The 1153433-nt window shown below is 37.6% G+C and overlaps 9 protein-coding genes, 4 long non-coding RNA genes, 2 other non-coding genes and 3 pseudogenes across 63 annotated transcripts; 9 read left to right on the forward strand and 9 right to left on the reverse strand.

Moving 5' to 3' along the window:
• Positions 1–28488: 28488 nt before the first annotated feature.
• On the reverse strand, positions 28489–63935 carry LOC140615715 (uncharacterized). 2 transcript variants are annotated; one of them, XR_012016193.1, is made up of 5 exons: positions 62491–63935; positions 62091–62362; positions 39898–40006; positions 29921–30145; positions 28489–28808 (listed from the first exon to the last, which is right to left on the reverse strand). It is a non-coding gene; the product is annotated as an uncharacterized lncRNA (long non-coding RNA). The 2 variants fall into 2 exon arrangements; XR_012016194.1 differs by lacking the exons at positions 39898–40006; positions 62091–62362; positions 62491–63935 and adding an exon at positions 36485–36956.
• Positions 63936–68660: 4725 nt separating this feature from the next.
• On the reverse strand, positions 68661–79467 carry LOC140616567 (uncharacterized). Its single transcript, XM_072797186.1, has 4 exons — positions 79449–79467; positions 73961–74466; positions 70354–70497; positions 68661–69518 (listed from the first exon to the last, which is right to left on the reverse strand). The coding sequence occupies exons 1-4, from the start codon at positions 79465–79467 to the stop codon at positions 69468–69470; spliced, it is 720 nt and encodes a 239-aa protein (XP_072653287.1). The 3' UTR covers positions 68661–69467.
• On the forward strand, positions 73898–74005 carry LOC140616652 (small nucleolar RNA ACA64). The gene has a single exon (XR_012017068.1). It is a non-coding gene; the product is annotated as a small nucleolar RNA ACA64 (small nucleolar RNA).
• A 6148-nt stretch (positions 79468–85615) lies between the features above and the next one.
• Positions 85616–265436, reverse strand: PDS5B (PDS5 cohesin associated factor B). Of its 12 annotated transcripts, none has more exons than XM_072795505.1 (35): positions 265274–265436; positions 204132–204258; positions 200821–201024; positions 197540–197626; positions 197335–197432; positions 196615–196741; positions 190344–190424; positions 186296–186436; positions 183547–183662; positions 180866–180960; positions 172088–172233; positions 169736–169887; positions 168459–168572; positions 161381–161462; positions 158492–158540; positions 155979–156118; positions 154404–154519; positions 149802–149907; positions 147044–147204; positions 135962–136085; positions 133226–133384; positions 119884–119952; positions 118350–118486; positions 116428–116551; positions 110793–110997; positions 108237–108351; positions 105945–106077; positions 102992–103111; positions 101762–101824; positions 101027–101172; positions 98749–98854; positions 93626–94065; positions 93424–93534; positions 90060–90195; positions 85616–88632 (listed from the first exon to the last, which is right to left on the reverse strand). In XM_072795505.1, exons 2-35 carry the CDS (start codon positions 204237–204239, stop codon positions 88597–88599), a joined length of 4347 nt encoding a protein of 1448 aa, XP_072651606.1. In that variant the 5' UTR covers positions 204240–204258; positions 265274–265436; the 3' UTR covers positions 85616–88596. The 12 variants fall into 12 exon arrangements, 9 of the variants coding, with proteins under 9 accessions (XP_072651606.1, XP_072651605.1, XP_072651604.1 ...); XM_072795504.1 differs by lacking the exon at positions 265274–265436 and adding an exon at positions 263797–263819 and having other exon boundaries at positions 93424–93531; positions 98755–98854; XM_072795503.1 differs by lacking the exon at positions 265274–265436 and adding an exon at positions 263797–263819 and having other exon boundaries at positions 98755–98854.
• On the reverse strand, positions 122341–124059 carry LOC140615711 (vimentin-like). The gene is given in 3 exon segments (XM_072795499.1): positions 122341–122984; positions 122987–123443; positions 123446–124059. Coding segments are annotated over 3 exon segments (1395 nt in total). The 5' UTR covers positions 124058–124059; the 3' UTR covers positions 122341–122658.
• Positions 265437–279958: 14522 nt separating the features above from the next.
• Positions 279959–299014, reverse strand: LOC140616410 (uncharacterized). Its single transcript, XR_012016904.1, has 3 exons — positions 298952–299014; positions 293887–293999; positions 279959–280234 (listed from the first exon to the last, which is right to left on the reverse strand). It is a non-coding gene; the product is annotated as an uncharacterized lncRNA (long non-coding RNA).
• Positions 299015–299957: 943 nt separating this feature from the next.
• Positions 299958–372556, forward strand: N4BP2L2 (NEDD4 binding protein 2 like 2). Of its 16 annotated transcripts, XR_012016195.1 has the most exons (11): positions 299964–300152; positions 301620–302860; positions 311385–311509; positions 314822–314910; positions 315304–315380; positions 318547–318693; positions 364469–365777; positions 366026–366228; positions 368923–369008; positions 370252–370295; positions 372382–372556. XR_012016195.1 is itself a non-coding variant. In XM_072795527.1 (10 exons), the coding sequence occupies exons 2-9, from the start codon at positions 301620–301622 to the stop codon at positions 370273–370275; spliced, it is 3549 nt and encodes a 1182-aa protein (XP_072651628.1). In that variant the 5' UTR covers positions 299964–300152; the 3' UTR covers positions 370276–370295; positions 372382–372556. The 16 variants fall into 16 exon arrangements, 13 of the variants coding, with proteins under 13 accessions (XP_072651632.1, XP_072651633.1, XP_072651628.1 ...); XM_072795527.1 differs by having other exon boundaries at positions 364469–366228; XM_072795535.1 differs by lacking the exon at positions 364469–365777.
• On the reverse strand, positions 362680–363265 carry LOC140615722 (aurora kinase C pseudogene; annotated as a pseudogene).
• A 5260-nt stretch (positions 372557–377816) lies between the features above and the next one.
• On the forward strand, positions 377817–411180 carry N4BP2L1 (NEDD4 binding protein 2 like 1). 4 transcript variants are annotated; one of them, XM_072795550.1, is made up of 6 exons: positions 377821–378217; positions 385224–385272; positions 405965–406092; positions 406396–406484; positions 408399–408475; positions 409557–411180. In XM_072795550.1, exons 4-6 carry the CDS (start codon positions 406407–406409, stop codon positions 409813–409815), a joined length of 414 nt encoding a protein of 137 aa, XP_072651651.1. In that variant the 5' UTR covers positions 377821–378217; positions 385224–385272; positions 405965–406092; positions 406396–406406; the 3' UTR covers positions 409816–411180. The 4 variants fall into 4 exon arrangements, with proteins under 4 accessions (XP_072651649.1, XP_072651652.1, XP_072651648.1 ...); XM_072795548.1 differs by lacking the exons at positions 385224–385272; positions 408399–408475 and adding an exon at positions 408525–408593 and having other exon boundaries at positions 377817–378217; XM_072795547.1 differs by lacking the exon at positions 385224–385272 and having other exon boundaries at positions 377819–378217.
• Positions 386156–386284, forward strand: LOC140616694 (small nucleolar RNA SNORA16B/SNORA16A family). The gene has a single exon (XR_012017094.1). It is a non-coding gene; the product is annotated as a small nucleolar RNA SNORA16B/SNORA16A family (small nucleolar RNA).
• A 1728-nt stretch (positions 411181–412908) lies between the features above and the next one.
• BRCA2 (BRCA2 DNA repair associated) lies at positions 412909–476027 on the reverse strand. 7 transcript variants are annotated; one of them, XM_072795513.1, is made up of 28 exons: positions 475807–476003; positions 475189–475436; positions 474988–475093; positions 471952–472182; positions 465870–465978; positions 465205–465251; positions 465071–465111; positions 464782–464893; positions 463985–464034; positions 463625–463736; positions 454909–456015; positions 448745–453760; positions 446808–446903; positions 444835–444904; positions 439024–439457; positions 438376–438557; positions 436862–437049; positions 432585–432755; positions 431720–432074; positions 428422–428577; positions 428174–428318; positions 426869–426990; positions 426104–426302; positions 425726–425889; positions 425500–425638; positions 417055–417299; positions 414987–415133; positions 412909–413873 (listed from the first exon to the last, which is right to left on the reverse strand). In XM_072795513.1, the coding sequence occupies exons 3-28, from the start codon at positions 475052–475054 to the stop codon at positions 413235–413237; spliced, it is 10344 nt and encodes a 3447-aa protein (XP_072651614.1). In that variant the 5' UTR covers positions 475055–475093; positions 475189–475436; positions 475807–476003; the 3' UTR covers positions 412909–413234. The 7 variants fall into 7 exon arrangements, with proteins under 7 accessions (XP_072651614.1, XP_072651612.1, XP_072651613.1 ...); XM_072795511.1 differs by lacking the exon at positions 475189–475436 and having other exon boundaries at positions 475807–476027; XM_072795512.1 differs by lacking the exon at positions 475807–476003 and having other exon boundaries at positions 475189–475763.
• A 516-nt stretch (positions 476028–476543) lies between these two features.
• ZAR1L (zygote arrest 1 like) lies at positions 476544–566017 on the forward strand. 5 transcript variants are annotated; one of them, XM_072795543.1, is made up of 5 exons: positions 476544–476665; positions 477588–478421; positions 478939–479031; positions 480556–480630; positions 485382–485799. In XM_072795543.1, exons 2-5 carry the CDS (start codon positions 477756–477758, stop codon positions 485646–485648), a joined length of 1101 nt encoding a protein of 366 aa, XP_072651644.1. In that variant the 5' UTR covers positions 476544–476665; positions 477588–477755; the 3' UTR covers positions 485649–485799. The 5 variants fall into 5 exon arrangements, with proteins under 5 accessions (XP_072651644.1, XP_072651646.1, XP_072651643.1 ...); XM_072795545.1 differs by lacking the exons at positions 476544–476665; positions 485382–485799 and adding an exon at positions 565894–566017 and having other exon boundaries at positions 477249–478421; XM_072795542.1 differs by lacking the exon at positions 476544–476665 and having other exon boundaries at positions 477249–478421.
• FRY (FRY microtubule binding protein) lies at positions 512455–941848 on the reverse strand. 8 transcript variants are annotated; one of them, XM_072795524.1, is made up of 63 exons: positions 941730–941848; positions 846948–847120; positions 728698–728897; positions 707153–707206; positions 690646–690785; positions 686238–686328; positions 685939–686018; positions 685746–685826; positions 680542–680710; positions 677803–677895; positions 677613–677711; positions 675927–676028; positions 658603–658706; positions 658014–658122; positions 656232–656318; positions 649414–649585; positions 647956–648088; positions 644137–644244; positions 636238–636496; positions 634763–634945; positions 632917–633003; positions 630518–630777; positions 629711–629900; positions 628910–629034; positions 626661–626718; positions 625691–625782; positions 625158–625330; positions 623687–623847; positions 622392–622502; positions 618937–619091; positions 610590–610689; positions 610138–610309; positions 603571–603827; positions 602941–603087; positions 601459–601627; positions 600201–600291; positions 594930–595012; positions 589432–589582; positions 588808–588911; positions 587851–588036; positions 585321–585519; positions 583762–583883; positions 579565–579752; positions 578412–578506; positions 576552–577159; positions 575555–575652; positions 574992–575162; positions 571245–571385; positions 568713–568892; positions 566590–566751; positions 565311–565385; positions 559184–559354; positions 553298–553498; positions 552585–552746; positions 549738–549904; positions 548165–548354; positions 541866–542015; positions 540636–540734; positions 538479–538562; positions 528048–528065; positions 526128–526238; positions 514517–514719; positions 512455–513910 (listed from the first exon to the last, which is right to left on the reverse strand). In XM_072795524.1, the coding sequence occupies exons 3-63, from the start codon at positions 728815–728817 to the stop codon at positions 513652–513654; spliced, it is 8910 nt and encodes a 2969-aa protein (XP_072651625.1). In that variant the 5' UTR covers positions 728818–728897; positions 846948–847120; positions 941730–941848; the 3' UTR covers positions 512455–513651. The 8 variants fall into 8 exon arrangements, with proteins under 8 accessions (XP_072651625.1, XP_072651619.1, XP_072651622.1 ...); XM_072795518.1 differs by lacking the exon at positions 941730–941848 and having other exon boundaries at positions 846948–847267; XM_072795521.1 differs by lacking the exons at positions 846948–847120; positions 941730–941848 and adding an exon at positions 773010–773788.
• Positions 608400–633790, forward strand: LOC140615724 (uncharacterized). Its single transcript, XR_012016200.1, has 4 exons — positions 608400–610018; positions 610513–610581; positions 612566–612665; positions 632859–633790. It is a non-coding gene; the product is annotated as an uncharacterized lncRNA (long non-coding RNA).
• Positions 771070–780726, forward strand: LOC140615723 (uncharacterized). Of its 2 annotated transcripts, XR_012016199.1 has the most exons (4): positions 771070–771188; positions 773021–773165; positions 778700–778866; positions 780494–780726. It is a non-coding gene; the product is annotated as an uncharacterized lncRNA (long non-coding RNA). The 2 variants fall into 2 exon arrangements; XR_012016198.1 differs by lacking the exon at positions 778700–778866.
• A 28762-nt stretch (positions 941849–970610) lies between the features above and the next one.
• Positions 970611–971126, forward strand: LOC140616411 (large ribosomal subunit protein uL23 pseudogene; annotated as a pseudogene).
• Positions 971127–987886: 16760 nt separating this feature from the next.
• Positions 987887–1038314, reverse strand: RXFP2 (relaxin family peptide receptor 2). Its single transcript, XM_072797117.1, has 18 exons — positions 1038237–1038314; positions 1032763–1032909; positions 1030246–1030323; positions 1027262–1027367; positions 1026348–1026419; positions 1020362–1020433; positions 1019650–1019721; positions 1018107–1018178; positions 1016990–1017061; positions 1013487–1013558; positions 1011962–1012033; positions 1009028–1009099; positions 1008848–1008919; positions 1000813–1000884; positions 997935–998164; positions 996651–997061; positions 993408–993626; positions 987887–989075 (listed from the first exon to the last, which is right to left on the reverse strand). The coding sequence occupies exons 1-18, from the start codon at positions 1038247–1038249 to the stop codon at positions 988816–988818; spliced, it is 2184 nt and encodes a 727-aa protein (XP_072653218.1). The 5' UTR covers positions 1038250–1038314; the 3' UTR covers positions 987887–988815.
• A 109464-nt stretch (positions 1038315–1147778) lies between these two features.
• LOC140616413 (dimethyladenosine transferase pseudogene) lies at positions 1147779–1148925 on the forward strand (annotated as a pseudogene).
• Positions 1148926–1153433: the final 4508 nt, after the last annotated feature.

A 1153433-nucleotide genomic window follows, 5' to 3' on the forward strand; every position in this document is an offset into this window, starting at 1 on the left:
CCCACGATTCTACTTGCCAAGTCCTAATAGCCCACCCCATTGTGGTTACATAGAAAAGACTATAGTTTTCTAGTTATTTCCAAATCTTAAAAGTCTTATCATTTTTCATATTCTGTACATTGGTATCTAATCAGGTGAGGCCAGAAATGTTTCCTAATTATTTGGCTCTTTTTTTTTTTTCTATATCTGGAAGTGCAGACATCTCTGTCTTCAAGGCTTCTTTCTTCTAAAGCACCCAGCAGCCTCCTAGAACATAGTAATACTGCATGAATATTTTTATAGCAAATGAACAAATGAAAATGTCATATATGCCTTTCATTCTGCAACATCCAGGATTAGAAATAGTTGCCATGCATTTCTCCACAGTAAATCTTAATGTATAATTATTAGAATCCAGTTGGCAAATCTCCCTCCAAATAGTCTTCCCAATCTGTTGAAATGTACTTTATCCTTTAGCAGGATCCTTCTCACACCCTACCCCACACCCAGTATGAAAAGCCAAAGTTCTGAAAACAACTACTAGATGTGTGATCTTGGTCAAGTTACTTAACTTCTCTGTGCCTCAGTTGAGGAACTATAAAATAATACCTACCTCAAAGAAAACCGAATGAATCAACATGTATAAAGCATTTAAAACAGTGCCTGACAAACACTAAGTCTTTTCTTCAAAAAAAAAAAAAAAGATTTTATTTATTTATTCATGAGAGACATAGAGAGAGGGGCAGAGACACAGGCAGAGGGAGAAGCAGGCTCCCTCTGAGGAGCCTGATGTGGGACTCAATCCCGGGACTCTGGGATCACACCCTGAGCCAAAGGCAGACGCTCAACCACTGATTCACCACTCAACCACTAATTCACCACCGTATCTCAAAACTAAGTCTTCAATAGATGTTGGCACATATTACAGGCATACCTTGTTTTTTTTAATATATTTTTTAAAGATTTTGTTTATTTATTCATGAGAGACACAGAGAGAGAGAGGCAGAGACACAGGCAGAGGGAGAAGCAGGCTCCATGCAGGGAGCCTGACCTGGGACTCGATCGTGGGTCTCCAGGATCAGGCCCTGGGCTGAAGGCGGCGCTAAACCGCTGAGCCACCAGGGCTGCCCGCATACCTTGTTTTTATAGTGCCTCAGATAAAAGTTATTTACAAATCGAAGGTTTGTGACAACCTTGCCTTGAGAAAGTCTACCGATGTCATTTTTCCAACAGCATTTGCTCACTTTGTGTTTCTGTGTCTCGTTTTGGTAATTCTTGCAATATTTCAAACTGGTTCGTGATTATTACATTTGTTATGGTGACCTGTGATCAATGACCTTCAATGTCATTACTTTAATTGTTTCGGCGTGCCATGACCTAAGGCCATCTAAGAGGGCAAACTTATTTGGCAAATGTTGTGTATATGCTGACTGCTCCATCAAAAGCCATCCTCCCATCTTCCTCTCCTGAAGCCTCCTTATCCCCTAAACACAATATTGAAACAAGGCCAATTATTAACCCTACAATGGCCTCTAAGTGTTCAGGTGAAAGGAAGGGTTGATTGATGGGGCAAACTTCAGTACTGTCTTATTTTTAAAAACTGCCAGGGCCACCCCAGCCTTCAGCAACCCTGATCAATAAGCAGATCAGTGTCGAGGCAAGACCCTTCCCCAGCAAAAAGATTGACTCATTGAAAGCTCAGGTGATGGATGGCATTTACCTTAGCAATAAAGTATGTTTTGATTAAGGTATGTATAAGGTTGTTTTTGTTCTTGTTTTTTTTTAAGATTTTATGTATTTAGGGTAGCCCGGGTGGCTCAGCGGTTTAGCGCCGCCTTCAGCTCAGGGCCTGATCCTGGAGACCCGGGATGGAGTTCCACGTCAGGCTCCCTGCATGGAACCTGCTTCTCCCTCTGCCTGTGTCTCTGCCTCTCTTTCTCTCTCTGTGCCTCTCATTAATAAATACATAAAGTCTTAAAAAAAATAAAAAGATTTTATGTATTTATTTGAGAGAGTGAGAGAGAGAACAGGAACAGGGGGGAAGGGTAGAGGGAAAGGGAGAAGCAGATCCCCTCGGAGCAGGGAGCCTAATGTGGGACTCGACCCCAGGACCTAGGATTATGACCTGAGCCGAAGGTAGATGCTTCACTGCCTAAGCTACCCAAGCGCCCTGCATATTGTTTTTTTTTTTTAGGCATAATACTATTGCACACATAAGAGACTACAGCATAGTGTAAACATAACCTTTATATGCACTGGGAAACTAAAAAATTCATTTGACTCCCTTTATTGTGATATTTATGGCAATGCAGTAGTCTGAAATAAAACCTGCAGCATTTCCGATGCATGCCTATATTGTTACTCAGGTCACTAATCTCTTACTGTTTTGACATCTAGTTGTTTTTGTCTTTCACTGACATTGATTCTTTTTTTAATAGCAAAGAGGTGTTGAGGTAATAGGGGACAAAAGACCCAAATCCAGAATATGAATGCAACATTAGTGAATTCCAGGATATGTGCCAACAGACCAGCAGGCAGCACTAGCATTTCATCCCTATTAAAAGACCTGCTAATCTACAAAGTGATTGCTGTGAGCAGTCTCTGGAAGCAGTCATAGGTTGGTCCTCTACATTTAAAGGTTATTTGACTACCAGACACCCTGCCCACTCAGTAGTTGGGAGTCATATAAAGAGAAAATAATTTGGAAGACTAGAAGAAAGCATTTTTTAACTTGTCTAAAGTAAAAAATAAATTAAATTGCCCCTTTTCCTGAATGTTATTTTCCAAGATAAGAAGGCTTGTCTGAAGATGCTGTTATGCCAAAAAACCCAGTGCCAAGAACGAAAAGTTTTGTTACACATGTAAGAAAAATGTGTATAAAGGTTAGCCTTCCAGAAGTGTGGCTGAAAATACTCAAAATCATGGACTAAGACCTGAGACAGACCGTGGAGGTTCTCTCATTCGTTCCCTTCACTGTACAGATGAGGAAACAGTCCCAAAGAGGTCAGCAGTTACCCAGTTTTACCAGATGTACCAGACAGACCCAGGCCATCCCTCTTTCCATGTAGGTCAGCCAGTGATGATACGGTTAGACCAACGCACGTATTCAAGCCACTCAGGCAGCTTCTCAGTAGGAGAGTCAGATACCCTCTTAAACCCTAATGGGCAATACACATCTTTCAGAGCTTTCAGGAATATAATATAAAGATATGAGTCAACTATCAAAACATAATGAAAACATGGAAGTTTCGCCTTGAACATTACCCACTATGAATGCCACGTAACCAAGTAACTCTGAGAATTTTTCATACATATCGCAAATCACATAATTTCCAGTTGGTCCCTATCTTGATTTCTCCAGAATAAACTCAGTGGACTCCAAATTACTGTCATCATTTCCAGGGTTCATTATTGCTTTCAAAATCCTAGACAGAGGTTCTATTCACTGTGGGTGTCCTCTATCGAGTCTGACAGCCAAGAAGGGGCTTGGGAAAAGGGACAAAGTAGATTGAACAGATTTCTTAAAAACATAGTCATTATATATAAGCTGTTTATTCCAAAAGAGACTTAAATTTTTGATGGATGGGTGAGTGGTGTGTAGGTGTGTGTTGGGGGGAGTGTGTGGAGGGCTGGGAGGGTATGGGGGTTGCGGGGTGTGTGTGGGGGGGTGTGTTTAAATTTGCTAAACAGCGCTGTGGTATCCTGCCTAAGAGCTCAGTCTCTGGAGTCAGAGTGTCTGAGTTTAAATCCTGGCCCCACAACCTGCTAGCTGTGTGATCTTCAGCCAGGTACTTAAAGCCTATTATATGCCTCAGTTTCCTCATCTATTTTATAGGCATAATATGAAAACTTAGCTCAAATAGTCTCTGTGAGGATTAAATGAGTTAATGTACATACAGCCTGTAGAACATTCTCTGGCATACAGCAAACATGTAATTAAACATTAACTGTTACTATCCAGAGGTCACTCATCTGGCAACCACAGTTATTTGGAAAAACACCCAAGTAAGCCTTCTACAAAACCTGGGCACTACAGCCTGGCCACTTAAGTCATAGACAAGTCTCTGCTGATTTTACACTAAATCCTAACAAATATATCTTCTTCCTTGTACAGGAAGTCGCAAATCACAGGTACGTGTCTTCCTCTCGATGCCAGCTGCCAGCCCTTGAAGCAGCTCCACAGTCACTGGTGCAAACAATTTTTATGGAGCACCTACTGTCTCCATAGCATAATGGGAAGGCCAGGTAGCTACCCACACCAGGAAGTCATCATATGGTAGGGAAAACGAGCCATACACAAACACTTCAGGGGTAAACACAAGAGTTTGAGAAGTGTGTGCAAGAGAAGCACCAGGCTGGGTGAGATCCAATTTAACCAGCTCCTTCTGGTGTGGAGGAGATCCAGGAGAACACTACAGACAGGAAGGTACAGACGGCTGTTCACATATGGATAGGAGGGACCTTACCCACACCACGATTCATTATCCCTAGGCTGCCAAAAATAAAAACAATGATTTTTAAAGGCAGGCTTAAAAACACAAATCCCCATGTAAAACCCAAATCGTTACATAAACCCACAGACCATAATACCCAGTATCACAGACAAAGCTACATTGATTCACCACTGGGTTCCTTTATGGCTGCTTCTGTGGGCCTCCACGAGCACTGGGATTGCTTCCCACTCTTGGAGCTGCAAGGCCATAGCTCAGTGACTCACCGAGTCACTCTGCCCTGCCCTGCCTCTTCCAGAGCCCGCCAACGCCTGCCGTGAGTGCACATTTGCTAAACTGTCAACTCGTTCCTTTAATAACTCTTAATGTCAATTTATCCAGCACGGTCTGTGCAGCAATTTATGACTGAGTAGGAGGCAGAGCAAAGTTGAGCAAAGCAGGATGAGTCAGCTTTCCCAAGACTCCCTTCTATTAGCTAGGTCTGGATTGGGAGAGGGACTCCAGGAAGGCTTTCAAACTCTCATCAAAAGTGAAGACTTTCACCTAGTTGTCCTCATGTGGTCTAGCCACTTCCTAGTGAGCAGCACATCTCCCCTGGTGTGGTCACTTTCCCCTGGGGTGGTTGGTGAGAGCTATCCAGAGCCAGCCTCTGGGGTGGGGGGGTGCCCTCCGAGGAGTGGCCCTGCCATTCTCACACTCTCACCCATCTTTCTAAGGGGCACTGGGCAACAGTCCCACACTTGCAGACAGAAAGGCCATTTGTTATTAGCCTAGGCCCAGAGGCTAACCTGAAACTGAGCTTTAAAACTGACTATGAGCTGGGATGAGTGTGATGAAAAAGGTCCCGACCCCGTGGCTCTGCTCAGTAAGCATTCATTACTCATGTATGTCCAGGAAAGGCCACAGGACTTCCCACTGTCACCACTAAAGGAGAGACGAGATGTTCCAGTCTCGGGCTGCTTGCAGATACCACTGATGCCTTGAAACTTGGTCTGAAGATCTCTGAAAATATGGCAGGAACAAAGAAAGTCCAGGTGGGGTAGGGCAGGTGCTGTAGAAGAAGTGCTGTCATTTCAAAGGAATTTGGGGTACAACAAGAGGAAGACTTGAATATACCTTCAGAAGAAACTTTGTTCCAGGGGAGCCACTCTAGGGGCCATTTGAGGATGGAAATAGGAAGCTGAGCCCATAATTAGAGAAGAAAGAGGCTTTTGAGGCAGTGCTGTGGGTCTTGGGGCTGAAATACTCTGTGTGATCATGAAAAATATTGTCCATAGGTAAAGTACACTTCTATTCTCTGTATTTAGTTGCCTTTGAAGATATTTTATTTCATTTCACCTTTTAAGAATGGATGGAGGCTTCTTGGTGCAAGAAAACTGCTGTTTATTCTTGGGAGGTGGTGGATGCTTTCATTGGCTTAGGGCTATTGGGGAATTTGGGCACAAGGTGCAGAAGATGGAGGAGAACCTCTCAAGAGAGAGGAAGATGAAAGCCCAGGTACCAACAACGTAGTCCCAGAGACCTAGAAGAGGCTCCGTGCTCAGTATTTCGGGGTGACCATTCCTGTGTCCTGGGCATGGCAGCTCTGAGAGCCTCAGAGATAGCCTCTAGGGGAGGACATGGATATTCTCACTGGGGACATCATCACAATGGCTGGCCGAGAGTCATGGAAGATTCCTGGGCTGTACTCATCAACCAGGGAAGCCAGAGCACTGGGAGACAAGCCCCTAGGCAAAGATGATGGCATTCTCATCAGGAACTCACTGTCCATTTCCAGGGCTGTGGACATTGACCTCAGGGAGCCCAAGAGGGAGAAAAAGAACCCAAGAGATGATTTCTGAGTGAGTTCTGGAATGCCAGCTTGAAGCACTCAGAAATAATTGGCACACTCTTAAAGGGATGTTAAGTTCCTGCTTGGCAAGATCTAGGCCTAAGATTAACATATGTGCTCCCAGGCTGGTGAGACTTACACCAACCCTCTTGTCTGTGATAAGACACAATTTATTTAGCAAATCATTCTATTCCCAGTTCTGCTACTGATACCACATGGCTTTGGTTAAGCGGCCTTTGTTCCTTGAGGCTTATTCTCTTAGTTAACCCCAGATGATGTTTGCCCATTTGCCCTGAAGCCTGAAGGTGACACGAACTGCACTGACTTCCATGAAGGAGGAACTGCAGATGGGCTGCCCCTAGAAACATCTTCCAAATGGAGTGAGAAGTCTAAGTAAGAGATCCATGGGAAAGAAAAATAAAGGTAGAAACGGTAAATGAAGCCACCTTAGCTTGAATTCTCCCAGAAACAGAACCTGCCACAGAACTTGAGTAGAAGTAGTTTATGTAGAAGTCACAAGCAGCAGTCACAGAGAGGTAGGGGAGTGAGACAGAGAAAGCAGCTAATGAAGTGTGCACGTTAAACCACCTCAAACAGTGGGCAGCCAGTCAATCCCGCATGAAAATGCTAAGAAACTATGCAAGATACACATGTCCAAACTGTTCTACCCACCAGATGAGGGAGCTGGAGTATTTGTAGACCAATGTCTGTCTGTCATTGCTGAGGGTAACTCCCCAGGGGGCTCTTAATTCTCCAGGTCTCTTCTGGTTTTCAGGGCAAGCAGGCAGCCTGCATTTGAAAAAGAAAAAAAAAAAAAGGAAGGAAGGAAGGAGGAAAGAAGAAAGAAAGAAAGAGAGAGAGAGAGAGAAAGAAAGAAAGAAAGAAAGAAAGAAAGAAAGAAAGAAAGAAAGAAAGAAAGAAAGGAAGGAAGGAAGGAAGGAAGGAAGGAAGGAAGGAAGGAAGAAAGAAAGGAAAAGGAAAAGGAAAAGGAAGAAAAAGAAAAAGAAAAAGAAAAAGAAAAAGAAAAAGAAAAAAAGAAAAAGAAATCCCTAGTGCAGAGCAGAGACACTGAGAGCTCAAAGTCACCCAGAACACACTGAAATGATAGGGTCCCGGGTACACACAATCTGCTGTGTCACTTGGCCTTGCACCACTGAGATCCACTTGTACCGTGTTTTAAGTTCACTCTGGTCACCGTTTCTTCGAGGTGGTAACTGGTCACAGCTTCCTAAGGAAACAGCGTACAGTAGGAAGCAATAGCCCCTTCTGCTACAGTTGGTTCCAAGGCTACAACTGATACTTATCATCTCTATGTCTAGAATCCATTCTAGATTCTCCTCACCTTCAGGCAACGCACTGATCTAAGTTGCTTGCCCAGCCAGTGTGCCCAGTCACATTGTTTCCCTAACAAGGTAAAACTCAGACCTTCTTCTCTAGTGTGTCTAAGTCCCTGGCCATCATGCTCTTGTCAGACTATGGGTTTTTCAATTGTCCATTTATAGTTATTTTTTGGTGATGAAAGCGCCAAGGAACATTCCGGTAAATTCCAGACATATCTTTCTTGTCTCTGTTATGGATATGGAGCAGCAACTGTCCTCAAGATAACCCGGGTCAATTCGGTATGGGAATTTCCTTCTTTGCCTACTGGTCTGCTTACATGAGGAACCCAAAGTGAACATGTAGCAGCCATAACCTTAGATTTAGTAGAGCTCTTACTGCATCCCCTGACAAAACGTCCCTCCCCTTGGACCAGGAACTCAAATCCAGCTGAGCCTACAGTTACAGGGGCTAGAAGCACAAATTCCCCCAAGTAGGTTACGAAAAAGATGGTAAAAAGAGCCATTTCTACTACAACCACTTGGTTCCTAGACCCATGTTGTCTACTTCTGAGCAAAATGTCACTGTGTAATAGTCACTGGCTTAATGTTTTTAGTCTACCTTGAAGGACAGTGTATCAACCTCTTCGTGTCATCTCTAAGCTAGCAATTGCCCTACACCTTTTAAGAGACCAACCCAGTGTTCTATTAGGCCAGTCACTCAGTCACTTCTGAATGACGCACAGCACAATAGAACCAGTGGATCTTGAGGTCTTATACCCATTTTCATTTTCCTTCCCTGTAAAGTGGGCCTGTTGGTCCGAAGTGATGTAACAAATATCCCACAACAATAACCAGAGAGTGGTGCTGGCAAAAGCACTAAAGGCAGGAAAGGAAAACACATACCTGGAATAAGTAATAATTCCAGCAGGTATGACTCAGTATTCCTTCCAGGATGTTGGCTGGTTGGTCTCCTTGTAGGTGATTCCATATCAGTCTCGGCTGCTTGACAGTTCTGACATTCAGCAGTGACAGCAGGTGGATCAACCTTGTGATGATGTCCATGCCCTTGGGCCTATGCACAGCCTCAGTCTCCACCTCCATGACTACCTTGTTCATAGCCTCATCATGTGAGAACAAGGGTGACCAAGGAGAGGGGCTGGATCATTTCCACTGCATGAATCACTCTATATACCTGGTTGTTCTGGGCAGCCAGTGTGGAGGATGCCTCTTGAACTGGTCATTGAGGTAAACACAAAGATCCTCATATTCCCCTAGATGTACCCATAATTCTTTTCTAGACCTCATAGTCTCCGAGCTTCCAATCTTTCTCCTCCTAAGCCACTGACCAAATAGCGAAGTCATTCACCACTGCCCATTAATCCAAGTATGTCCTTGCCTCAGACTACTTCACCTCCCTACACAAAGTTGAATGCCAGGTATGCTGTTCTAAGCTCTGCTCATGGGGAAGATGTCCCTCATTCCCCTACGACAGTCTTTCAGAGGCATCTCTGAGTAGAGCTGTAATGCAGCGTCATATCAAATGTATCAACATCTCGAGCTGACCCATTTAGGAACAAAACTTAAGTTTTTTCTCTGTTGATCAGCTGGTCATAGGAAAGCATCAATGAGGCCATAGGGGAGGCACCGGTATAAGAGAGATAAGTGCAGAAGATTTCAGACCATTTATTCTTATAACTTATTTGTGTTTTCCAGGTATACTCATGCCCTAAATGTAATATTCCTGTGGTATGATGGATTGCTGCCGCATCTGCGTGATTTGGCGAGTCTGAAAATACCCAGGACATGATGGAAATCTCCAATCACTTGCTGTCTCACATCAAATGCTCGGTGTCTACCAAGGCTCAGTAGCATATCAAGGGCTGCTTCTCAAATAGTGAATAGCTCTCTGCTGCAGATGGCATGGCCTCACTTTAGAACCTGAGGATTCTGTTCTTCAATTCTCCTATCAGAGCTTGCCAGAAATACTGTAGAACATTCTGGTCTACCATAGCAACACTATAAAGCATCTTCTATATCTCCAGACAACTGGAGTTCACAAGTTTTACCACTGTTCCAGGATCTTGGATTTTTTGAGGTTTATTTCCCATCTTCTGATGCATTTATATCCTAACAGAGCATCTAAAGTATTTGTCATCTGCCTTTCCAGATCTAAATCAACAAAGTATTGACAACATAGTATGGACTGACATGGTGGACAGATCTGATGTTCCAAAGAATGTTTAGGTAATCAAGGCACCTTTGGATTATGTTATAATAAAGAATATAAGAGACAACACAGGTCTGAGGCATGACTGTAAATTCCAGGTAAATGCAAACTGCTTCAGCATCTCCTTTTCTTTTAAATATTTATTTATTTATTTGAGAGAGAGAGAGAGCACATAGATGAGCAAGGAGAGGAGCTAAGGAGAGGGAGAGAGGAAATCTTCATGCAAACTTCCCACTCAGCATGGAGCCCACTGGAGGGCTCCATCCCAGGACCCTGAGATCATGACCCGAGCTGAAATCAAGAGTCGGCCGCTTAACCAGCTGAGCCACCCAGGCACCTCTCTTCTTGAAATGAATTGAAAAACATGCATTTTCCATATCACTAGCCACATACAAAGTGTCAGAGGCTGCACTGGTGTTTTCAAGTAGAGATACAACCTATACACAATAGCTATAATTGGAGTTACCACTTGATTAAATTTACTGCAGTCCTGTGTCAGAGAGAAAGAAATTACATAAAGAAATGGTCTGGACAACCATCCCTGCACATCTCTGAGGATGGCACTAGTTTCTGCCAAGTCACCAGGATGAGATTTTGCTTTTGAGTGATTATCTGGGCTGAAGATGGGGGAATTGGGAAGGAGTGGCAATCTCAGAGGCCTACACTTGGTCTTTCCTATGGGTCAGAGAACTACAGGAAAGGGAATCAATCTGAAGGCTCTGTTTGGTAATATAACTATTTCAGGGGACACAGAGACCAGAGAATGACCACAGTTGGGGCAGTAGTCTCTAGACCAACTGGGACATGGACTTGGACCAGGACTCTACTTATCACCAGATCTCCAAATGCCTCAAATCTACCATCTAATAAAATGACATATTGGATCTCCTGGTGTTGTCAGTCTTATTACCTAGAAAACAGAATCTGAGAAAGATACATATGTATAGGAAGCATATCAGGGACTGACTTTGGGGACAGCACCTGTGAGGGAATGAAGACACAGACTTGGGCAGAGAAAGAAGTTGAATGGCAATGCAGTTGCAAGGGACCCCATCTGATGCTGTGGAGGGCTCTGAAGCTGGGCTAGCCTTTCAGAATGTAACACATTAAGGCCAGTGGCCTAGCCTTTCACCCAGCACTTTGGCTGGTCATTAAATGTGGGCTTCCGCCAAGGAGGGGCTCAGCTATAAGCCATCAGCAGCCAACACACCTAGCAGCTGAGAAGATGATCCTTCTTCAGTCCCAAAGGAGGCTCTGAGACACACACTACAGGATCCACTCTAGTCCAACTCTTGCGCTGCTTGGATCCATTTGATTTGTAGTAAGTTTACCCCTCCAGGAATAGCTCCTTCAGGAGTCTGAATGTAATAGGACAAAGTGTAGCCCCAAGGGCTGCCGCTGATCTCAGGCCTCAACTGATACCCATCATTTCCTTCCTCTACCAACCATACTACATTTCCCTCACTGTAGATTAGCACATCTGCTGTCCTAGTGACTTACTTGATGGAGTGAATCAAAACCTGTCTGAGTCCCTGGTCACCAAGCCTTCTCAGGCAATGGCAATTGCCTTTTTTCATTTTCTATCAAAATTGAGCAAGGTCTGCCAAGTTTATGGCCCAGCTTGGACCTGCTATAGAGCCCTCTCTGTTCTGGACCTCCACTCAAAACTTGTAGCTTTCCTTGTTCTTCAGCAAATGAGCCTGACCATTATGTCCAAACATGGAATATGTTGTCTACATAAACCCAAAAGGCAAAGTCAGCATTGTGGTATGTTCTTACTAGGGGAGGGAATAAGAAGAAATCATTTTTTCTTTATTTTGGAAAGAGATCCCAACTTGCCTCAGATCTCTAAAGCTATATTGAGAAGGTAGTCCTCCAACTAGATTTATCTTTCATCAGCTGGAGTGCAGGTATCTTACCAAGGCCTCCAACATACTTGCCACTTCTTGCTCATCAGTTCAATTAGCATGATGCCATCAGCATAGTAGACCAATATAAAGTTTTACAGATTTTCCAGATGGTTGGGGACCCTTCAGACTTTCATATGACAGAGGGCAATGAGTTAACATAAAAGCTAAAGAAAGATTGTAAATGTATACGGTTGTTTGTCCCACATGAATAAAAACTGCTTCTAGCACTCTTTTCTAATAGGAATAGAAGACCACACACTTGCCAGATGCATGGTCATATACCATGAACCAGAGGTCATATTAATCTACTCTAGTAATGATGTCAGCAGGGCAGCTGCAATTTGACTTCCTCCTTAGCTGAATTGGTAGTAATCCACTCCTAGGATCCATCTGGTTTTATAGGAGGCAAACTAGTGAACTAAATGTAAATGAGGGGGACAACCACCTATGCATCCCCTAAATCTTTAAGAGTGTCACTGATCCCTAGGATACAATATGATTTTTGTTTTACTACCTTGGAGGCAAGGATGCAGATTCAGAGGTTTCCACTGAACCTTCCCACTATATTAGCTCCTACCACGTACTCCTAGGCTCAGATATGGGAATTGTTCCAACTACCAAGTATGTCCAGTTCAAATATGCATTCAAGAATGGGAAAGTGACTACAAGGTAGGTCCCTGGGTCTAGTAGAACCACTGTGAAACAAAGCCTAGCCAGGACTCTATTTATACTACTGGGCTCCTTATGTCCCTTCTCCAACTGGGTGGCATGATACTTCAGTCGCTAGATTACAGGATTACAATTACTGGGATCCTGTGTCCAACAGTCCTTGAAATGCCTGTTATTCCCCCGTCCCCAGGGTACAATTACTGAAGAAAATGGACAGAGGTTCCTTTGGGGAAAGACTGGGAAACTCATTACCACATACATTTGCTGTAGTGTTACAAAATTGTTCCTCCTGAGGATCTTCAGTCAATGGGTTCTGGTCCTGAAAACTGGTTCAGATGAGAAAATGGAACAAGGAATTGACTTTTTATTGAGGCAGGTACCTTCAGTCTCCTGATAATCTATCCTTGATTTCTTCCAGTTGCTTCAACTGAACAATACTCTTGCTGGCAACCCATCTATCTTGCTGCAGGACAACATGTTCCATCATTACTCATTCCTGTGGCTCTCTACACACCATGCCCCAAAGGCAGCTATTCCACTCTATTGCTCATAAAGAACATTGCGCCACCTGGAGTCTATTATTCAGGATTTTATCACCTCCATTGCTATCAAAGATCTGTTTTGTTTTGTTTTGTTTTTAATTTTAACAGACTCACCCATCAGTCTGGCTGGCAGCCCTCACCAGTGTGTTCCTTACCTCTTTGGTAAAGCATAGCCCTTCTGTGGACTACGGTGGGCTAGTGGGCTTTCCACCCTTGCATGGTGTCCCAACTTTATCATGCCTGCTATTCTAAGCCTTTTGGTCTTAGGGAGTAGAAGAAGTTCCCAGTCTGCAGTGGAATTCTGGCATTTCTACTTCACTTTGTGTGAGCCATCACTTTTTTCAAGCTTCTAAGAACAGCATGATAGTATACTAAATCCTGTATAAGTTCTCAGAAAATCAGACTGCTACCAATCAATAAATTTTCCATTTCCAAGTTTTGCTCTGCCACCCTTGATCCATTGCCATCAGGATCTAGTCCCAGATGGACTCCCTTGGCTTCCACCTGTGAACTGATTATTTGGCCCCAGGGGTGAGGGGTGAGGGGTGAGAGTGGGGTAGCAACAGATCCTGCGGGAGGTACATGTTGTATTCTAAGGCAGAGGCCCTTTCATTATCTTTAAGTAAAACTGGGGGTGGGTTGATAGTCCTTAACAGGGAGGAGTGGGCTACTTCTATAGGCCCAGTAGGTTCAGAGATATCTAGGGACCGAAGAACCTCAGATGCATCAACTCAGATGTCCTTATTCCAAATTTGAGGGTCCCAGCAATTCCTGACCTGGACCTTGACCTTGCTGTACCAGAACTGCTAAATTCCAAGTTTAACTTTATATGAGATTCCAAAACCCCTATAATTAATACCTGGGCCTGACCCTCAGCTTTTTCTATCTTCCAGCTACTTATCTTCTTTTTTTTTTTAAGATGCAGCTGGGTCTTCCATGAACGCAGCCGTTACAACACATTTTGTGCAAACTCTATCAAAGGCGACTTTCTCTTAAAAAATCCTTTAAACCTTTCCCTCGAAGTATTGCCTGGATTCCCTGTGACATGTTGGAAAGCAGGTGGTGGCCTCCTCCTCTCCAGGTTTGGAGGGCTTTGAGTTCTCTTGCTTGCTGGTTTTCTAAGACACCCCCCACCCAACTCCCGCCAAGTGTGTCCATAACAACTCGATTCCTTCCAGCTGCTCAGGAGGGATGAGACCCCGCAGGTTCTCACAGTCAATGGAACTAAAATAGATTCCTGCTGATGGAGTGATAAGAGATAAAAAAGAAGCAGATGGGATCCCTGGGTGGCACAGCGGTTTGGCGCCTGCCTTTGGCCCAGGGCGCGATCCTGGAGACCTGGGATCGAATCCCACATCGGGCTCCTAATGCATGGAGCCTGCTTCTCTCTCTGCCTGTGTCTCTGCCCCTCTCTCTCTCTCTGTGTGTGACTATCATAAAATAAGTAAAAATTAAAAAAGAAGCAGATAAGAGAAATTTTACATGTTGTAAGAAAGCCTTCTAGCTTTACCACATCACTTTGAATTAGTGATTAGTTACCACCTAGCCTTTGATTGTCTCTCTTTAATTGATAGCATCCAATAAGTTATCCAATTCCATTGTCCTTAGAGTCACTACTTCCCCAGGACCTCTTGAATGCATGAGATTTTGCTCCTGCCAGTGCATTGCCTTCTATCAGCATACCAGTATCCCATCCTAGTTCACCACAAGTGGAAGTTTCAGAAATTGTCCTGCTATAGCCTTACCAGGAATTCTCCAAACCCTTTATCTGCCAGAGATGGACTCCTCACTGCCACCTATCTGATTTGTAATCCAGTTCTAAAGTCCCACTTCTAATTGTCTTGGGTTGAGTTTTTTGGTAAATAGACTCTGAGATGAAGATTTTTGTGCAGGAAGTTTAGTGGGGAATGTGGTAAGAATAACTGAAAGGGCAAGTTGGATGATAAGGAAAGTTGGGTTAAGCACTAGCTAGAATGAAAGCTTCAGCTCTGGCCCTTCAGAGCTGTCTTTAAATGAGTCACAAAGGCTAGGCCTTTGTACCCCACCTCAACTAGTCAGTGGATGTGGGATGCCCAGAGAGAGGTATAACTTTGGGTGAGATGCTTCCTTTAAACTGAAAGAAAGTCCAGAGAGCCTTCAGCAGCTGACACTCCCAGCAGCTGGTGGAATGGGTGTCTTGACCCTGAAGGGGGCATCCTCTACAGACCAGGATAAGGAATAAGAGTAAGCAAGTGTACAAGCCTAAAAGCCAACTGGATAAAAACTGATGATAAACAGTGTTAATGGAAGAAGTCTTGAAAAGTTTTATTTAACTTGTGTTTTTTTAAGCAGTTCAAATTCAATATGAGGGCCTGTTACTTGTGCCAAATCAGAAAGGTCTGCAATGTTCAAAATTGTCTTCCATGCATCACAAAAAAAAAAGGGGGGGGGGGACTATATCTTACAAATATTATTAGAGACCAGGGCTTCAAAATCTCACTCAATAGATTCATGTCTCAATAAATATCATAAACCAATAATTACATAAATTACATAATTTGTTAGAAGAAAAGAAGTCCTATTAAAAAGAAAAAACAAAAAAGAATCATTCAGGAGTTAGAGAAAAAGGAATACAGGGTAGTTTGCAGATTAAATAGGATGGTGATAATAGACCTTATTGTGAAAATGAGTTTGGAAAGAGGACTACGGGTTAAGTCAGAGAGAGAGCAATGATGGTATCTGAGGGAGGAGAATTCCAGGTTGAGAGAGCAGCCATTGCAAAAGCACTGTGGCAGGAAAATGTCTTGGTGATTGAAGAGCAATAAGAATCCCAGTATGGCCAGAGGGGAGAGGTAATTTACAAACAGAGTAGTAGGAGAGAGGCTCAGAGGGGTCATTGGATGGCAGGGGAGGATGGGGGCTGGTAGTCTCTGGCAATAGACCTGAGGCAAGAGACTTGAGTAAGGGCATCCATTGCCATTCAACCAGATTCTATTAATAAATAAATTTTGGGAAGCATTTACCAGTCCACATACACTGATTTTACATGCTCAGTGCTTTGATAGCTTTTTAATATTTTTCCCATTGGATAAACATAATCTCATGCCCTACTTTACTATATTATTTTACAGTCAAAACAAATTGAATATCATGACTGAAAGTAAATCAAAGCAGAGACAAAACACACTTTTGTTTCCAAACTATACAAGCCTCATAGATATTCTGATATGGCTTCTTTCCCACCCCATCCTATAGCTTTCCCCAGAGCAATATTTTTTTCCAATAAGTCCCCTATGGACCATCTGATGAGTCTTAAAGGGATTCAAACATGAAAATCCTATCCTCCATACTTGTAGGCTCACACTGTCACTCAACCACAAATTATGGCTACTCAGTAGTAATCTGCTAAATGAGTTATATATAGAAACCAAAAGACAGAATTAAAAAACAAAATTAACATGTGACAGGAATTTACTGAGGCCACTCATTGGACATTCTCTTAAGAAGTCTGGCAGCCACACAATGTTTGGCAACAAAAGTACATGGGTAAGGATTTGTAATTTCCACAATTTTCTGAAAGAACTTTCTCCCATTGGTCCATGGTAGGTATTGTCTTCAGTTTGTTAGACTTTCCAGTTGCTACTATTCTTGATTTATAACTATAAATTATAGTTAGTCTTCCTTCATCATTATCAGTTTGGCTTGTTGAATTGTTTGGTGTATTTGTGTAAAAAGAAAAGATCTGTAATTTTCCAAAAACTAGATTTGAAAGCATATATACATTGTAATTTGAATTGGGGCCACATCAAACCAAAAAGCTTTTGCACAGCAAGGGAGAAGGTTTTGCAAATTATATATCTGATAAAGGTTAATATCCAAACTATATAAAGAGCTCCTATAACTTAACACCAAAAAGTAAATAGTCCAATTAAAATCTGGGCAGATGGGGATCCCTGGGTGGCTCAGCAGTTTAGCGCCTGCCTTCAGTCGAAGGCATGATCCTGGAGTCCCGGGATCGAGTCCCACATCAGGCTTCTGCATGGAGCCTGCTTCTCCCTCTGCCTGTGTCTCTGCCTCACTCTCTCTCTCTCTGTGTCTCTCATGAATAAATAAATAAAATCTTTAAAAAAAAAAAAAAAAACCTGGGCAGAGGACCTGAACAGATACTTTTCCAAAGAATACTCACAGATGGCCAACAGACACTGAAAAGATGTTCTACATCACTAATCATGAAGAAATTACATATCAAAACCACAATGAGATATCATTTCACTCCTTTTAGAATGGCTACTATCACAAAGACGAGAGTTGACAAGTGTTGAGGAGGATATAGAGAAAAGGGAATCCTTGTGCACTGTAATGGGGTTGTAAACTGGTGCAGCCACTATGGAACACAACATGAAGCTTCCTCAAAAAGTTAAAAATAGAACTACTGTATGGTCCAGCAATCCCACTTTTGGGTATACACCCAAAGGAAATGAACAGAGGATCTCAAAGAAATATCTGCACCTTCATGTTCATTGCAGCATTATTCACAACAGCCAAGGTATGGAAACAACCATTAATCCCCAGTAAATAAGTGGATAAAGAAAATTCTCTCTATATATACAATATATACAATGACCTTTAGTGCATCCAAGCTGTCACAAATGGAAGGGTTGCCTTCATGGCTGACTAATATTTCAAAATGTGTAGAGTAATATTAGCCATGAGAAAGAAGGCAACCTTGCCATTTGTGACAACTTGGATGCACCAGAGGACATTATCCTTAATGAAGCAAGTCAGACAGAGAACGACAAATACTATGTGATATCACCATATATGGAATCTATAAAAGCCAAACCCAGAGAAACAGAGTGGAATGGTGGTCGCCAGGGTTGGAAGGTGGAGGAAATAAGGAGATATTAGTCAAAGGGTATAGACTTTCAGTTACAAAATTAACAAGTTCTGCAGATCTAAAGTACAATATGGGGATTATAGCTAATAATACCATACTATATACTCAAACTTGCTAAGAGTAGATTTTAAATGTTCTCACCAGGGCAGCCCAGGTGGCTCAGCAGTTTAGCACTGCCTTCAGCCCAGGGCGTGCTCCTGGAGACCCATGGGATTGAGTCCCATGTCAGGTTCCCTACTTGGAGCCTGCTTCTCCTTCTGCCTGTGTCTCTGCCCCTCTCTTTCTGTGTTTCTCATGAATAAATAAATAAAATCTTTTAAATAAATAAATAAATAAATAAATAAATAAATAAATAAATATTCTCACCGCAAAAGAGAAATAGTAGTTATGTGAAGTGAGGTGTTAGCTAATGCTAGGGTGGTGATTAATCATTTTGCAGTAATATATGTGTATCAAGTCAACATATTGTGCACCTTAAGCTTACATAATGTTCCATGCCAGTTATAACCTAATAAAGCTGGAAAACAAAACAGAGCAGAAGCAACAAAGGCTTTTCTGCTCCATTCCCTGTGGTGCCAGAGGGACTCTCTGAGAGGCCCTCAGGTTCCAGGGAGAACAGCCTGGCCCATGCCCAAGGGCAGCTGACTCTGCTCCCAAACTGCTCCTGTAAAGAGCCACGGGGCTGGGGAGGATGGCAAACACTCAGATTTCCAGTGTTAGAACCCTGGGTGGGGGCTTCTGGCATGAGTGAGAGGAGAAAGCAGCCTCCCACTTACTCTGCTTCTATGAAAATGGCCTCCTGCCATCAGGGGGGGAAAAAAAACAGGAGAAAGGTGAAAGTCACAGGTGTGTGTGTCCTTTCTAACAAAAGAAGCAAAGAAAAAACTCCTGAGCCTAATACCCCTGTGTAAATAATTCCTTACAGAAATTCTAGCCTCCACCCACACCAGCTCCCACAAAGCCTTCTGCCCCACAGGATGTCCAGTGGGCCCCTCTCCCAGGCCCCTCCTGATCTAGGGGTGGGTTTCACTAAAGAAATCAAATGGACCTCAATTTCATCCCTTTCAGGCAAGTCACCTGGATTTTTTTTATTTGAGGCTATTTATAGGTTGATTAATAAATAATAATAATCCCATCATTTTGTAATTCTCAGCCATGGCTTGTGCCCAAATTTCCATCACAAACTGTTTTCCTAGAGCTTTGGACAATGAGCCATGTGAAGAATAGGTTACTTATTTATGTGAGCACTAGAAAGTGTTCCTTACTGCAGCTCCTGAAGGAGTCTTGATTGCTGGCAGAGGAAAAGGTATATTAAAATCACACGGGGTTGGGGGGCTGAGGAGGCACAGTTGACTTTGACCACCCCTAGTGAGCCTGAGCCAGGTGTCTTCACAGACAGGTGCAGGAGAAGAACGATGCCTCCACAGAAGGAGGCAAGGGCAGCAAAATGAAAGAGAATCTCATTTAGAATTTCCAAGGCCACTGACATGAACAAATATCTTTCAGCTGCCTCCCACTCTTTTCAAAAACTAATCTCGTTTTTCTTAAGCTTTGATGAAAAAGTTGTCTTCCTAGCGGCCCTGCATGACTGATGGGCAAGCCTCATCCTTTATACCTGCAGTGGAATAAAACTGGCTCTCCCCAGACTATTGAGGGCCTGGCAGTTTAGACAGGCTGTCTTGCCTGTCTTCCCTTCCACCTGGAGGAGCTGTGGCAGATCCACCCACCTGGGGTTACTCCACAGGCTAGCATGGGGTTTGCATCCAGAAAGTGCTCAGTCATTGCTGAAGTGAACTCTAAGCTTCCCCATCTTCCTCTAAAGTCACCAAAGATCATTCCATTCAAAGGCAAGCCTCAGGACTCCAGGACACTAAGGTGGTCCAAAGCTTTTCTACTTAGAGTGGTCCTTGGACCTGCTGCTTCTCTTGGGAGCTTGTCAGATGTGCAGACTGCCAGGCCCCATCACAGAACCTGAGAGTCAGAATCTGCATTCTAACAAGAGGCCCAGGTGACATGCACATGTTCCAAGTATCAGAGAAGCACCACTTTAGCAAACTTGCTCTCCATCTCTGGTCAATAGCCTTTGCATTCTGTTACCTACCCAGAAGATACTTATGCAGCACTGTATTAGTTTGTCAGAGCTGCCCCAAAACAAAATACCACAGACTAGGTGACTTAAACAACAAAAAGCTATTTCCTCACAGTTCTGGAGGCCAGACATCCAAGATCAAGGTGTCAACAGCTTTGGTTTCTCCTCAACTTCCAGTTGGCCATCTTCTTGCTGTGTGCTCATGTGGTCTTCCTCTCTGCCTGTAGGCCCTGGTGTCTCTCCCTGTGTCCTAATTCTCTCTTCGCATAAGGATATCAGTCATATTGGATTAGGGCCTGCCCTAACAGCCTCATTTTAACCCAATTACCTCTTTAAAGTTCCTATCACCAAATACAGTTGCAATCTGAGGTGCTGGAGATTAAGGGTTCAACATCTCTATTTGGAGGGAAGAGACAGTTCAGCCCATAAGAAACATTACCATGTCCAGACATTGTGCTAAGCCTAGGTTACCACCATGAAGGGGAGAAAGTTGGTTCTCAAGCAGCTTATAACTCCTCACTGGTCACATCTCCCCTTAAGTTTTGCCTACCCAGACCATGCAGTCTGCCCACCATAGCCTCTTATCCACTGTTAGGTCCTGTGGGTCTGGGCTGCCTGCACTGGCCACTTACCCAGCCCACCAGGAGGAGAAGCTAGTTTCCTCACCCTTTGGCTGGGGAGAGTGGGGACACCCCATGTAGATGTCAGGCAAAAGGAAGACCTCCTCCCATAAAAACAAAACTATTTATAGTCACTAAAATTTCTGGCTAAAGTATGATGAGAAACAGTATATATACATAGTCTAAATGTATCTCCCTATTAGATATTTATTAATCACAAGGGGAAAAAAGTAACCTGATAGTGGGGAAACTTGCAGATACCACCTTAAGCCAAGTGACCAAGTTAACATCACCAGTAAAAGGACATGTCAACAACATGAACCTCCTGATATCATGCATTAAGAAGGCCATAATATAATTTCTGTAGTCTTCTCAAAAATTCATAACCACCATCTAATCATGACTAATCATGAGAAAAACATGAAAATTTCAAAATCAAGGATATTCTAAAAAAATAATTGACCAGTACTCTTCAAAAGAGTCAACTTGGGACCCCTGGGTGGCTCAGTGGTTAGGCATCTGTCTTTGGCTCAGGGTGTGATTCTGGGGTTAGGGGATCGAGTCCCACATCAGGCTCCCTGTGAGGAGCCTGCTTCTCCCTCTGCCTGTCTCTCTGCATCTCTCTGTGTCTCTCATGAATAAATAAATAAAATCTTTAAAACAAACAAAAAAACCCAAAAGAGTCAAGTTCATAGAAGACAAAGGAAGGCTGAGAAATTGTCAAAAATAGAAGACAAGAGATTTCTGGGGAAGATGGAAGAGTAGGAGGACCCTAAACTCCACTCATTCCACAAATACAACTAGATAACACTCACATCAGTGTAAATAACCCAGAAATGAGAAGGCCCCATCAAGGAGAGTAAGAGGGGTGGAGTCATGGTTCAGAGCTAATTGGACTCACAGTCCTGCCCATGGGAGGGAAAGACCTCGGCAGGTGTGGAGAGGGGAGGTGAGTCATCACCTTAGGTATGGGGAACCAACACCAGGAAAATGAATCCTCATAACATCTGGTTTTGAAAACCAAATGAGCCTAACCTCATCAGCAGGACTTAACACCTGCAACTTTTAAAAACCAGTTGGCTCATCTCTGGGAGAATTAAAGGGCAAGAGTAAACTGAGTCCCCAGTCTTAAAGAGATAGCACATCAAACAGCCCTAACATGTGTAAGAAGCCCCAAGAGAGGCCAGCATCACTTCAAAGTGACTCCCCAGGGAAAAGGCAAGATAACCACCCAAGCTGTGGGTTAGGTGCAGACATCTAGTCTGACGTAGGCTCTGCCCACCAACAAAAGCTTCTCAGGGGACAATACAGGGAGAGTACCTTGTGGTTTGATGCTACTGCATCTCTGGCAAATATGTGGTCTGACTCAGCTCAAGCCCAAGGTGGTCTCAGACTCGCCCTCTAACAACACAGGGACCAAATCCTACCCCAACAGCAAAGAGACCCATTGTAGATGACTGGACTGAAAGCAAAAGCAGCTCAGCCACTGTAGAAAAGAGCACACAAAACACACATAGGAGACACCCCTGAATCACCAGGTTCTGGTGAACAGGGGATATTGCAGGCCCCTCAGGATCTCTTCTTCATAAGGCCATTACACAGGAGACATAGCTGACTTTGCTAATACATAGAAACAGTCACAGAGTGTTAGACAAAATGAGGAGACAGATGATCATGCCCCCAATGAAAGAACAGGACAAAATCACAGCAGGAGAGCTAAACAAAATGGAGGCAAGAGCTTAAAGTAATGATAGAGAATTTAAAGTAATGGTCATAAAGATATTCACTGGACTTTAGAAAAGAGTGGGGGACCTCAGCAAGACCCTCAACAAAGAGATAAATACATAAAAAAGAACCAATCAGAGATGAAGAATTACACAAGATGGAATAAGTAGTGGACTAGAGGAAGCAAAAGAATGAATCAGTAACCTATAAGACAGAGTAGAGAAAGTAGTCAAGCTGAACAGGAGAGAGAAAAAAAGAGAATAGACTTAGGGAACTCAGTGACACCATCAAGCATAATAACACTCACATTATAGGGATCTCAGAAAGAGAAAGGACAGAAAAGGGGACAGAAAAGGAGAGATAAAGAGTTTCCCAAACAAAAATTAAGGAATTCATGACCACTAAACCAGCCCTTCAAGAAATGTTTAAGGGTACTCTGAGTAGAAAGGACAGACCATAAGTAGGAGTAAGAAAAGTAGGAAGCACAAAAACAGTAAAATTGGGTGCCTGGGTGGCTCAGTCGGTTAAGCATCTACCTTCAGCTCAGGTCATGATCCCAAGGTCCTGGGATGGAGCTCCACATGGGGCTCCCTACTCAGCAGGGGTCTGCTTCTCCTTCTGACCCTCTCCCCTGTTCATGCTCTCTCTCTCTCTCTCACCCTCTCTCTCTCAAATAAATAAATAAAATCTTTTTTAAAAAAGCAGCAAAATCAAAATTCAATGAAGAGATTCACCAAATAAAAGAATGTCAAGTATGACACTAAAACATGAGGGAGAGAGAAGTAAAAGTAAAAAATGGGTTGGGAATGTGGGTGAATGGGATTCACCACCCATTCAGGATGGGTGAAATATGTGAAGGGAATTAAGAATACACTTTTCACAATGAGCGCCCAGTAACGTATAGTGTTGAAATACTGTATTTATTGTATCCCTGAAACTAGTACAACACTGGATGCTAACCGTACTGGAATTAAAATGTTTTAAAATAGGAAAACACAGCTAAATGCAATCTGGAATTGACTATAAGGCCAAAAAAAAAAGATATTAATGGGAAAATGGGAGAATTTCTTATAAGGTCCACAGATTAGTTAATAGTATTGTATCAGTGTTAATTTCCTAGTTTCTATCATTGTATTACAGATCTGTAAACTTGATAATATTAGGGGAACCTGAGTGAAGGGCGTGTGAAACTTGGTGCTATTATTTACCTTTCTCTGAAAATCTAAAATCATTTTAAAATTTAAAAAGAACATTTGATAGAACTTTGGTTTATTAGGGTAGAATGCTAAAATGTTGTAGCAGACAGTCCAAAGAATACAGTCACTTAAAGAATAAAGCAGTCTTCTCTCACACGGCAGTCCTGAGGTATGGGGCAGACTGACTGAAGGGCTGTCCTCCACACATTCACCCAGCTCCCTAGATCCCCTCCACTGCACACACCATCATCCACTGAGGCTTTGTTTTCTTCAGGATGGGTGAAGCTGAGTTCTCATAGGCTCTTTAATGCTAGGCACACAGAGTTCTATACATGTATGTTATATCGCTCTTGTTAATTACATTGTTAAAATATTGCATCACCTATTTTTAAGATTTTATTTATTTATTTTAGAGAAAGAGAGCCTGAGCCAGGGGTAGGGGCAAAAGGAGAAGGAAAGGTAAAGAATCTCAAGCAGACTCTGGGCTGAGCACAGAGCCCCATGCAGGGCTCAATCTCACAACCCAAGATCATGACCTAAGCCAAAACCAAAAATCAGACATTCAACTGACTGAGCCACCCAGGTGCCCCGAAATATTGCATCATTTTTAAATCTGGGGTCTATTGGATAAGTTGCCAGGAAAAGTTTATTATGATATATTTCACCATAGTTATGGATATCTCCTTGTAATTCTGTCAATTTTTGCTTTCTATATTTTGAGGCCATGTTATTAAATGCTGGTGTAAATGGTACCTTGTGACACCATCTTTTTGTACCAACTTCAGAATTTTTACATCTTCCCACTGAACTGTTCCTTTAGCATTATATTGTGACACATTTGTTATTAACCATTAGGTTTTTGCCATTAGCTTGGTTTCATCTCTTATATGGCCATATATTGTTTTCTCTTTTTTTTATTTTTTTATTTTTTAAAGATTTATTTATTTATTTATGATAGACATAGAGAGAGAGAGAGAGAGAGGCAGAGACACAGGAGGAGGGAGAAGCAGGCTCCATGCAGGGAGCCCGATGTGGGACTTGATCCCAGGTCTCCAGGATCACACTCCAGGTTGCAGGCAGCGCTAAACCACTGCACTACTGGGGCTGCCCAATTAATACTTATTTAAACTTACCTACATGTTACCAGGTTCTGTGCTTACTATTACTTCATGATTTCACTGCTTTCTTCCTGGTTGCATTGCCTTCTTCTTGAAGTACATCCTTTTGCATTTCATTCTCTAAAAGTAGTAAATCCTCCAACTTTTTTTTTTTTTAGATTTTATTTATTTATTCATGAGAGACACAGAGAGAAAGGCAGAGACATAGGCAGAGGGAGAAACAGGCTCCCTGCAAGGAGCCTAATGTGGAACTCGATTCCGGGACTCCAGGATCACACCCTGAGCCGAAGGCAGACGCTCAACCACTGAGTCATCCAGGCGCCCTAATCCTCAAACTTTTGAACTTAAGAGTGTCCCTATTTCACCTTCATGCTTAGATGAGAATTTAATTGGAAATAGAATTCTAGGTTGATACTCTCAGTATTTGAAGATATAATTCCATTATCTTCTGATGTGTATTGTGAAGTCTATGAGAATTCTAATTTTTATTTCTTTTTAGGTATTATATCTTTTTTCCTCTGGCTTCTTTGAACATCTTTTCTTGTCTTTAAAATCCTGAATCTTCAAAAAGATCTGTCCCAAAGTGGCATTATTTGTATTTTCCCTTAGGAGTGATTGTGCTTCTTAAAACTGAGGATTCATAACTTTTGTCATTTCAAGGAACTTCACAGTCATCAGCTCTTCTAATATTGCTTATCCTTTACTCTATTTCTACTGTGACAGGAGTAGGGGCAGAGGGAGAAGCAGACTCCTCACTGAGCGGGGAGCCTGGCCTGGGGCTCAATCCCAGGACCTTAGGATCATGACATGAGCTGAAGGCAGATGCTTAACCAATTGAGCCACCCAGGTGCCCCTCCTGTGACAACTCTTGATAGATATAGTTTGTATGTTCTCATTCTATCTACCAAGTTTCTTAACATCACTTACATATCTTTCTCATCTCTCACTGTGCTGTATTCTTGGAAAGCTCTTCAGGTATATTTTCCACTTGACTGTTCCTCTATACAGTGGTGTCTACTCTATTGTTTAAAACACTCACTAAATTTTTCCAGTGATATTTTTTCTAAAAGTTCTATGTGAGTCTTTCAAATCTGTCAATTATGTTCTCCTATGGTCTTGTCTTTATGACTTTAAATCCTTCCTTTTGCATTTAATCACTTAAATGTATTCATTCTATATTATCCTTAAGATATTGTCATTCAATTATCTAAGGTTTTTAAGGGTCCAACCTGATTTTTGTTGTCTCTGCTGTACAAACTTTTACATCTGTGTGGGAGTACATCTCCCCTTCAGAACACTTTTACATTCATTCCTCCAAAGAGACCTAGCTGTATTCCCTAATCTGGGAACAATTTTTATGAAAAATGTTTGGTTTGGCTGCTGCTGGACCATATGGGTAGTATAAATTTACTGCCCAAAACTCAGATAAAGCACAGCCCTGCAATTATGAATTTGGAGAAAGGGGGGGGGGTGTCTCTTTTTTTCAACCAAAGACGAGCTTTCTGCTATCTTTCTATGCCAGTGCATAAGTTTTCCCAGTCCCCTTTCACTGGAGGTAGAGCCACTTGAGCATGTGGATGGAGGAGGGGATTTGGTTCGGTTCCAATTCTGTCCTTTTCATCAGCTTATGGTAGCATGTCTTGTTGCCATGTGGGCATTAAAATCCAAGTTCTGGGGTGACAGGGGCTGACTACCTGTTCTGTGCTCTCCCCTAACCCAAGGACTACACAGGAGCTTATCGTTCTTGTTTTCAGTTCCTTCTATTCCTAGAACGAGAGGATGTCCTTTCTTTTTCTCACAGCTACTCAGTCACTGAGAAGAATCTTTGCCACAATTTGTCCAGAATTTCTGGGTACTTGCCGAAGGATTGGAGATTAGCCTGTTTTATATATTTCTAGAAACCAGTGTGGTTATTAAATCAAGCTTGTTCCTTCCCCGCTTCCACTTCATCTGGTTCCTTAGTTCCCAGGTTTAACAGTTTGGCTTTTGCTCCCATCTCTCTGGAGCATTCTGTTCTAATAACACCAAACTGTACACGGCAAGCTGATCCCTCTACCTGAAATGCCCCCGTACCCCGCCCTAATCTGTTTACTTAACTCTTAAGCTATCCATTAACCTGCAGGGCCTGTTTCATCTTCTCTGAGAAGACTTTCCTTTGAACCTCTATAGTCCCACAGATCTGGGTGCTTATTTCTGTCTCACTATATTATAATAAACATACATGTTAGCATCTCCCTCACCAGTTAAGATCCTTGAGGTCTGGGATTGTGATTCACTCATTGTGTCCCCAGCCCCTAGCATAGCATCTGACACATAGCAGGGATTAATATATTAGTTAACTGAATACATGAACACAGACAAGTTCCATAATTATTGCCTTTAAAAGGTTTAACAATTCCCCCTCCCAAAACCCAGAAAGTTCCAGTTTCCTGGAAAACATTTTTGCAAGACTATCATTTGAGGAAGAAAAGAAAAGTAGGCAGAGCTCAGAACAATGTACACCAGGGCTAAATGGTACACTGTGGTCCCTCTCTTCAGAGGGGTCAGCCTGAGATAAGAAAGATGTGAAATTCAATTATACCGAATGTTCAGATCCTTCCAATGACTTGCCATAAAATGTAGTACAAAGGCTCAACCTGTCATTCAAGGTCATTGAAGATCTGACACCCAGTCTGCCTTTCCTGTGTTATTTTCTGCCCTACAAAACTTCACTCATTTCCCTAAATGATTATGAATTTCTTATTATCATATTATCACCCCTTGATCCAAGCCCCCTAGTCATGCTATGTCTGAGGGCTCAAAAAGAGATGAGTTTGTTTCAGGTACTCTCATTTTTTTTTTTTTTAACTACTGGCTTCATTTATGCCTTTTAGGTAGATACCAAAGGAAATAGAATGGATGTAATTGTGTTACTCTTGGCTGTAATAAAGTCCTCTGCTCCTTTGCCTGCATTACCATGAACTTTATATAAGAGTTGGCTCACAGTCTGTGAGCAGCCCTCCCACAGTTCAGCTCCAAGGGAGGGGAAAGAGGCTGATATTTTAGGTCTAACACGACTCCGAAATGGCAGTCATCTCTGCCTCTCCCCGCCACCCCTGAAGACAAGGGCACTGGTCTGTTCTGCAATCCGTGGTCCCTTAGAGGAACTCTGTTCCTGAGATGTCACTTTTCCCAGTGAAATCTGCTATCTTGTTGAAAAGGATTTCAACGAACTGATTACTTCAGAATAAGTATGTAATTATTTTTGTGGTCAACTGAGACAACATCACATGGGAAATAAGAACAGATGTTGCCCAAAAAAGAATTCAGCTTGGCAGATGCAGAAACATGGTGGGGAGAGAACATCCTCTGACTGCCTGGCTGAGTAATTGCAAACAGCTGCTGGTCTGCATAAGGCTCCGACTAAGAAAATGTTTCAGCAGGAAGGAACACTGTGCTCCACTGGCCCCACCTCCCCCTCGCGTGGATCAAGAAACTGAGGCCATAGAAAAAGTACAGTCAGAAACCTCACCTGCTTCTTTCACCCAAAGATTTCTTTTTCTGGAAAATGTAGAAAACCCTCAAAATTGTTTTCTTTGGATTTTCTTATACAAAGAGTAGAAGTCCTAATGAAGCGTTGTCAAATATTTGTAGGCTGTTGAGAAGCCAGTGAACTCCACGGAGTGACTGACATTCCAGAGCAGCTTCTGTCCTCAGTGTAGTCCCTGTTCACATGCGGCCGTGTGACTGCAGAGCACTAAGCTCTGAGCAAGCCCGCCTGGGCTCTCTTATTAGCCTCCCTGTGAAAGGAAAGCCATCATTTGATGGATCCTACCCTGCCCCAGCTCTAATGGAACATGTCTCCATGCTGGGAACATTTATGAATTTCATCCTCATTCAGAAAATATTCTGAATATCTTTTCTACTCTCTATTTATAGTTCATGGCAATCTCCAAATACCAATAGTATCCTGAGTTTATTTCGGGCCCCTGGTGCATTCCAAAAGAGTTCTGCTGCTCTTGGCCTCCCCTGACTTCACGCTCAGAGGAGGGAGCAGGCTTGGGTGACCATCTTCTGCAAGAACTTGCCTCCCCGCCTCCTGTGCCTCTTGCTTTTGCTGCTGTTTCTCTTCCTCCACAAAACCTTCCTCCTGGTTCCAGATACTGTTACTTTACCCTTCCTCTGGTCTCCTGGAGCACTTTAGGAAACTTCCATCACAGCACAGCATTCCGTGTGTTCCAAGAGTTGGTGTCCTCACTCCGCTCCCCAGCCAGACTCTGAAATCCAGGTGGGAAGGACTGAGTCAGTGGCACCTTTAAACCTCACGGAGGCTAGCACATCACCCGCGCATTCAACCTGTTCAATCATGAGGTCTGACCATGAAGCTATCGATGAACCCATGAGTCACTGTCTCTCCCTCTCTGTTTCTCCTGAGTCCCAGGCTGCCTCCCTATCCCCACACCTTCCCCCCTTAAACTCTGAAAACAGGAGCTTAATGAGTGCCGTGCTCCTATGAGGTAATCCAAGCCCTCATTCCTACTCATTCCTGTCCAACCTTGGCCGTGACCCTGACCCACAGGAGATTTTAGAAATTATATGCACAGACAATTAACAATACTCTATTATGTGTTGATATTTACTAAGCGAGTAGATCTTAATTGCTCTCACCAAAAAAAGAAAAAAAAAGGTAACTTTGTGAGGTGATGGATGTGTCTGTTTGATTGCGGTACACATGTCACAAGTATGTGAATACCAAAACATCACATGGCACACTTAAAGATATACGATGTTTATTTGTCAATTATGTCTCAATAAAACTCGAAAAAGGAATTATTTGTTCAGGTGATGAGAAAAACTATTCTCCTCAGGCCCTATTCTGTTCTGAGTTTCTACACTTAAAGATATGACTCTGGACTCTTCAGAAAGCTCTTTGAAATTCAAATCCAGGGTCTCTGGAAGGTTCATTAGAAAGCGAACTCTGTGGTGAGTGGGCTCTCACTGCAGAGGACAGCAACTGCTTTGCATAAGGGTTAACTCAAGGAAAACTAAAATACTTAAGGGCTGTATTTTTCTCTCCCTTGGTGCAAAGTGCATATTTCCAGGACTTAGATTTATCGGTTTTATTGATCAGAAGAGTGTCCAGGGAGGAATCGCTACTGTTTTTCTGCTCCACCTACCTACAAATGTTACTATCTGGACTGATTTGAAGAATAACACTATAGACGTAGCTTTTCCACTTTCCTGTCAGTTCCTCCTGAACCCCGAGAGCAGGCAGCTCAGGCCAGGCGTGGGGTACTCAGCCCCGCACAGATGCTGTCCCAGCCCAGCCAACCTCCAGGGGCATCTGAAAACCCACCTCCCTGCGCCCCTCGTTCCACCACTAACTTACTCTTTAGATCCTCGTGGTTAGAGGCTCCAGGATTCTGCTCACAGCAAAATCCTGAAGTCATGTGGCAGTTTTTAAAGATCACAGTGAATTAGGAACTCGTTGTTGAAGAGATGCTCACAGATGGGAAGAGAAGCTGGTACAGCCATTTCGGTTGTGTTCTAAGCTTGCCAGGGTGTGTGTCTCCTTCGTCAGCATCCTCTCATCCTCTGTTGCTGTTGGGCACCGCTAAGAGACAGACAGACAGACAGACAGACAGAGATGGTGGGGCAGCAGGTGGGATGGAGAGGGGGAGGAAACATGATAGATCTTTGCTCTACTTTTGGTTTGCAAAGAAAGAGGCCACTTTTGTGGTGCTTAACCTGACCATTAGTATTAGTGATAATAAAGTTGTAAACATCCCAAAGGACCAACTCAGTGTTCATTTCCCCCTCATGTGTCCTCTCCCTTTCTCTCTCTCTCTCTCTCTCTCTCTCTCACACACACACACACACACACACACACACACACACACAGGGACTAGTCTCTTAACTGGAAGAGAGTTATGACAAGGGATCTTCCCAAGGTCTCTGCTCTTATTTATGTTTCCAGAAACTTTTTTTAAAGGAGGTAGAAGAGGCACTGTTGAGAAGCAAATCATTTGTCAAGGGAGCCCTCTAAGTTAGGCAATGATTACACCGTGCACACATTGCCTAAGGACACATCCCGTGCTGCTGCCCCGGGGCGGAGAGCTCCGGAATTGAGAAAGGCTTGGTGGGGAAGACAAGAGGGAGAGGGGAAAGAAGGAAGGAGGTTGTTCCCTTACTAGAAGGAACAGTCTTTAGTTAAAGCTTCATCTGGCTACTGAGTTGGGATTGTGGGTTCCTGAGTGCTTTTTGCTTAGTGCCTGCTATTCCTCTCTGAGTACTACTTGGCAGTGCTAAGTACCACGCTGATCCTTGACCACTGCCCTCACCTAATAGTCACACTCTTATTTGTGTGATAAAATGTGCAGGAAATGCAACCATTAAAAATGATCAAAATTTTAAGAAAAATAATCTGACATTTTTCTGTTTCCCTGCCTGTTCCATTATTTAGGATTATTTAGAGGGCTTTGATTTTTTTTCTTTTTTAAGAAAAATTTAAATTTTAAATTTTAAAATTTAAAATTTAAGAAAAATTTTATTTTTATTTATTTGAGAGAGCACAAGTAAGGGGAGGTAAAAGCAGACTCCCGTTGAGCAGGGAGCCCAATGCAGGGCTCGATCTCAGCATCCTGGGACCATGACCTGAGCCAAAGGCAGGTGCTTGAACGACTGAACCACCCAGGTGCCCCTAGAAGGCTTTGACTTCTGCTCCTGCCTCCGGCCCTGCTCCCAGAGACCTCGTTGAGCTCTAGTTTGCCCATAAACAGCCAGAAGCACAGAAGACAGCAGGGCTGACCTCGCCCCATCCTGGGGTCAGAAGTTAACAGGTATCTCCTGCTCCCCAGGGACTGCCTGTGAGGCCAGGGAAGTAAGCTGAAAGCCCCTGCCCCTCTTCCCTTCCTTGCAGTTTTTAGCCCTCAGAGCCCCTGTCTGTGGTAAGTGCTCAATAATTATTTCCACCAAGCTGCTGGTAGAGGAGCAGACCTCTTGCTCCATACACGGTCGGGTCCAAAAGATTCTTGAGAGAGAAGATGAATCAAGTTGTTTCCATAGCCTTTCATTAGCCACAAATATGACTAATTAGTTCATGAGTCAGACCCAGGCAAAGGTGACAGCACTTGCATTTGGATCTGAAATGTTCTCACAAATGAGGGGACAAGGATGTGGTCTGCCCACTCTGATGCCATGGCACATAAACCCCCGAGCTGCGAGCTTCCTGTCACTGGGTCAAAGTCACGGACGATCTGAGTTCTATCCAGCAAAAGGCTGCAAGGATACTATGAATCAACAGTTCAACAAAGGAATTACAAAAAGAGTCCGGTTGCCAATAAAATCGCATCCTAAACTCAAAATGACAAAGGAGAATGGGAGGAATCAGCAGGTGTTGGTCAACAAGCAGTTATGTGAACGGGAATAACCCTGCTACACCAGGTCTGATGGGAGCTTGGGAGGAGGGGAGGCATCATCTAAATGTAGATGAGGGTGAAGTGATCAGAAAAAAAGAATATAGCTGTAGATAGATATTGCATAGAGAGTACAGCTATAGCTAGATATAGTGTAGATATAGGTAGATACAGTGTCGATACAGGTATCTATACTGATACATAAGACACGCAAGGCAGGGCCTGGAGATTAGTCACACTGAAAATAAAAACCAGATAAAATAAATAAGTAAAATAAAATAAGAACAGGAATATAAGCAACCTACAAAACAGAGGAAAGGAAAATCAAGGGGATAATTTCACCAAAGCCAAAATCGTCACTTTCTTCAGAAGCTAAGAGAAATGTCATCTCCTCCAGGAAGCCCTCATCCCTTGACTGGTCACTACTTGATCCTCCACTGGCTATTCGCTCAGAAGAGACTGTGAGTCTATCGTGCACAAAGGCTACCAGGTCAAGCAGATCTAACATTCTCCAAGAAGCTTCCAGGTTGGGGAGTTAAGGCAAATGCACAAATAACTTTTTTGTAAGATCCTAAGCAACAGAGGCATTAGAGTGGTCCATAGGAGAGGCAAGAACCCTAGAACCTCAAGGTGGGAGAGGCTGCTCCCCCTGGGAAACTGGACTCCGGTAGGTATCAGGCTAGTCTGTGTCTGCTGGGTCTTGTAAGGCACTTCTTCAGGTTTGGGGCCCAAAACATTTGGTGCACCTCTAGTTTGTCTCCCATGCTGAGTCCTGTTGCTGAGTGAAAGCAGGTGTCCCGTTTGCATGGGGACCCAAATGGTGTCCTGCACTGGCCGGTTCTCTGGAACTGTCTACTAAAAACCAAATTTTCCCCCATATCATCGAACTAGCAGAAACACGAGGCACAGCAGGTTGCCTGAGAATAACGGCGATATTTGCAATATGTTTTCACGATTTTCCCATCGATTAGTTCTCAGCAGACAAAGGCCTTTATGGAAGCAATGATTTCTTTCCCTTAGCAGGCCAAATGATGCTTTTGGTGAATCATTTCTTTATTTCGGTTTCAGATTGCGTCTCACAGAATCACCTGAGGGGCAAATCTCTCCAAATGAAACCATTAATAAGAACTGATAAAACCGTGGCAGCTTTGCACAACTACCCCTGGAGGTCAGCCACATCACAAGCAGGGGCTCTAAGTCCATTTGTAAATCTGCCACGGAAATTCTGGCCGCCCCCCCCCCCCGCACTTCCCATCTGTCTCTGGCTGGCCCCCCGAGTGCCACTAGGGCCTCAAGTCTCGGAGTGTGGCCCCTGGACCAGCGGATCAGCACCACCTGAGGCTTACTAAATATGCAGACCGTCAGGTCCCACCCCAGACATGGAGCATCAGAATCTGCATTTTAAGGAGCACGGGGGGGGGGGGGGGGGGGGGGAGGGGTGCCGCCGCCCGCTCCAGATGATTTGATTGCACCTTGAGAAGCACTCCTCTAAGCTAAGACTTTGTCCTGAGGACACGACGAGAGGCCAGAGCTGGCAGGCCCCGTGTTCACTGCCGCAGCGCTTACGGACACTGACACTGGGAGCAAACCGAGCTTGCACGGCGGCCCTTCCCCGGCGCCTGCTGTGCGACACCGAGGAAAGAGGAGTGACAACACAGGGAAGCCCGAGGGGTGCTCGTGTCATGGGGCGGAGCATCACGCGGCCGCCGAGACGTGCCCTCTGCGAACCAAGGCCTGCTCTCAGAGCCCGCCCGGCCTTCGGGGTTGGCTCGCCCGCTGGGAGTCCCTCCGGCCAGAGTTGGCGAAGCCCGCTAAACTGGGGACGCGTCCCTTTGCTAAACGAATATGCAAACACGGAAGCGTGTGGGCCGCCGGGGCCCTCCCAACTGCGGGCGAAAGGGGTCGAGATCCCCGCGCAGGACTTGGCCGCAGCCCCGCCGTCTGGGTCGCCTCCGCCCCCGCGCGCGGCCCGGGTCCTGCGCCCCCTCCAGCGCCGCGGCCGCCTCCTCCACGCCGCGCTCAGCTCAGCGGACTTACGTGTCCGCAGCCGGGTTGGTTCTTTTTTTTTTTTTTTCTTAAAAGGAAGACAGCTCACTTAAGCAAACATAACTTTATTCGGCTACAGCCGTGAGAAGGCAATAAACTCTGCAGAGGGGGCCCTTCCCCAGAACACGGCAGGGTCGCCCGCCGCTCCAGGGCCGGGCTCCGCGGGTCCTCCCGACCGCTGCCCGTCAATCACGGCTTTACCTGCTACTATGCAAGCACAGCACAGTCAGGCAAGCAACACTTCCTGTGAACTGTCAGCGACCGCCTTTACAAAAGCCCCTGACGGTACAGGCCCCAGCCCCTTGTCTGCATCACAGCCCCCCAGCCCCGCTGGCTGGCTCTGCAGCGCTCGCACCGCTTCTCCTCTCAGGGAAGATCGCTGCTGCAAATCCAAGTCCAGCTGAATTTCTTTTTGTTGGGTCTTAATCTAATCCTCTCTCTGGATCACTCAACTCGTCTGGCCTGCGGCAGCACTCCCGGCCCCTTGATTCTCTCCACAGTCTCTTCCATCCTTATTCGCATCCCGCTCATTGATTAAATCAACACCCAAGCCCCATATTGTGTTGGATGTGATGTCCTCAGGTGAGCCAAGGGATTCACTTCTTATCTGGGAAGAAAGAGACGTGGACAAAGCCAAACTGCCTAAGTGCCCATGATGTCCCCAGTGTTGCTAAGTCACATTTTTTTTTAATATTTAAATAAAAATCACCTTGGTCCCCTCCCTTCTCCAAACTTCTGTTTTGATGAGTACTCTTCTTTGGCTCTGGATTTCAGCACCTGCTGAATTCTTTCCCACTGCTCCGCCTGGTCCTGTCACCTCTATGAGCTGGCCTTTGTCTGCATCCTGTGCCTCACTCTGGGCACGACCTTGCCTCTGTCAGTCCCCAGAGTCCCTCTACCTGGTTTCCCATCTGTGTCTGGCAGAAAAAGTTGATTCTCCCACTTTATCACCAGGAGTCCTTTCCCTGCCTTTATCTCTCTACAGATCTTTCCTTATAAATCTGAAAGCTCATTCAGCTGACTGCTAACCAAGAGCCATCTAGGAGAAGACTCCAGGTTTTGGCGGCACAATTTACAGTCTTTTAATAGGATCAGATTCTCAGGCAGCTCCCTTCCCTATTAGCTTCTCTAAGGTATTACAGTTATATTTCATACTGTATATGTACAACTATATTAAGCAAGAAGAAAAATCTCAAATCAATAACCTGAGCTTCCACCTTAAAAACTGGAAAAAAAGACCACACAAAACCAAAAGCAAGCAAAAGGAAAGAAATAATAAAAATCAGAGCAGAAATCAGTGAACTAGAGAATAGAAAAATAATAAACAAAATCAATGGAACCAAAACTGGTTGTTTGGAAATATCAACAAATCTTTAAACAAGATTTCTGACCAAGAAAATATTGTGAGTCTAAAGTATAAAAAGGGGTATTACTGCTGACCTTATAGAAATAAAGAAAGAATATAAAAGAATACTATGAACATTTGTGTGCCAGTAAGTTAGATAACTTAGATGGAATGAACAAATTCCTAGAAAGACACAAGCTACTGAAATTGATAAAAAACAATAGAGGGATGCCTGAATGGCTCAGTGGTTGAGCGTCTGCCTTTGGCTCAGGTCGTGATCCCAGGGCCCTGCAGGGAGCTTGCTTCTCCCTTTGCCTGTGTCTCTGCCTCTGGAGATGGAGAAGCAGGCTCCATGCAGGGAGCCCGACGTGGGACTTGATCCTGGGACTCCAGGATCAGGCCCTGGGCTGAAGGCAGCACTAAACCACTGAGCCATCTGGGCTGCCCCTTATTTATTTAAAAAATAAATTAAGATAATAGACCATATTAATAGAGTAAAAAACAAATGCTATATGATCACCTCAATAAATGCTTTTGACAAAATCCAACATACTTTCATGATAAAAATAGGCAACACAATAGGAATAGGAAGAATTAAGAACTTCCTCAACCCAATTAAAAAGCATCTACAAAAACCTTACAGCTAGCATTGTGTTTAATGGTGAAAGACTGGGTAATTTCCACCCAAGATCAAGAATAAGACATAGACATTAATTTTTGTCTTTCATCACTTCTATTCAGCATTATATGGGTGATTCTGGCCAGGGAAATTAGGCAAGAAAGAAAAAAAAGAAGGTCCAGATTGGAAAGGAAAAATAAAAGCACTTACTGAGTAGTTACTTAGGGCTCCAAGAAGGAGTAAAAAGGTGATAGCTAAGAGGTACAGGTTTCTTTCTAAAGTTTGCACGTATCTGTGAATAGGCTAAACATGATTGTATTGTGCACATCAAATGGGTAGATTGTATGGTATGTGAATTATATCTCAATAAAGCTATTCCAAAAAGATAATGACCAGAGAAATAAGAACCAGAAGAGAGGATAAAAGCGGAAAATTCAGAGAAGGTAATCAACATTACTTGCCAGAGTCAAAGTCAAGAACAAAGGAGGCAGAGGAGTAAGGTCCCCAAGTCATCTGTCCCCAACTTACCTAGATAACTTTCAAATCATCCTGAAAACCTATGAATTCGACCTGAGATTTAAAGAGAGAACAGCTGGAACGCTACAGAGAGAAGAGTTTGCCCTCTAACAAGGTAGGAAGACGGAAAAAAATAAAAAAGAATCCAGTGGGGGAGGGACCCCTGCGAGGAGCCGAGCTAAGACCCGGCGGGCGGCAAGAGCTTCCAGGACAGGAGAGCCCAGTCCCGGAGCAGCAGAGGCTTTAAAAGTCTTCCCAGATGGAAAGGCGCTCGCAGGGAACTCGGGCAGGATCCCAGGAGGGGGGCAGTGGATCCTCCAATCTCCCAGGGTCACAAACAGAGGGTCACCACACCCCACTGGCCGAGCACGGTAAAGGGCTGGACGCGGCACGTGGGGGCCTCTGGAGCAGCTCGGGCGGCGGCTCCCGCGGAGGGGGCTGCGCGGCCCGGGAGGGCGATTCCAGCAGCAGGCCCCGGAGCCCAGGGCGCCGGGGGACACAGCCCAGGATCCTGCGCTCCCTCGGGACAGGCGGAGGCGGGGAGGATACAGGACAGCGAGGACGCTCCTGCCACCGGGCGCCCCGAGCTGTGCAGGTCAGCCAGGTCAGCGTCCCCCCACCCCCACCCCCCGCCCCCAGGAGTATCCAGGCCAGTGCGGACTGGGAGCTGCAGTAGTTACTGCGGGAGCTGACTCCAGGGCTGGAGAGCTGGCTGCCGCCAGTGATGTTGTTCCTCCTGGTGTCACCCTGTGCCTGGGAGGGTCGGGGCTGCCAGGGGACAGGGACCGCACAGAGTAAACAGCTCCTGCTAAGCCGTGCACCTGGCAGGGGACAGGGCAGCTCCCCCAGGTACACACACCTGAGACTCAGCACAGCAGGTCCCTCCCCCAGAAGACCAGCTGGAGGGCAGCCTGGGTGGCTCAACGGTTTAAACACCGGCCTTCGGCCCAGGGCATGATCCTGGAGTCTCTGGACCGAGTCCCAGGTCACGCTCCCTGCATGGAGCCTGCTTCTCCCTCTGCTTGTGTCTCTGCCTCCCTCTCTCTGTGTCTATCATGAATAAATACATAAAATCTTTAAAAGAAGAAGACCAGCTGGAAGGACAGGGGAAGAGCAATTCTGGACCGAGTAGTGCTGGAAAGCTCCACAGAAGTCAAGGAATTTACAGTGTATAGAACCAAAGAGTACCCTCCTTTTTTTTTTTTTCTTCCTTTTTCCAGTACAACTCGGTTGTAGCCACTATGCACTGAGCAAAATGACTAGAAAGAAGAACTCACCACAAAAGAAAAAAATCAGAAACAGTACTCTCTGACACAGAATTACAGAATTTGGGTTACAATTCGATGTCAGAAAGCCAATTCAGAAGCACAATTATAAAGCTACTGGTGGCTCTGGAAAAAAAGCATAAAGGATTCAAGAGACTTCATGACTGCAGAATTTAGATCTAATCAGGCCGAAATTAAAAATCAATTAAATGAGATGCAGTCCAAACTGGAGGTCCTAACAACTAGGGTTTATGAGGTAGAAGAAAGAGTGAGTGACATAGAAGACAAGTTGATGGCAAGGAAGGAAGCTGAGGAGAAAATAAAAACAATTAAAAGACCATGAGGAAAGTTCAAAGGAAATAAATGACAGCCTCATAAGGAAAAATTTGCATTTAATTGGGGTTCCAGAGGGTGCTGAGAGGGACAGAGGACCAGAAAGCATTTTTGAACAAATCATAGCTGAGAACTTCCCTAATTTGGGGAGGGGGACAGGCATTCAGATCCAGGAGATAGAGAGGTCCCCCCCCTGAAATCAATAAAAACCGTTCAACACCTTGACATTTAATAGTGAAACTCGCAAATTCCAAAGATAAAGAGAAATCTATGGTCAACTAATATTCGACAAAGCAGGAAAGACTATCCACTGGAAAAAAGTCTCTTCAATAAATGGTACTGGGAAGACTGGACAGCCGCGTGCAGAAGAATGAAACTAGACCATTCTCTTACACCAGACACAAAGATACACCCAAAATGGATGAAAGATCTAAATGTGAGACAAGAATCCATCAAAATCCTACAGGAAAACACAGGCATCACCCTTTTTGAACTTGGCCACAGCAACTTCTTGCAAGATACATCTATGAAGGCAAGAGAGACAAAAGCAAAAATGAACTACTGGGACTTAACATAAAAAGCTTCTGCACAGCAAAGGATACAGTCAACAAAACTAAAAGACAACCTACAGAATGGGAGAAGATATTTGCAAATGACATATCAGATAAAGGGCTAGTATCCAAGACCTATAAAGAACTTATTAAACTCAACAGCAAAGAAACAAACAATCCAATCATGAAATGGGCAGAAGACATGAACAGACATTTCACCAAAGAAGACCTAGACATGGCCAACAAGCGCATGAGAAAATGCTCTGCATCACTTGCCATCAGGGAAATACAAATCAAAACCACAATGAGATACCACCTCACACCAGTGAGAATGGGGAAAATTAACAAGACAGGAAACCACAAATGTTGGAGAGGATGTGGAGAAAGGGGAACCCTCTTGCACTGTTGGTGGGAATGTGAACTGTTACAGCCACTCTGGAAAACTGTGTGGAGGTTCCTCAGTTAAAAATGGAACTGCCCTATGACCCAGCAATTGCACTGCTGGGGATTTACCCCAAAGATACAGATGCAGTGAAATGGCAGGACACCTGCACCCCAATGTAGCAATGTCCACAATAGGCAAACTGTGGATGGAGCCTCGGTGTCCATCGAAAGATGAATGGATAAAGAAGCTGTGGCATATGTATACAACGTAATATTACTCAGCCATTAGAAGTGACAAATACCCACCATTTGCTTCAACGTGGATGGAACTGGAGGGTATTATGCTCAGTGAAGTAATTCAATTGGAGAAGGACAAACATTATATGGTCTCATTCATTTGGGGAATATAAAAAATAGTGAAAGGGAATAAAGGGGAAAGGAGATAAAATGAGTGGGAAATATTGATGAGGGTGATAGAACATGAGAGACACCAGACTCTGGGAAACAAACAAGGGGTGGTGGAAAGGGAGGTGGGTGAGGGGTTGGGGTGACTGGGTGATGGGCACTGAGTGGGGAACTTGATGGGATGAGCACTGGGTGTTATGCTATATGTTGGCAAATCAAACTCCAATAAAAAGTATACAAAACAACAACAACAACAACAAAAGAGTTCCTTGGACTTGGTGATTATCAGGATAATTGATGACCTGCTCTCAGAGAAACCTTGTCCTTCTATTTTGCCAAAGCCAGCTACTCACCTTTTGCTCTTAATCATTTTCTTTTTTTCTTTTTCATTGGTGTCATTCCAGAAATATCTCCTCCAGGTCTTGTATCTTTAATCATATCATTCATACTTTTCATTTTTTCACTCAACAAATATTACAGCACCTACCATGTGCCAGGCTCTCCTCTGGGCTCCAGGAGATCTCTGCTAGTGGTTGTTGACAAGGACTATGTTATGTGGCCATTGCTAGCTGGGAAGTATTTTCATTTTCCAGCTTCTTTCATGGTAGGTGAAAGACAAAGGAGTTAAGAGCTCAAATTAATGTTGAATTAATTAACCTACTTTTCTTCCACACATTTACAAATAAAACTTTAAATTAGATTTGAATACAGGTCTGACAGCAAGAATTCTTTTCATGGCTATAGGAGAATTCAGATACCCTCCAGTGGTTCTCTACTATTCCCTTAATTGTTCAGGCCAAAAACTTTAGAGCCATATTTAATTTCTGTCTTTTTAGTCACACCCTACATCCAGTTCATGAGCTGGCCCTGTAAAGCAAGATCTTAAAAATATATCTCTTCATCCTCACTGCTACCCCTCTACTTCATGCACCCACCATCCCTCATCTGGCCTATTACAACAGCCTCTTTCCTGAGCTCCCTGCTTTCATTCCTACCTCCCACCATCTATTTTTTTACAGCACAGCCAGACAGATACTCTTAAAACAGATATGATCATGCTAATCCTTTGTAGAACAGGCTTCAAGAAGCTTCTCACTGAACTCAAAATTAAATCTAGTGAAGAAAAGATGATATTTTCAATAAATGGTGCTCAGTCAAATGGCTAGCCATATGTTTAAAATTGAAGCTTGATCCCTACCTCACATCATATAAGGAAAGGAAGTCCAAATGGACTGTAGATCTAAATGTGATAGATAAAACAATGAAAATGCAAAACAAAAACATAACAGAAGATCTTCATTAGCTTTGAATAGGAAAAGATTCCTTAAAACACAGAAAACACAACAATAGAAGAGCTACATTTAAATTAAAAAATTTTCCCCCCTAAAAGACACCATTAAGAGAATAAAAAGGCAAAACGCAGAGTGAGAGAAGATATTCACAATATAAATATCTGACCAAAGATTTGTGTCCAGAATATATAAAGAACTACAAACTTTTTAAAAAGAGTCAATTAACAGGAAAAGAAATGGGCAAAAGATTTGAATAGTTACCTCTCAAAATAAGATATCTTAATGTCCCACAAACATATGAAAATGAAAATGTGCTTAAGTTCAGGAGTTATCAGGAAAATGCAAATTAAAATTACAATGGCACAGCACTATATACACAACTAAACAGCTAAAACAAACAAGCAAAAAGATAAGCTTTTCCAAGCACTGGCAAGAATATAAAACAACTGGAACTCAAAAAAGCTGGTGGGAGTAAAATATGATGCAAACACTTTGGAAAATTCACACTACTTACTGAAAGTGAACATATATTTATCCCATGAGCCAGCAATTCCATCGCTAGACTTATTCCAACAGAAATACAAGACATTTACACCAAAAGACACCATAAGTGAATGCTCATGACAGCTGGATTTGAAATAGCCCAAACTGGAAACAACCCAAATGGATAGATTAATAAGCTATGGAACAGTCATACAGTGGAATATGATATAGTAACGAGAATGAACAATTACCACATACAGCATGGAAGACTCCCACAAACACAACATTGAAGGGCTGAAACCAGACATTAAGAGTACATACTGGAGCACCTGGGTTGCTCAGTTGTTAAGCGTCTGCCTTCAGCTCAGGTCATGATCTTGGGGACCTGGGATCCCCAGTTGAGCTCCCTGCTCAGTAAGGAGTCTGCTTCCCCCCTCTCTCTGCTGCTCCCTCCTGTTTGAGCTCTGTCTCTTGAGTGCACGCACTCTCTCTCTTTCTCTCTCTCTCTCAAATAAATAAAATCTTTTTTAAAAAAAGAAAAAAGAGCACATACTGTGTGATTTTACTTATATGAAGCTCAAAACTCAGTCTATGATTCTCTGTGGAGAAGAAAGGGTGGCTGGGAGATGGGATGAGGGTAGGATGCTGGTAAAAATCTGTTTCTCAATCTTGAGTGCTGGTTCTGTAGGTATATTCAGTCTGTACACTTGGGATTTTGTGTATGTTTCTGTGTTTTTGTTATACTTCAGTTGGAAGTCTTTTTTTTCCAAAGATTTTATTTATTTACTTATGTGTTTATTTATTTATTTATTTATTTGAGAGAGAGAGAGAGAGAGAGCATGAGCAGGGGAAGAGCAGAGGGAGAGGGAGAAGCAGACTCCCTGCTGAGCAGGGAGCCCAATGTGAGGCTGGATCCCAGGACCCCAGGACTGACCTGAGCCAAAGGCAGACGCTTAACTGACTGAGCCACCCAGGCACCCCAGAAGTCTGTCTTTTTTACAAACCCATATGCTAATAAAAAAAATCAAACTGCAAAAATAAAAATGAAACAGCATAAAATTTAGGTCCAAAAGCGTCCTCCAAGCCTTTGCACAGTCTGACCTGGCCCTCCCTCACTTCCTGCAGCTTCCCCCTGCTCACCAAGCCCAGCCACTGCCTTCTATCTGCCGCTCAGACACACCGGACAAGCTCCCACTTCAGGGCCTCTGCACCAGCTCCTCTCCATCTGGTACCTTCTTTCCACAAGAGAACACACACTCCCTGACTTATTCAGAATTCTACTCAAAGCCATCTCTTCAGAGAGGTCTTTCTGACCACTCATCTAAAATAGACAGATACATGTAGTCTCTGTGGTTACTTGCTTTCTCTTTCTTCCTAAGGCTGTTGTTATATATTATTTGGTTCCCGCCCCTGCTGTAATGTGACCTCCATGAGGGCAGGACCCTTTTGAGTTTTAATTCATCATAGTATCATCAGTGCCCAGAATAAGGTTTTGTTGAATAAATGAGTGAATGAAACTCAAGGGCAAGGATACTTTCTCACTTTGCATCTTTGCATCTCGTCTGCCAAGCGTGACTCTTGGTCCATAATAAATGCTCAATAAATGTTTAATGGCCTTGGAGTTGAATAGAAATTAATTATATTGTCAATCAACCTTTCCATGGAGGACCGCAAGGCCTTTTGCAGACAGTTATCTGTATGCTACTGTTTCCATGCTGTGCTCTGAAAAACAGTCTTAAGATTTGCAGTTAAGCTGTAGATCCCATTCTCACTTAAAAGACACAAAACAAACCATGAAAAGACAGATCAATGCAATGATTCCACACTGCTAAAACCTCACGGAGTAAGCCAGCGACGCTTTTGTTGGGCTGAAAGTTTCCTGCAGAGATGTATCTTGAGTGGCTGCGAGTGAGAACACACTGCAATACCTATTTGCCAAGTAACAAAGGCTCCCTTGCCTTACGTGCGATATTAGAACTCTCGGAGCCTTCAGGAGAAGTGATAGAAAGCCAGTTTTCCTCAGACGTCCCAGTGATTCACCACCTTTCTTTGTGTATTGTATTGCTAGCAGGGCATAAATCAGTCTTTGTGGAGCTTGTGGAAATATGGCAATAATAGTGACCAGGCCAAACCCAGCATTTGCAAGTTGTGTGGCTGTGAAGGCCATGTAGTGAGTGGAGTGTTCAGATCACAAGCAGAGGCTGGCAGTGGCTCACACACCTAGGAACCCCCAGAGAGCAGGTGCTGGAGGTGGATCCCAGCTCCTCCTGGGCCCCCAAGATAGTCCTTGCTAACAGGAAAACCAGAGCAGAACTGTGTCTCTGCCTCTTCTTCTGCAGCAGCCTTAGGAAGGTGGGGGGCCAGAGCCTCCCTGCCCTGCCACTCTTTCCTCCCCCAGCAGCACCCTTACCTACACCCACTGTTCTAAAACCTGCTCGATGGAAATGATCCCAGACTCATTCATACTAAGGTGCACATATTGGTAATAGTTTAGAGGGTTTCTTCAATGTATGGTATGTCAGTGCAGATTTCTTTAGGGGCCTAACTTAATCATTTACTCTCTGAAACTCCTATTTATCTACTAAAAAAAAAAAGATTTTATTAATTTTTTTGAGAGAGAGAAAGATAGCAACAGAGAGCATGAGCAGGGAGAGCAGGGAGAAGGAGAAGCAGGCTCCCCACTGAGCAGGGAGCCTGACTCAGGGCCCAATCCCAATCCCAGCACCCTAAAATCATGACTGGAGCTGAAGGCAGATGCATAACCGACTGAGCCACCAGGTGGCTGATTTATCTACTTTTATTGTAGTCCTTTCCTTCCACTCCTTCAGACTCAAACCTTTGTTGCTTCTCATTGCTTTAACCTAGGATGGAAAATGCCTGGCTCCTTTGGGTACATATTATGGAAGGTCCAGTGCCAGGCATCCATCTGCCATAAGCCATTGGTGTTCGTCCTCTGCCCGGCACACAGCAGCAGCTCTGTGAGTGTGAGCTGGGGGATGCTGAGGGCCCTCAGGGCCGTGCCCTTCTTCCTACATTGAGTAACCGCAATGTCCCGGTCCTCTGTTAAGTTGTGACAGGAAGCATTGTTTACCGCATCCTTCATTTCAAAACTCTCTGAAAGAGCTCCTCCTAGCTAAGTAGAATCAAATCCATGTTTCTACCCGGGCACCTCCCCCCAACCGCCCTAATTTGGGCTCATTACCTATCCTGCTTTCTTCCTCAAGGATTATAAAGGTTAAAGGCTTAGGGATGGGAGAAGGGAGATGAAAAATTCAGAAAGGTTTCTATCTTCCTTGCGTTTTTTTAAATTTGAAAAATATACGAAATTTCTAAAATAAATAATAAAACATTTAGAGTATTTTTTTAAATAAAGTGTTCTTAACTACCCATATTTTCATGTTATTTCTTTGATTCTTACATAGAAAAAATTCACAGAGGGACGCCTGGGTGGCTCAGTGGTTGAGCGTCTGCCTTTGGCTCAGGGTTATATCCTGGGGTCCTGGGATGGAGTCCTGTACTGGGGTCCCACAAGGAGCCTGCTTCTCCCTCTGCCTGTGTCTCTGCCTCTCTCTCTCTCTGTCTCTCTTGAATAAATAAATAAAATCTAAAAAAAATAATGAAAAAGAACATTTTAACATAGAATCAATAACAGATACTATATCTGAATTAGAGTTTCACCAAACATCCCTTACCAAATTGCCCATGGGAAAGCAACTGTTTGAGGATTTAAATATACGTTTTACTTACATATACCAAGCAAAATAAGAATAAGAATTTATTAAGAAAGAAAGATAATTTGCCTAGCAGTTTTCAGAAAGGCCCTAAATGCCCACGAGGAAGCACAAACAGATCTCTATGGAGACTTTAGGGAAGAAAGGGATACTTTCTGGGGGAGACTCATCAGGGAAGTCTCCACATCACGCCTGAGTCTTTGAGCCAGACCGATTTCCACAAGCAGAGCTGGACAAAGCATGGGAGGCTGGAGACAGACCAGGAGTAAGGATGTCCTGGCAAGAATGCGCAGCATGTTTGGGGACCACAGGCTGCTCCCAGCACGCCCTCCAGGACAGAGCTGGCATGAAATGCTGGCAATGACAAGGCTGGAAAGGGAGATGGCTTGGCACAGCCCATCAACTTGCTATGACAGATAACGCATCAGACCTAAGGCAGCAAAGATGGCAAAGTATACCACCGCTCTACGTCCCTGTGCTGCCAATTAGATCATGACAACTCCTGACTATGAGACACAACCTGATTTCAAAGATGTGGAAATACATTCCCCCAAAAACATGTCTTTAGAATTGATAAAATAGAGTAGGGAGTGAGGAGATTGAAGCAGAGCAATAGGAGGCAGGCGGCACAAAGCATTCTCTCAATGGCACAAGCTTGACTGCCTCAGGACAAGAATTTGCTGAGCTGGAGCTGGAGCTGGAGCTGGAGCTGGAGCGGGTCTCTGAGTGCCTCAAGCAGAATGGCTGTCCACCTGACCCCACCTGGCCACCCTGCCCCAGCCTGGCCCTGCAGAGGAGGAGGAGAGGGAGAAGCACATCCTACTGTTTTCTGGCCCAGCACACAGCTGGCCCTGTTGATACACTGAGAGAAAGCACAGAGTGTTCAGCTTCCCTCTTCCACTGTCCACAATTCTGGAAATTGAAGTAGGCAAAGATGTTTTTTAATGATGTGCTTCCTAAGGGAACCAGGAGAGCTTTTTATTCACTTTCATCCTTATGATAAAAAATAAGAATCTTAGAGTTCTGGCTTTGAAGCTCAGAGATATTTGATAATAAAGGGGGAGCTGTGAACTTTAATTTCCGATGATAAAACATCCCTCCCGAGCCACGCCATCCCTCCAACATGGGCACACACTCACACGCTCACACATACATACTCACATGTACACACACACTCATGTGGAGAGATGCTGAGATACTTGCAGAAATAAAAAAATAGATATTATTTCTGATCCTGAGGTATTGGTTGTCATAAGATTTTCAGACATAATGTAGAAATGGCTGGCTTTCAATTTACTTTATGCAAGTTTCTACTAGCTACACATTTGTCTACAGTGACATTAGAAGCAGCAAACCAAGGACTTACATGCATATTTTATTAGTAGATAATTATGTTCCTTATAATTGGTTTCTAAATCAGACTATTTCACACAATTATGGTGTTTTCTTTGCCTATTCCATCAATTGAAAAGATAGTAAGAAAGTTCTTTATTATCAAAAGGCTATATTCTTAACCTCTATTATGGTGTGGAGGAAATAAACTAAAAAATACAGCTATTTTGCATACATAGAATATCCCCTGTTGAAATGCATCATAGATTCAAAAGGACGAAGAAAAAGACTACAAAGATAGATGTTTCTAAATATATCAAGAGAGACAAAATACCAAAAGGGGAATTTGATGATGGGGTAGATTTTAAAAATCAATAATGAAGTCATGGTATTAAAATGCCAAAATCATTTTTCACCCAAATGAAAAAAGAAAACTGGGTCATAATGAAGGCCACAAAATAACTGCTAACAAAAGAGCTACATGAGCCCTGTGCTCAGATACATCTAAGTTTATTCCTTCATTGACAACAAACATTTCCTGAGTGCTGTGTGGGTGGAAAGGACACAGTATTGAGGAAGAGTCTCCATGCTGCTGGAGCTGAACACTAACCCCTGGGCTCGTGGGCTTGCTCGCTTTCTCCCTCTTTTCCTCCTCCTCTGTCTCCCTCCCTCTCTCCCTCTTTATCCCTCTCTCTCTCTCTCTCTCTCTCTCTCTCACACACACACACACACACACACATTGAGTGAGGCTATATGCTGGTGGGGAGCAGCGAATGCTGTAGGGCAAGTTCTCAGCAAGACTGGGTAAGGCAGTAGTTAAAAACACAGACTCTGGGGTGCCTGAGTGGCTCAGTCAGTTCATGGTCCCAGCCCATGTCGGGCTCCCATCTCTCTTTGCCCATGCCCCCCACTCATGTGCTCACTCACTCTGCTCTCTCTCCCTCTCTCTCAAAAAAAAAAAACAAAAAAAAAAACCTCACAGACTCTGCAAAGCCCACCTCTACTATTTAACCTTGGGCAATTAACTCTCTAACTCTCTGTGCTTAGTTTTCCTATCTGTAAAATGGGGATAATCAAAGCACGCCTACCTCATAAGGATAAATTAATATACATAAGGCACTTAAAACATTCATTAATGAATGAATTAATGAACAAAGAAGGCAAGAGGAAACTTCTGGAGGTGATGGATATGTTTATGGCATTGATTATAGTCATTGTTTCATGGGTGTATACTCATCTCCAAACTGAAGTTGTATATGTTAATTACATACAGCTTTTTGTACATCAATTTTATCTCAAAAGTGTCATTTAAAAAAAAAGTGCTGGGCATGGTGTGGGCATTATCATAAATGTTGGCTATTATTATCATTCCAAATTACAGCTTTTCTCCAGGGTAAAAATGCTATCATGGAGCTTCCTAAGGACCCCGTGGCTATTTTTATCCCTCTCCAGTCCTCTGGGCCCACCTGCAATGACTTGTAAAGCTCCTAGCATTCATCCATAGCTCATGTGCAATGTGTGTGATCCCCTCCCCTGTCACTCTTCTCCTTCAAATGCTGCCTCATTCCAAAGCACACTGAGGGGCTCTGCCACCGGAACCTCATAATTCCCAGGTCTTTATTTGGAGGAGGGGAACCATGTTCATGGATGAAGTTTTCTCAATTCATCATTTCCCCCAATATACTTTTCCTATATTGCTAGAATCTCTCTACCTCTAGTCCATACTATAGAGACTAGCATGAGATAGTGTCTGCTTTCACCCAAAATTTGGTATTTAGAGCTTATAAATTAAATAAGTGAAATGCCATCATTTTCCAGACAGGCTTGAGGACCACAGCTTTCAGGTGTGGTAATGGGTATTACTGGTGTGATTCCCACGCCAGCATTCAGTGAGGCAGGGGGAGGGAAGGGGGAGGAGTTAGGACTGACTCTGGAACTATGAAACAGGTTCCTTTGAGGGTTTGCTGGAGGAAATGAGTGAAATTTTAGCAAGCAAATGGGGCAAGGATTTGGAGTGAGGTGATCTCCCAAAGCAAGCTCCTTTACCAGAGCACATCCATGCCTTGCCCTGACCAACCCGGTACGGAGGCAGAGGTCCAAGCGTCTGTGATCAGAGATGGAGAAACCAAGCAGACAGGTGGGACAAGGGAGCGACAGAGATGCTGGGCAGGGACGGATGGGACTAGAGGGTCTCATACCAACTTCCAAATGCCTTTTCCATCCAGGATAGCAGAAAATGCCTCAAAGGCCAAGCATCCCTAACCCATATGGTGGCTGGGGGTGTGGGGCAGGGAGGCTGCTATTTAAGAATGGGAGTGGACAGCCTGCCTCTGTTTGGGACACTCTCGGGGTCCCCAGAGAGACTCTGCCTCAGGTTCTCAGTGGCCTGAATCTGCCATCCAGGAGGACCAGCAGAGAAAACAGCAGGAGCCCCAAGTGAAAGAATGAACAAGTGAAGAATGAAGGCAACTTCATGCTATTTTTCTCCCAGAATCCAATTTAGACCATATTTCAGCTTGTTCAAAGAGAAAGTTTGAAGTCAGAGAAAGACTAAAGGAGTCCAGAGGAAATAGAGACAAGCATGCATTGAAGGCTCATTTCAGAGGGTTCCCCTGGTCAGGACACCAAATGGACTTTGACGAGCATTGGCTCAGGGCAGTCACTTCGTTCTCCACTTTGGCAGAGGCATTCCCAGCCACCCTCTGCCACCAACTGTCCATTACCCCTTTAGATCCCACACAGCTTGCTGCCATCCATAAACCCACAGTCACCACACCGCAGTGCCTTCACTTGGCTTGGCACAGCCTTCTTTACCAACCCCTTCCTGCCTCCCACCTCACCTTGACCCATCATATGCCCGCCTTTATTCATTTCTCAGCTTCTGTTCTAGACAAGAATGATAATCAGACTCTTGTTTTTTTAAAAAATCCACACCAGCCTTTGTACACCCAGATGGGTCCTATCCATCACAACCCTTTCGAGAGTATACCTTTGTTCCAATGATGCTAGCATTGGCCTAATGCAACACCAGCTCTCCTCTGTGGATTAACCTTCAATCATTTATCATCCACAGAAGAACACTTGTCTCACCATGCTGTATTAGAGGCACACTCACCCTGGTTTAATGCAAAAAGCATTGGGCTTGGAATCAAATGTTTTTTTGTCTTCGGTTCCCTCCCCCTTGACTTTGTAAGTTCAGACTTAAACTCACAAGACTTCTGTCTTCATTTCTGAATGGGAATAGTAATACCCATTCAGACTGTCCCAGTTTGTAGAGTTTTGTGAGGGTCAAATAAAGGACTATAGAAGAAAGTACATTTAACCTAGGATAGTAGGTTTTGAAAATTTTTCTCTCCTAATCTCCCAATTTACTCACTAGGTATCTTCCCAACTGTCCTCTCACCTCTACCCTCCAGAGGAAACATCTATTCAGTCATTCAAGAAGGATTTATTGAGGGGCACCTGGGTAGCTCAGTGGTTGTGTGTCTGCCTTTGGCTCAGGGCTTGATCCTAGGGTCCTGGATTCGAGTTCTGCATCGGGCTCCCTGCAGGGAGTCTGCTTCTCTCTCTGCCTATGTCTCTGCCTCTCTCTGTGTCTCTCATAAACAAACAAACAAACAAAAAAGATGTATTGCATCCCCACTATATGCTGCGAACACAAGACAAATGGCCTTCACTGTCTGTTCCACAAGCAGCTCACAGTAGAGAATGAAGCAGATACAACCATGAAGGGATGGATGAATATCAGAGTGAATGGATACAAGCCGTAAGCAAGGTGTCATCATGTGCCAGGAAGTGACTGGCTGTGCAAATGTGTAGATGGGGCAGCGAGTCAATGAAGATTTTTAAAAGAATATAGATGATAGCTGAGCTGGACTTATCTATTCTTTCAGTAAATATTTGTTGAGCCCCAGCTGTGTGTCAGGACTGGGCAAAGCAGTGAACACATAGGAGAAGATGAAATTCTTGGCCTTGTGGAGCATACTGTAAAGAGGTAAAGAAAAAGCTAAGATAATTTCTGACTGTGACAAGAGCTAAGGTGGAAATTAAAGAATGATGTGATAGGCAGTGACTGGACTGGGGGTGCAGGGCCACTTTAAACCGGATGACAAGAATCACCTCGGTCAAGGTTACATCTGAGCTGATATTTGAAGGCTGGGAAAGAGTCAGGTGCATGAGAGCAGAGGTCCTCAGGAGTGGCAGGAGGGTAGGGTGGGGGAGAGCTCCAAGAAAAGAGAATGGCAGGTAAAGAGGCTCTGAGGCAGAACAAGCTTGGTTGTTAGGTCAGGGGCAGAGAGGTAGAAAATGAGATGTGAGCAGAAAGGAAGGCCAGGTCACATAGAGCAGTGGGGCTATGGCAGGAGTTTGGGTTTTATTCCAAGTGCAGTGGGAAGCCACTGAGGCATTAGGGTGGGGATGGAAGTGATATAATCAGATTTACAATTTTTTTTGAACATTAGTTTCTGTGGAAATAATTATTAGAGCAGCAAAACCTGTTAAAAGGCTCTGGTTATGCTTGCTCTGGCAGCACATAAACTAAAACTGGAACAATAGAGAGATTATCATGCCTCTGTCCAAAAGTGATAGGCAAATTTGTAAATCATTTCATACGTCTAAAGAAAAGGTCCAGGTCAAAGCAGGGAGAAAACTGATCCAGGACATATCAGAAAGCAGGACACCAAATTTTGAAGGCTATGCAAAAATGACAGAAGTGGGCACTCTGAGTTAGAAAACATTTTTTAACTCTATCTCATTCTAGGGTTTCAGGAAAGCCAAGTCCACATAAAAACTGACAACCAGAAAATTCTCAAGGTCAAATCCTATACGAACTTATCATAAGGAAAAAAGAAATAAAGAGCAGAATAATATCCCTACAATTAGAGCATGGTAGAAAGACATGCCCACAAAGTAGATCAAAACAATCATTTATGATTTCAATATGATAGATGTTTTTTAAAAGTATATAACACATGAAAGAAACATAAACCAAAATTAGAAAAACTCAGAAATGAGGTTGCAGAACTCAGGAAAGTATCATTAAAAAAATCATTTCAGAATTAAGACCAAATCAGAAGAAACACAAGAATGAACAGACACAAGAAATAATGCCTTTAAGAGACATAAAAGACAAAAAGAGGAAAACTGAAAAAAATCAACAAAAAAATGAAGAGGTAAAAAGGGTTTGAGAGCAAGTAACAAATACTGAAGATTTAAAATGAAGATAATATAAATCTCTGAAGAAAAAGCAAAAGCAAGAGAACAGAATAGTAAGAACTATAATTCAGGAAAACTTTCCTAAAATCAAGAGTTGAAACCACTATTGAAAGATCACAATACTGTTCCTGAGAATATCAATGTAGAGTGATTAAAAGATAGCCTAATACAATTGCTGGAGGGAAAGAAGGAAAGAACGAAAGAGAAATGGAAAGAGGAAGGAAGGAGGGAAGGAGGGAAGGAAGGAGGGAAGGAGGGAGGAGAGGAGGGGAGGAGGGAAGGAAGGAAGGAAGGAAGGAAGGAAGGAAGGAAGGAAGGAAGGAAGGAAGGAAGGAAGGAAGGAAGGAAGGAAGGAAAGATGTTTTGGCATCTAGAAAAAAGAACACATAACTCATAAGAAAAGAAAATTAAATTATCATCAACTACTTAAAGAGAATACTTACTTCAAAAGAAAATGGAATGGCATATTTAAGATCCTTAAGGAGAGAAAGTGTAAGTTATTGGTTTTGTATCTAGCAAAACTGGCTTTCAAGTATAAAAGACACAGACACACTGGTATCAATATATGAGAAGTTGGGGAATGCTGTTTCCCTGAGCCCTCCCTGGGAAATCCACTAGAAAATGAGTTTCAAATCACCAAAATGACCAGAGGGACCGAAGATGGATGGTGAGCAATAAATATAGTAACTGTGGAGTTGAGACGCAGTGAAGGTTCAGAACGAGAGAGTGTCTACAGTCCATGATGGCTATATGCACTGACAGTACAGACATAGCATGACTAGTTTTTTTTTAATGGGGGAAGAATGGAGGAAGCATGTGCAAAAGTTTTTTTCAGCAGGCACATTGGTTTTAGTATTTTTATCCTGACACTGTGATGTGTGATTATGGGATTAAAAAATAATAATTAATCATGGTGTTTACTAATTTTCTTATTCCTTATGTCTTTGGGAACCAGCAAAGTAAAAATTTTATGGTCTCAGATTTGAATTAGAATTATCAATACGAAATCATAAGGTATTTTATTATATATATGTATAATTTTTTTTTTCCTTTAGCCTTTCCTTTAGCCTTTGTTAACATAAAAGGCCTCGACACAAAATGACCATCCGTTCTGTGGTCCTGAAATTACACTTTCTCTCTGCAAGAAGCTAGAGCTTCTTGAGGAAATGACTGATTCCAGGTCTGGTAGCCAGAAAGCCATCAAAGACTATTAGGGTCATGTCAAACAAGCTGTTTACACAGGTACGAGAAGTAGAGAGAAGGGAAATTAGCCAGATGGAGTCCTGGATCGGAGAATAGAATATGTGTAAGCTTCAATCCTAAACACCTTCCATCATGCGTGCGGTGGTGGTGAGAGGAATGGCAGCTTGAATACTCCGTGTGGCTGCTCCTCCTCCTCCTTGCCAGTTTCCCAGAGAAGGTGAGTCTGCACCCTGAGGAGCTGGCCCTGTGAGGAGCCACAATGCATGGCCCATAAACCACATGACACTGCTGCAGATCGAGTACCTAGGTCAGTGACTAGGACCTCACAGCCTGGACTACACAGAACAGCCAAGCGCATGATATAGTATGAAAACCCTAGGTTTCTTTCTTTCTTTTCCCTTCTCTTTACTCATTTATTTACTCAAATATGTTAATTATGGAGTACCCTCAAAGCCCCCAGCTTTGGTACCTATGCCAAAAGCAGCAGAGAAAGACTGGTGTTCCCTGCACACAGAAGTATATGAGGGAGAAGGAGACAAGACCCAAAAACTCAGATTCAAGCAAAGCATTACCACCTAACAGGTGTGGTACAAACTGCATGGGAGTCAGGTTATCTGAAAACCTTCTTGGCCAAGTTGAGCCTCAAAGGAGGAGACAGCCCTGGATTAGCAGGAGGCAAGCGAGAGAACCCTGGAATCTGGAGGTGTTGACGGATGGAAGGAAGGATTAGGGTAGTGAGAGCAGTCTGTGCCCTAACACAGGGTGAGAGACAGGGGAAGGAGCCCAGGCACAGTAGGGCCTCAATGTGCCAGGTGCTATGAAAACCTCCCCATCTCATATAACCTTCCCAGCAATCTTCTAGAATAACCTGTGTAATCTCTAATATGTGGATGAGAAAACTAAAGTGCATGGAGGTTAATTAGCTGGTCCTCATTCTTTATGGATTTTGTATGGGGAATTCACCTACTGGCTAATATTTATTTGTGCCCCCAAATCAGAACCTGTAGCACTTTGCATGGTCACTTGTGGACAGGTGCAGAGCAATGAAAAAGTTGAGTTGCCTGGCATGCTTCTTCCATCCGAGGTCCAACAAGATAATGCTCTGCCTTATTATTTCAACTTAATGGTTCAAAATCCTTTCTGCTATCTATTTAGTGCCACATTTGTTGCATTTTTGTACTTTTTGTTGGTGACTTCACTACTTTTTACATTTTTTTAGGTTTCCCATTGCTTTTTTAAAAAAAAGTTTTATTTAATTAAATTAATTAACATATATTATTGGTTTCAGAGGTAGAGGTGATTCATCAGTTGTATTAACACCCAGCATCCATTACATCACATGCCCTCCTTAATGCTAATCACCCAGTTATCTCCTCTCTCCACCCCCCTGCCCTCCAGCAACCCTCAGTTTGTTTCCTATGATTAAGAGTCTCTCACGGTTTGTCTCCCTCTCTGATTTTGTCTCATTTTATTTTTTCCTCTCTTCCCCTATGATCCTTTGTTTTGTTTCTTAAGTTCTACATATGAGTAAGACCATATGATAATTGTCTTTCTCTGATTGACTTATTTCACTTAGCATAATACCTTCTAGTTCTATCCATGTCATTGCAAATGGCAAGATTTTTATTTTATTTTATTTTGATCATTGAGTAGTATATATATTCTACATCTTTATTCATTCAACTGTTGATGGACATCTGGGCTCTTTCCATAGTTTGGCTATTGTGGACATTGCTGCTATAAACATTGGGTGCAGGTCCACCTCTGATCACTACATTTGTATCTTTGGGGTAAATACTTAGTAGTGCAATCGCTGAGTCATAGGGTAGCTCCATTTTCAACTTTTTTAAAAAAGATTTTATTCATTCATGAGAGACAGAGGATTGAGAAAGAGAGAGAGGAGAAGCAGACTCCCTGCTGAGCAGGGAGTATGATGCGAGGCTCAATCCCAGGACCCTGGGATCACGACCTGAGCCAAAGGCAGACATTTAATTGACTGAGCCATCCAGGCACCCCTATTTTCAACTTTTTGAGGAACCTCCATACTGTTTTCCAGAGTGGCTGCACCAGCTTGCATTCCCAACAGTGTAAGAGGGTTCCCCTTTCTCTGCATCCATGATCTCACTGTTTAAAAAAGCCTCCAAATGTAGTGCTATGGTATTATCTAGTGCTCCTACACACCAGAAGCCTAGAACGTGCTTTACAGAGAAACATGTGTGTTAGATAAGATCTGATTTATAGTACTATTTGCTAGGATTTCGATGTTAATGAATCAACGATATGTATTAAATAAAGTGCTTTTAAACAGAAACACACATAAAACAAGGGTATGTATTGATCGGCTGATGAAAATGATCACCTAACCTTGCATTTTCAGTATTCCCTGATGGAAAAAAAAAAAAAAAAAGGAAAAGAAATGAAATACCCAGAATAGTTTGGGCTAGTCTATGAGTGAAGGATGGGATTTTATAACATAGAACTGCCATGAAAAATGCTCAAGATCACAGAGCTGAAATTAGAAACCTGAAATTAGAAACTTTCCATCTGCTTTGGAAGATGAAGCTCCAAGGGGTGCCTGGGTGGCTCAGTCGGTTAAGTGTCTGCCTTGGGCTCAGGTCCTGATCCCAGAGTCCTGGGATGGAGCCCCATGTGGGCTCCCTGGGATGGAGCCCGCTTCTCCCTCTCCCTCTGCGCTCCCCCTGTTTGTGCTCTAGCTCTCTTTCTCAAATAAATACATACATACATACATAAAATCTTTTTAAAATATTTAAGAAGATGGAGCTCCTAGCAAATATGTTACCATCCATGTAGACATATGTTAGAGAACCATTTTCTACTGATGGCAATTTTCAAACTACTGGCCAAAACAAATATTACTCCTATTAAAATCAAAAGAGTAAAAAAATTGCTACATATGCAGGCGCTTGTTCTTCTTTTCCTCCACCTTTTCACATCATTAGCGAAACTTGCTGAGAAACCGCAGGTCTCAGAAGTGTCTTGGGTTTAGAGATGGTTTACGCTGCTTCACGGAGCGATATTGGCAGGCAGCACCAGATAGTCCATGTGCAAACTAATGGACACTGCAGCTGGGTACAGGTGTCAATGGACATGGTTGTGTGCACGATGTTGGGCCATCTGGCATAGTCCTAATCCTCTGGATGGAGTAGTGTGGATTTCACACAGGTCCAGGAGACCAAAGTAGGTAAGCCCCACAAGTTTGTGGAACTTCATCAGGGAGGGTGAGGGTGGGGGGTGATGTTGATGGTGGTGTTTCCTCAGTCCACAAGAAATGGTTCTGCTACCACTTGGGGCAGAACACAAGAGTGGAATCCCACAGAAAGGCAATCTTTAAAGCATCCTTCACTCATGGACTAGCCCAAACTATTCTGGGTATTCCATTTCTTTTCTTTTCTTTTCTTTTTTTTTTTTTCCAGCAGACAATACAGCTTTGCAATGCAGTTCTCAGTGATACAAAAGCCTATGTGTTGTTGAGTCTATACATATGGAAAAATCTCCAGTATGACGAGAGTATTAATTCATGTACACTCTAAGAAGCAATTTCATGCTTTTATAAGTTTAATGTTTTTACAATTAGGTCCAAGTTTTGCTGTAATTCTTTTCTCAGAAGGGGCATCATAATGTGATATCTAGGAGGCCATTTTCTCCCTTTAGCCATTAGAAGCTCATTTAACTACATTAAGGTCCTGCTGGGAATGTATCTAGGAGTGTAAAAGAAAATCAGACCAGCAGCAGAAAATGTTGTCGTCCACTCTGGATGCAGAAGATACCATTAAGTACATTGCCACCTCCCTCAGTGTGCACACACAGTCACACAAACACACACTGCAAACAACTTTTACCTTTATTTAATAAATAGATTAACTAATTCAATATTTTCAATAAATAGAAAGGTGAGTTATAATGAAGGTGGATATGTGTTCCTGAAAATCTTATCAGTACTAATCCCATTACAATTAATGTTTTTTTAAGATCTACATTAGAAAAAATGTTTAATTTAGTATCTCCCCCTTAATTTAATGAGTTACACCTTTTTTTTAATGAGTTATATCTAATACATTGGAATGAAGAACTCCTAATGTGGTGTTTTGTCACATATGAACTGTCAAAATTCAAGAGAAAAATATCTTCTGAAAAATCTTGTCTCGTAAGATAAAAACTATAAGCTAATATATCAAAACAATTTTAAAATAACAATTTTTTGGATTACGGCAACGTATGGATTGGTCTTGTCAACAACACAATGATAACAAAGATTAAATAATATGGAAAGTAATTTTACTAAGTTCCTTATTTTTGTGACCAAATTTCCTACTTTATAATTTTTTTTAATGTTTATTTATTTATGATAGTCACACACACAGAGAGAGAGAGAGAGAGAGGCAGAGACACAGGCAGAGGGAGAAACAGGCTCCATGGACCTGGAGCCCGATGTGGGATTCGATCCCGGGTCTCCAGGATCGCGCCCTGGGCCAAAGGCAGGCGCCAAACTGCTGCACCACCCAGGGATCCCTTTATAATTTTTTAATCAATTTGATATAGTTTGTCTACCTCTGGAAGGAATTACTGAGGACATGTCTGTTTTTTACCAGAATATAACTGGATATTGCCTATGCCAAAAATTCCTATTCAGTTAGATGTGATAAGCCTATCATGGAAACAAGTACACTTTACATGTGGAAATAACATCTACAAAGTTCTCCTAGGAAAAACTGTTTGTTGTATGAGTTACAACATTCCAGCCTCACTGATAGTAAAGAATTAATCTTAAAGAAAATAATGCTGATAGCAATGGTAAAAATCCTCTCACTCATAAAAGTAATTTATAACTCTAGAGGCTTTACAAAGCCTGCAGACAGAACTTAATTCCAAAACTTTAATATCATGTGGCTCTAACTCTGTTACATACCAAAGGAAGGTTTCTATGTACTATTCAACATCTCTTGTTGTATCTATATAAATCAACTAGTCAAATAAAACAAGATACAAATTAAGTAAGAGTCATGATAGTTTTATTCCTCTTACCAAGTACTTGGTGAGGGCATGGGCATTCATTGATACATTCTGGTCAATGTCATACTAGCAAAAATCTAGGAGGTAGCGGGGAGACAGTATGGAAAAGATACCTTCAGTAACAAAAAGAGACTCACAGAAAATCCCTCTTCTTCTGCTGACATTATCGTAGCTAGATGTGATGACTAGAATTGCTGCAACCATTTTGCAACCATAAGGACAAGCCAGGATGTTAAGCGATATAAACCTGAGTCCATTCTTTACACTGATTTGTGTGCTTGAGCCAGACTTCTTGTTCTATGTGATACATTTTCTTTTTTGTTTAAGTCAGTTGAATTGGGTATTTTCTTTTTCTTGCAGTCCAAACCAGACTTATGATTAAAAGACTCCAGTTAACTCTCCTATTACCATCAAGATGTTGGTGTCAAACCAGATAAATAGTACCAACAATATAAAGTGTCCAGAACATTATACTTGCTTGTGGAGATTTTACAATAGGGGGTATGTATATAAACAGAAGAAGCATTGCAGGACACATATATGGCATTTGTATATAGTGGGGGCCAAGAGGTAGCTGCTGGATCTAGACAGAAAAGATTCCAACATCCCCAGGTAGCAGAAGTGAGGTGAACAAATAAATAATTCCAAGAGTTATGGTTGGAGGAAAAGTTCTTCTGCTGAGAAAAGTCATGATACACAGAGGCATTTTCAGAAATATATATAGTGCTTTAACCTGTGCCAAGATCATGAGCAACATGAAAATGCAACTCTGTAATCTACCATCATAAAGTCCATCATAAAGTAGTCCTTTGAGGTTCCTACAAAGTATAAAAATAGTTGTACTCCTCAAGATGGCTGACTGCCCCTTGGATGCTCAATGGCAAGAATGCAAATTCTAGAAGTGTATAGCAATGCTTGGAGACATTCACACACATTTTTCATGCATTAGATTCAAGTGCAGTGAGTGATGAAGGACAACAGTGGGCATCTGGTTGAGAGCTGCCCTAGAGCTTACGTCTCTTCACACAATCTTGTTTTATAGGATGTGGTACTTCATGTACTATCAGGAAGAGCAATTCTTCTGTGTTTGAATATGATAAACCTTTTCTCATTTTTGTTTCAGAGAAATAATGTTTTATGGAAAGATACATTACTATTAGGTCTAATCAGCAACTTCTCACATAAGGAAACTGAGGCTGAGAATGGTTTCATAACTTTTTCAGGATCTCAAGTCGACACCAGAACTAAGATCTTTTCACTCACCCAAAATATGCTCTTGTTCCCAATAAACATAATTGTACTTATTCTGCCAACAATTTATCTTGTCAATATTATTTTGAATTTGAACTTTATATTCTAAGATGGTTACAATTCTGCTTCACACCCACTGGGAACTGACTTGGTTTCTTCCTGATTCTTTTTGTTTGTTTGTTTGCTTGCTTTACTCAGTAGTGGAGCAAAGACTAAAAACCCTGACAAATAACCACACAAAAAAGCTATCCCCAACAAAAGGTAGAACTATAATGAAAGGTATATTTTCCTTGCTATCCTCTCATAGTGCCAGCATCATTGAAACAGATTTTAGAAGGTTCAAAAAGTTTCAATATTAGAAATATTCACAGCAATTATGCTTATTAACATCAGAGTTGTTCTTACCACACATGTATTATTTATGGTCAGAGCATTAGTTCTCTAGATCCACAGAGATTAGACAGCAATCAATGTTCATATAATGTAGACATAAACCTAATCATATTCTAAGTAGCCCCAAAGAGCTCATGTAATTAACGAAGCTGTTGCTTTCTGCTAAAATCTAAGGATGTCTACAGACTTCCAATGGAAAAAAATCTGACCTTACAAAATGCAAGGTTTATACACCCTGCTATAATTGTTTGAACAGTGACACTGCCATTTCAAGATTTTAATAAATTGATCTGGCACTCTCATTTCAAGTTGATCTAAGAAAAATTAACCGAAAAGCTATGTTGCCTATTGGAGATAGTAAATCCTTACAGTATAAGACAACCCAGTTGCAACAATCTCAGAAATGTTTTAAAAGCTTCGTATTTAGACTATCACTTGACAGAAGCAACTGCTCTTAGGGCTTGACAACCATTAGTTATGAAGAGATTTGCACTGTTGAATGAGATGAGATTGGCATAATTTGAATGGAATGATATACTTAAAATTTTGCCACAAAATCACTTGATATATGCTTGTATCTCTTGGGTTGTGGCATTATATTATATTCCTTTTATGTGTAAATATATTTAGGAGGAAATAAAATGCCACTTCTCAATTTCCAAATAAGCTTACTTGGTTTTTAATTAAATTTCTCAGAGCAGTTTGTCAACCTTGGCATTTACATATAAAACATTGATAATTATGTAAAGATTCTTAAGAGATTTGTTTAGAAGGTTTGGAGTTCAGAAGCACAATGCCAGAGAAAGGGCACAATTAAAACACTAACATCGCCTTATTCTTATCACAGCTCTGGAAACAAAAGAACATGAGGCACAGAAGTGAATCATGCTCCATAGACCAAAGAGGAGGTGAGGGAGCCCCAGGGGATGGAAGTCACGTTCAAACCAAGGCCATGCACATTAGCACTTTTCCTGGGAAACTGTGACCTTTATTTCTGGGAAAATATTTAGGAGCCCCAGTAAGAGCAAATAATAACAACTAGGAATATTCCTATCAGGATCGGAGGAGACAGGAAAGAAGGAAAGCAAAGACAGGAGAAGGAGGGAGACAGAGAGATAGAACATAATTGTATGTTTCAATAAAGAAACAAACAGAAATAGTATTTTAGAAATCCCATTCTCTTAAATAGAAATATCCTTTGGGTTGTGGATACAGATGAGGTCACCAAGGTCACCAAGAATTCTGACTTGTTCTTGTGGACACGTAGATCTACTCTCACACAGTGTTCCCTACGCATCGAGCCTCTACTGGAAAGTTCTGCTGGCACCTGACATGTCCAAGAATCATGACCTCATAGAAGAGGCATGAGGGCCACCTCCCAGGATGTGCGCCCTCCTGTCTTCCATCTCTTCCCCTCCTTAGAAACTTCACAGTGCACTCAGAGGCCTGAAAACAAGGGGAAATGGCTCCCTTTACTTCTTAGGGGATATCCAGTTACAGGTGTTCCAAACCACAGCAGTTTTTTCTCTCAGTGACTTGTAGGGTTTTAGGTAACAGAGCTGTTGCTGTGTCCTCTCAGGAGGAAACACAGACTTTAGCATACAGACTTGTGTCTTCTCAGGAGGAAACACAGACTTTAGCATACAGACTTGGGTCAAGAGCCAGTCAAGTGAGAGAAACTAAAGCCTTACTCAGAATGCCTCCCTCTTCTGAAAACCAGGGCTCTGGTGGATGTGCTGGCTGCCTCTTTCTTGAGTTGATGGGCTGTGTTAGTCCTAGAGCACTGGACTCTTGTATGCCGCCCCCACAAGACACCACACAAAGCCAACAAATACACACAGATACATCTGAATTCAGAATTAGGACAAGCATTTGCCATGACTTTCTTCTCTTTGTCTTATTTTAATGCACTTAAAACATAAACAAGAATTATGTAATGTGTTATGCAACTAATAATAAATAAAATGCCCATTATTAAACCAGCCAGCTTAAGAAATAGAACAGAAACACAATCATATCTGTGTTCCTTTCCTATTCCAACTTTGTGTCTCAGAAGGTGTAACCCGTTTCTCATATGTCAGATTTATCATTCTCCTGTTTTTACACATACATACATACTTTTATCTTGTATCACTAACACTATAGGGCTCAGTTTTGCTTGTTGAATTTCACAAAAATGTCTCATCAGCTGTATAGTCTTCTGAAACCAGCTTTCTCACTCAACATTCTGGTACTGAGATTAATCCATGCTCACTCATTTTCACTGTTTTGTGAGCATGGCTGTATTGAACATTCTGTTACATTTCATGATGACCACATGCAAGAATTTCTTCAGGGTATATATTAGTGGAATTGCTTTGTCATAGGATATGCAAAACATTTCATTTACATTCTTTTTTTAATTTTTTTTTCAATTTTCATTTATTTATGATAGAGAGAGAGAGAGAGAGAGGCAGAGACACAGGCAGAGGGACAAGCAGGCTCCATGCACCGGGATGCCCAATGTGGGACTCGATCCCGGGTCTCCAGGATCGCGCCCTGGGCCAAAGGCAGGCGCCAAACCGCTGCGCCACCCAGGGATCCCCATTTCATTTACATTCTTAATGGCAATATGTTAATGTCCCACATCCTTTCCAAAACTTGGTATTAGCAACATTAAGGTTTTCAATCTAGTGGGTGTGAAATGATTTCTAGCTGAGGTCCTGATTTGCATAGCCTTTATTACTGAGGAGTGAAACATGTTTACTCACCATTTGTTTCCTCTTATGTGAAATGCCTGTTCAAGTTTTTGCACATGCTTCTATTGGGTTGTCTTTTTCTTACTGATAAACAGAAGTTTTTTCTATATTCCAGATGTTAATCTTTTGCCAGTTATATGTATGTAGTTACCATATCCTAGATCATGGCTTGACTCCACTCTTTCTTCATGGTGTCCTTTAATGAATCGAAGTTCTTAACATTAATGTGATCAAACAATCTTTTCCTTTATGAGTAGAGCATACCATGTTTTGATTAAGAAACCCTAAAAAAAAATTTAAAAAAAATAAATAAATAAAAAAGAAACCCTTATCTCTTCCAAGGTCATAAAGATAATGTCCTATATTGTTTTCTACTAGTTTTAAAGCCCTTAGCATGAGGGACTTAGATTACCATAGCTTCATAAGTCTTGCTACCAAAAGCAAAGTTTTCCATCTTCTTCTTCAAGAGTGTTCTTCTGCTTAAGTCTTAGAATTGATTTGTTAAGTTCCCTTAAAAAACAAATGAGATTAGGATCATAGTTGTTTTGAATTTTGTGACAACTCACATTTTTATTGTGTTGATTCTTTCTACCCATTAATATGGCACATTTCTTACATAGCTTATAAATGTCTCTGAATTTGTCTACTTTGGACATCTCGTATAAATGGACTCATATGTGGTTCCTTTGTGACTTTTTCTATTTAGCATAATCGTTTTCAAGGTTCATCCATGTTGTAGCATGTGTCAGTTCTTTTTTACTTGCCAATTAATATTCCATTGCATGGATACAACATATTTTATTTATCCATTCATCGGTTGATGGACATTTGGCTTGTTTCTACTTTTGGGATATTACAAATGCTGCTTTGATCATTCATGTGCAAGTTTCTGTGTGGACATATGTTTTTATTTCCCTTGAGTATATACCTAAAAGTTGGAATTGCTGGATCATATGGTAACTCTATGTTTAACCACTTGAGAAACTGCCAGGCTATTTTCAAAGTGGCTGTACCATTTTACATCCCCACCAGCAATGTCTGAGGGTTCCAATTTTTCCACATCCTCATCAATACTTATTACCGTCTGTCTTTATGATTGCAGCCATCCTACTGAGTGTGAACTGGCATCTCCTTGTGGTTTTGATTAGGGAACCAGGCAGACCTGGATTTAGATCCAGCCTTGCCATTTTTTCATGGCCCTTTCAAATGCATGTGCCCTGGAGTTCTGTCTAAGGCTCTGTGGCAGGATATAACATTCCATGGTACCTGTGCTAAGCAATAGCAAAAAGCACCCTCTCAAGATGCACAGAGACCATGAAACCTGCGTTCCTGTGCCCACTCCTGCCAGTCAGAAAGGGGACACTGCCTTCCACACTGCTCTGAAAGCCAAGCAGAGAGAGAGGAGAGGGGAATCAGGGGTCACGATTTAACTTGGCAGTGTCCTGAAGTTTGAGGCGCCCAGGGACCGGTTCTAGAGGTGAGGACTCTCTGCTTGGTCACCACCCAAAGGGCCCTTGAGGGCAAGGAGTGAAGGCTGGAATCTAGGATGTCAGCTTACCTTCTTCTGTGGCTGGGCCCCCCACCTTCCAGGGTGCCGATGCCAGGGTTTGTTAGAACCAGGCTGTAAATCTGTCATATTTGTTACACAGAACCCCTGAGACTGTAAAATCCAGACAATAACAATAGCAATCCTGTAGGGTTTCTAGGAGGGTCTAAGACACTATAATAAAGTACTAGGCAACCAGAATGCTTTCAGTGTTTCTATTCAGCTTCTTTCCCTTCAAATTGGGATCACACTGTATAAACAGTTTGTATTCTACAATTTTTCCCATTTGTTTCTAGATTAAACCATATTAAAATAATATCCAACCATTTTTGGAGCACAGAAACAGCAATTTTAAGTATTTTGATATAATGTATCAGGGACTTTTTTTTTTCTTAGAGTGTATATGTCGGGGGGGTGGGTGGGCAGAGGGAGAGGAAGAGAGAGAATCTCAAGCAGGCTCCATGCACAGTGCAGAGCACAACTTGGGGCTTGATCTCACAACTCATGACTCTGAAATCAACCGGAGCTGAAACTAAGAGTCAGATGCTTAACCGACTGAGCCACCAAGGCAGGTCTGTATCAGGGACTTTTTTCATATTATCAGATATTCTTTGAAAATGTGATTTTTAATGACTGCATATTATTCTATCATAGGAATAAATTCTGACTTACTCAGTTCTTCTCCTTGTTCTATTTAGGCTGTTTAAAATTCTACATTATTTTCTCTTGGTTTCTAACTGGAATATAAGCCATTTAAAATCTATTAATTAAATTTAAAACAAACTACTGCAATAATAGTTTATGTATCATAAACTTTTCCACAAACACTAAAGAACCCTTTCTTTGTAACCCATGTAACCTCTGACTTGCCTGCCATCTCTGATTCCCCCTTCCCTCTCTGGCCAGCCTGCCACTACACAGACCATTGGATTGGCCCTTCTCTCTGCTTCTTTCCTGCTTTGTTTTTACTAAGAACCACAGTGGAGGAAAAAATCAAGTACTCTGGGTATAGGCATAGAATAATCTTCCCAAAGTGCTTATTACTGACACATTAATCTATTATTAGTGAGGTACATTCAAAATGCAATTTTATGTTTTTGTTTTGTCTCCTACTCTACCTTATGACTTTGACAACGGGTACTGCCCTTGCCTCTGGATGAAAATGAGGGCAAGCCTATGGCCTTTGTGATCACTGCTAAATAGATGAAATGCTGTGGTGACTTTAAGTCATACATCTCATACTCCAACCTGGAATGCTTGGCCCAATATATCAATTAACACTTCAGTCACCTCCCATGCCTTCCCCACTAAGCTAGGGCTGGTCATAGGTGGGGGCCTGGGTTTAAGGAGGGCACGTATTCAGTTTCTTATTTCCTTCCCACTGCTTCCACTGCCTGAAGACTGATGGCTCAATGGTGAATCCTGAAGCTGTGGATAAGGAGCACACAGAGACTGGGGAAAGAAGGCTCTTACTTGTGACACATGGTAGGCAAGGTCTCTAGGCTGGGCAGATGCTTCTAACAGACTCATTCCTGGGAACTTGAGTGGGTTTGTCAGACCCCTGCTGAACTTCCCTACTTCAGGGTGCCTCCCCTCCTCAACACTGGCCTTTGGAGACCTCCACAAATCTTACTGCTGAGCGATCCTGACTCCAGCAGGCCACTTTCTCGGACAAGAGCTCTTTTAAGTGACCCTCAAGTTATTCCCTAAACCAGGTTCCATATCTGGTGTCCAGGATTGCGTGCTGTGGAGCAGGCAGGCCCACAGCAAGGAGGGCATCACTTCTCAGGCTTGCTAGGTGCAGCCTCCCTCCCACTGCCTTGGGCCCCAGGCCAACACCAGATCCGGTGGCCTAGCAAGCCCTGTACTACTTGTGTGTTTAGGGGAAGAGGGGAGGGATGGGTGGTCACAACACAGCTTTTCTCCCAAGAAATCCTCTTTCCCTCTCACATTCAGTTATTTTGTGTCTTCTCTTGTATATAACATCCCTGATACCTTTTCTAATCCATGCCTAAACCGCATGTTCCCAATCCCTGGAATACCATGTTTGGGAGGTCTTTCATTCAGACTTCATATCCCTAAACTCTAAATAGCACTGCCTCTTATTCACTGGTCTCTAAACATGTCAATCAGCAAAGGAAGCTCCATTATTTGAAATAATCCTCTGCCAAAAAACAAACCTCTTCAAATGCGAACTATTTTCTTTTAAATTATTTGCTTTCTGTGTTTGAATATTGTTGCTTTAGGGTTTTGTTTGTTTGTTTGTTTGCAGAAATGTAGGCTGGAGTAGGGGGAAGGAGAAATACAAAGCTTTACAAGCAAAGAGAGATTAATGGCCTATGTTGTACTTGTCTTGTGGATTAGATTACTGTAATTGCAAGCATGATTTCTCCTTCATAAGGTCTGTGGACAAATTAATCAAAGTGTCGATGACATGTGAGCTGAGGGGAGCAGTGAGGGACAAAACAGAAAGCCAAGGGGAAGAAAGCTGTTGCTCGCTTGGGAATGGAGCCTGAGGTCAGGGGTCAGGAAGGTCAACATTTCCAAAGGCTGTAGAGGAGCTCACAGGAAAAATGAAGCTAGGGATCAGGGATCAGGCAAGGAAGGAGGAGCCAGAAACCAAAAGAGGCAAATACACCAGTTTCTAACTCCCTCATTACGGCAGATAGACACCAGTTATGTATCCTTTTCCTCTGTCTGCTTCACTGAAAATTGCCATGGGGGTTGGCATTGTGGACAAGTAACAATCAAGTGTGAACGAAGAACAAATATATTATCAGAAATGCAAGTATTCACCAAGTTTACTCTCCATAACCCCTTCTTAAGAATTTACTGACAGATGAGTTGTGGCAAAATAAGGAAATAATCCAAAAAGAAGACCCGAGAGCTAGGAAATAGATCTCACCCAAGAGAAGGGAAAAGTCGCAGAATGAGCACCACACAGAAAGACACAAGCCTTGGAGAGAGTACAGGGGAGTGAAAGTAGGTGATATTCAGGAGATTATCCTGAATTATTATCCAGGGATATTATCCAGGGCAGCCCCCATGGTTTAGCAGTGTAGCGCCACCTTCAGCCCAGGGCGTGATCCTGGAGACCCAGGATTGAGTCCCATGTCGGGCTCCCTGCATGGAGTCTGCTTCTCCCTCTGCTTGTCTCTCTCTCTAGTAAATAAATAAATAAATAAATAAATAAATAAATAAATAAATCTTAAAAAAAAAAAAAGATATATTATCCTGAGAGTTTGGGATATTTTGTCATAAGCCTTTCCACAGTATTTGACTTTTCCAACCATATCTATATATCACCTGATAAAATTAAAATTACCTTAATATAAATTGATACTGGTATCATCAATAGTCCAGATGCAGCCACCGAGGCAGTTGAGAGAGTTTGTGTTTGGGGACTGAGCTAATGGCTACAGCTCTACAGGTTAGGGTTGGACCAATTAGACTGACAATGCAATGATCTAACTTGGCTATTAAGATAGAAATAACTTTGCTGAGAAGACAGGCTTTAAGATGAAAATTAAACCTGTATTTTAAGCTTTAATTAGCATATATAGTGATATCATTATGACAAAAAAATATTTATGGTCTGGTTATGGTACAAAGAGCTTCGAACCAGGAGGCTGCTTGGGTTCTAATCTAAGCTCTACCAACTCACCGTGCAACATTGAAAAGTCCATAACTTCTCTGTTCTTTGGTTTCAACACTTATAAAATGGGAAGTCTTTCATTCATAGTGTACATATGTATTGACTACCAGAAAGTAGATATTGCAACAGAGGACAAATCTCACCGAGCCATATCCAAATGGAGGAGGACAGACAATAAACAAAATATAAAACTGTACCATATAAGCTAGTATACCAGAAAGTGATGACTGTGGTGGAGAAAAATAAAGTGTAAAAGGGCCATAAGGAATGCTGGGGTGGGAGATGCAATTTTACATAAGGAATTCAAGGAAGGCCTCATTGAGTCAGAAATATTTGAATACTTAAAGGAGATGAGGACAAGACATGCCAATATCTGGAAGAAGAATATTCTAGGCAGAGGAAATACTATATACAAACAGTATAATATGGAAATTTGTCTGGCATGGCAAGAACTGTGAGGAAGCCCCTGGGGCTTGAAGCAGAGTGTGTGAGAACAGAGAGAGCAGAGGGAGATGAAAGCAGAGATGCAGTGGGAGGCACATCACAGGGCCTTGCACATAGGCCATGGTAAGGACCTTGGCTTTCACTCCAATGATGATGCATTAAGGATCTTAAGCAAAAGGAGAAATATGATCTCATTTTCATTTAAAAAAGATAATTCTGGCTACTGTGTGGAGAATGGACTCTAGGGGACAAGAGGAGAAGTAGAGAACCAGGGAAGGACCTTCCACAAGAATCCAGGTGTTATGTGTTGAATTGTGCGCCCCACTCCAATACATTGTAGTCACAATCCCCAGATCTCAGAATAGGGTCTTTCCAAGTACTTAAATTATGGTGAGGTTAGTAGGGTGGGCCTTGATCCAATATGACTGGCACTTTAATAAAAGGGAAATTAGTGGGCATGGAGACATACATGCAGGGAAGATGATGGGCAGAGACACATGGAGAACACGGCCATCCATAAGCAAGAGAGCAAGGCCTGGGCCAAAACCTTCCTTCATAACCCTCAGAAGGAAACAGTCCTGCTAAGTTGTGTTTAATTAGCTTTGTCATAGCAGTTCTGGCACACTTAATACATGGGGTACGATATAATTGTGGCTTAGGACAGCAGTGGAAGTATTTAAATTCTGGATATAAGTCAACAGGGTTTCCTGGCAGATTGGAAGGGATGTAAGAGAGAATCAGAGAGTCAAAGGTGACTAGGGCTTGGGCCTTAATAACTAGAAGCATAAAATTGGTACTGACAAAGGGAGAGCTCAACCTGGAGCAGGCTTAGAGAAGGATGTGGTGGAAAGATCAGGAATTCAGCTTGGGGTATGCTACTAGGGATCCAGTTAGGGATGACAAGGACACAATTACTTTTACATAAGGAATGTGAGAATCAAGAGTTCAATACATATTTATTGTGTGTTTAGGGTGTATAAAGCACCGAGGCATTTTTAAGTAGTAGGTATTTTAAAACTTAAAAAGTTTGTTTTATAGAAGCTTTACAAACATTACATAGATAAGTCCAGTATTTAAAAAGTGAAAACATCAAGTATCAGAGAAGCGGCACAGGCTATGCGCGGTTTATCTATAAAGTAATCAGCATAACTGAAATTGTTAATTTCCTCTACAGTACTTTACAAAACAATAATGATATGTCACCACAGTTAATACACTGAAGTATTCACTTGGATTTAAATAACCTAGTGTGTCTGGTGAGTCAGTCTTATTACTATAAAGATATATGGAGCGTAAAGATCGAGTTCAAATGCTGTTGCTGACACCAGCTCTTTGACCATAGTGAGTTACTCTCCATCTTGGTTCGTTTGTCTACGAGATGGGGGTAACAATACCTCATAGAATTGTTCTGAGGAATAAATTAGGTGGCACATACGTACAAGTGCTTCCTCTAGTGACCAGGTCACATCAGGCACTCCAGAAAGTTGATGTTGGTTTGAGACCATGTTACAGGTATTTAGGGTGAGGTGAACAATCACTGTAGGCTCAGCAAAGACTGAGTAGGGCAGATAGCCCCAAGGCTGGAACCTAAACAGGAGGGAGATTTACAAAGAGAGAGCATAGACCAATGCTTCTCAAATGTTAACATGGATTCCAATTGCCCCGGGTTGTTGGGTTGAAGCAAGAGGTCTGGAGCGGGGCCTGGGTGATGTCCCATCTGTGCTGCAGTGAGGCCACACTTAGACTAGAAGGGACACAGGTCACAGGCAAATAGAATGCAGTGATGAAGGCACATCTAATAATAAAAGTGGAAACAAAAACCGATCAGGTTCTGGCTGTGAAGTTCATATTCTCAACCATAAGGTATACATAAATGGCCTCTGATTTGTGGTATTTTTATTATAGTTACTTCCTAGATATTTACCTCTTTTTTTTCTCCTTGACCTATCAAAAAACAAAAAACCCTCCAAGTTATTAGATTAATAAGTTTTATTAATAGTTTTAATTAACTTTTAATTTTGGAATTTGAGATTCTTTATGGCATGATAGCTAATTTCTGTACATTTACAGAATGTACAGATCCAGGGTTGCTTGAAAAGGTATATTCTATTTCAAGGACAGAGGATTTAACATGTATCTTTAGATTTGCCATATTTGATCCCTGACATACTTTTATCTATAACTATTTGCAGGCTGGTTTTTATGTCCACAATCTCATCACTTCTTTGGGCTCTTTTTCGGAGTTCTTTCATTTCGTTGAGTATGAAGAATGTCTGACATCTGCTTTCCTTGAATATTCTTTTGACATATTCTTGACTGGCTTTTGCTTATTCTGTTCCTTTGGAGGGGGTGGATATGGGGGTAGGAAGGGTGCAGTTGGGTTGTGGGGACTATCCAGTTTTGCTGGTTCCTTTTTACCCATTAGTCACCTTCTGATGATGGCAATTCTATCCAGGCCCTCTATTTACAATATGCAGGACATGGTAAGGGAAATTGGTTATCTGAGCAGCTGACAGCTTTAATTTGGATTTCAGAATACACTCTTACCAAGGGGTGGGTGGGGGAGGGGAGTACATCCACACTCAGTTTTTGCATCATCTCCTGCAGAGCAAGAGATCAGAATGGCTCACAGTAAAGCCTCTGTCATGGATTTTCTGGAGATCCAGCTGGTGTTTCTCTAGGCTGAATTCAGTCACCAACTGCAAGGGGTTGTGCAGCTGTGCTTCCCCTTGGCCATTTCTCACTTTCAGATCAATTCTCTCTCCATCTGGAGGCTGAAATGCAGAAAGGGTAGTGATTCCATGAAATTTCTCATTTCCAGTACTTGTCATGGGTCTAACCAAGCCTCGTGATCATCTTGCCTCTCCTGCCACAGGGTTTTTAAAATGGACTCTGCAGAGAGGTAACTATTTTAGAGCATTCTTTCTTGAGCCCTTCTTTCGTGATGCTCTTGGAATTCACCTTTAGTCCAAAAATATTTGACAGATACTCTTCATAATCTGTGGTATACATTTATGGCTATTTCTTTACCAGACTGAATATGAAATTTTCTATTTATTTCAATCCTTTTGTTTTCAACAGTTGCAGTGGCATAGAAAGAAGATTCTGGTTTTAAAAGGTGGGGTAAGAATCCATCAAGGTCATATCTTAGGTACTCAGAAAAACAATGGCATTTCTACAGTGTTAATCAAGTTGGACCACTTAAAAGGGTAAGCTAAAGTTTAACAGGTCATAAGCAGAAGGTAAAGCAAGAAGGGATAGGGCTTAGTCTTAGATTCAGGTTTGGATAGGATTACAGACCAAGATACAATAAGTAAGAAGCAAAACAGGATGGTAGTGTGGAGAAATTGGAACTCTTTTGTACTGTTGGTAGGAGTGTGGAATGGCACAGCCACTGTGGAAAACAATATGAAGGTTCCTCAAAAATTTTAAAATAGCATTACCTCCTGATCCAGCAATTTCACTTCTGGGTATATACCCAAAAGAATGGAAAGCAGAGTCTCAAATAGATATTTACAACATCCATGTTCAGAAGCATTAGTCACAATAGTAAAACGTAAAGGCAACCCAAGTGTCCACTGACAGATGGACAAGTAAAATGTGGAACATACACACATACATACAGTGGAGCATCATTCAGCCTTAAGGGAAAAAAAGGAAAGTCTGACACATGCTACAACATGGACAAATATTGAAGACATTATACTAAGAGTAAGTTAGTCACAAAAGACAAATATTGTATGACTCCACTTATATGAGGTACTTAGAGGAGTTACATCATACAAAGGAGAATGGCAGTTCCTAGTGCTGGGAGAGAGAGGAATGGGGAATTATTGTTTCATGGGGATAGTTTCACTTTTGCAAGAAGAGTTATGGAGATTGATGGTGGTGATGGTTGTGCACTATAAATGTATTTAATACCACTGAACTGTGCAGTTAAAAATGGTTAAGATGACAAGTTTTATGATGTGTCTTTTAGCACAAAAAACAAAAACAAAAACAAAACCCTGGAAAAAGCCACAACAGGTTCAGTGGGCAAGATGAACTACGATTTGGGCAATGAAGCAGAGTTCAGGGATTTAAGAAACTTCCAAAGGCGGATACTGTAAGAGGATGGCAACATAGTTTGGATACCCCTACCTCTGCCCTAAAGCAGTAAACATAAAATATATACCCTAATACATATATTAACTCTCAGTTCCCCATGTATCTTGCTATTTCAGTTACAAGTATCTTAAGAACCAACTATTACTCTTTTGTCCAAAAGTGAGTAATTATCCTGATAACTGAAATCTTGATAACCAAGGGCTTTATCATTTACAGATTTTTTTTAAAAATACTATTTTATTTGACTACACTTTGAGGCTTTTTCAGATACTGATTAGCACCATTTTCCAGAAGTAAGAACTGAAGCATAGTCTGTAAAATGACTTGCCTAAGATCACACATCTGTTTTATCTACAGAGCCAGGAGCATGATGCTCTATTAGCTATTTCCCTACACTTTCCTTTACATCTGGAGTTAAAACAAGGAATGAATGGATCAACATTTACACAAAGTTTCAAGAACTGTCTTTTCCACATAGGTAGCAATATTCAAATGCATGTGGAGAAGAATAAAAATTTATCGAGTGTGGCAAATCTAAAACTGCCATATAAATTTAGGTATATTTTCAAAAGTACCCTTGAAAATCCTCATGTCTCCCATAGTTTTACATATATAACCCAAAGTAGTGCACACTAAAATTTGAGAATCAATGTTTTAAACCTATGAAAGACACAAAAGGATGTATATTTACATGTCAGGGTATTAAAACAATGCTGCCTTTAAGGTAACTATGAAAACATTGGTGGGGGCACCTGGGTGGCTCAGTTGAGCATCTGCCTTTGGCTCAGGTCATGATCCCGAGGGAATAAATTCTAAAATCAGTACAAGTTAAATATATTTATGATATGGCTCTACTTAACTGCTATGACCATGTATATGTATAAACTTTCTCCATCAGTGAATACTAAAAGTACCATTTCTACTGTGCGTAAGTCAGTAAAACCTTGTCTTAAGAAAGAAGGCAAAATGTTGACAGTTCTCCTATTAAAGTACAATGCCAATTCAGGAGCGGGTGAAGGAAGAAAAACTGTCAGTAAAAATGACATTCAGAAAGATAGGAAGAAAACCCCTACTCTAACACTGTTGAAAAGCAAGTGATATATAGAAATCATGAAAAAGGGAACTGAAAAGAAAGGGTTGGATGTGTCACTGGTGACCTCCAATAACAATTCCATAAAATGAGTTGCTCTGAATTTGGCTGGGTGGAAATTCTGAAAAACTTAAGTGTTGTCAACTTTCATGGATAAGTAACTGTAGCGCAGACATGCTAAGGTTTTTTGTATTTTAAGCAGTTCAGGAAGGCTCAAAAATGATGGATTAACCACAAGTTTATGAAACTGTAGTCTCCCAAACAGAAAGATAAATGAGTAGGAATGTAACATAAGTGCTGAAATCAAGGGATTGCACTGGATCCAGACAGAAAACTGAGTACTTTATGAAATTATTTTATGAAAGCAGATAGTATAAGAACACACACATACACACACACTGCAGATCAATCCACAATAAGGCAAGAAGAAGAAATGTAGAAATTTTGACAAATTCTAGAAAGTAAAAACAAATCTTTAGGGAGAACCATAGCCCAAGACACATGCTAGAGATAAATACTGCAAGGAAAAAGCTGAGATGTGGAAGACAATTTGTAAAGTTCAAGAGATTGAAAAAGAATTCCAGAAATTCCATTCCTCCAGAGAAAATGGAGGAAAAAAAGAAATAATAAAGACAGCTATGCGCTATTTCAAAATCAGATGTAAAACAAAATGATGCAGGAAAGTTGAAAAAAAGGAGTATCAAGTACTAATAAAAAGGGTAGCAAAAAAAAAAGGGTAGCAAGATTAAGATCAAACAGAATTCAAGCAAAGTATTGAAGGGGAAAACATTTTATACTGTTCTAATGGTACAATCCATCAAGACTATATATCAGTCATAGAACTAACATCACAACTTTGACATATATTAAAAACCCATACAAAGAAAAATGGACATATTCAAAATATTTATGGGAGACATCAACAAAACTCTAAAATCAATAGGTTTGCCAGACAATAAATATAAAAGTTTATCAGCGTTGGTTGAAAATCCCCTGCGGCCCTGCCCGTGGCGCCCAGAGCCCCCGGGGCCTCAGCTCACCGCGCCCTGGTCCGTGTGGGGAGGTGACACCCGGGCCCGACAGCTCCCGCCCGGGCCGCAGGTGCTCTGGCCCCTGATCCCTGACCTCGGTCTCCCGAGCCCGTGGCAGGAGGGGCCTCTGCCCCGCACGCCCGCTGGAGCAGTTGGCCTGAGTGGGCGCAGGTGGGTGCGCGCGGCTGGCCCCCGCCCGCCTGGAGCCGTCCGTGCTGCGCCGTGGAGGGCAGACCGGAGGGCACGGCCTCCTGCCGCCCCCCAGCTCCGCCAGACGGTTCCCGCGGGTCGGCCGGCCCAGGTCCCACACCGCACAGCTTCCACAGCAGCAGGTGAGGTACCTTTGGGCTTGAGGGGACTTGGCCGGGGCCACCGAGCCACCGCAGGTGCGAAGGTGAAGCAGGGCGGCCTCCAGGAGGAGCCCCGCGGTTCAACCTCAGTTACCGACCCCGACGGGTAGGGATGTGCGACTTCCTCGGGCAACTCCGCCCCTGAGAAGCCGCCCTCACCCTGAACTCTCGCTCAGAAAAATCCCTCCCGACTTTATTCGCGAAATAAAATTCCTTTCCTTTGTTTACTGGGCTTGCTTACGGTTTTGCCATAGCTTGCATGTCCTGAATTGCGATTGTGTTATTCCCAAATAAACCTATTTTTGCCAGTGGGGAAAAAAAAAGATATAAAAGTTTAAATAATCCAATGAACAAGCGCAATCTAAAACACACATTCATATACAGAATTTGGTACCTAAAATACTGTGGACAAACCTTTTCAGACACTTAAAACACACACAGAAAAATTTCTCAACATAGACCAAGAAGTAAAAGCACACAAATGACGTTCCTAGCCCACATTTAAAATGAAAATTAATCACAAACAGATAGCAAAATAAAAACACCCCTCCCCACCTTCAAACCTATCTGTTCAGAAGTTTTTAAAAGTCCTCTGGGAGAAAATTAAAAAAACACCTAGCTTAAGCATCACAACTAAAATTATAAGCTGTTTAGAATGGAATGATAAGGGGAACACTACAAAAAACAAAACAAAACAAAAATCCCTTGGAATATAATCAAGCAGTACTTAGAAATGTCTACATTAGAAAACAAAAAGACTAAAGGTAAACGAAGAAAGTATAAAAACCAAGAGATGAAAAGAATAAATTCAAGTATAGTTGAAAGAAGAAATGAAGATCATTGTAGAAATTACAAAGGTAACAAGCAACAACAAAAAATGCTCCATCAGCAAAACTGAGAGCTGGTTCTTAGAAAATTTCAAAGAAATCCAGTGACAGAGGAAAAATAAGAGATGCCAAAGATTATTGAGTCAATAAAACAAATATATAGAGCTGCTGCCAAGATTTATAATTTTTATTTATTTATGATAGTCACAGAAAGAGAGAGAGAGAGAGGCAGAGACACAGGCAGAGGGAGAAGCAGGCTCCATGCACCGGGAGCCCGACGTGGGATTCGATCCTGGGTCTCCAGGATGGCGCCCTGGGCCAAAGGAGGCGCCAAACCGCTGCGCCACCCAGGGATCCCGCTGCCAAGACTTATAAAATAAAGTAGCCTGTGTAAAACTTCTACCAATAAATTTTAAAATCCAGACATTCACAATTTCCAAAGAAAATATGTTACTACAACTTCACTTCAGGAACAAGTGAAAAACTTGTATTAAATAACCATAAAAAAAAAAATAACCATAAAGACGCTAAAAAGATAGTAAGAGTTTCATCTCCTAAAAGAGCTTTGTTTTGGACTAGGCCCCAAACGGCTCAGGGTAAAGGAGTAAAGGTAGATTAAACTAGTGTTCTTATCCACCAGCAACAAACCGTTAGAAAAAGCAATTTTAAGGAAAGATACAATTTGTGTGACTATTAAGTACAACTTTACTGACAGAAAAGATAGATAGACATCAATCACCTGACTGTATTTATGGATGGGAAGATTCAGTACCAAAATGATGGTCATTCTCTCCAAAAACATTTTTTTAATTCAATGCAACTTGAATAAAAATCCTAATGACTTTTCCCAGAATTTACCAACCTGATTTTAAAATTTAAAATTCTCACATGTGGACATGTGAGAAGACAAAAGCCAAGAGAATTTTAAAGAGTATTAATAAGAGAAATGCCTTAGTAATATGGAAATACACTGGTTATTGGAGTACATTCATAAACTAATGGGACAAAAAAGGTAGCCTAAAAACATAAATATTTTAAAGATAAATACAGTTTTTAATACACTGTCACTATATAAAGGCACTTGGTATGTGACAGGGCATTTAAGTAAAAGGAGAAAGAATCAACTCTAGTAATAGTGCTGAGGTGAATGGCTATGCATCTGTAAAAAATAAGACCCCTCACAGCATACACAAAGTTAATTTCAAGTGGATACAAGTCTAAAAGTGAAAAGCAAAAGCTCTTATGCATCTCTGCTGGGAATATAAAGTAATACAGCTACTTTGGAACATAATTTGACAATATCTAAAAATAGCATATCTGTATTCATTGAATTCAGCATTTCCATTCAGAATGGTTGTTTTTATGAGACAGGGAAGATGTTTGTTCACTTTGGCACTGGTTTGTAATAGTGAAGGTGCAAAATATTTGATTATCAACAAGATAAATAATTAACTGTGTTTTATAATGATTTTTTTTATAATGGATTAACTGTGGTATATTCAAATAACAGAATGCTTTACAAAAGCAATTAAGAGGAATTAACTACAGGATTTAATCAAATCTTAGATGACATCAATTTTAAGGTACATCATTATTTTGTCATTAAGAAATGCTGCCAATTTTAAGACATTACTGATTTAAGAAGCATACAGAGATTATATTGTGAAAAAATGGAAAGATCAACAGGTATCGATGTGGCTATATAGTGGGTGAAAAATAGCAGGTTTCAAAATTATAGATATGATGGACTTTTTTCCTCGAATATTTAAAAATACATGAAATAGTCTTGTGTATTTTTTTTAAAAAAATATATGCATAAAATGAGGATGAAAACATTGATGGGAAAGATACACACTAATATCAGGATAGTTACCTCTTCATAAAAAAGAAGGTTATAAGCTTTAGCCATACCTTTTAATATCTTATTTCTTATTAAAAGCAAAAGAAGGATGCAGCTTTTGCATAGCACATATACCGAAAGTGAGCATATCCTCCCATGAAGGGACATGTGTAAATTCAATCACTTCACAGCATCTGTGACATAATTATGGAATGTTTATTCTTAAAATACAATAAAGAAACATTGCGACATCAATTGGTAAACATCCCTGAGAGATTTTGCTGCTCACTCACAGGGAGAGGAGAGAGAGAACATGTGTATGTATTGGGGGAGGAAGGAGAGTTCAAAATGAAAAAAAAGTGTTCACATCTTTTAAACTTGGAGAATGAGATCATGAGGGTCTACTGTATTATTTCCTGGATGTCTGAAATATTTTTAACTTGGAAACTTTTAAAAATAAAGTTTAAAAAGGCACCATGTACAATTTAAATGTAAGCTCTATCATAAATAACTCTACATTATATAAATTGTTTCATAGAAAAATACAGTCAGCTTTTCTAATTCTAGAAGGCTAACAAAACCCCTTATCCAATACTCAAATAAGGATAACATAGCAAAGGAAATTATACACCAACCTTGCTGCTCAACATGTACATAAGGATATTAAGTAAAAACGTTAGCACACTTGTAAGCACGACCAAGCCAAGCTGGTTAATCCTACCAAAGCAAGGATGATTGTATACATAATTTATTACATTAATAATTATATTTTTAAAAAACAAACTGTTATGCAAACATGGAATTGAAGACACACTCCAAATTTTATTTTTTAATAACCCCAATTAAACAGAAATAGAAACTTTCTTAAACTGGAAAAAGGCAGGATGCTTTCTATTTAACAATGCTCTAGAGGTGCCAATCAACACAATTAGACCAGAAAAACATGATATGTAAGTATCAGAACGATTTGAAATCATACTGACAAAACTACTTGGAGCGAGTGTTATCTACTAAATCCAAGAGAATTAACTGCAAACTGTTAAAACCAATAGAACTTCAGCAAAGTGGCTGAAAGCAACACAGCAAGCATAACCAGTTAGAAAATAAAAGAACAACAATGTTTGAATGATATTAAAGTTTGAATTTTTTTAAAAGATGCAAAGCGGATTCTTATGAAGAAAATAATAAAATTGTATTGAAGGGATGGCTGTTTAAAACCTATCTCAGTGGGCAGCCTCAGTATTATTATAAAGATGTTGGTATTTTGAGTAAGAGAAAACAAGAACAGCCAGGAATAATAAGGTATGTTAGAAAGAAAACGGGAAATTTTCAGACCAAATATAAAAACATGTTACACAGGTAAAGTAATTACATAGATGTTAGCTAAAGGCATGGACAAAGAGACCCAGGTAGATAAAGAGACTTGGTTCATGCTACTTGTGGCATCCCAAACGAGGAGAGAGGAGAAACTATACAATAAATTAAGAAAAGTAACTATGGGGGATCCCTGGGTGGCTCAGTGGTTTAGCGCCTGCCTTTGGCCCAGGGTGTGATCCTGGAGTCCCAGGGATCAAGTCCCACATCAGGCTCCCTGCATGGAGCCTGCTTCTCCCTCTGCCTGTGTCTCTGTCTCTGCCTCTCTCTCTCTCTCTCTGTGTCTCTCAAGAATAAATAAAATCTCAAAACAAACAAACTATGCACTGAAGAAAAAATTAAGTCACACCATAATCATACACATTATACAAAAATAGTCCCCAGATGGATTAAATGATGTAAAAAAACCCAACAACTATGTATTAGAAGAAAACGGAAATATTTTCAAAATCTTGTAGTAAGCACAAAACCCATAATGAAAAATACCCACAGATTTGAGCTTACAAAGGGGAAACACTTCTATTACAGGACAGAAAATCCCACTCTAAAAAGCTTAAATTGACCCACTAAAGGTATCCTCCACATATTTAATAAGAGAATAATGTGAGAATAAGAAAGATGGTAAGCCCACTTTTAGCACACACAGCAGTCTCTGTGTATCCACAATGGGGTACATCTAAGACCCCCAGAGGATGCCTGATGTGGATAGGACGGAACCCTAGATATACACTATGCTTTCCCCCTAATGCATACATACCTATGGTATAATTTAATTACAGATTAAGCATTTTAAGAGATTAACAACTACTAATGAACAATTGTAACAATGTATTGTAATAAAAATTATGTGAATGTGGTCTCTCTCAAAATATTGAACTGGATTCACTCTTCTTGTTAGGATGATGTGAGATGATAAAATGCCTATTTGAGGAGATGAAGTGATGTGAATGAGGCAGACACTGTGACAACTCAAGGCTACTACTGAGAGTCTGACAGTATGAAGATCACCTGTTCCTAGACTGCGGTTGACCGTGGGTAGCTCAAACTGCAGAAAGTGAAACCCAGATAAGAGGGGACTACTGTCTGTGAACCCAAAACAACAGTACCTTTTTGTCCATAACCCATCCCTATCTCCCTTTTACCTAGAGAGAATGATGAAAAAAAAAGCTAAATAGGAAAATGGGTAAAGAATGTGAACAATTCATAGAACAGAAATAATCAAAATGAAAACGTATTCAACAATGTGGTTTCATTTGTAATTGGAGAAACGAAAATGAAAACAAAATAATTATGTAACCACTGGACTGACAAAAAAAGCATTAATTGCACACATTAATTGCTGAAAAGCACACTTTTCAGAAAGCAATTGGGCAGAATTAATCATTTAAAGGAGCATCGCAATTCTCTACATAGGAACTTATTTCTTACAGGAAACTTGGAACCTTAGCACAAAGACATATACAGAAATGATCATTTACTGCATTGTTTCTAACAGTGAAAAATGCAAATAACCGAAATGCTCAACAGAATACTAATTAAATCACGGCACACCCATATAATGGGTATTATGCAGTTGTCAAAAGGGTGGGATAAACCCTTACATGTGGATAGCCTTATGAGAATGTTAAATAGAAAGTTGTAGGAAAAAAAAAAAGGTTGTAGAAAGGTATAGTATGATCCCACTTACATAAAAAGATAATAGGTATATATGAGTCAGAAAGTGCAACAGACTGAAATCTTGATTTAGTGAACTAAAGAGTGATTTCCATATTTTGCTCTCAATGTCTGTGTTGTTTCTACCTCCTTTCTATAGGAAAGTATTTAGGAAGTCCCTGTGTACATTTTTAAATGGATAAAGACATTTAACTGTTAATTAACGTGAATGTTCTCTGCCTATTTGAATAATGGAACTATAGAACTCAGTTCTAACAATTTCCCATTATGAACGGTTTGAGTCTTGCAGACAAGGTAATTGCCTCTTTAGAGCAAACTAGTAAGCTTATCTTCTTATATTACAATGAACTGGACCCTGTTTATAGTCCCTTAACTGTATGTATTATATACTCTTTGAAAGCTGTCATGTTAAATGTCTTCATAGTTTCATATTTTTATTCTTTTAGAATAAAAGTCATCAGTAGCTCTAAAGTCATCAGTAGTTCCCTCTGTTGGCTTTAGAATTCAAAGCCCTACCCAATGTTTCTCATACTACTTGTGCAAAGTATCTCCTCACTACCCAACCACAACTCAAAGTTCTCCATCTCAGCCAAATGGGTCTCTGGGTTCCCAAATGAACAGATCTACTATGCACCCAACCCCCATTCACACATCATCTGTAAGGTGTTAGACATATGACTAGCTCTCCAGGAATTTTTCACCCAAGATTTTATACAAAACTATAAGCATTCATGAGCTATAATGCAGATTATATACTGAACCCAGTTAAACACATTAGCTGTAATGTGAATGTAAATTGTGGGGGTACCTGGGTGGCTCCGTTGGTTAAGCCTCTTGATTTTGGCTCAGGTCATGATCTCAGGGTTGTGAGATTGAGCCCCACGTTGGGCTCTGTGCTGGGCATGGAGCCTGCTTAAGATTCTCTGCTCCTCCCTCCACCTCTACTCACACTCGCTCTCAAATAAAAAGGAATGTAAATTATGTATACAATAAATGAAATTTTCATTTTGATCCATCACTTTCTAAGATCTCAGCCTGAAGCATTTTATATGCTTTCAATAAATAGCCATTTTGGTTTAAATCAGTTATTTGAATTCTACTCCAAATAAATAGTGTAAGAGTTAAGACCATCAATTCTGAATAGTTCTACTCTGTGACCTATGGACAAGTCTAGGTTTCTTTACTTGTAAAATGTTGATAATACATGTTTCTCCTAATGGGAGACAATGTAGGCAAACAGGTAGCAGAATATCCAGTAAAACATGGCCAATATTACATTCATCTTCTTGACTAGGAAACCCCAATCGAATTGAAGAATTGTATTATCACTACTTCAAAATTTATTAATATTTATTCAATGTTGATTTGATGATTAATATTTGAGGTAGTATAGAAAGAACATGGCTTTAGAGTCAAACAGATGTGATACAATCTTTAGTCACCGCTTTGGAGAGGAGAAATCTCGGGTAAACTATAATCTCTGATTTTCCTCACATGTTAAAGGAATACATACCATCAACTAACACATAGACTTATGGTGAGGACTATGTGAGATGATAATCTGTGAAAAGATTTTAATAAGGTATCCGGCACAATAAATTGTCAGGTTCTTTGATCTTAAATTTTGTTGTAATTTATCTGAATTTTACTAATGTAAAGTTAATATTCAGCAAACATTTTTTGAGACTTACTCTGTGCACTAGGAACTGTGCTGAGTACTAGACACTAACTAGTTAACAAAAACATACATCATCACTGTCTTCAAACAGTTGAGCATTCTGGAGGCAGTAGAACAGGTATTAACCAAATAATACAAATGCCAACTGTGTAAGTGCTATGGAGAGGTAAGCTAAGGGGGACACATTTGCCCTGGGTTCTGAGATGGAGCCCCACATTGGGCACTCCTGCATTGGGCATGGAGCCTGCTTAAGATTCTCTCTCTAGCCTTCTGCCTCTCCCTGCCTCTCTCCCTCTCTCAAAAAGAAACCCAGAAAAATTCTAGGGACAATCAGGAGAAAAATTCAATAGGACTAGATGAAGAGTAAGGAGAAGAAAAGTCAGGGGCAATTTTTAGATTTCTGATTTGTATTATTAGTTGAATGCTAGTTCTATTTTCAGATATACAAAGATGACCAGATTTGGGAAGGAAAGGTTATGTATTCAGTTTTTTTGCACATGTTAGGTTGAAAGAACAGTTGACCCTTGAACAACACAGGTTTCAACTGTGTAGGTTCACTTATACATGGATTTTTTCCCCTATACATTCAGTACAATAAATGTATTTCTTCTTTATGACTTGCTTAATAATATTTTTTTTTCTATTTACTATATTGTAAGAATACAGTGTTGACTATAATCAGTAAGGCTTTCAGTCAACAATAGGCTGCCAATAGTTAAATTTGGGGGAACTAAAAAGTCATATGCAAGTTTTCAACTTTCATGGGGGGAGGTGTCATCAGTGCCTCTAACCTCGCATTGTTCATGGATCAACTGCATTTTTTTAAAAATTAACAATAACAGCGACATGAAGCACACATCTTGCCACTCTTTTACTCAAAGTCCTATAATGGATTCCCATCAAACTCTAAACACAAATCCTGAGAGACATACAGTTATGATCTGGCTCTTAGCAACCTCTTGACTTTCCCTCCTACACCATTATCCCATGGCCACTTTCACTTAAAAACCATGGCCTTCTTGAAATTACTGATACACTCAACATTCATTCTTCCCTAAGAACTTTTGCACTTACTCTTCCTTCAGCTTGTCATACTTTTCTCCCCAGGTGTTCATAGTGCTTTATCCCTCACTTAATGGAAGTCCATGCTCAGATGTCATCTTTTCAAAGAATCTTCTCTGACTATCCTATATAAAACGGCCTTCCTGCTGAGAGGTTGGGATGGAATGGCAGAATGTAATCTCCTGTAGTTTTGGTGTACTAAAGAAAAAGGCCTGTCATACATAATACAAGTCTTACTCTCAAGATTTTAGAAACAAGTGGACTGAATCTAATTAAAGCTGTACCCCAAGATCAACTCCGTGGACTGAGGTGATCAATCACTTTAATGCCTAACAGAAAATAAGGTAAATCTTTTCCTGGGCGGGAGGGGGTAGGGTGGGGGAAGCACATCAACTTCAATCTATCAGTTCTTTTAGACACAGTGTCCTGCATAAAAGAAAAAAATTACAAGCCCTAGATACAGGGAGAAAGAAATATGATCAAGAAGAATGTGACTAATCAAGAAAGAAAAATCAGGTAATAGATTAAGATCCATGATGATTCAGATGTTGGAGTGCCAGCAAGATTAAGAAGAAGAAAAAAAAAAAGGAAAAGAGTAAAGAGATTTTCAAAAAAGAAATGAAATCTATTAAATATAAATAACTGAACACTCTCAAAGTAAAAATATCCACCATTTGAAATTAATTATTTGGATGGGCTAAATGGAAGACTGTACAAATCTGAAGATGCATCAATAGAAAACATCCAAACTGAAGCACAGAGAGAAAACAAGAGTAGACACAAATAGTACAACATATTTCTAATTGGAATTTCAGAGAGAAGCAATAATAGAGGAGAAGTAATATGTGAAGGGATAATGACCAAGAATTTTAAAAAACTGATACATCAATCCACAGATTCCAGAGTTTGGTAAACCTCAAGCAAGATAAATAAAATGAATATTCTAAGTAGGCCTACCATAGTCAAACTGCTGAAACAAAGATGAAAAGGAAATCCTAAAAGCCAGGAAAAAAAAAAAAAAACACATAGTACCTACAAGGAGCAAAAAGGTTTTTTATTGGCTTTGCAACAGAAAATATGAAAACTAGAAGAAAATGGAATGCAAAGTTTCAAACTAACAAAACCGCCAACCTGAATTCTGAATCCAAAGAAAATACTCTTCAAAAATAAAGGTGTGATAAAGACCTTTCAAACAAATGCTGCCACATTTGTTTGAAAAACTGCCACAAGACCTGTACTATAAGCAATATTAAAAGAAGTTCCTCAGGCTGATGGAAAGGAATTAAAATGATACTACAAAACTATCAAAAAAAAAAAAAAAACCAGCAAGGAGATGAGAAAATGTGTATGTAAATAAGAAAGAATACTGACTATTTAAAGTAATGATACTGTGGGATTTATAACCACAAAATATATGAAAACTATAGCACAAAGAGCAGGGAGGCAGCAAATAGAGCTGAATCATTTTAAAGTTCTTGAATTGTTCATAAAAGCACTAATATAATAACCCAAACATAGATGCTATAATCTGTAGGGTAACCACAGAAAAATCATATAATCAAGTATAACTAAAAAGTCAATAGAAGAGATGAAATAGTAGTAAGTACAGATGACCCTTGAACAACAAGAGTTTGATCTGGATTCTTTTTTTGATATAGTACAGTACTGTAAAAGTATTTTCTTTATGATTTTCTTGAATAACAATTTCTCTTCTCTAGCTTACTTTATTTATGAATACAGTAGCTAATATATACAACATACAAAATGTGTTAATCAACTATGTTATTGGTAGGGCTCCTGGTCAACAGTAGACTATCAGTAATTAAGTTTTGGGGAACTCCAAAGTTCTGTCTGGATTTTCGACTGTGTGGGGGTTGGCACTTTAAATCCCCATGTTGCTCAAAGGTCAACAGTACTTTACTGAGGTAGAAGAAGGTAGGAAAAGGAGAAAGTAAAGGAATAAAGAAAAACTTGGCAAAAAAGATAGCAAGATGATAAACTTAAAACCTACTATATTATTAATTACACCAAAAGTAAACAGTCTAAACATGCTAAAGTACAAAGATTCTAAGACTAGATAAAAAGAACAAGTGCAAAGTACAAAATGTTAACACACACTTTAAACATAAGGATATATATAAATAGGTAAATATAAAAAATAAAAGGACAGAAAAAGTTTTGTCATGCAAACAAAACTGGTATGGCTGTATTAATATCAAAGTAGGCATGAATTATTTATACAGATATGAAGTGACATTCTGTAATTATAAAAGTATAACTTCATCATAAAGGCATAATAACCCTACAATTTATGTGCTGAGACATAGCTCCAAAGTATACAAAATTGCTTCTCCTCCATCATTTCTATCTTGCTTTTCCTTTTCTATTCACCACTTTTCACAATCTGACATTATATATTTTTGTTTCCTTATTTCCCTACTCCCCTTGTGGAGATGTAAGATCCACAAGGGAAGGGACTTATTCTATCCAGATGACATTTTATCCTCTGTAACTAGCGTAACACATAGTAAGCACTCAAGAAATATTTGCTGAACAAATGAATAAAAGTACCACTAGTAACTTATATTCTCAGTGCTTACTTTTAAAGTTTATAGGATACATGTTATTTTCTTCAGTTATGTAATCCTTTAACTTAAATAATACTTAGGAATCTCCATTAGCCAAACTTTACATGAGAAGTTTAAACAAAAAGCTTCTAAGAATGTTACTGGGAAATATTTTTTTCTTTTTCATGCAACAAAGGCTCCAAAATAAAAGATCTAAACGTGCCTTTCTTCATTTAAACATATTTAAATATATATATATATATTCACATAAATAAAATAATACAATTACATATTAGCTTTCATGTTTATTCAACTTCACAGAAAATCCAAAAGTGTGTCTGAAATTGGCTATCTATCTAAATACCAATTGTTCATTATGGTGACATAATACTATGTGGTAGGGGAGATATGCCTAAGTTAAACAAATTCTTAAATTCCTGACCATTCTTCAAGTGGGCAAAAGGAAATCTTAAAAATCAAACTTACAAGTTGTAAGAAGATACAGAAAGTAATTTAACCTTTAATACCTGGAACAAGTTTTACAGCCACATTTGTAATTTACATATACAGTGGAGATCACTGAAAAAAAGCTTCCTGTTGCACTGCAGCAAGAAATCTTATTATAATGTAGATTAAATGAACTTGCTACAGAGTGCAGCAAGATAACCTCACTGAAGAATCATAAGATTTTCATAATGGAACTTGTTACAGTGAGTTAAACATTTTCTTAATTTTATACAGCACATATTTTCAAAATGACCATTATCACTGAAGAGTTTGCTAACCATTGTTAGCAATTACTGTTGTATACATACTTAATTTTACTTTAGTTATAGTATGTGGCTCTCCAAATGTTAGCACATGAAGTGTTAAGTTTAAACATAATAATAAAATAATCCCCTAAAATGAAGATTCAGGACATCAAAACTTTGATCATTATTGCACCTATTTTTCTACAGAAAAATGGAAAATTTACATCAGAATCCTCCCAAAAAGTGAACAGACAAGTTGTAAAAAACCACAGACTTATTGGCATTAAACAAAATCTACAATGAACATTTTTTGTGAACTGATGTACAGAATTAATGTGCAATGAAATTTGGTTAACTATGATCATGCAAATAAAAATCCTCCACAATCATTTTTTCATTATGTTTTATAAAATGGTCTTAAAGATATACTTCCATAAACATTTCCGGTGCAATTTAGTCAATGACAAAAATACAAAGCTATCCCTTATTCTTTATTTTATAGATTTAAAAACATGCCTTTGTACTGCTGAGATACAAACAGCGTGTTTGGGAGAACTGAGCTCATGAAACGGTTAAAAACCAATGTATCTTGGTCCAACATTAGCTGCCTTGTATACAGCAGCCTCCCATAATCACTGGTGTCAGTACTGTTGGAAATGAAGAATAGTTAAATATTGAGAGATTAAGACACAATTCAAAAACATTTTTTTTAAAAAAAAAAGGCCATTTCATAAACATGAAGAAATCTTTAAAAGAAAAATAATCACATCAATTGTGATATACATTGGAAAATAGTAAAATGTCATTTTCCAAAATAGTAGTTTCTTTATTATATCCCCTATCTATTATAACCAATTTTGGAAATATACCTTAAACATAATGGCGTATTATATGAAAATGCTCCGTTAGTCAATGTGATAAATTTAATAAGTTAGGATATGATTTTCTTTTCTGATGTTAACTGTGAGAAAACAAAAGAACAGCACCTGAAATACTAAAATGAATTTAGGCAAGCATTAAGTAGTAACTTTTATGTTTGGTTCAAAATACAGTTTATAAAACTGTATAAATGATACTGACTTAAGCAATTTGTTTCTAGATTTTGCAGATTATGATGAAGGAAAGAAAAAGAACTGGTCTAAATCCAAATAAATTTCCACTTCCCCCAAATCTCGACGAAGTAGAATTTCATTCAAAATTTATAAGATTGTGATACCTACAGTAGCTCAGATAGTTGGATATATCACTCCCACCCTGCTTCCCCCCCTCCCACCAAAAAAAACAAGTTTTTGGCTCCAAAATAAAGTACAATAATAAACTCTTGATGAAAAACTATGTTATGGGGCAATCTATCATATACTATACTAAATATGAATTTACAGAAAAGAGCACATCCCATTTTCAGCACTTTTTCATAAACATGCAACTCACTATAAAATACAAAACACTTGCTTTCAAGAACAGCTTTATAAAGACACACTGCATCAATAAAATTTTTTCTTTCTGATTAACTTTACACTGTTATGGAGAACTGGAACTTTTCTATGTGTATATATCAGATTTTATATTATAGTGTAATAATTTGCATTTTCTGAACATAATGTTCAAGAGGAAATATCTATACACAATAACATTCTAGACTATTAAAACTAATTCAAATTACAGAATTTTATTGATACAGTAGATTAATAAAAACTGAAAAGGGATGATGATAAAATGGGATAAAGAATTCAGTACATTATTTTATAACACACTCTTTAAAATTAAAATATTTTAAATCTCTCTTTTCTTAAAATTTTCATTGCCATGAAAGGCCAGAAAATTCTGAGACCAATACTGAGGTGTAAAATAATCAAACTTCAGGACTATTTCACAATTCGCATGGTGCCCTCCCATCGGAGGCATCATTCAGGTGTGATGGCAGACAAGTTAGCACCTCTGAAGATTAAGGGTGCCTAGGAGTAAACACTAGGTAAAATACACAAGGGAAAGAGACCATTTAACTCTCCAACAAACAATGACATCAAGAAAATGACACCATTTGTTGAAAATATTTTTTTCACAGTAAAATTGCAGAGAATACAAATACAAACACTGACAGATTACTGCTTAAGATCTATCCTAACAAACTCTTTCCAAATCAATAGATCCAATAAACAGTTGGGTACTGTCAGTTTAAAGCCGCAGATAAAAGCTATACAAGCACTTTAGAAGTCAGAAACATTAAAAAATAAAAAAAAGAAAAAGAAAGAAAAAGAAAAGATATATTTACAGGTTTCTTCTTTAGTTTATGTCTACATAGCCATCGCACATCACACTTCCACAAGACTCCATAGTCAATGTTATCACCAAGCGTATGGCTAAAGCGCTGTGACCACAAGTACATGAGGTCATCACAGGAAGTTCCAACTGTCCACTTTCTGGCAGTCCCACTTTGTGCATCAAAGGCTTTCCTTAGCCTCAAGCTTGACAAAAAATGCTTCTTCTCAAAGCTTTCACACAAAAAGTTAATTACATTTGTTCATCGCCTTTCCCTTTTAGAACTTCGCCGCCGTACCTTAAAAGAAAAATCACCAGATGCTTAATTAAAATATTAGACATAGCAGTGATTATTTTTTAACCAATCATTATTCTTAGTTGTTCCTGATTTTCTTTGCTTTTCTTCACTGGAAACCTTTCTGCCTCACCATCACGTATTTAGACCTTATACTATCTGAATGTCCACAGACAGCCCTTCCCACAATAGCAAAAGAGAAAACTTTTACTTTTCTATTTTATAATTTTAAAGAAAAAAGAATGGAAATCAATGTCAACAGCAAGAAAAAAACAATTCCAAGTATCTTTTCACTTAATGTTTCTGTGATAAAAGAAAACATTTGATCCTTATGAACTTAGGTTTACAGTTATCATTCTGGGAAAACAGTAATTGAATGTGGATCCTAGCAATTATCAAATACATGGAAATAATTTTTAAATTCAGACATATTACAATTTACTGGCAAGTACTAATAAAAGCATAAAACTTCAGTTCAAAAAAGACCTCTATTAAGAGGAATAGAAACAAAATAGGATTTTATTAATTCAATTAATTTATGGTGCAGTTTTTTGGATGAAGACATTAATCACAATGAATTCTTTAGTCTTATTTCTACATTTAAAACAATTAAAAAAAAAAAAAACGCTTTAAGAAACAAACCCAACAACAAATTGGAGACTACACAGTTGACCTATTTTTCTGTGGTCTTAACCCTTTTACATAAATGAATCCTGATGCAGACAGAAGTGATTATGTTAAATAGCACAGAGGGGCAGGAATCAACTCTGGGACTAGATCTCAGAACAGAGGTTTCTCAAACAAAGATGGCTAACTCTGCTGATCCAAAGACTCACCATTAGTGTAGCATCAATAGTCCCTACTTAAATGTGTTAACTGTATTTCTTGTGTTAACAGACAAAGCCATTCTTTACGTAAAAAAAAAAAAATTATCTCAGGAAGAATCGCATTCCTACTTTTGTAAAAGGAATGTTTGTTATCCATTTTATACATTTCATTTCAAAGGTGTGATTTTTATCCTATATGGTTAATTTCTACTTTCTACTGTGAAACTCAATGACAAAAGTTAAGAAACATAAACCACAGTCTATTTAACATAAAACAGAGCTCTAAAAATCAAGGTATAATTTAAATTCCTGAAGTATCAATATCAGACAGCTACTTGTTCTTCTCTAGATTCAGCCTTCAGCTTGATATTTACCCTTTCACTAGGCTACATCTGTTATTCTTAGTTAGAGTCTCAGGATTCCATAAAGGATGTTCCCTAATTATCCAAGCTGATAGATGAAACACCACCACAAATTAATGGAGAAAAGCAAACAAATACTTAGAAGTAACAGCAAGTGCTACATATCTCTTACCAAATATTTACCAACTCTATTTCTATATTCTATACTATTACACATAGTACTTTAATAATAAACACATACATTTACTGTAGAAACTTCCTCTTCCTCTGTTTCTTCCTGTGGAATATCATCGACAGGAGAGCTACCCTGAAACACATCTACTTCTTCACTTGAATCATTTTCTTTAGTAGCTGCTTGTTTGGAGCGTCCTACACGGCTAGAGTAAAACAGATGAATAAAATGAACATTCTGATCTTTACATAGTAGATTACCTCAAAGAAAATGCTTTAAATACTTCATAAATTCTCATTATCATTTGTATCCTCTATTACCTTATAAAACAAATATTTTTCTTATTCTAAATCCTAAACTAGTGTTTATTCCTAGAGTTTCACCTACAAACATTGACCAAGTAACAAAAACGTGTAACTGAGAGCAATACCAAAAAGGATTTTAAGATATAAACTAAAGTTTGCTCTTCCCTTTATTTTTCCCAACTCAATAAAAGGCATCTGCATCCAGTGAGCTGCCCAAAACAGAAAATTTAGAGTCCTTCTTAATAGTGTACCATTCTTTATCTGGCCCCATAATTCTTACAATGAAATCTCAAATCCTATTCACTTCTCTTCACCTCTACTGCTACTACACATCCAAACCATTCTCATCTCTTTACCTCTTCTCTAAAAATGTAAAAACAGCTGATGTCACTCACTACTCCTTGACAACTCCCTATATACAGAAAAAAATCCCATAAATCTCCTTAACATAGTATATAAGGCCCTGCACACAGTCCTTGGCTACCCATCCATTCCTCTTTCCATTCCCCAATTCCTCACAACAACAATTTGGCAAATTCTTACCTACCTTCAACACTCTTGGCCAACACTGAATTGGCCAAGATTTTTCCTACTTTGGAACTTTCAAATCCAATGTTCCCTCCAATTGTGTTCTTCTTCCTGTTCCCCATCAGCCTAACTTCTACTATCCTCAAGAAATCAACTGTCATTTTCAAAGAGAAAATTTCCCAATTCCCTAGCCCTCCCATTACGTTCTCTTACAGTACCCTGTATTTTTTCCTTAGGGCACATATCACAATTTAGGATTCCAATTTATGTGTGATTAAGTAATGACTACATGCCCATTTAGATGATAAATTCCATGAGGACAAGAATCATGTCTATTCTGTGCAACTATATCTCCCAGCACCTAGTACTCTCCGAAACACAGGAAGCAATCAATTATATGTAATAGATACCATTTAATCAAATGTATCCCTCTCTATATTTTTTATTTGCATGTATATTTTTTTCTTTCTTTTTTTAGATTTATTTGAGAGAGGGAAAGCAAAAGACAAGCACAAGCGGAGATGGAAGGGCAGAAGAACAAACAGATTCCCCGCTGAATCAAGAGCCCAGTGAGGGGCTTGATCCCAGGACTCTAGCATCATGACTTGAGCCAAACATATGCTTAATTGACTGAGCCACCAACGGGCTCCTGAATGTATATTCTTTAATTAAAAACGTTTTTGAGTACAGCTAACACACAATGTTACATTAGTTGCAGCTGTATAACATAGTGATTTGACTTGTTTATACATTATGTTATGCTCCACACAAGTGTAGTTCCCATCTGTCACTGTACAATGCTACTACAATATCATTGACCATATGCTCTATGGTCTGCCTTTCTTTACTCCTGTGACTTATTCCACATCCACATTGGAAGCCCATATCTCCCACTCCCCTTCAACCATTTTGCCCATACTCCCACTACCATATCTCTCTGGCAAGTATCACCTTACTCTCTGTAGGTTAACTTTTTTTTTTTTTAATTAAGAATACAGCTTATCACTTATCTTAGATAATCTAAAGTATGTACTGTTTAAATCCATGCTCAAACCAAGTAATTTTTCTTACTCAATTCAATTTTTCAGAGTTAGCAGAAGAAAACACAGGAATTACATAGAAAATACAATCTTTCTCAAATCCACTAATGTCAAAACAAGAGAGGCAGATCATAACATATGAAGGGATCATTCCCCATGAAGGGAAGATACTTTTAAGACAGAATACAGAGTCTTTTATTGCACTGATTTTTTTTAAATTTTTTAAATTTATGATAGTCACACACACACAGAGAGAGGCAGAGACACAGGCAGAGGAGAAGCAGGCTCCATGCACCGGGAGCCCGACGTGGGATTCGATCCCGGGTCTCCAGGATCGCGCCCTGGGCCAAAGGCAGGCGCCAAACCGCTGCACCACCCAGGGACCCCCTATTGCACTGATTTTTAAAAGACACACTTGTGTGGTTTAGAATATTTGTATGAGGACTTGTGTCATTTTAGGAGACGATAGGATAATCATTTAAGCCCTTGATTTTGATGTCCAAATATAAACAAATTAAAGTTATAAGCCTAAAAGATATTTGTTATTTCCTCAATATAAAATTAATTGCGAGAATTTAATATTCCTTAAGAATTTGTTTAAAAACAGTTATTTTCTGTAACTGAATCCAAACACATTCACAAAGCTACCACAAAAATATACTTACCTTTACTTTTTACTGAGGAAAAAATTAAATGGAAGAGAGCATGAAGTAGCTAGACACTCAGGCACTTTTCCTCTTCCTGTGCAATATACAGGAATAGGAAATACTTCCAAGGTAACTTAAGTATTGAGCAAAGGTGTTCTGGCAAGTCTGAAAATCCAAGGCACTGATGTAATTATGTAATGGGATTACTCTCAGAAAAACTTAAGAATTTCTGACTAATGGAAGACATGCTATTCTAGTTCTACTTAAGTAACTGAGAAAACACAAAGTATACAGATTAGGGACTGATGCTCCTGCTACTTTAACAATCTTAGGCTGTAACTTCTTATAAACATGTTTGTGTGAACTTTCTGAAACTATTTATATGTAGATATGGATGTGTCAATTTGATTAGAAAAGAAAATCAAAGCACCAAAAACTTCAGATCTACATATAATTTCTGTGGATGTAATTTAAAAGAAAATAATGCCTGTTATTTTCCTACAGCAAAGAATAAAAATAAAAATGTAAAAAAAAATTTTTTTTAAGTTGCTGACGAGGAACACTAAGGAAAAACCGTAGTATGGAATGACAAGGCAATCTGGTCAGTATGATGTGATTATTTAAAAATATCTTCTCATTTCTTTAAGTACTATAAACTCTCTATTGGAATAATAAGCTGTTTGGTATTCATTTAAAAAGATTTGCCTAAAACCTGTAAAAATGTACAAATATTGTCAGAGAATTAGTTGGGATATCAATAACCTAGGTAAGTTTATAAAAATTTTATCTTACCTAGTATAATAGGAATAAATATATGGGATTTTAAATACAGCCCTATGTATATTTGAAAATTTGTGAACTTTTGCAAAATAATTGGAAACTGGTTTGAAATTTAATATTATTTACAACTTACACATTTTTTTTTGGTTGTGATGGTGATGGCGTTTTTGATGGTCTTCCTCGTCCTTTCTGTGGTGTGGATTGTGTGGATTCAACTGCACTAGTTTCAGGAGATTCTGCTCTGCTTTGGGGGAAGACCCAAATGTGGATAGCATCAAATTATGATTTAAAACATAGTTACTAAATATATGCAGATTAGAGTTACACGCACTCACCTCTGTTGTGCTCTCCTTGATGTTCGGTGCTGTTTGCTCTTTGACTTCTGTTCTGTGTTTCCACTTTGTCTTTCTTCTTCTTCCTCTTCTTCTGGTGCTGAAGGTCCAGATTTTTTTTTGGCTCCTTTTTTAGAAGTTTTCATTGTTGGCTCTTCCTTTGGTGTACCTCCACCAAGAGGTTTAGGTGGTCGGCCTCTTTTACCTTTTTTTGGTGGACTATTCTGTTCATCCTCATTTTCTAATATATCTTCTTTGAGCCTCTTTTCCTCAGGCCACTGTTGTTCATCTGATTCTGAAGCCGTATGGCCTCTCTTCCGTCCACGCTGACTGCCTTTAGGTTTCTGTTCCTGTACCAACTTAGTGAGGTCATCCATACCTAATTTCTCTTCTGAATCTGTGACAGGTGTTTTTTTCCGGCTTCTAGGTTTGTCCAATTCAGACTAGGAATAAAAACCACAATTTCAAACTTAAAATTGTTAGTATGCATTTTGAAAAATAAAACAAAAACTATGTTACCCACTTATGTCATAAAAATGTGCCTAAATAAAATGTTGAGTTCTTAAGCATATGAGAACCATAACTACTTACTTGTATTTTAACTAAAAAAAACTATCTAGAGTAAGAGGATAAATTTTTATCATTACTTAATTAAGCTAGAGGGCCTTAAATGGAAACATTCTAAGATTAGTATTCTATTAAATTTTAAATTTTAATGAAGAGTTATTTATTAAGTTCCATGCAAGAACAATGGCTAACTTTACTAAAGTATAATGGATCTGCTTTGATAGTCAATTTAAGTAATTCTAATTTTACTACACAGTATATAAGACATAAAATAACTATGTTATGTATCATGCTCAGACATCATAATAGAACTACTTTTATAAATGGAGGTTGCAAGATACAAAAGTTAAACATATTCATTATTAAAAATTTTGAAAACACTTCTGAATCAGATGCTTCTTCTTCCCATGTACAACCAAGAAAACACAAAAACAATTTAAATGATTTAATCAGTAACTCAAGTTTAAAATAAAAGCCTATTCACGTTCAGAGAATTTATTCTTCTCAAAAGAAATCAATTAACAGTATGAACCCTTATAGCTCTCCATACACATACAAGTATAAAACCCATTATTAAGTACATGTAAATTTTATTTCCAAAAGTTTGTGCCAATTTATATTTTTAAAAATCAGTGTAAAGAAAACAACAAAAATTATCTGATTTAATTAGCCATTTTGTTTCCTGTCTGCAAACTTCCTAATAATGTCATTGGTATTATATTCTTTGTCTACTTACATACTGGAGTCTTAATATTTTAATCTACATTCTTCTATATCTTTGCATATACATAAATTTTATTTCCTATTTGTTATGGACTGAATTGTGTCCCCACAAAATTCATATGTTCTGTTTGTGTTCCACATCACCACCAATGTGATGCTACTTGAAGATAAGGCCTTTGAGAGATACTTCAGTTGAGATGAGATCAGGAGGGTGGGTGGGCTCTCATAACAGAATTAGTCCCTTATGGGAAAGACACCAGAGACAGCTCTCTGTCTCTCTCTCCACCATGTGAAGACACAGTGAAAAGGTGGCCATCGCAAACCAGGAAGCAATCAGCCAACTTCGATCTTGGAATTCCCAACCTTCAGAATGGTGAGAAAATTCTGTTTTTTAAGCCACCAGTTTCTGGTATTTTGTTACGGTAGCCTGAGTAGACTTAGACATTATCGTATTTTAACAGGATTTGAGATGAAGGTCTAAACTGTTTTTCCTCTCCATCTCCCCAAAGAGTATTCCAATCATTTCAAAAAAAATCACTCACTTGTAATACTTCATTTATTTTGTATTATGTTTTAAAACTAAAAAATGTTTTTGGGCTATTGTAACAGCAGCATAATATTTTACTAATTATAAATAAATACATTTGTGTCTGGCTGGGCTGATATTATTACTCCTCTTTTTAATATTCATTTGTTTTTCTACATGGACTTAAAATCCCACCGGAATTTTATAAATACATACAGATTCATTTAGAAAGAACAGTCATCTTTTCTTACTCGTTTTTCACATTAAAGAACATGGCATGTCTTCTTTCTCTTCAAGTCTTGTATATTTCTCAATTTGGATATTTTCTCCATTATAGGATCCCCCTACTTCTTCTTTAAGGTTATATTTAGATTGATAGATCTATCTATTTTTGTTGTTGTAGTGGTTATTGTGGTGAAGCAAATCTCCTTTCCCCCAAGTGTATAATTGAGATAAGAAAAAGAACCAGAGGAAAGCTGGTTATACACATAAAAACATCCACATATATGGCTACCATGCTAAATTCTTAGTTTTTCAATTGCTTCTCTTATTTTTCTAAGAGAACAAAAAATAAAAACAAATTTGTCTCTTTTCCATCGTTGTATTTTTGACTATTTCATGTATTCTTAAATTTGTCAAACATTCTAGAATAATCTTAAATAACAGTGATGATGAGAGGTTGCTTGTTTTGCTGATTTTTAATAAAAATGTTTCAAGTGTTTTGCCTTAAGAAGAATAACTTAAGAGGAGTAACTGAATCAATGATTATTGACTTAAACAGATAAAACTTTCAGCATGTTAAAGAAATATCCTGCTGGTATTAGCTTATTAAGAGTTCCTATGTATCAAGAATGGATTTTAAGTTGTATTTATGTCTTCCTTACAAGACTTGAGATTATCTTGTTAGTATTCTTATTTGGTATATTGATCTGCTATATCATACTAAAAGATATCTTGGCATTAAATTTATCCTATGTTCTAGGAAAAACAGACCCATAAGTGATTGGTTTTTAACTTATTTAGAGTTTTGCACATAAATTAATAATTGTCATTACTCAGAGATCCAAAGATAAGGGAAATATTCAATTAAAACTAAATTTAAAATTGTCACCTCCAATGTTAAATGTTACAATTCACTTTGATGTCCAAAAATGTGATAAGGTGGTTCGATTCCTTTATGCCCTGGAAAAGGTTGGTGGTAAACAGGAAATGTAATGTCTGCCTTCTTGAGAATACTATAAAATAATTTAGTTTATTACTAAAGCACTGTATTCTCTAGTTTTTTATTTTGCACTGCATTGTCTTAAGAACAGAGAGAGTACATATAAAACTGAGGTTAGAAGCAGGAATAGGGAAAATATATTATTCATAAAATTAAAAATATTAATATAAATATATATGGAGAATAATTCCTTTGTGGTGAAATTTTCATGTCAAGGTGGTAGCATATGCAAAGACAGTACTCTTTCACTATAATCTACTGGTCTTTATTGTTTTTTTTTTTTAATATTTTACTTATTTATGAGAGACAGAGACAGAGAGGCAAAGACACAGGCAGAGGGAGAAGCTGGCTCCTCACAGGGAGCCTGATGTGGGACTCGATCCAGGGACGGGGATTACGCCCTGAGCCAAAGGCAGACGCTTGACCGCTGAGCTACCCAGGTGTCCCTAATCTACTAGTTTTTAAATTGAACTTTTGTCTCATAATGCTAACTCTTTGAGGCTATTTCAGTTGATATTTAGTAATGCAGTACATATAGTATTTCTGAAAATGGATGCAATATTATACAAAAGGCAGCCAAAGGCCTCCACTGTAATTACACATATCAATCTCAAAAGTTCAGAATTTCAAAACTTTTCTATGAAATATAGACTTTCTTCTTCATTGCTCTAAAAGGTAGAACTAAATATAGAATTTATAGGATAAAAAACATTAAGAGTTCATCACAATCATGTTTTCCAAACTTGGGGGAATGTGGGTGGGATAAGGGAGCAGGACAGTATGTAGGTATGGGTGGCCTAGCTGATGTTTCCAAAAAATGAGAGAAATTACAAGCTCTCCACCTAAGGCATTTTCAAGCATGTGGTAACCAACTCTCATAAATGCTAATGAAGGAATTTCTGCATTAAGTGAGAAGTAGGACTAGAAGACATAAATACCTTTTCCAATTCAAGGTTCTCTTCTATAAATCCAGATAACAGGATTCCTTTCTGGCTAAGCGATCAATTTTTAACTCTGCTTGGGCAAAATTTTTAAACAGCCAATAAAAATCAGAATTTACAGTATAGTTAGGATTTAGTAAGAATTTTAGAATTATAATATTTTAAGTGGAAAGAAAAACAATCTGGCAAAACAAAGTACTGGAGAAACTTGAAAACAACTAAAAATAATTTCAACTTTTTGGGATAGGTAATGTTGGGACAGTGGAAAACAAGAAGGGCAATAAAATTTCAGCGAAACCAAAGTTTTTTATTAATAACATTCCACCTCTACTGAGTAGATTCAAATGCATTTTTTACTTTATAGTAATTATTAATCAAAAATATTGATCTTTATAATAAAATGGCAGCAACACCAATTAACTTAGGCTAATTCATTTATTCTGATAAACCTTACCAGCCAAGTAGCCAAATTTTACAGATAAGAAACTTGATTCAGAGAACCTTAGTGATTATTCAAGAAGTGTTTAAAACTAAACTAGAAGTCAAAATGCGTTCAATTATTAAGGCTATCAGGTTGTTTTGGAATACATAACTGTATTCTGTATCTGCACTAAAACTTAAATCTGTCTTTAAATGACACTTATAAATTGTTTCTATCATAGAAGTTATCATTGTTATTAAAATTTAAAAACTAAGAAGGTAAAACTGTAACATTTCCTACTATTTGCATTTTCTTACTAGAAGTTTGTTTAGTAATGAAAGCTCAAGAAGTCATCTAAAATGGAGGAACCTTTAAGGACCCTCATTCTACTTCCCCTCTCTAATGCTAAGTCTAAACTTACTGTGTTTTAAAAACAACAACAACAACAACAACAACAACAACAACAGACCCCAAGCAGTTCTGAGTATGGGACTGGCATGTTTGATTTACAAGATCTACAGAGATCACTTATTAGAATGATAAGAAATACAAGAGATTCAGTATGCTTAAATTTCTTGGTAGAGGAGAATTATAAAAAATTTGTGATTAAAACCATTAAAAGAAAATCAAATGTCGAATTTGGGAGTAATATTAACTGGTTTCAGTGTAAAAATTATTTTTGTCATTATTATTATAATTATTATAAAATCAAACCAAATATCTCACCCTTACAAGATCAGAGTCGTCTCTCTTGTCACTTTTTTTTCCTGGCAAAGGTGAAGACATTGTATAATCTTCATTTTCACTGTGATCCATTTCAGAGCTATCAAGCCTTTTAATATAGACATTTGTAATTATTATTACAATGAAATAACCTTAAAAGTTTTTTCTGTTCCCTAGTGTAGCTTTACAGTTTTATGAGGAAAAGTTTCATTCTTTCAAAAAAAAGTATCCATTTTATTCTATCATATTTAGCACCTAACCAACAAGCAATGAATCATATTTAATTTAACATAATAGGGAAACCTTAAAAATCACAAACTTAGTTTCTAAGTCTTTTTTAAAAAATTATATTTTGGAGTGGGTACATAAAGTAAATTATAGCTTCTCTTGTTATCAAGTTGGATTGGCCTATATTACTTTAATTTGCACTTTCCCCTATCTCTCCCATATACCCGTTCTACTTTTTCTTCTCTGTACTCTTAACACCTTCACATATAGTAAAGTTATTATGTTTATTCTCTACTAACTTCCCCTGCTAGAATGTAAGCATGAATCTTTTGTCAATTGTACTTAGCAATTTATATGAAGCACTTACACCAGTGCCAGCCATAAAGTAAGCATTCAATAAATACTTAATAAATGAATTAATAGCACATGCTCTCATTTATTGGTATAAAGGATGTCTTCTGTCCTAGATCACATCCTTAATCTGGCTTTAAAAACCATTTAAACATTGTTAAGTCCTAAATCTCAATCTCTGGCTCAGAAGCTACCCTGAGCTCTAGGCTCACATACTCAATTGCCCACCTCACTTGAATTTCTAATAGGCATCTTAACTTTAACACAGCCAAAACAGTCATTTGGACACTTCTACATCTCAGTAAATGGCATCACCACCTATAGAAATATTCCAGCAGAAAACCTAGGATGCATCCTTAACTATTTCCTTTCCATAACCATTCACATCTAATCCATCAAGCAAGCCTATCTGGATCTACCATCAAAGTAAATCCTAAATTTTGACAATCAACCATCTTCCTCTCTCTTTATCCCTTCCCTGAATTACTATTAGCTGACTCCTAATTGTTTTTGTTTTTGTTTTTTTTTTTTTAACCTCAATTCTAGTTCCTCTATTCTGCACCAACAATCAGGGCAATCTAATAAAAGTACAAATTAGATCACTAGGCTCCTCAGCAATATCTTAGCAAAGGGGGAAAAGTCAAAGCCAATTTTGAGGCATTAAGCCTAAATGACTGGGTGAATTAGATCATTTTTTATTATAACCAGGAATTTGACAAGAAAAACCAGTTATTTAGGAGGTGGAAATATTCTGGTCATGTTGAATATGAGGTCGTCCACTAGAAAATATCCAAATGATATAGGTGAAGGGCCACTTAAGTATTAACCACTAATATGTATTAATACAGGAGTCTAAAACAAGACCTATAAATGTAATTTTTGTTCAATTTCTACTATATTATTTATCACCTGACAATTTATTCATTACAAGAAAAGTGATAAGACATTTTAGAATATTTCCTTTCTTTATTGATTGGTTATGAACAATACAAAAGATAGTACAGTTAAGCCCTGTACAGGGTTTTGCTAACAAACGGTGTACTAAGCCCTATGCTAAAATTAGTGAAAGTGTGAATTATTTTCCCTTTCTTTCTTAAAAAGAAAAATCTGTAGAGCATGATTTGAAAGTATAATTTAAAACAATTTTTTTAAGTTTATGCATGTACACAGGAAAAAAATGTCAAACCAGAGTATAAAATGAGCTCCCTCCTATTCTAGAGTACCATAAGATGTTGTATACTCTTCCCCAAACTTTCTATGCATATGAAAGCCAATGTGAATACAAATCCTTTCTAAGAACTTGAAAATACTGTAATATTATTCTATTAATTGTCTTTTTTTATTCAATAATTGGTTGTGAAAACAATTCATATTGGCTCATACCTCATCACTTTAACAATTATGTATTCCAATGTATGGATATATAATATAACGGTTTTACAAGTGCTAAACATTTAGCTTATGTCTACTAACACAGGTTATACCAACAAGCTAAAATATAAAAGGCTAAGATGGAGAGCCTGTCTAAAATAAGAGAGCAAATAAATAGGAACTTGTAAATGGCTACAAATGTTAAATGGGAATGTTCAGGTATGCACTGATTTCCATTCACTGACATTAAATGTTTTGGGTTACACATTTTAGATCTCACTGCCTTGTTGGAATCCTTAAGTGCAAAGTATGACATTTCTTAGGTACTTACCTCCCTTTTATTCTTCCAGGAGAGCTTGGATTTGAGCTGCTGCTTGCATTGCTTACAGTTTCCATTCGTGATGATTTTGTCTGAGATTGCTTGCCTGCCGATGAAAGTGGCTTATTAACAGCTCCTAGAACATTGGTTGTTTTAGGCTGAAATGAAAAATGCATATCTTTCTATTAAAGCCAAAAGAAATTTACATGTAAAAAACCATAAATATCTGTCAAAGTGTTTATGTACAAATCACACACACAAATATGCCCATCCTTAAATAAAGTAAGGATCTTGAATAGACTATTACTTGAAAGAGTGAAAAACCAAATAGATGGCATAACAATTAAGTTTCTTAGGTATCTGAAGGAAGAAGCTTACATAAAAAGTGAGAATAAAATGTGTAGTCAATAATAAAAACAGATAACCACACTCTTCCTTTGGAAAGACATAATTAGATTAAGATGTTTTTAACTTTAAGATTTTTACCTTGATATAACAGGATAAGATACTTAAGGATCAAGCTCTGTAGGGCTTGGCTTTATTATAAGCTACAATTTATGTATCTCAGCTTGCATCTATATAGTAAGCATAATTATTTCTAACTAGTAAGTGGAAGACATCTAATAATTGTGTTTTCTATCTTAAGATACATCAATTTTTAAAGAAATACAGAAATAACATAATTATGTCAATAAACATACTAAAATAAACTATCACATAAAAATCAGAATGACATTCAAAACGTACTTTTCCAGGTGTGAAAAACGATTTCATTTCTGGAGGCAGATAATTTTTGGTGTTACTGAAATTCTACAAGCAAGGGAAAAAGTTGCAGTCAGTGAATACTGAAACACTATACATGAGGTGGTTTGAAGCCAACAAAGCATACATCAGCTTTTGTTTTATAGTACATAATAAAATATATATTTAAATATATATTTAAATAATCAGTTCAAACACAAAATTTTGGGCATTGATTTCAAATATTGTAACAAAGGGCACCTGGGTGGCTCAGTCGGTTACGCATATGACTCTTGATTTCAGCTCAGGTCATTGAGCCCTGCATTGGGCTCTGCACTGGGAATGGAGCCTGCTTAAGATTCTCTTTCCGTCTCCCTCTGTCCCCCCCACCCCCCAAAAATAAATACTATAATAAGCTAAAACTAATTTTATACCAACTCCAGTATTAAAAACATATTCACACTCTAACGTGTTAGAGCTCTAAAAGCACATCTGTAACAATACCTCCAGAGAAGAGACCAATCACATATTCCTATCATCTTAATCACAACAAGGTGAATGCTTAAAAGCAAACAGTCCCTTTTAGCTGAGTGAGCCTACATACAAGGGTTTTATAAATCTCTACACGTTGGTAAGACTTTAATTGGTATTTTGCTTAAAAACAAACACAAAAGCAAAAACAGTAGTGTAGTTTCCATACTCTCAGCCAACAGACTTAGGTGCATTATGAACCTCTAAGAGTAATTCCAGAAAACACCTATTATCTCATGGAATACTTGAGTTTTGTAAAAGTGGTTTGAGAACATTCTTATAATGTTCCCTGGGTCTTAAACCTGTTCCAGTGCTTGTTCTCTGCTTGTTTCTTAATACCAGTTATGAATCTCAATCAAAGGCTTATAACTTCAGACTGTGTCTATCAGCATTCTCTTTCCCATTTTGGATCAATGGCCAATAATGACAGATCTATATGCTCTGACCACATTTTTGCCTCAAATCACACAATAGCATAAAACTCTAATCACAAACTCTCGACCACCTTAACTAATCTCTGACCCTTATTTGTGTCCTCTGGTTTGGCCCATATGCTACTCTTGAACCACATTAGTACGATGCATGGTGAGTTTTCCATAACATTAGTCGTACATTAGCTTTTGATATTGATCCTTCCTAATCTTTCCACAACCTAGTGCTGAGAATACATTTTATTTCAATCTATACAAAATCTAAAATAACTACCTTATCAGGTTGGGTGAAAAAACGAGCTGGTAGTACTGGGTCTTTAGGAGATTCCAAACTGTATGTAGTGCTCTTTGACATGATGATATTCATGGCAACATCACACACAGTGTACAGTTTCTGCAATAGTATTAAAAAAAAATAAGGTACTTAAGTTGGCATCCTTGACTCGGTGAATTAGAAGTAATTCTAGAACATGCATTTTGTACAGGCATACCTCAGAGATACTGCAGATTCAGCTCTAAATTACCACAATAAAACAATGTTGTAACCAAGTGAGTCAAATGAACTTTTTGGTTTCCCAGTGCACACAAAAGTTATGTTTACACCATGCTATAATCTACTGAGTGTGCAACTGCATTATGTCTAAAAACCAACATACAATGTAATTATAAGTAATTTAAAAATATTTTATTGCAGGGGTGCCTGGGTGGCTGAGCATCCAACTCTTTATCTCAAGTCTTAATCTCAGGGTCATGAATTCAAGTACTGCACTGGGCTACATGCTGGGCATGGAGCCTACCTTCATTCATTCATTCATTCATTCATTAAAGAAAATTTCATTGCTGAAAATGCTAACCATCATCTGAGCTTTCAGTGACTTGCGATCTTTTTGCTGGTCCAGAGTCTTGCCTCAGTGTTGATGGCTCATCAACAAATATGATATTTGTTGATGGCTTATCAACAAATAAGACAATAATGAAGTCTGCTGCACTGAATGACTCTTCCTTACATGAACAATTTCTCTGTAGCGTGTGATGCCACTTGATAGCATTTTACCCACAGAAGAATTTTCAAAATTGGAGTCAATCCTTTCAAAATTTGCTGCTGTTTTATCAACTAAATTTGTGTAATATACTAAACCCCCTGTTGTCATTTTAACAATCTTCATAGCATCTTTACAAGGAGTAGTAGTTCCCATCTCAGGAAACCACTTTCTTTGCTCATCTATCACAAGCAACTCCTAATTCATTAAAGTTTTATCATGAAATTACAGCAATTTGGTCACATCTTTAGTCTCTACTTTTAAGAACAGTTCTCTTCCTATTTCTACCACATCTGTAGTTACTGCAGCCATGGAAGTCTTGAACCCCTCAAAGTCACTCACAAGAAGTGTTGGAATCAACTTCTCTCAAATTCCAGTCCATGTTGACAATTTGACTCCTTCCCACGAATCACAACTGATCTTAATGGATGTAGAATGAAGAATCCTTTCCAGGTTTTTAATGACTTTACCCAGATTTATCAGAAGAACCATGATCTATGGCAGCTATACCCTTATAAAATGTATTTCTTAAAAAATTAAGACTTGAAAATCAAAATTATTCCTTGACCCATGGATTACAGAATGGATGTTGTGTTAGGAGGCCTGAAAAAAGCATTAATCTCATTGTATATCTCTGTCAGAGCTTTTGGATGAACAGGTGCATTATCAACGAGGAGTAACATTTTGAAAGGAATCTTTCTGAGCAGATCTCAACTACAGGCTTTAAAAATTCAGTAAACCATGCTTTAAACAGATGTGCTGTTATCCAGGCTTTGTTTTTCTATTAATAGAACACACAATGTAAATTAAGCATAATTAATAAGGGCCCTAGGATTTTCAGAATGGTATAAGAGCACTGGCTTCAGCTTCAAGTCATCAACTGCATGAGCCCCTAACAAGAGAGTCAGTCCGTCCTTTGAAAATCTGAAGCAACGCACAGACTTCTCCTCTCTAGCTATTGAATTCAATGGCATCTTCTTCCAATAGAAGGCTGCTTTATCTACATTGAAAAACTGCTGTTTAGAGTAACCATCTTCATTAATTACCTCAGCTAGATCTTCTGGGCAACTTGCTGAAGCTTCTTTATCCGCACTTGCTGCTTCATCTTGTACTTTGTATATTATGGAACTGGCTTCTTTCCTTAAACCTCGTGAACCAACCTTCTGCCAGCTTCTGCTTTCTTCTACGCTTCTTCACTTCTCAGCCCTCACAGAATTACAGAGTCAGGGCCTTGCCCTGGAGTAGGCTTTGGCTTAAGGGAATGTTATCATTGATTTGATCTCCTATCCAGGCCACTCAAACTTAATCTGTATCAGAAATAAGGCTATTTCACTTTCTTATCATTTGTGCTTTCCATTGGAGCAGCACTTTTAATTTCCTTAAAAACTTTTCCTTCGCATGTACAACTTGACTTACAATTGGGCACAAGAGATCTAGCTTTCAGCCTCTCTCAGCTTCCACATGCCATCCTTACCAACCTTCTTCATTACTAGCTTTTGATTAAAAGTGAAAGATATATGACTCTTCCTTTCACTTGAACACTTAAGAGGTCACTACAGAGTTATTAATTGGCCTAATTTCAATATTGTCTCAGGGAATAGGGAAGCCCGCGAAGAGGTAGAGAGGTGGGGAAACAGCTGGTGGGTAGAGCAGTCAGAGGACACACATCTGTCAATTAAGTTTATTGTCTTGTATGGGTGCAGTTCGTGGCACCCCAAAACAATTATATCAAAGATCATAGTAACATCAAAGATCACTGATCACCATAACATACAACAATTAAAAAGTTTGAAATATTGCAGGAATTACCAAAATGTGATACAGAGACACGAAATTAGCAAATGCTTTTGGAAAATGGTGCCATTAGACTTGCTCAGTGCAGGGTTGCCATAAATCAACTTAAGAAAAACGCAATTATCTGCATAGAACATTACGACAAGGTATGACTGTATGTAGTTTTCAGTACAATAGTGTAAGTTAAACTAATGTTTTCATTATTTCCTAGTAACAGCATTACTACTAATTCCTTATTAGTAATTCTACATCAGTAATTCTAATTACTAATAGTAATTATTAAGTACTAATACAAAAGACTGATAATGTCTATACATACTACAGAAGTAGCATATCCATATTTGAATACTTAAATCAACATGGAATCATAATTATTTAAAAAGAATTACATACTTCATTCATTTTTGCATCATCTGGTCCTTGGGCATCTTTTGTTTGTTTAATATTTTCTACCATCTTCCTGATAAATGCATGACTGTTATTTTCATTTTTAGCCATTAATATTTCAAGAACGAACCAAAGACATCTAAAAAGAGGAAGGGGAGAAAAAGAAATGAAGTGGAAAAAACTGGGTGTTTAATATAGATACAATAATCTAAATATAATAAACTCCACAAATGGAAATAATTAAAAAGGAAAAACCAACTATAAATCAAGAGGAAAAAAGTATGTCATGCATACATATCACAACTTATCAGCAACATAGGTGTGAATTTATAAGACCCCTTCACAAAATCTCACTAATGTTTCCAAAAAGGCACGTTAAACACTTAAATGGTGAAGAGAATGAAATGATCCTAACTCTAGCAATGACAGGGAGAGAAGATCGTCTAAATAACTGGGCCATGGATAAGTGAAGCTTCAAATACTTAATTTAAGACTGAATGCAGTCCTGATTGAAGGTTTTCAAGTGACTATCTCACTCAATAGTTAAGAATCTTTATGAATAAATTAAAGAGGAAAAAGTTATGGCTAACAAATATACATACTGTCTTTGCTTAAAGAGGGAAAAATTAAAAGGATGTTTCATTCATTAGTTGTTACATAAAACTCTATTCAACAGAAAACCAAAAGTACTTTGTCTCTTTACTATATGGACAGAACAGGACAGAGTTTGGCACAAGGGAGACAAGAGTAATGTGGAGCAAGGTATCATTCTAGAAAGGGAAAAATAACCTTAAGGATCTCAGGTATAGGATAAGTTCTCCTGAAGTGGCTCTCTAACAGAATGGGGAGATTACTCATGGCTAGACTGGGGCAATTTAAAAATAAGCCAAGGGATCCCTGGGTGGCGCAGCGCTTTGGCGCCTGCCTTTGGCCCAGGGCGCGATCCTGGAGACCCGGGATCGAATCCCACGTCGGGCTCCCGGTGCATGGAGCCTGCTTCTCCCTCTGCCTATATCTCTGCCTCTCTCTCTCTCTCTCTCTCTATCATAAATAAATAAAAATTTAAAAAAACATTAAAAAAAATAAAAATAAGCCAAAAATGTTTAGTAAATTCTGAAGAAAAAATAAATGTATTTCAAAAGCCAAAGTTCTCTGAGAAAGAGGAGTTGTTAAAGTTTTCATTAGTTATAATCACTAATGCAGAACTCATTTTGGGAGAACTGCTTATTAAAAAACCAAAAACAGGGGTATCCCTAGGTGGCTCTGCGGTTTAATGCCTGCTTTTGGCCCAGGGCCTGATCCTGGAGACCTGGGATCGATTCCCACATCAGGCTCCCTGCATGGAGCCTGCTTCTCCCTCTGCCTGTGTCTCTGCCTCTCTCTCTCTCTGTCTCTCAAGAATAAATAAATAAAATCTTTAAAAAAATAAAAAATTAAAAAAATTAAAAAACAACAAAACCAGAAACTGTGCTAAGAGGGTAACAGCTTTTCCCTTGCCATGAGAAAGTTATCAGTAATTTGATTTTATTCTCTTGAGGCACCTCAAATATTTAACTATAAAATATTTCAATGAACGAAGAAACCATTATTTTCCTTTAATAGGAAGCTTAAGGTATAATAAATTCATTTATTCAAAACCACAAAGATCATCCTTTATTATATAGTACAAAGGGGGCTAAGGGTCTCAAACTTAAAGAACTATTCTAGTGTTACAAAGACTTTTCTAAATACCATTATATTTCCCTGTTCCACACCCAGGCATAGATGGTTTTTTGGCCTCTCAACAACAATCTTTGGAAGAATTACAAGTGTCATAAACTTGCACTAGAAAATCGCCAGTAAAGTAGTAAGTGGGTAGTTCCTGATGATCAGCTTGGTCCATCATTAGATTAGACCATTCTCTCTTCCTCCGGAGGAAGATAGTTACTGCAAGGAAAAAGTGCTATGTGAATAAAATTAATTCACCCACATGAAAATCTAGAATTGCAGAAAAAAGTGGGAAAAGACAAGAACTGGAACAGAAGCTTTTAATGGACTGCATCAACAGAAAAGAAATGCCAGAAAGGTAGAGAAATAGAACAGTAGTACAATAATTATGCTAAATTAAGTTTTGGAAATCACATAGGAAATGAAATATGAAGAGACGGTATGAAAAAAAAATAAGAGAATACAGGAAAGAACCTTAAACTCCTAAGAATTTAGGAAATCTAATAAACTAATTATAATAAAGATTCCATTATCAGCAGCAAAGAGAAAAAACTTTCAGAAAACATTAACATGGGATGAAAAAAGTCTTACTCTTTAACATCTTTAAGTTGTTCAATATCCTGTACTTTAACATAATCTGGGTCATGTGCCAATAGGTGAATTGTATATGGAACAACATATTCTGGTAGAAGAGACAATAATTTTTCTGAAAAAGATAAAACAAAATAAAACATCCAGGTTAGAAAACCAAATCTTACTCTGTCTCTGATGTCATATTTCCTGCACCCCAATAGTTTACCACAACATGGCTAGACGGAAACTATACTGAAATATCCAGTATTGAGGAACATCATAAACAAGTTTATTCATTATTCATCCACCATGTCCAATATTGAGATGTCTACTAAATGCACCATATGCTAAGGCTATAATGACAAACATTTTCATTTTCAAATGCATGTGGTAAAAAGTGACTTGAATGTATTAAACAAGACTCAGAAAGATCTATTTTTCTTGTCATTATGAGCACCCCATATTTAACAGTTTCTTGTTAAGCTGCTAAGAAAAAAAAGATACATCTTTTTATCAATATGGTGCCAAAATAGGATGACTGATACTCTTTGATACCTGTAACAGAACAGATCTAAAGTAATGGACTTCAGAATTTCTAAGACAGATGAAGTAATAAAACAAACACCTTTTAGTTTAAATTCAAATATTTTTATATTTTGACTGCGATCAGCATATTCCCTTAGAGGTCAGAATGATAAACCTACTTAGTTTTAATAAAGATTAGTCAAAAAGACCAGGATTCATATACTGAACAATTTCTTTTGTATTCCTACTTCCAAAATAAAAGGTTAAATCAGATGCTCAACATATAATACTATGTGTCAATAAGGCACAAAGTTTTATTTATGGCTTTACTGCTGAGCTCAAAAAAAATTGTGTTAATATCATTTACTTAAAAGCAGGTATAGAAGAAAAAAAGTAACAAGTTTCAAAATTCAGTGATTTCAAATTAAAGTGTATCAAATATTTATTGAATGCTATTTTCCAGGCTTACTATTTTTATGGGGACATACTATTTTAAATACAAAGATGAGTAAGACTAAAGACCTCACAGTAAAGTGTTAAGTAGAGACAGAAGCTATAGTTCTATATGAAAGGTGCCCTAAAGTAAGTATAGCTAACAACTACCCAGTACTTCTCTGAACCGTGCATTATGCCAGGTGCTTTACATATATTTAACACTTTAATCCTCCAAATAACCACAAGAAATGAGCACAATTACACCAACTTTACAAATAAGGAAACAAAAGCTCAGATTGCTAAAGCAACCTGCAAAAACACAAGCAGTAAAAAGCAGAAGTGGGATATGACTCCAGAGGATTTATTCTGCAAGGTGAGAAAGAAAGGACTGATACAGTAACACCAAAACTATATTTTAGAGGATTCAAAAGGTGCAAACCATGCTCCTTGGTTTTATGTTTGTCTAGAAGGGACACGCAATTTCCAAATAGTGTTGACAACTAAGGAAAAAGATGGATACACAAATTTCAAATAATCCATAGCCCAAGGTGCACAAAATTGATACATAGAGTGAAAGCTTGAAATTCAGGCTAAGAATAAATTATAAAGGGCCATGTTAATGAGTTTCAACTAGATTCATTGAACAATGAAGAACCAACATGGATTTCAAGCAAGGAAGTGCCATGATCCAATGTGTTGTTTTAGAATGGTATTTTTGATAGTGATGTGTGGTATAGTTGGAGGTAAGTCTGAGGCAGAGAAATACAAAAGAGAGGTGTTTGGAATATATACAATTATCCAAGTGAAATACAGTAGAGTAGGAGAGTTAAGGAGGATGTTCAAGACATCTATCTAGAAGAACAACTAAGAGGACTTGGTGATTAGTAAGAGGAAAAATGAAGGTACAAAAAGGGCCTGACTTCTGGCTTGGATAACTAGACGGATTTTAATGATATTAAATAAATCGGGGCAGCCTGAGTGGCTCAGCAGTTTAGTGCCGCCTTCGACCCAGAGCATGATTCTGGGGACCCAGAATCGAGTCCCACATCAGGCTCCCTGCATGGAGCCTGCTTCTCCCTTTGCCTGTGTCTCTGCCTCTCTCTCTCTCTGTGTCTCTCATGAATAAATAAATAAAATATTTTAAAAAATAAAGTAAAATAAATCAAAGAAGTCAGAGAGACACAAAAACTAATAACATAGATAGGATAAAGTGAGAAGATTAAAAACAGGCACACAAGCATTTGATATTAATGTCAGCTCTAGGTGAGAACAATTAAAGACAAAAGACCTATACTTTTTTAAAACTTAAAAAGACAGTACACTTAGGCAATCTATAAACATACATCGGTGTTTAACTATTTTATTTAAAGTACTTCCAGTGTCATTGCTTATTTTCCTTGACCATTTAGTCAGTTATATAGAGATATGGGTTGATATTTAAATACCTATGTATTCATATTTTAAAAATGACCTTTTTAAAGGAAAAGTTACTGAAAAATAGTAACTTGATTTTATTGACTGCCAATTAGATTATAAAAATAACAGTAACATTTTATATTCTATAAAGCTGAAAATAGCTAGAAAGTATACTTTTCATTTTCATAAGATGCTTACCACTAACAGCTGCATGCTGCTTCAGATACTCTCGTCTCACATTTATATTTTTTACCAGACACTGCCTAGCATGAGCTCTTCTCTCTTTTACAGGATCTTTTGCACAAAGTGCACAGATTGCCATATACTCAAGTGGAAGCCGTAATCGGGAAAGGCCTTTGTGAAGTTTCTGAGCAAACACTTGTCTTACTTGATAGCATTCATCCTGTAAAGACATAATTATTCCACAGATTATTCACATGGCAGCAAAAAGTAATAACCCCAAATACGAAATTTGAAGGATAAAGGAGAGTAAATGTATTCACAACCATTGCTTTTGTTCATAAGACTGAGATATTGTGACATGTTAATTTCAAGGCTGGAGTGTTCACCCAAGACCCTAATTAATAACTACCAGTTACATGTGTTAGAAAATACTGAATATAAACAGATAAAACTAACACATATAAATCCATCCTTAATTTAAGGTATTAAAAATAGTTTAAATAGTATTAGTATCTCCTATTTAGCTTCCTAAGATAAAACTCTGCTCAATTTATATATTTTAGTTTTAACACTGAAAAATCTATTCAGATTAAAATGCACAACTCTGAAGGGAAGAGTTACTAATCAATTTCAGAATTACCAAATTACTTTTAGTTCTATAAATGAATCAATTGCTCATTCCTGCTGTGCCTGGTTTTCTCATACTCCCTCTTCCTAAACCACCCACCTCCACTCTTCTAACCAACTCCTTCTCATCTCTAACAACAGCTCCTATATCTTCCAGAAATCACTGTGTAGCCTTTATCAGGAGGCATCCAGCTTTATGCCCTCTTAGCACTCTGTGTATCTCCAGCACAACATTTATTACACAGTATTAAAATGATTGGTTTATATGTCTTACCCATCACTGCTCATTCCTTAAAGACAAGAACTATATCTTTATTCACCTTGGTGCCTCTAAACCTAGCACAAATCTGGTATACAGATCTTCTGTGGAATAAACTATAGAGCAAAGCTCAATGGGATCAGGGGCGCCTGGGTCGCTCAGTTGGTTAAGTGTCTGCCTTCAGCTCAGGTCATGATCTCAGGGTTCTGAGATCCAGCCCCTGGGAGTTGGGCTCCCAGCTCAATGAGGAGCCTGCTTCTCCTTCTCCATCATGCTGGTGCTTTCTCTCTCTCAAAAAAATAAATAAAATCTTTCTAAAAATTCATATAAAAATTATAAACTTCAGTTTATTATACCAAATACCCACTTTTAAAAAGGTTTTCTAGCTTTCATAGAAATATTATCTATTATCTATCCTCACACTCAACAAAATAAAATTAATGTTAACTCATTCCTTCCTCAGCATTAAAATTCCCTTGCAGGAGAGGAATCTTCATTATCTAAGAGTATTAATTACATATTGTGTAAGTCAACATATCACAAATATATTCACAAATAAACCATTCATTAAAAAACTAATCTCCACTCAAACATCCTTCCCCCCTTACTCAGATACATTCCCAACTAAGACCATGTTTTTGTAACTTTCTCAAGATTCAGGATCTAACAATGCAAATCAATTACTGAATCATGGCTAAAGTAGTAGGATTCCAAAGAATCATTAAAGTGAAGTTAGAGAAGAACTGTTAAATCATGTGCAGGGAAACTGATACAATTTAATAAAAGATGAGAAAATTGACAAAAATGATGACAACCAGGTACATCAAGTAGAATCATCTGCATAAAGAGTTAAAAGATGTGTTCCTAGGAACTGAGGAAGTCTTCAAATGTTTTGTTTTTTTTGCAAAGATGATTATCCTTTTAACTATGTTATAAAAGTTAAATGTAAAGTGCAGAATGGAGTAATGTAATTTTTATCACAGAAAAATATACTCTCAAAAAAGCAAACAGTATTTTCATGGTTACGGTTGTAACTAATATTTTGTTCAATATAAAGAAAAAGAAGATGGTGTCTAATACTACAAAACGTTTCCTCCAAGATAAAGTTCCAATTAAAAGCTTTTTTCACTACTAAATGTGAATTTAATTTTAGTTTGCATCTTATGTAAATTCACTTTTAGTGGTCTTTTCTTGTACAAATTATCTAAAGAACTACTGACAGTATCTTGCAAATAATTCAATTACTTTGTGTATCTCACTGTATTATCAACACTTATTTATATTTTCTGTTCTCTAAGAGGTTATGTTCTTGAGGGCAGTAGCTATGACTTAGTCATCTCTGTATTTACAGATCCTAGAACAACGTCAAGCACACAGCAGTACAAATTTTCCATGAATTGCATTCAAATTCTAAAATATGTAGGTGATTATTAAATAGTACTAAGATTTGTATAACTGAATTTCTATTTCTCCAGATTTATTTTCTATTCAAATATACAACAAAGGCCTTTGAGATACAATACTACCTCTAAAGAGTTCAACTCAAATCAGAAAAATAAGCCACAGTTCATAAATAAATAAAGCACAAGGCATGTATGTATCAAAGGACCGCAGATAAAATCTATGGGAAATAAAAATGAAACCAGCTGTAAGAATCTGAGCAAGTCTTGTAGAGAAGGTTGTGTTTATACCTTGATTTGCAAAAAGAGTCAGATTTGGGCATGCAGAAATGGGAGGTGAGAAGAAAGTCAGAGGCAGCAAACTATAGGCACATAAAAAAAAGTTATTCAGCTTCATTGGTATGAGGGTAAAGGTAGTGGGTTAAACAAGATTTTTAAGTATATATTTGGATCCACAAATTAGAAGGGCTTGAATGGCCAAGTTGTAAAATGTATGCAATTTTTTCTCTTTTATGAATATAAGGCCCTAAAGTATTTTTGACTGGGGGAATAATATGACTGCCAACTGTGATAGGGAAATTTAACCCACAGTGGAAGAAAAAAATCTCACAATAGTCCAGGTCAGAGATAATGATGATTAATTACAGTGTTAAGAACAGCTAAGAAGATATGAATGAAAAGACATAATAAATATAGGACAGATTATCTGCACTTTTGCAACAAGGTGCAAGGCCAAGCAAATAGTCAAATATAAATCATGCTTTTCAATCTAAGAATGCCATTTGGATTTATTTAACACTTACTGAGGTGCTACATGTTAATAAAGAATAGATTTGGAAAAGATTATGAATTTAGTCTTCACACTGAAATTTCTGTTTAACCTTAGAAGTGGGACCAGACTCTGCCTTGAAAAAAGTTAATGTTGCTAGTGTGAGAGTTACCTACATAGAACATGAAATGGCCAAAAAAGCATGAGTTAGTGGAAAATTAGGTCATGGGCATATCCACATAGAAAACATACATTTAAAGGAAAAGAGAACAACCAAAAATGTAGTCAGAGAAGTATGACAAAAATCAGGAGATAGAAATCAAGGAGAATTTCAAAAATAAAGGTTCAATGAGTGTGTCAAATAATGCAGAAAGGACATGTATAATGAAGACTAAGATCATTGGATTTGAGGCCTTTAACAAAGCATTTTTGGAAAAACCAGGAAAGCAAAGCCAAAATATGAGTAGTGAGGAGTGAGAGACAAGAAGGTAAGAGAGACAAAGATGTGGATAACTCTTTGAGGTTTAGAGGTTTAAAAAGAAGAGTCATGTGGTTTTACAAGAACAACAGGATTAGGGAAAGGTTTTGTTCATAAGAGGGCAACTGCGCGTATGTAAGTTGTGAGAATACGCTAGTAACTAACTTTTAACATGAACACATGTTCCACAGTCCACATAATTCCAAAGCAATTTTAAAACTTGGGCAATTTGAGCTTCCACCTTGGGAATTTGGTGATTGAGATAGTGACATATAACACATACTGTGCTAGGACATCTCTAGAAGTTCTTAAGTGTGGATACTTTTCCATACAAAGGACATTTCACAATTTGTACATACTCCTTATACACAGTAAGTTTCAAACACAGCCCATTTCTTTCACATATTTCCTGACTTATGTAAAAATTTCCACTTCAATACTGGTAGCACCAATACCCTTAGAAATAGCAGACCAAGAAAATGATAACAGACTGCAAGTATTACCAATTTAAAAAAGTAATTACAAAGGTTGTTTTCTTCTAAGAAATTCAGTATATACTTTTTAAACAACTTTCACTTTCTTGCAAAATACAATTACCTCTAAAATTAAGTGAGGAAAACTAAATATGGAAATTATAGACTCCTCAAATTCTCATTTTCAAATGGATTAGTGTAATAGCTGAATTACACGACTAAGACTAAAAAAAATCATAAACAAGATAGGGAATAGCTATTTTAAACACAAAAACTGACGAAATGATTACAATTAAAGAAAGATGATTGTTTATCTAGGGGTTACACATAAGCACTAATTATTAAATAAGCGGAAGGGTGGAGAAAAAAAATCACAATAATCTCTGAAATGAATGCCAAATTCTTATACATAAGATTAATGGGAAAATTAAGTGTAAAATGACCAAATAATGAATTAAAAAAATCATACAAAGTGATATAATTAAAATACTGTTACTCTAATATGAATTCTGTAAGACTGGATTACAAATCCATTAGTATCACTGCTAATAATTTGAAACTTTAACTGGCCTAAATAATAAGAAATGCTTCTAATCTGAAATTAATCTATATCATATCTTTGTAATAAATTTCTGTATATTTTATCTTCCATTTAAGAACTAAATACATTCAATCCTCATTATTTACACATCCCAAATTTGTGAATTCACCTACTCACTAAAATTTATTTGTAACCCCAAAATCAATTCCTTCAAGCCTTTCATGGTTACTGTTGAGTAAATGAGCAGAGCAACAACCTGAATTGTTTGACATGTCTGAGCTGGAGATGAACAAAGCAATGCTTTGCCTGTTGTGTCAGCTCTCATATTAGAAACAAGTGTCCTTTTGACAGTCTATTTAATGCCATTTTTGTGTTTTTGTGCATTTGTTGGTGATCTTGTTTAAAATAGCTCTCAAGCATACTGCTCTTTAGCATTCTTAAAAGCAAGAAGGTTATGATGTGCTTTAGGGAGAAAATCTGTTAGTGAAGCTTCATTCAGGCACGAATTACAGCTCTGTTGGTCATGAGTTCAATGTTAATGACAACTATATATTAAACAATGTGTCTCTACATTATGTACTGATAGACTGACAAAAATGCTGTGACCAGAGGCTTGGAGAAACCACCCCTGTATTTTCCTTTCAAGCAATGGTTCAGTATTCACTAATTTAGTGATAGGGGTGATAGTAGAAACAGAACTACTACAAATAACAAAAATCAAATGTATTGGGATGCCCGGGTGGCTCAGGGGTTGAGTGTCTGCCTTGGGCCCAGGGCGTGATCCTGGAGACCCGGGATCGAGTCCCACGTCGGGCTCCCTGCATGGAGCCTGCTTCTCCCTCTGCCTGCTTCTCTGCCTCTCTGTGTGTCTCTCATGAATAAATAAACAAAATTAAAAAAAAAATTAAAACAAAAAAATCAAATGTATTGTGTTAGCAACCTAAAATTCAGAATTTAGGAACTCTGAAACATTTCTCATGCATATACTTTCCAAAAGGAGACAATACAAGATTTTTTTTTTATCTCTACATCATGGAAGACTTTTTTCTTCCTAAAAGTCAAAGACCAGATAAAGTCATATCCTGTATGGCCATCTTCCTTACATTGATAGCTAATGCGCAGAGCTGATACTGTTCTAATGTGATGATTTCATGATAACAAGGTTCTTGGGCCAGCTTCACAATAGCACTCCCAGCAGCAAGTCTCAGACGTGACATATCTGGTTTACTAAAAAATAAGCAAGAAAGAATGTAAATTAGATTTCTAAATGTCTACACAAAAACATCCTTATTTGCTTTACCTAATTTTGTAAAAGTTCCTGTGGCCCAAAAAAGGATGGAAGACAATTTAGTGATACTGAACATCCTATTAAAATTTACTTAACTTTGGAAGATGCTGTTTAATACTACAAAATTCTTCTTTTGAGTGTAGTCTATACTAAAATCATTTAATTCTTGCATCCTACACAAAACAGCTTTTAGCCAAGCTTAGAACAAACCTATTTGTATGTCTAGTTACTGGGTCTAAAGTCCTCCATTACGGATTTTTTTTGGATATGTGTTTGCTTACAGATTAAGTACAAAAATATCCTAACTTGTTAATCAGTCAACTAATGTGCTAAATACAAAAGTAGAATGAAAGCAGGTGTAGTGGAAAACATATTTTTTAGTTAGAATTCAACTTTTCAAACCAAGAGGCTCCTTTTAAATTTAAGAAAATTTCTGCTTAATGAGACACACTTCAAAGATTAGTATATTCTTAATAAATACATCAAAACAATCCTTCCTAAGACAGTGATCTATTAGATGAATTACAGGAATTTGGGACTGATGTTAAGGAGGGAAAGTTAGTAACTTCCTAACTGTCCTAACTAGGACCCCTTATGTACTTCCACAGTAAAAGATGATTATTCAATTTATTCATAAAACAAGTATGTGTCTACTGTTATATATAGCACTGAGAGTGACATAAAAGATACATTTTTGGTCTTCTAAAATCAATGATCTAATTGGTTTAAGACCCTCTCCACAATGATCTTTCTAAGGATCATATAGACACTGACTGAATGCATGACAACATTTATAAGGTTCTGAAGTTACATGTCCCAGAGTTGTTCTTCAGTTCATCAACAGCAATACTCCAAGTGCCTACTATGAGGTCATTCAACCACCACTAAAGGGATGCCTGTGTTTCTTATTGGAGTTTATTTAGTAGAAATAAAGATAATTAAATATTTTACAACTAAGTTTTTGAAGACCAAATTTCTATATAAAGATTTTAAAAGCAAATAAATTCACATATATTTCCAGAATTCAAATACACATTTGATTTCATTAAAGAATAACAAGAAAAACAGGTGAGATGAGATCTAAATAGGCACATAAATAATGACTAATTATCATAGTAGTTAGACAAGGTAAGTATAATCTTTATCTCTATTTTATAAATGAAGAAACTGAGACACAAGGTGGTTAAAGTACTTTGCTAAATGTCACCTCGCTGGTAAGTGGTGTCAGAATTTGAATCCAGGCCCTAGTCTATTTTTTTTTCAATCACCACACTAAATTACATCTTCCAGACAAAATAAAGTGCATGTGTTTATGTCATTTAAATCAAGTACAAAGTTTACATATATTTATACTTCTGGAAACAGATTTAGTAAATTCTCTTCTACCCAGTGTGTTCTTTTATACATTTTATACAAGAATGGAAAATATCAGTTACTGATTAATTAGTATACTAACCATTCTCACATTAGATATTCAAAAATATCTATTGTGAGATATTTACAAGCATCTATTGTTTAAAATATTTACAAAATAGTAATACCCTGTCCCTGACATAGGACTGTCATTTTTTTAATGACTGTCATTTTGAAATAACCAGTGTACAAAAGCATATAATAAAAGTATACGCACACATACATAGGAATATTAATTATTTTCTTAGAAAGAAACTGCACCATTAAACAATTACACTAGATACTGAAATACTATGCAAGAATTTTGAAATAATAATTACGTACCTAATTTTTCCCTGTTCTGTCAAGTCTCCATCACTATGCAATATAGTAGTTAGTAATCTTAAGGTAGATGTTCCTGATTTACTGTGATTATTTTTCATTCCAAGGAGCCATCGAACCATCATTTTAATAGCCTGGATCTATTTAAAAGACAAATGGACAAATACAATATTGCTACTTTTTAAAGAAATTCTGTATCAACCTTAAAAAACTGAAATGGTTTTAATGGATGCTTTTTAAGTTAAAAAAAAAAAAAAAGAATCATTCTTTTTGCATATATGAAGACAACTAAATGTCTTAAAGATGTTTTACCCTCTTATCCAGGCAACTGACAAATGAATGATTTAACTAAAGATTAGGGTTTTTTTTTTTTTGCCTTTTTTTTTTTTAATGTTTCCCCACCATAAATTCTATTCTTCAGAATCCAGAGTAAAATCATGGTCACTTCCCTAGTCAGAAAGTTTAAGTTCCCAACTGCAAATTATATTCTTTCTTTTGTGCTATGTTTTATAGTTATGAAGTGCTTATGTACTTTAAAACCTGTTATTGCCTCTAGTGTTTCCAACAACCCTTTCTGAAGGCATGCATATTACCTCTCTTTCACATATCTTAGCTTTTTTATGGTTCTATGGCTCAGGACTAAGTGGGTCAAGAACAGTGGCATGTGGCAGACACTCTTCAGATCCTTTTCCTGGGTCATTTGTTAAGCATGAGCTTAACTACAGGCAGCCTGCCTTCTAGTCTAGTGTTACCAGACTACATAAAACTGCTACTTGACACTAGTGCTAAGAAAACAGATTTATATTGCAAAAGCACCAAGCCGTCATTCCATGAACTACACTATAGGTCTGCAGAAACAGTATTAGAATCTGAAGCTGAAATAACATAACAAAGTTCCTAATATAAAATATAAACCAGTACACACATACATACACAATATAAATGGATTTATATGAAACTACAACTAGAAAAACATATTTAATATATTTGTTCCTGGCCTTCACACCATGTACAGTGGGGATTGAGATGAAGCCTATATTAAGAGACTATAAATCATTTTAGTAAATCAATCCTCTCTACACTAGTGATGAGCAATCTTTTATGTATTACTCCTAACTCAAGGAATAATTGAACTTTCTTTTAAATCAAAATAAAAAGTTTTATCAAATATCATGGAAAAGATGAACAGTATTAAAACCTGTATGACTATCTTTACTGAACAGAAGAATGTACATGAGAAAACCAGCAATGTCTTTTGCCATAAAAAGGTTGATAACCAAGAAGCAGAAACATGGAGACAGTTTCAAACGTTTTTGTTTTCACATTAGATTATGTGCAGTGCCCACAAGGCCTCAGGTTTCTCATTATTGCCCTATACTTTCAGAGCACAGGAGATCATCTCATACAACAAATATTAAAAATTAGATGATTTTAATAGCTATATCTTTACAACAAGAATAGAAATTTTAACACAACTTTAATGATAATACAATCTAGTGAAGGTAATAAAATACATAGATCTGTGTATATCACTCACTTTGACCATTGTCTCAGGAGAAACTTCTTCATCTGGAACCCAAAGCTTAGTTGTCTTTTTTCCTGGGAGCTAAACAAAGATGAAGGACTTTAAAATTTAAAACATAAATAAGAATTTTCATGTTTAATTAAATTTAGTGAATGAATATTTACCTTCTTCAGTGACAGTCATTACAGATGACTAAAATACCTATTTCTCTAAAAGGTTAGAAGAATTATCTTCACTAGCAACCACATAAAGCACTTACACAACCATCAGCAGTTGGTTCCTTCTGTGTATGAGGTAGGACTGCCTTAACCTCTTTTATATACTTCCTTACTTAGCCTTTGAAACTAATTACTCAAGGCAGCTGGCAAAGGGTAAGATTAAAAAAAAAAAAAAAATACAGCCAAAAAGCATAGTTCCTAAGGAAAAAAGTATATATAAAAAGTCTTGAGCAGAAGATAAATTAGAAAGGCTTGCTGTTGACTGTAAGAAAGACCATGCATTAATAATCTTCCTACCTAAATCCCACTAAAATGGCACACATTAACAGCATAGCTGGAAAGCAAAAAGGGCCAAAAGAAGGCAAGAATCTTTAGAAAATTTTTAAAAACACAAAATATGCAGTAAAAATATCAGCAGAGTTAGAAGGTTTTCATCTCCATAAAAGCACAGAAGGAAACATCCTCCAAAAAAGATAGTTTTTTTCAGCACAATCACAGAATAATTCTGAGATGATAAAGTACAGGTATTTCAAGATGTGCATTTACAGTGGCAGCCAGGAAATTAAAGTAAGGTGACAAAAGAGCTGAACCCAATCTAGAACACTGGAGATCCCAGTATACAACCAGCTGACAGGAGTGATTTCCAGAGGCAGCCTAGGAAACAGAAATCAAATAGCAGCTCAGGCAACCCTCTGGCAACAAGAGAGGTAGACCCAGCATCTGGAAGGCAAACTCATCAAACGTATACAGCTTATGAAGCACTTTAATTGAGAAACGCCTTCAAGTAAAAAGTAGAAATAATGAAAAAGCAATTACATTAGAAACAGTCTGATGAAATTTCTGAACTAAAAATTTAAGAAGATCCCAAAAGATTCCATGGGGAAAGCTTCCAGAAAAGAAGAATCAGATTCATTTCAGATTTCTCAGCTGCAAAACTAGATGCCAAAAAACAATGTTCTGAATTTTCTGTAGCCAAGTACCCTAAAAGATAGGATTTTAGTACTCAAGAATAAGAGAAAAAATATTTTTAGCAAGCTAGGACAGAAAGAAAGTTTCCAAATTATGAGCCATATTCAAAGATACTCTACTAAAATATTTAATTCGTAAGAAAAAAGTCAATCAACATATATTATCACAAAATAGAAAAAAGTTATTATAAATAAAACTGACAGATTGTCAGATGGTTCAAAAATAATAAATTAAACCAAATGCAACAAAACCAATGACAGAGAAAATCTAAAAATAACAGGATGAAAAAATACCAGTCAAGATAAAAAACATGAAATGGAATAAGGATTTAGTTGGGGTACTGGCATAAACAGGATATTGAAGTATTTTTAGAATCTTATACCACAATAAGATATAAAATTTATGAACATGTGGAAAACCAGCAGAGTAGTATCAAAAGAAAAAAGTGATTTAAAAAAAAAGGTAAAATAGAAAACTTCACCATCACAAAAGACTTGAATAGATCACTTCCCAAAAAAACCTGATAGATGAAGTTGAGATGAAAAATAGTTAAGTAGAAGCAGCACATATAGAAATATAAGGAAATTAATATAGAGAGAAAATATTCGAGGATTAGAAAATAAAAACTAGCACCCTTTTAAAAAAATTTTATTTATTTTGAGAATGAGAGAGAGAGACAGACAGACAGACAGACAATGAGTGCATTCATATGTCGGGGGGCAGAGGGAGACAGAGTCTCCAGCAGACTCCCAGCCTAGTGCGGAGCCTGACAGGGACTTGATCCCACAACAAACTGAGATTATGAACTAAGCTGAAACCAAAAGTCTGGAGCTCAACCAACTGCATTACCCAGGCGTCCCCAAAACTGGCATTCTTCAGAAATAAAAACAAGAAAATGTTCAGCAAGAAACATGGATGATATAAGATCAAAACTATAAAATAATTCTCCAAATCAATCACAAACATAAAATGTAATTTTAAAAAAATCAAAGTACCTAACAAAGTTAAACAAGAAAAAATTTTAAATTTTCTTTACAAAGAAAATCACAAAACTTTAATGAAAGACATCTTGTAGAAGAGCAAATCAATGGTAAAGAACAGAGGCTATAAACACTAGCAGTGGTTACGATGCAGAGGACTGAAAGAATGAAAGATTACTCAATAACTATTGATATGAAATTTGTCCTAATGGGAAGTAGAAAGAAATGAAATCCTTAAGTCACATCATACAACCAAACAAATCAAATCAATTCCAGATGGATTAAATTTTTCTTTTTTCCTTTTTTTAGTTTTTCAAAGATTTATTGAAGCAGAAACAAGTTGGTCAGATACTTGTTGGAAAAAAGCAGTTTTAATGGTATTCAAAAATACTTTTTAAAAAGTATTCTAGCACAAGTTTTCTTCGTAAACTAGATTGTTGTAAACTTTCTCCTAAATCTTTTAAGAGTGTTGGTTATTGAGAACTAGAGATTACGCCTAATTCCAAATCTATCTTGCGCTCCTGAAAAACTGCAAAAAGGCACTTGAAAGCTGTTTCTTTAAGATACGGATTTCTTTTTTTATTCTTGCTGGTAATAATTGCACCAAATCTGGGCAAGCTTCACTCAAGGTCATCATGATGCTGAGACGTTTTGTTGATAACCTGTCCATCCCTAGTTTCAACCGTCTTAATCAGAAGTGTTCTTTTTGAGTGAGTGTCAACCAGAGGGAGTGAATCCAGGATGGTTTCCCTCAGGTACAGGGAAGAAAAGTTTGGAAGAGGCAGAGCAATCCTGCTTTCCTCTCCTTCCACCAGCTTCCTGTAGGTGGCAATCTCAATGTTGAGAGCCATCTTAACATTCAGCAGGTCCTGGTACTCCCGAAGGTGACGAGCCATTTCTTCCTTCATGTTCTGAATCTCATCCTGCAGGCGGCCAATAGTGTCTTAGCAGCTTTGACGGCACAGTTCTCTTCCATTTCACGCATCTGGTGTTCCAGAGACTCATTAGTCCCTTTGAGTGCATCCACTTCGCAGGTGAGGGACTGCACCTGTCTCCGGTACTCATTTGACTCCTGCTTTGCCTGGCGCAGGGCATCATTGTTCCGGTTAGCAGCCTCAGAGAGGTCGGCTAACTTGGACTTGTACCATTCCTTGGCCACCTGAAGGTTCTTGGCAGCTAAGCTTTCATATTGCTGGCGTACATCACGCAGGGCAGCCGTGAGGTCAGGCTTGGAAACATCCATATCGATTTGGACATGCCGGTCCTGAATCTGAGCCTGCAGCTCCTGGATTTCCTCATCATGTAGTTTCTTCAAAAAGGCAATCTCTTTTTGCAAGGATTCCACTTTCCGCTCAAGGTCAAGATGCGCCAAAGAAGCACTGTCAACATCCTGTCGGAAAGACTGCTTGGCAGGGTGCTCTCGGCTTCCTCTCTCTGAAGCATCTCCTCTTGCTGCTTCTCCAGGAGCCGCATGATGCCCTCGGCCAGGTTGTTGCGCTCCATCTCGACGCAGGCCTTGTCATTGGTGAACTGGTCCACCTGCCAGCGCAGCTCCCGCATCTCCTCCTCATAGAGGTCCCACAGGCACGACTTGCCCTGGCCCTTGAGCTGCTCGAGCTCGGCCAGCAGGATCTTGTTCTGCTGCTCCAGGAAGTGCACCTTGTCGATGTAGTTGGTGAAGAGGTCGTTCAGCTCCTGCAGCTCCACCTTCTCGTTGGTGCGCGTGTTCTTGAACTTGGTGTTGATGGCATCGGCCAGCGAGAAGTCCACCGAGTCCTGCAGCAGACGCATGCCGGGCACACTGCCCCGCAGGCGCATCGCGGAGGAGCGCGTGGTGAACACGCCGCCCGGGGACGAGGCGTAGAGGCTGCGGCTGGTGCTGGGGCGCATCGCGCTGCCCAGGCTGTAGGTGCGGGTGGACGTGGTCACGTACCTCCGCGTGGAGCTCGGCCGGCTCCCGGTGCCCGGGACGCAGAACATCCTGCGGTAGGAGGACAAGGACACAGACTTGGTGGACATGGCTGCTGAGGGCGGCGGTGGGCTGCGCAGCTGCGGCGGCACGGACCGGCTCGGGGAGGACCGGCGAGCGAGGGCGCGGGAGTGCTGCTGCGGCTCTGGCGCAGGGATCCCGGAGTGAGAGTGGCAGAACGGATTAAATTTTTCAAGTGTGAAAAAATCTCAAGACTTTTAGAACATATGGGAGACTTTTTATGACACTAGAGTAGGGAAGGATTTCTTTTTTTAAAAATTTATTTATTAATGAGAGATACAGAGAGAGAGAGAGAGAGGCAGAGACACAGGCAGAGGGAGAAGCAGTCTCCATGCAGGGAGCCCAACGTGGGACTCGATCCCGGGTCCCTAGGATCAGGCCCTGAGCTGAAGGCAGGCGCCAAACCACTGAGCCACAGGGGCTGCCCAGGGAAATTTCTTAAAGATGTAAAAAGCACTAACTACAAAAGAAAGGAATGATAAATTTAGCTACTTTAAAATTAATAACTTTTGTTGAAAGGACACCGTAAAGGAAGTAAAAAGGCACACCAAAAATAAAATTCTTTGCATTTTTATGAAGATACTGCAATATATACCTGAAAAAGTATTAATGTGTATAAAAATTATGAGAAAAAGACAAAAAGCTCAGGAAAAAAAGGCAAAAGATCTCAAAAGAAATTTCAGAAAGAGGCAACATGAATGGTTACTAGACATTAAAAACTTAATTAGTAACCAGAGAAATGCAAATTAAAGCTATGAGGCACTATTTTCTAACATTTAGATGGGCAAAAATGGAAAGATCTGACACTAATGGGTACTATATACTGCTAATAAAAAATAAGGCTTAACAATGCTTTTGACAAATAATTTGGGAATAAAATGAAAAGTTAAATGTGTGTACACACTGTGATTCATCAATTTCACTTGTATAAATATAACCTAGGGATATTTTTACTCATATGTATCATGAAGCCTTTCTAAGAACAGGAACACTGTTCCAACGAGGAAAGAAATGGAAATATTCCAAATGTCCACTAACAGAATAAATGTAAGAAATTTCACACAGTGATATAATACAGAGTAATGAATCAAGTACAGCTAGATGTAAAACAAGGGAGTTATTTTAAGAAACAAATGTGTAATGATAAAAGTCAGCCAAGAATATAATATATACGGTGTAACTCATAAACCTCAAGAATAAGCAAAACTAAGTATTATGTTATTCAGAAACACATATGCAGTAAAGTGTTTTGTTTTAGTTAGAGAATAATAAACCCTAATTCAACATAGTAGCTACCTGAGGCAGACAAGAAACAAAAACAAAAGTTTGGAGAGTAATAAACCAGGAGCTAACAGTTCACAAGTGCTCATTCTGTTATTATAAAATAAATCACACAAATGTTAAATAAATATTCCTTCATATATATCAAATGTAACATTAAAATGTGACAAGTTAATGGGTTAAAAGAGGTAAAAGTTCTGTTCCTGACAAGAGCTAACTAGGTTTTTTTTTTTTTTTTGAACCTATCTTCCACTGGAACAAATGAAAAGGCTGGATAAAAGATCTTTTAAAAAAATCACTATGAAGGTGATAAAAGAGCTACCAGAGCAGTGAGAATTTGTAGGGGAAAGTTTCAAAAGAGGAGAGAAATGAAGATTTGAGTCTGGCCCTAGGCTGCTTTTCTCATACAAACGATAACTGATTCTGAAAGTGAAAGAGACTTACAGGTTAAGCAATATCTCAATCACTGTAACAAAGCTGGAAGGAAAAAAATTGGAATTCTGGGCCCAATAAAGAATAGAGTTCCTGTTAAACACTCTTAGACTTCTGGGTGGCTCTCTAACAGATATAACATACAAATAGAGGTGACCAGAAAAAGAATCAGCCTGTCAAAACCTGAAGCTCAGCTTCGAATTAGTGCATTCTTGACTGGACCAAATTGATCTGACAATAGCTCAACTCCCTGTCAGGAAGAAGTAAGGCCTCCCCAGAAGAAATACAAAATCATTCAGAGCCTCAAATCATCTGTAACATTTTTAATACACAAAGTCTACCATGCAATTAAAAATAACAAAATAACCTTGCAATTAAAAATAACAAAATAACAAAAATTAACAAGATTTGACCAAAAAAAAAAAGAAAAAAAGAAACAGAAGACAAAAAAGCCACAGGAAGTCTAGAAATAGGCTGATACAAACTTTAACATAACTAAAGAAGTTTAACAATTAGATGACAAGATAGAGAATTCTGGCAGGGAACTAAAAGCTGTATCAAAAACTACAAGGAAAATATAAAATTGTAAGATAAAGTAAGTGCAATTAAGAATTCAATGCATGGGCCTACCATAGGATTATACAAATCTGAAGAGTGAATTATGAACTCAAATGCAGATCAGAAGAAAACAAAAAATGATGGATAGAAAAATACACAAAGGTGTGAAACAGCTGGATCACAGCCAAAGAAACTATGTTTTGAGTATATAACTTGAACTGTAGCTGAGAGGAAGAGAGACTATGAAACAAACATTATTCATAATTTATGCAGGATATCAAAGCTATACTATTCAAGAAGAGCTACAAGCCCCAAGTAGAATAAATATAAAGAAAAGCACACCCAGACACATGATCATGAAACTGGAGACTAATGCAAAATAGAAAACATTAAAAGCATTCAAAACAAAAAGAAAACCTTCAAAGGAGCAAGACTGCCAGCCAATTTCAAGAGAATAGGTAAGAAAATGGAAGATAATGGTATAATATTTTCAAATTACTGAGGGGAGGAAACATACCAGTCTAGAATTCTAAGCTGAGAGAAAATATCCTTTAAAAAATGTAGGCAAAATAAAGACATTTTCAGGCAAATAAAAATCAAGAGGCTGCATAAGCAGTAATCCACACTAAAAGAAATACTTCTTTAATTCTTACAGTATAAAGAACATCATCACATACACAAAAAGGAACGAAAAATAAAAGAAGGGTGGAAAGATGTTGGTAAATCTAAATAAACATTAACTGTAGAAAAGTTACGGTCCTGTGTGAACAAGAGCACAAAATCATCAGGAAATAAAGGGAATTAAAGTACGCTAAGGTTCCTAAGAATACTGAACCTGCTGTCCTAAAAGTTTAAAAAAGACCAATGATACTGGCCTTCAGAAGTCAAGGGAGAATGTTGTATTCTCTAGGACAATTACTAAAAGAATAGGAAAATGTAAAAAACAAGTCAGTAAAGGGGAAAATGAAATAAAAAAATTAATCAAAAACAAGGAAAGAGGAGTACAATGAATACAGAACTGATAGAACTAAAAATAAAAATCAGATGGCAAATTAGCCAAAATCACTATTTACATTAAATGTAAACCAACTGTTATAAATAATAGACAAAGTTGAAAAGAATGTATGCCAGAACTAGGTTCAGTGCAGTGGCATATTTAGATGAAGTTTTCAAGTCCTCTATTGGGTACTATTAGTCCATCTTCCCCTCTGAGACTAGAAGAAGATAAAAAAAGTCCCCTATCACCACCTCTATTGTTTTGAAGGTCCTGGCCAGGCATAAGGAAGAAAAAAGAAATAAAAAGCATTACAAACAAAAAAGCTGTCTTTATGAACAAATGACATGACCTGAAAAGAGAAAACCCCCAAAATGTAGAAACTAAGGTTTCTTAGTAAATGAGAAACTGCCTTTAACAAGATCCTAGAATAAAAGTTAATATAAAAATGAAGTCACTTCATATGCCAACAAAATAGTTAGAAAATAAATATTAAAAATCATGTTATCTATAATAGCATCAAACAACATAAAATGCCTAGGAACATACTTAAGAAAGCTAAGACATCTACACAAAAATTTAAATATTATTCAAGAAAATTAGAAACCAAGACATATACCATCTTCATGAAACAGAAAGCTCAGGATTATAATACTATGCTCTTAGAGTGAAAGGCGATATTATAATAATGATGATTAAAATTTATAATTCAATGCCACCCCTATCAAAATTCCCACCAGGTATGTATATATGTTGGGATGGAGTGGTTTAGGGAGAACTGACTAGCTGATTCTAAAATTTAGACAGAAACAAAACAAAATGAAACAATTTAGATAGAAGTATGAAAGGCTGATAGCCAAAATAATTTCAAAAAAGATGATGACGACAATGATGAAGCAGCAGTAGTAGCAGCAGCCATTATTAAAGGCATCTGGAGAGCTTCAGCTACTAGGTATCAAAACCTGTGGAAGCACTCTTAAAGAACAACAAGGCTGGATGTATCATGTTCTCTGATTTCAAACTCTACTACAAAGTCACAGTAGTCAAAACAGTATGGTACCGGCATGAAAACAGATACAGATTTCAACAGAATAGAGAGCCCAGATATAAACCAATGTATATAATCAATTAATCTATGACATGGAGGCAAGTATATACAAAGCGGAAAGGACAGTCTCTTTAATAAAGTGTTGGGAAAGCTGGACAGTTACATGCAAAAGAATGAAACTGGACCACGATCTTACACCACATACAAAAACAAATTCAAAGGGGAAAAAGATTGCATATAAGACCTGAAATCATAAAACTTCTAGAAAAATTACAGGTAGTAATAAGCTCTTTGATGTCAGTCTTAGCAATATTTTTTTGGAACAGTCTCCCAAGACAAAGGCAACAAACACTAAAATAAACACATGGACTATGTCAAATAATATTTAGCAAAGCAAAGCATTAACAAAAAGAAAAGGTAATCTACTGAATGGGAGAAGGTATTTACAAATCATACATCAGATAAGGAGTGTGAATATCCAAAATGTATTAAGAACTTACATAACAACTGCAAAAAACACAACTTGATTAAATAACAGGCAGAGGGCTTGAATAGACAATTTTTCCAAAGACATACAGAGGGCCTACAGGCACATAAGATGTTCTACATAACTAATCATCAATGAAATGCAATTAAACCATAATGAGCTATAACTTCACATCTATCAGACTGGCTAATAGTAAAGATACAGAGAATAGACTGGTAGTTGCCAGAGAAAGGGGTAGCTGGGAAAATGTACAAACTTCCAGTTCTACAATAAATACATCATGGAATGTAAAGTACAGCATGGTGGCTACAGTTAGTAATACTGTATTGCATATTTGATAAGTTGCCAAAAGAGTAGATCTTAGATTTTTCACAGGAAAAAAAAATTGTGACTGTGTGGGGATGGATATGAACTAGGCTTATTGTGGGGATCATTTCACAATATATATTGAATCTTTATGTTGTACACATCAAAATAATATGTTATACATCAATCATATCTCAATAAAAAAATTAAGACAACCTAGAGAATGGGATAAAATATTTGCAAACCACATATCTGACAAGAGACTTGTATTTAAAATATATAAAGAAATATTACCACTCAACAAAAACACAACCCTGAAAAAAAGAGCAAAGGATTTGTAAAGTCTTTACTCCAAGAAAAGATATACAAATGGCTAATAAGTATATCAAAAGATGCTCAACATCATTAGAGAACTGCAAATCAAAACCACAATGAGATACCACTTCACTCACTGGGCTGGCTAAAATCAAATTAACAGAAATTAGTAAGTTGGCAAGGATGTGGAGAAATTGGAACTTTTATAACACATGGTAGGATGATAAAATGGTGTAAGCCTCTGTGGAACACAGTTTGTCAGTCCCTTAAAAAGTTAAACACAAGGGATCCCTGGGTGGCTCAGCGGTTTAGCACACCTTTGGCCCAGGGTGTGATCCTGGAGTCCCGGGATCGAGTCCCACATCAGGCTCCCTGCATGGAGCCTGCTTCTCCCTCTGCCTGTGTCTCTGCTTCTCTCTCTCTCTCTCTCTGTCTCTCATGAATAAATAAATAAAATCTTTAAAAAAAAAAAAAGTTAAGCACAGAATTACCATATAATCCGGTAAAGGTATATACCTAGGAATATACCTAAAGAACTGAACACAGGTACTCAAATACTCAGACACAGAATTCAAGCAGCACTTTTCACAATATTCAAAAGGTGGAAACAACTCAAATGTCCATCAATGAATGAATGGATAAGCAAAAATTGATACATACAACAGAGTATTATTCAGCCATAAAATGGAATGAAGTACTGACACATCCTACAACGTGGATGAACTTCAAAAACATTATACTGACAGAAGAAAGATGCAAAAAGTCACATATTGTATGATTCCATTTATAGAAAATATTCAGAATAGTTAAATCCATTAAGACAGACAGGAGGTTGGTGCTTGCCTAGGGGAGGGGAAAATGAGGTATGACTGCTTAATGAAAATGACCTGGAATAGATAGAGGTGGTGGTCACAAAAACTTGTGAATGTACTAAAATGTGACTGAACTGTATACTTTAAAATGATTAATTTTATGTTATGTGAATTTCACTTCAATTTAAAAAAAAGTACCAGAGAAGACAGTCTTTTCAATAAATGGTGTGGAGTTAGGTGGAGATAAAACAATGAATCTTGACATTTATCTCATACCACATACAAAAATCAATCCCAAGTAGATTATATAGCTTAATGTGAAAGTTAAATAAAGCCTCTAGAGCAACACTGTCTAACAGAACTCTGAGATGGTAGAAATGTTCTGTGCTGTACAACACTAGCAATATGTGGCTAGTGAGCACTTGGAATGTGTGAATACATTTACAATTTTATTTAGTTTAAACTTAAATTTAAATAGCTACATGTGGTTAGAGGCTTGTATATTACCACATTTCTAGAAAATGATATAGGGACTATTTTCACAACCTTGGGGTAGGCAAAAAGACAAGGTAATTAAGTACTAACTAAAAACTCCATTAAGAGAGTGAGAGGACAGTTACAAAATGGGCAAAGGTATCTGCTAAACAGACTGCCAACAGGATACATAAGGAAATCTTAGGAGTGAAGAAAAGAAAGACTGACAATTTAACAGCAACATGTGAAAGAGGCTTGAGCAGGTACTAACAAAAGAGGAAAGCCAAGGGGCACCTAGGTGACTCAGTAGTTGAGCGTCTGCCTTCGGCAAAGGTCTGATCCCCAGTTCCTGAGATCAAGTTCCGCACAGGGCTCCCCACAGGGGGGGCCTGCTTCTCCCTCTGCCTGTGTCTCTGCCCCCCCCGCTCTCATGAATAAATAAAATCTTAAAAAAAAAAAAAAAAGAGAGAACAGCCAATACATGCATGAAAAAGTGTCTAAGGGCATATCATTCATCCATTACACATTCACATAATGGCTAAAATGGCATATTTAATACAGTCAAGGAAATGGTACAACTAGAACTCTCAGCACATATAATAATGTTAATTAGTATAATCATTTTGAAAAACAAATTGGCCAAAAAAAAAAAACAAAAACGGAAAGTTAAGGAAAGAAAAACAATTCGGCAAGATGTACTAAAACAACCTATATAGGGGTGCTTGGTTGGCTCAGTCCATTGAGTGTCTGGCTCTTTTTTTCAGCTCAGGTCATGATCTCAGGGTTGTGAGATCAAGCCCTGTATGGGGCTCCTTGCTCAGGAGGAAGTATGCTTTAGATTCTCTCCTTCTCCTCCTCCTCCTCCCCTGACTTGTACACAGGCATACACTCTCTCTCTCTCTAAAATACATAAATCTTTAAAAAAAAAATAAAACTTCTACATACATTCTAAGATAAAACAATTACACAACAGAAATGCATACATAAGTGCACAAAAGGATATGTAAAAGAGTATTAATAGCAGTATTCATTTAGCACTAGAAATAACCCAAATGTCTAGCAAAAGAACAGATACATGGTATATACAAACAATGGAGTACTATACATCAGTGAAAATGAACCACTGCTATATACAACAGGATGAATTTATCTCACAAATGTAATACTGAGTGAAGGAAGCCAGATATAAAAAATTTACTCTGTATGATTCCATTTATAAAAGTTCAAAAAAGGGTAAAATTAACCTTTGGTGTTAGAAATCAGGATAATGGTTATCTTCAGGGAGAATGCAGGGGATAATAATAATAAGAAAAAGATGCAGAGGCTTTTGGGGGCTGGTAACATTCTGTTTCTTTACCTGGATTGTTGGATGGTCCGGAATGTTAACTTTGTGGTAAGTCAATGAACCATACCCTTAAATAGTGTGCACTTTGTTTAATCTCAACAAAATTTTTCATTAGAGAAAACAAAACACAGTAAGGATATAGAAAACCTAAAACATATGATTAGCATATATGACCTAAAGAACAGATGAAATACTATACTTAGGGGAAGAAAAGTGAGGGACACAGCTAAAGAACACAACCAGAGACAATGGTAATTAACACAGGAGCCACGTATCTCCAAATTACAGGGCTTTAGTCAACTAAAGTTAAATGGCCATGAATCATTAGAGAGCTAATATATACAACTACCTTATTATCCCCACAAACTATTTTTCTATAATAAATTAGTTTAAAAGTATTAATAGTATTAAAGTGTATTAATATAAGAATGATGGACATATAGCAACATAGCTATATACTACAAGAACTATAACTGTATTTTAAGAGGAGAAACTTTATCTATACTTCTTTTAACTCTCCAAAGAACCTAGTACAGTTACTGAGCACATGATAGACATAAAACTGATGGTTACATTATGTGTCTGCACATGCATGTTTTGTGTGTGTGTGTGTGTATGTGTGTGTGTGTACATAAATATACACACACATGCATAAAACTCCATGTGACTATAAGGGGTCAGTTCTCCCAAACCCAAAAGCACTGCCCCAAAGATACACAGAAGAGAGACAAAATCATTATTTCTTTCCTCATGTTTTCTCCCAGTGCTTTTTAATTCTCTACTGTATGCAGGGAAAGAAACAACTATTGTCATGACAACCATACTGTGAAGTAGCTTGTCAGTCTTCACATTTTTTTAAAATAGATGCCATTATAAAAATTAACTCACTGTAAAGACGAATGAGAACCAAGTGATGTTCTGTATTTATCAAGGAATGCATTGCAGGTTACATGCCTCTGCTCAACTAAAGAGATGTTTCAATGTTTTTTTAGTTCTAATGGATATAACAGCATGCTAAGAAGATAAAAAACCTAAAAGAAGGCAGCCAAATGCAAGTGTTCTTTCCATCCTTTCACTTCTCTCTTTGCTGCATAAAATTTCAAAAGATAATGTGATGAACACAGGTGTAAAAAAATATCAATTACCCGATCATTCATGAGAAGATCTTTCACAATGAAAGTAGCTACCAAGGACTTCAAAGGAGCAGCAAATTGATCAGGTGCAAGGAGAGCAATATGTCCAATAGTAACCAACGGTGTTATGAGATGTTCCAGGTTGCTTGGATCTAGGCTCTTATGCAGAGGCTGAAAATGAAGAGAGGAAAATACATTCAACTCTATAAATATGCAAATAAACTATTCACATATTTCATGTACAAATAAAAAAGAAAACTACAAAAGTTTCAAGACATATACATGGTGTAAGTAGCAGCTTAAGCTTACATTTAAATTCCTATAGGTTATGTCTAAAAGGCGTCATGTTTAAATACTGTCAGTTTTGCTAAAGTCATATCTTAGAAGCAGGTAAAAAAAATTCAGCATGGAGAATCATATTAAACGTATTTTATGACCAGTATATGAGTATTTTAGAGACTGCTAGGCTCACCAATATCCACTTCTGTTCTACTTCCTGGGCAAAAAGATGGCTATACATATGCAGCTTCCTCTGCAGTTAGATGAGAATATGTGAATAAGTCCTGGTTAACAGACTGGGGGTAAAAGTGAGGTACACCATGCTCCCACTAAGGCAAGTATGAGAATCGTATCTTCTCCATATTCTTGCTCTTTACTCAGTAGTGGCAGGCTTAATACCAAGGATCCAGTGGGATTTAAAGAGAAGCCACTTGTCAAAAAAAGGTCTATGTGTCTAAACCACTGATTAGAATGCAATCCAAACACACAACTGGACTTTTTCTCAGGAACCAGAAATAAGCTTTTATCATATAGAGTCACATGCATTTTTGTGGATTTCTGTAGCATCAAATATTAAGTACCATAACTAATGAAATTATTTTTATTATTCTTATAGAAAACCCAACCATTAATACACATTTTTCCCTGACAAAAGAATGAGACTCCTCATATACCTATACAGAATACATAAAATGTAATGTTCAATTTTTAAAATAGAGAAATTAGAAGAGTGACTATAGTATACTATCACTGGCGGAAGGGGAAGGGGACTAAATGTATGTGACTGTGTGTATTATGTTACTTGTATGTGACAGAAAAGTATATTAGAAACTGGTAACACTGGTTACCTCTGGGAATGAGAACTGAGTGCCTGGGGATACAGGGCTTAGGTGGAGGAGAAAATTTACTATTTTACTATTTGGATTTGTTTTGTATCTTTTTATTTGGAAGCAAGTAAATACATTATTAAAAATTTTAGTGACATTTTATTTTAATAGAGTTGATGCTGTCCTCCCATACTGAACACCAAAGAGTCTAGGCCTGAAAAACAGTATTAAGCTCTTCTCCAACATATTAGGGCAATGGGCAATATGAGGCTTCATTTAGTCAAAAATATATTTAAATGAGTTTACTTTGTGCTAATCTTGACAACTTCCCTCAATACTTCCATTGTACATCTAAATGCCAGCTTGTTTGTTATAAAAATATGATCATGTAGTTTTTTTCAATAATGAGTGTGATATTTTTACACAATAAGATAATACGGTCATTTCTGGAAAAGCAAAATTAATAGCTGACCGTAAATTAACAGTAATCACATGAAGGCCAGACAGCTCTACAAAACCTTTTCTCAGAAAGCTAACCAACCTATACAACATTATAGCAGAAGGATTACAACTTATGGTAAAGATAAAATAAAATATCAGATATATAATATCAAAATGAAATTAAAAGCATCCTACTAATTCAAGTTATTATCAGCATTATCCTGATCCTTATCACCAATTAAAGGAACTGAAAGGAGATTAATCAAGAAAAACAAAAGATTTCTGTATCAACATGAATTCATTAAAGTTATTCTGATATACGAAAACAGACTAAAGAAAATAGCCCCACCTCAAAACGCACAAAATTTTAAAATAAATTATTTGCTATATACAGAAAAGATGATGTTTGATAAAGACAAATAATTTTCTTCCTTGTTCAGGTCTTTAGCATATAACATGAAATATGAAAAAGTTAGCATAAATGTTTCTAAAACAGAGATAACAAGTCAAAGTTTTTAGGGTAATTTAGCTTTGGCATGATTTCCAAATCACTCTGATTTCATTCAAGGCACCGGAACTAAAATTACAAATTTGGATTTATGTAAAAATGCTAAATATATACAAAGCCCAGATTACAAGAGATTAAAATAAAAATAGAATGCAATGCTTAGAAAGGGTAATAGTAATTTAAAAGGTAGAAAAAATAATATGAAATATATATTTTAAAAACAATTTAATCTGATATAAAATTAGGTCAGTGATTATATATGAACTATAAATTTGTGCTTTATATATTGGCTATACTGTACCGATTAGTATTGACAAAATTCCATATACTTCAGCAGTATCATAAACAGAACTCTAATTTTCAACCCGTAAACTGACAGAAACATCTATTACCTATTATCAATAAGTATGATTTTATATGTAATTACTTATTAACAAAAAAGTTTCCTAATACTAAATGTATAATGTCAAAAAATATTATAAATTGTTTGATTTCTGAATTTAAGTTAGTGCTAAACATCTGAATAATCAGATATTTTCATATTTTAACCATTCATCAATATAGATTATACTGATTCAAATTCTGAAAACATTATAAAATGATCCATCTGCAAATGTGAACATTCTATAAAATCATTATTATGTGTTTTTTAACTATAACATATGAAACAAACAAATTTTTTTTTCTTTTTACCTCAAATATCTGTGCAAACTGGGTCTCTTTACTAGAAAATATCGCATGGATACAATGAATGGCGTATTTGGCTTGGCGGGGGGGTCCTTTTTTAGATTTGTGATGTAAAACAGGAAGCAAAGCTCTAAAAAATAAAAAAAAAAATTTAAACAAAAACGATAAACCAGAAAAATCAGCAAGACTCCACTAAATACTTTACAGTTTGTATTCTTTTAGGTAATGTTTCGTAAGACCAAAAAAACATCTACCTGAACTCATTTTCAACTGTCTCTAATTCTGTTTTATAAACATCTACATTAAAAATGTAATCCAAACACAATTTTTTTTTCTTCTTTTTACTTAACAATTCTGAATAAAAACACAGAAGGTAACCCATTTCTTAATGTCATTCCCTTTAGCCTTTTCTGTTTTATTCTCACTGCTATCACTCCAGCTAAGCTGCTGCCACCTTATATATACGACCACTATAATGGGACCTATACTATTTGTTTTTTAGTCTCTTCCTGCTCTGATTCATCTTTCACTTCATACCAGCACAATCTACATAAAGGGAAATCTGATTATAAAACCTATACAAATTAAGTGTTTACCTTGTTTCAGGCATTATTAGAAGTCCCAAATGCTTGCCTTCATGCTATCAGCATATTATGAACAAGACAAATGACAATACACAAATTAGTAAAATATGTGTTTATGTCAAATTATGATAAGAGCTATGGAGGAAAATAAGGGGAAAAAAAGAGGACAGGATAGAGAGTGGAGAGGGGTGTGTGAGTACTACAATTTTAAAGAGGGTTACAGAAAACCTTTCAAGTAAAGTAACATTTGAGTAGAGTTATAAGGGAAGTAAGGAGTGAGTCATGTAGCTACCTGGAGGAACATTCAGATATGGTATCATTACACTACACAAATACTTAGAATGAGTACTGAATATAGCAGGATCTCTTGGCTTAACTATTTATTTAAACATTTATCTCACAGTGAAACCAACTTCTGAATCTACCTTCTTGCCCAATACAAACCCAGTATTCCAGTACTAAGAAATCATATATACAGAAATTCATCACAATAATACCTGAGTGTCACAAAAGATGCCAACAGCAAAGTATAGTAAAAAGACAAGTGACAAATTGAGGGGAAATTCTCCATTTCGTTTCACAGAGAAAGGGTTAATATCCCTAACGTAAAGACTTTCTACAAGTATAGAATGACCAGCAATATCATGGACAAATGGGATGGACATAAAAAAAACCAGAAAGTTCCTCAAAAGTAAATATACAAATTAACCTGTGATGTATGAAAAGACGCTTACTTTCACAAAAAAAGATATAAATTGAAACTATACTAAGAAGACTTCTGCTTCACATGATGACAGTGTATCTGAGATGGGACATTCTCTCCTACCTTAAGCAGGCAGAAAACAGACATACATGTTAAAGGTTTTAGACACTGGACAACAAGCAGTACATGACTGTAATCCCTAAAAGATGGGAAACAAACTAGAAGAGTCCTACACCTATCCTCACTTACTACATGCAAGGCTCCAGAATGCCATGTTAGCCAGAAGTAACCTTATACTTAGAGCCTGGTGGTCACATGGAGTTAAGGGAGACCGAGATGGAACTTGAGGCAGCTCTAATTTCTAGGGCAGAGTACCACAGGGAAGAGAGCTGCAAAGACAGCAAGAGAGCTTGAATTCTGGAGATCCTCAGAGGGGATTGACTGAATAATGATCAGTGTGCCATGGCATGAGAAAAAAACCCAACAACAAACTACTGGACCCAGGAAAAGAACACTGGAAAGCAGTAAGCCAAAAAGTTCCCTAACACACATAAGGCTGCTAGTGATTCATGGTGGAAGTTTCCACCAGCCAGAGTAGAAAGACCTTGTAATACATAATCAGGAAAAAAATTCATCAACAGAAATAGGCCCAGAAATGGCACAGGTGAAAAACTTAGAAAAGACATTAAAACAGCTATTATAAAAAATAAAATAAAATTAAAAAAAAAAAACAGCTATTATAAACATGTTCCATATGTTCAAGAAGAAAACATGAACATGATGAGGGCAAAAATGAAATACATAAAAAAGACCTAAACTGAACATGAAAAACAGAAAACCCGCAATGAAAAATATACCAATAGGATCAAAAGTAGATTATATGTTACAGAAGAAAACACCAGTGAACTTGAAGACATAGCAATAGAAACTATGCAAAATAAAACAAGAAAAAAAAAAAAAGAACAGAGCATCAGTGACCTGTAAGACAGTTATCAAGTAGTCAAAAATACATGCAACCAGAGTCCTAGAAAATAAAGTGAGGAGAGCAGAAAAGAAAAAGTATTTGAAGACATAGTAGCCACTATTTTTCCACATATGATGGAAATAGATCCATAGTCCTCAAAATCTCAATAAGCCTCAAGCAGAAGAAACATAAAGTAAACCATTCCAAGACATGTCATTATCAATTTGGTAAAAACAGCAATAAAGAAAAATTTTTTTAAAACTATCCAAAAAAAAAAAAATACACTTTACATACAGAGACACAGAACATACAGAGGAACACTTCTCATCATAAACTATGCAATCCAGAAAATAATGGAGTGACATCGGTACTAAGTGAAAGTATCAATCTAGAATTCCATTCTGAGAAAAAATACCTTTCAAGAATGAAGGCAAAATAAAGACTTTTTTTTTTTTTTTCCAAAGAAAAACTGAGATAATCAATTACAAGCAAAACTATACAGGGATGCCTAGGTGGCTCAGTGGTTGAGCATCTGCCTTTGGCTCAGGTCATGATCCTGGGGTCCTGGGATGGAGTTCTGCAACAGGCTCCCCCTGCAGGGAACCTGCTTTTCTCTCTGGCTATGTCTCTGCTTCTCTCTCTGTGTCTCTCATGAATAAATAAAATCTAAAAAAAAGAAACAAAAACAAAAAACAAGCAACAAGCAGAAGTATACAATAAATATTAAAGTTATTCAAGAAGAAAATGATACCAGTTGAAAATAAGGCTATCTAAAAATGGAGACTGACAAAAATGGTAAATGTGTGTATACAAATAAATCTGAGCATAATATTTTAAAGAGACAACAGTTAATTAGTCACATTTGGAAGACGCTAGTAACTAACTCACTATTTTGAACACTGTTCAAGAACACACACACAAAAAAAAACCCAAAGCATTTAATGTGCTTTTCCTAAACAGATGTAACGCTGGGGAACCAGAGAATAGATATTTCTGATTATAAAAGTGTTCAGCTAATAAATGAAGAAAGAATGACAGAATATCACAATTACTAAGTATCCATCAGTTAAACATCATAAAAAGAGAAAAAGAGAAATAACCAGATATCATGTGTCTCCTGGTAGAAGAGCATACCACCATCTATAAAGTGGTCCTGTAATAACAAAAAAGTTGAGCTAGAATCCAACCAGGCCTCTGCATTCAACTATCTCGCTTTACAGAAAATATAAGGAACCCATTAAAATATGCCAAAGGCATACACAGCAAAAATCAATGTATGTGAAACTCTGCAAGAGAGTTTATCAAATACAAAGCGACAAAGAGAATTGGAAGCCTACAAGAAATAAGGCACTTTAAGAGATTTAGCAACAAATAACAATGTGATCTGATTTTTTAAATTACATTTTTGGGAAAACTGGATATTATTAATATTAAGCAATTAATGTTAACTATGTGATATAGGCATTATGTTTATTTTTTAAGAGTTCTTATCTTTTAGAGATACTTAGATGTACAGATGAAATATACAATCTAGCATTTGCTTTCAAATGTAAGTGGAATAGGGAGTAAGGAGAATTACAAATTAAAAGCAACTGTTTAAGTTATTCATATATAAGCTAGTTGTTGGATACATGGGAGTACATTATAATATTCTAGTTACTTCTATATATGTTTGAAAATTCCAATAATAAAATGTATAAAAAATAAGAGTCTCACCAAACTATCCTTATAGTCTGTGGTTTGTAAGCTTCTTTATGAAATGAAAAAATATTATCTTTTGGTAACTTCAGAAACTCCCTGGATAAAACATATCTTCTCCTAGATCAGACTTGCCAATACAAACATCCATAATCCCTTTTCTTAGTCATCAAGAGAAAATTACAGGTCACACACATGTAAAAAGCAATTCTGGGTGGAATTTTTAAAGACAGAATGAGAAATTTTAAGCTTATCCAATGTTTTGCATACCCATTTAAATAAACAGAAACAGACCAAAACAATAAACAAAGAAAAAACACTTTCAAGGATTCTGAAGTATTAGGCAGAGTCTGAGATGTTAATGAAATGTCAATGAAACAACTATCCTCTGATTGCTTTTTCTATTAATAAGTTCCTATTATAAAAAAATACCTTACTTCCCGTTAAAGTGACTTTTCAATTCAAGGTTGTTTTTGTCCAATAATGATACACATACAGAAAATGCAAACAAAACTGAAAAACACATTTAAAAAACCACCAAGGAAAACTCAAAATTCCACTACCCTGAAATAATTACTGCTAACATTTTGGTGACTATAGGTCTAAAATTTCTCTATTCATACATACATATATTAAGTAAATGAGGATACAAAATACATAGTATTTGGAAATTTTTTTTCACCAACAATGCTGGAGGGAACCTCCTATGTCATGTATTGCTAAATGCTAATTTTAAAGGTCATATGGCTCTTTAGTGGATAGCTACATCACAACTAGTCTAATCAATTTCCTACTAATGAGCATTTAAATGTTTTGAATTTTTTGTTTAATCTTAACAAAACCATGAACATCCTTATGCTAGTTATTTACATAATGTTTCTGGGCTTTAAGCCTCCTATAATTTGGTCTGAGATCCTGGCATGGTAAATCTGAAATTATATTTCCTAGACTCCCTCAAGAGCTGGTTTCCCGTTAGGTTCTTCCAATAAGAGACACCAGAGCTTCCTTAGGTATTCTGTGCAGTAGTTACACCACCCCTCCAGCAACAGCTAGGACACTCCTACTGTGTCAGCTGGTTGGGCAATACTGACAGGGCTCTTCCATCCACTGGATAGTCCTTAACATCACTTTTCAGTTGTTGCTCCAGCCCCAAAGGTGGTAGCTGCTTCCAGCAATTCATCATCTCTGGGTTACCAAAGCACCTTGTGGTCTTTCATTCTTCAAACATATGTACTAATTTATTTATTTATGTTTAAAATACCTGGTATGGTTTCTGTTTTTCTGACTGCATCCTGACCCGCATAATCATTAGGTAGGTATCTTCTCTATCTCTAGGATAAGTTCCTGAAAATGAAACTGCAGTGGTGAAGACTGCATTCATTTCAAGTTGGTATATATTACCACATTACCAACCCAGAAAAGCTGAATCAATTTATAATCCAGTCAAGAGAGCATCATTGGAATGGTAGCTAACATTGGTTACAGCATTTAAGTGTTTTTATTTCTACTTGCCTTGATTAGTATTAGTAGGCATAAATGTCTTTTCTTGATTTGAGGGACCAGAGGATTTCCCGTTCATTCCTTTTGCTAGTGTTCTATTCTTAGATCTATTATATATCTGTAAAGAGTCTTTATACATTAGAGATATTAACCTTTTCTAAGTTATACATATTGAAATTACTTCCCCAGCATGCCATTTGCATTTCTAACTTATTTCATGATTTTTGCTTTCGTCTAAATGGTATTTTCCCTCACTAAAATATAAGGGCAGAGTCTGTTCATTTCAAAAGAACCTTTTATACTCTAGTAACTTATATACAGTAGAAGCTCTATGAATGTATTTCAACAAATGGATATTTAATAATACAATCCATCAATATTTCATGATTTGGTACTAGCATCCTTTCACCCACCAAAAAAAATTACAGAAATGTGCTGGTTATTAATACTTTTATTATTTATATATTTAAAATCTTTGATAATCTTGGACTCATCTCAAATATATGAAAAATCAAGATAAATCTACATTGATTCTTGCCTTCAAAATATTTTATCAGTTATTTACTGGGTAATCTAATTTTTTCTTATTTTTTTTGTTAAATATTATCACTCCTCCACTCACTATTATAAAGTTGCAAACTTCTTGAATATTTTACTAGGTCTTCTGGTTTTTACTACTACAATATTTTCAGAATGGTTATTAGTAACATATAAGGAAAGCTCTGGATTTTTACATAGTTTGGCTATCTTGGTTTTGGTAATTTTTCAGTAGATTCTCTTGGATTTTCCATTACATACGGTAATTTTGCTTCCTCCTTTCCAACACTTGTATCTCGTTTTATTTTCTTACATAATTATATTGGCTAATGCTTCTAAAGCAATGTTAAACCATAGCAGAGATAGTGTATTTTCCGCATTTTGTTCCTACTTTAACTGGGAATGCTTCTAGTGTTTACTCTATGATGATGCCTATTGGTTTGAGACAAATTATGTTATAAAGGCATTTATCCCAAATTAACAGGTTTAATTATAAATAGACTCTTTTTTTTTTTTATCAGAAGCCCTTTTTAGCATCTATCACAATGTGTGTCCTTTTTCCTTTACTCAACTATATAGTAAACTAACAGGATTAGGCTTACTAATACCAACCCTCCTTGTTTTTCTGAAATAACCACATTTGACCATAACATGTAACATTTTTTTAAAGATTTTATTCATTTATTTTAGAGAGAGAGAGAGAAGAGAGAGAAACAAACACAAGCCAGTGGGAGTGGCAGAGGGAGAGCAAACACCCCACTGAGGAAGGAGTTCAGTGTAGGACTCACTGGATCATAACCTAAGCTGAAGGCAGCCACTTACCCAAATGAGCCATCCAGGAAGGGCAGAGGCAGAGGAAGAAGCAGATTCCCAGCTGAACGTGGAGCCCTACATGGGGCTGGACACAGGGCTCAATCCCAGGGACCTAAGACCTAAATCAGACTCAACCGACTGAGCCACCCAGGTACCTCAACCATAGTATATTTTTGTTTTACTATAGTAAAACTCTTTTCTTACTGAAGTTTTACTTACAATTTTTACAGCAATATTAGTAAGATCTGTCTTTTCTTTTGAGGGAATATCTGTTATCCACTTTTAACACTCTTGCTATCTTGGCTTTATGAAAGAAGTAACCTGAATGCTTTTTCTTCTGTCTATGCTTTAAACAACTAAAAAGAATCAAAATCCTTGGCTTCTTGTAGATGTGAAATATTTCCTATAATATAACACACACTTTTACTGGCACTTTTTATTAGTTGATACCTATTTCAATATTTTATAATTACAGCCTAATTAGGTTTTCTCCCATTCTTCTTGAGCCAATTTTATTTACATCACCCTGTTAAAAAAATCCAAGTTTTCAAATATTTAAAATATAGACACACTTAAATTTAAATACTTAAAGTAAAATGATGAGAAAAGACAACTCAGATAAGCAAACAAAAAGAAAACAAAAGTTAGATTTAGGGGCCTAAGAAAAACTGAATGTAAAGGGAAAAAGTACATAACTTGGTAGACAGAGTTCACAATATAAAAGGGGTAACTAATACTTTCCCGAGTCTTTACGTCCTAAAGAATGTTCATTTGTCCTTAAGCACAATTTGGCTACTCAGGAAATTCTTCAGTTATATTCTTTTTTCCCATGAAAACTCTCCAGCTGTTGAATCATTAACTTCAGAAATCTTACGTGGTTGAAAGAAGTGAACCTCTTTTTTCCATTGCACATAATACATTTCCTTATTTCCTTTTGCTACTGATGTTTGTGAAATCACTTCTGTAATCCCTGAAAATGCAGTAAATTCCACCAGAATATTTTCCTAAAACGAGTCCTCTTAATCTCCAGATTGACATTTTTATTCATTCTAAAACAACTTTACTATTATCATTTTTTTAAACACTATTTTCCATTCTCCATTTTTCTGTTGTTTTCTCCACAGAAGCCAATTAGGGCTTTTCACTATCTGCAAATGATTTTCTTTCATTGCCTCCATTTCTATGCCCACTATTTCTACATTCTATGCAATTTCGTCATGCTCTATTACAGCTACATTTTCAATATTGTTTACTCTGCTCCTTACTCTGCTTATAATAAACTATACTTTATAATACAAACATGTTCGTTCTTCTTTATCCTTACTCCTGCCACTTCCTTTTTTGTATTTTTTCTTGTTGTTTTTTCTTGTTGTTGTTCTCTTATTTTTCCAGGTATCATTTCTGCTTAACTTCCCTGGCAGTTTAGAATATTTAAAAAATTTTTTTACTAGAAAAATTCAATTCTTTCAAATAAAGATTATCAGCTTTCATTGGAATACTAAAACACCTACTTAGTTTCACATTTTATTAATTTATTTGTACTCTGTTAACTCATTTTTGAATAGGAGAAATTCTCTGGCTTTGCCATTTAAACAAAAAGGCAGATAGCATTTCCCTGATGACTGAATCCTGGATGCCTCTCTTAAAAAATTAACATCACAGCTCTCAACTCAATCAGTTGGCTAAGTAAAAGTAGCATAGAGGAAGGAGCTGGGACTAAAGGCAGCAAGTCCTTTATCTCTGTGTAATTTCTCTCCAAATCTACTGAAACCCTACCAGTGATGAGAATTAACTCCTCCTGGACTATGGCTATATCCTATGCTATAAGAGGATTCTTAGTTTTGGCACATTCAAACTAAGTCTAGGGGTGATCCAGACTCCTGAAAGACAAGAGTCAGAATAGAAACCACAGCATACCCATCATTTTTTTTTTAGTAGGTTTAAGCACACAATTTTTTTTCTGTACCTATAAAGTTGGTAAGACATTTGCTTCACAATTCTACTTTAAGCCTTACCTCAACTCTAAGCTTTGCTCCTCCTAAGGAAAATAGGTCAGCCCAAAGAAAAATGGTGTGACCACGAAGTCTCTCCGTTAGTTCTATGACAGCAGAAATTAGGCTTTCCTTATAGCTCTCAAAGCCTGCCCATACCTCAATCTCCTCTAAATAACAGAACACTTACTATCCATTCTGTTATACCCCTGAGTCAGGAAGATGTGTATTAAGTGTCAATGTTCTCACATTCAATTCAGTCTAGATGACTTATTTAGCACCAATTCTGTCCAGTTGTGGCAGCTTCTACTTAGATACATTTTTCTTTTGGTTCTTCAAAATTATTTTGGTGAATTCAAGGAAACACAATAAACACTCTATTATTTTTCCTCAAAATCGACTCACCCATTTTAATAACTTAAAACATAATCTGCATACATATTTTATCTCCCGGAAGACATAAACTATGAGCCACTTCATCAAGAATAGTGCGTGCACACAGCAGGTATTCATTATCAGTTAATTTTCCTCATGAGAAACATGTGAAATATACTCACTATATAAATCAAATAATTTTAAGTACTTCAAATCTATATTAAAGCAGCATGTTTTAAAATGCCCTCATGTTCTAAAATGTCCACCTTTTAACCTTGCTCTTGTAATTCTCCTATAAATATATCTAACAATATTTCCTTAAGATATAAAAGATACTAGGAAAGACAGTCTAGAATAAAAATAAAAACCTCCAGTGAATAAATCAAATTAAAACTTGCCCCAAACCCTGAAATATGAAAGGAATTGTGCCATTATAGATATGGTACCACAGGCATTCAGACAAACAGGCCTAAATTCAAATCTTCACTTTGCTACTTGCTAGTTATATGATCCAAACCCATTTACCTCAAATGAGTATCACATTTCTCATTTGGAAGATTTGGATAATTTCTACACTTTACTAAACTGTTACAAGGTTTAAATGAGATAGTACAGGAAGTGGGCATTCAATCAGTAATATAGTTATGCTTTGCTTGTGTTAAACTCCAAACTTTGATCTCTGAAGAATCACAGTACATTCAAAAGAAAATTCATGCTCGGCATCCACTTAAAAATTAAGAAGTCATTTTTTTCCTTTTGAAGATGTTATAAATTTATTTGATAGAGAGAAAGAGAACATGAGCAGGGGAAGGGCAGAGGGAGAGGGAGAAGCAAGCTCCCCACTGAGCAGGGAGCCAGACACGGGGCTCAATCTAGGACCCTGGGATCATGACCTGAGCCAAAGGCAGGCACTTAACCAACGGAGCCACACAACTGCTCCAAGAAGTCAGTTCAGTTCTAATCAAGTTTCTTACTCTTGTCAAAGAGAATATGATTAAGAACTTCTGGTATATTTCAATGATCATTTAAATAATGCCTTTGTCCTGTTTATTAATAGTTACTAGAATTAAGTTCATCTGAACAAAAGGAGTAACAAGAAGTATACCTGAGATTTTAAGAGCTATCTTTGTCCAGTCTCTCTCTGAGGAAAAGGACCATAGGCAATTCTTCAACATGAAGCACGCTCCCTAATCACAACTAACTAGACCAGTGGCTAAGCCAGAAATAATGAGATACAAGTAAAACTAATCACCAATGACCATAGCAAGATGAGGACCAACTATCAGATACATTCTACAGGAATAGGGAGGGGAGGTGAATATAGAGAAGTAAAGCAGGGATCCATAGAAAAGACTTCTTGTTTTGAGCTATTCTATCTAGAATCTTGAATAATCAATCAGCATTAGAGATCCCAAGGGTAACAGCACAATTTCCAATTCTTGGAAATACTGAAACACACACAAAAACACACTGCTGTTAGGAGGTTTATTCCAAGCTTCCCTGAGACAAATAAAGCACAGCTTCTTAAAATCTTCAATTCAATACCTCTAATGACAGAGAATAGTGGAGTCCTCTGCAGAGCCCAGTTGAAATTCCTTTGAAATTTCCCACTACTACCTTAAATTCATGTGAACTGTTTATTCTATGCATGATATATCAAGAGAATGTTTCACTATAAAATTGTTTCATTAGAATATTTAGGCAATTAAAAAGAAATGCCATGTTTGTTCCACAGTTTTGTCCATCTTCTAAAATGCCAATCTGTGCTATCCCCCAGGAAATAAGAATCTAAATTGAATGGTATAAACTTAAGATAACCTAGACATGATTTCCTCAAAACTTAAAAGATTCCAACTATTACATAAATCAAGAAGCAGTAAATTATTTTTCTATTTTCTAGAATATTTATCAGAATAAACTTACGATCTGATGTGTGGGAAATCCTCTTCAATTTTGCTTCCTGTGTTTTTAAAAATTTGGAGTGCAGCTTCTGCTACTTTTTCATCATCCATTTTCAGACAAGCCAGAAGAGATTCAAATGTCTCAGCAGAATGAAACGAGATGGGATGTGTAAATGAGAGTACCTTAAAAAAAAAAAAAGAATCATAAAAATGATCTGTAAACCCTTTCCATCTTTATAATATAAATCTAAAATATTACATACTGGAAATATTCAAATCAAAGTAAATACAAAAATAATTATGCTAACAAGTACATGAGAGCACTATAAATAAAGTTCTAAACTTACTCAAATATGTAACAGATAGGTTCTAGTTAGTGTTGGAAGACCACATGATGAAGTCATTTCTTTCAAACGTAAATTACATGTAAAAATAATGTTACCCAAAATTAATTTAATTTGGTTAATGTTTGGGTTTTTTTGGGAGGAGGATGAGAATAGGAGAAAAGCAACAAGAAGACAGAATTTAACAAATTAGCTCTATTCTCCTAAATAAAGATCATTAGAAGAGACTAGCTAATAACATTTTTTAAAAAGTTATCTAGAGGAGAGGGTAAAACAACAGATCAAAAAGCTACCATAATGTTACAATTATCAAATCAACCTGGTACTAACATCAGAAGAAACAAAACAGAGAAAGTAAAGCTTTTTAGTCCTAGCACATATAAGAATTTAGACTATATAGAGTATAATAGATTATAAGGAAGAAACAGAAAATGAAAATGGATGGCATTTTTAATAAACACTCCTGATAAAAATATGTAGCTATTTAGAGAAAATCCAATTAGATCCTCCTATATATATCCTCCCACAGTATATACTTTCAAAATACATTTCAGATGGGTTATATTTCAGTTAAAACACAAAAACAAAAATCTTCTGAACAAGACAGTATTTTTAAGCTTAAAATAAACAACTAGAATCAAACATCCAATGTAAAGACAAGTAAGCATAGAAAAATACATTAAGCATAATGCCGTATTTGTAAGATTCAAAAATAAAGTGATGTTATTTAGAAATACATAGATAGACACAGATGATAAAACTAAAAGGACAGTAAGAGGATAAATAAACTCCAAATTCAGAACAATTATACCTAGGGGATGTGAATCAAGGAAAAAACTACTCAGGGAACTTCACAGTATTGTTAATACTCTTGAGTTAGCATCCTATTTACTTTTCACTGTATTCCCTTACTATATTCTATAACTTCTATATAACAGAATACACTTTATTTTTGATATATCAAGTATGTCTTATAAAAAAGCAAAGAAAATAAACTTACTTAAACTCAGTTAAAAAGTACAGAAAAAAGACAAAAAATTGAGATGTCATTAGAAAATGAACACAGAATAAAAATAATGAGTTCACCAAAGGGAAAATGCTAAAGATTAACATATGGAATTTATACCTCACTGCAGTAATTATAAAAATTAAAACATTATTCTTACTTATCAGGTTAGAGATTACAAATCTCTTTAAAATTTACAATACTCCATATTTGTGAAGATAGGATAGGCACCTTCACTCACTACTGACAGAATTATATACCGGTATAATTTTTCTGTAAAGGAATTTGACTAAATATCCAAAAATTTTGAAAATGATCATCCTCTTTACATTCCAGTATTTTTTTAAAAAGACATTACCATTAGCAAGAGATCTTAGATACACTTATTGTTGTAGTGATTACACGAACAAAATTAGAAAAATCTAACTATCCAGGGAAATAGAACACCAAGGTATCACAAAAGTAGACTAATCACCATTTCAAAAAGTAATGTTTTTTATTTTTTTACTATGAGTCAGAAACTTATGTGCTAGGAAACTTATGTACATGTGCTAGGAAACTTATGTACATGACTTAATTTAGTCCTCTGTTAGATAAGTGCTATTATCTCCATTACAGATGAGGAAGTGGAAGCAATAAACTTGCCCCAAAACATCAATCAGATCTATTTTCTGACACTTTTAAACATACGGTCTTAAAAAACACTAATAAAAATGCTTATAATTTAATAAGGGAAAATAGTCAAGATACAAAATTGTATATATTTAGTCTGATCTCAACTATGTAAAGTGTGATTTTTTTTTTCAAAATTAGAGGATAACAAAATAGACTTATGAATATTTTTTTTAATTTGTATTTTATACTTTCTAAGTTGTCAACAATTAACTGATATTTTTGTAATAAGTAAAAGGCGAATAGTATATTTTAGCTAACAAAATAAAAGATAAAACGGAGTTTTAGGAAGAATTTGGCTCCATGTTTGGTAGGGCTAACACCTTCTTTGCTCACTAATAAAAACTTCAAATTATAATCTGCTATTTTAATATAATAATACTAGGCCCTATTATACGCTTTAAATCTGAAAATATTTAGCTTATGTGTTAGAAGAAATGTACATTTTCTTTTTTTAAGATTTTATTTAAGAGAGAGAGCACAAGAGTGAGCACAACCAGGCAGAAGGGGCAGAGAGAGAGAGAAGAGCGATCTCCCCACTGAGCAGAGAGCCCAACTCGGGGATCAATCATGCTTAACCAACTGAGCCACCCAGGAGCCCCAGCAATGTCCATTTTCTACGTTACCTAAAATGATTGAGAAAATTTTACTTTAGGTTCTATAATTTAAGAAGCAAATCTCAAGAATAAAAAAATATATACTATATATGTTAAATAGTTATCTCATTAGGCACTTAATTTCACCACAAGCATATTTACCTTAAGCAGTTCAAGACCTGCCCTGATGGCTTGATCAGTTGGAACACCCTCATCTTCATCATCTGCTGTTCCATCTATTGATTTATTCACTTGCTTAATAAGAGCACTAAAGCATGACAAAAAAAATTGTCATATTTTCAACTATTCTTTATTAGTAATGTCTAATAAAAATAATCTTTTATATTTTCTATATAGACCATATCCAAACACATAAAAATTTAACAAAGCTATTTCCCAAACATTACTGCAAAACAAGAAATTATAATAGGTATTTTAAGATACTTCTTTTCAAAAATAGTATTTTCCCTTGTCCATTCAAATGAAGTCCAAATGGTATTTGATTTGCTATTTATTAATGCTACCACTATTTTCATTCCTGAATTTTCCATGGAAAATCTATGCCCCAAAACATGAATAGATTTTTTTTAATTATCTGAAAATTAATGCTGCTCCAGTACATAGAACAAATAGTGAAATAAAGGATAAATGGCAACATCAAGCACTTTCAAAATATTTGCCAAATACTACTATGTGCCAGGCACTATTAAAAGAGGTAGAAACATACAGGCCTATTCCTGAAAGGTGTAAAAATACCTGGATAACAGACTTATAATAGAACTTCACTAGAAATTAGAATAGATCAAAAAAGAAACAAAAGACTTTGAAAGTTTCTTCTTAAACCAAGCTTATATTATTGTAAAATAAACATTTATAATACAATACCAATTATCTAAAATAATCATTCACACTTTTAGGTATCCTTTTTATAAAAAACAAGTAGCACACATTAAGGTTAGAGACATAGTATATATATTAAAATGCAGGAAAATTCAACTATTCAATGTTCCTTAAAATGTTTAGCAGCTCCATGTTTCTACAATAATTTCATGAATTCAAATGTCAGATCAAGCTAAGAATAAAATGTATCTGTCTCTCTTGCAAGTTCCTATTAAATTTATCATCCTTAGCAGCTGACATCTTTGAGAATGTTCTCTCCTTTTCTGCTCATTTTTCTTGATTAATCTATTCTCATAGCTCCAACTATCCCAAATAAAAACCTTCAACCTCAATTCTCTTGTGTTTTTAGCAGCTCCAAGGTTTTTAACTCAGATGTCCCACAGAATGAAAAATACCACATATCCAAAATTAAACTTACTATTTTCTTCCATGACAAAAAGCATGAATGAAGCTCTCAGTCTACTAAGGGAAGGCCAAAAATAAGTAAACAAATACACAGAAAATATAATCAGGGAACAACAATGACTAGAAAGAAGGCAAAGAAAAGAAGTGAAGTTCTTCAGCCAGGGTAGTCAGGAAGGGCATGTCTAAAGAGAGACAACTGAGTAACAAAAAAACAAGAGTCAGTCATATAAAAATCTGTGAGAAAAAGTATCAACCTGGAAAAACCAAAGAGAATCAACTGAAAAACTATTAAAAAAATATTAGGAGTTCAGTGAGGTGATACTAACAAAGCACACAAAAAAATCAGTAGTGCTTTTCTATATCAGCCAAAGTCACCTAAAAAAAACAGAGGGGAGAAAATCTACTCACACTGATAAGTTAAAATATATAAAGTAAGTTTTACATGTACAGAATCTGTGCATAAACTCTAAGATTATATGAAGGGGAGCATAGAGATATGAACAATTCCAGACAAGTAATGGCATTTTTCACTAAATCTCTAATTGTACCAGGGGACCACAACTTGGCGTGGCACAAGATTCAGTAGATGCATTCTATGGAGCAACTGAAAAAAAAAAAAAAAAATCTGGGAACAGCCAACTAATTTTAGGTGGGAGGGGGAAAATGAAATAACTTTCTCAACAAGATAAAAATGTTTCATTAACACCTCAAAAGACAAAGGAATCAAGTGAAAATTCAATTAGTCCAAATCATACAAGAATTTATGCTATAATATGAAAATATGAAAACATAACAAATCAATTGGGAAGGAAAGAATTTTTCAATAAATGGAGTTGATACAACTAGCTTTAAAAAAAAAAAAAAGATGGATATCTACTTCTATTTTACACTAAAATGAATTCCAGACCACTTAAAGATTTAAGTGGAAAAAACAAAAATCATAAAGGAAACAGACAGATTTAATTATGTATTTATTGTAAATTACACAAATTTAAAAGGCAAACTAGGTTAATAGCTTCATTTTATAAAGCATTCTTACAATCAATAAAAGACAATTCCTCCAAACCCCTCTTAGAAGTTTTTTAAAAAGCAATTAACTAAGAAATACATGCGAAAAAAAAATGTTCAACTTTATTAGTGACACTGTTTTTAAAAAACACAGTATCACCATTTACCTATGAAATGTCAAGGACTGCAAAGGTTAATGGCCACTATCAGGAAGAATTAGGTGCACTGGACCCTCACGGCCTGCTGGTAGGAACGAAATGTGGAATCCTTCTAGAAACCTATTAGATAGTGTGGTAGTTAACCAAGAGTGCTCTGGAGCCTGACTTCTTGGGTTTCCATGCCATTCACCTCTTCCTAGCAATGGAGAGGATACTCAGCATCTGTGTAAGTCACTGTTTCTTACTGGTAAAGGGGGAATAATAGTATTTGTTTCACATGGTTAAGAAATCAATAAGTAAAACATTTAGAATCATCCCAGGCACTTTACATGGACTAACTGCTGCTACTTGTTATTGTTATACAAACTACTGACTGATAAAGACAAAGACCTGTTTTGGTCCTCAGTTTGACTATCCATACTATATTTTATTTGTGAAAACTTTCTCCATCTTAACTTTCAAAACACTACAGTAAACTGGTGTTCTTATACTCTTATAATTTTTCTATTGTTGAAAAACAAGATTCCAAGGTTCTGTCCCTGATCTTTTCATCTTTTTTCTTCTAGACAATCTCACGCTCAGGGAACAAATCAATTCTCACAGTTTCACATTAAGCTCAATTTGCCTTGATTTTTAAATTGTTTGTCATGTCCAAATAAGAAGCACATTAGCTACCTTTATTCTTTTTAAAATATTACTGTGTGCTTCATCATTTGGATCTGAGCTCTTATACTTCTGGCTTCTCATCAACTTTATTCCCCATTTCCAGTAAGATGACCCATTCTAGTAAAACCTTCCTCAAATATAATCTTCCCTTTCTATCCCACTACCAGGATCCACAGAAAACATGTAACACCTTTACAATCTATCCATTCTACTTCCCTCTTCCTGTCCATCATTAATCATCCACGGTTCTCAACAGACTAAAGAATACAGTAAAAGCTCTAAAGTTAGACCTTAAATACTTTAAAATTTGATCCCAACTACTTTTTTTTAGCATTATCTCATAACACTTTTACACCTCTCTGTACTACAGTTTAAATAGATGGCAATCATTTTCTAAATATCCTGTCCTTTCCTACCCAGTTTGCCTGGTTTATATCACTCTCATGCCTACAATATTCATTCTCCCAATCTGGAAAAACATTCTTCCTCTTAGGTCAAATACTACTCCTTTAGAGAAATCCTTTCAGCCCTCTGAATACTATTTGCATTAACTGTATGAAACTATAATATAATCTCCTGATTAAAACTCTTTATTCCATTACCAGACAGAGGGTTAAAGAAAAGCAAAAAAAGTATGCTTTGCCAATAGCTAACTACATTGTCTTAAATAGAAAAAGCATTGGATTATTTAATAAATGAGTTTCCATCTGATTGTCTTCCTTGTACTAATACAGAGGGTTCTGATTTTTGTTTTATATTTATATTTCAAACCAGAGAGCACTTTCTTCAAATGAAAACTGATGCAATAGGAATCCAAAGTGACTAACTACTGGGTATCCAAACCAGGGTCTCCCTACGCTGCAGGGGAACAAAGGCCAAAAGCTTACACCCTCCATCTTCCCAAACAAAAGAAATCCCCAAAAAGGGTTCACTGGGTACAGGATATAATTTAATTTAGAATCTAATATATCTCTAAAAGATACTGATGACCAGTAAATCAGAATGTTATAAATATATATAACATATATATATATATATTCAGTAAGCACTTTATTTTTTTCGACCAGTTGAAATAGTTTAGAAAATTGTTAAAAAAAAGAAAAAAAAAAAAAGAACATTTTACATAAGGGAATATAGTCATAAAAGGAAAAGTATTTTCCAAGATGTCAAAGTCAGGTGATATCAAAGCTGAAATGATGATTGTTTTAAAAATAACATCTTAGTTTTCAAATACCTGTGAAAATGCACCATATGCTGCTTTACAATATATTCACCTAATTTTCTTCCCCTAAAGGTATAATTACAAATTGTTTGTCTTACTTACATTACACAAGCTAACTAAAAAGAGGAATTCCTAGTACACTGCTAACAGATAGAAACTAGGCTTAAATTGAAATTTTTCTCACCCAAATGAACAAGAAAAATTAAATATACACAGATATATACAGACAAGTACACATATATTTACATATACATATATGTGAACATATATAGATGAATGTGTAGCCATTATACTTATACAAAAATCTATACAGATAAGTGTCTTGTGTATATCAGGTATTTAAAAACGACTGACTGAAGCATAAGTGAATAGTAATGAAACTTTAATATTTTTATATACAAATACCTGATAGATTCAGTATCTATGTGCACAGGTGCTATCCTCTCCAAAAGAAATTTGATCATTTCCAGGAAAGGATTTGTAGGCTGCTTGGGGTTGCCCAACTTCTTAGTTATTTCACGCTGTAAGGCAGATTTTTAAAAAATATTACAAAAATATGTTTAAAAAGTTATATCACATTAAAATGTTAAGAATCTAAAATAATTAAAACCATGTAATACTGGTATTGGCATAAACAAATCAGTAAGTCCAAAAAGCAAACTAAATTAAAATTTTGCATATGAGAAAGGTAACATTTCAACCAATAGGAAAAAAGATAGATTCTTCAATATATTGTACTGAAATAACTAAACAAACATCTTGTTTTACAGACTAAAAACAGATCCCTATACCGTACGTTATGCCAAAAACATTGCAAAAAGATAAAAGCAAATACAAAAGAATAAAACCACAGGCAACAGATTGAGAAATACTGACATTCATAAATATTTTCATTGACTTGCAATAGAATGGGGTTTTGTAAGAAGGACATAAAATGCAAAACCTCAAGAGCCTGCTGTAGACTCAGCTAGATAAAAATAAAACTATGGTATGTAAAGGACATCACAAACAAAATAAAAGGGCAAACTACAAATGACATGAAATTATTTGCAGCTTAATTAACATACATGTCTAACAAATCGATAAAGACAAATGTCATTCCAGAAGATTAAAAACACACAATTTACAACAAAAAAAGTTTTAAATGGCTAATTTGCCCAAGAAGAAAAGATGGTCAGATGACCAGCAACCCAGAATATAAATCCTACCAAAATAATTATATTTTTGTTTTGCTTCTTTCCAACAATGATAGGAGCCAATATTGAATCTATCAAGAAATAATCAAGACTGTGAAAACTTACTTGGCTATAAAGATACTACAGTGTTCTTTAAACAAAAGCTGGGAAAAAATCTGTATGTGTAACACAAATGGACTATTCAATAATTATGGTACATATATTCAATAGTAGTATGCTACAGTGCTATTAATACTATAAAAGGCTAATAAAAATAAGTAAACTACACAATGATGATCTTATCTTGAAAGATATACACCATAATATTAAAAGCAATTATCTCTAAAGGATTGTAGTTTATTGTCTTTTTTTTTGACATTTCACATAATGAATATAAACTTTACATAAATGAATATAAATTATTTTATAAAAGGGGTCAAATTTTGACATAATGAAAATTATATAAAATAACATTTTACATAATGATTATAAATTTGGCATAACAAAGATAAATTATTTTATAAAAGGGATCAAAAAAGGTTTGGGGGTTTCTCCAAATATTAGCTCTTTTTGGTTTTTTAAATAAAGAGAATGAGCTAAAGTAGGGAGGGGGGTGGTAGGGAGGGACAGAGGGAGAGGGGGAGAGAGAATCTTAAGCAGGCTCCACACGTCGCATGAAGCCCAACAAGGGGCTCAATCTCACAACCCTGAGATCATGACATGTGCCAAAAATCAAGTCAGACACATAACCAAATGAGCCACCCAGGTGCCCCAAACATGAGCTCTTTTAAATGTCTGTCCTTACCACACAACCTTCAGCCTGTTTGCAGGAACATGTTGGACTAACAAGTACTTCTAACTGTTTTCTTATTTTCTCATCATCTTCTAACACCTGTGTGAACTTCTTCATGAAATCTTGAGCCTTACCAGGATCTGGCAAATTTCCTTAAATAAATTAAAATTCAATTAAAATACCACTTTAGACAATTTCCAAAATAATAAAAGATCAACATTTTTCATTCTTTTTATTACTTTACCAATCCTAATTTACAAATTCAGTTTAATTAGAAATTGTAGAGCAACTTCAATAGTCAATTTTCACATAATTCTGCCTTCTAGAAATATGAAATAAGAGCACTGTGAAGGAACATCTTTGTAGGAAAAGACTGAACTATTTCTAAATAACACCTTATAATATTTAAGGGCACTTAATGTCAAACTGAATAATACCAGTTTATTACCGTCTGCTTGAGCTTATTGTGTACATTGTTCTCTTGTAATTCACAGCAAGAGATCAGTTAAGTTTTACCTTTAAGAAATTATTTTCCTGTATTGCATTAAATTGTTAAACTATCCAAAGAGAATTCACATACAGATGCTATCAGTCAATAACATATGCTAAGCAACATGCTTCAGGTATTACTATTGGATGTGTCATTATTGCATGAGAAAAGAGGAGTCCTCAAAGAACCAAAGATGATTTTTATACCCCTCTCCTAATATATCCATGTATCAAAACACTTCTGAAAACTAGTAATATGTTGATCTATTTTTTTTTGACTACTCACAACTGTTATAGAGGACCAGACTAGGATACTTCTAATAACAGAAATTATAAATCTATAGACTATAATAAAAGTTATAGAAATTCAACTAAATCTTAAAATATGAGTGCACTAAGTACAGCTTTTCTTTTTTTTATTATTATTTATTTATGATAGTCACAGAGAGAGAGAGAGAGAGAGGCAGGCAGAGACACAGGCAAAGGGAGAAGCAAGCTCCATGCACCGGGAGCCCGACATGGGATTCGATCCCGGGTCTCCAGGATCGCGCCCTGAGCCAAAGGCAGGCGCCAAACCACTGTGCCACCCAGGGATCCCCTAAGTACACCTTTTCAATACAACTTTGAAACTCCACTTTAAGTCCTGGCCAAATCATTGAGGATAATAAGAACAAATTGTCCTTATTATAAATACTTGACTGCATCTTTTCGTGTGTCTATAATATAAAAAAGTCTACTGTACTGTCTTCAAATAATTTTGGAAGATGTCGCTTTATAGTCCCTTTATAATGTATAGACATCATATCAATAAGGTCTACCATTCAAGAAACAAACAGATTGGGGGGGGGGGGGATGAAATGGCGGAAGATAGGAGAGGGAAAAGGGAGGGAGGAAACAAACAAACAAAAGTTTAATTCAGCATTCTACAAACATTCTTGAACATGAAATCCTTTTTTCTAACAACATTATTAACACCTACAGGATACCAGCATCCTCAGAACAGAATTTCGGAAAACAGGGGTAAAAAAAGTAGAAAATATGTGAGATGATCTCCTTTAAGAGACAGTATCCACAGCTAAATAACAAGGAGACAGTTATTAAACAACAGCAGAAAATCACTTGCTTTAAGTCATCTGAAGAAACTGAAAACTAATTTATGTTTAATTGCCCAAAACTAAAAGATATTTTGGTCTTAAAGCCTTATTCATGCCAAACTCCTATCCCTTAGTCTAAAACTCAGTTAATTAGCTTACTGTTCTCTTCAGTAGCTAAGCATTACTTCCAACCACACCTTGGAATATTTGTTAACATCTCAGATCCATCTAAAACAGATCTCTTCACTATTTCCAAACGGAAGTCAGCAGAAGTGCTTCTCCAGGTGTTCCTGATATTCCCCCCTCTGTCCACATGCTATGCTATACAAAGTAATCTCTGGACAGGAGGAAAAGCAAATGCCCTACAAAAACGGCTACTTTTGCCCAATCTCTGTGCTGAACAGAGAGATGTGCTACATAATCCTTTTGTATTTACTGCTGAATGTAATTAAATAACATTTCATTTGAAATCACTGAAAGAAAAAAAGCAAATTGGTATTTTTTTTTCCAAAGAAGCTCTTTTGTAATTATTAGGTATACACTTTAAATTTTGGCTCAGAAAGAAATTAGCTTCAAATAGATTCATTAGAGCAAGCAACACCAAAGTACAGATTCAGTTTTCACAGTAAGCTTATGCAATAATTCGAATGAATTCCCACAAGTAAATTTATACAATATATCCTTTCTCTAGTTCTTGCTCATCCAGCACAAAAAATAAAAAGAAAAACTCTGGGTAGCAAAGTAAATGAAAATTAGAAAAAAAAAAAAAAAAAGTAGAAGCTGAGTTGTCTATTGAAAAAATAAAATCAATCAAAAACACTTTTACTCTTTTCCTTTATTATCAAAGCCTAAAATGAAACTCCATGAAACACATTTAAGTTATCGAAAAGAAATATTTCAATTAAACTTTAAATTTTAAATGTAATATTTGAAATGACTTACTTGTAATAACCATCACTTTTGAAAATATGGCCTTGACACTGGCATCTGTCTGTAAATCACACACACACAAAAATGCAAAATTAAAATTTCCTAACAAAAATCTTCATTATACCCTTCAGAAAATTAAATAAGCATAACCTACTAATGCCCGAGGCCCGCACCCTGACCACAACTGTCAGCTCCGCAAAGTGAATGAAAGGTGAATGCTCCACTGCTGTCATCTCTTCCCCCTCACCGTTTTGTCATCCTCCAAACAAAAAAGGAGATTGCTATACCAACTTTCTGAAATAGGGAGATATTTTGTTTCCTCCAGCAATGAAAGAACAGGGCAACCAAGTTTTAAAAAGGGACAAAATAACCTGGTTTCCAAGTTTTAAGCTTACCTCAAACAAAAAGTTGGCAAGTATGTAATTCTTATTTAAGGTGTACCTAAAATTTTTAAGCCTGAGGATTATAAGGCATAGTCATGAAGCTAATGGGCTTTCCTGGATAAAGAAAATTTAAAAAGATGCAGCTGACAGGTACAAAAGAGTTTTCCAAGAGTGCTACTTACTTGCTGTATCAACACAGTATTTTCGGGAATGAATGTGTTCACTACATTGTACCCCATGTAACAGTCTGTAAAGTCACAGGTATAAAAGATGTTCCTAAGAGTGCCACTTAGTCAAAGCATCAAGTTAGTGTTATTTCTTTAAAAAAGATGTCAATGACCAACTCTGTATAATATATTTAACTAGAAAAACACTGGAGTGAAGGCAACAAATAAACCATCCCTATTCAGGAGCCTGCTAAGACTAAGTGAGAGACAAAAAAAAAGAGTTAATTCCCAAATATTTGGAATTCAAAGAATTTGAACAGATCTGTCTAGAATCATATAATATTTCTGATTAAGAATCTGTTTATAAGACTTGTTTAATTCGAAGGGTAAAAGGTACTGCTGGGCTGTCAAGAAGCTGCTCCTCATGAAAAAGAAACAGTATCAACAAAAGTACAATACTGGAAATTATGTCACCTTCAGTGACACCAAGCAAACGAATTTAGTTAAAGTAGAAGGGCTATAATGCTGACTAATTAAGAATAAAAACTAGCCTTATCAGACTGAATAACGAAAAAGGCAAAAAAAACATATACTGATTGGTAAGTATCTAAGAGTTTTCCTAGTAAAATGGTAAGAAACATGAATACCCAAAAGTTAAACAAAGCTTTGCATTTTTTCTACCTTTAACTCTATAATGTCTACTGTAATTCTTGGTATAAAGTGAATATTGAGTAATAATAGACTATTAATTCTCCTCTCACTAAAACTCCACTTTAGGGTACCATCTTCTTCCATTTGGTTTCTTCAAAATTACATCAATAAGAATTCAACCTCAAGTCACATTAATGAGAATTCCTTCTTAACTTGGCTAACTCAGTAATTATCTTAAGATATTTTAAAGGAAAATCCACAAAGTAGAAAACATTTTAGTTGAATTGAGACTGTATTTTGTTTTTTCACATGAGAATGAAGTCATGAGACCCTCTCATTACCAACAGGCAACAGAAGTTCCCACTAAATAAATTTTAAAGGAACAGTGAGAGTCAAAAACCAACATTCTTTTTTCTTAGTCTCACGCATCATTCTGTTCAATATATGATCTGCATACTTAACATACTACTTAGCTATTATGAGACTTCAATAATTTTATATACATGCATATAAAAACACCTCATATTTTTAATTAACACCTTTGCACCTTTGACCAAAAGGAAGTAAATTAATACATCTCTAGACAGCAAACAGGAACACTTTATCCAGAGCTTATTAACTGAAACACACTAATAAGTGTGTTTAATTAAAACACTAACTGAACCATATATTTACTGGCTGAAGCACACTAACTTAAATGGGGTTTTCCAATTTTGCTCCTTGGCAGAGAAAATATTAAAACAACAAAATCACCAAAATTAGTTTTAAGCCATTATAAGAAAAAAAAATATTCTAGCAGATTCAATATACTCAATAATCACAAGTTAAATTATCATGCTCAATAAACAAAGAGGTTACTGTTAGCCTCCCTTTACATGAAACAATTCCTCTCTATTGATCTCTGTTCTATGAAGATGCAGTGTATGTTTTGTTTTGTGGGGTTTTTTCTTTGGGGGGGGTCCCACGAAGGATTGAAAAGAAATAAAAAAGTGTATTATTAAAGAAATAAAAAAGTGTATTATTATTTTTGTGTGTTATATATTTCCTTGGATGCAATTTAAAATGACCACACATACTGCTTTTTTGATGAATTATAACTTTTACAGGCCTATATACAACATTTCAAACAACATTCCAGGGGGAAAAACACCTAAAATCATTGATATGATTATGATACATATCATATACCAACTGGATGAATACCACCATTAACTTGTAATAATGAAAATCAAGTGGTACATTAAAATTACAGTAATATTAATTATAAGTAAAAATATAAAGATGCTTAATTAAAATTACATGATATTAAATTTTCCTAAAACCACAAGACTATACATAGATGAGTGGCAAGATGGAGTGCAATTTACTCTATTTTCTGTGCTTTTCATTGATACTGAGTTATTATTTGGGTTTTTTTAAAGCTACAAGACAACTTTAATTCTGAGTACAAAGAAGTATATTCTCTTTCCTATTGGGTATTATTTTTTACTGATATAGTGAAGTTAAACTTTATATTTTTCTATGCAGTAAGTTTCTTAAAATTTTCCTTGTTCTAAATTAGAGACCATAGCTTCTCACGTAGAACAATTCCACACAGAAATAGTTGTTCAGCTACACTGTAGCAATGGTAAAGAGTAACTAAAACGTATACGTTTTTACAAAACTTCATCAAAGGAAAACTTCCATTAAATTTTACTTACTTTGGGTTGCTTAATTAAGTCAAGCAAATCCTTCACTTGATGTCGGAGCAGATTTTGACATTTCCACATTTCATTCAATGCTCTGCCAAACACAAACATATAAATTCAAATAACAAAACAGAATACAAATCCTTCCAGAATATTCCACCTATATTTTTTCTTTTAAGTTCAAATTAACAAAGGAGAGGACAGAGATGAGGTAAAACTTCACAGAAGGAAGCAAGTGATGATGTATGGAGAGAAAGGGAAGAGACAAGTATAAGAGGTATGCACATATGAAGGGATATCTGTATCAAAAAAAAAAGCTGTTTTGTGTTTTGTATAAAAATAGGGAAGAATTATCATTAACTGCAACATGTGTGTAAGCTAGGGGATAGGAATTACCTACAGAGATTGTAAACTTGAGAAATAAAGGAATATTTGATGGGGTAAGGACCTACAGTAGACAGGATGAAAAGGAATCAAAGCCACAAACAGAAGAGTTAGTGCTCAGAGAATAGAGGATACTTTTTCCTAAAACAAATATTTATAATGTAATTTTATATTATATATATTACATGTTTGTTATATAAAATGCATATTTATATACTTACAGATAAATATATAGTCATTATAAGATTAAAATATGTATAAATCAAACTAATGTAAGTTAAATATAACAATCTCTCACTTGTTTTATTTAATCTTCAAATTCTTGCTATTTAAAGGTAGAATTTGTGTTTAGATTTTTTTTTTTTTTTTTTTTTTTTTTTTTTTTTTTTTTAAGATTTCATGACCCTGGGACGCCTGGGTGGCTCAGCAGTTGGGCAGCTGCCTTCAGCTCAGGTCATGATCCCAGAATCCAGGATGGAGTCCTGCATCAGGCTCCTGTGAAGAACCTGCTTCTTACTTTGCCTATGTCTCTGCCTCTCTCTCTCTTATTCTCATGAATAAATAAATCTTAAAAAAAAAAAAAATTCATGACCCTGATATCGTGACCTGAGTCAAAACCAAGAGTAGAAAGCCCAACTAACTGAGCCATCCAGGTGCCCCTATGTGTTTAGATTTTTAAGGACTCACTGAGGTCTACAGTCTGAAGTATAGATATCACATAGTTAACTAAATAACACATATTATATAAATTATATATATTATACAAATTAAGTAAAACATTACATGTAATATTTAACTATAACATATTCTATATGTTCCATATATTATATATAAACATATATATACAATCTAAGTTAGACATTTACATGCTATATATATTGGGTTATACAAATATGTGTATTTACATATTATATATGTGATTTTTATATGGCAAAATTTTTTATGTCCTCTTAATACTCTTAAATACTTTTTGTTTTCTAACAGAAATTTAAATCTAAAAAGATTATATACATACTCAAGAAAAAATACATAAATCATGAGAACAGTTAATGTTACTGAAATATTAAGTTACAGAATTCAAAATCATACATATTTTAGTATTTCAGAAGGAAATTTTGCAAACCCAAATACTTTTCATTATTGTTTTCAATTACCTACACTTTGAACCTCCACTATCACACATATGAAGCACTGCCATAAAACAGTAATAGAGTACACAAAAGCATATAAAACCACCTTTTTTTTGATAGAGAATTCATTGTTAAAATTTTTCCTCCTTAATACTGTATTTTAAGAATACCTTTGGATATTTTTATGGAAATAAAATAGTTTAAATTTGGACACTTAAATTCCTTTATAGTGGTCATCTCAAAATGGTACTAGCAAAGCAAAAGCATTTTATCTTAGAAGTTAAATTTAAAAATAATTATACTGTTTTCAAGTTATTAAATTTCCATTAAAAATTTAATTGGTACACTTTAAGAATGTAGACATTAAAAGAAAAATGATCAGAGAGAGGACTGTAAAAATCTAATAGCTAAGTAAGAGTTATGTAATTAAAATAATTTTCAAAGAAACAGAGTAAGTAGTCATCTGTGAAATTACTCCTGAACTCCAAAGTCAATGAATTGTCTCTTGCTTCCTAACACTTCATCATTAATTACAACTCTGACAGACCTGGATTTTGAAACTTGCCTTCACTTCAAAATAAAGCAGAAATTATTATACTTCTAACAGCTATTTATTAGTTTAAAGATAAATCTCAAGCAATTCTAAAGCTCATTATAAACTCTTATGGCTATAGTGTAAGTCAAAAAGTGACCAACACTAAGATTTTGTATTATATTTTTTAGGGAAACCATCTTCAAGTCCTTTAATAAAATTATCTTAAGCATCAAAGACAATTTGTCCTTGTGTTTGTCTTCCTAAATAGTCCTTTAAAAAGAAAAAAAAAATAGTAGAAATAATATCACCACAACAGGAAGACAAATACAATTTGGTATGAGCCGAAACTCCAGTTCTCTGTCACTAAAATAAATGTAAAAAATTTGGTGAGAGCACAGATACTCTAGTTGCTATCTGTCTACTCTTCTCACTAATTCAAAGAAAAAAAGTTACCCTTGGGTAGCATCAGAAACCCATACAAAAAAAAATAAAATAAAATAAAAAGAAACCCATACAAAAGTTGAAAAGAACCTCTCCTCTAACATTCCACTTCCAGCTGGCAAACTACCCACCTGACTCAGCAGTACAAAAATGGTCTAGATGAGAGTCTGCCTGATGAAGGACATTATAACCAGAACACATGAAACTACCACTAACTCTTGTCACTCACTAACAGTTGTTTTAGGCAACTTGGGGGAGGTTTCAACACATACCAGGATCGGAGAGTACTCAAACCTGCCTATGTTTCATTAATCAAGATATTTAGTGGGGCACCTAGGTGGCTCAGTCCGTTAAGCTCAGTCCATTAAACTCTTGGTTTAGGTTTGGTCATGATCTCAGGGTTGTGGGATCAAGCCCTATGCGTAGGCCTCCCCAATCTGCAGGGAGTCTGCTTGAAAATTCTCTCTTGTGCATGCATGTGTGCATTTTCCTCTCTTTCAAATAAATCTAAAAAAAGATATTTAGTTAACTGAGGGGCTGAAGAAACTGTTAACACATCAAAAATTTTAAATAAAGGAAGTATTCCCCCCAAAAAATGGCCAGAGAATAAGATCTTTTAAAAAAAAAAAGAAAGAAAGAAAGAAGAAAGAAAGAAAGAAAGAAAGAAAGAAAGAAAGAAAGAAAGAAAGAAAGAAAGATCTTATCAAACAAATTCTCACCATAAACCTGCCTGCCAAGCAGCCATTTTTAAGTGTCTTTCAAACTAATTCGATATTACAAATTCAAACGGCTTCTGGACTAGAATGGTAATGTAAATAAAGAAAGTAGGTCAGATGTTATAATACAGAGTGGTGAGGACTGTGATAATATTAGAAACATTATGGAAAACATCAAGCTTACTACTATTCACAAAAATGAAAAAAAAGAGGAGACAAAATTTAAGACCCAAAAGATTCACAAAAAGTAAGATGTCTGATAATGTTTATAAAAACACAGAAAACTGCAAACCACTGGAGGGAAAACAAATGAACATAATCATATTGGAAAATATTTTGATACTAGTTTATAATGCCGACAATGTACACACTCAGCAATTCTACTCCTAGCTATGCATCAGTGATTCCAAACCTTGGTTGCCCATTAGAATCCATAGGAACTTTTCTAAAAACCCCATGCCAAAGCAACACTTCAAACAAATTAAATGAGAATCTGTGAAGGTGAGATTCAGGTTGTCAGTATTGTTTAAACCTCTCTAAGTAATTATACAGCCAAATTTGTGAACCATTCATAATCATACCTTAGAGAGACCACTGCGTGTGTACTCTAAATTGAAAACTGCTCATAGTGGCACTACTTTTGTATTAGTTAAAAAAAAAAGGGGGGTGGATACCAATTCTTTCCACTGACTCCAATTTCCAATGACAAGATAACAGGATATAATTGTGACATAATGTATTTCTATACCATAGTGAAAATGAATGACCAACAAGCTATGTATGTTATGTATGAATCTGAAGAACATAACAAAACCGGGCGGGGGAGGAGGCCACAAAAGACTATACCCACAATTACTCCACTCTCATAAAGCTCAAAAATAAGCAAAAACAAATATTATTGAGGGATAATACCTAAGATAAAACCATTTTTTACAGAATTTATTTATTTGAGAGAAAAAAACAGAGCAGGGGGAGGGGCAAAGGGAGAGGGGTACATAGACTCCACACTGAGCTCAGAACTCGACACAGGGCTCGATCCCAGGACCTGGAGATCATGACCTAAGCTGAAATCAGGAGTCAGCCACTTATCTTACTGAGCCACCATGATAAAACTATTTTTTAAGAGGAAATGAAAAATACATAATTAAGGATAATAGTTTCCTCTGTGTGGGGTACAGGAGGATGAAAAGGACAAGAGTTCACAAGATGGGTGTAGATTCACAAATATATTTATTTAATTACTATACTTTGAAACTCATGTGATTTCTTTGTATGCATTAAATATTTCATAACAATAAATGTAAAGACTTTTGGAGAAATAATTCACAAATGTAAATTTAAAGTACTAAAGTAATAAACTGTTAAGTATTAGATTTACAGTTGGTTAGTCAATTCCAAAATATTGATTAAAATTTTAAAAATCGCTTAAAATATTAAAATATTTTAAGTGTTTTAACTTAAAACAGTTAAAAATCTATTGACTCACCAACAAGTTTTGCAAAATCAACTGGTCCACAGATTGGAATTTACTTTAGACTTTTCTATGTCATTATTTTTCAGTGTATTTCTTGCGATTAGCATTTTTACTTTTTAATTCAATCAAACATACTTGTTATTTAACTGATGAATCATATGTTATAGTTTTGTTTAAAGACTTATTTGAGAGAGAGAGAAATAGGAAAAGAGAGCATACGATCAAGTGAGAGTTGGAAGAAGGGGTGGGCAGTCGTAGGGATCCATCTCACAGCCCTGAGATCATGACTGAGCCACCAAGGCGGCCCTGATACATATAGCTTTATAACTGCTATTTAGTATTTTCCATTTACAATTATTTTTTAATTTTCTTTTCCATTTCTCATTTCTCATATTAAAGCTTTCATTAATTCTTTTTTGTTCCTATGGGTTTGGAAGTTATACATCCCAATTCTATTCTCTTAGAGCAATTCAAAATTTTAATTTGCATACTTAATTTACAGCCTAATTTTCAATCACTCTTCTCTTTATGATAGAAGAGGGTCACTCACTCTTCTATGATAAAAGAACCACAGAACATTATAGCTACCATCTTACATGCTGTTATCTGATAGGGTCTACCTAGTATTCAAAATTTTTCACAAAGGCACAGCACCAATCAATCAGAACTGCTGGCAGAAGAACAAGGGCCAGAAGGTCATTTCACTGTGCCCAGGGACAGGGGAGAGTGGGTTGGTGTAAGGAATCAAGGACTCTCAAGAGAACATACATACTGTTCCAGGAAGTAAGTGCTGGCTAAGTATCAGCCTAGATGCTAAGCTACTTTTTAATCTATACCTCCTTTCCTTGTAAAGAAATTTTGTTATTGATTTATTGCACTGATTATTTAGAGCTACAAAAGTCTGAAAATTTTGTCACTTTTTGCATTGTATTCCTTCCTTCTGGATTTAACTTCCTTTTTGCCAAAAGAAATTATTATTCTTTAGTAATTTCAAGTAGGATATATGAGTGAACTCTCCTTTTTTGCTTGAGAGTATCTTCTATTTTATTCATGAATGACGGATGAGCCGAGTCAAGAAGGCTAGATATGATTTCACATAAGCTGTTTCAAATACGACATCTCATTCATTCTGAGAAGCCATCAACTGCACTAAGAAGATGAGGATATATTCTAATTCTAGAGGTGTTAGTATATGACAATCTTATGTTTTAAAATCAACTAAATATGGTAGCAACATATTTTACTGTATGCAGTAGAAAAAGAATGAATTTTGGAACCAGGCAGAATAGAATTCAAATCCTGACTTTGTCTCTTACTAACTTGTGTGATTTTGTGCAAATTAACTGACCTCTGGGATTCAGTTTCTCATGTGAAAAACAAGAAAAATATCACTTACACGAAGGGTTGGCAAGCTTTTCTATAAAAGGCCAGATAATAAATATTTTAAGCTTTGTGGACCATACAATACAGTCTCTGTTGAAACTACTCAATTCTGCTGTTAAAGCACAAAAGCAGCCATTGATAATACATACTCTTCTGCCTGAAATACAGCAGGTAATAAGGAATTTACATTTCTCCTTCTACAACCTTTACTTCAATGTTTCTATGAAAGATATAAATAGCACATATAATTATTTCCATGGAGGGAGGAAAGTCAAAAGTCCCATTAAGCAGATGTAGGAATGAAAATTATATACAGCTCCATAGACGTCCAATTTCTGAACATTTAATCCCCAACACTTGTAACTACATTTACTGGAATGCAAAGATTCTACATTTTCTAAAACCTAGAGGAAATCAATCTCTAGGCCTCAATTTCCTAACCCTCAGTATGATTCAATTAGCAATGTCTCTCCCATGTCCAAATTCCAATTCCTTAAGATACAGGCACTCACAAGTATTTTCTGAATGAAAAATGGTCATACAAATATATCTGTGCTTACCCGAAGGCCAAACTGTAACACTATGTTGATGCTATGTAGCATAAAAATATGTACCCTACTGCCCTACAGCAAATTTCAAATCGGTATCAGGTCAAAATAAAGTGGTAGGATTTTCTCAATATGTACCTTCTTAACACCTTAAGGAAAAGACAATCAAAAGGGTACATCAATACTTCTTGAAACAGTAATATGAATGTCCAGGGGAAAAAAAAAATCAAATCCTGAAAGACTCCATGTCAAGCAGTTATATTTTCTTAATTGCTTAAAAAAATCCCTGTTAATCTCTGAATCCTTGTTAATCTACCTTCTGAAAAAAACAGCCAAGTATTTTATTGTATCTGACCATTTAAACGAAGTTTACATTATGTAAATTGTTAACATTTAAAAATATAGTTGTGTTTTATTCCCCCATAAAATCCAGTACACTGAAAAAGATGAAAGAACAAAACTGGACATTTGAAACATACTTCACAGCATTTAAATCCAGTGTGGCATACAAGTAATATAAGCACTTCATCCGTTCTGTAGTTTCCAAATTGTGAGGAACCATATATTGGGCAAAGATCCGTTCAACAAGCAACCTACAAAAACAGAGAAGGTACTGTAATTATTTTTTTAATGTATTAAATTTGTATAAAAAATTCCAAAACACACAAAAAATGCATATAAAACGAAGTTTCTGCTTTCTGAGTGGAGATGAGATTTCCAAATCAATAATTTCCTTCTGTAAGAAGGGGGGCTGAAAAAAGATTTAATTGGATGCACTGGCAACAGTCTTATATCCAGCTAAGATAACTACCTCTGCATGACCTTGAGTGTATATGAGGGACTCAATTTCCTTATCTGAATAACAAAGTGTTAAAAAAAACTATACCAGGTCCTTCCAAGTGACAAATTCCAAGTATCTCTAAGTTAAAATTATAAAGACATTTTTAAGATTCTTCTGGGTTTTTGTATAAGCATCATGAAAAAAGACTTGGTTAGTCATAATAATAATGCAAATCTCCATGCAATGATGCTGTACACTCAAAAAGTCTAAAAATGTCAATTTTATAAAGATAGTAACTATGAAATTTCTTAGATAATGTTAACCTAAGACATTCATTTTTTAGTTTCTCTAACTCTTAAAATTGTAAGATTCTTAATTTTCTCATTCTGATATATAACAGGCAAGATCATTTGGATCTAACAATTTAAAACAAATTCAATCAAGTGAAATCAATTCAGACTGCAAGCAGGATTCACAGATCTATTAACTACTAAATGGTTAGGATCCATACAAGATCTAACCTTATACTGCAATAGAAAAACACAAAGACTATATTCATATAGTGTATTTCAAATAAAATTATAAACTGGCTTTTTATCCTTTAGTAGAATCTATTTATTTAAAATGTCTATAATCCAAGGTATATATTTTCATTTATTTGAAAATATTTTATTTGAAAAATAATCTCTGAAATAAAATTTAAATTTTTACACACATTTCTACTTTTAAGTACTGCTGTCTAAAAATAGTATACAAAAAGGAACATAAAAGCTGTTATCCCTCCCTAAAGTTATACATACATTACTGCTTCATTTATGGCTTTGGTGGGAAGAAAACTAGTCACTACCTTTGACTTGCAGTAAAAACTGAGAGCCTTTAAAGTAACAAAGAAAACAGTTTGCCTAAAACAACAGATCAACAATAGTTAAATACACCAAAAGCACCATATATTTACATATGGTGTCCTCTACTTACCGATCATCAATACTATTTTGGTAGTATATATGTAGCAATTTGTCTTTGATCCATGAAATCTGTTTTGCAGCATCTTTTCCAGCTGCTGATTGTAAAGCATACTTCTTATAAATTTGGGCAAGTCCCATCATGGCTTCCTTACGAACTCTCCACTTAAAGTAAAAACAAAAGTGCTTTCTTATAATTTAAAAATGCTCACATTATATTTCAGGAAAGTCTGTTTTCTTGTTTTTAAGTTACTTAACACAATATATCTTCATCAATCCTCAGTTATAGGATATCAATTTATAATGACTATGAAAAAAACACAACTATCACTTTAATAGATCTACTATGTAAGGTACAGAGACAGCAACATGAATACAGAACTTTAATGTTTTAATATCTTACACCCATCACCTTCCCCTAAAAAACAAAAGTTAATCAAAATCACATAAAGTCACTTAGAATTGGTGAGGGAAAGTATGCTACCAAATTTTAAAAGGCAAAGAATGAGTTAATTGTGACCTATCCCTTATATGTTTCTTCTAATTGATGGTGTATATTAAACATACTTCAATTAAAGATACATGACATTGGTTTTATCAAATGCTCAGTAAAGACACTCGGTTCATTTTGTGTATTTGAGAATCAAGCTCAAGTGGAAGAGAAATGTATTAAACTATTTTTTAAAATACCTATTTGCAGGTGCCTCAGCACAGTGCATCAGTCTCATAAAACATCTATTTGCTATAGTATATCTAATACTGTTTAATTATCTTGGGATGGGTTTATTCTTTAATTTTACACAAACAGCACCACAATCAGAAGGATGTTAGTAATGTTTAAAACTTCATGAAGGTGCACAGATTTCCTTTTTTTTTTTTTTTTTTCATTTGCAGTCTGTCTTTCATAGTGATATTCTTCCCTTGGTTTTTCTTTCAATTACTTACAGCAGATTAAGAACAGTCCTTACCTCATCCATCCACTGACTGATATATACTGAAATAAAATACTTTAAAAGCCTTACTCATAAAATAAGAATTCAATTTGTTTGCAGAAACTTTCTAATTCTCTATCTTATCTCTAATTCCCCAAACTGCTGCTTTAAGGAGAATTTAAAGATAGAGCATATTCTAATACTGCCAACAACATAAATATGTTCAATTATTTTTGATACACAATTAATATTTATATGAATGAACCAAGCAGCCCTATGATGAATACAACATGATTATCAAAAATTATGTGAATTTTTGAAACCCCAATAATACACAGACACTAGGCTCAAATTCTAAGTGTAACAAAGAAAAAGACTACTTGAACACTTAGAAGGCTGTTATCCTACCACGAGGCCAATCTCCTCTTCCTTCTCTATGCCTTTTGGCCTTTTCATTAATACCCTATGAAATATTCAATAAGGACAAGTCTAAATTTATTAGTTAAAATAAGTTGTTCTGAATACTCAATAGATTTGGAGGGAAAACTATACAATTCCTGCCCATCTATTCTTCACCCACAACCAGCATTATCAAAGAGAGCATTAAATGAAGACAGCACAATCAACCTTATAAGCAACTATTAAAATGTCATAATGTATTTACCTAGTCAAAGCTATCCATAACTACCAACAGGCCTCTCACCTTCTTTGCTAATTAACCCTCAAATACATCAATGATTTTCATTCTTTAAAAAAATTACTCAAGCTTAGTAAGTCCAGTAAAACTCATATCACAAAGGAAAGGCGATGGGGATAAGGAGAGAGGGAACATTTACTTCTACACTTTACTGACTGTTTAATATACTTCAGGCAATATGAATACAAGAATAAGACAACACAGTACCTTTCTTAAGAAGCCAATGATTACTGAGTGCAGCTAGTGGGTGCTCACTCAAGAAGAAAGGTTTAGGGTCACAGACGATAGCCTAAAAGCATGCTGCTCTGATAGGCTTAGCTTTTCCAAGTTGAAAACATGTTATTTTCTACTCCACAGAAATTATAATACAACCAGCTAAAGGACTATCAACTAATACCCATATGGGGAAAAAAAAAAAAAAAAGAAACCAAAAAAACCCAACAACATAAGAAGCTGTGTCAGAAGCCTTTACAAGTAACTTATTAGTGCCCAGGCAAAACATCTATCATTTAGAGCCATCTCATTTTTAAGAAGAGAATAAATAATCTGACTTTTAAATACAAACAAAATTTAATGTAACCAAAAAAATAAAACCTTCTCATTAACATTATTTTAAATATTAAAATGGCCCCCTAAAAAAGGGCTAATTACATCTACAGCTCAGTATTTTCAAATGAAATACTGTTAAGCTTCAAGTATTCAAAGTGAATGCCTATTAATTATTATTCCTACTTACCCGTTTGTCTAACGTTCTCTCTCTCACAAAATTAAGTAAGTGATCATTGACCAGAAGAATATCCTTTTTAGCAGCTGTAACTATAGACACAATAACATCATGTCTAATAGCTTCCTCAGGATCGTGTGACCTCACTTTAAGATACTCTGAAAGACAAAATTTTATTCGATTAAAATGGAACTTTAACAATTAAAATGTTTTAAAAGATTGCATAAGTCCTTTGAAAGTAAACCACAATAAAACAAACCTAAATAGAAGGTTCTTCAAAGTTTCAAGAAAATTAAGAGCAGAGGAGAAATAGAAATGAAGGTCAGTCCTTTAGTCAAATACAGTAGTTTAAATGCAACTGAGTAGTAAAACCCCTCCCTATTGGAGAGCCGAGTAATAGTTATTAAGGAGTTCTTAACCTCATTAACTAAACCATATAAGTGAACTAAGTAGTATATGACTTTAACTAGGGAAACCGTGAGTAAAGTTTCTGAAAGAATAAAATAAATATATCAGCCACCAAGAAATAAGATTACAAGAAAGACCACAAAGCAAGTCCATGTAACTGAACTAAGAAAGGCCAAAGGGAAGATAGAAGAAATTAAAGATTTAATAATTAGGAGTGGCTGGGGGAAGACTTTAAAGTAGAAAACATGGCAGTTTAGATTTGGCACTGAGATAGAAGAAAAAACTAATACTTTTCAGTAATGATATATTAGGCTTAAGGAAGACGTAACACAATTAAACATAAACATAACAAATAAAATATTTTTCAGCTTTGTATTATAAGACCAATATGGTAAAATTTCATTGTTTTGATCTAGAGTAATAGGTATAGCCGTGTCTATACACACCAAAGAGTGCTTATGATTGTAAATGGATTTACCTCCCAATAAATTGACAGGTTTTTTGTTTTTTTTTAAATTGACCGTTTAACAAAACACCCATAAAACTACTGCCCAGGTATTAAGTATTTTCAAGATGAGCATTCTCTCACAGGAACTATTTCCAAAAACGAGAAGGACCATGTACTGCGGAAAAAACCTGAAACGCTATTTTATCTAACTCAGTAAGGAAAGTTACTTTAAGTACTGATTTCAAATGGAATATGTTAAATATATCTGAGGTTCATTTCCCCACCAAGATAAGCATAAGAGTTTTATCTTTCACTTTACTACTTGTTTCAAGTGCAAGAGATATTATTTTAGGTGCCACTAAGACAAAACCAATGTCAACATCATCGATTTTAAGATGCATCCCAATTTCCCTAAAACAAATCATTCATATTAAACAGGTATATACAAGAGCTATTAACTTACAGATCCTAACCCTGCAGAGGAAAACAAAGGAGAAAGAAGAAAGAAATTCTCGATAGTAAGCATGACAGAGCAGCTAATAATACTCTTCACAATATGGCTGTGTGCCTTAAAATGTGGCTGAAGGCACAAGGATGAATCTCACAAACTTTTCTCTGTCAAGAAAAGTAAGACAAAAGTGTGTGTCTAGCATATATTAATATCAGGTCACTCCTGAAACCCTAAGAAAATGTCTTTTAAAAGGGACAAGTATTGGGGATCCCTGGGTGGCTCAGCAGTTTAGTGCCTGCCTTTGGCCCAGGGCATGATCCTGGAGTCCCGGGATCAAGTCCCACATCGGGCTCCCTGCATGGAGCCTGCTTTTCCCTCTGCCTGTGTTTCTGCCTCTCTCTGTATCTCTAATGAATAAATAAATAAAATCTTAAAAAAAAAAAAAAATACAAGGGACAAGTACAAGAGAAGAGATCATACAAAAGAGATTTCTCAACAGAATTGTGGCAGATGTATGACATTCCAAGATAGAATTTCCAATGTCCAAGGTAGAAGAGCCAGGAAAACATTTAGAAATTCAATTTCCAAGGTAGAAAAGCAATTCAAGGCACCAAGCAATGAGAAAGGTACAGATGAAGAATGCAGCTGGAAATATGAGGAATGGTTCAAAGTACATATAAAGTAATTAAACCCCTAGATTCTTCAGAGCTATCTTTTAGCTAACTACAAAAAATATACAGTTTATAGCAATACAGGCCTACCTCAAGAAGCAAGAAAAATCTCAAATAAACAACCTAACTTTAGAGAGCTAGAAAAAGCCCAAACCCAGCAAAAGGAAGGAAATAATAAAGATTGGAACAGAAATAAATGATATAGATACTAAAAAACAATAGAACAGATCAATGAAAACAAGAGTTGGTGGTTCTTTGAAACAATTAACAAAATTGATAAACCTCTAGCATTAAAAAAAAAAAAAGAAGAAGAAGAAAAAAAGAGAGAGAGGACCCAAATAAAATCATTAATGAAAGAGGAGAAATAACAACCAACGCCACAGAAATACAAACAGAATATTATGAAAACCCATATGCCAACAATTTGGACAACTTAGAAGAAATGGATAAACTCCTGGAAACATATAGCCTACCAAAACTGAAGCATGAAGAAATAGAAAATTTGAACTGATCGATTAACAGCAATGAAATTGAATCAGTAATCAAAAAGCTCCCCAAAAAATAAAAGTCCAGGACCAGACAGCTTCATAGGCAAATTCTACCAAAGATTTAAAGAAGAGATAATACCTATTCTTCTTAAACTATCTCAAAAAATAGAAGATGAAGGAAAGCTTCCAAATTCATTCTATGAGGCCAGTGTTACCCTGATACCAACCAGATAAAAACATCACAAAAAAAGAATACTACAGGTCAGTATATCTCATGAGCATAGATGCAAAAAATCCTGAACAAAATACTAACTAACTGAATCCAACAATATATTAAAAAAATCATACATCACAATGAAGTGTGAGTATTTCTGGGATAGAAAGAAGGGTGGTTCAATATTCACAAAATAACATGATAAATCAGATCAATAAAAGAAAGGGTAAAAATCACACCATCGGGGGTGCCTGGGGTCTCAGTTGGTTAAGTGTCTACCTTTGGCTCCTGTCATGATTCCAGGGTCCTGATATTGAGCCCCACAGTGGGCTCCCTATTCAGAAGAAGTCTACTTCCCTCTCCCGTCTCTCTCTCTCTCTCTCTCTCAAATTAATAAAAATCTTTAAAAATAATCATATCTCAACAGATGCAGAAAAATCATGTGACAAAGTACAAGATCCATTCATGATAAAAATCTTCTGCAAAGTAGGTCTAGAGGAACATACCTCAGATAAAGGCCTTATATGAAAAACCCGCAGCCAACATTATACTGGTGATGAAAAATTGAGAGCTTTCCTCCCAAGATCAGGTACAAGACAAGGATATCTACTTCCACTGCTTTTATTCAAAATAGTACTAGAAGTCCTAGCCACAGCAATCAGACAACATACAAAAATAATAGGCATCCAAATGGATAAGGAAGAAGCAAAACTTTCACTATCTGATAAAATGATACTACACATAGAAAACTCTAATGACTCCACCAAAAACCTACAGAACTGATAAATGTAGTCAGTAAAGTCAATAGGAACAAAAATCAATGTATAGAAATCTGTTGCATTCCTATATACTAATAATAAAGCAGTAGAAAGTGAAATTAAGGAAACAATCCCATTTAAAACTGCACCAAAAGCCATAAAATATCTAAGAATAAACTTAAAGAGGTAAAAGACCTATACTCTAAAAACTAAAAACACTGATGAATTCAAGAGGACACAAAGAAATGGAAAGACATTCCATGCTTGTGAGTTGGAAGAACAAATATTGTTAAGATGTTTATACCATCCAAAGCATCTACAGATTTTTTTTAAAAAGATTTATTTATTTATTTTTGATAGAGAGAAGGAGAGAGAGAGAGAGAGGCAGAGACACAACACGGGAGGAGGGAGAAGCAGGCTCCATGCCGGGAGCCCGACGCGGGACTCGATCCCGGGACTCCAGGATCGTGCCCTGGGTCAAAGGCAGGCGCTAAACCGCTGAGCCACCCAGGGATCCCTGCAACTACAGATTTAAAGCAATTCCTTTCAAAATACCAACAGCATTTTTCACAAAACTAAAACAAACAATCCTAAAATTTGTATGAGTCAGAAAAGACCTCAACTAGCCAAAGATATCTTGAAAAAGAAAAAAAAGCAAACCAGGAGGTATTCCAATTCTGGACTTCAAGTTATATTACAAAATGGCAGTAATACCACCATTTGCTTCAACATGGATGGAAATGGAGAGTATTATGCTGAGTAAAGTACATCAATCAGAGAAGGACAAACATTATATGGTTTCATTCATTTGGGGAATACAAAAAATAGTGAAAGGGGATATAGGGGAAAGGAGAGAAAATGAGTGGGAAATATCAGTGAGGGTGACAGAACATGAGAGACTCCTAACTCTGGGAAATGAACAAGGGGTGGTGGAAAGGGAGGTGGGCAGGGGGTTGGGGTGACTGGGTGATGGGCACTGATGGGGCACTTGACGAGATGAGCCCCGGGTGTTATGCTATATGTTGGCAAATTGAACTCCAATAAAAAAAAATTTTTTAAAAACCCAAAAAACCAAAACGGCAGTAATTAAAACAGTATGGTCTGGCCTAAAAATAAACAGAGATCAATGGAACATAAAACTCAGCAATAAACCTACATTTACATGACTGATGTTTGACAAAGGAGAAATGAATATCCATTGGAGAAAAAGATAGTTTCTTCAACAAATCGAGTTGGAAATACTGGACAGCTACATTGCAAAAGAAGGAAGCTAGACCACTTTCTTTCACCAAACACAAAAACTCAAAATGGATTAAAGACTTAAATGTGAGACCTGAAACCACATAAATCCCTGAAGAGAGTACAGTTAGTAATTTCTCTAACATTGGTCATGACAACATTTTTCTAGATGTCTCAACGTAAGGGAAACAAAAGTAAAAATAAACTACTGAGATTACATCAAAATTAAAAGCTTCTCCACAGCAAAGAAAAGAACCAACAAAACTAAAAGACAACCTAGAAAAGGGAAGAAGATAATGGCAAACGACATATCTGATAAAGAGTTAGTACCCAAAATATATAAAGAACTGATACAACTCTACACCAAAAACTCCTCAAATAATCAAATTAAATAATGGACAGGAGACATTAACAGACATTTCTCCAAAGAAGAGAAATGGATAGTCAAATGAACATGAAAAGATGCTCAACATCACACATCATCAGGGAAATGCAAGTCAAAATTATAATGAGGTACCATCTCACACCTGTCAGAATGGCTAAAATCAACAACATAAGAAACCACAAGTGTTGACGAGGATATGGAGAAAGGGAAAACCTCTCGCACTGTTAGCGGGAATGCAAACTGGTGCGGCCACTCTGGAAAACATTACGGAGTTTCCTCAGAGAATTAAAAATAGAACTACCCTTCAAGCCAGTAATTGCACTACTGGGTACTTTACCCAAAGAACAGAAAAACACCAATTCAAAGGGATCACGCACCTCTATTTCAATATTATTTATATACACTAGCCAAACTAAGGAAAAAGCCTAAGTGTCCATCAATAGATGGATAAAGAAGAGCTGATATATATATATATATATATATATAATTATTCTGCCACAAAAAAGAATGAAATCTTGTCATTTGCAACAACATGGATAAAGCCAGAGAATATAATGCTACATGAAATCAGTCAGAAAGACAACCATATGATCTCACTCATGTGTGGAATTTAAGAAAACAAATGAGCAAAGGAAAAAAGAGAGAGAGAGAGAGAGAGAGACAAACCAAGACACAAACTCAAATACAGGGAACAAACTGATGGTTACCAAAGGGAGGTGAGTGAGGGGGTGGGTGAAATAAGTGATGGGGATTAAAGAAAAAATAAATAAAATGTGCCAAGAAGTTGAAAAGTAGGAGATCATACAACATAACAACATAAATGTTTCATAAAAAAAGAGAAACTAGATACTATCATTGGGTAAACATTCAAACATTCCAAACAATGGTAAGGACTAAAAAAGTTATTGATGAAAGTATTCACATCTAAAATATATTTTAGATAGCTATAAAAAATCAAAACATCTATTATTTAGCTAACAGTAAATTTTGCATTAAAGTTCTTCTGACTATGGGAAAATTACTTAAGTTTTTAATACTTTAAAAAAGATTCAGAATGTATATAAAACTACTACAAATCAACAAGTAAAACTAGCCAATTTTTAAAAAGATGGATTTAAATTTAAACACACACTACACAAAAAATATCAATATGCACATAAAAAGATGCTCAATCTCATTAGTCATCAGGAGAATGCAAGGTAAAACCACAACAAAACAGCAAAACCTATGAGAATGACTGTAATCAAAAAGATTTATGATACAAAATGTTGACAAGAATGCTGAAGAACTGGAACTCTCCAACATTTCTAGTACAAGTGGAAAACAGTATAGCTAATATGGAGAACTTAAGTCATTTCTTATAAAATTAAACATGTATCTACCCTATGACCAGCAATTTTACTCTTAAGTAGTTACAAAGAGAAATAAAAGCATAAATCCATAGAAACACTTATAACAATATTCACAATAATCTTAATTGCCCCAAATCAAAAACCCGCATACCCATCAAACAAAAAAGTGGATAAACAAATTATTGTGTATTCATACAACAGAATACCACTCAATAATAAAAAAGAATAAAGTAATAATAATTACTGGAGTCCCAAAGACACCAGCAACTAGACTTCTAAACTCTCGATAGGATACTCCTCAGTGGGGAATCTGACTAGTTGAAGAAAAGTATTTAAGCTAAAGGTTTTCAAACAAACAGCCTACCCTGATGACCCTAAAGTGAAGTTCAGAGTCAACAATCTCATCTATACATTCAGGGCTTTCTAAACAGCTCTTTATTTAGTCCCCCACTCTTAACTATGAGCAGAGAGCTATGGATTGTCAAGCATTTGAGGAAAGCCTCTAACATGGAAAATACAGACAAAAACAAGTAAAAGGTAAGAAAACTAAGTTAGCTAAAATAAACATTTAGTAGGGAAAAAAAACTCTCCAAGATACTAACACTCATTTTCTCAGAGACTAGTGCATCAATTAACACAGGAATAGAATGTTAAGTAAAAGGAACATCCAGGGGAAAAGAGGAGAAGGAAGAGAAAGCAGAAACACACAGAGAGAAGGAAAGGAGAGGGAGGGAAGGCAAAAGAGGGAAGAACAGATCCTCTAAAGATCCATGGTATACAGCAGAAGCTCAAAGAGCATGCAGTTCAAATTCAGATGTGAGTGGGCAGACAGAAGGTTCCAGGCAGGATATCTTACCCCGCAGAAGGATGAAAATGAGAAATACCTGTTTAAACCTGACTGGTAGAAACTTAACAAAACCTGAAAAGCATTACTATGACAATCTATTGTTAAAAATATTATGAAAGAATAGAACTTAATTATTTTATCCAAAGAAACCCGGAAGTATTAAGATTTAAGAAGCAATCATAAGCAAAGACTGCTAAAAAAATCATTTAAGGGATCCCTGGGTGGCGCAGCGGTTTGGCGCCTGCCTTTGGCCCAGGGCGCGATCCTGGAGACCCGGGATCAAATCCCATGTCAGGCTCCCGGTGCATGGAGCCTGCTTCTCCCTCTGCCTGTGTCTCTGCCTCTCTCTCTCTTTCTCTTTGTGACTATCATAAATAAATAAAAATTTTAAAAAAAATTCTAGATCTATTTTAAAAAACAAAATAAAAAATAAATAAAAAATAAAAATTTACAAGTTGGTAAAGTTTTATAAAGAGCAAATAACTAATAACAACATAAAAGAAGGGAAGAGAACATGCAGAGTTAAAACTTTCAAGGTTCCTTGATTGCTCAGAAAGAAGCTAGAATTCTGATTAATTTTATAGATTTCATTAATCAATTTTGCAGTTAAAGTGCGAAAGAGAATATTAACTTCCAAACCCACAGGGGAAAAAGGAAAAATGAGAAGAAAATTAATCAATTACGCAGAAAAGAGGGAATGGCAGGAGGGGGGGTAGGGAGCAAGAAGCATGGAAAATAAAAAACATAAGATAGTAGGAATAAGTTCCACTCTATCAAATTCAAATGATACCATTTCAATAAAATTTTTAAAACACATAACAATATCATATATAATTTATGGACAAAGACACGTGATGTAGAAAGAAAAACAAATTTGGATGCAGACCAAATTTAGTGGAGTGGCTACCCTGTGCAGAAATAAGAATACTTTATGAGAGGCATTTCAACTACATCTACGATTTATTTTGTTTAATCTCTTAAGCAATTATAGCAAAATGCTAACATTTCTGAAGAAGACATAGTGGCTATTATAGTCATCTGTATTTTCTGAATGATTTCCTAATTAAAAATATTAATAGAGGAGCAATATTCAGATACAGAATATCCTTATTTCTACAAATATAAAAAATTCTGAAATGCCTTATAACTTAAACAGATTTCAGAAAAGTTACTTCCTATTTAACATAGTTAGTTTACAAATTAATGACTCTTACCTAAGTTCTCAAAACATGAAAGAATAGTAAAGAACATCAAAGTCAAGACCCGTTCAAATCCAAATGCCTGAAATATCTTCAGAGATGTTCTAAAACTAAAAAACTATTATGATTTCTGGTAAGCTTTTTATAGGTGCTTCTAGACTAAAAGGCATAGGAGTAAAAATTCTAGCTTCACAAAGTAACTTCCAATGATGAATTGAAAGATGACTTTATCCACCACAATAACCAAAAAAGGGGATTTTTTTCCCCATATACATAAAACTGATTTTTTTCATCAAAGAACATCTATTTGTTATTATGGGTATATAATACCTGTTAAGTCCTTTGCTAAATCAGGATGGTTCATGAGACAATGACTAGCAAACTTCACGCATTCCAGACGGATTGGTACATGGATGTCATTAAACCTGATAAAATATAAAGGCACAGAATGATCTTTAAAATTAGAGAAACAGGGTAGGTGTTTAACCTACACTCAATTTATATTTCTCTAGTTAAAAGAAAAAAAAAACAATTTATGTAGAATTCAAAGTGAAGCTAGATTATTTCAACAAACTTCTGATATTTATTTATGAATGCTTTGGAATGTCTATTAAATTAGAGGACAACCTCCTGCAAGAACTATGTACTTTTAAGGAGCATGTAAAAACAATACACATTTGGCTTAAGCACAAAAATTAGAATGACAAGATTTTTCCTATAAATATTATTTCAAATATATCTACTTATACAAGCATATGTGTGTACATAGATGATACATTATATAAATCCCAAGCTGTGCCTGAAAAGAAAACCTTTCCTCAAAGTATTGTTTCTTAAATGTAGGGCATTCACAAAAGTATGCTTTAATCTTGCACTAAATCCCTTATTATTTTACATGAATCTAAAACTGATGCAAATTAAGTCCTATGCAGTTAACTATCAGATTACATTTCCACTAATACCAAAGCCAATTTTTACATGAAGAAGTAAATACCTTAGTATATACCTCTAAAATACTAAAACTCTTTGAAAGATAGGTCATTTAAGTATCTTTTAATCTTCTATTCCTCCTCCATCTTTTTTTCCTTATAATTTATTTAGTAAAGCAATTGTTCTGTGTTTGTGTATGTAGTGCTTTTCCAGTTTAGATTTTGCTAATCTGTATTATCCTGATTTCAATTAATAGGATCCCTTCTCTCCTAAATCTTACAAATTGATAGTCAGTTCTAGACACTTAATCATATCCAGATTCACTGTTTTAGCAAGACTATTTCATAGATGGAAACCTGTTCCTCCATCATTAAAGCACATGACGTATAATATAGTTATCTCTAAACCATTGATGTTGAAAGCCCATATATATATTAGTTCATCCAGGACTACAAAACAGTGATTTTTTTAAAAAATCTTATTAAGTAACAAGAACATCAAAGTGAAGTGAGAGTTTTCCACTCAATATTTTCATGTCTAATTCTGCAATATCAAAAGGCTTCCGAAATCTCCTATCACCCAATACTATAACAAAATTAGTACTATAAATGAGGGGAAAAAAAAGAGGTCTTCAAAGTGAGCACCAAATTATTCACAGAATTAGGGGAAAAAATGCTCTATGAGGTATACTCAAAAAAGAAGTTGTGACATCTAGGCTATTATCTCATATAAAGTTTCCAGAGTGCTTTGAATCTAAGTATTCAAATACTTTGAATCTAAGTATTCCCTATGTACTTTTCCATTTTTCAACTAAACATGAACCATTTAACCATTATAAATAAATTTAAATAAGACCTCTTTAAAAATATTCTAAAGCTCCTTAAATTTGATAATAATCTGAATTTCAGTTTTAGGTTAATTTTAAAAGGAAAGGAAAAATTACTATGTACTAGAAATGTGACATAAATGTTAACCTACAAATTGGATCTAGGTAATCCCATTCCTGATTAAAGGTATAGTTTTTACTTAGACATTTACTATATTTTTGTTTTATCAAAGGAAAGTAGACTTTAAATTGAGAGTATATTAAACATATCAAGTATTCTGTTCTACTACCCAAGAACTTTCCATTGTATTTAAATGAAAAAAATCTAGAAGTCAAACTCAAAATCACAAGGGGCTAAAATCTGTTTATTTGTTTAATGCACCTCGCCAAATATTATTGAGCTACGTAAGAGATAAGAAATCAGATTAAGAATTTAACAATTAGCATTTATAAAAGCTTATACTCCACTTAACAAATTAGAAAAATAAGACCAAAAGAGACTGAATTGAAATAAACATTGACATTTCTAGTATTAAGATGGAAAAAGGTTATAACATACAAATATTTCAATATAAAAAGAAGAGTTAATAAGAGTTTTTAAAATCCTATTTATGTATGACTAACTGCATTATTTGTTTTGAGAAAAATTTAAGCAGAGGAAAAAAATTCCTTATTTTCTGGGTCAAGGTAGGTTTCAGCAAGGGCACTTTAAGTGGTTTTAATATATTCAAAGTCAGGGATACCTTTAGAGATGCAATGAAAGGAACTATTCTCATAGAAAAGAGAAATATACAAACACTCAAACAACACTTGCAAACAAATTCAGGTTTGTGGACATTAAAAGCATATAAAGAATCCAGGTTATCACTTCCTTTAAAAGAGAAACATACAAAAGAGATTAGGAGGAAGAACATATGTATCATTTATTTTATTCATTCTGTGGATACCCCTGTCCTTACAACATCTCACAATGATTTATTTTCAGTTGGGACGAATTACTGCTATGTAATAACACATTTTAATTTCATGATTATACTTTGAGATAGCTTTTTAAACATATCATTTTTCAAAAATTACTAAGAGCAAAATAAGATTAGAAAAAGGGAAATTCTAAATACGGTCAATCAGTACCAACACTCAAAAATTTCAAAATATAAAACATTTCATTTTTATAATTTCAGGAAAATATTATAGGTGGCATTTTTAAATAATATAAACATTTATTACTTTTAAACAGGACACCAAAATCATATACCTGCCCAAGTAACATTGCCAAAGTGGTTTGTTTTGAGAAGCCAATTCTGAATCCTTTGCTCCAAACATTTTTGCCAGTAGTTTAACAACTTGTAGGCGTTCCTCATTATCATTGCTCTAAAACAAAACCAAATAGCTTTAAAACCATCAGGTAGATATATTCGTAATAATTTCCCCATGATTTTCCTCATCTCCCAATTCCACAGAAAAATTTTCATGAACTCCAGATGAAAAAGTATGCATAAAAATGTTCAATATACTATGCAAAAAATAAATGCTCCCTTAAGTGTGCTAATCATCTCATTAAGCAGTACTTCAGACATGATAATACATCCCAAAGTTCAATTAAACTTTAGAGGCCCCTCTTACAATTGAAGCTTATTTTCATTCACAGTCAAATTCAAAAACTAACTACATCAAACCTATGCAGACCCTTGAAAAACTGTGGTTTTTAAAGATAGACATGAAGAGGTCAGGCCTACAGTAAAGAGAAAATTCTGTATTTTTGTATTGTTTATATAATATAGAAATAAATATGTGATGTTGCCCAAAAGGAGAATCCACTCACCTACACATACCAGATTCATAATGGAGTTCAACATGATGAAACCTTGCACACATAAAAACTAATTTCTGTTTTATTTACTCTATTCTGGGTAGCATGGAGACAAGTCAATTTTATTACTGATTTTGGTACCTTCAACAGATGACACAATGGTTAAATGATTGAGCCAGCCACAATACTACACCTGACCATAAAATGTGACCGTATCAAAAAAAACACTAATACTCAAATGACACTGTACACTTTTAATTTTTAAATTTTAAGCCAATGCCTCAGCCTAGCATTAAGAGCTCCCATAATATGACCTAACTCAAAAAAAAAAAAAAAAATATGACCTAACTCATCTCTATCATAATTTCTCTTTTCTCACACTATTCCTCTAAATAATACTTTTCAACCTGGAGGTACATCAGAATGACCTCTAAATGTGCGTGCGCGCGCACACACACGCGCACACACGCGCGCACACAGAGGAATATTACTCAGCCATCAAAAAGAATGAAATTTTGCCATTTGTAATAATGTGAATGGCGCTAGAGTGTGTAATACTAAGTGAAATAAGTCAGATAAAGGCAAATACTATATGATTTCACTCATAAATGGAATTTAGGAAATAAAACAGATGAACATTTGGGAAGAGGGAAACAACCATAAGAAACTCTTAATGATAAGAACAAGCTGAGGGTTAATGGAGGGATAGGCTAGACAGGTGGTGAGTATTAAAGAGGGCACCTGTTAGGATGAGTGCTGGGTATTATATGCAGGTGATGAATCACTAAATTCTACTCCTGAAATCAGTATTACACTATTATGTTAACTAGAATTTAAATAAAAATTTGGAGAAAAAATAAATAACAATTAAAAAAAAAAAACACCCCAAACCTGACAACCTGGACTCTACTGCCAAAAATTCTGATCGAAACAACTCCTCTGGTTTAATGCCTGGACATCTGTTTGTTTACTCCGGCTCCGTAGGTAAAGATTCTAATATACAGCCAGGTATGATTTAAACTTACTTCATGTCACTTCCCAACTAAAATTATTTGTGTTCCATAAATTCACCCAGCACCTTTCTACCTCTATATGCTTCTATAGCTGTTTCCTTTGTTTCACTGTATGCTGTTTATCTTTGAGGACACTTACAATATCTGGTCTCTTATTAAATCTGAATTATTTTCCTCTTCTATACTAGATGTTAAATTTGCTGGAAACAGAGATGATGATTCCTTATTTTTATATTTCTTATGGTATTCAATATTTGTATTAAAGAGTATCAGACCAACAAAAAAAATAAAAGTATGACTGCCTTCTGCCTCATCAAAATTGCTAACTACATGGGAAAACATGGGGCAGGCAGGCCAGTGAATCAAGTGACTCATTTGAGAAATACACCAAAAATACGCCTCAGAATAAAAGGAGAGTAAGCATTTGCTAGTTTTGTTGGGTATCCACACTACAAATATGGATGGTTTATTTTCTTGTTTTGAAAGGGAGAAATCAAAATTTTTACAAATAAGAAATACAACACAGAAATCATTTAAGAATTTCTCTGGGTAGTACATCAAGTTGCATCAAAGATTATTAATTATAACCAGCTTTATTTAATCTTCCTGTAATAATCTGAAAGAGCAAAGAATATTCCCCACCCAAATCTACAAATGAAACTTAATCTTATGGTATAATTTAATGTCAAAGCAATAGGAACACACTACCAAAACATTCCAGAGAACCATGTAAAAAAGCAATGGAGCTTTCAACACAGGCATAAGATAATATGCACATAGGGAAAATACTTCACAATATGTGGATAATAGACCCTAAACTATTTTTATGACTTAATCAAGGAGTCTTGGGAACCATTATAAACTGTACCTTGAAAAGAAGCTTGATGTACCACTAGACCTCAGAAGTTAGTCACAATCTACAATTTAATTATCTGAAGGAAATTAATTATCTGGAAATTATCTGAAGGAAAATATCATCATTAATTAAGTAGCTACTATCAGTTAGGCACCATACCTGGTACTGCAGACAAATAAGTAAGGTACAAACATGTAAATAATTAAAAATAATACACCACCACATCCGTAACATTCAGCTAAAACTACCAGAAAAATTAAAGAGTCACAAATAATGCTCTTTGCTAATCTGGCTGACAGAACCATAACGCTTTTAGAATAGTTACCTTTAGTTTAAATTCAAGTTGGGGTAAAACTGAGAGCAGCAAATGACTATCAATATTATAGAGCTCCAAAATTAAGTCAAAGACATGTTCTGACAAATCGCTGATAGATGTTTTCCCAAGCATCAGAACCTGATTAAAAAACTTTTGAGAAAGAAAACTTATCATTAATAGAAACACCATAGATAAAATAAATTTTCTAAAATCTTATCATTCAATTAAATTATTATTTTATACACAGTTAAACTAAGGTTATCAAAACATTTTCTAACAGTAGGTGGAAAACAACTACAGGCTAATTCACCCTGTACATGAAATTGATCTTATCCATAATAATAGATAATTTGTACCTATATTATCGATTAGCTTATCAATCAACACTCTGCCTACCAAATACACTTTTTTTCCATTATGGTACTTACTATATTTTATCCTGTAATACAGTTATACTTGTGTACATACCTTAATTTCATGACATCAAAGGTTAAATTCTCATTCAGGCTGAAAATAAAATGGCTTTGTTTCCATTCACAAATTTTCTCCTGTTTAAAAACAGTAAATCTAACCTTTCCTTAACAAGACCACAATAATCCTTTCCAATCTGGCCTCCCTGCCATGTGATGTAAAGAGGATGCCATCCTCTTTACCAGTCTGGAGAAACCACATTTGAAAATTTTAAAAATTAAAAAAAAAATTCCCTGGGCTAACTTCTTACAAATTCCATAAATAACAGTTATTTAACACTTCTAAAAAGGCAAGGACCAAGTCAGTCTTCTCCACTGTATAGTAAGAGTCTAGCATAGTTTCTGACATAGCATAGGTGCCCAAAATATATATGCAACTGATACTATAAGTAAAACAATCTATGCTCTCCATAACGGTTTATAACCTAGCAGAAGAGGCAGAGAGTTGATTAAAGTATTTCTTCCAAAAAGCATTAGTCTTTTATTTACAAATGGGGTACCGATTTTCACACTACAAATTTAATTCTTTTATAATAATTGCCTCCTAATGAAAGCAGTATGGGTAACTTAAAAGTCAGCAAGAAATTCTACCTTAGGTTTAAATGGTCAACTTTATTTAAAAATTGTTTTCACATTAAAAAACACATTCGCTACAATCACTCCAAGCATTATTAACTCCAACTTACAGATGCAAAAGCTGAGGCTAGCAAGATTAAGCAATTTAAAACTTGTGATTAAAACATTCTTAGGGGGCACCAGGTGGCTGAGGTGGTTAAGGGTCTGACTCCTCTGATTTTGGCTCAGGCCATGATCTCAGGCTCATGAGATGGAGCCCCACACTGTGGAGCCTGCCTAAGATTCTCTCCCCGCCCCTCCCCACCTGCTTGCTTGCACGTGCGCACACTCTTTGTCTCTTTCTCAAAAAAAAAAAGTTCTGATAAAAAAATTATCAATAAGTGATCCATGCAGATAATTTCTTAAAATATTACTAAATATTTTTTGTTTTTGATAGTTTGACCTTTTTAAAAAAGACATACACATTTTTAACTTGTCAACTGTCAAATTTTATTTTGAAAGAATAACCTATAACACCACAATAATTTAAGTCCTAAATATGTAAGAATTACTATCTATAAAAAACAAACTTGAATGTGTCTATATCATATCCCTAATAGTGAAAAAGACATAAGTACAAAAGAGACAGAAATGTGGTATTACCTCAGTATCCTACCTGTATTTTTGCTTGCTAATTCTCTATTAGAAAGACAAATAAATAATGGCTACTATATGTACAAGTCTCAAAAAGCTGAGATTTTAATATTGTATTCATTTTTATCCTACAAGACAATTAAGTTTACTAGAAAGTAATTTTACATGTGGTTATAGAAGTTTGAGGTAGAGAAGTAAGATGTATAAAGGATCAAAAGAGGGAAAAAAGCAATTCTTAATGATTTCTTAGCTAATCATCAAATAAAGGAACAAGAAAACAAGATAAAACAATGGAAAAAGTACTAGGAATAAACATACAATTGAAAGTGTGCTCAGACCATTCTCCTAATCTTGTGCCTCTCATCCCCCAGCTTCTGATAAAGATACCACAAGAAAGTATGGAGAGAGCAGCTCCACTTCTGCAAGCAAGAACTAAGAACAGGCAATTAATATAAGGTACTAGTGATAGGGAATGTAAACACCTGAGATTGCTAAAAGTATTTCTCTTGTCCTTTTTTTTTTTTTTTAGTTCTTATTAATAATTATTTTCAAACATAACCATATGTTGAGAGAATAGAATAGTAAAATAAACCATCACCTAGCTCCAATAAATACCATAATTCTATTTTGGGACTTTTTATTTTTATTATCTGGTCAAATATTTATTTCCCCAATTCAAAAAAGATACTAAGCAAACAGTGATACTTGCTTTCTTTTTGGCCAGAAAAAAAGGCATCAAAAAAGTGTTCCCCTAAAAAACATGTGGCTTGGTAATGCCAATTTAAATAAATGACCACCAGGAGGAGCTCACCTAGTGTGTCTAATGGGCCATGAAGATGGTCATTCAGATGCACTTGAAGCAAAAGAAAAGGGAAGGCTCATTAATCACACACAGACTGCTTAAGTCTGGGTCTACTCACTTCAAACGCTATTAGGTCAATAATGAAAAAACTCAACCCACTCAATCCAACTAATTTAACTCTGGCTAATACCCAAGACTTACAAAACTTGCAGAAATCATTATTTAGAATTCCCTGCCAGTTTGGAGCTATTAAGATAGATTACATAATTTGATTGCCCAGCTTCTGGAAGTTCACCTTCCAAAACAATTTCCTTACAAATCAAATACACTTTGACACCAAGTCATCTTGTGTTTAGAATTATTTAAGGCCATAAGTCAGAAACAAAACCTGGGATTTACCAAGATCGTGTTCTATAAAGTTTGTTACTTTTTCAAAGCACATCATTTCATGATGTATTTCATATATTGACTTCATTTTTTTATATACTACAGGAAATATGTTTCTTCAATAAATCCTCAGGAAAATTAAATACGTGATTATAAATGAGTTTCTCACTTCTTTTCAAGGGACAGATTTACATCCTTTACATATTTGAAGTTGGGTGAAAGTGGAAAAAGAAAGTAGAGAAAACTGCTAAAAAAAAAATTCCAGGGATCCCTGGGTGGCGCAGCGGTTTGGCGCCTGCCTTTGGCCCAGGGCGCGATCCTGGAGACCCGGGATCGAATCCCACGTCGGGCTCCCGGCATGGAGCCTGCTTCTCCCTCTGCCTGTGTCTCTGCCTCTCTCTCTCTCTCTCTCTGTGACTATCATAAAAAAAAAAAAAAAAAAAAAAATCCAGAGGCCAACATTAACACCATGTTCCATATTTATTCACATGGAATGTATTCACATGAGTGGTGCCCTCTTGAGTTGTGCAACTCAACAGAACTGGAGAGAAAATAAAACCCAAAATAAGCATTTTATCAGTGAATCTATCGGCTAAAATACATTTCTTCTGAAAAACAGCTAAAAGATGGGTCGATCATAAATAAGCAGATTGGGATGATACTGAAAGGGCTCATTTCATCTCAATTCTTCCTCTTTCTCAGAAAAGGTTGATGTATATGAAATCTATCCCCAGGGACAATAAGATAGACAACTGTCACCAAATTGCTGCCATTCATACTTGCCTTCAACTTTACAAAGCCCTGGTATTAGTTCTTATCTATTTCTTGTACAAATCAACTTAATCTCCAAAAAGCTGTACATTCCCTGAATAATGAAAAGTTCCATATATTTTATCTAATTACATTTAGCTCTATTTGTAACATGGAAACAAACAGAAAGATATCTTGCTAATGAAAATAAAAGCTATTTTAGTTCCCAGGCAATGTGAAAGCAGCAAACGAATGAACAAACTGAGTGCTATCCTTCCATAAAATATTAAACAAGAATAATTTTAAGGAGAAAGAAAATATGTTACTTAATGATTAAAACAGAACAAAATTCAAAAGTATGTACTACTTGCTGAAATTTTGCTTCTAGCGATCTTTAAAATTATGGCTAATCCTTCTGACAATTACAAGAAAAACTTACATTGGTAATATATGGTTCAATAGCTTGAGCTGTCCTCTTCAGTAAAGCCTTTGCCAAATCATATGCTTGCTTGTTCAAATTCTGAAAAACATAAACAATATCTGTATATATCTCTAACCATGAAAAACAAAATATTACCTGTATTCAAAAATCTACTCCTGAGTAAATAAATGAGAAAACTAAGACTCAATTATAATAAAAGAAAAAGCAAAGTTATTTTTCTTCTTTTAAGACTAACTGGTCTACTTAGATCATACATCCCTTCCAAGAAAGGATAATTACATTCTCTATCTCATTCATAGCATAGGGTAAATCACATTTAGAAAAGACCAATAAATGTTTATTAGAAGAGGAGAAAGGAAATAGTCATTCGAAACCTAGTCCCCAAGTCAAATCAGTTCAGCTGAGTACAAATACAAGCTGTATTACTCCAGGTCCAGAACCACCAAAACATCATGAGAGAGTGAATGGAGTTCTAATGTGAACAGAAATGGGGGCCCAGATGTGGGGAAAGACAAGAGTTTGGGACAGCTATGGGACAGCAGATTTACTCAAGCACATCTAAGAGCACATATAAGGTCAAAGGTAAAACAAGAAACATCAAACAATAAAATATGAAAAGACAAAGGTACAAGAAAGAAATTCTGATGGGATGCCTGGGTGACACAGCAGTTAAGCGTCTGCCTTCCACTCAGGTCGTGATCCTGGAATCCCGGGATCGAGTCCCACATCCAGCTCCCTGTTTCTCCCTCTGCTTATGTCTCTGCCTCTGTCTCTCATGAATAAATAAATAAAATCTTTAAAAAAAAATTCTGATGACAGAAACAACGCCAAAGATCTAAAAGAGAACAAATAAAGGAATTTATTTAAATTCCGATTTAAATATATTACAGAAAACAGGTACGCTGTTAGATACCTTGAAACTCACATTCTTAGATTTACCTACATTGATGCTTCTATGGAATTATTTCATTTCTATCTGCTCTTTAGTATTTTACTGCATAATACAGCTTATTTACTCCTTCTCCTAACTATGACCATTAAAAATTGTATGTCTTGTACATGCTTCCCTGTGCATATAAAAAATAATTTTCTTATATTCTACCTCTGCCATTTTTCACATGGGCTGTTTTGTTCCTATTTATTTGCAGAGTTTCTCTATAAATTCTACAAACTAAACCTTTGTTCCTTGTAGGTATAACGTCTCTTAGGTCTGTACTTGTTTTTTCACAATGTTTACTGTACCTGAGAGAAGTTTTTAGACGAAAAACTAATGTAATCAAATACATCAATATTTTTCTATTTGACTTGTGCTACCTCTTTTTTTTGTTTGTTTGTTTTTTTGTTTTAAAGAAATTCTCTTCAAGACGCCTGGGTGGCTCAGCAGTTGAGTGTCTGCCTTCGGCTCAGGGTGTGATCCTGGAGTCCCGGGGATCAAGTCCCATATTAGGCCCCCTGTATGCAGCCTGCTTCTCCCTCTGCCTATGTCTCTGCCCCTCTCTGTGGGTCTCTCTTGAATAAATAAGTAAACGTTTAAAAAAAAAAAAAAGAAAAGAAAAGAAAAATTCTCCTCCACAATGAGATTTCAATGTCGCTTTATAATTTCAAATAAAAATTTAAAGATTTGTTTTTCAGATTTAGATCTTTATTCCATCTGTAATTTATATTTATGTATCGTGTAAAATAATTATATTATTTTCCATATGGTTATTTTTTTTTTAAGATTTTATTTATGTATCCATGAGAGAGAGAGAGAGAGAGAGAGAGAGAGAGAGAGAGGCAGAAACACAGGCAGAGGCTCCATGCGGGGAGCCCAACCCGGGTCTCCAGGACCACACTCTGGGCTGAAGGCGGTGCTAAACCGATGCCCACCCGGGCTGCCCTTCCATATGGTTATTAACCGTCCTAAAACCAGTCATTAAATAGTCCATTATTCCCTCGAGTGACCTATAATACCCATACTCTCAAGTTTCTATATAACTCTGCATCCATTTGTAAATTCTCCATTACTTCCATATATCCCTTTGTCTATTAACTGCCTCATTACAAAGAATTATAGAAGCAGTGTCTTAACACCAGGTGGTAGAATAAGTCCCCACTTTCTATTCCTCTTCAAAAATGGTTAGCTATTATTGGCCATTTGCTCTTCAGTGTGAATTTTTTTTTTTTAGGTTTATTTATTTGCTCATGAGAGATACAGAGAAAGAGGCAGAGACACAGGCAGAGGGAAAAACTGGCTCCCCATTGGGAGACTGACAGGGGACTCAATCCCAGGACCCAGGAATCACACCCTGAGCCTAAGGCAGACCCTCAAAACACTGAGGCACCAGGCACCCTTTCAATATGAATTTTAAAATCAGTTTGGGAAATCAACCACAAACATTCAAATCTTCTATTTTGACTGAATTATCTATTAGCATGCAGAAATCTGACATCATGATACTGAGTCTTCCATCCCATAAATATAATAAATCATGCAGTATATTTAAGTCTTTATATTTTTTGGTCAATTATAATGATTTTCACCATAAAGCTGCATATTTTTGTGAAATTCTAAACAGCTCAAGTCTTTGTTAAAGCTACAAATTAATTAAAGTATACCAACAGCTTTTCATATATTGAACTTACATCTAGCAATCTTGCAGACTTTTATTTGTTCTAGAAATTTAACTGTATGTGGCTTTGTGTTTTCTGCAGTTATATGCAAATAAGTTCAGTTTATTTCTTCTTTCTAGTCCTTATATCTTTTATTTATCTCACTTTATTCCACTAACTTAAGACCTTTAATTAATGCTGATTAGGAATGACGGTGTTAAAAAAAAAAAAAAATGACAGTGTTGCCTTTTTGCTGAGTAAAAGCGTTCCTAAACTTCAAAGAAAACACTTCAACATTTCACCATTTAGTATCTCACATAACCTAATCACTTTAAGGAAGTTTCTATTTCAAATCTGCTAAGAAGTTTTATCATAAATTACACTGAAATTTATCAAACTTGTTCTATATAGATATTTTTTCTTTGATCTGTTACATAAATATCTTAGTTTGTTAATATTTTCTCATGTTAACCCACCCTTATATTCCTAAAATAAAGCCAATTTGCTTATTCCCAACATTAGTTTACACTATTCCAAACGTTATTATGTTCAATTTATGTGATTATAATTTCAAGTTAGTCTATTTTTCTTACTTGCTTGGTTTTGTCTAGTTTCCCTATGAAGATTATATTCCACTCATACAGTGAATTGTGGGACATTTTTTCCTTTTCTATAATCTGAAAAAGTTTGCTTGTTATTAGGATTGTGATGCTATTTAAACGATTAGTAGATATCTCCTGATATTCAGGTTAAGTTCTTCTGTAATAGGTTTGTGTTCTACTGTTGTTGCTCTTCTCATGGCTGCTATTGTTGTTTGGGAGGAAGAGATTTTATTCATTGTATGGATAGAGTATTTAAAACCAATTAGAATTCTTTTGCTGGTTAAAGGTTACTCAAGATTTTCTCTGGAGACAAATTTGAAGTTATATTTTCTAGAAATTTCTTTTACCTAATTCCAAGAATATTACCATAAAATATTCTTCATGGAATTATCTTTTTATCTTTTTAATGTCTGCCATTCCCATTTCATTCTAAAAGTATATATTGATACCATCTCCTTTTTCTGATTCAACTTGCCAAGGATTTGCTTAATATTTTTCAAATTGCAAGGTTTGAGTTTTTATGAAATGTCATTATATTTTGTTTTATTGAATTCTGTACTTCATTCTTTTCTTCCTTACATATTCTGTATATTCAGGTATTTTTTTTAACTTCTTGAATTAGACACTTAATAAAATTAGATTTAAAAAATATTTTATGTCATATCCCACGTTTTAATATGTATCAATTATCACTTCTAAATACCTTATAATTGTAAATATGATTTATTCTTTTGATAGATTAATTGTGGTTGCTGTAGGTCTGTTTTTGTTTAAAATCTTCAATATTCTTACAAAATGCTCATCTACTTAATTTACAATCACCGGAAAAAGTGTTAAAATGGCCCATCAAATTGTGAGTTTCTTTCTCCTTAATATTCTTTCAATATATATACATTATATATTTGAGCCTATGTACATGCAAGTTGGAATATCTTCCTGAGATTAAACCCTTTATCCTTCTACAAATACCTTCTTTACCCAGTAAAGACTATTACATCTAATATCAGTACAAGCTGCTTCAGTTTTCTTTCAGTTAGAACATTCCTGGCAATCTTTTTCCCATCCTTTTAAAGCTCTGAATCTTTTGTGACAGTATTTTGTTCTTATCTCTTATTGAACAGCTGGATTATTTTCGATCAAATCTGACAATCTGTTTTAAGTAGTAAACTTAAACCATTTACATTTATTGTAATTCTGAAAAATTTAATATGAATATTTCAAGTTAGAAGTTAATCAGTAGCTCTATAATGCTGCTCACCACCAAGATTAGATCACTCATTAACTCCATTAAGCCACTCCTTTTTTTAATTTTTTTTAACATCTTATTTATTTATTCATGAGAGACACAGAGAGTCAGAGACAAAAGCAGTGTGAGAAGCAGGCTCCCCATGGGGAGCCTAATGCAAGACTCAATCCCAAAACCCCGGGATCACAACCCTAGCCAAAGGCAGACGCTCAACCACTAAGCCATCCCTCCATTAAGCCATTTAATCCTATATGTTATTTGTAACCAGTAGTTCAGGACCATTTTGTTAACATCTCTTTAAATAATTGTTATAATTATTATTGTTACTATTTTCTTATAGATCAATTCTTATTTAAAGCATTTCTTCACCATTATTTCTTCTTCTTTCATTCAATTTCCATTCCAGTAGGAATCTACTGACAAGTGAATATTTAAAGTCAATTTCACTCAAATTGAATATGCAACTACACACACATATACACACAAATGCACAATTATTTTATCTTAGCACTTCAGAAATACAGTTCCATTATCTTCTGGCATCTATCCTTGCTACTGAGAAGTGAACAATCAGTTTAATCACTATTCCTTGGTGAGAGGGGTCTACACCTTTTCCTGCTGGGTGCTTTTAGATTATTTCTGGTTTGGCAATCTATAAATTCTCCAGGATGTTCCTGGACTGAGATTTATTTTTATTTATTCCTTTCATGACACTTTTGCTACCTAACTCATAAATTCAGGCTTTTCATCAGTTCTGGGACATTTTAAGCAAATTTCTATTTAAACATTTCTTCTCCATTTTCTGTTCTGAAATCACTACTAAATATACTGGTCCTTTTCATTCTACTTTTCATGTCTCAGTATATTTTATGTTCTTTATCTCACTTTATCTGTATACTTTCCTCTGCTATGTCTCTCAGATCTCTAAATATCAATAGAGATCTTAATTTCAATGGCCATTTCTCATTTCTACTTTTTCCCTAAACTTCTCCTTTCATGTATCTAGCTATCATGTTTTTAACTCCTGTTTTTATGGGTTTGATCTCTTTAAGCATAGGTGATCTTTCATTCCCTTAAGGGCATTATTTTTATCTAATAAATATATTAACTGAATTTTTAAAGCTATTTGCAGTATCTGGCTTTCTGCACTAATGAACTATTTCCTTTAAGAGTTTGGAAATACTATGAGGTCATGTTCATTGAAGCATTATTTCTGTGAATGTCATGTATCTGTAAACTTAGATTGTATCTTGCCAGAAAGGTGTTCAATTTGCACAAATCTTTATACTGAGTGGCCCCTCTCTCTAAGCTCTCTCTTTTCTCTCTTTGACAGAAACACTCGTTTCCAACTGTTTCCTGGAGAGTCAGAAAGAAAGAAACGCACAAACACACATCTTGAGTAATATCACCCAGGGAAGAAACACTATCATCAACATATTCTTTGATTACAAATTAGGAGAGACTTCTCTTTTAATTTCATCCCACCTCTCCATCTATACTACTGCTGTCTTTCACTTAAGGCTCTAATTGGTTTTAGCATCTCCTGACATAAAGTTATAGGACAGCATCTAAGTAGCTATCACTCCCAAAACATATCCTATACAAAACTGAGTTATTACAGATATTTTATTACATCAACTACACCTATTTAATTAGTAATTGTAAGTGCACCATATTTAACTTAACATTCAACATAACTAATATTAATAAAACAGATTCTCAAAAACTAAGGTTAAAGCAGGAAAAAGTATATTTAGAACATAAGCACAAACTCTTCACCTTAATATTAAAGGACTTTAGACATATTTCAGTATATACTACTACTTACCTTATGGGCAGGTACCAGATTTACCAAAACTGTATCCAAAAGCTCCTGAGATACTGTATCACCTTCACAAATAATAGAACTCATGAGGTCTACCATGTGCATATGAACTTTCTGATTGTGGCCATTGCTAAAATTTAAAACAGGTATTTTATTTACAGTGTACAGGATTTAATCATAACATGGTACTGACAAACACTACACTTCCTAAAACATGATACTAGAATATTAATTAATCAAATTCATGTATTTATTTAAAGTTTCCTTCTCTCCCAAATCTTATAGTATCCAAAATACATTTTTAAACTACATTTCCTGGATTACTATTCCCTAATTTTAGTCTGTTTCACAATCAGAAGTCACTAAATCAAGTATCATCTTTAGTTTTACCTTAAATTCAGAAATCAAATTGCTTTGTATTCTAATAGATAAAATTAAATATACAACAACTATTTACATGAACTAAGGAGTAATATTTAATAAAAAGATAAAAATATAAAATACAAAAATATTTTCATAATGGCTATAGATTGCCTTCTGCCACACTTTTGTATAACTTAGAAAACTGATATACTATTCATTTTTAAGTCTCTTAAAATAATGTTAATAAGTTACAACTCTTAGCCTTCCAAATATTCATCATAACAGTTTATGCATATTCGCCTATAAATTCTAAATTCTTTATATTTAAAAAAAATGACATGCCTTGTAAAATAAACTTACTTTATAACTGAAAATAATGTTCTGTATAATTGCGTAAAAATTTCATTGCTATCTTCCAACTCAAAGCAAATGTTATACGACTTGACCCAAGCAATGTTCTAAAAATAAGCAAAAATAAATAAATAAATAAACACTTTAATTAGTGAAAATATACATACATAAAAACCAATTTAAAATGTCAGTCATTTCATGATATACTGCTTACCTCAAGTAAGTAAAAATACCTATTGAATTGTGGGCTCTTTGTATCTTCTAGCCCCTTCAACTGCCTTGTTATAAACATAAATATATCCTTCAAAAAAGAGAAACAAAGTATTATTTAGATTATGAATGCTAAATGAAAATATTCACTAACCTCCTAAAGCTAATTCAGCACTCATGTGTCTACCATGATAAACTGTAAAGAACCAGGAGGAAAAACTGTATTTGGCTGGAACTTTTTAAAAGCACCTAATCAGGGGCAGCCCAGGTGGCTCAGCGGTTTAGCGCCACCTTCGGTCCAAGGCCTGATCCTAGAGACCTGGGATCGAGTCCCATGTCGGGCTCTGTGCATGGAGCCTGCTTCTCCCTCTGCCTGTGTCTCTGCCTCTCTCTCTCTCTCTCATGAATAAATAAATAAAATCTTTTTAAAAAATAAATAAGTAAATAAATAAATAAAAAATAAAAGCATCCCTCTGCCTGTGTCTCTGCCTCTCTCTCTCTCTCTCATGAATAAATAAATAAAATCTTTTTAAAAAATAAATAAGTAAATAAATAAATAAAAAATAAAAGCATAAATCATATAAAACCTTATTTGAAAACACTAAATACCTTATCACCCTTCACAGGAAAATAGTAAATAATTTACCATGATTTTAGCAAATGAAAAACTTTACCTTAAAGCAGGTTAAAAAACTAGACCCCAAAACTAGTAAATCAAAATTTATCTTATTATTAGTATAAAAGTTACATTAATAATGTCATTAGTATTACACAGCTTTAACAAAGGTTATACTAATAATGTGATGATGCTAATTAGGGTTTGCTGGAACAGCACTATAAAGGTAATTATCCATCAAAAACACAGTTTAGGAAGCTTAAAATTCCAAAATAAATCACCAGGTGAAAAGACAATGAATCACAGAGAATAAGAAATTTTAAAAAGTCTTGTAGACATTAACTTGTCAAGCTTCCTACCTAATCATTATAATTACTTATTTTTTCCCCACCATTTCTCAATCTATCTCCATCTCTTGGCTTTTGATTTTTTACTATGTCTTCCTTTTGTACCTGTAGAGAAAGATTCAATGTCCATTTAGGGGAATTTTTATGAAGATGATGTTTTAAAATTTTTGGAAAAGGGTAAAATTATAAAAGCTAATTGTGCAAAGGAATCATGCTAATCAATCAATAAAATAATAAGGGTTGTATTTATTGAGAGAGAGAGAGAGAGAGCACACGAGTGAGGGGGTGGGGTGCAGAGGAAGAAGTGGACTCCTTGCTGAGCAGGGAGTCCAATGCACAGCTCCATCCCAAGACGCTGGGATCATCACCTGAGCCAAAGGCAGACAAGCTTAACCAACCAATCCACCCAGATGCCCCCAACAAGAATATTTTTAAAAGAGAAAACATACAGTTAATTGCTGAGCTTTAAAAAAAAAAAAATACAAAAAAATAAAAATAAAAATAAAAAATAAAAAAAAATACAATGAAAAGTACATCCTTCAAAATGGTTACTTTGATAGTAGTACTGTACAAAATACATCTTCTGTGAATAAATCCTCCAAATGTGACAAAAAAACAAACAAACCCAAACACACCATGTGCCATAATAACTACCCAGAGACAAATAACAGTCACCCATTTATAACATCTCCAATGATCACTGATCTACATATGAAGACAGGAATATACAAAGGGTTTTCTGATGATAACAATAATTTGACACTGGAAAATGAGGATCAAAAGTGTCAGTTTTCTATGACTGCTACTGCAGACAAAGAAAAACACAAACTTTATACTAATCAATAATGAAAACTACTCCACAAATATTTAGAGAATACCCTGGAAATGAATTATTTTTAAGTACTACCCCAATAAAAGAAAAGAGGCATTTAAAGAAGACCAAAAAATTTGACCAAAGTAAGATACTTTAAATTTTTCAGCTATGGAATAATCCAAAAAGACTCGAATTTAATCTCAGTTCCTCAATATTCTTCTTATAAATTGTCCTATTATAAATAGAACAGATGTGTAACTATTCTTTTGGGAGGGCTTTTCACTACTCCAAAGCCCTGAGATAGGTCACTGATTATGAAAACTGAGAAATCCACAAGAGGTAGAAGAAACCTGTAGCGGCACTCTTCAGTTAGACCTTCCTCTTCATAAGAATGTCAATAAGAAACTGGTAAGGAAGAGCCCACAGCCCATCTCCAAATTAGAGGTTTATAATTAAAAAGCACAATATACATCCTGGTACACAGCTGCATATACCACCTCATGTTACCTACTTAAACCTCTGACCATTCTCAAATTTAACAGTTCAAGTCCACCTTTAAATTACAAATACTGTCTCTATCCTGAGATTCTTTACCAATCAAAATATAAAATAATCATACCCAAGCCAGTTTGGATATTCTACACTAGAATTCTGGCAGACTTGCTCAAATGAGGTTTCTCACTCCCAATTATTAGGGATCATATCAGGACCCTTTTTCACCACACTAAATCCAGTTCCTGACACATAATTAACAACAATACTTGTTAAATAAAGTAAAACTAAATTACCCATAATTTTCTCCACACTGGTATTAATATTAAGGAGATTAATATCTCCTTCTCTAACTCAGTTTCCACAATTATCTTTTATTACTATTGGTTTTTCTAGGCTTCTAACCTGCTTTCATTCAGTATCTTTTTGCACAGCTCTAGTTATTTTACATGTTCTTAACAGTTGGATTAATCATGCTATTCTCCTTTTTTCATTTTTTTAAAGATTTTCCATTCATATAACTTTACTTAGAACTACTTCAACCCAGTAGGTGTCTTTTCTACCTTTATATTAAAATTTTGTTCACTGTATTTTCTTCCAAATAATTCACATCACACCTTCCATTAAACTAATTAGAATTCATATAGTATAAATTCAGACTTATACTACCTACTATGTTTTAAATAATGAACATGGTCTTTAGTATGGGCGTTCAAAAGGGAAAACGAAGTGTATCCCCAAGTGTTACTGAAAGAAAACTAAAAATAACAAAGAAAGTATAGAATACACTGTACTAATCTCCTTCTTATCCTACAGATTCAAAATTGTTTTACAAAAGTACGTACTAAATGGGGGGGCTGGGGGAGTTCTTTAAAAACGGAAGAAGAAAGAAGAAAGAAGAAAAGAGAAGTTGTTGTTTAACAATCCAAAGAAATTATCTAAATACTTTAACTCCCATTTTAGTTAGATAAATGAGAGTACCAGTCAATCTTGGAAATTCTTTAATCAGTACTTGCCTTTAGTTTATCAGGGGATGTATAAGGAGCTTCAGGAGCATAAATCCTGAAAATATCAGCAAGGCAGCAGGCTACCAGTAAGCGAACATCTTTGTCAGGATGCTTGAGAAAAAAATCTGAAGCAAGATGTAAAGCTAGGTTTAAATAAAGCTCCTTTTCTTCTTCAGAGTCCTGGTCCATATCCATGAAAGTTTTCACAACCATCTATACAAAAACAAAATAATAAAATAATGAAATCCTTCATCCAAATAAACAGTCATCTGAAATAACTATTAATTGCAAAGATTAACTTCCATATACATAATATACACTAGTTTCCTTTTTCCTCTGAAAGTCTCTGAGAGAACGAGATCTTTCTGAAACTACATTAAAAATAATTTTTCTGGGCAGCCCCAGTGGCACAGCGGTTTAGCGTCACCTGCAGCCCGGGATGTGATCATGGAGACCTGGGATCGAGTCCCACATCGGGCTCCCTACACGGAGCCTGCTTCTCTCTGCCTGTGTCTCTGCGCCCCTCTCTCTGTGTCTCTCATAAATAAATAAGTAAATAAATAAATAAGTAAATAAATAAATAAAATCTTTAAAATAATAATAATTTTTCTTTAAAGACTGAAATACTTATCATGTACCCATCATACCTGCTAACAAGATAAAAGTTTAGAACTAGCCTTGCATGGCGTTTCTGGTCTCACTTTTACTCCTTCTTAAAAAGAGCACCCCCTTTTTTTTATAATATACCTACTCCTTTTATTATACTTCTAAAGAAAAAAACTAGGAAAAGAAAAAGTTTATTTTTCCATCTAAGCCATAAACCACTCCAGATACATGATTTGTATATTCAGTTAAATAAAAAAGAATAAAGGTTTAAGAAAGGATGATGAAAATATATTCCTGAAGGTTAAAAAGCTACCCCCAAATAACTACAATAGCATTCAACAAAATATTTCTTGTGCCACAGTAAAAGAGACCATGACATGGATAGTTTATTAGTAGGACTCAATAGTATGTATGGAGTAAACAGAAAGAACCTATAGGAAATGTTTTTTTTTTTTCAAAAACATTTACATAAAAGTAGTAGGACAGAAATAAAAATGCCGAGGAGCAGTACCATCTGAATTCTATAAAGAGCTTTTTCTAATTTCAGTATTATTATGAACCCTCAGCCCATATTATTCTTGCCCCAAATGAACTTTAAACTGCCTAACTTGACAGGAACACACATTTAAATAAAACACCAGTGGAAAGGTGACCATTTGGCATCCACTAGATGGTGCTGCAAATACTAATCAACAAGTAGGGCTGGCCATCATCAATATTTATGACTTGGTCCTTGAAAAATACAGAGATTTCTACTCTGCTATAGAGCTAGATTTCTGAGTAATAAATTCTCCAGTGTCTTCCTGGGAAAGAGTGTTCCTCACAGGGCAGATCCTCAGTTCTACTATGCCAGATGCCAGAACCAACAGTAGACTAATCCTTCCCGTCTGGCACTATAATTAGTATAAGGATACAAAGTTCAAGTCTACTAACTTTTTTATTTTATTACTTTAAAATATATCCTTTGATGGCATATGCATATCATGAAAAAAGGCAAAGAAAAAAACCTCACAAAAGGTTCAGTATATTTTGAATAGAATGTTATAGGAAACTCTACAAATTATATAAACAATAACACCTTATATATTAGCAAATTGTTTTAATTTATAAAATTCAGAGCTATACTTGTACATATCAAAAATTACTGTTAGCTTACATTCAAATCTTTTTATATTTCTCTAAGAAGGTTGCTAAAAATAGTGGGTAAGTATAAATTAGGAAAATAAATGAGGAAAAAGTATATTAACTAGATCACTGCTGAGCATAAATGTCCAAAAATAATGCAAACATATTACAAACACTAAATGTGAACACTGGAAACCATTCCACCAAAACTAACAACAAAGTTTACTCAAGGGCTAGATAATGAAAATTTCTCAAAACTGTCTGCAATTCAAATGGTGTTATTAATTTCTTAAAAAACAAAACAAAAAACCCCACTTAATTTCTCATGCATATGTCATCTATTAAGGAAGATAACGGAGAAAATACCTCTAAAAGACAGTTAATCAACTTATAGGTACAGTTTCTAACATTAGTTTCTTAGCAAACGACAGAGATGTTTACCTATCACTGCTGAAATATAAACTAATCCGAAGAAATGTATTCACTTCTCTTAAAAAATCAATAGGTGAAAAGAACATAGATACAGAGAAAAAGGAAAGTGTCACATATAAAGGATTTGTAGCTTCAGTATTTTTAACAAAATATATGTAAGTTCCTAACTAGCACATACTGTTAATTTTAATCTGCTCAAAGACGTCTTTTCCTTTGAATAAAAAAAAAAAAATCTGATATCTGACATTCTAATACTTTATACACAAAGTTGTAAGACTAATGCTTTACGTGAAATTGATGAGTATTCAGGTCCTCTTCTTCTAATAAAAATAAACTATGTAGTAAGAGCTATAAAATAGTACTTTGTTTCAAAGCTCCTGGGTCTTCAATGATTAAATAAGGCAAGTTTTCCAGTCTTGAAATATAGACAAATAATAACATATCAAGCAACATAAATGTCTAGGTAGATACAATCCAGAAGGGAAAAAAATGCTCAAAAATAACAAACAACTAGCTGATAAATCAGCTTAGCATTCTTCTTGGCCATTCTGTTCTTTTAACCATTTTACAATCACATGCACCATCACTGCTCTGAAAAAAGGTAAAATATTGTTCAAACACATATAAGGAGACTAGCTATACAGTGACCACCTCATCTATGGAAATTCACCTTCAATCTTGATTCACTGCTGCATGTCAGAAGCAGAGAGAAGCCGAAAGTAAAACTCTTTAACCTACAGCCAAAATAACTTACAGGTAAGTTAAATACAGCCTAATGCTCAGTACAGAGACTTAAAACTTCCTTTCTTAATTAAAGAAATTATTTTTTGTAAAATGATGACATATAGGGCAAAGGACAACTTTATACAGACAACAATGAATTTAATAAGAGTACTACAGATTTATTCTTTATATCCAAGTTTAGGAGGCCCTAGAAAAATCTAACCTTCACCCTTCCAGTTGCTCTTCCCTTAACAGTAGCTAAGGAAACCCTACATTTCTTTACCTACTTCCACTCTCCTTGATCCTTTCCCTGCCATTTTTAGCTTCCATTTGGTTTTTTAAGGTGTCCTAACAAAATACAGCCCTACATGATTTCCCCAGGTAGCCCCTCCACTCTAAACAGTCCTATAAAACATAACACAAATTTTACTCACCTTTAACCGTCTCACCATCTCCTCTTTAGATATTTTATCTGAGATTTCCTTGACACCAGGAGGATAAGTAATTTTTCCATCATTGGTTCTTGTCTTTGAATGAGCCATGATGGAAATATTTTTACCCCTAAAACAAGAAAACTGTTAGATGCAAACCAAAAAACAGGCAAAAACAAAATTAATACTAAACATGAAAAGTAACCTGTCCCATCACCAAATAATTTATAACTAATTCCTAATTTATAGTAGTTCACTTATTAATGAAAAGCATTTGATTAAGCATTTCCTCAATTTTTTTCAATTATATTTATTGTATTTTCACTTCCATTTTTACTAGTAGCAAACTGGGTTATCTGCACTAACTCTCCAACTCCAAAAAGTATAAATAACAGAAAAAAAATCCAAAATAAACATATTTTTTAAAGCACCACAAATTACTTGTCCCAAATAAAAGAGAATAGAGGAATCCAGTGACATAAATGGAGCACTGGAGCATTATATTCATTTATGTCCTGAGGGCATTGGCAAACCCTGACAAATCTGGAGTTCAGTTTTGGTGTCTTATGAAGCAAAGGGGACAGAATCTCAACCTGTCAACCAAGATGGAACATCAAATAAGAGACCCTCCTGACATCAATGTGCAATACCACCGCATCTCCAAAAAGGTAACACCGAGAGATTAGTCAGAAATCAACGTGTGCCCATAATCCCATCAACAGCCACAGGGGAAAGCAGAGAAAGCTGCCTTGGTACTAAGCAGAGCAACATAATAATAGATACAGCTAATTAGTTTTTGCCATGGTCCTGCCCATTTGCTGTGGTTCACATTACCTAAGTTGTCCAGAGAACCTCAACACATGAATGCAGTGACCCTTGGCTGGCTGTACAATCAAGAACCTAAAGTAAGCAAAATTCTACCCTCAAAGAATACTAATCATGAGGTTTCTAGGACAATGAATTTTACCAAGTCAAAAATAATCAAACACCTAAGGAGACATGATACCATGAGCAAGAATCAGCAGAAATACCAGGCACCAAGACAGGACACACAAAGACTTTAGATATTACAATTCTCAAACAGATTACAAAACTACTATATTTAATGCTTTTAAGAAATAAAAGTCTAACCCAAGGAATAAATAAACCGGAACAAAGAGCAGAACTTCTAAAAATGAAAAATACAAAAACTGAAATTAAAAACTCAATGGACAAGCTTATTAGCAAAATAGAAAAAGCTATTAGAATTAGTTAAGTGCAAGAGAAATTAGAAGAATATAGAGAAGAAAAGTTTACCTTATGACTCATGGGAGTATCAAAAGAAAAATGAAAGCAAAGGCTTCTGAGTAGAACAGCATAAAATATCAATCCATAAATTCAAGAAGCCAAACAGAATTAAACTCAAAATAAGAAGAACTGTAGAAAACAAACAAAACCTTAAAGTAATTGTATTACCTTAGAAGGAACAGTATTTAAACTAATAAGTGGCTTCTCAACAGCACAATATAAGCCAAAAGACAGGAAAAGGTCATCCCCAATGAGGGGAAAAATATATAACTGCAAAGCTAAAGTTTACATCCAATGAATATAATTTTCAAGAATAGGATGAAAATACAAATTAGCCAAGCAAAAATTGGAAACTATAGGTAAACATATATAGCACTTACAACACCACTTAGCACATACTACATACTTTATGCTATACATATATGATATACATGATTGGGTTAAAAAAAACAAGATCTTAAAATTTCAATATAAAGAACTTAAAAATTTTTTTAAAAAGTATGGATATGAGACACTGAAAGCAAAAGGATGGGAAAAAATACTATGCAGACACTAAATCCAATTACAAAATGGGCAAAAAGACAGACATTTGAAGGAAATTCAAATGGCAAATAAGCATACGAAAAAATATTCAACACCATTAATCTTTAGGGAAAGACAAAGCCACAATGAGATATCATTATATACTATTAGACTGGCTAAAACAGACAACAGAAATAATTTCAACTGTTGGCAAGGATGTGAAGAAACTGAATCTAGACACTGCTGGTAGAAATGTAAAACAGTACAATCATATTTGAAAATCATCTGGCAGTTTGTCATAATACTGAATATGTACTTACCATACAAACCAGCCATTGCACCCCTGGGAATTTTTCCCAAGAAATTAGTTTGTGTTCATGCAAAATTGTACAAGAGTATTTGTAAGAGCTTTATTCATATAGGCCAAAACTGGAAGCAATCCAAAGCCCTTCAATGAATGAATGGTTAAACAAACTCTGATAGATCCACACAAGGCACTACTACTCAGCAATAAAAAGGACTGATTGATACATGCAATAACTTATTGTCATTACACTTATTGAAAGAGCCAGTCTCAAAAGATTATGTGTATATAGTTTCATTAATTTAACATTCTCAAAATACAAAACTACAGATATGGAGCAGATGAGTAGTTACCAGGGTACAGATATGAGACTAACAAGTAGCATTACAGAATTCCTTTATAATTCTGTGTCTTGACTATGATAGTAATGATATGAATCTATACTCAGGATCAAACTATACAGAAGATAGACTACATAAAGACAGAATATTGTACAGAAGCTTGAGAAAACAGAGTAAAATCAGTAATCTAATTAACAATATTATACCAATGTCAACTTTGATTTGTTATTGTACTAAAAGTTACATAATATGACACTACTGGCAAAAAATGAGTGAAGAGTTCACAGAATTCTATGTACTAATTTTACAACTTTATGTCTACAATTATTTCAAAATAAAAAGGTTTAAAGGGAAACCAATCAATGTACTCCTATGGATAGCAAATAAATTTAAAAATATAATTTACATAGAAGATAATAAAGTATCTACAAGTTAAACAAAAGATGTACTTTTACAGAAAAAATCATAAAGCTTTACAGATAAAAATTAAAACTTAAATAAATCAAGACATATCCTGGGCTGTATTGGTTTCAAATACTACAAAGATAGCCGACCTTCCCAGTGAATAAATCTCAATTAAGCCCAGGTTTTGATTTTTAAAAGAAACATGGCAAATTTTTCTAAGACTTTATATTAAGTGTAAAAGGGCAAAAATAAGATACTTGAAGAAAAAAAACTGTAAATGGGTTTGTTCTCAAATATTAAAACCCATTATAAAGCTAAAGTAATTTAGACATGTAGTACTGATGCAAAAAAAGAAAACAATCAATGGGAAATATTAGCCTAGAAACATACCCTTCATGAGTTATTATACGTAAAATTTAATATATGAAAACAGTGGCAGGGCACATCAGTAAAAAAAGATCAGAGAGAACAAAATAAAAAGTTCCAAATACTGTCTAATATTTTAACAATATTAAGTCTTCCAATCCATGAACATTGGATATCTTTCCATCTATTTGTGTCTTATTTCTTTCATCAAGGTATTGCAGTTTTCAGTATACAGGCCTTGGTAAAGTATTGTCAAGTAACTTTTTTCTTTTTGATACTATTATGATGGAATTCTTTTAGTAATCTCCTTTTCAGATAGTTCATTGGTGTATTTAAATATGTAACTGATTTTGGCATGCTGATTGTGTATCCTGCAACTTTAATAGAGTATTCTAAAAAAAATTTTGTAGAGTCTTTAAGAGTGTTTTCTACATATAAGATCATGTGATCTGTGAACAGGCAATTATACTTCCTTTCCATTTTGGATTCCTTTTATTTCTTGCCTTTACTTTACTGTCTAATTGCTCGAATTGTCTAACTTCCAGTACCATGGTCAATAAAGTGGCAAGAGTGGGCATCCCTGTCTTGTTCTTGATTTTAAAAGGCAACTTTCCATGTTCACCATTAAGAAATGCAAATCAGAACAAGGTATCACTTCACTCCTATTAGAATGGCCATTATCAAAAAAACAAAAGCAAACAAATGTTGACAAAGATGTGAAGAATAAAGAATTCTTGTACACTGTTGGTGGGAATGTAAAATGATACAGCCCACTATGGAAAGCAGTATGGAAGTTCCTCAAAAAAAAAAAAAAAATAGAACTATCATATAATCCAGTAATCCTGATCCTGGGTATATATCCAAAAAAAACAACAAAAAAAAGGAAATCTGTAATTTAAAGGTACTTGCACACTCATTTTCACTGCAGTATTATTCACAATACCAAGATGTGGAAAGAACCCACATCATCAATAGATGAATGGATAAAGAAAAAGTGGTTTAGGGCGGGGGGTGGGAGTGAATGGGTGACGGGCACTGGGTGTTATTCTGTATGTTAGTAAATTGAACACCAATAAAAATATAAAAAATAAAAAAAATAAAAAAATAAAAAAATAAAAAAAAGAAAAAGTGGTTTATACATACAATAGAACATTATTCCGGGTTAAAAAAGAATATCCTACCATTTGCAGTAACTTGGATGGACCTGGAAGACATTATGCTGAGTGAAAGGTCAGTCACAGAAGGGCAAATACATGATTTGCATGATTCCATTTATAGGAGGTATCTAAAATAGTCAAACTTATAGAAGCAGAACAGTGGTTGCCAGAAGATGAGAGTAGAAAATGGAGAGTTGTTATTCAATGGGCATAAAGTTATAGTTATACAATATGATTAAGTTCTGGAAATGTTCTATACGACAAAGCACCTACAGTTAATACAGTATTGTGCATTTAAGAATGTAAGAGGGTAGATTTCATGTTAAGTGTTCTTACAAAAAGAAAGAAAAGCAAAAGGACAGAAGGAAACTTTTGGAAATAAAGCTATGCTTCCTGGAAATGATGCCTGTATGTTATAGCATCACAGGTGTTGTATATAATATGTATGCAGTTTTTTCTCTGTATCAGTTACAATTCAATAAATCTATTTTAAAAAAAGAAAAGATTTTCAAACACCCTTTGGGAAGGAAAATGCTTTGCCCCACCTGCTGGAAAAAAAGAGGAGGGCAAGGCGGGAAGAGGAAAAATGACGACGATGATGGCAGTGGCCAGTTGTGCACTTAGATTTCCAAAAGGTATCTGAGCTCAGGACAGATTTGGGAATCCTCGGTAATAGTTAAAACCAGGGGCACAGATGAGAGCATTCAGTAAAATCTCGTAAAGTGAGGAGAGGTAAAAGACGACCCATTTTTTAAGGAACAGGCAGGCAAAAAAGATGTTGCAAAGAAATTTGAAAATGATCAAAGAGGTATGGAGAAGATCCAGGTTATCTGGATCAGAAAGTAGGGGGTACACCAATTTTCAAGACAGGGAGTGGTCAACAGTACTAGACTCTGCAAAGAGATCAAGAGGAAAAAACTAAAGAGAATCCATTCAGAGATTAACTGTAAACTAGTCTAAGGGATCTTACTGAGGAAAATGTTCTAAATCTGAACTACAGTGATGAGTACACATCTCAGTAAATTTGCCTAAAAAATCACTGATTTGGTACACTTGAAATAGTTAACTTTTAATAATGTTATATGTAAAGTTCATAAAGTTAGATTTTTTTTTAATTTTTTCAAGTTCTGAGACACTTTAATACCTCTATAGAAGAAAAATGACATCATACCTCTATCTCATACCTTACACAAAATGAATTCCAGGTAAATTAGTGACCTAAAATATAAAAACTTTTAGAATATGACACAGAACAATTACATGACCTCAGGTTAGGAAAAGCAAGAACCAAGGTCATAGCTGTGTTCCTTCGACCAAAGAAGATATTTAATATTTAGCAAAGGCCCAGAACAAATCATTTCAGAAAAAGGTAAATAAATGTGTAATGTAAATGTAAATAAATTCCCAGTTTTCCACAGAATCTGGAATGCAAGAAAGTCTGCCTTGCCCCAACAGAAGTAAAAGCTGATGCTTATCATTCCTAACAACAGATACACAATTGTGACCACAGACTGCAACTAAATAATGTAGACATGGGTGCCTTTGTAGAATAAACTCATCCACATAGTAAAAAAAAAAAAAAAAAAAAAAAATTTGTCAAGTGCCTGTTACTTGCATAACTCTTTAGCAGTGACTACAGGGCAAAATTAAGATGGATCTCAAATCTATTTTTAAAAATCCCCCTAAATAATTAAATCACAATAAATTCTAAAATTATCCTAACAGAAATAACAAGCTTGGAAAATATAAGCTGAAAGAAACCCCACTTCTATAAGTCAACGGGAGTGAAGTGATAATATATAGAACAAAAAAGGACAGAGAAAACAGTTCAAAATATGTTACAAATCAAGAGAATAAAGTTCAGAATTTGTTACTTAGGATCTAGAAGTGTGATTGAAGGAAAAGGTGGAAAGAAGTAAAGGGAGTTAAGGAGGAAAAGATAAGAGCAAAGGGGCAGGTTTACTCAGTATGCACTTCAGTTTTTATAAATAAAAGTACTAGAAGTAGATATGAAATACCTCTGTGAATATATACAAGCTGTCTTCAGAATAGGACATTTACTGTCCCTTGTCTACCAAGCAAACTCCATGTACGTTAAAGTCTCAAGTCTATAAGTCCATGTTTAAACTCACCCTCACTTCTCCAAGTAGAGCAAGGTTCCTTCCCTACAGCTAGAAAAACTCTGAATACATCATAATTAGCATTTATCATATATTTAGTAAACGTCTTATTCTATGTCTGTTTCTCTTACTAGGCTGTAAGCTCTATAAGCCAAGGATAGTATATCATTTTTATGCTAGCATCCATTCCAGAGCCTACTCTGGAAATCCTTGCTGAATGAATGACCAGAACTATTCTGAAATGGTGGCTAAAACAGGCATTACAAACCAGATAGAGGAGAAATCAAGTATAGTAAAACCAGGCAGGAAACCTACAAAAATCCCAGATGAAAAGAAGGAGCCAACTGCAGGCAATCATGGGAAAACAAGAAAATAGATTTGAAGATTTATGAATGATTTTTAAGGAAAAAATCAGAAAAAAAAAAGAGAGAAGTAAAAGGTGATTACAAGATTCAAAGCCTTTGTTCCTTGAAAGTCAATTACTTAAATATTTACTGAGAATTTACTTGGTATAATCTACTATGCTAAACACTAGGAATGCAGTAACAAGCAAATATATAAAATCTCTACCCTCATCATAATGGGACACAGGGAAAAAACAGAGAAAGAGATCAAGTCTTGGGGGAAAAAAATCTCATCTAGAAGGCGACTAAAAATGTAGATCTGAAGTTTTAGAAAAAAAAAAAAAATCAAGGCCAGAAATATTTTAGGACCCTGCACAGCTCATGCTTTATGGGTTTACAAAATCAATTAAGAAAATGTATAGGGTTAGCTGAGACAACAAGACTGAATTTGCAGGAAATATCTATACTGATACATGGAGAGGGATAGGAAGAAAAAGGGAGAGAGTCAAAAAGGTAGAAAAATGTTTAAAAAAACATAGAAAAAAATGTTTGAAGGTGAAGGGGTGGCAGGCATACTGTGCTCATTATTTCAGAAATATGCACTGCTGAAACATACAAAATGACCTCAGCGAATACTCCCTTGGACTTGGCAAGGTGACTTTTAAGAAGGAAGTTTCTAGAGAATAATAGGAATAAACACCAAACTGCAACATAAGAGAAAAAAAAGGTATAAAGGAGAAAGAGAAAAGGAGCAATGCTAAGGAAGAAGGGAAGGGTCTAGGAAATAAATAGGATCTTCAATTGCTATCAGAAATGAAAAGTAAGAGTGATATATAGCTGCTCTTCTTAGGTTTAACAGACTATCAAAGAAATTATCTGACATAATTTATTGCATCTCTGTGGAATTTCAATTATTCACATTTAAGGTAGGGTAGATACACTAAAAGTGAGAAAATAACTATACTTTAAAAAATAATATAAAACTGACTAATGTCAGAATCCATTTTATATACTACATACACTATAGAACAAAGTACTAATTCTATTCTCTATTTAAAATATATTCATTTTTAGTTTCACCAATTTATACTAAAACCATAATCCAGAATTTCCCTTTCAAAGGGTAGTGTGAAACAAATACTTTCAGATAGCAGTTAATTTTACTGTATGCACTATGTATTATATTTACATTTTTATGTCCAGTATGATCAATAACTAAAATACAAGAAAATTTTCTAATAGTAAATAGCTTGTACAATCTCTGAATAAATTCAAATAAAAACAATCATTAAAGGAAATGTATCAGTATTTTTTAAAAATCATACTGATGTGCTAGAAGAAAAAAAAAATCAATGAAATCAGCATTCTTCATTCTGATATTATCAGATGTAAATAAATGTTAAGTTGAAATAAGACTGAAGTAAAAATATTTAAGATCCTTTCAGTGAATGGAAAAGAAGAGCAAGGGTAAGAGCAATAGGAATAATCAAAAAAAAAAAAGGAATAATCACTTTTTGATCGATCCAAGAAGAGATAAAGACAGGCATCTGTCATTTTCATGATGATTTTTCTTAAAAATCCCGTATGTAACACGCTCAGGGTCACATATCAAATCAAACTACTACTAGAATCTCTACTTGGCCATGTTTATTAAAAAATATTTTTCCTCCTGGGATTTGACACAGATAAAGATGGAATTAGAATGAAAAAAGATGTGTGAAGAGCCTGGTAACTGCAAAAGGCAGTCTTCCCACAACACGTACCTCTTATAACCAGCAGATGGTGCCCTCCATAAAGACAACCCTTCCAGTACACAGTCATTAGGGAGAATAAGTCCGGCTTATCTTAGGCCAGAGACAATTAAAAAGCTGTTTTAAGTATTTCCTAAGAGAATAAAAGACTAAATAAATTATGTTAATTTTCCCTAAGTATATAACCTTAAGGCCACGTTTACATATTTTCCATCTATTCAACAAAAAGCTGTTTTCCATATACAGTGTCACCACTAAGCCACCATGCAATTTGAATTCATCTGTTTTAATTCGAATTAAATGTATTTAATAGTTACCTTTCTGAGTTCTGGTAAAACAAAATAATTTTCAATGGTTTAGGAAGTCCTTTTAAAAAGCAAATTCATTCTGTTCATATTTTTGGCAATGTCTATTTATAAAAGGTTAAATGTATTTCTTGCCTAGGTCCTTTTTAAGGACCATCAATCTTACAGAAGGGAGTAAAGTTAAACTTAACTGGTTCAAACAGAGAAAGAGCCCCAGGCCGTAGAACATCTCAACTAGCACCAGTTTCTAACAGTACAGAAAGTACTGTTAAATCTCTTTAAACAGTATTTTTTACATTTATAATGATAGTATCTCTCATTTATTGAATGACTGGTACTTCTCTAGTCAGTTATCAGATCAATGTCCCATTCAGTGGGGGGATAAAATTATGTATTCCTCTATGGATATCAAACCTCATGCACACATTCTTGCACAACCCCCCATTCTTAATAAATTTGCCTCAATTGCAATTGAGAAAACAGAAGCTCTAACAAACAGGAATTTCCCTCAGTCTCCCATCACTAATCTACTGGCCCACCTAGTACATTTATAGCAACTCTCATTCCCTCCTGTTATTATAAAATATGTTAGTCTTATATAAAAAACTAATCCCTTCACAGGTATACAAAATCTCATCATCTACAGATGTATCAAAGACTCACTTCACTAGTTGTCTCCCCTTCCCTCTGCATCAGCATCTTCAGTGTCTAGTAGATCCCTTCTCTAGCACCCAATATACTGTTCTTGAATGGAAGGAATACTATATAGCACACTTGCTTAGACTAGTCTTCTCTCAAATTATCCTCACAGCCAACCTTCTCAAAAAGTGTATTTTCTACCTTCACATCTTCAGTTTCCATTTACTTTTCACACTATAACAATCCTTTTTCCATCACCTGCCAATAAGGCTTTTGCCATAATTATTGTAGTGGACTTCAAAAACAAGAACAGATTTTTCCCTTCTCTATTATCTACACCCTTGCAATGTGACTTTGTTGCTCCTCCAATCAAAAGGAGTGTTTTTCCCATCCTTGAATCTGAAATGATCTTATGACTTGATCCAACAGGGCATCTGGCAAGCTTAGTAAGTGTTTCTGCCTTTGAGGTTACTGACTTGCTGCTCTTGGAACTCTACTGAATATGTGCACAAGCCCAGAAATTATCCCACTGGAAAATCAGAGTCCCCATTTTTCTTGTCATGATCATCATGAGCAAGTCAGCCCCAGGCAAACTAGCAAGTGATCACCATGTAGATTCATGAGGAAGCCCAGGTAAGAGGTCACTAAAGCTGACCCAAATGAGTAGAACTGTCCAGCTACTGCCCAGCTAAACCAAACTCAATTATCAACCTGCAGAATCAGGAGCCACATAAATGGTGGTTGTTTTAAGCTGCTATGTTTTGGGGTGAGTCATCATGCAATGAAAGCTAACCAAAAGTCATCACTGACTTCCACCTTGTTGAATCAAATGAACACTTTTCTAATCCTTACTTAATTACTCAGCAGTATGAAACCCAGTTGATGGAATCCTCCTCCCTTGAAACATTGTTTTCCTTTGGTTTCTATTCCACTTTACCTCTTCCTGATTTTCCTCCCACCTTACTGGTCACTCTGGTCTTTGTTGTTTCCTTCTCTACCCAGTCTCTAAATATTAGTAATTCATGAAAACTCAATTCCAACCCTTTTATTCACTTTTTTTTATTAAGTAGGCTCCATGCCCAGCATGAGCTCAATGCAGGGCTTGAACTGACAACCCTGAAATCAAGACCTGAGCTGAGATCAACAATCGGGTACTTAACCAACTGAGCAACTCAGCCACCTTTATTCACGTTTTAATCTATATTTTTTTCTCCAGAGTTTTGCCTTAATTTTTTAAAAACCTACATTAAAAAAAAAAAAAACCAAGACTTTAAAGTAACACATACCCTACCAATAGATCTCTTATGAACACTAGTCCATCTACACAACTAGTTAACATTTCCACTTGGTTTACTGAGAAAGGCATGCTGAACTTAAAATCCCCAAAACTAAACAACAAACTATCTCCCAACTTCTTCCCCCTCCAAAATAACCTTCTTTCTCCTATCTTCTCTCTGTATATGGTGCAATAGGGTATCCAAATTGTTCCTCCCAGAAAACTGGGGGAGTGGCCCCTTCAACATTTAAAAGTAACCAAGTCCTGTAAATGCTACTTGCTAAATATAAATTAAACCTACCTTCATTTGGCCATCATTTCACCACAACCTTATCTAAGCCACCTCCATTCATTCTTCATATAGCAGCCAGAATGATCTAAGGTACACTAACGTCTTCACATCACTGCCTTACTTAAAATTCTTAAAAGAGGTTTCTAGTGTCCTTAGAGTTAAGTTCTAAATATACTATCCCACCACTTTAATCACTAAACTCCTGTCACACCTCTATTTTTTAAAGGCTCCAAATCAAGATCCATCTGTCTGTAATATTCTTTCCCTTCAAAAACTTTTTCCTACTGTCATCCCTTCTCATGCCTGGCTAACACTGATTTTTCAGTCTCACATGTCAATCCTCAGGTATGCTTTCCTGAGTCTACCCAAACTAAATTAAATCTCTATTACACGCTCTCAACATCATTCCTGTATTTTTCCTTCAAAGAATTTATCATAATTATAGGTGTTCATTCTTTAATGTCTGTATCTCCTTTTAAACTTTTATGAACTATATGGAACAAGAATCCAATTCTGTTCACTGCTGTATACCTAAGTGCATAATACAATGATGGACAAAAAAGCAAGAGCTCAACAAATATTCCTAATTATGAAATGAACTACATAATTAAACACATTTTATAAATGAGGAAACTGAGGATCAAAGAAATTAACTGTTCCGAAGTTTTCCAGCAATTATACTGGAACTAATCCATACCTGATTCCCAAAGCCAATTCCCTTAACTAAATGGTTCCCAATCTTTGGAGCACAACTGAATTCCCTAATACTCAGGCCCAAACACCTGCACTTAAAAAAGGTTCCATGAGGATTTTTATATGAAAAGTTAAGTAACAATGCATCTTAACAGCCAAAAACTTAACCCAAATATCTATTGATGAATGGATAAACAAAATGTGGTACATCCACACAATGGAAAAATAACTAGGAATAGAAAGGAACAAAGTACAGCTATATGATACAACATTGATGAACCTCAAAAACATTCTCCAAATAAGATACACCAGACACAAAAACTACATACTGCATAGATTACATTTACATGAAGCATCCATAAAAAGCAAATAGATGAGTTGTCATCAGGAATTGAGGATGAGGAAGTTGTTCACACAAATGGACACCAATAATCTTTGGACAACAATGGTTATATACTCTAAACTTACTAAAAATCATTGACTTATATACATACAATGAGTATTTTAAAGAAAACACAAAACAATTCGTTTCATCAGATGGTAGAGAAAATTATCACTACTTCTGTGGAAGACAATAAAATGGCAAGGTGTGGATTCTAGGATTCAAGGCAGAGGAAATACTGAGCAATGAGAAGCACAGAAATACGCTAGCTCTAAAACAAAACCCCAAGTACAGGTATCTTTTATATGTGCCTTTTTAGAAAAATCTCACATTCTGTAAAATCACAACTTTCAAAATAATGGATAAAGCAGAATTATTAGTAAAACAACAATCCAAATATCATCCAAGCATAGTCTTCACTGCTATTTGTTCCCAGGATCATAATTTTCAGCCTTAATTACTAGAGTTCAGGCTTTCTCCTTTAAGATGCAAGGCCCTTGGAGACAGTACTGTACTTCTAACAGAAAAAAATTCAGCAAAATTAATAATAGCCGGGATCCCTGGGTGGCGCAGCAGTTTGGCGCCTACCTTTGGCCCAGGGCGCGATCCTGGAGACCTGGGATTGAGTCCCATGTCGGGCTCCCGGTGCATGGAGCCTGCTTCTCCCTCTGCCTGTGTCTCTGCCTCTCTCTCTCTCTCTCTCTCTCTCTCTCTGTGTGTGACTATCATAGATAGATAGATAGACAGATAGATAGATAGATAAAATAAAAATATCTTTAAAAAATTAATAATAGCCTTCAATTTTTTGTTAAACAAAAGGAAGACAGCCTCAGATATTTTATCTGCACTTGAAGCTGTACTAGAGAGCTGAACACAGATTTAGGGATTCTTGACACTTAAATCTTCTGCTTGTACAACACAAAGGCAATTTTGCATCAGGATTTTTAGCCCTTTTTGTTTGGGGTTTTTTTGCTGCATCTACAGATCACCTTTTATAAGATGTTTTGGAATGTATTTTTCTTCAAAACACTATAAATCTAAACAATATTTTTGTCAAACATCTAGATCCAATAAAACTTCAAACACAACATACGGTCCCACATTTTAAGTTTTTTTAAACTTCTACGGGGATAAACTGGACACACAACATTATACTAGTTTCAGGAGTACAACAATGATTTAGTATATGTACATATTGTGAAATTATCACCAAAATAAGTCTAGTGAACAAGTTACAAATTTTCTTTCCTTGTAAAGAGAACTTAAAATGTTTAAGTTTATAATATTGACCTTTAAGCTGAAGTTGTTTATTAAATGTTGGTCATTATAAATACTTTATTAAACTTTTAATTAGGTGTGATTAATAACTCCACTTTATTTTACATACAATATGATCTACTCCTTAAGTATCAATACAAAGGGTACATTTATGTCCATTTTATTGCGGTCTTAAAGACCTACAATGTAGTATTACATAAAATGTACTGGATTTTTAAAGTATAGATCACAAAAAATAAAAGTACAAGTCTTGAGTTACTTACCATGCACCTTGTAACTGAACACAGCAGCTCTCTAAACAGTTTTCTTTTCAATTCCCTGAGTGAAGGGAGAGTTAGGGGAAGTAACAGGGATCCCAAGGAGATAAATAAATGGCCATACCTGATATGGTCTGAGAAAAGGTCAGGATATTTTCCATTCATGGGTAGAGCTTTCTTACTGCTGGCTTAATCTTTTTTTCTCCCACTAAATCATACTTCTCTCCTGTTTTCTATTATATTAACTGTTCTTACCACAATAAAATTTTAAAAAATAATTTATGTACCTTATAGATGGAAATATAATTACTAAATTGGGAGGAGAATGATTGGAAGATAAATTTCAGTATCAAATCCACCAAAAAGTTTCATTCAATAAAGTTCCCAGGAAATTTCCCTATAAGTGGGAAAACATATCAAAGTCAACACAGTACATAAATATTTGAAGATATTCCTTAATATATAAATTTTGAAGGTATGCACAAGTGCTTTAATCTAGTCTCCTTGATGTAACTTTTTTCGGTTATTCTCAATTGCATTATATCTGATAATTTCTTTACCTACTGAGGTATATTTTGTAGCTGCATCACCCTGACTAGGAAACTAGTGCTCAATCCATGAGGGAATTACAAAGTTTTCTCTACGTTTGCAATAGATAATTGCCAACATCTACCATATATTCTTCCTGACTAAAATCAACCCAATTTTGTTCTTTGGCTTTGTTGCCCAAACATAAATGCCTGTTTTTGTTTTCTTAAGCAGGTTTATTGATATATAATTCACATAACAAACAATTTACTCTTTAAAGTATAGAATTCAACAGCTTTTGGTATACATTAATTTATTGTGGTAAGATATATATAAAATGAAATTTGCCATTGCTAACATACAATTCAGTGACACTGTTTATACTCACAATGTTGTACAACCATCACCACTATCTATTTCTGAAACTCTTCATCACCCCAAATGAAACTCTTATAACCATTAAGTAATAACCCCCCATTCTCTCCTCTCCCCAGCCCCTGGTAATCTCTAATCTACTTTCTGTCTATCAATTTGCTTCTTCAAGTAGTTCATATAAATGTAATCATACAGTATTGATCCATTTGTAATCTTGCTTATTTCATTCACAATACTTCCAAGATACATCTTTGCTATATGAAGTATCAAAACTTCATTCTTTTTATGACTGATAACATTCTATTGTACATATATACCACTTTATTTATTCATTCATCTGTTGATGGGTTGTTTCCATTTAGGTTGTTTCCACTTACAGCTTTTATCAATACTGCTGTAAAACGAGGTGTACAAGTATCTCTGCAACACCCCACTTTCAATTCTTTTCAGTATATACTTAGGATTTTATGAATTCTTTGTGGAAAAATGTCTATTTGAGTCCTTTGCCAATTTTTAAGTGGTCTTTGTGCTGCTGAGTTACAGGCATTCTTTATACAGTCTAAACATTAAATCCTTATCTGATATATCATTTACAAATATTTTCTCCCATTCTGTAGGATGTCTTTTCCCTTTCTTAACAATGTCTTTTAATGCAAAAGTTTTTAATTTTTATGAGGGCAAACTTACTCCTTTTCTTTTATGGCTCTTACTGATGGTATCATAGCTAAGAATTTATTGCCAAATCCACGGTCATGAAATTTTACCACTGTGTTATTCTAAAAGCTTATGGCATTAGCTCTTTAGGCTCTTGATCCACTTTGAACTAATTTATGTATATTGTTTGAGATATGGATCCAACCTTCACTCTTTTGCATGTAGAAATAGAGTTCTTCCAGTGTCATCTGTTAAAACTATCCTTTTCCTGTTTATTTTTAATAAAGATGTCCTGGGTTCTCCTCTATAAATTCTGATTCAGCAGGTATGGGGAGAGACTTCAGATTCCCCATTTTTAAGGACTGTCTCAGATATTTCCCATGGTCAAACAAGTTGGAAGAACAGTAAAGAATACAACCTCAAATACTTGATTCATATTCTGAAGCACTCAAAGAACTATTTCTTTTTGATCCTTGCTTAGCCCTCAGATACACTCAGCTTATGCTACATCCAGGTGAGGACTTAGATAAGAGCCCTTAATTTTCACAAAAGGTTCTCAACCTTACCATCTGCACATCTGATCTCTAAAATATAGGCTTTACCAAAATAAGGAACACCAACTTGCCACAATATAAATTCATGCCATTCACGTTTTTAATTAATTAAATGTGAGCATCTATTATACCCCAGCACTGTTTGAGCTATAGGGGATACGGCAGTTAAGACAAAGATTCTTGCTTTCGTGGGACTTAAAAGTTGGTGTGAGAAGACAAGTATATGTGTTTTTGTTAGGTAATGTAAAATGTTAAGAAAATTAAGGGTAAGTGGCGAAAGGAGCGGTTTTAGATTGCAAAGAGACATCTGGATGAAGTGACATTTGAGCAGAAACCTGGAACAGAGTAAGAGAATAAATCAGACAAAAACCAACAGCAGAATATTCAAGCCAGAGTGAGGTCCAAAGATGAACAATAATATACTACCCAACTGTCAGCAATGAAGCCCAGTTAGAGTTCAAGGATTATGAAGAATTTTTAAAATTTTAAAAGAGAAATCCAATTCATCTCTTCTTCCAGATCAGGGCTTCTCAATCCAAAAACATCATTGGTTGATGTTTTTGCTCAGAATTCTTTAATGTGGGTGGGCATCTGAGTGTTCCTTTGCATTCTAAGATAGCAGCATCCCTGGACTTGGCCCACCGACACCAGTACCACACACACACATGAACACCAGTTTTACACAAAACCTAAAATGTCTCCAGGTATTGCCAAATTCTCTCACAGAGCAAAACACACTCTAGAATGAGAACACTGCTCCAGAAGTGCCACGTAGAAAAACCATAAAAATGGGCTTTAAAAAGCCTATGAACCACGTAGTCATCTGAACGAGTACATAAAGTCTGCAAGTGTGAAAAATGTGTTTCTAGAGAGAAGGTGCAGAAATTAGAATATCTAAAAGGCTAATGATGCAGAAATTAGAATATCTAAAAGGCTAATGATTCTGGGGCAGCCCAGCTGGCTCAGTGGTTTAGCTCCATCTTCGACCCAGGGCCTGATCCTGGAGACCTGGGATGGAGTCCCGCATCCAGTTCCCTGCATGGAGCCTGCTTCTCCCTCTGCCTATGTCTCTGCCTCACTCTGTGTCTCTCATGAATAAATAAATAAATCTAAATTAATAAGTACATAAATAAATAGTAAAAGCTAATGCCTCAAAAAATAAAGTTAAAGAATATTTTAATGTTTTAATTGGGTTACTAACTAGTAAGATTCTATCAATGCACAAATTCCTAGAAAACATACCCACTCCCAAGACTGAATCAACAAAAAATACAAAATCTGGGACGCCTGTGTGGATCAGTAGTTGAGCATCTGCCTTCGGCTCAGGTCGTGATCTGGGGGATCTGGGCTCGAGTCCCACATCAGCCTCCCCACAGGAGCCTGCTTCTCCCTCTGCCTGTATCTCTGCCTCTCTGTGTCTCTCATGAATAAATAAAATCTTTAAAAAATTTTTTTAATCAAAAAAATATGAATATATATCTACCTATATCTATATATAAAGACATACACACACACATATTTTTTAAATGGCTTAAATAACATGTGAAAGCTCTAGGTTTGAGTCACATTTGTCCTAGCACCTACATATTTGATTTCAATAGGCTGCACTTTGATTTCTTTTCCCCCTTCATCACAAAACCCATTAAAAGCCTATAAAACCTGCCACTGAATTTACTGAAAGATGTTTTTGAAAAATCATAACCAACTATCATTACCATCCCTATTTAACAAATGAAGAAACCAAGGCCAAGATAAGTTGACAGATTTACCCAGGATCAGAAAGCTCTTGAATGACAGAACTGGAAGTACACCCCAGCTAAATGGTTATATAACAAGAAACAGCCACAAGAGCAAACCTAACTTTGTGTTTTTATTTGAAAAGCAAAATTAGGAACACTGTAATTATGGTACATAACCAATAAATGCCTAAGAAACTATCCTCAAAGAACGTAAGATGAGTATCACACAGAAATACCAGTCTTACGTTAATAAGATTAATGTTGACTAAGACCAAAAAACTTAAAACGTGGTCAGGGGAAGTGAATCTTTTTCTGACACCTGAATCCTCACTGAACTCTCAGTAGGTTGGTGAGTGATATAAAGGATAACCCTACAACATACCCTACAACAGAGAAATGGGTTTTATTTACTTTTTTTAATCCCTCAATGCAATCCAAAGTACAACTCAAACTATTTAAAATATGCTTCAATTCTACAGGAATGGGGAGAGACAATTCTAAGAAATGGGGAGAAAAAAAAAGAAATGGGGAGCAAACACAAGCATCCAGAAAGTGATCTCAATGTCGGTGTTAATCTAAAAGAAATAAATCTAAATACACAAAGCAATGATTCTTCAAACTTATTTTAATAATGAAACTCATTCTTCTAACCCAAATCTTATAACAATGTATACTAAAACAGATTAAAGGAGCTGCTCTTGGTGAACTGGGTGATCCGTACCCCAACTCTTCTTGCCAAGGAAATCCCCAAGGAACAACGTGAAAACCAGTGATCTGTCAGTGTTTTGGGAAACGTGAATTATTACTGCCTTTCTAAAAAGGAATATATCATAATATCTATGAAATTTTATTTTATTTTATTTTTTTTATTGGTGTTCAATATCTATGAAATTTTAATGACATATTCCCTTCAACCTTGTAATCCTTTTCTTCCCATTCTATTTCACAGGAATAAAAACACCAATATAAACTGCACAAGAATATTTATCTTAGCACCATTTATAGTGGGGGGGGGACAAAACATAGAAAAAACTTGACAATGACAAGGAAATAGCTAAATGAAGTGGGGTAAATCTTCCTGTGGAATATTATGCAGCCATTACGATGAGCAACTTCTATCACCTCATCTATGCTAATGTTGAAGAGAAAAGCATTCTCCTCAAGTGTGTGGGCACACACACAACTACAGGTATAATGACATTGTAATATATACCACCACCAACATGTACCAAAAATAAAAGCCCTTCTAGAGAGATGGAAAAATATGTACAGAACTAAATTAATGAGAAATGCAAAACTCAAAATTACTTCCACTGTTAAGTATGTAAAAATGGAATACAACTGATTTGAACCTGGAATAAAACACAGTTTTCTTATAGATGTGTTATTTCAAAGTACTTTTAACAAGCTATTTTTAAAAAGCAATCCTTAAAGAAAACAAGCCAACAACCTACAAATTACTATGGACTGCTGTCCTCTGAGCTTTTGCTTTCCATCATTAATGTTTTTTCCTTAAAACTGAATCTTTATTTTTTTTTTAAAGATTTTATTTATTTATTCATGAGAGACACAGAGACATAGGCAGAGAGAGAAGCAGGCTCCCTGCAGGGAGCCCAATGTAGGACTCAATGCCAGGACCCTGGAATCACGACTGGAGGCAAAGGCAGATGCTCAATCACTAAGCCACCCAGGTGCCTCAAAACTGAATTTTAAAATGAAGACTAGGCAAAATTTATTCAAGATTGTATACCATGGCAGGACCCAAGAGTGCAAATATTCTGAACTGTCAAAGGCATCTCTGCCTTTAATAAGAATAAAACAACAGCATCTCTCTCATCAGTCCCCTTCCTTCCTTCCTTCCATCCATCCATCCATCCATCCATCCATCCATCACCTCCCACTGGAAGATCCTAAGATACAGAAGAATTCAATTATATGACCCAATGAGTTCCATGAGAGGACCCAACCGTCACCTCCATCTTCATCCCTTCTTAGATCTCTTCCAGATCTGAAATATACTTAAGTATATGTACCATATACTTAACAGTTATCGGCAATTCTTAGTATTCAGCTCTCACTGGGTGAGTATGATCTGTTATTCACAAATCCATCGATGCAATTATTCAATTACTCGAAAGTTAATTTTTTATCTCTTTTATATATTTTTCCAGAAAAACAAAGTAACACTAAGAATGTCAATATAAAAAATGGTTTTGCTACCTTTCACTTGAAAGAAGGTATTTCTTTTCAATCCCTGCCAAACCTAAGTTTCCTTCTCCAAAAAAGGGAAGAAACTCACAGAAAATGAAGTTCTTTAAAAAAAAAAAAAAAAAAAAAAGGCTATGGGAAGTAAACTTTAGAACACAGACTGTCTTTTAAGATGCAACTAGACAGCTCAGTGGATCACCTTAATACAAATACCTATAGCTTATCCTACAGAAATGGCTGCATGTTCTCTTCTATAAAATGTAGACAGTAACTATTTGCTTAATTGCTGTAGAAACTGTAAAGCCTGATAACTGCAGTTACCAAACAGTGCTCCAAGACATATGAAAATACTGAGAACACCACAACAAACTCACAGGCATTAAGTTTTTTTGTTTTTTTGGGTTTTTTTTAATTATCAAGGAAAACATGACAATTCTCAAGATCTGTCAGACACAAGTGAACTAGCAGCTCAAGGTCATTCCATTTCAACATTAGATCATTCTGTATTCCCTCTAAAGATATCACATCTTTGAGAAACTGGGCTTGAGTGCAGCTGATGTGCTAAAAAGTACTGCATGAAAAATCAATGAGAAATAGGAAATGAAGTGTCAGTACCCAATATGATTCTAAGACTTGAGAACTTGTACATGAATAACAGGCAAACACACCCCATTAATAACTATCCTTTTTTTAAGAATGAAAAATATTTTTTTCTTCTAGCGTGTGTGTAATTACTGGGCCATAAATACTTCAGAAATTGAAATAGGACTCTTAAGTATTATTTTTTAGATCTAAGAAGTGATGAAACACTAAGGGCACTATAAACCAAACACTTTTGAGAACCTCTCACTGTATATTTATAAGATACTTTCATAGATATTTGTATGTTGCACTAGGGGACTAGAGGGACTAGGGGATCTCTCCCAGATCTTCACTGGTAACCGTTCAAAGAAAATTTAAAAAACTACAAAGGCTGAAAACATTAAAAAAAAAAAAATGAGTAGAATGATAGGGTGTTGACCATCACATTTCATTCTAGAAAAGCAGGAAACAAAACTAAAGGTTGAATACAATAATTAAACAAAAAAATACTCAAATGGTGTATTATGTTTATTTAAAGACAAGGGCTATTTCAGTCTCAAAGCCTTAGTTATCTAACAATCTTTTTCAAACACTCTTTAGCAGTTAAGTCCTTCTTTCAAGCAAAATCTGCCACCAAATTCTAAGTTACAAAATATCTAAGAAGCAGAAGTCTCTGTAGCGGAGGAGGAGCCTAGGACCAGTCTGGACTACCCCCTCCACACCGGTAACATCATTCACTGGAACCCAGAGGTTTCAACAAATAGCTAGCTAGGGCTGCTGCAGGGAAAGGGGCAAAAGTGCCTCAGCCTTTCAATTTAAGCAGCTCAGCTTCCACAGAGGTCCTTTGAAAAACTGATTCTTTGGAGAGGCACAGGTTACAATCCATAGCCTAAGGCCAGGACAATGACTTTCAAACTTTATTTTGAATTGAAATACAACCCAATCCATAAATACATCAAGGGGAAAAAAAAGTCTTACTAAATAACATTCTTTTTTTGTGTAATTCATGAGATCTTCTATTCTAATTGAAACTTGGATTAAAAAAAAAAAAAAAAACCTCTAACCTAAGAAATTACCTCAATGACTTTTCAAGCTATCAAAAAAAAAAAAAAAAAAACCTTTTTCAATGACTGTAAACAGGTGGAGAAAGAAGAAAACAAAGTTGTTATTTGATAATAAAGGAGCAAACAAAAGAGAAAAGAAAAACCTAAAGATTTCCACTCCATTATGTATACCAAAAACCAAATATAAACAATTTTTAAAAAGGGGTGGGGGAAAAAGAAGGAAAACAGTAAGTAAAAAGTGAATATGCATGTTAGAGCTCGATGTAAAAAACAAAATCTTTCCTCTAGGTAAGAAAGAACTTTTCTACCTGAAAACAGGAGGATACATCTTTGAATCTTTTTTCAACACAACTAATTTTATAGCAGTCAACCACATTATAATATTTATCTCTCCTCTTGCCCAAATCCATTAAATGGCCACAGAAAAAGAAACCCTGTTAGAAATCAGAAAGTCACTGACGATGCTGATAGTCAAAAGGAAAACCAAAACTCCAGAAGCCACCCAAATACAGAATGGGGTGAAATGGACCAAATAAAACAAATAGAAAGTTCCCTAACTCTGGCCCACCATAATTAACAAACAAGCAAACAGAATCTTCCAATAACATGCTCTTACCTCTACAGCAACTTATTTCCTAATTCCTATTCATAATCTCAGCTCAGAGAACACTGCAATTACGATTTTGAAACTCCACCAGAAATCAAAACAGAACTAAGATGGGCAAAGAGTTTTCATATGCGTTTTCTTTAGTTGGCATAGACCACAAAATAAATCATTTGGGATTTTGTGACCCAAATGCTCTCTCAGCCATTTATCTTGTTCCAGGGAGACACAAGCCTTACTAGTATGCTGCCAGCCCACATACCCTAAAAATAATCCTACTTTTTAAAAGCCTGTCTCAGTTCATTTACCATACCAGGGATAACCCACACAGAGGATTAGAGCCACCCATCCCTCAGGAGGACGCATCTACAGAAAGTAATCCTAATTGGTACAACGACTAAAGCAGCCCACATGCACTATCAATAACAACTAATTCAGAATCCCACTTATAACTGCATAAAAATAAATCAAAAGGCACCTCAGGAGACTCAGGGGGTCTAAAAGAGGTGCACAAATTGAAAATCAGAGCAAATAGGCCAAGTAAAATAAAAAATACAGAAAGGTACAAAAGAAACTTGAAAGAATTTTTAAGTTAGTACTTTGAACTGTGGGGAAACTCACATACATAATAAAAGTACACTACTTGAAAAGTAGCAACAGTAAAACAAAATTCTGGGGACTTAAAAGTACCACAGTCCCAACTTCAGGAAAGGGTGAGGCAAGAGGTAATTAAATATCAACAGAAGTGGAGAAGAGCCTAACACAACTTTAAAAAATGAGACTATTCATTAGTATACAGACTATGTATCATAAAAAGCTTAGAAAAAAAAAAAAAAAGCTGCGCTCATATTCAATAGTACAGAGACTATATATCATAAAAAGCCCCAAAAATTCAGCAGAAAAGTACTGTCACATTGTTGAGTTCATAAAAAGGAAAATATGTAAGATTTCTACACTTGCCTTCACTTCCACACAAATGTCCGTATCAGCTCTGTGCCAGCTACAAGGAGGCAAGCTGAACCTAAGAGTTATCCTTTAAACATATAAGACCCTAGAAAGTTCCCAAAATATAAACAAGTCCTATTTCTTAGCAGATACAAAAGCAAATCCTCTCGAGTTAAAAATAAAAACTCAATGTGAGCTCTCAAATTTTCCACGTATTAAGTTCTACAATATATAAATCCTGCTTAAGGATCACACACACCTAAGGACACAAACACCACGTGTGAACATGTTATTATTCACCACTGAATTCAGATACTAAAATTTAATTGTAACATTATAAAAGATGAATGAAACATAAAAGATTTTTTTTTTAAATTTTATTTATTTAATCATGAGAGACACACAGAGAGAGAGAGAGAGAGAGAGAGGCAGAGGCACAGGCAGAGGGAGAAGCAGGCTCCATGCCGGGAGCCTGATGCGGGACTTGATCCTGAGTCTTCAATATCACGCCCTGGGCTGAAGGCGGTGCTAAACCGCTGAGCCACCGGGGCTGCCCAAGATCAGAGATTTTTAAAAACTAAAACACAAGATACACTAGCAAAAAGAAGCTTCTGAATATCACCAGAAAAACTAGAAAAAACAAAGATACTAATGGCTGATTTCAAAATCTCAATGAGCTGGTAAAATGGATTACAAATGGGTAGACAGGGATGCCTGGGTGGCTCAGCGGTTAAGCGTCCACCTTCAGCTAAAGGTATGATCCTAGGGTCCTGGGTTTGAGTCCCACACTGGGTTCCCCACAGGGAGCCTATTTCTCTCTCTGCCTATATCTAGAGACGCCTCTGTGTGTCTTTCAAGAATATCCTCAAAATTAAAACAAATAAATAAATAATAAAATAAATACATACATACATACATACATACAGGTAGTCATAAAAATCAGTAATTGGAAAAATTGTAAGATACAGAACCGAGGCAAAAAATTTAAAGGAGAATTAAGATATATCATATGATACCAAACTTCAAAGTCCTAAAAGAAATTTTTTAAGAAATAATTATAAACAAGGAAACAAAATACAAAGTACCATACATAATAACAAGTCTCTTGTTTGGGATAAGAAAGACAAGTAAAATGCTGGACAACATAATCATGAAAATTGTGAGGAAAGCACTGATCAGAGTAAAAGGGATTTTTTTTGTCAATTTTGAAAAGGGCCAAGTTTTTAAACCTTAAAATTAACAATTATAATAGAGAATTTCAAGGGTATCAGCTGTTTTGTTTTTATCAGCTGGTTTTTAAAGAGAAAACACAAACTACAACCACCACACCTAAAAGAAAAAAGACATGTAGAAGGACCTCAACACCATCATGTAGTGACTAGTTCCTTTTTTCTCTCCCCCTCAACTTATAATTAATTACACATCCATAACCCAATAAAAAGCACCTCTGCATAGCACAACAGACACCCAAACGCTCCACCTATCTAGGCACCCAAGAGTAGACGGACAAGGGGCTGCAGAGGGGAGTAGCAGCAGAGGAAGTGGCAGATCCAATAATGAGCCAGCATGGCCTTTCTGGCAGAGGAGGTGGAGAGTGAAGGCAATCAATGGGAGTCTGCTCAGCCATGCATGCAGCAGCTGGAAAAACCCACTGCTTTCTCTTAAGAAGAGACCACAGTGAGTCACGGGAAGGAAGGGTAAAGGAAGAAGGCAGTGAGAACCAAAGAAAAGCATTTCCTACTGTCTACCACAGGATTCTGGCAAAAGGACCCACCATGGGCCCCAACCACCACAGGAGGCCCCCTACTGGACTGTGGCAAAGCCCTAAGTGTTAAACACACACCTCCCTTAAATCTGCCACCACCCTTCCATTCTCTGGCAGTTTTTTGTTTAATGTCAATATTCCCAAAAATAATGGCAAGTCAGCCCTAGTAAGAGAAACCAAAAATCTGGCTTCAGCACTACCTTCTGGAAAACAAAAAGAAGGCTCCTAGTTATAACCTGTTGAACTTTTGGAAAGAAAGGAAATAAAGCTTTACATAAATAAGATGTTTACTACTTAAATGCAAGAAATAGAGGCACTTTTCATCAAACACTATAAAAATCATGGTAGTACAATATCACACACACAAAAAAGACAATTTTCCAGCAATAAAATAAAAAGACACAAAATACTGTCATTGAACTGATAACTCAAAATGGCTATCATGAAGAAATTCAATGAACTCAAAGAAACCTCAGGCAATACAATGGTATCAGGAAAAAAGTTTATGAACACAGGGAGTATCTTACCAAAGAAATTATAAAAAAGAACTAAACAGAATTCCAGAGGTAATTCAATAAATGAGATAAGGATTACATTAGAATTCACTGAAATTAAAGCACATCAGATGGAAGAGAAAATAAGCTAGAGAATAGCAATACAGAAATAATTCAGGTGGAAAACATTCTCTTTTTTTTAAGATTTTATTTGACAGAGAGAGAGAGACTATGCGCACACACACAAGCAGGGGGAGTGGCAGGCAGAGGGGCAAGGAGAAGCAGGCTCCCCAAGGAGCAGGGAGCCCGATGTGGGGCTCGATCCCAAGACCCTGGGATCATGACATGAGCCAAAGGGCAGACGCTTAGCCAACTGATCCACCCAGGGATCTTTGGAAGAGATTCTTATAATGTAAAAAAACTCTATGAAAATTATCAAACACCATTAAGACAGTTAACATAAGATTTCTCCTTCTGGGTATACCAAAAAGGAGAAAAGAGAGAGAAGGAAGCAGTCTATTTAAAGAAATAATTGCTGAGGCCTTACCTCAAGACAAAACACCTTTTCCAAGACACATCATATTAGAACTATCAAAGTTAACAAAAAAGAATTTTAAAGTCAACCAGAGGGAAAAAAAAAAAAAGGGCAGTAACTTATGAAAGAACCCCTATAAGGCTACCAGATTTCTCAACAGACATGCTACAGACTGGGAGAGAGTGGAACAACATATTCAAAATACCAAAAGAGAGGACACCTGGGTGGCTCAGCAATTGAGCGTCTGCCTTCAGCCCAGGGCGTGATCCTGGAGAGTTCCATTGGGCTCCCTGTGAGGAGCCTGCTTCTCCCTCTGCTTATACGTCTCTGCCTTCTTTCTGTTCCTCTTATAAATAAATAAAATCTTAAAAAAAAAAAAATACTGAATGAGAAGCTGCTAACCAAGAACATCTAACCATCAAAATTATTCTTCAGAAATGAAGGCGATATAAAGGCTTTCCCCAACAAATAAAAGCTGAGAGTTCATCACCATTGGACCTGCCTTGTGAGAAATGCTGAAAGGAGCTCTACAAAGTAAAACACAAAGATGTAAATACACAAAAGAGATTACCATGATAAACAGAAAATTGTAACTCTAATGTACAATATTAAACAATTATAGCATGATGGTTAAAGGTAAAGATCATTAAAAATAACTGCAGCTTCCACAACTTTAAAAAAACAATCAACATAAAAAGAAAAGATGTATGACATCAGAAATCTAAAAAAAGAAAGATGGAACACCTTTATAGGTAAATGAAGACAAAATGCTATCAACAGCAAAAAAAAAAAAAAAAAAAAAAAAAAACTATTTTATCTATGAGACATTTTATGTAAATCTCAAGGTTACCACTAGATTTTTCTAGAGCAGAGACACAAAACATAAAAAAGGGAAAGACTAAACAATCATGGAAAAAAACAATCATGGAAAACCACCAACATACAAAGGTAGAAACAGCAGAAAAAAGAAACAGCAGACAGGCAAAATAACCAGAAGACAAAAGATGAAATGGCAGTTGTAAATCCTTACATATCAATAATCAGCCTAAATATAAATGGATTGAACTTACTAATCAAAAGGCACAAAGTGACTGGATGGACTAAAAAAAAACAAGACCCAACTATATCCTGCTTATAAGAGATACATCTCAGCTCTAACACAGACAGCCTCAAACAGAAAGGATGGAAAATGATACTCCAAACAGAAACTAAAAGAAAGCAGGAATAACCATATTTATATCAGACAAAATAGATTTCAAGCCAAAAAGAGACAAAGTCATTATATAACAATAAAAAGGCCAATATATCAAGAATATATAATATGAATATACATCCCCACCAAAACACATTAGGCAAATACTAAAAACATCTTAAGAAACAAATATACAACAATACAGTAAGAGTAAGGGACTTCAATACCTTACTATCAGCAATGGACAGATTTTCCAGACAGAAAATAAAACAAGAAAACAGTGAAAGTGAACACCTTAAGAACAAATGGACTTAATAGACATACATTCAACAGCAGAATACACATTCTTCTCAAGTGCACATGGAATATTCTCCAGGGCAGAACATACAATAGACCACAAAACAAATCTGAGCAAATTTTTTTTAAAAGACCTTATTTGAGAGAGAATGCAAACATGGGTACAAGAATGGGGGATGGGGGGGAGGAGAGGTAGAGGGAGAAGCAGACTCCACACTGAGCACAGTGCCCAAAGTAGGGCTCAATCTCAAGATCCTGAGATCATAACCTGAGTTGAAATCAAGAATTGGACGTTTAGCTGAGTCACCTAGGCACCCCTAAGCAAATTTAAGAAGACTGAAATCATACTATCTTTTCTGACCACAAAGGTATGAAACTAGAAATCAACAAGAGGAAAGTAGGAAGATCTAGAAGTATTGTTGAAACTGAACAACATACTTCTAAACAAACACTGGATCAAAGACATCAAAAGAGAATTAGACACAAGTGAAAATGGAAAAACAGCTAATCAAATTGTACAATGAGATAAAAGCAGCTGTGAGGAAAATTTACAGCCATAAATGCATGTATTAAGAAATTAGACTTCAAGTAAATGACCTCACTTTTCACCTCAAGTAATCATAAAAAGAACAAATTAGGCCCAAAGTTAGTAGAAAAAAAGAAAATAATGATCAGAGTGGAAGTAAATGAAATAGAGACCAAGAAAACCAATGGAAAGGATCAACAAAATCTAAGAGCTGATTCTTCAAGAAAATAAAATTGACAAACCTTTAGCCAGACTAAGAAAAAAGACTACAAATAAAACTAGGAATGAAAAACAATACATCATAGCTGATACTATAAAAACCAAACTGCAAAAGATTACTGTGAACAATTATATGCCAACAAATTACATAACCCAGAAGAAATGGATACATTTCTAGAAATACACAATCTACTCAATCAGGAAGAAAAAGAAAATCTGAACTGACCAAGTAACAAAATTGAATAAGTAATCAAAAAAACTCCCTAAACAGGAAACTCGAGGACCAGAAGGCTTCACTGAAGAATCCTATCATTTAAAGAAGAATTAACACCAGCTCTTCCAATATATCAGGGAGGAGGGAACACTTCCAAACTCATTCTATGAAGGCAGCACTACCCTGACACCAAAGCCAGATAAGGTTACTCCAAGAACACTTTACAGCTTCTGAATATAGATACAAAAATTCTCAACAAGATATCAGCAAACTGAATTCAAGAACACATCAGACAATAAAACATGACCAAATGTAAAGTATCCCTGGGATACAAGGATAGTTCAACATACACATATCAATAAATGTATCACATGGCAATAAAAGACAAAAATCCCATGATCATCTGAATAGACACAGAAAAAGCATTTGACAAAATACAACATCCTTCCATAATAAAACCCCTTAACAGACTGGGTATAGAAAGGACATACTCAACATAATGACAGCCATACAAGCCAAATCCACAGCTAACATAGCCAATGAAGCAAAATTTGAAGTGTTTTCCTTTTCCTCTAAGATCAAGAACAAGACAAGAATGTTCCTCTCTCACTGTTCCTACTCAATAGGACACTGAAAATCCTACCCAGAGCATCTGTGCAAGACAAATATTTGAAGGCAATCAAATCTGAAAGAAGTAAAAAAAACTATCTGCTGATGATATGATCTTATACTGCAGACCCTTAAACGACACAGGTTTGCCCACATCCACTTATTTGTGGCTTTTTATCAACACAGAACAGTGCTATAAATGTGTTTTCTATTGCTTGTGGTTTTATTAATATTTTTTTTTCTACACCTAACCTTACTGTAGTAACAGTATATTACACACGTAAACATACAAACTGTGTTAATTGGTTATGTTATTAAGGCTTCCACTCAACAACAGGCTATTAGTAGTAAAGTTTTGGGGGAGTCAAAATTACACACAAAATTTTGACTACACAGGGGGTTAGTGTCCCTAAACCCTATACTGTTCAAAAAGCAATTACACATGGAAAAATCCTAAAGAATCCACCAAAAAGACTCTTAGAATTAAGCAATGGGGGCACCTTGGAGGCTCAGTTAAGTGTCCAACTCTTGGTTTCAGCTCAGGTCATCATCTCGATCCTATAGGATCAAGTACTGCATCCAGCTCCCACGTTCAGTGGGGAGTCTGCTTCCACTCACCCTCTGCCCATCCCCTAGCTCACACACTCTCTCCAAAATAAGAAGAAAGAAAGAAAGAAAGAAAGAAAGAAAGAAAGAGAGAGAGAGAGAGAGAGAGAGAGAGAGAGAGAGAGAGAGAGAAAGAAAGAAAGAAAGAAAGAAAGAAAGTAAGTAAGTTAAGCTATGATTTCAATAAAATGGTACCATACAAAATCAACACACAGAATTCAGGTGCACTCCCTTATATACCAAGATGAAACATCTACTAAAGAAACAAAATCATCAGCTTTACAATAACATAAAAAAATACTCATTTTAACCAAGGAAATCAAAGACTCATACAATGATAATTACAAGACTCTACTAAAAGACACTGAACAAGACAGGAAAACAATAGGAAGATACCTAAAAATAGGAAGATACCCTGTATTCATAGATTAGAAGAATTAATACTGTTAAAATTGCCATACTCCCCAAAGCCATCTACATATTGAACACAATCCCCATTAAAATACCAAAGGCAAATTTCACAGAAATAGAAGAAACAATCTAAAATTTATATGAAACCACTGAAGATCCCAAATAGCCAAAATATGCTTCAGGGTTTCAAACTATAGTATAAAGACAAAGTAATAATAAACAATATAGTACTGACACAAAAACAGGCACATCAACCAATGAAACAGAATAAAGAGCCCAGAATTATATCCTGGCATATACAGTCAATAAGGGAGCCAAGAATATCCAATTGAGGAAAGGATAGTCCCTTCAACACATGATACTGGGGAAATTAGAGAAATGCATGCAAAACAATAAAATTGGACCCTTATCTCATACCACTCACAAAAATTAACCCAAAATGAATCAAAGACTTAAACAAAAAGCCTGACACCATAAAACACCTAGAAAAAAATGCAGAGAAAAAGCTTACAGATACTGGTCTTGGCAATGAATTTTTGGCCATGAAACCATAAGCACAACAAAAGCAAAAATCAACAAGCGGAATTACATCAAATTCAAAAGCTTCTGCACAGTATGAAAAAGTGGATGCCTATATCCATATCAGACTAAACATATTTTAAAACACAAAGAATTGGGACGCCTGGGTGGCTCAGTGGTTGAGCATTGGCCTTTGGCTCAGGGCACTGTCCCCGAGTCCCAGGATCGAGTCTGACATCAGGCTCCCCTCAAGAGGCCTGCTTCTCCCTCTGCCTATGTCTCTGCCTCTCATGAATAAACTTTTAAAAATCTTTAAAAATATAGGGGATCCCTGGGTGGCTTAGCAGTTTAGCACCTGCCTTTGGCCCAGGGCATGGTCCTGGAGTCCCAGGATCAAGTCCCACATCAGGCTCCCAGCATGGAGTCTGCTTCTCCCTCCTCCTGTGTCTCTGCCTATCATTCATAAATAAATAAATCTATCTTTAAAAAAAAACTTTAAAAATAAATATATAAAACAAAGAATTATAAGACAAAGAAAAGTCATCACAAAATGATTAAAAGATTCAAATCACCAGGAAAGTACTTTAAGTTTACATAAACTATTGAATAAAATAAAAAATATGGTAAAAGTTGATAAAACTACAGAAATAAAATTACTTTCCACCAACACAATACAGGAGTTTTAACATACTTTTTCCACTACTGGTAGATTATACACTACAAAAATTAATAAAGATATGGAAGGCTTAAATAAGAAAACTAATAAGCTTGATAAGTGAAATCACTGAACCTTGCACCCTCACATAATCTTATCAAAAACACATATATTTATAAAACTAAGGACAATCTGATATATAATGAGTCTCTCAAAAAATTCCAAAGAATCCAAATCTTACCCACTATACCTACCTAAAATGTAATTAAATTAGTAGAAAACAGGGGCACCTGGGTGGCTCAGTGGTTGAGTGCCTGCCTTTGGCTCAGGTCATGATCCCCGGGTCCTGGGATGGAGTCCTCCATAGGGCTCCCCACGGGGAGCCTGCTTCTTCCTCTGCCTATGTCCCTGCTTCTTCCTCTGCCTATGTCCCTGCCTCTCTCTGTTTCTTATGATGAATAAAATCTTTAAAAATAATTAGTAGAAAACAAAAAGATAAATATCTCCATCTTAGAAAAAGTACATAAATGACACATAACTGAGTGACACAAAAAAACAACATAAAACTTGATAGAATCTGGGACAATAGTACAGAAAGGAAAACAGAACCTTTAATGTTTACATTGAAAAAAGAAAGGCTTAAAATAAATAAGTACAAAACTAAAAAAGCTAGGAAAAGAGTAACAATGTACCCAATAATAGGCAAAAAAAGAAGAAAAAAGCAGAAATTAGAAGAATACATTAAAACAGCCAAAATACGGTAATCCAGCAAGACTGACCAAAAATACAAAAATTAGTAACACTAGGAATAACAAAAGAGATTTAACTACTGAGATTATAGGAAGTACTGCAAAGGTGATAAAGAATACTTTAAAGCCAAAAATAGGCAAACTTTCTTAAAGAACTAGACAATAAATGTTTTTGCTCATGCCTTCCCTAATTACTCAACTCTGCATTTATTACACTACAGCAACCACAGACAACATGAATGGACATGGCTCCATTATAATAAAACTTATTTATAAAAAGGAAAGGGCAGCCTGAAAGCAATAGTTTGCAGACTCTTGCTTTATGGCAATAAATCTAAACTCAGAGGATATAATTTCCTAAACAAGTACGAATAACAAAAACTTATTCTACAAGAAATAATGAAATCTAAAAAGATAAGCAATCATTGATGAAACTGACTAAAATCTTCCATGAAGAAACATCAGGCATGAGATGTTTTTTAAAAGAAAATTTTTTAAATTTTAAAATCTTTTTTAAAAGAAAATTTGAAACAGAGCTTGAGAGGGAACACAGAGGGAGAGAGAGAAGGAAAAGCTGACTCCCCGCTGAGCAGAGAGCCCAATGCAGGGCTAGATCCCAGGACCCTGAGATCATGACCTAAGCCAAAGGCAGACACACTTAACCGACTGAGTCCAGGCACCCCTGTTTCAAATTTTCTAAGAGGTTTCACCTTATACAAACTCTTCCAGAGAGCAGAAATAAAGATAATACTTTCCATCTCTTTCTAAGGCTAATTTAATTTTGACATAAAACCACACAATATTATAGACTCTTTTTTTTTTTTTTTAAGATTTTATTAATTTATTCATGAGCGACATACAGAAAGAGGCAGAGACACAGAGGGAGAAGCAGACTCCCTGCTCAAGTCCCAGTGCGGGACTTGATCCAGGAGTTCCGGAATCACATCCTCAGCTGAAGGCAGAGGCTCAACTGCTGAGCCACCCAGGCATACCAAAATTACAGACTTACACGCAAACATACATACATGGATTAGCCAAATACCTCCAGCAATGTATTTAAAAAGGCAACTATATCACAGCACTGCCCAAAAAGCCTTCCACAATAACTGAAAATGTATATTTTGCACTGTTCAATAGCCACTGACTACAATTAACATTTGAAATGCTGCTGATTTATCTGGGAAACTGGATTTTATTTAACTTCCATTAATTTAGGGATGCCTGGATGGCTCAGTGGTTGAGACCTGCCTTCGACTCAGGACATGATCCCGTGGTCCTGGGATCGAGTCCTACATCAGGCTCCCTGCATGGAGCCTGCTTCTCCCTCTGCCTATGTCTCTGCCTCTCTGTCTCTCTCATGAATAAATAAAATCTTAAAAAAAAAAAAAAACTCTCTATGATAAATAAATAAATAAATCTTTAAAAAAAAAGGGGGGGGGATCCCTGGGTGGCTCAGCGGTTTAGCGCCTGCCTTTGGCCCAGGGCGCGATCCTGGAGTCCCGGGATCAAGTCCCACGTCAGGCTCCCGACAGGGAGCTTGCTTCTCCCTCCTCCTTTGTCTCTGCCTCTCAATCTCTCTCTCTCTCTCTGATAAATAATCTTTAAAAAAAAAAACACCTTTCATTAATTTAAAGCACCACATGTAGCTAGCGACTACTACTAATTGGACAGTACAGCTATATCATGACCAAGTCTGGGTTATCTTAATGCCAAAGTTCGTTTATAACCAGAAAAATCTATCAGTATCATTCACCACGTTGACAAATTGAAAGAAGAAATCTCAATAGATGCAGAAATCAGTACCCAGGTGCTAAAAACAACACAAAGAAAATGTGCTTACCTGATAAAGATCATCTACGAAAAACCAACAACAAACATTCTTAATGGTGAAAAACATCAAGCATAGATCCCTCTAAAGCCAAAAACAAACAGGATCCCACTATCACTTCCACTTTTTAATATTTACCATAAGATTCTAGCCAATGCACTAAGAAAAAGAAATCAATGGTATAAGGATTTTTTAAAAAAATTAGTCTCATTATTTGCAGGTGATATAGTTGGCTATACTGAAATTCAAGAACAAAATATTAGGAAAGTAAAAGCTTAGCAAGGTAGACAGATTAGTTTAAAAAATATGATTTCCGGGATCCCTGGGTGGCGCAGCGGTTTGGCGCCTGCCTGTGGCCCAGGGCGCGATCCTGGAGACCCGGGATCGAATCCCACGTCAGGCTCCCGGTGCATGGAGCCTGCTTCTCCCTCTGCCTGTGTCTCTGCCTCTCTCTCTCTCTCTCTCTGTGACTATCAAAAAAAAAAAAAAAAAATGATTTCCATATACCAAAGTCGGTAAAAATGTAATTTAAAAATCAAGAAGCAGATTATAAGGAGGCTTTTTAGAATCTAACCATATATCTAAGACATATGTAAAAAAAATTATAACATCTTACTAGTCATACAAAACCTAAATGATTATAAAAATACACTATGTATTATAAATATGTCAATTTTCCTGAAAGGATTTGACAGACACAGAAATTAAACAGAACTACCCAAAGATCTTAGCAATGGATTTTAAAGTTACCTGAACATACATAACGCTGAAATATCCCTGAAAAATAGAGTGGGGGCATTTGCCCTATCAGATAGCAAAACGTATATGAGGCTATCGTCATTAAGCCAATGTGTTATTATTACAGTGAGGAGAAACCACCAAATCATATACTACAGACCTGAGTCTAGAAACAAACCCATACATATGCGGAAGCTTGACTATAACAATCAGTTTTGCCGCAGAAAAGATGGACTCTTTAATAAATGAAGCTCAGAAAATGGATTGAAATTCATTTTTCCCTGGACAATCACTACCCCACTACTGGTGGGGAAGAAAAGCATCCCCAGTGAACTGAAATTAAAGACAAAAAGCTTAAAAGAACACTTTTTTAGTACCCAAATCTAGAAAAATTAAACCAAAATAAATATAAATAAACCCTTAATACATAAACTATTGAAAAAATTGATAAATATTACATCAAAATTAAGGTTTTTTTTCTTTTTTAGTATTTTGCGAAAAACAATCTCAATGTGGGCAAAAATATTTGCTACTCAATTTTTCAAAGAACATTTATTAATAGTGAAGAAAAACAAGGCACTATCAGGTGCATCACAAAAGAACAAGAATACCCAAAAGACATTTGACAAGTTGCCTCCAATCTCCTTAATAATGAGAAAAATACAAATTAAGACCACAGTGAGGAAAGATTTTATACCCACTGAACTAGCAAAAAAATGAAACAGGTAATAAAGGCAATATTAAACCAGATGCTAATAAGAGAAATCAAGTTGCCATGGTTCGTTTAATAACTATTCTTATTAAACCTTGGTATCCAATAGGGACCAGCAGCCCCCTCCCAAGCACATGTAACAAATGAGTTCTATCTGCCATAAAGAAAACAACAGCAGGGATCCCTGGGTGGCGCAGCGGTTTGGCGCCTGCCTTTGGCCCAGGGCGTGATCCTGAAGACCCGGGATCGAATCCCACATCAGGCTCCCAGTGCATGGAGCCTGCTTCTCCCTCTGCCTGTGTCTCTGCCTCTCTCTCTCTCTCTGTGACTATCATAAAATAAATAAACAAATAAATATTAAAAAAAAAAAAAAGAAAGAAAGAAAGAAACCAACAGCAGTAGCGGTGTATGTCACACTGGTCTCTTCCTTTCCAATTTTCGGACTCTTATTTATCTCATATTCCTAAATACCAAGATATCCAAAACAATGTGGATACGCTGCTGCCTCCTCTACAATTACCACATCCTCTCTGATGCAGCCACAACAAATTTGAGGTGGTAGTAACATGTAACTTCATTAAATAACTTCTAACCGGCCAAGATGATACGGATAATTCCATCCCTCAGGAGAGTAAATAAATGGTTTAGGATAAAACCAATTTAAGCTGATGGGGATACAGTACTTCTAGCCAAAGAACCGCAGTTCAGGAATTTGTTTTAGAGGAGAGAAAATGCACATGATTTTCACTGTCACACTAGGGTAAGATCTCTCTTCCTGGAAATGAGTTCTTTCTGCAAAGGACTAGCAATATCAGAAGTTCTATTAATGAGTAAGTTATATTAATAGATAAAGGGGGGGAGCACAAAATTATGTAAATTAAACTATTCACTATTCCTGATTTATTTAAACCACTCAGAGCAAATCACGAAGAGAAGTTCTTAAATATGATAAACTGCTTTTCAGAGTAAAGAGCAAATAATTAAACTTAATTACAAAACACTAGAACATTACCACTTAGACAAACACAAGATAAGGGTAGTCACAATTACCATTTGGATTCTTGAACTGTCAAGGAACAAAATTCCCCCAAAATTACCTTCAAAAACAAAAAGGGTTTATTGTCTTGGAAAATAACCCCAAAGTAGATAAGGTTTTCGGCATAGTTCCATTTCTGCTCTTGGCTCTGTTTTTATTCCAATCACTTGACTCTTCCTTTCTCCACATGCCATGATACCAAGAAATTGCATTCTGGGCTTATAATGCAAAGGCAGGTATAATAACAAAATATCAAGAATTACCTACATGTTCTGCAATAAAAAATTAAGTAATTTTTCGTATAAACATGCAAAACTAGGGATCCCTGGGTGGCGCAGCGGTTTGGCGCCTGCCTTTGGCCCAGGGCGCGATCCTGGAGACCCAGGATCGAATCCCACATCAGGCTCCCGATGCATGGAGCCTGCTTCTCCCTCTGCCTGTGTCTCTGCCTCTCTCTCTCTCTCTGTGACTATCATAAATAAATAAAAAAAAATTTAAAAAAAAACATGCAAAACTAAAATTGATGAGATTAATTTAAAGACTGACCCAGGTCAGGGGCCAAAATTACACTGAAAAGGCAAAACGATGTTTTTAAAATATAAACATTTTTGAGGAGGAGAAAAAGTAATTGCCATTGCTAGCTTAGGATCTTGAGAAACTTCTAGAACCCAATATGCAGTATATTTCACAGAATGAAGCAATTCTTTGCCTGTAGGCAGTTAAGTTATAAAAATACTCTAATATTTTTGAAAACAAGCCTACTTCTTGACTGGCAAATTACTGTATCTACCACATCATAAATCAAAGAATAAAACTAATATTTGCTGAGCACCTATTTTCCAAGAACTATATGTTATTTTTAAGAACTCTGCATTACGGGATGCCTGGGTGGCTCAGTGGATGAGCATCTGCCTTTGGCTCAGGGTGTGGTCCCAGAGTCCCCGGATACAGTCTCACAGAGGGCTCCCTGCATGGAGCCTGCTTCTCCCTCTGCCTGTGTCTCTGCCTGTCTCTCATGAATAAATAAGATCTTAAAAAAAAAAAAAAAAAATTCTGCATTACTCATCTTTCTAGCAATCCTGAGATATGTAACGTTCATAACTAGATATTAACAGGAAAAACATGTCAACAGCCCACAAAGTTGTAACACTTGTAATTGATAATGGTGGAATTCAATTCTAGATTTAATCCCACAGCCCATGCTCTCTTCATTAAACCATGGTAATCAGGTCTATAAATGTCTAAAGGTACAGACTTTCTTATCACATTCTTTACAAAAGTGTCACAAAGAGATAAAAATTACAGAAAAGATCCAAAGTAATAAACTGCAGTCAGTCTCACTAGCAGCTGCCTACTCATGATTCAATACACAAGCATCATATAAAAAAATCATCATGGTAGCCTACTTCACTTCTATATGTCCGGTATCCCTCTAATCATGGTACCAAAATTCTAATCACCAAGAATCTCAGTTCAGCTTTGGACAAAACAATTATGTGATTAACTGATAAGTCAATGAAAATCACATGAAGCAATTCAATAATAAAAGTGCCAGGCTTACCTCTGCTTATTCTACTACACACGACATACTATGTTCATACATAATACAGATGAATCTTAAAATTATGTCGAGTAAAGTGAGTTACACACAAAAAACTACACACAGTATAACTCAATTTATCTGAAATTCAAAAATGGGGAAAACCAATGTATGATGTTACAAGTTTGGGTAACAGCCCCCTGGAGGAGTACCAAAGGTGGCACAAAGAAGGTGTTCTGGGGTGTTGCTAATGTCTGTTTCTTGATCTGAATGTTGGTTACAAGGGAACATTTCATTTGTAAAAACTCATGAATCTATTCACTTATACCTTGTACGTTTACTTTATACATACATGAATAAAAGTCAATAAAAGGGACAAACTCATTCAGCCAAATCACTCTCTACTAATGTTCAACCATAATAGTCTTAAACACTAAACCTCTAACAAAACTTTTAAGAGAAAAAAAGACGAATCATCTGGAAGGTGGAGTGAAAAGCTAACATTTGGAGTCAATAATCAAAATGTTTTGGCTTGACCCACTAATTGTGACCATAAACAACTCACTTAACCATTCTGAATGTTTCTACCTTGGAGAAGTTACTATGGAGAAGTAAATATAATTTCTATTTGGCCTCCTCATATAAGAAATCATTAAATAACTATTTAAAAGCCATATTGAGTATTAAAATTCACTGTGAATGCCAGCTAACAAGGTTCCTGAAACTTACAAGCTCATCCTATCATTTATATAGAAATTCAATGAACCGGGGATCCCTGGGTGGCGCAGCGGTTTGGCGCCTGCCTTTGGCCCAGGGCGCGATCCTGGAGACCCGGGATCGAATCCCACATCGGGCTCCCGGTGCATGGAGCCTGCTTCTCCCTCTGCCTGTGTCTCTGCCTCTCTCTCTCTCTCACTGTGTGCCTATCATAAAAAAAAATAATAATAATAAAAAAATAAAACTTTAAAAAAAAAAAAGAAATTCAATGAACCCAAAATAGACAAAAACTAATCTTAAAAAAGAGTAGCAAAGCTTTTTGGAAAACTGGCATTTCTCTATTTCATAAATTAATACAAAGCTACAGTAACTAAGTGTAATATTAGCATAAGTATACGCAGAATGGAAAAGAACTGGGAGTCCACAAATAAACCCTTATATTTACAATCAATTGACTTGACAAGAAAGCCAAAGCAATGAAATGGGGAAAGAACAGTCTTTTCAACATACGGTACCAGTAGAACAGGTTATCCATATGTAAAAGAATGAATTTGCACATGTATCTCAAATAATATACAAAAAGTTAACTCAAAATTGACCAAAAACCTAAATATAAGACTTAAAACTGTAAAATCTTTAGAAGAAACCACATATTTAAATCTTTGCGATTGTGGATCAGGCAATGGTTTCTTAGACATACCAAAAACTCAAATGGTAACAAAAATAAACTGGGCATGAGTAAAATTTAAAACTCTTGTGCCTCCACACAATACCCTCCACTTCTTGGCATTTATCCAAAGGAAATGAACACAACTCAAAAGACATACACATCGCCATGGTCAATGCAGCATTATTTTCAACAGCCAAGAAATGGAAGTAACATGCCTATTAACGGATAAAGTGTGTGTGTATATATACACACACAGAAATATCATTCAGCCATAAAAAGGAAATCTCACCATTTGCAACATAGATGGACCTTGAACGTATTACACTTAGTAAGTCAGAGAAAGACAAATATTGTACAATCTCACTGAGGGGTAGAATCTTTAACCAAAAAAACCCTTCAAAAAACCTCAATTCATAGACAAAGGAGGGATCCCTGGGTGGCGCAGCGGTTTGGCGCCTGCCTTTGGCCCAGGGCGCGATCCTGTCGACCCAGGATCAAATCCCACGTCGGGCTCCCGTTGCATGGAGCCTGCTTCTCCCTCTGCCTGTGTCTCTGACCACCCCCCCCTCTCTGTGTGACTATCATAAATAAATAAAAATTAAAAAAAAAAAAAACATAGACAAAGGAAACAGACTGGTGGTTGCCAAAGGCAGATAGTGTAAGTGGGTGAAATGGGTAAAGGTAGTCAAAAGTACAAACTTCCAGGTATAAGATAACTAGGTCTTGGGAACGTAATGTCTACAGCATGGTGGTTATAGTTAATAATGCAAAATATGTTTGAATAACTAAGAGAGTAAGTCTTAAAAGTTCTCAGAAAAAAAATTATAACTATATGTGGTAACAGATATTAGATTTACTGTGGCAGTCATTTTGCAATAGATACAAATGTCAAGTCATGTTATATAACATCGCATTAGTTTCAAATGTATGTCAATTATATCTCCATTAAAAACATGTTTTAACTTTACTATCCAGCACTTTGGTTCCATCAGTCCCCCTATTTATAATTTCCCACAATGTGCTACCCTTAGAGAAGCTCCAAGTCTTTTACCTTTGTTTTGTCTCTATCTAAAAAATGTATTGCTCTTTTGTTAAGAAACTGTATAAGCCCAAGTTCCAATGAACCTTTTGAGTTACTCATCAATGAATATTCATTTGTATGTCAAATGCACAAGTTAATGAACTTGTTTTTCTCTTACTATTGTCTTTCATTAATTAAGTTGCATGACCCCAGCTAATAAACCTAGAATAGGTAGAAAAAATGATTTTTCTACGATGCTACAGCAAATTAGCTAGAAAGAAGATAGATTTTTATTCACATGTGTATATGCTGCAGTTCACAGAAAAATGTAACTCAAGGAGGTGTTTAGAATATGGGGCTTATATACCATCTTAATAGGTGAAAGGAGGAAGAGTATTTACAGGAAAACACACAAAAAAATTTTTTTGGGACATGATATATGGGCCCTTAGGAAAAGAGATGGGAAATATATGGTAGTTTTCTGACAATGTCTGTTTTGGGTGTGGTATGGAGACTTCTCATCTCCAGGGATAAAAGTCAATCTTCTCTGGCTGCTACTGGGAAGGAAATTTATGACTGAGTTCTTTGAGGAGGCTCTGCTTTTTGGCAGTTTAAGAGATTTCAGGAACTCAAATACCTTCTTGAAATAATTTTTATGCCACAGTAGCCTATGCTGGAGCCCTTCAAGTACCAAGACTAACAAAACAGAGGAGAGAGAGGTTGAGCTTAATTTCAAATATACTAAGGACAAGTGGGGATTTATATCAAAAAACAAAAAGTTCGTATTTAAAAGGTTAACATCAAGAGAGTGAAGACACAACCAAAAGAATGAGAGGAAATGTAAAAAAATAAATAAAACTCACATATTGGTACAAGACTTGTACTCAAAATACATACAAAAAGCTATTAGACTAGTAATAAAAAGACAACCCAATTTTAAAATGGACATGATATGAACATTTTTTCAAATAAGATATACAAATAGTTAATACACACATAAAAAAATGCTCAACATCACTAACCATCAGAAAATAAAAAACCACAAACACAGTGGGATACCAGATCACATCTACCGCTATACTCAAAAGATAGACAAGTATAGGCAAGGATGTAGAAAAACTGAAACCCTCACACAGTGATGGTGGTAATGTAAAATGGTGCAACATCTTTGGAAAATAGTCTAGCATTTCCCCAAACAGTAGAACAGATTTACTACATGATCAGCAATTCCATCCTCGGTACATACCCAAGAGAAATAACAACATGTCTACACGTAAACTTGTGCCCAAATGTTAATATTGCTCATAATAGCTAAAAAGGGGAAACAACCCAAATGCCCAACTAATGAATAATAATATAGCATACAACGAAATATTTGGCAATTTAAAAAACTAACATACTGTTATATACAACATGGATTAATTTTGAAAACATTTTGTTACATGAAAGCCAATTACAGAGAACCAAATATGAAATGATTCCATTAATATGAAATATACAAAATACACAGATTTATAGAAACAAAAAATAGACTAGTGGTTGTAGGGAGATAGGTATGTTAGGTAGTGCTGGTGAAGAGATGTGGGTTTCCTTTTAGAACAATGAAAATATTCTAAAAGTGACTGGGAATGAATGTACAACGCTGCAAATATACTAAACCACTGAACTGCACATTTCAGTGAAGTCAATGTGAGTCAAACCTAAGCAAAGATGTTTAAAAACAGCTATGTGATAAATGCTATCATAAAAGCATACACCAGACCAGCAAAGAAGTCTGAATTGTGTAGTAAGGATAAGGAAACCTCTGAAAAAAAAAAAAAATCACACTTGGGCTAAATCTTTTTAAAAATGCAGTCTGAAAGTTTGCCAACAAAACAAACCAAGGTACAGGGTTTCAGATGAAATTAAAAGCACATGCAAAGTACAAGAGAATACATGAACGTCCTCAATAACTTCATATATGTTAGGACGCAGAAATTCTATTACAAACTAAAGATTCTATTGGAAAGGGCAGCACAAGCAGATTCATCAAGAACCTTGAATTCTCACATTTATTTTTTCTTGAAAGCAATAGAAGTTTATTTTTTTTTTATTTTTTTTTTTATTATTTATTCATGATAGTCATAGAGAGAGGAGAGAGAGGCAGAGACACAGGCAGAGGGAGAAGCGGGCTCCATGCCAGGAGCCCGACATGGGACTCGATCCCGGTACTCCGGGATCACGCCCTGGGCCAAAGGCAGGCGCCAAACCGCTGAGCCACCCAGGGATCCCCAGCAATGGAAGTTTAAAAAAATTTTAACCAAGGAAGTAAAATTATCAAACATCTGTTACGTAAATTATCTTGACAGTTCCTGGAGGATGGAATGGAAGAAGGGAGTTAAGAAACTGGTTAAGAGGCTACTTATTTAAGTAAAAATGAGGACTTCCCAAAACCAGAAGCCACAAGCATAAAGAGAAGGGGGCCTGGACTAAATGAAAAGTAACAAGCATCAAAGAGAAGAGTGTGAGGAAACTTCAGATGTTGGTGTGGGGGGAACAAAGAACGGAAGACATGGAAATAAATGACATTATGCAAGAAAAGCTTACAAAGGTAAAATAACAAAATACGGGATAGTTTTTCTCCAACTTGAGAGGTCTCTATGTAATGAATTTACATCAGTAAAATCCATAAATATACTGGCAAACTAACCATAAAGATTAACATTGCTTCATTAAAAAATCAGATGGCTCTAAAAAGGAAAGAATGGAATTTCAGCCACAACTAAACTTTTCAGTAACGTTTTAAAAGGTTTGGATTAAAGGCACAACAGTGTAGTACTAAGAGAAGGAGGAAAAGCAACGTTTCAAGTATCCAAACAGTGCTCACAGTTCCTAAACACTTAATATGTATTAGTTCATTTAATCCTTACCAACCTTGCAAAATAAATAACCTCTTTTCCTAAGAGTGAGGCATAAAAAAGCTAAGTAATCTGCCCAAGGCTGAAGAGCTAGGAAGGAGTGGGACAAGTTCCAGAGTCCACATTTTTAAACAAGTTGTACTGGCTCTTAAAGGCAAGTATTTTAAGATTAAGAAAAACAACAGCAACAAAACAAAAAATCCTTTGTATATCAAGACACTACCATAAGCAATTTACATACATTATCCTCAAAATCATCCCAGAAAGTATTTTTCACCTAACCATTTTTATAGGTTAGGAAACAGATTTAGAGAGATGAAGAAATTTGTGCAAGATCACATTGTATGGCAGGATGATTATAAAATGGCCCCAACTCTCTAGTATCCATACTCCCTGTGGCTCTTACCATAAGAAGGCAGTTGATTTCTCACTTTCAATCTTACCTGATCTCTTAATTTGTCTTAGCCAATAAACAGAACAAAAGAAACATGCCAGTTCCACGGGTAGATCTCAAGAAATCTCACAGGTTTCCACTACCTTTCCAAGAATACTGCCATGTGAACAAGCCCAGACTAGCCTGATGAGTAATGAAAGACATGTACCTCAGTCACCCCATAAGAGCCAGTAACCCACCAGAAATGTGAGAAGGCACCCTAGAGCACCACCAACCTTCCAGGTGACCAGAGATATATAAGTGATCCAGATGAAATGAGCCAGATCTAGCCCAGATGATCAGAACCATCCATCTGATCCACAGATTCATGAATAAAATACATTCATTTTAAGCCAACAAAATTTTTTTTTTTTTTTTTTTGCAAGGGGATATGGTGGTTACAGAGCAATAATCTATTGAAATTCACGGTAAGGAGAAGAGCTGGAATTTAAAGCCAGGCCGTCTGGATCCAAGTTCACCCTCCCACTTACTGCTACCTACATTATAGAACTTCTAGCTTCAGAGTAGACAAGACATGCAATACTACCATAGCATTTTCCTTTGTGAAAAAGAGATGTCATTTATGCTATTTCATGTTATTAAAAATTTATAAAGGCTCAAAATACTAAATATAATTCTTGTTTTCTCCTTTAGGTTAAAAAAAAAAATCCAAAAAGCATATTGGACCTAGAATTAGAACTACATTGCTATAACCACCTTTCCACTAACATAAGTTAGATAATAAAAAAAACTACATATATTTTTTTATATTAGGTACAGAGTATCCTGATAAACTGTTTCCTGAAATGTACCTATACTGACTTTTATTAACTCATTCTTACTCTTAAATCATTTACTTTGCTTCCCAATTCACTGATCTGCAACACATCACATCATCTACCCACCTATATGCAACTATGCCCATATAGTTCCCTTGGTAGATCTTTGTTTCCACCAAGAGATACAGCAATGATTCCATTAAACTGGAAGTTGAGATCACCACTCAGCCACTTACTGCTTTTCGTGCCGATGAATCAACAAAGGAGATTACAGAACTAACTGGGGTCGAGGGATCTTACTATCAAGAGGAAGCTGGGTTGCCACTACACAGAGGAGCTTTAAAAAAAAAAAAAAAAAAAAAAAAATGTCTTAAATGCAAGAGTTCCTCTGGGACACCACTTAGTATTTCCATGTAATGTGATTAAAGTCAATCCAGCCAGGACTGCTAATGACCCAGACCCTCAAGGAATAAAGCCTTGAGTCATCCTACCAGGCAAGCAACCACAACCAGCTGAGGTACTTGCCAAGAATAGAGAGTACGTGGAATGACAGCAAGAAAAGGCAATTATAGATCGCAACTTCAACCACATAATTAGTTACAGAAATGAACATTCTACTATTTCTTCCTATTTTGATATAAGAAATTAGTATATATATTAGCCAACTTACTTTTTATCTCCCTTTTTACAACCATCTAACAGTAGCTAATCTCGAATCAGTACTTAAGTTACAGGATATTAACTAGAAAATGTGACTTAAGCAGGAAAAAAATGAACCCGACTGTAGATAAAAGCATTTTCTTTCCTCTCTTAAGAATATTTGTATGTTAACAGTTGGAAAAGGATAGTTGCATTATGTTCATCCAAGATATAGTTTTGAGGGATGCCTGAGTGGCTCCACGGTTAGGCATCTGCCTTCAACCCAAGGCATGATCCTGGAGTCCCGGAATCAAGTTCCACATCAGGCTCCCTGTGGGTCTCTTTCTGCCTCTGCCTATGCCTCTGTGTCTCTCATAAATAAATAAATAAATAAATAAATAAATAATCAATCTTTAAAAAAATATGTAGTTTTACAAATGACCAAGTTAAATATGATGAAAAGAGGTGTATACAGGTGCCATGGGGTCAAAGAATGGACTGTGATGGTTTTTCATTTTCAGCTAGGTTGCAACTACATTTCAGCTAGGTTGCAAATTTCACTCCCTGCATGGTTGCAGTTAGTTAAGATCGGCCTCAGAAGACATTCCCATGAAATTCAGAAGATAAAAGTTAAACAACAGTCATATTCAGAACTTCATCAAAAGGTTAGGTAGTATTGCACTTCCCACACTGTCATGGATCTTTGGGTCCACCTTTGTTGGTATGAGATAGCTACTCCGCCCATAGTTCCCCTACCTCCTACTGGAACTCCTCCTTTGTTTTTCCAAGTTATACTGGGGTAGGTTGTGTGCAGTTCCATGGTCAAGGTATGCCACCCCTACTATAGATTATCTACATCATCAAAGTTGCAGGTTTGGAAGCAGTTGAAAGAACAATGAAGGTAGAACTTCAAGGTTGTAGGTTCTAGCTACTTCTAAGTTCCAAATGTTCTTTCCATGTTTCAGGGGTCTTTTTTCTTAAAGATTTTATTTATTCATGAGAGACAGACAAAGGCAGAGACATAGGCAGAGAGGGAAGCAAGCTCCGTACAGGGAGCCTGATGCAGGACTCAATCCCAGGACCCTGGGATCATGCCCTGAGCCAAAGGCAGACGTTCAACCACTGAGCCACTCAGGTGCCCCTCCACATTTCAGTTTAACCTTCTCCATTAATGTCTATCTTCCCTTCACACACGTCAACACGCCTGACTTCAAGCGTAGCACCACTCTCAGGAGTATATATCCAGTTCTCGCAATTGGTAAAAACCAACCACTACAGTAATTTTACTTCTCTAACCAAACCCTAGATGATAGAAATGAAAATGTTACTTAGGATTAGAATACTGTGCAAAGGCCTGAACGTGCCCACCTTTCTCTTCTCCAACTCATATTACACCCACCCAACTGAAAAGAAAAAGTAAAATATCACATATTAAGACTATCATGAAACTCGCTTTCTTTCCATCAACAAAAACACTTTAGGATTTACCTGAAGAACAGTAAGTGTGAAGTGCATTTACTTTCTAAAGGGACAAGTTCAAATTTTTAAAACTACATTCTTATAAAGTTATAGTAACATTAAAACAAAATAGACTGTCCAAATTCAAGAAAATTAAAAATAAGCACACCTTAATGTATTAGTGTTTTTAGGCTATATTAATGTTGACCTTAGATGCATGTTGAAAATACAAAGCAACAAATCTCTTAAAAGATGTGCCATGTAAAAAAAAAAAAAAAAAAAGATGTGCCATGTAGGGACGCCTGGGTGGCTCAGCGGTTGAATGTCTGCCCTTGGCTCAGGGCGTGATTCCAGAATCCCAGGATCAAGTCCCACATCAGGGACTTCCTGCATTGGAGCCTGCTTCTCGCTCTGCCTGTGTCTCTGCCTCTCTCTCTCTCGGTGTCTCTCATGAATAAATAAATACAATCTTAAAAAAAAAAAAAAATGTGCCATGTCTAAACCAACTCACCTAGTTCCCCCTTTAATACACTTTTTTCTTTTTTATATCTGTATAAAAGGGAGAACCACAAACTCAAGTTTTTATAGAATGATCCTGAAGGGTCCTGTGGACCTGAGCTGGTCCCTAGCTAACCACTTAAAGAAAAACACATGTCTAACACCCCTACCATGGACATAAATTGAGAGCAAAGCAGTTGAAACCCTTGGATTTTAGTACTTTTGCCACAAAGCAGAAATACTAAGGTGGAAGACAGTTGAAAAAAATGACACTTCCCCCCCCCAATACTATCTGGTCCCATATGTCCCAAACTGCTGTCTGTCAAAAGTTCCTGCCAAAAATGGGGTGAAGGAATAGCAGCAAAAACATAGTTGTCCCTTTTACCAGCCTTCATAAACATTCTTTAGCTCCTGGCTCTTCACTACATGAGTACCTACTCAGACTAACTATATGTAACTGAAACAATAGTGAGCTTCTACCTTACTCTAAAAATGTGTAACTCTAAATAAAACAAGGTGTGTGTTAAGAGCAACTATATATATATTTTTTTAAGATTTTACTTATTTATTCATGAGAGAGACAGAAAGAGAAGCAGAGACATAGACAGAGGGAGAAGTAGGCTCCCGGCAGGGAGCCTGATGTGAGACTCAATCCTGGCACTCTGGGATCACATCCTGAGCCAAAGGCAGATGCTCAACCAATGAACCACCCAGGCTTCCCAAGGGCTTCCCAAGGGATTTAAGGCCTAGTTTGAAATGAATGAAAATTAGTCTATGAAGAGTTCTAATAACGGTGGGATAGCTTTTGTCTACTTGTGACACTAACCCTTCCACAGATGTCAATTATAAATTCTAGATAGAATGAATGAATGAATTAATTAATTAATTAATTCTGGATAGAATGCTTTTAAAAATGATTTGAAGGCCAAAAAAAAGGCATCTAAGAACTGGTAGAAACTGGGAGATTTGACCACTGAAAGAACAGAAGTACACCAGGTTCAAATTTATACGGCTTTTACCCTTTTCCCAGCTTTTCCCCCGCTAGTCTGTAGAAACACAAGTCCAGTAGACCATAAGCAGATAGCTGTAGTTTTACTTAAGTTCATGGCCACAGAGTGGCTGGAAACTCAGAGGAAATTCAGTAAAAGAGTGAGCCACAACAGGGGAAGCCTCAAAAACTAATATAAACTCCTTCAAATTCTTCAAGGACCCTTGAACTGTGTATGCTCAAGAAAGAGTCCAAGGAACCCAGTAAAAAACGACTGGGAAGTTTGAATAATTCAGCAGCAATATCAGCTGTTTCCCACTGCAGAGACATAAGCCTGGAGTTTGAATCCAGCCAAGTGACACGGCATTAGAAAACACCTCAGGCTTTCAATAGACCCATCTTAAAGCGTAAGACCAAGCCACCACAAGTTCAAGATGATCAGCCAGCAATTTAATCATACTCACCAAAGAAAATGGAGAATTTAGAAATGATATATTATCCACATTGTTCACTCTATAATTACAACTTTCTAGACATAAAAATAAGCAGGAAAGGGACACCTGGGTGGCTTAGTGGTTGAGTGTCTGCCTTCGGCTCAGGGCATGATCCTGGGGTCCTGGGATTGAGTCCCACATCGGGCTCCCCATTGGGAGCCTGCTTCTCCCTCTATGTCTCTATCTCTGTGTGTCTCTCATGAATAAAAAAATAAAATTCAGAAAAAAAAGGAAAATCTGACATATTATGAAAGGTAGGAAAAAGCAGCTAACAGAAGACCACAAAATAATTCAGATGAGTGAACTAACAAACAAGGATGTTAGAGCTACTACAAATATGTTGAAAGACTTAATGGAGGACAGGGTCACAATGAGAGATCTCCACAGATAAATGGAAATACTTTAAAAAAAAAAAAAAAAAAAAAGAACCAAGATACTAAAACTGAAGGATATGTTATTTTAAAATGGGTGTAAAAACACCAACACCCCCATAATCACTGCAGCATTGTTCACACTAACCAAGACAGAGCAACAATCCAAGTGCCTACCAACTGGTGAATTGATAAAGCTATATTATATACAAGAAAACACATTCAGTCAAGAGAAAGGATATCTTGCCATTTGCAACAACACAGATGCAACTTGAGGGCATTGTGCTGAGTGAAATGAATCAAAATAGATACTGTATGGTCTCACTTATATGTGAAATGTGAAATACATCCCATAGAGAGTAAGTTGGTGGCTTACTTACTTACTTACTTCCAATCTTATTGGAAGATTCACACTATTTGACTCCAAATCTTATGGTAATAGAGACAATATGAAACTGGCATAAAAGAAACAGATAAATAAAACAGAACTGAGTCCAGTTATAGATCTATACAAGTAAGTTCAAAGGACTCTGAACAAAACCACAAAAGTCATTCACTGCAGGAAAGGAAAGGGTTTTTTTCAAGCAATGATTTGGAATTGGATAAATGTATTTTTTTAATATTTTATTTATTTATTCATGAGAGACACAGAGAGAGAGAGAGAGAGAGAGAAAGGCAGAGACACAGGCAGAGGGAGAAGCAGGCTCCATGCAGGGAGCCTGATGTGGGACTCGATCCTGGGACTCCAGGATCAGGCCCTGGGCTGAAGGCAGAGCTAAACTGCTGAGCCACCAGGGCTGCCTGATAAATGTATTTTTAAAAATGAACCTCAACCCCCTATTTCATCATACGTAATAATTCAAGATGGATCATAGCCCTATATGTAAAAGTTTAGACTATGAAACTTCTAACAGAAAACACAGGAAGTTATTTTCATGACTTTTGGAGAGGCAAAGGCTTCTTACGACTAAAAAAGCATTAAGCTATTAAAGAAAAAAGTTGATTAGACTTCATCAAAATACACTATTATGGAAAAGAACTGAGAAACAGAAAAAATATTCAGCACACTAATGTGACAAAAGAACTTGTATCCAAACTATATTAAGAATTCTTGCACATCAATAAAAAGGTAACCAATTTTTTAATGTGCAGATATTTGAAAATGCATTCAGAAAACAAAATACACTATCAATACTAATATGAAAAATTGCCCAACATCATTAGCCACTAAGGAAATCCAAAATAAAACTACAGTGAGAAACCATTTCAAAAAAAAAAAAAAAAAGGGATCCCTGGGTGGCGCAGCGGTTTGGCGCCTGCCTTTGGCCCAGGGCGCGATCCTGGAGACCCGGGATCGAATCCCACATCGGGCTCCAGGTTCATGGAGCCTGCTTCTCCCTCTGCCTGTGTCTCTGCCTCTCTCTCTCTCTCTCTCTCTCTGTGACTATCATAAATTAAAAAAATTTTAAAAAAAAGAAACCATTTCAAATCAAATAAAATGTCTAAAATGAGTAAGACTGATTATCCAAAGGTTGGCAAGAATGTAGAATCTCATACTCACGGTGGAAAATTACTTTTAAAAACTATATGGAAGTTTCTTATATAGTTGAACACACATCTGCCTATAAACTCATAATTCCATTCCTAGGTATTTACTCAAAAAAAAAAAAAAATGAAAGCGACTGTTTGTATGACGATCCATATAGGCCTTATTCTTAATGGTAAAAAACTGGAAATTCAAATGTCCATCAACAGAAGAAAAGATAAACTTTGGTATATTGATCAATGAAATTCACTTCAGCAATAAAAAAAAAAATTTGATACTTTCAACTTCATGAATAAATTGAGATATAGATGTTCAGCCAAAGAAGCTAGGTGCTTCTTTGGACACACTGTATGAAGACAGAACAAAACTCATCTATGGTGTTAGAAATCAGAGTGCTTGGGGGAGAGGGAATTGAATGGAAAAGGAAAATGAAGAAACTTTCTGGGAGGACAAAATGCTCAATATCACCTTTTGGGTAATGGTTACATGGATATAACTGTCACACCTCAAAGTGAGTACCTAAGATCTGTACATTTTATTGTATTTAGTTTACATCCTGACACAAATCAAAAACTGATTTAAAAAAAAAGAATTTGTGAGCTCATTGTATTAATTTTCCTTTTTTTCTCTTAATCTTGAGTGGTCCAGATATATATTTAGAGTGTGTGTACATACACACTAAATACTATCTACTATGTGCTAAAAACTATGCTAGGTTCCAAAATAACTAAAAGTTCATGCGCTCAAAGGTTAACCATCTAGGGCAAGAAACACACTTAAATAACACATAACATGAGGGTTTCCATTACAGAGCTATATAGAGGGTCTTGTGAGAAGGAGAAAAAAACCACCACATATCGCCCAAATGAAGAGTCAGGTATCAGAAAACCCTATTAGGCGGGTGATGAAAAGCAAGAGTCTGGACAGGTGGACAATCAGGAATGGATCATTTCAAGCAGAGAAATATATATGCATACAAAGACTTAGGACAAAGGGTCTAACACAATAGGAAGCAATGAGCAGTTCAATGTTTTTTGGAGGTCAGAGCCCAAGACATAGTGACAGGAAAACCTGGGATGGTAGTAGGTAGGTACCATGCCAATACTAAGGTATTTGGATTACACAGAACTTGAAGAGCCACTGAATAGTTTTTAAGCAAGGAAATGGCACATTCAAATTTGTGATTAAAACTATCACTCCATTAACAGTATAAGAAATAGCCTAGAAGGGAGTGAAAGTGGAAGCAGACAGACCTGTCAGAAGACAAATGCAGACAAATGAGCAAGTCGTGTTTACTTTTAGTAAACCAATGGCACATGGACTGAAGAGAAATTTAAGAATTCCCAAATGAACAGAAAAAGTGAATGAATTTAAGATCAGACAGTTCACAGGAAAAAAAAATAATAATAAAGATGGCCCTTAACAACGTGAAAGACACTCAGCTTTACTTGTAAGAGAAACATTAATTAAAACTACACTGAGATACCATTTTTTCACCTATCACGCTGGCAAAAATCCAAAAAGTTTGATTATATGCTGTGTTGGCCAGGATATAGGGTAACAAGTATTCTCATATACACATTACTGTTATTACCTCTATGAAACACAATTTAACAACATCTATCAAAATTATAACAGCTATATATCTTTGACCAAGCAATTCCACTTCTAGGAATTTATCCTACAGACACACCTGCATAGTACAAAAATGATATATGTACAATGTTGCTTAATGCAGAATTTTTGTAGCAGTAAAAACTGGAAACAATCCAGCTGTCCATCAGTGGGCTTTATAGGAAAATTATTTTACATTACTGTATAATGATAACTAATATTTTAAACTACCAGTTAAACTGTAGTTCATAGGTAAAAATGAACACTCTGCACCTGTCAAGAGAAGGATAGTAGAGAGAATGCACAAGCACTAGCACTTTATACTTAATAAGTTAAGATCTCCAGGGTATATTAAGTGGAAAAAGTAAAAGACAAAGCAGTTAGTTTCCAACATCGATGTAAAACATTTGGGGAGGAAGGGGTAGGTGGGAGGGAGTATGGAGAGGAGAGATAAGATAAACATATTTGTAATGGCTGTATTTTTTAAATCCCCAAAAGGATACAGAAGAAATCAGTACATTAGTAAACTATTTTAAGAATTTGGGAACTCCACAGATGGGAAGAGATGAGAAGGATGAGAAATTTCTGATTGTGTATCTTTTTTCCTCTTTTTGCTGTTTCACTTTTGAAGTACTAATGTACATACAGTATTTAAGAAAAATACTTTGAAGATGCAGTATCAGAATCAACAGGATTTGGATTTTTTTTTTAATTTTTGATTTATTTATGATAGTCACACAGAGAGAGAGAGAGAGGCAGAGACACAGGCAGAGGGAGAAGCAGGCTCCATGCACCGGGAGCCCGATGTCTCCAGGATCGCGCCCTGGGCCAAAGGCAGGCGCTAAAACACTGTGCCACCCCAGGGATCCCAGAATCAACAGGATTTGATAACTCATTTGAGAGGAAAAGTAAAGAAGGAGGGATCAAGTCATCTCTCATCTCTCTGACTTGATAACAAATCTAGTCATCCCTTACAATTTATTGAAAAACAGAGAGAGAGAGAGAGACAGAGAGAGAGAGATCTGTGTTATTAACCAAGATAGGATGTTAAAGGGTAGAGGAAGGCAGCTCAGTTTTTAACACATTTTACTGGAGATAGTGTGTCCTATACAGTACTACACTAGAAAAAGACCGCAGGAAATTTAAGAGAGGGGTCAGGGATATAGTTAGTATTAGCCTTGAAGAAGAAAACATTTATATCAGCCTAACTTATCTACAAATTATTTGTCCTATAAACTCAAACCAGAAAATAAACTAAAAATGAAATTAATTCAAAGAGACAGAATAAGGCCACATAAACATATCCTTTTCTCACGAAGTTCTCACTAAAATCTTATTTAATACATTTAATTTCCCAAATTCACAACAGATTAGAAAATTCAAAAAAGACCATGGGTGTTAACTACCAGAGGCAATTATTTGGCAGCAGCATGAAGCAGCAAAAAAATAATGAGGATACTACCAATATGCCAAAAAGTACAGCATTCTTGAAGTGCTCTTCATAGGAGTCAAAAGTCTCATGTTTTACCATCTAAGACTTGGCCAAAATAATCCCCCTTTCAAGAAGTTTTTCATGCTTCCCTTACTCTCAGCCTAACAGAATTAATCGATTTTCTTTTATCAAATTACCAATTTCAGACATTTTGTTTACACCTCTCTGAAAACTCTGTATTCTGCCATTTTAAATTACTTTGTAATTATAGCTGGTTTTTATACTATCAGTCTTCTTCTTCCTACCTGAATATACATCTCATAATTGACAAAATATTTCACCTATTTCTGAGCACAAATTTCTTGCACAGTATAGTATGCAAATATCCATTTAACAATTAACCATCTTTGCCTTTTCTAAAGTGATGTGAATGGGCTTTGCCACAAATACAGTATCCCTGAACCAACTTAAAATAGTGTTTTGTTGCATACTTAACAACTTAAGCATCCAGGTAAACATTTGGTCTGGCTTATTCCCCCCCCCCCCCCCACCAAAAAAAAAAACAAAAAACAAAAAACAATGAGACAAGTAGTAATAGGGAGTGACAGCTATCTCTTTCAAGGAAGATAAAAGTGTTCTAAAATCAGAGTGTGATGATGGTTGCATAAACCTGTGGATGTACTAGAGAAGAAATAATTGTACACCTTCAATGAATAAATTGTATTGCATGTGAATTATAGCTGAATTAAGCTGTTCAAATGTAAGGTATGTGTATAAGAAACAAAGACTTAACAAAATCAGGTAATTTGCCCATGGTGACATAGCTAGCTAGTGATGGAGAAAGAATAAAAACCTAAACAGTCTTCACTCTAAGTCTGTATCTTTAACCAAGCTCTTCTGCCTTCCTTAGAAAGGGCTTCATTCATCAAGCATTACCTCTAATGCCTACATATGCTCCTACTGCTGCTGAAGTAAAAAATGCTAGAGATCTTCCAAACTCCAACTAGAACTGCAAAGACTTTACCCAGTTAGATTACATCATAAAGGTATAGGAAAAGGAAAGTCAAAAGCTGAAAAGAAAGCTACCAAAGAGATCAAGAAAACAAAAAGGTACTCAAGACTTACATTTCAAAGCTTGCCATTCTGAGCAAAAGACTACATGAAACACATGAAATAGCTTGATGGCTTCTATCAAAGTTGGTGGGCAGGACTAATTTGGCTGAGCTGCGGTGAATTACAGGCTTCCTGGACTGGTTTTACTTAGACCCGGCTTCTCAACCTTGGCACTATTTTGACATATTGGCACAAAAACTATTGTGGAGGGCTGCCCTACACAGTAGGATGCTTAGCATCATTCCTGACCTCTCCCCACTAGATGCCAGTAGCACCACTGCCCCCTCTCCCCTCAGTTATGATAGCCAAAATGTCTCCAGATGTTGCTCAATGTTCTGGTGAGCGGCACTGGGGAGAAAGGCAGTGTCCTAAACCCTACATTTGAGAACCACTGGTCAAGACTGAAGGTAATGATGCAAAAGGGACAGCTATCTGATGTTAACTAGTGAAATGATAACTGGAGACAGACAAGAACCTTTTTTTTAAACAGTTTTGTTGAGATACTCTGACCTACAAAAGTTGTATATATTTAAGGTATACAACCTGATATTTTGATACTATACATATGCATTGTGAAGAAATAGCCACAATCAAGTTAATCGACATCACCTCTACATAGTGAAGGAGCCAGAGGAAGGGGACAGACAACAGCCCTTTAAAACAATCCCCTCCCAAGACTACAAGGAAATATTTCACTTCAGTTAAAAACAAAACAAAAATATGAAGCTGAGGATGAGGGTAATATGTAGAGATTAAATAGGTAACCTATGTAGTCATGTCAAAATCCCCAGATTTCTATACAGTTCAGCCTCTGACACTACAGTAGAAATATTAACTATGGAGAGGTACTACTAAACATCAGATAATAGATGTAAAGGATGTTAGAAATGAGAAGTGCTCCCTTTAATTTGTTTGAGGCAAATTCAGTTTCCCTTATAATTAAAACTAAGCGTCCCTCAGCTCTGGAGGAACTATCGAAATAACAAGGTCAAGGCTACCACCCCTCCCAGGGAAGAGGAGCAAACCAAATGACAGTATAAATAAAAATGAAATGACAGTTGAGGGGCGAAGGGGGGAATAGTGAGACAAGAGAAACATACAGAAGACAGAGATGACCCTATACAAAATTTATTTGTTTAAATAAATGACTCTCAAATCTCCCTTTCTGCCTTTATGTATCTTGCTAACACCAAGTTAAGGGCTTTCAATTCCCCAGTGTTGCACTTGGTAGTTCAAAGTCTAGCACTGTAGTCTCTCTAGTCAAAGCAATGCACCCCTCAAGGTGCCACAGGCTCTAAGATATCATCCCTCTTTAAAAGCTGCACCTCTCTCAGGTCATTTTAGATGGGGGGAGGGGGGGGCGGAGTCAAGCAAATTAAGCTACTTAATCTAAAGTATGTTCCACAAGTAACCTCTGCCAAATAAGCATATCGACGAAAAAAAGTTTACCCTCACTTGTAATCACAGAAATGCAAACCCAAAACAAGATAAAATTTCACATCAAATTGGCAAAAAGCATACAATAAAGTCCAATGTTGGTGAACATGTAACATGCATACTCATATACCACAGGTGAGTGAACTATTACAACCTAATTATCGCTCAAAAGGAGTCAGAAAAAAAATATTAAATATCTATATAACAAAATATTCTAGGGGCACCTGGGTGGCTCTATTAAGTGTCTGCTCAGGTCATGATCCCAGCCAGGGTCCTGGGATGGAGCCCCATGTCCCTGCTAAGCAGGGAGCCTCCTTCTCTCCTTCCTCTCCCTCTGATCCTTCCAGCCCCGTTTGTGCGTGTACAAGCGCACCTTCCAACAAAATCTTATAAAAGATAAATAAAATATTCTAATCATTTTTAATTATTTATTTATTTATTCGTGAAAGACAGAGAGAGAGAGAGAGAGAGAGAGAGAGGGGCAGAGACACAGGCAGAGGGAGAAGCAGGCTCCGTGCAGGGAGCCCGATGTAGGACTCAATCCCGGGTCTCCAGGATCACACCCTGCGCTGAAGGCTGGCGCTAAACTGCTGAGCCACCCAGGGATCCCCTCTAATCATTTTTAATTATGTTACTCTAAATGCGCAAATATGAAAACACCTCTGACAATAACTAGGCAAAATGTAAACTGCAGTTTTAGAAAAGGTAAACAGTACAATACTGTTTGTATAAATTTTTTGAAAAGTAAACTTTCTGCAAACTGTTAACAGTGGATTGCCTGTTGGTGGAAAAGGAAAAATAGCTTTTAATTTTCTGTACCATCAGAATGTTTTTATCATATACATGCATTAACTTCTAACTTAAAACATACAATTACTTAAAGTCCTCTAATCCCCACAACCTTAACCACTATTCTTACCATCAACTGTCCACACATTCCTCCCTCCTTCATCTCAGTATCTAAAAGTTGACTAAAATTAAACTTGCCTGACAGGAATTTCAGCTACTAGAGAATGTATTTTGGAAATATATTTTGGACATATATTTGAGGTTTTTCTTTAAAAAAATCTCTTCACTCTAAAACACCTCTGAGCTGGAAAAAAAAAAAAAAAAAAAAAAAGAGAAAAAGATTTCCTACACTGCCCCGAAAACCAAAAAATCTCATTTCCTATCGGGCCCCTAACCCTCCTCTCCTAGAGAGAGGTAATGCTTATGGTTATAATATCCTCCCCTTCTTCTAATAGTTATATATGTAGTCTTGGCTAATTTCACTCTCCCACATAAAAAAAGAGCAATCTCAATTGTTACTGAAGAGGAGGAAGGCTTGCCCCTTGCAGAATTACTTAACAAGATGGCAAGGATCTTACCATCTGGTTTTCTCAGCTCTCACCACCTTGATGCAGATGGTCAATCACTACTCTAAACTTCTATAGGGCAAGATCTCAGTCCTTTTACAAGATCATCTCTGGTACTCTGTGTATATGGAAACTTAGTATTTGTTCATTTCACCTGAATCAGGTTAGAGCATTCTTTGTCAAAGGGAGAGGGAGGTTAGAAGAGTACTTCCAGGTTACGGCCCTTTAAAGATGCTTCCTGCTTTAATCAGTCTTCCTCCACTCTCCTTAGCCACTTATAAGTTTTACAACTAAACCAAGTACTTCTAATTACTGCTTATTCATGTCTAATTATTAGAACACAATAACTATTATGGATATAATGGCTTAAGATTTACTTTAAACAACTAAATTTTGCTCACCTGAGTTCAGTCTTCATAATTCTCTCACTGTGCATGATCACCACCACCACCCCCATCAACTAAAAACAATTACAGTCTCAAAGCAGCAAACTTACCCTATTTTTGAATTACTGAGAAAGGATTAAAAATCTTTTCCACATAATGGGGTAAATGGTTATAATCACGTTCATAACATTATAATGTGAGGCAGAACTGACTTCCACATAAGGAGGAGTCACAACTGCAAACCATTTGGCAGCTTCTTAAATACACTTAAAAAGTAAATACGTTCTAAGTATTTTTGGAATACTAATTTTTGGAATTAGTTTTTGAGGAATACTCAAACTAAACACAATTTTCTGTAAATATCTATTTGAATTGGAAGTGACAAATGGTTTGTATAGCAAACTGAGTTTAAAAGTTTTAAAAAAAGGTACACACTCATCACACATACATACATAACAAAATCCAATACTAACCTCAAAATTACTCTGGTTTACAAGTTTCAGGAAAATAAATAAATGCCATGTCAAGTAACATTGTTCAATGGGAGATCAAGCAACTCCACAAGAGAAAGACACACAAAAGGTTATCTTCTAAGACAACTTAAGTGGATTGAATCCTGAATAAAATTATTAAAACCAACTCTGAAACAGATGGTTAACCTTGAAACTTTATTTCTTGACTGAATGAATTAAAAGAGAAGAGAAGGTAATGAAGAATAATATACTACCTTGTAGTATTTTAAATATTACTTAAGTACTGAATCAAACAATACAGACCACAACGAAGAAATTCTAAGCTTCCACAAGAAACTAAGAGTTACCCCAATTCCACCACATGAATAGGACTGTGACTTTGGATAAATCAATTAAATAACAATCTGAACCTAATTTCTCATGCACATGGTGAGTTGATGACCAGTTTTAAGTTTCCTAATAGCTAACACTGACAAAGGAAACACAAATGTATTCTTTTCTAACTTAAATTATACACAGTACTTGTCATCCAAGCCAAATCACAGTTGAGTTCTGTTGTCGGCACACAGGATCAAAAAAAAAAAAAAAAAAAAGTAGCAATGAGGAAGCCAAAGGATAATCCTAATTCAAGAGGGAGAAGCAGAAAAACACAGAAATTCCCAAAATATTCCCCCCCCACCCTGCCCACCCACAAATTTCTAGGTGTATTTTACCATTTCATTCTTCATCAGGGCAAGTCTTGTCTGGCAAGGGTATCACATTATTTTAGGCTCAACAAATTACTGATAAAGCCATGTCCTCAAAATGTTAGTTACTCTTATGGTCTGTTAAAACTGCATAACAATTTTTAAATTAAAAAATTAAAGCAACTTTCATTCAACAGCCAACTCAGACTACCTGTCAAATAAGCAACATTTCATGACATCTCATGACAAGAATCACTATCATCACATTATCTCCTGTAATTCCTGGGAAAAGTGAGGGGAAAAACAGACGTACCTAGACAGGAATAAAAGCAACATTAAAAATACAAAAGCTGCTGTGAAAACAAAGCTAATACAAGAATCTCAAAAAAATGAGAAAATAAGAAAGCGTGCAAAAGTTCTTAAAAAAAAAAAAAAAAGGCCAATCCAAACAGTACCGTCATTTAAAATATTCACACCTTAAAGTAACACCCACCAACAAAAATGGTCATTTTCTAAACAACAAAAATTCACTACTTCAGCCACTGCAGTAATCAAAGAATGTCTAAAGTGCATCTTTTCTATATGTAAATTTGTAAATATGTTTCAAAAGAACGTTACTGAATATGCGTTTTTATAGTTAAGTTTTTGAGAATAAATCTATCTTAACATAAGACATCCCACGTTGAAACTTTCACCTACATATTCACCACTATAAATTTTAATTAGGTTTTCTGCTGTCACCAGGTGATACAAGATTAATTGTTCCACAACCCGACCTGCATACACTACAGGAATGCTCCTCTTACTGTCCCTAAAAATGCTAGCATCTGACAAATGTAGTGCATAGATAAGAAGTGCCCTTTCTAGCCTTTATTTTGCTTAATACCACACTTCCATAATTTTAACTATTCTTACTTAAGCACTACGTGAGTTAATATTTTTAAAATGCTCTAACTTGGAACTTTACGTACATGTGTTAGTTGGGAACAATGATTATGTCTATCCATTCAAGTCTTAAATAACCGTCCTTTATTTACAGCTCACCTCATGTCCTAGCACACTTGAATTTTTAAAGTTTACCAGGAAGACGGTAGAAAGACTCCCAACTCACTCAAGACCGCTGACCAGCCTTCGAAATAAAGGCTGTATCCCAAAGTTTAGGAAACTATTTAATAAGGGTAGGGTCGTTCAGGACAGCACTGCCCATCCATCATTTCATAATCAAAGTGTGCAAAGAGCGTTCACAGTACATTCTTCAAAGCAAAATAAAGGGCTCCCTTTTATTGGGTTGGTCAGGATTCTCAAAACGTGTGTTGAGAGAGTCGGGAACTGCCCTTTCGAGCCCTTCCCCGAGTTTCCACCGTCCCCGGGAAGGAAGGCAGCAACATGGCAAGTCTGAAGGCGAGGCACCGCATTTCAGGGCTCAGATTCATTCCTTCAAATAACTGTGCCCCTGCCTGGCGCAGCCTCCACGCCTGTACCAAGCGACAGCAGCGACAGCAGCGACATACAAGATCTTCCTTCTGACCAAAAACTTTTCAAGCGTCAGGAAGAACACAGAGTGCAAATATGTCCCCTATTTACAACTGCACGCCTCTTCCATTGTCATCCCGACTCCGAGGCTGCCTAGAGGAGAGCCGGAGCCCAGGAGTCGCCCGGGAGGAGTCCCTGCAGCCAGGGCCGAGCTCCTCCTCCGCCAGGTCCTCAGGTCCCCCCAGCACCAGCTCCGAGAGCGCGCTGAGCGCGCTTTATCTCCGGCGACAGGCGAGTAACAGTGTAAAAATGTCACTCCGGCAGCGGGTCCGCTGGCCCGGAGCAGAGGCTGGGCGGCGGGGCCCGGCGGGCGGGGCGGGCGGGGCGCGCGGGGACCGGCGGAGCGGCGGGGGCGCCCGAGGCCCCAGGCCGCCGCGGGCTCAGCCCCGACCCGCGCTCCCCACCCGTCGCCCGGAAGGGGGAAAACCCGCCAGCGGGAGGATTCAACAGGAGCACCGCGCCGCCCGCCTGCCGCCCGGGAAACAGCCGCCGGCCGCCGGGACGCGGGGGGAGGGGGAGGGGGAGGGGCGGCGGCGGCGGCGGCGGCGGCGGCGGCGGCCGGGCTGCGGGGCGCGGACCCCCGCCCTCCCTCCCGCCCGCGCGCAAGGTCGCCGCCCGCGCCCCAACGCCGCCGCCGCCGCCGCCGCCGCCGGCGCCCCGACTGGGGCCAGGGCGGCAAGTTTAATTTCCCGAGGCTGTGACGGAGCCCGCGGCGTGGACGGAGCGCGCCGGCCGCGGGCCCTCCCCACCCCCACCCCCACCCCCAGCGCGGCCCCCGCCCCCCGCCCGCGCCCCGCTGCCCCCGGCCCGGGCCGCCGCCAGGCAGCAGCCGCTGCAGCCTCCGATGCCGGGAGGCGAGTCTCGGCTGGCAGACGGGCGGCGCTTGAGCCCCGCCACAGACACCGCCGCGGCGGCGGGCGCCGAAAAATGGAGCGCGGCGAGCAGAGAGGAGAGACATTTTCTTTCCGTTAACTGAATGGTTTCCTACCTCCGGGCTCCCGACTCGCGACTCCTCTCACTCCGCTGCTCTCCGGGCTCCGCCGCCGCCGCCGCATCCAATCGCCTCCTCCCCCCCTCCCCTTCCGCAGCCAGCCCGGCCGTTCCTCCTCCTCTCCGCTTCAAAATGGCGCCAAGCGCTCTTCGGCGGCTGCTCCAATCGAACCGCCGCGGACGGCACCCAGGGGCAGGCGGTGCGCGGCGCGGGGGCGCAGCGCCCCCTGCCGACCAGACGGCCCCCGGCGCGCGCCCGCCGGCCCGCTGGGCTCCCGGCCGGCCCCGCCCCCGCGCGCGCCCGGCTCCGCCCCCCGCGCGCACGCGCAGCCGCCCGGGCGCCGCCGCCGAGGCCGCGGAGGCCGCGGAGGCCGCGGTGGCCGCGGGGCGCGCAGCTGTCGGTGCTTTCTCTGCCTCTGCTTTTCGCGGAAAACCATGTAAATTGTGACATGTCCCTAACTTTGGGGATGAAACTTCGGTATTTTTTAAGACACCGAAGTTGAACACTGATGCCGTGCCATGCAAATGAAATCAGAATTAACTACTTTGCTCTTTATTTGGGGACTCTTACCCAGTCGTCTCAAAATAGCGCAAAATAGGCTTTTTCTACGCCGTATTACGTGTCTACTTAATCCACAGCTTTCCCATTGTGAGGAGTTGGTTAAGCGGCAGGTGGGAAGAGGAGCGCAGTGATTCAACCTGGACCAAAGCATTCCGCTCGCCTCTTACCACAGTTGTCCTTGCTGGAGGAGGGATCCTCTGAGCACCACGACGCCCTGCAGGAGGGAGCTAGGTTTCTAACCCCCTTCACCCCTCCTGCAGCTCTGGGGGAGTGTATTAAGAGTTGATTTGACAATTGCTATTAGGACACAGAGGAAAACACCTCAAAGAGGCTTAGTTTCTAACAAAAGAAACCGTGTTTTATACAACAGCAAATAGATTTACAGAAATTTGTAATGTAAACCTTCCCTTGAAGCACCACTATTTAGAAAACCTGGAATCTAAAACTGGTATTAAAACAAAAAGCTGCAATTCATCAAGAGAAATGTAATTGGATGTGGCATAATTTAAGATAGTTAAGAACATAAACCAAAAATTAGCTGTGACTGCTGCCTACTTCCAAGAAAGAGGAATTATGTGGGAATGATGTAAAAAAAAAAAAAAAATGCTGGGATCCCTGGGTGGCGCAGCGGTTTGGCGCCTGCCTTTGGCCCAGGGCGCGATCCTGGAGACCCGGGATCGAATCCCACATCAGGCTCCCGGTGCATGGAGCCTGCTTCTCCCTCTGTCTATGTCTCTGCCTCTCTATCTCTCTCTCTCTCTGTGACTATCATAAATAAATTTTAAAAAAAAATGCTGATTTTACACAGACTTGGTTAGGAGAATTATCTTTGATTATAAAGCACCACAAATCCAGTCACCAGCTGTACTAGTTTTCCACTACTGCTGTAATAGATTATCACAAAGTGCCTTACAGTTCTGTAGTTCTGAGGACTGGCATCAAGATGTTGGCGTAGCTGTGTCCCTCTCTGGAGAGTCTAGGGAAGAATCCATTTTCTTGCCTTTCCATCTACTAGGGGTTGATCACATTCCTTAGCTCTTGTCCCACTTCCTTCATCTATACAATCAGAACAGCAGCATCCCTCTGACCTTGTTTCCATTGCTACATCTCTTTCTCTGACTGCCTTCTGCCACCTTATTCACTTTTAAGACCCCTGGTGATTATACTGGGCCCACCTGAGTAATCCAGGATAACCCACCTCATTTAAGGTCATATGATCAGCAGCCTCAATTTGATCTGCAACCTTAATTCCCCTCTGCCATGTAAACATATTCACAGGTTCCAAGGAATGTGACAGGAACGTCTTTGGGGACTATTATTCTGCCTATCACATTACTCGTGTTTGGGTTATCTGGACCTTTTGTTTTCTTTTGGTAGGTTATAAAGCTGAAGTTAAGGGAATTAGGAAGTTGGAAGACAGCACGAATACACATGGTTAATGTGAACAACCCTAAAAACACCTACATTGCCCTTAGTGTGTTTTGAATACTCCTCTACTACATCTCTAGACCAACCTCACAACGCTACACTAGATGATGGTTTCTGAAATCTTCAGGTGTTACTCTACACCTGAAGCCAGAAATCATATAGTCTTGACTATCCACCCTACCCTATCTGGGGGACACTTAAACCTTGCAGGATGTGGTAGGAAGTATGCCAGCAGATGTGTGCTGAAAAATTGTCTCTTGAGAATTTAGAATTTCAATGAATGCGATTTGATAGAAAATAATTTCCAGGTTAAAAAGAAAATAGAATGCTGGGCAGCCCCGGTGGCGCAGCAGTTTGGCGCCACCTGCAGCCTGGGGTGTGATCCTGGAGACCCGGATCGAGTCCCACATCAGGCTCCCTGCATGGGGCCTGCTTCTCCCTCTGCCTGTGTCTCTGCCTCTCTCTCTCTTTGTCTATGAATAAATAAATAAATTCTTAAAGAAAAGAAATGTAAATGTTTAAAAAAAGAAAATAAAATGCTATATGAATGTACTCTCCTCTAGAAACATAGTACTTAGTGTTGGCAATTATATTTATTGAAATATGTGAATTGCAAAAATAATGTAAGTCAGAATCACTTTCAAAATGCACTGGAAGTATGCTGAACTATGAGAAACTGTGTGGGTATGTCAAAAGAAAGAACAATTTCTGAAAGGACATGTCTGATCAGAATATTGTTTTACTTTCACGTTTATCATTTCATTCCAAAAGCAATAAAATATTTATCATACATAATCAAGCGTGTTAGCTAATTAGACAAGGAGGAGACTGGGCCCTACTTAGATATAGGCTGTTATTTATTCTGTGTAATTTGAAGTACATCGCAAAGTCCAGTCAAGCTGAAAACATGACCCCCGCCTGCCTTGTATAACAGTGCTGAAATTCCACTAGACTAATTCTTTGAGTTAAGGCATTGGATCTCCAGAAAACATATTGAAACCTGGTTATATTACTTGAAAAAGGTAACCTGCTAGCCTATTAGTATCAATTAGCAGAGACTAAGCCAGGTCGAAATCAACTTTGTGATATTTAGGCATTAGTCAATCAGGCAAATGAAGTAATCTCCAAAACTCTGAGGTCAGACTCTTGTTCATGATGTGGCCATCACGGAAAGATAGCATAGGGGCTCTTCTCCTCTCCCCTCATCCAAAACTCAGCTTCTGGTGCCTAGAATTCCTCCCTTCATGATTAATTCCCTGTATTAAGCACCGTGCCCATTCTGTGACCCTCTTTATTTGTTTTAAGTAAATTCTACCCCCAGTGTGGGGCTCAAACTCACAACCCTGAGATTGAGAGTCACATGTTCTACCAACTAAGCCAGCCAGACACCCCTTAAACTTTGTGCTATTTTTGCCCATTCATTTTTTAAATTTTTCTTTGCTTATTTATTTTTTTAAACGTAAGCTGTATCCCCAATGTGGGGCTTGAACTGAAGACCCTGAGATTATGAGTGTGGTATGCTCTACAAACTGAGCCAGCCAGGTGCCCCTTCTGTGACCCTTTTTAAAATACAAAAATTCCTGAAAGAATGCCACATTGATCTGGTCTCAGGGCAGTGGTTCTCAACTGAAGTGGAGTGGAAGAACCCCAAAATCACCTGGGAAATTTCTGCAAACCTCTGAGCCCACCCTTCTGCCACCTTACATTAACAGATTATTTTCCTTTCTATGGAGAGAGATAGGTAAAAGAGACAGAGCTGAGAAAGATGCTGGGATTTCCAAGCAGGAAGAAGAACTAGAAGATTAAGGATGCCACAAAGGAAATTTAGGGGAAGGTGACCTTTGCCTACCTCGTAACACCAGAGCTAGCAAACATAAGCTAAGGCAGCTCTCTTCTTTCTTTCTTCTTGAAGAAAATGTTTTCTTTTGAACATTGTCTTGGAGATCAATTGTCTTAGAGGTTGTTAAGTACATTTTGTTCCTTAAAGAATTCTAGACCATCTTTTAGCTACCTAATAAGTAATTGTGCTCCTGATCTCCTATACAGGAATCATGCTAAAATTCTTTTTTCCTGGAAAAACTCTCTGGGATTTTTGGAGAAATGTGTGTATGTGTGTGTTATCAAATATCATTTGGGTAAATAAACACACTTGGTAGAGTCATCTTGATTTCCTGGGAGTTGAATAGCGTAGGTCACCATTGTGATTGAGGTCTGAGCTGCTGACTATTTCTGAATGTATAAGGCAGAACAGCCTAAGCAAAGACCATTCACTCTTACCCATAGTCAGCACTCCGCAGTGTGTGCAATCCACGGGCCTGCACTTGATTAATGGGAGGAAATTGCATTTATTTACACTCTAAATCCATGCTTTCCAACTGAAATACAATGTGACCATGTATGCGATTCAAAATCTTCCAATTTTAAAAAGTAAAAAGAAACCAGTGGTATTAATTTTAATAATATTTTATGTAACATATCCAACATACTGTCATTTCTACATGCAGTCAATACAAAAATATTTTACGGGATATTTTACATTCTTTTGTTCACATTGTGAATTTTACATTTAAAGCACATCTCCGGGGGCACCTGGGTGGCTCAGTGGTTGAGTGTCTGCCTTGGGCTCAGGACATAAATCCTGGAGTTCTGGGATCAGGTCCCGTATTGGGCTCCGGTATGGAGCCTGCTTCTCCTCCCTCTGCCTGTGTCTCTACCTCTCTCTGTGTCTTGAATGAATGAATGAATGAATGAATGAATAAAGAAATAAACAGAACGAAAGAAAGAAAGAAGAAAGAAAGAAAGAAAGAAAGAAAGAAAGAAGGAAGGAAGGAAGGAAGGAAGGAAGGAAGGAAGGAAGGAAGGAAGGAAGGAAGGAAGGAAGGAAGAAAACATCTCTGTTCCTGCTAGTGATATTTCAAGTGCTTTGTAAGCACATGTGGCAAGTAGCTTCCTTTGTTGACAGCACAGCCAATAGACCCTGGAATCAAAAATGCTACTTTTAACAACTTGTAATACAGAGCAAACATTGTTTCACTATAGTTCATTGCAACTATTGAAGCTTGTTATAAATTATGTTAATATCAGTTGAAGTGCATGCATATTTATGGTATGTACAAACATATATATAGTTACCTGGTATTACACATATATAGTATATACGTTCATGGCTATATTATGTTCATGTTTTTAATATAGAATAATGACTTACTCTAAATTTCAAGTTTATATCAAGTCTATCATTGGTTTAGTTCTGTAAGAAAGCAAATGAGATTTAAGAAATATTATTAGCGGGACGCCTAGGTGGCTCAGTGGTTGAGTGTCTGCCTTTGGCTCAGGGTGTGATCCCGGAGTTCTGGGATCAAGTCCCGCATTGGACTTCCTGCATGGAGCCTGCTTCTCCCTCTACCTGTGTCTCTGCCCCTCTCTCTGTGTCTCTCATGAATAAATAAATAAAATCTTAAAAAAAAAAAAGAAATATTATTAGCCACTAGAACTAACCATATTCACAGTAAGAGGTTAATATCAGAAGCATACTTCTAGTAACACATGAGCTTCTTTAAACATATTTTTGTTCAAAATAAACTTCTTTACATGCTGTTAGACATAATGAGTAATAGAATAATCTGGCCAGATAACCAAATGGAATAAAAACGAGGACTCTCTCACAAACCTCTTATTTATATTTTGATTTTAATTAATTGTCTTGCATCCAGGGCAGCTCCTGGTAGTGTTGATAAGTCTGAAGCTATATGGGGGCCTACCCTTACTTCAACCAGATTCCTTTACTTAGTCACTTTTATTATTGTTTATTATCTATTATTTATTATACTCTTTACTTTTGTCCCACTTTCCACCCCCATGCTGCTTGGCCCTATGGCTTTTTTTGCCTGTAGGTTTATCTTTCCTGTTAATTTTCTTTTCCTCTCCATAGTCTACTGTCTATGCTGTTTACAACTGTAGAAAATTTTCCCCTCACTTTTTAAAATAAAACATTCCCTAATCTTGTCCATAATTTCCCCAAATAAAGTGTGGATACTATATGAATTCTACAGACGTATGTATATTTAACAAGTGTGTTCTTTATAAGCTTATGTCACTTCCACCCATTGTAGAGAGGAGACCTCTATTTTTATAAGCTTAAACTAGGTGTAATTTCTTGTATAAAAGGCACCTAATAGACCTTTAATTACTTGATGGTGCCTTTTTAACATTTATTACCAGTTTGCTTACAGATATAATTGCTTTAGAGCTGGTTAGGGAAGGGTGTCAGAAAATGTCATGAAAACATTTTGAGAATTTTAGAGTTCATAAAGCATAGAAATGATCACGTCTTTCAATTCATTTCACATAAAGAAGCTGAGACCCAAATAGCTAAATGATTTGTCCAAGGATACATAAATAGGGGGAAATTTTTAGTGAATCTCATCATCCTCCAATTAATTTACAAAGTAATTCAATGCTATTCACTCCATTTCAAAAACATGTTTAAATATCTTTTTAAAATGTAAGTCACAGCAAATGCTATGAATTTATGGATATACTGATTGACTTATAAGAATATAAAAAAATGGAATAAGTGTAGTACATGGCTGCTTCAATATGTTCTTTTGAATTTATTATACATGTATATATTATGTATTATATAACGTGTAACAGTAATATTATATATAAAATAAACCTTTTATTATGGTAAACAGAATACCATAAAATTTACCTCTTACCTATTTTAAAGTGCACTGTTCAGTAGAGTTAAGTATTATTTACATTGTTGTGAAACAGATTTCCAGAACTTTTTCATTTTTCAGAACTAGAACTGTGTACACCCATTAAATAACAACTCCCCTTTTCCTCTTTGCCCCATTCTATTTTCTGTTTCTATGAATTGGACTACTCTAGCTACCTCTTTTCATGACTAGCTGATTTTACATAGCATAATGATAAATCTTATTTTTTAAGAGTTTCAAAGAGATAATTGAGAGATGTTTGATACAAAACATCATATCTCTCACTACCGTCTAAAGAGAGATTTGTGTTAGGAAAACATTTATCATCAATTCAATTTCAGGAAATAATAAAGAGATATGGAACCAAGAGCAATTTCATTTGAAAAGTACTGAGAATGACACAGGAGAGTTCAGACTGCAGCTCTGAATATTTGGGCAAAGGCGAATGAAATAATACAATATGATATATTTCATATAAATACATATTCAATCTCTAATCAATGTCTTTATTTTACTCAATTATCATTTAGCATTCCAGTATAAGATAGCCAAAAAAACCAAACCAATTTTTCAATGTCAAGTTTCTGTTCTAGGCAAACAAGTCTAACTTTTTGTCTGGGTAAGAGCCCACTCTATAGCTACCCAAGTTTGTATCACGTTTTGTTGCAAGTAAATTAATTTGACTCCTAATACTCACTCTTCTAAGATATGTAAGAAGCATCCCATTCTATATCTTCTACAGACTATAGTAAATATAAATACGGTAATATTTGAAAATTAACTTTACTCAACGACCAGCAGATGGAGCTGTTGAAAAATGTTGTTACTTTAATTTTTTTTTTTTTTTTTTTTTTTTTTTTTTTTTTAACTCAGCTGAAATAAAACCAGGTCAGGTATAGTCTCTTTTTGATATGTAAATAATTTGTTTATTGAGGGGAAATCTGGAAATTCAGTTAAGAATAAAAGGGAAAGGGGCGGGACACCTGAGTGGCTCAGCGATTTAAGCAACTGCCTTCCGCCCAGCCCAGGGCGTGATCCTGACTCTAGGGATTGAGTCCCACATCGGGCTCCCTGCATTGGAGCCTGCTTCTCTGTCTATGTCTCTGTCTCTCACTCTCTGTCTCTCATGAATAAATAAATAAAATCTGAATGAAAGAAAGGGAAAGGGGAGACTGAATGGCTCCGTAGGATGAGGGTCCCACTCTTGGTTTCAGCTCAGGTCATGATCTCATGGGTCCTGGGATCCAGGACCAAATTGGGATCTGATCTCAGCGGAGAGTCCACTTGAAAATTTTCTCTCTCTCTGCCCCTCTTCCTGTGTGTGCATGTACACACACACAATCTCTCTCAGATAAATACATAAATCTTTAAGGAAAAAAAAATCTATCATTATCATGCCACTATAGAAAGTTACTTTTAATATTTTGTTGTATGTCAGTCCAGAATACATTTTATCCATATAATTACATTTACATTTTATTAAAAATGTAATGTTTTATATGCTTTTTAATAGAAATATAAAATATGCTAAATATATATTTATAATAGTTTATAATCTCCCTTATCTTCTTAAAAATATAAGATGTATTTGTTTGTATGGAAATCTGCAGGGATGATATTTAAAATATTTGTAACTGTACAGAACAGGCAAAGACAAATCAGAATGGATACTGGCTATAGCTTGAGCAGAATGCTGAATGTTGCCTGGTGTCCAGGCATTCACCCTTTAGTTGGTGGCTGGTGGGCAAGGTCTAGGGGGTGATAGAAAGGGGCTGGAGCGCTCAGGGAGAAAAGAGAGTACTCAAGAGGTCAGGGAAGCAACTATGTAACACCCCTATGGAAGTCCTTCATTATTTTAGTGGTATAACATTTATTCAATGGTGTGACAACTAATACAGTCACACCAATGCATAGCAGATGAACTATCAGCTCTAGACCATCTGAAAACATATATGAGGATACACAGATTCAGTGACCTCCCAGGAGAGGATCTGGGTAGCTTGGGAACAATGATAGAAGAGAAATTTTTCACCTTTGGTAGTATGACGTATTTAACACTGAAAATAATTTTTGAGTAAAATATCATGAATAACTTTCAGGTGAATAAACATATACTTAGATTGTTATTTTTAGTGACTGTATACTACCAATCTATCATCGCTATACATCATAATTTATCTAACAAACCTTCATTTGTTTAATAGTTCAGTGATGAATTATAAAATAAATATTTTAAATATATTTGAATTCATGAGTTCATGATATATTTTTAAAATAAAAGCACTTAGTCACTGTAGGAGATTGCTAACAAACCAATTTATTATTTTGAAATCTGGCAAATAAAGGAAAAGAATCCATCATTTATCTTACCTGTCTATACAAACTATGCCAGTGGATAATCATATAGTTTTCTTTGAGCAGAAGATATCTAGCTAATAAAGAAGGAATGATAGAATTAGAATATCATTTTTTAAAACTTGGATGAAAATAACAGATGCAGACACTGAGCATAAATACCTGCTAACATCACACAGAAAAACAACCAAATCATTGGATGCTCTCTGAAGGAAGAACATGGCAGCACCTATGCAGGAATATTGCCATAATAATCTAGCCTAAATCTGATCAAGCCTCTAGATCCAAGTACCAATTTACAAAAAATATAGAGAAACATATTCGGGTTTCTTTTTTTTTTAATTTTTATTTATTTATGATAGTCACACAGAGAGAGGCAGAGACACAGGCAGAGGGAGAAGCAGGCTCCATGCACTGGGAGCCCGACGTGGGATTTGATCCAGGGTCTCCCGGATCGCGCCCTGGGCCAAAGGCAGGCGCCAAACTGCTGCGCCACTCAGGGATCCCATATTCGGGTTTCTAACTTAAGTTGAAGGTTGACACCAAAAGCAAAGGAAACAAAAGCAAAAATAAGTGGGACTATATCAGACTAAAAAATTTCTGCACAGCAAAGGAAACCATCAACAAAATGAAAAGGCAACACACTAAATGAAGAAAAAGGCAAATCATATCTCTGATAAGGAGTTAATATCTAAAAGAATCTATACAACCCAATAGCAAACAAATAAACAATTTGATTTTAAAAATAGGCAGAGGAGGGGTGCCTGGGTCACTCAATTGATTAAGCGACTGACTCTTGATTTTGGCTCAGGTTGTAATCTCAGGGTCTTGAAATTGAGTCCTGCGACAGGCTTGGTGCTCAGTGAGAGTCTGCCTGAGATTCTTTCCCTCAATCACTGTGCTCTGTCTCTCTTTCAAAATAAGTAAATAAATCTTTTTCAAAAATGGGCAGAGGAGCGGAATAGATATTTTTCCAAAGAAGACATGCAGATGGCCATCAGTACATGAGAAGGTGTTCAACAACCCTAATCATCGGGGAAATTCTAACTCTAATCAAAATCATGATGACATGGTTAGAGTGGATAGTAACAAATACAAGAAGTAACAAGTGTTGGTGAGATGTGGAGGAAAGGAAATCTTTGTGCATTGCTGATGGAAATATAAATTAGTACAACCACCATGAAAAGTAGTATGAAGTTTTCTCAAAAACTCAAAATAGAACTATTATATTATATATTGATTCCACTTCTGGGTATTTATCCTAAAAAAATGGAAATGCTGACTCAAAATGATATCTTCTCCCCCATTTCATTGCAGCATTATTAACAGTAGCCAAGATATGGAAACAACTTAAGTATTTAATGACAGATGAATGGATAAAAAATAATTTGGTATACACAAACACATACATATATATGCACTGGAATATTATTCAGCCACGAAAAAGAAGGAAATAGTGCCATTTACAGCATGGTCGGATTATGCTAAGTGAAATAATAAGTCAGACAGAGAAAAACAAATAACATTTTTTTAAAAAGGCTCACAGATGCAGAGAACAAATTGGCAATTGCCAGAGGCATCGGTTGAGAAATGGGTGAAATGGGACAAACCTCCACTGATTAAAAAAACAATCATGGGGATATAATGTATAGTATTGCAACTATAGTTAATAATTCTCCATTGCAAATTTGGAATTTGTTAAGAAAATAGATCTTAGAAGTTCTCATATAAGAAAAAAATGGCATCACTATGATGACAGATGTTAACTGGGCTTTTAGTGGTGATCATTTCACAATATAAACAAATATCAAATAATTATGTTGTACATCTGAAATCAACATAATGCTGTATGTCAATTATAGCTCAATAAAAATTAAAATTAAAAAAGTAAATTCCAAGGGGGAAATAAATGAGCCATGGAAACATTTTGAGCATTAAAAGAGATTAACTGATTAAATGCAAGCATGTACCTACTTGGATTCTGATTCGAGAAAACAAAATGTGAAAAATAATTATGCATTTATGAGACCATTGGAAATTAGAACACTGGATATTTAATGATAGTAAAGAATTATTGCTTAGTTTTTAGGTGTAATAAAATAATAGCATAAAAAGTAAAGGCTTAATAAATAATAATAGTAATGGTAAAAAAAATTTTAACTGGTATGAAGGATTCTGTTTGTTTTTTTAAGATTTTATTTATTTATTCATGAGAGACAGAGAGAGAGAGAGACATAGGCAGAGGGAGAAGCAGGCTCCATGCAGGAAGCCTGATGTGGGACTCAATCCCGGGACTCTGGAATCACCCCCTGAGTCAAAGGCAGATGCCCAGCCCCTGAGCCACCCAGGCGTCCCATGATTCTGTTTCTTGATCTAGGTACTAGTTGCCCAGTGTGTTCAGTTTGTGAGAATTTGGTGTGTAGCACTGGACTTAAAAATGGACCAAAGACACCCCACCACAGAAGATATACAGATGGAAAATAAGCATATGAATAAATGCTCCACATCATATGTCATCAGGGTGTTTGAGGAGCTCAGTAAGAGGATGTGATGGTCTATTGACTTTTTGGCTGGACCTGGACAATCAGAGCTCCTCACCCTCATCCTTGTCCTTGGAATGTGCATTTTACTTGACTTCCCCATGGTAGAACCTGCCCCAAGGACATAGCCTTAAGAAAGTTATGTGGTGTGTGGTGTTGAGACCATCTAAACAGTATATGACCTCTACATATACTTTTAAGATGGATGTGGAGATCTACTTGCCTTTTGGACACACAGGACAAGACTTGTAAATAGATTTCCCTTGCTTATTAAAACTGCCTCATACCAACCTAAAATGGTCTGCCTCTTCTGTCTCTCTTTGCCCTGCATGTATGGGGGCTAGTTTTGTGAAACAACACAGAGAGACACAAATTAAAACAACAATGAGATTTGCACCTATTAGCATGGCCAAAGATCAGAACACTGACAAGACCAAATGCTAACAAGGAAGTGAAGCAACACACATTGCAGGGGAGAATGCAAAATGGAATAGGTATAGCTACTTTGGAAGACACTTTGGCAGTTTCTTACAAAACTGAATATATTCTTACCATATGATCTAGCAATCACACTCCTTAGTATTTACCAAAAGAAGTTGAAAATTTATGCACATATAAAAAGCAACACAGATATTTATAGCAGCTTTATTCATAATTTCCCTAACCTGAAAGCAACCAAGATATCCTTCAGTAGGTGAATGGATACAGAAACTATGGTACATCCAGACAATGGAATATTATTCAGGACTAAAAAGAAATCATCTATCAAGTCATGAAAAGACATGAAGGAAACTTAAACATACTAGTGAGTGAAAGAAGCCAATCAGAAAAGGCTCTACACTGTATGATTCCAACACTCTGTGAAGGGTAAAACTATGGAGACAATAAAAAAGATAATGGATGTCAGTGGTTAGGGGTGAGGAGGAACAGATGGGGTGCAGATGATTTTTAGGACACTGAAAATATTCTATGATACTCTAAGAATGGTATATGTCATTATGCATTTTTCCAAATCCATAGAATGTACAACACCAAGTGTGAATCCTGATGAAAGCTATAGACTTTGGGTAATTTTAATGTGTCAATGACGGTTCATAATTTTAACCAATGTCTCACTCTGGTAGAGGATGGTAATAAGGAGAGAAGTTCTGCATGTGTAGGGGCAGAGGGTATATGCGAAATCTCTGTAATTGCTTCTCAATTTTGCTGTGAACCTAAAACTTCCCTTAAAAATACAATCTTTATTTTATTTTAAAGATTTTGTTTATTAATTTATGAGAGGCACACAGAGAGAGAAGCAGAGACATAGGCAGAGGGAGATTCAGGCTCCCTGCAGGGAGCCTAATGTGGGACTCAATCCCAGGACCCCGGGATCATGACCTGAGCCAAAGGCAGGCACTCAACCCCTGAGCCACCCAGGTGTCTCCCAATCTTTATTTTTAAAAATTTGGTAAGCAGCACATTTCTCTCTCTTTTTTTTAAATTCCAGTATAGTTAACATACACTGTTATGTTGGTTTCAGGTAAACAATATAGTGATTCAACAATTCTATACATTACTCAGTGCCTGTCAAGATAAGTGTACTCTTAATCCCCTTCACCCCTTCCTCCAGTCCCTCACCCACCTTCTCTCTGGTAACTATCTGTTTGTTCTCTATAGTTAAGGGTCTGTTTCTTGGCTGGTCATCTTATTTTTCCTTTATTCATTTGTTTTGTTTCTTAAATTCCACATGTGAGTAAAATCATCATAGTATTTGTCTTTTTCTGACATATTTTGTTTAGCACTATTCTCGCTAGATCCATCCATGTTGTTGCAAATGACTAGAGCTCATTCTTTTTTATGGCTGAATAATAGTCCATTATATATATGGCTGAGGTACCTGGCTGCCCCTCCATTATATATATTTTTATATATATATCATGTCTTGTCTATTCATCTATTGATGGATACTTGGGTTACTCCCATAATTTGGCTATTGTAAATAATGGATCAGCATATTTCTTTTATTTTTCTCTAAAGATTTTATTTTAAGTAATCTCTACACCCAACATGGGGCTCAAACTTACAACCCCAAGAGTCACATACTCTACTGGCTGAGCCAGCCAGGTGCCCCTGGAATAGCACATTTCTATGTATATATTACACTTCAGTGTAAAGTTAAAATGTAAATTAAAAACAATGACATAAAATGATTTTTTTAGAAAAAAATGATAAGATATCTAGAATTCAACATAATACAGATAGGAGGAAAAACGTGGATTATATATGAATCAAGACTGACTCCTAGTTGATAGTTATTGAAGTTAGGTGATGGACACATGGCAGTATATTATATTCTTCTGTCCACTTTTGTATATATTTGAAATATTTCAGAATGATGAGGGTTTTTTTAAGTGGACAGATTTTAAAGTTTGGGTACATATTATCAAATTACTCTCTATAACATTGTTCTAATTTTTACTCTACCAGCAGTGCAAGTGAATACCCATGCATACCAGAATTCATGCAGTTTTATAGAAACAAAATTAGGGGTAATGACATCACTAGGTATTTTAGTTTATACGCCAATTAGTTTGAGATTTTGCTTGGTACAGTATTATAAAGTATAATAAATATCTCATATGAACATATAATTTGTTTTCATTAAATAATAGTTACTGAAAGGTCTAATGTCTAGAGACAGACTGAAATAAATTATAAAGAAGCTTAATTAAAAATGAGTTAAGTCTTCAAGGTGAAACCTACCTAAAGTATTTAAGTACACACACAACACGTCTGCACAGAAAGGCATTGTAAGTTTGTGTAAAGAGAGTGGATTTCAATCCTAACTACACAATGTCAATCTTGGGCAAGTTATTTAACCTTTCAAGTACTCAAATTGGTGATTTGTAAAATCTAAATAATAATATCAGCCACCTTTCAGAGATGTTGTGATAATTCAAAGTGTTGTATATGAAGCCCCAAATACAATTCTTGGGATATTGTATTCACTTAATAAGTGGAAATTATTATTAAACTCTCTAGGTAAGTAATTTTATGTTCTATAAGAAACCTCTTAAACTAAGGTTGGCATGTTGCTATAATTTTTAATGTATTTTTTATGTATTTTACAAACACGGTAAAGAACAAGAATTGGTAACCTTCCATAGATGGTGTGGCAAATCTTCACCATTCGATTCCTTGGCAGGGACACTGCAATTCTTTTTATGACTTGGAAGCATCACCAGGTTGCTAAAGGCACTGATACCATTTCAAAAGCATTTCCTTAAAAAAACCAAAGTTTGCAGTAGAGGGGATGCTGGCGATGAGGAGGCCATGTTTAAGTCAGCAAATAGCTTAATTGTCAGCTGCTGCCAGTAGAAAGGAGAAATAAGTGAGCCAGAGGCTAGGCATGAGGGGGAAGCTCAAATACACAATTTGCTTTACCCAAGACCCCCACTTCTATGGTTTTACCTCCAACCCTCATCAATGAAAGAGCCTCCTCTTTCTAGCTCTGTCCTCTTTATAACCAAACCCCCACAAAGCTCTATAAAGCAATTCTTTTTTTTTTTATAAAGCAATTCTAATCTTGCCATTGCCCTACTTCCCTTTCCTACGAGTCATAGCCTCAAAATCTTTGTATGCTTTACAGAGCTTTTGGTGACACTTACCCCAACTTATCTTTCTAATAAAATATACACAATGTATGCTCTGGCAGTACACAAATTATTTGGAATGTTCTCTGTCTTGCCTCCTTGACTTTAAATATTCTAAATGTTTTATGCCTTTCTTCTCCAGAAAAATCCCTAGACACTCTTTAAGACTCAACTTTGTCCATCCAGAGAAGCCCATCATAATGCCTGGGTAGACTTGGACAGTCCTTTAACCATCTTCTCCATGACCCTTGCCTAGTATAACTTTATTCTCACTCTACCTTGTATTTTTGTTATTTGTTTATGTCTAAATCCCCCACTACACCATGAGTTCCTTGAAGATAACCATAATTTATGTTTGTTTTCTGAACTGTTTGTTAGGCTAGAGAGGGCTTCCTATATGTTGCATGAATAAATGTAAATGGCTATAGAATATGAAAGATTTCATATAGATGATGAAAGATGGTGATATTTGTGTACTGGAGGAATAATAGGCAGAACAGCATAAGCTAAACAAAACTGAGCTAGCAATCAGACTCCAGACTTAGTAGCTAGCTATGTGATCTTGGAAGATATACTTAACCTTTTTGAACCTCATATTTTCTCACTCATAAAAGTCATTTTTAAAAAGACTTTATTGGGCAGCCCGGGTGGCTCAGTGGTTTAGTGCTGTCTTCAGTCCAGGATGTGCTCCTGGAGACCCGGGATCAAGTCTCATGTCAGGTTCCCTGCATGGAGCCTGCTTCTCCCATTGCCTGTGTCTCTGCCTCTCTTTCTGTGTCTCTCATGAATAAATAAATAAAATCTTTTATTAAAAGACTCAATCCCAGGACCCTGGGATCATACCCTGAGCCAAAGGCAGACACTCAACCACTGAGCCACTCAGGTGCCCCTATTTTCTCACTTATAAAATGTTTTATGACCCTCCATTACAGACCTCTATCATTTCTCTCTACACTGAGTATATTCTAAAATGGAAATCTGACCAAGTGACTTCCTGGATGTAATGGCATCTCACTACCCTGAGAATGGATTCTCACTTAGAATTAGTACAAGATCCTCAACCATCTAGCTCCTGCTAAGTGGCATAGCCTCCTATTTCTCCCTAAACCCGGAGGGGCTTTGAGTCCTTTGAAAGGCCAGGGCACTTGACAGCCACTATCAACTAATTCCAATGGTTGCCTTGAGATGAAATCTTCTTGCCAACCTGGATTGAGATGTTTCTTTCTCTGACCCTTCAAGTCTGAGTTAGGTGTCCCTTGTATAGGCTTCCATTTTTATGGTCTGATTTACTTTACTTTTTAGAAAATAATTTGTCACCTTGTGGGGAATGGGCTATAGAAAAAAAGAATAGATAGCAGCAGCAGTCTGCTTAGGAAGCTATTTCAATAATTCAGGGGAGAAATGATGAAGGTGTGTGGCCACAGTAGCAAAGAAGAGGGAACAGAATTAAGAGCTATTTAAAAGGTGACAGATTAGATGGAGAGAGATGGAAAAAGTCAAGACATTCAGATTTGAGTCTTAGGGAATTAGTTGGACAGTGGTATCATGAAATTGGAATAAAAAAACTTGCAAGAATGGGCCTTGTAATGGGGAACAGGTAACGATGAATTCAAATACAGCACTTTTGATTTGCCTGGAAGATCTCTAAATAGTGATGTTGAAGATATATTTGCTGGATTCAGGAGCAAGGTTAGAGATAAAGATACAGGGAGTTTTCAGTAAGGAAGAACTAGTCGAAGCATTAGGACTTGGATTAATTCATGTAAAGAGAATATGGAAACAAATATTAAAGTAAAAGGCTGAGGTCAAGATCTTCAAGACTGTTGATATTGGACAAGAAGAAAGAAGAGGAGACTAAAAGAAAGGAACACAGAAGTAGGAGGACAAAGTATCAAAAAGAGAGAAACAGTCAACAATGTCAAATGCCACTGGCGGAGAAGAACAAAAGGGAATCCATGGATTTGGAGATTAGGATCTCACAGGAGATATTAAGGCAGGCAGTTTTCATGGCACAGTGAGGGATGAAAGGTTGTGGCAGGGTTTAACTGTGAATAAGAAGTGAGAATACTCTCTTTTTAAAGCATAGCTATGAGATTGTTATGATGCCCGTGAGATACTTTACAGTATTTCCCATAGACAATGTGATAGAAATGTGTGTTCAAGCTACATTCTAGGTGCAGCTAGCATTCTCATCAGTCATTCATGTGGTAAGGGAAGTGAGTCAGCTAGCCTTATATCAGAAAGGCCATGTTCCAGAGGGTATTACCACCACCCCTTTGGCTATTCATATCTCCATCAACACCACTTTGCTATCTAAGGTCAGAAATGAGTTTTCACAATTAATAGACTTGTAAATATCGTGAAGGATGTTAGAAATGAATTTTCATTGGTGAGATGAAAAGTATTCAGACTAAAATATTCTGGGGATGCTGCTCGCTTGTACATGAACAAATGATAAGCATAGAGAGAGACCTGTGGTCTGTACCCTTCGGGATGGTATTCAACCACAAGTGAGGAGGGTTTCTGGTTCTCTAATGCCAACTATGAAGAATAACAGAATTTGTCTTTCTGTTTCAAAAGAAACGTTCATGCAAGGTGGTGGTCAGAGCACTAAAGAAACAAAGAACAAGCTTACGGAAAAGGTTCTGTGAACTCTTTTGTGTTCACGTCTAAATGTGACTGTTAGTAAATATCTGTAAGTGAAACAGAAATTTGCTTTCAAGGTGATGGGGCAAGGGTGGGGAAAGTAACCCGGACTCAATGCTAACTGATGAAGGCAATTATCTATCAAAAAAAAAGAAGCTAAGGACACCTGGGTGGCTCAGCGGTTTAGCGCCTGCCTTCGGCCCAGGGCATGATCCTAAAGTCCCGGGATTGAGTTCCTCATCAGGCTCCCTGCATGCAGCCTGCTTCTCCCTCTGCCTGTGTCTCTGCCTCTCTCTGTGTGTCTTTCATGAATAAATAAATAAAATCTAAATAATAATAATAATAATAATAATAAGGTAAAAGTTGGGTATTACTAAATGGGCTGATGTCAGCTCAAAATAGAAATAAAAAAGAAAGATGAGGGCCTCCAAAGGAGGGATGGAGGACTTTGAGAATATTCTCTATGGTACCAGCTGTTTTGCCTCATCAAAACTGTCATGGCCTTGGTGCATCTGGGGTTCAGTCGGTTGGGCATCCAACTCGATTTCAGCTCAGGTCATGATCTCAGGATCATGATCTCAGGATCATGAGAGTGAGCCCTATGGGTTCCAGGCTCAGTGGGGAATCTGGTTCTCTCTTTCTCCATTCCCCTCTGCCCTCTGCCCTCTGCACCCCGCAACCCTCATCATATGTGCATGCTTTATCTCTCTAAAGACAAAAAAAAAAGCAAAAAACAAAAACAAAAAAACCAAGCCTGCAATGACCTCACCATTCTCAAATGCGTGACCTGTTCTACATGAGATAGATGATTTATCATTGCTTAGATGGCAGACTTAATCAAAATTCTGTGACTTATTCCTCCAAGGAAGAGATCCCAAAAGTTAAAAAATGAGAGTGATAGCTGCATTTTTTACCTACAAATGGTTTAACAATCAATATTATCATTTTATTTTGCCATAATGAAAATCATGATAGTGACAGAGATACCTAGTAGGAGAACAAATAGAGATTTTTAGGCACTTGGATAGAAAGAAAATTCTTTGAAAGAAACTAAGTGGAAAAAATGGCATTAAAATATTATTATGTAAAATACCAGAAAAATATTGCTGCAGAGATGATAGACATATTTCTTGCTTGAAATTTGTCCTGTTCCTCCATTAACTTTTCCAAATAAGGGAATGTAGCTGCCAGATCTGGCAAATCCTGGGATTCCACTTTTTTTTGAGGATATGGTATGGTTTCCTTTCTGATGTTAACTGCACTTGATGCTCACAGGATGTAATCCCTTCTAATCTCTAGCAATGAATAAAACATAATGCTTTGAGAGGGGGCTTTGCCTTGATGCATAAATTACACTGAAGAATAAAAATGTCACACTTTTCCTTAAATGTTATTAGAATAAAAATTTTACAAATCAGCCTTAAGTAAAAAATCTAATGGAAAATGTTTATCACTTGACCAAAAGGCAAGGTAATGAAAGTTTCCTTCCACCCCACTATTGGATACCCTAAGCAGGGTACTGGCTTCATGGACATGGTACCTGGGCAGCAGAACCAGGGACAACACTCAGAAGGGCCAGCATTTGATTTAATGCTCTGCTGTCACTATCCTGAAATTCTTAATAATTCTTTAACAAGAGGCCCCATGATGCATGTCACTGGTCTTGCCCATGAGCTTTCTACAAATTAAACCTCTGACCACTTGGTTGTCCTTTGGCTATCCCAGGCTTCATTTGGGCCCTGCCAAGGACTGATTAATGTTGGCCAGTGCCAACTGATCTGGTCTTGGCATCAAAATGGGAGACACCTCAGCTACCCATTTCTCCCAGACAAATACAGAAATGCCTTTTGTGGGATCCCTGGGTGGCGCAGCGATTTGGCGCCTGCCTTTGGCCCAGGGCGCGATCCTGGAGACGGGGGATTGAATCCCACATCGGGCTCCCGGTGCATGGAGCCTGCTTCTCCCTCTGCCTATGTCTCTGCCTCTCTCTCTCTCTGTGTGACTATCATAAATAAATAAAAATTATAAAAAAATAAAAAGAAATGCCTTTTCTTTTATGGATTTGCCTATTAACAATTATAAGGATAACGCAATTGCCAAAGGAACAATTCCAAAGACTTCTCAGCAACACAGTGTCAGTGGTGTCCTTTCTTGCGAACAGTTACAGTGTCCTTTCTACAATGGCCACAGGATCATCTTAGCCATGTCAGATACCCACTTACAGACCCAGGCTATTAGTTAGACAGGACTCATTTTTCTTCAAAGGCCCTTTTGCCCAACACTTATTGGAAGAGGGAATTTCCAGAGAGCAGCGGAATGCAATACCAAAGTGAAATATTCCCCAGCAAAGGACTGGAAAAAAAGCAAGTGCAAGAACATGTGAAGGGAATGATCCCATTTTGTGAAAAGAAGGAGCAGAAAGAAGGAAGGAAGGAGGAAACCTGATACATATAAAGATTATAAGGTTTTATTTATCCATTTGAGAGAGAGAGAGAGAGAGAGAGCATGCGCAGAGGGAGGGGCAGATGGAGAGGGAGAAGCAGGCTCTGAACAGGGATCCCAACTCGGGGCTGGATCCCAGGATCCTGGGATCATGACCTGAGTTGAAGGCAGACACTTAACTGACTGAATCACCCAGGTGCCCCCATATGTGTGTATGTATTTGTATAAACATTGAGAACGAGGGGCACCTAGGTGGCTCAGTGGTTAAGCAACTGCCTTCGACTCAGGGTATGATCCTGGCATCACCGGATTGACTCTTTCAACCAGCTTCCTTCGGGGAGCCTACTTTTCCCTCTGCCTATGTCTCTGCCTTTCTGTTTCTCTCATGAATAAACAAAATCTTTTTTAAAAAATGGAGAATGAAGTGGAGGGAGATATGCCCTCATGTTAACATTGGTTACCTCCGAGGAGTTGGGTGGAGTGCGGGCTGGTGGGGAGATGATTATCTTTTCCTTAACATACATGTGTTTTTGACTTATTATAATGAGTATATTATGTACATTTTTTACAAGTTCAATTACATTTTATAACACCCTTGAATAGATCAAACTTTTTATAATAATCTTGACATGAACACATTCAAATTCTCCTAAAGTTGAATATATTTACATATTTCCTACAAGACATTTCTGCTTTAAGTTTAGGGTTAGGAGTATGGGCTCAGAGGAGGATTACAAAGTTTTAAATTCTGGTTCTGCCTCTTACTAGTATCATTAACCTTAAGCAAGTTACAGCTATAAAATCCTTCTGAGCCTCAGTTTCTTGGTTTGTAAAATAGGGATCATAATAGCATCTACTTCATAGGACTGTTCAGGAGATTCAATGATTGAAGTATGTAATGCTGTAGAAGAGTGTCTGGCACTATTTGTTAGTTACTTTAAAAAGCTCTCTGGGTTGAGAACACATCATTTATGAATGTAGATTATGGCAGCTGAGGCTTTTGAAATAAAGTATTTTTTATTGCTACTGTATTAGTAAATATTTGTGCAAATATAAATAAAACTGCCACGTACAATGAATTTTAGGTAATATGCTATCTATAACAAGTACACTAAAATGTTCTATTTACTAGGAAGTTTAAATTATATTAAAGAACTTTCTCAGGTTAAACTACATGAATAATGAGCATAGAGTAGAGGAGGCAGCTAGAACACTTTCACATGAAAATCAAATCTATTATGAGAAAACAATAATGGGTGCCTAAGGATTGAAAAATGGCCCAGCGCTGTGGGCTGGGCCGTGGAAGGATCCTGGTGAGTGCAAAGAGGTGGATATACTGAGGAAGCAGTACTAGGCAGGCTTGGTGCTACCTTGTAGGACAGTTCACCAGATTCTTCACAGCAGGAAGGGTGGAGACAGTCTCTGAGCACACCAGGCAAAAGACACTGCCTGTAGATTGTCTTTCCTCCATAAGTGAATGTCTTCTCCCTTTTAGATAATGTCCTTCATCCTTGCCTCTTCACCATGACCTTCTCTCCATTTGCCCCATGCTTGACCTTTCTATGGAATTCATCACTCCCAACAACTGGGTCAATTTCCATCGTCCCCCTCTCTAATGCTCCGTTCTGGGGCACTTCACTACACTTGTACCTCTCTACCTTACACAGTGCAGTAGATCTTTGGATCTTAAGTCTCTAAACAGAGGCACACAGAAGATTATCCTTTTCCAGTACAGAAAAAAAAATTTTTTTTTTACTACACAGCGTTCCATTGTGTGAATGTACCATAATTGTTTAATTAGTCTTCTATTGATGAACATAAAGCTGTTTCCAGTCTTCTTAATGTAAAGATCCAGTTCTGAGTTTCTTGTTTTTCTTATTCTATATTTTTTCCCTTGAAGCAACTTGTTCAATTATGGCTTTACTGATTATTAGGCACTAGGCAGCTGACAACCACATTATTTCCTGCTCTGATTTTGGGTTTTTGTTTTTTGGATATTTTTTAGTGAAATTAAGCCACACATTCTCACCTGCCTACTAGGAATCTCCTTTAGAAGAATCCACTCCCTCAAACTAAGCATATCTAAAATAAAGAATAATCTCCCCCTCCCACCCATCCTGCTGTGTTAATTTTATCTGAGATGCATGGCATTTATTCACAATTCCATTCACTTATCCCCACACATCCATGCTGCTGTTGCCACGTTTGTGGTGTTCTATTATTCAATGCACAACCAACTACTATTACAGAAACAGAAAAACCAGAGTTGTACAGTTGCATAGCTGGATGGAGATATCTAAGAGACCATCAGATTGAAGGTGTGAGTACATGATCTTGAAATGACATTTGAGCTATACCCCCAATCTCATCATTGAGAACCTTTAGAAAGTGTTCTTTTAAGTCTCATTTCAATCAGTTTGTCTTTTATCTCTTTCAATTTTAGAGACGTTTAGCCAATTTGAGGGGAATCAAAATCAACTGGTAACAAAGATGGAGTTCCTGAAACTGAAAGAGCTTTCTAATGTAAGGTAGGAACTGCCTCGTGAGAACAACAGGAAGAAAACTCCTTGTGTTTAGGTCTAAGGCATGACACCTGTGAAGTAACATCTTACCAAGGAGAAAAAACAGAACAGCATAGAATCACTTCCCAGATGGAACAGGGCAGGTAAACTTTGGTGAGGGAGTCACAGGAGAGCAGCAAGGTGTGGGATAGGAGAGAGTACTGGGAGCCTAACGTTTTTTAAGTTTTTAAATTACAGACATGCTTATATTTAGAATTTTCTGTCTCTTCTCTTTTCATCATTTGGTGAGGATTTTAGTTTCTGAAGGCAATCCTGTGTTGGAATATCTATGGCTTAGCTGAATAAAAAAAAAAAAAAGAGTCTAGTTCATTTAAAATGTTTCCAGTCTAAATAGAAACCAGGAAGAATACCACAAATAAACAGGACATTTTAAGGAATCTTTTAGAAGATATAATGTTGATAAGATTAATTAATACAGAATCAAAAAAGCTATACAATAAAATGCACAAATATGAGTGCAATTTTGGTGTTTTGAAATATTCACCTGTGAAAGCAAAAACACAATCAAATTTAAAAACATAGCCACACTCCCAAGTATTGTGCCCCATTGCAATCCTTTCCTCCTATTCTTTCTTCTTCTTCTTTTTTTTTTATAAGGGGCGCTACATTTTCAGATTTCTTTTTTTTTTTAATTTTTATTTATTTATGATAGAGAGAGAGAAAGAGAGGCAGAGACAGGCAGAGGGAGAAGCAGGCTCCATGCACCGGGAGCCCAACGTAGGATTTGATCCCGGGTCTCCAGGATCGCGCCCTGGGCCAAAGGCAGGCGCTAAACCGCTGTGCCACCCAGGGATCTCCCTATTCTTTCTTCAACTCCAAACCCATCTCACCCTCCCCTGATTCCCTATGTTATTTTGCTTTTTGCCACTATAGGTTAGTTTACAATTTCTAGAACTTTGGATGAAGGGAATCATACTTTACTGTCTGTACTCTGTTTTGCCTGGCTTTTTTCACTCCAAGCAAAAAATAATATTAATTCTATTAATTAATCTTATCAACATTATATATTATTATCTTAAGAGTCATCCTTGTTTTGCAATAGTCCTTTTTTTGCTGAGTAGTCTTCTATTGTATGGCATGTCAATTTATTTATCCATTGACCTAGCAATGGGTATTTTCCAATATCCAATATCCATTATTTCCAATTTTGGACCAGATAGAGTTGTGATAAACATTTTTTCATTTGTCTACAAGTATTCATTTGGATATATGTTTTCATTTCTTCTCGGCAATGCCTAAATTGGAATGGCTGGATCATACAGTGATGGATCTTTAACTTTGAAGGAACTACCAAACTGTTTTCCAAGTGTTGGTAGCATTTTATACCACCAGCAATGTATGAGAATTCCAGAGGCTATATATCCTTGCCACTATTAATTTATTATATTTTTATTTGTTAATATTAATTTTTTATTTTTTCTCTTGACTGATAATGTTGAGCATCTTTTCATATGCTTATTTGCCATCCATTTATCTTCCTTAAAGTGTCTATTCAAACTTTTGCCCAATTAAAAAAATTGGGTTTTATTACTTTTGGATTTAGAAAATTATTTATATTCTGGCTACATATCCCTTAGCAGATAAGTGATTTGCAAATATCTTGTGCCAGTCTATGGCTTGTTTTTTTATTCTGTTAATAGGCCTTTCAAAGAACACAAGTTCTTAACTTTCATGACAATCATAATTTGTCAACCGCTAGTTTTCTTTTATGGATTATGCTTTTGATGTTGAATCTAAGAATTCTGCCTAAACCAAGGTAAAAAATAATTTCTCCTATGTTTTCTTTGAGAAGTTTTGTGTTTTGGAGCATTTTTGAAGGCCTATAATAGAGTTTGTGATATGATATAAATCATATGATATAATTTTTAGATATGATATAAATCATGGATCTTAGTTTTTTCTTTTTAAAAGCTATGGATTTCCAATTGTTTCACCACCATCAGTGATACATTTGTTCAGTACTTCTATAACTGAGATTTTGTTTTTGAAATATAGTTTCACTGGGTATAGAATTCTAAATTGACCTTTTAAAAATTAATTTAAAGATGTTACTTCATGGGGTGCCTGGCTGGTTCAGTCCAGTTCAGTCCAGTTATTACAATAACTACATATTGTAATTTGTGCAATAAAAAAACCTAAAGGACATGCTGTGATAGAGAATAACAAAGAAATATAGTATAAATAAAAACGTTAGGAAAGTATGAGGAGGCAACAATTTCAGCATAGACTGGAGAATGAACACTGATGAATAAATCACATATTTGGGGATGTGGGAGAATCAGAGAAATCTGGAATATCTGGCTCCATTTGAGTCAAAATATTTTGAATTTGGTCAGGACTGGCTAATAATTTCAAGTCCCCACGTAAAATGAAAATGCAGATCCCATGTTCAAAATTCAGCAGAAAAGTATCATTAAAGGTACAAAGATATAAAACTTTTTCCTGTCTTGGTGATTTTTATTTGCCATTTAATGTCATGCTCCATTTGATGTGGGAATACTCATGGGGCAAGTGTAGGCCCTCACAGGTGCCAGGTGCACTGCCCATTTGCCTTGAGGATCATGCTGGATTCCTTCTGCTGCCAGTGTCAGAAGGAAGCTCTGTATCCCAGCTCAGGATGAGGGAAGTTAATCTCCCCTTCCCAAGGGCCCATCTCCCTATCCTGCCACAGATAGGAAACTGCAAAGGATTCCGTTTCCTTGCTGGTTCATACTTGGTACCTAGATTAGGGATAAGCAAGAGGCTCATCCCTGTTGGGTTGCCTGCCAAACATACTGTGGTGCTGCCAACCCAGGATGGAGACAGCTACCACCCTGTTTCACCCAGAAATGACACTGGAGGGTCACCAAGCCTCATTTTTTTCTACACCCTCACCTAAGATCCCTCTGAAGTCAGAGGGTTTTAGTGGAATGCAGGCCTTCCCCCTTCAGTGTGACCAGGTCACTACCCGAGGTAGACAGTATTTGTGGAAATAAGGAGACAGAGTTTTCTTTTTTTTTCTTTTCTTTTTTTTTTTTTTTTTTTGAGACAGAGTTTTCTACCGGTGCAGAAGGGTCCTGAGATGGAACCCAAGAACCAACCAAGAACCCAACCTTTAGAGGTAGGGAGCTGGCAGGAAGCTTCTGAAATGTGTACCATATCCCATTTGCCTTACAAAACACAAATTCAAAAATTTAATGTTTAAGAATTTCAAGATGGCAATCACAGAGTACTAAATCCTTCATGGGATGCCATTCTGATCACGGGCCCAGTGCAATCACATTGGTTGCACACTTATGCACTAAATGTCTGTGTCCTCCTATAGTTCATATGTGGAAATTTTAACTTCCAATGCGATGGTATTAAGAGGTGGAGCCTTTAGGAGATAATTAAGGTCACGAGTGTGAAACCCTCAGGAATGAAATTAATGCCTTTATGGAAGGAACACCAGAGAGATTTCTCTATCTGCCATGTGAACATACAATGAGAAGACAGTGGTCAGCAAATCAGGAAGCAGGCCCTCACCAGACACTGGATCTGCCAGTGCCCTAATCTTGGACTTCTCAGCCTCCAGAACCATGAGAAACAAATATTGTTTAAACAACCCAACCTCTAGTAATTTGTTAGAGCATCCTGGATGGACTAAGACACATTCCTATGAAATTGTCCCTGAATCTGGTTCATCTGTCAATGGATAATAAGATCAAAATATTTGGTCTGCTAGTCTTGTTTTATAGAATTATTTTACCCTTAGAAATCTCAATTTCCAACAGTAAGGAAATATTTATTTATTTATTTATTTATTTAGATTTTATTTATTTATTAATGAGACACACACACACACACACAGAGAGAGAGAGAGAGAGAGAGAGAGGCAGAGACACAGGCAGAGGGAGAAGCAGGCTCCCTACAGGGAGCCCGACGTGGGACTGGATCCCGAGTCCCCAGGATCAGGCCCTGGGCTGAAGGTGGTGCTAAACCACTGACTCACCTGGGCTGCACAGGGGAAATATATAAGTACATTACTACACATATGTTGTGGGTAATTATTTGACCATTAGCAATGACTGTAAACATTTTAATCATGTAAAAAAGTGCTTATGCTATGTTGGTAATTAAAAGAAATAGGACTTTTAAAAATTGTATTCTGATTCTGTGATTCAAATTATGTAAAGAGCAGAAAAATGCATTTAAAAAGCCTGAAGGGAGAGGTACTGAAATGTTAACTTTTCTTTGGATTGTAAACTTATGTGTAATACTTTTAATATTTTCCTAAGGGATTATGGTCATTTTTTGGCTGTGTAATATCTGATTCCAACCTTTCCAATGGAATAGCCAGCTACCTGGCAGAGAATACCACATTCTACATAGTCTTGGTGGTAGGTAGAGCTGCAAGGAGAGTTGAAGGGGCCAGGCTTACCATTTCCCCTATTCTGGCATAGTCACTATGTAGGCACATGACCTAGGATTTGGATAATCAAATGTTTCTCCTAGGATTCTGAATCTTAAACTAATGTTTAAAAAGTATAGAGGGGCACCTGGATGGCTCAGTCTGTTAAGCGCCTCTTAATTTTGGCTCAGGTCATGATCTCAGGGTCCTGAGACTGAGCGCTAAGTTAGTGGAGTGTGGCGGGAGGGGGGGGGAATCTGTGCCCAGCGGGGAGTCTGCTTGAGATTCTTTCCCTCTCCCTCCTCCCCTTCCCTTGCTCATGCTCACTCTCTTTCAAATAAAGAAATAAATCTTTTTTTTTTTAAAGGAATATGGCAAGCAATGTTCACTGTAGTGCTGACAAAACTTTTCTGCAGATATAATTACTGCTGCCATAATTCTTCTAGAGAGTCACTCCTGAAAAACCTTGCAGCTATTCATTCATTTCCATGCTGGGTGCCCAGCTGATCCTGGGTTCTTTATCCTCTGATATTTTCCCCTAAATTTCCTTCTGCTTAATCTAGTCAGAGTTGGAACCTATGGCTAGCACCAAATAATATAACTTCTTTATCATTTCTGTATTTCCACATTTTCTGTGATAACAATGCATCAATTTAATAAAATAGAGGACAAAATCCTAAACAGGAAAACCCACTAAATCATCCTTCAATCACTCTCCTCTCAGTAGTCTTTACCAATCATTGAGTTAAAAAATAAATTCAGCTTCTGAATTTGTAGGTTCTAAAAACAATAACTATCATCTTTATATAGTGAAATGTAATTATTTTTAAAAACTAAATTTTAGTGCATGATAACTACAAATATTTATAATGGAAAAATCAATAAATCACATTACTGATGGAAAATTACTGAAACCCTGCAATTCATATATGAGGTTTTATTGAAGCTGCATAGTTTTTTAAAAAGCAAATATATTGACTAGCTGCTCTGAAAAATTGCCTACAAGGTATACTTTCCAATGACCTTGGCACTAAACAGCCAAGAAAGATGTTATTTCTGCAACTACTGATTAGAAACATAAATGGTTTCATGTCCAAATCCAAAAAAAATTTGTGGGAATTAATTATATTCCATGAAGTAAAACTATAAAATATTTTATTGCATAAATTAACTTTTTTTACTCAGCCCCCCGAAATTTCCTATTATAGATATAAAAATTATCAAATGCAGATTTTCTTTATGACTAGGATAAAAATTTATGTGGCAAGATAGTTTTAAGAAGAGCTTCCTTAGGGGATCCCTGGGTGGTGCAGCGGTTTAGCGCCTACCTTTGGCCAAGGGCGCGATTCTGGAGACCCGGGATTGAATCCACGTCAGGCTCCTGGTGCATGGAGCCTGCTTCTTCCTCTGCCTGTGTCTCTGCCTCTCTCTCTGTGTGTGACTATCATAAATAAATAAAAATTAAAAAAAAAAAACAAAAGAAGAGCTTCCTTAGACTTCATTTGAAAAGAATATTTTATTTCTTCTTCCATTTCTTTGTATCATTTTATTTGTGTGAAGTCTGGTACATCATACCCTTTGTAAAGTTTGGCTTTTTTGTGAAGATAGACTGAGAAATGAGTGGGTGTAAATAATGCCTATCACCAGAGAACATACTTGTTAGAAGATAGAATGATGGGCATTGTAAGATCTGGGCCAACTTGAGAAGCTAGCTGGCCCTTGCCTTGGCCTCATTATACCTGTGCTGTTACCACCTTCCTTGCTGTCATCACTGCTAATGAAAAACACTCTCCATAGTTTCTCTGTTTAGGATTTACTCACACTGTCACTTTTAGAGACAGTGCACTGAGCACAATAAGTAAATAAATGTGTTATATTCTTATTTACAAAATGCCTCCTATGGTCATTTTGGGAGCAGGGCAATACAAGTGGGAGAGGCAGGACAAAGGAACTGGGACTTGGTTTATGTCCTGTTGTAAGTTGTGTTTAGTTTATTTTTAAATAATTAAGCATAAACAATGTGGCTACATACAAAAGTTCAAAGATAGTGCACTCCAAGGATAGTCCTTATTCATAAAAATATTAATATAAAAGTTGAAGGCCCACAAGAATCAAATGTGAGGACAGCAAAATGTGGCTTATTAAAGAATGCTTGGAGAAAGATCAAAGGAGACTGGGAAAGTAGAAATCTCAACTATTTGTTTTTAATTTCTCCATCAGTGACTAGTCTTTGATACCTAAACCTAATTATAATATGACCAAAAAATTTACAAACCAACATCATTTATAAATGTCAATACAAAAATCCTAGATAAAATACAGTGAATAACTGCCAGTATTACACTAAGAAAATAATGTATTATGACCAAGTGGGACTTTTATCAAGTATGAAAGAATGCTTTAATATTAGGAAATATTAATGTAATTTGCCATATTAATACATCTAGTTGCTGAAAAACACTAACAAAATTCAACACCCATTCCTAATTTAAAACTCTTGAGAAAATAGAAATGGATGGATACTTTCTAACATGACTATAAATATATATGCATATCTTACTTGATGGAGAAAAATTAAAAATATTTCCACTAAAGCTAGGAATCGGGAAAGATGATCATTATCTTCATTTCTATATTGTGCTGGAAGTATTAGACAATGTAATTAGACAAGAGAAATCAATTAGAGATATAAGAATCAAAAATAAGAGGAAAAACGACTTCTGTTACAAATGACATATCATACCTGTTAAACTCTAAGAGTCAATACTAAACCAACTCAAACAACAAAATAATTCAGTAAAGTAGCAGGATATGAAATTAATATGAAAAATAACAGCCTTAAAAAAAAGAAAAAGAAAAATAACAGCCTTAACTTACACAAATAATAACCAGTTAGAAGATCTCAAGAAAGAAAAAAAGAATGTATCATTTACAATAGTAAGTAAAAAGATAAAATACTTGGGAATAAACTTAATAAATGTTCAAAACCTATGTGAAGGAACTATAAGTATTCCTGATACAAAAATTGATTTAGAGAGATGTCCAATCTTAGGATGTGTCATTATTATCCATATATCATTCTTCTTTAAGCTAATTTATGAATAGAGTGCAATCCCAACTTAAAAATTACCAAAAGGCTTTTTCTTAGAGCTAAGGAAATTCAAAGTTTACATGGAAAAATACACACTTGAGAATAGCTAGGAAATTACTAAAAAGAGCTATTGGGGAGTGGATAAGGCCTACAAAATACTATTAGAAGTATAGTATTGGTACATGGATAGATAGCCTAATAGAATAAAATAGACAATTCAGGCTTATGTGGACATTTAATATATGATAAGAATGGTATCACAAAACACTGAAGTAAATATTACTTGCCTAAATTATGTTAGCGAAAATTAGAAATTCATTTCCTATACCATATATAACTATAAACTCCAAATGGATTGGAGATCTAGCAAAAAGCATAAAATAAATTCCTCTTAACCTACATGTCTGTAAAGGCTTTCTGGCTATGACTTAAAGTACAGATGTAATAAAACCATGATGAGTTTTTCCAAAAAAATAAAATTTTTACGTGGTGGGGAGAACCAAGCACATGTGAACAGACACATAAATTAGGAGAAACTATTGTGAGAAATATACCAGGTTAAGGGCTAACATCCCTAATATGTAAATATATTTTTAAATTGAGTAAAAAAAGACTAAAAAAATCAAATACAACATGAACCAAAGCCAACAATCTGCGAAAAGATACAAAAAGCTCCCTAACTTAGAATAAGAAAAAAGTAAATTAAAACTACACTGACATACCATTTCTCACTCATTATGTTGGCAAAAGCTCAGGTAAACTGGCACTTTCATAAATTGGTGGTGGGCATGCAAAATGATACGATCTCTATGGAAGAGAATTTGACCACATGCAGTACATATTAATTTACCTTTTGATTTAGCAATCCCACTTTTGGGAGCTTACTCCAAAGATAATTCTCTTAAAATATAAACACACAGGGTACCTTATTGCAGCATTATTTAAAATTGCAAAATGTTGGATACTACCTAAATCAGCATTGGATTTTAAGTGAATAACGATAGTATATCTACATTTACACAATGGAGTGTTATACAGCTGTAAAAAAAAAAAAAAAAAAAAAAAAAGAATGAAAACCGTCTCTGCAAATGGATGCAAAGTGATCTCCAGAAGATATGGTTAACTGAAAAAAGCAAAATGCAAAACAGCATATGTGATATGTTCACTTTGGAGTAAAAAACAAGAAAGAAAGAAACATACATTTATCTGCTTATTTTTACAAGAAGAAACACAGGAAGGATACAATTAAATTGTATACATATAAAGGGTGGTAGCAAGATGCTGGATACTACCTAAATCAGCATCGGATTTTAAATGAATAACGATAGTATATCTACATCTACACAATGGAGTGGTTCAGGAAAAACAGAAGAGTGTGATATTTCTCTGATCATACTTTTTTGGATGCTTTAGATTTTTGGAAGCATTCTATCTTATATATTCCAAAAGTAAAATGAAATTACCAATAATGGAAGGAAAAATAAACTAAAACTAGAAATATAAACAAGTGAATTGATGTGTATTTCAAATAACAGAAACCCACCAAAGTAGGATAGATAGTGTAGGGTGAGAGAACTAATTCAAGTTATTTTTTGCACATAGCACTTTGACTTTCAACCTTCAATATAGGGGTAAGAACTACAAACAAGGCATGAGCTCCTTCTAGTAGTTTGCTTTTGTAATTATAGGAATGTAACAATTCTGAAACTATTTTATGTGCAATGCAGGACTAGGTAAATAAGTAAACATTGCTGTTAGGAAACAAGGTTGTCACTGTTAATGAAGACAGATATAAATATGAAATGGAGGCGACAACAGAATGGTAAGAATTGGATTGGATTGTAAGTATCAATATTAATGATTTCTTAAATGGAAATATATATCTATTCCTTTCTCCCTCACCTCTGTCTCCTGAGAGGGCCTAAAAGCAGTAATACCCCAGTATCAAGAAGCACATTTAGTTCTAAGGTCTTAGCTTCTAAATACCATTCTCCAATTAAAAAAAAAAAAAAAAAAAAAAAAAAAGAAGAAGAAGAAACTGTGGACTCCAGGATAGGAGTAACAAATGTACTAGATAAACTTGGAAAATTATTGTGTCACAAAAGTAAGAAAATGTTCAACATGGAGGTCAAAGGGAGCCACTCTGAAGCCAAATCTGATAATTTGAGCATCAAAATAAATAAGGATAGGGAAGAAGAGAACAATATCCCATGTGGAAGAATTCTAAATAAATTGTATACATACTCTAATGGAGGAGATTAATAACCAGAAATGTGCACTGTGCACAGTGACCCCTGGAAAGGGGGAAACAGAGTAACTTTACAATGGAGAAATTTGACAAACACTGCTTTAACCAGGTGATCAAGTTTAACATAAACAATCATAAATTATGTTGGTAGTATGTACCCCTGCTAAGATGTGATGAAAGTTACACTTTATTGCTGCGGTCTTCTCCTCAAAAACCTATAACCTTAATATAATCATGGGAAATCATGAGATAAATTCCAGTAGAAGAGCATCCTACAAGATATCTGACCAATTTTCCTCAAAATTATCAAGGTCATCAAAAACAAGCAGAGTCTGAGAACTATCATAGCCACAAACAACCTAAAGAGAAATGACAACTACATGTAATATGGTATCTTGGAAGGAATATTGGAACAGAAAGGGGATTAGGTAAAAATTAAATCTAAATAACTATGGACTGTAATTCAGGTGACTGTATCAATATTTGGTTCACTAATTGTAACAATGTATCATCATAATAAGATGTTTATAAAGGGGAAACCTGTGTGGTTGGGAAGGCGTAGTCCCTGGGAACCATGTACTCTACCCAATTTTTCTGTGAATCTAAAACTGTCTTCAAAACAGTCTAATATAACTAACTACCTGAATAACAAAAGACAGTAATGGATTTTTTTGATGGACTTTTTGAACAAAAAGGAAAATCTAAATTCATGCTGATAGTAAATAAGGAGAACTCTTCTTTATAGTAGTATCATCACTATTAAATGTGGAGGGCTTGAAGGAATTAGGGTGGGGGAAAGCTAGTTTGTAACCATCATTGAAAGATTGGTTGCAGCAAGGATCATCAGTGGAGGTTGAACCATAATATGGAGCTTGATTAGCAGCAAGATATTTGCGTGCTTTCAAAATACCTCCTCAAAGATTGCTTATTAGTTGCAAGGGATAAAATAAACAGTGGAGAACTTGGAAAACATCTTGATAAGGTGGTAAAGATTAATATCGCCTTATAATGAACAGACATCCTGAACCTCCAAAAAAGACCCAACTTCACTTACATGGTTGTTTCCACTGAGGATACATAACTTGGATCTAACGACGAGGAAACATCAAAGGTTGATGGGGGAATTTGTATTTGACGAAGATTCTTTCTTTGTAAGGGGATGGTCTGCTTTGGTCATAAGCCTAAGCCTTCTCGGTCATAAAGCTGTTAAATAATCAAACGCAAATATTCCAGACTGTGATTTTAACTGTTATATTGATAAACTAAAAACTACCACAATAGAAAGATTTATTTAAAATCGAAGACGTTAGCGGTTTCACTTGCAGTGGCAGGAAAAACTGCAGGGGAAGGAGCGGATTTAGAGGGTGTGGAGGTGGAGAAGTGGGAAGAGAAGGGGCTCTAAGCTGAGGATTGCCAAGTCGTTCGGTTATTTAAAAAAAAAATTCTATTTTAAAAGACACGCAGCACTTATTTATTTACCAGCTGCGATTCTGAGTGCTTGTCACAAATTAACTTTTTAGACGGGAAAGCTCAGTAATTGGTCTTTGTTTCTCAACGAAAAACACAACACGGTGATCCTGCGAAACGACTTTCTCCTAAGTACTTAAGGCTCTGCTGTAGTGATTGTTTCCAGGGACAGAAGAACACGAGCCTGAAATTACTGAGTGGTTTTTCGTAGAAACGCCGGCAGTCCTACTTGGATGATCATCACTGGGGTGATGCCAAATGTCGAGAGCCCTTTGAAAAAGCCTGATTCCTTGTATCCTAGAAAGTCTTAAAAGCATGCACCGAGAGCGGCTTATGTATCTGTTTGGGGTGCCAGGGACTCTCTTTTCTTTTACGGATGAATCGCAGAGTAGGTCGCTGCCTTTTTCAGCTAAAGTTGACAGTTCTAAATAACTTCCCAGCTCCAAATCTGGGAACTAGTTAGGGTTTACTTTGGTTATCGCTACTGCGTCTATCACGCAATGGATTCTGGGAGACCGAGTCTCCGAGCGCTGAGGTTTACCAGGCCCAGGGCGAACGTTGGACTTCAGTTCCCACAATGCCGAGCGCAAACCTGTAATTCCTGCCGGGGTAACCGCGAGGTGGCAGCCATCTTGCGTACGGCGGTGCAGGTCCCCAGATGCCGAGGGCTTGGGCGTTAGTTCCTCTCTGCTTTGGGGTGGTGTTTGCGCGTTGCTTTCGTCTTTTCAGATGTTCGTGTCTTTCTAGACTGCGATTTTATTGGGAAGTCACAGTCAATGTAGTGTAAGGTGAGTAAACACCCCATTTTAAGGGTGGGGTAGTGGTGGTGACGTTTTTCTGGGTTTTTGGCATCTCGTCTGCTCTGGGCTAAGAGCACCCCTTTGATAAGCTTTGTAAACGTGGAAACCCAGAGTGAACCTATGAGTCTAGGAGATCTATTGAATTCCTATACAGAACCTGAGCATGTCTCCGTGGGAGAAAGAAACTGGGTGACGCACTTTTGCCCGGGCCGCCTTCCTTGGAGGTCGGGAGGCCGGCGGACTCGGGTTGTGTATAGGCCATGCTGTTGTCTCACTGTTCCTGGAGACTCTTAATGATATTTCGAATGAGGAAATGAGAACCTGAGAGGTGGTTGGAGGCAGGGAGAGGGGGTTCCGATAGGATGGCGTTCTTTGCAGTTGTATTCTTTTTGTTTCTGTGGGCCTACCTGTATCGCTGTCTAGTTCGTCTTTTTTGCCCTTTTCTTGTTATCTCCTGTTGGAGAATACCAGAGGGCGGGCAGAATGAAGAAATATTGAGTGAAACAGCCTTTGGGATTGCAGTTTTGAAGGCCCTTAAGAAATTTCAAGGGAGGCAGAATTTATCTTCGAGATAGACCAAGCATGTGGAAAACATGAACGCTTTGATTGGGAATTGCCGGATTTCTAAACATAACATGACATATTTGAGTCATACTTAGTGCAACTGAAGTTATTTTTTTTTTCTTTTAAATTAATGGACTATACCCATTTGGAAACCACGTGTACACTACTCATAGGAATAGGGTCTGTCAAATTTGATTACTGAGGAGATGCTGAGGTTTGGGAGCTGGATCCATTTACTCCGAAGCATATAGTGGTTTTAAACAGTTTATGGAAACATTTGTCACAACTGGTTTGGATATGTGGCACTTTGGCTGGCAGATTTAAGATTTACTCTCCATTTTAGTACATAGTTGTGTACCTATATCATCAAAATATATATTATTGATTCAGTTTACCAAACTTAAATTCTTCAAGTTCTTTAAGTTCAGAAATGCATCATTTAGATTAAAGGTGAGATCTGTCTTTTTTTATTTTTTTATTTTTGCAAGATTTTATTTATTTATTCATGATAGACACACAGAGAAAGAGAGGCAGACACACAGGCAGAGGGAGAAGCAGGCTCCACACCCGGAGCCCGACGCGGGACTTGATCCCAGGTCTCCAGGATCACTCCCCGGGCCAAAGGCAGGCGCTAATCCGCTGAGCCACCCAGGGATCCCCGAGATCTTTTTTTAAAAAAGACATTTGTACTTACCTTCCGTGAGGCCCCTCCCCTGAATAAATCATTATAACAATACTTAAATAGTGGTTATAAAATTACAACTTTGTAATTTTTGTATTTTAGGAAAATATTACCATTTAAATGTCTTTTCTATTTTCTTGTTTCTGAAAAACTTTTGTTTAGATATTTAAAATATTAGCTATTAGTTATATGATTTATTTGCTCCTCAGATGCCTTATGGTGAAATTGAAGCGAAATCCTTGGGTCATGGTGAAGAAATAACAGGTGAACCATGCTATAAAAAATTGAAGTCAGCTGAAGAGACTTATGTTTTTTCCCATCGTGGTAGTGCTAATTTTCTCAGAATCCAAGAGAAAACTGGGAGTGATTGGGTCCCTGTGACCACTGTTGATGTCAGAGGACATATTTATGCTCAGAAGGACAAAACCAAAGCTACAGACTCACTGAAACCTGTGCATGAAGAGATGTGTAGTAATAGTAGATCAGATGTTATTGAATCCATTGATCCAGGTCCTGCATTGGTATCCACAGATGATGAGATATATAGCACAAGTAAAGCATTTATAGGACCCATTTACAAACCTCCTGAGAAGAAGAAATGTAACGAAAGGGGAAATCACTCCGTCACCAGCAGTGGTATAGATGGCAAAGGGAGACGAGAACAGAAACAGAAATTCAACTCTAAAGTATCAGAACTTGACAATGAATTATTCCAGTTTTACAAAGAAATTGAAGAGCTTGAAAATGAGAAAGATGATTTGGAAGGCAGTTATAATGAACCTGAACCCTCTGAGGAAAAACTTGTTACATATTGTCAGGATCATAATAATGATTTGTTAAAATCTGAAGAAGGAAAGGAAAGAGATAATAGTAATGTTCTTCAGTCACATTGTGGTTACCAACAGCACGTGGGGAACGAGCCAGGCAAATATCCTTATAATGGACAAGTAATACCTACATTTTGTGATGATTCATTTACTTCCTTCAGGCCTGAATGGCAATCAGTGCATTCTTTTATAGTACCCCACGGTCCTCCTCCTCCCAGTTTTAACTATCATTTAAATATTCAAAGATTCAGTGCTCCACCAAATCCACCATCAAATATTTTCCATGTCCAAGATGGCTTTCAGCATCAAAATGGGTATTATGTAAATAGTTGTCACATTAATTGGAATTGTTTGACTTTTGATCCGAACAATGACTATATTGACTGTAGTGAGAATACCAGTAGAGATCATTCCTCTACAAATGACTACAGTGAGCAAGATGAATATGTGAGTAATGGTTTCTGTGAAACCAGGGAAGGATGCTGGGAAAATCCTATGGACAAGCATAATGGAACAGGCAGGCTTATGAACCAGCATTTTCAAGAGGAAAAGTTAAATAAATTGCAGAAGTTACTTATTCTTTTAAGAGGTTTGCCTGGTTCTGGGAAAACAACGTTGTCTCGGTGAGTAAAGGATACCAAGTGAATGCTTGGTAATTCACTTAAAAATCGTAGATAATAGTAATCAATGACAAATGCATCCATGTTTCTAGTAGAAAATCTTTGTTAACATTTGATAATGACATCTGACAGTGTGAATATTTAAAAATATGTTTTCTGATGGAGGAAAGGAGAACTGGCATATAAAGATTCTGCTGAGAGTTTTAAAAATAGATATACCATGTATAATTATGACAGTGATGTAAGTAAATGCTATTTGAGAACTGTACTGGCCTTCCCTTTTTAGGTCAGCTCTCCAAGAAGAACTGGACTTGGGGTTGGAAGATTTGGGTTTTTGATCCACTTATTTCAAACTTTATGGCCTTGGACAAGTTTTGCTATCTGTTAATAGAATGAGAATTGTTATTTTTCTGGAATAATTGTGAGAAGCAAATGAGATAAACCAAGGAAAGGAGGTGTGAGTTTGTTTTTAGCACTGTGCCGTATTTATACCTTTGATTGGTAGAGGGAACTCTCTTTGTTCTTTAAATTTAAGGAGTGTGAAATAAGTAGTACCTGAGTTATAAATCGAGTTAGAACTGGTTATGTTTTATTGTATAACAAAATGTTTCAAATTTCTGTTTTTGTTTGCATTTTTAAAAAAGAATATTGATGCACTTGAATTCATTTGTGCAGTTGTGAAAAATAATACAAAGAAAAGCAGGACGAATTGTTCACAGTTTTTGTAGGATGACTCAAGATTTATGCCAGATCAGGAGAAAAGGAAAATTGTTTGGTGTCTTCCAGGAAGGATAAAAAAAGTCCAAAGAACCATTTTATGAATTTATATTTACTTGCAAAAACAATCTAAACAGAAGTTTCTCCAGAAGCAATAAATTAAAGATTACACTTAGGATACATTTCAAGCTAAATTGTAAGCTGTGATTTTTGTAAATGAATTTAAATTTAGGTCTTTGCATTTTGATTCTTATTTTTAAAATATTTTTAAAAATTTATTTGAGAGAGCAAGAGCATGGAGGAGGGGAGGCACACATAGAGGGAAGAAGCAGACTCCCTGCTGAGCAGAGAGCCAGACTTCTAGGGACTCTATCCTGAGACCCTGAGATCTTAAACTGAGCCAAGGCAGATGCTAACCTGACTGAGCTGCCCAGGCGACTTGATTCTTCTTATTTTAACGAAGATTTCGTAGAGAAGATGAAACTTCCAACTCTTTAGAAAGGATAGAAATCGAATGAAGTCTCACAAACATGGGTAGTCTCCTAGATTTAGAATATAATGACAGAGGAAAGAAATAGTTGAAATTTGGAAATTATAGGAATCTCCTAGCTAGGGTCACCTGACTAGGTGTGGGTATAAAATAAATTTGAGAAGGAAGGATTAGATTTGGAATGACATTGGGGTATGTTGAAACTGAAGATGAATAAAGTAGTGGTAGTACAATAAAATTTCAAGGAGACATAACAAGTGGAAGGTGATAGATGCGATTATATATAATATGCATATTTGAGGAATCAAATGTATAAGAATGCAAGCTATATTAGTAACTACCATTTGTATCATGATTTACAGTCTAGAGTACTTTCATATATAAAAATCTTGTAAGGTGGGTTGTGTTGTTTTCATTTCATAGAAGGAGCAGAGGCTTAAGAGGATAAGTTCGGGTTAAAGGACTTGGGAGAAGTCCAAAGAACTGGTAGGAGGTCAAACTAGAGGTGTAAATGAAAATGTGTTTTTTCCCTGCGCCTTCACTTTAATATCTGTTGCATCCATGGCCCTATACCTGACTCCTGACTTTCAGGAGCTTGTTTAAAGAAGCAGGAGTACCTGTTTAGGTTCTTCACATTTTGTATGACTTAAGATTGGTTGGTTGGGATTGGATAGAAAGCCATTTATTCTGTGGTGGGGAATAGCTTTATATAGGAGTTAGCTTTCAAAATGAGCTTTGAAGAAAGAAAGGAGTAAGATTTGGTAGATCGGAGTTGGGTTCATTTGGGGCACTAAATTAAAGGTACCATTATTTAGTATTGTGTGGTAATGAGCACAGGAGGTTAATGTTCAAATTCTTTGGGGGGTAGTATTCAAGTCCTCTTCTTCCTTAATTTAGTTTTTACCCACCTCTCCATCTTCATTTCTTTCTGCACTTGGACTAGCACCTACCCTCCACCGCAGAGACTTACTTGTTCGTTCATTGTTTTAGGACCTCACTTATTCAGAGGTTCTCTCAAATGCCTCTGCTTTTTGAGGTTTTGGTTTATCATCTCAGTCCTCTGTAATCCTTCTGAACTCATATAGTATTTGTCATTACCAAGTTTTTACTAAGTTGCTTACCCACAATCTGCTAACAGATTTTAATGAAATCAGTTTTAGGTTAAATTCTAACACAAATACAGACTTTAAATATTTATGAGTAAGCTAGTGCAAAACAGTTTATCCATCTTTGTAGGTATGTGAAAGTCCTCTTTGTCCTTTTACACAAACCGACAGCACTTTGATGAAAGGTTCGTCTCAGGCACAATTCAACAAATTCTAAATGTGGAATTTTGTTACCATTGTAATTGTATCAGCTAAACAGAATCCTCTAAGTCAGTGATTGGACATGGGACCATTTAGGGATCAAGCCTTGGGTGTCATTCCTCAGGGTGTAGGCTATACATTTTGCTAGAATTCCTATACCCTGTTCATATGAGGAGAAAGGGTGAACCTAAAATGTTTTAGCCAATATGCATTTCTTCTACTGTACTGATTTCACCAATGAGAGAATGTATTTTCAGAAACAGACTAATTTAATTACTGTATTAGGAAAATATTGGGAGTTGATGTTGATCAGAGATAAACACAAGTATTTTCAAAGTGGAGAGAAGATGTCACACTGCTGGTTTTGAAGATGGAAGAAGGGACTATAAGCCCAGATATGCAGATAACTTTTAGAAGCTGGAAAATTTGGCAAGGAAACAGGTTCTCCTTTGGAGCTGGCAGGCGGAATGCCAGCCTACCTACACCTTGATTTTTAGCCCAGTGGAATTAATTTCAGATTTCTGACCTTCAGAACTATGCACATTGTCTTAAACCACCAAATTTGTGGTAATTTGTTGTAGCAATCATAAGCAATTACAGTTTAAAAAGAAATCTCTTGGGATCCCTGGGTGGCGCTGCGGTTTAGCGCCTGCCTTTGGCCCAGGGCGCGATCCTGGAGACCCGGGATCGAATCCCACGTCGGGCTCCCGGTGCATGGAGCTTGCTTCTCCCTCTGCCTGTGTCTCTGCCTCTCTCTCTCTCTCTCTCTCTCTCTGTGTGACTATCATAAATAAATAAAAATTAAAAAAAAAAAAAAAATAAATAAAAAGAAATCTCTTTAAAAAGAGATCTTCAAAAAAAAAATAAAAAGAGATCTCCCTGCTTTTGGAGATCTCAGTTTAAACTCTGGAGGAAAGACTGACCTTTTCTTTTGTAGATCTTTTCTTCTGTATTCTTAATTGAAGGAGTGTCAAGAGAGTGAAGTGCCCCTGTAGAGTGATTCTGGGATCGAGGTATGCAGGGTCACTCAGTAATTAAGGAGATAAAGAGTTAATTAAAGTATCAATTCTATTCAGATATTTTTGGGAAAATCACTTCTCTTTGTATATGCACATGGGTGTACTAAAAATAATGTACAGTTCTTAGAAATTTTAAAAACAAAGTATGAAAAAACCTATTAAAGTTAACTTTCATAATAGGCCATGTGAGGAAATAGGGTTCCCAAAACTGGGTTAAAGAACAGGATTCAGGACAGCCCCGATGGCTCAGCGGTTTAGCACCACCTTCAGCCCAGGGCCTGATTCTGGAGACCCTGGATCGAGTCCCATGTCGGGGTCCCTGCATGGAGCCTGCTTCTCCCTCTGCCTGTGTCTCTGCCTCTCTCTCTCTGTGTCTCTCATAAATAAATAAATAAATAAAATCTTTAAAAAATATTTTAAAAAAAGAACAAGATTCACTTGTTCTTAAGTGAATTTTATAAGCATGGACTGCGTTAGTTATCTATGGCTGTGTAACAAATTACCTTATTAAAAACTGAGTTAAAGCAACAAACATTTCACAGTTTCTGAAGGACAGGAGTCTGCAAGCAATTATCTGGGTGCCTCTGGGTCAGAGTCTTTAACAATGCTGTGATTAAGATGTTGCCTAGGGCTGTGTTCTGATCTGAAGGTTTATTTTGGGGTGGATCTGCTTGGAAGATCTCTCTTGAGGTTGTTGTGAAGACTTAGTTCTTGTGAGCTGTTGGGTGAGGGGGCCTCAGTTCGTTTCTGGTTGTGTATAGGCTGGAGACCTCCCTTGGTTTTGTGCTCCTTGTACTGCTCACCACTCACAGCGTGATGAAACAAAGTGAGCCAGCTCTGAGCCCAAGACAGAAGCCACTTTTTTTTTCTGTAATCTAGTCTCAGAAGTGACATTTCTTTTAACTGCCATATTCTATTAGTTGGAAACTAGTCACTGACTTCTACCCACAGTTACGGGGAAGGGATTATATGTGAATACCAGGAGGCAGGGATTGGTTGTAAGCCATTGGTTTTGGCTCCCCCATGCATCTGTGTAAGCCATTGGTTTGTAGGCCATTGGTTTTGGCTCCCCCATGCATCTATGTAACTCTACTCTGGTGGCCTGATTTCTGAAATCATTTTCTTTTCTTTCTTTTTTTTTTTTTTTTGAAATCATTTTCTTTTTCTGGATTTGTAAATGTCAAATAAGCAAGGGTGTTATGAATATTAAATGGGATGTAGATAAAATGCTTGTCATTCAGTAAAGTTTCAAAAAGATAGACATGAAAAAATGTAAATCAAGTAGCCAGTGAGCCCATATCTCATTTTTTTTTTATTAGACACTTGATTTTTCAGAGTTCTAAGTTTTAATGTTTGGAGAGTTCATTTTAATACCTAATTTAACTTGTGAGAGTTTTAATAGAATTGGACTATAAGAATTGTGGAAATACTAATATTCCCAAGTAATTTATTTTTGACTCAAGTGATTAATATGGCATCAGATATATCCAAATTGATTATAAGTATTTTTTTTAATATAAGTCCCCAAAATATAGCTTTATAGTTTGAGATAATTCAGGGAATTTTATTATTTATTTTTTATTTTTTATTTTTTTTAATTCAGGGAATTTTAAAAAGCTGCATGAACAGTCTGAAAGGAAAAAGTCTCTAACCTAAAATTGTTTGCTATAACTATGATTTATATTCTTAAGATATTCTTCATAGAGATTTATTCATGTTTGATGTTTACTTGGTTTAATGATGTAAATTGATTTGCTATCTCCTACCCTCTGTCTCCATGCCTCCCCCACCCCCACCTTTTTTGAGGTTAAAACATTTTTTGGAGAGAAAAGCCTCTATACTCTTGTAGTATTATATTATTAATATTTGAAAAATCACTGGTAATAATGTAATAGAATGGAAAAAATGAAATGGTATTTAAGAAAGATGGTAACAGTTTTATGGTACTGTTAAATATAACTAGGCATCATGAGGTTGATTATGATCAAAATCATTTTAGGTAATTGAGCTTTGGTTTGGAGTGCTAATATTGTAGCTTTTTTTTTTTTTTTTTTTTTCCCCAATGAGAAGCTTGAACTCAGAACCCTGAGATCAAGACCTGAGCTGAGATCAAGAGTTGAATGCTTAACTGACTGAACCATCCAGGCAGCCCATAGTAGCATTTTTATATTCTAGGTTATCTGTATAAACAAGTAAGATGCCAAATATGTTAGATGGCATATTTTGAGAAAATCATGCTGGCTTAAATAAGATATCCAACTCTAGCTTCACAACCAACCAACCATTTAATTTCACTTGCTTTGCTTGAAATAATTTGAACTATAATTCTGTAAGTGGAAATGCATGTTTAAATTTTTAAAATTTTTGTATATGCATTTTCTATAAAATATACAAACATAACTTGTTTAATTGCACATCATAGATACTGCACTTTTTACAAATTGAAGGTTTGTGGTAACCCTGTGTCAAGCAAGCTTTTGGCTCCATTCTTCCAACAGCATTTGCTCACTTAGTGTCCTTATGTCACTTGGATAGTCTTACAATATTTCAGACTTTTTTGTTAATATATTTGTTATGGTGATCTGTGATCAGTCATCTTTGATGTTACTATTGTAGTTGTTTTGGGGTCTCATGCGCTGCACCGGTATAAGATGGCAAGCTTAATTGGTAAGCATTGTATATATTCTGACTGCTCCACCAACCTGCTCTTTTCCCATCTCTCTCCTGTTTTCAGGCCTTTCTCATTCCCTGAGACACAACAATATTGAAATTAGGCCAATAAATTACAATGGCCTCAAAGTGTTCAAGTGAAAGGGGGAGTTGCACATCTCTCACTTTAAAATCACAGGCTGGAAGTGATTAAGTTTAGTTAGGATTAAGCATGTCAGAAGTCTAGATAAGGCTTCTTGAGCCAAACAGATAGCCAAGTTGTGAGTACAAGAAAAGGGTCTTGAAGGAAATCAAAAGTGCTACTCCAGTGAACACACAAATGAAAAGAAAGCGAAATAGTCTGGATAATAGATCAAACCAGCCACAACATTCTCTTAAACCAAAGCCTAATCCAGAGTCCTAACTGTAATTCTGTGAAGGCTGAGAGAGCTGAGGAAGCTATAAAAGAAAAGTTAGAAGCTGGCAGAGGCTGGTTCATGAGGTTTAAGGAAAGAAGCTGTCTCCGTAACATAAAAGTACAAGGTAAAGCAGCAAGTGCTAGTGTAGAAGCTGTAGCAAGATCTAGCTTAGATAATTAGTGAAGATCTAGTTAAGATAAATAAAAGTAGCTACAAAAGTGACAGATTTTCAATGTAGACAAATGGCCTTCTACTGGAATAAGTTGCTGTGTAGGATTTTTATAGCTAGAGAAGTCAGTGCTTTAGCTTCAGAAGAAGCTGACTCTTCTTGGGCTAAGGCAGCTGATGACTCAGTTGAAGGTAGTGTTCGTTTACCATTCTGAAAATCCTAGGGCCCTTAAAAATTATGCTAAATGTACTCTGTCTTTGCTCTATAGATGGAACAACAAGGCCTAAATGATGGCATATTTGTTTACACTGCAGTTTACTGAATATTGGAAGCCCACTGTTGAGACCTTTGGCTCAGAGAAAAAGATTCCTTTCAAAATATTACTGTTCATTAACAATGCACCTGGTCTTAAGAGCTCTGGTGGAGATGTTGAACAAGATTAATGTTGATTTCATGCCTGCTTCCACAACATTCATTCTTCAGCTCATGAATCAAGGAGTAATTTTGATTTTCAAGTCTTATTATTAAGAAATACAGTTTTTAAGGCTGTAGCTGCCATACACACTGATTCTCTGAAGGATCTGGGCAGAGCAAATTGAAAACCTTCTGGAAAGGATTCACCATTTCAGTTGCCCTTAAGAATATTTATGATTCATAGGGTGAGGGCAATATTAATATGAAGAGGAGTTTAGAAGTTGATGCCAAACTTATGGATGACTTTGAAGGGTTCAGGTCTTCAGTGGAGGAGACAACTGTGGATGTGGTGGAAACAGCAAGAGAGCTAGAATTAGAAATGGGGCCTAAAGATGGGACTGCATTGCTGCAATCTCATGGATAGCAAGGAAAGTGGTTTCTTGAGATGAAGTCCACTAGTGAAGATGCTATAAAGATTATTGAAATGACAACAAAAGATTTAGAATACTCCATAAACTTAGTTGCTAAAGCCATGGCAGAGTTTGAGAAGATTAACTCTGATTTTCAAAGAAGTTCTCTTGTGAGTAAAATGTTATCAAACACCATCACATGTTACAGAGAAATTGTTTATGAAAGGAAGAGCCAATGGATGGGGTAAACTTCATTGTCCTATTTTAGAAAATTGCCACAGCCACCCCAGCCTTCAGCAACTACCACCCTGATCAGTCAGCATCTATCAACATTGAGGCAAGACCCTCTACCAGCAAAAAGATTACAACTCGCTAAAAGCTTAGATGATGGTTAGCATTTCTTAGCAATAAAATATTTTTGAATTAAGGTGTATACATTGTTTTTTTAATAATAACTTTTATGTACTGGGAAACCAAAAATTAATTTTGACTCTCTTTATTGTGGTACTCAGTTTATTGTGGTGTGAAACTGAACCTGCAATCTCTCTGAGGTATGCCTGTATACAATTTTATAATAAGCTGAGGAAAGGAGAGAGATGTTTATTTTAATAGTCGAAGTCCTTCTTATTCCTTTGTATTAGGAGGTATGTATTCTTGAATCATCCCAAGACTATACTCTTATATTCTTAATCCCTTCCACCATTTTCCACTAAATACAAATGCCACCTAAAAAAGTACCTGGTTGTAATTGTGTAGATTTAAGTGTGAAGTGATATTTGAAATCTGAAAACTTTTAAGGTTCAGCTCCTGTACTATTATTCTGTTTGCAGTATATTTACAGGTAAGTACCAGAGATTCATTTAATAACCTTTCCTATGTGGCTTATTTTTTTGATGGTTATAAATGGCACTTTGTGATTTCTTTTATTAACAGAATTCTGCTTGGTCAGAGTCGTGATGGCATTGTGTTCAGCACTGATGACTATTTTCACCACCAAGATGGGTACAGGTATAATGTTAATCAACTTGGTGATGCCCATGACTGGAACCAGAACAGAGGTTTGTTTTGGGCCAAGTCTCTGGGATGGTGTATTTGACTAGGAGTCAGAAGACTTGAGTTTTTATTCTTGACTTAACTTTTACCAGCTGAATGACTTTGGCAGGCCATTGAAATAGCTTTGAGACCCAATTTTTTCATCAGAAGTTACACTTGCTTTACTTTATTAGGTTATTGACAAATTAGAGAATTTAAATAGGTATATTTTGTAAACTGTAAATAGTGTACCAATATAAGCTGATAAAATAGAGGTGTAGGATATTTTGATAGCCTTTATTTTATACCTCATGAATAAATTCAAAGAACTCTTCATACTGTTATATATTCCCCAAAGCTATTTCCCTAAGAGTAATAAATGCTGATGTTTTCTAAGGCTTAATATAAGGTCTTTGAATATTAAAGTTTTCCCTATTGACATTACTCTACAAAAAATGTACTTTAATACTTTTTTAGAAGCATATCAGTCAATATTTTCTCATTCTGGAATAGTGATTTGAACATTGACTGCATATCGTGTGTTTCAAAGTAACCTTTTTCTTATTTAACAGCATCTTATTTAACTGCAGTGCCATCATCACACTTAAAAAAGAAAAAAAAAAAGACAATTCCTTGACATCATATAATATCCAGCTTGTAATGAAATTTCCTGTTGTCTTTACACTTGTTCTCTTTGAATCAGGATACAAGCCAGATCCTGGCAGTGCATTTGGTTTTAAGTACAGTAATATCTATCCTTTTTTTAATCCCTTCTTTTTGCCTTTATAACATTAATTTGTTGCAGAAATTGGTTGGTTGTCCTATAGAATGTCCCATATTTTTTAGTTGTCTGTTTGCTTCCTTGTGGTAGCTATTTAACCTGTTCTTCTTTCTCCTCTATTTCCTTAAATAGAACTTAGTTCTAGACAGGAGGATTTGTTAGTTTCAAGTTATTTTTTTTTCATAAGCATATGTCTAGTTGTCCTAGTTTTAATAATACTAAGATTGATTAATAGCTTCAAAGAGACCGCCTACTCTCTCCATTATCAAGTTCCCTATCAAACTTACATGTAATGGTTTTATCCATCAGTGAACTGTTTCCCGAATGAGACGTTTCATTAAACATTGCAAAATGGTGATTTTCTAGGTTTAAGATTCCTTCCATGTTAGAATTCTTCTATAATGAAGAACATTTCACCTAGAAATAGCTTTAGGAAAAAAAAAAAAGAAAGAAATAGCTTTAGGGTTGTCCTAAAGTACAGTATATACAGGAAGAACAGGATGAATGCTTTTCTTTTTAATTGTCAATTTTCACAGTAAGGAATTTCAGGATATCTTTGAGTAAAATCTTTAATGTGAAATAAGTTTGATTTTGAGATTATTTCCTAGTGTTGGTTCTCTGACACTCTAGGATTCTCCACAGAGCATTATGCCACAGAACATTACTGCATAAATCAAGTAATAATGGTATTGCAATTCTGAAAAATATTTGGAGTTATTGGACTAAAGTTAAGGGCACTAGTAGTAGGTGATGAGTGGAATGAATAAGCAGTGACTATACTGTTGGAGAACTGTGAAATGTGTTTGTGTAGGACAATTTTTTTCTCTTTGCAATACCAGTCTAGAATATTACATTGAAATTTCATGCCATGTGAGTTAATACTTGCTAAACAAAAAATGGTGTTTCGATAAACTACTAGTTTTATTATAACAGATTTTTCCAAGGTAATGATAGTAATGATAACTAACAATTGTTATACATTTTGCGAGTTATAAGTATGATACTTAGAACTAAATTTTTCTTTTCAACAGATGTTTATTGAATATTTTTAAATGCCAGCTACTATTCTGGCAATCTCTGCTTCATGTGTGTTATTAGAAGAATCCTAAATTCATGTTAGATCACCTATAAATTAAAAACCTCTCCAGGGTATCATTCTGTCTCTTAGAGTATGTAGTTATTTTGTTTAAGAAATGACTCTCATTATTTGGGTAGTCAAACATTGTTTACTTAGAAACTCTTTCCTCCTAGAGTACACTGGAATGTGGTATTGCATTATGATTTTTCATGAAAAGTAGATCATCATCTCATTCCTGCAAATCAGAGATTTAATCTTATTATTAAGCTGCTCTTCTAGGATATAACACCTTAACAGGTGCCAGCCTAACTATCAGACATTAAGACAATTAGTTTAGCAATTTTTTTTTTAATGAAAGAGTTTATCACTATTTATGATTGAGGATAGAACACTGTAAGATGATAGCATCTTGATATCCTATTTATGACCCAAATTCTAAAGTTCTTTTGGTATTTCAAGACATATTCTCCCAAATATATATTCCACCATAGTCATTATAATTTAACCCTTAGAATTCTCTCTCACCCTTAGACATCCATGTAAGTGTTTTCATTATATAGAACTTAGTGTTTTGATTTTAAGTCCCAACAAAACTCCTATATCATTGCCTTTTGCCTCAGCCTTTTAAATTGTATTGTAGGTTCTTGATTATGTTTCTTGTCTATTTACATTTAGGGGTACACACACCTCTGTCGTTAACAGTGGCTCACTGTGGCAGTGATTCTTATTACCTCTTGGGGAAAGAGAGGGCAAAGGGATAGGAAGATGTAGTTTAGAAAATTTCTATGTGATGCCGGCTCCAATTTGAGAATTGCTAGTCCTAAGAAAGACTTACAAAGTCAGTTGAACTGTGGTCCTTAGCTACTTGGTATGTAAGTTCTTATTTCAGAAACATTATTTGTAATTGTAGAACATTGGAGAATATAGATAAGCATATATTGCTGATACTACCATTACCCTCAGATGACCACTTAGGATATTTAGTTTCTCTTCCCAGATCTCTATATTTTGACCATAATAAGGGTATACTTACATATTGTGTTATAATTTGCAATTTTCAGTTAACAGTCTTCCATCTTTCCATGTCAATAAATGTTTACCTCTTTTCATACTCAGACTGTATTCAGTGTAACTTGCTCTTGTATTTCCTGTAAATCAAAGTTAGCTCTAGACTCAAGGCTTCCTTACCTGTAGCTCAACAAAATGTTTTTCCCCAAATGTCATTGTCAACACCAGCAGCTGGTCCAGAGAATACACATTACCTGTGGTTATGTCTCTTAATTCTCTTTTAATCTAGTAATCTAGTGGAGTCCTCTTTTTTGTTCATGACACTAACTCAAGAGATTGCATAGTTTTGGTTTTAAATACAGAGATATAGGAAATTTCTTAATAATGAATATTTAAGTTTTATTTCATATATTTTATTCTAATAGTTCTCTGGTTTCTGTTTTTGTTTTTTAAATTTATTTTTTATTTCAGCAAAACAAGCTATCAATCAGGGGAGATCTCCAGTTATAATAGACAACACTAATACACAAGCTTGGGAAATGAAACCATATGTGGAAATGGTAAATATGTGATATGGGAGAGTTTTAATATTTTATTCTTACCATTTTTTTCATACTCTGAAATTTTGGTTACTTTGATCTTCATTACATAAACATTTGTCCCTGTTTTCTAAAGAGGTGTGTTTGTTAACTTGGTTTTTAAAAAACTGGGAATGGTACTTACTAAAAAATATGCTCATCTTGTTAGTTTTGCCTGGACTTGAAGACAGTAATTCGAAATTGTCCAGTTATGTGGTCTTAACATTTTTATAAACCATATTATTTAAAAGTAAAATTTCCCTGATCAAACAAATTTAGAAATATTGTCTAAATGAAGCCTCTATTTATCTGACTTCTTTTTTTACTTTAAGAAGTATTCTCTGGGTTTTTGTTTTCTTCCTTTCCTTTGTATAGGCCATAGGAAAAGGATACAGAGTAGAGTTTCATGAACCTGAAACTTGGTGGAAATTTGATCCTGAAGAATTAGAAAAGTAAGGCACTCAAATTTTTTTTGAATCCTTTATCTTTGAAAAAATTTTTTGAATCTTTATCTTTTTTCCTTTCTCTTCTCCTTTTCACAGTTTCTTTACTAGCTTTTGCTTGTCATATGTTTGCTATTTGTGAATAGGGACTGTTTTCACTTTCTGTCAAGAGGAACATTGACTTAAATTCAACGTTTCTTGGGATACCTTGCCTTGATCAATTTTATTAAATTTTCCTTGTTAAGTGTGTGTGTTACTTTCTCTTATGTAAATTCCTACATTGCTTCATAGTTATTGAATGCTAGCAGGGATCTAGAACACTTTGAGGGAAAAGTGAAGTAGGCTACTTACCTGCATCACTTTTCAAACTTTTCTTCCCATTTTAGGTCACATCATCTTTTTACCTGGGTCATCTTCTCTCTCTTTACCATCTTTACTACTATAGATTCATACTCTATAGATTCATAAACCGAGATCCTTGTAATCTGTGTTTTAGAATTCAGGGTCTGTTTTTGTTTGTTTTTTTTAATACAAAGGTAATATAATGCATACACATAATCATAATGCCCGTAGCAGAGTTTGGGGTAGCGTGTCATCATCACATATTCTATTTTTTTTCCTGTGACATATCACTACTAGTCCTCTAAGTAGATAAGAAAGATTCTGCATAATGTACTTTCATTCTGAGTAGATTGTGCTGCCAAATGAGTATAGGTTTGGTTAGATTTTGCTGCCACATGAGTCAACAGAAAACTGAGTTCTTAGGCCATTTTAATTTCAAAATTTGTGGTGAGGGATTATGGACTTTTATTCCTTTCATCCCTGGCCTTCCATTTGTGTTTACCTTTATCTCTTTCCCCTCATGTCACTGGTTTTCCTATGACTCTTTTTCTTTCTTTGTTTTTATTCTCCTTCTCTGCTTTTGGTAACAACTTTGAAAAATAATTCACGTACCATACAATTTATGCATTAAAAGTGTACAATTCATGGTTTTCAGTACAGTTGACTTTTTTTTTATTTTTTTATTTTTTATTTTTTATTTATTTATGATAGTCATACAGAGAGAGAGAGAGAGAGGCAGAGACACAGGCAGAGGGAGAAGCAGGCTCCATGCACCGGGAGCCCGACGTGGGATTCGATCCCGGGTCTCCAGGATCGCGCCCTGGGCCAAAGGCAGGCGCCAAACCGCTGCGCCACCCAGGGATCCCTACAGTTGACTCTTAATGCAGGAGTTAGGGGTGCTGACCCCCTGGGACAGTTAAAAATCCATAAATAATGGATTTTTGAGTCAATTTTTGATGATGACTTTTGATCCCCCCCAATCTTAACTACTAATAGCCTGCTGTTGACCAAAAACCTTACTGATAACATAAACAGTTGATTAACACCTATATTTAGTTACATGTATCATGTACTGTATTCTTACAATCAAGTAAGCTAGAGAAAAGATGTTACTAGGAAAATCAAGGAAGAAAAAGTACATTTACAGTACTGTATTAGGTCCACTTACACGTGGCTTTTTTACTGTACTGTATTTATTGAAAAAGCCACGTGTAAGTGGACCTGGCACAGTTTGAACTTGTGTTCAAGGGTCAACTGTATATTCACAGAAATGTGCAACCATCCCTTCCTTTAAAAAAACAAACAAACATTTTTTTCTTCCACCTCAGCTTGCCCTCTTCCAACTTATAGCTGTTATTCTGTGTATGGTATTCAACTAATTTCTTTTTCCCTTGCCTTTTATTCATTTGGTTACCCTTTTTCCCTTTCTGATTTGCACACTATGTGTTCATACATGAGTAAAATGGATAAATTAATAACTAGTATTATTCATCTGCTTCTGTGTGTGTTTATTACACCTCAGGTAGAAGAGACAAATTTAAAAACTAAAGCTGTTTGGATTAATGCAGAATAAATGAATTGATGAAATACAGTTAGGCTTCATTAACATTTGAGGGACCGTCGAAATGTATTAGTATTCTTAATATTTGACTTTACAAAATAAAGTCAATTTAACATCTTGCGAATTTAGTCATATTTTGCCAATTTCAACCTCAGGTTCCTCTTTTTTTTTTTTTTTTGTCTTCTAGTCCTTTTTGCTTTTCTAATCTTTAACATGAACCTCAGTAATTTTAAAAAGTAAACATTTCCTTTGTGTCCCTTTTCTGGGAAAAATGAATTAGCATTAGTAAATCTAGAACTGTAACAGTAAATATAAAGTATGTTCCTATGTGTTTTGCCTGTCCAAGTCAAGTTATAGAAAACTACAAGGGTAAAATAAATTGTAAAATGTTTTTTGAGGTTCAAGTATAATTTTAAAATCACTTTTTGTTGTCATAATTAAATTCAGAGAAAATTACATATAATATAAATTTACAGCTTAACAAATTTCTTGTAAGGCAAATACTCATTTAACTGGTACCCATGTTACAAGAACATTATCAACACCTCAGAAGTTCTTTGAATTCCTTTCCCAGTAATAATTCCTTGGTGGGAATTATTTTCTTTAATGTGTCTTTTTTTTCTTTAATGTGTCTTTTTTTTCTTTTTTCTTTTTTTATGTTTTTTTATTTTTCTAAAACATATTTTGTCTAACACCATAGTTTAATTTTTTTCAAACTTTATATAAATACAGAATGTGTTCATTGTGTCTAGTTTCTGTCACTCAACATTATGTTTGTGAAATATGCCCAAGTTGTTGTCTCTAACAGTAATTTGGAATTGATAATAAATTTTAAAAATGCAATAGGAAGTGTCCTAAAATAACTTTGAAAAGTGATAAATATTTTATATTGATTTTTATAATTGTAAAAGTCCACTCAGTTCCTGTGTAATTCCCAAAACACTGTCTCATAATCTTCAATTTTGTTTTAAGGGGAAGGGGTTAACTCCATGGTTCAGTGAATTGGTAGTTAGTTTTATGTGAGGAAGAGGGATATTATCAGTTAACATTTTGTTATGATTTATGGTGTCTTTAAGCCTTTTTAAAATATTATTAAACTTTTTGAGAGCCAGTATAACTTTTTTTATCTAAAATGTAGGTAAATGAGATGTATCTTTTAGTATTTATTTGCAAAACATAATTTAGAATCTGTACTCTGTTACTCTAAAACAGTTTAATCTCTAGGCCTGCACATTCTAAAGAATTAAAATCCTTTTATTTTTTTTTTGGTAGGAGGAATAAACATGGTGTATCTCGAAAGAAGATTGCTCAGATGTTGGATCGTTATGAATATGAAATGTCCATCTCTATTGTAATGAATTCGGTGGAACCGCCACACAAAAGCACACAAAGACCTCCTCCTTCACAGGGGAGACAGAGGTGGGGAGGCTCTCTAGGCTCACATAATCAAGTCTCTGTTACAAATAATCATTAAATTGGCTCTTTTCAGCTAACATGTTTGTTGCTTGCCCTTGAAAAGAATTAGTGAGCCTATCTTGAAGTTTAAATAGTTTCAAATTTAAAAAAAGACTATGTTGCCTCACAAAGGATGTTACCAGCAAGCTGTTTAAATCCTAAAGTGTAAATAAAAATTATATAAAATTGTTTTTAAAATGTTCTTATAATTTTTTGTTGTAATTCCCTTGGGTTATTATGAAACACCTTAGAGAGTAGGTAGGACCTAGAATAGTTTTTCTACAACTGAATTTTAAACTAATTGTATCTATTTTATAGGTAATGTTGAATAGTTTTATAGCTCATACCTAAATCTAATTTTTCATAAAACATTAGTATTTTTTTAACTACCTTAAAAATATAAGAAATACTAACTTGATATAGGCACTTCAGTTGATTTTTCTATAATACAGGTAAAATTAGGTTTCTGCAAATTCATCTGACAAAAATATTTCTAAGCTATAATTAACGTATCAGTTAAAACAAATTCTCCATCAAATGCTATACAGCAGTAGGTATATCAATCACCTGGGTGGTTTTCTCCATAATGTACATATCCATAATATATAATAAATACATATTTTCACCCTTCTCAAACCATCTCCTGTCCCTCCACACTCCCCAGTTCTAGAATGAATAAATAAGGAAATCACTGTATATTTAGAAAAAGCTTTCCAGGTTATTTTGATAATATATCACTTTTCTCTATTTAACACTGTATAATTCTAATATAAAAAATAATTTGGACATGTCCTTAGTATTAATTGTCAGAAGATTTGTTGTAGTATATTTTATTTCTCCTGGTTTTAGTTTTTTTGTAGATCAACTATATGTCTCATTGGATAGTTTTCTTTGTTAGATTGTGTTTTGTCACTTAAAATTTAAAAACAGAATTCATTTCAGAGATTTTGTAATTCATCCTCATCTTTGATTTGCTCTTTTTAAGGAAAAAAATCTCAGCTAATTACATGCTATTAAAAAATGTTACCTTCAAAAGTTTTACATGATAATATTTCATGGCCCGTTAACTTTCTCCTAATCCAGCCCATCCTAAATCTAGTAATCTTTCTTCATGTTGTTTAAACCGTTTGCTGTTATTTTCAACTTTACTTTAAAATGTTCTCCTACATCTATATATTACTCTTTAAGTAATACTAAGTGCAAGGCTCAAAACTAAATGCAGTACTCTCAACAGGTCTGTATTACATTGCCTTTAGTGAAATAAGAGTATGATTTCTATTTATTTGTACTTTTCAGTGCTGTTTACATTTGGATGGATACTACTTTGCTTTATTTTGTTTAACACATATGTTTGTATGTATTTGTTCTTAACTAAATATGATATAGTAAGAAAATGCTAACTCATGTTTTGTGTGTAAATGTATATATATTTATACATATACACATTTTCTTCATCCACTATTTTCATGTATTCTTTTGCTTCAGAGTAATACTTCTTGATATTTGGGCTATATTTTTCAGTGTTTTATTATGTACATTAGCACATTTTGAAAGTAGTACAGAAGGATTTAATTTGGGGACAGATGAAACCACTGTTAGATATATACTGTGTGTTCCTTTGTCTTTATAAAACTGTTGGGAGTAATAGTGCTATGAATCTATAGTTTTTTATTAATGCTTCATTAGCCAAATTTATTTTAAGGAGGTAAATGTCTTTGAAAGGTACAAATTATAAAGAAATATGTCATGTTAGACAGTAAGTCTGAAATAAATTTCCAGATTTTATTATGGATCAATTTCATCTTTTAGTACTTCTGAATACTTAAATAATCATGCAGAGATCATTACTAATTCCTGATTTTTTTTTTAGTATAAATCCATAATGAGGCAAGGGAATTAAGATTCTGAAAGTTTTTTTTTTTAATAGGTTTTATTTATTTATTCATGAGAGACACAGAGAGAGAGGCAGAGACATAGGCAGAGGGAGAAGCAGGCTCCTCACAAGGAGCCTGATGTGGTACTCGATCCTGCACCCTAGGATCATGTCCTGAATCAAAGGCAGACAGACACTCAACCACTGAGTCACCCAGGCATCCCAAAAGTTGTTTTTTTAAAGACAGAAAAATTAATAGTTCCTCTAAGCATATTAAATTAATACCTCCTCCATTTAGCTTATTTTAATTCTTTGAATAATAACAATTAGGCATGAATACACAATAAAAGATACCAAAATCACTGTTACAAGTCATTGCTTTGACTTTATTTTTTAATTTTTTCATTGCTTTGACTTTAAAGGTCTATACAAATCTTTAAAAAAATCAGAAATTTACTGATTAGAGAGGTATTTCATCAAATTTTTCTTCTACTCATATTCTTGAGTTTGGTTTATTTTATTTTAATTTATTTTTTTTCCAGTTATATTCCTAATGAAATAGCTTCCTGTTGCTCTGCCCCATTCTGAATTGGTCTCCATCCCAAAGAATAAATGAAGCATTAGTCATATTTAATAAGATAAAATTCATTTAGTTAAGCAGAATATAGCTTAATGTAAGTTGTTTTTTCATAGGCTTGGTATAAAAATCACTTCCTTTTTGATAAGCAAATTTATAGTTTTCTATATGTCCTAATCCTGCTAGCAAAAATACTTACTGTTATTTATTTTTCTTTTTTTACTGTTATTAAGTTGAACTTGATTTTTAAATAGATAATCTTTATTTTTAGTATTCACCTTTTCAGGAGAAAATGTTAACTTTTTAATATTTTATGTCTATTTTAATGTACAATTGTTTACAAAAGATTGGGTTGCCTTTTGTTGGAACAATAGGTGGATTTAAGTACTTGAAGTTTATTTTTTACCTAATTAATATAGATTGTAGAATTTTCTAGTTTTATGTATAGGTAAGTTTTGAAAGAGTGCATTATTTCAGAGGATATGAAATATTTATTTTGACCACATTTGAGTTTTTATTTTGGGAAAATGTCTGATTTTCTGAGCTTGGTTTTTTAAGTATTTATAAAGAAAATTGGTAGTGTTCTCTTTGGGAAATGTTGAAAAAATGTGGTTATTTATATATTAGTGCCTTGAGCGGATAGGTTTGCTAGTCTTTTTTGAAATTTTATGTAATATTCTAATATGAATGTAGTAACTGAGAATTTGTTATTAGGGCTGAAGAGAGAGAGAGAGAGAGTGTGAGTGAGTGAGTGAGTGTGTGTGTGTGTGTGTGTGTGTGTTTTAACATTTGGAACCCATTAGGTCGAGTAACACTAGTCTAGAATCATGACAAAGTATTGTTAAGTTTTTGTTACAATGGCCATTCAGAATAAATATTTGGTGGTAGCCGAAAAAGAAGCTTGAGGTAGTGGTTTTAAAGTTAAATTTTAGGATCCCTGGGTGGCTCAGCGGTTTAGAGCCTGCTTTCGGCCTCCAGGGCGTGATCCTGGAGTCCCGGGATCCAGTCCTGCATCGGGCTCCCCGCATGGAGCCTGCTTCTCCCTCTGCCTGTGTCTCTGCCTCTCTCTCTCTGTGTGTCTCTTGTGAATGAATAAATAAAATATTTAATAAAAAAATAAAAAATAAAGTTAAATTTTACAGGTTTCAATTTATAAATAAAACATTTTTTTCCATTAAAATTGTTAGCTGTAATTCTTGTGAATTTACAGAGGAAGGAGGGAGTATATTAAGAGGTTAATGAATATCTTTGGTGATGGTTTTCTTTCTCTTCACAAAATTAAGATTGGCATACCAATTTTTATTTTTAAGATTAAAATATTGTTAAAATAATTGATCTCCCTATATGTATATCAGATTTCTTCTTAAAATAGGAGGTAAAAGGTACTATTAAGTTTGTTGAATGTAATGGGTTCTGAAAGAGGAGTAATTAGTGGTTTTCTCCTGTGTCTTTTTGATCCCTTTTTTCACATTTAAAATTAATTCAATTGATTTAAATTGCTAAGTATTTTAAGCCTAAAAATTTTCACTTTTTGCATGGTTTTACATTGCAGAGCAAACCCTGAAAATTTTATAATGATGATGTTAGCAACTTGGTTCAGAAAACTTGTAATAGAATGGTTATCATTTACATTCAATATCTTTATTTAGACAACACTAAAAGGCATAATTTTTGTAATAGAATATATATTTGTAAGCTTATTTTTTTATTTTTTTTTAAGATTTATTTATTTATTCATGAGAAACACAGAAAGAGAGGCAGAGATAGGCAGAAGGAGAAGCAGGCTCCATGCATGCAGGAAGCCCGATGTGGGACTTGATCCCGGGACTCTGGGATCATGCCCTGAGCCAAAGGCAGACACTCAACCACTTGCCACCCAGGTGTCCCATAAGCTTAGTTTTTAATATATCTCCTGTGGAAATTCTTAATACATTGTCACTGTAAAATTATGTATAGAAACAAAGGGAAAAAGCATAAATAACTTTTTGAAAAAAGAGCCTCAACCAAAGTGGAAAAGGTGTCTGTTGGAAAATTTTGACTTTTGGGTGCATATAATAGAAGTTTATTATAATCATTTAGATTAGAAATAGTCTTTTCTTTCTCCTTTTTCCTAACAAATCTTGTTCTCTGAATGATAACCCTGTTGGGTTCCAGGTGTGATAATTGTAGTAATCACATATTATAATACACTTCCCACTATAGGCCCTATTAACTTCAAAGCTGTCTTAAATTTAAGTAATATAAAATGGATTATTTTATAGTTAATAGTTTGTCTGCTAATCTTAGAGCAAGACACTATCGCATTAATAAGCATTATCCCTACTTTGGTGAGTAACTGAAGACTTTATCTAGGAATGTATTCCAGTTGTAAAAATATTTCAATTATCTTTAATTGAGCTTTTTGTAAATTAGTGGGAAGACTGAGAGATTTTTAAGATGATCTAGGTGCTTTTGCCTTTAATTTATTAGTAACTAAGAAAAATAATAATCTGTTCATTTATGTTTAAAATTGTGAAGTTGAGTCCATTGAAATATGCTTTATTTGGATTTTCTTGTCCTGCATTTTCAGAGGACATATAAAATCAGTTTTACCCTTGGGTTAGTTCATCTACAGCTGTTATTACAGTTGTACAGCTCTGTAGTGTCTCTTTAATTATAATCCTGAATTCTTCAGTTTTTTTAGCATAACAAAGTGGAATTTGATTTTGGGAAGGGATTGTGGGTTCTTCCTCTGCATTTATTATTTTCTCTTTTTTTTGTCTTAATAGTATTAGAAATCATGTTTCTTGTTTCTTTCTTTTCCTGTACACATTTTCTTTTTCTTCTGTCCATTTTCTGCTCAGCCATCCTTGTGTAACTGCATAACATTTTTAATGAAGATGATGGGATGGTAAGTGGCTGACCAAAATGGAGGTAAATTTTTCCCTCCTGTTTCACTGAACTCATTGTTCCTTATGAACCTTATTTAGTTAACTGCGTTACATTTATAGATTAGAAGCTTTGCAGTTGGTTTCCTGACTGCAGTTTAGTAAGAACTTAGATATGAAATTACTTGGAAAGATTTATAAAATTCTAACAATGTGTTACTCATTGGTTAAGAATCCCATAAACATAAATAGTGTTTGAATGTATGAATTCGAGAAAAATTTATTTTATAATACTTAAGCATCATGATAGACTTGTTGGTAAGTAGTAGTTGGGAATTCAGTAGTGTAGAATTCACTATTACATCATGATTCTCCAATCCACCCTTATTAAAGAACTGAGTAGTTTTTAAGGGAAGCTAATAGCTTGTTTTGACAACCTCTACAAGTGTTTCATATTGTGCAATGCTGCTACAGTGTGCAGTAGGAATTTAATAGCAACGAGCCTTAATATAATAATGTTCATTTAATAGCTGCCATTTATTTAATGCCTGTCAATGCCAGGTTCTGTTGTAACTGTGACTGTTAACAGGCTCCACGTTTTCATAACAGCCCTATAAGGGTTTTAAGAAGAGGAAACAAAAACTTAGGTTAAACAAGTTCTCCAGCATAATTTCTCTGGGGGGAGATGTAACTGGATTCCAAATCTAGTTCAGACATATTCCTCACTATAGCCCATTTTATCCTTTAAACATAGTTATCTTTTTAAACATTATCTTCAATATAGCCTTTTTTTTTTTTAAGGTAGGAAAGAATTTCAGGTGAAGAGTTGAGTGCATCTTTAATGGTACTTTTGAATTTGTAGGGTTGAAGGGATGTTGATTTATCAACGACGTTGAGTGAAGAAACTTGTAAGTGGCCATTTATTTAGAGTCCTGTTTTTAAAAGTCAAGACAAAGTAGAGATACTGTTTAGTATTAAATGTTTTCTGCAAAGTATGCATTGATATAATTGATAATCATATTTCAGCAACATCTTTTCAATTGAATTTTTATATATGCTGTTGTGCTTTAATGTTTCCATTTATTTTAATTTTTAAATTTAATTCATTTTTGAAATGTGTAGTATTCAATAAATGGTTTGTTAAATTATATAAGCTGTTTGTTTTGCTGATTTTGAGGCAGTACTTCCCAGAATAGATCAGCACTGTGTGTAAGTAGTCTTAATTTTTTTCTTTTAATGTTCACATATTTTGTAAGTGTGCTATAATAGATATTGTGGAAATTACCTCAGTTTTCTGAATTTCTGAAGAATTCAGCATTTCTTTCTTTTGTAATAGCATCTTTTTCTTCTGCATTGTTTAATTTTTCAAAATTAAAGAATAAAAGAGCCAGTTACTAAGTTTACTATATAAATAATATATTGAGTTAATTAGATTCTACAAGGAAAACCTTTAAGTACAGAGTGAAGAATTCTTGCTGTTGAATATTTGCCTTATTTTGTTTTAGTTAACCTAAAAAATAGAAGGACTGGATCTTGTTTGGTTTTTCTTAATCCCTAGAGTAGATTATGATTTTTAAAAATTGTAAAATGTGAAATCAGAGGTAGAATTTTTGTTAAATAAAGAAGGCTTCTTAAAAAAATAGCATTAGTTTCATCAATCGATTAAAATAGTTCGGGACCTAGAAAGCAGCATGTTATGGAATTGAGATTATTGGAATCTAGTACAATGTGTAACACTGGCAAAGATGTGGCTAAAACATTTTAATTCAAATATAAGTACATTGAAGTATGTACAGGAAATATGATAGGGTCTGGGCTAGACATTTTGAATTAAGATTAGTGAGGGAAAGACCCTATTTTTAAAAATATTCCAGGGAATGATAGGAAAGAAATTGTTAAAGCTGGAAGGATCCTGGTCAAAAGTAGTATTTCTCCCTGCCTGTTTTATCTTTGCTTTTCAAAATCCAGTAGCCTAAGTTATTTAAAAAGATTATCTTGTATCCTAAGTGCCACAAAACAGGGTGTTTCTTGTCATTCTTGGTCACTACTGGGTCTCTTTGGATCTTTGTTCTTCAAAAAGAGTCAATAAAATATTTGTTGAATTTAGACAGTCTTCTCCCTAAAACAATTAATAACCTTTTTATATTAAGGACACAATTGATCTAAAACTTTATAGGATAGTTTGTAATTAGGAAACATGGAGATGGATTGTGAATTAGTTGGGTTTGATACTTGCTAGAGGTGAGTATACAGTTAAATGCTCATCCATTTAACTTGACATATCTAATATCATCAGAACCTTTTATTTCATGATTTATGGTCAAGAAATTAAATCTTAGAATACGGACAACTAAAGCAACCTTCAGGCTTTTGATTATCCATTTCTTTTACAATTACTTAAAGATTATTCTCCCTGCTTTCTGCTTTAAGATTTTGCAGAATTCCCAAAAAACTGAGAAAAATACTTCACGTATTTATCCTAAAGTGGTCATTTTTCAGAACCCTTCTTCAAAGAACTGTGATCCTAATAAAAAAAAATCAAGTGCTTGATCTCTTTTCATTTTGAATACATTTATCTTTATTCAGCATAAAGAATAGCTGGTACTGATACATATCTTCATATAATTGTTTTTTTATTTGAAAAATAATATATATTGAGTTATTGTTTGCCTTCTTTAGCTTAAGTAATCTCAGTTTAGCTTTTCTTTAGTTTGTTGTCCTACTTAGAACACTTTCCAGCATATTCATGGCATAATTTTAGTGAAAAGAACACGTTATTGTAAGAGTCATACAATATGAGTTCCCCTTCCTTTTTTTTTTTTTTTTTTTAATTTTATTTATTCATGAGAGACAGAGAGAGAGAGAGAGAGAGAGAGAGAGAGGCAGGGACACAGGCAGAGGGAGAAGCAGGCTCCATGCAGGGAGCCCGACATGGGACTCCATCCCAAGGTCTCCAGGATCACACTCTGGGCTGAAGGCGGGGCTAAACCACTGAGCCACCTGGGCTGCCCTTGAGTTCCTCTTCCATTTGTATCCATTTCTTTTCTACTTCAGTAGAGAAGGTAGCCCTCCTCCAATCTAAACTCCTGTGTTCTGGATTGCACCTCATACTACTATCTTAGGAATTTTTATATGTTGTCAGTTATTTCTTCTCTTTGTAACTTAAGTCTTGCCATCTTTGTCCATATTCAGACATGATCAAGTCTCATCTCTTAAAGCCTGCCTTTCTTGACACCTCTCCTTTACAACCAAACTCCTCTAAAGAACTGTGACTATTGTCATTCTCCCCTCAACTGTTTCTGATACTATCAGCCCACTCCATTTTAGTTTATTCCTCTATCATTCTAAGTAGATCTTAAGTAGATCTTGTATTGATTAGCTTTTTTCAGTCCTATAACTACTCAGCATTTGACTCTTGACCACTTTTTTCCTTAGTATGTTTTTCCTGTATAAGGTTTTTGTTCATATCTCTAGGAGTATTTCTCAGTCTCAATTGCTGCCTTCTCTTCCTCTTGGTTTTTGCTTTTTAGAATTACTTAAGTTTTAGTTCTAGACCATCTTCTCTTTTTACTCTTAGCTTTCTCCATAAGATTACATCATTTCTCACACATGGTAGTCTCCTACTTTTTTCTTTGTCACCCTATAATTTTATCCACAGAGCAACTAATCTATAATTAAAAAAAATTTTTTTAATGTAAATTACATCACTTCCCTTCCACTTCTTCCCTGATCCTGACTTACGCAACTCTCCCCTTCCATCTATACTGGTCTTTTTTGTCTGTTCTTCAGACATGCTAAGCTTGATTTTGCTTTAAGCATTAGCTCTTTTCCTAGAATGCTATCCTACTCTTTTCTACCTAGCATTGTTTTCAACATTCAGGTCTCACCTCAGATGTCACCTTTGCCAAGATGCCTTCCCTGATTATTTCAATCTTAATAGACCTGTCACTCTTAACTACGTTGTCGCATTTTGTTTTCATCATAGTACTTACTAGTAGTTGAAGTTACCTTATTTGGTACTGATTTGTTGGGGGTTTTCCTGAAAAAGAATATAAGTCCCATGAGAACTTGTTTATTTTATTCACAGCTGTATCCGCAGAATCTAGACCAGTGTCTATAGGAGCTCATTAAATATTGGCTGAAGGATTTTGTGCTCACAGCTTTTGTAATTAATAGTATTGATCCATAAATGTATTTTCTGCTTAGACCTGGTTTGAGCTGGGCAGCTCAGGTGGCTCAGCGGTTTAGTGCCTGCCTTCAGCCCAGGGCGTGATCCTAGAGACCCGGGATCGAGTCCCACATCAGGCTGCCTGCATGGAGCCTGCTTCTCCCTCTGCCTATGTCTGCCTCTCTCTCTCTCTCTCTGTCTCTCAGGAATGAATAAATAAAAATCTTTAAAAAAAAAAAAAAAAGACCTGGTTTGAGCTTCAGCCTGTTTACTTATCTGCCTACCTAATATTTCTACTTTTAAGTCTGGAAAATTGGACAGGGACCTCTCCTATTTCTGGATTTCTAGGATTTCCTTATATAATACATAGATATACCATCCATTTCTGCAAGCCAGATACTCGGGAGTCTTCTTTGATGCTTCCTTTCCCCCTTCATATTCAATCCGTCAACCAGCGTCTGTGGATTTTGCTACTTAAATATCTCTTGAATCTATCCATTTTTGACTGCCATCTTTCTAGTTTGAATTATCATCTACTTTGAATTATCTCTTACTGAGAATTGAGTCCCCACATTCCCCACATCAATTCTTGCTTTGTTCTAACCCTTTCTTTGCACATTCTAAGCAGACTAAAGTATAATGGACATACGGAAAGGTGCTTAAATTATAGCTCGTATTTTCACAAAGTGATCATATCCATGTAAACAGAACTCAACTCAAGAAATGGAGCATTACCAGCATCCTCCTAGCTGAAGTAGAACCTTTAAAATAAAAATATAATGTGTAAAACTTTTTAGGTGCTTCCCATTGCTGTTAGGCTAAAGACCAAAAACTGTGCAGTGATATTAAGACTCTGGTTGATGTGACCCCTACCTTCCTGCCCAACCTCATGTTTTACTATTATTCTTACTTTTTGTACTACAGCCCTACTGGCCACTTCTCAGTTTCTTGATTGTTCTGTTCAGTTTCCCTTCCTGGAAAGTTCAGTGTGCACACACCCCTTCCATACTCATCCTTCAGATTTGAGCTCTTCAGAGAAGTTTTGGACATAGGTTGGTGCGGACCAAAATACATGGTATATGTTTTCATGTACTTTATTAATTTATATATGATTGTTTCCCCTCCGTATTTTTAAGTCATATTTTGAGTCAGACATTGGATCTGTTTTCCTCACCTTTACATATGTGGTCATCAGCTAGACAGTGGTTAGGAAAGAGTGATATTCCATATTTATACAATAAGTGAATATGAGTAGCTTCAGCTTGTTGTGGGCTGAATTGTGTTGCTTAAAATTCATGTTTTTGAAGTCCAGTACGTAGAATGTGAATATTTTGGGATATAGGGCCTTTAACAGTAACTACATGTGGCTGGGCCTGAATCAAATGTGACTGGTGACCTTATAAGAAGAGATTAAGATAGTCACACACAAATGGGAGACCTTGTGAAGACACTGGAGGAAGACTGCTATCTAAAAGCCAAGGAGAGAGACCTTTCAAGAAATCAACCCTGCTGACACCATCATTTTGGACTTTGAACCTCCAGAATTGTGAGAAAATTAGTTTCTGTTGTTTAAGCCACCCAGTCTGTGGTACTTTGTAGATCTGGCAAACTAACATAGATTTTGGTACTGGGAGGTGGGATGCTGCTCTAATAACTACCTAGAAATATTGAAGTGACTTTGGTGCTAAGTTATGGTAGAGGTTTGAAGAATTTTGAGGTGCATGTTAGAAAAAGCCAGGGTTGCCTTGGGAGATTGTAGGTAGAAATGTGAATGCAGAAATGTGCTAAGTAAGGGCTGTGAAAGAAAAGAGATGGTTTCTGTTGTTTTGGATCACAAACAAAGTCTTGGTAGAAATGAGAAAAATGCTTTAGTGAAGCCTCGGAAATCTTATTGGAGAATGCGTGAAAAGCAATCTTGTTAGAATGTGGCAAAGAATTGGCTAAATTGTATTCCAGTGTTTTGTGGGAAATAGAGCTTGTATAATGAACTTGAATCTTTAGCTGAGAATTCTAAGCAAAGTGTTAAGATCCACAGCCTCGTTTCTCCTTGTTGATAGAAAAATGCAAGAGGAGAGAGAAATTGAGGAAGGAATTGTTGAGCACAAAGGAACCAAACTTGAAGATGTGGAAAATTCTCAGCCTATGGTTATTGTGAAAAGTTAGAAAGTATGTGTTCTGGAGATAACATATAGGTTACTGCTAGACAACCATTTGCTGAAGAGATTACGGTCTTGTGACATAGGCATCCATTAAGTCACCTCAGCAGAAATAGAGATGAGATTATGCTAGCAGAAACTAACAGCTTGGACTAAAAGGGATAAAACAGGCTGAAATGAAGGGAGGCCCTTAGATTTCTGGGATTTCTTGAGACCAGTTGGTAGAGCCAGCTGGCTGTGATCATGTATGTCTTTCAAGAACATAGAAGGATAGCCCTGGAGGCAGTTCAGAAACTGACAGGGCCGCCACTGCTATTGTGGGATCAGAATGCTGTAGGCCCAGAAGGCAGGGCCTTCACCTGGAAGACCAAGCATGGAGCCAAAGAGGGATTCTTTAGCCTTAAAATCTAATGCAACTTGCCTTGTTAGGTTTGAACTGGTTTGTGACCCATTACCCCTTTCCTCTTTCTGATTTTTGCCTTTTGGAATGAGAATGTCTATCCTATGCCTGTCCCACCATTGTATTTTGAAAGCAGATAACTTACCTAGATTCACAGTAAAAGAGGAATTTTGCCTCAGGATGAATCCTAACTCAAGTCCACCCATATCTGATTTAAATGATATTTAGTTGAGGTATTGGACTTAGAGTTGATGTTGGAATGAGTTAAGACTTTAGGAACTGTTGGAATGCAGTGAATATGTTTCACGTATGAGAAGGCCATGAACTGTGGGTGAACTGTGGGGACCGGAAAGCAGAATGTTACAGGACTAAATATATATGCTAAAGTCCTAACTCCTAGTACCTTAGAATGTAGCTATTGGAAGATAGGGCCTTTAAAGAGGTAATTAAGATAAAGTCATGTGGATGGGTTCTAATTTAATATGACTGGTATCCTTATAAAAAGAGTATATTAGGACACAGACACAAAAGGAAGACCATGTTGAAGACATTGGAGGAAAACAGCCATCTGTCAGCCAAGGGGAGAAGAGGCCTTAGAAGAAACCAACACTGGTGACAATTCAGTTTCAGACTTGAAACCTCCAGAATTCTAAGAAAATAAATTTCTGTTGATTAAGCCACCCGGTCTGTAGTACTTTGTCACAGCCTTACCAAACTAATGCACAGCTATTACATTTAGCTAGTTGAGCATTTGTGAGACATTTCCTTCTCTCTTCTGCAATTCCTTCATGTGTATAAAATAAGGATATTTGGATCAGTGGTTCTTAATTTTTAATTCAAAGCTTTCTGAAAATGGCATGTATTTCATTCAGAAATATGAATTGCCTGACACTGGAGATGTTCACAGTATGATAGAGTTCTGTGTTTTAGACTGTTCCTTCAAGGTACCCTAGGGATTGTTGTGAAGAACAGAAACCTCCACTTGTATAGAGCACAGATTTTGAAATTGCGCAATTAGAACATAACAGTAGCAGTTCTGACTACAGCTTAGGTGAGCCACTTAACTTTCTGAAACTTGCCCCCATAATTAAGGATAATACTTTCTCACTACAATATAGGGTTATTGAGTGGAAAAAACGAGATGGGTGTGTTAGAGTTTCAGCTGAAATAGCTCTTTGTTAGCCTTGAAATTCTGTGATTTTATTTTACCTCTTGATGATTTTACCTCCTTTTGATATATACTAGGAATAGGCAGAGAAGGAAATAAACCAATTTTTTAATACTAGTTAGAAATGCTGAGAGATATGTGGAAGAAGGTTATTTATCAAAGATCTTCGTATTTCTCATCAGTATAGGCACTTGAGTTAAGCTGTAAAACAGCTGAAAACAAATTTTGAAGATACATGTGCCTTTCTATTATGTATATCAGCACTATTAATTCATCTGTGTTGTATGGATTGTTGGTATGATCTAATCAATTTAATATTCCCATTTTTACTGATAAATTTGGTATGACCAGTTTCACAGAGTAGTGTCTTGGCAAGACCACACAAACCTATTTCTTTAAAAGAAGAAGGATTTTGTTTTGTTTTAATGTCAAGCATTAGGAAGAAAAAAAAAAAGCATTAGGAAGGTAGTGAGCCTTTTCAACCTCCTCCTTGTCTTCGTGGAGACAATTTTCCCCTTGTTTTTCATACATGAACTTTCAGGTAATGTTCCTGTCATGGTATGGTATCAGCTTACCTGTAGTTGTATGAAACAGTTATTGTAGTCTGAGCTTCTATGAAATGAGTTATTCAAAATGGGAACATCAGTTTGAGTGTCCATTTTCTATTTGTATAATACAATCAGAGAAGTGATAAAGAGTCGCAAGATTTATTAGACAAAGAGGAAGAAGATATAAGTTGGAAGGTAAGAGGCAGGTTGTAATATTTTAAGATGTAATTAGTACCTCATTTTATTTTTAAAGATTTATTTGAGCACACACAAGTGGGTGGGGGTGGGGCGAGGGAAAGAATCTCAAGCAGACTCCCTGCTGAGCATGGAACCATACACAGGATTCATTTCAGGACCCTGAGATTGTGACCTGAGCTGAAATAAAGAGTTGGATGCTTAACTGCACCACCCAGGTGCCCCTGATTGTATTTTTATAAATGATAGCATTCTAAATTATTTATAAACTGCCATTCTTTTGGACTCAGATTATTATGTACTTTTACAGTGAAGTAAAAAAAATTAGTGTATTTAGAAACAATTTGCTTATAGAAAAATGACATTATTCATAAGCAGGACAAATAGCATTGAATGGAGAAGGGAAATTAGAAGAAAAAGCAGTTTTTAATTAATTAATCTTGAGACTTCCCAAGTAGGATGTCAGTAAATTCTGTGGTATGGAAATAATGTGGAATGTTCAAGACGTGTGTTTGGTTATATGATTCCTCCATTTATAGGAGCTACGTTATTGGGTTTGCTGAGAGCACAGAGCCAATAGTAGGTCTCCAGAACTGAAGCTCAGTGGAGCATCTTGCCCACAGCAGGAAAAAAGAGCCATAATGGGTCTTAACTATAAGTCTGAGAAAACACTAACATTATGCTGAGGAAACATAAGTTCAGTAAATAAATATGAAGCAAAGATGCGGTAAACTGAAAGACAAAACCAGAAAGTGAAATAGAACTTAGTAACTAAGGCTGCATACAAGGATATCATGAGTGGTGTTGAAATGCTGGAGGCCTGCTTTATTGATTGTTAGCTGCATCATTCTTGGTAGGAAATGGATTAATTTTAGGTTACAGAATTGAACTAGGAAAACAAGGTTTCCTTGAATTGCCTTGCCTAGTGCATATCAGAGTGCTTCATGTTTCTCCTAAGTACATCAGGTATATCATGACTCTTGGAACAATCTATGCAGATATGCAGCAGAAGTACTCCGTGCAGTAGGGTAATAGGTGGAAGCAGTAGCTACTGAGAATGGAATGGTGTTTTCTGATTGGAGGAATGTGTTTGGGAAATACAAATCAGTAATGAGGCAATAAAATATTTTCTGCTTTTCCACTGCTCAGTTAATGAGTTGGTAGTCCATGAAATGTGAAGACTTAGACTTGGGGAAGTCTTCCTGGAGGAGTTGAGGCCTAAGCCTAATTTAAAAGTGGGATTTTGGCAAGGGCTTGTAGGCAATACCACCTGAGTGGCCAAGGGCTCAGGCAGGAAACAGTAATGCATTTATTCATGCATGTATCTATTCAACTGTATTTCATGCGTGCCTACTATGTGCCAGGAGGCATTGTTCTAGGTGACAGAGATACAGCAGTGAACAAAACAGACAAATCTTGTGCCCCCCCTGGAGTCAGTGTAGAGAAGCAGACCCTATACCAATAAACAAGTATCCAATAGGTCAAGTTTAGATAAGTGCTATGGGAAAAATTAGAAACAGCATAAATGGGACAAGGAGAGTGGGGCATAGGGGAATGCGTGCCACTTAACCTGTAGTCATCAGTAAAGGCCTAACTGAAGAGGTGACATTTGGGTAGAGTGAATTAGCCAAGACAGCAGTGAGGGAAGAACATTCCAGACAGTGGATCCTGCAAAGTGAAGGCCCAGATGAGGTGAGACTGGGCTTAGTGTGGTTCCTGTGGAACTAGCAGGAGATCCATTTGCCTGGAGCCAAGTGATCATAGGGCAAAATAGTAGAAGAGACTCAAAGAAGAAGCAACAATATAACATCGGCCTTATAAATTATTGGAGGAACATAGGTCTTTACTCCCCTTGAGATGGGAAGCTATTTGAGAGTTCTGAGTATAACTCACAACTTGTGTTTTGAGTTACACAAGTCAGTTCTGGCTGCTGCCTTGAGAATCAGTTTTAGGCAAGAAGGGAAGCAGGGCTCTTGTCATAATCCAAGTGAGAGATGACCATGACTTCAACCATGGGGTAAAGGTGTAGGTGAGAGTTGTTGAAGCGGAGTTGGCAGGATTTGCTGAATAGATAAAATAATGGGCATGAGAGAAATATTATATAGTTGCATTTATTTTAGATAGGTACCTTTCAAACTGGTGAAAGATTTGTTTTTAAAAATTTCTAATCTATCACAGTCTGATAGCTCAGTAAAATGAGTTATAGAAAAAAATTAAATATAAATAAAATATTTTATTAATTCAACAGATATAAAAATCCAGATTGCTGTAAAAGTTTTTTTTTTTTTAAAGATTTTATTTATTTATTCATGAGAGACAGAGAGAGAGAGGCAGAGACACAGGCAGAGGGAGAAGCAGGCTCCATGCAGGGAGCCCGACGTGGGACCCGATCCCCGGGCCTCAGGATCACGCCCTGGGCCAAAGGCAGGCGCTAAACCACTGGGCCACTGGGGCTGCCCAGCTGTAAAAGTTTTTAAAACCTTACTCTCAGTTTCTATAGTTGTGGACTAGTAGCACACTGTTTATGGACTGGCATCAGTATGGATAATCCTTTTGAGTAACACTGTTTGGAATGATTATACTTCACAGTGAGAGTGGTAATAGAAGGAAACAAATGTGGACATCTTACCAGTTAGTTGGAAAGCCACCAAACATTTTGTCATGTTTGTTGATTATGTGGAATGACCTAAGGCAGCCTCTTAAGGCAGTGGTTTGACAGAGGCATAAAACTTGCGGTGGGGCTCACTCAATTGGTAAGTACGAGTGGCTATTCTGATAATGTGGTCTCTGCCATTTCTTCTTCAGCATTCTGCTGTTGTGGAGCCACTCCGGGGTGACCTGGAACTTGGTCAGTCTTTTGGTTGGTAAAATCTGATTATTTGTTTTAGTTTCAGTGGTGACCAGAGGGTTACAAAGGATTTGGGTGGAACACGGTAGAATGACCTCTGTTGTTGCCTGGTTTTCCAGATCATGTGACAGAAAATCACCTGGATTATTTTAGCTGTCCGATACATAGGTTATAAAAAAACAAAAAACTTTGGAGCAAGGGGGTCTCTCTGAATTGACTAAAAGATGGTGGAATGATTAGCCTTTTTGTATAGTTAGCGCATGAAGGCTAACCTTGTCTTGGTAGAGCCAGTGTTACTTGTTGTTCCGTTTCTCTTCTCCTACTAAAAGCACCAGCATTTAATAGAAGAAGATGAGATTCTCCTGAATTCATATTATGTTTCTCTCTCTGTATTCTGGAGGACCTGAGCTGCACCCTGGAAGTGAATATAATGACCATCTGCCAGAGATGTGGGATCACCAAGTATGTTATTCAATTGAACTTTTTTTAGTTATTTGAAAAAGGCCTTGTTTGTCTGTGGTAAGCACAGATCTACTTCCATTTGTATGGATTCCTCACCACACCCCTACTTAGCCCTACTCACCCTAACTTGGGCTGATGGCAGTCAAATCTCGGGCAAGAATAGTGAGAAGGTGCTGTCAGGTTAGAACCCATATTCTTGGGACACCTGGGTGGCTCAGTGGTTGAGTCATTTGCCTTTGGTTCAGGGCGTGATCCCAGACTCCCAGGATCAAGTTCCGCAGCAGGCTTCCTGCATGGAGCCCACTTCTCCCTCTTCCTGTGTCTTTGCCGCTCTATGTCTCTCATGAATAAATAAATAAAATCTTAAAAAAAAAAAAAACATTCTTAGGGTAGCTGATAGATTTGAGTGTTCTTTATTGATGAAAATATGCTTTCAGTGAGGGGATCATTACAAGATGGCTCTTGAGTATATAGTCAGATTTTGAAATCTGGTGGCATGTTAACTAAATGACCCATTCCTTGGTACCGTCAATGAGTGTCTTGGTTTTCCCTCACCAGAAGTGAGTCTCAGGTATGTCAAAAGGGTGGTCAAAACCCAGAGGTTTTGCATATGTGTTTTTGCAGAGGTAATGTTCAAATTATTTAATGGTGTGGTCAGTTGACCAGCTTGTGCATCTGCTCTCTTTCTGGCTCTGTCAGTCAAAATTCTGGGGGAAGTTGCAGTTCTCCTAAGTAACCACATGAAGGCAACTCTGAAGAGAATCAATGGTGAGTAGTAACAGCCTTTTGGTCAGGGGGCCAAAAGGGCCTGCTGAGACCAGTGGTACTGCAACTGGTATCTCATGTCCCACTGTCTTCCAGGCCAGCTTTGGCAGAGGGATGAGGATCAGGATCTGGCTGGCTGATTGCTGGTTCCAGATCTGTTCCTTGTCAAGACCCACTTGAGTTTCCCTAGGAATGCGTGGGAAAAGCATGTAAAACAGGCTTGCCTTTGGGAGATGCGGGTGGTCCATCCCTGAAGGGAGGCAGTAGCAATGTTCGGAGGCAAGATTTTTGAGGATTGATTGCACAGGCAATAATGGTCATAATGAGTCTGGTCACTGTGCTAGAGAGGAAACCTATGGGCCCTTTGTGGTGCCAGTCACAAACCTGTTGATGGGTCCATGGGGGTCCTACAGAAGGGGCTGGGCTGCACACTAGAAAGGGCTGAGGATAACTGTATGCTAAGTGGTACAGAAGAATTTAAGTATTTTAACAAGTCATGTTGGCCACATTATTTTAGCCCTTTGAGGTCTGAGAGTCATGGACTCTTGGGTATCCATGGCAGTTTTTACATGTAAAGGAAACTCTACTTTCTCCAGTTTTTTTTCTAATTCTTTTCCTGGAATAGGTGGTGTCTCCCAGAAAGACTTGAGATGAGAGTGTCTGAAATTAGGTGAATAATATCTCCTTCACCTCTGCTATTGGCTGGAATTGATTGGAAGTTAGAATTTGCCTCCTCCCCTCTCTTTTCTGAATCCATGGAGCAGAGTATGCCTCTCACTTGTACATGTTGAATTAACAGTGTCTCTGTGCTTGCTAGTTTTAGGACAAGTCTGAAAACTTGTGAAGGAAGATGGTAGCAAATGGACTTGGTTGAAGTTCTGGTCAGACAGGTGGGCCAGAGTGCTTATGTCTTGGAGACCTCAGATAGGCAAGGATATTTTTAGGGAAGCCCCTAAGCAGAAGGGACATTCAAGCCAAATCTTTGGAATACTCATTTCATAAATTGATTTCCAGGATCAAGAACTTGGGAGTCCTAGAGGGAATGTGAGTGAGAAAGGCCACCAAAAGAGGAAGGTCCCAAACTGTTGAAGCAAATAGTATAAAAAAATCTCTGATGTCCTTTTCAGTCATTTGATATTTACGATGTTCTGGGTCTGTTTAAAGGTACAAACTCCAAGCAGATACTGGTCAATGTAGAGATGGTAGTGACAGATATTTCTGTGTGTGTGGTTGAAATTTATTAGAAAATTAATAGAAATTATGTAGAAAATGATACAAATACTATATTCAGAAGTCTAAGGCATGTCTCTAGGAAATAGGTGATAAAGTATCACTGGTAATTATTCCAATGAAAGTTAAGGGACAAAGAGAATGAAACAGAGACTTCAAGCAGGAATTGAGCAGGGTAGTTTTGAGTACATTAGAGAGCAGATTGGTTGATTGAGGGTGAGAAGGGTTAAAATGTAATCCTTTGTAAATCTAACAAAACAGCAACAAAGATTGTATAGTGAATAGAATACTACAATCAAGAAATTAGAATCATTGTTCTCATTATATTATAGTTTTGTGACCTTTTATAAATTATTGTCCCAGTTCATAACTGAAAATGTTGCATATAAAGATAAAATAACCTTTTTGGGGCACCTGGGTGGCACAATCTTTTGAGCATCCAACTCTTGGTTTCGGCTCAAGTGGTAATCTCGGTTGTGAGATTGAGCCCTGCATCAGGCTCCAAGCTCAGTGCAGAGTCTCAATGAGCTTCTCTCTCCATCTCCCTCTGCCCCTTCCACTTATGCTCTCTCTCTCTCTCTCTAAAATAAATCTTAAAAAAAAAAAGATACCTTTTTGTTTTCTTACAAATACTGCAAATATTAATGAGGTGCTATTTATGGTATACTCTAGATTCTGAAAAAAAATACTGAACATATTGGTGGTTTTACTTGGCAGAGTATTTTAATATGTTAAAAAAAATGGGATGTTTGAGCTGAAAGGGATTTTTAGGACATCTAGCTAAAAACTCATATTTGTAGATGAAGAAATTGAGGCCCAAAGAGGTAAAATAACTTACCACTTAAATTCAGTGAAGGTGCTAGAACTAACCTCTAGGATTCCTAGCTTTCAGTCATTTTGGTATTTATGCTGAGTAATATTAGCTTGTAATATCTTAATAGCTCTTCAGTAAGTCTGAATCCGTGGCAGTTGCCAAGTTGGATACCCAGAGAAATTCATGAAAATTTTTAAGGCACTTACATGAAATTTGATTTCCTTCTTCATTTATGTACTAAAAATAGCATAAAGCATGATTGAAAATAAACCCAGTTTTAGTCACGTTTTTAACTACATTTAACATTTTAATAGAAAACACTGACGAGACTTTGCTATAATTTAGGGGTAGGGTGGGGACACTTACCCAATTCAGCAATGCTCAGCATCTGGGGTTCTTCAGATAGTCATAAGGAAACCAGAAGTTATGTGACACTTTGTAAACTATTTTGTTGAATGATTGTGGGGCTAATGGCTAGTGAGAAAAGCCTAAGGAAGACCAAGCTCATGTACCAACTTAAAGCAAGAAGGTACTATATATAGGTAAGGTTTTCATTACTTTTACACAACTTAAAATTAGCTCTACATGTCACAAAATCACAATTCTATGTGTGCAACACAATAATGTATGGTATAGAGAAGTGAAAACTGAATCCAAGAAGTCAAGCTGTTTGCTGCTTGGATGAGAGCCAGAAAATGTGTTGTGCCCTATCTCTTAGAAAAAGTCTATTTCTTTTTAGAGGTCTGGCTTTTATGGCCATAGACTTAAACAACCTCAGATTGAACTTTTTAGACAGTTTCTCCTTTGGAACGTGAAGGGAAAAGTAAAGTCATTGTTGAGGTCCAGGAAAGCAGCCAGCCCATTACAAAGATTATGTAGTCTGGGTCATAAGTCCACTGGTACTCTATGTCTTAGGATCCACTTAAGTAATAGGTCATGAATCAAAAAGGGAAGAGCTGCAAGCAGGAAAGCAAAAAATCTACCAGTGTACTCTGAAGCATGATTTAAAACCATGCTCTTTAACTGTCACATGAGGGAGGGGAAAAAACTTTGGTTAGCATGCTATGCAGCTTTCACAAGCAGGAGCTGCTCCCTGTGAGCATTTCTTGGGGCAAGAAGAGAGAACTCCAAGTATGACTGGCATGTACACAGTGAAGACAGTCATCCAAAGGACATAGTGTGGAAATGATATGTTGTGCTTGAATTGTCTTTGGATACACAAACCAGGATATAAATTATACATACAGATAATTCAGGCATGACCAAAAAAAATTTACACAGAAAGAGATGAAGCAAAAGTAACAGTCCTTTTTATTCCTAATTCCCTTCACATTCTATATCCTAAACAGAGTTAACAGTTTGGTTTGCATCCTTCAGGCCTTTTTTTGTGTCTGTGTTAAGAAAAATGAAATACACAAGTGCACATGCGTGTGTGCAGGCAATAGGTATAGACATTAATTGACGACCTATTATGTTCCTGATCTTGTTCTAGATCTTGTTTTTTCACTCCAAACACAAATCACAAATACAAGAACAGCTTACTCATTCAGTAGTCATTTCCTTATGAACTTTGGAACATGACTCAAATCTCAAAAGTAAGAAAAGAGTTCTGATTTGCTAAAGTAGATGGCACATGCTCTGTATAGCTACATCCCTATTTTAAAAGCTATCTCTATGAGGCATTTTACATTTTCTATACACAAATCTAATAAGGCTATTTAAATGGTTTCGTTACCACAAACCTAGCAGTAGCAGGTGGTGGTAAAGTTGGAGCAGTCCCTGAGAGAAGAATAAGAAATTTAGATTTGAGGGGATCCCTGGGTGGCTCAGTGGTTTGGCACCTGCCTTCGGCCCAGGGCGTGATCCTGGAGTCCTGGGATCGAGTCCTGAGTCGGGCTCCCTGCATGGAGCCTGCTTCTCCCTCTGCCTGTGTCTCTGCCTCTCTCTCTCTCTCTCTCTCTCTCTGTCTCATAAATAAATAAAATCTTAAAAAAATAAATTTAGATTTGATAACCTGAAAACATTTGATGATATAAAAACACATCAAATGCAGATAGAAGAACTCAAAAAAGCTGAACTATGGCTGTTTGAAAAAACCAGTAAGTCAGTTTCCAATACATTTGAAGTCACTTAAGGTAAAACTACAGCTCAGTGCAGTAACTTATTTGCAGGGACAATGCATGGAAGGCAGTAATTGACATAAACATTTAAAATATCTGGGGGCATCAACCATTTTCCAGTGAATAGAATTATTGATGTCAGTTGACCAAGTCGTATATGATTCTTGCATGTGTTAGAAAATAAGAACTTCAAAAATGCACGCATTTTATTGCTCTCCATCAATTCTATTTGCATAAATGATGGGCTTAAAAGTAACCCCCAATTTTTTGTTCTTATGAACCATCCAGTTTTGGAAATTGTTTATTCTTAGAGGGGATGATATTTTCTTCTTAATTTCATGTTTGGAAAGATTTAGATGTGTAGTTGCTATATTTATTTTAAAACACCAGCTGTGACTTTCAAATGTGTCAAACATGTTAAGAACTTGAGAAGTTGTAGCAAATCAGGACTATCATCTTAAGACTGCTTGCTACTAATGGGATTTATCAAGCAAGAGTAAGTTTGCAATTTGAAAGTATATTAATATTCTTTTCAAACATAGTAAGTTAATAAATTCTCACTTAAGTCATATTAATTTTTTTAAAGATTTTATTTATTTATTTGAGAGAGAGAGAGGCAGAGACAGGCAGAGGGAGAAGCAGGCTCCATGCAGGGAGCCCGACTTAGGGCTCGATTCCGGGTCCCCAGGACCACGCCCTGGGCTGAAGGCAGCGCTAAACCGCTGAGCCACTGGGGCTGCCCAGTCACGCTAATTTCTGATAAGAAAACATGTTGAGCCTAAAAATACTTTCAGGATGCTTGTAGGAAAAATGATTTTAAAAATTTTATTTTGGTGTTTGGGCTGTTTAAAATAAGCATCATTTGAAAGTGCTAAATCCTAGGGCAATAGGGGTGATGTGCATATGAGATCATGCATGGGTATCACATATCTCATTTCAGGCTTAGGATAAGAAATAAATGAGCTTCGTCATATATTTTTCTTCCATGGTTTTCAGAAAGTCATTTAGCTTTAGCGTTTAATTTGTTGCTTTTTCAAATTGTCTGAATTAGGCCTTTTGGGGGGAATCTATAAAAAAGATTTTTTTCACAAAGTAATTATTTTTTCCATATATGCAAATTCCATAATAAATGAGCATTTCAACCAGGAAGAACTTCTGGTAAGTAAAATTCTTTGCTGATAAATTGTTGTGAACTTCTGGGGTTTTTTGCTTGTTTTGTTTCCCTTTTGATTCTTGGCTTCACTACTTTGTGGTCTAAAGTTTCTTTGATATGACTAGTCCATCAAAAGATATTGTTAATAGTTTCAAATTACTAGAACTTTTTACTAGAAAAATATACAGAAATTCTCTGTCTTGGTATTTGGTCTCTGCTTAGTATAACATGAGTAGTTAGGTGATATTAGGGATATTGGAATCTATGAAATTTACATGAATTCATATGACCATGTAAATTTGTCATGTTGAATTGGGGAGCAGAATTGCATAGTGTTTAAGAATGCAAACTTTAAATGCCAGAGACCTCTACCACCTAACGTTTGGGAAAATTACTTAAATTTCAATGTCTTCTATTTGTAAGGTGGGTTTTTTAAATGTCTACTTCATAGGGTTGTTGTGTAGATTAAATATGATAATATGTGTAAAGTATATATAGTAAGTACAATGAGGAAGAATACTGATATGATTAATAACTAAGAAGAGTCATGTGAGACCCAAAGAATATAAAAAAGAAAAGCGGCCCCTTACCCCCTTTCCCTACAAAATCCTATACCTATGAATTTTCTCTGCATGGGTTTGTTTTGTATTTTCAGGTTCCGGGCCACTGTCCTAGGGATATAAGCCTCTCTTCAACTGTGAATGCATTGGTATGTCTCAGTTGAGGCTCCTGGAGAAATTGTTTTCCTGCTCTAAACAGGGTGAAAAATGAGGATTTGCTCTAATTAGAAAATTAAATATTGCATTTCCCATATATTTGGAAAAGTCACCAAATAAGCTCAGACAAGAGCAATAGCTGCTCCTGTGGTTAACCTAGTAGTAAAATCGCATTCATTTACCAGCACCTTTTGATGTCACAGGCACTATCCTAGGTAGTGGGGGTCAGCTGGGAGCAAAACAGACAAAACTTCACAAGTACTCAAAGAAGACAAATTAATCATGTGGTATGTTAAGAGGTGATAAGTGCTAAGGAGAAAAATAAAGCAGGAGAAAGAGGATAAAGAGTGCCTGGCCTAGGGTAAGAGGATGTGTGTTGGGGGTGCGAGGGAGTGGTTGCAATTTTATTTTATTTTTTTAAAGATTTTATTTATTTATCCATGAGAGACAGAGAGAGAGAGAGAGAGAGAGAAGAGAAAGAGAGAGAGAGAGAGAGGCAGGCAGAGATACAGGCTGAGGGAGAAGCAGGCTTAAAGTCAGTGGACAGGATAGGCTTTACCTGAGAAAGTGACATTTAAGTACTTAGTTCTCCTAATCTTGGTTTAAAGTTATTAAGGGAATTTTTGAACAACAATGTCCAAGCCAAGTTTTTTAGTATTTATTTTGTGATCATTTAACAAAATAAATTATAATTAACTGTATATTTTTCTTAGTGAATAGTAGGTATCTGTGAAGCAATACTGTCAGTGTAAATTATTTCTTAGCAGTGAAAATGAACTGCAAGTATCATTTAAAAAGAATTAGAACTGTCCAAATCAAAAAAAAAAAAAAAAAAGAACTGTCCAAATCTTGGCAATTAAACCAGATTTGTAATAGAAGATAGGAAATGTAATTGATAAAACTGGAGTTAATATGTTAGAATATTGAACTCATTTACCTTTTTAATCATGAATTTTATGCATGCAGCAGTGTGATCTTGTCAAAGGAAAGTAAAAAGATTTTTCTATTTGAGGCAATCCCACTGCAGTAATAAGAATTTATTTGAAAAGGTGTTAGAAGATTGGGAAATTAACTAGTTCCCTTGGGGAATTTAACTTCCAGAAAAATGGTGACTTTTATCCAATATATTTTAAAATATATGCTACTTTGTCTTTTCATACATTTTTAAACAATTTGAGGATGGATATAATGAAGTCAATACATTTAAGAATAAGCTAGATGTTATCTTTGAGGACCTGCAGTTTGTCATCATTACTGGCAATAATAACATTTAAAGCAAAGTGAAATCTTCAGAGCTCCCATGATAGAAACAGGAAAAACTGATTCAAAACACTGTGTTAGAGTTCTAATTGGAGTTAGACTTATTCATAACTGATGAGGATATAGAGAGGTCATCAAGTAATAAAGAGCTTTTTTAGAAGATGGGTGTTATTTTTGGGTATTATTAGCTAGAACTTAATTTGCACACAGGCTATTTTTGTGTGTGGGATAAGTTTATATTCAATCAATGCACAAGTATATTTATTATTCTAGGGCAAAGCTTAAATGTTGAAAAAAGTTTAACATATTTATATTTTTTCTTTGCCTAATTTATTTACTGAAGAAGATCCCAGGGATGCACTTATGTATTTTTTTATATTACAAAAGTAGGACATGCTCAACATAGGAAGTTCTGGACACACAGAAAATCACAAAGAAATAAACCCTGTAATTTACCACCACTGACATTTTGTGTATTTCCATGTTTCGGAATATATGTACATGTTTTAAAATACGTAAGTATATATCTTTATTGTAGTTGGGAGATATATAATATTTTTTAAGATTTTATTTATTTATTCATGAGAGACACAGAGAGGCAGAGACATAGGCAGAGGGAGAAGCAGTCTCCCTGTGGGAAGCCTGATGTGGGACTCACTCCCAGGACCCTGGGATCATGCCCTGAGCCAAAGGCAGATGCTCAACCACTGATCCGCCCAGGCGTCCCTGGGATATATAATTTTGACGGCTATGTAGCCTAATGATTGAAAACATAGACCTTGGAATTAGACTTGAGTTTAAGTCTAACTCCCCATTTTTATTAATTATGTGGCCTGGGCAAGTTTCTGAGTCTCAGTTTCTTTATGTGTTAAGTGAGGAAGATGATGATAGTACTTTCCTCACAGGTTGTTTGTAGGTAGGATTAAATGAAAGTCTATGTATATAACAAATTTCTGCCCCATGGGTATATAGGAGATATGATGCATTATTGCTGTTTTATAGTAAATTTTTTTTTTACTTCAATATGTTGTAGGCAGTTTGACAAGCTCAATCTTTATTTTTCTGAAGGGTATTTCCTCCTTTTTTTTCCTACTGTATTAACAAATTTATTATATGAATATTTTATTTTTTCTTTTAAAATTTTAATTAAAATAATGACATATAACTTTAGTTATAACTATAAAAAAGGTTTATGTTCATATTTTGTTACTGCCAGCAAAGTATATAATTCAGCAAGGAGTACATAATTTTCTGAATTCCAGTTTCTCCACACCCATTCTTGTTATTGTTGATCTTTTTTTATTATAGCCATTCTAGTGGATATGAAATGGTATTTCAGTGTCTTATTTGCATTTCTTTGATAGCTAATGAGGTCGAGCATCTTTTCATGTGCTTATTGGCCATTTGTATATCTTTTTTGGAGAAAGATCTGTTCTTTGTCCACTTTTAAATTGGGTTTGTCTTTTTATTATTGCATTCTAAGAGTTCTTTTTATACTCTGGGTACAAATTTCTTATCTGATACATAATTTATAAGTATTTTCTCACATTCTGTGGATTGTCTTCATCATCTTGAGATCCTTTGAAGAACAGACTTTAAATTTCGATGAAATCCAATTTATTTTTTTATTTGGTTGCGTGTATTTTTGTTGTTATCTCAAAAACCATTGTCTAATTCAGGAGGATGGAAATATACATCTACCTTTTCTAATAGGGGTTTTGTGGTTTTAGCTCTTAAATTTAGGTCTTTATTTTGAGTTAAATTTTGCATATGGTATGAGGTAGGGTTCAACTTGATTCTTTATCATATAGATATCCAGTTCTCCAACATTTATGTAAAAGGCTGGTCTTTCTCCATTGAATTACTTGACAAAAGTCAGTTGGCCATAAATACACGAGTTTATATGTGAACCTTTAACTTTCTTCCATTGCTCTGTTTGTTTATCCTTCTACCAGTACCACCCAGCCTTAATTTATATTGCTTTATGGGGCAAGTTTTGAAATTAGGAAGTCTGAATCCTCCAGTTTTGTTCTTTTTTGAGATTGATATGGCAATTCTGGGGGCCTTGAATTTTTGTATAAATTTTAGAATCAGTTTGCCAATTTCTGCAAAAAAGGCAGGTGAGATTTTTGATAGGGATTGCATTGAATCCCTATCCCTAGATCAATTTGTGGAGCATTGCTATCTGAACAATGTTGTATCCTCTGGTTCATGAATATGAGATCCCTTTCCATATACTTAGATCTTCTTTTAAGAAGATCTTTCATGTATAGAAATACTATTGATTTTTCCATATTGATCTCATACCCTGAAACTTTTGCTGAGCTAGTTTATTAGTTTTATTTATTTATTATTATTTTTAAAGATTTTATTTATTTATTCATAGAGACACACACAGAGAGAGAGAGAGAGAGAGAGAGAGAGAGAGAGGCAGAGACACAGGCAGAGGGAGAAGCAGGCTCCATGCAGGGAGCCTGACATGGGACTCAATCCTGAATCTCCGGGATCACGCCCTGGACTGAAGGTGGTGCTAAACTGCTGAGCCACTTGGGCTGCCCTAGTTTATTAGTTTTAATAGTTTTTAGTATATTCCTTAAGATTTTTTCTATATAAGAAAGATCATGTCATCTGTAACAAGAGATAGTTTTACTTCTTTCTTTCCAATCTGGATGATTTTTAATTTCTTTTTATTTCCTATTTGCCCTGACTAGAACCTCTAGTATTATATTGAATAAAAATGATGAGAACAGACATCTTTGTCTTTTCCTTCCTTCCGTCCTTCCTTCCTCCCTCCCTTCCTTCCTTCCTTTGTAAATTTTTTATTTTTATTTTTTCCTTCCTTTTTTTAAAATTAAGTAGGCTCCACACCCAAGGTGGGGCTTGAACTCACAACCCTGAGATCAAGAGTCACTTGCTCTATTGACTGAACTGGCCAGGCACCCATCCTTGTCTTCACCATTAACTATGATGTTAGCCATGGTTTTTCATAGAAATTCATAGAAGTCTAATATCAAGTTCAGGATGTTTCCATCTGTTCCTAGTTTTTAAAGTGTTTCTGTCTTGAAAGAATCTTGGATTTTGTAGAGTTTTATCTGCATCTATTGAAATAATCATGGGGTTTTTGTACTTTATTGATATGGTGTATGATTATAATCGACTTTTGGATGTTAAATCAGCCTTCCTTCCTAGGACACATCTCACTTGATCGTAGCGTATAATTCTTTTTATATGTTGCTGGATTCAGTTTGCTAGTTTTTATTTTTTTGATATTTCTTTTTTAGGTTTTTGCAGACATATCCATAAAAGGTCTGTAGTTTCCTTAGGATGTCGTGTTTGATTTTGGTATTAGAATGATACTGACTTCATAGAATAAATAGAAGTGTTTTTCTTCTTGTTTTATTTTTTTGGAATAGTTATGAAAAGTGGGTATATTATTCTTCTTTAAATACTTGATAGAATTCAACTGTGATGGTGCCTGGGCCTGTGGGAAGTTCTGAACATCTTTTAAAGTGTAAGTTGGTTTCCTTTCCAACTTTTTAACTTACTTCAGGAACTCTTTTTCATTTCTTCTTGAATGGGTAAAAAAGTATGACCCTACTCTTATTTGACAAGAATAATAATTATATTATGCCACTTTCAAACCAAACCAAACAAAAACAAAATAGAAAGAAACAAAGGAGAGTGGGAACAAAGGAAATAAAACAAACCACACATTTTCAATGAAATGTTTTTGTGATTGGCCTGTGGATAATGTCATTTTATAGCATTGTATCAGTTTTTGCTTCACAGTAAAAAAAAAAAAAAAAAAAAAATTCAGCCATTTAGGAAAGTATTCTCTGCATTTTAAGTATTCTCAATTCTTGTTATATTCTCTTTCTCTCTTTTTTTTTTAAGATTTTATTTGTTCTTGAAAGACACAGAGAGAAAGAGACAGAGACATAAGCAGAGAGAGAAGCAGGCTCCCTGCAGGGAGCCTGATGCAGGATTCAATTCCCGGACCCTGGGATCACAACCTGAGCCAAAGGCAGATGCTCAAAAGCTGAGCCACCCAGGCATCCCTATATTCTGTTTCTTATGTTTTAATTTATAGCTAAAGTCTGCGCCACATTATGGTAATAATTTATTATAAGGTTATCTATGTAAAAATGATCCAACATAGTTTAATAGTATTTCATATACTTTAAAGTAATACTAGATTTTCTAGGCATATTTTAATAATTACAATTTTAGATCATAATCATCAAAAGTAACATTTAAGAAAAAATTACTGCGCAGCCCCGGTGGCTCAGCGGTTTAGCGCTGCCTTCAGCCCAGGGCGGGATCCTGGAGATCCAGGATCGAGTCCCACGTCAGGTTTCCTGCATGGAGCCTGTTCTCCCTCTGCTTGTGTCTCTGCCTCTCTCTCTATGTCTCTCATGAATAAATAAATTAAAATCTTTTTTAAAAATTACTAAGAATGGAAAACTTTTGGCTAAATGTTTTAAAATGATATGTGTGAAGTTCAATGCAATTTATAATACTTCAGACTGATTTAACTTAGACCAACTTACACAACTTCTGGTATTGAGCCTGACAGTAACAATTCCACCTTGTAAATGTGTTCTGTAAATGCTAAGGGATGTTAGTAAGAAAAGCTGTGGCATAAAATTATGCAATTATTATTTTATAAATTAAGTTTTAAAAGTAATAATATAAACAAAATAAAAGTAACAAAAATAAACATTTATCATGCAATACCATTACCCATTCCTGCTTTACACCCATTATATATAGGTAAGTATAATAAAGGGTACCCGGTATGTTCTGGTCTTTCACTGTATTGTCAATCTAGATACCAGATGTGTCTGAAATTTAATCATGGGCATCCTCCAAAAATCAATTGTATTATTATGCACTAATGAGTACTACTAATAAGTAGTTATAAGCGAGAAACATAGTTTTAATGAAATTTTAATAAGACATTATAGAGTATCTAGGTTAAAATAAACTGAAGAGAAACAATCTAGTCATCAAATGCCATCTTTGTTCTTCCTTTGAGTTTATTCTTTCAAAGACAAGATGGCACTTCTTCCCATCAATAGCATATGAACTTGACTTATTTTTCTAGTACCTTGATGGATTTGCTTTGCTCATTCCATGCTCTCACAGGACTCATCTTCAGATAAGCACATTTGTAAAAATGCTGGTTATGAAATATGTGTATATAGTCATGGGTAGGAGGAGAGTTTACCAACTTGAAACTTGATTTGGCTTATAAACATTAGTGCTAGGCTATAAGTGATCTAGTAAAGCTAAAATAATGGCTAGTGCATTCAACATCAATGTTTGGGTTTATCACCTTAGTGAAATAACTAGAAAAAATTCATGGAAATTGAAAAAGTAATTGAATGGAGAATACACCAGTATAAACATAAAAGTCCAAATATGTGTGTGTTTGCCAAACAAACTAGTAGTATATAAAATCAAATACCAAAATTCAACATAAAAGGTAATATGGTGACATGGAATTAGTATAAGAGAAATTTAAATTTTGTATTCAAAACAAAATGAAACATTAACTGCTCTTAAGACAAAATAACATGAAAATATATGTAAACTATGTATAGTTTTATAATCTTTACTTTTGTTCTCTAGGATTCAGGGTAGAAGCAGTCTTTTTTTCATCTACCTACCAAGAGGAAACCTATATGAGATATGATGAGAGTAAAGAGTCTAATTATAGGCAATCTATTTATAATCACACTAGATATAAAAAGCCTACTGATCAGTTCTTTGTATATATTCAGATATACCAAAGATCAATGCATTTTTTTGTCATCTAACTTTAATGACAATCTGATATAACAACTAAACCCACTATGAATAAGAGTTCATTTATTCACTAAATTACTTCTCACCACCCATTAAGAATCAGGCAATGGCTGATTCCAGTATTCTAGGATATTGGAGAGTATCATTTGGTTAAGTTTTGTATAACTTTCACTGACATTTTATTTTATTTTTTTTTTTAAATTTTTATTTATTTATGATAGTCACACAGAGAGAAAGAGAGGCAGAGACACAGGCAGAGGGAGAAGCAGGCTCCACGCACCAGGAGCCCGATGTGGGATTTGATCTCGGGTCTCCAGGATCGCGCCCTGGGCCAAAGGCAGGCGCCAAACCGCTGCGCCACCCAGGGATCCCTTCACTGACATTTTAATGCAATATTTAAGAAATTTAAAAAGATGAAAGTAAGCCAAAGTATCTTTGGCCAGCCATAAATATTGTAAATATTGCTGAAGGTCTCTGTATACATACCCTTTACCCTGGAAGATATAAGCAACAGAGCCAATGAGGGTTTAAATTATATGTATTTAAAAAAAATAAATTATATGTATTTGCGTTGACATATATACACACATACACATTTAAGTTTTTTTTTAAGATTTTTTATTTTTTTAATTTATTTATTCATGAGAGACACACAGAGAGAGGCAGAGACACAGGCAGAGGGAGAAGCAGGCTCCATGCAGAGAACCTGACGTGGGACTCGATCCCAGGTCTCCAGGATCACACCCTGGTCTGAAGGCGGCGCTAAACTGCTGGGCCACCCGGGCTGCCCCACATTTAAGTTTTGAACTGTGTTATACTATGAAGTTCATTACACAAAACAAAGACAGTATGGGCCACATTTGGGTTTAGCTCCAGAGGCTGCAGTAATACAGGTCACTGTCTCATTGGGATATAAATTTACAGAAACTGGGCTAGACTGAGTGATGTATTTTTTTTTTTTAAGATTTATTTATTTGAGAAAGGGATGGGCAGAAGAAGAGGGAGAAGGAGGAAGCAGACTTCCTGCTGAGCACAGAGCCAGATGTGGGGCTTGATCTCATGACCCTGAGATCATGACCTGAGCCGAAATCAAGAATCAGATGCTTAACTGACTGAGCCACCCAGCCACCCTCTGAGTGATGTATTTACAGAAGAAATTGAATAATGGTCAAGGAGGAATGCAAAAGAAAAAAACAGGAAAAGTGGTCATGAGTATGAGTTGAGGTGTGAATTAAAACCATGATATGATGAACTGGAAACAGGGTATCAACCTTTTTTGGGTAAGAGACCACTTTAAGAATTCAATGAAAGCTCATAGTTTCTCTTTCTATAAAAATTACATACATGTACATATTTACACTTTACTCCAATTTCAGGGAATTTACAGATCCTCTGAAGTCTTGGATACCTATACATGAATATTGGCATAAATTTGGGGTAGAAAATACAAAATGGGTTAGAGAAAGTGGTTTGGGTCAGAATATGAATGAGTTGGAGGCTTCATAAAATGAGAGAAAACTCATGGCCTCAAAAAGCAATAGGCTTCAGATATCCCACAGAAGACTTATTTTCAATCATACCTGAATAAAAGGTGGTGGGGGCGAGAGTTTAGTTACTGCTACAATTAGGTAGTAGAAATCTGGGAAACTGGGGTTTTGGGGCACAGTCTTCAATCAAATGAGCTTTCTCTACTTTTACTTGTTTATTTGGATTCTTTTAAAAATATTAATAGATGGGTTCTACTCCTTGTAAAGATATTCATGTATCTTTTAAGACACTGCTTTCAATTATTTTGGGTACATACCCAGAAGTTGAATTGTTGGACCTTATGGTAATTTGACTTTTAGTTTTTGAGGAATGACCAACTATTTTCCATAGAGATTGCACAATTTTACATTCTCACCAACAGTAATGCATAGGGGTTCCAATTTCTCCACATCCTCACCAACATTTGTTTTTTCTGTTTTTATTAATAATCATCCTAATGGCTGTGAGGTAGTATTTCATTGTAGCCTTGATTTTCATTTCCCTAATGATTAGTGATATTGATAATATTTTTCATGTATTTATTGGCCCCTTGTATATCTTCTGTGGAGAAATGTCTTTTCATGTCCTTTGTTCATTTTTGAATCAAGTTGTTTGTTTTGTTTTGAGTTTTGGAAGTTCTCCGTATGTTCTGTATATTAATCCCTTATCAGATACATGGTTTACAAATACTTCCTACTGTTCTGTGGGTTTTTTAATTCAGCTCATATGTTTTTTTGACTCTATGAACTATATGTTTGTTTCTATTTTTATAAATACATAACTGGGATTTAGAGAAAGATTGCAGTGAATCTGTTGGACACTTGGGTAGTATTGACATCTGAACAATATTAAGTGTTTCAATTCGTAAACATGGGATGTTTCCATTTATTCATGTCTTCTTTAATTTTTTTTCAACAATGCCTTATAGTTTTCATTGGACAAGCCTTTCACTTCTTTGGTTAGTTCCTAAATATATTACTCTCTTTGATGCTATTGTAAATGGAATTTTTTATAATTTCCTTTTCAGATTTTCCATTGTTAGTGTATAGAAAGGCAACTGATTGTTGTGTATTGACTTTGTTTATGCTGCTACTTTTTTGAATGTATTAGCTCTAACAATTTTTTGTGTAATCTTTAGAATTTCTACGTGTAAGATTATATGATCAGTGAACAGGTAATTTTGCTTTTTCCTTTCCAGTTTAGATGCCTTTTATTTCTTGCTTAATTGCTCAGGCTATAACTTGTAATACTGTATTGAATAGAAGTGATAAAAGTGAGTACCCTTGTCTTGTTTCTAATCTTAGAGGAAAAGCTTTCAGTCTTTCAACAATGACTATGATGCTCATGTGGGTTTTTATATGGCTTTTATTATGTGGAGTTAGTTTCCTTCTATTCTTGTTTGTTTTATTTTTTTTTTATCATGAAAGAATGTTAAATTTTGTCAAATGCTTTTTCTGCATCTATTGAGATGATCAACTGAGTTTCTTTTTCCTTGATGGTATATGACATTGATCAATTTTCATATGTGAACCATCCTGGCATTCCAAGAATCACTCCACTTGGTCATAGTTTATAATCTATCTATCTGTCTGTCTATCTATCTAGTTATTTAATTTATTTTTTAAAAAGATTTTGTTTTTAAGTCATCTCTACACCCATCATAAGGGGTCAAATTTACAACCCAAGATCAAGTGGTACATACTCTACTGACTGAGCCAGCCAGGCAGCTCTATAATCCTTTTAATATGCTTTTGAATTTGATCAAAGATTTTTGCTTTTCATGTTCATATGACCTATTAATTTGCAGTTTTCTTTTTTTGTGTCTTTGTCTTGCTTTGGTGTCAGGATAATACTGGCATCACAGATTAATTACAGTGTCTTCTCCTCTTCAGTTTTTTGGGAACACTTTGAGAAGGGATTCATGTTTTAAAATTATGTGATAAAATTCATCAGTGAAGCCATCAGACCCAGGATTTTTTCTTTGTCCAGAGATTTTTTTCTTTAAGATTTTATTTATTTGAGAGAGAGCAGACAGCACAAAGCAGGAAATGGGGGGAGAGGGAGGCAGAGGGAGAAACCGACTCCCTGCTGAGCAGGGAGCACGATGCGGAGCTCAATACCACAAACTCAGGATCATGAGCTGAGTGAGCCAAAGGCAGACACTTCACTCACTGAGCCACCCAGATGCCCCATGAATTTTTGATTATTGGTTCAATCTCCTTATCAGTTGTAGTTCTATTCAGATTTTCTATTTCTTAGTGATTCAGTCTTGGTAGGTTTTGTGTTTCTAGGAATGTTTCCATTTCATCTAGGTTATCCAATCTGTTGGCATACAGTTTTTCATAGTACTCTTTTATTATCCTTTTTATTTCTGTAGAATTGGTTGTAATGTCCCCATTTTCATTTCTGATTCTGTAATTTGAATCCTTTTTTTCTCTTAGTCCCGCAGGCTAATTATTTGCCAATTTGTTAATCTTTTTGAAGAACTTGTGATTTCATTAATTTTTTTTCTATTGTCTCTCTATTCTCTCTATTTCACTTGTCTGTATTCTGATCTTTATTGTTTCTGTCCTCCTGCTAGCTTTGGATTTAGTTTGTTTTTTCTAATTCCTTAAGTCTTAAAGTTAAGTTGTTGATTTGGAATCTTTGTTTTCTTTTAAAAATGTGTTTATAACTTAAAATTTTCCCCTTACTGCTTTCACTGTGTGCCATACATTTTAGTGTATTGTGATTTTATTTTCATTTTTTCAAAGTATTTTCTAATTTCCCTTGTGATTTTTCTTTGAGTTATGAGTTAAGAGTGTGTTGTTTAATTTCCACAAATTTGTCAGTTTTCCATTTTTACTTTTTTTATTGATTTCTAACTTTATCCCTTTGAGGTAGGAGAATATATTTTGTATGATATCTATCTGTTAAAATTTATTGAAACTTAATTTGTAGCCTAATTTATAATCTGTTCTGGAAAATGTCCCATGTGTGCTTGAGAAGAATGTTTGTGCTTTTGTTGTTAGATACAGTGTTCTATAAATGTTAGGTCCAGTTGGTTTATTTACTATATTAAATCCTCTATTTCCTTATCTTCTATCTGGTTGTTCTACACATTACTGAAAATAGAGTATTGAAATCTCCCAAAATTTGTAGAACTGTTTCTTTCTCCTTTCAGTGTTGTCAATTTTTGCTTCATGTATTTTGATGGTCTGATATTATGTGCATGTTTATAATTGTTATATGTTCTTGTTATCTTGAACCTTTTATTGATATATAATGTTCTTTTTCTCTTGTAATCTTTTTTTTATTTAAAGTCTATTTTGTCTGATATTAATATAGATACCTTTTTCTCTTTTGGTTACTATTTCTGTGGAATATTTTTCCATCTTTTCATTTTCAATCTATTTGTATCTTTGGAGCTAAAGTGAGTCTCTTGTAAACAGTATGTATTTGGATCATATGTTTTTTCCATTCTATCACTATCATTTGGAAAGTTTAAGCCATTTACATTTAAAATAATTACTGATGAGGAGGGACTTCTGTCATTTTGCTATTTGTTTTCTGTATGCCTTAATTGATTTTTGTCCATCTTTTTCTGCCTTACTGCCTTCTTTTGTGTTGATTTTTTGCAGTGAAATGTTTAAGTTCCTTTTTCATTTCCTTTCATGTATATTCTATAGATATTTCTTTGTGGTTATTATGTGTATTTTAACCTCAAAAGTTATAAAACTCTAATTTGAATTTATGTCATCCTACCTTCAATAACATGCAAGAACTCTGCTCCTTTATATTTCCATCCCCAATCCTTTTGGTTGTTGATGTATCAAAATTACATCTTTATACATGGTGTGCCCCAGGACATAGAGTAACAATTCTTTTAAATGCATTAGTCTCATGTAGAAAACAAAATGTGCAGTTACAAACCATAGTTACAATAATACTAGCTTCTAAAGAAATTGTTTTTTAATGTATTAATCTAGTGAATCATATAGAAAACAAAAAGTTGAGTTACAACTTGTTACTACAATAATAATAGTTTTTATAATTGCCCATGTATTTACCTTTGTTGAGATCTTTATTTTCTTCATCTGGCCTCAAGCTTTGTCTAGTGTCCTTTCATTTTACTTTGCAGAACTCCCTTGAGCATTTCTTACAAAGCAAGTGTAGTGGCAACAGAATCCTCAGCTTTTGTTTATCTGGGAATGCCTTAATTTCTCCCTCATATTTTAAAAAGATTTTATTTATTTGAGAGAGAGAGCAAGCAAGCGAGAGAGCATGGATCAGATGGGAGAGGAAGAGGGAGAAGCAGACACCGCACTGAGTAGAGAGCTGAATGCATGGCTCAATCCCAGGTCCCTGGGATCATGACCTGAGCTAAAATAAAGGCAGATGCTTAACTCACTGAGCCACCCAGGCTCCCCTTGCCCTCATTTCTGAAGTCTAATTTAGCCAATATAGGATTCTGAGTCAACCATATTTTTCTATTAGCCCTTTGAACCTATTAGCCCACTGCATTCTGGTCTGTTAAGTTTCTGATGAGAAATCTGCTTATATTCTTATTGAGGATCCCTGCATGTGACAAGTTGCTTCCCTGTTGTTCCCTTTAAGATTCTTGGTCTTTGTCTTTTGAAAGTTTGTGTGTCTTTTTGTGCTCCTCTTTGAGTTCATCTTGGAGTTTATCAAGCTTCTTGGATGTTAATATTCAGGTCTTTCATCAAAGTTGGGAAGTTTTCTGCCATTATTTCTTCAAATATTCTCTCTTCCTCCCCCCCCCCCCTTTCTATGGGACTTCTACAATGTGTATATTTACCCAGTTGATAGTATCCAACAAGTCCCTTAGGCTCTGTCATTTTTCTTTGATCTTTTTTCTTTCTATTCCTCAGACTTGATAATTTCCATTGTCCTATACTCCAGTATAGGGACAGCTGCCTGCCATGGAACTTTTTGTCCACCTTCACCCATTTTATCCATCCTCCACTTTATCCTTCTGCTAACCATCAATACGTCCTTCTATCTATGGGCTTTTTTTTTTTTTTTTTTAGATTTCACATGAGGGAGATTACGCAATATATGTCTTTCTCTGTCTGACTTATTTCACTTAATATAATGCTGTTAAGGTCCATCCATGTTGTCACAAATGTCAAGATTTTCTTTTTTTTATGGCTGAGTAAAATTCCATTACACACACACACACACACACACACACACACACACATACATACACACCAGTTTTCTTTATCCATTCATTCATTGATGAACATGTAGACTGCTTCCATTTCTTGGTTATTATAAATAATGCCACAGTCCTTTTATCTTTTAAGCTCTCTCCTGGAACTGCATTTGCACTTCCCTTTTCTAATTTATTTTATTTTATTTCATTTTATTTTATTGAGTGAGAGAGAGAGAAAGAGAGAGAGAGAGGGTAAGCAGGGGTGCAGAGAAGGGGGAGAGATAATTCCAAACAGGTTCAACACCCAGCATGGAGCCCAATGCAGGGCTCAATCTCATGAGACAATGAGACAATGACTGAGGTGAAAACAAGAGTCAGTTGCTTTAACTGAGCCACCCAGGCATCCCTTGTGCCTCCTTTTTCATCCTTAAGACTAAATTGCTTTTTTCTCCCTTTGATTAATCTTACCAGGGGTTTATGAATTTTATTAATCTTCTCAAATAACCAACTTCTAACTTTGTTGGTCCTGAATATGGTGTGTTTATGTTTCTTTGTTATCTTTTTGATTCTTTATGATTCCTTCCCTTTTACTTTTTGGATTTTTGTTCTGCTCTTTTTTTTCTAACTTCTTCAATTATGTGGTTAACTTTTTAACTTTGCATTTTAGCTTTTTTTTTTTTTTACAAAAGGAAAGGAAATATCCCTTCAAATGCCATTTTTATATGTAGTTATTTTTTACTGTTATTCACTTCTATAGATTTCCATTACAAATTTTTCTATCTATGAATTTTTCAACATTTTAAAATTTCAAAAAAAATTTATTACTAATTTCAAAATTAATTGTATTATAGTCAAAGAATATGGACTGTACATTAATAATGCTTTGAAATTTGTAGAGGCTATCCTGATGGCCTGGTTAATTTCTGTAAATATTCCATATGGTTTGAGAAGAATATGTTTAATTTTTGAATGTAGTGTCAACTTTTCTTTTTTGCATAAATCATGATAGTCTCATTGTCACATTCTAATCTTGAATAGTATACTGAGGGCCTCAGTGAAATGTATAAGATGATTTTGTTGTTGATTTGTGATAAAAATAAGAGCTGTCATTTACGAAATATCCACCAGGTGCCAGAGATTGTGCTAGGTGCTTTATTTACAATAAAAGTCTTTTTATTTAAGATAATTGGAACAAGTAGGTAGTTAGTTCATTGAAAAAATTGGTTGAAGTCAGGAATCATTAAGAAATGATACATACATTAAACATTTTATTTGAACTTAAAATGCATGCTTATATACACAGCCATTCATTAATTTTTATGTACGATTCTGTTTAGTGTGTGATTATGCTTATTTTTTATGTATAAACCATGCTTGCAATGTATTGTCAAGAATTTCTAGTTTTTACTGATGTAATTTGGAGGGAGAACCCAAAGAAATCTTCAAATCTTCATACTGAGTGCAAAATTATAGGTTTTAATGATTTTGAGCCAAACTTCATAGTTATCACACCTCATTTGATAACAACTGTTTAATGCCTCCTCCTTATTGAGTCACTTACTTCAATTTTATTTTTTATAGAAACTTTCTAGTATTCTTAGTCCACTGGCTGATGTAATGTTACAGGGTATTTAATCAAATCACATAGTTAGAGTAACAATTACAATTAGTATAAACAGACTTGGGAACAAACTCATCTGTCTCCTTGTAAATATACAGCCCTAAACAATGGGAGTAGGAGGGTGTAGTTTTACTAGAAGGCAGCCATTTAGTTGGGAACATTTTTTTGTACCATTAGTATCAGCCCATTATGTTGTACAGAGGCAATGGAGATAATTATTAAATCTGCCATGTCAGTTAAGTAGAGGTCATTTAGGAGCATCTATATTAGTATATTTTACAGCTCTGCAAGGAGGTAATGTTATCTCCATTTTAGAAGGGAGATCTGGTTTGCCCAAGATCCCAATACTAGTTATTACTGAACCAGGACTAGGATCTAGGCTGGGATTAGTTCAACTACAGTCATTCCAAAAAGCTGTGAGAGCTCTTTTTTATAATCTGTGTGCTTTAATTGAATTTTACTTCATTTATTGCTCATGCTTTATGAATTAGTATGTTGGCCTCTGCAATGGAAAATACCGGTTTTAGCCCCTTATTCATTATTTTCATGAAATTTAGGCACTTAGGATACTTTTTTTTTTTCTCCCTAGTAGTTAGTTTTGGCTTTATCTGGATATTTTTCTCACCTCTGTCTTCAAGTCACAGCTTACTGGGTCAGGTTAGCTTGTTTCTGAACAAACACTCTTTTTCTCATTCTTAAGAGGTACACTCACTCATTCCTACCCAGGAGCTTGGATTCTCAGCCATCATCTAGAAAACAAAATATTATTAATCAGAGATGTGTTACTATTTGTTCATTTCTTACTCTTTTCTTTTCTAAGCTACAGCCTGTGCCTCCAACTCTCCTGATTTCTTCTCCATGACTAACTTCTATGTAGTCATGTTTCTTTTCTTTTAATGGTGCCATTCATCCCTAAATGAATGAGCACAAATGAGATCAAGCTTAATGAGCCTTGGCACAGGTTTGATGAGCCTCCCACACTTTATAAATACATCTACTATTGAATAGCCACCTTCCATGCCTACACATTCTAACTCAAATTATCATCATCATCCCTTTTCCTCTCTCCCAAGTGCTTCACAAGTCAGTTATTGGTTTGTGTTTCCTTTCTAGAAGGCCTGGTCCAAGTACCAGAACAAGTATGGTAGCTGTAGAGAGCTTCATGGTACAGAACCAGTACAAGTTGCAGGCACACTTCTCTGTGGAGTCAGCCTTTTGATTTTCATACTTCTTGGCATTGTGCTGTATTTTCACTTGAAATTCCAATCCTTAGGGTCTCCTTTGGCTGACTCTTTTAGCAAACTACCTTAATAAATTGCCTGATCTCTCAGACTTTGATAGTTTATTTTTTAAGCTATCTCATTCTTTCATGATCTATGTTAACTTCTCTACAAACATGAATTTTCATCATTAGCAGGTTTCTACTATTCTTTCTCTAGCTATCGGATTGTAATCCATTCAACAAACAAAAGAACGCTTGAGGTGTATTGGCAAAACCCTCATCTTCTCCACTTTCTAACCTCTGCTATAAGGACAGATTAACTTATTGGTTCAAACTCTGAACTGAATTTTGAGCCAACTGATTTGGCAACCCTGTCTCTAAACCTATACCCTTCATAGGCTTCTTTCTATGTCTCAATAAATGGTCATTTTGTCCCTTCAATAGGCCCAAATCCTTTTGCTCATACTTGACCTTTTTCTAATACTCTATATCCAATTTATTTTCAAGACTTGCTTGCTTTTCCTTTAAAATATATCCAGAATGTGATCATTTCTCACTACTTCTACCCTGTGACAAATACCCAGAAGAAGACCCTTATGTCCATTATGCCTATCTGAGTTTTAGGCCATCTGTCTAAAACTCATAGGGACCCTTGACATAAAGGCTGATTAGGGAGATGGGAATGGTTCTGCTCCACACCATTTCCTCTCAATTTCTGTTGCTGTTTATTATTTGCTTTGATTCAGAAGGAGAGAGGACAAGAGAAAAGTCTATATACTAGGTGATAATAGGAGTCAAGGCCCAATTTCCATTGGAAGGATTCAGCCCTTATCAACTGAATATCTCTGTGTTTATGTATATGTGACAATTCAAAGATGAAAGGAAGGAGAGAAGAAAGAGAAGGCAAGTGATTTTATAAAATTCTCTTTTTTTTAAAATCAAGAGGCAGTTTTGCATGATGGTCAGAGTGTGGACTCTCAGAGACAGCTTTAGTCTGAATCCTGCTGGTAGCCATGTGACACTGGGCAAATTTTTTTCTTTTTCCAGTTCTATTGAGAAATAATTGGCATCTATCATCATATAAACTTAAGGTATATAGCATGTATAGTTTGATTTATATATGTTGTTAAATGGTTACCACAATAAGGTTTAGTTAGCATTTTATCATGTTATATAGATGCAATTTAAAAAAAAAGAAAATCCTGTTTGTAATGAGAACTCTTGGGATCTGCTGTCTTCACAACTTCTCTGTATGCCACACAGCAGTGTTAGTAATAGTCATCATGTTGTATATTACATCCCTAGGACTTATTTATCTTATAACTGGAAGTTTGTGCCTTTTGACTACCTTCCTTTAATTCCTCCTCCACCAGGCCCCAACATCTGGTAACTATAACTCTGATCTCCTTATCTGTGACTGGGGGGTTTTGGGTTTTTTTTGTTTTGTTTTGTTTTGTTTTGTTTTTTTTAAGATTTTATTTATTCATGAGAGATACACAGAGAGAAGCAGAGACATAGGCAAAAGGAAAAGCAGGCTTCCTGTGGTGAGCCTGATGTGGGACTTGATCCCAGGATTCTGGGATCACAATGAGAGCAGAAGGCAGATGCTCAACCACAGAGCCACCTAGGTGTCCCTGTTTTGTTTCGTTTTTTAAATGTCACATATAAGTAAGATCATAGAGTATTTGCTTTTCTCTGTCTCACTTATTTCATTTGGCATAATGCCTTCAAGTTCCAACCATGTTGTTGTCAATGATAGGATTTCCTCATTTTTAGTGAGGAAGTAATATTCTGTGTGTGTATGTGTGTGTGTGTGTGTCTGTGTGTGTGTACATACATATATATATATATATATATTTATATTTATATATACCACTTCTCTTTTTTTTAAGATTTTATTTATTTATTCATGATAGACACAGAGAGAGAGAGAGAGAGAGGCAGAGACACAGGCAGAAGGAGAAGCAGGCTCCATGCCGGGAGCCCGACAAGGGACTCAATCCCAGGACTCCAGGATCGCTCCCTGGGCCAAAGGCAGGTGCTAAACCGCTAAGCCACCCAGGGATCCCCTATATACCACTTCTTTATCTCTTCATTTCTCAATGGATACTCAGGTTGTTTCTGTCTTGGCTATTAGGCTGCTATAAACATAGAGGTGCAGATATCTTTCTGAGTTAGTGTTTTTGTATCCTTCAGATACATTCTCAATATTCTCAGCAGTGGAATTACTGGATCATTTGATAGTTCTGTCCTTAATTTTTTGAGGAAACTCCATACTACTGTTTTCCACAGTCGCTGTAGCTGAGCAAACTCTTTAAATTCTTTTTTTCAATTGTCTTTTTGAGATGGGGATAAAACTAGCATTTGCCTTACTGTTGTGAAGTAAGGCAAGTATCATTGCTGTGAAAATTATATGAGTTAATATGTGTAAAGCAACTAGTTTTAATACATAGCAAATATGCAGTAGTTTGTTTTGTTTTGTTTTGTTTTTTTTGAGTCAGTTTTCAAAGTCACATTGTGGGCATTAGGATTCCTGATATCATAGAAAGTTATTAACATTTTGGTCATGAATTGTACATATCAGCATTGCTTAAGTGTCTTAGTTTGGGGCTTTTTTTTTTTTGTTTGTTTATAAACCTATGTGTGTGTAGAGATTTTAGGCATCTTCTGATGTCTTCCCACCCCTATTCACTGGCTAAGAGGTCAGGAGTAGTTCCCTTTTTAAAATTTTCTATTGATACATACATTCTAGCTGTCAGATGCTGTCAGTCATCTTACCATTGATGACCTTTGTTTATGTAGTCCTTGCATCTCCAGAAGTTGAGCTACAGTGGATGTATCTGTTGTTCAATATTCATTAAGTGGCATGCATTTGCAACTTGCAGTTTATTTTCACTTCTAATGTAGTGATAAAAAAATAAATATAATCCTTATGTTGAGAAAAAAACTCCCATTTACATGTGTTAGGGCTCCCTTTTCCTTGTGCCATGGAAAGCTATTTAAAAGTATAAGTTAAGTGCATTTATTTCCATAGAATCACCAGTCCTGACATGAGTTTAAAGTCCTCAGTCTATTACCATTTATTTTAGTAAATAAGGCAACAATAAACTCTACCCATTCTTTTCCTCCTTTACTTGCAACAGGATGCTTCATGTTTGGGCAAAGAGAGTGGTGGGGCCTGGGGGCTGGCTGGCCCTCCCAGCTCTCCTGGGAGCCTGTGGGAGGATGATCAGAGGTTGCTGAAGAGTTTGTGGGTTTTTTTGTTTTTTGTTTTACAAAATGATTCAGCTTTTATTAATTAGCATCTTAGAAGAAACAAAAGATAAGAGAGCCAGCAAAGCTCTGAACAAACACAATGAAACAGGTGCAGACAGCCCTCAAGAAGCCATTTGAACAGATGGAAGCAACACCCTCCTCGAGTGGGCCCTGACCCAGGGGTGCTCCATGATCTGGGCCAAGGGTAGCCTTTCCAAAGGCTGGTATCTGAGAAGCTTGGAGACTAAGTCCTAGGCCCCCAAAGGTAATGATGGGGGAAATCGTAGGTCTACCTTGAGGATGCGTCTGTAGGTCTCATTATGGGAAGGGCTCTCAAAGGGTGGATATCCTACCAACAGCTCATAGCAAAGTACTCCAGTGCACCATAGATCAACCTTCTCATTGTATGTTCTCCTCTCAATCATTTCTGGGGGCAAGTAGTCCGGAGTCCCACACATTGTCTTTCTCCTCAGAGATGGTGTGTGCACAGACCAGCCGAAGTCTGCAATTTTCACCTCACCCTTGAACCCGAGCAGTAGGTTCTCTGGTTTAATATCCCCGTGAATCACCTTTTTCTCATGGCAGTAAGTCAGAGCATCTGCCAATTCCTCCATTATTGTGGCTGTGTTTTTAGAGTAACATCCTAGTCTATAGTATGAGTTTCATTAATTTATTGCACCTTAGGCTTCTGCTAAAGCTTTCACTGAATCAGCTTTTACTGACCATGATGAGTTACTGCCAATGTTGGCATTCTTTACTTGATATCTTTTTTACAGAAGTCCTATCACAACTTCTCCTTAGTAATTTAGCATTCCTTAATGTTCTTTCTATGCTAACATCCAGGAATGTGGAAACAAGGGCAGTAGCAATTAGGTGACAAAGAACAAGGTGTTCAGGGCTCCTGTCTATTGAAAATTGCCTGACAGCATGGGATGAAATAAACCAGGCCAGAAGACAGGGGTAGATTCAACAAGTTCCTTTGTCCAACACCCAGCCAGTCAACTGAATTTTTCCTTCATTATTTCTTTTGGCTTCCATGTTTGTTTGCTTGTTTAATTGTTTGTTGTTTGTTGTTTTGTTTTGTTTCTGTTCTCTATCCTGGATTTTTTTTTTCTCAGCTGTGTCTATTGTCCTTCCCCCCACTGCATTTTACTATGTCTCTATCTGTACCTTATAGAAGATAACTAGATCTTTATGTTCTAAATTAGATAATGTTCTAAATCCTCTTTTTTTTTCTTTTAGAATCAAAAGATTATCTTTAATTAAGGAGAACTGTGAACTTTTAGTGTGGTCAATGGAAATACTATTATAGTAGGAATAAAGAACACTATATTCTTTTAGGTGGGATAATTTTTTACTGTGGTATTGTCCCTGGCATTGCAGGAAGGTAAACACCCCTGGCCTCAGTACCAAGTGCCAGTAACACATCTCCAGTCATTGTGACCACCTACAATGCCTCTACAGACTTACAAACCTCATTAAGTAGTGGTAGAACCTCTGCTTTAGAACCACTGCGAGGTAGGCAATTAGAAGCATCTGCAAACCCTGGATTTTGCTGTTTGTCATCAAATGTGCTTTATAATTTGTAAGTTACTGATTTATGAAACAAGTATGTGAAAATGACTTGTAGCTTCCTTAAAGTGTACTCATTTTTAGTTGAGAGAATTAAAGTTTTTCTCTTTTTAAAATTTTAAAACTATACTACAAAGTACACAATGCTTTAAAATCTCTTGTACTAGTGATTTGCACATTAAGAGTATGTTTTAGTTGCTAGTGTTATACAAATAATTAAGTGATAAATGTTCTTAATTCTTTTATATTTCAGAGAAAGAGATTTGAAGAAAACTGGGCACAGGCTCAGCAAAACCAAACAGAAGAGAAACAGAAAAAGAAATAAAAAGCAGAACAGTCATAGTAAAATCATGGGAGAAAACTCATTTGAAATCTTAAGTTACCATATACCAGGGGATCAGGACCCATCCCAGAGTGAAGAGGAAGACCTGGAAGACACCAAAAGAGAATCGGTGCATGACTTCACTGATGAACTGGGAGATGAACTAAGAGATTTAGTAAATGGCCACAAAGATGAAGTGTGGAAAAGCATAAATCCTGAAGAGAGTTTTCCAAATGTTACATCTGAAATTGAGCTGGACAATGCACCAGAAAATTACCTCTCTAAAGAAAACAATGATTTGTTTCTAAATATGTCACTGATGTCAAATGAAAACTCTGTTACTTGCCTGACAGTGACTCAGGATCTTTCCTGCGTAGCAAGTGATGACTACACGAAGATAGGAAAGCATACTGGAAATGGGCAACCCATGGCATCAGACATCCAGGGTGGATCCACTGACATCTCCTGCTTATCTATGCAGAAGAGAGAGAAGGTAGATAAAAGACTCCCAAATGAAGCAATTCTTTGCCATCAGTATGGGTCCAGAACCTTAGAGAAAGATTTAAGAAAGAAACAAGGAATAAATGCAACTGAAAACAACTATTGGGCTTTTTTTCCAAACAATCTATCTGATGAAGAATTATGGATGGGCTCTGAGAGACAACCCTGTTTAGGGAGCTGGCCTGAGGGACCTCATAAGTTTATATGTGAACAAAGACCAAAGAAAGATAGATGGCAAAAGCTGGTCTCTCCGGACAGCAGGGGACAATTGATTACATTGATCTCTGCTTGTGAAGAAACTTCAGTATCAAGGAGCTGTCCAGAAACATTGATAGAGGAGAAACTATTGATAGAAAATGAAGATTTGTCACCTCCAACTGAGAATACAGATTCATTCATAGAAACTGAAACAAGTATCATTAGAATCTGCTTGCCTAAACTGGATATCCCAAAGAGTGACTTACACTCAACAAAGAATAAGAAAAGGAGAGAGAAAAGGATTTTCAATTTGGCACCAAACTTTAACTTACTGGAACAGAGATATATCAGTGTAAAAGAAAGAGGGTCATGTGGCTTGTCAACAGAAAGCAAAGGACTAGAAATTATTTTGGAAGAAGAAAAAGATAGAATTTCAGAAATAAATCATAAAAAGGAGAATACACGAAAACTTATGACCTTGAATCATTATCATCATCCATCGTGGTTTTACTTTGATATTATCAAAGATCTTCCTCTAAATGTTGGTAGACAATCTTATTCTTATTACCTGCCATTTAATAGACTAAGGCACTCTGTATATTTTTACAAAAACCCTATTCCTTCTCTTGTGCTACAATATACAGCTAGCTTTCAGATGGTATCTTTTACAAGCAAGAAATCATTTTTGACTTTCAAATCTCAGACAAGAGTAGATAACCAACTAAGTGACCGAGGATTTAGTTCTTCAGAAATTTTAAGTAGCCAACCTGATCCTTTCTACTCTTTTAGGGTCACTTCTGATCTTCACTTTTTAAGTGAAAGTTTCGACAAAAGGCTGAAGACGTGGGAAGAACCTAAGCCCTTACAGTTCTTGCAAACTGAGGATGACCAAGATTTAACAAGCACTGGCTTTGATTCCCTTGAGCTGCAATTATCACAAGTGTTTGCCTTTCAACTAGTAAAGCTTTTTGGATCCCCCGGAGTTCCAATGGGTAAATTATATTTATTCCCTCCAAAAAAAAAAAAAAAAAAGTTCATCTTAACATATATGAGTAGTTTTTTGAAGTGTTTCTACCCTGTATTAGTGATTTCATGCAGTTAATTGATCTCCCTTCACTTTTCAGCAGTAGAAGTAGAGGACCCATAGCAAATGGTGCTTGATCTTCAGTCATGTGCTGGCCTCCACCTCAAGGACCAGCAGTCTTAAATGTCTTTGAGCACTTAGAATCCTTGGACTCTCTATATAAATAGACACTGAGGGATCCCTGGGTGGCGCAGCGGTTTGGCACCTGCCTTTGGCCCAGGGCGCGATCCTGGAGACCTGGGATCGAATCCCACGTCGGGCTCCCGGTGCATGGAGCCTGCTTCTCCCTCTGCCTATGTCTCTGCCTCTCTCTCTCTCTCTGTGACTATCATAAATAAATAAAACTTTAAAAAATAAATAAATAAATAGACACTGAGAAGAACAAAGGATGAGGCAGGCAAACAGTAATGAAACAAATAGAGATGGGTTATCCCCTTTTTTTTTTAATCTTCCTATTTTATACATTTTCCTTGTTTGGCAAATGGCCCTTTCCTTTCTCATTCGCAGTATGGTTCATAGATAACAGAATAGTAAAGAGGGTGGAAATGTGAAGGTTAAATGATGAAAAAATATCTGAAATAAGTTGAATTTTTAAAACTATCTGAAAAAGATACAAAGATTCCTTCTGGCTCTTGTTTTTGGAAATGAAAAATCCACCTATTATTAAAACACATTAAAATGTTTTTGTAATATCCTAAGTAAAATTCTAAATAAACTTCTAAATAATATATTTAAGATGCCAAAAGTCTTAGGAAATTGAACACATATTCCAATTTTTCCTTATCTGTAAATCAGTTGCAGTGTTAGTGATTTAATTGAGTTGAATGTGTCCTCTTCCTTGGGGACAGAAACTGTAAGAGCCAAGAAGTCAAAGCTCCATTCCCCACAGTTCTCCTGTATCTTTTTGATATTCTTTCTTTTCTAAACATACCAGAAGTAGAGGACCCATACCAGGGTCTCTGGGTCCTGCTCTTCTCTCAGAGCTTATCTTCCAGAGGTTTTTACATTGCTCCTAAATTTCTGCTGTTCTGGACAAAATTGGGGCCCAGATCCCAGACCCAAGACTGGCTAAGTCTCAGGGTGAGGCATCAAGCAGTTATTAACCTGCTCTTGAGGGTCTAGCATTATGTTTATCATTTTTGTAAACTGTGAATAATCACTCCTTAAACTGTTTGCTACAGTATGCTATCCTAGACACACTGGAGAAATGTACCAATTAAAAAAATTAAAAAGCATTTGCTTTAGGGAATTTTGAAAGATAAGTGAAGTCATTTTAGGTCAGGGGTCCTAGTCCTAGGTCCATATTCTAAATGAATGCAAAAAATTTTTGTGTCATTTTGAACCATTTTTCTGAGAAAGTTAATAGATTTTATCACTTTCTGGGACGGGGGGGGGGGGGGTGTCAGCGCATGACTTGAAAAGATTAACAATCACTGTCTTAAATTAACATCAGAAAACATGAAGGCACTGGTGTGAAAAGATTCTAAACCTCCTCCTCCCTTGAATGCACAATACCATCATAATCAACAGTAATGATCAAGCATCCATTAATTAAGCTTTGGAAAGCTTTCCAGAGGAAATAGACCTCATTCATCAAATTGCTTACCTTCTAAATGGGGAGCAAGACTAACACAAAACAAAATTATTGCACACAGAAAATATAAATGACAAACTTATGAATATTCTATGAGCCAGGTTAGCAGTGCTTAAGGGATTGTTGAAGAGAATATGGGGTTATGGTTTTTTGGGGGATGGCTTTAATGTGAAAATGAATTATAAGCAGTGCTTATACAAATGTAGCTTAAAAAATATATAGGGAAAGAATTTCACATTTGGATATTGTGGGTGCTTAAAAAAGGAGAGGAAAAACTTAAGTGGAAACTGTCAGCTGATTTGTTTGGCCAAGTTGGAGAAGCAAAGCTTTGATGCATGTATGGCTAGTGGCCTTGTAAATGAAGCAGGGAGCTCAAATGAATCCTAGTATTAGGAGGTATTATATAGTAAAACCACACACAGGTCTGAAGAAACCAAACTATTCATATTGCCAGGGACATGTGTGTATAGGAAAAAAATTTTGTGTGATTTGATATGGCTGATATGTATATATCAGTGTTTGGACTTATTTGTGAACATCTTAATTGTCTGTGAGGATTTTTCCCCAGACACTCTTATGTGGAAGGAATAGTTTACAGTAAGACTAAACTTGCTATAGTTGTGCTGTTTCTACCTATCACGGGAAAGGATAACTACCTGAATTTCTATGCCCTGTGACAATGCCACTTGAAGCAAATATATATATATATATATATATATATATGTTATAATATATTTATTATTGATATATATTTTTACTTAATGAAAATTTGAACTATGATACATATCCCTTTACATGTATAAATAAGCATTTCCATTGTGTCAGGATAGTGTTTAATAATAAAGGCCTGAGATAAACTAACTCCTGCTCTAGCCATCAGTGAAATATCTTCCAAACCAGGTTCTTACCATTATATCAGTCTAAATATCATGTTTGCATATCTTCACATTTAGGGTAAAAAATCTGTATGACATTGGAGATGAAATTTGTTCGCTTTTATTTTCACAGAATCTTTGATGCCTGATGACTGTGTGGTTTCCCTTGACTGGAAGACACTGAAGATGATCTATTCGCAATGGAAGACTTCACTAGAGGTATATTTTTATGGCTTTCAAAGAAGAACTTCTCTAACTGATTTCTTAAAACAAAAACAAAAACACAACAAACAATTGGACAAAACCTGATCACCAAATGTAGTATGAAGGGCTACATCTCTTATATTAAATTAGAAAAAGACTGTATGTTGATGGGTGGCTAATATATGCTCTTTCAGTTAGTTCCAAAGAGAAAACTGTGTTTAATTCCCTAACTTTGCTGTAATGTAGGCTGATATAAGGGCCTACTGTGGATTACTGAGGTGCCCATTTTAGGAGAGCCCTTTCTTCATTACATCTTCTGTCCAGCCCTCAATCTTATCCTGGTATGATAGAGTAATAGTTACAAATTAGATTCATATTTACTTGACTTGGAAGCACCTCATTATTGGTATTTTCTGTTGGTCCATAGTGAAAGACATGACCATTCTGATAGGCTGTTAATTTTCCAGGTAGGTGGAGGAAGACTGGTGGGGAAGATTAGAAAGGTAATAGAAATTCTGGAAAAGGCAGCACACCGTATAATGTAATGGGGAGAGAGTTGACATTAGTTGATAGTTATTTGAATATTCCCAGAGGCAATGCTAGGGGTACATTGTGAGATAAATGGTAAAAGCAAGGTTTAGTGAAACATAAAATTATATAGTGCAGGATAGTAGGTATTTCTTAACGGTTCATATAAGCACAGCTGCGGGAAAAGTAGATTTGTTTTATATGCCCAGTTAGTAAAACTAAGTAACATTTTTCTAAACTTCTTATTTCTTTTCAATCCCCATGGAGAATTTATTGCTGCCTAAACACACACACCTACACACACACACATACACACACACACACTCTCTCTCTCTCATACACATTCACACATACACTTACACACTCTTACACCAACCCCAATATTTTATTTTTTAAGATTTTATTTATTCATTAGAGAATGAGCATAAGCTGGTGGGCAGGGGCAGAGGGAGAAGCAGGCTCTCCACTGAGCAGGGAGTGTAACTAGGGGCTTGATTCCAGGACCTCAGAATCATGACCTGATGACCTGAGCTGAAGGCAGATGCTTAACTGACTGAGCCACCCAGGCGCCCCCACAACCCCAATATTTTAAATGTTTAAGTGGACATTTGTGGTTATAAGGTTTATTTTGCCATTTTGAGAATGTTCCTACATGAGTTTAATGATGATAAACTTAACCCCAATGCCAAATATTAATCATTATTTTATGTATTTTAATTATAATTTCTAGAAAAGACAGAAGAAGATTGGTTAAAAATGAGAATATCTAGAACTGTAAGTACAACTTATTCCAGAGACTTCTGTATGATCAGAAGGAAGTGGATGTTGACATTATTTGGTTGTAATAGTTCCATGTACCAAAATCGAAGAGTAAATATAAAAAATGTAGTCTATTACCATAGCAACCCTGTGTGCTATTGCACATGTGATTTTCTATTTCCTTTAAATGTAGATCTTTTTATGAAAAACAACAAAGCTTAGATTGTTGTTACCAAATTTATTTCTCAACTTTATTGGTTAGAACATATTTTAGAGCATTCTGTCAACACACAGTTTATGAGGGATTACCACCCCCGCCCCTCCACCCCAGATTGTTGTGTGATAAAAGCTGGGAGTTAGGGATAGAGGTTATATTTAAATATTAAACAATTCTTTCGGAAAGGAGGTAAAACATGTAGACAGATTTACATTCTATTTTAAACTTGACATCAAGCTGACATTAAAATAAACACATTGCACTTTTTTTTCAAATGCCTAAATTAGGAAATAAACACAGCTGCTATGATTTTGGTATATATGTGCATGGTTTTGATAAGAAGAATTGAATGCACTCTGCATTTACCATATGTTTTCTTTCTTCCTTTTAATTTTATTTCTAAGAGTTTTCTGTGTTTCCATTTTTCAGCTAGAAATATACATATACCCAATAAAAATGTTTTTGTTTCTTTTAAACCTGGTTCTGCTGTGAGAAGGACGAAAGGTTTAGGAGAAGAGTTTGAGATTTGGGGGACTACTAGAAAATGTGGGATTAATGTAGTCTGAGAAGGGATAAGAGGCTAAGAGGAATTCCAGAGAAAGGAGGTGAAGAAATTAATTTATTCGTTTAACAACTATTTATTGAGTAGCCTCAATCCAGACATTGTTTGATACCTGGGGGCTATAGCAGTGAAAACAGTCCTGCCCTCATGGAGTTTATGTTAGGACTGAAGTTAGGAAGAAGTGTTTTCCCTCCCTCCTTCATGAGGCAGCTCCAATGTGACACCAGTACAATACAAGCTGCACGCAGCCAGCATGGACATATTTGGCTGTGGCCATTTCACGAGTCATTTCCATCTGCTAAATTTGGATATATTGTGTCAAGGACACTTTCTGGAATATACTTTTGATTATTATATTCATCTTTCACATTCATGCTACACTGCTTTCTGGTCTTCTCCTACAGACCAGTCACCCCTAATTATTAATCTGTTCTTATGGGGGAACTTTATGAGTGTTGTAGCTATGTACAGGTTTTTTTTTTTTTTTAACAATTATGATGAGAACATGCCTCCCTGTTTTGTGTTTGGCATAATGTACTGATTAGTGGGCCTCAAGGGGTAGATAGAAATGTATAAGGAGGGAAATAGCAGGAGAATGTGGTTGGCTCTAGGAGCCCCAAGTCCCTGCCTATTTCAAGATCCTCTTCCTGCTGCTGGTTGCTAGGGTGTTTTATTGTTGCTTGGGTAAAGAGGTGGGGCAGAGTGCTGGAATGAGGATGTGTTCCCATCTTGTAGCTCTTGCTGTCTGGCTGTGTGATCTTAAACAAGACACCCTCTCAGAGCCTCAATTTCTTCACCTGCAAAAAAGATTTATGATAGCAACCTGTCAAGGGAATATTAAATGAGGATTAGTGACATAACTTGTGCAAAGTACTTAACATAGTGCCTGAAAAATAATAGGCTCTTAGAAGGGTTAATTCCCCTTCTCTAAATACCCCTTGGGTGCCGGCATTGTCTTTGAAATGTCCCAGGCAGAACAGAAATTGTGTTTCTGGCAACAACATTGACTCCACAAACTTGGTAACACATTTGCATGAATTAGTGTATTTATTATGAACTTTCTAGTGTAAATAGCTGGATCCTCAGGGAATGGTACAGAGGACAGGTGTGGATTTAAAGACAGGAGGTCAGGCACTGTCAGGGAGACTGCCTCTGTCTGTCACATGAGGTGGGACCAGGCAGGGTGTGGGGATTGTGGGGGAGAGTGAAGGTCTACATGCAGGGGAGTGGCATAAATAGGGAAATAGCCTGAGACACTGACAGCTGACTCCATGTAAGTCACTGTTTTGTCTGGACTTGTTTGGCCTGTGTTTTGTTTGTAGTTGAATTCTTCAGTCTTCTTGGTGCTGTTGAAGATCCTCACCATCAAGAAAGAGTGCTCAGTGCCCACCCAAAGGATTATTGTCAGCCATATACTCACAGGATACCAAAACTGGTTTGGATAATCTTTTCAACTGTTCTTGATTAGTTATTTGAATAATAAAAAACTCAACAAAAGAGGTAACAACTTGAACTTTTTATTATCTAATTGTGAAGATGTTTGCCCTACTTTAATTTGTTTTATGGAAGTAAATAAGGCACAGAAAACTTGAGTAATTTATTTTAAAAATCACATCAGGTTGGAAGGGTAGGCCTTATATTCAAGTATGGGTCTGTGATTCCATTTCTAAAATTCTGAAATCCAAAAAAGCTCTGAAAATCAAAAAGTTTTTGTTTTGTTTTGTTTCTTAAATGTTTGGCATTAAAGCTAAGTTGTGAGCAAAACTTGACTCAAACAGCAAAACTTAGTTTTACTCTTTATTTATCCTACCTAGTGTGACTGTTCAGTTATAACATTTCATTGCAGAAATATTAATGTGTTTAATTACCACTGGCTACCCAGCCCCCACTCAGAATGTAAGGTGTTATATATACACATACACACATACTGTATACAGACACACACACACACTCATTCTGAATTCTGAAATCTATCTGACTTCAAGGATATGGATTAGCAATTGTGGGACTTCCACCATATGACAGGTAACCATCTTTTTAAATTGTTTTAGTTTAGTTGTATTTAACAAACTTCTGATGTGAAAATTCATCTTCGAAAAACAGAAATTAGGGGTGATTACTCACTATCCAACATGTAGGAGTTTACTTAATCCTTCCATTTTCAGAAAGGGAGCCCTGACTGTCTTATCTTACTCCTACTCCTCCCTATCCAGTCTGATCTCCAGGGAATAAACTTTCCTGGCTTCTCTAGGAGATGGGCAACTGCCTGACTCTGGATATTTGTTTCTTAAACAGACTTCCAACTGACCTTCCTGTTTAGAGCCCCAGTTCCAGCCCCGGATCTTCTAGTTCCTGAAATTTTGGGGTTTTGCAGGGTAAATTCTGTTAACTCATGGCTTTCTATAATTCAGGGTTTTTTAGGGGAGAGGGTTGGGGTTTTGGGTCTGGGCTTTTTGTTTGTTTTTGCTAAATTAATTAACACTTGGTCTTTCCAGTTTTCAAAATTTTGGTGCTATTAATCTTCTCTCTTTTTTATTATGGTTTATGCTTAAAAAGATTAACAAAACAACTGCCCCCCCCAAAAAAAAAATTTAGTGAGGTTTCAAAGAGGGAGTAGAAATTAAATATTTGTGTTCCATCTTCCATCTTTATTGGAAATTGAGGGCTTTATTTAAAATAGCTCTATATTTTTCCTTATACTCATTTCATATAGCTCTAGAAGAAAGCTATCTTTCTCCTAGATGGTGAGTCTGTTCCAGACGGAGACCAGGGTCGTCAGTGTTTGCTTGAACTCCTCAAGAGTCTTGCTTCCTCTTCAGGCTCCTAGAGCCATTGTGAAACTGGCCTTGTTTTTGGTCCAGGATGGGATGATTCCAGGGAAGAACAACAGTATTAGCATCTAAGCACAGACAGCTGTGGAGGAGACTCTGGCATCTGGCAAATCCTTGTTTCCTTAGGGGGCCTTCACTGGCGGTATTTATGGATGTCTAATGAATACATAGAATTCACACTGCCATGCCTTCCCCAAGGGTAATATTGTGAATATTTAACAATTAGTAAGGTATGCGTAGTGACCAGTTCTGAAACACCTCCATGCTGTACTGATGCAAAGCAGGTGACCATCTATCCAGGCTTGTACTTGGGTTCCAGAATGTCTCCAGCTTACTCCAGCCCCTATCTTTATTATCTTGCCCTAATTTCCAAGATGGAACTTTAGAAAAATGGGCTGGGGCCACTTTCTCCTGCTCCCAGGCTTCCTCCTTAAAGCTTATAGTCCTCAAGTGCCCTTGTGGCTAGTGAAATAGGTGCTGTGGAAAAGAAGATATGGTCCTCACCTTGGGGAAGGGGTATGGTACTAAAAAAATAAGGAATGGATTGTGGGAGGTAGAGGCAGGTGGGGTACAGTGAGCAAAATCAGTCTTGTCCAGGGAACGTTCCACATGGCAGACTTCTCCCAGGCCACCAGAGTCCTGTGCATGTCCTGTTAATTCAACCAAGTAGACATATACCTGCTACATTGTTTCTCTTCCCTTGTCCCCCTTCCCCTAACTTCTAGCTTCCTGCAGCTTCCATCTGGCTTCTAAGGGAGGATGAGGGAAGAGCCATGAGGGAGCAGTGTTAGTAGAGAGGGACAAAGTCCTATCTCTGATTGGTCAGATTGTGCAGAATCTGTGGCAGCAGGTGCAAGTGGAGGTGCTAGAGCAATCAGGAGTCCACCACAGAAACAGCTAAGCAGGCAAAGGTAAACTTCTTTCCAGTCCTTTCCATTTATACCAGTTATATATAACAGGAGGAGCATGTATGTGGATAAGACTAATTTATATTTTTGAGTAAAAACATCAGAAAATTTTTGGTAGGGAAAGAAAAGACATAGGATTAAAGAGGATTGGGATAGGTCCTGCCTACATATTTTAAATGGTTCTACTATGTTAAAAGGGCGTTTGGTTAAACTGCTTTGGAAGCTCCATCTTGGTTTCAGACTTCTTGCCATCTTGGCATCTCTGGGGTAGAAACCGGGGGCTGATTTACAAATAAGCATTCTAAATCCTGAGTTATTTGGAACTGTAGGTTTGAGGGTTACATTCCTGGTTTCCACTAGTTCTTGTTGTGTACCTCCTTATTTTCCCATGTTTTTAAAGCAGTCGTAATTAGAGGAATATTTGAAGGTTGCATTTGTCAAAAATTACTTATATAATTTTCCTTACACCTGTCATGCTAATAGTTTCTAGTGCAGCAAAGTCAGATTGTGCTGGTCATCACATGAGGGAGACATGGAATGGAACCCTCAAGCTGAAAAGTTGTTTGGATGAAATGAGGGCACTAAGGAGTGTTATCGCAGGGATCCTCTGACTCCGGTGTAGCCCAGCTCTCTGGAAGCTGCCACCCAGAGAGAAACAGTAAAGATCTGAATGCGGCTAATAGCAAGCTAGATCTCTGATCCGTCAACATGTTTACTTACAGTTTACTCTTTAGCTGACATCACCACGATCTTTGTTTATTTTTAATATTTAGTAAATCCCAAGCTCACACTTATCTATTGAGAAAGTGGCTCAGGTTCACATACACTTACTGAGCACCTCCTGAATCCCAGGTGGTGGTGTTAGATCTTGGGGTGACAGGGGTGACACTGTTCCTACTTATACAGTCTAGTGGGGGGATACAGAAACACAGATAACTTTAAACAGTGTGGTTTAGAGGACTAAATCAGAAAAACAGCCAGAGCTTGTTGACTGGTTAAATGTGGGGCTTGAAAGAAAAGTGTGTAGGGTCACTTCCAGGTGTTACTGACCATCTTCTCCTCCTCGAAGCTCTTTTTCCCTGGGCCTCCATACATCTCTCTCTGTTTCAGAGTTATGTCTGCTTTGCTGATCATTCTCTTATACTCTCCTTTGGCAACTCCACTTCAAAGACACAGTACTTAAATACTGGTGTGTCCAGTGCCCCGTCTTCAGCTGTCTGCTCTATCATCTATCTTCTCACCTGGAAAGGATTCCCAAAGCTGTCTCTAGCTCAGACCTCTCTTCTGAGCAACAGTCCTATTTCTCAGCCTCTACTAGGGTGTTCCATCTGCCACAGACACTGCAGACTCCATATGCCGAAACCTCTAGACCCCCAAATCTCTAGCACCCCCCCATGTCCTTTCCCACATTGCCTGGGGCCGTCTCTGTAGAAGGAAATAGAAATAGGTGGAGGTCTCATGCAGCACTAATAGAAATAAACCATCCACATATGTAATTTAAACTTTTCTAGTAGCTGTATTAAAAAAGCTAAAAGAAACAAGTGAAATTAACTTTAATTCTGTATTAACACACCGACATATTACTATTTCAACAGTCAATATACAAATTACTAAGATATTTTACATTTTTTTCATGTGTGTGTATTTTAATCTCAATTTGCACTAGCCACATTTCAAGCGTTCAAAAGCCTGTATCGTACAGTGCAAGTCTAGAATGAAAAAGGTAGTAATTTGAGGGTGGGCAAAAACTCTTATAAGAAGTATATAGAATACATAGAAGTAGAGGATACCCATATTAAAGCATCACTATTTTTATGAGTCATGCGTGTTATCTGTTCCTTATGGTTTTGCCCTAATATAGAGAGAAGCTTTTGAAATTCTAGTTTTCTCAGCAGTGCCAAGATCCTTCCTCTGATTCTGGGAAGGGATTTTCAAGGGATAGCAGGTCATCTCCCTGCCCCACCTCTCCAGGGGAATCCCAGGGGGGAAGGTGCAATTCTCAGCACAGACCCCTCCCTCCCTACGTGAGTCCTTCTTTCCAAAGTTTATTGTGAAATCTCTGGATTTTGTTTCAGAAGGAAATTGCTTCTCTTCACAATTCCTTTTCAAAATGTTCATACCTTAGCTGCCAGAAACAAAATGTATTTACTTTACAGTTAATTATTACAGCCAAAGCCACATATACGCTGGATTTTTCCAGCATGGTATTTTCAATATTGTCTCTTTCTGTCCATGCATCTTGAATTTTGGTTCAGAAAATAGGATCGCTCTATCACACCCTTGAGTGTGAAATATTGGAGAGTGCTATGGTGATCAACCAACTGGAGCTCATCAGTTCCTGGAACTTAGAACTTAATTCTGGATACTTCTCTATAAATGATTTTAGTAGACTGCTCCTTTCCCTGGGGAGCTGAAAGAGTTCCAGAGAGGCCGTATCTTTTCAGGTGGCAGCAGAGCAAGTACCTGGGCAGTATAGTTCTTCTCAGGAGACCTAGTTTCTGTAGCTGTGGCCAGATCAATCTGAGTTTTAAGGGGTGCATTTTTCTGATGATGAGATTTAAAGTTATGTAGAGGCAACAAAGCTTTCTAAGAATATTTTTGGCAGGCTAAAGAAGGATTAAAAAAAAAAAAAAAAAGAAACGAAACGTTACAGGCCCTGGGACAGCGTGTTGGCCGCCGGGACACTAGCCAGATATTGGTGCTCATAAATGGGGGAGACAATGGACTTTACTGTTACTATTCAGAATGCTGTTCACAGTTGTTTAATCGTCGACCAAAATGATTTCACTTTCAAGGTCTGGGCCAGTCGGGGGTGGGGTGGAGAAGGGCTGTGGCAGAGGGCCTGACTGCCGAGGCCGAGGCCGAGGCCGAGGCCGGAGGCCCAGGGAAGCGTCCCAGGGTCCCACCGGGCAGGGCCTCTCCCGTGTGGGCTCAGGGCGGCCAGAGGCGAGGGAGCGGGTCGCGGGGCGGGGCGGGGGCGGGGCGGGGTGCGGGGCGGGGCGCGGGGCGCGGGGCGGGGCGCGGGGCGCGGGGTGCGGGGCGCGCCCAGGTCTCCCAGCGTCCGCGGCTCTCCAGGTGGGGACGCCCCCTCCCACGCGGCGCGGTTCGGTGGGGCGGGAAGGAGGGGCTGGGCTCCGAGCGCCGCCCCTCCATCTATCACATGGCCGGAGAGCCACAAAAACAACAGCTTTGGCCGAGACCGTGACTTCGGGGAGGGAGCCCGGGGCCCTCGCAGCCAGCCCCCACCCCATGGAGGAGAGTTTCCTTGAATCCTTTGGGAGGCTGAGCCTCCAGCAGCAGCAGCCTCGGCCGCCAGCCCCGCCGCCCCCGCGTGGGACACCTCCGCGCCGCCACAGCTTCAGGAAACACCTCTACCTCCTGCGAGGCCTCCCGGGCTCGGGGAAAACTACGCTGGCCAGGTAATGACAGCGGCCTGGGCGGCGCGCGGACCCCCGCCGAGCGAGCCCGGCCCCGAGCCGCCCCGGCCCGCGCCCCGCGCCCCGCGCCCCGCCACCGCCACCGCCACCGCGTCCGCCCGGCCCCGGTCCCGGCCCCGGCCCCGGCCCCGGCCCCGGCCCGAGCCTGCTGCGGGGGAGCCCGCGCCGCCCCCGGTGCCCGCGCGGCCGCGGCCCGTCCCGTGGGTTCCACGCTGCGCTTTCCCGGGGGGACGGTGTCGGCGCTGCGCCTTGCGCAAGCCCCAGAGGACACGGCCCCTGCCCGGCCGCCGAGCCGGACCCCGGGCCCCGGGCCAGCCGCGGAGGGAGCCGTCGCCGCCCGCAGCGCGCAGCCCCCGCAGCCCCGCAGCCCCCGCAGCCTCCCCGCCGGGGCCCGGAGGCCCGCAGGGAGTCTTCTTCGGGAGCCCGGCGGGGACCGCAGAGAGCGCCGCGGGCCGGCCGCTGGCGCAGCGCCCGCCACGGTGCGTCCACAGGCGTTTTAAAGCAGAGCGGAGAACCGAGGGGCCGGGGCCGGGGCCGGGGTCGGGGCCGGGGCGGGGCGGGGGGCGCGCCCGCGTGGAGAATCGAGCGGAATCAAGCAGCCCCGCGTTTGCTTTGGCAGCTGCGAAGGTGCACAGGTGCACGGGGAGGGGCTGGCGCGGCCTCGGCGGGAGGTCATTAGCGGAGCCTCGCCTCGGGCGCCCAAATTCCCGAGTTGCGTAAGCGGCGCTCCCGGCACGGGGCAGCGGGAGGTGCGCGGGCCCGCCGCCTGCCGCCGCCTGCCGCCTCCCTGTGGCCCACCGCGACAGCCTCATGCCCACAGCCCCCGCTTTGCACTAGATGCTACGTTGAACTGTTTCTCTCCTTGCTTCTGCTGACGCTGGCCCGCCTGCCTGGCTTGCCTCCCGCCTACCTTTGCCCGACTGATTCCACTAGCCCTTTAAGACTCGGATCTGTCACTTTGCCCAGCAGCTACCCCTCCCCGCCGGTAGGTGCTCGCCCTCTGGGCTCCTTGGCTTCCTGTTTACACCTCTGTGACTGCGCTGGGTTTTGCACACGGTTTTGTGTATCCTTCCTCAAGTTCCTTGAAGCGAAGGGCCATAGAAGGAGCCTCTTGCCCTCAAAGAGCTTTCCATCTCCTTAGAGAAGTAAGGCTAGCCATAGAACCGTGGAACTGCTACAGAACAATCGAGGAGGCTACATTCAGGAGCTGATCTGGGTGATACACAAAGATGGTGGGAGCAGGGTCTCAATCCATTGGGGTCAGGGAACTGTGACAGCCCCGGTGATGTGCTGCCAGTTTAATTAGGATTCCTGGCTGATTGGTGGAGTCAAGCCTTTAGCAAAAACAGTATTGCTACATTTTTACAGATTAAAGGGGTGGTGACTTCCAAAGGGTCATTGGCACCCTTTCCTAAAACACATGGATTTCAACAGGCCTCTCTGATTAGGGAGGGAGGGTGGAGAGTGGGGGAGCCTGATTAGAAATCAGCAGAACTTGGGTATTTTGTGACACAGTCCTGGTGGGTACATCTGTTACAAACTGAGTATCTTCTGAATTCAAGTCCCATTTAGTTTCACTTTGATTTTGCTGATCCGTGGCCTGTGGCACGCTGAGTGTCAAAGAAGGAAGTAAAATCTTTGGCCAGATTTTGTTTTTAACTACTTAAAAGGGAAGTGATATGACAAGTGGAAGGAAAAGTGCATAGAATTGAACATCAAATCCGTGGGATGTTGAACCTTAGATTCCTTATCTGTAAAGCGAGTGGGTTGGCCTGGGCGGTCTTTAAGGTCCCTTCTGGCTCTAACATTCTACACTTTTAGGATTTTAATTCCTGGTTGACATTTGGCTAACCAGAAGACACCGGATGAGAGACCAGCTTATTAAAGAACATCTCTCTAGGGACGACTGGAGTGAGCACTGGCCTGGGAGTCTGAAGATTGTGCCTTTAGATCTTCTTCATCACGAAAGCTGGTGACTTTCAGCAATCACCTAGCTTCTCTGGGACTTATTTTCCTTATCTATAGCTACTAAGAAGGGATTAGATTAGGTGATTTATTGAAGATCCCTCTGGCTCTTAATTTCTACTTGCCAGTCTTAAGAATGGTTTGTTAGTAATGGCTAGGTCAGGAGCTCTCTGACGTTGGAGTCAATTTATGGCTTCAAATCCAAGCTCTGCCACTCACTTCCCTTTGGCCTTTTGCTCAGCTCCTCTGCACCTAAGTTTCCTTTTCTGTTACATGGGGATGTCTGCTCTGTCCACTTCAGAAGACTCTCGCAGAGGTTAAATGTGTGTGAGAGAACTTGCTAAACTTTAAATGTTGTATATATTTTACGAGGTATTCGTTGCTGCTTCAGATGTTGATCAGCGGAGATAAATCTTCAAGGTGTTACTGGGGAGAAGCCTGGCTCTGAAATGAAGCAGGCAGCTGGAGGTTGACTTTGTGAGTTCTCCTGTTGGGAGTTCTAGAGGCAGAGGAGCCTTGGCCCTGCTTTGGTGGTGGTGGTGGGGATGGTGGCTTGTGCACTTGTGTAGCAATCTGGGAAGTAAGAAGGGAAACAGGGCACAGCTCAGCAAGAAGGGAAGCCTTCAGCCAGGATGAAGTGGTGCGGCGAACGTCACCCGCCGTGACCCTCAAGGACCTGTCTTCCCCTTTTTTCTGGGGGGTCGGGTGAGGTGAGAAGAAAAATGGCTAATTGTTAAAAAGTACACGTGGAGAAAGTCGTAAAACTGTAAGGCTATCTGAAGTATTGTTGGATTCTGGGAAATTCTATTTTCCTTATTCTCTGTATTTTCCAAATTTTCCATAATGAATATGTATTTTTTGAATCAGAAAAATAAAAAGTTTTTAAAAATTGGAGGAGATCGTTTTTACAAATGTGGGTTCATCTTTCTTCCTGCTTTTCTCATTTTATTAAAGATATAATAAAAATGTTATTGAAATTAGGATATGTTGTGTCTTCCAAATCAATGTTAGATTTCTGTGCTTTTTACCTATATGTTTTTATAGTTTGAAGGGGCTGGGATGTTGAAACCACCTATTTAAATTCTTTGGAAATATTTAAAAAACAGTTTTATCAGGTTTAAGAAAGTTTTGAGTACAACAGAATACTAAAAACTTAGCATGCCCCCTAAATCTGTCTTATCACCTCTATTTCATGAAAAAAAAATTCAAAAATAGTTTATCATTGACCTGTAAGTCCTACTTTTAGGAATTCATCCTGAGGCAATAATTGGACAAGTACATGAAGGGAGAGGAATGTTCATCACAGAGCTTTTTTATATGATAGAAGAAATGTGAGCCAACTTAAACATATAAAAATAGAGGATTAGCTTACAAGTCATGCTGTCATTAATGGGACCATAGATGTATTTGACATACAAATATATCAATTCCCATCATTAAGTTAAAAAGCCTATTAGCAAAGCTATCTATCTCTCTACACAAAAATTCCATTTTCTATTCAAAGAAAGGGGGTCTACATAGACTTAGAGACAAATGTGTGAAAAGATATCTGTTGGTAGTTGTTGACTTTAGATAGTGGGATTATGGACTTTCTCCCCCTGACTTATTTTCTCATTTTTCCATGACAAATATGTATTACTTGTTAACTTTTTAAAGGTGAAAATAACTTTTTAAAGTTGAAAATAGTTTTGTGAAATAAGATGGCTAAATGGACTCAGGTTGTGTGACAAAACATTTATTAAATAACAAAATAAATGTATCATTTTCTGTATAAAAAGTCTTTTTTCCTATGTTTATTCTCAGTTGGACATATATTAGGAAATTTCTTAATACACAAGATTGATTCTAATTGTTATTAAATATAATATTAATTATTAACTTGTTAATTAGCATGTGAACTAACGTGAGCCACTTGATTCTTCAACACCTCAGGTTCTTTTTCACTGAAATGGAGCTAATATTTCATTAATAAGTTTGTTGTGGGGATTTAAGAGGCTGTGGTAAACAATGATCCCATAATTATATGTGTGAAAGTACTGTGGAACGCGTGGGCTACTTAACTACCAACAATTGTTAATTATTCACTAATCAACAATAATAGTATTTGCTGGGTACTTGAAAACTATTAGTACTTGCTTAGTAAATAAGATTAAGAGAAGGAGCCTACAAATGACTAGTAAGTGGAAAACAATAATTAATACACTGCTATGGGTAAGTTCTAACAAGGAAGAACATTTTATATGCTGTTGGTATTCAAGGCCAGCGAAGTCACTGAGAATGATTAGGGGGGTAGGAAAACTATGGAAGAGACAATGCCTTCCATGTGGAAATGGTTCTTGAACTGGCCTTGAAAATGGGAAGGATGTGGCTGAACAATGGAAAGCATTAGCAACATGAATAAGAAGATAGAGATGAGAGACAGCTGGGTGGTCTACTCAGCTGGTGAGGAGAATGGCTTGGCTGAAGTGGATGGTTTGAATTAGTGAATGTGTTGGTTAGATAAACTCAGGGCCAGATCACGGGGAACACCAAAACCTGCACAAAGAAGTACCAAGTTGGTAGAAGAAATAGGATTCCAACCCCAAGACCCTTTCACTCTCAGCAGATGATCCAGGAATATCTGTTTCCACAGCTGAACTGACAAACTCACCTGGATCTGCATCTGTCCTTTCCTCTTACATCAATGAAAGCTACTGTGGATGATCTGTTTACCTCTATGCTTTGCACCGTGTGTGTGTGTGTGAAAATGTCCCCCTTTTGAACCATTATAACCATTTTTTAGGTGTACAATTTAGTGGCATTAATTACATGATGTTGTGCAACCATCACCAGTATCTATTTCAAGAAACTACCCATGAAGCGATAACTCCTCATCCCCTGGTAACCTCTGATTTACTTTCCATCATTACGTATTTGACTACTCTAGATACCTCATGTAAGTGGAATCATACAGTATTTGTCTTTTTGTGTCTGGCTTATTTCACTTGGCCTAATGTTTTCAAAGTTCATCTATGTCATAGCCTATATTAGAACCTCATTACTTTTTATGTCTGAATAATATTCCACTACAGAGATTGTCCATTTGAAATGAAATGACAATAGAAGAGGGTAGTTTTTCCTTTTGTTTTTAAGGCCATATATGAAAAATGTTGTCAACTTTATGTCAGTACCCTGGAATTTGAATTTCTTGGACTCTTTGCACATCAACCAAAGTCTGAGAACCACACTCTAGTACATGTTGCATCCTTTGCAATGTTCCAGTTCCTTTTGGCACCATTGTTATATGTTTTCAGTTAGGCTCAAAGGGTGCTTGCTGACAGCTGTCTTTTCTTTTATTCATGTCTCCACATAACATGAAATTTTCCATCAAGAGAAACAGCTTTCCATTTTTTGGCACTAGAGCTTTCCAAGGAAGTGAGAGGATGCTTTCCTGATGTGATGCAATGATAAGACAGAGGTGAGGATGAAGGTATACTTTACAAGCAAATATAGTGAAATATGGCAAGCAGTTGAGAAGAGGGGATCAGTTAGGTTAGCTAAATGGTGAGTAGTTAGATCCCAAGTCATCCTGTGCTCCACAGCGCCCCTGGTCAGCAGGACTGTCGTAAATCAAAGTAAAGTCAAAATATAAAGTTTGTAGTATTCCAAGTCTCTGTATATGAAAATAATCAGGTAGGTGACATATCAGATCTTTATTCACTTAGGCCTACTTGGAGAAACTACTAGCCTTTTACATTTTTAATGATTTTCCTCACGTGGATTTTAAATCTCCTCTCTTCATTGTGGAGAGTCCTTAACAATACCTCTCTCTGGAGGTTAGGATGAATAAGGACTTATAAATGTTTCACAGAGAGTAAGAATATACAATGCAGTGTGTGTTTATAATTACTTGCTAGAAAGGCTGTCCAACTATCCAGGAGATTCACCATCACCATGGTCCCAGAGCCATTGGGATAGTGGGAGAACACCCTGCTGAATTGGAGCGGTATAGTATTGCAGGTGTGGTTTATGATTAGAGAAGCAATAGAAATAGAGGAAGAAGTGAAAGGGGAAGAATGTTTTCATAGAAGAATCTCAGGACATGCACAAGAAGTTCCGTAGTCCAAGCCCGAGAAACCAAGCTCTGAGAAGTTAGACATCTTGATCAAGGTCACAGGGATGACTTATTTCTATTCCAGAGCCTTTACTTCTACACGGAGTGAAGAGGCTAGTGGGAGTGACTCTGAAAGAGGAAGGTTGGTTTTGATCTGTTTGATGAAAAAAAAAAAAAAAAACCCAAAACACGTACATGGCCTTTATTAAAGGGGCTGAGTTTACCTTGATTTCAAGCCACATTTTATTATTTGTCAGTAATGATGATATGTTTCTTTTGATATATATATATATATATATATATATATATACACACACACACACACACACACACACCATGAGGGAATGTATTTTCTTTATTAATGTGGTACCACTGGGGACAATAGGAGGGGATGACTTAGATTTTTTTTATTTTATTGATTGATTGAAGATTTTATTTATTTATTTGAGACAGAGAGTGAGGGAGACCACAAGCAGGAGGGAGGAGCAGGCTCCCACAGAGCAGGGAGCCCGGTGTGGGACTCAATCCCAGGACCCTGAGATCATGACCTGAGCCAAAGGCAGACACTTAACTGACTGAGCCACCCAGGTACTCAATTAGATTTTTTAGTAAGTATTCATATTTATCCTGATTATGATGTGTTGGAGAGAGATGTCATCAACACCCAACTCTGGAGGGTCTAAAGCCCCTTCTTCACCGGCTATCATGATAGGACATTTGTAATTCAATCTAGTTCCTTCCCTCCCTCATGGCATTTCAATGAACTCTTTTCTATATTATGGCACCATTCTAGGCCCATTCAGACTCTAGAAGAACCCAATAAGAAATTGTCTTCACTCCAAATTGTTTAAAGAGATTAAAAGCTCTATGGATTGAGGAAATAGTACAATAAGGAAAAACTGATCTAATTTCTAATTGTTCTTTTGTAAGGATCTCTGTTGCATCATTATGGCTTGGGGAGAAGGCTGTTTTTATCAAGGTAAGAGCCTGGGAAAGGGGGAGAGAGAAAGGAAAGAAAGCCCACATTTATTAAGTGCTGACTGTATGCCTGGCACTTCTTATATGCTGGCTTATTAGATCTTTACAATAACTCTACGATACAGTCAATTTCATTTTATAAGTGAGGACGTTAGGATCAGAGGATTACACATTTGCTTCAAAGAGTCCAGATTTCATAATACACAAAGTGGTCTTACCTTACTAGGCATGTTCATGAACAAACACACCTACATCCACTTTTCACAGTTAACGAGGGAATCTTGTTGAGGTATGATTATATAGCTAGGAGGTTTCAATGTTCTTTTTCCACACTTCTTAAGGGTATGATGAAGCAGCAGGTCTGAGAGGGGGTTTCTCTGCTTCCTAACATTATGCCTTTCCAACATTCTTTGCTCTGTACTCTGGCTTTTTTTCTCCCTTACATTAGCACCACCTGACAGATGCTTACCTATTATCTATTTATTTTACTAGGAGGTAAGCTCTGTGAGATGAGATGTGTCTTAAGTTCTGATATGGGAAAATGTTTTCAGCTTCTGAGAGAAGTTCTGGCACCTTGTAGGCCTAAATCACTAAATAGTTGCTGGATTTATTAATTCCAGGAGCTTTCTACGAGATGTCTGCTCAGTTGTCCTCTCAGTTGAGTAAGCACAAAAGCAAACAGAAGATTATTCACCTAAAGAGAGTTAGTTGTAAAACAATGAATGGGCTGTAGAAAATAGACAAGAGCAAAAAAGGGGTACAGCCATCCCCTCCAAAGTCCTCTTCCATCAGAGCACAAGAAAACCATTCCTGTGTTTTACACGTGAAGACATGGGATGTGCCATTTCCACCACCCAGTAGTTACACTAAAAAGAGGTTTAAAAATTAGAATCAAAGATGCAGTTGCTTTCACATAGAAGCAGCAGTCAGAAAAGAGCCTAAATGACAGTTTTCCTATTCAACCACTGTTCTGTTGTCTGTAACTGACTTATGACATGTTGGAAAACACAGCTGAAGACAAGTTAGCACAGAGGTAGGTGTGCTTCTGGTTCTTTTTCCCATTCTGAGCACCACAGAATTGACCAACAATAGAAACTGAGGAAACCAGTACTGTGGCTAGATTCTACAGAAGGGAGCTATTCACATGAAAGAGGAAGGAAGTTCTTCCAGATAACGTGGAACGGGACCACACTGGCACTCGAGGGCTGAGTCTGGTTTTGGATCTGATGAACATGCCCTACTTGAGAGGCAGCAAGGGGAACGGCAAGAGGGAGTGGTAGGACAGTCTGGGAACTCTTCGCTGAAGTCTTCTTAGCCGCTGGGGCTTGATAGTGTCCATGGGGCCGGCAGAGGTTGAGCTCCATCTCTGCAAGGGCAAGGCTGAACCTTGGCACGGTGTTTGGCAGCGCCAAGAAGGTCAAGCCACACCAGACTTGGGGGAGAATGTCCCAGGTCATTTGCTGTGGCTCCCACCCCATTCTCTTCAGGCTGTTGAGTCATAGAACTTAACTTATTCCTTACCCACCCCCACCCCCGCCCCCCACCCCAGTTTAAAGTCCTTGAGGAGAATACCAATAACATCAGAGAAAGTGCTGAAATCCAAGAAGAATACTCTCTTTCTGTCTCCTTTGGGAGGTAAATCCAAGGTTTGGGTAAAATTCTCAATGTACAAAGATGAGTAACTAGAAATTCTCCTCACACAGTTTGGGGCTGTATAAAAGGAGTTTGCATAATTAAGGCAACGGAGCCTAATATTCAAGAATCATTCATATATATCCAGCAGATATTTATTGAATATCTCTCATGTGCTTGATATTCTTCTGTTTGCTCAGAATAGAGCAATGAACAGAACAAAAATTCCTGCCTTCATGGAACATATATTCTATCGAAGAAAAAAATTTTCTGCAGGGAAGAAGAAAAACTTTAAATAACATGGGCTCTGCTTTCAAAGAACAAACAAAAAAGAAGTCCATCACTATTCTACTTGATGTATATACTCTCAGGCACTGTTGTATAAATGCAAAGGGAGATAGGCACACTGATGGTCTCCGAAACCTGCTCATGGTAGGGAAATTGCAAACAAACTAAATGTCACTAGAGAAAAGGACAAATAAATGTAGTTTATTTTATAGTCAGCTCTGGGACCGGAAGTCTAGGACTTAATCCAGCTGTGCAACTCATGAGTCTTTGTTTTTTCCAGCTTTAATGAAATGTCATTGACACATAACATGTGTTTTGTTTTTTAGATTCCACATATGAGTGAAGTCATGTTGTGTTTGTCTTTCTCTGTTTGACTTATCTCACTTAGCATAATGCCCTCTGGTCCACCCACGTTGTCAAAATGGCAAGATTTTATTCTTTTTATGGCTAAGTCATATTTCATATATACAACACATCTTTGTTATCCATCTATTGATGCACACTTAGATTGCTTTCATATCTGGGCTATTGTAAATAATGCTGCAGTGAACACAGGGGTGCAGATATCTCTTCAAGTTGGTATTTGTTTTCTTGAGATAAATACCCAGAAGTGGAATGGCTGGATCATATGGTACTTCTATTTTTAATTTTTTGAGGAACCTCCATACTTTTTTTCCATAATAGCTGCACCAATTTACATGCCCACCAGCAGTGTATGAGGGACCCTTTTATCCACATCCTTATCAACTCTTGTTATTTTTTTATCTTTTTGATAATCGCCAGTCTGCCTAGTGTGAGCTGATGTCTCATTGTGGTTTTGATTTGCATTTCCTTGATGATTAGATATGACTGTTGGCCATCTGTATGTCTTCTTTAGAGAAATGTCTGTTCCTATCTTCTGCCCATTTTTAAATTGTATATTTTGGGCAGCCTGGGTGGCTCAGCGGTTTAGCACCACCTTCAGCCCAGGGCCTGATCCTGGAGACCCGGGATCGAGTTCCACGTGTAAGTTCTTAATATACTTTGGATATTAACCCTTTACTGGATGTATGACTTGAAAATAACTTCTCCCATTCAGTAGGTTGCCTTCTTATTTTGTTTCCTTCACTGTGCAAAACCTTTTTAGTTTGATGTAATTATATTTGTTTGTTCTAGCTTTTGTTGCCCTTGCCTTGGGAGACTAGTCCAAAAAAATATTACTAGGAGCAATGTCAAAGAGCTTACTACCTATATTTTCTTTTAGCATTTTTATGGTTTCAGGTGTTACATTCAAGTTTTAAAATGTATTTGAGTTATTTTGATATTTTGAGTTTGTGTATGGTGTAAGAAAGTGGCCCAGTTTCATTCTTTTGCATATGGCTGTCCAGTTTTTCCAGCACCATTTATTGAAGAGGCTGTCTTTTCTCCATTGTATATCTAGCCTCCTTTGTTATAGGTTAATGGACCATATAAATGTGGGTTTATTTCTGGGCTCTCTTTCTATTTTCAAAATAGACCTATGTGTCTATTTTGTGCCAGTACTATACTGTCCTGATAACTATAGCTTGTAGTTTGAAATCAGGGAGCATATTACCTCCACATTGTTTTTCTTTCTCAGGATTGCTTTGGTTATTTGGGGTCTTTTGTTGTTCCATAGAAATTTTAGTATTATTTGTTCTAATTCTGTGAAAAATGTTATTGGTATTTTGATGGGGAATGCATTGAATCTGGGTAGTATGGACATTTTGACAATATTGATTCTTCCAATCTGTGAGTATATGTTTCCATTTATTTGTGTTATCTTCAATTTCTTTCATCAAAAATATTCTTTTTAAAAAATGTTTATTTGGGGCAGCCCTGGTGGTGCAGCAGTTTAGCGCCGCCTGCAGCCCAGGGCATGATCCTGGAGACCCTGGATCGAGTCCCACGTCAGGCTCTCTGTATGATGCCTGCTTCTCCCTCTGCCTGTGTCTCTGCCCGCTCCCCTCTCTCTCTGTCTCTATGAATAAATAAATAAAATCTTTTTAAAAATGTTTATTTATTTGACAGAGAGTGAGAGAGCACAAATGGGGAACAGCAGAGGGAGAGGGAGAAGGGGGCACCCCATTGAGCAGGGAGCCTGATGTAGGGCTTGATCCCAGGACCTGGGATTGTGACCTGAGCCGAAGGCAGATGCTTAACCAACTTAGTCACCCCGGTGCCCCGCCCCAATAAATATTCTTACAGTTTTCAGAGTACTGAAACCTACTTTAACCTACTACGTTAAATTTATCTCCAGTTTTTTTTTTTTTGGGGGGGGGGTGGGGGGGAGGATGCAGTTTAATTAAATAAGTTTTTTTTCTTCCTTTCTCTTTCTGATAGCTCATTAGTATATAGAAATGCAAACCAAGTTCTATATATACTAATTTTCTATTCTGGAACTTTACTGAATTCATTTATTAGTTCTAATAGGTTTTTGGTGGAGTCTTTAGGGTTTTCTGTATATAGTGTCATGTCATCTGCAAATAATGACAGTTTTACTTCTTCCTTACCAATTTGAATCAAGCCTTTTCTTTTACTTGTCTGATTGCTGTAGCTAGGGGTTTCAGTACTATGTTGAATAAAAATGGCAAGAGTGGAGATCCTTACCTTGTTCCTGATCTTAGAGGAAAGGCTTTTAGCTTTTCACCATTTAGCATGATGTTAGCTGTGGATTTGTCATATATAGCCTCTGTTAGGTTGATTGAGGTACATTCCTTTTTTTTTTTTTTTTTTGAGGTACATTCCTTCTATACCCACTTTGTTGGGAGTTTTTAATAAGTGGGTGTTGTACCACCCAGGGCAAGCGCTGGAGTGAGACAAGAGCCACCTACATTTTGGTTCTCCTGCTATAAGCTCCCCCTGCTGCTCCCCTGAACCCCCCTTCCTTCCATGGGTCTGGACAATCCCACAGCATGATCTCCCTCCAGGACCTACATACAGGCCTCCACTTCCAGCTGAGTTCTTGGCCTCATGGCTAGGACCCCAAGGAGGGTTATCTAGACAAATGCCTGAAGGACCTTCCTTGGGCTACACAGGCTAGCTGTCATGGTGCCTAGTGGCCAGGAGGGTAAAAATGGACATTGATTTTTGTCAAGTGCTTTTTCTGCAACTATTTAGATGTTCATATGATTTTCATCCTTTGTTTTGTTAATGTGATATATCACATTGACTGATCTGCAGGTGGTGTGCCATCGTTGCATCCCTGGAATAAATCCCACATGATCATGCAATTTGATCCTTTATGTTGAATTTGGTTTGCTAATATTTTGTCGAGGATCTTTGCATCTATGTCCATCAAGGATATTGGCCTGAAATTTTATTTCTTTTGTGGTGTCTTTATCTGATTTTAGTATGAGGGTAATGCTGGCCTCATAAATTGAGTTTGGAATCGTTACTTCCCCTTCAGTTTTTTTTTTTTCCCCTTCAGTTTTTTTTGGAATAATTTGAGAAGGGTAGGGATTAACTCTTCTTTAAATGTCTAGTAAAATTCACCTGTAAAGCTCTCTAGTCCTGGACTTTTGTTTTTTGGGAGTTCTAAAATTACTGAATCAATTTCATTACGTGTAATTGATCTATTCAGATTTCCTATTTTTTCATATTTCAGTCTTGGAAGGTTGTGTGTTTCTAGGAATTTGTCCGTTTTCTTCTTGTGTGTTTCTAGGATTTTATCCATTTCTTTGTCCAGTGGAAAACTGTTTTTTCAATTTGTTGGCAAATAATTGTTTGTGGTAGTCTCTTATAATTTGTATTTCTGTGATGTCAGTTGTAACTTCTCTTTAGTTTCTTGTTTTATTTATTTGGGTCTTTTTTTTTTTTTCTTGATGAGTCTTTTTTCTTTATAAAGATTATTGATTTTGTCTGTCTTTTCAAAAAACCAGCTATTTCATTGATCTTTTCTATGGTCCTTTTTAAGTCTGTATTTCTTCTCTGATCTTTATTATTTCTTTCCTTCTACTAACTTTAGGCCTTGTTTTTTCTTTTTTTCTAGTCCCTTTAGGTGTAAAGTTAGATTGTTTATTTGGGATTTTTCTTATTTCTTGAAGTAGGTCTGTATCACTATGAACATCCCTCTTAGAACAGCTATTGCTATATCCCATAAATTTGGAAAATTGTGTTTCCGTTTTACTTTGTCTCAGGGTACTTTTTGATTTTCTTATTGGTGTGTCCATTGACACATTGGTTGTTTAGTAGCAGGTTATTTAGTCTCCAAGAGTTTGTGTTTTTTCTACTTCTCTTAACTGATTTCTAGTTTCATACCATTGTTATCAGAAAAGATGCTTGATAGGACTTAAGTCTTATTCTCTGTTGGGTGCATAAATATCTACAAATGTTCTATCCCCTTCTTGGATTGACTCCCTTATTATTATGTATTGTCTTTTCTTACAATCTTTTTCTTTTTTTAAGATTTTATTTATTTATTTATTATTAATTAATTAATTAATTTATTTATTCATGAGACACACAGAGAGAGAGAGAGAGAGAGGCAGAGACACAGGCAGAGGGAGAAGCAGGCTCCATGCACCGGGAGCCCGATGTGGGATTCGATCCCGGGTCTCCAGGATCAAGCCCTGGGCTGAAGGTGGTACTAAACCGCTGAGCCACCCAGGCTGCTCAAAATACCCGATTTAAAAATGGGCAGAAGATAGGAACAGACATTTCTCTAAAGAAGACATACAGGTGACCAACAGTCATATGGAAAGGAGCTCAACAGCACTAATCATCAGGGAAATGCAAATCAAAACCACAATGAGACATCAGCTCACACTAGGCACTTTGGCCATTATCAAAAAGATAAAAAATAACAGGTAGGTCTTGATGTGAGGCTTGATCCCAGGACACTGAGATCATGACCTGAATTGAGATCAAGAGTCAGATGGTCAACCAACTGAGCCATCCAAGTACCTCCAGTCAAACTAGTTTTGTGTGGTATGAGTATTGCTATTCCAACTCTCTTTTCTTTTCCATTGGCATGGAATAACTTTTTCCATCTCTTCACTTTCAGTCTGTGTGTGATTGGATCTGAAGTGAGTCTCTTGTCGACAGCATATAGATTTTTTTAATCCATTCAGCCGCGCTGTTTCTTTTTATTAGAGCATTTAATCCATTTACCTTTAAAGTAATTGTTGATAGGTATGGACTTATTGCCATTTAAAAATTTGTTTTCTGGTTGTTTTTGTGTTCTCTATTTCTTTTTGGTCTCTTGTTGCTGATTGTTTTCTTTAGTGTTATGTTTGGGGGCCTTTCTCTTTATTTTTTATGTTTCTATTGTGGGTTTTTTGTTTAGTTATCAAGAGGTTCATATATATTGGCCTGTATATATAGCAATCTACTTTTTAAAAAAGATTTTATTTGTTTATTCATGAGTGACAGAAGAGGGAGAGGCAAAGACATAGAGGGAGAAGCAGGCTCCCTAAGGGGGGGCCTGATGTGGGACTTGATCCTGGGACCCCGGGATCACACCCTGAGGTGAAGGCAGACACTCAACCACTGAGCCACCCAGGTGTCCTTAATCACTTAAGTTCTGACACAATCTAAAAGCACTACATTTTTGGTCCCCCCACACACATTTTATGTTTTGATGTCATGTTTTCATCTTTTTATTTTATGAATCTCTTAACTCCCTTATTATAGTCATAATTGGTTTTACTATTTTTGGCTTTTAATCTGTAGTATTTTTTCCTTTTAACCTTTAGCTTTTAAAAGTGCCCTTTACCATATATTTACCTTTACCAGTGAGAGGGTTCCCCCTCCCCCCATACCTCTAGTTATTACCTTTTCTTTTTGACTTAAGGAAGAGCCTATGCAATTTCTTGTAAGGCCAGTTTAGTGGTGATAAACACCTTTAGTTTTTGCTGCTGTGGGAACTATTTCTGTTTCAATTCTGAATGGTCACCTTGCCAGGTAGAGTATTCTTGTTTATACATTTTTCCTCGTCAACACTGTTTCCTGCAACTCTCTTCTGGTCTGCAAAATTTGTACTGAGAAATCAGCTGGTAGTCTTATGGCAGCTCCCTCGTATGTGACTGTTTTTCTCTTGCTGCTTTTAAGATGATCTCTTTAGCTTTTGCCATTTTCATTATGTCATGTCATAGTGTGTATCTCTTTGGTTTCATCTTTTTGGGGGTCTTTGCTTCCTGGATCTGGATGTCTGTTTTCTTCCTCAGGCTAGGGAAGTTTTCATCCGTTATTTCTTCAAATCAGTTTTCTGCCCCTTTGTCTCTCTGTTCTCTTTCTGGAACCCTTAGAATGTGAATGTTAGTACACCTGATGTCCCAGATGTCCCTTAAACTATTCTTATTCTAAAATTTCATTTTCCTTTTGCTATTCTGATTGAGTGCTTTCCACTGTTCTTCCAGATCAATGATCCAAAATGCTATTGATGCTCTTTAGTGTGTTTTTCAGTTATTTTATTCTTCAGCTCTGTTCTGCTCTTTCTTATATTTTCTAACCCTCTTAAACTTCTCACTGTGTTCCTCCATTTCTCTTCTGATTTTTGAGTATCCTTATGTGATCATGACTCTGAACTTTTTGTCTGATTTTTGAGTATCCTTATGTGATCATGACTCTGAACTCTGAACTCTGAAGCTCCATTTCATTAGAGCTTTTTTTCTTGGGACTTTTCTTGTTCTTTGGTTTGGAACATATTTTTCTGTCTCCTCATTTTGTTTGACTTTCTGTGTTTGTTCCTATGAATTAGGTGAACACCTACTTCTCACAGTCGTGAAGAAATGGCTTTGTGAAGGAGAGTCCTCTGTGTAGATTATGTGTGCCTGGCAGCTTGGTAGGGCAGGCAGAAGCAGCATGGGCTGGGAAGTCCTGGGGTGTGCTGCACTGGTGTTGCCTTGATGGGATGGCTGGAGCTGAAGTAGGTGCAGGCTGGTGGGCCCTCGGGTACACCTCACAGGGGATGCCCTAACAGGATGTGTGGAGCTGGAGCAAGTGAGCGTGGGCACCCTGGCAGGTTGGCTAGGTCAGTTGTAGGCTGGAGGGACTTGAGGGGCACATTGCACCAGGACTGTCATGGCAGGGTGGCTGGGGCCTGCGGGGACATGAGCCAGAGTGTCCTGGGGCACATCAATGTGGGGCTGCCTTAGTGGGGTGGCTATATTGGCTGTGGTCCATATGAGGGGTCCTGTGTAGTGCTGTGCCAGGGCTGCCTTGTGGGACAGGTAAAGCTGGAGCAGGTGTGGGCCACCCTGGTGGGATGGCTGGAGCTAAAGGAGGCATAGTCCAGTGGGGGCTGGGGGTATGCAGCACCTGGGCCTCCTTGGCAGGACAGCTGGGTTGGGCAGAGGCTGGGTGGGGGTGGGGGGATGCCCAGAACATGCTGTGATGAGGCTGCCTTCATGGGACAGCTGGGGCTGCTGTGGTCAGGGGCCTGGGGTGTACAAGGGCAGCCCTAGCAGTCTGGCTAGAGCTTGTGGACTCTTGACTGCACACTATCATGGTGAAAAGGAAAATTTTAAAAATGGCATTCACTGGTACCTCTGATTGGAGAGAGTTACAGCATTTCCCCACTTGTGTCTCAGATACTTGCATTACTAAATGGACTTCCTCTACATATAGTATAGTTGCCCTTTAAACTGCCGTGTTTTTCACTGTGCTGAGGGCAGGCAAGTCTGCATGCAGGACCCTTAGTGATACCTCTCTTCTGTATTGTCACCATGTGTCTACCTCTCTTCTCCTTCCGGTGTGGTTTCTCATCATTTGTGGTGCAGAAGCTGTTTAGTCAGCCCGCCGTTCTTCAGGAGGAATTGCTCTCTCTGTAAGTGTAGGTTTGGTGTCTATGGGAAGAGGTGAGTTCACGTTCTTCCAATGTAACCCTCTTGAGTGGCCCTCTTTTTTTTTTTTTTTTTTTAATTTATGATAGTCACACACAGAGAGAGAGAGAGGCAGAGACACAGGCAGAGGGAGAGGCAGAGACACAGGCAGAGGGAGAAGCAGGCTCCATGCACCGGGAGCCTGACGTGGGATTCGATCCCGGATCTCCAGGATCGCGCCCTGGGCCAAAGGCAGGCGCTAAACCGCTGCGCCACCCAGGGATCCCTTGAGTGGCCCTCTAACAGAGCTTTGTAGTTTGATGTAGTCTCCCTTATTAATTTTTGCTTTGGTTGCTTGTGCTTCAGGTGGCCTATACCAAAAAATTGTTGCCAAGATCAATGTCAAGGAGCTTTTCCCCTGTGTTTTCTTCTAGGGGTTTTATGGTTTCAGTTTTTACATGTCAGTCTTTAGTCCATTCTGAACTACTTTTCGTGAGTGGTGTAAGATGGCGTCTAGTTTCATCCTTCTCATGGGCTTATCTACTTGTCCTGGCTCCACTTATCAGAGAGACTGTCCTTTCTTTGTCAAGTATTCTTAGTTCCCTAGTCCAATATTAGTTGACTATATATGTATGGGCTTATTTCAGGGCTATCAATTCTGTTCCATCAGTCTCTGCCTGTTTTTGTGCAAGTACCATACTACTTTGATCACTATGTACTATAGTTTGGAATCAGGAAGTATGATGCCTCCAGCTTTGTTCTTTTCTTTTTTTTCTTAAGATTTTATGTATTTATTTGACAGAGAGAGCAAGAGAGCGTGCACACAAGTGGGGGAAGGGGCAGAGGGAGAGGGAGAAGCAGACTCTTCCCTGAGCAGGGAGGCTGATGCAAGACTCCATCCCAGGACCCTGGGATTATGACCTGAGCTGAAGGCAGACACTTCACCAACTGATCTACCCAGGTGCCCTACCAGCTTTCTTCTTCTTTCTCAGGACTGTTTTGGCTTTTGAGGGTGGGGTCTTTTGTGGTTCCACAGAAAATTTAGGATTGTTTTTTCTACTATTTCTGTGAAAAATGTCACTGGAATTTTGATAGAGATTGTATTGAACCTATAGATAACTTTGGATAGTATGGCCATTTTAACAATATTAATTCATTCAATTTATGAACAAGGAATATCTTCCCACTTGTGTCATCAATTTCTTTCATCAAAATCTTATAATTTTCAATATACAGATCTTTCACCAACTTGGTTAAATTTATTCCCAAATACTTTATTATTTTTGGTACTACTTTGAACAGGATTGTTTTCTTTATTTATTCTTTAGACATTTTGTTGTTAGTACATAGAAACGCAACCAAGTCCTGTTTGTTGATTTTGTATCCACTCACTGGTATTAATTTCTTCATCTTTAGCACAGGGGTTACTAACAGTCTTATCTCACAAGTCTATCTGAGCATTATATGAGAAATGTAAAGCCATTTGAATAGTGTTGGAACACAGTAAGCACTTTATAAATGTTAGCTATATTTGCTGATAATGGAGTACAGAAAGCAGTTAAAAGAAATGGACTAATTCTATATATAAGCATGAATAGATACAAAAATATACTTTTCCTTCATTTATTCTTTCAATAAATATTGAGTGCCTACTATATTTAAGGGAGTCTTCTAGGTACTTGAGAAAAATTAGTGAACAAAATAAAGATCCTGACTTCATGAAACTTGTATGCCAGAGGTAGGGAAACAGATGTAAAGTATAAGGAAATTGTATATTATATTAGAAGGTGGTAAGGGTTCTGGAAAAGAGAAAAGAGCAGTATAGTAAAGGTATTGGGAATGCCAGAGTTAAGGAAAGGTTGAATTTTAAGCTAACAAAACAAATATGAAAAAATGTCAACAACTATAGCTCCATCCAGGTGGTAGATCTACAGATATTTGTTATTATTTTTCTTTTTTTCTATATATTTAACTGTTTTTCTTGAAAATTCCTCTCCATGTGATGAGGTAAAAAAATATAGTGAGTCTTAAATATGAAGGGAATTGACTAAGAAGCAGAAAAGAATTTTAAAAGGAGCTAAATGAGATCTATTTTAAAAAAGAATATAAAAAAAATGTTGGACTTTAAAAGCCCATTAGAGATAGAGATGAATAGAATCACAATACAGAAAATCAAAGAGTAATCTAGAAGACAAATGTGATAATAAATATAACCAAATAAAACCATAGTAAATATAACTGAAGAAGTGATTACAGATACAATAGCACATATTTCTGAATTGAAGACTAAATGAAAGTGATAATAAAAAGATAAACTCAGTACTTAGACATATACTGGTAAGACTGGTACAAAAACTGTTAATTAAATACTCCAATTTCCTGAGTTCCTTTTTGTCGGGTGCGGCAATGTGCCAACCATAAAACTACATTTTCAAAGCTCTCTTGCCTCTTCCACCATGTAGAAGCTGGAACTGCAGTGGCATTCTGTGCCCACCAGGAGGCACAGAATGGAGGAATAAAGGAATGGAAGCCTCTTACTAAGAAAGGTGGTAGCTACCTGGATCCCTTGTTGACCTGGGTCCATCATACCTCTGTATTTTTATATGTAATATATAAATTTTTAAAAGACACTGTTACTGGAGTTTTCTGCTAAGTGTAATTAAGCCCATTTATAACTGAAACATATTTGAATTATACACATCTGGGGGAAGGGACTGTAATCCAGTAATTCTCAACCAGCCAAACTGCTAATGTATGCAGACAATAGAAGGTCTTTCTCAGACACACAAGAGCTTGCAAAGTATGTAACACCTATGTAGCATGACTCTGTGTAGATCCGAGGTAAAATTTGGGCAGCACAGCATCCAAGCTGTGTAAATTTGGACCAATTATTTAATTTCTTGAAGGTTTTTCTTTAAGAACTAGAGAAAATATTTACTTCATAAGATTGTTATAAAGGTTAAGGAGAGATAATATATGCCAACCCCATTGTTTAGTGCTTAGCACTCCTGAAAAGAAAATTTATTGGAACAACCAATTTTAGCCCACCAGGGGAAGAATGAAAGACATCTAGAAAAGAATATCCTTGGGGCACCTGCCTGGCTCAGTCCATAGAGCATGTGTGACTCTTGGTGTCGGTGTCATCAGTTCAAGCCTCATGTTGGAGGTGGAGCCTACTTAAAAAAATCCTTTTATGTGGTGTTGTTCAGAAATGTCTCCTCAAACAAATAAGAAAATAAGGTATAAATTGTATAAAGGGAAGATTCACAACTATTGAATATAATTTAAAAAATAAGAAAATACTGGAAAAAAGATAATGAGGAATTTACACATCAAGATTAGTACAACAAAACAAAGTCCAATAACAGGCCTAATTATTTGTTATCATTTAGTATGTAATGAAAAATGTTTTAAAACAATGGGGAATTGACAAAGTATTCAGTTATGTGATTGGGATAACCAGGTTTCTATGTGGAAAAAAATCCAGTTAGATCCTTAACCAATACAAGAATACCAAAATAAAAAAATATTAGATGATTGGGAAGTACAAGGTAATAGGACAAAGATGAATATTTACATAAACTTGGGATGGGAGAGACTATTGTAAATGTATCATCAGAGGCAGAAAGTAGAAAGTAAAAGATGGACGTGTGACTAGAAAAATTTCTAAAAATTTATTAGGCTTTCGTGTTAGACTTTGTCATAAAATTAAAAAGAAATTTACATGTTCAGTAAGGAGATAATATTAACAAGGATACAAAAATATAATTCATAACAAAGTATCTCTAAATGATTAGCACATGCTGGGGGATCTCTGGGTGGCTCAGTGGTTTAGCACCTGCCTTTGGCCCAGGACGTGATCCTGGAGTCCTGGGATCGAGTCCCGCATCGGGCTCCCGGCGGGGAGCCTGCTTCTCCCTCTGCCTGTGTCTCTGCCTCCCTTTCTCTCTGTGTCTCTCATGAATAAATAAATAAAATCTTTAAAAATAATAAATGATCAGCACATGTAAAATCTTGCTGACAAAGAAGTTGGTACAAAGTAAATGCTTAACTATAGTGCATTGGTGAAGTAAATTATGATACATCCAGGTGAATATTTATGTAATAATCTGTAAAAATAATGTCATAGCAAGATATTTCATGAAGTGGGAAATAATTGCTTTGGAAATAAGTTTGATGAAAACTTGGTTTGCTCTATATTATGTTTCTGTTTTTATGTAACAAAACATCAGATTTAAAAAATTCTATTTACCTACCTATATACTCACCTATCTATCTATCTTTCTATCTCCTGGAAAGAAGATCAAGATGTTAATAATTATTTTTAGATATGGAAATATGGGAACCTCCCCTTTTTGAAGTTTTCTGTGTAAAAATATTCCACAGTGAAGTATTTCTTTGCTAATTAGAAAATAAAAACAATATTTTTAAGGTTTGTGTAGATAAAGACATAGGCGCCAACTCGAAGGGCTATCTACTGGCCAAATATGGGACAATTTGGGCATCATAAAGAATAATGATGTTAAAGATTATTAAAAGGGAAGGGGAAAGAAAGCTCCTCTTTACAAGACAATGCACAAAGTAAATAAAGAAGAAATTACATAATGAGAAGAATCAACATTCTGCGATTCCTAATGTAATACTTGATTCAGGGTCAGCAATGAATGTAAAGATCATTGGGGGAAAGGTCGGTGAGTAACAGGATCATTATATGGGGCCTCACAATGTCACATCCCACTTCCCATCCCTGCCCTCCTGCACTGACCTTGTATAACATTACAAGGCAAGCAATGTTCCTTTATGGAGGAGAGATCTGCCTGACACCACCTCTCAGCCAAGTCACCAAACTGAACATGATAGTACAAGCTGTCATTATGTACAGAAGTACACAAACATTACCTCTGTACTTTCCTTCCAAAAATGTGTAACCTGGACCTAATCATGAGGAAATCATCAGAAAAACTCAGAATGTGGGGCATTCTTAAGCCAACTGACCTGGACTCTTCAAAAAACAGAAACCAAAGAGGGCCCGAGGACAGTTCTAGATTAAAAGAAACCAAAGAGACAGAAAATCAAATGCAGTATTTGAACCTATGAAAGACATTATTGGGACCATGAGGGAAATTTAAAAATGTTAAATTTAAAAATTCTGTTAACATTAGTTATTATAAATAAGTGTTCATTTTCTTAATGGGATCATGTTACTGTAGTTATGTAGGAGCATGTTCTTGTCCATAGGAGATACTTGACAAGGAATTTAGGAGCAAAGTGTCATGATGTCTGCAAGTTAATTTTTGAATGATTCGTCAAAAATTCCTATGGGAGAGAGAAAATAAATGAGGCCAAATGTTGACTGGTGACTGGAGATGAAGGGTAAGCAACATTGATTGATTTATTCTTTCAACTCATTTCTAAGGGTTTGAACATCTAAATATAAAAGATTATGGGGGGGGGAGTTTAGGTGAAAATAAAAAGGAGAGAGAAAAGTGGAATACATGACACCTAAGGGATATGGCATCCAGGTACAATCAGGGAAATCTGAACACTGACAGGACACTCGGCAAAATGAAATATGGAACAGATGAAACGAGATTAGCTATGATAATTGTTTTTTTTAGAGAGAGAGCATGTGTACAGGTGGGAGGGGCAGTTAGGAGAGAGAGAATCTTAAGCAGGCTCCATCCCCAGCGAGGAGCCCTATGCAGACCTCGCTCTCACAACCCTGAGATCATGACCTGAGCTGAAATCAAGAGTCAGCTGCATTATTGACTGGGCCGCCCAAGTGCCCTGGCTGTGATCATTGTTGAACCTGGGTCATGAGTCCATAGAGAGTGATTGTATTATTCTGTTTTACATGTTGGGAAATTTCCATAGAAAAGTTGGGGGTACAACTCAAAATTACATAGTAACGTTGGACTTTGTCAGAGAGTGAGTGATTAATAGATATCTAAATATGTTTCTTTTTTTTAAAAAAAGATTTTATTTATTCACAAGAGACACAGAGAGGTAGAGACACAGGCAGAGGGAGAAGCAGGCTCCTTGTGGCAGCCTCACGCGGAACTTGATCCCAGGACCCCAGGATCGCATCCTGAGCCAAAGGCAGATGCTCAACCACTGAGCCACCCAGGTGCCCCTCTAAATATGTTTCCATGGGTATTTGTTATTAAATAAAGAACTACACAGAAGAGTGGTAAGTTGTGAAATCAAGATTAGTACCTGAATTTCTCTCACAGCAGTGATTTTAAATGAATTGGGGGGGGGGAGCTGTGGAAGTGATGGTTACGTGGAAATAATTGTCTATTTTTTTTCTTTTCTCTTATTTTCATCCTCTCAATTTCCCCAATGCATGAGGCTCTTAACCACCATAAAGAAAGCCAGAGCTGATGCATTGTCCTCATCACTTCTGAAGCTGATGGAATGGTATTTATTACTTCCACCTGTTTGAGAATCTCAAGATTTGTTTGTTTAATCGGTTCTCTGTGTAGCTAGGAGAGCTTTTATTGTGCTGCAGATTCCAGATGCTACTGTACCTGCTAGTGATAATTTAACATTCAACTGAAGATAAAACAAGTTTTTAAAAGGGATGATTCAGGAAGATCATACAGACAAACCTCTGACTCTCCCTAGCCTCCCTAATTTCCATGAGAGCTGTAAAGACAAAAGCACTCATATTTTTGTCTGCGTGTTAGGAGTACCAGTTAGGCTATATAGTCAGGTATCTCTTAGGAAACGATAAGCAGGTGGTCTAGCCCCATGGTGGTCCTGAACAATTTAACTTTTATTCTAAGGCAAATTTTTACTATCAAGGAGGGCAGTACTTTCTTTGGGGGGGGGGGTATATGTGTGTTCTGTTTTCTAAAAGGAAATAGGATTGAAATAAAATGTATTTTGGGCACTCATGTCATAAAGATTTTTTTTTTTTTTTTTTTTTGGTAAAGCTTTTTAAAAGGAAACATTAAGGGCCTCCCCAGGTAGCTCAGTCAGTTAAGCATCTGCCTTCAGCTCTGGTCACGATCCCCAGGGTACTGAGATCAAGCCCCACGGTGGGCTCCCTGCTTAGCGGGGAGCCTGCTTCTTCCTTCCCCCCTGCTTGTACTCTCTCTTTCTGTCTCTCAACATCTTAAAAATAAAGGAAACGTTAGAGAGTAGGAATATTAACTTCCAATAGATAATATAAACTATAAAGAGGAAAACAAGAGCAGAGAAGGCTATGTTTATGAGAAGAAAAATTCAACTCTGAAAATGGTAAAAGACCACAACAAAACCCATGAATGGCAGGCTTAATAGGAAAACAAATGAAATCAGATTTAGAAGAGACATCAAATCTGGGACCAAAAAGAAGAAAGTCTTAGAATCACTATCTATAACTTTGCTTAACTTAGTGCATACAAAGGAAATTATAAGTATATATATATGTGTGTGTGTGTGTGTGTATATATATATATATATATATATGTAGTGTATAACTTAGAAATGTTGAAATAATATATAAGGAAAATAAGTTATACACTATTATTTAACCTCTGAATGCAACTTTCATTATCTAGACTAGATAACATTGATAAAAGTGATTTAAACACTGTAAAATATTCACAAATATAAAATACACATTTAGTGCTGCCTTTGAGCAGCACTACTATTTATTGGAGACAGAGAGGTGGGGGCCTGTGGAGGGAGAGGGAGGGAGAATCTCAAGCTGATTCCCTGCTGAGCCTGATCCCTTGACCCTGAGATCATGACTTGAGCTGAAATCAAGAGTCGGTCACTTAACCCACTGCACCCTCCAGGCACCCTTTAGTGCTGCCTTTAGATTTTTTTCTAAGGCGTCATCATAATAGTTGTTTACCTTCGAGGTTAAAGTTTGGACCGATGATTTGGGCTTTCGGGTTTGAGTATCTTTAAAGTTAGATCAAAGACATATATATGGAAACTAGGCAGATTTATTTCATCAAATCTCCTTTATTCTTTTGTGTCACTTCCTGTATCCGTGGTAGAGTGCTAAGTGGCCACATTTCCTTGCCACCTCTCCTGTGTTTATTTTCCTATCCTTACACTGGGGGCTGGCACAGCCACTTGCTTTGACCAGTAGAATGTGGTAGAGGCCTAGCAGTTTGTACTCTTGCCCTCCGAGGCACTGCAGGTTAGCCTCCCAGTTTAGCCACCCAGGCACTGCATGGGTTAGCCTCCCTGAGGATGCGAGACCATGTGGACCAAGAGCCAGCCGACAGCGCCCGCAGCCGCGTGAATGAATGAGGCCTGCGGAGACCATTCAGCCCCTCACTCATCAGATGACTGTGGCTGCAGGAACGGTCCCGGGCAAGACGGGCAGCACTGCCCCGATGAGCCCAACCCAAACTGCTGCTCCGTGAAATCAGTTCATTATCTTTCCGTGCAGTGGACTTCCTGGTATGGGAGAGCGACCATCAATGTCTTCTATCATCTGTTCCCACTCTAAACACACCGCATCCCTTTGATGACCTCTTCTCATCGGACTTGGTTTCCATGGTTTTCAGACCTTACATTGACCTCGTCACTCTTCTCTGGACATAGTCCAGCTTGCTAAATCTCTCTTCCAGTTGTGCAGCACTCAGAATGGAAAACCACTTCGAATGTGATCTGCCACTTTTAACCTGTTCTTGTTTTCCCCTAGAGCTCCTTCCTCCTAACAAGTCCTAACGTGTTAGCTTTACCTCTGGGGCTTTGAACCCCCTCCCTCAGCGGCAGAATTCTCTCCGGTCTCAGGATTGGAGTCAAATGTTATTTTTATACTGCTTCCTTGTCAGAGTTTGCTCTCGACCCCAAGTTTTTTCAAACTTCATCTGCACAGTTCTGTATTTGTTTTAAAGATTTTATTCATTTATTCATGAGACACACACAGAGAGAGGCAGAGACAAAGGCAGAGGGAGAAGCAGGCTCCCTGCAAGGAGCCCGATGTGGGACTCGATTCCGGGTCCCCAGGATCACGCCCTGGGCCGAAGGCAGGCGCTAAACCGCTGAGCCACCCAGGGGTCCCCCTGCACAGCTCTTTTGAGTGGGTGCTAGGTCAGCTGTGTCTGGTTCTTTGGCTAAGCTGCGAATTCCGTGAAAGCAGCTATTTTATTTTTGTACCTTAACACTTCACCCAGTGCTTGGCATATATTAAATACTCAGTAAATGTGTAATGAATTGGATAATTATCTAATATTCTCTGGGCATTAAAATGCATTATCTTCTCATCTACATTTTTCCATGAGGCTATCAAGCAAGAGAGGCCATCAGATTCCTGTTTAAATCAAGATGTAAGATTATGTCCATTGAATTTCCCTGTTTAACAGCTCAGCCCATCAGCTATTATGCTGCTTTGTTTTTAAATGCTATCAAGCCTTCTGAGGAATTTTAACAGAGATGTTTGTTTACTGTTTCTGGAATGTGCTCACTCATTCTTGAAAATCGAGGCATCTGCTTTATTTTGTTTCTTCATCTCTTTCATTCGCTGCCATACTAATCCACTTGCAGTAATTTCAAGATTACATACACACTCCAGTGTATTTTACTACTGTGGCACAGAAACAGTTTGGCAAATTTGATATCATGTGCTATATTTATTAATACAATAATAGTACTTTACACTCATAAAAGTGCCTCACCATTTGCAAAATGTTTTCCCAGATCTTATCTCACCCGAGCCTTACTAGAAGCTCTGTTTCATAGGTAGTGATGATTATCTGTGTTTTTCAGTCAGGGAAACAGCTTAGAGAGATAGGTCACATGACTGGGTAGAGAAGAGTCAAGAATTAAACCCAAACCTTTCAGAGCAATCTAGGAGCTTATTTATGATCTGGGCTCTGGTGCCTTATGCTCATTCTGCTCTTTCCTGATTAAAGACAGCTTTTCTCATGGAGAAGGACAAACAAAAACAGTTGAACAGCTCTGCTTTTCTCTTTACATTTCCTGTTCTTGTCATTCTCCAACCTTTTTCCTTTTTTTATTTTCCCCCCCTTTTATTCTGAGCATATCCATTTGGTCATATATTCTGCTTGCCTATTGAATGTTTTGGTGCTGCATTCTGGGTTCCCCTATGTTATTAGATCAGTGTCATAACCTAGCAAGATAGGTGAAATCATCCTTTATTTTTACAGATGAGGAGAGGAGGCTCAGAGATTTACCCTAACTGGGTACCTACCGTAATATCCATCTTCTCCCCACAAATTGTCTGAATAAGGATTTCAAGTGGAAACATCTTCCCTTTGAAGTTATTTTGTGCAGAGTTTAATATGCTTTTTGTTTGTTTGTTTTGTTTTAAAGGGGGCACTCTGTGACGGTTTTCCTTTTTTCTGTGTATTTCCTGTTTTAAGAATGTGATAGAGGTTTACAAAGGCATGGGGAATGTTGGCTCTACCTCTTTCTTTCTCCTGGTGTGCTTTTTTTCGTTTGGTTTAGGTTACATTTAACATGTAAATATGTTACCTGGATAGGGTGGCATGCGCACACACACGCACACACACACACACACACAGCACTTTTATCCACATTTCATACATCAGCAAGAACTAGTTTCTCAGATGGGTCCATACAGAACCCAGAGCTCCAGAGATGGGACCAGGATAGGTGAAAGGCAGTGGGGGGAAGGGAAGGGCTACAACGTGGGGGGGCACGGCACTGTGGGCAGGTCTGGGAAGGCACTGGTGCTCCACTGTGCAACAGCAGTGAGGCCCCGGTGCCTAGGAGGAGGCTGTCACCACACCTCCTCAGCCTCCAGAATTTCGTCTGGAGTCAGTCTTGGTGCTGCAGAAGTCAATGTGGTGACCACACTTTTGAATTTTAGGAGTTGGGCCACACATGCAGCTCCTCTCAGTTCTCTCCTGCCTCCTACAAAGGACCTTCTAGAGATGATAAGAATTGCTCTCCTTAAATTGAATTTCAACAACACGTGGTATCCTATTATAAACCACTAAATGTTAGAGACGGTAGGAAATAATTTCTATAATAGCTGTGCATAGTCATAAAGCAATCTCTTATTTCCCCACTTTCTAGACAATTGCAACACGACTTTCCCAGGGCCCTGATTTTCAGCACGGATGATTTTTTCTTCAGGGAAGACGGTGCCTATGAGTTCAATCCTGACTTCCTGGAGGAAGCGCATGAATGGAACCAGAAAAGAGGTGACAAATTCCTTTCAAAATTCCCAGGAAATCTATTGTGCACATAGATCGTAGCTGCTGCAGAATGAATACATTTTCTAGGAGTGTAATAGAAAGTTCTGCCATTTCTCCCCAAAACAGAATGTCAGAGCATAACCTCCTTAGATTTCAGGAAAAAGAAAATTATTGATAATGGGTTCTGAAATATGTGGCACTTGAGTTATATAATGAGGACATTTTGTAATAGAAAATAACTAAATATGGAGGACACTCACCCTTCTGATTGTTGCATGTTGTTCACTGTTATATAACATTGTGTTGCAGCCAGAAAAGCAATGAGGAATGGCATATCCCCCATTATTATTGATAATACCAACCTCCACGCCTGGGAAATGAAGCCATATGCAGTCATGGTAGGAAGAAGCATCATTCTGAATTTTCAGTTATGGACATTTTGTGAGAAAGTTGAAACCTTTGTTTTTTCCTCTTCTTCTGATCTGCCATGATCTCATCTTTATTAAATCCTAAATCTCTCAGGGAGCAGGTAAAGAGGTTTTATTTTAGTGTTTCTCTGTTGTTCAATGGCTGAAATTTGCTGAGATGCTCATCATATCACCTAAGGGTACATTTTTCAATAGTCCTTGGTCCGAATTCTTGATAGTTCTGTCTTGATTGTTTTCCCAAGGGGAGCCATACGTGCAGAGGAACATGATCTGAAACATGCAGAGAAATGCTGGGCTGGATGATGATACTAGCTGAATTGTAGATGATAGTAGGACACTTTTGTCTTTGGCAAGCCAGGGATTTCAGTACTGGAGTGTTGCTGGGGGAGAGTTTTGGGGCAACCTTTTTTCTGGGGGTGGGGTGGGGTTAAAAACAGATTAAGGATTAACACTAATTCTATTAGGGTACTAGAATATAAATATAAATATACACACAAAGATAATAACTCAGCTCTCTTATTAGGACAGGAAAGAACAGCAAAATGAATAAAACAATGTGCATATTTTAAATTTTGAAATTTGTCTGATCTTTTTTCAGACATATTTCATCTCTTATGGTAATAAGTTTTTACTTCCTATTGGGTATATAGACAGGAGAAAAGATTCTGAGACACACAGGGCAGGAAAAAGACAGCTGAGTAGTCTAATTTTGTCACATGTAATCTCCACTTGGCTAGCTGAAAAGTGAGTATCTCTGAAACTGGGCTTGTGGCAGTCTATTTCTGGCTTCCTTCCTTTTAATTTGGGGGCAAAATAGCTTATATACCAGTGTGCTTTTCTTTAACTGTGCATCTATCGGGTTTACTTAGGCCTAGTCTGTGGGACTTTGGATGAATGTAGGAAGGAATGAACATCAATCAACACTGTGGTTATTTCAGCTCATGGACCAAGAGTCCACTTGGGAGAGAAATGAACAGGGACAAGAATAGTCTAAGGCACAACTCAAGAGTTAGTGGGAGAGTGGCTTAAGGAAGGGCGTTTTACTTTTTATTTTTTTTTATCTGGAATGTACAGTCTTTTTTAGCTATCCACAGCTATTAATAAGACCCAGAAATTAGATATTCTCCATTTATGATATTTGAATCCTTCTCTAAGTAGAAGGTTTCATCTCAAGAATGGAGAGGACATCTTTTTACTTTGCTCTTTTCATTCTGTATTTTATAACACAATAAACAATAAATGATTAAATAGAGTTCAGATTCTAGGTGAAAAAGTAGTAGCCAACTTATGAATGCAAAGAATATTTGGATGTTTATATGTAAACTAATCATTTTCTAAACTTGAGGAAAATGGAGTATAGTGCATTGGGTCAAACTGTTGCATAGAGGGGAAAGCTCCTTTTGGCAGGAAGAGTTTATAAAGAGTATGAGAAAATCACTTTTATTTCATAATTCTGTTCCTGTGGCACTCTCACTTTCTAACCAAGGCATGAAGAATGAGACAGGGCATTTGACAGAAGAAACTCTATGATAATCCTATAAGGGACTTTGAGAAGCCATTGAATTCATTTCGCATACCTGTGAACAAGATACTTAAAACTAGTTCAGCTATCTATTTTTAAAAAAGTCCCCAAAGAACCTTTATAATTTTCCTACATAGTAGATAAAATTGACCAAAATTTATCATGGGAACTATAATATAACCTGAGAGTGGTTAAGTATGGAAATGAACCAAATGTACTTGCTAAGATAAACTAAAGCCTTCAATTACTGGTGAAACAAAGGAATTTTAGAAAAGATTTGTAGTAAATGTTAAATGGCAGCATAAACATTCCCAAACATACATACCATGTCTTCAATGTTTTATGTACTTTTGAAAAATCAGGCACTTGAAAATAACTATGAAGTTATATTCCGAGAACCTGACACTCGCTGGAAATTCAACGTTCAAGAGTTAGCAAGGTACTTCTTTGTTTTTCTAGCTCCTCATTATGTATCCTGCTATTTTCAGGTATTTCAGACCGAACAAAAGAATCTTTTCAGGCTGGAAATGGACATGGTAGTGTTCAGGCCAGAAATGGTAAATCTTGGAAATTGATAACTTTGGAATTATTAATGTGAAGATGTTAGTTTTGGGTCAGTTTTCTAATATAATGCTAAGTGCTAAACCTTGGCTTGGAGTTGATCCTTTTAAAGGACACATTTAACTTTCTGCTAAAATGCTTCTTCATTAATGAATATTTGAAAGCACTTTTCTCTGCATGGGATTGCATATGTCCGTGGTGTTTTTGCATTTAGGCTAAAGATCTTTATATGTTGAACAGTCTGTGGTTCATTTATGGCCTAAATGCTGCTTCTAATTTACAAAGCAATAAATGTCCAAGTAATACTAACTTGTGGATTGAGTGCATGAGTTCTGATTTTCACTATCTGTGTTACTTGATAACGTCAGTGATTTAAAGTAACCAGTGAGATCAGAATTTATTTTTTAGGAACAAGGCTAGTTCATCCTATGGTTACAAGCAGATAGTGTTTCTGAAGAGGGTCTGTGGCCCACCCCCATCAGGACTGCCTGAGGTGGTTGTTGAAATCCCAGTTCACAGGCCCCATTTCACAGTGGGAATCTCTGGTAATTGCATTTCAAACTATATCCCCAGTGGATTCTCATGCCCACTTGAATTTAAGATTATCTTAATTAGCATCTAGAAGTATCTAGGACTGACAAATTGATTATAAATATATGCATGATTAACAGGCAAATATATAATAAAAAGATCTCATGGTATTCTTTTACATCTTGAGGCACAAAATTGAGATTTCCAGAAACAAAGCATTTCTGAAGCGCTAAACTGCTAGCCTCAGGGCACCATGAAAAACAGGAGTGGAGCCTGAAAGATAGCTCCTTCAGACCTTATGCTTCTGTATGAGTTAAATTCTGAGATGAGGGAGTGCGTCTCTATGTAATAACACAGGACTTGTAAAATACAAGTGACTCCTTTTGATATGATGCCTTAAGTAAATGTTTGCATCTGTTCCCCTGTAGAAGAAACATTCATGGAGTCCCAAGAGAAAAAATACACCGAATGAAAGAGCGGTATGAACACGATGTTACCTTTCACAGTGTGCTTCATGCAGAAAAACCAAGCAGAATGAACAGAAACCAGGACAGGAATAACGCATCACCTTCCAACAGCACACGATACTGGAATCCCTATGCAGAGTTTCCCAACCGGAGGGCTCCTGGTGGCTTCACAAACGAGGGATCCTTTAACAGAAGAGGCGGTTGTCACCATGGATATTAGAGGCCTATCTTAACAGGCATTCAAAATTTTCCTAAATCAGTTTTTACTGCAAATTTTGGTATTTATTTGTTCAGGTTTTGTCAAAGCTCTAATTCCAGTGTAAATAGTTGGACCTGAAAGTTTTTGAGAAGTCATACTCCTCTTCAACAAGCTTTTGTTAAAGTGATCCTATATGCATGGTCTGATGCTGGGAATTCTCTAGGGAAGCCAGAAATTGGAAACTGAAACCTGAGAGTGTACCCAAGTGCATAAGCAGTCACCTAAGTTCAATATATAGAAGCTTCAGTACCACTTTCTTTGAGGTAATCTATTTTTCCAGGAAATTCATCTCCATCAGGAAAGTTGGATAGGTGGGGGAGAAGTGAAGGCAGGAAAAATGTTAGTGCTTTTGCTATTTTGATAATCTGTGTATCCAGAAATGTGAGATGTGTGGCTGTCATGATATGATTTTCCTTTAAAATTCACATGCTGGAGAGCATACATCTAAGGGAATATTGTCCTTCAAAGCAGACACTTTGGGAGATTATGCCTTTATTCTGGTGGTGTGTCGTTAAAAATGTCTGTTGGATCCTTCTTTTCAAAAATTTCTTTTAGAGACAGTGAGAGAGAGTGCGGGGGAGGAGTAGAAGGAATGGGAGAGAGAATTCTAAGCATGCCCCTTGCTCAGCATGGAGCCTGATGTGGGGCTCCACCTCATGACCCTGAGATATGACTTGAGCTGAAATCAAGAATCAGGCACTCAACCCACTGAGCCACCCAGGTGTCCCTGTTGGATCTTTCTTAACAGCTACATAAGCTACTGAGGAAAATCAGTATGATTATTTAAAATCACATCTTGGTTTTTAACTATCAACTTTAATGAATAGGATTTAACCTGATTAACTTTGGCTGTTGTGCTAATAGTGTAAATAAAAGAAGCCTGACTTTATAAAGTACCAATTTTTAAGACAAAGAGTTGAGCAGTTTTTAAAATTATGCATATAAATAGACATGTGTGTAATCAGTTGGCTGCCCAAATGTTTGGGAGTGCAAGGAATTAAGCATCCCAAGATAGAAGTCATAGGGGTATGTAAAAGTCATGCTCATTGTAAGATGAGCAGTGTTGGTGTTTTATATGGCATTAAGACAATAAAGTTCTACACAACTGTGGAATATCCTGCTTATACCAGTACTGAATTTAGGATTCCAAACTAGATCTCAACAGGTTAGAATCCGAATAATTTGGTGCGAGACCATGATAAGACCATGTAGGATGTATGCTTTATTTCTTGTTGGCCAACAGCTTCTTTCTAATGTTCTGTGAAATATTATTTTAAGTGTTCTATATAATGGTGCTTTTATGGTTATTAAAAATTATATATAGTATTGCTTTCTATGGATTTGTCATTGAATCTCAACATTTTTGGTTCAACGATGTAAAAAAATTACCTAAATCCCATAGAAGTCTACCATATTAAGAACCAGTTTTTCTATACCATAAACGTATTCATCAGTCTCCTTTAATAAACAGGAAACATAAAGGTGAAGACAAAAGCAACCTTGTATTTTACATGCTTAAATTATTTGATCTGTGCACAATAGACACACTATTGCTTTAACATTTCATTACCTGACACTATTGAAATCTGCTTTTCGTTTGCCTCCTCTGAGTAACTGCTATGAAGTGGCCCCAGGTTTAGATCTTGAGCTTTTAAAGAGCTCAAAAGAGTAGTTTCCCTGTGTATTTGTCTTCTTTTTCCCCCTATATGATTCCTGAAATAGTTTGGAAGCATAAAAACAATCGATTAAATGCTGCCAGCTTTATCCCGGCTAGAAGTGATCTATTTTTTTCTCTCAATTCCCAAGTTTCCTGATTCATATATGATCTTTTGAACCTTTAGTGTTTTGCATTGTTAACATTTGCATCGTTCATTTAGCTGGTATAGGGCTTTATGTTCAAGATAGACTCTCATTAAGTGATAGTTGAGTATCACAAATTGCTTTTACCTTTTATCCCTTATCATGCAGTGTACATTCTTGACTCTATAATCATTGTCACTTTTTAGGAGATAGTGTCTACATAGACTTAAGCTTCATAGTTTGCTTACATAGCTTTGCTATATTATTTACAATGTACAGAAAAAAGAAGTGTGCATGATATCTCTACATGATCTAAATGGCAATGAAGAATGGAAGAGGTACTAGCAATGTAGGTTTTCTAGGAATGTAAAAAAAAGGTAAAACTCTTAAATTCTTTTTGTTCACCTGAGATTCTAGAGTGGGTCACTTGGAAAATGGCTGGGGTGTGAGGACGAAATTGTTTTATGAATAAGACTTAAATCACACAGTAATAAGACTGGTACATTTGAGTTAAACAGCTACAGAATGGGCTGCTATGTTGATACTTTTTAGAGGAGAGAAAAATCAAGGATCATAGTTATGAGAGAAAAACATTGCTTCTTAATAGATTTATTCTTGGCTTTGAAATGTGTTTATGATTAGATTTGAAAACATGTTATTTTATATAAATTTAAGACATATTAAAAGATCTGATTGAAGAATTTCTCCATGTTATGAACTCCTAGTTAGAACTGCATTCTCTTTTTCTATTAAACATGAGAAGGTAACAAATGAGGATGTCCTCTTATATTGAACTATCGGTGTCTGCCATGGTGGTCAGAGAAAACCAGGTTTAAAGGAAGTACCTGCTGAGTCCTCTAATAAGGCTAAAAAAAGCAGGTAGCATCACTTCAAATTGAAAGAAAGATTTTTTCTTAAGCTGCAGATGATCATTTTGTTAAAAAAAAAAACTATGAAATCTGATTTAAAAGCATTTGAATTTTTAATTGAAATAATTCAGCAATCACACTAGAATCATAAAAAGGAATCACATTGAGGATTCTGTTTTTCTTGCACTTATGCTGACGTAAGGTTAAAGAACTGGTCCAGAGAGAGCACTGCTGTTTGTTCCTTACTCCTCCTGACTTTTGATCAGGATACAACTATAAGAGAACCAACACGTTTATTAAGGAAAACTGGTTCATAGTAGGTTACCTCCGAAAAACAAAACAAAACCAAGTCACCTAAAAAGAACTACAGGAGTCAAAATAACAGTACTTTGAAACCTACTTTCATTTAATTAGGGACACAATTTAAAGAAAAAGTGTGTTTACTTTGTAAAATATACTTGATCATATCCAATCATAAGAGTTTAAAGGAGATTTTTTTTCTTGATTAGCTAATAAATACACAATTTTCAGACACATAACTGAAATAAAGTACACCGACCAGTACAGAGATAGGCCAGGTTTCCTAAGATAGACAAGCACACAGGAGATTTGGGATGTGGTCTTTCTTGTCTCATTATGCACATCTTGACATACAGGTTGAGGCTGTGTTTTCCACACATTGGAAAGGTTGAGTCAGTCACCAATTCATTGTCATTTTTGTGTTTGTTGCCTCTGCAGTCTCAGAGATGTCCTTTTCAGATCACTTGTGTTCTGTACACGGGGCTCCCGCTTCCTGGTGCAGGCCTGGGGGCTCTCGGGTCCTCTGACCCCGGGTGCAGTAGAATGCCTTTTCAGTCCAAGATAATCTTTTGAGCTCGTGGGAGCAGTCCTGGTAGAGTCACTGACAGACACAAGTTGATGTTCTCCTGGTGAACCCAACAAAAGGGCTTGGGTGTTTATCATTGCGAGTTCTTCGTCTGCTATTGAATCACTTTCCAAAAGGGAAAGGTCATTAAATTTACGTGGAGTCATCTGTGGAGAATTCAACTCTTTCTTCTTTATCAGTGTTTCATATTTGGTGCCGCAACTCCGTGGTGGCTGAAATGCCTTCTGTGCAGCTGGAGAAACAAATGTACAAATGGGACTGACAGATGGAGGTAAAGGCACTCTACTCAAAAAGTCCAAGGCTCTTCTCTTTTTGCAGGTTTTTGGGTCATCCATCTCTTTCTCCTCTTTACAATAAGACTTTGAAGTCATTTGGGTTGATCCAGGTATGGGGACAGACTTCTCTTTTGGCTTACAAAGTGATAAAGGACTCTGATAATTCATCTCATTATTGGGAGAAGACATCTAATAAAAAGACAAAAAGCAGCCAAGGTAACTATGCACTAATGTAGAAAACATCAGCAATTTAGCTTTTCGTTAGAATTTTTTTTAAAGATTCATTTCTTTATTTTAGAGAGAGAGGAGAATGGGGGGGGGGAGGGAAGGGGAGAGGGTGAGAGAATCTCAAGCAGAGTGTAGAGCCTGACATGGGGCTCAATCTTAGGACCCTGAGATCATGACCTGAGTTAAAACCAAGCGTCAGATGCTTAACTGAGCCACCCAGGCACCCCTCATTTGAAATATTTAAAGCACACAAATACCACATACAATCTCACTCCCCTCATGACTCATAGGTCAGATGATTCCAAGAGACATTTATATGATTGTGCTTATTTTGTAAAGAAATAGTTTTGCATAAAAGGATACAGAAATGACAGGAAAAGAAAGAATGAAGACTAACTGTACTAAAAGATAAAAAAGGAGGTAGGGGGATATAACTTATGCATTAATCTTTTCTATTAACAGTTTAAAAAAGAAAAGCATTTTTAAACCACTCTAAGAGCATAGACTACCTAGGTTCTAGTAGGTATACTTTTCTGGTTTTGTGACTTTAAGCATTGTTCAACCTGTCTAGGCCATAGTTTCCTCCTCTGTAAAATGGAGATAATTTTCATCCCCTGGATCATTGTGAAAATTAAGTGAGTTAATACAGATACACTTAGCAGCTGTTAGCTACTTAGAATTAGTCATCAGCCAGTATTACAGACCTTATGGCTTGATCTGCATATATTGTGACCTAAAGAGTTAAATCAAACTGAGCTTCGAAACAACCTTGGTTGTATAGGATAGTCCTCTGAGGAAAAAGATACAAAGTATTTCCCATCACATGTACTTGCAATGCTAAAAATGAAAGCACCGGATTGTAAAATTTGCCCCCCAAAGAATGTTACGTTCTGGCTTTGATAAACAAGATACAATTTCCAGATAGCTAATACTTACAGGAGCCACGTAACAATTAACCACACTTTCAAGTCAAGTTTAATTACATTTTATCATGTTTACTAGGTATACAGCAGACTTTATTACTGCCTTCTTATGTAATTTTTATAAAAATCCCTTAAATTTACATTAACTTACCAGAAATTTATTTCCTATGCCAAGGACTATTTGAGCTGTGTGTGGCTCTGAAGCATAGTCTTTAGTCGGGGTGGACAACTTGGGATCATTTGCATTAAGTATATGCACAAGTTTGTTTTCTGCATCATTGTAAAACATACCAATATTCTATGAAAATAAATGGAAAAAGCTGTTTTGTAAAATGATACACACATATTCATGTTTTCAGAAAATAATACTTTTTAAAAAAGAAAAAAAAGGTTCAGACCAGAAAAAAAAGAATGGCACACCCCAAGCTTGATAGCAACTGTCAAAAAAAAAAAAAAGGCCAGTATAAAAATGCAAAGCCAACACAGTTGTTGGAGGGAGAGGAGTGTGTGTATGTCAGGAAAGGAAAGAGATGAGAGAGATCTTTCCAATCATCTACTTTAGTAAGCAAGGTTTCACATGACAATGGTTTCGGAGCTGTAAGATAGGCTCAAGTTCTAGCTCCATTTCCTACCTGACAGCTGTAAATCATCTAACATCTATGGAAGCCTTCAGTTAGTAGTCAAATCGCCTCATGTCTATTCTAAGAATTCACTGAAACAATGTGTAGGTTAAACCATATAAAACTGTTGTTTCAGAAATTACAGTTGGTCGAATACCAGCAATTTTAGAGGATTTAACCTAATTCATGAGAGTGTTTTGTAAAACTTAAAAAATGCTATGTAAATGTCAGTTGTCTCAGAACTGCTCTTGAACAGTCTCAGAGAAAACCTGGATGTACTCTGCATGGGAGCCAAATAATGAATATAACCCCAACTTTACTCCCAATGTAGAAACCAGATAAATCAGAGTGTTATTCTTCACTATGTATATTGAGTCTTAGGTAAAATATTACACAAACTGCCTTCAAGTAGCTGGCTATTCTAATGTTTTTAAAATATAATTTTATTTTTATATATCTTGAATAATGCATATTTCCAATATTAAACAAAGAGGCTTACCTTGAAGAGTCTTTTCTAGTTAGTAATTTATAAAATCCAAAGTTTTATTGGAAGGCAGCATTGTATAGTAGTTAATATTTGGGCTATATATTCAGATGGCTTAAGTATGAATCCTGCTTTTAATAGCTTGGCTGTATGACTTAACCTCTCTATTGGTCATTGATAAAAACGGGAAAAAAGCTTCTACCTCATAGGGTTAGTGGAAGAATTAAATGCGACAGGCTTTGAAGAAAGCCTGACATGCAGTAAGCACTCTAAACTGTAGCTAATATCATTACTTTCTGTATATATAGACTTAAGCATAAAAAACGTACATTATCCAGAGAAATAGTTTCAGTTTTCTATCTGGCAGTATTTCAAAGTTATAAACTATAAAATACTAGATATGAAGTTTATTTTTTAAAGTTTTTATTTATTTATTCATGAGAGACAGAGAGAGAGAGAGAAAGAGAGAGGCAGAGACACAGGCAGAGGGAGAAGCAGGCTCCATGCAGGGAGCCCGATGTGGGACTTGATCCTCAGTCTCCAGGATCACGCCCTGGGGCTGAAGGTGGCACTAAACCGCTGAGCCACCCAGGCTGCCCCAAATTTATGTTTTAAACTTATCTAGGGACGCCTAAGTGGTTCAGCGGTTGAGTGCCTGCCTTCAGCCCCAGCGTGATCCTGGAGACCTGGATGGAGTCCCACGTTGGCTCCCTGCATGGAGCCTGCTTCTCTCTCTGCCTGTGTCTCTGCGTCTCTCTTTCTCGCTCTCTCATGAATAAATAAACAATATCTTTAAGGAAAAACAACAACCCATAAATTTGTAACCTGTGTGTTATTAACTAACTACATTACCAATTGCTATGAACCATGGGTGGCTCATATTATTCTTGTTGTTCACATGGTCTGTAGTCCTGAATATCCTCCTCACAATTTCCCCTCACTCCAGCTGTTGTCCTCTCATCTCTTTAGGGTCGTGAGCAATTTACACATGATGAAACCTCACCTTACGCTGTATCTCAACTACCCAATTTTCACAGAAGCCACCACTTCCTTAATATTTGACCATCAAAATAGGAAAATGCCAAAATGCATGGTAATGCACAAATTAATTTTACCTCAACAGTATTTTTCATTTTGTGGAATGTCTCTTGAAAATGCTCCTCCTTTGGACTGGCAGAAAACCTGGAAAAATCTCCAGCAAATAAAGTAGGAATTCCTGATTTGGCTTCTGGTCGCCACTGGAGGTTGCTTGCAGCAATTAATGTGTAAGGTTTAATAATGTCTTCATTAAAATCAGTCCAGAACTTTATTGCCAATAAATTATGGCATTCATCTGACAAATAGACCACAGGAGCAAGACCTAAGGAAACAAAAAAAAATGAAACACCAAACGTCTATATATATAATATATATATATTTTTTTTATTTTTTATTTTTTATTTTCATAGTTTATGTAAAAATATATTTGACCAAAATGTAGAAAAAGTGATACTGTTATATATGATACAGTTGCATCTAATGAATCTAAATGAAGAGTGTGGGTTTTATTCAATTGCACAATTTGCTAGTGTACCTTCTGGGTAGTGTGATGCTTAATAAATAGGAGTGAGGGGCAGAGGATTTGGATAAGCTAGAAGCAGGGTAATTTTGTCAGAATTGTAAACTTGAGTTGGCCCCCACACTGTTGGGGAATGTGGAATGTTTCAGCTCTGAGATGTTAATCAAGAAAGCAGAAATTACAACAAAGCCAAAGTGTGCAGCCCTGCCTACAAAATACTCCATATCCAGTTTAATCAGGAGTTTCTTGGTCTTTTATTAACTTGGTCCTGAAGAAGGAATTAAAGTCCTACATAAGTAAATCTTCAGTTTGCCATTCCCTGAAGAATAAAGGAGATGAAACTAGGCCAATTACTTTATCTCTACTTTGCTGTCAGAGAGGCCCCTTCTGCCCAATATTTGTTAACAACTCCTCAGTTATTGATGGGTAGTGGTCTTCCTGATAGGACCTCTCTAAATAAGACTGAATACTACCACACTTATTCCTGCTGAGTAGACGGTCTCAGATCAGAGCAGAGCATGGGTCATTATTGGAATATGCTATCTGCTCCCCAGAGACCTATGTTGGATAAATTTTAAAAAATGCAAGGAACTTCTAATATGCTCATTTATTTTGGTATGCTACTGGTAAAAACAGATAAAAATAACTAAATTTAGAGACAGTTCAGGATTTCCAAAATAATCTGTTGCTTATTGTGCTAGAATTTTAGTGCCGATATGATGATAATATATTCTATTACTGAGGCCATGGGGAAGCAGGTATGCTCATATATTGCTGTGAGAATACAAATTTGTACAATCTTTGGGGAAAAAAATTGGTTGAACCTAGCAAAGTGAGACATATTTACCTTTCTACCCAGCAACTTCACTTCTAATACTCTATTCTGAAGATGTACTTCCAATAATAGATACATATGAACGAGACTCATGAAAACATTGTATACAAGGTTATTTGCTGAAGCACTGTTTGTAGGTAGTTATAAATAGTTTAAAGCAGATTATAGGACAGTAGTAGCATGAACCATGGCACATTCATACAATGCTGTACTATGCAGCTGTACAAAAGAATGAGGAAGAGCTCTGAAAACACAACAGTCCAAAATCTTTGGGATGAAGCAAAAGCTGTTCTAACAGGGAAGTTTATAGCAATACAGGCCTACTTCAAGAAACAAGAAAAATCCCTAATAAATAATCTAATTTTACGCATAAGGAAATAGAAAAAGAATAAACAAAACCCAAAGCCAGTAGAAGGAAAGAAATTATAAAGATTAGAACAGAAATAAATGAGAATAAAAACAACACAATGAAACCAGAAGCTAGATCTTTGAAAAGATAAACAAAATTGATAAACCAGAGTAAAGCCAGACTCATCAAGAAAAAAAGAGAAAGGACTCAAAATCACAAATGAAGGAGGACAAGTAATAACTGACACCACAAAAATACAAAGGATTATGAGAAGATTATGAAAAATTATATGCCAACAAACTGGACAACCTAGAAGTAATGCATGTAACCCTCCAAAACCAAATCAGGAAGAAACAGAAAATTTGAACAGACCAATTACCAGCAATGAAGTGGAATCAGTAATTAAAAAATTCCTGATAAACAAAAGTCCAGGACTAGATGGCTTCACAGGTGAGTTCTACCAAACATTTACATAGGAGTGGATAACTCTTCTCAAATGATCCAAAAACATAGAAGAGAAAGGAGAACTTCCAAATTCATTTGGTGAGTACATTATTACCCTGATGAATACAGATGCAAAAATACTCAACAAAATATTGTGAAACTGCATCTAACAATACATTAAAAAAAATCATTCACCACAATCAAGTGGGATTTATTCTCAGGATGCAGAATTGGTTCAATATTCACAGATCAATCACCATGATACATCACATCCATAAGAAAAGGGATAAACCATATGATCATTTCAATAGATGCAGAAAAAGGATCTGAAAAAGTACAATATCCATTCATGATAAAAATCCTCAGCGAAGTAGGGTAAGAGGGAATATACCTCAACATAATACAGGTCATATATGAAAAATGCATATCTAACATCATATTCAATAGTGAAAAACTGAGAGCTTTGCTCCTAAGGTCAGGAACAAGTCAAGGATGCCCACTCTCACCACTTTTATTCAATACTAGAAGTCCTAGCTCACCATTTTTATTCAAGCTACAGCAGACGGAGGGAAAAAAAAAAAAGAAGAAAAAAAAAGGTGAGGAAGAAGTAAAACCTGCACTATTTGCAGATGATATGATACCATAAAGAAAACTTAGACTCCACCAAAAAATTATGTGAACTGATAAATGAATTCAGTTAAGTTGCAGGATACAAAATTAATACACAGAAATCTGTTGTGTTTCTATACACTAATGACCAACTGGCAGAAAGAAAAATTAAGAAAATCTCATTTAAGATTGCACCAAAAAGAACAGAATAAGAATTAAAAAGAAATGAGGGGCGCCTGGGTGGCTTAATAGTTGAGTGTCTCCCTTTGGCTCAGGGCATGATCCCAGAGTCTAGGAACTGAATCCCACATTGGGCTCTCTGCGAGGAGCCTGCTTCTCCCTCCGCCTATGTCTCTCTGACTCTCTCTGTGTCTCTTGTGAATAAATAAAATCTTAAATAATAAAAAGAAGGGAGAAAGCTCCCTATAACCTGATTCTGTTAAGTAAAAAAAGAAAAGCACACCAAAAAAAAAAAAAAAAGATTAAAGTTTGTTACCCTTCAAATAAGAAAGACGTGGCTATAAGAAAACATATACATGATGTATCTTTCCACTTGTAGAGAACAAACACAGGAAGGATAAACCAGAAATTAGAGAGACAGGGTGTGGGTAGAAAGAATCGGAGGAACAGTACTGGGGTAGAAGGGATGACAGAGTGACACTTGTCTGATATGTCCTTCTGCAGCTGACTCTTAGAATCACAATATTTCACACACCCTTCACGTAGCCCACAAACAAACAAACCCAACTAGATAGTAGAAAATCCAAAATAGAATACAAACATACTTCCTTGCTTTATCTATCTGAATGGGCCAAAAGCAATGGCACCTCTGTAGTAATCAGTACATAGTCTAGCAAGCAGATCTTGGCTATAAGCACCATTTTCTCCAAAAACAAACAAACAAACAAACAACCCAGGGTTCTTGGGAGAAGTAGCTGACTTGACTTGACTGGGGCAAGGAATGTACAGCATGAACCTGGAACATCTTGTGATGCCAAAAAGTATATAGGTGTGCAAAAAATTATAGGAGTCAACCTGAAAAAATTCCTGATGGCCAAATTTGAAACAATCTGAGCAACCAAATAATGCAAGTATTGAATTTTAACCCACAGAATAAAATACGTATTCATTAGTCCATACTGATATAAATCAATAAGGAAGTAAATCTGGGGAAAAGAGGCAGCTCTTTCTTACAGTAGAATTCCAATGACTTTCAATACATGTGGAAAGAAAAAAGGAAATCATTAGGCAAATACTACAATAAAATCTGTTGCAAACAAAATCAGCTGATGGATGCTAAAATTAATTGGTGAAAGTCTACAGTGAAATAGGACTTGCACAGTCTGAAAGAATCTGCTCCACGGTTAAGATTGCAGATACCACCTTACCCAAATAACTGAGGTTGCCACTCCCAGTAATAAGCAAGATCACATCAATAGCCCCTTGGTAGGACAGGCACAATACTGTTTCTGTGGTAATTTTGCCAAAAATGTGTAACTTTATTCCAATCATGAGAAAACATCAGACAAATCCAAAATGTGGGAAATGCTGCAAAATAATTGCTCAGTCTATTCAAGAGAGTCAAGATCACGAATAACAATTCCTCAGTCTTTTCTTGGTTAAGACTAGAGGAGAGTAAGGAGAAATGATGATGAAATGAAAGTGGGATCCTGGAATAGAAAAAGGAAAATAGCGTGACAAACTTCCAATTCAATTATATCTTTATAATGCCAGTGTGAACTTCCTGATTCTGATTATGGTACCATGGCCATGCAGGATGCTGACATTAGGAGAAGCGGGTGAGGGATATTTGGAAAGTCTATTACTTTTACAACTTTTCCAAAGGTCTGAGATTATTCAAAATAAAAAGTGAAAAAATTTCAATGCCAAAAATGGGAAGGGACCACTGGATAAGCCATGACAGGACTGAGGCACTAACTATTCAGTCCTACTATTTAGAATTCCTGGTCTCTATTACTGTAAGAATTATGTTTCTCTTATAAATGATAGGATGGATTCCATTCTCAGATAAATTGTTTATCCTGTTGCAAATGATGGCTGTTCAGTTTTTTCAATTTTGTAAGTAGATTTATTTAATGGATCTTAATCTTTAATTAAATATTCTTTTAGAGAACTATGTTTCCCAAGCATGTTCAATTTTCTGATTTTGGAATTTACCTCTAAATATATTCAAAACTTGATTACAGCCGTTCTGTCAAATGCCCTTCTTTATGTTTTTAGGGGCACCCGAGTGGCAGTCAGATAAGTGTCCGACTCTTGATTTCAGCTCAGGTTATGATCTCAGTGTTGTGAGATTAGGCCCCAAGTTGGGCTCCACGCTGAGCATGGACCCTGCTTAAGATTCTCATTCCCTCTACCTCTGTGCCCCCCACTACTTGCTCTAAAAAAAACCAAACAAACCCAAAAACCTATGTTTCCCCTCCACCTACCAAAGTAATATATGTTTACTGAAAAACACTTAGAAAATGCAAAATATAAAACTAAGCTTCCAGTATAGTTTCCTCACTTCATTTTTTCCTAAGTAGAGGTTTCATACCTAGATCAAATTGTATACAATCCCCCTGCCCCAAAACTACTTATTTCTCTAATTACCATGCATCTTGTACAAATGGTAACAACTTGACAAGGTTTTTAAAGTAACACTTTTAGAATGTTGGCACTAAAAAAAATCATGAAAATAAAAGAAGAAAATTATTTTGCAGCTTTATAGCCTGGGACTGCTTTTAACTTACAAGAATTCACTGTACCTTTTGAATTCTTTTTAGAAACTTTCACTGAAAGGATAAAGCACATAGCTTATTAACCTACATTCACAAATTTCCCCTCCAGTGCTGTTATGGTGTGGGTGCAGGCACCTCCATCTTCAGGACCCAGGGGGTGGTCCTCCAGTCTGTACTTTCAGGGCACACTGGTTATTGACAGCTCCCACCTGAGTTCCTTCCTGGCTCACCCTCAGTGAGGGGCCTGCGTCTGGAGGAAGCAAGCATCTAATGACTGGCCGGCCCCTTACTTCAAGCTGGCATGGCTCTGAAGGGCGGTGGCATCAGCAGAGTCCCCACAGGACCTTTGCTGCATCTGCACGGTACCTTGCCCTCTGCACGGCCTGGCAAGCCACTGCTCCCTCACAGGTGCTGATTCTGATGGCACCTTCGAATAAACTGGAGTCTGTTTCCCATGCAAACTGACCTAAGAAGTGGTCTCATTTAATGAATTCACTTTATACCAGTTTTTGTAATTTAGTAACAAAACAGACTGAACACTAGAAGTCCCTACTTTAAGCCCAATTCTCAAATGGGTTTGGTTTGGTTTTGTCAGCAGGAAGTATAAGAAAGAACACATAAGCATTAGAGCCTAATAGTATGGGTTCTGATCCTTTACATAACTGTGACCTTGGGCAGGTTATTTAACTTCTCTGAGCTCCAGTCTCCCCATCTGTAAAGTGGGATGATAACAGCAAATGAACAGTGTTACTATGAGGACTTTATGAAATTGTATAGACCTGAAGGTTTCAATAATTACCTGCTCACCTGCTCCTTTCTACCCCACCCAATTTTGTTAGAAGTAGGGATGTAAAGAAACTAAAACACAGTCCCTGTCCTTGAAGAGATCACAGTATCATTGGTAGGGAGGAGGTTCAGGACTGTGGGGACAGGACCATGGGTCATGTGATGGGTGCTAAAATGGATCAACCCATGACAAGCTGCAGCAGCCAGGCAGAGAAGCTCTAACCCTGGCAGAGGCACCTGGCTGGAGGGGGGCATGGAAGTTGACTAACACATGAGAATCATTCTTGAATTCTTCACGATGGGAGGACAAAGGCCATTTTGGAAGCAAAGTGAACACATATTTAAAGGTAGGAAGTGCTAAATGTTATATATAGGCCATCAGGAACATGACGCTGCACAGCTTAGCTGAGGTGTGTGGGGAGGTGGTTTAAGGCAGGCAGCTGAAGAGTTTTTCAGGCATATGAAGGAGTGTGGGTTTCATTTTCTAAGGGACAGGAGCCACTGAAGATTCTAGGCCAGGAAACATCATGATTGGATTTGGGTGTAAGATAACTAGTACTTTATTTAGGCTTAAGGTGGCACTTTGAAGCTTTCTATAACAGAATTTTCTTCCTCTAACATTTAATATCAAACTAAATAAAAACAGAAATTTTCACCAAAAACAGAAATGAGGGATACCTGATGTAAAATTTAAAAATTGGTGATGAAGAAAAGAAACAAGATTGTGTATAAGGCCAGGCACAGAAAAGGTCAGCTTTTAATCCCTTTCCCCAAACTGGTGAAATGATAGGAAACTTGAGAATTCTATTACCCTGAAATCTAAAGGAAAGCAAATGGTCCATATTTCCTTGCCTTCTTCCTCTTCTGATCAGAAATAATGAAAATGGCCGCAGGGGAAACAGGTGACCAGGACTGACCGACAGAAGTGAACATTCCAGGGTTAATGGGTTCAACTATGTCTTCCCAGAAGCTCAAGTCCTAAACCCTACTACCTGTGAATGTGGCCTTATTTTGAAACAAGGTTTTTGCAGATGTAATCAAGATGGAGTCATTTTGGTGGGTCTGACTTAATGTCCTTATAAAAAGGGTAAATTTGGACACAGACACGTACATGGGGAGAATGCCACATGAAGATGAAGCAGAGATTAGGGTGACACATCTAAAGCCAAGGAACACCAAAGAATGCCAGAAACCATCGGAAGCTAGGAGCAAGGCACTGAACAGATCCTCCCACACAGCCTCAGAAAGAACAAACTCTGCCAACGCCTTGATTTTGGGCTTCTGCTCTCCAGAACCATGAGCCAATGCATTTTGGTTGTGTAAGTTGCCCCAGTGCGTGGTGCTCTGTTATGGCAGCATTGCAAATTAATACACAGGGTGGCTCACTCAGCTAGGGAAAACAATGTAGAACAGAGACAGTATCTTCCAGGGACACACAGTATATAGTGGAAAGAAACTAATGTACTCAGCCACCATCTGGTAACCAAGGGGAAAACAACGACCTTGGATATGGTCAAGAACCACAGGGCCCTCCACACGTACCTCCCCCTACCTCCCCTCCTCACCACTATCTGCCCCGAGGCTGTCAGAAGCGATCTCAGGATCAGTCTCCACAAGCAGCCAGGCTCCTAGGACCGGAAGCATTCCTCGGGCTGTCTCCAGAAAGCTCTGTACACTGCCTCCTTTCACACCATCTCCTACCTTTTCCTATCTCCTGGAACACCTTCCCTGGTCAAATCTCCACTACCCTCAGCTGCTCCTGGAACTGCTGTCTTTCCTGGCTTCCTGTCACTGAAACCAGGCTCTCCTCTAATGCCACAGCTGCCCCGCAGACCTCTTGTGCACCCAGCAACCAAACTGGGGTAGGGGTCTCCCCTGCTCCTGCTCCCAGCCCTCTAAAAACATTCATCCTTGTTATTGGACCTTTTTCATCAGTATACCCTCTTACCAGCATGCTATTAGTTTTCTCATTGGAAAAAAAACGTTCTCTTGATCCCAACTCTCCTTGTGAGAGCGCTCCCCTTCCCTTCTTTGCTTAAAGCATGATCTTAAAATGCTGGCATTCGCTGTGTGTGTGCCCCTCCTTCTGTTCCATGTCCTCCCTGGTGCTGAAGCCAACAGTCCCTTCCTAACCCTCACCTCACTGGCTCAGCAATCAGACACTATCCGAGACATTTTAAAAGATATTTTTAGACAGTATCCATAAGAAGTGACAATTAAAAACACACTGTACATTACCTATTTTTTTCACAACAGAAACTACAAATCCTATTAGGTCCACCTCAGAACAAGGTGGTTGGAAGTCCGGATCCAACAGTTTGTTGAAGTAAAGGGGTTCCCTTGGCTGATAAACTTGGGATAGGATTTCATCTGATGCCTGCAAGGAAAAAAGATCAGAGTATGTAGAATATATGATCTAACAAGCATTCATCAAAATTAAAAAACTATAATGAAAAGTTTGTACTGGTAGTTGCTGGTACTGAGTTTTCTTTGTTGCTGTTAGCTGTGTGTTGGCTTTTCCAGATTTACTTTTAGATTGTGATGCTGCAAGATGATAGATTCTGTATCTCTTTCCTTCTATTAACAGGGAATATAAATCTGGTGATGGACGCCAGATACTCAATGTAACTAGATAAAGAGGAGAAAGACATAATGGAAGAACTGATGAGTGTTAAAATTCTTATAAAATAAATACCTTAACAACAGAGATTCAAGGATTATACCATTATTTTGTGGGCAGTGGTAGTGCATTTTTACCCCTCCGTATTAAAAAAAAACTTTATCTAGCATTTGAAGTCATTTTTATTAATAGTACTTTAACTTAAAAAATTTACATACTGACCTGAATCTTTTTCTTTTTTCCTGTAGCTTATGATACGTAACTTCCACACAGTTGTAACATCCCTTGGTAGAATTTGTTCTCCTTGCTCAGCAGATTCCATAGCCTTCTTGAATTCTAACTGGATCTGTGCTTGCTTCTTATCATTCAACATCTGTCTGTGATTATTCAAGGCTCTTAACTGCTCTTCACTAAAATAACCCTATGATCATTTAATATATTAAGGCAAATGACATTAGAATAAAAAAAGCAAACAAAACAAAAAACCTCATCCACTGTAAATGAATCCCTTTAAAAAGAGATAAAATACAACAGAATTCGAGTTCACTTTAACAATGTGACAATATAAAAATTGAGATTAATGTACTCAGCTCGTCACATAACAAATATTTTCAGGTGCCTTAAGCTGTTCACTTATCTTAGGTGACAAATTTCCTTAGGGTCAAGACAACTCCATACTTATAAATGTACTCTAATAATCATAACCACCATCAATGCTATAAATGGCTGACATTTGAATGCTCCCTGTATTTGAGGAGTGGAATTTGTATGTGTACGTGTATTTTTGTATGTGATAAATATATGAATTCACCTAGTCCTTACAATAACCCAATGAGGTAGGCACTAGTATTGTTTGCATGTTATAGAAGATGAAACTGAGGTACAGACAGAATAAATAATTTGCCAGGGAGGCCAGAAGACCGACTACAGCTTCCCACCATAAAGGATGATGGTTAAGACTCACTGTATGTTCTCTTACTCTCTCACCTCCAGGTCACTTGGGTCTGGTGCATTTGTCACTGCTTCATAAAGCTCTGCACCATCTTGCAGAGCACAGATCTGCTGTCTTGTTAATGCACATGATGGTATACACTGCTTTGTTATATTTTCTAGGAAAAATGCATCACTAATTAGCTAAAACACAAATTTAAAAACACTGAAAATTAGAGAAACAAGCAAAATGTACCCAAAGAAGCTCATGAAAACAGCATGAGCTGGTGAATCAAATATCGAGAGTCCAATTTTCCTGCAGATTTATATAGAATAGGAAGTTGAAAATCATGAAGAAATGCAGAACATTTTCAGCAAAAAAAAAGATAAAAACCCATAATGTCCTTTATGCAAAAAATACTATGATTTTTTTATTATTAAAATTGCTGCCACAGGGAAAACAAGATCTAGCACCAGGTGTAATAACATGAAAACTACAACAACAAAAAATGCAAAAGTTATATATAGGATATTGAAGAAAGAAAATGAAAAATGGCTTAGGGAAAATAATTTTTTTTGAGTGTTTATCTTTCCTTTTTACTGAATATATCTGACATATAACATTGCATATATTTAAGGTATACAATGTGTTACTTTGATACACTTATATATGTAATATGACTGCTACTGCACTGATATTTATTATATCACATTAGTACAATATTATTGTCTATATTCATTATACGATGCATTGGATCACCATAGCTTATTTACTGTTATTTTTTTTTTTTTACCTTTAAACACTATCAATTTTATCCTCCCACCTCCCATCCACTGGTAACCAGCATTTTACTTTTTTTTATGAGTTTGATTTAGTTGTATTCCACATATAAGTGACATCATATAGTACTTGTCTAGGGGAAAATAATTTGGCAGTTTTTTCCCTTGCTATTCTTTCTCTAATACCAAAAAAGGATACTATAAATACTTTAGTACTGAAGCTTCAGAGGAAGTTTACTTAAGACTTTTGAAAATGCTGTTTATATGTTTTATTGTCTAAGACAACTGAAAGTATCTAAAAGCTCTCTTGTAAAAAAAAATAAATAAAAGCTCTCTTATGTTGAATAAAGAAGGGATAGTTTGGGGTCACTTCAATGCTTATCTGTATATCTATATAATAATATTTTTTAAAAATTTTAAAAACTCAGATACAGAAGTGGGAAAGAGAAGTCTACTATTCAAAATAAAGACAATTCACCCAATTACAGAGGTTAAATCAGAAGCCTCTTAAAAACACAAAAGCAAAAACAAAGAAACTTGTTCTCAGATTAAAAAGAACTTGTAATATAAAATTCATTTTACCATCATTCTTTTCAAATTCTGCTTGAATTTTATTGAATAAAACTTCTAGTTTCTTTTGTTGGATTTCTGCATATTTTGTTGCTTCCTTTTCTTCCTCTCTTTCATTGCGAAATATGCATAATCCAGATGGGGTCCTCTCCATCCACTGTAATGATGTGTCAAACAAAGATACATGGTAGAGAGGGATCATTCAAATTAATTGTCCCAAAAGGAAGAAATACACAGTAAGCTTCAAGAGTATATCATACCTGTATTGGGTATGCTCTTTGAACAACTACATCAACACAACCAACATTTCCTCCATCACTGAAAAGTGATGACAAGGGGAGAGGGAAAGGTCTAGGATCAGGAGAGAATCCAAGTTTGGTATACCAGCAAGCAGGACGAGTACTGTTAGCAGAAATCTGGACAAATAATGAACAAGTCAACTTGTAAGTTTATATTCAATTTTACTTCAGATGTCATAACATTTTCATTCATTCAAAAGCCTCATGAAAATAAAAAAGTAGAAAAACTGTACAAAAGTGAAAACACTTTCAAAATATAGTCTCAAAAAATTGTTTATGCTGTTATAGTCTTAATGTAAATATTACTAATAGAAAATTAATAAAAGAGACTTCAATTTAAACATGATGGATGAAAATGTACTTATTTACTTAGGTTTCTTCAAAAGACCTACAGGGACAAAAAGGACTGAAGAGAGGAGGGTAGTGGATGAAGCATTAACACAATTTTGGAAGCTGAAAATTTATTGGACAACTGGTAAATAACAAAGAAGCCTGAGAATGATTACAGTTAATAAAAGTAACAGACATTCCTAAAGCACTTATTCTGGTGCCTGGATAGTGTTAAGTGCTTTATATCTATTAACATTTAATCTTTACAACAATCCCAAGGCATATCCCCATTTTATAAATGATAAAAGTCCAATATAACCTGCATAATATGACTCAACTGGCAAATTTGTATGGAGCCAATAGGAAACAAAATAATTTAAGGAAATCACTCAGAATTTGGAAACAACAGGTATCTCTGAAGGAGCATGAGGTGCAGCTAATACTAGAAGGAAAGACAATTAAGACCTCAGATTTCATTTCCCATCCCGAGTAGTCAGGTGACCATCCTTCTCTCACATGAAGAACCTGGACAATTTACTTTCTGGAGATGCTTAAACACACATATCCTGCACCCCGAGCAACTGGAGTGAGGGTGAGATGCTATACTGAAAACAAAAATGCAATGAAAATCTTTATGCTAGACATGAGTCTCCCAATTAGTTTTCTTACTCTGTTCAGCTCTCAGTCACTGGTATTTGAAGGTTTCCTAACAAAATCAAGTCCCTGTCTTACCACTCTAAAGTTGACAAAGCCTACCTATCACAGAGCTTCTGATTAGCTCATTAGTGCCCCACTCTTGAAGAAGAAAGAACAGCTAACAATTACCAGTTGAAGGAAGTCTCTAACCTGAGAGACCCAAACAAACAAAAAGGAGATTATAGGAAAAAAAAAAAAGCAGCAAGCAGAAAAAACTAAAATAAAATATTAATTGATAGCTTCAGAAAGATGAGAAGATGTTGCAGCTATGAAACAAGAACAGGATGTAATTAAAAAAGAAACATTTAGGGAGTATTAAAGGCCTCAGAGAATGAAAGATTATACCAATAGGCACAAGTTCACTTTAGGGATTAGAAAATTAGAACTAGAAAGTAGGGGAGAAAAGACAACAAAATAGAAAATAGGAGAAAAGATGAGAAAATCGGAAGACCAATCAAAGAGGCCTACTGCCCAAATATCAAGAGTTCAAGAAAATTGAAAAGGAAAAAAGTGGAGGGGGGCAAAATTATCAAAGAACTATTTAAAGAAAATTTCCTAGAACCCAATGAAAGACATATGTTTATAGACTGATTACCACTGTGCACCCAAGACAGTGATTTTAAAAGGCCAACCCCAAAGTACTGTACTGTAAAATTTCAGAATACTGCAGACAAACGATCTCCAAAACTTTTTAAAAACAGATTATAGTGAAGGACTGGGAATAAGCAGCACTGAATTTAGCAGAAACTATACGAGAAGCAAAAAGATAAGAGACAAAATGTCTTTAAAATTCTGAAGAAATTATTTCCATCTTACATTCTATATTCAGCCATCTTAGAATAAGATAAAAGAAAAAGCTACAAGCTCCCTCTCTCAAAAAGCCTCTAGAGGTTGCTTGTATGTGCTTAGAGCTAGGGAATAAATCCATATAGATACGAACTCCAGAAAATAGGGCTTCCAACACAGAAAGAGGTAAAAATGATTTCTAGAAACGTAACTGTGCAGCATACATAGAAAGTAACCACTTCAGAATGTGGCAGGAGTAGGGAGAGGTCCAAGTGATCTCCAAGAAAAACAAATGAAATCAGTAAAGGTATTTTAACATATTGAGATGATTTTTATATATCTCTTGTGTAGGAATGAGTTGGTGATAAGGATATAGAAAATTAAAAAAGAAAAAAAACGACAAAATAAAGCAAGACAGTTGTTAACTCCTGGGAAAACAGTAAATTGTAAAGAAAATGTAATTAGCAGATTATATGCCGAGTTGTGAAAAATGTTTTTCAATCATTATAATGTGAACAGTGAATACAGACTTCACTCCTCAACTTTCATAGCAGGAAGCTAACAGTTAACATCTAAAACTGAAGGAGAAAAGATGACATAGTGATATAAGCAAAAGAAACTGCCAAAGAGATTAGAAGTGGTTGCCTTTGGGGAGCATGAAGAGAGAGGTTAAGCAGGATGGCTACAGTGACTGCTTTTGGAGGGAGGGGCAGAGGCAGGTGTCATAAGCCTATGAGTTTTGAAATTATGCACATGTACTGATTTGATAAAAACAAAACAAAAAATTGAAAGATACTGCAACTTTGATATTCTAAGCAACATAAAAGCCTGTTTCGGCTTGACTAAAAGCAACACAATATAGAGTTAACGACAAAGCATGTCCGCTTTAAAAATATTTTTTAAATGCCTTCCTGAAGTAGAGTGATCCAGAATATGACAGAAGTATATTGTTTCACCTCATAGGTGATTCTGACTGTGCAATATTACTATTTTCTCATAGAAATATTATAGACTATTCAATATGACAAAGTCCTACTGTATATAGGTTTAAATCCACATAGAAAGGTACATTTTATTATTATGTATTTAAAAATCACTTAAACCTAATTTTCCAATTACACTGGAATAGAGATCTAATCGAGTAATCAGAGTGGAAGCAGAGCAATACTATGGAACAAGATGGCACCAAAAGCTATAGGTACCCAAATCAAAGCCAGTGCAAATTTGCTCCTGGATTATTTTAGCTCAATAAATATCTCTGGGTTTCCCAGAAATGGCACAAAAAAATTTAACAGTCTAAAAAATTTGCCACATAGACTAACAGTATGTTTTTAAGCAATGGAGCATCTTTGATAGGCGTAAGTTTAAAATTTAAAATCTAAAACCTCCCTAGAATTTAATTTTATCAGTGATTGATTTTTACCAAGTGTGCATTAATTTAATTTACCTTTAACATAAGAGATTCTGGGGCTTCAAGTGGTGTGCAGGCATCAGGAGAGCCTACCAGTTCTGCTCCATGAATAGTGATCTTCTGACCCACAGTCAATCTCCCGTTCTTTACGAGAGCTAAGAGGGGAGGGTCTAACTGGGCCTTAATAGCATACCACCCATCTGTGAGCTCAATAATGCCCACTTTTTTGGTACCCACACTACTAGTTTTACTACTAGAAGTTTCAGATATATCTGCACTTGACGAAATGATTTCAGAAATACAGAGAACAAGTGTTTTTGCAGCTGTGTCATCCCTTTCCATTATCTTCTTTATAGCTGATCTTCTGCTTTTATCGATTTCCACATCATATCTAAAAAGAAAAAGAAAAACGCAAATTTTAGGCATTGGGAGTCTAGAATTTCATTGTAAAAAGGTCACCGAATAATGGAGAATAAAAATTAAATACTTCTAGTGAAGAACAACTGAGACTAGAGAATTTAAAATTTGGTAGCTAGCAATATAGTAAGTTTTATACTGTTAAAATATGAATTAAATATTAAAACTCCCCAGATACAAAAATAGTTTATTAGCAATCCCTGAAAAATGGATCAAATTAGTAAACCATATTCTTCTCACATGCTGAGAGGTTAAGGGAGGGTGAGGTAAGAGGTGTAGGAATGTGTGAATTCTCTTAAAGAGGCTGGAGGATGACAAAAGAACTACTGTGTACCAGTCAGGGATGTGAGGACAGTGAGGGATGGCGACTGTCACTGACAACTGGCTCGTGTACCTACCTTCTATGATGTAGAAGCCACAGACAGCACAAAAGTCTAAACCTTATTACAGTATGTGATTATATAATGTAATACATAAAACTTGCCTGTATTTTAGTTGAAGAAGCACTCTTTCTGGACTTAGACACCTATTAGCAAATTCCTTAGGAAAGGCAAATTCCATGGCTGCCAATTTCCATATAATCCATCTATAGTGATTATATACCCAAACTCTAGAAATACAATTTGGATCCACACCTGGGGTGTCACACAGAGCCCTGAACAAATAAAGGTAGAACAATATAAAAAAACCACATAAGATGATACTGAATTCAATAACCATGACTATTCTTTGCACAAACACTACACTGTACAAGACCATTCAGTAAGTTTTTATGAGTTAGCATATAAGTAATATAATTTAGAAAATGATTTGATACGCATCAAAATATACTAACAAAATTAACATATAAGTCAAAACACTGACTTCACCTGGAAAAGGAGATCTTTAATTTGAAATAATCATGTATTATTTTTCTTTTTCTTTTTTAAAGATTTTATTTATTTATTCATAAGAGACATAGGGAGAGAAAGAGGCAGAGACACAGGCAGAGGGAGAAGCAGGCTCCATGCAGGGAGCCTGATGTGGAACTCGATCCCAGGTCTCCAGGATCAGGCCCTGGGCTAAAGGCGGCGCTAAACCGCTGATCCACCCCAGCTGCCCTATTTTTCTTTTTAAAAATTAAAAAAAAAAAAAAAAAAAAAAAAAAAAAGACTTTTATTTATTTATTTGAGAGAGAGAGAGAATGAGAGGGTACAAGCACAAGTTGTGGGAGGGGCAGAGGGAGAAGGAAAAGCAGATTCCTCACTGAGCAGGGGGCCCAATGTGTGGCTCAATCTCAGGATCCTGGGATCATGACCTGAGCCAAAGGGAGATGCTTAACTGACTGAGCGATCCAGGCACCCCTAGATTATTTTTCTTTCTTTCTTCTTCTTCTTCTTTTTTTTTTTTTTTTTAAAGATTTTATTTATTTATTAGAGACAGAGAGAGAGATCAGAGACACAGGCAGAGGGAGAAGCAGGCTCCATGCAGGGAGCCCAACGCAGGACTCGATCCTGGGTCTCCAGGATCACGCCCCAGGCTGCAGGCGGCGCTAAACTGCTGCGCCACCAAGGCTGCCCTAGATTATTTTTCTTAAAAGAGATTGTTTTTAAAAATCACCTAAGAACATCCTTCTCTAGTCCTAGTGATTTTTAAAGATCTTCCTCTCTCTGTTCAAATCCCTATCTCTTCTTCCTTTCCCATTCCCACTTTGAGTACTAGGGAAACAAATAAGAAAATTTCCAGAAGCTTCTACCCTCATATCCATCAACCCACCACCAGCATCTGAACCTTTCATCTTTGCCCCCTATTGCCATTTGTTTTTTTTTGTTTTTTTCCTATTGCCATTTGTATACTAGTTCCCACTCTTTCTTGTCTAGTCAGAAACCTCAATCTAGGAAACGCCTCCTCTCTCTCCCCATTATCAATTTCTTTCTTTTCTACTGAACAATTTCCATCAGTATAAAAAATAGGGTTTTTTTCTTCCTTAAATAAACACAACAAAACTAACACCCTTTATTCCTACTTCCTTCTTCAGATACTGCCTTTCTCACCCCACCAATTTACTGACTTATTTTCATTAAGACTAATATTGAGGGATCCCTGGGTGGTGCAGCGGTTTGGCGCCTGCCTGCCTTTGGCCCAGGGCGCGATCCTGGAGACCCGGGATCGAATCCCACATCGGGCTCCCGGTGCATGGAGCCTGCTTCTCCCTCTGCCTGTGTCTCTGCCTCTCTCTCTCTCTCTCTCTCTCTCTCTCTGTGACTATCATAAAATAAAAATTAAAAAAAAAAAAAAGACTAATATTGACCTCTACATCACTAAATCCATGGTTAATTCTCAGTCTTCCTCTTACTTACCAGCAGCAACTGACACCTGGTCATTCTTTATTCCCTGAGTTCTGTCCTCACTTGGCTTGCAACATACCACATTCTTGGACATTTATTTCTAACTTCCAGGTTGCTCTTTCTTAGTCTCTCTTTCATAACTTTAATTTCCATCTACATGCTGAAAACTATGAAAATGATTTCTTTGGCACATACTTCACATCTAAATTCCAGACTTGCATATCCAATTGCCTACTCAACATCTCCCCTTGGATGTCTACTAATATCTCAAGCTTCAAATATCCCATGTGGGGGTACCTGGGTGGCTCAGTCGGTTAAGTGTCCAATTCTTGATCTTGGCTCAGGTCTTGATCTCAGGGTTGTGAGTTCAAGCCCTGTGTACTTAAAAAAAAAACAAAAAAACAAAAAAAAAAACCCCAACTGGACACTCCCTTTCTCTTCTATCTCTGATCTTCTCTTTTTTTTTTTTTTTTTTTTTTTTATCTCTGATCTTCTCAATTCTCCATACATGGTAAATGTACCCTTATAGCCACTAATACCACAATCTTTGGAGATATTCTTACTCTACTTTTCTCTTACATTCCTCATCCAATCCTTGAGCAAATCCTGATGGTGCCACCTTCAAATTATACCCAGAATCCAACTGCTTTTCATCAACTCCACTACTACCTCCTTTGCCCAAGCAGCCACATCTCACAAACTTAACCTCAGCAGTTTCCTAACTGGTCTCTCTGCTTCCATCATTGTTCCTCCAAACAGTTTAATCTCAGCAGCAGCCAGAGTTATTCTTTCAAAAACAAGGCAGATCATGTCATTCCTCTACTTTAAACATTCTTACTCAGGGCAAAAATGGTTAATCAGAGTTAAAGCCAAGCTTCTTACAAAGGTCTGTAAGGTCTCATCTCTCTACTTTCTCTGCTACTACTCTTCTGCTCATTCTGCTCCAGCTACACTCACTTTCTTCCTGTTTCCCAAATAAGCATGCTTCCTGCTTACAGTCAATGATGCTTTCCTTGCATAGTTCTATACTCATTCCCTTGCCCTCCTTCAGGACACTGACCAAATGTCAGGGCTTCAGGGAAGACTCCTGACTACTTAGTCTATTTTATTTTTTTATTTTTTTTATTTTTATTTTTTTACTTAGCCTATTTTAAAACTGAACCTTTCCTCACCCAATTCTCCCTATGCCCTTTCCATATTTATCTTTATAGTATTCATCATCTTCTAATATATTATACAATTTACTTATTTCTTTTAAAAACTTTCCTTCTCCACCTCAGACCCCTCTAAAAACATTAGTTTGACTTATCAGAAAAGGGCAGAGATTTTGTTTTCTTTTGTTATTCCGAGTACCTAGAAGAGTTATCTGGCACATAGTAGGTCCTCAATAAATATGTTGAATATTCAAAAAACAACTTAAGCTTCAAAAGTCAATATTATGAACCATGCTCACCTGATAACAGGATAATTACCCTTAACTTCTATACTATGCAAGTATAATATATACTTAATACAACTGTTTAGTGTACTTTTCCAACTAGAATTGATAGCAGATATTTATGGGAGACAAGTACAAGGTGTAAATAACATTCCTGTCTTAAAATATTCCAAAAACATAACAATAGTCTCGGGACGCGTGGGTGGCTCAGTGATTGAGCACCTGCCCCTGGCTCAGGGCGTGATCCTACAATCTCAGGATTGAGTCCCACATCAGGCTCCTTGCCTGGAGCCTGCTTCCCCCTCTGCTTATGTCTCTGCCTTTCTCTGTGTCTTTCATTAATAAATAAATAAAATATTTAAAAAGAGTCTCAAGAAAAGTGTCTTCCCACTTTCTCCAAACTATAAATTTTGGAAAGATATATAGAAATTAAAAAAAATAAGAGCATTAAAAATAGGTTTCTTATGTCTAGCACTTGGCATGGTAATTTCATCTCTGTTAGCAAAAATTTTAAATAATCTTTGTAAAAGCATTATAACTATAAGAGGTTATTCAGTTTCTAAGTTGTTGATATTTTAGGACAGTAAAATTTATTAAAATTTATTAGTTATTTGGTTTTATTATTATTTGACACTTGAATATTTCTGCTTAGCTTCTAGTATTTGTATTTCATATTTACTGAACTATACAATGAAAGAATAGAACGTGTGTGTTTGTGTGTATCTACAGTAGGTCCACTTAAACTTTTCTTATCAAACTTTATTTTATAAACACATATGAAAAGGGTCTCAATTTAAGAACATTATGGACAAACCATAATTCACTTTTCAAACGATTACAATAGAATGTCAGGTGAACCGTAATGTGCTTAAAATAATTCACTGTATGAGAATTTGATTTTGAGCCAATTTAATAAGTTTTAGAGAGGTAAGTAAAAAAAAGACAGAGATTGTAGAATACAGAAAAGTTAACACAATCACTTTTGGCAGAGAGTACCTATAAAATTCTTCTTTTCCAATCTTTCCATCATTGGAGGGTATGAGCCATCCACCATCAGCCAATTGTATTCCTTCTCCAGACCATAGGCCTTCCTTACCAAAATAATCCTGAGCATGAAACTGAAAAGACTCTGCATTTTTGCTGTTTATTTTTACACAATGTTTGGAAACACCATACATATAGAGCTGCACAAAGTAAATGATAGAAAAATTTAATAATAAATGAAAAACAAAAAGCACATGTTTCATAGAATAAACACAAGTATAATAAATCAAAATTGAATTTACCCAAAATTTTCATTTAAATATTAAAATATTCACCATCAAAATATTTAACTTACTAGAAGCTAAACATTTTAATGTAATATAAATGACTCCTACTACATTCAAGGGTTTGCTGCACCCTTTTTATTCCCCTTGTACATATGCCTCCTGCTACAGCTGCCATAGGATAGGAAGTCATTCTGGGGACAAAAAAGTAATATTTTATAAAATCTCTTAAGCTAAAAAATTCAGAAGGGGAAAAACAGTAAAAAGCATCAGTATTTTAGGGGATCTGACTTCAGGAAGTCAGATTTGTACACAAGCCTGGCCTACTTCTACCCCAGTATGCCTCACCCCAAAGTATCTTTTCCTTTGTTCAGATGTGATTCTGGACTCATATTCCTTGCTCTGGAACTGTGGCCAGTAGAGGAAAACTTACTAGTTAAGTGCCATTGGGGCAGTTACTTAACCCTCACTGTGCTTCTGTTCTCTCATCTGCAAACAGTGGACAAAATGATGATGCCTTTCCTTTAGATGCTTGTGAAGATTAAGTGAGATCCAACCAGGGCAGGCACAGGGCTCAGAAGAGTGACAAGTGCATAAAAACTACTCAATAAATGTTATCTGTTAATTTTATCAATATTATGTTCACCTCTCCATTGCCTAAAGTTCTAACTAGATAGCAGTCTTAATAAGAATCCTTTTTAAAAAATGTCACTAGGTCTTAATGGATTCAGGACTATAAGTTATTCACACTTTAAATTCAAGTAGACTATTTTCTTTTACCACCTGAGAGCACTATAGTAATAAAATGAGTATGTTTTGAAGGGGGAAGAGGAATAGCAATTTTGGAGCACATATCACTTTGGTAGGATAAGATAGCAGAGAGGAAGGCTATCACTATGGGTTGATTAGGAAACAAAATGATTTCATTCATCCATTTCCATATTTGTCTATTCTTTCTTTTTTAAGATTTTATTCATTTATTCATGAGAGACAGAGAGAGAGACAGAGAGAGGCAGAGACACAGGCAGAGAGAGAATCAGGCTCCATGCAAGAAGCCCGATATGGGACTCAATCTCAGGACTCCAGGATTATGCCCTGGGCCAAAGGCAGGCACCAAACCGTTGAGCCACCCAGGGATCCCAGTCTATTCTTTCTTTGAACAAAACATTTTGGAGATACTAGTTAATAAAATGAAATTATACTCGACTATAAAAGTTAGTAGCATTGTGGACAAAAGCATACCTGTTTATGAGAACATGCAGAGGGGACTCGGCCTTCTACTGCTTCTCTCAGAGAGATTCTAGGCAAAGTGGAGGTTTTTGCAAGATACAGACTACCTTGCTGTGGAAAAATATGCTGCCTTTGTTTCTTTTTAATCCGCATATCCTGTATATCTCTGGCGTTCTGAAGATTTGTAATTAAATCTATTAAAGAATAAGTTAGCAAAAATTAAACCTCCATGTAACATTTAAAAAGCACAACTTTTGATTTATAAAGCCATATATATTAATTTGTTCTAATTTTCAGGGATAATTTGCTAAAAGCATAGTTTCAACTTATATACAATAGATATATTATTTTTATTTCAAATTTGAAAAAAATTAGTAGCTTTTTAAATATATATTACAGTAATAACAGTCTTAGATTGTTTGTCTAATTCCTTTTTTTTTTTTTTTTTTAAATAAGAAAGTCCACAAGTAGTTACCTTTGAAAAACATTAGAATACTTTAAATCTAGTCTTTGGACTTAGGAAAAATCGAAAGGCCATTAAAAAAGGTTCTGAAATTATTAATCATCATAAAAGGGGTCAAATCCTCAAAGCATTATTTAAATACGAGAAACATCTAACTGGAGGGCAAAAATGTGTCAACACAAATTTTTACACAATACCTAAAGGTTCTTTTTCATTCTTTGTGAATATTATAGTTGCTGCTTGATTGGAGTTATTTTTCTTAAGCTGATGGATTCCACTGTCATTAATATTTTTTTCACTATCACCAGAGCCAAGTTCATCTATGTCTTTGGAGTTTTGTTTGTTTTTTTCCAATTTAGTATTCTTGCTAATGCACTGCTCATCTCTGTGAAAATGTGATTTAGTTTTAAAAGGTGGGACAAAGACTTTCACTGGTTTGCCTGGAGCAATCAAGTGTCTCCTTTTTTCATTTCCTGTGGCAGGAACCATACAAAATGGTTGCCGTGAAACTGATAAATTACTTGAAGATTTTTCTGAAGCCAGGTGTTCATAAAAATGAGATTTAGGCAAAAATTCTTGACCAGGTGCAGTGAAATTTGGATCCTGTATTTCTTGCCGTTCCTCAGTTGTGCTACAATGAGGAGAAAATATTTAAGTTTGGTTATTTACCAATAAATGTACACATATGTAAATGTTTTGGAATATATATATATATAGGAATATATATATTGGAATATATATATATATATATATATGCATATATATATATATATATTTTGTAAATCTCAGCTGCCATATGGCAATCCTACTCTGGCAACTGTTTTGCATTTCATTATGTTTGCCATCCAAAACAATACCACACTTTTCAAGTCTGTAACCATTTCTCACACACTGACTTCCAGCCTTTACCACTTACTTCATGTAACAGAAAAGTCTGTCAAACCTGGATCCTCTGGTTTGTCTCTTCTAGTTCTATCTATCACAGTACTCCCTAACCAGAGAAATATCTGTCGTCTTCTCAGGTTAACACCCTCACCTGTATTCTTGACCCCACATAATAACTGGCTCCTCAGGAGTCCCACTCTCTGAATTATTATTCCATGTCCCTCCTTTCTCTTTCTACCACCTATTTATACCTTTTTTTAGTGCTCCTTTCATTAAGCCAGAAAGCCATGCCCATCCGTGAAACACTTTTTTCTTAGCCTTATCTCTTCTTCAAGCCAATACTCATTGTGATCTATCCTTCATGGCCAATCTTCCCAAACAGGTAATCTAAACTAGCTATTTTCACTTCCTCAGTTTCTGCTTATTGAACTCTCATTTCTACCATGGTTCTACAGAAATTGTTCTCAACAAAGTTGCTAATGACCTCCCAAATGCCTACACACACAGCTTCATGTGTAAACTCATTCCACCTGACCTCTGGCAGTTGACTTCTTTCCTTAAAATTCTCACCATTAATACCTACACCATTATTGTCCCTCTGTTTCTTTTTTGCTGGTTTTTCCTCTTTCCCATCTCTAAACTTGGACTTCTTCCTTAGATGTTTTTCCTGGGTGATATGAGTCACTTCCATTGCTTAAATTATCATCTATCTAACAATAAAAATATTAATCTGTATCTTCATACCTGACTTTCCCCTAGGTTATTTTTACACTTAGAAGTTCATATAGTACCATATACCTCTACCTTGATGTTTCACATTCATCTCAAACTCAACATGTCTAAAATTTATCACCTTTCCTAACATACATGTTCTTCCTTATATTTGATATTTTGTTGAAAACCCCATACTTTCTTTTACCCAAACCTGAATCCCTGGAATTTGAAATTGCTCTCGAACGGATTTATTCAGTCATCTGGCCATCAAATATTTTTATTTTTTATATTTTTTAAAAGTGGGCTCCATACTCCACTGCATGTAGAGCCACTGACTGCGGAGCCCAACATGGGGCTTGAACTCATGACCGTGAGTTTAAGACCTGAGCTGAGATCAAGAGTTAGATGCTTAACCAACTGAGCCACCCAGGAGCCCCTAGCCGTCAAATAGTTAATGAGTTCCTACTATGCGTGCTAGACACTGTTTTGGCTGGAGGATATAATGGGAACAAAATGAAAACACAGAGATTATATTCTAGTGGAAGGAAACAGACAAATATGTCAATTGGTATGAAATGCTATAGAGTAAGTTAAAAGCATGGTAAGGGGGACAGGGAGTATCCAGCAGAATTAAATAAATAATATTTTATACAAGTTGGTGAGGAAGACATTATTGATAAGGTGACATTTGCACAGAGCCCTAAAGGAAGAAGATAAAGCCATGCAAGTATTTGGGATAAGAGTGCTGCAGGTAGAGTGAACATCATGTGGTGGGCTAGGTAGTAGTAAGCTAGGCAGAAGTATAGTAGAACAGAGTGAGCAGGGAAAGTCAGCAGGTAAGACTGGCAAGATAGCAAAAAGACCAGGTCATGGAGAACCTGTACACTCTGGGAAGCACACCCCAATTGTACTCTGAGATGAGAGTCATGGATTAGTTTTTGAGGATAGAAATGACGCATTCTATCTTATGGTATGAGTGTATTTTGAAAGCAGAGTTGATAGACTTTTACAGGAAAACAGATTAGGGGAAGGTTATCAGCTTTAAAGCTGTTAAGTTTGAGATGTCTATTAGTCACCCAAATAAAAACCTCAGGTAGATAATTTGATGAATGCATATGTTGTTCAGGGAAGGAATTCAGGCTAATGATATTAATTTTGGAGCCTTCAGTAAGCAGATGGTATATAAAGTCACAAAAGTGGATGAGATATTTACTAAGGAGGAAGGTCAGGGAAAGAAGCCATCTGGAGCTGAACATTATTTAGTGGTTAGGGGAAGAACCAGCAAGAGAAAGAACAGCCAGTGGGAAGGAGAAGAGTCAGGTCCCAGAAGCCAGAGTAAAGAAAGTGTTAAAAAGGCAGGAGTGATTAACTATGTGAATGCTAGGTTAACAATGAGGATGGAGAGCTGACAGGATTCAGCAATATGGGGGTAACTAGTAATCTTGACAAGGGGCAGTGTGCAGTGATCCAAGAGTGAGGTGAGTTCAGGAGAGAAGGGGAAGAGATGAAGTAGAGAATATGAATGGAGATCATTCTAAGGAGTTGTACCTTAAGTGGATAAGGAAATGGATTGGTGAGATTAGAGGAATCAAGAAAGGTATTTCTTGTTTAGATGGAGACCTAGAGTATACCTGACTAATGGGACTGATCCAGTAAAGAAGAAGATAGTAGCAAGGCAGGAGACAGGAGTCTCCTGGACAGGAGTAATTATTGGACTGATTTCCCTGAAGAGATGATCGAAAGGAGATCTAGTACATAAGAATGAATAAACCTTCTGCCCCAAAACTTACTTTCATTGATCTTGTACTACCTTGTTCTGAAATATTAAGAATCCTGTGAAAAGAGTTTTCTTTGTAGGTTATGACCAAGATGTCTACTGAATGTAAATGGAGATACTCTACCACTCCCAATTAATCACTATCTAGCCAAATCTTCTCGAATCATCTTTCACTCATATTATACTCTGCTCTAGCACCTGTGTTAAATTGAAACCTTTACTTCCTTACTAATCTCCTTGCAACAGTTTCACTTTGGTCTATTTCTAAAACACAAATCTTGTTATGCTGCTCCTCTTAGAAACTTCCACAGTCACCATCCAAGTTTCAACTTATCAGAAATGACACAGGAAGTTTCCTACTAAAAGGTCTAACATCCCTATTTCTTTTTTGTTTCCTCCCAGTCCCCATGGCACCCTGGCCTGCTGACTCCTGTGAGAAAAGCTACATAGCTTCTTACTCTTCCCAGAGTATGGAGTGCCCTTGCCCAAGCATTCCTTACATTCAGTATGAAGAGCTGTTGTTAAGTTTCTGCTGCATAATTAGCTGCCATTTTTCTATGCTGTCGCATCACTTTGTTATACCTAGTTTAATACTTATATTACAGTAATTCTTTTTATGCCTGGTTCCAAGACTAACAATCTAAGGTAGACTTATTTATCTTTATATCTATCTGCACAATATAAATTAGATACTTAGGAATTTATGCATGCTTATTAAATGCACAAACTTATTTTCTCATGTGTAAATTAAGGCAATATGCAGATCAATAAGCATTTACCTCATATATAAGATTACAACCTGTTTCTTAAAATGTTAACAAACAAATCACCTGGGTTTCTAAGTTCAAAACATGTACATTAGTAGCTTGCTGGAAAATACATAGGATAGGATTCTGTGCTAGAAATCATTTTCTCTCAGAATTTTAAAGGCGCTGCTCTGTAGTATACATTATAGAATCCATAATCTTCTAGCTTCCATTGTAAATGGTGAGAGAATTTATACCATTATGACTCTTGACTTTGTTTGAAACAAAAAATTTAATTTTTTTGCTCCCTGGAAAATTTAAGATTTCCCTTTGCCCTTAGCATTCTAAAATTTCCCAAGGATGCGTCTTAAGATGAGTCATTTTTATTCATATGCTCACTCAGAAAACCCTTTTAATCAGAAAAAACTTGTCTTCCAGTACTGATGAAGTATCTTAAATTATTTCTTTGAAAATTTCTCATTTCTCCTTTGTTCCTTCTTTCTCACACTCCAAATTTTCAGATGTTAGGCCCATAGGACTGACTTTTCTAATTATCCTTTCTTCTTTCATCTTTTCTTTTTGTTTTTGTAGGTTTCATAAGTTTTATCTTCTATTACTTCTATGGAGTTAATCTATGTCATCACAGTTTTTTAATTTATAAGAACTCTTTTTTATAGTAACTTGTTCTTATTTTAAGGATGCAATAGGTTCTCTATCCTGAGAATACTAGTAAGTTTTTTTGAAATTTCATTCACTTCCTTGCATGGTCTATTTCCTCTAACTTCCTTTGTTTGTTTTTGTACTATGGGTATTATCTTTCACAAAGGCTTTCTTCCAATAACTAGTGATTCTTGATTCTCTGTTCCTATTTAAGAGTGAACTGTGTGCTGGTGAGGCTTGTCAATTGTTGGCATCATTGCCTGGTGCTCCAGCTATGAGGTTTCATTCAAGTACCTGCGACTGTCAGTATTTGCAGTCTTTTCTATTGAGCTAGTCATGTTCCCCAGGAAAAAAAAATCTTCCAGTCTTCTGCCTAGAGGTCTGGCTGCCAGTATTTGGGAGCCAAATGTGGGAAGGAGGCTGGTGAGTCTCATTACTTGATAGACAGATTTTTTTACTTAATCTCTGTTTTCAGTACCTCCCCTCAACTCTGCCTGCTGTGTCTCCACCTTCCCAATTCAGAATCCCTCCATTTCACCTTTTCTAGACAATAACCTTCTGGTCTTCTGGCACAAAAAGGATAAGCTGGCTGTCTGCAGTGGGGGAAGGGATATAAATGTTTCCTAAATAGATTTTCAACTAATATTTCTATTTTCTACCTCACCTTCAGAAGAACATGCTGCTGCCAATTTGCCTGTCTTGGATTCTTTAGGGCAAATTGGGTACATTGTCTCCTCTATGAGGTTTTAGTTTTCTATGGACTTTCTAAGTCTTTCATGCTTTTTGGCTTTCACAATTGTTATTTTTTTCTCTGATCATTATCTTTGTGGATTTAGAAGTTAAACAAATGGTCTTAGTAATTTGAGTAGGGTTTTGAGGGGGGAGAGATAAAAGAATATTTTCAATATATGCTATATTTTTGATATATTTGAAATTGGTTTTCAGTAATTTCCTTATTCTTTCTTAAGCTCTCTTATCCATAAAATTAGAATAAAATCTTTGTCTACTATCCACAGATATTATGAAACTGAAAAATGAGATAATAAATATGAACAGCACTATAAAGTACTACCAAAGTACATTTAATCTTGCAGGCTTTCTAAAACAGAAGTATTAACTTCTATACTGCATATTAGTGCCACTATTTTTTTAAAAACTGTACCTTCCCTACACTATATTAGTAGAATTAAACAACAGCAACAACAACAAAACTAAGTATGTCTTACCGAAAGGGTCCACAGGAAATTGGCTCTAAAGAAATATGATGCATAAACAAGCTTCTGTCTTTTAGGATGCCTAGAAAAATAGTTTATATTATGTATTAATGACAATCTAATGGGGGATTTTATTCTTTATGCCTGTATATTACACATTATAAACATTTACATAAAAACTTTATTATAGACTTGAAATTTTGACTCATAAATTGATGACTATATTCTAAATAACTCAGTGTAAACATATAAAGGAAATCAGTATAAATTAATCAGCTGATGTTAATCAGAACTCAAATGTGCTACCTGCCATGCAAATATAAAATTTAAAATTTAATCTTATGAAGGTTTACAAGCCAAACTTTAGCTTTATTCTCAGTATGCAACTTTTACTTCTTTTTTTTTTGGAAGATTCATTTGTTTCCGAGAGAAAGCAAGTGAGAGTGCGAGCACAAGTGGGGGGAGGGGCAGAGGAAAGGGAGAGAGAGAACCTCAAGCAGACTGCACTGAGCACAGAGCCTGTTGTGGGACTTAACCTCATGATCCATGAAATCATTACCTGAGCAGAAATCATAGGTTGGACACTTAACCAACTGAGCCACCCAGGTGCCTTCTTAAACCTTCAACTAGTTCATTAGTATGGGATTGGTTGAATAAACTAGAATACATTGATGCAGCCACATGATCAAATACTATGCAACTATGAAAAAGGATGAGAAATCTCTATATAGTTATTAAAGGTTTAAGTGAGGGATTTATCCCATGTGTTTCTGAACTAAGCCTCTATAGTCTAACACATTTATCCCTCACTATCTGAATTTTTCCTTTCCAAATCCAGGAACCAAGTATATAGCAAGTAATAGTTACATGTTTTATTTATTTTTAAGTATTCCATGGTAATGAGATAGGAAACCACGGAGCATTTTAAGCAATCAAGAGGCATGATCTGACCAGGATGATTCTAGCTGCTGTGTTAAGGCAGCCTGGAGGAGGGGCAGAGGCAGAAACAGAGAGATGAGTTAAAGCAATGACCATGACTTGGATCAAGATGGTAGGGGCAAAGGTGAGAAGAAATGATCAGATTGTTATATTTCAAAGGTAGAACCTATAGGATTTGCTGATGGGCTTTTGTGTGGAGTATGAAGAAACAAAAGAGTAAATGAGGACATCAAGGTTTTGATGTATCAATTGGCAGAGTGGCAGCAAGAAAGGAAAGAACAGAAAGAGCGGGTTTGGGAGAGGAATGGAATCAAGAGTTCAGCACTGGTTGTGGTTACTTGGAAATGCCCATTAGCAATGTAAGTAGAAAAGTATCAAGAGCAAATGAATAAATAAGTCTGGAGTTCCAGGACAGGTTAAACCTGCATACATAATTTTGGTAGTCACTGAAGTTTAGGCAGAGAAGAGCCCTAAGGACAGAGCCCTGGGGCACTCCTATGTTTAGAGAAAGGAATGAATAAGGAAAAGCCAGCAAAGGCAACAGAGAAGTAGCTATGCAGGAGGAGAACCAAGAGGATGTGGTGGTCTCAGGAGAGTGACCAACTGTCTAATGTGGCTGAAGGATAGAGCCAAATGACACAGAAATGACTGTTGGATTTACGAACATGGAGATCACCATGTAACTTAGGAAAGAGTGATTTTGGTGGAATGGTGAATGAAGGTTAGTCAAAACTGTGACTGGATTCCAGAACCTAAGCTTTAATTTATTATACTAAGATCTTACTAAATTTTTATAGTTTTTATTTTAAAAAGTCATTATTTTATAATCATTTCATGCTTCCCAATTACAAAGAACCTCCACATCATACTAGGTGTTAAGAAGGAAGAGCTTGCATAACAAAGCAAGATGTATCTTTAGCAAACCACACTATAAAGTCTTGTCCAAGTATCTACATACCCGAAAAAGCTTAGAAAAAGAACTTAAAAAATACTGTATCTAGTACCTATAGAGAGGGAAAAAGATATGAGTACAAAGCACATTTTACCGTCTGGAGTGCTTTTTGAAGCTTTTAAAGATGTTTCTTGATTTTTTATTATCCTGTCGAATTCATTTAACAAGTTTCTTTTAATTGGGGGTTCTCCTAAAAAGAAATTTTCATACATTTTTTAAAGCAAATAACATCAATTTTGTTTTTCAAAGGCTTTATAGCCCATTTTTTAAAACTAAAGAATTGACTCTTAAAATTTATTAGGCAAAAAAATACATAATAATTATAATTTAAAAAGCAACCATCCTATTTTGAAAGATGATTCATTTCTCAATATCAATTTTTTTTAACCATTTAAAATACCACTATCTAATAGGGGCTAGGAATAAAAACATGCTACCAGTTACCAAAGATATACTACTTTTTAATAAAATAAACTGGTACTGAATGTGACTGTAGGTTTACCGTAAATAAGGACAAACAAAATTCCTTCAAGTAAAACTCTTTCTGGATTGAACTTGAGAAGGAATTTATTATGGAGGTCCTTGAATTAGAGTAAGTAGAAGAAAAGACTTTTTAAAATTACCAAAATTACTTTAAAACATTAGAAGTTATACTTATTTAAAAATTCTACAAAGGCTAAGAGTAAAATTAAACCATAATTCAAGTTATGCATGTTCAACTCATATGGAGATAATATGTGATAATAGGTACTTTGCTTTTTGATGCTTTATTAAATGGAATGAATTTGTAGAATAAGTAAAAATGACCATGTAAGGCTTTATCAAGTGTTAGATTATGAAGTGATTTCATTGTTTAACAAGGACCTGTACTATTCAAGTAACCAGAAGTTGATTAAGCTATATACTTATATATAATAAAGGTGAGAGAAATTAAAGTGATGCCATTGAGAACATTTATTAGAAGTCTGAGTTGGGTTTTTCTTTTTTTCTCCTAAGCAGGCCAACCCACTTGGGAATAAACATGAACAAAATGGGTTCCTATAAATAAAGCCATTATTTTCCATAAAAGAATTGTGAATCTCTTAAAGCATCTGCACTTGAGAATTTTCACACGAGCACAGCAATAGTTTAAGGTAAGTATCATAAATGTACTACTATTCCCATAACATAAATTTAGTATGGAATGTGACCTGGATAACACTTAAGCAAATCTGTATCCATCAGGGTCACTGAAGGTACCAAATGGAAGAGTGAACTGACTGGCTTCAGTGTCTTCTCTGTAATAAGAGACTGGACAAGACCTGTGATAACTCAATTCTATGGGTCTATAGTTTTTTAAAAATAGCTAGTTATTTAACATCATCCACTTAAAAGCAAGAGTTAGTTATGGCATATAATTTAATTGTGTTTGATCAACAGATTCAATTATTTAAGATTACTCCCAGTCAGAGATACTAACAGAAAAAAAAAAAAAAAATCACACCATTTAACCTAATAGAACTAAGTTGTTACATAAACATTTAAAAGAGAAGTTAGAATATAGTCCAAGTGGCATTAAAACCAGAACACTATCTGCTAAAAATAACTGATTTTTAGAATACTTCAGAGATGAAAAAAAGGAGGCAAATCACCCATAACTGAAACTATTTTTTAAGTTCTTAAGAGCCAGAGTTGGAACCTTTCTGTGTTCTCTCTATATACATATTCATATTTATTTGAAAACAGTTACTAAGTTATATTATGCAGGCTGTTATAAGGATAGAGATTTCACGTTTTCTAGGGAAACTTTTAACAGTAATTTCTCAATTATAACTACATTAATAATCTCTAAAAATACATTAAAAAACCTCAAAATATGCTTCTTGGTATAGATTCAGAGATATCGAGTGAAATCACATTCCCCTAAACTATACATAAAAGTCTATTAAAATATAGCTTATAATACCTGAATTGCTTTATGCTAGCATTCCAACATTTTTAAAGACTTAATTTAAGTGACTGGCAATCTGAAAGGAAAAAATAGACACTTACCAACTGAGACAAGTGCATCTCCTCTTCTTTTTCCAATTCTTGAATTTAACAAAACCATTTCCTTAGTGTTTTGGCATGTAAAAACAAAGTGTTTGGCATGACTTAGCAGTTCGGAATCTGTCAGCTCACCATCTTCCATAAAAGCTTTGGCAATCTCTACGGTTTCTGTTTCAAAATAGTTTTCTGGATCCTTGGAGTAAGTAGAACAAAATTCTATATTTGTTTTCACAGGAAGATTAGGAAAAGTTTCAGCTTTCCCAATCTCTGTTTTTATATTTTTAGGTAAAGCTTGTTCTTTTCCCAAAGGATGAATGTTCTCAACAAGTGATCCTTTGCTTCCGACTAGCAACTGTGGTTTGTCTCGCTTCAATTGAGAGGGACATGGAGAAACTTTAATAGAGTGATGATTTTCTGAAGAACCACTCTGATTGTTACAGTTACTTGATAATCTAAATTCTTTATTGCAGGCTTTATCCAATTTGGAGTTTCTGGAGTGTTCTGGGGTTCTCTTACCAATACAAGAGGGAGGAGGCATTTTTGATACATCTTGTCTAGAAGTAGATGAATGCTGAAGACAACTTTCAGTTCTGATCAGATTGAATTCTTCTAACATTCCCTTAACTTTGCATAAGGCACTTTCAGAAACTGGAACTTGTTTCCCACTTGCTGTCCTAAATCCAGAGAAAGCAGATGATAGTAAATTTTGGGAGGTATATATCACAGTATTTTCTTCATTTGTGAACTTTTCTGAATGTTCTTCATTATCTTTAAGTGATACTTCAGGAAAGAGTTGCTTGGCACTATCTTCTAGCTTAGAAAACACCTCTCTTGCCTTTTGTATTGCAGCATCTGATACTTGTACAGATTTTCCACTTGCTGTGCTAAAAATCCCACATGCATTTGTGTAAGAGACTGACTTGGGAAGCTTCCCCCTAGGAAGTTCACATCTATCAGAAGTTTTTGAATTAATCTGACAAGGTGGTGTTTCAGAAACTTTCTCCAATCCAGACATACTTTGGTTAAGTTGTGAAGTTTGTTCACTTTGAATGTCAGCAAAAACCTTATGTGAAGGTGAACATTCTATAGCACCCAGAGAGTTAGGAAAAATAGCCTCTGAATCATCCAGTGCCTTAGGATAATCTGCCACAATTTCTGCATGGCAAGTGTCTGATTTACTCTTGGTGTTTTGTTTAGTTACCATGCTGCAGTTGTCTGTAAACCCCTCTGTCACTTTTGTCTGGTGTGCAACAAAGACTCTTTTACTATTTACTGTACTGTATGCAGGTACAGAATTATTTGAATCAGAATTCAACTTTTGAATTGTATTAAAATTATTTGAGTCAGATATGGCCACTTTAATGGCTGTATTTTTATTTTTGCATGAAGAGTTAGTCGCAAGTTTCTCAACACAAATATCTTCATTTACACTTTGTGGGTCTGTGTCTGCTTCTCTTCCAGGGGACATTATTTCAGAAAAACCAATGTTTTTTCTCTCTCTAATATTCTTTATTACTGGTTCAATACCAGAATTATCAATTTTACTTCTTGAAAGATATTCTGATTTATTATACACTTCACTAGAATGACAAAAGCCAGGATGGTATGAATAGCTGTTAGACATGGTACTATTACTTAAATAAGTTGAGCCTTGTTTTTCAGAGAGATGATTTTTGTCATTTTCAGTTATGGCACTATTTGAACTATTTCCACATGAAGGATTTTCTACGTAATCATCAGGATATTCTTTTAAGCAGTTAACCTTGGCAGCATTTATTCTTTCTGATTGATCATCCCATTCTCCTTCTCTAAGCCATTTTTTTGCTTCAAATAGTGAAGCCTCACTCACAGAAATTTTTCTTCCGTGTCCTGTGTAAAATGTTAAAGGTGAGTTTTCAATGGCTGAATAAGTGGATTGATTTGTATACATTGTAGGCTTTTTTGCTGTTTCTTTTTCTGTATTTTCATGTACATCAACTTTCTGAGAGGCATGATCTGATATTTTAAGATTTTCAGTTTGTTTGTATAAATTATCACTTAAGAGCCTGGGTCTTAAGGCTGCAATCTCATTAGAAACAAGTTTTTTCTTCTCTAGAGAACTGTGAGTTTCTTCATACTCTGGGGTAGTTGTTATTTCAGTTGTCCCACAAGCTAATTCACGCCCATCTTTACATTCTTCTCTGTCCTTGGACATCTTTGCCCCTCGATGGCTAAAATTAGTGATTTCACTATTATCTTGCTCTTTTTCTTCAAAAAGATTTTTTACTTTGTCCAAAGATTCCTTTGTAATTTCTATTTTTTTCCCACTAGCTGTATGAAAACCCAACACAGCAGATTCTTTGATCTTTTTTATTTTACTTTCTGGTCTTTGCTGCAGGATCAGTAATATATTTTCAGTACCAATTAGGTCACTTTCTTTCGTTATTTTGTCTTTTCTTTCAGTATTTTCTATTACCTCATGATTTGAGATGTCTGTTTTCTTGATATCTATGCCAGGAAGTAATTCAGAATTCAAGGAATCTGAAAAGTTATTTAATTCTTCTTCTGTCCATTTTTGATTAAGGAGACTTCTAGCTTTATTTAATGACTCTTTGGAGACCCTTATATTTTTTCTGCTTGCAGTCTGAAAGGATAAATAAAAAGTGTCAAAATCTTTTATGTTTTGCCCCGTATTAGCTGTTAACTGCTGTTTATTTGACATAGTAACATGAGATGTTTCTTCAGCTTTCATAACTTCCAAACAGGTTAAATCTGACAAACCTTCTTTAATTTGAGTGTTCCCCTCCTTCATAAACTGGCTAAATAATTTCAGATCTATGTTGTGCTGATCAATACAGGGCAAGCCATTTTCTTCTTCATGAATATAAACTGTATCATTTTTACTTGAATCACTGCCATCAGATTCTGAGTTACAAGTATTTCTACCAGCGTCAGTACATTGGTTACCTTCATTTTCTGTATTTCTCCTGTAACTTTCAGTATATTCTTCAACAAAAATGTCAGTAGTCATTTCAATATTATTTTGTAGTATTAGCCGGCATTTATTATTTTTCTCATTTAAATTTTTATCATTACAATCTTCTATCTGAATCATTGAGACAGAATCATTGTATTTGCTTGAGGAGAAACTTCTATCTACTTCTACAGAAGTTTCCTCATTGATATTCTCAAGGTCACTGAACAGTTTCTTAGCTTTTTGCAATGCTTCACTACCAACATTCAGTTTTGTGCCACGAGCAGAATAAAAGCCTCTAAACTCCACTTCATTTTTATCTGTTGAATAGCCAGAAGCACTTCTGTTACAGCTGGTTCTTGACAAGCAAGCAAACTTCTGCTTACCTCCAATTATACCTTCAGATTTCTTGCTATCTACCTGACTGATAGATGGAGCATTAGTTGTGAGATGAAGATCATCATCTTTCCATTCCTTAGAAGTGCTATTCAAGATAGTCAGCTGGTTTTCAGGCATTTCAAATGGATTTTTCTGTATTATGTGGCTTGGTTTTCTAAACTGTGTAAATTCAAACTGGCTTCCTGATTCTTCCAAAATAGTAGAAAGTTCTGTAATTTCTGCCTTTTGACTAGGAGTTAAATTACGATTTGAATCAAAATCTTGCTTTAAAGATAAAGTTGGAGGAGCTGTGTGACCACTTTCACTATCAGAAACATATGTGCTATTCTGCACAAACCCAGATATGATATTAATTGACTGTGGATCAAGTGCATGAGATTTGCTTGGTTTCTTTTGACTTTCTAATGATGAAGTATTTACAATTTCAAGACATGCTAAGTTAGTAGGATAATGTTCCTCAATATCTTTGAAAAGCATTTTACTTTTCCTAATGTTGTTTTCAGAGAGTTTTATCTCTTTATTAGAAGCTGTTTTGAAGCCATTTTCAAAACTGTGATTTGAAATTGGATCAGACAGTCTTGCCCAATTATCCATATAATCACTGTTTCCATTTGATTTCCTAACTATATCTGAGGTAATGTCTGATTTTGAATCTTGATCTAGAGTCATTTTTAGTTGTTGCTTTATGGTACTTCTGTTCCTTTCTGTAAGATCATCTATGCTTGATGAATAACAATCTTTCATAATCGACACTTTGGCTGTTTGTTTGTCATCCAGGTCTGTACATACTACCATGGTAGAGTTCTTAGGAACAGAATCTCTTACACAACAGAGGTTTGAATCATGTAGTTCCTTAGTATTTCCTAAAACAGGAGTATTACTTTCATTAGTTATCTTTAAGACAAAATTATTTTCATCATCTGGGAAAAGTTCTTCAGAGTTTGGATTAACAGTTATTTTTGAAATTAAAGTAGTTTCTTTTTGGTCTTTTTGGATTGTGGTGAGATTTGCATTTTGGTTGAACTGAACCTTTACTGAAGATGATGCTACTGTTATATGTTTTTCAGTTGACAACAGTTTAGCATTTTTAGAATCTGCATTTAAAACATGTATGTCTTGATTCTTTTCCATGGGAATATTTTTGGTTAATTCAAAACCAGTTTCATGATTCTTACATTTTAGTTTCTCTGATATTTTATATGATTCTTTTCCTCTAGACATCACAACTAGGCTTGATGGAGAATCCCTAGAGCTAGGAGTTAACAGACTGGTATTATCACAGTCAAATGAAAAGCTTTCTGGAGACTGAAAGTGAATATCACTACCTTCCACTTCTGAATGTGGCACAGGAGGGTGACTTACTGTAGGCAAGACTTTTTCTTTTATATCTGAAACTCTTTGTTTTTTTGCATCATCTTCCCAATGTTTTTCCTGCAGGGATGACAGACAATCAGTTTCTGTGGTTATAAATGACTCCAATTTTTTCTTATTAATTTTTGCTTCTTTATAATCAGGATCCTGAGATATTATTTTATTATTAGGAGAACTGGCTCCATTACTGGAAACTTTTCTCAGAATTGTCCCAAAAGAGCTGGTTAAAGACAAAGCTGGTTTTTCTGAGTCATTCTGTAAACAGTTTTTTTTGATGGAAGAAGAATGCAATAAACCTAAGCATGAAGACACAAAGTGACAAAATTAAAGTGCCATCAATCACATTCACTAAGTATTTTTCACTAAGTAAAAAAAAAAAAAAAGTAGTATCTGAAGCAAGAATTACATGAAAAGTAAGAAATGAATGAGGTCAGGCTTAAAACAGAAAAAATTCTAAATATTCTCTATTTCAAGTTATTAGGTTTTCCAACTAAAGAATAAACAGGACTTAGTATTTTTTTTCTAACATGTATCAATTTAATCAAAATTTGTATGTAGTTCAAGAAAGCACTAGCTACCATAAGTAAAATTCAAAGTAGTTTTACTGGAAAAAATTCACTGCTACTATTGGTATAATAGGAGATAAAAAAGGCAAATGAATTAGAAAAGTAATCACTTCCTTTAGTTAATTCAGTTTTTGATATTGAAAAAAATCAACTTTTATTTATTTTCTAAAGATTTTATGTATTTATTTGAGAGAGAGCAACAGCACATTATCACGAGTAGAGTGTTGAGGCAGAGGGAGAGGGAGAATCAGATTCCCCACTGAATGAGGAGCCTGATGTAGAGCTCGATCCCAGGGCTCTGAGATCATTACCTGAGCCAAAGTTAGATGCTTAACCAACTGAGCTACCCAGGTGCCCCCCGCATCAGCTTTTAAAAACAGGTTCTACAGATGAAAGGCCTCAAAGATGACCTAATCACAATTATAAAGGCAAATGAATTAAACTGCTCTGAGTTAATTTTTCAATCCTCTAAATTCCCTATTAGCCAGTCAAAATTATTAATCTCATTTTATTTAATCAGTGGCCACCACAAGATATTAGCTGTTTAATTGATTTTAATTCTGACATACACAGTATCAAACATTTTTTCTCTGGAAATATACCCAAATCTCAAACAGTTCCTCTGTACTCCAGTTCCACCAAACCTATAATTCACTGAGATATTCCACCCACTAAAATCTTCTCAAAGGAATATAAAAGATATCTTAAAAAACCAAAAAGCTACAGAAGGAAAACTTTCGGTAAGCAGGCAGTATATTTTCTAGAAAGATGAGAGAGACACATATTCAAATAAGAGAACTTGTCACCATCCCTAAAACTATATGCATTATTCTCACTCACACAGACACACACAGATACACATCCCCACACAGAGGTACCTGAATCAGCATTTGTAAATGTCAGGGGTCCTTCAAAAGCATTTGCTTCAAATTGGGTCGAAAGGTTAATTAGTCTTGACTCTTGGTCTTTCTGTGTTTTCAGGCCTTGATTAGATGTTTCATCATTTATAACGTAAATAAACTTTTTTGTTTTCTTTTTCAAACTAGATATTAAACCTAAATTCTTCAAAGCTACAGAAGTATGTTTGATAGTTGCTGGCCAGCTTCCATCATCAATTGAACTTGTACATAAAGAATCCTCTTTCTGAGAGCAAATAGTATGTTTTTCCAATCCACTTTCAGAGGCTTCAGGTTCTTTAAAGTTTGGATTAGTCATATTATTTGAGAACATTGCATTGGACATCCCTTCAGGTGATTCTCTTATCCTGAATATAGACTTTCTGATACCCTGAAGTGGAGAAGCTATTAAAGTAGTTTCATATATTGCTTGCTTTACCGAAACAACGGAATCTTCATGAGATTCAAGACACTGCCCTTCGTTTATCTTATTTACTACTATTTCCTCATTTAACGTCTTCTCTGAATACTTTGGTACATTTGAAATCTGTGGCCAAGAATTTTCCAAAGTAATGAAGTTGGTGCATTCTTTATCTGTGATTATGAGGTCTTTTTCTGAATTATTTTGGTCATAAGAAGTATGCAATAGAGGTGTTTTCTCCATCTGAGCTCCATTTAGACTTGAGAGGGTTAGGTCAGACCATCCAGAGGCTGAAGACAGTACAATTTCCTTGGAGATTTTGTCAGTTCCATTCCCAAAGGGCTTCTCATGTGTTACATTCCAATCTAATGGATGACTGTCATTTGGTTCCATTTCAGATACCAATGAATGTTTATTTTCTTTCATTTGCTTTTTAGCTTCTTCACATTCACTGGTTTTTGTCTCATTAAAAATATTTTTCCTAGTTTTGCTAGTTTTTATTTTTTGTAGATTTCTTGTTTTATATTTAGGAACACATAATGAAAAACTATCTTCTTCTTCAGAAACATCTAGAACTTTTTCATGTACTTCATCCTCTAGGACATTTGGTGTAGACTTTACAAAATGGTCTTTGGTGCTATTTACTTTACCAAATGAATTCCCCAAACCTGTTAAAATTTAAAACAGAAGTATATTAATAACATTTCATAATAGAGTCATATAATTTACACTATTCTTACGACCTTTCTCATAGAAATAGTATATACTAAATAGCCCATAAGGCAGTATTTAAAGGGTTATCCTGAGTGCTAGCTTAGTGCCAGAGTGCCACCCTTCTACTGTTCTTCTGGTAAAGACTGATTCTAATGTCCCCAAAGCCTTTTAGTCATATTCCAGGTCCTAATAACCTTTATCAGCTCTGCACAATTAAAACTCAATCTTAGGATATATATATGCAATTTAACATTCTAAGATTTATCAAACTAGATGTTCCAAATAAATTTGGGCCCCAGGGCACCTGGGTGGCTCAGTCAGTTAAAGGTCCAGCTCTGGGTTTCAGCTCCAGTCATGATCTCAGGGTCCTGAGATGGAGCGCCATGTTGGGAGTCAGCTTGGGGTTCTCTCTTCCTCTCTACCCTTCCTTATCCCCTCAATGCTAAGACAAACAAATCTAAAAAAAAAAAAAAAAAAATCTGTGGCCCTAAAATAAGAGTAAAATATGATTTTACACACACACACACATATATACACAGTTATCCAATCATACACATTTATACATACACACATACTAAGAAAAATGCAGGAGGAGGGGCAAGATGGCAGAAGAGTAGGGACTCCAAATCACCTGTCTCCACCAAATTACCTAGAAAACCTTCAAATTATCCTGAAAATCTATGAATTCGGCCTGAGAATTAAAGAGAGAACACCTGGAATGCTACAGTGAGAAGAGTTTGTGCTTCTATCAAAGTAGGAAGACGGGGAAAAAGAAATAAAGAAACAAAGGCATCTAAGAGGGAGGGGCCCCGCGAGGAGCCGGGCTGAGGCCGGGGCGAGTGTCCCCAAGACAGGAGAGCCCCGTCCCGGAGGAGCAGGAGCTGCACCAACATTCCCGGGCAGAAAGGGGCTCCCAGGGAGTTGGAGCAGGACCCCAGGAGGGCGAGGATGCCCTCGGGTTCCCTGGGACAGTAACAGAGCAACTGCGCGCCCAGGAGAGTGCGCCGAGCTCCCTAAGGGCTGCAGCGCGCACAGCGGGACCCTGCGGACCCGGAGCAGCTCGGAGGGGCTCGGGCAGCGGCTCCGCGGAGGGGGCTGCGGCCCCGGGAGCAGCTCTGGGGGCTCGGGCAGAGGAAGAGGCTCCGTGCGGAGGGGGCTCCGCGGTTCCAGGAGCAGCTGGGGGGGGGGGGCGGCTCCGGCGGCGGCTCCGCGGAGGGGACTGCGCGGCCCGGGAGCGCGAATCCAACAGCGCAGGCCCCGGAGCACAGGGCGCCGGGACACAGCCCAGGATCCAGCCTCCCCCGGGCCAGGCAGAGGCCGGGAGGGCCCAGGACAGCAAGGACGCTCCTGTCCCAGCTGAGCAGATCAGCAGCCCGCCCCGGAGCCTCCAGGCCCTGCAGACGGAGACCTCCGGAGTTCCTGCGGGGGCTGACTCCAGGGCTCCAGAGCTGGCCCCGCCACTAGGGCTGTTGCTCCTGGGGCCTCACGGGGTAAACAACCCCCACTGAGCCCTGCACTAGGCAGGGGCACAGCAGCTCCCCCAACTGCTAACACCTGAAAATCAGCACAACAGGCCCCTCCCCCAGAAGACCAGCTAGAAGGACAATTTCCAGGGGGAGCCAAGGGACTTAAAGTACACAGAATCAGAAGATACTTCCCCCGTGGTTCTTTTTTGTTTTGTTTTGTTTTGTTTTGCTTTTTGATTTGTTTCCTTCCCCCACCCCCCTTTTTTCTCCTTTCTTTCTTTTTCTTCTTTTTTTCTCCCTTTTTTTCTCTTTCTCTTTTCTTTCCTTCTTTCTCTCCTCTCTTTTTCTCCTTTTCCCAATACAACTTGCTTTTGGCCACTCTGCACTGAGCAAAATGACTAGAAGGAAAACCTCACCTCAAAAGAAAGAATCAGAAACAGTCCTCTCTCCCACAGAGTTACAAAATCTGGATTACAATTCAATGTCAGAAAGCCAATTAAGAAGCACTATTATACAGCTACTGGTGGCTCTAGAAAAAAGCATAAAGGACTCAAGAGACTTCATGACTGCAGAATTTAGAGCTAATCAGGCCGAAATTAAAAATCAATTGAATGAGATGCAATCCAAACTAGAAGTCCTAACGACGAGGGTTAACGAGGTGGAAGAACGAGCGAGTGACATAGAAGACAAGTTGATAGCAAAGAGGGAAACTGAGGAAAAAAGAAACAATTAAAAGACCATGAAGATAGATTAAGGGAAATAAACGACAGCCTGAGGAAGAAAAACTTACGTTTAATTGGTGTTCCCGAGGGCACCGAAAGGGACAGAGGGCCAGAATATGTATTTGAACAAATTCTAGCTGAAAACTTTCCTAATCTGGGAAGGGAAACAGGCATTCAGATCCAGGAAATAGAGAGATTCCCCCCCTAAAATCAATAAAAACCGTTCAACACCTCGACATTTAATAGTGAAGCTTGCAAATTCCAAAGATAAAGAGAAGATCCTTAAAGCAGCAAGAGACAAGAAATCCCTGACTTTTATGGGGAGGAGTATTAGGGTAACAGCAGACCTCTCCACAGAGACCTGGCAGGCCAGAAAGGGCTGGCAGGATATATTCAGGGTCCTAAATGAGAAGAACATGCAACCAAGAATACTTTATCCAGCAAGGCTCTCATTCAAAATGGAAGGAGAGATAAAGAGCTTCCAAGACAGGCAGCAACTAAAAGAATATGTGACCTCCAAACCAGCTCTGCAAGAAATTTTAAGGGGGACTCTTAAAATTCCCCTTTAAGAAGAAGTTCAGTGGAACATTCCACAAAAACAAGGACTGAATAGATATGATGACACTAAACTCCTATCTCTCAATAGTAACTGTGAATGTGAACGGGCTTAATGACCCCATCAAAAGGCGCAGGGTTTCAGACTGGATAAAAAAGCAGGACCCATCTATTTGCTGTCTACAAGAGACACATTGTAGACAAAAGGACAGCTACAGCCTGAAAATAAAAGGTTGGAGAACCATTTACCATTCGAATGGTCCTCAAAAGAAAGCAGGGGTAGCCATCCTTATATCAGATAAACTAAAATTTACCCCGAAGACTGTAGTGAGAGATGAAGAGGGACACTATATCATCCTTAAAGGATCTATCCAACAAGAGGACTTAACAATCCTCAATATATATGCCCCGAATGTGGGAGCTGCCAAATATATAAATCAATTAATAACCAAAGTGAAGAAATACTTAGATAATAATACACTTATACTTGGTGACTTCAATCTAGCTCTTTCTATACTCGATAGGTCTTCTAAGCACAACATCTACAAAGAAACGAGAGCTTTAAATGATACACTGGACCAGATGGATTTCACAGATATCTACAGAACTTTACATCCAAACTCAACTGAATACACATTCTTCTCAAGTGCACATGGAACTTTCTCCAGAATACCACATATTGGGTCACAAATCGGGTCTGAACTGATACCAAAAGATTCGGATCGTCCGCTGCATATTCTCAGACCATAATGCCTTGAAATTAGAACTAAATCACAACAAGAAGTTTGGAAGGACCTCAAACACGTGGAGGTTAAGGACCATCCTGCTAAAAGATGAAATGGAAATTAAGGAAGAATTAAAAAGATTCATGGAAACTAATGAGAATGAAGATACAACCGTTCAAAATCTTTGGGATGTAGCAAAAGCAGTCCTAAGGGGGAAATACATCGCAATACAAGCATCCATTCAAAAACTGGAAAGAACTCAAATACAAAAGCTAACCTTACACATAAAGGAGCTAGAGAAAAAACAGCAAATAGATCCTACACCCAGCAGAAGAAGAGAGTTAATAAAGATTCGAGCAGAACTCAACGAAATCGAGACCAGAACTGTGGAACAGATCAACAGAACCAGGAGTTGGTTCTTTGAAAGAATTAATAAGATAGATAAACCATTAGCCAGCCTTATTAAAAAGAAGAGAGAGAAGACTCAAATTAATAAAATCATGAATGAGAAAGGAGAGATCACTACCAACACCAAGGAAATACAAACGATTTTAAAAACATATTATGAACAGCTATACGCCAATAAATTAGGCAATCTAGAAGAAATGGACGCATTCCTGGAAAGCCACAAACTACCAAAACTGGAACAGGAAGAAATAGAAAACCTGAACAGGCCAATAACCGGGGAGGAAATTGAAGCAGTCATCAAAAACCTCCCAAGACACAAGAGTCCAGGGCCAGATGGCTTCCCAGGGGAATTTTATCAAACGTTTAAAGAAGAAACCATACCTATTCTTCTAAAGCTGTTTGGAAAGATAGAAAGAGATGGAGTACTTCCAAATTCAATCTATGAGGCCAGCATCACCTTAATTCCAAAACCAGACAAAGACCCCACCAAAAAGGAGAATTACAGACCAATATCCCTGATGAACATGGATGCAAAAATTCTCAACAAGATACTGGCCAATAGGATCCAACAGTACATTAAGAAAATTATTCACCATGACCAAGTAAGATTTATCCCTGGGACACAAGGCTGGTTCAACACCAGTAAAACAATCAATGTGATTCATCATATCAGCAAGAGAAAAACCAAGAACCATATGATCCTCTCATTGGATGCAGAGAAAGCATTTGACAAAATACAGCATCCATTCCTGATCAAAACTCTTCAGAGTAGAGATAGAGGGAACATTCCTCAACATCTTAAAAGCCATCTATGACAAGCCCACAGCAAATATCATTCTCAATGGGGAAGCACTGGGAGCCTTTCCCCTAAGATCAGGAACAAGACAGGGATGTCCACTCTCACCAATGCTATTCAACATAGTACTGGAAGTCCTAGCCTCAGCAATCAGACAACAAAAAGACATTAAAGGCATTCAAATTGGCAAAGAAGAAGTCAAACTCTCCCTCTTTGCCGATGACATGATACTCTACATAGAAAACCCAAAAGCCTCCACCCCAAGATTGCTAGAACTCATACAGCAATTCGGTAGCGTGGCAGGATACAAAATCAATGCCCAGAAATCAGTGGCATGTCTATACACTAACAATGAGACTGAAGAAAGAGAAATTAAGGAGTCAATCCCATTTACAATTGCACCCAAAAGCATAAGATACCTAGGAATAAACCTAACCAAAGATGTAAAGGATCTAACCCTCAAAACTATAGAACACTTCTGAAAGAAATTGAGGAAGACACAAAGAGATGGAAAAATATTCCATGCTCATGGATTGGCAGAATTAATATTGTGAAAATGTCAGTGTTACCCAGGGCAATATACACGTTTAATGCAGTCCCTATCAAAATACCATGGACTTTCTTCAGAGAGTTAGAACAAATTATTTTAAGATTTGTGTGGAATCAGAAAAGACCCCGAATAGCCAGGGGAATTTTAAAAAAGAAAACCATATCTGGGGGCATCGCAATGCCAGATTTCAGGTTGTACTACAAAGCTGTGGTCATCAAGACAGTGTGGTACTGGCACAAAAACAGACACATAGATCAATGGAACAGAAGAGAGAACCCAGAAGTGGACCCAGAACTTTATGGTCAACTAATATTCGACAAAGGAGGAAAGACTATCCATTGGAAGAAAGACAGTCTCTTCAATAAATGGTGCTGGGAAAATTGGACATCCACATGCAGAAGAATGAAACTAGACCACTTTCTTTCACCATACACAATGATAAACTCAAAATGGATGAAAGATCTAAATGTGAGACAAGATTCCATCAAAATCCTAGAGGAGAACACAGGCAACACCCTTTTTGAACTCAGCCACAGTAACTTCTTGCAAGATACATCCACCAAGGCAAAAGAAACAAAAGCAAAAATGAACTATTGGGACTTCATCAAGATAAGAAGCTTTTGCACAGCAAAGGATACAGTCAACAAAACTAAATGACAACCTACAGAATGGGAGAAGATATTTGCAATTGACATATCAGATAAAGGGCTAGTTTCCAAGATCTATAAAGAACTTATTAAACTCAACACCAAAGAAACAAACAATCCAATCATGAAATGGGCAAAAGACATGAAGAGAAATCTCACAGAGGAAGACATAGACATGGCCAACATGCATATGAGAAAATGCTCTGCATCACTTGCCATCAGGGAAATACAAATCAAAACCACAATGAGATACCACCTCACACCAGTGAGAATGGGGAACATTAACAAGGCAGGAAACAACAAATGTTGGAGAGGATGCGGAGAAAAGGGAACCCTCTTACACTGTTGGTGGGAATCTGAACTGGTGCAGCCACTCTGGAAAACTGTGTGGAGGTTCCTCAAAGAGTTAAAAATATACCTGCCCTACGACCCAGCAATTGCACTGTTGGGGATTTACCCCAAAGATACAGATGCAATGAAACGCCGGGACACCTGCACCCCGATGTTTATAGCAGCAATGGCCACGATAGCCAAACTGTGGAAGGAGCCTCGGTGTCCAACGAAAGATGAATGGATAAAGAAGATGTGGTTTATGTATACAATGGAATATTACTCAGCTATTAGAAATGACAAATACCCACCATTTGCTTCAACGTGGATGGAACTGGAGGGTATTATGCTGAGTGAAGTAAGTCAGTTGGAGAAGGATAAACATTATATGTTCTCATTCATTTGGGGAATATAAATAATAGTGAAAGGGAATATAAGGGAAGGGAGAAGAAATGTGTGGGAAATATCAGAAAGGGAGACAAAACGTAAAGACTGCTAACTCTGGGAAACAAACTAGGAGTGGTAGAAGGGGAGGAGGGCGGGGGGTGGGAGTGAATGGGTGACGGGCACTGGGGGTTATTCTGTATGTTAGTAAATTGAACACCAATAAAAAATAAATTAAAAAAAAAGAAAAGAAAAATGCAATCCCAATGATCCGATTTAGGTAACTTTTGGTATTAATTACTTTCTAATGAGAAAAGGCCTTTACATTTTGTTATTATTCTTATCTCTGTTGTGAGTTATAGGTTTTGTTTTTGTCATATTAGTATCTTTTTTTTTTTTTTTTGTAAGATTTATTTATTTGAGAGAGAGAGCACACACAAGCTGGGGTAAGGGGCAGAGGGAGAGAGAGACAGTAGCAGATTCCCCTCTGAGCCAAACACAGGGCTGGATCCCAGGACCCTGAGATCATGACCTGAGCTGATACCAAGATTTGGATGCTTAACTGACTAAGCCACCCAGGTGCCCCTACAATAACATCTTGAATGGTATTATCTTACCATAATTAAACATGTTCCTTTAAATCAAGTTAGCTTCAGGGCACCTGGATGGTTTAGTCAGTTGAACATCTGACTTCGGCTCAGGTCATTATATCAGAATCCTGGGATCAAGCCCCGCTTTGGGCTTCTTGCTCAGCAGGGAGTCTGCTTGTTCCTCTCCCTCTGCCCTCCCCCTGCTCTGGCTCTCTCGCTTGCGCTCTCTCTCAAATAAATAGATAAAATCTTACATAAAGTTAGCTTCTACATACAGTATGTTCAGTTATTAAAAAGGAAAAGCAATGTATTTTCTCTTTAAGAAAGAAAGAAAGCATACTTTGATGATGTCAGTTAAAAGCAGTAGCTCAATTAAACAGAAGGACTTACTTTGACTTTTAGCTTCCCTTTGATTTTTGTTTTCTTTGCCTGGACCACAAGGGATAAACCGATCATTTTTCTTCAGACTTTCATCATGGTTAGAAAAACAGCTTTTAAAAATCTGCAAAAGTTATATTTTAAAGTTACTAGTATAAAAACTCTCACTATGTATATATATTCAACTTACAGACAGCATTACTCCATATGAAGTAAAGAAAATCACATTTCTGATCAGGCTTTGAGACTTTCTCAAAGACTTAGATAAATCATAAATTGAAGAAATGAATAATGTACGATAAATAATTTTTCAAAGCATTCTAAAAATGTAAGTCACTGCAACAGCATAATCAAGTTATGATATTTACTTACAGCAGTAGTGTCATTAGGAAATACAGCTGCAGATACTTCTTCATCTCTGACTGTAAAAAAAAATTTCAATTTATCTGTACTGTAATTATATACCATATACTAAAGTTAATGTGAAAAACTTAAATATTTTTTGGTCAGACATCAAAAGTCACATATACTACTAGAGTAAATGATGCAGTTGAAACAAAATGAATGGACTCAAGAATGGTAATTAGAAAGGTAAATCAGCATAAGCTACATTCAATTCCTTAGTACCATTCATAGATACATCTAAGAAATTGTGGTTCGATGAGCCGGACTTTAAGGGGATACTATCCATAAAGACTTAGGAAATCAGATGGAGCTATGGGGTCATGACTTAAAAGATAAAGCTTGTAAACTTTAGCATTTATTTCGATAAAAATACTGTCTAAAGGTATATTTTATGTTAAATACTTCTTACTTTTTAACATGCTTTTATCTGTTATTTCATCTGAGCAAGAACAAAAAACACAAAATTCCCAGCTAAAGAGAGAAAAATATGTAATGTATTTTTGCTAGAAAAATAACTTTAAAAATCCTAGTTTGCATATAAATGGACTCCTACAAAATACCACTCCTAGACCACTTAATGTACTTATGATTTGTTCCAATCTACACTAAATAGAATTATTCTGAACTACTAACACACTTATCAAAGATAGTATTATCTAATCTAATAATTATCTTTTCATATATTCTTTTTGTCAGAAGCATTATAGATGACACTGTATTGGCATCATCTACCATCTTACATAATACACATTTGATAGTATTACCTATTAGCACAGTAGAACTAAGGGTTGGTGGTGTGGCTAAAGAACTTGACCAAGACATATCAGAATCCACCTCAGCTCCTAGACTTTCAGAAATGCGTTTTGGTGTCTGACCCTGAAAATAAAGAAAATATTTCACAGAAATGCACTGATGACTAAGAGCATTTTTTCATTTATCATTTTCTGATACATAAGATTGTACATACATATTTCTATAAATATGGGCAAAGGTAGGACATTGTCAGATTTTCAATTGTCAAATTTTCAATTACTACACAATAAAAATACTTACCTTCATAAGCTTCGGTGTATGAAATAAGCTTCCACATACCACTGTGGGTAAAATGAGGAGAAAATTACTACGTTTTATATATTTTTTTAATTTAAGAGTATTCTAGAAATTAAAAGCCTTGTTTCTAATCATACCCGACTTTTCTCTCTGTGGTGTTACATGTGTACATCGTAGAACAGGACTAAAATGAAAAAAAAAAAAGACAAATCCTTCAGATTATTCAAAGATAACAAAAATGGCAAGAAGAAACATGATATTTCTTATTTAAAAGAAAAAGGACTCTCAGTCACATTATTGGACTTATACTACTTTGTAATATTTTGTTACTTTTTAAAAAGAAATCTCATGAAGAATTAAGTAACTACTAAATTATGTTTAAAATGTCCACTAAAAGTAATGTATAGATTACTCACAAATTTCAGCTTCTAGGAATTTTATGTTTTGAATTTAAAAATTATGTAAAGTGAATCTATAAAAGCACCATATTCTCTCAAATGATTCAAAATACACAAATAATTTATTTTAAGCTACTATTTCAAGGGCATTGTTTTTCATCATTTTTGTAACTTAAAAACTTTATATCAACAAAAAACAATGAATTCAACATTATAAAAAAATAAATATTTCTAATGTAAAAATTATAATAAAGGTCTCAACCTAAAAATTACTTAAAAATAGAAGATCCTCTTTCATGCTCTTAAGTCAAAATATTAGCATGAAAATTAGATGCATTTCTATAAAACAAATAGCACGTGCAGGAAAATTTTTCATTTAAATATTTTAATATCACACATCATACCTTTCACTAAGATAAGAATTTAGAGGTGGGCTGGTAACATCATTTGCTCGATCCATTTTAGACTTCATTGTGCAACAACTTTTATGTTTACTATCGGTAATATCCTTTCCTGAAACAGTACAGTAATACAGTGAGAATGTATATGCTCTGGATTGTGAATTTTCATTCTCTGGAAGTTTTTATTCTTATTTTTATTTTTATTTTTTTTAAGATTTTTATTTTTTGAGAGAGAGTATGCCAGCATGTGAGCACGAGCAGGGGGAGGGGGGAGAGAGAGAGAGGGACAAAGAGACTCCCTGCTGAGTACGGAGCCTGACTTGGGGCTTAATCTCAAGAACCTGAGATCATGACCTGAGCCGAAGGCAGACACTTAACTGACTGAACCATCCAGGTGCCCCATCTCTGGAAGTACATAAAAACAAAAAGTCTCATCTATTCTGGGAAGGAGAATGTATGGAGAGTTCAGTTTGAACTGGTTTCTCAGTTTACTGATTCCTCCCAAAAGGGTATGTCTCAAGGGATAGATATCCCCTGCCCCATTTAACAAGTATTAAGTATATATGTATGACACTTTGGGAAATTTAATTCATGACAGCTTTAACTTTAGAGGGTTCATAATATAGTAGGAGAAATTTTTTGAAATTCCATACAAGTGAAATGCAAAACAGAATTAAGTCACATGTACTATGGTATTATGGAGATTAAGAATAAAGAAAAGGACATTTACTAAAAACCTACTAAAGTACCAAATCTGATCATATCACTCTTCTGCTGAAAACCTTTCAAGATCTTATTCTCAAGATCAGGCTCAAAGACCAAAACAAAACTCCCAGGGTAACAAGGACTTTCATGATTTAACTTAATTTCTATGACATTCTTTAACACTCTACTTTTCAACCACTTGCATATCCTGCAAGATTGCTTTCACTATAGTTCTTTACAAACTGCTTCTCTTTATTTTTCTTGATCTGGAATATCCTCTTGCAGGCTTCCATTTTGAAACTCCCTCCCCTGGAAAAATTTAGTGGTTCCTAACATGAAATAAAGTGATTGCTGCTGCCATATGTTCCCAGAGTTTATTATGCACCATTCCTACTTTCCCTAATAGAATGTGAGCTCCTTGAGGTAGAGATCTTGTCTTATTTATCACTGTATCCTTATGAACTGCAATCAATGCCTGGCGTTACAGTCACACCACAATTTCTGGTTGAATGAATTAGCCATGATTAGAAAATAAATCTGTTGTTGAACACATTTACTTTCAAGCAATAGTGCTCAGAAAGGGTTTCTAAAGCTGTATGTGGCTCCGTCAAATGCCATTTACAGTTTTTTTCAATATTGCTATTTCCTATCACAAATATGGCATTCGAGGCACTTATTAATCCTAAAAATTGCTTTAAAACAATAGTTTGGGGACGCCTGGGTGGCTCAGTGGTTGGGCACCTGCTTTCAGCCTAGGGCGTGATCCTGGAGTCCTGGATCAAGTTCCTCATCAGGCTTCCTCCATGGAGCCTGCTTCTCTCTCTGCCTGTGTCTCTGCCTGTGTCTCTCTCCGTGTGTCTCTCATGAATAAATAAATAAAATCTTTAAAAACAACAACAGTTTAATTGGTCCTATGATCTCCAGCTTAGAAAAGTTTTGGGAAAAATAAATCATGTCCGTGTTAATAAAATAAGGCAAAGACCAAACTGAGAACTGTTTGTAGCAGCACAGACAAAACATATTTTCATTTCTCAAGTAACAGGAAATGGCCATAATCACTAATAAGCCAAATATACATGTGAATTAAAGACCCTACTTTTACAAAATATCTAACCTCCTTCCCTTTTTTTTTGTCCAACCTCCTTCTCTAACGGGACTTTTAGTTAAAGATACTAAAAAGCACCTAATGTATTAAAATATTCACCTCTTTCCCATTCACTTTAACAAATATCTTAATTAGGAAAAACACTGCAGTTAAGTAAACCAAAAAATGAGATACTCCTATACACTTATAATAGAATGGTTAAAGTCCAAAACAAAGACACCACCAAATGCTGATGAGGACCTGGAGAAGGGAAAACTCTCATTCACTGCTAAAGGAAATGCAAAATGATGTGGCCACTTTGGAATTTAGTTTGCAGTTTCTTACCAAACTAAACATACTTCTATCATAAAATCCAGCAGTTGTAATCCTTGGTATTCTCCAGATGAGTCTGAAAATTTAGGTCTACACAAAAACCTGCACATTATATAGCAGCTTTATTCATAACTGCTAAAACTTAGAAGCAACCAAGATGTTCTTCAATAGGTGAATGAATAAGCAAACTGGTACATCCATATACAGCATTATTCAGTGATAAAAAGAAATGAGCTATAGCGTGCCTGGGTGAGTTAGTTGGTAGAGCGTTGGGACTTTGGCTCAGGTCATGATTTCTGAGGTCCTGGAAGGGATCAAGCCCCCTGTCCAGCTCTGTGCTCAGCAAGGAGTCTGCTTCTCTCTCCCTCCATCACCCACTCATGCTCTCTTTCTCTCAAATAAATAAACAAAATCTTTAAAACTATACAAACAAGAAAATGTAGAGGAAACTTACATTGCTAAGTGAAGACAAAAAAATGAGCTATCAAACCACAAAATGATGTAGAGGAAACTTGCTAAATGAAAGAGGCTAGTCTGAAAAAGCTAACATACTGTATGATTCCAACTGAATGACATTTTGGAAAAGACAAGATTATAGACAATAAAAAGATCAGTGGTTGTCAGGGGCGGGGGGTGGGTGGGATGTGAACGGATGGAACACTAGGGATTTTTCAGTCAGTGAAACTATTCTGTAAGACACTATAATGGTGGATACATGACATTATGTAATTGTCAAAATCCACAGACTGATATAAAGAATGAACCTAATGTAAACATATGACATCAGTTAATAATAAAGTATCAGTTCTGGCTTAGCAAATGAAAAATCTAAATGTAAAAAATAAAAAGTAAAAAAATGAACCAGGCAAAAATAAGTTCATACCCAAATAAACATTTCCCAAGTAACCTGTGAATTGCATAAATAGGCTGAATAATGGTGAGATTAAATTCAGATGATTTTATGCAAAAGGAAGGACTGCTGAGAAGCTGAAATAGCACATTTCCCTATGAAACTTTAGGGATAATTCTTTTTAAAACATTAGATGTTAGAACTAAATAAGTAGGTTAAAAAACAGCTTAAGTCTTAGATTTTAATACTAAATTTAAGCTACACAAAACCAAAAGGTTTCAGGAAAGCACAATCAGAATTATTTATGTACTATAATCTTAAAAAAATTTAATTTCTTTGCAGCAAGCCCAGAGTAGCCCTATTAATTCTTTCCTAACCTTCCCTAATTATAGATAGACCAATTCCAATAGGTTAAATTAGAGAATAAACCAGTGATTCTAGGTATGTCTTTCAAGTTTCAGCCTAAACTGGTTTACGGATATTTTCCTAAGCACATTAAGATAGCTGCTCCCTTTACTATGCCCACAACATAGCACTTTGTATATGTTCCTACTATAGCATATACTATACCAGTGTATTTATTTATATATTTTGGCCTATACAAGACTGAGTTCCTAGAAGTCAAAAGCCATCTATTCATGTTTGTATCCTTAATGCCTACTAAGTTGCCAGGCACAAAATAAGCATGGAATATTGAATGAAAGATGCCCCCTTTTCTGTGCTCTGCATTTTATCTGCTAAATATTCCTCAAGGCTCTATCCTAGGCCTCATCATAATCAATTTCCTCACTACATGGGATGACTGCATCACTTTCCAAATAGGTAGTTGGTTCCTATAGCTTTCTCTGTTTATATTCTTCCTTTAGTTTCAGTCTTGTACTCCCCAAAGCCTTCCGGACATCACCTTAACACCCTATTACTGTCCCAAATTGCAGTCCAAAACTCAATCTATATTTTTCATTCTTTCAAGCTTTTTCCCTTCTTAAACCTTTTTCACCTCCAGTGCTTACAGTGTCTATGAACATCACCACTGTATTCATAGTTATGCTCTAAACCTGTGATTTGATCCATTCTTTGAAATCTCCAGGTCTAGGCTACTATGGGGTCTTACAGTTCCTATCTTCCACATCCACCTCCACTACCATTACTCTAATTCAGGCACTTGGCCCCCTACCACCTGGACCATTACACGTCTCATAACTGGTCTCCCTGTCTTCAGTCTTCATTTCCATGAGAATCACCAGTTTAGTTTAAAATGTGCACTTATGGGCTCTATTTCTAGAGATTCTAATTTAGTAGATTCAGAGTAAGGCTTGAAACCTTCTCTTTCATTCAGCATTTTAGGAGATTCTCATGATCTAGGCATCACATTTTGAAAAACCCATCTCCAAAGATTGCTGGCAGTTATTGAGCTTTGCTTTTTTTTTTAATTCATTTATTTATGACAAAGAGAGAGAGAGAGAGAGCGCGTGTGCACACGAGCGCATGAGCACCTGCAAGCAGGGGGAGGGGCAGAGGGAGAAAATCCTCAAGCAAAATCCCTGCTGAGCATGGAGACTGATGCAGGGATTGATTCCAGGACCTTGAGATCATGACCTGAGCTGAAATCAAGAGTCGGATATTTAACTGACTGAGCTACCCAGGTGCACCAGTTATTAGGCTTCCTAAAGCAAAACAAATACTCATGTATTCTATATTTACTGAAACTTTGTATGCCACTGGTATCCAATAACATACAAGAAATTTTTGTCCCTTACCTATATCCTCTTTGTATGTGCATTTTTTAGTACCACGAATTTCTTCTTTCATAGCATTTATTCCACTATAATTGCTTATGTAAGTCTCCTCCACTAGAAGCTAACAGGAGTGCGATAGGGAAAACTTCTAGGAGGCAGACAGTAGAGTCAAGACCTGAAAGATGAGCCTAAGTTAGGTAGATAAAAAGGTAGGAAAAAAGTAACTAACTTATGGGCAGAGGTAACAATGTATAAAGAGCCATAGAGCAAGGTGGTTCCAAAAAGAAATTCAGTATGAATGAATGGCAAATTGAAGATGGGTGAGAGGGGGATTATGGCAGCATGAGGAAAGAGTTAGTAAAAGACCAGATTATAAAGAACCTTGTAAATCATATTAAGGAGTTAAGATATTATCAAGAAGGCAAAGGGACATAATCAAAAGTTTGAAGCAGGTAGTAGCATGATAAAATTTACATTTGATTTTTCTGCTCAACAACCGATCAAATAAATTCATTTTAAGTGTGGCATTCAATATCCAGCTCTACGTGCTTTTTTTTAGCCTTAGGTTAAACTTATTGGTCCCTTTTAGATATGCAATATTCCAAGCAATCTGAATTACTTAACATTCTCTTAAACTACATCATCCTCCTCCTGTTTTCCCCTCGGCCTAGTACATTATTACTCTATTTTTGAATCTCACCTATCCTTCAAAGTTTAATTCAAATGAATCACTCCCTAATTCCTCCCAAACCTATTCATGTTCTTTCTTCTCAACTTTCTTTGTACTTTTTGTACTTTGCTTTTCACATATACCACATTCAATCTTAAGACTGTTCCCCTTCTACTGTCAATTCTCCTTGAGAGTCATACTCCAAAAAAATGGACAATATGTCACTTAAATAGCTAATAAACACTTGAATAACTGAATATATAATTTCATTACATGATTGATTGGATTATCTGGTGCATATGCCAGGTAAACTACCACCAAGTCAAAAGACATTTAAAGAAAACTGTTAAAAATAACCTTTTCTGTCCTCTGTGATAACCTGCAGGAACAGAGTTTATTTAATTAACATCAAAACAAGTCCTTTTTTTGGTACAGGAAAGACATAATTTAACAAATCTCACTAGGCAGAATATATTAATCAAAGGAGGGAGGAAAAGGACCACAACTAAGTACCCATGCTGTTTTATTTAATCCAAATTCATCAGACATTATTTTCACTATCTCCATTTTCCAAGTGGGGAAAGTGAGCGGAAGAAGTTGATTTGACCAACATGACACAATTAACAATAGATCTGGGAGTTTTAACATAGGTTGGTCTGAATTCCTGGTATATGTTTCTCCCTAGTTTACTGCACCACATTACTTACCTGAATCTAATCTGTATTTATCTAATTCTTTTAAAGGAGATTGTTGGTATATTGGCTCTCTGAATACTATTGGAGTTGAAGCCAACTGATTATAAGGTTTCCTTTGTGGTGTTTTAAATAGGTTTGGTTCATAGCTGATTTTATAACCAGATTCTTCTGTGGGTTCAGAATTATAGGGTGGAGCTTCTAAAGAAAGTTCTTCAAACCAATTAAGGCTTATTGGTCCTAAATCTGTAAGAAAAATAAAAATTCCACCTTGGTTTTAATCAGTGACAGGTAAGTTCATGAGTCTGTAAAAATCATAATACAGAAAAGGACGCTTGACATTTTGACTATAGATTACTTTGTTAAAGCATATTAATTAAACAAGATTATTAACCTATTCTCCTTTCAATCTGTAGCAAGGTATAACAGTTTACAAAAGTTACAAGGTAATTGCTCCAAGCTATATTAGCTAGCTTTACTAAAGTTTTCTTTCTCTTATATTCATGATTCAGAAAGTCATAGTAAGAATGCATTCCACAGATACAATTTAATTACAAAGACTATATATAAATCGATGTGAAAAATCTATAAGTACAGGAACATGTAGACTCAGAAATAAAATAGAATAAAAAGACTCTTTGTTAAAAAAAAAAAATGACAAAGTCTCTACTCTGATGTATCCACCCTTAAAGTACTGATTTTCATCGTGTGGTCTGTGGACTATGGCAGGGGCTGGGCAGGGGGAAGGTCCCCAAGAGAATTTCAGGAGACCATAAAGTAAAAGCTATTTTCATAATACTAAAGCACCGTTTCTCTTTTTCATAATGTTGACATTTGCACCTCTGGTGGATAAAACTGATGACATCTTGGCATGAGTCAAGGCAGTGGCAATAAACTGTGCTAATAATTGTATACACATCATGCACTTGTCAAAAACAAAACTAAAAAGCGAGTCTAAATTAAAAAACCATAAATGAAGCAGGAAAAATTAGTTTTATAAAGCCCAACCCTTGAACACATCTTCTTAATATTCTCTGTGACAAAATGTAAAGTATGCATAAAGCATTTTTGTATACTAAGTACAACAGTTGTCTAAAAAAGCACTCATGAGGAGTTAGGAGCTGAATTAGCACTTTTTTCATGGAAAGCCATTTTTAGTAGAAGGAATAACAAATCATTTTGAGTTGGGTAATTTGGTAGGCACTTTCTTGAAAATGAAGTGAGCCTGTCACTGCAGAAAAAAAGTTTGTTGCCAATGATAAAATGAGGACTCTTTTTTATTTAAAAACATTTAAAAGTAGGCTCCATACCCAGTGCAGCATCCAATGTGGGGCTCGAACTCATGACTCAGATGAAGGCCTAAGCTGAGATCAAGAGTAGGATGCTTAACCATCTGAGCCACCCTTTGGGCACCCCAAAATGGGATCTTTTAAATGGTAATTAGAATTTCGTTAAACTTTGGAGATGCCTGGGTGGCTCAGCTGTTGAGTGTGTGACTTTGGCTTAGGACATGATCCCGGAGTTCCCGGATCAAGTCCCGCATCACATCAGGTTCCCTGAAGGGAGCCTGCTTTTCCCTCTGCCTATGTCTCTGCCTCTCTCACTCTCTCATGAAGAAATAAATAAAATCTTAAAAAAAAAAAAAAAAAAAAGAATTTTGTTAAACTTTATTTGCCTCTGTAAACTTGACATCTTCCTAATCTTAAGACTTTTCTGATGAGGTCAGTGAATTAATGAATTTAATTTTTACAGTTTAAGACAATGTGTCAATATATGGAATATCTGTGTAATTCAGAACACTGACATTTTCCAAATGATCAGTGCCTGATGTTACAACACAGATAAAAGATTTATTCAAAGTGCAAGAAAGACTAATAGAATTAAATGTAACAAAGAGGATGAAAGTTCATAATATGGTATCCAATTCCATACTGCAACTCTTAAAACTACTACTTGTCAAGTTTTGGTGTATTATCAAAGAAAGATACCCACAATTAACTGAAGACTACTGAAATACTCCTTTTTTCAGTTACATTGTTGTGTGAAGCTGGCTTTTTTTTATATACTTCTACCAAAACAATATACTGGAACAGATTAAATGCAGAAACAGAGGCACCTGGGTGGCTCAGTGATTGAGTATCTGTCTTTGGCTCAAGGCATGATCCTGGCATCCTCAAAGGGAGCCTGTTTCTCCCTCTGCCTGTGTCTCTGCCTTTTTCTGTGTCTCTCATGAATAAATAAAAATAAAATCTTAAAAAAAAATAAATGCAGAAACAGGTATGAGAATCTAGCTATCTTCTACTAAGCCAGATATTAAAGAGAACTGCAAAATTGTGAAACAGTGCCACTCTTCTTTTTGCGGGGGAAAAGGGGGGGGGGGGAGACAGTATTTTTCATAAAAATGTTTGTGTTAAAAAAATGTTTGTGTTAATATGCAATGGATTTGTTATTTTTAAGTGAATAAACATTTTTAAAAACAAATGCTCCTTGAAGTCCTCAATCATTTTCAAGAGTGTAAGGAGTACGGAGACTAAAAAGTCAAACAACTTCTGATATAAAGTGACAGTACCAGGATCCCTGAGTGGCTCAGCGGTTTGGCGCCTGCCTTTGGCCCAGGGTGCGATCCTGGAGACCCAGGATCGAATCCCACGTCGGGCTCCCGGTGCATGGAGCCTCCTTCTCCCTCTGCCTGTGTCTCTGCCTCTCTCTCTCTCTCTCGAATAAATAAATAAAATATTAAAAAAAAAAAGATTTAAAGTGACAGTACCAACGCTTAAGGTTTGCTAAAAGTTCTGTGCTTTAAAAACAGTTCTTCCTACTGCTCATCAAGAGGTGAGTCTCCTCATTATCCCTAAGGTTCTATACTTATCATTTGGATAATGGTAAATGATCATTTTCTTAACTGACTTACGACCGCATTGACAGAACAGTTCATAGTGAAAACAAAAACGTGAAATGTTGGCTTCTTTTCAGCAAGCATGCACAGTTACGTATTTTTCTGAAGACATTTTCTCAGTGTAAATGATCGATGTATATAAAATTTGTCAATACCTGCTTGATTGCACCGCGTCTTAAAAATTTCAAAAAATGTTGGCCTCTCTTTGCATCCAACAGGCATTTTTATCTACAATATTACTCCAGTGCTTGGTAAATAACTCTGCAAAAGACACCAAAATAACACTTCACAGGGATGCAGTCCTGGTTAACCGACTGAGGTAAAATCAGAAGCTGATAAACACACTGCTTATGTACCTCGGTCCTATGTTTTGGGACAATAATCCAACTCACTGCGACCATGGGAGCATTCTATATATACGCTGTCCAGTACGGTGGCACTAGCCGCATCAAGCATTCGAAACGCGGCAGGTGTGGCTCACGGACAGCACTGTAAATGTTATTTAAATAGTGTGGCTGGGGGGTGCACAGGTCAGCAACAGGTTCCTATTAGAGGTATCTTCTGACAACGTCACATCAGTAAATCTTCGTAACGCAGCAACTGCCTGGGGGTTAAGCAAGGCAGACAGTGTGCCAGGAGCTGTGAAACATTTTCTAAAATTAACTGTCCGTTAAAGTAATTCATCGTATTTCCGATTAAGGAAATTTCAGGCTGGGACATCTGGGGCAGCTCAGGGCGAACCCGGGCGGCTGGCGGGGCGCGAAGTGGGGAAGCGGAGTCCAGGGAAGGGGCGGGGCTCGCGTTTGCCTCGCTGAGGAGCCGAACCGTGGGCCCTTTTCTCCCGGTGGGTGAGAGGCTGCAGAGGCCGTGGGGGCAGGAGGCCCCGGCCCTCGCCCCGTGAAGAAGAGGCGCCGCCCCCGCCGCCTCACGCCGCGGAAGACAGGCCCGTCCGTCTCCACCCAGCCAACACTAACCGCCTTCCGAGGTGCCGCTCTTTTTGGCCGGAGACGGCTAACAAATTCGCGCCGGCACTTCGGCCAGAAAGCTGACCCGCAGGCTCCTTTCCTCGGCGACCCGCGGCTGGGACGACTTCCAGAGCGCCAAGCCCCAGCAGCTCCGCCTCCGCCTCCGCCGACCTTCTTTCAGATCCTCGCGCCAAAAACCCGCTCCGCCGACGCGACACGCAGTGACGCATGACGCGACACGCAGCGTGCGCGCCTCCCGGAAGTCGGGTTCTGGGCGGGGGGCGGGCGGCGGGCGCGTCCGTGTGGCGAAAGCCGAGTCCTCGTTCGGCTGCTGGGCGGTCGGCCTGGAACCGTGTGAAGAGGGAGTCGGGGTGCTCGCTCTCCTCTCCCTGAGCCCTTCGCAGCTCGACGCGGCGCTGCTGGGGGTCACCGCGCCCCGTGTATACTCCCCGCCTCCTCCCCATTCTCTCTACTCCACCTCGCGTTTGGGTGGCCGCGGGCGGCCTGACCCGGGGTCTTTGACAGACCTTTACTCTGCCCGTAGAGCGGGCGTCCGCCCGCCAGTGTCAACGTGGTTGTGGCCGACTGCCCCGGTGGCTGGATCGGGATGCGACCTGGACCAGCGGGCGTCAGTTAGTCCGTGGGCTGCTCCTGGGTGGCCGGTTTCCGAGCCCTCGAAGCCGGCTTGCCCCCTTGAAAACCTGTGGAACCACTTTAACCCGCTCCTGCAGTGTTAGGCGCTGCACCTTCCGCGGGCTCCCGCAGCGTCCTTTACATTCTCGGGGGGCCAGTCACCTGGCTCTGCCTGTCTTCTCTCCAAGTCGCCCTGGGAGAAGGGTCTGTGGCATTAGCACGAAGCTTAATTCAGGTTTGTTGTATAACCTAGAAAACTTTCAGCTGGTGTGGACTGAGCTACCCCTAGGCCTTGGTGCTTCCGGGAAGCTCTGGAGCAGTAAACAGCGAAACAGCCTTGGATTAGAAAAAGGGTGGCCTCTAGCTGGCTACATAGGCGGCGCTTTAGTTGGATCGTAGTCTTTAGCTGCAGCAGGGAGCCTTCCCGACACAGACACTGAAGCCTGTGGTGGTTCCCGCTTACTGAACATTCATGATTTATTCTGTTTTGTGCTATGTAGTAGTATCACATTAAATCTTATTTAAAAAATCCTGTAAATTGGTTAGTATTGTCAGATGGGGAAACCAAATCATCTGGTTAAGTAACTTGCCTAGTGACAAGGCTCAGGTTTCCATTCAATTCCCTTTGATTTCAGATACATAGCCCGTGTTTCAGTTTCCATTTACCCTGTAAATTAAAACAACTTGCTTTTTTCACCTTTTTGGAAATGGGTCCTCACTAGGAGTGAGTTAATGAGAACTGTTGGCATGCAGTAAGACCCTCTGAAATACATTTTCTCGCACTATATACACCCCTACACCCCCCCCCCCCCCCCCCCCCCCCCCCGCCCATAACACTATTCTCCTTGCTTCTGTGGCTCTAGGGTCTTTGTATTCATTAGCTCTGCCGTAATATACTCTTCTACTTTGCTGCTTCAATAACTTACTACTTGTATTTGATTTACTATATGCTTTAAAACAAGATCTCTAAAATAGTTATTATAGGATACACGGGTGACTTGCTGATGAAAGCATGTGTGTGAATAAGAAGTCAGAAATAAAAAACAGCTTTGAAAAAGATTCAGGAAGAGTGTATTGGAGAGGTAGGGAAGAGCAATTAGGAATCAGGTGGAAATTAGACCTCTAGATAGGTAGATCTCCTGTCCTCCTTTAATTAGGGTAATAGGCAGCAGCTCCCATTGGAATCTGAAATAAAGGGAGAAGCTTGGAATGAACCTGTACTAACTTGATCAGGAAAAAGAAGGGGTGGATGAAGGTGGAAGGCAAAACTAGGAGACAGAAACCGCCCAGGAATATTGTGCTGCGCCTGGGCACCAGGTGAGCAGATGGAGCGTCTTGTCCGTGTTCCCTATGGCTTGTACCAGGGCTATGGGAATACAGTGCCTTTGGGTCATCCTGGACTCTCTGAACACGAACAGCCTGACTGGAGGCGAAATACTGGTCCCCCCAATTTCCTGGCCAGGCCTGGGTTGCTGGTGCCTGCCAATGCCTCTCACTACTGCATGGACCCTTACAAGAGGGCACAGCTTAAGGCCATTCTCTCTCAGATGAACCCCAGTCTGAGCTTGCAGCTTTATAGGGCCAACACCAGGGAAGTGGGTGTGCAAGTGAGCCCACGGGTAGACAAGTCTGTGCAGTGCTCGCTGGGGCCTCGCACCCTGTGCAGCCGCTCCCCTTGGGGCAGTGCAGGCCACAAGGCACCCCTGACAGCCTGGGGAGTCTATTCACCAGTCATGGGCCACAGGAGCTTGATTCAGCTGCAGAGGGAAGGGGAAGACCAAGAGAGGAAGGCTCTTTTGCATCCCACTGAGGCCAGTGAGCAGCAGCAGCAGCAGCCACCACCAATGCCAAGGTCAGAAGAAGACAAGCAGGAGGAGCCTCACCAGCACAATGAGTTGGAGGAGGAAGACGCCTCAAGTCCTCGGAAAGAGAAGAGTAAGCAGGCACAGGGAGTTGGTGGAGCAGATCTGCTCAGGAAACCCACTTTCCAGGTGAACTTTCTCCTACCTGTCCTCAGGTCTCAGCTAGCCTCATCCCACTTTCTCTTTTCCATTTCTGGGCCAACAGAGCAAAATCGTCTTTCACTTTCTCCTTTTACTTGATGGAGAGGTAGTTCTGGAAATGTGTTTTACGTGGCCTATAGGTTTTGTAACTTTTTGGTCAAATAGGGGGACAACTTTAAACATGTGAAAACAGAAAGTCTCCTGGCCATTACTATTGGAAATGAGATAGGTGGGGTTTCAACTCAAGTATGTGATCAGATTTTTGTTCGGGGAGATTGTGCTGGTGGCAGTTGAAAGAACATGAGAAAAGTACGAGAGACAAGGATTATTCTGGGATTCTTGTTTCCGAGAAATGAGCTGCTAAATTATCATGGTTGCCTTGATAATAACTATGAATGGGGTTAAGGGATACTTTTTGTTTCTTTATATGAAGCCAGGAGGAAAGACAATCTGGCTTCACCCCCCCCCCCCATGATTGTAAAAGACTTTACCCCTTTATTTGCAGTTTTTGGAAGCAAAATATGGCTATTTTCATTGTAAAGATTGTAAGACCAGATGGGAGAGTGCTTATGTGTGGTGCATTTCTGGAACTAATAAGGTAAGTAAAAGTGAGCCGGATGTGGGAGGAGAGTGGGGCAGACACAGATGTTAAATAGAAGGAGAATATTTCCTGATGGAGCATGACTATAACGGTATCTCATTGATTTGGCATCCTTAGTGCCAGGCACTTAATAGGTACTTAATGTTTGAACTGAATTGGACTGTCCACATGAACTCCTGAAGGCTCTTAAATCTGGTGTTATATTTGGTTTGGTAATTCTGTTGAACAAAATCTCAGGTGATTTAGGTGAACTCTCGTTCTTGTGTATAGTGGAACTGTATAATTTTTTAGTTGGTATATTTTGAATATACCTGTTTGGGCATTAGCTTCTGGAAATTTCCATAGTCTGTCCACAAGGTGGAGCAATAAAAGAATTTTGTAAATTTATTGTAAAGGTTAGCCTTGGAGAGACTTCTTTAGGCTAAGCAGTTTTCCCCTCTTAATTTGAATTAGTTGTCAACATATTAAGATTGGCAAAGACTTCACGATTGACATTTCCAGATTTCCCTGATTAGACTCTGGTCCCTATAGATTCATTTCAATGTGAAAACAGTAGGCTGGGACTTAGCTTCTAGCTCCTTTCACTGGGCATGCACGCTTGATTTTGCAATAGTCTACATCTGGTCTATTTCATTAACTTCAACAAGCAGTTGAGTTTGAGTCCCCTTTGCTTTCTCGTTTCTGGCTAATGGTCTATAGAAGGAGAGGGCAAGGAGGCGTGCTAAGACCTGAGTGAGAACTTGACTTTTCATACTAGCCATTTACTAGGCTCTGGAGGCAAATAACTTTTAAAACTATGCTAAAATTACTTTCCTCTCTTGCCAGAAGAAAAACAGTGGGTTTAATTAAAATACTACAAGATGGTAGGATGCAAAGAACAAAATCTAGAACTTATTCTTAAGAAATTTATTCTCATAAGAATGACACATATGAAATTTTGGTGATAGACATAGTGGCACCAGTACCATAGAAGTGGTGCAAAAATAACACAGGATGAGGATGATTACCCTGTCGGAGGGAAGGCATCATGATTTTAGAGGATAAATAGGATTTCATCAAGCAAAGCATGGAGAAAATGCACACAAGAAAATGCAGAGTTGAGAAACCATATGTATGGGTAACTACAAATATTTCAAAGTTCAAACAGGAAAATGATGATAAAATGAAAAAATAGAGATTCATAGACTAGGACAGAAGGTGAAGGTCAAAGGTTTGGCCCACACAATGAGTAAAATTATAATAGCTACTTCCTATTTGAGAGTTTTACTGTAGTAAAAAACTACATTATTGAGTAGTTGTCAGAATTATAGAAAATAAGTGGTAGTATCTCGATTTTTACAGGTAAGGAAAATGAGGTTCAAAGGGTGAGGAAAAAGTGATAGCATTAGAAGACTTTAAGACCTCAGGGTAGAGGTTGGGCAAAAACAAGGCACAAAGTAAGGGAATGGATTACTTAAGAACTAAGAGTCTAAGTAAGGTACATATAATCTTGTATGAAAAAAAAGACTTATTTCTCCTTAGGTTTATTTCAAACAACTATGTTGCAAATGCCAAAAGAGTTTTAACCCTTATCGAGTAGAAGCAATCCAATGTCAGGTAAGGATATGGACTGCTTTCGTTGTGTTGATAATGTTGCCATTCTTAAATATGAAGCTTCTGTGGCAAAATGTTGGGATTTCATAGAATTTATTATTTGCATAGGAGTATTAAGTTTTCTATTCCTTGAATTTTTAAACTATTTTAGAAAAATAAATTCTAGATTTTTGGCAGATGTAGGGAAGGGAAAAAGATGGGCTCTTTTAAGTTGTTTTATATGGTATGTTTATATATGGGCTATAGGTTTCTCAAACACTCTGTAGTTTGGATGTAGCAACTTCTTAAAGTTTTTATTTTCATTCCACTTAACATACAGTGTTAAATTGGTTTCGGGTGTACAATTAGTTTCAGTGTTTCAACAATTCCATATGGATATAGTAACTTAATAGGTAGCCTATATTAAATTTTTACTATATACCAAACTTTGGGGTAAGTGTTTTACATTATCTCCTGTAATCTAAACTTCGAGGTATGTGTTATCCCCATGTTACAGACCAGAAAGCTAAAGTTCAAGAAGAAAATAACTTGCTCAAGTTTAGACAAATAGTAAACATTAAAACTATGATCAGATTTTATGGTGTTTCCAGTGTCTAGGAAATCACAGAATTAGATGAGATCTTCTCTAAAACAGCTTGTAGGAAATCTTTTAAAACTTTTCAGGGAGGGACACCTGGGTGGCTCAGCAGTTGAGCATTTGCTTTTGGCTCAGGGTATGATCCCGGAGTCCCAGAATTGAGTCCCATATCAGGCTTCCTGCATAGAGCCTGCTTCTCCCTCTGCCTATATCTCTGCCTCTCTGTCTCTGTGTGTCTCATGAAATGAATGAATGAATGAATAAATAAATAAAATCTTTTAAAAAAATTTTCAGGGAAGTGTGACATAGTTGGTTTTGGTAGTCAGGAGTTTTTAAAATTCTAAATCATTTAGTTAAAAATATTTTTTGTACTACTTGGAAATATTCAAAAAAGCCAGTCTAATGGTTTATAAATAACTTACCTTTAGATTTTCTAGTCTGACATTCTCATTTAGCTTATTTTTTTTTTAAGATTTTATTTATTTAGGGCAGCCCAGGTGGCTCAGCGGTTTAGCGCTGCCTTCAGCCCAGGGTGTGATCCTGGGGTCCCAGAATCGAGTCCCACATCGGGCTCCCTGCATGGAGTCTGCTTCTTCCTCTGCCTGTGTCTCTACCCGCCCCCCCATCTGTCTCTTATGAATAAATAAATAAAAATCTTTTTAAAATTTTTATTTATTTATTCATGAGAGAGAGAGAGAGACAGGCAGGCAGGCAGAGGGAGAAGCAGGCTCCATGCAGGGAGCTTGACGTGGGACTCAATCCCGAGTCTCCAGGATTGCACCCTGGGCTGAATGCGGCGCTAAACCACTGAGCCACCAAGGCTGCCCTAGCTTATGTTTAATATAAGTTAGGTTTAAATATATTTTTATTTTCTTGTGTCCCGTTGAATTGACTTTTTTAAGTAAAAATTCTCCATATCTTTTTATTTTGGTAGTTATTCATTGCTTATTGTTCTTTTGGTTATGAGGTCTGCCTTAGACCTCATAACATGGCTCTTGGACTACCAAAGTCTACATAAATTGTGAATATTATCTCTCTTGACAATGCAGTGAAGTTAGAACATTCTAACTCCTTATCACTCATCCTAATTTATATCCTGCTGTTGTATATTTTAATTTTAAACATCACAAGACATTATTTTATATAGTCATTCATGTAGCTTTAACTATATATTTCCTTGCTGCTGTTTTTAGGTCCTTTTTGTATCTGGAGCCACTTTCCTTTTATCTGAAGAATACGTTTTAATATATTTTTAAAAGATTTTATTTTGAGAGAGAGTGAGTAGTGGGAAGGGCAGAGGGAGAGAATCTTCACGTAGACTCCTTGCTAAGTACAGAGCCCAACACAGGTCTTGATCTCAAGACCCTGAGATCATGACCTGAACCAAAACCAAGAGTCAGACACTTAGCTGACTGAGCCACCCAGGTGTCCCATGTTTTAATATTTACTGTAGTGCAGGTCTGAAGGTAACACATCCTCTTGGATTTTAAAGGATAATTTTTCTGGGTATAGATTTTTTAGGTTGGCAGTACTTTTCTTTCTGCCCTTTAAGGGTCTGACCTTCATTGTTTTTTGCAAAGTTGGCTCTTAGTATTTTTGCAGCTCTTTCAAAGTAATATCTCTCACTCTTTGTCTCCTTAAATCTACTCACTTTTGAGATTGTTCTCTCTGTTTTGGTTTTCAATAGTTTTTCAATTTTCTGCCTAGTTGTGGTTTCTATTTATCTTGCTTGGGATTCATAGCATTTCTTGGATCTGTAGCTTGGAGGTTTTTAACTCCTTTGGAAAATTATGAGCCATTATCTTTTAAAATATTCTTCCTCCATTCTCTTTCTTTCAGTTACTCATATTAGACCTTTCACCATCTCCCTTATGACTTATATGCCCTTTTCTAGATTTCCCATGCTTTTGTGTCTCCTTGCTTTACTTTGGATATCATATACTAAACTGTCTTCCATTTCTCTAATTCTTTCCTCTGCTATTTCCAATCTACTATTAAACCCATATATTGAATTGATTTCAGTTATTCTACAATTTTTGTGTGTTGAAAAAATGACTACCAGTTTTCTGATAAAAATATCAGTCTTGTTTCTTTGTATTAAGCATAATTAAAGTCTGTATTAGGTAACTCCATTGACTTAAAGTCCTACGGTTCTGTTGCTATCCTCTTCATTTTCTGTGGTTCTGTCTCCTCGTATACTCAGTTATTTTTGAGTGCTGTCTATCGAATATGAAGAATTATAGTGATAATTTGAGGCATAGGATAGTATCTTGCTCCATGAGAGATTTGTTTGCTTCTGGTGGGAAGATAGGGGCGCTAACAATTTAAGATTTTTTTTTTTGAAGATTTTATTTATTTATTCATGAGAGACACAGAAAGAGAGGCAGAGACACGGGCAGAGGGAGGAGAAGCAGGCCATGCAAGGAGCCAGATGTGGGACTTGATCCCGAGAATCCGGGATCATGCCCTGAGCCGAAGACAGACGCTCAACCGCTGAGCCACCCAGGTGTCCCCAATTTTAGATTTCTATTTTCTAATCAGATTGAGCTATTTTGAAGCTGGGCTTCAGAATCTGTGAAAGCTGAGCCAATTCTTGGTTCATCTTTATTCTTAGACTGTAGCCTTTCAGGGTCCCAATACAAAACCTCAACTTTACCAGGTCTCTTCCATTTGGGCATGTTTAAGATTATCCCTCAGCTTCATCAACTTCTCAAACTTACTTTCCTTTTCCCACTCTCTTTCACCTCTTGTAGAATTGGCAGACCTTTAGAGAGGAAATAGTCCCAAATGTGCGGCTCACCTCCATTTATGGGTTTCTTTCTCTAATGCTTTGATATTTCTTCAGTGCTTTCAAATAGTTCTTTTAAAAAGTTGTTATTTTCTTTAACTCAGGTTTTCTAGTTATCCTAAGTAGGAGGCTTGATCAAAACTACCTGGTCCACCATTGCCAGAAACAGAAACCTACCTTTAGAGTAAATCTTGATTTTTATTTATTTTTTTAATTGATCCTTCCCCTCCATCCCATAATAAGAGTATTTGTGAGGATTTTTTTTTAAAGATCTTTATTCATTTATTCATGAAAGACACACAGAGAGAGGCAGAGACACAGGCAGAAGGAGAAGCAGGCTCCATGCAGAGAGCCTGATGTGGGACTCGATCCTAGGACCCCAGGATCACACCCTGAGCCAAAGGCAGATGCTTAACCACTGAGCCACCCAGGCGTCCCTATTTGTGAGGATTAAATGAATTTATATAAAGTACTTAGAACAGCACATACAGAAAACACCATGTATTAGGTATTAGAATTTTCTTATAAGGATGCATATTGGCCACTAAAAGAGTGGAAGATATAAACGTAGTACACCATTTCATACATGATAATTAAGACTTCCATTTGCAAAATTAAAATGTCTGCTTCCACAATATAAAATATGAAACTTATTTTTAGTTGTGGTCATATGCAGAAAATAGAGCAACGATGATCGATTTTAAAGATTAGCAGGTTGTGAGAGTGGACAAGGGTAGTATACCGATCCCCATAGGGTGTGATTTTTTTTTTTTTTTATTTACCAGAAGACAGAATGGGATAATGATTGCTTTATAGTAAAGATTAGGCATGTCTGGAGAGAAAAGAGCATTAGCTTTCTCTAGAATTCCCGTTCTGTCTAGTTGTGACAACCAGAAGCCTCTCTGGACATTGCCAGATGTCTGCTGGTCTGTGAAATCAATTGGTTGAGAATCACTGCTTTAGTGATATTCAAATATTCAATACTCCAGTCTAGATAATCAAATCACTTAGTATTCAGTGCCCCTGAGTCCCACCTGGCTCACAAATGTAAAAACCCATTAGTGAAGACACTCTATAAACTTTATTTATTTGACAAAGAGAGCGAGTGAGCCAGCACATGAGCATGAGCAGCAGGGAGGAGGGAAAAGTGGGCTCCCTGCTGGACTTGATCACAGGATGCTGGGATCATGACCTGAGCTGAAGGCAGACACTTAACTGACTGAGCCACCTGCATGCCCTATAAATTCTTTTAAAACCTTTCTCTTCCATTAAATCTTGGTTGGCTTAGCAGTATTCTCTTAAATCTATCTTTTCTCTTTCATCTTGAAAAATGCATGCCATTTAACAGAATGAGTGGTTTTATACAACTTTGTCCTGGACTTCTCATAGGATTCAAAGGAGGATGAAGATATGAGGAATAATGGTGGTGGGGAGAAGTATTTTGATTTGAGGATTCCATTTAAAGCACTGACTGGATTATTTAGTGTCCAAACTGTTCCTTGTTTTCTAAAGACCTGTTCAAAGTCTTGTTGTTCCTGTCCTCAAAAGAAAAGACATATTGATCTAAGGAGGCCTCATCGACAGGATCTGTGCGGTCGCTGCAAAGACAAGAGATTCTCCTGTGGCAATACTTACAGCTTTAAATACATCATGTGACAGGCAGTATGAATTGTACAGGACATCCAAATTCTCCTTGTAACTTAGCTCTGACTTGGCATTGGAAAATGGATTAGGTTTTTGTACTTTTTGTAGGTTGTGTAACAGTTGTACAATGTGAATAGAATAAAATAAATGCATGTAAAATAGACTGTGAAGGTACATTAATTGTGATCCCAAGGTAAAAACATCCACGTGGCATCGGGAAATGGTAGATACTGTCACTTACAGGAAAGGAAAAATGAAGAGGAACAATAGTCATTTGACAAACTTTCATTAGCTGGGTGTTCTAAGCACTGGGAACATAGAGATGATCAGGGGAAAAGGTCCTTGCCTTCAAATATACATAATAATTACAGCAAATGCTTCAACAGCACTTATTTGCCAGGGATTGTAACTCATCATAGCTGCCATATTAAGTAGAAGCTGCTATACCCTTTCTTAACAGATGAGAGGGAGCCACAAGAGAGATCATAATGTAGTGCCAGGATCTGAACCCATGTGAACTTGGACTTGCTCCATGGCTTGAACTACATTTTTTTTTTTTTCTCAGATCCAGATGTGGTAAGTGCTGTGAAGGAAACCGTGTGCTACCATAGAATGAGCTTTTAGATAGGGTGGTTGGGATGAGGGACCATGAAGATTGAGACCTGCAGGATGGAGGGAGCGTGGAGAAAAGATGGTTTTGATTCAAGGGAAAAGCAAGAGCAAAGGCTGTGAGCAGGTAGGTGACATACTTGGTATGTTCCAGAAATAGGGGCCCCTGAGGCTAATGTGGGACAGAGATTAGAGAGGACAGGGCTCAGGTCACAGAAAGTTCTTTTGACCATGATCAAGCATATGGCAGCCCATGAAGGAGTTTCAACAAGACAATGACATTAGATTCTTACTTTTAAAAAACTCACTCGGTCAGGGGAAGACCAGGCAAAGTGGAAGGTGGGAGATGAGAATGGACAAGCAAAATGATGGCTCCGACAGGGTGATGGCTGTGGAAATGGAGAGAGGTCCATCAATTCAAGGTAATGTTGGAATTATACAGATTGGAAGTGGATGATGCAGAAATAAATGACTTTTAGATTTCTACTTTGAGCTGTGGGGCAGATGAAATTGAGAGGTATACCATTTAGAAACATATTCTGGAGTCAGATTACCTAACTTCAAATTGGGTGTGGTAGATGTCTGTGGGCAAATTACAGGCACACCTTAAAGCCATTGCAGGTTCAATTTCAGACCACTACAATAAAGCAAGTATATCAGTAAAGTGAGTCAAGTGAATTTTTGGTCTTCAATACACATAAAAGTTATATTTATGTATTCTATATATTATATATTGTATATATAGTTATATATTTACTATTCTATATATTTTGTGGTCTAATAAGTGTGCAATAGCAATATTACTAAAAATACACATGCTTAATTCAAAAATATTCTATTGCTAAAAAATACTAAACATAATCTGAGCTTCCAGCAAGTTGTAAGTTTTGCTAGTGGAAGGTCTTGGCTTGATGTTGATGGTTGCTGACTGATCAGGGTGGTGTTTGCCTACTGACTGGGGTGGCTGTGGCAATTACTTATTCTTATTTCAAGGCCACAAGAAGTTTGCCTCATTCATTAACTCTTCCTTTCATGAATGATTTCTCTGTAATGTGTGATGCTGTTTGATAGCCTTTTACCCACAGTGGAAATTCTTTCAAAATTGGGGTCCATCTTTTCAAACTATACAGCTGTTTTATCAAGTTGATGAAATATTCTAAATTCTTTGTTGTCATTTCACCCATCTTCATAACATCTTCACCAAGAGTAGATTCCATTGCAAGAAACCACTTTCATTGCTCATCCATGGGAAGCAACTCTTTATCTGTCCAAGATTTATCATGAGATTATAACAATTCAGTCACATCCTCAGACTTTGAATTCTAGTTCTCTTATTATTTCTACCACATCTGCAGCTTCTTCCTCCATTGAAGTCTCGAACCCTCCCTAAGTCATCCAGGAGGGTTGGAACCAACTTCTTCTAAACTCCTAGTAATGTTGGTATCTTCTCATGAATTACGAATGTTCCTTTTTAAAAAATTTTTTTTAATTTTTCTAAAGACTTTTATTTATTTGACAGAGAAGGAGAAAGGGAGAGAGCATAATAAGCGGGGGGAGCAGCCAAGAGAGTAGGAGAAGCAGGCTCTCTGCTGAGCAGGGAGTCTGATGTGGGGCTCAATCTTAGGAACCTGGAATTCTGACCTGAGCCGAAGGCAGATGCTTAACTGACTGAACCACCCAAGTGCTCCAAATGTTCTTCTTGTTTGTTTTAAAAGATTTTATTTGAGAAAGTGAGAGAGAGTGTGAGTGTCTGTGAGGGCTGGGGAAGGAGCAGAGGGAGTGGGGCAGATTCCATGCTGAGCATGGAGCCTGATATAGGGTTTAATCCTATGACCCTGAGATCATCACCTGAGCCAAAATTAAGAGTTGAATGCTTAACTCACTGAACCACCCAGACACTCCTTGAATCACAAATGTTCTTAATGGCATCTAGAATGGTGAATCTTTTTCAGAAGTTTTTGTTTCCCCAGACCAATCAGAAGAGTCATAGTCTATGAAAGCTATAGCAGTTTGAAGTGTATTTCTGAAATAATACTTGAATATCAAAATCGTATTCCTTGAGCTATGGACTATAGAATGAATTATATGTTTACAGGAATGAAAAGAACATTAATCTCATTGTATGTGTCCATTAGAGCTCTTGGGTGACCAGGTACATGGTCAGTCAGTAATGTTTTGAAAAGAGTCTTTTTTTGTGAGCAGTAGGTCTCAATAATGGATTTGAAATATTCAATGAAACGTGTTATGAAAACATGCTGTTATCCAGGCTTGGTTGTTCCATTTATAGAGCACAGGCAGAGTAAATTTAGCATAATTAAGGATCCTAGAATTTTCAGAACGATAAAGGAGCATTGCTTTCAATTTAGTCACCAGTTGCATTAGGTTCTAACAAAAGAAACTATGAAGCTTTGAAGCCAGGCATTGACTTCTCTCTAGCCGTGAAGGTCCTCAAAGACCTCACCTTCCAAAAGAAGGCTGTTTTGTCTACATTGAAAATCAGTTGTTTAGTGTAGCCACCTTCACGAATTATTTTAGGCAGATCTTCTGGATAAGTTGCTGCAGCTTCTGCACCAGTGCTTATAGCTTCACCTTGCACTTCTATGTTATGGAGATGGCTTCTTCCCTCAAACCTTGTGAACCCACCTCTGCTCCTTTTGAACTTGTGTAGCTTCCTCCCTTCTCTCTGCTTTCATAGAATTACAGAGAGTTAGAACCTTGCTCTGGAGTAGGCTTTGGATTAAAGGGATGTTGTGGCTGGTTTGATCTTCCTCTATCCAGACCACTCAACCTTTCTCCATATCAGCAACAGGCTATTTTACTTTATCATTTATGTGTTCACTGGAGCAGCACTTTCAATTGCTTTCAAGAACCCTTCCTTTGGACTCACAACTTGGCTACCTGTTTGACATAAGAGACCTAGCTTTTGGCCTGTCTCAGCTTTTGACATGCCTTCCTCACTGAACTTAAAGATGTACAACTCTTCACTTGAACATTGAGAGGCCATTGTAGGTTTATTCACTGGCTTAACTTCAATATTGTTATGTCTCAAGCAATGGGAGGCCTGAGGAGAGGGAGAGAGATGGGGGGAATGGCTGGTTGGTGGTACAGTCAGAATACATACATTTGCTGATTAAGTTTTTCATTTTATATGAGCTCAGTCTGAGGCACCCCAAAACAATTATGATAGTAACATGAAAGATAGCTGATCACAGATCATAACAAATACATTAAGGAAAAGGCAGAAATATTATGAGAATCACTAAAATGTGACACAGACACAAAGTGAGTAAATGCTACTGGGGAAAAATGGTGACGATAGACTTGCTTGACCTAGAGTTGCCACAAACCTTCAAAGTGCAATAAAATGAAGCATAGCAAAACAAGATATGCTTCTACTTAACTTCCCACATCTCAATTATGGTAGTTCCATTCTCCCATTGATATGGGCCAATGTACCTGTTGTTGGTGGCGAGGACCAAATGAGCTGATATGTTATGCATTGAAGATCATAACTAGCATTGTGAGGACTCAGTAAACTGAGCTGTCCTTACTTTGGTGGAGCTATATAGTAGATGTATTTAGGTGGCAGAGAGTTTCAACATACTAGATTTGAAATATTTGAGACATCCAAATGGACATGTCATGTAGGCTATTGAGTATATGAATTTGGAATTTAGGAGGGCTATCAGAGCTGTGTGTGTGAGAGAGATTTGGAGATTAAAAAAGTACATAGTTTTTAAAGCCTTGGGTCTGGATGGGACCACCTGGAAGGAAAGCACAGCACTGGCTCTGGGGCACACCAACATTTGGAGCAATGATTCTAAAACTTTCATGTCCCTGGAGTTATCTGGTGATCATATTAATTGCAGATTATGATCCAGTAGGTTTGGGGTCTGAGTCTGCCAATCAAACTCCCATGTGCTATCAATGCTGCTGGTCTTCTGGATCACACTTTGAGTAGAAAGAGATTAGAGATCAGGTAAAATAGGAGGTCAAGAGGGTCACAAAAGTAAAGCTAAAACAGTATTTCAAGGTCAACTGAGTCAATTCCTGTGGTAAGTGAAAACGATGCAGATAGACACGTCTGCTAGAATGGTGACAGGAAGGTTACTGATGATCTTGAATGAAGTTTTCCATGGAATGGTGGGGATAGAAGCTGCAGTAGAGAAAGTCAAGACAGTGAATAGAGATAGTTTGCTAGAAGTTTTGCCATTAAAAAGTAGAGAAATTAGTGGTAGCCAGAATTGCATTTGGGGGAAAGGTGAGAGATTGAGTAAGTTTGTATATTAGTGGGGAAAAAAATGGAGAGAACTTGATGGTACAGTTGGTAGAGGACATGCCTACAGGAGCAAAGCCCTTGGAAAGGGAGAAGAGCTGAAATCTGGAGCATTAGGCCTGAATGGAAACCATATTTATTGTAAAAAGATGGAACACCTAGAACATGGGGCTAAAGATAGGTTTATAGATTTGAGGGCAGAGATGAGACCCTCTGTGTTATGTACTCAATGCATTATGAAGCAAAGGCATTAGCTGACACAGATAGGAAGGGAGAGGGGTGGGAAGCTGAAAAGGAAAAGCAAGGTATGAAGTAAAGTCCTGGGAATTTGACATTATCATGGAAGTGTAATTGTACTGTAGGGTTGTCAGATAGCATTGGGAGCTCATTCTGAGACTTAGTGCTGTTTGAATTATGCTTGGTTGCCATTGTGTTCTAGTAACATCACACATAAGGGATTCTGTTGTAGGTGTGGGATGTGGAGATCTTAGTTTTAACCAGTTTTGTAAGACAGGTGTAAGATGTTTGAGAATGTCAGCAAGGGAGTGACTATAGTCCTTGGAATTTAAACTGGTTCAGCAGAGGAGTAAAGGCAGGGGATAGGTAGTGGGAAACGTAGTGAGATTTACAGATTGTTACTTGTGATAGGAGAAGAATTATAAGAGCAGGTGGGAGCTAGAGTGAAAGGGAACTGGAAGCATTCCTGAGTAGGATGCTGAAGGTGAGTTGCAGCTGGTACACTTGCACCTGCTGGTAGGGTTTTGATATAGCCGTGAAATCAGGTGGTCAAGGTAGAGTAGAGGGGTGAAGACCCCTGGATGTAAGAACGCTAAAACCAAGAGGAAAAGGTTTTGTGTGGGTCATGCATGAGGATGTTTGTGGTCCCTGAGAACAGCATCAGAGGTTGGGGTAAAGAAGAAGGCAATGAGCAATAAGCTGTAGTCTATTCAGTGAAGTGAGGGTGTGAAAAGGAGGGTTTTAGATAAGTTCTCAACCAGAGCTGCCACTTAAAGTCATAGGGCAAGCTTTATAAATTCTAAGGCAGGTCTCTCCACTCAGCATTTCATTTAAGGGATCTGGGGTGGGGGTGGGGGGCCTGTGCCTGTGAATCTTTCAAGTTTTCTTAATGGTCCTAATGTACAGGTAAGGTTCACAACCACTCCTGTGAGTGATGGTGATGGGCTTGAGGAGGGCTGACTAGAACAGTTGGGTGGCATGAATTTCTGTCACTGGGCTTTTTGAAATAGAAATGAGAAAAAGATTGGAAATAGAGGTAAGCAAAGGGGAGTTTTCTCAGCCTCATGGCTCAGGAACTTCTAGAAGTTCCTGTCGGTGGCTAAAGTTCTTGGAACCTGAATCAGTGTACAGTGTTAGAGCAAGAGATTACTGTTAAAATCAGGGTCTGGGCTGGAAGCGATGGTGACAGAGAAGGAAGCATCTGCTGGGAAACTGTAAGTAGACTGCAGTGAATTTTAGCCACTCACTTCCGGTGACCTCAAATACAAAGTCACCAAATGATGACAGATTTGAGGTTGAATCATTACACAAACAGCCTACATCAAACAACAATTGGTTATGTACTGTAGAATGAATGAATTTGAATTAAATGTTTCTCAAGATGGGATAGTTGTTAAATTACTGATTTGGTAGACCCTGCTCTGGATTTCACTGAGGGGATCTTCATTTTTGTCATACACCCCTGGTGATTCTTAGGTTTGAGAATCAGCTCGGTAACAGATTTCAACCCTTAAACAGCCCTGGAATTTGAGCACACTTCAGTCCAATTAAATCAATCTCCAGAGCAGTGGAGCCTGAGTACTGGCTTTTCAAATTTCCCTACACGATGTAATGTGCAACTAAGGTTTCAAATTCATTTTCCTTACACACTGATTCTTACAAGGAAGACAGGTGCATATTCTAAATTTTTCCTCAGGGGTTTAAAATACCATCTATGTGACTTTGGTCCAGACTTCTCAACAACATACTCACATATCCACCCATTTGCTCACCATCTGGTCTTGGATGCGTAATTAAGGTATCTCATAGATAATATGTCTGAAAATTAAATCTCGATTTCCATCTCTCAAACATGTACTTCTTTATCTCAGTGAATGGCAATTCTATTCTCCCGTTGGTCTAGGCCAAACTTTGGAGTCTCACGTTTCACATATTATCATCAAGTCCTATTAGCTCTCCCTCTGGAATATTCCAGAATATACCAACTTGTAATCATCTCTATTGCAACTACCCCAGCCCAAGCGTTCATTACATATTGACTGCACTATTATAATAGCCTTCTAGCTGTTTTTAAAAAATCTTTAAATAATCTTTATTGAGTGAAAACTTGACAATAATACATTTCTTGCAAATTGGAGATGCTTAGTTCCAAGAAAGAATTTTCTTTTTTTTTAAGATTTTATTTATTTATTCATGAGAGAAAGGAGAGGGAGGCAGAGACATAGGCAAAGGGAGAAGCAATCTAAAAAAAATCAAGGACTTCCTCAATGTGCTTGTGTCTACTAATTCAGTCATTCATTACTGTGTCCAGCAATTCTCAAAGTACTTTTGTGTTTATGATTCAGTCTTATGTAACATAAGGACTACTGTGAACTATAATTTTTATGTTAACAAGTGTTGTTGAATAAGTAATTGTGTGAAGATGGAGAGTCACTGAAATTCTTTGGACTCAGTTTCTTCATCAAACTATGCTTCTATGATTTGGATTTAGTTGTTCAATTATAAAATTCAGATGATGACAATCATTTCTTAGTTCTCTGAGAGGGAAATTTAGTTTAGTAGATGGAATTTTCTCTTTTAAGATATTTTTTTCCCTTGAGATTTTCTCAACTTTGGAAGTTATTGATAGAAAAGCTCAGAGTTGATCATGCTTTCTTTTGACAGCTTTTTTTTTTTTGACAGCTTTTTTTAAATGGACATTTATGGTTGCAATTCTGATTTTATATTCTTTACCTATAATTACTCATAATTTCTTGCACAGGTTTTCCTATTTTGTAGTAGTATTTCATGATTTTTTAAATAATTTACTAATGTGCAATCATTTAAGCTGGTCTGAAGTTTTTGTTTTATTTTGTTTTAAAGATTTCTTTTTTTTTTTTGTTTTAAAGATTTTATTTATTCAGGGGCACCTGGGTGGCTCAGTGGCCGAGCACCTGTCTTTGGCTCAGGTCATGATCCTGGGTTCACAGGATCAAGTCCCACATCAGGCTCCCTGCAGGGAGCCTCCTTCTCCCTCTGCCTATTTCTTTGCCTCTGTCTTTGTCTCTCATGAATAAATAAATAAAATCTTTAAAACAAATAAATAAGAATAAGAGATTTTATTTATTCATTTGACACACACAAAGAGAAAGAGAGTGAGCGCATAAGCAGGGGGAGCAGGAGAGTAGACAAGCTTCCTGCTGATCAGGGAGTTCAGTGCGGGACTCCATCCCAGGACCCCAAGGCAGATGCTCAACCTACTGAGCCAGCCAGGTGCCCCTAGTTTGAAGTTTCTAAAGTTTGTGCTACCTCAAATACTTTGTGATATACCTTGATTATATATATATATATATATATATAAAGTTTAGAACACTTTACTAAACATTTCTAGGGCATAAGTAGGAAAGAGACATTGTTTTTCTGCCTTCAAAGAATTTACATTTTAATTGTAACAGTTTTAATTCAGTTTACTAATTCATGAAATATATCTGGAAAATTTGTCAGACTTGGGCATGGATGAAAGTGATTAATGGGTTTTCTTCAAAGGAACGCTGAATGTCTAGGGACTCTGAAAGGTTTATCTGGTTCTAAATGAGTGTACAGTTTGGATCATCTTTGATTGACAAGGCTATTTTACAACTCTGTAGGGATAAAAGTTAAATTGTACAAAACTAAGAACATTGCAAACGTTTTTTACCTATAACACTGCAAATGATTCCTATTCTCAGCAATACAAATGGATTTTGTCCAGGAGAAAATCTAAATCTTTAGAAGTCAAATTCTATTATGAATTGGTTTTCACTTCTTTCTGATTTCCTCATTATTTAATAAAGAAATGAAAAAAAGAATCATTGGGAGAGAGATGCTAACAGGAAGCAGACAGTAAGGGGCATTTCTTTCTTTTTCCTCCAGCTTTGCAGTCTCCCCAACAGCAGCAATGTCAGAGCCTCACATATAGCCATTGTCAAAGCTGGTATGTGGTTTGCAAAATACAAGCATCAGCTTCACAAAGCAGAATAGAGACAGATAGTCCCAGGTTCGGAGCAAAGAGACAATAACTTAACAATTGGCACTCCCATGTTTGAAAAAGGAATCGCCATCCCCCAAGTTGCTCATCTTAGAAACCTAGTAACTAGTTGTTCTTAGGGCTTCTCTCCCCTTATATTAAAAAAAAAAAAAAAACAAAAAAAAAACCTCTATCTGCGTTATATAAGTAGATAAAAATTCTAAACCATAATTTCCAAAATGATAAAAATCATGATTCTTATGTAAATATAAAAAGAACATGAATCAAAATGTTTTTTTTTTTAAAGATTTACTTGTGGGGGAAGAGGGAAAGAGAATCTCAAGCTGACTTCCCACTGAGTGTAGAGCCCAGTATAGGACTCAAACTCACAACCCTGAGATCAGCACCTGAGCCAAAACCTAGAGCCCAATGGTTAACTGACTATATCATCCAGGTGCTTCTCACTGGTCTTTCTGCTCCTGCCCTTCTGTGTATTTTCTGCACACAGCAGCCAGTGATCGTTTTTTTAAAATTTGCTTTTATTGTGGTGAAGCATATGCAACATGAAATTTATCATTTCTAAACGCTAAATTCAGCAGCATTAAGTACATTCACAATGTTGTACAACGATCACCACTGTCTATTTCCAGAGCTTTTTCATCAAACAGAATGATCCTTTTATGACAGACGCATGTCACTGCTCTGCCCCCAAACATCCAGTGACTTTCTGCTTCAGTTAGCAAAGGACCAAGTCCTTCCTGACTCACCTAACCCTTTCTGCTGTCCTCTCTGACCACTCTCCTCTTCATTCATTTCACTCCTGTCACTGGCTTCCTTGCCATCCCTTAAACAAAAGGATCATGGTCTTGCTTCAGGATCTTTGCATTTTTTTTTTCCTTTGTTGGAATGCTCTTTCTCCTGGCAACTCTTATTGTGTCTTCAGTTCATTGAGACCTCTGCTCAAGTCTCTCCTTATTTGAAGGGCTTCTCTGACTCCCTTCTGAAGTAGCATCAAACCCCAGTTACTCTCTGTCCTTGTTTCGTTTATGGCATGCAGCATCACCTGACACAGACATACAAGTACATCTTCCTTGAATAGAAAGATAACTGTAGTTTCCCCTGAAACAGTTGCCTAGCTCACAGTGGACACAATAAATAGTAAACGTAGGAAAAAACTCAGCTCATAAGTAGTCAAATGTTAATAATCCTAAGTAAATATATCAAAAACTTAAAACACTCAGCCTTTTTTTTTTTTTTTTTTTAGTTTATTTATTTGTTCGTGAGAGACCTACAGAGAGAGGCAGAGACATAGGCAGAGGGAGAAGCAGGCTCCCTGCAAGGAGCCTGATGTGGAACTCGATCCTGGAACCCCAGGGTTACGTCCTGAATCAAAGGCAGACACTCAACCACTGAGCCACCCAGGTCCCCAAAACACCAGCTTTATGGAGATATAATTAACATAGCATAAATTCACTTGTGGACACTATGTTCAGGCAGGTATTTGGAAGCTAAGCTATTGATGCAAGCAGCAGGAGGTACTCCTGTTTCTATGATTCTACAATTCACTGAAAAGATCAGTGTTAGGATTTGGAACCAGAAGTACTTAAGACTGTCTTCTGTGAATGTTTACGTATGCATGCATGCATGCACGTGTGTGTGTGTGTGTGTGTGTGTATGTGTGTGTGTTGGCCAATGGTTACAAGCATCTTTATTCACAGCTGCACTAACACATTTTCTTAGTGTCCTCACCTATGAATGGGAATAATATGTGCATATGTCTCTAAAACATATGGTGCTCTTTCTAAAACTCTATTTGGAGACCATAATTTTAATCAGTTTAAGTCCAAGTTACAGTGCACCTATATAAATTGCTTTTTTTTAATGCCAGTGGATAAAATGTGTATATTTTGGTGCCAGAAAGCACTGAGATATGAGGAGGCATTTCTTTTATCACAAAAGAATCTGTTAAATATCTACCCTCTCTTTTGGGTGGCTATCTCAACTCCTCATCTCCTCCCCATTTCTCTCTGTCCCTGGGGAGGTGAAAATGCTCTAGTAATAGAGGCACAACACATTACCCAGGGAGATTTGACTATAAGTCTGTCATTTTTACTAGGCTCAGCTGGGGTGGGGCTGTAGCTTTAAGGCACCTTTCTCCTAACAGTTTTCCTCACCTATAGTCAGAGAAGAGGAGGTGAAGAAATAGAGGAAAAGTAGAAAATTTCCACATTTTAGCAAATTTCTATTGTTTTATAAAATTAAGAAAAAACACTACCACTACGTTTTATGACTATAGATTACAATGTACTATTGAAATCCCCTCTTAATTTAAATTTTAATTCCAGTGTAAACACAGTGTTATGTTCATTTAAGTTACACAATATAGTGATTCAGCAATTCTATATGTTAGTCAGTGATCATCAAAATAACTGTACTCTTAATCCACTTCACCCATCCCCCCTCCTCTGGTTTGTTCTCTATAGGTAAGAGTCTGTTTTTTAGTTTGCCTATTTTTTCCTTTGTTCATTTGTTTCTTAAATTACACATATGCATGAAATTACATGGTGTTTGTCTTGCTCTGAGTGGCTTATTTTGCTTAGCATTGTACTCTCTAGATCTATCCACGTCATTGCGAATAGCAAGATTTCATCCTTTTTTATGGCTGGATAATATTCCATTGTATATATATACTATATCTTTATTCATTCATCAGTCTATGGACACTTGGGCTGCTTCCATAGTTTGGGTATTGTGGATAATGCTGCTATAAACAGTCGGGTATGTGTGACCCTTTGAATTAGTATTTTTTTTTTTTTTGGTAGATACCCAGTAGTGTAACTGCTAGATCATAGGGTAGTCCTATTTTTAACTTTTTGAGGAACTTCCATACTGTTTTCTAGAGTGGCTGCTCCAGTTTGCATTCCTATCAACAGTGCAAGAGGGTTCCTTTTTCTCCACGTTCTCACCAACACTTGCTGTTTCTTGTATTTTAGATCTTAGCTATTCTAGCAGATGTGATGTTATCTATCTTTTTAAAAATATTGTTGATGTAATATCTCCTTGTAGTTTTAGTTGTATTTGCCTGACGATTAGTGATGTTGAGCATATTTTTGTGTGTCTGCTGACCGTGTGTCTTCTTTTAAAAAATGTCTATTCATGTCCTCTGCTCATTTTTTAATTGGAGTATTTATTTTTGGGGGTGTTGAGTTTTATCACTTCTTTATACATTTTGGATACTAACCTTTTATTGGATATGTTGTTTGTAAATACGTTCTCCCATTCAGTAGGTTACCTTTTAGTTTTGTTGATTCTTTCACTGTGTAAAAGCTTTGTGTGTGTGTGTGTGTGTGTGTGTGTGTGTGTGTAAAAGCTTTTTATTTTGATGTAGTCCCCATAGTTTTTTTGCTTTTGTTTCCCTTGCCTCAGGAGACATATCTAGAAAGAAGTTGCTATGGCCAATGTAAAAGAGATTACTTCTTGTGTTCTCCTTTAGGATTTTGATGTTTTCATGTCTCACATTTAGTTCTTTAATCCATTTTGAGTCTATTTTTGTGTTTGATGTAAGACAGTGGTCCAGTTTCATTGTTTTGCATGTTGCTGTCCAGTTTTCCTAACATTAATTTTTGAAGAAACTGTCTTTTTCCCAATGGATACTCTTTCCTCCTTTGTTGATGATTAATTGACCATATAGTTGTGGACTCATTTTGGTGTTTTCAATTTCATTGATCTATATGTGTCTATTTTTTATGCCAGTACTGTACTGTTTGCTCATTGCAGAGTTTTAATAACTTAAAAGTTTGTAATGGTAATGCCTCTGGCTTTGCTTTTCTTTTTCAAGGTTGCTTTGACTATTCAGTCTTTGTTTTAAACTCTATTTTGTCTGATATAAGTACAGCTACCCAGGCTGGGTTTTTCCTGCTTCTTTTTGCATTCAATATCTTTTTCCACCTCTTCATATTGAGCTTGTATTTGTCTTTAGGTCTTAAGTGAGTGTCTTGTAGGCAGCATATACATTGATCTTGGTTTTTCATCCATTCCATAATTTTATGTCTTACAATTGTAACATTCAGATCTACATTTAAAGTAATTATTGATAGGTCTGTTCTTATTACCATTTGATTAAATGTTTTCTGGTTGTTTTATAGTTCTTCTCTTTTCCTTTCTTTGTGATTCATCACTTTTAGTGTTATGCTTGGTTTTCCTTTATTTTTTGTGTATCAGTTGTAGGTTTTGGTTTGTGGTTACCACAAGATTCACATATAACACCATCTAGGAGTTGGAGGAAAGAATATCCATTGGGAAAAAGACAGTTTCTTCAAAAATTAGTGTTGGGAAAACTGGATAGAAAACACTTCTAAGTATTTAGTAGTCTGTATTAGGTTGATGGTCAGTTAAGTTATAATTCATATAAAGAACTTTATTTTTACTCCCTCACCCTCCATGTTTTATGTAAATATTATTGTTTGTTACTTTTTTTATTTTGTGGATCTCCTTAACTAATTTTATAGATATAACTGATTTTACTACTTTTATAACTGCCTTTATAAGTGATTGCTCTACTACCTTTATTGTATGTTTGCTTTTACTTATGAAATTTGTCCTTTCATAATTTTATTATTTCTGATTATGGCCTTTTCCAATTAACGAATTCTTGGAAGGCCAATTTAGTGGTGATGAAGAACTCCTTTAAATTTGTCTGAGAAAGGGATCCCTGGGTGGCGCAGCGGTTTGGCGCCTGCCTTTGGCCCAGGGCGTGATCCTGGAGACCCGGGATCGAAACCCACGTCGGGCTCCCGGTACATGGAGCCTGCTTCTCCCTCTGCCTGTGTCTCTGCCTCTCTCTCTCTCACTGTGTGCCTATCATAAGTAAAAATAAAAAAATTAAAAAAATTTAAAAAAAAATTTGTCTGAGAAATTAATTTCTTTTTTACTTCTGAATGATAATTTTGCTGGGTAGTGTATTCTTGGTTGCAGGTTTTTCCCTTTGAGCTCTTTGATCTATCATGTCACTTTCTTCTGGCCTGCAAGTTTCTGCTGAAAAATTAACTCATAGCTTTATGGGACTTTCCTCCTGTGTAACTAGTTGCTTTTGCTGCCTTTAAGATTCTCTGTCTCAGTTTAATTGTTGGCATTTTAATTAGTATGTGTGATGTTTTGGATTTACTTAGGTTCACCTTGTTTCGAGCTCTCTATGCTTCCTGAGCCTGAATATCTGTTTCTTTCCCCAAGTTTGGGAATTTTTCGGCTATTATTCCTTCAAACATGTTTTCTGTCTATTCCTCCTTCCCTTCTTCTGGGACTCCTATAATGGTGAATGTTCATTTGAGGCTGTTCAGGAAATTTTTTAGCCTATACTCATTTTTTAAAATATTTTTTTCTTTTTGCTATTTAGCCGAGGTGCTCCCCATTACCCTGTCTTTCAGGTTACTGATTTTTCTGCATTCTTAAATCTGTTGATTCCCTCCAGTGTAATTTTCATCAGTTATTGTAGTCTTCAACTTTGATTGATTCTTGTTTATATTTTCTCTTTGAAGTTCTGAGTTATTTCACTCTTCTCCCTAGTTTTGTGAGCATCTTTGTGACCATGACTTAGAACTCTTATCAGCTAGATTAATTTCTCCTTCTCATTTAGTTCTTTTTTTGAAGTTTTGTCTTGTTCTTTGATTTGAGCATATTCTTCTGTCTCATTTTGCTTGATTTTCTTTGTTTCTATGAATTAGGTGGAACAGGTACTTCTCTAAAACTGTGGTCTTGTAATATGGTTGTCTTCTGTGTAGACTGAGATGGCGATTTTGGTTGGCTGGCTGGGGTTGTTACTGGTGTTGCCTGGAGTTCCTGGGACACTCTGTGCTGGGGCTGCCCTGTGGGGATGGCCTAAGCTGAAGTTGGGGCAGACTAGGCAGTCCTGGGGCTCTTTGCACAGAGTGCCCTGGCAGGACAGCTGAAGCTGAGGTGGGTTCAAGCCAGAGTGTCTTGGACATTCCACACAACAGATGGCTAATATCAAGGCAGAGTTCATGCTGAGGGTCCTAAGGCACTCCATACAGAGGGTGCTCTGGTAGGGCAGCTAGAGCTGAAGGGATGGACAGAGTGTCCTGGGGCTCTCTATACTGGGGTAAACTGGTGGGGTGGCTGGAGCCAAAGTAGGGTCTGGATAGTGGTCCTTGGCTTCCCTGTGCATGGGTTACCCTGGTGAGTTGTCTGGAGCCAACACAGGTGTGGGCTGGGAGATTTGGGAGTACTGTGCACTGGGGTTACCAAGTCATCTGGAGCCCAAGTGATGCAGTCTTGGAATGTTCCAGGGTGCTTTGTGCCTATGCCACTTTGGCAGGATGATTGGAGCTATAGGGAATATTGACCAGAGGTGTCCTGGTGTGTGCTGTGCTGAGGCCATCTTGGTGGAATGGCTGGGTCTGGTGAGGGCTAGGGGCCTAGGAATCCCTGAGGAGGCAGACCAGATATGTTGCCCAGACCCTTCTCCCATTTGTGCTATCAATTTAGCACAATGTAGGGGGAGCTTAAACCATGGTACTTGCCAGCCCCTCTGACCAGGACAGATGACCAGCAGCTCTCCATGACATTTAGGAGGGTTCTAGAACTGGTTCTTCTATATTTAAGTAGTACATTTAAACCATGGCTTTTTTTTCTGTGTCTCAGGTTAGATGAATCTGCTCATGGTCCCTCATTATTATCCCTCCCTACTGCAATTCACAGTATTGTGTGGGGTTTTTTTTCATTACTATGTCTCCATTTCTCTTGCTGTTCATTCTGTATGTGGTCTCTCTATCTTTTGTTGTGCAGAAGCTGTTCAGTCAGCCCTCAGGTCTTTTTCAGGAAGAATTGCTTTACATATAGGTGTAGATTTGATGTGTTTATGGAGGGAAATGAACTCAGGGTGTTCTGTATCACTATCTTGGGCCAGAACCCTGATTTCACTTCTTCTGTCTTATAACCTCCATATCAGCTTTAAAAGTGATTAACATACAACTCTTACCATATAATTGCTTTTCTTAGTGAAGATTTTTCCTTTCACAATTTTCTTGCTTTTAGTCATGGCTTTTTCTTTTCTACTTAAAGATGTCCCTTTAACATTTCTTGCAAGGTAATGAACTTCTTTTAACTTTTGTTTGTCTTTATCTCTCCTTCAGTTCTGAATGATAAACTCACCAGGTAGAGTATTATTGATTGTAGGTTTTTTCCTTCCAGCACTTTGAATATATTATGCTGCTAGTTTCTGGCCTGCAAAGTTTCTGTTGAAAAATCAGTGTATAGCCATATAGGGTTTCCCTTGTATGTAACTAGTTTGTTTGTTTCTGCTTTCATGAGTCTCATTTTGTTTACTTTTTGAACATTTTAGTTACTATCTGTCTTGGGTAGATCTCCTTGGGTTAATCTTGTTTGGGCTCTCTCTGCTTCCTGCACCTGGATTTCCCAGGTTAGAGAGGTTTTGAATTATTATTTCTTCAAATAAAATTTCTATCCCTTTCTTTCTTCTCCTAATAGGACCCTCTAGAACAAGAGTTCATAAGCTTGATATTGTATAACAGGCCTATCCTCATTTTTTAAAAGTGTTTTTTAATGAATATATTCAAACATTGACAGTACTTTACAGTAAACACTCATATATCCACCACATACACTCTATCTTTAGCATTTTACTAGATTTTTCAGTCTAGTCATGTATCCATTCTCCTGTCCATCCTTCATTCCATTTTAGTTTTTTGAAACATTTCAAAGTAAATTGCGGACAATAACAATTCATCCTAAATACTTCAGTATGCAAATCATTAGGTCAATAGTTTGTTTACAGTTATTTTTCTATTGACATACAATTTAGATGTGATGTACTGAACATATGCACACACATATTTTTAGTGTATGTTCACTGTATTTTAGTAAATGCCTACATAAATAACCCATGTAACCCAAATTCCTATTGAGATATAGAACATTAACAATATCATCAACATTTCTATTACTAAAGTATAGTTGACATATCATGTTACATTAATTTCAGGTATACACTATAATGATTCAACATTTCTATAATTTCTCTGCTGATCATGATAAATAGGTCACCATCTGCCACTGTACAATGTTATTATCATGTTATTGACTATTATGATATTATTTCCTACATTGTATTTTTTTACCTCCAGGGTTTATTTATTTTATAATACAAGTATGTACCTCTTAATCCCCTTTGTCTATTTTACCTATCTCTGCCCCCACCTCTCCTCTGGCAATCATCAGTTTATTCTTTGTACTTAAGTCCATTTGCTATTCTGACTGGTGTGAGATGATGTCTCATTATGGTTTTTGATTTGCATTTCCCTGATGATTAGTGATGTTTAGCATCTTTTCATTGGACTGTTGATCATCTGTATTTCTTTGAAAAACAGTATATGCATGTTCTCTGACCATTTTCAAATTGGATTATGTGTTGTTGTTTTTTTTTCTCTTTTGGTATGAGTTGTATGATTTCTTTATGTATTTTGGATATTAACCCTTTTTTTTGATGTATCATTTACAAATATCTTCTCCTATTTAGTTAGGCTGTCTTTTTGTTTTATTGATGATTTCCTTCACTGTGCAAGAGCTTTTTATTTTCATTTAGTCTCACTAGTTTATTTTTGCTTTTGTTTCCCTTGCCCGAGGAGACCTATTTAGAAAAATGTTGCTAAGGCTGATGTCAAAGTGCTTACTGCTTATGTTTTCTTCTGGGAGTTTTATGACTTCAGGTCTCATATTTAGATCTTTACTTAATTTTGAGTGTATTTTTGTGTAAGAAAGTGGTTCAATTTCATTCTTTTACATGTAGCTGTCCAGTTTGCCCAAAATCATTTGTTGAAGAGGGTATCTTTTTCTCATTGTATATTCTTGCCTCCTGGGCATAGATTTATTGATCATTTAAGTGTGGATTTACATCTGGGTTCTCTATTCTGTTTTATTGATCTGTGTGTCTTTTTTGGGGGAGGGTCAGTAACATACTGGTTTTGTTACTATAACTTTATAGTATATTTTGGAATCTGGGATTTTTCTACCTACAGCTTTGTTCTTTACCATGATAGCTTTGACTATTTGAGGTCTTTTGTGGTTCCAGATCAATTTTAGTATTATTTGTTCAGTTTTGTGAAAAATGCTATTGGTATTTTGATAGGGATTATTGTATTTATAGAATGTTTTGGGTAGTATGCATATTTTAACAATATTCTTTCAATATTTTCAATATTCTTTTCCATTTGTTTGGGTCATCTTCAGTTTTTTTCATCCGTGTCTTATAGTTTTTAGACTATAGGTATTTTATCTCCTTGGTTCAGTTAACCCTAGGCATTTATTCTCTTTGGTGTAATTGTAAATGGGATTGTTTTCTTAATTTATCTTTAGGCTATTCCATTATTAGTATATAAATGTAACAGTTGCATATTAGCTTTGTATTCTGCAACTTTGCTGAATTCATTTATTCTAGTAGTATTTAGTGGACTCTTTGGAGTTTTCTATATAATTATATAGGTTAATTATATAATTATATAATGTATATATGTGTATACTTATATATGTTTAATTATATATATATTTAGCAGTTTTACATCTATGTTCATCAGGGATATTGGCCTATAGTATTTTTTTTGATATCAGGGTAATGCTATCCTCATGGAATGACTTTGGAAGTTTTCCTTTGTCTTTTATTTTTTCTGGAATAGTTTGAGAAGAATAGGTATTCACTTTTCTTTAAATGTTTGATAGAATTCACCTGTGAAGCTATCCAGTCCTGGACTTCTGTTTGTTAGGAGTTTTTTGACTACCAGTTCAATTTTGTTACTAGTAAGTGGTCTGTTCAAATTTGCTATTTCTTCCTGATTCTGTTATGGAAAGTTATATTTTTTAGGAATTTATCAATATGTTTTATAGTTTGCTCAATTTGTTTCCATATAATTTTTCATAGTTTGTCTTCTATTTTTTTGTATTTTTGTGGTGGTGTTCTTTATCTTCCTTCATTTCTGATTTTATTTATTTAAGTTCTCTTACTTTCTTGATGCATCTAGCTAAGATTTATAAATTTTGTTTATTTTTTTTATAAAGACTCAGGTCTTGGTTTCATTGATCTTTTCTATTTTTTCTAGGCTTTATTTATTTCTACTATAATTCATTCATTCTTTCTCTTTCTTTCTCTTTTTAAAAAAGTGTATGTATTTGTTGGTATGTATTTGATGCTGTATTTGTTCTTCTTTTTTGTTTCCTTTAGTGTAAGGTTAGATTTACTTGAGACTTTCTTGTTGCTTGAGGTAGGCCTGTTCACTATAAACTTCCCTCTTAGAACTGCTTTTGCTGTATTCCAAAGATTTTGGACAATTGTATTCACATTTGTCTCCATGTATTTTTTATTTCCTCTTTGATTTATTCATTGATCCATTTTTTAAATTGGCACGTTGTTTAGCCTCCAAGTGTTTTTTTTTTTTTTAGTTTTTTCCCCTTGTAATTCATTTCTAGTCCCATATATTGTAGTCAGAAAAGCTGCTTGATATAAATTTGAAATTTCTTAAATTTTTTTTTTTTAGATTTTATTTATTCATGAGAGAAACAGAGATTGAGAGAGAGGCATAGGCAGAGGGAGAAGCAGGCTCCATGCAGGGAGCCAGATGTGAGACTCGATCCTGGGACTCCAGGATCACACCCTGAGCCAAAGGCAGACACTCAACCACTGAGCCACCCAGGCATCCTGAAATTTCTTAAGTTTATTGAGACTTTTTCTGTGGCTTTGCATGTAATCTATCCTTGAAAATATACCACATCCACTTGGAAAAAAAATGCATATTCTTCTGTTTGGAAGGAACATTCTATATATATCTATATATATCTGTTCTATATTCATCTGGTCTAATGTGTTGTTCAAAGCCACTATTTCCTTGTTGACTTTTTGTCTGGATGATTTGTCCAGTGATGTAAATATGCTATTAAAGTCTCCCACTGTTTTTGTATTACTGTCAATTTCTGCCTTTACACCTTTTAATATTTAGTTTATGTATTTAGGTGCTCCTTTGCTGGGTACATAGATATTTAAAATTGTTATAGAATCTTGTTGGATTGATCCCTTTATCATTATGTAATGCCCTTCCCTGGCTAATGCTACAGTCTTTGTTTTTAAGCTTTATTTTGTCTGGTATAAGTTACTACTTTGGCTTTTGGTTCTTGCTTCCATTTGCATGGGATATCTTTTCCATCCCTTTATTTTTGCTCTGAATGTGTCTTCAGGTCTGTAGAGAATCTCTTACAGCATGTAAATAAGTCTTGTTTTCTTTTTATCCATTCATTCATTCTATGTCTTTTGATTGAAGCATTTAGTCCATTTACAATTAAAGTAGCTATGGGTAAGTATGTACTTTTTGTCATTTTGTTGTTTTCTGGTGTTTTTCATAGTTCCTCTCTTTTCCTCTCTTGTTGACTTCCTTTGTATTTTGATGACCCTTTTTAGTGTTACTCTTGAATCCTTTTTCTTTATTTTTTGTGTAGGTATTATAGGTTTTTTATCTGGGGTTACCATTGGATTCATATATAACATTGCATGTGTATAACAGCCTATGTTAAGTTTGTTGTTGCTAAGTTTGAATACATTCTGAAAGCACTAAATTTTTAGTCTCCCCTCCAGTTTTTATGTCTATAATGTCATATTTTACATATTTTTATTTTGTGTATCCTTGATTAATTTTATAGATATAATTGATTTTACTACTTTTGTGTTTTAATATCTATTTATGTTATTAATAAGCAATTAGTAATTAATCTATCTTTAAAAATTACTTGTTTTTACCTAGGACTTTTTTTTTTTTTTTTTATAATTTTCTTACCCTAGAAATGGGCTTTTCTTTCTACTTAAAGAATTCCCTTCGATATTATTTGCAATATTGAAGGGCTTGTTGAGTGGTGGTGAACTACTTTAACTTTTATCTGGGAAACTCCATCTCTCTTCAATTCTGAATGATAAGCTTGCCTAGTAGGGTATTCATTGTTGTAGGTCTTTTCCTTTCGGTACTTTGAATATATCATGCCACTACCTTCTGACTTGCCAAGTATCTGGTGAAAAATGAGCTGTGAGCCTTGTGGGGTTTCCCTTGTAGGTAACTGTGTTTTTTTTTTTTTTTCTCCCTCTTCCTACCTCTAAGATTCTCTATCATAACTTTTTGCCATTTTAATTATTGTGTATTGGTTTGGACCTTCTTGGGTTTATCATAATTGTTAGAGTTTCTCTGCTTCCTGGACTTGGATATTTGTTTTCTTATTCCAGATTAGGGAAGTTTTCAGCTATTTCTTCAATGCTTTTCTGCTTCTCTCTCTCAGATCCCTATAATATGAATGTTATTACCCTTGATGATGCAGAGTTGCCTTAACCTATTATCATTTTTTATTATCGATCTTCCTTTTTCTGTTCAAGTTGGTTGTTTGCCATTACCCTGCCTTCCAGATTGCTGTTGATTCATTCTTTTGTATCCTTTTATCTGCTGTTGATTCCCTTTTCTATATTTTTCATTTTAGTTACTATATTCTTCTGATTGGTTCTTTTTAATATTTTCTAGATCTTTGTTGAAATTCTCACGGATTCATCTGCTCTTCTTTCAAGTGAGTAGTATCTTTATGACCTTTACTTTGAATTCTTGCAAGTATATTGCTTATATCCGTTTAATTTAGCTCTTTTTCTGTGATGTTTGTGGTGTTCTTTTGCTGGAGAGGTATCCCTCTGTTTCCTTACTTTTTTCTCTTAGGTAGGTAAGCTATTATTTCTGATTTAGAATGTAGTGGACTTGAATAGGAGAGATCTTGTGATGCTCTATAGCATAATATCCCCTGGTCACCAGAACTAGGCATTCCAGAGCTGTCCATCCACTGTGTGGTCTACATGTGCCCTCCTTTTGTGACTAAGAATGCTGTGGGCACACTAGTGGTAGGGGCTGCTCTTCAGTTCAGCTAATTCCAATGACCCACTTTGCTTTCTGTGGGGACACTGGGTAGGCTTTACTCCCTGTCCTGTTTAGAGGCCTGGCTTTAGCCATCTGGATTCACTGGTAGGTGGGGCCAGCACTCATACTAGCTGTCTGCAAGTAGCTTCTGTCATAGCTAGGTACACTGAAGGGCAGGGCTTGCTCCCTGCACAGCCAGCTAAGAGGCCCAGCTGTAGGAACTGCAGGCACACTACTGTGCAGTTATTTCCTTATCTCCTTAGAGCAGGATTCAGTTTGACATGGTGCTGATCTGGTCTGGCCATGGCTGCTGCTAGGAGCAGAGGGACAGTACCCACTTTGTAGGGGCACCTTCCAACCTCAGTGGCTTGGGTGACTCAGGTTTGCAGTGATGTGTTGGTGCAGGGCATGTGGTGTTGGCAAGGTAGATAAAGATGATTAGAACTGGCTCCCACCAAGTGTTCAGCTCTCTAGGCTGGGGTAAGGCAAGAAAAATGGTGCCCATCAGTACTTTTGTTCCCAGAGATATCTGCAGATCCCTGCTTTTCATGCACCCTTTCTAAATTAGTATATCTACATGTATACTCCAGGCATTTTTCAAGCTGTTGCTTCTGTGTCTGAGGGCAAATTATTTAGAGTGATGATTTTTCCAGGGCAGGGACTCAGTATCCTTTCACCCTCAGGCTCTTTTGGAGTTAAACCCCACTGACTTTTATAGCTCCTGGAGATAAGCCCTGCTGATTTTCAAACCCAGACATCAGAGGACTCATCTTTCTTGTGTGGATCCCAGGCTGGGAGTGCACAGTGTGGGTGGGGTCTGGTCCCCTTGCTTCTCAGTGATTATGATGCCCTTCCCATTCATGGTTAATCACTCTGGCATTTTGATTCTTAACCAGGTGACTGCCCCTCCTATCCTTTTTGATGTGGTCTTCTCTCTATGACTTAGCTGTGGAAGATCTTTTATGCCAGTTTTCAGGTCATTATCTGAGTTAATTGCATAGATATAGTTGTTGCCTTTGTATGCTGTGGGATGAAGTGAGCTCAGGATCCTCCTACTCTGGTACCTTCCCAACTTCCCTATCTTCTCATTTAAAATTTTTTCCTCAGGTTGGTTGTATTCCTGTATTCTTTCAGATCACTGCTCTGTTTTTCTAGGTCATTTAATCTACTGTTGATTCTCTCTAGTGTGTTTTTCTTTTCATTTTGTTCTTCAGCTCTGTATCTTGTTATATTTTCTATCTCTTTGTTGAAGTTCTCACTGAATTTACCCACTCTTCTCTAAGTCTGATGAACATTTTTATGACCATTACTTTGAATTGTCAGGTAGCTAATCTCTATTTTGTTTAGTTCTTTTAAGTTTCGTATTGTTCCTTTATTTGGAGTATATTCCTCTTCTCATTTTGTTTCTTTGAATTAGGCAAAACATCCACTGCTCTCAATATTAAAGGAGTAGCCTTGTGTAGGGACATCCCCTGTGTCAATAACATGTATCTGGTGGCTTTGACCAGCTGGCTGGAGCTTCCTGAAGTGCAGGTCAGGGTTTTGGAGCACTTTGCACCAGAGATCCTCTGGTAGGATGGCTAGAGCTGAGGCATGCATGCACTGAGGCTTTGTATGCAGGGGCATCCTGGTGGGATTGGTGGAGCAGAAACCAGCATGTCTTTGAGGTGCTCCATGCCCAGGCTATCTTGGTGAGATGGCTGGAACTATAGTAGGCATAGGTCAGGGGTATTAGGGTGTGTGCCACTCAAAGGCAGCTGTGGTGGGATGGTTAAAACTTGAGTATGTTATGGCAGGTGGCTACCTTGGGATGATGGCTGGAACTGTTGTGGGCTAAGAGTCTGAGGCTTGTGGAGGTGGCCAACTGGCTAGAGCATTTGGGCCCTGCTTCTGTCCTTGCTATCAGGTGGAGGGGGAACATAAATAGTGATTCTCACCAGCATCCAGGACCACAGAGAGAGTTGCAGTAGTTTTCCCACTGTCAGGCAGAAGCTCTAGGGGTTATAAATAAGTTTCCTTCACTTATAGTCCAGTTACCCTTTAAACTGCTGCTTTTTTGTTTTGTTTTGTTGTATCTCAGGTTGGGGGATTTCCATCAGTACCATGTATATGTTTTTCCTGTTGTTCTTTGTGAGGTTCCTCTATTTGTATGGTCAACTCTTGATTTCCCTTTCAATTACGAATAATAACCTTGTTGGTTAGAGTATCATTTTTTCTAAGCTTATTTTTCCTCTTAGCACTTTGAATAATTCATATCTGTTACTTCTGGCCTTCAAGGTTTGTTTCTTCTGAAAAATAAGCTGATAGTCTTATGGTGGTTCCTTTATATGTAACTAATTTATTTTTCTTGCTTTCAAAATTTTCTTATGTTTAATTTTTAACATTTGTATTATCATTGTCTTTGGACTTCTCTTGTTTGGGATACTGTATGCTTCTTGGGTCTGCATGTCTGTTTCCTTTTTATGGTATTTTTCAGCTATCATATCTTCAAATAAGTTTTCTGCTCCTTTTTCTCTTCTCCTCATGAGACCTTTATAGTATGAATCTTAGTATGCTTGATATTATCCCAGAGGTATGTTAAACTATCCCTATTTCCAAAAAAAATCTTTTGTTTGCTGATTAGTTTGAGTCCTTTCCACTACCATGTCTTCCAGATTGCTAATCCATTCTTCTCTATCATCTAATCTGTTTGCTCCCTCAGTGTATTTTTCATTTGTTATTGTAGCCTTCAGATCTGATTAGTACCTTCTTATATTTTCCCTTTAAGTTCTGTGTTTATCCATTCTTCTCCTAAATTCAGTAAGCATATTTATTGACCATTACTTTGAACTCTATCAGGTAGACTGCTCATCCTTCTCATTCAGTTCTTTTCCTGAATGCCTTTTTTTTTTTTTTTTTTTTGGTCTTTTTCCTTTTTAATTTTTCTTTCATTTGGAACCAATTTCTCTGTCTCTTCATTTTGCCTAACTCTGCTTCTATATATTAGGTAGTTCATCTAGGTATACTAGTCTTGAAGGACTGGCCTTATGTAGGAGATCCTATGGGGCCTGGAAATGCAATCACCTGCCCATTTAACTCAGGTGCTCCAGGGCTGTTCACTCTGTGGGCTGGTACATTCCCCTATTGCAGTGATGCTAGACTGCTGTGGGTGAGTGCTATACAAGAGTGGCCCCCGTCCCAGCTGGCTGTGCATCTGGCAGCAACTGATGTAGGGTATGCTAATGGGATTAGGCTGTGCCTAGCCTGGCTGGGTGTAAGGGCTTGCTGAGATGCAGGGTTGTACAGGGATCTCAGTGGGACATGTTCCCTGGTATTAGGAATCTAGGAGGATTCCAGAATAGTACTTGCCAGTGCTGGGATCAGTGTGGCAGAATTGAGTGAATAAAAATGGCTGTTGCCAGTGTTTCTGTCTCTTTGGAGAGCCCCAGCTGTCTCCTGACTCTGGCAGGTACTCCAAAATTATTAAGTGGGTCTCCTTTTCCTGTGGTGTGTGTACTTTTCTTTTTTTTTAATTTATGATAGTCACAGAGAGAGAGAGACAGAGAGAGAGAGACAGAGAGAGAGAGACAGAGACACAGGCAGAGGGAGAAGCAGGCTCCATGCACTGGGAGCCCGACGTGGGATCTGATCCCGGGTCTCCAGGATTGCGCCCTGGGCCAAAGGCAGGCGCCAAACCGCTGCGCCACCCAGGGATCCCGTGTGTGTACTTTTCAATCTGATATTTGTACAGTGGTTTCTGGGTTGAGTACATGAGCCTTTTTTAATAATGGGTTTTCCTTTCCCTGAAGTTCTATAATTTTTTTGGATATACTCCCTTTTGGTTTTCATAGTCATGTGTTTTGGGGACTTACGTCTACTGTGCAGGATGTACGGGTTAGGGTTCCTGAAACTGATCTCAAATACCTTGCTTCTCAGGGAAAAGTTAATACCTTTGAGAACTCTCCTGACCATGGAACCCTGTGCCAGGTGTGTTTTCTTTAGTGAGACCATATCTCTGCCTCTTCTACCTATCTCAGTGCTTTTTCCTTTTGTGAAGGCTCTGTTCATCCAGTTTCTATGTTCCCTTCTGTGGGAATTACTCTGAATGTAATTGTAGATTTTTGTGTCCATTGGAGGAGGTGAGCTCAGCATCTTCCTATGCTGCTATCTTGAACTACCCCCGCCCCCAGCAAAGTTATTACAATTAGTTAATAGTTGTCTTTGGTAACATAAAAAATCCTGGTTCATACTCCATTTTACAGGCTATTTCCAGAAAATTACTACTTAAGATTTAGTTTTTATATGTTAGAAAAGCAAGTTATATTTGTTAGTCTAGGTAAATATGAGTAGGAAGACAGTAACAGATCGTCATGTGTGTCTGTGTCCTGTTTTTCATGTGGGGTGAAGATAGATGGAGCATTGGTGACAGAATTAAAACTCCTATTTTTCCATATAGTGTCTATTTCATAATTTTAAAGATGATAATCTAATGATAGGTGTTGACAATTAGAGTTTTCACTCTTAAGATTTCTCTCTTTGGTTGATTACAGAGAGAGCTCGTTGAAGGTCAGTCTTAGCTTAGTGTCCACTTCCAAAGAGGTAACAGCTAGTTCCTGCTTCAGAGTCCCTGTGCTTACTGCTCATCCCCAGCAAGTGCCAATTATAGAATTTATATGAATGGTGCCCCTTGGGGTTATCACTGTGGCAACGCACATGCAAAACTGTAACTGTCCAAGGCAAAGATCTTCTAAGCCAGAAATAAAATCCATAGTCGATATGTATTTTTGTCTTTTTTTTTTAGTCTAAAGGAAGTTCTGAATATCAACCAAGATTACATCACAAAAACTTTAAATGTATTTACAGAGTGAATAAGTTACATAGATCAACTTTGAATATGTTTCTGATGTGCAACTGGTTTACATGCACACAGCTAACACTTGACAGCATTAGTTTTAAGGAGCAAACTTAAGAATGGCCTTTTTCATATATGTTACAAATAAAATATGATATTTCTTAAGTAACAAAGTAACAACTCATAGTTTATCTTTATGATTCTACTTCTGGCTATCCAAATGGATATTAAAATATGCATGCATGACAGGTGAAAAGACTTGGATTTTATAATGTGAATTTCTTTAACTTTTTTCTACAAAATGGCAAAGTTGATTAAAATTAACACTCATCCTTTGTAGTATAAATATGCTCATATAAGCAACCTTCTAGTAAAAAGCAGCCAAGACCCTTACAAAAAGGTCTATCTGGACCATATTTGGTGCTAGGGTCCTAATCACAGACTCCTGCAAAGAGATTCAGGGCTTTCGGAAACAGTAGCCTAGCAACATAAGAAAGGTACTTCATAGCAGCTCCTTTTAGATACAGTAATTGTATTCAAATTACAGTGTATATTAAATTGTCCACTTACAACTCCCTTTTCACATAAACAGGCTGTCAGCTTTTGACCGTCTTACAGTTTTCAGTGGCCAGCTTCATTCTGCCTGCCCCTTCCTTAGCCCACCAAAAAAAGGAAAAAGGAAAAAAAAAAAAGGAAAAATAAAAGAATGTACAAGTTTTAGGATATAAATTTTTTTTTTTTTTTTTTTTTTTTGTGAAGAAAACATTGCACTTTTGCCAATCTAAAATTGTTTCTAGAAAGGAAGGTAATTCAGTGTAGTCGGCTTTGGTATGCAATGGAAGTCACTTTCTTCAGTAGTGAGTTGCATCTGCTCAGTAAAATGGTAACACCTTTGTGCCACACAGCATAACGGATGGAGTCTGTCCCAGAATGTTCTATGCTACCTTGGTTTTTAGAGTATTGCTACACGTTGGAAGTTCTGTCATCCTGTTTAGAAAACCTACAGGTAACAAGAGGGAGAACAGTCTGACCAAGCCTTCTGAAGGCTGAAAAGACACAGAATGACGTCACCCCAGCATGACAGCACCCCCAGTTTGGAACCCACGGGGGCTGGGAGGCTCCTGTCAGAGACTAGTGCCAGAAACACTGGAGTCTGGAAGAAAAGCTGTGAGGACCCGGTAACTCTGGGCCCTGCGAATCATGTCCCGGATCTCCATGTTCAGCTCCATCAGCTTAGTGCAGATTTCGGTCAGGCTCTGGTTGGACCCCACCAACGCGTAAGTACCCGTTTGTCCCAGAGTTTGATGGCGGAAATAAATATTCAGTAGTGTCTGGACCTCATCATCAGAACTGCTTCCAAAGATGTCATTGGGCCACAAACTTCTGCAGTCAAAAAATAGCATAGATTATAGAGGCATTATTGGTCACATGGTTGAAAGGTTATGAGCCTCTGTAGTATAAGAATATTACTTAAAAAAACTAGCTTTGAGATATAACTCACATATGTTAATTCATCTGAAGCCTACAACTCAGCGGCTTTTAGTATATTCAGAGGCTTGCAAATATCATCATAGCCGATAGTAGAATGTTATTGGTTTTGATGAAAATATCTAAAGCTTCTAAATATCAGACTAGAATTTGAAAATCATAAAAATTGTATTTGCTATAGCATTCTGGTTCCAATGAATGTGAATATACTATCAAACTGTAGGGAGAAAAGGATACATTCAAATGATAGTTTTCAAAGCATACCCCAACTTATTTTAAAGTGTTTCAACATTTTAGGGATGACAAAACACCAGAAATAACACCTATACTTTAAACATATAAGTTCTGAAATGGGATATTTCTGGCATGGTATGGTAAAGATCTGAGAAGGACGTGTATAAAATATCTAGATGTTCCTTCTGTAGTGATTCAGTTCCCAACCATGACAAAGTAACTGTCAGGTATATATTTCCTTTAACCATTTCTAAAAGAAATAGTTACCTGCATTCCCTGATTTGCCGTAAAGCCTTTCCAAGTTCATTGTTCTTCAGGCACTCTAGCATGGACTGGATGGCTGCTTCGGTGGATGTGAAGGTCGGCTCAGACCACGCACCCTCTATATAAAGAGGGTCAGCTGCAATGGCTGCAGTGGCCTCCTTCAGATTTTTCTTTAAGTCACTCAGTTCCCTGGACATGTTTAGCAGCTGTTGAGAAAATCATTTTTACTGTATTAGTTGTAGGCTAGATTTTGCATCCCCAGGAGAGAAATTTTTTCTTATATAAGGTCTGGTTAAGCACAAGTTTAATATCCTAGTAAACTAAAATCAAACAAATAAAACTATATTGGTATGTGCAGGGGGTTAAACACATTGTGTAACTTTCTGTATCAACTGCTGGGATACCCTCCTTACATGAGAGGTTAACATTTCCTTTCAAATGTTTTCTATTTAAGTAGAAGGGCATATCTGGAGTTAAAAATGCATAAGACTTGGGTAGAGCTGGGTTCAAATGCCAATTCTGCACTGCATTGTGAGACCACAATCAAGTAAATGGACTTTGACGGGCTTCAGTTTTCTCACATGTGAGACATAAGACATTACACACCTCACATGTAATTCTAAAGATGAGATGACGTATATAAAATGCTTAGTACAGTTTGGCACATAAATGCTTAATCAGTGTAATCCTGAACATGGATCTTGTTTGAAAAATAACCTTTTTAAATCATTTGTATGCCATGGGAAAAGATGAAAGATAAGGAAGAGGAAAAATCTCAAGGTAATGTTAGTATTCATGTTACTGAGGTAAGAGATTTTACCTCAAAATTACTCATACCCAAAGCTAAATCCTAAAAAGAGAACCTATGTCACTTCTTAGTGCCCCCAAAATATACTATGGAAGTCACCTATTTTGTAATTTGATCTCAAGAGCAGTTTAAAAAAGTTGATGTGCATTTAAAAGTTTGTTTTCCTTTGTTTTTTTTTTTTTTTTTTTTTTAAGATTTTATTTATTCATGAGAGACAGAGAGAGCGAGGCAGAGACACAGGCAGAGGGGGAGAAGCAGGCTCCATGCAGGGAGCCTGATGTGGGACTCGATCCTGGGTCTCCAGGATCAGGCCCTGGGCTGAAGTCGGCGCTAAACTGCTGAGCCACCAAGGCTGCCCAAAAGTTTGTTTTCCTTTGTAATATAAGTTGGTGATGTCTGTTTTCTTTGGAAAGCTGATTTACCAACATCTTCATCTTTACTCATTCCCAGCTAGCTTACTGGACCATGTATAGAACCAAAGCCCTCCAGAATTGTCTTCACACAGGTGTCTATTAAATACAGTACCTACTCCAATACTAGGTTTAAATTTACTGAGGTAATCCTTTATCAAAGGAAGAGCTTGGGAAAATGGCAGAGTAGGAGGATCCTGAGCTCACTTCCTCCCATGGACACACCGAAGCTACAACTACATCTAATGCCACTCCCTCTGATAACAACCTTAGGACTAGAATAACAGTTCTTCCACAGCTTAAGACCTAAAAAAAGCCTCATTGATTAAGGGTAGGAGAGGCAGAAGGGGCAGAGACATTGTCAAGAACCAAACCCCAGGTGTGGCGATTCATAAGAAGAAGGGATATCACAGGTATAGAGGGTCCTTCCTGAGGAGTGAGGGGGATCAAGCCCCACATCAGGCACCCCCTGTCTTGGGGATCAGCCTTGGGGGGAAGATAAGCTCCTATAACATCTGGCTTTGAAAATCGGTGAGGCTCCAGAAGAGTGGGAGGATGATAGTAAACTGAGACTGCTTTTAAAGGGCCAGCATGTTATATAAATCACTCTGAGACTCATTAGAGAGGCAGTAGTATGAAAAGCACCTGAGTTATATATGAGGATTTATGGACTTTTAGGGCATGTGTCAGACAGGCAGGGGTCTGTAGGAGCTTTCTCTGGGAATAGAAGTTTTGGCAGCCAACATTTTCCTTCCTCTCCTTAAGTCTAGCTGGCCTGATGCTGGTGGTAGCCAACCCTGACAATCTCTAACTAGTTTGCTAGCAGTGCTCGCCCTGTCCTAGCAGATACTCCTCCTGCCACATGTGGCAGGCAGCCCCAGCCAGGATGGGCATGGGCAGGCTTCTCAGCCAGATTACTAGGGGCTAATCCCATCCACCAGCAGGTCTGCAGTAGCTGCAGCCAGGTGACTCAGCCAGCCTACCTGGGGTCAGCCTTGCTTACCACCCTGTCTGAAACAATCCTAGCCCAGTCACAAAAGGAAGACACATGTCAATGCTACCCAGGGCAACTTACAGGTTTAATGCAATCCCTATCACAATACCATGGACTTTCTTCAGAGAGTTGGAACAAATTATTTTAAGATTGTGTGGAATCAAACAAGATCCCGAATAGCCAGGGGAATTTTAAAAAAGAAAACCATATCTGGGGGCATCACACTGCCAGATTTCAGGTTGTACTACAAAGCCGTGGTCATCAAGACAGTGTGGTACTGGCACAAAAACAGACACATAGATCAATGGAACAGAATAGAGAACCCAGAAATGGACCCTCAACTTTATGGTGAACTAATATTCGACAAAGGAGGAAAGACTATCCACTGGAAGAAAGACAGTCTCTTCAATAAATGGTGCTGGGAAAATTGGACATCCACATGCAGAAGAATGAAACTAGACCACTCTCTTGCACCAGACACAAAGATAAACTCAAAATGGATGAAAGATCTCAATGTGAGATAAGGTTCCACCAAACTCCTAGAGGAGAACACAGGCAACACCCTTTTTGAACTTGGCCACAGTAACTTCTTGCAAGATACATCCATGAAGGCAAAAGAAACAAAAGCAAAAATGAACTATTGGGACTTCAAGATAAGAAGCTTTTGCAAAGCAAAGGATACAGTCAACAAAACGAAAAGACAACCTACAGAATGGGAGAAGATATTTGCAAATGACGTATCAGATAAAAGGCTAGTTTCCAAGATCTATAAAGAACTTATTAAACTCAACACCAAAGAAACAAACAATCCAATCATGAAATGGGCAAAAGACATGAAGAGAAATCTCACAGAGGAAGACCTAGACATAGCCAACAAGCGCATGAGAAAATGCTCTGCATCACTTGCCATCAGGGAAATACAAATCAAAACCACAATGAGATACCACCTCCCGCCAGTGAGAATGGTAAAAATTAACAAGACAGGAAACCACAAATGTTGGAGAGGATGTGGAGAAAGGGGAACCCTTTTGCACTGTTAGTGGGAATGTGAACTGGTGCAGCCACTCTGGAAAACTGTGTGGAGGTTCCTCAAAGAGTTAAAAATAGATCTGCCCTACAACCTAACAACTGCACTTCTGGGGATTTACCCCAAAGATACAGATGCAACAAAACACTGGGACACCTGCACCCCCATGTTTATAGCAGCAATGTCCACAACAGCCAAACTGTGGAAGGAGCCCCGGTGTCCATCGAAAGATGACTGGATAAAGAAGATGTGGTTTATGTATACAATGGAATATTCCTCAGCCATTAGAAACGACAGATACCCACCATTTGCTTCAACGTGGATGGAACTGGAGGGTATTATGCTGAGTGAAGTAAGTCAATCGGAGAAGGACAAACATTATATGTTCTCATTCATTTGGGGAATATGAATAATAGTGAAAGGGAATAGAAGGGAAGGGAGAAGTGGGTAGGAAATATCAGAAAGGGAGACAGAACATAAAGACTCCTAACTCTGGGAAATGAACTAGAGGTAGTGGAAGGGGAGGAGGGCAGGGGGTGGGGGTGAATGGGTGACGGGCACTGAGGGGGGCACTTGACGGGATGAGCACTGGGTGTTATTCTGTATGTTGGCAAATTGAACACCAATAAAAATAAATTTATTATTAAAAAAATAAGTCAATCGGAGAAGGACAAACATTATATGGTCTCATTCATTTGGGGAATATAAAAAATAGTGAAAGGGAATAAAGGGGAAAGGAGAAAAAAATAAGTGGGAAATATCAGAAAGGGAGACAGAACATAAAGACTCCTAACTCTGGGAAACGAACTAGGGGTGGTGGAAGGGGAGGTGGGCGGGAGGTGGGGGTGATTGGGTGACGGGCACTGAGGTGGGCACTTGACAGGATGAGCTCGCAGTGTTATTCTCTATGTTGACAAATTGAACACCAATAAAAAGTTTATATAAAAAAAAAAGGCACATAAAGCCCACAAAAAGGACACCCTGGGAGTGCCTAGTTCTGGTGACCAGGGAATGTACTACAAGGCTCCACAGGACACCTTCTGTATCAGGCTACTACTTTCAAGACCTAATATATAGAAACAGAATTATACAAAATGAGGGAAGAGGGGAGTATGTTCCAAATGAAAGAACAAGATAAAAAATCAGAAAAATTACTAAACAAAACAGATAAGACTTTGAAGTCATGGTCATAAACTAAACTTGAGTTTAGTAGTTTTATCTTTCTGTTGAAATTCTAAGTCCTGAACTACTAAGAGAAAATACAAACAAGAACCAGTTAGAGTTGGAGAATACAGTAACTAAAATGAAATACAGAGGGAATTAGAGATGTAGAAGAATGGGTCAGTGATCTGGAAGACAGAGTAATGAAGAGCCCCCAAGTTGAACGCAAAAAGAAAACTGAATTTTAAAAAATGAGGATAAGTTAAAGGGCCTCTAGACAATATCAGTTTTACTAACATTTACATTATAGGGGTCAGAAGGAGAAGAGAGAAAGAAAGAAGGAAAGAAAGAAAAAGGAAAGAAAGAAAGAAAGAAAAGAAAGAAAGAAAAGAAAGAGAAACTTCCTTAACCTGGAGAATGAGACAGACATCCAGGTCCGGAAGTACAGAGAGACTCTAATAAGATGAACCCAAGAAATTCACATAATATTTAAAATGTCAAAAATTAGAGAATCTAAAAAGCAGCATTAGGAAGGCAATTAGTTACACTGGAGGGAAGCCTCATAAAGCTGTAAGCTGATTTCTTAGCAGACTTAGGATATATCATGCCACTTCCTTTTGGCCTGCACAATGCTGAAAGGAAAAAAAAAACTACAGATCTTCTTTATCCATTCATCTGTTGATGCGCATCTGGCCTCTTTCACAATTTAGCTATTATTGGTAATGCTGCTATATTGTGGTGCATGTGTCCCTTCACGTCGGTATTTTTGCATCCTTTGGGTAAATCCCTAGTAGTGTAATTGCTGGGTCAAAGAGTAATTCTACCTGTAACTTTTTGAGAAACCTCCACAATGTTTTCCAGAGTGGCCGCACCAGTTTGCTTTCCTACCAACAGTTTAAGAGGGTTTCCCTTTCTCAGTATCCTTACCAATACCTGTCATTTCTTGTGTTGTTAATTTTAGCCATTCTGATTAGTGTGAAGTGGTATCTCATCATTGTGTGTGTGTGTGTGTGTGTGTTTTAAGATTTATTTGAGAGAAAGAAAGAATGAGGGGGTGGGCATGAGGAGAAGGAGAGAATCTCCAGCAGACTCCCTGCTGAATGTGGAGCCTGACATGAGGCTTGATCCACAACACTGAGATCATGACTTGAGCCAAAACCAAAAGTCAGATACTCAACTGACTGAGCCACCAGGTATCCCTCTCATCATAGTTTTGATTTGTATTTCTGTGGTGATGAGTGATGTTGATCATCTTTTCATGCATCTTATTTTAAGCGAAATAAGTCTGAGAAAGACAAATACCATATGATTTCACTCACGTGGAATTTAAGAAACATATGAACATAGGGAAAAGAGAAGCAAAAAAGAGAGAGGCAAACCATAATGGACTCTTAACTATAGAGAACAACCTGCGGGTTAATGGAGGGGAGGCAGGGGATGGACTAAATAGGTGACAGGTACTAAGGAAGGCATTTGTTGTGATGAATCACTAAATTCTACTCCTGAAACCAGTATTACACTATCTATAATTTAAATAAAAACTTGAAACAAAAAGTACACAATAAAGAAGAAAAAAAAGACTAACCTTTAGCCAGACTCATCATGAAAGAGAGGACTTGAATGAATAAAATCAGAAGTAAAAGAGAATTTACAACTGACAGCACACATTACAAAGGACAATAATAGACTATTATGAAAAATTATACACCAACAAACTAGACAACCTAGAAGAAATGGATAAATACCTAGAAGCAATCTTCAAGACTGAATCAGGAATAGATAATTTGAATAGACCAATTACTAGTCATGAAATTGAATAATCCAAAAACTCCCCAAAACCAAAAAATTCAGGACCAGATGGCTTCTTAGGTGACTTCTACCAAACATGCAAAAAAAAAAAAAAAAAAAAAAAAAAAGTTTAATACCAACCTTCTCAAAGTATTCCAAAAATTGAAGAGGAAGGAATGATTCAAACTACTGTATAAGGCTAGTATTACCCTGATATCAAAATCAGACAAGCACAGTACAGAAAAAGATTAAAGGCCAATATTCTTAATTAATATAAATATAAAATTGTCAACAAAACATTAGCAAACAGAGTTCATTAATATATTAAAAGGATCATTTACCATGATCAAGGGGATTTATTTAGAGATAAAGAGATGGTTCAATAGCTACAAAATAATGTGATAAGCCATATTAACAAGATGAAAGATAAAAATTATCATCTCAATAGGTTTAAAGCATTTGGTGAAATTCAGCATCCATTCATACAAAAGAGCTCAATAAATTGGGTATAGAAGGAATATATATCAACATAATAGAGGTCATTTGTGACATACTTGAGGATATTATCATAACAGGAAAAAAAGAGCTTTTAGCTTTTCCTCTAAGATCAGGAACAAGCCAAGCATGGGCACTCTTGCCACTCTTATTCAACACAGAACTGGAAGTCCTAGCTCCAGCAGTCAGACAAGAAAAAGAAAAGTCATCCATATTGGTAAGGAGGACATTAAACCATTACTATTTGCAGATGACATGATACTATACATAGAAAACTCTAAAGACTCCACCAAAAAACTGTCAGAACTAATAAATGAATTCAGTAAAGTTTCAGGATACAAAATCAATATACAGAAATCTGTTACATTTCTGTACTCTACTAATAGATGAACTATCAGAGAAATTAAGAAAAACAATCCTATTTACAATTCCATAAAAAAGAATACCTAGGAATAAACTTGAGGACTTAAAAGATCTGCACTCTGATAGCTATAAGACAGTGATGAAAGAAACTGAAGATGAAAAAAAAAAAAAAACCAACCAAACAAACAAAACCTGAAGATGACACAAATGGAAAGATATACCATGCTCATGAACTGGAAGGATTAATATTTTTAAAATGTCAGTACTACTCAAAGCAATCTACAGCTTCAGTGCAATTCCTGTCAAAATACCACTGGCATTTTTCATAAAACTGGAACAAATAATCCCAAGATTTGTGTGGAGCCACAGAAGAGCCCCAATAGCCAAAGCAATTGTGAGAGAGAACAACAAAGCTGGAGGCATCCCAACCCCAGAGTTCAAACTATACTAAAAAGCTAAAATAGTAACCAAAAACAGTATGGTAAAGAAACAAAAAGATGCATAGATGCTTGGAAGAGAAGGGAGGGCCTAGAAATAAACCTATACTTCCATAGTCAATTAATTGACAAGGCACAAGTATATAATGGAGAAGTAAAAATCATTTAACTAAATGGTGTTGGAAAAATTGGACTACTTTCTTATACCATGTAAAAAAATAAATGGATTAAAGATTTACATGTAAGACCTGAAATCATAAAAACCCTAAAAGAAAACATAGGCAGTAAACCAGTTTTTGCAAAGGAAACCATCAAAAAATGAAAAAGTAACCTATTAAATGGGAGAAGAGATTTGTAAATGATGTATCTGATAAAGGGTTAATCTCCAAAATATGTAAAGACTCATACAATCTGATAAAAAAAAAAGTGGGCAGAGGACCTTATAACCAAGTTGTCAAAGAAGATATACAGATGGCCAATATAGTTCAATGAAAAGATGCTCAACATCACTAACTGTTAGGGAAAATGCAAATTGAAATGAGATACCTCACACCAGTCAGAATGGCTAATATAAAAAAGACAAGAAATAACAAGGCTGGCAAGGATGTAGAGAAAGGAAGCCCTTGTACACTGTTGGTGGGGATGTATAAACAGTATGGAGGTCCCTCAAAAAATTAAAAATAGAACTACTATGTGAAATCACTTATTCCACTACTGGGCATTTACCCAAAGGAAACAAAGACACTAATTTGAGGAGATATATTGCAAGATTATTTACAATAGCCAAGATATGGAAGCAACCCAAGAATCCGTTAATAGGTGAATGGATAAAGAAGATGTGGTGGACACACACGTATGCTCTGGATAATTACACAGCCGTAAGAAGAATGAGATTTGCCTTTGTGACAACTTGGGTGGACCTAGAGGGTATAATGCTAAGTGAAGTATGTCAGGCGGAAAAAGACAAATATTATATAATATCACTTATATGTGGAATCTAAAAAACAAAAGTAATAAACGGAAAATCAGATTCAAATATAGGGAATAAATTTGCAGTTGCCAGAGGGGAGGAAAGTTGGGGTATGGGTGAAAGATGTGAAGGGGGTTAAGAGGCACAAAATTCCAGTTATAAAGTCATAGGCATGAAAAGTACAGCATATAGAGTAAATAATACTATAATAGCTTTGATGACATACGGTAGCTACAGTTATTGGGGTAGCATTCCCTAATGTATAGAAATGTTGAATCACTACATTATAGGCCTAAAACAAATATTGTATGTCAAGTATAATATTAAATTTAATATTAAAAAATTCATTAAAAAGATTAGAGAATTTTTTTTTAAATTTTTATTTATTATTTATGATCGTCACAGAGAGAGAGAGAGGCAGAGACATAGGCAGAGGGAGAAGCAGGCTCCATGCACCGGGAGCCCGACGTGGGATTCGATCCCGGGTCTCCAGGATCATGCCCTGGGCCAAAGGCAGGCGCCAAACCGCTGCGCCACCCAGGGATCCCTGATTAGAGAATTTTATATCATTTTTAAGTTTGAAAGTCAATATCTTAATTGCTTTTAAGCTACAGATGTTTTATATATTGTGTGTATGTGTGTGTAGCATTTAAAACTTACCTAGATTTAAAACAAGGAAAAATTCACTTTAAATTTACTAGATTTAAATAATTATACATAATATATATACACATGGTATGGATATATAATTTATTACTCTAAAGTGAAACATGTATTGCTTTTTAAATATGGGAAATGACAGGAGTTACATTTGCATGTGTGTTATTTTTTGAGCAGAGATGGACTAGAAGGTTCATATTAACATTTGCTAGAATAGCAAACTTTATCTTGACAACATGTCCTATCACTTGTATCAACTGTGTTCTTTTATCTAATAATTTGTAAGTCTGTGGAGGAAGCCTGGCTTGTGAAGAGGTCTTCATACCCCTCCCTTGAAATTGGCATTTAAAAGTATACTTAGAAACTACAGTCATTTCCTTTTTATCAAACCTAGTGAGAATATGGTAAGAAGGCTGTCATTTGTGTTTCCTCCTCTCCCCTCCTCTGACATAAGGTTTCTGGGGCTCCAACTTCACCCTAGCACTCTTGCTAGGATGGTGTCACGGACTCCTGGCTGGTCACGGATGACTGGCACATCTGGACCTTTAGTCCACATTTCTCTTCTGACCTCAGCTCCTCACATTTAACTGCCTGCAAGATGGCATTAAAACCTGGGCACGTCTAGTAGGCAGATTCAGTCCCTGAGCAACATGCATGGATATGCAGTGGCCTCAGTCGTCCTTTATCACCATGTCAGCTGTGGTACCATGTGCCACTTGGTCCATCTGAGATACAACCTGAACATCGCCCTCGACTCTTCCTCCTACTTCATTCCTCAGTTTCATTGACCTTTTGTGCTAAATAATCTCTCACATTTTCTGTCCCCTCTCCACACCTAGCACTTCTGTCCTGGTTGAAACCCTCATCCTTGTCTGAGCTATTTCAGCAGCATCGTGACTAGTCTCCTGTCTCCAGCCTACTTGTCATCAAATCCACCCTCCACATCCCTGCTAAAAATCTAACTAAAACATTCCCAAGCACAGTATCTTCCGTCATCTAATCCTTACCTATCTCTTGTGTCTGATTCTGGTACTCCTTTTTTTTTTTAATTTTTTATTTGTTTATGATAGTCACAGAGAGAGAGAGAGAGAGGCAGAGTCATAGGCAGAGGGAGAAGCAGGCTCCATGCACTGGGAGCCTGACATGGGATTCGATCCCGGGTCTCCAGGATCGCGCCCTGGGCCAAAGGCAGGCGCCAAACCGCTGCGCCACCCAGGGATCCCTGGTATTCCTTTTTGATTTCCATTTCATATTCTAGCAATACTATATTGCTTCTTTTGGGAACCACTGGACTGCTCAGTTAAGCATCCTACTCTTGATTTCAGCTCAGGGCATGATCTCAGGGTCATGAGATTGAACCTGGGCAATTCTGTGCTGCATGGGTAGTCTGCTTCTCTTTCCCTCTACCGCTCGACCTGCTTGTGCGTGCACTCTCCCTTTCTAAAATAAATAATTAAAAAAATAAATTGCTTATACTCCTCTTTACCACTTTATGCTCATGCTGCAGCTGCTTAATTGAACATTCTTCCTAGCCTCACTTCATCTAACTTCAACTCGTTCTTTTTTTAAATTTAAATTCAATTACCTAACATATAGTAAGTACATCATTAGTTTAAGATGTAGTTTTCAATAATTCATCAGTTGTGTATAATACCCAGTGTTCATCACACTCATTCTTTAAGAATATGCTCAGGTGTGATTTTCTCCAGAGAGCATTCTTATTTCATCCTCTTCACTTCCAGTGAATTACGTGCTTGACATCTGTGCTCCCATAATATCCAGTGTACACCACCATTATTTTACTTACTGTGTTGCAATAGTAGTTCTTCACTTCCAGGAAAATTTTGGCTTACTTGGAAGTAGTATGTTTGTTACTTTTTTTAATTTAGAGAGAAAGAGAACCAGCAGGGGTGGGGGAGGGGCAGAGGGAGAAGCAGACTCCCCACTGAGCAGGGAGCCTGATCCAAGGCTGGATCCCAAGACCCTGGGATTATGACCTGAGCCAAACGCAGACACTTAACCAATTGGGCCACCCAGGCACCCCTGTTACTTTACTTTTAAAAATATTAAGGCATCCTAATACTAAGCAGGACAGGAGAACTGAAGAGAATCAAATGCCATATAATATTTCCTTCCTATCTGAATGTAAGGGCAAGTATGAAAAGGTAAATAAATATAAAGAAGAAAAACCATAACACAAGAAACTCTTTCAAATAAGGATGTCTGGAATCCGGGCCAGGATCAGAGTGGGCCAAATGAGGCACTTTCAGAATGGTCCTCCAAATTTTGTGCCTAGGCTACAAGTCACTTGCTTTACCCTACCTAGTCCTAGCACTGCCAGATGAGGATAGAAGGAAAGACAATACATATGTAAGTCTTGTGTTTGAGCACATCAATTATATGGAAATAAAATGACTTGGACAGTTATAAATGGGATGGGGAACAAAAGGAAAGGAATGATTTCCATGGTAGGACTTGGGGTCAGGAGGTGTGTGGCTCACCTCTGGCATGGAGCTGACTTCGTGCACCTGGCCGATGAGCTTACAGTAGGATTGAAAAAGCAGCAGCAGCTGGAAGTGCAGTTTATATAATCTCTGACACAGTTCCAATTGCTAAAGAGAGAGTGTGCATGGGAAGAAACCGTTATTAAGGATCATTCTTGTATAACAAGTGAAACCTTGGTGGAGAAAAACATTTTTTTAAATCAAGGAAACATAATTAGCTGTTATATTCCAGATGAATCAGAACAACAAAACCCAGTCAATAAATACCAGTGAGAAATTCACAGTATAATAGAGAATAGTTCCTGGAAGATGACTAATTAGGAGTAGTAGCTGTAAAGGGACCCAGTGAATTACCAAATTTCCATTATACTTGCCAATTACATATCTATAAGTTATAGCTATGGTCATCTTAATTGTGGTTATCTTAGTTTTTATAAGATAACATTGTTTTAAAAAGCAAAAAAAATATTAAAAGTATATTTGAAAGGCAAAACCTTAAGTAATTCTAGGTGTCAAATTTAATAATTCAGCAATTTGGAAGGTTACTCCATGTGATAATTTTGGCTGCCATTTAGAGGGTAGACACTCATTGCAAAATCTGTAAACACAACAGTCCTATGAACCTCTAAGGTGTTGTATCAGTTTTAGTGACAATGCTTCTACTCAGTGCTCAGTAAATATTTGTTGAATTACAGAGATAAAAAGGGCCTACATATACCTACAAAAAGGAGAAATTAAGGGAACATTCAAAATTTTCTATGGAAAGAACATAAAGGAGTCATACAAAATGTCCTTGAGCTCTATAGATACCTCTTGTATTTAAAATGTTTTCATTATATGGCTTGTGTATATGGAGGGAAAAGTAAATCTTAACTCCAACACCAATGATCATACTACTCTTTGAGCTGTTATCTGCTTGTAGTGGCCTCTATATGTTGCCTGTTTTACTCCAAGAATGAGTTAGCTCCTAGGTGGTGGATGGAAAAGAGCAGCCTTCACAAGTAGAATATCCTGGCTCAGCAGTCACCATTGAAAGTGGGTTAAATATGTGGCTTCAACTAAACATGTCACTGTTCTGTTTTCAAACATGGTTAAGTAAGGATAAATAGGGCCTTTCTTTTGCTAATGGGCTATAAAGAACTCAGCTCAATATTAAGAGCTACTGAGGTCACTTAAAATTGTTCCGCCAAATCAGTTTAGGGAGAGAAATTACAAGAACTTAGGTTAGGCATTAGGAAGAATATCCTATTATTATAATCTTATTAGAAGAATCTTATTAGAATTTTGATCCTTATTGTTAAAAATCACCAAAGTCCATGCTAAGGCTATGCTGAATGAAGTTTTCTTTCTCTTGTCCTTTCTCTGGCCCTGGAGGAAAAATAACCATTCTAGATTTAGATTTAGATTTATTTGATCTCTTAATACTGATACTGAACATAAGTTTAAAGAAGTAGCTACACTCATTAGTTAACCCAAACTAGATCTTTGGTTGTTTTTGCAAAGCATTTTGTTCTTTTGATCATTTAAACCTTTATAGAAATCTTTTAAAATCTGGTATAAAAGATAGCTGCCAGAGACTTGAAGATAAATATTGTTTAAAAACATAATGTTACCTCCACAACTTAGGGGGAAACCTAGCTATGAAAAATGTGACCTTTGTTAAGTGTCTGATAAGGCTGGTTATTGTTGAAAATATCCCAGACCGTATGAGAGTTCATAGTAACTTAAGTTTCTTACATTGGGACAAAAGCAGCCCCCAATGCTACTAATTCCCTGCACATCTCAGTCTACCAAATAAAATAAAATGAAATGCAAAGGGGAGAACATGCTAAGAGATATAACAGTAACCATAAAAATAAGATTTGTTATGGGTCCATGCCTAAAATGGACAAAGAGTATGAAAGAAAGTTAACTTACTGCAAGAGATTCCATTTGCTACACAGCAAGCATGGCACAGGAAACAAAGGAAAGGAAAGAAAGTACAGGGTCAGTGTAATGCATGCAACAAAAAGCATGGCCCTCTTCCAAGAGCAGAACCGTCAGCAGTATTAGCATTGCTTGCCCAAACTTGATAAATGGTTGCACGTCTTGTACCCATTCAACATGCACAGCGGTCCAGTTAAAAAGAAGCTTGAATGGGAAACATGTCACTGAAAAATATAATTTGTAATCATTTAGATTCTCTGATTAGTTGGTTTACATTTTGTCAGTATGGGAGACCAGAAGTCAAAACTTTTTTGCTTGAAGATATTAGTGTTTAACTGTGAATAATATGTGAAAGGAGTAAAACTGTGAGGAGACCAGCTGAGTAATCTGAAAGAACTGTAGCTCAAACTAACTATACTATTGCTACCTGTTAGTTAAGGCGGAGTCTTTAATCTCTTTGGCTTCATATCTGCTAAACTATGACTATCCAAATTAACATATATAATTAACAATCTATGTGGCATTTTCTTCAGAGTCACATTGCCTTTCCCCTTAAGAATATTTCATAGGGCTGTGAGATATAGTCATTTCAAAGGATCTTGTCTCAAGTGTGAGATAAGAGAAGTAATTTTCTTGTATTTCATTTTTAATAATTTCCTCAATTTCTAAAAATAATCTAGAACTAGAGGGTAGTTTAGAATAACATAAAGCTGTAACTGAGCGATGTTCGATTATGGCTTCCATTTATTGGAGTCATCGTATCATAACCATAGACTTGGCTTTAAGGAAAGTGTGGGTGTGTGGGAAGATGATCAGAATCTGACAGAATATTAAAAAAAATCAACTTGGCCCTTCCTAATTATGGATCAATATATCTGGTTCTGGATCTGCAAAATATTTAAAGACATCTCCAATTCAGTTTCTAATCCTTGATAGGAAAAAACACTTATTTTAAAGCTCTTTCTAAAAAAAAAATCTCTGGGTTATTATCAGTTTAATGTATTACACTTAATATAAGGTACAGTACACACACAAAACTTTTAAATGATTAGTATCTTCAAGCATGAAGCCTCACCACTAGTGACCTCCCCAATCCCTCCCCCTGTCCTCCAAGGGTCTCTTTCTGGCCTCACCTGTTATTAATATCACATGAGTTGGGCACACTGATGACTATTCTGCTTTTTGAGTAGTTTTTTGGACCTTGGCCATAAAAATCTTTCATAGGTTTCAAAGCTAAATATGTGAAAGCCTGTGATGTAGATGACACAGTCCGAAGTATTTACTATTTTCAAGAAAACTTTATGCTGGGGCAGCCCCGGTGGCTCAGCGGTTTAGCGCCTGCCTTTGGCCCAGGGTGTGATCCTGGAGACCTGGGATCAAGTCCCACATCGGGCTCCCTGCATGGTGCCTGCTTTTCCCTCTGCCCGCCCCCCCCCCCCCCGCCGTCTCTCTCTGTGCCTCTTATGAATAAATAAATAAAATCTTAAAAAGAAAACTTTATGCTTTGATGTTTTTATAACCAAACCTTAAGTACTGAAAAAACTGCTATTTTTCTGTTTTCCAAAACACAGCTGTAATCCAAGAAGTTCATCAGATCAGTTAAAGCAGAATGTCCTCTGTTCAATAAAGGCAAATGAGACTTTTTGACTCCAGCTTGGTGCTGAGGAATTTTATTGTCAACGAATTCCTCCCACTCAGTTCTCAAGGCACAAAACTGTATTTCTTGGGTGATGGCCAACTTGACGCACACCAGTTTTCTGTATTCTTAAACGCTCCTTTTTAGGTAGGTTGGTGCAAGCCGCCTTGATCTTTATTATCTCAGAATCCTTCCTAGGCCACAGGCTGGGGTCTTGTCTGCATTTAGAACTTCCAAAAAGATAGTGAAAAATGCCCTTTGTGGGGGGCGTATTATGGAATATGTTAAAACGTTTTATCCCTCCTGTACTGTTTTCCGTATCCAAGTTTTAAGAATAATCCCTTCATAAGTCTTTTTTAAAAATTTTAAAAAGATTTTATTTATTCACTCATGAGAGTCACAGGGAGAGAGAGACAGGCAGAGACACAGGCAGAGGGAGAAGCAGGCTCCACTCAGGGAGCCTGACATGGGACTTGATCGCAGGTCTCCAGGATCACACCCTGGGCTGAAGGCGGCGCTAAACTGCTGAGCCACCCGGGCTGCCCCCTTCATAAGCCTTTATGAATGTATTTATGTTTTGGTGACTTAAGATTCTTTTGAAAATGTCATGGTAATGTCATTTTATTTGGTCATAAGGATTTTCTTCAAGCCTTGTTCCTGTACTGCTAATATAACTTTATTTATAAATTGGGTTTAGAGGCATGTTTTCTCAGAATGAGAAAAAAATATCAAGAAACAAAGACATTAAGAAATGATAATAGAGGGTAGCTTAAAAGCCCAGAATAATCTAATTTTTGTTCATTAACAGTATCATAGCCATTCTTGTTTTTCTGTATGCTGCTTTGAAATGAGTTCTATGCTTATGACGTAGACAGGTAAAAAAATCGGAGAAATTTTTACCATGACAGAAGCTATAATGTACTGTAATAGCTATTATTTTCATCATATTTAATCTCTGAAAGCCATTAGTTTAAACGGGATCAAATTTAGACAACCTAGCCTAATGCTGCAGCTTCCTTACCCAATAATACATAGATGCGTCTAATCTCTTAAGTAGGTATAAACAGTATGTGCTTGCCTGTTGCTAGTATCACTTGAGTCTGGCACACTGATGACTATTATGTTTGCTGAGTAGTTTTTTTGGATTTTGGCCATGGATATCTTTCAAAGCTTTGAAAGACAAATACCTTTAAGCCTATGATACAGACTACACAGCCTGAGGTATTTACTATTTTCAAGAAAACTTTAAATTCATCAGACACTTTCTTTTAATCAGCGCAGGGAAGAGGATTCCTTACACAAGAGTAATTGACTCTATCTGGAGGATGATGTTTAATGGGTTATAGTTCAACTGCAGAAACTGCAACTTGTCTTGTTCAATTTGTAGAAGAACAGAGGTTGCAGGCTTCTTGTTCATTGATTATGCAGGGACGGGAAGGACCTAACTGAGAGGGATAGTGTCCAAAAAGACCTAGTAATTGGAATGATGATTTGAATATAAGATGAAATGTAGTAGGGCTAAATGGAAATTATTACACTTGAATCTGAAGAGTCAAATGTTCAAGTTGTCCTCAGAAATACCTGCTGAATTAGGAGTGTGCCAACTAAAATAACATAATGAGTGAAATGGAAACAGCTCCAGCTTTGCCGGGGCCAGCTCTGCAGGACCCAGGAGGTGAGCCATATTCATTAGTTACAGGGCTCAGACTCATGGTGCCATCCTAAGCACCTGGAGCTGGGGTTCTCCCCAACCCATATTTCTGTTAACTTAAACTAGCTAGTGATAGCCACTCTAGATGAATTCCACAGGAAGTGGAAACCCAAATTCTTAATCAGAAGTGCTGTTTTAGGTCATGAATAGTTTTGTTCCTGCGCTTGTGCAGGCTGAGAAAACATGGGTAAAGCAGTTTCTGCAGATCACACTCCTTGTCTTATGTTCTAGTCAGTGTATGCTGTGTGTTATTCTAGGAGAATGGCTATTATAATGACCCAGAAGCCTAAATCATTTACTAATCATGCCTGTCTTTTAAAACAAGCCTTCCCTCAAAAATTCTTCCCAAGTATTAGAAACACTATTTTTAAGAAACTGTTTTTTACATACACTGAGAATTCTTGAAAGTACACCCGAGTAAGCAGGTTGAGCAGACAGGCACTTGCTTGCGTCTTGTATACATGGAGATGTTTCTCACACAGGCAAAGGAATAACACTCTCAAGCAGATGCTAGTGGGTGGCCCCTTTTTCTTGAAACATACAGCCCTGTCTATCTGGCTTCCCCATTTAGAGGCCTTAAGTACAGAGATACATTTTTCTATTATAAGGAAAACAGCAGTCCAATCATGATGATTGGCACCCAGCTCTTGCCTTCAGGGTTAGGAATTCAATGTGCAGTGGGAAATGGTGGACAGCAGACCAGAGGGGCAAGCTCGCAGCTGCCCTGTAAGAAGGCAGGCCCCATGTCGCTGGCTCTTCTTTTTCAGAAATGGCATACTGTTGTAAAATTTTTATTTATTTATGATAGGCACACAGTGAGAGAGAGAGAGAGAGAGGCAGAGGGAGAAGCAGGCTCCATGCACCGGGAGCCCGACATGGGACTCGATCCTGGGTCTCCGAGATCGTGCCCTGGGCCAAAGGCAGGCGCTAAACCGCTGCGCCACCCAGGGATCCTGTGTGAGTGATTTTAATTTTAACTTTTGTTAAGTTTTTTTCTCATTTAACTTTTAATGCGTCTCAGAATTGTATGACAGATTTTTTGGTCAAGTTGTTTCCATTAAAAAGTACCGATTTAAAAAAAACTAATAAAAGTGCTATACACACACAGCCATACACACACACAAAGACAAATGGTCCACAAAACATTCTCCTTTCCTTCTGAAGGTTTTACGATGCATTGTTATCATTAACCAGCTATTAAATTTAAATTGCCAATTGACACAAAAAGTTCTGAGACCATTCTTCCACCACTGATTAAGATTGGGGTGGCAGGTATTGGGGATAATATTCATTTAGCCTTCTGCTTGGCCTTGCCAGCTCCAGCTGCCTTCTTGTCCACTGCTTTGATGACACCCACAGCAACCATCTGTCTCATGTCACCAACAGCAAAACAGCCCAGAGGAGGATAGTCAAACTCTCAACAAACACAGGCTTGCCGAGAACCATATCAATAATGGCAGCATCACCAGATTTCAAGAACTTGGGCCCATCTTCCAGCTTTTTTCCAGAAGGAAGATCTATCTTCTTCCTTAGCTCAGCAAACGTGCAAGCTATGTGAGCTGTGTGACAATCCAGCACAGGTGCATATCCAGCATTGATTTGGCCTGGATGGTTCAGGGTAACGACATGAGCCATGAAACTGGCTGCTGCCATTGGTGTCACCAGTCACATTGCCACAATGAACATCTTTGACATATGTTCTTGACAGTAGAGTCTACACTGTCCCCAGGAAGAGCCTCACTCAAAGCTTCATGGTGTATTTCAGCAAACTTCACTTCAATTGTAACACTGACTGGAGCAAAGGTGACCACCATGCCAGGTTTAAGAACACCAGTCTCCACGTGACCCACAGGGACAGTACCAATAACCATCAATTTTGTAGACGTCCTAGAGATGCAGATGCAAGGACTTGTCAGTTGGTGGACAAGTTGGTGGCAGAATGCAATCCGGAGCTTCAAGCAGTGTGGTTCCACTGGCAATCCCATTTTTATGGGTGACTTTCCATCCTTTGAATCAAGGCATGTTAGCACTTGCTCCAGCATGTTGTCACCATTCCAACCAGAAATTGGCACATATGCTGCTGTGTTGGGGTTGTGACCAATTTTCTTAATGTAGGTGCTATATTCCTTAATGATTTCCTTGTATCTCTTCTGGCTCTAGGGTGGCTAAGTGGAATCCAATTTGTTAACACCAACAATTAGTTGTTTTTCACCTATTGTGTAAACCAGAAGGGCATGCCACAGGTCTGCCCATTCTTGGGGAAACCTGCTTCAAATTCACTAACACCAGCAGCAATGATCAGGACAGCCAGTCAGCCTGAGATGTTCCTGTAATCAGGTTTTTGATAAAGTCTTTGTGTCCTGGGGCATCAGTGATGGTCACACAATACTTGCTGGTCTTGAATTTCCACAGGGAGATATCAGTGGTGATACCATGTTCATGTTCAGCTTCAGTTTATCCAAGACACAGGCATACTTGAAGGAGCCCTTTCCCATCTCAGCTGCCTCCTTCTCAAATTTTCGATAGTTCTTTTGTTGATCCCATCACATTTGTAGATCACACGACCAGTAGTGATAGACTTTTCCGAATCTACATGTCCAGTGACAATGATGTTGATGGGAGTCTTCTCCTTTCCCATTTTGGTTCAGGTTTAATGGTGGTTTTCACAACAACTGTGTTTTGGCAGGAAACCCGTTGCTAGTGATTTTAATTTTTAAATATCAGGCCAATTAAGAAAATATCATACAAGCATAATAAAACATGTCTGTGAATGGGGTTACAAGTGTCCAGATCACCTGTGTAACCTTTCTACATTATTTTGATGTCTGCAACTTCACGTTAAGAATAAAAGAGAAACTGGATAACAAATATTCCACACCTAGCAAGGAGTTATACTCTCTTCTACAAACCATTCCACAGTGACTTCTCACTTATGCCACATGTTTGGAATGACCAGAAATCAGCTTGTGGCAAGGACCAGATGGCGCTAGGTAGGGCTTGAGAGTGGGAAGACTCCATACACCTATGTGTACACACTCTCCATTCTGGCAGACTGACCTAAGATCTCAAGAATTTACTTTGCTAAGTTCAGTAAACCAAGTACTAATCCTTTCCTAAAGACACATTTCTCTGAAACAGAAACACTTGTGTAACAATCATTGGCATGGTTATTCTGCAATCTACATTCAGACAATGATTCTGTGAATCATAAGGTCACTTTTCATCCCCATTCCATTTGTCTCCATGCAAAGGATGCTCAGAGTAACTGACAACTTCAAGGTGTTCCAGAAAACAGGGAACCTGACTAAACAAAAGAGTTGGAGAGAATCACTTGAGGATAAACTGTGCTCTGAGGTCAAACACTTGTTGGGTTTTACTTTGGGAGAGAAACAAATAAGTAGCTCTAATTGGCAAAATAATACCTGCCAACTCTGGACATAAGATCATTGTTTCATTGGAGTGACAACATCATCCATGGTCAAGGCCCATCTTTAGTATTGTGTAAAGATTTCCCCCTCATTTGCCCTCATAGCCCATTTTTAGCCTTGAATGTTATTTGTGATGGGAACACAGTTGTCTTTGTCTCTACAGTCCCCACTGTGCCCAGCCAGACCTCACATTTAGCAGTGGTTTAGGTAAGGTGGGTGGGATTAGAGAATGTGAGGTTTAAGCTGCATGCCCAGTGGCCAAATTACTTCCCAAGTCTACTAACAAAACAGAATTTAACGGGGTATCCCAGTGATTTAAAGAAATCACCCAGCCTTGCCTGATTCACCCTCTCTGAAAGATGGTATACAATTTGCTTTCCAGGCCAGCTTCAACCTCAGAATTGTCATATACAAAGGGCCAAAAGCATCTTCTTCAGGACATCTGTTCATTGAGTTCTCTGGTCATCAGTGTGTCCATGAGCCATGCAGGGGAACTGTAATGCCCTGAGCTAATGCCAGTAATGGGAAGAGAGCAAGGTTGGTTTTGCAAAAATGCTGGACACATCAGACTCAAAATTTGGCCTTCTGTTGACCTTTTCCTAACAAGCCCACTCTCTGCCCTGCTGGGTGTTTTATGCAGGTTCCTAAAACCATACAGACATTTAGACAGATGCTGGATATTCTCCTCTAGCTGTTTTCTATGTGTATGTTTTTACCTTTAAACTAAGTTAGAGTAAGTTTGCCCTCTGGGAGAGGGGAGAACCTGGCCTGGAGAGGTAGCCTCTTAGCTTCAACTTTCTTATCTGGGAAAACTATTCCAAGGACTGCTGTAAAAGATCAAATGAGATTATATATGTACGGTGCTTGAAAACTATTAGTTTCTTCTTTCCATGTTTGTATTCTCAAGGCTTTATTATAAAGCTAACAGAGTTGCCACGTAGAGATACTTGAGTGAAGAAATGAAGTCTAAAAACAAGAAAAGGGATGAGAAGAAACAAGACTACAACATAGATGCACAGAAAGGGTGGGATGAGGAGGAAATGAAAAAGAAAAAACCAGCAAGAAGTGAAAAGGTTAAGCAAAAACAACAGAAATCTTTCGTGGAGGAACATGGAGAAGGAACAGGTGGGGCGGGGAGGAGCAACTGAACAAAAGAAACCCGCAAAAATAAACTATAAGCACAACAGAGACACATACTTGAAAACTGGAATGTTTGGGAAATAGGATAATTTAACTGGAAGTCCTGAGTGTGTAGATTTCACCAGGAAGCTATACACAAATGAACAAATAAATAAGATTTTTTTAAACTCTTGTCCTAAAAAAAAAAAATAAAATAAACCCTTGTCCTAAAAATCTGCAACGTATTAATGCATTTTCCTGACTGAGACTTGATTATAGAGAATATAAAAGATTTAGATGATTGAGGGTAAATGTTTAGGTAACTATTTTTATAGTCCATGAGACAAATAATACCATGAGCTGGACTAGGTTTTTGCTAATTGTAAGTCATAACTTAGTAACTTTTCTCTAGAATGAATTTATTTTAATAGCGGAGAATGGGGTAGGGAAGATTAGGCCTGGAATCAGAAGGCATGGGTCCTACTGGGTAGCTAAAAAAAATCTGTAACATAGCTGGTGTGTGTGTGTATGTGTGCGTGTGTGTGTATACACACACATATAAATTATATATATATATATATATATATATATATAATGCATACTGTATTTGCCATATTGCTTCTGGGGTATGCTCATGGCACTGAATAACCAGTGAAAATCAGTCACAAGTCATTTGAGGCAGCACATCACAGATGCATACACAGGGACTGATGGAAAGGCTAGAGTCTGTTGTAGTTTGAATGGCACATTCTGCTACACTTACGGGATACAGCTCATGTGATGTCATAAAACCCATATTTAAAAAATGTAATGTAGATAAACCATTTGGTATGTACATTTGTCTGTTTCCAGAAGTTGTGGCCAGTCCATGTTTTTGCCTGTCACCTATCAACCATGAAGCTTTGGAGAAGTCAAGCTTATCTAGAATGGGGCTGCCGTTGCCTGCCTTGCTTCCCACACCCAGGAAGATCAATGACTTAGGGATATGCAAGTTTTCTGTAAGACACAGTGTGAAATATAAATGTGTCCTCAAGAAGGGCAGTGATGTGGAAATGCTACCCACATGTTAAAACCCTACCTAGATATTTGTCAGCCTTGTAGTTTGCTTGTTAAATCTTGTACTTCTTCACTAACACTTACCAAGGGGCTCTCACCTAGGGACTCACCCACAGTAAGGACAGTTACTCTTGGGACTACAAACTTGTTCAAAATAATCACTAGATTGAATTGAACCACGAGTACTCTGTTGAAAATTTTAATCCCTCTTTGTTTTGTTTTGTTTTTATACCTTAGAGAAGCACTGTTTCTAACATAGGAAGATGGTTTCTCATCTTCTGAAGGGTACAGAATCCAGAATGCTTTTTTCGGTAGTGGTGATGTAATTCCAAGGTAGCACCTGACAGGGCAGCAGCTTCCTCACCTGACTTCCCTAATCCACTCTGGCACACTTCAGCCTTTTTTTACAGTAGAATGCAGGAGCCTAAATCTGATGATCCCCACCCATTAAAACATTTCAATTGCGTACCATTGCTGTTAAGATAAACACCCAAGCCCCATACAGTCTGGCTTCTGCTAGCTTCTCCAGACTCTTAAACTTTTCTCCAAGTTGCTTTCTGCACTAGCAGCCACACAGGCTCTCTTCAGTTCTTGCAAAGGGCCATGTCCCCTTACTGCCTCAGGGCCTTTGAACAGGCTCCCTACTCACTCCCCTTCACTGGCTACCTCACTCTCCCTTCACTTGGCTCATATTTGAGATCTCCACTTAGATGGCACTTCCATGGAGAAGTCTTCTCAGAACTGCCCTCCCCATTTGATCAGGTTCCCTTGCTACCATCTTGCGTAGCTTATGGTTCTTTCCTTAATAGCACTTAGTGCCATTTGCACCTATATGATTTTTGATTAATGTCTGTCTCCCTGACAAGATTGGAACCTCCACAAAGGTGCAGGCTTGTCTGTTGTTCATTATCATATCCACCACGTGGACCACATGGGAGACACTTCGTACGTGATTGTAGAATGAATGATTTTAATCCATTCATAGTCTTCTGCCCCATTGCCTTGACAATACAGCACACATTTACAAGTTAGCTGGTCTGAGGTGTGTACTTAAAGCAATTATAAATGAGAAGGAAAAAAAAATCTGTTTTAGAGTAATTGCTGAAAGATCACCAAAGATTTCTTTCACTGAAAACAGTGATTTGGTGAAGAATGAATGAAATTTGGTTTTATATTCTAAATGAAGAGCAGATTTATTAGAAAATGATTAGTATAGTTAAATGATGTCCAGCAAAAAAGATCATTTTTATACCTCTGGTTTTCCAAAAAAGATGACTCCCCTTCCACAAATCCCATCAACACACAGTCATGCTTGGCTTGAACATCGGTCTTACTCTATTGGCTTCTTGGGGATGTATGGGGTGACCCATTGTGTGTCTTCCTTTCTCATGCTTTGTGCTTCTTGGGTGGATCAAAATCAACACACGGTGTCAGAGCACAAAAAAAGATACATTCTAACAGATTTTTATTACCTTTTCTTCCGAGTCCCCTGGTTGACAGGTAATTACTCCATCTCTTGATCCTCCTGCAAATGTTGCCTTACAGTTTGCAAGCCACTATTGTCAGAAAGATGCAGACATAGGTAAAATCAGTGATGTCCTGAGAACATTTTTATCATCAATCCTGTCAGAGAAAATTGATTAAGCTTCTAATCACAGTACTATAAAATTTTGCTGTAATAACTTTTTGAAAGTATTTTTTTCTGGTTAAAGATGAACTATTTGAGATTAAACAATCTATTCATATGGGTTCAGTGATGCTCACTTAAATATATAATTTCAACATTTCATTCATTCCTGGAGGATGGTTTCACCAGACCATTCATTCCTAATTTATGTATAAACTTGAAAAATCATATATACTTAGAAACCTTTCATATGATTGAAATTTGGAGAGAAAACCAGTACTTCCTCACAGGCTGGGTGATTCCATGGACCATGCAACCTGACTCATGGCCCACCTACCTCTCTGTTATATTGGGTGGCTTCTATGAGGGCAGGTCTACCTTAATGTAAGAAAGGCTGTTAAAATAACAGCTCAGCTATTTAGAGGTTCCGCCATCCTTAAAGTATCTGGGATAATAAGTAATACAAATGTGGAAAGGAACCTCTGAGCACAAAACAGTAAGCACTGAAGAACTGAAATTCATATCTGACATCAAAAGATTAGTTTGTTCACCAAGTAGAAAGATTATTATTAACTGATGGAGAAGCTGGAAAGCCACGATCAATAAAGAGCCCCAGAAAGAGAAGACAATGGGAATTGTTATAGTAGCATGTCAGACAGAACTCTCACCCTTGGATAGGATCATAAAAAGATCAACAGCAACAATAACAACAAACAAAAAGCAAGTGATTTTATAATGAATGTCTTCTGTGTGTGAGGCACTGGGCAGTTATATAGGTTATTTCTATTTTAAAGGTAATACTGTGTTGTGTTTAAAAGCATGGACTTTTGAATCTCATAGACCTGGGGTTCAATACCAACTTTCCACTTCCTAGCTATTAAGGACAATAATAGCAACTCCAAGGTAGTTGTGAGCATTGCATGATTTAATTTAAGAAATATAGCTCTTATCAGGTTGTTGGATACCTAGATAGGACACAGAAAATGATACATGCTATGACTATTATAATTGTTATATCCTTATAACAATTCCACAAATTAGTTATTATCACTGTCTTATAGATGAATCTGAGATGAGGAGGTAAGTAACTTATCCAAGGTCACTAACCCTTAAGTAGCTGAGCTGTGATCTGAACCCACGTCCATCTGATTTCAAAATTCATGCCTTTTCTATAGTGTTTGGCATATTATAAGAAGTGTCCCACAGATATTACACACAATTACTTGTCAGAAATCAGGGGGGTTCTGCGGGTCTGGTTTCTGGATCATTTCCGTCTCTAACATTTTACAGTCTAGAGCTATGAAGGAAAAAGAGAGTAAAGAGCAGGAGTTGAGACCAAGAGAAGCAATGGGGTCAGGGAGAGGCAGCTACTGACAGTAGTTAAAAGGAAGAAAGAGCTGAGACCCACCCCATCTAGTTCCAGGTGAGGCAAACAGTGGGAGGAAGTAATTAACAATTGTTAATTGTTAATTACAATTATCTCAGATAAGTTAATGACATTGACAAGGAGATATATCAAGCAGATACCTATGTTTCCCAGTTTCTGGGTAGGGGAATTATGGGGTTAAAAATGAAAGCTGCAGGGATCCCTGGGTGGCTCAGCGGTTTAGCGCCTGCCTTTGGCCCAGGGCGTGATCCTGGAGACCCGGGATCGAGTCCCACATCAGGCTCCCTGCATGGAGCCTGCTTCTCCCTCTGCCTGTGTCTCTGCCTCTCAATCTCCCTCTCTCTCTCTCTCTCATGAATAAATAAATAAAATCTTTAAAAAAAAAAAAAGAAAGCTGAAAGCCTCTTTCGTAGGCATCATTTCTGTATAATCCATACTGTTGACAGTTCTACCACTATTAAATTGGAATTGCAGTCCCTAACAGAGGAATAGATGAAATCTGTCTTCTTCTAAAGATCCTTTCATAGATTAACCACAACACCTCCCCAGGACTTGCACTGGTGGGGTTCATTTGATTTTAACTGAATGTATGTGCACAGAAACACAAAAACTTACTGAGAGAGTGGCTTCTTTTCTATTGTTGTAGGTATCCAAATATTCCTGCAGTTCTAAAACACTGAACTTGAGCTTGTCCAGAAGTCCACAAGAAAGGAGCTAAAGACAGGAAAATCATTTGTATATAAGCAAATAGAAACATAACCAGACACAGGCATGGCTACAGAGCTAGAAATGAGAAGTATATTTAGAAATAATGTAAAGTGGGGACCAGTGCCTCGTTTATAGTGAGTTGTACAATGTATAATTTTGCTCTACTATAAACTGCAATGGCAATTGAATACTAGCTCTCTAATCCAAATCTCCTATGAAAATACCCAGTTTTCTCTGTATTGGTACAGACACTCAAATCTTAACAAGTGTTCTGTAGGAGCCCACATTAAATACATCCATTTTATGCATGAACTGCAGTATCTTCATATAGTAAAACTCCAAGTAGTGTGAAAACAGAACTCCAAACAGACTTTCAAACTGATTTTATAGTTAATTTGAACTTTAATCATTTATGATAGAATGATTTCTCTTATTGTATTCCTTGCTGCAAGGTAGCTAACTACCAAGTTCTCGGAAAGACCAATTCTTCAGAGACTTTTGAAATCAAAGCACATCTGCATTGGTTCTGAACTCAGTAATTACTCAGCATATGAGGCGGTTGTGTGATATGCATGGGGGCATAGCCCTCAAAGAGCTCAGCCATCAGGCAGGCTTAGAGTTTTATATTCATAAAGTCATGATTTAGTCAGCCAGAGGATGTTCTAATCAACCCTCAAACTCATCACTTGCAGTTTGGGCTGGATGAATCCCTCCAGGGGGTGATCAGTCTCTATTTGAGACTTGGGAGTGAGGAAAATGAGTACATATCACCTCTGAAGACCCAGCTGGCTGGCCAACCCGGCATTGTGGGGACAGTCTAGGTGAGCTCTAGAGGTTTACTCACCTATTCATGGCTGTCAAAACCAGAGCTATTGGAGAGAGGTGCCAAGGACACAGAGGGAGTACTGAGGTAGATTTTTCTCCTGATTCTCTGAAATGACTTGGCTTTAGCTAGTAACATACAGTCATTTCTATGCAGACTCAGGCCTTTGGGGGTCATGTCACAACATGGCACTGCTCGCAAATACCAACAGTATCTTTCAGACAAACCACAACACAAGGATGCTCCCTGGGGGTTCCACACCTTAGTAAGCTGGGCTGGTCATTTGCCACCAGAGCAGGATTGGGGGTACTCACAGTTTCAGCATCCACAAAGAGTGTAGGACATTCGGAGCAGGAGGTGAGCATCTGAGAAGAGCTGACAAACTTGGACCCAATTCCCCGGAGATTGTCTCCAAGGTAACTGGCAGCATCACAGGTTAGGAAGCAGAACCTTTTCTGAATATTCTGAAAGGCAGAATAATTATCATTTTTAAAGGGCAAGTTTTAACTTAGGCACTAGAAAAACCTATTTTGTAATCTTTATAAAAATATCAAATGAGCATGGGTCCTCAGGGAGAGGCGGAGGAGATAGGGAGTAGAGTGAGTGTTGGTCTTAAGTAAATAATCACCTAGTGTGGAAAAAATTTCTTCTTAAAGTGTCATTTTCCAGAATGTAGATGCTTCTATAATCTTTAAGTAAATGGTGCTTTTCTTTTTGCTGATGCTCAGAGCTGGTCAGCAGCTTGAGTCCTCCTCACTCGTCTGTGAGAAATTACTTAGAATACGTCAATGCATGCGAGTTAGGAAAAGTCATGGGATGTAACCCTTTTTTGTTCCCCAAGATCACAGCTTCTTGAGAAGGAGCACCAAAATAGTGCCATTCAAGCCTCTGAGAAGTGGAAGTAAATGCTACGTGGGTCTGGAATAATATCTCCCTCTGAGAGCAAGTCTGCTCTGGTGTCTGTAACTCTGTCCCATAGTGTTGCATATGTTGACTCATTAATCCTCACAACAGGGTAAAGAAATCAAGGTTCAGACATGACTTACCTAAGGTCATGCACCTAGTAAGTCACAGTGGAAGGGTGAGCCTGACCCCAGAGCTCACATTCCTTCCACAAATCTACAAATCTTCCTAGGAGCTAGTTTCTCCTATACTGCCTGAGGACAAAACCAGAATTAGGAAGAATCTGAGTCATTGTGTCTGTGTCAGTGCCAAAAATGGGAACATTTTTAAGCCCTTAAGCTTCCAACAAACAGTATCTTTTTAAAAAAATTTTATTTAAATTCAATTTGCCAAAAAAAAAAAAATAAAAAAAAAATAAAAATAAAAATAAATTCAATTTGCCAACACATAGGATAACACCCAGTGCTCATTACATCATGCCAACACATAGTATCTTTAACAAAAAGAACACAATATTTAACCAAAAAATAATTCCAGTCCTAGGCAATGGCTTTCCTCAAAGAGATGTCATATCTTTTGAGTTGTGGAATCTAATCCAGGAGAAATCCTCTCTGCCCCTTTGGGAGGAAAGCAGCGTATCTCCAAACAACAGAAGGCTGGTTCTTTATACTTCATATTAGAAAAATGCCAACTATGTTGTGTATTAATGATTTTTTACTTAATAAATGTGAAAAATCTGGCATAACACATAGCATACACGTGTCTTTGTGGTGTTAAGTTAGTTTTACGTGTAGTTAGGAAAAAGAAAAAAACCTGACTGAATGTTAGAGCAGAAAGGAACTAGCAGGGCCATGTCTAGCATCGTACACCTAGTTGAGCAGCAGAGCTGGGAGGAGGATTCAGGTCTGCTAAGACTTTGGGATTCTTTCCATTTTATCTAAGGATAAGGTGAGGTCTGGGAAGCTCTCTGTCAGGGAACTTTAGAGCCTCTTATAAAGGCAGGTGATATTTAGGGGATATACACTCAGTTCTGTCCTTCCATATAAACACATCCTGTAATTGGTGGCACGGTATGATACAATGACAACATTCTAACAGAGAAGCAGCAGTAAGGACATAAGATGACTGAGACACTGGGAAAGATGTCCACACTAGACCATCAGAAATCAGTTCCTCGCTTTTAGAACCAAATTATTCTGGCAAATACTTCTTCTCTATCCTCTCCAAAACCCAACTAAATACAAGGGAAATGTGGCCTTCAGACTCACGGGAAAATGTTGGAAAACTGAACAGACATGGTGTGGACATAAGAACAGCTTAATAGACTGCATGCCTGAAATGTATTTCATTTCCAGCATATTTTATTAATACCTATTTTGTGACTAATATTGCTCTCAATCACATAGCATTGGATAACAATTGAGAGTTCTTAAGGCTACATGTGATATATATATATTTAAGATTTATTTAAGAGAAAGAGTGTGCACGAGTGGGAGGAGGGGCAGAGGGACAAGCAACCCAATGTGGGGCTTGATCCCAGGACTGTGGGATCATGACCTGAGCTAAAGTCAGACACTTAACTGACTGAGCCACTCAGTCACCCCAAGACTAAATGTAATATTAAAAACTGAAATAAAAGGTACACATTTGTATGGTTATTATTGCAGATAAGCTCCCTAGGGATTCATCTAATATATGAATGGAAAAATAAAGTCCAAACCCAAAAGTGCCCCCTATGCAAGGGCCCAGCCCCACTGCCCAGCTCATGTGACAATTTGCTGATCTACTGGCATTAAGTCAGAGGTCTGTTTAAGATTTTCCACTAAAAAAGATTCCCATTCATTCTTCCTATGTTTATTAAGCACCTATTGTATGTTAGCACCTGTGCCAGCTGCAGGGGAATCAAAGTAAGACACCGTTACTTGCTTCTCTGGGGGAAAGAGACAATAGTAATTTTTAATAGAATGCGACAGACATGTCATGTAACCGCAATGTGCTTGAGAACACAGGTGACAGAGAGGGAGAGAGAAAGGAAGGCTTCATTTGCTTAAGTGAGCTCTAATCAGGGGTTTGCGCATCACTGGTAGTATAGCTGAGGGCAAAGGGGAGTTAGCCATGTTAGGTAGAGGGAAAGTATTGCTCAAGACTAGAAAATTGAGCACGAAGAGTCTAGTGACTGTAATAAGAAAAAAAATACTACAATGGCCAAACTTAAAATATTAACCATTCACCATTATTTTAAAATCGATTTAAGAACAATATAAAAAATAAATTACTTTGTTCCTAAATCCTTAACAAGTAAATCTACCTCATGTGGTAACTTTCTCATGGTTTGTTTTAACATTTCAGTGTGGCCTAACATTAGTGTTTCTGGAGTTCTTATCTCTCAGCAAACAATTGCTTTCTGTCTTAGGCCTCACAACACCTCCCACTCCCAGTTAATTCCAGACACAACCTTAGTTTGTTCAGTCAACTTTCTAAAAGATTTCACTGAAACTAAACTGGAAACTTGAGAGAGAACAGCACAGTAAAAGTCAATGTGAGAAACCGTAGCTATTAGTACTCTTGGTATATAATTCTCCAAAAATGGGTCATAAAAAGGGCCATGGGGCTCAAAAGCAGACTTGACTTTTTATAGTAACTACACTGCAGCTTCCTGAATCAGAAAAATTTTAAGGCAGACGATCCTCCTTTCAATAGAATTCTTTATTTTCCTGCCTTTCCCCTCTGCTATGGCTCTTCTTGATGGTAATGGACCCGTGAGTGGGCCCATCCCTTGGTCCCGCCAAGTTACTGTCCCTCTCTTATGATATACTCAACAGAACTCAGCCTGTAAAATCCTCATCCATCCATTCATTAGCTCATCACTCACGTCTACTGAAGACGGGAACAACATGGTCCCTTTCCATGTTTCCCTTGTATTATTAGTGGCAATTCTGTGTTGGAAGTTATCAAATACAAGTTTGGAAAAAATGCTGGAAGGAAGGCATTTTCATTATAGGAAAATAGGAACTTGAAAGAAAGGAAAAAGAAGTGTGTGTGTGTGTGTGCACGCGCGCACGTGTTTGTGGAGAAGGCATCCATAATCTCATCACCCAGAGTAAACTACAGTGAATGGCTAGTGTAAAATCTTCACTATTTTATAGATATTTTATTTTTATTTATTTTCATTTTTTTTAAATTTATTTTTTATTGGTGTTCAATTTACTAACATACAGAATAACCCCCAGTGCCCGTCACCCATTCACTCCCACCCCCCGCCCTCCTCCCCTTCTACCACCCCTAGTTCGTTTCCCAGAGTTAGCAGTCTTTACGTTCTGTCTCCCTTTCTGATATTTCCCACACATTTCTTCTCCCTTCCCTTATATTCCCTTTCACTATTATTTATATTCCCCAAATGAATGAGAACATATAATGTTTGTCCTTCTCCGACTGACTTACTTCACTCAGCATAATACCCTCCAGTTCCATCCACATTGAAGCAAATGGTGGGTATTTGTCATTTCTAATAGCTGAGTAATATTCCATTGTATACATAAACCACATCTTCTTTATCCATTCATCTTTCGTTGGACACCGAGGCTCCTTCCACAGTTTGGCTATCGTGGCCATTGCTGCTATAAACATCGGGGTGCAGGTGTCCCGGCGTTTCATTGCATTTGTATCTTTGGGGTAAATCCCCAACAGTGCAATTGCTGGGTCGTAGGGCAGGTATATTTTTAACTCTTTGAGGAACCTCCACACAGTTTTCCAGAGTGGCTGCACCAGTTCACATTCCCACCAACAGTTTAAGAGGGTTCCCTTTTCTCCGCATCCCCTCCAACATTTGTTGTTTCCTGCCTTGTTAATTTGCCCCATTCTCACCGGTGTGAGGTGGTATCTCATTGTGGTTTTGATTTGTATTTCCCTGATGGCAAGTGATGCAGAGCATTTTCTCATATGCATGTTGGCCATGTCTATGTCTTCCTCTGTGAGATTTCTGTTCATGTCTTTTGCCCATTTCATGATTGGATTGTTTGTTTCTTTGGTGTTGAGTTTAATAAGTTCTTTATAGATCTTGGAAACTAGCCCTTTATCTGATATGTCATTTGCAAATATCTTCTCCCATTCTGTAGGTTGTCTTTTCGTTTTGTTGACTGTATCCTTTGCTGTGCAAAAGCTTCTTATCTTGATGAAGTCCCAATAGTTCATTTTTGCTCTTGTTTCTTTTGCCTTCGTGGATGTATCTTGCAAGAAGTTACTATGGCCGAGTTCAAAAAGGGTGTTGCCTGTGTTCTTCTCTAGGATTTTGATGGAATCTTGTCTCACATTTAGATCTTTCATCCATTTTCAGTTTATCTTTGTGTATGGTGAAAGAGAGTGGTCTAGTTTCATTCTTCTGCATGTGGATGTCCAATTTTCCCAGCACCATTTATTGAAGAGACTGTCTTTCTTCCAATGGATAGTCTTTCCTCCTTTATCGAATATTAGTTGCCCATAAAGTTCAGGGTCCACTTCTGGATTCTCTATTCTGTTCCATTGATCTATGTGTCTGTTTTTGTTATTTTATAGATATTTAAAAAAAAAAAAAGAATACTATACCTACTGGTTCTTTAAAGCTAACTTTCTCTTAAACTCTATGGTAACCATGCTTCCATGCCAGTAAAACTTTACTAAAACCTTCTCTCTCTTTCTGGCTGAGTATTATTCCCAGCACTGCCACTTTCTAGCTGGGATCTGCTTCAAATACAGTTACAGGGCCAGTTAACTCCAATGCTGATGGAAGACCTTTGGGTTTCTTAATAAGCTGTGTTTCTCTTCTTTTGCTGCCTCCCACCTCTGCCAATCATTTAATGACATTTGGAGAAAGTTCAGAGCAAGATACATAGAGAATCTGACAGGAATTTGCACACCAACAGACAGGCAGGCATAAGAATAAACCTTTTCACCCATCAGAAGTCGAGTCCCCTGCCTCTCTTTGGTTCAGTAATTGTTGTGTGTTTGGGGATAACAAGTGAAATCTGAAGGCGTCCACCCAGCAACTGCTACATTGAGCTGTGGGCAAGATGCCACTTAGTGCCTGGCAGAGGGATGGAGAGCCAGCCTTCCCTCTGCTGGCCAAACTCAGTACTGCAGCACTCTGGAGGAAGGGGCACCTGGTTCCCATTTGTGCAGAGGTGGGACAGACTAACTAGCCAGGCTGTGGTTCACCCAGGAGAAGCCAAGTATGACCTGTCATGTGTTCAGAAGCATCTACGAGGAGAAGCACATATTCATAGCTATGGCTGACACGTTTAAGGAATTCATTGAGGGGGTGGCGGGTAGGGAGAGAAGAAAGACAATGAAAGGATAAACAAGAATAATGAAGAAAAACGAGAGATACGGGAAGTGTCAGAGGAAAGACGGGATGTGGGATAGGCTTGGCAGAAGACACAGCTCAATGGTCTAGTTTCATGCTTGCCTGGGACTCATGACATCAACCAAAGCCAGAATGGCCTAAGTGAACAGTACGGCAATGAAGACTACATCTATGCGGCCTTGGCCTTCGCAAGATGAGTGTGAGAAGGTTGAGCAGATTACAGTTAAATGGAAGAAAGACTGAAATTAGAGGCAATTGAGGGAGATCTGGAGTAGAAAACAGGGCAACCCTGGAATGAAACCACCACCCCTCTGGAAACCAGAATCGGCTGCCCCCCTAGGAGATGCAGTCCTCTCAGCCCGAGCCCCATACCTTAAACAAGGAGGAGAACACATGAAATGTATACACAGCACAGGAGCCATCCGAGTCGCACATAAGCTGGTTGATGTGGCTGCGCCAAGCTTCCTCTGCATCATCACAGGCTGCCGGCTGAAATGCAGCAAGGATGGCCGAGAAGAAGGGCGAGGGAGGAGGGGAAACTCCCCTGTCCCCTTCTCCGAAGCTAGGAAAGATGAAAACAACCCTGTCAGGAGGTGCCATTTCCCTTCTGTACTTGGTCATCTCAGCTCTAGGCCTGCCTGCTGTCCTGCCCACTCTGCTCTCGGGGGTGGCTCTGGGGACTCATCTCTTTTCCGCATCTTCCACATTCTTGTCTGAATCTAGTAGAGAGAATTTTCACCTCTAGAATTTCTGGGACCCCTCCCCTTCTGACTTCCTTTATAGTGAGTCGGGACCTGCCTTCTCATTTTCCCAGTGGCCATTCTCCAGACACATAAACATTACTTTTGGCACTTTGGCTCCTTTTCACTTTTCATTATGAACCATTAGAACAAAAATTTGGAATCTTTTAACTTGCCCCTTGTGGGGGTGATTATTAATGACTGCACATGCATGAATGCCCAGGAGGGGAGGGTGGAGGGAAAAAAGGAAATGAAAGGACAGAAGCGCAAGGTGAGGGACATATTGAGGAATGAAGCAAGGAAAGATAAGGAACATGGGTGAAAGGTCAGGTTCTTCTCTATGCACTATTACTTTCAGCTTTCCCTTCCAAGAGCAGATACTGCTCACCATAACAGAAGGTCTTTGTCTAGCCATATCAAAAGCTACTAGTTCTATTACACATTCAGAAGAGAGATACTAGGATTCTGACTTTCTTCTCCAGAAGTAAATCTGTAGCTTTATCACTTGTGATTTATTCTAGACACTTCAATAGCAGTGTTTTGTTTTGTTTTAAGTGGGCTCAATGCCCAGTGTGGAGCCCAATGCAGGGTTTGAACTCATGAGCCTGAGATGAAGACCTGAGCTGTGATCTGAGCCAGACACTCAATGGACTGAGCCACCCTGGCGCCCCTGCATTAGTGTTTTTATCTATTCCTCTCTATTCTTGTTTATTTGTGTTCTCTGGCTATATCTCACTAGTCTCAGGAATACCAGCCACTGAGCTGAAAAGCCACCCACTTAAAAAAAAGTAGGTATGTAACTTATAAAGAGCCTCCTGTTCTTGTCTTTTAACTCAGAGTGTAAAGAACTCCTCATTTGCAAGGTCTGCCAGTCTTGCTTATCTTCAAGGCTTGCAAGGCTTGGACCAAGTCCCCAGGCCCTTCTTTGGCTTTTGAGTTACTCTACTAGGATTTATGTTGTTCTGTGTTACTCTCCGGCTTTAGGAGGCACATGAGTACCGGTTTCAGTTTCACCTAAGGTCCTGTGCCTAGGTTGGGGGACTCTGACCAGCTGAGAGCCTTCGCGGAGTCAGAAGTCAATTTGGACTCTTGATTAGGAAGTCCCAGCAATGCCCATGTGACCTTGCACTTGGGATACAATAGTGAATGCGATATAATGTGCCCAGTACGCTGTCACCACTCATTTCCACCAGGGGCTTCTCTACCTTGCAAGAGTAAACTGGTCCAGTGCTCTATTGCCTTTTTCTTCTGCCTCAGTCATATCCAGGCTAAAGCTACCACTGCATTCGAAAGTTGCTGGGAGTTCATTGACAGAACTAGAAAGATCGTCCTCATGTACGGCCGTGTCCTCTCCCTCCTGAACAGCTTCAGCCTGGAAGAAGAAAAAAGGGAAAGAATCCCCAGCATGTAAGAATAGATTTGGGAAAACCTATTAAACTAAAGGAAAAATAAAAGAGACAAATCCTGACAGTGAGAGAAATCAGGGACATTGATTTTCCAGCTATAACTGGACTTGGGATTTCTCCAAAATACTGTTCATTCTTTACCTTCTTTTCCATCTTGTCCACAATAGTTTCCAAAGAGGTTCTCAGGAAATTGCCATATCTGACCCAGGATTATGGGAGTATAAATGCTAAACTTGGAAACAACCACAGAGACCCTCGGTCCAGCCCTCACATTTTATAGGAAACTCATGTGTGGGAAAGGGACTTAGCCAACACTGAGTAGATAAATGAGGGCCTCTGGATTCAGAGCTCTTTCTACCATACGACCCCCACTTCTAACGTGAGCCTATCCAGAGGGAACTCTCTGATACAGAATTCCTTTACCTATGGAAACTGGAATTTAGAATCATCAGTGATTGGTATGTAAATGCTCAAGATAACCTGCAGGGTGAATAAGTGGTCCATGGTTGTTCACTGCACCTACCATGTTGACAGGCCTTTCCATACTGGAAATCCTCTAAGGCCCATTTACATACATGCTTTGCTCTTGGAGCCCTCCCTCCCCTGGAGATAACGGATAAGAGAGTCTGCTCTCACATTGCTGAAGATGTAGAATGAGTGGTGAAATGCAAGAGCTCTAGGTCAGGCAGAGCTGGGATCAGTGAGGGGCAGGAGACAGACACAGCGAGAGCAATGGAAAAAGAGGCTGGGTTTGAATGTAGGCCAGGAGTAATCAGTTCGAGAACTGACTGTTCTGTAGGAGAGGAAGGAAGGCAGCTGGGTTACAGACCAGAAGAGGAGAGGAAGACACGTTTCAGTGAGTCATTTTCTTAAAACCAGGGCAAGGCGAAAAGGAAATATGTATGAATTTGAGCATTATCACAGGTTGCTGTCTGGCCACCCAGTTAGTATTTTGAATCTAGGATTAATAGAGAAATTAAGAGGGGTGTTTAAAGATATGTTAGGGAAACAAGATATCTCATGTCTTTGAAGGAATTGCTCATAAATAGCTGAGTTTCAGAGCTTATCCGTATCTGCTTTTTCCAGCTTTTTAAAACTACAGTGGTGCCATCGAGACTGGCCGCCGGTGACTGGTCTGGCTTATTAGTGTACATAAACTTCATCTATTAGGGGAGGACTGAGTTCTCACAAAAATGTCCTTTATTTTCCCTTTCTAACATCACAGCTATATCACACATTGCAGAAACCCAGCTCATGTGGAAAACAGAGAGAGCCTTTCAGAAATAAGACTTGACTTTTCCTTGATCAAGTTAGATGATTTCTGTGTGAGTTTATAAATATATTACCACTCAGGCAGTGCTTTCTATTGGAAATCTATGTAGTTTAGCAACCAAAATAGAAAAATTGAGAAAATGGCTATTCTAAGGCTGAGAAATATCAAAATATCAAATGTTAATAACTGCACATTTATGTCCTTTCCATGAAATTTAATTTCTTAATCTTAGGATTCTGGCATTTTAATCTCAGACAAGTTTTCTCTCTGGACCTTTTTTGGCTAAAAAAAAAGGACTGTGCTGACTCTCAGAATCCTGACTGTATTCCTTTTGCACTGAGGTTCTCTTAGAAATAATTCCTCAAGCATCAAAATTTTTAAGTGATTGTGATTCGGTTGGCTGTCCTTTGTTTAAAGTGACATAGATTTCCCTGGACCTCAGATCTGTTTTAAGTGCACTGTAAAAGAATACACAACAGCCAGTATATATTTTTCTCATTAGAAATATCAGAAAGAATATACTTTTATACATGTAAAGAATTATAACTTTCTCTTTCAAACTTGTACTACCATAAGCAAACTCAGGATAAAGGACACCTACTACCAACAGCAGTAGGTTATTTTGGTATTTGTAATATAAGAAAATAAAATTCTATATTAATGGCATATATGTGGGCACTTATTTGAACACAGTGTGAAAGTGGATAGTTTTATGGTTAGGATAGTTTAGGGAAATTTTGACAAGATTGACTTTAAATGAAATATACATTGTTAGCTTTTTAAATATCTAATCTTTTAAATAAGAAAACTATATCCATTACTTACTTTTCTCCTCAGTCTGGCTAGAACAGTTTTGTTTAAATCTGGCATAATATTGTGATTAACACTGAAAATTCCAATAGTATCCCAAAAGGCCAGAATGGAATCAATGTACAAATTGTATAACTGGTTCCTACATAGGAAAAAATTTCCCCAAATACATGCAGACACCCACACCTCACTTAGCATATTGTTTTATAAAAGTCATGACAAAGAACAGCAGTTACCAAGTCACAGCGATCTCAGACCTACACCGATTTATTTTGCCATTAATCAGCAGTGTTCCTGCTCTATGGAAAATACAAAATGTCTCATTTGACTGAGACCTGAAATAAAATCTCTTTCAACCAACAAGAAGATGGCTGCTCATTTGTAAGGGTAAAACAACTTTCAGGACATAGGCTCAGGTGCACAAATTCAATGATTTCAAAAAATTAAGAAAGGAAAAAGATAAAGATAGTCCCTCCACTTACAGCCCCCTAAGATTTCTTAGAAAATTGGAAGTACTATTTTCTTTAAGAAAACTAAAACCACAATTGCCCAAATCTCTTCACCTTTGAGCCCTCAGAAATCTGCAGATTATTCATATCAGACAAAGATGCATCAAAACTAGCCATTCTGGTGTTGAATGAATGAGGGTCAGCAGGGGTCATGTCACAGGCTGTGGTGAGCGATTCCATGGGATTAGTCTCCTCGGAAGGGGAACGAGTCATGATCTGGAGAGAAAGCAAAGCAAATGACACTGTAGAGTTTCTTAAAAGGCTCAAATTATTCTTTACGTAAGAGTACAAACCATTGTCTGAGTTTGTTGTTGGTTGATGGATATTATTTAACGTGCATATTTCACTCTGGTTAGAACTTAAACACAGCAGCTGGCATAGGGCATTAGGGCACAGAACGCTAATAAAACACGAACACTCATATTTGCAGATAACCACATCCAAAGGTTCGTTATATTTCCTCAAACTTCAGATGTCTCAGGAATTTTTTTTTTTAAAGATTCTAGCCTAGTAAAAGTTATTTGAGGAAAGTCCAGTCCTTAACAGATTTGATGGTGTTCAAGGCTTCTATAAAAACCCCCAGTATTTGGGTCCATTTGCAACCTATAGACAAGAGGCTTGTTACAATCAGTTAGACACCACCTAACATTTCAGAGTTTAGGTTAGCAGCTATGCAAAGTTTCTCTAGCAGCAACTGGAAACCATGCTACTGCTTCAATTACAAAAATAAATCTCCTGTTTCTCATGGTGGGAAGGTTCCTACTTACTAGGTCGGAGTGCTCCAGGATCTGGCTGGTTGTGAGGTCCTCCTCTTCAGAGGATTCATCGGAATCCTCATGGTTCATTTTATTGAGGCTGGGAGACCTTCCTGAAAGTTGGCGCTCCTCCAGAAGCTGCATGTCACACTTGTCCAAACTATCCAGAGAACGCCTGCGCACTCCCCAGTTGAAATTGTCCATACTCTCACCCTGAAATCACACCATCAGCTGGTTTTTATGCCAGAATCTTCCTGCGCTCACACCTTCACACATTCAATTAGTCATAGCTTAGAAATAAATGCTTTCATTATGAACTCTCAAGCTCTCATCTACTTTGGTTCCAAACATTTTGTTTACATGATGTGACAGGTAGTAAAGCATACTATTTTCACCTAAACGCATATTAAATCGTAGGTAGAAGTGATTACACACTTTTCTTGGGTCTGGTGGGTGATATCATGTTTCTTAAAAGGTGACTTTGGTACACTCTATAAGTATCTAAAAATCTGTAAGAAAGAGACTATTAATATTAAAACAATCTCAAAAGAGGTGTGCCCCTCCCCGGCCCGTTTAGTACTGTTTTTGGAAGGAGAAAAGTAGGAGCTATGCTGTAGCACATTCCACATCCTTTGGGTATTAAGTAGAAGAGCATTAGGTAAACATTCCAGCCTGTTCCTGCTACAGCGGTTTTCGCAGATCAAATGCAGAGTTAAAAGAATATTTGATAGCAGCTGGGCAAAGTCTGACGGATCATGCACTATGCAGAGGCCAGAGCAGCATGGCTTGACTTTTGCTTTAGACTCATCTTTAAATAATTGTCCCAACATAGAAAATAGTTGCTTTCCTGGACCTGCAATGATTGACTTGGTACCAAACCCTATCACTGACTTGAACTTTTAATTTACAGAGAACTGTGCTAAGTGGCAATGCAAGTGTTAAGTTGTATCTCAGACTTTCTCTATAGACCATCTCACATTAAGTGTATTTTTCCAGCACAAAAACCTTTCCTAGAAAGTAATTTGGGTTTTATTTTACTCTCTGTTAAAACAGGAATAAGGAAGAGAAATAATATCCAGCTTCTTGATAAGCAAGTTTTAACCTATATAAATAGGTAATTTGAACAAAATCTAGCCCAGATCCTTTCATTTAGAAGTCACTTGAAACACTGTCTGAAGGTTTGTTTGCTGAAACAAACAAACAAACAAACAAACAAACAAACAAACACCTTATTCTGGTGAGAACTCAGTAAGTCGATCTCTCATATAATGGATGCTTAGCTTTTCTGAAGTCTTTTTTGGCTACTCATGGTAGAAGGCAATAGGTAAGAACCTAAACACATTCTGGATCTGATACAAAGGTTACTGTCATTATTTATCCCCATGTATGATGTTTATGATTGTTCTTTGGACTATTTGATTATAAAGAGTAACTGTATCTGCTGTTTTATCTGTATCTATACCTTTATCTGCATCTGCTATGATAAATTGTCATCAAATATTTTATTTCCTAGTAGGAAAGGTTAATTGTTGTGTTGGCATTTTAAAATAGCTATTTCAGTGAAAAAAAAAAGGGTGGAAGAGGCAAGAGTTCTGGAAAGAAAAAGAAAATGCAATGTGTAAAGAAGTGAAAAAGATCAAAAGAATAAGAACACAGAGAAAAAGAAAAATGTGCACATTGCTGGAAGAAATATATAAATAAAGATTTAAAACATAAATCCTAAAGCTGATTCTCTTGCACCAAATCAGTGAATGGGTTGGATTAACTATCTAAGGCAAAAATTCTGGAAGTCTCGCACGCTGAACCCGAGACAGAACCATGAGCTTACAGAGAAATATAGGTGTCTAGGGTCAGGGAATGCTACACTGGGCACGGACAGCTGCTCCTACTGATACAACTACACCTCTGATGAAGACCTGAATGAACCAGGCATGAGAACTAGGGGCAAGGGAAGGCTGCTCCTACAGGAAAAATATCTGGATGTCTTTCTAGAGGATTCAGTAGCTCCATCAGAGGCAAGGTGTTGAAACTGTTTTCCTGGTGGTGGCTGAAGAATTGAGATGCAGTAGTGCTATAGTCTAGCTCAAGTTCAAGTGTCTGGTTATTAAAAGTCAATAGTGCTACGGTCTAGCTCAAGTTCACATGTGTGGTTATTAAAAGTCAACAAATAAGGTTAAAAGCCAAAACAGTGTTTTATTGATTATGTTGGATTTTCTATGTGTGAGAAATTTAGGAGATGGCTAATTATTCAAGACAATCTGCATCTGTCAGTTATCAAACTTAAATAACTACTCAGGATTTATATTGAGATGAGAAAATATTAGTGATTGAACATTCTAGAGATATTGGAAATAATATTTGAAATAATTTTTTCCATACTAGAATTCTGTCAAGTAAGTATGGTTGAAAGAACATAGGTATACCATGACAAAATATATTTTCTCAAATATACACTTTCTCAGAGTAAGTCTGACATGACAGAAGTATAGTAGGGTGATCTTAGTTTTCCCATGATGGTCCTGGTTTGTGCCTGTTGTCTGGATGCAATTATTATTAGCACCCCCTTTTACTTGAGAAATGGTCTCATTTGGATGAAACTTTATATAGTCGCCAGAGATAGCTCCTAATGCCTGGAAAGGATCTGATTGCAAGTGTTTGTGGTATATTGTTAGATGCATCTTGTTGACTTCCCCTTTAATACAACACAACCAAACTAGTTGTATAGCTGCCTTCCCAGAAATTGTAGGGTTTCCACAGATCATATTTAAAACTTCACTTTCTCTCAAGAGATAGACTTATGCAACTTTTAGCCTAGGTGTATCAAGATTTTAAAAGTATCTTGTATTTATAGTTTAGAAATTATTTTCCATACTGGCATAACAAAGAAAGATACTTTTTGTATCACACACACCTTAACGTAAATATGCACGCAAATAGGCATACATAATGCTAGAAGGGAGGAAAAAAGCAATTATGTTGTTATAAATCCGCAATGATGCAAAACATCTACTTAGCGTATCTGAGTTAAAGATAGCATCATCTTACCTGAAGTTCCTTGGAAGCAGAATGAATGGACAGAAAAACAAATAAGAGGTCTATTTAAAATGATTATATTAAAGACACTCAAGTGCATTTATCTTAGTTTTAACACAATAGCAATAAACAGGGCTGACAATATAGCCTCCGGTAGATGCAATTAAAAAAGAAAAAGGTAAAGATCTACACAAACCCCCAAAGAGAGAAATCAGTACCAAACACCAGAAATTCCAATCCTCTTAGGGGCGGATAGTGTAGCTGGGGTAAGAAATCATAAATACAATTTCTGAAATAGCTTGCCACTTCAGTGACTGGCAACTTGTGCTCAACACTTTTTTTTGAGGTGAATGCTTACATTTTTATTTGTGAGAAAACGAATGATGGTCATCAACTGGGAAAAAAAAAGGTGGCATCATCTGATTCATCTCACAAGGCTAAAGTGTTTGTGGTCATGATGTGTTCACTGCTGATGTGCAATTAATAGCAAGGACACGGCATCTTTTAAAGATTCTGAAAAGTTCTAAGGCAAACCATTTACAGATATGAGTCAACAAATTATGAGACTATTTAATGAAAAGAAATAGACATAAAAAACTTGTCTTTTCTGATAATTGTTTTACTCTAGATGCCAGATATGTTTGGCTTTCTCAGAATGAGAACATGCTGAAATTATTCACCAATGACGGTACAAAGGAACACCTGCTATGTGCCTGACACTATGTTAGAAGCTTTAATCCCCCCATCAACTTCATAGGCAGCTATCCTACCCATTTAATAGTTGAGGGAGCCAAGAGAAATTGCACTCACGTTTAAGGGTATGAAGTGAGGTCAGTGGCAGAGTTGAAATTCCAACCTGGACCTGCCTAAACCGAAAGCTCTAGCATTTTTATTCCACCACTCTGTAAACTTGCTAGAAGCCCTTATTATAATCTTATTGGGAAGAAGCAAAACATTCTCATATAGTTTATTTTATCTGGGTGAAATATATATTTTCACACTCTTAAGTTTCTTATAAAATCTTGATCCTGTAAGATAAAATAATCACTATGCTTTTGTAATTCATGCCTGCTAGGATAATAATAGAACACTAGAAGGAAGATGAAGTATTTCTTATTTATTGTCTCTAGAAAACATTAGTATAATATTTATTTTCAAATGAGAAGCACCTCAGATTTTCCTTCCTTTATTTTAACAGAAATCAAATTTGTTAGTTCTGAAATTGTGTCTGATTTCTTTAGTTTATATCACTTCTGCTAGGTCACATCCCATAATACATTTTTTTTCCTTTTGGCTGAGACTGGAAAATGATGCCCCTCTTTTTTTCATCAAGTTTTTCCCTCATTACTTTAACTTCTAGAGTAAAGAGGTAAGTTTGAATTCTAGCCTAGGAACAAAGATTAAGTTGGCGGCCCAAATCAGGGAGGTAATCTTCTGACATTCCATTTAGCTCTGGCTGAGGCATTTCGAAAGTATTCTAAATGGCTGAATTTTGATTTAGACTTTTAAAAACAATCCTCACCATATTCAGTGATTAATTTTGTTATCACTTATTAAAGTTAACAGAAAAGTCTGCCATACTTTTTACAGGTTCTAGAATAATTCAAGGTGAAAAGCTGACATTTGTTTTAAAGATGCTTTACAGTCAGTGCCTTTATACTCTTTCAGGACTGGGTCTGCTAAACTTGTTTTCTACAGAAAGAACAGGTAAAGAAAACATTCTTCATTCTGAGGACATAATTCTCCCCAGATATCCAGGGTAGGCCATGGCTGAGAGGAACAAAAGCAGATCACTTCTTGGCCTTATCTCAACATAAGAGGGTTGGTCTGCAATCATATCCTTTTAGGGAAGGTAAGCAGTGGATGCACCATTTCTCACAAGTTTATAGTTAGTCAGGAGGCGCCTACCCATCATGGGATCCAATAAACTTTGAATATGGGCCTCCATTTTAACTGTAAGACCGACAGAAAGCCCTTTCTTTGGGAAAATCAGTGCGTTTAGTTAAATGTGAAGCAACACCAGAGCCAGCTCAGTACCAGGCATTTTGACATATGGCAGTCTCCCAGTGGTCAATTTTGTTTTCCTCCATGGGGAGACTATCTACTATCCTACTTCTTGGCCCCAGCTGGAACATGCCCCTGAGCTACTGAAATGAGAGGGTCAGAATGATGCCCCTCCTTCTAATTCCAGTTTTCAGAAGCATGATTAATAACCGAAAGCATCCTATTTACCATAATTATCATTCAAATCCATGAATCTGCATTTGCCAGTTGAGACATGAATTCAGCTGCTCCAGGTGTCTAGGAACTCTAGCTACCAACCCAGAGCAGAGCACGGAGCTCTCCTGGGTCTTATGTCTTGTTTTCAAGATGTAATGATTTCATTAAACATCACAAAAATGCTGAAGCCCTTAGGCTCCTGTCTCATGTTGGAGCAGGCAAGCTCTGAAGTAATCAAATTAGAGTAATTTTGCTTTTAAAATAATTAGATGCTTAGCATATTTTACCCAGATACCTGAGAACAGGCTCAGAACATGACTGTTTTTGAGATTTTTTTTTTAAGTTCACCTTTGGACTGCACATAACACACACACACATACACACAGTCTTTGTGTGGTCATTAAATGTCAGATCTTTGCCATTTGGAAATAACTTGGCAGCTTATGCTGTGGACTCAGACAGGAAGGGTGTGGTAACTTTTGCCCAAGTTAAGCTGCTGTACTTTGAATAAGTTGATTCAAAATAAAGTTTACAGCTTTCCAATTAAAGACTTAAAAAACCTCATTATTTAGCGGGTAAAAAGAAACCATTTTCGTTAGTCAAGGAAAGGCTGAGTGGGTTATTTTTACAGAGAATAGACTGTACCTCTCCATCCTCCAGCTCCACATCTAGGAAATCGAAGTCTCTAAAGACTCTAAACTGCTGCTCGCTGTTTGTGTCATCCATGTTCTCCTGCTCTCGGGCGCCGTCCTCAGAAGACACCAAGCTCGTCTGGTGCTCAAGTAGATCCAAGTCCCCACACGATGAAAAAATCACCTACAAATCACAAGAGTCCTCTCCTGAGAGACCAGTCTCCCTCTGGTTGTTTGTGCAACAAAAACTGTAATTGGCTCTTCATGGACCTCTATTTCCAGTACACACCTAATTCCTTAAGTGGGTATTTTTAGAATGTTCTTTTATTATTTATGTTGGACAGGTGCCTTCAAATTAAACTCATTGCAAAGATGCAAGTTCACACAGGAGTCGAGTCACATTGCTGCTGCTTAATGGATGAATACTGGATCCCACCTGGGTGTGTGTTTGTATGTGTGAGTGTGACAACTGAGTGTGTGTTCACAGACCAACTAGGGCAGCCAAGAAATTTTCCACTGTTTCCGAACTGAGGTTAGAAATTGTACACATGCACGTATATTTCACAAACATACTGTCACATAATATTTTAAAGGCTACCAATACCAAGATATGTTATTGTAGAATGACTCGTGAGGGCAAAGGATTTAACCATTTCAGAGATAAACCAGAAAATGCTGAAGAATAAGAAACAGAAGCCAAAAAGTATAGTCCTTGCTCATTTGAATTAGACGAGTGTCTGAGCAGCCATGCTTGTAATTTATATTTAAATTCCTTTCCTGTTGATATAAACAGAACAAAACATTTTTTTCCTATTGAGATCTTATGCATGTTAACCTTTTCAACCTCTCTTCTGTATTTAGGTTCTTTCCACTGGGACATTTCAGCAGAACTTTCTAGAAATGAACTGCAAATGAACCTAAATGTTTTGCTATCCAGGCTCTCCTGCACACAGACTGATATATTTTTTTAATAAATTTATTTTTTTATTGGTGTTCAATTTACCAACATACAGAATAACACCCAGTGCTCATCCCGTCAAGTACCCCCCTCAGTGCCTGTCACCCATTCACCCCCACCCCCTGCCCTCCTCCCCTTCCACCACCTCTAGTTCGTTTCCCAGAGTTAGGAGTCTCTCATGTTCTGTCTCCCTTTCTGATATTTCCCACACATTTCTTCTCCCTTCCCTTATATTCCCTTTCACTATTATTTATATTCCCCAAATGAATGAGAACATACACTGTTTGTCCTTCTCCGATTGACTTACTTCACTCAGCATAATACCCTCCAGTTCCATCCACATTGAAGCAAATGGTGGGTATTTGTCATTTCTAATGGCTGAGGAATATTCCACTGTATACATAAACCACATCTTCTTTATCCAGTCATCTTTCGATGGACACCGAGGCTCCTTCCACAGTTTGGCTATTGTGGACATTGCTGCTAGAAACATCGGGGTGCAGGTGTCCCGGCATTTCACAGCATCTGTATCTTTGGGGTAAATCCCCAGCAGTGCAATTGCTGGGTCATAGGGCAGATCTATTTTTAACTCTTTGAGGAACCTCCACACAGTTTTCCAGAGTGGCTGCACCAGGTCACATTCCCACCAACAGTGTAAGAGGGTTCCCTTTTCTCCACATCCTCTCCAACATTTGTGGTTTCCTGCCTTGTTAATTTTCCCCATTCTCACTGGTGTGAGGTGGTATCTCACTGTGGTTTTGATTTGTATTTCCCTGATGGCAAGTGATGCGGAGCATTTTCTCATGTGCTTGTTGGTCATGTCTATGTCTTCCTCTGTGAGATTTCTCTTCATGTCTTTTGCCCATTTCATTATTGGATTGTTTGTTTCTTTGGTGTTGAGTTTAATAAGTTCTTTATAGATCTTGGAAACTAGCCCTTTATCTGATATGTCATTTGCAAATATCTTCTCCCATTCTGTAGGTTGTCTTTTCGTTTTGTTGACTGTATCCTTTGCTGTGCAAAAGCTTCTTATCTTGATGAAGTCCCAATGGTTCATTTTTGCTTTTGTTTCTTTTGCCTTTGTGGATGTATCTTGCAAGAAGTTACTGTGGCCAAGTTCAAAAAGGGTGTTGCCTGTGTTCTCCTCTAGGAGTTTGATGGAATCTTGTCTCACATTTAGATCTTTCATCCATTTTGAGTTTATCTTTGTGTCTGGTGCAAGAGAGTGGTCTAGTTTCATTCTTCTGCATGTGGATGTCCAATTTTCCCAGCACCATTTATTGAAGAGACTTTCTTCCAGTGGATAGTCTTTCCTCCTTTATCGAATATTAGTTGCCCATAAAGTTCAGGGTCCACTTCTGGGTTCTCTCTTCTGTTCCATTGATCTATGTGTCTGTTTTTGTGCCAGTACCACACTGTCTTGATGACCACAGCTTTGTAGTACAACCTGAAATCTGGCATTGTGATGCCCCCAGATATGGTTTTCTTTTTTAAAATTCCCCTGGCTATTCGGGGTCTTTTCTGATTCCACACAAATCTTAAAATAATTTGTTCTAACTCTCTGAAGAAAGTCCATGGTATTTTGATAGGGACTGCATTAAACGTGTATATTGCCCTGGGTAACATTGACATTTTCACAATATTAATTCTGCCAATCCATGAGCATGGAATATTTTTCCATCTCTTTGTGTCTTCCTCAATTTCTTTCAGAAGTGTTCTGTAGTTTTTAGGGTATAGATCCTTTACATCTTTGGTTAGGTTTATTCCTAGGTATCTTATGCTTTTGGGTGCAATTGTAAATGGAATTGACTCCTTAATTTCTCTTTCTTCAGTCTCATTGTTAGTGTATAGAAATGCCATTGATTTCTGGGCATTGATTTTGTATCCTGCCACACTGCCAAATTGCTGTATGAGTTCTAGCAATCTTGGGGTGGAGGCTTTTGGGTTTTCTACGTAGAGTATCATGTCATCGGCAAAGAAGGAGAGTTTGACTTCTTCTTTGCCAATTTGAATGCCTTTAATGTCTTTTTGTTGCCTGATTGCTGAGGCTAGGACTTCCAATACTATGTTGAATAGCAGTGGTGAGAGTGGACATCCCTGTCTTGTTCCTGATCTTAGGGGAAAGGCTCCCAGTGCTTCCCCATTGAGAATGATATTTGCTGTGGGCTTTTCGTAGATGGCTTTTAAGATGTTGAGGAAAGTTCCCTCTATCCCTACACTCTGAAGAGTTTTGATCAGGAATGGATGCTGTATTTTGTCAAATGCTTTCTCTGCATCTAATGAGAGGATCATACGGTTCTTGGTTTTTCTCTTGCTGATATGATGAATCACATTGAGTGTTGAACCAGCCTTGTGTCCCAGGGATAAATCCTACTTGGTCATGGTGAATAATTTTCTTAATGTACTGTTGGATCCTATTGGCTAGTATCTTGTTGAGAATTTTTGCATCCATGTTCATCAGGGATATTGGTCTGTAATTCTCCTTTTTGGTGGGGTCTTTGTCTGGCTTTGGAATTAAGGTGATGCTGGCCTCATAGAACGAATTTGGAAGTACTCCATCTCTTTCTATCTTTCCAAACAGCTTTAGGAGAATAGGTATGGTTTCTTCTTTAAACGTTTGATAGAATTCCCCTGGGAAGCCATCTGGCCCTGGACTTTTGTGTCTTGGGAGGTTTTTGATGACTGCTTCAATTTCCTCCCTGGTTATTGGCCTGTTCAGGTTTTCTATTTCTTCCCATTCCAGTTTTGGTAGTTTGTGGCTTTCCAGGAATGCGTCCATTTCTTCTAGATTGCCTAATTTATTGGGGTATAGCTGTTCATAATACGTTTTTAAAATCGTTTGTATTTCCTTGGTGTTGGTAGTGATCTCTCCTTTCTCATTCATGATTTTATTAATTTGAGTCTTCTCTCTCTTCTTTTTAATAAGGCTGCTAATGGTTTATCTATCTTATTAATTCTTTCAAAGACCAACTCCTGGTTCTGTTGATCTGTTCCACAGTTCTTCTGGTCTCGATTTCATTGAGTTCTGCTCGAATCTTTATTAATTCTCTTCTTCTGCTGGGTGTAGGATCTATTTGCTGTTTTTTCTCTAGCTGCTTTATGTGTAAGGTTAGCTTTTGTATTTGAGTTCTTTCCAGTTTTTGAATGGATGCTTGTATTGCGATGTATTTCCCCCTTAGGACTGCTTTTGCTGCATCCCAAAGATTTTGAACAGTTGTATCCTCATTCTCATTAGTTTCCATGAATCTTTTTAATTCTTCCCTAATTTCCTGGTTGACCCTTTCATCTTTTAGCAGGATGGTCCTTAACCTCCACGTGTTTGAGGTCCTTCCAAACTTCTTGTTGTGATTTAGTTCTAATTTCAAGGCATTATGGTCTGAGAATATGCAGCGGACGATCCCAATCTTTTGGTATCAGTTCAGACCCGATTTGTGACCCAGTATGTGGTCTATTCCACACAGACTGATATTATATAAAGTGACTAATATGATTTTCTTAACCATTATATTGTCTGGTCTTCCTTGAAAAGTAGGCAAATCATTTATATGCATTTAATATAACAAGTGTCTCTCAAAAGTAAAAAAGAATGATAGGTTTTATTTTTATTTTTTTAAAAAGATTTTATTTATTTATATATTCATTCATTCATTCATCCATTCATTCATTCATGAGAGACACAGAGAGAGAGGGACAGACATAGGCAGAGGGAGAAGCAGGCACCCAGTGGGGAGCCCAATGCGGGACTCGATTCCAGGGGACCATGACCTGAGCTGAAGGCAGATGCTCAACCACTGTGCCCCCAGGCATCCCGAATAGGTTTTAAGTATACTTTTTTTCTTCCAGTGTTTGAGAATAGTCCTGTGATTTGCATTACATTCTCATAAAATGGTCCATGGCACACAGTTTGCACAGGGATTGCAAATGGCTCTATGAGGGGAACAGCACCGAGGGCCAGGCAGCTAGTTCATAAGAGATGGGGCTAGAATTCGGATTTCCTCAGTTGGAGGCTCCTTTTCCCAGTCAGTGCTGTGTCTCCTATCTGTAACATGCTCCAGACAAACATTTGTAGCTAGAAGAGCCTCAGCACAGAAAGCAGGCAGTTTGGATCTGAGCAGGAAGTACCAGCCAGAATGGCAGTAGGAGATGGCCCTCTCTGGAAAGCTGCCCTGCAGAGGCAAAGTGCCCTTGGTCCCCTTCCTCCCTCTGCCCCTGCTACTATTGCCTTGTTCCCTCCCTGCTATGTAATGTCGTGGGAGCAGTAACAAACCTTAACTGATCAATAACATGAAAAAGGTGACTTCGGTGGAAGCCGAGCTCAGCTGCTGGCTGGCTGGGGCACATTTCCCCAATGATATGAAACACTAATCTGCACTTGAGTGAATATATATGAGCCTCTAACATTTCACCTGCTCATGAATTACACTAGTAGATTCATTTTGAGATTGGAAAGACAGCTTCCCAGAACAACTCTTTGCTAATTCTTACTCGATTTGGGAAATTATTTAGTTTGCTATTTAGTTTTTTTGTTGGTAACAAAGACGCAAAGACGCTGAAATATAGACAAAATAAAAATACCCCTGAAACCAGACCCTGAGATTTTTTTTCCTTTTGCTACAACAGACTCCCAGACAACTTGAATTTTCTAAATTATTTAAAAGCTTCAGAAGCTAAATTCTAATACTGTGATTATTCATTTATTCCAAAGCCCAATGGCATGTTGTTGTTTTAACTGTAACACCAGTGGATGTTTAAAAGAGAAAAACCCCATAATGATATATCATTATTTCCATCCCTATTGTGCATAAGTAAAACAATGACATCACAGGAAGAGGTATGCATACACAGGGCAAAATTACACTGCATAGGAATGTATATTAAATATGGTGGTGCAGGAGAGAATGATGTATACATATTTTAAGGATATCTGGGCATATTTATAAAAAATCAAGAAATTTTAAACAAGGAAAAGAACTATTTGCAGAAACTAGAGCAACAAAATCATTCATTGTTTCTGAACTAAAGGACGTTAAAAAGCATAGGGTGGAGAGAAATAATGTATGGGTTTGATCTAGATGGTGGATATCATACCTATAATTCACAGCAGACTTCTTTAAAGCTAAAAGAGATCAAAGGTAAAAAAAGATATGGTACCAACATAAACATGATACATGACAGAACTTACTGATGGATTTTTGCTTAATCCTACTTCTTGGCCACACAGAGAAAGGACGTGCACCAACTTCTCTTTTGTCCTCTTCTGGAAAAGAGACACACAAACACATTTTAATCACGGGGTCCTGTGATCAAATCTGCTCCAATACTGTAAGCCATTAGCCACATAGGACTATGGTCCCTGGAATGTGGCCAGTGAGAACTGAGATGTAAAATACACAGAGACTTGGTATGAAAAAGGAATGCAAAATATCTCATTAATAATTGCAAGATATTGGCTGCACATGGAAATAATATGAAATATATTAGTTAAATAAAATGTTATTAAAATGATTTTTACCTGTTTCTTTTTAATTTTTTTAAAGTGACCATTAGAAAGTTTAAAATGAGGCACACTTTGTGTTTCTACTGGACAGTGTTGATCTAAGCTTTCCCAGGGAAGGGGGTGAAAATCAGCCCCTGGGTTCTTCAGCAGATACTCATGACTTCCCTTGATAATCTTTTCTTGTCTGTTACAACTTTCAGCATTAGAAATGCTTTCCTCATACCTACATTAAATCTACTATGTTCTAACACAAATCTATTTTCCTCAGACTGTCCATGGACACCATGAATGGAGTGTGTGCCTAGGAGACAGCAGTCAGAAGGGCTACTGGAAAGCAAAGCATTTGCACATCTTAGACTAAGCGCAGGCCTCCCAAATGTCCATTCATGGAGCAGCAGGTAGATCTGACTACTTTCTACCCTCTTTTTAATTCCTGACTCCTTAGCACATTTGCTAATCTCTTCCCTCCTTCCTTCCCTCTCCATCAATGTAAGAATTTAGACAATTTTACTAGTTGAAAAAGCAGTGTGGCTTGAGGAAGCAACTGTAAAGGCAGATTCTGTATTCTTGTGCAGCCCTATCATGTAGAACTGGTTGGGAGAACTAAGAATGCATTGTTTGGAGAAAAGAGAACTCATTTGGATGAGTGGCAGAGAGGGTGGGGTTTCTTTATCCATTTGAAGGGCTGCCATGTGTAAGAGAGGTCTCATTTCATCTAAGTCTTAAGAGAACTAGGACCAACAGGCCGAGGCAGCAAATGTCAGACTTCAACTCAATGTAATGAGCTGTTCCAAGATAAACTAGGTTCCCTTGGAATGCCATAAGATCCTCATCACTGAAGTGTTGATGCCCAGAAGATGGGCAATGTCAGGCTGGTGCTGGAGGAAACCCTTATCACGTGGGCATTTGGGCTCATAGGTCCCCCTGAACTCCTTTCCAATCCTGGAAGTCTAGAATTCTATACCTGAGAATACTGAGGCCTTTTCCAGCTTACAGGAACAAGAACATTGGAATTGGAGCCTGATGAAGTAGAGGATGTGCTCCTGGTAACGGCCATGGCCCTGGGCTTCCCATCCCGTCCAGAAGAGTTCTGTAGCTCATCGTATCGCCTCCCGATGATTGGTGTCTTGACAAAAAAAGGAATACAAAAGTTCATGTTCTATCTGTTTGATAGTTCTGTGTACTATGGGAGCACTCTACCCAGCAGCAGCCAAGCCCTGCTTATTTGATTAAAACTTAGACAAGTTCAGTGTCATAAGTAGACTCATTTTCCTGATGTTCAAACACATTCTAAATCATTTTACATCTTCAACATTTTCCTACCCTCGTTAGCAGCTGAAAACAAATCCAATTGCTTGTTCTTAAACATACTCTAGAAACCACTGATAAAGATGAGAAGCAAAACATTCAGGAAAGCAAATAGTTTTCAGATATTTGAGCTTAAAAGAATTCCTTATTGTTATAACCAGAGACCAGAGTTCCTTCCTTCTTCTCAACCTTTAAATCTTAGTTATTTAAAAACTCATTTAAATTGGTTCTATCTTTTCAGTTTTTATTTATTTATTTATTTATTTATTTATTTATTTATTCATTTATTTATTTATTTATAGATTTTATTTATTTATTCATGAGAGACAGAGAGAGAGAGAGAGAGGGAGAGAGAGAGAGGCAGAGATACAGGCAGAGAGAGAAGCAGGCTCCATGCAGGAAGCCCCACGTGGGACTCAATCCTGTGTCTCCAGGATCACACCCGTGGCCCGAAGGCGACGCTAAACTGCTGGGCCACCGGGGCTGCCCCTTTTCAGTTATTTAAATGAGTAAATTCATGGCCAGGTACTTGGGCAACACTTTAGAAGTTTATTTCCCGAGAATTCCTTTCTCATGCTGGTGTGTGGTGGCTGGGTAGTCAGCCTTGCTGCAGAACCCTGTTTGTGGGCCTGCCCCTCTATCCCCAGGTGGCAGACACCAGTTGGAAATTCTTCATCTGGTTCTCCAGCTTTTTATTCTGGAGCAGCTCTGTTCCTGGGGTGTGCAGCCGACTGGCTGCTTCTTTTCTGTGCCCCTTTCGAACAGAACTGACTTCAGTCAAGGAGTAAAAGTAGCTTTTCCCTTCAGCAATGTAAAAAAATGTTAAAAATTTAAAAAATAATTGATTGGATACCTTAATATCATACACATACTAAATACAGATGCAGGAATCATGAGGGCAGCAAAAGAGTATCTCAACCTTGGTACTGAAGGGGCAATGAGACCGTTGTGTGAAGAAACCCAACCTGGCTACAACCTACTTAATAGAGCAAATAAGTTTCACATAACCAGATCTGGTTTATTCTTTCAGTGAATTTATTCATTCAGCAGTTCTGAAGAATATTTGTTAAGTACCGTTCTTGTACCAGACCATGGTTACAAAATGGACAGAAAGTAGTTTCTGCTTTGGCGAGGTTATGGGGCATGGGGTACACGAGACAGGAAAGTAAAGTATTTGCACATCTTAGACTAAGTACAGGCCTCCCAAATGTCCATTCAAGCAGGAGCGGGTAGGCCTGGCTACTTTCTGCCCCCTCTTCTCTCCCTGACTCTTTAGTTTGGTTCACTGGTTCCTTCCCTCCTCCCTCCCTTCTCCCTCGAGGCAAGACCTTAGATAATTGTACTGGTTTAAAAAGCAGCATGGTTTGGGGAAGCAACTGTAAAGGCAGATTCTGTATTCCTGTCAATCTCAGTCATTTGCTGGTCCGGCTGGGAGTTTGGACAGCAAAGTTGTGGATATAAAGATAGGACATGACACCTGTCGGGTAAAGAAGGAGTGAAGGTCATGCTTTAAACATGCTTAAGATCATTCTGTTTTTAAAGTTATCTTTTAAAAAAATCCTTTAAAAAATAACGGGTGCTCACTTCTGTTTTTAGAGGCTGTCAGCTGAGAGCCCTAATGAATATGACACTTGATGTGTTCTTAAAAAACAACCTAATTTAGGCCTTAGAAAACTTAGTTTGAAATAAACATAAAATAAGTGTCTGTTTCCCAGGCAACTAGTTGTGATCTTTGCTATTAATTCTCCCTGCTAAGGTTGACAGAAACAGATAACATACCTCTGAAATATCGAAGTGAAAGTCTAGGGTTTTTCCAGGTAATTCCTTAGAGGCACTGGTCCACACTCGATGTATTTCTATCTTTGAGAGGTCACTGTGCTGATAGGAAGGCAAAACAAGACTGGCAGATCGCGACACTACCAGCTTCAGGATATTCAAAGCTTCTCTCCAGTGAACACTCTGAAGAGAATAAAACATTCAATGATCAGAAACAATTTCATTAAAAAAACAAAAAACAAAAAAGAAAAAACGAGTCTACTGCTAGCAACTGAACCTTTTTTAAAAAACATTTAAATTCAATTAATTATCATACAGTGTTTTATTCGTTTCAGAGGTAGAGTTCAGTGATTCATCAGTTGTATGTAAGACCCAGCTCCTGAAACTTCTCACGACCAGTCAGAATTCCCTGATGGAAAACAGTGCCTCAAATTCTATCTTACGTAAAAGGCCAATGACACAAAAATACAATTTATATGTAAGAGGGGATACATTTAGGAAATAAGCAAATAAAAAAATAGCAAATTCTGTCCATATTCAAATAAACAGAAGTTTAAAACGACAAGGAACCATTTTTGCCAATAAGGTACCTCCTCCATTTGAACAAAAACAATCCCCAATGCATTTATGCTATTGACCACTCACTCTTTCTCAAAACTCTCCCTGATTCCAGCTTCCAGTCTTCCTTAGTTTTTCTCCTACTTTTCTGGCTTCTGCTGCTTCCTTTGCTCCCTGGGCGCCTCTTCTCTTCTCACTTCATACCTTCCTCATGATCTAACCCAGGACTCTGGGAGGCATGGTTAGCTCCCATCTTTTCATCTTCTGTATTCCTGCTGGCACTGGATCAGCTGAATCCTCTCTGGCCTCTGCCTGGACTATTTCAATGTCCTCTTAACTGGTCTCCTGGCTTGCGGCCTCTACTGAAGTCCAGCATACCCACCCCAACTACAGTGATCTTTCTAGAACTCTTCAGACCATGCCCCTTCCCTGCCTAAATTTCTTCAAGGGCTCCCTCTGGTGGGCAGGGTGGAGTCCACACTCTTTAAGCACAGCCTACAGGAGTAATATCCCCCACCCCAAGCTGCCCCTGGAGATCTTCACACTAGGCAAGCTCTCTTTGCCATTGTGTCTTTACTTATGCTATTCCCTGTCCTGGAATGCCCTTCCTCTCCTTATTGGTTTATCACAGGCCTACTTTTCCTAAAAGACTCACTTTGTTTTGGAATCTTTGTCTCCCTGACAAACCCCAGGCCAACTGGGCTTCTCCCACAAAAATACTGAGCATAGATAAGTTAACTTGATAAAAGTTATTATTATTATTTACCCAGCCTTTGGAATAAGAGCACATGAAATAAACCATATTTCCTTCACTGTTAAATTCCGTACAAGGGAGGTCATGATTTGAATGTGGAATTAGCCATCATTCAAGATAAGATATCGAATAACAGAGATAGCCCACAGGCCTGAGTGAGAATAGGCAGCCTAGTAAAACAATTTTTTTCTTTTGATCAAGGGCACATGATTTGTAGAAAAATGTGAACCAAACCCCTGGCTCCCAGGACTTCCGTGAAGTGAGAAAGTGTTACTGAATGCTTACTACCTGCATAAATGATTTTTGGAGAAATGAAACTCGAAAAATAGAAACTAAAAAAGGGGGGATCCCTGGGTGGCGCAGCGGTTTGGCGCCTGCCTTTGGCCCAGGGCGCGATCCTGGAGACCCGGGATCGAATCCCACGTCAGGCTCCCGGTGCATGGAGCCTGCTTCTCCCTCTGCCTATGTCTCTGCCTCTCTCTCTCTGTCTCTCTGTGACTATCATAAATAAATAAAAATTAAAAAAAAAATTAAAAAAAAAAAAAAAGAAACTAAAAAAGGCTTGGAATCATATTTAGCAGTAAATAATTTCTGCAAGCAATGTGATGTTGAAGTGACAACAGGGAAAAAATATCTAATTTACACTGTATGGCTTTGTGGATGATTTTAACCAGATAGAATCTAGCATCTGCCCTTGAAGTCTGCAACTCACAGAGTACACCCCTGCATTTGTTTTTTTGTAGTATTTTCAACACATTTTTGCAAGTTGTTTAACCTGACTTCTCTCAACTCCAAAGTGATCATTTTAACCCCTGAATTAACACTTTGCATGTGGAAACACCTGGCCTATAACCTAGCACACCTAAGTTCCTTCTCTCTTCTCCTTCTTTGAAATAGGATACTACAGATTCAACACTGCTGCCCTTCCCAGCCAGGTGTTTGCTTTTAATACCCAGTCTGTAGGCCCCAAGAGGCAGAAACACATTTCTGAGGGCTCAGAAATGCACCAGAGCTTGTCCTGTCTTTCTTCTTACTGTACCACTTGGGGTGTGGTCAACCACCACAAATGACTGCTCTCAGTGGGTTAAGGATGCCAATAAATTAATGTGCAGCCTGGCACCCTGATAACTTTGCAGCCAAGTACAAGCTACAAATCTCCAGTCTTTCTAGAATGACTCTCTGGAAACATCCTTGTTCATAAGTGAAGTCATCCAGATACTCACTTGCACATATTTTTCAATGGTCTTCAGAACTTCCACATTAAACTGCTTTACAGGGACGACTGACAAGTCCATGTAGCTGAGGAGACTGTAGATCACCTGGAGGAGGGGCTGCTGCATACTGGGGAGACCCTTCTCCAGCAGCTGTGGGAGGCAAGGTACAGTGTCAGTTGGTGTGTGACACCCGCCTTTTCATACAGAAGGACCAGTGTCTCCCAACACCTTTATGATTGCATTTTTCCTTAGAAAGGAATGGAAAATCCTAACCACTAAAGAAATGAAGATATCATTAAAGGTAATGTAGGGTACCTGGATGGCTCAATTGGTTAAGCATCTGCCTCCGGCTTGGGTCATGATCCCCAGGGTCCTGGGATTGAGCACTCAGCAGGGAGCCTGTCTCTCCCTCTCCCTCTGCCCCTCCCCTTGTCCCCTACTCATGCTCGCTTGTACTCTCTCTCCAATAAATAAATAAAATCTCAAAAAATTAAAAAAAAACAAAACAAATGCAATGTAAGCACACCTGAATATATAGATACAATATTCATAAATGGAATACATACAAAATAAATCTCAAAAGGAAAGCACCAAATACCACTAATTATTGAAAATTACAAATTAAGACAAAAGGCACAAGTTATTAGTTATCAAACTGGCAAGGTTTCCCAAGTGATAACAGTCAGTATTGGTGGGGAGTAACTTGGATAATTTGGCAATTGACATCAAGAGTATTAAAAACAGTTTATGTCTTTTGAAATAGTGATTATACTTCTAGGAACTTTTCCAAACCTAGAGATAGACACTAAGATTTATATGTAAGATTTCACCAAAGCATTATTTTTAATAGTAAGACACCCACAAAAAAAACTAAACAAGAAAGCTCTATAAGCAGTATAAATGTTGAACACTAGGGAAATGGATAAAAAATTATGCTAAATTGTCTGATGAAATACCACATAATCAAGAGGATGACATTTTTAAAGACAGTAAAGGATATCAGATAATACTAAATAGTGAAGGAGGAAGGATATACAATTTCTGTATAATAGATGATGTCAAAGTCTAAGTGAATGGGTGGGTGTTACATGGAAATAACAATGGAAAGAAATTGAACAAAATGCTAGCAGTGTTTCTCTCTAGATAACTATTTTGGGTGATTTTTCTTATCTCCCCCTCCTGTTTTTTCCCCCCACTTCTCTGTACCTACGAAATTTTCTTTTATGGACATATACTATGGTATCAACAGTATTTTCAAAGAAGAAAGCAAACTAATGAGAAAATTTATGTGACACACATCATGATCAAAGGTTACTGTTCCAAACAAAGAAGTATAGAGATAATTCAAATAAATGTTCAAATTCCACATCAAAAGAGGCCAAAGGAAACAACTGAGCAGTTAACACACAAGGAAATGAACAATTATGCAAATCTATTGTGTGGGAAAATGAACACTATTCTTAGAAATGAAATACATAAAGGGAATAATTTTAAAGTTTTAAACAATAAAAATATAAAACTGAAAAGAGGCATAAAAAGGATAATAAAATATAGTGAGGATGTGGGAAACCAGGTTTATACACTGTTGGCAGTATTGTAAATAGGGGAAATCTCTGTCAAGACCAATTTCCCAAATGTGTAGAGAACCATAAAACACATTCATGTACCCATGCCCTCAACCTGGATAAGTTACTTTTGAAAACGCCACCAGAAGAAATAACCTGGATATTATCTGATAAGAAGTCTACATAAAAGGTCCCTTTGTGATAGAAAAAAAAATTATGAATATAAGCAACAGGGGAGATGTTTAAGCACACTGGGTTACAATAACCTGTTAGAATCACAGTTGTTGAAAGTGACACTATATGAGCTATGCCAACATATGAAAATACACGCACAGAATTAATGTCACATGAACAGAGCAGGTTCACAGGCAATACTGATCATAGCTACCTAAGATTATACGTATGTGCCTGGCCAACACCTGAAAGAATACATGAGTACCTGAAGTAGGAGTTAATATGTACTATGCTTGGTGGGAAGTTAGGTTCATAATAAGATTTTCAGTGACAGTTTGTGACAAAGCCTGAAGAGGACAAATTAGGTAATCCATTCTCATTTATTTATTTTCATTGTGGTAAGATGTATATAACATAAATTTGCCATTCTGACCACTGCTAAGTGTACAGTTCAGTGGCATGAAGTGTATTCGGACTGTTGTGTAACCATCACCACTATTTATTTTCAGGATTTGTTCATCATTCAAAACGAAGACTGTTAACTGTAAAATGTGAAGTTCCCATTACTCCCTGTCCCCAACCCCTAGGGATCACTATTCCACTTTCTATCTCTACAGATTTGCCTATTCTAGGTACCCCGTACAAATGGAATCCTATTATATTTGTCCTTTTGCATCTGGCTTCTTCCACTTGGCATAATGTTTTCAAGGTTCATCCAGGTTGTGGTGTGTGTCGGTGCTTCCTTCCTTTTTTGTCTGGATAACATGTATGTGTGTATCTGCCACATACCATTTGTAGTTTTGAAACTTTTGTCTAGTGATCCGAACAAGTCTTATCTTCTTGCTAGCTTACGTTTCACTTTTAAAATTGTCATCATCTGCCTTTGTAAGCAAGGGCACTGGTGTCAGTTATCTGGTATTTCTTACGAGCTGAGGTATGTGTGTGGTTTCTTAGTAATTCTTGTGGGGACAGATGGGACCAAGGTGATTATCCAAAGCCACAGGGTGGCATATAAGAGGGGCTCCTTAAAGTGCCAAAGATGGGGTGTGGAAAAACCCTTGGCTGTTGACAGTCTGAATGCAGCTTATGTATTGCTGACCCAGATTGCAAATCAAAATCCTGCAAGATCAACTATCAATGTTGATAAATGGGGCAAGGACCCTCTCTACCAGGTACAAGGGTGCAGTCTTGTGGAGCCTTGCAGAGAATGACTGATACTCTAACCTGTCCGCACCCTGTACTCATGACATAACTATAAGAAAAGTGAGAATGTACTGTCCTCATCACTTCTGAAAAGGCCCTAGCGAGAGGTATGCATGCATGTCTCCCAAGGAAAAGCAATGGTGAACACGCTAAACCAAGGTGGCTGTTTGAGACCATTTCTCTCATAGATTTCATGACCTTGTGTATTAAGGTAGTGAGTGGCCCGAGGTGTTACACAGAATACATTTCATCACTTGTCCAATATGCTGTGTATTTCCAGCATCAATGGACACAGGGCCTTGGAATGAATGTACTAGAAACACACTTGTATAAGGATGAAAATCCCTTTCCATTTTTAAAAACAAACTTAAAGATGAAGATAAAAGGTTTACTTCTAAATATATGCTTTGTTAAGTAGTTCAGAGCAAACAACCATTAAACATATCAATCCACATAATAACTTTTTAAGTAAGATTTGAACACCTGGAGTAATTAGGATAAAATTTCCCCATTTCTGGAATGTACTGGCAAGCATTAGCATAGGAAAAAGAAGGAATTTAAGTTTTTGAAGCAGGTATAAAGGCTGGCTTTGCCACTTTAAACATATGGCAGATTATTTCATCTGGTTTGGCCTCAGATTCTTTGTTATGATAGTATCTGAATCACTGAATTGTTGTGAGGATTTAAGATGATTCCATACAGCATCTATGATAATATATAATAGACAATAAATGAAGATAAGAGATTATCCATTCCATATAAATATTTTATCCATGAAAACTATAATAGGCTTATCCTTAATTGAAGAGCTTACCTCGGCCAGGTAGGTCACCATATTCAAGGTAATGTCGGCATATGCTTCATGAAGGTATCGGCAGACCACATTGACCCATGTGGCACAGTCCCTCGTGTAGCTGTGTGTTTTATAAAGGGTCATGACGTGTGCAAGATTGGAAAGTTTGGGGTTCTTCTCTTCCAAACACACCTTTTAAGAGAAGATAATAAATTAGGGATAAAATAGCCTTATGAATAGGAAGATGTGTTAGCAGTTTTGCTATAAGATATGTTTGCAATTTTGCTCTGGAATCTGGAAAACATATTGATACTTTTTATTTTTTTTTTTTTTGCAAGCTGCAGAAGTACTTATCTTAATAATTAGCTAATAAGATTTTCACAGATTCTTTCCACCTGTCTTATCAATAATGAAACCACAAGACAATGTGCATTAGCTACTCAGAAATATAAATTACCAGCCATATCAGTTATGATTTTCAGGTTTTGTGAAACTCATTTCCCTTTTGGGGCAATCTCTGTTTAGCATTGGACCTTCCTGAAGGCCTGTATGGATCCGCCTGAGTATGGAGCCAGAAATCATACCTGAGCAATCCTTTCAGCTATATCCTTGCAAAACTGGTTGGGATTTTCAAAATGCTGGATCAGCTGGGGCAGGAGACACAACACGTTCAGTGGAAATCCTGGATCAGAGAAGATGCAGTGGACATACTGAATATGGTGCATTTTAACTGTTAGCAGTAGGAAGGAATATTGCAGATTTTATGCTAAGGTGATGCAAAAGCAGTCTTTTGAACAGTTTTACTATGATCTAACACAAAATCCAGGAAAAAAATGTACAACCACAATGACACCAGTTACAGAGGAGGCACTGAAGTAGATCTGTAATTCTGAGACAGTGACTGTATTGTTATGGACTGTGAATAAGGATGACTGGCACAGATTTTAAAAAGCAGATTAAAAGGAACTGAAGCTTTGGTTTAAAACTTTTATCAAAAACCATATTTTAAGAAAAGCTTGTATGAGAAGACATAGGCCAACCAATTTAAGTCTCACTCATGTAATGTATCAAACAGGCTTTTTAAAATGCTAAGTAATGGCTTAGTACCATCATGTTAAGTTCTACCTTCATGAAAAGAAGTCTGGGCCCCATGCCATGGTATTAAAAATATGGCTGGTGATTTGGCTTTATTCAAAATGATGAAATCAAGAGAATTTTCAAGAGGTGATAAAAAGGTAAGAAAACAAAAAAGATTTAGGAATTAAGAAAAAAAGAGCAAAAATGTTTTATTTGTACAAGAATAATGGAATAAATTGACAGTGTCTGCAATTTCATCTGTAAAGCACAAAGAAATAACTAATATATTGCTTCTGCCCCTTTTATGCTATTGCTTTAAAAATGTCTTCTACAATTTAAATAATTTTAAGATTTATATTATGTATAGTTTTGAAAGAAATGACACTATTCCCAAGAACCATTTTAAACAGAATTGTTGAAAGTACGAAGCCCATTATCTTATTACACTAAATGTAAACACAACCACTTCCAGAACTTCAGGAGAATGAGTGATGTTGGCCTTACCAATGGCCTGGGATGAATCCACCATGGATACTTTGGATACTGGTGTGAGCAAACTGAAAAGCTGCAGGGTCAGGTCAGTGGTGGTGAGGGAGGTGAATCCTTTGAGCAGCAGCTGCTGCAACCCTGAGAAGTCTGACCACTTCAGCTGTGCCTGGAGTTTCTCAAGTTTTTCTCGGTTCTCAACTTTATCAAGCGGCATATGAGCCAGTAGTCTGTTCAACAGCCTTAAGGCCATTAGGTATTCAAACTCAAAATCAGATTCCATCAAGGCCACTGTGACCCAAAAGATGGTGGCTAATAAGTTCGTTGGATGATTTATGTGAGACGGATCCGAGAGACTGTCCTTCAAGGAAGATGAACTTCTGGTTTTTGAGGAGAGGCCTTGCTGGGTACAAGCCTGAATTCTATCCAGGGTGGCACTTCTAGGTGGGTCTGAGGATCGGTCAACAACTCCAAACTTCTTGGGCACAGAAAAGCTTCTTTGATGCCGGCTCCGTTCTGTGGTTGTGGTGTTGCCACTGGCTGTCCCAGGGTTTACATTTAGTTGTCCTGTGCTCTTTCTGCTTGCTGTTAGTTTAGTGCTAGAGCTTAAATCTGGTGATGAAGAGCTGGGTATAAACATAAAAAATTAAAAAAATTTCAACAGAAAGCCAACATGCTTCAGTAAAGTGCCAGTCCTTTTAAGATTCACTGACAAACAGTAAGGGAGAGAAATCATTCTTTGGAACAATCCTATCTATTCTTTTTTCCCCATACCCTTAAACCTACAGGAATAAATTTTCTATTCCTAAACTTAAAGTTATAAAAAACAAAACAATGAGAACCTTCACCAACAAAGCAACAATCAAACCTAATAATGACTTACACTTACTGAAAAGCTAAAGGAGAGCAAGCAGTTGGTGGTAAAGTTTACTGATCATTCATTTATTTTTTTGTTTGACTTTGGGCAGGAGTAATTTAGAAATAAAATATTCCTGATAGGCACAAAGCTTAATATTCTATTAACTGACCGATAAGAACAGAAATGAAAAGGATATTATCTAGAAAGAAAAAAGTTAGTAACTGCATCAAAGGAAATTTTTTATGCTTATAAAAAATCTACAAGGAATGATCTCTAAGCCCATTTCAGGCTGAATAGATAAAACTCTTTATCAACATTCTTGCTAAATTCTTACTGACTTAGATAAATCTGTAGGTTTATATAGAAAAATATGAATGATGTTAGGAATCATACTAAAATTACCTATCCATAAAAAATGCTCAACTTAAAAATGAAACAAGGCTCAGTGTGATTTATGATAACATTACTGACTCAATTTCAAGCAAAATGAGCTCAATTATATAAGCAGAATACAAAATTGTGAATGATTTGAAATGGGTAATTAAACATTGGCAGGAGCAAAAGGAACAAAAATAAAAAAGAAAGATCTAAGATAGGAATTTATTCAAGTAAAATCAACATTAATTCCAGCTGTTTTTATAGTGCAGGTTCAGATGAGTTTTGTAGATATTCATTCAAAAAATAATATTTAGTTTTGGTTTCTATCTACAATGCAAAAAGTAGGATAACTATTATATAAAATTTGAAAAAGTACTCAGAGACATAGAACAAAAAATGAAAAAACAAAATATTTCTATTTTTTAGAAATAGCATTTCTTCTCTATCTTCCCGATGTTCAAAAATACTTATACGGGTATATATGAGTGTGCCATAACTTTTTTTTTAACTAAAGAAAAAGTACCAAACTTTTCAAACATCAAAAACTAGATTTTTTCCTTTGGACTTTGCCCAAATCCAGGTATCTCTCAAATATTCAGTCCAGCATATTTGATTTCAAAAGTCATTAAGCTGCTTCTCACCGAGATAATACCGTTAAGAGATCACTGTTCTTCAAGCAGTCAGACAAGTTATCCACAGCAGCTTCCAACGTAAGGAGTGCTTCCATTACATAACCCTGCCAGACATGCAAAGATAACATTTTGTACTGCTCAAAACTCCTGTTCACATCCTGAAGATAAATTTAATTAAAGCAAACTTTATTCAAGTCTAATGTTAATACCATTGAGTGCTAGACAGTCATTGCTACTTGAACTTACTGAGTCTAAAAACAAATTTTAAGGGCCATTTAGGAAATTCAGATAGCTTAATAGTAAGCAGGTAATCACAAAGATTTATGTTCCTAGATATGAGGTCCTGAACAGATTAATCTCATTTGAAATCCAACAGGGGGAGGGCAAGGTTAAAGGGGCAATCATGGCTCCTTGCTGAGGGGGATGGTAGGCATTTGAAATGCAGAATGGTAATGTCTGACCAGAGATTTAGAGTTAAGATATGAGAAAGGCTGGGCCTTAGTGGCATTTTGAAAAAAGCACATCCAATGGCCAGAAAGAGGAAAAGAGGCTAGAGTTAAGAGGTGTGCAGGATAAAGTAACTTCTCTAATGGAAAACAAAGGAAAGAAGGGCTTGGCCCAAGCTACAGAGCCAGCAATGTTCTTTGCTTTCGGCCTGCTCCCTAGGCCTTGGGCTCTACCTACAGAGTCTTCTTGTGGTACCTACTCTCTTCATTAGTTCCTTCAGCTCTTCTCAGTGTACTGAAGGCTGGCTATACAGAGAAGGGTAATGCTTTGCAGAGATACAACAGAGATCCCTTCTCAAGGTGGGGAGACTGCATCAGTGCATCCTAGGTTGGTGGCAAAAAAACAAAACAATACAAATAATTCCTCAGTTCTCTGTCAAATCAAACCAACAACAAAACCACCAAGAAGGAGTCTCCAAGGGCTTCTCAGTGGTTGGCTCAAGAAAACAATATCCACTGGATTTCTAGAACAATGCTCCTTGAAGTATTTTTTGTAAATATAAAAAAGCTAACCTCTAAAAAATTTTAAAAATAAATTGTATATTCCCAAATGGTTGGGATAATTGGCAAGAGAAAGAAGGCTCAAAGGAAGCTGTTAAGGCCTCATCTTTGACATGCGAGAATGAGAATGACTTCAGTGGTCTTTCCTTCCATACCTGAATCTCATCTCCATGTTCTCCAATCACCTCCACTAGTCTGGAGAGAAGATCAGACAAGGCGTGTGCTGACAGAGGTTGCTTGAGTGCCCGGAATATCTGGAAAGACCGACCAGCATAGTGCCTCGAGGAGCTTGCAAGGGCTGTCTGCAAAGCAACTTCACTCAGGTGTTGCTCCAGATGGAAACCTAAGCACCAAGAGGCCACAGGTAGGTCAACCGGTACTCTGCAAACCTGGGACATCAATGCAAATCAGGCCACCTGCACAGAGCTGCCTCCTGGTGGTATTGTCTAGGGTTTAGCCATTTTAAAATAAAACAAAATAAAACCCCACCAAATTTGGATAGATCCTAAAGAGGCATAGTGTAGTAGAAAGAATCCAAAGTTTTAGAGCAAGATGGTCCTGGTTTTGAACAAGGGATTTTGGGACTCTGGGAAAGAAACGTATTCTCTGTGAGCCTGTTTTCTTATTTTTAACTGGAGAATCATAGTATCTATCTCCTAGAGTTGTGGAAATTCAACAATTTAAAACATGCTTAGTATGGTGTCTGATACATAATATCGACTTACAAATGTCTTTTTGTTTATTGCACTGCTATTTTTTCTACATTGTTCTTCTGAACTACTTTTTGCATGGAATACTTTCAGTCCAGTTTTCATGAGAGAATTTGTTATGACCAAGTTTTCAGAGTACTTGTGTATGTAGAAGAAAGCTGTTAGTGGATCTAGTCAACTCAAAACACAACCAAAGCCTATATCAAAGTCATCGCTCTTCAGAGTAGTCTATAAACATGCAGATATTGAAATGTAAGTGTTGCCAAGTAGGCAGCCATCGTTTAAACTCTAGTCTGAATATAGGTTCTTCCAATAGCATGAAGGTCATCTCAGTCATCAGAAAACCACTTGAATCAGATGGAAATAAAAATGTAAGGCAAAGTGCATGATTGAGTTCTGGGCCACGATCTGTACTCTCTGCTATGTCTCTCTGCAGGAGGAAATCTGACTACAAAGTCAGAGGACATGATGAAAACAGTGATTTTGACTATCTCTGTGATCTAGAGGGCTCTGTGGTATATTTGATCATCACATAAAAATGAATCAGGAGGGATAATTTAATGTCATTGTTCTTAGCTGCTGCCTGGCTGTTTGACCCTAGGGACTATTTAAGAAAATGTTCCTGCAGAGCAAACAGAGTCCTGAAAAATGGACTTAGGTGTGTATATTCAGGGTAGTAAATACAGGATTAAACCCATACAGGCAGTTCACAATTTTTGAATGGATATTTTAAAACAGAATTTGTTACCTTTATTTTATTTTCCTACTTAATTTTATTACGTGTGGGGTCAGGACCTCTGTTGATTAACAAAAACTTAATTAAATCACAATAGGCCTGAAGGCTAGACCTATCCTTGCAGGACTGTAGAGCACCAGTACAACTCTGACAATGTCCTTAAAGAAAGGCTATTTGATGTGTCACACAGCACCCTGCATTTCCCAGGCTTTCCTGAGGTTAGGTGTGACCTCACGCCTGAGTTCTGGCCAGTGGAATGTGGGAAGAAGCATTGGATGCCATGTTTGAGCCTGGCATGCTGCATGTTCCTCCGGAGTCCTTCTCCACTCACGCTCTTCCTCCACTGGCTGGCTGAATGAGGAGGGTTGAGGAGAGGCCACTGAGCAACGGGAGTGACAGGGGTGATGCGGGTGACAGACCCACAGGTTGGAGAGTCTTTGAAGCGCCATATGGAAGGCCATTGGAAAAACAACTACACTGATTCATTATGTGATTCAGAAGTAATCTTTTCCTGTGTTAAGCCTCTGAATTTTGGGGGTTGTGTGTTATACCAGCTATGCTACCCTGACTAATACAAGCGTTTCCATAAACACATGTATTGTGCTACAGTGGAAATGGCAGAAAGCAGGGCTGTACAGGGAAACCAGCACCCTCTAAGGACACAGTAAAGGGATTCGTGTGTTTTCTCATTTTTCTTATCTTCATATAATCAGAAGTTTTAGACAAATTAATGTCTTGCACACAAACAATATACATTTCTTCCTTTGGGTTCCTTTCAATTATTAAATGACTTTAAGTGAGGGAAATACCGATAGAAAAGGTCTTAATATTTCAAAAACATCCCAAAGGAGAAACTCCAAACAAGAAATGTCAATCCTCTTTCTGAAATGAGTTTCTCATGTTAGTTTATCAGTATTTTTTGTTTTTTCGAAAGCACCCTCTGATACTGAGAAGAGATGTGGCTAATCTGGAATGTTTTCAATTGTGAGATGTGCTAATTATCAGAGCAATGGGGAAAGCCAGTGAGCTATCTTTCATATGGCCAGCCTGATGTGGGGGAAAAAGGTAGGGACAGTTGTTGCATCATGCTGGGGAATCAAATTTAGATTTCACACACAAATCAGCCCAGGCCAAGTTGAATCTGAATGGTATACAGCTGAGGGCTTAAACATCATGATGCTATGATAGTGTAAATAAGAACCACACTGTGTTCAGAATACTGAATGATCATTGGTACAGGAATTATTAGCAAATACTTTCAGAGTTAAAAACATTTGATCACAAGATACTGTTTTGTAACCAGTTTTCAAGTCTCACTATTTTTCTCAGTTGAGTCTTGATACAGTCAATAATTATTACTCATGTTCTTTTTTTTTTTTTTGACAAAATTTTAAATTTGAGTATACTTGACATACAGTCACATTAGTTTCAGGTGTACAACACAGTGATTCAGCTTCTCTATATGTGATACTCACCATAAGGGGAGCTGCCATCTGTCACCATACAACACTATTACAGTATCATTGACTATATTCCCTATGCTGTGCCTTCTATCCCTGTAACTTATTCCTTCTATAACTGGAAACCTGTATCTCCTGCTCCCCTTTACCCATCCTGCCCATATCCATATTCCCTTCTCTCTCATAGTCTTCAGTTTGTTTTCTTTATTTATAGGTCTGATTTTGCTTTTGTTTGTTTATTCATGTTTTGTTTTCTAACATTCCACATATGAATGAAATCATATTGGATTTTTTCCCTCAATCTGACTAACTTCACTTAGCATAATATCCTCTGGGTACATTCATGTTGCCATAAATGGTGAAAAAAAAACACTCATCCTTTTTATAGCTATATAATATTCCATTATATAGTAAGTTTATTATGTATATCATATATAATGGAATATATATGGAATGAATATATATCTACATTTATATCCATACATACACACCACATTTTCCTTATCTATTCATCTATGGATGGACACTTGGATTACTTCCATATCTTGGCTATTGCAAATAATGCTACAATAAACAGGAGGGCTTGTATCTTTTCAAATTGGTGTTTTCATTTTCTTCAATTTCTTTTTGGATAAATGCTCAGTAGCACAATTACTGAATCATTTGATATTTCTATTTTTAATGTTTTGAGGAAATTCCATACTGTTTTCCACAGTAGCTGCACCAGTTTACCTTCCCACCAACAATGCATGAGGGTACCTTTGCCTCCACATTCTTGCCCACATTTGTTATTTCTTGTCTTTTTGATTCTAGCCATTCTGACAGGTGTGAGGTGATATCTCATTATGGTTTTGATTTGCATTTCCCTGATGATTAGTGATGTTGAGCATCTTTTTTTTTAAGATTTATTTATTTATTCGTGATAGACATAGAGAGAGAGAGACAGAGAGAGAGAGACAGAGGCAGAGACACAGGAGGAGGGAGAAGCAGGTTCCATGCCAGGAGCCTGACGTGGGACTCGATCCCAGGACTCCAGGATCGCACCCTGGGCCAAAGGCAGGCGCTAAACCGCTGGGCCACCCAGGGATCCCCTTGAGCATCTTTTCATATGTGTGTTGTGTCAAGGCCTTCTCTAAATAAAATTAATATTATAAGGCATAGTTTAATTCCAATGAGGTATATGAAGCAAGGAGAACAGTGACCTTTGGGAATTATTTGATAGAATATAATGCAAGAATATGTGACATTAACAATCATTCAGTTAGGCACATCTGAACTAAGCCTCAAAGCTCCCCTATGAATATTCTTCTGCTATCAATGCTAAATGCAGAACCACACACACACACACACACACACACATATATGAAATGTGTGGTTATAATGGGAAGAATATGCTCCATTACAGAAAATGTTGTAAGTGACATTTGGGGAAATAGGATAAAGTACCTGATTTGGAGTCTTTAAATACGGATACAACATGACGTAGAAAATTAGTGAGCTGTTCAGCACTCTTTGAATTTTGATTTTTGGGTGTGATGTCCTCATGGCACCAAAGTGGACCAAATGCCCTTAAACAAAACATACAAAATGTTAAAAAATATAACTATATGAATATAATCATTTTGCATTTTTAAAACCATGTATGCTGTTGTAACTCCAAAGGCGCAGTATGGATTTTTATATTTTACTGATTAATGTGGGGGTAAATTTTAGTCTTATAAAGCTTAAGAGCATACTCTTATGTTTTACTCACAAAATGAAAACCTCACAAAATTCACCCACAGAATTAAAACCTCTCAATTCACCAGAACAGTGTTTACACATAATAGATACATGTTTGTCAAAATAAAATGTTAATTTTATTTGTACATTTAGATTTGTACATTTGTACAATCTATTTGTACATTTTAGATTTGCAGAGATAATGCTTTTATCAGAAGCATATCATTAGGCTGCCAAATATTGCAGAAACAAATTAAAAATACAGCCTCTCATAGCTACTTGGTTTTCAACAAGAAGAACAGGATGCAGCCAGATGTGAGAATTTCAGAGAACACTCTTCCCAACACATGGTACTGACAGTGTTGAGTGGTAAGCATACTTTCATTCTCCACAAACCATTCAGGTCTTTGAGATACCCTGGTTGTAGGCACTATCAACCCCTTTCGAAGCTTCCTGTTCATTAAATCCTATATTGAACTGAGAACTGCAAAGAATACTCTGAATCATTAATTGAGGAAAGAAAATGCTTTTTTCCTTTTTTGCACTAATTGGTGCATTTGTGGAAGACAGAAAAATTATGTGGGTATCAGATAACATCTATACAGACTACACTTTGGGATTTAATGCACTGAGAAAAGATAGCACTCCTCCCCCCCATACAAAGATAAGCATGGTTTTCTTAATACAAATACTGGACCTTGGGTGCTAGAAATTCTGAAGCTTTACAAACTAAATTGTTCAGCAGAAGAACCAGAAGACTTGAAAAAACAGGATTGCTTTCAGTCTTTCTTGATTTTGATCATCAGTTGGCTTCCTTTCCTATCATGCTTCCTATTGTTTCTGACTTCCATTTATAAATGACTCTGGATTAAATGAGCAGACAATGATCCCCTCTGCAGCTGCTCCTGGGTCGACTGTGGCTAATATATTTGGTTTCCAGAGTGATGTTCTCTGCCAAGTCTCAGAACTCCCAGATACTGGCAGCTCTAATAGACAATTAAAGTCATCCCTCACCGTGGGGCACTACTGTGTCCTGCCTCCATCTGCTGTGTTGTCTTTGTACGTGAAAATTCCTGCCCATCAACTGTGCCATCAGTGGGATCTTAGACAACTTCTGCCAGGATCTGCCTGGTACACAGACTATAGCAGATACAATTTAGAAGAGAAAAGAAGGCTTTGCTAAAACCATGGGCTTGCTTTTCCACCTGTGTGGTTTTAATGTGATGACATTTCCCCAAAAGACCAACCCAGAAACAGGCCCCTGTCTTCTGACCCCTCACTACCTGGTTGTCAGAAACTCAATAAGCTTGTTTGCTTTCTCATCTGCTTCAGCAGTTGTATCCGCATCCTCCACCTCCTGGGTCATCTGAGGGAGGTTCCCACTGCTACCCCCCAGGCTGATGCTGGACGACGTGGAACTGGAGCTCAGCCCCGAGTCTGGCACTGGGGATGACTGGTCCTCTCTCAGGAAGTCAAAGCCACCTGGTAGGACAAGAAAGTCATGGTAGAATGTGCTAGGCAGGGTGCTTAATGAGGTTAGGAGGTGAGCAAACAGAAGTGTGTAGTTATTTAAATGTTTTGGAGAAAAACATTTGATTTTGGCTGTGCTTATGATGAAATGAGGCTGATATTCTTTCCTTGCTTATGAAATAGTTGCACTGCCATGTAAACCAGAGTGTTTTTGGTAATAGGAGTGTGATTTGCTGTTTTCTACTCTGATGTTTGAGTTGATGCTTTCTACAAAAGAAGTGGTATGTGTGCATGTGTGTGGATGTACATATGTGTACATGCATCTGTGTGCACCTGCACACACGTGTGGATAGGCCCACAAACATTTCCACTATACATCTGGATTCTACTGTGTTCATAAATTATTCCTGGGTATTAGACTACTTAAATCGGTAAAATGATACCATTTTTGAGGATACCAGCACCTAATAATTGATGAGCTCTACATAATATTTTGAGTAAATGAGCTTAAAACTGTGACTATTATGTGCATATTAATGTTTTAATAAATTATATCTCATCAAAGAAATATGGTATAAACAAATACTATGTTTTTTTCCCCACCTCATATTTAGTTATCATTTTATATCTCTGGGTATGTTGTTGGTTTGAAAATGTATATACATAACCATCTCTTTCATCCTACTTAATAATCATAAAAAGTCCATAGTTCTGGTGTATCTGATAGATACCCTGAAATAGGAGTGAGGAGCCCTGGGCCTGAATATCATCTTTGCCATTTACTATGCAATCTCAGGGAGTTTATATAACTTCTCTGTACCTTGATTTCCTATTATAATAAGATTAAGACAATCATTTCTATCACACAAGTTTTTAGTTTGGATTTGAAAGCAATCATAGTTGAAGCTAGGTGTTCAATAACTATTAATAAATGTTTATGAAGAAGAGACATTTTCTAAACTCTTTGTACGCCTATTCCATGTATGCTACAGATCCAATCATTAGCTATCTGCTGTCTTGACTATGGTATGTTTTGTTTTGTAAATCCTCACTTTATGCCACATCGGTGGTATAGTGAATACAAAACTGATGCACTCAGAGGTATACAATTTAATGGACATTATTCTATTCTCAGTCTAAGACCATGTACTTAATGGAATACATCCTTATACTGGGGAGTTAGGACAGCCAGAGGTCTTCAGATTCTTTTAATTAAACACCTATAGTAAAGAGAGTTTTGTGTCTCTGGCTATTAATGGGTTCTTTTATTTTTTTTTAAGATTTTATTTATTCATTCATGAGAGACACTGAGAGAGAGGCAGAGACACAGGCAGAGGGAGAAGCAGGCTCCCTGTAGAAAGGATGCCCTGAGCCGAAGTCAGATGCTCAACCACTGAGCAACTCAGGTGCCCTGATGGGTTATTTTCAATAACATGCAGCTTGTTTTAAAATAAAGGGCTTAAATGAAGGTCGGTAGTCCCTGTCTCAGACTTAGTGACTTCCTATTTGTTTTCCAAAGAAATATCTTTTTTTTTTTCCCAAAGAAATATTTTAACATCTGTCAAAGGACAAGAAAGCACTGAGTGTAAGGCACATCCTTTTCAAGATTATGAATAAAATACATGGTGACACAGGAAGTACCACACCATATCCAGTGCCAAAATTATGTACAAAATATTCAGGAATGTTAATTCATTATCATTTTAGGATATATTAAATGTTTCGATTCTAAATGAAAACCACTGGTCAACCCTTTGGGGAAAGTTTTCATAAATACCTGGACACAGCAGAATTTGACTCAAACATGATTCAGCTAATGCTTCCTGTTCCCATTTCTAAGAAAATTTTGGTTTCAAAACAGCAATGATTCTTAGTAGACTTCCAGTCATGGTGCCTTCCAGAAAAGTCAGTAACTTAATAAAGTGAAAACTCCCCCAGGGAAGCTGGAAAGTACACAAATGATACATCTGGCACCCTGGCAATGACCTGCTCTCAAGGTGATGGAAAAGGTCACTGTTTTGTGGATTCTCATCCTTCAGTGTTTGAGACTGATGCTCTTGACCAAAGGACATCTTAATTTTCAGTGTATCAGTAGGAGCATATTTAATGAGAGTAGCAATAATAATAATAAGGAAAAAGACATTTGAAAGTATTCAATAATGAAGAAGGATTTTGAGAACCAAGTTAACCATCAGGTGAGATGGTGCATATTTATCGTGCTGCTACTTGCTTGCTTGGAAAGTTGGATGGTGATCACACTAGGGGAGTTAATTTGGGCTCTGCCAACACCCCATCTTTGCATTTGTGATTCTGTCTCAGGCTCTCTGCCACTCCTTTTGTTACCTGTGTAGAGATACTCTGGTTGATAAGCTGGCTGAACTGTTAGAGTCTTAGCTTCGCCCATCTCTCGAGTCTGTAGAAGCACAGAAGCAATGGTATGAAAATTGCTGTTGCAAGAGAGGGCAATCAAGAGGTGAAGAAGCAATTTTTTGCTGTGTTCAAAGACTTCAGGCCGGTAGTGGTCCAAACCTGGAACAAAACAGTGAAATCTCTTAGTACAAACAAGTTTTAAGCTTGCTTAGATTCCAGGGATAGTAAAGATTCCAAGTCACTCAGGAGGAACATGTTAAAAGAATGTTCGGTTTTCTTTGTTATTGTTTGTATTACCAACATAAAGAAGTTGGGCTTAGGAAAAATAGAATGCTTTATTCCTTAAATCAAATGTTCTCATTAAATGCTGATAGATGGACTTTTCTTGACCTCTCAGTAGCATTTGACATGGTTAGCATTCCTTCTTCCTGGGATGTTGTCTTCCCTGGATGTCTCTGCTAACTGAAGGATTCTAACTTTGTTCATCTTTCTGTAACTAAACTTCTGAGTCTTCCTGGCTTGTTCCTCCTTCCCTTTTTTTTTGCTCTACAATTTGGCTACTTTAAAATCTCAGTGATTGGCTGGCTGTGCACTATATTGTTTCTCTCTGTGCACCAACAGTGTCTCATGGCTTGAAACTAATCACAGCTAGCCAAAGACCCTCAAAGAGCCCCAACCTGTTTTGGGTATCTTTATAGGTATAACATTAGAGAGGTACCACTCTATAGTGCAGTAATAGGGCAATTTTAAACAATGGCTGATCAACTAAAATTGCAGAGCAGATGTCACATAGAAGCAATGAAAAATGGAAGAGACTAAATATTTCAGAAATGAGGAAAGCAGGATGTCAATGTAAAAGAAAAGCTCTCTGGATTACATCTATAAGTTTTTGACCCTATTGGCTAGAATTCCTCTTAGAGCCAATCTTACCTAAGAAGACAGCATGAAGTAATAATGGTAGATGAAGAGCCCAATCTTCTCTCACACTGTGATCCACCACCATCTCAGTCATAAAAATAACAGCAATATTGCACCTAATCAATGACATGATGAAATTAATGTAACTTCCGAAAAGATGGAAATACATTGATAAGTTATTAAGTCATAGTTAAATACAACCTGTAAGCCCTGCTGAAGAATTATGTAAGACCCTTGTTCCAGGGAAATGGAGTTTAGTTTCTGACATAGCACAGAACTCCACAAAATGAAGAAATGTTGGCTGAGCTGATCACACCACAAGGAGTCTTACTAGTCATTTGGTAATAAGAGCTGAGGGAGGAAGAGTTACAGCCTAAAATACATCACAGAATGCATATCCATATCCAGATTGCATCAAGGAAAAATTTTATGTAGCAAGGGCAGCTTTGCACATTGGTTAATATTCAACCAAACTCTACAAATATGCTGAGAGCTGCAATTCAAGTAGTGCATGGTCCCTCTGATTTAAAGGTCATTTCATTTGGTGGGACCTGGAATGATTTCTCTCTTCTCATAGGAGTAAAAGTCCAGCCAAAGTTTAGCAGTCATTTTCCTCTACCCACACATGCCACTTACCTGTGGAGGGGACCCCGGGGAGTGATGGTTTCTGGAAGATAGTCAACCAGAGGGGCCCAGCATCCTCCAGTACAAGGCATGGGAAGGGGCTGTGGCTGTTTGGTCTCTGTAATAGTCAACAGCCAGCCCGTATAGGGAGAAATTGGGTCATCTATAGGGTGAGAAAGACAAGCGTGTGTTATTTTAGGAAGAGATGATTTTTGTTTTCCCTATTTGGTGTTTGTAGAAAGAGTCTTACAAAATTTAGGCTAGTAAAAATAACTTTCTAACCATCCCATTGGGTGAATAAATTATAGGATCAATGGGTTAGAATTACTTGATTAGATTTTTAGTTCCTTTATTTTTTGATAATCTAATATACAATTATGCATTATAGAGCAATGGAAAATACAGACGCACAAAGAAAACACTAAATCATGTAAATCCCCACCACTGTGAGAACTTGGTCTTTCTCCAATCTTCCCCATTGCAATAAAATATAATTCCATATTTCCATTTTGCTCAGGACAGGAGCCTTAGAGCTATCCCTGACTTCTCTGTCACATCTCACATCCAACTTATCATCATCATAATGATGAGGATAAAAGTAATAATAAAAATAATAACAAAGAGTAAACACAGAGAGTACTTCCTTTATACCAGGTACTGCTCTATGTATTGCACATCATTTTTTTTAAAGATTAATTTATCTGAGGAGGGAGGGGCAAAGAGGGGGAGAGGGATAGAAGGAGGAGAGGGAAGAGAGAGAAGAGAGATAGAGACACTGAGTCTCAAGCAGACTCCCTGCTGAACTCAGAGCCTGACATGGAGCTTGATCTCAAGACCCTGAAATCACAACCTAAGTTGAAATCAAGTCAGATGCTCAACCATCTGAGCCACACAGGTGCCCCTGCATTGCACATATTCATAGCCCAAAAATAAGTGTCTCTTATTGCTACTTTACAGAGGGGAAACAGAGGTTAGGTAACTCGGCATCATATTCAGTGAATGCTACCTTCAAAACATCCAGAATAAGACCACTTTTCACCATCTCCAGCACTGCCAATGTAAGCCACCACGTTCTTTTACATGGTGACTGCAATGGCCTCCGTACTATGCCCTCCTTCCATCCTTGCCCTTCTACAGCCTGTTTTCCAGAGCAGCCACAGCAATCCTTTAAAAACAGAAGTTTATTTATGTCTTTTTCTCTGCTTGATACCCTCCACTGGCTCCCTTTTCCATTCAAAATGAAAGTCCAAACTCTACACCCTGCCGTTTAAGGCCTTTCAAGGTCTTCTTGCTGTTACTCTCTTGGCTTGTCTCCTACAACCATCCTCCTTGCTTGCACCACCCTGGTCATTCTGGCTTTCTTGTAACAACAAGTGTGATCACTTGAGGTACCGTCCAGCTTCAAGGCCTCCATGTCTAGCATTCCCTTTGGCTGCAGTGCTCTTCCCTGGAGAGCCTGTGGCTCTTTCACCTCACACAGGTCTCTACTCAAGTATCAGTTTATCTCAGAGGATTTCCGGGACCACTCTATTTAAAGTCCTCCCCCCCCCACCCCCGCCCGGCTGTCATTTTCTAACCTCTCATCAGGGTTTAGTTTTCCTTCCTGGCACAGATCACCCATTCACTGACTCTGAGTGCCTCCTCCAACTCTCATATAAACTCCACCACCCCAGAAACTTTATTTTTGTTCATGGTTTCCCTAGTACCTAGAACAGTATCTCACATGCAGCAGGGAATAAAATATTTTTTGAATGGATGACCTCCTCAACATATCTTTAAAGTAAACACAGCAGCGAATTTCAAAACAACGAACCTTAAACCTGAAGGAGCTAGAAAAAGATCAAACCCCAATCTGGGAGAAGGAAGATGAAATCATAAAGTTAGAGAAGAAATAAAGAATATAGAAACTTAAAAAAAAAAAAAAAAAAAAAAGAACAGATCAATGAGACCAGGAGCTGGTTCTCAGAAAAGATGAAGAGGATTGATAAACCTTTAGCCAGACTCATCATGGAGCTCTTTCTTATAATGCTCTCAGTAGAGTCCAGGGGCATTCAAAGACAAGCAGTTCCACTGGGGGCCACATGAGTCCAGTAGATGGCTTCAGACAAGCTGGCTCAATACTGGGATAGCTTGTAGTGTATTAAGAAGAAGGATGTATTAGATCATCTTCAGGCAATTTCTACCATATGAAGTTTTTCTTGGCAGCACTTTTAAAAGGCAGTGAGAGGTGACAGATTGGAGGCTGCTGGTCCTACGTAGAATGCTGGTCTTCACGGTTAGCAGAGCCAGTAGAGGGGGTGTCTTCCCATTGTGAAGATTGGGGCTTGGAGCAAGGGCAGGCATGAGGACACAGCCCATTTCTAGGATGTCAGAGAAGGGAGTTTCCAGGGGTAAGGTCAGGATTTGCCTCAGAAAGTAACTGTTGGTTCTTACTAACACACCAAAAATTGAGCAGCTGGAACCCTATAAATTCTTGGCCATTGACCTTGGCCACAACAGGTTTAGCCCAGAAAAAAATGTAAAGTATATGTGACAGCTCTTCATCTCAGACCTCCCATTAAATTACCTACGGAAAGTTTCACTTTCAGCAAATTAATGTTTTGAGTAACCATCTAGGATAAGCTAATTGCAAAATGCACTCGTAAGTATTCAGCTGCTGTATAATAAAACTTAAAAGGAGAGCAAAAGTGGGAAGAATATCAAAGAATTAAGAAAAAAATAAACTTGTGAGATTTCTGATAGGAAAGGATATACCTTTGTTTCAGTGATGTTCTCAGATACACATCTGATCAGCAAAAATGTGCTGGATTTTTAGTGATTGGATTAGGAATAAGTTGGCCTGAAACTGCTTTTCTACAGTTAGGTCTAAACTATTAGGACTCAGCTGCTATCTAGCTCAACTAGTTTTATCCTTATTATAGGGTTAAATACACCAGCATATGGCCTTGGAGAATAATCCAGATATTATAAGTAGTTCTAAAAAGGCTTACATAATATTGGTAGGAAGATCTTTATAGATCTAGGCCTAAATCCTGTTTGTTTGTTTGGTTGTTTTTTTTGTCCATTTTACTCAAGATAGTACAGGTGTTGTTGGTTTTTTTTTTTTTTTAATAATAGAAAATACTCTCAAGAGGCTGTACACAGTCCTTTCATCTGGGTAAACACAGATTATGAAGCCTTAGGGCACTAGGTCTCTCCTGATTCCTTCTTATTCTTCCTATCTTTACTGATCTTCCCAGGAATTCAGGGAGAAAACAATTGCCCTTAACATACACCAGATGCTTGGCCATAAGGTTTTGGAATTGAGCCTACCAATCTTTGCTTTTCTTATGGCATAGGCCATTTCCCCCACTGTGTAGATAGAACCAAAAATACATCAGGGAGGACCCAGTTACCAAAGTCATAAGGGGATTTGTGCCCTATTAAATGTGCTGCTTCCTCCAGACAACCAGAGTTAAATTCCCTTACTTAAACACCTGAAAAATGATCTTAGTATATATTCTCTGGGCTTTTCAGTGATGAGAATATGTTAACTCGATTTCATTTTCTCTTATAATGAATAATTTAAAATATAAGCTCTCAGTTTCCAAAAGACATGCTATGAACTTGAATTTCTCTGGTCAACAACTGTATCCTGTAAAGGATATTACTGACACATGACTCAACTGAATGCAAATTCTTTTTTTAATTTAAATTCAATTAGCCAACATATAGTGCATCATTAATTTCAGATGTAGTGTTCAGTAATTCATCAGTTGTGTATGACACCCAGTGCTCATCACATCATGTGGCCTCCTTAATGTGAATTCGAATCCTGTACCAAAATTTTGCCATTAAAATGCTGTTTATGCTGGCACAATAAATTTATAACACAACATTTCTAGGTGAAATAGAGGCCATGATGATAACATTAGACTTCTTTTTATGACTTTCATAACTATTCACTACAGGTTTTTTCCTCTTCACAAATATTTCTATTACTTTTTCTTTTTGTCCCTTTAAGCCAGTGATATGAGTTTGTATAATGACATAATTATCTTGTTTTATTATAATTATCCTCTGAAATTCACTATTTATGTATTTTCAAAATGATTAAAATTACTTTATTATACCATTTCTATCAAAGTCTATGTCCTGGACCTAGAGAAAAGAGATACACTTTAAAAGAACCAACTGGCAAAGACAGCAATATTCTTGATGCAAAATCCACAGTCATAGAGTATTATGTTTTGTTATTATGTTCGTCACATTCTGGGGTGGGGGGAGGGTCAGGATTTGATGGCTTCACCTTTTCATGATGCTTTTTTCCCCCTTCATTCTGAGTTACTAATTATTGCATTGTAACCAGGCTTTTCTTGAACCACAATTCTCAATTTCTCAATGACTACTCTCCTCATCTGTAAAATCTAGTCCCATCTAAAACTGATGGTCAGTACCCCTGAGATTTAAGACATTCAGTGTTTGGATGGTATGGTCCTCTGATGGGGCAAAGAGAGAAAAGAAAATACAGCTTTATTATCCCTCAGACTTATGGTCCTAGTAAGAAGCTATATAAGGACATAGTTGAAACTCAACCTAAGTTAAAGTATGGCAATTATATGTGGATTTTAGACATCCTTCCAATTGGTATTTTCAATGCTGAAGAAGGGCCTATTTGTGCATTACGAAGCAGAGTCAGGGCAGCTGAAATATGGTGTGATTACAACTATGTAGGTCTTACCCACTCTGTACATTTTCCATAAAACAGAACAAATCAGAACAACAGCTATAGCTACAAAGGTCCTATGCATTGACAAATGAACCTAACTCATGAAATACTATCATATTTACAATTTCCACAAAAATAGACAGATAAATAGTTTATCTGATTTCCTCAGCATACTGAAATGTCACAGGGAGTATTCTTTGGTTCCAGAATTTCTGCAACTTGTGACCAAGTGATATCCTTTACCTGCCCAGTATCCACAGAAGCTGTTCAGGCTTACACAAAATGAATGAATGCATTGACCTCTTTGGTGTTCCCACCTTCCCAGGGTATGAAGAAATTCCTGTGACAATTCTATCTCCTAGTTCAGTGAGGTTTTCACTCGGCTACTAGGACTATGCCATTGAGAGATTCAATGTGAAAACAGATCCTACCCTGGGCAAGCTGACTCACAGGGCTTAAAGGTCAAATCCATTCCTAAGATAGTTTGAAAAAATGAACGGCAACATTTGTTCTCTAACAGGGCAATTCTTAATAGTGTTTTCCCACCTGCATCACCAAGGAAAAATGCCAAGAATATAAACATACAGATTTGGGCAGTAGTTTGAAGTCTTCTAATTTTTATTTGTCACCGTGTGGCTTTTTATTTTTAAGGTGCTGACTATGCTCACCTGCATAGTTGGATTACATGGTTACTTAATATTTATGGGTCTTTTCTGAGTAATTAGAACAGGAATAATCAAAATGCTCATTTTTCCACTCCCCAACCACCTGTATTCCATCTGAACAACCTGCTGGTACTTACTTTTATCTTCATCATATGATCCTCCAGAGCTATTGCTGTATCTTGACTCTAGGCGGGTGTGGGCTCTGATGACGTTACTAAACCTTCAAATACAAGAACAACCGTTGGAAATACTGATGTGTGTATGTGTGCTGTTGCTCATGAAAACATACCACTATTTAGTGGCTGAGTTTCTGGCAACGTGTTCCAATGATGCTTTTCTTAAAGGAATACTATAAGAATTGTACCTGAAGCATTTTGTTCTCCTTGAGAGGGCCAGTGCTCACCCTTGCTCAGAAGCACAAGTTCAAGCCTTGCCAAGATAACTATTTTAAGGCTAGTACTTGAATGGAGCCAGAAAATAACATTTGTTTGGAAAGAAAATGGGAATGACACTGAATCATTTGAGTCCCCTATTCACTGAACAATTTGAACCCCTGATTCACATGGTAGCCTGGCAATAGGTCAATAAATAGTTGCTGATTGATTAAGTCAAATTAAATAGAATTGGAGATATACAAAAGTGATTTCATAACAAATCTTGGACTTTATCAGCTTTACAGTTTCCCTTAAAAATGATCTGAAGAAAAAAAAAATGATCTGAAGATTTTCCCAAACTGTGAAACATCCAACTATAAGATACTAGTTATTATATTTCTACCTTGAATTTCTAGGTTGTCTTGCCTTCCCTCTTCAGGGCACCAAAGGCTTTCAAATCAATAGTATTTTTGTCATCTAAAGGCCTACAATGTAGGGCAAGGATGTGGTTGAGGGGAAGTGATGATAAAACATTGTCTATGTTTATTTTATATAAAATGATACAGACATGTTTCATCATATATATATATTCTACAATTAAGAATTGTAGAATGGATGACAATCCTTCTCTTTTCCCTTGAGATACATCTAAAGCAGTGTGAGGCAGAGGTTATGAAGCCAAGATGAATGAGAACAGCAAGCCCCTTCCATTATATATATGCAGTCAAAGCAAATAATTAAGGCTCTATAGAAAAATCTGGGAAATTCAAACCATAGCAGGTATGCTCCCCTTCATTACTGACAAGTGTTCTGCCTTAATTGACAACAGATCAACACTTATTTCCCTCTAGAACACTGGGGAATGCAGGGCTATAACTGTCCTCTAGTATGGAGAAGAAGATATGCTTTAGGAAAAAGCACTGGATGTGCCATTAAGATTCCTACCTTGTATAACCTCAGAATATTGAGGTTCATCACTGAGTCATCAGTGGCTTAGATTTGATGAACATGGAAATGTAAGACTATAATAACTTTAGTTTTATTCACCTCTTAGATGTTTATAGCAGCTTTTTCTTTCCCGTGACAGAGCCATATTTTCCCTAATAACACTGTATTTCAAGCTTTATTGTCATATCTTTTGGGCTATTGCTTTGTGAATCCATAAAACAGAACAGCTAGGACATCTGCTCAGTCTGTCTATATCAGACTGAACTTATGAAATTAGGAAAGTGACAAACTTATCACTTTTTAAAAAGATTTTATTTATTTATGAGAGACACAGAGAGAGAGGCAGAGACATAGGCAGAGGGAGAAGCAGGTTCCCCACAAGGAGCCTGATGTGGGACTCGATCCCAAGACTCCAGGATCACACCCTAAGCCGAAGGTGGACACTCAACTGCTGAGCCACCCAGGCATTCCAACTTAACCACTTTTTGAAGATGTCCTTTAATCATACTTGTGCTGATTAAATGCCAAGTAAAAAACTTTGTATGCTTGAGCCCAGACCTCATTCAGCAAGGAACAAAATCAGGGAAATGAAAGAATTCCACATCTGGAGATTTCTATGGGACAGAGGGCTCATGAACCATCTAGTCTATGCTGGCCTTATAATCATGTTCTGGAAGGACCAGGCAGGAAAGAACTGTAGAATGGATGACAATCCTTCCCTTTTCCTTTGAGATGCATCTAAAGGGGTGTGAGGCAGAGGTTATGAAGCCAAGATGAACAAGAGCAGCATGCCCCTTCCATACTATTCTCTTTACTCTGGGAAGGTCAAAACTATAATGTAATAAAGTGTAAGCTTGGGTCGGGTTGAGGGAGTAAAAACTGGCTCCTAAGAGTAAAATCTGCTATTTTGCTTTGCTTTCCTGACTTGAAGAAAATAATTTTTGGTTTAGGGTTTAGAGGAATTTGAAGGACAAAATGTTTCTCTAAATTTTCTCTTGCTGATTTAGCTCAAATTAATACTTAGGCAACTTTTTGTAGATTATTAATCTCTACCCCTGTGTCAACAGAGATTACCAGAAATTTATACATGTGAAGCTTATTGCTTTGCTCCCTAGGAAAAATCCTTTCATGGAACTATAAATTTATCAAATAAGCACTTATTAAGGGTTGATGTACTGAAAATACTTATGGAGTTTGGTTCTGCATATTTTACCAACTGCTATAAACAGCTATTTTAATAAAAAATGTGTTCACTTGTTGTTTAATAAAAAATACTACTCAATAAATCCTTCTTTGAATTTAGGGTAGTTTCCATTAGTAGCTTCCAATGAATCATTTTCATTTATTTTTACATACTGAAAGTTATGAAATTCACTGTATTCTTCTTTGTTACTTTGGCTATTGAAGAACTCAAGGTTAGGTTAATATTAACTTTTACTAGTTTTCCTTAATGAGGACTTGAAGACTTTTGACACAACTATCTTCCTCTCCCCTTAGCTTGGCTCTTATTCTTTTATTATTGTTTTAAAGGTATCAGACCTATCCAAACATTTTGTTAGTAGATATGATAATATTAAATAGTGAAATACATCAAAGGACCATTGACCTAACCAAAAAAACATGGCATCAGGCCTGCTTTTTTGCACAATTATATGGCGCCCTCTGGAGCCCAATAATGTATTTTGGTGACCAGTACCCCCAGGAGTTGGGTAACACAGCAGCCTGGTCAGTATTTCTAACCAATTGTATCTGTAGACTCTTTGCCTACAAGGACTGTAAAGAACAGAGGAAGTAACTGTCTTCTGTAATGGGGTTAGCAAGAGGGAGGGAGATAAGTGTTTGGACAGCTTATCTCTGGGGCTGTGAGATTTCTCCCATTTTCATTCACATACTGAATAAACATCAAAGAATTCCGACTATGTGCAGCATAGTAGGCTAATCATTAAGGATAGCAATATGTATACAAGATGTATGGTCTCTATTTTCCAAGAATGAAAATCTAGTGGTTGAGAAAAGCATGTGTACTAGTACCTATAAATCAACCTGACAGGGTCTACAAGGAAGAAACAGTAATGAGTAGTTCAAGAGACATATGGTATTTTACACTGAAGGCGCAGTCTACTTTCATAGAAAAGAGAGAATGTATTAGAGATATAGTGCAGGTGGGGTATAGGATCAATAGAATAATGGTATCCTTTGGGATAAAATATTCATTTATGTATGACATATGTATATAAATATGACCAATAAAGCTACAGGTAAATAGATATAGCCATTATAAAAGAACCAGATATATATAGCATATATATAAAAAAGTGTGGGTACATACTGGCTTTCCAATGGCCAGCACTGACAGAGGAGGAAAGCAAGAGTTAAACAAGAAAGCCTCTATTGGAGGTGCTCTCTGGTCTTGATATTACAGAAATGACTGACTTAATTTCAAGAGCCACCACTAAAAACTTGGGCAGGACACTCAGGACTCTTGTCCCAAAGGGGCCTTTGTAGTAAGATGTTAATATATAGACATGTATCACCTTTCTACCCTAAATAAAATTAAGATGGAAAATTCAGTCTAGACAATAAATGATAAAGAATGTTACACACCAACTAGAAAGAAGAAATATCTTTAGAGAAATATAATGTGATTATTCACCATGAGGAAGTTTTCCAAAGAAGGTACTAACAAATACAGATTAAAAACATGTTAATATTCTTGTATTGTCACTGACATACAGAGTATGAATACCTTTACTCATTTCAGAGTAAATTTATATTCTAATAAAGGCCTTCAGAGAGAAAGGCCTTTATTAGACATCTGTAAAGGACGAGGTCTATGATCATGATCCACTGGGTTTGGGCTTTTAGCCTGAAGGAAGGCTCATGTGGATGAGCATCTGCCTAAAGGCAGTACAGCAACCCAGGATTGAATGTACTGAGGAATCTGATAAGGGTCTGAATTGCAAATAAGCCTTCAGAACTCCACAGGCAGTCCCTCTTATGTCAGATACCTTCCACCAGCAGCCCCCCTGCCATATTACCATGCACAGGTTGAAAGCCTGAGGATGGTCATGAAACATCTAGAAACATTATTTTCATTATGTGATCTATTGCATTTTCTCCATTATGAATTTGTGAGTATATTATCCTTGCCACTAGTTTCTTAAGTGAAAGGGCTCCTCAGGAGTTTTCACTAGAAAATGCTCAGCCTAAGCAGTTTCAACACTAGGAGAATCATTCTAATTTTTATTTCATTTTTTAAAAGATTTTATTGATTGATTGATTGTGCAAGTCGGGGGAGGGGCAGAGGGAGAGGGAGAGCATCCTTAAGCAGACTCCCCTCTGAGCCCGAAGCCGGAAGCAGGGCTCCATCTCATGATCCTGAGATCAAGACCTGAGCCAAAATCAAGAGTCGGATGCTTAACTACTGAGCCACCCAGGTGCCCCATCATCTGTTTTTTAATTTGAGTCCTATTTCTTTCTTTTTGTTTGTTTCTCTGCTCTTCACAATTAACTACAGGAAACAGTGATGCAGATTTTATTTACTTATGAGTAGCTTCTGGGCAATGTAAAGGGGCAAGAGAAATACCATTAAAGAGCTAATGTGAAGGGGATAGAGGCTTCTTTTAGCAGAAAAAGGCAGTGCTGTTAGTTAACCAAAATTGACAATGTAAAAATGAAATAAAAATTATGACATTTCATTGAACTCACCCCCAGACAACTGCCCAATCTCTAAGCAATCATTCTGCAATCAGATTTGAAAATTTCACATGGAAATTCCCTCTAATTCCAGAGGGTCTGTGCCCTCTAACAGAACAACCAGTGGTTTTTAGTAAGCCCTGCATAAGTAAGTGGGATCCAGCCACCAGAATGACATCCCTCTTAATCTTTCTCTCCTCTGGCTTTTCTCAGGGAGAAATCATTATCTTTAGGGATATACAGAGCAGAATCAGAGTCCCTTTGTGTTTCTAAAAGCAAAGAAGAATTTAATTGTATATGTATAATTTATGAAACACCACAAATTCTTACTGATCCCTTTGTATATTGCTAAAAGTTATACTGGATATTAAGCCAAATTTGTGTACCAACCTCTCATCAGATTCTTTCAGTATCTTGCTCTCCTCGGCATCTGGGAAACTGTCCTGGCCAGCAACCACTGTGTTGCTGCTGGAAGTGGTTCCTATAGGTAGGATTAGAAAAAAATGTAGGGGTAAGGGTTTAAACCCAGGTCCCAAGTAATTACAGTGAAGGATTTCTCATAAAATCTCATGTTTGAAAGATTCCTTACATCTTCTATACAATCTCAAACATTCTAAACAAACTTCTACGCCCACAGTACTGAAATGAGAGAATCCCAGACATGTGTTATGCTCAAACCAAATTCCTTAACTCTCTTATAAAGTGAGGCTACAACATTCTTGAATCCCCTTCTTCCTAACCACTTAGGTAATGAGCTTATTTATAGTGGCTGACCCTGCCACTTACTGCTTTAGTATTTCTGGGTCCAGGAGTTATTAAACTAATGTTAGTGAAGAAAGTCCAAGTACCTAGAGTTTCTGATCCCTGGGCCACTGTTACTCTGTGAGAACATGTCTGGCAGCAGGCGCAGGGCAAACAGAGGGCATAAGAGACCAGGAGACAAGGGAGATTTGAAGGTGGTTACAATATTAGGAAAATCAAAAGGAAGGAACTTAAGGAGGATGCTATATATTTCATAAAATGATGCCGAGAAGCCAATTTATTGCAAGTGATAATACCATTGAGGAGCATTTTAGTTAACCCTGGGAGACTATTAGCCAAGAAAATTCCATAGATACGAGAAGGAGGGTCTAGAAATGAGATTCCTAAGTGATTGCTATGTCCTGCCAGGGATCAGTCTAAAGTATAAAGCTCCATGGCTTACCAGTACCAGGTCACTGACTGATGGTCACCCTTCTAAAATGATTTTATTAAACAACAATGCCCTTGAGGAATCTCAGCTATTTTGAATCTATCTTTTTTTTTTTTTTAAGATTTTATTTTATTTATTTAATTGAGAGAGAGAAAGAGGGAGCATGAGATCAGGCATGAGCAGGAGGAGGGGCAGAGGGAGAAGGAGAAGCAGACTCCCCACTGAGCAGGGAGCCTGATAGAGGACTTGATCCTGGGACCCTGGTATCACGACCTGAACTGAAGGCAGACAATTGACTGAACCACCTAGGCGCCCCTAAAGCCATCTCTTAAATGAAAGTTTATACAGGAAGAAGAAAAAGTAACATACACATACACTCTTATCCCTTCAGTGCTCTCCATAAAGGAAAATCCAGAGATCCAAGACAAGATGCCCACCCAGCTGCCCTTCCCCTACCAGAGGCTGCTGCGGAGGCCTTGCTGCTGGCTGCAAAGCGGTAGAAGGGCGGGTTGTCACAGTGCTGGACAATGGGGTTTACTGGCTCCGTCTGCTGCAGCTCAAAGAGAAGCTCTTCCATGGTCTGAATGGTGTTGTTACGGCACAAATATATCGCCACCTTTTTAATCTGAGAAGAAACACGGAACACAAGGGATGTCTTCTAGAGCCTCGCCCACAAGAATGCTAGACTGTAACCTATTCCTTTCAATGAATGTGTCATCCTCAGAGCTGCCATCCTGGTGGCTCAGCTTTGCAGTCTCCTAGTGTGAACCAAAATGTTTGGATTAAAATTTGCCTCTCTTCACATGCATGTCTGATAGGGCCACTTGGTAAAGGCCTGAACTTCCCTAGTGGCCAGGTTTACAAAACTTATGGGGCACATGAATTCTCTCTAAACTGAAAACTTGCCACCTAAGGCCTTATCTAGAAAGAATTTTATTTGTACAAACCGCGGGAAAAACTGCTAGTTATTTTTGTTTAAATAAGGAATCCAGCCCCCTGCTCTTCTCCCCTAGAAAAAAAAATTAGCTATTTGTATGGTTTTAAATTTTAAAAACAACTCTGAATTAAAGCTCTGAATTACTGTGGCCCTCACAGTCAAACCTAAGGCAGGGAATCTGCAGTAGGGCTTAGGTGGTTCAAAGAGGCAGGCAGGCAGAAAGTCTCTTGGAAGATCAAACAGCACACAAATGCCAATTGAGTTAGGGTTTAAAAAAATGCTGTTGTCTCATTGATCATATCACCTTTATTTGATTTTAAAGATTTTATTTATTTATTCATGAGAGACATGCAGAGAGAAGCAGAGACATAGGCAGAGGGAGAAGCAGGTTCCTTGAGGGGAGCCTAATGTGGGACTTGATCCCAGGACCCCAGGATCAAAACCTGAGCAGAAGGCAGACGCTCAAACACTGAGCCACCCAGGTGCCCTGATCATATTAGCTTTAAAGACAAACACTAAATATCATATATCTCAGGAAGATTTCTCTCTTATTTCTCTCCTACCACTTACATGTGAAGAGAAACACTTGGATACTCTCCATTTTTATTTTGTTTTAAGAGCATCAAGATGTAACCATGAAACATTCTTATGAGCCATAATACAATGTTTTGCTGAGTTTCCCTTACATATTGGGTCTACTGTTTACAGAAGGCAGCTTTTAGTAACTCTTAGGAAAATATCTACCCCTTAATTCATAATAAGTTTCTGCATCCAAAGGCTTAGAAAGACGATGACAGAGGTGTCACAGGACACTGTAGCCTGCTTCCCAGGGGGCAGAAGGAAACTTTTTATGTAATATCTAGGTAAGCTCACAGGAGATTAGGGTGATGGACAAAATTTGACATCTCCATTTTCCTCAGTGCCAAGAGCATATTGTGACTTGTAATTGCAAATACAACTGACAGGATCACCGACTCCTGAAAAGTCTGAGGCACACTTACGTAGGGCAAGAGGAGCGTGTCACTGCTAACTCCACACAGGCTGATCAGGAACTGCAAGGTGATCCTCAGGTTGTTGCTCCATTTCTCGTTGTTGGCTAACGCATTCCAAGCATTTTCCATTTCCGGGCCAGGAACTTCATCTCCGTACTAGAACAAACGAGATAAACATTGGCCCAGGAGGCATGTGGGGAAAATGTCAGGATGCAAAATGTTTGATTAAAACTTGTTATAAGGGTCATTGCTATCTCAAAATCCTAAGAAGGAGTAGACCTGGCCAATCCTCAGAAAGAGGCCAATTTTCAGTGATTTATAATGCACCAATCAGTAACGTATGTGCTTATTCTCATGATTTTTAATATGTTAGGGTTCTCATTTTTCTTTTCATTATTACCTTTAAAAATCATGGTAAAGTACACATAACATAAAGTTTGCCATTTTAAGCATACAGTTCAGTGGTATTAAGTGAATTCACATTGTGGTGTAACCATCACCATGGCCCATGCCCTTGTCATGCGATTTTTTAATGGTAAGTGCTATTCATCCTGAGTTGGCAGCACAGGGTTTGGTTAACCCAGAGATTTTCCTGGCTGACAGATCCATGTCAGTGAGGCACGTATTCTCTGAGCTTACCTTGGCTGTCATGTACATGAGGTTGTTCAGGACCAGTGACGTAGCTTCAGGGGAGCCCCAGCCACTCCCTCGCAGCCCATGTGAAGTGGTGGCTTCTCCTTCCCGATCCTTGACGTCATCCTCTGGGCTGCTGGGGCTTGACCCTGGGAGGAGGAGCCTGCTGTCCACCAGCTCGATGTTGTGCAGCCAGGGCAGCAGATAGGTGAGCATGATCTGACGCCCATTCGGATGTGTGGTGGGGAATCGCTGGCTGACTTCTAAAGCGAATGGCAGTAACACAGAGCCCTATGTTACCTCATCAAGATAAACTAAGATATTAACATAGATCAAACAATGACATCAGTTTATAAAGCATTTTCATATACAGCAGCTCCTCAAGGCCTCAAAATCTTAAAACTGAGGCTTGTCCTCAAGCATCTTGCATCTGGCACCCTGGGGAGGGACGTCAGAGGGCACAGTGGGGAAAGCATAGGGCTTGGTAAAAGTGGGGTGAGGTGCAAGGCTATGGGAGAGGTGCAGCATAGGGCCCAGAACAAGGGGCTGGGAATCAGAAGGACATGGGATTAGATCCCAGGTCCTCCACATACCAGCTGCATGAAATCTGTGTTAGTTACCTAACCTCTTTATTCCTCAGTTTTCTCATCTGTGGAGTGGGACTAGTTGGGCTGCTGTGAGGATTAAGAGATAGAATCACAAGGTATATTATTATTATTATTATTATTATTATTATTATTATTAAAGATTTTATTTATTTATTCATGAGAGACACCCAGAGAGAGGCAGAGGGAGAAGCAGGCTCCCTGAGAGGAGCCTGATACAGGACTCAATCCCAAGACCCTGGGATCACGACCTGACCCAAAGGCAGATGCTCAACCACTGAGCCACCCAGGCATCCTTTATATGGTATATTATATTGTCAGCACAGTGCTGGTTATCCAGTAGGCTCTTCATAAACAGTGGTTAGGACTATTGTAACAGTGACTATTATCTTTCTGCTATACCAATATTTTAGCAGATGTCCTCCACAAACTCTTAGATGTAAAACTGAGAAGTGAAACTCCAGGAAGAACAGACCAATGTGTGGACTCATGTTCATGGTATCTACTTGAAAACCGTCAACTATGTGGAGGTGCATGCTCAATGCTGCACTTCATTTTATGAAATAAATGAATTAAAAGGGTAAAACGGGACATCCAGTCACCATTATTCTCTCTGATAGCATTTTTGCATTGTTTCACTGCCAGCAGCATTTAATTTTATGATCTGAATAAGCTTTCTATAGAAATAAAAGCACAGCATTACCTATATGTTCCAAGCTGCTTGTAATCTTTTATTTCTAACATCTAGAGAAGAAACGGTTTTATCCTAAGGGAAATTTGAAAGCATGGTCTGATGCACTTGTTATTATCCAGTGCAGCATGTAATCTCGTTTGGAGGGCTCTTGGCTGCTAAACAATAGAACAACACAGATGCCAGGAATTACACCAAGATAATCCACTAGATCCTGAAACAGTAGCCTTAATTGACTTGGCCCTTTTCCTAAAATTACAATTTTTTTTTTATTTTTAAGACTATGAATATATTTAATGCTGTGCCACAATAATCAGTGTTAAGCTGTGATGTTCCCCATAGCTCAAAATCTCAAAACTGACTTAATTTCTATACTTGATGGATGTGATAACTGCTATCATGAACTTTCCTGACACATAATCAGATCATAGGACATTTATGTATTTGACATACAGGGACTTTTCTGGGTGCAAGCCATTGTGCCAGGCACTATGGAGCCAGTAAGGACTCAAGGTTCAGTTCGCATCCCTGAGAAGGAAGCTCTGAGCAAGTTATGTTGACAGGTAAGCCTGGGGCAAGGTAGAAAGTGACAAAGGAGACAGAAAGGAACAAACAGTGATGTAGAAGTTCGGTGGAAGAAAAGGACTTCTGGTCATAGGGATTCAGGGCACTTTATGGCAGAAGAACTATCTTAAGTCTGCTAGCAAGGATCGGGAATTTGGAGGGGAATAAATCCTTCCAATCAGAGGGACAACTGCTATTAAAAATACATCTTTTAGCAATGGCATAAAAACCTGTAGTCCTTTTTTGTTCTTTTTTTGTTGTTGTTAATTTTTTTTAAGATTTTATTCATTCACTCATGAGAGACACACACACACACACAGAGGCGGAGACAGAGGCAGAGGGAGAAGCAGGCTCCATGCAGGGAGCCTGATGTGGGCCTCAATTCCGGGACTCCAGGATCACACCCTGGGCTGAAGGCAGACGCTCAAATGCTGAGCCACCCAGGTGTCCCTGTAGTGGTTTTCTGAAGCAATGATTAATTTCTAACATATCACATGATTTGCTTATTTATGATGTTTATTACACCTTGACTGTCAGATCTAAGGTCCAGCTGTGTGAGAGTGGGTGGGGGGATATCTGTCTGAAGCATCCCAGGCACCTCGATCAGGGCCAGGATTGTAGAAGTCTTTCTGAAGGGAAATGAGGAAAAAAATGCCACAGGCAGGCAAACAACCCCCATGCACTCCTCCAAAAACAAATTAAAAAAAAAAAAAAAAAGAGAAGATGTCAGTGGGCTGCTCTGTCCATTTTCTGGCTCCTCTGGGAGGGGCCTGTGCAACTCGCCTGGCTACTTACAAGGAATTAACTCATCTGAAGTTACAGGCAATAAAAAAAAATCTTATCACGGGGTTTTTAGTGGGAAAACCAGTGAAAACAAGAGCTAGAAAATCTCTATAACACCTACACTCAATATCCCAAGCTGAGCTCATGATCTCTGCTTTGTCCTTAGCCTCCCCTTCTCGCTGGATTGGCTCTTGAGGTGGGGTTATCACCTACTACCTCCCAGATATCGTACCAGGGACTCCCTTCTCTATACCCTGCATGGTAGCCCTTGACTCTGGTCTCCTCTTTTTACTCCTACAAGCCTCATAATTTCCTCCGTGGAGCACTGTCATTGTTTCTCAACTGATCTCTCTTTTTAAAAATTTTTTATTTTTTAAAAGATTTTATTCATTTATTTGGCAGAGAGAGAGAGAGCACAAGCAGGGGGAGTGGTAGGCAGAGGGAGAGGGAGATGCAGGCTCCTCACTGAGTAGGGAGCCTGATGCGGGGCTTGATCCCAGGTCCTTGGGATCATGACCTGAGCCAAAGGCAGATGCTTAACCAACTGAGCCAGCCAAGCATCTCTGATCTTCCCTCTTTAGACTGGATGTTCTTTTACCCATCCTTCACATACAGTCAGTCTTTCTAAAATGCATTCCAATCTTGTCCCCCCTCTCTTGTTTGAAACTATTCAGTGGCTTTCAGAACCCAATCAGTTTGTTGGACACCCTCCCTGTTCCCAGAGCTCTGGAGATTTCAAGAAGCACCTAGAGATCACCGTCCTACAAACTACTTAGGGCACAATGCTAAGCCTTCCAAGATTTGACTTCCATTTGTCTGCCCATGACCATCTCTAACTTTCCCTTATCCCTGCATGTTGTAGTAGTCAAACTGACCAGTACATAATCTCTCAAATGCAGCATGTTATTTTATACCTCTAAGTCAACCCACAAGCTATTTCCTTGGTCTGTAATACCTATCTACTTGCCTAATGTAATGTAAATTACTTGTCTGCTTTGCAAATTTCTACTCCTCTTTCCAACTGCAGCTCAGGCACTAACTTTTCCGGAAAGTCTTGCCTGATATTCCTGGCCCAGTAATTGATTATCCCCTCATCTTCTATCTCATACACAGAATATGCTTTTTATTGCATTTGTTGCTCTGTATCATAACCATATGGTTGCACATCTTTTTTTTTTTTATCACTAGATTATGACCCATTGATGGGAGACAGAATGTTTTATTCATGTTTGTGCTCCCAGGACCCAGTGACTGGCATATAGGTGGCATTCAAATCTTAGTTGATGTGAATAAAAATACATTTTAGTTTTCCAAGAAGAGAACTAGTTTATCAAGAAGGCTTTTCTGGAGTCCCTCCACTGTTTCAGGCATGAGGCAATGATGTGACTAATTCTTTTGCAGATAGATGGAGAGGTGTTCATAGTAGAAACAGATTTTCAATTAGGTCTTTTTTTTTTTTTAAGATTAAGATCTTTTTGACTTAAAAGATTTTATTATTTATTCATGAAAGACACACACACACACACACACACACACACAGAGGCAAAGACACAGGCAAAGGGAGAAGCGGGCTCCATGCAGGGAGTCTGACGTGGGACTCGAACCCGGGTCTCCAGGATCACACCCTGGGCTGAAGGTGGCGCTAAACCACTGAGCCACCCAGGCTGCCCTTTTTTTTTTTTTTTTTTTAAGATTTATCTTAATGGTAGAAGGCACAGAGGGAGAGGGAGAGAGAATCTGAAGCAGACTCTCCACTGAGTGCAGAGCCCAATGTGGGGCTTGATCTCATGACCCTAGGATCATGACCTGAACTGAAATCAAGAGCCAGATGCTTAACTGACTGAACCGCCCAGTTGCCCCAGATTTTCAGTTAGGTGTTAAGAAAGACTGGAGTTAGGAAGGAGAGAAGGGCCATTTCTGGCAAAGGGAAGGGCATGCACAGAAGCAAGGACTGACAAAAGGGCCTAGCTTATAAAAGATCAATTGAGGGATCCCTGGGTGGTGCAGCGGTTTAGCGCCTGCCTTTGGCCCAGGGCGCAATCCTGGAGACCCGGGATCGAATCCCACGTCGGGCTCCCGTTGCATGGAGCCTGCTTCTCCCTCTGCCTATGTCTCTGCCTCTCTCTCTCTCTCTGTGTGACTATCATAAAAAAAAAAAAAAAAAAAAAAAAAAAAAAAAAAAAAAAAAAAGATCAATTGAGGTGAAAGTAGAGGTTCTTTGATGAAATAGCAGAAAGCAAGTTTGGAAGAGGAGTTTTTTGTTTTTGTGTTTGTTTTTGTTTCCTTGTTTGTTTGTTTTTAAATTGGTGAAGGAGTTCCTATTATTTAATGTCACTAAGCCTTCGTATCTCATCTGTAAAATAAGAAGGATGATTATAGTCATGATGGTCATGGTGGTGGTGGTAATTCCATGCCAGAACTAAGGTAATTGCTTGCGTTTATCAGCTTATTTTAATCCTTGCACCCTCTGAGGTAGTTACTACTACAGATTAAGAAATGGAATATAAGAGGTTCCATGACTTGTCCAAGGTCAAACAGCCAGCCAATAGCTGGGCCAGGGATGAATCCAGGATGTTAAGCCCAGAACCTCATTTCTAACCACTACTGATGGGGTTGTAGATATCAAATGATAAATGAAGTATACATAAAGTGCCTAGTATATACCACTCAATGGATGGAAGCTGTTATTATCAGCAGTTATTTTTAGGACAGCTGGGCAGAGCAGTTTGAGCAGAGAAGTGCTGTGCATATTTGGTTTTGTGTAGTGGGTGGATTGCAGTGTTGAGGACTGCAGGCAGAGGATGTTGGGACAAGGGTGCATGAGGTGACTTATGAAGATCTGGACTAAGGCCCTGGTAACATAGATGGAAAAAGAGGACCAAGTAGGGAGACGAAAAGCAACCTCTTGGCAAGGTGTTCCTTAGGCAGGAAGTTAGTTGACAAATGTGATTCTTTCAAAGTGGATTTTCACAAAAATTACTCATAAAGACTACTTCTAAAAATGTACTAAAAATTGAAACTCTCAACAACCTATGTATTTAGCAACACACAAGGTACAAAACACCATCGCCATCACCACCAAAAACAACTTGCAGCAATTTCATGAATTAGAAGTTATATCATGCATATTTAATTTATTTGGGAAATTTTACACACATAAGGTATGTAGAAGGATTAGGACTAATCTAAGCATCTTTGCATTTGTCCTGTGTTTATTTTAGATAAAGTTATGCTATTTTAAATAGACACATTTTTTATATTTAAGTATATTCCAGAATTTACTTTTACACATAAATGTAATCAGTCCAAAGCAACTGTGATCTATAAATTTAGCATCAATAATTTTGACTCTAAAATGATCCTAGACTTGGAAAAGGAAGATCCTGGCCTCCCCATTCTCTTTCTACCCTCTTGAAGCCTGTGGGAACTGCTGGTAACAGGACCTAAAATAACAAGTATATCTGGAAGGCTGTGGTCCGAGGCCATTTTCCATTTTTGCTAGCTATAATAGGGGTCTCTGGAACCAGAAGGAACACACAGCTCTTCTTATGATTGAAGAGGTTTATGCTTGAGATGAAACTAAATTTTATTTAGGCAAGAGATACTCTTATGCGTACAAAACAAAACAAAGAACAACACAATGATTCCTAGAGGCAAAAAGAACAAAACCAGAGTAACCTTGGGAGTAACTCTTGCTCATGGAAACAGCTGCATGGTTCATGCCAAATTCTGAAGCAACCTTCCTGTGAAGGCCCTTGGACACAGAACCTACGTGATGCTGTACCCCTCAAGGATTTAAGCTTACTGAAAAGTAAGTAAGTAAAAATGTTGTATTCTTCTCTTGCAAAAAAGTAAAATAAGATAAAATAAAATAAAACAAAGGGAAGACGACTTAGTGCAGAAATGATCACACATGACATTGCATGGTACCTGAAAAGAGTGGGAGGGTGAGCTCGGGGTACATCCTGGCCAGTTCACACGACAGGAGGGCTAGGGACACACTGTAGAGCGGTGGCAATGGGCCGTGTGTTCCGTAGAGAATACTGCCCGGTCTCTGTTCAGCTATTTTCTTTGAGTATACGAAAAGCTTTGCTTCAAGGATCTAGAGAGAGGTAGGAGAGTGAGAAATGATATGAAAGAACATCAGCTAGCTGTCTCAGGAGGATTTATGTTTCATCAAGTTTCGTAGTAACCAAATTAATGAATGCATATTTTAATTAGTATTAAAAGTAAAGCATCAGTTAGTTCCTGTGTTTAGAGAAGATTATGTAACGGTTTTCTCACTCCTCTATCTTCCCACCCAAGGATATACAGGAAGAAGCAACAATCCGAGTATCGACCACCCTTTCTCTGAAGTTTCTGTGTAAGTCAACGGTACGTGCCTGCATGAGCTGCATGGAGATTTCATAAATCTCTCTGTTGGTGTCAGAGGCCTTGAATAGAACAAGGTTTAACAGCGTCACTATGTCGAAAGGATAGTTCCTAAAACAAAAAACAAAAACAAAAACAAAACAAAAACCAAACAGCATAGTTTATGAGACAGCCTGGTTAGTAGTTTTGATAAATCATTACCTCTCAAAATTCTAGATGGTGAACGACCTCAGTCACACTTACTGATGACATTTTCATGCCCATTTGGTCATTGCACTGCACCCCTCATTCTTTTGCTGTTTTTTTTTTTTTTTTTTTTTTAGAAGAATAGAAATAGCTCTACTTTCATTTAACACTGAATATTGTTGCACTGGGCTAAATAAGCACACAAAAATCTATCTAATGTAAATAGTTTTTAATGAAAACCAAATAAAAATGGAAATAACAGAAGAAAATATGTCTACATTTTGCAGTAGCTCACTGATTTAATATTTTCATTCAATCCATCTAAATGTAGCAAGCACAAATACACACATACCAGGAACAGTTGCACAGTACTAATGACACTAAGTTAGTAAGGCTGGTCTCTTCCCTTGATAGAGACTTACTGTATAGTTAGGAAAGTAATCTATGCAGTCTAGTTAGGATGAGAGTAGCTACAGCAGGCTACAGAATCCCGATAAGGGACATCTACACCAGACTTGGTGTTAGGGTAGGTTTACAAGGGGGAAAGATGTAAACTGAGATTCGCAGAACCAGAAGTAAACTGAGATTCGCAGAACCAGGAGACATTGGCCAGGCCATGCAAAGGGTAACATGGGGGAGTGTTCTAGGCAGAGACAACTGCTTTTTGAAAGATTACAAGAGTGAAACAGCAAGATTCCTTCTGTAAAAGAAATAATCTCTATGTAGCCGACTGAATGAAAGATGGACTAGGAACAAAAAGGAACAAAAGGAACAAAAGGAACAAAAGATGGGACTAGGGTGATAGGTGGGTTCAGAAGATAACCAGCTTAAGGACTTCATCCTAAAACTTAAGGAGATGAGAGGAGTAAGGGAATGACATCATTTTTGCAGAAGCACTGTGAATGCTCTGTGGAGAAGGGATTTGTGGGGGGTTCAATATTGGGAGCTGTTACAATACTCCAAAGGGGAGCTGATGAGGGTTTGAATTAGGACAGGAATGGTAGAGACAGAAAGGAGGGGATAAGATCTGAAAAACACTAAGGAGATAAAATTGGCAGGATTTGGTAAGTGATTGCATGCATGGGATGGAAGCTGGGGAGAATGGAGCACCGCAAATAGGTTATGTGGCAACTAGGAGTAATCAAATGGAATGTGGAGCTTAAATTCATTTCCTTTTCTTGCTAATAATACTCCTTAAAGATGATTTCTGTTTCTTAACTGTATGTTTTTTCTTATAGTGGAAGAAAGGTCATAAATAGAAAACTTTTGGTGAGATAAACAATTAGGGAATGGTCCATAGTAGTGAGTGACTGCTATTTATTTTGAGGCAAACTTCAGAAAGCAGAAGATGGGTTGCAGGTGGAAAAAAATTGTTTTTGGGCAGCTCGGGTGGCTCAGCAGTTTAGCGCCGCCTTCAGCCCAGGGCCTGATCCTGGCGACCCGGGATCGAGTCCCGCGTTGGGCTCCTTGCATGGAGCCTGCTTCTCCCTCTGCCTCTCTCTCTCTCTCTCTCTCTCTCTCTCTCTCTGTGTCTCATGAATAAATAGATTTTAAAAAAAGAAAAAAAAATTGTTTTCTTGTGGGTTCCTTTTTTGATTCTATAATATAATTACAATTGTCTAACAAGTTCTGTTTTGTTAGAACAATCACCCTTTTAGAAAGGCATAATACTGTTATGAATCTATGTCCATCTTACAGTAAGTTTAATAAGAGACAATAGTTAGCATTGGTTAAATATATAACAAATGATGGTTTTCACTTATTTTTTATATTAATCAAATTTAATTTTTTATCTTACTAGTAATACATGAATACAACTTCTTAAAAAGTAGAGCCAAGCAACACATAGAACCAGAAGATCTATTCTAAAGATGGTGCTGGCAAGTTGGTGCTGGCTGTAGGTAAGTGTATAAATTATGGAAATGCCTACTTCCTTTCTCTCCCTCAACCGTTAGAGGCATCCACCTTTCTCTAAGTATGTATATAAATAAGTACACCTCCCCATTACACAGGACTGTCAATATAAAGGATATTATACTCTCTATGTGTATTATGTGGAGATGCTTTTTCAGTGAATGAGGCTTACCCCCAGTGTTTCTTAACAGCTGCATAGCATTCCATAGTATGGTCATATCATAAATAACCAATCTTGTTGTAGATGCTGTGATGTACTATTTGAATCCCCCTTTCAAGACTGAGGCACTCAATCCTCCAACTAGTGTTGAAGGCTGAGATCTCTGGATGAATCCCTCCCTGGGAATTGCCATCAGCCAAAGAAATTGGCCTAGGTCAAGGTCATGCCTATAGCCAGCAGCAGCCCCTGGGACAGGTTGAGGTCTCTTTTCCTCTGCCCAGTCCTACTTCCTTCCCTGTCCCACAGATATTGATCTCAAAGGCACCCCTAATTAATGTCCAGCACTCAAATCTCCATCCCAGAGTCTGTTTCCTGAGGAATCCAGCTTTTGACCTGCAGTAACAGACATTTAAAGGTTATTTTCATTTCACTGTTACAATGTCTTTCACTGTTGTTGTTTTTTAAAAGATTTTATTATTTGTTTGAGAGATAGAGAGCATGAGTGTGGTGAGGGGCAGAAGGAGAAGCAGACTCCTCACTGAGCAGGGAGCCCAGGGTAGGGCTTGATCCCAGGACTCTAGGGTCATGAAGTGAGCCAAAGGCAGATGCTTTACTGCCTGAGCCACCCAGGCACTTCGTTTTTCACTGTCGTAACACCAAATGTGCAAGTACTTCTTTGGAAGGGATTTCTAGAAGAGGTCATGTAGGGTCAAAGGGCACATTTAAAATTATGGTAGATCTTACCATATTGCCCTCCAAAATGGCTATACTGTGCTCCAAAATGATTACTTTCCTAGAGCTTTTATTTTTAAATGAATAAAAAAGCATGAGGTTGATTTGTCAGATGAGAAATTAGGGAAAGCCTCCTACATGCTAGTGGTAAGGATAATGAAGAAATGATGGATAACATTTATGTTACGCCCTGCCTACGTTGTGCTGGTTACTCTGCCAAGGCTTTTACCCAGATTTGTTATTTTATCTTCACAACAAGCTTAAAGGCTTAGAGATGTTAAGTACTTGCCCAAGTTCATGTAAATAATGGAGCCTAGACTGCATTTTGGGTAAGTCAGACTCTAAAGAATTAACTTATCCACAGTACTATCAGCCTTCAGGAAAGTCCGCAATAGCATATTGCAAAGCCAGTCTAATTTGGAGTTCTAACAAACTGAAGTAGCTGGAACGGACTGGGAAAGTAGAAAGGATGTTCCATGAGCCCCACAGTGGCGGTGATATCTTCTCTATGTTGCTGTCTCTAACATGGAGATTTTTTTGTTGTTGTTGAAATATTTTATTTATTTATTTGAGAGAGAGAGACACACAGAGAGACCTAAGGCCTAGCCCATAGTAGGCACTCTGTAACACTCTTATTATGTTCATGTTCACACATGAACAGGCAGAGGATCAGAGGGAGTGGGAGAAGAATCCCCACTGAGCAGGGAGCCCGATGTAAGGCTCCATCCCAGGACCCTGAGATCATCACCTGAGCTGAAGGCAGATGCTTAACCTACTGAGCCACTCAGGCACCCCTCTAACATGGGAATTTAACACATATACATTTTTATTTAAAAGAGCACTGACTGGAATTTAAATAAAAACATAAAGAAAGAAAAGCAACATTGGAAAATAATGCTGGACCATTGGGGATTTAAAGGCAGGAAAAAGGAAGATAAAGTCTCCCTCCTATGCAGGACCATGCACTTGACTATGTAATTAGGACATTCAATTAACTGCTTAGGACTGAGCTATGAACTTGACGGAGAACAATACTGAAAGAAATAACAACAGAGATACAGAAAATGAAAGAAATCCAGAGAAGTGAAAAATCAGAAAGATCTCAAATGAGTGAAGGAGTACAAATAAACATCTGTACTTAGATGTTTAAAATAGGCTTAGAAACAAAGTCTTATGCCATCTAGTATTAGATGATCCAACGCAGGCAGTGGAAGGGTAAAACATAAAGACAGCTGTGATCATTCGGAATAAAAATCAAATTGTAAAATAAATAGGAAAGGCAGATACAATTCAGAAAACAAGCAAAAAAAATTTTTTTTGTTTGTTTGTTTTTGTTTTTTTTGTTTGTTTTTGTTTTTTTGTTAGCCTAGAAGAGAGGAGAGTTTGAAGAATTTGGAAGTAACCACTAGCTCTGGCTTATGTAGAATATGAAATGACAAAGCTCAGGATAACTTTGAGGTCTTCTGGAGAGAAACAGATTTCATTAGTTGACAGAGGGGATTACATCATACTTGCTTCTAATAGCTATTAAATAATAAGAGTGTTACAGAGTGCCTACTATGGGCTAGGCCTTAGGTCAAGAAATTGGATTTATATTTCACAGATATCTTTCATGCTTCGATATACAGATCCATTTTTAAGAGTTTGTTTAGAAATGATGTAATTTATTTACTCATTCCCCTATTAATGGACTTTAGGTTGTTTTTCACTGTTTTAAAATACAACAGTAAACAACTTGCATGCATTTTTGTACATGGTTGCAATTCCTGAGGTTAGCCTGTACCCTATTAAAAGGAAAGATTGGTTTAATTTAATCCTTAATGTAATTGTACTATCGTTCTCATTTTACAGATGAGTAAGTGTTTAGAGTAACTTGCTCAGGAGCACATGGCTTGATTAGAGGAAGAGCTAAATTCAAACTCAAGACTGCACCTTTCCTGAGCCCAGATTCCTAAACTCGATGCTCTCTTGAAATACTCCTGCTGACAGACAAAACCAAATGAGGTTATCAGTATCACCAGCGAGCGAGTGTGATCAGGATTCATGAATCATAAGCTTCCCTTGTCTTCCTTGGTAATAGATAGACGATATTTCCTTACAATAAGTGGGACATATACTTTTAATATATTAGTTTGCTGGACCTGATTTAAATTAGGAAAGATTGATTAAGAAGTTAGCTTAAGGCAAAACAGACACACAAACAGCAATGGCAACAAAAATCACCTCCAAAAATAAACCCAACAAAATTCTTTATAAATTAAAACTCTGATCTTATATATAATTCTAAAACACTTATTAAATATAGTAGTATGTTGAGGGTAAAAGTAAAAACAATGGAACTCTCATGTATTTAATTAAATGTGAAGAGAATTCTGTTAAGCCAGTAATTAGAAATGGCCTACACTTTTAATATAAAGCGAACTATTTACCTTAATTTAGAATGTTGAAAATTCACTTAATCTCTTTCTCAATTTCTTTATCTGTTCTGTACTGATTTATTTTAGAGTTAAGGGGAAGTTAATAAGAATACACACAGAAGTCAAATTGTTATTTGAGTTAATGCTGCCTGACAGGTGAGCTATTTCCTTTTGTCCTAATTTATAGCACTGAGCTACATTTAATAGCGTTTTATAACATACAAATATATTTTATAGAACATTCTTTAAAATTAATATTTCCAGATCTATCATCACTTTCTCTTTTTATCCTCACTTCTATGGGTCCTATTCAAGATCCATGCTGACTTCCAAATCTCTCAATATCACTAGATATATCAGAGTTATAGTTACAGTTTCAGTTTTGACTAGATTCCAGCAAGTTCACAACACACACACACATACACACACACAGGTCTAGAAATAAAAGAAAAAAAAGTATGGAGAGAACTATTTTTACTCATTATCAAGTCTGATTAACACAACAAGTGATACATGAACTATGCAAAAATGGCTAATTTCCTCTTCTAAAACCAAAGGTAGAATATTTAATCAAGAGCGTTTAAAAAAAGTTCAATTTTTTATGTATTTCATAGTCAATTGTAAATGGTTCCTTAATAAACGAGTCTGGTTGTAAACTGTCATATTCCATAAAAATAAATCCAGCATATGCTCATTTCTATTTGAAAAGGAAGAGGTGATTCTTTACTTTACAAGAAAGTTTCTTTCCTTTAGAGTATGCCTTGTAGGAGTTACTGTAAGATAATTTGAGAAAGTTAAAATAATAAGTTTAGGTATGACTTTTCAGGAAAATATTATTTCATAACATAAGGTATTTTGGTGTTTTTAGAAGTAAACTTGTGGAAAACAAAGCAAAGGCAAAAACACCAGAATTGCTTTCAAAAGAAGTACTGAAAACGTAAGTGCAAAGATTATTCAAACAAATCTGGAGGTTTATCTAGACTACTCAGACTGAGGATTTATGGGAGAGAGAGAGCAAATTTAAGCCACAGCTGAAATTTTAAATTCTGAACATGCCCTGTGGTAACAAATGACAGAAGGGTTGGCTACTGTCTTAGTGGACAGGTTGTGGCCATGTCATTGCCTGGCCTGCAGGCAATGGTGAGGGTTGTGAATGTAAGTTGATATGAAGTATTTGTCTAAGAAAGCAGAATTGTTTAGAATGATATCTTAAAAAATCTAAATGTGAGGAGTTTTATGATGTAATATTTTTGTGCCTGGAGATCTTACTGAAATTGAGATTATACAGCTAAATTCATAGACATTTATTTGTGCTCCCTAAGGAAAAATACTTAGACTCATTCAGAGGAATGCAGCACAATATTTTATGAGATGGCCATGCAATAAAATAAATTTGACTAGGATAGTTCATGTCGAGTTCACTGGGAGGAGGGCAGCAAAGAGAAGAAAATTTTATTATTTTAGTTTTTGTCAAAGGGATCTATGGTCCAAGTCATACTCTAAATACATTTTCAAAATCAAAGAGTCATGTAAACATGAATTTATTTTTAAAATGTCAAAATATCTGAAAATAAAAACACTGGAGAGAGGGATTTTTGCAAGAAAAATGCTATATTGGTAATATTCTATAGGTATACTATTATTTCATAATGTTAACGTCATACAATAAAATGATGGCAAACCAGACAGTTTAGATTATATTCATCTGCTGTAACTTTCACAGAGATTAAAGCATGTAATACACATTCAACTATTAGGATTATAGAAAATGTAAACTTTAGAAGTGAAATGTTACCTACTATCTTCAAAAACGAAAGATAAAAATTTTAAAGAGAAACCTCTCTCTTGAAATAGCATGTTCATTTTAGGTTTATTGAAAGTAGAGTTCTTCTAATATTTGGTTCTTATTAATTTAGAACAGAATAGGTTATAATAGGTCCAAATTTAAAGCTAATTCACTTTATTCCCTTCATCCGGTAACTCAAGATAGCTATTTAAAATGTAACATTTAATTAAAAAAGAAAAGAAAATCGATAGTCTATTCGAGTCTTTTCAAAAATTAACTTGAGCTGCCTTCTCTCAGTTTGTAATATATAAGCTCTCTCTTGGGAATAGTGTATGTACTTTGCAGTCTTCATTAACCCTTCATCTTAGCTATGAAATTATTTCAGTGAAATAGTAAGTTATTTCACTTAATAAATTACAGTGCTGAATGACTTCACTGAGCGACTAATTTCCATAACTAGGAAGGGTGGTTTTACAAATATCCATGGAACTCAGGGGGTCACATTTTCTTTCCTTTTCTTCCTTTCTAAAGTTTTGGGCAAGAGAGATATAATATTCTTTCATTCATTCATTCATTCATTCATTCATTCATTTTTTAAGTAGGCTTCATGCCTAGAGGTAAAGCCCAACACGAGGCTTGAACTCACAATCCTGAGTTCTAGACCTGAGCTGAAATCAAGAGTCAGATGCTTAACTGACAGGGCCACCCAGACACCCTCTTTTACTCTCTCTCTCTCTTTTTTAATAGATAGGTGTAACATTCTTAGACCGCTTCCTGAGTTTAGTTTGTTCTCAGGATGGCTAAAGGATTTACAGTTCACACCTGTCACAAACATTTCTAGAAATTCCTTTAAGTCCTTTAATGTACCTTCTTTATCATTTTCAAATCTTGTTCTCCTTTTTCCCTGTGAATTTCCAGGCAAATAAAAAGATGGATGCTGTAACTACAAATCAATCTGCCAGAGAATGAGAAAAATCATTGTAGCTGCAGACTTACAGGGAGTGGTCTATCTGCTGGAGAAATATTGGCCATTTTGTATTTCCTTAGAATTTACTCTGCTCAGATAATTGCAAAAACAGTCAGCCCTCATATTCACATCGTGAAGAACAACCTTCATTGTACTTGCTACTGACTAGTATCTTTCACTTAGCAAGAATTCATACCTGCTTCCACACACAGTTGCTATGGCTTTGAAGCAGCCAGATGCGAGCTGGTAGGAACCTGTGTAACATCGGTCAATCGCCCAATTAAAAAGATTAATTTGGTCTGGATTAAGTTCCAATAGCAAGACGACAACTTCACAGCCAAGCTGATGAACCTGAATACATGGAGAAAAGCAATTATTCATGTTTAATGAAAGGTTATTCCAGGGAAAGATACAAAATCATGCTTGGCCAATATAAACTGGGTAAAATGAAAGTTTTAATTTTTTAAAGATTTTATTTTTAAGTAATCTCTACACCCAGTGTGGGGCTCCAACTCATAAACCCCAAGATCAAGTTACATGCTCTACTGACTGAGTCAGCCAGGTGTCCCTTCATCTTAATTTTTATTCCATGTAGTCTTTCTTAAGAGGATGCAAAGTTGCAACTGAAAATTGAAATGTATGCCTAAACTAAATTGGACTCTGTGTAAATCTGTCATATACGGTTCGCTTATTCTTGATTTTTAATTCTGAAAAGGTAACAAAGACTTTGTTGGCAGTGTTTTCTTATTGCATTTAAAATATTTTTGAACAGGGATCCCTGGGTGGCGCAGTGGTTTAGCGCCTGCCTTTGGCCCAGGGCGCGATCCTGGAGACCCGGGATCGAATCCCACATCGGGCTCCCGGTGCATGGAGCCTGCTTCTCCCTCTGCCTATGTCTCTGCCTCTCTCTCTCTCTCTCTCTCTCTCTCTCTGTGATGACTATCATAAATAAATAAAAATTAAAAAAAATATTTTTGAACAATATGTGTATTTTGTTAAAAATTAAATATGCACAAGGATGGTCTTTATTTATGCAAGTCTTTGAGGAAAAAAAATCAGAATATGTTTATGCAACTTGATTACTAAGCTTAGCTGGTAATGTTTTAAAAAGAAATGTAGTATCAATAAATCCTTCTTGATAAGAGACTCTCATATGAAATGATCATCATACTAGATAGAATTAATAGGATCCTTTACTGACATTTCCTGAAGCTACTGTCAAATACTGGATGGTCACATTTGTCCAGGAGAAGCCTAGTGCCTGGAGGCCATATTCCCTTCAGGGAGTTAACATCTTCCTGTCTCCTCTTTCCTTCTTTTGCCAGGTGCAACCAGGTGGAGAAGGAAAGATTCTGGCTCTTTTTTTTTCTTAATTAATTAATTAATTTTTGCTACAGGGTATGGGCTAAGATAGAAGCAATATTCTAGTTGGATGGTCAAACATCATCAGCCTAGTTCCCCATAGGCTTAAGTAATTATCAGCAGATAAAAGCTAATGATACTATTACAAAGTACTTAAAAATAACATTTCATTAAAAAGTTAGTTCTGACTTGAAAGAAAATCAGCAAGTTTTTATTTAGCTTTAGAAACTTTATATTGAAGTGTAAGATACATAGTATACAATTCACAAGTGATGAGTTACTATAACTGAACACACCAGTGTGAACATCAGATTACCAGTACCACTGCAGCCAGCCTTATGTACTGTCCTATCACTTGTCTCTCTCTCCTTTTCAAAAGGAACCATTATCCTGACTTCCACCACCATTGGTTAGTTTGGGCTGTTTTAAAACTCTATGCAATGGCATCATATAGCATATAATTTTGTGTCTGTTATCTTTCATACAACTCATATTTGACAGTCATCTATGTTCATTCAGTTTCTCTGTTGCATTCCAATAAATGATTATTTCACAATGTATTCATTCTATACTGAGGAACATCTGGGTTGTTCCCAGCTTTTGACTTCGTAACACTGCTTTGAACAATTTTGTATGTGTCTGACGTTGTACATACTGGACATATGTTTTATGAAATATATATCTGAGTATGATGCAATTAGTTTTCCAAGGTAATTATTCTGATTTCTACCCTCTGTAGCTTTGTGTGAGAATTCCTATTGCTCTATTTCTCACTGACATTGTTCATCTTTTTAATAATAATAAAATTGATGCAATTTGTTCCTTAAATGTTAAATTCATCAGTAAAGACATCTGGTCCTAAAGTTTTCCTTGTAGGAAGATTTAATTACAGATAAAATTTCTTTATCACTTAGATGACTATTCAGACTTTCTTTTCTTCTTGGGCTGTGTTTTTCTAGGAATCTGTCCATTTATCTAAATTTTCAGGTTTACTGACACTAACATGTTCATATGTTTTCTTTTATTTTTAATAGCTACCATTTGTAGGGATGTCCCCTTTATATTTCTGATGTTGGTGACATATGTCTTCTCTTTCTTGATCAGACTTGCCATGACTTAATTTAATTACTAATTAACAAATTTAACTTTTGGCTTAAATGATCATCTTTATTAATTTTTTCTCTTTCATCTCCATAATCCCCTTCATTATTTTTTTTTCAGTTTGATATGCTATTCTTTTTATAGCTTCTTGAGATGGACACTTAGGTCATTAATGATCAACCTTTTTTTCCCCAGTATTTCCTCATAATTATCACTATAATTTGTATAAAAATGTATTTTCAAGTCTAATCCTATTCATATCCTCTCCCATTTGCTTCAATTGAATCCTTCATATATGTGGGCAGTTACAGAACAATATCCACTTCTAACCTAAATTTAATACCATTTTTTAGAAATATGATCAGTAATGGCAAGTACCTTTCATGTGTTAAATTTTCATTGCCTAGAAATCTCAAAATTGGCTTTCTACAATAGTCCTAAAATGGAAGACCTAAAGAAGTCTTAGTGTTTATTGAATTAATGTACCAATTATGTGAATACCAAAAAAAAAAAAAAAAAAAATCAACTTTTTTTTTTCTAGTATATATACTTAAGGCTATACATTTCATTCTAAGACTTTATTTGCAGCCCACCAGGTTAGTATATAGTATTTTTGTTATTCTTCAGGTGAAAATAATTTTCAGTTTCTATTGCTACTTGTTCTTTGACTCACTAGTTATCTAGAAGAGCATTTCTTAATTATCTTATTATTGATTATTAGCTTATTGTCCTTGTGATTAGAGAAAATAGTCTGTATCATTTCAATCCTATGACCTTTGTGGAGACTTGCTTTCAGGCTGGTTAGTGGTCAACTTTGTGAATAGGTTGTGTTTTTTATCTTGATGTACCAGTGTAAGATGGGCAACACAAAACCTATACTTCTGTGGCTGATGTGTGAAGATTATGTTGTGAACAATGCTTGGGCACCTTAGTAACCCGATCAAGGCAGAACACCCTAGACATTTAAAAACAATGTATTTGGGATCCCTGGGTGGTGCAGCGGTTTAGCGCCTGCCTTTGGCCCAGGGCGTGATCCTGGAGACCCGGGATCGAATCCCACGTCGGGCTTCCGGTGCGTGGAGCCTTCTTCTCCCTCTGCCTGTGTCTCTGCCTCTCTTTCTCTCTGTGTGACTATCATAAATAAATAAAAAAAAATTTAAAAACAACGTATTTTTGGCTAGTACTTACTCGTAAATCTTGACAAGCCAGAATGTTGTCAAGCCACTTATACAGGTAGCCATCTGGAGAAAGGCCCACATTGTCAAACACGGGGCCACAGCACAGTACTGCTGACATTGCCTGATAACAAAACAACCAAACATATGAATGAAACCTGTAATGATCTAATAACATTCAACTGACTTCCTGAAACACAAGTACCAGATTTATAAATGATGAGGATCTACTAAAGCAGTTTTTTCACAAGATTTTAAAGTATTCCTTATTAGATTCAAGAAGAAGGACGATTCTGAATTCTGGATTTTTAAAGAAGAATTAAAAACCATAAAAATTTAACTCCATGGACATAAAATTTTATGATTATAACAAATCTTTGTGATGAAAGAGTAAGATACAACAAAATTAACATTTCACAGGACTTAAAATTTACCTTCAGTGAATTCAATGAATAACTTCTGCTTGTCAGGTAAATATAGCTTTTCAAATTTTGCTTTGATGATAAATATTTGACTAATGTACTAAATTGACAAACCATGGAAAATATGGAAATAGATAATTATGATTCTTAGTCAAAGAAAAAAATTAAGAATATAGACCTTTATTACTTGGAGGAAGAGAGGAAGGGAATGTAAGAGAAGGGGTGATCTTGATTAACTTTGTAATTAGTAGGTCAAAATGACTATGAGGGCCATGGTTTAAATCAGCTCCATTGAAGCAAAGTCATCTAGAGAGTCAGTAAACTTCCAGTATATACGACAGAGCTGATACACAGTTTTTTCAAGGTAATGAGGCTATAAGGAATCATGCTTGTGAAAAATTTGAACAGTCCTAGTAGTGTGGAAATTTATTTTTGGGAGTCTTCTAAAATAGGAGCCTAAAAAGAGAATGTGGCTCTTGCTAGGCTCTGCACTTGAGGTAACATACATATCTTTCAGGTTGTAAGTTAACTGACAAGGCAGTTACTTACAGGGTAAATAAGTAGAATCGTGTGGTTCTCATGCACTCAATAAAAGTAAGAGCTTGGAAAAGTTTTGTATTTTGAAACAGAGAGCCCAACTGGAATATTTACATATTTATACATAGCCATCTATCTATGTTGATGTGTGTATGTTTTAGAATTTAAAAAATCAGCTTATGTATTTATAGGTGAGTGTGTTTGTTGCATATGCAGGTATATTTTATCATATCATATTAGTTACTTTAACTTTATTTAAGGCAAGGTTGTCAGCTTAAGGAAAGGTTGTTAATTTAAGGAGAGACCATTGGTCTGACAAAAGTCATTCCCTGAGACAAAGATGCCCTACCTTTAATGCACAATACTGGTATCTTGTAATCTGATGATTTCTATCACTGTAGCGATCCAGAGGAGTAAACATAATGCTGAAAGGGCCTGCCCACTGGCTAAATAAGATGAAAAGATGATGCCTCAAGCTCTGCTGGGGAAACAGAAATCTTCGGTGGTGAACTAGAGAGAAAAACACAGAGTTAAGAGTCTACTAGACTGAAAAGTATAGTGAATACAGTTTATGTCACTATTATATGTGATTCATACATTTTGAAGAAAGGAGTAATTTTATTTCCTAACTCAAGTTTTCTTTAGGTAATGAAACAAGTATTTAAGAAGTCAAGCCTAATTTTCTCTTTAAGTGTATAGTCCTCTCCTCATGCTGCAATCAATGGCACCTTGTCCAGAGTGGGAAGCAGAGAGAAAAAGTGGACTCACAGATACTGCTTTCTAATCAGTGTCTAGGAAAACTGCAACACCTCCCACGCAACTGCTGCTCACATAGCAAACGTTCTCTCAAATGCTGCTATCCGTCTTTAGAAGTACTGTGAAATATAATGTATAGACTTCTATTCTAAGCAAACATACTTTAACTGAAGAAGTCAACTCAAATCCTAACTTAGGGTCATCCAAGAGGAGGAGGATTGGAAAGAAGAAGGTTTTGCAACACAGAAATAATGAAAAAGTAGAACCAGTTGCATTGTGGCCTTTTGTAATTGTGTCAACACTTTTAATTACAGTAATTAATTTTTACACCAAACTGGTCAGCTATTTTTATTCTTTATGCTTTTATTAGATGAAAGGGTTTCATACCCATTTGCGCTATGAAAAAAACCCAACTCTCAAGAATATAATTTACTGAGCTGAATATAATTCTATAGAATGTGTTGCTTTGGATAGTCAAAAGGAGGACTACTGTGGGGTTGGATCACATGTTCACAGATGAGCACAATGAGAAGGAAGAAATGAATCATCTGTGAATGCTCCCCCTGAATTACTTCCTTCCTACAGAAATTGCATAGATTTATTTTCAGATGGGAACCCAAACAAAGAATAGAAATAATGGGATAGGGGCACCTGGGTGGCCCAGTTGGTTAAGTGTCATGAGTGTCAGCTCAGGTCATGATCTCAGGGTCCTGGGATCCAGCCCCATATCAGACACCCTGCTCAGCAGGGAGCCTGTTTCTCCTCTGCCTCCCTGCTCATGTTCTCTTTCTTTCACTATCTCTCTCTCAAATAAAGTCTTAAAAAAAATAATGGAATAAGCACAAAGCCAAATTTAATTCCTATTGTTCCCTTTCCAACTCTGCGCTGAATAACCACAATCTGTTCTCATGTCTATCCCCAAGTATTTCAAAATAAATGAACAATCCCATCCCAGACCCCATCCTGTATAGAGGCCAGCAGGATGAAGGAGGAAAGCACAGCAATGAGGAACACAAAAGGTTTTTCAAGCAAGGAAGGTACTTTGAAATGACGCATCACTGTACCTGGAACGCACTGAATCAAGTTAGCGACCATTGCACTAAAATGTGCCCGGATATCTTTAAGAATTTCTACTTCTTTGTCGTTTTCAGCTTCTAGAAGCATACGGGTCAGGTCCACATATTCTAAGAACAAAGCTCCAAGAGCTAAAGTATCCCGTTCTAAAGCTCCATTTGTGCTGGAATAATTAAAAAAAAAAAAAAAAGAAAAAAGAAAAGAAAAGAAAGAGATTAAGCTTTTTAGATGGTTAGTCTTCATGTCAAAGGAGTACATGCTTCATGGAAAATAAGATTCATTGTCAGAATTCATGTGCTAACTTTGTTCTTGACCCATGGGCAGTATAAATAGAATATAAAAAAAAAACACCAAGAAGAAGCCTTTTTTGACTTTCCTGAGTAAAGTTAAAGGTAACATATTGAAAAAGATGTAAAAGTAAGAAAGCAAGCAAGCAAGCAAGGAAGAAAAAATACAGGGAGAAAGAGAGACAAAAGGGACAATTTGGTGAGGAGAGATGAACTCATTAGAATTTTCATCCTACCTGTCACTTATGACACCCGCATCAGCCAAAAGCTCAAAAATTCGAAGTAGTTGTAGCCTTAACAAGTCCCGTCGTTCTCGGCGTTTTTTGTTCTGTGTGGAAAGAGGTAACACCACTTATGCATGTGGGCAAAACAATATTAACTTTGCTTTGGGAAACTGTATGAAAGAAAAGCATCATCTAGCTATTTTCAATTCCCTAAATGTAAAAGACAAAAGCCATTTTTCCTTCTTCCAAATCCTTAGAGAAAATTCTTGCTATTACAGGCTATAAAGGAAACAGATCCTAAGTAGGTCAGTAAATATTTACAAGGTGGCAATATGGAGAACTAACTAAACGGCCTCATTTCCTAGGTGCTCCTGGCATCTACTGAAAGACAAAGTCCCTGAAATAGCAGGAAGGGATAGTGGACATGAAGAATACCACCAGTTCTGGTCTTGCAAGTCACACTGCTAAAATTCTGCTACTTCTTGCAGCTTATCTGCTATATGGAAAGCTTCTTTTTCCATCTTATTCTTTATTTTTGTATCCTGCTACATCATAAGTTTGTCCTTTTCAGAGTTCACTTCAGGGAAGATAATGTTGAGGAAAATTCTTCCTATGCTAGATGAAACAAATACTATTCATGACCATCCAACTCCTTGTAAAAAAATAAGCAAATAAGCTAAAAACCAAAATTCAATCAACTCAAACCTCCTGCAAAAGAATGTAATATTTTTACATACATATGACTATTGAGGTTGTTTTGCCTTCATGAGTTTGGAACAAAATCTTTAAAAAAGGAACCATATTACTCTAAATAAATGCTGAACAATAATAAAAATAACAAAAGTTAAAATATTAAGATTCACTGTTAAAAGCATGTTGGCTGTTTGTATATTTTTTTTAGGGGAAACCATTAAGTGTAATCTAAATTTATACCATTGTCCAAATAAACTGAGGCATTAAGTATTTAAATTAAAGATCTTACCTCTGGTCTTCGTTCCAGAGCTTCTTTCATTAATGGATGAAGTTCTTCTACCAATTCTCTATGGAGGAAAAAGGTCAGCATTTAAAATTCCTTATTACTGACACCGAGTTTGTTACCAAATACATCCATTCAATCCTAAATCATGTGCTTTTCTCCCTTTGCTTTTGACTTCAAAATCTGCCCTGGCCTTTCTGTGTCTCAGTCACATGGTGAGATGGAACTAGGTATTGCCCTATGCTTTGTATTATTGGTTCTCATCCCAGTGTTACGTACATAATTTTGGTTCAATACATATTTGTTGACTTGATTTTGATTTCCTGTTCTGGAGACCTCTACGGCAAAAAACCCTCTCTAAACAGTTAAACAATATTTTGCAAGTGATTATTAAAATCAAAACACTTTACTACAGGCAGTGGGGATGGAGATAAACAAAATGGAGTCCCTCACGGATGACATTTTCAGTGTAATTAGAGCAAAAGAGACCATGCAATTGCCATGGCATTACTTTTGGGATCTGTGCTCCGTGAACTAATAGTTGATCTTACAATGAAGTCTTTTTGGAGGTTCAAAAATAAAACCTTTATTTAAACTATGTGATAAATGCAAATTATAGCAAGTATTACAATAATAAGGTTTTCATCAAAATCTTTTCTCGTGAAGTAAAAACAAAAGTTTGATCATCAGTCCATCCATCCATCCATCCATTTATCTATCTTTCACCTGTCCCCATTATCTCTAGTTCTCAGCTTTATATCTGCTAATTTAGTTATATGCCTTCTTTGGGAAATATTTTAGGAAGTTCTATGTCAAGAAGACAAAATTATGAACTCTAGCCTGCTGCTAGGTATTCAGTCTACAGCCTACTTTATGCCTGAACACCTTGCAATATTCTGACAGGATGCTTTGTACTATTAGACATCATCCTTCCAGGGAAATACAAAGTTAGGAAGGTAAATTTCATGGCATCCTGTGCTGGGACAGAAAACTTGCATTCCATTTCAGATTTCTCTAACACAGATACTAGAGTTTCTTCATCAAAGGAATGGAAATAATATTAATGATCTCCTCCAAAAACAACCATTTACTGAATATTTACTAAATCTATTTTTACATTTAATCCTCTCAGGAAATCTGTAAGAGAGATTCTATAATTATAACAGTTTTCATTTTTTGATTAGATACACTTTATTTGTATTTATTATAACAATTTTATAGGCAAAGGAACTGATACCCAGAGACCTTAAGCTTTCCAGACCCACATGGCTAGAAAATAATATAGTCTTACCCTCCCCTAGGAATATTGAGAGGATGAGATGTACAAGAGCTTTTGTCCTTGGGAAAGAATGTTAGGTAATTCCAGGAATTGTTTTTCTTATCTTCCTGTAGTATATCTATATGATTCATTGTCTTAACTAGTTAAGCAATAAGTAGTAAAACACTGGTTAACTGGGACTCAAGTATCAGAACTCACAATTACTTTTTATAAAAATAAAATCTGACTCTACACATGAATAATGCAGCAGATTATTTCTCAATGGCCTCTAAAATGTCTCATTAATCTTTCTTTTTTGACTAGGGTTTCTCACAGATACTTGGAGCCTTCCCTTTTCTATCTACATAAAAAACGTCAGGATTTTACTTTAGCTTATAGGCTTTCATCGCTTAGCTGAAGTCATCAGAGGCAGTCCAAACTAACACTTTATGATGGCTCTTTCAAAAGGCTTTGACACTGCCTCAGATGGAATGGTTATTTGATTAAAGGCGTGAAATGAGTAAGGAATACAGAAAGTGAGATACGATGGTTCTATGAGGGAAGATAAAGCACCTTCTAAAAAGATTGGCCAGTGTAACAGAAGACTCTTGAAAGAGTTCTTTCAATGCTTAGCCTTTGAGAGCCTGTTGCACAAATGGCTGATGAGCAGACCTCATTGTTTTGACAGTGAAGTGTCTGAACAGTTTGGCTAACTAGCGATGGATGCTGAATTATCTTCATTGATACTTCTCTAAAATAAAATAAGCTTGCACACGAGATAAAATCTGAGACATAAAATCAAAGGGGAAAACCAAGGCAATTGCGAGGAATGCTTGCTCCATGCAGGTCACACACAATGCGGTCACAAAGGAAATGGCGTGAAACCTATTAACTCCTCAGGCACATGCCCACATGCAAACTCAAACTCGAGTTAAAGATAGGAACTATGAAAGCAGCAGCAGAATGAATTTAGAAGAACTCATTGAGACTACTGTACCTGAAAACAAGGGAATTTGTTCTTCCAAATCCTAAAACTAAGGACTCTGTGATCTCAATGCCCTCTAGTCTCATCAAAGGCACCAACTGCTTTAACAGAACTCCCACCGATGGGGTGCCTATGGCCTGAAACAAGTTGATTAAAAGTGAAAAAGAGGTAACATGATAACTGATGCTTCCTTTAATCAAATGATGATTCCATTATAACAGTTTCAAAGTACCAAACCACATCCCAAAGCACTGCCATCATTTCAGAAAGAAAAAAAAAACAAAAAAAAAAAAAACAGACAGACATAAATTTTAAAACAGCACAATGAATGTAATTTTTTACCCAGAACCAAAAAATTCTAAAGAATATTTTTTATTGTAACAGTTTTCTTTAAAAACAAAAACAATTATGTCTACAAAACCATTCTTTTTTTTTTTTTTTTTTTTTTTTTACAAAACCATTCTTAACAAGATCATTTAATCAAAGCATGGTTTAAAGGCAAATGCTTGGTGAGGAGTGAGCGAAATGTGGTATGTAGAGCAGAAATCAAACCTCAGGGTCCTAATAAATAGAAGTCCCTCTATCATCTCAAGTAAGTTTCTTAACTTCTCTTTATCTTCAGTTCTCCACGTGTCAGGGAGGAATAATAAATTATGCACATCAACACTCAATGGAATTTAGAAATGTGTAGGATGAAAATCTGATCCCATATACTCCAGATGGCAGGCACAGTGCCATGTGCACTGTGAACTCTAGACAAACAAGCTAAAAAAAAACCTTACAGAATAATTCTTCTGAAGCATGTCACGTCACCTTGTTATCGTAGCTCACTGTACCATCAGGTGTGGTCGCCATTATTTCTGGAGTGGAAGCTCTTAAGTGTCCCGGGCTCATAATGCTGGGTTTTGCAACTCCAAAACAAAGAATAAGGTAATTTCTCCATAATGTAACATAATTGTCTCCGCTGCTGGCAGTGCTGGTTTTCTTGGCATTGATTGGGCTACTAGAAATACAGAGTTGAAAACAAGAGTGGAAGTAAGTGCTGGACTTTAAATATCATGTATTAAAATAAGATCCTAGGAAGTGCTCAGATAGAGTTGAACAATTGTCTGCCAAGGGTTGCCTATGCTGTTAAGAACCGTTTGGACAGGAATGCCTCAACTACATGGGAAGTTGAATATAATTTTAAGACTATTTTCACCAGTAATGGTCTGACATTCTATACTCAATCATCTGTATTATTATTATAATTATTTTTAAGGTTTTATTTATTTATTTCTGAGAGACAAAGAGAGATGGGCTGAGACACAGGCAGAGAGAGAAGCAGGCTCCCTGAGGGGAGTCCGATGTGGGACTTGATCCCAGGATCCAGGGATCATGACCTGAGCTGAAGACAGACGCTCAACCACTGAGCCACCCAGGCATCCAGGATTATTAATTAAAAACAAAAAACAAACTAGCTCTAGATAAGAACTTTTGACCTGTTTTCACTCAATGTTCAGATTTCTGTATTAGGAAATACAAAGACTAGAGAGGATTATAATATGCCCATCTTTTAGATAAAATGAAAATGTAAGAGGGCAAATGATAAACAAAACAGAGGAAGACAGTTTCCCTTACTTGGGGTCTACCAGGGGCATGATAGACTGGAGCCGAGTGAAGGCGTATGGCCAGGCGTAGCTGAGGGCTGTGGGGCAGTGTTTGGGTAAGTTCTCCTGCCGCAGGAAACTGAAGAGGCAGAGGACCCAGGGGTCTTTGACAGACTGAGCGAAGATCCAGACATGGGAAGGACTCTTTACGTCGTAATGGCTATTGACCAGGACTGCGTTCCACTCCACCAACCACTGCAGATCCACACTGTGGGTCAGTGGTAATGTTGCCTGCAGGTGCAAAAAGTAGGCAATGAATTGATGATGAACTGCAAATTACACATCCGCATCATGGCTCAGCCTAAATGCCCCTTTGTCCATACTGCTTTTTTCGACCACCTCTGCAATGGGCAAAAGCTTTGAATCTGAAACACCCCTCCCACACCTACCACATAGGACGTTGGTTTGTAGCCACTGTTGTTTCCTATGCTAGACTGCAAGTAGCTGAAGTACAGAGTTTAAGGACATGCATCATATTTCATTAATGACACATAGCACTGTGCATTAGTACACCAAAGCTGCTCCTTAAATAGTTGTCAAAAAATATATGGTCTTAATTAAATTAAAACCGACCCTGGATTTGCCATTTAAAATTCTTAAAAGCTATTAACTTCTGAGATTCATAAATGTGTTTTTATTCCTGTAATTAGCATCCTGAGCTTTTTAAAGCCATAATCCTGTTTGCTTTTACCTGGACTAGAATACATTCCCTTTGACTTAGGGAGATGTCAAAATGCAATCCCTTTCATGAAGGGCATTTCACTGATGATTTTTGAGGTAAGAGACCTACTTGTTCTTGTCCTGTGATATCAAGCCAAAACAAAAATACATACTAAAACTTTTTTGATCTATAACTCCCATAAGTTTGTATGTGTCATTGTCTTTTAAGTCCAGAATATCAAAGTTTAGGGAAGGTCAAGTTTCAAATAATCTAGCAGTTGTGCCAGGAGAGACAATTGCTTTTATGACAGTCAGGCAGTTAAAACCATCCATTTTATCTGTTGGGTCTCCAGATTCCTGTGAGTAAATGTGCATCACTAGTGATCACAATGGTTAATGGGTATAAGGGGGCACAGCTGGAGCTTCAGAGCCAGAGAGGAGATTCCAACACAGCCTCCATCCAAAGCTCATGATCTGAGAAGAGCACAGACCATCCCAGAGTTTCTGTCTGGGAGATGTTAATTTATGGCTTGGGAATTATAATGCTAATATCACCTAATCTTTAGATGAATTGTGTGAGATGAGGAATGTAGAAACACCTGGCACAAAGCAGGCACATTCCACTTCTCCCTTTCCTTTGTATATTCTTAAGTACAGCATTGCTGATCTAGTTACCCTGGGCTCAAGATTTTGATTCTGATAAACAGACCAAAATCACATGAATATAACCTGCAGGCAACTAAGATCTGTATACTAAACAATTTAACTAGACTTCCATGCCATGTGAAAGCAAACTGAAGTTCTAAAAGAAGTAGGACTAGGCAATATCACTATGAAAGTCTGCATTGCCTGGCTTAGCAGTTTGAGAAATGATCATCATTACTACGATCATAAGCAAGAACAAGGCCACTAAAGGTAGGAATCTGTGCTCAGTCTCAGAGAAAGACCACAAAAAAGCTTTGTCTTCTTTTATAGCTATGTGTCAGATATGTTGATATTCATTTATAGTTATTTGACAAGAATATACAAAGGGCAACAGCAATGTGGGTACTGCAAACGTACACTGCCTCTTTTTAGCTAGTGAGCTGAAATTAACCCAGGTCCCCTTACTGCACTATACCGATTTTTTAGAAAATCAGATAATTAATATCAGTTTCAATTTCTCTTCTGTTTGTTCAGGAAATTGAAAGTTGCCAAGATGCTCTCTAAAAAGGGAGAAATGTATTTGTATGGCACATAAAGGTGTCCTAGGTTCAGACTCCAACTAGGATCAAACCCAGGCCCTAAACTTGTCTGTGTGACTATGGTCCTGCCCCTTAATATTTTTGAGTTTCAGTATTTAAGAGGGTCAAAAAAAATGTGAAAGCACACTGTAAACTGTAAAGCACCATGTATAAGTTACATAATGATGTCAGGCATGATAAATAATTAATTTTCTTAAAGAATCCTGAGCAATTCTTCTTGAAATTGTAGTTTGCAAAATATTATCTATATTTCTAAGGCTCAAATTTTGTTTGAACTTTATCTGAATGTTTTCTAAGCTATTATATGAAAAGCTTGTCTTGTTTTCACAAGCACTGTTGTGTCAGTTTATGAATCAGACGTGAACCCCCGAGAATTCTTCCACATAGCTTTTTTTGTCTCTTTTTCAGACAGGTTCAGAGCTTACACTGAAGAACAATTGGGAATCAGGATCAAATGTGTACTTACCGAATCTGAAACTGCTACATGAATGAAACTTTCAAGAATGGAAGAACTTAGCTGATCCATGACATCAATCATAGGCCTGTCATCATCCTGTACAAAGGGTGGGCAGTTACTCTCCATGGGGAAATGAATCCTTCCCACCCACCCAATTGCCCTTGTTCAGTACATGAAGCAGAATAGCTTGCAAGATAGTGATAAGGGTTTTCTCACAGAAAAGTGAGTGCCGAGATGGTGAATGGCAGTAGATAAAATTCCCTGTGATTCTGAGTTTAGTCTTTCAATTTTCAGTGGAAGATGGTTAGAGCTCCAATTTCATGTTGTATTGAAAAAACATGGACTTGAATTTCAAAAAGTTGCACACGTATAGCAGGATTTAAACACCAGTGCCATACATCATCCATTGGAGTGTTCATGTTGTCATAAATTTTAAGGAATGGAAACACCACAAGAATATGGCTTGCCAGACCACAAAATGGTACTAACTTAAGTCACTGGTCTGCTACAATAAGTGATAAATTGTTGACTGTGATTGAATTTTAGTTTCAAAGAAAATGCACTGGAGACTGACAGTTGGTACCTGTGTATTCTGTGGTATACTGTTGTGTGTAGCTATTTGGTAAAAGAAGTAAATTTCCATCTACAGAATAAATAAGCCACAGGGATGCAGCTTGGTGACTTTCAGTGATAATAACATACTGCATATTTTAAAGGTGCTAAGAGAGTAGATCTTAGAAGTTTTCATTACAAGAAAATAGTTCTATAACTCTGTATGGTGATGGGTGTTAATTAGACTTATGGTGGGGATCATTTCACAGTGTAAACAACTATAGACTTATTATGTCATACCCTGAAACTAATATAATGTTGTATGTAAGTGATACCTCAATAAAAAAATTATACAAAAACAAAGTTGTGGTTGGTGGAAGAGAGCAACATAGGAAAAATGTTCTTAACACAATCTTAGTAATTATTATCATTCCTATCATAGAGACTTAATGGAAGTTTGTCAAAATACAGCATGTCTTAGACATCCATTTACCAGATACTACAGATGTCCTAAAATATATTACAAAGCTACCTGAAGAAAAGTGAACAGAAAAGGACTGTGATGAATTAGAAAATATTTGATAAAGACGATGACCATTTTGTGGAACAGAAAACCAAGTTCAGTGATTTAAAACAGGAACATGGAAAGTAGGATTTTTCTAAAGAAGTACGTGACATAAAGAACTGGTCCTTCTTTCATCAACTTAGGCAACTTTGATTCAGCCACCTGTATTGGCAGGTGATGAGCCTTAACATCTGAACATGGCAGACAGCACTTGACCAAGCATGGAGGTTAACTGGCCGATCATGTCTAATAATTGGCTTACTTCTCCTGTCTCAAGGGGACATATTTTCTTGTGATGCCATTTTAAAATTATTGAAATTAAACAAATTTCAGTTAGCCAGACTGTTTGATACCTAGATCATTTAAATGAAATGATCATTATTTTCTCAAGTTCACTCTTTAATAGAAATGTAATAATGTCTTCTTAATTTGATGTATGCTGAACATTATTCAGGAAAATGACCTACAGCTTAATCTTAAAATTCTTCACTTCTTAACAAAGGACCATCTCTTAGAGAATCAAGAATGGTCTTTCCTATTGCTCTTAGAATTTATGAATTATCTTTTGAAGATCAACAGTGCTATTTCATAATCAAAAACTCATGGTGAATCAAAAGTTATTTTTTGACATCACGTGTGATATGAAAGTACATAAAAATAGCAATGCCTTATTTACATGTTTTAATCTCAACTTCAAAGAAAGAAGTGAATTAGTAAATTCAGAAGGATAATCCATACCTCGGGCTGTCCCAGGGCAACAAATAAAGCTCGAATTTCCTTGAGTATTAAAACAGACAGTTTGCGTGTGGCCACCTGGAAACTGCAGAGTAAAACCAGAGCAAAGCCTTCCACAGCGTGAAGAACACTGCAGTGGGGGCCTCGTTCTGACTGGATTCTGTGACTGGAGCCATTTGCAATTAGCTGTTGGGCAATAAGAACACATTTGATATTTAGAAAAATAACAGTGAAAGAAGAAACTACTCATATGTGCATCTTTGAGCATGTGTGACCTCATAATATTAAAATTAATTGCAATGGCTTACAACCAGACACAACTCTAAATTCATAATTATTCATGACATACCATAGAACCCTTTTTTTGTTAGATTAATTGTTACTCTGGAATACCATCAACCATCTGCTACCTCTGATAAGAAATAACTTTCAAAGGCTATTAATATTGGTAAGAACAAAACTGCTTCCATCCATATACTACTTGAGATTACACCATAAATTTAGCCGAAGTGGCCTAATTTGTTTTGACTCAGATTCCCTATGGACTTTTGGATACCATACAATTGAATTTTCAAACATTTCCTTTCTAATCACACTTGCTTCCTTGTTTCTTGAGTTCGATTTTAACCTAGGTGTGTGTACATTTATGAGATAGGTTCTGAAAGTTCCCAAGCCACAACCAAGTGAGCCTAAAATAAAAGCAAGCTGGACAACATGGCAGATTCCACATCCATTTCATTTTTCCTTTGAGGAGCACACATAACTCTTGTTTTTCCACCTATTAGCCTTTAGCATGTTTACAATCCAAGGAAAGAGGAATGATCTAGAATCTGGGATCCTGGCTATCTCCTCAGTGCTGTTGTACTTCCCTGAGCCTCCATGTGCCTCAAACTCTCACTGGTGCTCTTCCTCTGCCAGGCCCTTTCTCCATCTGCTCATTGCCAGTGTCAAGTCACCACTGCCCTCCTCTGACAACACTTCTCCATAACCTGCTCTTCAAATTTTAGCATTTAGGACTGAGGTGGGAAGGAATAAAAAAAATCCTAAGTCTGCATTTTCTGTTCTGTGGATATTGGACAATGCAATCAATGGGCTAGGAAAACAACAAAAAAACTGGTGGGTTACTAACTTTTAGATATGCATGTCCACATACCGTTCGATATGCATATCCATACCCAGCTCTATATCCATGTTTATAATCACCTGTTCTTAGGGATTTATAATCATAACTCTCTGAAAAAAAGCAATTTCTATTCCCTGAATGGCCTTTTGAATGATGACAAATCTAACCTGATGGCATAGCAACCCTGAGTTTCTTGGTCACAATTTATACAAGATGGAAAAATTAAGGGCCACCATCAGGGAGAAAGTTCCTAGGTGGCTGGAAGTAAGAACTCCAAAGGTTCTCCGAGCTGCAACTTATTTATACATACATGATATTAGGGAATATACATTGGTGGGAAGAGTGCGAGAATCACCTCTGAATTTCTGATCTTGTTGGCTTGTTCATAGGCTTTTCCATGAGTTTGTATGACCAGTTTCCATTGGGTGAGCAGCTGGAGCAGTAACTTCAGGGATGAATCAAGGAGCGTATGATGCATATCATTGACTTCCCGGAGTAGGAAGTTGGTAAAACCAAACAGTACATCTTCCCTCCAGTCTGAGAAGTCAACAAGTAAACCCTGAAGGGAATTTTGTGCAATATGTCGCAGCTCATCGTCCATATGAATAGAGAGCCTGTGAAATGAGTAAAAGACAATAAAAGCCTTTATTAACTTTTCTTCTAGATCTGTGATGGAACAAATACAGCTCTCTGTTTTTATTTGGGTCTCAAAAATGGATCACCCTCTGGTCTATTCTTCATTCAGCTTCCCTAATGTTGACACCTTATACAACCAGGGTGGCTTTATCAGAGCTAAGGAATTAACCTGGGTGCAATGCTATTAAGTAAACTATAGATTTTATTGAGATTTCACCTGTTTTTCTCTAATGTCCTTTTTTCTCTTTCAGGATTGAATCTAAAATATTACCTGACATTCTGCTATATCTGAATACTTTTTAATACAATGTTGACTACAGAATAAATTAGTATCACACCCTATCACTTAAGGACAGTAAAATTGAGAAGCAAAGAAACTAAGGGACTCACCCAGAAGTTCAGTGAATTAAGGGTTAGATCAATGGTCTGTAATTGGTTTTGTCCCACCAAGGGATATTTGAGACATTATTGATTGCCACAACTCAGACAGTGCTACTGGCATCTCTCTAGTACATAGAACCTACTGATGTGGTTAAACATCCTAAAATGCACAGGACAACTTCCCTACAACAAAGAATTATCTAGACCAAAATGTAGATAGTGTCAAGGTGGAGAAAACTCAAGTCAACTGAAGAATACCAGGGTATTGGTAGCATAACCTAGAATACTATAGTAATATTAAATCTTGACATTGGTATGAGCCATCACAGTTAATGTCATGTTTTATAGATTCTTTTATTCATTTGGATTCATTTTATTTAAGAAACAAATATTTTTGAGACTCTCCTGAAATTCAGACACACAACCCTTCAGATATGGAGTTCAGTATGGCATGTCTATCGGGTGAGGTGCTTGCAGAAATGAGGGGTGAAATGGTGCTGGAGAGGAAGCAGGGGTAGCTCGGGGAAGTGTCTGTGGGCCACCCTGGAGGCAAAACAGTGGGGAAGTAGTTACGGGTATGTGCTCTGGAATCAGAATGCCCATATCAGTGTCTTGCCTCTGTCACTAACTACCTATGTGATCTCGTGCTAGTCAGTCAATGGCTCTAAAGTCTCAGAGTCTCATTTGGAAAATGAGGACAATAAATGTACTTGCATTGCATAAACTTGTGAGGTTCATGAAGTTGACCCGCATACAATGTGTAGCATGCGTAGCACTCAGTAATTGATAACTATTTCTGTGGGGAAAAAAATGAACAGTATCTTGAAAGTTGTAAGGGAAATAACATGATTAGATTCACATCTGAAAAAAAAAAATAGGCAGGAATATGGAGGATGCCTTGGAGAAGCAACCAGATTTGGGGCAGAGACAAGCTAGAAGGTCACTGCAGTGACTTAGGCAACAAATGGAGTTGGGGGACTGACCCAAGGCAGAGGGAGAAATAGAAAGGGAGACAATTCAAAGGTACTGAAGAGATAGAATTTCCAGCACTCAGCAGCCTGGAGGCGTTCAATGTCAGAGAAGAAAATGGCTGAGTCACTGGGGGACCCCACAAACAGGGCAGGTATCATCCTCAACGAAGGGAAGAAAACACTGGGATCCAGACTGGTGTAGGAACTTGCTCAAAGTGCAGGATTCCAGCCCAAGACTTCTAACTCTTAAGCCAGTTTGCTGCATTAAACAAGTCTGGTATAGTCCTCTGTTTTTGAATAAACATGATTTTAAAACTTGAAAAGCAAATACCTTTCTTCTTCTCTGAAGCATAAAGCACACTAATTGGTCCACATTTGACAATATAAACCAGGCAAAAAGCTCTCTAATGAGCAGATATATATCAAGTCAGGGAAAATATATTTTCTGTTCCAAAAGCAAGTGATGTTCAACAAAGATGCTGAGAAGGAAGATCTAAGCTGATTTTTTCAGGTTAGACTTTAGCCGCTAAGTCTAGAGTTCTTACGGGGGTCACAGTTGCGAAAGGAAAATGTAGAGATCTTTACCCTGGGCTTCCAATGAAGGACTGTCTATGGCAGAAATTTACAAGCTTTCTTTGTGTTTCAATTGGCAGCTCTATTTTTTCCCCCCAAACCTTTAAGTATAACTCTACCACATAACACACAAAATCTGAGTTGCAACTGAGGAAAGGGACTGAAGTCCACCCATTTGGGAGGAGACATTGCCCTATAAGCACCATTGAGTCATTTTGCAGGTTTAAAAAACACTAGTTTATTTAAAAAAAATAAAACAAAAAAACACTAGTTTATAAAAAAAAAAAAACACTTGAAGTCATCTTCTCATCTTACGTTCATTATTTCTATGTATTATATTTATACCAATCTGTGGTCCTGAATGTTTTAGAGAATAAGTTTCTATAGATGATGAACCACCTTTAGGACAGGAAGGACAGGTACCCAATAAATATTAAATGATGGTAACATGCCAGTGCAGAGGGTTCTGGAGGCCCTGTTTTCAGTGATCTAGAGGGGGTGAGTTGTGTGATCACAAGGGCATGTGCTATTCCCACAAATTCTTATTGAATAAGTAAGGATTTGTGTTAAAAGGGGGAATAACCAGAACTTAGCAAGGCCACCTTCTTGGTTGGTCAGATTAGACAAATGGCTTTCAGAGGAAAATACTTTCATAAAGATGAGCTTCAGATTAACATGGGATCAGTTTAGTACTCTTGAGTAATTTTTGCTGTGGGCAGGTACACAAATCAGAAGGGATTGACTTCAAATTCAAAAACTACATCCAGAAGAAAAAGATCCATTAGGAGAAACAGCCTCTTCTAACTATGGCAGAATAAACAAAGGGTATTAGGAAGATATGGGAACCCACTGCCCTATAACATCGTCAAGGGCAGCAGACACAGTTTTAAAGTCAAGCCCAGGAGACAATGGTTTTCAAAAGGAGGGATCTACTGACAGGTGGATGGCTAGCCTTTGGAATAGTTCATAGAAGTGGAATGTCTTCTATGCAGGTATGAAAGAATGAACTTCCATCTATGCACAGTGTTCTGAACTGCATTTCAATTAAAATAAAATAAATTAAAATTAAGGTAATTAAGTGGTTTATTGAGGTAATATATGCAGTTGAGACTATAGTTATCAGTTAGCTACTCAAAGTAAACAGCCACCTTCCACTATACAGATATAGAACGAAAAGTGAATGGTAAATGGTAAACAACAGATATTTTTCAGGTACCCCAGAAGATCATGGAATTGTGTATGCCTTAGCTCATAAATTGCCACAAATTAAAAGGAGACACTGCATAAAAAGTATTTATCTGCCTCAAACCAATGACATTTGTCATTGCCATTTGGCTTCAGGAAAATTCTGTACATTTGAGCAACCAACTTTACTTTTTTTTTAATTTTTTTTTTGATTTTACTTTTCTGAAGTTCAAATCACCTTCTCTGAAATAGGAATAAATATGTGCCCAGCTTTCTTAACATAATGTGTATGAAAACGCATTGTATATCATGGCATAATCTGTTATTCAAATGTAAAGATGCCTAAAAACAATAACTAACATTTGCTGAGAGCTTACTGTGTTCTAGGCACTATGTGAAGTGATTTATATGCATTATTTGATTCTCACAACCTTACAACAAATTGTTCAAAGGGGAGGCCTGATGCTGAACAGCATATGTAGCCCTGCGGGAAGTGACAGAGGACAGGAGCCTCTAGACTGTTGAGGGAAAGGTCCTTCCTGTGGTCAACAGACAGAGCAGGAAACATTTGGGAGGACAGTAAGAGAAAAATGATGCCTGTGGCCAAGGACATGAGTAAGCTCCCTCCTATGTGGAGAATCTCGGGAGCACCCAGACAACTGGGAAAGGGTAGGCTCTGTGAGAGCAGGAAGGAAATCCTCCCCAGGGATCTTGCCATGATACCAGGATCGCCTGTGTAACTTCCATGAAGTCTGAGTAGAAAGATTCCCCAACCTTGGCCATTAGAAGTGGGCTGAGCAATACACATAAAATCAGAAATGTAGTAGCTTGGACAGAGGAGTTTGCCAGTTCATTCCATATAACACTATCTTGCTAAACATACTAACAGAAGTCTGAAGTTAGAGTGTCTGTGATATTTAGCCGTTACCTGAAATGTCAGGAAGGGGCCTTGGGGGAAAGTCAAGTGGGATATATCCTTGAAACTCCTTATTCAGGAACTGAGCTGGGCGGGGGGGGGGGGGGGGGGGGGGGGAATGACCCGGCATGAATGTTGGTCTTATTTTGCCAGTTATAAAGAAAACTGTGGGGCACCTGGGTGGCTCAATCAGTTAAGCATCTGCCTTCAGATTAGGTCATGATGCCAGGGTCTTGGGATTGAGCCCCACATCACCTGGGAGTCTGCTTCTCCCTCTCCCTCTGTCTCTGCCCCTGCTCAAGCTCGCTTTCTCTTCTCTCTTTCAAATAAAATCTAAAAAAAGAGGAAAGAAAAGCAAGTTTTCTCCAGTGACAATATACCATGGATGTAACCAAGAGACATCTGAACAAAAATGTCTCATATCTCTTAGACTAGACTGTATGTATATTGTCTCAGGAGTCAACTCAGTCCAAATGTGAATGGACTATGGGGGAATAAGGTAACTATAGATTTGAAAACCACATTTATTGCTGTTGAATTTCTTCATTTTGTTCTCTGACCTTCTCAAGGAGATCTGAGAGGTCAACAGGACCCAGTATGTAGGTCGAGTACTCCATTATCTTTCTCTTGAGGAGAACAGCCTCAAGCTTTTTAAAAAGTTTATGGAAAAGGCCTCTTCATTGGCTTCCCATATAAGTACAGTCATCTTCTTGATTTTTAAGCCTTGAACTCTGAAGAATGTTTATTTACTCTTTCCCCTCATAAAAACAGTAACCATTGCTTTGAGCTCTGTAAGAATGTACATAATAATAAACACGATGCACCATAAATAGCATTGACATTCCAACCATGTCTAACAGAATCCCTTCTGGCATGCCTGGCACCATGGTCTACAGATCCAGGCGTCACTGGATTTGGTGATCAGAGTAATTCCAGAGGAAGAGTCTTGTACACAGAGTCACAGCGAAATAGCCTCTGAGATTGTACCTGAATGCTGCATGACATTTAAAAAACTTAGTATTTCAAAGGCCGAGTGCACATCACCATCACCAATTAGAACTTCACTGACATCAGGGAACTTTCTTTCTGCTTCAATTTAATGGATAACTGCTTTTTTCCCTGCTGACATATTTTCCCCGGGATTAACCAAAGTGCACATCTATGAAAGTGCACATGTAGCCTTCTCAATAGTCTTATGAGATAGGCAGTATTATTCCAATTTTATCAAGGAGAAAAGTCTGATTAAATAATTTGTCTAGATCACATGGCTGGCAAAATGGCAAAAGCAGAGATGCAAAATTTAGGATTTCCAAAGAGTTCCATTTCATTCTCATTTTTTGGCATTTCCTCCAAATCTCTCAGATGGTACTCTCTCTCTCTCGTTACCTAGTGGCTCACAGGTCATGAGGAGAGGTCTGCTGTCTCTTAATTTCTGATGGCCACATCTAGCCTCTTTACTCAGCAACCTCTCCCCTGTGCACACTTGACTCCTATTTACCCACCCCCTCCACTGCTATCCCTGCACATCAATGGGCTGCTCACTCTTACATTTCTGGGTACCCTTCACACCTGGCATCTGCCTCTCAACATTTCCTTACTCTGTCTTAGCCAGCATCTTGGGAGACTCAATATTATGGTATCTTAGCCTCCTATTCTGCAGCTTCCCCCACTCCCAAAGCACCATGTTTCTTATTCTTTGGGAATCTACCCCTTGTTCCTCTTTAAATCTTCTCACCCAGAGCTGGAAGCCCCACTGTGACTCAGGCTTACATTTCCCTTTTTTCTGCTCCTTCCCCACTTCCAGTGAATATTCTCTTCCCTCACATTCTCGTCCTTAGGCTGCAGCAAAAGCCTAGGCTGCAATTTTTTAAAAACTTTATCATCTTCTTAAAATACATCCCAAACATGGAATGGCAGAAAGAAGAAGGATCCACAGAATGTAGGTTGCTGATTACAGGAAAGAAGAGGTTCCAGGTAGCAGTGACCAAACCCAGCTAGAAGGCTGGATGGTTTTGGTCAGAGAGCAACAGGGTTTGAAACCGTGGTTTTCAAAGTCATGGTCAACCTCACAATCCAGCACTAGCCTGTGCTAGTGATGACTGGCAGAAGGAAATGGACAGCTGTGTTTATGTTTGGAGGACAGAAGGCTGCAAATGATACTAACTGATCTCAGGGAGTGATCAATGGGACTTTCAACCGGCCGTCCAGAGCAGAAGGTCTGATGACCACAATAACCAGGAGCATGATGCTCCTCAGAGATACTCTGAAGCTGTGGGGCAGCCTTGGTGGTCTGCAGTCATGTGGGACGAGGGCTTGGGTTATTTCATTTGAATATTGATGGATATAGCCCTCTCCGAGGGGTAAACGAAGTCATGCGTAATGTATTTTTCAGTCAGCATTAATATTTATTATCCTTCTCTGGGCTCTCTTCTATTCCACCATTATCAGATTAACCAGCCTAAAATATTTTTTATCACATTACTCACTCGCTTAAAACTCCATCGGTCCAAATGTCTCAGCTAATAGTATAGATTAGCTGAAAATCTACCCCTACAGTCTTATTTCTAGGTCTTATCATTGGCTTTCTAAATTTCCTTTCTTTCTTTTTCTTTCTTTTTTTAAAATTCAAATAATTAAGGATGATTTTGTTCTTCCTCATTCCACTTCCTTCATGCACCCCATATTTCTAATGATTTCATATTCTAAATTGCTTTTAAGTAATGTCACTTTTGATTTTTAATTAAAGACACATGTAACTGTCAACTAGAACTTCAGATCAACATGAGAAAAACAACACATTTCAGTAAAATGACCTCATTTTGCTCAAAGCAAATTAACTTGAGGTTCTAGTTGAACGGTGCATTCTCACGGACAATGTTGGGAGGGTGATAAATATGACTTTTGGCAGCTTCCCGAAGCACTAAAATTAGCTAAGGATCCCTATCATGTACCTACCTTCTTGGCCCCCTGGAGGTCTGTGGGTATCAGAATGGGAATCAGACCCTAAATGAACTCTTCTCCAGGCAGACTTACGTCCTCATTTCCCGGCCCCACCTCTGTGACTTTGCTCATGTCACTCTTCCTTCCTGAGTCCTGTTTCAACTTCCACCTTCTCCAAAGACACTGATTGGCTGACTTTCTCAGTCCCCAGTAATTCCCCTCTCCACCGAACTCACATGTATCACACTTTTTGTGCCATTAATCTGCACAATTTCAGACCTTACATTGTTAGTTACCTTATGTGCTTATGTATTGGCTTCTATATTGGATTTTAAGCCCCTAAAACATTGGGAACAAAAACAAAAAACATTTTTTATTCCTCCTTGCCTATCTGTAGTTCTGACAATAATGCCTCATTTAGTAAATATCTGTCAGTTTTTAATAATCATTCAAATTTCTTTCTTTCTTTCTTTCTTTCTTTCTTTCTTTCTTTCTTTCTTTCTTTCTTTCTTTCTTCCTTCCTTCCTTCCTTCCTTCCTTCCTTCCTTCCTTCCTTCCTTTCTTTCTTTCCTTTTTTTTTCTTTCTTTCAGGAATCATGACAAAGGATTATGATCAATTTAATCAAATACACCCACGGCAGTTCTCACTTACCTCGCCAGCAAGTCAATAAGTTCAAGTTTTGACATCCCATCGGGAAGCAGTCGAGGGATAGCAGCAACACAGGTCCTGAAAAGATCTATTTTTGGCTTTCTCTCACCCCTTTAATTTAAAAACAAACAGGTCAAAGGCTATAAAAAGTTTTTAAAAAAATCAATCAAATATGTGACAAAAGACTAGAATCTATGCCTTCTGAATCACTGTGTGGTGTTTACCGCGTATTATTCTCAAATGTTTCTGATCTTTATAGCTTGGTCAGTTCTAAGAGTATTCACAAAGATTTGAGAAATGCCAATGTCACCAGAATTCTATCATACAGTTTGCCATTCATTTGGTTCCACGGAGTTTGGTTCCTGTGGACTGCATTTAAAACACTGACTTCACTAGCATGCTAAATGCATCAGCATGTAACACATACATTGCACTCATTCCTACATTCAGCATTTAAAAATAGGATTTTTAGCATATACAAAGAATAGTGCCTCTTATAAGCATGACATCTGGAAGCTTCTCTCCCTAGTGAGTTATGCTTCTACTCTAGAGTCCACATTGTCATTTAAAAAATTAAGTGTTTCCAAAAATAAGTCTTTCTAATGTCAAGTAAAATCCTGAAATGTATATATAATTGTGCATTCAATTGTGATTTTTAAAATTACAATGATGAGCCTGACCTCTATGGAGATTCCTTCCCTCTTTTTATTGTCTTGAGAAGATAAATTAAGCATTTATATAATTAAATAATATAATATATAATAAATAATAATAATATATAATATATATAATATATAATATATAATATAATATATATAATATATAATAATATATAATATATAATATATTAATATATATTAATATATATTAATATAATATGTAATATATTAATATATAATATATAATAAATAATATATATTATAATATAATATATTATAATTAATGTCTTCTATATTATGTTGTAACATCTGAAGGAACACTTAATTTTTGATAAACTACTTCGATTTTTAGTTGTTTAAATAGGTAACTGATTCTTAATCACATATTTTATCAATAACCTTTATGAAAAAACTAAAATACCCATCAAATCCTTCAAGGAACTTAGATAATAAAATATAGCAACATATTTAATTAAGTTCTGATAATTCAATCTTCTGAGAATATAAAACTGTCATGAAATTAGTGCTATTGTAGGACACAAATACAATGATGAAAATGTAAAGTAGTATAAATTCTTGGGATAGTAGCTGTGGTCAGGATAGATATGCAGCAAGCAGAATCCACCCTCCCTATAATCAGACAGCAATTCTGCTCTGTGACATTACTTTTTAGCCTGACTTTGTCTAACTCTGTTTTTGCAGAAAGTTGTAGGATTATTTTCTTCCCTTTTCCATGGTCCTTTCTGCATAGAGGACTGGAGAAGGAGACATTGCACAGTGGTGTTTAATCAGGTGAAGGAAAGAGGAGTCTTCAGGTGACATCCTCAAATAGCTGTACTGAGTGATGGCTCCTAGTTTTTCATTTGCAACGTGGTGAGTCCTTTAAATAGTTCTCCTAGCTTGCTCACCAGATGTTTTGAACAGCTGGGATTATTTTCATATTTGTTGGAAAACAGATGACCCCATTGACCTGAATTTGTAAGGCAAATTCTGCCAGGCTTCCAAGCTGATAAAAGAAGCCTAGATTAGAAACTCTCATAGGTACATGATTTCCTTTTATTACTGTAGTCCTTGCTCTCTGGGCTATTAAAGATTTATTTATTTATTTTAGAGAGTGAGAGCAGGGATAGGAGTGGGGGGAGTGGCGGGGGGAGGGAGAGAGAAAATTTCAAGCAGGTTCCTTGCTGAGTGAAGAGTCTGACACAATCCTGAGATCATGACCTGAGCCCAAATCAAGAGTCAGACACAACTGAGTCATCCAGGCTCCCCTCTCTGGGCTTTTATAGGAAGGAAGTGAATCCCCCAATAACATCATTTTATTAACAGATATTGTTATTATTTGCTGTCATGTATGACAGAAGGGATGAAGAATGGAAATGAAGCAACCATAGAATGCTAATGTTCAAGTTTATACCTCAAGAAGGATGCAGGAAAATAGAGGACTGAATAACAACTCCAATGATGGTTTCCATTAGTATGGTGTGGACCTCAATACATAAGCATTTGTTTCTCCCAAATGCTTATGTTGCTTTAATGTTTCTTTTTGTCTTTGGAAAATGTAGCAATGAGTTATTTCTCACTGGAGGATCTGTCTTAAAATGTAGCAAGGAAAGTATTCTAGCTCTATATTGGGGTCTTAAGATGACTGAATAGGGAAAAGTAATGAAGCATCTTGGAAAACCTTTAAGGTATTGGTTAAAATACAAACAAAATGTTTACACTTCTATTTAAACCTGTATCTTTTTTTTGGTTTTGAATATATTGTTTCGGTTCCAACCCTATCTTACGATCTCTTGATTAAAAATATAGTTTTCCTTTAAAAGTCTTTCTTTACTATTTTTAGGGGAAACAACTACAATGCAGAAGTTTTAAAAGCATTTCTTGTATCCTCTACATTATCAATTTAAAATTGCTTTAATATATTCAAAAGGTATGTACTAATGAGGGTAAAGGTTGCTATCTAGCAGCTTGTGAGGTAAGAACTGGAGCTGGTGACAATACATCTAATGTTACTCATCTTGGTCAATTTCAATTTTTATGGTTATTTAGGGTGAAACCTAAAGCAATGTGATCACTTAAATCAAATGAATGGCAAGCTGCAGGATAATATATGTTATATGATCCCATTTTTGTGCAACAAATACATATCTTGGTTTTGACATAGGGAAAGTTCTGGAGGGGATCACACTGCATCAAGGAGGGTCACAGATATCAAGTGGAGCTCTGAGGAGGGGTTTTCATTTTAACTTTATATACTGCTAAAAATGCATTTAAAATAATTCTGTATGTTTTACTTTGTTTATTATGTATTGCTTTGTTTCGCCATACTTCATATTTCACATGCTGCCACTCTAATAAAAATACACACCCACGATATGAATTTTCCCCATATCTGACTAACTGTGGTATTTAGAACTGAAGATGCTGAGGAACAAAGGAGGCTTTCCCAATTATATTTTTGGAAAATTATGCCACAGGTGCCAAATAGAATTTAATTCATAGTCCAGCAACAAAGTCTGAATCTTCTTAAAAGGTAAAGTTGTAACCTAATCCTAGTTCCTGCCATAATGAATCAAAAGCAGCAAACTCAAGTTGTGTGAGTTTCTTCTGCAGAACTCTACGTACAAAGCTACATCTTAGAGTTTGGCTAAGAACATTTGATTTCTACATTCAAAACTATAAATTGTTTTTGTTTTTAATATCCCATATTGCTATGACAGTTGCCTAGAGATTATTAGGCACATTTAACTCTCACAATTCAGAAATGGTCACTAGAAAAAGTGAATTTGAAATTTATAAAGATGAACTGTCTGTAAACAGGTGATGTCACTCTAGCACACAGGCTGTGACAGAGCTTGGTAGCAAGATACCACTTCTGACAAACGTGGACCAGTGAAAGAGTCTTGGGCTCCATTTTTCAACTTACTGGCATAATGATACTTGAGATACAACCAAAACAGATCAACCTCAGGTTTGACCTTACTTTTAGAGTCAAATACTGTCAAAAAATATTTTTACTATCCTTAATAACTCTTAGAACTCTGATGCTAGGAAGGGGAGAATAAAATACAGAAAAAGTGGGAAGAACAAATGAGAAAAATCTTTGATGGTACATTTTGAGTAATTAATCCTTCATTAAAAACTTAGCTTTCACTGTACTCACGTGATCATGTCTTCAGGTTCTTTATTTAGCATCTGAACATTCGTTAGCATCATACACCTTCCTACTTCTTTATCAAGATGCCTTAAAATGTTGTCCACAGCTTTTCGTACTTGAGAGTAATATAATGACATGCCTAGAAAACATGCATTATAGCGACATCTTTGACTAAATCCATCAAGGAGTAAAATCCTAACCATCTATGGGTCAATGACTTCAATAAGCAGATCCTAACTCAATCCCTTTTCCACAGAACTGTTAGCATAGTGTTCTGAACTTGCTGGGTGCTTACCAAATAATCATTTAAATTAAATAAATATTTAAATTAAATAAATGGGAATTCTAATACTTAAGAGGGATTATTTTCAGGAAGAGTTGAATAAAAAAGAAAGTCTTACTTTTGAATTTTTATGCTTTTGGATACTACAGAAAATTCACCGTCATTACTGATTGTGTGAATAAAAATTCTCATTTGGGGGTAGGATTTTAATAACTTTATTCTCAAATATATGTGTGAATTTTTTTAGTAAAATAAACAAAAATGACTCACATCATAAATTTTAAAATGAAGGAAATATATTTTAGCTATAGTACTTTTACTTCTCTCATTTAATACAGGGTCAGTGTCCCACTATGGAAAACAAATATGTATAGCCTATGTATTTCATGTATGTATATGCATTTTATTTCTTTACGTATATAATACAAATGAAAAGCAAATTGCTTTGTATTTAAAATTTGTACTTTAATAAAATAATATTGATTATTTCAGATGATTATATCTTTCTTTTCTTTTTTTTTCTTTTTTTTCATTAAATCTTTCTGAACTCATTTAAGCATTGTCTATTTAAAAACAAATATTTTAAAATGAAAAGTCTCAAGTTTCCTTCAGGTCTTTGACATCAAAATTATTTTAACAAAGGTTGTGGTTGGTTTTGAAATTCTAGTATTTGACAAGAAATAATTCATCTCTTTGGGTTAAGATAGCTAAACTAAAAAGAAAATAATCCTATGTAGGCTAAACCCACAATATAACATGGCATGTGTGGGATCTGGAATGTTTAAAACATAGATTAAACTAATTTTACTGAAAAAAAAAAGAAAGGAACTATAAAAATGAACGAACTAACAAATGAATATTTATATGGTCGCTTTATAAACAGGATTATCTACCAAAGGATACAGCTGGCTTAGAAATTTACTGTAAAATGTAGATAATCAATACTAGGAGTTTGGAAAGACCATGATAAAAGTCTAACATTTAAATGGCAAAATGTTTACCAGGAAGTTCCAGAAAGTTTAAAGGGCAGTAAAACAAAGCACAGCATGAATCAATCAAAACAATTAATGTTGGAATGCCTCACCAGTTACTTCTATAAATTTTTTTTTTAGCAGCACATCTCACTAAGGGTAAGTATCCATTGGTCATTAGAGGGGCTCTAACACATCTTTGAAACCCACCTATCATTTTGGCTTCTTCTTCAGTTAGCGTTTTACTCAAATATGTTTTCTTCACTCTCAATGTGTTTCCTGATGGGAGAACAGCTCCTGTCACCGGCATGGGAGGCTCACCATCTTTCTGCTGCAAGCTATCAGCTATTACTAAGAATGCCCGTAAACCAATGTTCATTCTCTGTAAGAGATAATGTGCTCTTGATAAAAAGAAAAACCCAATTATTGTAGTTGAATTAAACCATTAGTCTTTGAGAGAAGTTAGCATGGCTTGCTATCCAGATTAGTATGAGCAAGTAATTTAAAAGGCACAAGACGGGCAGCCCCCGTGGCTCAGCGGTTTAGTGCCTCCTTCAGCCTGGGGTGTGATCCTGGAGACCCGGGATCCAGTGACACATGAGGATCCCTGCATGGAACCTGCTTCTCCCTCTACCTTTGTCTCTGCCCGCCCCCCCCCCCCACCTCTCTCTAATAAATAAAAAAAAATAAAATCTTAAAAAATAAATAAATAAAAGGCACAAGACTTTAGGCCAAACCTATGAATGTAAAATTGTGGTTTCTGTCACTGTTTCTTGGTGCATCACAAATAAACAACCAGAAAGATTTTCATCCCACTCAGAGGGGATGTTTGAGATGGTCATACTCCTGCTGTTTGGGAAATCCTGGTGCACCTCACAGGGCACAGCAGCCAGCCTCTGAAGCAGCTGTAACTAAAATAAACTAGGCAAATGAGGGGCTTATATGTCCCCTGGAGGGAGAGAGAGAGAGATGCCACACGTGTTAATTCACAAAGACCTAATGAAAACAATAGGAATTCCAATGTGAATCACAAAACAAAAATGGCCTGCTCTGAATTGCCGGATGATGACTCCATTCAAAAAGACTGGCAAGTTTGACTTCTCCCTCTGCCTGTGTCTCTGCCTCTCTCTCTCTCTCTCTCTCTGTCTCTCATGATTAAATAAATAAAATCTTAAAAAAAAGACAGGCAAGTTTGATAATGAGTTTTAAAAATTCAGTGCCACTGAACTTGTTACTTATCAAAACACGTGAGCTTATAAGAAGAAATGCCATTCTGGGCCAGATTGTTATCTTCCTCGGGCTCAGGTAAGGCATAATATTGGCTTTGCAAAATGACTCAGTGAGTTAGTTGCTACCAGCAGCAATGTCTTAAAAGGTCAGAAGGTACTAAACATCTGTACTTCCTTAACAGCCACGTGTACCACATGTATTTATACCCTTATTTTCATGAAGTAATACATGAATACATATTATATAAAGTAATAAGTTTCTGTCACTGTTTCTTGGTGCAATTGCAATTCTGTAGTGTTTCTAATGTTTCTAAAGTAGGCTACTACCTACAGCAGCAAATAATACTTATCACTACCAACAATGATAATCTAGTTACAATTTAGTGAGTCCCTAAAATGTATCCAGAATTGCTCTCTTGCTCATTAACTCTCACTTTTAAAACAGCCATGCAAGGAATGTATAATTAGTCCCATATTTCAGGTGAGGGCCATATAAGTAGCAGGTGGAAAGCTGTACATGTAAGTCAGATTTGTCTAAATTGTCTATTTTGTGGCACATGATTACATTCTATAACAAAAAGTAATATAGACTTCTATTGATTTTAAAACTATTTATTTAAGCCTTAAGGAATAATGATATTTCAGCCAGGATTTGGTGAATATTTCTCTGGCTAATTTGTACCAATGCAATGTGTACTTTATGGTTTTATAGCCTTTAGTAATATTCTCTTTCCAGTTTCTAGAATGAAAGAATATTAACTTTAAAAAATTCAACTATGTATGAAAGTTCATTCATTTACTCATTTATTTTAGCAGTTCATGAACTGTGTTCTACGCTTGTATATTTTTCTCAAGACACAGCAATGTTTTGGGTGAGGAAGTAGGAAATGCAGTATCAGTAGAACAACCCTGGATTGACGTAAATGGTCAAGCGTTAATTATTTGCAAGTGGTATATCCAGTTTATGAACCACCCTGGCCAGTTTTCTCAGTTTTCCTTCCCTCTGGATAACACTAAGGGCAGAGGTAAGATTGGATAGTTTGGGACATATATTTTCAACTTAATGTTATAAACAATTTCTTTTGGTATTTTATATAGTTCTGTATAATATCTCTCTCTTTTATTATTTGTCTGGTCTTAAGAAATTACTTAACTTTTCCAAGTCCAAGTCCCAGCTTCCTTTCTATAAAAGGAGGGTATTAATACCTACTGATCATACAGGGTGGTGAGGAATAGTGCCTGAAAAGTTCTTGTTGGTAATTATATATTTGTAGGTTAGAATCTTCACTTTATTTTTTTTTTAAGATTTATTTATTTATTCATGAGAGACAGATTGAGAGAGAGAGAGGCAGAGACATAGGCAGAGGGAGAAGCAGGCTTCCCACAGGGAGCCTGATGCAGGACTCGATCCTGGATCCCATGAGCCAAAGGCAGATGCTCAACAATGAGCCACCCAGGCGTCCCTCCATTTTATTTTTTAATGTCAAGTTTATTGAAACATAATTCACACAGAGTAAAACACACTGTTTTCAGTTGTACAGTTCTTTGAATTTCAAGAAACCTATATGGTCAGGTAACCGCTATCACAGTCAAGATATAAAATTATTTCCATCATCCCCAAAAAGTTCCCTTGTGCCTCTTTACAGTCAGTATGTCACCCAACCCACCATCTGACAATCATTATCTAATTTCTGCCTTATTGTTTTGCTTTTTTCTGAATGGAATCAAACAGTACATAGCCTTTTGTGTCTTTCTTCTTTCATTTAGCATTAAGTTTTTGAGATGCTGCAAAATTGGTAGTTTGTTCATTGCTGAATAGTATTCCACTGTACTGATGATGTGCAGCTTGTTTAGCCACTCACCAGCTGTTGAACATGAACTGCTTTCCTATTTTTAGTGACTAGCTGCTATAAATATTCACACAAACCTTTTTGGGCTTTTGGAGTTTTAATTTATTTGGAACAATACCTTGAGGTAGAAATGTTGGATCATACGGTCAGTGTACGTTTAATCTTAAAAGAAACTGCCAAACTCTTTTCTAAAATGATTGTCCTTTTGCATTCTCACCAAAGTCGTATGAAGTTCCAATTGCTCCATATCCTTCTCAGTGCCTCTCACTATGGTTTTAATGTGCATCTCTCTAATGACTAATGAAGTCGAACATCTTTTCATAGGTTTATTGGTCATTTGTATTTCATCTTTGGGGAAGAGGCTCTTCATTTTGCCCACTCAAAAAATTGGGTTGTTTATTTTCTTACTGTTGGGTTGTGAGAGTTCTTCATATTCTGGATACAAATGCTCTTTCAATATGTATTTGCAAGTATTTTTGCCCAGTGGTTCTAAATCTTAATGATGGTGTATCTCTTAATGTGCAGGCATTTTTAATGTTGATGTTTAATTTATCAATTTTTTCTTCTGTAATTTTATGATTTTTGCATCCTAAGAAATTTTTGCCCACCCAAAGATCACAAAGATTTCATCTTCTATTTTATTCTAGAATATTTATAACGTTGGATTTTACATTTAGGTGTATAATTCATTTTGACTTAACTTTTGCTTACTGTGCAAATTCTGGGCCAAAGTTCATTATTTTGCAAGTGGATGTCCAATGGTCCAGCACCATTCATTGAAAAGACAACCCTTTATCCACTGAAATAACTTGAAAATGTTGTTGAAAATAAATTGATCATATATGTGTGGATCTATTTATGGATTCTCTATTCTGTTGATTGGTCTTTACATTCACTCCTCTGACAGTATGATACTACTGCAGCTTTACAGTATTTTTGAAACCAGGACATGCCAGTCCTCCAGTTTTATTCTTCTTTTTCAAAATTATGTTGGCTATTCCAGTTCCTTATATTTTCCATATAAATTTTAGAATCAGTTTATTGATTTCTACAAAAAATGCTATAGGGATTTTAATTGGGATTATTACTGGGATTACAGATTAATATATAGATTAATTTGGGGACAGCTGACCTTTTTGCAATCTTAAATCTTTTGATCCACAAACAGTATTTCTCTCCATTTATTTGGTTGTCTATGATTTTCCTCAAAACTTTTTGGTTTCCAGTATATGAATCTTACACATAATTTGTTAGCTTTATTGATAAATATTTTGTTTTCATTGCTATTACAAATTGTTCAATTTCTAATTTTTTATTATCATGATATAAAAATACATTAATTTTATATATTTATCTTTTTTTTTAAAGTAAGCTCCACACCCAACATAGGGCTTGAATTTACAACTCTGAGATCAAGAGTTGCATGGTCTACTGACTGAGCCAGCTAGGTGTCCCTATATATTTATCTTGTATCCTCCAAACTTTCTAAAATCATGTTAGTTAAATAGGTTTTTTTGTAGATTTTTTTGGTTTTCTACATAGGCAATCATGTTGTCTGTAAATAAAGAGAGTTTTATTTCTTCATTTCCAATCCATATGAATTTTATTTCTTCTTTTTGCCTCTGGGACTGGCTCCAGGTCCATGTTATTTTAGGTGAAGGCAAAAATGAGACAAATGGATGACCTAGAAACTTTTCACAGATGAGTAAATTCTTATGACGATAAGAATGCCTTATAGGAAACCATCTTGGTCTGAACTAAAATGAGACATTTAACTGGAAATTATCTAACTGTTGAGTGGTGGTGCACTATAGATTTTGTAGTAAGAGAATCCTTTCCATCTCTGGGCCTTTTTCTATATACTATTTCTAAAATATTACTTAAGGCACAAATTGAATATATTCCTTGAGAAACTGCTGTACAACATATTTTATCAAGTGTGTGACTTCTGCTTTATAGACTATCCTTGTGTGTGCTATTGAGTGGGTTCATAAATATGCTTTTAAGTTCTAATTCCCAACTGCTGATAAAATCTCCCATAACCCTATAAGCTCAAGAAAAATGGGAGAAGATATTCAGTATCTTTTTGTAATTTTTTTTCTTTTTGTAATTTTTAACATTAAAAACCCTATAATTCCAATTGCTCTGCACAAAGAGGTTAATTAATCACTGACTGAGGAGGTTTTTTTTTTTATTTTAAGATTTTATTTATTTATTCATGAGCGACAGAGAGAGAGGCAGAGACACAGGCAGAGGGAGAAGCAGGCTCCATGCAGGGAGCCCGACATAGGACTCGATCTCCTGTCTCCAGGATCACACCCTGGGCTGCAGGCGGCGCTAAACCGCTGTGTCACCAGGGCTGCCCTGACTGCGGAGTTTGAGGGAAGAACAAGGGGTAAGTTTCATACTTGGTGATAATTATGGTAGCTTTTAATATGTTATTTTTAGACTAATAACCTGGAAATTCTGAGGACTATTAAAGATGTTAAAGCCATGACTCCTGAGAAGTGAAAAATATTCTGAGAAATTTCCCAGAAGGACAAAACTCTTTACCATTGGGTGTTGGGCATCATTCTAGCCCAAATGCTCTGGATTTGCAAAGAATTTGTTCCTCTCTCCTTGGCCCACTGACCCTGGATGCAGCTATTTCATAGGACTGCTATATCATTAGACACCAGACAAAAACTCCCAAACTCTGATTTTGGGGCTCCTTCAGGTGTCCTTTGATACATGGCAACCTTAGCACCAAGGAGAGAATATAGGGTGTGTGGGAAAAGGTATAAGGATACCAGGAGACCTGGTTCCTTGTACTGCTAACCAGCTGTCGATTTTGACCTTCTGTCATTACTGACAGAATGAAGAAGTCAGACACTATCACAGTGAAGATAGGAACCTTTTTTTTAAACAAAAATTTTTTTAAATTTATTTATGATAGTCACAGAGAGAGAGAGAGAGAGGCAGAGACACAGGCAGAGGGAGAAGCAGGCTCCATGCACCGGGAGCCCGATGTGGGATTCGATCCCGGGTCTCCAGGATCGCACCCTGGGCCAAAGGCAGGCGCCAAACCACTGAGCCACCCAGGGATCCCAGGAACCTTTTTTTTTAAAAAAAAAATTTCTATGGTATATTTTTGTTTTTTTGCTTAAGAGTCTGTAATGTCATAATATCACAATTTTTCCATGAGGTGGTTGAGAAAAGTATTTTGTTCATTTTACTAACAAAAAAGCTGACGTTTAGAGAGATAAATGTCATATAGCTAATAAAAGTGGTAGAGACTGTGCCAAGTGCAAATCCAATATTGCTGTCTTCTGGTTCAGTGTTCTTTCTACAATATCATAGGGAAAGGATTGCAAAAAGGTAGCTTGCCAGGCAGAGTTCTGTTGGCCCACAGTATTTTTAAAGTTTCTCATTTGGAGAATGAGAATGTGCTTCTCATTTGGATAGGTCACTCCAACTGTGTCATACCCATCATTTCCATGATCTGCCTGGCCCTTGAGTTGTGATGCTGCCACAAAAACATATATTCATACATGATTCAATTCCACTAGATTTTAGTATTTTATTACATGTATTTATTCTCTGTTTCACCACTTCCCAATACTCAACTTGTTAATCTGCATCAAATTAGTTAGAAGTACTGACTATTTAAATATGTATTGACTAAAACAACCTGACTTGTACTGGCAGATTATCTTTCTGGGCAAGCTATACTCTATTATAAAAGAACAGAATATGGTAGCATATCAACCTGCCATCATCCGGTCTACTCATCCAAAATCTGACTTATGAAATTCCATCATCTATACTATTTAGTCATATAACATGGACAGAAATAAACAGAAGACTTTTTAGAGAAATGACCTTTGCCCTATTCTCCAAAGTTGCAAAGCAAAGGTATATCTCTGTCAATACATGCCCTGTGAGAAGTACATAAAATGATTATTCATACCTCTGGATTGAGACTGAAAGCTTTTGCTGGTTTTCCCACACAAAGAAAATCAAAAATAATTTCTTTCATTGCAAAATCTAAACGTTCCTGTAGTGAAAAAGAGAAAACAAAACAAAGATGTTAAAATACAAATTCAACATGAAATGTCTATTTTCATTAGGCACCAAACAGGTGGCTGCCAAAAGAAGCAAGATACTGCTCAATTGTATGCATTAAGAGATTCCCTGAAGGAAGATCATGTCCCCTGGAACCTCGGGTGAAGGTTCTGTTTTCATGTGGTGTGTAAAGATGCTTTCATTATATAACATGTGGAATTAGCCTGTAAAGCATGGAATGGCTAATGACAAAACAAAAAACAAAAACCAAATGCCCAAAAATGAAAACCCCAAACATTTGGAGTGTCTGGGGCTTATTCACAGTCTCAACACTTCCTGCTTGTGTTGCAAATGTTAATAACTTCTTGAAATTCAGTTTAAAATGTATTTTTAAAAATACCACTGCAAAATGACCATTTTATCCTATTCTCTAACATTTCACATCTTTTGGCTCATATTATAATGGACAATTCTGCAAGTGAAATGAATAATTAATAAATAAGATATACTATGGCTATTTAAGTAAGAAAGTATATGCCAGGTTCTAATAATTTGAGACAGTAGCTACTATGATATGATAGGTTAATTTTATACAACATATTTCAGAATTCAAACTATATTTTCAGCCAAATGATAACTACATGCAGAAAAATCACATTAATTCATCTACCTGCAAAGCGAGTAATGTCTTTTCCCTAAGTACACATATTACAGAAGCATCTCATTATACCAAACACACAGGGAGATATCAAATATTAAATAGTCTGTGAAGTAACAACTGAACCTTTCATCTTTATATCAGTATCAATTGTACTTAACAGTATTTTCATGCCTATACTTTTCCTTTACCCACACAGGCTTCTGAAGTACACTGGGCAAGCATTTAATCCACATTTTATAAAGAAACGAAAGAAAGATGCTCTCTGACTTGCTAAGGGTATAGAGCTGGCTGTGGCAGAGGTTGAACTGGAACAATTATCTTTTCCCATTGTTCCGTAAATCACAAGGAAGCCAAAGTTGGGGTATAACAGTTTCCCATAAAGTGTTTTAAAAAGTAAAAATCTTGGGTATAAACAGTAAACTAAATATTAAAAACTATGTTTATTATTATTGAACCCAGATTTTAATGAAACTAGTACCTGTAAAATTCTTAGAAAAGTTCTTGGCAAAGTGTAAGTGCTTAATAAATGCTAATATTCCTATTTTATTCTTCTTTCTCATAGGGCGAAAAAGCATTTTTATTTACTCTTCAAATTTCAATATCTGATTTCAAAAACCAAATTGATTTCCTCCAAACATCAGTCTCTTTGCTTCCTCCTGACTTGCAGAATCCAGGGCAGAGACTAGAAGTCAAGAGACCCTTTTACTAATAGGCTCTGCGACCTTAGATGAGTCACTTAAACTCTTTCAGTTGCTCATTTGTCAAATGCTGAAAATACTTGATGTACCTATGTCACTATTTGTTTTGAAGCAAAAAAAAACAAAAAAAAAAAAAAAACCAAAAAACAAACAAACAAAAACAAACCCAAAACAAAACTATGTGTGAAAACACTTACAAAACCATTCTGAAAAGTCTTTGCACATAAGATATTACTTTAGACTCTTCATCTGGTAGTATTTCCTAGGAAGGAGACTGGCCACTTGAAGGCAATTAGATCACTCCCACTGCCAGAAGCTTCTCCATTACCTGGGCAATGAACTGGATGATTTTCACAAAGATGTTCAGAGGCATATCCCTTGGCACCACACCACGGGACCCTTTGGGGAAAAGTGTTGTGATGATGGTTATAAGACGGCTGAAAGATAGGGAGAAAAAAAGAGAAGACAAGCAAGATTGGCTGAGCTCCAGTTCTGAAAGGGAAAATGGCAGATGTTTCATTTTATCTAAGTATCAGAGAGAATTCAGAAAAAGAAAACAAACCACTTCATTCCTTTTTCATTAGCATAATTACCCTATGAAAAGTTTTTCCGGAAAACTAAGAACAGTTGGAAAATTATAGCCATTTGCTTTGCTAACATGGTGAATGCAAGCTTGGACATGGAACCTCCTGGTCCTGGTACAGGCTGAAATTTCTGTAATGGGCTGCTGAGCCAATGACTAAGGAAAGCTTGAAAATGTCCTTATCACTTAGATCTTTTAGAAACTGTCAACTTTGAATAGTTTCTAGTTTGGTGAGTACAGGTATCAATAAAACAAAACATCCTCTTCATTGGCTAAGAAATGGTTACCATTAACTCGGTGATGTAGTTACCATTAACCCAAACCACCTCCTTACCTCTGAGTAGCTGTGTTGCTTTCACATTTAATTCGAATCATGTAAACCCAAAGTAATCTGTACAGAGATTCCAGTGCAACTCGAGCCATCTTGGGGTCTTTATTCTACAACAGAAAATAGGATGTAAGATAGTGTTATATTTAAGATTTAATTAAGCATAAGTGGGAAAAAAAGTTAAATAGTAATATATGGAGGTTATTCTTTTCTGAATGCCTAGAAATGCAGATCCCCACACCTGGGTGGCTTAGTGGTTGAGCATCTGCCTTCAGCTCAGGGCATGATCCTAGAATCCTAGGATAGAGTCCTCCTTCAGGGTCCTTGCAGGGAACCTGCTTCTCTCTCTGCCTATGTCTCTGCCTCTCTATTTGTGTCTCTCATAAATAAATAAAATCTTAAAAAAAAAGAAAAGAAATTCAGCGCCCCTACAAGTCACCTGCATCATCTGGGACTTATGGGTTATTTGCCTTCAGGTGCCCACTGGGTTAATAATCAATGAGGAGGGCTCTAAATAGTCATGAGGACAGGACAGAGTTGTTCAGGAGGAAATCATGTCATTCTCTCCTTTGCCAAGGTGAATACCTGAAATTGCCTTCTTCTTCCAGCCCTGGGGAACCTGTATTCTCTAGCACTAAGAGAAGAATCAATCTCTTCTTTCTATTGTTAATTATGTGCTTTTTGCTTTGATTCCCCAAGCTCCCCAGCTCCCCATTTCATTACCCAACCAACATTTGTTGAGATGAATGTGTACTCAGCAGTATGTTAGAGCACAGGACATACAGATAAAAGATAATCCCTTTCCTTAAGTTGTTCACAACCTCTGGGGGATGGGAGATGGATAGTAAGCAATCAACTCTTAAGGCAGTAAAAAAACCTGATAGGGACAGGAGCTAGAGAATAGAAAGAAGGGCAAGCTATGGAAAGCTCAAGGGAGGTCAGAAAAAATTTCCAAGGGCAGATGAACACTCAGATGAACTTGACTCCATTCATTTACTCATGTGTTCATTCAACCAAACATCTGGGTGGCTACAGTAGGCTAGGTACTATGCTTGGCATAGTGTAAAACTTTGAACAGTGTAGATAGAGGATGGGAAGGAAGAACACATGGAAGCTAAGAGAGCTGAAGAATATGGGTCATGTCTCAGAACCTGGGAACAGTTAATATGCCAATGCATAGGGCCAGGTGAAGGGGCAGTGGCTGATGAGGCCTGTGAGGAAGGCAGGGGTCACATGTGGGACGCTACATGCCAGGCTCAATAAGGGGACCATGGTTCTTATGATGGTGACAAAAAGCTACTAAGTCCCTGCGGGAAGACCCTGCCTACATTGTGGGGAAAGGAGTAGAGGTAGGGAGACCAGAGGCTACGGCAGAGCTGCTGGCTTCCGGGCCATAACAAGCCAGAGAGGAAGGAATTGATTCTTTTCCTACTGTCCATCTTACTTGAATTACATTCCTCTTGATTTAAAAATCATCGACTGGGTGGTTACCCTGATGCGTGTGGGATCCAGGTAGCATTTCTTGGCATGGTATATAACCGACCAGTCAATATGTAGCTCTAACCTACCTTTTCTGCCTCCTTTCCTGCTACCCTCCCACAAGCTCCTGAAAGTCTAACTAGGCTGTGTTCATTCCACTTACATGTCAGGAGTGGGTTTCCTCACCCACTGCATCATTTTTTTTTCTAGCAGGTGAACCCTTCTCCTTCAGTCTACTTGACTGTCCCCCTCTTTTGTGCAGGCTCCTTGGTTCCTCCCCAGGCCCTCAATCCCATACCACGAAAGCTAACTGTTTTTGTCCTGAGTATCTTCTGACCTTTATACAACCTCTAGTATACAGGCTTCTTTAGATGTCTGAAAGAAAGGGTCATTGTTCACCTTGACATCTATTAGAATTCCCGCCATTCTTCAGGAAGTCAATAAATGTTTGCTGAACAGTCTTTAAATGCCATTCTTAACTTTCTCATACTTTTTTTTTCCTTTTATGTGACTTCTCTTCCTTTATTCATTTATTTATCTTGTCATAATTGGTTTAGTGGTTTTATTTTTAGTGCAGATAATCTGGATACTGATTTTTATAGAATTGTGTTTAGACATTACCACAGATAAAGCTTATTTTTAGACTTCATGTAAATAAATTCTATGGAAAAGGTGATAGAGAATGATTTTTTAAGATTTAGGAGAAATAGAATACATTTTTGGTGGGATCATTATAAAATTCTAAATTTCTATATGCATTCATATCTGTTTTTAGAATTTGTTTTATTAGTCTGTCTATTCATGGGCTAAGACCACATTATTTTAAGTTTTGAGGCTTTAAAATATGTTTTATTACTATATACTGAAACTAATATTACACTGTATATGAACTGGAATTTAAATAAGAACTTAAAAAATAAAATAAATGTATCTTATTATCTGGTATGGACTGTCTCCCATCCTCCACTGGTCTTTTCTTCTTTTTAAAGGGTTTTCACAGATATTTTTTCCATGTTTATTCTTTTGAATAAATGTTATAACTACTTTTCTAGCTATAGGGAAAAACAGACCCAAACTTTTTTTTCTAAGACCCCAATTTTTTAAAGCATACATTGATATATGATTTGTATGTTTGGTTACATAAAGGAACTTTACTAAACTGATAAAGTGGAATTTAAAATATTCCATCATAAAAAAGAATTGGGGGAATTCTAATTATCCTCCCCACAATCACTCCAAATTAGCAAATGCCTATGATGTGCTTACATGGTTGTTAAAAGCAGATTCTAGACACACACTGCCTGGGTTTGAATCCATCCTTGTGCTGCAATTTATTAGGAGTATGGCCAGCCTCAGGAAAACTAATGTCTCTGGGCCTGATTTTCCCTGTCTGCAGATGATAATCCTACCTACCTCATAAGAATGTTGAGAATTAAATGAGTTAATACATATGGGATATTTAGCACTGTTCTTGTCCGTAGTAACTATTATTATGTACAAGTTACCAGGATCTAGCAGCTAACATGCTCTGATTTGGGGGCTCTTCCATTCCAGTGGAGATGTTTACTCCTTTGTTAATTTCCTTTTATTAGTAAATGTATTTTATATTTGCATAGTGTATCATTCATAATTCTCTCATGTGACTTATTTCATATTGTGAATCATGATGGGGTAAGGCAAATATCACCTAAGTTTTATTAAGGAGATTAACAGAGAGCTCTAGTTTAAACAATTCATATTGCTGTCTTCTGGTTAACTTCAACTTATTTTACATATTTTTTCCTGTCTCCCTACCCACAATTCCCTTTTTGGTTATCTTGTTGTGACTGATGTTCTTTTACTCTTAAGAATATGCTTGAGATTATCTATTTTTGTTTTCACAGAGATTGATGAGCAAAGTGGCTGACTTATGTGTTTACTTTGTTTTACCTTTGGATCCTGTTCTAGTACTTGATTTTTAGCATTTCAAGGTGATATTACTGGTTGCTACGATTGCCTCCTCAAATGATTTTCTTGCCTCTCTTCCGTTCTTAAATTGCGAACATAACTGTTTACTTCTCCACATTTAAAATCCTTAAGTGGCTTCTAATCATCTCCTGGACCATGTCCAAATTCCATGATGTGGTACATGAGGGGCCTTTGGCAATCTGGCTCCCCCATTACTACCTCCTGTCTCCACTTTGGGCTTGGTGCACCGCATGCCATTATATTCCTTCTGCAATCTCCTAAATGCCTCAAATGTCTAATTGGAAAATTTCTACTCCCTGGCAAGATTCAGTTAGGTGTCATCTCCTCTATTAAATCCTATACTATTATAATCAATATTTCTTCATCTCAGAGAGATTGCCAAGTGCCTCTGCTTCCTGCTTCCAGAATGCTATTCTATCCCCTTACTTGTATATTTCTTAGACTGTGAACTCCAGAATTCTCGTTTGTTCATTTTTGTGTCCTCAATGACTGCCAAACAGCAGGTTATTAGTAAATATCAATTAAAAGAAAACAGACTGTGTGTAGCAGCTGAACAACTTGATGCATAAGATATCTTTATATAGAACCTATACGAGGAGACAGTTCAGAAAAGTGACATAGAATGATCCTGAATTCACCTCCTTCTAAGTAAGTACACAATAAATCCATAGCTATATGTGGAATAATTTCCTCTGGAAAGAATTTGAGTACTAGCTGAACAGCTACTTTACAACAAAGGATAAAAAGGCCACATGAAGACAGGTAGACAGTCTTGACAAAAACCCCACCTCCAGAGTGGTGACCCACCATGGGGAGGGGACTCACAAATTGGAACTCCTCCTTGAAGAGCATGGACGTTTTGCCCCACATTAGCCACTCTATCCCTTAGGGCCTGCACCATAGAAATGAGCCCCGAAAATGTGTGACTTTGAAAACCAACAGAACTTACATCCAGGAGAGTCATAAGGCTGTAGGGAAAGAGAGACAGCCTTAAAAGCTCATATGCAGATTCACTCTCCCTGGGACCCAGTACAAAAGCAGCAGTTTGAGAAGAGCCTAGACCATATGGGAAGAAGATAAAGTTGCTAATATTAAGGCATCTGCTAGAGGAGCAAAACCTGTTAGGACTCTGTGCAGGGATGGAGGCACTAGTGGGTGACATTTTTACATTCACTTTCTACCTTGCTGGTGCCAGCACTAGGAAGTACTATTTTTGTACTCTCACTCTAACTGACCAGTGATAACCCCCATCTTCCATGCCACTGCCGTGGCCTTGCACCCCTTGTGTTGCCTGCATAACCCTGTCCCTGCCCTCCTCGATCTACCAAAACCAGCAGGCATACAGAACCCACACAGGGGATGCCCTTGAATGTCAGGCTCTGGTAACCTGGAGAGTTGCATTTCTGGGCTTAATGAGGCTTAAACAACCAGAGAGACAGTTCCAGATACAATCAAGAGCTAGGGCAATGTTAAACAATAAGATTCATTGCCTATATAAGGCTATCCCTTTAAGAGTGGGAGAGAGAGCTGTTTTGTCTAACACATAGAAACAAACATAAAGTGTCAAGCAAAATGAGGAAACACAGGAATATGTTCCAAACAAAAGAATAAGATAAAATCCCAGGAAAAAAACTTTAATGAAATGGAGATAAAAAATTGTCTGATAAGGAATTAAAGTAATGGTCATAAAGAAGTTCACTAAACTCAGGAAAAGAATGGAAGTACACAGAATGTTTTTAGCAACGAGATAGAAATTATAAGAACATACAAAAAGAGAAGTTACAGAGCTGAAGAATATAATAAATTAACTGAAAAATACACTAGAAAGGTTTAACAGCAGACTAGATGAAGCAGAAGAAAGAATTAGTGATCTGGGAGATAGGGAAATAGAACTCACCCAACCAGAAAAGCAAAAAGAAAGAAAAAATAATTAAAAAAAATAAGCATTGCTTAAGAGACCTCTGAGACAACATCAAGCAGAATAATATTCTGATTATAGGGCTTCCAGAAGGAAGATAGAAAAGGGCAGGAGACTTATTCAAATAAATAATGGCTAAAAACTTCCCTAATCTTGGGAATGAAACAGGTATCCAAATCTAGGAAACCCAGAAGGTTCTAAACAAAATGAACTAAAAAAGACCCACACCAAGGCACGTTATAACTAAAATGTCAAAGTTAAAGACAAAGAGAGAATCTTAAAAGCTGTGTGAGAAAAATAACATGTTACGAACACGGGATATTGGGTCAATGCACAATGAACATAAGGTTATCAGCAGATTTCTCAACAGAAACTGTGCAGGCCAAGAGAGAACGGCATGATATATTTAAAGTGCTGAAAGGGAAAAAAACTTCCAATCAAGAACATTCTATTTAACAAGATTCTCATTTAGAATTAAAAAAGTGATAAAGATTTATCTTTAGCAAAAGCTAAAAGAGTTCATCACCACTAACTGGCCCTAAAAAGAATGTTAAAAAACAAAGGGCACTAATTAGTAATAAGAAAACAGATGATAGTAAAAATCTCACTGGTAAAGGCAAATATATAGTAAAGGAAGTAGACTAATTATAAAGTTAGTATGATTGTTAAAAGACATAGTAAAAAGTAACTATATATTCATTAGTTAAAGGATACAAAAACCAGAGAGATGTAAAATGTGATATCAAAAACATAAAAATGCATAGTTTTAGAATGGGTTTAAGCTTAACTTGCTATCAACTTAAAATAGACTGTTAAATATATAGGCTGTTAGATGTGAGCTTCATGGTGACCACAAAGCAAAAACTTATAATAAATACACAAAAGATAATGAGAAAGGAATCTAAGCATAACATCAGAGAAAGTGACCAAATCACAAGAAAGCAAGAAAAGAGGGAACAGGGAGAAACTAAAAAACAAAAAAAAAATTAACAAAATGAAAATCAGTACATACCTGTAACAACTACTTTAGATGTAAATGGACTAAGTGCTCCATCAGAAGACACAAAGTTGCTGAATGGATAAAAGACAAGACTCATCTATATGCTGCCTACAAAAGATTTACTTTAGCTATAGGACACATGCAGACTGAAATTGATGGAATAGAAAAAGATATTACATGCAAATGAAAACCAAAAGGGAGCTGGGGTAGCTATACTTATATCAGACAAAACAGATTTGAAAACAAAGAGAGAGAAGGGCATTACATAATGACAAAGTGGTCAATTCAACAAGAAAATATAACAATTGTAAATATTTACGCACCCAGTGTAGGAGCATCTAAATATATAAAGCAAATATTGACAAACCTAAAGGGAGAAATTGACAAAAACACAGTAACAGTAAGGAACTTTAATGCTTCACTTATATCAATGGATAGATAATCCAGACAGAAAATCAATAAGGAAATATTGGCTTTAAATCTCATATTAGACTTTAAATGGCACATTAGACTAGATGGACTTAATAGATATATACAGAACATTCTCTCCAGTAGAAAACACGATTCTACTCAAGTGCACATGCAACATTTGCCAGGACAGATCACATATTAGGCCACAAAAGAAGTCTCAATAAATTTAAGATGATTGATGTCATATCAAGCATCTTTATCAACCATAGTAGTATGAAACTAGAAACTAATTACAAAAGAAAATTGGAAAAATCACAAATAGGGGGAGATTAAACAATATACTACTGAATAACCAATGGGGTCAAAGAAGAAATCAAAGGGGAAATTTTAAAAATACTTTGAGATAAATGAAATTGGAAATACCATATACAGTAAAAACAGTTCTAAGAGGAAAGATTATAATGATATAGGCCTATCTCAAGTAACAAGAAAAATATTAAATAAACAATCTAACTTTAAATCTAAAGTAACTAGAAAAAGAACAGTTAAAGCCCAAAGTTATCAGAAGGAAGGAAATAATGAAATAGATACTAAAAAGACAATAGAGAAGATCAATAAAACTAACAGCTGGCTCTTTGAAAAGATAAATAAAATTGATGAGCTTTTGGCTAGACTAAGAAAAAAAGAGAGGACTCAAATAAATAGAATCAGGAAATAGGAGAAATTGCAACTGATACAAAAAAAACCACAAAGGATCTTAAAGGACTATTATGAACAGTTATATGCCAATCAATTAGAAAATATAGAAGAAATAAATTAATTCCTAGAAACATACCATCTCCCAAAACTGAATCATAAATAGAAAAATCTGAATAGACCAAATACTAGTAAGGAAGTTGCATCAGTAATCAAAAACTCCCAACAAACAGAAGTCCAGGATCAGATGGCTTCATGAGTGAATTCTACCAAACTTTCAAAGATTTAATACCAATCCTTCTCGAACTCTTCCAAAAAATTGAAGAGAAGGGAATACTCTCAAACTCATTTTATGAGGCCAGAATTACCTTGATACCAAAACAAGATAAGGACACACACACAAAAGAGAAAATTACATGCCAATATGCCTGATTAAGATAGATGCAAAAATCCTCAACAAAAAATTAGCAAACCGAATTCAACAGCACATTAAAAGGTTTATACACCATGATCAAGTAGGATTTATTCCAGGGATGGAAAGATGGTTCAACATTTGCAAATCAATTGACATGATAAACCACATTAACAAAATGAGGGATAAAACTCATACGACTTCTCAGTAGATGGAGAAAAGCATTTGACAAATTCAACATCCATTTACGATAAAAACTCACAACAAATTGAGTATAAAGGGAATGTACCTCAAAATAATAAGAGGCCATATATCACAAGCCCACTGAACATGATACTCAATGGTAAAAACTGAAAGCTTTCTCAAGATCAAGAACAGGACAAGGATGCCCACTCTCACCACTTTTTAAAAAAAAAAGATTTTATTAATTTATTCATGAGAGACATAAAGAGAGAGGCAGAGACACAGGCGGAGGGAGAAGCAGGCTCCCTATAGGGAGCCCAATGCAGGACTTGATCCCAGGACCCTGGGATCACAATATGAGCCAAAGGCAGACGCTCAACCACTGAGCAACCCAGCCCCTCACCACTTTTATTCAACATAGTATTGAAGTCCTACCCAGAACAATTAGGCAGGAAAAATAAATTCAAGTCATCAAAATTGGAAGAAAAATGTAAAACTTCCATTATCTATAAAGAACATAAATTAATACACAGAAAACCCTAAAGACTCTACCAAAAAACTTAGAATAAACAAATGCAGTAAAATTGCATGGTACAAGATCAATATACAAAAACCTGTTCCATGTTTATATACTAACCACAAACTAACAGAAAGAGAAATAAAGAAAAAAATCCTATTCACAATTTCATCACAAAGAATAAGACACCTAGGAATAAATTTACATAAGGAGGTGAAAGATGTGTACATTAAAAACCATAAGACATAGATGAAGGAAATTAAAGAAGACACAAATAAATGGAAAGATATTCAATGCTCATAAATTAAAAGAATTATTATTGTAAAAATTTCCAAATTACCCAAAGTAATCTACAGGTTCAGTGCAATCTCTATCAAAATTCCAATGGCACTTTCACAGAAATAGAACAATCCTAAAATTTGCATAATACCACAAAAAATCCCAAGTAGTGAAAACAATATTGAGTAAGAACAAAGCTGGAGGCATTACAGTCCCTGACTTCAAACTATGTTAAAAAACACAGTAATCAAACAGTATGGTACTGACATAAAATCTGACACACAGATCAGTGGAATAGAGGGAATAGAGGGGAATAGAAATAAATGCAAGCACACATGGTCAATTAACTTACAACAAAAGAGAACAAAACAGAAAATGAAGAAAAAAATCTTTTCCATAAATGGTGCTGGGAAAACTGGACAGCCACATGCAAAAGAATGAAATTGGACCATTTTTTACATTGTACACAAAATTAACTCAAAATAGATTTAAAAAGGGCTTAGGGGCACTTGGGTGGATCAGTTGGTTAAGCATCTGCCTTTGGCTCAGGTCATGAGCCCAGTGTCAGGCTCCATACTCAGTGGGGAGCCTGCTTTTCCCTCTCCCGCTCCTCCTTGCTTATGTGCATGTGTGCTCTCTCTCTCTCTCTCTCTCTCTGTCAAAAAAAAATAAAATAAAATCTTTTTAAAAATTAACGACTTAAATGTAAGATAAGAAACCATAAAACTCCTAGAAGAAAATACAGGCAGTAAGCCCTTGACATTGCTTTTGGTGGTATTTTTTTTTTTTGGATCTGACTCCAAATGCAATGGCACAAAAACAAAAATAAACAAATGGAACAACATCAAACTAAAAAGCATCTGCACAACAGAGGAAACCTTCAACAAAATGAAAACGTAACTTGCTGAATGGGAGAAGATATTTCCAAATCATATATCTGATAAGGGGTTAATATCCAAAATATATAAAGAACTCACACAGCTCAATAACAAAATACAAATGATCAAATTAAAAAATGGGCAGAAGATCTGAATAGATATTTCTCTAAAGAAGATATACAGATGGTCAACAGATACATGAAGAGATGCCCAACATCACTCATCATCAGGGAACTGCAAATCAAAATCACATTATGATATCACCTCACACCTGTCAAAATGGCTATTATCAAAAGGACAAGAAATAACAAGTGTCGACGAGGATGTGGAAGAAAGGAATCTTTGTATACTGTTGGTTGAAATGTAAACTGATGTCGTTATTATGGAAAACAGTATGAAAGTTCCTCAAGATATTAAAAATAGAACTACCATGTGATACAGCAATTCCTTGTGGGTATTTATCTGAAAAAATAAACAAAACACTAATTCAAAAAGATATATGCATCTCTGTATATGTATGTATATGCAGCATTATTTGGAATAGTCAATATATGGAAACAGCCTAAGTGTCCATCAATGGACAAATGGATAAAGAAAAATGGATTAAAGTGTGAAGCATTACTTAGCCATACAAAGAAAGAATATTTGCCATTTGCAATAACATGGATGAGCCTTGAGGACATTAGCTAAGCGAAGTCAGTGAGACAGAGAAAGACAAACACCATATGAATTCACTTATATCTGGAATCTAAAAAATAAGACAAGTGAACTAACAAAATAAAACTCATAGATAGAGAAGAGGCTGTAGTTGCCAGAGGGGCAAGGGGTGAGGGTGGGTAAAATGGTTGAAAGGAATCAAGAGGTACAAACTTCCTTATAAAATAAATATGTCATGGGGATGTAATGGGGACTATAGTCAGTAACTTTGTATTACAAATTTGAAAGGTGCTAAGAAAGTAAGAAAAGTTCTTATCACAAGAAAAAAAATTTTGTAAATTTGTATGGTGACAGATGTCTAGATTTAATGTGGTGATCATTTTGCAACATATACAAATGCTGAATCATTATGTTGTACACCTGAAACTGACACAATGCTGTACATCAAATATACTTCAATTAAAAAAGGCAACTATGGTTATGTAGCTAAAGTTAGTCTACATGGTATAATGGTATTACTAAGCATCTTACACTCGTAATGGCGTCTTGATATTTTTTCAAAAGTGCTTTCACATTCCATGACATCAGTTGAGGGAATTCATCATTGTGGGGGGCAAAATGACTTGCTCAAAGCCATTAGGGTAGTAAATGACAGTGGGGATAAGGAAATGACTTCTAGACTAAGTCCTATTTCTTAGAAACTGGATTGCATATATAACATGGTGCTTACTGTATCAGGCATTGTTATCAGTGATGTACATATACTAACTCATTTTAATTCTCACAACAACCTCTGAAGTAGATAACTGTCAGTGTTCTTACTGTGCAGATGAAGAAATCAAGGCACAGAAATGCTAACGAGTGGCATTGCCATAATTTGAACCTAGACAATCTGATTCCAGTGTCTTTGAAGCATTAGTTTTTCTACTGCAGTTTAATATTATATGGATGCCACTCCAATATGCTACTGGTGCCTACTAGATTTTACTCTACCGGAAAACAGGATCTCTTCCTCAATGGCTTTGTATTCCAATAGCAGCCAACACCATAGGGTTTGATACAGATTCTCAGGATGTAAACACTTTAGCATATGTCTCAAACCATTGATTTTTGTCAAAAATCTCTACTTCAAGATTGAAGGACTCTTCTCCCGTTGTAATCTGCTTGTCTGTTAATTGATTAACAATAATATATTAATACATTGTGGCTGTGAGGTTACCCCGATAAAAGTGTTCAAGAAACCAGTAGGCTTCAGAGTGGGTCTTCCTTGTACCCCTTCGTCTCTTCTCAGTGCTGGTCACCAACACTTTCACGTGACATATCAGCTGGCCAAAACCATGCCCACCTTCTTTAAATGTAATTAATTAATTAATTAATTAATTTTTGCTTTTGATTTAGTTAAAGCAATTCAGTAAGAAGTAGGGAGAATTGAATTCATTGGCAGCTTGGCTGGTGACATGGTCACTGAAAAAACCAATGTTTCCCAAGGTCCCTTCCTCTCTCCTCAGTGCTGGTCACCAACACTTTCACGTGACATATCAGCTGGCCAAAACCATGCCCACCTTCTTTAAATTTAATTAATTAATTAATTAATTAATTAAGTTTTGCTTTTGATTTAGTTAAAGCAATTCAGTAAGAAGTAGGGAGAATTGAATTCATTGGCAGCTTGGCTGGTGACATGGTCACTGAAAAAACCAATGTTTCCCAAGGTCCCTTCCTGTCTTCTCAGTGCTGGTCACCAACACTTTCACGTGACATATCAGCTGGCCAAAACCATGCCCACCTTCTTTAAATTTAATTAATTAATTAATTAAGTTTTGCTTTTGATTTAGTTAAAGCAATTCAGTAAGAAGTAGGGAGAATTGAATTCATTGGCAGCTTGGCTGGTGACATGGTCACTGAAAAACCAATGTTTCCCAAGGTCCACCAGCTGACCATTTGCACTAAGTCGCATGGGTTTCTTATGAACATGCAGATTCCTTAACTGCACTTGGACATTTGAAATCAGAACCTCTGGAGGTAAGTTTTGCAAAGTTGCATTTGAAACAGGCTTCTTTGGAGATTCTGGTACATGTTAAGGTAAAGCTCTACTGACAGAGATTGCTAAACAATTTTAGTCATCTTTTCATCTTGTTATACTCAAATACCTTCTAGGTCTCTCTTCCACATCAACTAGACCATATTACCCAAAGAACATATGTGCAAGGAACATTAGGTTCAGGATAACTTCTAATGCCACTAGACCAACAATTCATACATATTATTTTCTCTTCAATGTCTGAATAAATAAGGCACTCATGGAAAGTAAGGGCCCTGTCAGCTGATTCCTAATTTTTAAACCTGGTTCATGTGCGCTTTTAGAATTTATAAATCCCACTTTGAAATATGTCTTGGACAGATCTGAAACAGATGAAAAGAGATTTTCTTAAGTTTATAGAAATGAGGTTAATAGTAAAGCAGAACAATTGCTTCTAGAAAATTACTTAAAACAGCCAATACTATGTCATTTAATTTTGATACTTACAAAGAGTAGTTGTTTTAAAATAAATGGTGCCATACATTTTAGTGCATTCTACCAATCAATGACTGTGGAATCCTTAATAATAATAATCCTCAATCTCTACTGAGATAAAAATATCATTAATTATCTTACTATTATATGAAAAGTCTTAAAAAAAGTACTACTTAAACTTTTTTGTGATTATTACATGCAAATATATATTATGTGCTAAAGACAAGCTTCAACAAATATATTTATGGCAACCACACCATTTTTGATATTCTTAATGGAAATCAAAAGACCTTTGCACCTCTCTTCCCTGCTCCTCCTGAATGTATCATTCTCTGTTAACATAGCCTACTTCATTTTATTTACACCAGTTATCACTATCTGAATTTTTCTTCTTAACTATTCACTTACTTGCTTATTGTCTGTCGCCCCAACTAAGTTACAAGGTCTAAGAGGTTGGAGAGTGCTACTGTCATTCATCACGTACTCCCAGCACCTAGGAGAGTTACTGGTAAACACTTCTTGTAAGAAATTGTTGACCAACTGACTGACTGGATAAATAAATGCATTCGAGCCTAGTACAAGAAGTGACTGAGATAAAAGGAGAATCATTTTTAATTCTGTATTGCCTAGCCTTCAGATAAAGTATTGCTATTGGGGCAAAATATTTAACAAAGCATAAATAACATCCATGAGAAAGCATGAAGAGAGTTCAATGGAGCTTATGACATTGTCATGATGATACATGACAAGATATGTAAACTCCTGCTATTGGTTTGGCTCATAACAGATCTTCAATTACTGAGAACTATTGTTGTTATTAATACATAGTAAACACATTTTTTAACTTTTAAGTTTTCTTTTATGGCTTTGTTTTGTTTTTTTATAATCTGGATCTCTGGTATATTATATTCACTATTATAAAATTTAAAAAGTTAAAAATTGTTCCAATTATATCCATTTTGAAGGATGAGAAACTAGCACATAGTTATTATGAACGCTTAATATATACTACATATTAATAGAACTATTAATAAATGGAGATTAACAAATAAATAAATACTATTAAATCAAGTTTTAAAACATTTTCTTTTTTTGGAATTAGGTATATTATGGCAGATGTAAAAGGAATGTATCAATTCCTAATTGCTCAATATGTTCATATTCTGACATAAAATATATAGAAGAAAAAAATACTGGTTACCACTAAGCAAGAGTTCTTGAAAGATATCAGTGTTGTAGTAAGAAGTTGCCATAAATTCCCCCCCATCACTTTACAAGATTATATCGCTAATATATGGTTGATCACTTAACTAAGTGTAAATAAAGACTGCAAGTTTGTGTTACCAAAGCAGCCTGCCTCCTACAGACTGACTCTGAAGATAAACTAGGGCACTGACATTAAATGAGCATTGACCTGAGAGGTTTACTTTGAAAGCAGCAGATTTTTCACTTTCACACACACTTCTATTCTGCTATATGTCATGCTGCCGCCTTGATGACTCACCTTTGTAGAACACATCAAACATGGCTACCAAGCTCAACATGTAGAGTTCAAACACTAGGTTCATTATACTTAAGCATGTGTAGGGGAGTGGGAGACAAGGAGGATAAGGGTGCTGGAAGGGAAAAGGGGAAAGGCAAACAGGGGGAAGAGTTGGTCTGCTGGTCTTTATGAAATATTAGTTGGCTCTAACTCCCATAAAATACTGACACTATTCAAGACAAAGTACACTTTTGAAGCCATGTCAGTTTTTCCTCACAGACTATTCATAAGGAGGTTTGGAAGGTTTATTTATGACATTTTAAAATAGTCTCATTTAAAAAAAAGATTTATTCACTTATTTTGGAGAGAAAGAAAGAGAGAGAGTGCAAGGAGGGTCAGGGTAGAGGGAGAGGGAAAGAGAGAATTGCAAGAAGACTCCCTGCTGAGTATGAAGCCTGAGGAGGCAGGGCTCAATCCCACAACCCTAGCAGAAATCAAGAGTTGGAAACTTAACCGACTTAGCCACCCAGACACCCCTAAAATGGCCTCACTTAACTGCTACTGGATTTAGTTCTAAATATATGTAATACCATTTTATTCCACTTGTAACTCATCAAGGATCTCTTTATATCTTTTAGCCTTGGGGTGGTGAATTCCAACAATTCGTTACCCATAAAGTAAAATATCATTGACTTAACTTGGCCTCATAACTATTTCTTTCATGCTTCATGGGGTCTCTAACTTCCAAAAATGGCACAGGTATCACTCTACTCTCAACTTTTATATCCCTCACTCTCTCTAGCATACATTTTGAAATTTTGTTACATATCCCCCAATGAAATGCTAAACTTCTCAAGGACAGAGACTCTATTCTATAGCTAGTTTTAATATAGTTAACTTCCCCTATGTGTCCCACTTCCAGCACCTTCCCTAGCACCTTACGCAGTGGGCACTTCATACCTACTGGGTGACTTCAATGGAATTCTGGAATTTGGTTCAGCCTCTACTATCAACTCTATATAGTCTTTCTGATCTCACCATGGCCATTCTCGTAGAAATCCTAATGCTGAATGTTTGCATAGTGATATACTATCAGCTTGTAGCCCCACTTCTCACTGGGCCATTTATAACCGGGTTATCAAGTCTTTTTGGTGGGTTTTGATTAAAGAACCAATATTTTAACTTTGAAGCAATAATATTCCAAAGTAAGATTATGCCACTATGTTTCAAAAGCTCATACTTTAAACAAAAAAATTTGGTTTTTTGGCCACAACAATAAATCGTCATGCAAAGTATTATTTTAATTCTAACTAAAATTCATCATAAACATACTGAGCATAATATATACAGGACAATGCACTGTAAACATTGTTAATTAATTCTCTTCTTTGTTGTGGGCAAAATGACCACTTCTACCTGTGTGAAATGTAAATGAACAAAAATATTTTCAACTAGAACTAATAACTGAGTAAGTTAAAAGTGGGCCAAACAACAAAATAACATTGAGCTGTGTGTTAGAGATGTATGCATAAATCCCTAAGTCAAATCTCTGAGACTGGCTATTATATAATTGTTGATAACTCTAAAAAGCTTTTTGTTTTTCAGAATACTTAAAAGCTTAATTCTATATCCATTGCTATTATATTTCATTGCCAATTTGAAGAAAATCAATGATTCTAATCTTGGATTTCACAATCAGTGCTTAAAACAGCTCTAATGCAGATTACTATATAATTATGGTAAATGCCAAAATAATATAATTAATCTTAACCACTCATTTAAATTAAAGTGTCTTAGAACAGAAAAGATAAGGCAACATGTATAAGCACATACAGGATTGGATAATTATGTATATTTCAAAAATTCTAGAGCAGTAAATATCAAACTCATAGAAGAACATCAAGACACAACTGGAAACAACTGGAAAATGTACACTGTTTGCACTTACATTAGGGTTGATTCATTTAGTTGTCTTTTATCAATAGGTCACTAAAACTTAAAATATGTTTACCACTTAAAAGTTATAAAGCCAATTTTAAAGCTAATCATTATGGTAGTTTTAACTGTAGGTTCCTCAGTTTTAGGAAAGATTACTTCATCTGTCTCACGACTCAGCACCTGTGTCTATGCATAATAGACACAGGTGCTTGTTCAATGCACAGTGCTTGTTCAATGGATGCCTAGGGCTGATGGACTGTCATGTGGCTTGAAGAGAATACCTTCAAATAATTACAAAGAACACTGACAGGAAATAAGTATTCTCTGTGATTGGGGTCAATCCTCCCACAGAAAGGAACTTCTTCCCTCAAATATATTCCTAGATGGGGGGCGGGGGGCAGAGGAAGATGCAGGAAGTACAGGTGAGCTTCTGAAATCAATTCACTTGGTTCTGCCAATGAAGTGGGTCTCCCCCCACCTTTAAAAAAAATCATTTAGATACAATGTGACAATTAATACATATACAAGGGTATTTAATTTTACCCTTAGAGTGATCCTAATTAGGAAAGATTTCCCAAATTTGGAGTGATTTCTCCAATCCCTAGTCATCTTCTAAGATTGACTATATTTGGGGGTGCTTGGATAGCTCAGTTGGTTAAGTGTCTGACTCTTCATTTCGGCTCAGCTCATGATCTCAGGGTCACAGGATCAAGTCCCACGTTGGGCTCTGTGCTCAGTAGGGAGTCTGCTTGAGATTCTCTCTCCCTCTCTCCCTGTGCCCCTCCCTCACCCCAAACTCTCTCACTCTCTCTCAATAAATAAATAACATAACATAAAATTGACTATATTTAATAAGGAGAACTCAATATTTTTTTCATTATCTCAAGAGTATCAGATAATTACCCTGTAAACATCATGAATCACTCTCAGAAGCACATATGTCAGTCTCAGACACATATTTAGTTTATAAAAGACTTTTTTGAACTGACAAATACTAACTTTAAGGTTGGATAAGCAGTTGTTGAGGAAAATATGCCACCTGTTCAGGAACAGCTGCTTTTGACTGACACAAAGAAGACAGGTCACCAGTGGGTACAGGGCCTGAGGAGAAAGAAGATGAGGTCACAAGATGATTTATATTTCAACAAACCAGGTAACACATGCTCTCTGGAATTGCTACCTATCCATCTCCCTCTGTAGGCCAAAATAAACAGGACGCTTTATAACACAAGGCTCAGTGGGGGCCATGCAGAGGTAGGCATTTCACAAATGCTTTCTGATGATGGTGGGGGTGGAATTATCTAGAATTATAAAGTGTATAATAAGTTTCATGTATAATAAGTGGAAACCTGATTCACTGATTTAGAATCTTCACTTAAGAATTTTAAAAACAAACTCATTATCTTAAGATCATTCTCAGAAAGAAAGAAAGTAGGAAGGCATACTAATTTTAAAGATGTTATTGGGGTTTTTGCTCATAAACATCTACTAGCTTGTCCTTGTTTTAGAGGTAGGTGTATATATTTTCTTTTGCATGCAATCTTCCTGTAATTAAGAAAGATTCCTAAAAGAATGTTATTGCATTGGTAAACTCCACCAAGACAAATTTAACCACAGGAGGAATTTGCTTACGAGTGAATAAACAGAGGTGCTACTGTGCTTTTCCTGCCTAACTGGGCTGATTTCCCACAGTAACTGGAGAAGATAGAAAAGCTGATGAGTGGCCACCCAAAAAATATATATGCAGAACCCATTGCCATTCTACTGAACCAGATAGCATATACCTTTATGGTACCTAAAAAATTAGGGCTAGTGAAGATTCAAACAAAAATAAAACTGGCTCATCCATTAAGCTGAATTAGCAAAAGATTATTGCCACAATGAGATTCAGTGCTTAACAATCCACTAACTTAATTTTTTTTAATTCACTTGGTTTTAAACTGACTTTGAACTATGCTACCATTGAGTGTAACTCTAATTCTAGCCAGTCATCTAAAAAAAAAAAAATTCTAGTGGTTAGTCACAATGACTGACCATAGAAGTAGAAAATAAGCATATCTGTCACCACTGCCAGCAAAGCAACTCTCAATAATAGCTCAAATAATGGTGGCTATGCTCATATTTTGAAGACTGGCATAAACTGTGCCAGCTAAGTAACCTGCTTCCTCTATACTATCACAAGAATAGCTCATATGTCATGTCGATTAATAAACCAGAGCCTTATTTACCACTGAGGGCAAAAGGTTGTGATAATTTAAAAGACTTGTCTCTCTCTCAACTCCCTTTGCTGCCTGCTTCCATTTTGATTTAGAACATAAGGATAGGAATGAACCAGTGAAGACTTCTGGGGATCGAAAAGATAAACTATTATTATAAACTTTGACTTTTAGATTGGAAAAAATACTCAAAACAAAAATCAAGTTAATCCAGTCTTGAAAATAAAGAACAGAATCTTAGGATGAGAAGGGTCATCTGAGATGACATGGTCTAATCCCCTTCTATTATCGTGATCCAGTTATGGTCAACGTTAAGTGCAAGCTCCAAATTTCGAAACACTTCCTTTTTTGGGCGAGAGCTGCAGGTAATCCTCCCATTTGAGGGACCCTTATGACTCTCAAATAGATTTCAGCCTAAGGATTTTATCCTCTATAGTTTTGTGTTTTGGATTTTCTCAGAGTTACTAACCAACGAATGCTTCTTTCGAGAAGAAAGTTCCAGTGTGGTGTCATATAGGCTTTCAACAAAGTTTCTAAGGCAGGGAACATTTACTTCATTTTTAACAGCCTAAAAAAATAGAGACACATGTTGATGTCAAATTAATGAAATTGGTGATTCTCTAATCCAATTTGAAGAAGTTCTTAAAAACATAACTCACAGCAGCAACTGGGACGAGAATTTCAACAAAAAGCCCAGCCAAGGCATGCTTGATATCTTTGTCTTTGACCTCGAGGAAATAATGTGCACATTCCTAGGAAGCAGGAAAAAGCATAAAGGAGGGAGAACAGATTGAAATGTGCACAGAAAATGTACTAAAACAAATTAAAAGAAGCAGCTATTAATTCAATCATACACACCAACATAGAATATTCCATAATCCATTAAAGAAAATCACTGGATTCTAGCATTTATACTTAAATTTAAAATGGCCTCAAAACAAACAAACAAACAAGCAAGCAAAATGGCCTCAATGACATTTTGCAAAATTGGTTTTCTCACTCTCCTCGTTCTATCTCAAATAATTGTGCCAAAAGGAGAAAGCATCTACAACTAGCAAGCAGATATTCATCCACTGACTTATTGATTGATCCATTCAGACATTCATTGCTGACAAATTTCTATTGACCACCTACTGTGCGTGGAGCCCTGGTCCTTGATTAATCCACAAACACAGATCCCCAGAGAAGGTAAACATGGGAAGAGACGCAGAAGATATTAAACTTATTTTGGGCCCTGTGACAGCCCCAGGCACAGAGCTGTTTACTTTTTAGCTCTGACATTTTAGGTGTGTTTATTATTCAGATAGTTTCATAAGCAAGTCTGGAATGCTTTCCTCCCCCACCTAAAGCAAGAAACCTTTAGAACAGTTCCTCAAGCAAGGATATCTTTGGCTGGGGACTACTATCTATGAAAGGGTATTTTTGGTGGCCCAGAAAATCATTTGTAAGTAAATTTAGAATTTTAATGTTTAGAATTCCACCAGCCCCTTTCTCCTTCCTGGCCTTTTTGGTAGTAACATACTGTGCACTTTTTTAGGTATTGTTTTCATGGAAGGGTCCAAGGCTCCATGTATTTGTGGCAATATCTTAGTATCTATATTAGTATCTATATTAGTATATTATACTTACTTTCAGTCAATCCTGGGACCTTTGCCAACAAAAGTCACTAAAATTCCTAGTCTACTGATTCTATGCTAAGAAGGGCATTGCCAACATGGAAAGTCACTGAGATGGCTTCCCTAATACAGAATGGTGCTTCATGGCTCCTAGAATTGCAGTCCTTTTCATACATTATTTTGTATATGTGTGTAAATATTCTTTCAAATCATCATTCAAATACATGGATACATGAATTATTCATATCAGAGGATAAAAATAATTAACAGTTACTAAGTGCTTACCATGTGCCAAGAATCCTCAGAGCCACCTTCTAAAGCTAGTGCCATTATCACTACTTTGCACAAAGGTAAGTGAGGCTGGGAGAGGTTAAGGGTGACTTTCCCAAGGTCCCAGTGCTGAAGCTTGAATTTAAACCCCAAAAGTTTGATACATCTTTTTTTAAACAGCTTCACTGAGATATAGATCACATAACATGCAATTCACTCAGAGTGTACAATTCAATGGCTTTTAGTATATTCACAATTGTACATTTATCACCATAATCAAATTTAGAACCTTTTCATTATCCTCCAAAGAAACTCTGTACTGTTTAGCAGTCATTTCCAACCTCCCTATCCACTCTCCCTTCCTCCAAGCCCTACACAATCACTTCCTGTCTTTAAGGATTTGCCTATTTGAGATATTCCATATAAATGGAATCATAAAATATGTGGCCTTTTGTGTCTGACTTCTTTTACTTAGCATAGTATTTTCAAGGTACATTCATGTTATAGTGTATATCAGTACTCCATTCCTTTTTATGGCCAAATAATATTCCCTTATATGGATATACCACCATTTTGTTTATTTGTTCATTGATTGATCAACATTTGGGCTGTATTCACTTTTGTGTTATTACAAATAATACTGCTATGGACATTTGCATTCAATTTTTTGTATGAATGTATATTTTCATTTCTCTTGGATATATACCTAGAAGTAGAATTGCTGATTACATACCAATTCTAGATTTAACCATTGAGGAACTGACAAACTATTTTCCAAAGTTGTTATGCCATTTTCTATTCCCATCAGCAGTATACGAGGGTTCCAATTTCTCTACATCCACACTTGCTGTTATCTTTTTTATTATAGCCGTTTTAGTGGGTATGAAGTGGTACAGCCTATGCACACAATCCCCATGTCTAAGCTCTTCATTGATAAAGACCCTCACTTAATCTAGTTCATGGAAGCATTAGAGAAAGTTCTATAAATTCTAACAGAGCCAGGTGCTCTGCAAAATCCACATTAGCAACAATTCTTTTGTTAGTACATAGTATGAGGAACACTGCATCACTGACACCTAAACCTGTATGGTTTGGTAGATTTTTTAAACACTGATTCTCTTTTATAGTGGGAATAAAAAAATCTTCATTATTTAAAGTTCTGATGCTATTAATGTTAATAGCCACCGTGGTGCTATCAATTATAAAAAGTAGAAATTCAGCTATATTTTATTCATAGATCAATATGTAGCTGATGTGTAGAAAGAGGAAAAAAAAGTCAACAAATAAGACATTTCACTACCTCAAAAGTGATATGAAAGCTTAAAAGTGAAATTATCTGCCTGCAGCTCTATTACTTGGTTATAAAGCACGTTATGAATTTCTGAGGAAAAAGTAGGACTTCTCCCACACTGACAGTGTGGATGTGCTTTCACATTCCAAGCCAGTTATTCTGATGACAGGAGGTGTTCAGATTGATAGCCCCTTGGTTCTCCTGCCCAAGGTATTACCTACCTGCATAAACTGAAGAGAGGCCTCAAAGTCCTCCACTGGATACATCTTAATTCGAAAGAATTTCATCCCCATTATCAAGCTGATAATGCTTTGAACAACATATGGGCTCTGCTCTTTGTACCGTAATTCTTTGAGTTCTGCCATAAATTTCTTCTTTACAGCAGGGAATCTAAGAAGAGAACAGGAGTGGTTTATCAAATAATGGGTATGGAAGTGACCATAACAGAGGCCTCCAGCATCTAGGAGAGCCAGGGCACAGTGACAGGCATCCTTTGTATCAGTTGAAGTACACGGTTGCCATTTTGTAAGGATTTGATATTGGGGATTTGGTAAAGAATACCATCTTCTCCTTTCTTCTCTTATTCTCTAAGATGTTCAATATTTCCTTCAGGCAGGGAGAAGATCCAGGGTTATTCAGATCCTCTCAAAATGCCCCAGTTCTTAAATTGAGTAGGACAAAATTCTCCATTTCCTCAGGCTTAGCAATTTCCAACACACTTGTAGACCCCAAGAGCCTGAAGGATCTCTAATTATAAGCCTCTGAGCAATATCACAGGCCAGCTATTTCTGACAATGACAGCAAATACTGCCAAGAAATGTTCCTAATCCATTTCCAAATGGAATTTCCGAATGAATTCTGTGGATTTCTGTTGTTGTTTCTTTTATAGTTTTAGGTTAATGATCATTGGAAAAACTGTTTTTAGGGTGTAGGAAAATCTAATAAGAAAAAATTAAAATCAAATCTAAAAGATGAATAAGCTTCTTCTACATGCATGGGACGTTACAACTAAAAAGACACAGTCCACAAGGAATTTAAGGCATCCATATTGTTTAAAGTAAAATATTAATTAATAATATTAATGATAACATTATTATATAAGATTATTAAAAAAGAATAGATCCAGGGATCTCTGGGTGGTTCAGCGGTTTAGCATCTGCCTTTGGCCCAGGGCGCAATCCTGGAGTCCCGGGATCGAGTCCTGTGTCGGGCTCCCGGCATGGAGCCTGCTTCTCCCTCTGCCTGTGTCTCTGCCTCTCTCTCTCGTGAATAAATAAATAAAATCTTAAAAAAAAAAAATTAAAAAAAAAAATCTTAAAAAAAAATAGATCCTAAGAGGATGGAAATAGTAGCAAATCTGCAAAGTACCCAAGGCAGAGGAACATTTACATAAAAGTGATCCCAACTATTTCTGAAATGGCTGGTTAAAAGAAAAAGGAAAGCATTCTAAAACTCATTGTGTTTTGCTTCCTGAGACTATCACCCTGAGGCTCTAAATATGTGAAAAGGTCAATTAGAAGCAAGGCATGATTAAAGAGGATTATTATGATTATAAAAATTAAAGGTCAACTAACAGAATCCTGGAAGGTTGAAATAACTCTTGACAGCTCAGAGTAGACACTTTAGGACAAATAGCGTAGACAGTAAACATGAAGATATTATTTCAGCAAAGGAAGTACAAGAGGAGAATGATTGGCAAGTTGGTTTCAGAGACTTGATGACAGCTGGCCATTTTCTTGTTCTTGGCTCAGGTGCAGGAGATTACATGGTGCTCATCTGGTAATAATTTGTCAAAACCGTATTTTTCTAAACCAATTTACAGATTTTTCTTCATGTTTGCTACATATATTTTACAATAAGAGAGGTTTCTAAGAAGGCATTGGGGCAGAAAATATAAAATCCAAATTCCAGTGTCATCTTTCTTTTCTACTTCTTATGGAGTAGGAAATAATCTGATGCTGAAGACGGTCATGATGACAGCTACAAGCAGATATCCAGCACGTATAATATGCCAAGCAAAGTTCACTGAACCCCACATTTCATCTTCATGATCATTTAATCCTTACAACTTGAGCAAGGTACTATTATTATACCCTTTTTACAGAAAAGGAACTTGAGGCTGAGACTTCTTAATGTGATAAAGTCACACAGCTGGTAAGTGGAGGAGCCAGAATTTCAAGCCAAATGTCTGGCTCTAGAGTCCCTATGCTTAATCTCTGTGCTATGTTGTGTCTGGACCAGTGGTTCTCAAACTGTTGCCTCCAGATCAGCTGCATCAGCATTGCATGAGAACTTGTGAGAAACTCTCATTATTGGCCTACACCACACCTACCAAATAGAAACTCTGGGGGTGAGTTCCAGTAATCTTGTTTAACCACCCTAGAGGTGATTCAGATGTGCTAAAGTTTATGAAGTCCTGGTCTGGACTAGGAATAACAATAAGGTATATTTATAAGATGTTTTCTATTTTATGTACATTATATTCTTTTTACATTTTTACCTTCACAAAAATGCACTGATTCAGGCAGTGAATGCATTTCCATTTTACAAAAGAAGAAACAAATTTGGAAGATCAACATGACAAGGAAGACTCACCCCCCCCCCCCCCCAAAAAAAAGACTCAAACCCAGGTCTTCTGACAAAAATTCCAGGAATTTCCACTATACTCCAGCTCCTTACCATTGTCATGAACTATGAAATAAACTCACTGCCCTAAGAACAGTGTACAGTTTGATTGGGAAGATAAAATAATGTAGAGTCGACCATGAACCATGCAACTAATAATAACAATAATAATTATTATTGTTTATCATGAGTTATGAAATAAAGTCACTTCCCTAAGAAGACTGCACAGTTTGGGAAGATAAAACAATGTAGAAATGACCATGAACCATGTGAATAATAATAATAATTATTATTATTATTATTTGTGAGGTGTGTTCTCAAGTGCCTGACCCTTTGCTTGGATCTCGCTGATTTTTCCAGGAGGTGGAATGGTCAGGCTCGATCACTTTCTCATATTTTACATTGCCTTTTATGGGAATTATACACTTAAAGAGGCTGTAGGGCATAGGAGAATTAAAAGACTCTTTTCAGCTGGATAATTAGAGGAGATTTCTGGGCATTGGAGTTTGGGTAAAGGCTGAGTCTTTAATCAGTGATGATAAAGGATGGGAGGCAGAGATTACATTATTGCTAGTAAAATAAAAAATAGTGATTTTGCTAAAACTTAAAGACTGAAACTAAGAGTTAATAAGTAAAATCATAATGAAGAAAATATTTCATATGCATTACTACTGAGAGCTAGATGTAAAGTCTAAAATTAGAATTGTTATATTACTTCTTCATAAAAAAAAAAAAAGATAACTACCCTGTACTAGATAAGCATACATCCTTTCCCCGCCTGAGAACAAAGGAAACACTACTTTTCTAAGGCAATGACAAAGTAATGTTTCTGGCATATTCATGAAAAGGAAGCAATGTGATAATTTGGATTATGACACCAGTTTAAGATTGTACTATCTATCAGTAAAGATTATCTATACCTTGACTGGTTAAGAATATCATTGTGATTACTATACTTTACTGCAGTTATTGTAAAAGGACTGACCAAGGGGTTCTCTTATGACTGGAAAGTACTGGAGCATCGTCCAAATTGAGACATTTCATATACCCGACTATTGCAGAATTGGGACAAATACTGACATCATGGAAATTAAAATAAGCCATGGTTGGCAGGAAAACACTAGCTTAGTGGATCATATAAATCTAGCCTAATACAGAGATTCCTATAACCTTAGAATGTTGCTTAGTTATGCCATTGTTTTTCAATTCATTCACAGCCAACTCAAAATCAGTATTGCTAAGGAAGGTCATTCTACAGTAATCTATATTGTTAGGCATAATTCACAAAAACTAAAACCAAAACAAAACAAAAAAACACAAAAGGCCATTTTTGGCAAATTAAATTTTCCAAATGATAGTATAAGAGAATTACAGAAGGGAAAATTACAGAAGGAATTACATTGGAATATGTCCAGATTTTCAGGATTTGACACAAATCAGCCAAATACATATCAAAACTCATTTTTCTTATCTTTTCTAGGAATGGGGTAAGACACACATAAATCAGCTTGCTAGGTAATTGGAGCTTCTCCCTTCAAAATGCCAATACTTTTATCATTCAATTGCAATAGAAAAAGATGTATTGGGCTTTTTTTTTTTTTTTTTTTGTAGATGACCCAGGAACCACAGTTATGACAATGGGCTGCAATAAAAGTGCAATACAATCTCATGCAAATGGCTCAGATAGCACTACTATTTAGTTCTTATGTATGCTTTGGCTACCTCTTTCGTCTCTGTTGCTGCCAGTCTTTGAGCTTGAGATTTCTCACTGGCATCAGTGTATCTACCTCTCTCCCATCTAACACTGATGTTTTATGTGTTAGAAGAAAAATACCTAATTGATATGAATAGATAAACCTGCTTGGGGTAAATAAGTCACATGGAAGAGTTTTGGGGGTCCTGTTTCTTGTCTGTTTTGGCTAGGTGATGTTGCTGAGTAAGTACTTTTTACAAAATTTTGTTTTGTTTTGTTTTTTATAAACTGGATATTTCCATGCATGCTACTAAGTTAGGAAATTTCATCTCTTGGAGGACTTTCTGAGGACTGCATTGCACAAGCACCAGGGCATCACTGTTACTTTAAGTTCACCTCTTGGCCTGGATTCATATTTTGTCTCTGGCTCATTTTGCCTAACCTAGGCATTCAGGATTTTGTCTGATTTGCCTCAGGGTGGAATAAGATGAAGACGGGTGAATAAGATGTGACATCACTTTTGGAAGAAGTATATTATTGCTAATAGTCTAATACCACTTTGTTCTAGCCTGCTAAGTAGTGTTATGGGGCCAGATAAATTTAGCAATGAGAATTTTCCCCCAACTTGTTTCCATGACAGAGTCTGGGACATTTTTAGCTCAGCTGAATTAAATAAGGTCTATAGTAAAGGGACATTCTAGAATGGAATTTTCCCATTCACAGATGATTTATATTTTAACTGCCCACTCATGGAATATAGAAAACAAAACTTCTAAAACCGGTAAACTTGTTTGGAATATTTGGGCAGAGAGAAAAGTAATGTGGTTAGTCCATTTCTTTCTTTGATGTCGTAGTCTGAAAAACTCATGGACTCCTGATGGAACCTGGCTCAACTGCCATGTAAAAAAGATTATGGAGAAAACAATTGAAAACAGACTCAGTACTTGCATCGAGGGAGCTTTTAGTCCATCTCAGAGACATGGCGCCCAAAGCTAAAAGGACCCTAGTTCTCTGCAAGCTCACACAAAATCCCTTCCTGAGAGCAGGGCTGGGCTGTAATAGAAGAGGCATTTGAGTTCTTACTGTAAAGGACTGATGTTCACTTACTTAGCTTGTGCCAACACTCCAATGACTTCTGCATACAGGTCTGCCACAATGTGCATATTGCCAGTGTTAGGACCAAGGTACCTAAATAAGATATGATTAGACAAGTGAGAGATCCCCAGTCATCCAAAAATAGCACACTTGTCTTAGAGTCAAGTACCAAACTTCAAAATTCTAAGGAGAGAAATTACTTTACCCTTCTTTGTACTTAAAGTGCTTGAAAGCCAAATTAATAACATCATGTATTAGACTGTCTATTACAGGATGAAGTGGAATCTGAAAAGAAAAAAAAATTAGATGGCTCTTAACTTGGAAGAGAATATTAAAGATCAAATCAGTAACAGTACTTCTAGAAACTATATATGGCCTTTAGCAATCAATAAACATAGTTCACATGACCCAGTATTTGGAATTCATGAACAACTTGAAACAGATTTTTAAAATGTAAGTGGTTTTCAGATAAATTCTATCTAAAAGAAACATTAAATTACTGACCTGTTTCAAAACTTCTATTAATACTAAGGAAAAAATAAAATCAATGGCGAGGTCCCGTCTTTCCATTAAATAATCTCGCTGTTGTTCGTCACTGTAAAATTTAAAATATTCACATTCAGTGGCATTGAAGATATTTTCAGAGTGATTCAATTCATCAGACATCGAGGGCTCATTCCCAATGGACTGCACACCACTTCTGCTATTACAAGACTGCAGTGGTACACATATGCTAACGCTTTTTATAATCAGTGAGGTGTAGGGAACTCACATCAGATCAGAATATTTGACTTCAAATTTCAACTTTTCCACAACATCAACTTGAGTGGCTACTTGAGAATCTACAACCTCATTCCATGGACTTTTCTTCCTTCCTTCCTTCCTTCCTTCCTTCCTTCCTTCCTTCCTTCCTTCCTTCCTTCCTTCCTTCCTTCCTTCTTTCTTTCTTTCTTCCTTTTTAAATAAATATTTTATTTACTTATTTGAGAGAGAGAGAGAGAGAGCACACAAGCAGGGGAAGGGGCAGAGGGAGAAACAGAATCCCAACGTGGGGCTTAATCCCAGGACTCCAGGATCATGACCTGAGACAAAGGCAGATGCTTAACAGATTGAGCCACCCAGGTGCCCCTCCATGTCCTTTTCTAAGATGACTTTCTGGAATTCTATCATTTATAGAATGGATATAGACCAGGGCAGGGCTGCCATACTAGAGGTGGATATTAAGAAGATCCTTATAAAAGAAGCTACACGATGTAGGGGGAAAAAAAGGACAGAATACAATTATTAGCTACAGCAGGACTACAGAGGGTGGAGAAAGGTTAGGAACAATTTTTGTTGCTGTTTCCATGCCTCTTTCCTCTTGACCTTTTGCCACTTGAGATTGATGAATGAAGAAGTGAAGGGGCAGTGGAGGCAGAATGGTTATAAAGCAGGTGGAAGAAGAAGAGGCAAAGTGGAGTCATTTGAACTCACTCAAAAGATAGGGAGCAGAATTAGCACTGTCAGAAGGACAGAAATGTTAGTCTACTCCCTCTCCCATCCCCACCCCTAACCCTCAGTTGCTGCTTCTCTAACATACTGAGGGCTAATTTGGAAATGAACCAAGAAAGACAAATAACATGATTGCTGAGATCCCAGCACAGAACTGTGGCTAAGAAGGTTGGCTTTGGTGTGCAACAGTACTGAGTCAAAATGATGCTTTTTCTATTTACCACTAATTGCTCCATCTACGAAATGAAAATAATAATAGTAATTACAGAAAGGTCTGCTTGAGTATTAAATAAGATAGAGTGCATAATATATTTAGCATAGTCTTGAACATGTAATTGCTCAATACTTGCATATTAAAAAAATACTTGCATATTAAGGAGAAGCCATGAGAAAGGATGGCCAAATACAGGCTTGTCAGGCAGGTGTTTTCAAAATAAATCAAGAATATTTTAAATACAGAATGTTTTTCCCTTTAGTCAAAGGGAATGAGAAGAAAGGAAGGTGATAGTTAAGATCTAAAAAAGAACTTCTGGAGAAGCTCTGTAACCTTTTTTTTTTTTTTTTAAGATTTTATTTATTTCATGAGAAAGAGAGAAAGGCAGAGACATAGGCAGAGGGAGAAGCAGGATCCCTGCAGGGAGCCCAATGTGGGACTCCATCCCAGGATCCTGGGATCATAACCTGAGCCGAAGGCAGACACTCAACCACTGAGCCACCCAGGTACCCCAAGAAGTTCTGTAACCTTGAGCAAGTCGAATGAAGGCTGGTGAATGAAGAATGGATTAACAAGGGAGGTTGCAGCTGTAACTCTCAAGGAGAAATATATGGACAGGGTAGGAATTCATTCAGGATCATTGTGAACAATCTTGCTGGGAGGAAGAGCACTGGCCCAAACCATCTATCTGAAGTCCTGGAAGACCCACTAGAACTGGAAAGAACTTCTTCCAGCTGGAGGAGAGGAAAACACATGGAATTGAATTAAAAAAGAGAACATTCATTAGTCTGACCTAGAGATTATATTATGGAATAAGTCAATAAGAAGTTTGAAGACTGAAAGGAAGGAGAACTTTCAAAGATGGCCAGCAGCAGGAGACAGAAAATTATTGCGTTGGATGGCCAACAGGGGTCCTCTCAAGAAGACTTTGAAAAAGTAATAGTTCCTGGCAGGGAAAACAACTTTTAATCCCTGATTCTATTTTATCTAATAAGCCAATTTATGCTTTCCAATAAAGTAAGACCTATAATTTTCCAATAATGAATTCAACTTTATTGCTGGTTTGAGGTCTAACTGCCAGGAGTCAGCAGCATTTGACAAATTTATTTGGCAGTCAAAATGTTGATATTATACTAATCTTAGAAATCATAACCTTAGTACACATATGTTACATTTGACTGTTTTTGGTTGCTTATGCTTCTCTCTAAAGTTCCTCTTTTCTTTTTTTCTAGTAACAGAAACTCGCATTATCACATACATCATTTTCTAGACACCCTCATTCTTTTGGCTTTCACCCAAACACACATTCTTATTTTGAACTTCCAAATGCTAATTAAATGCTGCTGAGTTGAATTTCACTGTCCTGATGCTGTATTTGATCTTGGCAATTACTCTGATCTCCTGAAAATGATCAGTAACATGATTTTTAAAATATTATTTTGAATCCATACAGAAATAAATTCATGAAAAATCTAGTTTTATTAACTACATTCTGACAAAACAGAGAAACAAAATTAAGGCCCACTTAATTCAACTTACTAAAACTATCCCATTCCTCCTCACTTCCCCAAGGAAATGTTTAATATCTGTTTATAAACTAACATGTAATTAGAAGAATAATAAAGTGATGCCATTAATTAATTAGTTAATTTATTTTTTTTAAAGATATTATTTGTTTATTTGAGAGGGAGAGAGAGAGAGCATAAGCAGTGGGGGAGACAGGAGGGGAAGAAGAAGGAGACTCCTCACTGAGCAAGAAGCCAGACATGGCTGGATCCCAGGACCCTGAGACTATGACCTGAGCCAAAGTCAGATGCTTAACCAACTGAGCCACTCAATGGTATCACCCCTGATACCATGAATTTATTAATCATACAGTCTGAACCACTTTTAGACACAGAATTGAGATTTTACCTTTAAAAATTGATACATCAAAAAAATTTGTAAGAAGAGACTGTTAATTAGTATGGGTTTCTTTGCAGGATGATGAAATGTTCTGGAATTAGTGGTGATGGCTGCACAACCTTATGGATATACTAAAACTACAGAATTACACACTTTAAAAGAATGAATTGTGCCATGTGTAAATTATATTTCAATAAAAAATTCCTTCTCAACTAAAAAAATGATTCAATATGAAAAAGTTATTAATTTCTCTCCCAAATGATAAATAAATGATTAAATCTTGCATAAACTCAAGCATATTATAAAATGAAATTACAAGTTTGGATGAAATATAACTCATTTCATGACATTAAAAAGTGGATATTAAAATAATATTGAAGTATCAAGAAAAATGAGATAAATCACTCACAAGAAGTAGTTAATATCTGATGTTCTGAATGATCCATTTTAGTTTACTGCCTTTAAAAATGCATAATCAATTCATATAGAGAAGTCTGCTTTTAAAACAGCCTTTTTTAAAAAAAGTAAATATGGGCAAATATTTTTTTCTATTTACCTTTATTTCAAACATATGAACTACATATATTTATTTATATAAACTTTTGGGGGGTGCACACTCATTTGACAGTGTAAGAATCTTAAATTTTACAGTTGCTAAAGTGTTTCTGTAGCAGTGAGTTCTACTTTTCAAATCCATAAGAGAAGGGGATCACAAAATAAATAAACAAAATTCTCAGCCTCAGGGGAAGTTCAAGATGGTGTAATCTGACTTCCCTGTTTTGCTCTTGAAAAGACAAGTCACACAGAGGTGGTGAGTTGTCCAAAGTCACAGAGCTAATTGGTGGCCCCAGGCCTACCACTGATGTCCCCTCAGCCTCTTCCCCACAACAGCACACTGAGCACTGAAGGTGACTAACAAGGACTGGGCAGCATCCTGCAGGGCCTGCAACAGCCCTTCTGCTTTTAGGTATCCACTGGAGGAGACAGGGCTCAGGAAAGAAGCAGGCAGGAGGGCAACGTGGGGCCCTTTACACATGCCCCAATGTCAGTGACTAATACTCCCACTCTAGACAGGGGGGCCCCCCACAGCACCTGCCAGGTATCTATGTGCAGACAGGCAGATGTAGATAATGCATAAATCCCATTTTCACTTATGTTCCAGAAAGAAAAAAGAAAGAAAAAGAAAAAGAAAGAAAGAAGAAAGAAGAAAGAAAGAAAGAAAGAAAGAAAGAAAGAAAGAAAGAGAAAAAGGAGATGGGGAAGGATGAACCAATCTCATATTCCTACACAAAAGAAATGTACCTTTTTGATTTATTGCTTGTTCGTGGTCTGTATTCATGTGATTCATCCTCGATGCCATTTTGCCTTTTATACCAGTCAAATAATGTACGCAGAATGGAAGGCAGGCAGTACTCAGAAAGGGAGCTCATGGAGCTGATGACCTACAGAGAAAAACAGGTGATAAGAAGGGTTTGGTGGCCTGCCAATTAGTGAGAAACTTTTCATTTCACAAATAACTCCAAGCTATAGTCACCACAAAGTCTTCTTATTTATCACATCTTTTCCTTTAATAATCTTTATTAGTATATTCCTAAGGGCCCAAATCTCTTAATGCTGACAGATGTTCCTTACATTAGAATTTTGTGGTTCAAGAAAGTTAATTACTTCAACTTCCTTTCATTCTAGAAGTCAGATGTTAATTGCATACAGGTTACTCATGGACCACAGAGAAATTATTTTTCCCATACTGTCCAAGAAGTACAGTGCCTGGTACTACTTAAGTCTCAAAAATGTTTGTTGTATAAATAAATGTATTAACACAATTACATTAGTTGTTTAGCTGAAACAAACAAATCTAGCTCCCAAACAAATAACCTAAATGGTAATATAATGTATGCTTTTCTGCCAATAATAATTTATCTACTCATCTGAGGTATGCCCCAAATTAGAGTCAAGACATAGACCAGTAGCAATAATTTCCTGTGTATCACCTTAAAGGCAAACTCCTGCTCTCTTTTTTAAACAATAAATATATCTTTGATAGATGAGTTATTTTAATTTACTTAAGCTGGAAAGATTTGTAATCTTTTATTAATTATCATGAGAAAATAAACCCCAATTGATATCTCATGCCATGTGCAAAAATTAACTAAAAAAAATCCTACTATAAAAACTTAAGACTATAAATCTTCTGAAGAAAACAGCAGAAAATCTTTGTGACTCTGGGCTAGCCAAGGATTTCTTAGGTGACATACCAAGAGCAACCTCCATGACAATCTGATACTGAAAATCATCAAAATGAAATGTTTATGTTCTGGGGATGAAAGGATGGTTCAATATTCACAAATCAATCAACATGATATACCACATTAACCAAATGAAGGAAAGAGTCATGTGATCATCTTAATAGATGCAGAAAAAGCATTTGACAAAATTAACATCATTTATGATAAAAATGCCCAATAAAGTGGGTTTAGATGGAACAAACCTCAACATAATAAAGGCCATACATGAAAAACATACAGATAACATCATACTCAATGGAGAAAAACTGAGAGTTTTTCCTTTAATTAAGATCAGGAACAAGACAAAGATGTCCACTGTTACCACTTTTATTCAACACAGTACTGCAAATCCTAGTCACAGCAAGCAGGTAATAGAAATAGAAATAAAAGGCATCCAAATTTATAGGGAAGAAATAAAGCTGCACTATTTGCAGATGACATAATATATATATAGTGCCATGTCTATCAAAAAACTATTAGAAACAATAAATGAATTCAGTAAAGTCACAGGATACAAAATACACAGAAATCAGTTGCATTTCTTTACCCTAATAACAAAGTAGCAGAATGAGAAATTACAAAAACAATTCCATTTACAATTGCACCAAACAGAATAAAATACCTAGGAATAAATTTAACGAAGAAGTAAAAGACCTGAACTCTGATAACTATTATGACATTGACAAAAGAAATTGCAGAAGATACCGAGGAAAGATATTTCATCTTCATGGAATGGAAGAATTAATATTATTACAACTTCCATATTACCCAAAGTAATCTATAGATTCAATGCAACTCTTATCAAAACACCAACAGCATTTTTCACAGAACTAGATACTAAAATTTGTATGGAGCCGCAAAAGACCCTGAGTGGCCAAAGCATTCTTGAAAAAGAAGAATAAAACTGAAGCTTTCACAATCTCAGATTTAAAGATAAACTACAAATCTCTACTAGTCAAAACAGTTTGGTAGTGGCACAAAAATAGACACATAGATCAATGGAACAGGTTAGAGAACCCAGAAATAAACCATGCATATATGGTCAATTAATCAAGGACAAGGAAGGTAAGAATACAAAATGGCAAAAAGACAGTCTCTCCAATAAATGATGTTGGTGGTGGGAAAACTGGACTGCTACATGCAAAAGAATGAAACAGGACAACTTTCTTATGCTTTCTCACACAAAAATAAACTCAAATTAGATTAAAGATACCTAAATATGAGACATAAAACCATAAGCCTTTTAAAGAAAACACAGGCAGTAATTTCTCTTACATTGGCCATAGCAACATTTTTCTAAATATGTCTCCTCAGGCAAGGGAAACAAAAGCAAAAATAAACTAGTGAGACTAAACCAAAATAAAAAGCTTTTGTAGAGTGAAGGAAACCATCTACAAAATGAAAAGGCAACCTACTGAATGGGAGAAGATATTTGCAAGTGACATAACTTAAAAGGAGTTAATATGCAAAATATATTTTAAAAACTTGCACAACTCAACCCCAAAAACTCCCCCAAATAATCCAATAAAAAATGGACAGAGGATCCAGACAGACATTTTTTTTTTCTGAAGAGAACAAACAGATGGCAAACAGACACATGAAAAGATGCTCAATATCACCATCATCAAGAAAATGCAAATCAAAACCACTATAAGATATTACCTTAAATGTGTCAAATGACCATAATAAAAAAGATAAGAAATAACAAGTGTTGGTGAGGACGTGGACAAAAGGGAACCCTCATGTACTGTTGGTGGGAAAAAAAAATCGATGCAGCCACCAAGATATGGAAGCTTGAGTAAGTGTCCACCCATAGATGAATGGATATAGAAGATGTGGTATATACATATACAATGGAATATTACTCAGCCATCAAAGAGAATGAAATACTGCCACTTGCAACAATATGGATGGACCTAGAGAGTATTATGCTAAGTAATGTAAGTCAGACTGAGAAGGACAAATACCGTATGATTTCACTTGTATGTGGAATATGAAAGACAAAACAAAACAAATAAAAAGGAGAACCAGACCCACAAATACAGAGAAAAAGCTGATGATTGCCAGAGAGGCGGAGCTAGGGGGATGAGCAAAATGGGTGAAGGGAGTGAGAGCCACAGACTTCCAGCTATGGAATGAATAAGTCATGGGGATGAAAAGTACAACAGAGGGAATATAATCTATGATACTGTAATAGTGCTGTACAGTGACAGATGGCATCTACACTTGTGGTGAGCATAATGTCTAAATTTGTGGAATCACTATGCTGTACACTAGAAACTAATGTAACATTGTATGTCAACAATACTTCAATAAAAAAATTAAGAGCTTCTGCTTTTAGAAAGACACTGTTAAGAAAGTGGTGAAAAGAGGCTGTGGCCCCGGAGAAAACACTTGCAAACACCCATCTGATAAAGGCCTTATAAAAAGAACATGTAAACCTACAATGAGATAGGTTTTACCTATCTATTCACAAACACAAAATCACAAAATTTCTTTTTTTTTTTTAAGATTTTATTTATTTATTCATGAGAGACACACACAGAGAGAGAGGCAGAGACACAGGCAGAGGAAGAAGCAGGCTCCATGCAGGGAACCTGATGTGGGACTTGATCCCGAGTCTCCAGGACCACATTCTGGGCTGAAGGCAACACTAAACCGCTGAGCCACCCAGGCTGCCCTCACAAAATTTCATATAAGCAAATTACAACTCTTCATGCCAATGAGACAGTGATAAAATAGGTATGTTCGAACACTACTGACATGTGAAAAAAAATTGACATAACCCATCTGGAAGAAATTTGGAAATGCAGATCAAGAATCTAGAAAAGCCATTCTCAATAAGCCCATTCTTAGAAATTTATCTCAAATACATAATTAGAGGTGAGTAAGAATGTTCAGGGCATTATATATTATATAAAAAATGACAACACTCTAAATGTCCAACTATGTGCAAATGCCTTAATACAATGTGGAATGTAATGTAAATTACCTACGAAACCATTAAAAATCACAGTTCAAAAATATTTAATGACTTGAAAATGTTCATAATATGTTAAGTAGAAGAAGAATTTAAAAAAATAATTTAATTGGTAAGATTCCAACTTGAGGTGAACACTACGTAAGTTTGCATATACAGAAAACACAACCAGGAAGGGATACACCCCCATACTAAGAGTGCACTTAAAACCAGGAGTCCACAGGACAGGGAGATCACTAGAGGGAGAGGTAAGTGGGAGTTTAAGAGAAATGAAGGTAGGATTTTAACCTATGCCTTTTTTTTTTTTTTAAAGCAAGGGTAGAAATATGAGTCCAGAAAATAGCTAAGCACACTCAATCCAGGAAGCCTATGGTAATGAAGGTGCAAATAATTATTTGTTCATAATAATTATAGTGATTAACTTAATGAAAGTTTTTGAGCAAACAGAGGGAAGAAATATTTGGCTGGTGTAGGGACTTTGGTATACCAGAATAAAGAAAAAAAACTGTTGAAAATTTTAAGTTGGAACTAAATCATAGAAAGTACTTTATGCTAGTCTGAATTTCAGCTTTCTTCTCTAGAAAATGGAAAAGATTTCCAAAAAGGAGAATAAGCCCATTGAAATGTTGGGGAGGGTTAAACCAGCAGTGATGTGTAGGCTGGACCAAAGGGGTTTGCCAATAGGATCAGTTAGAAGTACACACACACACACACACACACACACACACACAATGAGGTTATTGCCACAGTTCAAGGCACACAATGATCACAGCTTGAGCCGGGAGGTGGCAGAAGAAATGGAAAACCTTACCTAACTTAAAATGTTTCTGTAGTTGAGCAGGAGAGGCTTAACTTCTTTTTATAAAGGAAACTAGAGAAATGGAAGCTGAAGTGGTTCGCGTCAATGGGACTTTCCACTGTCAGCTTTAAGAGAAGCTCTGAGATTGAACAGAACAATAATACGTCCTTCCTCAGGTTCTGTTCCTTGAGAGCCTTATTTCTTGCTGTCCCTTATGATCATGATTATAAGGACATATGCAAAACTGTACATTATCTTTAGCTATGGGTCAATATTAAAATAAATAGGCTATTTCATTCTTCCTGCTTTGTGAACATAATCACCATGAGTTTTTTTTAATTGCAAAATACCTATTTAAAAAAAAAAAAAAAACAGCCCTCTCCCCACACACTGTAATATCCACAGCCACAACATATTTTCCCATTGTCCCCGGGCACACAATGCGGGAAATTGGGGAGGAAAGCAAATTATGGCATGTCAGGGGGGGCAATTCACTAGTTCTCTCTAAAGCTACCCCAGCATAAGAAAGGGTACTTCTCCAACCATCACTATCTTATCTCATATTTTGAATTGAGAAATGAAGGGGGTTCCTCCGAGAGGGGGACAAAAATCAGGATTCAGAGTTCCTCACCATAGGTTAATTCTGCACATTGCGTATGTAATGAAATTCCTAACCATCTACTATTATACTTAAGTAATTTAAAAATACCTGTGTAAGTCTGAGTGAGACTTACGGAGGCATGATGACTAAATATAATGTGGTGTCCTAGACAGTTTCCTGGAACAGAAAAAGACTATTCGGGAAAAAAATAAAATACAAATACAGAATTAGTTAATAATAATGTACTGATGTTGGTTTCTTAGTTGTGGCAGATATACATGGTAATGTAAGATGTTAATAAAGGAAACTGGATGTGGGGAAAATGATAACTGTACTATCTTCACACCTTTCCTGTAACTACTCAAAAATAAAAAAGTTTATTTAAAAAGAGACCCATAAAGGTGATATAAACCTATGTTTGCCCCCTAATTATCCCTGGGTAGAGCACATAATGTTCAGCTACTTAAACTTACTTAGATGTAACCCGCCTGCTCCGTAGAGGACATCAATAGCATTCTTTAAAACTCAGCCATAATAATTTTTTCTACCCATTAAAAAGTCATCTTGAAGCCATTCTTGGTATTATATCTACTGGACATACTTTCCATGGCAAATATAGTGAGACCATCTTAGAAGAGATGAAAGGTCAGCAAGGAGGGGATGTGTGTGTTTTTTCCATCTCTCTGTTACTGCCCTTCTGAGCCCAGGATTTCAGGAAGGAAGGGTGGAATTTGCAAAGACCTGGCCCTCAAAGCTCAGGAAGGGAGGAAGGTCTAGTTGGCTTCTTGGTTACTCAACTTCTTCATTTACAGGAAGCAGAGCCAATGGTGAGATGAATTCTAGCTCTGTGCTGCTGTTGAAAGGGGGCAGGCCCATTTACAAAGATGTTCTTGTTGCATTTAAATGATCATATTCTTCCATCATAGATGAGCTAGGTACTGTGCAGCTTGAGGAGGTGAAGTGCCCAGAATCACAGAACTATTTCATACTGGTGTTTTCTTTGCAGGGGGATAGAGGGGAATACTAAATGTACTTTGCAAATGTTTCTTAATGTTTATTTTGGCATTTTATGGATAAATAGGCTAAAAGAGACTGTCCATTATGCTGTAGGTAAGACATTAATTTTTCATAGGCATTTTATTATACTTGCTGAATGCGAAGAAGGAAACTTTACCTAAATATTTGAACAATTACTCAGTGGAGTCATACCATATCTTACAGCAGTAATAAGGCTGACTTGTCCTGAGTGATGCATTTTGTGAATAAATTTTAAACTAACTTCATTGACAGTTTAATCTCTCAAAGTAGTTCAGATGGCCAAGCACCTGGGGGTCAGGGTGCTGTCTATGAAATACCATAAAATGCTGATTTTTAAAAAGTTATTCAAATGTAATTTTTAAAATTTGGTCATATACTATTGCTCGATAATCTAGCATTCAATCAGAGGTGACATACCAAAGGCTTAAGAATAATTTATTATAAAAATTTAAAATTATATAAATCTATACTTTAAATATGTTTTTCCTGCAAATTAGGAAAAGGTCTGTATTATTTGACTTTAATATCTAAGTCCATTTGATAGAACACAGTGCTCCACTGGAGAATAATTTCAGAAACACTAAATGACACTAATATGAATGCAATGCCAGTTAGTTTTTTACCCTAATTGCTTATATTTTTCATTAATAATAGATTTTGATGAGTTGTAGCATTAGAATCAGTGTTGAAGGTCTAGAATTTCATCTGCTTCCTTTTCAGAAAAACTACTGCTACTCAAAATGGTAAAAAGTTATTTTCAGTCTATTATAGATGTATGGATTTATTTTATCATGTGTTTCCTGTTTATAGTTGGCATTTTTAATATATTAAGAAACTAAGGCACTATAAAAGTATGTAAACATTTAGCATCTAGAGGAAAACCCCAACCAAAGTTACTTAGAATGTCTGAGAAAATTATCTGGAATTTATAGAGATGATACTAGTAAAGAATACGTGACTGAATTGCAAATAAGCTGCAACTTAAATAATGTTCTCAGAACACCCTATGTGATGATTGATGCTTCACAAGCCATATTTTTGTAATTTCATTCGTGTATTGGGAAGATCAGATGGTCCTGAATTCAGGACCTTATTGTCTGTATGAGCCTGGCCATATCCACTCCTCTGAAGCTCTCTGTTTCCAGTTATAAAATGGGACTGAAGAGTACTTACCTTGCTGGGTTTTTTATGAACAGTAAATGAGATACTATAACATGTGAGAGATATAACAGACCTTCAAAATGTCTATTTCTATTTTTCTCTTCCATTTCTAAATATTGAAACTGAATCCCAGACATAAACAATTCTGACTTTGAGAAGATCGTGGGCTAAGCTAATGACAAAACAAGTGATAGAAATTGACAGAATTTTACTGATCAGAGTTGATATTGTTAAAGAAAAAAAGAAAGAGAAAGAAAGAAAGAAAGAAAGAAAGAAAGAAAGAAAGAAAGAAAGAAAAGAAGAAAGAAAAGAAGAAAAGAAAAGAAAAAAGAAAAGAAAAGAAGAGAAAAGAAAAAGACCCATCTATCTCTTATCCAAGCACAAACTACCAGGGCCTCCATTAGAACCCCGATAACTTGGTTTGTGTTCCCACAGTTTTCTGGCTCCAGCAGATGCAAACACAGTGTCTTCCAAATGCTTACTGTTGAGGTAGGTGTTCAAGCAGTGCCCCTATATTAGCTCCCTAAGAGAAAAGTAGGGAGCACCAGGCTCCTTGAGTTTGCTGCAGGCAACAAACAGCTCACTCTGAGAAAGGATACTGGGATGGCTACTTTTCTGGAACAAGAATCAGTTGGTGGAATAAAACCAATTATTGTGAGCCCCACTTATGTACACATCAGACTCTCAGGAACTTCAACTGTCTGAACACATTGAGACCAAATATAAGTGAAGAATGGACCCAACCATTGGCAGACAGGCACAGTGTGTTAAGCTCTTATATTTCGTTCAGCACAAGAGGGTTCCATAAAACACACACTGGCTTCACTGGATTCTGCTCTCTTCTCCCCCACCAGATGACCTGCCATTGTTATGCCAAATTCTCAATCAGCCAAATATTGGTGATGCTTCCTCTTCCTGCCTCACTTCTTCCTCTCTGGAATCTGATTTCTCCTCTTGCCACACTACAGATAACTTTTATATAAAACATCAGAAAGGGCTAATCTACTGGCCAACTAATGGCCTTTTGCTGTCATTCTCCCTCAAGCCTCCTGAGAAAATGACACTCTTTCTCAGGTTCTCCTTGAACTGCTCTCCTCCTCAGGATTCGGCGGTGTTGCCAGGCTTACCCTATACTTTCTCTTACCTCCCATATACTTATTTATGCAATGCCAAGGCACAGTAAGACAATTCACCTGTGAAAATAAGGACTTGGATTCTTTTTTTTTTTTTAAAGATTTTATTTATTTATGAGAGAGAGAGAGAGAGAGAGAGAGAGAGAGAGGCAGAGACACAGGCAGAGGGAGAAACAGGCTCCATGCAGGAAGCCTGACGTAGGACTCAATTCCGGGTCTCCAGGATCACACCCTGGGCTGAAGGTGGCACTAAACCGCTGAGCGCTGAGCCCCCCGCCCCCCCACCCCCCGGGGCTGCCCAAGGATTTGGATTCTAATTCTGATTGTTCTGGCCCTAGCTCCTTTGGGGAGTAATCATACTTTACTACACACAGAGGAAATGACTTCCATTTACTGTATATGACTGTTTTAAGAAACAAAGCCATAGCAATCATTCAAATAGAAAGCATTACACAGCTAACAACTGTTTGTGTCATATAACTTATTGCATGTTTAGGTCATTATTAGAAATAAGCAAAAGTTTAAAAACCAAGGGCAGACAATAGATAAGGAAGCACATGAAGCTGGAAGGTATATGAAATGATAAAGATCTGGTGACTCCTTTATTCAACAGCCACAATTTTCATCTCTGTGTAGAAATTTATCTAGTGAGCATCAGTGCCTCCTTCACCAGGTGAGGATTACACACTTTCTTAGGCGAGGCTTACTTTGGAGTACTGTTTTTCACTTTTTAAAGTGGGTTAGTACAGTATTTCAGCTGCATCTGGTCACCATCTACCCATGTCCGTGCTCATCATAGGTTAGCTACTGATGCATCTGAGAATCCAAAATAAAATGCCTTGGCTTTAGATTTAAAAGGGATATCTGTCAAATTTGCTAACAGAAGAAAGTCACTTGAAGTTAAAGGAGGAGCTCACCCTGCCTTTCATTCATAGGACCCTCCACAGACCATCACTAGGGGACTCATCACTAGTACTATGACTGTGTTTGGGCACACTGCTTTTTAATTGAAGTGTTTCCAGTCATAATCAGCCAGCATAACCCAGCTGCAAAAGTAAGTCTCTTAAACCATTAATATTAATCTATCAACTATGAAAATGCACTCTACGAGTCAATGAATAACACTGCAGCAAAAGTTTTTCTCAAAGCTGGTTTCCAGTGAGCAACTAACTGCTAATCTGTCATTTTCTGTGAGGATCTCTGTATGGCTGCCATCACGGACCATCCCTGCCCTGGAAAGCTGCATCTTCTGAAGCTTCTTGCACTTTTTTGTCCACTTTTTCATCTGGGCATTCTTCTGGCATCCCACTTATTGATCTTAAACTATGTTTCCCTACGATATTCTTTACCCATTTGATCTAGTCTCTAATTTTTCAGCGTCTGTTGAGCAGCCACATAAGTGAATGAGCCCCAGTAATTTCTCCCGAGATATTCCACCCTCCCTAAAAATCCAATATGTGTAAAATGATTTATAACTTCTCATCAAGTCCAGCATTTCTCTGTTTGGAGCACTTTTTTAGCTATCAAAAGGAGTCCAGACTTCACATTGTGACTCCTATGGCCCTGGAGCAATGAGTTCCTGTATGCCTGTCCCGCTTCAGCCCAGGCCACTCTCAGTACTCTGCTCTTCACAGCTCAGCTTCTTTATCCACACAGCTTCTTCTGCCTGGCATGATCCAACCCATTTCATGCAGATAACACATATCTTTAAAAATGCCACTGGGCCCTGATTGCTTCCTGACCACCTTCCGAGCATCCTTAACTGCTCCCTTATCTGAGTTCCCATAGCATTTGAAATGGACCTCTGTTACAGCATTCACATGGCACTGTTATTTGTTTGACTATCTGTCTTCTTCCTGGTATTAAGAATTCCTTAAGGGCAGGAACTCTATCTTTTGTAACCCCAGAACCTTACACAGATCCCAGTATGCTTGGGCACTCAATATTTGTTGATTGAATAGAAATGGTTCCAAACCATGGTTTTCAACCATTGATTCTTCTTGTACAGTTTTACATAAAATTATTCTTTCTAGTTCCATTATCTCTGTTTTAGTTTGGGCTCTTTTAGTCTCAAATTTTTCTCAATGGCCAAACTCCCCAAATGCCTCCAAACTTCAAGGATGTCTTTATTCATGAACACTGCTACCTCAGGGTTAACATCAAGTTGCTACTTTAATGAAACTTATCCTGGTATGTATGAGCTAAAATCCACCCACTGCCATTAAAGTCTTCCACAGTCTGATCCCTTCTTTCTTGGTCTCTTCCTCAAAACTTCTAGTCGGTAGGAAAATTTTGTGTCTCAGTAGAAAACTATGCATCACTCAGATCTCGCCTTTCTAGGGGTTAGCTAATTTGAGTCTGTGGGGGCTCTGCATCCTTTAATGCCTTTGAGCTATTTTAAAATTGTGCATATGATAGACTACTGATAGCATGATAGATACTGATAGCATGATAGATTCCTGTCTACAGACAGAAAAAAAAAAAAAACCCTCTGCCCAGTGAAGGTTCAATTGACTTCATTCTCCCACTGTGGAAGAAGGCATTTTGCCTGATAATGCATTCATTTCAACATTCCTGACTTATAGATGTATCTGTTCTGGAGTTCTTTTCTAAACTGGTTGTAACTTCCTCATTATAAAGTGAGTTAAAGGGACATCTGGGTGGCTCAGCGGTTGAGTGTTTGCCTTCGGTTCGGGTCATGATCCTGGAGTCCCGGGATCGAGTCCCATATCGGGCTCCCTGCAGGGGGCCTGCTTCTCCCTCTGGCTCTGTCTCTGCCTCTCTTCTCTGTGTGTCTCATGAATAAATAAATAAAATCTATTTTAAAAAATGAGTTAAATAAAATCTCTCACCTGTGCTCATTTTATATTTCTATGAGAGTCATGATGTCACCTCTTTTTTAATATTATCTTTTAAAAATACACATCTTCTGTCTCAGCTGACAGACCCATTCATGTCCTCTTCTACAAAGATTTTTCTAGCCATCTGGCCCTGAAGTGTGTGTCTTCTGTTCCTTGAAATCTCACAATGTTTACTGTCTGCACCATCCATGTGGCATTTCTAACACACGTGGGCCCCTGTCAGAGCTCTTTGTACCCTGCCTTATCCTCTTCCAAATCTGAAGCTCCTGGAACGCATAGACCACATCCTTGTATCTCTTTGTCCAATACAGAGCTTTGTGTGTGTATACGCGTACACACACACACACATTCCTTTAATAAATTTGCTAAATTTATTTAGCTAAAATGAAGAACTTTATATCAGGACAACTTTTCATTCATTTTACTTGAAGCCTTGACAGTTAATTAGGCATTTAAAATAAATTACTGGCAGTATACATTTTTAAAATGCTATTGGAAATCTCTTCCAGCTTTATTAATTCCCATTACTGGTATGACTCTCTCATTAGCAGGAACTGAAACCATTGCTGGCTCCCTAGTATAGGGCAAAGCTTGCTCTCCCGGGGCTCACAGGATACTAGGTCCTTCCTTGGTGAGCTTACTTACTAGCCTGAGGTTATAATTTGTTTGATCATACTCCTTCTTTGTTTCACCCATTAGATTGCCCCACCCCGACCCCAGTGCAGGCACCATGTTTTTTCATCTTTATTTCCATAAGCTGGCATAATACTTGGTAAATCGTTGCCACAAAGTAGGTGCTGTATAAGAATGGGTTAAGTTCATACTCATGAAATTTGTAAACAATGAAATTCTGGGAATAAGGGTATAAATTCCAAGCTTTCCAATGTGCAAGGCAGTTACTAGTTCTCCCACTAATACTGAACTTAAAAAAAAGACAATTCTGTTTAGACATCTTGTAATTTATGAAACAATGGGGCTTTTTTCCCCAGGTTTATAGTATATAGGGTTAGATGATAATCAGATTAAATTAAGAGATATGAAGCCAATAGTTAATTATATACAAAGAATATTAAAAAAATTTAGGAAACATAAAGCTTTAACCCCTAAATACACATATTTTAAAATTCACACTGTAAAATCAACAAATTCTAAGAATATTCCACAGTGAACAAAAGAGGTATACAGAACTGTAAATAGTATTCTTTTGGGCATTTGGCAAAACTCTACTATGATATCTAGCAAAGATAAGTAATACCTAATATCTAGTCTATTCTTCTTCCTTGGTTATAAAATACCTATTTTTTTTTAAGTAGGCTTCAGGCCCAGCAGGAAGCCCAATGCAGGGCTCAAACTCAAGACCTGAGCTGAGATCAAGAGTCAGACGCTTAACTGACTGAGCCACTCAGACACCCCAATAAAATATCTGATTTTTACATAGACAAATAATTGTCCAAAGTAAAATTTCCCAATCTTTCCTACAGCTATAGGTGGCTATGTGATTAAGATCTCACCAACTGAATATGAGCAGAAGTGGTGTGTGCAATGTTGAGACGTTCTAGTTTTTAATTTTTTTTCCCTATAATTCTTTTTAGCATATAATTCTTTCTCCTTCCTGTTGCCTGGAATGTAGACATAATGGCTTAGCTCTAGAGGCCAAACTGGACAATGAGATGACCTTGGGAATGTAAGCCAAACACAAGCAAACAAAATAATATATAGATACTAGACTGATTTTCTTTGTATTTCTTGAATGTGAGAGAGAAAGAAGCTATCTTGTTCAAACTGCTGTTATTTTATGTGTCATTTGTAGCCAAACCTAATCTTAATTGATACAGGATCTGAGATTCCTTCTCTGTTGAACACTCCCCTCTAAATTCTCACTACCTTAGGTTTTAGATATACAAGCATTATAGAGTAAAAAGCACTGGTTTTATGGTCCGAACATGTGAATGCCAGTCTTGGCTCATTCAGGCTTTAGTCATATAGTGTTGGGTAAGTTCTCTGAGTCTTATTCTCATGAAATGTGATATAGAAATGATGATGATGATGATGATGATGATGATGATGATGATGGCTTCTTCTTGAGGTTTTTGGAAGTAGCAAATGATGTCAGCTGAGATCATGCATGAGAAGGGGCTTCATAACTTATAAAGTATTATATGATTTCTTTTTGCTTCTATTTCTAGCAAGAGAAAAATGAATCATGGGCTTGTTAAGTGGAGGAGTAAACAGGGCCACCCAAGATCAGGCACAGAAAGCACAGAAGCTCAGCTTTCTATAGTCTATCAAATATGCCAGTGATATTTAAAAGGAAGAAATTGATAAAAAATATTCTCTAAACAGGGACTGGCTGCATACTGCTCAAAGGGGATACTTAGCATAGTGTCTATCCTATGGTAAGTACTACATGAATACCACTTCTACTGTTACTACTGCTCCCATGATCATAGCAACAGAGTCTACACCATGTAAGGTGGTATCACCAGCATGTTCTTTTTGCATAGACAGACCTCTGTGTGAATCCAGATTAAAATCCTCCTGCTTGGTATTAGAACAAGGATAATTATGTAATTTGGATGTCTAATATCAAAAGACTAAGAGAGCTTGATACATCCATGGCATTGCCAATGGAACCTTAATTCTCACATTTTGCTAGTTAAAATAATAGTAGGCTAGCACAGGTGGATCAATTTCTGTCAAGGTTCCTGGGAGTCTTGCTATCTCTTTAAAGTGAAATAGACTTTGTAGGTTGCCTTCTCTCCTGGTTCATGTGTAAATTTATGATTTAATGATGAGAGGATAATCTTATGTGTCTTATTTGAAAGTTCTCAGTGTCCATCTTACTACTGATTCACTCATGAAGTGTCTTTAATATATAGAGATGTGTTACAGAGCAGTGTTGCTCAAGCTTTAATGTCTGTGTGGGTCATCTGGGGATCCTGTTAAGCTGCAGAATCTGATTCAGTAAGATCTGGGGCAGGGCAGAGATTCTGCATTTCAACATTCTATGCAACAAGGTTAAAGGTATTATAGCTAATTAAGTGGCAAAATCAGGATTTAAACCTTGTCTGTCTAATTCCAAAGGCCATCTCTCTCCCACAATGCTGAAATGCAGAAATAGAGGGCTGAATACAAGTGGGAAACTGTGTTTAAGCCAAATCATTTGGGATAGCAATTATCTGCAACGATAAAATTAGATGTACTATTTTCCTAGAGAATAAAGAGAGATACACATTAAGCTGGAGAAATAATTTTTTTTGAGGAAAAATCAGTTACATATTAGGACAGGTATATCTAGGATAGAAACAGGATAGAATACAGAGAATATAAAATAGAGTGAAAATTTATGAATGACAGATGATAAATATTTACATTCTTGAGGAAAAGAGAAAGAGCCATAACTTGCCCCATTTCCAAAATAATGACTCCTAATGTCCTCTCAGGATCTCTGCTGCCCTAGTATCTATCAGGTGACAACTAAGGACAATATGACGAGAGAAGCTCTGTGCCACAGAGAGATAAAGCACATACCCCATTTCACCAGCAATCCAGAAAAGAGCCAGCTCTACCAGCACTAGAGTGAGAACCCAGCGCCACACCAGCCCTCAGATACTGACTGTGAGCACAAGCCGAGTTTCCCTCAGTGAAGAGCTTATACAATAGAAAATGCAAAATTCAATCTCTATAATCAGTCCTTACAGGGTTTTTTGTTTTGTTTTAAAATATTTTAAAAATTTATTTGAGAGAGAGAGAGAGAGAGAGAGAGAGAGAGAGAGAGAGTGCGAGCAGGGGGAGGGGCAGAGGGAGAAGAAACAGACTCTGCTGAGCACAGAGTCTGCTGATGTGGGATCCCAGGACCCTCTGACCATGACCTGAGCCAAAGTCAGAGGCTTAACCTACTGAGCAGCACAGGCACCCCAGTCCTTACAGTTTTGGACTGAACAACTCTGGACTTTAACAGACCGAGAACTTTTCTTCTGATCCCACATGAAAGGTAATTTCAAAGCCCTGCTGAAAGTGCACTCTCTGTGTTCTTCATAAGACAATAAAACCCCCACCATATTAGATCAGACTATAGTACATCCAGCAATATTTTGTCTCTACCACTGGCTCAAAGTGAGGTTTTTGGAGAACGTATTGTCCTCTCTGTCATTAACTGCAAAAGTTTAGGAAACATCACAAACATTTCTCACTTCCTCTGATGCCTTATTACTCATCATTCTTAAACGTACATGAGGCCTTTCAATATTTACTGAACCAGATCCTGATTTCCTATATTTATTACCTGCTGTTGAGAGTGTGATGCCCTTTTACTAATCCAGATCTACCTTCAAAAGACTTTCTTTGTATTTATCCTGCCTTAAATTGTTTTGTTCATATATCACATTCTCTATTAGAATCCAAGTTACTACACTGTCTTATAATTATTAAGTGATTTCTTTCTCACAATACTGTGAAATCTTGAAGAGCTAGAACTTGTATATTTTGTAGTGTTGTGTCAAGCAAATAGTAGGCATTCAGAAAAAGCTGGATGAAACCATGATAAACTCCAGTGCAGAGATCTTTCTGATCATTACAGAGTAATGATCACTTATTCAGAGCCATCTTACTAAATTTTGGAGTAGAAATTCCTTTATCTTTTCTTAGTTTCTTTAATTCTGGTATACAAAGATTTAGGGAACAATCAATTGATGGCCTATTCTTATTATTCCAACATATTCCTATTCTTTCTGGTTCAAATCAGTAGACATCCACTGAATGTCTGTTTAAGCTATAACTGTAAAAGCTGAAGGACACAGTTTCTAAGATCATTTCCTTATAACGTCTTTGAGGAAGTTCATCAATATACTAATAATGAGCAACTAGCCCTTACCCTATGTGCATAATACATAAAACCAGAATATGAATATATATATATATATACATATATATATAACTTATTATTACATACTTGGTCAAATTGGGGATCTTCTCCACGTTGTAGAGATTTTGTCAATGGCTTTTCCTAGAAAGAAAAAGAATAATTATTAGATGCTCTTAAACAGTATTAAAAATGTACCATTATTCTTGCAATTTTTCTAATTTTCTTCTCCCTTGAGGGATAGAGGTACCAGTTTTAGCCATGGTATCCTTAGCTATTCTGATCTTAATATAAAGTATTTGAGGGCAGCCCTGGTGGTCCAGCAGTTTAGTGCCGCCTTCAGCCCAGGGCCTGATCGTGGAGACCTGGGATCGAGTCCCACGTCATGCTCACTGCATAGAGCCTGCTTCTCTCTCTGCCTGTGTCTCTGCCTCTCTCTCTCAGGAATAAATAAAATACTTAAAAAATATATATAAAGTATTTGATAGTTAATACCACTATTCTTACTATTCATTATACATATACCTTTTCAACTAAAACCTTAAAAAGCTGATGCTATAAGTGGCCCAGAGTTCTCAATGGAAACTACATAATAAAAACTATGGAATTCATGTGAGAAATGTTACTATCTATCATTGGACTTGACATATAATAAAAAGTAGAAAAAAAAAACTATGGCATTCATATGAAAATTTTGTTAGCTATCCGGACTTGACATATAATAAAAAGTTGAAAGAGATACACTATTCCAAGTCCCTAGATTTAGAAACAAAGTTCTAATTATTAGACTGGTGTTGAGGGACACCCCACCAGTAATGCATTTACTGTGTAACTTGTGAATTTGGGGCATGTTATTTGACTTATACCACATCCAAATCTCTGCAGAAATACTTTGGGTAGTGACAAAAGTCTACAGAAATAATTTTTTCTAATCATTACACCTTTGTTTACATTAGGAAGCCTTAACCTACTTTCCAGCAGGACCTTTTAAGGACAAGAGTTTATCCTTACCTGTCCCTTTTCTTTTCTATTTTTGGTATGAGAGTTAATACTGATTCAAAATTTGGTTCAGGGTGAGAAACAATGTAAAAGTTATATATGAAAAAAATAGTAAGTTTTACTTTAGCCAATGTAGAAGTCCTGTTAAGACTCCATTTACATGTTGCCAATCACATAGACCCTCTCTCTTTACCTCACTTCTCTGATCTCTTCCATCTGAAAAGATAATATATACCTAAGGAAGATGGCAAATCCACCCCCACTCCATAGAGTCTTTGTTCCTGAAGAAATGCATGCATGTGGTGGCTCAGTCTGGTGTCTACTGTTTTATTGTGAGCCATATGAATCTGTCTCATTTGCAAAATACACAGCTTCAGAATGTGTTTTCATCTAAAATAAAGAGAAAACTATGTTCTTAAGAGCTAATGGACATTTTCTCTTCGAAGTATACTATCTAGAACACACTGGTGGGAGAGTGGATACAAAAATGTAGGCGAGAACACAGAAGAACAATTAAAGAAGCACCAAATTCAGTTGATGTTACAAGAAGACAAATTTAGCAATAAAATTGTGAAGCATTTCCTGTATATGCAAAAGTTATAATGTGATCCAAAGTTCTTCGTAAAAGCAGTTAAATTAAAAATATGAAAATTAAAGAAGTGAAAACAGGTGGTGCCAGGTCTCACAAACATCCTTGGGAAAAAATCCAGCATAAGCATTTCTACTCAATGTTTTATTTATTCGCCACTCAACAGTAACCAGCGGCTCTCAATGTGCCGAATGCTACCTGTGGGTGGGGTGCTGAAGAACACATGGTTCCTGACTTAAGGAGAAGAGTCTGAAATGGAAAAGTAGTCAATAACCTCTTATGAATGTTGTCTATACTCATTCATTATTCAAATCTCAGCCAAACTGTTACTTCCTTGGGGAAGTCTTTTCTGAGTCTTAACACCAGGACTACCCACCACCCCCTGCAAAGCTCTGTATACTTTTCCCTTCCTAGCACTCACCATAGTGTAAAGTCACATCACAGTGTAGAATCATGTTATATGATTACACATGCATGAAGGATGAGCTAAGTGCCCCCTCTAGACTACAAGTTCCAGAAACAGGAAGCTCTGTTTCTCTGACACTGAAAGTTAACAGAGTAGAGTCTTTCTTGGTGATGGCTAAATATCTGCCAAAATAATAAAAGCTCTAGGCCAACAGCATCCAGTTTCTTCAAATACAAAATCTCCTGGTTTGCATATAAGTTAAAATATGTTTTCAGATATTTTGTTTTTTTATTATTTTTTAAAGATTTTATTTATTTATTCATGAAAGACACACAGAGAGAGGCAGAGACACAGGCAGAGGGAGGAGCAGGCTCCCACGGGGAACCTGATTCAGGACTCAATCCCAGGACCCCAGGATCATGCCCTGAGCCCCAGGCAGATGCTCCACCACTGAGCCACCCAGGCATCTCTGGTATACTTTTTAATTGTGGCAAAATATACGTGATGTAAAATTTGCCACTGTAACAATTTTTAAGTGTACAATTCAGAATTCAGTAGTATTAAGGATATTCACTATGTATTTTATAAAGACTCCTTTTAATGTCAAAGATTTTTCAGGAATTCCCAACTATAAAACACACATTCACACCTCCCGACATACAAGATTGTAATTCTATTTTGTATCTGTTGTTTAAAAGTATACATAATGAGAGAGAGCTAATACTATGACTTGGATATTTTTAAAAGGTTTCATACTATAACAGCAAGAGTATTTTATATACATTAGAGAAAAAGGAATACATCTATATGAGAGACTGTAATTTACTCAGTCAAAAGATAATGCTTGGCACACCTGTAGATCTGTAGACTTTTGCAGTAACTCAGGAGTTCATCTCTTGGGAACTTTCACTACTACCTGAAAGACAGGATCCTGCTGCAGTGGGAGAAGGTGACCATGAACCTCCCACACCCTGAAACTTCCCATGCTTAAAAGTTATTTTTTTTCCCACTATTAATTGGGTGGGAATGAAGTGAGGATGATATTTAAGTTTACATCTATTTTGCATACATATGAAGGAAACATTGATATGGTTAAGTTGTAACTAAACACAAAAGTCAGGTTCATTAGCCAAGAGCTTGGGTTCAATGCTTCAACAAAATAAGGAAAACAGTGTAAAGATATGTTAACTATTTTTACACAAATATGCTGTCTTCATCATATTCTTTGAAGACTTAGTTTAAATGTTTCTTCCAAGATCAAGCCCTTTTTCAGTTCTTCCTCATAGAGCCACCTGTTATTTGTCACATGGGACTTTTCATCTATTCTTGTTAGCATTTCCACTATGTTGCAATTTGTCTCTCTCCCCACACGCCTAGGACATAGTTGGGCCTTATTGCCAGGGTTTGTTAAATGACTGAATATAGGTCTATGCATTTGGAAAAATAGCTCTGGGCACAGAGAATCAAGTCACATTTCACCATTCCCAAGTAATTTCTTTGCATCAACACAGATTTTTATCAGTGTTAGGAAGCTTAAAAGTAGACCTGGAGAAAAAAGTATTATGCTGGCTAAATAAAAAGAAAACAGGGACACGTGTGTGGCTCAGCGGTTGAGCATCTGCCTTCAGCTCAGGGCATGATCCGGGGTCCAGGGATTGAGACCAGTATCAGGTTCCCTGCAGGGAGCCTGCTTCTCCCTCTGCCTATGTCTCTGCCTCTCCCTCTCTGTGTTTCTCATGAATAAATAAATAAAATCGTTAAAAAAGCCAAAAGGGCAGCCTGGGTGGCTCAGCGGTTTAGTGCTGCCTTCAGCCCAGGGTTTGATCCTGGAGACCTGGGATAGAGTCCCACGTTAGGCTCCCTGCATGGAGCCTGCTTCTCCCTCTGCCTGTGTCTCTGCCTCTCTCTCTCTCTCTGTTTCCTATGAATAAATAAAACCTTTAAAAAAAAATTAAAAAGCAAAAAAAAAAAAAAAAAGTAAAGACAGAAGAAAGGGAAGAAGGTAGGCAAAGAGGAGAGAAGGGAGGCAAACATGCTCCAGCTCAGAAGAGTGCCATCTGAATACAAAGCGAAGACCAGGAAGACTCTTGAACTTAAGAAAAACTGCAGAGGCATGCTTCTGCTTGAAGTTCTTCTGCAGAGGACAGCTGCATGGAATCCAAGGTCTGCATATTCAAGACATCCTGGTTCTCAAAGAGCATTAAATAAGTAGTAAAGTGAAATCAACACAGAATAAACAACAGGTAAAAAACAAGTAGAGATAGACTATGACAAAGGTAGCTCAAAAATAATGGTCTCATTCATCCAATTACAACAGTGTACTTTTAAATTTTTTAAAAATTTGTCATTTAATAACAATTTTACTTATTGACTGAAAATTCATTAATTGAATTGAATGAGATGTTTATTTGTTTTTAAATCATTGTGAAAAAACTTAACTTTGGGGTGACGGATCTTTGAAAATTCTTAGTGGTCCAAAGCTAGGAGACCTTATCTTTTGGCTCAGCCTTGCCCTGAGCTCTGCTCACTGGACAACACTGAACAAAGAGCTAAACAAACTGAAAAGACTGGGAGACTTGGCATTGAACATCAGTGGCTACTAACGACACAGAAAGAGCAAACAAGACATTAAGTCTTTTGATGAGAGCAAACACTATGAAATAGTCTTGACCAAAACAAACAAACAAAACTCCACCAAACCTAAATCTGACCAAGCCTTAGAGGCAATGTCCAGTTTTTAGGAAACAGAAGTTAGAAGAATATGTTATACTATGCCAAAGGGATGCAATTAACAAAATCCAGACTGAAGGGAAACTCTGAAGGAAAGAAAAGTGTTTTTGTTTGTTTGTTTTCCAATAAATAAATTGTGAGGGAGAAAATGAGAAAGGTGGTGGGGGTGGAGCCTACTGATTTTTTAAAGAGATGATTGCAATGTGTGGATGTTACCTGGATCTTGATTTTAAAAATCTGTTTTAAAAAAAGTATGACATTCACGAGACTACTGGTAATTTGAATACTTTTTGGCTATTTGATGAAGTTTAGGGGTTATTGCTAATTTTTTAGGTGTGGTGATGATACTGCAGTTTTGTCGAAAAGAGAGTATCTTTTAGAGATACTTGGTGAAACATTCCGAGGTGAAATAATATGGTTTCTAGTATTTGCTTCAAATAAGATTCAGGGGAGATGCAGGGAGTGTGTGACAAATCGGCTGTGAGTTGATAATTGTTGATGTTGGGTTCATTTTACTGTCTTTATACTTTAGGAATGTTTGAAATTCTCCATAAGAAAAATAAACAAAAAACAAAAAAACATGACACATCCCTTCTGTTATCGCTTTTTTTTTTTTTTTTACAATATTTTGCTTTCAAGATAATTTAAGCTACTTCTTAAAACTTATTTTAATAGCACTTATCTAACAACTGATCTTTTCCTAATGGAGTTGCAGAAGGGACCCTCTCCCCATTGCTTTCCATTTACAGATAGGATTTGGGTAGCAGATATCTTGCCTGCTGTGTGAGAAGTAAGACTCTGTGTCCACTGTGGGCTTTGAATTTGCTCCCTTTGAATCAAAGAGCACTGCTGTCCTGACCCATCCAAGAGGGATTTTTCTCAAGTGTTGAAGAATCCTGTAAGGGCTTCAAGTATTTCCATAAGAAAAGAAAAAGGTCCCTGTTTGTGCTTCTCACACCTAGGGAAGTTCCAACCTCCCCTCCCTTCCCCTAAGAAAACACAAATTGAAAGCTCCCTGTGTCTGCATCTACCTGAAAAGGACAGAAGAAGGCCACTGACTCAATTTCCAAACAATTTCAGTGTATGCTAGCTACATTTTCCCTTCTAGTCTTTTCACACTTGGCCTCTCTATAATCTAGAGGAGAAAAGACGGCCATACATGACAGGACATGGGCAGTTAGACAAGTCTAGGAAAGTCTTATGTATGAAAAGGTGCTCTATTTGTGGGAAGCAAGGGGCTTATTTAAGAAATCATTTTCTACATCTGAATGTTGAATGGCCTAAAAAAATCCCAAATGTGTCCTGTAGAGTAGGACTTCACTCATCTAAAAAAGATCCAAACTCTTGCCCTCAAAGATATTTCTTAGTAAAGTATGTAAGCCAGCAATGTCGTTACAGTTAGTATGAGATTATTCAATTTGTTAAATATGTCACCAACCTTGCTTAAGACACTCTTTTAATCTTTTAATGATTTTTAGCAGTTGGATGTGCATGGGCTTTGGTGTCAGAGACTGAAATTTGAATCCTATAGGTCCCTTTATTTACAAACATAAGAATTTTATTTAACCTCTGTAACCTTCAGTTAACTTTTAGGTAAAATAAAGATAAATTATATAAACCTAATCTCACAAAACGGAAAGATGAATACATAGAGTACTCAATAATTGATAGCCATCACCATTATTGAAATTCCTTTTAACACCATTATTACTGGAATGAGATCATATTAAAACATATAACCTCTTTCATAATGTTTAGGAGCTGAAACTAAGTTCTACCCATTTTTTTTCAGGGTAACATACACCCCCACTAACATTATTTAAGCTTTAATTTTAGCTTCCTGGAAATTTCCAAGTATGGTAACGTACACCCCCACTAACATTATTTAGCTTTAATTTTAGCTTCCTGGAAATTTCCAAGTATAACTAGAAACCTGTATTACAGAGAGTAGGAAAAAAACATTATAAGGAATAATTGCTCCCTTCTCTTAAAAAATAAAAGTCTAAGATTATTACAGTGATTTTAATTCTTGATATGTAATTTAGAGGAAAACTTTTAATTTAATGGTGGGATGGTTTACAAAACAACAACAACAACAACAACAACAACAACAACCACCAAACTTCTCAAGTCTTGACATGATGGTGTTTTTGATTATAAGAACATGTTTTGGCATGGTTAGCTCAGGGTTTTGATGCTATCAGTAGTGAAATTTTATAATCTACATGTCTAGTCTGAGTAGTTAACAATTTTCAGAACTGAACCACTGCAATTCGGGTCTCTCTTCAGAACATGAGGAGGGGGAGTAGCGAGCTGCCCCATCGTGTGGTGACAGCTCTTCAGAGCAGGGAGCAGTGGGCTCTACTGTTGAAATGCCACTAAAGCATTTCATCCAGAGCCACCAGCTTATAGCAGCAGGCACCCTATTTGGCCTGAACTAAACAAAAATGAGATTCAAAATATCTTCATGTTTGATACATTTTTCTCTTCAGATATTATTTGTGCAGCTTTGAGTCAACTTTGGAGACAAATCTAAGGAGTGAGCCTGAGAACTCACAGTTCTGAGTTCCGGATCATTTCTCCTCAAAAAACTCTCCCTACATGAGGGGCAATCAGGGAACCATGGGGTCTGAATCACCCTGAAGATCTACTCTGGTCATTTTGATTTCCTGCTGAGATAGTTGAACTTTTAGGGGGAGACTGGGTGGTCTTGAGATCTGCCCCAGTTTGTCCACAGGTAATAAGAGACATCACCCCCTGACATCCTCACTGGGCTTCCAATAAGACTCATAAGCAGGACTTGGAACAGCTTGGAGATCTGTGGGAAAAAGGTGTTTACGGAAACTGATACAACCATGTTTCCCTTTATTCTGTTCAGTAATTAAAAAAAATTTCCTTAAACAATATATGCTGATGTTCACCCAAAGTAATGAAAAAAAATCCTCAAATTAGGAGAATGATACAGGGAATGTCTCAAATCAGTTAAGGTATTAGCAAGTAACATGTTGCGTAGTACCCCATGATGTGAAGATAGATTCAAATCTGGAAGACTATTTTGACACTTAAAAAAAACAAAACCTCTAAAAACTCTCAAGACAATCTGTCCTATTTGTGGTTGGCTTTGCAAATTTCAGTGAAGCTTATTTCCTTGCCAAGTCCAACAGTTCCAAGTTCAAATCCATTATTTGAACAGTAGAGGGGAAACTTCAATTAAACTCAGCTACAAAGTTAATCTTCATTTTAATTGAACAAAAGAGCTGTTCCCACAGGTGTTTTTTTTTTTCTTTTTTGAAACTAAGGCAGCTACCAGGAAGTATAAGATATCACCTTCACTCATCTGGTATTTTTATAGTTTTGGTTCTAATATACCACACTAATGGTGCCTGCCTACATCCATTAAGTGGGCATTGAGTGCATGTGAATGGATTTTTCCCTGCCTCCTCTGGGACCTTGTTCCATCAGCCAGCTCCTCACTCACCCCAATGTCACCCTCCCCCTTCTGCAGGTTCTCTTTCTCTCTCTCTCAATTATCAACATGCTTAGACCTTTTCATTGTAGTGCCTGCCTTCCCCACGTACACACTGTTTTCTTTCTATGTCCTTCTCATCTTTAGTTCTTCTAAGACCGGTCTATATGTCCTGTATCCCCTTCCTCCCCTATTCCTTCTTCAACCACCTGCAATCTGACTCTTTTGTCACCACTAAAAATACTCTCCCTAGCAGCCCCAGTGACTTTCTAAATGACAAATCTGGTGGCCATTTTTCCTTTGAGATCTTTCAGCTGCCATGAGACTCCCTTTTGTTCACTTGAATCACCCCATTCCTTCATCTTTTCTCCTCCTACTTCTTTAGGCATCCCTTCTCTGTGTCCTTCATAGGCTAGTCTTTCTCTTAAAACGTTTATATTCCCCAGAGCTGTCCTTGGAGACTTGAAATCAGTCATGTTCTGATTTTCTTCTGTCACCACTAACATATCACTCTCTCTCTCTCTCTCACACACACACACACACACACACACACCCTTCTCAGACCCAACCAAATCACCTCTCATCAAAATATCCTATTTGTCCTTCGAGGTTCATTTATCTCACCACACTTTCCCTGAGCACTGCTATGAGAAGTGACAGCCGAGTTTCACTCTTCAATAGCTCTTCTGGTACTCTCTAGCTCTTGTGTACCCCACCAATCTCAGCCTTATTATTCATGTACATATCATTTCCCAAGTAGATCAGAGCTTGGACTTTGGAGTCAATCAAACCAGGATTTGAATTGGGGTATTAACCCTAACTACATCACCTTTGTTATGTCTTATTAAATCTCTCAGGTCCAGCCTCTGGACCTGACTAAAATCAAGTCTCCTCTGACTAAAAATGAAGGAGACCATGAATATAGCAGTTAAAAGCAAGACTCCCAGAAATAGATGGTCCAGAGATAGTCTGCTCCACCACCTGTTAGGTGTGACTTCGGACTACTTGTTTAAATTCCTTGTATGTGAAGTAGAGTAGTAAGAGTAACTACCTTATGATGTTGACATGAAGATGAGGTGAGTTAATACTATTCAAGTATTAGGAACAGTGCTTAGCATTCGGTAGGCTGTATGTAAACACAGACTGTTATTTTTACCCACATTCTAGTGTTAATGTGAAGATTAATGTGCCTGAAATATGACAGATGAGCAAAAAAATGGCAGTCATTCTTTGTCTTTCTTTTTGTCTACACAGCATCAGTCACTTGTATTTGGAAGTTGTAAAATACTATCTATGTATCCATCTCTAAGCTATTATCAAAAATACCTTATAAAACATACATTCTTATCATTGTTAGCATGATCTGTGGATATCAAAACTTGTGCTGGTTAAAACTGTACTCAAAAACTATTTGTTGACCCAAATGTCCATCAGAGGGTGACCACATAAACACATTGTGGTCTGTACATTAAATGGAATTCTACTCAGCAATGAAGATGAACAAATGACCAATAAAAAATAAAAAATGGATCTCAAATACATTACGCTGATGAAGAAAATCAGACACAAAAGAATACATTTTGTATGCCTCATTTATATGAAGTTCTAGAAAATGGAAATCTATACACAGATCAATAGTTGCCTGAGGCCAGGGGTGGTGGTGTATGGTCCATCTGCACAGGGCACAGGGGAATTCATCAGGATGACAGAAATGTTCTGCAACTGGGTTGTAGTGGTATAGACACATGTGTATGAGTTGCCAAAATTCATCAAACTATAGATTTAAAATCCCTGCAGTTTAATGTACATAAACTATATTATAATGCTGATTTAAAATAAAACTCTTCATTGGATGAATGAAAACAAGTATCCTCAATCTGTCTGAATGGCACTTTATTTTCCTGGAGATCAAAGGGAGGACGGGAGGTAACTCTGACAGTAATAATTTAGCTTGAGGAATGGGAGTCACTGCCTAGTTCCCACTCTCTATTGCCATAGATAGTCTATCCTGAGCATGAGCATGGTACTGTTTGCCTTTGAGAAGCTCATAATATGTTATTCGGCCCCCTGGGAATCCCAAGAAATCTTAGGCAAGTGGGTATGGATGAAGTCACAAAGTTGATATTCATGAGGTGAGACATTGATCCCAGTGTTATTCTGCAAGTTTGGATTTATTTAGAACACCTTGACTAACCAATTTGGTATGTATGGAGCACTGTTCAGATAGGAAGGAGTCCATGCTACACACTTTCTTAGGGTGTTACTGATAGGTCCGAAGCTCACTTTGGTGAGCAGAGACCATTTCACTCAGTGCTACAGACAAGTCTCCTTCTGAGGGGAATTTGGTCATCTGTCATCATCTGAACCAGCAGCTATAGCAAACCTCGAGTGAAGGGGAATGCCACCATTCTGGAAGAAGATTTTGGCACACATAGATAAGCATTTTCATTTCTGTTGAAGTTCTACAGTCCATAAGTATCTTGAATTTTTGTTTTCTACATGAGCTAAAAGAGGCAATTTCATAGACAGCAACTTCTTCATGATTATCATTATATAAAATTCATTACATACCCCAATTCATGTAGCAAAACAAAACTTCTTAGTCAAAACTTAAATGATCCAATTACTTTGGCTAAGAAAAAGAAAGGTTTGGTTTTCTAGTAAAATAAAAGGCAAACTCTGGAGGTAAAGGATAGAAAAATAAGTATATCAAAATCTATTTACCTACTTTATCTTTTAAAGTGCTATTAAGAGGGGCATCTGGGTGGTTCAACTGGTTAAGCATTTGCCTTCGGTTCAGGTCATGATCCCAGCATCAGGCTCTCTACTTAGTAGAGAGCCTGCTTCTCCCTCTCCCTGCCCTGCACCTGTGCTCTCTTGCTGCTAACTCTCTCTTTCTCTCTCTCAAATAAATAAATAAAATCTTAAAACAAAAATAAAGTGCTATTTAAAGACAATGCTCTGGAACTAGATAGTGGTGAGAACTGCACAACTTGTGAATACTCATTGAATTGCTCTCTTTGAAAGAGTAAATTTTATAATATGTTAATATATCTCAATAAAAAGCAATACATCCATTCTAGGTCAATCAACATTATTTAAAGATTTTAGTATCTGACTTTCTTGTTGTCATTGATTCCTGGGCTCAATGACTGAATCATCTTGGAAAAGCTCACTAAACATTCCAGCCCCACCATCCCCCCAATTTATGTGATTACAACTTATGAATTGAGTAGAAATCCCCAAAGGCATCAGGAAGTACCATCAAATGGAATACTGTATGTTATAAAGTTATTCAAGCCAGGGAGTCTAGATATATGTCAGCAACAATAAAAAATATTTAATAAACATGTTTATTCTTAGCATGACCTGTGGAAATTCAGACTTAATTCTGGTTAAAATTACTGTAATGCTACAGTAAAGCCTGCTGCTACCCAAAACTGTATTAATCACTTTCAGGAATGTCAAAATGCAAAATGCTGTGCAGATACATAGAAATATTGTATCATAGTGAATGTCCAGATGGGCCTTCAGTGTTTATTACTACATTATATTATTGAACTTATTTTTATTCAACATTTCCTGTTACTTTAAAATATATTATATTTTTAAATATTCTTTTGTGTTAAAATGAAGTCTCTATAAATAGTAAAAAGCACATAATCTAAAAGATTCAGACTGAAAATAACTTGAGAAACAATCTTCCCCTGGTTTTATATTCTCAAGAAGAAGAAACTTTGATAATCTTCTCATAAAGTCACTGGACATAAAAATTATGGCTCTACCCACGGATAAACTGAATTGGATACTATGAAATTCAAGGAAAAAGGCCCTAAGATTTTTTTTTAATTACTTCATGATACTTTGCATATGGTTTGTCTCTTCTAAGTTTCAACTGAAATTTTACTATCATAGTGCATTAAATTTCATTTTATCACTGAGAACTCCTACTTAACAACCACAAAAGAAATGCTTTTTGTCTATATGATTCCAAGAATAGTCATAATAAGGAAAGCAAACTTTAATTTGAACAGTGTACAGAAAAATGTGAGTTTGTGAGCTCATCTGAAAGATCACTTCATTCAGCAGCTAAATGAAACCATTCAACAGTTATCTCTGGCTTTAACTACTAAAACTATTTTGTTTCTGGTTAGGGTGAGTTTCCAGATTTCCGGTGGATGCCTTCATAGATTAACTAAGGGGTGCCAGGCTGAGGTGCTTTGCTAAGAAATCACTATTTTTAGTTATTTATTTGTAATTTGGGCAATGAGCCAGTACTTTGTCAAGTTTAATATAAGTATTTCCCACCTGACCAGAATGGTTTCTTAGTCTCCTTTCAGGACAGCATTAGTTTGATTCTATCACTACACTCAATAGGGAATTAAATCTAGAAATTATTTTCATTTTCTTTCTATTTCCCTTATTAGATTTACTGGAGCAAGAGAGGCCTCTATTTAGAGAGGAGTGTGGCTAAAAACACTAGCTGGTTGTTCTTCTGGGAAGCTGGCTAAAATCCACAGGGAGGATTTGATGCAGAGAGGCATTAAAGGGGATGTTCTGCTATTTACACATCCTTAGTCAACAGACATGTAACATTTGGTTAGAATAGGAAGACAGGCATATACAACAGTGCAAAAAACCACCAACTTGCAAATTTGGGCACGATGAATTATCATCATGAAATATCACATGGTGAGGTTTGTGAATAGCTATCAGGCCATCAGCATGACTAATTATAATAGGTTTTAGGAAGATCTACCATATAAAGATCCAAACTTAATTAGAGGCAGTAATTCCTTTTAACAAAAAAAAAACTATTTCATTTATTCATGAAAGACACACACACAGAGAGAGGCAGAGACATAGGCAGAAGGAGAAGCAGGTTCCCGGCAGGGAGCCTGATGTGGGATTCGATCCCAGGATCCTGGGATCACACCCTGAGCCAAAGTCAGACGACACTCAACAACTAAGCCACCCAGTCATCCCTAAAGGCAGTAATTCTATTCTTCAATTAGTACAGCATGATTTCTTAATTCACAAATTCCTTAAATATTAAAAAGGTTCCTGATGAAAAGGTCTGACATTTTCTGATATCGAGCCGTCTGCAGATAACTCAGGTATCTAAAGAGGTGAGATACAGGATTATGGCTGAATGTTCAATTTTTGTATGTGGTACAGGTGAAAAAATAAGCTCTTTTATAACTACAAATAGACTGTATCCTAACCTTGGTCTGTTAACTCATTGGATCTGGTCTCAAATCTTGAGAGGAAGCTAGGGTGAGTGTGTATTTCACTTGCCAAAGGCCTTGATTAGTTAGAGTCACAACTGAATTCATTAAAACTTTTAGAACAACTCATCATGTATAATCTTCTGATGGTGGGCTGTATTACAGTGCAATGGCCTGCTCAACCTCACTGTTACAATGCAACGTACTGCTCAATTTCAGGGTTAACAGGAGAACTGTCCTGATGCCAGCCCTGTGACATCAGCACCCAGGAGGAGCTGGAAGCCTGAGACACGGGGCCAAGGAACAAAGGTTTGTCAACAGACGTTACTGCCTGAACCTAGAGCAACATTAGTGTCCAGTAATGCTGTCATTAGCTAATTGCTTGGCCTTTCAACATTTGTGCCAGCTGGCCATGACTAGTGTTCACACAGGTTTGGTCTTCAGGCATGACATATTTCATTAGAGATTAATGGTGTGTGGTGCAACAGAGACTGGCACCCTATATTCTTCAAAGACTTGCACAACAAGAAAATATTTTGTGGTACTGCTAGTTTACTTTTAGTCTTATATTAAAACAGAATTGCCTTGTTTGTTTTATGTTAGCAAACCTGCTAGATCATGTTATGTTATGAAGTCTCCATTCCAGAACAACATAGTTAGCATCATTATGAATAAGTGTCTATCTCCCCACACCTGTGGTCCAAGCTCAACCCAGTGATAACATCTGGAAGTTCTTGCCTGTATCTAGCCCATTAACTATTTTGCGAGCAGGGGCTATCAAAGCTCATGAAATCCCAATAATAAACTCATTTTCACATGACTGTTCATCACAAACAGGTTTTTAAATACCAGGACATGAGACAAAGGCAAACACTGCTCTCTTGCTCAGTCACAGGCTCTGCTAGTAGACAGGATGAAAGCTAGGTGGGTTTTTTTCTTTTGAAGTTATGTGCTCATCTTTTCCTTTTCCAGGTTTCAATTAGAGTAGAGAACAAATGATTTGCTTTCTGAGTAAGTCTTTGGCAAATTAGAATTTCTTGCTCTTCTCGTTGACATTTTATGCTGATAGACTGTAGATCTAGATGAAACCCCTAGGCCAAACCCAATTTAGTTTCTCCTGCAGTTCCTTGCAAGGACACTAGAAGCTTAAATCAGGTTGGATTCACTAAGACATGACTTAATAAATCCAGACGTGGAGAAATGATGCTTGTATTCATTATATCAGAATTAAATCTGCACCTGGTTGTCAACATTTTTCCAAAAAGAAAATAATGATAAATCATATTTAAATGCCTTTTTAGAAGCAGAGGCTAGTGCCAAGGCTATGATGAAAAATCAAAAAGAAATTTTTTTTTTTGGTCATCTTAGAGGGAGGAAGGCAGACAAAAGAGGCAACCTCAGGAGGATGATTGAAAATTCTTGGAAGTTATACCTTCCAGTTATAACACAAATAAGTCCTGGGGATATAATGTACAGTATGGCAACTCTAGTGACAACACTGTATTGTCTATTTGAAAGTTGCTAAGAATGTACATCTTAAAAGTTCTCATCATAAGAAAAAATATTTATAACTGTGGTGACAGATATTACTACATTTATTGTAGTAATCATTTAGCAATATGTATTTCAAATCATATGTTATATACCTAAAACTAATACTAATCCACCTAAAATGAATTCACCTAAAGCTAATATGTTACATTATAGCGTATGTATATGATATGATACATTTATATGTGTATAAATTATATCTCAATAAAATGGGGCTAAAAAAGAAAACCAGTTTGATCTTTAAGAAAATGAGATATTTTTCCCTCTGAGGTTTTCAATAAATGTAAACACATGAATGAGAAAAAGAAAATTCTTGAAATTTTCTGAACTTGCTTTACTTAGTTGAATAATACAGCCTTTCACATTTTGGGCCACTGGCTTCCCAGTGTGGTCTGGCATGAGATGTTCCTACTTGTTTTTGAGACCCCTAACCTCAAGAACTCATGACATTTCTTCTTGGAAAGCTTTTGAAAACCATTCTGTGTGGACTCACTTCAAATCCTTGATTTCATTTCCTAGGTTTTCACAATTTATACATGGGTAAGCCTCAAGTATTTTCTGGAGATACAGTGAAATAGTGGAGGTGCTGTCTTCTCTTGTATACTTTTATTTGTTTACTTCTGTCACCTCCCAGAGTACAAGTCCCTAAAGGATCCAGACCAACTCTGCTTAAACCAGCTTTGGCTGTGCCTGTCTCATAGCCACAGCAGAATTCAGGACAACCATCTGACAGTACCAGTGAATGGCCAACTTGGCAGGCATCCAACCGCCCTGCTCAAGCTTCCATTCCTTTTGAACAAACATGAAGAAAGGTTGCAAAATAATGACTTCCAAAGAAATAAACCAGATTTGGTTAGTTGATATCAACTCTTTAGTGATGACAACGATGATGATGCTGCTGCTGATGACGACGACAACTTGAGCACTTAGTAGGTGCTAAATAAACCAGATTTGGTTAGTTGATATCAACTCTTTAGTAATGACAACGATGATGATGATGCTGATGATGATGACGACGACAACTTGAGCACTTAGTAGGTGCTAAGGTGCACATTACCTCTAATCCTCTCAACTACTCTTTATTCTAGGTTCTGCTACTCCAATTTTGCAAATGAGAAAAAAGGGAGATTGACTGACTGGCTCAGGGGCACATGACACTAGAGAGTTTGAATCCAGATTTAAAATCAGGTAAGACTGAATGAAAAGTTGTTTTATCTTTACCTTTATCCATTCTTGTCCATTAAATCTACAAAGTCAAGATTATGGGTGCTCTTGATTTTGAAAAGCTGGAGTCTTGTTTTTTGGAAGAGTTTATTGAGAAGGTAATTGCCTGTGACTACAGTGACAGATGCTATACAAATGGAGAGACTCATAGATAATGAGAACACATATTCCGAGACTCTGTCCAATTGCTAAGAGTCAACCCGACTCTCCTCTTCACATATTGCTAAGGTGAAGAAGGGAACAGGTGATAATATCAATGAATAATGAGGTATCCTTAGATGCCCCAAAGCAGAGGGCTGAGAATTAGTACTTCTTGTACTCAGCAGATTTGAGGACATCATCTGCTGAGGAGTACAAAGGACAAAACACAATGTATTGTTATTGGTTTAGACGTTGGCAAGATGACCCTCAGAAGCACAGTTTCCTACAAAGACATTCCTTTTATGCTACTATATTGTTTGCTTCATCTATTCATCTATCTATCCATTCACTCATTTATAATATAGCCACTCATTCATATATTCAAAAACTATTTAATGCCTATTGTATATAAACAGAGTCCTAGACATGGAAACATGATGTGTGTGTGTGTGTGTGTGTGTGGTAAAGATTAATTAGATACAGTTATTGCCTCAAAGGAACTTATTGACTAGTATAATGTTTCTTCAACTTTAAAAAACGTGGATCCCCCACCCACCTGCCATAAAAATATGTATTTTATATTATGATCTTATATATATACATGTGACTCAAAGTTTTATAAAGCATTATTTAACCTTTAAAATCACAGCAAAATAATCCCACCACTTAAAACACAGCTATACAAAATAAGAGGTGAAAATCTCCCCCTACAACTCCGCCAAGATAATTTATGAAATGATTTATTATTTATCTATCCATTTTTTTGTTGTTGTTATTCATGGGAGACACAGAGAGAGAGACAGAGAGAGAGAGACAGAGACAGAGACATAGCCAGAGGGAGAAGCAGGCTCTCTGAGGGGAGCCCAATGTGGGACTCGAGCCCAAGACCCAGGGATCACAACCTGAGCCAAAAGACACTCAACCACTGAGCCACCCAGGTGCCCGCAAAATTACAATTCTTAATGGGCAAGTTAAAAAAACAGATTAGATACAGCCCAAGAGTGTTAATTGAAGATGGACTTTAAAAAATTATTCAGAATACAGTAGCAAGAGACAAGAGGTAGAAATAATAAAAGAAGGGTAAAAAAAAAGATATGAAATATAGTAAAAGGTCCAAAATACATCTTATAGGAATACCAGAAAAAAAAGTGGAGGAATGGCAATATTCAAGTAATTAGTGGCTAAGAATTTTTCAGAATTAATGAAAGATATAAACCCTCAATTCAAGAAGCATGGGAGTGTCAGACAAGAAAATAAAAATAACTCCACATCCAAACAGAGTGTAGTGAAACTGAAGAACACTACAAAGAGAAAAACCATAAAAGCAAACAGGGAACAAAGTCAATAATCCAGAAATGACAAATCCCCAAAAACTCTGCCACAGCAATGATAGTGGGAACATTGTGAAATATATCACCAAAAGTCTAGAGGGAGAATAAATGTCAAACTAGAATTCTATTCCCAGCTGAAATATCACTGATAGCTGAGTGAGAAATAAAGGCCTCTTAGATAAACAAGAACAAATAATTTGCCATCCATGGACTTTTACTTAAAGAACTACAAAAAACTTACTTTAGGAAGAAGGAAATTTAAACAGAGGGAAAGAGCAAGAGGCAAAATCTATTTGTACTTTTTCTGATTTGAAATAAAAATATAAAAAAGCCACAGATGACCCAATTTATCTTGTCTAAAACACTTTGCTTGGGAAAGGTGAAATAATAAGACTAGAAAAGAGCAAATTTTATTAACTAACCCCACAAAACAATAAAAGTAGAATAAAATTATTGACTAATACATAAATATTAATAAATATGACCTGACCATCTTTTCAGCAAAAAGAACAATACTATTGACCCTGTGAAAGATGCTTACAAAGAAAAAAAATCTAAAATTTAATTTTGGTAGACCATCTTTATTCTTGTTCTTTTTTTTTTTAATTTTATTTATTTCTGAGAGAGAGAGAGAGAGCGAGAGAGAGAGAGAGAGAGGCAGACACAGGCAGAGGGAGAAGCAGGCTCCATGCAGGGAGCCCGATGTGGGACTTGACCCTGGGACTCCAGGATCACAGCCTGGGTTGAAGGCGGGTGCTCAACCGCTGAGCCACCCAGGGATCCCTTGCTGTGCTTTTTTTTTCATCAAAGTTAGCTATTTGGATATTGAAAATTCATAAATACAACTTTAATTTAATATTGTGTATAACTGATTCCACACAGTCTAACTGATGTGGAATTTTGAAGAATTTAGTGTTTTAAGATTTTATTTATTTATTCATAGGCACAGAGAGAGAGGGGCAGAGACACAGACAGAGGGAAAAGCAGGCTCCATACAGGGAGCCTGATGTGGGACTCGATCCCGGGTCTCCAGGATCACATCCCAGGCCACAGGCGGCGCCAAACCGCTGCACCACTGGGGCTGCCCAAGAATTTAGTCTTTTAAAAGTAAGCTGAAAAGTATAGATTACTGAGTATTGCCGTAAGTTATAAACCTATATTTCCAACTTTTTGAAAATTACCCTTTCTATTTCCATAGAAGTTTTAATTAAAGATAATAGAATACAATTTTGTGATTTGATATAAACCTACATAAAAAGGATTCAATGTCTTTCACATAGACCTAACTCAGCAAGAGAAATAGTAGGGGACATTTATTGGAATTCACTTTAACCATATATATATACATCAAAAATAACACTCTTGCTATGGCTACAGAACAAAATGCCAAATAGACATTAACATTTACTTGAAAGCCAGTGGCAAACCACGGAATCTACTCACATTTATTGTCCCATATGTATGCAAATACAAGGACAAAAAATACTAAGCATTTTCCAGCAGACCAGAAATGGATATGGCATGGAAGATCGCATCTCTGCCAAAAAATACAAGGTGAATAAATAGTCCCCTTTTATAAAAAGCAACAATACTAAAAATTGACTGATATATTTCTCGAGCTAAAAACATAACGTCCATCTACTCGGCCCTTAGCATCTAGTAGACTCTCACCCTCAGTGCACCATGAAGATTTGCTGATGAACAGGACTAACACTTTTTCTTTTCAATTTTTTTTTGTTTGGGAACATTTAAGTTGTTTCAACAAATGGGAAAAAATGCCTACCTCTGATTAAAGAATGCTGTGGCACATATTAGCTGTTCAGACATAATGTTTACTCCAAGAAGAAAATGCCACACAGATAAATTCCAGGCTAGTAAAGATGAAAAAGTTAAACCCAAACCATTTTACTTTGTAAATTCTCTAATAATGGCATATAAACTATTATTTTGGTAAGATGGATGGCTCAAAAGGTGTCAGGGCCTCAGCTTGTTAGCATCTCTTTCAACTTTTGTACAACTTCTCAGTTCCTTAAGGCATTCGCCATGACAGACAATTTCAGAGAGGCCCAATCTGCCATTGTTAAGAAGTGAAATGACCACTCTCTTCTCCTTAAATTTCCCCATGACCTCCGGAGCAAGGTGGCTTCCTATCCTCCACCGGAGGAGGCAGTCTGGGCAGCTCCAACAGCACTCAAGGTGCTTGGAGGAACATTCCCAGGATCAGCACAATTTTGGACAATGAGAATCTGGGTACTTGATTTTTGACCAATTCAAGTTATAGGGGAGCCCTGTGTTGGTTTGTTTTAAGAAATTAAAGGAGGTATCTCCACATGAGGATGACCACATAAAGACTAGCAACAGAATGTAAAGGGTTCACGGTGAGCTCTGAAGGCATTCAGCCTGAGTTCAAATCAACACTGTGTGACTTTAGGCAATTACTTTGCCTTCTCTGTGCCAACATTGCCCATCTGTAAATGGAGCTATAAATACTACCTACCTAAAGTCACAGTAAAGATTATAGGAGACAATAAATTAAGCCCAATGCCTGGCACATAGTAAGTACCTGAGGAATATTAGCTATTACGAGCAGTAAGAGTAGCAGAAAAATTTAAAAAAAAAAAAGAGCAAATGGGGGAAAACGTACTGTACTAAAGTTTAATTTAAAGGATTAAAACTACAAAACATTCCATAATAGGAAGCTAGAATTTATGAAGATGACGACCTCCATTGATCTAAAAAACTTTAAAATGTAAAATTTGTAACTTTCAGGCAACCACATGTTTAATAAATATTCTTGAATTTTGATTCCCAAATCCTAAGTTGTGATTCTTACAAAGGTCATTTTTCCCTTTTCTTTCTTTTTTTTCTTCCAGAGAGGGAGAGTAGGGGAGCTAAAGGAGGGAAAAGGAGAGAGAGAATCTCAAGCTGACTTCATGCTGAGCACAGAACCCAACACAGGGCTCTGTCTCACAACCCTGAGATCCTGACCTGAGCCAAAACCAAGAGCCACCCAGGCACCCCACAAAGGTTATTTTTAACAGTTAATGTTGAGCATCATACATTAAGTGTTTTTTAAAGACTTGTGTTGTGGGTTCAATAATTTTGTATTTAATAATTTTAAGCCCTGATGCTATAAAGCCAACCTCACATAGTCCTCTTATGCTCTAGTATCCTCTCAGGAGGTACAAAGCCGAGCTTCATAGAAAAAAGCTGTGTCACTCTGAATTCCTTTCCTTTTCTCTTATTGTGTGTGTCCCACAAAGGTCAGAAAACAAGTAATCTGAATCTACCAATTGGACTTTGTTCCTTCCTGCCTGTCCTTTTGAGATTCAGGACTGTCTGTAGAGCCCTTGTTACAGCAATTAACATAAGGCTGAAACACATGCCTTATTTTGTAGCAGAATCATCTGCAAAGAAAGATACTGACGTCCAAGGACATTATCTGTCTAATAAGGGACCTAAAGGTAAGTGAGCCGAGAATTTCCTGTCCTCCAATTTTCAGAAAACAAAGAGGTGTTTCTGAATGACTCACCAAATAACTTCCTCAGACAATAGATCACTGAGCCCATATGTTCTCAAAGTCCAGGCAGCCACTTGAAGAATGATTTTTTTTTCTCGTTTACTTTAAAAACAGACAAAAAATTTTGCCTAAAGTATATATACATAGCAGAGACTCTGACCACAATTTTTCTAGGATTCAAACTTCTTCTTCTTAAATTATGCTTATTAGTCTTAAATGTAGTAGTGAAGCATGCTACTTAAATGTATTTGCCAAGGATTGTTCTAAAGTCTTTGACTCATTTCTTTTTTCTTAAATCAGTAAACTTAATTATAATCTTTAAAAAATTACCGATAGTATCAGAAACACCTTTGGAAATCAGGGGAAAAGCAATCCATCTTTTCTTAGAGCTGTAAAATCTACAATATTTAATGTAAAGATGAATTTAAAAGGGTGTTGTGGCATACTCACCAGAGGTTCTGCCATAATGATGCGAATCTTGCGCTCAGCCTGAGTGGTAAAGTTGACAAATAAACTCTTGAGGACATATTCTCCTGGTTTGCTGTCTGGATCCACACTGATGGGTAACATGGTTGGCGGTCCTTTCTCTTTTTGTGTGCCAGAAACAGGTGGAACTGGAGGCTTGATATAACCGTTGCCAACTGGAGAAGCTGAAAAATATAACATATGTTCTTAACTGCCTGAAAATAACATCATAAATATCCAGATCGGTCGTATTAAAACATAAACATAAGGGTATGAATTATATCAAGAATGCTGCACTTAACGTTATAAATTGGCCTTTTTCCTTAGGAATGGTGTCAGAATTTAATTATTTTGATCACATTAAGTTGCATTATGTCACATTTGATAATCTCAAAGTACTTCTGGTTACCACATTGCTTTAGGTAAGTTTCCTTGTAAGCATGCAGTATAACTGAGAAATCCTACACCATTTACGATGTTTTTGCTTCTTTTTTTTTATGTCACAGAGAAATGAACTAAGAAAATGTATATGGAAAATAAATGATTTCTTTTTCTGGTTCTCCAGAAATGGCCAGCAGCTATCTGTGCTTTATTCTAACAAGGGAAAAGACTCTGGGAGTGGTGGCTTCCAGAAGTTTCCATGAACCCAGAAGTTTCAGAAACCCAGCTGGCTCTTGCTGCTGAAAGATAAAGGCTCAAGCAGTGAGCAATGGCCCATCTATGCCATTCAAGATAGGTTTAAGTCTCCACTCGTGCCACTCTTTGGTTCAAGATGGGATGCCTCTTCTCATCCCTCATGAAATGTGCAGATTCCCTATTTGGATTAGATCTTGAATAGAGGCAGTTGTCACAGTCCCCAGTAAGTGGCTCCTTTCAGAGTGCAACTGAGTCAGACAATTATTTTAATTTGAGAGAGAAAAAGAATTTTATTCATAAATGAAAATCTCCCATATCTCCAGTTTGCACTACACTTCAGCATATCAAACTCTAACATGTACCACCACCTACTTCCACCTAAGAACTTATGAGATGGTCAGGTATGACAGTCAATGAAAGAAACATTAAGAGTTAAATGCGGCTTAGGACAGAGGCATCAGAAGTGCTGAGGATGGGATAATGATAAGGTAGACTTTTTTAAAGGAAGATGATCTAGTTCTAGATGACTAGATACAGCAATTAAGGAAAAGAGTGAAGAAAAAAGTGAATTTCCAGTTTGGACACTGGTTTGGATATCAACAGGATGGTGGTGTGTCACTAATAATAGAAAACAGTCCTGGATCCAGGAAAGGTGAACACTTTTATCAAAAATGACAAATAAATTCAAGGCTTCTCTTTCCTTGTTTCTATCCCAAGCAAAATTCTGAGGGAGCCAAGCAAAAATTTTATTTATTTTATTGAATGACAAACCTGTCCTTGTGTTAGGTTGTAGGCTCTACCTCCTGTTTCCTCCTCTTTCCCTATGCCCCTTCCTCTCTATTGCATCGAATCTGCCATACAGTTGAGCACGTCTCTTATATCTGAAGGGTCTTCCCATATCTCAAGTACCACTAAACTTTATGGCCTCTCAATTTATAAATATAAAGTATACCTTATGTATAGCATTCCATTCCTTCTCCATTCTTAGGGGCTCTGTCCCAGACCAGACCCTTGGAAACTTAAGGCTTGATTATTATTGCAGCCCCTCTGCCAACTTTATTTCATTTATTTTCCATTCCAAACTACTCTTTCTTGCCCATGGCTTCCATTATAACACTTTTATTTATTTTTTGCTCAAGATTTTCAATGGCTCTTAATTACCATCCAGCCTCAAAAACATGACCTGATTTTGACAACCTTCCATAGATAGCCTCCACCTGGCACCCACATCATGCTGATTCCCTGGCTGGCCCATGAGCACACTGTTCTCCCTTGGGTCTCCCTCCTTTCTCTCCTGCTGCTCCTTACCACCCTTCTCTGCTCATCTAATTCTCTTGTCCTTTCAGAACCATGTCTAGATTCATCTCCACAAAACCGACATACCAGGCCACTCTTCACCAATCAGTTTGTATTGCAAAATTTAAACATTTAGCTCATGCTTTTTGGTGTTGTACATCTGACATTACCTTAATGGACACTGATGATAGCTGACAAGTGAAGTAATTATCCCATAGTTTTTCCCAGATGTGGCCCTGTAACTAAACCATCTATTCTGCTAAATGTATCTCCTGAAAGTTCCCCAACAAGACTGTAACCTCCTGGTCTAATAGAGTTCTTCATACAGATAATACTCAGTAGGTCTCTTTAAGATTTTATTTTTTTAATTTTTATTTGTTTATGATAGTCACAGAGAGAGAGAGAGAGAGAGGCAGAGACACAGGCAGAGGGAGAAGCAGGCTCCATGCACCGGGAGCCTGACGTGGGATTCGATCCCGGGTCTCCAGGACCGCGCCCTGGGCCAAAGGCAGGCGCCAAACCGCTGCGCCACCCAGGGATCCCAGTAGGTCTCTTTAAATAACTACCTACATGACAGTTACTTTATTTCTGTACATCTTTTTTTTTTAATTTTTTTTTTTATTTTTTATGATAGTCACAGAGAGAGAGAGAGAGAGGCAGAGACATAGGCAGAGGGAGAAGCAGGCTCCAAGCACCGGGAGCCCAACATGGGATTCGATCCTGGGTCCCCAGGATCACGCCCTGGGCCAAAGGCAGGCACCAAACCGCTGCGCCACCCAGGGATCCCTATTTCTGTACATCTTAAAGTGATTCATAGAGAGGGAGCTCCCAGAGAGGAATCTGTAGTTAGAGTCTTTAAAGGAAGAGGGTGCAGTATTTGCAACCAAGAGCCATTAGTTAAATGGCTCTACAAGTAGTTCACTAAAAGGCACGACTTACTCCAATCAGACATATAAAAATCAAGTGATGAAAACAAAGTGCTGGTCACTCCTCTGCTTTACCTGTTTGTCTCTCAGGCAGGTGTCTTTTGGAAGTGGGAAGCATCCCAAGGCCAACTTACAGAAGGACATTAGGTTTCCACAAGCTATCTTCCTAATGTTATCAAGGGTATTGTGCCATAGGACTAGAGATTAGAATATAAACTGAGAAAGCCTAAGTGAAGGGCAATCTTTCATTATCTTTAGTTTTCTGCAGGATTTAATCCATTTCTAGAAGACAGAATGAATCAGGTTGATGTAATATGTAATTGCAAGATCATATCGATAATTATAAGACTCTGGGACCTAAAAGTCATAACCACAGTGAGAGGATTTTCAGAAGAGTGACCTCTGGCAGTCCTCCTGCAACACTGCATTTTGAAACCAGAGAGCTGAAATCCAGATACCAGAATGTCTCTCAGACAAATATTCCATTTAAATGGCCAAAGTACCAAGTCACTGCTGTCAGAAAAAAAAAACCCTTAGTCTCCTGTACTTCAAAGCCAGACATCATTGTGAGTGCAAAAGTCTGCATAGCATTAGTAAGCTGGAACTACTCTAGCCCAGCAGAGCCCCTTGCCAGAGCTGAAGGAGATTCAAGGGGAGGGGGCCCATCATTCCTGTTTCGAACATAACAGCTGGGCAGATGGAGATGCAGTAACATTTAATGGGGTAAGTGTCCTTGAACAAGATCCACTCTGTTTTACTAGCTCCTCTTCATCCTACCATAATTAATTCATAATAAACCCTAGCCTTTTGTCAGAACGATTTTCAAAAGTAAACATATGACATAGTACCTTTCAGTAACTCAGTTATTTGGTGACAGTATAGTTGAGAACCAGGAAACACATGTTCCCTGGTGTCAAAATTGAGTCCCAAAATCCATACTAGTCCAAACATTAGAATATGACAATGAGAAAAACATCGTTAGACTTTCCTGCTGCAATTGCTTGCTTTTAATCTACATGCAATTAATGTCAGTTATCTAGTTTTTAAGTTCACAAGAGTCTGGGAACAGAAAATTACCAGAGAAAGATGCAACACCTGTAGGTACAAACTCTAAGAGCAAAAGGAGAAAAATGGCCTACATAAAGTCTCCTGGACCTAAAAATGCAGTTGCACAAAGCCATTGGCACGGGGCCACAGAATCAGACACTCTGACAGGTGTGGGGGCAAGTGACATGTCCATCCAGCATGTTGTCACAACTGAGATTCATGATGAAGACCTTCAGTCCCATGGAAAGGCTACAGTAAGTTTGAGATCTAGTTCTATATTTGAGAAGGTGGGGAAAAGAGTGATGTAAATTTCCAAAAGCTAAGCCTACCAAAAAGGTTTTGGTGTATAAAGAATTTATAACTAAGCTTAAGAATTTAGCTCTGAAGAGTTAAATCTCTTTCATCATAGGTCTGATCTTTTTTTTTTTTAAAGATTTTTTGTATTTTATTTATGGGAGAGGGGGAGAGAGAGAGAGAGAGAGAGAGAGAGAGAGAGAGAGAGCACAAGCAAGGGGAGCAGCAGAGGGAGAGGGAGAAGCAGACTCTCCATCCCAGGACCCTACGAATATGACAAGCTGAAGGCAGACAATCGATTGAGCCACCAAGGCATCCCTGGTCATAGGTCTGATTTTTAACAGAACTTATTTTTGATGGAAACAGACAAACCACCAGTTCAGGAACAGCCACACATCCAGCCCCTTTCTAGCTCTGCCAATGCAGGCTTAATGTTTGAATCGATTCTTCCCCATCACAGTGTTTCCACTGCTTTCCATCCAGCGGGACAAGCTTCAGGATCCAGGTCAGGATTCCCTCCCTGACCTGGAGGGGTCTGGGCTATGCAGCCACACCCGGCAGGGCTGCCTCTGGAAATAGGGATCCCTGCTCATGAAAGGGTCCTGACAGGTCACTGGTACCTTCCCCACCTAAAAATATATGTTGAAGGAACAATTTAATTTTGCTGGATTAAAAACTTCTCTCAGTTATATTTACTGCATGGGATACATTTTTGAGCTTCACCTCCATCTGCTTTTATCTGCTATCCTTTTCTTCTTCAGCTCACCTTCCCATGTGCACACATCAGCTCAGTGATGATAGGGAGGCACCCAAACTGGAGTTCCTGTGGGTGGGGAGTGGAGATGAGGGCCTGAAGAAGAAGAGCATCATGTTCAGGTATTAACCAGGGCCCTACTTATTGAATCTTTCAGAAATTTGCTTGCTTTTTAGATTTTCTCATTTACATTTTTTTTCTCCATTGCATTCTTATACCTTAAAAGGGTTTTGTTGATGTTATTATTTTATCCCAAATTCTCTTTGGTTTTGCTGGATGGCTTCAGGGTCTGCTTTCCCTGAGTCTCTATTTCTTATAGTGAACGGGCTCCATTCGTTAATCTGTCGAAGTCTCTTTTTGGTTTTTATGGCCCATTCATTACCTCTTTATTAGATATATTTCTGACTGCAAGCGATGACCATATCGAATATGACTATTTTTTCCCAGTGTTATTGCCTAATAACTTGTCTTTTAGGCTGGCCACTTTTAGCTGGCTGAAGTCTTCAGTACACTTTCCCTGAATTACCAACATTTCCAGGAATTACTAACTTCCTAACTGCAAGAGTAATACAAACACCCCACAACTCAAAGCTTAGCTCCATTTTTACTATGTCACTGAAAGGAAAGTTAATGTCATAATGAGTTTTTTCATATGAATGTCCCAGAGGCGAAAATGGCACTATTTGTGAGGAAAACAATTGATTTTCTCAGATTTTCAGAGAAGTTAGTACCATCACTCATTACAGGCTCTTTATTCATTCATTCATTCATTCATTCACTCACTCATGTACTCCTTCATTTCAACCAATATTTACTTAATGAGTATTTAGGTTTCATGCATGGTTCTAGGCACTAGAAGGTAGCAGGGAAGAGAATAGATGGTTCCTGACCTCACGGAGTTTACAGTTTGCTAAGGCAGGGCCACACAATTTGTGTGTTAGAATTTGACTGTGTAGTCAAATTGCAATATATTTTTTTTTTTAAAAAGCAATAATTAAACAGAGTGAGGGGATAGAGGAATGTTCAAATATATAGTTTGGAACTGCCGTGGAGAGGAAAGAAAGCTGTGTGTCTTACTGGTATCTAAGAAAATCCAAAAAGCATTTGGCTGGGCAGGATCTACTTTTCCAACCCATCCCTGCCCATTTCTGTGTCAGTTCTGGTTGGGAATGAGAACTTTAACCAGGCAGCAAAGGGCACAAACTAAATGCACCCCCCCTTCCCCGACAAACAGCTCCTCTGCCTTCCTCCACAAAGTATGTGACTCAGGAAAGAAGGCCACCTTTTGTCTGTTTTTCTCCACCTTATAAAGATGGACAAGCACAGAGCCAGTTGTTCAAAACACTCAATGCTTTCTCTGATGTTTCCATAACTAGAGTCAGACTCTGAGCATTTGAAATTAAAAAAAAAAAAAAAAAAAAAAGATTTCCTTTTCTTTTGAAGTGTCCCTGAGATTACATGGTTCTAACCTGTTCAAAGTAGCAACTCCTCTTAGAAATGGAGGTTCATTTAAACAACTTTATTTCCTAGAGATCAATGTAACCTATCTTTCAACACAGGAGTAAATTGATTAGTTTCTTTGTTCATAGCTGCATATATATTACTCTTTCTGCCAGTTCTCAGTGATTCATACTTTGTATAGGTTCTGAGGGCAAACCTTGTTAGTACCCAAGTGCTGGGATCCTTCTTTAGGACCTGATGTTCCCCCCAAATCCCAAATCTTTTCCTGTAAGACTTATTTTGTTTGCTGGTATTACAGGCACATTTCATAAAACATAACAAACCAAGAATGACGCAGCTACTGTGAGAACATGTCACACTGTGTATAGAACTATAATAAATTGTCCACTAATGCATTTATGAGGGTGCTTAAGAAATGTCATTTTAAAAGGTCCTGCAAATACTCAAAATGACCAGAAACTTTAAATGTCATGCAAAATAAATTGGGATAAAAAGAAAAAAATCCTCCAAATGTGATAGGAAGAATTATTTTCCTCTGAAGAGTATTATTAAGAAATGGAAAATGTTGGGATAAGAAGAAATAATTAGTTTGAGCAACAGAAAAAATATTTCATAACAAAGAGATGGATGATTCCTATTTTATATATTTCAAAATCAGTCAAGGAGACAATACAAGGTAAAAATATTCAGAAATTTCTTTTGCCTTGGAAGAGAAATATAATCAATGACATGTTAAGTTCTTCTTAATGAATTTCTATATAATCCTGGTAATGTAGAAAGTTCCTCCCACTTTTGTTAACAAAATATTCTTCTTTTCTCTTCCACTACTTTGTTCTCTCAATCCTACAGTTCTTAAATTATGTTCCTTCAAGTTTCAGGGTCACAAGATATCTCTAGGATGATTCATGTGTTTAATCCTCCAAAATACTCCTAGAAGGCCAATCTCACTTTTATAGATAAAACCATGCAGTTTGAGAGAGATTAAGTATCTTGCCTAAGGTTACAGAGTGGCTGACCCAGGATCTGATCCCATGTTTCTCTGACAGCATATATTTTGAGTTTCCTGCAAGATTCCCAATTAAAAACAAACCAGTTGTTTATGATGAAGACGGAATGAAATTAGTTCCCTTACTTTGACCCTGGGATAAGCAAGCTAGGTTTTGGACTTTAGGGAATGAAAAAATAAAACACAAATGTTGTGACTTGGAGAATGAAACTTCCTATAGATTAATTAATATAGTTGGTGATTTTCTAGAAAGGCTAACATAACTGCCAGCCATGGAGATCCCTCCTGTCAAGTTGTCGCAAACCTGAATACATCTTTTGGCCAGTAGAAGGGCTTTGGGAAGGGCAAGTTGTACAAAAAGAGTTAAGAATGGAAGACGTATAAAATACATGAAATCTGATTATTGACACACCTTAGAAAGGTCTAGAGACCTTCCCTTCCTAGATATACTGATGATATGAACTTAACTGATTGTTACTCGAACAAGGAACAAGTGAACTTCTGTTCAGTCTGTGACCTCTCCAAACTATTTCTGTTTCTGTCTTTGGTCTCTCAGGACTGGATACCTGGGAGAGAGGGAAGGAGTTCAATAAAGAGAACAGAAGCATCATGTCGCTGCTCTGTTCTGTTTTGTTTCGTTTTGTTTTTCCCTCTCTTCCTGTGCCTTCCGGTATTTTATCTTAGAGAAATGACAGTAACACTTCAGTGATTTCCTTTATAAATGTCTGTCATCTGCTAAGATGCAATTACATGGATCTTTCCCAATTTTCAATGTAGGTACTGTCATCAGAGCCTGCAAGAATGTCTGCCAAGATCAGTAAGCAAAGGAAGATGAGGGTACGTTGACCTTTCAAGGTCCTTTCTCATGGAAAGGAGATTTAATAGCCTGCTAGAGACAGGATAATCCTGAATTTCAACTTTCCTTCTTCTCAACGGAACCAATGAACGGCTCTCATTTGTATGTCCTTCACTGGCCAGCTTACCTTCTATCATTTTCTTTTCCTTTCCATTTCTTCCTCTTTTAGCTGATTTTGTGCAGCAAAGTCCCATTAATTTGCAACCCATTAAGTCAAACTTGATGATCAACTGGACAAGGCTTTGCATTTGTTCTTATGTTAACTTTGAAAAAGATACTCCGACTTACAATGTGAATCAGTGGTGATCAGAATTGGGGCTCAATAAACTGCATTTTTAACCAGCCCAGGTTATGCCAAAGCTGCTGTCCCGGGACTATAGTCTGATGCCCCTGATACAAATAAATGGGAAAACAAAGAGGACTAATTAATCCAGTTAATAACCTTGCTTTTAATTCCGTTTGCTTATAGATAGGCTTCATTAACTTTAAGTTAATAGTCTGCAGGCAAAACATAGGAAGAACAATGAAAGGGGAATCAAAGGTCCAAGTATGGCTCCATATGACCAACTGGGCTTCAGTTTCCTTATCTGTTATTCTTAAAGAGGCCAGGTCAGCTTGTCCTTTCTGCACCAGTTTTCTAGGACTATATAAAAATATCCACTGAAAATTCATAAAACATCACTAATTCAAGACTTGCACAATTCAAACAATAATTAACAGCTAGCCATCTGCAGACAAATGGATAAAGGAAACATTATATATATATCATGAAATATTACACAGCCACACAAAGGATGAGATCATGCCATTTGCGACAACATGGATGGACCTAGAGGTTATTCTGCTAAGTGAAATAAATCAAACTGAGAAAGACAAACTCCATGTGATTTCACTCACATGGAATCTAAATAAACAAACAAATGAATAAGGAAACAAAAAGCAGTATCAGACCTATAAATACAGAGAATAAACTGATGGCTGCCAGAGGGGAACAAGGATGGGCAAAATGGGTGATGGGGAGTGAGAGAGGTATAGGCTTCCAGCCTTGGAGTGATTAGGTCATGAGGATGAAAGGCACAGCACAGGGAATTGAGTCAATAGAACTATAATAGCTTATATATATATATATTTTTTAAAATTTCATTTATTTATTCATGAGAGACACAGGGAGAGGGAGAGGTAGAGACATAGGCAGAGGGAGAAGCAGGCTCCATGCAGGGAGCCCACGTGGGACTTGATCCCGGGTCGCCAGGACCATGACCTGGGCCGAAGGTGGTGCTAAACCGTTGAGCGCCCCGGGCTGCCCTGTAATAGTTTATATGGTGACAGATGGGAGTTCCACTTTTGGGGAGCATAGCATATAAGCTTGTTGAGTTACTATGTTGTATACCTGAAACTGGTGTAATGTTGATGTGTCAAGTATACTCACAAAATTTAAAAAATTAACACTTGCCTTCCCTTGAATTAATGCATTAGTGGGATTCTTTCATCTATCCTTTCTATGGAAGAAAGCATTACAAATGATCCTAACCCTTCCAATTCTTCTCTGGCTCCACTCACCTTCCTGAGCCTGGCAACTCCCTACACTACAGGTGGACACGTGAGAAAGCCTATATTTATTCCTAACTGTAAACCCAAGACTTGTGTTAACATTAAAAAAGAATTATATACCAGATATTATGGAATAGATGGCATTTGACCCATGTCTTAAAGGACAGGTAGGATTCTGATGACAGAGAGGAGAAAGGGGCAACTCAAGCAGAGGGAATAGCATGACAGGTGCATGGAGGCATCTGCTAAGAGTCTCTCCGTGTCCTTCCCTCACTTCACCCTCCTACCACACAGCCCTATCTTAGCACACATGTTCAAACTTCCTCTTCACTATGGAACTGTAAAATCCTCATGAACAGGACTACATATTGTCTTTATTCCATGCATGTAGCATAGTGCCTGGCATAATTAAACAATTGTATTACTTAATACTTGTTGAACTGAACCCATCTGACTCTGTAACACAGCCCTTGTGTGAATGAAATAATTGAGCAAGTATATATATGAAAAACTTAAACTCTTACATCCTATAAAAATGTATGTTTCTAATTCTTATGATTAGAATTAAGGTCTTGAATGGCAAACCAATGAGTTTAGACTCTATTTGGAGGACAACTGGGAGCTAGCAGGTTTCTGGGAAGAATGTTGACCTGGTGTTGTTGTGTAGGTGGGCTACAGAAGATCTGTTTAAGGGACAATACAAATTAAAGACCATTGCATCTACTATGAGAAAAAGAATGAAGATGGGAATCTGGATGGAGTCTACTGAAACAGGAAGTTAGACAGTAAGTGCATCTTATACAAATGGACCTAAAGTCCAGTCATATCACCCTTTTGCAATAAAGAAAACATGCAAAATAGGTTTCCTGGTGAGATATTATAATAATTAAGCTGTTTAAGAAGAATGTTTAGAGTACTAACTCTAGAAACTTCCTCAAAATTCCTGCCAGTAAAAAAAAAAAAAAATAAAAAAAATTCCCTACCAGTGGTAGGATATTGGTCTGAATTACTACACCCAACCACTAAAAGTGATGTTGGCTATGCATTTCTGCATGACAGAGTGGCTTTCAGGCTCCTACCACTGGAACAGAAATGACATTGGCAGTGTGGCTGAGAGAGGGAGTTGTAACTAGCCCTATGTCCATGTCTGTCAAGTTTTCAAAACATTGTAGCTAGTGCCCATTTACAAGAAAACAATGGGAATATAGGAACAAGCTAAGTGTCACCCTAAGGAAGCAAAGAGATAATTCAAAGTTAGGTACATTTTATAAAAAAAACTGCACTAATTTCTACAAGTCAACGGAGGAATTAAAAATGGGTAGGATGATTAATGGTGAGAAAACCACCAAATGTAATGTGTGGACCTTGTCTGAATCTTGATTGAAGCAGCTCAACTGTTAAAAGACATTTTTCAATATGATAATCAAAGCACCTTGAATATGGACTGGAGATTTGGTTATGTCAGAATTATGGTCCATTTAGTTAGGTTGAAATTAACACTGTGGGTAGGTAAGAACATATCCATATTTCCTAGAATGCATACTGATTATATGGAGTTCAATGAAATAATGTCTCTGTCTGATTCAAATGCTTTAACAGAGGGAAAGAAGATATAAATGAAGCAAACCTGACAAAATCTTGATAACTGTTGAATGTGAGTGCTGGTGATACGTTGTGCATCATACTATTCCTTCCCCCTTTGTCTTTGAAAAATTTCATAATAAGACACCTTTTAAAAGATAAGGCTCAGTTATAAAAAGTGCCCTATAATGGCAATAATGAAGGAATATTTCATTGAGGAACTAAACTAAATTTAAAAACACATTAAAAAATCAAACACCATCTTTAACCCAGGTTTCATCATAGAGGTGTGAATGTTCACTCAGATTTCAGGTCCAACTACATCCTTCCACATAAATGTGTGGGATGAGTGGGAGGGGTCTCAGAGTGTTCATACTTATGACACATGACAAGGATGTATGGTGTCACTTACAGAGCCATCCTTTATCATACCTATATCACAATATAGTTTGGGTCCTTTCAGAAATATTTGGGTTTCAAAAGTTTATGAGTGAGATCAGTTAATCATTTCACCATATAACAAATTTTCATTCACCCTTGATAGGTATGTTACTCTGTAAAGTTCTGGGGAGAATTCACAGATAAATTTAAAAAGACAACCTGAGACCTTTAAAAGGTGTAGTTACAAGATGCCACAAGGCAGTGTCAGGTTGGAAGAGCACATAAATTTAGGAGAGCATCCATTAGCTTTGCTTATTCATTTTCATTTCTTCATTTATTCTTTGGCAAATATTTACCAAAGGCCCACTCTACTCTAAGCACTGTGCTAGCTGCTGAGGAGTTGCTAGGGGAGCTGGTAGTATGCAGGGGAGGCAGGCATTAGAAAATAAACACACCCAGGATATAATTACAAAATAGAAAGTGCTGTGAAGGAAAAGGGGAGACATATCTGTGACTGTGGGGTTAGGGCAGGACTCTCTGGGATGGTGACATTGAAGTTGGGACCTGGAAATAACCAATGATAGATATAGTCAGAGAAGGTGTCAAGGCGGAATAGAATTTGGACACTGGCGTTGTAGGAATTCATATAAGTAGGGAAGAAAGGACAGTTGATTGTGGTTCACTCTCTTCTGGTTGTATTAGAGACTGTTCTGGCCAGCCATTCTCTGTTACTTCCCTGTAATCCCTTTACCCCACTTTACCCTCCTGCAGGGCACTGACCTCCTGTTGATATATGATGACACATTATATATTTGTTTTCTACCTGTCTCCCCACTGCACTTAAGTGCAGCAAGGGCAAGGAATTTGTTTTATTCCTTTCATATCCTCGCCTTCTAGCTTAATACTCAATAAATATTTGTTGCATTAAGGAGTAAGAAAGCATTAAAATCTATAAGGTCATGAATTGTCTCCAGCTTAGAAGCCTGACATTCAACCCAAGACTCCCATTAAGCCTATTGAAAGAGCTATTTCTGCAACCAAGCAAGATGCTGACAAATAAAGCACCAATCTGCCCAGGAGTAGAATATAGTATCACGGATGACAGCATGTCATTTCAGTAGAGAACTTGACTAGTGGTGTGTTGAGAAGGCCTGGCTTATGAAATCTTTAAAGCAGTTTGTCAAAGTGCAGCTCGTGACCTGTTACTCGGTCATCAAACCTATGTATTGGGTGCTAACCAGGATGAGTTCAATGCGATAGAATAGAAAGCCACAGAAGAGAAAATAGCAGGATGCTGACATCCTGAGGGCAAGTGAGCATTATTTCATTAAACTTTTGTTTTCAGTCTCTGCCTGTGTCTACAGATATGGGGTGTGTGTTCTTGGGTCATAATGCAAAATATGTTTTTTTCTGTGGGTCGTGGTCAAAAAGACTGTAGGGTGAAATGCCTGAGTGGCTCAATGGTTGAGCATCTGCCTTTGGCTCAGGGTGTGATCCCAGGATCCGGGATTCAGTCCCACATCAGGCTCCTTGTAGGGAGCTTGCTTTTCCCTCTGCCTATGTCTCTGCTTCTGTGTCTCTCATGGATAAATAAATAAAATCTTAAAAAAAAAAAAAAAGACTCCAGGGGCTGTGGGAATAGCAGTCACTTGCAGACCATTATCTGGGCATTAGACTCAGGCCTACCCTAAATGACAAGTCCAGCTTCCTGAGCCATTTTATTAGAACCATATTGAAGCTGGGCATCAAGGGAAAGAGAAGAACAGCTTCTTACAGGAGTTTTTTTTTTTTTAAGATTTTATTTATTTATTCATAGACACAGAGAAAGAGAGGCAGAGACACAGACAGAGGGAGAAGCAGGCTCCCTGCAGGGAGCCCGATGCGGGACTCGATCCCGGGTCTCCAGGATCACACCCCAGGTTGCAGGCGGCGCCAAACTGCTCCGCCACCAGGGCTGCCCCTTACAGGAGTTTTTGCCACTATGCTAGTGGGAACATTATACAGGGGATCCAACTTAAAGGGACAGTAAGGACAGTGCAGACTGGATGTGCAGGGATGGCCACCAGGAGCAGTGCCAGAAGCTGCCATATTTTGACAAAGGAAGGTCATAAAGCAAAGTTTTAGCTATTTCTCTGCAGGATCCCCTTTCAGATTACATGATGAAGGCAGTGAGCTAACACAGAGTCTAATCCTACATATATCTTTGTTAATACATATTATATTATAAAATGCATACACAGTTACAATATATATTACAATATGTATTCTACTAGAAAATATATATACATACATATACAATAATATACATATATGTATGATATAGGTGTTATGTATATGCATTATATAATATAAATGATAATACAAGATACACTTCCAACATCTATAGTAACGGAAAGACTTCCAGTGCAAGGTATACAGGAGAAGCTCACTCAACATCTGTTAAATACATTCACCAAATAAGTGAAATCCTTTGTAGTCTAGTTAGTTTTTTATTTTGTCAACATCAAAACACTTATTAAATGCCTGGTTCATATGCACTAGTTTATTTAAATGTCAGCTCATTTAATAAAAAAAGATTTTAGGTTTCATTAGATTCTTAAATATTTTTGGAGGCATACAGTGACTACGTAAAATTCACTTAATACATGCCTACCAGAAGTTTATGATCTAAGACTGTGATAAGTCTATGAACTCACAGAGACATACTTGTTGCTACTGATCCCTTATAAAAGTTATGTTTAGGGATCCCTGGATGGCTCAGAGGTTTAGCGCCCGTCTTTAGCCCAGGGCGTGGTCCTGGAGTCCCAGGATCGAGTCCCACATCAGGCTCCCTGCATGGAGCCTGCTTCTCCCTCTGCCTATTTCTCTGCCTCTCTCTCTCTCTCTCTCTCTCTCTGTGTCACTCATGAATAAATAAATAAAATCTTTAAAAAAAAGTTATGTTGGGCAGCCCTGGTGGCGCAGCGGTTTGGCGCCGCCTGCAGCCTGGGGTGTGATCCTGGAGACCCGGGATCGAGTCCCACATCGGGCTCCCTGCATGGAGCCTGCTTCTCCTTCTGCCTGTGTCTCTGCCTCTCTCTCTCTCTCTCTCTGTGTCTATGAATAAATAAATAAAATCTTTAAAAAAAAAAAAAAGTTATGTTTATATACTATGAGCAAGAAAGACTGTGAGTAAAGAAGGAATTGAGATGGCTGTCGGATCATGGGAGTGGTCCATTCAGTGGAAACACAGTAAGAGCTAATAAGCAACAAAAATACTACGTAGTTCACAGAAGTCCTATTATAATGCAACATTTTTTCCAAATACATGAAATTATAAGTTCTATTATTTAATTTGTATACTTGTTATACATAAAAAAAAAATCTCTTAGAGGAAAAAAAAGTTCCCTAACACACATACTCAACTTTTATAAATCACAAAATACGAGCAAATTAATGACTAATAGAGATTTCCTTCCTAGAAACAGAATGGTATCATATGTAAATATCTAATAGTTTCATTAGAGATGGTGCAGAATAATTAACAAGTAATGAATTCTCCCAAATCATTAATAAACAAAATGTTTCTTCTCTATTAGAGCAAGATGTTGTGCCTTTACCATTTACAAATTAACTTTTACTACCTTCATTAAAAAGAAAGTTAAACCATCGATAGCCAAGGTGCATGTAATTAACCCTGTGTCATGGAAGTTTCCTCTCATTAATTTTTCTGAACTCTTATACAATATTGCTTACAAGGTTATGCTAGAACTAATGTAACCAGGCTATTACTCAGATAAAGGAAAAGCAGAGGCATGCAGTTTGGACCCATTTGATATTGGTTAACCCATGGTATCCTGTTCTTTAATTCATAAACGATAAAAGAAAACATTTTATTTGTACATGTTGGAGAAGGCTATGCCAAAAGCAAAGGAAAAACTACCTCAGGCTTATTTCAATGCTTTACATCAAATAAAGAGTATTTGCATTAATATTTAGAAGAAATAAATTATAAATCCTACCTCTTTTGTAATATAAAATGCAGTGGTATCTATTTTCCAATCACACACTAAGCTATTTTTACAGATTTCAATTTTGCAGCACAGATAGTTGTACTGAATCTTTTAGTGAAAACTTCAGTGCACAGAAAAATTCCATGACATCACAGCTTGTTGTTCTATAGACTTACATACAAAAATTACCTCTGAAATACTGCAATTCCAAACAGAAACTTAAAAAATAATTCCTGCCTCTGAAAAGGGACATTATTAAGTAAATCCCTGCATGCAGATGCTATTGGCACCTCTCCTCCCACCCTGCATCCCCATCCATTGAAACCTTTAGGAGAATCTTCCCTACATTAAGCATTTAACAACCAATGATCCACGCCATACTGATTGCCAGCCTTTCATACCTACCAAGCCCTTTTATGAAGCTGATCACACAGGATCGTCTCCAACAAGCTGTTGTAATCTCCATGAGCTTGAAAGGAACCCAAACGAACAGTCTGGAACTGCTATGGAGACTATGTTCCAAAGCAAAAAAACATAATGACGGACTCCATGATCCCGTTGCTCACTCGAACCATAAGTGTCTCAGCCACAAGGTAGGGTTCTCTTATTTTTGGCCCAAGGTGTATTTTTAGTCAGGTGCTAAAGACCTACAGTAGAAGACAAATTAAAACAGGCCTTCTGTCCAGGGCAGACTCTTCATACCGATGGGACAATTTTTAGCTGCACAGTAAGACAGTGACCTACAACTCACAGAGTGCCCGTATGTCTATATTTATCCACAAGAACATACTATGCTGACAGATTAGTAAAGCTGCTCAAAGCACTCCAGGAACATGAGCCCGACCCACACAGCTCACCATAAACAGTCCATGCATACCGAACACACACACTCCCCACAGATTTACCTCGCCAAGGCTGTTGTGCTCTGTGATTGAAGAAATAAATGTAAGAGCACAGATAACACAGGGCGGGTGATAAACCGTTGCTTTGGGAACTAGGAGCTCTTGGCCACAAGTACAAACAGCTTTAAACAGCTTAAATTCTTACAGGCAAAACTAAGAGCAGAGAATCCCCACGTGAAGCCAAGAGTCAGTGAGAAACCATACACCCTTAAGGAGAAATGAAACACTGAACATCTGTTGATACAACTAGTAAAGAAAAGTGACCGCGTTTAAATCCATTGTTCAATTATTTTAAAGCACAGCCTCAATCAACTGGTTAAAAACTTAATTGAGAAGAGCAAGAAGGAGCCAGTATTGATCGGTGAACATTAGGTATCTCACCTCCAAGAGAAAGCAGATTTAGACTAGTGGAGAGACGGAGAAAGAAAACGCAAAGTTAACTTAAAAACAAAAGTGTAACTAATTGATCTTTCAGTGGCCATTATTTCTGACAGAAGACTTCTATGAGGGTCAGTGAAAATCTATGTCTTCACTACCATGGCCTCAAAGAGCATGAAACCCAAGTAATTTTCTGTTCTTGATTTACTCAGGGTCATTGAAGGTTTTTTTTTTTTTTTTAGCAACATAGGTTGGAATTACAAATGGCGCAGTGTGGGGAATTGCCTGATGAGCTGAAGCCTTTCACAGGAAAGAGAATCATGTCTGAGTTACCCACATGAACACTTCAAGTGATTCAGGCAAGCTAAGGTGCCGGCAAAGATGCCCCATGTTACCGCTGAGTCTTACATATTTGAGGTTTGTAACCTTTTTTAAAGAGTTGGCTGGTGGGCACATGCAGCATTTGGTTTATGTTTTACTAAAAGGGGTCCAAATAATTACAATACAAGGGTCTGCCTATGGAGGTATCTGTGTTTTTGCTAACAAGGATTCTTTCTCAACTCTTCTTTCCACGTCTGAACTGGAATCAAGACTTGACTGAAAATTTGCACTTTGTCAGCTTCCAATCTCTGGTGCTATTATTAGACCAGCCTTCCAAATGATGTGACTGTCATTCAATTAAAAGAACATGACTTAAAGCAGCTTCATAGAAATATGAAAAGAAGTATTTGTCATTTTATTGTTCACTCTTTTTACAGATACCTCTTCCCAAACCACATTTGAAGGCAGTGTAAGGAGGAAAAAAAGGGCAGCAAAGAGTGTATTAATGGGGCACTGAACTAGATTCAGCTACTCTGCTAGGCACTTTTCACATTTCACAGGGGCCTCACAGTAACCTTATAAGGTAGGCATCACATCTCCATTTTAAGAGTCCATGGAAAGGAATAAAAATAAGATTGCCCAAGGTCATTCAGATGGAGGTTTGTAGGACTCCCAGGGTCACTGCATTTATTTATTTTTATTCTAGTACTTCTCTTAATATGAATTGGAACTTCTTTTTTTCTGCTTTTTTAAATTTTTTATTTTCTCTCTCTTTTTAAATTTAAATTCGTTAGTTAACGTACAGTTTTGGTTTCAGGAGTAGAATTCAGTGACTCGCCACTTACAAATAACACCCATTGCTCTTCACAAGTGCCCTCTGTAATACCTATCACCCATCTAGCCCATCTCCCTACCCACTTCCCTCCATCAACCCTCAGTTTGTTCTCTATCATTAGGAGTCTCTTATGGCTGGTTTCCCTCTCCTTTTTCTCTTTTCCCCCTTCCCATATGTTCATCTGTTTTCCTTCTTAGAATCTACATATGTGTAAGATCATATGGTATTTGTTTTTGTCTGATTGACTTATTTCACTAAGCATAATACACTCTAGTTCCATCCACATTGCTGCAAATAAAATAGCAAGATAGCCAAACTATGGAGAGAGCCCAAATGTCCATCAACTGGAGAATGGATAAAGAAGATGTGGAATGTATATATACATATATGTATATACACAATGAATTGCAACTTCTAAGCAGTGGTAACCTTAGCGTATTTGTCTTTGTATATGTTTAAGAGCAGCCCTCAAATAATCTACTTTTTAAAAAATTTTTACCTAGAAATTTCACTTATTCAAAACCCTGCTGAATTCTGGAGATTGCAATCTTATTTGATGCCCTCCATGATCTATTTTTCCTTCTGTGATAGCCAGGCACTTACTGCTTTGGGGAGTGTCCTAAGGGCATGAATCACATTGTTCTCATCTTTGAGTTTCTAAAGTCTAGTAAAAGTTGAATTAATGAATAATTAAAGGTGTCCTTATAGTCTAAACAGATGGCACAAAGTCCTTCTATTAAAGTTCAGTCTTTGATACTAAGAGTTCCTACCTCACCTCGTTCATCTCCACTCAGAGCTTACTTCTCCTCAGCTGGACATTATTTTAACATCATAATTTCCTCCTCAAATTATATTAGATTAAAAGCAATCATGGATGGGTGAAGGCTCCTAAAGTCTTAAGTGACAGCTGTCAGCTGATGGCTGATAGTAATTTAAAAATCAGGAACAACAAAAGGCAGACATAAAACTTTTGAAGGACAGGAAGTTAAAGATAATTTCGTATAAAGAGTTGACCTTTAACATTTCAAGAGCTCCAAAGGTAGCCATATACTGTAGAATTTTTAATAATTAATATACTTGCTGATGATCTGAATTCATTTAGATATGGTTAAATTATGTTAGCATCCTATAGCCACAGACATAATATAGAAAATACTAAGGTAATATACTTGCTGATGATCTGAATTCATTTAGATATGGTTAAATTATGTTAGCATCCTATAGCCACAGACATAATATAGAAAATACTAAGGTAATAGAATTCTATTCAAAATTATTAAGTTAAATGTTTTGACACTTCAAGGGTTAAGCTTCATGACTTGGAGAGGATTGCTCAGAGATCATTTGTTCCCTGATGATGCTAAATAAATGTCATGCATTTTAAACTATATTAATATAATCTAAATTTAATAAAATCAACTGGATTACTGGCATGTTTAATTGATAGTTCCATAATAACCCTCAAATCTAAATTAAATTATTACTTTAACAGTTAATCTAATATTCATAAAAATTTCCTTTATGCTTCTGGGTGGCCTGGTGGCATGACTGCAAATATTTTTAAGAGCAAATAAAAGCTCAAATCCGATCCTTCTACCTTCACAAGCTTAGAAGTTACAAGGAAGTCCTTGGGTGTGTTTAGTTTACCTCACTGCTTCAGGAAAGATTGTTCTTAGGCTACTGGTCGACTGATAGCTATTTTACTAGCACGAAGGTTAGATCATATAACCACTCTCATTAAAGGTAGCCTACTGGCCTATTCATTTTCGTTAATGTCAAAGTCAATCCACACTATTCTATTATGGGAAGCAAGAAATATCCTTTAGACATCAACCAAGAAATTTTTTCCAGCTTGAGGAAAAAGCCAGCGTTTAAAATGATCACATTAAACACTATATCATTCAAAACCCTTAAGTGACAAGAAACTTAAGCTGATGATGATTCTTGGGTTTTTTTTTTTTTTTTTTTCATTATTGGTCTTGTAAATCCAGTATTTCTTACGGAGGCTTTAGAACTAGCTTGTGATATAGTTAATGAAACATTTCAGTAATAAAGTGGTTACATTTTATATGTATAATAATTAGTCTTCCTGGAAACATAGTATATACAAGTGTTAAAGTATTATCACAGAAAAATGGCAGGTAACAATAGATGCCAGTGCCAAAAGGATTATACCATTTCACTCTTTTTCCATGAGATAACATAGTACAGAATATACTCATTCATCTGTATTAATAAATCTTTCAGAGACAAAGAACCTCTGAGGCTGTCTTAAGGTAGGAATCAAGTAAAACACCAGAATTAAGTAACCATAAGCAAACATCACCTGCAGCCTAGTCTTTTCCTGGTAGAAACCATAATAAGATCCAGAGAACTTCTAAAAGACAATGTGTCATTGTGCCTGGAAGTAGTGGCTATCAAAGAGGCATCTAGTAGTAGGTAGTGTTTGCCAAGCATGTCATTGCCTCGACATATGCTGCAAACAAATGTAGCCTAAAATGTTTACCCGGAAGACCTCTAGGAAAATACCAATGTCCTGGCACAGGGTGCCTCTGGAGGCAAGCCACCACTAAGGTGGTGTTCTACCAGACAGGTGTGCTATGCTTATTGGGTACAGATTGTCTCAACCTACATTGAGACCCTCTTTAAGCCTCCATGTATTACCCATGGCATAAATTACCAGGTAGACTTAAACTCAGCCTTGGGGAGGAGAAGCAGAAGGGATTCTACGTGAATGAGAAGTGAAAGAACTTACATATTACATGTTCTTATGTACTCTAAATGCTTTTTCTCCAAAAAGTTTCTCTCTTGATTTCCATTAATCAGCTTATAAATATTCCCTTGTTTTACAATAACAATCCCCAACTGGATCTTTCCCCTGCCTACAGTCTTTAAATTATACTATTTTGGAGGACTATTGTGTTGATCTTGTTTCTTGAATTTAACTCTTTTATTTTAGGGGAAAGGGGCTGACAAAAGCCCAGAAATAATCCAAAGCTGGGGAGTTCTATAAAAAAAAGTACAGATTCCAGAGCCTCAACCTCTGGTGAGACTAGAATCCATCTTTTTTTAAAAGCTCCATAAGTGATTCTGATGTACAGCCAGGTTTGGAAGCTACTGATAGCCTCTGAGAATATGTAATAATGAATGTGTAATAATGAATGATAATTGAGTATTCTGTTACTGTCTCCCTAACAGGGGAATGCAGAAGAAAGTTTAAAATAGCTAACTGTTTGAACAGAGCTATCAAGCTGGTAACCTCAAACTTCCAACTTCCAACATAATGAAACATCAGGAAGTAAACCTAAAAAATCTTAAGTTTTGCTTATTCTTTCCTTAATTTGTGTCTTACCTTAAAACAGCCTCATGTAGTGGAAAGGGAGGTGGGCAGGGAGGGGGTTGGGGTGACTGGGTGATGGGCATTGAGCGGTGCACTTGACGGGATGAGCACTGGGTGATATGCTATATGTTGGCAAACTGAATTCCAATAAAAAAAAAAAAAACAGCCTCACAAGTTCCTCTTTTCTGCTCCACATAGATATCAATCCCAAATCTAAGTACATTATACACAGACTAACACAAATCCTCACTCCAAGTCTAACTTTTATTTACACTCAACTCAAGCAAATGGGATACAGAAAATAAAAAGGCAAGATGTAACAAATGATCATTTGATGGATGCAAAATGTCTTAAAAGCACTCACACAATTAATGACTATGCCAACAAAGGCAGGGCAATGTCATTTAGTTTAGAGTCAATCTCCTGGAATCCATTAATAGTCCTTAAATACATTTCTGAATAGTTGCCCAGAATAGAAAAAAAGGGTGTGTGCATATGTGTGCTGGAGGATAAAGGGTGAAAACTTCTGAAGGATTTTCAGAATTTCATCCAAAATATCTAAATACCCAGGAAAATAAACCTGACCATGGGAGCTCAGTTCCGATTGACTGGAGTTCAGGCATGTCTAGTCAGAATGAGAGTAAATAACTACTTGTATCAAAGAGAGCATCCTTTAAAGCAAGACTTCTGAATTCGAAGTTTTGACTGAAGACATTAACTTTCTCTATAAAGTTTGCCAACTCTAGTCACATAGTTTATGCCAGGAGCTCAGGAAATTAGCCCATAGTCTTTTATGCTACTTTTTAAGAAAGCATATAGAAGGATCCCTGGATGGCTCAGTAGTTTAGCGTCTGCCTTCTGCCCAGGGCGTGATCCTGGAATCCCGGGATCCAGTCGTGCGTTGGGCTCCTTGCATGGGGCCTGCTTCTCCCTCTGCCTGTGTCTCTGCCTCTCTCTGTCTCTCTTTTGTCTCTCTCTGTGTCTTTCATGAATAAATAAATAAAATCTTTAAAAAAAAGAGAAAGCATATAGAATCCAACAGTGTCTAAGAACAAACTATCCTGAATGTTAGGGACCCACACAGCTAAGTATCCCATCCATTTCCATTCAATGCTTATGAATCATCTATACTGGTTTTATTTAGAAGCAAAGAGAAATTTGCAAAAGAGAAATTTATACACAGTAATGTATAGAGTAAGAACACCACTATTTTGGGGGCTATAATTGGTTTTCTGCCAAGTTAAATTTTGCCTTTCCAAGTACAGTGAAGGAGTAGGGAGAGAGAAGGCACATAGCTTTTTACTGTTAAGGAATCCTCTTTCCCTACCACCTTCATTTCCATAATCTTGCACTGCCCAAAAAGGATTCTTTGAGACAACTCAGTTTACAACATGTTCTCCTTGTATTTTGGGTTATTGATATTTTTGAGAAGCAAAAAATATGGCCCAACAAAAGGTCCTTCTTCAGGTAAGATGTTGTGTCCAAAGCAGGGCATCAGGAGGAACCCACCTGTACCTAAATGAAGCAAAATATAGCTTCTGTGGCAGCATGGACTGATAAGTCCATGTTTAAGGGCTGTTTCTGCCATACAACTAGCCATGGGTCCTTGGGCAAGTCACATAGCCTGAGACAGACTATTCATTTGCAAATATGAGAAATTCAGACTTATACTATGAAAAAAACAGCAATCCTGCAGCATTTTAGAACTAACTAAACATTCCTTAGGCTAATCTAGGTTTCATTCAAAGAAGATCTCATATATCTAGCAGGCAGAATGACAAGCTTAATGTCAGAAGGCACTACTAAGCACAGTCAGTGTAAGGCAACTCCCAAAATGAAATCCAGGTATAGAGTGTCTTTATTTTATATTATGATGGTGAAATGCCTTAAAGTCCAAGATCTTATTGAAAAACAATTCAAGACAATTTCTTGTCTGTGCTGTTTCATATGAGCCACATATAACTATTGCACTTCAACTGTGACCAGAGCAACTGAGTTACTGAATTTTAATTTGCTTAAATTAAAATAAAAAAACTGGTGCTCGATTCACTTATTGAAAAAAATTTAGGTATGTTTGGAAGAATTGCATATGTGAAACTATATTTAATTATAAATTTTATGAAATCTAAGTAGAAATCAAGTATTTTGACCAATTTGGTATCCACAGTTAGATGTGCTGGAGGTGCAAAATAAACATTGGATTTTGAAAAAGTATTCGCCCCTCAAAATGTAAAATACTACTAATAATTTTATGCTGATTACATGTTGATAATATTTCAGATATATTGAAATAGGTAAACTATTTTATCAAAATTAATTTCAGATGTTTTAAAGCTCTGTTTAATGTGGCTACTAAAAAACCTAAAATTGCATATGCGTCTTGGATTACCTTCCTATTATACATGCTGTTCTCCAGATCAATTATTACTTTATAAGACAGATATCTGGGAAACCATTTTTGTGAATAAACATGGAAAGCCATTTAGAAAAGCCACAGTGTTGCATATTCATGAATTAGTAAACACCCATAATCAGATATATTCACAAATGATAAAAATATGGATTTATTGATTTAATAAGCAAACATCTATCAATCACTTCAAAAAGTATTAGGCTGGGGCTGAGAGATGATTACCCTTATCCCCACTTGACAGCTGAGAACATTAAATTAATCTATCCAAGATAGCACACTAATAAATGCTAGAGAAAAGGACCCAAATACAGCTTTTCTGGCTTAGAAGTTTTTACCCTTCCTACTATACCAGTTTGCTTCCTAGAAGTCGAGAAGTAAAAACACCATAAAAGATATTCAATGCTTCCACATGGTGCCCAAATCCATGTAACACCAAAATATAAAACTAACTAGAGAGCAGATTTTTAAACATCTTAATACTATCTTAGCACTATTATCATCTACATTATAATAGATGACACACTGATTTGTAAGAGCTCCTGTATTGCCATCAACATTCTCACTAAATATCTCCTGGATTTCCACCTTGCCTGCCTCTTTGGGGTAGTTACCTCACATTTCTTTGCACACAGTGGGTTCTCAATGAATATTAGTTGATTTCTTTAAGTTTTTAAATTTTAAAATTTTATTTATTTATTTTTAAAGATTTTATTTATTTACTTGAGAGAGAAGAGAACGTGAGAGAGCACAAACAGAGGGAGCAGCAGAGGGAGAAGCAGGCTCCCCGTCAAGCAGGGAGCCTGACAAGGGGTTTGATCCCCAGGCCTTAAGATAATGACCTGAGCCAAAGGTGGACATTTGACCCACTGAGCCACTCAGGCACCCCTATATTTTTAATTTTTTACACCACATTTCTATGGGAAGGAAACCTATAAAACTGTGTAAGATTGTGACTTCCTAAGACAGATTCTCTTTAGGCAAACAGGCACACCACTATTACAATTACAGAATAATTTCATCATGTGCATGTCATGTAGTGGTCTTGGAGTTTATATCCACTTGAAAACTCAGGAGGAATTCATGTGCTAGGAGAATGACCTCAGTATTTAGCTAGAAAAGCTAAACTGACAAAAGTGCATATGAATTTTTAGTAGGCTTCCTTTTCATTCTGACATGCAGTTCTGGAATTCCCTTCCATCTGCTATGGCCAGTCATCAAGCCACTCTTTTGCCTTGCTTCTTCCACGTTGAACTATACTCTTCTTTACTTGACATTCCTTTTCCTCCCAATCATGCTGACCCATCTTCTCTTTCAAAGACCTTTTAAAAATTCCACTTGTGTCACAAAACCTCCCTTTAACCAAATAAGAGGGAAACAGTTATTTTCCTTACGCAGTTAGATCCTGGGACACAATAACTTTGAGCTCCCAAGTTCGAAAGGGGTAAAAATATTTAAATATGTAACTATATGAATGGAGTTTTATTATTGCAAAACCTTTTGGCTTGAATGATTATCTCTGATGTCAACTATATTGCTATAGGGTTCCTCTACCTGAATAATTCTCATTCTCAGGCAGCCGCTCTAGAATCTGTTGACATGCTGACCTGTCTTTCTGAAATACTGTGTGGTGGATATATAATTATAAAAATTAATTTTAAGTTCTTTATTTTGCAATATTTATGCAGAGAATTCAGAGCACACAAGACCGTAGAAGTTTTTTATAATCATGTTAGAGGTGCATGTCTGCCTTACTTTCCTAAGTGATGATCCACATGCCATTACTTATTAACTGTTCTCTGTAGCATTCTGAAATAGTTACTGCCATGCCCTGGCAGCCCATGAAAGTCAATGCAACTTCTAAAAGTTCTGTCATATAAGGGCAGGGAAGGAGGCATTGGAATCAGAATCTGATTCAACTAGCCTTAATGGGATGGAGTTTGAATTGGCATAAAAACATAGAAAAATATGTCATCATCAAGTTGCCTAGGACTGGGAGAAATTTCCTCCTAGAAGAATTTATAGAAAGTTATTTTTTTAAAATTTTTTTTAATTTTTATTTATTTATGATAGTCACACAGAGAGAGAGAGAGAGAGGCAGAGACATAGGCAGAGGGAGAAGCAGGCTCCTTGCACCGGGAGCCCGACGTGGGATTCGATCCTGGGTCTCCAGGATCGCGCCCTGGGCCAAAGGCAGGCGCTAAACCGCTGCGCCACCCAGGGTTCCCCCTAGAAGAATTTATATGGGTATACATGGCCCCAGAAAGCTCACTGCTCTCCTTGAGGAGGGAAAAGTGAAACAATTGATAATTGTCTGTCACATGGGAGCAAACCACGTGTGGCTATGAGTACAGTACAAAGCAGCTAAGAGAGATCATCTTGAACCTCATTTCTTAAGAAGTGCCAATGTCAGGACCCTTCATGGTGCATTGGTTTCCTGTGACAATCATAGTACACATTCCTAGGAGACTTCCGTACGTACAAACTTAGACAACTTAGATGAACTGACACCCCAATGCCATCCCAAGGGATTCCAGTGAGCTGTGAGGCATTCATTAGATGCTGCTCCATACATTCAAGTGATCCAAGGTCATTTGGTCATCTAAATTATATATTTTATTAAAAAACAAAACCAAACCAAAACCTGTCAATCTGTAACCTGGGAATAACTATGAAACAAATTCCTCAGAGGCTAGACACAGCAGCTGCAAAACCCTTCTGTGCTATCTCGGTGCAGTAAATCAAACGAGTATTGTCGAGAGAGAACTCTACCATCCCTTTTTATGCTCAACACAAATATTCTATTTAAAGACCACAGTTTCTATTCAACGTATAATTTCAAAACACTGTTCCTCAGGTAATTGTTCCTGTCTCTTTCTCTTTCAGCAGCTTGCATGAGCTATATAATCATATGTGTTTTGTACATGCTTAATAGAGCACATACTGGATCGAGGGTAGAAAACAAATCCTGGTGATTCTACCTCCAATAAATCATTTAAAACTGCTTTCTCCTCTCCAACACCTTTTCCACCATCTTGAGATCCTTGTCAGCTCTTCCCTGGATTATCTCTGAAGTGACTCTCCCCACCTCCATTTTTAGTTAAGGCTCCAAGAATGAGCTGCAATCCCACCATGTTGCTCCCTGCCTAGAAAATCAGTGGAGACTGCCCAATACTTTCCAGATGAAGCCGGGACCCTTCAGTAGGTCTTTCAATGTTCCTCATGAGCTGACACGACTTGACCTATGTCTATCACTATCTGTCAGGGACCCTGGGATCCAGCAGTCACTGCCTGACTGGCCACATCCACACCTCCCTGCATTTGCTCACATTCTTCCCTCTGCCCCTTCCCTCTTCTTCTCTGTAGCATGCTTCAAGGTCAAATGTCACAGACTATTGGAACTATTCCTAGTCTCTTCTCTCCCACTTAAAATGATGAATCACTTCCTCCTCTTGATGATTCTGTATGTCAGTCTCCCTAAATCCAAGCACAACGGCTGGCACAAGTAGAACACCTATTTAATCAGCATTTTTGTTCTGTCTACAACTTCCTTATATCTCCTCTTTCATCAAAGCAGGAGGTGCTTGACCATAAAGCTCATGGAAGGAAAGAATGGGACCTGCCGAATACAGTGCATTCTATCTACCATGGCGCCCTACACAAGGAGGCCTTTAATTAATTACAAGAAGGAAAGAGAAGACTGCTCATTCCCTCTCAGAGACTTCCAGTCCAATTTAGGCTGATGTTTTGAGTACATCCATCTCATGATAAAATTGTGAGAAAATCTTTGGGTTCAAGACTTTTTTCTCATAAGGCAATCAGTTTCTCCAAATAAATATGAAACAGCAGCAGTTCCCACATAAAAAAAGTCCTTGATCAGTAAAAATTACATTAACTAAGTAGATTTCACCAAGAATGATCTCCTTCTAATTTGGCAAAAGTGGCTGGAAGGTTTAAAAGCAAAGTTAGATTAAATTATTATACCTTAAATGACATTTGGGCAAATATTAGTATTTGTTATTATTTTTACAGAGCAATCTTTGAAAGGATTAACAGATTTAAAACAAAAACAAAAAGAGGGGGATGCACAAAATGGGTGAAGAGGAGTGGGAGATACAGGTAGCCAGCTGTGGAATGAATAAATCATGAGGATGAAAGGCACAGCATAGGGAATACAGTCAGTGGTATTGTAATAACGTTGTGTGGTGACAGATGGGAGATGTTCTTATGGTGAGCACAGCATAATGTAGAGTTCTTGAATCACTATGTTATATACCTAAAACCAATGTGACATTGTGTGTCAACTATACTTCAACAAAAATTCTTTTAAAAATAAGACAAAAGCAAAAACAATCTAACAGAAATATTCTCTCAAGTTGGCTGATCACTACATAAATAAAAAATTATTTCACTCTAACTTCATTTTCATTTTCATGGACACATCTCCTCAGAGTTCTGTGAATGTAATGGTGCAAATGACCTTGTTGAATTTACTCAAAGAAAATAGGTGAGGGTCATCGAAGGAAAAGGACTTTACAGCCAAGCGTAGATGTTAAGTTCCTGTTTGAAATAAAAGACTCTGAAATACAAAACATTTGGTATTGCCTGCTAGAGGTTGATCTACTAGTGGGATAAGAGCTAGCTAAGTTTGGCTCTAAACCTCCCATGCTTACTCAGGTCATTTTATCCAGTCTGTTAAACATTTAACAGTTTATTAACAGCTAATGTGCCCTGAAATGTGCTGGGGAATCTGACAATGACAAAATGATTGATTTTTACCCAGTTTTGGGGGGGGGTACCCAGACCAAAAAAGCACCGTTATGCAACAATGTTACTGTTGCAACAATGGAAGTGTGTGGAAAGCATAGGGGAAGTGGGGCAGTAAGAGAAAACCTCACTCCAAAGGAGACATTTGAATTCATTATACTTGGGAGGGGAGTTTGGCTCAGGTCCAAAAAAACATATCCTTGACGTTTAATTCATGTAATACAGAAAATGCTGCAACTGTAACATATACAAATACCTTGCAATGTTATCAGTCATTCTACACAACTCTAATTTGAAAGAAAGGTATTTCACCTTGAAAGTCTTCAGATGGTGCATTCCCTGAAGTTCCAAAAACATACCTCTTTACCAAAGCGTCTACTAAATGAAGCAGTAAAGATCAGACTGCCAAGCCAAGATGATGTCAGAAAGAACTTCAGGACTCTTCAGGTCCTGGTCATTCTGTCTTGGCATCGAGAGGACGAGATAAAAGCATTCACTCATAGAGGAATTTAGACAAGCATGAAATAGGTAAATTAATAATAGTAATGGCTACCATTTATTAAGTGACTGCAAGTGAGGCTGTATACTAAACACTTTATAAACATAAACACATTTAATTGTTATGGCTCTGTGGGTAGATACATATACATACTATTTATTTATAAAGACCTGTATGCTAGATAATACCTTTTTAGGGGATCAGATTAAGTAATTTCCATAAGGTCACGTAGTAAGAAAGTGGTCAAGGCAAATCATATGTTTATAAACATCCCAAATCATATGGAAAAAGGAAATAAAACAAGCTTAAATACATTCTTTTCCCGTTTTGTATTATAATAAAAAATTAGTGAATCCTGCGGTCAAAAAGGCAGAAGAATAAAGAAGAGACAAAAAGTCAATCATGGCTCCTCCATGTAGAGGCTTCACATTTAAGAACCACAGCCCTGTGTTGCTTCCCAGTGCGGGTATTTAAACTCTCCTTAGGCCAGAACACAATAAAAAGCTAGGTTTGCATAATGGGCCTTTTTTCTTTGTGCCACGTGACCAGTGTTGCATCATTTCCCTCTGCGGCATGGCTCAGTGAAGAGTGTGATTCACTTCTGTTTTCAGCAAGGAAAAATAAAAAGCAAATAACCCAAATGGGATGACACTTCTGCCTGACTCTTCCAGAGTTGGTTCACTTTCCAACCATTTCTTGGTTAAAATGGAGGAGACAAACACTTGCACTCAAGTGCTGAGCTTACATGACTCTGCCAGCCCCAGCACCACTGGGCATGGATAGGTCTTTGACATTAATTTAACACTGCCTGCAAAGAACATTCTAACCTTTTTTCCCTTCTATAGGTCAATAGCAGAAACTTTATGAAAACACTGAGCTGAATAAATCAGCGTGCAGTCCTCTTTCAATCTAAAACAGCCCAGTAAGATGCAGACTGAAATGGGGAGGGATGTCTGAGGGACAGTATCAACAATTTATCTCTATCCTTTTCCCAAAGAGCATTTTCATTCTCCTGGCCCAAGAAGTGACAGTCTCTTAGTCACTCCCTAAAACAACAGCCTTGTCTGGCAGAACAATATGATATTTAATGAGCTCATTGCACCAGTTTGATGGCTGTTATTTTGTGGATAAGGGACACTTGAGAATTGATGAGTGGTCCTTCCCTTACTAGAGTGTGTACACTTCATGATGAGTTAGATCCTCTGCCTGAGCAACCTTTACCAGATAATTATATCCAACTTTTGGTCTTTTTCTTAAGTCTAGGCAACCTTTCCTAATTTCTGCATCATGCCTATCAAGTCCAGGCTCTTCATATCTCACTAGCTTAAAAGTGTACAGAATAATATATTCTAGCATGACAACAATACTCTCACTCCACTCCTGGCCCATGACCCTGAATACAGACTGTCAGTCAGGTGCCGGGTCCATTTTTTCATTCCATAGAACTCCTAATATCACAAAAAACAAATGGTTTGGATATAGATGGTCTATAAAATGAATTCAGATAATCACTCTCAGTTCATAATGACAATTTAATTACTCAGTGTGCTTGCAACTATCAACATCACTGATCCCTGGATAGGGAATCTCACTCTCAATGCCAACACACCATTACAAAAGCAAAGGTAAGATCAGTGCTCAAAGCTGTGGGAAGGACCAGACTGTCCTGGAAAGGCGGTTGGCAGCAGAGAGGCAAGAAAGGAGGAGTTGTGGGTGCTCCAGATAGGATGCTCCACATGATGAACACCTGAAACCAGGTGTTGGCAGAAGTGATGGTGACAGAGATCCAGATGTGGGAAGCGTCATTTGGGAAAGGAGGCATGACAAGTTTTAACAATGTCTTCAATGAACAACAAAGAAGGGCTGAAAAGGACACCAGTTTCTTGCCTGGGACTAATTGATCATGAAATCTGGCATTTACAATAAGGAAGCTGAGCAGAATAAGGGACCTGGAGGAGAGAGATAAAGTCACAGCTTCACCAGGCTGGTGAGAAAAGATTCAGCTTTGGAGATAACTATCAGCAATATAAGAAAGTAGTAGGGAAGATCTGGCCTCAAGGGTCAATGAGTAATATTTATATATAAACCAGTCACTCTTACTTATAACATACAATTCATCTTTCAGGGGTTGATTACTGGTCATACTTTATTGTAATTATCGATTTATGTCGGTCTCCTTCACTAAACAATCTTTCCTTAAAAGCAGGAACTTGGCTCATTGTTCAGCTAAAAGTCATCTTAGGGTATTTGAACTCAAATTTTTTTTTTCTGCTGTCTACACAAACTGCGTCCAAAGGCTGAAAGCAGTGGGTTAATCAGAATAGCAAAAGATGCCTTTCTACTGTATTCAGGAAGAAAAATACGTTCCAGAAATTCCCCCAGAAACTTGAATCACAGTTGCAAGCTTGTGCTGAAGGCTGAGAAGAAGTGAGCACCTGCCTCTTTCAGACATGCTGGGGAAGATGAGCTCAGGAGGGAGGTGGGAAAGGCTCCTGCTGGGCAGCCAATAAGAATAGCAACTCTGGAGCCACCAGTCAATTTGAATGAAGGTGCCAACACTTAATGATGCACTTTCCCTAGGGAAGTCATTCATTCATCTGCTCATTCATTAGTTTCTCACCTATATAATGGTATTTGCCTCAGTAGGATCTGATGAAGTTTAAATGAGATAGGGCTTAGAAGAGTGGCTGAAACTCAGTAGTCTTCCATAAATGCTAGCTACTCTTATTAGACTATTCTAAGACTTACCTGAAGGGTACTATGGGGAGGTAGTAAAGTGAGTCAATAAAGCCCTTTTGGATTAATAGCTGAATCTGAACAATGAGACCGAAATCTAAACCTCATTGGAAAATACTGATATTTCTAAATCTCTGAAAACAGGAAAACATTTTGGTCATTTTGGGGGGTAGGGGGGTAATGACAAAGTTAAGGATATTTCTCTTACTGCTATTGGATGGCATTCAGACAAATTATTTTTTTTTGTTTTTGTTTTTTTCATTCAGACAAATTAATACTGTATTTGCTCAGTTTAATATAATGACAGATTTCAATAAACCTAATATATTCCTGTTTTCTTTCTCTTTCAACAGACAATTGGGTACAATCTTGAAGGGATCAGGTTTTTGACCTAGTAATGTTCTTTTTTGTAATTTGCCTAAAAAAAAAACAAAAACAGACTCAATTTCTTATTGAATGGGCATAAGAAAAACATCAAGGAATGTTCCTTTTTTTCTGAAACTAGAGGCAGAGAGATACAGAATTTTTATTTGAGAACTTTCAAAACTCTTTGCCATTGCTTTTTGATGTTATATTACTGTGGTAACTTAGTAGGGACTATATGTCAATATCCTTCTACTCCTACTGGAATTTCATCAATTTCACCTACTATTAATCAATCTCTTGATCTTGCAAAGAATGATGAGAGGTAGCATAGTTTAGTGTTTACCCTAGACTCTAGGTCTGATTGCTGGCTCTGTCACTTACATGTGGTATGTGTAAAATAGAGTCATGGTGAAGATTAGAGGAAATGATGCAGGTAAAGCATTTAATACAGCACTTAACACTTCGTAAGGGCTTATAAATATCAGCTATTATTACTACGCTTAATGTAATGTTATGTAACAAAAGGTGGGGAGTTATTAATAGTCATCTACCATTGCATGGCTTATATTTTATGGCAGTTCCTATTGTTGCTTACCCTTCTTCCTTGGTAAGAATCTCTATTTTGTTCAAGTAGCAGGTTGAAGTTTCTTGACCTATAGAAAGTGGACCTGCCCCAGTCCAAGGGCATGCATCATAGTTTGTCTAAGCCAACGTGGTAATTTTATTCAACTTTGCCAGTGTATCATCCAACTCCAATCAGGAATGCAAGAGAAAGTTTGCTGGGGGTTTTGGCAAAATTTTCTTTTTGCCAGAAGAAAGACCTAACCTGGACTCCCTCCCTTCCTGACTCTTCTTTTTTAAAGATTTATTTATTTATTTATGATAGACACACACACACACACACACACACACACAGAGAGAGACAGAGACAGAGACAGAGAGACAGAGAGACAGAGACACAGGCAGAGGGAAAAGCAGGCTCCATGCCGGGACTCAAGGATCGCTCCCTGGGCCAAAGGCAGGCGCCAAACTGCTGAGCCACCCAGGGATCCCCCCTTCCTGACTCTTTTCTTTTTTTTAAGTTTTATTTATTTATTCATCAGAGAGAGAGGCAGAGACACAGGCCGAGGGAGAAACAGGCTCCATGCCGGGAGCCCCACGTGGGACTTGATCCCGGGTCTCCAGGATCACACCCTGGGCTGAAGGCAGCGCTAAACCGCTGAGCCACCAGGGCTGCCCCCCTTCCTGACTCTTAAGTGAAGCAAAGATGTCTGGAACTGAGGTGGCCATCTGTGATCATGCAGTGACAAGTGTAAAGATTGGATGGTCTGAGTCTTTGAGCTTCTGAATCCACCTATAACCTCCCATCTCCAGACTGTAGGTTAGGCAAGTAAATTAAAAGTCTTTATTTTTCAGCCATTATGAAGTTATTGTAGTATTTATGGCAAAAGCCTCCTAAAATGACATACATTTCAAATTACTAGACGGCAAGAAAAAGTTCCATGTATTAACCACACTGTTATATCTGTGAATAGTAGGCATATTACTGTACTATGATTAGTAATGAGAGGGATTTAGGATTTAGAATGAAAGTCACTGATCAGAGTCCTACTCTATCATTTCTAATTTATGTTTCTTTTCTTTTTTAAGTGGAATAGTTGGCTAATTTCAAAAGGCAATAATTCAAATTTCAACTCCTTTGCCCCTCTAGGAAAATGACAATAAGCACTGAAGTGACCAACAAAATGGCTAACAAGAGAAAGAAAGAATCTAAGTTAAAGTTGAAATAGATTTTTGAGTATTTAAAATGTGACAGAATTTTAGAGAGAGAATTTTTAGAGAGAATGAAAACGAATTCTCAGTCATAATTTCGACCTTTCTTAAAATTCAACTATTTAGCATTGTTAAATTTTTTTTCAGTTGAAAATGACCAGGTTTTCAAACACCTTCAAAATCGATATCTCAAATGGCATAAGGTAGGATTAGCTTTCCCATAATGATAAGGACTGGGGGTTTGTTAGTAAATAGGACACAAAAATCAATAGGGAATACTAAATTTCTCTTACTTTCCTATTTTCTTGGAACTGTATTCAGTCAAATAAAATAGAGAAGAGGTTGTCCTGAACTCTCACTCTGGAAGAAAAGATGAGAACAGGACTCAGGGCCACCAACATTCCGTCAGAGAAGTGAAATAAGGCACCCAGTGTGGCCCAATGCAGGGCTGGACTTCTCTCTAAACTCCCTAAGGAAGCTAAAATACCCATTAGAAAGGTAGAAGTTTAATTTTGGAATGCTGAAATAGTACAAGTGATACTAGAGCTAAGACCATGTTGTCATTCAATAGCAGGATAGCAAGGCCTCATTTTTAGGGGAGATTCACTAAAAATGTGGTTTTCAAAAACTGAAAATTGAGAAGCTGAGTTTTGTTTTTTTAGAGAAAGACTGAAATTTGTCTTCTAATTGGTGTTCAAACTTGTAAATTTTAAACTAACTGCTTATAATTTGCTAAAGTTGTAGGTGATCTACTCAGTTAGAGCAACTTTTTTAGCTGTAAAACTCTTTAAAGCTGTCACAAGTTTTCTACCTAGTTGCACGCATAGAGTATTGGTGGATGGTATAACAAACCAGTGCTTCAGACACATTTTTAAATACTATCTTGCATCCTTATGACCTTTTCTTTATTTTCAACATGGCTTAAATGAAACATAATATCTACCCAAAGCTAAGAGAGTATCCTTTGACTGTATTACCACATGCTAAAAGCTTCTAGAATGCCAGCAACTTCTATAAGCATCACATCACACCATGTCGAAAGAAAATGCTTGTCTCTTGATCAAGAATGCCAGTACTTCAGATTGGAGACAACTCCATTCAATTCCACTGAGTTAGATACACAGTCACTTAATGTAAAAACAAAACAAGACAAAACAAAACAAAACAAAAACAATAGAGAGAACCTGATAGGCTGTGTAGTATGACACCTATTGCTTATTCAGAGTACTTAAAAGCAGACTAGTCCAAGAAACTGATCAAGCTTAGAAAGCCCAAGATGCAGTCTCTACTTATCAGTCAAGTTCGTTAATGTACAACTCAACCTCCTTCAGTTTGGCTTTCATGGCACAGGAGAAATAACGGACACATATTATGATGTTTACACAAACCTTATTTTTCAGTGGAGGCCTTCAAAACCCTTCACATTAAACAGGCAGAGACAAGGTGTCACATTTGTTCCTTTCACATAAGGAAGTGGGGAAAGGAGGCAAATCAAGGTCACACACAGAAAAATAACAGAAAAATGGAAGAAAAACTTAATCTTGTGTTTAAAGAATAGAAATATGCTATTGATTTGACTCTGATGTAATAAACAATTTTCTTGATTTGCCAGATCCTTCCTACATAAATATAGCATTTGAATGGAATTTTACAAAAGTTTCTCCCTAGTTAATCTAATACCCTATCCTTTCCAAGGCTGCCAAAATACATATTTACCTGTTTAAGTCTAAATTCAAAGAAGTCGGCCTACTGTCTCTTAAAATCAGGCAAAAAATTTTAATGGAAATTTAATTTTATATTTGAAAATATACATGATGTTGTGTTTGTGGCATTAGCTGAGAAATTCTGGAAATTTCAAAGCTGTCTTCCACTGCTAAACTACTTTGCACTTTGCAATTGATTAAGAACACCAGAGGCAGTCAGAGTTGTATATCAAATTAGAGCTGATAAATGCTCTTAAAATAGATCTGAATGCCTTCTTGAAAAAGATTTCAACTCCCTTAAATCGACATGACAACAAATTCTTACAGCAGCATAAAAAGTATTAGCTGAAATGTATGGCTTTGGCTTAAATTTCCATCTGCAGCTCATCCAATGACTACACAGTAGAAAGGAATTAAACCAAAATCAGACTCATTATAGAGTCTGATATGCTGGCAGAATAAAGACTCTCACTGCTTAGCAGCTGGAGTGACTAATATTTAAATGCCTGTGCTTGTATGTTCTGTGAGAAAGAAGAAAAGTGTATGTAACCATATAGGTGAGAGGTAGGATCGTGAACCTTACAGAAATACAGAATTGTCATACACACACCCTTCTCTTTACTCTCAATGTTCTGAAGGGTGAGAGGACGACTCGAAATGAAGAATGACTAGCTTTAAATTAGTCCCAGATCAAAATTCTGATAAACATGGAAGTTGTCTTCACAGTTTTCTAATGTAAAGAATGCCTATTTGAAACACTTGCTGCTCCCAAAACTGACATCTAGTCAAGTGTTTCAGGCTAAATAATTTACATCTCCTTTTCTCTCTTTTCTCTATCCTGCTAGAAGAGTGTTCTTATAGGAATTTGCCTGCAAACACCAGGTTTCCAACACTCGCCTGATGCCATGGAAGTATTAATCCATAAAGTTAAACTCAACAGAATCTATGGAACATACTCTCCCAAATAAAATTCTTTAGGGCATATACTGTCTATGAAATACCATTAGGCACTTTTTTTCTACATTAATATTTCTGAATTCTTTTGCATTAATACTTCTGAATTCTGAAACTAACCAGGAAAGAAGGTCAGCTCTGAGATCCCTGATGGAAGGATCCAGGTCTAGGTCTGATTCAGTTCTGAAGCTCCCCAAGCAGTGTGTCTGGTGTACAGTGCTCAAAAAGAAGTCCTGAATAGTGTCTGTCTTGCTTCCCTTACACTGTTTAGTGGCAAGGAATTTAAGCAACCACCAAGAAAAGCTGATGCTAAGATAGTAAGTTTTTGAATATAACCCAGTATCGAAAAGTAAAGATGTTCTTATGGAAAAAGCTATTTCTATTGCTCCTTCAAGCCTGAGAGATACTTTTCAACTCAAAGAAGAGAACATTTTTTTACTTGTGTAGCCAACAGTTCTACAGTGGAGAGATATTTAAATGAATATGATGAAAGGAATCCATCAAATGACAGAGATTAGTAAGAAAAAAGATGAGATAAAGCTGTGCACTTTCTTACTCACAAATGCCATTCACCTTTCCAGGAATCGTTGCTTGCTAAATCTTCTGCACTGGATTGTGTGCAAACAGGGGCTGATTCTCAGAAGGTATCACACTGCAGAAAATTAGGCCTGTCTGAGTGCTTAAAAAAGATGACTAAGAAATGGTAGGGTACAAGTAAATCCAGAAAATCATAATATGTATGTTTTGAAAACAGACTCCCTCTGTGTATTTTAATAGATGCCAATATATATTGCTTTTTTTTTTTTTTAAGGTCGTATTCAAAGGTAAAGACCCTGAACTGAAATCATTATTTGTTCATTTGAATCTGATTTGAAACCTCACAAAATATACCTACTTGATGCCATCTGGGTATCTCAGACCTCAGAAGCTCAATTTGGGGGGAATTAAGCCTTATCATCCCAAACCAGGGACATTTAAGAGGAAGGTAGTTTATTCATAATCAATGCATCTCATTCATCAAATGAGGTAATGTTTTTAAAGGTGCTGGGCAAACCACAAGGCACTAAATAAATTTTAGATGCAGTACCAGCAAAGAACATGCACAAGAGGCTTGTGTATGGGGCTGACAATCCATAGAACAGTCCCAACTCAGGAAAATGTCATTTCTCAGCCCAAACTCACATCCAAGCCCTATCATGTTGACTAACACATGAAGCTTAAAAATATAGAAGTTACTAATAAGATGGTCAAGACATATATAACCCATTCAATCCCTTGAACTGTATCCAGAAGTGAACTAAAGAGTCATAGGTATTAAAATGTTTTGAAACAGAGGTCTTTTAAATAAAGGGAATATTTCATGTTATATCATCTGAATGTTTAGTTGAAACATCTGAATGCTGGCAACTTTTTCAAATATTCTAGGCTGTTCCTAGATTGTAAAAGTATCCAGGTTAAAAAAAAAAAGTGTCCAGGTCATCTCTCCTTGCCTACCACTGTTTGCAAGTCTGCCTATTTCAGTTCTTGTTGGCACCTTCACCAAGCAGCATGCAAAAGTAGGCAAAGAAGTTGAAATCAAATCATTTTGTGCTGCCAGCCTTGTAGAAGGTTTTGTGGTGGCCCAAATTGGTGCTATCAGGTGAACTGAGATAACTGAATTACAGATTTCCATCAGTCCTGGAGATATTCTCTGTGTCCTCACTGCCAAAGATGAGGAATTTGCCACTGTTTCCTAAACAGAGATACAACATATCAGAGAAACCTCAGCATAGTAAGTAAATGACCATTCTAAAAGAGGTAAAGCTTATTAGCATCTTTTTACCAAATCCATTTAAATTATATATTTATATGTAGTTTTAAAAGGAGGGAAAAAATCAACATGAAACACTCCTAACAAATGTAGCTTTTTACTATGATCTTTTATGTGTGTGTTGTATGTTCAATCAAACGACCATAGTGAACGAACTTTATTATTTGTAATAGTAACGGTGAAGACGTCAATTTTTAGGTTTTTCAAACAGGCCTGTGCTAAGGAGATGGTGCTCTTCAGCAGGTTCTTGGGGGAAGTGGGTGGAGGGAGGAAGATTATGAATAAACTAGCTTCCTCTTTGTGTTCCTGGTTTAGGATGATAAAGCTTAATTCCCCCCCAAGTTGAGCTTCTGAGGTCTGAGATACCCAGATGGCATCAAGTAGGTATATTTTGTGAGGTTTCAGATCAGATTCAAATGAACATATAATGATTTTAGTCCAGGGTCTTTACCTTTCAACAGGACTTTTAATAGAAGGTGAGAGGAGAGAGAGAGAGAGAAACACTCACACACACCCAAGCCTCAGGGGTGCACAGGGAGGAAGTGGGCTAAGGGTCGGCAGTGTCACCGGCCAAGAAGAATGCAACTATCTATAAAGTACTAAGATCTTCAATGTTCTTGATCCTTTTGATCATCCTATGGATAATTTTTAAAAATGTGATTATCAAGTGGATTGGGGGAAAGATTTATGGCAGTTACTAGCATCCTGACTTTTAGCAAATCACTTTCTCAACTCATTTTTTTTCATCTGTAAAGTGTGGATAATAACATAAACTTGCAGGGTTATTGGAAAGAGTGAAGATAATAAACACAATGATCATATGGCCTCCTTCACCTGTGGCAGTCCCAGTATAATTATTAACTTTCACTCTCCAAAGTGTCCAGTTTGCACAAATAATGATGTGGTTGCCCTACATATAAATTACCAAGCATAACATTTGACAGATAGTGGGCCCCCAGTCAATGTGACAGTTTGTTATTCTAAAGTTGTTCAAGCATTTTAACAATGACAAAAAAACAATACACAAAACAAACAAGCAAAAATCCCGCTTGTTATGTATCTTCATCACAAACCCAGGAACAGGCTCCTTCTATTTGGAGTAGATGTTGATTTGGGGTTTTATTTCTCATTAGGACTTTAAGCTACTGTAGCAGCAGTGACCACGACCTGAGCAAGCGCACACACAGTCAGACACGTGAGTGACAGGAATGTGAGTAACTCTCCCCAGAGTGCCTGCTTGGCCCTGGGTGCTTCCTATTGTTTCAGAGCTCAAAGGGAAGCATGCTTGCACTCCAGCAGTACTGCTCTGCTGGTTCAGGTAACTTGGTTAACTTCAGTTTTCCGCTTCTTCAAATCAGTTCCGCAAAGAACTTAAAACTAACACCTTGAGGTTTCTTTTTTTTTTGTTTTCCTTTTTTTTTTTTTTTTTTTTTTTTTAGGTTTCTCTTAAGCTTTTCCTGTAGGGTCTTTGAGCTACACTGACCACATTAACAGGGATCAATAAGTGCTGCCTTGTACTCAGTCAATAGTGTTTCCCATCCCCATGTGCATTTGATCTTTCTCTGCTCCAGGGCTAACCTGACACTAACCAGCATTTCTACGTTGGACAGAAATATTGTCCTTCGTCACCATAACTTAGCCCACTATGATATATCTGAAAAATGCCACATCCAATTCTCCCAACTGATGTTTCTTGATAGCAACATTAGACATTTCACAGTGCACAGCAGCCCTTCCAGGACAGGCAAAGGGCTTACTCAGTTTCCCAGACCAGTTTATTTGTCAATGGAATTCTTGTTACCTGAAAGAGTTAACAAGCATTCAAAAGTTCCCCTCTCTGGAGTAGCAAGAATTGACAAATGTAAGAAAGACAAACTGCACTGGAAAGATCAAGATGTTGAATATGTTTGGAATATACCTGTGTTCATAGGGCCCTGTGTTCGTTTGGACACCAGGGCCAAGGAATGCCAGTGAGAGGTTTCAGATGGTTGGGAGAGCCCCTACACTAGCTCTATACATCAATAAAAAGCACGCCTTTCTTTCCTCTGAAGTAGCTTGGAACTATCTGCTCCAAACTTTGTAGCAAATCTGAAAGGCCAAGAGGACTTCCTGCCACTGAGGACATTGCCAGGACATCTCCTGTGCTGCCCAAGGTATTTACTTAGGGAAGGTAGGAATATTCTAATAATAGCTGAAGTAGAAAAGGAAATAATGGTAACAAATCTAGAAAAGAAATGGCTCAAAGTAAACAACTATTTCTGGCATATTCACACAGTTCCCCTTCTCTAGGGGTGTAGCAAGTGTTGACTACTCATAGAATAATCCACAAATAATGTCAATACTAGGAAGAAAAGGGGCCTGACCCTGATTTTAAGTGGGTTGAGAAGTGAGGGGAGTCTTGGAATACATTCATATTATTTTAACATTTATTGAATGTTTATGATGTGCTAGATATTATTCTAAGTGCTTTAATCCTTAAATACCCCATTTACTTCTGTGAAGCATCTGTTATTTTTGCTTCCATTTTACTGAGGAGAAAAATGAAGCAGAGAGAAGTTAACTAATTGTCAAAGGCCAATGCAAGTGCAGGAGATAGAGACCTGAACCAAGCCTATCTGGTCCTGCAACTTGTGTATTCTAACAGAGGGCATGCCAGATCAGGGGGCTGGCGTGTGTATAGGCACAGGGTAGGGCACAAGTTGGTAAAATGCACAAGAGGGATGAGCCGATTAAATCTGGCTGGAAAAATTAAATAAATAAATAAATAAATAAATAAATAAATCAATCTGGCTGGAGCAGAAGAACAGAGAGAGAGGCCCAATGAGGAGTCCCAAGAGGGTCTTGAATGGTAGTCACAGACTCAGGGGCAAGAGGGAGAAGTGGTCTGGACTTCGAAATGCTGGCAGAAGCCTCTTCAGAAGCCCCCTCCGCATCAGGGGGACCTTGACGCTCCAGGGAGACCACCAGAGCATTCCAGGTTAATCTGAGAAAGGCCTGTGGAAGCTATGGCTGTGGCCCCCAAAGGGAGCAGCTGTGAGAATCACTAAATGGCTGTGGGAAAGTCTAGATATGACTGGGGAAGGAGCACAGGACTTAAGGGGAGGGGGGTCCCAGGGACTAAGGAAAGCCTCCCCCAGCTAGGTCTACAAAGGACATTTTATTTCCAGACATCAAGGCCATTTTAATTCCCAACTCCATTAAAATGAAAGGGCAGCCTGACAGAGTGGGCATGTCAATGAAGAAGACTGTCAAAAGGAACACTGAATAAAAAGCTAACACATCTCACCAGGCAATGACTGATTTAATTGACTTGTTAATTCTTCAGAGGAGACAGATATACACGAAATTACATTTCCTCCACAATGTGCCCTTTAAAAAAAATGAATGGAAATCTTAACGGGCATGCTCTTGGAATCCTCTCTCCTCTTACTACCACCTTGTTAAGCAGTCAGCCATAGTTACACAGTTTGTTTTATTGCTTTTTAATTGTCGTACTTTTATAAATAAGCACCACTATATAATTAGGAGCCTAGTTCTCTACTCAGGTATGTGGGCAGGCATCCTGGCCTCTCAAACCTATGATGCTGGCCGATGGGCTGCTGGCTCCATGATGCAGCCTCTCAGCCAGGTTACACTGAGTAGGTCAAAGCCCCGAGGCTACTGTTTTCTACACACAGACAAACTCCTTTCTCTCTTTGCTACTGACAATATGTAAAACCGAGAGCTAAGCTAGGTTATAAACAAGTTAGTGTTGCAATAAGCTTAAAGAACATGAAGCATAAAGTATATTTCCTCTTCCTCTTTCCAGAAAGGACTGAAAAGCATTCTGACTTCCAAAGGAACGCTAAATAGAATCACCAAGTTCACTCTCCTATAATGAAGAAATGAAGAGAGAGGGCAGGTATGGTGTCTTATTCCCCTTTGTAGCCTCACAGCCTGACATAGTAGATGTTGAAGAAATATCTGCTGAATGAATTGAAAGAAATCAAAATTGTGTCCCGGATACTCTCAAAGTAGATATGAACAGTCATTTTGAACCATTTCCTGATGTGAGAGAGTGAGCGTGCCTCTGTGTGTGTGTGTGTGTGTGTGTATGTGTGTGTGTGTAGGGGTGGGGGTGAGTTAGGAAAGGTGGAGAGAATGCACACTTTGTCTAGAGTAATTTGAAAATTGACAAGGGGAGAAAGATTTTAAAAGAAATCCCACTGGCCTCAGTACTGTCACACATAATTTTCTCTCTAATGAGACAATGACAAAAATTGATAGGAAATCATCTGGCCTTGGTGTACTAAAAATGAGGATTCAAAACCATATACTATTGTCAAACTCACAGTAAGTCCTTCCAGTTATTGGAAAACTGCTCCATTAAGAACTCTGGGTGTCAGATCCCTTTCATTTATCAAAGAATGGATAAACAAAGGAAGATTCATCCTTGAGTGTGAAGTATTATACAAATAATGGATCCAAGATAAATGAATTACGACTACAACAAATAAAGGAATGCTACTTGGGTGACAGTATGACTCCCAAATGGCTTCCCACTTGTAGAAAAACAGCTTCAGACAAGCCTCATCATGTATACAGTGGTGCAAAATTACCTGGGGAAAAAATGGTTTCTTTGGATATCATTTAGAGATACATATCCCTGAATACCTTAAGGCTGAAGGTACTCTGGCTCTTTTCTTAAAGCAATTATGGCACAGGTTCTCCTGCCCAGGTTCTGTTTACATAAGAACAATCTTGGCCACAGGTCATCTGGGTAGGGGATAATTAATTGTCAGCTCTTTGAGCACAGGTCGGTTAATTAGCATGCATGTAATACAGCATCAGAATTTTTCTTGGAAGGTTTTTTAAAATTTCAAACAATTAAGGATCTGTAATACCTGCGGGTCTTTATCCAGAGCAAGCACAAAGGCTGATGGAGAAATAGAGGAGACTTTGTTTTTGAACTATTCAGAAAACACGGACATCACTGATCACCTGAAGGCCTCATTTTAATTTGATTCCAGATCCATGATGCCTTAGAGGCTGTCCTTTTGAAATATGTTATTGCTAAAATCTTTAAGTAGGTCAGTAATGGAACTTCAGAAGCCATAACATTCTGATATCCTAATAAATGATCCGGGTCAGAACCTTGTTTATATTTCAGCAAAGCTTGTTGTTAGTTTGGACTATAACACATCAGGATTTTCACAAATCCAAATATTAAATAGCATTCTGAACATCATCCACATGGACAAGGGAGAGACTTAAAAAAAAAAAATCCTGCAAATGCCTCTATATACAAAAGAGATGACTCCAGGTTTTGGACTATAAAGTACTTTTTTTCTGCAGACAATGCCCTAATAAAACAATTATGAACTACTCTGAAACCCTGCCACACCCCTTCGATTAAACCACACTTCACAAAATACTTAGATAAACCCTTATCAAATAAACATTAAGGCAGAAAGTGCAGCCTAGAATGCCCCATCCTGAGCCCTGCCAGAGTCTGAAGGGCCATCTCACTTGAAAATTTAATCAAACAAAATCTACTGTGATTCCACTGCAGCCTTTGCACTTAAGGAAAGCTAGGTCAGTCTCTGACATTTTGATTTTCATAGCAGACCGAACCAAAAAAACTTCCCTGCTCACCAGCTTATGCCTCCAGTTGAGATTTTATTTCTCGAACCTTACGCAACACCCAGCAAACAAACAAAAAAGGTTATTTTCTATTACTCACTATTACTCCAGGATTTCAGTAAATATTTGATACTGATCTCAAAGAAGCCGGAATCCTGCTGGCTGGCCATGTCGGCGGTATACAAAGAGGCTCCCGGGACTGTACTGGGAGCCGCTGGCGGAGCAGGTACCGGGCGTGGAGATGTGCCTGTCACAGGTTAGTGATGTAAGCGGGGGTCAGCCGCGGAAAGGAAGGCTCTGCAGATCTACCTCCGGCTCGGGCAGGGAGTCCTCATTTAAAGGACACCAAGGAGCAGGAGAGAGATGCTCGGCCGCTCCTCCTCCTCCTCCACCACCACCACCACCACCACCACCTCCTCCTCCTCCTCCTCCTCCTCCTCGGGGTCCAGGACTTGCTTCTTATTTGCTGGGTGCTGATCTGCCTGCAGCCCTCAGAGGCGGCGGCGGCCGCTGCTTTCATTTCTGGGCTGCCATAACCAGAGCCGCCTGCCGCCGGCCGCCCACATGCTCTGCTCCAGCCAGGTACGCTACCGAGGAAGTCCCCACCTGAACTGTGATCCGTTTTCCCTCGGGAGGGCGGGTTTCCTGGCTGGCCTCCCTGACACGGTGCAGACAGCTCAGCCCACACAGCTCTCCGCTGGGCTGAGGGATGGGCTGGGAGCGCCGCCCCCGGTCCCTGCCCCTGCCCACGGTCTCAACCTGAGCCACCACTCAGCCCCGGACTCAGCCGGAGGAGGAGGAGGAATTTCCCAGCTTCTGTGGCTCCTCTCTCTCCAGAAATGCTTCCAGGGAGCAGCCCGCTCGTGAGCACTGCCTGCTACTTCCCCTTGTGTCTGTCCCTGAAATATACACAACTGCATGGCGCTGCAGCAAGCAAAGCTGCACCCCTGGATCTGGTTGCAGTGACGTTTTTTAAAAGCCCCATCTGTCAGCCTTGTTGCAGTACGAAAGCTAGGCTTTTTCTTTCCCTTGCACTTTGTGCTTCTCCCTCCTAGAAAGGCTTGTCGTTTTGAGGCACCCCACCAGTAATGTGTGTGTCTGAAGGGGATGGATGCTCAGTCCGCTTGTTTACCGAATGTCAGGCTCCACGACAGATCTGTTTCTCAAACCTATCATTTCTAAGAATCGTACAGGCCAGTGAAGCTTATTTATTTGTATTAGAAGGATAAGAAGCAAAGGCATTAGATCCCTTTCTGTACAATGGCTTTTTTAGTTCATGAAATCTTGCTATCAGGTGTCCTGATTTCGGTTAGCTTCATTTTGTGTTATCGTATAGCTTGGCCCGGGGATTAAATAAATGCATTTTAATTCTGACAGGCTGCCTTTGAGTAGATGGGATTTGGCCAGCCGCCTCATGCACCACAGAATAGTTCTCCCTTTCCAGTACATTTCTGATTGATATTTTCCAAGGCAATGAATAAAGCCATATTAATAATTATTGAACATAAAAAATGTTGGGCAACTCTGTTCCAGTCAACACACAAATAGGACTTTTTAGACTAACAGTGCTTTTAAGACATGGGAAGAGTACACTATAACTTTAAGGTGAAGAATTTTTAAAATTGAGCACTGAAGAGAACTAGTACCATGTCCTGAAATGCCCCAAGGCACCATCAATATAAGCTTTTCAAGCTCCTACACTTACACAAAAGCCAAGCCCTCAGCCACTAAGGTTTCCAGCTCTACTCATAGTAGTGCTTCATTCCAGTGAAGTCTCTTATCAGATGGACTTCCTTTTCATTTTCACACGTTTTAGTTGATAAGCTAATTATGTTTTGTCACCTGTACTTTGAATGTATGGATTCCAAGTAAAACAGCACCTGAAGGTTTTACCTCAAAACAATAATCACATCCAAAAACAAAAACTAACATCCATACCCAACTTTCTGAGGCCTCCCCATGGTAATGAATGAATGGGGAGGTTGCATCGTGCCCTGGAGTTAATGAGCACAAAGTCTCTCTAGACAGGCCCCAGATTCCTACCTGGCTCCAGACCTTACTAGCTAGGAGACCTGGGGCAAGCTATTAATGTCACTAAGTCTCAGTTCCCTCACCTGGAAAAGGGGGATAATGATGGTGCCGACTTCAGTTGTTGGAAAGATTAGATGACATTATGAATAAAGTGCTCGGCATAGTTTGGCTTGCATATAGGAAACAATTAAGCTTTAGCTATATTGATATTTCTGATGAACCCTTAGTGACATCAGAATCAAACTTTGGAAGTTATACACATGGTTGTACCACTGGTATGACCTGGAAGGTCATATCCATATCATTTTTGGACACCAATAGAAACAATTTGGGGCTAGCAAGTTGGAGACATTTCAAACAGCTGCAATAAGCAAGCATGCTATTATATATCATTACTCAAGCATACAAGGATTATCTTGGTCCACCTTATAAAAGAGATCTTAACTGGCTTTTCAAAGTTTTCAATCCTACTATAAACACATTAATTGTCTGAGAATGCCACTCACATATACTTCAAGAGGAAACGATTATAAAATTTTAAATGCTATTGAGAAAAGAATGTTTTTAATGGCATCTCATTTTCCCTGTGAAGAGGGAATCAGTAACTAAGAGCCCAGTTTCTGACCGTTAGAATCAGAAATCTTGATCATGTGTGCTTTTTCTTTCCTCCTCATTTGAGTACCTTTAAAGAGAGCATATAATGTAAAAGAACAGAAAAGGCCTTTTGTTTTGTTGAAAGGCCTACAAATCAAATAGAATGACACCTGCTGCAAGCTGGGATAAAACATTTATCTTTTTGTCTCCTCTCTGGCGGGGGTGGGGACACTTATAAAAAAAAATGTAGTCAGAACAGGCACCTGAACAGAGGGACCTAAAATACAAAATAAAATTTGAATTTGTTTCTGGCTTGTTATGAGACTTCAGATGTCATTTAAGAGGAATGAGGAGTCTTTCCTTAATAATCTTAGGCAACTATATAATGAATCTTTAAGCAAGGGATTAGGCATAGTTGTTGGAGGCTCAGAGAAAAGTAGCAGTAATACAGAAAAGCTGAAAGGTCCTCAGGAAGTGGTATCCAAGAGTGGGAAAAAAAAGTCAGAAAGTGACCTGAGACATGATAATAACATCACCTACATTTATTCAACATTAATACTATGTTTGAAAATACCTATCTTATCATATTTAAACCTTACCCCCAACCTATGAAGTATTATTAAGAGTCCCATTTCACAGATGAGAAAATGGAGGTTTAAAGAGGCACAGAATAAGGTTAAGGTCATAGAGCTGGCAAAATTTAGGTCTAGTAAATTTTAGAACTGGAGTGAGTAAGTGAGTTATTTATTTATTATCATAAGCAAGGCAAGAATCAGGGTTATCAACCTTCTTATCCAAAATTCAGGAAGAGATGCTAAGACCCTTGTTATCACTACATAATAGTAGTGCTTTGGGCCGCATTGGCTCTCCAGGACTGCTTACTGCCTTCCTGTTGGGCTCCAGCCTGGAGAAGAAAGTGTTCCCTGGGGCCTTGCCCCACCCCAAAGGAATCTAGAGAAGAAGGCTGTTATTTTTCACATTATTTTGATTTGTTGTACAGGTTGTGGTCTGTAGAAGGACGCCAGACCCAGGGTGAGTGAGAGTGGCAAGCTGGCCTGAACTCTACTCTCTAAGTTGTAAAGGGATGAAAATGGGCTGTGTCCACTCTGGTGTGTGCTACACCATCTGCCCAAAACTCAGGAAAGGGCACCTAATTGTGATCCATATAGTGAATGGACTGGTGGTAGCCCAGGTGGTGCAGTAGGAACTAAGAAAACAGTATTCCAAGAAGGCAGAGGCCAACCTGTGTCTTAGCTTGCTGAGTAGTACAGTGGGATGAAGGTGGTAAAAGGTGCATGGATTGTACATCACAGTTTGTGGCATTTAGCCATCCTGCATGAATTCCTACTCTATACTCTCTCTTCAGAAGAGCCATGTGTTTCTCAGTTGTGTATCTGTCACAGTCCCTAGCACACACTAAGTTCTTATGCAAAAAAAACACAGAGTGAGCCACTAAATGAACAGACGTGTCATGCATGCCTAGTGCTATCTGTTGCCTGTGGGGAAAAAATGTACAACAGAAGTGCAATCGGTTTATGTTTTAATTTATATTTAATTTTTCTTTCCTAGCATATCTGACAATTTTTTTTTTTTGAGACTAAAACGTGTGGTGTTCAAAAAAAAAAATGTGACAACAAAGCTAGGCAAACAATTTGGATGCTTGCCAACATCAAGAGCCATCTCATAATGGTTTTAAAGAGTCTGATTGAGTTGATTGGGTTAGGGTTAGAATCCGCCCCCTTTCCCTGTGGATGGCTGCACGTGGGCCCACATGTGTAATTATTGTCAGAGTGACATGTACATTCATGCATAGAATGTATTAGGCAGAAGAGAAATGTTTTCCTAGCATCCTGAGGAAACAAAGGAAAATCACTTTGTAAGAAAAACTGCTTTATCAATTTTTGCTCAGTTTAAAATTCTAAAAAAAGCATTAAATATATTCTATTCCTATAATTATGTATTGTTGCTTAATAAGAATGGTTCCAAGTCAAATTAAGCATCACCTGAGTTCAATGATGACAATTATGGAGAAAGAGCTTTGTTTCTCTTCATGCAGGATGAGGTCCTTTAGAGATAAAGTATCAAGATGAATCAAAAACCTTTTTGATATATTTTATGTGTATCATTTGGGTTGATCTATCTTGTGCTAAAAACCAGCAGAGAAAAAAATATGAAGTGATGCCACATAATGTTCATTTCGTAAACAGAAAACTCAATAATCATTCCCTTAAAAAATCCAACCCACACACGCAAATCTTCACAAAAATAGATCCTGCAAATTTTGAAAACGCTTACTCCATTACTATTCAGTACAAATAATTTTTTTCAAAGGAACTGAAATACATTTAAATTTTCTGAATGCCCCAGACTTCATTAAAGCATGGCTTGTTGTTGCACAGATTCAGACGCAAACAAGGAAAATCGTATCTCTTAAAATTGTTTTCATTAAAAATTAGCAGCAGAATCCATTTTTCTTTCCCCCTCACCTCCTTTGCAAAGGAGTTTTATGAAGAACTGTGAGCCATGACAAAGGAATCCGATGTCAGTCTAACTAATGGGAAGCCCTAGAAGGATTTAAGTAGTGAAAGGCATTAGATGGCAGTGAGATATGGCAGTGAGGAGCAGGGTCAAGCTTGAAGTCCATCCTCCTTGCCTCTCCGCACAAGGAAGGCCCCCTCCATAAGCCCATAGTCACCTAGGGTGCGTTACAAGTTTATCATAGGGTACGGGAATTAACATAAATTGAGCACTTGAATGTTGAAATACTGCTAGGCTGTATTTCAGAGGACCTGTATGGACAAACACCAGCAAAGGGTCATTTGCTGGCTCCTGCAAGGCACGTCTCAAAAAGTGGCACTGATACATTGTTACAATGAATTGGGACTAGGGTGTCTGTTAACTCAGGTGTCTACTCCAAGCATTATCATAACTGGTGAAACGAAAATTGGGCCTCTTTCCCAACACTTTAATTTTCCCAATATTTGCTCTTGAATTGTTACTTCAAGAGCAAATGTTCCACAGATATTGATTAGAAGGGCCACAATATAGTATGACAGAACCAAAGCCCTGCTCTCCCATGTAGAAGTTATGTTGCTTGGCCACTGAACATCTCCTAATCTTATTTTATCTGTAAAATAATATTTATCTCATGGGTTCTGTTATGAGGATTAAATGAGCACAAAGCCAAGGGACAACTGTGGAGTGGCAAATCAGAGCGAGCAATGACCCCAGAATACCCAGCACAAAATGCTTCCTTAACTCCAAAGTCAGAGGGGGACAGAGACTGTTCATCAGAGGGCTCCCATCTCCAGCACCCCCTGCTGGCTGCCAGGGTAAGACTGAAAGTTTGTGAAAGTAAAGAAAGCCTAAACTTGTGCACATTTATTTAATATTTTAATGTTTCTAACTTTTGGTGCCTAGGGTAAAGGTGAAAGGAGGTTCTGATGAGCTTACTATAGGCTCTATATTTACTTGATTTACATTTCTTATTGACTTCTCGAGGTAGGGCCTGCATATTTGGATATTAACCTAGAGCCAAACCAGGAGATGTGGTTCATACATATTTCATACATACAAATATAAAGATTTGATCTCAATCTTGGCACAAGGCACAAGTAGTATTTAAAACTGTATTTAGGTTGTATGTAAAGAGAGAATACGGGTTTCTTCCACAGCCTTTTATTGTGAAAGCACACAACAGTGCTGAAAACTTTATTACCCTGTTTTCACTTTTTTTTTTATTTTTTTTTTATTTTTTAATTTACGATAGTCACACAGAGAGAGAGAGAGAGAGAGGTAGAGACACAGGCAGAGGGAGAAGCAGGCTCCATGCACCGGGAGCCCGACGTGGGATTTGATCCCGGGTCTCCAGGATCGCGCCCTGGGCCAAAGGCAGGCGCCAAACCGCTGCGCCACCCAGGGATCCCTATTACCCTGTTTTCAAATGCCACCAGCAACCAGAGAAATTATTTACACTGGATACAAAAAGGCCCAATATCAAGAACTGCAGTAAGAGCCAACAATTAATTCATGATTATAAAATATTAAGTCCTTTCTGAAGAAGTAAAAATATGGCATTTGCTTTGCACATAATTATTTACCAAAAATGCACAGATTGATAATACTTAGGATAAAAAACAATCCTGCTAATCACCACTCTTCCGAAACACTGGTTGCTAATTAAGAAAATAGTTTTTTGGGACACTTGGGTGGCTCAGCGGTTGGGCGTCTCCCTTGGGCTCTGGGCATGATCCTACAGTCCCGGGATCGAGTCCCACATCGGGCTCCCTGCATGGAACCTGCTTCTCCTTCTGCCTGTGTCTCTGCCTCTTTCTCTATGTGTCCCTCATACATTAAAAAAAAAAAAAAAACTTTTAAAAAAAGAAAATAGTTTTTCCCTATAAAAATGATAATTTAACAATAAAAAAAGATACATTCTTGTAGTTGCATTTAAATGTTTTGGCTATGGCAAGACATTTCATTATTAAGTGATTAAAAATTAAGTACCTAGGGACCCTGAGTGGCTCAGTGGTTGAATGTCTACCTTCGGCTCTGGGTTTGATCCTGGGATCTGGGGACCGAGTCCTGCCTCGGGCTCCTTGCAGGGAGCCTGTTTCTCCCTCTGCCTATGTCTCTGCCTCTCTCTCTCTCTCTCTCCCTCTCTCTCATAAATAAATAAATAAAATTTTTTAAAAAATTAAGTATCTAATTTTAGGGTAAGAACAAATATTCCCACTAATGTTCCCAATTTCATACACAGAAGTAAATATTTGGTTTTAAGTCATAAGAGGCAGATCAACTTTTCCTCAAAGGTACCATTTAATGTTTATAGTTTTGAAATCTAGAACTTTAAGGTCAATGAAATTGGGAAAAATTGGAAATTTTGATTAGTTTTTTTTAATACACTTGCTACTTAAACTTTACACATAGTAAATATTTTTTACTAAATCTTTCTTTTAGGTATGATCACATGTTTGCAGTTACCAACCCACAAAGTCTGATGGAATGGGAGTCAAGAAACGCTTTCTCCTGCTCCTTATTCTGACCCTGATACTTTCTACTAAATGTGGAACGCGGCTTCTAATCACCAGATGGCCTCATCTCCTAGGGCAGGACAGCCTTTGATATTCCATATTATTGGGAGGGACTCCGGCTCAGGGAAAGTACACTGCATAATAAATTATTTGATATCAGTCTTTGGCATATGTTACTCGAATTTTTTGGCAACAGATTCACCTTCTCAATTCTGTTTTGATAAAGCTAGTATCAAAAGGATCTCATATAAAGCACACACTGGCTGACTAGGAGGAGCAGCTGACATGGGATCAAAGAGTAATTGGGAATTAGAAAGAGGTAAATCAATATGAAAATGATCGAGTTGTCTTCTGTGAAGTTAATAAGGCAGTACCAACGTGCTTTGGTGTAGAGGAGAACTGATGCACAGTCTACAGCTGGCCAAGACCCAGAAACCAGGGCTAAACCATAGTTGAAAACCAGGTCATTGTCATTGAGATGAAGAGTTGAGCTATGGAATTAAAGATACATATAACAGCCCTTCACTCAAAACTAAAGCTCTGTTTTTTAAATTATTTCTTAATTTAAATTCAATTAGCCAACAGTACATCATTTGTTTCAGATGTAGTTTTCTATAATTCATAAGGTGTGTATAACACCCAGTGGTCATCACATCACGTGCCCTCCTTAATACCCATTACCTAGTTCCCCATCTCCCCACTCACCTCCTCTGTTTTAAAAAGAAATGTCTACCTCACTGAGCATCACTGATTAAACCTTCAAAGTGACCATCTGTTCATGAAGCTGTGTGGTTCAGACCCTCTGATCCTGCCTTTAGAGGAGCTCGGCAACAGTGACGTGGAAAAATACGTACATCACCTTCTCCACCCACAAGCACAGTTAAAACGTGGTAGAAAATGTCACTCTGAAGGCCCGAGTAAATTCTGGAGGATAGAGAAAGTCTTGCCAGGCATGTTTTTAGAAAGGGTGGAGAAATCACCACCCTATTTTGACCAGACAGGCAGGGCTTTGTGTAGGAGGGTGGGGCTGCTAGAAACTGTCTGAATGATGAGAAGGAACAGTTTAACAGGCTGGTGGGGAGAGCAGTTCCAATTGCATGGCTCAGCTAAGGAACCAGAGAAAGAATAATGATCTTTGCAGATGGTCAGGGTAGGTGAGGTCACTTTGAGCATCCCAGGGAAATAGAGGTGGAGGGTCATAATTCCGATTAGTTTTGGAGAGACCCAAGCTCATGTCAGCCCTCATTACATCAGGTATTGGGCTCAGTGATCCACTCCTGAGTTCAAGCTATTTCTTTCTCATTTATAGAGTCTAGGTGATACTGTATGATCTGCTATTTACAGAAGGTTATTTCATGATCTCAAAAGGAAAGTTATTTCATGATCTCAAAAGGAGATTCTGTAGATAAAAGGGCTTTGTATCCCCAAGGTGCCCGTATTAGGCTGCTCAGGGGCTCCAGAAGTATAAGGATCACCCAAAAGGACAAGAGGTCCCCTCTCAGCTCTTCCCTCTTAAAGAAATATATCATCACTTTCCAGCTATTGTGGAAGCCTGCTGGACTTTAGCTTTGGGAATAGGGATGTACTACGGTTGTCCTGCTATTTACGTGGCCATTTGTAAACTCCAGGAATGTGCTGGTGGTTTGCTTGTGCCTTATCCAAATGCCACTTAGGTCTCTGGATAAATACAGGATGGGTGGCAACTGTAGTCCTGCATACTACTCCACCCTACCTCAAGATTTATTTTCCATCTTCTTTGCTCTTCAAGAGAGTTTTTTTTTTCCTATCCTTTATAATTTTTTTAAAATTTACTGTCTATAAATTCTTATTTCCTCATCTTTATATATTACTTCCACAAATATAATTTAAATTTTATGTTCATTAAAAACCCTCAACCCAGCAGAAAAGTAAGGAAAGGGGACATGGATGTGGACCTTCTTTTGAACTTTTGGATAAGATTTCAGGACATTTCTGATAGTAAGAAATGTATTAGCAAGAAGGCTAAATCTGGAATGAACATAGTAATACTCTCTCCTTTGTATCTACTCATACAGATGAGGACATTGAAATTTATGGGGAGCTGACAGCTAGGATATGGCAGAGTAATGATAACAATGATAATGAAGATAATTGCTGGTTATATGAGAGAGCCAAGATTGGAACTCAGATCTGATGCTAGGCCAGGCATGTCCAATAGAAATAAAACACAAGCAACACATGCAATTTAAAATTTTCTAATATGTACATTTATAATGTACATATTAGAAACAGGTGAAACAGGTGAAAATTAAAGCAGGTGAAAATTAAATATATTTTATTTAACCTAAAATACCCCAAATATGATCACTTCAATATGTAATATGTATAAAATTAGTGGGACACTTAATAGTTTTTTGGTACTAAATATTTGAAATCTAGTGTATTGTTTTACAGCACATTTCAATTTGGACAGCCACATTCCATGGCTCAATAGGCACATGTGGCTAATGGGAACCTCTAGGAGGTTCTTAACTACTTTGGAGCTTGGCTGTCTGGCAAATCCAACAGGCTTCTTCTCAGAACGTGAATGAGATAAATGCATGAGATTACAATGGAAACCAGTTATTTTGAAATACAGTTATCAAATTATTTTAAAAACCATAAAACTGTGGTATTATAGAGACATATTTCTTTAATAACACATTAAAGAACATAACCTAGAGGTAAGCCTAACAATAATAACTTTTCAATAAAAAAAAACAAACAATATTGAAATCCACCTAAAGCAACTGTAATGTGATGAAAAAACCCTGTAATTTCAATTGGTAATGAAGTCAAAGATTGCTAATACTATTTTTGTTGCCTATATTAGTACTTGAAGAAAAGAGTAAATTTCAGTTAGAGGTTAATGAGAAGCAAAATGTAATTTTTTCCCATCTTAGTCCTTGGATACCTGGAATCCTACCCATGGATTTGCTTGAGAGCATGTGTTCTCACCACCAATCTCTATTCCTCCCACACACCACTCCTTCCAGGAGAGCTCAGTTTCAGGTGATTCTTGAAGATGGTCATAAATAATTGCTACACATTGGAGAAGCTTCTTATGCTTCCCCCCTCCCTTCTCTTGATTTTACTTCTTTCTCTTCTTCTACCCCTTGTTCTACTATGATGCTCTTTGGTAGCTTACTCTACTCAATTGGGGTGTTCAATAAATGATAACGTGTATCACAAGGCTTTTCCCAGAAGCTACTCACCAAATAATTTGTTGCTGGACTATAGAACCTCAGCTAATTACATTCCTCACACTCCAACAAGTGCATGCAATACAACTCGCATTTGTGTGTGATCTAAATTGGCCATGTTTGAGAATATGTAAAATGTCATCCTCATGGTTTCAATAATCTCCCCTTCTCAAAACTTACATGTATTGATAAGTTGATGAATGATATCCTAAATTCTTTGACTATCCAAATGGAAAGGAGATAGGTTATATTATTATGTACACTTAAAATGGTACTCTGATCTTCACAGCTACTTTGATTTTTAAGATTTCACTTTGCTTTGAGGTGTGGAACTCATTTGGTGTATCAAAATCAGCATATGTTTCTAATAAAATAGACCAGGAAGGAACACCTCAGAGTGCATCATATAGTAACAGGGGTGAGTATGGTTTCATATAACTTTGTTTATATAAGATATATTCATACATACATATGTATTATATGAATATATACACATATGTGAATGCTGGGTTCTGATATAAAATGTACTTCTTATTGTGAGTCATGCTCAGAAAAGTTTGAAAATCTTATACTTTGGTGGTGGGGATGTAAAATGGTTCAGCTGCTATGGAAAAGTTTGGCAGTTTCTCAAAAAGTTAAACATAGAATTACCACAGGATCCCACTATTCCACTCTTGGCATATACCCTAAGGAATTGAAAACAAGGTCTCAAATGAATACATGTGCATCCATGTTCATAGAAGCACTATTCATTGTGGCCAAAAGGTGTAAAGAGCCCAAATGTCCATTGATGGATGAATGAATAAACAAATTGTGGAGCCCCACAATGGAATATTCAGCCAGAGGAAGGAATGAAATACTTACTGATCCATGCTCCATGGACAAACCTTGAAAACATCATGCTAAGTGAAAGGAGTCAGACATAGAAGGCTGCATATAGTATAGTATGATTCGATGTATAAGAAATAGCCAGGATAGTAAATCCATAGCAACAGAATGCAGATTGCTGCCAGGGGTACAGAGAGAAGGGAATGGAATGAACCTGGTTAATGGCTGAGGATTTTACTTTGGAGTGAGAGAAATGGCTTGGAAGTAGAGGTGGTGGTTGTACAACATTGTGAGCATATTAAATGCCACAGAGGTGGTGGTTGTACAACATTGTGAGCATATTAAATGCCGCTGTATGTCACTTTAAATGGTTAATTTTATGTTATGTGGATGTCACTTCAATAAATTATTGAAAGAAGAAAAAAAAAAGTTTGAATGCCCTAGCTCTCGAAGGCTTCTCATTAGGTCTACTTTTCATCTGCTTGGTGTCTACTTGTGGTGCTGCTACATCCCCACCTAGTGGTGAATGTGCCTTCCGTCTGGACTCAAGGACTAGAGAGGCCTGATTGCCAAAACAGCCAACCTCACATGAAAAATAGTTCAATACCTGAAGCAAGTCAAGGCCCACACCCTAATCTGGGGTGTCCACCTCTTGAGTGTCCAAATGATGCAGAGTGATAACCTGCAACCACTTTGAGCTTTTAGGCAGGGAAGAAGGATGGTTTCAGTCCTAGTTCTGAAATATTTCTCAAGAAGTCTCTCTGGGATTCATTTATCGGTCTTTAAACTGGGACTAGCAGCCCCAACAGCAGCATAAGGATTAATACAAGATAGCTAAGGAATGCACCAAATATTAGTTTCCTTCCTAATCCTTCTTTATTTCTAAGGATACTTGGTATGGACTTATGAATCCCAAACAAGAGGACTTGTATCTCCAAGGGAGCTCCCCTGCTTCAGACTGTCAATGGAAGAAACATAAAGACTGTGGGTGTCTGGAGCAAAGAGACATGGATCTGGAGGGTACAACCAAAGAACATGCAGCAGGAACAACGTAACACAAAGCCAGGAAGCCAAAGCATCAAGGAACTGGTGAGTACCAGGTACATAACAGGATGGGAAGAGAGAAAGAAAGGAAAGATCTAGCAGACATTCTAGTTATTGCCACAAATATTGCCTGACTGGAGAGAGACAGACAGAAAGACAGACACCGTCCACCGGCATGCAAGCCGGCTTACGTGAAAGATTCCAACTTCATAACGTGTTTTGTAAAAATGAAATGCAAAGTAGACTGAAGTGTGGCATGTAGTTACAAAAAACCAACCAGAAAAGACAGGCACAGAGTCATGTGCTTTTCAAATTAGAAAGCTAAAGGGTATAAGCAACTCAAAGGGTAATAAAAAAGAGAAAGAACACGGAGGGAAGGATCACAGGATTAATTAGAAATAAAACAGTGAGGAAAAATTACCAGAGCAAAATATACTGCTGCCAGGTCTAAATATTCAGGATGTATAGGAAATTATAGGAGGTGGTGTGATTTGGCATTGGAAATAAAATCAAGAAATACACTTCTTACATACTTACAGGAATCCCGTGGGATCGATGGGGTGGGGGTTGAGCAGAAAAGAAAACCCTGGCAGCAGGTATGTGGAGCCTGGCCACGCCCCCAGGCTGTCTCAGGGCGGCTGTGCTCCCAGGCTCTGCAGCCTTCCCTCTTCCTTCCACCCATCTCATTCTCTGGGAAGACTTTGCCTCATATGAATGCTCCCATTTTTCTGCCACCAAATCCCTAAGACCACCTTCCTGACCCACTAGATTGGAGGAAATGCCTATTCTCACCCCATCTCTGCTCCTTGCCTTGGGACCTCACTCCCTCAGCCTCTTGTATCTCAACCTTTTTCTTTCTGAGATCATTCCAGTCTTTATAAAAGCATTTAATACGTCTCATCTGAAAAGCAAACAATAAAACAAAACCTTCCTTATATTGCTCATTTCCTTCCAATTTCTTCTTAGCTTCCTGAATTCTCAATCACAGCCTAGTGTTTCAACACAGCTGCCCTTCATGCAACCTCTTCCCATTTCCCTGTTAGTCCAGTCTAGTCGGTCTCCTGTGGCCACACTCCTGTTAAGGTGACCAACAGCCCCCAGTGAGCCAGTGGGCACTTCTTAGTCCTTAACAAAAATGGCATATCTGTATATTGGATACTGCAAAACCACACGCTTCTTCTTGAAACTCCTTTTTTTTGCTTTCATGACCTCATAATATCTTGATTCTCTTGCATGGTGAGCCCTGCCTCCCCTCTTCGAATTTTCTAGCTTCCTTGCCCTCCTCCAGGTCAAGGTGAGCGGTGCTGCTCCAACTGGCCACAGACTCCTCTCCATTCTTTTGCCTTGGCTAAGTCCTGCTGTCCTTCCATCAGTCCAGATAGCACATCTTCAGAGAAGCCTTCCCTTAATATCCTGGTCTAACTCCAGACCCACTGTTAAAATTCCTCACAGCTACTTTTACTTGTCTTAACTTATCATATGCAGTTATGCATTTATGCAATCATGTTTTTTTATATGCTTTTCTCCCTCTTTGGACTATCATTTCCATTGGGGCAGAGTCTACATTTATCGTGTTCACTATTTTGCTCCTTGTGTCTTAGGACACTAGGCAAGGCAAGCACACAGTAGGCACTCAGCACATAATTTTTGAATGCACAGCTATTTGGATAAATGAAAGATTCTAACCAATGGCAGGGAGCCTAAACACATTAGTGACTTTACTCTGGCTGCTTCGGGTCATTTGGCCAAGAGAAGTATGAGAGAGAGAGAGCAAGCTGACAGCAAAGGGAGGTGAAAAGTCAAGGGGAAAGTAAGCTGGTAGGAGAGTCTCTCTGTTCTCAATGTTTGATATTTTTGCTCCCCTAACACCATCTCTGACCAGGTCAGGTGTAGATGGGACTCTTTTCTAGCAGTGGCCTATGGACCTGGAAACTGCAGAAGTTGCACTTATAAGAGAGGCAAAGCATGAAAAGTATGGGGAAGGGAAAACAAAAAGAAGCTTTAAAGACAGAATCAAAGTCCAGAGGACCTGGAAGGGTGGGTAGGTCTTAGAAGCTACCCAGCCAAATATACTCCTTATGTAGATGGAAAAGTCAAGCCTAAGCTCCAAAGGAATCACCCCAAGGTCTCCATTAGCAAGAGAACTGGGGTGGACTAAATCTCATGCCCTTTTGCTTCTGTATACTGTGGCTGGATTGTTCAGTAGTTCCTATCACTTTGGGGACAGAGCTCAACCTTTGGTGGTCATCCTAGATCCTTTCCTATTTCTCCAACTTCATGCAACACCTGCTTCAGTCATGGGGAACTATCTGCAAATCCCACAAACATCATGCAGCCTCATGCTGTTATGCTCTGCACCATGTATCCTGCTTGTTCTTCCCACTTTCCCCACTGGAAGCCTCACACATTCTCTTGAGAGGCTCTGACAGTAAAATGCTCCCCATCTGGCTCCAGTAGCACGCACTACATGGTCATGTAATTATTAGGTGACTTGTCTGCCTCCCACTAAACTGAGAGCTCCTTGATGGCAATGGAAGGACGCACCCCTTATTGCTGAATCACCAGCACCTAGCATGGTGCCTGGAACATAACAGATTCAAAAACGTGCTAGCTGAGCTTTATTTTTGTGGGTGAGCCCACAAGTAATGGATATAATAACATCATCCTCAATACATTAAATGCATAAAATGTATTCTTTTGCTGTACATCTGTCAAGTGATTGCCTATGGAACTCTACAGAAACAACAGAAGAAAGAACAATTTATTATTTGATACAAACCAAAGATGAAAAAATCTCATGACAGTATAGGATAGTTTGTTTTCATTAACAGCCAATCAGACAGATAGGTCTAAATTCTGGAGTTAATTTTGAAATCTTCTGCCATTACCACAAACTTTCCTTAAATGCCACAGGCTCAACCCTTAGCAAGCACAGGGCAGATGAAGAATGTGATTCATGAAATCTTCGAATGCTCTGCAAACACCTGTCAATGACAAGACTTAATTTTACTCGAGCACACTTGGCTAGCTGATCATTCACAGACAAGCAGCTCCAACCAAAAAAGAGCACCACATAACTCACCGTGACTTTCTTTTCCATGAAGGGACCAATGAGTTAACACACCTTCACATCACCTGAAGGTCCACCAAGTCTATGAATTTCACACTTGCAGAAGCTGAAGCATTTAAATAAAATGCTTATAGCCAAAGAATCAGTCCAAATGCTGTTCTTATATTTGCAAACTTTCCTCTCAAGACCAATTGTAGTTATGCTGGTGACATTTCAGAATCTAACTATGAAGTGGTGATAGCTTTATTCACCTGCTCTTCTGTACCTCCAGTGTTCTGGTGTTCTCTGAGGTCACTGGCAGGTTGGCGGACAGCCATGGCCCCACTGGGATGTTGGAACCACTCCAGCTGGACAAACTGAGCCAGGCTTGCCCGGCACAACATCACCTTCACACACTCTGCTCCCGACACAGGTGGCCTCTTAGAACCTGATACATGGGAACACCTAGAAGCATAAGTGTTTGCTTTGTAACTGAAAAAATTCCCAACATTCCTCAGGATGCATAATGCCCAGAGATGGGCTACCAGGAGCTCAGATAAGGCCCGCTGTGCTGAGAAAGAAGAGTGGCCTCAGGAAATAACCTAACGCCATGTTTTGCTTATTAAATTGTCTGCCACCAATAGGATTGCTTCTGCGATAAACACAGGTGTGAGGAAACTTGTAAAGCATCAGAGTTCTTAAATTTCAAACTACTCTGGCCCTTCCTCAATTCCTGTGTTTTATTTGGAGGATGAAAAGAATAGCATCTGTAGGACTGATTGCTAATAACAGACTGCATAGTAGACTACCAAGGGTTTTTTAAATCAAGTAGATGGCTAACTTCACACTCTCACTTTTCAACATAAAAATGTATATTTTGGGGCACCTTGGTGGCTCAGTCTGTTGAGTGGCTGCCTTTGGCTCAGGTCCTGATCTCAAGGTCCTGGGATAGAGCCCCATGTCTGGTTCCCTGCTCAGCGGGGAGTCTGCTTCTAGCTCTGCCCCTCTCCCTGCTCATGCTCTCTCCCTCTCTCTCTCTCAAATGAATAAATAAAAACTTTAAAAAATGTGTGTCTCAGCTGCGCTTCTAATTTCATTAAACATGTATATATGCGTATATACATAATATACACACACACACTGGAACTAACTTCTCAGCCATTTAAGAACACAGACTTAGTAGAATCAAAATATTCTTTTTTCATGTACTTTCAGTTAATGATAAACACAGCAGCAATAACAACACAGGGCAAGTCTAGTGAAGCATCAATCTGATTCTGTTATACTTTTTGAAACACCAGCAATGCAGAAGCACTAGCTCCACTCCAGCCACAGAGGCCTCTTTGCTGTTCCTCAAACAGGCCAAACCCAGGGCCTTTGCACTTGCTTTTCCTTCTGCCTCAACTCTTTCTCCCAAGATGTCCACATGGTTTACTGCTTCTCTTTCTACAGGTCTCTGCCCTGAGTATTACACACAAAGTAAGATTTCATTCCCATCTCTGTATCTTCCTTTTTCGCTTTATCTTATTTGAAGCATGTTTCACTTTCTGAATAATATGTATTTACATGCTCATAGTGGGTCTCCCAAACCCACCAGCATATAAGATCTGAGAGGGCAGGGATTATATCCGTTTTATTCCCTACTCCAATCCTAGTACCCAGAACAATGCTAGGTGCAACAAGACAGATGCTCATGGAAGACTGACTGAATGAGTAAAGGAATGAATTTTGTCACAATTTAACTTACTCTATGTATACTGTGGAATATAATGTGCCAAATCGATACACAAACACAACACGTCAAATAATATATCTACATCAACAAATGCTCACAGCAGTACCTCTCTGCTCATGAATCTTGACAAGCTATGGTCCATGCTAAATTAAAGGTCAGGTTTGACTGTTTCTGAAAGAATTTCATTTTCTCTACTATTGTCAGTGTGCTGCCACAGATGTGAAGATGACATCACCTTGGGGTTGGTAGTCCTGTGATGGGCTCAGTTGATGTGCCTGCTGGATGCATTGCTCAATCTCCAGTGCTCCAAATTTGATTGAACTCTCTCTACACTGAACATTAAGAAAGCCAGTTTGATAGACTGACAGCCAGGAGATCTGGAGTGCCTTTTACCCAAATACCAGGAGTGATGACTCAGGACAAACATGGGAACTATAACTGGGTGCGGAGGAAGGAGACACCAAGTGGGACCTGGGCAGCAAGTGCAGAACTGGTAGTTAAAGCCAAGGATGCCTAAGGGAAGAAGAGAGAGGACCCCAGAGCTTGGACCCATGTCATCTCAGGCTTCTGGAGTGGGCCTGCCAGGGTCGGTCAGGTCCATTTAGAAGAAGCTGCTGGGTATCACCTTTGAGCCATGGCACTAGAAAAACACAGACATTTTGTTTCGCGAATGGTGTTCTTTCCGCTTAGATTGAGAACAATTTCATTTCCCCACGTTATAAGTGAAACTCTTTAAGTGGACTTGACCTTTCAAGTCATCAGACAGACAACTCGAAAGGCCTTTTGTGATAAATGTGGCACAAGCAGAGGAATACATTCCTTATACATAAGGCTCAGACTAGTTATAGAAAACTTGGCAGTGGGCAGCTTGACTCTTGTTAGTATTTCTTATTAGAGTCCCGCTTTCTGTATGATGGCTAGATCTTTATCTATGAGTAGCTAAGGATATTATTTCTAGTTCTCTGACCATGGCAGTACCATTCTGATTTTTAAAGCATTTTGATTAATGATTTGGATGAAGCTGGAGGTATCATACCCATCTCACTGGGAGAATAAAGTGAACTGGGAATGGGGCACATATATAATAAACGATGGCTAGGATCTCTCCTGGAAATGACTAGAGCATGGAATATGGGCCAAATCTAACATGTAATATTTTATTTCAAGGTTAATGCAAAATCTCTGTACTTTGGCCACCCTCTAGAATGACCCAAAGTAGGGTGCTTCTCTTATATGTTCATTTACTTCATAGCATGTGCCAATTTATAATTAGATACTTGTTTGTTCACTTGTTTATCAAAGGCTGCATGGGTATAACTCAAACCTCAGAGAAGGTAGGGATGTCTGCTGGTCCCTGGGTGAGGGCAGCACTTGCAACCCAGCAGGTGCTCAGGACACATTTCTTGAATGAACAATTGAATGAAGGATGGAGGAAAATGTGACTGAAAAATGAGTCACTTAAAGATCTAGCATTTCTCTTTGATGGCAAGCTCCATGCCAGTTAGCAAAGCTGAGGCTATGAAAGATAATATATAGACGCCTAGAATATGGCTTGTGACTATTGGCCTGATTCTTTCTGTGAGGTCACCTGCCTGCTTCTGAGTGTTCCAATCTAGGAGGATATATCTTAGGGGCTGAATTATGCACCCCTCATTCCTGTGTTGAAGTCCTCATGCCCAATACCTCAGAATGGCACTGTATTGGGAGTAGGGTCTTTAAGGAGCTAATGAAGTTAAAATGGGGTCACTGGTGTCCTAATCATATATGACTGGTGTTCTGATTAGGATACAGACGCATAGAGAGAAAAGATGATGTGAAGACAGAAGATAGCCATCTGCAAGCCAAGGTGAGAGGAGTTAAAGAAGCCAACCTTGCCCACCCCTTGATCCTGGACTTCTAGCCTTCAGAACTCTGAGCCAACTTCTGCTGGTCTGTGGCCCTTCATTATGGCAGCCCTAGCAAACTAACACATATAAGTAACTGCTTAACCAACTGCGAGTGTATAATTTAAAAGTGAGGTGAATTAAGAGGGCAGTGAACACATTCTTCAAATACCTGAGCAATTATTGCATGGAAGAAAACATACAGGAAAACTCATTCATTCCAGTTTGGGATGTCCCTTTTGGTCAGAAAGTTTTCCTGTATGTTTTCTTCCAATACATAATTTACTTGTTTATTGACTTTCTTGTTGACTGGTTGACTCCTCTGGCTAAAAGTAAGCTCTGATCAGACAGGCATATAGTAGGTGCTCAGTAAATATGCCGAGTGAATGAATTCCACTGGAAGTACTGAGTTTCCTGGAAGAGAAGCCCGGCACAGCCTCTATAAGGATATTATTGAGAAGTTTCTTGCAGAGGACGCAGGGTCAGGCTACTTCACCATTGTTTTTCAAAGCTGAAATGTTATTAATCTGATTCTACTGTTGATGAATGAAATACTGGTACTCCTCATAATAAAGGTCCACCTTTAAATATCTGTCTCCATATATACATTCTAGTCAAACTATAAGGACCAGACAACTTATGTTCTACATTTCCTCATCCTGAAGGCATTATTCACCCATTGTATCTTCCAATACAAGATAAAAACACAAATTTTAAGTATAGTTTACTACATTTTTTCTGAAAGTCAGTCCTTTTTTTTTTGAAAGGTAGATAGACATATCTGTTTCTTAAATCTGTTTAATTTAGAGCCTGAGCTCCAACAGCAGAATACTGTGGAATCTTAATAAATGTCTAATGAAGAATAATTAATAATATTAAAAATTATCATCTTCTTCTCCTCCCAAGAGCAGTGGCAGATGGTGAATTCTGGCTGTGCTAATTCTGGCTGTGCCTGTGGCTGCCCATAGATCTTTTAAGAAGCCAGCATTCAAAGAACAGAGTGAAACTCACAAGAATCTCATGAATTTTGCTGTTGTTCCAAAGGTTCTTTTGGCACGGACACTGCTCTAACAGATGAGCCTGTATACTTTCAATGACAGGATTCCAGTTTAAAAAAAATCAGACAATTTTACAGAGATTTTGAAAAATAGACATGTCCCAGAAAACAAAAGAGTAGGAGGACAGGACATCCTCCTACTTCCACTCCATTGAAGAATCTGAGTCCTAAAATCTTGATTTTAAAATTTTAAACTTTTGCATAGCTCAGAAAACTGAGGTGAGCATCGTGATGTTCAGGTAATTGAAAAGCACAAACATTTTCAGTCAATAAGAGTTTTGTTTCATAATTGATTTTGGCAGATGTTTAACATTTGCCTGCTCCCATAAACTTTATTTCCAACTTGCTAGAAGTCTGCCAAGTGCCAAGAGCAATACTACATATGCAGCCAAGATGGCAACTTCTACCACCCAACATATGTCTAGGTTTGCAGTACCTATGCTTTCATGTTTGTTTATATTCTAGCTGTACCTCCAAAGTATTTATTATCATAAGGAATATTAACACTCTAAATGGAACCAAAGAAAGGATTAACACTGATTCACAACCATGTTAAAAAACAACACTGTGAATAGACAGCAGTAAGTTGAACATGTTTACAATCCCAGGTAGCAGTGATTAGTACTGTGTTGAATAAATCCTACTAGTCAAATTTCCCAGCCCACTCCCACAGCCCCTATGTCAGCATGACGGTATTGGGAGAAATGCACTGATGACAAAAAGGAGCTGCTGAGAATCGGGTTCTCTGTTCCATCTTCATCATTGCGAGAGCAGGGCTTGTACTGGGCAGGACTACCATATAAAGGGTTACTTGAAGCTCTAAGATCTCAGTAGATGTTTGCTATTCTTTTCAGTGGTTTGCAAACTGTTCTATGAATCATTTTTTAAGTGGGGGTTTGAAGGAAAGGGTAATCTAGGCATGTTATTGGTGACCCTGAGCAAGTCATCTGATTTCCCCATTGTTCAGGCTCCTGCTCATATAAAAATAGGAACATTAATAAATACATAAATACATACATACATACATACTGGATGTGTTAATTAACTAGATAGAGGAACCCTTTTACAAAGAATATGTATATCGAATCACCACAATGCACACTTTAACTATCTTACAATTTTGCATGTCAATTATACCTCAATAAAGCTGAAATACCACTTAGGACTGTAACAAAGATAGAGACAGTATATGTGTATAGCATGTAATAGGGCATCATAATGATATTAATAGACTATGCGATGATAGTATTTTTTTAAAGATTGCTATGTGTTAGGCACTTTTCATGCATTATCTTAATTCTTGTAATAACTCTATGAGTTTGGTATATTATCCCTATTTTATAGACGAAGAAACTGAAGTTTAGAGAATCCAAGGGCACTCAGATAGTAAATATTTGCTTTGCTGATGAGATGGAATTTTTATGAACTTAAGTAGTTCCATGACTGAACACAGATTGCACCTAACTTTAAAGGGGTGTATTATCTTAGTTTAATCTAATGAGTAATAATTAGATAATTATTAAGTACCTTTTATGTACCACATAATGGCTATTTTACATGCTATTACGTTTAATCCAAAGACCTGTGTGTGTGTTTATGACTGAGGTATTGCCCCTATTTTAAAGATGGAAAACTGAGGTTCATCAGGTGGTAAGTTACTGCCTAAGGTGGGAGAGCTATAAGTGACTTTTTTTTTTTAAGATTTCATTTATTTATTCATGAGACACACACACACAGAGAGAGAGAGAGAGAGAGAGAGAGAGAGGGGCAGAGCACAGGCAGAGCGAAAAGCAGGCTCCACGCAAGGAGCCCGACATGGGACTTGATCCCAGGTCTCCAGGATCACACCCTGGGCTGAAGGCGGCGCTAAAACTCTGAGAGCCACCTGGGCTGCCCTATAAGTGACTTTTGATTCTAAACCAGGCATAGCTCAGCACACAGCCTTCCTCTAACTTTGTGTTCTAATATCCTTAAACATAAGTTATCTGAATGAAGGCAATTCAAAAAATAAACTATAATAAAATGAAATAACAACAAAAGTTAACATTCTCTCTTTTCTTATTCTACTAACTACTAAGCATTCATTTCAAAATCTGACCACTAAGGGGAATGTTTTTTCAAGATGTAACATACAGGGGGGCTTGAGTGCCTCAGTAGATTAAGTGTCTGCCTTTAACTCAGGACATGATCTTAGGGTCCTCGGATCGAGCCCCATGCCAGGCTTCTTGTTCCGTAAGGAGTCTGCTTCTTCCTCTGCCCCTGCCTTCTGCTCTCTCTCTCTCCCAAATAATAAAACTTTTTTTTAAAAAAAGATGCATATATAGTTAACATTGAGCCTTTTAAAGTAATTCTGGTCAAAACTAAATATTCAGTTTCGTCTCTGTCAACCAACTTTCTTTACATTTTTCCCCAACATGCAAATTTCTCTTTCTACCCACCATCACCAATACCGCTGCCCTCTCTCTGCCTTTACCCTGGCCACTCCCCTGATGCCTCCTGCCTACACCCGTCATGGTCACTGCCACCTCCAAACCTTTGCCACATTCTCCCTTTGCCTAAATTGTGGTCTTCTTCATCACTTCCAATTCTATCCACTACTTCAGATGGTACTCAAGCCCTCCTGTCCTATGAGCTGTTGGACTACTACTTGATTATTAGCCTAAACTATTATTGGTTCTAGATGTGCAGCCCATCTCTCCAAATGGACAATGATGACCTTGGGGATAGGCTGTCTTTATTGTTTTAGTCCACTTTATTACTTCCTCTTTCTCTTTTACATTACAGATATAAGATATAGACATAGGCATTTAAATATAGATTTTTTAAAAAGCTATACAGATAAATGAGTTGTATTATCTCTGAGTTTCATTTAAGGATAGTAAAAGAGATGTGACAAAATATTTGTTATAAAAAGGAGAGTTGGAGTAATGAAATAAGATGAAAACAAAGAGGGAGGCAAACCATAAGAGACTCTTAATTCTAGGAAACAAACTGAGGGTTGCTGGAGGTGTAGTAGGTGGGGGGATGAGATAATTGAGTGATAAGCATTAAGGAGGACACTTGATGTAATGAGCACTGGGTGTTATATGCAACTGATGAATCATTAGATTCTACCCCTATAACTAACAAAAAAATAAAGATTCTTTATATAAATAAATAAATAAATAAATAGGAGAGTTGGATCTAATAGGCTGAAAATCACTAGTTCTAATTTCTTTAGGAAATTTAAAGACAAAATTCCCAACATTAGGAGGTGAAATTCCTCTTTTGAGTTGTTTCCCTTTTATCTTTGCATACCATGAAGGAGCTTCCTATAGTCAGCTGTGCTTCCGCATCATGGGCATTTTTAGCAGATCCCACTTGATCTCTGAGTTCTTCCTGCAGTGAGTGGCACTGGTGTGGATTTAAGGAAGAAGAAAGGTGGACCCGTATGAGGAGAGAGAAATTTTAAACTGTTAAACTGAGAGGAATGAAAATCAAGAAGAGGAGACAAAAAGTAAGAAGAGGGCAGCCCCGGTGGCTCAGCGGTTTAGCGCTGCCTTCAGCCCAGGGTATGATCCTGGGGACCTGGGGTCGAGTCCTACATCGGGCTCCCTGCATGGAGCCTGCTTCTTCCTCTGCTTGTGTCTCTGCCTCTCTGTGTGTATGTCTCTCATGAATAAATAAATAAAAATCTTAAAAAAAAGTAAGAAGATATAATGATATAATAATTTATACTGTCAAGACATATTTATTAAAAAATGGGACTCCAAAGAGGAATAAAATAGGCCCTTGCCCTTCAGTGTTTATAACAGAACTAAACATGCAAACACTATTTGCAGTTTCTTGCACGCTAGGAATACCCTGATGCTAAACATGCCGAATTTCATAGAGAAACTATGTGTGCTTCATGTGATTTCCAGGGGATATTCACTGGGGGCCGCCAGGCAGATGGTTCAATTAGAGAAGTGATATATCCTGAAACACAGAGACAGAGGAAGGACAAGGCATAAGCAGCAAAGGGACTGATTCACTGAGAGGGAAAGGTGACATGGGGAATATTTACATGAGTGCTATAATTGAGCTGACCGCTTTTACATCAATATCAGAATTAGAGTCGTATATACATATATTCAGGAAGTAACTCTAATACAGACTCATTTTGGGCAGTTCTGCAATTTTATGTTTATTTTATTTATTTATTTTTTTAAATTTATTTATGATAGTCACACAGAGAGAGAGAGAGAGGCAGAGACATAGGCAGAGGGAGAAGCAGGCTCCATGCACCGGGAGCCCGACGTGGGATTTGATCCCGGATCTCCAGGATCACGCCCTGGGCCAAAGGCAGGCGCCAAACCACTGCGCCACCCAGGGATCCCCTGCAATTTTATGTTTAAAACAATTTTACAGTAAGTACAGATAAGATCCTATGCATTCCAAACAGAAAACTCTTTGTTTTAACAAATGATCTGTTAATTACTTGAGGGTACATGATTTTGGATTTTTGGATTAATATTTTATGTTATCAAAAAAAATTTTATGTTATCATAGGAAAGTTTAAGCGGAAACTGAGCCACACTGAAATTCATGGCACTTCAATAAGGCTAAATAAAATCACATTAGTTTGGCCATAAAATCTGGCAAATTAATGATCTGAACAAAAGCTACAGCTCAAAAATTATTTTATTGAGAAAAAAGAAAAATGCTAATTCACAAAAATGGTTTTTTAATATGTTACTGGCTAAGCATACATTTTGTACATAAATCTAACTCTAACTGGTTTTTGGGGTAGAAAATGATGTCTTTTTGGAAAGACGATTTAACTTTTCCTTTTTTTAAAAGGTTCGTCTGACTGTAAGAAAGCTGACCCATCCTAATAGGTAGGCATTTTTAAATCTTTTTTTACTGCATTGATTTGGGCTGCTTCTAAGTGGAGAGCCTCCTGGCCCACTGTCCATTTCTGAAGTGACACTTGATGCCTCCTGTTGCTGCCAGGTGAAGTCACTCAGCAAACTTAATCTATGCAACTAGGCCACTCCGTCCTGGCCCTGACATGACACTTGCTGATGTTCAGGCCACAAGATTTGGCTTACTGTGTTCTTACAGCATTCTTATAACTATGTAACTCACATTCTAAAATATTCTGGGAAACAAAGCAACCTACAGGGGAGAGCTTTTGTCATGCACAAATAAGGCAATCGGTGAAGGCCAGGAAACATATTTCCCCCTGGCCTCTGCTCTTAAAATAATCTATTTTGCATGATTAAGAATTTATCTTAAAATGCTCTCTCATATACTAGGTTGAATGAGGATGTCAGCACAGCCTCAGGAGTAGAGATTCTCACATTAAATGCTATCTTAAGAGACCATTGAGAAAACCCCCTACTTCTCTCTTTTCAAAGGAAACATAAAACTCACAAAATACCTGTCAGGAAGAGAAATACAATCTAGATATTTTAAAAAGAATCTGAAAGTAATTATTTATCACAAAATGGCCTCATCTATTTATTAAAGCCACATCATAAGAGATATTTACAATAATACCTGGTATGAGATAATGTATTGTGGTTTAACACATGCATGACTATATATTATCTTGTTCAAGATTCACAGCCTTTAAATGTTTTAAGCAGAGAAAAAATTATATTCATTTCACAAAGTAGGAAAGCAGAGCTCTGAAAAACCAGTTCCTCCTTTAGAAAGGTGGCCACAAAGGTGAAAGTGCATTCACATATTTAAAGGGCTGGTGACTTGCCACTACGACTGTTTTCCTGTGACATGCTTCCATCAGACTGTCCCTGGGAATACGATGGGCTCCAAGCACAGACCCAGGGGAGCACATGCCTCCTGGGGAGCATGGTGGTGGCGGCGAGATGCCCCAGAGGATAGAGTCTGGTCCCTACGCCTGCATGACTATGAATCATGCTCTGTTATATCCTAGCAATGTGACTGGGAAAAATCACTAAACCCCCTGTGCCTCAGTTTTCTGTAAAGTGAGGTAACAATAATAGCATATCTAAAAGGGTCACTACGAGGATTTTATATATAATACCCCTACACTACACACACACACACACACACACACACTCACATACTTTTAAAGATTTTATTCATTCATGAAACACACACAGAGAGAGGCAGAGACATAGGCAGAGGGAGAAGCAGGCCCTATGCAGGAGCCTGATGCGGATTTGATCCCAGGATCCTGGGATCATACCCTGAGCCAAAGGCAGACACTCAACCACTGAGCCACCTAGGCATCCCTGAAAATCCTATTAATACACAGTAAAAACCTGAAAATCTCATCCATCACTATTATTCCTCTTTGCAAGTACTAGAAATCCCTCTCATCACCAAATACACTTCTAATATAAAAAAATAAACCAACTCAGGACTGTCAATGGCAGAGCCAAAACAGGAAACAGGATCTGATTATAAATGTTGTTAAAAAGGTATGGGCATCTGCACAAATGACAGGATTTTACACTGCTTCATGCATTTATGTTCTAGATGCGAGCTGAAACTCACAGGCAAGGACAGATAGGTCCTCACTCAAGAAACAGGTCCTGGGGACGCTGGGATGCCTCAGTGGTTGAGCATCTGCCTTTGGCTCAGGGCGTGATCCTGGGGTCCTGGGATCGAGTCCCACATTGGGCTCCCTGCATGGAGCCTGCTTCTCTCTCTGCCTGTGTCTCAGTTTCTCTCTTTCTGTGTCTCATGAATAAATAAATAAAATCTTAAAAAAAAAAAAAAAAAAGCTACCTGACCAGGGAACAAGTTTGCAGAGGGAGGGTCCCCTCCTGGTGGAGGACACTTGTTTGTCTTTACATTTTCTGCAGCCCTTGGCTATCTGATCTAATCATTACATTATCTGCTCAGGTAGATTTTTTTTTAACAAAACAAAACTCATTTGTTTTCCTGTTATTTCTTCCTATTGTAATGCCCTTTTAAGAAAGTCACAAAAGGTTGCAGACTCCAGCTTCTGGGAATAAGTCTCAAGATTGACTTTCTCATAATACATTGGTAAGAAAAAAATCATGTATGATTCATCTTCTACATTTTTCTCTATTTTTTTAAATACTGAAACATTCCACATACCATTAAGTTGCTGAAATATCAGTGATCTCCATACAGAGATTATATGAATTAATAAAATATACCTTTTAACTTGTGAAGTCTATATTTTCCTTAGTGGCATTGGTTTGTACAGATACAGGCAGTTACTTCTAGAGAAGTTTGATAATTAAGGTCCAGTGTGAATAAAGCATATATGAACACACATTCCTCTCATTGTAGTTCATGTCACCATAACATATAATAAGCATAAATTTAGAAATGCCATCTTCTAAGCATGCTCACTATATCCCACCGGAGAGAGCTCTTCATTGCCAAGAGTTGTCTTTTAAAAGTTAGCTGTGTTCTATTAGCCACCTGGTAGGTAGGCCTGGACACAAATCTCCTGCACTGGCTCAGCCCCTTGTGCCACGTTCCTGATCTGGTAGCCTGGGCTCCAACACGTATCTAAAGTCCATTTGTTTGACTCACTGAAGAACAACTAGGAACATGGTCCAGGGCCTGTGAGCCAAGTTTGACATAGGCCTTCACAACAAAGAAGCTTGAACCCTACACTTTTATTTAGGGTTTTGACTTTCATTCAGGTTTATCTCATCCACTCCTTTCTCAATGGTGCCAAGCCACACAGCTGAGGCTGGTAAAGCAAGAAGACACTTTACTTCCCTACCAAAATGAACTGGGCCACAGATTTTTGGTGAAGGAGGTGCAAAGCACGACAGAGGCACCCCACCTTTCTACAACCCCACCCCCAACTGCACTGAAAATAAGATCCTACCCCTAAGCAAATGTGTGGCTCACACTTTTGGAATAGTTGGATTCCTCAAGATCGCTCCATGCTTCTGAATCTCTCAGGGAGGAGGAGCTTCGCATTCTGGAATCCACAACACAGGGGGTGCACAGATTCCAATCCAAATCAATCCCAGAGGACAGAGTAAACAGCCACAGGGAGCTACTCTTCTTCCCAGCTGTTGCAGTGACACCTAGTGGCAGCCAGTATTAAAACCCCCAAGAAGAGAGAGATGGTTATTGGATGCCATTGAGCAGTTTCCAGCTTGTGAAGAGTGGAGGTGGATTTCAAAGTCCAAATCGGTGAATATGTGCTCATTCCAAGTCTTTATATTTGCAATGCATTTTTATGCTTACATAATATACATCTAACAATAATCCTGTGAGGTGATGGTGATTTCATGATAAAATTATGTTTTCATGAAAAAAGAACTCCTTAATTATGTCACTTGTTTCTTCCAAAAGACACGTTGTAGGCAGAATTTCTAAAATTTCTGCTCAAAGCTATCTGTCTCTAAACCCCAGAACCCATGAACATGCTGGGCTATCACTCCCAGGATCATGCTATGTAATGTCATGGTATCTGGCAGAAATGACATTAAAATAGGAAGATTACCCAAGTGGGCACAAGCCCTATGAAGTAGAAAGCTTCTTCAGATTGGTGGCAGAAGAAGGAAGCAAAAGATTGGAAGCACAACGTGCTTCAATGAGCCATTGCTAGCTTGAAAATAGAATGGACCATCTGAAAAGGAAAAGCCCACAAGGACTCAGGGATCTCAGTTCTACAACTGCAAGGACCTGGATTCTTCCAACAACATGAATGAACCTGAAAGTGAATTTGTCCCAGGTGCGTCCAGCTCAGCCAAAACCTTCATTTTGGCCTATGAGAGACTTTGAGTAGAAATCAAGCATTGACCCATATCTCACTCCTCTCCCAAGGAAACTGTGAGATAATAAGTAGATGTTTTCAATTACCAAATTGGGAGGGGTGGGGTGCCTGTGTGGTGCAGTTGGTTGAGCATCGTACTCTTGGTTTGGCTCAGGGTCATAAGATCTCAGGGTCATAAGATCAAGCTCCATGTAGGTTCCACACTCTCAGGGTCATAAGATCAAGCTCCATGTAGGTTCCACACTCTGGGAGAGTCTGTTTGGGATTCTCTCTCTCCCTCTGTCCCTCCCCCATGTTCTCTCATGTAATCTTTCTCTATCTCTCTCTCTCTCAAATAAATAAATCTTTAAAAAATCAATAAAAAATAAATTGCTAAATTGATGGCAACTTGTCATACAATAATAGGAAACTAACACAGATGATTATAAAATTTTGGGGTTATCCCAAAGTAGAAACTACAGAATTAGGACTCCATGTTCTCTCTCTCTCTCTCTCTCTCATACACACACACACACACACACACACAACCACCATCCTCACCTGATGCTAAATCCTACCTTAAGCTAGTTATCATACTTCCCTGCTCCCTTATTGCAGTGCCCACTCACCTCCTTCACTCTCAGTATCTCCTCTCTGGATTCTTAGCTGGCTTTCTCATGCTGCTAGATTCAGTTTCCTAATATTGCATATCTAGACATTGTTCTCTAGAAGAATGCTGACAGAATGAAGTACATGGTGGCAGGAGTAGTAATAATAATAGGACAATGTAGTGAGTTTTTTCATAAAGCTAAATATTTTACACTTGAGAAACTTTTCATTCTATTTTTTTGGTAAGATGCTCTTTTTTTAAAATGAAATGATTATAATGGTAGTAGGTTGCAGCCTAAATGTTCATAAATTTCTTCTTGTTTGTTTGTCCCTTTGTGATGGGACTTAGTAGCTCCTCCAAGAGGAGGAATCTATTTCTCCACCTCTTGAATCCCGACTTGCCTCAGTGACTTGATTGTGGACAAGAGGCCTTGTGCACTGGGGTTTTCTCTCTTGCTGCTGAAAACCCTTCAACCACCACGTGAACATGCCCTGGCTGGCCACTTGGGATTAAAGACCACATGGAGAGAGACCCTATCTGTCTCAGCTGTCTACACCCAGAGCCCAGATCTGTGACGGAGACATCCTGGCCCATCCAGCCCCAGGCAAGCAGGTCCAGATAAGAGGAATCCCAAAGCATGACAATAATAAATGCATGCTGTCATAAGCCCCTGAATTTGGGGGTGTTTCTTATGTAGCAAACTGATACAACAGCAGAAACTAGTTTAAGGTAGTTTTAAATATATATATTCTTACTTAGAAAACTAAAAAGTAAATAGACTCTTTGTAAATGCTTTTAATTTTCTAAACATTTAACTGGTCCAAGAAATTTTTAAAAATCTCGGAACTACTGCCGTAACCCACAGCTCCAAATAGGTCTTGCTTTGTCTCGCTCAAAAGGCCATGAAAACTGCTCTGCAGAAAGAGCTTTGGATGCCTATTTATAGACAGAGATTTTTCTGCTTGATAAATGATACCAGCCTAGGGGAGGAGAGCAGAGGAGGAGCAGAGAGTTCAGTGGATAAAGCTGCATCGTGAGGGGGTGGAAACCATGACTGGGGCACTAGGGTTGAGGTGAAAGGATATGCTGTCAAGAGCTCAGGGAACTGCAGAGAATCCTAGTTAACCGAGATCTATGTTTCTTAATGTTTTCTAGGGAGAATGTCTGCTGGCAGGCATAGCCCTTTGCTCTCTGACTTCTCTGGAATAAAGCTCCACTGTATTCCAAAGAGTCTACTCGACACTCTGCTCCCCTCCCAAACTCAGCCCTACCCTCTGACTGCCTGACCTTCTAGTGGGGACAACTCTCAGTACCAAGCCAGAGACTGAGAGCTCTATATACCTTATGGAGCAGCAGACTGCATGGCATCAGTCTGAAGCTGTCCTCTGAAAAAAGGCCAAGGTGGTTGCCATCCCTGTTAGGCAGTTATTGTACAATAAACGTAGAGTGAGCACAGGTGCACAGTGTAATCTCCTAAAAGAAGTAAGTTAGTTGCTTCCTTAACCATATTCTAATTTTCATTGGCTTAATTTTTTTTCTCCAAGTTGCCAATTTTACCAAATTCGAAACAAAAGACTGAATTGGTAAAAACATGGGGAGGGACTTCTGCTTTAGATAATATGGAGAATATGTACAGGAACTGACCCTCCTCCTGAAAACAAATGAAGTATTCTGGATAAATTATTTAAATTCTTGGACCTAAAACCTAAGTGAAGGAACTTGGAGTTAAACAGAATATCGCAGTTGACTTTCTCTCTGGGGGCACTTGCTAAACTGCATAAATTTTAGCTTTGATTTTCAGGACCATACAGAGGGCAGGCCAAAAGCCCAGAGATTGCCCCCATATGTGGAGGAGTCTAATGTGAGCTCCTCTCCAACATAAAGTTGAGACTGAAAAAGGCTATGTGCTCAGTGTATGTGAATGGAAAATGACACCCACCCCCACACCAATAAGGGAATACCAAAAACAACAACAACAACAACAACAACAACAACAACAACAACAACAAAACTATGCTTCCAAATAAAGGCACTAAGCTGAGAAAATAGAATCATTACTGAAAATTTTGACTTACGTGCTGGTCCTCATTGTTTGTTTGGAGCTGTAGTTCACACTGCTTAGTGTGAAAAATATTTCAGGCCAAAAATTTGATTCTGAGTGATCCTTGATTGGTAGTGGTCTCAGATAGTGTTCTGGGAGAAATAAATGCCATCTGTATGTCTTCTTTGGAAAAATGTTTATTCAGGTTCTCTCTCAATTTTTAAATCAGATTATTTGTGGGGGTTTTTGGTGCTGTTATATAACTTCTTTATATGTTTTGGATATTAACCCCTTAGCAGATATATCATTTCAGATGCTCAACATCACTAATCATCAGGGGGATAAAAATCAAAACCACAATGAGGTATCATGTCATACCTGTCAGAATAGTATCAAAAAGACAAAATCAAAACCACAATGAGGTATCATGTCATACCTGTCAGAATAGTATCAAAAAGACAAGAAAAAGAAGTATTGGTGAGGATGTGGAAGAAACAGGACTCTCATGCACTATTTTGGTAGGAATATAGATCAATGTAACCACTTGGAAAACAGTATGGAGGTTTCTAAAAAAATTAAAAAATAGAATTATCATACAATCCAGTAATTCTACTTCTGGGAATTTACCCAAAGAAAACAAAACATTAATTTGAAAAGATACATGCACCCCTATGTTTATTGCAGCATTATTTACAGTAACTAAGATATGAAAGCAATACAAGTGTCCACTGATACATTAATGGATAAAGAAGGTGAGGTATATATACCATGGAATATTTCTTAGACACAAAAAGGAATGAGATCTTGTCATTTGTGACAACATGGATGGTATTATGTCTAGATGACAACCTAGAGGGTATTATGCTAAGTGAAATAAGAGAAGACAAATAGCATATGTGAAACCTAAAACACACACACACACACACACACACACACACACACACACACACAAACAGAAACAGACACATAAATATAAAGAACAAACCGATGGTTGCCAGGGGAGGGAGGTAAGGGGATGATCAAAATTGCTGAAGGGTATTAAGAGATACAAACTTCCGGTTATAAAATAAGTAAGTCATGGAGATGGAAAGTACAGCATAGGGAATATAGTCAATAATACTGTAAATGCTGTATAGTGACAATAGTGACTACACTTACTGTGGTGAGATAGTATTGTCAAATCAATATGTTGTACACCTGAAACTAATATGACATTCTATGTCCACTATACTTCAAAAATAAAAATTCTGTATGCTTGAACTTTATAAGTACGATCTGATTTAATCTTCATAATCCCAAGAGATAGGTCAGTCACCAACTGGATGCAATTGCCTCAAGATATGATGAGGTTTTGAGAGGTCAAGTACCTTGTCCAGGCCACATGTTTAGTAATTGGTAGGACTGAGATTCAAACTCAGGTCTCCTGATTCCAGAGCTGGACTGCCTTAGAGAAATAGTACAAACATGATTTTTAAGGAAAGAGTGGAATCAATGCTGGATTTGGAGTAAAAAAAATTGATTGAACTTAGAGCTCCCATTTCTGACTGTTTCTTAGTAAATTACATAATCTCTCAGAGTCTTGGTTTATTCCATTTGTAAATTGGGGATAGTGATATTACCTGACTCTGGTTCTTAGTTTGATAATTAAATAAAGCAACGCATGTGAACGTGTAGTATGCTATACAAACACTATTATCTCTTATAATTTACACTGCTCCAGGTAGACCTATTTGTTTTAACCAATAATATTCTGAATATTCTAGAAATAATGGTGGAAACATCACACACAATCTAACCCTGGTGCAGAAAATTCGAGGTAAAAACTATAAACCAAAAGATATAGTATGCGGAAAAAGTTTTTTTTTTTTTTTTTTCTGGTTGGAGGTAAGTCTGAGATGATGAAATTCTTTCCCATAAACTCTAGGGGCTAGGAAAATCAGTAAAAATAGACAATAATTAAGTCACAAACAGAATGCTACAGACAGAAGGTAATTTACATTCCAGAATTTACTTTCTCATGTTAGGTAAGTTTCCACATCATCTATTTACCATTGTCCAGGTAATGAACCTAAAAGAAACTACTTCCTTCTCGTGACAAGCATATTAAACATCTCTATAGGAAAGAGCATAGCTTGAAAAAAAACAAGTGAAATCAAGCATAGAAATCACAGAATTTAAAGTGACATATTTTATTATTATTTTTCAAAACAAATATACTTTAGCTAAGAGAAGACCACTCATATGTGACTGGAGAATGGCTCAGCACCTCCCCAGATGTCCCACCACCTCCGTCCTTTGGGACACCATCACCTTTGCCCACCCAGACTTAATCTCTTTCAGAAATCAAAGTTGTAGGCTTCATCCACCTCCTATAGTTTTTATCCTAATTGGATACGGTCCAACACATTGTTTTCCCTCCTTTGGCACCTATGTTGGAAGAGAAAAATCAGTATGTTTACATGCTCATATCCAGATTTTCTCAGGTATTACCCATACGCTGTTTAATGTCTTATTTTGGCCAAATCATCTCTCCCATGATGTACTGTTTTAGGCTTTGCACGTTTCTTAATCAAAGATGCAATGGGCTGGAAAAGGGGATTTTGAGTGGTCCTGCTTCAGAGTCTGTGGCCCTTTAGCTATGGTATTTACTAAAAGGCATAAGGTACCACAACGGCTGACAGAATTCTTTTGAATTGTTCAATATTTTAAGCAAAGATGGGATCAATGAAATAAATACAAGTCTTCAAAACATCTTTTTTTTTTTTTCTTCAAAACATCTTTAAGTCATTTGTACTCTTGAAACCCTTCTAAAGAGATGTAAATAAGCACCAATTAAATCAAATAACTGCAATTAGAGGCAAACCTTCTTTTTTGGGGGGAAACTTCCTCTCTATTTCTCTTAGAATTTCAGGGCTTTTCTGGGTCCATGCTCTATTTCTCTTTGGATTCCTAGGACAAAGCATAGTGCCTGGTGTATTTGTTGAATATTTCCTGGGTAAATGAATAAATATACCAGGCCAAGAAATGGCTAAGTGATTGACAAGATGAAAAGTGAGATTTTTTTTTTTACTGAGATAGCAAATATTTATATGGTGTAGGAAGACACCAGGTTGAGGGGTTGAGGGTAAAGAAGAAATGGGGATATTAGAACGGTAACAGATGAACAATTAATAAACAGGTCTGCTCTTCGACGGCTCTTCCCCTCACGTGGAACCCATTAAAAATCCCAAACAGTCATCTAACAGAGATATCCAAACAGAAATGACATCAGGGACCAGCTATGGAACCAGGGTAGCTGGAAGATGATAGGACAGGAGACTAGAAAGGATTTAGAGCTTCACATAGAGTCTGGAATACCATTAAAACTCTTTTAGCTTTTTTATTTCTGTAGGCAGTGGAAAGCCATCAATATTGTTTAGAGCATAATGGATATGCATTGCTCCACAACCCTTGAGGGTCAAGTGATACCAAACTTCTGTATTTTCTCCAACTAAATCAGAGCCAGTACCAGCGTCTGTCTGTTCCTGCTCTTATGTCTGTCTCTAGTGTTCCTCCTCTTTCTTTGGATCATTTGAGAATCCCTTGAAGCTTTGACCACTCGAACAAGAGGATTGCCACACTTCTAGTTTCAGAGAACAGTTAAGTCCTCACCAATAAACCTTTTCTTTTTTTAAGTGCAATGAAATTCACAAGCATAAAACAAACCATTTTCAAGTGAACAAATCCCACTAAGTCTTCTGACCCTTCTGTTGCCCCACACACTGCTGTTGGGGTTGGAGCCCCTTTGGCTGTCTGATGCTGCTCTTCCATGTGGAGGTCAAGTCTCTCCTGCCCCCCTTTCTGCCTCAAATGGTGGGAAATTTGGAAGTGAAGTTCCCCACAGGGACTCCACCCCCTTTGCCTGATCTCAGATTACCCTTGCTCAGACTCTGAGGTTGAAGTGCCAGTGCTTGGCTATAGGGGGCCCAATTCTTCTGAGGACCTGTCTCACTGAGATGGATTCAAGCACCACCTTGGGCATCTACCTCTCCCAGAACCTGCAACTCTGTTGCCTTCCTGCCCCAAAGAATCAATCACACCCACACCGCTCTGCATTTATTTCCACCCCACCCTCCACTCAGACCAAAAGATTACTTCCATTCCTTTCTGACAGCTCATTAGGAAGAAGGTCCAGCCTTTAGGCCTCCATCCCCACCCCCCCCCAAAAACCCACCCTATTTTATTTTTAATCTTAGAAAGTACAAGTAGTGTTCTTGATAAATTTTAATTCTTCCTCCTCAGTTAATTCATCCTCCTCACCCCATAAATAAGACAGACAGCAAGACCTTGTTATATGAAAAACAGACACACATACAGAAGCCTCAATTGTTCAGGTCTTTGATGAAATTTTGCTCTATTAGTTTTATGTAAAACTTCAGACCATTTCTGGAGGACACTTGATAGGGAAAGAATATAGAGAACACAGGTGTTTGAAAGGGATACTGGAAGCTTCATTAGAGGAAGGAGCACATAATGGGAAGATGGTGACCTCAACATGCCGTGGAGTAGGTAGGGAGTGTGTGCAATTGGCAGGTCCCCTACATGGAAAGTTGACATTCTGTTAAATGCCTGGGGTAAAATAATGGAGGACACAGCCCTCAGCATATTTTATACATTCCATAAATGCAAAATAAATAAATTCTATGGGAAGGCAAAAGGAGCCTCAGTGGTTTATTCCAGGACACTATCCAAGCATCTCTCTCTCTCTTTTTTTTTTTTTTTTTTGTATTTTTGATTGGAAGCTTCTTAGCTTTTCTCCTGAAAACAAAAATTTAAGTGTTCAGTTTTTTTTATTTTGCAGATGACATTTCATATTACATTTTCTAATTCACCTGAATATACATTCTGTCCCAGGAACTGTCAACCTGAATCTATAGGCTGACATCAATTTCTTGTTATAGGGACACTGAAATGTCTGTGAAGTCTTTCCTGCATATGGGACCATTAGGACAGTTTCCATTCCACCATCAAACATTACTCTTTTAATTATTCAAAACTTAGCACTGTACCAATAAGCAAACAGAAAAAAAAATTAGATTTGGAACTTTCAAGAGACACCTCATATAGTCATGGAGAAAATGTTCCCTTCCCAGGGGGTTAGATTAGTAGGTATCTGGCAAGCAAGTACCTTCTGAGTCTGCCTTGGGAACTAGCCCAGAAGAGACTTGAAGGCATTCTTTAAATTCAATACCTGTTTGTTCAGGTGTGTCCTCTTTAGCCATGTGCATCCCACTTGGCCTTAATGATCTTTTCTAATAACTAAAAGAGCAACAAATCAGTCCTTTGTCTCCACTCAGTAAAGGCTGAGCTCTACTCTTCCTCCCTAACATTCTTTTATGTTTGTTATCTTGCAACATTGTTTCAGTGTTAGGACATTTTGAATGGGGTCAAAGGTGGAGAAAGAATCCACATCTTAAAGAACCTTTTGTGTAAATGGGTAGAAACCTAGAATAAATTAGTGCATTCTATTATTCTTATCTTTTGTTCTTTACCCTGGGGCATAATATCTTTTATCTAAATGCTACATAGCCAGGTCTCAGTTCCATTAAAATCACTTGATCACCTTGAATAGTGATATTTCTTTTGCTAATTTCTTATTGTATCCTAAATAGATTATGCGTACTTACATGCACTATATACAAAATTCCTTTTATTTCCAGTGAGGACAGGCAGACAGTAAGACCTTTCTTGGACATGTTGAATTATAAGCAGATTTTAGTATATTTGATAGTCTGCAACATCTAAATTTTGATAAATCAATGAGAACTAAAAAACAAACAAAAAAGCCAAAAAAAAAAAAAAAAAACAATCCTAAAACATCCCTTTTATTTCTCTAAAAAAGAAATAAAAGAAAGAGCTTGACTTTGGATATCAGAAAGCCAAATACTGATTCCTTCTTTTACTCTGTATTTCTACTGCAACCAACCTAACCTTATAGAAATAAATATGCTTGCAGAATAGAGATAGGCTGAACATCAGGAAATGCAAAAGAAAAAAAAAACACCTTAATAAAGATGCTCCTTGTTACATATGCATGGTGACTTGCAGATTGCCTCTTTCCACTTGCCTACTTCCACATTTATTATCTACCAAATGCTAGGCATTGAGCTTTGTGACAGGGACACAAAATAATGGTTTATGTCCTCATTGGGTCACAGCATAACCCTGTACTAATCCAATACTGTAGCCACTAGTCCCATGTGGCTATTGAACCTTGAGTTGTGCTGTATGAAAGATGCATCAGATTTCAAAGATTTAGCACACAAAAAAAGAATAAAAAGTACTTCAATAGTAATTTTTACATTGATTACATGTCAAAATGGTAACATATTGGATATGTTGGATTAAATAGAAAATATTAAATCAACTTGCCAGTTTTTTTTTCTTCTTTATTGTGGCTATTAAAAATTTTAAACTTACATATGTGGTTTGGGTAATATGGTAAGAGTTGTAGTGATAGAGGTAGCCACAGGGAGCCACATGTAACTTAGAGAGGGGCGATGAGGACAAAGAAAGCATTCCAGTTAAGGGAGTGTGTATTATATGTATAGCTCAGTATGTGGCACATAAGAAGTGCTCAATATCTGAAGGCTTTTACAGACATTGAGAGGAGATGTGGCATGGAGAATGGTAGGAACTGGAAGTAACTGGAATAAAAAAATTAGGGAGCAAGAAGTGACAAAAGAAGAGACTGGAGAGATGGAGGAAACAGACCTTTGCCAACAGGGAGTTTAGTTTTTTATCCTGTAGGTGGTTGATACGTGAAGGGTTAAGAGGGTGACTGAGATTTTCACACCAGGGAACACAGCTGATAAAGGATGAATTAAGGGAGACAAAAATGCAGGCAGGGATGAGTTAAAAACTCACAAAAGGTCAGATACAAAATGATGAGGACCTAAACCAGCTTAGTGATGGTAGGGGGTGCAGAGTCCGTTAATATTTGGGAGGTAATGGGAAGCCATTGGTTAGATTTGGTGGGGGAGGGAGAGAGATGATTCAAGGACTACTCCATTTCAAGTTTGGATGATTAGGGGCATAGTGATGCCACCAACTGAGAGAGAGGGCAAGGAGATATGCCAGGGTGGATGGGAAGCTGGGCTCATTTTTGAGCACTTTGGCTTTGAGACAATAGGACTATGAGGATCCATGTCTTTCAGGCAATTGGATAAACAGGATTAGAACTGTGTAGACATCTATGCTGGGGCTCTAGGTTGGGGATTCTTTTGTGACAAAGAATAGGACAGGATCAGATCCAACTTACCACTTACAAGAGCAGAGTAAGAATTCATGTACATTATTTTACATCATAAAACAATTCTCTAGATGTCTTCATACCGGAAGGACTCTCACAGTTTACTAATACATGAAACCCTGAAAACTGCTGCCATAGGAAAACAGGGGCCCAGAGAGGGCTTTTCCGTTTATTTATTTTTAATAATGTTAGTAGGAGTATGCTCATGGGCATAAGGGAAGAAATAGAAAATGACATGCAGAAGATTCAGAAGGGCAAGAGGATGACTGGGGAACCAAGTCCTGATTGATTTTGGAGGATGAGATCAAGGCCTAGAATATGAGAATGGGCACTTCATGCTCTGAAATTAGAGAAAATAAGGTAAGCAGTGCTGTGCTCCCCACTAGGATATGAAAAATGTCATAGCTATAGGCATCAGAGAAATTTTTAAAATTTTGGGAGAGTTATGAGTGCATAATAAGCTGTAATAATTAATTTAGACAATACATTCTGTTGGTGAGATTATGGCAAAATAGGACTGTCATACGTTACTAGAAGGAATATAAATTGATACATATCCCAAAGGAGGTTAATATGGCAGCTTCTAGCCAAACTATAATTACATGTAATTCCACTTTTGGAAATTGGTTCTACAGATACACTGGCTCATATTTGTTTATTCACTGGAGCAGTATTTATCATAGCAAAGTGCTGGAAGCAACATAAATACCCATCAATGGGGTAGTACGTAAGCAAATAATAGTACATATACCAGTGGAATATTCTTTAAGCAACCACAAAGACCTCTCCCCATACTGATTTGAAAAAATTTCCAAGATATATGAAGTGTTAGAAAGCAAGTCAGGAAGCCAGCTTCATAAAATCTACCTTTTGTGTTAAAGAGAGGTACAATAATCTATATTTATATTTACTTGTATATGTATAAAGAAATCAGTAATTGTGGTAATGTAAAGAGGGTAAGGACTGGATAGATAGGATAATACAGGGAAAGAAGGGAGGCTTTGCACTGTATAGTTTTTACATCTGTGTTTTATATAATGGATATGTTTTATATTAAATAACTCACAGAAAACATAAGCACTAAAACAAAAAATCAAGCATATTTGTGATAGGGAGCTATCAAAATGTAAGGTCACTTACGACTCCTTGTCATATATTGACTAGCTTCAACCAATTGCTGTTACCAGACCATGGCCTGTTCTTTCCCACATGAAACCTGTAATGCTTCTCCCCAAATATTTGCCTGAAGTTGTTCCATATTCTTTTCTTATCCTTTATTACTATCTCAAAGAAAATATGAGTATTATTTTCACCCAGAGAGTTTAAAGAGAATACAGCTTAAAAAAATAAAATGTTCTGAACCCGTGTCCCAAATGATCCTCATGAGAAGTAAAAACAGAGACATACAAAGGTACTTATGTGGTAGCCACGCAATCTCTCTAGGGAACAAGAATTTCAGAAGCAGATATACAAAAGCTTGATGAAGAAATAACACTAATGAGGCACAAATCTGTGCATTTGGGCAGGAAGGCTAGAAGTCCAGGATGAACCACAATTAAGGACCCAAAGGAACAATTTGTTTGTTGAGCTAAGGATGTTTGCTCCAAGGTACATCCTCGGCCAGCATCTGGAATGCTGCTTGCACTCATAAATACCCACTGAATGAAGGAGGAATGGATTCAGGACTGTGGTCAAAGTACTGAATTCTTCACAAGCACTTTGTGTCTGTCCTCTCAATCAGTGAGCCTTATTTTTAAATTATAACAAACATGAGTTTAAGGGAATAAAAACCCAGTGTAAGTAAGAGAGAATAAGAGAACACTCAGACACTCTGGGTTCAAATCTTCAGACTCAGATAAATCATAAATGAGCTTTCTGAAAAATCTGTCAGTGTGATCACAACTGACAGATTTTTAGTCTTGGAGAAAGAACAGCGAAGGTGAGAAGTAGTCAACCCCAAAGAAAGAGGAAGAAAAGTATAGTTTAGAAGCTGTAAGACTATAACATGGACTTTCTTTTATGTCCAAATTACAGAGCAAATTGTAAAACAAGTCGTTTTTAAGTGCTTAAAAAGAAATTAGTAATCATTTAGGAACCAATAGTTATTTACTACATTGACCTATTCTCATATCACTGGATTAAAAACTTAAGAAAATGTAGTAATGGAGTTCACAAAAAAGTACATTAAACTTTCATTGATAACCTAGAAATACGCCAGCCTGGTACCATACTTAAGGGGCTGCTGAAACTACAAATGAATATCTATTATGTGCCATGCACATAGAAGGTTCTCAGTAAATATTTATTGGTTTAATGAATGATTAGCCGTTACCAGTTTTCCCAGGCAGTTAATTCTCTATTTTTTATGTGTTTGTCACTCCCATTAGAATATCATAAAATCCTTCAGCTAGAGCCTTACTCATCTTTTGTCCTCAGGGCCCAACATTGTGCCTAAAACAGCATGGTGCTCAGTTAGCGTTTCTGAATTTAAAAAACAAACAAACCCAAACACAGAATAGAAATACCCAAAGCTCAGAAGGTCGGGAATGAAAGTACTCAACTTTTTTTTTTTTTTTTTAAAGGATTTATTTATTTATTTATTTGAGATTGAGAGATTGCAGGGGGAGGGTAGATAACAGGAAGAAAAAATCCCAAGCCAACTCCCCATTGAACATGGAGCCCAATATGAAGCTTGATTCCAGGACTCCAAGATCATGACCTGAGTCAAAATCAAGGAGTCAGACACTTAACCAACTGAGCTACCCAGGTGCCCCAGTACTAAATAAACTCTTTTTCTAAACAATAACATGATAGGACTACCTTTCAAAAAGAAATATAATCTTGAGCTGGATGAATAAAGAGCCCACCTGTCATTCTGCCAGGGCTCAGACCACATCAGGAGGTGTTGCTGCATATTTTAAAGGGGACCTTGATGAACTGAGTCCCAGGATATTGAAAAGTATGAGAATAAGCTCCAATGGAGAATAATTTGATTTTGGGAGATATTGAGGTTAAGAAGAGAAACTTAGAGAACCATGGGCATTTTCTTTAAGTATGAGCAAAGTGTTGTCACAATGAAGAAAGACTGGACTTATTTCATGTGTCTTCACAGCACAGAATGAGGTAGATGGTATAGGTGGTTGCATTTGTTTAAAATAGGAGGTAAAGGTTCTAGCAATTAGAGTTGCTCACTAATGGAACGGACTGATCTCAAAGTAGGAAACTCTTTTTCTCTGAAAATTTCCAAAAGAGTTAAAAGAATCCCATAACAATCCAACAGATGTATTGAAGGTATTATGGAGGGTATTCTTGAATTGGAAGAAAAAATAATTAAGGCCACCACCCACCTTCCTTCTAATGTATGGCTTTTATTGCATTATTCCTTCAAATGCATGATTTTATTATTGTCTTCAGTTTATATATTCCATTTTTCTGCATAATTTCCATTACAGGCACCATGTTTTCTATCTTAAAATTTCTTCTTTTACTTTGGTTAAGCTGTTTTGTTTTTTTTTTTTTAAGATTTTATTTATTTACTCATGAGAGACACAGGGAGAGAGAGGCAGAGACATAGGTAAAGGGAGAAGCAGGTTCCCTGAGGGGAGTATGGAGGTGGGACTCAATCCCAGGACCCCAGGATCATGACCTGAGCCAAAGGCAGATGCTCAACCACTGAGCAACCCAGGTGCCCCTGGTTAAGCTGTTTGACTCTAACTAATTCTATACTATGCTTAACTATCAATAAACACATTAATGTTCAATTATTCTTTTTCATCAATAGATATTGGTTTGTTTGAATTTAAGCACTTCCCTATTTTTACTATGTAAGCAAAGAGATTATCTTCTTTCCACAAAAATATGCCATTGAATTGCCATTCTGTACCATACATCCGTTTTCCTCTTCAAAAACTCACAACCTATTGACTTCTAGCTACACTCTAAACACATCTCACATCTTCAAAATATTCCCAATAACTATGCATACAGATACCTCCACAGTACGTCATTAAGAACATAAATATAGGGATGTCTGGGTGGCTCAGTGGTTGAGCATCTGCCTTTGGCTCAGGGCGTGATTCTGGGTCTGGGGATCAAGTCCCACATTGGGCTCCCTGCAAGGAGCCTGTTTCTCCCTCTCTCTGTGTCTCTGCCTCTCTCTCTGTGTCTCTCATGAATAAATAAATGAAATCTTAGAAAAAAAGAACATAAATATATTTGAGTAAACCAACTCAAAATGTAATTGGTTAACTATTGTATCTTTATCTGTGATTGTTACTGTCTTTACTAGAAACTACTATGTCTAAAAGAGCAACTTTTCTTTGTGGAGTTGTTTCCAACTGTTGCTGAATTCTTGATATTTTCCTTATGATATCCATTTGAGAAAAGAGAAATAAATGGAAGTATCATTTTTTGAAGAAAATAGATGGAGGATAGAGAAGTAGTGAGTATATATCAGTGACTAACTAGATTATAAGGAAGAATGAAATTATTCAATAACACAGAAACAAGTAAATAACTACATCAAAATATGCAAAAGTGGGCAGCCCAGGTGGCTCAGTGGTTTAGCGCTGCCTTCAGTCCAGGGCCTGATCCTGGGGACCAGGAATCGAGTCCCATGTCCAGCTCCCTGCGTGGACCCTGCTTCTCCCTCTGCCTGTGTCTCTGCCTGTGTGTGTGTGTGTGTGTGTGTGTATGTGTGTCTCATGAATAAATAAATAAAATCTTTTTTAAAAAAAGAATATGCAATAGTAAATTTAAGGATCAGGATATTTGAGATTCTATTTTAGGAACATAATTTTTAAGTTCTTAAAGTTTTAATAGAGCTGCTTCCTGTATGGTCCCATGACACATTGACCTCTACTGGAGTAATGCTTATAGAGTTGTGATTACTACTAGGGACTATCTTCTTGTCCCTATTTTGCAATTTCAGTCTCTGCCTTGTATAGGGCTTGGAACATCAGAGATTCTAAATGTTTGTTGAATGAATACATAAATGTAGCTGGATCTAGAAATAGGTCAGTGGCATAATTGAAAGGTTAAAACATCAGTGATAGATACTCCTGATAGTTAAATTATATCAGAGAGGTTAAAAGATTCATATTGGTATTGAACATTCAATTTTACTGATATGAAACTTCATATCAGTAAAGACATGAAGAAATTAATCCCAAGGAAACAAAATGGCTTCCAGGGAACAGAGGAACAGGTCACTTAATACCCAGTATAAATTAATAAGGTGAAAATAGTGTGTCTATGGAAATCAGGTGGGCATTTGTACCTGTACTAATGGAAACAAAGTTACCACCCGCTACATTTGGAAAGGTATCTTCTGTGTACAGGCTCTTTAGAGATGAAGAATTCATGAGGTTACCACACCCAATCTCCACAAAGCTCCAAATAAAGAAAACTGCAGACCACAGCATCTGTATCGTAACCTATATCATAGTCATATGATGGCATTTTGAGGCAGCCCAGGATCCTGTTGTTTGGTTTGGATGTCAGTTCAACACTTTACTGGGACAGACTCCAAAAAAGTAGCTCAGTTACATCTTCTGCTCGGCAAGGACCTTGAAGGTTCACCTGTCCCCCACCCTCTCAGGACTGATAGACTTCTACCTCAAGGTTTCCATAAACTTCCAGAATCACTTGTCAGGGTTATCCCATCACACTCCCCTTTCAATAGGTTCTTTATGTTCCATCAGAATGCCTTCCTAAGATTAGGTTTATCCCATAATGCATTTCAAAGCATTTTAGAATGGGGAAATACAAATATGCAGTTCCATTTTTTTTAAATTGAAGAAGCTGTAGTCATGGTTCAGAACTCAGTACAATCCTTAGTGCTAGCAATAGGGAGTTGGCAGTGGCACTGGTGGCATTGTCGGGGGGGGGGGTGTCCAGAGTGCCCTACATGTAAATCACACATTATGCAACTCCCAGGGTAAGCTGGCATTGATGACAGTGTGATTATGCGCTGGTATGGGGCTCTGGGCGGGGGAGCTCAAGGTACGTGTTATCTCCACTAATTTCACAAAGACATTTAATCAGGAAAAATTGTAAATTACTCAATGTTAGTCCTCAGTTTGGCTAAAAGCCCATTATATTCCTTAGGTTTCCTGGCCTTTAAGCAGATAACAAGTAGATGTAGCAAAGCATTAGAGGCATTGGAAGGTACAGGTGAAACCTGGCCCTGGGGACAGAGTCCCATGCCAGGTTTTCTAAAAGGAAAAATGACTCTGTTAGAACAGAATGTTTCGGGTGAAATTTGACTTAACTAGGATTTCTAGTTTTATCCTTCCAGTAAGTGGTCAGATTCATCTTCATCAAAGTAACCTACAAAGTAAGTTACAAATAATCAAAAATTTGGCAGTGGTCTTGACTAAGGAATAGATAAGGGCAAAAGAAGCTTTGTTAAGAAAGAAACACAAAACAGCCATTATTAAGAAAAAGAATGCAAGGTTTTGAGGCTATTTGCTAAAAGCAACATTTTCACTTATTAAACAAACACTTTACTTTAGGGTCCTATGTGTCGACTTTTAGAAAATACCTATGGTCACTTTGGGAAGCATTCTTAACAAAAGAAGCAATGAAGGTTGTTTTATAACAAAATTGCTATAAAAATTTTTTATGCAGTGTTATGCAACACTGAGTTAATATTTTTATAAAAACCCTTTTGTCAAGGTCCTAAGTACTTGGCATCTCACATTACAGTTCCTAACAATCACAGAATCTTACACTTATGAGGTGACACAACTGGGCAAATTGAGACCTGGGCGATTCATGACTGTAGATAGGGGTCCTGATAAGTGCTCATACCAAACATGGTCTTAGGCAGAGTCCCATTAGAACATTCCCACAGACATAAAAGGATTACTGCAAGAAAATGGTCTCTGAAAATGAAGCCACGAAGTAAACACTAGGGTGAAACTACAAGATACTGTTGAGGAACAGTGGGTGGTCTTGACAAGCTGGGAGTTTGAGGAGCTCTAAGACCAGTGTGGAGACAGGAAATAAGGGCTTATGACAAGATGTATTCTTGTGGATACATACATATGTCACAAACCTACTACAATGCCTCATAGGAATGAAGCACACCAACGTCAGGAATCCATTGCTAACTTTTGGGAGGGACAGATGGGGAAAGGATGGAGAAGGATGTCTCAGTGCACAGATGGTACCCAACTTATGATGATTCAACTTAAGAATTTTTTTACCTTATGATGGTGCAAAGGTGACAGGCATTCGATAGAAACCATGCATTGAAATTCTAATTTGGATAGGAGGTGCAATATTCTCTGATGATGCTAGGCAGCAGCCACAGCTTCCAGTCAGCCAGGCACTTGCAAATATAGCCAATATAACTACAACCATTCTGTTTATCACTCTCAATACAGTAGTCAATCAATTATATGAGATATTCAACACTCTTATAAAACAAGAGTTGTGTTAGATGATTCTGTCCAACCATAGGCCAAGGTAAAGTGTTCTGAGCATGTTTTAAGGTAGCTAGGTTAAGATTTGATGTTCAGTAATGTATCAAATGCATGTTTGACTTATGATATTTTCAACTTATAACAGGTTTATCGGGATGTAACTGCATTGTAAGTCTAGGAAGATTTATATATGAAAGGTTTAATTTCTTAAAATATTATTACTTGTTTTGAAAGTGGATGCATAGGTATCTATGATATTATTTTTTATTCTTTTTTTGACAAAGTGCTTCATAATTATTTTTTAATTTAAGAGAAAAAAAAACCTGAACACTATATAAACCACAAATAAATCAAAGAAAATATATGTTACGAGTTAAAGAGAAAGGCACATCCATTCTTGGGAGAACCAAAGAAGTTGGTATCCTGATCTGATGACAATGAAGATCTTGGAAGTCTGTGTAGAAGCTGATAGGTTTTTTTTTTGTTTTTTTTTTCTTAACCAATGTTCACTTTATAAGGTTGGAGTGCTGTTTAAATAGATGGAAGAATTCTTTAAAAATCAGAAAAAAAAATCTCTACAGGAGGCCCAGCATTGCCAGCTATCCTCAAGTATGAAACAACAGAAGAATAAGGAGGAGCCTTTGAGAAGATCACCATGGGAAGAGCTCAGGGTGCTGTTTTTATGGTTGTCTTTTAGTTTTTGCTTTTAAAGAGTCCTTACCCAGTATCTGCACTATGTAACATTATTTGACCAAAGTACACCCACCGACCCACCCACCCACCCACCCACACACACACACACACACACACCACGTCTAAATGAGATATACTATCCCTAAAAATAAATAGGATTCTAAAATTCCTATCAAATTGTACTTTCTATTTTACGTCAACTTAATCTTCTAAGGAAATTTCTAGGAAGCACTTTGCAGACCAAATGAGAGTTCCAAAATAAATTTTATGATGTTCTAAAAAGGGGCAGGATCTATTAAAGACAATACTTCAGTGTCTCAATGTTATAAAATCTGTCTCTTATTTAAGTTATAACATACCTAGAAGTAAAAAAGAAGCCAAATTTTTAAAAAATGAGATTACCCATACCAGGGATTAAGATCCAACAAGTGGGAAATACCTAGTCAGTTTTATAAGGATTAGAAATGCTGGTTCTTTCACTTTCTATTATATTTCTGGTGAATTCCTGACATACTTTATTTGTATTTTTCCTTCAGTTCTCTCACTTTGGGATAAAGTTATATTCCTGAACACTTCTCTCCCTTCCTCTTACCTATTTACTTTCTCTTACCCAAGACATTGTTCTGCCATAGGCAATCTTTGGATTTTCCCATGTGATGACCTCCTACTAATCATTACACATCCAAACAATGTACAAATCACCAGGCAAGGTAAATCAGATTGTCCTTGTTTTCCATGATGGTTCTAAAGCTCTGAGAGGTGAAGTCACTTATCCAAGGCCAGACAGGCAGTAAGTGATAGATACAAGTTTCAAACCCAAATCTTTCTTTCTTTCTTTTTTTAAAAAAGATTTATTTATTTTGGAGAGGGGGAAGGTGGGGCAGAGGGAGAGAGAGAATCTAAAGAAGACTCTCTATTAAGCATGGAACCTAATGCAGGGCTCAGTCTCATGACCCTGAGATCATGCCCTGAGCCAAAACCAAGAGTCAGACGCTCAACCGAATGAGCTGCCCAGGCACCCCACAAACCCAAATCTTTCTGATTTCAAAGCACATATGCTCTCTATTCCACTATGACTTCACAAATTCAGCACCTATTATGTGTCAAGTAATATGCTAAGTGCTTGCACATAAACTACAATAATAGAAATGATCCTTATCATCACATAAGCAACAGTCTCCTCTCTGACCAGTCTCAAGAATCTAGATAGATGTTCAATGGCTCTGTAGTTACCTGTGCCAGAAAGCAGACATCAGTGACACCAGCTGGCACTTTTTGTTTGCTTGTTTTTTAAATTCCTAAGATTTTTCAGCATTAAATTTCCCTGAGGACCATTAAAGAATTCAGGAAAATTTTAGTTTAGGGCTACTTCCTCCTTTCACAGACCTCACATGATGTACATGGCCCTGTCTTGACAATTTCCCCCTGACCTTCTTGTGTAGCCATAAGAGATGCCAAATTTCACCAGATTGTATTTTGTATTCTAAAGTGGTATGGACTAGGGGTTCTTCCTCTGACTGTCCTCTGTCTGAGTTGTTGGATATGGGGCATTTCCCCCATAGGGCAGATTACCCAGTTAATGAGGATCAGGACAAGAACCCTGTCATAGCTAGTCTTTTCTCCGATGTCCATGGCCTCTAGAAACCATAGAAATAGTGCTGAATGCCTGAGCCCCTTGATTATTTTGCTGTTAAATAACTGGTGTGGCTTTTGTGCTGAATTTCTCTTTCTGAAAAGCTCAGGAAAAGTCAAAGGAAATCCCCAATATATACAGATATTTTCACCACAGTATTGTTAGAGAGAAACAAATGTCCAAGAGTAGGTAATTGGTTAAGGATATCAACTCACCTAGAATACTATCATCACACCATTAACCATTATGGTTATAAAGACAAGGTAGTAACATAAATATAAATACAATATAGTGTTAAGATAACAATTATATATATATAGGACTTAAAAACATTTTCTTAATGAAAAAAATTGAAAATATTCACAGATTTGTGTTGAGGATTTTAGGTGATTTGTTTTTCTTTTTTCTATTAGTACAAATAACATAGTAAAAGAAAGGCTTGTAGCTATTCTTTTAGCATGGACAATTGTGACACATTTTTATGATTAGTAGCCATATAACTTCAAGTATAGACTGAGTGTAAAGGGCTCAACAAATCCAAGGTTGAATCTGTGTGCATGGTATGATCTTATTATTCAAACTCTCAGTGTCTCAATTCCTCATATATAGAATGGAGAAAATAAAGATATCTCTATCACAGAGTCTTTAAGATGATTAGATGAGCAAATGCTTCAAAAAAGACCAAAGCTATGCCTGGCACATGGAAGGAACTTGGTAAGAGTTAGCTATGATCCTTGTGTCAATATTCCATTTTTTTGAAGATGATTAGTTTTTATTCTGGGCAACTAAAGATTGCCCTTCTAGGTATACCACACAAGCATAAGCCAGAGAAGAGATTTTTTTTCCAAGAAAATACTGCATTTGTCATTCATAAAGGTATCCCAAACACTCCCCACCTTAAATAATCACAACAGTTTTGTCTTTCTCTAGAAATCATGGACTCTATCACAACCTTCCCATGTTCCATCCTTTAACATCAGAACTTCTCTCTTGCAGATGATATTTTGAGCAATGGTAATGCTGAATATAGGTTTCTTTAGCAAATTCCCCACATCACACTTTTTTTTCTAACAGTAGTATTTTTATTACTATATTGCTCCATGCCACTACAATCTTATGGGCAAGGCTTCTCTTTTTTTAATATTTTAATTTTTTAAAGTTTTTAATTTTAATTCCAGTATGGTTAACTTACAGTGTTATAATAGTTTCAGGTGTACAAATAGTGATCCAACAATCCTATACAGTACTCAGGGCTCATCATGATAAACCCAGTCTTTAATCCCCATCACCTATGTCAATATTCCATTTACAGACCAGGTTGGAATCATTCATTCACTTGTCCACTTCGCTCATTAAACACACATTTGCTGAGTCCTGCCTAGTGCCAGGGAGTATTATAGGTATTTTTATTTATTTTTATAGGTATTTTTAATAAAAATAAATAAATTAGGTGGTTTTTATCCTCAAGAAACTCATTATCTAATGGGTGAGAGAAATGACTAGAACATCATAACCAAGGTTTGCAAAGGGCTCTAAAGAGTACTTAGAAAGGGACCCGACTCAGCATGAATGTGAATGCAGCTTTCCAGAAGTGTTTAATGTTTACTGAGTTTTGAAAGGGGCTGAAAATTATAGGACAAACAAGGCATTGATAGAGCAGGGAAGGATGAAGTCTCTTTCAGCAAGTGGGGACAGCATGGAGGTGAGGGAAGGTGCATGAATGGCGTAGGAGGTGTAGTTGGTAAAGAAAGCAGTGTGCAGGTTTCAGTAACTGCTTGGAATTCAGTATACCTGGCTTATAGGAATGAGTCTGGGAAGCCAGCAGTTACCTTGATGGGCACCTGCCTCAATTACATCAGGACTCCATGGGGCAACCTTATCATCTGAGCCATGAGTTTCAAGTGATAAGGCTTTATGAGACAAAACTACTATCTGTGTCTGTGCATGTCCATGTGTAATCTCTGAGAAATGTAGCCCTACGATGTACTTGAATAAAGTCTCTGAATAACACAGTGTAACATGTTAAAATATAAAAAGACATGTCCGGAACAATTGTCTTTCCAGCCATCAGGACTTTGCTAAACAAAAACACATCTCTGTGTGTTACAATGAATTATAATAAATCCGTCAGTGTTTCATAATTGTCTTTTTAAAAAAATATTTTACTTATTTATCCACATGAGAGAGATACCCATTTGAGAGAGAAAGTGTGCACACGTGAGCATGATTGTAAGCAGGGGGAGGAGCAGAGGGAGAGGGACAAGCAGACTCTGCACCCAGCTTGGAGCTCAATGTGGGGCTCTACTACACAACCCTGAGATCATGATCTGAGCCAAAATCAAGAGTCCAATGCTCAACCAACTGAGCCACCCAGGCACCCCTCATCATTTTCAATATAAGAAAAAATGTGATTCTTTCTTTCTCTGTGAAAGTAACATTTTGCTAACATATTTGGCTACTTTACTAGATAAGAGATCACGTGCAGCAACGTACCACAGCAACAAGATGAAGAGAAAAGAATTAGATGCTGCTATTTAATATTTTTATAACTTTAGTTTTTCTTGAAAATAATTCAAAACATACAATATAATTAATCAAATCCGGGACTGGAAAATTCCATTTCTTGGTGGTATGGGAAAGTCTATGACTTGTAGAAAAGAACCCAGGGGTACATTGTACTAACTGCTTACATCACTCCCTAGCTAGATGCCTGGATTTTCCCAACTTCTCAGCTTTCATGTTTTATAAGCCAATAGAGTTTTCTCCCATCAGAATGGAATATCTGGACACATAAATACCATCTTTTATATTTGATGCATAAATCATAACTACATTGTTATGTATCAGGGGGTAGACACATCAACTTGATTCTAAAATATCTCAAGAATAGGCATTAAAATTATTCTTTACCATCCATTATAAGCCACTACATTATGACTTGCTAAGCTAGATATATAATCTATATGAATAGTAGTTGCATGAAAACCTACATTTTCTAGTATTGATAGCCATTTGGATCTTGGCTTATAGAAACAATTTTATAAAAAGGTCAGAACCTTAAGGAAGAGAGAGAGTAAGCTGATTTTTTTTCCTTTCATAATCTCTAAACATAATATTCAAATTGTCATCATGAATGTACACATATATCTGCATGGCTGTAAATCTGTCAAATTAGAATCATTTGGAGAAAATTCTCATTAGGATTTTTTAAAAGCCTCAGAGTTGGTAACAAAGCATCAGCTAAAGATGCAGGAGACAAATTATTTTTACTGCTTTGCTCCAAATATATGGAATAACCTGGAAACAACCAGCGTGCTAAAGTGATCTTGCTTTCTGCTTCATTTTAGGGGAATATTCTGATAATCAGATATTAATTTTAGGAAACTTAGGACAGCTTGTTTGATGAAGATAAATATAAATGCAAACTCTTCCTTATATAGAACTTGCCTAATATATATTATTGCTTAAGAGTTAAAAACAACAACTACAACAGACACAGAGATTTAAAAGATTGGCTTACACTTTTCCTATTCAGTTGGTAGTATCACCATTTATAATTAAGCTGCATAATCTACTAATACTGGGTAGAGATGGAGAATGAGAAAAAAGAAATACTTAGTAGTTGCCTACTATATATTAGGCACTGACATGTGTTATCTCTTTTAAACTTCAGAACCACTCTATTTATAGATGAGGAAATGAAATTCAGAATGGCTAAGAAACTAAGCCAAAATCACAGTTACTGGAATCTACTAGTCTATTTTTTATTCCATGTCTCCCCCATCCTTGGCCAGTACTTCCAGGAGGCTACTGAGTCTTAGAGACACATCTCCTAAATAGATCTTGAATGTACACCTGTTTTAGTTCAGGCTCTTACCATTTCTCACCTAGTCTAGTACACAGGTTTCTAATGGTTTCTCTGGTTCTGAAGTTTATTTTCTTTTATACAAGGACATGTAATCTTAAGAGTTATTTTTTCTAAGCTACAAAAATTTATCATTCATATTTTGTGTCTGGATTATGAGTTACTTATGAGCAAGGGTGATGTCAGACTGTAAAATGACAGACTAGGAAGCTCCAAGCCGTGTTCTCCCACGGAAAGTACCAAATGAACAACAATATATGGATCAAAGTAGCATTGTGGGAACTCTAGAAACTAATTAAGAAGCTGTAGCAACCAAGTGAATGCCTAGCCAAGAAAAGGTCACACTCAAAACAATAGGAGATTTCGTGTCATTTTTGCTTGCCCTTGCCCTCCCTGGTACAGCATGACGTGGTCAGGAGGATGCCACCCAATTCCCGGTCCCTCCCTCAGGACAGAAGGAAAGAGTGGAACTTGCTTGCAACATTCTGGGTTGTTGGAGGGACTGGTTTCTGTCTGGTCTAACTCAGAGAATGATAGGAATGGGGGCATATTTTGATTATCAGGTTGGAGGCTGCTGAAGCTGGGGTGGCAAAATGCCCTGTTAGAGCTTCAAGGGACTGCAGATCCCTGGACACCTGGGGGCAAGAGGTTTCAGGTGGAGGAATGCAATAGGATATCTAAGGTCCTGAGAAGGAGTAGGGATAAAACTCAAGGAAAAATTAAGAGATTTAAAAGCAGTTGTACATTACAAGTGAGTTGGAGAAGAAAAAGTACATGCACAGGCCTAGGGAAGATATATCTCCAGAAAAATGCTGAGAGGCCTTGAGCCTTTATGTCAGGCTAACCAGTGTCTTACTCTGTACAGAGGCAGTTTACTGCAATTGGTGAGAAGATGGGTTCTTAAAATGCCTAATTGTCAACAAAAGATCACAAGACACACAAGGAAAAAGGTAAACATGGCCTATTCAAAGGAACAAAATAAATCTTCAGAAACTGACTCCAAGGAAATACAAACTTTGGACCTAACAAAGATTTTTAAATGTTTTTTGTAAGTATGCTCAATAAAATAAAGGACAATACAGCCAGACAACTAAACAAATCCGAGAAAACAATTCATGAATAAAATGAGATTATCAACAAAGAGATCAAAATCATAAAAAAGAACCAAACTAAAATTAAAAAGTTGAATAAAACAATAACTGAATTGAAAAATTCACTAGAAGGGGTTCAAGAACAGATTTAAACAGGCAGAAAAAAGAGCAGAAAACTTTAAGATGGGTCATTTGAAATTATTAAGTCTGAGAAACAAAAAGAAACAAGAATAAAGAAAAGTGAAGGGATTTTTGAGATACTATCAAAAACATCAATATATGCGTTTGAGAGTCCCAGAAGCAGAAGAGAAGGAGAAAGGGACAGAAAATTGATTTGAAGAAACAATGGTAAAAATATCCCAACTTTGAGGAAGGCCACAGATACACACATACAAGAATCTTAACAAACTCTAAGCAGGATAAACACAAAGAGATCCACGCTAAGACACATTATAATCAAACTGCAGAAAGTCAAAGACAAAGAGAGAATTTTGAAAGCAGCAAGATAAAAGTGACTTGTCATGTACAAGGGATCTTCAATAAGATTCTTAGTGTATTTGTCAACAGAAATTGTGCAGGCTAGAAGACAATGGGATGATATATTTAAAGGACTGAAAGGAAAAACTGTCAACTGAGAATGCTAATCTGACTAACTATTCTTCAAAATTGATAGAGAAATTAAGATATTCCTGGATTTAAAAAAAGTTGAGAGAGTTAACACTAGCCCTGGCCTATGAGAAATACTAATGGAGTCCTTAAAGTTGAAACAAAAGGACACTTGACAGTAACTTGAAACAATATGAATATGTAAATTTTCTGGTAAAGATCAATATATGGACAAATGTAAAAATATGAATTACTGTAGTTTTGGTTTGTAATTCCACTGTTCTCTCTTTTACAGGATTTAAAAGACAAAGCATAAAGAATAAAAATCCATGTTAATGGGTACACAATAAATAAAAATATAATCTGTGACATTAATAATGTAAACTGAGGGGTGGGGCAGAGATGCAAATAAGTAGAGTTTCTATATACAACTGAAGTTATTATCAGTTTCAGATATGTTGCTAAAATGTTAGGATAGTTTATGTAATCTCCATGGTGACCACAAAGAAAATATCCATAGGATATATACTGGCCACTGCCAAAAAAAAATCAACTAAACACAAATGAAGACAGTAAGGAAGGAAATGAGAACAAAAAGCCATAAGACCTACAGAAAAAAAAATAAGAAAATAACAGGCAATAGTAAGCCCTTACCTATAAGTAACTGCTTTAAATGTAAATGGATTGAACTTTTCACTCAAAAGACATAGATTGGTGTAACAGATTTAAAAAACAGGATCCAACTATACACTGTCTATGAGAAACTTTGGATCTAAGGATCTAAGGATATAATTTAGGTGAAAGTGAAAGGATGGAAAAATATATTCCATTCAATAATAACTAAAAGAGAGTAGGGGTGACATACTAATAGACAAAATAAATTTTGAGTCAAAAACTTTTATAAGAGACAAAGAAGGACATTATATAATGTTAAGAATCTTAATTCACCAAAAAGATAGAACAATAATATATGTACCAAACATTAGAGCTCCTAAAAATATGAAGCAAATATTGATAGAATTGAAGGGAGGAATAGACAGCTCTATAATAGTATCAGGAAACTTCAATACTTCTGAGCAAGTAATAATAGTCCACTGCCTGCCAAGTAGTAGAAACTCAAATAGCATTTACAGAATGAATGAGTGAGTGAGAGAATGAATGAATGATCCTGTGTATGAGTTTTCTATGAATAACAGCCATTAGGGGGAAGAATCAATGCAGAAAAATAATCATAACAATAAATATAATGAGATCTACTAATATATGAATGAAAATCGAACTAGGCAAGGTAATCCTAGTCAATGAGAGAAAGACCAAAAGTAGTATTTGGGGGAAGTATACATTTTTAAAGGCATTCAGAAAGATAAATGAGACATATTGAACTTAAAAACAGTGCCAATGCTTCTGGGTGTATTCACACAATAATATATAATAATAGTAATTTAAATGTGAAACTAACATTGGTGTAAACCATTGCAATGGGAAGCACAAAAGTTACAGTTAGGTGCTGAAGGTTATCTAACTGTGAAGATTTAGTTGAACCAGAGTTCACCATGTTCCTGAGGTAAAAACCTAATTGGGGTTCACTTCCCTGAACCATTATTTAAACTTCATGAAAGTAAAAGTGACTACAGGTAGAAATGATCTTGATCTTGACCCGGGCCAAAGAATTTTCCAGTTTACCTGAGTCGCCTATGGAAACCTGAGTGTACACAAACAAAACTTCTGCAGACTGGGAATTCCCAGATAGGAGAGGAAGACTAGGTGAGTAAAAGGGTTTGCACAGCATTTTTATGGAGCCTTAACAACTGCACTTTTGGCAGATAAACTTGGGTCTTTGGAAGAAGCTGTTAATGGAAACAATAGATTAGTTCTGTGGGCTGATTAGGTTGTTGCAACAATAACAACATTTTGCATGAACAAAGATAGTAGCTCCAGACATGAGAAAATGTGGGCAAAAGTCAAGAGAACAGTTGAAAGAGAAAGTGTGAACAAAGATGAAGGCTCTCCCGTGGTCAGGAAACTGGAAGTCTTTACATGGAAAGCTTCCAATGGAAAGTACTATTAACTGCAATGGACCGTAATTGTCTTCACCTCCTTTTTTGTTTTTTGGTAAACAGAAAGACAAGATTCCAAATTTACTGATAAAGAAACCAAGGGACAGAATTCACACCATCACACAATTAGTAGACCTTTGTTGCCCAGAGCCAGTAGATTTTGTTTTTTTCTGATTACTTTAAATTTTGTTACTCTTTTAAAATCTATTTAAATCTGACTCCCTTCTGTGTAATTAATATTAGGTAAATTTGTCTTAAAGAAAAAAAAAAAAACCAGACAACAGATCAAGTAAGGGATAGCACCTTTTTCAAATTCAGTAGAAAGGTAAACTTACAAGTGAACCTATTTGTTTTAAACATGCACAAATACTACATCTGGAAATAGGCAGTACTGTAGAACTTTGAAACCAGAAATAACATTTGTGAATAGCCCATGAGTATCTCTTTCAGACAAGCAAGCTGACTGACCTCCCCCCGCCCACCGAGAGGCAAAGTGAGCTGCCCAAAGTCAAGTTATAGTTATAGTTAGTTATACAGCCTGGATGATGAAGCCCAGGTCTTAATGCAAGCTCAAAAACGGTGGCTGCTTTACCTTTAGGAGAAAATCTAGCTCACTTTGTAAGTCACTAATCTCTAAAAATGAAGAGATTTTTTTAAAGCAAGGGGAAAAGAGAGTAGTGTTTGATATTCATAGTTAATTATGTATATCCTAGTCATCTAGTGCACACTCCAAGCCTAGAGATGGTGGCACCATCCCAGAGAAACCAGCCTAAAAGTGGCACCACACCTCACATGATTAATGTGGAAATACATATTTGATTATGGACATGACAAGTCAGGAAGGCTGGACCTGCCAGGAATAGGTGTGGGAGGAACTGCTATTAAATATTTATATAGCACTGGTGTACAATAAGTGTAATTGTGCCAAACACATAAAGTCTTTGCCCTAAGGAGTCTACTGTCAGTTGTAAAGCTGGTTATTCCTGAGATGTGTGTTCTGTTGCTTCATCAGGTAAACAATTCATTCTATACATCAAAGAACCATCATTTCAGCCAGCTTTCTTAGGAATAAGACTTTATACCCAATTATTAAGGCAAAAGTTGCATATACTTGTTCCTATACTGATAATTTTAGGAAATTCACTTTTATTTTCTGACAAGTTTATAATGATCTCCTTTTGCTGAGTGTCTTTTCTTTCTACTTCTCTCTTCTGTATTGTTTGCACAAAACACCATTATGTTCCCTGCTATTGCAGCATAAGGAATGATACCAAAGTGAAGGGCATGACAGTTTTGAGTTTGTAGATCTATATTAGTCAAGGGGAAACTGTCAAGTAATTGTAGCCAATTATGTATGCCGAAACAAAACAAATTAATAAAGAATCATGATTCAGAACCACTAGGCAACTGGATGGATACATGAAGAGCTGATGTCGGCTTTACCCAGGATACAGTAAGTGGGGAAAGAGAAGTGGCAAAATTAGGCTGCCCTTGAAGGAAAACTATTTTTTAATTAATTAATTAATTAATTAATTAATTAATTTCCTTGGAAGAAAACCTCAGATATTGCTCAGAGGTTATTGTATTACACTCATCACTTAATTAAATCCATGAAGGATTTAAAGTAGCTGATAATATAAGCAAAAATTCTTGTCAAACTGGGATATATCAAGGCAAGAGTAAAATAACAGGAGTCCAGGTGATAAGAGATTTAGAGACAGGAAACCACTTTCAAGAGGGAAGGAATACAAAAATAGACTATTACTTCTTAGGAAATCATTCAGCTCTGCCCTTGTTATTGATAGCTTAGACAAACCAGGCAAAACATTCATTCATTCATTCATTCATTCATGGGTAACATAGTTTCCACCTTCAAAAGGCTTGGAGCCTGGGCAGATAGGGTGGTGATAAGAACAGACACATACAGAATGGAATACTGTAATACACAAGGTGCAAAATCCAGGGGACAAGAGGGGAGACAACTAAATGATCTGGGGGTGGGATTGTAAGGGACAGCTTGAGTGATAAGGTGACGTTTCAGCTCAGCCCTGAAATAGAATATGACAGAGAGAAGAGGAGGAGGGCTATGTGTAGACCTGCACCAGTGAAAGGCCAGCAGGGCCGAAGAGCAGCCAGTAGCCAGTGGGGCTGGAGCAGCATGTGGAAGGGCAGGGGGAGGCATGAAGCCTTCCATCTGAGCAGAGGCTGGAGTAGGAGGGCTCCTGGGCCACGCTCCAGAGTGTATACTCAATCCTGAGAGCAGGGGGTTCACGAGAGATGGCCTATTTTATGGGTCCTAAAAGAGTGGAGATTCTTAACAGTGGCTCCTATTTTTATCCCATTTTACAGGGAATGTTTTAGGGAACAGAGGTGGCTAAATTACTTACCTAAGTTCACATACTGCCAATGGAGGAGGGGAAAGTATGGCACAGTTCTGAGTGGGACATAAGCATTTTCCTGAGCACCTACTATGGGCAAAATCATTGGGTAAATGTTTCAGGGCAATAAAAAAATTGAAAATTTAGCTCTTCTATTCAAAGAGCTAAAAATAAAGGTAAAAAATGATAGAAGCTTGGAAAAAGACAGAAAATTCATTAGAATAATTAGATACATATATATTTCTTTACACAATAGAGTTGATATCTTTCTAAGAAGTGTGTACCACATTTTTTTGTAAAAAATTATTTAAAATGCATTATAAGAGTATTTATTAATTCATAACACAATTTACATGACTCTCGGCTCAGTTTCTGACTTGTATTTAAATTGTCTTTTAGAAACAAAAGCAAAAATGAACTATTGGGACTTCATCAAGATAAGAAGCTTTTGCACAGCAAAGGATACAGTCAACAAAACTAAAAGACAACCTTCAGAATGGGAGAATATATTTGCAAATGACATATCAGATAAAGGGCTAGTTTCCAAGATCTATAAAGAACTTATTCAACTCAACACCAAAAAAACAATCCAATCATGAAATGGGCAAAAGACATGAACAGAAATCTCACAGAGGAAGACACAGATATGGCCAACAAGCACATGAGAAAATGCTCTTCATCACTTGCCATCAGGGAAATACAAATCAAAACCACAGTGAGATACCACCTCACACCAGTGAGAATGGGGAAAATTAACAAGGCAGGAAACCACAAATGTTGGAGAGGATGCGGAGAAAAGGGAACCCTCTTGCACTGTTGGTGGGAATGTGAACTGGTGCAGCCACTCTGGAAAACTGTGTGGAGGTTCCTCAAAGGGTTAAAAATAGACCTGCCCTACGACCCAGCAATTGCACTGTTGGGGATTTACCCCAAAGATACAGATGCAATGAAACCCCGGGACACCTGCACCCCGATGTTTCTAGCAGCAATGTCCACAATAGCCAAACTGTGGAAGGAGCCCCGGTGTCCATCGAAAGATGAATGGATAAAGAAGATGTGGTCTATGTACACAATGGAATATTCCTCAGCCATTAGAAATGACAAATACCCACCATTTGCTTCAACGTGGATGGAACTGGAGGGTATTATGCTGAGTGAAGTAAGTCAATCGGAGAAGGACAAACAGTGTATGTTCTCATTCATTTGGGGAATATAAATAATAGTGAAAGGGAATATAAGGGAAGGGAGAAGAAATGTGTGGGAAATATCAGAAAGGGAGACAGAACATAAAGACTCCTAACTCTGGGAAACGAACTATGGGTGATGGAAGGGGAGGAGGGCGGGGGGTGGGGGTGAATGGGTGACAGGCACTGATGGGGGCACTTGACGGGATGAGCACTGGGTGTTATTCTGTATGTTGGTAAATTGAACACCAATAAAAAATAAATTTATTATTAAAAAAATAAAATAAATTGTCTTTTAAAAGGGACACAGCTATAACGTAAACTGAGTTGAAAACAAAGGTACCCTTTGTGAATAATGCTGCCTAAGTGAATATGAACTTACTGCAAACTACTCTGGGTATTAAAAATATAAAATAGTGTGGAACTTCAAACCCCAAGTGGTCTTCCTTCCCGATCCTTTAAGATTGTCTTCTATAAAATGCCACTGGAAGATGGTCAGCAAAGTCCCCTGAGTTGTCCCAGAGCAAGCTTTGTCCTCTATGTGACTTAGCTACACATGGGTCACTGAGCCTGTTCAAGTGAATACAAACATGTTTCTGACAAGAGAAATCCTCTTGAGATAGGAAATATGAGTCTTATCCCCCGCTAATGAGTCTACCAAAGTTTTAACTGACAGAGCTTCTAACAAGAGTGATCTTTGGTTTATACCATAGGATAGGCTGAGCAATAGAATGATGGGGAGATGTTTAATCACAGTGGGGTTTTTCCAGGACTTTTTTTTTTTTTCAGAATAAAAGTTGTCCCTATAAAACTCCTGCTATCTAGACTCCAACTGTCTCCTATAGAAAATGAATCTTATTAGACTACAGATTTTCTCAAAGAATGAGCTGAAGGTCCATCAGAATCAATTCATGGCTATTAAAAGAAGTGTCCCTAAGCCAATCCCAAACTGATGAACCAGCATCTAAATTTAAATAAGATTTGTAGACCATTCTCATGTACTCCTGGGCAGACCACAGGCTCAAAGGAAATAGTTTCAAAAGACCCTTGGATTTTGATGAGTATCTTGATTGGTTTTGGATATGCAAAGATAGGCCTGAAGAAGAGTTTAGGAGTAAGAGCTGGAAAGATCAGAATTGCTCTGTTTAACAGAAAAAGAGAATAAAATTCTGGGGATATGGTGGTAGAAAGGAATTTGAAAGGATAGAGGGGAGAAAAAAAGGAGAAAAAAGCCATTAAGATGACTAGAGGTTGAAGAATACCAAGAGTAGGAATTGAAAAAAAGTCTCATGTGACAGGGGTGGCTGAAAAAGCTTTTTAAGATAAGGGGCAGGTGCATGGGTGGCTCAGTCGGTTAAGTATCTGCCTTTGGCTCAGATCATGATCTCAGGGTCCTGGGATTGAGTCCCACATTGGGCTCCCTGCTCAGCGGGGAGTCTGCTTCTCCCTCTCCTCCTGTCCCTCCCCGCTGCTCATGTGCAAGTGCTTTCTCTCATTCTCTCTCTCTAAAATGAGCAAATAAAAAAATCTTAAAAATAACAGGAGCATCTAATATTAAATCAAAGTCATTTGTGCTGAATAAATAATCTAAATTCCATTATGTCTCAGTTTCCTCGGTGTCATAAAGGAATAGTAGCAAATCTCAGTTCATCAGGGCAATGGAAATTTAGGAGACATTTCCCTTTCAAAAGGAACACACTCCTTGATCCTCTCTCCCAAAAAGGAAATGTTTATATAGGATCCAGGTTCCCCCTGCCCCAGGAGAATCACATTTCCTATGTGCTTCCTTGAACTAAAGTTACCTTAAACTGAAATTTCCTCACTCAATTGTGTTTGTCAAAGAAAGATAGTTTTTTAACATCTGGAAGACAGAATAAAAGATAAAACCTGCTGAGATCATGATGCCATGCACGAAATTAGAGTCACCCCCACCCCAGTTGAGTCTTACCAACTGAGAGCGACATGGACTTTTTAGAACTTCCAACCTTGCCTGTCCACCCACCCCAGAAGCCATCACAGTGTACAAAATGGTGGACGTATGGAGTTGAATAAACAGGTTCGTGCATGATTTGCTCGCCTCCAGAAAGGAAAGTTGTGAGTGTCACTTTCTCCTCACTCTCTCTATTCATAAAAGAATGACCCCAGAGTTTCTTCATCTAGGTTCCTGTGGTGATATCATGAAGATTAGACTGGGAAGCAAGAGACCCTCAATGTAAGCTGTCTGTGTAGGTCTGTTATTTCTTCCTCTGTAAAATGAGTGCATTAAATTAGATTCTAAGATTTCTTTCAGGTCCAAAATTCCATGATTCTCTGATTTTTTTTTTACTACCAAATGAGCTATTTTCTTGTCTAGATTCTTCAACAGCACAACCACCAAGTACTTTTGGTCTGAGCTCTGAGAAAATAGTAAATCCTCTGGACTCAAAGGTATCAGTAGGTCAATAATTAGGAGGGAATTAAACTTTTGAGGAAATATCATAGTTTTTTTTTAAGAATTTATTTACTTATTCATGAAAGACACAGAGGAGAGAGAGAGCAGAGACACAGGCAGAGGGAGAAGCAGGCTCCATGCAGGGAGCCCAGTGTGGGACTCGATCCCGGGACTCCAGGACCACGCCCTGGGCCAATGGCAGGTGCCAAACCATTGAGCCACCCAGGGATTCCCTATCATAGGTTTTTAAGAGGTCCTATCGCTGGTTAAAATAAGAATGATAACTAGCTCATTGATGCCTGGAGTTGGCAAGATGCAGGCTTGAGGAACTCCTCTGACTTAAAAAGGAGTACACTTCTCCCTATTTTCCCAATAATGAAATAAAAAAAATTTTTAAAGTGAGATATGTTTCTCAATGAATTATATACCTTAAAAGTTGACTGGAGGAGTGTTGCAACTTTGAATGAGATTCATTGCCTTTCAAATTTTATAACTGTTTTTCTTTTTTTAAAGAGTGTGTACACACTCAAGCTGGGGTGTGGGGTAGACAGGAGTGGGCAGAGGGAGAGGGAGAGAGATAATCTTAAGCTCCACACCCAGCATGGAGCCTGACACGGGGCTCCATCTCACCACCCTGAGATCATGACCTGAGCTGAAATAAAGAATTGGATGCCACCCAGGTGTCCAGAAATTTTATAACTTATTTTAATTCCTCAAATATGCAATAGCTTATTATGCCACATTTAAATAGATGTTGCACATCACTCATTCAGGAATGAGCATCATCTAGCAATATGGTACCTTAAGATGATAATTGTAGAGTATGAGAAATTAGGGGTTTATGGACCTTCTAGGTTAAGGGTAGAATTCCAGTAAACTGATTAATCTGTACTTTGTGCACAAGTTTTACATATTAATCTATTTTATAGTGTTTGTTCATCTTAAATGACCACACTCTAAAGAAGCAAAACCAAAACTATGCCACTCCACTATAGCTTCTAAAAAAGAATGTGGTGGATTTTTGAGTAGATTTTTCACCTATCCCTACACACTGTATTTTCTTTTTTTTATTGAAGTACACATTGTATTTTCAAATGTAATGAAAGCAGCATGCAATGCTGGACTTTATCTGAACATCAAAATTTCATATAGTAGTAATTTGTACCTCTGCTGCCCAAATACAATTAAGCTAGTTCCTAATATTGTTTTTGAAGCTATAATATACAGACTGAGGTAGGGAGCCTTTCAAGGAGGAGAGTAACAAAAAGGAAAAGGCAATCAACTCTTTGGGGGCTTCTTTCTCTCTCTTCCTCCTCCACCTTCTCCCCTTCTGATCCCATAAATCCCGTAGAAGCAGTGGTTGGGTCATTGGCTTATAATCTTTGCAGTTGTTTTGGGGAAAGGACTAAACAGTAAACTTCCATTCTCCCTAGCTCAGCTCACCTAATTCAATCCTGTGTTAACTCATCACTATTTTCAGTGTTTAGAAACTTTAAAAAAAACCTTCTAAAGAAGGAACCATTACTTACCAAATAAACAATGATGACACTCCTGCTACTCTCCCTTTTAACCATCTAGCTAAGATTTAGGGAGCTTCCCTACAACCCGAAGGCAACACCAAACCCACTTTTATACCTGTAAGTCATCTTGCCCTGTCCATAGCAGTTAAAGTTTCAAAATAAAAACCACTTCACCTACTCCCAGCTGTGGGAGGTGACTGTATACATGGTTGTCACATTATTTTCTTTTTGCCTTTTTATTTTTCTTTGTAAGTGCCCTCTCCTGAACATGTTAGACAAATTCCTGGTGGATTTCTTTTATATCCCCTACACCTGCTACCATCACCCTCTTGATACAGATTTTGTGTTTTTCATTTTGCACTGTCTATGAAGAATTTCATCCCGGACCACTTCCTTTCTTCCTGCCCATCCATGTTAATGTGTGTGGGGGTGTTGGTGTAAGAATTGGAAGCTGATTTATTGCCAATAAAATGGCTTCTATCATTATAGATATTAGGTAAGCTTGGTTAAGCATACAGATTTTAGTCTTCTACTTTTGGTTAAAGAAGGACTGACTGAACAGTATGGGTATATCTGAAACAAAAAAGCCCTAATTTAGCAGAAATTAAGACAAAATGCAAGGCCATAACTTTGGGATGTTTACAATTTTCCAAAAAGGCATTGCCTCCTATTTAACTACTTATGTAGTAGTGTGTGACATCGTTGTTAAAAATAATTATATTTGGCAATATTTTTTGAGAAGATGCATGTGACTCCATAATGAAAGAAAATAAGTACAGTAGGTGTAGTTTACCCTCTTTCTGAATAATGTAATTTCTGTGCAGCAAAAAGCATCATGTATGATATTAACTTTAACTCATTGTTTCTGTGTATTTTATAATATTACTTGTATTTTTAATAAGCTTTTTATTTTAAGGGCTTAAATGTTTCTCATTCATCCATTGGCTGCCTCCAGCAAGCTTTGAAGTTGGCCAGTTTAGGCTGCTGTAACAAATTACTATAGACTAAGTAGCTTAGACAACAAACATTATTTCTCAAAGTTCTGGAGACTTGGAAGTCTAAGATCAAGGTGCTGGCTGATTTGATGTCTGGTGAGGGCCTTCTTCTTGGTTTGTAGATGGCTGTCTTCTTGCTGTGTCCTCATATGGCTGAGAGTGATCATCTCTCTTGCATCTCTTCTCATAAGGGCACGAATAATGTTCATAAGAGGCTTCACTCTCATGGCCTAACTGCCTCCCAAAGCTTCATCTCCAAATACCATCAACTGGGGATTATGGCTTCAATATATGAATTTGGGGATGGGCACAAACTTTCAGTCCATAACACACTGTTACCACTTTTAATAAATGGTCAGGAGGTGGCAGAAAGAGTCCTAGTGTTTTATCTTATGGTTCTGAGCAGGGGTTAGGACTTGGAGATGGGTACTCTGGACTACTGCACTCTGCCCTAAATTGATGTTGATATTCCCTTAGTTATATAGGAGTCAGAATATCTCAAAGGACTGGACCTCTTGCTGAGTTGAGCCCCAGGGACAGACATTCACCTTAGGAAAATTTCCCACCCTGTTTTTTAGAGGGCTCAGAAAAGAGGCACAAATTACAAAAAGGAACAAAGCCCAAGCAAAGAAACTCTAAGGAGGAGGAGGAAGAGGAGAAGAAGAATTAAGGTGCCCCTGGGACTTTCCTGTAGGGAGATGCTTCACCATCAATTAGGGCTTCTGTGCCAGATGACATGGTGTCAGTATGGCCATCAGCTGGTGCAACAGAGAGGCTCAATATTGGTTGCCAGAGAAGCTTCAGTGCCCAAATTAATGCACTCCACTTAAGTTGGAGAACAAATTACTGTATATCAATGTCTTAACCATCATCCATTCCTGGGACAGTGTTTTGCACCTAATAGATACTCACTTAGCAAGAGAGTTTAGATTTTTGTTGAACAGATGTTGTAGTCTTTCTCATGTATATCTTCCAGTTACCCTTGGTACCTATTTCAGTATTTAAAACTAAGGAATGTTTCTTGAAATGGTATCTCTCTTGCCCATAATCACCCTAAAATATGCCATCTAGCATTAACTATCCATTAAGCTAACTTTAGTCTTCTCAAGTGTCAGGGTCAGAGGAGAGAAGTGTGGTATTTGATAGCAGAGAAGCATCATCAGTGAGTCTGATCTAATGACCATCCTCATGGCTCTGGGCTCTGGATGCTGGGATGTTCAGAGGTTCATTTAGATGTACCTTTCATGTTTCCAGGATATCTGGAGGTACATCAACTCCTCAGCACAGAAAAACTTAAACTCATAACCCACTTGGGATGGAAAGGTTTTTAAATTGTGACTGAAAAATACCCTGCCCGTCTTGAATGAGAGTTTGTACATGCATCCCAGAAGAAAATACCTGTTTTATCTCATTTTGTTACCCTCTTCTCCCAAGTTTATATCTTTCTAGATCTTGAAATAAACTTGGAGGTATCTTAACTAAACTTTGAAGGGAAAGATCTTTAAGATAGTTAGATAGTCCCAAAGTATTTGGAGCAAAAGAACGGGGGGTATGGTGGTTTCTCATGTAACTGACTACCTGCAAGACCATTTTCATTCTAAATCATTGTGGAAAGTACATTATTTATGCAGACAGATAAAATGCTTAAAAATAACCACTGAAGTATATTGAGTAAACAGCAAACTATATAAAAATATGTAATCTTTTAATTAGTCTTAATGTGAATACATATTTATAGCATTATTTAAAGATAGGGAAAAGTGTATGGGCTCTTAAATCTGTAGTCACACATTTGCTATGGATCAACAAATGGAGAGAAATTGCTTTTAGAATAGAAATGTTGGGACACCTGGATGGCTCAGTGGTTGAGCATCTGCCTTTGGCTCAGGGCGTGATCCCAGAGTCCCAGGATCTAGTCCCATATCAGGCTCCTTGCATTGAGCCTGCTTCTCCTCCCTCTGCCTATGTCTCTGCCTCTCTCTCTGTCTCTCAGGAATAAATAAATAAAATCTTAAGAAAAAAAAAAGATAGAATAGAAATGTTTAAGCCACTTTTCCATATATTTATATAGTAAGTTCTGAATTCAGAAACCTGTATTTTTTTTTAATTCTTTTTTATGACAGGGAGAAAAGCCTGAAGTGGAGGTATAAATCTAATGCCTTCTGCTTATGCTGAGCTTACTATCGGTCCCTGCATAAAGGTGAAACATATTTCCCCTTGCTTATTAATCATGTATACAAACATTACAGCCTTAGCATTTTTGTTTTCTTTAAAAGTAACTATTTTGCCACTAGTAATCTCATTAGAGCTTTTTGTTTGTTTCTTTTTAGAAAACAAAACAAGAACAAAACTTCATCCCTTTGAATAGACTTATCCAATAAATAACTTTGATTATTTAAGTAAACAGACTGTTTCTGTTGCATCAGTAGTTTTTAATAAGAAATTCCATAAATATTGTTAAATACTTTAAGTCAAAACATTAAATGCTAACATTCAAAAGGTTTTGAAGTCTAAACACTAATATTTAAAAAGATTAATTTCAAGTAGTGAATTCACTTACAATCTCACATGGAATTTCAATTTTTTAAAATCACAAGTGCAAACCAATTATCTTCTTATTCCAAGTTTTAGTTAAAAAAAAAAAAAAAAGCTTAGGGTCTGAGTTTCCAAAAGCAAGGCCTTACACAGGCAAAATTAGGAAAACATATTAAAGACCACAAGACCACAAAGCTACACATAAGTGTATAAAACACAGACATTGATGTTTCTAATACCAAACAATTTTCAGAAGCTTTACAGGACAGAACTCTCAAGTTTAATGATTCATGGGGAGAAAATCCATGAAATCACAAAGAAGAGTTCCCATATCCTGCTCTTTTAATGAGAAATTTAAAATTAATAGTTCTACTACTAGTATAGACCTATTTAGGATTTACTTTAGCAGAGGGTCTGATTAACAACAACTTTGAAGAACTTGCCAACCACAAAGATTTGCAAAAGTGGGGGATGCCTGAGTGGCTCAGTGGTTGAGCATCTGCCTTCAGCTCAGGGCATGATCCTGGAGTTCCGGGATGGAGTCCCATATCGGGCTCCCTGCATGGAGCCTGCTTTTCCTCTCTCTTCCTATGTTTCTGCATCTGTCTCTCTCTGTCTCTCATGAATAAATAAATAAAATCTTAAAGAAAAAAAAGATTTGCAAAAGTGTTACAATCGTACCTATTATTCACCTAGTAATAGGAAAAACACTAATTATGAAAAACAAAACCTTTACTACCACTAAAGAATAAGAGCCCACCAGCAATTGCAGTTGAATATCATTTTATAGTAATGCATTATCTCATTGGAGTTTCACATTTCAGAGAAGGATATAGGTTCTGAGAGATCAAGTGACTAGTCATTTAGTAAGAGGGAGAATCAGGACTTGAACCCAGCAGTGAGGCAGATATTTACTATGTGAAATTCTTTGGCTAACATAGAAGTTCAAACTCTTGCTTTGGCCCCTGAAAACAACCAGCTCTGGAAGGAGCTGCTGGAGGAAGTTACAGGACCAGATGAGAAGGGGTGTGGCTTACAGAGTGGTCGTGACACATTTTATTCTCACACGTCTTTCACAGCCGGCTATTTCACCACCTCTTATGCACTTACCATATGCAAAGCCTGCTGGTGGGTGTTGTGGGGAATACCAGAGTGTATTAATATAGCTCCCATCATTACCAAGTGGAGCCACTGAACGTATTCGCAGTGGATGACAATGGCACATGATCCCAGGATGCAATTTTTTATAGCAAATATCTAAGGAGGCCCCTCCCCTGAAGGCCCTGCTGAAATGTCACCAAATGCACTATTCAGCAGGGTTTTAGAGTGATAGACCTCTAACAGAGAACACAATACTTGAGGAGGGATGCTTTTTGTTGCTGTTAAAGATTTTATTCATTTGAGAGAGTGAGAGAGAGAGCATGAGCAGGCGGGAGGGCCAGAGGGAGAGAGAAGCAAACTCCCTGCTGAGCAGGGAGCTGGATATGGGCTCTATCCCAGGACCCCAGGATCATGACCTAAGCCAAAGGCAGATGCTTAACCAACTGAGCCACCCAGGTGCCCGAGGAAGCATGCTTAATTACAGGGTCTTTTGCTAGGCCTGTGACAAGTAGGGAACCTGAATCAAACTATCCATCCTCACAATCTCCTTCTGGCCACCCTAAGTGAAGCTGGAGCACATCTAGGTGCCATTGTTCTAATGGCTAACCTGTGTTTCCAGTAGAAACCTATGCACAGCAAGCAGTTTTACTTTAGAAATATTCAAAATCTACTTAGTTATAAAATGAATATGATTTTGGAGGAGTTGTTGTTGTTTTGTTTTGTTTCGTTTTTTGTAGATTGTGGATATTTGAAGGAAACATGCCTTTGCAGTGGAGTAGAGCTAAAAACGAGAATCCAGATGAGCTGGTGTATCTGCCTTGTGAGTGCTGGCCAGAGTTCCCTACTCCTCTGGCTGAGAGCAGTCCTCAGCATACTTGTCCTCTAAGCAACAAGGAAGTACGTTGAGCTGCCTGTTTCCTCTAAGCAGATGAGTGCTTGCTTTTCAGAACAGATGATTGTAAAAATCAGTAAGATATTTTAAGAACTAGCTGATTATATGGACCAACTTGTTTGCTTAAGAGTGCTGAGTGAACAGCCCATTATACCTGGCACCTGAGCTGCACTGGCTTCCAGGAGCAGGCTCAGATGCTCATTTTAATCTGACATGCTTATAGGTATAGTATATATTAGGACCACTTTTTTCTCTTCCCTTTCTTTCACTGTGCTATGGAGCTGCTAGAGTTTTTTTAGGAGGAGGGGGAGCCCAGGCTGGGGCTTGTTAGAGACATTCACTCCTGACACTGGGCCTGGTGAGAACCCAGTGAAACTGCAGAACTTCAGCTCTAGCTAGCATTCTATTGTTGAGGCTTCTTTAAGGGAAGAAAAGTGGTTAGTATTGAATGTTTTTGTGTAAATATGATCTTAAAATATATTGGCTTTCCTTTTAAAGATTCAGTGTTCTGAGTCTCTTTATTCTAGAGGCACTTACTGAGTGGTGTGATGTGCAAGGCACCCAGCTGGGAAAATTCTTTCACATCTGCCTAGACCAGAAACCAGGATTTTCTGCTCTCTCCTCAAGATCTAGAATAGTTCCTTTGTAGAATCCTAATACATGTTTCACTGAATGAATTACACACTGAGACAAGGGATACCTGCAGTTTTCCCTCACCAGGAGTTCTTAAAATGATGAAAGTCAGTATATAGAACATCCTCTGGGATAGTTTCTATCTGCCAACTAGTGCTTTCCTGGAGCTAGACTTAGGCCCTACAGGACAGACCCCGTTTCATAGCGAAGTAGTTAATTAACCACCAGATGTTGACTGACCACCGATTATGTGCAATTCCCTCTCCTGGACAAGTGGATCGTGCAAGGGCATGGAAGACAGTCTCTATTTTATTTTTCTTTTTTAAATATTTAATTTATTTACTCATGAGAGACACAGACAGAGGCAGAGACACAGACAGAGGGAGAAGCAGGCTCCCTGCAGGTAGCCTGATGCAGGACTCAATCCCAGGACCCCAAAGGCATACATTCAACCATGAGCCACCCAGGTGCCCCCAGTCCCTATTTTCAAAGAGTTTTTATACAAACAAAAATTTAACAGCTGCCACTAAGTGACAAAGTGACCACTGAATCCATTCCCAACCTAAGACAACTGAACACAGTGCCAGGAAAAACTCATTTTTTTTCTGCATTATGCAGTACTGAGGGCAAGGAAATGGTAAGCATAAAGGAGAAATCAAAGAGGTCAGAGGAAGAAAAACAGGTGATTGCAGAAGATAGAAGATTTTAAATGGGCCTTGAAGCCCAGGTGGAGAATGAAACAAAGGGCATAATAGGAATATAAGACTGTGTGAGTGGGAAGTAGGGGTGGGGGGTAAGGAAGAATGGCATGAAGAGAGTCTGGAAGAAGACAGAGAAAGCCAGGTATGCCAAGAGCTAATTCAGTTCAGTGCATTTTGAATCAACTGAATCAATATTTATTGAGCACATAGTATGTGCCAGGCATTGTGATAGGTACTAGGATACAGTGGTGATTGAGACTGATATGACCCATGGCTCATTGGCTAGTAGAAGATATAGACAAGTAAACAGACAATTACAATACGATGTGATAAGTGCTGTGCTAGGTAAAAGTCCAGGTGTTATGAGACGGAGCAGGACACAGAGTGGACCAACCAGATGGAGAGCAGGAAAACTTCCTAGAAGGCATGTTAAACTGACAACTAAAGCCAGGGTGGGAATTAGGTGAAACTATGCAGATAGGGTATTCTAGAAGAGGAAACATGATGGGCCACAGGGGTCGGAAATTGGCTGTGTTGGTTGAAATACAAAAGGAAGGTATGCCAAGAGAGAGACTGAGGAGATAAGCTGTGGCCAGATTATGCAGTCTCTTATACTTCATATTAAGGACTTTGGACTTTATCCTAAGAATAGTGATAACCACTGAAGAATTCTAATGAAGGGAATGAAACAACCAGATTTGCATCTTGGGTAGATGACTCTCTGCAGTGTGAGATGGCCCTTAGAGGAGAAGTGGGCCACAGAAGAGAAGGGTAATATATAGTTAGATTCTTGAAGGTCAATCCCTAACACAGTGTAAGAACTAAAAAAATATTTCATGAATGAATGGATGAATTGAACAATCAGTCAACCATTGTAGCACAGGGCTGAACACATGGGACTAGAAATGGAGGGTATATACATCTGTGCATTCACAAGGGTCAGAGTAAATGCATAGTGGAATGCTGACATGTATTCCAGTCTTGAATCTCATCAGACAAATGGCAACAACAGTTGACAACAGAGTGCAGTGTAATTGGGCAGAAACAGCTTCAACACTGGAGTCAAAATACCCAGATCTGAGGCCTGGTATTGCCAGTGGTTAATTCTGAGATGCATCTTAGTTTCTCTGACTCTCAGATCCCAACATACATCATATCTGCTCGTTATGGCTGCACAGCAGTAGAAGATGGCAGTAGTTATCACAATCCTTATATGTTTCTGTTTTCAAGAGATGCTTAGGAGTTTTGGTGGGATGTACAGTTATCCACTGCAAAAAGAAGTTAGCACAGCCTGTATGACAGTGGAGTCATGGTTTGATTAAAGAGGAATTTAGAAATCAAGTAGCCAATATTGTCCAAAATTTGGCCTAGGTAGCTCTTTCATCTGTCAGTTGGAAGGATGAGAAGCCCATCTCCTGCCACGGTCCCCTAGGAGGGAAATGGAGGCAGAAACTAAGAACTGACCTGAAGGCCACGGGGTCAGTGGGGTGGCTCAGAGAACAGACAGCCACTGGGGACACAGACTAGACTAGAACTCAGCTCCCCTATGTGCCCTTTTCAGAACGCTACTCTGTTGTGAATCATGACAATTCGAGATCTCAGAAAGGATAACTTGTGTGAGGTCCAAGGTAAGAGATCTTACCACAGTTGCAGCTGTAACTGACAGCCCAGAATGAGATGACCTTACAGAAAGAGAAGACACATGGGAATCACGGCAAAAGGAGGTGAGGTGCCCTGGGAAAGAAGGAGAAGCCTTCAAGAAGTATGGGGCTGGGCTGGTGGTAATAGAGGAAGGCAGTGTGCATCATAACGTAAATGGATGTGGGTGATGTTAAATCAAAGAATAAAGGAAAAGAGAAAAAAAGCTGAAGATGAAGAAAAGCTCTGGGAGAATGTTCCTGAAGAAGTGCTAGCAAACCAACTCAACACAAAGTGCTCTCTGCCATGCTGCTTCAGGATAATAAGGCCTGCCTCGGTTCTTTGTTGCTTTCAGATCAAAGAGAACAGGCAGAAAGTAGCTGTTTTTCTAGACACATCAGACACTTCAGTGCTCCTCCTTATAGCATCTTTCACATTGTCCCTTTGCACTACAACACACTCACAACTTGCACCTCTGACCCATTCTAGTCTGGGCTTCTCTTTTTTCTGCAGCAGAGAAAAAAGATGAAAAGCCCCATCGCTGAACCAAGACGAAATTCATGAAAACAAGAGCTTCCTTAGGAAATGTAATTTTCAACTTGTGGCCTTGAGTCCCCATACTAAATCATCTCCTAGCTATTTCTTCAAGCAGGATCATGACTCAGCTGATCGGCAAGTCAAATCCATTTTTATGAAGTAAAACCTGATTGAATTATTTTTTCGTTTTCTATCATTAGAGGGTTGGTCCTTGGCAGTTGGGTCTAATCTATCCTCCGTAAAGACTCCAATAAATCAATCACAACAAAAAGGCCACTACTGGTTTCTCCAGGAAAGTCCAATGCAAATAGGACTGAAATCCAGTCGACTACATGATTCTCAGGGATCACTCTCCAGTGATACCTCAGTCAGGGGTCACTGTGATAGGCATCTCATCTGGTCTACACATCTGTAATATCCAGGCATGGACACCTGAAGCAGACATCAGAGTCCCTTAATCAAGACTGAAATCCATGGGTCTTCTGTGCAGTACTACAGTTCACCATCCACATTGTTTAATTGAGCCCTTTACTACAAATGGTTTTAGGCTCTGATGCAAGACAGGAATTTGAAGCATGCATTTGAGTATTTAATGGTGTTAATTTCTGGTGCACACAAACATCAGCCTCACTCAACAATCCAATAATCTTGCAAAATAAAGAAAATACGCCAGAGAATGAAATGCAGCATGGAATTTTTCCAGATTGCAAGCAAAGCAGTTCCTTGATCCGGCCGCAACTGACAAGTAATAAAATAGCTGCCAACCTACAGATCCTTGAAGATGTTACAATAAACAAAGGAAAGAAAAGGAAGAAGATGAGGGTGCTTTCAGATTGAGGAAATCACTTTTATTTTTTACATTCAAACATATTTATCTGGCTACTTTAAGATCTCAAATGTCCCAAGTTAATTTTAAATATAACACATCTGATCATAACAAATGAAATACAGTCTTTTTTTTCTACTGGCAGGCATAAACTTCAACAATTCCTACCTGGAAATATGGACGGTCTCTTTTTCGGGCGCCTCAGGTGAATAGGTTCCAAATTTTTCAAGTTTCTTTGAAGTCTTCCTCTAATGTCATTTCCTATGAGTAGTTCAGGTGGCAGACTACTCCGTCTTGATGATTTATAATCATTTTGAGATGAATTTAGTTTGTTCTTCGTTCTGGAATATAAATTGCTGTCATCAACTGCCATCGTAGGAGATACATTCGAGACTCTTAACAAAAATCCAAAAAGCCAAACCCCAAGCCTGCAGCAGTCCCTGCCGCCTCAGCCCCAGATTCAGATGTTCTCTTGTTTTACCCTGCACTTGTTTGGGAAGCTTAGCAAGTTGAAGGCGTGGATGTGAACAGGTGTAGAATTACTAAGTAGCCCCTCCTTTCAACAGTTAATAGCACAGGGGAGGAGAGATCCAAAAATCATTAGGTGCAGAAGAGCGGGGAATTTGAGCAGACGTCGGCACACCAGTGCATGCTCCTGTAGATGGTCATAAAAAGTGGTGTGAAGGTGGCTGTGTGGAATTTCTGTTGGTGCAATGCCATAAAGTAAACATGACTTATTACTTAAAAATAACTACCCATGCAGATCACAAGTCTTATTTTTCTTACTGCTTTCAAACTCTTACAGATTTTTTTTTTTAAGTTTTGGGAAAACATTTTTACATTCTCTCGTACCCTTTTGTTTCGAACCACATACACAGAACAAACATCCGTCTTTATGAAATTCCTTGTTTGGCAGGCGGCCAAGTGGAAGTTGGCTGCAACAAGGAGATGAGAGATGGTTGGTGATGATCAGGAAGGAACCCGCTGTGGGTGTGTATGGAGCAGAGCAGCAGTGCCGGGAACCCAGCACTGCTCCCCGACCCGCCCTTCCATCCTGTGCTCTACCTGGCAGATGGCTTCTTTAAAAGTTCTGCAGTCTGGCTGCAAAGTCAGAGGTCTAGCAAACAAACTATGACTGTAGAAGTGATGACGGCCTCCACTCATCAAATAAAAAGAAATGTTATCCTTGCATGTCTCTGCCTTGCTTTCAACTAAAATGGTCAGCTGGTTTGGTGGTCTGAGAAAAACCAGCATTTGCTAGATTCCAGCTTGACCTCTTACATATTTTCTATCTCTTCTGGAATTTGCTTTTTTGTGTCCTTTTTTCCCTTCCCCCTTGCTCCATTTATGTGGAAATGTTCTGCACTCTTTTCTTTAATTGACTGTGGAGAAATCATAACTTTCTGTTTTATCCTTTCCAGCCATGCTCCAGGGCTGTGTCCTCTATGTCGTCTATCTCCCCCGTCGTCCCTCACTACCCCCTCCCACATACACACCTCTCTTCTGTTCTGTCTGGCTGCATGGGGGTCAAAAGATAAAGAAGATAAGATCTTCCTTTTCACTTCCCAGGGCTAGGAATCAGTAGATTCATAACATTATAGAGGATTTCAGCGTTGTTTTTTCTTTGGTTTCCTAGATGCCAAGTAGGTTTTACTATTTGTTAGAATTCGGATTTTGGGTGTCTTTACCTAGTTAAGGATACACCTCCATACTAAGAGAAGTTTCTCTCTCTACTTATGCCCTTTTTTGACAACAGGTCTTCAAACCACAACAGATTTTCTGAAGAGAAAAGCATTTTTTTTTTTTAAACAGTGATGTCCAGATCAGGGGTGCCTTTATAATCCAGCAATTATACATATAATTATAACCTGGCAATTGTATTTACATATTAGATTATCAGGTTATTTTACTAATTCTCAGAAACACCTATACTACTTGCCTCACAGTACTTAGAACTACTTTATCAGGCTGAAATGTATCATTAACTTCAAAACAATGAGTGGTTTGTACAAAACTATGTTTAAAAGCCCATGAGACTGCTTGAATCTCCCTCAGCTTAATGGAACTACACTTTTTCCCCCCTAGGGAAGAAGTAAAAGGTATTTTTAAACTTTGAGATAATGATTTAATAAAAAAAAAAACAAAAACAAAACAAAACAATAAAACCATTTTCCAAAGCCTCAAGACCAGCATTTCAGTTTCAAATACACAGCAAGGTAGAGTCTCAGGCACAAATATTGGATAGTAACAGAGAGAAATACAGCAATAGACAAGCAGCAGTTTGAGCTCTTTAGCGACTATTCTTTCCTAACTTCCTGCTATTAAAATTTTTAGCTATTCAGTGACTACTCTTTCCTAATTTGCGGTATTATCATGAGCCAAACGAAGAGCGCATGTGAGGTGAAATGGAGTCTCTGAGAAAGGGTGCTACTGCACACAGCGCGCAACAGGTACAGCTGCATGGTGTGCACATATAATTTTGCCTTTGTCTTTAAGGGGCTGGCTGGAAGCATAGAGTTAAGTACAGACGCATCTGAAATGCAGTATAATAATAGCTGTCCTTTATTGCATGCTAGTACCAGCGAGGTTCTTTGCTTAAGCCTTCGATATACATTATCTCATTGATTCTTCTTGATCACCCTGTGATGAGTGAACTGAGGCACTGAATCAAATGTCTAGGAATTGGGGAAGCTAAGACTTCATTAAGCATAGGTTTTATCTGACTCCAATGCTTCTGTTCGAGTCCGTGCTTTACATTGCAAAATCATGCAGCTTTATTATATGTTATCTGAAATCTAAAAGGAATTGGAAAGTCTTTTCTCTATCTTCCTAAAATAATTCTTGGTTTTAAGCAGATTCCTTTTGCATCAACTATATGATTGAGGAGTGGTCCAATTGGCCTACCCTGGCTTAGCCCTCATAATTGGCTGTCAGTAGGTCTGTAAGGTTTATGAGATAAAAAGTCAGAAGGAGCAGAAGAATTCTGAGTTTTGCTTTAATAATAAAGTACACATGTTCCGGCTTTTCAAATTATAATGTACTTAATTAAAGTATTGTATTTTCCTGAGATTTAAGTTATAATTAGGGAAAAAACCCCTACCATATGATAGAGGCATCCCTAATCCCCTGATTCTCTAAAAATTAAATGATATAAGAGGGGGCTGGAGCGTTCCTGACATGTTCAAATTAATCCCTTTCCTGCCCAACTCGTTCTCCCCTCATGGGGAATATAAACAGATATGATTCTAGTTCCTTCAGTATATTTCCTTCAAGAGAAAAGTGACAACAGCTTGAATCTGCTATTATTAAAATTTTAGGGCAGTGAAAACAAGGGCAATATTTATTTAAAAGTAGTATTAAATCTGTGAACATGAAAAAAGTAAACTTTCTTTTCAAAATATTTAAATTGGCTGCCAACATGCATGATAATCAACCACAGAAAATGTAGCTTGGTTAGGTCTACATGAGAACATTCAGAGATTGTAATGTTAAGTCCACCCCTCCTCTCGCTTTATAGTAATAGCCAAAGGTGGAATTTCTTTTCTTTTTTCTTCTTCTTTTTTTGAGGCAGCCAAAAAAATGATAGTATTGGGCACTGGGATGAGACGAATCTCAAAATTTATAGCATAATTAAGTAATTTAAAATATATAATATATATTCTCTATTCCTACACTTTGTAATAACGTTGTTTTAAAGGTCTCCATTCTCTGGAAAAATCCAGTATATTAATCTTTTTTTAATTATTCTAGTGTCTTATCCTTCCAGAAGTTGTATCTTTTATATTAAATGATGTTTCCATCTCATGAACCTTTTATTCTTTCTGGTAAGGTATTATCTTCCTTGTCTTAGAATGTTCAAATATTCCATTGAAAGACATTTCCTCACTTTGCAGGCATGATTTCCTTGGGAAGTTTGGTAGGTTTTAAATAGTGTTACTGAATTATTTTGCTTTCTTGTGAAGAAGCTGCAGGTTTAGAATTGTGTAATCTTACAACTAACCATCTTTCTCATCATCATCTTCCAAAGAAATGACCCATCAGGAAGATTTTAGGCCTGTTAGGATTCACCAAATCAGTTTCCAAATCTTGATCTGACTCTGCTGTACTGAATATTCTATACAAATTTTTCTTATTTTTGAACTTTCATTCAGTTTTTAAACTGAGAGGGCCATTATCCAGGGGGTTTGCCACCAGTAAAAAATAATTGTACAGCACATAAGAATGATGCATATCACCAAGTCAAGCAACTTCACTGCATCTCTCCAAGAAGTCACTGGCCACCTCTTTTGCCAACACATCTTTGTGTGGTGTTCATAACAATACCTGAAGTATTATGTAAGGTGTGATTATGCCTGAAGAAATCTTTTCTCAGTTCCTAAAAAATGCTGTGAAGATATTCAATACTTATTTCATTGGTTCTTGATAACACTTAAAACTAATGACCAGCCTTTCCCTCTTAAAATTTCTTGCTCCTTCTGGGTGGTTCAATTAGTTGTGCATCTGACTCTTGATTTCAGTTCAGGTCATGATCTCAGGGTCATGGGATCCAGCCCTGTTTCGGGCTCTGCTCTAGGTGTGGAGCCTTCTTGAGATACTCTCTCTCTCCCTCTCTCCCTCTCTCCCTTTCTTTCCCCCCTTCTCTCCCTCTCTAAAAAATAATAAAATAATAAAATAAATAAAATAAAATAAAATAAAATAAAATAAAATAAAACAAAAAAATAAAACTGCTCCCTTGGCTTCCACTGCATTATCTCCTATGTCTCAGATCCTTTCTGCTCTGATTCTTCAGGGATTTCTTAAAAGTTATTTTCTTCCCTTCTACTCTCGATCCTTCTCTTTGGCAAGCCCATTTAATGAGCATCTATTATGTGTCTGGCACTATGCCAAGTCCAATGGCTGCACTCAAAAATTTCTCAATCTAGGAAGGAAGCAAAACTATAACAAACCAGTTATTTCAGTACAGAGTGACCACTCTGTGCATAGGTGACATAAAAAAACTACTCTGTCGACTCTTCCCAATGGAGAGGGAGATGGGAAGGGAAGGGTTTTCAGAGGAGGAGCGAGGTCACAAAGCAGATGGGGGAAACCTGTACAAAGGCACTAAGATGTGCCATAACCAAATTTCCATAAAACAGCAAATACAGCAGTCCCTTACTCACACCAATGCATTACACATACAAAAGCACAGACATTAGAAAAACAAGATAGGGCAATGCTAGACAATAGGAGACTGAAGGAAAACCCAAAAGTTAGCATTATTATACATTTTTATTTATTTATTTATTTATTTATTTATTTATTTATTTATTTATTTTTTATTATACATTTCGTAAACACCATCACCAATTAGACATATGGAAGACACCTACTTTAACAAAACCTGTATTGAAAAACTGGTCCAACCTTTTCAAACAATTTAGTAATTCCTAACAAAATGTGAAAAGACATTTGAAAAAAAAAAAAAAAAAACTGGCTCCAGTAAGTAATCCTTCTCCTTAATCATCTTTTTGTACTCCATAATCTGTGATACAGGGATTTGCTGAAACAGACTCATACACAAGTTTTTAATGTCATGCAGACTGAACCTTTTTAAATAAGCTCTAGAATCAGTTCTTACTGGCTTGAAATCCAGCTTCATTTATACTTGCATTCCTCCTTGTTCCATTTTGCAAGTCTCAGCAAAATGCCAGTGTAACTGCCTGGCTTTTTCTCAAATTAAGGTAGGGCTTAAGGACACATTATTCTGGGCTTGTTGTGGAGCTCTTTGGTGAGAAGGCACCACATAAACAAATCTCCCTCTCTATACTACTTCCAGACACATCCACATGGTCTATGAGAGGAAGGACGGATGGTCCTTATTCTTATTCTTCTGTTTAAGGGATTTAACTGCAATTTGTATTCATAAAAGAATAAAGCTTTTGAACACTCTTGTCCAAATACTAGGTAGTTTAATCTTAGAAATGTGGTTGCTAAAACAAAGTTGGCAAGTGACTGTTGTAATTGAGATTGCAGGAGGATTAGTGGCGCCACCATTCTCACCTCTGAAGGCAACTTTCATCTCTGTACCATGATGTCTAAACCCACAACCATCCCAAACTTCGGCATAGTGTTCTAGATCTGTATATTCAACTGCATGCCAAACATTTCTTGGCGGGAACTCAACATGTACAAAACTGACCCCCCTCCAGCCTGTAGCTCCTGAGTTTCAGATCTTACTAAAGTGGCATCATCATTTACCCAGGGACTCAAGCTATAAACTCTGGAATTACTCTGCCCATATGATGTCATGTTATCTCTTAAACATCTTTTCATCTGTGTTCTCTTCTGTACTTCTGCTGTCACTACCCAATGGTAGGATTCATTATCTTTTTTCCTAAGCCATTGCTTCAGAATCCCAACCAGCTTGGCCACTTCTAATCTTAGTTCCTCAAGCATTCCACCTTTGATAAAGTCTTTTGACCTTTTATAGCTTGGCAAGCTACTTCTGGGTAGCCCATTTCCCTCTTAAAAATGCCACTAAGAATTGGACAGAAAACCTCTGATGTGCCGACCAGTCTGGTGAATCATAAGACTAATTCTAATGTTGATCCAAACACCATGCATCTTGTAAAGCAACACAGGGTTATTTTAGCTTTTATAGCAGCCATATTTCCTTACTCTCTAATGGTCTGACCAACCCAAATCCCCGTATTTCAACACATGCCTTGCTATAAAAGAGATCTCACCAATTCTGGACCTAGTCTACTGACTTGCTGAAATGCATCATAGGTCTTTTATGTTGCCTCCATGAGATCTCCTTCTGCTGGTTTTGGTTCTTAGATCCAGCCTTTCTTTCTCCCACATGTTTAGAGTTTGGGGGAGAGCATAAAGGATAGTATTCAAAGTTTCTTTTAACTTTTTTCTTATTCAAATAATATTCCTTGACCTAAACATCTAAATTTGTAAATTTTGGTTTCAGACAAACAAATCATTGTTCACCAGGACTAAGCTATTTAATGTCCTGCCTGATATCTTGGTTATCTGATCTAAAGAAAGTAATTTTTGCTTATTTCAGTATTGCCTTGTATGCATTAACTAATGATTCATATCCTTAGGTGAAAGATGTTTTATGCAAAATAGATAATAAATAACAGCAAGTTGAAGAATTACATGTATTCACATAAATACCATTACTATTCTAGAAAATGAAGTGGTATCATTATCATTATAATACCACTTTTATAATATTCATCTGATTAGGGGATGGTATTCCTGATGAAGACATTCAGCAAAGTAAAAACAGAAGGAGACTTTGTCAACCTAATCAAGGACATATATTAAAAAAATCTATAAATAACATACTTAATGAGGAAAGACTGAATATCCATTCTCAATTTAACATTGTACTAGAGGTCCTGTCTAGTGAAATTGGGTAAGAAAAATAAATAAAAGCCATCTAAATTGAAATGAAAGATGTAAAACTGTATTTGCAGATAAATGAGCATCTATGTAGAAAATAGAATCTATTCTATTTCTAATAGAAATAATAAGTAAGTTCAGCAGGTTGCAGGATAAATGTATTAAAAGCAATTGTATTTCTATATTAGCGATGAAAAAGTGAAAAATAAAATTTAAATAGATAATACCATAAAATATTGATTATTTAGGGGAAAATCTGACAAAAGATGTGACAGACATATACATTAAAAATATATTGCTAAGAGAAATTACAAAAACCTATATAAATGGAGAGATAAATCATATTCATGGGTCAGAAAGACTTAATATTACTCAGATATCAATGCTTTCCAAATTAATCTATACATTCAGTACAATCACAATCAAAATCCTACCATGCTTTTGTTTTGGTAGAAATTGACAACCTGAAAAAAAAAAAAAAAGCAATTGACAAGCTGATAGGAAGATTCATATGAGATTGTAAAGAATCAAGAATAGTCAAAAACAACTTTAAAAAAGAAAAAAAAGTCAGAGGATTAATACTACCAATTTCAAAACAATATAAAGCTACAATAGTCAAGAGAATATGACATGAAGATAGAAATATCAGTGGAACAGAACAGGAAGTCTAGATGTAGAGCCACATATAAATGGACAGCTGTCTTTCTGACAAAGATGCAAAGATAATTCAGGGGAGAAAGGATAGTTCTTCAATAAATAGCGATAGAACAATTAGATGCCCATATGCTAAAATAAAAACTTTGATCTCTATCTCACACCATATGCAAAAACTACCTCAAAATGGACCACAGACCTAAACATAAACTCTTATGTCATAAATTTGCTAGAAGAAAACATAGGAGAAAACCACTGATCCTTAAAAAAATTAATAAATCAGACTTCAGCAAAATTAATATCTCTGCTCTCTGAAAGAGACTGTAGAGAGAATGAAAAGATAAGTCATAGGCCAGGAGAAAATATTTGGAAGACATTTATTTGATAAAGAACCTGTATCTAGAACATGTGAGGAAAGTTAATAAGTAAACAAACAACTTGGTGCATCTGGGTGCCTCAGTCAGTCAAGTGTCCAGCTCTTGATTTCGGCTCAGATCATGATCTCAGGGTTGTGAGATCCAGCACTGTATCATGCTCTGTGCTCAGCAGGGAGTCTGCTTGGGATTCTCTCTCTCCTTCCTTTTCTGCCCCTCCCCCACTCATGCACTCACATACATTCTCTCTCTTAAATAAATAACTCTTTTTTTAAAAAATAAAACAAACAATGCATTTAAAAATGGGCAAAATAGATCAACAGGTACTTCCCCAAAACACAAGATGGCATATAAGTACATGAAAGTGTGTTCTGCATCATCATCATTTAAAAATGTAAATTAAAGAACGAACTGACATTCTATTGCCTACCTAGTAGAATGGCTAAATTTTAAAAGATTGGCCATAACAGCATTCAGTAGAATTTGGAGAAACTAGAATTTGCATACATTATTGGTAGGAATATAAAATAGTAAAATCATTTTAGAAAAAAATTGGCAGTTTCTAAAAATCTAAACATATACATGTCATATGATCTAGGCATTCCACTCCTAAGTATGTAGCCAAAAGAAATAAAGGCATGTGTTCATACAAGGACTTGTACACTGATATTCATAGTAGTTTACTTCTAATAGCTAAATACTAAAAACAAATGTCCATCAACAAGCAAATGGGTAAACCATGGTATATCTATATAATAGAATACCATTTATAAAAAGAAAAAGATTATGGATGCATGGTGCAACATGGATGAATCTCAAAATAATCATGCTGAGTGAAAGAAGCCAGACCAAAGAGCATGCATACCATATGATTCCATTTGTACGAAATTCTAGGAAATGTAAGCTAATTTGTAGTGATACAGAGTAGACTGGTGTTGTCTAGTGATAGGTGTGGAGAGATGGGAAGGAGGGATGACCAGGGGGCACAATAAAATGTTGCAGGGGGTGGATTCACAGGTGTATTTATACATCAAAACTAATCAAACTGTATACTTTAAATATGAACAATTTATATATTAATTAAAACTCAATAAAACTTATTTTTAAAAAAGCAAAGTTATGCCTTCCAACAGCACATTTGACAAGGATTCAGAAATGCTCTGGATTTCAGGTAATAAAGTCAATAAAAACAACATTTCTTCTGATTCCATCATCAACATCAGGAGTGAGTAGAAGACACACATGCACCCAAGAGTTATGGGAGTCTTTTTCTCTTGAGAATTTTTTTATTCTGGCAGCCCAGGTGGCTCAGCGGTTTAGCACCGCCTTCAGCCCAGGGTGTGGTCCTGGAGACCCGGGATCGAGTCCCACGTCGGGCTCCCTTCATGGAGTCTGCCTGTGTCTCTGCCCCTCTCTCTCTCTCTCTCTCTTTCTGTCTCTCATGAATAAATAAATAAAATAAAATAAAATAAATTTTATCCTGAATTATGTCTTTAGCTTTTTATTTTATACATGATAAAACTCCTAGAATGCCTGAAAGAATGTCCACATTGGCTTTCCCAGGTAACATTCACTTTTATAGTGCACAATAAATGTTACAGAGCAAACGAATGAGTAAATGAGTAAATGAAAAGAGAAGGCATTTCTTAAGAGGAATTTTCCTTACAAGCTACCAAGAAAAACTGTGGAGTCTTTTAGGTCAAAGAACGTCATGTTCAGGATAAACATCAGTTATCTTAGCTGGCGTAGGTACAGCCTTCCTAGACACCACAGGGCTGGATGAAATGAGCTGGTCTGAAGCTTCTTCTGTAGTTCCCAATGCTGCTGATCTTCTTCAGACTTTCCTATCTGAACCTTTCAGATCTAAGTGGCAGCATGAAACCTTCAATGGCTTTGAAGCTGGATCTAACAGTTCCCTGATTGTTGAGGTGATACCACACATTTAATGAAAAGCATTCTAAACATCCTAGCTATTTTATACACTGAGCTGGCTCAATTCTGTGCAAATTCAGGTATAGTAAATGGCAAAACTTTATAACTTGCAACCATTTAAATGCCAATTTAGCCTTATATGATGAATAGTTTTAAAATATCTTAATATCTTGCTTGTTACATACACAAGAGTAAAACAACAGTTTCTCAGAAACTGATACTAAGCAAAAAGCCTGTACAATACAGATTTAGGTATCATAACTAAGAAGACTAATCTAACAGGCAGAGAGCACCATAAAAGTAAATAAAAGGAAGCAGAAAAAATGTTATAGCCTCATCTGTCTAGATAACCACTGTCAACACTTTGGCACATTTGGTTTCAGATTCCAGGCTTTGTCCTGCCATCTACCACTCACCTACGTTCATCCTCAGAGTCTGTTCTCAGTGAACCAAAGGAGCCCATCCAGTGACTATTACCACGTGGCTAGGAGGGGCCAGTGAAGTATTTCCAGAGTCACACCAGTGTGGTGAATGAGTGAGGCTCTCCTGGTGTAAGAAAATGGGACTGCTGTACACAGTGAAAATCCAAGGTGGACATCTCTCTGAAAGGGCAGTGGCTACTCAAGCCACAGTAGATTGTGTTTGTGGAGGACCGAAGGCTCAGATTTGTATATTCTGATTTTTAAAGAGAACTTTGAAACCCTAATTTTTATGTTGAAATATCCTGAGTTGTCAATGTTGGCTTCAGTATTTCAAAAAACACTATAAAAGACAAAGAAACAAAACTGTATACCAGTTGAGGCTTCTTCTCTGGGACATATAGTTACTTTCACAGAACTTTTCCAGTCAATGCTGAAACCTATCATTTTAAACAGAGATCTGTGGAAACCCTAGTTTATGCAGGGGGACCCAGGTGAGAAATGTCTAGGAAATTCTGCAATCACCTTCTCTTGGAGCTTCACTGCACAAGGGACCATGCTGAAGGCTCTTGAATCTTGCTGCAAAGAACCAATTCAACTTAATTTTGTTGTGAACTGGCATTTTCTGAACTTACTTGAATACAAACTGTCTTTCCCTTTTTTTTTTTTTTCCTATGTGAAAACTACTACCCTTCAGCCCTAATGTCCTACAAAAAAGGTTTGGGAAGTGCTGCTTTAGCAAAAAGCTGTTTGTTAATGGCGACTTTGGACACCGTGGCAGGTCATGGTAGGAAAACCCGGAACAAACTTTATGACATATCTTAAATTCCTCCACGTCTTCCAGGCACCTCCTCCCCTGCAAATAGGACAGGCCTCAGTGCTCTGTGACCAACACAAAATCAACTCCGTTTACCTGTGCTAAAGAAGGTGGACTAGAGAAAAGTAATTTCAAATAATATGTATTCAGCTCAGGAATCCAATACAAGCCAAATAAATCATCTTTGTAATTTATACAGGCAACTAAAGAAATGAATTTTTTCTCTTCCTGCACATACCAACTCCTGAAGAGGGGCAAGCAAAGTCCAAATATAATTTATATTTTTCTACAGACAGTCCTCAATGTAGCCAGAAAGTAACCAAAAGTCAACAATGTTTTCACTAAATAGGTAATTACTCTGTATTTTTCTTGTTGTTGAACAAGTTCTTCTACAAAGGATTAGCTATCATACCAAGTTCATGAAATGTTATGTATTAGGAAGGTCAGTTTTTTTCCACCTAGGATTGCTTGTGGTTTCAGTGTGGTCTTGACACAGATGCAGAAGTCTGACTGGTAATTGAACAAAAGCTATTTTGTGGGTTCTCATTTTTCCACAATCCTCTGAAATTCTCAAAGATGAACCACTACCTCAGCCTGAGCTTTTATATGTCTTTGTTTTTCATCAGGCCTTTCCTTTTACGTACTATTGATCTGAAAGGCTAGATCTATACCTGTGGTTTTTCTTTTTCTTTTTTTTTTTTTTTAAACTTTTATTTATTTATGATAGGCACACAGTGAGAGAGAGAGAGGCAGAGACACAGGCAGAGGGAGAAGCAGGCTCCATGCACCGGGAGCCTGACGTGGGATTTGATCCCGGATATCCAGGACCGCGCCCTGGGCCAAAGGCAGGCGCCAAACCGCTGCGCCACCCAGGGATCCCACCTGTGGTTTTTCTAAGTCCCCTTTTCTACATTGAGAAATAAATAAAATATTTAAGAATTCTGGAAAATTTTAGAGTTTAGGAAAAGCTAGCATGGAATTTTCAGTGTGATTCAGACTTGAAAATAAAATATTTACCAACAGTTAAAAATGTTCATTCATCTGCCATTCCAGGAGAGGAACCCCAAGATATACAATTTTTTAGATCACTTGATACAAGTGTTCCCAGAACTGTTAGAGTTGTCATTCTGGAGAGCAATATATATCATACTACACAGATATATACATAAAGCTTCTTTTCTCTAGCGAATGTCTACAATGGAACTTCCACTTTGAAACATCCAAATGAAGGTAGCGAATGCCCAGATCTCAATATAAGCAGGATCTTGTAGTTTCATACTTACTAGAGGGAAAAAGAAAGGCTCGGTAAGCAAATATTGTTAGAGTGAGTGGGACGGGGAAGTATTAATGGTGACTTTATTTGATAGAGGCTAGGACAGGTTCTCTTGTGACTTCTTGTGGACATTCTTTTCCCTCCAACCAAACAAGTTAGTCATTTGAATTTTCTCATATCCTGTAGCTGTCAAACACTCTTCCTTGACATGGATTCAAAGCTGTAATTTTCTACATGCATTGCTCTTTTTTTGGAATAGGGGCGTGGTTTGGGGTTTGTGTTATTTTTTCTACATTCCTTGAAAATGTCTCTTCTGATGCAATGCTTCATGAATAATCATTATTTTTCTAATCTGTAGCAGGGGGTGGAGAAGAGTGTGTGAGCAAGCATATACATTTATGTGTGCATACATCAGTATCTTTAGAAGTCTAACAGGCCGGGATTTTTAGATAGGTATTATTAATTGAGGGATAAAATTTAATTAACTCTGTGTTCTCATTCTCAACAAATGGCTGTATGCTTTTCAGATATTCGTAATTCCCCAATCGCTGCTAGCATCTCAGATTTGGGCTCGTGGGTATTTCCATCTGGATATTTGGGATCACTCAAAACATGACACATCTGGAATTGAAATCAGCATGATCCCTAAATTGCTACCCCCTTCTGCATTTTCTTGACCACTTAAGTTTCTAACTTGGGACTCATTCTAAATGCCCTCCTCTCACCACCACTCTGTGTGTTTACTGTTTACCAAGTGCTGCCAATTTTGACTGCCTTGAATTTATTGTGTCTTCTATTCCTGTCACGCTTGCCCTGGTGAACATCTCCATTAACTCTTGCCTAGATTCTCCAATAGCTTTCTCTCTGACTTTGGTGCTCTGCTGCTCAAACATACCCTAAATGCTGGTGTCCATGGCCCCATCTAAAAGGCAAATGGCGAGGTCATTCTTCTGCTTACATTGTTTTAATGCCTCCCTACATCTGCAGGCAGAAAGGCAGTGGTAGATCCATTGCAGTACCCTGGTAAGATAAAGCATGTACTCCATGACCAGTGCCAGTATGCTTCTTTACAGGCTTCTCCTAACAATTACCTCCTTTGCACTTGCTGCCTCGGCAATGCTCAAATGTAGTTAGTGCCCTGAACACTCCCCATGCCCAGCCATTTCTCAGGTAAGTGCCTGAATTCATGGTGCCACCTCCTCCTGGAGTCCTTATCTTATTTTTCTCCTCACCCCTTAATTCCTTTCCCTCACTCCCTGCCCTGAACCACCCCCACCCTCTACTCTCAGTTCCCAAGTTCCATTAAGAAAACACTCCTGGCTTTTGCCAGCTGAGTTAATTGTGCCTTGGGGCTCCTACTTCACTCTGTACAACTATCTACCACTGACTTTCCTACACTGTTTTATAATGATCTGTGTATGTATAGTCCCCCTTGCTGGAATAGAACTCATTGCTTACTCATCTCTGTATCCCCAGTGCCGAGCACAGTGATTGGCATACAGTAAGTGCTCAGTAAATGTTTGCTAGGTTGCAGAACTGGAGGCTCATCCTTTTGACTCCACCAGTGGAACCACCAATGCCTTGCCCCGGGCATGTACATATCTACAGAAAGCAGGGCTCCTGGGACTCTGAGCAGGGAGCATGTGTATATGAGGACAACTCTGTCTTCTGAGTTCCTGCAACTTCCAAAAGCAGTTTGGGGCTGTAGGAGTTATATTCATATACTTAAACAAACACAAATACCTAACTAGTTGACATTAGCAGAAAAAAGGAGGTTATATAAAGAAAAAATAATAAGAGTTCACACAAACTGAAATATTTAGGTAAAGGGCTACTATGGAAGGATAAGGCCTGAACACTTACTCTAACCTTATAGGGTGGGTTTTCTTGATTCACAAATGGCTCAAACATGACTCTTAACAACTGCTTTGGTTAAGTTTCAAAATGAGTGAGGGCAAAAATTAATCACCAGAAAGCCACTTTTTATTTTTTTAGTTATACAACAAAAGAGGAAGAAGAGAAGGAATTCCAGTGCTAATTCCACTTAATTTACATTTCTGGATTCTAAATGATACACAATCCATTTGGGCAATGAAACAACCCCATATCCAGGGCAGGGGCAGGACTTTATGAGGCAAGAGAGCAAGGCTTTCTGTAGCTAGCAGAAGGGGCAGACAGGTTGGATTGTGTAGCCCACAGTTCTATTGCCCGCCACAGTGATTGTGCCTCCCTGTGAACCTCAGTCCTCTCTGGAAACATTCACCCCTGAACACACAATGGGGTTCCTGGAGGTATAAACAGGATGTCCACCAGGGGCATACAGCTGCTACACACATGGAGTGCAACACTCATTTATTGAGCTCCTTCACCGATCAGAAATTTAAGTCTGGGGTAGGAGGTGGGATTTAAAGAACTGGACAGAGTTCCTGAGCTCAAGGAACATAGAGTTTGAACCAAGGAGAATAAGGCTACCTGGCCAGATTAGTTGTCTGGCTGGCTCCTATGAAGAAGTCAGAATACACCTTGAATAAGAAAAAGCAGGGGACAGGAAGACATGAAAGTTCCATCAGATGCATTTAATGAAGAATTGAAATAGAAAAATGAATATAAAAAAACAATAGTAAACATAATTTGGGTTAACAAACGAGCCTGTGTTTGCACTGAGTTTTACAAATGCAGCAGACCATACTGCCTGTTCACGAGTTCATAGGATTATCAGAGTAAAATGCAATATTTTAGAAGCAAAATTAAGAACATTTCCTTAAAATTACATATGACTTCTGACTTGTGTACTTCTGAGAAAGTACAAAAATTCAAATAAAGTTTCAAAACATATATCAGCCTTCAGAAGGAAGAGAGTAGGAATGAGTATCTAGATTTTTTTAATTTATTTTTTATTGGTGTTCAATTTACTAACATACAGAATAACCCCCAGTGCCCGTCACCCATTCACTCCCACCCCCCGCCCTTCTCCCCTTCTACCACCCCTAGTTCGTTTCCCAGAGTTAGCAGTCTTTACGTTCTGTCTCCCTTTCTGATATTTCCCACACATTTGGTTTAAAAAATTGCTGATGGAAATTGCTTTAGTCTCATTTTTGACTTATTAGTAACTAAGCAACTTACTACTAGAGGAATGAACTTCTAAAAACCAGCTGAACTTTCACGAGGGCTATAAAACATCTTAATGTCCTTGACACTTGATAATAAATGCATTTCTCACAGCACCAGGAGGCAGCTGAGTGAGGTGGAAGTAGTTCAGGGGCTAGAGTCCCAGGATACATTAGAGTCTTTCTGAGGATTGAATAAGGCACTCTATGGAAAGTGCAGCTCACACTGCCTGGGGCATAGTAGTTATTAAGTAAAGTCAACTTCTTACTCCTTCCTCTTACAAACACTAAATCAAATTGCATGGAATAATTGTAGACCAAACAACTCACTATATTATATGGGGTGGGTCAGGGGATGGCTAGCTTTTAAAAGTCTTAATAGTGTTATCTGACTTCTCAAATAATGCATATGTAATGCTTTGCTAAAAATTAAAATCAATGAAGGATTACAAGCCACAAAGCATATTATATTCTGGGAGACAGCTGAAAACGCACTGTATGAAGGTAAGGCATTCTCCTAGACCTTAAGGAATTTACCATATAGTATGGCATTGCTTTGGTCTGGCAAACAGGTGAAAGATTTTGAACTTGAAATCAGGAAACCTGCGTCTGGGGAAAGCTGGATGGCTCAGCGGCTGAGCGTCTGCCTTGGGCTCAGGTCGTGATCTTGGGGCCTTGGGATCGAGTCCCACATCAGGCTCCCTGCATGGAGCCTGCTTCTCCCTCTGCCTATGTCTCTGACTCTCTCGCTCTGTCTCTCTCATGAATGAATAAATAAATAAAATCTTAAAAAGAAGGGAAATCTGGGTCTGATTTTAGATTCTGGCATTTATTAACTGTGTGACTTAGGGTACGTTAACCTCTCTGAGCTTCTGTGTCTTCATCTTTAAAGCAAGAATGATAGCATCAGCTACACAGGAGGTAGTGGTAGAAGAGTAAACAAGATAATTCTCATGAAAACCCCTGGGTATAAGACCTGGGATGGAGTTGGCCCATAATAAACAGGGCTGTTTCAGAATCCTTGTGAGCTGCATTGAATTTTACAGGTAATTCCAGGTAACAAGAGCAAAACTCCCCTTATCTTCATGCAATATAAGAAATAGAAATAAGAACACATACTGAACATCATTTTGTAATAAAATTATATTTTTATAAAATGTAAGAAAACCCAGGCAAAACAGACACTTTGAAGAAGGGGGAAATTATTTCCATGACAAAGGCATTTGCCACTTTACATAAGGTACTTCACCACCAGAATTACTGGGTTTCAGACTCTACGTGTAGAAAACACACGTGCATGCATATATCCATCTGTCCACAGATATGTATTTAGACACAAGTCCATCTTTTTGTATCTCAAGAGGTCATCAATACGTGTTACATACAAATATTTAAGTAAGTAACAAAGGAAGAAAAACTCAGTTTTGAATCCATGTTTACACTGTTCCTTTTTCCTGCCCCCCTCCCACTCAAACTTTCACTAACACAAGTTGGAGACTCGAGAGGACAAAGGTAGAAAGGGCACTGTCACACGCAGGCTGCACTGCTTATTCACTGAGCTGGTTTCATTCCATTTGCCCTCCTCTCCCACCACCCCACCACCCGCCCCATCTAACCTCAGTGGCTCTGCTACGAGAACTATAATGCAAGGTGATGGCAATCCTTTTCCAATGTGGCTTTGGGGGTAAAACTGTGATCAGGTCATAATGGAACGATGGCACATGCGGTGCCTGGGCGGGGTCCAGACTGGGAAAATGAGTGGGAAGAATGAAATTCTCTAACCTGGGAGGTCTGGTTAGGAGCTGGGCAGTGGAAGGAATGTGTTCCTCCTTTCCAACAGGTGCGGCTCTGGCTCCTCAGATTTGAGACTCTAGACCCACAGCTGCCCTCTACAGGCCCTGCACTCTGCCTGAATAAATAGAAGGTTTATTTATTGAATTTGTGTCAACACAAACTAACCTCTGTCCCAGAGAAAGAAAAAAAGGGTACTCCAAAAGCACTTAGCTGGCTATTTTAAGTTCTGGCCATTTGAGAGAAGTTTCCCAAGCTGTAATGGCAGACAGGGCACATTCCCCCTAGAAATGATCTCACTTTACTTCATTCTCATGTCTTTTTGGTTAAGAAGTCAGGTGGAGTGGAGCTGTGGAAAAAAGGGTCAGGAAAATTGTTTGATACTTACTTTTAAGCAACTAGCTAGCTACCTGTGAAACAAGGCTTTAAGCTGTTCACTGTCCCAGTATGGAAAACAAATAGTTTGAATGATATGGTTTTGACAATCCCCACAAGCTCCAAACTTATGTGACTCTATAGGACACAATGAAAAAAAAAATTTTTAAAGATTTTATTTATTTGTTTGACAGAAAGAGAAAGTGCACACACAAGTAGTCAGAGCCGCAGGCAAGGGTGAGGGAGAAAGCAGCTCCCCACTGAGCAGAGAGCCTGATTTGGGCCTCGATCCCAGGACCCTGGGGTCTTAGCCAACTTAACCACCCAGGCACCCCATATAATGAATAAATTTTGAACTAAGATTGCCATTACTAAATTGAAACAAATTAAAAGAAATAAGTTAAATATATGACTTAAGATGACAGAAATAACATAAATCTAAAGAAGATGGGATGGAAAGATTTAGAAGACATATAAAACCAGAAAGTTATGTATTAAAACCCTGTAGAACTGATGAATCTAAGAACTGGAGATTAAAAAAAAAAAAAAAAAAGATCCAAACTTCTGCCAAAGGTAAAGCTTAAACTTGGGAGAAAGTATAAATATATTACTTTAGGAATAAAAAGGGAAATGTATGTGAAAGGCAATGTAGACACTGTGTGTTAACAAATTTTAAAATCAGCAAGAAATAGACAATCTCAATGGGAAGCCATTACCAAAGCGGCCCCCCAAAAATCTGGACATCCCAGTGTGCTGATAATCATGAAAGAAATTGTAGCAATGACTAAAACATAAAACCCCATTTCCCCAAAGCCGCTACCACCGATTTTTTTAATAAGCAAATGTTAAAGAACGTGTATTTCTATCTCTCTCAAATCATTCTGGAGAACAGAAAAAGATGGAAAAAATTACAATTTGCTTAATAAAATTCACATATTTAAAAATAGCAGAAAAATACAGTGCTCAAAACAAACAAGTAAGCAAAGTAGAAATCAAGTCTGATATCACTTAGGGATATATAGATGCAGGAATCTTAATAAAATATTAGGAAATCAAGGGAGTGTAAAGAAGATTATAACCAAATAGACTTTATTTCAGTAATGCAAAAAGAGTTCAAGCTTAGAAAATTTGTTAATAATTAATTACTTCAATCCATTATCTCAAGTGGAAAACACATGCTCATTTCGATCACTTAATAAAATTCACTTTATGATCACAGAAATTATAGTTTGATAAGATTATAAGATTAATAAAATAAAATTATAATCTAAAACTAGCCAACATCTTACAGAAAATGGTGAAACCCTTATAGGTATTCTCCAAAAAATCAGAAATTGATAGTATCTAACAATTTTACCTATGAATTCTGACTAATGTAATAAAACAAAATAGAACTAGCTGCATTTTTTGCAGATTATATGAATTTATACTTGTAAAACCCATTACTGAAAAATCTTCAGAATTAATAATTTTAGTAAGAAAGCTCATTGCCATAATAATATAGGAAAAAAATCATTGTTTTCCCATGTATTATTCGCAATAATGCATTGAGATACAAATTATCTACAAAGACCCAATTCATAATAAAAATAAAGACAAGTACAGGATTTATGCCATGACTTCTAAGATTAGCTTATTATAATTTCTACAACTAGCTTACATAAAATAGATTGCTAAATAAGAGGTTTATATGCATTATTGCATATACTATTCATAGTAGTGATATAAAGTATTTCCATATCCATTTTACAGATGAAGAAACTGAGGCTACAGAGTGTTAATATATAAGCTAAAAACTGATAGACTCTGAATTCAATCCCAGGAGACAAACATCACTATTTGCATTATTTCTATAAAATATAAAAGAACCATGAAAAACTATAAAAGCTACCAGAGATAGGCAAAGCAGTTACACAAATATACAAAGATCAGTTGATTTCCTACCTAGCAGGAAAAAAAAAAAAAAAAGAAAAGAAAGAAAAAAAAAAGCAAAGAAAAGAAAATAGAAAGAAAAGAGAAACTTGGTTTCCAACTATAGTCAGAGATATTAAAAACCTAAGACTAAACAAGAAATTTGTGGAACCCATAAAAAGAAAAAATATTACAAAATGTTGCTGAGGGACCAATAAGCAGCAGGCTGTAAGAATAAAGAAAACACTGATTTTTTTCCCAAATTAATCTATAAATCAGGTGAATTTACAATAAGAAAAAGATTTCTCTGGAACATACAAAACGATTCTAAAGTAATCAGAGAAATCTGGATGACACTAACTTAATCAATGATCAGAGCTAACATTCTCCTGTACTGGCACAAACTGACATCATGTTTGATATGACATGAGAAGAACACAATATTGGTACTATGATTTCCTGCCAAAAAAAAAAAAATGAGTAACTTGAATTTAATCATGAAGAAACATCAGAGAAACTTCAATTGGGAGCATTCCACAATTGGCCTGCAGTCTCTAAAAAAACATGGAGGTCAAAAAAGAGAATGAGGATGTCTTGCTCTGCAATAAAAGACACTAACGAAACAACTATGTATGTACTATGTAATTCTGGATTGAATCCTGGACTTCTGGGGGCAGAAGAGTGGCGGGTAAGTGAGAGAAGGAAGAGGATGGTGCTGGCATTGGTATAAATACCTATAAAAGACATTACAGGGCAATCGACAAAACTTGAATATGGACTGCGGTGAGATAATGTTAAATTTTCCTAATTAGATAAGTGTACTGTAGAAATATACAAAAATATCTTTGGCCTTATGAAATATACATTGAAATATTTAGGGTATCTGCACTGCAGTTGTATCTGCAACTAATTCTCAAATACCTTGAAAAAAAGGTGTGTGAGTGTGTGTGTGTGTGTGTGTGTGGTGTACATATACAGGAAAATAGGGAGGAAGAGAAAGAATAATATGAAGGATAAAGCAAATAGAACAAAAGGTAAATAATTGGTAATTCTGAGTAAAAGGTAAAGGAGAGTTCCTCATAACGTTCTTCCAACCCTTCTCTAAGTTTGTAATCGTATCAACATGAAAAGTTACAACTACATATATGTTATATATACATTCAGTATAATATGAATTATATATATAATGAGTGGTGTATACTCCTGGACATGAAAATACTTTTGGAAACCACAATAATTAAAAAAAAATGTGGTAGCATAAGTAATCAGGAGGAATAGTAAGATAAAATAGAAAGCAGAAGCAGATACAAGTACAAGTAAGAATTCAGAATATGATAAAGTTGAAATCTCAAATTAGTAAGGAAAGTTAATCATGGTGTAGAGAAAGATTTTCAAAGTATGGAATGAGGACAGAAAGTATAAAAAAAGAGGTAGTAGACTTGACTATGTACATATTTTAAGAGTTATGCATAAACTCCACAGAGAAGTAAGCTAAGGTCATGAACAAGTAATTAATTCAGAGATGAATGAATAACAGCCAATAAATATATGGAAAAAACTTCAACCTTACTAATGATCACAGAAATGCAAATGAGATAAGAGTGAGATTTTTTTTTTTACTGATTGAATTATAAAAGAATAAAAATGATATTTTCCATTGTTGGGAAGGGTGCCCCAAATGGGCACACATATAATAGAAGACTACACTGACATTAATAATGATATATATATTTATTGATCTGGAATGATGTTTACAGACTTCCCTTTCCCCTGACCAACTCACAATTATTCATTAGTTCTCAACATATACTTTTCCTAAGCTTTTCCTGATCAGATACCTTCACAGTATCTTGTATTCATCCTTGTCAGTCATCACAATTTAATTATATCTGTAGCTGCCTAATGATGTCCCAGTTTGGGTTTCTCTGAAAGCAGGGCATGAGAGACAAAGACTTGGGTGCAGGAGTTTTATTTGGGAGATGGTCCAAGGGTACAGGAGAGAATGCGTGAGAAACACTGAGACAGAGAAGAAAGAAATACCAATAAAGGATGATTGTTGAGCAGTTAAGTCTGGGCAACTACTCGATCCTGCTGTGAACCTAATGAGGAACCTTGTAAGAGTGCCTGCCAGTTGTCCTAATGAAAAACAGAGGACTGGGACATTTGTCTACTTTATCAATTAGCTCACATCACCACTTAATAAGGCCTGCCTCTGGGATGTGCTTATGTGTAAGCAAAGTGAGCTTCTGAGGTATCAGAAAAGTCAAGGGAAGAAACATGGAAATATTTCTTGGTGCATGCTTCAGGTATGAAGGTGTAGTGTGCACAGACCATGAATAGAGGCCAGCCATTGGGGGGTTGAGGCAGGGCACAGAGACTAGTTCCTACATATATATATCTTTCAAGGATCCTAGCTCAGAGTAGGTATCTAATAAATATCTGTTCAATGAAATAGTTTATAAAATATTACATTTTATATGATCCTGCTTTAGTTAAAAAAATGTGTGAATATGTGTGCATATGTATGCAACATGTATTAATGTATAAGACATAAGGTAATGGAGAAAATTTCAAAAATAGAATGAAATGATTATATCACTATTTTAGAAAGAGAACTTTAATAAAAACATGGAGAAATAGGTGGTAAGAGGGGAAGAAACTATTTATGGGCCAGGCATTGTGCCATGCATAGAATTCTTACAACAATCCTGTGGGATTCTAATTCAGAGCTCCCCCATTTCCACACCTGTGCTTTTTGTATTGTGCCACAGAATGGTGGGAGGCCTTAGAGGAAGGCTGGGTGCAGGGGAACAGCTGCAAGATAGTAGCGTGTAGCTGATGTTGCTGAGATTGGGACAAGGACAATATGAATGTAGAGACCTGAACAGAGAGAGATTTTACAATTAGGATATAGAGAACTAAATGGCAGGCTTGGGACGCCTGAGTGGCTCAGTGGTTGAGCGTCAGCCTTCGCCTCAGGGCGTGATCCCGGAGTCCCAGAATCGAGTCCCATATCGGGCTCCATGCATGGACCCTGCTTCTCCTCTGTCTGCCTATGTCTCTGCCTCTCTCTGTGTCTCTTGTGGATAAAGAAATAAAATCTTAAAAAAAAAAATAAAAAATAGGGATCCCTGGGTGGCGCAGCGGTTTAGCACCTGCCTTTGGCCCAGGGCGCAATCCTGGAGACCCAGGATCGAATCCCACGTCGGGCTCCCAGTGCATGGAGCCTGCTTCTCCCTCTGCCTATGTCTCTGCCTCTCTCTCTCTCTCTCTCTCTCTCTCTGTGACTATCATAAATAAATAAATAAAAATTTAAAAAAAATAAAAAAATAAAAAAATAAAAAAAAAAATAAATGGCAGGCTTGGGGAAAGCCACACGGGAAAGGAAGGAATCAGGGATGACCCCAAGATTTCGCGTTTGAGAGATGGTAATGTTATTAAGACAGGAGGTACCAACAATTTGGGAAAACACAGGCTGAGTCCAGCTTAGGTTATGTTGATTCTGAGGTACCTGAGAGACAGGATGTGGAATATTCAGGAACCACAGATGGGGAGTTTGGAGCTCAGGAGGGCCAGCACTGGGGACAGTTAGGAGTCACCAGTCTATGGCATCTCGGTAATAGCTCAATCCAAAGAAAATAGACAATTGCTCAAAAAAGAGCATTTGGAATAGTAAGCAAGGCTAGTGTGAATCCAATAATAGTAACACTTAAATGAAAAAGAAAGTAAAAGAGCAGTGACTAAAATAAGAGAACACCTAAAGACCATAATATCTTGGAATTCAAGGAAGAAGAGCTTTTTAAAGGGAGAATTTCAAGGAGTCAAAAATAATGCTTTGTAGAATCACTGGACATCGGGGTGATCCTGCCCTTAAAACTAAGAGGGCATCCAAAAGAACATTCCACTAAACTAAGCTGCACGAGGGCAGGGATTGTGTCTGTCTTAACACACTGTGGTACAGCACAGTGCTTGGTCTAAAAGAGTACCTAGTAAGTATTTAGTAAATGAAGGCAGTAATGTGAGCTGACTTGGAATAATGTCAGAACCCGAACCATAATCATGCCAGCTGGTTGAGTTGAAACTCTTTGGGCGGCACCTGGGTGGCTCAGTGGGTTAAGTGTCTGCCTTCAGCTAAGGTCATGATCTCAGGGGTTCTCAGATTCAGCTTTGCTGCTTGTTTTGGTGGACTCCCTGCTCAATGGGGAGTCTATTTCTCCCTCTCCATCTGCCCCTCCACTCTGCTCCTCCTCCCCTACCCAGCTCATGCTTTTTCTCTCTCTCAAAAAAAAAAAAAAAAAAAAAAAATCTCTGAAAAGAAATTCTCTTCTTTGATCCCTGCATTTAATAATAGACAGTAGTGGAGAGAAGATTGATTCTTGGTCTTGAAAATGTGTTTTCTAATAAATGGTCTTTTGAATAATTACTTTCTTCAATCCTATTTTCCTACTTTCCTTATGTTCAGCAGAAAGATGTCCTTCTACCCAAATGGCTGTGACTCAAAGCACCCAAGTTAGTGTTGCTTATATTGTTAAGAAAATCAAATTACGGGATCCCTGGGTGGCGCAGCGGATTAGCGCCTGCCTTTGGCCCAGGGCGTGATCCTGGATACCCAAGATCGAATCCCACATCAGGCTCCCGGTGCGTGGAGCCTGCTTCTCCCTCTGCCCATGTCTCTGCCTCTCTCTCTCTCTCCCTGTGTGACTATCATAAATAAATAAAAATTAAAAAAAAGAAAGTCAAATTACTTGATTCTTTAAATTCTAGGAGAATAGAGGGCAATGAAAATAAAGATCATTTAATGTAGAAAGATATTAATCCTGAAGGTATTTAAAATCCATTCTTCCTACCTCTTCTCTCTTCCAAACAGACTGCAAAACCTGTCCATTTTTTTAAAAACCTTTTGCCATAAACAAGTGGCTTAAGTATCTTGTAACTGAATAACGATCTTCTCTAAAGTCAGCTCAATTTTTGCAAAATTTCTTAAAGTAATATGTGAGCCATGATTTGATACTTCAGAGACAACTGATGCTACCGAAGTCAAATAATCAGTGACTTAGATTTAAAAAAAAAATTGATCCACATAAGAGTTTATGCTAAAAGTATGAAGCCAGCTTTAATATGACCACTAATTTTTATACTCACAGATTATTTATTTATTTATTTATTCATGAGAGACACAGAGAGAGAGAGAGAGGCAGAAATAGAGGCAGAGGGCGAAGTAGGCTCCATGCAGGGAGACCGATGTGGGACTCGATCATGGGACTCCAGGATCACGCCCTGGGCCGAAGGCAGGTGCTAAAACGCTGAGCCACCCAGGGATCCCCTATACTCACAGATGTTAAGATCATAGTAAACATCTTACAAAATGCTCTGTATGCTTTTCATACCAAGAGTCATCTTTTTCACCTTTAACCAATATTCAGTTGAGGATAAATACATCTATGATTTGAAGAACCCAACAGGTAAATGAAAGGAAAAACAAACTCATTCTGAGAAGGAAATGTAGGATCACAAAGATTGGGTTAGGTGTGACAAGATCCTTCTTGGACACTTGTCATTTTCTCCAGATGCATTCTCTATCTCTAGATAGGATTGAGTTTGGGAAATGGAGTCAACCAGATTTCTGAAAATTTGAGTAGGAGTGTTCCTCTTTTATAGTTCAAATTCATAAAAAGATTGGTTACCGTTTACTCTGGTTTAGATGAGCTGGGGATATATTTTTAGAATAGGAAACTTTACAGTTAATAAACAATCCTGAAAAAGTCATGGAATAGAATGAGCCTCTGTGTTTTTGGAAATAAGCATTTGGTGTTTAGATTTGCCTTGTTTTTTTCTTTTTCCATCTTCCAAAAATTCAGTTCTGTAGGCTACTTCAGCTCACCTCAGAAGCTTGGTTGTTCAGTGTCCAGCAATGGACACTTGGCACAATGTAGCACAGAATGATGTGCTGAACTATTAAAAATAAATTGAAGAATAGAATACCCCACTTTTTATTTCATCACTATAAAGAGGAAATCTTTGGAAAGAGTAAAAAGGATTTGGTAAGAATGTGCATCTTTTGAAGAAAAAAAAGAAAGCATGAGGATGGTAATCCTTTATCTTAGCTTTGGTATAATCTCTCAATTTCTGAGTTTTCACTCAATCTCCTCTTCATGGGTAAACTGAATAGTTAGGAATAAACTGACTCAACATAGTGTAGTGATTTGTATCATTTTTTTTTGAGAACTGTTACATTCAGTATGGAACTGCTCTTCACTCTGCTATAGAAAAAAAAGAAACAAAAAGCCTCTGTACTGTATGCTTTTCATATTCTCTCTGCTTTTATAGCAATGCTGTTCAGACTTGGGTTATAGTTTTCTTTCAAATGTTTGGTTATAGCATTACACAAGGAACACAATATTAAAAATTAAAGGCGTTCAATTTGAATCCGAAATTTCTTTCCTGTTTGTTTCCTAATGGTGAAGGCCCTTTATCTTGCTCTTCAAACTGTAACCCAGTGTCTGTCGTCTCACACACTGGGAGCAAACCAGTGTATCATCAAAGAGTTCTACTTAGCAGCCTGGGAAATGTCCTTCCAAGCTAAATATGGTTCAGCTCCAACTCTTAATATATTACTTAAAGCTTCATTCCAATAGCAAATGGAAATGTCTGCATGATGTCAGCACTAAATTTTATAATTTATACACTAATTCTTGACCTAAAAGAAAAATCTTTACCCATAGAACAAATACACACTAAAATCAACATGAATTTATTGAATGACTATTTTTGTACGAGGCAATGCATTAAGTGCATTAAAATACATACAGCATAGTTCCTATCCTTAAGGAATCTAAAGTCTATACTGGAAAATATGCTGTAAAAGTATGAGAATGTAAACAACATTCCAAGGCTTCAGTGACAGTTTATAAGATGTGAAGGACAATTCAAAGCAACTGTGGAAGAGCTGTCATAAGTCAATATATGATTAGTTTCAAAATGAGTCACAGAGACAATCGCAGCAGATGCTATACGAATTGAAAGTAAAAGTTAATTACTTCATTTGGGATGAGCAGGAAAATATTAATGGGAAATACCAACTTGGAGCTGGATATCAGAGAATAGGTATTTTTGTATTGGCAGAGAGACATACAGAGAACCTTCTGGAAGTGGCAATGTTGGAAGCTGAAGTGTGGATCAGAAAGCACTTCAGGCAATTCTGACTGTTCATCTTCTGTTCTCACTGCCTGTCTACCCCTTTGTGTTAAAACGAAGAAAATAGTGAGATTGTCTTTATTTAGCAGAGGAGACAATAGTTTTTGGTATAACTGAACGTACCAGAACTAAAATAAATTGGTCCAGAATAGCAAGGTGTGTAAAACAACAAAACCGCTTACTGCCATTAAAGTTGCCTTAATTATAGCTACTAGTTGCTCAGTATAAGAAATAGGCACATTTATAGCAAAGAAAGCAGTCCCAAATTCAGAATGACTTGGTAAGTGTTGCCTATAATATCTGCTCACAAGAACTATTTCCTATCACTACCACCAAGAAATGTCATAACTGTCTGTTACCAAGAACAGAGTAAGGCGTCGATTTGGCATAAAGCCAAATGAACTGCAATCAATCGGATGTGGAATTACAAATGGAAAAGCCAATGATTCCTAGACTCATGGTGCTTGTCAAACGTTTATGTGCATATAAATCACTAGTGGAACTGGTTAAAATACAGATTCTTCTTTCAGTTGGTCTGGGGTGGGGCCTGAGATAAATAATTTGCTAATTTATTTTGATTATTTATAACAACCCCCTACAGTAGAATGTAACTCTAGGAGGGCAGGATCTTTGTTTACTTTGTTCGCTGATGTATCCCAAGGACCAGAAACAGTGTCTGGTACATGTGAGGCAGTCAATCATTATATGTTGAATGAGCAGACAGCATAACCCACAAACCCACACACTAGGAGGATGAGTTTGCCAATTCTGACTTTGAGTGATTAGTTTTGCTCAAGAGACACCATTGACTCATTAAAACTAAGAAAGGTCTGCAACAACGACAGAGGTGGCCAACTGGCCAGGTGGCCAGAAGTTTGTACTAGATCATTTTCTGAGTCACTGCCTTTGCCGTGGGGCTAGGCTTGCCTTTGGTTCAGCCTTCACTTGCCCAAAACTTAATGGGCATTAGAATTGACTTGGCATAAATTTCAGCTCATATCTTCTTGTGTCTCTCCCTGTCTACTAGCTGTGACACTCCCTGGGTTGTTCATGCCTGTAGCCTTGAGCCTTACTGTCTCACAAGTCTTTATCTGAATTCTTTCTTCCAAACTCTGTGTGGTTTGGCTTAAGACCTAAATTCCACATAACCCTGGCTGCTGACCTTCTAAGCTTTGGCAAAGTTGAAAGAATTAGGCATCAATTTGGCACCCACCTTAAAATCACAGTATTACCCTGTGAACTCCTAAAGGCTGTGAGCCTGACCTACCACAAATGTCACAAAGTTTTGAGCAATTGCATGCGTATCTGCTGTAAGGCCTATGTATTACACTCTCATAACTAGAGAGGCTGAGCTTCCTTTCATACCCAATTAAATTTCTTCTATTTTATGTTCACTTTCTTTACCCAGTTTTATATTAGGCTATGTTTCTATATCTTACTGATTTATAATTTAAAAATATACTCTGGATACTAATTATCATTTATATCCAACATAAATATATTTTTCCATTACATGGCTTATTTTAATTCATTTATAGCACTTTATGTTGGACAGACTTAATTTTAATATAGTCAGACTTATCAACCATGATGTGTTTTCTGTATCCTGACTGAAAAATCCTTCCATGATAGAAGATTTTGAAGATATTTTTCTTATTTTTGTTATAATTCACATTTAGATCTTTAATTCATCTGGGATTAATTTCTATATGTGTTCTGAGGTAAATATCTATCTATAATTCCCCCTACTTGATCTGCTATGCCAATATCTAGTGCTATGGCACTAGTCTTCTACATATGCATGACTTTGTTTCTGGGGTCTCTACTTTGGTCTGTGTTTCTATCCCTGCATCAATACTACTTTGACTAAATCAATATGGCTTTAAAATTAGTTTTACCATCTGATAGAGCCAATTTCTCCAGATAGCTCTTCTTCAAATATGTCCTAGGTATTTTTGTTCTTTTGTGCTTTCCATATGAATTTTAGGATCAGCTTGTAAAATTCCCAACTCCCACTCATCCACACAAAACCTACTGAGAGTTTGATTGGAATGTTGTTGAGTTTTAAACTCAATTTGGTAAAAACTGACTTTGATACTAAATCTTACCATATAAGAATGTGACCCATCTCTCCTTTGATTTGCATCTTATTTAATTTTCTTTGGTAATGTTTTGTAATTTTCTCCATCAGGATGTCTTTTAGAGGGGCACCTGGGTGGCTCAGTGGTTGAGTGTCTGCCTTCGGCTCAGGGCATGATCCCAGGGTCCTGGAATCAAGTCCTGCATTGGGCTTCCCTCAAGGGGCCTTCTCCCTCTGCCTGTGTCTCTGACTCTCTCTCTGTGTTTCTCATGAATAAATAAATAAAATCTTTTTTTCTTTTTTTTAAAGAATGTCTTTTAGATTTGTTCCTACATGTATTTTAGCTTTTGTTATTCTTGTCAATGAGCTCCTCCTCACTTCCTCCCCACTCGCCCATGACTTAACACTGTTGGTTGTTGCCAGAAAGCTTTGGCGTTTGCACGTTGTCTGGAAGTCTGGGTTCACAGCTTCCCTAGACTTAGCCACAGGCAGCAGGTTCATCCTTTTTTTCCTTTTCAAATTTTTAAGGGAAGTGGAGGAATTAGGACGTCTTCTAGGATCTGTCTGATCTTTCAGAGCAAACCTTGTATTGCTGACTTTTGAGCACATGATTTTCCTCTGCTAAGGCTGGTGAGGTGGGGTTCCCAGAAGCAAAGAGCATCAGTCATTTTTAGGAGTCTATTCCACCCAGATTTTCTATTACAAGCCACCTTTTCAGAGACTTGCAGGTTAAGTATCTTTCCCACAGTTAGTAAGTGGTACTTACTGAAACCTAAGTGTCCCTGACCCCAGTACCAATGCTCTTACCCTTTGCTACACATCTGTTTCCAAATATTACTTCTCTGAAAAGAAACAGAGCCCAGGCCTCGATAGTGTGAACACAGGCCTTTAACAACTAGACCAAGCTGGTGCCCACACTTACTCGAAGCCCAGACTGGAGATGGCATCGTCACTAGTCCTGTAGACTCTGCCTTTGTTCTTTTCTTCACTTTTTTCTTTTGTTCTTGTTGTTGTAGTTTTGCATCTTACTTACCATTACTGGTTTATTATATAGACTACAATCCAGGAGCAGCCAGATGGAAGAGATTCTCTGGGCAAGGTATGGGGAAGAAGGGCACAGAGTTCTGTGCCTCTCTGGTCACACCACCCTCCAGAACCTCCACATGTTCAATCCAGAAGCTCCTTAAATCCTGTAGTTTTGACTCTGCACAAATCTATCCCTCTCTGTTTCTCAGTCCTCTCTCACCTTGGCTGGGGCTGACAACCTGCCCACAGCTCCCCCCTCCCCACCTCTCGCACTCTTTTTTTTTTTATTTTTGTTATAAGAATCTGATCATACCTCTGCTCTGCTTAAGAACTGGTTCCTCCTACAGCAGGTAGAGTAGAACTCACCTCCCTTCCGTGACTTGCGGGGAATCTGGTTCCCATCTCATTCTCTGACTTGGCTTCCTACCACTTATTCTCTATTCCTCCAGCCCCACTGCTCTATATTCTGTCTCTGCCAAGACCTCAGAACTTTGGGGCCTTTGTCCCTATTATTCTCTCTGCTAGTAGGTTCCTTCAGCAGCATCCTGCATGGCTAAGTCTTTCTTGCAGGTATCAGCTTAAATGTCACTTTAAATATATATATTTTTTATTTACTTGACAGAGAGAGAGTACAAGAGAGAGAAGCAGGTCTCCTGCTGAGCAGGGAGCCCTATGTGGGGCTTGATCCCAGGACCCTGGGACCATGACCTGAGCCGAAGGCAGACACTTAACTGGCTGAGCTACCCAGGTGCCCCTTATATGTCACTTCTTCAGAGGTCCTCTCTGGCCACCAAAACAAAGAACCCAACCACTGCCCTGAAAGTTGCTCTCCACTGTGTCATCTGGTTCATTACTTCATATAATTTATCATATCTGTACTATTATTATTATTAATTTTTGCCCAGAAAAAAACTACCTGAAACATAATTTTTAGCCACTCTTTCTTGCATTTCTTTACCGTATAGCTTCACAGAATGTTTGGCTATGGGGGGGAATGAGTTTATTGTTTTTGTTTTTGTTTCTAGGTTGTGGTCAAATATACATAATAAAATTTACCATTTTAACCATGTTTAAGTGTATAATTCTGTGGTATTAAATACATTTAGAGTATTGAGCAACCATCACTACCACCCATTTCAAGAACTTTCTCATCTTCTCAAACAAAACATCTGTACTTGTTAAACATGAATTCTCCATGTGCCCCAACCCTCAGCTCCTGGTGACCTCTATTCTTTCTGTCTCTCTGAATCTGACTACTGTAGAAACCTCATATAAGTGAAATTATACAGTATTGGTCCTTAGTGTCTGGCTTGTTTCCCTCAGCATAACCTCAAGGTTTGTCCATGCTGTATAGCATGGGTCTAGATTGCATACCTTTTTAAGGCTGAATAATATTTAATTTTATGTGTTCATCACATGTGGTTTCTCAATTCATCTATCAACAGACATTTATAGTTGTTTCCCCCTTTTGAGCATTGTGAATAATACTGTTATTGTATTAATTCTAAGAAGGTGGTGATTATCTGTCTCTCCTTACTTGATGTGAGCTTCAAAAGGGCAGAGACTACTTAAACAGAACAGTACCTGGCTCCCGCTAGTAATAGTATAAGCCAAGTCCAAGATTACAGGCCAAGTATAATATAATAAACTAAATAATCATACTTGATGAATATAAACAATCAAGGACTCCTTCCTTTAAAGAATCAGCAGCATCTGTCAGCTGGGCAACTGCAGGAGGGCATCATCTGATTTCCTTGCCGCTTGTTGTGTTGTTCCTTTTCAACTCATTCCTTCTACTTCCACCAGAATTATCTCTTTAAAACACAAATCCGATTAAACACCCTTCTTAAAAACCTTCAGTGGCTTCCCATTTGGTCTTATAATAAGTAAAAATTCTTTACCAGGGATTCTAAGGACCTGGGTAAGCAGGCCTGCTTTACCTATTCAGCTTCAGCCCTAGTCAAGCCCCATGTCCAGCCAGAGTGGACTTCTTTGGGTTCCTTGAATGTGGCATGGAGTCTCAGGGACACATCTCCTTGCACTGTAGGTATCTTATGCTCTATCATCAGTTCCTAGTTGTCCTTTAGATTTACTTGGACATCACTTATAAGAGAAGCCTTTCCTGACACACCAAGTCTAGGTTAATTCTCCGATTGTATTTGTAGGAATTGCTTGTATTTTTGTCTTCAATTCCTTAGACTATAAACTCCACAAGGGTGGGTGAGGGTAGGAACTGTGTCTCTCTGTTCACTATTGAATCTCAGTGCCTAGCTTGGTGTCTGCACTTAGGGCTCAATAAATATTTAATAAACAAATGAACAGATTGTGAAGAAACAAAATCAGTAATATTATGTTTAAGAAATTAAAAATTATCAACCTAATGGTGTGTAGGGGTTCATACACAGCCTTTTGGCCAACTGTGGCCTATCTGACGTCTATGAAAAAGATTTTTATATTTTTATTTATTCATTATCCTGATATCAAGGCCTGAGCTGAGATCAAGAGTCAGACACTTAACCAACTGAGCCACCCAAGCTCCCCAGAAAAACATTTTTTAACCTAATTACCTGGATCTCCTACATGACAGGCCAAATGGAGCCTTACCATCTGTCCTTCATAGCACTGAAACTCACTGACACCAGGTGTCATTCAGGTAGGTGTGGATTAATTAGTAATTATAATTGAAACTCCATGCAATTAATTATTTCATGCTCAAGTTTAATTCCACTGGCATTACATCATGGAACTAGGGGAACTACAAAAGATAACTGAAAGGAAAAAAAATAGATATGAAAAAAATCCCAAGCAGACTTTTCCCCTGGGGCAGCTCAGAACTCAGAAAATTGGACCAACTACTGTAATATCAACACATATTAGGATGAAATAATAAGGGTTGGGCAGAGTTGTCTGATTACAACTTTTAGTGGTGTTAAATGGTATCAAGAAAGAATCTGTCAGCAGACATCAAAAGGATTCAGAGTTGGCCAATATGTCCACATAACACAGAGGCAAGAGCCCCAAATATGATGGCCTGAGTCATCTGGCTACCCACTCCCACACAGATTTATGGCTTAGGGGCCCATGAATGAAAGAAGGGAGAAAGAAGGAAGAAGAGAGAGGGAGGAAAGGGAAGGAAAGGGGAGGGAAGGAGAGAGGAGGAGAGAGGAGGGGAGAGGAGGGGTGGAGAGGGAGGGGAGGGGAAGGGAAGGGAAGGGGGGGAGGGAAGGGGAGGGGAGGCAGGGGAGGGGAAGGGAGGGAGGGGAGGAGAAGAGAAGAGTGAAAAGAAAGAAAAGAGAAAAGAAAAGGGAGGTTATTACAGTAGTTTTAGTTCAGTGCATTTCGTGGTAATCTGTCCTACGGTTTTGCAGTCATACTAAAGACCCTCTCTATCAATATTGAGCACAGATTTAAAATTTGTTTAGACTAGCTCTTAACTAAACCTGTTGACATTTACAGAGATTTAGAATGTGTATAATCTCAACTTGTCATGCTAATCACTTACTGCTGTTTATGATGTTTATCACCTGGCTCATCATAATGAAAAATGAACCCTTTGAGACTGATTAAATAAATTGCAATGTATCTCTACAGCAGAAATCTGTCCTGTCTCCCCATCTCCTGTAAAGATGTTATAGAACAGGGATGGGCATTTAGACATTTGGTAAAGTATAAATTCCAGAGCCAGAGGTTTAGAATCTGCAGATCCAAGCTAGGCCCTAGGAATCTGAATTTTAACAAATATTCCCAAGAAAGCTTTTTATGGCATAAGTTCATTGAACCATCATACAGAGATCAATACTTATTTATGTGAAAATGTGGAGATCATTAAATGAATAAAACATAGACTATATAATAGTGTGTATTACAAAATAATGTAATAGTATAATCTCATAAAAATACCTAGCTGGACAGATAGATTAATACAGCTAAGTACAGAAAAAAGCTTGGAAGGATAGATACTAAGGTGTTAACAGGAAACTGTTTGACAACATGGTGTTTTTCAAAAAATATTTTTGCTCTGTGTATTATCTAGTTTTCCATAATGCATTTATACTGCTCTTATACTAATAAAATGATATGTTTTTTTTATCATAAAAGAAATAGTTTTCGAGTTCCTAATATGCATTGAGCATTAGAACTACCAAGATGAAGTCAGGCTCTCATTCTACCTTAAGGAATTCAGTCCCTAGTGGGAGATGACACAATTCCAGGTGGTTTAGGACACAGCCTTGAGTCCACCTGCTTGAAGGGCTATGAGAACACCGGCCCCAGCACCTGACCCTCCTGAGGCAGCACAGCTGTAGTGTGGGACAGTACAGCAGCCCCTTGATCTAGCCACAACAGAGCTGTGGAAGGCCAGGAAAAATATTGCCAGTATGGGTGATGGAGAATGATTTGCCATTTTAATGACAGCTGGGCTTTTTTTTCCCCCCTCTAGTAAAAGAACCACCACAACAATAAACAGAACAAGCTTTAAAACAAAACCCAAACTAAAAACAACAAAAACCCTCCAACCCACAACATTAAAAACAAAGAAATAACAAAAATAAGTGACATTTATAATTTCGGATTGGGACCTCCCTGGGGAAGAATGAAGAGATGGCTGGTAAGTTGCGGTGTTTGCGTTCTTGCCTGCTCCCCCTTCTGGCCAGGCTGTTACTCAGCTCTGCCTGCACTCTGCCCAACTAAATCCTGCCTAACGTTCCAGCCTAACCAGTTCCCCGAGTCTAGGAGTCTAGATGTCTCCCCCTAACCCTCCAGTCCTGTAGTATCACCAGCCTTTAAACACACAGTATTTCATCTGATACACACTTGCAAAATCTTGTATGTTTGCTATGTATTATTTATCTCTTGGATTATTTTCATCATATGACAACTCCTTGACAAGAAGATCCTTCATTTCTTCAAGTAAACTGCCAAGTCATTGAGGGTAGGGATGATTTAAAAGATAATTCTAGGTACATAGACACAAATATTAGGCACTAAATATGTACTTTTAAATTGAATTATATTGAACAAAAATACTTTATTTAGATTTTTAAAAGCTTAACATTGCAAAAGAAAAACCTTCTGGTTAAACTATCATGTCTGTTTATGAATAAATGCCAGTATAATCTTTCTCACTACCCATTCTTTTATTTTTTCAGCACTTCTACTTTATCCTCATGCATGCATGTTTTATCTTAAATTAGGCAGGAGGCATACACAGATCAAATAGCCACGTCCTGTGATTCTAAAAACAGGTTTGGAAATAATTCTTTAATATCTAGCACATGAGAATTACTGAACATTTTAATACATGGGACTGTTTCCTGGGAGAGAGAAAAGATGCAATCTTGAAAGAATAAGAATGTGCCTTCCTTAAAAAAACATAGCTAAGAAGAGCCTTAAAAATGCCTTTCTTAAATTCGGCATGGGAAAAAAAAGACCAGCTTTTGAAAAAACATTGATGAGAATGATAAATAATAACAAATGTCTGACTCACATCATAAAGCTATGTTGCATAACTTCCAATATATGTGTTCGAGACAAGGTAGTGCATTATGTAAAAAGCTTCATTTTACTTTTTAACAGCAGAGCCAAGGGAAAAGCAGAAGCACATTGTAACATCACTCTAGCACCCTCTGGTGCCCTATTCATGCACACCTTTTTGAGTTCATTATTTGCTGTTTCTGTAGCTATTTGCAAAGGAGCTCTTTGGGAAGCCACTAATGTGTCTGCAGGGGAATGTCTTATCTAAGAAAACCAAATAGGGGATCTTACAACCTGACTGTATGCTAATTATGCCCATACATAGGGTTTAGCTCTCTTTGGGGAGCCAAAGCTGGCATTGTACTTAGAGGAGTCATACAGGTGAGTAGAGTCTGTAGGGCCCCCAAAGGAAATCTTCATAATCCTATTCAATGCTTGTTTTGTGGAAAATTTGCACAGGAAGTCACAGATCATTAGGTGATCTGATGAGAGCTGAATGTTTGATGATACTTGCCATATTAAATCTGCTTTATTAAAAAGAAGTTGCATAAATGAGATGAGTGAAGATTTATCACCAAAAGAGATGTCAGACACTTTTTTTGTGTGTGGGGGTCAGAAATGCAAATATGCTTCTTCAATACATACAGATTTAAAAATAACTTCAGAGTTTGGAGTCAACCTAACCTGAAGTGGTAAATTAATAACTGCTATTCAATAAATACTCTAAAACGAAGGGTAAAGTATGTGAGTTATAATGAGACATAAGTATACAAACAAATCAACCTAATACAGTGAGTACAAACCTCTGAAATAAATACACAAGTGCTAACAGGGTTTGTATTACAGTAGTGAAATTGTCATTTTTTTCCTTCTATAATTACTTTTTTTTTTTCATTTGGTCTGGTCATGATAGGAAATTACTTTTATAATGGAGGGAAAAGATTCACTTCAATTAATAAAAGTTCTTAAAGGAGAATGTGCTTGCTTAGGTCTTTCTGAAAATATATGTTAAGAAAATGAGGGCATAGGGAGGGGTATTTTGTCCTGTTTCCAAATTCTCCCAGTTGGTAACTATAAATCAAACTTTAATTTATGCTCACTTCACCTACTGCCTTTTGACTCTCTTCCTCACCTAATCCTAAATCCCAAGCGCTAGAAGTAGCTGTCCTCATTTCAGGCTACTGTCTGCCTGTCTTTTTCATTGTCACAGCTGAGTAATTGACAATTAATATACCCAGTTCATCTGCTTAGCAACAGGAGGGTGGGGCTCAAAACAGAAGGAAACTACACCAGTAGCATTCTGCAATTGTGAAATGAGAAAGGAAGAATGGGGAACTGGCTAAGGGCCAGAGAAAACTATTTTTAATATGAAATGAAACAATTTTCAGTACTTTCAATACTAAATCTCAAAATGATAAACAAGAAGTGTTTATATTCTTTTCATACAAAAACTCTATAATTATAGTCTTAAGAGAGCCATGTGATTAGAATGTCATAAATAGTGCCTTAATGACACACAAATATGAAGTTCCTTACCATTGGATCGCTAAATGGGTCAATGGGCTCTGCCTTAGAAATCTCCTTAGGGAAAGGGTGTGGCTTAGCTGAGAGTCAGACTAACTTAGGTTCAGATAGGAGCTCTAGCCACACAGGTGAGAACATGTGCTGTGGTAAATTCTGAGTGAGAATGTTCCAGGATTCTGCCTGCTGTACTTTTCAGCTCATCTTGATCAGCAAAAAGGAGGGAAAAATGAGGAACTAATTGAGATATCCCTAGAGAAGTTCTTAGTATTAGAAGCTTTCCATTTTTGCCAAACTACCTGACATTTATAGCCACAGTCTCCTCAAATGAATGAGAATCTAGAGGTCATGGTTATGTCATAAGGGTCTCGTCTCCAAGTCACAATAACTTCTTCCATCCGTCTAGCCAGAAATCCATCAGATTTACATTGCCATCATGTTTCTTCTGTATGGTGTCCTTGATCACAAATGCAGAAGGAAGAGGTTCCAGCGAACTGAACTGGCCAAATGACTGTGAGTTTTTATTTTATTTATTATTATATATTATATTATTATTATTTTGTTGACTAGTCCTTAGGAATTTAGTTAGATCAGCTGAGACCACGCTAAGAAATAAAGCAGAAAATGTCACCAATTTTCCACTTAATAGATTGTCCTAAAGGTTAAATTTGTTCACTAATTTTTTTAAAATATGTTTTCTGAGCACCTGTTATATGTACTGTTCCAAGGACTCAAGTTTTTGTGGTGTAATGAGACTATGAAGGCCTTATTCGCTAAAGACTAAAGAACAAAAATTAATAAAGAAAGATGTCAGAGAGTAATGAATACATAGGAGAAAGCTTAAGCAGAGGGACATGACAGTGACTTTCTTTTAAAGATTTTATGTAGGGACACCTGGGTGGCTCAGTGGTTGAGCATCTGCCTTTGGCTCATAGTGTGATCCTGGAATCCAGAAATCAAGTCTCACATGCTTCTTCCTCTACCTATGTCTCAGCCTCTCTCTCTGTGTGTCATGAATAAATAAATAAAATCTTTAAAAAAATAAAGATTTTATGTATTTATTTGAGAGAGAGAGGAAGTGCAAGTGGAGTGTAAGTGCAAGTGGAGGGAGGAACAGGAGTAGAGGGAGACAGAGAATCTGAAGCAGCTGTATGCTGAGCATGGAGCCTGACTTGGGGCTCAAACTCAGAACCCTGAGATCATGACCTGAGCCAAAATCAAGCACTGAGCCACCTGGGTGCAGCATGACAGTGACTACTTTAGCCTGGTGTCATGGGTAGCATCTCTGAGGAGGTGAATTAGGCTGAGATATGAATGTAAAGAAGGATCCAGCTACTCTGAAATAAGGGATAAGAGCCTTCAGCCCAGAAAGAGCATCTGCAAAGGCTCTATCATAGCCCATATCAGGAGCATAAGAGAAATTAAAAGTAAGCCAGTAAAGTTGGGGCATAAAAGAGCAAAGAGAGCTATAAAATGATGGAGAACTAGGCAGTGCCCAGATTGGGTGGGGGCTCGGTAAACCAGAGCACAGCCTGATTTCATGGCAGGTGAGATGGGTTGCCATTGGGAATTATAAATAGGGGGAGGAAAGTGACATAAATATTTTTCACGTTTTTATTTTTTAAAAGACTTATTTATATTGGAGACAGAGGGAAGAAGGACAGAGGGAGAAGGACAGAAAAAATCACAAGCAGACTCCCTCTGAGTGTGAAGCCCAGTGCAGGGCTCAATCTCACAACCCTAAATTCATGACCTGAGCCAAAATCAAGATCTGGACGCTTAACTGACTGAGCCACCCACGTGCCCCAATATTATTCATGCCTATAAAAGATCACCATGGCTGCTAAAAGGAGACACAAATGGGAGTGGAGAGACATTTGGGAGACAGGCTTAAGAGGTTAGGGTCAGAGATAATGGTGGTCTGGAGAGGATGCTGATAATGAAAACCAGAAGGAGTGGATGACTGGGATCTGCTCTGGAGGTAAGGTTGACAGTATGGACTGAAGGTGAAGGTAAGAAAATAATCAAAGACAAGCTCAAGAATATTTGTCTTGATGTTAGATGATCGTGTTTGTTTTCTACTGAAATGGGAAAAGAGAGGGAGGAACAAGTATGTGATAGAAAACCAAACTTTATTTCATCATATTGAGTCTGAAATGCCTCCCAAACTACCCAGTGAAGGCATGTAGAATATGAGTTAAATATTTCGGGGAGATATGAATACTAGAGATATAGTTTGGTTATTACCAACATATGGTATTGAAGATGACCTCAGAGAGGGTAGATAATGAAGAACAAAGGGCTTGGAATCCAGGATCTTGGGACACTAACATCAGTGGTTGGGCTAAGGAGAAGGAGCCAGCAAAAAAGTATAAGCAGCCAGTGAAGTGCAAGAAAATCAGGAGAGTATGGTGTTCAGAGAACAAGTGAAAAAAAAAAATGTGTCAGTCAATGTAGTTAGCTACTACCAGGTGTCTTAGTAAGATATGGATAGAAAGGTGACCAGGGTCATCACTAGGTTGAATGGAAGAGGATGTCTGCACAAAAACAGAGCAACTGAAATTAGAGTCAAACACAGTGAATATACCCCACAGTGCTTCATAAACTTCATACCTCTTCAAGTTATATGAAGTAGCTTTTCACTATTTGTAGCTCATATTTTATTTCTATAACCAAATCCCCTAAACATGCACCTAAATATTTCCAACCTTATAAACATATGTTGTAACATGTATACTGGAAACTGGCTTTAGCAATATCCATTACTTTTCTCATTCTTTCCTTCTTTATCATGTCAGTCAAAATCAGGGGTATTCAATGCAGAAAAAGAGGTAAAATTAAAATCAATAAATTTCTGCCCTTAGTAGAAAACATTTTTCTGAAAATAAGCTTGAAATCTTTGACTAAAATAAAGTTTAGTGATTATATCTAGGTTTCAATAGTTCAAATGATACATGGTCCCCATTTTACTGTAGAAAAACAGGGTCAACTTTGTGTAGACTTGCAAGTCAATTGCCCTAATGGCAAAGGGACTTGTGCATCATACCCCAAACTTGTTATTCTTTCTATTTTCACTTAGAGATTGTCTTTAGGTATTGGATCATCTCCACATTCAAAGCCAGGGAAATGTCCACTTGTAGAGCCATTGAATTGAGTTGCTGCTTGTAACTCACTTTCTGTCCTCTGAACACAAGGAGACATAGTTGAAAGGAAGGGGATAAAAAGGTACAAAGTTCCATTTATAAAATAAATAAGCCCCGGGGAATGTCAGTACAGCATGGTGACTATGGTCAGCAATGTTGTATTATATATTTGGGAGTTGCTAAGACAGTAAACCTGAAAAGTTCTCATTACAAGAAAACATTGTGTTTATGTGTGGTGGTGGATATTAACGAGGCTTATTGTGGCCATTATGTAACTATGAATCCTGTACACTTGAAACTAATATGAAGTTATATATTAATTATACCTCAAGTTTAAAAAAAAAAGTATTTAGTCAAGGACAAAAAAAGAAGACAAGCAGACTTTCCTACTCTGCTCTGAGATAGCTCAGTCATGACTTAACTGTTTTTGTGACTATTTAAATCTCCCCACTGCAGCTTATGTCCTCAGGGGTCTCATCTAGCACATGAGAAAATGCTCTGCATCACTTGCCATCAGGGAAATACAAATCAAAACCACAATGAGATACCACCTCACACCAGTGAGAATGGGGAAAATTAACAAGGCAGGAAACAACAAATGTTGGAGAGGATGTGGAGAAAAGGGAACCCTCATACACTGTTGGTGGGAATGTGAACTGGTGCAGCCACTCTGGAAAACTGTGTGGAGGTTCCTCAAACAGTTAAAAATATACCTGCCCTACGACCCAGCAATTGCACTGCTGGGGATTTACCCCAAAGATACAGATGCAGTGAAACGCCGGGACACCTGCACCCCGATGTTTATAGCAGCAATGGCCACGATAGCCAAACTGTGGAAGGAGCCTCGGTGTCCAACGAAAGATGAATGGATAAAGAAGATGTGGTTTATGTATACAATGGAATATTCCTCAGCTATTAGAAATGACAAATACCCACCATTTGCTTCAACGTGGATGGAACTGGAGGGTATTATGCTGAGTGAAGTAAGCCAGTCAGAGAAGGACAAACATTATATGTTCTCATTCATTTGGGGAATATAAATAATAGTGAAAGGGAATATAAGGGAAGGGAGAAGAAATGTGTGGGAAATATCAGAAAGGGAGACAGAACGTAAAGACTGCTAACTCTGGGAAACGAACTAGGGGTGTTGGAAGGGGAGGAGGGCGGGGGGTGGGAGTGAATGGGTGACGGGCACTGGGGGTTATTCTGTATGTTAGTAAATTGAACACCAATAAAAAAATAAATAAATAAATAAATAAATAAATAAATAAATAAATAAATAAATAAATAAAAGTTTTTCTTTATTGCCAGGGTTAGGGAGTCATTTTTTAAATTCACATTTCTTTGGAAAGCTTACATAAAAGCAGCCTTTTATCCTATTTGAAAGTCACATCACTGAGTAAATGTGGAATAAAATCAAGAGTATCCTGCATTTCCTCTAATGACATTCTCTAGTACTAAAAATTCCACATAACTAGTATCTATAACATAGGACTTGAAGGAAGACAAAATCCCAACAAGAATCATAACATCTCCCGTTTACATGGAGCTCGATGATTCACAAAGTATTTCCCACACACACACAAAGTATTTTCATTTGATACTCAAATTCACTTGGTGAGGTGACCGCCACCCCTACCACAGATGAGAAAACCAAGGCCCAGAGGCTGAAGAGGTCACATAATCATTAAGAGAGGATGCTTGGATTCTCAGACTTCCTCTGACTCTGACTCTGTTTTCTTCTACCATAGCTTATGTCTGCTGCCTCAAGAAAATAAACTATGTAAAAAGATTCTTGATAGATTAATTTTATCCTGCTTGTTTGCAAAAATAGCAAACAGGAGCTAGAAGGCTCTCCAGCAGTTAACTGTGTGGTGCTGGGAAGGTTATTTCTCTCTGTACGTCAGTGTTCTCTCATCTGCAAAATGCAGGGCTTGGATTAAAGAGGCTTACAGCTCCACAGTTCTGAGATTCTGTATTAACCAGGACATATGGCTGACCAGAAGAGGACTTGACTACTATGCTAATACTATACATTTTATTTCTCCATGTATTTGGGGGCACAGCGATTCCAGTCTGCCTAATGCAGTCTAGTTCAGCTTTAAAGTGGAGGCTTGTTCAATTATTCATTTGAATGCTCTTTGGAAAATTATAGACCTCTTTGAGTTTATCCCGTGTTTCCCACCGGACTATCAGTGTCTGAAAGACATTACTTTCTCTGTTATTCCCTATTCAGTGATCAAGTATCAACTAAGTGTTTAATGTACATGTAAGAGCCAAGAGAATTAGAAAAGCAGAATTCATATTTGGTTCATGAAGCATTTAAAAGAATAAGATGTAAAAAACAACGAAGATGAAACAGCTACAAATCAAAAAAAGCCGAATTGGTACAACAGATTATTAGGATTATATAGACATTTAGTTAAAGTGCACATTAACGAGCAAATGTTTGCTCTACTCACGCTTAGCACTGTGGGGAGGAAAAATGAAAAATAAAAAGGACTTTACTTGGCTACCTCTTCTTCAGTTCTCCTAATTATGAAATTCTGTATATATGTGACTTTCCAACCATTTCATGAGAATGAGTTTCTAAAATAATACATGGAATTTCTTAAGGGCAAGGGTCATTTTTATATGTGTGTGAGTAACAAGTTGAAAGCAATGAATCTCATTTTTCTACATAACTTAGGGAAAAATCATCTTCCTTTATTTGGAATGAATACCAAGGTGAAGTGAAATTTCTACAAAGAGCTGAGAACAATTTTGAGTGTGGAAAGGAGGATACTTTTGGACACAAAAAGCCTAAAGATAGGGAGGGACAATTGTTAGGTGAGATTCAGGGAAAAGATACATTAGCTGAATGGGCTGTTTTCTCTCTCTCTCTCTCTCTCTCTCTTTTTTTTGGTGCTTCAATCCATTGAGCAAACATTTCTTTTTTTTTTTTTTTAAGATTTTATTTATTTATTTGAAAGAGAGCACAAGTAGGGGGCGCAGCATAGGAAGAGGGAGAAGCAGTCTCCCCGCTGGAGCAGGGAGCCTGACTCAGAGTCCGGTCCCAGGACCCCAGGGCCATGACTTGAGCCAAAGGCAGATGCTTAACTGACTGAGTTACCCAGGCACCCCTCAAGCAAACATTTCTGGAAGACTAACCATGAGTGGGAGGTATGAGGTGACAGATCGATTACTGCGGGCTCAGAATGGCATACCTTCTGCTCCCAGTTTCCTTTAGGAGGATGCCTTTGGCTGAGGTCCCTTATGGCTCCCGGACCCCCTCTGTGTGTGATCAACACACTGTAGGCACAGCCCATGAGATGGACGGAAGTCTTCATTGTGCAAAGCTAACTTGCCCAAAGAGGTTCTAGAGTAATGACTGTGGCTTTATTTGCACTAGATGGTACTAGCAAGTTTTTCTAACAGATTACTCAATAATGCCTATTTTAGGAAATAAATTTTATCTACTTATGCCCCTGTAAAAAACATTTTCCCAATATGTAATCATCAAGTAAATATTTACAGCTCCATGCTTATAAGCAAAGCCTTTGAAGACCACCTCATTTGGATTTTGAGGCTTCTTTGCTCTATGAAAACAGGAAAAATGTCAAGAGAGAAGGAGTGGTAAAGAATTAAGTGATAGGGATGCCTGGGTGGCTCAGCAGTTGAGCGCCTGCCTTCGGCCCAGGGTGTGATCCTGGAGTTCTGGGATCGAGTCCCGCATCAGGCTCCCTGCATGGAGCCTGCTTCTCCCTCTGCTATGTCTCTGCTTTTCTCTCTGTGTCTCTCATGAATAAATAAAATCTTTAAAAAAAATTAAGTGATAGATCTGTAGAGATCAAACTTCTTTAAAAATAGGCATAATAATAATTACATATTAGCCAGAACTGTTTTGAGTCTGGATCTAGTTTAAAGTTAAAGGGTCTGTAGTCAGGTATGGAGTATGTGTGTGTGTGTGGCGGGGAGGGACAGAGCTAAATAAAGCAAAGGGCAAGATGACTAAATACCCAGGCTTTGAGAGGCGACAATCCTGGGCTGCTCCAGGAGCCCCAGTCACTGGCACTAGACACTCAGATGTTGCACATTGACTTCATTCTCTCCAGCATAGATAGGCTTTGTCATGTGGAGAAGAACCTATAGCTCTGGGAGCACAAGCCAACAGAGAAAAAAAAATCTTCCCCAGCTTAAGTTCACAAATTCCCCAGGAAGGCCTTGGTTTGATATGATTTGATCCATAAACTTTTCCCTGAATCAATGACTGTGGCTTGGAAGGAATATAATGTGATTGGCTTAGCTTAAGATCCTATCTCTCTATCTGCCCATGGCCTGATGAAGACTATCTTGGAAGAATAGTGGGTGAGCAGAGATAAAACAGGAAATAGGAAGTAGCTATGTGAGCTATCATTATGAAGATTCTATTAGGGCCCAGGTGTTTACATGTATTACTCTGATGAATAATTCTAGCAACCATGTTGTACAGGTAGTTTGATACCTATTTCATAGATCACAGAAGTGTTAACTAGCTTTCCCAGGGTCATACAACTAGATAAAGGTACAGTGAAATCTGGATCCAGATAGATCTGATTCCAAAGCCCAAGTTTATTCTGCTAGGACATTCTGCCAGAAGGCAGGAAGGCAGGAAGGATGGAAGGAAGGAAGGGAGGGAGGAAGGGAGAGAGGGAGGGAAAAAAAAAAAACTATGTTGACTTTATCTAGATTCAGCAAGGATGGAAAATATATGGCATATATATTTTTATTACCAAATTCTGTGTCAGGCAGGCATTATTAATTGATCACAGACCTGAAATTCTCCTCAAGGTACTTCAAACACTGTCAGACAGGCACATGAGTTAAAACCAGTCTGTAATAACTACAGCTTAAATAGTTTGCTTCAGATCTTTGAGATTCTGAGCAGATTTGCCTTCTTTAACTACTAACCAAATCCCAGTCATCTTCCTGTAATTTTTTAGCATTATAGCTCCTGATGATGGAGGCTGAAACAAAGGAAATATTAATGCTTTTTACTAAAATGTGCAAGGCAATGGCAATACTTTATTTTGAAAAGCATATTACTATGGGCCTTTGATACTGCTTTCTGAGATTTAGAATTTAACTTGGAGGCACCTGGGTGGCTCAGTGGTTGAGTGTCTGCCTTTGGCTCGGGTCGTGATCCCGGGGGCCTGGGATCGAGTGCTGCACCAGGCTCCCTACAGGGAGCTTGCTTCTCCCTCTGCCTATGTTTCCAGGTTTCTCATTAATAAATACATAAAATCTTAAAATAAAAGAATTTAACTTATGTGCCTAACTAAAGGAATTATGGAATTTTAAAAGAGACTTGGTATAAAATTAAGCCAAGAATTTACCACAAGGGTGAAGTTCTGCTTGGTTTCTCTATTCATTGAGCCAGAAGGAGTTACTTATTTGAGGGAGATGAGACTCACATATGGCTAAGGCATAAAGACAATGATGGAGTTAAAGAACACAGGGGGATGAAAATAATGTCCTACAAGGCAAGGCACTCTTTCAAGGTTTGAGGGAAACAGAAAGTGAAAAAAGTGAAGACCTGGCAATTATATTTGAGTGCAAAGCCTGAAAAAGAACACCCTGAGGCCACTAAGCCAATCCAGAATATTAAGATTTTAAAATATCACTGGTAACAAGATTAGCATTATTTTCTTTATATGGACTCAAGCCTAATGGATATGTTTATTTAACAATAAATATAAATTCTGGCCCCATGCGACCAGGGTTTTAAAATAAATCAGGACAAACTAAGGAAATGAACAAAAATAAATGTAATAAAATCTGCCTCTTATTTATTTACTTTTTTTTTTTTTTGGGTCTACTTGATTTTTATGGAAATCTGTTTTGCTGCCAGAATCATGTTTCTGTTCGATACAGGTCAATTATTTATATTCTCACAGAGTTGTAATGTGGAGTGCCAGAGATAGATGGGAAATAAATATGGGAATGATAATTTCTAGAAGTCAAAGGGAATTCATATTTTTCTGAGAAGTCTTTACAAAACTACTGTATTGACACCATGTAGGTTAACAAATATCTGTTCAACTTCTTTATGATTTTTAATATTTTATTTATTTCTTTGAAAGAGAGAGAGAGGTGGAGAGAGAGCATAAGTGGGTAGGGAAGGACAGAGGGAGGGAAGAAGCAGACTCTCTGCTGGGCAGGGAGCCTGTCTTGGGGGCTCCATCCTAGGACCCAGAGATCATGACCTGAGCCCAAGGCAGACGCTTAACCAACTGAGCCACCCAGGTGCCCCTTCCTTATGATTTTTATTTTTTTATTTTTTTTATTTTTTTTTAAAGATTTTATTTATTTATTCATGATAGTCACAGAGAGAGAGAGAGGCAGAGACACAGGCAGAGGGAGAAGCAGGCTCCATGCACCGGGAGCCCGATGTGGGATTCGATCCCGGGTCTCCAGGATCGCGCCCTGGGCCAAAGGCAGGCGCCAAACCGCTGCGCCACCCAGGGATCCCCCTTATGATTTTTATTATGAATCACTTCCTCTAAATAATACAACGCATACTTTCTAGAAGCATTTAAACCTCATTTATTTAATAAGCACAATCTTTGCTAACATAAAAAATTCAGACTCAGCAGGACATACTTTTGGTGCTCCATCCTGTTTCTCCTTTTCCTTTCAATATTGCCCACACCTGCCTATGCTTCTCTCTCCAGGCTACTGGCTGCCAACTGTGCCTCTTCATTTTATCACTATACCCTCACCTACAGCTCTTTAGGTGAAATGCAGCCACTCCACTGGTAACATAATTTGGGAAGAGAATGGCATAATTGCAAGACTCAGCATCCAGATATGGAAAGAAAAAGGAAGAGAAGATGTGATTACAAAAGAGAACAAGAGATGGCAGCATAAGAAGGACTCAGGTTGGCTTTGAAGTCCAAGTAAAGAGCCAGAAGCCAAGGAAAGCTGTCAGCATCTAGGAGGTAGAAGAGGCGAGAAAACAGATTCTCCCCTAGAGTGTCCAGAAAGGAATTATATCCTTGAGCTTAGCTAAATGAGATCCATGTCAGACTTCTGATCTACAGAACTGTACAAAAATAAATTTGTGTTGTTTTAAGCCACAAAGTTTGTGTGGTTTTTTATTTTAGCAGTAGGAAAAAAATATATCCCTTCTCTGAGATGAGTCCCTTTGTGGGCCACAAGTCCCGTGTCTGGTTATTATAAATTAAAAATACAATCAAAGCTAACCATAACTTGTTTATTACAGAATTTCATTAAGTATGAGGCTCTCTTAAACAAAAAGGTAAACCCCAAAGTCAGGGTTGCAGAGAATCTTTATTATATTAAATTAATTCTCTTTAGTTAATAATGATTTCTTATTCCTTTTGTTAAAGGCCTCTAAGGAACTTACTATTATTGTCCATCTAAATTTATTTCCCATCATTCATTTCACTGCCTCTTTGGTTCAGTCCCTCTGATCAGTCTGGTCGCCGTCCTGTCTGCTTCCCTGCGTGGTTATTCATGGGCCCTATGTCTGGGGCACTTCCCTCCTCATGTCTGTCAACTAATGTGCCAGTCCAGAATATTAAGAATTTAAAACACCACTAGAACTGATATTTGCATTATTTTTCCCATTCCTCATTATTTGCTTCATTTACAGTTTAAGCCAGCATCCTCATGGCCTTCAGCATCCTCCTACAGGAAGTGGTGTAACCCAGCATCCTGAGCACAGAGATGCTATAACATGCTCAGGTAATGGAATGAGAAGAGGAGAGGCTGTACTGTGTTATGTGGCAGCATCCCCTTTTCAGAAGGCAGGACAGAACCCAGAACTCCCTTTCCCTCTTGTCATACTGCCATCTGAGCTCCCAAAGTCATGTGAGTTTATAATTGGCTGCATCCAAGTCATCTAGCTGGGGCTGCAAACTCCCTGGGGAAAGGAAGGAAATTTCATTTTTTTTGGACCCAAGTTTCTGTGTGGTATCAATTACAGTACCTTCCATAATCTTAATAAATTCCATCATTTGGTTCCAACATCTATAAACTGGGTGTTATCTTTGTATCTCAGTGGCAAGCTGTTTTCTGTTTCAAGGTAACAGAGGCAGGCTGCCTGGCTTGGAATCCCAGTTGCACTACTTGCTACTTGTGTGAGTGTGGGCAAGCTACTGAACCCCTCCCAGGCTTGTGTTTCTTCACTGACAACAACAGGACCTAACTCAGGGGTTTTCCAAAGATTAAATGGATTCATATATGGAAAGCCCTCTTAACTGTTTGCTTTATCATTCAAGTTTTCTTAAAGATCTTTCCTTCAGAGCATTCAGCACTCTATCTCGGTGGGGAGCAGTAGAGGGCAGAGAGAAGGCTTCAGTGTCTCACTGCCATGTTCTGTGGAAACTTCACCATTCACTATCTGCTTGCCCTTGGGCAAATTACTGAATCATTCTGGACTCATTGTCTATAAAATAATAGGAGCACCTTCAGAAAGTAATTCTGAGGATTAAATAATGTAAGTCATGTAAAGGGCCAATGGTAGTGTCTGGCACATTAGTAAAGAATAAATATGAATTTTAGCATGTGGCATGACACGAGTTGTTTTCTCGCTGCCCACTGAGAAAGGAGGCCATGGGCAGCTCATGTGGTTGTGCAGAGGTGGTGAGCGGTCAGTTGTGGAGTTCTGGCCTGGCACACATACTTCTGGCTTCCAGTGGGAGGAGAACGTGAGCCCCTACGGCCTCCAAGAAGCTGCAGATGGCATCTGTGCTAAGTATCATGAAGCAATTCCCAATCTTTCAGCTTTCAAGTTTTGCAGGTGCCCTCACCCTTAAGCCCTTGACTTCACACCCAAGGTACAAAGCTTCGGCAGTGAGCCTTCCATCTGCCTCAACACAGGAACTCTGCCTCAGTAACTGACTTCCAACCTCCTCTCCTTCAGGCACAGTCAGCACATGGTACTGTCACCCATCAACTTCCCAAGGACCTTCTCTGCAGCAGGGATGCCACTGCTGACTCTGCCCCAAGTCCTGGGCAGCCATCTCCCATGAACTTTCTCCCTGTGGCTTTCTGAACCCTGTTGCTACCACAAGCCACCAAGGAAGCTAGAGAAACATTGCTGTACTTTAAAGGATGTGCTAATATGCGGGTTCATGTCACTGTGCTGGTACAGGGTTGACAATCAATTTATATGCTAAATACAAGGCAAAGACACACTGTAACACCGAGAGGAAATGAGCTGACTGGAATGTGGTGTGCCTGGAGTTTATGGTGGCACCCATCAAGCAGAGAGCTTTCAGATACTCTGGCTAATAGAGCAAATGCTACAGAATGATGATAAAGATGCTCTGGACCACACACTAAAATATTTACAGGATGTTAAGGGAAGTCCCTCTTTCTGAGTATACTACTTGAATACACTCATCCTTCACATATAAAATGCAGTAAACTATACAATTCTGTACAGGAACAAACTGGTCTTGCATAACCACCTCCACTTGCAACATTTTCCATTCCTTCCACTGACTGACTTTAGTCTAGGATGTTGGTCCACGCTCCAAAATTTCACGGTGGTAAGCTGAGGAGCGGCCCCTCAGAGATTCCCACATCCTGATCCCAGGAACCTGTGGATATGTTATGTTGCTTGGCAAAATAGACTTTTCAGATGGGATTAAGTCAAAATTCTTGAGACAGGGAGAATATCTTGAATCGTCTGGGTGGGCCATAAGTATAATCACAAGAGTCCTTATAAGAAGGAGACAGGAAGGTTAGAGTAGGAGGGAGATGTGACCATGGAAGTAGAGGTCAGAGTGTCCAGGGCTGTCAGCCAAGAAATGCAGTCTCTAGCAGCTGGAAAAGGCAAAGAAAGGATTTTATCCTAGATTCTCCAGAAGGAATGCAGCCATGCAGACCCATTTTAGACTTCTGATCTCCAGACATGAAGACAATAGAGCTGTGTTGCTATAAGCCAGTGAATTTGTGGTGATTTGTTTTATCAGCCTTAGGAAGCTGATACATCAGAGTAGAGTATGCAGGGCATTCTGTACTGTCTGTACTAGCAAGCTGTAAATGGGCATAGACATCAAAATAGCAATACAATACTTACCAGCTCCTAATCATATGAATTACACAGAAAATGAATAAAAGTAACGACAGCCAAGTAGAGATTTAAACTCTCTTATATTAGTTTTTGAGATATTTTTAAAAAGTAATTTCTGATCTTAGGCTCCAATGGGTTAAATAAAGCCTATAATTTTTCTGCTCGTTATGAGTTTTTTTCTACTTTATGTTTCTTTATTTATACCATTCTCCTTCGATTCACAAGGTCAAAGCTTGTGGTCTAAACTGATCTCTTTTTCTTGTCTCAGAGACTTGCACAGTCAGGAGAAAGCTCTGCTGCGGTTTTTAGCTCCCAGAAATCCCACGGGGCCACTTAGTTATGCAGCTATGAAGTCTGCTTTATTCTGAGGGTGGAGTCCTATTTTGAGGGTGGGAAAAAAATTCTTACTCCCAGAGCTATTGAGTGAGTCCAGCCAGCCCTGCCTCCTCCTGTGGCAGGAGAACTGTTCTTGCCACAACTGTCAGAGACCCAGAGTGAAGCTTCTACAGTCCATAGGGGTCTGAGGTCAAGGACCAGGGGCTGTTGGGAGGCCTCGTCCAGTTAACAGTGTCATTTCAGATGTGTGCACTCAGACTGAAAAAGACTTTCTGAATGGAAGGTCTTGGGCTCTCTTCACAGTAAGCCTGTCACTTGTAATTCTAAGAGGCTGGTTATCTTCTGATTTTCTTTCCATTGAAATTACATGAAGGCACTTTCTCTTCAAGCTTGGCACTGAACCACCTTTAAACTTTTACTTGAGTAAGCACAAAACATCCTCCCTAACTTGAACATCCCTTCATCCAGCCCGTTTTTTAAGCACTAAATCTTTGAGAATATATTTCTGATGGCTCCAGCTCAGAGATGTCTCCCCACTCACCCCTGAACATTCCTGATCCTTATTAGCTTTCTATTAAAATTCCAACTTAAAATAAGGTCACAATCTAACTCTATAGGTGAGTCTGGTATTTTGAACTCAGAACACTTTTCCCCACAGATATAATGATAACAAACAACCAGGGCTGCTACAGAGAGCCATGCAGGCTGTAGACTATGTGGCCACAGGACTTTAGCAAGGCCTGTTGCTAACATTTATGAAGCACATACCATGTGCAGACACTGCTATACATATCATGAGGATTAGTTCATTCCTTTATTCCCCACAAAATCTTATTATTTGCATTTTACAGACAGGAACACTGGGGTTTTGAGATGTAAACTGTGCAAAGTTATAGTCAGTAAGCTGGGATTCAACTGAAACCAGACCTGTTTAAATTATTATATTAGGTATTTGCAACAAAACCAGCAAAACACTAGGAAGTAATGCTGTTGCAAATAAAGCATAAATAATAAAATTGGAATAAGAAGTCGTATTGATTGGGTTACACATTTTGCTGGAGTTCAAGTAGAACAGTTGCTATAGATGAGGTGTCCCCTCATTCCCACTAATAGAAAGGCTTTGTCTCCAAATACTGAAAGATTTACTAGGATTCTAATCTGTATGTCTGCTCTAGAACAATTAAAATTGAGAATGAGTGGGGAAAATACAGTACACTCTATATGAATTTCTCAAACAAGTCATAAAAAATCCTATTTCCAAAACCCCACTTACAGAGGCATATATCATTACTTAAACTCAATCCTACCACCCCATGAATTATTGACCCTTTAAGTAATTGCAGTAAATATACCAAGAATGATAAAGGTGGAAAAAAAAAGAATGATAAAGGTGGGAACCAAACATAAAACCATATCATAGTAGTATAATTTCATATGGTAGGAAGCTTAATCTGTATAGTTAAAAGGTACATAAATTATAGGGGCTGATTGATTAGATATGGTGCTTGTGTCCATTATTTGAAAAATATTGGGTATTAAGACCTTGGATAAAAATGCAAATTCTTGTTCTATTGTTGTTCCTGGGAAAACCACATTTAACATACCTCATTTTAATGTTTTTCCTACAAACATAATTTGTTATAGCTTTGTGTGCCCCTGGAAGTGAACTTTTGATGACGTAAGTACCGAGAAAACATGGTATCTCTTGACTTCAATAACTTTTGGAGATGTTTTCATTTGCCACTCACTTTTATAAGTACATTCTGATGTCTGTTGTAACTGTAAACTCCACTTCCTTGTGATTTTTAAATCCATATGTCTTTCTCCTCCATTCTGACCCAGCTAGGAAATTATGAGTTTGTCAGGTTTCTCAAGGATGTATTTGTTTCATATTCTGTCCAATTATTTACTAAATATTAAGAGTCTTCTATGTAATGAGCACTATGCTGGAATCAATATCCCTTGCCCTCTACTTACAGTAGATACCAAAGAGAAAGCTTATTAAACATATGGATATTTCTTTTTTTATGGATATTTCTTAACATGAAAAATCTAACAAAAATTAGAAAGATTTGGATAGGCAAATATTGTGCAAAATAACACCCATTCATGAAAATAAGTAGAAATGGGGATTTTGATAATGGGGGAGGCTAAACAAGTGTGAGGGTAGGGGGTATATGGAAATCTGTGAGCCTTCTCAATTTTGCTGTGAACCTAAAACTACTCCAAAAAAAAAGTCTCTTGTGTTGCACACCAGATGTTGTATATAAGTGATGAATCACTAAATTCTTCACCTGAAACTAATATCATACTGCTTGTTAACTAGCATTGAAATAAAACTTGAAAAAAATAGTCTTAATAAAAATTTAAGTGGAAATGTTTCCAACTATTTTGCTTAATACAACATTCTCTCTCCAAGGGCAAAGTGCAAATGTCGTATAATACCATAATAAGGCACTGATGATGCTTTAGAATATATTTGCTGTAATGACAGACTATGGGCAAAATGTTCCATGGTATTTAATGGTGGTATTACTAATTTCCTTCACTGGATCCTTGATTTGCTTAAGCTTAATTTGTTCTTTAAAATGTCACTAACTGGGATACAAGATCATGCAGACTGCAAAAGCTCCTTACTATAGCTCATTTCCTGTGCCCTGCGGGGGGCTGCACGGGTTCGTGTGTTCCTGTTCTGTGATTTGCAGCAATCTTACTGATCGGCAGCACTCCTGGGCCCATCTGATAAATACGGAGGGTGTCTGATTGTGATGTTCTGACATCTCTCTGAGAATGTTATTTTTCTCATGAGAAATCATCCCCCATCTAATTTTCATGATTACAAAGTGAAAGTCCTTCAGTACAAACCCACGGCTCAGCAGGAACCGAGGGGTACTATTCCATCCCAAAGATAATGTACACATGCTTATTAAGACTATTAACATTATAATTGTAATCTCTGTTTCTTTTCTGAGCTGGCTACACTCTCTCCAGGAACTATCAGTTCTTTTATGTGAGGCACTCAAGAGGATAATTGGCTATCCTGTCAAGACAGCCGATTAATGACATTATGTGGTTCCTGCCTCGACATGGTTTTGTGTCCTTTGCTTGTACTCAGAGTAAAAAAAAAAAAAAAAAAAAAAAGCATTATAAAAAGGATGAATTCCTCTATATTATTTTTTCTGGCGATCACGGACTTAATATTATAGATAATGTTTTACATAATAAAAATAGTAGAAACTTGATACAGGCATTTTTCTCCTTAGGCAATGAACAGTAGTATGTGATATGGGTAATTTTGAATTGCACTAATCTGAAAAGAGTAGTAAACACATTTTAAACTATTTCATTCAACACTGCAAACAAGGTAGTATATAAAAAAAATCTAAGCAGAAATTCTTATTTATATAGTGTCTCTCAAGAGCTAAATGACTGATACGTCCTAAGAATGATCTCATAATTGATACTGAAAAGTAGGAAGTAACAGCCTTGGTTTCTTAACTTTCACAGAAAGTTTCACGTAAATAAAGGAAGAAAGAAAAAAAAAAGACAAGTTCAGAATCCTGACATATAGAATAAGGTAAAGCTGCAGAAACCTAATATTAAGGTATCAGTTTCAGATTAAGATTTAGAAATGAGGTGCAATGTTGCCATGGTGAATTCTTTAAGATAATGCACAAGAAGAGCCAGGCTGCTGAATAATTGATGTGTGCCTAAGTTTAGAAAAGCTAATTTACAGGCTGTTCCTCTGTGACAGGGACTGTGAAGTCTCCCAATGAGCCAGTGATGGGCCTGATGACATACAAGCCAATGTTCCATGTTCCCTACTCATCACAGAGAAGCATGTTACAAGAGGTGGAAGAAGTAGGTAGATTTTATGTTAATTAACGTGGCTTACGTGAGACTGTTAATTAGGCAATAAAAAGGCAATAAAAAAGTAGTGTTCTGTGTTCAGAGCAGTTCTGTGTATCTCATGTATACTCCCAGCTGCTTTGGAAGCCACGTTACATATGCAGAAATGGTGTGTCACAGAGGTTAGTGGCTGAGCACAGGACTCACCCCTGTTGCCTCACCCAACTGTATAGAATCAGCCCCTCTTACACTGACTGACTTTGGAGATGTTTTCATCTCAACTCCTAGCTTTAGATCAACAAGCAGTACTTTTGATGCATTAAAAACATAAAGCCTGTACCTCCTCCCACCCCCAGCTAAGTAGAGTTCTGTTTTATTCCATGAGCAAAGGTATGGAAAGTGTCTTTAAGAATGTAGTGCTTTCCTTTGATATTTTGAGTGGATCAGGAAACCTGACAGGAAATCCAGGTCAAAAGGAGATTTGTCTTCACCTGCTTCTACCTGTTGAACTGCTCTGGTTTCTTACACTATTATCCTGGGGCTAGAAATATGTTGAGTAACCAAAGATGAGCAGATGCAGAATTAACAATGCTCATCCCCACCCAAAGTCCTACCATGATCACAATGCATTACAGAGCTATACAGTTTTTATATGAAGTACCAATTAATATTTATGTACAAAAGAAAGGTCTGGAAACCTGCACAGTTGTGCTTCTTTGCATTTAATCTCCTTTTAACTCCAAGCTGTGTCCTAAGGAAATGAATTGCCGTATCTGATAGTGATGTTTTCCAAATGCTCTGGGCACTGAAATGAGGGTTGGCATCTAACAGGAGGCCCTAGTAGCCTTTCATTTGTGCATGCCAGCAGCAGCTGATGGCAGGGTCAGAGGCTTGAGTGCCCAGTGCTTAGTGGGGGCTTAATAGTTTGCTCATTTTACACACATTCCATGGCTTGTTCACTTGTGCTCTGAACTGCTGTGTCTACTGAGCCCCTACATGAAGAATTAAGCGGCTAAAATGGACACTGCAACATTCCTAAGCATTTTAAAGGGCTCTCCATGTTGACTTGCCTCAATGAATACGTAGGCAGATGGATATCTGCAAAAGATTTGGCCCTACCATCTTACTCAGGCTGGGCTGATGCATCAAAGCACAGGCATGCAATATGTACTGGCACAGGCAGGCCTTTTGAATAGTAGAAATACTACATTAGACCAAACAACATTTTTAAACAGCAATAGGAATCATTCCAGCAGGAGCAAAGAAGTGCCATTTATCTACTATCTGCTTATCGCTATTCCTGATTTCCCTCCTTGGCCATCTTGCAAAAAAACACTCCAAACAAAACAAAACAGAGATCTACAAGGTTCAAACACGGCACAACCAATCAGGAATGTATGCTATGGCCTTGAGGAAAGAAAAAAGCATATGGAAGTGGCAGGAGCCACTTCCAAAGGGAGCCAAGGCTGCTATGTTGGAAGCGGCTCAACAGGGGTGGGAGTGGAGGCCTGCCTGAGCAGCAACTTTCAACCTTTACTTGGCTGCAGCCCATGATGAGACATGCTTTTCACATGGAGGCCCAGGAAACACAGGATGCATGTAAAGGAGTGATCTGTACACACACACACACACACACACACACACACACACACAAGCTCATACACGTAGACCTATATTCGATCATGGCAATGTTCATTCTTCAGAAAAGTTTTATACGTTAAAACTTTTATATACATAGAGAAATACACTTTTCTACAAATAGTTACTTATAAAGTTTTATCTATAACAAATTTCTAAATTAAAAGAGATGAAGAGAAATGAAAGTTAACCTACCTGGAAGAAACTTGTGGCACTAATTACCGTAAGATTCCCTCTCCTATTTACAGGCAATGAGATAATTATTTATATGACTGCATATCTGGGTAAAACCAAGGCAGGCTCAGATGCTGCACGTGGGTGGATGAGCTGCAGTCCTTCCTATACCTGCCTACATCTGGAGCTTCATTTCCCTAGGTGAGGTCCAGAGGATATTTTCTCCCATGTAACTCATGGCACCCACTAGTTTCCTTGGAAGCTGAGAGGTCTTTTGGGAATAAAGGGAGCTGAACCCAAGTTACTTCCCCTTCAGATTCAGTTATTAACATTTGTCTGGTGACAGTACCTTGACAGAGACTATATGGAAAAAAGAACAAAGGTGCCTGAGAGAAGAAGCGCTAGAAGGTAGGAAGAGATGGAACCAGTAGAACTGCCTCTCCACTAAGCACTGGACACTGATGGGGTATTGGTCTAGATCCATGAAGTGACTTATTCTAGAGTCTGACCCAAGGCAGATGGTGGCAGTTGGCTCCATCAGGGTGATGATCTCAGGTTGTGTGAGTGAAACAAGATAGCTGTGCCACTGGAGCTTTCAGGACAGAGTGTAACTCTGAGGGAAGGCGCATCTATTCTTGCCCCCTGAGGAACCACTACAGCTTGGGTGAACCAGCAGGGCTTGGACTTGTGGCAACACAAGTTGCCATTGGGAGTTAGCAATGGCTCCACTGCACCATTTTTTTGTGTCTTTGAACTTCAGCTACTGGTAAGACCATACTGCTGTTCTGGAACAGCAGAACCTGCAGGGTTGAGTAGCTCAACAATTTGTGAAACCACAAATCCACCTTCACGGGAATGCCAGGGTATTCAGTTCCCTTACATCATGGCAGCAAGAGCAAGAATTTGTCATTCAAGAGGTTCAAGAAGCCTGGCTTTGGAGACTTTATTGTCTCTAGCTTCTTAAACAAGTATAACACAGATAGAACAATATTTGTTTCCTTTTGAAGAAATAGTATGAGGCTCTCCGCCACAGGTGCAAGTGCAACATCAAGGATTTGCTAGAACTCTATGCAGATGGAGGGAGTCAGGTGGTGGCAGCAACATCTGGGCTGTGCATTTTGCTCCACAGCAGGCAGTAAAGACTTCAAAACTGACCTCAGGACAACTATAAGCTCCTTCATGATTTATTCAAATCATCAAAGATGGGTAATAGTGGTGGTGCTATGACTGCACATCCTGTCCAGCGCTGTACTTGGAGAAGGGATGACATTGCTTGTACAAGTGAACCTGAACACACTAGTTTCTTTCTTCCCTTTCTTTCCCCCCACTGGTTTATTTGTCAATAAATATTTAAGTATAATTATGAACAAAATGCTGTGCTAGTATAGCTTAGAAACTGATGATTATGAAAAGGTTAAGAGAAAAACAAAAAATTTTAATGATGCATCCAGAAAGATGTTTAAGGGTGGAGCTTAGGAGGTAAGAGACTCCAAACCAGTCTCTTCTGCCAAAAACTGATTAGGGTGTGAACTAAAGACCCTTATTGTTTGTCACAGCCCAAGAAGCAAGATGACAGAGAAGGAGACAGAGAGGCAGGCAAGCAGGGAGGGAGAAGTGAGCATTCCTGGCATAGTAAATAGCTACAGCAGGTATTTCCCAGAATGTTTGAAACTATGTGAATAAATTTATATGATAGGAGAACTTCAAAGTACAGCTAATGATGACTAGATCCTTTAAAGTCTAAATTTGAAGCATCGTGAGATGGGGGTATCTCTGCAGCCTGCCACTGAGGATACAAGGATGCTTCAACTGTCACTAAACAAATGAAATGCACAGAAAAGGATCAGCAAATCTGAACCATATACAAGAGGTTCTGAGCAGACTGGGATGCTAATAACTTCTGAACAGTGCCAGCACAGCAAGGAACTCGGGATATTATGGGAAAAGCACTATAAGGTGGACTATGATGTATGATTTGCCTGTTTTTTTTTTTAATTGTTGCTTTTTGTTTTTTGTCATCAATAAGAAATTCACTTGTTTTTAAAAAATCCAGATGCTGGGATCCCTGGGTGGCGCAGCGGTTTAGCGCCTGCCTTTGGCCCAGGGCGTGATCCTGGAGACCCTGGATCGAATCCTACGTCGGGCTCCCGGTGCATGGAGCCTGCTTCTCCCTCTGCCTATGTCTCTGCCTCTCTCTCTCTCTCTCTCTCTGTGTGACTATCATAAAAAAAAAAAAATCCAGATGCTGCCACTGTCCAGAAAAAAATATCAGATTTATTTATGATTATTATAAAGTTGAATTGCTGAAATGTGTTCACTGACACATTTTGACTTGCATTAATGTTTTATGTCCCAGAATTTTTATTAAAAATTCACACACAGGGATCCCTGGGTGGCGCAGCAGTTTGGCGCCTGCCTTTGGCCCAGGGCGCAATCCTGGAGACCCGGGATCGAATCCCACGTCGGGCTCCCGGTGCATGGAGCCTGCTTCTCCCTCTGCCTGTGTCTCTGCCTCTCTCTCTCTCTCTCTCTCTCTCTCTCTCCTCTCTGTGACTATCATAAGTAAATTTAAAAAAAAATTAAAAAAATAAATAAAATAAATTAAAAAAATAAAAATTCACACACAAACGAAAATGGAAAAACTGCCAATACCCTATTTTTCCACTTGCAATCATATACTTAGGTACATTTTCACCTAATGGGGGAAAAAATTTAATGTTCAGAGCTACCAGTAACAGGAAGAAGATAATTTTTTTTAAGAATGCAATGTTTTCCATCACAGTAGATTCTTAAGCATGGTCTCCATATTTTTGTGAGGAAAATCATGATGGGGAGTTAGCTTCCCCAGCTAACTCTTTACTTTTCTTTAGGAAATATGAGCTGAAGCAGTCCTACACATAGTTGTATAGATTCCCAAATTCCTGTCAAGGTGCTGTACTCAGAAAGGTCAAATCTTGTCAGAAATAACCTTCCTTCTTGCCACTGGGTGCTGCACAAGACATTGGGTGCCAAGGAAAATATGCTAAGGAATAAGAAATGGACTTGGCCTCCATGCCCTCAGTTTGATGGGAAAAGTGAACACTTTACATAAATAATGATCATAGGATGTTAACAGTGGTAAATCCCATAAAAGAAACATGAATAAAGTACTGTGAGCATAAGGATAAATGATTTCTAGCCAGAAGTGGAAGCGGGGAGAATTTGGAGGCCAAAGTTTTATGGCCAACAAAGACTAAAAGCCTGGGCTTTGGAGTAACATAGTGTGGATCTGAGTAAGTCAGGGCTCTTCCATCCTGGGCAACTCAGTAAACTTCTCCAAGCCTCAATTTCTGCAGTTGATAAATGCAGATAGGAAAGGTGAATGTGTCGCTGAAAAGTTATAGGTGCTGATTCCTGATAGAACCAGAGTCTGGCACCTGGTAAATGTGTTCAATTAATATTAGCTGTCATCACTGTTATAAAAGAGGCCCTGTTGCACCTGGCCTCAAAGGCCAAAGATGATTTTGATTTTTGGGGATGGGGTAGGACTGTGACAGGGAAAACCATGAAAAAAGCCAAGATATGAGAGGGTGAACATGTGATGTCACTCTTCCCATCTCTCCCCTCCACCCTCCCGCTCTGCTCCGTTAAAGCAAATGCGATGCTATGGCTGGAATGAGAAGTACTGTGTGTCCTTACATGACCTCATGGCAGCTTGCTCCTCCCGCATGTGTGAGTGAGGGGGAGGGGGCGGGGGGAAGAGAAAAGAAAGGCTTCACGTATTTCATCCTTTGTGCCTACACAGGCATGCGAGTCTTCAGTGACAGTCCTCTTGTGGCTGCACAGGTGAGCCAACCAATTCCGATAATGTAAAATAGAAGCCTCCTTATAGGCATACTACTTACTTGTCTTTGGCTCAAACAGGAAACAAGGTTCATTTGCATAGCATTCCCTTTAAGCTTACACATTATGACTTTATTATGCTGGAATCTGAACCAGCAGGGCTCATTCTCTCCCCCCACAAAAGCTACAGGCTTAGAACAAGTGAATTTAAAAAGCTAGCGCCTCTCACATTCTGGAATCGTGTTCTAAGTGCCTTTCAGTCAAGTTACAGTTTAAAACCAGTGGGAGGTTCAACAAGGTGGTAGCTTCCAACTTGAGGAGGCCCTGGCTCTGCGAGACAGAGACTACACAGTGTGAATTCAGCCAACATGGATGTGTTATGTGCTGCTGAAGGACAAAACGATGTTGAGGTGGGATGGTTAAATAAGCAGAAACATTCTTTTTCTCCACTTTCACCCAAAACCATAGGGTCTGGATAGTTCTCAAAGCAAGTAGGAGTACTTCACAGGAGACTTTGAAGGCAATTTGTTTAATTTGATTAAATTCGTGTTTACTGTTGTCTATGCATAGAGTTATACCAGGGATACAGAAGTGCCTATGACAGTCTCTGACCTCTTATGGCTTACAATCTATTTGCAGAGATAAGACAACCAAGCACATAAATTATTAAAGGACGGTAGATCTCAGGCTCTGAACCCAGATAGCTATCATATGACGTTGTGCAAATCACTCAATCTTTCTGTGCCTCAGTTTATCTATAGAAAGATACAGTTGTTTTATATCATAACATCCTTGTGAGTATGTGCAAGGCACTTAAAACAGGGCATGGTACTGAGTTATTAGTTATTAATTATTATTTCAGTTATAAATAGGATTAGCTTTTAGGCTCTCAGCATGCCATACAGAGACATTCTGTAGCCTCATGTCTGTTCCTCTCCAACATACACCCAGGTGCCAGCCATATCAAACCACAGCGATCACTTTTCTCTCTCCTTACCTTAAAGCAAAATGGCTTTGGAGGCAGGTCGACCTGGGTTCAAATTCCACTTCCATCACTGGGTAACATTTTTAACATAACTAGTACTTATTATACAAAATACAACTAGTTGTATATTCATCTGTTTCCCAAAGTTGACTGAGAGCCCCTTTAAGACAGAGGCTGTGATTAATTCATTTTTGTGTCCCCAATTACCTGGCACATGAAAATTGCTCGGTAAATGTCTATTGAATGAAGGATTGAAGAAAGTTTACTGCTAGTCGAAGGAACCTCATAGAGATGTGAAAGCATAGCTGCATGAGGGAACAGCCTGTTTGACTTGTTTAGGTGTGTCTGAGTATTAACTTGAGAAAATCAGGTTAGAGGCACATCACTAAGTATGGTGGATGCCATTCTGGGATCAGGATTTAAAACCCAGGGCAGTAGAGAGTCCAGGAACAATAATGAAGACCTAAACCAAACTGTAGTGGAAAGGAAGGTCTGGGTCTAGGAAGAATGCAGGATTAAAATTTTACAGTATTTGGTAATTTGATGGCTATGGGAGACAAGCTGGAGTCTTTAACTATGAAGGGTGTAATGGCACCAGGGAAGAGTTTATGAAGAAACATGAAGTATTTTCTTCATAGTAAATCTGTTTTGGTAGCAGTTCCATTTTTTTAAAAAGATTTTTATTTATTTGAGAGAGAGCGGGAGAGAGAGAGCACAAGCAGGGGCCTGGGGTAGTGGTAGAGCAAGAGGGAGAAGCAGACCCCCCTGCTGAGCAGGGAGCCCCATGTGTGGTTCCATCCCAGGATCATGACCAGAGCCCAAGGCAGATGCTTAATTGACTGAGTCACCCAGACACCCCTAGCAATTATTTTTAAAAACTTTTTTCCATTTACAGAAATGATATATTTTTATTGTAGGAAAGTTAGAACAGGAAGAAGAGTCATAAAGAAAATTGACATTGAAATTATTTGTAATCTGGCCATCCAGAGATAACAGTTTCTAACATACTGCTGATTTTCATTTAATACTTTTTTAATGCATACATATAGATTTGCCATGGTCCATATTACTACCTGCAATAGTCTATCAATTGCACACGTTTACAAAATTACATATTATATAACTGTGCACAACACACACTGAACATTTTAATCAATATTCTTTGGACTCCTGATTTTTAATGTCAGCATTAATATCATTGATGAACCATAAGTTATGTAAATAATTCTCTGTTGTTTATTTGGGTTACCTCCAATTTTTCACCACTACTAACAATGCTGCAGTGAATATCCTTATATATCCTTATTGGTATTTCTAATTATGTCCTTAGGACAGATTCTGAGTCAATGTGTATGATCATATTTAAAGCTTATAGGATGTACTGCTAAGTAACTTTCCAGAAAGGATGCATCCACTTATATTCCTCTCCCTGATATACGAGTGCCAATACTAAGAATATCTTATAAAAATATTGCTGATAAGTAGAAACAGTCTTCATCTCCTTTTAATATGCAATTCTTTAGTTACTAAAGAGAATAACTTTTTTCATGCCTATTAACCACTTAATATTTTTTTGTGTGTGTGGAGAAAAATCATTTCCCTTGTCAATTACTGTATTGGTATAGTAAGGTTTTTTTATGATTGATTAGAGACATTTATCTACATATTAACCCTCTATCATTAAGAAAATATTGTGTTACTTACATTTTATCATGTTTTTGATATGTAGAAATTGTAGTTAAATTTATCAACTTTTCTTTTGCAATTATTATATCTTAATAGACTTTTCCCAAACTAAGATTCACTTCCATCTCTACTTTCTTTTCTTGTTTTATGGTTTTGTTTTCTGCACTCAACTCTTTTTGTCATGTATTTTAATGCAAGATGCAACTGCAAGCTCTCAGGACATAGGAAGAATCTATCTGAGTAGCAAAACATGCAAGGCATTTAGCTTTGTTCATTTTTCAAACATAAGGGTGGATAAACTGGGCCGTCTATGATTTAGAATTAGCACAAATCTTATTTGTTTTTCAGTTTCAGGATAGTGTCCTCTTGGAAAATGAGATGTGATACAGTATGTGATGGAAAACTGAGAGCACGCTTTCCTAATAAAGCAAATTGTAAAGAATGAAAATATGAAAGTGCTTACACCTTTTCCTCTAACTGCTGAAATCAGGCTGCTCTGAACAACATTCACATAGCTCCTGAGCCAGGAAAAGTCACTTGCAAAGCATTGCGCTGCATTGAGAGACTATATCCTATTGCACACAGGCTTCTCTTCCCACCTCACTTTACTGTGACAGCAAGAGAAGACTCTGACTCCAAGGACATTTCAGCTAACAGAGGACTGCTTTGAAATAAAACCATCATCATCACCAAGGCAACAAAATATAAATTTCGCTCATTGACTGAGGCAAACTTACCATTTGAACTGAACTGGGCAATGATCATGTTGGCGCATCAGTTCAACAAGGTTCCTAAATATTTGCTACATTAACAGGAAGTTTCTATCTCAGTAATTCTTTAATTTCCCAGAGCATAATGAGTTCAGCCCAGATTAATGTAGTGCATATACTTTTCTCATACATATTTCATTTCACCATCTTAAACTTACTGGTAAGTTGTTTTCAGAGAAACAGCACAATGCCTGTGTGGAAAGTAAGGTACTAAGATATCACAGGTACTATTTTTATTCACCTAAGGTACTTGGGAAGTTACAAAATAAATTGTTCATGTTTGTTTGTGTCACTTAATGCACTTTAAAATGAAATCTAATCTATTTGCATAAACACTTTCTACAGCTCTTTTTGCAAAAAGCTTGAAGACTGCTAGCATACTTAGCATTTCATAGGGACCACAGTCTACAATCTTAGTGGATAAATTACTTTTTAAAAGTCTTCTAACAATTAAATAAGTGAGTGGCTTAATTTCCAACAGGTGTGGGACAAAGGACTCTCAGCTAAGAACGAGGAAATTATTCTAATTTTTTTTTGACAAAGACAACCACTTAAGCTACTATTCTTTTCTTAGAAAATAAGATGGATTAAAATTAAGTGAGATTCTAATTTGAGATGTGTAAAATACATAGATATTAAGCTGAAGCATATGCTTCCTGATGACATTCACTTAACGCTCAAAGGAAAGAGGAGGATTGAGGAAATTTTGGATCAATTTAGGAACAACCAAACAAGGAAAACACAACTCTGAAGCAAGGCTATATTTTGGGCTGCACTTTCCAATGTGCATATTTAGATGAATGTAATTGATCTGGTTAGTGCATAATCTCCCACTCTTTTTTACCCATGTAACTTGTAGAGAAATTCCCAGGAATAGTATCCAACTTCAACAGAGCACTATAGAAGTTTATCTTTCTTTGTCTCCTTTTTTGTGCTCCCTCTTTTCCATAAACAATTTCTACACTTTATACAGGTCTGAGTATCGAGCAAGCACATGACAAAAAAGTCAATTCCCAGTGTACACACCAGTGCCTCATTCCACCATATGTGAAGCTCTCACTGGAGTTGTTTCTATTTGGGTCATGGGACACAAAAGGACAGGCTTTATAAAATGGGTAAAAGGATAAATGAAATTCTGGGACAGAGCCAATGAGGCCTAGCTATTAGCAGAAGTCTCATCCAGTAGAGGGAGAGAAAATACAACTCATCAGCTTTCACAGGCTTGGGGAAATCTTGGTAATCATAAAACTCTACCATTCTTCCTAGATAGAAGTATGTAATGAAAATGGTGTGGTAGGGCATACACTGCTAAGAAGTCCCCAGACATCTTTAAAAATGCTGCAACTTTCCACTTCTTGAGTTGTTGTTGTTTTTTAATATTTTATTTATTTATTTGAGAGGGAGAGAGCAGGAGCAGGGGTGCGGGCAGAGGGAGAGGGAGAAGCAGACTCCCCACTGAGCAGAGAGCCCTACTCAGGGGCTCTATCCCAGGACCTAAGCCAAAAGCAGACACTTAACGGACTGAGCCACCCAGGTACCCCTAGAGCAAGAGTGTTTTTTTAACATATATGCTAGAGTGTAATTATGCCAAGGTAGCTTCTGTTTCTGCATAATCGCCTGCCTATTTATTTATTCTCTGACATTTCACAGGGGCAGTCAGGTTTCTCTCATAGGTTAAAGAAAGGCTTGAAAGGGATCACAATTAACACAACAATCTTGATAAAAATAGCAACACTGCCTTGCACGTGGCAGGAACTATGCTAAGCCTCCCTGCGCACTTAAATAAGAATAATGTTTATGTCTCACGAAATGGGAATGAGAAATATTTTAGACACCTTTAAGAATCCAAAGACCCACTGAATTTGAAATTGAGAAGGAAGCATTGCATTTCTGTATGAGAAGAGCCAACTCTTCTGAAACATGAGGCTGATAGCACAAACACAAGAGAATCTTTGCTCTTGGTTTTTAAAATAAGATATATCCATAGCTGCTGTTTTTCTCATCAAATAAATTTAAATTCCATGATAATCTGAAAGTTCCAAATTTAGTTCAAAACACCTCCAACTTGGGGGATCCTGGGGTGGCTCAGTGGTTTAGTGCCTGCCTTTGGCCCAGGGCATGATCTTGGAGTCCCAGGATCGAGTCCCACTTTGGGCTCCTTGCATGGGGCTTGCTTCTCCCTCCGCCTGTGTCTCTGCCTCTCTCTCTCTCTCTGTCTCTCTCATGAATAAATAAATAAAATCTTTGAAAAAAACAAACAAAAAAAACCACCTCCAACTTGAACCATGGGCTCCTACAGAAATTACATTTCAAAGTTAGACCTAATTTCAGGAGAGCAGGTCATGGGGTTCTATGATGTTGTCTAACCCCCTAAGGCTCATAGACCTGAGATCAACAATTAGATTAACATACAAAAAAAAAAAAAAAAAAAAGCCAAACAAAAAGAAAACTACCAGAAAAGCTCCCCATTGCCTTCATTTTTCTAAAAGAGAAAAAGACAAAGCAAAACTCTATTTTAATCAATAAAGCTCATTATCTACCTAGAACTGACTCTCATCTATATGCTATAAAAGCCCAGGGGCATTTACAACTTCTGTTGCTCAGAAATGTAATTGAAAAGCAGGCAAACAATTTGAGAAGGATTTTTAGCCATTTGGGATATATCTTTAAATATATCTTTATTAGAGAGAAGTCTATGTCTAGAGAGAAGTCATATATGTGCATGCATACATCCACCTATGGAATACACATACACACATATGCACTCATGAATGCACTTGCTTTGTCTCTATATATTCCATACATATATTTGGAAAGGCTATGTAATACATGTATATAATTGTTACATATATACCCATACTTATGATCTATGCTATATGTGTGTATATATATGCACATATATATCACAATCATTTCTAAAAAGATATATTTAAATATTGTGCATACACATGAATAGGTCTCTTTATGGGCTGGGAGCATCACATTTCAGGGGTAGCTATCATCACATCAGGATCCCAGATTCCTCTTCCACTCTGATCCACATTTGAGGGAAATGATAGTGTTCTTTATCTGACTGAGCTTCAAGTTTCCACTGCATCTCAATTCCATTTGTTATTCAATCTGCAGGCAGTTAAACTACACTTAAGCTAAGGGTATGGGTATATTTGGAAATATGTCAAAGCATCAATCATGGTCATGATTTGACACATTATGCTTTGAAAATTGTGTCTTAGCCATATCCATGCTTTATTTAGCATGGAGACCTCAATGCAAATAAGTCATCAAATGGAATGTGGATAATCCTTATAATATCCTAATAAATCAAACAACTGTTAAAATGAGTTTAAGAAAATATGTACCAAGAAACTTAAAATGAATAGCCAGTCCTGCACATGTGTCTCAGATGCAACAGCGTTAATGAACCACATGACTTGGCCTTTTCCACATAGGCGTGTGTGGCATTTGTTGACCTTTCACTTGAAATCCAGAATTTTGTTTAATCCTTTGAGCAGTGGATCAAAAGCTATGCCTTAGATGAAGTAATGACTGAAAACTATTTAAAAATAGTCAGGGTTGAGTCCCAAAATAGGAATTTTCCATTTGTCTGGCAACAAAAGGTCCCTGTAGATTCTCTATACTGGCAAAGGAAAAATGAGTCTGTTTCAAAGTTAAAATTTCAACTGGGTTTTCATTCTGCCAACATATCGAATTTTGCAAGTATGTCATTACAGCAGAAGTTTTTAAAACTGACACAACAATTTATTTGTGGAGAAAAAAGGAAGAAAAGGAAACACTTGCATTCAAATCCCAAGGATTAGGACATAATCAGTTAGCTGTCATTTAATACACATTAAATTCTGTTAATGAGAAGGAATCCAGGCTAATCTCAAAACTGAACTAAAAGTACAGATTTATGTGTCTGCTCTATTGTGTAATGCACACACATATACGTGTACATCTACAATTTTCTACCTGGACAGATAAGGAATGTTGCAAAATCACTGATGCTCTGACATATCTCAGAGGATACAGAGTAATTAAAAAGACAACAAAGTTCAGGAAATGTTTTACTATCTTCCATGTCATCAATTAGGAATGTCACTTTCTTAAGCTAATTTTCATAAAAGCCTCTTTTCACTCAAATGACTACTCTTGCCTAGTATCTTTTTTCAAAATTCCCCTTTAACAGAAACTTCTGATGTACTCTGTGCTAATCATTAATTTTTCCCCTGGTGCTCTACTGAATTTTTAAATAAATTTTTCTCTTTTTTTTTTTTTTTTGATTAAAGTCAGTATTTGGCTTCTTATGAACAATGCGAATTGCCTCTATTTTCCCTTTATGCTCATCCCCAACTTGGGGTAGACTTTTCTAGCTGAGACTTTTCTCATCCTTGAATCTCCCTCCTGGAATCTTCTCAAAGACACTGCCTTTCCCAGGATTTCCTGATAATCTTTCCAACTGCAGTTTCATGATAGATCATGCATAAGGTTAAACGCATTAGAAAACTCATATTTCAGTTCCCTGGAGAATTCAATGGTTTCAAGATCCAAAGAAGTATCAGAATCCACACTGGTGGATATCCTACAAGAGAATGAAGATACAAATTAAAAGGACCCACCACAAAATATCCTACCTGGAATGCAGACGGAGCATCCGCTTCAAAAACTTCTTGGGGACTTCCAGGGTGTTGGATGGCAGTGAACCCTAGATATTCTCGATCCTTCAACTTAGCTTGCAAGTTTAGTGTAGACATAGCCCTAAACACTTTGTTTTTTCCTTCTGTGTGTTAATTAAAAAAAAAAAAAGAAAGATTCCACCACTACTCTCCTCCTCTCCCTTTTAATTGATGACCCGTACTCATCCAGTCTATGTTTGTGGGTCCCTGATCCGACTGTCCACCTCCATCTCTTCATACTGTGGAATCTTAACTGTCTGTTATCTCTGTGGCATCTTCTAAGTGGCGGCTAATCAACAATTCAAATGTAACTTGACCAAGATTGTTGTCTAAAACTTAGCAGGATGTTCTCTGTGGTGCAGCTCAGTCCTGTTATCTGACTCTCTTCTAGCATCTTTTTCTAACTCTACTCTCTTGATTTGCCCCTCTGACCACAGAGGCTCTTGTTCAATCTCATTGAAGGTGTATTTTCATGGAAGGCTCAACAACATTCTTAATTAATGTGTCATTCTTTCAGAATCTATACAAAAGAAAAGAGTCCTACTTTTCTGAGTCCTTAAGGTTGCATTAGCACCCTAGTGATACTGAAATGACTTTTCTATTCTTCTTTTTATTATGTGTGGTACTGTCTAATTACACTAAACAAAAGGAAACGGCACTTGACCCTGCAGTAGAATCAAGACAATTTGTGCCTCAAGATTTTCATTTGATATTTATAATGTAACTGAAGCTATCTAGCTGTATTCTACTGCACAATGCCATTAGAAATCAGATTTTTCCCCATTTTTATTGAGATATAATTAACATATGACATTGTATAAGTTGAAGGTGTACAACATAATGATTTGACATATGTATATACTGGGAAATTAGTTAACATCTATCACTGCACATAGCCAAAACATCTTTTCCCCTGTGATGAGAACTTTTAAGATCTACTCTCTCAGCGACTTGCAAATCCATAATACAGAATTGTTAATTATAGTCACTCTGCTGTATGCTACATTACCAAAACCTATATATTTTATAACTGGAAGTTTGTATCTTTTGGCCACCTTCGCCCATCCCCCCCCCCCCCAGCACAATGCAACTTTAAAGAGATACTATTTAAAGCGGTTGGCTAGTATATTCCAAAGAGGGTAGCACAACACAGAGCTCAGTAAACCCAGTGCTCTAGCATCTCAAGAAGCAGCTAGGCAAGAAGGAGCAAAACTGACAGAATATGTACACACTTTGGACATCATGGCCTGTAATGATTCAAAATATGGATATTTTTGTTGAAATTGGAAGATAAGTTTTATGAAGACAATATGACATTCCAGGAAGGTGTTTAGGAAGGAATCGAACAGGTTTCTCACTTTTCATGTTTTGTGTTTTTTCTTTAAAGATTTTAAAAAATTTATTCATGAGAGAGAAAGGCAGAGACACAGGCAGAGACACAGGCAGAGGGAGAAGCATGCTCCATGCAGGGAGCACGAAGTGGGACTCGATCCCAGGACTCCAAGATCACGCCCTGGGCCAAAAGCAGGTACCAAACTGCTGAGCCACCCAGGGATCCCATTTTGTGTGAACTAGATCAATCAAGAGTGGGTTGATAATCTAAAAAAAGAAAATAAGTAAATGACCAAGTAATAGAAACCTGATTCTTACTTCCTGAGTGGTGAATTCACTTTGAATTTACTATGAGAACTGGATTCACTTTATATTCTTCTATTCTTTACATTCTTTAAGAATGGCAAGGATCTTAGAACCCATCTATTCCATTCTTCTTACTTTAACAGTAAGGAAGCAGAAACACACTGGGTAGCCCCCTCCTCAGGACCATACAGCTTGGACTGGAGCAGCAGCAAGGCCTGAATTCAAGGATCCTGCCTCACTGACCCATCTGCTTCCATTACCAGACATGTCCATGTTCTGATCACTATCCCTTTTCTTATCTCAAGTACAACATTTCTGTTCTCTCTTTCCATTTTAGGTTTGAATAATCCAAGCCCTTGCCTTTGAATCTCTAGATTTTGGGGTGGGGTGGGGGGTTTCTTGTTTGTTTGGTTGATTGGTTGGTTTTTAGATTTGATACCTTTTCCTAACCCATGAAAAAGGTTATCTGGGCATACAGAGATACCTGGTATGGCTTGGAAGAGCAATCTGTTGCCTTTTAGTTTATTTTTAGACCACGTATGGGTTGAAGACTCCATAGATTAGGGGGTTTTGTTGTTGTTGTCGTCAATATTTTATCTTTTGTTGCTTCCTTTCCTTCCCTTTTGATATTACTATCACTGGGAATAGAAGAGTCACTTAGAATAGATTAACTTCCTCTTCTTTTCCCCAGATGGGACTGCTGAACTTCCAGCTGTATCTTCATCTCTAATAAGTCAGTTTCCATTTCACTCACTTGAATTGTTTATCATAATGTTCCCCCTTTTGCATCAAGTTGACTTTCTCATTTTTAGTTTCAAAGCTTTCATTTATTCTTCACTTATGAATCATCTGTCATTTGACCCAAAGTCATCCTCCTTCCCAGGATTCTCTCCCAATTCCCTTCCATGGTTAATCTGATTGATCCAATTTCTGTTTTACTGGTGATGTTCACCATTAGGGTAGGAGTTTACCTTTCACTTGCTTGCTTCAGCAACTGCTGCCTATTTTATAGAAGATAAACATATTCTCAATCTCAGTAGACCAGGGACAGACCTTCTAAGCCATCCTTATAGAAACAGAAATGGTATGAATATAGGTATGCTTATGGCTGAGATGTGACCTCAGCTCAGATCGGGCCATGTGTATACAGGCCTGGGGTGATGTGGGCTTAATGTGGGCAGCTCCCTGGTCTGCTTTCTGACTGGCCCATCTTGATGTGTAATCCAGCTCCTGAGTACTGTGTTCCACATGCAGAAGGCCATTGTTTTTTTTTTTTTTTTTTTTTTTTTAATTTTTTTTTTTTTTTATTTATTTATGATAGTCACGGAGAGAGAGAGAGAGAGGCAGAGACATAGGCAGAGGGAGAAGCAGGCTCCATGCACCAGGAGCCTGATGTGGGATTCGATCCCAGGTCTCCAGGATCGCGCCCTGGGCCAAAGGCAGGCGCCAAACCGCTGCGCCACCCAGGGATCCCCAGAAGGCCATTGTTAACATGTTCTGCTGCTCACTGTGGTAATGAGGGGGCCTGTAAGAGCACCTCCCCACCCCAGTGTAACTGACAACTCCCTTCTTTGAGTCACCACTGAACCGTGTGCAGTTGTATTTGTGTTCTCCTAATACTTGCAACCACATCTGTTTTACTATCTAACTCTGAGCTCTTTAAGTGCCTGAATTATATTTGGATCCTCATAGTTAGGGCTTACCAAGTGATTAACAAAGGAGACTGCTACCTCCTTGAAAGGGCTTCTTTGCTCACAACCCTGGAAAGCGTAGCCTCAATGGACAGTATCCATTTTGTAATATTGAGTTTATTAGTAAATACACTCTGTGACAAGTTATTAGGGAAATCCGAACTGTCCAAGGCTTACATGTTTAGGGGTGAAAAATACTCAAATACTAAAAGTAACAGGGCTTTATAGGATTTCTATGATAACCCATGAAAAAGGAATGCTAGTGATAGCCTTGAAATATTCTAGTTGTGTTCTCTACTGCATGGAAGAATCTGTACACTTGTTTTGTTTGTGCTTTGATTAGATCTTATTTTACTTTTGTGCCATCAGGACTCTAAATTTTGAGATGCTGTTTAAAATGTTTAAATTATTTGCATTATCATCACTGATCTCCATATACTGTAATGGTATGTACAACAAAACTATAGTTATAAATATAGCTTTGAAATATTTCAGGATACTTAAATTCATAGTGTAAAATATCAAACAGCTTATACCTAATGTCATTTTTTCAGAGGATCATATAAGCATATTCATTTCTTTTATCTGAAGACAGACAGAAATTCATTTATTTCCATAGAGAAGTTATTTTTCCTAAACATAAAGAAATAAACTCTCATGTATCTCTCTATGTAAAATGTAATAAAAAAAATTTCAAAAAATATTATATAAAATAATGACTCTTGAGATTTCTAAAGAAGATCCATAGTTAGAATACATATTATGTTGCAATTTAGAACCAACATAGGTATACATATACTTAACATGTATATGAAAATTCTCTTTCAAAATACTTAACCTTACATGATACCTTTTGGTATTTCTATTCTATCCTATTTAATTTTTAAAAACTAGCTGGTTTTGAATAACTAAATTGATTTTCTCAACCACTGATGGGTCATCAATGATTCATGATGTGCAGTTTTTCAAGGCTAAAATAGTGGACTCAAGAGTTCACAACTTTCACCATTAGATCCTAGTAATGGCAGGTTACTTAGAGAGGCTACTGTTCATAAGGAGAGAAGGTCCATAAAAACTGTCACCTCAGGCATCCAAGGAAGGCATCAAGTCATTGTGGGGTACACTCACCACATTTTCTGAGGATAGTGACCTCTTGATTAATTACTTTCCAAATTGCTCATTAAAACTTGGCTTTGCAAAACTAGGCCTTGGTCCAGTTATTGCTGCCAGATTTCTTGTTTACACTGAACTCAGTGTGTTAGGTTATTGCCTCACTGAAAAGCACCTTAGACAAGGAAAAAAGGTGAATCAAAGCAAGAAATCAGATTCCTAGCATCATTACAGGGTACACTCTGGCAAAGAATTAGTGAACACTAAATGTCTATAGGTGAAATCTAGCAGCCTGCTGACAAAATAATTCTATAGCAAGTAGACCATAAGTTTAATATAGTGTGATTAGTCTGCTCTGCTTTCTCCTGGCAGTCGCTGACAGGCACTGGTAGTCACTGGTAACTTGAAACATCTCTTAAAGAGGTTCCAAGATGAACATTTTCTATATTCCTAAATTAAGAGGTAGGGTAAAGCATTTTTGCAAGTACACTGATACACATTTCATCCTTGCATAAACATATTTCTGCCCCCAAATCATGTGGTTCTAGATCCCTGTTTCAATTCAGTTGACTATCGGCACATTTCTTTCTTAATTTGTTGAAATTGGAAGATAAGTTTTATGAAGTCTTGTCTAAATTCACACAGGATCAAGTACATAACTTAGGGTAGTTCAAGGATGTCTACCTTACAGTCATGCACTGCAGCTACTGAAACCACCAATCAGTACTAAGAGGCACCAAGTTCTGGTCTTGCTGTCAAATCAATATGTATCTAACTCACAGGGAAGCTTTAGCTTCCTTATGTCTAACAAAATCAGCTCTATGTAAGTTCATTTCCTCCTGATTCTGTAATAATAGGAAAACAACTTTGAACCTCACACTTAATTTAATATAGTTTGTTCATTAATTGTTTCTCATATGTTTATTTCTTCTCTTCAAAGACCTTGAGTTATTCACATGTTGGAGTTTTATCTCATATTTTTCTTGTTTCATCTCTTGCCTCCATTAGGCAATGGTACGCACCTAGCACCTGTGGTCTGACCAGTTGACTTCTGAGCTTATCTGGTGTGCACCAGTGGAGAGCTGAGTAGAGTCTAGGACAGGAGCAGATTCTGAAAGTGTGGCCCTAAATGGCCAGGGAACCTTACACTTCTAGAATTACACATCAGCATAAAAGTTGTCTTTGATCCACTGTAGTCTTAGAAAGCAAATGGCTGCAATATTGTAATATCAAGTTCACGTACCAGGCCATAGCATGCTTGTGGGCAAGTGCCTAATAAAAGTTATTTGAAAAAGAGTATAAACCTTTGGGCCTGGGGATCCCTGGGTGGCTCAGCGGTTTAGCGCCTCCCTTCGGCCCAGGGCATGATCCTGGAGTTCCAGGATCGAATCCCACATCAGGCTCCCTGCATGGAGCCTGCGTCTCCCTCTGCCTATGTCTCTGCCTCTTTCTCTGTGTATGTGTGTGTGTCTCATGAATAAATAAATAAAATCTTAAAAAACAACAACCACCACCTCTGGGCCTTTTAAATTATTTCTAGGAAATAGGATGTTATTTTACACCAGTTAACTTCCAAATATCTTAGGATTTGATGTAGGTCTAAACAGAAAACCAATTTTTAATCCTTATGTCAGTTTTTGAGATACATTTTTGTGTACAGGCAACACAGTGGGTGTCCTTCTTTCAGATATATATGGTAGAAGTACTTACTTGTCACATGGATTCAAAATGCAACACCCTTCTATGGGCTGAAAAGTTACTATATACATAGTATAGGGAAGCCTTTCCTGTGCCTTATGTCCCCAAACACGATTAACTGGTATAAAAATAGAATATACGCCAAATGATAAACTTGGTGATTTATTTAGTTTTATATTTACTGACACTCATACTTAAAGAAAATTTCTTCATTGAGCAAGAAGAAAATAAACCAAATATAGTACATGTAGGGGTGGAGAAAATGAATCGGACATTTTTCCTAGAGCCTGGCTTTGACTATTATATTTCTAATTATAGAGCTATGGACAGGGTTGTTTTAGGCTGGAATGCAAAATGTGAGTGAGAAGAGATCATTTCCTGCGTAGAGCCAGATCATTTTCTTTTTTTTTTTGAAGATTTATATTTAAATTCATGAGAGACAGTGAAAGAGACAGAGGCAGAGACTTAGGCTGAGGGAGAAGCAGGCTCCTTGTAAGGAGCCCGATGTGGGACTCGATCCCAGACCCCGGGATCACACCCTGGGCCAAAGGCAGACGCTCAACCACTGAGCCACCCAGGTGTCCCTAGATCATTTTCTAAAGTAACATTAATCTTTCTTTTTTTTTTTTTCCTATCAAGACATAAAGCATGGATGCTTTTTATTTTGATTATATAGGTTTCCAGATAATTGAATTAGAAATGCAGAAACATGGTCTGATGTTGATAAGCCAGCATGATCTGGCTGATTACATCTTCCTTAGGTAATTTTCCCTTCTGTGACCAATGCTAACCATGCTAGAGGAGTCACATAACTCACGTTCTTTCTTTGACTTCCTGATCTTTCATTTCATCTAAATGGCTTAGTTAGAACACTGAGGCTCCCACCTGGACCAGCTAAACAGCACTGGGATGAGGCTCTAATTTTCAAACCTAGAGCCTCATGGTTTTACACTCAGCCCCAGAGAGAAGACAGGTTGTCCTCCCAGGAAAAGCTGTGGCCTGGCAATAGGTTCACAAGGTCAGTCAGGTTCTGACATGTTAGAGAGTCTTCAACCAGATGTCTGAATGAACTTTCCTGAATATGGCAGTGGTATGTAGAAGGAGTGTTGCCTCCAGGCCATCTGCAATGTAGAAATCTTGCTGTTGCTTTCAATTTTTTTCTGAATGACGTTTGTTTTTAAAAATGCTCAGACCTTAAGGAACATAAAGGCATTCATTAGAGTTCAGAGACAATTTAAAAATGTTAAACCAGGGCTTCCCTGTCTTCCATCATGATCTCAGGCTGAGAGACCAAACTGCCTACAATAAGACATACCTAAATTAGTTCTGAGTTTCTGATTTCATTTTTATAATAAGAGCTTATTACATGTTGGGCAGAGTTCTGAGCACTTTAAATATTCTCCTGATTTTCCCTCACAGCAAACCTATGAAATAGGCATTATTATTCTCATTTTAAGATGAAAAACTAAGCACCTACTATGTGCTGGGTCCTGGTCCAGGTGCTGGAGTTGAGACTAGTTACCACGTGTAGGAGAAATGGCTTGGAGTTGTTCAACTCAGGTTATTGCTGCCCAGAAGAAGGGTTCTGTTTAGCAGTATGATTTCCTATCTGTTTGTTGCTGTTCATCACACCTTCTAAATCCAAGGGTCACACTCTAGAGAAAGGTGGCAATCAAGAACAAATCTAGATTTGTCCATACTGCCATATCCATATTGTTCAACTGGCTTCAAAGTCAGCCCCTCAGTCAAATACTTGTGCTGTTGACCATTGTCTGGAGTGTCTGCTTCTCCTCAACCATTGGACAAAGATTTCATCCAGTAAACCCAAGAGCAGGTTCATTGTGAGGGAGGTGGGTAGATGTGTTATTTTGGTAAACAAGGAAAGTGAACTGAGACAGTATTGGGTGATTATACCTCTTTCTGTTGGAATACAATAGACTGATCATTTAATAGGAAAACAAAACTTTTGTTCCATGAAAAAATCTAATAAGATGATTTATAACTATGCTATGAATTTCGCTATTAGAGCAAAGCAACTAAATATTTCTGGTGGAGAACGGTTTGAGGGCCTAAATTATCTGGTTTACACATGCAGAATAATCAGTTTTGTCGATTTGTTGATCAGTCACCATATCTCTAGGTGACTGGTACTCATGGACAAAAAGGACTATGAACAATGCTAGTGTGGAATGAAAAGGAAAAAAAAAAACCAGAACTTTAATGGTGCTCTAGAATGAAACAAGAAGTTGGTGCAGTGACCAGACTTTTCTATATAACTTAAATATATTTTTATCTTATTACATAGCATCTAAGTAAACTATTTACAGCCAATATCTCCAAACTGTAGAGATGTCTTAAGCAAGCAAACTGCAGAAGTTTAATTTTTATAGACTAAAATGTATCTATTTATAATGCTGAAGAAAGCATTGTGAAATAAGTAAGAATTGGGAAGTGTAATGAATAATGGAGGTATTGACTACATTCCACAAAAGAATGAATTAATAGAAAATAAATACAATTTTTTATTGTTAAGCATGTACTAGGAAAGATGATATTTGCACTAGGAAAAATGTCATCAAGCCATTTATTGTGTAGCCAGTACCTTAAATCTGGTAGACACAGAACTCTAAATATATTTAAATCTCTCTATATTTATTGAAAAGTTACATTTCTATGCATAATGATGTCAGCTCTCCAAAGCGCCCATTCTATTTCCCTTTCAGGTTGTTTTATTTGCATTATCTTATCATTCATGTTATTTACAATACACTTTACGCAATATAAATTAAGGCAAAATTTTTGGTCAAGATGTAATTAGTAGACTGACTTCAGGTGAAGCTGGATAAGAGACTTTGCGCTTATAGTTTCAGAAGAGTTCAAAATTTAACAATTGTAAGGCATATTTTAGATTTTTACCTGTCCCATTATAATGAACAAGAAGCTATTCTTTAACCTAAATCCATTTTGAGAATAATTAAAACCAATAAACATCATTGTCCTGAATTAAATGTTGTCCGTCCAACCCTCTTACTCTTTCTGAAGGAACAGCATTTTTAAAGTGCTTTTTGTAACATAAGAAAGGAATGGAACAATTCCTGTAACTGTAGGGAATAGTTGTATATTAAATACTCTGACAGGTATGGAAAGTTATTTTGACAACATGTGACAGAAAAGGTCCATAAAAATCATAGCAAAATGTCAGAAAGCACAAACATTTGGGGTAACTTAGCTTAATGGACAAATCATCCCACATATACAGGTTTAAGCCCCAGAAGGTAAAAGACATGTTCAGAGAGATGGCCCAAGCAATCCAGAAAAGAGGAAGTTAACTTCAGTACTCTCTGTCTCAGAAAACAGAAGTGAGAGTCTTGGTTTAGAGGCTCTCAACAAAATGATATTGAATTATTTGAAAAACTAACATGTTTAGAACATGTTCCCCCATAATGATAGATGAATGAGGTTTATTGTAACTGTGAAGTAGTAAGTGACAGACTTTGCATACACCCTCCAAAAAAGATACACCAAGCTACTGCTGATGCCAAATGAAGCATTCTATTTGTCAACAGAGGTATCTATTTGGCACTTAGGCAGTAATGCTTTAGAATCAACTATAGGATAATGAGATTAACATCAGTCTGTCATCACTTTCTCTGCTTTGGCTGGTTAATCCTCAGTGAAGATCTTTTTTCAGTAAAGCATATCCTCTTACCTAATGGATGTTCAAGTAAAACAGAGACCACCTCGCAAAAGTTTGGCAAAAAAGTAAATCCAACCACAAAAATCCAGAAACTGCACTCAAGTTCACAGATAAAACTCACAAGCAGACCTGATAGTTCAAAGGGTTGGCAGAGGGGAATTTAGTCAACCAGGGCAAAATAAAGGTTAGTTTGAGTCTCCGTTTTAAAATAAGATTGAGCATTCTCTACAATACTGATGATAATACCAATATTAAAATATTACTAGGAAACTTGTTTCAAAAATAAAAAAATTCACATATTGTTTTCCTATTCTGAATGGAAAACAAAAGGAGTATCATTAATTCTTGCTACACATATGATTCAAAAACTCTTATATTTTCAAATGTACTGTGTTAGTAGGCTGTATTTTAAAATTTAGGATTCTGAAGCTGTATTTGGACCTTCAGCTGTTTAGGGCTATAGACAAAGCTGTGGAAATTAGGCCCACTTGAGCCCAAATAATAAAGATCTATTCACAGAACCTATTTACTGAGATGGCAGCCCAGTTTGCTCACTTAGCTATGCCATCCAGCATCTCTCCAGCTGTCAGGCCACATTGGTAGTGGATGGTATCACCCTCCATACTGCTCAGCCTCATCAGAGCACCATCCCCTGATTCTGTAATTTCTTGGAATCACTGGGTACTCAGGAAGATATGGGTTTGGCTTTAAAAGCATCCCCTTCCCAAGCCATAGATGATGAATCTGGGAGGTTTAGAACATCTCAAACTTCTTTTCTTTCAAAACAACTTGAATAAAACTTAAAGTCAGCAAAAAAGAGGCTATTACAAACAGAGGAGAAAAACTAGAACTGTCGTGCTTAACCACGTTTTGGCCATAGATTCCTGTAAGAACTTGATTAAAGCTATAGACTCTCTTCCAAAAAAGGGGGGAAAAAAGGAAAGAAAAAAGAAAGGATACATGTTGCCCATGTTTCACACAAATTTCAAGGGAGAAATCATTGATGTTCTGAATCTCATCCAGAATACAAATGAAGTCAATAGTGCCTCCGTCATTTTTCTCAGGTCCCTTGTTAACTTTGAATTGTTTGTCTAATCCAGGTTCCAGCTGGTGCTGGCCCTTGGCTGGGCCAGTGGGCCTGGGACACTGTCAAGCAGGAGATGAGAGGAGGGCACAGACCCTGGGCTCCTCCTCTCTGTCTCCTAATCAACAGTCCTTGTAGCCAGTCCAGAGGCTGTGCCAGCTATGACTGTCTTCTACTCAATGGGGATAATTCACATACAATTTCTATTCAACGCTTCCAGTATTTCTTTCCAGTGCTAAGGACATGTCCAACAAGAAATCAAGTTCTACTTGATTCTACTGAATCAAGTTGCAGTAAAAATACAATTAAAAGCACATACTATAATGTGCTTGTGTCCAATTGACATTTCTGACAAATGTCTCAACTGTTTAACAAACACCGAGGAGAAGCTGAAAACACCCAAAAGGCACTCATCCAATTTGCACTAGCCTGTAAGTGCTGGCAAACATCAGTGTCTGGGAAGGCTTTTAATATTATTGATAGCTTATTCAAATAGGCTGGAGTGGTCCCACAGGGCCTGAATCACTACTAGTGCTAAGGACTAAGCCACTTATAAAGCAAAGATGGGGAGAATGTGCTCAGAAGTAAGTGTTCTGCAATGTCTAAATCAAAATGGCCCTTCTAAGCATCTATGATGTAACCAGAAGGCAATAATAACCCTTTCTTCCAGTTATCCAACTCAACTAGCTCCAAGAATGCCTTGAAAGCCAAATGCCTGATGACTTCCTTTAAGAAAGAAAATATTGTAAATAGGTAATGTGCTGTTTCAGGAGACTTTAATAGCCATAATGGTCACAGGAAATATCACAGTCTTAAAATTTGTTCTTGTAGATGTATCACATGTCCTTGTTCTTGTAGATACATCACATGTCCTTGTTGAGCACAATGATGTCAGGGAAATAGAAAAAGACATTGTACAAAAGGAAAGGAAGGGCAGAAGAGAAATGGAAATTCTGAAAGAAAAAAAAAAAAAAAAAAAAAAAGGAAATTCTGAAAGAAGAGCTTACATTGGAGGAGAGAGAGCTAAAGAAGTAAGGCAGGTGCCTCACACTGGTCAGGGAGGAAAGGGTACTGGCATGCCTGGAGCTACACTCTCAGCTACTGACAACTTCAAGGCTCAGGACCCCTTGGTGGAGAAGGTAAAAGAACACAAATATATGAGGTTACAGAATGGTGCCTCTGATTCATTTTTCAAAATGTTTGTCTATGTGTATTCGACATATATGTAACACACACATATATATCTATATATATGTATTTATTTTGTGGGAGGATGGAGATAAGAGGGCAGACTGAAGAAAGAAGAGCTTAAGTTAGTATTAAAAAAAAAAAGAACATCAATTAGTTGGAACTTGTTTGAAGAGTTTTAAGGGGCTTTTGCACAATCTGGATAGAAAAAAGCAATTTATATGCTTTTGGGCAAAATATTTGGATAAAGATCCAAGAAGGGACAGTAAGCACCTGATTCTACTAGTACAAAACACCCTTAGTGCTCTTCACAGTGAAGACACTGAAAGTTTCAAAGACTGATATCCTCAAACTATAGGAACATAAAGACAGGCTGGGTTCTGCTTATCTCTCTGGCAATCAATTTTTTTCTACCTCATTGCTCATTAGGCTCTGGATCAGGAACTAATCAGAAAAAATAAAAGGAGGAGAAACTCAAATCAGGCCATTTGTGAGCAGATCTGGCTGAAAGATGGATGGGGAGGAGATTTAAACTATCATAAAGTTTGGTTATTATCTGTGGGGTTCAATTATCGTTGGCATCTCAGCTCCCAGGAGAAGCAGTAATTGAGAGCCAGTTATAGAAATTAAAATCATAAGATGGGGAGGGTGTCGGCGTTCTGAATGGCAGCTTTTGATCGGCAGATGGGCTTGGTTTTAAGAGGCCAGTTGGCAGGGTTGTGTGTCTCCTGACATTCATCTGTCAGAGGATGCAAAGCAGAAAAAGCTCATTTGTATTTCCATGTCAGAATCACCAGGATGACTCTGACACCCCTTCTTAGATGATGAAAATAGTGAGAAGCTCATGATAACGAGAGTAGCAATACCAGGCAGAGGTAGGAGTCCAGATGCAGAGCTCTCACTTTGGAAGTGAAACCCGAACTTGGGCTACGCTAAAACTCAAGATAGGGGTATGTCTTGTAGAGAAAGACGTAGTCCTCAGCCTTGGGGCTAAGGGGAGGCTTTTCTAGAGTCTCAAAACACAAGGACCTAGGTCTGATAACTTGTAGTTTGTCTAAAAAGCTATGTAATGATTTACTATCATGGAGAGATACTTGGGATAAATTGTGTTAGCTGACAAAAGCAACTTATAAAACAGTTTATTAAGTGATTCCATTGTTTTGTGCACAATATGTGTGAAAAGATGGAAATGTGGGAGAGAACATGCAAAATGCAGACAATGATCACACTTAGGAGGCGGGATTATGGATGGCTTTTATATTCTTCTGTTTGCTTAACTAAATCTTTAAATTTTCCAACATTGAACACATTTGTTGTGTGATAAAAATATTTTAATAACATATTCATATTAAAATGTATTTTAATGCATCTTAGATACAATATTTTTAACATATTAATCAGGAGTCACATAGTCAAGGTCTTGAACCTATTAGAATAAACAAGCAATTTCATAATTGATTACTAAAAACTCCTAAGTGGATGCTCCAGACCTCTTCAAGGAAAGTCAGGAGGACTGCAATGTAAATTTCAGTTACTACAATATATTTACAAGAATGTTTTTTTTTAATAATAAATTTATTTTTTATTGGTGTTCAGTTTGCCAACATACAGAATAACACCCAGTGCTCATCCTGTCAAGTGCTCCCATCAGTGCCTGTCACCCATTCACCCCCACCCCCCGCCCTCCTCCCCTTCCACCACCCCTAGTTCGTTTCCCAGAGTTAGGAGTCTTTATGTTCTGTCTCCCTTTCTGATATTTCCTACCCATTTCTTCTTATATTCCCCAAATAAATGAGAACATATAATGTTTGTCCTTCTCCGATTGACGTATTTCACTCAGCATAATACCCTCCAGTTCCATCCACGTTGAAGCAAATGCTGGGTATTTGTCATTTCTAATGGCACTCTGGAAAACTGTGTGGAGGTTCCTCAAAGAGTTAAAAATAGACCTGCCCTACGACCCAGCAATTGCACTGTTGGGGATTTACTCCAAAGATACAGATGCAATGAAACGCCAGGACACCTACACCCCGATGTTTATAGCAGCAATGTCCACAAGAGCCAAACTGTGGAAGGAGCCTCAGTGTCCATCGAAAGATGAATGGATAAAGAAGATGTGGTTTATGTATATTTACAAGAATGTTAAAGACCTGCTAACTACTTACAAACTCATGGAATCTGTAATTAAATGTACTCTAGTCATTGCTTCAAGAGTAAACTTAGGGTTGCCAATGGTTTTCTTCTTACTTGAGAAGATAAAATATCCAGGACTTTAAAAAAAAAAATAGCAAATGAAGGTAAGAATTCCCCAATTCTTGGCATCAAGAGTGTTGAGTGGATATGTTCCTCATGTTCTACTTTTGATGGATTTAATTCCACTGTTTTGCTAAGTGGGTACAGAGAATTCCTGCAGAGTAATGCTAGTCAGCACCCCCACTTTAAAGTGTTTGTTTCCACTTCTGCTTTCTAGTCATCTAGACGCTCCATGTGAGGTAGCAAAGATTGGTTCTGGAGAAGAGATGTTCTAGAGTGGATTATGGATGCCAGTAAGGAAGTTTCTATAGCTATACGATGGTGAACAGCTTGATAGAATGGATGCCATAGCAATAGATATGACCGGGCTAAATTTGAGAGACAAAAATAGTGAGGATTTTCACTTGACTTCACATTACAGTCATTTCCAAAAGCAACAAAAGTAGCAATAACAATAGACAACTACTCTGTACCAGGCCACTAGTGCACTAGATATTTTATATATATTCTCTTGCAAACTCACAACAAAGTTGCCCAGTAGAAATCAGTGGCTTCATTTTATAGACAAGGAAGCTAAGGCTGAGGAATGTCAAGCTTATATGCTGGGAGTATTATGGAGGTGCTTAAATGTATGATTCTGGGGTCAAACACTGAGTTCTTCTCTCAACTTCTTCACTTGCTATCAGGGTGACATTAAGTAAAAATATCTAACCTCTTTGATCTTCAGTTTCCTAACCTGTAAAATAGAGATGATAACTGGGTCTATTACACAGGGGACTGCTATGGGGGTAAAATGAAGTAAGGAGAGACTGTAATGCTATCGGCTTGGCACTAGCCACAGTCTTCAACAGGTGTTGATTCACTTCTCATTCTGTGGAAGAGGGGATAGCAAGTCCAGGTCAGGCTGTGTCAAAGCTCTTCCTATTCCAAAAACATACCCAATATACATACTGTAGCCACTGTTCAAAAGACTTCCAACTTTTATTCTGATCATTTCATAGTCAAGAAAATTATTCCCCATTCTCACACAGTACTCACAGAGGCAGAGTGTTCACCTGCAGTTTCTATAGAGTTAAGAAAAAATAATGCTGAAGTGAATATTTTATGAGGATTGAGACCAAATTTAAAAACTTTAAGTACTGTTTGGGATAAGTGTGATCAAATTGCAAAATCTTACATGCTGTTTCGGGTAAGTGTGCTTTTAAGAGATAAAACTATGGTAGAGATACTGTCTAAGGTCCTATTAGAGTCTGTTGAGTGTCCAATGTGAAAGCGGTTGCATACTATGATTGCATTAAAAAATCATAACTGTCTCTTAGAGGTTAGAAAAGGAAAACTAAACTTTCTAAATGCTACTTGAGATTACAGTAAAAACATACATTTTCTAACCTGAAAGCTGAACTAAGTTGCATTTGTTTTCTTCAGCAGAATATGTTGCTGTTAACTGTAATGTCAGGTTTATCTGTCAAATATGTCCAGAAGGCATCATCATTTCTATTGCATGTTATAGGTTAATATTCCTGTAATTGCAGTGCCATAAAAGCTTATTAAAGTTCTCCTTTTGGTTTAAAAAAAAATCCTTTTGCTGGATTTGTTTATATTGCTTGGAAAAACACCTAAGTAAAAGACGAAAATCCTGATATGGGGCAGCCTGAGTGGCTCAGTGGTTTAGCACCGCCTTCAGCCCAGGGCGTGATCCTGGAGACCCAGGATAGAGTCCCACATCGGGCTCCCTGCATGGAGCCTGCTTCTCCCTCTGCCTGTGTCTCTGCCTCTCTCTCTCTGTGTCTCTCATGAATAAATAAAATCTTAAAAAAAAAAGAAGAAAATCCTGATATGTAATTCTATCGCAAGTGGTTTCTGAATAAAGTCCCTAATTTCTTTAGGGTGGTTCAAAGATTACCATTATTTTTGTTTTACTAGTTCGACAAATAAAAAAGAAGTCAACAGACACAGACTTCCAACTTTCCAAATCACTTTTGATTTTTGTCAAAGCACAAACTACACCTATTTAAGCAGCAGCAATTAATCTGTGTGTTTTATGCTCTGCACGTTATCATGTGATGATCTAACATCTGTATTTCAGTGTCCAAAATGTCTGCTCATCTTCCTCAACACCTTATGCACCAGAATCTGAGTAGTCATACCACATATCCCATATTCACATCAACTTGTTACATATTTTATTTTTTAAGTTTATATTTATGTATGTATGTATGTATGTATGTATGTATTTATTTATTTATTTATTTATTTAATTTATCTATTTATGTACTCTCCACTCCCAACATGGGGCTTGACCCAGAGAACAAGAGTACATGCTCTTCCAATTGAGCCAGTCTTACATATTTTGGATAAGTTTTTATTACCCATGTTCTTTCTCATTCTGTCATTTTACCTTTTAGAATTATTTTATTATATTTCCTTATTTAAATGCTTTTCACTTTTTTATATCCTAATGCATTTGTCTTTTGTTTATTTGTTGTTTTGTTTTTATTTTTTTAAGATTGTATTTATTCATGAGAGACACAGAGAGAGAGGCAGAGACATAGGCAGAGGGAGAAACAAGCTCCCTGTAGAGAGCCCCATGCAGAACTACATCCCAGGATCCAGGATCCTGCCCTGAGCCAAAGGCAGATGCTCAACCACTGAGCTACCCAAGTGTCCCTGCATCTGTCATGATGACATGAACATTTAGAAAAATCTTCATGGCCTTCACACCTGGCATACATACATTACTTTGCTTATTTTCCCTCTCTTCCTTTCTCCTTCCCTCTCTCCTTTCCTTCCTTTTCTCCCTTTCCTTTCCTTTTCTTTTCTTTTATATTGAGATTGCATTTTTTAGAGCAGTTTTAGATTCACAGCAAAACAGAGGTAAAGGTACAAAGATTTCCCATATGCCCCTGCCCCCCCTTACACATGTATGGGGCTCCCCCATTATCAACGTCCTCCATCAGAGTGAGGCATTTGTTATAACTGATGACCAATATGGACACATCATAATCACCTAAAGTCTACAGTTTATGTTATGGGTCACTCTTGGTGTTGTATGCTCTATAGGTTTGGACAAATATATGACAAATATCTATTAAATGGTATTTCTTTTTTTTCTCCAACATTCAATACTATGGCTTATCTGAAATTTATTACAATACAGGTTTCCTCTGCTATCTGAAAGTTTGCTTTACACCACTTACCTTTTACAAAAGACCAATGTTAGTACTTGTTTTCACTAACCAAAAGAAATATGAAGAAGATTACAAAATGGTAATTGCTTTTTCACTTTACACCCTCTTGGCTTACAAAAGGCTTCACAGGAATGCTCTACTTTTGATAGCAGAGGAAACCTGTATTTGATTATAACCAAAATATGTTATTCTTTTTCTTACTGTTTTCTCTTCTTCAAACTGTTATTCTTTTGTTCTAGCAAACTTCACTAAGTAATTGACCTTTCCTTCAAAGTTGTATTGCTTATTTGTGTGTCTTACATTAAGTTCCCTAGATAATCTAAATCAAAATCTAGAATTTCTATACACTTTGTGTCTCTCTACTTTTCAGTCCCATATCATAGAATTTTAATAATGATCATTTGTAATAGATTTATTTTTTTTTTAGGGAGGGAAGATCAGAGAGAGAGAAGGAGAATCTTAAATAGGTTCCACACCTAGCATGGAGTCCAACATGGGGCTCAATCTCAATACCCTGAGATCATGATCTGAGCTAAAATTAAGAGTGGGATGCTTAACTGACTGAACTACCCAGGTGCCCCCATTTTAACAAATTTTTTAATTTGTTAAGCCAAGTTTATCTTGATGACTTCTATTTGTTAAAATTTCAGTTTTGACGTTTTTGATACTTCAGTGTTGATAATTTAACTATCAAATTATCAAATATTATGTGAGACTTTTATTTTATTAGTAGTAAGAATCTTTGTGCCAAAGAAGAGTAGGAATTCCCATGTCAACCAAACAATATATTTTAAATCAGCAAATATTTATTAGGTTCCTATTATTTATTTATAGGTACTTTTCTAAGCTCTAGGGCTGAAAAGATAAGCAAGGATATGCCTCTTTCCACTCCACCACCAAAAGAATGCAATTCAAATTCATAAAGGTTAAAACTAAAATAGAATGCAAATACTTTAGAACAGATCCAGGAAGGCTGCTCCCTCTCATCTCCCCCTCCCCCTACAGGGTCTCACTTACAGGCATCGACACAAAGAAAAGGGCTCCAGAAAGCAAAGGACTCATGAGTATCACTGACATTGAAAGCAACATGCAGCACTCATGTAGATGTAATTGTTCATCACGGTTTTTTTTTTTTATTTTGACAATTCAAATGCTTCTGCACATTATCTCATTTGACTGAATACTCCATTTTCATATGGGTCTAAATTGTGTATGAAATTAAGAGTTCAAGAGGACATAAAAGCCTGGATTTCAAGACATATATTAGGTTAAGAGATATTTCTTCACTGGTGTGGATAAACCCAAGGATTGTCCTGACCAACATCAAATCTGGGTCAGCAACATAAACCAGGCAGAAAATCTTTCATTGTCCAGTTTAGGCTAATATTGTTACTTTAATAAAAGAGTTATGATGTCAGTTTGGAAACACAATGGGGTAGCAGCTGTGCTCCAGTGAAAACATCCCTACAATTTCCATCAACATAGATAAGCTCTTACACAATGCAAAGTAGATGTATACAAGAGCTACAAATGGAAAGAATTGGTTTTCTTTCTTTAAAGATTTTATTTATGTATTCATGAGACACAGAAAGAGAGTGAGGCAGAGACACAGGCAGAGGGAGAAGCAGGCTCCATGCAGGAAGCCTGACATGGGACTTGATCCCAGATCTCCAGGATCCAGGCCCTGGGCTGAAGGTGGCGCTAAACCACTGAGCCACCCGGGCTGCTCCCAAATGGAAAGAATTGTAAGCAGAAGGCAATAAGAAGAAATTACTCTTCTTCTATTATTACATGGACCTCCCACTTACGTATTCATTATTATTTCTTAACATGCATGGTCAAGATTCTAAGGAAAAGTCACTAGACTTTAAAGACATTATGATTATTAATCAACCACAGAAAGAGAAATCACGAGTTTGACCACTGCAACAACTCATCTACTTACTGTGAGCCCTAACACTTCTACCTTCCTGCACTCTTGCCATTTATCATAAAAAGCATATTTTTAATATTGAAGTAACTCAAGTGTTCATTGAGATGAACAAAGAAGATGTGAAATACACACACATATACACACACACACACACAATTCAGCCATAAGAAGGAATGAGATCTTTCCATCTTCTACAGCATGGATGGACCTAGAGGGCATTATGCTAAATGAAATAAGCCAGAGAAAGACAAATACCATGTGATTTCACTTATTTGTGAAATCTAAAAAACAAAACAAACAAAAACCAGAAACAGACCCATAAATATAGAGAACAAACTAATGGTTGCCAGAGGAGAGGGGAGCAGGAAAATGGGCAAAAATGGGTAATGGGGAGTGGGAGGTAAAGGCTTCCAGTTGTGGAAAAGAATAAGTCACAGGAATGAAAGGTACAGCAGAGGGAATATAATGTAATAGTGTTAAATGGTGACAGACGGTAGCTACATTGTGGTAAGCATAGCATAATGTATATATTTATCAAATCACTACCTGCACACCTAAAACTAATGTAACATTGTGTGTCAACTATACTTCAATAACACTTTTTTTAAAAAGTAATGTCTTGAGTCTAACCCCACGTCCACCCCACTCATCGCTATCCTCCATCAAGCATCAGTAAAGCACAGGTATATTTTAAATACTCTATGCCTAGACCTGTGTCACCACACTAATAGTATGTTTGATTCTACTTTGAGTAACTCACATTTACAAGTGTACTCCTGAGCATGACATTTACAATACACAATTCCCTTTGCAACTCCAAATTTTACACAGAAACAAGCTTTCTATAAGTTTCCTGTAATTTTCATGTTTCCTGACTTTTTCTAATATTCCAAATCCACGGTGAATAAGGAATTATCCCAAACATATAATTACCTTATAGATTTTAAGATCTTAAAGATGTATTTGCTTAAGAGTTGATTTATGTTTTTAATAATTTAACAGTTTTGCCTTCTCTTCATCCTGGGTGGTTCATCTTTCATTTGGGGATCCTTTATGCAGTGTGGTTCCTTATTTTTTTATTTTTCTCAAGATGAACACTGTGCACCTGATGGCAATATGCAGCAAAGGCTGACTGTGAGCATGGCTGGACCATCTGGTACCACAACTCAGATGTAATTAATGTTTACTGGGTGAGTACCATGTGTCAGATCCCGAGCAAGGCATTCATGCACATTTGGCTAAATACTCCATGTGTATATGGGGCTAATTCATTAATGGACTATTTTTAAAATTTCTATATATTAACTATGACATATTTTCAGTATTCTGATGTTTCAACTTCTTGGGGTCTTCTTGGGGTCTTCATGACCCAGCAGGTACTGCCCCTCACAGGGTGAGCTAATTTCTAGGGATAAATAATTTGCCTTCCAATGTACCTTTCATATGCAAACCAATCAATCTAGAGCCCATACTCAGACCCTCACACTCAGTGCTGCTGTCCACCTGCCCTCATCACCCCAGGGCCAGGTACTAGACAACTAGGGACAGGCTCTGTGCCCCAAGCTCTTTGAAATTACTCAGTCCTAAACTGGGCCCTGGCTCCCCTGTTTCTTCTCTTGCCTACATTCACCCCTTACTCCCTCCACCTCCATGTGGCCCTGCATGACGTATGTGCCTCCTGCTTCTAGGGATCTGTGAGCACAATAAATTCCTTCCTTTATGAGAGTCATTTCCATGTCTGCATGTCTTACCATACCTAATTAAAACATCCCACATAATCATAGAATTGGCAGCTAAGATTATTCTGTTTTTCTTTCATCCCACCCTGTGTGTTCAGTAAAAACAAGTTTTAAATTATTTTTGTCATTGGGGAGTGTGGATGGCTCAGTCAGTTAAGCACCTGACTCTTGATATCAACTTATGTCATAATCTCAGGGTCCAGAGTTCAAGACCTGGGGTCAGCTCCACACTCAGTTTAAGATTCTCTTTCTCCCTCTGCCCCTTCTCCGCTCACATGAAAGCATGTGCAAGCTCTCTAAACAAATAAAACTTTTAAGGTCTGGCTGTATGTTAATAATGCTTAATATACATAAGTCCCTTTAGTGTACAACCAAAAAGATTGAATTAATAATTATTTTTTATCATATGAAAGAGAAAGCTCTGATCTATTTGCCAGGTCTCTTCATAGCACACACTGCTTTGCCTGTACATGGGGAAAGACACACACTATTTATTCTTCCCTAAGCAAGCAGAGTGAATGTATATCAGAAGCCCATGAGTGATCTAGCAATAAGGAAGCAGAAACAATGACAGACGGAGGGCTGTATTGCCTGACAAGGTTTTCCTTCTTTCTTTTCATCTTTTTCTTTGTCAAAATGTCAAGATGGCTTTTTTGGTGGGTTACAAAAGTAGACTGTAAGACAACGTCCTAAGGTGTGTGCATGTATACAAACATATATATTCTCTCAGAGATGTACATCTAGACAAGGTCACCACCACTGAATTTGTTTCAGAGGAGTCTACTGAAAGAAAAGCACGTACCTATTAATTCTGGTTTCTGGCAAGTATCTAGTAGGACAAGTACAAGAAATTGAACAAAGCATAAAATTCAAGCAATTTATGATTTGGGATTGTATGAAAGAATCAAGGTATTATGTTGTTATAAATTCTTTCAGTGATCAAAGATTAATGAAAGCTATAATGGAATTTCTTCCATTGTAAACTAGTTTTTGTAATGGCATAACATATTTTGAATAGGGATCTGTAAATAAAATTAAGGACTTAATGCTGGTCTATACCTTTTTTCTATGTCTGACATTTCTGTCAATGTCATAATTTTAAGAACACATTTCCTAACCAGCAGGAGAGTAGAGAACTACTTGATGTGTCTCCATGCCTTCCATGGGAGGATATTCATTCACTTATTCTATGGACATTTATTTATTGAGCAGATTAACTGTGTCATGGACTATCCTTAAGTGGCTAGCAAACAGTAGAGAACAATACAGAAAAAGTCCTTGTACAATGAATCAATAGGGTCAATAAAATTAGATAGGCACAGATTAGCATATTTCATTGATTCGGTTCTTTTTTTTCACATTTTAGCATCTCTGAAATGGGATGTCTTAATATTGATGGTATCTTAAAACTGCTGATAACTTGGCAGTAGTCACAGCACCATCGTCATTTCTCTGCACATGCACAAATTTGGTCACAGCTATTCATTTTGTTATCACTTCTAAATTATGGGCATTGTTGGCACTACATGTGTTCTGTTTAATTGCCACTTAAACGGTTTTTTAGAAAGATTCCACTATGATTTGGCACTGAAAGAAGATGCTATTGTGTATGCACCACAGCACAGAAACAGAGCAGTGGGACATAAATGTTATATTACTAAGGGAAACATTTGTCTTTGTTTGGCATTTCCATATTACCTTGCAAAGCAAGATCCAAATACTTTACCAGATTGAAAAAAGAAAGACACAGAAGAGGAATCTGTTACAGTTTGTTACCAAGATATATGCAAACCCATTACCTATCACACATTGCTTAGGGAAGCAACACTAATGAAGCAACAAACAGGAAAAAGAATCAAAACCCATGGAAGAGATGGAAGATTGAAAGCAATGAGAAAGTAGTGTGACTGATTCACACAGTGGTCATGGTGGCATGCGTGTTATAATATAATTGGCAGTATTTTGTCTTTCTTCTTATATAACATAAAAATAATGGTATATCTTATAAGCAATGACATTTTAGTTTTGATGAAATATGGAAACAAAAATAGATAGCTAATGAGAAGTTTTATAAATAGAATAGAATACAAAGTAGAAGTTTGTTGATAATGGACAGTTTTAAGTTAATAAAGTATCTATACAAACCCAACTTTAGGCATGCTGTGTGGTATCAATTTGGTGTACTTTTGTAGATCACCAGTCATTTTAAAAAAGTCTACATCTTGGGCAGCCCGGGTGGCTCAGCGGTTTAGCTCCGCCTTCAGCCCAGGGCGTGATCCTGGAGACCCAGGATCAGGACCGAGACCCACATTGGGTCCCACGTCAGGCTGCCTGAATGGAGCCTGCTTCTCCCTCTGCCTCTCTCTCTCTCTCTGTGTCTCTCATGAATAAATAAAATCTTAAAAAAAAGAAGTCTACATATCTCCTTATCCCCAACGTTTTTGGTACATTTCCCATTCTCATCCAAGAGTGTGACAATGAGCAAACCTCATGTTCTACTTTCCCAACTTTAATTAGTGCTGCTCCAGTTTTTGGCAGTTTAGAGAATTTAGAGGGGAGGTGCTGGGGCTGTATTCTAAACTCAAACCTTCCAACTGCTGTAGGGTAAGGAGTGAAATAATTAGACAGGAGAGTCCATTTGAAATCCCAAAGCGTGCATACGGGACTTTGAGGTTCTTAGCACTAGAGTAACATGAGTAAAATGCCAACTACAAGGATATGTTTCCAGGCAGCATATGGCCTGAGCTCAAAAATGCATCTATTTCTCTTTAGGCTTGGTACTTCGAATTATTTTGGAACCAGAGAGAGTTGAAAACTATACCAAGGGAGACAGAAAACACACACACACACCCCTAGGGAGGAGAAATGATAAAACAATGGCTGTCGATTATAACACACACAATTTTTTAGGCACAGCTTCAAAGCTCACTGTGTCACAAGTGTGACATCAGTTTTTGATACCATTCAGCCAGTGACAACTGTGTTAGTGTAAAAGTGAGTAATCAAATCATAAACAGGTGTGTGACCACACCCATCACCAAGGTAACAGGTAAATGGGTTTCTATACGGTGAACACATTATCTTCAATAGTGTTGCTAATGGGCTACACCATGTACATGGCATTTCACACTATGGGGAAGGCCTACTTCCTGCTCCTAGGACCCTATGTTAATTCCCTTTCTGGTCAGCAGTGGAGAATCAAAGAATTCCCTGGACTAATACCACTGTCCCCAGCAAGCAACCTTGTTTCAGTTTTTCCTTTTAAATATGCTGGCCTGTGTCAGGAATTCTCTGACAGTTGGTACAGGAAGATGAGTGTGCCAGTGTGAACACTGCAGGGGATGTATTGCTGCCAACTGGTGGTGTGTACTTATATGTGCAGAGCTAAAACAGACTTGGATGACTGAGAGGGTAGAGATTGCTCCTTAAGTGGCAGTGAGGGAAACACTTGGCTACTTGTCTTCCAGAACCCACTTCTCTGAAAGGACAAGGAGTTTATATGTCTGGAGATATGTGTCTGATATACATGCTGGGGACTGAGGCTTAAGGGGGAATCTGGGGAGTTCTTCATGTTGCCCTTTGGTGAAGGGAATACTTGCTGGGCACAGGCATGGTGTTGAGTTCCTGGAGGGAGAAACAGTCTATAAAGGACTTGAATATAAGAGGCCAGTAGACACAGTATTTCCTACTACATTATAATATGGCAAGTCTATTTCAGGAGGGGCTGGGAGATAGCATGGGCAGGAGCATGGGCAGGGAATCAAATAGATCCAGGTTCAAATCCCACCTCTATCATTTACTTGACATATAATCTTGGGAAAATTATATATCTCCTTAGTCCCTGAAACAGGGTGAGTCATCAGGTAGACTATGAGATTTAAAGTAACAATATATGTAAAAACTTAGTGATATATCTGGCACATAGTATGTGCTCCGTATTTGGACACTACTGTGTCACCACTAAGGAAGTTTCTTTCTCTTTATAATATAAATGCTCTTACAGGAGTTATGTTCCTGGTGTCGAGTAAATCTTATGGACCAGAACAGGATGTCTGGTCAAGTGTCCTTGACTATGGTGTCTCCAGGGCCCATAAATTGGTATTGTGTAGTTGTTTTATAGTATGAATATGTCTTAGTTAGAAATGAATAAAGTAAGCTTGATAATCCACAAATATGATCAGAAACGTTTATTAGAACTAAACAGAATCTACATATATTTATTGAAATCTGCAAATTTTAAGTCAAAGGGATAGCCACGTGAGCTACTTTAAAATAGGCCTGTTCCCGCAATCTTGTGAAAAACTCAGTCTCACTCTAATGATTTCTCTGCATTGGAAGAAGTTTTGTAAAGCAAAAATCCCCAGGTAACCTACCTTATTTTGAAGGTTAAAACTTTCTCCTATCTTCAAGTGGGTAGACGTGTTCTGTATTCTTTGTTCCCACCTCCCACCCTAAGAGACGGGCTACAACTTCTCCTCCCTTTCCTGTGCTCCACAGCACCCGCCCAGCACTCAAAAGAAAGCTGAATGGTAGCATATGGTAATAAGAAACTATTCAAGATTTGACAGAAGAAATCATTGGCACCTTGGACACATTGGTGCTTGGGGATCTTTAATTAGAAGGCTGACTTAAATTTTTAAAGCTCTTAGAGTATAGACACTGGTTGCACCCATTCTAGGGAGGGAAGAACATGGGGGCCAGCCGATCACCTGCTGCACTGTTTTCAATCAAAAGCCGTAATGTGTGTGTGTGGGGGGGGGGGGGGTCTGGATGCCCTGTATCCGAAGCCCCTCCCTAAGGGGGATTCCCACAGAGGAATTCCCTCAAGAAACGGCCTGTGTCAGGAATGCTGCTTGGGTTAGAAAGTGGCATGGGTTTCTGCATGCCCATGTTCAGAACACAGGCGTGCTCCGACTCTCCGTAAGGGTGCGGGCCTCTGGACCCCCGAGTCCGGCTCCTCAAGTCTTAGCATCAAACTTTGTCCTGGAACAAAACCTCTTTCTACCCGCATGGAGACAGGAGGAGGATGGAGGATGGGGATGCAGCCAGCTGCTGCCCGGAGACAGCCCTCCTCCCCCGCACCCTGCTTCCCTCTGCCCCCACCCTCTTCCTCACGGGGAAAGCAGCCCCGGCGGCGCAGCCCCGCCCAGCCCCACCCACCCGCTCCGGGAGCCGGGAGCTCACAAAGCCACTGGCCGGGCGCAGCGGTGCCCCGGACCAAGGGGCGAGCGAGGCTGAGTACCTTTAGGAAGAGGCCAGGACACCGGCGCCTGGGGAGACCCGCAGCATCGCCCGCCGCCGCCGCCGCCGCCGCCGCCGCCGCGGGAAGCTACTTCGCCGCGCCGAGAGCCCGAGCCGGCGGGGACCGGGCGCCGCCGCCGCCGCCGCCGCCGCCTGCGCTCCCCGAGCCGCGCTCCGCTCGCGGCGCCCCGGCTCTGCCGCCCGGCGACCGCCACTGTCAAGCGGAGCCCCGCCCCCGCGCGCCCGGCGAGCCGCGGACCCCCGGGACCTCCGCCGCCGCGATTGGCTGCGCCCGTGGCTGGCTCCGCCCCCGCGCGCCGCGCCCCTCCCCGCCGGGGGCGCCGGGAGCGGGAGGGCGGGGTCCGGGCTGGGCGAGGCTTCCTGCGGGGCCGGCGCGCGGGGCCTCGGCTCCCGGGGCCTCGGCTCCCGGGCTCTGCGGCGCGGCTCTCCGCGGCCGCCCAGAAGCCGCGGGACGGTCTGGAGGGAGCGGAGGGAGCGGAGGAAGCGTCTTCCGCGGGGCCCGGGGCGGCGGGGGCGGCGGGGCGGCGGGGCGGCGGGGCGGGCTGCGGCAGTGCTGGCGTGAGATCTTAATGATAGAAAAACATTTATTAAGGAAGCCCCGGAAAGGCTACCCAGGGCGGAGTATTGGATCAGAGCCTGAGGGTTTCTTTTGGGTTTTTTTCGGGGGTGGGGGGGGGCGGTGGGTTTGCTGGTTTATTTTTTAACCTGAAGGTGCCCTCGCACGCGGTCGAAACTTCTTCATCTTAGGAAGAAACAAAATCCAGTTCGACAACTTGTCCAAGGTCGCAGAGCAAGGAGATTGATGCTATAGAGAATCAAAGCTGCCTCGGGTTTTCTTTCTTTTCAGTGGTGCGGAGGGATGCATTCTAATATTTGATGGCACGTATATTGTGTAGCAAAAAGTTAATTAATCCTCGGAGACGGAAAAGTAGATTGGTAGCTGCCAGAGGTGGGGGTTGGGGAACAGGGAATGACTGCTAATGGGGGGGATTTTTTTTTTTTTTTTTTTTAGGGTAATGAAAATGTTACGCCATTTGATAGCGGTGATGCACAACTCTGAGTGTCCTAAAAGCTACTGATTTGTACAATTCGACCAACTGAACTTTGTGATACAAATCTGAATTGCATCTCAATAAGGCCGTTACAAAATATATTGAGAGTAATAGTGCTTTGGGTTAACCTACATGAGTACATAGTTGTAGTGTGTCACAATTCTGTTCTTTGTGGGCAAAAATTATGGTTTATATACATGCACTCATTCATTCATTCATTCATTCATTCATTCATTCAGTAAACCATGTCTATCTTTACCAGGTACTCTGTCAGTAGTACAAAGATTAATAATGCATGATCTCTGTGTGCAAGGAGCTCCCAGCCTTTTGAGGGGACAGTCGTTTTAGTACAATAAGGTAAATGTTACTACAAGGAAGGTAGCCAAACTGCCAGGTTTAGAATACTAAGACCAACGGAAGGACCTATACGCAGTCATGGAGGGGCTGGGGTATACATGTTGTATTTTAGCAATGGCTGATGTGCTGGGTGTGACAGAAAGTGAAGCTGGACTGTCACAGGACAGTTTCACTGTGGATGGGAGCTCAGTTGAAGAGAGACAGCCTCAGGTGTTGGATTTCAAATCTAAGGAGAAAGGAATTATGAAGCTTTAATTATTTCTACTTCCAAATTATATTTGTTCAATGTCAAAGTATAATCTCTGGCATCATATGTTTGTGCTTACCACATATAAAATAAAGTTGGATTATTCTTTAGGAAAAGAAAAGAAGAGGGACAGTCTAATTAAAAAGTGAAAATTGAGTCCCTCTTTGTTCTTCCTATTCCTGGTATATGTGTGATTTTGATGAATGGTCTTGATATAAACCTAGTTTCATTACCTTATCACAGGGAGTAATAGTATCTATCGACTAACCTTCATTTCTACCTTCATAGTACAAAAGAGCTTTGTGCATTTCTTTCCTCTGAAGCTGGAGAAATTGAGCGGATGCACTCAAGTCCTTATGGCTTCTAAATGTTGGAGCTGGATGGAACTCCATTTCCAGGCTATGAGTCCCATGTTCTTTACATTATCAGCCTTGTGAGTTGTGAAGCTTCCTCAGAAGTGCAAAGAACTCTTGAGCTAAAAAAGACTTTGTAAGCAGCAGCATATGAAACCTGTTTTTACACTTGGAGTTGATCTGCTTTTTGATTGGGAAGTAGGAATATTATAGGTCCTAAGGGGAAACAACAAACAACATAGCTAACTGATCCCCTTAGCTCCTCAGTTGCAGGAAAATCCTGGATTCAGGATTTATAAGAGTGGCTCTGTAACTGGAGAATTGGAGGCCACCTATTTATATTGTCAAGTATACAATTGTCAGCATGCCAACAGCACTTTCCTTTCCTCTACCTTTCTTTCCATTTCTCATGGGATTGTGAATGCCTTTTGTAAAGCAGGTACTGGGTTTTGTTAATTTTTCCTTACTGCCCTTCCCCATGTGTGTGGCCTCATCCATCTTCTTCTTTCCTTTTCCACCCTCTTCCCAGCCTCAGAGCCTGGGACCCAGTAGCCCCTCAATGAATGTTTGCTCAATGTTCAATGTTGTTTATTGGTAAAAAGGGAATAATTTTTTCCACACTAATTGTTTATAATGCTGCCATTCATTATGAGATTTGGATATTAATTGGCCCATATGGTATGTACATTTTTCACACTAATTGTTTATAGTGCTGACATACATTATGAAATTTGGATATTAATTGGCCCATATAGCATGTACATTCTATCGCTTTGAGACATAGTTGCAAGAACATTACAGAATTAACACATTCCACATTTTAAGAAGCTGTGAATTGAACTCTAAATCTAAATGCCTGAAATTTAAGTTAGTTTCAAAATAAGGAAAAAAAAAAAAAAACAAAATAAGGAAGCACAACATTAATATTTTAGCAGTAAATAAGCTAAGTACTTAGGAGCAGAATCATTTTAATTTTATTATAAAATTTTTTATCTGAGGAAATAATTTACTAGTAGTTTTTAAAGTCTTTAAAATCTTTTCTAAATCTTCCTTGTTTCTTTTTCTTTTCAATTCCTCCTTTTAGTACCATTTTAATCTTTCACAGTATTCTGTTATCTAATTAACAACTCAATATTAAAATACTATTTTCTGTTAAATTGCTATATAAAAATCTAGAGAATCCAAAAGAACGGGGAGGGTGTGTGTGTGTGTGTGTGGAGATGTTGCTGATCTCCCAGGAGTCTAAAGCCTGGAGAAAACTAACAAGAAGCCCTTAGCTATTTCTCTTGCAAGAACAGATGTTGTCCCTCCCCAAGGAGTTATTATGGGTTGGAAGAAATGAGATAATGACAATAAACAAGCTACTTTGTGAATGTTATCAAATATCATCAGCACCAACCAGATAGATCCCTAAATAAGTATTTGTTACTGATGAAAGTAAAAGCTGATGAACATGCCAATTTTCTAAATATATTCAGACAAAAATAATTTGAGCAAAAGGACCAACCTAATTGGGCTACACATGATAGGGTGTGGGAGACAGTCCTTGTGAATTAGAAACTGTTGTTAAATCTATGGGCCCAGCTGGCCATCAGTAGTCAACCTTGCCCCAGAACCACGGCTTTGCTGCCTTCTCAGGCAGCCTTTCTTCTCTCCAGGTCACCACATGACAGAGTTATTGGGACAGCAATCTACTGTCCCTTAGGATATTTATGGGTTCTGTTTTATGGGTGAAAAGCCAACCAAAGATAGGAGGAGGGAGGAACCAAAATACTTCCCTACTTAGCTGTCTGCCTGGTCCTGGTGTTTTTAATCAGCTAGCCCTGGGGTTCCTTGCTGTTCTAGGAGCATGAACTTGTGGCAAAAAAAAAAAAAAAAAAAAAAAAGGAAAGTATACCAGCAGATAGTGATTACAACCTGATGCAACCTGATACAAAAGTAATAATTCTGTAGACAGTGTAAATGGGAAAATTATGACGGTTTTTTAAAAAATCAAACATAATGCTGCAACTGAATACTCTAAACAGTTAATAATGGGAAACTATTCCCTACTTCAGACAAGAACATTTGATTTTGTTTGATTAGGGAAAGTATGATGATGAGGATGGATTTTGAATTGACAATAAGGAATGTGTGAGGAACAGTAGTCAGAATGAGAGGAGGAGGAAGCATTCTGTGTGAAGTGAACAGCACCTGGAAAGTCTCAGGGTGTGCATATGTATGTAGTTTCAGAAAAGAGCAAGGTGACTTGTGGATGAAGCGTGGAGGGGATAGAAGTTTCTTTTTATCAAAATTGCATATAGTTTCTCTGCCTTTGTGTATTTACTGACTCTCCACTTCTAACCTCCAGGAAAATAGATACATATTTGAGAGAGAAAAGAAACAGGCTTGAAGTAACTTAGCTGTTACCATAGAGAACAAGAAAATAAAAATTTTCACATTATGTGAAAGTAAAGTCAAGCATGATATGTAATTATTCAGAACAAACCGCTAAAAAGGCTCCTCAGTAGAATAAAGAAGAATAGTTATCCCAAAGGAAGCTACTGTTTTGACATTTAACTGGGAAGATATCCAAAAATTTAGACTAGGAGTAAAGCCCTTCCTTTTCTTTTGGAAAACTTCATAGTGATTATTCAGAGAAGCTGATGTTTATAATTCTAGGTACCTTCAAATGATAAAAAAGAAAAGAAAACATAAGAAAAAAGAAAAGAAAATCCGATGAATGCATGTATAAAGGAGACTGACACTGAAATCATTTCTATCTTTTTAATTAACTACTTGATGAATTTTCTTAATGTAGCTAAACTTTCCTGTAGAAATGAATCTTAATAATCCTTTTTTATTTCTTACCTCTTTTGCTTACTTACTATACTATTTGAAATGGTTCCATTTCTTTATTTTTTTTCTGTCTCTTGGCTTGTAAAAATTCTATTTCATGGCAGTAGGAGTAACTTAGAAAGAAATTACCAAGGTGTTAGTTTTTGAAGAATCCCAAGGAGGGAAAGTGTGTCAGGAAGATGGGAAAAGAGTGAATTTAAATCCAATTTCCTAAGTAGAAGGAGATCTTTTGTGCAAAGGAAGACTGATTAGCTTGATCAGGATTCTGAGTGAGGGTCTAGATCAGGTTTTTCAAAGTCTAGATATGGGCGTCTAGTTGAAAGTAAGGACTACTAGAATCCAGCAGAGATTATTGAAGAACAAATCATGTCAAATTAACCCTCTGGATTTCCCCAGGTTACAATAATAGGTCAGAAATGTATTAGACTAATACTAATTGTCCCCCAGTATCTATTTTCGCATCTTATTTTTCCCTAGAAAAACCCCTGAGTTATAGTTAGAAGCGTGGCAACTTAGTTGGGACTCCAGAGTGGCTGGATGTGGCCACATGACTAGCTTCTCCCTGGTCAATGGGATGTGAGGAAGAGTGATGTGTTCCATCCCCCAATGGCTTCCCTTCACTTCCTCCTTCCATTTCCTGTAGACAGTAGTGGTGGGGACACTTCACCCAGGTAGTGAGAACAACACGCAGGGGATGGTGCAACAACAACACAGAGAGTCTCTGGGTCCCTCAATGACTTCCTGAAGAAAAGCCACCTAGTCCTCTCCATACCATGTATTAGAAATAAATTCATTTTATTTCAGCTACTGAAGTTTTCAGTCTCCATATTATAGAAGCCTAGATTATAGCCTAACTAATAAAAAATGTGAACTTCAATAAGATATTTGCTTAGTCTCTTATGATACACTCTTATACAAAGAGAAGAAATGTGTATAAGACAAATACTTGAATTTGTAGCTGGAAGAATAACCTTACTTAAATTGAACTCATAGCTATGGTACGAACTCATACCACGAAAGGATCTAGATTAAAATCAGATAGGGGATTGTCTGGGCCAGAATTCAGGAGAGTTCCATGAATAGATCTGCTATATTTCCTCTCCTACTGGAGTCCTGGACACTGCTAACTCCTCTCAACAACAGTACGTGACAATATGCAATGTATTGCCAATCAGAGAAACTTACCAGAGCTTTGGTGTCTGGATTTATTATTGGGGCTTGTTCACATAGACCTGCAAAGCTGACCTTAGCATCCAGCCCCTCCGGAGGTAGAGCTGATACTGCCTGGCCCAAAGCCCCAATCATAAATCACATTATTAGACTATCTTGTGTGGACCAAGGCTCCCAGATAAAGACACATGTATCAGGTAGGGCATTTCAAAGGCCTATAGATCACCATCCAGGAGCTGAGAGCAAAGACCAGATCTCTTTTGGGGTAGGGTTAATTTTTTATTACACAATAGGTTTCAATTCATTGCAATTTTTATTATTGAAGTCCAAACCATGCCATCTTTGACCAAGGTGAGCCTTTAAAATTGGTTTCTGAGTCCTTATAAGAAGATGTATTGATCTTGGATATGTTCCTTGATTTTTTTTTTTTTTTTAATATTACAACATGCTCCAAGCTCATCTAGTTTCTTTTGGAACAAATATTTGAAGACTGTAGTCTGTATGCTAGAAATTTTCATTGTTATTGGGTTAATTATTGTTTCTAGAGATTTTCAGTACACAGAGTTAGAATGATATATATTGTACATATTACATATAGAATAATATATACATTATAAATATCAATTTCTTATGCATATCATACTGATATTTATAATTGAAAAAATTAGTAAAGGACTTTTACTCAAATTATTCCATATTAAAAATATATCTTTCTTACACACTGGGAATTCTGGTTCTCAAGGACCAACAGAAAGGAAATTAGAATTACAACTTCCCCTAATTATTCATTTGTTTTCTTTATAAACACACACAAAAGAATAATACTACTAATAGTATTATTAATACTACTCATATTACAGATAGTATCACTAACAGTATTATTAGTACTGCTGATACCAAGAATTATGCTACTAATGGTATTACCCCAGTATGATTACTGAGAGCAGTTAGAATAGGTTTCCATATGCTTTCCCCAATGTTCCTTCAAATTATTTACAGGTCCTATATCTACATTGATAAAGTATATGATCCCCACATACTCTACTTTCTCTCTTGCAGACATCATTTATCATTTAGTCTTAGCTCCAAAAGAAACTAAATATTCAATGTTCACAACCAGTCATATGACAATGTTTCTCCAGTCATTTTAGTTTTCTTAACCTCATTCTTTCACAGATTCTTTGGGAAGAGCTCACAGAATAATGTTCCCTGATACCTTCCATGTTGGTAACATTTTTCTATGCTGTTTCTACCTGAAAATCAGTTTTGCTGGATATAAAATCCTTGGCTCAAATCTTTTTCCTTGAGTACTTTAAACATGTTTCTCTATTTTCTTCTGGCGTACAGCAGAAATTTTGAGAAATTTGATGGCAACCTAATTTTTATTCTCGTGAGTCATCTGTTCTTTTTTGTATAGATGCCCAAGGATATTTTTTTCTGTCTCCTTTGTCTAGTAATTTTACTAGGATAGGTCTCAAAGTTGGCCATTCTTGGTCTATACTCTCAGGTACCAAGTGTGCTCTTTTATTTATAGTTTCAAATATTTTTTAAAATTAATTTCTGGAAAGTTTGCATAAATAACAGTCTTTACAGTTTGTTCTATTCTTCTGTCCCCCTCACTATACTTCCTCCCAACTTATCCATGACCAGAGGCTCCTATTATCTATGTTGTATCTTCTTTGCCTAACTTCAAAGTTTGTCTTTATCTCTCAATTATTTTTTTTATATCACTTTCATTTTATTCTGGAGTTCAAGTTACTTAAATTTTAAGCATTACCTATTATGTTTATTTGTTCTTGAATTCCTTTTAGTGTTTATTTCTGAAATTACCTTTATGTAATTTCTAATTCCTTCCTCAGTTCTGTCATTTTATTCTGAATTTTTCTAATTTTTATTTTTATTGTTCTTACATTACTATCCTAGTATATTAGCTTGTCCTGAAATAATAGTTTATAGTTTGGGTTTGTTCTGGAACCATGTCTTTCTGACATGCTTTCATTGTCTGTACTGATATTACTTACTCCTTTTTCCTTTTTTTCTTTACAGTAACCTTGCATTGAATTTGACCCCAGTATTTCTCTGATGCACATTTTTATGTGAAATTAGTTTTCTTGAATTGTTAGAAGGAAATAGAGTTCAGGAAATCTTTCTAACTTTACAAAGCTCCCTCTCTTATTCTTTCCTTGAAGTGTTGTAAATTAACAACTTTATTTATAATATTTTCTGGCACTGTTCCTCTCTCCCACTTCTCTGGACTGACTCTCTTTTTATATCTCCTGTTACTCTGCTTATCTGATTTTCCTCTCAGCAGTATCTCCTTGGGAGCTCTGGCTGGTCAGTTTTGAGATTTTTCTAGCCCCTTCGTACTTCTTTACAGTGCACTCCTTGTACTCAGTAGCTACTGGAGTGGGAAGAACCTCTCCCAGTTTCACTAAATGTTCTCAGGTTGGCCTACCACACGTTCTGGTGAGTATTTTTGATTATGTTGGGATTTTCTTTTCTTGGCCCTGTCAGATATCCTATTCCTCCCCTCTGCCTCTTGATGCACAGATATTTCATTATAAATGTTGTCCATGGGTTTTCAGTTTTGCTAACCATACACTCCATCTGTTTTTATTAGGAATTTCAGAAAGTTTCAAAATAAATGACAATAACGCCATCATCATCTAGCAATAATCTTGAGGTTCTTCCGTGGTAGAATCTGTAATATTGACAATGAAAAGTAATAACCTAGTGGATATCTTTAACGTGGGTTATATCAGTCTACTACTCATTGCCATAACAAAACAGCTTACATTGTGTTTCTTGAACTACAGAAATTTATTTCTCATAGTTCTAGAGGTTGGAGAGTCCAAGATCATGGTGCTGGCCAGTTTGGTTCCTGGTTCCTTGAAGATGGCCGCCTTCTTGTTCTGTCCTCACATGGCCTTTCTACATGTATGCATATGAAGGGAGTGGAAGCAGAAAGAGAGATATCTTATTTATAAGATATTTCTTATAAAGCCACTAAAGCCCCCACTTTCATGATCTAATGTAACTCTATCTCCCAAAGCCTCACCTCCAAATAACCTCACTTTGGGGGTTAAGGATTGAATATATGAATCTTGGGGTGAAAGAAACATTCAGTCCATCCATGTGTTTTATAGAAGGGGTTATAGGTGGTTATCAACTCCAAAAAAATTTATATTTAAAATTTCATATAAATGTGTCCACATTTCTAAGAAGAGTCTAGTTCTCACTGAAATCTAAGGAGACCACTGACCCAAATTTTTAAAACCATTTTTTAAAACCATTTTTATAAATTATGACATCTTTGAAAAAAGCATATCTTATTCCTCCTTTCAATATGTGAATATATGAATGAAAAATGTTCTTTTTATAAGATATATGGACAAAAAGGGTGATTTGAAAAGATATAAATTGGATTCCTTTTTCTATTGCTGATTTATTTTGTTTTTGTGGGAATTTGAATTTGCAGAACACCTGTAAGTAAATTTGCCAAGCAAATACAGGGTCTGCCACAGGGAATATGAGAATTGATGGGGATAGGGGTCTGGAAATAATGTAAGTATGTAGGTGAGCAAATGGAAGGCAAGCTAAAGACAGAATTCCTGCCATATTTTTGCCTTTAAAGAAGTACACTGGGGATCCCTGGGTGGCTCAGTGCTTTAGCACCTGTCTTTGGCCCAGGGCGCGATCCTGGAGTCCCGGGATTGAGTCCCACGTCGGGCTCCCGGCATGGAGCCTGATTCTCCCTCCTCCTGTGTCTCTGCCTCTCTCTCTCTATGTCTATCATAAATAAATAAATCTTAAAAAAAAAAAAAGTAAAGTTTAAAAAAAAATAAAGATAGAAGTACACTTTTTTTTTTAAGAAGAGAGAAAGAGAGAGAGCATGGGCAATCCCGTGGAGACAGGGGGCATATGAAGAAGGAAGGGGCAGAGGAAGAGAAAGGATCTTAAGCACACTCCACCCTCAGCACAGCGTGTGACTTGATCTCAAGACCCTGAGATCATGACTTGAGCTGAAATCAAGAGTTAAGCCTTCAGCCAACTGAGCCACCCAGGTGTCTCTTAAAGAACTACTCTTGCCAGGTTATCTTGGACCACTTAATATGATAGTAATTTCTTTTCTTCTTTCAAAGGATGTCATTCTAATGATGAAATAAAACCAGAAGAACTCCAACATTAACAGTAAATGCAATAAATGCAGCATTATCCCAGGTCAAGTTTGGTGTCAGAGTGAAGAATTTTCTGGTAGATTTAAATCATCTTAGCTAGTTTTTTTTATTCAGTTCTCATTTCTAGCTAACACTATTCTGCTTTTATCAGGTCAAAAGATATGTGACTGCTGGAAGAACCATGCAAATGTTATACTGTAAAAAGCAACTGCAGTGTTTTCAGCTCTAGGTAGGTTCCTGAGGCCTTGTGCTCTGCACCCACAGCCTTCAGCATGATTTAGAACTAGGACTCACTGAGTTACAAGAGCTGACAGAAATTAATCCTCAGGAATGTTAAAAATAAGTAGACCAAACCCTGGAGCTCTGCTGATAAAATAAGATATATACTTGTTGGCTAGACAGCCTAGGGCACTCATGTGAGATTGACCAGCAGCTAAGCCCTGGAGAGGGGGAAATCAGGGCAGTGTCATCGTGTCATCTCCATATGTATGCACAGTGTGAAAAGAACCAGAGTAGCATGCTTTTCTCAACTATTCAGTGAAGTGAATCAGGTTAAACTCAACTCAACGGCTACCTTAAAGACAGAGGGTAAAGTGCAGTTTGAGGGATATAAATGAACAAGGAGAGTGAGAATTCCCAAGTGGGTTGGGATGTAGGTGTTGAAAGTCTCTAGGTATGTGAGTCTAGGGTTTGTTGTTTTTTTTTTTTTTTTAGCACCATTTGGTAGCATTAGTCTCAGCTTCTTTCTTGCACACAAAAGATATGGAACTTTGTGCATTTCTTGTGAGAGAGAGATGTATGTTTGTGTTTCATTATCTATTTTCTCTAGATATTGTATTTCTAGCAGGTATATTTCTATAATTGCTTTTTAAACCAATACCTAGCAAAGGCTCTAAGTATTTGATAGTACAGCTTCCAATATGAGGTCACAATTAAATACCTACTCAAATTACAAATGTGTAATTTTCAGGCAATTGTTGAGAGTATACTCAAATTATAGATTTTGAAGTGCCAAAGAATACAGCTTTAATGAATTTGGACATGTTAAATAATTCATTGTTCTAAATAAAAATGAAATTCTCAATTGATCCCTTTGCTCAGGAAAAAATCAATTTCAAACTCAACTTAAAATGAAATTGTAGGGACTTCTGGGTGGCTCAATGGTTTAGCGCCTGCCTTCGGCCCAGGGTGTGATCCTGGAGGCCCGGGATCGGGTCCTGCGTCGGGCTCCCTGCATGGAGCCTGCTTCTTCCTCTGTCTGTGTCTCTTCCTCTCTCTGTGTCTCTCATGAATAAGTAAAAAATCTTTAAAAAAAATGAAATTGTAATGAATAGGAAGTCAACTGTAACCTGATGTGTATGAGCCAAATTAATATATTAGTTGTTTATAATCTATTTACATATCAGAGCATAAAATTTTAAATCTTAGAGTAATATATAATTATAGAGTAATTTTTCCAAAATAGTTTTAATTTCCCTAAAAATAGACACAGAATGAAAAGTTGCAAACCTCATCTAAAACAAAGTATATTTATATCTGTTTGCTCTTTCAATATCTGAAAATTTCTAAAGGCCTTAAAACAATCGAAAATTATATTTGTTATAAATTTTATTGCTTTGTTATTTAGTGATTTTTCGTCATTTGTTTAATCCCTACAAGATCATTTGTCTTATTATATACATTATGAAGATGAATTAAGTATTATATAATTAGGGGATAATAATATTGAACTCATGAATAATATAACTGCTTTTTTCTCACATTTTTAAAGAAATACTAAGATAAAAGAAACTGAATTTTTACTTTATTCATTTCTTTGTTAGTCAATATTGCTCATAGTTACTTACATGTTACTAAGACAAAATTTAACTATAGAAAATCTATGGCTAGGGGCATCTGGGTGGCTCAGTGGTTGAAAATTTGCGTTTGGTTCAGGTCATGATCCCGAGGTCCTGGAATTGAGTTCTGCATCAGGCTCCCTGCTGGGAGCCTCTGTGTCATGAATAAATAAATAAATTCTTAAAAAAAAAGAAAATCTATGGCTAAACTGCTCAGGGTTAATAGTCTTTCAGCATTTAGTTCATCCTCTAAGTTGATTAAATCTAAGTATTATTCCTGCACAATCAAATCATACAGACAGAATTGAGAATACAGTTTTTATTTTGACAGAGCACGCCTTTGATTTTTCTAGAAAATGAGATGTGCAGGTCTCTAGGATGAATAATGCCCAACTATGCATTTAAAGTACTTTTAGGTATTGATTTTTAAATTATATTTCAAAAACATTGTAGTTATGCTTACAAACACAATGACAGACATCTTTGTGGCATTCAGTAATTGCTGATGGATCAGAGAAATAATGTACTTCATTTTTAAAACAATTTAATGCCAGATATGTATTGTATCACATTATACACTTGGATTTAAGTTATTTGACTAATAGATAAATACATGAAAATATTCCTACTTTACGATCTAAGAAATTAATTTTTTCTATGTCAATTATCAGTAAAGAGAATAAATCAACAATTTAGCTTTATATTATAATACTCATTGGATGCATTGACACAATTGAATTTTTCCTGAAAATGCTGTTTCTTAATTGGAAAATAAATACTCAGATAAAAAGTAAATACCAAGGAAAAAAGATTATTAAAAATCATAGAATTTATTCCCTGCCTTATAAAAATTGAATCTTAAGACCATGAAAAACTGAATTATTTCTTTCTTGCAGTTGTTTATTATTAATTTTGAGAATCTAATATTAAGCAAAAGTGAATACTACTCTGATCTTGAAAAACTCGTTACTGATTTTGTTTTTTGTATTTTGCATTATTATTTTGTCTTGTATTTTACTGCTGTTTTCTTTTTATTCTAATTCCAGTTAGTTAACATACAGTGTAATATTAGTTTGGGGTATACAATACAGTGGATATACACTTTCATACATCACCCAGTGCTCATCATGATAAGTGCCCTCCTTAGTCCCCATCACCTATTTCACTCATCTCCCACCTACTTCCCCTCTGGTAACCATTTTGTTCTCTATAGTTAAGAGTCTGTTTCTTGGTTTGCCTCTCTCTTTTCCTTTTGCTTTTTTTTTGGGGGGGGAGTTTCACATGTGAGTGAGATCATATGGTATTTGTATTTCTCTGACTTATTTTTTTGATGTTGCATTCTTTATGGAGTGACAATTCAATGAACAATTCTTTAGCAATGAAGTCCATGATAATAAAATTGACCTAATTTGACAAAAACTAATCTAGAAGAAAACATAGGGAATAAGCTTTTCGACATTGGTTTTGGCAATGATTTTTTTTTTCAATTTGATAACAAAAGTGAAACAAGTGGAATAATGTTAAACAAAGAAGCTCTGCACAGCAAAGAAAAATCATCAGCAAATGAAAAGGCAACCTATGGAATCAGGGAAAATATTTAAAAATCACATATCTGATAAGGGACTAATAGTCAAAATATATACTCATTCAACTCAATAGGGAAAAAGCAAACAATCCAATTAAAATTGGGCAGAGGAACTGAATAGATTTTTTCCCAAAGAAGATATATGAATGGCCACTATGTATATGAAAAGGTGCTCAACATCACTAATTATCAGGGAAATGCAAATTAAAACCAGAATGAGATATTGCCTCTCACATCTGTTAGAATGGCTGTCATAAAAAAGAGGAGATAGTAAGTACTGGCAAGAATGTGTAGAAAAGAGAACACTTGTACACTGTTGGTGAGAGTGTAAATTGATGCAGCCTTTATGGAGAACACTTTAGAGCCCCCTCAAAAAATTAAAAATGGAACTACCATATAATCCAGCAATTCCACTTCTAAGTATGTATCCAAACAAAATGAAAACAAGACATCAAAGAGATATCTGCACTTCCATGTTCACTTCAGCATTATTCATAATAGCCAAAACATGGAAACAACATAAGTGTCCATCATTAGATAAATGGATAAAGAAGATGTAGTGTATGTATACAATGGAATATTATTCAGCCATGAGGAAAAAGGAAATTCTGTACTTGCAACAACATGGATAGACCTTGAAGGCATAATACTAAGTAAAATAAGCCAGAAAAGACAAGGTATTGTATAATATTACTTATATATGGAATCTTAAAAAAGAAGAAGTCAAACTCATAGAAACAGTGTAGAAAAGTGGCTACCAGGGGCTGAGAAATAGGGAGAGGGTGGTAAAAGAATACAATGTTAAAGAAAAATAACAACAACAAAAGTCCCAAAACAAAAACTGGCCAGATTTAAAACATACACCTGACATTAATCATATGAAAACAGCTACGTGCATGTTAGCAAGGGAAAAATATATCTCTTTGAACCACATTTATATGTTATTCCAAGTAGGAGACAAACCTAAAGACCATTCTGGAATATGTGGAAGTTGGTGAACTCTGTCTCCCCAATCTCTATCTTCTCATTTTCCACCTCATTCATTTCATGGAATGAGTGAATGTTCCTTTTAGTCATTGTTTATGGTCAAGACTTTGGGGGGAACATCAGTGATGTGGCCTTATATTTGCCAATTCTTAAGAACAAAACAAGAGGCTTGCTCATGTAGGCCTTTGTGCTTTGGGTGTCCTGAGATCCAGAGCTCTGCGTTTGCATATGGACACAAGAAGTGAACAATGGGCGTGTTGTTAGTAGTGGTATTTGTTGAACTCCTCACTGCTGCTTTCCCATTTAGGGTTGTGGCTTCCTCATATGTCCCCCTTCACTTCTTAGACCATTACCTCATCTCTTGAGTCTCCTTTACTTTCTGCTTTTTCTCACCTCTTTCAAATAGGAGTTATACTTCTCACAGGATACTGCTGATCAGCCTCCCAAATACTTTGGTAATGTACTCTTTACATTACATTCCCTCAGGAAACGCAGAATGATTCTGTTGCATAAACTGGGGACATTTAAAATCTTTATGATTTTTTAATACATAAAAGCTAAAATATTGTGCATGTATTTGTGTACTTACACTTGCTGCTTATCTTGTGGGTGGTACTTGGTACTTTAGCACGTAATTGTTCTCATGTGTAGGGCACCGCTCCTTTAATTTTCTCACTTTGGCACATTTATCCTTCAGAACTGCCAGATCAGAGGACATCATCATTGACAGACACTGAAATCCTCTCTGTTCTAAAGCCAAGTATACTACCAGACTAATGGGAATTAAAGTAATCAAAAAGGCTTTTGGCTAGATGTTATCGACATTCCCAGAACTTTAAAGGAATGAACTATCAGGTAGAGGGCCTCTACATCAAAAGATTAGAGCCGGGAAAAACTCCTCGGATTGGGGTGAAGGTGGTCATTTCGTGGCAGTTATCTCTGCTCCCCCAGTCAGCTGGAGTCTGGCTCTCCTTAACTGTCAAGTGAGAAATCTCTGCCATTAGAATCATAGTAGCAAAATGGTTCTCACGGCCCATTTTAGTCCAGGGGGTTATTATTAATATACACATGACACATGTTTGTGGGAGCAGCCCTACCCATCCTCCTTCTGTACTACTCAAGAAGCCTCTGGGTTCATTAGTTAGTCCTTAAAACCTGAGGGCATGCATGAGAAGCCACCAATTATTGGAGTTCTGAGTGGGGAAGGAGGACATGCTTTCGGTTGGCGGATGGAGGCAACATAAAGATGGTGAGTGAAGGATGACCAAGTTAAGATAAGGAGTTTGGGAGGCCAGAGGATTGCAACAGGTGGAAATCTTCACAGAGCTTGGTGGATTCTAAGGGAGAGAGAAAACAGAGATAAACAGAGAGGAGAAAAGAAGAGACACTCAAACCAGCTTTGCTTTTTTTTCATTTTTCTTTCAGTTTAGCCTAAGCTTTATTCTATTTTGATCAAACTGACCCTCATCTTCTCTATTAATCATTTATTAATATTTTGAGGAAAAATCAGAATAATTTACTCTTGTTCACTGGCTTTGATGGAGCAGATCCACTTCCAACAGTTAGGTTTGAATATGATATACTTTTTTCTTATGCTGGAAAAGAGTTAAAAGAAAGATATTTGCCTTAGCAAAGGGAAAGTGTTTTAATTTTTAATTAATAATGTATTTTTCAGTGAATCGAAATAAGGAACTCAAAGATCTCTGAAGATTGCTGAAGGTTGTAGAGAGGCAAAGGCTTTCATTATATTTCCTAATTTTTCTTTTGTAGCACCCCTTTGTAAGTGAATTGTTACATTAACCTGAGACTTTCTCTGAAAAAAGAGAGAGAGAATGGGAGAGAGAAAAATGAAATGTTTGCAATGAGACAATCTGTAGTGGGGATGTTGTCCATTGGACACCTTTGTCATACCAGCCAAGGACAGGACATTGTGATCAGAGGCAGTAGGCATAACCTCTCAGTGAGGCAGGCTCCCATTGATACTTTTCAGTGAAGAACTGCCATCCCAAATTATCAGTTTCTCTTTCCATCACAAGTTGAAATGTCTTTTGATTTCCAATTGAGCTGCTTACTATCTTTTAAATGAATCTCCTAATTATTATGAAGGAATTTTACGAGAAAAGAAAAAAAAATGAGCCAAGGATTATTAAGAAAGTTCTCTGGTCAAGATGGGCTGCAACATTAGCAGTATGTCCCCCACCCCATAAAACCATTTTACTATGACTTCTTATACATTAACAGGACTTAGGGCCGGCATATCTCCTTTATATCCATCCCCAAGTATCTATCTTCAAATCTCTCTTGTCCTTCCTTTATACCCAAGACAACAGGCTTTTTTTTCCAGCCTGGGGCCCAGGGTGATAAATTATTTTATTAGAAATGTTTGTTATAAATTTTGTGGAGTACATTGATATTCACAGTTTTTGATTTTCGACATCTCTTATGAGCCTTAAAGAATTAGTTCCAGCCAGATGTGAGAATAATCCAGAAGAGCATTATTCTAGAGTGATCTGAATGGCTTAATGTTGAGAAGGATGGACTTACCGAACAAACAAAGAAACAAAAACCTCCAGAATCTATTGAGTAATAATCAATTATCTAATGTCTTACACTCTGCAGAGTGCTTTCCCTAGACATATATTATCTTGTCATTAAGTTTTCATGATAATTACCCTTTGAGAAAGATGGGGAGGAATTATTCATGTCTTATAAACAGTTGAAGTTCAAAGATAGTACGAATCTTATTCAGGATCACACTGATTCTCTGTGGCTTATCTGGAACTTGAACCAGATCTTTTGATGCCCAGTGTGAGATTTATGTTATATTTCTACCCAACATTCTTGCAATCTCATATTTCCTTCATTGTATGTTACAGGTTGGGATCTACAAAAAGTAGACCCTCAGACATTATAGCGTTCAAGGGTCTTTATTAGGGAGTACCCTCAGGATCAATGACTGTAGAAGGGATTAGGAAGAAGCAGATAAGGCAGAGGGAGAAATGAGCTGGATGCAGGACCAGCAGCCTTGGCTAATGCTATGGGGAGCACTGGATCTGAGGTGACTCATCAGAGCTGTCATGCATGGAAATGTACTTGGCTGAAATGGCCAGTACACCTCAATCAATTCTTAATGCCAGCTGCCCTTGGGAAAGCAAGCCTTGGGCCAGTGGTTCTGGAGATGAAGTGGTCCTTGAAGGGGCTGACTGCTGAAGGCTGGTGACTTCATTCACAGCAGCTGGAGCAACAAGACCTTCCTAAAAGGGCCATGTGGGCAGATGGGTAGCACATCTGTCCAGCCACCACGGAGAACAAATAGGAGGTGCAGTTGTGACTCATTCTGCTTAACTTCCCCCTGCAGGAAAAAAAAAAATCTGTAGTGACCTTAACTTCATTAGAAGCTGTAAAGAATGTTTGCTACTAGTGGCTATATACATCAACAAAAACTCTAGACCACATTTAGAAAATCTCACCATTTTCATCTTAGTTTTGCTTGTTTACATTCCAAAAGAAAAGGGCTAAGCCTTACACAGGTGTTAAAGAAGAGGTAGAGGGATCCTTGGGTGGCTCAGTGGTTTGGTGCCTGCCTTCGGCCCAGGGAGTCATCTTGGAGTCCCAGGATCAAGTCCCACATTGGGCTCCCTGCATGAGACCTGCTTCTCCCTCTGCCTGTGTCTCTGCTTGTTTCTGTGTCTCTCATGAATAAATGAATAAAATCTTAAAAGAAAAAAAGAAGAGGTAGAAGAGAAGGCTTTATGCTCAACATAAGTCCATTGCCAAGAGCACAAGTCCTGATCCCATTATTAATGTGCCCTTTGGCTCCTCAGACCTAGTGCACTTGTTAGTCACCTGTGGAGCTCAGAAACTGCAGGTTGTGCTTTTGTAGGTCTGAGGTGGGACCTTGATCCTGTATTTTTATTAGATTCCCAGCTACTGCTAATGCTGCTGCTCCTCTAACCACACTGAGTAGCAAGGTCCTACCTGAAAGTTTTAAATCTGTCTTTAAGGGTAAAGGAAAATCTACCTTACATAAACTGATGGAAAGTGATTTGACTGCATGCCACCAATTAGCATCTGTCGTGTTTGCTAATTATAATCTGTCGGGGATTTTTCCTCTTGGAATGATTCATGTGTGGTGTGACATAAAGGGGTTATGACAAAAAAACCTGTACTGACATTCACTTTGTGTAACTTAGCCACCGCTTTCAAAATTACAGAGGCTTTCTTTCTCTATTTTAGTTTCATTATAAGGTGAAACTTTCAGAGATAATAATTGTCTCTGAACACAATTGACAACTGACTTCTGTGTTGTTATTTTTTAATATTCTTGAGGTATAAATTCTACCCTAACCAAAGATTTGGGGTCCTTTCCAAAACGTGTATTTGGCAATAAATTAACATAGTACCTTTCTTTTCTAGTGCTTAACACACCTCTGTTATAGTAACAATCTTACAACATAGACAGGGAGAACTGTAGGGCAACTTGAATAACATACCACCCAACATCTTAATTTTCAAAAAAGGTACAATGTTCATACAACAATTTAAAAGGAAGGCAAGAACCAAAACTTTGGTTTCTTGGCTCTTAAGCAGCCCTCTTCCTACAATGTTACACCTCTATCACATTCCTATGGAATTCTTGTCATAGGTGGAGAGGTTGATTCATTTTATAGTCTATCTGTGTCAGATTCAGAAAGAAAATCAAGATTTATTCTTAGATTGTTGTGTTCTCATCCTGCCCATACCACTTAAACCCAACCAAAAAAAACCATTTCTGGTAAATTAACCTGAGGCAGTCTTTATTTGGTAATAAACCAACAACTAATGTGTTTTTTGAGACATTTCTATATTCCAGATACTATTCTATGTGTTGAAATATATCAGTTCCTTTAACCTCAAACCGTCAAACTAGAAGGGGTGAGAGAACAGGCACAATAAGGTTCAAGAGACTTGGCAGAGCTCAAAGAGCTAAGTAAGAACTGGTAGAGCCAAGGATTTCAATCCAGGCAGTTCGGTTCCAGCCCCTTAACTTTCAGTTTGCAACTGAGAAAATGAATAAAAGGAAGCATCATTTAGAATGGAGTTGGAAGGCCCGCAGGGAGCTTTTCGTGCTCTACAACCCCTCATCAAATGCAGACCCAATAGAAAGAGAGGGACCTTGTAGATGGATTAGTACTTTACCATCCCAACAAGAGAAAGTAAGGCTTTCCTCCTCCCCCAGCAACAGTCCAGCCAATGAGAAACTGCCACAACTCAGCCAGTGAAAAGCCACTATATTTTGACCTCCTTGTTTACTCCAATGAGCTTTTTGTTTATTACAGCCCTCTCAACTCCCAACTTTCTTCTAGAAGAGTGTTTGTCTTCTCTGTTCTCTGGACTTGCTTATGGTTTGCTGTAGCTTGCTTGTGAAAAATTGTATTTCTCTGTTACTCCTGAATAAGTTCAGTTTTTGGCTGGTAAAATAACTGGCAGCTTTTTTTTTTTTTTTTTTTTTTTAAGGTTACCACAGTTATGTCACCTCAGAACCCAGTATAAATGGCCTTTGCAATAGTAATAACTTCAGCTTTATGGGTAGTAATTTACAACCAGTGTGAATAAATTCCAGATAGTTTCCTGAGAGGTCTTCATAGGGCAGAAGGGGAGAGACAGTGGGCACCTGTGGGGTTTTGAGAGGAGGCAGCCACAGCCTAATGACCCATGGTGTAAAACAGGCTAGAGAGGCTAATGGAACCAAAGTTAGCCTCCCCTCTTCTCCAGTATTTCCCAGCATTAGTGGTGTGGGGGCTGTATAAGTTTCCTGTGGCTGCTATATCAAATTACTACAAAGTAGGAGGGCTTCAACCAACAGAAATCTATTTTCCTACAGTTGTGGAGGCTATAAGTCTGCAACCAAGATGTTGTAGGGCCATGCTCCCTCCAAAAGCCCCTGGGATCCTTGTCTCTTTCAACTTCTAGTAAACGCAGGTGTTCCTTAGCTCTGGCAGGATAACTCCAATCTCAGCCTTTTCTTCACATGGTTGTCATCCTTTGTGTCTGTGTCCAAATTTCCCTCTCTTTATAAGGATTCCAATCATTGGATTAAGGATTCACCCTAATGATCTCATTTTAACTTGATTTTACACCTGCAAAGACCCTATTTTCAGATAAAACATTCACAGGTAGTAGGGTTTAGGGCTTCAACATATCTTTGGAAGGACACATCTCAACACATAACAGTATCTATATTAGTCAGGATTCTCCAAAGAAATATATATATATTTATATAAAATGGAGGCTGAGAAGTTTCATGATCTGCTGACTGCAAGCTGGAGATTCAGGAGAACTAGTGGTATACTTCAGTCTGTTCAAAAGGACTGAGAATCAGAAGAGTTGCTGTAAATCCCAGTCTCAAGTTAGAAGATAAAATGAGATGTCTCAGCTCAAATAGAGAGGCAAGAAAAAATGGGTTGAATTCCTCTTTCCTCCACCTTTTGTTCTATTCAGGCCCTCAATGGATTGATTGATGCCCACCCACAATAAAAGGGCAATCTACATTACTGAACCCACTAATTCAAATGCTAATCTCATCTGGGAACACCCTCACAGAAAGACTTGGAAATAATTTTTTTTTAAGATTTTTATTTATTTGGGATCCCTGGGTGGCGCAGCGGTTTGGCTCCTGCCTTTGGCCCAGGGCGCGATCCTGGAGACCCGGGATCGAATCCCACATCGGGCTCCCGGTGCATGGAGCCTGCTTCTCCCTCTGCCTGTGTTCTGCCTCTCTCTCTCTCTCTCTGTGACTATCATGAATAAATACAAATTAAAAAAAAAAAAGAAAAAAAAAAGAAAAAAAAAGATTTTTATTTATTTATTCATGAGAGAGACACACACACACACACACACACAGAGGGACAGAGACACAAGCAGAGGGAGAAGCAGTCTCCACGCAGGGAGCCCGACGCGGGACTCGACCCCAGGTTTCCAGGATCTTGCCCAGGGCTGAAGGCAACGCTAAACCACTGAGCTACCAGGGATGCCCAGAAATAATGTTTAATATGAACACCCAATGACCAGTCAAGGTGACACATAAAATTAACCATCACAATATCCATTCATGTCTAGGAGGGATCTAGCAAGTAATTTCAACATTTAGGAAGCATTAGCAGCAAATCAATTCAGTACTGAGGTACATTTGACACCGATTTAATTTATAAAATTGTCAAGGATAATGCTGTGGGTGAAATTGGCAAACTCAGACTCTGGGGTGATGTGTTTATTAATTTAGTCTGTTTGGACACCTGCTTAGAGTATGTACCAGAGCAGCTTTTCTCAGTTTCTAAGTAATAAGTCCTCTGTCTAACGGTTCCCTTGCTAAGGATCCTGAGATAGATGAATGTAGGAGATGTTATAGTAGACCACATCCACTCCCGGAAATTCATGACCACACTAGCTCTTTAGGAACACAGACTTTAAACCCCACATTTGACTTTGTTTCATTCTATCTCTCCTAAACTCTACTTGACTGTGCAAACCCCCTTTAAAAAATTATTTATGTCCCTTCCTAAGCGTTTTGGGAAATGCTAATCTAATCAGTCTTGATTAGACTCCTAAAATTTTTTTGACTTCTGACCATTTCATTGCACTCCTTGCATTGGGTTTGAGTCCCTTTTAGTGAGCACATCTCTTTCACCCTGCACTTCTCAAGGGCAGAGACTATTTCATATTTCTTTGTTTCTTATCTTTTTGTCCCTAAAGTTTGCACAATGGTTGGCACATAGAAGTGTTCCATGCTTTATGAATGAATGGACAAAGTTGGAAAAGACCCAAAATGTTTCACAGCAGGGAAGTAGTTAGGTCAATTAGGATTAATATATGAGTGGAAAATCATGCATCTCTGTATAGAAAAATAACAAGTATGAAAATTGTGCAACCAAAACATTTTGCAATCCAGCAAAAGGAAAATAGTATTATACAATCATGTGTACTGTATGCTGGTTTTACAATGACAGAAACATATTTATTTATATAATAAGTTCAGTAATAAGTGCATAAGAAATGAGTGAATAAGTGAAGTCATTATATTAAAATAGTGAGATTATGAGTAATTTTAATTTTTTAAATTTCTATTCCCTTCAATATTGCCGTAATTTAGCTTGTGTGATACTAATTACATTGTTACAAAGAAAAAAAATGAACCACCTGTGTGTGGCTTTCCTTTTTTTTTTATAATAAATGTATTTTTTATTGGTGTTCAATTTGCCAACATACAGAATAACACCCAGTGCTCATCCCGTCAAGTGCCCCCCTCAGTGCCCATTCACCCCCACCTCCCACCCTCCTCCCCTTCTACCACCACCCCTAGTTCGTTTCCCAGAGTTAGGAGTCTTTATGTTCTGTCTACCTTTCTGATATTTCCCACACACTTCTTCTCCCTTCCCTTATATTCCCTTTCACTATTATTTATATTCCCCAAATGAATGAGAACATATAATATTTGTCCTTCTCTGATTGACTTACTTCACTCAGCATAATACCCTCCAGTTCCATCCTGTTTGTGGCTTTCCTAGCACCACAGTTCACTTGGCAGCCAGCCCCTTGGGCCCCAGCATTGAGTTAGGGCTTACAGAGCTGGAGAGTAGAGCTGCCAGGTGAAGCCAGTTAGCCACTAAAGAAGTCTAGGAAAGCTATACATTACTTCCCTCATCCACCCTCACAAAGGAAGGACATTACCTCCTCTACTAGAAGCTATTCTTTTTTTTTTTTCTTCAAATTTTTATTTAAATTTTAGTTAGCTAACATATAGTATGGTATTGGTTTCAGGAGTAGAATTTAGTGATTCATTACTTACATAAAATAACCAGTGCTCATCACAGCAAGTGTCCTTCTTAACACCCATCACCCATTTAGCCCATCCCTCACCCCCTGTCCTCCAGCAACCCTCAGTTTGTTCTTTATAGTTTAGAGTCTCGTGTGTTTTGCCTTCCTCTCTTTCTTTTTCTCCCTTCTCTTATGTTTATCTGTTTCTTAAATTCTGCATATGAATGAAATTATATGCTATTTGTCTTTCTCTGACTTATTTCACTTAACATAATACACTCTAGCTCCATCCACCTCATTGCAAATGGCAAGATTTCATTCTTTTTGATGGCTGAGCAATATTCCATTGTATATATGTACCATATCTGTATCCATTCATCTGTGATGAACATCTGGTCTCTGTATAATTTGGCTATTGTTGATAATGCTGCTATAAACATCAGGCTGAAGGCCCCTTTGAATCAGTATTTTTGTATCCTATGGCTAAACATCTAGTAGTACAATTACTGGATCATTGTACAGTTCTATTTTTAACTTTTGAAGAACCTCCATACTGTTTTCCAGAGTGGCTGCACCAGTTGGCATACCCACCAAAGGCGCTAGAGGATTCCGCTTTCTCCATATCCTCACTGACATGCTTTTTCCTGTCTTGTTAACTTTGGCCATTCTGACAGGTGTAAGGTGATACTTCATAATGATTTCAATTTGTATTTTTCTGACAGTAAGTAATATTGAGCATCTTTTCATGTGTCTGTTAACTATCTGTATGTCTTCTTTGGAAAAATATTTGTTCATGTCTTCTGCTCATTTCTTAACTTGATTATTTGTTTTTTGTGTGTTGAGTTTGACAACTTTATAGACTTTGGATACTAACCCTTTATCAGTTGTCATTTGCAAATACCTTCTCCCATTTCATCAGCTGCCTTTTAGTTTTGTTGATTGTTTCCTTTGCTGTGCAGTAGCTTTTTATCTTGATGAAGTACCAATAGTTCATGTTTGCTTTTGTTTTCCTTGCCTTTGGGGATGCGTCTAGTAAGAAATTCCTGCAGATGAGGTCAAAGAGTTTGCTGCCTGTGTTCTCCTCTAGGATTTAGTTGGTTTCCTACTTCACATTTAGATTTTTCATCCATTTTGGATTTATTTTGGGGTATGGTAGGAGAAGGTGGTCCATTTTCATTCTCCTACATGTTGCTGTTCAGTTTTCCCAACACTATTTGTTGAAGAGACTTTTTTTCCCATTAGATATTCTTTCCTGCTTTGTTAAAGATTAGTTGACCATATAGTTGCGGATTGATTTCTGGACTTTCTATTCTGTTCCACTGATCTATGTGTGTGTTTTTGTGCCAGTACCATATTGTCTTGATCACTACAGCTTTGTAACATAGCCTGAAGTCCAGAATCATGATACCTCCAGCTTTGTTTTTCTTTTTAAAAATTGCTTTGGCTATTTGGGGTCTTCTGTGGTTCCTTGAAAATGTTGGGATTGTTTGTTTTAGCTCTGTGAATAATGCTCATGGTATTTTGATAGGGATTGCATTCAATGCATAGATTACTTTGGGTAGTATTTTGATAATATTTATTTTTCTAATCCATGAGCATGGGATGTTTTTCCATTTCTTTGTGTCATCTTTAATTTCTTTCATAAATGTTCTATAGTTTTCAGAGTACAGATATTTTACCTGTTTAGTTATGTTGATTCTAAGTATCGTATTGTTTTTGTAAATGGGATTAATTCCTTGATTTCTCTTTCTGCTGCTTCATTATTGGTGTATAGAAATGCAACAGATTTCTGTACATTGATTTTATATCCTGAAACTTGCTGAATTTGTGTAGCAGTTCTAGTAATTTTTTGGTGGTGTCTTTCAGGTTTCCTTCATAGAGTATCATGTCATCTGTGAATAGTGAAAGTTTGACTTCTTCTTGCCGATTTGGATGCCTTTTATTCCTTTTTGTTGTCTGATTGCTGAGGTTAGGACTTCTAGTACTATGTTAAATAATAATGGTGAGAGTGGACATTCCTGTCTTGTTCCTGACCATAAAGGAAAAGCTCTCAGTTTTTCCCATTGTGGATATTAATTGTGGGTCTTTCATATATAGTCTTTTGATATTGAGGTATGTTCCATCTATCCCTACTTTTTTGAGAATTTTTATCAAGAATGGATGTTGTCTTTTGTCAAATGCTTTTTCTGCAGCTGTTGAGAGGAATGTGGTTCTTATCCTTTCTTTTATTAATGTGGTATATCACATTGATTGATTTGCAAATATTGAACCACCCCTGCAGCTCAGGAATAAATTCCTCTTGATTGTGGTGAATAATTTTTTAAATGTACTGTTGGATTCGATTTGATAATATCTTGCTGAAATTTTTTGCATCCATGTTCATCAGAGATATTGGCCTGATATATTCTCCTTTTTAGTGGGGTCTTTGTCCAAAACCAGACAAAGACTCTGCTAGAGGCTACTCTAAAATGTTAATTCTTAAATGATCCTCAATATCTTACTCAAAATTGCCTTGAGTTAATGGAATCTTGTTCTTCTTGTATTCATGTTATTTTATCACAAGATGTTTGAATACTTTGCAAGTTTTAAACTCAATAAGATCATACAAATTCAGTATTTGGCGGCACTGTATAAGCTTTTCATGAATATAGACTGAGAACCCATTCAGAGGTCCCTTTTCTCTTCTGTATGCCTGTATGTGCTTTGCAGGTGAACTTCATAACATTCTGGCACTTCTCTGTATAGGGATTATCCTTATATTTTGGTTACTGTTCTAAATTTTCCAGGGAGCTTCAATCTGACTGTAGTAGTTGCATCAGGGATTTGGAGTGGGATACTCAACTTTCTCTTTGAATCCCCTCTCTCCTCTTACCCTCTGAAGCAAATTTTGCCAAACAGAACTCTGCTGTTTGCTCAGTTACTGGGAAGTCTCCCCTGATTCTGGAACCAAAGTCTGTTCTCTGATGTGTCCCATTCTCTGAGCAAAATCTATCCTGTGAATCAAAGTCAAGGATTTTACTTTGCCTCCTATTATCTGTGTTTTTTGCCTTGCCTCATTTGTTCTTAGCACTGGGAAGAAGGATGTCAGATATGCTCTCTCTTTTAAGAGGTCTGGTTACAATGAAGAATACATAAAAGATACTCTATTCAGTAGCTAATAAAGTTGTGAAAAGACCTTAAATGGGTCTCAGTGTTTTCCTTTTAGGTAGGGTTTTTATATATCTGGGTATGTTTTCTTATCTTTTAATAATCTACACCTACTTATGTCCTGCATAACACCACTTCAGCCATCTAAAACACAGATTATTCTAGATAACTAGATTCTGATTTCAGGAAACAAAGGATATACATATTCCATTTATCCATTCTGCAGTTATTAAGCATCAGCTCTGTATTAGGCATTATTCTAGACAACCATTTACCCATCAAATCCAAACTTTGAAGTGAACTCTTTCTAACATTTTTTATATCTCTTTTTGGTTTATCCTTTTTATAGTACCCTGATATTAATCTAATCCTTTCTTAGTGTCAGGGCTAGATACAGTGTGAAAAGGCATTGTATTAGGAGTCAAGGGAACTGGATTTTAATTTCAGTTCTGCTGAAAATAATTTGTATGATCTCAAGTATTTCTTAAGCTGTTTTTTTGTGTAAAATTTCCTTGTAAATTATGGAGAGCTGCATGTATATAAGGCATCGTTATTATGGACATTCATTCTAATACTGGATCAAAAACAAAAATTTCCTCAGTGTCAACTAAGATATATGGGAATTATGTGTCCCTTTACTAAATGGCCTCAGATCATAGGGCTTCTAGCATTTGTTTATGTGTGCAGGCTGCCAGGTAAACTGTGAACAGGGGGCTGGAGGAGGTTCACCACTCTTGCAGATTTATTCTGGACCAAAGGAAAGTGAATTTTCATACTGTTTCCTTCTGTTTTCAGAAGGTCTTATAGGGTAAAACTATCTTTCATAAAATTTGGTCATGCTGAAAGAAAACCTATAATTTCAAAGATTTTCCTTTTGTTGGGTGCAGCTACAGGGTCAAAACCTTGAATAGAGGGTTTTGTGTGTGTGTGTGTGTGTGTGTGTTTAGCAATGTAGATTAGTATTCTGGATAAGCAAAGATAGGCTTGAACCTTAGTTTCAGGCAGAGTGTAAAGAAAAAAACTATGTTACAGAAAGGATTAACAGGGTTTTGGGGTTAGGAGGTTGACAGAGTAGGGATAATGTACATAAGTGTGTGCGTGTATGTGTGTGTGTGTGTGTAACAGAAAAGCCCCAGAAAATGGAAACAATGTAGGCCTAAATGTAGAGATGAAAATGTTTGAATGAGTTTTTAGAACATATTTTAAATATTTTACTGAACTGTAATCCATAGTCGTTATTGTTAACTATCAATACAAATCTATTAACAGTAGTAGTGTATTTGTATTGTGTTGGTAATGATGTAGGAAGCGATGGGATAATACAGCCCCTCTGACAGCATCCCTAGTATGTTGGTGGCAGAATAAAACCCGTGACCCAGGTGTTTAAGATCAGAGGAATCTCAGAGCTGGGCATCAAAGGAAAGGGAAAAATACAGGACAGGAACTAAATTAGCCAATTGTAAATTTTCTGAAAATTCAAAGAAACCTTGAAGAGACTTCTGGACATTCTATGCTGTGATATGTAGGATGAGGGCTTAAGCCATTTGCATTTATAATTCCAGAAGGTGATGGGATCACAGAAAAGTTTATGAATTAGTATAACAGATACACTGGCCAAAATAAACCAATAATCACATCAGTTATATTTGCTTCAGATCTTTATAGATTTTTCAGAAAAACTATTAAAGACACATTAATTTTTTTCTTTCATCTTTCCCAGAGGTAAATCCTTTCTTAAAATTAGAAGAGACATCTCCACATACTGAATATATAGTATATATTGTTTTGTGCTTTTCAAAATTTTGTATAGATGATATAGTAGGTGCAATCTATCATAATTGTCTTTTTCATTCAACATTATGTTTTTGACATTTCTCTATTTTGACACATGAGATCATTTTAATCACATTGATCATTGATTATTTGAATAAACCATAGTTTATTTATCCATTTTTCTATTGTATGAAACTTAGGATGTTTCCACTTTTGTGCTGTTACAAACAGTAAGGCATTGAACATCTTTGTATTCATCTCTCTGTGCACAAATGCAAGGATTTCTCTAGGGTGAACATCTAGTAGTTGGATTGTTGGTTTGTATGATGTCTTAAAAACCAGTGCCTGAAGCAAGGCTTAGGTGCTAATGCATTATTAGGAAGCCGGGCCTAGGGCAGTGAAGCTGAGGTAAGCAAGAATCAAGGCAGAGAAAGATGAGAATTAAGTGCAAGGCTTGTGTGAATGCCGCTGCTTCACAAGAAGCCAAAAGAGATAGGCTGGTGGAGACTCCGCTCTATAAGCCCGTGGAAACCAGCCTGGGAAATCCCTTTCACGAAGATGGCGCCGAAGGCGAAGGAGGAAGCCCCTGCCCCTCCCAAGGCCGAAGCCAAAGCAAAGGCTTTGAAAGCTAAGAGAGCGGGTGCTGAAAGGCAGCACAGTCACAAGAAAGAGAAGATCCGCACGTCACCTACATTCCCACCACCCAAGACCCTGCGTCTCCGCAGGCAGCCCAGATATCCTCGAGAGCGCGCCCCCGGGAGAGACCAGCTTGATCACTCTGCCATCATCAAGTTCCCCTTAACTACTGAGTCAGCCATGAAGAAAATAGAAGACAACAACACACTTGTGTTCATTGTGGATGTCAAGGCCAACAAGCACCAGATCAAACAGGCTGTGAAGAAGCTCTATGACATTGATGTGGCCAAGGTCAACACCTTGATCAGGCCTGATGGAGAGAAGAAAGCATATGTCAACTGGCTCCTGACTATGATGCTTTGGATGTTGCCAACAAAATTGGGATCATCTAAACTGAGTCCAGCCGGCTATAAATCTAAATATAAATTTTTTTCACCATAAAAAAAAAAAAAAAGAGAGAGAGAGAGAGAGATACAGCTGGTGGCCGGGCAGATGGGCCCCTTGGCCACATGAACTGTCTCTGGAGAGGCTATACTAGTCCTAGGAACAGCCCATAAGAGGAGGAAAAGAGATTGATTTGTTGGCTCCCATTTCTCTTCTCTCTCCTATGAAGAAAGTTCATCCAAGGGAAGTAAAGCACCCTGCCCTTTCAGATTACATTACCTGGCCTCTTTAATAGCTGCCAGACAAGCCAGATTCTACTTCCACCTCCCCAATTCTCACCCCTCTGTAGCCCAATGCTTCTTTCTGAGTGCTAAATGATGGGAAGAGTCAGGGACTTTGGTGTCTGGCTGACCAGTACAAGGCAGTAGGGCTTCATAGACATATGTGGAGCTGGTTGTAGTGATACCAACTGAATTGGCACAGATGGTACAGGAGAATTTGGGGAGGTATATGAGATGTATCCAATAGAGAATGCCTATTACTATTATGGACACATTCAACTGTACTAGTGTCGAATCGTTTTAAAAAATGATTGTGATAATTTGTACTCCCACCCAGAAATGCAAAAGATTTATTCTTTAGTACAACTTTGAAAACTCAGTTTACTTTTACTAATCTAATGGTGTAAGACAGTATTTCATTTTTTTTTAAATAAAGATTTTATTTGTTTTTTTTTTTTAATTTTTATTTATTTATGATAGTCACACAGAGAGAGAGAGAGGGGCAGAGACACAGGCAGAGGGAGAAGCAGGCTCCATGCACCGGGAGCCTGATGTGGGATTCGATCCAGGGTCTCCAGGATCGCACCCTGGGCCAAAGGCAGGTGCCAAACCGCTGCGCCACCCAGGGATCCCGACAGTATTTCATTTTTGTGTTAATTTATATTATCTGATTAATGGTGTAAATTTGTTTTTTGTTTTGTTTTTGTTTTGTTTTATATTTATTGACCATTTGATTTTCTTCTATGAATCGTTGGTTCAAATCTTTGGTCCATTAAAATTTTTTTGGCTTATTTGGCTTATTCCTATCAATTTCCAAATAATATATATATATTTGTATTTCCAAGTCTGTAAACTCATTTTTTGAGGAAATTTTTTTTAGATTAAGATTTCATTTTTTAAAAAGCAATTTAAGGTCCATAGCAAAATTGAAAGGAAGGTACATTGATTTCCCACATACCCACTGATTCCATTCATGAATGGTCTCCCATTCATACCTCCCCCACCAGAGTGGCACCTTTATTATAGTTGATGAACCTAGAGTGGCATATCATGATCATTCAATGTCTATAGTATACTTCATGGTTCACTCTTGGTGTATTAAATTGGTTTAGACAAATGAATAATGACATGTATTCATCAGTACAGTATTAAGAGTGCTTAATATTAAATTGGTTTAGACAAATGAATAATGACATGTATTCATCAGTACAGTATTAAGAGTGCTTCCTTAAAAATTCTTTGTACTCCACCTATATTCATCTTTCTTGTTCCTTGCCCCTGTACCCCGATCTTTTCACTACCTTCATAGTTTTTCCTTTTTGAGAATGTCATATAGTTGGAATCATACTGTGTGTAACTTTCTCACATTGGCTTCTTTCACTTGAAAATATGTGCTTAAGTTTCCTTCATGTGTTTTCATGGCTCTATAGCTTATTTCTCTTTAGTGCTAAATAATATTCCATTGTCTGGGCACACCATGGCTTATTTATCCTTTTACTTACAAAAGCACATTTTAGTTGCTTCCAAGGTTTGACAATTATTAATAGATCTACTATAGACATCCATGTGCAGGTTTTTGTGTGGACTTAAGTTTTCAGTTCCTTTGGGTAAAATACCAAGGAGCACAATTGCTGGATCATGTGGTAAGAGTCTGTTTAGTTTTGTTAGAAACTGCCAAATTGTCTTCCAAAGTGGCTATATCATTTTGCAGTCCCATCGGTAATGAATGAGGGTTCTTGTTGTGCCACATCCTAGTCTGCATTTGGTGTTGTCAGTAGTTCAGATTTTGGCCATTCTACTAGCAGTGTAGTGATATTTCATTGTTTCTTTAATTTCATTTCCCTGATAATATATGATGTGGAGCACCTTTTCATATGTCGTTTGTCATCTGAGCCATCATTTGTTGGAATAGTGCGTCTCTTCCATCCTTTCTGTTCTGTTCTGAGACTCCTTTTCTTTATTTAAAAAAAAATTTACTCCAGGTTTACTGATGTATAATTGACAAATAAAGTAGTATATTTTAAAAATGTACAATATGGCAATTTTATATTGTATGCATTGTGAAATTATCATGGCAATCAAATTAATCAAACCATCCATTACCTCACATAGTTACTTTTTTGGGTTATTTTGTTGGTGAAAACACTTAAGATCTAGTATCTTAGCAGATTTCAGGTTATTCAATACAGTAGTAACTAGAATGACCATGTTGTACATTAGATCTCCAGAACCGGGGACTCCTTTTTAAATGTGCATTGGACTTTCTTGCACTATCCTTTGTGACCCCTAAGTCTTGATCATAATTTATATGTTTTTAAAATCCTTCTGTCTCCATTTTCTGTGCTTTCCTCATGTCTAACTTCTAGTTCAATTGTTTTCTCTTAGCTGTACATAATCTGATCTTTATACTATCCAGGGAGCTTCTAATTGTAATGAGTACATTTTTCATTCAAGAAGGTCTGTTTTTGACTATACATTTCATAGGATCTTATACATTTTATGGTTTCAATTTCCTAATTTCTTGAGTGATTTTTTAAAAATTTGTTTTATAAGTTTTGTCAGATAATCTATTACCTTAAGTTTAGTTTTGTTGGTTTGTCAACTCCCATTTATGATTTATGATGGGTTGTTTCCTCATGGTTTATTAGTTTTGGATTATGAGCTCATCATTTGTGAGACATTTCCTGTAGAACTTCTATAAAGGCTTGTGTAAGAATCTAACATTCTGGAGATATTTGTGAGGACTGAGTGGGGGACAGATGTTCTAGGGAAATGTGTTTTTGCTTCTCTTATCTCAGGGTTACTTATCATCCTCCTAGAATGAATTTTTAGGTAAAAATCTTGGCCTTGGGGTGCATAGATCCCAGGAAGTCTAAATTTGTAGTGAAAATACACATGGATATCCAAGACACACACTCATATACATACACACACATATATATACTTACAATCTTCTCTGAATTTAGAAATAAGAAAATAAATCTTGCTAAAATTATAAGTGAATTATAAGAAGATGGATTCTGAACATATAAAGATCTCTGAGATTAGTAATTTATGAGATTAAGATAAATCTATTATTTGTTGAGTAACACGTTCCAGGATATGTGTACGAATATGTATGTGTTAATTTACATCTTTCAGTAATTTTGTGAGATAGTTATTATTTTCCTCATTTTAAAGATAAATAAACTGAAGAGAAATGGTGGCATTTGCTATTTACTCATTTCTCCTCTCTGGCAATAACTCATTTACTTTCCTGATTTATTTGTTTTTTTCCTGTAGAATTTCTCTCCCTCTAGTATGCTACAGATTTTCCTCTATTAATATTTCTCTTCTTCTTACCTGCCAACCCCCAAGAAAGTAAGATCCATTAAAACAGGTGCTACTTTTGGGTCCATGTGTTCACTGCTGATTTCTGTTACGTAGAATATTGCCTGGCATAATAGCACCTGATAAATATTTGTGAATGAATGAACAACTCAAATGAGATGCTCTGTGCTTTTGCTTATGCACCACTACTTCTGAGCTTTAATCTACAAGTCTGGAACAACTGTTTTGTCTTGAGTTCCTTTAAAGGCCTTTAAAAATTTATGGGCTTAAAAAAATGTATGGGTTTATTCTTTTAACTTAGTTATGTTCCAAGTAGGTGAGATTGCCAAATAGATTAATTTCAATATTATGAGGTGTTTGTACGTACATACATGTCTGTAAAATCCTATACTTGTGAATAGATAATGCTTGACCTCCAGCAAATTAAAGACTGTGTGAAAGCATTTGGCAGCCAGTAAAGCACTGTTCCAGTACAAGGTGTTCCTAGTATTATTTGTTGCTATATGATAGTGGTCAGATGGTTAGACCCCCTGCCATTGACTTAGGGCACTTACAATTGACTGAAAACATAAAAATGGACCTAATCAATCAGTCTACTTCCTGATGTGTTCAACAGAAGAGTCTGTCTCACTTTTGGCCTCCCTCTGGCCTTATACCCTCTCCAAACACTGCCTAATGAGTAGAGAGAGAAACAGACAGCCAAAGAAAGAGTCAGGACAGGGAAACAAGGAGGCAAAAAAGCAGATTTAGAGAAAGATAAAGAGGGGTGTGTATGTATTTGTAGTGAGAAACCAAGAGAAAAAGAACATTAAATGTCAGCAGAAAAGTTTGAAAGAGGGAAAAAAGGAAGAAAATTAGAAAGAAAAAGATATTGCAATAAAGAGGAACGGCCTGTGGATAAAAGTGATAAGACTAGTACAAATGTGGGACATACTTTCTGAAGGCAACTCTAAAGAAGTCCCTGGTTGTCTTGCTGAACCTGTTTTATTGGAGTGTGAATTACCTGCCCTTGAAGATGGCCATGTTAGACAGCACTATGGCAGCTCCAGGTAGTGGCACGAGGACTGTTTGCTGACTGGATAAATGAATGGCAATAGAAATTTAGATGTATACTTCCTGAAGTGATTCACTTCCTTAAAACCTGTATTATTTTAGAATACTATATTATGTCTAACTGTTTTCTTATTGACTGACAAAGGACATGGCAGTACTCTAAAGATGGCCATGATCAACAGTGGTCATTGGGCTATGACTGGAAAGACACAATTGTGAGTCTAAATCAAACTTAGCACCTGGTGGGCTAAGAGTTAGCCCCTATTCAGGACAAAACCTTGAGGCTTCTCTTTTTCTGAGCAATAATATAAAATAGTAGAAATGAAAAATTCAAAGTAAATGAGGAACCAAGCATTTTTTAAGGCTTTTATCTTCAAGTAATTTCTATATCCAACATGGGGCTCAAACTTACGATCCCAGGATCAAAAGTTGCCAACTGAGCCAGTCAGGTGCCCCAGGAACCAAACATTTTTAAGGGATAATATAAGCCACTAAAGAGTGGAAAACCAAGACAAAAGGATTTGCTGTTTACTAAGCAGCAGAATGATACAGTCCTTGATCTCTAATGCTACTGCCAGCTACATAAAAATAGGAAAGGTAAATCACTCTCTACAATGACTATCATGTGATCTGGGGTTCCTACCCCACCCCATCCAGTAACTCTTCAGTAATGTGTGTAAAACTTCCTCAAGATCCGTTTCTGGATCTTATACTTTTGATGGACATGTCTGCACATTCTGACCTGGTCTAATAAAAATAAAGAAAAAGCAAGAAGTTTATGTAAGCTTGGGTCTTGGATTGAAAATGAAGGAATTGAGAGGAAATTTATATAGAGAGTCACCAGAATCTTCATCTCCTCTCTCCATCCTGGGCCACTTATGTAGTTTAAACTTATGGGATTTTCTATTAAAAACCTTCCAAACAAGTGATTTTGTAGGTTTTGAATCCATTTGTTAAACATGTAAAAATGCATCACTTTTGGATGATTTTGAAAGAATACTGATTCTCAGCAGGAAAGTTTGACATTTCAACAAGTGGGATGCCTAGGTAGCTCAGAGGTTGAGCATCTGCCTTTGGCTCAATCCCGGAGTCCAGGGATTGAATCCTGCACCAGAGCCTGCTTCTCTCTCTGTCTGTGTCTCTGACTCTCTCTCTGTGTCTCTCATGAATAAACAAATAAATCTTTAAAAAAGAGAAATTTCAACAAGTTTGTATGGTGGAGAACACTAAAAAATATGTCAAGAGTTAATAAGAGATATCAAAATAAGCTCCTTCTACTTATAATTATTTTTAAGTGAGTTTTAAAAATTAATTTACTTAGCTATGACAGCCGTAGAGGGGTTGAAGCTTGGGAGGGACTTATGGAGGTTAAAGAAACAGGAAGCCAAGAGTAAAACTCCATAAACTTATTTATAAGTTTATGGGAAAAATGGAAGAAGAGGAAACTCATAAAGATATGAGCAGGAAGAGCCAGTGAAGTAGTGTACAACAGAAGAATGATGTCCTTCATTCCAAGAGAGGAGTTTGCAGGAGAAAGTAGCAGTCAATGACAAATTCTTTAGAGAGATGAAACAGTTAAAGAAAGGAAACTGTCCATTGAGTTATTATGAAAATCTCCAGGAGGAGAGCCTCTGTGGAGTGGTGAGGGTGGAGGCATTCAGTTGCTGAGAGGTCAAAGCACTGATGACAAGGAGTTGGCCATCCTTTCTAAATGTTTAGCTATAAAGAGAATAAACAGATGCTAAAGGAGGGTGTGGGACTGTCTTCTTAGATATGAGAAATTGGAGCATTGTGAGCTGAGCAGAAAAGGCCAGCAGAGAGGAGACATTAATGATACAGGGGATGGATTTCACAGCTGATAGAGCAAGGATTGAGGCAGAGATCAATGCTGGGTCAAGAATAATGTGTGTGTGGGGAAATTAGATATGTTGCTGTATCTTTACCCTAACAACAATTTTCCTAGGAAAATACCGAGTCAGAAGTGTTCGACATGCTTGTGCATTGTGTTTTCCAGGATAATGTAGGTGACAATAGAGCTATTTAAACATCTATGTGAAGAGACCAGTTTATGACTTGTAGTTAGTTAAAATGGTTGCTTGTTAATTACACCACTGTCTGCATTCCTAGATTTTGCTAACAAGGGGTCACCTAATTTTTCAATTGTACTTACTGCTGTACTATTATAATCTTTAACATTTTAGGAAAACTTCGTTGTCTGAGGCTTTGCCTCAGTATTCTTTCCAAAATAGAATAGGGACACTGTAAACCTCCACTGGAAGAAGTGGGTTTCTAAACATTGGTGACCGATGCATTGATACTTTCTGAGAACTTGTATTATCTCAGGGAAATTGAAAGTTGGATGATTCTTGAACTTTATCTAAACTTTTGGATTTTTAAGACACATGGACCTTCGGCAAGTGGTTTAATCCACATTGTAGATCTTCCCAGAAATGGGACAGGACATCCGTTTTGTGATATGATCCTCAGAAAACTCAGTTATAGAGAATTGAGGAGATTTAAAGGCACTTGTCTCAGATGTTATAAGTAGTTGATGACTGACCTGGAATTATGGTACCAGTCCCCTGACTTTGACTCTGTACTTCTTTCACCTAAAGGTGTATTGTCTGTAGCAGGAAAGTATATAGTTTCTATAACAAAATCATTACTGAATCAAATACCCTAGCACTATAAATTCAGAGAATCAGTAAACAGGTGAAAGTTTTATTGGTTCCCAGGCAATCCAGAAACAATTTCTTCCTATAGCCAAATAGTTGTGAGTTTATAACTCAAAATAGTTATGCTTGTTCAGGTCCTAGAGATAAGAGGTGTCATCATGAACTAGAGCCAGGCTGTTCAGAGGGCATAAGGTATCCATTCTTATATCTGAAATTTTGTCACTTAACCTTTTTTTTTTTTTTTTTGGCAATTATAACACTTTACTGTATACATGTTTTGGTCCCCTCTCAGCTTCTTTCTTCCTTTTAAATCATTCAGTTAAAGGAGCACCAGCACACACCTGACACAGCACGTGTATGAGGACCACAGCGCTAGGAGCCCAGGCCTCCGACCACAGGTCCGAGCTCCTCCGCTGCCCCCTTCCCCCCCAACCCTGCCCAGGGCACTGGGTCACAGACCTACAGGCCTGGGAAGGGGACTTAGCCTTATTATTTGCTATTTCTTTATTCATAATTAATTTCTTCCATCTGTGTCATGTGGAGAATATCCTGAAGACTATTCTAATGAAATACATTGACTAATAGGTTTCAGTCAGCTTACAAGGCTTTAGGAAGTATTCCCCAAGGACTTTGAGCTCTCCTACTACAAAGCCATTTAAAAGAATACTCTAGGGATCCCTGGGTGGCGCAGCGGTTTGGTGCCTGCCTTTGGTCCAGGGCGCGATCCTGGAGACCCAGGATCGAATCCCACGTCGGGCTCCCGGTGCATGGAGCCTGCTTCTCCCTCTGCCTGTGTCTCTGCCTCTCTCTCTCTCTCTGTGTGACTATCATAAATGAATAAAAAAAAAAAAAAAAGTATTTAAAAGAATACTCTAATTACATTTTATATTACTGGTTCAATAATAAATATTATCTTTATTAAATATGTATCTTCTATCTTTCAAAAGCAGCATATCAATTGACACATAAACATAAATATAAGGAGAAACTTTGCAATCAGTCTTTCTTTCTTTATTCAGGAAATAAGAAAATACAAATATTTATCTGCAATGCTTTGTTTCTTGATAAAATTGCCTTAGGCTCTTTGTTAAGTAGGACCATACGCCCATTTATGTTACACTGAAAAAATTAAAGAGAAATATGTCTTACATGTATTTCTTGTTAATTTTAGAAGATCCATTTCCTTCAGACCTCCGTTGGATCATTTATAAAATGATAAGGAGCATATGATTGTGACACTTTACCATTTTTCATTTTTATCATGTACATTCTCTGAATCTTTGTATTGCTTACAAACCTGAGGATGGTAAAGCAGAGTGAAGAATCACATTGGGTGAAATAGATTCTTGACAAGGTAGCATGAGTATATATGCAGCAAATTACCAAATACTGACTTGATCTGGTACCAGAGTCACCCTTAAGAAACAAACACTGGGGTGATGGACTGCTTTTGTGGCTTCATGATATGCTATGGAAACCAGGTGGATGGAGCTGCAGAGTTGGGGTCCATGGTGGGATGGGTGACAGTAATAATGCTACCTGTAGCTAAAGCTTAGCTATGTATAATCCCACTTAAATCCCCTCGTCTTTAGGGCCATCCCAGCAAATGCAATTGACATAAACTATTTTAATTTTGGTTACAAATAAGACTTAAGAACAAAACACAGTGATGTAAGTAAGCTTAGCTATGTCTAACACAGATAAATCATGTACCCTCGTTTTGTATACTCATTTGAGGCTCATATCGATTCTTTAGAATTATCTTTTTAATTTCATTACTGGAGATTAGTAATACACAGACACATGATGGGGATGTGGATCGGGTAATTTGCCTTCATTATTTCCTACTCAGAGATGGCCTAGTCTACAGCTTCTTACATTCTCAAGTCATGCTTAATTGCTATTTATATTGTCATGGGAAGTGGTTCAAGAACAGAGGTGGTATTTTTATAACCAATCAAAAATTTTGGATTTAGAAACAAGTCTAACCTAATGCAAAAGACCTTACTCAATCCAGAAAATAAATCTTTTAGATTTATTTGCTAAATCACACATATTTCTTACAGGTTTCTATTTATATAACAGTACAGAATAAGAGTGTAGATTACTAAGCTATTAGATTTCAATTTTATAGCATGCTGTTAGCATGCTGCTGACCAATACATAGTTTTAATTTTTCTACGAAATATGTTGCCAACTTCCCTAACACACTTGATGCTGTGCTTCTCATGTCCATTACATAACAGCAAAAGTGCAGACATTCACAAACACAGTTCCCAGATGCTTGGTGTGTGGGCCATGCTTGATGCTTTTCAAGAATGGGAGACATGGGGGAGGAGCAAGATGGCGGGAGAGTAGGGTCCCCAAATCACCTGTCCCCACCAAACTACCTAGAAAACCTTCCAATCATCCTGAAAATCTATGAATTCGGCCTGAGAATTAAAGAGAGACCAGCTGGAATGCTACAGTGAGAAGAGTTCGCGCTTCTATCAAGGTAGGAAGACGGGGAAAAAGAAGTAAAGAAACAAAGGCCTCCAAGGGGGAGGGGCCTGCGAGGAGCCGGGCTGAGGCCGGGGCGAGTGTCCCCAGGACAGGAGAGCCCCGTCCCGGAGACGCAGGAGCTGCACCGACCTTCCCGGGCGGAAAGGGGCTCCCAGGGAGTTGGAGCAGGACCCAGGAGGGCGGGGATGGCCTCGGGCTCCCGGGGACACTAACAGGCACCTGCGCCCCGGGAGAGTGCGCCGAGCTCCCTAAGGGCTGCAGCGCGCACGGCGGGACCCGGAGCAGCTCGGAGGGGCTCGGGGGAGGCTCCGCGGAGGGGGCTGCGGGGCGGGAGCAGCTTGGGGGGCTCGGGCGGCGGCTCCGCGGAGGGGGCTGCGGGGCCCCGGGAGCAGCTCGGAGGGGCTCGGGCAGAAGAAGAGGCTCCGTGCGGTGGGGGCTGCGCGGTTCCAGGAGCAGCTCGGAGGGGCTCGGGCGGCAGCTCCGCGGAGGGGGTTGCGCGGCCCGGGAGCGCGAATCCACCAGCGCAGGCTCCGGAGCACAGGGCGCCGGGACACAGCCCAGGATCCCGCCTCCCCCGGGACAGGCAGAGGCCGGGAGGGCCCAGGACAGCGAGGACGCTCCTGCCCCAGCTGAGCAGATCAGCGGCCCCGCCCCGGAGCCTCCAGGCCCTGCAGACGGAGTTCCTGCCGGAGCTGAATCCAGGTTTCCAGAGCTGCCCCGCCACTGGGGCTGTTCCTCCTGCGGCCTCACGGGGTAAACAACCCCCACCGAGCCCTGCACCAGGCAGGGGCACAGCAGCTCCCCCAACTGCTAACACCTGAAAATCAGCACAACAGGCCCCTCCCCCAGAACACCAGCTAGACGGACAACTTCCAGGGGAAGTCAAGGGACTTAAAGTACACAGAATCAGAAGATACTCCCCTGTGGTTCTTTTTTTGTTTTTGTTTTTTTTCTGTTGTTGTTTTTTTTTTGTTGTTGTTTTGTTTTGTTTTGCTTTTTGATTTGTTTCCTTCCCCCACCCTTTTTTTTTGTTCTTTCTTTTTCTTTCTCTTTTTCTTCTTTTTTTTCTTTCGTTTTTTTCTCTTCCCTTTTTTTTCTCTTTCTCTTTTCTTTCCTTCTTTCTCTCCTCTCTTTTTCTCTTTTTCCCAATACAACTTGCTTTTGGCCACTCTGCACTGAGCAAAATGACTAGAAGGAAAACCTCACCTCAAAAGAAAGAATCAGAAACAGTCCTCTCTCCCACAGAGTTACAAAATCTGGATTACAATTCAATGTCAGAAAGCCAATTCAGAAGCACTATTATACAGCTACTGGTGGCTCTAGAAAAAAGTATAAAGGACTCAAGAGACTTCATGACTGCAGAATTTAGAGCTAATCAGGCAGAAATTAAAAATCAATTGAATGAGATGCAATCCAAACTAGAAGTCCTAACGACGAGGGTTAACGAGGTGGAAGAACGAGTGAGTGACCTAGAAGACAAGTTGATAGCAAAGAGGGAAACTGAGGAAAAAAGAGACAAACAATGAAAAGACCATGAAGATAGATTAAGGGAAATAAACGACAGCCTGAGGAAGAAAAACCTACGTTTAATTGGGGTTCCCGAGGGCGCCGAAAAGGACAGAGGGCCAGAATATGTATTTGAACAAATTCTAGCTGAAAACTTTCCTAATCTGGGAAGGGAAACAGGCATTCAGATCCAGGAAATAGAGAGATCCCCCCCTAAAATCAATAAAAACCGTTCAACACCTCGACATTTAATTGTGAAGCTTGCAAATTCCAAAGATAAGGAGAAGATCCTTAAAGCAGCAAGAGACAAGAAATCCCTGACTTTTATGGGGAGGAGTATTAGGGTAACAGCAGACCTCTCCACAGAGACCTGGCAGGCCAGAAAGGGCTGGCAGGATATATTCAGGGTCCTAAATGAGAAGAACATGCAACCAAGAATACTTTATCCAGCAAGGCTCTCATTCAAAATGGAAGGAGAGATAAAGAGCTTCCAAGACAGGCAGCAACTAAAAGAATATGTGACCTCCAAACCAGCTCTGCAAGAAATTTTAAGGGGGACTCTTAAAATTCCCCTTTAAGAAGAAGTTCAGTGGAACAGTCCACAAAAACAAAGACTGAATAGATATCATGATGACACTAAACTCATATCTCTCAATAGTAACTCTGAATGTGAACGGGCTTAATGACCCCATCAAAAGGCGCAGGGTTTCAGACTGGATAAAAAAGCAGGACCCATCTATTTGCTGTCTACAAGAGACTCATTTTAGACAGAAGGACACCTACAGCCTGAAAATAAAAGGTTGGAGAACCATTTACCATTCGAATAGTCCTCAAAAGAAAGCAGGGGTAGCCATCCTTATATCAGATAAACTAAAATTTACCCCAAAGACTGTAGTGAGAGATGAAGAGGGACACTATATCATACTTAAAGGATCTATTCAACAAGAGGACTTAACAATCCTCAATATATATGCTCCGAATGTGGGAGCTGCCAAATATATAAATCAATTATTAACCAAAGTGAAGAAATACTTAGATAATAATACACTTATACTTGGTGACTTCAATCTAGCTCTTTCTATACTCGATAGGTCTTCTAAGCACAACATCTCCAAAGAAACGAGAGCTTTAAATGATACACTGGACCAGATGGATTTCACAGATATCTACAGAACTTTACATCCAAACTCAACTGAATACACATTCTTCTCAAGCGCACATGGAACTTTCTCCAGAATAGACCACATATTGGGACACAAATCGGGTCTGAACCGATACCAAAAGATTGGGATTGTCCCCTGCATATTCTCGGACCATAATGCCTTGAAATTAGAACTAAATCACAACAAGAAGTTTGGAAGGACCTCAAACACGTGGAGGTTAAGGACCATCCTGCTGAAAGATAAAAGGGTCAACCAGGAAATTAAGGAAGAATTAAAAAGTTTCATGGAAACTAATGAGAATGAAGATACAACCGTTCAAAATCTTTGGGATGCAGCAAAAGCAGTCCTGAGGGGGAAATACATCGCAATACAAGCATCCATTCAAAAACTGGAAAGAACTCAAATACAAAAGCTAACCTTACACATAAAGGAGCTAGAGAAAAAACAGCAAATAGATCCTACACCCAAGAGAAGAAGGGAGTTAATAAAGATTCGAGCAGAACTCAACGAAATCGAGACCAGAAGAACTGTGGAACAGATCAACAGAACCAGGAGTTGGTTCTTTGAAAGAATTAATAAGATAGATAAACCATTAGCCAGCCTTATTAAAAAGAAGAGAGAGAAGACTCAAATTAATAAAATCATGAATGAGAAAGGAGAGATCACTACCAACACCAAGGAAATACAAACGATTTTAAAAACATATTATGAACAGCTATACGCCAATAAATTAGGCAATCTAGAAGAAATGGACGCATTCCTGGAAAGCCACAAACTACCAAAACTGGAACAGGAAGAAATAGAAAACCTGAACAGGCCAATAACCAGGGAGGAAATTGAAGCAGTCATCAAAAACCTCCCAAGACACAAGAGTCCAGGGCCAGACGGCTTCCCAGGGGAATTTTATCAAACGTTTAAAGAAGAAATCATACCTATTCTCCTAAAGCTGTTTGGAAAGATAGAAAGAGATGGAGTACTTCCAAATTCGTTCTATGAAGCCAGCATCACCTTAATTCCAAAGCCAGACAAAGACCCCACCAAAAAGGAGAATTACAGACCAATATCCCTGATGAACATGGATGCAAAAATTCTCAACAAGATACTGGCCAATAGGATCCAACAGTACATTAAGAAAATTATTCACCATGACCAAGTAGGATTTATCCCTGGGACACAAGGCTGGTTCAACACCCGTAAAACAATCAATGTGATTCATCATATCAGCAAGAGAAAAACCAAGAACCATATGATCCTCTCATTGGATGCAGAGAAAGCATTTGACAAAATACAGCATCCATTCCTGATCAAAACTCTTCAGAGTGTAGGGATAGAGGGAACATTCCTCGACATCTTAAACGCCATCTATGAAAAGCCCACAGCAAATATCATTCTCAATGGGGAAGCACTAGGAGCCTTTCCCCTAAGATCAGGAACAAGACAGGGATGTCCACTCTCACCACTGCTGTTCAACATAGTACTGGAAGTCCTAGCCTCAGCAATCAGGCAACAAAAAGACATTAAAGGCATTCAAATTGGCAAAGAAGAAGTCAAACTCTCCCTCTTCGCCGATGACATGATACTCTACATAGAAAACCCAAAAGTCTCCACCCCAAGATTGCTAGAACTCATACAGCAATTTGGTAGCGTGGCAGGATACAAAATCAATGCCCAGAAGTCAGTGGCATTTCTATACACTAACAATGAGGCTGAAGAAAGAGAAATTAAGGAGTCAATCCCATTTACAATTGCACCCAAAAGCATAAGATACCTAGGAATAAACCTAACCAAAGATGTAAAGGATCTATACCCTCAAAACTATAGAACACTTCTGAAAGAAATTGAGGAAGACACAAAGAGATGGAAAAATATTCCATGCTCATGGATTGGCAGAATTAATATTGTGAAAATGTCAATGTTACCCAGGGCAATATACACGTTTAATGCAATCCCTATCAAAATACCATGGACTTTCTTCAGAGAGTTAGAACAAATTATTTTAAGATTTGTGTGGAATCAGAAAAGACCCCGAATAGCCAGGGGAATTTTAAAAAAGAAAACCATAGCTGGGGGCATCACAATGCCAGATTTCAGGTTGTACTACAAAGCTGTGGTCATCAAGACAGTGTGGTACTGGCACAAAAACAGACACACAGATCAGTGGAACAGAATAGAGAATCCAGAAGTGGACCCTGAACTTTATGGGCAACTAATATTCGATAAAGGAGGAAAGACTATCCATTGGAAGAAAGACAGTCTCTTCAATAAATGGTGCTGGGAAAATTGGACATCCACATGCAGAAGAATGAAACTAGACCACTCTCTTTCACCATACACAAAGATAAACTCAAAATGGATGAAAGATCTAAATGTGAGACAAGATTCCATCAAAATCCTAGAGAAGAACACAGGCAACACCCTTTTTGAACTCGGCCATAGTAACTTCTTGCAAGATACATCCACGAAGGCAAAAGAAACAAAAGCAAAAATGAACTATTGGGACTTCATCAAGATAAGAAGCTTTTGCACAGCAAGGGATACAGTCAACAAAACTCAAAGACAACCTACAGAATGGGAGAAGATATTTGCAAATGACATATCAGATAAAGGGCTAGTTTCCAAGATCTATAAAGAACTTATTAAACTCAACACCAAAGAAACAAACAATCCAATCATGAAATGGGCAAAAGACATGAACAGAAATCTCACAGAGGAAGACATAGACATGGCCAACATGCATATGAGAAAATGTTCTGCATCACTTGCCATCAGGGAAATAAAAATCAAAACTACAATGAGATACCACCTCACACCAGTGAGAATGGGGAAAATTAACAAGGCAGGAAACAACAAATGTTGGAGAGGATGCGGAGAAAAGGGAACCCTCTTACACTGTTGGTGGGAATGTGAACTGGTGCAGCCACTCTGGAAAACTGTGTGGAGGTTCCTCAAACAGTTAAAAATATACCTGCCCTACCACCCAGCAATTGCACTGTTGGGGATTTACCCCAAAGATACAGATGCAATGAAACGCCAGAACACCTGCACCCCGATGTTTCTAGCAGCAGTGGCCACGATAGCCAAACTGTGGAAGGAGCCTCGGTGTCCAATGAAAGATGAATGGATAAAGAAGATGTGGTTTATGTATACAATGGAATATTACTCAGCTATTAGAAATGACAAATACCCACCATTTGCTTCAACGTGGATGGAACTGGAGGGTATTATGCTGAGTGAAGTAAGTCAGTCAGAGAAGGACAAACATTATATGTTCTCATTCATTTGGGGAATATAAATAATAGTGAAAGGGAATATAAGGGAAGGGAGAAGAAATGTGTGGGAAATATCAGAAAGGGAGACAGAACATGAAGACTCCTAACTCTGGGAAACGAACTAGGGGTGGTAGAAGGGGAGGAGGGCGGGGGGTGGGAGTGAATGGGTGACGGGCACTGGGTGTTATTCTGTATGTTAGTAAATTGAACACCAATAAAAAATAAATTAAAAAAAAATAAAAATAAAAAAAAATAAAAAAAAAAAAGAATGGGAGACACGCATTTGTGCTAAGATCAAAATACCTTGGGCTCAGGGTTCTATTCTTTATTTACATTCCTGATGTTGGGAAATATATTAGGAAATAAATCATCTGATGATTGAAGACTAGCAAAAGACATTTAGTAAAATGTCAGCAAACCTGGGAAACAAGTTGGGAAGTAACTCTTCACAATGAAGAAACAAAATGGAAGAAAGTTTGAAACTGAGGGCAGCCCACCTAATGGGGAGGAAAATTATTTGTAGAATCCTGATGGAAAGATTTCACTGATGCAAAAACAAAAACAAAAAAAAAACAAAAAAAACAAACATTTCACCTGTTTAAAACATAATGGTTTTGGTCACTATTAAGCAATAACAGGTAAATTACCAGAACTGCTGTGACATTCTGGACTCTAAGATTCTTTCTTGGATGCCACTGGATAAAAGCACATAATAGGTCATCTGGAGTTCTCAGTCAGCTGCTTACATTCTACTCATGAAAGGAACTCAGAATGAAGCAATCAGTGAAGACAGTTATTGCCTCATGCTTTAGAAAAGGGGGGAAGAGAAAAATGTAAGATGTGTCTTGTTAACTGAGGTGCTGTGTTTCGTAGTATCAGGAGAAACATGGTAATAGCCAATAAAAACTCTGTAGTCTTTGTTGAACATAAAGTAATAAATGGACAAATGCAAAATACAATTTTATTTACCTGATTTTTTTCACATATAAACTTTCATGACAACAACATGTCCAGGCCTCCACAGGTACTTTTCATTTTCAGAAATCAAATCCAAACTTACTGGCCTTTTTGTTAAAAATGGTGGGAATTTTTCTAAGTAAGCAAATCGTCCCCTATTCTTAAATCCCCTTTAATACCTCTCACCTGTGTGCTCTATGAAGGCAAAATGTTCTGGCAATAGGGATACTGCTTTAAAGAAATTATAATCGAAAGATATTAAAAAATCATTTTGGCAGCTGGGGTGCCCAATTTTTCTTCATGATCTGGGCAATGTAAAGAAAAACATCTTGTTTGAGATATCAGCTCTTCTGAAATGAGACAGCAGCCAACAAGGCAAATGGTGCTAGTCTTTGTCAGTGTGACTCTCTGCTCCCATGTTGGATGTGATAGCCTTGTGTGAAGATCTGCTTTTAAAGTTTCTACTCCACTGGCCTCTGGAAGGCTGGGCTTGAGGCAGGTGAACATCTCAGAAATCCTTCGCCATCAGTACAGCAGGATGCTGATGATTTCATTTGACATTGAAAAAGCAAGGAAAGAGATGCTAGGCTTCTGTTATTATAGCCACACTGGGATTAGATGTAATGAATGTTTTTATTTGTGGACAGTGCAACTCAACTTAAAAGCAGACCATGCAGTGCCAATGTGTGGGGGTTCCTTGGTAGGTTGGTAGTGTTGACTAGCTACAGACCAACTGCACATCAGCCGACTATATGTGGATTCACTAGTGCATTTCAGGAACATAAGGTGTGAGAAGAACCCATAGTTACTGTTCTTGGCACAGTTGATAAATAGTACAGCTGCCATTGGAATACCAGAAGTCATTCTGCTGTGCTATCTGTGCAGAAAGGTTTGCTGTTGGTGGAGATGAAAAGCATTGCAGATGTCATCTTCCAAATACTGTGCTTTTCTTAGAGGCAGCCCACTGAAAGTCCAGGGTTCCAAAACCATTACTAGGAAATTGGTTTCACTATACTGTCCCCGAGGGTTATTTTGTTCAAAACCCCAAGTTTAAGTGAAGAGGAGTCATCTGTCCACACAATGGATGTGGAGAGACTCTTTTTTTTAGTTTTGAAAATAGATTTCCTCCGATGTTTGTGCAGCAGCTGTTTCAACTTGTCCTTGAAAAAGCTGGTTGTGAGAGTGTAGAGGATTGGGTTCAAGGCACTGTTTACTGGAAGGAAAAAAATGACTATCCAGGAGGTGATTGTGCCTGGAGGGGGAAATGAAGCGTGGAAAATTTCATGAAGTGGAAATTTTAAACAGACACAAATAACACATAAAACTTTGTAATTAATGCTATTTGGGGAGGGCTACCTAGTTCCCTTAAGTTTTCTTTCACCTTATTGAAAATCTCTCTGTGGGAAGAGCATAGGAACTATGAATCCAACACCCTACCTTTTCTGAATTTCAGTAACTGCTTGGTAGGTTATTTTAAGGTCAAATGAGAGGAAATATATAAAAAACACTTCATAGATATAAGTTGACATGTAATTTTTTTTTGTCCTTATTGCTTTTCTTGAAAGTTAAGTAAGAAAATGAGGAAATACTTCTTAATTAATAGATCAGGGTTCAGGAAATGTCTGGTCCAGGATCAGATCTGACTTTGATCTTAACTCCACTCCTGAAGGCCTTATTGCTGCCCCCCCCCCCCATAATCCAAACATCCTATCCAAAGTGGAGGCTGAAGATGTAAAGAGCAAATGAGAATACACCTTCCAACTTAATCAACCCTTTTGTGTGAAGCCTTACAGATACTAATTAGAATATTAAGGGAAAGATGTCACAAAAGTCCTTTGTGAGGAGAAATTTGTGATGATAGTGTCCTTTCCGAATACACCATGCACGTGGCTAGGATGAAGTGTGTTTTCCTCCTTATACACACCCTGCTTTTAGGGTCAGACACTTAGCTACGTGACTGTAGACAAATCACCTAGGCTCCCTGGACCTCAACTACCCTGTCTGTGAAAGGGGCTGATGATAACTTACTTGATCGAAGTCAGGGGGCTGGGTCAGAGTCGGCGGCTCTGCTGACGTCCCTCTTCAGCACTAATACTTGTGATTTTCCGACCCCACCACACTATGCTGCCTCTTCCCACATCTCCAAAAATGCAAACAACTCCCAGCTCAGGTGAAGAGCTGGATGGTGTCAGGCCAGGGATATATTCCTTGTCACTCTCCTTTGTCACCTTCTTTCTCCTCCCCACCCTCACAGTTTTCTTATCCTTTAGACATCTTTACTTGTTCTTCTTTGCCCTGCCTTGTTCCTTCCATCCTTTCTGTTCTTCTCTTTCTTTTCCATTTCTCCTAACTGCTTATTCTGACTTTTCCTCCTCTCTTTCCTCCTTTCCTGTTATCTCTCCCTTCTCCTTTTTTTCTATGTTTGCCTTCCTCTTTTCCCATCCCATCTTCTCTTTCTTGTCCTTATTTATTTTTTTTGAACTGGAAAGAATATGGAAGAAAAATATCTATATTTAGCATATCTTAGATTTATTAAAGTTTCATATTACTATATTACTTGTATTTAATTTTTAAAAATTAGACAATATGGACAGTGCATGATTGAAAAAAAAAAAAAAACAAAGAAAGACAGAACAAATTAAGTTGCTTTTTGTCTGTTATGTCCCCAAAGGAAATTGTGACCAGGAATGAGATTTCCCATTTAGTCTCAGGGCGACTCACACTAATTTAAGGTCAGCAGGTGAGTTCTGAAAAAGGAAAGCTAATGCTGGCTTCTCTTTCAGGCTGACCACAAATACTATCAATGACATGCCATGGTGGAGCACACCTCTGAGTTCTTAGAGAGTGGGGACATGACAGGTTTAGGTCAGTGAGTGCAGCATTTCCTACAACACACGGGAAGCCGGGCAAATAAGAAGGGGCTTAGTAAAAAATGATCAAGGCTACTCTCTTTGGTCCATTGACTAATTCAAGACAAACCTCAAAGTATTGAACTATAAATGTGCAGAGAGATTGATGTAAGAATATTTTCACAAGGCTTTTATTTTTCCTATTCCAATTTCCCTCTCACCATTAACTGAAATGTCGAAGGCTTTCCAAGGCTGATGATTACTGCTGTGGCTCTCAGATACCCTGGATCACCAGACTTCTCTTGAATCTAAATCGGACAGTGTTCTGGGCTGAATTGTGTCCCCTCAAATCCATACATTGAAGTCCTAAACCCAAGGACCTCAGAATGTGACTATTTGGAGACAGCCTTTAAAGATGTCATTAAATTAAAATAAGGCCATTAGAGTGGACTTTATTCCAATTTAACGGGTGTGCTCATAAGAAGAAGGAAACTTTCATATAGGAGAGATACTGTGGGAATATGTACAGAGGAAAAGATCATGTGAAAACATAGTGAGAAAGTGACAATCTGCAGGCCAAGGAGAGAGGCCACGGCAGAAATCTGACATTTAATTCTGGACTTCCAGCCCTTTAGAACAGTGAAAAATAAATTTCTGTTGCTTTAGCCACCCAATTTGTGTTACTCTGTTATGGCAGCTCAAGCAGAGTAATACAGAGAGAAAAAGCCTCAAGGAGTTGACAAACTCACAGAATATGAAAACTGGAAGGAATGTGAGAGGCCATATGAAAATCATCTCAGTGAGGTGAGGTGAGGTGACCTCCCTATGTTTCCTCAATTGGTCAGTCGGGGGTGGGGTGGGGGTCAGGACAGAAACCCAGGACTGCTGCCTCACTTGGTTTTTCTTCCACCACACAAGGCTGCCTCCTCCCACATCCAAAAGAAGCAAGTGCTGAAGTGGTGAAGGACATCAAAAGGCATGAAAAGAGAAGTTGGGGGGGTTGATAGGATCATCCCTTTCACACCATGTTCCACCACACTTGGACCAGCTCAGCATCTTTCATTGAAGAAGCATTTATTAAATAACATTATGTGAAAAGCACTGTGGAAAGATGAATAAGACATGGTCCCTATCATCCTGAAGCTTATCATCTGAAGGGAGAAATGAATGTATTCAAAAATAACACTGATGGAAGGCAGTTCACATGAGGCTAATAAGTGAAGTGTAAACAAAATGTAACAGACATTTGAACAACTGGGTTGGATGGGAATGGTTTGGAGAGAAGTCTGGAATGATACCATGGAAGAAGGAGTATTTGGATAGAATTGTGAAGGATGAGAAGGGGTATTTAGTAAGCTAGAGTCTTACAGGTTGAAGATACAATCCGGGTGGAAGGAACAACTTCAGCAAAGGCAAAAAACATCAAAAAGGTGCAGAAGAAAAAAACCCCAATAATTCTAATGGGCCTGGATCACAGAATGCATGAGGGCTGGGTGGGAGGTAAACATTTCTAATACTGATCCCAATATTTGGACTTTATTCCCTGAGCAATGGTGGCCAAAGGACATTTCAGTCCTGTTGAATTTGGAATGTAAGGCTGTAAAACTTGAGCTATCCAGGAAGCTTAGTAGACTGGACAATTAATCAAGTTCCCCATCTTCATGAACTCTGCTCCTCACGTCCACCTTGGCTCTCCCCGATCCCTGGGCAATGGCATGCACATTCAGTGCACAGCCTCTGTTCTCACTGCCCAGGAGAAGTTCCTAAGTAGTCAGCCCTGATCTCTCTCTTAATCTGTACTTTCACACCTTACATGGCTCTAGAGAACATCTCTGCCTTGCTGTCAGGCAAAACTGACAGGTGAAGGGGAAGCTGTGGATGTTGTGTGTCATTTTGCAGTGAGGCATTTGATAAGGCCCTCCATGACTTTATGCACAAGCCAGAGGGACATAAACTGTTACAGCTGTTTGTTATTTGAAGATTCATGCTTTTATAAGTGCTTCTGAAGTGCCAAGCCCATGTGTGACCATGGGGTGCCAAGATGAATAAGACACAATTCCTGCCCTGGATGAAACTCCCCAAATAGAAAGTCTATTTCACTGAGAGTTGGGCCAAAGCCCTGAAGGTTCCCTTCCTAGGTCCTAGAAAGAGATTCAAGTGAAATCCTAACTCATGAAAGGTTTTTTCCTCTGGTTGAAGTAAGGGTATATGTGGGAAACCTGGCCTTTTGGGTGAAGGACTTCCACAGACTATCTGACATTTTGCAGAGTGGAGCCTAGTGTGACAACCACAGCTCAAGGACCATGAAACAGACTGGTGGTTCTTAATCAGGGGTGTGTGTCTCAGAATCACTTGAGGAAATTTTCCAAAAAGCAGTGTGTAGCCCTTTGCCCATATAGATTAAATCTAGAAGCCCAGAGTGAGACCTGGGCATGTATATTTTTATTTTTATGTGTACTCTTGGTTAAGACCCAGTATCTAGCTCAGGTAGAAATAAGACACTAAATCTTAGATTTATTTCTAGCTCCTGTTTTCTGAACATCCTTATCTGGATTGAACCACTGATCAGTTTCTTAGAATATAGATCATAAAATATTGAGGAAAATAATAGCTGTTTGTACCAAAGTCGTCGTAGGTATTGACAAAGTATTTACTATATGTAAGGCATCGTATTCTGACCTCATCAAGGGGTGTAGAATGGCACAATGCACTTGGGAATAATAGAAGGGACTGACCTGGTATTTCCACCCGGAAGAGGGAGAGAATTTTAATTACAAATACAGGAATCCAGCAGATGGCATCAGAGAACACTATAAAAAAGAAACGATTTGCAACAGCCACCTCTCTTCCAATGGGATTCCTCACTTCTGAAGTCTGCAAGGCAGTTTTTTTAATGGAACAGAACATAATAGTATAGGAAAACACAATGATGAGAAAAGCCAGCAAGTTCACACCTGTTGGGAAAAGCACAGCTCTTAACATCTCAGGTGTATAAATCGACAATAAAAATATTGTGTTACATAGATGCTCACTATGGTGCCCCTTATGCTGTACTTCCAAGAAGCATTCTTTTGTATAAGCTCGGTGGTAATCAGCTAAAAACCCTGACTCTAAGGCTTGAAGCTGGAATAAGCTAATGGAATTGGGTTTGTCAGATCAAAAAGATATTTGAAATACACAAACTCTTTATGAAGAGTTACAGAGCTCTGAAATTCAGATCTAGGTGTATCATGAGGTGGATTTTAGCTTTTTTTTAAAGCCAGAAAAAAGCTCTTTTCATTTTTTGCTCTCTGCAAATTCAGATCTTAAGGGATTACTGTAATCATATGTACATCTCAAAAAATAAACATGACCTCATTTCTTTATCTTATAAATATGAACAAGACAACCTTGGAATATCAAGAAGATAATAGCCTCAGAAACATTTCTCACTTTTTTTTTTTTGGTCCTAAGTAAAAATCATACATAAAATGAAAATTCATTCTTTTAGATAACTAACAGGAATTTAAACTATAATTCAGAACACTTTAGCCTTGTTTTAGAGAAAAAAGAAATAAGAAAAAATAAAAAATTCAATGATATGAGTTATTTTCTTAGGGTCAAATATGTTTAGATGATTCTCACTTAACATTACCATCTTATAATTTTGTTAGTCACTTTGTCATATTATGTCTATAATAAAAATCCTAAGAGTAATGATTTTATTCTTCATTGTGAACATAAAATATGCATGCAGTTTCAAAGTTGTTTAAAAAAAATGTTCTTCTGAATCTAGATTATATGTAAAAAGGGTCAGGTCTTGGGTAAAATTATATAAAGTCCTAGTGTTCTGTTGTTTTTATCCAAAACATTTCACATTCCACAAAATCTCATATAATAAAGCTGTACATTAGAATTTTATAAAATTGGTTTATGTTAAGCCTCTTGTCAGAAACTTCAGTTAAGAATAAAAGAAAATGATTGTTAAAAATGATCCTCTGGTGCAAATTATGAAAACAGGCTTGAATGGATCAAAAGTGTGTGTTCTGAAAGCACCATCGGGATTAACCATGAGAAGTTAGCAATTGGAGATAGTGGGAGAGAGGCATATGGAAACTGTAGTATTCTTGCAACTTCTCTTTAAATCTAATTCCATTCTAAAATAAAGAATTCATTTAAAAATAGTGTACTCTTATACTCTTTAAAGAGAAGAAAGGAATTTAGGACTCCTTCCCTCATAGGTTATTCACATATATATAGATGATGATGAGATATGTGTGTGTATGTGTATCCTTTTGTCTATCTGGAATACATCACAGGTGCCAAACCCATTTTAGCCTACCTTGCCCCCTTTAACTTTAAGATCCAGACACACCTAACTCGTTGGTCCCTCATCTGGGCCTGTTCCTTGGCTGTGGGCCTCTATTTCCATGTCTTTTCCTGGAATTAGATTTCACTTAGCTAATACCTCCTTAATCTTAGGGCCTAAGGATTTGGATTCATTTCTACCGGAAAGGCTTCCCTCCTGCTCAGATTGGAGCTCTAGAACATTCAGTACTCCTCCTTTATGTCATTTGTGAGTCTGTGTTGTAAGAATGTGTTTACTTGCCTTTATCTCCCTTTCTGGTGGCAGGTCTGTGAGGGCTGATCTGTTATTATCTCCAGGGCTCAAAATAATGCCTGGCCTATAGCAGGTGTTTAATAAATCCTTGATGAATCAGTGAATGTAATGTAGTATGTGTGTATGTGTGTGTGTGTGTGTGTGTGTGTGTATGTGTGAGGGAGGGAGCGTCTCTATAAAGTGCATCTATGCTAGAAACAGCTTACAATATCCATGAAAAAATAGCTATAGAACAGGACAGTATGTGAAGAGTATTATTAAAATGGTGCTAAGAAAGTATATTTCTCAGAAGAGAAGGAATAGATAGATAGCTGGGACTGGTGGTTAGAGCCATTTTGTGATGTGTTTTAAGTGATTTACACTTGACAATGGCAGTAGCTGGGAGTCATTGAAGGTCTTGGAGCAGAGGCAAACACAGTCTTTTCGATACTCAGGTAGTGAACAGATAAATAGGAGAGAGAAAGCCTTTGAGACAAAAGACTAGTAAGGTCCAATGTACTAAACCCTTATTTATAAGCCCTTAAGGGTTGAGATAGTGAGGCTTTAAATGAAGGTGATAGTAAGTACAGACTGGAAGAAATAGAAGGCAGAGGCATTTTTTGATGAAAAAAAAATTCTTTGAAAAAGAAAGGATGATAGAGCTTATTGACCACTTAGATGAGGGGGAAAAGGTGAGAGGAGGTAATTAAAAAGATAAAGCTGCCCTAGTTAAAGAAATGACATGGAAATCATCTAAAGATTAAGCAGGAAGGATACCTATTAGACAATAACAAAAGTTTTTTTTTCCAAACTTAGAGAACTAAACTTCTCATTCATTTTTTTTTTTTTTTTTTTTTTTTTTAGTGAGAAAGTAGATCTTCTGTTCTAAAAAATTGGGGGATTATGAAAATTGAAAAGCAAATACTTATATTAAGCACTCTTACATTGTCGGCTTTAGAGTTACATTTACCAAAGGCAACTTTCCTGCTATTTCCATTCTGATAATCTCCTGCTAGTGGGTTCCCAGAATTTTATTATTCTTATTTACTTAACTCATATCTAGATTGTAAAAAAAAAAAATGAGTTCAGATAGGGTCCCAGGCCATGGCCTAAACTAGAATTTCTCCAGCTCATAATCACAATGTGAAAATCCAGGGGTCTTACAGATAATAAGAGATCATCCAGGGATTCTGATGGGATGGTTTTGTTTCCCATACTGAATCTCTACAATAAAAGTTTAATAAAAACTATAAATACTCAGTGAGAACTTTTCTTTAAAAAAGGACACAGTCTGAAGTATAATCATTTACTTCTTGAAATGGACAAATACACCTTTGCTGAAATTTATGGTATTTCTATCAGGATTATATTGGCCCAGAAAATGCAAAATATAAATTACCTAGAAAAATTCCAAGAGAATACCCTTTGCTTCCAATGTCTTCTGTTTGGTCATAATAAAGTGGAAAACATACACCATTTTTTCCATAAAAATTGCCAAAATAATCCTCCTTCCAAAATGGAATCACAGCTATTAAAAATCCCACAATCCAGATGCAAATGAGGATGACCATGGTCTGCCATTTTCCAGGACGAATGTTACTGAAGGGAAAGACAATGGCCAGGAATTTCTCCAAAGTCAAGTATGTCAGCAGCAGGACGGACACTTCAGTAGACAGCATGGCCAGGAACCCCATGAGACGGCACTGTAAACTCTCCATCCACAGCAGCGCATACTTCTGATACTGCCCTCGGTATTTTATATCAAAAAAGCCAATGAAGAACAAATAAACACCCATCAGGCAGTCTGCACCTGTTAAAGAATCAATACAGTGTCTGTTGGTGGTTCCCAAACATCTCTGTTTTGGTTTTCTAATTAGGTATTCCTCTTCCATCCTGTATTAAATGAACTAATACAAACACCTACAGCAGTCTCTAGAAGCCAATGGAGTTCACGAAAGTTGTCCTAATTCTAAAGTACCATACTGGGTCTTTGTTTTATAATTTAAAAACAGTGGTGATGTGTGGGGGAGTATTTTTTGTGGGGAATCTATTTTTTTTGAATAATAAATTTATTTTTTATTGGTGTTCAATTTGCCAACATACAGAATAACACCCAGTGCTCATCCTGTCAAGTGCCCCCCTCAGTGCACCCCACCCCCCTCCCTCCTCCCCTTCCACCACCCCTAGTTCGTTTCCCAGAGTTAGGAGTCTTCCATGTTCTGTCTCCCTTTCTGATATTTCCTACCCATTTCTTCTCCCTTCCCCTCTATTCCCTTTCTCTATTATTTATGGGGAATCTATTTTTAAAACAGTAAACAAGTATTACTTGCATAGTCAATAAAGAGAGTAATTTCCTGGGCTTGAGGAATATGGGTGCTATTGTAATTGAAGGTTAGAACTTAGTTTATAACCCACAACCTGTCTTCCATAATCTCTCTGTTGATTCACTGGCTGGCCCCCCTGTTACCCCATTTCCAATATAAAACCCCAATCGGTGGGTTCTGGATTACTGCAAATTCATTCAGTCTAAAACAGAGAGCCAAAGAGAACAGTACTTCATACTTAGAACAAAAATTGCCCACCTCACCATTTATGTTAAGTGCCATTGTTGAAGACCAGTATGAATCTAGTGCACAGGTCACAGAAGACATCCTAAACCCATTTAGATAGGAAACATACTTACAACAAAGGATTTTGATGGATGTAGCGTGAGTTGTATTTTCAGCTTTAATGAAAGATCTCATGCCAATGACAAAAAGATTTCCAAAGCAGGTTATGAAAGCTATAACCCAGACAAATATTCTGAGGATATTGTTAGCCAAGAGGTCCTCAAATGAAGAAATGCCGTCAGTCAAGGGCATACATATGCGGACATGGGGAGCATACGAGCAGTATCGAAAGTTTTTGAAATAACTAAATTCAAAGGGAAAAAAAGAGTCACTTTACAGCAATGACAGAGAAACTACAGTTGCCGTCCTATAATAGAGCTGCTGCTCTGTCAGGTAGGCAATGTCACTAGGTCTGTTTATTTTTGTTTAGTATTGATTATGCAATTATAAAATTCTTCATTAAATATTATATTACTCTAGACAATGTTCTTCTTGGAAAGGTAGAGAACCTGAAGGATGTAGAAATTTTGTGGCTTGACTGAGATGAATCAGGGGAGGAAATGAGAATGTGAAGTCTCCAGAACTCCATTTTTTCCTCATCCCATTGGATTATTCTCTAAGGCATTATAAAAAGTAAATTGTCATTGTTATACTGATCTGCAGCAAACATTTAGGGGCTTGGGTTTGGGATGTAAAGGACATAGGGTAGCTCACTGAAAACACCCCTGTCTTGGACTTCTTTTTAAGTATACTCACTTAGCCAGCCTCCTTTTCCCTGACCCTGGCAGGAAGGGAGGGTCTCTGATACTAGGAAAACTCAGTCTCCCAGGAGCTAGGAGAAGAAGCAGATTTCTTACCAGGGCCTACAAGGGCTTAAACAATTTCTACAGGCAAATATAGGTTTGCTTGTGATCAATGTATTTATTTTTATGATCTAGATGTGTGGATGCTTGACGTGTTTGTATTCGGAGATCATTTGGCTTACTGCCATTCCTCAAACCTGTGTATTTAGGGTTTTTATCTCCCCATGAAACTTATTTCATTTTTGTTCTCTTGTACTACCTCTTTTAGCTCATTTCTCTTTGTCTAATCCTTTTTTGCCATCTCCCTATTCAGTTTTGAGACTAGCAAGTTAGACCAAGTTTTACTTTGCTGGGACCTCAAAGCCGCTGGGATTGATTGGCTGCCTACATCCACCTCACCTTCCCTTCCTTGTTCATGCCACTCAGGAATATTGGCTTTATTCCATTTTTCAAACAAGTCAGGCTCACCTCTCTTCTCAGGGCAGTGCTTTTGCTATTCCCTCTGCCTGGAAGATTCTTCCCTCAGATATTGCCAGGCCTGGTCCCTCCCTCCATTCAGGCCTGCTCAGATGTCACTTCTCCCTTCTAGAAGCCATCTGTGACCTCTCTCTGTCCCTTCATATTGCTATACTTTTCTTCACAGTGTTTATTCATTATTTATTTGTTCACTTTCTGTTTCCCCAAGCTAAATGGAAGCTCCATGAGGTAGACACTTCTGTCTCCTGTTTATCCTGTGATCTCAGATCTAGAACAGTGCCTGACACATGGGAAGTACTCAAAAATACTTCCTAAATGAGCAAATAAATGATGGATAATTTCGTGCTGGATTTGTCAAGTAGAGAAATGGAGGACAACTCCTGCCCTCAAGTAACTTACAGTCTAGCTTCCTGAAATCATCTATCCTATTAAAGGAACTTGATGTATAATTCCATTTTTATCTTCTCCTTGCCTGGAGTCCTTGGCACACACTTGACCTGACCTCTTAGTTCCTTTAAGTTTCCATTATGTCCTGTCTTCAGATAGACAAAGCTAGGGTCTCTCTTGGTCATTCAACCTCTCCTACTGCTGTGACCATGGCATTGGTTGGCAGGTGGAAGGGCTGGGGGTTATGAGGTGGAGAGGTTTCAATAAATGGTGGACAAGGAAGGTAAAGAATAAGCAGGTCACTTAGTAGGGAAGTAACTAAAGTAACACATTTTCTATCAATTGTTAGAAAATTGTTAGGTCCTTCTTAACCTCAGCCAGAGGTTCATATTTTAAGTGGCAGCTTCTTCATCAGGTTCTAAAAAGGACCTCATATTCTACTTGCAACAAGGAAATTATATAGCCTCACTGAATATTTAGCCTCATTAAATATTTAAATAGGAATATTTTCTATTGGTGCCACAGAAAGAGAAATTATGAAAACCATGTGGATATGCATCAAATACTTGTCTTTTAGTAACTATCACACCTACTGCAGAGACATAAACAAAATGTTCTCTCGAAAAAGCACCTTTACACCAACCATTTCATCCACTTGCTGCACCCAACTTGTAATCTTACACCGAATCCTCCCTATTGTTATGGATAACAAGGGTTAATTTTTGAAATCATGAACACATAGATTACACAGTTGATAAAGAAATGATCATGTCATAAACACATATATTAACACAACTTACACAGTGCACTTTAGCCAAATATATTAAAGTGACATCAAAAACTACTATAAAGATTAATTACCTCCATTTTGTAGTGCACTTAGTAACAGTAACAACACCTGGAATTTATATAGCACCTTTCTTCCTAAGGGCTCAAATCTTAGAGCAGCCGACTGCTCACTCATGTGAGGTGAATTAATGTTTCCAGGTCTCCTGAGTACCATTTAGCCAGTGACTTCATCTTGTGTAATGTGTGGTACCCTGATCTCTTATTGGGCCTCAATTGGATAAACAGCGTGTTTCCAGAGAGAAGTGTCATTCATGTCGGCACATCATAATATTGAACTCTATTTGAACAGGGACCAAAGGTGACAAAATTAAAAAGTTCTCAATAAAAAGACTTTTCTTGCATAAAAACACATTGCAGTGATACATTAGACAGTTTACACTAGAACATCGGCAATATTTCACCATGCTTACTTCTCCATTCTTACATACATACATACATGTGAGAAAGATTCATCATGGGTTGAAACATCCGTGTGTTTATATTTGGAATCTCTATCCTTTCCAGGTCTCTGGAAAATATGCATAATAGGTTTCATGTTTTCAGGGCTTAACTTTTTAGTAATGGCATTTTGTCATATCCTAAATACCATGCTTCAAAGTCTTGTTACCAATTCAAATTAGGATGAAAATCTTATGGTAAACTACCTTAGAAGATCACCATTTTTCTTTAGGATTTCTGGAAGTTGGAGCTGATTTTGTCATTTTATATGCAGAACATTTTCATGCATTTCTTTGATTTAAAAATGACAGCAAAGATTTGTGTGATCATAAAATTGGCTATGTAGTTTGATTTTATAGACCATGCCATGTGAGTTTTGGGGGGTTTCAGACAGGAAATGATATTTTCAACCTGAGAACATCACTGAAGTAGGTTTTGTGAGAACTTGGATTCAAATAAAGTTGTTTCTTAAAGATGCCAAAAGAGTAGGGATCCTCAACTCATCTGGTCCCACAAACTTACATTCAAAACATCTTGAACACCTATGAATTTGACCTGAGATTTAAAGAGATAACAGCTGGAACACTACAGAGAGAAAAATTTCTCTTCTAACAAGGTAGGAAAGTGAAAAATAAAAAATAAAAAAAGAATAAATTAGTAGAGGGGAGCCGCCAGTAGCCAGGCTAGAGTGGAGCGGTGAAAGCCTCCGGGGCACAAAAGCCCAGCCTGGAGAAGTGGGAACTTTAAAAATCCATGCTGGACTTTTCCCTCATGGAAAAGTGCTTAGCAGGGAAATCGGGCAGAATCATAGGAGGGGCAATGAAGCCTCAAGATTCCTGGAATCACTATAAGAGGAGGGGCAGCGGGATCCCTGGGTGGCGCAGCGGTTTGGTGCCTGCCTTTGGCCCAGGGCGCGATCCTGGAGACCCGGAATCGAATCCCACATCGGGTTCCCGGTGCATGGAGCCTGCTTCTCCCTCTGCCTATGTCTCTGCCTCTCTCTCTCTGTGACTATCATAAATAAATAAAAATTAAAAAAAAAAAAAAAAAAAGAAGAGGGGCACCGAGGGGGAATCTCACTGCAAACCAGGGTCCGATATGGGTAAAGGACTGGAGTGCTGCAGCCCTCGGGGCATTTGAGAGAAACCAATTGGTTAGGTGGTCCAGCTCCGGACAGAGGTGGCTGTGCCCCATTCCCATTGGGAGAGGCATTCTCTGGGAGCGTGGGTCCAGTGGTACAGGGCTCTGAATCCCAGGGCACCCAAGCAGACAAAGCCAGCGATTCTGCATTTCTCCTGGGACAGGTGGAAGCAGGGAGGGCACGGGAAAGCGAGAACTCTACTGCCGCTGGGTGCCCAGCAAACTGTGCAGATCAGGGCACCCGGGCCTGCTCCCTGGAGCATCTAGGCCAGTGAGGACTGGGAGACTGCGGTTAGTTACTCGTTGGGAGCTCGACTCCAGAGTTGGAAATCTGGCCACTGCCATTGTTTTTCCTCCTTGTTTCACTTTGTGCCGGGGTGAGGCAGGGCTGCTACGAAACAAAGGCCTCACAGGAAAAACAGCTCCCACTGAGCTTGGCACCTGGTAAGGGGTGGGGCTTCTCTGCCCAGGGACAGACATCTGAGAATCAGCACAGCATACCCCTCCCCCAGAAGAACTGCTGGAAGAACAGGGGAAGAGCAAGTTCATTGACCAAGCAGTGCTGGAAAGCTCCAGGACTGAGGGAAAATAGTATATAGAACTAGAGGGTCCTTTGTTCTTCTTTTTTCTTTTTCCATTATGACTCATTTTTATATCAGACAAAAAATTTCAGTATTTTTTTCTCTTTTCCCACCTTAACTACAATATTTTACCAGTTCTTCATTTTTAAGTTTTTTTTTTTCCTTTTTGACTTTCATATTTCTACAATTAGCTGTCTTAGATATATTTTTCACTTCTGGATTCCCTTCAATGTATTCAATTTAATTTTGGTAGATATATGAGATATGGGTTTTTGTTCTTTGTTTTTTCTGCCTCATTTTGCTTTACAATGGTGGAAGTTAGTGCCTTCTGAAATACTACCAACATACACCCAGAACCAAGTGGAACACCATGTTGGTCAATTCTGTGAGATTATATTCTGTCTTCCTTCTCATTCTGTCCCCTCTTTGATCTTGTTTGTTTTGGGGGTCAATGTTGGGGCTTTCTACAAGTATTGCTGGTTTATATAAATTTGAGATTGAGCATCTTCTAACATACAGAACAAAATATACTCAGAAACAAGAGAATCACCAACTAGAAACCCTCAAGTAGACTACATTCTCTCTCCATTGCTTCCTTACCACCACCATCCCCCCTTTTTCTCCTTTTCCACTTTACTTTTTTTCCCCTTTTCTTTACTTTTCCCCCCTTTTTCTTTTTTCTTCTTTGTTTTTGGTTTTTGGCTTTTTATTTTTACTACTTTGTTTTAAAATTTGTTTCTTATTTTAATGGTCCTTTTATTTTATTTTGTTCTGTTCTTCTTTTTTCTTTTATTTTCTGGTCTCTGACCTCTTAAATCATCTAGGGTGTATTTTACTTAGGTCGTGGTTGATATTTTTGACTCAGCCCATTCATACAGCCACTCTGCACTGGACAAAATGACTAGAAGGAAGAATTCACCACAAAAGAAAGAACCAGAAACAGTATTACCTGCCATAGAGTTACAGAATTTGGATTTAAATATGATGTCAGAAATTCAATTCAGAAATACAATTATAAAGCTACTGGTGGCTCTGGAAGAAAGCATAAAGGACTCTAGAGACTACTGCAGAATTGAGATCTAATCAGGCTGAGAATAAAAATAGGTTATATAGATGCAATCCAAAATGGATGCTCTAACCACTAGGGTTAATGAGGTGGAAGAGAGAGTGAGTGACAAAGAAGACAAGTTGATGGTAAGGAAGGAAGCTGAGGAAAAAAGAGAAAAACAATTAAGAGCCCATGAGGAGAGGCTTAGGGAAATAAATGATAGCTTGAGAAAGAAGAATATGATTGGAAGAGACTGAGAGAGAGAGAGGACCACAAAGTATATTTGAACAAACCATAGCTGAGAGAACTTCCCAAAGTTCAGGCATTAAGATCCAAGGGATAGACAGGACCCCCCAAAATCAATAAAAACTGCTCAACACCTCAACATTTAATAGTGAAACTTGTAAATTTCAAAGATAAAGAGAAAATTCATAAAGCAGCTCAAGACAAGAGATTCTTAACTTATATGGGGGAAAATATAAGATTAACAGCAGACCTCTCCACAGAGACCTGGCAGGCCAGAAAGGGCTGGCATGATATATACAGGGTACTAAATTAGAAGAACATGCAGCCAAGAATACCTTATCCAGCAAGGCTGTCATTCAGAATAGAAGGAGGGATAAAGAGCTTCCAGGACGTGCGGAAACTGAAAGAATATGTGACCACCAAACCGGCTCTCCAGAAATATTAAGGGGGAACCCTTAATAGTTAATAAACTATCTTTCAATAGTTACTCTGAATGTGAATGGGCTAAATGATCCCATCAAAAGACAGGGTATCGGACTGGATAAAAAAAGCAAGACCCATCTATTTGCTGTCTACAAGAGACTCATTTTAGACCTAAGGACACCTCCAGCCTGAAAATGAAGGGGTGGAGAACCATTTACCATTCAAATGGTCCTCAAAAGAAAGCTAGGGTAGCAATCCTCATATCATATAAATTTAAGTTTATCCCAAAGACTGTAGTAAGATATGAAGAGGGACACTATATCATACTTAAAGGGTCCATCCAACAAGAAAACCTACCAATCATGAATATGTATGCCACTAAAGAGGGAGCTGCCAAGTATATCAATCAATTAATAACCAAAGTAAAGAGATACTTAGATAATAAGACATTAATGGGAGGAGACCTCAACATGGTACTTTCTGCAAATGACAGATATTCTAAGCAGAACATCACCAAAGAAACAAGGACCTTAAATAATACACTTGACCAGATGGATTTCACAGATATATACAGAACTTTCCATCAGAATGCAACTGAATACACATTCTTATCAAGTGCACATAGAATTTTCTTCAGAATAGACCACATACTGGATCACAAATCAGGTCTCAACTGATACCAAAAGATTGAGATTGTTCCCTGCATATTTTCAGACCACAATGCTTTGAAACTAGAACTCAATCACAAGAAGAAATTTGAAAGAAACTCAAACAAGTGGAGGTTAAAGAGCATCCTACTAAAAGATCAATGTGTCAACCAAGAAATTAGAGAATGATTAAAAAAATTGATGGAAACTAATGAAAATGAAGATACAACCATTCAAAATCTTTGGCATACAGCAAAAGCAGTCCTAAGAGGGAAATACATCGTGATACAAGCCACCCTCAAAAAATTGGGAAAAAAAACCCTCAAATACACAAGCTAACCTCACACCTAAAGGAATTGGAGAAAGAACAATAAATGAAACTTACACCAAGCATAAGAAGAGAGTTAATAAAGATTCAAGCAGAACTCAATGAAATAGAGACCAGGAGAACTGTAGAACAGATCAACAAAACCAGGATCTGGTTCTTTGAAAGAATTAATAAGATAGATAAATCCCTAGCCAGCCTTATCAAAAAAAAAGAGAGAAGACTCAAATTAATAAAATCACGAATGAAAGAGGAGAGATCACAACCAATACCAAGGAAATACAAACGATTTAAAAAACGGATTATGAGCAAATATATGCCAACATATTAAGCATTCTAGAAAAAAATGGATGCATTTCTGAAAAACCACAAATCACCAAAACTGGAACAGGAAGAAATTGAAAGCCTGAACAGGCCAATAACCAGTGAGGAAATTGAAGCAGTCATCAAAAACCTCCCAAGACACAAAAGTCCTAGGGCCAGATGGCTTCCCAAGGGAATTCTATCAAACGATTAAAGAGAAATACTACCCATTCTACTAAAGTGGTTTTGAAGGATAGAATGGGACAGAATACTTCCAAACTTGTTTTATGAGGCCAGCATTATCTTGATTCCAAAACCAGACAAAGACTCCACCAAAAAAGAATTATAAACAAATATCCATAATGAACAAAGATGCAAAAATTCTCAACAAGATACTAGCCAATAGGATCCAGCAGTATATTAAGAGTATTATTCACCATGACCAAGTGAGATTTGTCCCCAGAATGCAAGGTTGGTTCAACACTCGTAAAACAATCAATGTGATAGATCATATCAACAAGAGAAAAAACAAGAACCATATGATCCTCTCAATAGAGGCAGAGAAAGCATTTGATAAAATACAGCATCCATTCCGATTAAAACCCTTCAAAGTGTAGAGATAGAAGGAACATTCCTCAATATCTTAAAAGCCATTTATGAAAAGCCCACAGCAAATATTCTCAATGTGGAGAAACTTTCTCCTAAGATCAGGAACATGACAGGGATGTCCACTCTCACCACTGTTATTCAACATAGTATTAGAAGTCCTCACCTCAGTAATCAGACAACAAAGAGATAAAAGGCATTCGAATTGAAAAAGAAGAAGTCAAACTCTCCCTCTTCGCAGATGACATGATATTGTACATAGAAAACCCAAAAGACTCCATCCCAAGATTGATAGAACTCATACAGCAATTCAGCAATGTGGCAGGATACAAAATCAATGCCCAGAAGTCAGTGGCATTTCTATACAATAACGAGATTGAAGAAATAGAAATTAAGGAATCAATCCCATTTACAATTGCACCCAAAAGCATAAGATACCTAGGAATAAACCTAACCAAAGAGATAAAGGATCTATACTCTAAAAACTACAGAACACTTCTGAAAGAAATTGAGGAAGACACAAAGAGATGGAAAAACATTCCATGCTCATGGATTGAAAGAATAAACATTGTGAAATTGTCTCTGCTACCCAGGGCAATTCACACATTCAATGCAATCTCTATCAAAATACCATAGACTTTCATCACAGGGTTGGAACAAATAATCTTAAGATTTGTATGGAATCAGAAAGAGCCCGAATAGCCAGAGGAATATTGAAAAAGGAAAACAATGCCAAGAGGCAACACAATGCTGGATTTCAAGCTGTACTACAAAGCTGTGATCATCAAGACAGTGTGGTACTGGTGCAAAAACAGACACACAGATCAATGGAGAACCCAGAAATGTCCACTCAACTCTATGGTCAACTAATATTCGACAAATCAGGAAAGAATATCCACTGGAAAAAGGACAGTCTCTTCAATAAATTGTGTTGGGAAAATTGGACAGCCATGTGCAGAAGAATGAAACTAGACCATTCTCTTACACCATACACAAAGATAAATTCAAAATGGATGAAAGATCTAAATGCAAGACCAGAATCCATCAAAATCCTAGAGGAGAATACAGGCAACACTTTTTTAAACTTGGGCACAGTAAGTTCTCACAAGATACATCTACAAAGGCAAAGGAAATAAAAGCAACAATGAACTATTGTGACTTAATCAGGATAAAAAGCTTCTGTACAGCAAGAGAAACAGTCAACAAAACTAAAAGACAACCTACAGAATGGGAGAAGATATTTGCAAATGATGTATCAGATAAAGGACTAGTATCCAAGATCTATAAAAAACTTATGAACCTCAACACCCAAGATACAAACAATCCAATCATGAAATGGGAAGAACACATGAACATAAATTTCACCAAAGAAGACATACACAGGACACACAAGCACATGAGAAAATGTTCCGCATCATTTGCCATCAGGGAAATACAAACCAAATCCACAATACGATATACCTCACACCAGTGAGAATGGCAAAAATTAACAAGACAAGAAACAACAAATATTGGAGAGGATGTGGAGAAGGGGGAACCCTCTTACACTGTTGGTGGGAATGTGAACTGGTGCAGCCACTCTGGAAAACAGTGCCGAGGTTCCTCAAAAAGTTAAAAATAGAGCAACTGCACTATTAGATATTTACCCTAAAGATACAGATGTAGTGAAATGCCGGGACACCTGCACCCCAATGTTCATAGCAGCAATGTCCACAATGGCCAAACTGTGGAAGGAGCCCCAATGTCCTTTGACAGATGAATGGATAAAGAAGATGTGGTCTATATATGCAATGGAATATTACTTAGCCATCAAAAAGGATGAATATCTTTATATATATGTTACAGATATATTTTATATATCTTATTATACATATGTTATATTATGTCTTATTATATATGTTATATATATACACATATATATGTTTTTGGGTTTTTATATTCTTGTTTCTTAAGAACAGAAACCAAGTCTTTTTCATCGGTGGGTTCTCACTAATACTTGTTGAAAGAGAATCTAAATTTGGCCTTAATTTCCAAAAGAAAACTATTTAGCAATAGGAAAAGGTCATGTTAAGGATCAGTCTTTGGAATTAACTTTTAGGCTGTGATCTGGTAATGTGTATGCCCTCTGTGTAAAAACAAACAACAAACATGAAACAACAATGACTATTTCTGGGAAAGGAATGAAGTAGTTCAAAGAAAAACTGGTAGAGTTCTAAACACTATTTAAACCCAATACATTTGAAATTTTAAAATACTGAAAACATTAAGTGCCCAAGTATTCATATTGATGAGATAATTTTTTTCCTTTACTGATAAAAATATAAAAAGCATGTATTATAAACCAGTATCAAGTAGATTGTTGTAGCAAAGGTAAAAGAAAAAAGCAGGTAAGTCTTGCACAATTTGTTTTTTACCGCCTGTTCAGTAACCAAACTACTGAGAATTTAATTCTTTGAAAAGATTGCAAGGTGAGATTTTTCCAAGTTAACCAGTAATGCAGCTTCAAACACAGAAATGGTCTTTACAACATATTGAATGGTTTTGTTGTCATTCAGTATATACTTGATGGTAACAGTGATATTCACAACTGTCTGATGATACATGCTTAAATAAAAAGCCCTCTGTGTATAAAATTCCCATTTAAAAATAAATGTGGTTCTTAGTAAAGTATATCCACTAAAATGATAATCGACATACTGTTATGTTTGACTTACAGAGACTGAAGTTGTTTAAGACTTTCAAACTGGTTCTTGTGGAGATACAAAAGAGGATTGGACGACAGATTCCTTTTGTACCATTAGAAAGAGGGAGGAAAGAAGCATCAGGATGTTATTATTTTTGGAAGCTCAAGATGCTACCATTTAAATCTGATGATGGTGGGAAGAAAAACTTACAGTTTTTGTAGAAGCTTCAGGTCTTTAAAAATTTCGGGTGGTAGCTCCATTATCATATTGCTAGACAGGTCCCTGTGGATGGCAGTGAAAACTCAATGCAATTACATTGGAAATAAATGACATGTTTATTACTCCTCACAATTATCATCATCCTGATTGATGTAACAAAAAATATGATCCAGTTTAACCAACCTGATAACCTGTTACAAAACAAGGCTGTGTGAATCAGCCAAATGGATATGTTTTCCATCACTTTCAGACATGTGACATTTTGCTCATCCAGTTCCTGTCTGGAATTTCCTCTCAGTCCCTCTCCAATACATTTTAACCCAGCTTCAATGTCTAGTTTGATTAATTTCTTCTGTTTCAGGTACACTCTGTACACTTTGATCATTCATTATTTCTGTGATTCCTACTTGGTTGAAGTATATGATATCTTGTTTATCCAACTGTAATGCAAGCTTTCTGAGGCAAAGACCTATGTCTTCTATTTATTCTGCATTCCATCTAAGATAGTATTGCCAAATATTATCTGCCCAGATAATCTTGAATGGGTAAGTTCACACCATTTTAAGTCTATTTTGATATGGTACTATTCTTTAAAAGGAATTAAAAATTTAGAATGAAATATAATAGTACTGGCCAATCCACAAAGAATCATAGGGAAGCGTTTCTACAGAATGTAGAAAAGGATTTGCTCAGATCAGAAGGAATGAGGAGTCTTTAACCAAAATATCCTTCTGAAGGGAAAAATGTTCAAAAGTAAAACAGACATGCAATTGCTTAAGACTCAAACAAAAGATCTTTTCTATTTTTTGATGCTTTGGAGGCTGCTGATGGATTTGTGGGAGTTACAAATAACTAAGACAGGTCTTTTTCTAAAGAAGCTTACAATTAGAATAAACAACTAGATTATAAAATAAGAAAGGAATGAAGCAAATGCTATTATAGATGCACTGGTAAAAAATAGAGGAAGGAGTTGGAGATTAGGAACTGTTTGAACAAAGCTTTATGATTTTCATAGGTGGTATAAAAGAAGAACAGCTTTTCAGGTGAGGGTTAAGCAGGATCAGTGAAACAAAAAAACCTTGAAATCAATGACATCTGGAGTTTGCAAACGGTCCAGTGTGGGTAGAGGATGGAAAGTATGAGGAGATGTAAAGGAAGTGAGCTTGTAAATGAGCATGGATACAAAACGGAAGGCTATGAATACATTCCAAGGCAATACTTCCCAGAGCATAGTCCAGGCATCAGAACCAAAGAGAATGCTAAAAAAAAGAGCACATTCCTGGTGCCTGCTCCAGAACTATCACTTCAGAATCTGGGAGGGAGCCTGGTACATGCATTTAAAGTCAGTATCCCTTGCGATTCTTTTGAACATTAGCATTGAAAGCCAGCAACAAGGAATGAGAATATGAAGCAGAACAGAGGCATACTATGCTCTGAGTTAGGGGGTGATAGTTCTGTCAAAAGCATGAAAGGTTGGAAAGCCAAACAATGGAGACCAGGCAGGAGGCTTTGATCCTGGACCACCTGAAAGCTGATGAGGGCTTAAGGAGGGCGTGGGCTGGGCTCATAGTCTGGTAGGACAGGAAGTGTAATGAGGGTTGGAGGGGAAAGGAGGAGGCCTTGAGCCTGGCTGCCAGGAAGGGTGCCGATACCACTAAGATGGTAGGTTCAGCGGAAGAAGCTGGGGGGGTGGGAGTGTGTGTGGCTCTGCCTAAGTGTAGGATAAAAGGATTGGAATATTTTTAAAAATATGGACTCTGTATTAGTGTTTCCTTAACTTTGTACCTAAAACATGCTCCTGTTTGTCCTGGACTGCTCACCTGCTCTATCCTGTAACCCAAATCCTTATTAACCCTCTAAAGTCTCATTAGGAATGCCCTCATGAAGAATGAGCAAGCAATTCTGAGGGAGCCACCTTTCACTTTTTGCCATAGAATGACAATATTTTTAGTTCTAATGCTAAAGGCTGTAAATGAAACACTACTTTAAAATTCCTTATCAGTGTTTTCTTTTGACTTCCAAATCTATTGGTTTCCCTTCCCAATCAATAAATTGCACATACTAGGCACTTAGTAAATATATGTGGATTTGGTTTGTGATATTTATAAATTCAATCAAACTATCTTAAATATTAATGAATTAGTTGTCAAATTACTCCGAGTTATTTTCCCCAGTCCTTTCTGGATTTTGAAGCAAGGTGTAAAAAATGAGGGAGAGATTAATTAAAAATTAATTTCCATTTTTTGGCTCCTTTGGAGAAGGAGGAGTTCTGTACCCAAGTCACCACTATTTGTGATATAACAGATTTAGTTTTAATTTCCAGTAATACAAAATTATGTGGGTAGCAATGAACTAATAGCAAGATAGATGCTTTTAAAAGTTCTACCTCTACAAAACATATATTTGAACAGAAAAAGTTACATGGGCTCTCTGAATATTATTCAATAAACCCAATCATTCTAGACATTTATATTTGCTTCATCAATTCTAGAAGTTCATAATTTCTCAAGGGATAAAAAGCATCTTTGTTCCTTTGTTCAGTCACGATTAATATGATTTCAGTCAGTCATTTATTTAGCAAGCATTTATTGAAAATTAACTATACTCCAGCCATTAGAGATAATGATCCTTGAGTTTAAGGAGCTCTGGAAAACTCATCTGCTCCAAAACACACACATGCACATATGAAATCACCCAAAGAAAATAGGCAAAGAAAATTAGAGTAGGCTAAATCCATATTAAGCCCACTGCTTGATTTTAATTTGCTTTTGACTTTAGGATAATGTTGGTTTTCTTAATTGATTTGGAATATCCAGGAGTCTGCAGAATTTGATTGCCACTGGTGAAAAAGCAGCCTCCCTAGTCACCTAAATTTATAATCTCGGAAGAAGTAATCCTATTTTCCTAGTAGACAATGCTACTTACAGTTCTCCTAAATTTTTTAATGAAGAAAATGTCTTCTCTGGAACAAAATCAATTTGATTTCTAGGCAGAAACCTGTAAGACATGGTGAGAGTCAGCACTGTTGGTTTGTGTCTGCTGTAAGAACCAGTTCTCATTGGGAGATGCCACTGATCCGGGTAATTCCATAAGATCTCCTTTGAAATCCAAAGTGAAGCGTGTTCTGGTGTGGAATGTAAGGCAGGAGTTTCTCACCAAGGAAATCCATGGATTCTCTCCAAGAAATGCTGCCATAGGTAATTTGAGGTGCTGAGTGTGATCTATGAATCTGCATTTTGTTTGGACTCTGATTATTTCAGAAAATGTTCATTTCCCAATATACACAAATGTAATGTCAAATTTGGATCCCATTAATTAATTAGAGTAGACTTTGAGATGATACTTGTGTAAGGCACATTCCTTAGGAAAAGGCCAGAAAGAACAAAGTTTGAAGCAACCCCATAGGGTACCCGGGCTGCAAATGGATTTTAAATTTGGTGGTGGAGAGTGGGACAGGAAGACAATGGTTTTACATTTCCTTTGTCTAGAAATGGAATTCTCCAAGACATACAGTAAAAAGAGGGGTTTGCAGCTAACTGTCTTACTGAGGTGTTAAATTGAATCAATCATGAGTGTGACAGTGATTCAAGAGCTACATGGGCTATAAAATAGATGTCAATGGAATTTGTTTAGTTTACCAGTATTCTCTCTCATTATCCATGAGAAAAGGAATAAACTCATTGCATATCCTGAATAGGATAGTCCCTCTTTTCTCATTAAATATGGTAGTCTGCAATCTGATTGATAAATATGTAGCCTGGTAATAACCTTATCTCTTAGATTGTTGAAAAACAGTGGTTAGGCTACTACAAATGAATATACTCCAATTTTTCTTTTCCAACCATGTGTGCAATCATCAAACATTACTAACTGCTTACTATATGTGGAAAACTATGGTTAAAACCAAAGGAAAATTCTTGTGTTTTTACTAGCGCAAATGTGCCATAGCCAATCCATGTGCATACCCTATCTCCCTTAACATAATCAGCAATCAGAATCAGCAGTCAGAATCTTTGGCAAATCAGAATGTATTGGATATCCTTCCCTTATGAATAAAATTATTATTTTTTTCTCCAGAGAGAGAGAGAGGGACATCAAGGGATAACCGTCAGGCAGTAACAACTAATTGTTGTATAGCTAACCATTTTCACACACATTATCTCATTTCCTTGGTGATCACTGGGTTAGATACCAGCTCAGCAGAAAGGATGCATGGAAGTAATGATTGCCCTCAGCAAGGAGAGAGCTGGAGACCTAAATGCTGGGCAGCTAAATTGAAGGCTGGGTCCCACCATCAAAATCAATAAATTCATGTGTGCATTTCCTAGGACTGCAGTTTCAGATCGAGGCTGTAAATGAAACACTACTTTAAAATTCCTTATCAGTGTTTTCTTTTGACTTCCAAATCTATTGGTTTCCCTTCGTTTACCGATTCCCATTGTATACTTACAGCACTGTGAGTGAATTGCATGACAGAAAGGAGGAATTCGTAAGATATTTTATTCCATTGCCTTCCAAATCCCTAAAAGGCAGGAGGAAAAATACTTTCAATGTCTTTGCACAAATTGCATGTCTATGGTCACTTTTTGTTGATAAAACATTTCTGAATTTTAGTTTTTAACTCATTTCAACTTTTATGCTTTCTTCCTAATAATCACAGTTAGTAATATAATTAATGCTATGCTTCTTTCCTCCTTCCAATTAATGTTAGAACTTAATAAAATTGAGGGACAGGGCAGACCAACATTTCGTGAGTGTCTCTCTGTGCTAGATGCCATGCTACTAATTATGATTCTATTGCCACCGTAATAGTGGTAACTACCATTTATCAAACTTTTATGGTGTCAGGTACTGTTCTGAGTGCATAACAGCACTCCTGCAAAGTTGGTATTATCCCCTCCCCACCCCACCATTTAACATATGAGGAATGTGAGGCTCTTGGGAATTCACTTAATTTATGGTCACGCAGCTGGTAAATGGTGAATTGACCTTCTAACCCAGATTTGTTTGTATCTAAAGCCTAGACACTAAACCATGGCATCATAGATCCTTATATTCTTATGTTCCGCTGACATCAGGTAGATATTTTCATCTCTATTTTGCTGAAGGAAAAACTCAGGCGAAATTATTTTTCAGATACTGAATGCCAGAGTCAGGATATGTATCCATCTGCATGATGGAAAGCGACAGCAAAATACTGCTGTTTGTTTGTTTGTTTTGATGCCGAAACCCAGAAATGAAATGACCAATCTTTCTACCATGCCTCTGAGATGCTGCTGCTGAGTGTAGCGCTGCTCCAGTGTGGCTGGGACAGCCCTCAGCATCACCTTGGAACTTCGTAGACATGCAGATTCTCAGGTTCCACCACAGTCCTACTCTAGGACTGTGGTCTTTTTTTTTTTTTTTAAATTTTTATTTATTTATGATAGTCACACACAGAGAGAGAGAGAGAGAGAGAGAGGCAGAGAGAGAAGCAGGCTCCATGCACCGGGAGCCCGACGTGGGATTTGATCCTGGGTCTCCAGGATTGCGCCCTGGGCCAAAGGCAGGCGCTAAACCGCTGCGCCACCCAGGGATCCCGACTGTGGTCTTTTTAAAAAAATTCTAGTATAGTTAACATACAGTGTTATATTAGTTTCAGGTGTGCAATATAGTGAGCCAACACTTTCATACAACACCTGGTGCTCATCACAAGCACCCTCCTTAATCCTCATCATCTATTTCACCCATCCACCCACCTAGCTCTCCTCTGGTAACCATCAGTTTGTTCTCTATAGTTAAGAGTCTGTTTCTTGGCTTATCTCTCTGTCTCTCTTTTTTTCATTTGCTCATTTGTTTTGTTTCTTAAATTCTACATATGAGTGAGATCATATGGTATTTGTCCCTCTCTGGCTGATTTATTTTATTTAGTGTGATATTCTCTAGCTCCATTCACGTCATGGTAAGAGGGACTGAGGTCTTAGAGAGTCTTCATGTTGTTTGTGATGTGTGCTGACACCGGAGAAACACTGGCGGAATTATGACATTCAGACTGGCATCCCACCCAATCAGGGAACCCCTCTCAGGAGCCCTCTGATATTACCACTTCCAGCAGCTCCAAGAAATGAGAAAGAGGTGACTTTCCTGCCAAGACTCCTAACTTCTTTTTATAGTCTGCTTCCTACAATCTTCCCCATATAAGACAATAGCTATTTTGCTGCCTCTGAACATTTTGCACATTAACACTAAAATCACCAATCCTTTTGTCATTTCCTTTTAAATCTTACTTTGTAGCCATCCAAGTGGTCTTGTAGGAATTTGATATTTTTTCAGCCTTAAAATATTGTGATTAAGATAATAAACACTGTACACTCTTAAAAGCCTAAATATTGTTAAATGGAATGGGAAGAAATGTTTTTACGTTTCACAAAATAACAGTAAGGAGTTGAGAGTATAGCCTTACTGATGGCAAGTGAGGGAGGAGAAGCCTGGCCAGGGCACAGTGTTTTCTGCCTTTAAGGGTTTTTTGGGGTCTGACCTCTCAGTTCTCTGTCCTCTTGGTTTAAACGCCCTTTTTCATTCTCACTAATGATATATTTTCATTGAGTGTCTACATTTTTCCCTATTGTTTGAGGAAGCCTCAAGTGACCATGAATATGCCAGAACCCAGGACTCTGATGCTGGTTCCTGATCTCCTCCTGGCTGCTGATGTCCATTTTGGGGGGGCAGGACGGGGGCCCTGCCCTTTTTCTGCTACCTTCATTCTTTCCTATTTGCTTCCCATTGTGAGGATGTGCTCATGTGTTCTCTAAGTTGTTTTTTTTCACCTGTTCTTGACAAATTTTATTCTCATGTTTTTCAGATCATTATTTATTTCCCTTTTAGTAGTGACACATTTACATGAGACCATTATTGCATCAAAAGTCTTTTCGTAACAGGTATATAAATAAATACTAAATAAATAAATAAATAGATAGATAAATAAATGTCAGTAAACAAACACAAGGGCATCTAGTACTTGTAGCAAGTAATTGTAAGACTAGCTCAGAAAGGATTAAAAGCTGAGGTAATAAAATTTTATCATCTTATGAGTATTGAGTCCCCTAACATGACAATGAGAAGGCTTTTAGGGGACAGTACCATCAGCATTTTACAGGGCAAGAGCTCACTGCATGTGACAATACTCTCTGTCTCGAGAGACCATGAAGGTGAAGGTGGCAGGGGATGGTGAGTAGTGGTAGCGAAGCCATGAAACAAATTAACTACATGTTTTAAACAAGTGTTGGTTAAGAGCTAACAAGGAGTGGAAATGGTGTAGAACATTCATTTAACAAGGGTTTGTTGAGCAGTTATGTACTGGTCACTGCACAAATGCTAAGATATAAATCCCAAGGTGGGTTTCTGCTCTTATAGAATTTACAGAATGGTAGGGGACACATAAATAAGCCCACAGTTCTATGATAGTGATACCAAGACAGGTGTGCAGAGTAGGGGCCAGGTGGCATGGTGAAAGTCTGTCCCTAGTGTAAAGGAGGCACAGAGGCTGTCAATGAAATAAGCTGGCATGTCAGGGATGGCTTTCTAGAGGGGATGTTTAGGTTGACTTTTGAACGAAATGGTGGAGCTAACCAAAAGAATAAGGGAGAGAAACTTTTCAAATCAAAAGAATAATATGTGCCCAGGGAATTGATTACAGCAGTTTAGAGCATCTGGAAGGAAAGCATGTGTGGAGGAGGATAGTAGACTAGATCGAGGAAGAAATAGAAAGTGGTGGAACTCAGGTGATCAAGGGGCAAGTGTGAATCTGAACTGCAAATCCATGGGAATTCTCTTTTCAACCAGGAAAGAAAATAATTGGATTTGGGCTTTGGAAAGAAGATCGCCAATGGGCTTTATATGTAATCATGAATTAACTTCAGGTCTAGCTTCCTCCATCTGGATGAAGAACAAATGAGCTCCTAAATGCATACTCACATCCAGTTGAGTTGAGGCATTTGGGCACACATCTGTTTGGGAAGAGCTTCTAAGTAGTTATTAACCATAGACCTTTACACAAAGAAGATGTTAATTAGAAACAAAATGAGATGCCACTTTAAGAACAGCATTTTTACTATTTCCACAATTTGGAAACTTGCATGCTAAAATCAACACAGCACGGTGAAGAATATAGACATAACTACCTCTTCAAAATGGTCTCTAGCTATGTGTACGGCATGGATAAGGGAGCAGATGTCAAGGAAACTATGAACACAAAAGTACGATATACAACCTGGGAATAAATATTATACAGTTTAATTTTATGAGATGAAACAAAAGTATTTATTGAGCAATAATTTTGAAGTTCATGGTAATTTTCCTTGTAAACTTCAAATTTGCAATCATTTCTAGAATCCTACATCCAAAGTTTTTTCTTAAGAGAAACATTAATCATTTCCAGTATTAAAGGGCCGCATCGGAAACTGCATTAAATCTAAGAAGTGATAGCAAGGGGCACCGGGGGAAAGGAAACAACCCATCAGCATGTTAAGCTGTACGATTAATTTATGATATTGTGGTCCCTTTTGACAAATGGAAAAATAATGATGCTATATGATCACCTATAAAGAAACATAATAATCCCCTGCTGATAAATCATTCCAGTGTATTAATAAACAGCGAGAATGTAATTATGAGAACAGCTCTGTCGGTAGGACAAAGATTTTAGAATTTTTAGTGACTCTCACTAGGCAAAGGCACATTTCCCTCTGTTAAAAATGTATTTGGAGCTGAACTCCCGGGAGCTTCTGACAGATTTAAATGTAGTTAGGAGATAAAAATGAATACTATCTTTGGTTAACCACTGAAAGTAAAACATGCCTTAGGATTAAAGGAAATTAAAGGAGATCAAAATGCAATCAATCAGTAGGCTTAACATACACCATGAGTTGTGGCCAGGAAGTCACAACAGTAACTGTGGCTGGATATAGAGGAAAGATTTTGACTAATAAATGTGTTGGCAGGCTGGAGTTTTTTTAAAGCTCTTCTTGTAATCTGGTGTTAGATGTCATTGCAATTTATAGACAGATGTATTGAAAGGTAGATGAACACTTACAGGAAAAACAAGGACTTTAATCCAGTAAACAACTGCTGTGAAATTCTGGTTATTGGATTGTCATCTAGAATTCTGAAAAAACCATATCGCAAACATTTCCAATGTTAGAGACATTTGTGAAATAAAACCAAGAAACAGTAAGAGGCCCATGACAATCCTGTCTCTCCCAACACTGCTATTCTCCTTCCTGCCCATCCACACTTGGCCCCCATCCTCTTCCCTGGCAGCCTTTCCTTCACCCTGGCTCTTTTCTCCACATTCCCAACACCCCTTTCTCAGCCCTTATGAGGTCTGTCCTCATTGTTATCTCTGCCTGAATCCACCTCCTGCTGGACTTAAGGACCCAAGTCACACCATTCACCTCTGGGTACTTGGATCCAGCACAAGCTGAATTATTAGTTGGCTGAATAGGGCTCAGTGAATGCTTTGACCTACTGATTGAATGAAGAGTGGATGATGAAAAACTTAGGAAATCACAAATGGTTCTTTGTTCTTATGTTGCTTAAATGATGCATTTAATAAGGTCTGTACAAACTCATTAGAAGCTTTGAGGGTGAATGAATGAAAATATTCATATATTCAAGTCATGTTTCTAATTATATATGGTATTTTCCTAGAAAGAAATAGACTAAAGGGAAATATGCCTTCTGTTTTCTTGTGCCTTTGAAGCCAGGTGCCATTTCCTCTTACTCTCAGAGGTCCCTGAGGGTAAGATTTGAAGAAGGGAGTGATATTGAGTGCCCATTATAGGCCAGGTGCTCTACATGTGGCAGTTTATATAATTCTATCAATAGTGCTCTTATAAAGGACCCATGATTGTAGTTTACTGATGAGAAAAAAAGCAGCTTAGGAAGATTAAGAAAGTTTCCTGAAATATTAAGCATAGGATCACGGCATACACAGGATCTAGATGAAGTAAAAGTTCTGGCTTTTTCCATGAGGCCAGGCCAATCTACAGAAAATGGGGAAACTGACATATAGAGCCTCCTAACTGCCCAATGTTAATTTTTCTGATGAAAACACAGATATCTGATGTGAGACCCCTCAGTATGGAGATGGTAGCTCAGCCTGGACAGTGATGAAACACCACAAGCTACCATATTTTCAGACTTTTTAATGAATATTCTGGAAATAAAAAAAATCCTTAACTTACTTTCTAGGACAGTGGTTTTTAACGGAGAACAGCTTTTCCCCAGGGAACATCTGGGAATGTTTCAAGACATTTTTGGTTGTCACAACTCTGAGAACCAATACTACCAGCATCTAGTGGGGTAGAGACCACAGATGCTGCTAAACATCCCAAAATATGCAAGTCCACTGGATGGACTCCGAAAACTACCTGAGAAAGCATGGCACCGATTTCTTTGAACACAACTACCATTTGGCATACCATTATCTGAATTGCTTGGTTAAAATGCTCCAGATTATGTGACAGAAAAATTAATATAATAAACAAGATACATAAATAGATGGAAACTATAAGCATTGATGTATATCATAAAGACTGATCTTTTGTGGGGAAAGGAAAAGCTAGAATACTTACAGCCAAGTTAGCTGATGTAAGTCTTTGAATACTCCGGGTCTGAGAGTTGTAATGCAGTTGTGACTGAGATATCTATAAATAGCATGAACAAGTCAATTAGGCAAACTCAATACTCCATTTTAGTCACATATAATTAGAATATGAGCTGCTGATGATTATGGAGTATGGACATCTGTTTCTGAAAGCACCCAGCTGGATAAGAAGATGGGGAGAGATCAAAGAACAACCAGAAGATACAGTTAACCACAAGCCTAATGTGTGCAACAACAGTACCAGGACCAGTAAAATGGCCAAAAGTAATGTGTTAGAAGGTTATATTTTGTTAAGAGTGTAAGGGTAGGTTTGTTTGTTTCTTTGTTTGTTTGTTTCTTGTTTTGTTTTGGTTTTGCTTTTGTCTTTTTTGGTCAGATCCTTAGGAGACTAGCATTTAAAGAAAATATACAGGTAAGTTAGCAAGGGTTAGAAAAAAAAAAAGCTAAAATATTGTGGAAGTGATCCAAACTTGAGGAGACAGTGTTTAAGAGAAACTTTATAACTGTCTTCTGGTAAAACTAGAAATCTTTTAATAATTCTTTTAGCATAATAACTAAGTATTTCGTGATAACCAATTCCTCCCATTTCACTATAGCCAAGTCTAGCCCTCAAAAAGGACCATTCTACCCTTTTAATCTGTACTTAAAATTGTACTCATAATCATAAAGAAGTTACTCACAATATTTGCAGATTATGTAATCCAAAAAATGCTTTCCTGGATATGTGTGTAATACAATTATGCTGAAGAAATCTGGTAGGAATAAGATAGAAGAGTCATGTGATTATGGTTTAGGTATTTTATCAAGTCGTTGAATGTGGTCTCCACTTTCTTCATCTAAAGAGAGTTTGTAAAACTGACTTGTAAAGTCCCAAGTCTTATTCTTATGTTGGGCAGTAGAGGCATTGCCCATGACAGATGGCTGTGAACCTAACCAGTACTTCTGTCCCACTAGCACGTATGCAGTGAGATTCGGGCATCTCCGGTGTGCACCACTGAGCTCATGTGTGATGAGTTTGAGGAGGGAAGTGGTCTTGTTTTGCAGTTTTCTTATTCTGACTTGCAGGAGATGCTCCCTATGGGAGACTAGCCAGTCTCTCACTGTTGAGCTTTATTCTTTCAGCACAGAGTTCCAACTTTAATTCCCCATTTCTCTTCATTCTATTCCCATTGAAAAAGGAGAGGGCAAGTCTTATTCTTTTCTATTTTGAAATGCAGAGTGAGAAGTACAAAGGGAGTTAGCAAGGTGCTCAAGGTCACAAATGGCATAAGTAGTTGACCTGGGCTAGTAAATTAACTTCAACACACAGCTCTTGATTTACTTAACTGAAGCAATTTAGCAATATAGTATTATTCAATAACAGCACTGTTGGGAGTAACTAAGAAAATAATTTCCATTTCCTGTGCTTATTATACAATGGGAGGTTAGCCTTGAATTCATATTATCTAAAGGTATTTAGGAACAGGAAATGTTTGCTAAAATAATAGTAATTAATGACTACATAGTCTTTTGAATGACTTCCCTAGCTCTTATTTTTATTTGATGTGGTTCCTAAAATCTTACACAACACTTTCTTAATGTTATGATACTTCACTGGGAAACTATTCCTAGAACATGTGCTCCTTTGGCGTCTGACTGTACTCTGAATTTTATTATACCATAACTATTCCCTAGCAAAGCTTCCCAGCTTTGAGTCCTGAAGGCATTATAGGTGTGCATATTGAAGGCCTTAGTCATTCAGGTAGCTAGGCAAAGCCGAGATCAGCTCCCAGTTTATCTGCTAATCCATCTATTACCCTAAGTGTTAAACAAATATTGTCATTTTCTCTGTGTACCACCAAGTGGAAAATGTTGGTATGACAGAGCACATGCATTGTCTTCATAGATACACAAAGCATCAATTTCAACCCTACAAAGTAGACTTGAAACCCGCTGAGACCTCATGCCTTTCCAACCCTTCTGCCTCCTGCACCATGTCTGTGAGGAGATGCTTCCCACTGCAGCATAAATTGTGCTTCGGGTTTTAAAGTTCTGCTATGAATAGAATGAATCCATATAGATCAATATCTATATAGATAATATCTTTTAGCATTTCAGAGCCCTTGAGTGATGTAATGAAAACTGATATGGTGAATTATGTTACAATAGTAAATGAAAATAGAAAAGAATATAGATATATTGAAGTTCCTCTTAAATACAAGATTTACTACCTAACTTGTGCTATTTATATTTTATTCACGATAATGAATTCAAAAATGCAATATACATTTTACGTACACATTGTCAATCTTGAAGAGATAGGTAGTCATAGATTGTGAATTTGACTTTGTGCTTTCTATCTGTATGACTCACTGGACATGTATAGCTTATTTGCCTTCCCTGACACAAGTTAAGACTCCAACTCCTTAAATAATGAAGAGCCTCTAGTCTTCTGATTTGGCTTCAGCTTCCTGGCACCCTACAGAGAACTGGAGTCCCAAGGCCTCTGTTTCAGACTTAGGCTAGTTAGATCAAGCTTAGGCTTGATCTTGAGGTATCTGCTTTCTTCTTTACAGAATAGAAACTTGGTGAATATTGGGGGGAAATCTGGAAACATGACAATTTGGCAAGTGGTGTCCTCTTTTCATACAGAGCTGAGCTATGAGCCCGTTTAATATACTTTATGTTGAATGGCTTTTCTAAGAATAACTTACTGGTTCATGAATTCCTGCTGTTTCAGCTGTCAGGACTTTTCAAGCAGAAACGCCAGGAATTTATGTACCTGAAACTAAAGCAAATAAATGCTTTAATGATATGCATGTTTATAGGCTATTTTTTTATGCAACATTTTGTATTCATGAGCCAGGCAACTCCTTGAGCTACATTTTGTTGCCAATGATTGCCTTGAACAAAAGCCATGTTTAAGGAGGAATTTCTAATTTATATAAGGTTTATGTTACAATGGGGAGGGGAATTGCTGTTGATTTTCATTGTAGTGGTGATAAAGTATTTTAGTCAGTGTTCTAAATTATATTTTATTTCTCTGAAAGTTCATCTTAAATTTCTTCCCCCAATGTTAGAAAGTCTTGACATTTTAAAAGATTATTAAAATGAGTAATCTGGTCAAGAGTAAAAGCATTCAGATAAGTTGAACAATATTTATTCATCTGGCAACTAAAATTTCATTTTGATTTATGAATTCATTTTTCAGGATACCTAAATGACCTCAGGTCACTGAATATTTCAAGCTTTGTAGACCACAGACTCAGTCAAAGTTAGATTCAGTGCTCTCTTACGCTATATCTCAGCGCATAGAAGGATAAGCTTGATGTTGGTTCTAGGCAAGATCACAGAACATGCTATTTAGGATACTAGCTGTTAATACCTCAAAGTGAACTGGGTGCTACATGAGAATCAGGGTGTGTCAGACCAGCTTGATTTTCCTCTTTGAAAAACTGATCAGTCCAACACAAACCTGTGGCTGACATTGCTTTTACATCTACCAGGCATTGATCAAATGGTTTTATGATGTTTTAATGGACAAAATAAAGAACAATGCACATTATTTGAAGGATGGAGATGAAGGGCTTAGGAAAGAGTATTTGTCACTGTCTTCTTCAACATTTTACTTCATAATTTGGGTAAAGGCGGTTCATCTAACTTTCAGATGACAGACTGTTGGGAGGAATAGTGAATATGTTGAATTTTCCAAAAAGTTCTTCACAGTCTGATAAGAAAATCTTATTCTAACAGGATGAAACTGAATAGGGAAAAATTTATCAACCCACAATGAGCTCTCAAATGCCAAGTGCACAAATGCAGGATTGAATAGCTATCACTTAACAGACATGCCTATGGCACGGGATTGGGAATTTTAGAGGTATGATCACTAAGTAGCCACCAGAAAAGCAAATATAAGCTTAGAGCATATAATTTAGAAAGGAAATATTGCTAGCTTTCTCCTGCCTTGCTCTGGTCATGTCACAGTAATAGTATTACATTTATTCTAGATACTGCATGCAAGGCAAATGTAGGTGAACACGCACAGATTAGTGTGACCAGAATGAAGATCAGATATGAAACCAAGTCATTTTGGGGGAGAATTCTGCTCAAAGAGACTTGCAGAACATGAAGAGTGAAACAGTCAGCTTTAAATATCCAAAAGTTATGTGGAGGACTGATTGTGTTCAAGGAATTGTGCTGTACTTTGCGTATAATAGATACTTAGTGTTTATTGAGGAGAATCTCCTTATCTCTTTTCTCTGGGTCTCTAGGAGAATCAACCTGCCTAGAAAGCATCAAAGAGCAGCTTGCATCGGGAGAGCCTCTGCTGGGTGATGATGTGGCATCTAGGTTTTCTCAGATGAAGTAGAAGTGAACATTTACTTGAAGAATTTTCCAGCTGCTCTGGGCAAGTAAGGTTAGTTCCTATTTTATTTCACTAAGAAATATTGGGGCCTGAATTATCAAAAGTAGTGATCCCATATTCTTCCCTTAGGTTGGCTAGCTGATACTACAAGAGATAAATATTGACATAGATTAATGGTCCACAAAAAGACTTGGTCTGAGTAGTTGAAATTTAACTCTTCTTTGCTTGATCTTCCGGTGATCTCTCTGCCTTCCCCAGTCAACTTGTCCCAAATTAGAGGACAAATTGTAGAAAAGGGAGTTCTGTATGGGATAGGTCACTATTTAGTCTGATGCTAGAATGATTTCTTTCCATCTTTAGTTCCGGATTATTATAAAATAAACACTAGATTGGGCATCAGAAGATAGGGGCTCTAATTCTGGCTCTTCCACTTCTTGGTTGTAGATCTTAGTTAAATCATTTAACCACTGCAGACTTTAGTTGCCCCAGAAATGATAATAAAATTTAATTAAAAAATTAATAAAGTTTCAATGACTCTAGATAATAGAATTGAAACAGGTACTCTACAACATGAGCCCCTTTCCTTTCCACTGGTGTTATTTTTCCTCTCTTGAGCATTATTCAGGCAGTGCAAGCACAATATTGATTCATAGAATGAACATGTGGTGATTCTAAGAATTTCCAGTAAGATTAACAGCAATATAGTTAGGATTTCCTCTCTAGAGGAATCTGGAAACCCAGAGTCAGTGCAGAGTGACTTGTGACGATGTCAACGTGATCACGTGCTCCAGGATGGTATTTACAGAAATATAAGATGATATTTACAAAGGCTATCATCAAACCAAGGCATGATTATCTATGTTCACATAAGATTCCACTTCACTAATGGACTTCCTTCAGTGACTTCTTTTCTTGTATGAGAAAATCTATACCTAAATTCATAAACAGCATAGAATTGTAGATGGCATTTCAAACCAAATATGTCTGTCCAAGATCAGCAAAAGATTAGGTTATTTTTATTCCTTTTAATATGCTTTACATTCTGCATTTTAACATATTTTACATTTCTAGAAACTTTCTATGCTGAAGACTGAAGGATAAAATAATATGACTGTACTGCCAAGGGGCCTTACAACATTATCTTGTTAATTTTTAAATCTAGTCTAATGATTGTCTTGGCAAGTATAGAGAATTGATCTCTTCAATATCCCAGAGTGACTAGGCTCAGAGGAACTGACATACAGTAACCAAATTCACAAGAGGTTGAATATTCTCAATTTCTTTATTTAAAGAGGAGGTATCTAATTTCACCAATAAGAATGTTCTTATACCCTATCCAAGATAACTGACCAAATACCTCAGTATGAATAATTTTGGAAGTTAATGAAGTCATCATAATGTTGTTTGGTGAGCAGGGAATCAAAGCAAAGGTAATCTCCATCAAAAAAATAGTTCATGCAAGTTTATGGTGGAAATTAACAATCCATCCCTGTTGTCCCCAGTAGAGATGTCTATGGGGATTACATTTCCCAGATCCTGGTTTTCTTTCTTGGAAGGTACTGGAAGCATCTTGGTGCTTTGTTTCTCACTGACTACTATATCTTCACTGCCTACTATGCCCTATTTATTAATATTTTCTTTCCTCAAATATGCTAATATAACTGATTTCACTAAGATTATGATTTTGTTCCTATTATCCTGGGAGATAGTCTGTATCCTATCATTATGTGTTTTAAATGATCTGATCATTCTTTACTAACATTCCTCTTTAAATTAAAAAAGTTCATCTAGTGCCTCTGAATCTACAAGATCATTTTCCAAAATAATCTTGGAAAATAACATGGAACTATGTTTTTTCTTATTGAGATGCCTGATCTCAACTTCAATTTAGTTCTCTAAAAATAATTTAAATAAAATCAATTCAGCTAGTTTAAATAATTTTTTAAAATTTTATTTATTTATTTGAAAGAGAGAGAGAGTGAGAGAGAGAGCAAGAGCAAGGGGGAGAGGGAGAAGCTGAGCCAGGAGCCTGATGTGGGGCTCCAAGTGGGGCTCATGATTTGAGCCAAAGGCGGATGCTTAACCGACTGAGCCACTCGGTGCCTCCAATTCAGCTACTTTAAATTATGAAATGGAAAGATAATATGCTAGTTTTCAAAGCTCAATTTCCTAATCTTAGTTACATTTGGAAAATAAATTTCATGATAAAGTTTAACAAGTTTATATTTCATTTTACTTAAAGATAAAAGGCATCTTAAATAAAACAGGATTTTGTTTTCATAAGGCTTTCTTCATAAAAATACTTAATAGCTACTTACATCTGTTTAAGTTGTGTGTATTTGGTGAAAACTTTATCTGGAAGACTGTGAATTTTGTTTTTCTTAAGAGACCTGAAATAACAGGTAAAGCGGACTTCATTATGGGTTTAATGACCAACCAAAGTTTTCCCTAGAAAGTGCATACTTGGAAACAGGATATTCAATGCTACTCCATGCTACTTAATACACATTTGAAAATGACTGTAGTAACTGAGAACTTCCTCATGTGAGATGAGAAGTCCATAAGGCCAAATTAAAGCAGTTTGCAAACATTTGACAAGTTTGACTGGTTAGTATCATAGACTGGAATGTCTGTGGTGATTTAACATCTTTACTGTCTGGGTAATTTAACAAAATACCACAAACAAAACAAAACAAAAAACCCCACACAAACCAATGGAAAATCCTAATCAACTCAATCATACTCCAATGAATGAGATCTTGAGGCTCTCAAAACCTTTTGCCAAGTACAGGAAAACTTGCACAGTGATGATACAGCCAGCCAGCTTCATAGATCTTTTATATCTTTTCAATCTTGGACAATTACCACCATTTAAAATGAGATAGAATAAGTTAGTGCTCTTCCTTTTTTTTTTTTTTTTTCATTTTAGTTGTCCAGTACTGGCAGTTTAGTAAAAACAATAAGCCGGAAAGTAACTGGAAATAAACACTCCAGATCACAGACTTTTGTGAGCTAAATGATATCCAGGCTAATCTAACACTCCGTGTTTAAACCTGTTTTCCCTGGAGAAGAAGCATGAGGAATTCTCTGATGGCTGGCAGTTTAAAGGGAACTTCTATTATTTTGCTAATATACAAGTAACATAAAACAGAAAAAGGGAAGGTTAGATTAGACCACATGGTTTCCATATGACTGTACAGGCAAATATCATCAAGATGTGAATTCTACTCACAGTAATGTCGTATTGCTGGAAATCACTGGTACAGCCCTTAAGTCAGCATTTATACATTCCAATTCAGTTCCTTTGCAGTCACAGGGTTGTGGATACTGATTTAGAACTAAGGAGCAAAAGAGTAGTATTTCACTGGGGAAAAAATACCTTTCTTTCATTGTGACTTTATCTCTAATAAATAACATTGTTCTCTCTTCATTGAATGTATAACATTTACATCTTTGGTGCACTAATTCAGGCCCATAATAAAAGCAAAAAAAAAAAAATTCTCACCTAGTCAAATAGAGACTAATGTGCTTCATCTCAGTTCTAGCTTCCAGTGGTCATTTCAGAGGCACTTCATAAGTGATTAGAAAGAAACCACAGAAAGGTATAAATGGCACAAAAGCCTCTAGTGGAGCAAGATTAAGTTCCCTTAATGAAAACATGAGTATGATGGAGTAAATCTGTAATGGGTCTAATTGAGTCAATTTAATTGGATTGAATGACACAAAGAGGTTGCTCAATAAATTCTTGTTGATTAAAATGAAATTTAATTCTTTTCATCTTTCAAATTTCTAGAGCTGGGAGAAGAGAGAGATGCAGGTTCTGCTGTAGCGTCCATTGGCCTGATTGAAATCAACCAAGTCAGATTCCTTCTTTTGATTCTTTGTTTTTCATTATTCTCAAGTTATAGTGGAAGATAAAAATTGTAGAGAAGCTATAAAAGTGGGAAAACCAACCATTCATCTGTCAGAAACATTCAGAAGAAGAAAAAACTTCAGAAAATTTACTGGGAAGAAATTTATATAATTATTAAGATAATGGTATATAAAAGGAGTGAGAAATCTTTGGAGAAACCAGGCCAAGTTGACCCATGGGACAATCTGTGTGTGTGTGTGTGTGTGTGTATATGTATGTGTGTGTGTTTGAGAGAGAGAGAGAGAGAGAGAGAGAGAGAGAGAGAGAAGCAATATTTATGAAACACTTGATTTTGCCCCGATCCTGTAAGTATTTGTTTTGATGGAGCTAAGAATATGAGAATTGTTTTCCAATTTTTGTATTTACTATTACTTATTTAAGTCTTTATATGTTCTTTCTAATTGCTTCCTTTAAATCACTTTTATCCAAACTTTTAAAAAATCAGTTTCACTGAATTTTGGTTATTGAGTACCTGCTTAATTCAAAAGATGCATTGTAGTGTATAAAGCTCTGGAAAATATTCTATGTTGTTTATAAGTTTATGCTTATAAAGATAAGATAAAGATAACTTTAGATTAGATCTTAACTTAAAGATAAGTTCAAAATGCTTACTTCAATGTTTATTGACATTAAAAATAGTGGTTACATTATTAGATTGAAGACCTGGGGTTTGAAATTCTTATTTACCAATAAAGAATTCCATGTAGTCCAAGCTGGACCTGTTGCCTAAGCTAACATAGATCCCTCTCTTGCAAGTCAATCATACCCTCAAGCTCTGGATTCTTCTTCAGAAATGCTTCCTGCATCTCTCTGTCTCAATTTTCCCATTAATATTTTCTGAGCTCAGATTCTGAGTATTATTTTGAAGTATTGTAGGAAACATTATGATCAGTATCTCTTTCACCAGTCTCTCTCCTCAACCTTGGCAAGTTGACATTTGGGTCAGCTCATTTTCCATTGTGGCGGGCTGTCCTGTGCAGGGTAGAATGCTCAACAGCATCCTTGTCCTCTGCACACTAGATGCCAGTAGCAACCCACAAGTGATTACAACTCAAATGTCTCCAGACAATTGGTTGAGAACTACTGTTCTAATCCATTCGCTATAATTCTGGTGGAAGAACCAGTCTCACCAACACTTCTTATCATGTGCTTCTTCCTCTTCATTAAAAGAAAACAAGCCCACAATTTTGGAGGTTGCCCACTGTGTACAGCAGTGATCTCCATAATGGGGATGTGTACAAGATGATCTATTGTAGTTCAGGAAGAAAATATTAGAACTTTCAGTTATATTTATTTTTAATCTTTTTAATTTCTAATTTTTATATGTGATATAACTGTGCATGTATAATAAAGCATATAAGTGGTAATTATAAACTGGTATTATAAAGTGCATAATATAATGCTAATATAGTGTTTAATATATATGCATTATATGTTCATAATAGTATTTGTATATAATTGCACATGTACCTACCTAATTATGTCTACGTATACATTATATACATGTATGTAATATAGGTATAGATAAAGACATGATTCTACCTACAGCATAGAGGCAAATGTCCAAAGTGTGCCCCCAAAACCCTTTGTGGGCCTCATCTTCTAGGTCCAGCTCCAGCTCTTCTGCCTCATGCACTCAGAACCACTGGGAAAGGCAATTGGGAGGTGCTCTGCACCTTCCTATCCCAGTGTTTTGAAGATCTTACTCTCCTGCTCATCCTGTTATCTTCTCCTCTTCCCTCACCCAGGACTTTCTAGGTCCATCTCAAAGTCATTTTCTCTGTGGATCTTTCCCCACCCCTGGCACAGCCTTCATTTCTTCCAATGGGCTTCTGCATTCCCTTGAGCAAACATCATCCTCCAGCTTAGCATTGTATTGTACCATCCCTGCTTCCATGAGGATTTGTCTTTCCTGCTACAGTGTGTAGTATTTGTGAGTTGAGGCCACATCTTGCTTATCATTATCAGTATTTAACATGGGGGCTGGAAAGTAGTTGGTACTCAATATCTTTATTGAATAAATTAATGAAAGGGAAAAAGATCTTTATTATTTGTCATAATTATTCAATATCTCTATATTCTTGCAATCACAGGCTAATACATAAATGAGTATGAATGGAGTATGCTGTTTTCTTCCAACTCTTCAGTCCCACGGCAGACAACAGATCAATTGACCACTGAAATACATTGAACTGAAATTAAAATTCTAAACGGAATTTATCACCCTACCCATATAAATCCATGCACCACAAATCATGTTGCTCGCAAAGCTGATACTGAGTCTTTGAATCAATACCACTTACAGCACTCCTGTGTTAATGCCACATTATTAGCATTTCCATGGACTGTGCCAAATATAGTCGCCCATCCACTAGTGTCTCCTGTGAAATGGTGATGAATATGGGTCAGTTATTCTATAAATCAAATATCAAATTACAAAACAAAAGTATAAAAATTTGATAATGAAATCAATTAAAATTTGTTTAAGTAATTGAATGATAACATTGATGGTAAGGGAGAAAAAGCTAGGCAAAGATCTAGATTTTTTCCCTTTTTTGCGGTTATAAATATTTCAAATGTATGTATCAGAAAATGCATAATGGAAATAGATAATTGTTTTACATACATATATCCATCTTGAAAAATATTACTTGTTTCTAAGGCTGACAGTTTAAATGTTTCATCTTAATTTTGAAGTCCTCAGAAGAAAATACAATCTGAATTGTTTTGTCATATGCATACTGCTGCATATGTATATGTAGATACGTACTTGATAGATGTAATGACTAATAAAATATATGTCACCTGCCCTTAATAAAGCAAAAGCAAAGTTCCTTATAATAAAGATTATCTAGTCCTATAGATGGAATAATATTTTCTCAATTTGTCAGAGGATATAACCTGCTTATTTGCTAAATTTCCTTCTCCTTTTTCTGCAAGAAAATTTTACTCTTTTTGAAAAGGAGGTCTGATTTTGAAGTATCATTACCTTAATATATGCTATTAAAATGACAAGATACATATTATAATGTATGATACTGAAGTTCATACAAATAGAAAAGTAAATTTAAATAGTTGCCCACAGGTGCCCTTTGATCCCTGAAATCTTTAATTTGTTTCTATTTCTTATTAATACCCACAATGGTTTTTTAAATGATTCTATTTGATGCCTTCACATGAATTATTTTTAATTTGCATTCAGAACATCCTCATGAGGTAGATAAACATGCAGGATCTCTGATTCCTATGCAGTGAAAAGGTAATGCCAAGAATTTGATTGACTTGCCCATTGCCATCCAGACAGCTGCCCTCATTACTGAGCCATGATTGAGCACCTACTGTATACTCTACTGTTTTAGGCTCTGGTGACACAGAGACAAATAACACAAAAAGAAGAACTCTTTTCAAGAAGTTCACGTCTAGTGAAAGAAGTACAGTGAAAAGACAAAGCAGTCCTTAGTACGACCATACAGCTACAGCCAGGATGCTATGGCAACAGAGAGATAAGGTGTTTATCTTAGACTGGTGGGAGAGCTTCAGGGTGGGGAAGTGGGGCCAGGGAAGCCCAGCTTCTCAGGGGAGAAGGGGACCTGTACTGCATCCTAAGGATAAGCATGAATGATTCACAGGATGTGAAGGCAGAAGTTTCCATGAGGGGGACCCATGCATGAATACTCAGGGGCAGGAAAGCAGATTCTAGAGACAGATGCCTGGCATTCCCGGACAATGCTGTCTCACTTTGATTGCTAGTTGGGCAGTACCAAAAAATGGCAGCTCTGTGTGGTAGAAAACACACAGGATTCTCTCGGATTCAGGAAATCTGGGTTCTAGTGTCTACTCACTCATTGACTAGACATGTCAACCTGGCATTTACTTCTTCAAGTAAAAATATACAGGTTATTTTAGACAATATATACTTTCCCAACATACATGTCTGAAATGGCCTGTAAGACTTTTGGTGATCTGGCCTCTGCTTACCTCTTTACCTTCTATACCCTTGTTCACTCTGCTCAAGCCATACTGGCTTTTCCAACCCACAAATACATTTTCATGTTTCATTGAGCCTCAGGGTCTTTGCACTTGCTGTTTTGTCTGCAACTCTGTTCCTTCATAACCTTTCATGGTTTGGTTCTCAATTCAAATGTCAGCATCTCAGAGATGTTTTCTCTGGTTGCATCTTTAAAATAGTCTTCCTTTCAGGTCATTTTCTATTTCATTATTTTGTTTTCTATTCTTTATGACACTTATCACTCTCTGAAAACTTTAGTATTTAAATAAATCTTAATAATTAAATACATCTGGTTTATTTATGTACAGATTTATTGTCCTCCTTGTTCGCAGGTCCAAGTGAACTTCATGAGGGTAGGACCTTCTCTCCCTTGAGCCTGCTCTGTCCAGGTGAGTTGAATAGCACCTGGCACATTGTGGGCATTCAGCAGAGGTCTGCTCAACCAATCAATTCTCTAGGCAGAGCCCATTCACACTTTATGGATATTCTTGCAGCTGAACTAAATTACCAAGCCAAAAAAAAAAAAAAGTCATAGGAAGACATTTAAAAATTAGAATATGGACATCCAAGTAGATTTCAAAATATGATTTCTATTTTTATCAGTTTTGTATTTCTGATTCACACAACCTCTACCTGTGACAATTCTGGTCATCATCACAAATAAATTGGGGAGCAATTATCCATGTTACAATAGGATTCCATATAGAATAACAATTCCTCTCTTCCCTTTCATGACAATTATTATTTGGTCCACGCAGTTTGAGGCTGTTCACAGGGGAGGTGCACATCTGGAACTGAGCAGGAGACTCACCACAGTTGTCCTCATCAGCCCCATTCCCGCAGTCATCCACGCCATCACAGTGAAAAGCACGGGGTAAGCACTTGGTAAGATTCCCACAGGGAAAGTATCCTTTTTGGCACAAAGGAGTGATTGTACTACCCTCAGTCAGTGGAAAATCTGTGTGAAAGAGGGGACACAAATCTCATGTAATAGAAAGTGTTAATATGGACAAACTCTTTTCATTGGCATCCCTTTTAATTTTCACAGGAACCCTGTGAGTTGAATTTGTCTGGCATTATTCACAGTGCACAATTTCTTTGAATAATATTCTTAATTATGACATTCTAAACAATCATGGTCATGTCTAACACCAGGTATACCAACAATGGGATCAAGGTTCATTTTGAACTAATTTCAGGAAGGCAATAGTAAACAAAACCAAAGTAATTGTCTTACTTTCATGTGAAATCAAAGGGTTGTCTGTCCACTGTTGGAAATAGAAAGGTAGAGCCATGAGCTAACAGAATTAAATAGGTGGATTTATTTACTTATTACTCTTTTATGAGAAGAAATTGAGGTGACATAATAAAAATATATATGCAAAAGGACAGTTTTAGTGTGAATTAGAAAAAATCTAGAGCCACATTTGAATAAGGAGAAATAATAGTAAGTAATAGCATCTAACACTCATTGAGCTTACTGTGCCCCAGGCCATTTGCACAAGTGGTTTATGTCAGTTATCCTTCAACTAGTTTATGTATGGGTGATACTGTCCTTTGTGTTTCAGGTGTAAGGAAGTTAAATGAACTAATTGATTTGGAAAGTCACAGAAGACTTGTTCTCTATCCTTCTGCTATGTTAAAAAACATCTTATCACCAACCCAAGGAAACCCCTGGCCATGATGCCAACCTTCAGTGGCACGATTAGGAGCACCTTGCTAACACTGCTCGCTCCCTTCGGTTAGTGAAAATGAATGATAGACATGCCTGAGTGTGTTGCATGGCTCCCTTTTGGTCAATTTCTGTGCAGTTTCACCTTGCATTCCTTTAAAAATATATACATGACTTCCACAATTTTACTAGGGTATTTATGAAAAACATCTCTTTATTTTCTGGAAAGTATGCTTTCACAACTCAAAGAATGTCTCTTACATATAAATTTCTGGAATGTTTTTGGTCATCCTATCCACAGAGTAATTTTATCAAGGTTAGTTATATTCCTTTCTTCATTTTTTCATTCAACCTAGCTACTATTCATCTCTTGTCTTCTCCTATGTTCCCTGAATAAGACTAGTTTGAATTCATCCTCACAGAGGACTGACACCCCTTGAAGTGCAGCTTCCTGCTTTAATTGATATCTTCATAACACAGTAGTTATCAGTGGACCTCTGAGATCAGGGGATGATTCAAATATTTGTATGGGGAAAGAGGATAATGAGAACTAAATTGTCTTTTGTAGGCGGGAAGTTCATAGAGAATAGTTTAACATCTTAGAAAACACATTATATTTTGAATTGTTTATACTCAATTTGTCTAATTTTCACTTCCTTTTAAAAATAATGAACACCCACACACACACGAGAGCCTGGTCTTTCTTGGGGATGGCTGGACAGACCAATGCACACTCTATTCCAGAAGCTGCTGCTGCTCCATCTGCTATACCTTCCTTTGATGGAGAAGGTGGCCCTTGGATGCTTTTCTACCCTTTAGATTTTTGTTCTTACCAAAGCAAAAAATATTTGTTCTGTTATTGCTGTAGTGGTAGATGAGTGATTTACTATTAGCAACTTGATATAAGACCAGTCAGGTCTGACTATTTTAGGAAAATTCTACTGCACAGTTCTGGGAGTTAGTTTGTTAAGCCTATTCACATAGGGAGAGGCATACTGAGTCATAGATTTTTAACTCTCTTCTTTCTTGTAAACATTTCTGTAGAGGGCAGATTTATTTTAAAAACCAGCAGTTCTCCTGTATTTGGAACATGAATGACTGAGAGTCAATATATCTTAGTGCAGCAGCTTTGAAATTTTTTATGATAGCAACTCACAGACATATATTTTATATCACAATCCAGCATAAAAACAGACATACACTGAAAACAAAATTTCTTGAAATATAACTTGCTTTTTACTTTGTGGGACATACTCTGATCATTATTATTCTATCTTATTCACTTGATCACAAGCCACTAAGTTGACCTCATGATCCACAAATGGCATATGACCCATTATTTATAAATATTCACTAGTGATGAAGTACTCTGGAGACCATCAGACCTGCCTGGATTGGAATTTTCTCTGCAATTCACTAGACTTCAAGCAAGCCACTTAAGCTCCAAACTTAGTTTCCTTGTATTTAAAATGAAGTTCAGGTAATACACCCTATATGATATGTTCAGGAACTAGACAAGCTAATGCTTGTGAAGTACTGGATAGTGCTTGGCCCATGATAAATCCTCAGTTAATGTTAGTATGAGGACAATTTCAACATAGGGCAGGAAAATAGGACTTTCAGAAGGAAATTCTAATGTAGAACAAAAGCTTGCTGTGCCTTAGCATTGCAGGATTTTTTATATGACTTCTAAGAAAGACGTAACAGGGACTATAATAAAGCTTCCCCTACTTCTTCATGTTTTTCTATTTGAAAAGCTATGCGACATAAATCGTTTCTATTTTAAGCAGCCTCAAATCACTTTCGAAGCTAACGGGATTGTAAATGATAAAAAAAAGAAATGAAAATGCCCTTAAAACCTCATAATAATAATATTTTCTTAATGATCTAGAAGAAATGATTAACCATTTGAGTAAAGACAGTTTTAAAATAGAAAGCTAAGGCTGTGTCTAAGATATTTTGAAGGTAATATATTGTATTCCCTTGTGGGGTTTGCCATGAAGATAACCTTGAGTTCTTTGAAGGCTGGGCCCAATTAAATACCCATCTCACAAGTGCAGATTCAAAGCAAGATAAGTAATTAATTGTCACAGACAAGAGGGATCAACTTTATTTCTTTGTCCCTGGAAGAGAAATGGAATACATCTAGCAAGTTACAGTGAGGGAAGGAGAAGGGAAAGACTGACCATGTGCAAACAGAACTTATCAACTGCATTTCTCATAATTTCCCATTTGCACTCAAAAATGACATTTTCCTGAAGACATCCTCAAGGTATAAATTTTATGTGGAAGGAAAATAAATAAATGAAATCTATTCCCTACCCCTTGCTCTCTGTATCCTAAATCCCTATTGTCCAAGTTCCTGGTACTCATTTGGAGCTCAATAATATTTTTAATGAATGAATTGACTAATGGGTCATTTAGGAATGAAAAGAACTGAAGAAGAGCTCTTTTTCAAGATTTTAACTTTCCAAACTTGCAAGCTTACATATTTTTAATAACAAAATATTGTTTAGTTTTCTAAGTACTCCATTTATTATTTTTTCTGTCATTATATAACTTAAAAGTAGTTAAGAATTCCTTCTGTGTTTGGTACATACTGAAAAAGAATCAGTAGCTGTCTGTAGAAAGCATATTCTGCTGTCTAGTCTTCCTGCCATCTGTAGAAGTGGAAAGAGATAGTTTTTATTGAAACTTGGGGATTATTAAAATGGAGGATGTCTACATAAAAGCTATCTTGATAGCTTCTGCTGCGATTTCTATGGGATCCCTGCCAAACACACAGCTGAGGGGAGGTTTGAACATGTGAGAGAAAATTGCTCAGTGAGGGCTTCTTCTCTCTTCTGGTCAATATTCTGGACATGTCTGTGCAAAGAGCTTTTTAAATGCCTCCTTGATAGCCTTTTGAGGCCAACTGGACTGCTGCCCAAGAACATTTTTTTGCTGCCTGCCAACACCTTTCTCGTGTTACTGGGAAACAACAGGTGAAAATGCATTTTTAGGTCCTCAGTTTAAGAATCCATGGAGATGTGCGAGTCCCTCTTTGTTTTCTCTGATTCTTTGCCACCACTAGTCCTGCATGAAGGTGAAGAAAGCCCTTTTCGCCCCAACCTGGTGTTCTGGCTGAGATTCTCTCCACACTAATGCCAGAGATGACAGCTCTATAGTCCCAGAGGGAGACATAGAGGACACTGGCTAATGAGGCCATTTCCCAGAATGCACCACTCCTAGTGGAGTTCAATTCAGATGCAGATGAAGCTTCTGTCATTGACTAAAGAGCCAGCCACTCTTTACTCTAAAGAGCAGCACCAGAAGAAGCATTTATTTAACATGCAGAAATGTTAACTGAGTGCCTTCTATGTGCTAGGTCAACAGGTTAGACAATGCCTAGTCTCACCTGAAGCTCAGATGCTAGGATGTCTGAATGCAACTCCATTCACAATGCAAAGCAAAGGTGAATCCAGCTCATTCACTGAATCCACCTTCTGGAAACCCTCCTATAGAAAGAGTATGAGCATCATAAAAGCCCACCTTTGCGGGATGGATGATTTATTGTTTGTTTGAGATAATTAGTAAAATCTTCCTTAAAAAAATTTTATGTTAAGGTGAGTGGAGAGAAATTAGTCTCTTGTTTATTTTTTAAACTGGAAATCTTATACTTTTATACCTCTGTTTGGTCCTCCCTTCCCTGACAGTATCGATCAGTATGTATAGGATTCAGATCGAGTTTATTCATACATTTACCAGCCTCCTTCTCATTTCACAGATTGCTACCTTAAATGAATTCCTCTAAGCACCCAACATCTGCCATGCTCTTCTGGGACAAACCAGTCATCTCAGGCTAGTGAAAGTCCCTCAGGATCCTATTCACAGATGTTCTGCAGAAACTATCACCCCATCTCCTTCTGCAGATAATTGTACAAAGTTTGAACAAATGGATTTGGGGTAATGATGACATACTAGGTGGAAGACAGTATAGGCTCAATATACATGTTGATTTAATTTAGAAAAAAAGGGAACTTCAATTTGCCTATATCATCATCAGCAGGGACAGATCTCAGCCCCACATTTCCCTTGACTGGGTGCATTTGTGTGGATCATGGAACTGAATGCCATGGCCCTGGAAGGGTTATAAGGGATATAAAAGCACCAGGATGACTTCTCTTCTAAAAATATCTCTGCTACTCACCAATAAACTGCTTAAATTTCACCTTTAGGGATGAATTCTTTTAAGTTAAAATATAGTCTTTAGTATTTAAATACCTATCTTGTTCTGCATGAGTTTGAGAGACTATCTTCTTCTTAAAAGCTGCCTAAGCAAGGAATTTGGAGAATGATCACTGTGGCAGACCAAGGGAAGAGGAACATAGAAGGAATGTTTTTAAGAGTGAAACCTGATGGAAACTTAGCATGGGAAATGTGGAAAGGAGAAAAGGTGGCTCTCTTTTCCCTTCTCTTGCTCTTCTAATTCACTCCCAATTTGTTGACTGCTCTGTGTCAAGGACTTTCACTAACTATTCTTACTCTTGATGGTGATTCTCCCAAATTCTAGTTCCACTGACTTACAGATTTACATATGTACAAGACTGCTGCATGTGCCCGGGCAGATGTACCTAATGCAAGCATGGGGCACCATTCACATAGACAGCTGGTGTTAAGCTTCACATAGAAGCCCCACAGTCTTAGGCTGATGCCCTGAGTGCTTCCTTTATGATGCACAGAAGACAAAGTTCTCTTTCCCTGCCCATGCTGAAGTTGTCCATCTATGTTCTATATTCCACTCACCTTCATGTTCTCAGAATCTCTCTCTGTTAATTATTATCTTTGTCTCCTTATTTTAATATCCCTGTCTCTCTGCTAGATTTTAAATTAATGTTACTCTTATTCAACCAACTCTCATCTTCAAAACAAACAAACAAACCAAGCAATCTGTGAACCCAAATCCTACTATATCTACAGTAGAACTGAGACCCCTGTCTCTCTTCAAAATTGAAGTTCTCAGAAAAATCATCCAAGTGGAGAAGAATCCACTTCTCACCAATATTTCTGTCTTCCACCCACAGCATCGGTCTTGGCCTTGCTGCTCTGCTGAAAGTCTCCCATTGGAATCATTAATGTCCTCTTTGTTACTAGACGCAGTAGGTATTTTATCGTCTTCATCCTACTCGACTCTGTATCATTTGACATAGCCAACTACAGCCCCAGGCTGAAACCTTTTATTCCCTTGCCTTTGTGGTGTCTCACTGCCCTGGTTTATATCCTCCTCCATATTCCCTAAGGGTCCTCTTTCCCCATATCGCCTTAATGCATTGGCTGCTCTTTTCTTTGTCAGTACTCTAAAGATCACTGATAGACATATAGTCAAAGATTTCTGAGACCATCAAATAAAGAATTAAGATGGGCCTGCAGCAAGTTACTAATATTTTAGTTTGTCCAATAAGATAAATTTTTAAAACCCTAAATTACTGAATATTATAATAATGATTTATTAGAAAAATAACATTGTATCATTAAAAATTACACGAAAGATATCCACAGGAAAAAAAGACAATCCTTTAAAATAAATACACTTAGCTTTATGGAAAAAACTAACTTATTTATGCTCCTGGACTGGTAAAACTTTGATTCCTGACATCAGTGGCCTAGAACATAGTGTTTGGAACTATGTGTGAGAAAATCAAATCTGGCAATGTTACCAGAATTCTTTAGAGAGCTTAGCCCTCTGGTCTATAACTCACAAATATTTTTGCTCAGTCTGTCACTCGTCATTAACTTTGCTTATGACAAGGGCTCCAGAGATGGATCTATCAAGTTCTGGCTTTGAAACAACTATGCAAACTAAAAATAGAAGGTAACTTACTTGATTTAATAAAAGATATCTATAAAAATGGAGAGTATATAATATACTTAATAGTGGATTTTTGAAGGCTTTACTTTTGAGGTTGGGAACAGGACAGCAATGTCCACTATTACCACATCTATTCAACATGATATTGGAGGATTAGCAAATGTAGTGAGAGAAGGCAAGTAAATCAATGGTTTAAATATTGAAAGAGAATAAATAAAACTGGCATTATTTATGAATGGTTGTGAAAATAAAAAAACAAAAAAATTAGTATTAGTGAATTTAGGATGGTTTCTGAAAATCAATGTCAATTCTGTATGTCAGCAACAAACAATTAGATAATGAAATGTTTAAAAAATACTTTTTGTTATAGCATCCAACAGTGTTATATATTTAGGAAGAAGTCTAACAAAAATCTGTAAGACATTTATATAAAGTATATGAAGTTATTAGTGACATTAAAGACTTAAATAAATGGAGACTTAATATTTTAAAGATGCTGATTCTTCCCCCAATTGATCTACAGTTTCAAAAAATTATAATAAACATCCAGGAGTGTGTATGTATGTGTGCATTGAAATGGATAAGTTGTTTCTAAAAGGCATATATTTTGGAATGCCTGGGTGGCTCAGTGGTTGAGTGTCTACCTTTGGCTCAGGTCGCGATCCGAGGGTCTTGGGATGGAGTCCTGCATTGGGCTCCCTGAAGAGAGCCTGGTTCTCCCTATGCCTATGTCTCTGCCTCTCTCTCTTTGTCTCTCATGAATGAATGAATAAATAAATAAATAAATAAATAAATAAATAAATAAATAAATAATATTTTAAAAATAAATAAAAGGCATATATTTCTAGAAGTGTAAAAAGAACTAGGTCAGTCTGGAAGGAGAAAAGGCAAGAAAACTTATCTGTAAACTAAGACTTATTATAGTGGTACAATAAATTATGCAGTGTAATACTGGAGGAAACAGATGAACAATAGACAAATTGAACGGAATAGAAAGTTCAGAAGAAGACAGACAAATGTGAACATTTGATTTATGACCAAGTGGCACTGCAGAGCAGTTGTGGGGGCAGGTACTTCTAGGTGGATTATATTTAAATATTAAAAGTAATCCAAGAGACTTCCTGGAAGATAATAAGAGAAACGCCTTTATGACTTTAGGATAGAGATTTTAAGGAAAAAACCCAAAAGCAGAAAACAAACAAAAGCATTTATCATAAAGTAAAAGAGCTGAATTAGACTATATTAAAATTAACAACTTCTGTTAAAAAAAATGAAAAAAGATACCATTAAGTATAAAGGCAAGCTACAGAGTAGAGGATGTTTCAGAAAGTTTGTAACTGGAATTTATGTGTGTGGGTGTGTGAGTGTATGTCAGTGTATGGATTGTGTGTGTGTGTGTGTGTGTGGGAGGAGGGGAGAAGGAGGATCTACAAATTAATGAGGAAAAGATGAACAGTAAATAGAATATGGGCAAGAAACTAATCAGATACATATCGCAAAAGTGGATACACAAATGGCCAAAAACATTTGAAAAAGTATTAAATCTAGTTAGTATGCAGGGAAATGCAGTTTAGAACTACAATGAGATATCACTACAGATTACCAGTATGGCTATAATTTTAAAAACTACCAATACTACACTATTTGGCAAGGATGTGAGATTATGAAGACTCTCATGCACTGGTGGGGTGTTTCTTGGAGCAACTGCTTTGGGAAACCGTTGGTCATCCGCTAAACACAAGCCTCAAAAACCTGATGAGTCAGCAGTTTCACTTCTAGGCATGTGCCCATAGAAATGCGTTCCTTTGTGTACCAAGAAACTCAGGCAAGAATATTCACAGAATATTTACAGACTCAAACTGGAAACAACCCAGATGTCTTTGAAAAATATAATAGATAAAAATTGCGGTATGTTTATCAATGGCATGTAATAAAGTATTGGAAATGAACAAACTAAGTCATTCAAATGCATTTCCAATCAAACATAGGCAGTGGATAGTTCTCCTCTACTTTTTATAATTGTTGCATACTCTGTCAGGAAGAGGCTCCTGGCAGCCCTACTTCTATGGTAATAAGGTTTTGAGGCTTCATCTTGTGCTGTTCTCTACATCCAAAATGTCATTTTTCTCCCTTTTCACTTCATCATTCTTTTTTTTTTTAAAGATTTTATTTATTCATTCATGAGAGACACACAGAGAGAGGCAGAGACACAGGTAGAGGGAGAAGCAGGCTCCCTACGGGGACCCCGATGTGGGACTCAATCCTAGGACCCCCGGATCATGGCAGATGCTCAACCACTGAACCACCCAGGTGCCCCTCACTTCATCATTCTTTATACCCATTTCAAAAGTTATTTCTGTGAGAACTTTACTAATCACCTCCAAAATCTCTCCAAACTATGAACTTTCTCTTTTTTTCTTCCAAAACAAAACATCTTACACATATCTCTATTGTAGTATTTATGGCATATTATTACAGATATTTTTTTCCCATAGTGTACTGTGCCATACTGATGGAAGGAAACTTATTGTATCAATTTTGATTCTCCAAATGCCTAGCAAAGTTTTCAGTTTTTAGCACATACTATATGCCTCAAAATTGTTATCTAAACTTAATTAACATTTTCAGGGAGAGCAATACTATTTCCATAATGGGACTATACATACCTAAATTCCTGTATGCGGAAGTGGGGAGCACACGGGTACTACCTGATAATCCATGTCAGAAGAATAAGCCCAACTTGAGTGATCATGTGCCAGATATGACGTCAACGTGGGTGAGGTGCATATGGGAGCTTTATGTGCATTTCTCTTTTTTAATGTATCTAATATCAATGCTTTAGTTTTTTTATGTTGGCAGTTTTGCATGGAAGAGGAGAGGTGGTTAGGTCTCTCCTAATTCCAAGTAGATTCTATTTAGGTTGGGGTAAGGTGGCCCACAGTGGCTTATTATAGTATATGCTCTGTGTCTGGGAATCAGGTTATAGCACGAGTAATTTCCTCACGCTTTGCTCTTTACAAAACTCTTGCAATTCATTCATACATTGGATAAAAATCACACCACGTTTGCAAAACCCTGTGCTCTTAGTAAGGGCAACTTGTTTTTCCAAGTAGATAATTTTAGCATTAGTTATAGTAAGAGTGGTATTTGTAAGTAGGAAGTAGGAAACAGCCAGAAAGGAATGGTTTCTGAACAAGGGAACAGAATTTTTCACCAACACTCAGCATGGAATATTATCCCTTTCCTGACTCTAAGTAAGTTTACCTAAAGACTCTCTTATCTCACTTTCAAACAGAATTTAAGGCTTTTGAGGGAATATTTTTGCAGTGGCCCTCAAACGAAGAATGGAAGTAAATCAATATCTTTGAATTTCTTATATTTCATGAATTTACATGAAATTAAGTTAAAAGTAGAAATACCTATAATAATAGATACACTATTTCTAGCCTGTATGGTTGAGCCTGAAAATCTCAGACGAAAGTGTAAATAAGAAAGAGACAGAGAGGTGGGCAGGAGGAGGGAAAGAGGAGGGGAGGGTAAAGGAGGGAAGAGGAATGAAGGCAGTGTCTGAATTAGCACTCTTGTCCTGCTACTGGGAAATGACTAGTTCTAGTGTCCACTGGCTGGACCATAATCAAGCAGAAAAGTGGGTAATGAAAACCAGGTGACAATTAAAAAAAAAAAAGGATCTCTCTCTACATCAGAAGAGATGCCTCCCTAGCCATTTTGTCATAGGTTTTTTGTTTCTTTCCAAAAAAGGGAGGGGTAATTAACATTGCGACTACCTTACAGTTAAATGTGCATAGTAATTATACTTTTTTTAGATCATACTACCTATTAAGAGGCTGTATATTGATCATTAGACAATATAGGTTGGGCTATTCCCTTGCTAAATGTTTAATTTGTTCTTACAGTGCTCAAAATTAAAGAAAATTCAAGCAGAATTAATATGTTAAATAATGCAGTGAACCCAATTAGCATCCTCATATGCACAAAGAATATAGCAAGGAATTAGCATCTCTTCTAGGAAAAAAGTCAACTTATATTTTGATGTGCTAACTGTAATACCAGTGTTTCCAGAGGTGTGATCCATAGGACAGCTTATCAGATCACCTGGTTTGCTTCGATAATGTGCAGAGTCCTGTGCCCCAGCCTAGACCTATGGAATCTACTTGGGGGTGGAGTGCTAGAATCTATTCCCTTAACATCATCACAAGTGGTTCTTAGAAACCCAGCAATTCTACCAATATTATGACTGAGGCTAAGAGGTAATTATTCAGTATGCTGAAGGCCAAACGGCTAGAAAAGGGTAAGGCAGTGACTTGAAGACAGTTCTGCTAACCCTAAATCTAGCATCCTGGCCACCCTGCTTCCTCCCCTCCCAAACCCCTTACATTTGTATGGCACATCACTTTACTACTCTAAATCTCTGGTGTATATGCCCCCCAGGGTCCAATTTCTGATAGGACAAAATCTGAAGAATGAAAATTACCTTCTTTTCTGAGCCTCTGCATCAAGATGATCTGTTGTGAGCAAGTTCTGGATATGCTTCCCACAATACAGTTTTCCATAGACACACAAAAAATTGATACTATGTTTCTTCATTAAAACATTAAACTTATAAAAGAGACACTTCTCCACAGAACATGAATAGAGAAAAACCCACTGGTATGACAGGAGCTAGCCTCCTAGGTGGACAGGGAGCTGAAACTGGATGAGCATTTGGGCTGAGTGGGCTCCAAGCCCTTTGTGAAAGGGATTGAACAAGGCTGGCCAGCAGGTACATGGACCTACAAGAAGCACATGCTAGGACTGAGCCCCTGATGGTGAGTGGGGGATGAAATGGCTCTGCGCAGCCACCAGAGGTTGTGAATTGGATATTGCCCAGCCCATGCCAGCAGTGAAAGCAGCAGTGGTGCTTTGCAGACTGAACATGAGATTTGGAACTGGTACAATCCCCAAGATTTGAACATCAGCTACAGTTCAGATCTGAACACTTCAGTGGGCTATGTTGAGGCAATTACGGGATCCCTCATAGGAAGAGGTGTGCAGAAGGAAAGTCCCTCCCACTTTATGAGAATGTCCAGGGCTCCAGAAAAGGGAGAATTCGTACCTAGGTAATCGGACAATAGTGCTTTAAAAAATAGTTTAAATCTGTATGATCAAAATTCTCAAAGAAATAATGGAAGGAATAATATCAAGAGGTAGGAATGGAAGTTTATAAAACCAGAACAGACAGATTTAAATACAGTTGGAATTACTGGAATGGAAAATATCATCACCAACATTTTTTTTAAAGAATCTGAACAGATTGAGTAAAAAAATAAAGTAGAATTACAAAAAAGAGAATTGGTTAAAATAATCTCTCTCTCTGTCTCTCTGTCCGTCTTTCTCTCATCAAACACTTATTCTAGCAAAACAGAACTTCCCCAGGCAAAGAAAATAGTCATATGGCACTGGGGAGAATAATATGGCACAGGACACAGTTGGTACTCCGAATAGGGTGATGGCTAGTACACTTTAAAAGAAATGTATTTCAGAATTCATAACGTTTTATTCTAGAAAGTTAATGTGATGTGTATGCTATAAATGACATAACATTGTCTAGTGGGTGTGGGACAAAAATCACATAATCAAATACAATAGTATTTATCTATATCACAGTGTGTGAAAATTTACATTAAATTTATAAATGAAGGCTCTAAATGGCTTCTAGTCAATCCTGATTTTTTTTTTGTAGGCAAAAGAGTTCAAACTCTGTTTTCAGAGCTTTCTGGATTTCAGAATTGTCCAGAAATCACCACGGACCCACCCACAAAATTAGCCAAGTTGGAGTTGAAGCTGTAACGAGATAGAGTACCAGGTTGCTTGTGTTTGGATATGTGTTCTAGCAATCTGAGCAACAGAAATGATGACTGCTGACCAGGCCAGGAGCCACGGGGGCTAGCCACAAATTACAGAAAGGAGACCTGGGCCCCAAAGGGCAACAAGGCAGACACATGAAGACCTGGAGAGGAAGCTCCAGAACACCAGGAGGTGATTAGAGGTGAGGCACGCTTGAGGAAGGAGGAAATAGGAGGGCAGATGGATCCCAAGGGGAAATGACCAGGAAGATGTTAACAACAAAGTGGAGTAGGTGTGGGAATTAGGGAGCATGAGATGTGAAAAGCGTGAAGCTTGAGCTGGAGAAGGTAAGAGCTCAAAGAGCAAGAGAGTTGAAAAGTGGAGGCAGGAAGATGAGAGAGAGGAAGTTTCAGAGGCTAGGAAACCTGGAAGAGAGCCCACAGTGAGGGGGTGAGATGAACATAGGGCAGTACAAGAGGCCAGGCGGGCATCTGAGACAGATGCGTCCAGAGGTGAGAAGAGAGGGTAGATGTGGTAGGGGGAGAATCTAGGAGAGGAGCACCCATGGAGATGGGTGGGGGAATGCCCAGGAGAAGAACAGAAGTAAGGACAGATGCCAGAAGAACAGCGGAAAGGAAGAGCAGCTTAAAAAAAGAGGTCTACCATTTTATCAATCACAGTGAATCTCTTTTAAAAGCATTTATTAATAAAGCCAGTCCTTCAATTGCAACTCCTTTCTACTCTTACAATGTTCAAAAGTTTATTTAATCATAGGAACATTAAATCAAATCATTTTATTTTGACTTGAAGACACTTTTCTGAAGTATTTAACACCAGTGAAATTATTGCAAATTTCATTTTTTTCCATACCTACTCAATGACTGGTGAGAAATTGTTGTGTGTGAATAAAGCATAGAAGACAGGTATATATTTTTTATTTTCAGATAATTCCACTACTACTTCTCATGTAAAACAAGCACATTATTTTTTTTTCCCTGATGAATGTTACACTATATATTTACCAAACAAGTAAAGCAAGCCACTTTTGGCTTCTTAAAAACCATGTGTATGTATATATATATATATATACATATATACTGTGCATTTATCATCATGTAATTATGTACATAAAAACTATTTTTAGTTAACTGAATTTTATTCAGGCCACAATTTTCTAGGATAAAAGTGTACCATTTGTCATTACTAGCTTATTTGAAAGCATACCAGTTTTGTCTCTAAAATCCAGGTGAGTTGACAGCCAATTTTGTTAGTTCAAGTAAAATTCCTTAAAACTCTTAAGGTATCTGTTCATATTTATTTACAATAAGATGAACAAATGAATAAACGTCTGTCGCAGGGTGTCTTTAGGTAGTACCTTTAGAGAGAACACATCTCAAATAAGTTTCCTTTCTGGGTTTCTAGTATTTTCCCTCTTCCCTCACAGTAGGCTTCTCTCAGCCCTCAAGCAGGTGAGTTTCTTTTTCATTAGTGGTGCTGCGTTAGCCTCTAGGTATGACTGGCCTGCAGTATAATTGATTTTCACAGCTACCAGCATCATGATGCCATTGTGTGAAATTAAAATTGAGTTGGAAAACCTTATCTCAAGTCACAGTAACCAATTAGAAGTGACATCACTTAAAAAAGCATCCAAGCTGAGCTTTAAACTTGTCCACTAGGGGGCAGTCAAACACTGCTCACTTCAAAATATTGTTCAGGCAATGTTCCATTGACTCCATTTTTTGAAGGTGAGCAAATTATTTAAGTAGTAACTGGTAGTTACCAAGTAGCATTCTGGGCACTTCGTGCTTTTAATTTCCCATAGAAACCCATATTTTTGGCTTGTGGTATTGTCCATAATTAGTCCACCAAAACTTTTGTTGGGAGGAGGTGACTTGAGGCTGATTAACAAGGATACCCAGTGAATAAATCGATGATAAAATACATGTACAAAGTTATACGAAGATATGTTATCCTTACTAATTGGATAATGTCTGTAGCTTACATTAGTCAATATCGTTCACCCCTTAGGGACCCAAGGGTGATGATAGCCAGAAGAGAAAAGATAATAGCATAATGTCTACCTTTTCCTTTTATTTAGCTCTAACCTAAGAATCTATCACAAATATTTATGTAAACTTAAAAAGCAATCTGTGCTCTTACATAATTTTGAACGACTTTTCTTTATTATAGCCTAACTACATTAACTCTATCAATTTAACTGTGAAAAAAGTTTTCACTAATTACAGAGCAAATGATCATTATTTTTATTAATAGGAGTAAGATACCAAAGCATTAATATGTCTAACTTTGAAACTAAATAAGTTTAAATATAAAGGGTTAAATTAGCAATCAAAAGTAATGTAAAATCAGAAAACGGAAATTTCCAGGGAATTACAATTGGAAAATTTATCAGGTTAGTACTGTGGGTCTACGGCATTTACTTAGAAATAAAAAACGAAAATCATCTGTTTAAAATTTCTTTCCTCCTTTTTTTTTAGTTCAAAGAATACCATTACATTGTGGTCAGTCGAAAAAGGTTATTTCATGAATAGATGTTTTTAATCTCCTAAAGATTTTGCTTTTCAAAATCAATTAAATACATACCACAAGCAAAAGTAGTACTATAAATTGGTTAACTATAGTTGCATCCTGTACAGTTAAGAATTAAGGGTACAGATGACCTCTACAAAGTGTTTTTGATCCGAGAATCTACTTTCTTACCTTCTATTCTTAAAAATCATATTAAATTGAATATTACAAATGTGCATAGGATATGAACTGAAGAAAGACTTTAAATCAAAGAAATGGACTGCTTCCTACAACTGTATTTCATGTCAAGTGAGTTTATATATTCTTTCTTTTTAAGAAACGCATAAGATCGCACTTAAATAACTTACGTTTTCATGTAAAATGGATTAGAATACAAAATAAAAATCAAGCTAAGTATATTAGAATAATACTTTGAAACAAAATTTTAGTATTTCAAATTCAAAGTAAAATTTAATACTTAAAAAATATTTTATTTGTTAGAAGTTTGTAAATAACTGCTCACAAATATTGCCTTTTATTTCAAGATTAAAATATTCAGCTGAATTCATTTAATGAAAATTGACAATCTTAAATAACCTAAAACAAGTGTCATAGAGAATAAAAATATTTTCAGATTCTTTTATTCTCGGATGTTTATAAAAATTCTTTAAGAAAGACAATGAACTTAAACAGATATATTTTGAGTAATAATAATAAATCCAACATGCCTTGGGTATGATATATAGATACAAGTGTACAAATCTATATTTTTCTTTACTGAGTGAAGACTATTTTTTCCCTTAGCTTTACAAGAAAAATGCCGCTATCTTGAAAATTAGCAGTTTGGCTGAAATAAAGATGTTTAAAAATTAAGAACAGTAAAGAGAATTATCTACATAGGTATACTTTTGTACGTTTTAATGATTTTAATTTATATAGGTCTGCCCTTAGGGAGAGCTTCTGATTTTTAGATTCGTCCGTGCCTATTTTTTTTTTTTTGCAATTCCCAGTTTAACTATGTTAACAAAGAAACATATTACTAACAATTACATACATTTTATGAAGCTATTTTAACAGGTTGAAATTTCATAAGGCAAAATTTTAATTTATTAATTTGTCATACTTCCATTACAAATACTAAAAATATTTTCTTCATTATAATTGACATATTCAACATTATTTTTAGAGATGTTTTTATCTATAATTTAATAACATATAAAAGCAAGTTTCTATGAAAAATCTGTTGCTTTCCAGAAATTGCTAGGATGGGACTATAAGCAATTAATGATCATGACAATGACAGTGTAAACTGGATGTCTGTTACTCAAACACTGCATTGAGTCTACTATAAATATGCTGGAACTAAATAGAAATATTCTGTTTTCTCTTCTTTGGAATTGCACTCATTTAAGTGAGAAAGTAGTAGCCTTACCTTTGACATCTATCAGGACGATGAAATGAAGTAGAGGGAACATTGCAATCAGTCTGAGGCTGAAGAGATGTTTAATACCAGAAACATAACAATAGGTTTACAGCAATTGAAGTATTAGATGTATCCTCCTTATACCTCAGAAGGAGTTCTGATATAGTAACTTCGGTACCTCCCATGTGTCTGAGCATGCTCACAGCTAGAACTTTACTGGCATGAGGGGAGACGGTCTTGTCACTAGCAGCCTATCTTTTTTGCTTTCTTTTTGCTTCATTTTATTTTAAATCTATAGTTATATTCTTGGTTGTTGCTTCATTATAGGATGGACAGAGAGACATAAAGAAGACTTTGGTATTATTAGATAAGGAAATGTTTTTTAAAGTCACTTAAAAATTGTTTCCCCTCAAAGCATGTAGTGCAATTTGCTCTTACTTAAAATCCAAATACACGCAGTTCTTACATATTGAGGGATATAGATTTACACTGAATAGGTGATGAAACTCTTTATAAGCATGTTTTATTATGCAAGAAGCAAGTGACAAAAAGCTACTTACTGACAAATACACAAAGAATACCTATTCAAATGCACTTAAATGTTTTTGAATAACATACAGAAAGATAGTAATAATGAAAATACATGGCCTTGGGTGTAATAGTCTCTGTAAAACACTTGCACAATATTTTAAACATTTACTTCCTGTATAACCATATTCCTTTTTTGAAGTGGATCATTTTATTCTTGCTTTCAATTCTTGTCGCATGCCTATTAGGAAACCTTAATTACAGCTTCATTCTTACATTCTAAAAGTGGCTTCTAACACAGCAGAGTTAGTGAAAGTTCAAGTACAGGAAGGGACTTTTGATTGATCCTAATGGAATCAGAAAGACTTCTACCAAAGTTCCTTGTAGAATTTTGTTGTCAGAGTATATTTTTTCACTGGGAAATGCCTACATAGACAACTAAAATAGTTTGTAGTCTTGACTTAGACTGAGGATTTTGTAAGTGAATGATATGGATTCTCTTACATGCTGTTATTAATCGTGTCATTAACGATACTGTTTGAAAAACTATCCTTTGATGACTGGCTATTATCACAAATCATAAGAAGATGAGGTTTTCATCATTCTTTCTTTCATTCCAGCTTTTGATAGAATAAAGATTCAAAAGGAATTTGAAAGAGAAAATATTTTATTGATCACATAATGTGTTAGTTCTTTCTCTTTTAAGAAGTGAGCTAAATTCTCCAGATATATTTAGATGTGTTCTCTTATTTTTCAAACCAAGAAAACAACAAAGAGAATCGAGTATAAGTTGAGAAGAAAAATTTCACAGTCTTTTCTTACTTTTCAGGCACCTTTTTCCGTCACTAGTCTCGAGGTCTTTTTAAATAAAACTTGCCTTACTTTGCTTTAAAAAAATTAAGGTGATCAGTTTTTCTTATATTTTGCATTTTGCTGTCAAGAGGATGGATGCTGGTTTCTGGTATTGAAATATTGAGCATGAATTTTTAAGTGCAAGTAAATGTCATGAATTGCCCATCACAAATCTATTTGAAGTTTAAATATATAGTCCATGGAAATACAGTTTTTAGAAATGTCAAGATTTCAAAGAACTTACTAGACTTCTGCATGAATATTAAGCCTTGGAAATAGATTTAAATTGCTAAAAAGTTGAATCACCATTCCTTTGTGTTAGACTTTTGGAGCTAATCTTTGAAATATTAATACACACAAATTCAGAACACAGTAATTATAAATAATAGTTAAGTACATCTTTGGTTCACTATTTGTTTCTAAATGCAAAATGGGCAAGTATTGAAACATGCTTCAATTAGTATGTTCTAATTTTGATTTATCTAGTGTGAATATCCAGTCTTTTGAACTGAAACTGGTTGAAATGTGCACGGGGTATATAATGTATGTGTTTAAATTAGGGTGAATGAATTTACTCTTTCCTTGGAAACACTGCTGGGAGGAAGTTCTAGAGAGTGCTTCATGCAGAGCTGAGAAGAGACGTGAAAACCGACTGATTCATCGTGGATATTAGCTTCAAATTTGCACAATTGTGCTTTATTGATCTTTGCCTGAATCAGCTCATTCCTTTATACCAGTATTCTATGGGTAGCACCCATGCTTTCAGCAATAATAGTAAAAGCTCCTGTACATACAGTACTTACTGCATAGCACAATTCAATATCATTCTGATAGTTGGATGGAGTTTATTTACTCAAAGTATTGATTACCTAGTTCTGTAGGAGGTGGAGGTGGGTCAGGGCATTTTCCTAGTTTCCACTGTAACTGTTATTCATGTCTGAGCAGCCATTGTTACACGTAAGCTCTGAGCTTCAGAACATAATTTACTTAAATATGGCCAGAAAACTCTAATTTTGACACATTTTTAGGATTATGTGATCATTTTTCAAATAGGCTATAATTCATTATCTTGCCAAACTAATATTTTCATCAGAATATTTCCTAAATAGTTCCTGTACTTAATGCCAATATGGGCTTGTAAAGTCCTCTCTTTACAAATTATCTTGTTTTTTATTCACAAAACCTGACCCATTAGCTGTTTACCATCATTTTCAGTTTTGTGGGAAAAAGACACAGTGATATTCAATGAATGAGTTATATCGATAGATTTGTCCTCAAAAAGATAAATCATAAAATAATAAATATTAGAATTCCAAGCTTATGATAGCTGGCCAACAATGGCAACATCTACTTGAGGAGTCTCTCTACAATAAATAAAGTTATAGTAAAACTTTAGTAATTCAGCCATATTTGCTAAGTATTTGTGATGCTGATTATTGTTAGCCTTTCTTCATGAGATTATGTCACTAATTCATCATTCAATAAGTGATATTTTGAGTAACCTTTGCAGCAGGGGTAACATCTATATGTACCCTGTTGGCAGAGCAAACCGAACTGAATCATATGATCTCATTAGCATAAGCTGCCAGTCAGTTAAACAAATCAGTCCTAATATAGGACCCATTTTGAACGAGAGAGTCTAAGGTAAACCTTCTAACTCTGATGTTTTATGTTTAAAATAATTTAGGCCATGCTCCATTTATCTGGGAATCTCAACTTTTGGTAAGTGCAGCTTTTAGGAGCATAGCTATAAACCCAGAGTAAAAGACATCCACTACTAGCAGTGTGTTAGATTAGATACTCTGAAAGGTCTTCTTGCCTGAAAATAATAGCTCCTGCATAAAACAATTTTTATTGCATTTCTGAAGTCTTTGAAATGAGAGGAATTAAGTATAAAAGGAAAACACAAGACAAAACAAAACCAAAATGCTGAAATGGCAACTAAAGTAAAAGGCAAGATGTCCCTGCAAATGAATGCGGACATCAGTGCTGCAACTTTTAGACCAAGTCTAGGGTCAGTGGCAAGTTCTGAGGCTTGATGTCAGCTTCCTCATAGGAAATAGCTGAGGACTGTCAAAGGAGGTACCCTTTAGCACCATTCAAAACAAACACAAACCCTGTAGGAAACATCCTAAATTTAGATTCTTAGGAATTGCCCAGACTAACATCAGCCAAACATTAGCTCATTATCAAAGATGAAACGAGCACACTTGGGTGAGAGTCAGCAGAAATAAAAGCAATAGATTTAACCCCCCCACCCAGCAGTTTCAGATGCTGAAATGGTCAGTTATAGAATATAAAATGTTGGGATCCCTGGGTGGCTCAGCGGTTTAGCGCCTGCCTTTGGCCCAGGGCGCGATCCTGGAGTCCCGGGATCGAGTCCCAAGCTTCTCCCTCCTCCTGTGTCTCTGCCTCTCTCTCTCTCTCTCTCTGTCTATCATAAATAAATAAATAAATCTTAAAAAAAAGAATATAAAATGTTTAGAGAAAAAGACATGTAGAATCACAAACATGAGTAAGAGTTAAGAAACCATTCAAAAGAAACAAAGAAAATTTTTAGAAATGACCAACACATTGTGGAACTTAAGAACTCAATGTGTAGGTAAAATAGTTAAGACATCATTGAAACAATGGTGTACATTGTTGTACATTGGAAAAAAGGAGATAAGGAAAATATCCAGAAGGTAGTATAGGGAATCAAAAGACTTAAGGAAGTTAAGAGATTTGAAGGAAAGCACGAAGTTTCAACATACAGGTAATTTGAGTTCCACCACAAGAGTGAGAGGAGATAGTGACTGAGAATTTTCTAGAAATGATAAAATATAAAATTTATAAATATAGGAAGAACAATTTCTAGTTGGCAGTACAAATAACAATAAATCCACTTCTAGACTTTTGGCTTTGAAATGGCATAATAGCCAATATACAGAGAAGGTTTTAAAAGAAACCAGAGGGGAAAGAGATAACTGACAAAGAGAATACTTAAATGCTAGACTTCTCAACAACCATGATGGAAGCCAGAATAAATAACATAGCACTCAAAGTTCTGAGAGAAAATGGCTGGCAATTAAAAATTTTGTATCCAGAAAAACTATTTTTTAAAGGAAATATAAAATAAAGTCAAACACAAGATATATTAGAAAGCTAGGTAAGAACCAAAATGAAAGATGCAGATAAGAAGTTCAATGGCATTTCAGGAAAGGGACTAATCTGTTTGAGTAGTAGAGACTATTAGGTAAAGCTTGAGCTCTGCCCATCTTGAATAATGGATTGAGAGATTAGGAAGTAACATCAACTACTCTCACAGTGATATTAAGACATAGTCAAGTAAGGCTGAAGGGAGAAAGAAGTAAGCAGATTCTTGTATTTGTGTAAAACTGAGACTCCTGCCCACACATACATGGCCAGGCCAACAGTAGGATAGATATTCAACAAGTGTATCAGAGGTATTATGGTACATTACTGCTCCTAATCCTTCTGCTCCCTATGAAAGGATTATACACACCCATTTTTTGCCATGTGATTTGACAGTACATCTTAGTGTGTATTTCTGATCCATGGATTTTTCCCTTGACCTTGAGACTGGTTTTGACCAATTCAATGTGGCCAGATGTAGCATGTGCCACGTTCCAGCAGAGACTTTAAATGTCTTTGCGTGGTGTGGCTTGGCCTTTTGAGTTCCCCTAGTTCTTAGCCAGAATGAGTGACCTGCAGCATGCTTGAACCTGAGTCGAGCTAAGCCCAGAAGAGCAACAGATGACCCACAGACCTGTGAGCAAGGCACACATGTTTATTATGGAAAGCCATTAAAATTTTGACTTTATTGTTACTTTATCATTGCCACAGCAAAACTCAAACAGATAAAGCCAATCCTGTCATTTATTTTTCAAGACAAAAGCTGAAGATACTGGCCTAGAGGCACGAGCTATGTAGATTGAATAAGTTAATGCACAAATCCCATTTATCTCTGTAGGAATTTTCTTCTTTCGGAATACTGTCTTCATTATATGGTATGGCTAAGTTTCTTAAACTATGCAGGGACTACTTCCAGAGGTGGCATTTCTATCATTGTTCACAAAACTATTCTTAAACTTTGTTATTTGTTTCTTCTGAAATTCTGTGTAATATGACTGAACTTCAGTATGCACTTAGTAAATACATGCTATTTTCTAGTGCATATGTATCATGGTATCTAAGTGCCAACTTTTTAAAACTTCAGGTAACATAAAATAAATTAGAACACTATTTGATGACTGCTTTAATTTTCAAGTCAGTGTACTGAGTTTACACTGAATGAATGTACTTTTATTTATAAAATATGATCATGTATATTGTTGGGTAATGATCTTTGATTTAAAGTGAAAAGTCACAAATAATTTTTATCTGGATTCTTTTCAAATTCATTAAACAGCCCTTTGTTTTAATAGGATCATAAAACCAGAAACCTGGCAAAGCCTGCTGAAGCCCTCAAACCAGCCAGAATGCTCATAATGGCCATTACTCTCATCTTCTTCTTTTACTTATCCTTTTGGTTGAGGATGAGCACTGACCAATGCACTGTTTCTCACAGTATTACTTCATCTTTTGACAGTGGGAAGGGATATCCAGAAAAGCACCCAAACTATTGATTTCGGGTGGGAGAATGAACAAAAGCATGGCCCCAAACATGGCCCCATTGGATCATCTTGGATGGCAGAGTTAATTGCTCGTTGCTGGGCAACCCTGTGACAACTCATGAGGGGTATTTTTATTTCATTTGTTGACATAGCCATTTGACAAACACATACTAAATTTAATTGTGGTTTAAGCTGAGGAGTGAGGGAGTATAGTCTGTACAGGGGCCTAGAGTTAAGGGTGTTATGGGGGAAGCCAAGAGCTTGTATGGAATTGGAATGAGCATGTGAAGTGCTTTTTAAATCATGGGAAGAAAGGTAGACTTTTAGTGGCTGGATAGGGAGAGCTGTTGAGAAGCTTTAGCCAAATAGAAGGGGAGAAAAGTTGGCATGACCACTGTGGAAGGTGAGCTGAGGAGGACAGATCCAGAGGTGGGAGGACTTATCAGATCTACTGCAATGGCGAACTGGGAGGCATGAGCTAAGACTGTGGAGGAGAAAGTCAAGAGGGAGCAAACCAAAGATACACTTAGGAGGTAGAATTGAAGGGATATGATGAGTGATGAGAGGATGGGGGAAAGTGGGAACCCTCAGGTGACTCTCAGATCTTCACACTGAGCCATTTGGTGTGAGAGTTAGGAGAAGTATCTTATCAGACACAACATCGAGTGAGTATTTATTTTCATGTGCTGAATTTGAGGAGACTGAGGGACATCTGGATAGCAATGCCTTGCCAGGAGGTGGAAATAAAAGTTAGAATTCAGGAATGAGGTATTGTGTGGGAAACAGAGTCTAATTTGTGAAAATAATCACCAAAAATACTTTACAATAGAGGGATTGAAATGCTACAGTATTTCAAAATTTTAAATCATCCAGTTGTTATATAAGAGAGTCATTAGAAGCTTTATTTAAAAATCATTAGAATTCCAAGGTGCTCGAGGCACCAGGGTTACATGTAGCTAATTTTAGATTACTATCTAATAAGGATTTATTCTATGACTAGCAATTATGAGCTCCATATGGATAAACCAAAGGAAAAGAGCTATGAAAAGAAAAATTATAATACCATGAGTAGTAGATGAGATTAGGTAGGTGATTTTATGCACATGTGTGTATCCAAGCACATATGCAGAAAATTAGCTAGATCCTATTAATACAATGCTATTAGATTTCAGAATGGATAGTTAAGGCATGAAAGTGCATGAAGCTAAGAAATGAATGGGAGTAACTCCTAAACTCTGTGAAAATATTGTGGGCTTTTATTTTCACAAGCTATGATTTAGCAGCTAACTTCATGATCAAGTCAATAAACCCAAAGAGCTGAGGCCAAACGCAGGGTCTAGTATGTCTATGGCTGGCATATGTGGAACTAGTTTTGCAGTTTAAAAACTGTTTTAATTACTAATTTTAGTAAATTGAGTCTTTATTGAAATTTACAACAGATACCAATTACATATTTTATCTATATTTGAGTGCTTCTCATTTAATATGTCTTTTAGGAATATAAACAGATTACCATTCAATTAAAAATTAACCCTGGGTTATGATCAATTCTTCACTACATGAAAACTCTGAACTCAGAACATACTGCAGAATAGTTGTTGTAAAAACATATTGGGTTGCTTTGGATTTGGCAAACCTCCTGCCCACGGGCCAATCCCCCCTGCCCACCCCCCACCGCCGCCCTGCCATTCTAGTTCATCTGAATCTTGGCAAATATCCCATATGTGAGTTTGGGCCTGCCAAGAGCTTCTGCAGCCCCCAGTGTGATTTTACTGCTGGGATTATTCCATTTGGGGAAGAGTCTTTGAAGGTTTAATGAGGTGCTGTGGAGAATTGTGAACTGCAGTTCAAAATGTCAAAGAGCAGCAGGGTCACCTGCAGGTGACTGTCTCACAAATAGCAGGGTGTTGGAGAAAGGCAGTTAACCCTGGACTCCCTCTCATGTGGAAACCACAGGTCTTCTCTCTTGCTTTTACTCCCTTCTTCCTCCCTTTCCACCTTTTTAGCACTGCCCTAGGCACAGAGAAGACCCTTGGGAAATATTGCTGATGAAATAGAGGGGTGATGTTTCCTTCATCCATCTTCCTCTTTACTCTGTTTCTCTCCATTTCCTGTTACCTTTATAGTCTGTTTTCTTTCTCCTTCCATGTCTCCCTTATTTTAATTAATACAATATGGAGCTCATAGATTTTGATTAAAATGATTTTCGTTCAATAAAAGAATTAAAATTTCCTTACCGAAAAGAATGTTAGGATTCATGTAATCCATGGGCAAGTTGGTAAATTTCTGTGTTATAGTTCATGGAAAAGAAAAGAAGATTGTTTTTAAATCTTGATTGATTTCTCTATTTAGTATATAAGTTCTTGATAGAAAAGTTTTTGTTTTATTCCTTATCATTACTTGATGTTCTAAGCAACATTATTATAAAAATACTAAAATGATTTTTAAGGTGCCAGCACTAAAGTAGCAAAGCTCAAGCTTTACTTCTTTCCCTAGTATTTCTTGGCTCTGAAAGTTTATTCAAATACTCAGGGTAGTTAGTCATTTCTGTCTTTTAGCTTTTGAAGAGGGAAACACTTTAAGAAAAAAAGCATCCTGATTCTAAGCATAATCATATTATATAAATCAAGAACAGATATGTCCTGAGCAAAGGATACTTCATTATGATTAGAAAAAGTGCTTTGATGAAAGTATTCTCTTAGAATATTCCTCCTTTGAGATGTATTGCCTGGAGGTTCTTTTCCAGCTTGAGGTAGTACATGTGTGCTGCATGTGCTTTGAGACCCCCTTTGGGTGTCAAGGCAATTGGGGTTAAGAGTGGTGACTCAGCCAGGGTTGAGTAGAGGATAGAGGGATCCCTGATTTTGACTGATGGAATTATTGATGGAAAAAAAGTAGAGCTGGGAAGGCCTGGAGATTCTCTTTTTGAGTTATCAAATCTCTGTGTAGCCCATAAGGAAGTGAGCATAAAATACTTTGACATCAAAATTTAGGAGCAAAACATTGAAAGCTTGTGTAAGTGAGGCCTACATTAGATCACACAAGGAATCTGAGAACACGGGACTTCTAAAAATCTGGGAAGAACTTTTCAGGCCCTTGGGGGCTGTTTTCTTACCAAATGCCAGACAGTGTAGCTGCTACAATCCTGAACTCCACTTCCTCTTAGAGAAATTGCCTGTAAGCAGAGGAAAGATGTTTCTGGAGAAATGGGATCTTGCGTTGGGCAGAACATGCATTAGAGAAGAATGTTGCTTTTCAAAAGTCATGTGGGGCTGTGCAGGAATAAATTTGGAAAAGAAATAACTTGAGCTGGAGAAATACAGCAGACAAATAAGGTAGATATGTTTAAAATCGAATCATTGATTCTTTGCAGACATGGAAAGGGAGAAATAGCCATTTTAGCTCAGTTTCAATGGAATACAGAGTAATACTGTGAAAGCCAAGATATAGAAAAAAAGACACTGAATGGGAACAAAATAAGGCATTTTCTTTAGTCAATTTCTGAGCAAGGAAGGATTAGATGTTGACATCAGCATAGGCCATGTATTGGTGGTTTGCTTATCCATAACTCAGTCACTGGTGCAAAGAGCATTCTATAGTATAAATGAATCATTGTCAATCAGTTCTTTGGTTGTATATCTAATGCCCTATTTAGAGAATGCTTGCAGGTTAAAAATTGTAAAACTTTTGGTAGTCATTTCAAACCTGTATAAAAGTAGTAACTATATTCTTAGTACAAAAAAACACCTGTATACTCTCTAACCAAATTCAACTTTTGTTAGTGTTTTACTCTGTTTGCTTTGTCACTTGTTCTATCAATTATCTGTCTATCTATCTATCTATCTATCTATCTATCATCTATCTATCCATCTATTGATACATCGATTGGTCTATCTAATCTGATACACATTTAATTCTGGATCATTAGAAGGCTAGTTACATACTTGATAGCCCTTTAAATACTTCAATGTGTATTTCCTAAGAATAGGAATACTGTCTCATATAACCATAATATACTTTCAACATCAGTAAGTTTAACCTTGAGGCAACACCTTAACCTACCTCCATATTCCAATTATGTTAACTGACCAAATGATGTTCTTTTTAGCATTTTATCCTTCTGATACAAGATCTAGATTAGGGCTAGGTATTGCATTTGATTGTCATGTTTCTTTATTCTCTTTAAATCTTGAATATTTCTATAGCATTTTTTTTTGTCTTTTATGGCACTGATATTTTTGAAGAATACATTCCCTGCTCTTCATTTAAAAAAAATACAATGGTTCTCATTTTGGGTTCCTCTAATGTTTCCTTATATTTGGATTTGGGTTACACTTTATAGGCCAGAATATGGCAAAGTGATTGTGTTCTCAGAGTATCACATTGAACAGCATAAAAATTCCATCTGTCCCTATTAATAATGTTAATGTAATTACTTGGTCAAGATATATTGTTAAAGATTTCTATTTATTTATTCATGAGAGACACACAGAGAGAGGCAGAGACATAGGCAGAGGGAGAGGCAGGCTTCTCACAGGTAGCCTGATGTGGGACTCAATCCCTGGACCCTGGGATTACGCCCTGAGCCAAATGCAGATGCTCAACTCCTGAGCTGTCCAGGTATCCCAAGATATCTTTTATTTTGCTACTGTGTGAAAATAATTTTTTTCTCCTGGAAACTAAGATGGTTGCAAAATGCTGATATTCCAATTCCAGCACACTTTCTATAAATTACCTGTCTGCAATAGTTGCATTGCAGTAAACAGGAACTCACTTCCTGACTCAGATAATTCATTACTACAAGTGCAGGTTGTCCCAGATTTTGTCAGTGGGTACTCCTTCAAGTTGGCTCCTGTGTCCTTACATACCCTCATCATATCTTTTTGATCACTTGTTCACTTTATGGCATGAGCAGACATTCCTAGGAATCAGCTGTTTCTCCAAGGAATTCTGGTTATTTATGGTGGAGGATGACATCAGAGATGAGTATTTGGGGGAACCAGTTTACAACTGCACTGAAGAATGTTGGGGGGATGGTGGAAGACCTGACAATGGCTTTGCTTACTAACAGAGTCTGAATATGGTTTTGTCTTAAAGGGATGTGCTTTACTAGCAGAGGAGAGGGGACTGGAAGCTGGAGAATGAACAGGTGGCTGAACTTAATCCAATAATTCTGCTAGCAATGAAGGTCTTCTCCGGCAACCTTGCCCTTATTCAGAAACTGTTTTGTATGATTATGACCTTGGTTTGTTGTGGGGAGTTAGATTACTTCAGCTTCTATACAGTAAACTTCCTAAAGAACCATTCATATCTGATCATCTTGTACCCCTACACTGCTTTGTCCACTGCTGAAATTTAATAATAAGTAATTAGCAAATAGTTTTTGATGGAAGAGCCACCAAATGTCAGAGTAAGATGGGGTTAAGACTCTTTAACATCCTTTTCCTCCCTTAGTTTCTAGGATATTTCACATTCTTATTCCTTTCTCTGGCTACTTCCATGAAGAATTGTTTTCTTTATTTATTTCCTCTTTCCTTCCTTTTTGAATGAGTAAAGGCCTTGGATTTTAGCCCTTTACTCTTAGTCTTCACACTTCTATGCTTTGGTCTGGTAACTCTTACTTATTTTCATAATTCAGCCATCCTCTTCCAAATCTGGTTCTCCAGTCCTGATTCCATCTAAGTGTCAGCTTCATGTCCTTTTTTTTTTGAAAGGGGGGGGGTAAGATACCACCCCTTTATTTTTTAAAAATTTTAAATGTAATTTAATTTTATTTTATTTAAATTCAATTAATTAACATATAGAGCATTATTTCACAGGTAGTGTTCAGTGATTCATCAGTTGCATATAACACCCCATTATATTATGTGCCCTCCTTAATACCCATCACCCAGTTACCCCAACTCCCACCCCTATACCCTCCAGCAACCCTCGTTTTGTTTCCTACGGTTAAGAGGCTCTTATGGTTTGCCTCCCTCTCTGATTTCGTCTTGTTTTATTTTTCCCTCCCTTCCTCTATGCTCCTCTGTTTTCTTTCTTAAATTCCACATTAGTGAAATCATAATTGTCTTTCTCTGACTTATTTAGAAAAATAGCCTCTAGTTCCATCCACATTATTGCAAATGGCAAGATTTCATTTTTTGATGGCTGAGTAGTATTCCATTGTATATATTTATACCACATCTTCTTCATTCATCTGTTGATGGACATTTGGGCTCTTTCCATAGTTTGGCAGTTGTGGACATTTCTTCTATAAACATTGAGGTGCATGTGTCCCTTCAGAGATTGCTATATTTGTATCTTTGGGGTAGATACCTAAGAGTGCAATTGCTGGGTCGTAGGGTAGCTCTATTTTGAACTTTTTGAGGAACCTCCATACTGTTTTCCAGAGTGGCTGCACCAGCTTGCATTCCCACAGCAGTGTAGGAGGGTTCCCCTTTCTCTGAATCCTTGCCAATATTTGTTGTCTCCTGAGTTGTTAATTTTAGGCATTATGACTGGTGTGAGGGGTATCTCATTGTGGTTTTGATTTGTATTTCCCTGGTGCTAAATGATATTGAACATTTTTTCATGTGTCTGTTGGCCATTTGTATGTCGTCTTTGGAGAAATGTCTCTTTATGTCTTCTGCCCACCTAAACTAGATTATTTGTTCTTTGGGTGTTGAGTTTGATAAGTTCATTATAAATTTTGGATACTAGTCCTTTATCTGATAAAACATTGGCAAATCTCTTCTCCCATTCTGTAGGTTGTTTTTTGGTTTTGTTGACTGTTTCCTTTGCTGTGCAAAATTTTGTTTTTATCTTGATGGCAGCTTCATGTCTTTGACTGGTGGTGGGAACTTTCTGATGTAATATCCCATCGTCATTTACTTATTTCTTTTTCCAGTATCTTCCCTCCACTCAGGCCCATGTACTCTAATATCTACACTACCAGAAAAGGCTCCTAACTAGGCTGCACCATGTCTTTCTGATGCAGCCTATGTCTTACTTGTAGATTACATACACTGAAATAGCATTTGACACATTGGGTCAAAACTTTCCATCATTCCTCATTGCCTTCAAAATTAAATCTGATGCCTTTATCTTGGCTTTCAAGTCTTTCTCTCTAACCCTATTTACCACTGGCACTTCATGTTTCCTTCACTCTTGCCAATAAGTCTACCTTAACAGTTTTCAAATACACACATGGTTTTTCACCTATAATCTGTTGCTCACATACTCTTCTCATTGCCTGCAGTGGTTGTCCAAGAATCTATATTTGTCCACATACACATGATGTGTCCTTGAAGATCTGGTAAATGTCCTGCTACCTTCTCATCAAACCTTTTCTGGATTTCCAGCTCACAGAGATTTATCCCTCCTCTTATGGCAATTTTTGTCCATAATATACAACTCATGCTGTCTATATAGCTTTGTGATATTACATGTTCCTTTGGTTATATGATTTCATTCCTCTTCTAAACTCTAAGTTATTCAATGGCAGAGACTTTGATGTTCACAATGCATTAAGTGACTTGGCTAGTTTTTCCTTTGTAATTATTTTCTCATTGTAATATTAAAGATCATAGCTGATTTCAGTATAAAGAATGATGAATAAAAGTCGGAGACCTTTCCCTAACTCTGAGGACTTCATTCTTATGAGTAGTAAATTAGACAGAATATTTAAATCTGCCCTTTAAAGTAGGTTTGAACTTGATTTCTTTTCTAATTAGTAGTTCAGTTGTGTCAACATAAATATAATAACTGATAACCTTTCACTTCCACAGATCACTTCATAGTTTACAAAGTATTTTAACCTTGTTTAATCTTTATGACAACTCTGAAATAGGCAGGGTTGTTATGATTCACCAAGTTTTTTTTATGGGTGAGAAATTAGGGCTGCCAGAGTTCAGATGGCTTGCTCAAGGTCATTTCACTACTGACCATGTCCAATGCACTTGCCCTATATTAAAGATACACATTTTTATGATTATTTTCCAGTTGTGGTGAGACAGGACTTAGGACTTCTGTTTGAGCTGTCAGCTTGGCTGAAATGAAACCTGAAACTTCTGTGGCTGAAACGACCTAGGCCAAACATGCCCTGGGAAATGGAACAATACTGACCAAATCCATTGCAGTTCAGGTTGAAGCAGAAAACCAACTTCATCATTTTTAATGAGGAAAATGACTGCCAGAATCATGCGGACAAGGAATGTCAATGTATTTTCCTCCCAGTAGTTAAGCCTGTTTTAGAAACCAATTAATTATATTCAAAGAGTTTTTATGGTTATAGTTTACAAGTTACTTTCAAATACATATTCTCCTTTGATCCACCTATCATCTCTCAGTATTGAGCAGAACAGATGTGATTATCCCAATCTTCATTCTACAGCAGGAAGGGAGGTTTCTGGTAGGCTCCCTGGGGCAGAGATCATATAGATCTTCCCTAATACCACCAGGCATGAGGTTCTGGGAAAGGGACACACAAGGACAAGGAACCTTATGTATATTACGGCATTTCTTGTAATTAATTACTGTTCTTTCCCAAAGTCTTTACTTTCCTGTGTGATTAATTGAAACAAAAAGGACTTCTTTGAAAAAGGAAGGGTGAACAGGAAAAGCATATAAAGGAGCAACACGAGAAGGAGGAATTAGGACATCTGAGCCTCACTTTATAGGTTGGTCCTGAGGAGGGATAAAAAGTGAAAATCAGGGTATCTGGAAAGAGGGAAGCAATTTGAACACACCCCTGGGGATTGTGATGAGGAAAAACACCTGGGGACTAGTTCAAGAGGCAGAGGAGTGTGGAGGTCAGGGAGCCTTCCTGTTCTCAACTTCTGATGGGCAGTGAGACAGAAAACCACCTGCTCATATACTCACTGAGTATATGAGCTGTGCCCAAATGAAGAACAGAGAAGCATTAGCAAATTAGGAGTGCCAGGGGATCCCCAAATAACTAGAGAAGTGAAGCCAAGAGAGGATTCCCTCTGCCAGGTGCCAGTGATTCCCATTAATGAGATTCACTGATGAGGCACAAAGAGCTTCTCAGGAAACTGCAGAAGTAGCAGCTCCAGCACAGGAAATAGAGGAAGTGCCATGGGACACAGGCAACATCCAGAGCCCAGGACCCCGGGGCAGAGCTAGGCCCAGAGCAGCATGAGTACAGAGGGGAGTTTGCTGGTCCTGGAATAAGGAGGAAGGTGACCCAGTCTTGCCCAGTGTGACATCTGAGTACAGGGCAGCCAGGAGAAGAGCCAGAAGCCCTGGGAATTTCCAGCAAGACATGCAAAGCAGAGGTAGAAGATTCTTCTTTAAATCATAGCTCACCATAAAAAACAAAACTAAACAAAAATACACACACAGAAGATTTCTGTCTTTTCCCCTTCACCTCCTGGCACTTATGCATGGAGCAAAAAAATTTAAAGAGGTAACAATGAAGATCCTTCCAAGGGAAGTGTTACTTGCTTGTGAGTAAAAGATAAGGCCTTTGGTTTTATCTACCAGGTAAAATGCAATACAAAAACAACACCAGCACTTGGGAGCTTGGTGCAATGTTCTTAGTAACAATATCAGCTCTTGAGAGCAATCAGCTAGTCCAGGTATGAGCAGAAGACAGACATCTCTTGTTAGAAGAATGACACCACATGTAGCTTTCAGGGAAGTTCTTTGTGCCTGTTCAACTTGGCCCAGAGCACAACAGAAGGAAACACCTTACCAACCTATGCCTGAAGAATTACAGACTTTGGGTTTAAACCAGTGACAGGGAACAAAACTATTTGAGACACTACAGTAGTGCCCGGGCTGCCATAACAATATACCACAAGACAGAGTGCCTTAAAAAAAAAAAAAAAACCAGACATTTACTTTCTTATAGTTTTGGAGCTTAAAAATCTAAGATCAAGCTGTGGGCAGGGTTGGTTTCTTCTGAGGCTTCTCAGCCTGCAGATGGCTATATTCTCCCTATGTCTTCACATGGTCTTCCCTCTGTGTATGTCTGTACCCTCATGTCCTCTTTTTAAGGACACCAATCATACTGGATTAGAGCCCATCAGAATGTCCTCATTTTAACTTAATTTTCCTTTCAAGACTCCATCTCCAAATATGTCATATCCTGAGGTTCTGAGGGTTAGGGCTGTAGCATGTGAATTTTGGAGGACACAGTGCAGCCCATAACAGGCAGGCACTAGCGAAATGTGATCAGGACAAACTTTTTATGAAACAATAAGAAATAAATATGTATTGGTCTCTGCTTCTTGTTCCTGATAGTATTTGGTCTTCTACTCTGCTTCTTGACACAGAGTTCCTCAAACACTTGTAATTTCCTGGGTTGATAGGAGTGTCTTTTGTTCTAATAAAGTGACTTCTGATGGGGTCCTATATGGGGGCTGATCACCAAAATGACCAAGCTATGATCAGAAGCTTGGATTTTTGGCCCCTTTTCTTATTCTCTGGAGAAGGGATAGGGGCTGGAAATTGAGTTAATAATTGATCATTCCTACATGATGAAAGCTTCATGAAAGTCCCTGAAGTATAGGATTCAAAGAGGCTTCCCTGTGGAACCCATCTATATGCTGGGAGGGTGGCACACTTCATCTCTACCAGAACAGAAGCCTGTGTGTTTGGGATCCTTCCACATCTCACCCTATGTATCCTTTACATCTGGCCATTCAACTGTATCTGTTAAAATATCCTTTGTCATAAGTTGGCAATAGTAAGTGAATTGTTTTCCTGAGTTCTGTGATTTGCTTTATTTAACAAATTATTGAACCCGAGGAGAGGGTTGTGGTAAACTCTAATCTGTCGCCAATTTGACAGAAATTGTGGGTAACCTGGGGATCTAATTGGTATCTGAAGTAGAGAGCAGTCTTTGGGATTAAGCTCTCAACGTATGAGGTCTGGGCTTAACTCTGGTTAGAGTCAGAAATGAACTGAATTGTAGGATACCCAGTTGGTATGGGAAACTTGGTGGATGTGGGAGGAAAAACATACATCTGGTATGAGAAGTATTGTGGGTTTGAGGGTTAAGGAAAACACAGTGTGTTTTTCACAGATACCCTTGTACACCTTTCTAGGAAAACAAACAAAGCTCATTTAGAAGCAGGATCCCAAACTTGATTTCAGGCTTTAAAATCGGTAGATTTGTTTGTTTGTTTGTAAGAGTAGGGTAATGGGGGACCAATAAAATGTGTTAAGTGGCAAGCTCAGAGAAAATTTTACCAAATGAAGGAAATCTTTGATTCAAACTTATTTTTAATATTGAGATTTATAGTTTAGCTCACATGTTCTTATAGGTACTATCTTTTGGTCTCCATTGAGGTATCTTTATTATATATTATTATAAGACAAATCTCACTAAGTAAGTTGTCTCTATGGCTCTTATTGATTTGCCAATTGATTTTAGAAGCTGAAAAATTATAGACCTCTTCAATTTCACTTAATCCTGATACAGCATATAAATATTATCCAGTTACATATAAAGGAACTCTATCAAAAGATTCTCCCCAGAAGTCAAGATGTTCCAAAACTGAGTTATAAACTTTGAAAATTAAACCTTGTGCATGATTGAGTCTCTTCTTTAGTTTGTTTGTTTTTCCTTGGCTGTAGTAGGGGAAGAGCCAGAAAAATTTGTTTTCGATAAATGCAATTCACTAGACTCTTCAAAACCTAGAATTTTTGGCACTTCGTTTCACCCTTTGATTAAAGATTTTTCAATTAACTCTGGGGAAGAAATGCAGCCAACATTTATTTATTTATTTATTTTTAATTTATTTATATTTTATGTATTTATTCATGAGAGACACACAGAGAGAGACAGAGACATAGACAGAGGGAGTAGTAGGCTCCATGCAGGAAGCCCAATGTGGGGCTCATCCCGGGACTCCAGGATCATGCCCTGGGCCAAAGGCAGACACTCAACCACTGAGCCACCCAGGTGTCCCATGCAGCCAATATTTAGAAGACTTATTTACAAATGAAATTCCAGAACATTATATGATATTAAGATTGGCTTACCAAGTGGGTCTTCAAAGCCATTTGAAGCCATTTCCCCAAATCTAAATGATGATGGACAGCTGAATTGGTTTTCAAGGGCTGCTAGCCACAGACTGGATGGCTTAAAACCCAGAAATTTATTCTCTCACAATTCTGGAGAGTAGAAGTCTGAGATCAAGGTGTCAGCAGAATTGGCTTCTTCTGAGGCTTCTTTCTTGGCTTGTAGATGGCCATCTTCTTCCTGTGTCCTCACATGGTCTTCCCTCTGTATATGTCTATGTCCTAATTTCCTCTTCTTATAAGAACACCCATCATATTGGATTAGGGCCCATTCTAATGATCTCATTTAATCTTAATTATCTCTTTAAAGACCCTATCTCCAAATACAATCACAGTCTGAGATGCTAGGACTTTAATATATGAATGTTTTTGGAATGAGAGACATAATTCAGTCCAAAACAGTTGTAAAGAGAGAAGACACACATTTTGTATGAAGTCATGCCACATTCTGTATTTAACATCAGGAGCATCATCAACCTCTCCTCTTTTCCATTATCTAGAGTGTCTCTTTCTTTTGTTACAGGTGTTTGGTCCTTGGTGTTCTCTCTTCTCTCCAGTGCCTAAGTGGAGTCTGTGGAAGAAAAGGGAGAAGCAAGAAAGTTCTTACTGATTTGTACTCATTTAATTAGGCTTTGGTTCCTCTTAGGTGGATGTTTAAAATGGATTATCTGGGTGTGGTGGTAAATGGGCAAAGATGAGTCTTTGGTGACTTTCAGAGATTCACATCAGCAACTTTTGGCCATAGTAGCTGTGCAGTCTTCTCTGACCAGCCACTTGGGGTTGCTCTGCTGGCTGCTGAGAACTGGATGGCCTACTCCTCCTGGATGTCCTCTCAGCAATATTTAAAATGGTTCCCAATTGGCTTTTTCCTCTGAGTGGCCCACCTTTGTTCCAGAAGAAATAACATCCTTGTTCTCTTTTCGTCTGGCTCCCATTATTTTAACTTCAATAATCTGAGAAGTCATTTGGGATGCTCAGGGTAGCCACTCTGGAGAAGCAATTGTGAGGACATAGATGGTTTGCTAGGCAGGGTGAGGCTCCAGAAGTATGAACATTAGCGACTCTGAGCAGAGCTGAGCTCCACAGAGAGACCAGGAGAAGAAAGCTCCTAGAACAATGTGCCACATGCAGACACTTATTTTCAGAATAACTACTTGTGCTCAGAGCCTTTTACAGTGGCAAGCATGCAATTAGCTTGTGGCTTCACACTACTGAGAAACTCATGCCATCTCTCATGGAAATAGTTTTACAACCTCTTCTAATTTCAGAGATTCAAACTCAGTTCATGGGGCTGTGTAGCAACAGACACCTTGCCACCCTTCCTCCCCTTCCACCCACCTCCTTTCAAGTCCTTACTCAAGCTAAATTTCTCTCTGCTCTCCATTCACACAACCAAAATCATGTGTACAAAAAAAAAAAAAAAAAAAAAAACCACCCTAAAAAACAAACACACCAAGAGATGAGGAATATTGTCTGTCCTGCTCAACCTGAAAATGTCTGGTTATAACTGTAAATATATTAAATTGCCCCAAATGTGGTTTCAGCATCATTACCATTATTATTTTTATCTAATATACATATATTTTTTAAAGATTTTATTCATTTAATCATGAGAGACACCAGAGAGAGGCAGAGACACAGGCAGAAGGAGAAGCAGGCTCCATTCAGGGAGCCTGATGTGGGACTTGATCCCGGGACTCCAGGACCACATCCTGGGCCAAAGGCAGGTGCTAAACCACTGAGCCACCCAGGGATCCCCTTTAGCTTTCTATACAAAAATGATACTGTTCTAACCACTTTTTACTATGACTTATTATATGTATCATTAATCCTCACAACCACTTCAGGAAGTAAATACTATTATAAATATGTAGGAAGGGATGTTATACAACTATTAAAAATCTTATCAAAAAAAGAATAATTAAGGTTATGGAAAATATTAACAGTGCATGTTATGTGGAAAAAGAAAGTTAAGTATATTTAGATAGTATGGTACCATTTTTTTATACATAAAATAAGACCATGGATGTGCAAGGAAGGAAAACTAGAAAGAAAATAACTGAAATTATAATCCTAATTAGTAAGGAAATTATCAACTACTTTAATTTTCTTCTATTATATGTTTCTGTATTTTCCAATTTTTAAATAATGAGCTTGTAAGACTTTGATAATCATAAAACTGCTATTAAAAAAGATATGTCTAGAAGCACTGTAGAAGATAGGACAGGGGACTGATAGTTATAAAAAAAAAAACCCTAACATTTATGAAGCTCTTTTTATGTGCCAGGCATAATTTTAAGCATTTAAATTAATTAATATCCACAACAAACCTAGTATGTAGTTACTATCACTATTACCTTTTGTGTTTGTTTTCAATTTTTAATTTAAATTCAATTTAGTTAAATATTGTGTAATATTAGTTTCAGGGGTAGAATCTAGTGACTCATCAGTTGCATATAACATCCAGTGCTCATTACATCAAGTGCCCTCCTTTTTAAAAAAATATTTTATTTAAATTCATTTTGCCAATATATAGTATGACACTCAATGCTCATCTCATCAAATACCCTCCTTAGTGCCCGTCAAAGTGCCCTCCTTAATGCCCATCACCCAGTTACACCATCTCCCCACCCATCTCCCCTCCAGCAACCCTCAGTTTGTTTCCTATAGTTAAGAGTCTTTTATGGTTTTCTTCCCTCTCTGTTTTTATTTTATTTTTCCTTCCCTTCCCCTATGCTCTTCATTTTGTTTCTTAAATTCCACATAAGTGAGATCATATGGTATTTGTCTTTCTCTGACTGATTTTGCTTAGCATAGTACTCTCTAGTTCTATCCACGTCGTTGTAAATGGCAAGATTTCATTCTTTCCATTCATTTACTCATTCATTCTGAGTAATATTCCATTGTATATATTTACCACATCTTCTTAATCCATTCATCTATTGATAGACATCTGAGCTCTTTCCATAGTTTGGCTACTGTGGACATTGCTGCTATAAACATTGGGGTGCATGTGCCTCTTCGAATTACTATTAATGTACCCTTTGGGTAAATGCCTAGTAGTGCAATTGCTGGGTCATAGGGTGCTCTATTTTTAACTTTTTGGGGAACTTTCATACTGTTTTTCAGATTGGCTGTACTCATTTGCATTCCCACCAACACTTTTGGAACACCAAAAGTGTTCCCCTTTCTCCATATCCTCACTGACATCTGTTATTTCCTGAGTTGTTACTTTTAGCCATTCTGCCTGGTGTGAGGTAGTATCTCATTGTGGTTTTGATTTGTATTTCCCTGATGTCAACTGATATTGAGCATTTTTTCATATGTCTGTTAGCCATTTGCCTGTCTTCTCACTATTACCTTTTTATAGATGAGGAAACTGAGGCACACAGAGGTCAAGTTGCTTGAGATAGGCAGACCACACCCAGTCTCAGACTGGGGTCTGTATTAAACCCTATTACATGTTCCTGGCTTTCAAGGCATGGCCATTAGGCACCTAATGCTGCAATCCAGAAGGAACTTATTATTATTAGTGGCTCTTTAAAGGATGGATTTAGATAGCCTCACATGCTGAGTATTAAAGCCTGTCAACAAAGGAAGGCTCAGCAGGCACTGATGAAGGAGTTTTTGCTGGTGTTTCCAGCCATACTTCTTAGATGATCTGGTTCTGGATATGGCAACTTCGGATCAAAAAGAAAAATCCACTTTGGGGAGCGTTGCCAAGAAGATAAAAAGGGCATGTGACTGCATGTTATTTCAGAGGGTAAAACTTGGAACTAGCTGAGCTAGGCTGGATACTGGGAAGCAAATGTGGGTATGTCAAACTTCCTCCTCCCTCAGACTTTCCATAGGCTCTTCCTCTACATGGAATGTTCTTCCCCCAGATACTGGTAGGGCTGAATCTCACCTCGCTCAGGTCCTCAGGGCTCAGAGAGGCCCTTCTAACTAGGTTGTCCAAAATATCAAACTCCACCCTGCTGCCTCCATTCACTCGGCTTTACGCCTTCCTAGCCCTGCCTCCATATGTAATCATATCATGTATTACCTGTTATATCTCTTCTCTCTAGAATGTAAGCTCCACAAGGCCAAGGCTATGACTATGTTTTTCATTATATGTCCCCAGGACTCATGACATACTGGGCTATAGAAAATTCCCAATAAATTATTTGTGGAGGGACTGAGTGAGTCATTTCATGAGCAAATGAAGAACTCTGTAGAATATTAAGAGAGAAAGTTGGCATGCTGGCATTTTAAAGAATATTTTATTTATTTATTCATTCATGAGAGACACAGAGAGAGAGGCAGAGACACCCACAGAGGGAGAAGGAGGCTCCTCGTGGGGAGCCCAATGTGGGACTCGATCCTGAGCCCGGGATCACAACCTGAGCCCAAGGCAGATGCTTGACCACTGAGCCACCCAGGTGTCTCACATGCTGGCATTTGATAAAGACTTTCCTAGCTGGAGAATTTGGGCACTTGCTAGTAGCTTGAGTGCCTAGCCTAGAGCAGCCAACACATTTAGTGATGACAGCAGAAAACGCATGCTCTTAATAAACTATATGGCTTCTGCATGTTGAGAACTTATTATCTGGTAGGAACATCAGGGTCTGCTAAGGTGATCATAGGTATAGATCTGAAGAAAGGATTCTAGAAAGTAGAAGTAAGTCCAGAAAACAGGGCCATGATTATTTGTTGCCCTAGAGGAATTTTATGACTTTAAGACATTTCCTTTCTGGGTAAGAAAATCTCCGACCACCTTGCAGGGGCTGGTCCATAAATTTTTACTGGAAATGAAATTCATTATGATTATGTGTGTAGAAAATATTACTATTTTTAATCCAAAATATGGAAAAAACATCTGGATTACTTGGCAATATAATGACATTACTTGGCTAATGATGAAACCTAGGAACTATAATTTGGATCACCTAAGGTGTATTATTGGCCACGTTATCACTCCTTAGGGGCAAAATTGAATCTATTTACAAATGGAGGAGTTTAAAAACAGAAAAGCAGTTGTAGATTTTCCTGGATTGGATCAGTCATTATCTCAGGTCTAACAAACCAGGTAGAGCTTTGGCTTCTCTTCTCATTAACTGTTGATTAAGTAAAAGCCAGATACATTAATTTGAAGCCCTGAGTGCTTGGGGATCTTTGATTGACTGAAGTTTGGAAGACAGAGACAGCTGTTCAACTCCTCCAGACCTTTATAGTCAGGGAGTAAGGGCTTGTAACTATGTGTGTTGCAGTGGGGAAGAAAAGTTCTCCCAAAGTTGGTTTTATTTTATTTTATTTTATTTTATTTTATTTTATTTTATTTTATTATTTATTTTATTTTATTTTTGAAAACATTATTAAAGTAAAACATGTAAAAAGGTATGCAAATCGTAATTGCACCACAGAATATATTTTTACATAGTGGATACACTCATATGATCTGTGCACAGATTATGAAACAGAACACTGCACCAGAGACCTCCCCATCCTGTGTCTCCCACCATCACAGCTCATCACCTCTAGGGTAACCGTCATCCTGACTTCTAAAACCACACATTAGTTTTACCTGTTCTTTTACTCTATATATATGGCATCATGAACATATTCCCCTGGGAATAGCCTTCTTTACTCAACATTGCATCTGTAAAATTTATTCATGCTGAGGCATGCAACTGAACATTATTCATTCTTCATTGTTTTTTACCATAAGACACTATCAAGAGCCATCCATCACCCATCACAGATAAATGTCTCAATGGCCACTGCAAATAGTGGTTCCATGAACACCCGCAGACATGTCTCTTGGTGAGCATATGTGTGCATTCAATTGGGTATATATTAGGAATGGAATTACTAAGCCACAGGGTACATGCGTATTCAATCCAAAAGATGCTGATGAAGGGTTTTCTGTATTTACTGTCCCAATCCATTGACTATCCCAACAGCACCACTGCTGTAGCTGCTCCACGTTCTTCCAATATCTACTGTTACCTGTCTGATTTTAGCCATTTTGACTGGTGAGCAGTCTTGCTGTCTGGTGACTTCTATTATCTGCACCTCCTTGATAACTTCTTCATTTATTTATTAGTCATTTGGATATCCTCTCGCAACCACCCACTCAGCTCTCCTGATGATCTCTCCTCTGGGTTTACATTCTCCTATGGTAATCTGAATAATCCCCCAAAGATATCCATGCCCTAATCCTCAGAAGCTGTGAGATGGCTACCTTACATGGGAAAAGAGATTTTGCAAATGTGATTAAATTAAGGTTCTTGAGCTAAGAAGTTTATCCTGGGTTATCCAGTTGGGCACAATCTAATCACATAGGTGCTACAAGAGTGAGGCAGGAGGATCAAAATCAGAACAAGAAGACATAACAATAGAAGGAGAGGTGAGATAAATAAGGTCAAGTAATATGCTACACTGCTGGCTTTGCAGATGGAGGAATAGGCCCATGAGCCAAGGAATACAGGTGGCCTCTGGAAGCTGGAAAAAGCAAGGAAGTGGATTTTTCTCTAGATTCTCCTGAGGAACACAGGACAACCCCTTGATTTTAGCCCAAAGTAACTGACTTAAGACTTCCGACCTCTAGAACTATAACATAATATATGCATTTCTTTTAAGCCACTAAGTATGGCAATTTGTTACAGTGACAGTAAGAAACTGACAGACTTTCTGCTCTCTGCAAAAATTTTCAGTATACCCAGAATAGTTTCCTTTCTAGATTAAGTGCTATGTACATCCTCCAGCAGTCTGTGATCAAACCTCTCTGCTACCACAATGATATTCTTCAATGAACAGAAATTCTTAACTTCAGTGTAGTTTAATTTATTGTGGTTTTTTCTTTTATGGTTAGCAATTTCTGCATACTATTTACAAAATCTATACCTACTCCAAGGTCATGAAGATATACTTCTTTTACATTCAGATATTCAGTCAATTTGAAATTGATTTTTGAGTGTGGAAGGAGGCAGAGGTTAAGATTCATTCATTTTCTCATATAATGTTCATTTGACTTGATGTCATTGTTTTGAAACAGCTACCCTACCCCCTATGCCTTGCAGCATAAACACTTGTGGTATATGTGTGGGGCCTGGTTCAGTGAGCACTTACTCTGCCCTGCCCTCCTTTGCATCAGTGATTTCGCTTTCATCAAGGGCACTCCGCTGTCTGGGGAAACATCCAAAAGAGTTTTCCCTTGGCTGGAATAGTAGTCAAGGGGGACATGTCCTTCTCATATCCCCAGGACATTAATTAGACTCTAGGGTATTGGCCTGGCCAGCAGTCTATGTTAGACCTTGTAGTTCACATTCCCTAAGAATTATGGCAGGCCCTGGATTGACTACATTAATTAGCAGTGCAATGGGCAAGGTGACCACTCAGAACAGGCCATGAGGCCTGCAATAGTACCAAGAGGCCCTAAAGAATGTGGAGGAAGATCCTTTTCCCAGGTTCTTTATTACCGTGGATATTTGGTTTCAAAGGATATATTAATGTAGTCAATTCATGAATAAGAAAGCCCTAGACACCTAACTTCCGTGTGTTGCACAAAGGGGCTCTTTCTCCTTACTCTGGATCACATCTTCCACTCTTTGGTGCTTGAGATTCCTTGACCCTTCTAAGATCAACTACAGATCCTGAATTTATGCACAGGCCCAAGCTTGGAAGGATACAGAGGAAAGAACGATCAGGTGTCAGTTTGGGAATCCCCCTTCCTTAGTTGTTGGATGGTGGTGGAGGGCACTTTATAGCCTTGATCGCTGACCTTGCACCCACTGCAGAGTAAGCTGTAGATTCTGCACTTCACATTTCTTGTTCATGAAGAGACACAATGGTGAGGAAAGGCAAGCTGGGCTTGGGCAGAAACCTGGCTGGATCCTGGCTGAGAATTCTCCTTGCTGAGGTGGCAGTTCCCTCTGTGAGGGTATGAGAGCAGAGCTGTGAGTGAATGTATCCAAAATTCACAGTGGGATATGTGTGGCATTACTCTCAAGAGGAGAGCTCTTTACTCAAAAATGTGAGCTACAGCCTCCATTTGACCATAGGCCTGAAGTGAGTGGATGGTTTCTTAGCCTTAAAAGTATTTTTATATACTGATACAGTGAAATGCCAGGATAGCTGCACCTCAATACTCACAGCAGCAATGTCCACACTAGCCAAACTGTGGAAGGAGCTATGATGTCCTTCGACAGATGAATGGATAAAGAAGATGTGGTCTCTATATACAATGGAGTATTACTCAGCCATCAGAAAGGATGAATACCCACCATTTGCTTCAATGTGGATGGAACTGGAGGGTATTATGCTGAGTGAAGTAAGTCAATTGCAGAAAAACAATCATCAAATTGCTTTACCCATATGTGGAACATAAGAAATAGTGAAAGGGATTATAAGGGAAAGAAGGGAAACTGAGTGGGGAAAAATTAGAGAGAGAGACAAACCATGAGGGACTCCTAACTCTGGGAAACAAAGGGTTGTGAAAGGGGAGGTGGGTGAGGGGATAGAGTGACTGGGTGATGGGCACTAAAGGAGGGCAGTTGGTGAGATGAGCACTGGGTTTTTTACTATATGTTAGCAAAATTGAATTTAAATAAAATATTTTTTAAAAAGTATTTTCATCAGATTTGCTGAGAATTGGATAAAATTGGAAACCTCCAGATCTCAAAGGGTATAGTCAGAAGTCAGAGAAGGGGAAGAAACTTCGTAAACTTAAACACATGGTCCTGGCCTGAGAGGAGGCCCCAGCCACACCAGTGTTCTCCTCATCCTGAAGCAGGCAAGAGTAAGCCATTTTCTGCATCACGAGAAGACTAGTGTGTCTTAATTTATCAAGAAGTCAACTGAGTGCCTGCATTCGGGACCCTCATTTTTCTCTCCAGATGGCCTATACAATATAGAATGGAAGCAGATTCTTTCCCTTTCCTCCTGCTCCCCCTTGAGCTCAGAGCAAGGAAATAGCCAGCTCCCAATTTTTCTCTCTTGTAGGATGCTGCATAACCCCTCAGATTCCAGAGTGAAATCAGTGAGAGATCTTCCATGCCATAGGCCATTCAGATAGGAAGAGAAGCAAAGGGAAGTATAGAACATATGGATGAAAGTGTTGCCTTTAACTTGAAATGCCTCTTGTGTCTGTCAGAGGTTTTTACTCCTGTCTTGGGATCTCTGTACCTGAACTCAGAAGCAAGATAGGAGGGTTAAGGTATATTTACATCTTTCCAGAAATCTATCCTGATAGGCACTCAAACAATGGTCTGTCTCTGGGCCTGCCCAGCACTAGTGTTTTCACAGGATCATTCCTACCCTCGTTTGGAGGCTTCCCCAGGCTAGGCTGCACTGCTCTGCCTACATATAGTCTCAGGCACAACTAAGGGCCCAACTAACAGCTGATGGGAAAGCACTGAAGCCTGGGAGAATAGAGAAACTTCAGATAGAAGCAAGAGGAATGTCCTAGCCTGCTTAAGGTGCTAAAATAGAATGCCACAGATGGGGGGGTTTAACAACAACATTTATTTCTCACAGTTCCAGAGGCTGGGAAGTCCAAGATGAAGGTGTCTGATGAGAGCCCACGACCTGGTTTGCAGATGGCCATCCTCTCCTTGTATCCTCATGTGGCAGGGTACACAAACATTTAATCCATAGTTACAAAACTTTTCTCAGAGTCTGCATGACCTGGACCCTCCAAATGGGTCCTCATGGTAACATCTTTCCTCTAGTCCTAGCATGATGCTAAATCTTGCCCCTCATATGGAGAATGGGCATCTTCTTCACAAACAACCCTCTTGCATACAGTCTAGGAACCAATATGAAGAAAATTACAAAACTTTCCTGATAGATGGAAGAGTTGAATAAATGGAGAGATCTGTGGTGTCCTCAGGTAGAAATACTGAATTCTCTTTAAGGATAATGATCCTATTATCTTAGAGGGTTAACATCATTACAATAAAAAGTAAAATTTTAGAACTTTACAAATGGGTTGTGAATTATTGAAAGAATAACTAGGCAAAAGTTACTTGAAAGGGATGAATTATGAAGTGAACTATCAAGTTTCAAAATCCCTTTTATTTTTATTTTTTAAAAATATTTTATTTATTTATTCAATCATGAGAGACAGAGAGAGAGAGAGGCAGAGACACAGGCAGAGGGAGAAGCAGGCTCCATGCAGGGACTCGATCCTGGGTCTCCAGGATCACGCCCTGGGTTGAAGGCGGCGCTAAACCACTGAGCCACCCAGGGATCCCTCAAAACCCCTTTTAAAGAAAGTGAATAATGATTATGATCTAACATTTGTTGAGCACTCATGAAATGTTAGACATTATGCTAACCACTTTCTGCATATTATTTTATCTAATCTTCACAATAATTCTGTGAAATAGGTACTATTATTACCCATATTATAGAGAAGAAGTGACAGAATTAAAGTGGTTAAATACTGACTTGTTGAAGACCAAACAGCTAATCAGCTGTGAAGCAGGGCTGGCCTGATTTCTTGATGCATCTCTTCACCCTTTTACTATGAACATGAACCCCATGTGTTGCTCCTGAGAGAAGAGACAGATTGGATGATAGAACAGACCAGAAAGCCTAGAGTGATCTTAGTCAAAAGTGATGACATAAGACACCATTTTAAAAGTAATCCTTTAAAAATTGAAGTTGATGTTGTTACAAACACACATATATATACACTCAGCACACATACAAATCAAGGTTCAAGAAAACAAACTTGAAAAAATATTGCAGCAAATATAACAAAAGTTGGATGAAGTTAATATGAGAATTACAGTCTGCTGCCAGGGAGGGAAAACAAGTGCAAACAGAATGGAGTCGAGGGGGAGAAAATGGCTAGAAACACTTGTAGTGGGATCCCTGGGTGGTGCAGCGGTTTGGCGCCTGCCTTTGGCCCAGGGCGCGATCCTGGAGACCCGGGATCGAATCCCACATCGGGCTCCCAGTGCATGGAGCCTGCTTCTCCCTCTGCCTGTGTCTCTGCCTCTCTCTCTCTCTCTCTCTCTCTGTGACTATCATAAATAAATAAAAATTAAAAAAAATAAAGAAAAGAAACACTTGTAGTCAACTCTAGCTTGGAATCAGCTGCCATCTTGCTTATTTGGGCTGGAAGGAGAAAGAGGCAGGAAGCTGGCAAAAGGCAATACCAAGTCTTAAGTCCTCAGCATATGCTCCACTGTTCTCTTGGACTTTATTTATAAAACACAAACTCAAAGATAAAATTATTGAAAATGTTGAGACTAGGATCACAGTGCATTAAACTCAAGCACGGGGCCCTTCTGAGCAGGGTGCCCTGTGTGAGCCTGCCCCAGTCACAGGCCTGGGAAGTGTCTAATAGTTGAGACAGAGACCTATCACCCTCTAAAGATCTACAGAAATATTTTACAAAACATATTCGCAGATCCCTGATCTACAGGACTCACAAATTGTTGAACTTTGTGGGGGACCTGTGTGCTTCATTGGCACGGTAGTTTTGCAACCCCAGAGAGAAGTTAAGTCCTAGAGGGTCATGGTATAGCTCCTTTATGCAGGAGGCCTGTTTTGTGTCTGATAGTTAATTCACCTCATGATCCTGATTATGTCTGTGTCTGCACTTTGTATTCTTCCTTGGCCTCCCCTTCCTTTTTACACCTTATTATAAAATAAGCTAAAGGAAACCATTGACACATCTCCATATTCTTAAAAAAATTATTGTTATTTATCCTTTAACAGCATATTGTTATTTATCTAGGGACTTTCGTTCATTCAATTTCAGACAAGGGGGACCTGCGTGTTTGTACGGTATCAGGATTTGAAGAGGGCTTTTTGGTTTTGTTTGTTTTGGGGATGGTGTATTAAAATTTTCAGCTGTCTGCCAAATAGTGGAGAGAAAATAATTTATGTTTTCAAGAGTTCTGTTTGACCATAGTATAGTTCCCATGGGCCATGAGGTGTGAGGGTGGAATTATCAAGAAGATGTGTCAAAAGTATAACCCAAGGGCTCTAGTGTTATTCTGATCGAACAGGTCTACAACCAGCACAGCTGTGCAACAGCCATTCTCAGCTGTTGGGGCCTTGAGGTCTAAGAGAGTGGGGTCTGACTTGACCTCATAACCTGTGGGAGGTGTGTGCAGAGTGTGAGGAGTGGCTGAGAAGAAGGTCTATCAAGGCTGCATGGGGTAGACTGTCCCTGCTGGGCATGGTGGCATGTTGCTGCTAGGCTCCCTCGAGGGTAGTACAGCCTTGTGTGGGCTGGGCATTACCTTCATTCTCTCTAATTAGTGGATTGTCTCCGTCAGGAGCCCACTGCTGCCTGTGTCAGTGAAGAACACCACAGGAGTGGTACCAGGGTGCTAGGGAAGGGAGCTGATAGAGCTGGTACATCTTCCTTATGTCCTTCTGTTACCTCTGCACCTCATGGGCCAACTGATGGCCTGGACTTCCTTGCCCTTTGAGGTTTTCTGGGACTCCTTCAGGGGCCCTCGTCCACTCATTTCCTGAGCGGGGTCCCTCCTCTGCTTTTGCTCTGGCTTGCACTGTACATTCTGGAAATTATTCAGGATTATTTCCCTGTTTATAGTAATGTCCCTAATTTTTCAGAACTGATACGAGATTTTCTCTTTAAAAAAAAAAAATCGCCCCTTTGGCAATTTTAGTGGGATTTGACAGAAAAGCAAGGCAAATCAGTTGGATCAGTTACCTTAATATATATCATTTCCAATTACTGACTTGTTTAAATAACTATGGTGCCATTTTCATATTTGGATAATCTTAAAATCTAGTCCTACAGTGTGATTACTGGCCTATGCATAATGATATATTTGTGTCTCTTGGTATATAATTGCTAAATTGCTTTTCTAAAGGGTCAATCCAATTTAAGCACTGTCAATGATCTATGAAGATACAAAATGGCAAGACCAGCTCATCATTACCATTTTTCTTCCCTAATTTGGTAGCTAAAATGGTACCTGCTGCTTCTTTTAATTTGTGTATCTTTTATTCTTTTGAGAAAGAATGTGTCACATTAGCTGCAGGAATGTTAGCAAGTTCTCCTGCTTGCTGGTTTCACCTTGTTCTCATTATATTTAATTAAAATAGCTTCAATTCCCTTGAGTGGCAGAAACCCATTGTCTGCAATGACACGTCTGGAGATTTGAAGATCTAATTTTTCTTCCAGTCACTTCTTGTTCTGATTTTCTGGATGGACAGAATTCTCAGCCTCTCCCCTTTCTTACTTCCTGTGATCATGCTGTCCCCTCTTTTTCATTTCCCTCAAACACTCTTTGTATCAGGGACAGCAAAGGAGGAGAGGCACTTGTAAATAAACAGAATCTCTTAGCATGACAAAACCCTGAAAATTAAATAGTAGACATCTCTATTTGTAAAAGTGATGTGGGAAACAAAGGTAAAGGAAAAAATTACATTTCCTTAATACCTATAGCCCACTGACAAGTCCTGAAACAGGCAGAGTGACATTCCTCTAGAAACTTAGCTGCCTTGACGATAATACTTAGCTAAGGTCAAAAGGCAATCTTAGTACTATCCCCAGGATCCTGTATCTACTTTAACATATGTAAATTCCTTTGGAAACTTCCTTTACCTCTAACCCCCAGGATACATGTTGGCAATCATCCCCCAAGCATATGGCCCACTGATATACATCCGAAGGGTCTCATGACTAAGATTTTTTGAGACAGTAATAAATGACCTTTTCCCAACAATAGCTAGACCCACAAGGTCCTGGAACCTTGCTTCCAGAATTCCTTAGAGACTTATGCTCTCCTTAACCCTCTTTCAACTAGAAAGTATATAATGGGACACTCCTCATGACCCCAGTGTGGCTCTTTCTGCCCAAAGGTCCTGTTCCTGTGCTTTTATAAGACCACATTTTTGCACCAAAGATGTCTCAAGAATGCTTTCTTGGCTGTCAGCTTTGAATCCTAACATCTTTCCTACAACAAAAGGACACAGCTGTTCCAGCTTCTGGGAGCTCACTGATCCCTTTCCTTCTAGATGCCAGTTTCCATAGTATCTTGCAGGCCCACCTCTTCCAGACCACACCTTGTCAAATTCCATTCTCTATTCGCCACCCTGGGCTCTTGGCATTGTTCTTTTCAGAGGCCTCTAGCTCCTCCTCATTTCCACTTGGCCTTGGCCTATGGCCATCTTTCACAACTCACAGAAGCCCATCTGTGTTTGCTCAACAAAATGCAATTTTCTCCCTGAATAATTACACCAATAACTTTTAACCACTATTTTTCCCTCTCCATTTCTCTGGCCATATTTTCTCCTTTGTGTGTTTTCTGGTCTGGCTCTTTGCTCATTTATCTGTTGTCTTAGTGTTTATCTTATTGGTAAATGTCCTCTTTTTTGTTCATTTAAAGATTTCTGAATTCAAGGAGAATATCATAATTAACAGATGCTCTCTCCACAATAAATGAAAGATACTATTTCTTAGTTTCTGGTGAAAATTACTTTCTTCCAGAATCATCAATAAATCTTTCAAAAGATTATTACATATATGGCTTCAGGCTACAAAGCAGAAACTCAAATCTCTTTTTAAATATATCAGAAGAAACTTCCCATAATTGTGTTTATTTATCTCTGGCTTATCTTGGTGATTAGTATCTCCTCCTCACCCATATATAATACCATAGATAGTCAACTTCTGAATCCTAGATGAAACAAACATATGCTTTAAATATTAGACATGTATTCTTTAGTTTGAATTTTATTCTGAATAATCAAGAATTATCTAGTTCTATAAATGTATTCTACCAAACTCAAATCCTTACTGGTATCTTTGAGGAAGTTACTTTATCTTGTTACTTAATATATCTCACATGAAAATAGGAATATTTGCAGAAAATGCAGTTCAAGATTATGTACTTTATATTTTCTTTAAAAATCTGAGCAGCTGTATAACTAATACAAGTTAATAATAAATACTCAGAATTTTTGCCAGCATTTCTTATGTCCTCCTCAACATACATGCAGTAGTGGCCATTTGAGGAAAGGGGAAATCCTCTTTATAGAAATTAAAAAAAAAAAGATTTTGGGTGAGGATGCAGACAAAGAGGAACCCTGTGCTCTGTTGGTGGGAATGCAAACAGGTGCAGTCACTATGGAAAACAGTATGGAAGTTCCTCAAAAAGTTAATAATAGAGCTATCCTACAATGCAGCAGTTTACCCCAAAGATCTAAATGTGTTGATTCTTGACCCCCAATGTTTATATCAGTAATGTCTACAACAGGTAAACTATGCAAAGAGCCCAGATTCCATCAATTGACAAATGGATAAAGATGTAGTATATATAGTCAATGGAATATTACCCCTCAAAAATGAAATCTTGCCATTTACAACAACATGGATGGAGCTAGAGTATTCTTATGCTAAGCAAAATATGTCAGAGAAAAGTGAATACCATATGATTCCACTCAATGTGGAATTTAAGAAAGAAAACAGATGAACAAGAGAAATAAACCATAAAACAGACTCTTAACTAGAGAACAAACTTAAGATTAATGGAAGGAGGTGGATGGGGGATGTGTTAAGTGAGTGATGGGTATTAAAGAGAGCACTCATTGTGATGAGCACTGAATGTTGTATGTAAGTGATGAATCACTGAATTCTACCCCAGAAACCAATGTTAACTAACTGGAATTTAAATAAAAACTTGAAATAAAAAAAATGATCCAAGAGTGATATAAAAAGAGAGATTATAAAGATCAATGGTGAGTCAAAATAAAAAAATAAAATAAAATAAATGTAAATGTAAGTATTTAAATGTATTTTATGTATATAAAATAAATCAGAATAAAAGGGTTTGTCATGTTAAGAAATTGAAGGTGAAAGTGAAATTCTATGTTATAGTCTCTATGACTGACATTGAATTTCTATCAAAGGGTTAAATGTGCATCTATAGAGGGATAAGCAGGCTTCAGAAAAATAAGGTTTCATGTGTATCAGATCATGGGAAGAACCTTAACACCATCTTCAATATGTGGTTAATGAATTCTAGTATTCTATATTCTGGAGAGGTCACCTCACACCTATCATGATGCATCTAGGCAGAGGGCTCACCAGCTGGCTTTGTGCTTTATTAGCTGCTATCCAGCAGAGAGCCTGCCAAACTTCTTCCTTATCAAACTTTTGGCTCCTTGCTTTTGCTGATTCATGTGGTAATAAATCATAGAAACTGAACAAACCTGCAAAATATCTCCAGTAACTTTAAAGTACCAGGAAGAAAATAATAGGTCTTAAAAACATAAATGGTACTAGATTTTTTTTTTTTAATTTTGGAGACTAGGACGTTAAAAATGAAGAGGAGAGCAATAAGACAGAAGTGAAAATTTGCTTACATGGATAGTGTCAGAAAACAGGATTTGGTTTTCTAGATCATGGGTCTTTTTTTTACAGTGGGTCTTTAATAAGGGGCACAACGCTTTCTCCTAAAGACTAGGGGGAACAAAAGCATTTTTCTTTCTCTCATTTACTTTTTACAGAGGCTAATTATTTGATTAAGAATACACTTTTAGGGCAGCCCGGGTGGCGCAGCGGTTTAGCGCCGCCTGCAGCCCGGGGTGTGATCCTGGAGACCCGGGATCAGTCCCACATCAGGCTTGTTGCGTGGAGCCTGCTTCTCCCTCTGCCTGTGTCTCTGCCTCTCTCTCTCTCTCTCTGTGTCTCTATGAATAAAAAAAAAAAAAAAAAAAAAGAATACACTTATACACTTTTATCACTGTGAATATATAGAAAAATGCTTTTGTAACCCTTGCTTTCTGAGGTCACACTAGCCTGTGGGAAGGTGAATAGAAATGTGGTTTGCATTTTAATTGGCAATAAATATACTCTGGTTCTGAGCCTAAAATAAAGTATGGTGAGATTCCAGCACCCACTGTACCACTTCCACAGCTCTAGCCTATGCCAGGTAGACCAGTAGCTTTTCTTCTCTAGGTGAGCATGTGATGTGGAGTGTGTGTGTGTGTGTGTGTGTGTGTGTGTGTGTGTGTTGGGCATGGGTGTTTGACGGGGCAGAGAGGGAGAGAAGTACTAGTTACTCTCCTGCAGTCTTTAGTACTCAGCACAGTTCCCAGGGCATTCTCCAGATAGATATGATGAGTGGTATCTTGAGAAGCATTCCAGCATTGTGTGGAAAAGACCTATTTCAGAAATTACATGAAATGGGTTCAAATTCTTTCACTTCCTAACAGTATTATCTATCAAATCACTACACCTCTCTATACTTGCAATTCTTCATCTGCAAAATGAAGATAGTAGTATCTTGCTTTGAAAAATACTCCATACGAAAAATAGGAGGAGCTCAAATTGTTTCTTAATATATTTGTATAAACTTTAAAAAAAGATTTTATTTATTTGACAGAGAGCAAGAGAAAGAGAGAGCACGGCAGGGGAAGCAAGAGAAGGAGAAGGATGCAGAGCTTGACCCTAGGACCCTGGGATCATGACCTGAGCAGAAGGCAGACACTTAACTGATTGAGTCAACCAGGTGCCCCTACATATAAACTTCCTCATAGTTTGGCCTCAAACTAACCACTCCTTGCTCTCACGATTTTCTAATGTACCTCATTCTCCAATTTACCAAGGTAATCTCACTTTTTCATACTAAGACAGGTCTCTTAATAACTGGAATCTTGCTGGAAAAGGTAACTTTATATGGCATGCCTGTCCCCTCTTCTGCCTGCTGAACTTCTTCTCACCCTTAGAATCTCTCTCAAAACTCTCCTGCCTTTCTTAGACTTCTCCGCTTCATAGGAAGGAGTTAGATCCTCTACTCTGAGTGCATTTTGAGCTCTGAGTTTCTAGCTCTAGCAGATATCACTCTGTTTCTTATCATTTATGATTTAACTTGTAAGCATCTTCAGGGCAAAATATAGGTTTAATTTATGTTTGTATATCATTCTTAGCACAGTAATAGTACATAATAGCCTAACAGTTGGGGCCCCTGGGTGGCTCAGTGGTTGAGCATCTGCCTTTGGCTCAGGTCATGATCCCGGGCTCCTGGGATCGAGTCCCGTGTCAGGCTCTCTGTGTGGACCCATTGCCTATGTCTCTACCTCTCTCTCTCTGTGTTCTTTGTTCTCATGAATAAGTAAATAATATATTTTTAAAAATAGCATATCAGTGTTGAGTGAGTATAGCCCTTCTTTGTGTTTTTTTAAACTGAAGTAATATGACAAATAGTCTTATATAAGAGTTTATGCAGTAACTGAAATTGATAAATGAGTGAAGTGTGTGTTCTGTACTTTAAGGCTGGTTGATTCTAACTTAGCTCATAAAAGAAGAAATACAAACGGCCAGTAAGCATACAAAAAATGTTCAACTGAACTAGTAAATAAGTTAAAATACAAAACAATAAGATACCAAAAATTAATAAAAAAGAAAAAATGGTAAAAATATACAATTCTGGTTAGGATGCTGTGAAATATGAACTTTAATACAATGCAAGTGGGAATATTGGTCTAATACTTCCATAAAGCAATTTGATAATATGTATTGGGAATCTTAAAAATATTGTCTTTCCTTAGTCAATTTCTAAGAATATCTCACACAGAAATACACAGAAGTGTAGGAAAAGCTTTGTGCACTTAGGTACTCAGTGTGACATCATTCATAGTAACAAAAATTGGAAATAATCAAACATTCAACAACACAGGAAGAGTTAAACAAATTATAGTACATAAATGAAAGAAATATTATGGGGGCACCTGGGTGGCTCAGTGTTTCAGTGTCTACTTTCAGCTCAGGTCATGATCTTGGGGTCCTGGGATTGAGTTCTGCATTGGGCTCCCCAAAAGGAGCCTGCTTCTCCCTCTACCTATGTCTCTGCCTCTCTCTGTGTCTCTCATAAATAAATAAATAAATAAATTAATTAATTAATTAATCTTTCTTCAAAAAAAAGATATTGCATAGCCACTGAAAATCATGTGTACCAAGAGTATTCAAAACTATTGAGAAATGTTAAAAATGTGTGTGTGTGTGTCATCAATTTCAACACAAAGATGATGATAGGTAAATGGTCCATAATGTCAACAACAATTTTTATTGGGCATCTTTTATTTTCCTCTTTGCTATGTTTTTCCTATTTTTAAAAATATTTTATTTAAATTCAATTTGCCCACATATAGTATAATACTCAGTGCTCATTCTCATCATGTGCCCTCCCTAATGCCCATCACCCAATTATCCTATCTGCCTACCCACCTCCCTTTCTGAAACCCTTTGTTGGTTTCCCAGTATGTTTTTCCTATTTTCAGTTTTCTATAGTGAATGTATATTTTATAAAATTTTGAAGCATTAATTTAGGATAAAAACTGAACTTCTAAGAGCTACAATTGTAGCTTCGAGTGGTCTCTTCCATAAATGGATCCTTTGCTCATCTTCCATTTAAGAGTGTTCCTCAGGCAAGACCTCACTCTTTTATAAGCTAAAATTTGAAGAATCAGAAGGGCTTAGTTAGGCAATAAAGGGAGAGAGCATTCCAGGCAGGGGGATTAATGGAATTGGCACAGAAGATGGGACATCATGATGGTAAGCCTGCAGGAATTGCAGAGTAGGACATGGGACATGGTTCTGGAGCAGATGACAGGTTCATAGAGTGAAGGCCACTGGAGTCTATTCTGTGGAGTTTGGGTTTACACCTGCTGCCCATTAGGAGCCAATGGGGGATTTTACACAGGGCAGTGAGCTAATTAATTTCATTCTGGAAATTGATACTCTGGCTGCATTGTTGATGATCATAGTTTGTGCTGGACATATAGCAAGTGTTCAGTAAATGCTTTATTTGGATAAATAAGTGAATACAAGAGGTTTGATCCTGGAGGCAGGGAGGCTGTGTAATGGCTGTTGCAACATCTGCAAAAGAGGTGATGGTGGCCTGAATAAAGAGGCTGAGATAAAGAAATAACTTAGAAGGAAATTTGAGACTGCTGTTCTGGTCTGGCATGCAGGGAGCTTGGAAGTCATCTCTCCTTATTCACACAATGACATCAAAAAGCTGAACAAACAGGGAATCAATAGTCCTTCACAGATTCATTAAGAATGAGGTCTTAGGCAAACCACTGGCTCCAAAACTGAAGAGACAGACAAGCAGATACAGATAATCATGACTTCTCCAAGCAGAAGTCCAGAGGCAGAAAAGAAATATTGGTATAGAAAAACACTGTAATTGATGAATTGCTACAGAGTCCATGTGGACAAGTGTGCGAGTTAAAAGTTCCAGGAGGGCCCAGTCTTGTTAGTGAGTGGGGACACACTTCCATGAGTTTTACCTCTAGGAGACCTACCAAGTATTTGATCAGAGAAAAATTCCTTCATGCTTCTGATAGGGGGATGGGTAAAGTAAGCATTTAAAAATATTCCCAGAATATTCTATTCTTCACAAGACTTGCCCTCAAGAAGAACTATGCAAGTAAGCAGAGAGTAAAATAAAATATTTAGCATTGAAGGAAAAGAATCACCAACCTAGAATTCTGTACCCATCAAATTTTCCTTCAAGTGAGAGAGATAAAAATTTGGGAGGCAGAATGAAGTTGAAGAAGCTTTATTGGCTGTGTGGTTATGGGGTGAAGTGGTGGATGAGTGGGAGGATTTTATCCTCAGTTATTGTCTCTCTGCTGTAGAGACTGAGTGGTGGATGAGTGGGAAGATTTTATCCTCAGTTATTTTCTCTGGAGAGAAATAGAGACTGGGTAGATTAATCTCAGGATTAATTCAGTACAAGAGGAGTACAAGAGGAGGAGGTTGGTGAGGAATGGTTTGGAAATAATGAATTTAAGACACTTTAAGACACCTATATAGAAGTAGAAACAGTTTGAGTTAGAGCTGCAGATTTGTGCATCCCCAGCATATTGGTGTCAATGCATTTGGTTCTATCATCCAGGAAGATAATATTGAATGAGAAAGAAGGAACGAGGACAGAAACCTGAGAAATTGCAGCATTTGAGTGTGTGTGTATTAGTTAGGATTTAGCTGCCACTGGAAATCTGAATTATGGCTTAAACAAATAGAGTTGTATTTTCTCATCTAACAAGAAATCTTGAGAGAGGAATTTAGTTGATGCATAAATCTTCTTAACTTGTGTTTTCCTTTAGCTACTAGTCACAGGTTTGCTAAGGACAATTTCATTCAGAGTGTCTGCATTCTAACAGGGACAAAGGAGAGGGTGCCAGTTATCAGGAAAGCGAAGCTTTGCTGGAAACCCCAGAGTTGACTTCTGTGTAAGTGTTATTGATTAGAATTTTCTCAAGAGCCTGCCCTGGTGGGAAGATGGCTGGGAGATGGAGCTGGGAATGGGGGCTGATTAGCTAAACAGTAGAGTCTGCTACCAAGTTAAGGGGGGAAAAAAAGGAGCTGGGGGAAAATACTGAGAAATGAGGCAAGCCAGGAAGGAGAGAGTTTGTCCAGAAGACAAGAAGAGCCATGGAGCCTAATTTTGTCAAATGCTTCAGACAATTCCAGTAAAATAAAGACAGAAACGTAAGTGATAAAAAAAGCCATTGGTCACGTTAGCAAAGAAGTTTCGGTGGTGTGCTGGGTGTTGGGGTCCGGATTCCAATTGGTTCAGCAATGAATAGGCAGTAAGGCTATGAGGCTACTCTTCTTTTTATTTGCCATTTACAAAAGTACACATGTGCAACATATTTGTAAATCATGGAACATCATGATGAAATGAATAGCACTGCCCACCACCCAACTGAAGAACAGAACATGGCCAATAGTGCTGCACCTCTCTGGCCCTGAGGACCCCTCTCTAAAGAAGTTTTATTCTAAAGGATGGAATAAAGTGAGTGATGTAGGATAGAGTGGGAAGAAGGGAAAAAAGACATTTTACAAAGCGGCAGATCAGGAAGGTGAAGATACAGTGGAAAGTGGAAACATGTCTGGCTGTGTTGCAGGGCCCATCATAGGGGATCGAGGAAACAAGCCACAGGCATCAGGCTAGTTTTATAGGGTGTGCTTTTCCTGAAGGAGCAGTGTTTAGTTCTTCCATTACCATGAAAGGGGCAAGTCTAGGAACAGGATGATTAACACCAGAAAGAAGGACACAGGTCAAAGCTATTTGTTGGAGAGGTAAAGCATCAAAGTGTAATTCCCGCGGGGTTATAGGCAAGGCTCCCAGCTCTCTGTCTGGGGGGAGCTGGACAGTGACAGGGGCTTAAGTTAAATGGCCACTCTGAGTCCTTCTGCAGGAAATCACTTTTCCCCAAGCTCAGGATCCAGTCTTCTTGAATTTGGCAAGTATGGAGAAGGCACTTTTGTATAAACAAAACTCCTATCTTCAAGGTGGGAACAAAGATGGTTTCAAAAAGAGACTGTCAGGAGACCAAAACCGAGCAGTTCCTGACAATGATCCCCAGTGTTTGCCATCCCTTTATAGTTCATTACCGTGACACCGGATGTGTGTAGACGCTTCTCTTCCTCTGCTCTCTGGTCCACATGTAGAAAAAACATACAGTTCTTTTCAACTTATTCCCCAGCCAGGACTAAATTCTTCTAGATTAAAGAAACAAACAAACAAACCCAAATTAGTTGAGTAAAACAGAGAAATATTTTCTGAACATAGCACATACTGAACTTTGAAAGTACTGACTTCAGGCTTCATAGTAACAACCCATTTTTCTCCCACATCTCTACAGCTCCGCTCTTGCCCAGTAACAAATGTTTGTTTAGAATTGTTTATGTACCAGGGATGGGCTCATGACTTCAAATGAATTATCTCATTTGGTTTTCATGTCATTTTAGTGAGGTAGGTGTTTATAAGTTTATCTCAAAAACTTTATGTAAATTAAGCTACTGAGGCTGGGAGAGGTGAGTCAGCTGACCCCCATCTACAAAGTGTGTCACTGGCAGAGCTGGGATTGGAGCCCGCACATGAAGGACACCATGCTCAACTGTGCCAAACAGCCTCAGGTTTGTCTTTGAGTCACTGCAGGATCGCCCCATAGCTCCTCAGGTCGATGCTTACAACAAGGTCTCTATTCCTCTCTCTCTTGTCTTCCCTCTGTTTGATGAGCTGTAGATGTTATATCTCTTTCTTGAAACAAAATCCCTGATATTAAACCCAGTACTTCATCTGATCTGTGCCTAGGATGGTGAATCTATTGCTTTCTTTGTAATGAACGTACATCTTATGTTAATGCAAGACTAGTCTGTACATTTATTTCTGTCAGTTCAGTGTTGTTCATTTTATACTATATCACGAAATTGTTTTTATTTGTTTTTAAAGATTTTATTTATTTGTTCATGAAAGACACAGAGAGAGAGAGAGGCAGAGACACAGGCAGAGGGAGAAGCAGGCTCCATGCAGGGAGCCCGACGTGGGAATCGATACCGGGTCTCCAGGATCGCGCCCTGGGCTGAAGGCGGCGCTAAACCGCTGAGCCACCCAGGCTGCCCTGTTTTTAAATCTAAATGAAGAACACTGGGATGCCTACGTGGCTCAGAGGTTGAGTGTCTGCCTTTGGCTCAGGGTGTGATCCCCAAGTCCTGGGATCAAGTTCCATATCAGGCTCCCCGCAGGCTCTCCCACAGGGAGCCTGCTTCTCCCTCTGCCTAGGTCTCTGCTTCTCTCTGTGTGTCTCTCATGAATAAATAAATACAGTCTTTAAAAAAATGAAGAATGTTATATTTATCTTTATTACATTTTATCATATTTGTTTTACTCTATTGTTTTAGCATGTTAAATCCTCTTCAACATTTTTCCATCCAACATATTAGTTTTTCTCCAACTTGCTAGCATCTGTGTACCTTCACCAAAAAGACAGTTTCAAGGGTTCTATTACCCTACAGATCATCTTTAGTTGCCAATGATCCTCAAATACGGCTGGATTTTAAAATTTAATCAGTTAGGAACACTCCTAATTATATACTATCATGTAGTAATATTTTAAAAATATTTTTTGGTGAAGATTTAAAAGACACAGTTAAGTGGACTGCTTCTTTTCCTCTAAATTTTATTTAAATTCCAATTGGTTAGCAGACAGTGTGATATTAGTTTCAAGTATAGAATTTAGTGATTCATCATTTACATACAACGCTCAGCGCTCCTCACAACAAGTGAAGTAGCCTGCTTTAATTGAAGATATTATGTTCCAAATTTGCTAATTCAGCTAAGCAAAAATGTAATTATACTTTTAAAACCATATTACCTATGGTTACCTATCCATCATTATTAACAAAGTTCTTAACCTAGGTTAGTCCAGATAAAGTTAATCAAATCAAATACCTATCTGATTGTCTCTATCCCTTAATAACATGTGAAGCAAGATCACTGGTGGAAGCAAAGATAACAGAGATGAGAGAATGAGGTGTGTATGTGTGTGGGGGGCAGATCTGAACAGAAAGAAGATAGGAAATTGCTTTTTTGGAGACTAGACAAGCATACACATTAAAAATGTGCTCATCTGAGATTGTCACTGTGAACTTAAGGAGAAGTGAGTCTGCTTGATTATATATCTGTTGTGGCATTTTTGAGCTGCTTGAGTGAAGGCAGGGAGCAGGTGGATAGTGAAGACTTGAGGGTAGAAAATGGGGCTTGCATAGTTTTCAGCCTTGCAAGGCTAGTTAAGTGAGGAAGGGAGGAATGAGGGGGTTAAGTTTACAATCCAGACTATGGGGTTTATGCTGAGCAAGAAGGGACACAAGCACAAAGGGAAGGATGGTGATATGAAATGGTCAGGTCAATGCTTTGGTAAGTCTGGGGATTTCTGACCCAGCACTCAGGGTTAGGTGAGTTGGAAGGAAGAAATATAGTTCTCCGAGAGAGGGTGTTTTAAAGATTCCAGTATAGCTGCTGAGATAGAGGAAATAATAGTTCATTGGAAGCAAAAAGTCCAAGGATATGAGAGATCAAGATGCTGAATAAATTTTCTCTATGGATAATGAAATTATTAAGAAAGAGGATAGGAGTAGGGGTGGGGAACTGAAGAAAGCTCAGTTGATAAAGTCATCACTCTCTGAACGAGAGGGAATGGTGTGGGTTCTACTGATGACAACAACAAAGAGGAACAAGGAGTCATGTGTGATGGTGTGAATTTCAGATGGTATGTTGGAACAACTGGATGCATGGTCTGGACATCAGCATCATAGGGATATCAGATGTTCCGCTGGTATCTGTACTTTTAAATTTTCATTTGGATGTTATGGCATAGTGTGGGAAAGGCTACAAATTCAAAGTTAAAAAAAGAAATAAAACACCCTCTTTACTTTCTGAAGAACATTCAATGTTAATTATGTTACAATATGCTTAATGTACTCCCACTGGCAATGGCAAACATTTGGAGAACAAAGAAATCAAGATACTCCCGGGCTGATAGAGAATGATAAGTGAAAAATATACCAATAACTCAGTTGTATCTTTGACAGCTGGGGAAGGAGTTTCACTCCAGGCAGATCAAACAGAGGTTTTGCCTGGAGACCATAAAGAAGAAAGTCCCAAGCTACTAAGAGAAAGAGATTTGTAATTGGACTCACTTAGCAAAAATAAAATTTAGGTAAAGTGGAAGTTCTCTGTGAAATTATGGTGGGTCATTTCTTACAATGCAGCTAAACAATATCCCTAAGGCTGTTTGGTTTGATTTTTTTCCCATGTTTTATGATGATGATGAATTCAGTTTGATTTCTGATTATGTAAATTGGAATTTAAAGCAAACACATAAAAGATACAAGTGTATGATAAAGCTACATTTTATAATGTATTTTAAACAGATTTTGCCACTAATTATCTAGAAATGGAAGAAATTAAATAATGTAATGTAGAATTTGTTAAATCCAAGAGTAAATGCATAATATATAATACAGGAATATATGTTTAATACACCTTGTCTCTTTTGTCACCTATAAAAATACTAAGGTGTTTTCTATCACGTATTTAAATTATATGTTTAGAAAGAGTCCGACTCAGGTGGTCTAACTCTAAAGGCCAGTTTCTTAATCTCCAAATCCTGCTGCTTTATTTATGAACTTTGTCCTGTGGATAATACATGAAGCCAGGCAAGGCTGGGTGTCTATGGTGCTAGAGGTAGGCACTGCTAGGGCCTAAAGGAGAGTGCTCCTTCTTTCCCTGGTCTGTATTGAATCTAGGTCTCAAGGCAATACAGGTGAGCTCTGACCCTCTCCTTGTGGTTACCAACTTGCATGACCCAGAAAAATGACCAGATGGCAGAGTCCTGCCATGAAGCTCCACCCTGGGTAAGCTCCTGCCCTTCACAAGATAAGTGCAGTGAGAAGTAGAGTCTCCTCAACCAGAATCACATTTCACCTCCTAGAGTACCTGGTTCCTGTAATTTCTGATTGCCTCTGAGAAACATTTTCTGACTAAACCCCACTGCCTATTGGAAAATCTTTTCCATTTTTACTTGTCTTGTAGAGAGTTCTTTAAATTAAAATATAAATGGCTTAAATTGAACTTTTTAGGACTGGCTCCAGATCTGTCCTCTCCAATTCTCATAACAAATCTGGGCTTTGCTTAGTATCTACATACATGGTGCAGAAAAAATTGCTCTGGACAAAACTCTCAGTGTCTTACTACTCTTTCTGGGAGCTATATATGCATTAGAGGGTTGCCTACTGATATGGCACTGGGCACCTCCTGTTACAGAATGCTATACTCCTAACAGGAGTAGGAAATTCATATTGGCAAGTTTAATGTTCTGAAGGGGGTAACGAGACTGGCTTAACTTTGTTAAACTATCACTTCCTCAAAGTTTTTGACAACAGCGTTCTTTTTTTAAAAAACAGAATATCTGTTAACTCACTGGAGAGATAGAGTTTAATGGAATCCATTTTGGAAAATTTTGGCAAGAAGGTGTATAACCAAAATTGTAATCAAGTGATGATCTAGAGATGCCTGGGTGGCTCAGTGGTTGATCATCTGCCTTTGGCTCAGGTTGTGATCCCAGGGTCCTGGGATCGAGTCCCGCAGCAGGATCCCCACAGGGAGTCTGCTTCTTCCTTTGCCTGTGTCTCTGCCTCTCTCTGTGTCTCTCATGAATAAATAAATAAAATCTTTTAAAAAAGTGATAATCTAACATTCTTTATTCTTTTTCAAGTTCTAGTATCAAAGAAAAATATGATTAATACTTCTTGCCAATTGTTTCAATTAATTTTCTTTGAGTTTGCACGGGGTCAAAAACATTGCAGAGAGTACTTAATGCAAATTCTGAATTGTTAAAATATAAAATCATCTGGTGGTCCAACAAAGGAAAATATGCTATTGTTGTGAAGTGTAACTTTCACATGATAATACATTTAATCACTTTTTAGTCTCTGAGAAAATGAAGAGATCTTAGAGATCATCCAGTTCAACTCAGTTTACAAATGAGAGGCCCAGAAAAAGAGATTTTTGTCTATGATCACACAGCTAGTTAGCAAGAGAGAGCAGGTATAGAAGCCTCCCAGGGCACCTGAGTGGCGTAGTCTGTTCATTGATTGATTCTTGGTTTCGGCTCAGGTTGTGATCTCAGGGTCTTGAGAGCAGCCCTGAATTGGGTTCCATGCTCAGTGCAGAGTCTGCTTGAGATTCCCTCTCCCTCTGCCCCTCCCACCTGTGCTCTCTCTCTCTTTCTCAAAATAAATAAATAATCTGAAAAAGAAATAAAAGCCTCCTGATTCTGTATTTCCATTCCCACTTAGTAAATATTTTGGTTCCAAGTGAAATCTAAGAATGAAGGACGTACTCATATACTGTATATATATACAAGCATACCTTGGTGATATTGTAGATTCAGATCCAGACCACCACAATTAAGCAATTATCACAATTAAGCAAGTCAAATTATCATTATTATTATTTGGCCCAGTGCCTAGAAAAGTTATATTTACACTATACTGTAGTCTATTAAGTATGAAATAGAATGATGTCTTTGAAAATGTACATACCTTAATTAAAAAATATTTTGTCACTAGAGGGGAAGTGGGTTGGGGGATGGGTGAAATAGAGAAAGGTGAATATGACCAACAGACTTCTAGTTATAAAATAAATAAGTCATGGAGATGAAAAGCAGCATTAGGAATAGAATTAATGATGTTGTAATAACATTGTATTGTGACAGATGGGAACTACACTTATCATGGTGAGTAGTAACATAGAATTATTGAATCAATATGTTGCACACTTGAAATTAATATAACATTGTATGTTAATTATACTGCAATAAAAAAGTGAAAGTTAAAAAATTCTTTATTGCCAAAAAATACTAACCACCCTCTCAGGTATCAGTGAGTCATAATCTTTGTTGGGGGAGGTTCTTGACTCATTGTTGATTGATGGTTGCTGATTAGTCAGGGTGGTGGTTGATGAACGTTGAGGTGACTGTAGCAATTTCTTAAAATAAGACAACACTGAAGTTTGCTGCATGGAATGACTCTTCCTTTCATGAATGCTTTCTCTGTTGCATGAGATGCTATTTGATAGCACTTTACCCACAGTAGAACTTCTTTCAAAACTGGAGTCAATCTTCTCAAATCCTGCTGCAGCTTTATCAGCTAAGTTGATGTAATATTGTAAATCCTTTGTCATTATTTCAACAATCTTCACAACATCTACTCAGGAGCAGTTTCCATCTCAAGCAACCACGTTTTTTGCTGATCCATGAGAAGCAGCGATTCATCTGTTCAAATTTGATCCTGTGATAGCAGCAATGCAGTCCTATTTTTAGGCTCCATTTTTAATTCTAGTTCTCTTGTTATTTCCACCACCTCTGTAGTGACTCCCTCCACTGAAGTCTTGGACCCCACAATGTCATCCATGAGGATGGGATTCTTCCAAGTTGTGTTGATATTTTGACCTGTTCCCATGAATCATGAACGTTCATAAGGACATCTAGAATAGCAAATCATTTCCAGAAGGTTTTCAGTTTACTTCGTGTAGAGCCATCAGAAGAATCACTCTTTATGGCAGCATATGCTTACAAAATGTATTTTTTTAATAATAAATTTATTTTTTATTGGTGTTCAATTTACCAACATACAGAATAACACCCAGTGCTCATCCCATCAAGTGCCCCCCTCAGTGCCCGTCACCCACTCATCCCCACCCCCCGCCCTCCCCCCCTTCCACCACCCCTAGTTCGTTTCCCAGAGTTAGGAGTCTTTATGTTCTGTCTCCCTTTCTGATATTTCCTACCCATTTCTTCTCCCTTCCCTTCTATTCCCTTCACTATTATTTATATTCCCCAAATGAATGAGAACAAAATGTATTTCTCAAAGAATAAGTCATGAAAATTGAAATTACTCCTTGATATATGGGCTGTAGAATGGATGTTGTGTTAGCAGGCATGAAAAGAACATTATAATTTCATTGTATGTCTCTGTAAAGCTCTTGGGTGGCCAGGGGCATTGTCAATGAGCAGTAATATTCTGAAAGAAATCATATTTCTGAGCAGGTCTCAACAGTAGGCTTCCAATATTCAGTAAACCATGTTGTAAAAAGATGTGCTGTCATCCAGGCTTCATTGTTCCATTTATGGAGCACAGGCAGAGTGCATTTAGCATAATTCCTAAGGGCCCTAGACTTCTTAGAATGGTAAATGAGCATTGCCTTCAACTTAGTCACCAGCTGTATTAGCCCATCACCAGGAGAGTCAGCCTGTCCTTTGACGCTTTGAAGCCAGGCACTGACATCTCTTCTCTAGCTCTGAAAGTCCTTGATGGCATCTACTTCCAATAGAAGGCTGTTTCATTTACACTGAAAACCTATCGTTGAAAGTAGCCACCTTCATTCCTATCTAAGCTTGACCTTCAGGGTAACTTGCTGCAGCTTTTATACCAGCACCTGCTATTTCACCTTACACATTTATGTTTTGGAGATAATTTCTTTCTTTAAACCTGTGGAACTACTTCTGCCAGCTTCAAACTTTTCTTCTGTAGCTTCCTCACCTCTCTCACCCCTCACAGAATGACAGAGAGTTAGAGCCTTACTCTGGATTAGGCTTTGGCTTAAGGAAATGCTGTGATTGGTTTGATCTTCTATTCAGGCCACTCGATCTTTCTGTGTATCACCAGTAAGGCAGCTTCATTTTCTTATCATTGGAATGTTCAATGGAGCTGCACTTTTAATTTCCTTTAAGAACTTTTTCTTTGGACTCATCACTTGACTGTTTGGCACAAGAGGCTTTGTTTTGACCTGTCTTCACTCTTGACAAGGCTTCCTAAGCTTACTCATTTCTACTTTTTGATTTAAAATGAACATATGTGGGGGATGCCTGGGTGGCTCAGCAGTTAAGTGTCTGCCTTCAGCCCAGGGTGTGATCCTGGAGTCCCAGGATTGAGTCCCACATTGGGTTCCCTGCATGGAACCTGCTTCTCCCTCTGCCTATGTCTCTTCCTCATTCTTTCTCTCTGTGTCTTTTATGAATAAATAAATAAAATAAAATAAAATAAAATAAAATAAAATAAAATAAAATGAACATATGTGACTCACTTGAATACTTAGAGGCCACTGTAGGGTTATTAATTGGCCTAATCTCAGTATTATTGTGTCCAGGAAATAGGAAGGCCTCAGGAGGAGAGATGAGAGGAATGGCTGGTAGATAGTGTAGCCAGAACACACATAATATTTATCAATAAAGTTTACCATCTTGTGTGTGTGTGGTCCATGGCACCCCAAAGCAATTACATAGTAACATCAAAGATCACTAACCACTGATCACCATAACAAAAACGATAATAATGAAAAAGATCGAAATACTGAGAGTAACAAAATGTAACACAAAAACAAGAAGTGAGCATACACTGCTGGGTAAATGAAACCCACAGACACGCTCCATGGAGAGTTGTCACAAACCCTCAATTTATTAAAAAAAAAAAAAACAACACAATGTCTGCTTTTTTTTTTGTAAAATAAAAGGTGCAGTAAAGCAAAGCACAATAAAGTGAGATATGCCTGTATATAATTTATTCTCAATATTGCAGCAAGTATAATGGAAAGCATATTTTCATTCCATCTTCTGGATCTTTTTAAAGTTAGGTATCTTGGGAGTTGCACAAAATATGACTTTTTTTCAGATATCATGAAATATCTTTAGATTGCTACAAGCACAGAAATTCAGACATTAATGGCAGAAATATCATCATATATGAACCAGAGTTTATCTTCCATGAACATATTTATAGAGCCCACTCAAGACATTTACGAAGCTCACTATGTCTCTGTTTCATATAAATATGAAAAATGCTCTATAAAGTTTTTTTGGAGAGGAGATCCACAGGTTTGACACACTGAAAGTTTCCATCTGCTAATAGAGTTGTTAGTAGTTCAACAAAAATACTAGACACACAAGGTAAAGATTTATTGCCTCCAAACATTTGCTAGAACATCTAAAATAAAACTGTATATCACATTTTATTACACAACTTTTAAAATGTCCTTTCTTTTCTTTGATAAAAGTAAAAATAAAATTTTTTTTATTAATTCAACACTAAATATATTAAATTATTATTTCCTTAGATCATCCATGACACTAAAAATTCTTTCCTTGCCAGTACTTGACAGGAAGTAAAGCAAAAGAAACCAATTTCAGCAAATGGAAATTGCCAATATCTATCAAGGCCTGCATTAGGAGCCTTTCCAAGGATCAAGCAGTATTTTTCACTGTGAAAAGTGAAATAATATCTAGACTATGAATTTTTTCATAAAGTCAATTTGGAAGGAGTCCATATTTAAATTAATTTATCAAAATAAATGACTTTCTTCAATTTAAATTCAAAAGAATTGGAATGAATTTTGTGTTTACAATGTAGTGAAAATAATTCCAAACCAGATTTTTTAAAAAAGATTTTATTTATTTATTCATGAGAGACACACAGAGAGAGAGGCAGAGAGAAAAGCAGGCTCCATGCAGGGAGCCTGATGTGGGACTCAATCCCTCGACTCTGGGATCACGTCCTGAGCCAAAGGCAGACACTCAACCGCTGAGCCACCTAGGCATCCCATCAAACCAGAATTTTCAAAAATGGGATAATTTCCTCAGATATTTGAGAAATTTCATGCCCTGATTTAGGACTTCAGGGTTAATTTTTAAGGAATTCTTCCACATGCCAATGTAGTATTTTTATTAGAAGATACATTTCTTCTCAAGAAATTTCAGAATTAAATGTCCCCTCCCAACGTTTTTCTATACCATTGTCACATATTCCTTAATTCAACAGGCATGGTTAGATATGAGCAGGATAAACATTTGGCAGAGGAGGAAAGTGATACATTTGAAGTGGAATTTATTCCCTACTTTTGTAGAGTTTCATCCTAGAACATTCTTCTGGACAGAAGATGAGAATATGTATGAACAATTTAATGAAGAGTGTCTCCTGAGTGGTTCTATACATGAAACAGTTCCCTCTTCTCTAAACATTACTTCCATCTATGACCTTCTGACTTATCTGTTATGATCCCTTAATTGTATCTTTGGCAGATTCTTGATCTTCAGTTTTTGTTATTATAATCTACTCCAGTTCAATATTTCAAATTTAAACTAAATTTGAGTTTCATCTTGACACTCTTGTCTTCCATTCCCAATGTGATAAACTATTAGGGCTGTTTAAGAATCTTCGAGTCCTTTAAAAAGTTATAAAGTTAAAAATAAATAAAATTTTTTAAAAAAGTAAGAATCTTCTAGCCCTTTTAATGAGGGCATGGCAGGAAAGCACTCCCTGCAGCCTGCCAAGTTAGGGTGGCCATAATGACTTGTGTTTGGCAGATAAAATTTTAGCAGAAATTACACATATCATATCAGGGCAGATGCATTGAGAGCTGGTGCATAATTTTCTGCATTTCCTTCCTTCCTATGGTGGTGGAGGAAGTATATGTCCAGGTGAAGCATCTCTCAGCCTAGGTCTTTAAGTGGCCATCATGAGCACAAGCCCCCTGCCAATATGCTTTGGAAATGTAGTATGAGTGAAAAGCAACCTGTTACATTAAGACTTTGAGACATAGAGCTCTTTTGAAAGAATGCAGGAAAACCTAGCCTATTCTGGCTTCTATATCCCAGTATAGGCTTGATCTATGAAACTGTCTGCTCGGAATTGAAGGAGGTGGTGGAGGTGCCTGGTCTGTCTCCTCAGATGGCTCTTTCAATTAAGTCTAGCTCCTTCTAGCTTGGAGGGAGGCAGGAGAGAAACACAGAGAAATCAGGAATATCTTATGTCACTGGTTGCATGCAAGAGGTAGGGAGTGTTGCTTGCCTTACTCAGGTTATATCTACTCTTGGTTGTCCTCTGCTGACACGGTAATCTCTGTAGACAGAACACTATTGTAGACAGAACAATATTGTTGAGTGTCTCTTTATTGCTGAGGATCCTTTCACAGAGAGACATTTAGTTGCCCTGCTGAGCAGGGCATACCTCATCTTGGTTTCTCAATACTTCCTACAGTTTGTCCTCTACTTCATGCTCTTTCATGGGGCCAAAGGACATGACAAATTGGAACTGAGGGTGTCTCTCCCTGTCCTTTTCTTTCCAGACATGTTATGCCACAGCACTTTTTTTGCCTACTAATATGGGCTCTACCATCAAGCATATGTTTTTAAGAATCCATCTGAGAGGCACCAAACACAAGGTTCCATGTCTTTACATTCCTATTCCAGAGGCCACTCCAGGCTTTCCCAAGGACTCCTTCACCACACTCAGCCAGCATCCAGCTGGAGAACAAGATTCAAGCTTCCTTTCTTGCCAGCACTTCTAATAGAAGCATGTAGCTCTTTTTGGACTGTCTTCCTTGATTTTGGAGGGAGTGGAGAATAAATTCCACATGAACACCATAGTCTCCATAAGGTCAGTGATGTCCACTTTCCTTCTCCTCCTAAGATTTCTTCTCAGAGAAGACTTATAGGGTGGTGCTGAAAGTAGGTGGCAATTATTGTCATTTGACCTGGGGTGGGAATGCCCTGGCTTTTATTGTGGTTGGTTCTCTTTATTTTTTTTTTATTTATTTTTATTTTTATTTATTTTTATTTTTATTTTTTATTTATTTATTTTTTATTTTTTATTTTTTATTGGTGTTCAATTTACTAACATACAGAATAACCCCCAGTGCCCGTCACCCATTCACTCCCACCCCCCGCCCTCCTCCCCTTCCAACACCCCTAGTTCATTTCCCAGAGTTAGCAGTCTTTACGTTCTGTCTCCCTTTCTGATATTTCCCACACATTTCTTCCCCCTTCCCTTATATTCCCTTTCACTATTATTTATATTCCCCAAATGAATGAGAACATATAATGTTTGTCCTTCTCCGACTGGCTTACTTCACTCAGCATAATACCCTCCAGTTCCATCCACGTTGAAGCAAATGGTGGGTATTTGTCATTTCTAATAGCTGAGTAATATTCCATTGTATACATAAACCACATCTTCTTTATCCATTCATCTTTCGTTGGACACCGAGGCTCCTTCTACAGTTTGGCTATCGTGGCCATTGCTGCTATAAACATCGGGGTGCAGGTGTCCCGGCGTTTCACTGCATCTGTATCTTTGGGGTAAATCCCCAGCAGTGCAATTGCTGGGTCGTAGGGCAGGTCTATTTTTAACTCTTTGAGGAACCTCCACACAGTTTTCCAGAGTGGCTGCACCAGTTCATATTCCCACCAACAGTGTATGAGGGTTCCCTTTTCTCCGCATCCTCTCCAACATTTGTTGTTTCCTGCCTTGTTAATTTTCCCCATTCTCACTGGTGTGAGGTGGTATCTCATTGTGGTTTTGATTTGTATTTCCCTGATGGCAAGTGATGCAGAGCATTTTCTCATGTGCATGTTGGCCATGTCTATGTCTTCCTCTGTGAGATTTCTGTTCATGTCTTTTGCCCATTTCATGATTGGATTGTTTGTTTCTTTGGTGTTGAGTTGAATAAGTTCTTTATAGATCTTGGAAACTAGCCCTTTATCTGATACGTCATTTGCAAATATCTTCTCCCATTCTGTAGGTTGTCTTTGAGTTTTGTTGACTGTATCCTTTGCTGTGCAAAAGCTTCTTATCTTGATTAAGTCCCAATAGTTCATTTTTGCTTTTGTTTCTTTTGCCTTCGTGGATGTATCTTGCAAGAAGTTATTATGGCCGAGTTCAAAAAGGGTGATGCCTGTGTTCTTCTCTAGGATTTTGATGGAATCTTGTCTCACATTTAGATCTTTCATCCATTTTGAGTTTATCTTTGTGTATGGTGAAAGAGAGTGGTCTAGTTTCATTCTTCTGCATGTGGATGTCCAATTTTCCCAGCACCATTTAAAGAAAGAAAGACTGTCTTTCTTCCAATGGATAGTCTTTCCTCCTTTATCGAATATTAGTTGCCCATAAAGTTCAGGGTCCACTTCTGGATTCTCTATTCTGTTCCACTGATCTGTGTGTCTGTTTTTGTGCCAGTACCACACTGTCTTGATGACCACAGCTTTGTAGTACAACCTGAAATCTGGCATTGTGATGCCCCCAGATATGGTTTTCTTTTTTAAAATTCCCCTGGCTATTCGGGGTCTTTTCTGATTCCACACAAATCTTAAAATAATTTGTTCTAACTCTCTGAAGAAAGTCCATGGTATTTTGATAGGGATTGCATTAAACGTGTATATTGCCCTGGGTAACATTGACATTTTCACAATATTAATTCTGCCAATCCATGAGCATGGAATATTTTTCCATCTCTTTGTGTCTTCCTCAATTTCTTTCAGAAGTGTTCTATAGTTTTGAGGGTATAGATCCTTTACATCTTTGGTTAGGTTTATTCCTAGGTATCTTATGCTTTTGGGTGCAATTGTAAATGGGATTGACTCCTTAATTTCTCTTTCTTCAGTCTCATTGTTAGTGTATAGAAATGCCACTGACTTCTGGGCATTGATTTTGTATCCTGCCACGCTACCGAATTGCTGTATGAGTTCTAGCAATCTTGGGGTGGAGACTTTTGGGTTTTCTATGTAGAGTATCATGTCATCGGCGAAGAGGGAGAGTTTGACTTCTTCTTTGCCAATTTGAATGCCTTTAATGTCTTTTTGTTGTCTGATTGCTGAGGCTAGGACTTCCAGTACTATGTTGAACAGCAGTGGTGAGAGTGGACATCCCTGTCTTGTTCCTGATCTTAGGGGAAAGGCTCCCAGTGCTTCCCCATTGAGAATGATATTTGCTGTGGGCTTTTCATAGATGGCTTTTAAGATGTCGAGGAATGTTCCCTCTATCCCTACACTCTGAAGAGTTTTGATCAGGAATGGATGCTGTATTTTGTCAAATGCTTTCTCTGCATCCAATGAGAGGATCATATGGTTCTTGGTTTTTCTCTTGCTGATATGATGAATCACATTGATTGTTTTACGGGTGTTGAACCAGCCTTGTGTCCCAGGGATAAATCCTACTTGGTCATGGTGAATAATTTTTTTAATGTACTGTTGGATCCCATTGGCCAGCATCTTGTTGAGAATTTTTGCATCCATGTTCATCAGGGATATTGGTCTGTAATTCTCCTTTTTGGTGGGGTCTTTGTCTGGTTTTGGAATTAAGGTGATGCTGGCCTCATAGAACGAATTTGGAAGTACTCCATCTCCAAACAGCTTTAGGAGAAGAGGTATGATTTCTTCTTTATTTTTTTTTTTAAATTTTTATTTATTTATGATAGTCACAGAGAGAGAGAGGCAGAGACATAGGCAGAGGGAGAAGCAGGCTCCATGCACCGGGAGCCTGATGTGGGATTCGATCCTGGGTCTCCAGGATTGCGCCCTGGGCCAAAGGCAGGCACTAAACCGCTGCGCCACCCAGGAATCCCCTGATTTCTTCTTTAAATGTTTGATAGAATTCCCCTGGGAAGCCATCTGGCCCTGGATTCTTGTGTCTTGGGAGGTTTTTGATGACTGCTTCAATTTCCTCCCTGGTTATTGGCCTGTTCAGGTTTTCTATTTCTTCCTGTTCCAGTTTTGGTAGTTTGTGGCTTTCCAAATGTGTCCATTTCTTCTAGGTTGCCTAATTTATTGGCGTATAGCTGTTCATAATATGTTTTTAAAATCGTTTGTATTTCCTTGGTGTTGGTAGTGATCTCTCCTTTCTCATTCATGATTTTATTAATTTGAGTCTTCTCTCTCTTCTTTTTAATAAGGCTGGCTAATGGTTTATCTATCTTGTTAATTCTTTCAAAGAACCAACTCCTGGTTTTGTTGATCTGTTCCACAGTTCTTCTGGTCTCGATTTCGTTGAGTTCTGCTCGAATCTTTATTAACTCCCTTCTTCTCTTGGGTGTAGGATCTATTTGCTGTTTTTTCTCTAGCTCCTTTATGTGTAAGGTTAGCTTTTGTATTTGAGTTCTTTCCAGTTTTTGAATGGATGCTTGTATTGTGATGTATTCCCCCTTAGGACTGCTTTTGCTGCATCCCAAAGATTTTGAACGGTTGTATCTTCATTCTCATTAGTTTCCATGAATCTTTTTAATTCTTCCTTAATTTCCTGGTTGACCCTTTTATCTTTTAGCAGGATGGTCCTTAACCTCCACGTGTTTGAGATCCTTCCAAACTTCTTGTTGTGATTTAGTTCTAATTTCAAGGCATTATGGTCTGAGAATATGCAGGGGACAATCCCAATCTTTTGGTATCGGTTCAGACCCGATTTGTGACCCAATATGTGGTCTATTCTGGAGAAAGTTCCATGTGCGCTTGAGAAGAATGTGTATTCAGTTGAGTTTGGATGTAAAGTTCTGTAGATATCTGTGAAATCCATCTGGTCCAGTGTATCATTTAAAGCTCTCGTTTCTTTGGAGATGTTGTGCTTAGAAGACCTATCGAGTATAGAAAGAGCTAGATTGAAGTCACCAAGTAGAAGTGTATTATTATGTAAGTATTTCTTCACTTTGGTTAATAATTGATTGATATATTTGGCAGCTCCCACATTCGGGGCATATATATTGAGGATTGTTAAGTCCTCTTGTTGAATAGATCCTTTAAGTATGATATAGTGTCCCTCTTCATCTCTCACTACAGTCTTTGGGGTAAATTTTAGTTTATCTGATATAAGGATGGCTACCCCTGCTTTCTTTTGAGGACCATTTGAATGGTAAATGGTTCTCCAACCTTTTATTTTCAGGCTGTAGGTGTCCTTCTGTCTAAAATGAGTCTCTTGTAGACAGCAAATAGATGGGTCCTCCTTTTTTATCCAGTCTGAAACCCTGCGCCTTTTGATGGGGTCATTAAGCCCGTTCACATTCAGAGTTACTATTGAGAGATATGAGTTTAGTGTCATCATGTTATCTATTCAGTCCTTGTTTTTGTGGACTGTTCCACTGAACTTCTTCTTAAAGGGGAATTTTAAGAGTCCCCCTTAAAATTTCTTGCAGAGCTGGTTTGGAGGTCACATATTCTTTTAGTTGCTGCCTGTCTTGGAAGCTCTTTATCTCTCCTTCCATTTTGAATGAGAGCTTGCTGGATAAAGTATTCTTGGTTGCATGTTCTTCTCATTTAGGACCCTGAATATATCCTGCCAGCCCTTTCTGGCCTGCCAGGTCTCTGTGGAGAGGTCTGCTGTTACCCTAATACTCCTCCCCATAAAAGTCAGGGATTTCTTGTCTCTTGCTGCTTTAAGGATCATCTCTTTATCTTTGGAATTTGCAAGCTTCACTATTAAATGTCGAGGTGTTGAACGGTTTTTATTGATTTTAGGGGGGGATCTCTCTATTTCCTGGATCTGAATGCCTGTTTCCCTTCCCAGATTAGGAAAGTTTTCAGCTAGAATTTGTTCAAATACATATTCTGGCCCTCTGTCCCTTTCGGCGCCCTCGGGAACCCCAATTAAACGTAGGTTTTTCTTCCTCAGGCTGTCGTTTATTTCCCTTAATCTATCCTCATGGTCTTTTAATTGTTTGTCTCTTTTTTCCTCAGTTTCCCTCTTTGCTATCAACTTGTCTTCTATGTCACTCACTCGTTCTTCCACCTCTTTAACCCTCGTCGTTAGGACTTCTAGTTTGGATTGCATCTCATTCAATTGATTTTTAATTTCTGCCTGATTAGCTCTAAATTCTGCAGTCATGAAGTCTCTTGAGTCCTTTATGCTTTTTTCTAGAGCCACCAGTAGCTGTATGATAGTGCTTCTGAATTGGCTTTCTGACATTGAATTGTAATCCAGATTTTGTAACTCTGTGGGAGAGAGGACTGTTTCTGATTCTTTCTTTTGAGGTGAGGTTTTCCTTCTAGTCATTTTGTTCAGTGCAGAGTGGCCAAAAGCAAGTTGTATTGGGAAAAAGAGAAAAAGAGAGGAGAGAAAGAAGGAAAGAAAAGAGAAAGAGAAAAAAAAGGGAAGAAAAAAAAACGAAAAAAAAAGAAAAAAAAAAGAAGAAAAAGAGAAAGAAAAAGAAAGGAGGAAAAAAAGGGGGTGGAGGAAGGAAACAAATCAAAAAGCAAAACAAAACAAAAAAAAGAACCACGGGGCAGTATCTTCTGATTCTGTGTACTTTTAAGTCCCTTGGCTTCTCCTGGAAGTTGTCAGTCTAGCTGGTCTTCTGGGGGAGGGGCCTGTTGTGCTGATTTTCAGGTGTTAGCAGTTGGGGGAGCTGCTGTGCCCCTGCCTGGTGCAGGGCTCAGTGGGGGTTGTTCACCCCGTGAGGCCGCAGGAGGAACAGCCCCAGTGGCGGGGCAGCTCTGGAAACCTGGATTCAGCTCCGGCAGGAACTCCGTCTGCAGGGCCTGGAGGCTCCGGGGCGGGGCCGCTGATCTGCTCAGGTCGGGGCAGGAGCGTCCTCGCTGTCCTGGGCCCTCCCGGCCTCTGCCTGTCCGGGGAGGCTGGATCCTGCGCCCTGTGCTCCGGGGCCTGCACTGTTGGATTCGCGCTCCCGCCCCGCAGCCCCCTCCGCGGAGCCTCTTCCTCCGCCGAGCCCCTCCGCTCCGGGTCCCGCCGGGTCCCGCCGTGCGCGCTGCAGCCCTTAGGGAGCTCGGCGCACTCTCCCGGGGCGCAGGTGTCTGTTACTGTCCCGGGGAGCCCGAGGGCATCCCCGCCCTCCTGGGTCCTGCTCCAACTCCCCGCGAGCCCCTTTCCGCCCGGGAAGGTCGGTGCAGCTCCTGCTCCTCCGGGACGGGGCTCTCCTGTCCTGGGGACACTCGCCCCGGCCTCAGCCCGGCTCCTCGCGGGCCCCTCCCCCCTTGGAGGCCTTTGTTTCTTTATTTCTTTTTCCCCGTCTTCCTACCTGATAGAAGCGCGAACTCTTCTCACTGTTGCATTCCAGGTGTTCTCTCTTTAATTCTCAGGCCGAATTCATAGATTTTCAGGATGATTGGAAGGTTTTCTAGGTAATTTGGTGGAGACAGGTGATTTGGAGACCCTGCTCTTCCGCCATCTTGCTCCTCCCCCCTCCTGGTTCTCTTTAGAATGTGACTCACCTTCATCATTGTCTGGTTCTGCTTTAATAGCCACAGGTAAGTCCCACTAAGCATCATGTCACACTTATATTTGGAACTTAGTTGATTGCCTGGATGTACTAGGGGACAGAAAACAGGCCACTGATTCAATCATTCATGCCTTCTTTCATTTAAATATTTACCAAGATTATGTCTGGCACTGTTCCAGGCACTGGGATATAGAAATATAAGGTACTCTAGCAGTTAATAATTTACTGGAGGAGTAATGATCGAACAGAATATTAACTATTACATGATGGATCATATGGAACATTCTAAGGGAAGTCAGTTTGGGGAAGAACAAAGGATGGGCAGGAATAGCATAGGTAAAGAGAGGGTGGGGAAGTATGTTGCAGCAGTGGGAACAGCACGAATTATGGTCCAGGTGTGCCTGACAGGGCTCAGTCTGGTAGGCCTTGGAGAATGAATAGGAATCATTGATTCTACCTGGGAGCCGAGTAAGGCTGAGTCCTGAGGGCCTCGGCACGTCCCTTAAGGAATTTGCACTCTATGTAGAGGGCAAAGAGAACTCCATAAATGGTTTAAGGAAGGGAACAACACAATTACATTTATGCTTTAGAAGGTGGACTGGAAAAAAAAAAGAAACTGGATTGACAGCAATGTGGGGGAAAGGGCTGCAGGCAGGTAAGTCAGTGGCAATGATCCTGGAAACAAAGGATGGTGTTCTTGAACTAAATGGCATTTTCATTTCAATGAGACTCCTGACCTTGCGATCAAGAGACAAACCAATTAAGAGACATAGAGTGTAATATGAGAAAGAGCTGATTTGTATACTTGGAAATGATGCCTGCATAAAACCCTACATTGATTTGTCTGATATTTTGTCTGATTCTCAGGCAGAAATCTCAAAAATGCCAGACTGAGGAGTTTCATATCAGATATGTGGACACCCGATTTCAAAGCCTTGGTTTTAGGCTTGTAAAAATAACAGAGTCCTGTGAATCATATAGTATAGGGGTCATTTGAAAGTTGCAGCCTAACCACAGAGCTTTGGGGTCAGCTATTAATCCTATCTAAACCTTCCCCTGATCAAAAGGGAAGGCTGTTCTCTGGAATAGCAGGCTTCTGAGGCCAACTGTACATCTTTCCAGTATTTGCTTTGGTTCTGGATCCTGTCCCTCAAGACCACTAGGTGACACTATAGAGCATGGTCATTGCATTTGGCTATTGTCACAGGCTGAAAAAAACGAACTCAGCTTTGTATTTTTCACTCCCCAAAGTGGTAGAGAAGCCGCTTGCTTTTCAGCCATTTTCTCTAATTCTGTTATTTTCCACTTGGTGAAAAGCTGGGTTAAAAAAAAAAAAGGCTGTATAAAACTACCTCCAAATTAATTGGTTCCATAAAAAAAGGATATTTGTTTATAGTAAAATTTCCTTAACTGGAGAGACACCAGCAGTAACAACCACACCCCCCATCAAAAAAAGAACAAACAAAACAAAAGTATCCAGCCATTTTTGCTATTCACACTGTCTAGAAGCTTTGTGCCTTTGGTTTGCTGCATTTGGATTTGTTTTTTTCCTCATCCTATGATATTGTCTTCTGAGAGCAAGAGTTTTAGTTTTTCTTTTCCAATACTATATCAAGGCACTATGCACTTAAGTTTTTCCTTGATTTTTTCATTTTTTTAACTTCTCCTGCTTTATTGAATAGTTCTGTATTTATCTATTCCTTAGTTTATTCATTTATGTATACTCTAAAGATTTGTGGTTGCACTGTTATTCTTATGGAAAAGATATCATATAGTTGGAAACAGACATTTCTGTGCATTCTTTCTTGAGGGACACATAACTGATTATATCTTTTAAAGTTTGTTTTTCAGATTATCTTGCTTTTTCAGATACTTGATGAAACAAAAACACATTTGTCTCTCTTTCTAAATTTGTCTTTATATACATTTTCCTCTTTAATGACATCAACAACTTGAAAGTTTCCTTTTTTTTTTTTTAAGGTTTTATTTATTCATGAGAGACAGAGAGGCAGAGACACAGGCAGAGGGAGAAGCAGGCTCCTCGCAGAGAGCCCGATGTGGGACTCGATCCCGGACCCCTGGATCATGCCCTGAGCCAAAGGCAGACGCTTAACCAATGAGCCACCCAGGCGTCCCAGCAACTTAAACTTTTTATTTTCATCATGGAAAAACGGATTGTACTTTTACTATAAATGTACGTTCTTCCCTTGACTTAACATCAGATCAACTTGGCATTCTTAGACTATTTTAGCCTCCAATTTCTCCTTTTGAAAAGACTGTATGCTATAATGGACATAGGTCCAACCAAAATAGGTTTCTGATTTATGGAATAGTAGAACTGGTAACCTATCTTCCCCACCTTGTCTTACTCTGGTAATTTTTTAAAAAGTGTATGAATCCCTGCCTCGGACATAGCTCCATCTGAGCTCTGAGCAATGAATACTGAGTTTTGGTCACTTGGAGGTTGATGGTCAACTACACTAGACCGGAAGGATTCCACAGAGGCTGCATGTGGGGCTACCAGCAGCTGCCAGTGGTCTGTGGAGTTAGCAAGAAACCCTCAGCTGCTACACCTAATAGTACTTTCTTCATGTTAGTAACAATTATAGTATTAGCTGTCCCACATGCCAAAGGGAATCTAGTTGCATATTAGTTCAGTTCCTGTGGGGTCTTCTGGATTCTTGGAGTTTCTGTTTTCCTTCAAGGCTCTAGCTCCCATGAAAGCCCATGCCCTGCATGCTGGCTTTGCTGCATTACTTAAAAGATGTAAAAACTTTGAGACACAATTTTCAAAACAGGTCTCTGGAAATACTCAAAATATAAGAAAGTTTTAGAAAATTCTTCTAGTGGTGGTGTGAAAAATGGGTTTTGGAAGGACAGATCTCTGGAAAAACTCAAAGCATTAGCATGTTACAGTCACATCCTATTTTTTTATAACTTATTTTTTATTTATAGAAAATCTATAGAAAAATATATGATTCCACATAATCATATATTTCAATACTGAAAATAATTGCTTTTCAATTTTTTTTTGTATTGGATATTATTACTGACTTCCAACTCTTTTTTTAAGATTTTATTTATTTATTTGAGAAAGAGAGAATGAGCAGTGGGGAGGGGCAGGGAGAGACAAAGAGAGAAGCAGACTCCCCACTGAGCAGAAAGTGAGACACAGGGCTAGATCCCAGGCCCCAGAGACCATGACCTGAGCTAAAGGCAGATGCTTCACTGACTGAGCCACCTAGGTGCCCTCTGACTTTCAACTTTAATAGAACACAAGGATTCGGGTCTCACATATATTGTTAAGTCATAATTTTTATTTATATCCATAGTCAATGAGGGATTTCAGGTGTGAAGTTAGTACTGTTACCAGGAAAAAAATCTGTTTTGCATGTGCACAGGCATTGATGTCTTCCTCATGATTGTCCCATGGCCAATGCTGACTATACAATGCTTACTATTTTAAAATTCATCTAAATTTCAAAAATGTTAAAATGGAAGAATAGTATGTGCTTTAGAATTGATAGATGACTTTCTATTGATAAGCTCCTCGGTGAAGTGATTTGACATTTTGATGGGAGATGTCCCACACCAGGACCCCCAGGTTTTTTCCTTTTAGTGGCTTAGTGGTTTTGCCAGAGAGATATCTTGTAAACTTTCACCTGTGGCTTTTGTTCTGGGAGCCCCATGGGACTGGGGGACACATCTCAGACCCAGTATGTCTAAAGAACTCCTGCTTCTCCCAATCTGTTCCATCTTCAGTCTTCTTGTTTAAGTGAATGACAGACACATAGCTTCTTATTCTAAAAATACTATTTCGTCCTTTATCCTTCTCTCTCTACCCCACTCAACTGATTGGGAAGTAGTGTTGGTATTGCCTGCAGTATAGATCTGGAGATTCACCACTTCTCAGCACTTCCACCACCACTCTATCACTCTGATCCAAGTCACCACCATTTCCCCTCCATTTACTGCAGTAGCCCTGACCTGTCTCCGTGTTCCTTCTCTTACTCCAAGCGTCACTTGCTCCCACCCTCACTACCCACAGCCTGTTCTCAACTCAGATGTCAGCATCATGCTGAGGGACGTGAGGGATCCCTGGGTGGCTCAGCAGTTTAGCGCCTGCCTTTGGCCCAGGGCATGATCCTGGAGTCCCGGGATCGAGTCCCACGTTGGGCTCCCTGCATGGAGCCTGCTTCTCCCTCTGCTTGTGTCTCTGCCTCTCTCTCTGTGTATGTCTCTCATTAATAAATAAATAAAATCTTAAAAAAAAAAAGTGGACGTGAGAATGTGTTAGTCCCTGCTTAAACTCTTGTAGCACCTTCTGTCTCAGTCCAAGTGGAAACCTGAATTCTTCCAATGGCTTACAAGGACCCACATGATCAGGACTTTTCTGACTTTATCTCCTATTGCTTCACCTTCACTTCCTGTACTCCAGCCACACTGCTTTTCCGGTTTCTCCTCAAACATGCCAAAATTAACGTATCTCACCGTGTTTGTCCCAGCTTGACAAACTGCCTGCCTGTGTGTCCTTCAGAAATCTAATGGTCAACTCTCCCATTTCCTTTAAGTCTTTGCCCAGATGTGTCCTCAATTAGCCTACTGCTTTATGTAAAAATACGCCAGATCCTCTCCATACCTGGTTCCTCTTACTTTCCTTGGTTTTATTTTTTCCTGTAGCACTTATTACTTTCCAACATACAACAACATGCTTTATTTCCTTATTGTCAGTTTTCCTCTATTTTCTAGGTATGATTGTCCGTTTGATTCACTGATGTGCAACAGCACTTACTCAATAAATATATACTGTTGAGTTAATAAATTCACAGGATATATTCCCTCTAAAGGATTCAAGATAAGATTTGATGAGTATCTGCAGTGTGGCCAAATTTTTATGCACATCATCTCATTTGATCTTAGCTATAACTCCATGAAATAACATCATCTGTACTTGACAAGCAAACAGACTTAGAGACATTTAAGGCAATTTTTCTAAAGGTTCTTACTTATTTAAGAATGCTGGAATTTGGGGATGCCTTCATGACTCAGTTGTTGAGAGTCTGCCTTCGGCTCAGGGCATGATCCAGGAGTTCCAGGATTGGGTCCCACATTGGGCTCCCTGTATGGAGCCTGCTTCTCCCTCTGCTTGTGTCTCTGCCTCTCTCTGTGGGTCTCTCATGAATAAATAAATAAAGTCTTTTAAAAAAAGAAATGCTGAAATTTGAATATTGATAACCAAAATCCACCTTTTCCTCATTATATTATGCTGGCTCCAACTCTTAAATCATCTAAAGTCTAACTCTCTCCTTTAAATCACTGCTGTATCTATATTGCAATGTCCAAGGTTGTAACAACTAGATATGGTTATTGAGTATTTGAAATGTGGCTAGTCCATAAAAAGGTGTGCTGTATGTGTAAAACACACACAGATTTCAAAGGCAATAGGAAAAAAATTAAAATATCTTAATAATTTTTAAATATTTTATGTTGAAATAATATTTTGGATATATTGGGTTGACTAAAGTATATTATTAAAATTAATCTCACCTCTTTTGGTTTTACATATTTTAATGTGACTCCTAGAAAATTTTAAATTTCATACAAAGCTTATATTTATATTAGATAGTGTTTCTCAAGACCATTTGTCCCTGGCTTTGTAAACACAAGAATTCACATTTTCATCTTCTTTCAGTTAAAGACAATGAAATCTCCATAAGTATGAAAGATAATATTACATGTATCACAAATCTATCATCCCTAAGTCTAGTCAGGACAGGGTAGAAGCTTTGAAATGTTCTAAAAGGTCAACCTGCTCCAAAAACAGCTCTGCAACAATCTTCATGGATTTCCTCCCATTAGACTCATTCCTCTGGAATATTCCAAGGAGCTGTCATTAAAATGAAAATATCTTTGCAATGAGTCATGGCAGAAAAGCATAGATGGGTTTGTCAAATGATCTCTGGAAGGGCTCTTGAGTGCATGGTTTTGATCAGGGACGTCAATTAGACCGATTGCAACCTCAGGCACTGCTGTTCCACAAATGGAGATTTGGAAATTTTCAATAATCAAATAAACAACATAGACTACTTGGTGCCATTTTTTAAAAAGATGCAAGTTCGATGACATGGAACCACATATATGGTTCTCTATGTTGAGAGTCAGTGACTAGGATCTCTGAGTTGATTTACACAATTCAGAAATCCATATTTCTTGATGCCAGTGCTGTTAAATAGAGTGTTGAGGGGTGGAGGGAATGTGCCTAAACATTTTTGACACCTGAAATTGTCTAAATTAGATATTTTGAAGGTTATCCAAATATTTTAATTTTCATCATGAAGACTTAAAATGGCGAATTTATACATCATTTAACATGGACTTTTCTAGTATTCCAATCTAAGTAGGCATCATTGTTGTCACAAATATCTGAAAATGAGAGACAGAAGAAATGAAGAAACACATAGCAGTATCTTTGTATTTGAAAGTTGGTTGAATTGTCATTTTTACATTAGTAGGTAAGAAATGAAAGATAGTTCTTGGCTGCCTGGGTGGCTCAGTCAGTTAGACATCTGCCTTCAGCTCAGGTCATGATCCCAGGGTCCTGAGATTGAGTCTCTCATGGGGCTCCACTGAGCGGGGAGCCTGCTTCTCCCTCTCCCTCTTCCCTTTCCCCCCTCTTGTGCTCTCTCTCTCATATAAATAAATAAAATCTAATTTAAAAAGAAAGATAATTCTTTATAGATTAAATATTTTTAAAGAAGAAAAAGAAAGATGTGTAATATCCAATAGCCAAGCCATTTATAATTTTTTTTAAGATTCTTTTTCTTATTCATCAGACACACACACACACACACACACACACACACACACACACACACACACAGAGAGGCAGAGACACAGGCAGAGGAAGAAGCAGGCTCCATGCAGGGAGCCTGACGTGGGACTAAATCCTGGGACTCCAGGATCATGCCTAGGGCGGAAGACAGGTGCTAAACTGCTGACCCACCCAGGGATCCCCACCATTTATTATTTATTAAGAGAAATCTAGAAGTTGCATAAGAAGTTAGGAGTTAAAAAATCATGAAGTAAAATTCAGCCAATATTCAAAACTCCAGCAGCACTCTGTAGGAGGAGGACAAATATGATAGAGAATATTCTAATGGAGGCTCTCACAGAGAGATTTCCTCTTGAGACATGTATGGCACACCTAACAGAATGACATAGCCCTGAAATACATGTTTAAGTCACATGTTAAAGCAAATGTGAAATGATGTTAAAAATTAATTGTTAAAAAATGCTCAGAGAAAGTTTGATATCCATATAAGGAATATCCATTACCAATGTGATTTTTGGTTCTCCATTACTTTTGCAACTCATTTAAATATCATGGAGAAATCTTTTAAATTAAGATTTTATTTTAGAACGGTTTTAGATTTACAGAATTACTGCAAAGATAATACAGAGAATCCTCATATGCCTTATACCCAATTTCTCTTATATTAACATCTGACATTCTGTGGTACATCTGTCACAATAATGAATCAATATTGACACAGTGTTATTAACTGAAGCTCAGTTAAAAACTGAGTTTTTTCCTGATGTCATTTCTGTTGCTAGACCCCACCCAGGATTTCACATTATAAGTCTTCTGGGACACACTGTAGCTGCTGGGAGGAACAACTGGGCCTGAGTCTGTGCAGTGGAGCGGTGGGTTTCTGTTGCTGCAGCTTGAAACTTGGCAGGTCAGATTGAGGCCCTGGGGTTCCCCATTGGAGGATACCATGGCCGCCCTGGGACTTTATGCCTCCTGGAAGGCTGCAGGTTTGTTGCTTGAGCGTACTCTGTTTGCATCTCTTTTCTGGCCTCACGCACTTGTGTTTCTTGCAGGTGGCCCGGCCCATGGGGTGAGGCACCTTGTGGCAGGGAGGACGAAGCTTTGTCTGTCAAGGATTGGGGTTTGCTTCATGGGTGGCCTGGGCCAAAGTCTTTGTGGAAGAGTGTGAGGCTAGGGATCTTCAGCACCCAGGACACCCAGGTGCCTGTCATCCCAGGACTCCCCTGCCGTCCGGTAGAAGGCCCGAGATCCCTCGCCAAAGGGCTTCCTCTGGCAAGAGTGGCTGCACCTGTGGCACCCTGGGCCTAATTCTCTTGGCCTCTAAGCCATCATTCTCTTCTTTCTCATCCAAATTTACTTCCTCCACACATCAGAAGCCACATGGCACGACCTGCAGGCTCTAGCTCGGCTGGGTTTGCCTTGCTGGGAAACCCTGCACTCCACCCACCCCAACCAGGCCTGCCCCATCCAGAACGCATACATCCTCCCTGTGATAGAAAGAAAAATCCTTGCAGGGTTTCCAGGAGATCACTGTAATTGTAAACACTGCTTCTCACAGGTAAGGCGTCTTCTACCCCTCCTAGGTTCTTGCAAGATTGTCCCTTTATCTTTGGTTTTCTGCAATTTGAGTATAAGTCTAGGTGAGGCTTTTTGTCTTGTGTGTGTATGTGATTACTCTGAGCTTCCTGGATCTGGTGGTTTACTGCTTATCATAAATTTTGAATAGTTCTCAGCTTTTATTTCTTAAATATGTATTTGCTCTCTATTCTCTTTGTCAATAGAAGTTTTACTTGACATACAATATTAGCTTCAGGTGTACAACATAGTGATAAAGTGATTATATACATTATGAAATGTATTACCAGGGTAAATGTATCATCTGTCACCATACAAAGTTATTACAATACTATTAACTGTATTCCCTATGCTGTAATTTTCATCCCTGAGACTTATTTATTTATTTTATAACTGGAATTTTGTACCTTGTAACTCCCTTCACCTGTTTCACTCATCCCCCTCCCCTCTGGCAACCACCAGTTTATTCCTTGCATGAGTGTTTCTGTTTTGTCTGTTTCTTAGATTCCATATATAAGTGAAATCATGGGTATTTGTCTTTCTCTGCCTGACTTCCTTCACTTACCATAAAACCTTCCAGGTCCATTCACGTTGTTGCAAATGGCAACTTCTCATTCTTTTTTTATGGACAGAGTAATATTCTAGTGTGTGTGTGTGTGTGTGTGTGCGCGCACGCGTGTATATATGTGTACAAATCACTTCTCTTTTATCCATTTACCTTTCAACAGACACTTGAGTTGCTTCCATATCTTGGCTATTGTAAATAATGCTGCAATGAATTAAAAAAGATTCATGGAAACTAATGAGAATGAAGACACAACCATTCAAAATCTTTGGGATACAGCAAAAGCAGTCCTGAGGGGGAAATACATCATCGTAATACAAGCATCCACCCCAAAGCTGGAAAGAACTCAAATACAAAAGCTAACCTTACACCTAAAGGAGCTAGAGAAAAAACAGCAAATAGATCCTACACCCAGCAGAAGAAGAGAGTTAATAAAGATTCGAGCAGAACTCAACGAAATTGAGACCAGAGAACTGTGGAACAGATCAACAGAACCAGGAGTTGGTTCTTTGAAAGAATTAATAAGATAGATAAACCATTAGCCAGCCTTATTAAAAAGAAGAGAGAGGAGACTCAAATTAATAAAATCATGAATGAGAAAGGAGAGATCACTACCAACACCAAGGAAATACAAACGATTTTAAAAACGTATAATGAACAGCTATACGCCAATAAATTAGGCAATCTAGAAGAAATGGACGCATTCCTGGAAAGCCACAAACTACCAAAACTGGAACAGGAAGAAATAGAAAACCTGAACAGGCCAATAACCAGGGAGGAAATTGAAGCAGTCATCAAAAACCTCCCAAGACACAAAAGTCCAGAGCCAGATGGCTTCCCTGGGGAATTCTATCGAACATGTATCTTTTCATGTGCATGTATCTTTTCAAATTAGTGTTTTCATTTTCTTTGCATAAATATCCAGATATGGAATTACTGGCTCATATGATCTTTCTGTTTTTAATTTTTGAGGAGTCTCCACTCTGTTTTTCATAGTGGCTGCACCGATTTACATTATAATCCCATTTCTCTTTGCTAGAAACTCAGTATCCCAGTGCCCTCTGCAGGTAAGCAATACAAGGGAACATTTCCTAGGAGTATTCCAGGAAGGATTTTCTTTCTAAATGCAAAAAGAGGGCCTTAGGAAGTAAAAGCCTTTTGTCCATCCCTTCCATCCTTTGCGGGGATTTTGGTGTGAAGATGTGATCCCTCCAGCTATAGAAGTCATTTTGACTTTCAGGGGATAAGCAGGAGGACACGTAGTCAAAATCAGTGGGTAGCAGTGGAAAAGGCTGGAAAGAGCTCTGAACCACAAAATGAACCCTGAATCCACATTCCTCTAGTTAATGACCTGTGGCTTCTATCAGTGGTTCTGATAACATGAGTGGTGAATGGTCACTTTTTCCTAATTCTTTGAGGACAAATACTTTTGGTCTTCACCCTGTTCCATGAGATAAATCCACTGATCTTGTACTTTGACATTACCATACAACATGCAAGTCAACTTGTAGTCAAAGTGTCTAAGACATTCTTGATTTGTGTGATAATTTTATGGGTGGACTTGTAATAGCTAGTTCATGAACTGGCACTTGTCTGTAAATCATATTTTGAGTGGCACTTATTAGCTCTCATTTGAGAATGGTTTGATAGATACTGTGTGCCAGATATTTGGGCAATTAGGTTTTCTTGCTACCAAGTGCTTTATAACTGATACACAGGAAACAAGTAAATCCACAAATAAATGAGACAAATAAACACACACATCATTTTGTTAGGTCTCTCACAGATGATATACCAGAGCATCTTTCTTTACTGTTTTCTGCTTTAGGAAGGTAGGATGCCATGGCCTGGATGTTTGTATCACCCTCATTCATATGTTGAGGCCTAATCTCAATATGATGGTATCTGAAAGTGAGGCCTTTGGAAGGTGATTAGGTCATGAGGTTGGAACCCTCATGAATGGGTTTAATGCCCTTATAAGACTCCAGATCTCTCTCACCATCTTTTCCCCCAATGAGGATGCAAACTGTGTATAGTATAGCAGTCTACAACCCAAAAGAGAGCTCTCAGTAGAACCTGACCATTTGGCACCCTGATTTAGGACTTCCAGTCCCTAGAACTATGAGAAATAAACTTCTGTTATTTATAATACCAGTCTATGGTATTCTATTATAGTAGCCCAAACTGAATAAGATACAGGGGCTTTGGGTAAATAGTTTTTTATGTGGTTATATCTAATCTTCTTACTAACTTTCTGTCTCCATCACATGATTCAGAGAAGGGCCCAGACCAGTGGCAGGGGTAGATCTTGTATTCTGAATCACCTTTGTCCCCAACACCAAAGGCCTGAGTGTACTTGGCCCCCTTTCTCAGGAGAATCCTTAATCACTCTGACAGAAGCATTTACAGAGGCTGTCTTGCCAGAGAAGCTCAGATATGTTTGAATCTTGGGAGTGAACATGACCTGGCCTCAAACAAATGTGCATGCATACAAACACATGCACAACACATTTTCATCAAGTAACAGAATAACATGCTCCTCTTCAGACAACTTTGTGTCTTTAGAATATATTCCTCTGACTATGCCTGAACTTATTTGAAACAGATTTCACATGAATAATATCTTTGGGAAAGAGGTAAGAGAAGGAGATTTACCTTATAAATTGAATTCTTTTAGCAATAGCCCTGGGAAGGGGCTCCCCAGCAATTGTATTCATTACCAGTTCTTGGCAGTTGAAAAGTCTTACTGGATTTCTAGAAAGCTAGTCTATCTGGAAAAAAAAAAAAACACCACTTCCAAGAGGATAAAGATATATGAAGAGTGGCGTAGGGAAAGTTATTAGAACTGTAAGCATACATTTAGTTAACTAGGTTGTAGAAATGCTTGATCAGAAATAGTGGTAACACTGTAAAGGAAGAACACAAAGGAATTGTGTGGGAAGAGATGCGTATGTTCTCTCTTTGGAGTGAATGATACCAGTTCAGTTTGTGACTCAAACACTGAGGTAGGGATCATTCCACGAAGTAATTTCTAGCATTTCCTTCTCAGTACAGACAACAGCATGAGACCCTAACATTTTATGCCTTCTCTAAACAAGTATTATTTGACTCCTGTACTGGGTGAAATGGTGTTCCCCCCACCTTCCAAATTCATGTCCACCCAGGACCTCTGAATGTCATCTTATTTAGAAATACAGCTTTTGCAGATGTGATCAAGATGAGATGTTCTTGTAAGAAGAGGAAAATTTGAACACAGAGAAGAAACCATGTGAAGACAGAGGCAGAGATTGGAGTTCTCCATCCACAAACCACAAAGGCTAAGGATTTCTGGCAACCACCAGAAGCTACATGGAAGAAACCTTCTCTACAGCCGTCAAAGAGAGCTAATGCCTTGATTTTGGCCTTCTGGCCTCCAGAACCGTGGAGAATAAGTTCCTGTTTTTATTAGCCATCTGGTTTATGGCACTTAGGATTGCTTAGTGGTAGCCCTAAGAAATTAATACAACCCCTAATATGTACATTGTGCAATGCTAGAAGCACTAGAAGTGCTGCAAACATAATAATTTTATATGACTTAGGCCATGTCTCTAGAATATCAACAGATACAGATGACATGGAAGAAAAATCATCCCCTTTTTTTGAGTGTTACAGATCAACAAAGATAGGAACTACATCTGTACAGGGAAAAGCTCATCCTGTCAGTTGACTGAAATTTTCACTTTCTTAATGAAATGGCTCAAAATATGCACCGAGTTTCCCATGAGATCCACCCCTATTCTCACTGGACCAAAACTGATGTTTTCCTGGTAGTTGGTTAGCTAAAAAGAGTGTTTCTGAAACTTCTCTAAATAATAAAAAAATTACCTGGGCTGCCAGTGAATTAGAATTTTCAGGAAACCTGGATACTTAGAATTTAGTTCAGTATCAATAGTAAGTTTTAATCAATTTAAATTACCCAGGCTTATATAACCAGAGCTTATCTAGAGAACATAAAATATTTTGATGCATTTGATTTAATTATCAAGTTCATATTGTTTCCAAGAAACATCTACTGAATAGGTACATATGTCAGGCCTGTATAGACTAGGAAGCACAGAGATGTGCAGCCAGAAAACTTGTACTTGAATCTTGATTTTGCCACATGTTGTTTGCAAGGTTTAGAGCAAGTTATTTAATCTCATCAGATGTCTGCTGCTTTATCTGTGAAATTGTGATAATATGGAGGATTATATAAATGCAAGGTATTGAAGAAATTGGTTATATACATGGATGGTTGCAAGAGCAAGTCTTATGGCATTAAAGGAAAACCTGGACATATCAAAGATGTGAAACTAGGAAGTCATGTATTTTTTTTTAAATTTATACTTTAAGTCAGTCATTCCCCACATGTCCTTTTTTTCTGAAATACAAATGTCTGAGGAAGATTTCTGTATGAGGAGCATTGCCTGTCAGTGAGACAAATGGAAGGCAGGCCCTCTGACCCAGTGGCAATAATAATTGTACATTCCTTAGGAGAAAATTGACTCTTCTCATTACTAAAACAGAAACAGTATGAAGTTTTTTTAAAAAGGCAGAAACAAAGAATTTTAAAAATAGGCCCTACTTGCAGAAATAATGTAGAAGAAACAAGAGCAAAAAGGCACAAGAAGAGAAATACCAGATCAGTCACGTGAAATCAAATGTACATGCCTCTATCAGACTGAAAATTTAAAAAACAAAACAAGCAAAGGGCCAGAATGTTCCATTTTTGTCATCAAATTATGAACAATTTGGGAAAACTCTGAATGATGTAACCTAAGCTATAACCATGATACAGTAAAAATACATACTGTTTAAAAAATAACAATAATTGTACATCTATTTCTTTCTCATCCTTAAGTATAACATTAGCTTATGTATAGAGCCTCATGTTATCAGATATTGATGGGACTTGGTTCTAGATCTGTTTCATGTGATCCTTGGCTTCCCCAACACATGAAACCAAGTGGCTGCATCCCCACCTGCCCCCCACAATGGACATGTGTCATCTTTTCTCATTTATGTGGCATTTGAACTCATGTTTGAAAATTTCCTACCTTAAAAGCCTCTTTGGAAAGCAAATCTACTCTAATCCTATGGAAGCTGACAGTTCCAGCTCTGTATTTTCTTTTCTCTTGTAGCTTGAGCATAAGCATGTGTAGAGTACTGATTCACTAACAGACATCAGCCTTAGATCTTAAATGAAGAGCTAGACAGATAAAGAGGCAGGAGCTACAGAGAGTCCTTTTTGGGGATGGGAAAAAGCAGTCACAACATTGGGTTTTGACACTCTCTAGAGACTATGGTACAGCTGTGGCCTTTTTTGTCCACTGCTGATGGTGACGGTGATAGCAAGAGTGGTGTCCTCACTGAGCAGTGTTTTCTTGGGAGAAGGTGGAAGGGGTAGAGAGTGTAATTTTAATTGTTCTTAACATTTTTCATTTCTGTCCATTTTCCAAGCCTGCTTCTCTCACTGGCTCAAAGCTATTTAGTATTCACTTTGCAATTTCATTTTATTTTTCTCTTCTTATATCTTCTCATTTCCTTTTCTCTTAGAATTACCTGGAAACAGAAATTATTGCAGGCAAATAGACTTCAAAGATAATCAGGCAATCTGAGATTATCTGACTTGGTTGGAGCTGAAGGCAATGAAAATCCAGTTAGTATTTGGAGATGAGAATCTGTTATACACTCAGCAACCAAAAGTCTAATTAAAACATCACCAGTATTAGAATTAAAATAAAAAGTTAATAAAGAAAAATACAGAAATAAACTCCCTCCTCAAACCCAAACATCACTAGTATTTATATGGAATAAAGTGCCAATTGAGGGTTATGGGCAAGTATTAGGGAAGCTGTCAGTTATTGATCAAGTCCAGGCAGCTTTGGGCCGATTGCTACAGAGGTTGTCATTTGGCTTTCCAGATTGGTTGTTACAGATTATGGGCCAGGATTCTATTCTGCCTCCCAATAGTTTAAAAAAGAGAATGGTAGACTTGTCTCTCAATGCTCATCTATCTTTTATTTAAAACCAGGGACTTTCTATGACTGTGCTAAAAACCAAAACAACAAAAAACCCTCTAAACTATTATAGCCATTGGCTGAAATAACTAAAACCTATAGAGTTTGAGCCAGATATAATATTACAAAGCTGTTGAATTCTTAGCCTTACCAGGTCACTTACGTAAGAGTTAAAGTGTTGATTGAGAGTGAGGACAAGCCCTGGAACAGAAAATAAGGGAGGAGTTATGAGCCTTGGATTACCTCAGACTCAGCTGATTCTCCCTTATCAGTTAAGAATCCAGTTTTACCATTTATTAAAGCTGTATCTACCTTTTTGAAGAGTAATGATACCTGAAAGGCAAAGTCACTGTGTATCATGCTCCTACTTCCATACAAATAACTAGAGGTATATGTTGGCATAGCAGAAAGTCTATAAAATCTAACCCTGGAAGAGAAGACTTATATACCTATACACATTCTAAAGTGTAAATGCATTTGGAGATAAACCTAGGAGAACAGAATGGAATTTTAGATTTGATTTAATGTGATAGCTCAAGCATGCTAATTCATCTTAGTGTCCCTACAATGGTCTAGAGATCTCTGGAACCAATGGGATAAGGGTAGTTCACAAACTGAAAAGGGCATTTGTATCCTTCAAACATCACCTGATCTGGTGCCCAGAGACCTGACTTGAACCATCATGATAGTCCTAGCTCTCCACCCAATTCCCATACAGTCATTTCAAAGATAGGGGCACCTGGGTGATACAGTTGCTTGGGCATTCGACTGTTGGTTTCAGGTCAGGTGGAGATCTCAGGGTCATGAGATCAAGCCCCACACAGGTCTCTGTGCTCTGTGTAGAGTCTGCTTGGGTTTCTCTCTCCCTCTCCTTCTGCCCCTCCTCACCATTCTCTCTCTAAAATAAATAATCTTAAAAAAAAAAAACAACAGAAACAAAGGCTCTGAATATCTTAAGCAAAGGAAAAACCAATTATTATTGAGAACCCTGTAATAACATCACAAACCAGTACAAGACTTTCATCCTGCAGTCCCAAAAAGGAACTTGAACTCCATCAATCCACTGTTTTAGCCTCATTGAGAATTCTCTTTAACCAGTTGACTGGAGAGAAAAAGAAATTTAGCCTTAATTATAGAAGACCCTGCATGATATATGAACTCCAGAAGCTGGCTTCTGTAGAATTAGACTCAATTGGGGTGACACTGAAACAAAGTAAAAAGAATACATTAAAGTATTTTGCCTGGAAGGAGAGATTAGTTAAGAATCTATAATCAATCACTGATTAATGCTAATGGTTCTTTTGGGAAATAGGAACATGGAAGAAAATTGAAGACCTAGTGACAAGGATACTTGGGGAAGAATTATGAAGATAGAGTTTTGAAAACGACCAAAGTGTAAGAATTTGTGCTCTCCCAAACTCTAACTTTAGAGGATTCTCTTAATAAGGGAGGTAAAATGTCTGGTTTTATGAATGTCATTCAACTACATTACCTAGTCTTTCTAGTACCTTCTCAATGGGCTCCTGAGCAAAGAGAACATGATGGCAGAGATAAAAGCTTTACATGGGCTCAATAACATTATTCTCTTTGGTTTTAAGGATATTTTCATGAGAAAATGCAATGGCTCCATTGATTTAGAAATTGAGGCTCTCCTCTGATCAATTTGGTTTTTCTTACCAATTAACAAATGAACAACAAAAAAGAGATTGGGATTTCAGTGTTGGTTGAGGTAACTGATTCTGATTATCAAGGGGAAATAGGTTAATATTCTTAATGGCATAGAGAGGAGTTTGAATGGAATCCCAGGTGAACCACATGTTATCTCCTATTCTACCAAGTCAGGTAGTGAGAGTTAATGAATTTTTGACAACAGCCCAATCTAGATGAAATACCCATGGCTCAGACTCTTCCATAATGGGATCATCACACATTATAAAGAATCCCAACTAGTTGGGGTCTTGGTTAAACACAATGGAAGAAATGGAATCAGTAAAATAGAAATGTCATTAAAGAAAATGACCATAACTAGTGCAGAAATGAGGATTGTAGCATATACATATTTTTTTCTCTTGTTGAAGCACATATGAATTCATATATTTGAATCACCTATCTTCTTATTTCTGTTCCCCTTCTCTTACTATTTTATAAGCGATGTGCTGATGATTTTAACTTTATGGTTTAATCCATACATTATAAAACATTGAGATAGTAACATGACAAAATTTGTAGGAAAATGGACATCACCCAGAGTTCCAGGATTTATTAATTATACTTTAGGTTGTCCTACTTTGGAGATGAAGATAAGCTCATTTTTTTCTTTTTTTTTAATTTATTTTTTATTGGTGTTCAATTTACTAACATACAGAATAACCCCCAGTGCCCGTCACCCATTCACTCCCACCCCCCGCCCTCCTCCCCTTCTACCACCCCTAGTTCGTTTCCCAGAGTTAGCAGTCTTTACGTTCTGTCTCCCTTTCTGATATTTCCCACACATTTCTTCTCCCTTCCCTTATATTCCCTTTCACTATTATTTATATTCCCCAAATGAATGAGAACATATAATGTTTGTCCTTCTCCGACTGACTTACTTCACTCAGCATAATACCCTCCAGTTCCATCCACGTTGAAGCAAATGGTGGGTATTTGTCATTTCTAATGGCTGAGTAATATTCTATTGTATACATAAACCACATCTTGATCCATTCATCTTTCGATGGACACCGAGGCTCCTTCCACAGTTTGGCTATCGTGGCCATTGCTGCTATAAACATCGGGGTGCAGGTGTCCCGACGTTTCATTGCATTTGTATCTTTGGGGTAAATCCCCAACAGTGCAATTGCTGGGTCGTAGGGCAGGTATATTTTTAACTGTTTGAGGAACCTCCACACAGTTTCCAGAGTGGCTGCACCAGTTCACATTCCCACCAACAGTGTATGAGGGTTCCCTTTTCTCCGCATCCTCTCCAACATTTGTGGTTTCCTGCCTTGTTAATTTTCCCCATTCTCACTGGTGTGAGGTGGTATCTCATTGTGGTTTTGATTTGTATTTCCCTGATGGCAAGTGATGCAGAGCATTTTCTCATATGCATGTTGGCCATGTCTATGTCTTCCTCTGTGAGATTTCTGTTCATGTCTTTTGCCCATTTCATGATTGGATTGTTTGTTTCTTTGGTGTTGAGTTTAATAAGTTCTTTATAGATCTTGGAAACTAGCCCTTTATCTGATATGTCATTTGCAAATATCTTCTCCCATTCTGTAGGTTGTCTTTGAGTTTTGTTGACTGTATCCTTTGCTGTGCAAAAGCTTCTTATCTTGATGAAGTCCCAATAGTTCATTTTTGCTTTTGTTTCTTTTGCCTTCATGGATGTATCTTGCAAGAAGTTACTATGGCCAATATCCCTGATGAACATGGATGCAAAAATTCTCAACAAGATACTGGCCAATGGGATCCAACAGTACATTAAAAAAATTATTCACCATGACCAAGTAGGATTTATCCCTGGGACACAAGGCTGGTTCAACACCCGTAAAACAATCAATGTGATTCATCATATCAGCAAGAGAAAAACCAAGAACCATATGATCCTCTCATTGGATGCAGAGAAAGCATTTGACAAAATACAGCATCCATTCCTGATCAAAACTCTTCAGAGTGTAGGGATAGAGGGAACATTCCTCGACATCTTAAAAGCCATCTATGAAAAGCCCACAGCAAATATCATTCTCAATGGGGAAGCACTGGGAGCCTTTCCCCTAAGATCAGGAACAAGACAGGGATGTCCACTCTCACCACTGCTATTCAACATAGTACTGGAAGTCCTAGCCTCAGCAATCAGACAACAAAAAGACATTAAAGGCATTCAAATTGGCAAAGAAGGAGTCAAACTCTCCCTCTTCGCCGATGACATGATACTCTACATAGAAAACCCAAAAGTCTCCACCCCAAGATTGCTAGAACTCATACAGCAATTCGGTAGCGTGGCAGGATACAAAATCAATGCCCAGAAGTCAGTGGCATTTCTATACACTAACAATGAGACTGAAGAAAGAGAAATTAAGGAGTCAATCCCATTTACAATTGCACCCAAAAGCATAAGATACCTAGGAATAAACCTAACCAAAGAGGTAAAGGATCTATACCCTCAAAACTATAGAACACTTCTGAAAGAAATTGAGGAAGACACAAAGAGATGGAAAAATATTCCATGCTCATGGATTGGCAGAATTAATATTGTGAAAATGTCAATGTTACCCAGGGCAATATACACGTTTAATGCAATCCCTATCAAAATACCATGGACTTTCTTCAGAGAGTTAGAACAAATTATTTTAAGATTTGTGTGGAATCAGAAAAGACCCCGAATAGCCAGGGGAATTTTAAAAAGAAAACCATAGCTGGGGGCATCACAATGCCAGATTTCAGGTTGTACTACAAAGCTGTGGTCATCAAGACAGTGTGGTACTGGCACAAAAACAGACACATAGATCAATGGAACAGAATAGAGAACCCAGAAGTGGACCCTGAACTTTATGGTCAACTAATATTCGATAAAGGAGGAAAGACTATCCATTGGAAGAAAGACAGTCTCTTCAATAAATGGTGCTGGCAAAATTGGACATCCACATGCAGAAGAATGAAACTAGACCACTCTCTTTCACCATACACAAAGATAAACTCAAAATGGATGAAAGATCTAAATGTGAGACAAGATTCCATCAAAATCCTAGAGGAGAACACAGGCAACACCCTTTTTGAACTCATTTTTTTCATGGTAGGGAAGATACTTACATGATTGAAACAGAAAAATTTCTTGCTCATTTTCCTTTAAATATAAATCTCTATATTATGTGGGGCATCCAAACAGAGTACTACATAGATATTTCAGCATTAACCTTTTTTGATATCCAGCATCTAAATTCCCTTCCCACATTTGGTAAATACCCAGAATTCCCCATTTCCCAGCAGAAGAGCCTTTTCCCCACTATATAATCTAAAGTGCTAGATACTGTATGTCTCTGACTATTCCTGCTAGGGAGAGGACATAGGAACCAGGTGCCGCTAATCAGAAGCAACTTTCCTGAAGATTGGGAGCTTGTGATACAAGAAAGAGTAGCTATACAGAGCCCATTCTGGGGCAGGTGTGGGCAGCAGAGCAGTGGGAGAAGTGTGGTGGCACCATCCAGGGTATAAGACGAAATGGAGCAGGGATGAGGCAAACTTTGACAGCCAGTGTTTGGTAATGGTGACAGAAGAGTCCTCACCAGATTCACTTCTAGCTGTCCTCTAGCCATAGTTTAACATCCCCTTCTCCTACCCATTTTACAAGTTTTGTTCAGCCTTTCTAGTGGCTCTAATTCCTATTCTGTCAAAATGTAGTTTTACCTAAGACCCCTGTGTGACACAGCCCTCTTATTAGCACACACCTTATTTCTCACTTCTCCATTTCCATCTTTTTCTGCCTCATTATAAACTAACTCCCAACAGTCATAACCCAAGCTCATCTTTACTATAGTGCCCTAATGATTCACTAATGCAGACAGAGATGTTGACACAGTGCTAGGTGGATTCAGGATTTATGCCAGGCCAACACATGCAGTGGTGAGGACAGTACTGACAAAACCTCTTTGCTGATTGCTGAGGTGGAAATCTTCTGATTAATAGATATGCAATCTGGTAACTAATCAATATTTTGGTAAGCTATTATCTCTCTTCATAAAAATAATGACCATTGTTCAGGAACATGAAAGAGTCACTTTCAGAGTGCACAAAAATAATTTTATTATTTCTTGAAAGAAGTAGTTTGGAGGGAAGGTAGATGAGCTGTGTGCTCTGAGGCAGCTACAGAATTGTGATCAATTAAGTGATGATATAGGAGTTGCTTATTGACAAAGGCATGGCTTGGTTATATCTGTACTTCTAGCTGATTCAAGGAAAGATGGATTTTCCCATGGTGTTTGACTCAACCTTGTGAGAGAGGTGATAGAGGACAGAGTGTCTGCTAATCCATGAAGTGGTATCGTGGAATGAAAGAGCTAAGGGTCAAAAGGCCTGGGTTCATTTCCATCTAGCTTAGGGCAAATCATTTAATCTCTGTAGGGCTTGTTTTCCTTATCTCTACTAGATTTTTTAAAAAAGACATTTAACTTCTATATCTCAGCTCTCTTCTAGTTCTCACCTCTTGGATTGCTGATTCAATAAAATAAGTGCAATTATGTTCCCTTCACAGTGGTATCACAAGGAGTAAATTAGCTATGTTAAACATACCAGTTCAGACCCAGCACATGGATGGCTCTCAACAAGAGGTAGATCTTGCTGTTAGCATTATTGTCTAGTTTCCAAAATTAATTTAACTAAGCCATTTGGTACCTTAAGTGGATCCTTTCATTTACATGATATTCTTAAGTAAAAAAGGCCAAGAGTTATTAATGCCACAGAAATCTGGAGCCCAGGTGATATTGACCTGAATTCAAGGGTCTATTTCTGGGTTTGGACCAACACCAGATCCATATTGAGAATGCAGCTGCTTCTAAGCATATGTTCTCTTTCATGCAATGAATCTAAAATAGTACGGAGGAAAATCCACAAAACCACTATATTTTTAACTTGTATATTACCTTCTCTTTTTTTATTCTTTGATATTTCCATATCTTTACTTAAAATGAAGGGTGTGTTTAATTCTATTATCTCATTTTTGTTCTGTTGCTCATTAACACATTTAACAACCTTTGAAAGATTGCTTCCGCATTTATAAAATAACTCGCCTAAAGTTACATAGTGGTAATTGGAATACTCACCTGGCATCTAGATCTACTATGTCTTTTTTTCCTTCAGTAATTCCTTGCATTTTAAAAAGATAACTCTCGGGTTAAAAAAAAGGACCATTCTGGGCAGCCCCGGTGGTGCAGCGGTTTAGCGCTGCCTGCAGCCCGGGGTGTGATCCTGGCGACCCGGGATCGAGTCCCATGTCAGGCTCCCTGCGTGGAGTCTGCTTCTCCCTCTGCCTGTGTCTCTGCCTCTCTCTCTCTCTCTCTCTCTCTCTATGTCTCTGTCTCTATGAATAAATTAAACAAAAATCTTTTAAAAAAAGGACCATTCTGAACAAATTCACACGTAAATATATTAATACATTCAAATTATTTTTTCTTTCTTTTTAAAATTTAAATTAAATTAGCCAACATATAGAACATCATTAGTTTCAGATGTAGAATTCAGTAACTCATCAGTTGCATATAACACCCAGTGCTCATCACATCATGTGCCCTCCTTAATGTCTGACAAACCATGAAAGACTCTTAACTATGGGAAAGAAACTGAGGGTTGTGGAGCAGGGGGTGGGGGGTAGGGGGGTGGAGGGGGTATGGGGTAACTGGGTAATGGACATTAAGGAGGGCACCAGATATGATAAGCACTGGGTGTTATATGCAACTGATAAATTATATTCACATTATTTTAAAAGATCAAATAATATATAATAGAAATTAAAGAGTGAAATGAACTCTTCCACCCCCATCATTCCCACTACCTTCCTTAGAAATAATTACTTATAACAGTCTGGTGTGCATTATTTCTTTCTTTTTTTTTTTAAGATTTTATTTATCCACAAGAGACAGAGAGAGAGGCGGAGACATAGGCAGAGGGAAGAGAAGCAGGCTCCATGCAGTGAGCCTGATGCTGGACTCGATTCCAGGACTCCAGGACCACACCCTGAGCTGAAGACAGACACTTAACCCCTGAGCCACCCAGATGTCCCATGGTGTGCTTCATTTCAAATCATTTTTAATGTTGACACACTAGATGTACATACACAAATATATAGGCTTCATTTTTGTCTTGGTTTGTATAGAGAGGATCATATCTGTGTGATTGTGTGTATACATATTATAATTTACATTTTTACTTAATATATTTTGGAAATCTTTTTGAATAACTACACACATCCACCTCATTCTTTTAAGCTAATAAATAATATTCTATAGTACGCTTATTTAATAATTCAGATTTCATGTAACCATTCTATTGTCAGATATTTGTGTTTTCCCAGCATTTAAATTCTGAAAATGTTTCCAGGGGTTATTTTTGTGCCTCCTTGGGATCATAAATATTTCTCTTAGATACAAGGAAATGAACATTCTCTGAAGAGTATGCATTTTACAAAAGGCTATGGCTTTTGGGACTGTGTGTTAACTCTAGGAATAAATATTAAAAATATCTCTGAGAGTAAGAGTGGGAATGTGGTGGAATAAAGGAACCAGAATCCCTCATGGCCTCATCAGAAAACAATTCTAATGGCCAAATCATCCATCAGATCTTTTCCAGCTGTAGTGTTTGAAGACTAAATCCATTCTGGCTTTCTCAGGGAACTCTTTGTGGTACCAACTCCCTGCCATAAATAGTTGTAGAATAATCGACTAGACCACATACTATTTCACATTCAGGGAAGCTAGACTGATAGTTGTGTCTGTGGTTCTCGGCAAATTCCACTTCTGGAGTGCCTTGTTCATTTAACCATAGAGAAAATTAGAGTATAGTTAGGGTGCATTTGGTCAGTAATGTCATTCCTCCATTTGAAGGTGAGATGGGTCAGTCATATGTAATTTCAGACTCAAGGTTTCTAATCAATTTGGACATCAGTATCTGGACATGAAGCAGTTAACTACAAACTTGATGGTTAGGAGGAACATAAGGTTTACAGCTAAGTCAGACTATCAGCTCCCCCACTAATAGCTGAGAAACAAGCAGATAACTTTGCTCACAATATATTTACTCAATAGGAATACCAGTAACTACTTAACAGGTTTGGACTAGGGAAGAACATAAAACCTGTAAAATGCCTGCCTGCCATACAACAGATTCTCTTGGGGAATATGCAAGAAGGCAAATGTGAAAATGCATCAGCTGTCTAGATTATTATCTAGGATGAGATTATACACCTATGAGATATAGTTGATATCAGGCAGTCAGTTCATCTTTCTAAATCTGTTTTTGCACTTCTAAGAAGATTCAGCAATCTTAGAATTCCCATTGCAGATCAAATGAGTGCCCTTTGGCTTTCTTGGGAACTCATTCTTTATTCATTTTATTATTCCAACCTGTTTTCAATAGTATTAAGTATTATATTTGTAATACTTGTCTCATGTGCTTTGAATCACATTTTTTCCCACTTAGGTGCATTTCAAATATTTTAAAAATATGTTAAATTTTAATGGTGTTTAATTTGATTCTTTCTGATCAAAATATCTCTTAATGCAATATGGATATATAGTTCCAATCATTGTTCAGAAATGTTTTACTTGATGTATTAATAAAAATCCGTGGCTAACAGACTCCTGGAAATTTATAATGAAGTAAAGACCCTGATTATTATAAGTAATAATAATTATTATAAGTAAGGAAAGAAGTGTTCATTTTCCCTGTGGCTGGAAAAAAGCTTACTCTGGAGAGATGTTCCTACTCTCCAGATTAGGGTCTGAAGCAAGACTGAGGTCAGAAGCTCCAGGGAGGAAAAAACACAGACACTGGGGATTTCTGTGAGTCATTTCGTTGGAGTTGTACTTCCATAACAAATTTAAACATAACAGTGATGTTTTATAGCTAAATGATTTCAGTACAAATCTGAGATATTCACAGTTATTGTCAATTCAGTGACCTTCAACCCAGTCTGCCCTCTCAGCTCTCATCTAGTTGTGGAGCTTAGTGAGGCCCAGGGTTTAAGGCAGACAGGAATGGTGCAAAGGGGTAAGGTCTTCCATACAGATACAGAGAGCTTGGAGGCAGAGCAGGTTTCTAAAACCTTAGACAATTCCTCTCTGTGTCCTGAGCCACTCCATTTATTCCACCTGTATGCTAATTCTCTCATGAAGACCCTCTGTCACTGTGTGTATGTAAAGAGGAGGGGTCACAGAAGCCCTCTTTCTGGAGCTTGGGATTTGAGAGTGGGGGTAATGAGAAGACATATTCCCTTTCTATTTTAATCTGAAATAAGCAGCTTAAAGTTGTGTGGGGTACCTCCACTTCTTTTTGGTGTCAAAGAAAGTTAATGATGGAGGGAAGAGATGTAAAGGAACAATGTTTCCAGTTTTATGATATATTTAAAAAATAATGAAAGTCATTTTATCATTAATCATTTCAACTATGTACCATTTGGTGACTGGAAGTGATGCATGCCCCATCAGAAATTTGGCCTATGTGACCATCAAAGATTATGACTGATGGCTTTCCTCTTCTGAACATGTAGGCACATCCACAGCAGTCAACCCACCTGTTGTTTCATAATCCTTAGTACCTTGTGGTCCCAAGACCCATTCTTCCCATCAGTTACTCTGCTCTATACTGGAGGGACTGGGGACCAGATTTATAGTGAGACACATGGTAAGATATGGAGAGTGATTTTTCCAGAACTGATGACTGATATCAGCATATGTAGTTTAAAGATTCTGTTTGATACCCCATCTGTCCTTAGAGTATGAGGAGGTCATTTGAAGGTCTTACCTAATCAATGTAGTGAAGCCAAATACTTCAGCCTATTTTAGTGGTCCTTACAACCAGACTGAGGAGGCATAATCATCTATAATGGTCATGTTCTGTGCCAGCTGTGATAAAAATGATTAGTTAATAGAGTTTATTCTTTATGTGAGGACATTTTCTTTGAGCACTAATTAACACAAGAATGTAGCCCGGAGTTCTCACTTTACTTCCAGATTTCATTTCTAGTTGGCCAAATACCAATTATTCTTTCTGTTAGCTGTTTGGTGATTAGGTTTTCCATGGAGACAGTAAATTGAACCAGTGATGGTAACAAACAGAGCCGAGTCTTGGTTTGTCTGTTTGATGGGTAGTGGACATCCATTGCATGAACTCACTGTGGGCTGCAACCCCAGCGCTGAATAGACAGCTAAGGGAAGCAAGAAGAAAGGAAGAGGTTCCCCTACAGCCTGAGAACCCTGTTCTGCAGGACTCTCACTTAAGGCCTTTTAAAGTATTCTGAGATATATATAGCCAGGATAAATAAAGTGCTTAATTGAAAATATTTCACACAATCTGTCTTTCTTTCAAATTAAGAATATCAATAATATATTAGATTTTAATCAGGATGTTTGCTAGAGCAATGGTTGTAAAACCTATCAAGTCTCTCACTTAAAAATTGAGGTGAAATTTATGTAATAAAATTAATCATTTTAAAGTGAATGATTCAGCAACATTTAGTACATTTGCAGCATTGTACTACTAACCACCTCTATCTAGTTTTAAAATATTTTTATTGCCCTATACTAAAACCTCATACCCAGGAAGTAGTCATTACCATTGTCCCCTCCTCTCATCCCTAGAAACCACCTATGTGCTTCCTGTTTCTGTGGACTTATATATTCTGAATATCTCATAAAAGTGGAATTATACAATATATGATCTTTATGTCTTCTCTAACTTGGCATATTTTTTTCAGTGTTCATTCACATTGTAGCATGTATCATTACTTTATTTCTTTTCATGGCTGAGTAATAGCCCATCATATGTATATACTTCAAATTACTTATCATTCATCTGTTGTTATATATTTAGATTGTTTCCACCTTTGACTATCGTGAATAGTGCTACTAGAAACATTTGTGTACAAATATTTGCCCAAGTACCTGCTTTCATTTCTTTTAAGTATATACCTAGGGGTGGAATTGCTGTGCCATATGATAATTGTATGTTCAACTTTTTGAGGAACTATCATACAGTTTTCCATAATGGCTACATCATTTTACATTCTCACCAGCAATCTATGAGGGTTCAAATTTCTCTACATCCTCATAAACACTTACTATGTTCTGTTTTTTAAAAAGTATAGTCACCCTGAATAAGGATTCTGGGAAGAGAATGGAGTAGAAGGCACTAGGAGTATATCTCCCCATGTAGACAAAAATTTCACTGTTAATATCTGTTTGATGTAACTATTTTGGAATTCTAGAGTGTTCTGAAGGCTTATAACTTCTAGAGGAAGACTTGGACACTAAATTAGAGTTAATTTCACTCAATTTCAGCTCTTGGTGGTGGCTGTCAAACTCTACTACCCATACCTGTGGCAGGAAGCTGTGTACACATTTGAGAAGTAGCTTGAATGCAGCTTGCAGAAACAAGGGAGGGGGTCAATAAGCACCCTGCCCACCACATATCAAGGTCTTTGTTCTGAAAACTTACTGCTGCTTCTGATAACAGAGGTACAAAGAGGCAGTCAGTCAGTTACTGTATAACCTTCTTATTGCAAACCTCTCTACCTCTCCAGTTGAAGTGACTTTTAGTGGACTTAAAGAGCTGGCATGTTATCCTTTATTTTTCTCTTTTTAACATTTTGGGAACCAGACGTATAAGACTAGAATATTCCAAAGCAATGGAATATACAGGAAAATTTGGAAAGTCACTGCACATGCTCAGGGAAAAACACAGTCTCAGAAAAGACTAGGGAAACCTTAAGTTTTCACCTCAATCTGATTCCTACCATAGAAGCAGCCTAGAGCATTCAACAAAAACAAAGAAAGAAACTTTTGAAAACCCTGGAAAAGGGAGAGAATCTGTTTCCAGTTACTGCATTACTAGATTCAAATGTCTGGTTTTCAAGAAAAAAAAATCAAAGGCACACAAAGAAGCAGGAAAATATGTCTCATCCAGAAGGGAAAAAGATAAGCCAATTAAAACTGTCCTGGAGAAAGACCAGCTGGTGGGACTGCCAATACTACAAAGCTTTATTTATTTATTTACTTATTTTTATTTTTTACTACAAAGCTTTAAAACAACTATTTTGAAGTTACTCAAAGAACTAAAAGGAAGAAGTGGAGAAAAATCAAGAAAACAATGTATGAACAAAATGGAAATATCAATAAAGAGAAAATCCAAAAAGAAATTAAAAGAAACTGAAAAGAACATCTGGAACTGAAAAGAAAAATAACTGAAATAAATCTGTTAGAGGGATTAAAAGTAGATTTGAGTGTGCAAAAGAATCAGAAAACTCGGGCAGCCCAGGTGGCTCAGCAATTTAGGGCTGCCTTCAGCCCAGGCTGTGATCCTGGAGACCCAGGATTGAGTCCCATGTCGGGCTCCCTGCATGGAGCCTGCTTTTCCCTCTGCCTATGTCTCTGCCTCTCTCTCTCATGCTCTGTGTCTCTTGTGAATAAATAAATAAAATCTTAAAAAAGAAAAGTTGAAGATAAGACATTTGAAATTATAGAGTGTGATAAACAGAAAAAAAAAATTGAAGAAATGTGAACTGAGCCTATGGACCTGTAGTACACCATTAAGGAGATTAGTATACAACTTACATGGAAGTCCCAGAAAGAAGAAAGAGAGTAAGGGGCAGATAGATTATTTGAAGAAATAATGAATTAAAATTTTACAAACTTGATGAAAGACATGAATATAAATTTCAAAGAAGCTTAATGAACTCTAAGTAGGATGAACTTAAATGTATCCTCACCAAGAAACATAATCAAACTGTCAAAAGACAAGTAATCTTCAAAGCAGAAGAGATGCAATACATTATATATAAAGGCTCTTCAATAAGAGTACCAGCATATTTTTTTATCAGAAACTTTGGAAAGAGGCTAATATATTCAAAATACTGAAAGAAAAAAAAACTATCAACCAAAAATGTCATATCTGGCAAAACTATCCTTTAAAAATAAAGACGAAATTAAGATATTCCCAGATAAATAAAAGCCAAGGGAATTTGTTAACATTGACCTGTCCTTCAAGAGATTGTGAAGAGATGAATTCAAATTAGAGTCTTAAAAACTTAGGATATTAAATGTAATTATCATGGTAACCACAGATAAAATGGCTATAGAATATACACAAAAGGAAATAAGGGAATTTAAATGTTTTACTGACAAAAAAAAAATCCACAAAAAAGACAAATGCAGAAAATGAGGAACAAAACTAAAAAATATAAGTTAAACAGCAAAATGACAAGTCCTCTAATGAGAATTTATTTTAAATGTTAATCAGTAAATATTTAAAATGTAAATGGATTAAATTCTGCAATCAATAGACAGATTAGTAGAATGCATTAAAAAAACCATCCAACTATAATCTGTCTATAAGAGACTCACTTGAGATTCAAAGACACAAGTAGATTGAAAGTGAAATAATGGAAAAATATTCTCTGCAAATAAAAAGCAAAAAAGAGCAAAGATGGCTGTACTAAGACAATCTATATATTTTAAATAGGGAAAAAGTTTACAATAGACAAAGAAGTAAGTTATATATTAAATGATTCAATTCAATAAGAAGATTTAATAATTATAAACATTTACACATCTGAAGGTAGAAATATACAGCTGTACCATAATAGTTGGAGATGTTATTATTCCATTGTCAATAACCAATAAAACCAGACAGAAGATAAATAATGACATAAAGATTCAACACAATAAACCAACTAATCTCTTCAGTAAATGGTGGTGGAAAATGGGCAGTTACATGCCAAAAGAATGAAACTGCTCTACTTTTTTATATCTATTAAATTTAACTTGAAATGGATGAAAGGCTTAAATATAAGACCTGAAACCATAAAACTTCTAGAAGAAAATAGGAAGTAAGCTCTCTGACATTGGTCTTAGCAATATATATACATATAGCATTTGTCTCCTCAGCAAAGACTAAAAAAGCAAAAATGAACAAAGGAGACTAAATCAAAATTTTTAAAAAAGCTTTTTTTTTAAATAAAAAGCTTTTGAACTGCAAAAGGAAACTATAAAAACATTAAAAGGCAACCTACTGAATAGGAGAAGACGTTCACAAATTACATACCAGATAAGGGGTTACTATCCAAAATCTATAAAAACTAAAATAAAAAAATCCCAAACAATACAATTTTAAAAATTAGCAGAGAACCAATTAAAAAACAGGCACATGAAAAGATGCTCAACATCACTAACCATCAGGGAAATTCAAATCAAAACTACAGTGAAATATCACCTCAAACCTGTCAAATGGCTACTATTAAAAAAAAAAAACAACAACAACAAGAAATAAGTGTTGGTGAAGGTGTGAAGGAAAGATAACCCTCATGTACACTGCTGGAGGGAATGTAAATTGGTATAGCCACTATGAAAGACAGTATGGAGAGTTCTTTAAAAAGTTAAAATTAGAACCACCATATGATTTAGCAATTCCACTTCTAGGTATTTTTTGGAGAAAAAAATGAAAATACTAATTTGAAAAGTCATATGCATTCCTGTGTTCATTGCAACATTATATGTAATAACTAAGACATGGAAGCAGCCCAATTTATGATCTTTGATGGATGAATGGATTAGATAGAAGTGGTATGTGGATTGACAGATAGATTGATAGAATCTATCTTTAGACATATAGTGGAATATTACACAGCTATAAAAAGAATGAAATCTTGTCATTTTAATAACATAAATGGACCTACAGGTGCTAAGTGAACTAAGTTAGAGAAAGACAAATGCCATAAGATTTCACTTACATGTGGAATCTAAAAGAAAAAACAGAACAAAGAAAACAAAAAAAGACTCATAGATACAGAGAACAAACTGTTGCAGAGGACAGATTTGGGGGGTTTGGACAAAATATGTGAATGGGATTAGGAGGTACAATTTTCCAGTTATGAAATAAATGAGAGAGGGATATAATGTATAGGGAATATAGCTAATTATAGTATAACAACTTTGTATGGTGACAGGTAGTAACTAGACTTATTGTTGTGACCATTTTGCAATGTTTATAAATATTACGTCATTACAAATATTATAATCATTATATTGTAAATCTGAAACTAATACTATAATGCATGTTAGTTATTCTTTCAGAAAAAAGTCCACCATGAGACACCACCTCAAACCCATTAGAATGATTAGTATCAAAGAAAAAAAAACAAAAAAATAATAAGCCCTGGTGAAGATGTGGAAAAAATGGAGCCCTATGCACTGTTGGTGGGAATGTAAAATGGTGTAACTGCTATGGAAACAGTTATTTTTCAGAAAATAAAAATAGGATTACCATATGATCTAGCAATTTCACTAGGCATATACTCTCCACAATTGAAAGCAGTGTCTCGAATAGATGTTTGTATACCTGTGTTCATAGAAGCATTACTCAAAATAGCTAAAACAGAAGCAACTCAAGTGTCCACCTGTGGATGAGAGCATAAGCAAGATGTGCTATATACTTATAATGGGATATTACTCAATCTTTAAAAAAGAGGAAAGTTCTAACATATACTACAATATGGAGGAACTTTTAGGACATTTGTTAAGTGAAATAAGCCAGTCACAAAAAGACAAATGCCATATGATTCTAATATAAGATGCCTAGAGTGATCAAATTCATAGTAGCAGGAAGTAGAATGATGGTTTGGAGTGCTGAAGAAATTGGGAATGGAATATCATTGTTTAACAGGTAATAGTTTCAGTTAGGGAGAATGAAAAAGAGTTCTGGAGGAGATTGTAGCACAACATTATGAATGTATTTAATGCCACTGAACTGTACATATAAAAATGGTTCAAATGATAAATTTTATTCTATATATTTTACAATAAAAATGGGAAGAATTATAACCATCTTAATAGGTGTGAATAGTATCTTATTATTTTGATTCACATTTTCCTGGTAAATATGGTATTGAACATCTTTCCATGTGGTATTGGCCACTTGTATATCTTTTCTGGAGAAATGTCTATTCCCATCATATGACCATTTTTAATACAGTTGTCTTCTTGAGTCATAAGGGTTTTTTATGGTCTATATATTATAACCTTAACAGATAATGATTTGCAAATATTTTCTCCCATTCTGTAGGGTTTTTTTTTTTTTTACTTTCTTGATCATGTCCTTTGATGCACAAAATATTTTAATTTTAATAAGTCCAATTTATTTTCTTTCTTTCATTGTTCATGCTTTTAGTTTCATATCTAAAAATCCATTGCCAGGATCCCCGGGGTGGCTCAGCGGTTTGGCGCCTGCCTTTGGCCCAGGGCCTGATCCTGGAGTCCAGGGATCGAGTCCCACATCGGGCACCCTGTGTGGAGCCTGATTCTCCCTCTGCCTGTGTCTCTGCCTCTCTCTCTCTCTCTGTGTAACTCATGAATAAATAAATAAAATCTTTTAAAAAATAAAACAAACAAATAAATAAAAATCCATTGCCACATTCAAGGTTGCAAAGACTCACTACAATGCTTTCTTCTAAAATTTTATGGTTTTCACTCTTTTATTTAGGTTTTGATATATTTTGAGTTAATTTATGTATATAGTATGAGGAAGAGGTCCAAATCCTCATTTTGCATGTAGATATCCAGTTGTCCCAGGACTATTTGTTGATTAAATTACTTTAAAAATATTTTACAGCCTTTTATACACCCTGAACTAAAGATACTATATACTTTCATCTAAGTCAATACACTGACCTAATTATAAAACAACATAAAATGAATATTTATAATCGGATATTACATATTTCACTATGTAGATACTCATGTACCACTATACTAGAAGACTTCAGGAATTCATGTGCTTGCATGTGAGCTTAGAATAACTATAACTGTAAAATAATATTTTTTTAGAAATGACTCAAACCTTGTCATCACAGTGATGTGATTTTTGAAACGAACAACTCTTTCTTAAGCAAAACGATGTACAATCTTTCCTTGATTGATATGGCAGTTGAATTCAATGAATTTTAACACCATGCTAAAAATACGTTGTGCTTCTGTGCCGAACATAGTTAGCTTAGTTACCTAAAGATCATAACATGGCTTTTCATTTCCATTCTATGTAAAATGTTCCATTTACATGATTTCACATCTGAAAGTTGTGCTGAAAGCAGTAGAACTCATCATGTATGACTGTTCCTCTCCCTGTAGGACATGTAGCATCCTTAGCCTTTTTCACTGAATCTTGTCAATATCCACCACACCACTACTTACAAAAAATTGAAGAACACCCCACTCCATTCTTCAAATGCCTTCACAATGTGTTAAGATCGTGTTTGCCAGGTTTCTCCACTGCACAATGACTACTTTTCCCATTGTAATAAATACTTTAGAGGAGATTCTCTAAGACCATGCAAATATTCTTCAAAGGGTTTCTTCTTAAACCCTTACCCACTGATTTCAATATCTATTAGTGGGTTTTACCTACAGTAATTATTTCTTTGGTGTCTAATGATGATTTTCTATTTCCATAATTCCTTCTACATTTAATTGAAATGCTTTTTTAAAGAAGAGTTGTCTTTTCTCCTCCTTTTATTTATTCAATTATTTATTTATATCCATTTGAATTTGTGGATATTTATTTTATTCTTTGGGTTTTAATACAGTCATCATTTATTTTATTCCTCAAAACTGTCCAGCTTTGGCCACTGAGGGGGCTCTTTCCAGTTGGGCTATGTATTCTTTTGACATGCTCTACCTTCCTACACAAAATTTCTCTTCTTAGTACTTTCTTATTGTCTGGCATCACAAAATTCTCCAAGTTCTGCATATATTTTTCCTGCCCCAGCTCTGAAATCAACCACTTACCCAAGGAACCCCAGTTCTTTTTATTGAAAATTTGTATTTAAAAATTTTAAGATTTTATTTATGTATTTGAGAGAAAATGAGGCAGAGCAAGTGAGCATGAGTGGAGAAAGGGGCAGAGGGAGAGGGAGAGGGAGAAGCAGACTTCCCACTGACCAGGGAGCCCATGCACAGGACATGATCTCAGGATCCTGGGATCATGACCTGAGCCAAAGGTAGATGCTTAACAGACTGAGCCACCCAGGCACCTGAAAAATTATATTTAGAAATCAAAGATCTGGGCACTAGATGTGCTCAGTGCTCCTGGGGTATCACTGCTTCTTGACTGTCTCAGCAGATAGAGCAGTGGAATAAATGCATGAATGCTAACCAATGTTAGTAGTAGATGCAGTCTGTACTTTCCATCCATCCATCCATCCATCCATCCATCCATCCATCCATCTATCCATCCATTCATCCATCCATCTCTTTATCCATAATCTATTAAACTATGTGTTGAAACTGATACCTCCATAGACTTTGTAACTTTTTTCTGATAGTGACAAACAGAATTCTCATTACCTACAATGCATTTACTTGTTTGTATTTATTTATTTATTTATTTATTTATTTATTTATTTATTTATTTATTTATGAGAGAGAGAGAGAGAGAGAGAGGCAGAGACACAGGAGAAGGGAGAAGCGGGCTCCATGCCAAGCCTGACGCAGGACTCGATCCCAGAACTCCAGGATCACGCCCTGGGCCAAAGGCAGGTGCTAAACTGCTGAGCCACCCAGAGATCGCCTACTTAATTGTTTTAACCCAAATACATATAGTTTCACAATTGCTAACACCCATACCTAATAAGGGACATTTTAAATATGCTGCTCTTAAGATTTATTAAAATTTACAAAGTAGCTGTAGACAATAACACTAAATAGAATCTATAATTGTTCTCATTTTATAGATAACCAAGGGTCGAAAGAGTTTTGATAACTTCTCCAAGGTTAGACATGGAAATCTTAACTCCAAAACTCATTTACTTTTCTATAAACTAAGTATAAGTAGAACTAACCTCTCTTCCAAATGAAACTATATGTAAAGTCTCAATATACAAAACTAATAAAACTGGGATTGCCCTTCTTGAGGAAGAAGTAGATGCCTTCCCATGATGGTCCTAAGCCCTCTGATGAATCTTAGGTTTTTAGAGACTCCTGAAACATATTACCACTTTTGATAAAACTCATTTTCCTAAAATAGCTCTATTCCAGGCACCAATAACTTGTAATTACAAAATGAAGTAAAATGAACCAAATGACAAAATGATAATGGCTTAAGTTTCTATGTCCCCTCTTATTACCTAGGTTAAAACTTGCAGTGTTTCTGCTAAAGATGCCATGTCTAGTTATTCCCAAAGCCACTTGCTCTAGACATGGGTTCTAATCTCTTTCTAATCTATTTTACCATCAGCATCTAGAAGCTCTATTGGACTCGGTGTCTCACAAGGCCTTTAATCAACTGTATCCCATTAACTTCTACCCTTCTTTGCCGACCCATTAACTAGCATTTCACCAAGTATCATGAAAAGTTTTTAGCCCTTATCTCTTCAATTATAAGTTCTCAAACCTAATTGAGGTGGCTGGTTTGAGACAGACACCAGGGCTTCCACTCAAATAAATACACCCCAGTCCCCCTCTAGTTACAAAAGCAAAGCTACTATGCAGATACAAAGAGATATGGATAGGTGACAGTAGGTAATGGGGGGAGAAATATAGTTTAGAACACTAGCTTTCAAATTGTTATGTAGAGCCCTAGGTCTACTTAAAGCCTTTCTAGGAAAAAGAGAGTTTTAAGGAAATTGATAAGATCTTCAATTTTCTTCATGTGTTGTTCCCTAAAATTCTGCCCAGAACAACCATGTGGTGGGAAGCAACTTTTTCCTCTCTTCTTTTCACAATTGCCCTTCTCAAAATTTACAAAAGAAACACATATTTCTCACTTGCCCAAATCTTAACATGATGCATTGCCCTGATGTGTAAAAAATTGTAAGAATGCCAAGCAATATGATAATTGAAAATAGTGATTTTTGTCTTGGGAAAATAAGTGATTCTAATGATTAAGTAATGAATCACTTTGCAAGTCATAGGGTTCTAATTCTTCACTTTCAACAAAATTTAAGGGGATCCTAATGAAGTTATCAACTGATAGATTACAAAAGTAATTTTTAAAACATAATTTTGTGGAGGTTTTCAATCATCCACAAAGGTAGTGAGATCTTTATAATGAATTCCCACATACCCATCATTCCAACTTCAAAAATTATCAACATTCTGCCACTCTTGAAAAAAATAATATTTGATGCTTTGTCACTATATGAATTTTGGATAGTTTTTAGAAGGAATTCAAAGAATTGTTATAGCTACTTAATAAAAAGCACCTCTACTCCTATGTATGTATGTAAGTAAATAAGTAAGTAACAGGGTTTCTTGGGGCTTATGTCTTTCATGTCTATAGAACATGAAAAATAGGAATATAATTGATATTAAAATTTGTCTCATTCCAGATTTACATTAGTCTATGGATACATTAATTAATTTAAAAAAGAGGGACCCAACTATCTAATTAAAGATTGATTTACAATAAAATTTTATGTTTGAGTTAATAATTGTCAAAATTGGTAATATACTTATGTTGTTTTAATGAGCCATTTACTTTTAGTTGTTAAAATAACATCATAAACATGTATATCCTTTTGGTCCTAAGAAATTTAACTTTTAGGGACACCTGGGTGGCACAGTTAACTAAGTGGCTGACTCTTGGTTTTGGTTTGGGTCATGATCTCAGGGTTGTGGGTTCCAGCCACACCATCAGGCTCCCCACTGGGCATAGAGCCCATTTAAGATTCTCTTTCTTCCTCTTCCTATGCCCTTCCCCTCCCACAAGAATGCATGCACTCTCTCTAAAATAAATAAATCTTTTAAAAAATTAACTTTTAAAATTATTGTATTTATAGTGTCTTTCATTGCAAAGGAGTTTTAATAGGGTAACTAAAAGTTTTTTTTCTTTTTTACTAAAAGTTTTTTAAGTTATAAAATAATTTACATGAAGATAAAAGTATGTGAGGAAAATGGAATGGAAATACAAAAGTACAAGGAACAATGCAGTTTCTATTAAGGTTGTTTATGTATTTTTAATGGAAAATGGTGATATCAAATGACTATAGTATTTTATTCTATGAGACCATGTAGGAGAGGACTGCTTCAGTGATGTAATGGTTTAATTTTGAAATACCAACATTTAAAACATGTTAGAAATTATATTTGTTGTAACTTGTGAAAATTTCAGATATCAATTTAAAATTTTGTGGAGGTATACGTAGTTTTATCAAATTCTTGTAAGATATTTGAAGGCGGGGATCCCTGGGTGGCTCAGCAGTTTGGCGCCTGCCTTTGGCCCAGGGCTCGATCCTGGAGTCCCGGGATCGAGTCCCACATCAGGCTCCCGGCATGGAGCATGCTTCTCCTCTGCCTGTGTCTCTGCCTCTCTCTCTCTATGTCTATCATAAATCAATCAATCAATCAATCAATCTATCTTAAAAAAAAGATCTTTGAAGGCCACTGGATGATACTCATATTCTTGGACTTTTAACTCAGTCATCTAAAATTCCATTTTAATATAAGAAGAGAAGAAAGATTGTGTGTTGAAAAAATAGTGATCTCTTAGTGTTTGAATAAATGAGTCTTCTGGATAGTGTATATGCTATATGGAAAGTATCCATGCTTGACTTCCAAAGACCAGAAAATGCATTGCTCATGCTAACATGTGTTTATTAGACTGACTACTGTAAGGAGGAACACCAACTTGATATTAGAGGGGGGTATTTATGGATTGGGGGTCTGGCCCACGTGGCTTGGGGTAGGTCATTCATGGTGGGAAAATAACTGGGAACGGGCAGAGTAGAAGACCTAATAGTTTGGCATTGGTGTACATGGCAATGGTAGGGCCTTGAAGTGGATCTTGATTAACTAACTCACTGTTTGCCCAGGACAAATTGGTTTTTAGGAGTTTGTTGAAACAAAGAATCATGTCAATTATTTTATAGCTTTATCTTCCTGGACAAGAATTTCCTGGAACAAAGAGTTAAAAGGATTTAACTGGCACAGGTCTTCTAGTTCTCGTTCTGTTGGTTAAGCTATGTAGATGTAAGAAGTCTCATTTCTCAGCAAAATATCTACCTATATGTAAGTCATACTTGGATATCTGGATGTTTATTAGAAAAAGTATGTACTTGAATGCTGACATACTTGGTCTAGATTCCCATGGCTCTTGGCTTTCAGTAAAGAGGAAAAGAGGCTAGGGCTTGAATTGGAGCACTGAAAGATGGGACGAATTTAGAGGCAAAGGGGGAACAGAGGGCAGGGCAGGGGCCCACTTTCAGAAGGTTGAGGTACAGAGTTGGGTCCCACTGAAGCCTCCCCATATGGGCTGTCAGCACAGATTCTTGGCAAGGAATGAATGGTTCCATTTCATGGTTGGGGGAGAAAACCAGGAGTCATTTGACCTTGGCAAAGCTGCATAGGCCATGTTTTGGTTCTCAATTTACCACATATGATGCTTTAAGTTTAAATTTCCTCTCTCCATTTACAGAGGATTTTAACTTAAGGTGCTGCTTCTCATAGAATCGTTTCACTTTTTTGCAGCAGGTGAAATTACTTGGTTTACCTGTGGAGAAATCTCATTAAAAGCTTAATTCAGAGGCAAAATCCTGTGTCAGCTAGTAAAATAGCCATTAATGGGTACCTTCTCCTTGTGGATAGGGCTTGTAGGAATGAAGAGCTAAGAGGAAAGAAAAACTATTTATGGTATTCTGTGCCTCTCAATTTTATTCCTCTAGGTCAGTGGTTCTACATATGTGGTCCCTTGACCAGAAGCATCAACATCACCTGGGAACTAAGGAATCTGCATTTAACCTTCAAGGTGATTCTAATACATAAAAAGCTTGAGAAACTCTGCTTTATGCTATTCTTCAGTGAAGCAGGACATTTCCCTTCATCATTTTCCCTCTTAGTCCATTTGGATTTGATGGACTATGAGGAAGGATTTCACTGTAAAACAGAGTAAACAGCCTGGGAATTTAACCTTTGTTTAGTAGTTCCTGGTTAAACTTTTTTGCATTTGGCTGAGCTCCCCAAACTCTGGAAGCTCTCTGCAGTGTGTTTCCTCATTCCTGATTGTTTCTTTTGTTTACCTAAAACAGCACTCAGTGTATCCTTTAGGCAAATTAACTTCAGATACTTTTATTTACATAGGACCCTTCGAAGGATCCATATGTAATATACTTTTTCCTTTTACCTGGATGTTTCCTAGCACTGACAATACTGTTTGCAAGGTAATTCCATGGATGGAATTCATCCAGGCTCCTTTATGAATTGCATGTAGAAGAGAATTTAAGGGCCACAATTAATTGTTATATTTTGCTCATTGATTCCTTCAGAGAATATTCTTGATTATCTACTATATGTATGGTATTGTGAAGGATGCAAAAGACAGATAAGCAAAATCTCTATATCTGCAGGATGTACAACCTTGACTCTAGCCTGAAGAATGTTGAGTAGTATGTTTTGTATGGTGCATACTATGAAAAATGCCTTTCCAAGTGTTAACTCACCTGTCAGTCTTCTGAGGGTAGATATTGTTTTCAACTCTACCTTTAGGGATAGAGAATGTCAGAGTTTAAGTAACAGGAAAGTTGAGACATCTAAAGAAGCAGGATTTGAGGGGATCACTGGATGGCTCAGCGGTTTAGTGCCTGACTTCGGCCCAGGGTGTGGTCCTGGAGTCCGGGGATCGAGTCCCACATCAGGCTCCCTGCATGGAGCTTGCTTCTCTCTCTGCCTATGTTTCTGTGTCTTTCATGAATAAATAAATAAAATCTTAAAAAAAAAATAAAGAATCAGGATTTGAACACAAATAGTTTGGCTCCTCCTACTTGCCTTTAACCACTAAATTAGCATGCTAGCTTTCAGAGGGTTGACAACATAAACACTGGTAAATCCTTAGAGTGGTAAAGATAAATTGTGGGATTGAATACTTGTTATTAGGTTGGATTGCCAAATTTAACAAATAAAAATACAGGATGAAAAAAAAAATAAAAAAAAAAAAATAAATAAAAAAGAAAAAAAAATAAAAAAATAAAAATACAGGATGTTCAGGTAAATTTGAATTATTTTTAATTGCCTATGTATATGTATACTGAGATAAAGACTATTACTCAGGACACACTAATACTGAAAAATTATTGCACATCTGAAATAAACTACACATATCCAAATTCTATACCTCTTTCTTTAATTATATTGCCTTGTTTTAGCTCTGCTTAATAGTTCCTTGTTTCATGGAATTTGCTTATAAAATCCCTTGCAGTTATAATATATATTCCATTTACATCGTAACATAACTGGCACAATGTTTATATAAAAAGTATTTGGTTCTTTTGCCCATTCAACATTCTTTACTGAGAAAACACATTCAACATCAGCATTATGAGCTGGGATCTTTAGCATGTACTGACATAAAGTTATCAAGTGTGAGAATTACTCTTCCAACTTGATTTGGGTCCCTCCGGGATGCACCGCGGACAGGTGCACGCCGTACCCGGGGCAGAGCCCACGTGTGGCCCTGGGGGCGCCCCTTGGGGCCGCTGTCGTGCCCGAGGCCTGTGGGTCTGCGCCCGCCGCGATGCCGAAGATCAAGGCGGGGACGAGCGGTCGCCGCCGCGAGCGGCTCAAGCAGAGCCGGGAGCTGAAAAGCGCGGGAGGACTGACGTTCAACACGGGGATTGGGCAGCACATACTGAAAAACCCTCTCGTTGTGAACAGCATCATCGACAAGGCTGCCTTAGGACCAACTGATGTGGTGCTGGAAGTTGGACCTGGAACTGGCAATATGACTGTTGAGTTGCTAGAAAAGGTAAAAAAGGTAATTGCCTGTGAACTTGACCCAAGGCTAGTAGCGGAACCTCACAAAAGAGTTCAGGGCACGCCTCTGGCCAGCAAGCTTCAGGTACTGGTGGGTGATGTGTTGAAAACAGATCTGCCATTCTTTGATGCTTGCGTGGCAAATTTGCCGTATCAGATCTCTTCCCCCTTTGTCTTCAAGCTGTTGCTGCACCGACCTTTTTTCAGATGTGCTGTACTTATGTTTCAAAGAGAATTTGCTCTCCGACTAGTTGCAATGCCTGGAGATAAATTATACTGCAGACTCTCAATCAACATACAGCTGTTAGCACGTGTGGACCATCTGATGAAAGTTGGAAAGAATAACTTCAGGCCACCACCCAAGGTAGAATCCAGTGTGGTAAGAATAGAACCTAAGAACCCACCACCACCCATCAATTTTCAGGAATGGGATGGCCTAGTAAGGATCACCTTTGTTAGGAAGAACAAGACACTCTCTGCTGCATTTAAGTCAAGCGCAGTGCAACAGCTATTGGAAAAAAACTACAGAATCCACTGTTCACTCCATAATATTATAATACCAGAAAATTTCAGCATAGCAGATAAAATACAGCAAATCCTAACCAGCACAGGTTTTAGTGACAAGTGGGCCCGTTCCATGCACATAGATGACTTCATCAGATTGCTACATGGATTCAGTGCAGAAGGTATACATTTTTCTTAGCTTTCTGGCAAACAGAATTTTCCAAACTCAAGAAAAAGAAACTGGAATTATATATTTTTTAATAATTTGAGAAGATGAACTATGCCTTTGCTTCAATGGAACACTATATATGCTTGACTATTTTTGATTTAATACTACTACTGTCATCATTTATTACTATGAATTTTTACAGTACTCAGTCAATTCTAAGTACCCAAGATTTTTTTGGTTGTGTTGTGTTTTTAATATCTAACATAGGGAAGGGTCCAGTCTATACATGATAATCTTTATGAGCCGCAGGCACGCACAACTTTACACTTAAACTTATCATTTCTTTTTTTTTCTTTAATAGTCTTTTTTTATATAAATTTTTATTTATTTATGATAGTCACACACAGAGAGAGAGAGAGAGAGAGAGAGAGAGGCAGAGACATAGGCAGAGGGAGAAGCAGGCTCCATGCACCGGGAGCCCGACGTGGGATTCGATCCCAGGTCTCCAGGATCGCGCCCTGGGCCAAAGGCAGGCGCCAAACCGCTGTGCCACCCAGGGATCCCTAAACTTATCATTTCTAACAGTTTATTGTATAAAGATGTTACTTGTTCTATTTTCTGTATATTACTGTGAGGACCTCTAGGCTTTGTCCCTCAAATAGTAAAAAAGTTAAAGTATGCTTAACTCCAATGTATTTCCCATACTGTTTTTATTCATGTACACAATAAAACTGCTTTATTTTGAAAAAAAAAACAAAAAACAAAAAGCAAAAAAACAAACTTGATTTGTTGGGCAACTCAGGTGGCTTAGTGGTTTAGCACCACCTTCAGCCCAGGGGTCCCAGCATGGAGCCTGCTTCTCCCTCTGCTTATGTCTCTGCTCGCACCCACCCCCCTCATGTCTCTCATGAATAAACAAATAAAATCTTAAAAAAAAAACTTGATTTGTTGGAGCACATAATGCTGTATTTCATAGCATAACTTGCTTATCTATTCTTGAAGATTATGCCACACCTCTCAATGGCTTTTTAAAATGTTATCCCCTGGCAAAAAGAAGATCATTGTTATCTTTATTCTCTTCTTCTACACTATACATGATGACTCCTATTAAAGAACATAAACATATTTATTTAAAGAAAAAAAAAGACTAAGTGACATCAGTAAAATAGCCAGGTAAGATGTGGCCTATATATCTCCCTTCTCAACAATAATAATTTGGCATTCATCCACAGACAAAAGTGCCTTTGCTGGAACTTTGGGATCTAGGTAGGAGACTGTGAAACCCTAGTGCAGATCAAGACCAAGGCTGTTTTAAGAAGCAGGCTCACACCCAAGGAAGCTTATTTGTTGACTGTGGTCCAGGCCACAGAAATGAAAACACCTCTGTACCCATGAAAACTCAGCTATAGGGCTATTTGGCTTTGGATCTGTTGCTAGTGCTATATGCCAGGGGTTGAGGGAGGAGTCACACCTACCTGTGTGTTTTGTAGAAGACTTACAGACCTTTGTCCTGGCTGTGGACTCTGAAGTGGTCCATGAATCAGCATTAGCCCCTCTTGGTCAGCCACACTCTACAAATAGTCTTTCTGGAATAGGGAGCCTGCAGGCGACACTCCCATCTGCATCCCCAGAGACCTGAGAGGGCCCTATATGCAGCTCCAACTTCTTCACAGTCATAGTCCTCAGCAGAAGGACTAGCAGTTCTGAGGATCCAAGGTCTCAGCAGGAGACACTATCCTGTGCAACCCCAGAGATTTTGAAAGGGCCCTTTATTGGGCTCCAGTGCCACCCAACCACAGAGACCCAGCAGGAGATGGCTCCTGGCTGCACCCATGGATATCTTGAAGGGTCCTGTACTTGACTCCAATCATATCAAAGCTATAGTCCACCACCAGACCTGCCAGCTCTGCCAACCCTGGGACCTAGTAGGACACATTCCTATGCTCTTGGAGATCCTGAGACCGCCTTATCTTTGGCTCTAGCACCTCACAACTATGGTCTGTGGTTTCTTGATGGCCCAGGTTACCAGTGGGAGATACCCTCATTTGTACTACTGGAGGCCCTAAAAAGGGATTATACTTGGTTCCAGGCTTTCTCAGCTACAGTCCACAGGAAGTCTTCCTGTCACAGGGACCGGGTAGGAGACACATCTGTGCCTCAAGAGATCCTAAAAGGGACCTTTACTTAGCTCTAGCCCTTTCAGAAATGATCAGGGGCCAGTCCATCCCACCCAGAGACCAGGTGGGAGAGACACCTAGATATGCTTCCAGAGATAAGTCTGTAGACCTCAATCTTGAAGATTGATCTGGGAACTGAAACTAATTTGGGGCTTGATTTTTGCTTCTCTCAGCAAGTCCTGAGCCAGTCCTGCCCACCCAGGAATCCATCTGGTGACTAGACAACTGATCTTCCAGGGACCTGGCATACACCTGACATGGCCATACCTGTCATACACCTGATAATAGGTTGTCTGAAGATCCAGCTATGGATCTTGAAATGGACCCTTGTCCTAGCAGCACCCCACTAAGCAATCTTAACCAGATCCAACCCAGCATGACAGCAATTCTAGATATAACCCTATATAAAACCCTGGAGAACAAACAGGAAAAGGTATTTATGTACAGAAACCAATCTGTGAAGCCTGAAAAAGGAGTCTTTTCTCAAATATACTGACACAAGCACAAAACTCATGAATCAAGAAGAATCAGACCAATATGACACCACCAAAGGAAACTAATAAAGCATGTATAACCAACTTCAAAGAAATGGAGATTTACTGTTTGCCTGACAAGGAATTCAAAATCATCATCTTAAACTAAATGAAATACAAGAGAATATATATGGACAACAAAGCAGGAAATCACTTCATAAACAAAATGAATAAATAAAAAGCATAAAAAAGAATCAAACAGAGATCCTGGGGCTGAAGAATACAATGATAGAACTGAAAAATTCAGTAAAGAGCTTCAACAACAGACTTGATCATGCAGATAAGGAATCAGTGAACTCAAAGACAACATTTGAAATTTTCCATTTAAAGGAACAAAAAAAATGAATCTATCTTACACCACTCATAAAAATTAACTTGAAATGAATTAGAGACTTAAATGTTAGATCTCAAACCCTAAAACTCCTAGAAGGATATATATGGAAAAAGCTTCTCAATATGGGTCTTGGCAATAATTTTTTTGGATATAAAATTTAAAGTACAAGCAGCAAAAGCAAAAATAAACATGTGAAACTACATCAAATTAAAATGCTTCTGCATAGCAAAAGAAACAATCTACTGAATAATTAGGCAACCTACTAAATGGAAGGATATATTTGTAAACCATGTATCTGATAAGGAGTTTATATCTAAAATACATAAGTAACTTATACAAATGAATTGCAAAGCAAATGAGCAAACAAAACTCACCCAAATAATTTACTAAAAAATGGTCAGAGAACTTAAAGCAGTATTTTTCTAAAGAAGACATGCATATGACCAAACCAGTACATCCAAAGGTACTCAACATCACCAATCATCAGGAAAATGCAAATCAAAGCCATAATGAAATATCACCTCACTTCTGTAGAATGATTGTCATGAAAAAAAGACATGAGATAATAAGCATTATCACAATAGCCAAGAAATGCAAACAAACTGTGTCTCTCAGTGAATGAATGGATAAATAAAATGTGATGTATAAATTGTGTATATGTATATATACATCTATAGTATAATATATATAATACATATAATATATATTTACATATTATGTACTTCCCCTATACTCTTTTTTCCATCAACATCTTTGATGCAGAATCACAACAATCTTGGAAGCTATGTGTTAAAGATGACCATACAACTAGATAAAAGGATCTGAGTTTCCTAAATCAGTGCCTGGAGAAGAATAACATTTCTGTTTGGAAATTCTCATAAGTGAACTTCTTCCAAATTAGAGTCAAAAGACGTTTTGAGATTTATTTGTTATAGTAGCTAATGTAAACTATTATGAATTTCTAAAAAAAATAAAGGAAATGTCATTTTTCCCTTAGAAGAATATCACACACAAAACACTTACCAGAAACCCCCTACCAAATTAAAAATATTAAGTCCTGAACCTGTGCTAATCTGGTAGACATAAGTCAGTGTATTTTGTTTCTTAGTCGCTTATCACTTCTCTTTGTTGTGTTTCTGATTAAGGCCTCTGTCTATAAGTTGTTAGAGATAGAACTATCTGTTCAGCTTGATATAAACACAGAAATATTTTTAGCCTAATCCCTGGTAATATATCTCAAAGAGCAAGTATATGTCTTCCTAAAAACATTAAAAAATACTATTTGGAGATACTTTAACATATTCCTCTTTTCAATGGTCACATCACTAGGGATATTTGTCTTCAATATATTTTAGCCTCCCCCCACCTTTTTAAAAAATGAAGGTAAATATGGCTTTCAAAGATTTTCTCTTAAAAACTTTAAATTCTTCCACAAAGCTTTTCTTCTTTTGGGAACTGGAAAACTACAATCATAGAGCCCAAAGAATGGGGAAAATGAAAATCAAGATATTTACTTCCAAAGGCAAGCAAGGATATAACAGGCACTATATCCTTGAGAAGCTTGAGTATTAAGAGTATTGATTTATGCAAATACTATTTTATCTTATTTCGGTGTCTCC

The sequence above is a fragment of the Canis lupus genome, chromosome 24, assembly GCF_048164855.1.
Source record: "Canis lupus baileyi chromosome 24, mCanLup2.hap1, whole genome shotgun sequence".
Lineage (NCBI taxonomy): Eukaryota > Metazoa > Chordata > Mammalia > Carnivora > Canidae > Canis > Canis lupus.

Excerpts from the sequence above, each read along its gene's own strand:
- LOC140616567 (XM_072797186.1), bottom strand. Across the intron at positions 70,498-73,960 it reads CCCACACGGACCAGGGCGCG|CCTCCAGATGGAGAGAGAAT; the intron begins GTGAGCTGAGGC and ends TCTGCATTTCAG. Across the intron at positions 69,519-70,353 it reads TCCATGACAGAGGCTTTACT|ATGTGCCTTCATCACTGCAT; the intron begins GTGAGCCATTCT and ends TTTTATTATTAG.
- PDS5B (XM_072795500.1), bottom strand. Across the intron at positions 136,086-147,043 it reads GATTTCCCACACATCAGATC|AGCTTTGCTTCCTGTTTTAC; the intron begins GTAAGTTTATTC and ends TTTATTTTTTAG. Across the intron at positions 119,953-133,225 it reads ATCTTCTCATGAATGATCGG|CTCCCAGGAAAAAAGACAAC; the intron begins GTAATTGATATT and ends ATCTTTGTTTAG.
- N4BP2L2 (XM_072795527.1), top strand. The coding sequence starts at position 301,620 with ATGCCTTATGGTGAAATTGAAGCGAAATCCTTGGGTCATGGTGAAGAA. Across the intron at positions 311,510-314,821 it reads TGACTGGAACCAGAACAGAG|CAAAACAAGCTATCAATCAG; the intron begins GTTTGTTTTGGG and ends TTTTTATTTCAG. Across the intron at positions 369,009-370,251 it reads AATGGAAGACTTCACTAGAG|AAAAGACAGAAGAAGATTGG; the intron begins GTATATTTTTAT and ends TATAATTTCTAG.
- N4BP2L1 (XM_072795547.1), top strand. The coding sequence starts at position 378,048 with ATGGAGGAGAGTTTCCTTGAATCCTTTGGGAGGCTGAGCCTCCAGCAG. Across the intron at positions 378,218-405,964 it reads GGGAAAACTACGCTGGCCAG|ACAATTGCAACACGACTTTC; the intron begins GTAATGACAGCG and ends CCCACTTTCTAG. Across the intron at positions 406,485-408,398 it reads TGAAGCCATATGCAGTCATG|GCACTTGAAAATAACTATGA; the intron begins GTAGGAAGAAGC and ends TTGAAAAATCAG.
- BRCA2 (XM_072795511.1), bottom strand. The coding sequence starts at position 475,054 with ATGCCTGTTGGATGCAAAGAGAGGCCAACATTTTTTGAAATTTTTAAG. Across the intron at positions 426,303-426,868 it reads CAGACCCAAGTGACCTGGAG|GGTTATTTTAGTGAAGAGCA; the intron begins GTGAGAGAGTAA and ends AAATGATCATAG. Across the intron at positions 413,874-414,986 it reads GCATAGGAAATAAATTTCTG|ATGTCTTCTCCCAATAATGA; the intron begins GTAAGTTAATGT and ends TCTTTTTATTAG.
- ZAR1L (XM_072795543.1), top strand. The coding sequence starts at position 477,756 with ATGGAGCGTCTTGTCCGTGTTCCCTATGGCTTGTACCAGGGCTATGGG. Across the intron at positions 478,422-478,938 it reads TCAGGAAACCCACTTTCCAG|TTTTTGGAAGCAAAATATGG; the intron begins GTGAACTTTCTC and ends CTTTATTTGCAG. Across the intron at positions 479,032-480,555 it reads GCATTTCTGGAACTAATAAG|GTTTATTTCAAACAACTATG; the intron begins GTAAGTAAAAGT and ends ATTTCTCCTTAG.
- FRY (XM_072795518.1), bottom strand. The coding sequence starts at position 847,152 with ATGGCAGTTGATGACAGCAATTTATATTCCAGAACGAAGAACAAACTA. Across the intron at positions 629,035-629,710 it reads CAGTGAGCTACGATAACAAG|GCCATAGGCACCCCATCGGT; the intron begins GTGACGTGACAT and ends AACTTGTTTCAG. Across the intron at positions 552,747-553,297 it reads TCCTGGAGCACTCCGACCTA|ATCATGACTCGTTCCCCTTC; the intron begins GTAAGTAGGAAC and ends CTTTCTCTCCAG.
- RXFP2 (XM_072797117.1), bottom strand. Across the intron at positions 1,030,324-1,032,762 it reads GGCTGATGAGGACAACTGTG|GAGACACTAGTGGATGGGCG; the intron begins GTGAGTCTCCTG and ends ACCATTTCACAG. Across the intron at positions 1,017,062-1,018,106 it reads TTAAAGTCCTTGTTTTTCCT|GTCTATGGTTAATAACTACT; the intron begins GTAAGTGTTCAT and ends CTTTGTGTAAAG.